Source organism: Manis pentadactyla, chromosome 18, assembly GCF_030020395.1.
Source record: "Manis pentadactyla isolate mManPen7 chromosome 18, mManPen7.hap1, whole genome shotgun sequence".
Classification (NCBI taxonomy): domain Eukaryota; kingdom Metazoa; phylum Chordata; class Mammalia; order Pholidota; family Manidae; genus Manis; species Manis pentadactyla.
In genome coordinates this window covers 24,609,433-25,762,865 of record NC_080036.1, presented here as the reverse complement: position 1 = coordinate 25,762,865, position 1,153,433 = coordinate 24,609,433, and the positions used below count along the sequence as shown (strand labels likewise).

Sequence of the window (1,153,433 nt, the reverse complement as noted above, 5' to 3'; positions counted from 1 at the left end):
GTCGGGAAGGAGGGAGAAGGGGGGTGAGGGGTATTACGTTTAGTACACATGGTGTGGGGGGGTCGCAGGGAGAACAGTGTAGCACAGAGAAGACACATAGTGGATCTGTGGCATCTTGCTACACTGGTGGACAGTGACTGCATTGGGGTATGGCTGGGGACTTGATAATATGGGTAAGTGTAGTAACCACATTGTTTTTTCATGTGAAACCTTCATAAGAGTGTATACCAATCATACCTTAATAAAAAAACAAGTAAATAAAAAGAAAAAGATAGAGTAAATGGGGAGGTAATAGGGAGTGTATTTCTGAATTGTTCTGTACTACCACCAATAGCTAATTCCTACCCAGTTTCCTCTAAGTGGATCTCAAGCTGAGTAACGACTAGCAAATGGTTATTTAGGTTGCTTATTCAAAGTTGCTGTGTTCCATCCCTAATCATTCTGATTCAGGCAGGTCTAGCTGGTATCTCATTATCTGAATTTCAGTCAAGCACACCAAGTGAGTCTGGTGCAGGGAGATCCTTCGCCCACACCAGACATGCTTCAGCTTCTCAACTTCACTCTGTCGTTTGGAATTTCTAAAGGCCACAGATGACAGGGCAGTGTGACATGGTCACAAGGCTGAGTCGACAGTAGCCACTTCATGCAGCCATATGACAGGCTCATAACACATGCCCCTCTTCACCTCTTGGAAGGGCCAGCCTCACTGGGGCAGCTATTACAATGCCAGTCTCTCGGGAAGGGGGTCTGATGCCATCATTACAGTTTTCACAGTCTGGAAGCCCTGGCTGTTTGAAACACAGGCTCTTACTTGAAAGGGAAGAAATGTGTCTCTTGAAAGAGAAATACAAACAAACAAGTAAACAAACAGACAAGTACAGATTGGATTTAGTCAGTAGCAAACCCATTAGTGACAAAACTGCCTCTGGGCAGGAGCCAGAGCAAACCTCTTCATTCCTGTGTTGAGGCACTGACCCCACTAAATGCTTATTATTCATCATTTTCCAGGAGCTTCCTTGATACCGTACTGCCAAGACCTCGGGGACCTGTGATAGCTATTTCCCCACAATTTACAGGGAGAACGGAGCCCAGTTGCTTGGGAGATTAATTAACTTGTCAAACAATTAAGCAGACAGGCTGTAATCGAGGTTTCCATTTCATAATTGATTTATCACTTTGTAGCTTCTTGAGTCCCAGGACTCTCAGAAAGGAGGGGCCGCAGTGCAGGGAAAACCTCTCAGAGAATGGCAGGGGGCTGCAGGGAGGGCAGGAGGTGAGCGCCTCCTGGTCCTGCACGGCCACCCAGCCTGGCTTCGGACTGGCCTTCGGACGCAGTGAGAATTCCTTCTACCTTCCAGCATTGCTGGCCGGAGAGTTCCTGTCATGGCGTTGGAACCTCACCCGGTCGGGCATTGTTCAGAGAAGTACAGACTCGAAGGAGGGTCCCTGGGGAACACCACAGTTCCAGGACCACCCTCCTCTGCGATGGAAGCCACCGAAATGTCATACATAATTCATGCTGAGACTGCAACTCAAGGCTGCCTTCCCTGTTTCCAGTGAGACGTCACAGCTCCTTTCTGGGGTGCAGCTCCCCCTCACCCCACCCACTGGCTGATGATTCAGTGGCAGCACAGTGCTGTTTTCCAACTTCAGTGTGCATCAGCATTGCTCACCAGGCAGCCTGAGTCCCTAGCCAACCCCCCTCAAAGATCCCACTTTAGGTCTGGGTGGGGTTTCCGAATCTGCCTGCTGAACAAGATTCCCCAGTGATTCTGCAGCAGGTAGTCCAAAGATCTAGTGTTTAGATGAGAATAGATAAACTTGGGGCCTTTGCAGATGTGATCTAGGGCCTTTGCCACTGAGTGTCCTGCAGCAGAGACAATCAGCATGTTTTATGTCTACTGGCTCTTTACTGTGCGGTTGAATACCAGCAGGGGGGCCCCCGGGAGCCTGGCTGGTCTGCATTGATCTCCTTAGGGACGTTTCAGTTAGCCACGGTCTAAAGGCAGGAACAGATATTTTTTTCTGCCCTTTTGGTTTCCTTCTTGGTGCTTGTGCACAGGTTTGAAGTTTGTGTTTGTAAGTGCATTGTGGTTGCATTTACATGCCCTTTGGTCTCACTCACTATTTTCCTAAATCCCGTAAGTTATTGTTTCAGACAAGGCATTCTTTAAATCCCTTTTCTCCCCACTTTTCCCTCATTCTCACTTCTCTCCCAGACTTCACTGCTAGCTAGGTCCCTAGACTCCCTCAAACAAATGTGCTCCGAAGTCATCAGCTCTCTGAAGTCCTCTGAAGTGTCACCAACTGAAGTTGTCCAGCTTCAATAAGAAGCTTGGGAAAATGGGCTGCCCTAGGATAGCCCATTTCCCATAAGAAAGCTTGGGCTGTGTCCAGAATTTAGAAGAATTGCTTTCTACACCACATAACAAGAGGAACCTTAATTTATTATTTATTTATTTATTCATTCATTTATTTGCGTCAAAGCAAATGGCTTTTTTGGTAAAGCCACACAGATATTGCAGAAGGCTTCTCCTCCTGCTCCTCCTTCCAGACATTGCAGAAGGAATCATATGCTATTCCTCTGGCACCACTTACCCTTTCCCCTGCAGCAGCCGTTACCCAGAAGCTAATGTGCATCTCCACCATTCAGTTTTAAGTTTACCTTGTACGTATATGCATCCATAAGTAACACATCCTCTTGTTTCCTAATTGTTTTGAGTGTCTACTAATGCCATTCTTTACGTATCACTTGACAGTATTAACTATTATCCTTCAATTTGCTTTTTGCTCTAAACATTGTATTTCCAAGATCGATCCTTTTTTGCTTCTTGTCGGTCAGGTTCAGTCCTTTTAGCTGTTGTAAGATACTCATCATTCACGAGCATGGTATGCCCCTGTTCAAGTCCTCCGTGTCGTGGTCATTGCTCTACTGTTTGATGCCATACTCTAGTGACTGCCGCTAACCTCACCTGCTGCCTGTGCACACATGCAAAGGCTTCTTTGGAATTCTTCCAGTAGGCATTGCTGGGTCTCAGGCTATGCATGGTTTGAATTAGATTTGAGAGCACATTGACAAATTCCTCTACTCAGTGTGCTTGTACCAGTATACCAGGATATGAGGTACTTTGCCCTTTGCCCCCATCAAAACTTAATATTGTCAAACTATATCAATTTCCACCAAGTACAGTTTGAATCTCCTACTCAATCAGAGTTGTGAAGGAATCATATACTATTCCTTTAACAAAATTTTAATAGAAGGCCCAGGCTTAAATGAACTACCCCCAAAATAAAGAAATGAGATGAACTGAAATTTAGGAAATCCAGGTCCCCAAGGTTGTGTTCTAAAAATGCAATAGAACCTCATTTATTGACTTCTTAAAAAGCATGCAACTTAGTAAAAAAGAAAAAAAAATTAGAGTCTATTTTTAATTGCAGCAGTTTGAACCAGTGGTACATGGATATAAATTATAGGTTGCTGGGTCTCAACTCTCCCAAATACTCTGATTTTGGTTATCAAAAGCCATCATTACTAGCATGGCACTGAGGTACGGTCATTCGTACAGGGTGTCTTTCAGGGCACTGCTAAAACTGTAAATACTCAGTTATGCATTGCAGCACTTTGCTTTGATTTGAAGGTTGCTTAACCAGTCTCCCACCACTCCCCTCTCCCTCCTACACACCTTACTTTTTTCACAGAGAACAGGCTAAGATAAACTTGAGGCCAGTCCTCATGTGAATTATTATGCTGTCTGCACGGAGGAGCCTATGTTAATGAGGACTTGTAGAGACTGAATAATTGATGCATGTGTATCTATGAGCTTGATTATCAGCAAAACTCATTCTCTTCTCTCTTCATTTCACTTTGCGCCCATAGACATAGTCTTAGTGGCTGCTGGGAAGGTCATATAGCCAGACTGGTCACTGGAAAGCTTAGGATGTAGGGTTCATGTGCTCATCTTTGCCCCCAAAGCCAACTATAACTATCCGGATGTATATATCTGGATAAAGTTCAACTAGTTATTGATCTGCTTTTATAAGAAAAGCACTGGGTGCCACCAGGCTGATGGTAAGCTGGTAAAGCTGATAAAAATCCTGTCTGTCTCCTCCAGGCCTTCATAGCTTAGTAGGAGTGATAGAAAACACATAAAGAACTCTGATACCAGTAAGGTAGGAATGGAGTGGAAAGGAAACAGGGAGACTGTCACTAAACAGCCACCTGAAACTGTCCCCATTTCTCTGAAGAGGAAAATTTGAACCTAAAGCCTGTGAATGTACGTTGTTATATGCAGAGCACAAAATGAATGTGAAACGGTATGTTTCCCCAGATAGATGAGGCTAAATGTAGACTATCAGGCCTCACCCCCCCACCTCCAAAACAACTGATTTAGAATCTCTCTGGGCCTGACAATCTGCATCTTTCACTGTTCCGCTGGATCAGTGATTCTCCAACTTCACTTGTATCAGAATCTTCTGGAAAACCTGAGAAAGCACAAGTTGCTGGGCCCTCACCACAGTGTCTGACTCAGAAGTCTGGAGTGGAGTTGAGAACTGTACCCTGAGAGATTCTTATGAGCAGTAACATTTGAAAACTACTTACTTAAGTAATTGCTTTAGATGGTGTTACTCAAAAAATAAAGGTATGATAAGAAAAAAAATAGCCAAGAGGAAAGAAACTAGTCAGAGTTAAGAAAAATTGGACAACAGAGTCTAACTAGTTTGCAAATGATACAGAATCTGTGCTACCCTGAATTTTAGGGAAGGGAGACATACTTGCTTGGTCCCTAGAATAGTCATAATCTCATGAGTGACTTCATATATATGATAACAACTTGTAAGTGACAGAAACATGGAAATATGTCTGCGTGTTTCTATGCAAGCCATATATTGAAGAGTGATTCCATTGAAAAAACTTCGTCATCTTGTTATAGGGTTCAAATAATGGCTCCCCTTGGACAATGGATCCATATACATGGAATTTCATAGATGAGTCTTGTTTCAGTGACGTTCAGTCTTTATACTCTTCCAGCTCAAGAGATAAGATCTTATATTTGGCATTTATGTTGTGGATTGAGGGGCCCAGTGGAAATTACTGGAATGACATTATTCACAGACATTAATTTTACAGGTACATCATGTTAGGGCTGGAAGGGATCACAGAGTTGATTTAGTCTATTATTTTATGGATTGAGATGTGGAAATAGACAAGAAAGTAACTCCTTCAAGCTCAAGGGAGAATTTACAAATCCCTAGATACCTGAAAGAATATTAAAGAAGGGGAGGCACAAGGCCAGAGGATGAAGACAGGCTCAGGAAATGTGGCATGGAAGGGCAAGATGACAGGTGGAAGGGGCAGACTGCACTCGGTGGTGGGAAAGGATTGCATGATGCAGACCAAAGAGGGAGGACGACAGGAACAGGTATGAGGCAGAGAGAGACGCACAGCGGTGCTCTTCTCAACATGCAATCATTTCACAGAATTGATACAAAACAAAGAATTCACATTGGAAGGAAAATCGGAAACTGCCTCCTACCGAGGTGATTATTTCTTTAAGACTGTCCTGTTGGCCAACGATATCAGAATCTGTCCATATTACAAATTCAGATTCCCTGACCTTCACATACCCAGAATCCACATCTGTCATTCTCTCCACATGATTCTTAGGCACAGGAAGGTTTTGAACTATGGCTGTAGCTCATTCAATCAAGACTCTGTTTTTACCTCACCTTTCTTGATTCCTACCCACAAAGCACAACATGTCTTTTGGGTTTCGGGGATCAACCTCCCAGCTTCGATCTCGAGAGCTCCAGGGACAGAAAGCTCCTCCTCTCAGGGGTGGGCTTGACTTGCTCTCGTGTGTGGTGTCTTGGGTTAAGCGGTCCTCTTCTCATGGATGGGCCTGTGGCACAGCGGGCAGGAGTGGCAGTGCCACTCTGGAAGCAAGCTTTGTGGGTGCCTGGCATCCCTAGGGTTCCTGTCTTTAATCTCATGGTTTCTTTATCTACCAATTGGAGAGAATAATAGCTCCCAGCTCACAGGGCGGTTTCATTGAGTTTTATTTAGCTAATGTGTGTAAAGCACTGAGAATGGTAGCTGGCATGTAGGAACAGCCAGGGATGGCTGTATTCAGAGGCGTCCTGTGCTTAGTTTAATGCTGTGCTGAATCATTTTTGAACAAGGTATGTTACATTTCCCTTTTGTACTGGGCCCTGCAAACAATGTAGCTGGGCTTGGGAAGAGCCCAATATATGCTAACACTTAGAAAATGGCTCAGTTGTTGTAACATTTTGAAAAGTTTAAATCGTTTACATGGTTTTGTAAAAAGGCTTGGCTCCAGGACCATGTGTCACATTCATAGGAAGTCTTGGGGCTCCCCCTCCCCGAAAACTCAGGTGTCTGCTTCCCTGGCAGAAGGGCCTCGGTATGTGCCAGCCCTGAGTGGGGGCTTCCCTAGCCCTGGCTTGCTCTGCCACGGCTGCTGTCCCTCATTGTCCCCAGGGGTGCAGTTGAGCCCAGCTCTTCAGCCATGCCACGCAGTCCCTGCAGAGATGCGGTGGGTATCTGTAGTCCTCCCCATTTCGCTTCTTTTCAGATATGATCCCACGTTAAAGCATTGATTACAGGGCACAGGGGTTCCTCCAGGAGACTTTGTGTCTAATAACTTCCAACCACAGCAGTCACACGCTGCTCGCTACAGCCCTCTCACGTATTTTGAGTACCCAAGTTTGATCTTGGGTCACCAGCCTAGACCGTGTCTCAGCACAGTAGCTTTGTTTTGGGGGAACTGTTTCTACTCTCTGCATGATCCACTCCAATATATACCCTTTCTTCAGATCTCAGGACCCAGTTTTGGGACAACAGATTGTTGCCTTCCAGAAATTCTTTATGAGAATCAATCTACCTTCTTTCCAGGGACGTTTCTCACACCAGTGTCTTCAATCAGAGGTAGACTTGATAGCGTAAATGAAGATATTCTTATACCCTGATCCCAAAACAGAGCTGCCCTACATTTGTTGAACCAATATAACCTCTGGGTTTACCTTTCTCAGAGCAAAGAAGTCAGTTCAACTCAGTCCAAATCCTTCCCCCCATAACTCTCACCCATTTGTCCTGGCCCCTGGCTGAACTTCTTCAACCTGAATCTCCTTCAGGGATGTAAAGGCGGTCTGTGTGCAGGACACTCCACGTCTGCCAAGATGACCGAGTCATAAATGTACAAGCCAGTGTGCAGAGGGGTCTCGTCAGCTGTGATGCGCCTGGAAGCAGTTCTCTGAGGAAGCAAAGTCGGAACACTAGCAAGTCCTTCCTGACCTTGAGCTCTGTCCTGGGGCTGAGTCCCAAACACCCTACTCCTCTCCAGGAAACATTTTTTCCCCTCCCTGGGTGGCTTCTTACACTCTTGCTGATTTTCTGCCATTTGCTGAGCCGGCCATTGCCGTTTACAGAAAGACTGTATCAGATGATGTGCGTTCCTCACAAGGGCTAGCTGTCTTTTAGGGGGAGGAGGGGTTTGGGGAGAAAGCAAACTTGATTTTCATTTATTTTGAATTTTAAACAGCTTGAAGTGAACATGCCGTGGAGCCTGATCTCAGCCCTCTAAGGGACCCAGGCTGGGCTCAGCTCCGTCAGAGCCTTCAGGTGCTCACTGTGGATTCCAGCCTGTGTTTAGGGTCTTGGGGAGTCAAGCAGAGCCCATAGGACGAAGTTGATCCCAAAGGCAGATTGGAGATGCTTTTGTTTTAAGTCTGAGCTGATATCAGCCATGCAGTGGAATTTAGTTAAAAAATGAGTAAAACCTGCACAGTTTTCTTTTCCTGTAAATAAGATAAAATGATGCACCCCAGTCCTGCCCCACCTTGCAGCACTACATGGCTGCCACCCTGCCTGTGGCTCCTTTCCTCCCTAACAGAGACGTGCACCACCCTTTCCAGGGGCCTGATTCCTCTTCATCTCCTGCGCCCAGAAAGGCACCTGTAGGTGGCCTGCTCCAAGCCTGGAAATTCCCCAAGGGCCAGAGCTCCCGCCCACACTCGGTGTGGGTTCTGGACAGCAGACAGTGACGCAGAGGTGCCACAAATAGAGCTCGGTGGGGAGGAGAAGTGACTGAGGGAGGATCTTCTTCTTCTCCTCACCACATGCTCTGCACTGGCTACTGAGGAGGCGTGTGCTCCTGGGCTGTCCATTCTGAGAAGGACCCAGGATCATACCGACTCCATAAATCTCTTTGCTGGGGAAAAAAGGCAAGAAGCAAGTGTGCGAAGGAGAGACTGAGAAGGTTTTTCACTCTCTCCCCTATGTTGTAAGCCATTGAAAGGCTGAAAAGTGAACAGTCTTGCTTTCCTTCCAGAATCATATTTTCCACTTTCTTTTGTGTTTTGTCTTCTGATAGCATGTCTTGTTTTCAGTGGCTAATCTCTCTAGGAGTGCAGTACCTAGGACATTCTCAAGGCAGTGCTCATTGACGATTACATTAATAACATCCTTCCAACATGACCATATTTCTTAGCTCATCGGATACAGCCTAAGTGTGTGGGGCACAAACCTACAAAAATAGCAGGCTTTGGACCACATCTGGGCCTCATCTGAACGGATCCAGTGCCAGCCTCATGCATTCATGCATGTGCTGTATCTCTAATCAAGCCTTAATGTTTTGACCTTGACTTTGTGCGCAGGTCTGAATTGTCCACCCTTTTCCATTGGGTTTCACGCTTCTTACAGTCAGCCAAGCATCTGACCCAGCCGCCCCTGTAGTTTTCTCAGCTCAGCTTGGGTAACCTCCCCAATTCAGATTTTAGCCAAAACCCTTGCAGCTTCCTTATCTCAATCCCATGTACTCATTAACTTCCCAGCCTCTCTCTCCACTTGTCTGGGGGCAGAATACTCCGAGACAAAATAGGGTCCTTAGGGTCACACAGTTAGGTCCAGGGCTTTTAGTTAGAGGAATAGAAATTAATGGGCAATGACTCTGTCACGTGGCTGACATGCTGGGCTTCCTCGAGGCTGAGAAGGAAGCACGGCTGGCGGTGAGGCTGACAGTCACGGACTTTAAGGAAGAAAGCCTGTTTTCCCCTGATATTGCTTATTTCCACCTCTCATCTTCAGAGAGGGTTGTGTCCAAAAGGCAAAGGCCATGCTGGGGGCTTGGGGGAACGGTGCCTGGGAACCAGTCCTCTGCCTTCTTCAGTCCCCAAGCTCTCAATGCAAGGAAGCCTTTCAGGGTTCCCCTTGAGTAACCCGGCTCACCCAGCTCGAAAATTATTTCAAAAGTGTGAGCTGGCAATAAAGAATGCTTCCATCTCAGTGCTAAATGCGTTCCATAAAGAGGCACTTTGACCTCTGGACCTGTCCTTTGGGAACCTACCACAGCCATGTAAGATGCTGGCTGTCTTCCTCAGTTCTGATGGTTTACTATGTGCCAGGCTCTGTGCTCCGTGACTTCCCTGCATTATGTCATCTATGCTGTGGGGATCTCTACTACTCACATTTTGTAGAGGGTGAAAATAAGGAGTACAGTAGTTTAGTACCTGTCCAAACTTATGTGCCCTGGTCACATCTAGGATGTGACTGGGGGCAGGATTTGATTTCAGCTCTAACTCCTGAGCCCTCCCTGTCAACCACAGCACTGTGCTGTATAGACTCACATTTGGTTGATTCAACGAGCTGGTGTTATTTGTCTATGGAACAGGCTCTGGGCTGGGTCCTAAGGATACTGAGATAGGTAAATAGGACCCAATGCCTGCCCTCAGACCTCACCAGCTAAGGAAAGGGCATAGAGTGCACTCCCTGTGCTTCTGTTAGGTAGCTAAGCCGAATGAGCGGGTCCCACCCTGTCCTGGACAAGATCCTCCCCATTTCCACCTACCCCTGATGCCATCTGGCAGATGCCCAAACCCGTTCTGTTTATGGTTCAGTTTCCTGCCTTATCAGGGCCAAAGGAGATGTAAAAAGCCCAACATTGCTTCCAGACCACCAACTTGGGTTGGCACCTGCTCACTAGACCCAAAGGGTGACCCAGAGTTACCTCAGGATTCATTATACCCTAATTTAAATAAATTTACATAGCAGTTTGGGCCCCCACCCTCCACCTGGTTTCACTTAGGTACTTAGGCGTGGGCGGCTGCACACTGAGAAGGTTATATAACCTGGAACTGTCAATCAACCTGTCAATTAAATAACTTAAGACATGGGAAGGGACTTTCCACCATTTTGAAAACCAACCCTAACCCTAATAGCCGGGCTGCTTCTGGTTTCCAGACAGCCCGCTCTCCAACCTTCTCCACAGTGTACTTAATGCTTTGCTTAATTAACTCCTGCTGTTTAAAACTGTCCTGTCTCTTGATTCTTTCCTTCGAGAAGACAAGAATCAGGGAAACATATCACGTTCCGCGGGTAACACTACCACTGACATCTCTGTGTTACCTGCAACCGATCTCCCCGTCTGCCAGGCTGTTAAGCCTTCTAGGCTTGGTCACCTAAGCCTCCCGCCCACATCATCTGACGGTTATTTTGGTGTCATAGGCAGACAGAATACAAGAAGAGGCTGTGTGTGGGTGCAGGGTGAGGACAGAGAGGAGAGAATGTGGCACAAAGCAGGAATCTGTTGGACAAATGATGTGACAGCAGACATGGTGAAGGTGACAGCTGGAAAATAGCAGTTAATAGTCCCTGCCCAGGCTGTACTCAGGGAGACGGCATGCTGAGCAATGTCACAATGGCTTGAGGAAGTACTGCAGAACTCACTGTGGCTGTTGCAAGACCCCCCGACCAGTGCACTTCCTTGTTGCATTTGCAAAACACACTCCTTTGGAAACTAAATCTGTGCTCGTCCTTGCCTGGTAGCGCATCCAAAAGGTGCCACACAGATACAACCAGTTGCATCTACTTAGCCATGCATCTTGCTAGTAAACACTTGGCAGAACTGATTGGCAAAGACCTGGGGTTTGGGTGAATTTCACAGCAGCTCTTGGGCTGCACTGCTGTTGCTCCTGAAAATAATTATAAAGATAACACTGGTTAAAATATCTAATGTTTTATTCAATATTTTGGTGAGTTTCAATTACTCCCAATTATAATTCAACAGCTTTTCTATTTAAAACAATTATTGCCCTTTGCAATGAGATTTGAAGCAAATAAATTGTTTGCCATGATTAGTCACTGTTTTTGCCAGAGGTTTCTCTCTCCAGTCCTCCTCAACTCTGCTGCCTTCCACTTGCAGCTAGCTAGCATTAGCTTGTGGTTAACCCTTTGCCTGTTACCACTGTTTGCAACCAAGCTCACTTACGTACTGGGTGGGGGAAGAGAAAATCGTAGCTTCAGTTCACCCTTGAGACAATTAAAAATCAATGGGATCCAATTACTAGTGGCAGGACTCTGACTCAGTTTTAAATGTATTGAACACCAGTTCCCAGCCAAGTGATAGAAGTGCATCCGGGGGATCTGACAGCTGTGTCAGGGAAGGAGACACTTGGACTCGCTTCGGTGACTGCATTCAGAGCCACCACCTTCTTATCATTACCTTCCTCTTGTGTTTATTGTGCAAGTTCCTGCTATGCTAAATGTTAAATTAAGAGTAAGGGAAGTTGGGAGGAATAAGGATTACCGTCACTCAGATGGAGCTGCAATTAGAAAAAGGAGTCGATGTCTGCAGAAATGTGCGGTTGTCATTAAAAAAGGAACACAAACTGGAAAAAGCAAGTCTAAACCTGACGTGACTGATGGGCTTGTGTAGCACATAACACATTTTTATTGAATCCTGTGTCTACCCTAGGAACTCAGAGATGATTGAGATCACACTTGCCTTCAAAGATCTTGCCATGTAAATTATGGTTTGTGGTCTTACTATATTCACCAAATACTATTTGCTTAACAAATAGAGGCTCTATTTACCAAACCCTAGAATAACAGAGCTAGAGAGAATTATTGGTATTGAAACTGGTACACATTGGTGAAATGTAACATATCTGATACTTTGTAATAGCTAAATTACATTTGTTACAACTGAACTGGAGCACAGTTTCAAGGAAATGAAATCTATGGATGGCTTTGGGTGGTTTGGGTATGTTAACAATGTTGATTCTTCTTATCCTGAGCCACAAGATGTGCTTCCATTTATTTGTGTCTTCAGTGTCTTTCCTAAATGTCTTGTACTTTCAGTGTGAAGATCTTTCACCTCTCTGGTTAAATTGATTCCTAAATAGTTTATTGTTTTTGATGCTATTGTAAATAGGATTTTCTTAATTCCTCTTTCAGATATTTTTTTATTAGTGTATAGACATGCAACTAATTTTTGTATGTTGATTTTGTATCCTGCAACATCACCAGGTTTGTTTATTAGTTCTAACAGTGTTTTTGGTGATGTTTTTAGGGTTTTCTATATATAATATCATGTCATCTGTAAACAGAGACTTTAATTCTTCTGTTCTGGTTTGGATGCCTTTTATGTCTTTCTTTTTGTCCTATAATTATTCTGGTTTAGGACTTCCAGTACTATGCTCAGTAGGAGTGGTGAAAATGGGCACCCTACTCTTGTTACTGATCTTGGAGGAAAAACTTTCAGCTTTTCACTGTTGGGTACAGTGTTAGTTGTGGGTTTTTCATATATGGCCTGTATTATATTGAGGTATGTTACCTCTGTACTAAATTTGAGTCATGTACCTTTTATACTAAATTTATTGAGAACTTTTATGATGAAAGGGTGTTGAATTTTGTCAAAAGTTTTTTCTGCCTCTATTGAGAAGATCATGATTTTTGTCCTTCATTCTGTTCATGTAGTTTATCATATTTATTGATATATTCCCATATAACCCTTATCCCTACACATGCATAGCTTCTCTCATTGGCCACAATCCCTCATTGGAGTGGCTCGTTTGTTGCAATTGATGAACCGACATTGATACATCATAAGTGCCCAGTCTGTAGTTTACATTACGATTTCACGTTCAGTGTTGTATGTTCTATGGTTTGGACAAATATATAGTGACCTGTCCATCATTATGGTATAATACAGAATATTTTCACTGCCTTAAACATCTTCTGTGTTCCCCCTTTTCCCCTCTCCCCCAACCAAACCCCTGGCTGCTACTGATCTGTGTACTGTCTCCATAGTTTTGGCTTTTCCAGAATGTTGTGCAGTTGGAATCATAGAATATGTAGACTTTTCTGATTGGCTTCTTTCACTTAGCAGTGTGCCTTTAAGATCCCCAAATGTCTTTTCATGGCCATTCTTATTTTCAATTTACCATTCAACTACTTAACTGACAACCCCATTTCCTCCCTTATTACATGGGTACCCAAGAAAATGAGAACTGATTGAACAAGTCCTATGTTGAGTTTACAAAAAAAATGGATAAGATACCCATGAACACACATTCCCAGCGGGAAGATACTATGCATACATCAAATAATTTTTGTGAAGATTTAATGAGAAATAGTATGTGATAGCTCCTGAGAATAAGCATATAAGCATAAATTATACACTGTGTTACATTAAATGGACGTAACAAGTCAGGTTAAATGATGGGGATTCAACAGAGCTCATCTTGGTTTTCCTAAAACCGAGAGAAAATGTAAAACATTATTATTACAGAAATTTATAAAATAGAGATGTAGCCACTTGAGAGGTAAAGCAGCTGAACAAAAGTAGCAGGTAAAAATGTTTAAAAAATCATGACATATATGTGTTCAGGTGCTTTTTATTGGGAAAACTGTTATATTTGAAGAGTCTCAGCTCAGATTGTTGAGGTCTTTTCCTGAATCTGTTAGTACTTTTGGGAAGCAGGTAACTCTATTTGCCTTCAGCATTAAGACAATCAGATTTATCCATATGAATGATATACCTGCCAAGTCTATTTAACCTGACCACAGCCATTCAGAGGGGCTCACGAAAAGTGCTAGAACCTCCATAGCCATTTGCTGGCATACAATTTGCTTGATCTTCAGCCCACCCACCCCTTGCTTCAAATACTTGGCTTGCCAACTCTGAAATCGAGTCTATTTCATGTTTTCTAAATTTGGCATTTGCACCTAATTCTTTAGCTTTCTGCAGAAGACTTCATATGAATAGTCCTCCTAAGCCCAGCCAACCACACAATTATGAGAGTGAGCAATACATTGTTATTTAAGACCACTAAATTTTGGGAGCATGTCTCAGCTGGGGATGGTTTCTCCCCCAAAGGACATTTGCAAGTGTCTGAAGGCATATTTTGGCTTTCACATTGGCTAGGGGGCATGCTAGTGTCATCTATAGGCAGAAGCCAGGAATGCTGTTAAATATTCCGTAATACACAGGACAGCTCCCCCAACACAGAATTATTAGGCCTAAAATATCAATAATGCTGAGGCTGAGAATCTTTAATTGATCATCACAACCACTTCCTTTTAAACTAGTGCTGCAATTAAATGAAAATGTCCATTTCTCAGATTTTGAATACTTCATAGATACTCCTGTGTCCTTTCCTGAAACCCTTTCCTCTTTTCTGTCTCCCCAAACCCTGTAGAACCCTACTCACATCCTTTATCTACAGGAGACCTCCCTGACATCCCTCTCCTCTGGCTATAGTAAAATACTAACAAATGATACACTGCTAATTTCTTTTCTGGCATTTAGTTGCATTTTTAGGTCTATTAATCCAGCATGGTTGTCAACTCCTCAAAGTCAAATGCCAAATTGCATGTGACTTTCGGACAACCCAAAGGCCACGCACAGTGCCTACCATAAAACGTGGTTGGAGATTGACTATCCACTTCTTATTTACATGCAATTTTTATGGAGTAATGCTGTAATTTTTTGCTAGACTGTGATATTGTGATTTATAATAAGGCATCCACATTTAGTCTTCAACCCTACTTCTGGCACAGAGTTCCTTAGACCCTTGGAATTTCCTAAGTGCTGAGAGCATGAAAGTGACTTTTGTTATGCTGATGACTTTGGGAAAGCACCTAAGAGGAGGCTGGTTGCCGGTGGAGCTGACCATGTGATTAGAGGGTTGGAGCTTCCTGTCCCGTCCCGACTTCCTGGGATGGCAGAAGGGCTGGAGGTTGACTCAATCACTGATGGCCAAGCATGCCTATGTAATGATGCTGCCACAGTAACTGGGAAGGACAGGGTTCAGAGGTACTGTGGAGGTACTGTAGAGGGCATGGGAGCCCCATGCCCTTCCCCAATCCATTGGCTGTTCCTGAGCTATATCCTTTTATAATAAACTGGCGATCTAGTAAGTAAAATGTTGCTCTGAGTTCTGTGAGCTGCTCCAGCAAATTAATCAAGCCCAGAAAGGGTCTCACTGGAACCAGTTGGTCAGAGCACAGGTAACAACCAGGGTTTGTGACTGACATCTGAAATGGCAGGGGTGGGGGGTAGTCTTGTGGGACTGAGCCCTTCATCTTAACTATCTCCAGGTAGGTAGCGTTAGAATCGAGTTAAATGGTGGGACAATTGAGCTGGTGTCACAGAGAATTGTTTGTTGAGGGGACCGTACATAGGGAGGAACAGACTGTAGGCTTTCCAATATGTAGATTTTTTTTCTAGAGACAGAGAAATTTCACAAAATGTAAGTGGAAAGTGTCTTGCTGATATTAACCACACATGGTCTTGTAAATAGTGCATCCACAGAGCCCCACACCATTGCCTGAGCAAGAATGAATCAGAAAAGGCAGGCGACCTCCTAAACAGCTCAGGTGAGCATTCTTCCCCTCAACCCTCAAACTCTGACCCATTCACCAACAGTGAGTTAGCGTCCCGCAGGCAGAACATGTGAGCCACTGGCCCGCTGAAATAAGTCCCACCCAACAGCCAGCATTCTCCCAGTAAGAGAGAAATTATGAGCAAGTCATAAAGGGGAGAAACTCCAGGATGGGTAGTCATTTGGGTTAGAGATTAGGAAAGATGCAAAGGAAACTGTGGCAGCCAACGTTGAGGAGAGGTGGGCTGTGGCTAATACTGCAGACTGTCGTGTGCCCTGGATCAAGAACGTAGGCTGTGTAATATGTCAAAGGTTTCTAAAATGGTGATGTGGTCCCAGCTGGGCTTTAGGATTAATCTACCATCTACGTGCAGGATGGTTTGGAGAGAGATCACAGTAGCAGTCTAGGAAAATAGTTAAGAAGCTACTAGAGAGGAAAACATTAGCAAAGTCAGAACTTTCAATAATTCTCTCCTCCATTAAAGCAAAGAGAACATTGGCAAAAATGGTCGGAATCAAATTTTTCAGAGCTCTGAAAATTAACCAATGGCTTGAAACATCCTGGGAGAATTTATTCAAGAAAAATAGCTGAATATTCATAAAAAGAACTAGATTTGTGGTTTCACTTGCCCTATTCCTATCTTACCCTTCCTATTTGCAGGGTAGCCTTGACAATCAAAAGGTTGCAATAAACAGTGAAAACCAGAAGCTTAGTAGCTACTGGAAGGGGCAGAACAGGAGGGTTGGAGCACCACTTATGCCTCATTCTTAGAGAATTGTCATTGTTTAACCCAACTCAGAACTTGCTCAGTGCAAACAGCTTTTCCTTGGAGTATGTATAAAAAATGTCAGATACAAATGTTAAAATCATGGATGCCTGAGCCTGTGGATAAAAATTGGGGTAAACAATAGGCTGAACAAAAATTTGGAAGTGGAAAGCTGGAGAATGAGATGTCTTTCGGGGCTTTGAAAAGCACTGGCATATTCCTTGGACTCTAGAAAGCCAAATGCATGTGCAAGGACTTTGTGTATGCTGAGGAAAGACCAGAGAAAGCCTTAAATTTGTACCTTGCACAAGCCCTGAGGCTTTGAGCGAACAGAAGTGAAGGTAAGCATGGAGTTGTAAACCACCTGGCTAAGTGCTGAAGGCGTCCCCTAACACACACACAGACACTTGGCAAAGATAGAAAGATAATTGGGTTCAGATGTTTAAGGAAATTTCTACCCAATTTTTAAGCTAATTGATTACGAAGCTAACCTCATCAAAATACTAGTCAACTGCCTTTACCAATATATAAGAAGGATTTTACATTATAATCAAGGAGAGACTTCAGAGATCACATAGGACAATGATTACAGATTTTACAGAATTACCTCAGAAAAGTCACTAATCAAACAAACAATAACAAAAGAAAGGCATGACCTATACACAGGGACAAAAAGCAATCGGTAGAAATTGTCCCTGAGCAATATCACAGCAGAGTAATCCCAAAGCGAGCAGAAATAATGAGACTAGAGTTCGGGCAAATGAAATAGAGAGTAGAAAAACAATAGGATCAGTGAAACAGAAATGGAAAATATCAACAAAATTAGCAAATCTTAACTAGACTGACCCAAGAGAAAAAGAGACAAAGCCTAAATTACTAAATCAAAAATAAAAGTGTAGACATCATGACTGCCTTTACAGGAGGAAAGTGGATCGAAGAGCACACAGTAAATGGTTTTGTGCCAACACAGTAAATAACATAGATGAAATGAATAAGTTAAAAAAAAAAACAACTCAAAATGCCGAAAACTCAGAAAGGAATAGAAAATCTGAATAGATCTTTAACAGTAAAGAAATTGGAGAATAATCAAAAAGCTTCCCACACAGAAAAAGTTCTGGTGCAGATGCCTTTACTGGTGAATTCTACCACATTTTAAAAGAATGAATATGAGTTGTTCATGAACTGTTTAAAAAAAATAGTGGAAGAGATAATACTTCTCAAACTGTTCTAAGAGGCCAGTATAATCAGACAAAGACATCGTGAGAAAATAAAACAGCAGACCAATGTCCCTCATGAATATAGACACAAGATCCTCATCAAAATACTAGTCAACTGCATCTTAATATATAAGAAGAATTTTACATTATAATCAAGTAGATTTATCCCAGGAATGCAGTTGATTCAACAGCAAAAGTGGATCACTGTGATAACTGTATTAACAGAATAAAGAACAAAACACTCATGACTACCTCCACAGAGAAAGCTTTTGGCAAAATACAGCATCTTTTCATTGTAAAAGCATTTAGCAAATTAGGAAGAGAAGGGAAGTTCCTTAGCCTGAGAAAGTGTAGCTATGCAAAACCTACAGGCCGTATCATACTTAATGCTAAAGGGTTGAAAGTGTCCTTCTAGGAGGAGAAATAAGAGCAGAACGTCTGCCCTTGACATTTCTTTTCAACATTCTACTGAACATTTTAGTCAACGCAGTTAGGAAAGGAAATAAAAGGTAGCAGCTTTGAAAGTAAGAAATAAACCAATCTCTGTTTGCAGATTGCATGATTTTGTGCATAAGGAATATACACAAACACATACACCATGTGAGAGCTAATAAGAGTTCAGCAAGGTTGTAGGATGTAAGATCACTATAGAAAATTAAATTGTGTTTCTATACACTATCAATAAACCATACATAAATGAAATTAAGAAAACAATTCCTTTTAACATACCACCAAAAGAATAAAATACTTGGGATAAATTTAACAAAAGAATTGCAAGATTTATACACTTAAAAGTACAAAGTATCACTGAAAGAAATTAAAGAAGAGTTAAATGGAAATGCATCCTGGGTTCATGGATTAGAAGATCTATTATTGTAAAGAAGGCAATATTCCTCAAATTGGCCCACATATTTGTATATAAAAATCTCAGCTGCCTTTTCTGCACATACTGAAATATTGTTAATAAATTCATATGGAAATACAAGAATATCTAAAGCAATCTGGAAAAAGAAACAAAGTTGGAAGACTCAGACTTCTCCACTTAAAAACTCACTACAAATCTACAGTAAACAAAATGCTATAGTCCTGGCATCAAGATATACATATAGATCGATGGAACAGAATTGAGAGTCCAGAAATAAATCAATACAGTTAAATTTAATTGATTTTTCACAAAAGTGTTAAGACAGTTCAATAGGGAAAAGAACAATCTTTTCACAAATGATGTTCGGATGATTGGATAGCCATATGCAAACTAATGAATTTGGAACTATATATTGGTCTACATGCAAAAATTAACCCAAAATGGATGAATGACTAAAAATTAAAAATATAAAGCTCTTATAAATAAAACAACTTAGGTATATATTTTTATGACTGGATTAGGCAATGGTTTTTTGAATATTATACCTTAAGCACAGATAAGCAGAGAAAAAAAGATAAATGAAGCCATTGTATTTTGAAGCCTATTATTCAGAAAGTGAAAAGACAACCCACAAAATGGGAAAAATATTTGCAAATCATATCTGATAAAGGTCTGGTTTCTAGAACACACAAACATATAGCAACAAAAAAATAACTAAAAAATGGGCAAGTTGTTTTAATAGCCGTTTCTGCAAAGAAGATATGTAAATAGATAGTCACCATATGAAAAGATGCTCAACATCATTAGTAAATTAAAATTAAAACCCCAGTTAAATACCACTTCACAGCCACTGGGATGGCTATAATCAAAAAGACACATAATAGCAAGTGTTAGTAGGAAGTGGAGAAATGGGAACCCTTATATGTTGCTGGTCAGAATGTAAAAACTGATGCAGCTACTGTAAACAGTCTGTCAGTTCCTCAAAGGTCAAATGTAGTATTACTATATAACCCAGCAATTCCACACCTGTATGCATACCCAAGGAAATAAAAAAACACTCATTCACATGAAAAATTGTAAGTGAATGCTCATAGCAGCATTATTCATAAAAGCCAAAGGGCAGAAACAACCCAAATGTCCATCAGTGATGACTGGACAAACAAAATATGATATAGCTATACCATAGTATATTATTCAGCTATAAAAAGGAATGATTTTGCAGTATGTGAATTATGTCTCAATTGAAACATAACTATTCTGCAAACGTACATTGTTTTCAGTGGCAAAAGAAATGGAGGTGATTGGAGCCTACAGACTCTTTCACATGATAGAAAACTGGGTTTTCCTGATATGCTTTTTTATGTGAATACAGTAGTGTGCAACTTATTCAAAGACTTTCAGCCACCTGAATGGGCAAGTTGATAATAATTAGAACCTGAGCAACTGAGGCTGGGGATGAAAGACAGCATTAAAGCAGATGGCGGATAGGAGGAAGAGATTTCTGTAGTTCAGCCTTGGGAAAAGCAAAGGAACTGCATTATAGCCTGTTGGGGAGAAGAAAGCTGAAATGTAGGTAAAAAAGGGGCTAATGGAACTAAATCAGTGTGTTCTCACTTTGGCATGAAATTATTACAGGCTATTTAATCTTGAATCTAATCTGGGAAGGGTCTTGGGAAATCCCAGTGAGGACCCATGAGGAATTTCCCTTTAACCAGGACAAATTAAGTAAGTCAGTGGTCTCCGGAGGAGAAGATGCATAAGTCAAGAGGAAGTGTTTTTTTGTTTGTGTTTTTTCAATTAGAAGCCCTGGTATTCTAGGAATATTGGCACTGACAAGAGATTCCAATAAAAATATTAATTGATAGAATAAATAATTCCATTTGGGAAATGATATCCCCAGGTAATAATGTCTGTCTAAGACTTTTGTCTCCTTAGGGATGAGGAGAGTGTTAAAGTGATTTCTTTTTAATGTTTAGCAACATTACAGTTTATATTAGGAGGGAGGAGCTTGGACGCCATCCAAATTTCCCACAAAAGGGAAATAGCTGAGCAAACTGTCTCATAACGATGGCTCCTTAAACGTATTAAAGTGGTACTCTGTGGCAGTTTCAATATATGAAAAGCTCTAAACTGTGAAGCAAATTAACAAAACACAAAACTGTATGTCAACGGATTACAACATTTTATATATTCAAAAATATTAGATGTAAATGTATTAAGGGGAAAAAAATAATATGAAAACAAAGAGCAAACATAGTTGCCAGATTCCCTGTCCATTGTTTTCTTGTAACCCCATGAATGACTGTGTAAGGCTGGTATTATCTCAGTGTGATAGGTGGGAAATTAATATACAGAACTATTCATATAATTTGTCCATGGACACCCAAGTGATAAGGACAGAGACGAGCTTCAAACTGAGCCCTGTTGATCCCCAAATTCATTGAGCCACAACCCAGAGGAATAGCATTTAACAGTTGTTCCATTTCCTTCCTTGGGTTACCAACTCACTGGAGTCTAAATGTGTGAGATTCTGACATGAGGTGGTTCCCTCTTTTCTACTCACTGCCCTCATGTTGAATCTGCCTTTCAATCTCTTCATGATGACAGGTCCTATAGGTATCGATCACTTGCTGTCATTAAGAAGTCCCATCTAATCCAGTTTCATCTAGATCTAAACCCCAGCCTCACACACTTCATTAAATATTTAGCATCTCCCCTTTCTCTCATCTTTAGCAGATTGCAGCCCAAGAGAGATGCAACCCAAGAGAGATGCCATGCACGGCATATGGGACATTTCCTCCCTTCTTTTCCCTTCTGGTTCCAGCTTCTATGATGGAAGCTTGGGAAGAGGGCACATGAGAGAGAACAGAAATGATCTTCCGTAACTACCATCCTGCTGGTGGGCCTACTTTGGCTCTTCCGGCTCCTTTGTTAAATGCTACAGGTATCCAAATGTCACCTCTCATGGATGCATGTGTAAGCTATCCGGGGGCCTTACAGACACCCCCACTGCTAAGATCCCCTAGTTGGGAGGTCTGCTCGAGCTTCATCCCATCTGTTTCCCCTGACTCCTCAGTTTCTTCCTCAGGGGGTCCACCTAACAGCCCCTGCCCCACATGCCAGCCTTCTTGGGTGGGATACCAGCAAGCCAGCTCATGTCAGGCTGCCTCACGTGGCATTCCCTTGGCTCGCTCCCTGGAAACTCACTTCTCTTTGCCATAACAAACAGTGGGAGCCCTGGCTGCTCTGAGGCCACACCATCTTCTTCTGCGTCTCTTGCATTTCCTGTGTCTTCTGTCCAAATATTTTGAGAGAAAAGTTAGCAGGTCTACCACATAAGCAGGGACCCCAATAAACAAATAAGATGCAATTCTTCCTTTTTGGCAGGGTTAACCTTGTAATCTCTACAAATTGTTTTCCTGGAGACCCTCTCACTTGGCATGGGTGAAAGAAGAATCTACTCTTACCATGGGAAGGGGGGCAAACGTGCACAGTTCCTTTCTGGGTTAATAAATGATGTCTCTGGAAATTCTCCAGTCCTGCGCCATTACGTCCTCCATCCCTAGACTTAAATTCTTATAGACTTGGTGGTGGTGGTGGCTCAATTATAGATGGCTTGCACATCTGAACGGTTTGTCTCCCCTCTCCAACACACACACACATACCACACACACACACACACACAATAAAGCCCCAGAAGAAATTTTGCCCCCTAAATGTTCAAATCTCATTTTAGAATATAGAGTACTTGACTCTTGTATGTCCCAGCTTTGGGCCCTGTTGCAGAGGAACAGAGAAGTCTCCCTTAGAATCCTGTTGCAGTTATTGAGTCTCCAAACTGCAAAATAGCATTGGGAAAACATGGTACATGTCTAGTTAGATGGTGCTTAGGAGGGCTCCTCTCCACTCCCTTGATGCCTAAATCATATTAAGAAAAATAGAAAACATCTAGTAAATCAAAGTAACATAATAACTCATTGAAAAGTCTATCTCTGGAATCAGTGGAGGGAAAACCAAGGGAAAATTACATTTTCTATAGACTGAGAAATTAAATGAGAGTATGACCTGAGAAAGATATATACCATCGCTGTTCTCCTATCCAAATTAGCAGGAAGATCTCTGTTCCCCAGCTAGATGATACTAACAGGTTTTGATGTCACATTGTAAAAGTTAAGCTGACATTCTTCATTACTAGGGATTAAAATACTTTTCTTCATGCCACGTCTCCCCTGGGAAGCTCTCCCTTCCTATGTCTACTTAACAAAATGCCACCCATTGTTGGAAAGTCAGATTGGAACCCACATTCTCTATCCTACTATAAGGAACTTCTTTCCTTTCTGGAATATGTTTTGTCCTGAATTGTTACTAAGAGCTTCTCAGAATGGATCTGCATCCCCCTGGGTGTCTGATGACACAGTCTCTGAAGTATTCATGTTTATGTTTTTCATTTTGTTTGTTCAGCAGAGGATGGAGGAGCATAAACGTTTTTATTTTGAGGGTTATCAGAAAAATTAATAAAAGCATGGGATCATCTGCATGACCAACAAATAGCTAACTTCCCATCATTTCATTGCTCAAGAAAGTTGGTGAGTTTGTGATTCTATTGGTGCCAGGAGTCCTCTAAGAATACTAGGTGGAGATGAACTGAATATATAAGTAGCAAGTTCATGGTAAGTGAAAGGCGAGTATTTCAGGGGACGCTGTGAGAAGGATGACTTTCCCACAGATAAGCTGAGGGGCACACGAATGGTTTCGCAGCCCAGTGACATGGCAGGAAGGATGCAAAAGAACTCAGACAGTGTCCTGCAGCACTACACTCACATTGGAAGCAGAAATTTCATTTCAATAAAGGAACATCAGCCATCTCATTAAGTTAGGATAGCTGATTGAAATGTTACTGGGTTTTGTTTGGACTTAATTGCCAAATCTGATTTTGTTTTAGTTCCACGAAGTGCAGTCAACACCAGCCATTTGTACATAATTTTGGGTTTGCACATAATTAAATAACGTATATATCACAGCATAACATAACATTTTATGTCACTGCTGAGGAATTTTTGACAATTTTCAATAAAGGGAATGCTATTTGGTTTTGGAAAACTGTAACTAGCATTGAATGTTCATTGTTGGTTTATAAAAACATGTCATTTTCTCAATACTGGTGCCAGTTCTTAGAGATCAAGATTATATGTTTTCTGTACCTCCTACGGCACCTGTCTGAGTGTCTTACATGTAACCATGGCTCAATAAAATTTGTTGATGGTGGTGACTGCACACTTTCTGAAAGCTTAAGGTCTCAGACCTTTGGTTTAACATATGTAACATGAAGTTGATCCATTAACACTTGGCTGATTCCCTGCCTACCCTGAAATTCTGACCAGTTTGCAAGAAAGCGGATTATATACATGCTAAGGATAAGTCTGGTTATGAGAAGCGTTTTATGTGAAGAAAGCATGGCTCCACATACTTTGTTTCTTAGAAGACGGGGGATGAATTTCCTTTCAAAGTGGTAAGTCATCAGGCTCCATGCTGCTGACAATGAAATATGGCTACACGTTTTCCTATGCCTTTTCTTTGTTGAAGGGGGATAGGTTTTCTTTCTTTTGGAGAAAAGACATGGATGAAAAGTGATTGCATTTTCTTTGCTGTATGAAAGTTACTTGAAGGAGCCCCTTGTTGGACATCAAGAAAACAAATATATCCTACAGTTGATAATGTAGGTGGGAAGATAAGATTAATCTCAGCCTAGCAGGACATAATGGGTATGTAAAAACATCAACAGGAAACTGAAAACCTCAGCAGAAGAGTGGAGACACAGACTCACCTCTATGTCACCACGTTCTGACATCGGGTTGGTTTTCAAATTCACAGGCTCTTGACCCAACTACTGAAACTTTCTGATGTAATTCTCAAGAATGCCCAACCCAGTTAATCCAAATGGTTGTTTTTCTTTTTTTCATGTGGATTTTCATGTCAGAGACTTAGGGCCATTGACTACAGTTTGCTATCTGGGGCAAATTCCTGACCGTTTCTAAAGATCAGTTTCTTCATCTATAAGATGGGGTAACACTGAATGATTTTCAGGTATATATGAGGATTGTGAAATTCTGTAGGTAAAGCCCCTAGCTTTAGATTGATCACTTGATAAATGGGAAATTATTTCCTAATGCCTTTTAAGATTTGGAGGAATAGAAACCCACTGCTTTCTGAGCTTGGAGGGATTCTCCGTTCTGATGAATCATCGAAATCATCATGGGAAATTTGACACAAATAATATTAGGCTCCACCTGCTTTAGAGGGTCTGCGGTAGAGTCCAAGATTATATACTTCAACAAGCTATGCATCCAGTCCAAAATCACTGTCCTAGGGAGCAGGATCAATATGCTACTTATATTTTGGATCTTTAATCTCTAGAAAAGGGTATGGCACAAAGAAAGTGCTCAGTGGAAGTCTGTTAAATGAGTTATAAACAATTCTCCTCCATCACCCATGAGAGATGGCATTGATTTTGGCGTTATTCAAACTGACCATTCAGAAGATGGATTATTGGGCTAATTGTGGCTGGTCTGATTAGGTTTAAGCACCATTACAAAGACCTTTAAAGTAAAATTGATTTGGTTATATTATGTAACATGATACAGAGTAAACCTCCCTCTTGGTAACATAAAAGTCATGACTTGGAGTCTTGCCGAAGTTAGATACTTGCAACAGAGACTTATTACACAGTGTCTCATGGCTGTCTCTTAAAGGTGCCCAGAGTAAGACTGCCATGCCATTTTTTGCCATTACTGTGCAGAAGGCATTACCTGTAAGACGTGGGATTGGTTATATGAGGTGAAGTTCTTATCTTCTCCTTCTATTTCTTCTTCAAACATTGCATGTACAGAGCCCTGACTAAATGAAGTAGTTTGGAGCGCTTTGTAGATCGATATTTAAAATGGCCAGGCGTGACAATTCAAGGGCTACCAAAATACCCAAGAACACCTCAGACACTGATGCTTATATCTTCCAGTCAGTAGCTGAGCTTTCCTTTTGTAGCAGTTCTAGGTATTTCAGCCAAGGTTTTGTCCTTCTTGGGGAATGAGAAATTTAAAAATAAATAATAAGTATTATGAAGAATGAGAAAATGGAGAAAATAGAAATGAAACCCTATCAGCTTCCTTGAGAAGACTTTTTAGCTTTCAAGCAATGAAAGAAGTCAGAAAGATATGACTAAAAGGATATAAGCAGATGAATCTAAATTAGAGAATAAAAGACGACCTGGAAAAATATTCATAGAATATATTGAGAAAGAGTGAATATTTTATGTATAAAAAGATTATACAAATTGTTATAAAAACAGGACCTCTTATAAATAAGTAGGCAAAAATAGTATCAGTTAATTCATAAAAATTCATAAAAATTCAACAGGTTAATATGCATATCATATGCAAAAATTCAACTTCTAAACAAAAGATACATATTAAAAATAAGATCCCATTTTATTTTCTCCTATCAAATTAGCAAGACTTTTATGCTTTCATTTATATGTGAAATCTAAAAACAGAACAAATGAACAAACAAAGCAGAAACAAACCCAGAGATAAAGGAAACAAACTGTTGATTACCAGCCTGGAAGCGGGGTATTGGGGACAGGTGAAATAGGTGGTGGGGATTAAAAGGTACAAATTTACAGGTAAAAAAATCAGAAGTCATGGGGATGTAATATATAGCATATCAAATATAGTCAATAATATTGTAGAAACTTTGAATGGCGACAGATGGTAACTAGAGTTATCATGGGAATCATTTCATAATGTACAAAAATATTGAATCGCTATGATGTACACCTGAAACTAACAGGATATTATATGTCAATGATACTTGAATTAAAAAAAAAGTCACAAATAACAAGACTTTAAATTAAAAAAATAATGGGATTCTCTGAAGGAGGGAAAAGAACTTATGTTATATCTAAGGTACAGTTAAGTTACACAAGCCTTGTATAGAAAAAAATTTAGTAATATTTACTAAGAGATGTAAAAATTATCAAATATACTGATCTCATGATTCTACTTCTGGAAAAATATCCTAAATAAGAAACAAAACAGGAAAGAAAAATAAAGAAGGTGAAAACAAAACATAAAACTCACATTTACAAGAGAAGATATATTCATTGCACTATAATTTATACTATTAAAATTTGAAAACGTTTAGAATCTAAAAACGGATAATGTTAGGTTAATAGTGATTCATTTATCCAATGAAATATTATGTGCCTATGAACAATGTATACAAATAACTTAAAATAATATAAGCAATTATATTATTACATGACAGGAAACATGGAATACAAGATCATATGCAGAATAATTACTACCATGTTTAAATTTAACCCTCTACCCATCAAAAATAGAAAAGAACGGCAAGGATCCTTTTGTAGAAGAATTACATCAATATAGTATCTCATGGATTGGTTTGGAGTTGAGTGCTTGGATTATAAGATTTTTTTTCCTAATGTCTCCCTTTGTGCATTGTTTACATATTTTTCTAATGCCCATGCATAATGGGAAAAATGATAACTTCCTCAAAAGAATGCCCTTTAGAACTTGTTAACTCTGCAGTATGAATCCATCCTTACACTTTCCAAGATCTGAAAGATGCCAGATGGACCCTCACTCTCTGAACGGGAAGTGTCACAGAAAGCCTGACAGCCGTAGAACGCCTTCCCACTCATCTTCTTGAGCAAATGGAAAAATACATTTATTGGGTTGAGAACAAATGATTATAGTGACACTGGCTAGGAAAAAAAAAAATAGAAGAATATAGAAATTAGCACTTATCAACTCTCTAAAGGAAATTCTCTAGGCTTTAAGCAATGGAAGAAATAAATAAGATTTGGCTGTAAAGATAATTTGAAAGTCTGCATGTATGCACATAAAACCAAAATTAAAAGATACACAACAAATAGGAAAATATTATAGAGAATGAATGTGAGTCTGCCTAAAGTTTGATTTTCCTAAATCTATTTTAGTTTGCTTGCCTTTGGGTAGAATTGGAATTTAGTTTACCTTCTCAGGGAACATTCAGAAACCATAACTATTGTCCTCTTATATAAATTCCCAGTGTGTCTGCCCAGGTGACTGATGAAGTTGGCTGTTCTTCTCAAAGACAGACCTCCAGATTGTTTCTTGGTAGAAAATTATTGGTTCATTGTCTGATTATGGGAGTGTGCATTATCCAAATACGATATTAATGTTATATATCCAAAAGAGTAAATTAGAATTCAGTTTACATAGCACTTGGGAATGGCCTTGAAGGAATCTTCTGGGACCAGGTCTCTAATATTCCTTTGCATGAGAGCTTTAGGATGGATTAATTATGGACCAAAAAAAATAGAGCCGAAAAAGACCTTAGAGATTATTTTTAGTTTAATAACCTTATTTTGCAGATTGAGAAACTGAAATTTAGACAAACGACTCACAAAAACACAAGAACACAAAGACATAACTATACCTACAAGTTGAATCTCTGAGCCCCCAAATCTGTGTTCTTTACTTTTGTTCCCCTTAAAATAAATAAATAAATAAATGATGGGGACTACATTTATTTTCTCTTTTCCATCCAGATTAATGTCTGGTGCTATAAATACCTGAGTCAAAGTTGCTAATGATCACATAAGCACACTTTTGAAAAAAGGGATTAGCAAGCTTTGATAATGATCGACCTGTATCTTTTAGAAAATGCACAAAGAAGGAGTGGATAAAGTGTAAGAGTTAATGATTATGCATTTGTGTATTTATTGGCCCTCTGTATTTTAAGCATCACATGCTCAATAGATGTGTCCTAGATACAGTAGAATTCATGTGAATGTAATGCTGGCACATACCCTGAGCCTCTTCTTAAGTATTTTGGTTTTCAGTAATATATCCAAACAATATTCCTCAGAATATGGCATATATATAAGCTTGGTGATGTGTAAGGTACTCTCAGGTAGAACTTTAAAATTTTTATAATAAGGTACTCATTTCATTACATATGAAATTAGAACTAGCGCATCAAACTGTATTTTGTGGGTAATATTGCTTAGACTATGAAGAGATGCTTTAAGTAGTTTACAGGTGGTTGCATAGTCATGACAAAAATTGGAAAGTGGTACAAGAATGACTTAAGTTCAAGAAATGGCGATTTAAGAAATTCCTGCACTAAAGAAATAATATTCACAAAGGGTAGATAAGCCTTTTTGGAAATAACTGCTGCAGGTTTAGAATTTAATTTTAGAACAGCGTGGAGCAACACATGGATTAAATGCTCTTTGAAGCACTGGTCATCTTAATGACCACAGAAATAACCCCAACTCAGCCTTCTCCCACTAGGCAGGTGAGCAAAGCCAACATGTCCATCGCGTCGGGTTGATGGGACTTGCCGTTGCAACAAAGCTAAACTCTTTCATGGTTGACTTATTACAATTGACACTTTTTTTTTCTGTCTGTGTTCTAGAAATTTTAAGTGCACAATTAAAACATACAAAGGGACCACAAAATCATTGTATTTTAAAAATTATTATTATCTTCCTTTGCTTTCTCAAGCTGTTTTATAGTTGTTATCTCATTAACCTTCCCAGAAGCCCTGGAAAGGGAGACAGAACTGTATATTGTTGATACTCTGCAAAGAGCGCTGGAGGGACACATGAGTCATCACGTGTGTAGATTGTGAGTGTGGAGGAAGAAGGCAATAACCAGGTTTGCAGACTGGCCCTGCATATCCAGATGAGTGCCACTCAAGGCCATGCTGGTACAGGAGCCAGGGTAAAGGGAACAGTCAAGGCGATGGGTCAAACAAACAGCCGCGTATCCTGAGATACTGCCTTCTTATAGACAGCAGAGGGATCCTTTGGCGTGAACTGTGGTTCCAGTGACTGGAAAATTTTAATGATCATTATACAGCGACTTGTAAGTTTCAGAGCGCCATAGTTGTTAAAATCACTATGTCAACACCAAATAGACTCTTAAGCATTTAGTGGAATGGAGTTTTGATAGGGATTGTGATTGAAAGTTGATTTTTTTCTTTGAGTTCAAGATGTCATAAACGTGCATAAATGGTGAAGAGGACATATAAGATTATAAGGTAGTTAATATTTCATAGAAACAAGACACCCCTCCCAGAAATATTTGTGGAGAGCCTTCTTTTGCTTTATGACCCACCATGTTTCTCTTACTGTGGCTTCTGTCTAGATGCTGTCCCTTTGTTCATAGTGACTATTGAATAGATCTGACTGAAAGTATAATACCTTATTTGGGGATTTATTTACTATACCAATTTCATTTCTTTACCTATGATTGAAATGTCTCACATTCACTGGTAGAAATTAAAAGAAATTGCAAGCCAACAGCCTGAATTTAGCTTATGAACTAAAAAGAATTTCATTCTTCTAACTGCATTATAATCAATTCTTTTATTTATGAATAGTTTAAATAAAATTCCATGACTGCTTACTTTTTTATGACCCTTGCCACTCATTCTTTAAGGAGAATAATTCCATTTTTTTAAATTAAAAAATTCACTGTTGAATTAAAATGTAGGTGTCTCAGTAGAGAGGACTTTCATCTTAGGTCTACTCCAATCAGATAATTTTTTTTTTTTAATCTGGAGTGCCAGATAGCTCTTATGGTTCTTGAACTGAGAGCCATAATGTCTAAGGTCCAATGTTGCAATTACCTGTCATATCTGACTCATCACAACCCCCCTGTTATGGCCATTCTAGTCCAGTGTTCTCACTTATATTCATTAAGCTCTATCACAAATAAATTGCCTTGTTAGATTTTTTTTTTAATAGGAGTAGAGGTTAAAAAATACTATCTATATCTTGAAGACACAGTCTCCTCCTTCTTGGGATTTATAATTTATCAGACTAGATATTCATTCATCCATTAATGCATTTATTAATTTTTAAAATGTGCATCTACTGCCTGCCTGTGCTGAATAGTATTTTTAAAGTTTTGGTTTTTGATTTTTTTTCTTCTTTGCCATGTCAAGTCATGATTTCTCTTTTTCCCTGAACCCTAGACATAAACCTCGGGGAAGTAAGACATGCGTACCAATGACTAAATTACAGGGTCTGCCTAGATAAACGGTGTGGCAGAGGTTGAACGTGTTATGACATTGCAGAGAAGAGAAGAAGAATTTCTAGCTGCGGAAGGAAGGCATAAACCCTTGAACCTGGTGACATCTCAGTTAAGTCTTAAAAGATGAATAGAGAGGATATTAAAGGCAAGGGTAGAGGAAGGGGTGAGGAACCAGGATTTGGAAAATGGGGAGAGTCAGACTTCTGTAGGGAATATGAGCAGGTACAGAGGACAGGCAGGCTGGTTGATTGAAAGTCTCACTGTCATTCTCAAACACTTGACCTTTACGCCATAGGAAGGTACTAAGTGGCGAGACCAGTGTTTCTGTCCCCTGAGACATTAGATAGGTCTTTATTCCCCTTCCTCATTTCTGATCCTCATTTCTCCTTCACCTGCCATAAATTCACTTTAAAATTGAATTGAAAAATAGGAGCTGCCTGTATTTTAATTCCACAATGAGGACACGTTGGCACTGCTCTTCAGAGTCCCACACCCAGCTAAGTTTGTTGCAGAGGTGATGTGATGAAAGTATCAACTACTGCATTATCTAACTAGCCCGCCCTTTGCTGTCAAAAGCAATTCATGTGGATTACATATATTTGAAAGAAGAATTTCTTTTCATTTCAAACCTTGGAGCCTCTCCAGAGAGGCTTAGGCAGGAACATGAGCAGTATCATTTGCATAATTTAGGAAAATATGAATAATAGTTTGTATTTGGAAAAGCCTGCTCAGACTCTGCCCAATACATCGGTGCCGTATGGCTTCTCAGCTCGGTGCAACCAGGACCAAGAATTCCATGTGAGACAGTGTTCTTAGGAGCAAAAGACCCCATTGTCCCTTTTGCATATGTTTTGCTGCAAAACAGAAAGCAAATGAATCAAAGCAACTAGTTTTAGATTCAGTCTATATGGCTGTCTGATGGATTGAAAAGAATATCGTCTTTAGGGCCCCAGGGGTAGATGTCAAATTTAGATACACTGCTAAAGATGCACACTGAAGATAGAAACGAGAAGCACAGGTTTAACTTACGGATTTAGAGATCTGACAGTGGGATGAAAAGGACTTTCCTCAAGTCACTGTCTTTTCTTAGTATGCTTAGGAACATCATTCAGCCAGAAGCTGGGAATAGACCAATGCACTTCATGGAAGTTCTGTCCGATCTAACAGAATGGTCTCACGCAACAAAGACAGAACAATGACCTGTTAGGAGTAAATCCACTTGGCTTCACTTTTTTCCCCTTTTCAAAAGGACCTGGTCACAGTTGCCTTTCACAGTTTTGGCCAGGAAGCAATACCAATGGTGGAATCACTTCCGTGACACAGGACTCCCATCAGAAAGGACCACATATGTGGACCTGAATCCACGTGATTCTGAAGACGCTTCCCAGGCTTGTTCTCCTTGTCCGGTTTCTGTTGGAAATAAAAGACCAGACTTTCCTGAATCCATCCCATGGTTTTGCTTTGTGTCATTTTCAGTCCCAGAGGACTGGCACGGTGAAGTGTAGATGGAATTAACAAGAGACGACCTTTTGGATCGTCACAGAGTGACAAGCTCTGGTGTGCAAGCAGGAGCTTTAGAAGATGACCCCAATCTGAAATCAGGAATGAGAGTTCAGTGAGTTAGGGAAGGAAACATGGATCATTTCTAAGCAATGCTCAGGCTGTCTTCAGCTTCATTTATCAACATGCTGGGTCACTCAGATTCATAGGAGTCTCAGAAAAGAAAGATAATAATTTTATTTTTAGCAGATAAAAAGAGAAGAAGTCGGTGAGCATTCTCAGGTAATCTTAATTTGGTTTGACCCATCGAAATTTGACGGCAATCAATGGTAATAAGTTGGTGAACAATATAATCCCTTTTTTAGTAATATACAATCTAGATGGGAAGATAGCATTGATTTCTAAATAAGTAGCAAATAAACTTTAAACGCATTTGTGTATTATTGCTATGTGGACATGAACATACGTATATAACAGATACAATATTTTGGGTTTAATGACTGCTATAGTTGCTAGGGCAATCTTGTCAAATAGACTGCTTTTTTTTTTTTTTTTTTGTGGGACATGCCCATGCATTCTCATCTTTTATGCTTCTGACTGAGGGGTACCACCATCCCCACACAGCTCCCTGGTTCCATTCCTCAGACCCAAGTTTCTACTACAACTCTTGCTCTCAAACCTTTCTCTTTTGCCTTTTGGAGATGTCCTCCTTTGTTTAAACAAGCACCTTTGCATCCTCATCTCTTCCAAACACATTCACTCTACCCTGTTTTCTTCACCGAATCCTGTTTGTCTCAGAAATCAGATTTCTCCGTGGCCCACTTTAGCATAGAAGTTCATTTTCCCAAGACCCAGACATCTCAGGGCCAGAAGGTAGCCCACTTCAAGCCTTCCCCTACCCATTCCAAGCCATTATGTTGCCAATCATTCCCTGAGAGGACTTTGGTCCTGAGATGTATTGCATCTAGCTAGTCTGTCCTCACTTCCTCATTGTCTCTGTCATCTTATGACCTCCTCTTCAGTCCCCTAAGCCAGTTATACTTGGAAAACTGACAGCCTTTCTCTCCACTGAATGCTGTCATCATGTGGGTGTTTTACTAGGCATGTCAATACTCCAGCTTTTACTTGACTTGGTTTGTTCCACTCACATCACCAATCTCCTGGATCTTTATATCAATTCAATCCATTCTATTAAATCTGCATTGTCAATGATTTATTTGCTGTCCATACTGACTGGTTCTGTCTCCCATCCTGATGGGTTGCTTCTGACCCCTTTTTTCCATACTTGCTATAGGCAAGAATGCTTCTTCCTATAAGCTCCATTTTTAAGCCAGTCATATCAAAGGCAGATTCAGCAACAGTTAATAATTGGTTATATGAATTTAGTCTGCACATTTCACTTCCCAAGTCTTTGTTTCTTGGTCTCAAAAATCTCTAATTGACTCTTTTAAGTCCTATCACTCTGTGGCTCTTAGCAGCCATCATAGGCAAGGAACAATATTTTGCATTACTTCTTAAATAGCTATAGGCATATTATTAACAATATTTTTGACTTATGTGAAAAAGTAACTAAATACCATTGACTTTGAACAGGGTATTTATTTATGTGGATTTCATTAGAATAAGCCTCAATAATTTTTAGAATCCAGCAATGGAAATCTATGTGCTAAGGAACCATGGCTCATTCATAGTAACAAAAACAGTGAGAGTTTTTCAAGTCTTTGGCTAACGGCACAATGATAAGAAACTGAGCTCAAGTCTCCAGGAAATGGTTTCCAAATAGAGCCTCAAAGTAATTTTTTAAATATTTCTTTTCAACACAGCCCTTTTATCTGACCTCATTCAAATGTCTCAGCATTGTTTATTCAACATACCATCTAATCAAAACCCTCTGTTAGATTCTTCCCAAGATTCATTTGTGATCCATATGAGCAAACATTCCGGAGGGTTATAATGAAGTGAAATGCAGGAGAATTATAGCAGCTTTCTTTTCTTTTTTGAACAGTAAATATTTTAGTAATCCATCTTCATTTCTTAAAATTGGTTTATCTTTGAATCACATATTACTTTGCTTTAGATATAAAGCACTGTACATGTTTGAAAATAAAAAAAAATTGGAAGGAGATTCAAAGAGTTATATTTCTTAATATTACTCCTTATTTCTCATGTGCAAATTCAGTAAAGGCCAAGCAGAGACAGCACTCCTAAAATCTGATTTTGTCATTTGGGGAGAAAACAGTTAATAATTCCGTACTTGTAGAGGGTGTTTCTATATGATCTTATTTATTGTAGATTCAATAAATATGTGGAAGATCAAGTAAAGTCATTCAAGTAGAATGCCTTCATTTCACAGATGAGAAAACCAAGGCTGGGAGAGGTTAAAACAATGACTAATTTTAAATTGTTTTTAACAGTTTTAGTGTGGGCTTCATTTTTCTCTCAGATATCTCATTCCCTGCATATGCATCGTCTCAATGCTAAGAAAAATATTTATAGCAAGGATTATCAGGAGCACATGCAGAGATCCATCACAATTATGTCAAGAACTACGAGCAGAATTGTATCTGTCATTGTAATCGTTTGACTCCAAGAGTTACTGGAGAATGAACAAGGTTGAAAAGATCAAGAGCTGGTTTCCACTGGAGTCTTTTGGTTGGACATAGTCAGAAAAAGAAGTGTGCTGACAATATCTCCCATTTTACTTACTCTTAAAGAACCTTGTCACTCCTTCATCAAGTGGTGAACCCTCATTCTTTCTCCTTGAATCTAGGTGGACTATTTCAAACAGTACGTATGGTAGAAGTGATGCTGTTAACACCCCAACTATGAGGAAGAGGCCAATACTAGCCCACATGGAGACACCACACAGAGAAGTCCTGGAGCCGCAGTCCCCAGATGCTCCACCTTCCTGCTCCTCCAATTCCAGCTACCCTTTTCCTGTAACTGCAGGAGACATCCCCAGTCAGAGTTCCTGTTTTAAGCCACTAAATTTTGGGGTGATTTTCTATGCAACAGTAGCAATTGGAACAGAAACTTTCCCCCACGATCCCCTTCCCTTAATAGCCACAAGAGACATTTGGAAGGCAGATATGAGATGGAATATTTTTTTATTCTTGGAAGGTTGATAGAAGGCATTAGGCACTGGGGCAGCTCATGTGTTGCTGTTGATCCGCTGACTCACCTTGTTGGTGTGGAGAACTCCTTGGAGCTCCAACCACTCCAGCTGTCACTGACTCTCCTCCTTCAAGTCCTTGAGCAAACATGCCCACACCTCCAGGGCACAGAGTGCCACCTTCTCCTGCATGTCACCCGCAGAAGCCATGTTTCCGGTGCTGAGAGAACGATGTGGATCCCGGCTGGCTTGCCTTTAGGCATTTCTCTCTTCCTTATGGATTCCTGTTCATCTTCATGGGGACCCCCGTCCTGTTTGCTTTTGTCCACATTCATCTTTCCTTCCCAACTCTTGGTCTGGCTGACTGATCCTGACTTAGAATCAGTTATAAACCATTCTACCAGCTCTGTATAGCTTAAGGTCTAAGCCCACTAATAATAGTAGTTCTGCTTCTGTGATCAAATCCTAAAATCCTCACTGAGGCAGAGTTGCTCACTGGGACATCAGCGTGCTTAATGTGTCGGGCTCATTTCCTATGGAGGCTGGTCTGTGAGCTGAGATAACCTGAGCAGCTTTGATTTAGTCATTGTTGGGCTTAGTCTCCAGTTTCCTGGAAGAACCATTTGTCTTGGGAACCTGTGTAGCCTCCAGATGCTTCAGTAATATAAATGCCTGAAATCACGATTGAGATGCTCAAAGTTGGACTGAGATTTTGGAAATGCTCATGCAGGGATATATGCGAATGTTGTAAGTACCTAAACAATAGAATCCGACATAAGTGAGTTGGATTCTTACAAAGTGTTTATGATTTCATGAGTAAGAAGCTGATAACTCTTAAGTTCAGCTGTTTTTTTTCCCTGTGACATCTGAAGCCATTAATGCATTTATCATTTCTATCCCTCTATCAGTCCAGTTAGTCAATCTTTATTTAGTACACGTTTTTCTGCTTAAGACAACCAAGATCCATGTTTTTCAGACTGAAGTACTGGAGATAATATTTGTGGACAAATGGATGTAATACTACCTATTAGTAAATAAATTGATTTTGTAAATGCATTCTAAGAATTACTGATTCAATAGTCATTAATTAGAGGCATAGTAATAATTGTCTGCATTATAAATCTGTGGTTTATGTTCAATAAGAAAAAAGCTAGAGTGGTAGAGATACTGTCCATATGGCATCAGGTATTTTTCACAAACTGTTGAATTTCCAGAGCATTTTTATCATTTTATGGATGGGGAAGTAAAGTTAGCTGTTTTAGCCTGATTGTGTGGATTGTTGTCTGAGCTATTATTTGTAGAAGATGGTTTCTAGAAGAATGCTTGATTTCTTTGGTTACTTGTATGGTCATAGGGATGAAAGAGCTCATTAAACAGAACCTATTGAATGTACCTTCTTTTAAAGACAGAAAGCAAGGCATAGGGCAGATGGAAGCCAGTCATCAATTCATTATCATCAGTGGCTAAGTCAAAAGACATAGTGTGAGAGTTCAGTCAGCCTGTAAAGCTAACCCCCATAGCAGGAAGATTTATCTATGGAGTCATGGGCAATTCTGAAGCAGAGCAAGCCCCATACGGGGAAGGACCCTACCACCAAATAAGGTCACACTCTGAGGTGCTGGGGGTCAGGGCTGAAACATAAGAATCTTGAAGGAGCACAACTGAACTAATAACAAAGAGGAAACAACCTATACTGTTACACTGCTGATGCCTGGAGCTATAGGAGCTACACTGTAACCATGAGAAGGCAGTACAGTTACCAGGTCAATACACAGAGAAAGGTAAAATAGAGCACTTGAACCTCGTTGGCATGTTCAATCAAAATAGAGAAGTCTGGAGAACTCTTGACTTACATGGGTTGATGTGTTCTCGAGAAGAGAAGGCAGGGCTGGTGAAGCAAGCACGGCTGTTCAGACAATGCAGTCTAACCCTGAGGTGGACTAAGGCAAGAAGTGGCAAGAGGCCAGGGCTCTGGCCCTAACCCAGCTCCCTTCGCAAAGACATGCAAGAAATAATGGGGAAGGGGTGCTTGCCCTTAATGGTGTGAATTGACAGTACATTCTTACTTCTAAGGCGTGGGACCTGAAATACATTGTCCACAACCCTCTTCCCCTGAATCATTTTCTTTACCCCATTAATCTTATAACCCATCTCCCAATGTAAAAACCTCAGCAGCAGCCATGGTAGCGATAGTGACACCTTCCGGCACGTTCCTCACCATATGTGTAACCTTATTGCAAAGTGACCTGCAATGTATAGGTAGGAATGACTTCACAACAGTGTGGCCTGAGTTCCTTCCCTCCCATTCGCTCATCAGTCTATTGAAGCAGGCTCTTTGTCTGCAGCAAATCCCCGTTGAAATGATTCTTATTAAAATCCCCTTGAAGCTTTGGCTTGCCCAAACCTAGTATCTTCTCCGTGTTCATCTCAGCGGTCCTGTCTGTGGTGCCTGAGAGCTGCCCTCCTTCCTGGAGAACTCTCTTCCACTGGCTTTCCTTGTGCACATCTCTCCTAGTTCTTTTCCGGCCTTTTTAGGTTCCTCTTAGTCTCAGTGTGATTTTCTGAGGGCTCTGCGGACAGATCTTTCCCCATCTATCTTTGAAGGCCCAGTGTCTTACACGGTGCATCATCTGTGGTGGCTGGGATTATTGCTTCAACAGCCATTCCTCCATCCAGGGTCACGTTGACACAATTCTGATTTTTTTTTCCCCCTTTGGGAGTTTTACCCTTGCATATGCTTAAGGGAAAGTGACTCCTTTTCCAGTCCCAAGGATGGATAATGATTGGTTTGATCAGCTTGTGTAATTCCATTTCTCTTTTCACTAATTGATTTAAGCATGGGCTCGTGATTCAGTCATGATCAATGGACAATGGAAACGTCTGTGGAGCTTCTGGAATGCATTTTCCAAACTAATAAGAAGAGGAAGCGTATTAGTATGTTAGGACTGCTGTGACAAAGCACCAAAACCTGAGTGAATTAAACAACAGAAATTTATTGTTTCACAGTCCTGTGCACTAGAAGTCAGAAATCAAGGTGTCTGCAGGGTGGTTACTTCTGAGGGCTCTGAAGCATCTCTTTCAAGCATCTCCTCTTAGCTTTTAGATGGCCATTCTCATATTTACATTATGTTCTCATGTATGTGGGTCTGTGTTCAAATTTCTCCTTTATATGAGGACATCAGTCATATTGGGTTGGGGCTTATCCTAATACTGTCATTTTAACTTTGTTACCTGTATAATAATCCTACCTCTAAATAAGGTCACACTCTGAGGTACTGGGGGTCAGGGATGAAACATAAGAATCTTGAAGAAGCACAATTCAGTTAATAACAAGAGGAAACAACCGATTCTTTTTCATTGCTGTTTCCTGGAGCTACAGTAGCTACGCTGTAACCATGAGAAGGCAGTACAGTTACCAGGCCAATAAACAGGGAAAGATAAAGTAGAAAGAGCACTTGAACCTCGTTGGCATCTTTGATCAAAATAGTGCTTTAGAGAAACACAATTGGTCTATAATGTGCATTCCACTTAGATCGGAGCTGAGTTAAGCTGAGAGCGGATAGGCTAGTTAAGTGACTACTGCAGTAGTCCTAGTGAAATGAATTGAACTAAATTGGTGGAAAGAAGGGACATGGTCAAAAGGCATGTTACTATGACTTCTTATAAGAATTAAAGTGGTAAGCACGGCTGTGCTTGGGACACATTCTTACTCTTCCCTGTCCCAGGGCTGTTAATGCTGGTAGCTACTTGGATTGCAGGCAATCTGAGAAAGGATTGAAAAAGACAGAGCCGGCTGTTGTAATAACCAGTTTATGAATACAAAGGACTTGTGAATTGAACTTTTCTTTCTTCCCTGTGGTGCAATTCAAGGTATTTCCTGAGAGTCTAAAAATAGGCAATTCAAGAAGGTGCTTTAAATCAGTGTTCCCAAACCGGTGATGCAGGGAATGCTAATTCTGTGAGTTATTAATAGATCTTATACAAAACAAATCAAAGGTGAAGAAAGAGATGTACTTTGTCCAAATGAATTCAGAAATTTGGATTAAAGTCTACATTGCAGGACTTCTCAGAGCCTTCAATATTCTACTGTAGAATGTGAACCTAGGGACATAGTAAGCAGCATTTACAAAACTTATAAAACCTATGGTTCATTAATTGCAAACCTTTAATCCCACAGCATCTCAGCATTGCATTCCATGGCACACATTTCGGGACTTGCTGCTTTAAACAATGTTTTCTTTTTTCATTTCTTTTTTCTCCAGTGCATCATACCCTAGCTTTTCAGTCCCCTCAGTGTCAAGGGCCCATTAGAGATGAGCTTGCCAATTCCCTGGTGACCCATGAGCCTTTGTGTGGTGATATTGATGGCCCCATTTAAAATACTGAGGCAGGAAGAGATGAGGTGCACTACTGTGTGAATTGAGCTATTCCCAGAAGACAGGAAGGAGGAAAGGAATTCTCTGAGCCTGCTCAGATCAGGTAATGGGCCAAATATTCAGCCAGAGCTATTGGGCATTGAAAGCACTTGGAGCAGAACCCACTAAATAAAAGGTATTTGCTATAGACATCCCTGAGAAGGGGATTTTCATGTAAGAAAATGCAATTGCTCCTTCCCCAGGGAGAGAGTTTTCCTGGACCCATCTTCCTGGACATCTGCTATTCTTCATTACAGGTTCCCAGGCAATGGCAGAGTCTGCGTTCTGCAGCAAGATCCTATTTGTGTTTGCATTCAACCTCTTCCCAGGAGCCGCCCTGCCTACACAAAAGGTAGGAGAGTTTAGAGCACACAGTGACCTGGCTTCAAATCCTGACTCCGCCCTTGTGTGTTTTGCCATTGAGAAGATACTTTAAACTCTCTGGTTCACACTTTTCTCATTACAAAGTGAGGATACTCATCTCTCTCTTAACGCACTCTTTTAGGCTTATACAACCCAGTGCTGGACAAAACAAGTTAAATGCTTAATATAGGTAATAACAACATATTGAGTAAATGTTAAATAAATTACTTTTGAGATGCTGTTGCACATTTTTAGGAGAGGGCATGTCCAGGCAGAAGCTATGGCCTATGCAGATCTATGGAGTTGGGATGAATTGCAGATTAAACAGAGCTGACACTTGGGTGCAAGGTCTACTGTGGCCAGATGTGGAAAGCCATGTGTGCCATGTTGTAGAGCTTGGGTGCTACATCTGTGGAGAGTCGCTGGAGGGTTTCAAGTTGGGGAGGGACATGGCTAGTTCTCTGCATGTTAGAAGGGTCACTTTGGCAATAACATGGAGCTACCTAAATGTAAATGCCAACGTTTGAGATACATCCTTCCCCCTCATGTAGCTTGCTATCTAGTTTAAAGATCAATTAAGTTGCTGATCTGATGGTATTTACTACTAAACTATCATGATAGACCAAAAAAGAAATGATCAATTGGTTTTTGCATGGTATTGACAGTGAGTTTAAGCAATATCCATACACTGGTGAATTCTGCCTCAGACTTAGAAAATTGGATAAATATTATCTCTGAATATAATAATATGACTTTAATTTGTACAGCTCAGAAAACTTTCAGAAAAACAATTGTCTTCCTCTTTGACTTCTAGGAGACATTAGAAGAACTATACAAACCATGGCTGAAGTTCCCTAATTCCTGATAAAAGGAACATACTATCTAACCTGTGTACTCTTGACATGTGACATTCCATTGGTGGGAAATGAATTTCAGCATACAGAGACTAAGCACCAGATTTCTTATCATACTTATCATGCACCTTCCTAATCTGATACTGCGTTCTTCAAATAGTACCTTCTCCTGATTTGTCTTTGTAAACCCTGCTCTCATGGTGTTCCCAAAGACAGGTGATTTCTTGCCTCTGAAACTGGTGCAAGCCATTTCCCACCCCCAGGGTCCTTCTACTCTTCTCTGTCTGGGTTATATTTTTCTCTTCAGGGCCCATGCCCTACATGACAATGGCATTGAAGGCCATGACCTTTATTCATCTCAATAGTCTGTGTACTTCTTGTGACAGTAAAATCTGTATCATTCTGTTGAAATTCAGTCTAAATGACATCACAAACTTGTGTCTCTCTTTATGTACAAATTCTTGTTATAAATTGTGCAAGCTGTGTCTGGAGCTATGATGATTCCTACCTGTCCTGGGAAAATGGTGAAGGAGAAGGAGCTGGGAATGGGTGGAATTTGGGGGTGAGAAAAGGGTCACAGAACCTGCCCTGGCAAGGGCTATCCAGCCAAAATAGAGTCAAACTCCTATTAGGGTCTCTGGAAATTCCATTAATCTCTTTAAGACTCAGTCTTCTCATCTGTAAAGTAAGGCAAAAAGATATTTTAAAAACTAAAAACAAGACAAGACCCATATCTCACAGGGTTATTATGGATATTATATCAATGAACTTATACAAAGCACTTAACACTGTAAAGGAGGCAAAATAAGCACCCAGTTAATGCTGGTTATTGTTATTATTATAGCCAATAAATGAGAGGTTACAATAAAGTGCTCCAAAAACAGAAATAAATTATCCTCTGTGAAAGAGACTAGGAAACATGAAAATGCAAAAAATGAGATTAACCATCTGTGGAATTAGGCTCTCCAAAAATGGTCTGCGCGCCTCTATGACTCTGGGGATTTGGGAAACACCCAAGTCCAATCAAGCCGGCAGAGGTATGACATTGCAAAGGCCCTGCTAGAATGTGATTGATGAAAAAGAAACCTGGACTCCAATCAATTATATTAGCATAATGGAAGAAAGAACGCCTCAAGAGAATTGATAGATAGACTCGAGAAAGGGAGGGTCAAAGATCAAGGGTTTACTACTTTTTTATTCAGTACTGTGGGTGAGGAAGGAGGTGAAAAAGAAGCAAAGAAGGAAAGACAGGGCGTGAAGAAGCAGGAAAAGAGGAGACAGAGAGAAAAAGAGAGGAGGAGGGACACAGCAGAAGAGAAAGACAGACAAAGGGGACGTTCAACCCAGAATACTGGGTAGTCAGAGTGCTGGAGGGACAGAACCAAGGTGACCCAAAGGTCTCTCCCTCATGGACAGTCTAATAGATGGCCTTTTGCTGAGCACATTTCTGATTGCAATTTTAACTTTCAAGGCTAAAGGATGTTTTTTTGCAGCTGCTTTGACCTTAATAATGGAACTCAGCAGTCAGACCAACATACGATCATGTGTAGTCGGAAGGGTGAGACACATGGTTATTTCTGACTCAGGACTTGGGTGGGCTCAGCCTGAAGAAGGTGTTTATAACTAGCTGATCACAGCTGATCATGCCTGATTGGATTTGGATCTATGTAGTTCAATAAGCATCCATGCCCAGCCCATTCTGTGCAGAACACTGGGCTACCTGGGAAATGAGTGGGATGATACATTTGCCTTCCAGGAATGTCCAATCCAGAAGCTCCATAAAGCTTGCACAATAATCCTCAAATAATTGATGCTGGGCATATCAGGATGCTGATATCATGCAGAAAGCAAGGACTAAATCTGTCAAGTCATGTCCACTTGACTGGTGGACATCCTGAGGGAAATGGCATTGAAACTGGCACTTAAGCAGTGATGGGCATTACAGCAGGCAGATCATGGGTTATGGATGGTGTTACAGAGGAAAGGAAGGTCGTGAACAATGGGATGGGTTTTAAAAGGAATGTGGGGGCGCACTGGAGATCAACTAGTCTCTTAGTTCAGGCTGTTATAACAAGCACCACACACGGGGTACTGTATATCAACAGAAATTTATTTCTCAGTGTTCTGGAGCTGGAAGTCTGAGATCAGGATGCCAGTGTGTTAAGTTCTGGTGATGGACTGAAACTTCTCCTTGTATCCTCACATGGTAGAAAGAGGGTGAGGTCGCTCTCTGGGGTCTCTCTTATAGAGGCATTTGTGGGTAAAACTGTAGTATTTCCAGAATATCTCGCCTGGCTTTAGTACATCTGCATATCAATAGGCATTCAGAGGTGGAAAGAAGTATGGCTTTAGTGCATTTGCATCATTCCTCAGGGGTGGAGAGAAGTTCATCTCCATATCAATGGGTAATTACCTGGGCAAGGAGTGCTTATCTGTACCCAAAAGGTGAGGGGAGGGGAGGGTTTTGCTTCTGCTGGAGCAGGAAAGAGAGACAGCCTGGGGCTGCAGTTTGTGAGGAATAAGAGTATTTTAAACTTTATTTCTCCCTTTAATTGATTTCAGTTTTTAGAGGTATTTTGCCCCGGGATTTCCTCTCCCTGGACTTGCAGCATTGATCTTACTTATGAGGGCTCTGCCCTCATGATGTAATCCTCTCCCAAAGGTCCATCTCCCAGTACCATCCCTCTGGGGGTTAGGTTTTCAACATATGAATTTGGGGGGACACAGGCATTCAGTCCATTGCATCCAGCTATGTGGGTAATAGAGAAAGAGGTACCAACAAAACACTTCTTGTGAACCTCTTGATACCACCAGCAGCTGGTGCAGTAGGCTGTGGGCAGCAGGTGCTCAGAAACTCTCAATCCTTTGTTGCCTTTCATGCTTGAGACCCGTACCACCTCTGACAGAGTCCATTCGAGGAGGTCCTGTTAAATGTGTTCTCAAATGAGTTCTGTTACAGGTTCCTGGGCCTGATATGACTTAAAACAGGGAAAGTGAGGGGGAGTCTATTAACCATAATGTTGTTCAAGTAATTGTACATTAACAATAGCAAAAAAAAAAAAGAATTGCAAAAAAAAACCCCAACCATCCAAACAAACAAAAAAGAAAGGGGGAAGGTGAGGATATGGGGCCACTTGAGGAAAAATAGGAATAACCCCCATTTGTTTGAACACTTTCAAGTGTTAAATTGCATAAATTTTTGTATCAGTATATCTAATTTAACCCATGAGATAGATAACCTTTTATCTCTTTGCAACTGTGCTATAATAAAAAGAGTCTTGTTCCAAGATCTTGCCTCTGAACTCCTTGGTCTTTGTTCCAAGATCTTGCCTCTGAACTCCTAAAACTCTTAGAGTTTCCAGAATGATAAGCATCTCTGGCATGTTAATGAGAGGACTCATGGCTGGGGCCCCTACACAGTATGGGCTAGAGAGACCAAGCCATGATGAGAAGGTTGGAATTTTTAGCCAACCTCCTGACCTCAGGGGAAGGGAGGGGGCTGGAGATTAAGTTCAATCGCCAATGACCAATGATTTTATTAGTCATTGCTTATGCAGTGGAACCTCCATAAAACCCTCTAGAAGACACATTTGGAGATTGGGGTCAATGAACACACTGAGGTGCTGGGAAGGTGACACCACCCCCCGGGAGGGGCCAGTGGGAGCTCTGTGCCACCCTCCCCTGAAAACTGAGCTCTGTACATCTTCTTAGTTGGCCTTTCCTGAGTTGTATCTTTACAATAAGTAGGTAAACATAATTAGATTGTTTCCCTGAGTTCTGTGAATTGTGGTTAATTATCAAACCCGAGGAGGGGGCAGTGGGAAGGTTTATAGCTCGTTTCTGGGAAATAGAGGTGGCCCCCAGCACTTGGGACCGGTGTCTGAAGTGGGAACAGTCTGTGAGACTGAGCCCTCAGCTTGTGAGGTCTGTGATAACTCCCAGTAACTGCTGTCAGAACTGAATGGGATTATTGGACCCCTATTTGGTGCTGGAAAAAAGAAAACGCAACAGTTGAGAAAATTAAGACTCAGAGAGGTTATGTAATTTATCTGGGTCACACAGCTTGCATATGAGAATGTTAAGACTGCAGTCCAGGCCTGCAAGGTTCCAGAACCTTGCATATAACTGTGCTAGAAGGAAACCAGGCTGAGGCTCCCCATTCTGCTTTGCAGGACCTACTGAATCAAGACGGAAGAAGGGATGGAGACAAATCGTGCCCTCGCGAGAAGTAGATGGAATTGTGCTCTGTATTTGGAGTGCATGGGCTTGGTTACCAGCTTTGCTACTTAACTAGCGAACTTAGGCAAGTCGCTTAAGTGTTGTACCTGTTTCCCTATGTACAAAATAGAAAAAATAACAAAACCCATTCCATGAGATTTTTTGAGAATTATGTGAGTTAACTGAATACTAAAAACTTGCTTGGCACAGAATGACAAATGTTACCATTATCGTTAACATTATTATTGCTATTGGAAAACATCCACAAAAGATAGACCTATAATAAGATGTTATAACCTGGAAAACAAGAATCCTTTGTTAATCCTCTCATTACTCATTAAGAGGCAATGGTAAAGTGAGAGGACCAATTTCAGACACCATATATGGAAATCAACGCTATTATTTTAAAGTCAGAATAGGGCAGCTCTGGTTGAAAATGGTATCTTGGAAAAGGAAAAAGCTAACCATTGTTAAACAGAATATTGAGACCTAAATTCCTGAAGAAGTGGCTAGTGCATTTCTACAAGTCAGGGAAGGTGGTGTGTTCCGGGCCACTAGGAGAATCCAACATTCCCCTTGGGTTGGTAGAGACTGGGGTTTCCCTCTAATTAGTGCTATTACTATAATATCACTCCCAACATGGGCTTGGCAACTGGACATACAGAGACCTTGGGAGAAGAGGAAAGCCAGGACCCCAGAACCATACCAGACTGAAGGGAAGTAGTCAGTAGTCCATGTGTCAGTAATCAAAGTGTAATAGCAACTCCACTCCAAGGAGACAGGAGTAAGTATGACAGGGTGGAGACCAGTCTGGGGGTGCTGGTGGGGAGAGAGTGGCCAGGGCTAACACTGATGCATCTAGTCCCCAAGCGGTGGCTTGTAATAAGCAGTAGGGGTTTAGGGGTGCAGCCAAGCAGGCTGTGGCTTGGGATGGGTGGGGTGCTACTAGATCAAGCATACAGCTAAGTCCCCACAGTAGAAAGGAAGACACGGTCCTCTCACTGAGACTGGGCCATAGGCACATGAGGGAGGGGCTGTGCCCTGGGCACGCAAGGCACAAGGTTTACTCCTGGCACTTACCAGTCCAGACCCGAATGCCGACTCCCACCTGCTCATGCTCCTGGGCCACTACCTGTGTGGGCGCCAGGCCTGAGGGGTGCTCGCTGCTCCCTGCTAAGGGAGGAGGACTGGCATATGCCACACAGCCCACAAACACTGTCTTTTTTAAAAAAGTTATTGCACCTTTAATTTTGGCAGGGAGAGCCGATTTCAGTGAGATGTACTTATGAAAAAGTTTTCACATGTATTGAACAAATAAGCTTTCTCTGCACATAGAAAGAACACAGGTGGGGAAGGGAAAGAAAGATCTATGCTTGAGATCAAATAACTGAGTGATTTGGAAAACAGCAGGAACCTATTTGGGGGAACAAGTTTCATCATTTATTTTCAAAATCACCCTGGTTTTTTTTTTTTTCAGATTCAAGTATTTCCCCTTTGCGTAAGTTCCTTCTGCCAGGCCTATGTGGGAAGTACTTCTTGATAGCAAAGATATTCTGGCATGGCTTAACAAGCAGACGTTTTACAATTAAAATAAACATTTGAAGAATTTCCTATCCTGGAGGGCCTAAAGATTAAGAGAGCTTCTCCCCAGAGAGTTTTAAAAATGCTACTTCTAAGAACAGAAGGATGAACTCATTTACCTCTTCAACTACAATCGGTCGATTATCAAACACGCCCTGCCATTTGCAATGTGTGAGGCAGTACACAGGTAGGTACAGGGCTCAGGGAGAGGCAATTTCTACTTGAAGCCAGGTTCCCATGCCTTTGAGCCAAGAAAACATGCCCTGAGAGAGAATGGGAATGAAACAAGGCAACGACTGTGCATTCCTCTAGCAGCCAGCGCCCACTCGGGGAAGTAAAAACCACCCCCGTTATTTTAACATTCAGAATTTAGTATAAGGACTTAGTGAGATGGGTCTTGGCTGACTGAAAAAGGCAAAAGCGTCCATTGAGGTAACAGAGATACTCATTGTAGGAAGAAAATACAGCCCCCCAAGTTGGAGGAACACACGGAAGGGGAAGGAACAGTTGGAACCTAGCAGCACAGAGTAGGGACCTTGTGGAGAGAGGGAGGGCAGCCCGGCTCGTACGGGTGCTGTGCAGGTCAGAGGAGGGCCTGCAAGGAGCGGAGGCAGTGACCTCTCAGGAGAGGCACGAGGCAGCCAATCCTGGGAGAGGAAAGGTGGGCTTTGGGACGTGGGTGGGGGTACTGGAACCGCAAGCGACCTCTTCAGGGAGGGTGAAGAACCATCACTGGAGTGACGGAGAGGCACAAGGAGCACATCAGAAGCAAGCAAGCCCAGTAGCCCCACTCCAACCTCCCAGTATCCCCCTAGGGTCCCCTGTTAGCAGAAAGGAGCCGGCAGCAGCTGGGAAGCAGGAATGGGGTTATCGGAGCCCTAGGCACAGCATGCCACGACAGAGGGAGGAAGGGGAAGTTAAGCAGCTCGACAGTCAAGACTATCTAAGAGGCACAAAGATAAACTGCTTAGGGAATTTCAGACATGGTTAAACTGCTCTGGGCTTGGTGGTCAGCCAAGGCTCTGTGGACAAACACACGGTCTGATAGTTTTGTTACGGGTCAGGCAGATTCCACTGTGGGTCATTCATTTATTTTATTCAACAATTATTTGAATGAATGCTAGGTGCCCGGTGCTCTGTTAAAATTAAACACAGGAAATACAAGGGTGAGTATAACAGACTAGGTACCTGTTTTCATAGAATTTGCACTAGAGGAGGGAGAAAAGAGTTAAATAAAGAATCACCACCAAGAATGCAGATATTAACAAGCCCATGAAGGCAATAAAACAGGGCAATGTGATCTCGAGAGCCCTTCAGATGAGGCCATCAGGGAGGTGCTTTCCAAGAAAGTGACCTTGGACCATAGACTGGCATGGCAGACAGAGTCTCTATGCCACCCACCAGGATTGGGGCTGCTATGTGAGCACCTCCACCAGCCAGGGCACGAGCCCTGAGGCCCACGTGTGTTTTCCATGCGAGTTGCAGAGGGAAGAACAGGCCACTCAGGGCAGAGTGAGCAAACGGAAAGTGGTCGGGTGGGAGGTGGGAGAAACAGCCAGGCCCAGGGCTTGAAGGCCCGGTGGACCTTCGTGGAGCACGCTAAGCCTGAGGAAGGTCACCTGGTACTGTTATGTGGAAGTTGCGCTGTAGCAAGACAGCAACCGGCTCTGCATAGCCAGTGGTCCAGGCAAGAAATGTTGGTGTTTTGCTTCAGGTGAAGCACAGGAGATGGTGTGAAGTGCATTTCCAACAAAATTGGCTTATGGAAAAATTGGAGGGAAAGAGGACTTTAGGGGTCTGAGGCATTAGATAAATAATGGTATCACAGATTTGGGCAAGTCTCCAGGAGGAGTGGGTTTGGGGGATGTTCGGGGAGGGATGTACTTTTCAGGCATTGCTTAGATGCCCAGGTAGCCGCGGAACAGGCTGTTGGATCGATGAGCAACACTCACGGGAGAGGCAGCCCTGGGAATGCACTCGTGGGAGGTCACAGTGCTCAGCCAAGAAATGTGGAATCAGAGGGAAATGAAATGGAGTTGGCTTTTGTGAGCCATCTCCCGTCTGAATTAAAGCTCAGCAGCAGTTCGGGTTGACCTGGATACTCAAGGGCTCCGATCAAGTGGGGTTTGGCGTTAGCGGCTCCCATCCTCAGGTGAGGTTGGTTGGCACTGTAGACCTGGATGAGGGGCGCGTTTTGGAGCAGGGGCTGTAAAGGAATAGGGACCAAACAGGGGCCACGAAGGGCAGAGGGTGTTCCCAGCGGGAAGGGCAGTCTGAGCCAGAGCATGGAGTAAGGATTGTGGAACAGAAGGAAAGCAACTCTTACTGAGATCAGAGAGGCCAGGAAGTAGGGCCAGTTCTGGCCGATGGATTTGTATTGGAGAGCTTCCTAGGACCCGTTTACACCGAACTCCTATGCAGTCATGAGGAAACTGGACCCTGGCGGAGTTAAACACCTTAGGCAAACTCACCCAGTGGCTCAGCACCTGAGTCACGTTCTCGTATTTACATTAACCCTCCCGTTACAGCACGAATATTGTATAGCTCATGCTGGGAAATGGCAGTTCTGACTATAAGCATCAAGGACATGCCAAAGGCATTTGAACAGAAAAATGGAACAGTGTAAGGGAGGCTTTGTGCAAAAATCAGTCTGAGGGTCAGGAGGAGGACAAGAGTGAGTCAGGCCAGGTGGGCAGCCTCGGCCATGGTTGGGGCACACGGAAAAAGCCTACATAGGCACAGCCATTCTCCTCATGTACCCGGCCCCTGGCTAGGGTGCAGCCCAGCTACAGGCAAATGGGGGTTTTAATTAAAATGTAAAATCCAGACCATTTGCCTTCCTTGCCATGGTGCTGCTTCAAATCATGCCACTTTCTTCCCTTGTCACTGACCTATGAGAAAGGGTCAGCAGGTGTGGGGACACTCGGTGAGCTTGGGAGGAGTCTGTGAACTAGCATATTCTTAGCCAGCCACCTTTTGGGCAGGAAACACCATTAAGGCTGTACCTTGTCAGGGACTTAGGAGAAGAACTGAACTGGAAAAGAAAATGTAGAGAGAGAAAAAGATATCTGGACTGTAACCCCAAATTAGATCATAAGCTATCAAGCTCCTAAGCAGTGGTGGTCACTACTGAAGGTCCAAACCAGGGTATTTTGAGACTGAAAATGGGTATGATTAAGATGGATGATGAGTGTAAATGGGGACTGTCTTAGGCAACCAGAAAATAGGGGCATCCTATATTTAGTGTTTTTCCTCTGCTTCCCCTGACACGTACTGTTCATGCCAAGCACCACGGGGACTTGAAAAATGTTAAGTAAACGTTTGCAAATTCTGCCCCATTTTTACCATTTTTATGCAATTATGAAGACAGTTTGGGGAGAGTTTTGTAGATTTGAAGTCTTATGGGCAGAACCCAGCATTGCCAATAGCATATGGGATTTTGGGTAAACTGTTGAACCATCCCTGGGTGTGACTCTTGGTCTTTGTGAAATGAAGGTAACACCTGTTTCTCTGGTGTGTGGTGAAGACAAAGGAGATGATGTACTGAGAAAATTTTGCACTTTTAGAAATGTGAATCCCTTTCTCCATAAAAGCACTCAAACAAATAGGGCCAGTAGGGTACTGGAGGATATCTATCCATTTCTCCTTCCTTCCATCCACCATCCATTCATCCACCCACCCCGGTTTCCCTGCAGAACCCCGTAGTAAAGGGTCAGGTGACTAACCCACATCATGTCAGCCCCAGAACTACCCTTTTCCCTGAAACATTTTTATATAGGTACAATCTGACTACTTCAAACAGCAAAGCAATGCCAGTCTTGGGCTGGCATTACCGTTGTTCTCTAGGATAACCACAGTGTAGCCGTAGTGTACTTTCTACGCACAAACATAATTAAGTCGGTATAATTAAATCCATCATTGACTACAATAAATGTGTTCAACCTGACTTCAGCAATTCATCTCCTTCCGGTTCCTTGGGGGGAAAAAAAAATCTATCATCTCATGCCTTCTCAGATGAAGACCAGTTCCTCCTTACTACTTTTTTCTTCCTTCTTCTTGCTCCTTTACTTCATACTGTTGAACGTATTTATAACATTTTACAGTTTTCAGAGGAATTTTTTTCATGTTCTGATATATGTCATTTCACAACAAAGGCAGAGGTGCATTTCTGTACATTACAGAGCAGACATTGAGTCAGAGATCCGAGATGGTAAGTAACTTGCTCAAGGATGCTGAGGTGCCCAAGGGGCCACGCTAGCCCAGGAATTCAGTCTCTGTTATCTTGAGACAAAGCCATCCTCCGATTGTTTTATATCAGGTGTAATCTAGAAAAACTTTGCTTCCCTGAAGAGACACCTCTTTTACAAACTCATCTGCCCTCACTCCTTGTTCTCCAGACGGGTCCTGATTCTGTAGGGATAGGCCAACACTCCCTACAGCCCAGTTAAGACCCTCACACACCCAATGTCCAAAATGTGTCCAAGACATTCCCTGGACTCTTCATATGCAACTAAAAGTATCCACACAAAACTTACACAGATACTGAGACTAAAATAGACTAAGTTTTCTCTTATTACCAGATTCTGGATGAGGTCACTGAAACAGTATCTGATTTATTTTTCTTGTATCGTTTGTTTAATTATTTGACTGATGCCCTCTTTGCTGATGGTCTATGTCCACCTTTGCTTATTTATGGGGAATCCAGCCCTGACCTTCTCTGGGGCCTCAGTAAATGAGAGAGTTGGGCCAGATCACTTCCAGTCCCCTCTGAGCTCTCACCTTCCACGGATCTGCTGGGAGCCTCCAGCCTGTGCAGGAAGCAGGTGGGGAGGCTGACTTTGGTCTGATGCATCTGTAGACAGGTTCACACTCTGCCAAGCAAGGGCTCTGGGACCCGGACTTCTCAGCATCAGGGATGCAAAAAACCCCTTTTTCTCTCTCAAAGACCTTTATAATCCACTCACCCCAGAAGGAGTTTGGTGTCAGTAGTGTGAACTTTTTGTCAATAGGATGCACTTTCCATACCCACGGGCCTGCTCCTTTCCAAGGGGCTTCTGGACCACAGAGAGTGTTGATGTCAGGGCCATTTGGAAATTTCTGGGTCTACTTACAAACACCTCCCCAAGCTCCTTTGCGTCAGCCCCACCTACCACATTAGCCTTTCTTTTATTTTCTTATCTACCTTGAGTTGTATTTTGAGGAAAAATGAGACAGCAAGTCAGTCAACAAATGCCCAAAACTAAATAATTGTCCTTTTTATGGTCACAGAGGCCTGGTTGCACATGACCTTTAACGCTAGGGGACTGCCCTAGTGGCAGCCATTTCTCCCGTCCACATCCAACTCATCCGTGCTCCACAGGCCCTGTGTGGCTGTGCTGCTTCCTACCCGAGGACACGGACAGTCCTGCTCCCCCACTTGCCCAGGGTCCCTCAGCTGCTGCCTTCCATCCCTAGTTCCCATTCCTGGAGAATTAAAGAGGAGAAGTTTCAAGATTCCAACATCTCTCCTCATCTCCTGGTTCGAGAAGTCCCCAGCAGCAGGGGTGGGGTGGCCACCTTGAGAGTGATGGCCTCTTCTCTGCCTCATGCCTTTGCTGAGCCCCTGCCAGGCAGTGTGGGTCTTTAAGATGAGAACTGTGAGCTCTTACTGCCCTCTGACCCTACCCCAACCCTAGGAGTGCAGCCCCCGCCCCAGGCTCACCACCATGGAGGATGAAGGTGCAGGCAGGTCCTGGACTAGTGTGGAAGCCAGCCCGCAGCCAGCTAGCCTCTCTCTCCCTGACACAGACTCGCTGGCTCGCCTGCTGCAACCACCTGACGAGAGGCAAGTTCTTTTCCTCATGTCAGTCAGTTGCAGAGGAGGGATGCAGGTCTCCACGTCCAGAGGTCCTCTGGCCTCTGCTGTTTTGTGTCACCATTTATTCCTTTGGTCAGTCATTCTGCAAACATTTATCAAGCAATTGTGTGTGCCAGGGAATTTTCTAGACGTTGAGACTGTAAAGATGCTTCCATGCAGCACACAGTCCAGTAGAAAATAAAATTCTTAAATAATCCATCAAGTAATTGTAGCCCAGTTTGCTAAATGCCCCAAGGGAGGTTTATACAGAGAGCTGAATAGTGGTGGTGGGGCTAGTGAACATTCCCGTGAAGTAGGAAAAGCCTACCTAAACCAGGTTACCTGGGGAGCTGCGTCTATTATGGTAACTAAAAACCAAAGCTTCGGACAGATAAAGCCCTTCTCCACTGCCCCTAATCTAGATGACCCATGCCGGTAATTCAACCTCTCCAAGACCCAAACTGAGAAGCAGGAAATAGAATACCTATCTCATAGGATTGTGGTGAACAGAAGTGAGATATGTAAACCACTTAGCAAGGCGCCTGACACAAGGTCACCTTTGCTATTTTTAATATTAATGTTGTTTTTATTACCACCGAAGGATGAATGAGTGGGCAAGAAGGAGAAGAACATTCCAGAAGATAGCACAGCATATACAAAGGCACAAGGATACCTCTTTCCTTCATGCTACCCCTTGCACTTGCAAAGCTGCAGAATATAAGATCCAATCCTGGTCTGCAGAAGGTGGAGCACAGCAAGAAGGCATCCGGGTACTCGTCGCACAGCCCACTTATCACATATGCTCTTCCAAACCTTGTTTTCAGAGGCCTGACATTGAGAGCCAGCCCGCAGCCTCTGCGCCTCCCTTCCCCAGCCCCCTGCCCGTGGATCATCCCGTTTTCCTCCAAGGACTAAACCCCCTTCTAGCCCAGCACTCTCCTTAGACAACAAATGGATCGTCTGATTGATATCTCAGTATAAGGAAATCATTATCAGGCCACAGAAAATGATTTTCTGTTATAGAGCTGGGGTTATTTATTTATTTCCGTGCCAAGAAATCTATTTTTCACTCAATGGAGATTTTCAGTTTTTGGTCTACAGCAATATCCGGAGAGAAAGAGAGAGAGAGAGAGAAAAATTCCTGTAGAACGCAGGTCAAAGCTACCATAACATGCAGTAATAAAAAGATAAAATCAAACATAACTTACCCTGTTGAGTGTGGGGAAACGTGGGCGAGATTGATACATGGGCATTTTTGAAAGGATCCACTGATGTTTAACCCAAGGGGAGAAAATATTGCTCGGAGCTCTAAGTTCTAAAGTACAACGGGTGGATGAAGCAAGAGGGGTGGGGACTGGTGGGAGGAGAATGTGTGTCCCTCATCATAATTTAAAACGAAAGGAGCTGCTGGCCAAGAGAAATGGGGCAGGATGGAGCCATCCTTCCGGGCAGCCCCTCTCCTCCTGTCCCTTCTGTGCATGATCTTTGCTGGGGACAGGAGGTGGCTGCCATTAAGCGGCTGAGGTGCCTTCCCTTGAGCCTTTGAGACAGGTCCTCAACAGCTAAAAGGCCAACGGGAATTGGACCAGAAAATGTTAATGAGTTCAGCCTGTAGGCAGGCAAACTTGAGTTCTTGCAATCCAACAGAGCTCCTGAGGCCACTTGAGCACCTGGGGGAAGATTTGGGTTAATCTACGTCAATTTTATTTTATTCTGGGGTTTTTGTTTTTAGATTAAGTTCCCTTCCTCCTTGGCAGAGAAACCCTAGCTCTATTGAATGTCCTCTCTGGGCTTTAGAACTTCATTAATTAGCATCGTTTAAATGGCTGGGTAATATTCTTTTCTCCCTTTTCTGAGCCATTTCCCCAAGCCCTAATTTTAATAAAGCTGGTGTTCGTGAACATTTGAATTTTAAAGCCCTTGGTTATAAGAAAGACACAGGATGCATTTTAAAAGAGAGCCAGCCAAGGATGACTCAAACGGGGAACAGGACTTCTCTGCTTTTATGAGTCTACTTTTGAAGATCCAATATTATCTTAAGACTTTGCTTTTTTTTTTTTTGCAGATGTAGCACAAGGCAACCTAAAAGAAAATCTGCAAGCCTGATTAGGGAAGCAGAGACACTAGGGAAAAGCTAGAAGTGTAACTGTGGCACATTGTAGTGTAGGTGGCATTTTCACTGAAAATAGAGCAATAATAAACCTATTTTAATTTTTTTCATAGATAAGCACCATATTTCAGGTGTAAAGGTGAACCATTAAGAGGTTTTTAAAAAGAGAATGCATGACTAATACTCTTTAAATCCCCAGTTGTTCAAAGAATTTATGCAGAGATGGGTGCATTTGCCGGTATAGACTGCTACAGGCGACATGGTTGGAAATGGACGCCAGAGCTACCCATCAGCCTGGTGCAAGGTTGTGCATTTCCCTAGCAACGGGGATAACATCATAACCACTTAAAGTGCCCGCGGAGCCAGCTGCCCCCTGGGCGGCTTCAGGTGGTACTGATGCTATCAGCTGTTGCCAGGGTAACACAAATCCCTGACCTTCTGAGACCTGCCAGGCAAGGAGGGGAGAGATACAGCTTCTGAGTCCTCCTTGGAGGTCTGTTCCTGAAGAAAGGGACATAATTCTGTATCTAGCTGCCATTGGATACTTTAAATCTACCTATACCTATGAATAAATAGATGCTACCTAAATACTATACCCACCTAGGTAAATGTTCTCTCTTTTGGTAGCTGGGCAGGTGACATCTGACCATGCCCATATTGGATTTTGATGACGCAGGCCACCTCCCCTCAGCAGCTGGAGGCAATAGATCATAGTCTATTGTGTCCCTTGTCATTGAAGGGGTTCAGAATATGCTACCTCAAAACGTGCCTCTTTGGCGTATTGATTATTTTGAGCTGAAGGCACTTGAGACACAGTAGATGCAGGAAGGGCTCTCTGATCTCATCATTTCTACCTGAAAGCAATCATAAAATTTCCCATGGAAAAGGTGCCCTCCCTGCACCAGGAAAATAACATTTTTATTGCTGGATATTGGGAGTCAATGCTACAATGTATCGTGCAAACAAACCTACTAAATTAGCTCTTACCTTCTGTTGGTTTCCCCCACGGAGTTCCTAGTCACCGGCCCACAATTTGCTGCCCCCCATCCTGGGCCCCTTTGTCTTGTCACATCCCAATTTATTTGTTTTCTAGTGTTGTTTGTTTAAAAGGCTTTTGGGCCTAATGGCTTCTTTGGGTCTTTATTTTTATTATGAAGGCTCTCATGCACGTAAAAATAGTAAACACACCTTGCATTGCTTTTTGCCTGTTAATCCATCTTTTGTTAGTTTAATTCTCAGGCCCAGTCACAGAACCTAAGTGGGTAGAAAAGTTTTTCCTCCCCTACATTGTTGTGGACATTTCCCCAGCCTACTTCATGAAAGGCAGTGTCAGCTAGCTGCCTTTGGTATCTTGCAAATTTGGGAACCAATGGAGAAGACTTAGTCATTTCAACCACTTCAGTCAACCAGTTGATTAATATTTTAAGAGAATGATTTAAGCATTGTAAATCTACCTTTGGGGCAGACAGAGTTTCTCTCCTTTTCCTCATCAATAAACCAGGGGCAATATTTTCTACCTATCTGCAAATCTGTGAAGATCCTCAACAAAATGCTTGGACTTTTATTGATCACTCTATATGCTTTTCTCTCGGCAAGTGTAGAGTATTTTGATGTTGCTCAATTACCATTTTTTATTCTTTCAAGGATATTTTTATGATTGCAATAACACCCTTAATAATGTATTATGAGGAAATAAATCAGCCTTCTGAGAAAATGAATATTGGTTCTATTTATTTACAGTAGCTCTGCCTCAGTGCTGGCACAGTACACTAGGTGATTGAATAGGACAGGGGAGTAAGGTGCTCTTTTAGATGCACATGATAAGGCCATCAGGCACCCAGTGAGTTTATAATTGGGAGGATCAGACCATTACTGGGTATCAAGACAGGTTAAACCATCCTTCAAGTATACTTGATCCACGATGAAAGACCTTTTCATGATTCCATTCCTCACCAAAGAGAACACATCTTTTTTTCCTCCCCTTCTGGTAATTGCATTTTGGACACAATTGCCTGTTATCTCTCGCCATCCCACAGGTGGGAATATTGGAGTCTATTGAGCATTTGATGTAGCAGTTCAGCGTTGGGCTTCTTTGTGGTGCTAAATGCCATTTTGCTGATTAATCAGCATGTTTCCTGAATGAATGCAGCTTGCGTGCCATATGCAATTTGTTTACTCAATATCATGAGTTGTATTCCTACAAAGGTAAAGAGTGGGGCTTTTAAGCAGAGATTTGAAATGGTTTTTTTTTACAGAAACTTGCTTGGGCTGAGACTAGGAAAATGCAAAGGACTTGAAAGAAAAGAACTCAGTTACTATGGATCACTGATGATCATCTTTGAATCAATGTACTTTGCTCAAATTGCTGAGTGGAACTTAAGAATTCTGGGTTTCACATTCAGCTTATAACTGCTTTTATTTTTCTGGCACTTAGACTCTCTCCAAAGCTACTGCTTGGCTTTCTAAGGTGGATTCAAGAACACCCGATGGACGAAAATCCAACTTTGCAAAACAGATCAATTAGTGGATCTGCATTCCAACCACAAATAGAATTCACAGCACGGCTTTTAAAATAATTTAATACTTCCCAGTGTGCTGGAAATAGAATTGGTTTTTCCCCATTGCACAGGTGAAGAAACTGAGATTAGAACTGCCTCCCAAATACAAATATTAGATTCTCACAATCTTTCAGGAGTACAAGTATTATGTAGAAGGCAGTATGCTTGCATTGGAGAGAATGCCAATGACACAAAATCTCAGTGGGAAAACTGTGGTAAGGTCTGAGATTCAGTTTCAAAACACTTGAGTCCTCTGAAGTTCTTACAGTTTACTAATGGACCTTTCATTTATGGCCAGATTTCTTCTCTCCAGTTTCTCCATGTACCATGGAAAAACCAAACTGCCATGTCTTCTGGAAACACCTCAGCATCTATCCACAAGCAGATACCCGGCTGAACCAATAGAGTCAAGGATGAGGAAATACACGAGTGAGTATAGTTCACACGTAGGTGGTTGTTTCCTTGCTCATGTTCTCTGCCAAAACCTTGTGCCATTGCCCGGAGTGGCCTTGTTTGTGACGGGACTCCATGATTTCGGTCACAGTGAGTTGGCCTAGGGTTGGCTGCCACTCCAATCAAGTCACTTATAGTCCCCCTCTATCAAATTTGAATTAAATGGTAGACATCAAGTCTGTGCAGGGGTTGTGGGAACTTGAAGCTGGAAATCATTTTCAATTGTACGAATAGTGAAGAGAAAAAAAACTGATGCTCAGAGGGAAGCAACATCTAGAATCCATGTGGCTGTGAAAGTTTCTGCTTGACCATGTTTCTATGTCATAAGTTGGTGCTCGACTCCCTCACCTTCATTTTACTACAAGTATCTTACTGATGAACTTTTTCCTGGAGCTATTTCTGAATGAGTTTGCTCTCCCTTGAAACTTGAGGATGTCTGAGCATTCTATGGTGTCTTGGTCTTTTAGAACCAGCCTTTAGTAGGACAGTTTAGTTTCATCATCGACATATTCTGAATGTGGTTAATGCATTTAAAAACATCACGCCATCCGTGATTTTTCACCTGGGTCCTTGCGGACACTGAGAATTCATCCACCTGAGGAATCCATTGCCAAGGGATCACCCTATCCTTTCCCACATTTTCTGTGAATGTCTGGTGCTTACATTCCCCCGGGTCTATTGTGCTTTGACCTCCAGCATCTGTATATACTATTTCTTTTACCCCTTCACTTGGTATAGATGCAAATCTCAGCTCTCCACTTTCAAAGATACTCCACTCACACGAATTTCTTGTAAAGTGAATTTACTCCAGAGCTGGGGGTCCTGGGAAGGCTTCTCACCATGCACTGCAGAGCTAAACACAAACAAAACACTCCAAACCTTTCAAAACCTCATCTTGGCTATCACTATTCTTCAAGCTCCCTGGTCAGCCACTCTGTCACCGGGATTTTATTTTTAAAAATATTTTTGCCTGCCATATTCCCTTTAATATCCTCCTCAGATCCTCTCTCCTGCCTTTTGTCTACATTTGTTCTTTTCATCTGCCCTTTCCCTCACCTAAGAAGCAGAAATCCCTCCTCATTTCTCAGGTAGATGAGGTTAATCCTCTTTGATAACTTGGTGCAGCCCAGGTTTAAGCCCTGGGGATCACACCTTCTCACTAAGGGCTTAACAGGTATTTTCTCAAAGCTAGTGTGCTCCCTAAATGGAATCCTAGCATCAGTTGCTAAGATTATACTGGCAGTAGTAGTCATTCTATCTCAACACCCAGGTATGTCAGTTCATGTGCATTGATACACTTGAGGCCATCAGTGATTTTCAGCCAGTCCTTCTAAGAGCTGACATTACGGAGCATCTCAGGGGCCACCATCAGGAGCAGAGCACCTGAACAGGGGACGATCCTGGACTTTCCAGCTCCACGTAAATCAGAGCAGCACGGAGTGTATCTGCTTCACACAGTGGAGCTCTATGTAAGAATACCTTTTAAGAAAATGTCACACTGCTAAAAATAGCTTAAAATCTCTTGAACTAAGAAATGAGAAACTACAGAAGAATTTTAAGTGCTAAAGTGACAAGCTTTACTGCACTGTGGTTGGACTGAGAGGAGAGGCTCTGGGGTCAAGGTTCAGGTAGAGGGTTAACCTAGGAATCCAGCAAGATGGTGAGAGCCTGCACTGAGAGGGTGGCAGTTAGTGGAGAGATATTCCCTGGGAAAAGCCACTGCCCTTGCTGACCGATTTGGCTTTGGAATATGAGGTGTCATATATCTGTAAAGCTCCTGACCTGGAGACTAAGTGAATGTCGGTGCTGTTACTGAAAGGAGGGAACACAATAGCAGAACCTGATTCTGGAAGGTACATGGGGATCTAGGTTCAGTTTTTAATAGTTTGAAATCATTGTGCTTTCTGGATATGCACCTGGAGATGTCTAGTAACCAGGTGGACATTGGAGTTACTGAGGAAGAGAGGTTGAACTGGCACCATAGATCAGGGAGTCGTCAGTGGCAAAGGGGTTACTGCAAGGCATGAAATGGAAAGACACAGAACGCGAAGAGAAGTCTTTTGGACATGAGATCCTGGGAACGTGGGTATTTAGTGCCAGCAGAGGAAGCAGTGGGGCCTGGAGGGAAGAGTCAGAGAGGCAAGAAGACAAACAAAAGGGAAGGTTCTGGAAGTTAAGAGAAGAGAACGTTGGTGTGAATACCTGGATCAAATGCCCACATAAAGTTACGCAGGCTGCAGCCTAGATTTGACCCTTAGGATGTGGTTGATGAATCTGGGAGCATGACAGCTGCAGAAAACAGATGAGCAAAGGTGTTATCAGTTGATGACGGAAGAGGAAAGAAAGAAGAGGGGAGAATGATAAGTACAGCTGTCTTGAGAACAGTTGAAGACACAGAGGAAAGATTGAGGGGAAAAAAGACAAGAATCAAGGAAAAAGAGGGCCTGCTTGATGGACACGGGTTTCAAAGGGTATTAGAATGAGAGGAGTATGAGCATCAGAGGAGGAGCTTATCACAGAGAGGAGTATGTCTCTCTAGGAAGATTAAGATAAAGACAAGTTGGGTGGTTTGGAATTTTAACAGCACTGTTTTCATTTTTCTCTTAAAAAGTGCTTTCCATAGGTTTGTTTACAAAAATCTATTACAGCCCTGAGAGTGGCATCATGCTGATGTAAAAGGAGAAACTGAAGGAAAGATCCATGATTCCCAGGGCCTCATCATCCCATTGCAAATGGGTGCTTCAGAATGCTTAGTGACAGCACTCAAACAGTGGAGGCAATCTTAATGTCATCAGCCTGGTGACTGAAGGGAACCGAGTGGTTATCAGGCAGTTTAGCACATGGCTGACTTCATGGCAGAAATAAGTGAATTGACTGAAAAGAAAGAAAAAAGTCTGATTGTTGGAGCCGTTGAGATAGTCTCAGGGACTTGAACTCAATTGGAACAAATGAGGTATAATAAAGTTGGCATCTCTGCATCCACACAGAAGCAGCCAGCTGAAAAGTGAGAAGAAAAATGAAACAGTAAAAAATAAACTGTGTGATACACACAATTCTATGCAAGTATGTCTGATACTTGCTTTTCACCGAATGAAAAGGATAAGCCAGTTGTTTAAGTACTGTGCAGATATGGCCAAAATCAAATAGACCCAAGGGCAGTTTGTCTTCACTACCTGCAATCTAGACACTAGATTTCAATCCGAAAGGGTTATTCTGTTTCTTGGGTGGGTGGGGAGGTAGGGGGCTGTTGGGAACTTACAGGAGGGAGTAGGGTGGTATGATGGTATGCTCATGATGGAGATTCGGTTTACTGATGACAGTAGCATACTCAAGGGAGTTTTTAATTCCACGTAGGTAGTTTTGTTCAAGCAGCTTGCAGGTGACTAATGGGCATTTGATTATGACTTCATAATCCACACAGTTAGGTTTGCGCCCTAGGCATGCAAACCAGAAGACATTAGCAGGCTTTCTCTCTTGATAATCTCCTTTTATAACCAGAACAGACCACTTTATTAAAACAGCTATGCACAGCAACAGTGAAGAGCCCTAGTGCTTAAAGAATATGAATATAAATAGAGAGTATGATTTTAAAGAACCAACCACTTAAGTGTAATTGGATTTTTTTAAAGTTTGCTTTAGTGTTTATAACAACACAACTGGAATGACCAACTGCACAGTCTAATAATGCCCTCATGGGAAAAACTGATTGGAGACGATAATTTGCATGCACTTTAAGTCTACTGATATCAGTTGTCACCCAGACCCAGTTAACGTCAATGACTGATCCAAACGCCTCGCCTTGCTTTGTTACCAATGGATCTTAGGCCAGCATATTCTCATTAACTCTTGAGAATAAAAGTTCCCACCCTCTTCAGAAAAGTCTGACAGTTCTGTGAGCAGGTCAAAAGTAACCACAAGAACTGGTTTCAAATGCGCAGAACTGATCAGCAATAAGGAGCTTAATAAATTCCTGAAGACCAGCCAATCAGTGACAGGCTTCTGCACCTAAAATCAACCAATTGGCAACATCCTCACTCTAGTGCTGCCTTTCTGAAAATCAGCCAATCAGAACTGGCCTTATTTGAGGACCCACGCTTCCCTCTTAAAGGTCAGTCAGGCCCTGAAAGCTGCCGTCTCTGGGAGTCTTCCTGCTCAGAAACAACGTAATTCCCTAAGTCTTACAGAAGGTCAGCTCTCAGCTTTGCTCCCTGTGTCAGACCATCCAGCACTGCAATAAAATACCATGGACTGCTTGGTTTATAACCAACAGAAATTCATTTCTCAGCAATTCTGGAGGTGGGAAGTCCCAGGTCAGGGAGGCAGCGAGGTCAGACGAGGGCCGCTTCCAGGTCCCACACTGTCCCTCGTACCCTGGCCGTTGGAAGGGTTAGGGAGCTGTCCGGACCCTCTTTATAAGGCCCTAATCGTATGCCTCAGGGTTCCACCCTCATGAATTAAGTACCTCCCAAATGCCTCACCCACAAGTATTACCACCTTTGGGGGGTAAGATTTCCACCTAGGAATCTGGAGGTGACATGAGCATCCTGACAGTAGTATTTCCTGAGTCTGGGCCTGACGCACACAATTCTCTTTTAGTCATCGGTGCAGGTAAACATTTAAATGAGAAGAATAAGAAATATAAGCCCGATTGTAGCACCGATAGTGAAGGAAATCTTGCCAGACAAATTTCAGCTCCATTATTGGCTTTAATTAGCAGACGAGAGGACAAATAGAATACAGTGAATGTCCCTGGTCTTGACTTTATTAATACATTGCACAGAGCGCTTCACAAAATGAGAGCTTATCAGGGCATTTAAATCAGCTTGGAGGTGAGCAAATGCAGCAGCCTAGAGCTGGCTGGTCGCATGAAAAGGGAAGGAAGTAGCAATAACAGACTTTTAGAAAGACAGTGACATGGACTCTGTCTTATTCAGCATCTTGCCTAATGATGTGGAAGGGGAAGCACACAGTGTATTAATTAAATTTGACAAGGATGCTGATTTGCTTAGCAGAGTGAACCTGGAAGGTTAGAAACATGGTGAGAAAATAGGAAAAAATAAAAAACACCCACAGTTTGGAGAAATGCAGATAGTGCATTCTGGGAGAAAAAAGGTATTAGAAAAATAGTCAGGGATCCCGAAACAATAAATAGGACACATTTAGGAAAATAGAGATGGAAAGGCCACGCTTGTTTTCTTTCCCCAAGGAGGGCATGGAACGTCATTCCTTAGGCGTCCCCTAAGGCTGAACACTGTACCACTTGATCAGACTTCAGGAAAATAATTTTCTTACTGAGACTAAGATATATGGCAGGGGATGGTTTCCTTGCATTTCACTTTAAATGTTCTTTGTTTTGGTTCTATTTCATTCTCATTGTATTTCTTAGCAGATTGCTTTGCAGCTTCTGTGTCATTGCTCCCTCTGATCTTAAGGACAAAAGACACAACTTTAGGGTCACAGTCGTCTTTCATCTGCTCCCCCCACCCCCCCATCTCTACTCAGCCAAGGGTTTTCCATCAGGGTTTGGAGCTGCCTTCAGGTGGGGATTAATTTCTACCCCAAGTACATACATTAAGAGAAGTTGTTTAAATAATCAGAACCTGGCTTTCATTTTACCTAATGGTGTTTCGTTGGCTGGCTTTTCATAATGGCCTCTCCAAGACTGCCCACACTGGAAATGTCATCACCAATCTTGACTGGCATACCACTTGGCCAACAGGAAATGTTGTCCTTCATTTGTTGCCTTGTTGCAGCCCCAAGGATTCATTTTTGACCCAGGTGTTGTCAACCTTGGCTTAACCTGTTAGCTATTTCACCATTAAGCCTTAAAAATGTTCATATTAATTTAAAAATGGTCTGGTTATAATATTAATTCTGTGTTTTGTCAGTTACATGACCATGACCTCAAAGAATGAGGAATGGAGGATTCTCTAAGCTACAGATGAGTTTCTCCTCATGGTGATGTGAGCATGAGCCTGTAAGGTAGAGCGGCTTCTCCTGGGGGTTCAGCATGTCTACAGCTCATGCTTCAACGAACAGCTTGGTGTTACAAAGTCTCCACTCTAGGGGCTTGTGGGCCATCATCATTTGGCTACTGGTAAGGAACTTGTTCTTCCCTCCCTACAACTCTGGATGTAGCTTCATCTCTGCCCCACAGAGCAGCTTTGGGAGCAGGTGCGCGGGGAGCCTCAAGCGCCAGGACTATGCCTTGAGCACCACCAAATGCAAGTTTATTTTTCTTTGTGATTTCAGCCCAGTACCTACCCTTGGCCTTCCAGATGGGCATCTAAGAGGTACTCAAGAGTGTGTCAGCTGTGGCTCCAAATGCCATTTGGCTCTCTAGGTTCTCCCTTATATTCTGAATGCTTGGAGGGCAAAAATAAATGTCTTATGTCACCTGATATAAAAGCAAAACAAACCAGAAGATCAATGATTGGCTTATGGACTTGGTACAGGTGTATTAATTGTATAGGTGTTTGGCTTTCAATAACTTGCAATTTATTTATTTTTCAACTTCTTCATCTGCCTAATGGGCACAATAACTCTTGCCTCATAAAGTTATGAGGATGGAACTGTTACGGGTTGAGTTTGTTCTCCTTGGTCCTGGTCTCCGCTGCAACAAAGAATTGAAAGACAGAGACACAATAGTAAAGCAGAGTGGAAGTTTTATTTGAATATGCGCCAAGGGAGGCGCGCGCCAGAGTCAAGGCAGACAAAGGCACTGAGCTTTTAGGCGGGAAGCCTTTATATTGCATTCTGGCTAGGAGGCGCCTATTTGACTGACAAGGTGGGGTTATTTGATGGACAGGTCCTTCTATGTAGCCACCCCTCTCAGTGAGCCTGTCCTTTCCCACCATGAAGGGTGATTTGGGCAGTTCTCAGTTCTGTTCGATTGTGTCCACATTGGGATCCGGTTGGGAAGGAACTTATCTCCCTGCAAAGCCTTTGTTGTCTTCACATGGGGCCCCCTGTCTGGGCAGAGTTTGGGTGGATTTTTCTTTGAACCTTATCTTCCCCTTTTGTGGCGGCTCATGTCTATCTTTCTATCTAACATTCCTAACAGAACAAAACAATTAATTAAAGACATTTTGTCAGAGCAGGTGAAATAGCCACACATGAGCGGGGAAGTGCAGGAGGGCCTTCGCCAACCTGTAGTTCACATTCTGCACATTCTGTGTAAGTCGTCCTCATAGGATGAGGGGACTGAGAGTACAGATAGCAGATTGGCCAGAACCAGTTGGTTCCAGCATGGAGAAGAAGTTAGCCCAAATTTCACCCCAAAATACATTACACACTCATCAACATGGTCAAAATCATGCCTCCGTGTGCCATGACAGTTCCAAGGAGAAACAAATATAGTGAAAAAACCCTCCACCTGGTGAGGGGCTAAAGCAAGCCCGCACCCCAAGAAACTCCACCTGTACCCTTTGAAACCTAACCCCACTTAGTGAACATTCATCTCCCTTTATAGATAAAAGGCTCCCTCTTACTTCCTCTGCATGACTCCCTCTGGGTCTGCCCAAGTCCCGCTCTCTCTCAGGTGTGTACTTTTGTCTTTCTCTGAGCTTTCATTCTTATTCTCATCCAAATAAACTCTTAATGCTCAACTGCTTTCTGCATCCATTCTTGAACCATTGAATCATCGAGCTTATTTTCTGAAGGTGAAAAAATAAATTTCTTTTTCTCTATTTGATGTTGTTGGGGTGGAAGAAATTTCCTTTACCTTTCAAGGTTCTTCTAACTGGTCTAAGAATAAAACTAACACAAGACAGATTAACAGGAGGAAAAAAAAACAATGAAGTTTAATTACATACATACAGGGAAGCCATAGACCTGGATTCCAAAGACAGTCAGGGAGGATAAGGTATATATATTATCCTGAACCAAGAAGAAGTGGGGTAGGGATCTCAGACTTCAAGGGAAAGGGGAAGGATTTCACAGGAATACGAAAGAGTAAATGTTGGTAAGCAATGTTTGCTGGTCCACACAGAAATATCGGGGCACAGAGAGGAATTTTAACAGACTGTCACATTCCTTCCTGTCTACCACACCTACTTTACATAATATTTTTCTAAGGTGATAGCTCTCTCCCTGGAGCAGTTCCTTTATCTAAATTCTTTTTATGCAGTTGCAGGGTGGGAGAGGTCAGAGCTTCTTTCTGAGTCTTTCAGGCCTTGATTGTTTTCAGCTCAAAGTCATCTCTATGTCACAGCTGAGGGTCTTGGGATGGCTTGTCCTTAGTCCCAACAACATCTGTTTGATGGAGTTTCAGTGAGAGTTTAATGATCACGGAGACAAAGGCACTTGACAAATACAGAAACCAAATTGCAGAAATCTCAGGTGGTCACTTCATTTTTCTGGGTTAAGGTGATTAAGTTATACATCTGGAGTTCACTTTCCCAGTTTAGTTTAAAAGCAAATGGGTCCTAGATTAAGTAAGGAAGCAAGAACAAACCCAACTGTATTCTGCCAGTCCTTTAAGCCTAAGTATTACACTGTTGCTCATACGCAGTGGGCGGGATTAGGATCAGGTGAGAATCCTGGCCATGGAACTTCCATTTTCCCTACATTTCTGATGGCTTGTTCATCTTTCACCAAAAGGATACACATCAGAAAGTTTGAGAACATCCAGAACAGCAATGGGAATGATTAAATCCCTGGAAAATAAGACTTATGAACAGTGCTCATGGTAATTGAGATTACTCAGCATGAAAAAGAGAAAATAAAACCTTAAAACATGATAAGCTACCATATAGGCCTAATTTCTCCTGAGATCCCTTCTCTGAGTTTTCTTCTCCTCACCACCTCATTTTTCTTTTTTCTTTCCAACCCACTTCTGCAAAGGAATCTAATGAACTTAATGAGATAGGGGCAATTAATGTCCATAAGATAAGATGTTGATTCTTTAGAAAGATCATTAGGTATTAGTGATCAATCAGGGAAAACCATTTTATTCTACTGATGAAAAAACTGAGTCCCATAGAAGTTAAGGAACTTGTTCAAAACACTCAGCTGTTCAGGGGCAGAGCTGGAATCAGAAGGTGAGAAACCCAATGGCAAACTTGGTGGTATCTGTGATGGAGCTCAGGGACTCCCCAAACCTTACTATCAAATAGTGATTTGCGACTTCTAGAGTGTTCTCTGCTTTTGGTATCTTTCTTGATTCTCACATCAGCTCTGTAAGGTGGGTGGCCTTGTGTGCAGGGCTTTAATCAGTATTTCACCATTAACTAGGTTGAAGAGGCATTGTTTGACCTTTCTGAACTTCCATTTCGATTAGTGAACACCAAGACCCTTGTTACAAGAAACAGAAGCAACGAGGTGGCCAAGCACACTATATGAAACTAGAAAGTACCATTCAAAGCAAGGTTATTGCTCTTTTAAAAAACAGTTTGAGTCTCAGCGAAAGGGAGAGACTTGTCCTGGGTGAAGAAGATTAAAAAGGAAGGGATATGAACCTCCCTTCAGCTGTCCTCCTCTGTCCCATGACCTTTCCCCTCTCATGATCATGTCACTCCTTCCTGCAAGCAGGTCTGGGACAGATAAACCTATAGGTTAAGGCTGAGTGCAGAGACCCTTGTATGTAGACTGTCCCTCTTCTGGTCACTATGCTCCCTTGTTCTTACAGATCTTTGCCTTGCATTAATTCTGTTCTACCTGATGCTCATTTACCTAAAAAAGAAAGAAAGAAGGGAAAGGAAGAAAAAAATGAAGAAAATAAAGAAAGGAAAAAAAGGAAAGAAAAGAGATAAGTAGATGTTTGTTTGAAGACATGAAAAGTCTTACACATGGTACCAGTGATGATGGGTACCCACTGATAAACCTACAGAGAGCAGGGATGGAAGTCCCTGGTTCCAAGGCCAGGATGTCCTTTGGCCAATACAGCCCAGGACTTTATAGCTCCCTCAGTGGGGAACACTGAGCAGAGATCTCAGCAACTCACTTTCATCTCCCCGTTTTCCTGAGGATGTCCCAAAGATGCAAAGAGTGCATTAAATGGATTGTTCTGGGTCTTGGGCTGGACTTGTGGCTTATTGGAGAGACAACATGAGGGATCTGGAGTTAGGCCAAATGCATAGTTAGGCTTTGTCATTAGCTATGTGATGTGACACATTTGTCTCCAACTCTGTGTTTTGAGCATGAGTGTGTCACCAGATTATTGGGGGGGATCAAATTAGATGATGACTATAAATTGCCAGACACTGTCCCAGACATGCAATAAACATGATAGTAACTAACATTACTGAATACATATCATGAATTAGACATTGTTTCAAGTGCTTCACATGATCAATGGATTTAATACCCACAATTATCCTGTAAGATAGGTTAATATTTCTCTCCTTTCACAAGTAAGGAAACAAGAATGAATAAGATGAGTACGTTATCAGCATCACTCAGGAGTGTTGGAGACAAGATTTGAACCCAGGCAATCTCACTCCAGTATTTTCTGTTTTCTTAAGAGACTGAATTGATATTCAGTAAATAATTTCTCTAAAGCAGACAATTTGCCAAGTTTTGACATGTGTACATACCTTTGAAAGCATCACCACAAATAAGATAATGCGTGTATAACGATCAGCCCAAAAAGTTCCTTGTGTCCTTTGCAATTCTTCACACCTGCCCCTCTCTATCTGCATCCTGTCCCCTAGTGACATCCCCAAGCAACCGCTAATCTGTGTTTTGATTCTATAGATTCATTTGCATAGAATTTTATATAAATGGAATTATAGACCATGTACTCTTTTTTTTTGGTCTGGTTTCTTTCATTTAGTGTAGTTATTTTGAGATTCATCTATGTTGTTGTGTGTATCAATAGTTATTTGTATTCCTGAGTATTATCTCATTATACGGATATAGGCACCATTTATTTGTCCATTCACCTGTTGATGGATATTTGAGTGTTTCCAGTTTTTGGCTAGTATACATAAAGCTGCCAAAAATATTAGTATACATTTATAGGGACATGTATGCTCCTTGCCTTCCATCACAAAACCCCTAAAATGTCTACTTCTGTTATTGAGATAGGCTCAGTAAACCTCAGAAGAACTTCAGAAATGGTGGCTGACTATAAAATTCCTTTTTTGAAATTGCATATTGTTCAGAAAGAATTCCACGGACAAAGGGTCTCCTTCCTGAAGTAACGGCAGGAGAAAGAGGACCCCTTATGCACCCCAGGTTCACATGTGGAAACATTTCTGGGGTAGAGGAAAGAGTGAGAGAGAGGCCAAAGGTGCTGGGTTACCGAAATCTGCTTTACTGGAAAGCAGAACCCAATCTGCCTGTCAAAATCTTCAACCTGATGTGTTTCCAGAGCAGTTATTGTTGATGAATGACTGGGCCCAACCGTTATTACCTGCCAAAAGTTAATGGGAAAGCTCCGGCGACTTGGGCAGGAAATGAGATCCCCGGATGTTCCCAGAGTCAGTGAGACAATTAATCTGATTTACATTCATCGCGTTTCAGAGACCTAAAATTTCATCTGCTGCTTCTAAGTATTCATGTGGGGTGAAACCACATTACTCTAAGTGAAACCCATCAGTCAAGTTGTTTGTAAAATACACAGTGACTAACTAGGATGGAAAACCAAGAGAAGACCTCAGAGATCACAGGCAATACCAAGGCAGGGAGTCCATTCAGCAGGCCTGCAAGATGTGTGGGATAAAGAAATGGACTATTTGGCTGAAAACTCTGCCCAACAGAGGACACAGGGACTTGATAAGTTTCTAAGACTGAAGTGATAAACCAGAAAATCCAGACAGCGGGAAGAGCCGAGAGGTTGCTCCCTAAAGCAGGAAATTAAATATTCCTGGGGGTCATACGGCATTCTTTCAGTTGTCCTCTCATGCAGGATTTGCAGACATCAACATGACACAAATAAGATGGAAGTTATGTCTAGAGGGCAGAGCAGAAAATTAAGCATGGCTACAAAGCTCTTGTCTAATAAACGGGGTAAGAGAAAAGTCTGCAGAGTTAGCCTGGGAAGAGCCTGCTGTTTTGATCTAGGTCGGAGCTCAGCACTTGTACTGCTCTGGGGTCCTTTGGTGCCAGTGGACCTTGGGACAGTTTTTCCAATATTTCTGATTTGCACACTTCTCAAAATCCATAGGCAATGATTTCTTACTTCAGAGCTGTCTTGAGGTCGCTTCCAAAGACACCACTGATATCTATGGTTATAACCACAGATGTCACATCAATTTGGGGAGGAAGATTTGGATAGTTCTCAACAGTAAATGAGCCATTTTTAAGATGCTTGATTTTTTTTTCAGTGTGATTGTGATTGATGACATTAGAAGATGAAAAGGCCAAGATTCCTATATGTATTTGCAGAGTATCACAGTTCCTCTGAATTATCTCCAAGCTCCGGCTGATCTCTTTCTCGGTCATCCTAAAGTAACTCCAGTTCCAAACTCTCCCTCCACGTTAACACAACTTTATGGAGAACGCACTACGTGTCAGGAATATAGAGATGGAAGCCACTATGGAGATGGGAGTCCAGAAGCAGGTTCTATGTGTCTATTATGGCCCTGGTAGGAAGTGGAATTTGGTTCAAATGAAAAGATTTCAATGAAGAGGTAACTTACAGTGGGATGGTCAGGGTGAAGAGTGCAAATAGGGCTGACAAAACACCCCGGACACAGCACAGTGGCGAGCCATCAACACTCCAGGGCTAAAGAAGAGGCAGGGCGGAACTCCTGTTACAGAAGCCCAGTCATAACGTGCAGAGATAACGCTGGCCTGGGCCGTGATTCTGCAAAGGAGGAATATAGGCTCAGGCTTGGTCTGTAAGGTCAAAGGTTCTATCTGGTGCAGAAAAAGCACCAATCTGGACAAGGACCCAGGTGTTCAGGAACTCCCACTATGTGGTGCTCATGCTGCAGACCCCCACCTATTCAGGAAGCATTGTTAGATCATTATATCAAGTTACCATTGTCTCACAAAATAAGTCATCACTATAATAATAGCTTTATTTATCAAATACCTTATTATTACAATTAATAATTATAATGGTGATAAGTGCTCACTATTTGCCAAAGGCTTTTATATACATCCTGTAAATTAATATTCCAGATAAATCTATGAAGTAGATGGTTGTTTGCCCAACTTTTCAGATAAGAAATTGAGACTTAGAGAAATTAAATAACTAGTTGTAAAAGGCAAAAAGAAGATTCAAATCCCTACAATCAGATGCAAGAATCTACTCTTTTAACCCCTACTTTATGCTATCTCCCTGAAGCTCCATGGAAAGCCTGCAAGGGAATTATTATTTCCATATTCTGGACAATGAAACAGATTGAGAGAGGTCCAGTACATTTCCTAAGTTATACAGTTAGTGGAGGAAGAGGCTGAGGATGGAACCCCAAATCTGCTTTACTCCAAAACCCATTTTCTTTCCATTCTACAGAATGTTCGTTTAAACTACAGAGCAAGTTAACAGGAGAGGGGGCAGAGAAATGAGCGCACTTCAGGCAGGAACCAGTGGCAGAGCCACTACGGACATTTAGTATAGATTTCACAGCAAAGGAACGAATACACCGCACGGGGCTGGGATGAACCAGATGCAGGTGCTGGAACAGGTGAGCTAGAGATGGGGAAGGGAGGCGATGGAAGGTTTTCCCCTGTAGCAGATCATATTTCATTTTCCATAAACACAGCCTTTCTTGAATTCTAAATTCAATTGCAGTACTTTTAAAAGAAGATTAGAAAGACAAAATATACAAAAACAAATCTCTTTTTAATCTATGCTGTTGCCCCGACTCTCTCCACACTTATGAAAAGAAAAATAGAGCGGTTGAGTTCCTGTTGGTGGGTTACCATGGAGACAGCTTTCATGTGATCTCCAGTCATGATTCACCACTGCAGGAGTCTCCAAACTTAATTATTTATTAATAGGCTTTTACCAGGGCAGTCTCTAGAGGTGGAACATCTTGTTTCCAAGGCTGGGACAGCAGAGAGAAACAGAGGCAGAAAAGACTATGCAATTACAAAGAATTAATTAGAATCTCTGTAAACCTACTGACAAACATGCCTCAGGACAACGTTAGTGGGATTTGAGGGTAATCATGTGTCTGGAGGACAAGAAGGAAAATAAACAATAAGTCTGCAATAATCCTTTCTCCTGTGACACTGAAAGAACCTTCCACACTGTTCTTTCCATGAACTAGTTGTTCAAGATGGATTAGTGAACTATAGATTCCAGAAAAACGTTCTGGAAACCACACAACACACACATAGAGTGTTTTATTGTTTCATCCTTCCAAACATAGCAGAATCAGATTGACTCAGCTAAAATAACCAATTAGTTTATAGGGGATGCTTAAAATGATATCACAGGTAGAATTAGGTCTTGCAGGGAAACATATGTGATTCCTGGGGTACCTAGCATGATTGCACATGAATTATTTTTTTCTGTATGTTTAAACCTTATGAATGGAAATGAAATGGGAAAAGCACAAAGGCAGTGGATCAACTTGCTTGTTGATTTATTGTTTCACCCATTCTGTTATCCATTCAACTGCTGATCTGTTCACGCACTCATTCCATACTTACTAGGAACAAAATATTGGTTTGAATATCACATGATGATTGCCCCAGAGACATGAGGCATATGCCCAGGTTGCTGAATTCATGGTAAAAAAAAAATGTTAATGACCTTAAAAAATGTATTAGTGAAAGGGTGTGGTAAATGGCAAGATTAACTATGTCTTATGAAGTGACGGCGTAAATAGTGATGTTTTGTGTCTGAGATTGAATTGGTTGTCCGCTGATATTCCTGACAACTCTTAAGATCTCTCTGAATCTTTGCAGAATCAACTAATCTTGGTGTTAGGTTCTGTGAATAGGACACAAAACCATACCTCAATTCCATTTTGAGTTTTGTTACATTGATGTGTCAGGTCTAGCGGCCATAAGTAAACCATCAGGGACCTGACTGGGACAATTCAGTCTGTCCTTTAACAATCTGAAGTTTAAACTCTCACCTCCTTTAAGTTCAGGTGTGATTATTTGGTTGGGCAGTTTATGATGTAACTGAGTCTAGGTTGTCCAAAGGTACATGCAGAGTACTCTATAACAATTTAAAGCTAGGAAGGGCTTATAAGTCATAAATAAAAGTTTCTGTCCCTTGCTTGTTTATTATATTCAGGAGCTTTACACATATTATCTCTAATCCTTAAAACACTACAAAGTAAGTATGATTAGTCAGGATTTTACATCAATGAGGAATTTAGATTTAGGTATATTAATTAGTAGGTCCGATAGCCTAGAGCTGGTTAGGAAAACTGGAAAGAAATCCAGTTGTGTCTAATTCCAAAGTCAGCATTTATTTGACCAACTCTGTGATCCCATCTAGCCCCAATTCCCTTGTTTCATAGATAAGGAAATTAAGACTCAGAAATTTGAGAAAGCTCATATTCATTCCTGATCAAAAGGTCTTAATGAACCAGGAAGAATTTGATAAAGAACATTATCTAGAATTAATAGCCAACATCATAATTAACAGTAAGCCTTTAAAATAATTCTCACTGAAACCAGGAAGGATACAAGGATTCATGTAATCACTACTGTTATTTCACACTGATCTGAAATTTTAGTGATGGAAATGGGTGGAAAATTACAGTTATAAGAAGCAGTAGAGAGGAGAAGAAATTCATGATTGATTTCTTGATAAAATTGAATGAAATAACTAAAACTTTTAATAAAGCAAATGTTAGAATCTGGAACATGGGCCAGATATTAAAACTAGATATTCAAAAATAACAGCAACAGCTATGGAAATGCAAGGGACCCAGAATAACTAGAACAATCTGGAAAAAGAACACAGGGTACTCAAACCCCCCAACCTCAAAACTTATTATTATGGTTTCAGTAATCAAGACAATGTGGTCCTAGCCTAAAGATAGAAATACAGATCAGAAAATAGAACCGAGAGTCTAGAAGTAAACTCCTATATTTGTAGTCAAATGACTTTTGATAGGGGTGTCAAGGCAATTCAGTGGAAGAAAGAAAAGTCTTTCCAACTAACAGAGGTAACGGTATTCAGATGCAAAAGAATGAAGTTGGAGCCTTTCCTTACACCACACACAAAAATTAACTAAAAAATGAATTGCAGACCTAAAAGTAAGGGCCAAAACTGAAAAAAAAAAACTCTTAGAAGAAAATATAGGAGTATATCTCCTTGATCTAGGATTAGGCAAACCCTTCTTAGATTTGACACCAAAACAGAAAGGGCAAAAGAAGATACCGATCGAGTGGACTTCATAAAAATTTGTGTACTGCAAAGAGAACCCTCGAGAAAATTAAAAGACAACCCACAGAATGAGAGCAAGTATTTGCAAACCATACGTCTTATAAGAGACTGTTACCCAGAATATATAAAGAACTCTTGTAACTCAATAATTAAAAAGGACAATAAAAGCATGAAGGATTTTGAATAGACATTATCCAAAGAAGATAAACAAGTGGACAAAAAAGTGCAGGTATGGATGCTCAATATAATTCACTTTTAGGGAAATGAAGATCAAAACCACAATGTGGTACCATTTCAACTCCATGAAGATGGCTATAGTAAAAAAGACAACAGCAAGTGTTGACAAGGATCTGGAAAAAAATTTATAATCCTTATACATTGCTGGTAGGAATGTAAAATGGTACAACCACTTTGGAAAACAGTTTGGCTGGTAGTTCTTTAAAATGTCATATATAGAGTTACCATGTGACTCAGCCATTTCACTCCTAAGTATATACCCAAGAGACTTGAAAACATGTGTAAAAACACGTGCATAAGAATATTCTTAGTAACATTATTCATGATAGTCAAAAATGAAAACACTCCAAATGTCCATTGACTGTATGGATAGATAAATAATTTTGCTATATCCACACAATGGAATATTACTAGGTGATAGAAATGAATGACATACTGATTGAAACATATTGTGGTATGGTTGCACCTCAAAAACTTTATACTAAAACTCTATGCTAACTTATGCTAAGTGAAAGAAACCAGTCACAAAAGACCACATCTTGTAGGATTACATTTATATGAAATGTCTACAATAAGCAATCTATAGAGACAGAAGGTAGATGACTAGTTTCCAGGAGGACTTATGGGGTATGACTGCGAATGGGTATGAGTTCTCTTTTTGAGGTGATAAAAATGTTCCAAACTTAGATCATGGTGATGGTTGCACAGTTCTGTAAATACACTAAAATCATTGAATTGTGCACATTGTAAATAATTTTTATTACATATGGGTTATATATCAATACAGTTTTTCTTTAAAAACAACAGCTTGTGTGTATATATTTATATATATGCAAAAATGTGAAGGCATAACAGAAATTTCTCATTAGAAGCAGGCTTCAATGTAAATGCTTCTAAGTATACAGAAATAAACCTATGTGTCTATTCATTCTTTTTTTTTTTCTTTTATCAAATGTTTGTGAAGTACCTGATTTGGGCTGGGCATAGATCTATGGCCTTGATGTACACCAGTGAACAAAGAACATAATCTTATGTGAAGAAAACCACAAAACTCCATTAAAGTGCATGGAAAGATTTAATATTATAAACATGTTTATTCTCCCCCAAATAATTTATATGTAGCAAAAAATCAATACAAAATTTTTGGAATGTGACAAAATGGTAAAATGTTTAATCAGTTAAAACCATCCATATGAAAACAAAATATTAATTTATATATACTTCCTTAAAGGGATGAAATGTACATACCTTAGCCCCAAATCCTTCCTCATTTTTAATGGGGAAACATAAAGGCTTTCACACTGGCTGGATGAAAGAAAAAGGTGCACACTATGTTTAGAATTATTCATCATTGTATTGATGGTAAGTGCAATACAATTAGACAAAATTGCAACTAGAGCCCTAAAAATCAAAAAGAAAGAAGTAAAGTTATTTGTAGTTGATGATAAAAGAAAATTGTCTTGAAAGCCAAAGAGAATCATAGAAGTCTTATTATAAAAATTAAGTAAACTTAAATACATTTGGAGTTTATAATGTCTACATTCAAAAGCTAGAACCTTCAAACATACAAACAAAGCCATCTGGAAGATGTATTAAAAGAGAAGACTCTATTTATAATAGCAAAAAATAAAAGTTAAGAAAAAAATGTGTAAAAATTTTATGAGGAAAATTATAACTCTTGCAAGACAGAAAAGTAGACTTTAACAAATAGAAAGTCATACCATGTTCTTGGAAGGGAACATTTAACATCGATAAAAATGTATTCTTCATAAGTTAATATTAAATGTAATAAGACCCCAATTTTTTTAAAATTATTTTTTTCTGGGAGCCAGACAAGTTAATTATAAAGTTAATTTGTAGAAACCAAAATCAAAAATAGCAAAGACTGTATAATTAAAACATTGTGAACAGAACCAGAAATAGATTCGCTTACATGTGAAAATTTAATATACAATATCATAGTATCTCATACCAGTAGGGGAAAGATGAACTTCTTGATGAACAGAAATGGAATATATAAATAACTAAATGAAAAAAAAAAACTATTCCTCATACAACCAAAAGAAATTCAAGATGAATTGGAGATTTAAATATGAAAAATAAAACCTTACATATATTGGAAGAAAATATAGATGGAGATAATTTACCTAACAACTGGATAACACAGTGCCTGTTGGCCATCTGAATTTCTTCTTTGGAGAAGTGTCTGTTCAGATCATAGGGCAAAATATTTATACACATAATATAATTTTTACATATAATAAAATTATAGATTACACATAAATTTAAAGATAATGTAGTCATATAAAATATAATTTTTGCAAGTATCAAAACAGTTGGCAACTTATTTGCAAATCACAGCCAAAAGTTAGTAATCTTAGTGATAAAAAAAAAACATTATAGACAAATGCACAAGATTCATAAAGACATTAATTTATAGAAACTTAAAGCAACTTATTGGTTAAAGGTCCTTAACATATGAAAAGATGTGTCCACCCTCACTTACAATAGAAAATATGAAAATTAAATGTGATACCATTTAATTAAATTATACCAATAAATTAAAATATGAAAATTAAATGCGATACCATTACTAGCCTTTCAGATCACCGAAATCCAAAAGCTTGATTGACCTAGTATGTCACTGTTGAGACTGGAAAGATGCACTTTCATGGATTGCCAATGAAAATATGAAATTGCACAACCAATTTGGAAATATCTAGTACAATTATGCATGTGTACACTCTTTGGCCCAGAAATCTCTATTGTAGAAATATATCACAATGATGTATTTCAAAAGTACAAGAAGACATATTCACAAAAGCTAAGTTTAAAAAGAACAAAAACAAAAGGAGAAATTTTTGGTCACTATGCCAGTACTTAACCAAGAAAGGAGAAAGTGTCTATGGAGAGAAAATGGAAGGAAAACCATAATAATCTGTGATATTTTATTCTGTAGGAAGAGGCAGAAACAGGGGTAGAAGTTTGACTTTCTTCTTTTGCAGCACTATTTTTTTATTATGGTATCAGTAATATACAATCACATGAGCAACACTGTGGTTACTAGATTCCCCCCATTATCAAGTCCCCACCACATACCCCATTGCAGTCACTGTCCATCAGCGTAGTAAGGTGCTATAGAGTTACTACTTGTCTTGTCTGTGCTCTACTGCCTTCCCAGTGCCCCCCACTACATTATGTCTGCTAATCGTAATGCCCCTTATTCCCCTTCTCCCTCCTTCCAACCCACCCTCCCCAGTCCCTTTCCCTTTGGTAACTGTTAGTCCATTCTTGGGTTCTGTGAGTCTGCTGCTGTTCTGTTCCTTCCGTTTTTGCTTTGTTCTTATGCTCCACAGATGAGTGAAATCATTTGATACTTGTCTTTCTCTGCCTGGCTTATTTCACTGAGCATAACACCCTCTAGTTCCATCCATGTTGTTGCAAATGATAGGATTTGTTTTCTTCTTATGGCTGAATAATATTCCATTGTGTATATGTACCACATCTTCTTTATCCATTCATCTACTGATGGACACTTAGGTTGCTTCCATGTCTTGGCTATTGTAAATAGTGCTGCGATAAACATAGGGGTACATCTGTCTTTTTCAAACTGGCCTCCTGCATTCTTAGGGTAAATTCCTAGGATTAAAATTCCTGGGTCAAATGGTATTTCTATTTTTAGTTTTGTGAGGAACCTCCATACTGCTTTCCACAATGGTTGAACTAATCTACATCCCCACCAGCAGTGTAGGTGCTCCTCGCCCACATTTGTTGTTGTTTGTCTTTTGGATGTTGGCCATCCTAACTGGTGTAAGGTGATATCTCATTGTGGTTTTAATTTGCATTTCTCTGATGATTAGCGATGTGGAGCATCTTTTCATGTGCCTGTTGGCCATCTGAATTTCTTCTTTGGAGAAGTGTCTGTTCAGATCATCTGCCCACTTTTTAATGGATTATTTGAGTTTTAGTTGTTGAGGCATGTGAGCTCTTTATATATTTTGGATGACAACCCCTTATTGGATATGTCATTTACATATATATTCTCCCATACTGTAGGATGCCTTTTTGTTCTACTGATAGTATTCTTTGCTGTATAGAACCTTCTTAGTTTGATATAGTCCCACTTGTTCATTTTTGCATTTGTTTCCCTTGCCCAGGGAGATATGTTCATGAAAAAGTCGCTCATGTTTATATTCAAAAGAGTTTTGCTTATTCATATTTTCATATTTTCATCTAAGAGTTTAATGGTTTCATGACTTACATTCAGGTCTTTGATCTATTTCAAGTTTACTTTTGTGTATGGAGTTAGACAGTAATCCAGTTTCATTCTCTTACATGTAGCTGTCCAGTTTTTCCAATGCCAGCTATTGAAGAGGCTGTCATTTCCCCACTGTATATCCATGCCTTCTATATCATATGTTAATTGACTATATATGCTTGGGTTAATATCTGGACACTCTATTCTGTTCCACTGGTCTATGGTTCTGTTCTTGTGCCAATACCAAATTGTGTTGATTACTGTGGTTTTGTAGTAGAGCTTGAAGTTGGAAAGTGAGATCCTCCCTGCTTTATTCTTCTCAAGATTGCCTTGGCTATTCAGGATCTTTTGTGATTCCATATGAATTTTAGAACTATTTGTTCTAGTTCATTGAAGAATGCTGTTGGTATTTTGATAGGGATTGGATTAAATCTGTAGATTGTTTTAGGCAGAATGGCCATTTTGACAATATTGTTCCTACCCAAGAGCATGGGATGAATTTCCATTTATTATCATCCTCTTTAATTTCTCTTAAGAATGTCTTGTAGTTTTCAGGGTATAGGTCTTTCACTTCCTTGGTTAGGTTTATTCCTAGGTATTTTATTCTTTTTGATGCAATTGTAAGTGGAATTGTTTTCCTGATTTCTCTTTCTGCTATCTGCTAGTTAATTGTTACTCTATAGGAATGCAAAAGATTTCTGAATATCAATTTTGTATCCTACAACTTTGCTGAATTCAGATATTAGATCTAGCAGTTTTGGGGTGGATTATTTAGGGCTTTTTATGTACAATATCATGTCATCTGAAAACAGGGACAGTTTAACTTCATCCTTACCAATCTTCATGCCTGTTATTTCTTTGTGTTGTCTAATTGCCATGGCTAGGACCTCCAGTACTATGTTGAATAAAAGTGGGGAGAGTGGGCATCCTTGTCTTGTTCCTGATCTTAGAGGAAAATCTTTCAGCTTTTTACTGTTAAGTATGATGTGTGCTGTGGTTTTCTATACCCATTTTGTTGAGGTGAGCTCTCTATACCCATTTGTTGAGAGGTTTCATCATGAATGGATGTTGAATTTTGTTGAATGCTTTTTCAGCATCTATGGAGATGATCATGTGATTTTGTCCTTCTTTTTATTGATATAGTGGATGATGTTGATGGATTTTCAAATGTTTTACCATTCTTGCATCCCTGGGATGAATCCCACTTGATCATGGTGTAAGATCCTCTTGATGTATTTTTGAGTTCAGTTTCCTAATATTTTGTTGAGCATTTTTGCATCTATGTTCATCAGGGATATTGGTCTGTAAATTTCTTTTTTTGTGGGGTCTTTGCCTGGTTTGGTATTAGAGTGATGCTGGCTTCATATAATGAGTTAGAAGTATTCCCTCCTCTTCTATTTTTTGGAAAACTTTAAGGAGAATGGGTATCATGTCTTCTCTAAGTGTCTGACAAAATTCAGTGGTGAATCCCTCTGGACCAGGAGTTTTGTTCTTGGGTAGTTTTTGATTACCAATTCAATTTCATTTCTGGTAGTTGGTCTGTTCAGATTTTCTGTTTCTTCCTGGGTCAGTCTTGGAAGGTTATATTTTTCTAGAAAATCGTTCATTTCTTTTAGATTATCCAGTTTGTTAGCATATAGTTTTTCACAGTATTCTCTAATAATTCTTTGTATTTCTGTGGTGTCTGTACTGATTTTTCCTTTCTCCTTTCTGGTTCTGTTTATGTGTGTAGATTCTTTTTTTCTTTGATAAGTCTGGCTAGGGGTTTATCTATTTTGTTTATTTTCTCAAAGAACCAGCTCTTGGTTTCATTAATTTTTTCTATCATTTTATTCTTCTCACTTTTATTTATTTCTTCTCTGATCTTTATTATGTCCCTCCTTCTACTGACTTTGGGCCTTGTTTGTTCTTCTTTTACCAGTTTCAATAATTGTGAATTTTGACTATTCATTTGGGATTGTTCTTCCTTCTTTAAATAGGCTTGGATTGCTATATACTTTCCTCTTAGAACTGCCTTCGTTATGTCCCACAGAAGTTGTGGTGTTGTGCTGTCATTTTCATTTGTCTCCATATATTACTTGATCTCTGTTTTTATTTGGTCATTGATCCATTGATTATTTAGGGGCATGTTAAGCCTCCATGTGTTTGTGAGTCTTTTTGTTTTCTTTGTACAATTTATTTCTAGTTTTATACCTTTGTGATCTGAGAAGTTGGTTGGTATAATTTCAATCTTTCTGAATTTGCCAAGGCTCTTTTTGTGGCCTAGTATGTGGCCTATTCTGGAAAATGTTCCATGGGCACTTGAGAAGAATGTGTATCCTGCTTCTTTTGGATGGAGTGTTCTGTAGATGTCCATTAGGTCCATCTGTTCTAATTGGTTGTTCATTACCTCTGTCTCCTTATTTATTTTCTGTCTGGTTGATCTGTCCTTTGGAGTAAGTGGTGTGTTGAAATCTCCTAAAATTAATGCATTGCATTCTATTTCCCCCTTTAATTCTGTTAGTATTTGTTTCACATATGTAGGTGCTTCTGTGTTGGGTGCATAGGTATTTATAATAGTTATATCCTCTTATCGGACTGACCCCTTTATCATTATGTAATGTCCTTCTTTGTCTCTTGTTACTTTCTTTGTTTTGAAGTCTATTTTGTCTGATACAAGTACTGCAACACCTGCTTTTTTCTTCCTATTTTTTGCATGAAATATATTTTTCCATCTCTTTACTTTTAGTCTGTGTATGTCTTTGAGTTTGAAGTGAGCCTCTTGTAAGCAGCATATAGATGGGTCTTGCTTTTTTATCCATTCTGTAACTCTGTGTCTTTTGATTGGTGCATTCAAACCATTTACATTTAGGGTGATTATCGATAGATATGTACTTATTGCCATTGCCGGCTTTGGATTCGTGGTTACCAAATGTTCAAGGGCAGCTTCTTTACTATCTAGCAGTCTACCATAACTCACTTATTATGCTATTATAAACACTGTCTGATGATTCTTTTTTCTCTCCATTCTTTTTCTTCCTCCTCCACTCTTTATATGTTAGGTACCATATTCTGTACTCTTTGTGTATCCCCTAACTACCTTTGTGGGTAGCTGATTTAATTTTCCATTTGGTTAGTATTTAGTTGGTCTATTTCCTTTGCTGTGGTTTTATTTGCTCTGGTGATAGCTATTTAGCCTTAGGCACAATTCTATCTAGAGCAGTCCCTTTAAAATACACTGTAGAGATGGTTTGTGGGAGGTAAATTCCCTCAACTTTTATCTGTGAATTGTCTGACCCCTCCTTCAAATTTAAATGATAATCTTGCTGGGTAGAGTATTCTTGGTTCGAGGACTTTCTGTTTCATTGCATTGAATATATCATGCCACTCCCTCTCGCCTGTAAGGTTTCTGCTGAGAAGGCTGATGATAGCCTGATGCACTTTCCTTTGCAGGTGATCTTTTTTCTCTCTATGGCTGCTTTTAATACTCTGTCCTTGGCTTTGATCTTTGCCATTTTAATTATTATATGTGTTGGTGTTGTCCTCCTTGGGCCCCTTGTGTTGGGAGTTCTGTGAACTTCCATGGCCTGAGAGATTATTTCCTTCCCCAGATTGGGGAAGTTTTCAGCAATTATTTCTTCAAAAATACCTTCTATCCCTTTTTCTCTTTCTTTTTCTTCTGGTACCCCTATAATGTGAATATTGTTTCATTTGGATTGGTCACACAGTTCTCTTAATATTCTTTCATTCCTAGAGATCCTTTTTTCTTTCTCTGCCTCAGCTTCTCTGTATCCCTGTTCTCTGATTTCTATTCTATTAAGTCTCCTCCACCTCATTTAATCTGCTTTTAAATCCCTCCATTGTTTGTTTCATTTCTGTTATCTCCCTCCTGAATTTGTCCCTTAGCTCTTGAATATTTTTCTGTAGTTTCTTCAGCATGCTTATGACTTTTATTTTGAATTGTTTCTCAGGAAGATTGGTGATTTCTGTCTCACTAAGCCCTCTTTCTGGTGTTTGAGGGATTTTGCATTGAACAAGGTTCTTCTAACTTTTCATAGTCCTGGAGTGATGGGAGTGGTCGTGGGTGAGTGGTGTGTGTGTCAGCTGGGAGAACAAAGTCCCTTCCTGCTTGCCAGTTGCCGTGCCTGCCTCCGCTGTCTGTGCTGGTTAACCACGCACAGGGAGTGGCCTCTGGGTTAATCTCCTAAGCTTCTGTGTGTGGGGCAGCCCTCGGGATGGCCGAGGGCACTGGCAGGGGTTGCATGCAAGTGGTGCGGGTTCTGTCACAGAACGAAGCCCTTTCATGCCTCCCAGTCTCAGCACCCATCTCCGCTGTCTGTGTGGGTCAACCATGCACAGGGAGCAGCCCCTGGTTCTGGGCTGGTTAGCTGTGTGCAGGGAGAAGCCTCTGTGTTAAGCTGTGTGGTTGCTGTAGGCAGGGCTGCCCTCCGGCCTGTCTGCAGCAATGGAGGGAACAGCTGGTTTGCACACAGGTGCCCACACAGAGGAAGGAATGGCAGGATGCTTATTGTAGAGAAGGGCCTTGGGGCTGCATTGATAACCAGGGCAATAGGGCACCTGAAGCTTCTGAAAGTTCCCAGCCTGCTGGGCTGAATGTCCCGGGACGATTTTGTCCACCTGTTAAACCCTTGCCATTTTAAGACTTTTAAAGCACCTTCCTTTCTTTTGTCCCAGGGCAGCCGATTGTGGGAACGTGTTTGCAGTCTTAGTCTCAGACTTTGCTTTTCAGCTCCTCTAATCTCCGGAGCACCATGCAATGTGGGTCTGTGCTCCTGGGGCAGATTTCTAAGGCTGGGTGTTTAGCAGTCCTGTGCTTCCCCTTCCTCCCTGCTCTGATTCTTTTCCTCCCACCAGTGAGCTGGTGTGGGGTGAAGGCTTGGGTCCCACCAGATTGCGGCTCTTTACTTTACCCTTTTCCATGAGATATTGACTTCTCCCAGATGTAGACTGGCTGGTGTACTGTTATTCTGATCACTCTTTTAGGAATAGTTGTATTTGCTGTATTTTCAAAATATATGTGGCTTTGGGAGGAGATTTCTGCCACACTACTCAGGCCACCCTGCTGCCCTGCTCTGACTTTTTTAATATACTTCTTTTGTCTGTTTGAGTGGAACACCATAATAAATGCATATATTTTTGACCCAAATTACATTAAAACTCAAAAAAGGAACAGTTAGCTATGAACAAATGAATGAACTAAGCTTTTAATTGAGTTTTTAGAATTACATTTGTGACATAAAGTATTTCAGATGATTTTTAAAACACAGTAATTTTATTGTATGCCCTTAATGGATTATATGCTAAAGGTGAAAGAATTAAAACAAAAACCACACATTTTAAATTTCAATACTCATCTCTGTGTACGCACTGTAAATAATTATGTTAATAAAGATTTTCAGCATCAAAGAAGCGATCAAATCTAATCAAATACAATATATCAAAGGCTATGATCTTACATTGGAATGAAAATATATGAACTCATAATAATATTTTCTTTGTCCAATGTAAAAACCTAGAAACCATGATCAAAGCAAAAGCACTGAGCCCAGCAAATACCCACATCATGAACTACTTAACCGCAAAATTAACCAGGGATCCTTGAAGATATAGGTGATTCCTGATTTGAGGTAAGAAATGTGGAAAAGTAGTCTGGATCATAGAAATATGAAAGTCACCAAAGACTATTGGGATTCAATTCCAAATAATCCAGGATAAAACTTAAAAGAGACCTGTGTTGTCCAAAGATGGATAACTAGAGCATATCAATTTTAAAACCCATCAGTTTATAATGACAACCTCTGAAAAGGCTCTGAACTACTTCATTGATTACTTTTGGAATGCAAAGGAATCAACTTAATATTTGAAAAATCTTTTAAAGAAATTGTTTAAAGAAATAAAGGGGAAGAATGAAACCAAAAAAAAGTTTATATGGCAGAACATATGATTATTATAGTCAACTTAAAAAATAATCATGATAAAATAGTCACCATCTCATTTAATAAAACATGACAGAACCAAAACATTTAAACCATGTGGTGTTAGTGGCGGAATAATAACAATAAGGGCAGCAGAAAAAGCAGGAATAACAGAACAGTGAAACAAAATACACATCCCAGTGCGTCTGTTTCTCACACGATAAAGGTGGCGTTTGAAATCATTGGCAGAATGCTAGATATTTAATGAGTTGTCCAGGGGTGGTCGTTTATTTGAATAACTAGCCTGTATTGTTACCCTACGCCATAACTCAGCATAAATTCCAGATGGAATAAGGAGACTATAGGAGCTGGAGAAGGAGAAAAGGAAGGGAATGAGAGAAAAGAAGGAAGAGAAAGGAAAAGAAGAACGTGGAGAGTTAGGTAGAGAGAGGAGTGTGAGGAAATGGAAGCTATCCAGTATTAGAGTGGGTTGGTCCTTTTGAGGCAAAAACCTCAAAAAATTTATAATAATCACAAGGTAGCCTCTGGAGTCTGACCAGCTCTGTCACTCACCAGTTGGTGTGTGACCTTAGGCAAGACTCTGAACCCCTCTGTGCCTCAGTTTCCTCATCTGAAAATAAGAATATTGTATATACTTACAGGTAATTTATAGATTAAATAAAATAGCCTGTGTTAATTATTGAGTACAATCTGAAACCCATAGTAAAACTAGGAAAATGTGGGCCATTATTGAACATGACTTAAAATTTTGTCTACAGTGAGAACTTTATAAACAATTAAAATTAAATAACAGAGTATTTGTGTCATATAAATATATATTAGACAAAGGGTAATAAAATTGTAACTAAATAACTGTAAATACACTAATGAGAAAAAACAAGACTTGGATAATTTATAAAATAAATATCAATGCCAAGATTTAAAAAAATCAACTAATTAAAAATCAATGCAAAATAAATTAAAATTAGATATTCATTGTTTATCTGAGAAAGAAATAAAGGCAATATCCAGTTTTGGTGAGATTATACCAAAACTTCTAATTTCTGGTGCTGCTGGAATTAATGCAAGGTTAGGCCTCTGCAGAGGTTAGCCCTCTGTTATTCAGGGGTGTGTGTCAAGAGATAAAAAAATATACCTGTATATCATTTGTATTTTACATTGTACTTTTGGCAATTTAGATTAAGGAAACACATGATGAGTATACACAAAAACCTTCATATTATTACTCATAATGGTAAAATTTTAATTAGCATGTCCAGAGTTCCATGATCAAATGTATTTTGATAGAACCAATAATGATAATTATATTTAGAAAACTTATTAATAACATGAGAAGCTATTTTACAAAATTTATAAAGCAGGTCACATAGCAATGCTACACCATGATCCTGATTTTATAAGAAACTGGCTCTTTTTCTGCATAGTACTTCTATTCCTTTTCTTAAGTATTTGTCACATATATGTATATATTTAAATACATTTATTTATATATTTATTTCTATTATATATATGTATATATATACACACACACATTTGTAGTGCTTTGCAAAAATTTCCACTGACTATACATTTATTTTGTATTTTTAAAAATTTAAAGAAAAATAAAACCTTCTCAAAACTTGAGAAGTAAGTTATGATAACTATGCTTACTTACCATGAGTTGGCACTGATATTTTTCTTACAAGTAAAGGGACCAGTAATATTATATTCCCTGGAGCATCTCAGAGAATATAATGAGGACAAAGAACAGCCTGGCTGACAGATTGCTGAGAGTTTTTACTGACTATGTGCTGCCTCCTGTAGGGACATCTTCAGCTGAGTTGGGAAATAATAAACTTTGAGTAAGGGTTACATGGGCTAAGCTTTTCTAAACATTGCAACGCCTTTCCCAATCCGCATTCCAGATCAGAAAGGACCCCAAACCATCACCTGGCATCCCCTGACAAGCACAAAGGTGACTTTTTTTTTTTCCCAAGGAAATGGAAATAACAGACCGATTAATGCCCCAAACCATCCTCGATTCAGTTATTCCAGCCGAAGTTTCTATCTACCGATCTCTTCTGCATATGGGGTTGGCATTTAGGCACGTACGCCTTCCACTCACCAGTAATAGAAAGTGCATCACCTTCCTCCATATGCTCTCCCATCATCTTGACGTTGGGACTATCGCTTAGATCCATGTGCCTTTCAAATCCAACACCCGAATATCATATGATTACATATCATAATTGTATACATCTCATATACCAAATACAGGGCAAACCAAGGAGCTTGAATCTATTTAAGTATGTGCTAACACCAAAAGGTTACTTTTAAAATACACCAAAACAAGAAGGGATAGAATCTATCAGAAGTCGGATCTCTCTATTATTAAGAAAAATTAGAAAGGAATACAAGCAAAGCAAATTTGAAATGTCTTCTTCCCCATTAAGCTAATCAACCAGTACTGCTTATTCTTAGTCACTCTGCAATAAGCTGTTTTATGTGCAGGAACCTGGCTTAGTGACACTAAGCCAGGAGAATGAATCATATTTTTTGTCTGATTAGGTAAATTTAAATAACATGGTCGTCCACCTTGCTTATTCTGTTAATAAACTTTTACTGAGCACCTACCATATGCCAGTCACTGTAATAAGTCTGTGGGATACATCACAGAGTTTCATGATTAGCATGTCCGTGATGATCTTCTGGGATGAATGAAAGAGGAATCTCTAAATGTTTAGATTAGGGGGCAGCAAACTGTATCTTGCAGGCCAAATCCAGCCCTCTTATAAAGGACATTTTATTGGAATACAGCCGTACTCATTAAGTTATGCATTGCCTATCGGTGTTTACATGCTTCAATGGCAGTTTAGTTACAACAGAGACCATGTGAACTGGAAGGCTTAAAATAGTTCCTTTCTGTCCCTTTACAGAAGTTGGAGACCCCTGGTTTAGATGACACTAACATCCAGTCCTTACATACACCCATGACCCAACCAGCACCCATCTAATCTTCAAACACCATCCAGAATCAGCCTTTTTACATGAAAGTTGGACAGTATTACTGTCTTCTTAAACCCACGGCAATGGCTTTTCACTGCTCTTACGAGGAAGACTACATTCTTACACAACTGCCAAAGCCCAGCTTGCTTCAGCGCTGGTGGCCTTCTTCCAATGCCTTAAATAGCTTTTCTTTTTCTTTTCAGTCTGGAACGGTATTCCAGGTATATCTTGCTCTAATCAACTCATCCTTCATTGTCAGTTTAAACTCCCTTCTTAGAGAAGCTATCCACATATAGTATTTACAGTAATCACAGCACCTCCACCCAGACCTGTTATTTTCTCTTGTAACACTTTTCTTAACTGAGAGCCCTGTGCCCATATACACATTTCCTGGACCACAGTAGGAATTCTATGAATTCATTCATTCATTCATTTTTGAATGAAAATTGTAGTATTTCAGTGTCTACTGGGTGGAAGTGAACTTTTCCATGGAGGCAGAAAATAGGCAGATATATTTGAATTTCTTAAATAAAACAAATCATAAAAATGATTGTATTATAATACTGTCTAGATCCTCTACACCACGATTTCTGAGGTAAAAAAAATATTTTAAAGATAAGTAAACAGATTGATTGGGATGATAGTCAGATAGTCATTGCTGAGACCGCAATCCATAACCTGGATACCAGGTAGAAGAAATATCTCCAGTGAAACAAGGATGAAAAAATGAGAGAACAGATGGAGAACTGGTGAGTAAATCTCAGAGACCAAAAAATGCAAATAAAGGGATTTCAGGAGGACATAAAGGAAAAATAATGGAGAGGCCGTAAGTAACTGGCCAATAAGAAAATAAAGTTCCCCTGAGGAGGCTGGATGGGGGATGCATTTAAACTGAAATAACAAAGGTTCCAGCTGGAGTGGATGGGAAGAGCCACACGCCTCCATCAATCCTGATAACATTCTAGGACGCCAGCGCTAAAAAGAAATCACACAGAATGTCAGAGAAGAAGAAAAAGGAGCCTGTATCAGCCCGGTTGGGCTATCATAGCGGAACACCACAGACTGGGTGGCTGAAACAACAGGAGAGTATTTCCTCACAGCTCTGGAGACTGAATCCAAGGCCCAGCAGGGTTGGTTTCCAATGCCCCTCTTCCTGGCTCGTAGGCAGCCACCTTCTCAGTATGTCCTCAAATGGCCTTTCCTCCGCGTGTGCGTGGAGAGCAGAAATGACGTCTCCCTATCGCCTTATAAGAACAGAGGTTCTCTAAGATTATAGCACCACCCTTATGACCTCATTTGACTTCAGTTACCCCCCTAGAGGCCCTATCTCCAAACACAGTCACATAGGTGTTAAGAGCATCAACTTGTGAATCTGGGGGTTATAATTGAGTCCATAGCAGTAGCCAGCAAGGGAGAAGGATCAGACGGTCATTGGTCATGTGTTCTGCAGGCTGGAGGCTAGATGATTTAAAGACCGAGACAAAGGGCTGCAACTTAATTATCCTATGCTGAGTCAAGTCATGATTCATGTGTCAGGACTACAAGGAATACAGTATATCGAATAAGACGTCAAAATTCAGAGAGTAGATCACTCACTCAATCAGGGAAAAAAGCTCAAAGATCAACTACGACCAGCAGATCCATCAGAATAGAGATCTCACGGTGGGAGAAACAGAAGAGAAGAACAGGTGGGAGCAGTGACCCCTGGTTTGCACACACACATCTAAATGGGTAATGACAGACTCCGATAAAATGTAATAGAGCACTCGTATGGATTATTAAAATAGAAGGAACATCTGCAAGGAAAGTTATAATAACTTACATCTGAAACGTACTTAATCATCTCTGGGAAACCAGAGTGGGTGGTAATCGGGAGAGAGAGAAAAAAAGAAACATTCTAAAAAGATCATCTTGGCAGGGGGTGGACAGTGGTCAGAAAGAAAGGAGAAAAATGGAGGTGAATGTATCCTTAGGTTCCATTTCAGAGAAGGGCAAGGAAATGGGGATTAATAGAATAATAGGCATGGAAAATAGTTGGCACCGCGTTAGTAAATAAATAAGAGTCCGCTTATGAGTCTTTGGAAAGCAGGAGTAACCAGTCAGAATGTGGAAAGGCATGCTAGAACTACCAGATTAAAAAACTGAGAAATGAAATGAGTAGCAACTTCATCAAATTGGTGGGAAAAAAAAGGAAATCACTCAAGATACTAAATAGTAGACAAAAAGGTGGAAGGAACAAAATTAATATATATATTTAGGAATGGATTAAATTCTTCCACTAGAAGTAAGAGATGGATTGAATTAAAATTGAGCTAATACACGCTGTTTATTTTTAAAAATTAAACTTTAAAGTGTTTCTTAAAGTTAGCAACTAGGATCTGTAAAAGAGATTAGGCAAATGAGAACAAAACAAACAGCAGAAGGGGGCAATAGTGAATTAATCAAAGTGACTTTAAGATAAAAAGTACCAGAGGGATATAGTATAATGATAATAGAGACAACTGATGTGGAAGACAATACTATCATAAACCTGTATACACTAAATAGCATAATAGCTAAATACATAAATCTATTAGAAGATCAAGAAGAATGTGGTAAACATCCAATAGATTCCAATGTACTTATTTTGAAAGTAGATGGATCAGGCAGACAAAAATAAAGGACATGAATTGACTTATATAATTAATAATTTCATTTAATAGTGTAGACCCATATACTCTTAAAAAAAATACATGTTTTTATAAGTCCACAGAACATTCACATAAATTGATCTGAGCCTAACTACAAAGATTCGATAGCCACATGCTCTGATTAAAATTCAGTAAAACTAAATATAATGTTAATGCGATTACCAGATGACCTCACTCACTTTGATACTGGCATAAAATACTAAATCAAACTTGACAATTCAAGCTCTCTGGAATGCAATGAAAATAATAGTTAATCAAAATAAAAAGCTTAGGATAAAGCATAATTTACACTTTGATGAATTTATAAACAAATATAAAGCTAGAATAGAAGATATTATTCATCTCATGATTTTAGAGAAAGAACATCAGCATAATAGCAACAACCAAAACAAAAGGGATCAGGAAGAAAGAATTGAAAAAAAAAGCTGAAATTATAAAAATTAATACTAAAAAGAGTAAAAAAGTTTTAGTGATGAAAAAGCCATATTGCTTGAAAAGGTTATATAACATACCTCAAAAACCTGATGAAAAACTTTAAAAAAAGGAGGAAAAGATGCAGGAGATGGAGAATGAGGAGGAGAAAAAAGAAGAAATAAATATAAGTTGAAGAATTAGAAAAGATGAATATTATTCCGAATATTCTATTAAAGGAGAGAGAGAAGAATACAGGCAAAGCATTTGAATTCTTCAAAAAAATGGATTTTTTCCTAGCAAAATACAAATTACTAAAATTGGTCCAAAAAAAGTATAATTTTAAGTTGATCAACTAATCTAAAAAAGAATGCAAAAGTTATAAGTCATGGTGATTGATGGAAAGTACAGCACAGGGAATAGAGTCAATAATATTTTAATAACTTTGTGTGGTGACAGGTAATAACTACACTTACTGTGGTGAGCATTTTGTAATGTATGTAATTGTTGAATCACTGTAACACAGACTTGAAACTAATATGTTATGTCAACTACTCTTCAAAAGGTTTTTTTAAAAAAAAATGCAAACACAATAACATATCTGAGAATGAAAAGATGCCAATGAGTTCAGAGTTAGTTCTAGCTAATCTTTAAGAAAAACATAATTCCAATATTATACTATTAGACACCACCAAAAATATTAAAACTTTCCCCAAATCATCTTAAGAGGATGTCTAAACTGTAATTCCAAAATTCAAACTAGATAAATTTTGAAAAGGAAACAAAGTCATCAATAAAAACGAATGAAACAGTGATATATGCTACAAAATGCATGAATCGCCAAAACAGCTGTCAAGTGAAAGAAGTGAGACAGGGAGATAATATATTGTACAACTCATTTATACAAAATGTTAATAAAAAACAAATCTATAGACAAGGAAAAAAATTTGCAAGGGACTGGAAGTGGAACCAAAATTGACTGCATGTGGGTATAAGGAACCTCTCTTGGGTGATGGAGATGCTCTCAGATTATATTGTGGTAGTGGTTGTACAACTCTGTAAATTCACTAAGAGTCATTCAGCTGTGAATGTGAATTAGGTGAATGTTAAGAGTTTGTAAATTATATCATAAAGCTCTTTTAAAAGAGTAAATGAATAGTAGATAAAGCAAATAAAGACTATTATTTAAACTACAGGTGCAAAAGTCTAAATAAAATATTAACTAATAGATTTTATTATTATAATAGATTGATATAATAGATTATAATAGATATAAGTATTATAATAGAGGCTACAAAGTAGTAGCATTTCTTCCTAGAAAGCAAGAGTGGCTCTATATCTGAGACTGGATCAGAGAATAAAAGAGGAAAAAACTCTGAGTATGTTAACAGATAATGAAAAGTCACATGATCAATGTCATTAGCCATGGCTAATAAAATCAAAAGTGGGAATAAAAAGTCAATTATTAAATTTATCGACAGTCAACAGCAAACAGTATTTTCAATCACAGATCACTAAAACCATTTAATTTAAGGATGCCTGTTGTTACTCAATATTTTCTTGAAAGTTCTAGAACCACAATAAGAAAACAAACTGAAATAAGAATCTAAATATAAGTAGAAAAGTGATAAACCTAGATCTTATAGATAATGAAATTGTTTTATAACTAGAAAATACAAAAGCCAATAGTTAAAAATGAAAACAAAATCCTCAACTGTTGAGAGAATTTGGTAAGGAGATTTGGTATATGGTAAAATTAAGAAGTTTTTCTCTGATGCAGCAAAAGCACTTAAAAATTGAAATGGAGCCCAAATTATATTCACAATGTCAAGAAAAAGAGCAGCGAGATCTTAGGAATGAACATAAAATGAAAGCAATAGAAACTTTGTAAGTCAAATTTCTACAGAATTGTATTAAAGGATATAAACCACAATCTGAACAAGCAGAAAGATAAATGATGGTTGGTAAATAAAATGCCAATTATTCTGAAATCAATGTGTGGTTTAATATAATTGCAATTATAATCCTAACATATCTTTCTTTTGAAATTGGGTAATGTTATCCTGAGTTTATAGGTGTGAATAAATGCCAACGAATTACCAAAATAATAAAAAGTGCAAAAGAAGAATGGAAAAGAGGAAGAACTTAACTTACATAAAATACCATCCAAAATAGCCACTCACGTCATTTCATCATAGATTGGTGTATCAATAGGCATATAGATTAGTAAAACAGATTGAAGACTCCAGAACTACATTTGAAAGTAAATGAGAATTGAATACTCAAAGACAGTACTCTTTTGGCCAGTAGGAAATCATGGATTTTTAAAATAAATAATACTGGCATTACTGGCTAGTCCTCCAGAAAAAGTAAAGTTAATTCTTGTCTTACCCAAAACACAAAATAATTCTAGAAGGGCTAAAGATTAACTGAGAAAAGAATAAGGCAATAAAATATTTGAAAATGAGTATTTCAAACACTTCAGGATGGATTTGGGGGGAAAATTTAACTCAAATGATATGAATTAACATCTATTTCATACAAACGGCACTTTCAAATGCAATGCCCAAAAAGTCAATCCCAATGGCCAACAAGCATTAAGATGTTCAACTTCTCTGGTCGTCAGTTAGTGAATGCAATTTCGAGCAATGAGCTATCCCTTTATGCCCATCAGACTGGCAAGCACTCAATGAGCAATAATACCTATTGCTGGCTGAGATACAGAGGAAAGGGGCACTTTACTATATTGCTGGTGGAAATGTGCTTTATTGTAGCTTTTTTGGAAAGCGATCTGGCAATATCTATTAAATTAAAAATATCTTTTGACCCAGATTCTACTGTGGGAAACTATCCCAGAAAAACAAATGCATCAGTAGTGAGGGTACATGTACAAGGATATTGCATCTCTGTTTCTTTACCAAAAATGTAGAAACTGAGTGAATTCCTCTTGGTAGCAGAATGGGTGGATATTGTAAATATCACAGAACATTATGCAACTCTTGACTTAGAGAAATTTCTCTGACACATTACTGTGTGGGAGAATCAGGATGTAAACAGGTGGGATTAATGTGACAACAACTTTTAATTGAGAGAAAAATCTAAGCACACATGCATACATATGTACAAATATGTTCGTGCAACTCTGTCAATTGTCTACTTATCTGACTGGAGAAAAATATGAGATTATAAAAGCCAGATGTTAAAATGGATTACCTGAGAGTAGAAATGGTGGATGATGTAGGTAGAGGGGCATAAAAAAAGATTGGGGGGAAGTACAGCAAAAAAAAAAATACAATTAAAACTCCCCATGTGTAATTTGTCCCCGTTTATGGTAGACAAACTCCAAGATGGCTCTAATTGTGCCCCTCTCCTGGTATTCACACCTCGTATAGTCTCCCTGCTTGAGTGTGGGTGGGACCTGTGACCTGCTTCTAACCAATAGAATATGGCAAATGTGTTGGGATATCACTTCCATGATTTTATTACTTCTACCTTGTCACTTCTATCTTGCTAGAAGGTTCTCTATTGAGTCCCTCCCTTGCTGGCTATAGTGAAGTAAGTTGCCAAATGGAGAACCCCACTTGGCAAGTAACTGAGGGCAGCTTTCACCTGACAGACAGACAGCAAAGCCCTGGATGCTTCCATTAACCATGGAACCTGGAAGTGAATCCTTTTGCACTTCAGCCTTCAAATCAGACCCCAGCCAGGCAATGCCTTAATCGCAGATGACCTTGCTCAGCTGTGCCTAGACTCCTGACCCACAGGAAGTGTGAGATAATCAATGAATATTACTTTAAGCTGCTAAATTTCTGGCAAATTCCTATGCAGCAAAAGTTGACTAATTTAAGCATTGATATAAAATCATATATGTGTATTTTTAATTATGGAAAAATAACCAAAACAACTGTTTATGGAAAACCGACCGTCTTCCAGAAACGCTACTTACGTTATCTCAAGGCCTCACAAAGTTTGCGAAGAATCATTTCCGTCTCACAGGAGAGGAACATGACACCAGGAAGTTAACTTGCCAGCTCGTAGCTGGTGTTTGGTCAAGTGCAGGGAAAAAACTTGGATTCCTGACCCAAATTTCCCTTTCCTTTGTGTATGTGTGCAAGTACTTTTCCTACATCCCGTTGGGAGTCCAGGCAGGTGAAATACCGGGATCATCCTTGGTCCATTTTCCTAGAAATTCCTATTAAGCCAAAAAACGTCTAAACACTTACAGACCAAATATACAAAGACCGTCCCTGCCTAAGCAGCCTCTTAGCCTAGGTCTGCTTCAAATGCTATCTAAAACCGGCAGCCGACTCAACAAGGGTGGCATGCCACCCTGTGCCAGTTTCTTCCAGGCACGAAGATAAGTAACTCTACATGCCCAGAAACCAAAGGGCAGAAGGGGCAAAATGTGGAAGTCAGGCTGAGGGAGGCACCGACTGAGGATGTCAGTACTTGCAGAAGGAAACTCTAAGTTAGAGTTTTCTAAAATGAGCCTGTGAAGATGTTACATGGGGGTTTTGCAGAAAGAAAAATAAGAAGAGGATCAATGGTCAACTTGTAATTTGCTGTGCCACAATTAGACAAATGTCTTTACTGCAAGGCTTACTGCAAGGCTTTTCAGAGAGTTTAATGAGCTAATGCACAATGAAATTAACATTCACTTAAATGTCTTTGAATTAAAAAAATGGACTTGGTTGAAAATTTTGAACATTCATGTCATTTTCAAAAAATGGAAAGTGGGGAGTGCCCCTCTATTCTTTCCACCTGCTTCTATACATGCTCCCCTGTTTTTGCAGAGTCAGCCTGACTTTATACTCCCTCTTTTTCATAAACATGTGACATTCAAATGCAGTGAACTACTCTGTGAAAAGAAACCCTGAGAGCCATTTCAGATTATTCTCTAAATATTCACTAAATGGGTCAAAGTGTATAATGTAATTAGACAAATGCATAATCTTTCTAAATACAAACCCTAGTGTATATCTGGTATTCTTCAAAAACTGATAAAAAGACAGCTCTACAGGAGATCTAGAGAAAAGTAGCTAAATCACTACCTATTGATAATAATACTGATTATAGAAATGATGTTTGCATATGTGTCTTTTGAATAGAATGCTGACAACTGTCATATCATTTAATATTCACAATGACTTGATGAGATCTAACTTACCTAGTATTCACACTCATTTTAGAGATAAAAAGAAACCATAAAAGGTTGTTTATATGCTCAAGGTCACAATTCTATTACAGGAGGGAACTGGGATTGGAAATAGATTTGTCTTTTGGTAAACTTTTGAGGATGATGTTCTACATTCTAGGTGATTTTCTCAAATCAACAATTCATTAATTACTTTTTTTCAGCTATATCTAATCTACCACTCAAACTGCAGAATTTTTGTTTTATTTTGCTTTTAGTATCTATATTTTTCTAATCTAGAAATTCGATTTGGCTTTTACAGAAAGCTGCTTGATTTTGATTTCTGGGTTTGTTTCCTGCCTCCTCCTGTATGAATCAATCTGCATGTTTTAATTATGCTTATTTAAACGGCACTTCATATTGTTTTTCCATCTCAGTTTTGGAGTGTGCATTTCCCTGCTTCTCTGCTGGTTCTCCCTCATGCAGTTTCTTTACTCAGGGGTTATGAAGTTTTTAAAAATAAACTCATTTGTAACATTAGTTGTTTACTCTGGCATCCTGCATGTCCTGGGTGGGCGGAGCGAGAACAGATAGGAGATTATGCATCTCTAAGCCCTAGGCTAGCTTTGATGTTAATTTATGTACCTAGGGTTTGCATTTCATGGGGAAAGCTTACAGTTAAACCTCAAAGCCACATGTGATGTCATGCGCAACTCCTTATTTTTTGCACTTAACTCTTTTCATGCCCACAGTTCCTGCAAGATGTTACATTGCCTTGCCTGTAACTTAGGCGCTTAACTAAATATTTCGTTTTGTTAGTCCCGTTTCAGGTGTGGAGTAGCCCTTTGCAAAGGCCAGTTTTATGTTACTTGGTAGTTGCAGCTCTCTGTAGGCATAGGTTCTACAGATGTATCCCCCACACCTGGTTGGGAATTCATTGTTCTTAGAAGACTCAGCTTTAATCATTGCTCATTGTCTCAACTCCAGTTTCCTCTAGATTTCTTTCATGAGGCACTTGAGTATTTCCGGTTCTTGATTTGGGCTCAGGTATCTGTGCTTATAATTATTTATTTATTCATTCATCCATTTAATAAATCTGTTAGTCAACTGTTCATGGTTTAAAGTAGGTTGAGAAATTCCTTTTAAGTCAACCATATTAAATAGATATCTGTCCCCTGTCTCTTAAATCACATCAATTCTCAATATTAATCTTCCACTTTGAAATCCATAAAATAATTGACATTATGGAAATGGTAATTATGGCTTGTTCATAAGATCTCAGAAGACTTAGCATTAAGGAGCAGATGATAAAATCAAGAGAAGCAATTAAAGAATGAATGAAAAGAAATATATTACTTTCCACAACAGGTAGCAAATCTATAAAAGTGCTTCTCTAAGTGGTATTTTAGTTCAGTTAATGATGTGTTAAGCATCTTAGAAAATGAATTATAAAAGACTGTCTTTATTAAATCACAAATATTTCTTGAACCAGATTCTGTGTTAGGCAGTGGGGATATAGAGGTTCATGAATAGGTCATGGCTGATGCCATATGAAATATACAGTCTCGTGGGAATAATTAGGACCACCTATTCCCAGGGGATAGGAAACATACTTCAGGGAAGGAAAGAAGTCTCTGAACAAGTGATGTTTAAACGAAAATTTGAAAAATGAAGGGAGATGTTGATTTCAGATTTGGTTATGTTGAGCTTGATGAATTCCTTTCAATTGGGGATACCCAGTGGCCAGTCATATAAACATGTCTGGAGCTTAGGATGTAATTCTGGATTAGGGATATTAATTTGCTGTTCCACTCGAATAGTGATTTATTCCTCTATCATGTAAAAATTTAATTCAGTGTATTTACTAACACATGAGCAAGTGTGCAAAATCCAAAAAGCACTAAAGAATACACAGTATGAAGTGAGTCTCTCTTCTATCCTTGCTACCCAGTTAACCAGGTTTCCTCCCAGAGCCAACCACGAGTACAGTTTCTAGTGCAACATTTTAGAGATAACTATGTACATATTCATATTTTACACAGATGATGCCCTATTATTCAAACTGCTCAGCATCTTGAATTTTGAATTCGCATGTATTTCAATCATCATTCTACACCAGTGCATATAGAGAGCTTCTTTAGTCTTCTCTGCAGCTACGTAATAGTCTACTTTAATAGCCATGGATATTTATATTGTTTTTAATCTCAAATGATATTCTTAAAATGTAAGTCCTAAATATATCACTTCCCTAATTAAAAGAGTTAAATGGCTTCTTAGATGGCACTTAGCATAAAATCCCAAGTTTTTTCCCTAGCTTCTCACCCTAGCTTATAAAGCCATTAGTGTCAGGTGCCTCTCTTCTTCCCTGACTGCATCCTGTGCTCCCTTCTTGCTCTCTCTCTGTGATCTAGCCACATTAGCATTCTTTCTACTTCTTCACCACAACAAGCTCCTTCTTGCCTTCTGAGTTTTTCCACTGATATACTCCTCTGGGCATGCTGTTCTCTCCAACTTCTATGTGTTCAACTTCTTCAGATTTTTATTTAAGTGATGGATCAATCTAAAGTACCTACCTAGTCACATTCCAGTGTCACACTCTTTTAATTTGTTCACATAACATTCTAAAGTCAAAAATGAACAAGGACTTAGTATGACCCCCAAAGGAGTCAGTCCCGGGAATGCACCTCTCAGCTCTCTGGTGCACTTGGCAGCACTTGAAGCCGCCGTGCCCCGAAATACATGGCTTCCCTTGGGCCGCTGCCAGCCACTGGCTGATTGTGGCAGGGGTACTAAGGCAGGCCCAGTCCTTGGAGAGGGCGGACTGCTCGGATGGGGGACTTTGGTGTGAGGACCCCTCAGTGGCCTTAACAGACTTTCCTTAGAGGTGAAGAGATTTAAGCAGCAAACAGAGACAAGTAATTTAAGGTTTATCAAAGGGAAGGAGAAAAATAAAATAGCAACATGAGGAAGAAGGTAAACAAATCCCCCAGGTTGATTGGATCTGTAACACAGCAGAGTTAGTGACTTTAGATCTCTGTCCTAGAATAAAGATAGAAAAGTAGGTGTTGGCACAGGTAGTTGAGAAGTTCAATAGTTCATCCAGTGGATCTCTCTCTCTTTTCTCCCTCTAAAACAAAAGACAAAGCTAGGTGTTGAATGAGAGAGTCCTGAGGAAAGGGGGAAACTTTGAAATAATTTTATAGGAAATGAAAGAGCAAGTTGGCACATGTCAGTTGTTATCAGAGAACATTAATAAAATCTATCTGTGTGATTATGGATTTTTCTCCAACAATATACAGCTGTCTTTATATAATGATGGGCATATAAGGCAGCTGCGTTCCTCCAGACATAGGCTTCTGCCAGACTTCTGAGATGGAAATACACTATAAACAAGGGAACTTAAGACATTGATAAGAGTAGTTGAAGTGTTGGAACTTGGACCTTCAGGAAAATAGGAAGCAGAGTGAAGAAACAGGAGGTGATCACAATGAGGAGAGGTCAGAGATTTGGAAGTCCCAAAAAACTTTTTAAACAAGGTTTTGGAAGTAATTGGAATAACTTGAATGAAAGAAGACTGGGTAAGTCTGGGTGTTGGTTTAATTATCAAAAAAGGGAGGCATTCCAGGGGATGGGAATATGATATGTACATGAGAATGGTGATCGACAAGGAATGGAAAAGAAAGACCTGGTTGATGAAGAGATCAAAGAAATGAAATATCAGGGAATTGGATGGGCTACCCAAATGGACACCAAAATGGCCCAAGATAATGGCACAGGTATGTCATGAAAGAATAAGGTGAGAGAGATGTCAATGTCTCTGTTAGAGTAGGCAGGTAGACATAAGCACGAGAAAGGGGCCAGCCCATCACCAGGGAAAACTCCTCCCTGGCCAATCCCCAAGCCCTCCTTAGTTCTCAGTCCCCCAGTCAAGGACATCTAGCTTATCAGTAGACCCAGTCAAGGACACCTAGATTGTTAAGAGGCCCAAGACGACAGGGTCTTCCCTGATTTCAGGGCATGCACAAGACTTTGTCCAACGTAACCCCACCTCCTAAGTCTAATCAACTCTGTGATTTTGACCTCCCTCTGTTGGCTTCACTTAGGTACTTATGGATAAGGTGCTTGCGCATTGAGAAAAAGGTTATATAACCTACAGCTGCCAATCAACCTGCCAACCTGGGCAGGACTTCCTGCCATCTTAAGAAAGAATAAAAGCCAGCCTAACCCTAGTAGCAGGGATGCTTCTGGTTCCCAGACAGCCTGCTCTCCTGCCTCAGGACTGTCCTTTTTGCTTTACCCCAATAAAGTCCTTGCTGCTCTTTTTCTTGCTCTCTGGTCTCTCAACTGAATTCTTTCCTTCGAGAAAACAAGAATCATAGAAACACATTCCACCAGTAACATCTTCAAAAAGTAAAGTGGGTTACAGTGATGAATTGGCATAGAAGTTGACCAAAACGAATAATGTAAACCTATAAACAAAATAAGCAAATAGGGATTTTGCAGAAGAGAAAGAAATGTCTTTCTGGAAGTAAAATGTATAAAAAACACTTTATGTTTGGGGCCCGCGTATCAATGTCTTCAAGCAGAGTATGTTTTGCTACAGGTTTTAGGGAAGATTCACGTGACTCGGGCCCTTGCCACGTGGCTATGATAACCATATTTTCAGAATTGAAAATGGAATTTGTGATGTGGAAAGTGTATATGTACTTGTAAGTTGGAAGACAGAATGTTGGAAGTTGATATTCCTGATGAAGAATAAAAGAGGCATGTGGTCACTGTAAGCAGAAGTAAAGCTTACAGTCCAATGTGGTGAAGCGGGATGTCGGAATAGGATTCCTACCCAAAATATTTATCTTGCTGCTTCATTTTTCTCTTCCGTGGCGTGATTCTTCTATTGCCTAGCCAAAGGCTAGAATAGGTACAAAGAAAAGCAAGAAAGATTCTTTAGATATCTGAGCTATAATTTTTAAGTAAACTTTGGTCTAGTGTATGAGGAACATGCATTTGACTATAGATGTTTTTACATGTTTTGTTGTTTTGGTTTCCTTCCTTCCTTCAGCCAACACATTTTTCTGTCTCGTATCTGTGAGGCTCTAAGTTATATCCTTGGAATCAATGATGAATAAGACATGGTCCCTGTGTCCAAACAGCTCACAATAAAATAAACAGAACTGGTAAAAAAAATAAAACTATAATATAGTGCAATGGTTCCACAGTAAAGTTATAAACAGAGTTTTAAAAGCACAGAAAAGGGAATGATTTATTGTGCCTTAAATTGTGTTTAAGTATAATAATAGCTACCATTTACTGAGCCTCCTAACCTCTGTCAGGCTCTGTGTTGTATACTTCATTTATATCCATGACCTTAATTAATCTTAACATCAGTGAAAGTACAATATTATTAGCATAGGTGTGATCTGAGTAGTATAGAGGGTAAGAGGCTTATCCAAATTCTCACTGCTGGTAAGTCACAGAAATGGGATGTGAACTCAAGGCTGTCTGAGCAAACGACCCATGAATTATCTTCATTCCTCAAATGTGTGATGTTTTTTTTTTTTATTTTGAACCCATAGCCAGGTTTGAGATTCAAAAATGACCATGAGCCCTCGTGTGTTCCTAAAAGCTTTAAATACTTGAACATCTGCATTTTTTTCATTTTGTTTTTATTCCTCAAACATTTTTCTAAGTCACAGCACTAACTCGTTCACAAGCTTTTATCTCCTGAGGCCACAGCAGACATTGCTAATCAATCACGTCACTCGTTTCCAATGAGCTGAATGATCTTCATGCTCTTCTACCTGTAGAAGGTAGGCATGACTGATAGATCAAAGTCAACAGGAAAACTGGACATATTTGCCATCTCTGTTCTAAAAGCAAACCTACCCTGGTGAATACAAATTTAGAGAGAGATACATTTTTAAAGGAACATAAGGTAGAGGAGGCCCAAAGAAAATATCTAGAGAAAGAGTTAGTACATAGTAGGTGCTTTTGAGTTTAGTAGACTTTTGACTATAGCTTGAATACATTTTAAAGAGAAGATCACTTCCTTCCCTTTCTTTCTTCTGTATTATTTAATCTCTTGAATTTTTGTGACATATCAGGAGGACTTGTAAGTAGGCTCTCCACTTCCCTGTTGAGAATATGGGGACTTCGACTTGCTGCAGGACGGGCAGGGAAAGGCAGTCTGAACAAGTGTCTCATAGGCTCCAAGGCTCCTGCTTCAGAACACTGACGGATGGCTGAGTGCGGGCTGAGGGTGATTATGTTGGTCAGCTGGAGGGCTTCCTCAAGTCCCATAATTTGTCGCCCCTTGATGCCTGCCTTCCCCTGGAGAATGACAGATGATGCATTTAGCTACAGTGGTAATGTAAACTTCAGTGTGTTCCAGAATCCCATGTATACTGTTCTCATGACAAGCACTTCTTTTATGTACGATTTATTTCTCTCTGGAAAGCTCTGTCTAGACAGAGTCTTGGTTTCCAGGGATATTCCTTGTCATTAATACATTCTTCCTAAGTTTGAGAAATGAAGTGCAGGATAGGCGATGAGTCTTTCTAGAGCTCTAGGTTAGGACCCTTTCAGAACGGGAATGGCCCACCAGGAGTAGAAGTCCCTTGGGCATTGTGCCTGGGCTCACGAATCTTAATGGGCCCCTCTTCCTCCTATGCAAGTGTGTTTCACTGTACTCATCATAAGGAAGGTGGCATTTCTATATCCTTTCCCCATCTTACACTAAATGGGTCGTAGTCCATTAATATATGAAATATATTCTATTTCTAATATATAAAATGGCATCTCCTTCCATCCCCCTGCTCTTGTTATCTCCCTTACTTGACTTTTTACCCCCCTTCATAATACCTACTACCTTTCAGCTTATTACATATTTTTTGGACCTTTGCTTATTGTCTGACTTCTTACACTAGAGTGGAATGAACAGCAACTTTGTCCTTATTGCGACAGTAACCTTGGAACTTTGCACCATCTTGGTACCTATGTGTCCATGTTTAAGGAAATGACAGACACCAAAAATAATTATTCAAAACAGAGCAGTTCACATGATAGAGTAGCAGGGATCCTGAACCCAGAACCAGAGTTGTTCTTTGGGGTCCCCCAGGGAGATGTGTGTGGGTGCAGCTGGTCTTTCTGGGACACCCATCTCCCATCTGAACGTAGGGATAATAATTCTTGTTCTACCTGTGTCATGGGGTCTCCCTGAGGATCATAGGGTATGGAAATACCAGGAAAGTTCTCGTTTATACAAATACCAAATGTAGTCACGATAAAGAGTATAAACTCAGGGGGAAAAGGACGCTGTGTTCTGGGAGCACTGCCAACGTGCAGAACTTGTAGGAGGAAGGCATTGAAATCACAGGTGCTGAGGGCTCTTCACAGGGATGCCTCGTCCAGCCTCGTGCTCTTAGCCTCCCTCCCTGTCTTCCTTCTTGAGCTCTTTTCTTTCTCACTCTTACACATGCCTAAATTTGTCCAAACAAAAAGCATTGCTTAAATAAAATTAGCAGTTTATGCATACTGTGCCCATTATAAATTAATAGTGTTAAGGTGAGTTGAAAGTCGAATTGTTTTAACTTAATTAAATGAGATTGAAAGATACTTATTTCCCTTTGCTGAATCAGTTCGTTTCTAGTCAAAACCTGAGCATGAAGTAACTTTAGGTTGAATCATAGTCTGTCTTAGGCAACAGAGGCGCCGAGTGGGCTGCTTCATGCCTGGGCTCAGGAGATCTCCCAGACGCCATCATCTCACCCTGGTCTCTCCATGGCCAACAGAGCAAAGGATTAACGTTCTTCTCAGTCCGTGGAGATAAAGGCTGAGCCTGGACCCTGTGTCACTGGGGAGAGATGAAGAGCTGCGGAGTCAGGCCGAGCAGGTTTTGACCAGTACTTCTGGCATGTGCTACTTATGGGTAAGTAAAGCCTCCAAGACGATACTGGTATGTAGCTCATAGGGGAATCAGACTAGGTTCCAAACCAAATGAGAAGTGGGCATGGGTTATGTGCCAAGAGCAATGGCCAGATTTAGGATACTGAGGAGAACGACAGAAATGTAAACGGCCCTGCTTTCCAAAGGTCACCCACTGCCTTACTCTCCACGACTACCCTGGCTTCCCTTTTTCCTGATTTCTGGTGTTTCTGACATGGTGGCCCCACACCCACCCTCTAGATACGTATTACAGACCACATCCATTGCCTTTCCCAAAATATTTCAAACTGACAGGGTCTCGTCATCGTTACTGCTAAGAATCCAGTTAATAAATGGGGGGAGTTAATTCTAATATATTTTGCTAAAAGCTAATGTAATGGAAGGAGGGTGGAGGCTAACTGCAAAGTTCTCTCTCCACGAACTTTCAGTTGACCAGTGGTTCTTAAAGTGCAGATAACTTAAGATAGTGGTATGTAAGTTAATTTACATTGTATATGAACAATACTTTTGATTTTGTTATTTATTTACTTTACTAGAATAAACATGAGTCGATCAAAATTATGATTGATTTTATGTCTGTCATTACTTATGTAGAAAAGGGGAACTGAATTAAAGATGTTAAGTAATTATACAAGTCTTATACAGAAAAGACAAAAACAGTGAAAGTAGACTTTAACTACTGAGGTTTGGAAATACCATTTTACGGGTTCCCTCCGTCATTTTCTTATGTGTCAAAGGAATAGTTCTTTTGATAAGAGTTTTCAATCTGCTAAAAAGGAAAGATTGATAGGATTTATTATATAAATGTACGTGGACGTATATTGGTAATTTTCAGAGCCACTTCACATATATGAACTGAACTAACTTTATAGTAATGCTGTGAAGCGGCAGGAAAGACAGAGATAGTGATGCAAATAAAGAAAGAGAGCGGGTGAGAGCACTAGACTAGAGGCTGGAATATTTGGGCTAAGAGTTGCTATGAACGCCCGTAAATCACAATGTCAAATGAGAACATAACACAAGGATGGCTGGAATTGCAGTCGTTCTTGTTATATGAGGATTTATTGACAGGCTGGAGAACAATTGATTTAGAGAAAAGATTAAAAAAAAGGAAACAAGGAATTTTCTTTGTAATATTAAAGGCTATTCTGTGGCAGTAGAAGCAAACTTATTCTGCATTGATTCAGAAAGAAGAACTAGGATTAATGGTTGGAAGTTTCAAGAAAGCAACCTTTTAATCGATGTAAGGCTGACCTTTCTCATAATTAGAATTGTCTAGAATCAAGCCCTGGTCAGTTTCCTCCTGCTGAATTTACAGTTTTTCTAAATATTCCAGGTTCCTTTCAACTATGCCAAAGTCACTAATACAAGCTTTCTTTTCCTTCCTATTTCTTCCAAATGGACATTAGCTGAAATGTTCTATTTAGAGCACAATCCCACTTTAATTACTTGGCGGCTGTTAATATCAGACCTATACTTTAAATGTAGAAACTATTTTTATTTGAAGGTAGGTTTTCCCCATGTTGGAATAGTCTACAATCTTTTCCCAAAATTCTTCATTTTAATCAACATAATTCTGAATTTCTTTTCTCTGTAGCTATAGAACTAGTTCAGAAAAAAAAAAATCTGAAAACGTGGTCTAGCTTTGCCCAAATGACCTTGAGCAGAAAGCTCCCCTTTCTGGGTTTCAGAATCCTCTTTTTCTAAAGTTAATCATTTGGACTGGATCATCTCCAGAGTTTCTCCTGCCTCTAATTTCCCATGATTCCGTTAATCAACTTTCCTCACAGTGGAGCAGGCAGACTCTTAATTATCCAATGAAACTTTTATAGATTCCATGTAAATAGTTGTGATTCGTTCTTTGTGTTGTATTCATTTAGGGTTCCCCTTAAATAAATAATCAGCTGCCTTATTTAGAATTGTATCCATAGTCTGCTTAGTGTTTACATGTAGGTCTAACTGAGTGACAAAAAAAAGTGGAATGCTTTACTCACATATGAACCTTATTCATGTTGGACTTGAAAATCAACAGGGAAATGTCTTCAAAGGTCTAAATTTTCTGGTGTGAAGAACAACTCTTTTCATGTTTAGGTAAAAATAGTGATGTTCTTCTTTCCTAAGAAAGTGATAACTTCACATCTCTCCCAGATATTCAAGTATAGATCAAAGAAAAAAAATCATGGTGAAGGAGACTTAATTTATATAATTAAAAAGCCAGCTTTAGTGAGATATAATTTACATACCATACAATTCACTAACTTAAATGTAAAATTCAGTGGTTATTAGTATATTCACAGTGCGAGATAATAGAATATATATGTATTGGTCTCTGCCTGTTTCCTAGCACACAACCCCCTGTAATTTCCTAAGTGATCACAACACTCTGAGAATCTCTTGTTCTAATATTCATCTCTGACTGCATTCCTATCACAGGGCTCCTAAAACCCTTGTAAATTCCTAAGTGATAAGAGCCCTAGGGGCATCTTTTGTTATAAGGAGGCAGCTCTGGGTGGGATGCTGGATGACTCCTGGATGGAGACTGGTTGCCGGAAAGACCAAGCCACGGTTAGAAGCTTGAAATGTTCAGCTCTACACCCATCTCCAAAGAGAGGAAAAGGAATAAAGACTAAGTTAGTAGTCTTGATCATGCCTAAGTGAGGAGGCCACCATAAAATCCTAATAGTAGGGGTTTAAAAAGCTCTCAATTTGGTGAACATATCCACACCAGGAGGGTATCACATCCCAACTTCATGGGTCAGAAGCTTCTGTCCTTAGGACCCTCCCAGACCTCATCCTATGTTATCTCTTCATCTGGCTATGCATTTGTGTTCTTTATCATGTGATTTAATAAATTGGCAAATGTAAGTAAGTGTTTCCCTGAGTTCTGTGAGCTGCTATAGCAAATTAATTGAACCCAAGGACCCAAGGAGGGGGTCATTACTACCTCTGACCTAGAATAGGTGATAGATAACCTAGGTTCGCAACTGTCATTTGAAGTGTATGTGTGTGTGTGTGTGGGGGGGCACACATGCACGTGCAGTAGCAGGGGAGAGGGAGAGGTGGCACTTTTGTGAGAATGAGCCCTTCCCTGTGGGATCTGATGTCATCTCCAGGTAGATGGTGTCAAGTTGAGTTAAATTGTAAGACACCGAGCAAATATCACAGAGAATTGTGTGTTATGGTGAAAACCCTCACACATTTGGTGACTGGAATTGTCAAAGAGTGAAGTGTTTTGTGTGAGTAGTAAAGGAGACTTACAGGAGAGAAACCCAACAGGGAAGAACTGGGTTTTTCCCAGTATAGAAATTGAAAAACATAAGCTTTTTTTCCTTTGTACACAGAATTCTTCAACCATCACCACAATGAATTTTAGAATACTTTCACCACCCAGAAAGAAACCCCATATGCCTTAATAGTTGCTCCCCATCCTCTTTCTCGCTGGCTTCCCACAATTGCCCCAGTCTAGGTACCTACTAGCTTATGTTCTCTTTACAGATTTGCCTCTTCTGAAAGTTTTGTGTAAATGGGGTCAAATGATAGGTGGTCTTTGTAACTGATGTCCTTCAGTTAGCATAATGTGATCAAGGTTTTTCTGTGTTGTAGCATGTATTGGTACTACATTCCTTTTTTATGGCTGAATAGTATTCCATTGTATGGATTTACCACTTCTTGAAATTTCCATTCGTCAACTGATGGGCAATGTGGCTTATTTCTATCTTTTGAATATTATGAATAATGCTACTAGAAATACTCACACATACATTTTTGTGTGGACATTTGTCTTAATTTCTCTTGGGTGTGTATCTGGGAGTAGAATTGCTGGGTCAAATGGAAACTTTAAGTTTTTGAGGGACTGCCAGACTCTTTCCCAAAATGTCTACATCATTTTACCTTTACACTGGCAACGTATGAGGGTCCCAATTTCTGCACATCCAAGCCAACTAGTATTATAGTCCTACTAGTGGGTGTGAAGTGGTATCTCGTTGTGAATCTGATTTGCATTTCCATGATGACTACTGATTTTGAGCATCTTTTCTTGTGTTTAGTGGTCATTTGTGTATCCTCTTTGTAGAAATGTCTATCAAGATCTTTGTCCATTTCTTAATTGAATTATGAGAGTTCTTTATATATTCTTTATATGACTTCCTTATCAGATATCTGATTACATCTGCAATTATTTTCTCCTGTTCTGTTGTTTTTCGCTTTCTTGACAGTGTCCTTTGAAGCAAAAGAGTTTCTTATTTGGAGAAGTCCAATTTACCTATTTTTTTCTTTTCTCTTTTTTGCTTACAATTTTGCTTTCATATGTAAGAACCACTGTAAAATCAAAAGTCATGAAGATTTACCCTTATATTTTCTTCTAAGTGTTTTATAGCTTTAGATTTTACATTTAGGTTTTTAAGCCATTTTGAGATCCTTTGTGTGCAACATGAAGTAGGGGGAGAAACCTCACTGTTTTCCATGTGCATATCCATTTGTTCCAGCACCATTAGTTGAGCAGACTATTTTTTCCCCATTAATAGTCTTGGCATCTTTTTTGAAAATGAATTTGCTGTAGATAATATGGGTTTATTTCTGAACTCTCTATTCTATTCCATTGATGTATTTACATGTCTATACTTGTGCTAGAACCACACTGTCTTGATGACTTTGATTGTTACTTTGTAGTAAGTTTTGAAATCAGAAAATATAAGTCCTCCAAATTTGTTTTTTTTTTTCAAGATAGTTTTGGTTAATCTGGGTCTCTTGAGTTTTGATATGAATTTAGGATGAGCTTGTACATGTCTACAGTCAGCTGGAATTCTGATAGGGATTGGGTTGCATCTTCAGATCAAAGCCTCAAGTACTGCTATTTTAATAACATTAAGTCTTCCGATCATTGAACATGGATGTTCAGTGTTTAGATCTTTTAATTTAGATCTTTTTATTTACTTCTTTTAAAAATGTTTTGTATTTTCAGAGTATAAATTTTATACCTTTTGTTAAATTTATTGCCAAGTATTTGTTTTCGATGCTATTGTAAACAGAATTGTTTTCTTAATTTCACTGTAGGATTGCTCATTGGTAGTTGTGACATAATAAAAAAGTATATTTGTTCTTTGTCCCTCATTCCTGGCATGAAGCTTCTAAAACTCTTGGAATTCCTTGAGTGAGAGGAGTGCCTTTAGTATTCATAATAAGCCCCTTTTAATCAAATCTGAGTGTTTGTTATTGAGGTGACATATTGTGGGGCCTCTAGATAGCCTTAGGATGGGCTGGAGCTGGTCATAGAAAGGCCACACGATTAAAGAGGTGGAACTTTCAGCCCCTCCCCCACTCCCCCACCACTAGGGAGGGACTTTGGTGTTTGGTAGGGCTGGAGATAAAGCTTTAAAAAAACTTTGCAAAATGGAATTTAATTACTTCTGAGCTGATGAATATGTTACAGAGCTGGAAGGATGACATACCCGTAGACAGCATGGCAGTTCTTTATAGGACACCCCCACCCACCCACACACACATTCATTGCCCTATGCATCTCTTCCATTTGGTTGTTTGTGAGTTCTATCCTTGGTAATAGACTGGGAGATGCAACTGAAGTGCTTCCCTGAGTCTGAGAGACAAACATTCTAGTAGATTATGGAGTTTTAGGAGGGAGTGGTGGGAACCTGTGATTTATAGCCAGTCAGTCCGAAGTACAGGAGGTTCTTGGGACTTGGAACCAGCAGCTGAAGTAGTCCCAGTCCCACATTGGTTGTTGGTGTTAGAAAACATGTGAAAGTTGTGTATAGACAAAAAAATTGATTTTGGTGTATTGATATTGTATCCTGCAGTCTTGCGGATGTGTTTATTAGTTCTAATAATTGTGGATTCCTTAGAATTTTGCACATATATATGTGTGTTTGTATATGTGTGTATATATATTTATACACAATACATACAATTTATCTATCTATGTCTATATCTATATATACCATCATTCTATCTGTAAGTAAAGATGATTTTACTTCTTCCTTTCCAATGTGGATATCTCGATTTTCATTTCATTTTCTTGCTTAATTGGTCTGACTAGAACTTTGAGTGCAATGTTGAATAGAAGCGGTGGGAATGGATATACTTGTCTTTTTCCTAATCTAAGGAGGCTTTCAGTCTTTCACTATTAAACATGATGTTGGTTGTGGGTTTTCAAAGACACCCTTTCTCAGGCTAAAGAAGTTCCCTTCTTTTCTAATGTATTGAGTGTGTTTATCATGGAAGGATGTTAGCTTTTGCTAAATTATTTTTCTGCATCTATGGAAATGATTATGTGATTTTCAAAAATTCTATTGTTATGATACATTCTGTGAATTGGGTTCTAAGTGTTCAACCAACCCAGCATGCATACAATCTCACAGCCTTGCATTCCTGGCATAGACTGCACTTGAGCATGGTGTATATTCTCTTTTTATATGTTGTTGATTTGATTTGCTAGAATTCTCTTAAGGAATTTTATGTCACACTCATAAGAGTTATTGTTCTGTAGTTTTGACTCATGATGTCTTTGATTTTAGTATCCATGTAATATTACTTGAGAAAAAGTTGGGAATGTTCCTTCTTCTGGTTTTTGGAAGATTTTTTCAAGAATTGGCATTAATTATTTTTAAGGTTTTTGGTAGAATTGACCAGAGTAACCTTCTCACTTGTGGATAATTTTTGATTACTCATTTAATCTCTGTATTTTTTATAGGTCTATTCAGATATTTTATCTCTACTTGAGATGGTGTTGGTAGTTTTTGTCTTTGTAGAAGTTTGATCATTTCATCTAGGTTATCTAATTTATTGACATACAAATATTCTTGTTATTTTCTTCTAACACTTTTTATTTATATAAGGTTGGTAGCAATGACCCCTCTTTTATTTCTAATTTTAGTAATTCGAGTTTTCCCACCAACAGATTTGTCAATTCTGTTGATATTGTCAGAGAATAAACTTTTGATTTTATTGATTTTATATGTTGTTTTTGTTATCTATTTCATTTGTTTCTACTCTATTCTTAATTATTTCCTTATCTCTTCTGCTTTGAGATTAGTTTACCTTTCTTTTCCTAGTATGATGGGTGCAAAGTCAAGTTTATTGTTTTCAGATCTTTTTTAATGTAGCTGTTTACAGCTATAAATATCCTTCTGAACACCACTTTTTGTGCATCCTGTAAGTTTCAGTATGTTGTGTTTTTTTTTCATTCCATTCAAAGTATTTTTTAATTCCTTGTGATGTATCATGTTTTCCATTGGTAATTACGAGTGTGCTGTTTAATTTCTACATATTTGTGAGTTTCCTAAGTTTATGTTATTTCAGCTTGAACAACTTCCTTCAGTATTTTTTGTAAGGCTGATTTGCTAGCAACAAATTTTCTAAGTTTTTACCTGGCAGTGTCTTTATTTTACTCTCATTTATGAAAGATATTCTCCCAGTACTGGTACATTGTGCATAGTGGTCTCTTGTATTTCTCTGAGGCCCGGCTCATTTTTGTACATTCTTTTTTCTTTCTGTCCTTCAGATTGTATAATTTCCATTTATCCATCTTCAAGTTCACTAATTCATTTTTTTCTGCTAATTCACATATACCGTTGGTCCTCTCTGGTGAATTAATTCTTTTCAGTTATTGTGTTTCTTAACACCAAAATTTCCATTTGGTTCTTTTTCATAATTTGTATCTTTTTATGGATATTTTTTATTGAATAAGACATTGTCATCATACCTCCTTTTAGTATTTCAGGTATGGTTTCCTTTAGTTCTTCAAACATATTTATAATGGCTATTTTGAATTCTTTGTCTTTTAAATCCCATATTTACTCCCTTTGCTTCTGTTTTCTGCCCTCTTATTCCCTGTGTATGGGTCAGACTTGTGTATTTTTTTGCATGTTTCATAACATATTTTTGAAACTGGATGTTTTAGATAATATATTTTAGCAGCTCTACAGGCTCTCCAAAGCCCTTTGGGGCTTGTTAGTTATTTGTTTTTATTTCAGTGATGACTGGATTACTTTAGTGAAGTCTGTTTCCCCTGTAGGGAGTTAAATTATAAATGTGGATGTAGACTTATGGCCAACATAGATTTTTAGGGAAATTGTGAAAGTGGAGTGCATAGAGCAGCTCCCAGTTATGTAAGTGGAGACAAGGGGTGCATCTGTGCTCGTATGTGCACAGTCAATTTCTAAAAAGAGACACAGGAAACTGGTAAAGTGGCTGCCTCTGGGAAGGAGGAATGCGAGTTGGTGGTCTATTGTGAAGAAAATCTCACTTTTCCTTATGTTCTATTTTTCTACATATATTTTGTTTTACTGTGTGTGTGTTTGCAGTTCCTCATCAATTTACAAATCAGAAAAGAATTTGTTCTTTGAAATAAGAAAAAAACTTAGATACCGCCTCATGTTCAATTCCTGAATGTTTGTTTTAAATAGAAATTAAAGTACTTTCTTTAGAAATTCTGCCTTGATTGGGCACCCACTATTAGTAAACTGTAATATATCACAGTGGATTATCCCAAATTTATTTGATATTTTTTCAAAAATAAAACAATCTTATTAGACTATAGTGTTTCCTCTGGTAATATCATTACTAAAATCAGGAGGTTTCACACACAAAAAAATGTCTAAGTGTTGGAATTGAAATTTGAACCTGGAGGAAATGCACATATTTGTTCACTGTGTCCTGTCCTGCTCTGCTGTTGGCCTTCAGCAATGGTTATCAGCCCTACCCTGTGTTCACTTCTGTAGTACCAGGATCTCCCCTTCCATGGCTGTTTTTCCTTGCTTAATGAGAGTCCCAAGATCATTCACAGGATACATTTATTTCTTGATAACTGTAGGCAACTCCGCCTCAAACTTCATTGTCTGAGCTCCTCTGCTCGAGAGGAGTTCATGCCTCCCTTTGTAGAGTGCGGCTCCTCTCTGATCAGGTTCACTGCTGTGAGATTAACCCGTCATTAAAAAATAGAATTGCACTTCAGTTTTCTCCTGTTTCTTAAATGGTGGCTGAACTTAGCTCCAAAGCTCCTTGCTAGAAAGCAGCTGCAAAGCCCTTGGCAACAGAAAGCTGATTATTTGCAAAAGTGGGACTCCTAATTGGAAAATGTGACAGAACGAAAATAGTGAGTCCCCAGTAATCTCTCTCTAAAATGATAATGTGTTCCACTTAATGAATATTAATGTGTCATATTCATGAGCCTGGAAAATTTGAACTTGTGAGATTAGAATTTGTTCTACTTCAGAACCAACGTGCTCACTCATTCACACCAACATGCTCACTCATTCACACCTTTCCCCGTTCACATAGTCAAGCTGCCATTCTTGATGGGACACGTCTAACAGACAGCAATTAGCATGTATGCAGACCTCTAATTGGTTGTGAAATTTTTTATTAGTTTTTCCTGTTCCCGGAAATAATTCCGCATGCTTTCAGATTCTTTATTCTATTCTGTTCTAAGTTCCTAACAGCAAATGGCCACATAGTCGACCTCTTCTTTAATTTCTCACTGCCCACAGGGAGTGTGCCACATAAGAGGTGTGACCATAGTTTAAAAGGACTGATTGATTTATTAAGAAAAGGACTCTGTACATCGAAACATGTGCTGTGTATGTCAAAACTTATTTGAGGCTTTATTCCAATAGCATAGTTATTACTTTAAAACATATTTGGAGCTCCTCTTTGGAGCCAGGTCAATTTTCTCAAGAAAAAGTGAAAAGAAGTTCTGTATTATAATTAGCTAGTAGAGTCCATTGTGATTCATTTCTTTTAAGACACAATTTTTGTATAGTAATCAAGGCTAGACCCCTGTCAGGGCCCTGACATAATTGGCATAATTAGAACCCATCCTTGAAATAATTCCACTTCTCAAAACTTGAGACTGTCCTTACAAAAAAATTATTGAGATATAATTCATACACCATACAGTTTACCCACTGAAAGTGTACATTCTAGGGGTTTTTGATGTATTCACAGTTGTGCAGCCACCACCATGATCTATTTTAGAACATTTCTTTATCACTCCAGAAGGAAAGCCCATGCCTATAGGCAGTCACTCCCCACGTCCCCCAGCTCTCAACTTCGAATCGACTTTTGTCACTAGAAGTTTGCCTATTCTGTATATTGCATATTCATGGGATGAGACAATCTGTGGTCCTTTGTACCTGGTTTCTTTCCCTGGACTGTAATGTTTTCAAAATTCATCCATGTTATAGAATGTATCAGTACTTCATCCTTTTTCAAAAATTTATTTTAAAGCTTGGGGTTTCTTTTTAAAGAGAAATGCCAGATACGGTGGAAGACCTGTGCACATAAAATTTATTCTCCAATCATTTGAACATTTATCAATGAATACTTGTTAAATATAAAAATACATGACATGATCAAATACATTTTGTGGCAGGGAAAAATTAGATTTTTGCCCTACCATTTTTTAAGATGCATGGAATTAGAGAATGCAGGGATATTTTATTTTATTTTGAAACAACCCTGTGTTAGGACCTACATTGGCTTTGTATAAGAAACGAGAAAACACAAAGGAAAGGAGTTTCTGAACAATGGAAGAAACTGGGGGGCTGCCTGGTGGAAGAAGGTTTCTAGGCAGGTGGGGGACCCAGCAATAGTAAGAGAAGAAACTGGGGAAGAAGGGAGAAGTTTGAGGGGGAATTTATTTTCAAGTGCTGTGTAACCTCATGTTACCATGGGCTGACTTGTGTCCCTCTAAAATTTATATTTTGAAGCCTTAACCTCTAAATTAGTGACGGGAGTTCATTAGATAGTTAACTTCAAGAGAAGTAGGTTTAGATTCTTCTTGGGGTCAGTGCCCTTCTGTAGAAGAGGAGAACACACCAGTGCGCTCTCTGTGCCACATGAGGGCACAGTGAGTGGCCTGTCATCTGAACACTACAAAGAGGTTCTCACTAGCAACCAAATCAGCAGGTCCCTTGATGCTGTACTTCTTGGCCTCCAGAGCTGCGAGAAATGAACTCTCTAAGCTACCCAGGCTGTGGCGTTTTGTTAGAGCATCCCAAGGAGACTAGTTCATAGGGATTCGAAACAAAAAAAAATCTACCCTGTGTCCTTTAGGAAACCCTTAATGGAAACTTAGTTTCATTTTGTGTAGATGGAGATAATTGCTCACTCAGAGCTAGTTGAGGGTTTGCATGAAGATCATAAGAGGCTCTTTCTCAAGACATTTATGTTCTATTTCCGTCCTGGGCCCAGGATGCGATAGGACCAGATGGGGTCGCATGCTTCCCGTGCTTCCTCCGACTCTCAGCATCCTCAGCCCGAGCCCCCCACAGCTTGTTGCCAACCCTGTGAGTCACTTTCTTCCTTTCCTATCTGTGCTGACGTGGTAACTCTGGGGAAATCTCAGTACAGTGATCTCCAGCCAAATCTTGAGGAACACCACATTTGGCAAAACTGCAGCTGATAAAATCAGTTTCATAGCAAATACGAGATTAGGGGGAAAACAATAAGAGTAGCATTGAATGTATGTGTGAGTGTAAAAAATAAATAACATTTGTAGAGAGCACCCATTTCCCAAAAGACAGCGGACTTCTCATCCTTCTCAGCCTGGTCCTGTTGGGAAATGCTCAGCAGCCTCACAGCCTTCAGGCATTCTGGGAACACTGCTGGACAGACAGTGGGCTGGGACAGACCCCAGCACAGTAGACCGGACCCTCCCAGGCCTGAAATGGAACATCTTTTCAACTGCCATTCTCTCTGATTTCACTCTGTCCTTGTATGAAGAAACAGCATGCGGTAGCAGTGAAGTGCCCAGATGCTGGCCTTTGAGACCAAGTTTGAAGCTCAGCCCTATGACGTAACCCGGAGCAGGTGTACAGGACCTCTTTGTGTCTCATCTGCAAGTGAAGATGAAAATCACATTTAGCTAAAAGTCATCACAAGGCTTTAATGAGTCAGTGTGAGTAAGGGGCTGCCTGAGTCCCCAGCTTTGCTCTGTTGCATTTTTAGAAGATAGACCAGGTCGTTGGTGCAACCACTGGTGTTCTCACAAGTTATCTCATTGGTTTACAGTTATTTGGGGGAGTCAGATGTCCTGTATATTCACTGGAAGGATGGTGTGTAGAGATCGCTGTCAGCTCTGCTCAAAGCCTGGCCCAGTCACTCTTAGCACACAGAACACTGCACTGTAGCTGGATGGGAATCAGAGCAACGCCAGCCCCTGAGATGGGCTGGGCAAATTCTGAGTTGTGATTCTGATATTTAACTCTTTCATAATTACTCATCTACAGGCAATGTGCTCACTGGAAACTGGGAACAGGATCTGAGGCACTGTGGCAGGAAAAACTCTAGCACCCAATGTAGGATAGTCCAGAATTAAAGCAGGCCATGAACAGTTTCATAGTGTAAATGGCAGTTATCTGTACAAGCATAGGTAGTTTTATTCTCTTTCACTTTTATCTTGTTTGAGTCACACACCAATAGAAGTTGGTTTTCTATCCTACACAGCTGAAGTAATCCTAACAGAAACAATGGCTTTGAAAGTTTGCACATTTTTAAGCCTTTGTATACACGTTACCAAATGTGAGTCCAGAAAGGCTGTGCCGATGAATATTCCCACCAGTAATGTGTAGAGCACCACTCTCCGTTTATCCTAGGTAACTCTTTCTTTATAGATTATAGTATTTTTTAATTTGGTAGTTGATAAGTGGTATATCTTTGTTTTACTTTGCATTTCTTTCTCATTTTTCTGAATCTTTTCCCCATTCACTGCCAATCACCCTAATACAACCTTCTCTTTGACTAGGAATTCAATAACAACCCATGTTAAAAATCTAGCCCCATTTTATCATGTAAAATAACAATGCAGTTGTTGGAGAAGATGAAGACACACAGCTGGGCTGTCAATACTTCTAACTTTCCTGGAAGGAGAAATCTTAACAGAGAAAGAAATGAGGAAAAACAGACACACACAACAAAGAAAGGATAGTGAAATTCATTTAGAAAAGCATGAATAATATCCTTTTACATGTTTGATATTTTCTTTAAATATTTATAAATGTGTACATGTGCTCATAGGCATCATTTGTACCAAAAACACAAAAAAATAGACTGAGCAAATATACCATTTTTAGTGAAATCTTTTTTTCATGTACTTTCTGCACCTCAGCTAACAAAATCCCTTGCCTTATACACTGCCGCAACCCTTGTTAAAACATAGTTGGCATCATTTTTATTGTTCTTCATGATTATAATGTCATAATCATATGCACGTAGACAGTTTTTCTTTTCTTTGCTCCCTTTTTACGAGTAGAACATTTTGTACTCACTTTTCTACATCAAATAATATTATGAAGAATAGATCAAATAATAGATCAAGATAATATATCAGCTATATATATAAAGAAAATAATACAGCAAGAAATATATATCCAGTAAATATATCAAGATAATATATTTAAAAAATCCACGTCAGTTGGACTCTCATTCAGTTTCTAAAAGGATCCTGCAAGTAATTGAATGATGTGAATGGTGAATGTACAATCATCAACCATTCCTTATAGATGGGTTTTCACATTTGGCTTACAGGATTTTGCCACAGAAGATGCCACAAGAAGCATTCTTGCTTATATTTCTTAAATTTTGTGAAGTTTTATATTTCTGCCCCATTCCCTAAATTGTTCCAGCAATGGTTGTCTCTGCATTATTATTATTGTTATTAATTATCTTTTTTGTATTAGTAATAGCTTGCTCCTTAAGCCTGCATTTTCCTAGCTACCAATGAGTTTGCACATCTTTTCATAAATTTATTGTTTTTTGAGTTTGCTCTTCATAAAATTGTTAGGAGTATTCATAGGTTGTTTAGTTCTTTTGCATCATTTATAGGGGCTCTTTGCTTCTCCCTCTAAATCTAATATTTGCCTACTTACTTTATTTGTAGTATGATATATCATTCAAAATTCATCAATTTTTACATGGGCAAATGCACTAAATTTTTTCCTTTATAGCACTGGGGTTTCTAGTCTGGGTTAGAAAGTGTTTTTTCCTGCCCCTGGATTGTACATATTGTCTTCAAGATAGTATCTCAGAGTTTCATGGCTTAATTTTCTACACTTGTCTTTAATCCATCCAGAAAATATTTGTATATATTTTATAAAATAGAGGCCCAGTTTTATTTTCTTCCAGATGGGTAACGAGTTTCTCAGCACCATTTATTACAATGTCTGTTCTTTTCCAATTGAACTGAAATACCAACTGAATTTTCATATGGACCAGAATATATATCTTCCTGGATTTTCTCTTCTGTTCCCTTAATCCCACTGGTGCTTCCAATCAATGCCATATTAATTTGATTATAGTGTTTTTAGAATAGTCTGGATCCAAGAATAACCAGTACCCTCTCCCTTCTTCCTTCCTATTACAAAAAAGTAGATATCACATGAAAGTCATTTTTTCATGTAAACTTTAAGAGCATTTCATACAGGATTCTTTTGGGCTGTAGCTGAAATGTTATTAGATTTACTAATTTAGAATAATTTTATATTTTGTGATCTTAAGCCTTCTATCCTAAGGGATGGCATATCTTTCCAGCTGTTTAGATATTGTTTTATCTTTCAATTGATTGTATTGCTTTAACTATGCCCAAAGTATTTTTACTTTTATTGCTAGAATACTTTTTCCCATTATTATGTGTAGGTACCTACTGTGAACTTAAAAATTCTATCAGAAATTCTATTTTTTCTATTTAGGATTTCAAGAAAGAAATGTGATCATTATAAAAGAATTGCAGTTATGTTTTCCCAATGTTTATGTATTTGAGTCAAGTTCATGTCAAATTACAATGGTGATAAGAGCATATACCAGCCTGATTTTTTATTTTAACTTAAATATATTTTCTACTGTGTTTGGCAGTATATAGTCTGTTTGTTTCTTCTTTAATTTTTTACCTATTTTATTAAAAACTGCTGAATCTTATCAAACATCACTTTAGCATTGATTTACTTGCATGTTTTCTTGTTTATTTTCTTGGCATGTGTATTATGCAGACAGATTTCCTGATATTAACTATTCTGGCTCCTGGGAATAAATCTCACTGGGTCATAATGTAGTATTCTTTTAATAACTTTGCAGGATCAATTTTCTAATATCCCATTTGAATTGAGATTGCACAGTATTTTTCATTTACTGTAGCAGCTGTATTTTGTTTTGTTATTAAAGTTAAATTGCACACAAGAGGAATTGGATAAATGTCCATCTTTTTATCTACGGTTGGTTTAAATAACATTGTAGAATTACCTATTATTTAATGACCAGATAAACTCGGCTGGAAATTCGCCTAATCCTGGTGCCTTTGTTTTCCTGTCTATGCTAATTAGCCTTCTCCAATTTTCGACTTCTTACTGGGTCAATTTTGGTAATTGATATGTTGCTAGGAAATCATCAATTTCATTCAGGTTTTCAAGTTCACTGCCAGAGAGTTGCATGCTTGACAAAATGTTAAAGGAAAATGTAGAAAAATACAACTCCATCCATAATGTAACTTAATGTAAGTAGGCACAATTGTATGGGTACATGGGCATGTAGTGGATGACATAAATGAAAAAAATTGATTGGATTTGGAGGTAGGTTATTGGGTGATTATTTTCCCCAGGGCTTTCTGCTATTTTAATAGGACATCAGCAATATTATAAAAAGACAAATCATTGTACTGTAGTGGTTAAGAATGTAAGAATCTGGGCATGGACTCAAATCTCGGGTCTGCCAGGTGATCAGTGCATGAGGTGAGCCAGTTGCTAGAAATCTCCTTCCTCTGTTTCTTCATTTGTGCAATGAGTACAGTAAGAGTGCCCCTCTCCCGGGGTGACCCGAGGACCAGATGATGAAATGGATAAGAGCTCGGCACAGTGTCTCATACATTATTAGCCCTCACTTATTGTTATCTAGAGTCATCAATAAAAGCAGGCTGTGGGAGGACCTGACGGCTGCCATTTGATTTTTCATCACAGTTGACACCACTTAGGATTCCGGCTAGCCTGCCTGACTTTAAGGGAGAAGAAGGCCAAAATAAATAGGCTTGTGTTACAGCTTCTTTGTTAAACCCTGGCAAGCCAAGAGTTCAACTGAATTCAAGTTGGTATGCAGATGGCAGAAAGACCTTCAGGGACAGGTGTCAACATGACAGAGAGCAATATAAGAGAGAATAAAAAAAGACCAAGCAAGGAAAACGAAGGAGGGTTTCGGAACAGGCAGCAGAGTGGCACTGGCAGCAGTGCAAACAATTTCAGGCTGTCAGGGTTTAAATCTTGTTTCCACCGCTTACTAGCTGTGTCTTTTGAGAGTTAGGGTTTTCACCTTTAAAATGGGGCCAATAAGAGCATTTGCCTGCTTAGGTTATTTTGCATGCAAAGTACTTGACACATAGTAGGCACTCCATAAATAGTTTATGTTAAGAGGTGGTAGAAACAACAGAAATAGATGAAGACTTTCAGATAAAACATGGAGTGTGGTAGTAAGTTCCAGGATAGCCCCATGAGCTACACCTGCAGTCAGGATTAATGACGGATTAGGAATTCCTAAGTGGCCTCACTCCTAAATGAGAAAGATAATGGAGAAGACAGTATATTGTTCTTTCCCTGTCCCTCTTGAAACTTCCAGCTGGACTTGGAAGAAGCCCACATTGGTCAGGGCCATGGTATTCAAACTCCAGTTAGATTTCCTGGATGTAAATAGTTATGGCAGTGTAGGTAGTAAGAAGTGACAATAGGTATGCAGGTATGCATTTAGGAATGACCTTTTGGGAGACAGTAGAACCTTATCTGGGGGATGGTAACCCCAAAGTAAAGCTGTGGAGGGAAGCAGAGTTGATAAGAATAGATTTGGGAGAGATCCTCAGATGGAGAATGAACATGCCACAGGATGACTGACATACATCATGAAGATTTCACAGTCTGAAAGTTTAACAGTAGTTTTAAAAAAATTATTTGTCCTCAAAGTTGTCATTTTGTCATTGACCTTTAAGGAGGTTGTTTTCAAGGGAGCTGATCTTTAGAAAGGAGGTTTACTACACAGAGAATATAAGGGGAAAATCTAGAGCAGTTGTAGAATAGGGCTCCTTCTGTTGGATGCAAGGAGAACAATTTTAACTGACCACTGAAGGAAACAGACTAGTTAGAAAAGAACTTGCCTCCCCCAAAACCAAAAGCATATAGAAATAGAGGCCTTGTGCTAACCAGATAGGCAGGCTAGAGTGGATAGGAAAGGAGAAATAAATAGGGTCATGCATGATGAAACTCTCCGTATACTTGTCATTTGCCCAATTTGCTTGAAGTTTGTGCCTCATGTTCCTTTTGCAGCAGTCAAGTAGCCTGAGCACTTTAAACAGCACCAAGCGTGCTGTGCTGGAGCAGACCAGGTAGCAAGGAAGGAAACTTGTAAGTGAAAGATAAGGAAAGAGCCCCTGGGTACAGCTTTCTGGGATGGAAGGCGGAAAGATAGTAAAAGAGCAGTGAAGACCAACTGGTTCATCACTGGGGCTAGATTTTTAACATGGGTGTTGTCTCTGAATTCCTAGTCAAAGAGAAGGTTGTATTAGGGTGATTGGCAGTGAATGGGGAAAAGATTCAGAAAAATGAGAAAGAAATGCAAAGTAAAACAAAGATATACCACTTATCAACTACCAAATTAAAAAATACTATAATCTATAAAGAAAGAGTTACCTAGGATAAACGGAGAATGGTGCTCTACACATTACTGGTGGGAATATTCATCGGCACAGCCTTTCCGGACTCACATTTGGTAACGTGTATACAAAGGCTTAAAAATGTGCAAACTTTCAAAGCCATTGTTTCTGTTAGGATTACTTCAGCTGTGTAGGATAGAAAACCAACTTCTATTGGTGTGTGACTCAAACAAGATAAAAGTGTGTTTCTCCTTCTTTCTGGAGGTGGGTGATCCAGGGCCGATGTGGCACTCCATAGAAGGTACCATAGACCCAGGAAAATCTTTCATCTTGTTGCTTGACCAGCGTCAGCAAAGACTTCTTCTCATGTCCTCATAGGCTCCCTCAGGTCTAGCCATCCTACCAATCCTCTGACAGAAGGAAGACAGAAAGAAGACTACTTCTCATGAAACTTGGTAGAAGTCACACTTAGATCTCAATGCCTAGAGTTTCTGGCTGAAAAGGTGGCTGGAAAATGAAGCTTTTATTATAGGCATATGTATGCTTACTAAATTTTCAGAGTTCAAATACTAGAAGAAAAGCAGGGAACAACTAGTGGGGATAGCTTAGCAGCAGCCTGCGACTCACATCCCATTTTTATGAATTTATCTAAGGAAGTAATCAGTAAAATATTCAAGAAAATTTATATATATGCAGATGGTTATTGCAGCATTATTATACTTTTGGGGAAACCAGAAATCATCTAAGACCTCCAATAAGGGAATGGTTCAATAAACATAATACACATGTGTATTTGTTAGAGCAGGTAGATAGCCAGACATGAGCAGCGAAGGAGGCCAAAATGGGGACTTTGGTCCATGCTTACATTTGGCTGGATGCCTACATTCTACACATTCCACTTAAGCTGTTTTCGTGGGATGTGGGGTATGAAAATGTAACAGATCAGCCAAAACTGGCTCGTTCTGGTATGGATGAGAAGTTGACGCAGATTTCATCCTCAATACATTATGCATTCATTAACATAGAAAAATCATGCTCCTTCATCATTAACATAGTAAAAATCATACCTTCCCACACAACAGTCCAGCAAATATAGCCAAAAACTCCCCTGCCTGACCTGAGGGTAGAGTAAGACCTGACCTGTTCCCCTTGAAACCTACACCCACTTAGTGAATACTCATCGCCCTTTACATAAAAAGGCTCCCCATTGTTTCTTCGAGGCAACCCCTCTGGGTCTGGCCACTCCCCACTCTTGGACATGTACTCTTGCTTTTCTATAAACTCTCATTTTCCAAATAAACTCTTAAAGCTCAGCCACTTCTGTATCCATTCTTCAATTCTTTCTCACAATGAGGCCAAGAACTCATTTCCAGTAACTTCTCGGATACTCTATTGTCATTAACATGTTATATAAAACTAAGTTTCCTAACATGGAAACATAATTGTGATGTGTTCCCAGCTCAGAAAAACAGTGCACAAAGTGACATGGCTGGTATCATCCAAATCTGTAAGAAGAGTAAAAGGAATAAAAATCAGAATGGATGTACATAAAAAATATTCATCTCTATTGTCATTTGGTAGGATTATTCACAATTTTCATTTTCTTCTTTGTACTTCTTTATATTTTCTAAGTTTCTCTCTGAGTATAAATGCATAATTAGAAAAAGTCTCCAGCCAGGATTCCATACCTCCTTTGTACTAATGTACATGCTCACCTCTTTGAATTCTTGTTATTTCTCCAACTGTTATAGTCATCTGTTGCTTCTCCCACTTTTGACATTTTCTGCAACAATCCTTCCTAAGTAAAATTAGCACATTAATTTCCCTGTAAGAACAACTCTTAGCATGCCATTGCTCTGTTAACCTTGAGTACTCTGCAATTGCTTCTTCAATTATAATAAATAAAAATGCCTTTTTTGAATTTTGAAATCCTTTGCTGGGTGTTCCAAACCTGCTTTGTTCACTTCACCATGTCAATGACAATCTGCTCTGTAAAAGGTACCATTTGCGGGTCTCAAACACATCCAGCTTTTTTCTGTTTCGATGTCATTACTCAAGCTGTTAGCTAGGTCAGAAATGCCCATCTTTCTCTATCTTTGGCTATTGAAATCCATCTTCCATAATCCTCAAGGTTCTTCTCAGATGTTATCTCTTCCGTGAATCAATTCCAGGAGATGTGATCTCCACTAACTTTTTTTAATAGCAATGGTTATTTTCTGTCTTATACAATAGCTATTTTTGGGCTTGTCTTCTCCCTTTTGTTAGAATCTTACAAATTCCCTTAAGCCCAGGACTCTATGCTATTCATCTTTGCATCCCCCATTATATCTATCACAGAACTTAAGTACCATGGTACCTCAGCCAATGTTCATTGAGCTAAATTTTTTTTATTAAGATATTTTTAATATACACTCTTATGAAGGTTTCACATGAAAAACTATGTGGTTATTACATTCACCCATATTATCAGTTACCCCCCCATATCCAAGTGCAGTCACTGTCCATCAGTGTAGTAGGATGCCACAGAGTCCTTATTTGTCTTCTCTGAGCTACACTTTCTTCCCCGTGACCCCACACACGCCATGTGCACCAATCATGATGCTCCACAATCCCCTTCTCCCTCCCTCCCCATCCGCCCTCCCTCACCCCTCCTCTTTGGTAACCGCTAGTCCTTTCTTGGAGTCTGTGAGTCTCCTGTTATTTTGTTCCTTCAGTTTTGCTTTATTGTTATACTCTACAAATGAGGGAAAACATTTGGTATTTGTCTTTCTCTCCCTGACTTATTTCATTGAGCATAATACCCTCTAGCTCCATCCATGTTGTTGCAAATGGTATGATTTGTTTCTTTTTTATGGCTGAATAGTATTCCATTGTGTCTATGTACCACATCTTCTTTATCCATTCATCTACTGATGGACACTTAGGTTGCTTCCATATCTTGGCTATTGTAAATAGTGTTGCAATAAACATAGGGATACATATGTCTTTTTGAATCTGAGAACTTGTGTTCTTTGGGTAAATTCCAAGGAGTAGGATTCCTGGGTCAAATGGTATTTATTTCTATTTTAAAGTTTTTGAGGAACCTCCATATTGCTTTCCACAATGGTTGAACTAGCTTACATTCCCACCAGCAGTGTAGGAGGGTTCCCCTTTCTCCACATCCTCGCCAGCATTTGTTGTTCTTAGTCTTTTCAATGCTGGCCACCCTAACTTGTGTGAGGTGATATCTCATTGTGGTTTTAATTTGCATTTCCCTAATGATTAGTAATTGGAGCATCTTTTCATGTGTCTGTTGGCCATCTGAATTTCTTCTTTGGAGAATTGTCTCTTCATATCCTCTGCCCATTTTTTAATGGGGTTATTTGCTTTTCAGTTGTTAAGGCGTGTCAGTACTTTATATATTTTGGATGTTAACCCCCTGTCAGATATGTCATTTATAAATATATTCTCCCATACTGTAGGATGCCTTATTGTTCTGCTAATGGTGTCCTTTGCTGTACAGAAGCTTTTTAGCTTGATGTAGTCCCATTTGTTCATTTGTGCTTTTGTTTCCCTTGCCTGAGAAGATGTGTTCAGGAAAAAGTTGCTCATGTTTATATTGAGGAGATTTTTGCCTATGTTTTTTCTAAGAGTTTTATGGTTTCATGACTTACATTCAGGTGTTTGATCCATTTTGAGTTTACTTTTGTGTATGGGGTTAGACAATAATCCAGTTTCATTCTTTTGCATGTAGCTGTCCAGTTTTGCCAACACCAGTTGTTGAAGAGGCTGTCATTTCCCCATTGTATGTCCATGGCTCCTTTATCATATATTAATTGACCATATATGCTTGGGTTTATATCTGAGCTCTCTAGTCTGTTCCATTGGTCTATGATTCTGTTCCTGTGCCAGTAGCAAATTGTCTTGATTATGGTGGCTTTGTAGTAGAGCTTGAAGTTGGGGAGCATAACCCCCCAGCTTTATTCTTCCTCCTCAGGATTGCTTTGGCTATTTGGGATCTTTTGTGGTTCCATATGAATTTTAGAACTATTTTCTCTAGTTCATTGAAGAATGCTGTTGGTATTTTGATAGGGATTGCATTGAATCTGTACATTTCTTTAGGCAGGTTGGCCATTTTGACAATATTAATTCTTCCTATCTGTGAGTATGGGATGTATTTCCCTTTATTGGTATCTTCTTTAATTTCTTTCATGAGTGTCTTGTAGTTTTCAGAGTATAGATCTTTCACTCCCTTCATTAGGTTTATTCCTAGGTATTTTATCCTTTTTGATGCAATTATGAATGGAATTGTTTTCCTGATTTCTCTTTCTGCTAGTTTATCATTAGTTTATAGAAATGCAACAGATTTCTGTGTATTAATTTTGTATCCTGTAACTTTTCTGAATTCACATATTAGATCACGTAGTTTGGAGTGGATTCTTTAGGGTCTTTTATGTACAATATCATGTCATCTGCAAACAGTGACAGTTTAACTTCTTTACCAATCTGGATGCCTTTTATTTCTTTGCATTGTCTGATTGCTGTGGTGAGGACCTCCAGAATTATTTTGAATGAAAGTGGAGAGAGTAGGCATCCTCGTCTTGTTCCTGATCTTAAAGGAAAGGCTTTCAGCTTCTTGCTATTAAGTATGATGTTGGTTGTGGGTTTGTCATATACGGACTTTATTATGTTGAGATACTTGCCCTCTATACCCATTTTGTTGAGAGTTTTTATCATGAATGGATGTTTAATTTTGTCAAATGCTTTTTTTGCATCTATGGAGATGAATGATCATGTGGTTTTTGTTCTTCTTTTTGCTTATGTGGTGGATGATGTTGATGGATTTTCGAATGTTGTACCATCCTTGCATCCCTGGAATAAATCCTACTTGATCATGATGGATGATTTTTCTGATGTATTTTTGAAATTGGTTTGCTAATATTTTCTTGAGTATTTTTGCATCTATGCTCATCAGGGATATTGGTCTGTAATTTTCTTTTTTTTGTGGTGTCTTTGCCTGGTATTGGTATTAAAGTGATGCTGACCTTGTGAGTTAAATTTACTGGAATGGAATTTACATGTGGTGATAAGAAGGGGACTGTATTGTGCTAAGGAAAGGGAAAGGGAGAACAGAAATGGTAAAAGGGTGTTGAGAGGATGCTTCAGAACTGTGGAAGAAAAGAGACAGAGTGAAATGGAGTAGTGTTTCCAAAGAATAAAATATCACTGAACTTTACTTTAATGCAAAACATATTTAGGGAAATGAAAAAGTAATAACCCAAGTCTTCTGTTATTATGCATGGATTGCTCCCCAAAATTGATACCTGAACTTATCTTGAACAACTCTAGTGACCAGGAACTCATTACCTCACATGGTAGCTTCTGTCTTTATAGGGCAATTCTAATTGATGGAAACTTCTTTCTTTGTATTGGGAAAAAATAAGCTATTATCTTTGTTCATTCTGCCCATTTTACCTCGAATCTTCCTTCTCTAGAAGAGGTATTTATATATTTTATCAAAGCCATCTTGCCCTCTCCATTTCTTCTCTGAAGCTAAACTCTTTGGTTTTATTCAAAAGTCCCTCATCCCTCATTGCAGGGCACTCACAAAGAAGATGACCTTTCCAACAGAGTAACATCTCTGGTATTATCAGCTCTGATGGCAGATGTTGCCCATCTGTGTAGGGCAAATGATCAGCTAGTAGCATATCATCACTTTTTCCACTCTCCTCCAAAATATCTAAACAGTTGTCAATTTAAGAAATCTGAAGTACATCATCTTTAATAAATAGCTATTTATTGACCATTTCATCTGAGTCTCAACACAAATTCATAACTCTTCCCTTCCCACCAGATTGCCACTCCCAAATCACATTCCTTAGAAATTAGGGATGCACCACTGTCTATGTGAGAAGGAGAAAGCCCAGAACAAGTGGGTGAATCTAGAATTTATTGCATGGCTGCCTCGGAGGCACAGATGCATGGAATCTACAATGAGCACAAAGGCAGTGTCCATCAATGAATCCATTGTTATGTTAGAGTAGTTAGATAGCAAGATATGAGCAGGGAAGGGAGAGGGGAAATTTGGCTGGCTGGTGTTTACATTCTAAACATTCCATGTAAGCTGTTCTTGCAGGATGTGGGGAGTGAAAACATAATAGACCAGCTGAAACCCACTAGTTTTAAGGTGGAGGAGAAGCTGACCCAAATTTCTACCCAAAGTGCATGATACACTCATTAATATAGTGAAGATCATGACCCTCCACCATTAACATGGTAGAAAGCATGCGTCCCCCAAACCATGACAGTTCTGATGAGAACCAAATATGGCCTCAAACTCCCCTGCCTGATGTGAGAGAGGGACAAGCTGAGAAGACTCCACCTGTTCCCTTTGAAATCTAAATCCACTTGATAAATATTATCTTCCTTTACATAAGAAGGTTCCGTATTATTTCCTCAGCACAACTTCCTCTGGGTCGGCCCACCCCAACTCTTGGGAGTGTACTTTTGCTTTACTCTCATTTTCCAAAGAAACTCCTAAAGCTCAACCATTTTTGCATCTATTCTTGAATTCTTTCTTCTGATGAGACCAAGGACCTCTGTCTGGTGACATTTAGATGGGCAATTTCAAATGCCACCTCCATTTTTTTTTCCTGCTAATTCATCTCAGCCAGAAGCTATATTGCCTATTACTAAAAGTTTGCAAATTATAAATGGGACATGGTTGAGCTCACAACTCTTTAGAGGGGAAGGACATCTTGGATTCTGTGATATACTCTCGGGCTATAGATAGATGCTAAGCTCTTGCCTATATTTGCCTATGGCATATAGGAAACAGGAAGTGAATGAATGAGTGAAGAGAGCACAAAGTTTATAGGGCCATGTGAAGAATCCCTTCAGAGGTAAGAGAAGTTATCTGATGGTGGAGGGATAGTGGGTGTCACCTAAACAGAAATAAGAACCACCAGGCAAAGTGACTACCAAGACCGGAAACCTAATGAATGCTGTTTCCTTCTCTACCAGTTGAATGAAATGTTTGACACATAAACATACTTAGAACTGGGGCACCAAGTGTATTTTTTACAGATAAAGGAAAACCCTGAAGTCAACTTTCTAGTACAAGATCCTGCCTCTAGTTATTTGAAAAATTGGGATGAAAATTCAGGAGTCCTAACTTATAAGTCACCATACTTTCTGCCACAAAAAGTAAGAAATTTTGTTTTACTCTTTGGCTTACAGCTTCAAGCAAAATACAGTGTCTAGGATAAACCCTAAAGAGGCAGAAATGGGAAACAAGGAAGAGCAACATTGCACCACTGTAGTGCAGGAGGTTAGAGACGGAGGCAAGAGAAGATGACCCAGACATCAGAGCCACTGGTCTACCATCTATAGAATGGGGACACCAGGGACTTCAGCAAATAGAAAAAGAAATAAACAAAAAAATTAAATTGTTAGGGTGTTATTAGAACAATGTAGGAGAATAAAGAGTTACAAAAAATATTGTTTTCGTCTCCATAATGGCTCCCTAATTTGAATGGTGCTAATCTCATTGATCGATTTAACTCCAATTGAGTAATTAAGACAAATGAAGAGATAATCCTGAGTTCTCAAAGGAAACAGAGCAGATGCTCCTGACGCCATCAAGCCAGGCTCATTAACTGCTATTTGTAACCCTTGGAAAAGGCCCCATTGGGCCAAAGTCTGTAGATTAGTTATTATCTTTCTATTTTCTTAAAAATATTAATGGAAATTACTGTCAGCCTGTGCCAGGAGCTAGTGATGTACAGCTGAACACAGGTCCTTGCTTCCTTTCAAATTGTCTGATTTCCTGTAGATTGTAACCTTGTTCAGGATGGAGCCTGGAGGTCCACCTTTGCATCAGCTCGTCACAGTTCTGCAAAGCCGGGCCAGGGCCAGGGTCAAGGCCAGGGAAGGGGGAGCATGCTATTGACAACTGTTGCTAGTGGTGGACTGAACTGATGTTTTGTATTTGCTCTTCTTCCTCTCTGGGACTTGGCCATGCTGATAAAATAAAAGAAACAAAGGCTCTTCTCTCTTGTTACATCTTCCCAAAGCACACCTAATTAGACTAGGAAAAGTAGGACATAGTTTAGGGAAACAGACATCCTGGATTTTCTAGGGATGTGCCAGTTTCAAATATGCATTCTTAATGTTTTGGTAAATATATGACATATCCTAAAAATCTAATGTTCAGTGGTCCCAACTATATCTTCCATGTTGCCTTTTGTACAAAGCACATTTTTCAAGCTTTTCGGTTTGAGAATATGGGTGCTCTACATACAATAAGATGGTGGTACTCCAAGTGTGGTCCCCAGACCAGCAGCTGCAGCCCCAGGGAGCTTGTTAGAGACGCCAGTTCTCCAGCTCCACTCCCAGAGTCTGTATTTTAACAGGCTCTCCAGATGATTCTTCTGCATGACACAAATTGAGAAGCACTTCTAGAGGGCAGAGCTTCCATAATTAGCAATTGGATAGAATCTACATGCAAATGAAACCTCTCAAAGTAGCATGGGAATCCCAGAAGCCAGTATGACCGTGGCAGTGCAGTTCAGAGTGTATGAGGTCATCTAAGGTGGTAAGTACAGACCTTCTCAACAAGGCTGCTTCTCCAACAAAGGGGTGTTTGCGAAGGCCCATGATGATCGTTGCGGCCCATAGACCAGGGTGACTCTATCCACTGTCTTCTTCTGCAAAAGCCTGGGTATAGGCAGGAGGCGCCTACCTGGTAAAGATTAGTTATTAGCCTTTCTGGATGGGTCAGTGACTCCTGCACCTCCTTCTACCTGACAGATACATCCAAGATGATAGAGTGCCGCGAAGGATAAGGCCCTGGCCAGTCACCTTATATTTTTTCTTCCCATAGGCAGTAATTCTGTTCAAGTAGTCTGTCTATTGACAGGAGATGGGCAGTTCTCTATATTACTAATAAAAGGGATGCATGATGGGGCTTTGCTAAATACTTTCTTTGGATCATGGACACTTTGTGCAATGTTCCTGCAAGATAAAAAGGATCGTAATTTATCAGCTATGCCGAGTGGGATATGCAAAAATGAACACAATGTTCTGGTGTATGCCAAGTAGATTATTGATTATTTTTTCAGTTCTTACAATAGACCAATGAGGTAGGTATTATGTTTCCATTTCACAGATTAGGAAACTGAGGCTCAAGAAAAGCATTATTTGCCCAATGTTGCATAACTAGTCTAGGATGGAGCCGTAAGGATGCCCTGTTCCTTTCCACGACATCACACACCGCTGACATGCCAAGAAATCTGCACCTGAGAATGACACATTCTCTGGAAATTTCCAGCAGCAGCAGCAGCAGCGTATTTTGGGGAAGAAAGAAAGATAAACTGGAAAGGAGAATGAATACTCAAATATCTTCTCCTAAGAGGAGCTTTCGCCACCTGTTCTCTAACAGCAGAACCACCGCCTCTTTCACTGTCCCCCTGCCTGACTTTGTCATTGTTCTTTCTACAACCTGACACAGTACGCATTTTGTTTGTCTGTTTTTTTGTTGTTTGTTTCTCCCATTGGAACATAAGCTCCACAGGAACAAAGACTTTGCCTGTCTTGGTTACACCTGTACAACTGGTACCTAGAACAATGTTTGGCTCACAGGAGGGACTCAGTGAGAGACTGAACATGCCAACAGACGATGGCCACCCCCATCTAAATACAGAACTTTGACCAAAACCTTCAGTAATCAGCCCAAAAAAGCAACTGCTTACTTCTAGGAGTATCTCCAGTCCAGGAAGCCAGCCTGCTTTAAGACAGACTCGCAGAAAGCCAGATTCCTTTCTCTAAATAATCCAGCAAGCTGAACAACAATTTCTGTAATGATCAGCCCCAAACCACCAGGAATTAATTAATGACTGAAAGCTCCCTTGATTTGTGTCCCCACTTCCAACTTAGGACCAAGCAGAAATAGCCGAGTCTGTTCATAACTATTCACAGAGGCTGCCTGATCGAGTCAGCCGGCCTCAGCTCCCCTGAGCCAACCGCCTCCGGTCGGTGCCCACCTGAAGCCTTCTCTTTTTCCACAGTAAAGCTTTCCTATTCCTCTTTGTGCTTTTGTGTCTCTGCCAGGACACAGGTGAGGGTGGCTGATCCCCTAGCTACAACAATGCAGAATAAAAGGCTTTTGCTTTTCCCATCTGGCTGGTCTTTGTTTATTTCCACATCAATAATAGATGTTGAATAAATGAAGGAATCTGTCTAATAAGAGTTGGGAAGACCAATTGGAAAAGCTTATGAAATCTGTAAGAGGAAATTTTATGAAATAAACTGTATAGCAAACATTGTGTGTGTGTGTGTGTGTGTGTGTGTGTGTGTGTGTGTGTGTGGTGTGTATGTGTGTGTGTGTGTGTGTGTGTGTGTGTGTGTGTATAGAACACCAGTGAAGAAAGAAAATAAAAAAGATGGTACTTGAGACTCACAAAATGGCCCTGAGGGACATTAAGAAACACTCAATTTCTTTGAGGTCATGTAAAACTCTTGATGTTGGAACCCTGGAGAGTGAGGGTAACTACCAATTTTTTTCCCCCAAAAATATCTCAAGAAGTGACCAAGAATGAGAATGTGAGAATCAGGAATTGGTTAAGAACTCCCTTCCTGGGTGTACTATTAGGGGTCAAAATTCCCTAAGGGAAATATCAAGAAATCCTAAAGACAGCAGATTCAAGCTTCTGACTATTACCAGTCCGTATAATGATGGAAACATTTCCATTTGGTCAAAATCTGGTGAGCCAAGCAGTGAAAGTGGTACCTTCACCCACCAAGCCTGGCCAGAAATTTATCTAAGTATCTCAGGAAAGCAGCTCGTTATTTGCGTCTAGAGTTTTAAGTTAACTGAAGGGGGATTACCTAAAACTTGTGCATGGCTCCTGATGCCTTTCATTCCTGGATTATAAATTTACCTTAGAGACTCATGTCCCCTCAAGCTGTATTTTTCTGGCTGGCCCAGTACACAGAGGCCTGTGGAGGGGTAATTCGGTATGCATGTGTGCTGATGTCCAGGACACATCTCGGTGTTGGGTCAGGCAATACACAAGGGTGTTCTTGACCTTTCTATGCATAATATGTGTGCCCCGGTCTTGACAGAATGTGATTAAGTTGGAGAAATTAAAGGGCAAAAGTGAAATCCAGTTATTTTCAAAGCAACTGTAAGATAGCAGATCAATAACTTGTGGCTTGTTTTTATACCAGTCTTTATGGTTTTTGACAGATCCCCCTGCTGCATTAAATGCGATGTATTTCAGTATTATCGAGGCACCCTCTGACAGGTCAGCTGGTCTCACTGGGATTATTTCCTACTGGGTGGGAGTGTAATGGCTCATCCTAGGCATGCTGAAAGGCAGGGTTTGCAGCAACGCGGGAGCTCTGTGATTCACTGGTGAGATTGGGATGATGAATTACTTGCCTGAAGGGCTGACACAAAATGCTATGAGATAAACCAAGGTCATTATCCAGGCTTTCTTTGGTGTGTCTGGGTAGTTTTCAGCTGTGGATGCTTCTTTTTTTGTGTCAAAGTTGGAATGGAGAGAAGTCCCTTGCTGGTAAAATCCTGGAGGGACAAAGGTGTAGCATGTTTTCATTCCAGGGTTATGAGGAAGAAGCAAATCTCATGACGTAACCTGGTCACCTCCAGGCCCCTGGAAGAACATTTAAACAACAGTGAGAAAATGCTTTGAATGTAGACAGTACAATACGGTGTAATATGAGGACTCATAGATTTCTCGACCTTTGGCTAATAATCCTTTAAAGGAGAACTCCAGAGTTGTCTGTTGGTAGATCATTTCCATGTCTCAGAACTAGTCAAAGTCAGTTGGTTTTTCCTAATATCTCATCTTAATCATTCTCTTCTATGCCTTGTCTTGGCCTTTTCCAATGACCGACAGCCGAAAAGCAGTGTTTATGCTCTTACACGAACTTCAGAATGTCCAAAGCAATACAGTCATTCTACATAAATCAAAGTAAGCTAATCCTCTTAGTGGCTACTGATGAATCCCCAAATCCCAGGGGCTCAACACAGAGAAGGTTAATTTCTTGCCACAAGCAAAGCTCATTACACATCGGGGGATTTCCTGTATCTTGGAGTGATGCCCGTTTGAACTTGTGGTCTGTAAGATTGTCACGGCACCAGAGCGAGGGATAAAGGTGTCAGTTAAAGGGTCATTTGGGAGGTTTGCGGTATCACTTCTCGCACATCCGGTTGGCATCCACTGGGATACGGAGAGTTACCCTTTGATATCTGGTGGATACGTGAGAAACACGGACGGTTTCTGCCACATTGGTTCCTTATGATCCTCTCTTTTCCAGGCAAATGCTCTGGGTTTTTGTGTGTTTGTGTGTAGTTTTTAAAATGCTGTTGTTTATTCCTCAACCTCTACAGCTTTATTTACTTCTGATTACTCAGTTCCCCAGGACCACAGAGGAGAATTGTCACGGTATCTGTGATCTCTGGATCCATAGTGCAACCCAAGGTATTCAGTCTTCATTATCTAAGCTGGTGGCTGACATTGTTCATTTCAAAGTTCAACTCCATTTGAAAGCACGGCTTTTCCCATCTAGGGTTTTTTTGTGTGTTGTTTTAAACTCGTGAAATCCCCCAGAATGCTTGCATGTACAATCTGCATTTCTGTCTCGTTCTTTTTGTTTGGCACAGATGCCCTGTTGAGTCCGTATGCACTGCTGCCTAGTAAAGAGGATGTTCTCGGTGAGCCAGTTCTTCCCAAGAAGTCTAGCACAGGAATAGCTTAATTTTTCATGTAGTCATTTTATTTTATTATTTTTCCTTTCCCATAAAGTGTGCGCCCTCTGGGATTAATTCACATTAGGAGGCAAGAATCAAGTTAAACACATCCATTAAAATGCATCTGAAATGAAACAGCAGAATATTAAAAGAGTCTGTATTTTGAAATACCAAATACATGGCCATTTTGCAAGGGAAAACAAACAGTTAATAAAGCCTAGCAGTCTTGCTGGTCCTAGAAGGAGGCTTCCCTGTCCTCCCATCACCTTCCAGCAGCCCCTGGGATTGAGCTCCTGTCAGTCTTCCCTCACTCTTCACTCAGGAAACTGAAGACTATGTTCAAAGTTATTTTAAAATTAGTTGAATCTCTTGTGAACAGAACACTAGGTTCCCAGCTATCCATCTGAAAGTGGGTGAGCAATCAGGTCGCATTCCTTTCCATCCTGAAAGAAGCCCATTGTGATCAGAAAGCTCTTTCCTCTTGGTTCCGACAGACCCAGGGCTCTGTTGCCCCACGAACATCGGTACTTTGGTTCTGCTGAACTATTCAGTCTGTTGACTACAACATTGCTGTGTTTGGAGGGTGGGACCTCATGAATGACATGTCCTGTAGTGCGTCACATAGAGAGGTGGAGAGAGCACACTTGGAAGTTGCAGAGATGGGGGCCACGTCTCAACACCGACATCTCTAAAAGCAGTGGTGGGATTACTCCTTATTAAAAAAACTGGGCACTGATTAATTTCAATCATAGGGTATTTGTGGGTATTAGCTACAAACACTTAAGCCTTAGGTTGGCACACAACTCAGTAACTGATAACTCTTCATCGCTGTTGTTTTCTGTTAGCCTTGGGAGATCCTTTCTGCAGATGGCTTGTTTTGGGTTTTTTGAATCCAACTACCTCTTACTTGGCAAAACCTGGTACCATTTATTTTAGCCTTCACTTAAAAACATAGATAAGAAACAGAAACCTAGTCTGACTAAATGCTTTGCCCCAGAGCATGCCCTTATTGAAGCCCCGGGGCCAAACCATTAATCTTGGCTTATTGGGAAGGATGCAAATCTGGAGGCATGTTCCTTTTCCTTTCGAGTTGGAGGACTTTGTGAGAGGTAGGAATGTTTGAGTATTACTCTTTTTGAGCTTCAAGACATTTTTGTCTATTCTCTCTTTATCATTAGCATTGGCTTTTGAGCTTCAAGACATTTTTGTCTATTCCCTCTTTTCCATTAGCATTGCAAGGTGAAGGGCTTTTCCTGCCACAAAGGTTGGAAATCAGCCTGAGGGAGCAGATGTTGGATTTCTCCAACCTGTACATCAGGAGATTCTGCTTTGCCCCATCTCAAGGATATCCTTTGAAGAAAAACATGATGAAACCAGGGAAATACTATGAGCTGAGTAAAAAGAAGAGATTTTAGGGAGAAGTTGTTACTGATACAATGGTGCGTTTTATATTAGGAGCTATAATCCATGCCTACTGGGAGTAAGGATCATAGATCACCTGTAAAATTTGGTTTTATCCAACTTTACTTTACAAAATGTATTGAATGCTTCCTCTGCTATTCATTGTTATTGCAACTGGGAGAATAGATGTATGGGCTGGCAGCTACACCCTCACACTCCATAAAATGTTTCGGGGATAAAATTTGCAAACATAAATTACTTATAGAATCAGAATCAAAGAAATTAATTAATTGCCAAAATTTCAGTGCCAGATAATAAGTATTACAGAAAATGAAGCGGAAAGAGATGCCAAACCCTGTCAAAACAGCTGGGGAGTTTCTTTTAGGGGAATGATAAGGAGGTTTTATCCAATTAAAGGAGGTATTCACTAGATACCAGAAGGTAAAGCTCAGGAAGACGGAGGACAGGCAAGGTCAGGACTAGACATGGAAATACATTTGACCCCTGCATGGAGGTGATGGGCATGAGAGAAATGCATTTGCAAAATGGTCTTGCAAAGCAAGTAAACAGATGCAGGAGTTGTGCAAATACTTGTTAAAAAAAAAAAAGAAAAAATATATATGTATACACACATATATATAACACATACACTTTAATATGTTATTAACCATTAGAAAAATATTAAAAAATCAAATAAGAAATGAAAACCAAATACGTTCTGTACTAAATTTCAATATATTAGAGTATGCTTATGCGTTAGCTATGTTGCCAGTCCAATTCATTTTGTGTAGATACTAGATTAAGGTTTTTCTGCTTCTGGATATATATTTGTTTTTTTTGTATAGGAGCTATAGATTTGTACTTTTCCTTACCAGTGCCGGTCATGGAAACTAGCACAAGCAAATTCAATCACCCATCCCACAGTGATAGTATTATGTTGCACATGATTCTAATCCTTCTTGGTAGCTTGGGTCATATTGTAAGGGATTCAGTTGTGATGCAAATGTCCGTGTACACTCAATAGTCAGGAAAAACAGCTTAAAAAAATTTGAAAACCAAAACCGTGTGCAACAATTTATCTGTGAGTATCAGGATTACTTAGGTAAGCTGCAACAGAAACAAAATGCAGAGAAAATCGAACACGGGGTCTGATGGAACACCTTCCTGAAACGCATTTGGTGTGTATTTGCCTCATTGTTCTCACTGGTTCATTTTTTAAGCAGTAATTGTTATTATGTGGTATTTAAACTACGTCAATGCTGGATGTAGAAACCTTTCAAATGTATATTGAGAATCTGCATTTGAATTTCTTGGGGAAAAAGCTTATGATGAAAAGATATTTGAAAACTACTGAATTGAAGGCCAAAAAGCTAGGGCTTGGGTCTGAACCTTTGGGAGCCCCATCTCCTAGAATGATGTAAGGGAGAAATAGAGGGATGAGGAACACGAAGAACAGAATTAGCAAAGGACAGAATTTTTTGGTCTTAAATTTTAGCAGCCTTGATTTTCCCATGGTTATCCTTTTGTGGAAGCATTCGGAGGGCTGGAGTATCCCAACTGGATAATTAATCCCTTAAGAATTGTTAAGATGACTAATGCTTTAGTATAAAACAAAAGCCTTGTTTAATATTAGCATGTGTGCCTGGGAGTAGCCCCAATCCGGCTGTGGTCAAAGGCACCACAACTCATCTAAATGCAGATGCTCTGCTTGGCAGCAACTGCTGTCTGACAAGAATCAGTGGCACTGAACTGTGAGGCCTGAGCCCTTGGGAGAGGAGGTCGATGTGACCCAGAAGAGGCTTCTGGGCTGTGCTGGAGGTGGGAAGACTGAAGAACAGGGGATTTGGAGCCAGTTGCAGTGACAACAAAGAATTCTAGGAAAACAGTTTCTCATTTCTGATTACTCAGTGGAAGGAAATTCTCAGTGAGGGCTATTTGTTCATTGGTGAGGTCAAGCAAATGCCACTGAGTAGTATGTTCGAGGGAGGGAAATCATGTCCTCCTAGAATGGCTCTTCCAGAGGTGGAAGGAAGGAAGGGTATGGCAGGAAACACTTCCCATCTTAACCCACCACAGATCTGAGCTGAAGGTGGAGGCAGACAATGGGAGGGAAGTGAAGTTCCATGAACCTCGTGCTGGTGAGCAACACCAAAGCTTATCCTGTGCCAGGCTTGACACTAGGTCCTGTAGCTACGAAGACGAAAACTATGTTGACACAGCCCTTGTCCTCCAGGAGTTTACGCACTTGAGAGGGCAGCACAGTGTGATGGGAGCTCATGAAATTAAGCACAAAATGGGATAGGACCCAAAAGAACCTCCAGTGTATGTTGGTCAGGCCTTTAAAGATGAGACGCTGGTTCACTGAAGAGGGAGGGACTCGAGGGCATTTTCAGGTATAAGAGATAGTCATGCAAAAGCAGGTGAGGGGGAAGCTATGTTAGCAACAGCAAAGTGGGGAGCGTTGGTTGGAGAACTGGGGAGATGTAAGTGGAGACAAAGGCCAGGCAGTGCCATGAATGAGCCAAGTTCAGGGCTTCAAGCAGAATACATTCTACTAGTGGGAACAGAAAGGCAAATAATTGAAATACACAGTGTAACATTGAGCCATAGTTTACTTTTCTACCGCTGGAAACCATAATCAAATTCAAAAGGATAAATGGAGAATTTAAGAGGTAATTTCATCTGTATGCCTGCCTGTGAGCAGATTTGCCTAAACAACATCCCAGAACTTCTTGATGAATCACATACATTGGAAACAAGCAAGGCTTTCTTTGATCATGAGGAAAAAATGCAGCATTTTAAGTACAATAATAAATACCAAGAAACTGATGTGATCGCGGAAGAGAAAATTCACTTTAGAAGAGAGAGGAGGGGAAAAAGTTCTCCCCAGAGAAGGTGAGGTCTAGCTGTGTCTTTAAGGATGAAGAGATGTTTATTAAGAAGTCAAGGAGGGTTAGGGCCATTCTGGCAAAGAAGACCAGTCTGCACGGAGTCACGGACACAAGAAGCAGGCAGGGACAACTGCAGAATGAAACTGAAGCTCGGGGACTTTGGATTAGGGGACTAGAAAATGCCAGTGTTCCAGAAAGGGTGAGTGAGAAAGAGGGTAGATCTTAATTTAGTCAGTTCTGGGGAGCCCCTGAAGGATTCTTAATAAGGAAAGTATAAGAAATGGAGAGTTTCCAAGAAGAGCTCCATCAGTTCTTTAAGTTAAGAAAAATTAATTAGGATACGCAAGAAGAGTGGCTCTGTAATTTCCTTAGCCTGTACGGCGTTGAGGTTTGAAATCTGGTTGAAATGTAGTTTTATATATTCTCTCTCTTTGAAAAGATAAATGGCGTCTTCAAAGCCCACTGCCTCTGGTTGGGTGAGGTGCCCGCTGAGTTGCAGGAACTGTCCTAACTCTGGAAACTCACCGTGGTGCTTTCCTGCAAAGAAGGGAAGTGAGTGTAGAGAAGTCAGGGGTGGGAGGGAGACTTACATCATGAAGATGTACCTTTTTACCCTTTTCGATATTGCAACACACGCATATATTATTTCTCCCCCAAATTATTTACTTCATGACTTCTTTACCAAAAATATTTCCATATGGCTCTTTCTCTATATTTAGTTTGATGACACACATATTTCATTTTCTGGTAAGACACATTTTTTTAAAAGAACAAATTTGCAAGAAGGGCTGGTAATCAAGGGAAGAAAAAAAAAATGCAAGTGAGAAACAGACCCCTGGTTCTTGGGCCATAAAGACTAAAGCTTAGAAAGAGTGAAACATGCTAAGCACAACACAAAGGGCCTGTTAAGATTGGTTTATAGCAAGAGGATTTAAGCCCATTTCTTGGCTGGAGATGTAATTTAACAGGTGGAAAAGGGAAGAGAGAGGGATTCCTCACTTTTTTGCTGTGAGTTCTTTAGTAGCTGAACTAGGCTTTAAAGTGGTAAGGGCAGAAGAAAACATGTAAAAGTGAAATAACTGCTCAAGATAGATAAGGAAATGGGAAGCAAATGCTTACCTATTGAAGACATTTGAATCCTAGCTCAGATGAAATCCCAGGGTGCGAAAGGAACTTGCTAATATAATCTCAGAATCACTAACCATAATCTTTGAGTATTCTTGGAAATCATAAGATTAAAGATAAGCAAAAGGGAAATCCTGAGTTTTGAGACTGGCTAAGTAAGTTGAATCTTAGGCATTATAGATATTGACATGGGGTGAAAAATCTATGGTGGTTTGGTACCAGATCAAACAATTATCTCCAGAGGCTACAGGAGGCTGAGTTACCTTGAGTCTACAGTCCTTGTGGAGAAAGAACACGGACTCGACATTTAAAACAAAGCCCTTTCACAAGCAGCACATCCCCAGGAAGGGATCAAGGGTCAGGGAGGCAGCCCCGAGCTGGGTGTGCCTCACCCTTCCTTTAACATCAGAATCACTGTAACTCTGGGGAGAGGAAATCCCAGGGCAAAATACCTCTAAAACTGACATCAGTCAAAGGGAGAAGTAAAGTTTAAAACTCGTTTATTGCTTACAAACTGCAGTCTGGGGCTGTTTCTTTCCTGCTCAGGCCGAAGCAAAACCAGTCCTCCCCATAATCTCTCAGGTTCAGATAAGCCCTCCTTTGCTCAGGTAATTACCCATTGATATGAAGATGAAACTCTCCACCCCTGAGGAACACCTATTGATATGCAGATGCACTAAAGCCAGGCAAGATATTCTGGAAATCTTACAACTTTACCCACAATCACATGCTTTCTTTTCTGCTTCAAAACAATCTAATGCCTCTTTCAAGAGCTGCCCTGTGGTCAGCAGGGGAGGAGAGGCCTCGGATGGATGGGAGGGAAGACAGCTATCATCGTTTGATATGAAACAGAGAGAAGGACCTTGAATCAGCAAACTTCCAAAAGGTTGAAATTCACCGTGATTGAACGGGATAGGGATTTGCAATGTGGCATGTATTTGTTGGGTAAAACATTTATTTTTGTCTAAGAAGGTAAAACCCTAAGTGCCTTTCTTAAATTAAATACCAACTTTTGTAACCATGGTTTGAAATTCTATTGGTTTGGTTGTGGATGGCTGATTTAATTATTAAAACATATGGAGAGGGAGATTTTGTGTCTCTTTATAGAATGCAAAGTCCTGTTTTGTTCCTTTCATCCTTTCTTTCTCACTTGCTTCCTTCAGTATTTATATATTCTGTGCTAGGCATTGTGCTGCATGCAAATATATGCTTTCTTAACTCTTGGTGCTCACATGCTGGTAGGAGTCTGAGAGGTAAATTAATATCATCATATCGTGGTACAAGGGCAGGCAAAAGACAGACTCAAATAAGTGTAGAAAGAGCAGAAAAAGGCTCAGGAAAGGCTCATTAACTTTGTGACATTTGTACGTGTTTGCAACTGGAAAAGGGTGATGGGCTACTTCAGACATAAAGTGCAGCATGAGCAAAGGCACTGTGTTGGGACATGGTGAGAACTTTTTAGGGTTTCTGTGGTAAAGACAAGGCAGGGCCGAGTAAATGGTTTAGGATTGGCTATTTTGAATAATTTTGGGGGTCTCCAACCTGTAGAGGTGGTCTCTGGTTCACCTGGTACTTGGCCCTGGGATGGTTAAGGCAGAGGAATATTGCCTCCTGGGGTATGTGGCACTGATAGAGGAGGTGTGGCCCTAGACTGGTTAGTTTGCATATGAAAGCAGAGGACTCTGCGTGTGCCACCAGGGGGGAGCAAGTTGTGTTGATTCTACAATGAACTTGGCAGGGTTCAGATATTACCCTTCAATCTTCTCTCATTAAGAATTGACTTCAATTCCTTTAGCCTGTCTGAATATCCTCATAGCCCACCATGCAATGATCCAAAGTCCAAGGGGAGACCAAGGTCTCAGTTGAAATTCCTTCTGTTTTTCTGCAGGCTTTGATTGCCACTTTCATTCTTTAACCAAACAGTGACCTCTTTTTTTTGTCTTACATGGTTTTGAAATTGTTTGTTTTCTCCCTTTCTCTCCTTCCCTTTTTCTTTTCCCTAAGCTGAATTCCTTTTTCTATCATCTCCCCCTTTCGGAAATCAGTGGTGCTGAAAAAGAATATGTGGTAACATATCTCTCCTGCCCTGGATTTTGGCAGGGAGAATAGTTGCTGGGTTTGCATCTGAAATGGAAAGGGACACCCCCAGCCCCATTGTGAAGGAGTCAAGACACAGTGATATTTCCTTATTTCGTATTCTCTCACAGCCATTTGCTTTTTTCACTAGAATTAATTCATTGCCAGTGTCATCAGTGTGGTGACTGAAACTCACTGTGAGACTTGGTCACAGATCGGTTGAGCTCTGTCCTTCGGTTTACTGTCATTTGGCCTTGGAAGTCATTATCTAAAACCTCTGAGCCCTTAGGGGTGGACGCCAGCCTCCACCATTCTCCCAGGGGAATCTGGTGCTTTAGGACCAGCAGATCACCTTTTATCAGAAGGTGGGCATGTGAGTGTCTGTTTAAGGCTAGACAAACTCAGCAGGCTATTGTTTGCAAACAGACATCTCTAATCTAGAAAGCCTTTTCTATTTGCTTTGAGGAAATTAAAAATAAATGATACTACTGGTAAGCTGTTGCAGTTATGTGTACCTCAGTGATAGTGCACCCCAATGTATTTTGTATGAACAGGGATGCATGGTATACATAACTTTGATCTTTGTCTAGCCTGGCTGTTGAGCCAAAATATCCAGGATGAGGACCTTGACATAGGGTTGGATGATCTGTTAACAGGAGGCTGGTCATTCATTCTAGATGCTCTTTATGGACTTTAGAATTAGAGGATCAAAAGCAGTGCTATATTCTCACCTCTCGTCAAAGGGAGGCTTCCAGGAAGGCAGAAAGCCAGATGGGACCATATTTATTTTTGGACTTGTAATGACACAGTCTGTGGCTGGAAATTTATATAAAGCAGTTGTTTAGAGGCTCCTTACTGATTCTATAAAGTTCATTGGTTATTCCTTCTCCCACTTTTTTTTCTCAAAGAAAATGATGAATTTTCCTCTTTGAACAGAAGGAAGAACTGCCTTTTGGTGTAGATTATGTATGCTCACCTAAAATGTTCTTTCTATTATTTTGAATGGAGATCATATCCTCCTTCCATCAAAACTTCCCAGACTATTCGAGCACACAGGGATGGTCCATCTCTCAAGTCTGCTTTGTGTCTGTCCCCCTATCTGACCATGTGCGTACATGGCCACAGAGTATTTCCGATGGTGTACTAAATGCAGAAATGGCACCACAGTGCTCTGACTCATGGCTGAAAAACCTAGGGGTCACCCTTGGTTCTTTTCTGTCCCTTACCTTACACATCCAATCCACTGGAAGTCTTTCCTTGGCAAGTCCAGCTCAAGTCCAAAGGATATTGACTCTTTCCACCTCCACCTTAATCTAACGCACCATTTTCCCCCCAAGGCTGATGACAACCACTTCCGTGGTCTACCTGCTATTTTCACCCCCCTATCTAAACAACAACCAGTGTGATCTTCCTCATGAAATGTTGATGAGCTCTTATAACCTCTCGCTTTCGATATTCTGGTGGCTTTCCACTGCGCTTACAAACAAATCTAATAGGGGGCGGTAGTACATCATTTTAGGTTTAACTTGCATTTTCCCAATGAATAATTATGTCAGGAATCTTTTCATATACTTATTTGCCATTCAAATATATATTTTTAGTGATATCTTTGGCTTACTTTTAAAAATTAAGATGTTTGTTTTCTTACTGGGTTTTGAGAATTCTTTATATATATTCTGGATAGATACACACCTGCTCTCAAACGTGCTTTGCAAATGAGTATATTCTCTCAATCTGTTGGCATATCTTTTCATTTTCTTAACGGTGTCTTTTAAGGAACAGGTTCTTACAGTTTTGATGAAGTGCAACTTATCAATCTTTTCTCTAATGGATCATTCTTTTGATGTCATATCTAAGAAATCTTTGTGCAACCTAATGTCATAAAGATTTGCTCTTATTTTTTATAATAGCTCCTATTTTTTTAATAGAATCTTTATAGTTTTAGGTTTTGGTATTTAGATTTATGATCTACTTTGACTTAATTTTGTGTATCTTACAAGGTATGAGTCAAATACCTTTTTCTTTATTCTTTATTTCCCACTATGGATATCTAATTACTCCAGCATGATTTGTTGAAAAGACTGTCCTCTCTACATTGATTTGCTTTTGCATCTTTGCCAAAAATGAGTTGACTAACTTCATTTGGGTCTATTTTTTGGGCTTCCTATTCTGTCCCATTGCTCTGTGTGTCTGTTCTTCTAATAATAATGACATACTATCTTGATCATTGAAGCTTTACAGTACGTCTTGAAATCAAGTAGTGTGAGTCATCTTCATAATTGCTTTTGGCTATTGTAGCTATTTTCTCTTACCACATAAACTTTAAAATCAGCTTGAACATTTTGACTTGCTATCAAACTATGTCTAGCTAGGATTTCAATTGGAATTATTTGAATCTATAAAGCAGATTCCGAAGAATTGAGCTTAACAAAACTGCATCTTCTAATCCATGAACATAGTATATCTCTTCACTTATTTATGCTCTCTTTGATTCCTTTTCTTTGGGTTTTGTGGTTTGTAGGACAATGATTTTGTACATATTTTAGTAGACTCATGCCCAAATAGTTCATGTTTTTAGTGCTATTGTTAAAAGTGCTTTCAAAAATTAATTTGTAATTATTCATTGATGATATGTAGAAATACAATTGGTTTTAATTACTAACCTTCTCTCCTGGGGCCTTGTTGAATCCACTTATTAGTCCTAGCAGCTTATTTGTAGATTGACTGGGATTTCCTACTTAGAGATTAGTTAATTTGCAGACAGAGACAGTTTTATTTCTTACTTTTAAATCTGTACACATTTTACAATCCCCAGTCCCAAAAGGACCCTAACTTTGTTACAGTAGGTGGGGTGTCCAGTATGGTGTGGAATAGGATTGGAGACAACAGATAACCTTATCTTTTTCTCAGTCTAAGGGAAAAACTGTATTCCATTAATACATGTAATATTTGCTGTAGAGTTTTGCATATGAACTGATCATAATGAGGAAGTTCCTTACCACTCTTAAATTTCTGATAGTATTTATGATAAATGAACATCAGATTTTATTAAAGGATTTCTCTGCATCTATTGAGATGATTGTATTTCTTTTTCTTCAGTCTATCAATGTGGTAGAAAACACTGATTGAATTTCTAATGTTTGACCAAACTAGTATTCCTGGAATAAACTCCTTGATCATCATGTATTATCCTTTTAAAATATTGCTAGGCCCAATTTCCTAACATTTTATTTAGTATTTTTGTTCCTATGATTATGAGGGATATTGCTCTGAAGATTTATTTTCTTGTAATGTCTTTGGATCTCTGGCTTTATAACACATGTTGGGAAATGTTTCTTCTTTTCCTACATTCTGGAAAAACTAATGTAGTAATGGTGTTATTTCTTCCTAAAATATTCAGTAGAATTCCCAGTGAAGCCATCTGAGTCTAATGTTGTCCTTGTGGAAAATATTTTACCCAAAATTTCAATTTCTTGAATAGATATTTAACTTCTGGTTATCTATTTCTTCTTAACTTTAAGACCATTAGTAGTTTGAGTCTTCCATGACATTTATTTCACCTACTTTGTCAAATTACTGGCATTAAGTTTCTTGTTTTATATCTTTATCAGATAAAAATATAAAATTTCTTATGTCTATAGAATTAGAAGTCCTATATTTCAAAATTCCTAATATTGAACATTATTTATTCTCTCTCCCTTTTTATTTTTCCTTCAGCAGCTGGCTGGCAGCGGAATAGGATTTGGTAAATGTTTTGTATAATGCACCATATAGTAAATACTTTTGTATATGTAGGTCAGTTGGTCTCTATCTCACCTACTCAAACCTCTTGTAGTGGAAATCAGCTATAGAAAATAACAAATGGGTGTAGCTGTCTTCCAATAAAACTTTGTTTACAAAAATAGATAGTGAGCTGTATTTTGCCCATGAGCAGCAATTTGTTGACCATTGGGCTAAAAGAGGATCAACTTTATTGATTCTTTTTAAACACTAACTGTTGTTTTAGTTTCTTTTCATTGTTTCATTGATTTCTTCTCTCATTATTTCCTTCTTGCTTGCTATAGTTATAATTTATTCTTTTTCTGGTTTCATAGGTGGTAGTTTAGATAGTGGATCTGAGATTTATTTTCTTTTCTAACAGCCCATAATTCTGCAAATTTTTCTTTAAATACTGCTTTAGTTGCATCCCACACATTTTACTGTTTTATTTTCCTTTTCATTCAATTGAAAATATTTTCTAATATTCCTTGTATCTTCTTATTTGATCCATGGGCTATTCAGAAGTGTGTATTTAATGTCCAAATTTGGGGGATTTTCTAGATGTTTTTCTGTGATTGAAAATTGTTAGAATTCAATCCCTTACAGCCAGATAACATGGTTTATATTATTTACATTATTTTGAATTTGTTGCAACCTTTTTTATGGCATAGAATATAATAAATCTTGGTGAATATTTTGTGTGCACTTGAAAGCAGCATATATTCTTGCTGTCTGACAGGGTGTTCTATGATGTCAATATGGACCGTTTGGGCAATAGTCTATTCAGGTCTTCCATAGCTATACTGACATTTTGTTACTTGCTCTGTGTATTCTTGAAAGGATTTTGAAGTCTCAAATGATTAGTTTTTGCTTCATATATATTCAAGCTTTGTTATTAAGTGAAAACCTACTTGTGATTGTTTTGTCTTTTGGTGAACTGCCTCCATCATTACATAATGCCTCTTTTTATCTTTGATAATATTTCTTGTTCTGAAGTCTATTTTGTCTGATATTTAGATAGCCACCTCAGATTCTTTTTGATGAGTGTGTTCATGGCATATATTTTTCCTATCCTCTTACTTGATGAGCATAATTTATAGTTAAAGTACATTTCTTAAAAATAGTATATAATTGGGCTTTGGTCTTATTTGTCTGTTTGAATAGAGTTGATATACAATATTATAATGGTTTCAGATGAACAATATAGTGATTTGATACGAATTACTAAATGTTCACCATATTATGTTTAGTTATCCCCTGATATCATAGCAAGATATTGCAGTATTATTGGTTATTTTCTATATGCCATACTTCCATCCCTGTGACTAATTTATTTTATAATTTGAGGTTTGTACTTCTTTATCCCCTTCACCTGTTTCACTCATCCTCCACAGTAATCAGTAGTGTATTGTTGAATTTGACAATGTGCCTCTTTAGCTGTGATGCTTACAATAATTACATTTAATGAAATTATTGATATGATTAGTTTACAATCTGTAGCCTGGCTATTTTTGAAAATTTATCACATCTGTTTCATTGGATCCTTGTGTCCACTTTCCTGATAGCTTTGAGATTAATTGGTTACTCAGGAGTGTGGGATACTCTACAATTATTCTGTGACCTTGATAAAAACCCTTTCCCTATCAGTGAAACATGTGTAGACAAGTGAAAATCAGCAAAACGAATATTTCTTTAGCTTACTATAACTTAAAACATTGGAAACATTGAGAATTAACTGATTTATTTCTTTGTAAAACACCAAGAATAGATCGAACAGTGCTTGCCTTCTCATAATGTAACTTGCCATATGGAGTGAATATCTTTTCTTTGTTTTGCCGAAGTGTCTTACTCTTTTCTAAGTTTGGATCAGTTTTCAACATTTTGTCCTTTATACTTCCAATGCCATGAAATATCTGAGATTTCCTGTAATGTGAAGATTTTACCAGTAATGCTTTTGGGATAACTTCATCCTTTCCTTCACATCACCATCATCATTTATGTTAATAAATGTGTCCTTACTAAGTTCCTCTGGCTGAATACCTATATTCTGTTGAACAGCAATACCAGTATACCCATGTCAGCCATTTCCATAGCTTAATTTAGGTTCAATTTGAATTCCACTTTCAACATCACTTTTTACATCACTTTTGTACTAAAAGCACTTTCGTTTCTTTTATGCATTATCGTCTTTCTTGGCCCATCCTATCTTCACATTATCCATTTTTGCAAAATGTCATATGGGTTTATCACTGGGTGACATGGAAGCGATAAAACCACATACTTTGTTGTCTGTGAAGGAACTGAATAACAGATGTGTAATGACCAATCCCGGACAGACTGAAGGAGGTGACTTGACTGGCCACTGAAAGTGATGTCCATCTGTTATTTACATAGAGATCTGTGGACTGAAGAGCCAGCAGCGAGGTTTGTATGTTATGGAATTATTATGCAATAGTAATGGAAATTTGTGTATTTGGGGAGATGATCAACTAAACCTTAGTACCTGAAATTTGGGGTTTAAAGCATGGTAACTGCAATTTGTCCATATCAGAAATATGTAAAGTCAAGAACTACCTGTGTTTTAAGTATTCCATTTTTCTCTCTTATGCATTCATCTTTTTCTAATTTTCTTTGATGTTACCTCTAATATTTACAATATATATTATTAACTTATTACAAATTACTTTCAAATAATTTTACATAACTTCATGTAAGACATAAGGCTCTTTCGACAATGTATTTGCTATTCTTCCCTCATTTTTTTTTGTGTTATTGCTACCATACTGTACACATTTGCATATATTGAAACCCCAAAATGAACTTGTAGTTTGGCCTTTTGATACTAATTATCCTTTAGAACCATTATAATTAAGAAAACCATATTTTTATGTTTACCTTTATTTTGAGCATTTTCAGACATAATTACATTTTTGTGTAGATTCAAGTTGCTGTCTGGTACCATATTTCTTCTAAGCGAAAACCTTCCTTTAATATTTCTCATGGCATAAGTCGACTGACAATAAAGCCTTTCAGCTTTTTGTTGTCATCGCTGTGTATTTGTTGTGTGTCTTTCCAAAAAAGTATTTACACCATTTTAATTTTTGCAATATATTTTTGCTGGGTATAAAAATTTCGGTTGAACAGTTTTTTCCCCCTCTTCCAGAGTTTTAAAGATGTCACATTTTTCTCTGGCTTGCAATCTTTCTGCTGAGAAATTTGCTGTGATTATTATGCTAGTTTCTCTGTATGTAATGTGCCTTTTTTATTGGCTTCCTTCAAGATTTTCTCTTTCTATTTGGTTTTCAGCAGTTTGAATAATATATCTTGGTGTTTATTTGTTTAATTAAAATTCCTGCTTTGGGGTTCTCTGAACTTCTTGGTTTGTAGTTTGATATATTTCATTATTTTTGGAAAGTTATTTATTCTTTCATATATTTCTTCACTCCCATTGTCTCTTTTATATATGGGAATACAATTACATGTATTTTAGATGAAATGATATTTTCATACAGCTTTTGGTTGCTCTCTTATTTATTTTTTCTTTGTGCTTTTGATAGGGCAACTCCTATGATTTATTTTCAAGTTCATTAAAATTTTTGGTGTCTTACTTTGAATCTACTGATTAGTCCATTCTTTATTTTTTATATAATCCTTTTTAAAAAGCATCATTATTTGTAGCATTTACATTTGATTCAATTTTATAGCTTTTATCTCTCTGTTGAAATTTCCTGTCTGTTCTCACATATCATTCATGTCTTACGCTAGTTCATTTAACATACTAATCATAAATATTTCAAGGCTCTGTCCAGTAGTTTCAAACCTGTATAATTTCTAAGTCTGATTGTGTTGATCGTTTTGTCTCTTTAAAATACCTGTCTTCTTTCAATTGACTATTTGTGTCTCTCATACCATTTCATTGAGTGGCAGACATCTCATAAATAAATGGAAGAGACTGAAGTCAACAATATTTCAATCTGGAAATGGGCAAGTGTTCTCAGGCAATAGGCATGGGAGATTGAATCAATTTAGGACTTCAGATAGGTTTGGTTTTTGTTTATGATTACTTTCAATGCATCATAGCCTTCAGATTCTTCTAATGATGCCTTTTCCTGAAACTGGACACAGGGGCACCATCATATTTTTCTCAATGCTTGTGTTTCAACCCCAGCTTCCTGCCATCACTGAACATCTGTATCACTGAGGACATAACTATTTATCCTCTTTCCCCTCTCCCATCTATATAGTATTTTTGTTTGTTACCTTGGCTTCCTAGGATAATATTATCAATTGAAGAGGGTCTATTTTGATGTAATAGTTCTTCACTTTGATAGATTCTATGTGATTGATCTTTAGAGACAGTTTCTTAGCATTTTCCCCATCTTCTCTGTGTCATGCAGCAAACTGTCTTGTATATGTGGTAGTTCTGGTGTGGGAGAGAATTCCTGCCCCTTGCCCAACACTATTTGTACTGATTAGGACTCTGAACTAAAAACAATTTAACACTCCTCTTGCAAGGATAGATGCTGTTTTCTTTCATATCCCCCCCTTAATAACAAATGGGCTTCATCCACCAGTGGTCTTGAGATGATGGTGTTCCTTCTCTTTCATTTCTTTCTCATGGTTTTTTTCTCCACGTGGTGGAAACGTCTGAGGGAAACATGAATCTCTGTGACTTTCTTACCCATCCCCTCCTCTAGGTCAGTACTATTTGGATAAATTCTCTCCAGTTTCCTACCCTGACTCTAATCTTTCTCAGTGCACCTGTTGGAAGTCCGCAGAGAAAGCATTTGGGGTTGGAAGCAAACTTTGCCAGGATCTGAAGCTTCCAGTGCTGTACACACACACCGGCCCACACTTGGCCTTTCACAACTCATTTACATTTTCACTCATTTCTTTTTCCTGCTTGTATTACAGACCCATTTTGCTCCCATGCTGTGCATTCCATCTCTCCTTGGCTGGGGGAGTAAAGTGATATCCTTTCATGGATGTACTTCACTTGATTGCCCAGTGAGCCCAACAGTCTGATGGCTTAAGACAGTTATAATTTTATGGTGGTTTTGACTTTCTGTTCTTTGGGTGGGAGTGATGCTTTTTGCAGCTATCCACATCCTAGACTCTTTTCTGTTAAATCTCATTTTTTATAATATCTGGCCTTTGAAAGGAATTATGCAAATAATAACAGAAAATAAAAATTACACCATCATACATGTTTATGCACATAACTCAGTCTGCCTTGTGGAGTTTAGATAGGAGAGGAGCAAGAGTGAAAGAAGGGAGAATGTTCTAGCATTTGATCTTGCTGACATGGACCGCAGTGGAAGGATGGTGGTGATGAAAAGCGGTTGGATTTAGGATATATTTTAAGGCAGAGATTGTTTTTGTTGATGGACAACATGTGAGTATGAGAGAAATAAAAGAATCAGGATCCCTCTGAGGTCTTGGACCTTAGCCTCTGGGTAACAAAACTGATAACTGGAGTTATTTTACAGTAATATGCATACAGATTTGTTTTACATGAAAAATAAACTTTCTGCACACATACCCATGTGCTGTCCAGATTGGCTGAGATGGTATAAAATCAGAAAAAAGAAGAACAACAAAGTCAGAAGGGAGGACACATGTAATGCACAAGGGAGTCATTGTCAACACTTTATTAAGTCATTGCATTAGCTTAACTAAGAAGCTCTTGTGAAGAAAAAGAATGCTAAATAAACTCACATGTGATTTATGGGGAACGTTTGTCTAAACTTTGCTTTTTATTAAACACCAGCTGATTTAGAACTTTACATATTATAAATTGTTTTCATTTACTCTTGTGCATCTCTTAGTATTTGCATAAAAGACTCTTTTCTTTGGCATCTCATTTTTTATAATATAATGTCTAGGTCTTAAAAAAAAGAATCATGTACCTAATAAAGAAAGGGGAAAAAAGAATAAAAAATGAGAGGAGGAATATAAATGACTTTAACAAGTGAACTATTAATACTTAACACAATTGCAGCTTATGCCTGAAGCCCTCACAGATCTCATACCTTTTCCAAACATCGCTCTTCATTTTCCCAGCAATGTTGTGAGTGCTTGGGGCTTTGGTGGGGATGCAGGAGAAGATTTAGTAGGGTTAGTGGTTCATGGCTTGAAAATCACCACTTTGCGGGGGGGAGGCAGTGAGTTAGTTTACTCCTCCCTGTCTTACTCCTGCATATCCTAAGCCTTCCACATCCTCCTTCCTAAGAAAATATTCATCGTTGAGGGAGAGAGGGAGGAGGAGGTATTATTGAATGAAAAAGGAGTTCAGATTGTTAAGTGGGTGGGATGTAGAGGGAAACATGCAGAGGACTCCACCTTAGACTACAGGACAAGCAACCTTTTTCCAGGGACTAGCTTATTCAGAGGGACCCAAGACTGACGGCGCCTGAACCCTCCTTCTTGGGTTACTCGTGTGAATAACACGAGTCTGCAGAACTTGCATATGCAGAAGCTATGAACATTTACACAGCATTTTCCAGCTTAGGCCTCTGAGGATGTTAGTGGCATAACTGTACAAAGATGAATCCTCTTCACTTATAAAATGAATATTTACTACGTACAATGCATGGAGACATGGAATATTAAGAGATGCAAAGTTTCACTGCACAATTGAGTACAAAATGGTATAATCATTTTCTACAACCAGATTGAATTTGGCTACAAGCCTTCTCCTTCCAGCTTACTAAGGAATTCCAGAGGGGCTTCTTTTTCTCGTACCATGACTAGCTGTAGGTTGTTCTTTACTCACAGAACTTTCCAGAGTGCCTGGGGTCTTAGGGTCACACTGGTCAGCGCTGATGTGCTCGCGCTCCAGGCCAGTACAGGAGGCGCCCAAGTACCTGAGAATGCTTTGCAGAAGGTAGGAGTACCCACCTGGTCTCTGCCGGCAGGTGATGCAGCTGCTCTGCTCCTGCCAAGTCCTTGGGAAGGAAGGCAGGTATCTTGCTGGTCTCTCACCCCCACGACCTCCAGCTCAGTCATGGGAAAACTCTCTTCTCTCTCTCTGCTTTCTGGGTGTTGTCCTCATCCTCCTCTAAGTCTTTCTCCTCATCCACCTCTTTCTAGGATTTTCCTCTGTGTGATCTGTCTCTGCTTTCTATTACAAAAGCCAGGAAGGACATTTTTTTCCCCACAAATTTGGCTTTCAGTTATTCATCACCAACACTGCTAGCTAGAAAACACTGACTACTTGTTCTAGTAAACGTGGAGATGTAGGGGTACGTTATGAGAAGGAAAGAGCATGTATAAACTCTCAGAAGCAATAGGGAACATGCTCTTAGGAGACCAAGTAACAGAATTAAACTGAGCACACAGTGCATTTGGGGTGGACTTCAGATAAGGCCTATCACCCATGATACCTCATTCCCAAGCAGTTTCTAGTTTGTAGTATTCCTTTCTATTCCTTTCCTCCTTTTTTTTTTTTTAATTAGAAAAGGTACTTTCTCATAGAGTCCTCATGGAGAGGACAAACTAATGATAAAAATATGAGTATAAATGTGACAAATTTATCTTAAACTTTTAACTGTGATAACATTAGAGGACCTTCCATTTGCTGCTCTATCTTCACGGTTAAATGTATCCCTTTTGCAAACTATAAGAAGAGGTCAAGTATTTCTCTTTGTTGTCCAAAGTCTCATTTTTTTTCATTAAATAAGAGCTATTCTGACAAAAAATCTCTTCTCATCAATAATTTCGATGACCTAGTGAAGCAGGAATGTCTGTGCTCACTTTAAGAATGAGTAAAGCCTGATTCAGAAAAATGCCCAGCTAGTTTGCTCAGAACACTCACTTCTTGGTATGTCCCTCTAGCTCTCCACCTTCCCAGTATCTTCCCCAGTGTGGATAATGGGGCGAGCACTGGGACAGGTTTTTTGTTGATAGCATCATTAGCATCCTGAAATCAGTGCTGTGGGGGCCATCACATTACTTGTCCTAAGCATACAGGGGCAGAATTTCAGAATTGTGATATAATGCAAGACGGGGATCTGGTTTTTATTCCCTCGTGACTAAGTGGCATAGCATGACTATTGCATTTAATACCTAGAATCTCTGCTTCTGAAACAAGATTAATTTTAGGTAACTCCATGCTGGGGTTGTGTGACAGTGAACACCAGTAATGATCTGTCATGAAAGATGACTTTGGGTAAAATGTGTTAATAGAATTCACAATAATATATGGTTGTATCATGAGCGTGGCAGGAGCAAGGCACTATATAAATAGAAGGGAGCATTATTTGCAAAATAAACTAACACTGTTCTATTCCAGCTCTTGTTGCACTTAACCCTGCCCTGTTTTCCACATCGTGTGGGATGTGATTTGCTTGGGTGATGCATGCCGCATCATGGGTATAGACAGACAATGCTTTTTCGCTGCCAAAGTGCTCCATTGCTGAGCAGTAGGATGTGAAGGTTTTAGTACACTGTCTCTGCTTGCATTTGCAAGGCTTGGCCCTTTACCATCTCCTCTGGTTATTTCTCAAAGATCCTGAAAAAGCATATACAATAATAAGCCCTTTGCAATTATACATCTCTTCTATTGATTTGTATATTTTTTCTTAGATTCAATTGCAGATATTATTTAGATACAGGCACACAGACATTTATGGCAAATTATATTAGAGGAAAACATGCTGCAATTATTAATTGGATTGTCCGTGGGAACAACAAGAACTTGGAATTATATTCCTGGTCAATGGGCAGAAAGCCCAAATCTACTTCATTATTTTATAAGACAAACCACGACCAGCATTTTATTTCCTAACCTGGAAGTTAGTTTTCATTTCTATAACGTTGAATAAAATGCTTCAAATTATACTGCGAGAGTCCTTGTTATCTTCGTGTTTCACTCTGATGACAAACAGGTAAGGAAGGGACATGTCCACCAGGCTCTGAAGGATTTCTCCGGGAAGTGTTTCTCTCCAGGAGACTTTTGAGGAGACATTAACCACATTTGAAGGTTCTGCCAGAAACAGCAATAAAAAAAGACCTGAGATGTATTCTTTCACTGTTACCTGCTTTGGCTCACTCTGTGGGTCTCCCTCAAATGGTCTTTTCTGGTTTCCTGGGAAACCTCTCCCTCAGTTCTCTCTTTTCCTTTGTATCTTTCCCTGCAAAAGTCTTCCTGCTTTTATCATTTGTTGCCAGTCCCGATGGGCTGCGGTCCATCAGCCTTCCATCCTTCACTCTGTGGGTCAGGTGAGGATGTCCAAGGCATGAACACTTCAATTTGAATGGTGGCCAGACTCCACGGGAGCCATCCACACGTCTTTCTCCACCATCCCACAATCAAAATTCCCTTTGCCCTCAGCCGCAATATGCTCCCTGACCTATGATGGTGAATAAATACATTAGCTGTTTAGCCTCTTTCTTTTATTTTATTAGATACATAACATAGTTGAACATATTGTTTGGCTAAAAATAGAAATGTTTATTATGATTATAGTTTTTTGAACTTTTGGGAAGGGAAAAATTTCCTCTGCCCCTCAAAGTTCTTCTAGCTGGTTTAAGAATCAGACTGGCATTAACAGAACAAAAAAACAACAACAAACTTTAGTTTCATATGTATAGAGAACCCTTTGATGTGAGACTGCAAAAATATTGGACAATGTCAGGGACAATGAGGTACATCATCTTGAACTAAGGAGAAGGGGGTAGAGGTCTGAGACTTCACAGGAAAAGGGAAGCAATTCACAGGAATATGAAAAAGTAAATTTTTGGTCAACAAATGTTTGCTGGGCCACACAGAGACAATGGGACATAGGGAAGAATTTTAATAAACTTTGCCACATCCCTCCCTGTCTACCACCACTAGGTCATACTGTGATGTGTTATATATGGTGATGGCTGTCTTCTTGGAAAAGGTCCTCTATCCAAATTCTTTTTATGCAGCTCCGGTGGGGAGGTCAAAGTTTCTTTCTGAATCTTTTGAGCCTTGATTGTTTTCAGCTCTAAAATAATCTATGTTTCAAATTGTCATCTTAGGGTGGGCTGCCCTTCGCCCCTACAGAACACACCCTTTGGCAATTTTGCATGAAAATTACTTCAAGTTTGTTTCTTTCATGGGCTATATGCTCTCATCCCAACAACACCCAATGTCCTCACAAATATCTCAGAATCTCTTTTTTCATGTTACTTTCTGAATTTGTTAACTACATCCAGGAGGAAATAACTTTAATTTTCAGGAGAGATGCTCTCACTCACATTTCTTGCCTTTTCTTTCCACTCCTGCGTTGCTCAATTCAACTTGTCCTCCCCAATGATCAGTGGTCAAAGGACCAAGTTCTCTGGTTGGTGTTTGTAACTTCAGGGGGAAATATGTTCCCAGCCTGGGGCAAATAAACCTTTGAAGCCGAAATTAGTCAAAGGGAGAAATAAAGTGGGGGAAATCCATTTATTGCTTACAAGCAGCTGTCTACTCCTGCTTGCCCATGTCTCTCATGACCCAGTTGCCAAGGCCCAGTCCAGGTGCCCACTTGCTCTCCACCCACCTTGTAATCACCTATTGATATGGAGATGTTCGAAGGTCAGGCGAGAGATTCTGGAAATATTGCAATTTTACCCACAGGGCTACTTACTACTGGAAGAGGTTTTTGGTCAGTCTTCATTAAGAAAAGTGAAGCAAAGGTCTGCATTCCAAGATACAGGATTCTTTGCTCTCTTCTGTGACTTAGCCTCAAAGTCATTAAGTGTTTGCTAGTGGTAGGGAGAAATGCAGACTGATTTATCTCTATGCTCTTTCAATGGGGATGTTTGTAGTGTCAGGTCATTAATAGTGAATTTTGGAGACAGAAATATGGCCAGTAGGAATATGACCTTGGGGGATGTTTTCTAACTTATTGGTGGTTCAGTTTCCTCATCTGTAAAATGGGGATAAAAATAGGACATAACTTACAATGTTCTTGAGATGCTTCTGTAAACTCAGTGCTCACATTTGTTTTTTAAATTTTTTATTAAGGTATGATTGATATACACTCTTATGAAGGTTTCACATGAAAAAACAATGTGGTCACTACATTTACCCATATTATCAAGTCCCCCCCATACCCCAATGCAGTCATTGTCCATCAGTGCAAGTTGCCAGAGATCCACTGTGTCCCTTCTCTGTGCTACACTGTTCTCCCCATGACCCCCAACCATGTGTACTAAACATAACACCCCTCAGTCCCCTTCTCCCTCCCTCCCCACACGCCCTCCCACACCCCTCCCCTTTGGTAACCACTAGTTCATTCTTGGAGTCTCTGAGTCTGCTGCCATTTTGTTCCTTCAGTTTTGCTTCATTGTTATACCCCACAAATGAGGGAAATCATTTGGCATTTGTCTTTCTCTGCCTGGCTTATTTCACTGAGCATAATGTCCTCCAGCTCCATCCATGTTGTTGCAAATGGTAGGATTTGTTTTCTTCTTATGGCTGAATAGTATTCCATTGTGTATATGTACCACCTCTTCTTTATCCATTCATCTACTGATGGACACTTAAGTTGCTTCCATATCTCGGCTATTGTAAAAAGTGCTGCAATGAACATAGAGGTGCATATGTCTTTTTGAATCTGAGAAGTTGTGTTCTTTGGGTATATTCTAAGGAGTGGGATTCTGGGATCAAATGGTATTTCTATTTTTAGTTTTTTGAGGAAGCTCCATATTGCTTTCCACAATGGTTGAACTAGCTTACATTCCCACCAGCAGTGTAGGAGGGTTCCCCTTTCTCCGCACCCTTGCCAACATTTGTTGTTCTTAGTCTTTTCGATGCTGGCCATCCTTACTGGTGTGAGGTGATATCTCATTGTGGTTTTAATTTGCATTTCCTTGATGATTAGTGATGTAGAGCATCTTTTCATGTGTCTGTTGGTCATCTGAATTTCTTCTTTGGAGAACGAACCATCTCTTCATATCCTCTGCCCATTTGTTAATCGGGTTATTTGCTTTTTGGGTGTTGAGGTGTGTGCAGTGTTCACATTTTTGAAAGTGCTCCTTACTGGCAGTTTTTGTTACAGTTAAGCCCTGTTGGAGACATTGCTACATGTTTTCAAGAAGGTTCCTGGGTATTTGGAGAGTACATTCAGCATTCATGAGTTGTTTTATCACTGGCACCTTGTATAGTCTCAGGTACCTAATAATTGTGCAGAAAATGATATTTTAATATAAGGAAAAATATCCCAGGGATCAAAACCACAAACCTGGGATATGAATTATTTAGGATATCAATTTAACTACAGTAATAGAGAGAAACTCAAACTAATAGTGACATAAACAAGAAGGAATTTATTTCTCTGCCACACAGAGGTCCAGGGAGATCACCAGGCTACTGCTGTGTTCTGTAGTCATCAGAAACCCAAGCTGTCCCTGTCCCATTGCTCTAAGACTCTTGTCCTGAAGCTACTGCTCATGGTCCTCGAGGACTACTTTAGCTACTGCCATCACATATATATTTCAGTCAACAGGATGGGGGAAAGAAGAGGAGAGGAACATTCTATTTCCCTTTAAGGCACAGGCTCAAATTTGTATGATTTACTTCTCGCAACCCATTCAAATTGCCAGTCTCATCTGCAAAGATCGTTGGAAAATGCACTTAGTTAAGCAGCTTCTGTTCTATAAGAAAGTCAGAATCTGTATTATATATCGATGGCTGGCACAGTGCCATGGCATCTTCCTGAGGGACCTGAGATGCCAGGTTGAGCTGCATAGAGCTGCTTATGTTCAGGGGATAGTTCATGTGCATGGGATACAAAAAATGCCCGTGCTCAGCCATTGCTCTGGAGGAAGAGGTCCTAATTCATCTATTTCAGGTAACAGCATAATTTATCTTCCATTTGCCCAGACTGTGGCCTTCTTGGACATTTCTTTCTTCCTTGACAAAAAAAAAAAAAATTCTGTAGGTTGCTTTGCCTCTTCCATTGCCTCGTGCACACATCCCCTCTCTGACTCTACCGCGCTAATTTAAGTCTGATTGTGTACCACCCAGACAATCGCAATTACTTTCGAATTGGTCTCCCTTTCCCCAGTTTCTTGGCTTTCCAATTCATTCTAGAATCCAATTGCCAAGTTAATCTCCCCTGAACACAGCTCTGATCATCTCTGCCCTGTTTAGAACCCTTCAATGGCTCCCCACTGCCTATTTTGCAAAACCTAAATGTTTCCACTGAAACCCCCATATTCTAGCTCAGAACTACCTTTCTAGCTTTATTTATCTTTCCACACATCTCATGTTCCATGGATCTCTCTGTATTTTCCTATGTCTACTCTTCTGCAGTGATACTTTGCTCACCATGGAATGCATCATCCCCTCTCTGGGGGTGGAAACCATTCCCATTTTTAAGGCTGAGCACAGCCACAGCCACTGTGTTAGGGGTTGGGTTTGTTCTCCTCGGTTCTTGTCCCTGTTGCAACAAAGAATTGAAGGGCAGAGACACAGTAATGATGCGGAGTGAAGGTTTTATTTGAGTTCCCTCCAAGGGAGAAGGGGGCCAGAGTCAAAGTAGATAAAGGCAGGTTTACTTAAACAAAGCACAGGAGAAGGGGAAGCTCACTGATGGGAACTTGCAAGCTCAAGTGAGAGCTCTCAGCCGTCCCTCCCTACTTATTTGAAGTAAGACAGGGAGAGTGAAGATTTGTGCTTAAAGTCTGGAAAACAGAATGAAATAGCAAAGTGATAAAGACACTCCTAGAAGAGCACAGAGACAAAATACAGTAAGCTGAGCAGTAGGAAGTCTTTTAAAAATACTCCAAGAAAGGGGCTTGTGGGCAGCCTCAGAGAGAAAGAGGGCTTAAGGATTTAGGGTCTGAGGTTTTATTGGGCTTTTTTGGGTAAGGGCCAGTATAAGGCATGATGTATGTATACGGGTGATTCATAATTCCTTTGAAGTTTTATTTAGGTCACTGTGTTGGTCCAGATCCTGACATCCTTTGTCCACATAGGTTTATTTACATTTCCCAGATCTGTCTCCTTCCCTGGTTACAAAGTTACTTAATTAAAGGGCTAGATGTAGAGGAAAGAACAGCATATAGGTTAAGTTGAAGAATAAGCTGGGCCTTTTTGCAGGCTAAGAAGGTTTTACAATGGCAGGATCTAACTGATGCAATGATGACCTGGGCTGCGCTCGGATACTTTTCATAATCTGGGGAGTATCCGATATTCCAAGTTGCTCCAGGCCTTTGGAGCTTCAACTAATTAACCAAACTCTGTGAGTCCCTTCTGGCTCTCTGGTTTTATCTGGTTAACTTCTTGAGTTCCTTTTAGTGGGCTTTACTGGCCTTATCCTCTCTCCATCCGCTCCTGTCTATTTTTCTGCCTAACTGGAAATTATTTCTTGCAGGGAAGAGATAACCCCTGCCATGAACTCATTTCAGAATATATTTTGCCTCTCTATTGTGACATGTCTGCTATGCAGTTTTAATGGATCAACTCATATGTACGCAGCTCTGTAAGTTTTCATAAGGTGAATATGTCTACATATCCAGCACACAAATGCAGAAAGAATTAACAGCCCCCAGGAGCCCTCTTACACCTCCTCTGGTTAAACCCACTCTAGGAGTAACCACCATCCTACTTCCAACATCACAAATTAGGGGTTTTTTTCCTATCTTAAATGAGTAGAATCCTACAGTTATTAATCTTTCATTTTTCTGATTCAACATTACGTATGAGATATGCCAGTATTGTTATGTAGATCTGTACATCATTTCCTCTCTTTGCTCTGTAATATTCCATCTGATGAGTATCCCACAATCTGTTCATCCCATTGTGTTGCTTAAGGGTGTTTGGGTGAGCTTTCCAATTTGGAACTATTATAGACGTGCTACTATGAACATTCCAGTTCATGCCTTTTGGTGAACATAGGGAAACAGTAAATACTGGTTATGGAGTATCTTCTACTTCAGTTGATACTGTCAAACAGTCTTCCAAGGTGCTTTTACCAATTGACATTTCTACCAGCAGTTAAACAGAGTTTCATTTGCTCCCATACTTGTCAATACTTAGTATTTTCTTCATTTTTAATTTTGGCCATTCTAAAATGAATATTTGGTAACATCATATTATAGTTTTAATTTGCAATGAATTCTCTCATGACAGATTGAGGTGAATATCTATTTCTAGATTCTTCAGTCATTTGAATATCCTCTTTCATAAAGAGTCTTTTCGTGTATTTTGCCCATTTTTTCTACTGGGTTTTGTATCTTTTTCTTATTGAGTTAAAACTTCTTTATATATCCTAGATATGAGTCCTTTGTTATATGTGTTACAATTTCTTGCATACATTTGTAAAATATTTAAGCTGAGTAGGACAGAGGAAATGCACTTTCTTTGTTTACATTTTAAGCCAGTGTCTGGCATAGTGCCTGACATGTAGTAGGTCCTCTATACAACAGTTGTAAAATGGATGAATGATTTAACTACCTTATCATGCACGATAGTATTAAAGCAAGGATCCTTTTTCATCTATCTGTTGTCATCCAGTGTTACATTCGCAGTGGTTCTTCAGTACATCTTTATCAAGTGAATGACTGAACAGCTTCCAGCAACCAACAACATACCATTGTGTGAGAGGTTCCCCAGAACAAGAGCCCATGTATGTGAGCCAGTGAAGGCCTAGCAGGACGGTTCCCTCGTGTTCCTGATGTGAAGTCTTCCAAAGTAACTTGTTTACATTTGAAAAGAGATGCTTGGGTTTTCAGCCCATGGATAACTCCAAAAGTAGGATTTTAAAAATGCAAAGTGCCCATATGCTCAGCTCTTACTGAGAAATGGTCTCATGAGTAATTAAAAACAGTTCCAGGAGCAATGGAGTTTTAACAATTGAAATATCGCTCACATATGTGTGCACCCAATCAGAAAACCCCACAATACTCAGTCGCTGAGTATTTCTGGGGTTTGTGACACTGGGTGAGCATTCCTTATTCAATGGTTCTATCCGAGAGCTCACTCATACCTCAGCGACCACCAGTTTTTCTCGAGCTTACGTCTGTGTATAAGCCGTGTGCTTTGCTTCTTGAAAGTCTTCAGGCTAATGATTGTGGCTTTATGTGTTTTATTGCCACTAGAACCGAACAACCTAATAACAATAATAATGACATCAACATATTTGATCTTTGGCATTTCTCTTTTCTCATGCAGGTGTGATTAAAGATTTCTCTTTTACTTTTCTTTTTTTATTTTCTACCGCTCTATTTAAAATAGAAGAGTACGATGCACATGCTGATTTATGAGTCAGATGAATTTAATTTTGTGTTTCATTCTGCAACTCATTTTCCCACCCAGTAAGGGCTTGCTTGGGAAGTAGGGACCACAAAAGAGGAGGTAAGGTCTGATGACAAAGATGCCAAGAAAATGTTAGAGTGATCTCAGAGTTAGGAGCTAGATATCATGGTGGAAAAGCACAGGCTTATGCTCTAGAGCAGGGATTGCAGATTTTTCTATAAAATCCAAGTGGGCCATACAATCTCTGCTGCAACTATTCAACTCTTATTGCAAAAGCAAGCATAGACAACATTGCAAACCAGAGTGGTTTTGTTCCAGTGAAACTTCATTTACAAAAACAAGCTAGCTTTAACCTGTAGGCTGTCATTTGCCAGCTTTTTATCTAGAAGACTTGGGTTTCAGATCTGCTACTTACTGGGCTGTGGTCTTCCCTTCTCCATAACCTCGTCTATAAAATGAGGCTAATGATACTTGTGCTAACTGCTCACAGGTATAAAGGATAGCCTGAGATACAACGAAAGGCCTTAATGCATTTCTAAACTCTATAGTGCTATGCATATAGTGAGTACTGAAGCTATACAGTTTTAAAGTCAGAAGGAGCCTCATTATTAATATTTCTCAAAATCCCTGTTTTTGAAATAATAAAATCAAGGTTCGGAGAGTTTAAGATAGGTGCTAAATGCCACTCAGGTACTTGATAGCAGATTCAGAACAAAAATGCCATTGTAATGGTTAGGAACACTAATGAAGAGACACTGGTCTGTGCAGCTATGTTTCTAAATCGTGCAACTTTGTATCTCTTCATTTGTAACAAGGAAATTAATATCAGCTTTTTCGTCTCCTGCTTAGAAAATGCTCCAGTTTTCTCCCCAGAGAACAGTGCTTCCCTGGGTGTGTCTGTCTACTGCAATGCACCAGGCACTGTGCTCCATTCCCCTGAGCTGCTTCTGTGGAACCTCAGTGTAAGAGGGGGATGGCCTGCCCTTTTCAGTCACCACACACTCACCTGTGATCACATTCAGGAAATTGAGTCATTTCTAAGGTGATGCCTAATTAAAGGAGACATTGACATTCAGGCAGTATGTTCTACTTGGAATAAAAGAGTAAGAATAAGGAGACCAGCATCTAGTTGTGGCTCTACCATTAAACAAATGTTAGGTCTTATGCCTATCTTGTCCCATCTCTGGACCTCAGTTTCCCCAATTGTATGACAGAATGATTAGCTAGATGACACGTAAGGTCTTACCCCAACATTTTTTGTTCTATAAATCCGTGACTCAGTTCTGTTGAAATTTCTTTTTATTTATTCATGAACTATTTTTATTGAGCACTCACTATTGCTGTAAGTTTTTCCAGAATATTTGAGTTACTGATGCTGTTGAAATGCCTAAAATCCACTTGGGCAGCAAGACAGGATATGATGAATATCCAGAGACAGTTAAGCAATAAGTGTTAAGGATAAGTTGGAAATCATGGTAGCCTGGAATTGTCAGGGAATGTTTCTTAGAAAGGTCAGACTTCATCCAATATAGAATTGGATCCTTGCATTAAGTGACTAAGTAAGAAGATACTAGATTTTAAGGGTTGTTAGAACTTGGTTATACTAAGAGAATGGCAGGGTACAGAGATTAATACTGACAGATCTTCCAATTAGGGGCAGAACAGTTGGAAAAGAGTATTTGCAGAAGAGACTCAAAAGGTAAATTTGAATAAGTAGTTTAGCATGTGATGGATGTCCTTGGATATCAAAATAAGAAACTTGGACATTTTTTTTTTCCAGAGGGAGTGACAGTCTGAATGTTTCTGGATAGTCGAATTTAATGATAACAGCTGTGAATTAAGATTAATTGACAGCTACATTTTGATTAGATTGGAAAATAATAAATTATATAAAACTGGGAGTATTTGTGCAGCTATGGAAACAGTACAGGTATGAGCAAATTAGGTGCTGGTAGTGTTTATCACAGACAAATCTAAGCAATGTAACTGATGAAGAACCGACAGAACTTGGCTGTTTTACTGGTTCTGGAACTTAAGTCAAAGAAGAGAATTATTCCAGGGTTTGCAATAACTCAATTGCCCTGCATATAATTTTCTCATTTTGGGATATGGTAGACTGTTAGTGTATAATCCTAGGTGTTAACATTATGTGACAAGGCATTTATTTTATCCGTATGTGTCACCACATAATACCACCCAGAAGCAAAGGATTCTGGCAGGATTTATTTTTCTATAAAGATTTAAGGAGTCTATTGATTTCTAATTTGAAATATGCACCTATTTCTCAGGTTGTTAATTTTGAGATAATTCTTTCTACATCTTTGCTGATATCCCACTAATATCTTATGATACTCCCTCATGAGAAGGTGACTGGGTCTGTGTCATTTGTTCTGTTAATTCTTTTAAAGCCACAATCTCAATTTTGAGGGGAGGAGGGCACAAGTCAATGGCTTCTAGTATATTCACAGAGACATGTAACCACCACATTAATTTTGGAATATTTTCATCACCACCATAAAAACTCCATAACTATTAATAGTCATTTACTCCATCCCCAATGGCCCTAGGCAAACACTAATGATTACATCTCGTGTATTTGCCTACTCTGAAGATTTCATACAAATATAGTCATACACTAGGAGGTCTTTTATGATTTGCTTCTTTCATTTAGCATAGTGTTTCCAATGTTCATCCATTCTACAGCATGCATCAGTACTTCATTCCTTTTTCTGGACAAAAAATATACATTGTATTGCTGCACAACATTTACTCATTCACTCATCCGTTGATTAACATATGGGTTTTTTTTGCTATAATGAATAACACTGCTATAAAAATTTGTGCATACATATGTCTTTATTTTTCTTGAGTATATATTTAGAATTTTTTGGGGGTGCTATTCAACCACTTCTTGTATATTCACAGAGCCATGTAGTCATCACTGTAATAATTTTGCAACATTTTCACCACCTCCGTTAAAGTTCTGTAACCATTAGGAGTGACTGACTCCTCCCCCACAGCCCTACACAAACTATAGCAAAAAAACCTCTGAGGAACTGCCCGATGGTTTTCCAAAGAATATGAACATTTGGCATTTTCATCTGTACCATAGGAGGGTTCCAATTTCTCCACTTTCTCCACAACATTTTCTATAATCTGTCTTTTTGATTATCTGTCTTTTGAGCCATCCTAATGAGTGGGAAGTGGTATCTAGTATGGTTTTTCTTTTCATCTTTCTGATGGCTGATGATGTTGAGAATGTTTTCATGAGCTTCCTGTCCATTTGTATATCTTCTTTAGAAAATTGTTTATTCAGATCCTTTATCCATTTCTAATTGTATTTGCTTGTTTTTTTATTGAACTGTAAAACTTCTTTATATATTCGAGACGCAGGTATGTGATTTGTGAATGCTTTTTCCCTTTTGTTTGGTTATCTCTTCACTTTTTTGATGATGTCCTTCAAAACACAAAATATTTTAATTCTGATGAAGAGCAGCTTATCTATTTTTTTCTGTCATTGCTGTTGTGGTATCTAACAAGGCTTTGGCTAACCCTAGATCTTAAAATTGACTCATGTATTTCCTTCTAAGAGTTTATAGTTTTAGCTCTTACTCTTAAAATCGATGATCTATTTCAAATTAATTTGTGTGTATGGTGTGACGTATGAGTCCAACTTTATTCTTTTACATGCCGATATCTAGTTGTCCCAGCACCGTTTGTTAAAAAGACTCTCTTTCCCCATTGAATCATCTTGGTACCCTTGTCAAAAAATAATTAACTATACATGTGATTGTTCTCTTTTTAATTTTTAGCACATGGTGTCTTAGAAATCTAAGAGACTCCTGGTGACAAAATTCTGTCACATAGAGACCAAGTCTCACACCAGGTCTTTCTAGACCTACCTCTGTCCCAGAGCCAACGGACCTCTAGTCAGGCATCCAGGTTTCATTTTCCAGGAACCTAATGAACTACAGAGTTAAAGTCAAGAGAGATGATAATACTAATGATGATAGCACTAGTAATAAATGAGTATTGCATACCTACTATGCGTCATGGAGTGTTTCAAGCATTGTGTCATATAATTCCCACCAGCTCCTTGCCTACAGGTGTGACCAAACAAAGAGAGAAATGGAGAAAAGTGTGGTGCAGAGAAATTAAGGAATTTGCCCGATGTCACTTAGTCAGGATATGGTCCATGAACCTTAAAGCTAGACAATGTCACTTTAGGAATCAACTTACCAGTCACTCAAATAATAGGAAAATAATCAATTTCCCAGAGTGATTTACTTGGATTTATTTCTTCTTTGTATATACAAAGGTTTCCTTACATTTGTGGCTCAAATGAAGAGGTGGCTAAGCTTTGAGGTAAACTGCTTCAGATTAAACAAGGAGAAGCTGTTAAAACTGATAAAAGTTTTTGGGGTTTTACTCCAGGGTTTCCAAGAAGAAACAATGATTTGTGAAGTCCATGTATGAAGTGCCCTCCACCGTGAGGTGTATGTAAGAGCTGGGCCTGGCTGTGTGTTGTGGAAAGAGCATGGCTTTGGGAATCAAATAGTCATGAATTCAGTGTGTGACATGGGCTCAGATCTTAATTTCCATGAACTCTCATCTGTGAGATGGAAATAATAAAATATTCAGGATAGTTATGAGAATTTATGCATAATAGAACTGCCTGGTGCAATGCCTACCACATTGAACAAGTTCAATAAGAGCTGTTTTTTCTTTTATTATGGTGGTGGCTATTTTCTCCAAATGGGGAACGTGTTCTAAACATGGCTAAAAACATGTTCAACTCATGCATAGAATGGCAAATAGGAGTACTATTATATGCCTTTCAGTCATGTTAGAGAAAATATATTACTTTTTGGAAGCTCAACCCAACTTTCTATCTGCATTGTCTCCTGACTTAAATGGTTGGGTGCCCACAGCCCTTTTGCATTAAATTTTACATGGATTTTTATGAACCATTATTATGTGTAATATCTGAGTTCCCAACTTCTCAGCCCCCGCTCTGTCCCTCTCTTTGGTGTGGTATGAAATAAAGTTCACAGCAGCATTATAGTAGACAGCTCAGCCAGAATTCAAAAGTGGGGGTTACTGAGTAACTCTCTGGAGGAGATTCCAAAAATGTATATTTTTTATGTCCATATGTAAAAACTGCATTAAATTTGGGGCAAGCCAAAACATGTCACAGCTGTGGAGTTTCCAGAGCTTATGTCTTCATAAGGTAGTCCTCTATCTCTCCCTCTTCACTTGTAAAGAAATAACAAGCAGAGCTAACCTAACGGGGGGCTTGATTGAGGCTTGGTCCTCAAGAAAGATGGACTTCCTTCATTTCTGTCTGTTTATTCCATGATATTGTCCAAAATGTGTGCCTGCCTTTACAGGCTGCCTCTAGAACCCACATCTGTGTCCCATTATGATCTAATCTTCAGCCCATTTGTTTTATTTATAAACCCTCTGGGGCCTTTTAATATTGACCCTTAATATGAATTCAGTTTAACATTAGGAATGGGGATTCAACTAACTTTAACTCTGGAAACTACTGAAACTGTCCATTAGTCTGTCTTTCATCTTCATGTATAGTACACACCTCCCATGCACATGACCAAGTGTACCCGTCAGATATAAGCCAGAGGTTTTGGGGGAAATTGGATTCATTGGCATATAGGAAGCTAGTCATTCTGAAGTTAGTAGGACACCAGGGTATCAGCTAAGTCAGTGTTCTCAACCAGAGATGCTTCTGTACCCACCCCGTGAATCCCAGGAACATCCTACAGACACAGACGCTTGTCAAAGTTCCTAAGCACTCCTTTTTCCACAGTGCTTTGCCCACCGGCCAATGCAGTGAGCCACCTCCTGGCATCTTGTCTGTCAAAGCCTAACAGAGCAGTGACCTCGGATGTGAACCTCCTCTTCTGTCCTTAGTGGCTCTGCACACCACAGGAATCCTTGATGTTTGCTGTTCTACCCCCGCTAATCCACCCCTCCCAGTGGTTCTCTGGCCAATGGCTTTGTCTTCAACTGGAATTAATTGGTCCAAACTGTTTACACAGAGAGGCCCAGGCTTACAAGTATTCCAGCCCCAGCCGGGAGAATCGGAGCCCAGCCCACCTCACAGGTGGCTGCACTGGGGGAAAGTAAGGCCAGTGACGGGGCCTGTGAAGTGTTACGGGGCCCACATGATGGGTGTCTGGGGAGGCTGAAAGGACATGATGATTAAACAAACGCGTGGCATTAGATTGTATCACATGCCACTGTCTTTTATTATGCTGTAAAATGGCTCATTTGGGGGAAAATGTGAATTTAAACTTTTCTGCTGTGATCGAACAGTTGTCCTAGTGCCTTTAAGCATAATTCAGTTGTTCCTTATCTTTACTATCTTTACACCCACCCACCCCAAGTCCTTCCTTCCTTCCTTCCTTGAATTCAAACCTACTAGTTTTGCCCTTACTAACTGTGTGGCTTTTTGCAAGCCTATTAAACTCTCTGAGGCTCAGTTTTGGGGTCTCTAAGGCTGGGAAAATACCTGTCTCCTAAGGCTGCTGAGACTGTACATGAGATGCGGTATACAGGAGACATGGTCTTGCATTGCTCCTAGGCTTAATAGGCGCTCAGTTTATGTGAATTATTTTCTCCTTCTCCCTTCCAAAAATTTACAGTGCAGATTATGATGGGGACATTTATGGCCTGTGGATACAGGAATTAGGATGACCCACTCAGTGGTAATTGTCCATATGCACAGGTGTTCCCACTGTCCCCCTAAAGGCTTTCCTGGATAGGGGTGGGGTGCTGAGGATAGAGGTGACAAAACAAAATTAGCTTCTAGGCAATGAGATCTACCAGCATCATGAGCTGAATTATGCCCCCCACAAATTCCTATGTTGAAGTCCTGATCCCCAGTATTTCAGCCTGTGACTGTATTTGGAGGTAGGGCCTTTAAAGAGATCATTAAGTTAAAATGAGGTCCTTAGGTTGGGCTTTAATCCACGAGGACTGCCGTCCTTATAAGAAGAGTTTAGAGCACAGATAAACATAAGCACAGAGAAAAAGGACCGTGTAGAAAACAGATGTCTACAAGCCCAGGAAAGGGGCCTGAGAAGAAACCAGAATTGTGAAAAGCCTCCAGAAGTGGGAGAAAATATGTTTTTGTTGTTTAAGCCATGCTGCATGGGGCACTTTGCTACAACAGCCCTAACAAACTCATGCAAGTAGAAGCCCAGCTCCTGCATTTCTGTAACTAAAATTAAGGTCAGCTGTAGGAAGAGAAAGCAGAAATATTTAAGGTATGAAGGGACTAGAGTTTAGAAACACGAAGGGACATTCATGGGCAAAATAAATGGTTCAATGGCCGATGAACATTCCGACCGACTGTCCTAGTTACAAAATGTAGGCTGAGCTACGGACGACAAGCAGCCCTCAACTCGGAGCTGACAAGCTGGTATCAGTCACGCGTCTGCATGATGTCTTTGCTGCAGCTGCTGAGAATTATCTCTGCCTTTTAATCCTCTCATTTCAGAGTTGTTTCAGGCAGATTATTCCTAAAAACCTCATGTAATTAATATCCATTATTTAGATTGGCTGCTGTAGTCAGTGTCAGAATTCTCAGCACAGGATAAGATGTTATTACTATTATTACTGCTAATTACTGTGTCCAAAAACCCATGTGACAATTGGATTTTAAAATGGGAAAATCGAGGTTTAATTATAGCAAAAGTTTATCAGTAGGGAAACTTGGTATTAGAACCACCATTCTTTATCAAAAGGTTACCTTCTGGTTGTTTCTGGGGCTCCAGGATGTGGGGTTTGTAGATAAAGTGCCTGGTTCAACTTTCAGCTTCTCCTCTCGCCAGCCATGCATTTCTGTTTGTGTCTGGTTTTGGGGTCAGGGTTAGGATGCACTTCATGAAGTTGCTGTGATGCTTAAGTGAGTGAATACCTGTGAAACCCCCAGAAAAAGCCTGGCACATACTAAATTCCAAACACATGAGAGATCCCATTATTGATAGTTATTACATTCAAGAAAGTATTTCAAGGGCCACAGCATATGAGGCCAGCTAAGGCCTCATCCCAGCTCTGTCACTCCCAAGTGATTCTGAGCAAATGACTTCGGTTCTCTGGGCCCTCAGTCCTTACCTCACTGGAGGACCAGCTGTGTGATGAGCATGAATTGCTCCTGTTGACTGTGCGCTCATGACGTCCCAGGTACTGTGCAGATAACATTGCTGTATCTCCTAAGTTAGCGTTTTCTTCAAATTCACATAGTAAGTACTATTATTATCTAATTTCTTATACAAGCGAATCAAGGGCTGGAGCAGGTGACCCACGGGCTTGGGGTCATAGTTCTCACTGGCAGCACCAGGCAGTCTGAGTCCAAAGCCCAGGGTCTTATAGGAGGTGGTGAATAACTGTGTTTTATTTTGTTTTTAAACTGAGGGGACATCCCCCACTTCCCTGCTGGAGCAAATGGCCTCACATTTAAAGAGGTTGAGTTGATACAAATTAAAATTGGCATAGCCTCTCAATCTCAGTATCAATACAACGACCCTGCCCTTATCAAGGATGGGTCAGCCTTTTCCCACCGCCAGCCAACCTCTTATCTGATTTCTAGCTCCTCAGCTCTGCTCCTTTGGAACTGAAATTTAGAGACCCTTTTGCTGAAACCTCCAACAATCGTTAGATTGAATGTGTGACATACTCGCCCCTTACTTATATCCACGCTGTTCACAGCTGGAAAGAATAGGCTTTAATAATTAATAGCCAATTAAAGTAACTTTAATGGAAGCCTGTTTCAACAGAGTACCCTATGCTACACAGACTCCCCAAGTGAAGGTTCTGTTCATTTTGGAATTGTATTGCTATATGCCATTCTTCCATAGAAGAAATATTTATTGAGTCAGTGCTATGGAGCAGAAGCTATTTGGGATTCTGGAAGCATAGCAATGACAAAACATTACAGCATCCCTGCCCTAATAGAGCTAACATTCCAGGGGAGGGAGATTGGTACTGAACAAATGAATTATTAAAATAAATACACCATGCCAGAAGGTTATAAGTACTTTGGAAAGATAGCATGCTATCATGGCTGGGTGCAGACTCTGGAATGGACTCCTTGGTTTTAATGTGAGCTCTGTTCCTTGTCAACTGTATGACTTTGGGCAAGTCACCAATTTCTCTGTGCCTCCATTTCTTCTTCTGTAGAATGGGGTGATAATAATATTGTCTGTTTCATAGGGTTATATGACACTTAAGTGAGTCAATGTTTATAATGATACTTAGAAATATACAAGTGTATTCAAGATAAATATTAGATAAATATGGAGGAAAAATAACCAGGGGAAGGGTATAGTGAGTTTTAGAGGGGAGGTCATAGAGTTTGTAAAAGGAAGTTGTAATAACTAAGAAGGCATTGTTTAACAGTGAGGGATCTGTAAGAGAAACGCTTTCTAAGAAGAGGGCATTAGAAGAACCAAGGTTGACCTCAAAGTCTACTGGACATGTTCGAATAATAGCATGGATGTAGGATGTGACAGAAAAGGAAACATCCAAGATGACTGAGATGAGGAAATTGGATGCACCACCTCCTTTGGAGGCTGTTGACGCAGTAGCAAGTCATAGGAAGGCAGAATGTCCAGGCTAGGTTGTGGGGGAAGTTCTCTTTTGATTGCATCACTTTCTCCATGAAATAGGAATCAAGAATATAGGGAGAAATGTTGGCTATTTGAAGAGAAGGGTATAGGCATAAAAGTTCTTGAAGACAATTCCCAATTAAGTCCTCAGACGGTTTGCTGCGAAGAGAGGATGAATTGGTTTATTCCTGATTGCTGTCTGCCAAGGACCTTCAAACACCCACATCTCCATCTGTTTCGTTAATAAATTAACTTAAATCCATACAATTAGCAAAGAAACGGAACAACTGGTCAGTGATAAGCGACCAGAACTCATTCCTGGAGTAGCCTTCATAGGAATCTCTATGGAGGCCAAAAGCTAAAGAATGAAAAGTATTTTCAAGGATAAAATTTGCTTTGAGTTTCCCTATTTTATTTTAGAATGTGAAGTATGAGTAAAAGATGAGGATTAGAGGAAAAATAAGTTGATTGCATTGTTTTGCTCATCATGCTCAGAAGTTCACGGAGAAATTCCTACAGCATCACCCCTGGTTTTCTCCTTTTCTTTATAAAGATAGGAATGGGGGAAGATGAAGGCCGAGCTTCACTGACTGTGTTGTGGCCCGGGTCTTGAGGGCGAGGGGGCTTGGATGGGAGTCAATGCTGAGAGTAGTGGGTATGACTGGGAGACTGATGGCTTCTGCCTGCCACAGGAGGGGGATTTTGTCCTGCTCACCAACACTTGCTTTTGTTGGCCCTGCCAAGTGGAATACAATGAAAAAGGAGAAGTGATCGCAAGATTTGCCAAAACAGAGCTCTCGGGTGACCTTGGCAGGAGAAGATTTTATGGACCTTGGCAAATGAAGATTTTGTGGTCGGGACTGAAATCAAATGAGAGCAGAGTGAAAAGCATGGGAAAGGAGGAATTGGAGACAGCATGTGTAAACAACACTGAGGAAGTCCTGGCTATTAAAAAAGAGAAGAAATGAAGCAATAGCTTGGATGGGGGAGCAATGGTCCTTGGGCAATGCAAGGTTACAAGGAGGTACCGCCCTTTGTACAGTGATGGGGTAATCCAGAAGGTGGGCCTGGAGAAAGTGATGATGTGGCAGAGAGTGGGAGTAATCGAGGGAAGAGATGTTTGAGAGGTAAGAGAAGGAATCCCTTCAATGATAGGAGGGATGCTTGATGACAAAGAAGGGAAGAAGAAAAAGACAGTGGTGCGACTTAACCATCCCAGTTGTCTACCAATCAAGACAGTGCAGAGCTGCTGATAGATTCTGGTGGATATTTACACACAGAGAAATACTTAATTCTGGGCATCTCTCATATTTGCAAACCTTCCTGTTGTTACCCAAATTTTGATTTTTGGAAAATGGTGTGGGGGGTGAGCAGGGGAAGTTGCAAAAAAAAACTATGCCCTTGTGATAAACTGTTTATTACAAACGCATCATTGCTTAGAGAAAAAAAATATTGCCCTCTGTATTTCTTAAAAGGGCATCAACTGAATAGGGAAGGGAGAATATTATCTCTAAAAGCTTATGCATCATCCTCTTAAAATGTTAATGTTCATTTCCAGCTGAACAAATAAACCAATACTACTTGGATGCAACTAGCGCCGATGAATGTGAGAGCCAGGCTAGAAAATAAAGGACCCATTTTGATTGCAGAAAGCATCTTTCACACCGAAAAAAAAAACTAAGTCATTATTTAAAAATTGCTCCATTAATGCACCATGAACAAAGGACAGTTAGCCTGAAAAGACCAAACAGCTTTTATTTCTGAGCACTTGATTTTCAATGGAATTATAAACAAGATCCTCATGAAACTCTTCAAACAGACAGAACACCAGGATGAAACACTGAGCGGCCTTGGTCGCCTGGTCTACCAGAGCTGGTTTTTGTTTTGCTTGCTTGAGGTCGTTGCTAGCTGTTTTCTTGTGCTGGTGGTTTTCTCGTGTGTGTGTTTTGTTGTTGAGGAGTTGAAGGGAAATGAAAGGGGCCTCTGGATGCCGTTGTCTCCTCTAGTTTACCGTGGAAAGGAGGGTTAAAGAGACTGGAACCATGTTTCACTACCCAAGCTGAGGCTTGAAGGAAAATATCTGGAATGGCAGCAACGAAACCCATTGAGCATCATTATATTAGAAGGCGACCTGGAAAATGATTCAAGTATCAAACTGGCAGAGGGGTGAGTTTGCTTCTCTTTGCTCAGCCCTTCTGTTTCCTGACTGTGATGGAAGTAAACACAGCACATGTCAGGGGCTTGCTGGAGCTGTTTTACGTTTGCAGAGACTGTATGTAATCATAAACATGATCACGCACGAATATGCAGATTCACATCAGTGTCTTTGAGAGAGATCTCTTCCTGAGGAGACCTGTAACTTAATTGCAAGGCCTGTGGTTTGGAGACAGTTGAGAAGAACTTTCCGTTATCAATACAAAGCCAGGCCAGCTTAGGGCCAGATGCTCAGTCATGGTCTGTAGGTGCGCAGGTGGCTAAGAGGGGCACGCAGCGCTGTCTAGCTCCACTCCTGAGCCAGGAAAATATAACTTAAGTTTGCACAATACTGTATGTCAGTCACGTCTCAATATAAAAATAATAAAATTTTAGAAGTCCATTTGTGGTGGTTCTAACCACCTTCTCTGTCCTAAGTTGATTACTTTCCCTAAGATTCCTGTTGGAATCAATGAGCTTGCATGGGCCTCAGAGCGGTCATAGAGAGGAGAGCTCATCTCTAATAAAATATCTAAGGTTTAGTTAGAGACAGAAGCTGAAAGCTGAAGAGTAATGGGCAGCAAGCTAATCAATGACATTAACATAACTAAAGAAAGAATGTGCCAACTGGAGCAGGTGGGTGGGGAGACCCAAACACGTGTGTGTGTGTATGCACACACACACACACGCACACAGATCCATAGAGATCTCTGAAGGTGAAGTCCCACTAAATTCCCAGCAGGATCCTAGACAGAAAATGTCAAAGGAAGCCCCGGGACAAGGAACATTCTTGGGAGAAGCTGGATGTGAAGTGGGGTCCTCATCAGCGGGGACCCCACATCTCCTCCTCTTCAAGGCAAAACACCTTTCCTTGGTCACCTATGCCTGAAATTAAAGTCAGGCTGGGCTTATCCATTTCCCTCACTCTTTCTAGAATTCATCAATTTTTATTGATGCTTATTGCAAAACATCTGTTTTTGCCCCTGGCCTGTTCACCCTCAGATCCATTACCACGTTTACCTACTGTGCTGTCTAAACCCCTTCTGCACACCTACCGCATCTCCCAGCTCTGCTGTCAGTTGGCTCCAGGCTGGGCTAGTCACCAGGAAGGCTGGGAGAGCTGGGAGACTGAAGCACGGAAACAGGGGGGAAGCCAGGGCATTATGGTCCCTGTTCTTTGCCTGAGAGTCACCGCTAGCAGCAGCCACCTTTCTCCAACCCTGCAGAGGTTCAGCTTTCTCTTGACAATCCCCCAGCTGAGCGATCCCAGTTGCCGGCTCTGGATTACACCTCTTTGGTTCCTCCGGCCGGGGTAGCATTGCTACCTGCCTGTCACTAATTCTGATCTGCCTCAAGTCCTCTGTTGGCTTTGCAGCGTTTCCAGCACTCATGGAGCCAATTTCCTTCAGCAAGTTTCCCTCTGGTTTAAATATATACTGCTTTATGTATTTCTAAAAATTTTGATATTAGATCCAGACATCAGTTTCCATTCATGTCAGTTCTTACCGTCATATCCTTATCCTAGGCCCCCAGAATATGAACACTTCCCAAGAAAGTAGCCTTTCCAAGAACAGCAGAACCATTGTTATAGATCCTTCCTACTTGCACCTTTTGCTTAAGAACCTAAAGTCATTAACACGTAGCTGGCATGTGTTTAATGCTTCCTCAAAAGTGCCATTCACTGTGTCCCCACGCTAAGAGCATCACAAATGTGATATCATTCAATCCTCGTAACAAGTGTGCCTGGAGACACAATACATCGCATGGAAGATGTATTTTGCCTGTTCCTTGTCAGACCTGTGTTTTCACTATCCTATAATAAGCAGTGCATATGTCAACCCTGCTCCTTTCCATAGGGTTCCCCCACTCTCCAGAATGCTTTCCTAGACTCTAACGTTACTCAAATCAAACCTGTTTCTTTCTAAGTCTCTTTCTAGATGAAGTTTCCTACCTCAGAGCCCTCCCACCCCTACCTTCTGAACTTCAAGAACTGGTCCCTACACTTATTTTGCCAGAGATTAGATTCAACTGACAGCTTCCTGAAAGTGACAACTGATAAACGTATTCTTCTACTCAAAGAGGCCATCACCCCCACTTTCTCAGGCATCTAGGGGCTGTGTAGAAAAAAGTTTGAAAGTCACTTTTTACAACCACAAATTCTCTAGGTCCAAGTTTCATACTCATGGGCAGTTGTGAGGCGTGTCACAAGCAATTTGTTACCAATTACATTTTAAGTATCAAAGTTTGAAACTAATCTCTGCCCCTCTTAAAAAAGGCAACAAAAACTTTTGATAAATTAGACTAGAGGTTCAAGTGTGTGTCTTGCTTGTGCTTCTGTTTTATTTTGCAAAGTCAGAGGCCACGCCCTGCTTTCCCTCCTCACTGTCCCCCACCCCTGAGCCCTCACAATGCTTACATAGCAGGTGTTTACTAAGTGCCCATTGCTTTCTTGGAAAAGGACAGTTAGAATCTTGGGATTGAAGGGGACACTTTGCTTTAGGGTGCCCAGGGCTCTCAGCTCAAAGCTGGCTGAGGAACACGCTTCTGACCTAAGTAAGCCAGGCTAATGGACCCTCTCCTGAGCACAGTCACCACTGACCAGGAAAAATGGGGCACTCACAATACAGGCCAGAAAACTGCGATCTTGTCCCTGTGATCACCTTGATTCCTGCTCCTTGCTGTTTACTTTTTTCTGATTCACCAAGTTTGTAGTTGTCTGTGTTCATCATTCCCATTCCAATAAATTGCTTTTCTTGTAAGTTTTAGCCAGAGACTATCCCTGTTGCTTACAGCCAAAGGACCTGACAGTCCACGCAACTATCTTATGTGTCCCAGCTGTAGGTGCCCTATCAGCAACACACCATCTCGCACAGTGGGAAGGTCAAATAAATCCTGGAATCCAGCTGGTTTGGTGTTCTCACCCAGGACGTTTGCTGGGGAGTTGAAGCAGAGCATGGCCGTGCTTCAGCAGTGTACAACCTGCACAACCATTTGTAGCAGCCTGGAGAGTCCTCTCCCTCCTTTGTGGGGGGCAGCTTGGATTCAGTTCAGTCCAGCAGGAAAGATGCAGACAGGAGCAGATTCAGAGAAGATGCCCAAGAGGTAGGTCCAAAATATATGGCTGAGTTGGAAGCAAACTGCTTGGCTGAGCTCTGGCACGTACCTCGTTCAAAGACTAGGATGTTTCTAAAGCTAGAGGATGACGATAGTTTTGTTGTAAGACCACAGAGGGAAAATGGGCCCTGGGACCCTATGTTGACATGTGGCAGTGATGGATTTTCCTTCTGGGGCTCTATGTGCATGACCTACACGACTACCATACACACTTGGATCGGATGACTCGGTACCCTGGGGAGAGCCTTGGGAGAGTGAATTCACAGATAAGCAGGGCTATCTTGGTGGGCATCACATACCCAGTGATGACTATTAGTTAACATGAACACTAGCAATCTGTTCTCCTCCTTTACTCCACTAATGAGGGCATCACCCAGAGGGGCGCACGAGACTCCTGAGGGGAGCATGAGACTCCTGCAGGAGGACACGCCCCAGAACTGACATTTCCCATTAAAGAAGGGGAGGGCGTGGGCTTTCGTGAGACTCAGGGAAGCCCCTGGTCTGTGGGCCTTTCACCTATATGTGCAACTAGACGCCACAAGGCTTAGGTCATGGCCTCAGGCAAGGTCTTCTAGAAGGTTCTACCACACTTTCAGGGCTTCCCCAAGGACACTTGCCCGGAGGTGGCATCTAGGTCAATCACTAACTTGCCTCTTCTCTCTGATGGCGCCTTTTTGTGCCATTAAGTCTGCAAGTGCCGTCTCTGAGTCTATTTCCACTCAGACAGGATTATCCATTCTTCTGGCCAACATGTCCTGTTTCAGGCTGCGCTGCTCATGCGTGAAATGCATTGTCTTTCCCTTTAAAGAGTTTACTGCCTCGGTGACCTTTATGTCTGACAAAAAGGCTTTTTAATCCACCATGCCGCTGCCTTCCTGAGTGGTGTCTCCTCTGACTGGCACTGTTGAATGGACTTTCCCTGTTGACGGGTGCTATTAAGACATGCTGTTTTTCGTATTGAATCAAAATTGTGCTCCTTCATTTGCCTTTATTTTATGTTTGTAAAGTTTGCATTAAGTGACACTGTGTGCTTTCACACAGGATGATCATATTCTTGTAAATCAAGCATGACTGCAGTAGGTTAACCCTCGATGCAGAATTCAGTTCATTTCTCCTGTTCTCTCTGATCCCTGGTGGGAATGTCTGGGGTTAAAAGGTCATCAGAGCAAGCCCTCCAGAAATCCCCCTCTGACCCTGAGGACCGGGATGGGAGGATGCGCTACTGGGCTTCTAGATTGTGTGAGTGTTTTGGTGGGTGGGTGTCTGCAATAAGGCCTTTGTTCCAAGCCCTCCTTTGGCATAAAGGGGGTTGTTCTCAGATCCCCCCCAAAAAAACAGAGAAAACACCAGTGGGTACTAAAGGCAATTGTGCTTTCTGCCTGTGCCCCCTTACCCTGGGCAACTAACGTTCTGTAGAGGGGGTGTGTTTGTGGAGGGTCTCAGCATGTTTTTAAAAGTTAGTTTAGTGCAAGGAGTTTATTTCAGTGTAAAACAGGATCTGTGGCTTCACTTTACCATTTGTTCCCCATGTAACCGGACAGGTAAGTCACTTCATTGCTCCAAGATGTCATAGCTCATGGGCCCACAGGAAGTTCAAGTCATGTGATACATGCAAAAGAATGTTGTCAAATTTCAAGCTCCAGGGTTACTCTCTAATATTCTCATTTAGACCAACAATATTTAAGGGGAAATAGATTCAGTCTCTCTCGAATGGGCTTTTTCTTCACTAATCCTTGTGCATGGCCTCCTGAAGGCCAGGCCCTAGGCTAAGCATTTCCTACTTGTCATTATTTTTTCCTCCTGGCAATTGATGACATAGGCCTTTTTATCTTTATTTTTAAATTGAGGAATCTTCTGATCTGAGAGGGAAAGTGTATCACCCGTGGTCACACAACTGGCAAATGGCAGAGCTGGGATTGAACACAGGCCTGTCTGACCCTAAAGTCTTGGGCTTCCTTATTTTATTTTGTTTTATTTTTGCTTCCCTCCCACCCACTCTTTTTTTTTTTAACACATGAAAAACATGTAATCCCCAGGCATGGAAACAGTTGTCTCTTGCATTCCACTACAGGCATCCTGTGATCTCTCTGGATTTGATCAGCCAGGCTTGAGGAAGCATTAGATCTTAATTTCCTTAGAAGAGTAAAAAACACCACCTGTGACAGTCCTAAGGCCAAGGCTGCCCTGACAATGAAGGCAACACAATTAAAAGCAACTGCACTATCAAAAAAACGATCAGTTTAACAACGAATTGTGACTAATTAGACTTTGCATATGAAATCAAATGAAATTGCATTAAAGCTCCATTTTCCACAGAGCTGACAGTCTGCCCTTTTTAAGAGTGGGAATGGAATTTATCCTTAATTAACACGACTAATCATTTCCCTTCATGTCGAGGTAATTGGCTTTGTCTACAAAGAGGTGTCGTGGGCGCCACCCCCTGCTCCGTGGGGACGCTTGGCAGTCACGTTTGAGGCCCAGTCCACCCGGCTTGGGCGTTTCTTCTCAGAGTCACACACAGAGAAGCTCATGGTCCCACTTGTGCTGCTGCTTTTCTTTTTTAGCCCTTTTCTGGGCTGTGCTTCTTTTCGAGACTAACTGGAACGACTTATTTCTTGTTTCCCTGCTTTTCATTTCTAGAACTGCTTTTGCCATCATGAAACTTTAGCCTCCAGCGCAGAGACGAGATATAAAGCGGGGTCCATTCCTTCTCTTGTCTTCCCAGATGTTTGTAGGGCGGTCCTGTTCTCTTTAGTCTGTCTCTACAGTCTCAGGAACCAAGGATCCAGCCGTAGACTTGTGTCACTCTGATGCTGACAAGGATGGGAAGTCACGTGCTATGGTCTCTGCCCAAGAGTGCAGTTGTGAGGGGTGTGAGAAACCACTGAATGGTGGGCTTTCCTTATTCAAACACCCTCTCTTGACCCTGGTTTTGAAACATAGTTTACAGGGACACCAGTCTGGGCCTTCTGGTTGGCCCTCTTTCCCTGGTTCCTCCAGGTCCTGGGGTTAAGTCTGAAGAGCTGTGTGACTACAGAACAAATGTGGTTATTTTTTTGCTGATAGAAATCCACTTTGCTGGCATAACTTAGAGGTGCATTCTTAGAATCAAAGATTCTCCCCCTTCTGCCACCATGACCACCAGGGGCAGTAGGAAGAGATGAAATGGGTACATGTATCAAAAAGCATCATTAAATCACAGCTGGGTTTCTCCTTGATTCCAGGAAAGCCTTTGGCCTGGGCCACAGTGTTGGGAGCTTGGAACTTTCTTCCTTGTCTTACCTGTTCATTTTCAGATGATTCATTGTAGTAACAGTCCCACTATCTCTGTGTAGAATTTCAAAGCTAAGATTCTAAAATTCCTCCTGATCTTATTCATTCTGACTTTTTATTTTGTTTAAATTTTTATTTATATTGATTTAATTTAAGAAGGATATGAATAGATCCCCTTATTTAAAGTCGAAACAATTGCAGACAAGTCAATTTTTCTTTATGTAAGACAGGCAGACTTTGTAGATACTGCATGTTTGGTCCCAAAACATGTCAATAAAGTGAACACAGAGTTAAAGTGAGTCAAATGAAGTTATTGGTTTTCCAGTGCACATAAAAGTTAGGTTTACACTATACTGTAGTCTATTAAGTGTGCAATAGCATTGTGTCTAAAAAAATGTGTGTCTTAATTTAAAAGTACTGTATTTCTAAAAATGCTAACCATCATTTGAGCTTTCCTAGTTACTGATCTCTGAGCAAATCCTAATCACTGGTCAAAGATCACCATAATATATATATAATGAGGAAAAACTTTGAAATATTGCAGAAAGTGCTAAAATGTGATGCATAGACACAAAGTGAAAAACATGCTATTGAAAAAATGATGCTGGTAGCCTTGCTCTTTGCAGGATTGCCACAAAATTTCAGTTAGTAAAAAGTGCAATATCTGTGAAGCACAATAAAACGAGGTATGCCTATGAATTGACCTCAATTCATGTGCCCTTCTGGAGGAAGTTATTTTCAGCTTGGTGCATACTCTTCCATACCTTTTCCTATATACATGCATATTTATAGATAGAAGTATGCAATTTTGTATATTGATTTGTGTTTGTTATGGAAGTATAGATATTGTTCTGGAACTTGATTTTTTTTTTAATTTGATAATATATCTAAAAGATTTTCCTATGCCAGTACACGTAAGTCTAACTCATTTTTAAATTGCCACAATGTGTTCAACACAATTTTGATTTACCTTTTCATCCTACTTGGACATTTTGGTTGTTTCTGAGTTTTTTTGCCACCACAAACATAGCTGCAGCAAACCTTATGTATGTATCCTTGTGCAAATATTTCTTAGACATACAGCAATAAGGAGACTTGATAAATTAAGATTGTTTATATTCAAACTTTTAATACATATTGCCAAATTTTTCTCCAAAAAAGCTGGATAAGTTGATACTCCTGCAAGTACATTATCCACATCCTCACACCTTTAGTAACACATGATAATATCAAATATTTAAAACTTTTTTCAGTCTAATAGGTGAAAAGTGATGTCTACTAACACCTTAGTTTCATTTCCCTGACAATTAATAACATTGAGTGAATTTTCTTAGCTCCTTGGCCATTTTTATTTACTTTTAACTATAGATATCCTTTGTTTATGTTTGTATGGGTTCCTTCTGACTGCAGACACCTTCCTCAGGTGGCCCAGCATCTAGCTGACCCAATCTCTACTTGACAATGTGAATAATGACATAGGATTTGACGTCAGTCATATCTGGACTCAGATCCCAGTTATGCTCTGCCTTTGTGTGTGTGTGACTGTGGCAAGATGCACACTTATCCTGATCTTCTGCTTTCCTGGCTATCATGTGTGGACAGTAATGCTCACTATGCCAGGGCTGAGTGTGTGTGTGTGTGTGTGTGTGTGTGTGCACTTGTATTAAGATGGTGATACATGCGAAACAGTCAATAGTCCATTTTGATTTCTGCAATGGAATTTTCCATTCTGTGCAGTTTTTATATTGTATCTTTGCCTGGTTCCAAGCTGGGGCTTGTGTCTCCTTGATTTGGTATTTACCCTATCCCCCCAGCAATGAGGATAGCTGACTCACATACTTTTAAGTAAATCCCAGGCTAAAGCTGATGCATTTTGGTCTATGTATGATTAGTTCCCCTGCTAGGATTCTGAAAGTAAGTTTGGTTGGCCCTCTAAAGTCACCATATCCTCCTGTCTCTTTCCTCTATGTCCCACCCCACTGTGCCCTGCTGTCATCTCAGCCTGACTCCCCAGTCCTCCCCTCTTCCACTGATCTTTTATTGACTGAGCCGAGACTTGAACCACATTTTCAAATTCCTAAGCTCATGCTCATAACCAGTGCTAATAGCTCTATAAATATCACACCTGGACCTCTGTCTTAACCTCTCTGAACTTTGGCTTCCTTATTTTCACAGAAATAACAATGTCAAATTCACACTCCTATAGTGGGGATCATACGCTTAGCACAAAGTCACATCCATACACCCCCAACCCTGGTCTCTTGTCTCACTCAAAAAACCATCACAAAAATAGCTTTTACTTTTGTTTGTTTGTCTTACAGTCATCCTTTTGCATGGTAGATCCTCAGCACACGGTGAGAGGTATTAAGATTCAGTGAGCGTTTGCCTGGCTTCCTTCTAGAAACACACCTAGAGGTAAAATGTTAAAATGATGATGAATAATTCTGATGAAAACTCAAGTAGTGTTTGCTAACCACAGTCTCGCATTATGACTTTGGCTGCATACAAAATAACCTGTTAAAAAGAAAAAATATATAGTTGCTGAGATTTGAGGAATGAGATTTTATAGAGATTCTTCATTTTCCAGAGAGATATATTCCCAGGCTAGATGAGAAATTTCCCTGGTCATGTGGGCTGGCCTTCTGCATACCACTGCACGTCTGCTCATAAGAAGGGTAGTGCCATGTGCCAGGGGAAGGGCGGCTTGACTTCAAAAGAGTCAAAAAAAAATTCAGGCTCCAAAGACGTGGCTGAAATCTAACTACTGAAGGTTGCACATGATATCCAGGTGCCAAGAGAGACTGACATTCTTTCATAAGGGAATTGACATCAGCATACCTAACAGGAGGGAGTGGGTGGCACACCAGATCTCCGGGAAAGATGGCAGGAGGGGTGGGGCAGGGCACTGGGTGTGTCTACAGAAAGGCAGCCAAAAGTATCTGCCACCTTCTGCTCGCACCTCATCAGACAGGCTTGTTATTTTAGGGACAGCGAGTCAACGTACGCTCTCAACCAAATAGCTTGTCTGATTGTTTAAAAATCAATATTGCCCTTTTTGCACAGAATTTTCCAGTTACTTTGGTGACTCCTCAACCAGGACAAATACGATGAAAGCGAGGTCAAGAAAAATAATGAATCTTGAAGACTTTGGTCAGTTTTACTCTAGAGGGTAAAGGCCTTCCTTCTGTGCTCTTGACAAGATGATTATTTTTTTTCTGATTAATTTGATCCTGGAGTGCTAATGCCAGCTAAATGTTTGTTGATAATGTGAGCTTGAAACTGAACCCTGCTGGGTCTCTGATCCTTAGGACTCATGTTTTCGCCTTGTCTTCCCACCTCACTCTCTCTAACTCCTGACGAAGTCTTGTGGTGTGTGTGTGTGTATGTTTTCTTAATTGAAGTTTCTTTCCAGCTGGAATCCAGCCTCTCCTTTCACTTGGTGAAAAGCATCCACAAATATGCAGTAGAGGATGTGCTAATTAATGGATGTTCAAACATCTGGAGAGAAACAATCAAAGTTACAGTTAACTCGCAATAAACAAATACAGGAAGGGCGGACAGTTTGAACGCATCAAAGAGAGTGCTCGAAGGAATTGTGTACAGTCTCTGCACCTGTTTTCCAGCACAGCTTCGTTGGGAAGGGAAGACGGTTTTGTCTCACTCTCCGCATGTCCCAACTTAATGCTCGATACTGTAAACTCAAACTATTCTGTACTCAGCACGGAGGGTGTCTCAGGAAGGCGACTGCTGGCAATCCACAGAACCCCCAGGAATTTTCGAGAAGGAGCCCATCTCTGTTTCTCACGTGAGGGTGCATGCAAACATATGGACTACCATGTTATGTCAATGCTCACCTTTCAGCCAGCGTGAAATGATTCTTTCTCATTCTCCATTCTCCCTGCTCTAAGTAGTTCTCCAAACCACATACCAGCAGATATAGAAAAGCAATGCAACAGTAAAAATAATAACAGCTAAAGTGTCCAGCACCTGCTTAGCATCAGACCATCTTCTAAATGCTTTATGTGCTTTATTCCATGTACACCCCATAGCATCCTTTTGCATTAAGGGTGGTTACTCTCCCCATTTTACAGAGGGGAAAACTGAGGGGCACTGGCTGTTTAGATAACTTGCTCGGCATCAGATGGCTATTTGCAGCATGGCTGCTGTTTGTAGTTCTCACCCAGGCTTTGCCTGCTGATTGGCTTGGACTTTTTCTCTTGTTTAATCTTGTTTTGCCATTTTACCTTTTTTGTCCACATGATCTAATTCTTGACTTTTGGGTCTCCCTCAAGAACTCAGCTTCTGTGTACAGCAATGACTGTCCCCCTCATGAGCTGCCTCTGCTGTCTATCTGTGCTGGTGAGCCTTCGCTATGACGACTGAGTTCGCACCCCTGCACGTGTTCTCTGTTCTCTAGAAGTAAGGAGGGCTCCTGTCCGTTTTGTTTTTATGTATGTACTTCAGTAGTTGCAAAGTTGAGTTCACCAGTGGGGCAAGTTCTCAATCACTGATGACTCCCAAAGCGTTATTTTCAGGGATAAGAGATAAATACCCTCAGCACCCAAAGGAGTGCCTGGAACACAGGAGTTGTTCAGTAATATATGGTGAATAAGTGATAGAAAAAAAATATTCCTTCTTCTAAGATCTGTTGCTCTGCTTTAGAGAAATCTAATTAACCATGGGACCAACTAGAGGTTAAAAATCAGGAGTCATAAAAAGGACCAAACATTCAAAAATTCAGAAGTCAGGAATTGAGAATAATAATAAATGTATTTCCACACCTGCAAGGTGGCAGACACATTTACATTTCATCCCCAGATGAGCCCTGTAAGGAAGGGGCTAGTAGTAGCTCCATCTTGTAGATGAGGACACCGAGGCCCAGAAAGTCAGTGACTTGAGTAAGGCCCTGTGGCTGCAGTACACTGTGTTCAGCAGAACAAGGATGCTGCAGAGTGCACCTGAAGAAAGACCTGGAAGACTGAGACGTCTCAGGACCGGAGTGACTGACTGGGTGTGCCATGGTTTGGGGTAGGTCCAGGATGTCATTCAAGGTCCTTTCAAAGGACACAGATGGCTGCATGATTTATTAATTAAACTGGGATGTTTTAGAACAGAATGGGTTAGTGGTCATAAACTGAGCTTCCATTCAACCCAAGGAACCCTACGTCTCTGCTCCTGTGGTATGGGCTCTAGTGGCACAAAGCAGCTTGTCCTACTTTGATTCACGTGTTTTCGGTCTTCAGATTGCCCTTGCCCACCTGACGTCGTGGCAGGTACATAGCAGATACATATTGGGTGAGATTGATTATCTACCGATATTTCTGTCGTTGAATTATCTCATCAGGGATGCACGATGGGATGATATTATGATGTCACGGGACTCTTTGTTGACGCTTTCTCACAACGTTTAAAGCTTTTGTGGCTGAAGGTGCCAGAGCCTTCCAATGTCTCTAGTATTCTTAGTTTTGTTTCCTCTGTTGACTTGCATTTCCTTGAGTACCTGTGCAGACAGAGTCTGTGTCTTGTAGTTATTTCAGCTGAAATCTGAAACTGTTGTGGTGCTGGAGCCTTGTTGTTGTGGAAAGTCATGGGGGGTGCAGTGTTCTACAAATGTCCATTTAAATCTCAATTTTGGGGGGCTTCCTACTCTGTCCTGTGACCTTCGGAAGTGCTGCTTCTTTGAGAATGCCCCCTTCCTCTTTGGTGAGAAAGGAGTGTCGAGGGGACTAGAGTGAGGGTTCCACTATTGTTCCGACACAAGGTTCTCTTAAAATCTTTTCCCCAAAGAGTAAGATTTTGTTACAGGGAAGGCTCTGAGCACATTCACAAGGATCATCTTTCTTTTCTCCTGCCAAGCCAGGAGGGGATCTTTCCAGACCTTCACCATGTGAAGATGCCTGCAGATTCTTGGATATAAGCCCCACAAAAGTGTGGGTACCCACTAAGATAGCACCCCAAGGGCTTTTCACCTTCAGGTGAGGCCATATTCACCCTCCGAGAGTTCTTCAAGATGTTCATTTAAGTATCTGTACCAATATATGACTCCAGTGGTTCCTCTGTATGGTCTCTCCTCTCTCTCCAGATTTCAGGCTGATAGTCTGCCCTGCAAACCTGCTTCTCTGCAGAGCCCAAGAAAGTCATTGCTTTTCAGTTTGTCCAGCTCTTCCTTGTAAGGCCGGGAGAAATGACTTCAAAGTTCTTTACATGTCAGTGCTGAAACTGGAAGTCTCTGTATTTTCTTTTGAAGAGCTGAGGACCCCCCCATCTGGCCACTCTCTGAGGGAGGGGTTAGGAGTGCTGCCGATCATTTTACAGAATTGAACCATCAGGGCCAGTGTAGGTACGTTCCTCACTGGGCTGGGTCATTTCCATGCTATGGCTACAGAGTCATATCATTAACTTTCCCTAGCTTAGTTTTCCTCTGGAGGTACTCTTTCTAAGCAGATACTTGAAAGCAGAAGAGGTGGGCTTTCTTTTTTTTTTTTTTTTTTTAATAATTATTTTTTATTGAAGGGTAGTTGACACACAGTATTACATTACATGAGTTTCAAGTGTACAACACAGTGGTAGAACATTTATATACATAATTCTAGGTTCCAGCTATCACCCTACCAGGCTGTTACAATATCTTGACTATATTCCTTATGCTATACCTTACATCCCGGTTACTAATTTATTTTACCATTGGAAGTCTGTCCTTTTTTTTTTTTTTTTTTTTTTTGTGAGAGCATCTCTCATATTTATTGATCAAATGGTTGTTAACGACAATAAAATTCTGTATAGGGGAGTCAATGCTCAATGCACAATCATTAATCCACCCCAAGCCTAATTTTCGTCAGTCTCCAATCTTCTGAGGCATAACAAACAAGTTCTTACATGGAGAACAAATTCTTACATAGTGAATAAGTTACATGGTGAACAGTACAAGGGCTTTCTTTAAGGGAGTCACTATATTATTTGCATTTTGTGATTGTTCCTCCAAAGGATGTGGTGAGCTGAATCACTGTGGTCGTCTCTCCTCCCCAGCCTCTTCTCTATCTCTGTTATGTTGCATGGAAGAATTTTAACTAACTTCATTTCCACCCTCCAAAGGAATTTTTGGATATCTGCAACCACAGATATTGAATATTGAAATATTGAAATTCATCATTTCAGTGATACATTTCAGTCACGATTTATGATAAGGACCACAGCTTGTTTCCTTATGCAGAATACCAAATCCCTGCATTCCCCCGACATTCTGGATTCCAGTGGGCCCAGGGAAGCACCATGGAGAGAAGTTTTGGGAAGCAGAGGGTGGTTCAGGGATTCACAGCTTCCTCTGCTCTACTTACTCCAATGTAAAAAAAAAAAAAAAAAAGAAGCAGAATATAAAACACTGTCCAGAGTTAAAAAAATCCTGAAGGGATTCTAAGTGTTCACTATGACAGCACGCACATTTATACACAAAGGGATTTGAAGGTTTTCTGATTTCAATTAAGATTATTATCTCCTTTGAGTGATGGTTTGTCCCTTTTCCCCCCCAGAAATCCCTCTGGTTGGTCTATTTTAAAAGTGTATTAGGTGGGGATAAGTAGGCTTACTTGTATTGAGTCTACTTTCCCTCCAGCCCTCTTTGTCTTAAATTCTGAAGTCTTTTTTTCTATTCTGCTAAAGGTTAGCAGCTTGAAATCAAGGACATGAGTCATTGTTACTGTTCATGTGAAAGATAAGTTTTGTGGCTTTTATGGCACTAGGTGTATAAGATCCTAGAAATAGGGTGGAAGTCAGAGAAATAATTGGGGGCTGTGAGAAGTCCTTTACTATCTATCTCGAAAGACCAAGGTCAAATTCCTGTCATGCCTATTAGTACTTGGGTTTTTTGGTCAAATTATAACCACTGAGACTTGCTTTCCTTACCTGTCAAAAGAGGGTAAGTTATTGGGAAGTTCTAATGACCTGCATAAACATCAGATGTTTGTGCAGCATCACGAACATAAATGTTTCTATTCTGTTTCCCTTAGCAATATTTGAACATGGTAGCTCTCTAAATATTCTGAAACAAATCATGGATACTTGTTGGTTGGGGAGATCCTCAGCCATGCAATATGGTTGAACAACTTTTCTCAGTACATAATGGAGAACTGAAAAAACTTTTGGTTGGAAGGGACTAATGATGCATCCCAAATCACACATTCAGCTTCCTGACAGAGAATATTTCCAAAGCAAAATGCTACTTAGCTTCATAGGTACTTACCATGAGTTATACAAAGGGAAAATATTGAAATTCATCATTTTGTGATACATATCAGTCATGATTCATGACAAGGAGCCAGGTAACTACTATTAATAGGTATGGAATTCAACTTGCACTTATTAATACTGTAAAATATTACCTCTCCGCATTATTTTTAGGAAGATATTTCTGTATGTTTGACCTACTGTACCTATTTTGCCAAGCACACCTGTGGATATCTAGTATATTAAACTGACCCTGTTCCTACCCTATTTTCAAGCACTCTTAGTGAAAAATTATAGATATGAATTACATATTTAGAATGTGTGTGTGTATCACTCATGGAGAATATATACATATTAAGTATGCACATGAGTATTTCAAAATCAGTTAGCCTGATGAAATTTTCAGGTACTTAAGATATTCACAGCCTTTAGAAGGAGTTATCTTCTCTTGCTTTCCCCCCTGGATGGCCTCTTCTGACAGTTCAGCCTCTTACATCTCAGCTCTACACATTCAGATGCAGGGAATTTAATTCCAGATTATAAATTTCAGAGAATGCTAATGATGTTTCTTGACCTGTTAGTACCTTAATGCAGTTTAGAATTAAAAGAGGTCGGTTTCTGTTTCTTTGGGATTTTGCTATTAAGCTCTGTGCTTTGCACTCCCCTACCTCATTATATTACTGCCACAAAATATTTGTCCATCACTAGGGGTTACAGCCCCAACCCCCCGTCCCCACCCCTCCGCTTACCACCACCAGTGCACACACATGACCACAGTGGATAACTGAGTTCTAAAATGGTCCATGGATCTTCCTGAAGTCATACATACCATGAAGACTTGGGGCTCAAATGTCTAAACCTTCTAAAACCTCATTCATTTTCTTCACACTAGGTGACTTTGATCTCCAACTTCTAAGAGTTATTTCAAGAAAGCAAAATGCGTGGATTAAAATAAAATATTGAGTGAGGTATACAACATATTTTACATTCTAACTAGAAAGTCTATCAGGCCACTCGATCAAGTTGAAGAATTTAAAATCGGTCTCCTTCTTCATTCTCCTGGAGGAGCCAAGTGTGAAGAATTAAGGAAGGTTCTTATTATAGCTTCTGAAGGTCACTTTTTTGGGGATATAAGTAAAACACAAATTGTTAAGATATTAAGTTTGATGAGTTTTGGCTATTGAATATACTTGGGTAACTGCTACCCAAATCAAGATGTAGAACATTTCCACTTTCCTGGAAAGATTCCTCCGGACTCTTCCCAGAGTCCATCTCCATCTCATATCCCAAAGAAGCAACTGCCTTCAGACGGTGTAAATTCTTCAGTGTTTGATTCTTTTGCATATGTATAGCAACTTATCCATAGCCTTGTATGTATCAGTAGTTTATTCATTTTGTTGCTGAGGAATATTCCATTGTAGTAATAAGACACAATGTGTTTCTCCATATACATCTTGATGTCTGTTTTCAATTGGAGGCTGTTATGAGCAAGGCTGCTTTAAACTTTCCTGTATTCGTCGTGTGTGGATATATGTTTTCATTTCTCTTGGGTAACTATCAAGGATTGAAATTGTTGGGGAGTGCATGCTTGACTTCATTAAAAAAAATGACCCAAGAGTTTTCAAAATGGTTTCCACAAGCCCAGTATGAGAATTTTGCTTGCTTCATTTCCTCTACGACATTTGGTATTATCGGTCTTTTTATGTTAACCATTCCAGAAGGTAGTACATTTTTTAATTGTGGTTTTAATTGGCATTTCCCTGAGGACTAATTGAGTGTCTTATCATAAGCTTATTGCCCACTCATACATTTTCTTTATGATTTATATGTTAAGCCTTTTGCCCATTTTAAAAGTTGGATTTTATTGTTGTTGTTATTGATTTGTAGGAATTCTTTATATTTTCTGGATAAAATTTCCTTATCCAATACTGTATATTTCAAACTTTTCTTCTTGTCTGTGACTTGCTAACTTATTTTCTTAAAATGGTGCTCTTTGATGAACATACACTTTAAATTTTTATGAAGTCCTATCAATCATATTTTTCCTTAATGGTTAGGGGTTTTTGAGTTTTGTTTAAGAAACTTCTGCTTAACCAAAATTTATGACAATATTACCCTATATTTTCTTCTAGAAGTTTTATGGTTCTTTTACATTTAGGTCTCTATATTTAACATTTTACATTAATTTGCATGAGTTTGAGGTCAATAATTATACTGTTTATTTGGACATCTACTTGTTCCAGCACTCTTTGTTGAAAAGAATATCCTTACTTTACTTAGCACCTGAATACCTCCTCTTAAGCATTGTTAAGTGATATTACCAGTGTTCCATGTATTTTCAGAGGTATGTGGATGACGTCATGCACACTTTAAATATTATGGATCATATTGCTTTGCCTTTGCATGTGCATTTTCTTCTGTCATAACATAGTTTTTTTTTTTAGTTCTATCCAAAAAACAGCTTGCTAGTCTTAGAAACCTTCCTTGATTTTTCCCATATGGTATGACTATGGGTGTTGTATAGCACTGTGAATTTCTCTTTCAAAACACTTTTCTTAGCACGCTAGTTTTCTCTTATTTGACTTTATATCCACAAGAAGACAGTGATTTACTTAAGACAGACTTGTCTTTTTATTTCTGTATCCTTAATACTTTGCACTATGACAGAAAAAAAAGAGGTACCCACTCAATTTTTGGTTTTAATTAAATTTGTCCTAGGTATTTCACAGAAGCAGTGAAATATCATAGATGATTTTGACTTCAAATCTCTTATCTACCACTCACTAGCTATTTGAATTGGAACAAGTTATTTAAACTGCTAAATCTCAGTTTATTATTCTGTAACATACAGATATTTAGAACTACTTTGAGGATATCTATAATAAATGAAAGAAATAATGTACAGTACATAGAAGCTACTAAGTAAACAGGAATTAACATATAATTCCTTAAGTATTAGAGGGAAAATGAAAAGCTTGTATCTGAGTTCTACCAATTACCAGGGACTTTTGACCTAGGTAAGAAATGTTATGCTGTCTCTGCCCATAAACAGAGCCACTATTGGGATGCAGTATCCAAGACAGTGTATCCAAGATTCTATTTCAAAAAAATAGAATCTGCTTTATAATTCTATCCTGTATCTATCAGATCACACCAAAAACATAATGAAACCAAGCAGAGATCAAATCTTGGAAAAATGATATTACATCACTATGAAATTTAACCAAAGAAAAATACATTCCAAATAACAAAACTGTAATTCTACATAGATGTCCTGGGTACATCATACATAGAAGAGTAAAACACATCACTAGAACTCCTGAGATATGGTTACAATCCTAATTCACATCATTTACAAGGAAGGCACTTTACCCATTAAGCGGGTCTGCCAGAAAGTCATATTCCGAAGTCCATTCCTGAGAACTTGTCTACCACCCTCTCCCCAGGTTACGGCATTTGCTCCCATCTGTCCCACTTACAGGCACTTGAGAAGCTTATAGAATTGCAGTATTTCCCCCCTGAAATGCTCTTAAGCAGCATTTTAAGCACTCTATTTCCTAACATCACAACCACTTATGGCGCCCGTACAACATGGAGTGTACAAATCACTGCCTCCCTTACTCGGTTTCACGCATGCTGAATGCTTTTCTAAATTGACCTGATACCTATTAAACCTGAAGTGGACTTTTAAGATCTGAAGAACATTTAATCAATGGGATATTAGATTGAATAAATCATAACTGAGATGAATTCCTCAAATGGATACAATCTTTAATGAGTATTGCACTTGATTTAATAATCTATTTATTAGAAACATTTTAAAAAGTGGTAAATTGAACACTTGCCTCAGAGCAAGCAATTAGGGCTATTTTCATTTCAGAGTTGAGACAATATTTGTTAAGTCCTAAGCATATTGAATAAATCCTTGAATCATTTTTTTTCAATAAAATTCCAAATATTAAAGCTTAGTATCAGTTATATCCAGCTCCTTGTTAAATTAAAGAGAGTGCTAACAGGCATGAAGGAAGATTTACTAATTCCACAATAACTAGTACTAACTCTCCAGTGAGTTTATAAAATCTGCATAGTATTTAATAAATCCGGGTTAAGATTGGTTAAATCTCTTCAACCTCTCTTAAATCCAATGAGGAATGTGTTAAAGAGGCCCTGTCATACTGAAGCAAACTTTAAAAGAATGTCATGTTTTTTCCCCAAATCTCATTAGACTGACATATGCAGTTTTTGGATTTCATTTATTTCCTTGTAAATGATTGCTGGTTATTGCTTACATATTTATGTGTGAAAAGTAGCTTTATTGTTCCTAAATCCCTTCTCCCTCTAGACTGATTCAGTCCCTGAAGGCTTTGCATAGGCCCCGGGAAATTGCAGTGCGTTCTCTCAGTTGGTTCTTAGACAAATCTGAATGTTCCCAATTTGAGTTTCTGCCCTTTTTTCCCTAATCCTTGATGAAAATGAACAATTCATCCCATTCTGGATGTATAAATCTCTTATTCCAGTACATCAAGATAAAGGTCACAGACTACATCATGACTCCTTACTTGTGTTACTAATAACATCTTATATTGTTAACCCTGAAACTATTTTAAAAATCTAATTTAGTCTTTTCTATGGATGCCAGGCCAGAAACTTAGCTTACGTAACTCAATGGGATAATTCATCATCATTCATTTCTGGGAGGTGAAGCCATCCTGAGACTGGCAGTTTATTTTCCATATTTCATTTTGCCTGAATAATGAAACCAGGCTAGCCAATTCTAATCAATCAGTGAATATTTATTAAGCTCCTACTAAGTGTTCAAATTTTTTCTTGTGCAGGAGTCTATTTTCAAAGCACCATAATCTGATGAGGAAAATTCACTCAATTCAACAACTATTTCTTGAGTGCCGATTGAGGATGGCATAATACACGGTAAGTGATACAGAGATAAGGAAGACGTGACCACTTCCCTCTGAAACACCATTATCTACTTACGTGGGGCTGGGGAGTAAAAAGAGACGTGTTAGAAAAATGGTGAGGATTTTATTTTAATGAAAATGTAGAAAGTCTATTGTTGAGCAATGAGGAACAGAAGGGGAAATAAACTGAGTTCAAGTTTTATTTTATTTATTTACGTTCCAGCTTTATTGCGGTATAATGATAAATAAAATTATATTTAAAGCATAAAAGGATTCCTCCCATGGAGTTCATTAATACCTTCATCACTTCACATATTTGCCTTTTTGGGGGTGGGGGTGGGGGGAACTTTTGGTTCTATTGTCTTAGCAAATTCCAATGACATGATACAGTGTTATCAACTGTAGCCTCCATATTACGCATTAGGTAGTTAGAACTTATTCATCTTATAATTGAAAGTTTGTAGTCTTGTACTAAGTTCTTTCTATTTTTCTCAATCCCTAGTCCCTGACAAACACTTTTTTATTCTTTGTTTCTATGAATTTAGCTGCTGCTCCTTTTGATTCCACATAAAAGTGGGATTTGTCTTTTTCTGTCTGGCTTATTCATTTCACATAATGCCCTCCAGACTCATTCATGTTATACCGAATATAAGACTTCCATCTTTTTGAAGGTTGAATAATATTCCATTGTGTATATACCACATTTCTTTAACCATTTATCCGCTGACACTTAAGCTGTTTCCATACTGTGGCTATTGTGAATAACACTGCCATGAGCATGGGAATACAGCTATCTCTCCAAAATAATTTTATGTCCTTTGGATATAAGGAAATAAAATAAGAAGCGGAGTTGATAGATCATATGGTAGTTCTATTTTTAATTTCTTGAGAATCTTTCATACTGTTTTCCATAGTGGGCATTACAATCTATGTTTCCATAGACCCAGCAGTGCACAAAGGTCCCGTTTTCTCCATATCCTTGTCAGCGGCACTTGTTATATCTTGTCTTTTTGATGATTGCCATCCTAACAGATCTGAGGCAGTATCTCGTTTGGTCTTGATTTGCATTTCCCCGGTGGTTAGAAATATTGAGCACCTTTTCAAACACTTGTTGGTCACTTGTAAGAATTCTTTGGAGAAATGTCTATTTAAGTCCTTTGCCATTTTTCATTTGGGCTATTACTTTTTTCTGTTAGGTTGTGTGAGTTCGTTGTCTATTTTGGATATTAAGCCCTTGTTGGATATTCGGTTTGCAGATATTTTCTCCCATTCCATAGGTTACCTTTTCATTCATTGATGGGTTTCCTTTGTTGCCCAGACGCCTTTTACTTTGCTGCAGTCCCACTTGATTATTTTTGCTCTTGTTGCTTTTGCTTCTGGTGTTAAATCCAAAACCTCATTGCCAAGACCAATTCACGGACCTTACTCTCTGTGTCTCCTTCTAGGAGTTTTATAGTTTCAGGCCTTATGTTCAATCCTTTAATTCATTTTGAATTGACTTTTGTGAATGGTGTTTTACTCTTCTGCATGTGGCTTTGCAGTTTTCCAAACACCATTTATTGACTATCCTTTCCCCATCATATATTCTTGGCTCCTTTGTCCTAAGTTAATTGATTATATGTGCATGGATTTCTTTATTGGCTCTATTCCTTTCCATTGATCTATGTGTCTGTTTTTATGCCAATACCATATCATTTATTACTATAGCATTGCAATATAACTTGAAGTTAGGAAATGTAAGGCTACTGGCTTTGTTCTCCTTTCTAAATATTGCATGGCTGTTTAGGGTCTTTTGTGGTCCCATACAAATTTTAAGATTTCTACTTCTGAGAAAAATGACAAATTGCATCCCTTGGATAAATCCCACTTGATCATGGTGTATGATCCATTTTAACAGGGATTGCATTGAATCTGTAGATCACTTTGGATATCATGGACATTTTAACAATATTATTAATTCTTCCAATCCATGAACATGGAATATCTTTCCATTATGTGTGTCCTCTTCAATTTCTCTCAGTGATTTCTTATAGTTTTCAGTGTACAAGCCTTTCACCTTCTTGGTTTTATTTATTCCTAAGTCTTTAAATTCTTTCTGGTGCTACTCTAAATGGAATTATATTTTCTTAATTTCTCTTTCTGATAGGTCATTGTTGGTATATAAAAATGCAATGGATTTTTGTATACCGATTTTGTCTTCTGCAGTTTTACTGAATTTGTTTATTCTAACAGTTCTCTGGTTGACTCTTTAAAATTTTCTATATGGAATATCATGTCATTTGTAAATAGAGTCAAATTATTTCTTCCTTTCAAATTTAGATACCATTTATTTCTTTTTTTCTTACTTAATTGCTCTTCCAGTACTATGTTGAATAAAAGTGGTAAGAGTGGGCATTCTTGTCTTGCTTTTGATATTAAAAGAAAAGCTTTCAGCTTTTCACTGATGAGTATGATGCTTTATTATGTTGCAGTACACTCTCTCTATACCCAGGTTATTGGGAATTTTTCTGTCATAAAAGCATACTGAACATTGTCAAATGGATTGTTCTACCTCAACTGAGATGATATAATTTTTGTTATGATATTGTGTTTCGATGTTTATATTTTTGCTACCATGTTTTGATATGATTTTATTTTGTTAATGTGGTGTATCAATGTATTGATTTGTGGTTGTTGAACCATCCTTGCATCCCTTGGATAAATCCCACTTGATCATGGTGTATGATCCATTTTGTATATTTGTTAAATTCAGTTTGCTAATGTTCTGTTAAGGATTTTTATGTCTTGTTCGTCAGGAATATTAACCTATGATTTTTCTTTTCTTGTAGTGTTCTTGTCTGTTTTTGGTATCAGGGTAATTCTGGCTGTGGTTTTATGTGATACTAAATATTATGATAAAGAGAAGAGAGCTGAGTGTGCATAAAAGGAAGTTGATGACAAGAGGGTGGGTAAAAAAGGGAGAGGAATGAGTAAAAGATGACTCTGGTGTGATTTGATCTGAGTGATACTGAATTTTGATGATGTTTTTAATAGACGTGAACAGCACTGAAGGAGAGAGTAGCTAGAGAGGGAAGAAAAATTCAATTTTTTAACAAACTGAGTCGGAGACACCAGCTAAAAACTATATGCAAAGACCCAGCAACTGATGGAATTTAGGAGTTGAGCTATGGAAGATAAGGGAGCCAGGAACAGACTTATTTGGAAGTCACCCACCTGGATAGCATAGCCAAATCTATGAGATTGCCAAACAGGAGAGCGTGGAAGGGTAAGGGTGGACAAGATGTGTGTTTAGAATTTTAAGGTCACCTACCCAACCAGAATAGAAGTATTGTATTTGTGAGTAATACAAAATAATGTTGGATTGCAGGATGATTAGTAAATTAGAGCTTTGAAATCCAAATATATACATTTTTACTAATATATTTTACCTTTTTTGAATTTTTTAATTTTATGCTTATACAGATATGCATGTCTAGAAAAAATTTCAAACAAAGCAGAATTAGGTAGGATAAAAAGGAAAAGGGTCTCTTCCCCTTTTCTTGTAGTTCATCTCAACGATAACAGCTTGGGATATATTCTTCCATAAAAATGACTTCATTTATTCAGAAAAATTTAATTTGAAACAAACAAGACTCATAGTAAGTTGCTAAAACTAGTACAGTGAGTTCCCATGTGATCTTCACCTAGCTTCTCTCAATAATAACGTCTTGCATAAGTAACCACAGTACATTATCAACACCAATAAATTGACATTAGCATAATAAACTATGAATTACACTGTATCCCTTGCCCAACTTCTCCAGTTTTTACATGTACTTTTAAAGTGATGTCTGCATATACAGTGCTATGAAATTTTATTCCATTTGTAGACTTTTGAATGCCTTCAATAAAAAATAAATAATAGTTAGATGGGGGAAAAAAAGCTTTCATAACCAATAGTATGAGAATTTGAAGGTAGATTTGTGGGCACGCTAGTGAACATGTGGCCGTTTACTGTGTCCCAGCACCCGGGGAGGATTATGCTGAGGGACGGTCATGTCAGGTTATGGCAGGACGTCGTGCAGGCGGCTGTGTTGCCAATTCCAATTGAAAGAATAAAGGATGGCATCAGGATGGCAGCAGTTGAAAAGGAGGTGAGTCAGGTGACTCAGCTGACAATTACTCACAAAAAGAAGAAAGCTGGGAGGTCAGGGAACCTGTGTCGGTAATGACCTGGAAGAAGAGGAAATCTAAGGTACAGGACAAAAAGATAAAACGGTTGACAGAATAGCAGTGGGGACTTCTACGCTCCAGTCCTCAGGAAGGTGAAGGGAGGCTGAATGGGGGCTTACAATGTGAGGGGAGCAGAGGCGAGAAAACAAAATCATTCCACTGTGATCTGGAATTAGATGCCCAGCCTGTAGAGAGGGGATAGTGTCAGGTTATATTATAGAATTGCAAAGATTAAATGATTTAACATATGCAAAGTGTGGAGAACAGTACGTAATTCATAGACAGCGATCAATAAATATGAGCCGTCAGCGTCACCATCATCCTCCAGAGGAGGGGAAGCAGACCCATAAATATACCCTGAATTTAGCTGCAGATTCAAGGAACACTTCTAAGCATGCATTACAGTTTTCCTTTAGCTCTTTATAATAATGAAAATTGAATTAATAAAGGAAGCATCCATGTTACAGTGTGTATCTAGAATGTAGGTGGAAACACCTGGTAGGAGCCGCCCTACATGTGGAAAGATGGTGCCACCATAGGCAAAAAGGAGTTTAGCAGGTTTAATTTTGGTGGGTGGACGATGTGTTCTGTTCTAAGGGGATGGTAACAATAACTGTTCCCACTGAATGTGTCCAGGAAGCCACTGGAGGCAGGGAAAAGCTGGTCAGTGATTAAGGAGGATTTTCCTCTATGGAAGATGGGGCTGGAAATGTAAATTTAGGGATCACTAGCATAGACGTGCTGCTTAAAGCTATGAGAATGGATGAGTCTTTTCCTGGATGAGGATGACAGGAATAGAAGGCACGGAGAAGACTGTCTTCTTGGACGGCCCACTGCTGAGGACTGGGAGTCGGGGGGATCAGCGATGGAAATGGAAGTGAAGAGGAGAGTCAAGGTGCACGGTAAGAGCGAGCTAGGGACAGGCATGGTCAAGCTCAGACGGGGGCTCCACCTGCGTCCTTGCAGGGGGCAGGAATGACGACGTAATAAATAAAAAGAGCCACTGGGGAAATTTTAGGAGAGTAATAAGGAATTGCCATAAACGACTCATTCTTTAGTGTATAAAAATATGGGGAGCATTTCATAATGTATGCGATTGTCAGATCATTATACTGTACATCTCAAACCAATATAATATCATATATTCCAATTAAATAAATTAAAAAATGATACAAATGCTAACTTTTATGTTATATATATTACCACAATAAAAAAAGCAAAAATGATTTTACTCCATTTTATTTCTGCTTATATATTATATATGCTGAAGTGGGAATACAGTGTTATATGGGGAAAAGGGAGTCAAGTTCAGATCAAAGGCTGCCAGTTGCTGGCTCTGAAGTGTTTGGGGGAAGCCTGTTGTACCATCAGTAGGATGAGGATATTAATACCTGCTTTAGACAACTAGCTTGAGAATTAAATAAAATAATTCACATAAAGCAATAGATCATGCCTGACATATGTACACACTGATTTATATATCACCATATGAATATAAATTTGTATGCAGATATATAGCAACAAAATACAAATCATCATTTTAATCAGAGCTTCTTTAAATAAGGGAGGTTTTGAATTAATTAGGGGGTTGGGGTTATGAGGAGAGTCTTTGAGGAAGCAACTGGCCAGACATCTCATACTTCCTTTAAAAAAACTAATTTAAAAATTCATAGACGACTTAACTTAAGGTTTAAGGAAAATACTAAGGTAAATGTTCTGAAGTGCGCTTCATTAGAAAGTGCATATTCTTACTTTTTATAGTAGGACAAAATTGCAAACAATGGAGATATTACATGAATGGGGGATTAGTTAAACAAATTCTAATATATCCATAAAATGGACAACCGTGCCATGGAAATCCAAAAAAAAAAATCAGTTTGCAGGACTATACATAGTGAGATTTTGTTTAGGAGATGGTTTAATAGACAAGCATTTCTACATTTTCTTCCATTCCTCTCTCCCTTCCACCTACCCTCCCTCCCTCCCTTCCAAAAGGGATATGTATTACATTTATAATCAAATCAATTTTAAGAAGAGACATTTCAGTTTTTTTGATTGAAATATTCTGTAGAAATTTGAACATCTTCTCCCACACTAGGAAAAAAATACCCCCAAAAAGAGAGAATGCCACAGCCCAGTATGGCTGCACAGAGCATAGGGTGTGGCCCCAAAGAAATGCAGGGGTGAAGGCTTCCTCTGAGTCCATATCCAGTTGGGTAAATGTGACAGGTTATGTTTACCAAAGATCTCTGCACCAGTACCTCCCCTCCCCCTGCTCTGCTGCAGCGTGACCTTGACACTAATTCGTTGGGGCCTGTGTTGCAATGTCTTGAATCTTGGTGGAGCTATGACCTCACTGGAAGTGACACTATATGGCTTCTGAAACTGAGTTACAAAGATGACATAGTTTGTGACTGGTCCTCTTGCAACACTCACCCTTGGAATCAGACCCGGCGCCATAGAGGAGAATGTTCTATTAGTCAACAGCACAGTCTTATACTACAAGAACCTTCAGTGTAAGGGGGAAAGAGATGTCTAATTGATCAAGCAGAGGTTTCCAGGAGGCCTGGTGGGGACACATCTTCAGCGGGCAATGCAGGCCCTGCAGAAAATTGCAAGTGAACAAGGTTTAAGAGTATTCCAGGTGCAACAGGTGAAGAGTCAGGAGACTGGGACAGATCACGGCAAGGGGCTGATTAGGTGGACAGGATGACTGGAGGTGGAGTGCGATGTGAGGTCTCAGGAGTAGGCAGATCTGACTTCGTAAATTATTTTGACAAAATTGTGTAAATATATATATGTGTGTGTGTATGTATGGTCTATTATCTGCCCATCCGTCCACACACACGCACATATTGCCACAGACCGAGCTGCTCATTAAGGTCTCAGTTGGTGGCAGTTTCAGGGTTTCCCACAGAGGAAGGGCTTCGGAAGAGCTATCTGGGAACGACTGGGCTGAGGGTTTGTGCCCACAGCCCTGTGGGCATATTAAGCACAATGTTCTTTTTTATTTACTCAAAGAGCGTGTTTATATGGATAACTTGGGAGACCGAAGGGCATTACTGTGGCAGACAAGGAGGATTTGGGGCACCCCCAAGGCATCTAGTGGCAGGGCCGCTGGCCTCCTTACCAGACTTATTCGCTCACAATAATTCCTTGTTTATATCAGTTACCCGTGTTTCTCAGTAGGAAAAGAACAAACTTGGAAGGAGAGCTAGCTAGTGCAGTTGTAGCTGGTCAAGACCATCAGGTGAACAAATAAGTCTTCTGTAGTTATTTGCTTTACATGGTAAATTGGTGATTTAATTTTTTTAGAAGGACTCCATGTGGGAAAAATGGCTTTGTTTGATTTGTCACCTGTACGGTGAGGACTGGAGCTGGAGTTGTACTGGAGGAAGCACGGCTTCAGATGAATGGATTACCTGAAACAAGATATGTGTGTATACTTACAGAGAGGATCAACTGACGTCTTAGCGCAGATTTAAGCTTTAATAACTTTAAAGAGTATAAATTCCACAGACTTATAAAAACATAGTTTAACAAATAGCTATTTAAATTTTCTTTTACACTTACTAGCTTTGTGAATTTTTAATCAGTTTTTAACTAGAAGTTTCATTTCAGTCAACATTTACCACCTTCCGTCAGAACAGAAAGTACACAAATAGATTTGATATATGAAAATTAACCTTTTTTTAATTAAAAATATCAGGGAAATTAAAAATTGGACAAGTGAAAAGTGCAGTGACAACAATCATAGTAAAGATTAAGAAGAAAAGGATTTCAACAACAACTCCCTTATTTAACATAGCAGCTATTTCCATTTTTGCATATTACTGTGTACTCCTGATCTGGATAGTTACATTTTATATAACCACAATATAAAATAATGCTACATTATAAACTATTATGGTTTTCTATATTGTCTTAGTCATTATGTTTTTAAATGTCTACCTGAGCATTCCGTTAAATGGAAGAACATCTACTTAGCCTTTTTCCTATAGTTGGACATTTGGATAGCTTGTAATAGCTTTTAAATAATCAACAATGAATATTTTATAAATGCTGTGTGTATTTGTTTTCACATCTGCTGAGTGATGTTTTTAGGATAAATTCCCAGGCATGCTATTCCTGAGCCAATACGTATGCACAACTTCATGGATCTAAAGAGTTGCACCAATTTATACATGTGCTAGCAGCATTTTTCATTAAACGTTGCATAATTTCAGAAAACATCCTCATTAAACTCTGGCTTGTGTGATGTATCTGTTATTCTAGCACAAGTGATAAGTAAACAGACTTGTGAGATGGAGAAGTGTCAGGCGAAAAGATCACAAGAAAAAAGCAACATGGGACTAGGAACCGTGCTATGACTAGAGTTTTATCAACAGGATGAGAAAAAGATTCATGAATTGAGGATAAAGGGACAGTCACACAGGGACAGCCAAAATGTGAATAGTAAAAAAAAAAAGTTTTGATTAATATTAATTTTCATTGCAGTAAATGTAGTGTCAATCTGACATGGTGAAGGATGCCTGGAAGACAAAGATGGCCCATCTGCAACAGGAAATCTGGATCATGGTTTGGAAAGAAATGGGACAATGTCATCTGGCCTTGCCTCTGACAGCTAAAAACCTAGGATCCTGCTGACATCCCACATTTTCCCCAGAAGCACAAGCTCATTAAGATCTAAAATATCTCTCCCACCCTTACAGCGCTGCTATCCATCTCTGTGAAAGACTCGCCCAGCATTTCAGACGCGGCTCACAGGCACATGGAGTATATTCTCTGAGTGACAAATAGGGAACTGAAGGGAAACCCGGAAGCACCAGACCACTGTGATCACGGTTAATCTTCCCAGCCAGTTAATCATAGAGTTCTTCCAGTTACCAGGGTATTTTTTAATTTAGAGCAAGAGTATTGGGGTAATTAGCCTTGCCGGGGGTCATTGATCTTAAAGGGGATGTGCTCACTCAAGTGCTTCCATTCATCTTATACGATTTGAGAAAAAGAAAATTTCAAACTCTATCTGCTCCTTTATCTTTAGCTCAAAATAGGATTGGGTTAAGGTTACTGTTGACCAGGTTTCACAGAAACGGCTTTCACAGAGAATTAAAGTTGAACAGAAAGCACGTTTATGAGGAATGAATCTATATGTCTGGGGTTTTCCTGTGTTATTTGCTACTGTTACACATGTACACACAGTTTCTAAAGGAAAAAAAAGGTTGTCTCAGTTTGACACCTACCATTTCCTATTCTCAATTCTATAGAAAGGGTATTGTGGGACATCATACATTCCAGTCGTCAAAGTTACACCCAATCAGAATTAAGCCAAAAGATGTTCTCCACTCTAAAGAAGGAAGGAAGTGTTGCAATTTGAATGCACTCACTTTTTTCTGAAGGTGTTCATGTGAACCCTTTATTCTTCCTCCTCCAGGCTCGGCTTTCAGCTTCAAACTTCAAATCTTGGACCAATAATGAGGCAGGTGATTCCATCCCAAATACCTTCCAGGATGCTTTCCCCTGATTCTTTGGACAATATCCTGGGCAAGTAGATGGAAAGCGTTTGACCTCCTAGAGTGATTACCTTTCCAAAGAGAATATGATAGATGTTACCAGAGATGGGAACTAAATCCATTATCAATTGGTGTTAAAAATCCCAACTGTGTGATCATTAAAGACCCCTTATTTTTACCCCCTTTCACCCTCTTACCAAACACTTGCAGATGTTTTTTTCATGAACAGGGAGGTAGAGAGGGGAAACAGCAATGTCCGTTGATGCCTAGCAAGGCCTCTTCTCATTTTGGTAGCCTTAGCATTTGCCCGGAGGGATTCACAGGGTCTCTGAATGCATTCAGTTTGCTAGATTTTGAAGTTCCCTGTATGAAGTCAAGTTCACTTCTACATTTGTTTTCTCTGCTCAGTGCGCTCCTATAACCCACCTTCTGTTTTTCCATATTTTGTTTCATCTCTTACTCATCATTGAAACTTTATAAACTCTAAACTGTAGATAAGGTCGGTGGAGACACTGAATTTTGGGTTTCCTGGTTTGGAGTTTAGTTTTTTCCTTACAGCTTAAGTCCACCAAGAACCTGTGAAATAATGAAAGAGTTAACATAGCAGGCTTCTCTAATACTGCTAGGACTGAATGGAGTCTGAACACATGCCTGTGAGTTGAATGTTGGGTATAGAGGACAGCAATCCACATGAACAACTTGAACATATGACTGGTAGAGTTATTCTAGGATGACAAAGAAGCCTGTCTTTATCTCGATCATATGATATTAAAGCTTGTGTCCTATTCAGCCAGTTCCCCTTTCATTTGCAATAATCAAAGATAAAAGAACACAACTTCAAGAGGGTTTGGGAACTGATTCTATTGCTCTTTAAGACAAAATCAATACAGATGTGAAAAAAAGGCAGAAGTCATATAAATTTACCTTTTATAAGACCAGTTAAGAATTTATAATATGCTAACTTTGGAGTTGCATTTTACGGTTGTTCTTGAGGTGTTGGCAGTTCATATACTAAAGAGAATGAACTACGTTGACCTATTTCTTGAGACACACTGGGGGTAATGGCAGTGAAGGTTCTGGTGACTAGCAGGGGTGGAAAACCAGAACTGTTAGAAGGATCTGTAACTCTTCTCATCACCAGGAGGTGATGAGAACATTGTCAAGAATTATTTAGTATTTTAGACTTCTGCCCTACATAACCAAGTGAATCTGAACTCCATGATTCTTCAAATGCATCTTTAGCCCTAATTTATCTAAAACTCTACCTCTGGTTGAGGAACTCAGTAAATATGTTTTAGAGACCCCCTAAAACTGAAGACCTAGTAAACGAGGGCCAAAGGAAATATAACACATGTACACAATGACATTTTTGATAATTGTTCTGAAGGAAAAGAGCAAGGTTGCTAAGGGTTTGCATGGGAAGGTCAGAAAGGCCTTCCTAGAGAGAATGATACTTGAAGAATGAATAGATGCTAGTCAGGAGCAGTGAAAGTAAAAATATTCTAAGTAGAGGGAAGAAAAGCACAGGGGCGAGGCTTTGAACATGTTTCAGAATCTAAAGGAAATGTGATTACCCCATAGTGACAGGGAGAGAGAAAAAGGCAGGGGCAGGTCATTGCAAACCATAAGGATGTGGAATTGGTAGACAGGATAAGATATCATTTGGATTTTAGATATGATAGAAAACTAGGGCACAATCAAGGAAGGTGAGAAAATGAGCAGAAAATAGAAGAAAGGGTTAAGCTCATTGATGGACGTCTTGGATAGCCCTGAAGATAAACCACAGATGTCCCAGTGGATCCGGACTGTCAGGGAATTTGGGTGCATATTGTGTATGTGACCTAATCAATGGCTTTGACAGATTTCCTAAAGGGGCCATGTGAAGAAAAAAAAAAAATGCATGCAGTCCTTCAGTATATCTCTCATTTCAGAAGATGAGAATGTCTTAAACAAAATTAAATTAAAATTTCAGACCACTCCTGGGGAATGTAAATGACCATTTCCAGGGGGAGAAAACAGAGTAAAAAAGGAAATCCATGCTAACAGATTATTTAAAATTCAGCTTGTTATCATTTCAACAACTCTTAATGTACGTACCGCGTGTACGGGGTTCCTATGTGGGAAAGCGGCTGCAGCCCTGGTGCTGGGGGCGGGGACTTGCTCTGTAAAGCCTCAATTGTCCACAGCCCAATTTTCTTATAGATTCATTCTGTTTGTTTTTGTTCGTTTCTAGCAGCTCAGCCTGAGTGTGGTAAATAATTTAAGAGTCCTGACTCAAACCACCAGAACACATCTTTCTAAATCATCAGCCACGTTGTCTCTTTTCAAAGAGTCCGAGCCAGTCCTGGCTCTGTGTAGGAATTTCTGGGAACTTGCAGTTCAAAAATGGCTGATAGATCATTTGAGGTTATAGCTGTTCCCTCCCTGAAGCCCAGCGAAATGAGAGAAAAACAAACAAACAGCACCGTTAGGAGCCCAGGGAGCTGTCTGTCAGCCGGCTGTAACGTTTCAGAATCTACGGATGCTACAAAATCCTGTAATGAGGAACATGATAAGAAATACTGAAAAGTGAGCATCTCAACATACAAACTAAGGTAGAGAGGACCTCAAAAAATGGGGTTTCCCTGGGATCAGAATCAACAGAGGCAGGGTGTAGGAGCAGATCGTGTCGTGACGGGCATGGTATCAATACGAAAGGGTTCTGACTGGCATCGCCTAGCTGGCACCAGTCTGTCCTAAGAGCTGACTGTGGCATCTGCCATCCTAGGGCTGCCTTACTGCTGCCAGAAAAGGAAGCAGAACGGTGCCAGGTAACTCCTGGCCACCACAAAGGATACAGAACACCTTCTCCCAGAGGGAAAGGGGCTCATGTCCGGGAAAGAAATGGTCTCTGGGCTGCTCAGCTACTCGCTGCACACGCATGGCTTCCAGAACCACTCTTGCTTCCCTGAGAGAGACGAGATTTTCCCCTTCTTTAAACCTCATATGCACATAACTGAATTATCAAAATCCTCCCAGTGTTGATCTATGAGTGATTCACTTTAGTTGTCTTCTGTATAATGTGACAGCCCCCTGAGCACCTAGCGCCTACAACAGAAGCTAGGATCTTGACCATGACCATGTGCCCACCCTTTCCTTCTGCCTCTCGCATCCTCACCACCCCTCACCTGAGGAAGGGATCATCTTGAACCCCACACGCATCATTCCCTTGTTTGCCTTCTTACACGTTTTTTTATATAAAGTCCTTAAAAAATGTAATTATATGACATATATTATTTTTATTTATATTTTATTTTATAGAAGTGTGTATCTTTCTGTATGTAGACTCTCTGGGGTTCCTTCTTTACTTAATATTATGGCGCTGAATTTTTATCTGTTCTTGCACATCTCTATTCCAACTTTTTTGTAATAAATCATTGTCTGCAGTGATTGCATTGTAGTCCTGTGGTCCTGCTGGTGTGTAGACCGTCTCCAGACTTTGACAGTGCGAGCAGCACTGCCATGAACATGTTGGGCCATGGTCTCTGTGTGCATGTGCAGAGATTTCTCTTGGATATACAACTAGGAGAGAAATTGCCGGATCCTAACAGAGGTGACTGTCCAATTTTAAGCAGGACACCAAGCCATTTTCTAATGACGGTTGTCGAAAAAAATATTTTATCAATGCTCTTCTCTTCAATATTTGATAATGCCAGGCTTTAAATTTTTGTCAAATAAATACTATAAAATGGCCTGTCATTGTAGTTACTATTAGCATTTTCCTGATCATTCATTCTGTTGAACATTTCTGCACAGGCTTTTATGTTCATTTGTGTTCACTCCTCCAGGAAATGTCTGCTCTTGTTCCTCCCATCCCACTTCAAAAAAACATTATTGATTTGTTGTAGATTTTCTGGTTAATTGTTGAACTTTTAAAATGTATTTTTGATACTAATCGTTTCATTTTCTGGGTTGCAGATCTCCTTTCTCAGCTTGAAACTTATTTTTCTACTTTCTTTAGGTGACTTTTGATAAAAAAAATCTTTATTTTAACATAGCCATTACTATTGCTATTTTATATTTCTTGCTATTTTTAATGTTATTTAAACAAGTGCTTTTTATAAATTAACATAGACATCTTCTAAATGCTTGTATTATTTCTGAACATTTTCTGTATATTATTTTAGGCTTTCTATGTAAACAATTACATTATCTTCAAATGATGACACTTTATCTTTCTCCTTCTGAAACTTATGTCTACTAGTTTTTTCCTCTTCTTTTCCTAAATCTTGTACTGGGTAATACTTCTGTCAAATATTGATTAAAATTGATGCTACTGGACTCCCTGGTCACATTTCCTATCCTGAAAGGAATGTTCATATTTCCTCATTCAGAATTCAATTTACCAGTATTTATTTTATCCTGAATGAGTGCTGAATTTTATCAGGTGCTTCTCTGCATCTGTTGAAATGAGTATATGGTGTTTCCTTTTCAATCTAATATTTACTAATGACATAAACATCATTTGTGATTTTTAAATATAAAATTATCTTTGCTTACCCAGAATAAACCTAAAGTGGTAGTGATGGATGAGTTTTTTCTTCAGTTTGGAAGGCTGATAAAAGTCAATACTAAACCGACCTTGGCTTAGTGTGTTTTAACTGCTACAATTCTTAATAGCGATAGAATTAATCAAATGTTTTACTTTATACTTACTCAGTTGTAATGTTACGTTTTTCCAAGAATTTGTCCACTTCATTTAAGCTTTTAAGTTTTGTAATATAATTGTTGGCATATCCTTTTATCTTCTTTCAAGTTTCTACTCTATCTCAGTCTTTATAATATTTCTTTTGAAGTTTTTTTGTCTTTTAATTATTCCTTGATTATTTCTGTCAGAGATGTTATCAATTATAATTTTTTCAAAGAACCAACTCATACCTGTTTTTTGTCATTATCACTGTATTTTGTTTCCTGTTTTATTAATTTGTGCCCTTACCTCTATTGTGTTCCTCCTCATTATTATAATTATTATTATTATGATATTCTATTGATAAATTCTTAAGATGGACAATTAGCTCATTCATTTTGAGGTTTTCTTCTTTTCTTATCTAAGCTTCAGGACTATGGTGCATCATATTTTCTAAATCCCATAGGTTTTGTTACGTGATTTTTATTTTCATCAAAATGTCATCGTATGTTTCCACTTTTAGTATAATTTCTTCTTCAGCACACCCATACATTTTAAATTTGCTAAGTGGGGATTCTAAAGAAAATCATGTTGTTATTAACATTTAGCCTAATCATGTTTTGGTAAGAGATTATAATCTGAAGTATATGTGTTCTATGAAATTTGAGGCTCTATTGTTTGGCTTGGTACATCACTAATATTTGAATGTGTGTGTGAAAAAAAAAGTTTACTTTTCGATTATTGCATGCAGAACTTCATTATGTAATCATTAATTTGAACTGGTTGATTATGTTTTCCAGATCCTCTATGTGTTTACTGATTTTTTTTTATTTGACTTATCAACTCAGTTTTCTCCCTGAAATTCCATCACATCTTTTACTTTTTATATTCTAAATCAATTTTATGAAAAGATTATGTCTTGAAAATTGTTATCCTTATTGCTGAATTGACCTTTTATTTTCTCTTTGTGACCTTATCAATATCTAGTTGTTTTTTAATCGATTTTATTTGATACAGTCATGCTAGCTTCCTTTTGGCTAACATTCGATTGATATTATTTTTCTACCCTTTTCGTTTCAACATTTTGCATGTGTCATGGTTTAAATATAGATGTTATCAAATTCTTTAACATTTTCCCTGCGTGAGATGAAGCTTACTTCCTGACCTCTTCACTGTAGGCTGCTCTAAGTCATTCACTTCTGATGAGTACAGTACAGCAGATAACGATGGTTTGTTCAGAGCAATTCCTGAAGCCGAAGCTTCCCTGTGTTCTCCTGGGAGAAGGGCCTTCCGAGGGGACTTTTCTCATTTTGGGCATTTGGAAAGGAAAGGGGTGGGATTCGTTGCCTGAGATCAGTTAGTGCAATGATTCTAAAACTTCAGGGCACAGAAAAGTCACTTGGAGGTCTTGGTAAACCATGGATTCCTTGGCCGCATCCCTGAGCTTCTGAGTTAACGGCTTCGAAGTGGGGCTGACAATTTGTATTTCTTCCAACCTTTCACTGATTGCTTCTGGTGGAAAAACTATGTTTTGAATAGTATTGAGTTAGTTTCCCAGCTCTTCACAATCACTGTGCTTCTCAGCTGCCTTGAGTCTCTTTAAAAGATTTCTGAACCAGAGTTTTGACTATTTGCAGGGATAGATAGCGCTACCCAATAAAATGCAGAATTCACAGCTAAATTTGAATTTCAGTAGCATATTTACACTGAAAGCAATATTTATTGTTTGTCTGAAATTCAGATACAACTGGGTACACTCTACCTTTTATTTGTTAAATCTGCCAGCCCTAGTTTAGATACAAGCATTGTTTATCCCAGTGGTTCTCAGACTTCACGGAGTATCAGGGTCTCTTGGAGGGCTTGTTAAAACCAGATTTATGGTCTCCATCCTGCCAAAATGGAGTTTACCCAGGCGTTTGCATTTCTCACAAGATCTCAGGCTGGTGCTGTGGGCCAGGGGCCAGACTTTGAGACCCATTAGTTGATCCCAAGCCAAAGGTCAGGGCCAAACCAGAGAATTCTTGCTTTTTATCCTCCCAAAAAAACCCCACACCACACAAGCAAGTGTGCGCCATCAATACTTTACAGCGTTTGATGTGTCTTCTTGTTTCTCTTATGCTTACTTGGGGGTTGTTTTTGGGAGAAACAGCCAGAAACGGTGCTAGTTCAGCATGTTGGTAAGAAATAACCACAGAACAGTAATTTTATTTTAACTTGTGGTGAGAAAATCTGCCCCTGAACAACCACAAAAAATGTCTTAAAACTACGTATATTATTTCATAGAAGTATAAACCAATAGTAACCACATTATAGGAACACCAGAATTAAGAAGAGGCACGGCAGCGTACCTAGAGTTCATTTTATGTATGGCGTGCTTTAGCTCTTTTTGTTGGATATGTTACGTTTGTCCCTCCAGACTGGGTCTTCTCCTTGCTGTACCCTGCTCTCCGCCCACAGATGCTCATCAGTATTGTGCACAACAAATAAATCCTTTGATCTCTGGTTTCTGTTGGTTTCAGGCACTGAGGAAGCAAAGGAAGTAGAGGGACGGAACTGCGATGGAGTATTTATAGATAGACTTGGATAGTTAAACATGCAGCTTTTTCTCTGGAGTGTCACCCACGGCTGGTTGTGCCTCTTGATTAGAAGTTACATCTGCTGTCAGGGTCGTCCTCCTTACGTCTATTTTCAGATTCTGGTAACCTGTCTTACCCTTTTTCTCTTTGGGTCTACAGGTAGTAATAATTCTGCTGTTTCTAGCCCTAGGATATGACATCCTTTGTGGTTTTGCTGTGTCCTGCCAGCATCTCTGTAAACAGTCCCTTTATTAAACCTTCCTCAAAATATTTTAACATATGTACTCTATCTAGTTCCTGCCAGGACCTAAATGACCTTTTTTTATTTTTATCCGTAGGGAAAACCAATTGTTGTAGCACCATTTGTTGAGTGATGCCATCATTTCCTTATTGGTTAAAAAATGTGATTTCTATTAGACATCGCATTTCCATGCATTTATGGGTCTGTGTCTTGGCTCTCTACTTTTCATTTCATTCAGATGAGTAAGAATCTTGGTAAGACCCCCAAATCAGCATTTTAAACAAATTCCATAGAAAATTCTCAGGCTGCTTTGGAGAACTAGCTTAGATTTTTTACTAATTCAGTGAGACTGGTGATTTGATAGCAGAGAAGTAGTTGTCAAGAAAACTTTGCTTGCTTTGGGAGGAATAATAATTACATAGTTTTGTATTTAGCCAAAAAAACAGTTAGCCTTATTTTCTCCACTTATTTTATGAGGCACTGTGGAAGTTTGGGAAGGTGCATAATTCTGTCTTGATGGATCCCTTTTATGCAGTTTAGAGACATTGTACACCATGTACACAAAATGAGATTCTTGATTACCTAGAGTGAAAGTGAAAAATAACCAAAGGAATATACAAAAATTTGATTACATAGATGATTTCAATTCAACTAGGCTAGAAAAACACTTGACTGGTTATAGGTTATCTCCATTTATTTCAAAATTGGTATTTATTTTAACTTAAATATGCTTTGCAAGGGTTAATTATTAGTAATGAATAATCATGTTATTTTTTAAACAATAATTACATTTACAGGAAATTATATTTTAGAAATGCACACTAGATTCAACCAATAGCATTTTGGAAGCTTTGACAGGTGGCTTATGTAAACACCTTGAGTCACCTGGACTGACCATCCACATTTCAGAGAAACAAAAACAAAAACAAGTAATTCATATTCATGCTTTAGTCCTGCAGCCTCCAGAGTGGGGTGCCTGAAATGGGGGTACGATGTATGATCCCATGGACAGAGTGCAGGATGAAGGTCTCAGAATTTCTATTTACATTTATTTGAAATAGTATGATTTGCAATTTTTAAATTTTGGGTTGCATTTTATAACATCCATTCTATTGGTAGTAAGTTGATAGCAAATATATTACTTTATACATTAAGTACACATAAACTGGGGTGGAGTGGGTGCATGCTCACACGTGTTGTAGTGCAAACATGAGCATAATGTAAGGTGAAATGTGCCCGGAGGTCACTGCTGTAAAGCCTCACTACTGCAACTGGGGTCTGCCCACCACAGGCCATGATGTCATCTGAGACATCGTTCAAAATGCAGAATTCCAGGCTCAAGTCCAGTCAGTCAGAATTTGCATTTTTTTCACTACGTCCTCAGAAGATGTCTTCGCCTAGTAAAATGTGAGAAGCACAGAGGAATGGCTGTGTAAATCCTTTCAAATGTAAGTCACAGGGATCCTATGAAGGGAAAAGCTGATGGAGACTCTTTCCTATTCATTTCATTCTCTTACTAGGATGGGGGGAGATTTCCTTTCCTCTCCTCTCAATTTTAGCTCAGAACAGCCAATGGGGATCAGTGGTCTGACTTCCTTCATGAAGGTGTGTTTTCCCTTGTTCTTTTTATTTTTTAAACCTGCTATAGTTTTTCCTCTGGGTTATACTATTTCTTTAAAGGACAATTCCCTATGGACAAATTCCTCTGGACTATTGTGTTGTGCAGAAACTAGAACAAAGTCTACTTTATTCCCTGAGATCTGCTTTGACTCTTCAAAGTCAAAATAGCCTTTAACTGATAAGTCTGCTCTTACATTTTTCTCCAATCCAACCTTTGTAATATAATTAGTTACTTTTCTAAAACCCAGATTTTCCAGTTATTCATCTATTTAACAACATTTTATTCCAACAGTGTTTTCCAAATTCTGTTCAAGCATCCTATCATTAAACATTATTGAATATGGCACTCCGCAAATATTTATATTTACATTTTATATTAGTATCTATAAATCATATCCACAAATTACAATATTAAGCTATCACTAGCATGCTATGGTATTGCATAATAATATATCACATAAAAGGCCCAAGAATAGGATGAAATAAATTGTATTTCATTGTTTTACTAATCATGCCAAGTTGATGTTATTATTAGCTAATAACTTATAACAAAATATACATAGGACATAGTCCATTCTTAACAGTAGTAGATGTAAATATTTCAAAGAATCTTGATGGTTTTGAGTATTTTTTGCTGATGCCTTATCAGAACGGATTACATCGCCATTATTTTTGCCTCATCATGTGGCCGATGAAGAGTGACTTCAAGGTTAAAGGAAAGTGTCAGCTGTGCCACTTTTCAGTTGCTTACTTGCATTATTAGTATCATCTGCAGTGTTCAGCTCCTGGGGAAAAAAAAATCTTTTAAAAATCACCTGTCCATTTTATGATAGTTTAATTAAAACCAGATAATGTAATACACAATTCCAGTCAACCTGGTCTACAGAAATGATAGCGTAGGGCAAGGTGCTGAAAGCAGGCAAAAGAAAAAAAAAAGGTAGGAGTGTCAACCCTGCCTTGGGGGGCGTCACTGGCTCCCCACAGGACACCTGGGCACCAGATGATCTTGGGACCACCTTACCCAGGACCTGGGCAAGGGCTCTAGGGACAGTCAATATGGCAATGTGAGTAAAGCTTCTTTTCTTTACTTTTTTTTTTCGCTTAATATTATAAAATAGAAAGTCTAATTTATTTCTGTATCACAGCAGGTTTTTTGTACCCCATGAAGACTGCTGGCCTTGATAATAAAATTCAAATGCCTAGTGCAATGTTTATTAGATTAGACTACTTAGGAGTGCATAAACCTTGACTGGGGCAGTGTTCACTCACTTCCTCAGCCACAAACCTGTATTTAGAACTTTCTTTCTGGCTCAGTAGGAGGAATTCAATGAGTCCATTTTATTTTTGTCAAAGGAGTCTAAAGCCATTCAACTGACTTGAGGGTCTTTGAACCATATTAAATAATGTTCTTAATTCAAGCATCAGTCATACATTTCTTTGGGCATTGTTATATGACAGAGCAGAGAAGAGGCATTCAATAGAGTGAATCAATGATTTCCATGTGTGTCTACCTATTCACGACTATAATCATCTATGACCTCTCCTCAGGAGTTATAGTTATGGCGTGTGGGTTCCTTCCTCCCCTAATACCAATTGCTTACTTACTTTCTCTCTTTTTCCCAGTAACATCTTCTGCGATCTGCAGAGAAAAACAGGTGGTTATGAGATCATGCCCGATCCCACCAAGGTCTCTCCATCCTCTTGCCAAACGAGCTTGCAGTTTCTTTGATAAATGGGTGGTAAGCGAGCAAAACGGACACACAGACAGACAAATTCTTACAGTCTTTCTTCAGAAGGAAACTAAGCTATGAAAGGGATTGTTCATAGCTCTTTGGAGCATCCATGACGTTGGCTTTTAATACTGTGGTTGGAAAAGGAAATACTATCCTGCAAACTAGAGGGATCTACTTTCACATAGTAGAAGGATAAAGGCTTGACACAACCCTGCTGGGAATCGCATGTGGTTTCCTGAAGGCTTATAGGTATATCTGACCCTTATTCTGAAACCAGACCCTTAGGCAGACCCCGTTGCTTAAGTGTTCTTACAGTGCTGAAGACTTGCCTAACATTAATTTTTTCTTGTTTTGCTGAGAAAGCCTTTTTCTTTCTTTTTATGCCTGCCTTCCTTCCCTTCTGCCATGTTGCTTCCCCCACTTCTACTTCTTCTCCTCCTCCTTCTCTTTCTTCTTCTTGTTTTAAATTTGATGTCTTTGTTTCTCTCAGAAATCTGCTTCCTTTTCTTACTGTGCTCAGATGAGTCACCCTGAATTTACAGTAGAGAAAAGAGAGATCTTGCTCAGTGTTGATAGGTCAGTTAATAGGATTTATCAGTCTTCGTAAACTAAAAATAAGTATTTTATAATAAAATCTATACAATTAAGTCAAACAATCTCCCTCTATCTGTTCTCTCTAGGATTCTTAATTAGCCAGAGATTTCTCACATGGAGGAAAGAACTGAATCATTTATTTAGTTTGCTTTTCCATTTTATCTTCTTTCTAGGTTGAAAGCAAATCTTTATGTATTTGTTTATTTTCACGTAAAAACGTCTCTATTCGTTCTGTGTTTATGGCAAGAAGAACTTTGCAGCAGCAGGTGAGAACAATGGGTATGCAAGACAATGGAATACAGAGCATCAGTATTGGCTTCCTAGGCCTTTGCCTGTTTTATTTGTTTGGGAGAGACAAAGAGAAAGACTGAGAGGCATCCCCTTCATAAAGTAAAAGGTTTGATGAAGCAGCTCTAAAGTTGAATAAAAGCAGTATTGTGGGAATAATATTGTTCCTCTTTCAGTACCCAGTTCCATCTCCTGGGATAAAATGTGTCTGGTGAGATGAATTCTCAGGCCACAGTCTCATGCACCAGCCACAGCTGAAAACTAAAACTTGCCCCAGCTCTTTAAATTCTGAGTATTATTTAGGTCACTCTATGTTTAAATTATTTTACTCTATGTTTATATAATTTTTATAAATTATTTATAAATTTTTTATAAGGGGCCCTGTTCAGAGACAGGAATTCCTGAACAGGGTTGACATTGTCTCTGAGAAATATCATTCTAACCCGCAGAACTTATGATTCCAGCTTTAGTGCATTTTTTCACCATTCCTCGAGTCTTTATTTTAAGGAAAATTGTCTTCAGACCTGAATTTCCACTCCAGGACTCAAGGGAGTAATTGCTATACAAAACAAGAAGGGCCATGGCCACTCATTTCATTTGTACTCATTAAAATAGAAAAATAAAACTAAATAGGAAACTGTACAATAAGTGCTGAATTTATGAGAGTATATAGAAATAGGAAGTCTCTTTAAGCTGATTCCAAATACTGTTGATGCAGTTATGCACCGTGGCTAGAAAGTTGGCAGCTATCATGTTCCACCACAAGATTGTGTTTCAACTTAACTAATACGAGGTATTCAACACCTATTATGTTCCAGGCCCTGGTCAAAGTTTTGAAGAAACAATGGTGAATGAATCAAAGTCTTGACCTCATATGGAAATGACTTTCTGTTGAAAACTACCTGTATTAAAACAAGCAAACCAGCAGATATAACAATTTCAGATGGTATGAGTGCCAAGAAGGTAAAAATTGTAGTTAATGTGTAGAAGATGGAGATGAGAGTTATCTTAGGTAGAACAGTCTAGGAGGTAGCATTTGAAACAAAATCTACGTGGATATGAAGTATCCAGCCCTTCAAAACTCCTGGGGAAATGCAGGGCAGGGAGAGGTTACAGCCAGTACATTATCTCAGAGGCAGGGAAGAGCTGTCCACGTGCAAAGTGCAGCGGAGATGAGGGTGGAGCAGAATGACAGGGTGGAGTCTGTGCGTGACATGAAGTCTGAGCGGTAAGCGGGGCCAGACCACGTAGGACTCTGCAGGCTGTGCTAAAGATTTTCAGTTTTATTCAAAACCTAGTGGGAAGTCATTGGAGTTTTTTGAGCAGGGGGATAATGTGATCTGATTTTCTTGCTAAGAAGGATCCCTGTGGCTGCTATGCATGGAGCACCTAATGCGGAGGGCACAGGCAAGCCCTGAAGCAGAGGACTCAGGTAAAGGTCTTTTGTGGCAGCCTAGGTGAGCAATGACTGAAACTGGCTTGTACACTGGGTAAGGATTGATCAAGTTCATAATATAATTCTAATGTGGCCGTGTCAGGACTTGTTAAATGGATTATATAAAGGATATCAGAAAAGAGGGAAGGAAGATGGCTAGACTTTTGGACTAAATAACTGGGCAAAGAGCGATGCCCTTTAAGTAGGTGCGGAAGTGTTTGGGGGGAGTAGGTTTAGAAAGAAGTTTTAAGAGTTCAATTTTGGGTGTGTTGGATTTCAGGAGTCTGCACTACACATAAGTGTTGGATAAATGAGTCTGAAGTTCAAGGAAGAGGTTGAATCTGAAAAATACAAATGTGGAGTCATCAGCCTAGAAAGGTGGAGGAGGCTAAAGACTGAGCACAAGGGAGATAAGGTTTTGGGGAGTGCCCTCTACTTCCTTTTCGGGACCCACTCTGTCAACTCTAGCGTCGGTTCAGCTGTGTGCTCAGCCACCTTGGACACCATGAACTCCTCAACTCACAGGTGAATCACCAATCCACAGACTTGAGCAAAGGGAGAAGGGCAAACCCTGTCTGGTCTGAATTATTGACTCTTTGCCCTGTTGCCTGTCTTTTGAATATCCTGTTGTTTCTTTCAGTGGAAAGCGGCCATCTTTCAACTTTGGAGATGCTCAAGGACTCTACATGTTTGCAGTGGGAACGTCGCCCTGGCCATCAGTTTTCAGGTACATGAGTCAAAGTCTGTCTTCAGTTTACTATGCATATGCCACAAAAGGCATCTAGGAAACATTGAGTTTGGAAGGCAGTGAAATTATATGGCTGGAATATTGCACAGGAAAATCGGATACCCATTTTTGGCTTCTGGGGATCTGTACCTAGGGTAAATGTCAACATATGATATGCTTAGCAATTTCTCCTTATGGGCGAGTGGGAGTTTACTGAAGCTACTCTGTGAGAATTGGCAGGGGGGGCAGGGCGCTGACTGAGCAGGGTGCTAAGTCCTATTTCCAACTGAATTGGCTTTAGTGAAGTCTATGCTCTCAATGTCATGTATCCAACATGGACAGTTGCCACTTTCTAAATCTTGGCAGGCAGGTGGTCACCCCCATCCGGAGTCAAAGGGAGACAGGCAGTGGGAAATGAAGATGAACATTCTCAGGACAGGTGAGATTATCTTACTTAATGTTACTGTAGTCCACACAAATTAAAAAAATTACACAGACATATATATTTATACATATATACATACATATTACACCAACACTGATGGTAATTGTGTATACAGAACAAGGCAGAGTAGAGAGTCTGAGGTATATTTAATCACAGAGTCTTACTGTATAGATCAGAAATGTGAGGCATGTTGGGTTGGCAAATGGGACTGTTTAAGATGGTCATTGCAGAGAGATTGGCTGTTTGGGGACTTAGAGCTTTTAAAGAGAAATGGCTGGGGATAATCACTGTATTAATCAGCACAAAATAAACACTTTATAACCGCATAATTCAAGTCCAGAGACAGTTGTGTTTGGGGCACCAGACACATTTAATCGTTTTAAGAAGAATCCCTGTAAAGCAAGTTTATTTATAACCAAAGTTGGTGCTTTGTGTTTCTCTGTTTTACTTTGTATCTAAATGAGTTGCAATTGCCCTGAAGCAAGCACAGAATGAACTCTCTTATAGAGGTATTTGTAGGATTTGTGTTTGAGGAACCCCATTATCCAGTGCCCATTGGGGCATTAGCACTTTTTTTATCCTTCTGAGATGAGTACTGAGAGTATCATTTCCCTGCTCAAAAAACCTTGCTATTGCATAAACTCAAAACATTTAAGTACACCATTCAAGACTATGGATTATGAGAACAGAAACTGCTACTGCTATAGAGATTCACCATACAATCATACACTTTTAGAAATAAGATTCTGTTTCCATTCTCTCTGGTTCCCGCTCTACCACTCTGATTTTATCAACTAACCACTCTTTGCCTTCTGTCTTACCAATTCCTCAGCTGATTTCTTTCCCTTTAATTTTCAAAGGCTTCCTCGCTTCGACAGTTCTTTCTCCCTTGAATAAGAAACACCTTTCCTGCATCTAACCCATTTCTTGGCACACAGAGGGTTCTCAGCAAGCAGGCATTGTGACGAATGAATGACTATGTAAACAAAGTCTTTTTCTCTTTGCCCCTGAAACCTCATTAAACTTTTATTACAAACTCTTAACTATATTATTTAAATTCAATGTGTCCCCATGTTTCTTTGTACCTGAAGTTCCTTGTAACTTAATTCTAGCCCTTGTCACCTTATTAGTTATATTTAACAGTTATAACCACCATGGTGGCTACCAGGGGGAGACATTGGGGTGGGTGGGGAAAATAGGTGAAGGGGATAAAGAGGCACAAAATCTCAGTCATAATACAAATTAGTCACAGGGATGAAAGTACAGCATTGAGAATATAGTCTATAATTCTGTAACATCTTCCTATGTTAACAGATAGTAACTACACTAGTTGGGGTAAATATTTAATAATGTAGGTAACTGTTGAATCACTATGTTGTATACTTGAAACCGATGTAATATTGTATTTGAACTATACTTCAGTAAAAAAAAAAAAGGGTTGTATGTCCCCACACTGGTTTATAAACTCCTTAAGGGTCAAAGTCAGGTTTTCTTCATTTTATAGGATCGATGGTGATTACCACAGTGTTTTGCTTATAGAAGGACTAACAGCCATTTTCCTGTCAAGGGTTTCAGCCCTGGGCAAGTTCACTCTGGATTCAGTGAGACCGAAAAGTGACAATGTAACGTTCTTGGGATGAAAGAGTTTATTCCCAACTTTATTTCCACAGTGGCAGGTCAAGCACTAGAATCCCGTCCACTCAGAGCGAGTCTGCAGGCAGCAAGCCAGGCTCTGCCTCCGGGCCTCTCTGCCCCCCACAGCCGTCTCAGTCTCTGTCCTCGGTGCTGCCACCACTCCAGCCTCTGCCCCCCTGCAGCCCAGAGCCCTGGGCGGAGCTCTTTATATAGAGTCAGTAACAACGTATTGCCCACACGAGTGCACTGAGCAAGCCGACTGAGGTCAGGTGAGAATTCTTGCCATAAGATCCTTCATTTTCTCTACAGCCATGTGTTAAGTGAAAGCAGGTATTAGCACTTGAATTTTATATGCTGGATGATTTTAACTCATTCTCTAAGGGCTTGGTTCTACATGAATTATTCTTTATAAATTTATTTGCCTATCTATGGCCCACATTTCTGTTGTTATTCGAGTATGATATTTGGCAAGAAATAGGAAAAGAAATGCCTTCAAGAGGAAGAGGAGACATCCTATATGTGTTTTGTTTTGCTGTGAAATGGAGAGAATAACACCTATGAGGAAAGTGAAACTTCTATTTAAAGTTACTGGGTAAGACTCTATTCACAGGTGATTTCCTAGGGTCCTCAGCCTCTTTGTTTTCAGACCATGAGGTCTCCTTCCTGAGCGACGGTACCTGCTGTCAAAGTCAAACAGTCCCGAAGGGGAGGCGTGGAGCTGAATAAATATACAACTCACTCTGAGAGGACGCCCCACGCTGGGCGCCAGATGCAGTATGCCACACGTTTTCTTTGGGTGAAATGAGAGAACAAAAAACACAGACAACACAGACAGACAGACAATGGCTGCAGCCCCGATGTGGCGCAGCACCTTTATTTTTATACCGCCATTCTTGGACCTCAGCCAAGTGCTCTACTCATCTTTCCCTTCTCAGGGGGGCGGCAGGCCAGAGCACCTTGTTGATTTTCTTAGAAGCTGCCTCGTAAGCAGGGGCGGTGTTTTCACACATCCTCAAGGTCTCCCTATTTTCAGCGTGAGGGGTCTTGGCTCATCTTCGAGGACAAGATGTGTTTTTGTGGGCAGATAACTTCCAAGGACGGCACCAGTTGTTCTCAAGCTATTGCTTTCCCATGCTGTGTTCAGACATGTGAGAAGACAAAGGCCGTCGCCTACACTGAGGCCCGTTTCACGGGAATAGAAGATCCCTGACCTGGCCCAGCTTCTAGTTTCCATCTCATTCTCCTGGCATATGGCTGGTAATGGAGGGTCCAGCTTTGACTTAGAATTTGGGAGACTTCTGCCTTCGTGGAATTCACCCTTTTCAATAGAAAATAAATATGAAGCTACCTGCTGAGTCTTTTCTATTTTATAAGCATTGCCTTTGGAGGATATAAATTAAATTAATGTCTTAAGTGAGGAAGGCATTCTGACACTGGTTGGGTGGGAAAACGTGTTTGTGGGCAAAGAACGTCAGGGGCAATAGCCCTGGGTGGTAGTGGGACCTGCACATTCAGGCATAACGAGGAGACCAGGTGGCTGCGTCTGAGTGCGTGGGGAGGAACTGTAGGTAAGGAGGCCAGAGATACAATGACAGTTAGGTCATGTGTAACCTGGTAAGTTATGGGAAAGGTTTTGGCCTTACTTTTTGTGAAATGGAAAGGACCAGTGGAATCTGAGCAGAGTCAAAAACCTGATTTAACTTCTATTTTCAAGAGCTTCCACTGCTTATGATGTTAGGAACTGACTATAGGTGAGCAAAGCCGGGGGCAACTGGTGTGGGATGGTGGTGGTTTGACCAGTGGGGTTGTGGAAGATTCTGGTTCAGGATCCAGTGCAGGATTCTGGTTCAGAGGATTTACTGGTGGATTGGTGTGTGATGTGGGAGATAGAGAGGAATGAAGGATGACCCCAAAGTTTTGAGCCTGAGCAAACAGAAATACGGAGTTGGCCTTAAAGGAGATGAGAAAGATTATAGGACAATCACATTGGAGGAAAGGTCAGCAATTTGGTTTTTGATATGATATGTTTCAAAATATGTATTAGTTACGCACAGGAGATTTTAAGTAGAAAGTTGGACATCAGAGCCTACGTATCAAGAGAGCGATGTAGGCTGAGATATAAATCTGGTGGCTGTCAGCACAGAGATGGAATTTAAAGACATGTGATTAAATGATGTCATCTACGGAGTGACTAAGGACTGAGGTCCATGAGAAAAGCAAGATTCATCAGCCGAGACGCAGAGGGAGAGGCCAGGCTGAAAACAGCTCTGAAACCAGCTGAGCGTAGTGCTACGGAGACCAAGGGACGTACATGTGTCCAAGTTCAAATCTGTCAATGTTTTCGGCTTGCTTTGTAAACTGTCTCTTCCTTTGGATCGGGAGACAACGGGGTGAGTCTGTAACGTATGGTGATGGATGTTTGACCGAGAGCTCTAAGATAATCTTATCCCCTTCAAAATAGCCCCCTTGGGGGGACATGTTCTTCCAAAAATAATGCTGCTGTTGCCCAAGTCATTTGCAGAACTCTATTTTGGGGAACTGCCATCATTTCCCCGAGGATACACACTGATCGCGTACAGTTATGTTCTGGAAGATCATTTTGTTGAAGGATTCGGCTTCCTCCCCAACACCCAAGCCTGATGAATAAGAGTTGTCAAGCCAGACATGGCTGTACTTGGTTAACACAGAAATATGACTCTAAAGGAATAAGATTGATTTGCATTCCCACCCTCCATTTTTTAAAAAATTTTTTTATTAAGGTATGATTGATATACACTCTTATGAAGGTTTCACATGAAAAAACAATGTGGTTACTACATTTACCCATATTATCAAGTCCCCACCCAGACCCCAATGCAGTCACTGTCCACCAGTGCATCAAGTTGCCAGAGATCCACTGTGTACCTTCTCTGTGATACACTGTTTCCCCGTGACCCCCACACCATGTACTAAACATAATACCCCTCAGTCCCCTTCTTCCTCCCTCCCCACCCGCCCTCCCACACCCCTCCCCTTTGGTAGCAGCTAGTTCATTCTTGGAGTCTGTGAATCTGCTGCTGTTTTGTTCCTTCAGTTTTGCTTCGTTGTTATACTCCACAAATGAGGGAAATCAGTTGGCATTTGTCTTTCTCCACCTGGCTTATTTCACTGAGCATAATGTCCTCCAGCTCTATCCATGTTGTTGCAAATGGTAGGGTTTGTTTTCTTCTTATGGCTGAGTAATATTCCATTGTGTATATGTTCCACATCTTCTTTATCCATTCATCTACTGATGGACACTTAGGTTGCTTCCATTTCTTGGCTATTGTAAATAGTGCTGCAATAAACATAGGGGTGCAATAAACATAGGGGTGCATGTGTCTTTTTGAGTCTGAGAAGTTGTGTTCTTTGGGTAAATTCCAAGGAGTGGGATTCCGGGGTCAAATGGTATTTCTAGTTTTAGTTTTTTGTTCCCCCCCCTCCATTTTTTTAAGTAACATTTTTCTTTTTATTTCAAAAGCCATGAAGGCTAATTCCAAATTAATATTTAAAATATAAAGATAAAATAAGTAAGGAAAGAAAAGCACCTATAATGTTACTTTTGTACATATTTTTCATTCTTTTCTCATTTTTCTACTTGCTTTTAATTTCACTTACTGGGGTCTAAAGATCCTATAAACCTCCTAGGATGTCCTTTGAGTTGGTTCTCAAAATAAGAGCTTCAGTGACTTCAGAAAGACATCCACCCATTCTACTACTTAGAAATATGCAATGTAAATGTAAATCTATAACCTCTCATTTTTAGTATGTGTCTATCTTCTTTCTCTTTTTTACTTATACTAATTCCCTCTTCCCTCTTCCCAGTGGTCAACCGGTGAGGAAGAGAGAACGGGATTTGGAGATAGACACACTTGAATATATACTGCTGTTCTGTTCTTATGAAGTTATTTATTCTGTCCGTGCTTCATTTCCTTCATCAATAAAAGGGTAATCTTAACAGGGAATTTTGCATAATTAATTAAGAGAGCGTGTGTAATGTATAATGTATTTAGCACATCATAGTTACTCATCAAAATTTAACATAATTGAAAACACATGGGTTTGTATTCTGAACAAAAATGCCTCCATTTTTTCTCATCTATACATAACGAGTAATGTACCTTCCTCATTATTTTGCTGTCATGACTAAATTAAATCATATATATAACATGGGATGGGGAGGCTGAGACAGAATAGGTGTCCACTAACCTTTGTTGAAAGAATGGATATATTATTGTATGTTTCATGTTTTCTTCCTAATTCAATGCTTTGCACATAGTAGGTCTCTGAATACTTTTTAAAGAAATTCAAATGAATTTCATTTCTTTATAATCATATGCTTGTACTCTTGCTGATCCAGTGAGACATGCCATGCTATTTTACTTGAAAATATGCAGGAAGTGCTCAGGGTACTATTTGCAGTAGGAGGTAGATTAGTAAAATGAATAAGTAAACACACTTGCTTTACATAAAACCACGTGGATTATAAAGGAACATTTAAAACACTGATGACACTGAAACAGCTTAAAATATTATTAAGGATCCTGTGGTTGTTTTCTAATTGTATTTTGCCTAATTGTAAAGGATATGAAAGAACACTGTCATTTGGGACTAAAAGCTTCCAAAACCCAAGTTCAAATGGGAAGACCCTCATGTCCCAGGTGGCATTCTGGTTTCCAGTGTCCTTTCACTGTGTGTGCATAGCCTTGCCATTCACCGAGGTGCCATTCTGCTCCTTACCTCAATTCCATATGTTTGGCTTCTCAGCACTGAGATAGGTCTTCATCCTCTGTGCCCATCCCCATGGCCGGGCATGTACTCCTCATGGACCCTCCCCTTCAGACCTCTCCTTTCTTCTTCTCCAGTGGAAACCTTTAACAGCACATTTGAATCTTGTGAAACTTTTATTTCAACTGCTTCATTCCATCACAACAGGCTCTTATACCAGAATATCTGTCTAGGGTAAAATATTCTCTGAGAGAATAAAATGTGTGATAAAGGAGATTCATTGCTTATCCTCTCCACCTACAACTTTTTACCCCCTTCCCCCGACCACACACACACACACTGATTCATTCTCTGTCTTGCACACACAATTTCCCTTACCTTCCATCCCCTTAGTATCAAGGAGAACTCTTAGGGGGCAGAAACACCACCTAGCTGGATGAAGCAGAAAGAAGCCCACATAACTTAAGTGTAGCAAGGTCAGGGCTGGCTGGAAACAAAATACATCAGTATTTTTCTTCTTTCCTAATCAGAAGTAACATCCCAGATTATCTAATCTGTGGATTTTAGCCCCAGTGGAATATTAAAATCATCCTGAAGCTTTAAACAACACAATGACTAGACTTTAAACAACACAATGCCTAGACTTCCAGAATTCTAATTATTAGTCTGGGTGAGATTAATGATTAGCTTGAAAGTCTCAGTTGATTCTAAGGTGGCCCACAGTAGAAAGCCACTGATTTATTTGCCTTTCTGAATTGCCTTCCTCAGAGTGCTGCTGGCCATTTTATCCTAAGAGGCTGAAGTAGGAGCGTTAGCAGAAGGATCTGGAAGGAAGAGATAGTCCCTGAGTTCTTTGAGAACATAAGAAATCACCCCATAAAAAGGACAGTGATCCATTAAAAGAAAACTCCAGACAGAAGACAGAGCATAGAATAGAAGGTAACGTAAAAGACCAGGAAGTAGATAGACCAGAATAGAAGCCAGTTGGAGAACAGAGTAAATAAGAAAATAGATGTTAGCCCAAACCAGAAGGTTTGCATGTCAGTGTCTGGTTCATATTACCAAATGCACCTGGTCTCGTCCAACAGTCTTCATGGACTTAACTCGTACTGGACTCCATGCATGTAAGTAAGACTGATATGGTTATGAGCAGCTGGCCAAATTTTTTTCAACATAATCAAATGCAAATATTAATGATTGCCTCAGAATGACACAGCGTGATTTCCCTAATGCCTGCCTCTCTCTGGGACTAGGCTGAGGTGTCTTAATGGCAGCAATGTTTGTCAGCTTCTGCACTTGCTTTACAGAAGTCCATCCCTAACTTTGTGTGCAGTACAGTTTATCCTAGGGTGAGAACTGTGGCAAATAACTCTCATGCTTGCATAATCATTAGGACCCAGAGCCAGAAAATTTCTGCCACTGAATAAAATCTTTACCATGAAAAATGACAGATGAGGCAAGCAATCATTTGTGTCATGGTTCATCGGCCCCGTCAGACTAAAACAAAGACATTCTTCACTCTCTTCCCTCTAGCATATGCACTATTAAAATGCCTCTGTAGATTACCATAAATAATTCAAATGTTTATTAAAAACTCTGTTGGACGATCAAGGAATCATAGATAATAGGAGGGAATACCATCCAATTTATTTTTATGTGGCATGTGCCATCCATCATACCACAAAGTACTTCAAGGGGAAACGTGAAGGGAGGCAGCATTTTCAGGCAAGAGCTCAAGAGGAGGTCATTGAAAATGATCTGAGAAGTGTTCAAGTGATACTTTGCCTCTTAGGTCTCAGGTATTTCGCTGGATCAGGTCATTTCTGTTATTCAGCTCTGACATATAGTTATTTGAATCATGGCTCCAACTGATGAACTTGGCTTACAGTAAAGAGGAGTAGGCATGGATTGTCTAACATCTGCTAGCAGCTCTTCCTCTGTGCCCCCTTCTTGTGTGTATCTAGACAGAGAAGATGTGGAGCTCCCGCTGGGGGAAGGGCAGTGCGGCCCAACAGCATTGCCAGAGGGCATCGCGACTGCCTTCTTTGCCCAGTGTGAACAGAAACAGGGGAGGCCGGGCCAAGGGGGAAGTTCTCATTGAAGCTGTGATGTTCTTGGTTGAGTGTGGTCCTCAGCCCAAATGATCCTTGTGGTTGTTAATAGTAATAACATCTGCTATTCATTACAGGCTTGGCATGTGTCAGGCACTTTATTTGGCAGTTTTGGTACAAAAAGAATGGTGTTGTTTCATAGTGATTATGTTGTTGGACTTGGAAGTCAGATTGCAGAGTTTAGAACTTTGGCTTCAAATGTACTGTATCAATGACTTGAGCAAATTATTTAACCTCTCTAAACCCAAGCTCTTCTATAAAATGCATGTAACAATGAAACTCACTTACAAGGTTGTGGATTACACACACTCCCTATGAAGAAGCACTAGCCCACGACTAGGACTGCCAGTGCTCGAGCAATGCTAGCAATTATTATTGTTCTTAGTAGCTCATATTAATAACTAATGCACAATCAGGAATATACTTTAATACTATGGCAATGTTATCATCTCCATTTTACAGAGAAGGCTAGTGGGACTCTAGCGTGTGTGTGTGACCCAGCTGGTCTTATTTAATTCCATAGCATGCTTTAAACACGTCTTTCAAAATGATTTCCCTTTATTCACTATAAAAATAGAATTTAAAAATATTATATCTCTTTCAGAGGAAAAAAACCAAAAAACAGCAGAATGTTTACAGGAAGTAGTAGATATCCAAGTGCCCCCAAGCCATTTGCTCTGTACCTTGGTTCTCCAGTTTCCAAGGCATCTGGGTCCTTGAAAGTATGCCATTTCTGTCACACTTTGGGTCTACTCTGAGGAGCCCCTGGGCCAAAGTTCTTATTTACAGACTAAGAACCAGAACTCTCCACACCATTTCAGTGAGGAGCTTGTCAACGAACCTAGGTATTTCCAACATACAAGATTTAAAAATAATTCAGAAAATTGGTGACAGTGGAGTATGAGGGACTCCAAGAATGAAAGGGGGTAGGGAGATGGCTAGAGTAGCAAAATGAAAAAGAAGTCTTACTGAAAGACTAGAAGCTGCCAATGTTCTGGGTAGATCCAGGGAAGGTCCGGATCTGTACCTACTGATGCGTTGCTGGCCGTGGTATTGTGGCCACTTCCACTGAGTGAGCGTCCCCTTGACAAGGGCTGAATGGGTGAAAATACGCCGTCTCTGCCTGGGATGCTGTCGTCCAAAATCACCCTGTCTCTGTTATCCCTACATCAACTGTCACACTGTTAGAACCAGAAGCCTGAAATGCCTCTTTTATTCCTACCTTCTGATTTCCCAAAAGCGTCTCCTATTGGTAGAACCCAGCAGAAAACCAGGTAGACCAGGAGTCTGAATACCGTTGCCAATTCCCCACCCCAGCAATACAGTGCAGAGCATAGAGGGTGGGGAGCATGTGTAACTGAGACCACAGCAAGTGACAACCTCCAGCTTTGAGTTGAAATTCTACTTTCAGTCCACAGAATTGTGACTTTGCCATCTCAACCAACTGCTGGTCTATTTGTAGTAAAGGAAAACACCGGCCATTCCTTTACTGAGAATGGCTTGCGAGGGGAAGTTAGTAAAGTGAGAGGACCGTTCTGAAATTTACCCAGAGTTAAATGAAATGAAATGTTGTTTTGGAAGGAATTCAGATATTCAGGAAACCAACTGTATAATTAAAAGACTCCTACTTCAAAAAGGTTTTCATTATTTCTTAAAAGTTTCAATTTGCTTTGTATTTTCTAGATTTAATATACAACTATGAACATTGGCAGATGACATGTTCACTTTGAATGTACCCGTATGGCATGAAGAATTGTCCTCACCAAAACACCAGAATCAGTATTTCTGTCTGACTGAGCCAGTAGCAATAGAAGTAGATACCGATGCTTAGCTTAGCTGATTTGTCCTTAAGCACAGTTCACTTTCCCATCCGTTGCAGGTGCCCATGTGGGACTCGTCTAGCCAAATGGTCTAGTCAAATAGGCTGTGAACAGAAGGGGTATCACTTCTGGGTCCAGGCTGTGAAAAGCCCCTGTACAACTGTCTAATTCTCTCACGCCCTTTAGGGGAAGTAGAGGCCGTATGTTAAGATGGTGATGACAAAGGGTGAACAAAGCTTAAGTCTCTACATGGCGAAGAGGAGGACAGGCCGCATCTTAGTGAAGATTCACGATCAGGCAAAAATCTTCATGAAACTCTCTCCTCCTATTGGATTCCTATTTCTGCCAATGGGACCAACTTTACTTATACTTCAAACTTTGTAGTCACCTTTCTTCTTTCTTCTTTACCCTCTTTGTACATACTATCAGTTTTATTTCCATAGTGTCACTCCAAAATAACTTTTTCTACTCCTGTACTTTGGTCTATCAGCTTATCAACAATTACCTGGGCTATTTCAACAGCCTTCTCAATTGTTTTCTTCACTCAGGCTTTCTCTACTTCAGTTCTTTAATTTGGGTACCCAAACACCGTATTAATCTCCCAAAGCAAAGTTCTGCTCAATCCAATCTCCTATGTGTAGGGATGTAACCTCTGATGGCTGCCCAATGTCTAAAGAATTAAATTTGAATTTCTTGGTCTGGCATTCTTGATTCACCCTGCTCCTGCCAACCCATTAGTTCCTTCCCCAACCCGATGTTCGTATCTTATTGGGAATATATTGGAGAAATTCAAATAAAACCCTTTTTCAATTCTAGCTATTATACTTCTGTGAGTCAGGAGACTCATGGAGCCAAATGATAAATGACCTGTTTTCTTGGTCAGGCTAGGCTGGGCTTATGCTGTGATGGCAAATGAATTCAAGAGCTCACTGGCTTATTATGTAGTTTCTTTCTTAGATGCCAAAGTCCGCTCTGTGTTGGACTCTAGCCAGGCCTCTCTGGCCGACTCCTGCTCAGAGACATAGTCATCATGATTTGATCATGTGATTTCATAATCTGAACACATCACTTCCATGCTTACCACCACAGGGAAGAAATGATTGGGAGGTTATGAGGGGGATTTTCATTCTTTATATATACCACTTTTGCTCATAATAGACTAAGACAATAGTCACTTGGCTCTGACTACTGCAGGGACCAGGAAGTTAAACGTAGCCTTCTTAATGCCCCTGAGAGTGAGGGGATCCAGGTGTGGGTGACATTAGCAATGTCCACTTCACACTTCTTGCTTAACAATTAATGCTGCTGCTCCATGCTAAGACATTACAGTTGATATTTTTTATAATAAAACTGGCATATCATACAAAGAATGTGTTTTCATCAATATTGAAATTAATAAGACTCGAAAGAAGTCCTGCATTTGTGACAATTGCTTTAGATTATGTCCTCAAAACCTGGAAAATTATTTCATTTGTGCCTCTTTTTTTAAAATGGATTTGAGAAGTACTGCATATATATGTGATTATCTCTTCCTGATGAATTATTAGCAATTTTATTCATAACGTGATGTCTTACTTACATTTCTACTATTGTCTGATATTGCTGACAACAATCTCTTATCTTACCCATCCAATATATGATTTTTGTCTATTATTTACACAGATAAGTCATTTTTTTAAAGTTTCTATAATTCCATGTTAAATGAAAAAAATGCCCAATAATTTGTAGGACCAGTTTCTGCTCATTATGAATCAAGATTTCAAGCCTTTACATTAACACATGCAGTAATACGTTTCCAAAGCCAATAAAGTTAAAGGCAGCAGATAGGTGTCCAAAGAAAGTTGATAAGAGTTGTCGTGAAGCTCCAAAAATCAAGTTCAGTAAATAAGACTAAGTGTAAGTTGTGAGGCCTTTCTAATTTTATCTCAAGAGCTCATTCTTTGAGGATACTGAAACAACAGTAAAAATATATTAGCTGAATAACTGGACTGTTTTGTTTTAAAACAAAGGAAAGTTCCTGGCAACTAAAATGATGTCTCTTGAATCTCTATCATGGGGTTATCTTGACACTGTGGATATGTGTCAAATGTTGTTAACTTCGATTTGTGCAAGCATTGGTTAAGAAGACAGATGAGAAGAACAAAACATTGATAAAACATCATATCTGCATTCTTAAGAAATACTTATGGATGGATTATCAAACAAATGAATTAATTAATGAATTAATGATTATGCCAACCAAAAATCTTAAATAAGACAATGAAAAATCAAATATATTTGCAAAATACTATTTTGTCTGTTTTCATCTTTCTAATTTGTTTTATTTCCAATGCATTATATTTACAAAAACCAAATCCTCCTGAATATGCCTTTCAGGATATAGATTTAGTGTAACTTCCATCAATCAAATTTGTTAGAAAGAATCTTCTTTGAGAATTGGCAGTACAGTTGATCCTTGAACAATGTTGGAGAGGGGGATACCAACCCCCACCCCATAGTTAAAAATCAATGCATAACTTTGACACCCCAAAAACATAACTACCATAACCTCTTATTGACCAGAAGCCTTACTGATAACAGTCGATCAACCCAAATTTTGCATGTTTCATGTATTATATTCTGTATTCTTACAATTAAGTAAGCTAAAGACATTTTTTTCAAAATGTCACAAATATCAAAGAAACGTTTCCAATGTATTTACTGAAAAAAATCTGCATATAAGTGGACCCGGGTGGTTCCAACCTGTATTGTTCAAGGGTTAACTATACTACTCTTCGGTGTGTTTGAACCAGAAAGATTAATCACAGGTCCTGTTGTTAGAACTCTTGTATGAGATTTGATAATGTCTGTATTAGTTTCCTGGGGTTAACATATCGCATTCTTCCACAGCTCTGAGGTCACAAGCCAAGGTGTGAGCACAGCCACGCTCTCTCTGAAGGCTGTTAGGGGAGAATCTGTTTTTATGCTTGTTTCTTAGCTTCTATTAGCAATCCCTGAGCATTCTTTGGCTTGGCATCGTTCCCAATTTTACCTCCTTGTCACATGACATTCTCCAGTGTGTCTCAACCTCTGTGTGTATCTTCTCCTTTCCTATAATGACACCTATCATATTAGGTTAGAATTCACCCTAGTGACCTCATCTTGACTACTTCTGCCAAGACTCTATTTCCAAATAGGGTCACTTTCACACATACTGAGGCTTTGTAGCACAACGTGCCTTTTGGGGGGATACAATTCAATACATAGCACCATCTGAAGAATGGCTTTTAGCTAAGGTGAACAAAGAGCTTCAATGGTCAACCTTTGTCCCAGTTGTCCAAGAACTGTCAGCACTTCTCTACCAACAAATTTTCAGCTGATGCATCTTTTACCTTAAACATCCACCTAGAAACCTTTCTGATGCTCACGAGTTTAATTCATAATCCTTCAATCTAGCTTCATCTCTGGAGAGAATTTCAGATCTGCTACTACAGAACTGAATTAAATGCTAACAATTCTCTCTTAAATAGGTAAATGTTTGCCCATCATTTCCACGCCAAAGTGAGGAATATTGGCCTAAACCTCTTTTCTCTCTCAAAGAAAACTTTCAATCACAGGGAAGTTGGGAATGGAAGGAGAAACTTGAGAAACTCAAACTCGGCTCCATAAATCCTTGAGAATGTTTCATTTGATGATATTTACCTGTTAATTAGGATCAAAGGAGAGCATTCATACAATACAGCTCATAAAAGCATACTGGCTGAATATTAATGAATTCAGTGATGGGCTTCTGTTTCCAGGCAACCGAATATTCCCTGAGAATGTTCATGTTGGTTGTGAAATAACAATTCCAGCTCAGGCAGGAGTCCTGTGGCTCAGGTGAATAAAGGTTCTGAATCCTCCCGGACAAGTTGCCACTCTTCCTGAAGTGCAGGATGCATTGATCTGAAATGCAGATTCCAGTGACGGCTTCAAAGACAGCTGCCCACATTGCTTTCATCTTGTCTGTCACCAACGTGAGCTAGAAACACAAAATGCAATGGGGCTCTGGTTGGAAATAGATGTGGGCACCAATAGGAGGAATAGTGAACTGAGTGGTTGTCTGCTGTCGAGGAGCATGAAACAGGCAATTTGTATTTTAATCCTCACTCTGTGGCTAGTGGATTGCTGCCTATGACTTCTATTTCTTCACCTGTCTGCAAAAGAAAGGAAGGAGGAGAAGAAGGGTAGCAAGCAAGGAAAAGGGAGGTTATCAGAACAGCTGCACCACAGGATCATTGCCCGTTCCTCCAGTCTGTGATGTGACCTGAGAGCTATGATTGAAAGAATCCCAAATACGATTCGGATCTGAAATGGAGGCGCTCGTAGAGATGCCACAGAAACTGGGATCCAAAACCCAGATTGGATAAATGACAGGTTCAGTTCCAGAGAAAGCACCCAGGGTCTCCTTGTGATGCACAGATTGTCTAACTAACTCCATCTCTCATCTAGATCCATGTCTGTCCCCTCTTCACCCCATGCCACACCCCCAGTCCCAGCTGCCCCTAAATCTCTCTCCTGGTGGATTCAGAATGAACAAGTGATATATATGGAGGCTGCCTTGCACTCTCACCAGCATTAATCTGCTCCTCATCATATCTACCCAGTGCAGCAGTCAAGAGAGATGGGTCAGCCCGAGTCAGCCGGTCTAGTATTATTCTCATGCCCATTGCAGGTGCCTGAGCAGCCCAGGCAATCATTCTCTGAGGAAGGGATCTATTCATGATGTGTGAACAAGGACATGGTGGCCGGTGGTTTCACACTGAGACTATGCAGCCAACACCCAGGGGCGATTTCCTACTTTGTTTCCCCTCAGAGCAGCCTCCAGCCAATGACAAGATTGTCTCCATCCGACATTTCTAGGATTCATCAAATGCCTGCATTGGTGGGAGCGGATCTTTGTCTGCAGCACTAGGCAGGCAGCCACCAGCCTGTGATTTATCCCCACTGTGTATCTCACACTGCTCCTTTCTCATTAACAACATATTCCATATTTTACAGGAAAAATATCTATTTCCCTGGATGTAACCTAGTCATTGGCATGATTTCCCAGAAGGGAGAACTAAGAGGGGGGAAAATGGCATCTCGGTTCTGGCACAAGCTTTCAAGTCAGGAAGGCCTGTGTTCCAGTGGTGACTTTGCTTCTTTCAGTAGCTGTGAACCCAGGGCAAGTCACTTGGCCTCTCTGAGCTTGCATAATATTACCTACTACACAGGGGTGTTGTGAGAATCAAGTTAGTGTATTTTAAAATGTCTTGTACTAGGTCTAGCAAGTTCAATCACTCAATGTAGCTATTATTGCTATGGTAACAATCACTATTATCATCATTATTATGGAAATATGTAAAGAGCCAACATCCTTAAATTGAGGTGGTTAGAGCTAGTTCTAGGAAAAAATATATATAAAAGAGGTAAAGATTGCTCATGGAAAATTGGTGCATAATATGCAAAATATGCAATTTGCATATTATGCAAAATGAACTGGATCTGGGGAAAAATAATCTGTTTTCTTCTGCCTTCTGACACTCTGGCAATTGTTGTTTTGGAGAGATGAGGGCAAGGATAAGTCATCTAGAATGGCCACTTCTTACTATCCTTAGGTATAAAATGGGGATGGTATTGGCCATGTCAATGGCCTGCTGGCATTGGGAAGTGTGAAGGGGTTAAGAGGCTTGGTAGCATTTGATATATTATGAAATGCATGTCATAAGATGACTATCTTTGAATATTGTCCTCTTCCGATTCCTTCCTTCTCCCCCACTGATCTTGGGTTCAGTGTTACTCTTCTCTAGCACACTGTAGGTGCTCTGTACACTAAGTCACATTCGTACCACTCCCACTGCAACCTGAGTCACTGAGGCTCCCTGGGGGCCTCACCCCTTCCATCCAGCTACAGTTAAAGGTGTCCACCTGGTTGCTAGGCACCTGAAATCAATCAAATTGAGACTTTGACAATGGATTCAATATGTCTTCCAAGTTAAACAGGCATTTCTCCATGCAATGACTTAAAACAAATAGTAGAGTGGGCAGTGGTTCTTGGATTTTAATGTGCCTGGGAATATCCCAGGAGAATTTTTTAAAATGCATATTCTTGGATCCCCCATTCTAGTGAAGTAGGTTCCAAGAATCATCATTTTTAAAAAACTTGCCAAATAGTTGTGAGAAATATTCTGCGTAGGAATGTCAGTATCAAGATTGCGCCACTGTCTGCTTGGATGAGGGGAAGACAGTCAATATCACAAGTAGGTATTTCCTCACTATCACATACTCCTGATTTCCCAGTGGGGAAACCAGCACATCTTTCTGCTTCATCCTGGCATCAAGCTGTTCCTCCCTCCGGTCTCCTCTCCATGGAGACACAAAGCAGATCATTTTGATGCAGTCATGTTAGTTGAAAGCAAAGCTTGGGTCTGCATCATCAGATGGCTTAGTTTGGAGCAAGCTCTTTCCCCTTGACCCCATTCTTTATGCCTAGGTGAATACCTTACTGTACATTCCTTAGTTCATTCTAGTCCTTCTCACACTCTTCTCTCCTGCCTCAGCTGGCCAAGTTTTAAATATCTGGTTTCAATATCCCTTCTGCCAGGAAAGCTATCCTAAGACCCTCCTGGAAAAGCCAAGCCCTTTCTCTGCCATCTCATAACACAGAAGCAAGTTGAGATCATGGGTCTGCATATTTTTCCCTTCCATTAGCCTGTGAATTCCTGGAAGATACTGATGATATGTGAATTCATTTCTGTATCCCCAGAGCCTCGCACAGACATATAAATACACGACATTCTCTCTTAGATGTTATTTCCTCACCATCTTAACTCTTCTCTCCTCAAAGGGAACACACACAAAAATTGGTCTCCGCATCTTTTTCTCTTCTACCTCCTTGCTATGCCTCGCCCATTTCCTTTTTCTTCCTGTTCTGAAATGCACCATGAAGTCTGGAGGTACGAAGCAAGGCTGAGGATACTGGGACTGTGGAATAAAAACAGAGGTGGCTTTGTTCAGAAGATGTCTTATTACTATTCAGTAGGGCTGCTAGGGAGAAAAAGAAGGCTGGAGTTTTCTTTTTAAAGGATTAACATTTCTGCCACCACTGAGGAGCTTATAAAAATTAAAACACAGGACATTACAGGTGTCAAATGTGAATCACGTCTGTGGGAACAGGGAAGAAAATAATTGTTTTCCCTCTGGGTGACCATGGTAGTCCCCTTTGAGTGAAATAGTGATCATCTCTGGAGGAAGACCTGCTCCCCTGCAGTGCTATTTATTCATGTGTTTGTAGGCTAGAACCAACCCTTTTCCCTGTCTTACTTGCCTAGGGAAACCCCAAACCTCTGCTTGGTATTGTGTTATGATGACTGACAAAATACTGACATTGTCTCCCCAAATGGAAAGAGATAATTTCAGGACTGCCAGGAAAGGATTTGTGGCATGATTTAATGGTGCTAATGAGGCCAGGCGGTTCTCTCCCACAGGCGAGAGAGGTGAACCCAAGTTCAATCCTGTGCGTGCTTTTTCTTGAAGAAATACCATAAAGGAGAGAGAGTCACTTTCCAGTGCAGTTGTCACAAGCCTCTGCCTCAAGGATGGGTGAACCACACCTGGTCTGTAGTTCTTGGTTCACTTATTCTTTCCAAGATAGAAAGAGCAGCAATCACTCTCAATTCCTGGCTTGAGCCTGATGCATGTAACAAAGACACAGTCCACACCTGTCCTCAGAAAGGAACTCCCCCATTTAGTTATTAATGATGGGAAATAGGTGCCAGGACATTTTCTTTCAACAATTGGCATGTGCCTTCCATCCATCCTTGTGAACAATATAATGAGCACATGTGGACGTACCTCAGGAGCTTCAGAAGTCTGACTTGGAGCTGAACCCAGGTGCTTATCGAAAACTTCTGTGAACCATCCAAGCTTCTTGCCTGTCGGGAGCTGAAGGGAACTTCTTTCCTCATGAGCTTTCAGGCATATCCGGTAAGGACCCTGAGTAAGGAAAGAACAGATTTTTCTGAAGGTTTTGGCCCTTTACCAAACTTTACAGCACCACCCTGTAAAGATGCTTCCATAAGCCTGTGTGCAATTTATCTCCCTGAGCCTTTTGAAAGGCTGAGTCGAAACTGTGCATGTTCAGATAAAGATGCTGACGGTGTAATGAAAGACAGAAGCATTATCTGGAGTGTAGTTAATGAAGGAGATGATATCTCCTTTCTGTGTCTTTGCTATGTTTATCCTAGCTAATAAATATGGATTCCACACCTCAGACTTCGGTTAAATAATTAAATTGCATTTTTGCATTTTTAGGTCCTTTTTAAAAATGGATAGTTTTCATAAATTTTTTTGGCCTCCTGGTGGTTTGAGTTTATTTCTTTCTGTATATTTAAAATTCAATCGTCCTTGGCTAAATGAATAGTTGCACTTCAATTAAATGACAAGCTTCTTGGCTAAGAAGGACAGCGAGCATGCACATAATGGGCATTCTAGAAATTGCAGAGAAAAAGTAAGTGCAAGTTCACATGGTGCAGTTCAATACTTCATCCACTGCAATATTAGCCACTGACTAATTATCAGTGCACACATAATGAGGAATGGAAATTAGGCAAAACATAAAGAAATGGAAACACTGCATAAGAATAGGTTTTCCATCCTGCAGCTTTCATGCTAGATTATCACTGCTTAATCAAATATTTTTTCATTAAGAATATTTTTTCAATTTCCTTTTAAAAATCAATTTTCAGATGGGTTTTATCTTTTGTTTTTAATTGAGAAACTACTCATAGGCTATTACCCAAACGAAAGACATTGGTTAAAAAAGAATTTCCATGTTTTATTTCATGGTAACAGGAGTAAGTTAAGGCTTCCAAATCTATACTTACTCTTTTTTTTTCCAAAATCATTTTGGTTTCAAAATTTTTAATGACCTTTTAATTTTATAATAGTTTTAGACTTAGAGGAATATTATGAAGATAGTAGTTCCCCCATAGCTACACCCGGTTTCTCTCATTATTAACATCTCACATTAGGAGACTTCTCCTATAATTAATAAGCCAATAATGCTACGTTATTATTATTGAAGTGTATGCCTACTTTGTTGTTGTTGTGTTTTTAAACCTAATGTCCTTTCTCTGACTCAGGATCCCATCCAGGGTATCACATTACATTTGTGGTCATGTCATCTTACTTCCTTAACTGTGACAGTTTACTCATCTATTTTGGAAATATTCTCCATACTTGTGATTTATTTCTTTCTGTATATTTAAAATGCAGTTGTCCTTGACTATCAAGTTATACGTACAGGGTTCATGTCCAGCTTATCTCCCTTCATCCTCTTACCCAGAACCCCGCCCCCCACCCCCCACAGTATCTGCTCAGTGAATTTCTCCACTTGGAAACTGACAGCAGAGTCTAGACAAAGTTTCAGATTCAAAGGAGAGGGTGAGAGAAGAGTCTTAGGTGCTAGACTAGTAAGAGTGGGCAATTAGATTTTATTGCATTTGCCAAATTAGTCTGGTTGGACAGCAGCCTTGAGAGGTCATCTGAGATGACCCTGAGCCTGCATCTGTGGGAGCAGAAATGTGTATCCAGAATGAAGCCAGCTGCATGGCAAAGAGAGGGAACGGTAGCCCACGTTCCCCATCTTGATTTTACCCAAGCTGTTCAAAACACATGAATTACAAATCATTACCCTTGATATTTTTATGTATGCAATGCGTTTATGAGGCTGCAATCGTGCATGCCTGAAACTTTAGCAGTAATCCACGCCGTCTCTCATTCACCTGAAATTCACCGAGCAGATACTGTGTGTGGGGTTCTGGGTGAGAAGATGAGGGGAGATAAGCTGGACATGAAGCCTGTACCTATAACTTGGTAGCAACATATGAACTCTGGACAGTAGCATTTATAGGAAAGGACCTTGCACAGAAAAAGTGATCGTTGTGGAATTGATCAGAGAAAAGGGCTGTATGTTTGTTTGTTTGTTAATGGAGTTTAGATAGGCAAAAACACAAAGGGGGGTTGTCCGGGTTTGCATGAGTGTGTTGGGGATGAAGATGGGGGAAGAGTACAGAAACTATTCTTTTCCTCCAGTGAATCTGATTTCTAGGGGATGCAAGGGCAAAATGGGGTTATTTGCCAAGAAGTCACTTAACTTGGGCTTTTCTTTCCCTCTCATGCCATTACGTCACTACATGTGTCACTACATATGTCACTACACATTACGTCACTACATACGTCACTACAATCTAACCTGTTACACTGATACTCTTGAGGCTGATTTGTAAGGGCAGCTTGTAGGACCGCTTTTACCATTTCAAAGTCACACCATGGTGTTCCCTCTGAGAAGGTCAAATGTGAGAACGGGGGGAGGAAATTAATATAGCCTGTGGACTGACTTTGTGCCAGGCTGTAGGCTAGCTGCTTTGCACACCTGTCTTGCTCATCTTCATAATGACTTGGGAAAGCATGTGGCAAACCTGAAATATTACTAAGGGAAAAGTCCTGGATGTTTTGGGCCCCCCTTTTAGAAATTTCACCAGGACATAGGTAGGTAGATGTTCTAGCTGTCTGACTTCCACAACTGGGGCCTGTGTCAGATATAATAATGCCCCTCAAAGATGCCCATTGCCTAATCCCCTGCTAGTGTCAATAGGTTACCTTATAATGCAAAAGGGATTTTTGAAAATAGTATTGACTGATCTTAAAATAAGGATATTATCTTTGATATCTGGGAGGGTTCAGTCTAATCACATGAGACTTTTCTTATAAGCAGAGAACCTTCTTTGGCCGCATACAGAAGAGAGATGCAGGGTAAGATGGGCAGGAGAGCAAACATGGTCTGTGATAGCAGAGAGATTTGAAGCATGAGACAGATTTGATTGTCCATTGCTGGTTTAGGAGACAACGGGGACAATAAATCAGGGAACTGGGCAGTCCTTAGAGGCTGAGAATCACTCCCAGCTGATAGCGAGCAACGCAAAGCCTGCCTCAGTCCTACAGCCACGTGGAACTGGATCTGGTCAGCAGTCTTAATGGGTTAGGAAACAGATATTTCCCCCACTTCTCCAGTAAGGCACACAGCCTCCTTGATGCCTTGATTTTAGCCCAATGAGACCCATGTTTGTGTTCTAACATATTGAACTGTGAGATAATAAACGGGTGTTATTTTAAATCACTAAGTTTGTGGTAATCTGTTAGGGCAGCCACACAGAAATGCAGGGGCCGTGGCAGTGACTCAAGTGGGGCATGTGCGAGGCTAGGGTACATGGCTGCACGTGTGGACCATGGAACAAAGGGGGAGTGAAGACGCTGTCTCAGGGCAAAAGCAGGAATGAACACTTGGGAACTGCCGGCAGAGTCTAGGCAAAGCTTCAGATTCAAAGGTGACTGGCCTGAATGTAAGAGTCTGAAAAGGAAGGGAGCCGAGTTGGAGCAGGGACAAGAGGCAGTCCCTGATGTTTAAAACCAACCAACCAAACCAACCCTGCCGCCACCCCAAACAAAAAAGCAAAACAACACTATTGAAACGGCTCCTGAGTTCTGACCATGCAGGAGGAAGAATGTATTAAGAAGTAGGGCTGGTTTCCACGTGAGCAACACGGTGACATCACCTTCCACGCGGAAGCCAGGCCAGCGTTCCCACCGCCCGTCCAGGCGGCTCTAGCTGTTTCCCCGCCTTGGCCGGCGGGCCCCTCATCTTGCCTCACCCCGGAGAGGGTGTAATTGGATACTTAGCCCTAGGGCCTTTGAGAAGCAAACTCCAGTCCGCATTTTCTCTTTTGCAGATGGAAGGATCCGCGGAAACACACATGGCCATGGGAAACAAAGCTCTTGCTTCACGCCTGTGCGGGATTCCTTGCTGCATGAAGGATGAGGTACAGTGGTTGCTGGATAATCTGGGGCAACCAAAGAGATGGACCCCAAAGGGCAGAGGCTTCCTCCCCAGTATTTACTCGGCTACTTTGGCTCATTTTCAGGGCTCAGTTCGGTCCAAACCAACACCATATTCTTACCCCAGTGCCCCAGGCTGCCTCCTACGTGAAGATGCTTCTCTCTCCCAGAGCCCCGAGCACACAGTCATTGCATATTTCTATGCTCAGTAAATTCAGAGTGGTTACTGACTATTACGATATGCTCAGGCCCTCAAGCATTGCCTGGAATATAGGACACTCTCATGTTTGTCTTGTGAGGATGATATTACCACGGGTTTCTCTTTCTTTAGGCTGTGCTCATGACCATGAGATTGGCCAGTGACTAATATTCGCAGATTGTCGGTGGAACCTCTGCCCCGGTGTTCCCGGCCAGCTTGGACCTGGTTAAATTGTCAAGGGCTATACTGCCTAGCCTGGCTTTTGGTACGTCTACTTTGTGTGTAAATGTGAATGAGTTACCTTGAAATTAGGGTGAAGATCCTCATTACTGTTGGGTGAAATAACAATCTAACCTGTTACACTGATAGTTAATCAAAGAAGGAAATCAAAACACATGATTACAGTGATTAAGCCAGCACACGTTGATACGTACTCACCATTAATGTTCCCTGTTTATCTGTGTGGACCACGTAGACCTCCACCTGCCTTAATGACAGAGAAGACCTGAGAACCTTCCAGTCTTGGCGATTTTTCATATGCCACCTCTCTGGCACACTCACAGCCTTAAATGTTAGATCTGCCACCAGAAATCTATCAGCATTCTTGGGAGCTGTGCACGTCTGTCTCCCCAGCACTGTTGCCAGAAATGCATTAATTGTTCACTAGGAAGAGAGGCCATATGGACTCTAAATGCCGAAGTTTGAAATATTTTTCCCTTTCGTTTTGAAAGGCATTTACTTGAAATGGGAAAGGTTCTAAACAATGCTTCATTTCTTTAGGGAAAGCAAAGGGGGAGAAAAAGTCTTCTGCAAAATGCTAGGAGAATGAAAAAAAAAAAAAGAAAAAAGGAAAAAAACCTTCCCAGTGTAATGTTTTAACTATCTACTCATTTATAGGCACAATTAGTGAGGAGCTGGCTGTAATGGACACAAAAGAATAGATTTCAGTTTATTTTACAAACTGGGGGAAAATGCATCTTCCCAGGGATTGCAGCAGAGAAACGGGCCAATTAGTTGATGCAAAAGGAGGAAAGTAGCAAAGAAATATTCATTGTTTTCTCTTTCAAAGCCCCAGCTTGACAATATGTGTTTTTCTTAACTGGCTCTGGGATGGTAATTAGCATAACTCAGGGCTGAGCTCCACACTGAGATGTTAGGCCTGCCTTTTTTCTACATCGCTCAGAAAGCAGCAAGAGAGGAGCCCGAAGTGAGGTCACCTTGGTCTCTACATCGGGTTAAAGCCGTAATGGGTACAAATGAACCCTGGGCTTATTTACCAACACAGCGGGCTCCACGAAACCCCTCACATACCAATGTGAAACGTCCAACTTACAGGCCAAGGTTTCTTTTCTGGGACAAATCGCTTAGAACCACCACCTCCATTTCAATACTTCAGGGAGGGTAAGACACGGGCAAGGAAGAAAATCCATGAAGAGCATCTCTGTATGGCTGGATGGGCTCAGGCACAGTGAACTGGAACTCCTGGGCTAAGGCAGTGACTTCTGTGCCAAAATCTTAAAAAACTCATGAAACATCATTGCGTGCCAAAGCCATCCTGAAGTTCATGAAAATTCCCTCCGGAGTTCCATTCTCAAGAACCTCCTGTACCTTTAAAATTACCAAAGAAGACCAAGTGACATCAATGGCTTGCAGAAATTTATACTAAGTTTGGGTCTTTTGCTCCCAGACTCTTTCGATGCTTCACAGTCAAAAATCCTATTCTTCACAATGTCTGTGTGGCCATTAAACTGGCTGCACCATTCACTACGACCCTCTTTGGATGGATTGGAGGGACAGAAATGAGCATAGAAATAAGGTCTTTTTCCAAGAATAGCTGGAGGAACTGTACAAGCAGAGGGTCACTCCCGCTAATTTGTGGCCATGCAGAAAATACCCATCACAGCTGCTGATTTATCTTTTCATTCATTCATTCTTTCAATCAGTTATTCATACAAATATATATATTTATATATAGTATTATATATAATACCCATACACTATTATATATAATAGCCATATATTACATCCATACATCATCTATTATATTTATAAACATATTAAATATACATTATATATAATGTAAAGTATATATATATATCTATATATATAGATAGATATAGATATACAGATATATAGATATATAGATATACTAGATATATAGATATAGATGGATTGCCTGTCTTGTACCAGGTACTGATGTGGACAGGACAGCCATAGTCATGGAGCTTATAAACTAACAGAGAAAATGACACTTAGGTAAGGGAATTTGATGAAATATCTTCTATAAGAGATGATTCAAGAGAGTCCTATCCTAGTCTAACTATCAGGAAAATTTTCTAGGTAGAAATTAAATTTAATCAATGGATAATTTGGACTTGGCCAGAAGAAAAGGGGTAGAAATGGGGACAAAAATATATTCCAGGATGAGAGAGGGCTAGAAATATGGGAAGTCTGGAAACGAGAAAAATTACTGTTAAAAAAATAAGTCTCTTGTGGTCCTCTAAAAACAAGAAGCCCTGAGTTCTAATAACTATTCAACTAACTATTCAGTCCTTGAGACTAGTAGACACCGGATAAATAAATATTTATTGAATGATGGAGTACATTAATTATCTATTGCTGTGTAACAAATTACCCAAAATGTACTGGCTTGAAATAACAATCATTTATTATCTCCCACCGTTTCTGAGGATGCGGAAGCCAGGAGTGGCTCAGCTGGGAGGTTTCGGCTCAGAGCCTGTGGCGGAGTTGCAGTCAGGAACTTGGCTGGGCTGCCTCGTTGAATGCTTGCCTGTCTGGAGGGTCTTCTCCCAAACTCATGTTGCTGTTGGCAAGAGGCTTGAGTTTTTCTCTGGATGTCGGTGGGAGTCCTCCATGCCTCCCGGCCGAGGTTTCTCCAAAGAGGAGCTCATGATATGGCAGCTGACATCTTACAAAGAAAATGATGAAGATGAAACACGCAGACAGACAGACAGGTGGACAGACAGCCTTGGAAATGACCTACCATCACCTCTGCCACGTTCTGTTGGTCAAACCAAACCTGACACAGGGTGGGAGAGCGCAGGCCAGGGATGAGCTTCAGGCCCACCAGGGCCAACTTGGAGGCTGCCCACCGTAAGGACTGACTAATGAAAACAATCGCAGTAATTGCAGCGGCACTAATTCAAACTGGGAAGTCAGTAATCATGCATTTTTGGAGGGACATGATCTTATGACGCCCCCTGCTCCTCAGCATTTGATGGGTAAATATCATCTGCCAAATCCCAGGCCGTGTTCAGAGCCCGGTTTTCAATGTGTTCTCAAGCAATCTTTTGTCATGTGCTTCTCCTGTATAAACCACCCTGGCCATGCTGTTCTCTCTTTCCAGATTCCCAACTCTGAGGTTTTGCCTGGGTAGATCTGTCTTCCTGGAGAAGGAGACTCTCCTCTCTCTCAGTTCCTTCTGTCCAGTTCCAGCCTGTTGCAGATGCTGTTTCGTTTATATTTATTTGCAATACTCTGTGCAAAACACACAACCCCGGTTGCTTCTCTGAGTTCTCTAGATTTGGGCCTGCAATTACACCCGACCCTTTGTTCCTAGTTCTCAGGATTGGGTCCCCTAGACTTCAGGGCCACAGTCAGGACCTGAGGCAAATCACACCCCCATACCACGACCCTGTTTTAGAGATGCTCTTCTGACTTCATCTTTGGCACACCCTCTAAAAGTCCCAGAGCAGCAGAATAGACATCCTGACTGCACACAGGTTGTCACCAACAGGGCTTCCCAGACCTAGTGGCCCTACAGGTAATACTGTGTGGTTGTATCATCCTTTGTTAAAGCTAAAACCCAGAATTAACCCATGTAATTCACACACACACATATACAGACACACCTGTATTTGGCATGTTCCTATCTTCATTTGTCGTTGTTTGTTTGTTTCTAGCAAGAAATAAAGGTCCTAAGGTGTACGTGACTCGCCGAAGATCACAAAACCATGAACAATGAAATCAGGAGTTGCTTCCATATTCTCTGCCCTAAGTCCAGAGCTTTTTCGCCATAACGGTAAGTCTGTAGTTACTTGACTTTAAAATCCTCACACTGATGTGGGCTAGGCTTGCTTTGGGGACGTTACCCGCCCTGCATTCTACACATCAGCTTATCAGAAGAACTGGCCCAGAATCAGACAGTTTAATGGTCTTCTGTTCACATCCATCACTGGTAAAGGAGGAAGCAGAGACAAACCTAAGCCGACGTCATGGGAGCCAGCTTAGGGCGGGGGTGAAGAGGCATCTCCCAGAGCTTCGGCTAGGCATTGATGATTCAGCAGAATCAGGATTTAGGGTAAAATGCTGAGGCAGACGCTTCCTGTGCCTTGTAGCCTGCAAGTCAAGGGGGACCTTTGACAGCACGTTCCTTCAGAATTGAGATTTTCTGCTCAGGCCTAGCCCCTGAAACCCACCCTGCTTTGCCTGCCCAGCAACTTGGGGTAAAAAAAAAGTCTTTTACCTGTTTAAAATTTTCTCTTCATTTGCCTGATCCCAGGGCAAACTGGGAAATTGTCTGAGAGGTCTGTATACCAGACACTGGGCATTTTATTTCCTCATCAGGAGCAGTAGCACCCCCCAGGTTCAAATCAGGGACCCTGAATGCAGATATCGGGGATAAAGATATTGGCAAGTTCAAAACCTACATGCTGTGAGTGCATATTGGAGTCTTCAAATCTTGGTTCAAATCTTAGCCTTCACACTTGATAGCTATGGGCTGTCTTCACTGCAATGTGGGCATTAAAACACCCATGTCTTTCCTGGGCTGTTAAGCACATTAGGTAAGGCAAGAGGGTAATGAGGCTAGTACTTGGCACACAATGTGCATGGCAAGTACTTGTTCCTCCATCTACTTTCCTCATTCCTTTGTAAGTATCCTGAATGTTCTCAAGAACAGGTTTGAATCCCCTAGAGGACAAGTGTCAGAAAGGGCCAGAACGACTATTGATTGGAAGGTCCAATGTTTTCTGATCTGGAGGCCATCTCTGTGCTCTTCAGGATTAGAGGTCCCTTTGTATCCAGAACCAGAAAAACTATAGTGTCAAAAAGAACAGCAACATCTGGCCGGTGGCCCTGGTGGGGCTGGAGCAGAGACAACCCCCTCCCTCCTGCTAGGTCCCGTGAACCCCTTTGTTCTCATTCTGTGTCCAGGACTCTGAGATGAAGAGTGAGCCTTGGGGGTCAGTGGGGACATGGCCCACAGGCTTTCCATGCATTCTGCCCCTTTTTAGCTGTGAGAAGTGTCAGGGAAAGCAGTCCCCCAGCCCACACAGAGGACGGTGTGTGCAGGAACGCCCCGGTTCTCCTTCCGTCCCCTCCAGGAGTGCAAGCCCCAAAGGAGCCCTGTTCTCATTAGTTACTCCCCGACAACTGGCTTCTAGTACAAATGCAAAGCACGAACTCCATCCCGAGGGACTGATACTTAGCCGATAACAATGTAGAAATCAGCATAGTACTGAAGATACATGCAGAAAAGGAATAAGAACCGTGGCATCTTTTTTTTCTAATATTATCTAGTTTTTCAAACTAAGGCATGAGTATAAATAAGACACACTAGTTAAGGATGGGCCAGCATGGAGGAGCCACCAGGAGGGCAGGGCCTAGGCCTTTCCCCTCCTCCTGGAAAAGCGGCAGGTGCATCTGGCCCAGGCAAGGTTGAAATCCAGGTGGACTGCATGGGCAGGGAGGACTAAGCTCTGTTCCAGAGGGGGAAATCCTTTGAGATTTATGTAATAATCCTGAAGGCCTGGACCCAAGTGATCAAAGCCAGGTGGATTGTGACCTGGAGGAAGCATTTTCTAGCCCTAAAATATAATGTGGAGACATAAACAACTGTCGTAATTATGATTTCTGAGTTCTCGCCATATCAGATGCTTCAGGATCCAGGACCCACAGTCACACCTACTGGGGAAGAAATCAGAGGATAGATCCTTCTAAAAGAGTGTCAGTGCTGAAGAGGCAAGAATGATCTATTCTGGCTGTGGCTGCCGAGCTACTTCAGGGAGTGATGTCAGGCAGCCAGTGTGATCAGGTGCAAATTGATTCAAGCACATGTAGACCATACCCTATAGAGAGAAAGAATGAATGAACTAAGAGTGGTATGGGGGATGGGGCATGAGGGTCAGAGAACTAGCCAGTCAGGGGAGCCAGAACCCTCCAGAGAGGGTGCATTAGATCCAGTCACCATATCTCTGGAGGTACAGCTATGAATTTTATAATCTAGGCTAGGACTGATATCTAAGAGCTTTTTTCTGGAAGTACAGGGCAGACTGTGATAATGAGGTAATCATAGCTCGAGAAGGCTCCTTGTTTATAAAGGTGATATATATATATATGTTATATATCTTATGTTGATTTCAAATATACAACACAATGGTTCAACAGTTTCCCATATTATTAATTCCTCACCCCCTCTAGTATAGTTACTGTCAACATGGAAAGATGTTACAGAATCATTGACTATGTTCTCCATGCTGTACTACTATCCCCATGATTAACTACATATACTTTTCATATATTGCAGAAATCAGTAACTCTCAATTGAAAAATGAATGACTGAGTAATAAATTTCCAGGTCTGTCACGTAGTTCAAGGACTGAGCAAGACTGCTTTGGAAACTGGGCAGATGAAGGTAGACAGACACAAACAATGTTAGTTACCTGCCTCTTTTCTTCTTATTGCTGCTAATTTTCTAATAATCTAATATAAAACCATACATCTGAAATGTCCAGTGAAGTTTTCCCCTTGTGATAGTCATTCCTTTCATTCACCAAACATTCCACCTCTTCGCCTGCCAGGTACATGGGAAGAAGGCTCTTCCTGGCCAGTCTGGGGTCAGGAGGGATGATGTGGTTAGTTCTAGCAGAGCCACGTGTGACCTCTGGGCTGGGACTCTGGCCCTGCAGAGCCTTCTTTTCCTCCTGCTCTAACTACCCACAGCATTCCAGAGTGGCTGTGTCATCAATGCCAGTCCTGTGTTACAACAGTGACGCAGAACAGAACCTCAGCCAGCACACAGGATTCTGTAGCATGAAATAGGTGATGTTCCAAGCCACATTTTGGAGTTGTTTGTTACCACAGCATAATCTAACCTATCCTGACTGATTCCACTCCGGGGATAGTTTATCAAACTTTCAACACCTGCTCTCTGTTGTTCCCTGCAAATTCTATTTATTTCTCCCACATCCCTTTCCTTTTTTTATCTTTCTGGACGGGGGTGTCCATTTGTTCTCTTAAGGAAACTCTGCATTTGGATATGCATTTTTCTTTTTCCTGGCAATGCCATGGGAAGGAAATCTTCTCCAGGCACCTGATCTTCTTTTTTCACAAGTGCCTAGGTCCAGAGCAAAGGAGTCATGTTTCAGAGTGAGAGCAAAGTACCTGTGTGCATATTCTCTGGCTACTTGTCCTGACCACTGACTATGGGGTTGATTAAACACAGGCAGGAATTTCACCTGAACACTAAACTCTGCCTGTTTGTAACAGAGCACACACACTCCAATCCCTTCAAATCCACACAATTCTCTGTTGTAATATATGCTGTTGAGGCGTGAGGACAGCCTTGCTTGCCCCCAAAGAGTTCATAACAGTGGGACCGATGATCACAAATATAACAGTAACCACCACAACAAAAAACACTACACAGGAGATGCTGAGTCCTGACTAATGTAGAATTGAGACAGAGATGAGAGATCAGAGGTGACTTGTCTTAGCCACGGCTCTAGAGGAGAAATTGGCATGTATGACGCTTAGTACTGGCTGAAGTGAAAGTGGTAATAGAACTGTAACTGTGTGGAACAAGACAGATGGATACTGCCCAAGCCACTTCAAATTCTGACTTTCACTGTACGATCCTGATACCCTGATAATGCTCGCTGTACAAGGCTTTGAGTGATGGAGGGACAGGGGTTCCTGCCTTTCCAGCAGAACCTTCCAAAATTGCTTCATGAACACTTGGCACTGCTCCCAGCTTTGCTCTGAGCACTGCAAGAGACAGCTTTTCCTAGTGGAAACCTCGTTTTCAGCTTTAGTTTAATTCTATTTCAATGCCGGCAACCGTATGCTTATCAAAGAAGAAAAGGGAAGCAAGGAGCAGTTGGCTGTCCCCAAACCGTTGCGCAATCTCTGCTCTTTGTGGCTGGCTCCGCCCTGCCTGCATTCTTCTCTCCTCTTTTGTAATATTATTCTTTATGTTATATCTTCATTAACACCCTGAACCCAGTATTACCCGGAAATGTTTTCTTCTCTCAACCTTATTATGCTCAGGGTATTGTTGGGATGGCATTTATTTTCTTTTTTGCCTGTTGATATTTCCCTAACTTCATTGTTGAGAGTTTTATTATATTTTTAAACTCCAGTGGGGTCCCTGGTACAGAATGAAATGGGATTGCCAGAAAAATGGATGGGTTTGAGGAGGAGGTTGCCATGGAAACCACTTAGGTTTTCATAAGGGAAGATGATGGTACATCTTTTGGAAAGAACTTGAAACTGTACAATACTTACTCCTTTGCTATGGCAGAGATAGCAACGGGCCTAGAACTGAGTTTCCAAACAGTACAAAGGGACAGCCTTTTGCATTTTTCTTTTACAGCACTCAAGCAACACATCTTTTTGAAGTAAACTATGACTCTCGGATCTTTGTGACATAAGAGTTCAGTGGTTGGAAACATGGTAGCGACAGAAGGAAATGAAGTGTTTTAGAACATGTTTCCTTCAGGGGAAGACTTGGTCCAGGTTAGAAGGTCAAGGATGTGGTTGCAAATAGGGTGAATTCACATGATGGATGTCGGGTTGTCTGGTTCCTCATTTTCTCAGCCTCTGTTTTATTAGTTGCAGTTAGGATGCATATAGCCTCTTGTTCATTTCAGGTGGAAGTAGGGATTGAATTATTGAAGAAATGAAGGAATTAATAAATCTTAAAACAGTCTCATGAAAGCAACGTGGAAACTTCAGACTTTCAGCTTCTGTAGAGGACAATAAGACAAAAACAATTCTTGTACAAAAGGTTTCCTAAGATGTGCAAATTGCGTATGGCCACCGCAGTCTGAAAGTTTTGATGGAGAGCTTGACTTGTTTTCTTCATTCTGGTACTAAATTGCTCTTTGATCTCATACAACGCACTCTGTCTGCTGGGCTTCAAGTGACCCCATAAAGGACTACAGTCAAGGTCACTTTCCAAATTATGGACGATATAAAATAAAGCACAGCTTTACAATTTCTACTTAAACTCGTGTATATCTTTCCCATTAAACTACATTCTCAGGTTATTGTTTTCCCTCTGTGGTTGCCCCTGGCCAGGGAGCAGTATCTGGTGTTGTTCCCCAAAGACTAGATTCTTTTTGTCTTTGCAAAGGCAACATGCAGGAAAACAATCAATGAGAAACCCTAATTGTTTGAGGGCTAAAAACACACCAGAGTGAGACTGTATTTAAAAGATTTACGAAGATATTTATAACAGCTAGGCCCTTGCACAAGGAGGAATTGACTCCTAGGGTTGCAGTTTAGATCCCAGAGAGGGTTTGGTTTATGCTGTCTGCCTTTTGAGAAAGTGAGACATCTGATTAAGCATTGTGCTTCTGCTGACTTTGAGGAAGGGGCTGCACTTGACCAGTCGAGTTGCCTGCCACCACACAGGTTCATGCTTAGAGTGCCATTATTTCCCCATAAGTACAAGAGTTCAGCTGGTCTAGTTGTCGAGGGGATTGACATGGGCTGCCACCCAGCCAGTTGTGTAGTTTTTCATTGCCACTATTCCTATGGAGGGTTACTTTGAAAATGGGAATCTGTTCTAACTCAACTGATATGTGAGTGAACAATTTGACCATAATGCGAATTTTGCACTTGCGTATGGGTGATTTTGTTCACACCTATGAGGAACACCAAGTGAATGCAGAAAACTGCCAGGAGACATAAGGTGCACCTGCATGCACCTTAAACATCTACCAGTGTACTCAGTTGTGTGTTGTGAGTCACACCATCCACACAGGGTGTTAAACCTTGGGTCCAATTTCAGTAACCCTGCCTCCATCACTTCACAAGAATGCACGACCCATAATCCTTCTGATGCATAATACCAGAGGCAGACTTCAGGTCTCTTTTGATGTTAAGCTTATGTATGTGCTAACCATTTCACATATGTAATACTATGCTACAATTTTTATTAGAGTTCTTTTATTTTTTGGCCTGTGTCTCTGTCAAGCTTGTGTTTGGCCCTTAATCTCTGTGCTTTTCATTGCACACTTTTTCATAGCATGGTGTATTAGTTTTGTATTGCTGCAGTAATAAGTAATCTCAAACAATGCTTAAAACAACACGATGCATTAGCTCACAGTTTCTATGAGTCAAATGACCATGCATAGCATGGATCATCTGGGTTCTTTACTTAGAGCCTCAGGAAGCAAAAACTCAAGGTGTTGGTGAAATTTGGTTTTTATCTAGAAGCTCTTGGGGGAGAAACCACTACGGGGCTCATTCAAGTTTTTGGAAGAATTCAATTCTGGGTGATTGTAGAGCTGAGATCCCTTTTCCTTAATGACTTTTGGCCAGGGGCTCTTCACAACTTCTGAAGTCCACCTGCATGTCTTAGAAAATGATCCCTTCCAACTTCAAAGTAACAGTGCATGAAATTCTTGTTTTGCTTCAAGTCTCTTTGCCTTATCTTTTTGCTGAATCTCCTGACTCCTTCTTTGGCCCTCAGCTAGGAGAAAAGCTCTAAATTAATGACTATGTAAGTACATTTCAATCTACCTATTTTAAAGCCAGCAGATTGGTAACCTTCATTTCATCTGTAGAGTATCTTTTGCTGTGTAATGTGACATGTTCAAACCATGTGTGAAGGTCAGAGGGGACAAATTTATGCTACCATTTAGTGGCTTTTAGGAGCATGTGCCACATCATAATAGAACAAATTGTATTTATGAATAATCTTTTCACCTTTATGCTTTTCCAGTTGTTCTCCTGCCTCCATAATGTTGAGATCATTCAGTCTTCACATTCTTTACAATCTCTGGAACTGACACTTAACTTTTCCTTGAATGCAGACTTTGGAAAATATAACAAAAGCTATGGTCCATCTCCTCAAAGAAAAATACAAGTAAAATTTCACTGATCCCCTTGCAGCCCATGCATAGAACTTCTACAGTGTCACATCTCTCTCTGCCATCTTATGTTGGGAGGATGACTGATGTCACTAGTTCTTGCTATGTGGCAGTTAAGATGCAACACATTTTCTGTTTATCATCTCATTTAATCTTCCCAGCAGAGCCAGGAGAATGGCATTGTTGTCCTCGTTTAATCTGAGGCTTTGAAATAGTCTAATTTTTTTTTTTTTTATTGAAGGGTAGTTGACACACAGTATTACATTACATTAGTTTCAGGTGTACAACACAGTGATTCAACATTTATATACATGATAATTCTAGGTACCAGCTATCACCATACCAAGTTGTTACAATATTTTGACTATATTCCTTATGCTATACATTACATCCCGGTTACTTATTTATTTTACAATTGGAAGTGTGTTTATATATATATATATATATATATATATATATATATATATATATATATTTGTGTGTGTGTGTGTGAGGGCATCTCTCATATTGATTGATCAAATAGTTGTTAACTACAATAAATTTCTGTATAGGGGAGTCAATACTCAATGCACAATCATTAATCCACCCCAAGCCTAATTTTCGTCAGTCTCCAATCTTCTGAGGCATAACAAACAAGTTCTTACATGGAGAACAAATTCTTACATAGTGAATAAGTTACATGGTGAACAGTACAAGGGCAGTCATCACAGAAGCTTTCGGTTTTGTTCATGCATTATGAACTCTAAACAGTCAGTTCAAATATGAATATTCATTTGATTTTTAAACTTGGTTTATATGTGGATACCACATTTCTCTATTACTATTATTTTTAATAAAATGCTGAAGTGGTAGGTAGATATGAGATAAAGGTAGAAAACAGAGTTTAGTGTTGCAAGAGAGCAAATGTAGATGATCAGGTGTGTGCCTGTAGACTATGTGTTAATCCAAGCTAGACAAGGGCAATAAAACATCCACGTATGCAGAAGATTTCTCTCAGAACATGAGGGGGGAGGTTCTAAGCCTCACCTCTGCTGATCCCCATTTTCTCACCAGATGGCCCCCTGCGACTGTGCCTGTCTTAGGTTGTTCCTCCCTTGAGGAATCTTACCCGTCTCTGGCTAACCAGTCATCTTCCGGGGCCATACAGGGAAATGTAAAGTTGGTAAGTGAGAGAGAAGCCTTATTGTTTGAAATGGTTAGCTTTTTATTTCTTTGCATATTTATGCCCTGTAGCTTCTATGCCCAGCATTTGTCTTGAGGTATCTTTAGCACTTGGAGGAATTATGATACTCGGTAATTTTTGATATGAGGCACGACTTCTACTAAAGGGTTGTAATTAGGAAGGAAGAAGAAAAGCTATAGAAGTAGCAGGCGGCAGAAAACATGGGAAGATTGATTATTTCTTTGACATATCTTCTTGTGGAGTAACTTCAGCATGTATAGGTTTTAAGCTACTAATTAAATTGCGCACACACATTAACATAATAGGAGTATAGTTACATAACCAAAGCATACCTGTAATTACCAGCCATCTCCAGTGAAACCAAGAAAACCAGTTAGGCACCTCAGGCATTTGTGAAAACTTATCTATGATATGGTGGATATTGTCCAACTGAACTTAAACAGTCTGAGTGAATTCAGATAAATTAGAACAACCCATTCCTGGGGACTGTTCACATCCCATATGTTCTTTTAACAATAAATAGTCTGTAGATGTAAGATTTTGGAGTGCTACAATTTGCACTTCTCCTAATTCTTGGAACTGTTTTTTTTTTTTTTAATCATTAATCTACACTTACATGACGAATACTTTGTTTACTAGGCTCTCCCCTATACCAGGTCCCCCCTATATACTCCTTTACAGTCACTGTCCATCAGCATAGCAAAATGTTGTAGAATCACTACTTGTCTTCTCTGTGTTGTACAGCCCTCCCCTTTCTCCCACCCCGCTATGGATGCTAATCTTAATACCCCCTACTTCTCCCCCCCTTATCCCTCCCTACCCACCCATCCTCCCCAGTCCCTTTCCCTTTGGTACCTGTTAGTCCATTCTTGAGTTCTGTGATTCTGCTGCTGTTTTGTTCCTTCAGTTTTTCCTTTGTTCTTATACTCCACAGATGAGTGAAATCATTTGGTATTTCTCTTTCTCTGCTTGGCTTGTTTCACTGAGCAAAATACCCTCCAGCTCCATCCATGTTGCTGCAAATGGTTGGATTTGCCCTTTTCTTATGGCTGAGTAGTATTCCATTGTGTATATGTACCACATCTTCTTTATCCATTCATCTATCGATGGACATTTAGGTTGCTTCCAATTCTTGGCTATTGTAAATAGTGCTGCGATAAACATAGGGGTGCACTGATCTTTCTCATACTTGATTGCTGCATTCTTAGGGTAAATTCCTAGGAGTGCAATTCCTGGGTCAAATGGTAAGTCTGTTTTGAGCATTTTGATGTACCTCCATACTGCTTTCCACAATGGTTGAACAAGTTTACATTCCCACCAGCAGTGTAGGAGGGTTCCCCTTTCTCCACAGCCTTGCCAACATTTGTTGTTGTTTGTCTTTTGGATGGCAGCCATCCTTACTGGTGTGAGGTGATACCTCATTGTAGTTTTAATTTGCATTTCTCTGATAATTAGCGATGTGGAGCATCTTTTCATGTGTCTGTTGGCCATCTGTATTTCTTTTTTGGAGAACTGTCTGTTCAGTTCCTCTGCCCATTTTTTAATTGGGTTATTTGTTTTTTGTTTGTTGAGGCGTGTGAGCTCTTTATATATTCTGGACGTCAAGCCTTTATCGGATGTGTCATTTTCAAATATATTCTCCCATACTGTAGGGTTCCTTTTTGTTCTATTGATGGTGTCTTTTGCTGTACAGAATCTTTTCAGCTTAATATAGTCCCACTTGTTCATTTTTGCTGTTGTTTTCCTTGCCCGGGGAGATATGTTCAAGAAGAGGTCACTCATGTTTATGTCTAAGAGGTTTTTGCCTATGTTTTCTTCCAAGAGTTTAATGGTTTCATGACTTACATTCAGGTCTTTGATCCATTTTGAGTTTACTTTTGTATATGGGGTTAGACAATGGTCCAGTTTCATTCTCCTACATGTAGCTGTCCAGTTTTGCCAGCACCATCTGTTGAAGAGACTGTCATTTCACCATTGTATGTCCATGGCTCCTTTATCAAATATTAATTGACCATATATGTCTGGGTTAATGTCTGGATTCTCTAGTCTGTTCCACTGGTCTGTGGCTCTGCTCTTGTGCCAGTACCAAGTTGTCTTGATTACTATGGCTTTATAGTAGAGCTTGAAGTTGGGGAGTGAGATCCCCCCTACTTTATTCTTCTTTCTCAGGATTGCTTTGGCTATTCGGGGTCTTTGGTGGTTCCATATGAATTTTTGAATTATTTGTTCCAGTTCATTGAAGAATGTTGCTGGTAGTTTCATAGGGATTGCATCAAATCTGTATATTGCTTTGGGCAGGACGGCCATTTTGACGATATTAATTCTTTCTAGCCACGAGCATGGGATGAGTTTCCATCTGTTAGTGTCCCCTTTAATTTCTTTTAAGAGTGATGAAATAGTCTAATATTTTATCAAGTTACATGTCTTGTAGGTGATGGACCAGACAGTCAAATCCAAGTTTGTCTAGTTCAAAACCCTGTAATGAAAACCACCTGACTTGAACTATTACATCACTGCAGATTATGCAAAAATGTCCACCTTTAGCCCTGATGTCTGTGCCAGTGTCCAACCCAGCTACCATCCCACACTCTGAGCGGTGCCCAACTGTCCTCCCGGGGCTCCTACTGCCTTGGGTACCTTATCACTATCATTCCACCCCACCCCCATCCATCAGCAAGACTCAGAAAAACTGGTTTTGACTCTTCCCTTCTCCTTTGCTGCAATATCTTACTTATACCCAACCCCTGTTAAAATCTATCCCCCACTTCCATCCCCACTTCTACTTGTTTTTAAAGGAACAGACAACATTCATCAGGCTCTACATTGAGAAGCATTGCATACCCCCAATTTTTTAAAATGCTCCTAGTAAATTATTCTTAAAGTATTTCTATTATGGCACTTGCCACATTGTATTGTAATTCATTATTTGTACCTGTCACAGATTAGATGTAAAGGGGGTACTCTCACAAGTAGAAAGTCAATCTCTTAATTATCATCGTACCATCTTCTTTTAGCACTTGTCTGCAATATAGTGTGACATTAGCAAATATTTGTTGAGAGGAACTGACCCGAATTAAATTCAGGTAGAAACAGCAAAGGGATGAGGTTTGAGTGAGAAGAGTATGATTTTTGTCAGCAAATTTGTCTTAAGATAACACCCCAATTAAAAGAATGGGGCAAAAAGACAAAATGGGTGAAAGACTTGTTCACTTTGGGCAGTATTTTTCTTCCAAATGAAGGGTTTTCTAGCTACATAGATGACTTGGGGTCATCCTAAAGGGATGGCTCTCTGTATAGACTCTTCCAGTGTTCCTTGCCCATTCCAGAGAGTAGGGCCCCTTTCTATTTACTCAAATTCTGCAAAAAGTAATATTGAGGAATATGAATATGTGGAATCAGTTGATCAAGCAATACATTCCTGGGTGCCCTATCTTACCACCTTTGTAAATGGTTCTAATCCTATAACTGCCAGTCAGTATAGCATCTTTTGCAGGGTTTGAGAGATACTGTGATATCTTTAAGCTCCATTTTAGGGACCTGATTCAAATTGAAACTTTGAACCTACCAAGGCTATCTTCCCACCCTTTGCAAGTAGAAGCTATGTGAATACCAGCACAGTGTTGTAGTGGGTTATAGGATGTGGATTATACACAGGTTCAGACAGTGAGGCAGGCCTAGTGTCCCTCTAACACCAATGCACGTGTAAAATACAACTCCACGAACAAGTTATCTGAATGTCACTCCGTGCCCCACCCAGTAGTAGACATTTTCATCCACTTTACCATCCCTAATCTTCAGAACAATCCAATAAGAGTAGATGTTCTTATATTCCATATTTTAGGGGAGAAATCAAGCTATGTTTAAGTAACTTGTGTAAATTCCCGCCACTAGAAAATTTGAACGAAGGTCTGTGCGATGCCAAGTTTGTGCTGATTTGGTTTATGTTTAAGGCTGAATGAGGTAAGGGATTAGAATTTTAAACCAGGGAACTGGGCTGGTGGTCCAGGTCTGATCCGTGTCTCCTGTAGCTTCTCTGGAAGTGGTCTTGCCCCTGAGTGTTGACTGGCCCATCTGAGACTCCAGAAGCGACATCCTGTGATCTTCCCCAGTGAGCTGAGAGGTTTGAGCAGACGGCAGTTTCTGAGCCTCTGCTACAGGTGGCTGCCCTGACAAGCCTCCTCCACAGAGCTTTGCCAGGGCGGATGCCAGGCCCTGCCATCTGTAGATCTCCAGCCCTTCACTCTGTGCTCATTGACGTCTCCAAAGAGCCATCTGGAGGACAAGCCAGCGGGGGGACGTGGAGCTGACTGAATGCACCCCAGTTACAGCTCTGTCTCTCACCTGTCAGTTTGCATTCAGACAGGGAGATAATCAGATTAGGTGAATGAATCATCAGGATTCATTGACTATACATATTTCCACATAATAGATCTGGCGACTACTGGTAACCAGTGAAGCACATGTAGAGCCGCTCATTAAATCCTCCAGGCTCCATTTCACTCCTCAAATTGAAAATCTAATCCTCAATTTCTCTTCACTGGTTAAATCAGCAATGAATCTTTCTTGGCATGCGACCTACTTTGACCTAGGAAAAAGCTCCTTCAAATCCGCTATTATTCGCACTGATCTTGTATTACCCAAGGTCTTTCATTAATTTTCAGGGTCTCCGAAGGAAGTCACTTAGTCCCTAAGAATACAATCCAGGGTCTGGAAAGAAAATAAGGGGTTATCAGGAATATTTAGACAAGAAAATCTAATCTTTTGAGGTTTAAAAAGAGGGAAAGTCTATTGCTTTCCCAAAAGTGACTCTTAGGGCTGCTGTCAAAGCCAGAGCATGATGCACTCTTTGATTCAACCAAGCATGGCATTTCATCCATTATGATTGCACAAAAGTGAAAGATTACTGCATAAATGTTTAAGCAGTCACACTGGCCACTCAGTGGAAGCCGTCAGGGCATTACGGATGTTGACATTCACAGTGTCATTGCTCAGGGTTTCTCCTGAGTCCTTACAGAAGAGTACAAATTATGTTTCTGATTTCTGGTGTGTCACAATGGCTCAAGAAATGCCAATTAGATGCTCCACCGTTTCTCAGAGCTCCCAAATCATATACTCTACCAGCAGAGGTAAATTTTTAATGAAGTGTAAGCTTCAGGGTCCCTCACTTGCACGGACTTTTCCCAAGATTCTGAGAAGAGACCTGCAGTGCTTTAATTTGGTTATATATGTTTTGTAAAATTTGCAAATGTAAGAACCACACCCCATGAAGACCATCATCTCATCCATTCTAATACCCACCCCGGATACTTTTCCTTCTGTTGGAAAGCAGTGGGGTGGCTGCAGGCCTTGCTGTGATTGAGCTAAGGTTACGTTGGGTCTTTTTATGTCACTTGAGGTTATATTTATAGTTAGGTGATTGCCAGCTACTCAGCATAGGAATGGGTTCCAGGAATCCCCACCCTGTTCACCATGTTGACACCAATATGGTGGTTCAAAGCTGTATGTTCAAGGTTCATAAGGATCATATTGAAGGTGCTTGACACTGAAATAAGAAGAAGAAACAAAATCTAATGTAAACAGAGCCAGAAACTAGTCTGGCAAAATTTTCTTCCAATCTTTATTGGTGTAAAGCTATTAGTGGAAGATGAGGAGACAAAAAATTCTTTCTTGTCAAGAGAGATACTTGATAACATAGCATATATATTTTAAACTCATCAAAAATAGCTCCAGAGACTGCTTGATAATTCAATTACTAAAGGGAAGTATCATAATTTGAACACACTGAAAATAATTAAACATAGTAGTCTTGTTAATATGACATGAAATATTGACATGGACAAAGATAACATAAAACTGTGATAGAATCATGATAGTGGTTTTCCCAAACTTTATAATAATAACTCACATTTGATAATTATGTCCTTCCCAATAATGGTTGCTACATCTGAAAAAAATCTGAACCATTAAAGTTTTAAAACAAAAACATATTTTGTTCACCTGTCAGAGGAAAAGTGAATTCTATTCTGCCTTTGGTAAAATGGTACTAAAAAGAATTTTCTCACAATAAAGTGGAGAGTATACAGCCAAAAAAAAAATTATATGAACAGTTAAATAATGAAAAATATTATTTATGTTGGGATTTTTCAAAGTTTGTGACATTTGTTAGCCCTTTAAAATGTATATTTGCTATGTCATTTTTTTCAAATTCCCAGTAAATAATAACTTTCCATCTTTCTTTCTTTTTATAGTATTGTACTTTTCCTTAAGGCAAGCACTCTTAAATTACATAAATTTCAGGCTACCAGAAACCTGGGTCCACTCTGTACAACAGTCAGTATCTTTTAGTTGAAAGTGACAGAAAATGAACTCAACTCAGACAAAAAGAGTAAAGTACAAAAAATCAAGTGTGGCTGGGCCCAGGGTCTGAGATTAGGCTGTCAGGACTCAGTCTCCTATTTCCTACCCCTTAGCTCTCTTTTCCTGTTTTTCCATCTTCTGTACTAGTTTCATTCTCAGGCCCATCTTGTAGTGATGGCTGCCAATCATGAAGGACTTCCACCTTATAATCACAATATTTCTGAAAAGAGTCCTATACTGAATCTTTTTGGTTTAGATTAGCTAATGAGAAATTCCATGAACAAAACCATGAACTATTCCAGGGAACGAGTGGGCCAGAACTGGGTTATGTGCCAGCCTCTTGCCCATCTCATGAAAACCTGAAATGAGAAAGTGGGATGCTGATTCTGAGAAGATCAGGAGACTGATATTAACAGAAGGAGAGATGGAAACTGGTTGACCAAAAATGGAAACTCCACGACACATTCATATTTTCTTTTATATTGTCTGCTTAGAATCTTGGGCCCATGTGGCCTCTGACCAAAGCCTGGGAATGAGGAGAGGAACAGCAGGAATTGCTCATCAGAATGTATCTCCATACTTTTCTTTAATTAATCAGAGTTTTTATTCTTAGGTGGAGAGTGTGGCTTTCTGTCTAAAATATAACTGCTAGATCTGGAAGGGAAACAGCAGGACTGAGGATCCATCATGAATATTGGTTGATATATAAAAATATTCCAGGTTCATTTAGTCATAACACAAGCTACAGCTGTTGGGCATCTGCCCTGTGCCAGACGAGGTGCTAGATGACCTACAGATGTGGTGCTAATCTTCAGAGCCACTAAGAATGCATTTCTATACACACTTAAGGGGTCTCAGAGTTTGGCCCTCAAACAGATTAACTAAGTTGTCCAAAATCATCCAGTTCATATGTAGGAGACCACTAGTCAATCTTCCAAACTGATGCTTTGTTTTATATTACACTATCTCTAAAGCATTTTGCCATGCTTCAAGCCTAGGGCATTTTATTTATGCCTGCATGTGGTTGTATATCACAGAAGAGCTCTTGCTCAGATATACCAGACTGTGGTTTCCCTACTCCTGGCATACAAATTCTCCCACTGTAGCTCCAAGACTCTGCAAACATGGGATACATCCCATCTCCCAAATAAGTAGTGGTCCTGCTAGTTCAATTCCATCAAATCTCCTGGCATTGGCAGTAGGCATCATATCAGGTTAACGTAAGAAAGTTGCTGGCTTGCATGCTTTATTATGATCAAAAAAGGGGCCAGTGCATTATGAAAGTTACCAGGACATGCTTGGTCTCTGGGCTGCAGCCTCCTTTCCGGGCGAACTTCATCTGCTTCAGCAGTCCTTATTAGAAGTATCTTGAGGTTCTGTGCAACTCTCTGTTTTGTGAAGCAAATTTACATAAATTAGTGTTGAGAGACATGTGGAGAAAGATGAGACATGTGGAGAAAGAGAGGTTTAGCGTCTCTGTTCTCCAGCAAATTGAGCCAGGAAGAATTCAGCACAAATAGCAGCGAGCCTAGAGAAGGAGCACCTCCAGTTCCTGCAGGCAGCATCTCCAGCCAGCCAGCCCAGGGAATGGGGGGCGCTTATTCTGGCAAAGCAGCTAAGTGAAGGGGTAACCAGGCACGAGACACTCCTGTTCCAAACTGGCAACAGAAATCATTAGGAGAGGCAGCACCCAACCCCTCTAGAAGGTGACTCAAGTAGCGTGTGTGAGGTCTAAGTGTTCCCAGGGAGGAGTGTTAGGACTGGGAGACAGGCAGCAAGCCCTATTGCTCCCCTCTATGCTCCCCACCTTTCTCTGCTCCTACAGGCAGACCCCACGCACACTGCTAACTTAAAACTTAAGATTTATAGGAGTTTTCAAAAAAAACCAAATACTGTGTTATTAGTAAAAATGTTGCCAAATGAACTTAATCTGAATGTCAGATTAAGCAGAACACCCAAACAATTGAGAAAAAAGGACACCTTCAGCATACTTTGTGGGAAATTGGTGACCTCATGGACTAATGCTTTGTCATGACCACTGAGAGGAGAAACGGTCTAGGCTCGGATATTATACTTAATTATCTCTTAAGGCATTTTTACTGACAGTCTGTTTTCCTTCACAGTGATGCTAATGAGAATGATCTGGGAGCTGTTTGAAGAATTTCTCATGGGCAATAATGAGAAATAGAGTCACTTCAGCCAGGGAGATTTTATAATAACTCTGTGTCTTTCCATTCTTTACACATTAGTTTTTTAGTTTATGGGCATCAGTATATTAGGATGGGGGCCTAGAGTGATCTGTGGCCACCAACACACCTTTAGAAATTTGTAAAAAGGTCCATATATCAATTATAAAGATCACTGCAAACATTTTTTAGACATACGCAGAAGATTCTTAGAACACAATTAAAAAAGAATGGTTAAAAACAAAAAAATATAATCAGTTTTTCCTATTTTCTTAAATATACAGGCCATCCAGACCTACAACTTAATATTATGAGTATAGAAATTATGAAATCATTACATATCAGAATTTATGTAATCCAATTAAAGTTGTAGACAGAGATAAATTCATAGCCTCAAAGGCTGTCATCACTACAAAAAAAAAGATTGATTAAAATTAAGAGAATCCCACATCAAAAAGAGTAAAATACCTAAGAAGAAATTTTATGAAGGAGTGGAGCACCTGCATGTTGAACACTATAAGACATCGATGAAAGCAACTGAGGAAGACATAAATGAATGAAAAGATATCCATGCCTATGGATTGGAAGAATTAATATTGTTAAAGGTCCCTTCTTCCCGGAGCCATCTACAGATTCAATGGAAATCCTATCAAAATTCCAATGGTATTTTTCACAGAAGTAAAACAAGAAATCCTAAAATTTGAATGGAACCACAAAGGAACTCAAATAGCCAATGCAAACCAGAGGAAAAACAAAGCTGGAGGCGTCACACTTCCTGATTTCCAACCATACTGCAATAGGGCAGTAATCAAAACGGTATAGTATCAGCATAAAAAAAGACACATAGATCAATGGAACAGAAAAGAATTTAAGCAATAAACTCATGCTTAATTTATGACAAGGGAACCAAGACTATATGATGGGATGAGAATAGTGTCTTCAATAAATGGCCTTGGAAAAACTGGAAAGCCACATGGGAAAGAATGAAACTGGGTCCTGTCTTATACAACAAGCAAAAATCAGCTCAAAAAGGAATAAATACTGGAATGTAAGAACTGAAACCATATAAGTCCTAGAAGAAAACATAGGGGTTAGGCTCCTACACAGCTGTCTCAGCAGTGCTTTATGGATTTGACACCAAAAGAAAGACAACAAAAAAGAAAATAAGTAACGGAGGTTACATAAACCAAAAAAAAAACTTCTGGACAGCAAAAGAGAACATCAACAAAATGAAAAGACAACCTACAGAATGGGAGAAAATATTTGCACATCATATATCTAATAAGGGATTAATAACCAAAATATATAAAGAACTCATGCAACTCAATAGAAAAAAAAACCTGATTAGAAAATAAGCACAGGACCTGGAGAGACATTTCTCTAAAGAGGGCATGTAGATGGCCAGCAGGTACATGAAAAGGTGCTTAACCTTACTAACCATCAGATAAATGAAAATGAAAGCTACAATGAGATATTTTCTTGAAACCATTAGAATGACTATTATAAAAAAGAAAGGTAACAAGTGTGGACAAGAATGTGAAGGAAAGGGAATCCTTGTACACCGTTGGTGGGAATATAAATTGATGCAGCCACTATGGAAAACGGTATGGAGTTTCCTCAAAAATTGAAATATGATCCAGCCATTCTACTTATGGGTATTTATTCAAAAGAAACAAAATTATTATCTCAAAAACATCTGCACCCCCATACCACTGCAGCATTATTTAAAATATCCAGGACATGGAAACAACCTAAGGGCCCATTGATGGATGAAAAGAAAACGTGATCTACTGTGTGCATATTATATATATAATTATATAGACACATATTATTCTGCCATATAAAAGAAGGAAATGCAACCGTGACAACATGGTTAGTCTTTGAGGGCATGATGCTAAGTGAAATAAGTCAGACATAGAAAGGTAGATACTGTATGATCTCACTTTTGGGTGGAATCTTAAAAAAATAAAAAGAACTCAGTATGAGAAACATAGCAGACAGGTGTTGCCATGGGTGGGGGAAAAACTGGTGAAATGTGAAAAGACAAAATTAAATTAAGTGAAGTCTACATATTCAATGAAGAAGTAAGAAATAAAATCAAAATAGACTCAGAAAGTTGATTAAGAAACTTGTAAAGATAAAAGTAGAAATTGGTAATTCAGAAAACAGAAAAAGATAAAAATAATGAATAAACTGCATCATAAGATTTTATTTCTGATTCATCTCACGGCTGGCTGATGTAGCCTTACAGCAATGTTATTTCAATGGATAAACTATTTCCTGGATCCATAGATGTCTGAAAAAGGTTCTTCTCATAAAGAAGCCTGAAAATAAAACATCAGCTGAGAACCGAATTCTTGGGTAACAATTCCTCACTTAAAACTTAGTAGATATTTATCAGTTGACAATGCTGTGAACAAAAAACATTGTGATGTTAGCTTTATGATTTTCCCTTAAAAAAAATACTCCCTGCTTTATAAGAATTTCTTTGAATGTTTTAAAATTTTCTTATTTAGTTTGTCAGTAATTTTGGATGATGAAAGGATTCCTTTTTTTTTCAGTTTAAGAATGCTTTCTTTTGATAAGTGTTTGATGATTAATTTTGCTTGTTCTGGATCCTTCCTCAGGATAACATTTATTAATACATATGCTTATTTTCTGTCATTCTCAACATTTGTCACAGAAATAAAGAGAAACAGGAAGTGACAAATAATAGTGAACAACACATAAATGGTCCCTAACTTTTGGAGTGTACAGTCTATGATACAAAACAAACAAGTCATTAAATGCTGTGTACTCCTATGTATCTGAGACCTTTTTAATTTTTGGTATTTCCCCCTGCAGTCTTAGATCTCTAGTTTGTCATCTGCATACTGCTCTAATGTCCTACTCTGTTCATTTTTATTCTTTAGAGTTCTTAAGTTCCGCTCTTTTAATTACATTTTTAGAAGGCCCTTACTATTTGAAACCTGTCAGTAACCTTTTGCATCTCAGATCGTCTCTAACTCAAATCTATCTCCATACTTGGGTGATAGAATTCATGATTTTTGGCCTTGATTGGCCCACCTCTTGACTCCCTAGCCTTGTGGCTCTTTAAATGGACTGGGCCTGAGCGGGGAGTTTTGAATTAATCTGTTCTCTGGAACCATATACAGAAAACTATAGTCTGGAAAGTTTCTGATTCATAGTCTCAGCCCCTGAGGATGTTGTGAGTGTTTGTTTAGTCAAAATGATTTTAAAGGGAAGGTGGAAGGAAGCAGACCTCATACCCTCATTACCACATAGATGCTGTTTTTTCTCTTTTTCTCCCTTCCTTCCTTCCTTCCTTCCTCCCTCCCTCCCTCCCTCCCTCCCTCCCTCCCTCCCTCCCTCCCTCCCTCCCTCCCTCCCTCCCTCCCTCCTTCCTTCCTTCCTTCCTTCCTTCCTTCCTTCCTTCCTTCCTTCCTTCCTTCCTTCCTTCCTTCCTTCCTTCCATCCTTCCTTCCTTCTTCTTTTTTGTCCTATGTCCCTTTCTCAAGGTAATGCTGCATCTCTTTTCTCATCTTCAACTTTGAGTGCAGAAAAAGGTCTCCTAAGCTTGGGGTGAATGTCTGGGCAGTGGTCTCCAGGCTCACGCTCCCCAGATGTCACCATGACAACTGCATGGTCTTGTAAGGAGACCCTGGTAAAACCAAAGAGCATGACAAAATGGGAGCGGCATCAAGAGTGATACATTTATTTGCAGATGCATTTCAGAGCAGAGGTTCTCAAAGGGTGGTCCTAGGGGCCTCAACATTCCTGAACAGAATGTTCAGGAACCCCCCAGACCTGGAGCTCAGCAAACTGCTCTCACAAGCCCTCCAAGCTAGTCTGATACATGCTAATGTTTGAGAACGATTGTCTTCCTGACTAAAGCACATAATGAGCAGCTAGTTCACTGTGAGAATGGGGTCTCGCCTTAGCATATATTCTACTCTCCTGCAACTGAGTTGAGAACAAATAATAGGTGGTTACCTGCTTATTTATTCACTTATTCGATTTGTGTGTCCAGCTCTGCACCCAGTGGTAAAAATGCAAGGAAGATTGCCCAGTCTGGTCATAGATGGGAACATATGTAACCTCCTGAATTATGAAGTAGTCTGGTAAGCATGGACTGTGGAAAGGATGCCACGGGAGCACTCAGATTGACCTGAAGGAAATAAGGAAGGCCCCACAGAGAAAGGAAATTTGAGCTGGGTCTTATTGGAGTTTACCAAGGAAGGAAGATGCTGGAGCAGAAAGGGTGAGAATGATGGATGTTAAGGTACAATGAGAAGCATATGGTGTTCACAGAAATTCAGGCAACCAAGTTAAGAAAATCTGATATTAATGCCAAGAGAGGTCACGTTAATCGGAACGATGGGCCCTAGAGTCAAAGAGAATTGGGATTGGGGTGGAGTTAAAGACAAGAGGCATGACCTGCAGTCAGAGCACAGAGGAGAGCAAACCAGGTGAGTGGCCCCTGAAACCTCTTTCAGCACAGTCGGAGCCCACATTGTCTGTTCTAGAAGCATCAGTGGTGAGATGTTAGATATGACATCTTGCTGGAACGTAGCATGAGGTCTGGTTCCATGTACCCTAGCCTACCTCTGAACTCTCCAGTATAGGTGAAAACTTCTCTAGGGATGGAGAAATTGTGAAAATTTGCAGTGTGTCAGGAAATTTGGCAGAAGGAACTGGAATCCTACATTTGATATATGGTATCATCGGCTATCCTAATGTATGAAATTGGAGACCTGGTTATTTTGGATGGAAAGGTCTACAGTATAAATGAACTCTTCCTTTAAGCCAAGTTTCTTGGACCTTATTGAGTAATAAACTTGAACCTGCCAGATGCATAGGGATTTTTTAGAACAGACTTCCTTAACTGAAAACTATATGGCAATGGAATGGTAGAGCTGCTGATGGCGAGGGGACAGTGAATACTATGCAGTCTGGATTCTATGATTATGACATGTGGGTTTTAAGGAATTGGCGGAAAGAAAACTCAATATCTCAAGTTTTGACCCAGAGAAAGTCTGCAGGTATCTATGGCTCTAGAGAACAAAATATAACAGCTCCGGGAGGTACTGCACATGGCCTGAATGCCAGGCAGTATGTTAGAAACTTTCTCATCTGCCAGGCCATCTAATCCTCACTCAAGAAGATTAGCGCTAAGGAATTAGTGTCTCCATATTCAGATGAGAAAATGGGTGCTCTGAGGGGTTCGATAATTTACTCCAAATCTCACAGATAGAAAAGGTGGCAGAATTGAGATTCATGCCCAAGCCTCAAGGATGCCAATAGGTTCCTCTCACTCAATAGCCAGGCCCCTTTCATAAGGGCTTCTCGTGCCTTCTGTGGGCTCTGGCCCACCTGTGGGGGCCCTGAGCATCTCCCCTAAGACTTAGGAGCCAGGGCAGCAGCCAGTAGTAGTTACACAAAATACATCGGAATCAGGTTTCGGTTTCGGTGATTCCAGCAGAATGAGGGCAGATTTATGGAGTTAAGAAACATTAAATCCTTCCTTTCCTGGGGTTGAGGGGCCTTCTTGCTGCCCACCAGGAAAAAAAAAAAGGCTGCTTCTCACTGTCCAATGGCGTATGTGGGAGCTCAGGCTCCCCAGACACGGGAAACGCAGACAAGCAAAGTTTCAAAGGTCTCACAACATGGAAAGAACAGCCTCCGCAGTCATCCAGGGTCCAGCTCACTCTGAACAGGCAAGTTTTCCAGGCCCTGGAGGGACATCTGGAAGTGGACACGATGGCTCAGATGAGCAGATCTTCAGAGGAGGGGGCAGTCGCTCCTCATGTGCTCATTCGTTCAGTGAGTATTTATTTGGGCAGGTTAGTAAAAGAGAGCTAAAAGCAGCCAAAATTTCCATTCTACTGCAAGCCCAGAGTTCTATAAGGACGGGTGGGGGCTTATGTCCTAAGACGGATGAGGCATAAACTGTGGCTGAAGGAGGTGGAGCAACGGGGACCAATGTGCGCAGGCAGTGGGCAGAGTCAGAATCTGGGAGCTGGAGCCTGAACAGCTTCAAAGTCTGTCTTCCCATATATTTCTCATCCAGGACCCGCACAATTCTTGGCACATGTGCAAACTGGATACCCTATGGGAAGATGCGCCAGATCTGAAAGAGGTTGGATGGGGAAGAGCAGATAAAGAGGCAGGGAGCCAGGCAGTCTCAGCCGCTCTAGAGGCAGTCTGGGCAAACTGACTGCTCTGCTGCACGGTGAATGCTCACGCACCATCCCGCTGCATCCAAACCAACTGTCCGGGCTCCTGTGAAGTCTCGTCTAATCCACGGGAAGGATGCAAAAAGATGAGTAGGTGTTTGTTGCACAAGATAAACCCTGCTGAAAAATCTTGCCTGCCAAAAATGTCCTGACCCTAAACGGTGCCCATCCAGAGCAGCTCTCTTTGGAAAAGTAAAACAATAATAATGATAATGTCTATCTTCTCAAGTTTCACAGGCCAGATAAAATTACTTTTCCCCCATTCAACTTATCCTAGGTTGGAAAATAAGATGATTTTTTTTATTTTTATGTTTTTGTAGGTTGCAATTTTAAAATTTCACATGTTCTAGGAATTGTAAAAAAAAAAAAAAAAATCTTTGAGCCCCTGTCTTATTAATGTAAAGAAGAAGTGACTGCAATTCAACATTCCTTCAGATTATGCTAGTTGGGTTGGGGGCTTCTGCAGTTGCCATGTACCCGCCGTGGATAGATAGAAAGACCCTGGAAGACCTGACTTGGCCTCTCAGATTCGCCAAGTATTAAATACTGACCAGTGAGTCATCGGAGTCGTGCCCTCACTAAACCACTTCTTCAGTTCCCTCATTTCCTTTGGTTTTCCTTCCTTCCCTCTATATCTCCAAGGAGGATTTTCTTAAATATAACCATTCATGCTTACCCTGTAATAGGGCTCTTGTCCCCAAATACCACACTGGTTTTTCATCTCGTGGTGCATCCTTGGTGGCAAAGCTCATGAAATTATAAGAAACTGAGTGAAAGAAGTCAGGCTTCAAGACTCAGTGGGAATCCGGAGTACTGCCATCTCCAAAACCTCCAAATCCAGCACATAGTCGCAGACAATGAAACGTGACAAGATGACACCTCACACAGGAGCCACCCCTTGTCCTCTTGTCCCAAGACCACCTGGGGAGTGCCCCACACGGCACCTTCTTTGCACGCCCGTGCTGGGACCTTCCTGGGGAACCCCTCCTCTTCTCTCATCACCTGGAGCAGGTGTGACTCCAGAAAGCAGTTCCCTGGACAAAGAGACTATCTGATCATCGGACGCCCTGCTTGCTGCCTCCAGCCTGGCCGGAAGGTCAGGGGAGCACAGGAGGCTGAGTCACCTCGTAAATGAGTTTCCTTTTCCCATTAAGGTGCCTCAACGGAAGGCGGCCAGGGTAAGGAAGCTGAGCAAAGAGGGACCAGGTTGAGAGGAAAAGCTTCAAAGGAGCTGCAGGATGAAGGAAGGGCATTAATCGCCTGCTAAGTTACAGCAACCGACCTCAGCCGTAATAAAATAATGCAGAGGGAGAAAAGCAGAAATGACAAAAGTGATCAAATGGAAATGAACCCTCCTCGCTGCTCAGCAGGGGGGCATTCATCCCAGGTCCGGGCAGAGAAGAGGAGAGAAAGAATGGACGGTCGATGTCTAGCTGCAGAGTGGTGAGCCCGGACACGCGGTGAGTGGGATCTCAGAAACGCTCCAAGATTCACTTCCTCCCTCTGCTCGTTTCCCCAAGCTCCCACCCTCTGGCTGTGGGGCAGGGTGCCTTGGCCCACCCCACCCCACCCAATCATCTGGGCATCTGGAGCTTTATTTGGCTTCCAGCTCTTGAGCAAGACACACATCATCTCCCAAAGCTGGAGTGTGCATGGGCTGCAGGCAGTGCAGGGGGTCAGTGAGTACATCGACACGCTGACGCTTGCGTCTGGAGCCGGCGGCAGTGGCAGAGGACACGACACATTGTCACAGGCACCCGAGAAGACTGGTTGGTGTCTCAGAGTCTGTGCTCCTCAGCAGAGTTTAAGGCAAGATGGATTTTGCTTTTAGCACTGGAAGCTCCTGAGCTTGCCATTCAAAGACTCTGCTTTAACTGGCTCCAGCCCAGAGCACTCGGTTCCTCAAGCTCTGTGCCACATTCCTGCTTCATCCAACTACCTGCCATTCCTAGGATGCGGCTTGCCCTTCCCGCACACACTGGCTTGCATGCCACCCTCCATCTCTTCTGCCCTTCACCCTAGCTTCATAGTGTGCATCTTACCATCCTTACCAGCTTCCTCTATTCTATTCATTTAACTTTACATCTCAGGACTATACTTACTTGGGCAGGTATCTCTTACTGAACCATAAGACTTTAGACACATAAACATACCTGTCCAGTACGGTAACAGAGGATGACCCACATAAAGGTGCCTGATATCTTTTTTGTTTGTTTGTTGTAATGAGTAAGAAGAGGAAAGAGAAAGGTGAATGCCTTTTCCCTGTAGCCAGTTGCTAGTGTTTCTTTCCATCCAATTCTCCAACCCTCTGTGGATCCTCAGACTGTCAGCTCTTGCTGACTGCAGACTTGATGACAGAGTCAGCCTGAGGCCTTTCCAGGTCTAGCCAATGCTTCCTTCTAGGTTCCCCTGGATGAAGCACGTGCTGGCAGGCAGCATTAGCGTCCTGACGCCCATTATCGTATCTTAAATTGGACAATGGACTCTGTTTGCTTATGAATTTCAACAATCTGATTCCTTGTAGAGCAGACCCCCTTCCTGGCTGAACCCTGACCCCTTGGGTGCATTCTCATTCTCATGCGTGGCTGCTCTCCTCCCCCATGTCCACATTTATTTGACTTTTAATATGGGCCACCTCCTATGTGGCTCTGGGTCAAGTGTGGAATAAAATTTAAGATGCCATCCATTAGGGGATGTGCAATATAGAATGCATGTCTAGCAGTTGTCACAATCTCTTGGGACAGAGACATGATCGTGACAGTTTTATCTCAGGAGCAGAATGTGGACTGGTGGAGAGGTGAGGAACTCATTTGCCTCTGTGCACCAGTGCACTTCACAGCACAGCTTTACAAACATGTGCTTCACGTCCAGCTCACAGTACTTCCTGTTTTCAGGTGGTGCTTGGGCACAGAAGCAAATGCCATTGAATCATGTACAGAAAATTACTTTCCTTTCAGTTGCGTTTAATCCTTTTGACTATACCCGACAGAAAGTCTCAGTTTGGTGCACTTAGTAATACTGCCTTTTAACAAAGAGGTTGTAAGCCTGAGGCTGGTGGCCCTTGAGATCAGCCCTATGGCTAGAATTTAATACTAATGGCTTGTTTTCCTTGTATTGGCTTAGGTGGTTACCTTTGGTTTATAGAAGGTGAGTTGGGTTTTCCATTTATGTACTAGTGATAACAGTAGCTAATAGTTCTTAAATATTTTCCCCTCACAGGCATCATTGTATTTACCATGTTTTCATCTAATCCTCATGGCAACCCTATGAGTTGGGTACTGTCTTATTTATTTTTATAGATGAAGGAACTAAGGCAGAGAGAGGTGAAGTAGGTTATCTGAGATCACACAGCTAATGAGTGGTTGAGGTGGGATTTGTACCCACTGTGTGCTCTTAATCATTATTCTGTGCCCAGTAATGATAGAAAGTGCCTTTTGGAACAGATTTATTTCAGTGAAAAACAGGGCAATCTAAATCTGAATAGTAATAAATAATCTTGAAGGTGTAAAATAAATATTCTGGAGTTTGGGAATCTTGGAATTAGAGATAGTCGGTTATAGTCTTCATGGAACCTCTTCTCCAGCATTTAACAAATAAAAGAGGGGGGTGACCAGTTGTCCAGACCTCTATTAGAAAGTAGACTAGACCAAATGGCTTTTCTGAGCCTTGTGTGGGGTGGTGAAAACTTCTGGACTCTGAAGGAAACCTGATTTGGTTATAAACCCTATACTTTTTCTACTGTAGACTTTGTTCAATTTTCTTCATTTAACTTGATTTCTATTTTCTAATCTTCAGGCATGAAAAAAAAATCCTGCATCAGAGGGTTCTTGTGGTGGAATGGGGTGATGTATACAAAACCATTAGTGGAAAGCTTGGCTAATACAGGATTTCAAACAAAGAGCCCCATGATCTTTTATTGTGACAGATGTCAGGAAGTGCAAAAGTTACTGGGTGGCCAGATTCACAGCGTGAAGAATCTTTCTGACTTGGAAACTTAAATGTGTGAATATTGCTATTACAGTCTTAAGCTTCTAAAAAAGCACTAGACTCTTCCCAGCTCTCACTCCATTTCTACTGGTTGACTCTCAATATATTTGGCAGGGGGATTTGGGTGGAAACGTACCTACTGAAGATAAGCAAAAGCCCTATTCCTTGCAGTATAGCACCCACTGAACAACATGTCCATCTTGCAGGGAAGGAATTGTGGGAAGACTCCAAGACCATGTCTGGCAAAATGTGAAAAGTATATTCTTTCATCATCCCAAGAACTTGCATCTTTTGATCTTACATCGTTTCAATAAACATGGAACAATGAATAATAAGTGTTTTATTGCTGGGAAAACAGAATCTCTGTCCTCCAGAAACTTGGCTGAGTTGGTAGGACAAGAAAGTCATAAACAGAAAGGCTAGACCACCTTCATTTGGGGACAAAGGGTCTTATTAGGTTGATTCCTTTGGGGAATAGAGAGGAGACATGTGATGGATTATCAATGCTGACCAGAAAATACCCCACTGATTACATTTCTTGGGGAGGTTAGGTTGGGTATTAGCCCAGTTTGGTGAATTGGCCTAGCAGCAGTCACACCCATGTTGGGCCTTTTTTTTTTTTAAGCAGTGAAATCTGAGGTCAGAAGATGTGCGTGTTTCTGGAATGTAACCATTGACTTATTTTTCCAGTAACACTTCTCCTGACCTCTCCCGTATTTGTGTCCTCTCAGTACACTGTATCTTAGCTGCTGATCTGTTGACATGTTTGCCTTCTCCGTTATTCTGAGGGCCCTTAACAGGAAATGTGTTTTTAATGTCTGCCCATCCGAGAGGCTGGCATGGAGTGGACACTTAATATAAGTTTATTGACTTCATTTTGATATGAGCCTCATTTCCTGGGATGAATTCTAGCTTTGGTGCCTGATGCATTAGAAAAAGGGGGTTTCTGGTGCTTATGGATCCTACAGAAATGACTATTTATCCAGCATAGGTATGAGATAAAATGACTGAGGTCATTTTAATAAGACTTCAATTTTTCCCTCTGGTTATTTTGCAACCAGCTCTATATGGTTATATTATCCCCTATCAGCTTATAAATCAGCTTCAGTAATTTCATAAATTTTGTATTACATGTCACAAGAATTTGGCCCTGACTGGAAAACACTGGCTGTGTTGATTAAAGTCCAGGCCAGGGCTCCTACCCAAGCCAGTTTTGAATCTGTCTTTCTCATAATGACAGCCTTAGTTTTGTGCATTAAAAAAAAAAAAAAAAAAAAAAAAACTTAAAACAATGCTTCTTATGAACAGATTATGGATTTACACCCAACTAAATTTGTAACAGAGGAACAATATGTGATATTTTAACCTCATGATCTGGTGGAGGTATTTCTGAGCGAGAGATGAAAGCTGACGAGACAGGATTGACCTCAACCGTGTGTGAGTCTCTGCTGGCGGCTTTGCATACGATGAAGCTTCTCATTCTCACTACGACACTGCGAGGCTTGTGCGACTAAGCCCTTTTCACATACAGGAAACCTGGGTTTCAATAAGACATTTTGATCAGTCCCAGGTTATGACAAAAGGGCAGAGCTTAGGATTTAAGACCTCTGCAGAACCCTGAACTCCAGAGGTCTTCTTTCCGCTGGGAAGTGAAGACAGGCAGGCAGGGGTAAAACAAACTGATTTAGCTTTCTCTATAGTGAATGGATTATGGAGAAACTGTCTTCCATGAATATCCATGGAAAATAACTCACTATTTGAGGAGCCTGTTTAGTATGTCAATCTTCATCAGCATGTTGTGATGAGATCAGAGGTTCTGAGGATGGTCCCATAGGGTGAGGAAGTTTTGGGCAGATTGTGGTTGAGTGTGTAGGATGTACGTGTTGGGAAAAGGGTCATGTTTTGGTTTTCGTTATTTTTTTGTTTGGTTGGTTTGGCTTGATAACTTTATTAAGAGGTAAATAAAAATCAACTGAAAAGGAAAGCATGAACTAACTTTACAGAGAACACACACACGACTTCAAAATGTTCTATTCCTTTAAGAATAATCACAAACTCCTTTCATGGCTCAGAAGGCCTTTTCAATCTCTGCCCGAATTCCCTTCCAATCCTTACTGTTCTGCAGCATATATCATGTCTGTACCATGCTCAACAGCTTGATTTATGGTTCCGACAGTTCTCTCTCTCTCTCTCTTTTTAAACAGCTTATGAAGGTGTAATTGACATACAATAAGGTATACACATTTAAAGTGTATCATTTGATAAGTTTTGACATGTGCATACCCCTGTGAAGCCATCACCAATGATCAAGACAGTGAACATACCAATTATCCCACAACTCCCCCTCCTGCGCCTCTGTCTTCCCTCTTGCCTGCATCTCTCCCCACGCTGAGCAATCACCGACATGCTGCTGTCACTATAGATTAGTTTGAATTTTCTAGAGATTTATCTAAATGGAGTCACGTAGCTCATGTTTATTTGGCTGGCTCTTTCACTCAGCATAATTATTTTGGATTCATTATTTTCATACACACCATTGTGTGGTGTGTTTCAGTGTCTCATGCTTTTTGTTGCTGGTGGTCCCCTTGTATGGACATACCACAGTTTGTCAATCTATTTCCCAGCTGCTTCCGATGTTTGGATAGTATATGGAAGGGTGCCATGAACATTTATTTGCTCCCCAGTCTTTGTATGAATAGATGCTTTCATTTCTCTTGGTTAAATTCTTAGGAGTGGAATGGCTGGATTATATACCTAGGTTATATCCAACTTGTAAAGAAACTGCCAAGCTGTTTTCCAAATTGTACCATTTTACATTCCAAACAACAGTGTATAAGCTTTCTAGTTCCTCCATATCCTTGCCAAGTTAACAGTTGACATGGTTATTTTTTTCCTTTAATTTTTATCATTTTAATAGAAATGTATTAGTGTCTAATTGTGGATTTCATCTGCATTTTCCTAATGATTAATGATGTTAAACATCTCTTCATGCACTTATTTGCCACCTATATCTCTCTTTGGGAAGTATTTCAAGTGTTTTGCCAACTTCTTTATTAGGTTTTTATTATTATTGATTATTTATATATTCTGAACGCAAGGTCTTTTATCATATAAATGTTTGGAAAATATTTTCTCCCACTCTGTGGCTTGTGTTCTAATCTCTTAATAGAGGTGTGTGAACAAGTTTTTAGTTTTGATGAAGTCCAATTTAGCAATTTGTGAAATGTTCGGGGCTGTGCTTTTGGTATCCTATTTATGAAATCTTTTTCCTAACCCAACATCACAAAGGTTTTCCTCTGTTTCTTTTCAGTTTTAGGTTTTACAGTTAGGTTTATGATCCATTTGAATTAAATTTTGTATATTTTAGGAGGTACGAGTTGAAGTTTTTTTTTTGGATACAGATATCCAATTATTCAATCACCATTTAGTAAAAAAGACTATCCTTCCCCTACCAAGTTGCCTTTGCAAGTTTATTCAAAATTAGTTGTCTGTACATATGTAGTTCTATTTCTGTTCCATTAATTAATCCATCTATCTATCTGTATGTCAATATCATACTATCTTTAGTTGATAGCTTTATTAAGTCTTGAAATGAGACCATTCCACTACCACAACTTTGTTCTTCCTTTCCAGAGTTATTTTGGCTATTTTAAGCTCTTTGTATATCCATACACTTCAAAATAAGGTTGTCAATTTCTTTTCATACATATTTGGCCAGATATTGGAATACTTGCATTAGTAGTCACGATAACTATACTCTTGAACATACCCTCAGATGTACCAATGCCACACAAAGATACATGGATCAATGTATGCCCAAGAGATGCCCTCCTACACAGTGGAAAGCATTAGTAATGAAGAACTCTGCATGCAGAGAGCTTCTTAGAAGGGGCATGTCTAGTGATGTCCATAGTACCTTCACATAATCACAGAATTCAGTGAATCAGAAAGCCAAGCACGTTGTACATCAGTGGTTGAGAAGCTCTGTCAATTTGTCCTTTGTCCAGGGACAGAATGACAAAGGGAGCGAGAGGTATGGGGAAAGACAGTCTGAGGAAGCATCAAGATAGCATCATGATCTTGTTTGCATAAAAATATGAGATGCAAACCAATTCCTACTGAGAATTCAGGTAATTAAGGCTGGTGTCATCCCACTGACATCAAGAGAAAGGAGTTCATGAGAGCCAGTGATTATAATTTGGCTACAAAGCAATGTGGAGGTTTAGGATGATTTCTCTGGAGAGCAAACACTTGAAATGTCATGGTTTATAACCTATGTAATACAGGTCTTCTCAAAAATATTTACAAAGAATGACCAACTAGCTAGTAACATGGCTCCAAGTAATGAGGGATTTATGGACCCAGAAGGGGGTATAGTCCATATCTCAGAAGGTCTGATTAAACAGAACAAGAAGTCCTGTTCCTTTGCAATTTTTAACTATTAGTATTGGTGCTGTTCTTCTGAAACTGTACAAGTGTGTTTGCCAGTTTTGATGCGCCTGCTTTCAGCCCTGCGCTGAATTGCTGGAATGCTCACCCTCACTTGATGAGTCAGTCTTCTCACTGCCATGTTCACTGCCTTCACTTTGGATGTTTGAAACTAGCCATGATGGGAATATTCACACCATGGAAACCAAGAACAAATCAGAGCTTTTCTCCAGAGAGTCAGTTGTTGAATATTTATCAGCATAAATAAAGTTACACTTTAAATATTTGTTGACAGTGATAGTTTTAATAATAATAACCTTTTGTGAATGCGCAGGCACATTCAATGAGCTCTATATTGGAGGACTACTGACCCCTTCAGGCTGTTTTCCAGGCTTCTAGGTCAGGAGCTGTCTGGCTAGGTTTGGACATGTCTAGGTACTGATGGGAATCGGGAAGTGGCTGATGGAAAGGAGGTCAGAATATTTCTATCTCCCTGTCTCTGCCCCAGGTCTCCTGCAGTGGCTTCATCTCTTCATCTCTACTTTGGTTTTAGCTTCTGACAAAAGCCCTGTCATGATGCCAACTTTGAAGGTGCTCCTAGTCCTTGAACGGTCCCACCCTCTATTCCCTCTAGTGGAAGGTAGAGGTGGCCTCCTGCTATTGCAAATTGACTGGAGGATTGACTGACTATCCTCTATTAGACTTCTAAGCTCTCTCATTATCTGTGTAAATCCTGAATTAAATTCCTCTGCTTGAATATTCGGATGACTTTTGAATCCCAGCTCGATCCTGACTGATAGAATCCTTAGGTTAATTGGCTTAGGCCCGTGTTCACATAGAAATTAACTCAGCTTGGATTTGAACCCATTAGTGTCTGACTGTAGAAACTGTGGCATCTCTAATACCCTGATCCTTCCTTCAGATCTTGTCCTGGTTTTCAGATTCTCTTTGCAAGCTGTCCTTCATGGACCACTGAAAATGAATAACCAAAGTTCCAGGAAGCTCCAGGTAAGGCCACCATGGGGAAGTCCTGGAGAACTGCCTTCACCGGGGTCCACATGGAAAGCTTCCAGATGTTCATCTTTGCCTGGAGATAGAAAATGAAGGAGACTAGATGAGCTTACTTTTGCAGTAAGAGTATATGATTTTGCAGTCTCTAAAAATGGTGCTATTTTATATTTTTTGGCCCCAAATGGGCACTTAAAATAATGTGATATAACCATAAACCTAATAATATCTCTCACCCATTATAGGCCCACACAAAGCTATATTTGTTGTTTATTTAGACATATGTCACATAGTTATATGGGGAATAGGAAACAGTTACAGAGAACATGCACCTGGTCATCATTAGCCCGTATTTTGGGTCCCTTGTAACTCATTATCCTTAGTTTTCTTTGGATAAAATCTTACCTGGTTTTCCTGTCTAGGCTGTTTGCAAGTGCAGACCCGAACCCTGAGCCCAGTTATTTCAAATCCCCAGTCGCTGTGGTCATTCACTTTGCTTTGCTTTGTCTGGTGCTGGTCATCTCTGGGAAGGCCGAGGCTGAAAATTCTTGCTATTTGATTCTTTTTGTATTTTTTATTTTGGTATCATTAATACATAATTACATGAGCAGCACTGTGATTACTAGATTCCCCCCATTATCGAGTCCCCCCCACATACCCCATTACAGTCACTGTCCATCAGTGTAGTAAGATGCTATAGAGTCACTACTTATCTTCTCTGTGCTCTACTGCCTTCCCCGTGCCCCACCTCCCCACTACATTATGTATCCTGCTATTTGATTTTTGTGTTTATTACTATGACTTATTTGGTTTTTTGGTTTTATGTGCTTCTCTTCCTTATATCTACATCCTCATCCTTATAGCCTTGTTTGCATGGGGTTTCTTGGGGTTTGGGGTGGTGGGGTAATTTCTGCCACATCATATTGTCTTTGACCAAAGAAAAAACCATTTTAGATATCATAAGCCTGTCTTCACCCCATCCCTGCACTGGAAGGTTTCACAGAAGAGTGAAATTGAAATTATTTCTCTTTTATAACATTTGCCATATCTGAGTTTTGTTTATTAATTTATCATTGATGGTCGCACTGTCTCCACACTGTTAACTTACGAGGGCAGTTTGTGTTCTTCCCCTCTGTAGACAGGACAGTGTCTGCCATGGGAGGAAGGCCAGAGAGAACTGTTATTTAAGAAAAAGTAAATGCATGAGTGGGTTGGACAGATGGCTGCAGGTCAAGCCTCTTCTTTCCATGCTCTTGTGGACCCTTCATCCTTTCCAGACAGGAATGAGCAACTTGAATTTGGTCATTATCAATAGGTTTATATTTATTACCAGTTGCTCCTTGAATTTGGTCTCCACCATACTAACCCATGTGCTTCTGACTCTCCTTCACAAAACATTTTGGTCCATGACTTCTAGATGAAAAGAAGTCTCAGAAAACAAGACTACTTCCACATTTTAGAGGCAGACTGAATAAAAATATCCTGCATTTGGAATCGACACCACCACCACCACAGGTTTAAATCAATCCTTCATCATTTATAAGCTGTGTTACCGAAGACAAGATATTTAGCTTTTCTGGCTTCCAGGCTTCCATTTTTCTCATACAGGAAATGTCAATAACAGTTATACCTCCTTTTACTAAGCCAGACATTGCTGAGGGATTTAAAGGTGGTTTCCTTAGGCAAGATTCTTGCTCCCAAATGACCTGTTTTTTCTCTCACTCATTTCTCTTCACTCACAAAAATTCTAATTCTTTAGTGCATTGCTCTCATCCAACTTCCAGGGATGAATTCCTGTTTTTTCTCTCACTCATTTCTCTTCACTCACAAAAATTCTAATTCTTTAGTGCATTGCTCTCATCCAACTTCCAGGGATGAATTCTCTTAAGTATCACTAATCCTATAATGATAGGAGTGACTGATAATTGATTCATGCCCTGCCCAGGGAAGTTTCCATTAGGCATGATGTTTATTTGACCAATGATGGAACTTCTAATGATGAAACTTCAGGCTGTATTATAAACTCACTGGGGAGTTTTTGGTTCCAGAGAGAATTAAAGTCTCTCAGAATGGAATGAAAAAGAACTGCCTTAGCCAAGGTCACGTCTACAAAGTCGATCATTTTTTGGATATGCCATACATAACTCTCACCAAGATTGCTATTGGTATGATATGATGTACTGCAAAGGCCTCCTAAATTCCTATAGTTACAGGGCTTATGATATCAGCCCTTAACACATGGTAACTCATGCCCTTAATGGGGGACAGTGGCCCCATGGTGCAGTCGAGATGCTCAGAAAGTAGATTTGAAGAAAGTGTGACCAGCAGGAGAACAAATGTACGGTCTGAAAACCAGGACAAGATTTGAAGGAATAACCTAGGGTTGGAATAAGGGCTGCAGATGACGACTCACCGCAGAGCCGCAGATCCAGGGAAGGATTAGTCATGGATTAGTAAATCCATTTAGGACTGCAACTGTCATCGCAGATCATTTATTCAAGTTTATACAATTTAAGGTCTGAAAAGCACCATTTTGGTTGTATTGATCAGAATGGTGTAGATATTTTTCTGTGCTATCACATTTACCCCCTCAATCCCAGGTCATTTCTTACTACGCTACATACCTCCTGTGGGTTGGCAGGGCTTCTGCTCCATAAAGTCACCTAGAGACCAAGACATGTATCTTCCAAATGCACAGCTTTGTCCTGGAAGTGACACCTTCCACTTGTCCCAGGGCCTTGTTGAAGTACAGAGGAAGGCAGTCTTCCTGATATGTAGAAGGAGAATTGAGGCAGCCCTTTACTGTAATATCTTCTACAGATATCATCTAGCTAGTGGTTTTTATTTGGATCGTCAATTCATCAAATGTCTGGTGCAAACTAGGAATCAACTACCCAGAAAAATGTGAATAGTTATATGTACCCTTTTGCATTCAATTTCATTGAGTTTGCAGATTCTAGGACACCTCAGTCAGGAAATTACATCAATTAAATACATTACCTTGAGCATTTGTGTCTTCCTCATACACAATTTTCACAGATATATACCAAGTACACAAAGATTGAAGGCCAAGGAAGATGAGCAGGTAGAGTGCCTAGTACCTGGTTTCCCACTGTTCTAACATGAGGCCTTGATGGGTGCTAACCGCTAACGTGTGCCAGAGCTAGGGTGTCATAGCTCATAAGAGCCACTTGTAAAATTTTTGAGAATTTTGCAAACCAGTTGATGTTGTATTGTAGTTTGAAATGGTTGCAGTTGGAGTATTTACCCCATGAAAAGCCGTAAATGCCTACCACCGAGCATGCCCCCCCCCCCCACAAACTTCTTTCAGTCGAGTTGGTTGCTAAATGTTTCAACTGCACCAATGCCACTGGTGACCCTTGTTTGCACTGAAGCAACTCCTTCTCTAAGAACTTCAGATATGCTGCATCTCACGTGTCTATTCTGCTTGACCAGCAGGAGACTTCTTAGAGCAGTGTTTTGAGAAAGAATGTGAGGTGTGAAAGAGAACTAACGTCACACGGCAATCTCCGATTTACTGTCAGAGCCCAGAGTAGCAGCAAAAGTGCTCAATTCTGTTTTGCTGGAACGATGGCCTCATTATACACATAGGGATACAAAGGCTCAATAGATTAAATTAAATGACCTGCTTAAGATTGATTAATGTTGTCAATAACCCTGGAACACAGATCACTGGATTGTTAGCAACCATGTCTCTCATCAGCATTGAAATGACTAGTGTCTGCAGCAGCCTGACACAACCATGGGTCGCCTGGGAGACGGTGATTCAGGAGAGTTACAGCCCTTCTGCTGGTCTCATTATCTTGGCTTTTGAAGGCCATGGCTTTCTGTGTGTGCACTTTTCCCTTGAGGCAAGCCCTCTTCCCAGGACTGGAGATTGTGCTTGATATAAACTAGGGCATCTGAGATGTCCATCTGAACTTGAGATTAGAGTTAGAGCTCGAAGGACAAGGGCCGGATCATCTTTTAAAGTGGGATGTTGGCATGGCAACCCCTTGGTGCTAGCCCCCAAATTAAATGCTATTCATTATATCACGTGCAAAAATTACATCAATTAAATACATTACCTTGAGCATTTGTGTCTTCCTCATACACAAATTTCACAGATACACAGTACACAAAGATTGAAGGCCAAGGAAGATGAGCAGGTAGAGTGCCTAGTACCTGGTTTCCCACTGTTCTAACATGAGGCCTTGATGGGTGCCTCCTTTGAGTGCCACCATCATTCCAGAAGAGGTGAGCATGCCAGGAGGATGACCCCCTCACGTATCCAGCGCCCACCATTTTGGGTGCCCAACCACTCTATCTGCTGTGCTCCTAAGGTACTAACAACCTCTAGAGCATGAAAGAAAGAGCTAGAAAAGCTCTGTTGTGATGGTTAATGGTAAACATTGATGGAGTGTCAAGGCATTGCTGCTATGAACAACACCGGACCCGTGGCTTATTCTCCAGCAGCTCCTGACCTGTGGATGGTGGCTCTTATTCACTTGCAAAGGGATGGGGGAAATCATGCTCTGCTTTGATGCCCAGAATTCCCAGAATGCTGACACAGATGACCCATGTTCCAGACAAAGAACTTGCTTGTCCTCTTATTTTTACATCCCAGAATTAGCAAGACTGAGAGAGTTTATTATCCAGAAAAATCAGACTTCACAGAAGTGATCTGCTCAAGGACGCACAGCCATTTTATTTCGAAGTTTATGTAATACCTAGTAACCTAACTTCTGGTCCAGTATGCCAATCAGTGGCATTTTAAATAGAGTTGAAATTATCTTAAATTTTGCTGACAAAAAATTGGCATAATTATGCCAAGTCTTATGCTACTCATTTACAATCAAATAATCATTTTATTTACAAGAAGTGAGGGATTTTTTTTCTGATTATTTCTAGTTCTTTTTTGTTGATTGGGCTGCCCTGGATTTCTGTTTTTGACTTTGCTGTCTTCTTCCTTAATATTCCGGTTTCTGCTAGTCATTATCATGGGAGAAATTAGGAAAGAGACCAAAACATAATTAACAGCAAACACACATTCATGCATATAGTACTTTTGGTTTTTCAAGGAGGTTTCCACACTAATGGCCTCTGTTCATTCCCAAGCAACTTTGTGAGGCAGACCAATTATTATGATATGATCCATTTTATTGCTGATCTAACTGGGTACAGGCAAGTCGGGCAACGTTCTCAGCATCACACACACATTTAGTAACAAAGCAAGGGCTCAAACTGGTTTTTAGAATTTGAAATTCAGTGTTCTTTCCATGATATCAATGTGTAGTATCTGTGTTATGCCTACCAGCCTGTCACTAAAGGTTTAAATGCAGGTCTCTACAAGAGGTCCCTAAAATGACAAAGATAATGACAATAATAATAATATAATTATGTCACATGTTATTTAGATGTATTTTTCCTCTCTTGATCCCACTTCCCACTTACCTGGGGAGCTGTCAACATTGACCAAAAAAAGTAAAAGCTTGCCAAAATGTGTGTCAGAGTCCACATTCAAAAGCATATGGTCACTCATTGAAATTCCTCTCAGGTCCTCACGCATAATTGAACTATCTTAATTTTGCACACAATTCTAATCAGTTGCTAAACCTTGAGAAAATTCAGAGGAGGTGAGTGGAGGATGGCAGGGGGTGAGGTGGGAAATAGTAATTATCCTGCTACGATTACTTCGTGGCAATGAGTCATAACCAGGGAAGTGACATCAAGGAAGAGAATGAAAAACGATTGGGAATCAGCAGAATGAAAGAGACAGTTACTCCACAAACCCCTGACAGCCTGGTTCCATTTTGTGAAACTTGGTAGGTCCTTAGGTCTGAAAAATAATCCTGAGCCAGGAAGACAATTTTATTTAAATTCTTTCAGGACTTAAGTTCATTAGAAAATGCAGGGAGATAGATTGCCACCCCTTATAGAAATATTTCAATCCTACCTTGCTGAGCCCTAATCCAGTACAAATACATATTATTAATGCTGCATAGGGTGCAATCAGACAAAATTAGCATGTATTTTGTTTATGTTGTTGCCTTTTAATTTGGAAGGCAAAAGGATGAACTCCTGTTACATGGAAATGTCCCCCATGTGGAAAATGGTAAAACAAACCAAACACCAAGGCATTGCAATGATAAAGGAGTCACTGAGACCCTTTCTCTTCCATATTCGCCAAGGTGGCCTCACCAGAGAGGAACCAAAGAGGTGTTGTTTCAGTGAGCCTGGAAGTGCTCCCCTCTTTCCAGCACCGGAAACTCCCACCATCACAGCCCCCCTCTGGTGCCTCATGCTGGAAAAGAGAGAGGTAATGGCCTGCAGTGTGTCTTGGAGCAGAGAATGACTGTGGTAGCCGGTCCTGGAAAAGCAGAAAGCCAGGGTGCTGAGGGCATGGAGGTGAAGGGGTCACTGGGAGACAGCCCAGGCTCTCAGGAGGCTGGCATCTTTCAGCGCCTTCCAGAGGAGAGTGCAGCCCTGAGGCCGACCGCCGCAAACTGCATTTCCCTCCTTGCCTAGTTCACAGGAGGGCTGTCTGGATACTTCTGTTGTTCACTTGCTACTTTTTACTTCCATCAGCTTCTGCATGCAGGTCCGGGGAAGTCTTGTCTTTGGGATGATTAACTGCCGGCACTGTGGACACTCAGGGCAGCTGTGCTGACAGCAGTCACTGCACATCTGTGCAAGGCCACTTTCTTCGGGGCATTCCAGTTTGAGACCAGACACCAACCCTCACGCTGCCTTCTCCTCACACCCCAGACAATGTCATTTTCTTTTTTCTTGATGGCATTTGAAATGCTCTTGTTTTTTGTGTACTTGTTTACTGTTTCTCCCTTCTTCTCCTAGGCCAGGGATCATCTGTGTTCGTTGTTGCATCCCCGGTGCTTTCAACAGCTCAGCACAAAGTTAGTGCTTAATAAACACTCATGGGAAAATGGGGCATGGATAATGGGGCATCTGGACGGGCCACAGTTCATTTATCCATTCACTTACTGAGGGGCATGTTGGCTGCTTCCAAGTGCTGGCCATTATGCATGAAGCTTCTATAAAGATCTATGTGTAGGTTTTGTATGAACATCAATTCTTTTTACTCCTTTGAGTAAATACCAAGATGTGTGATACTGGGTCACATGGGATGAGTATATTTAGTTTTAGAAACCATCACACTGTCTTCCACAGTGGCTCCACCAGTTTGTGTCCTGCAAGCAATGAATGAGCTTTCTGGGCACATCCTTGTCAGCGTTTGGTGCTGTCTACATTCTAGATTTTGGACATCCTAAGAGGTATGTAGTCATACCTTATTGTTGTTTTAATTCTCATTTCCATGATGACATATGACTTGGAGCATCTTTCCAGTTGCTTATTTGACATCTGTCTATCTTCTTTGGTGAGGTTTCTGTTAAGGTCTTCGGTGCTTTTTCACTAGTAGTTTGCTTTTTTATTGGTGAGTTCTTTATGTATTTTCAGAAGTTCTTTATGTACTTTCAGTGACCTTTATCAGATGTACCTTTTGCAAGCATTTTTTCTAAAATGGAGACTTCTAAGTTTCTTTCAAATAAACATTTGCAGAGTATGAACTATTCTGCCTGGTTTTCTCAGTGATGTCCTAATATAGTGAGATAGATACTAGTAGGAGTCACTGGGAAGTGTAGGCACTGTTCTAGCAGTTCTCTTTCAGAAAAACAAACAACACGTCTAATTTAGTAAGTTTTGATAACTCCAGTATCACACAGGGGCACCGCCTGCCTTTAGTGAGTGTGCTTTGTACTTCACCACATGCACACAAGTCTTTGATGTGGTCAACAGAAGGGACAGGGTTGCATTTTCCTGACTCAAGCATTCAGGCAACCCAGAATTCATCTTAAGATCTCACCTCACCTGCCTGGGCAAAGAGGGAACAATGAAATGTAAGAAGTCATCTCTAATGACCTAAAGAATTACTGACTACTGAAAGGTGAACTATGGATATTCTGGGATATTCAGTTTCCCCTAAGTATTGGACAAAATGTCCAGAATTTGGATCCTATCTATGACCTTCTGCCCGCCGCCTCTTAGTTATTCTCAACACAGAAGTCAAAGTCACTCCTTTGCTCATAACTCTATAGGGGCTTCCACCTCACTTATTAAATACACAGATCCATATTTCCATGGCCTCAACGAATCTCCATGACCTTATGATTTCTGACTCATTTCTTCTTCTTTCCTCTTAATGCCCATGTGGCCAGATGTGCTTGTTCCTGCTTGGGGCACTTGACACCTGCCAATACCACTCTCCTCTGAGAGTATCCAGGATGGGTTCCTCACTTGATTCTCATCTCTGCTCAAGTGCCACCTTTCAGAAAGGGATCCTAATTGCTATCACAGTACCCTAAGGTAGTATTCCACCATCACTTTTTCTTGACCACCTAGTACTTATCACCATTTGCCATATATTGATTCATTCATTGGTTAGCCATCTGCTTCCTAGATGGGAGCCTAATGATAAGGCAGAAACTTGGCTGGCATTGTCCAGCACCTGTAACAGTGCAAGACACATAGTATACACTGAATATGCAGTTGCTAAAATAATAAAATATGTGACTTTGGACACATTTTTTAATAAAATTAGGCTAAAGCTTTCCTAGAGTGATAACACTCCAAACAAGGTATTCAAGACCCTTTCTATTTTTCTGTGGGTGGGGATTTACATTTGTCCAGACTGTTATACTTTTGGTTATTCGTGGAAGAAGACTGGGTTGGTGTTAGCTTCTGGAAAGTTCTCTGGGGGCACAGATGTGTTGAGGATCTTGATGCTTCATGGAGCTAAGTTACCTTGCCTAGCTCCTCAGGGCAGGTAGGCAACAGAGCTGGAATTTGAACCTAGGTGAGTGGGCTTTACAGCCCACCCCCTTCATGATATTCGGTCTCTCATCTCTGCTGTGTAAAACAGTCATCTGCTGTGCCCCAGGGAAGTGGTAAGAAGTGTGTTTCTTGTAATATTGTGGTAATTTCCACTTTGGATAAAGGGAGTCAAAAGGAAATTGTAGAAGAAGGCTTTGCTCTAGAACAAAGGAAAGACAGAAAAGTCACTTGTTAAAACTTTTTAATATCTTAACTTCTGGGTTAAGAGGACAGGGAAGGAAAGGTGCAATTCCAGCTGTGTATATTTTAAGAGAGGAATGCCTATGTGTGCTGAAGGAAGGCAAATTAAAGGATGATGCAGAGGAACTCTACTTGACCTTCCAATTTACTGATTTTGTATCTCACATTCTTGAGCACATCTTTACTGTTGGGATTATAGCAGTCAGACCAGATGGTTGAGGTTTTGAAGCCTTGTGTATTGAGGTGTCTCTGATACTGGCTGAAAGATTGTTGTCAGAAACAAGTGACTTGTCAACTAATTGGGGTTGATGTGGGGTGGAAATTGATGCCTCAGGTACCTGATGTTGTTACACTCTTGGGTGAGAACAATGGCACCGTTGACTGATTTTAATGCTGAGTAGAAGGAATTGGTCTGGAGTGTTATTTGGAAAAATACTCAATTAAGAGTGCATTGGAAGCCAGAAAACCAGGTTTCTATGCAACAAAGAATAACTACCCGGGATCAGTTCAGGTAGATGGCTCCAAATGGTGAGCTCTGCTATGCAGACCATGGATGAACAATGAAAACACAGTCTTCAGAGCATTTTCTGAGAGATTGTCTCCTGTTAAACATACGCTTCAAAGTCTCACCTTCCCCTGGGAGAGATTTTGTGGTGCATGTGGCTTCCATTTAGAAATGAATTATATCCCAGAAGTTTGCTGCTAACAAGAGCTTTGATTATATAGAGAAGGTTTGTCCTTTTTGTGATAAAAATGCTCATTGCAGTGCATTAAATTAGATGCAAAACATCCTCATTAACACAGCCAATCTGGTAAATAATGTCTTAGGGAAATTGACTTATTAATTAATAATTAGGGCCTTTGCTCAACAGAATGTTGGAATACTGAGATAAATAAATGAGACTCCCCTCCCCACTCCGTTCTTTTTTTTCCCCTGTATGCTTGTGAAACTAGTAACATAAGAGAATAATAAAAATAACTCGTAAGTGAATGGAGCTCTGCTTGGTTCTAGGCTTTGCTAAACTCATCTCTCCACTTAGTTTCTCTGGTTCAGCGAGAGAGCAAAGCGGAAGTGTCCCTGGATCTTTACTGATGTTACAGATGTAGAAGCACTTCCAGGTAAGATGACTTTGGTTGGGGCAAGTTCACTATGGATTCAGTGAGACCAAAGAATGACAGTGGAACATTCTTGGGGTAAAAGGGTTTATTAACCAGCTTGTCCTCCCGGTGATAGGTCAAGCACTAGAACTATGTCTGCATCCAACAGTCTGCAGATCTGTAATCCTCCTTCATTTCTGTCTCCACCCAGAGCACTGGGCAGAGCTCTTTGTATAGTGACTCAGTCAGTGATAGCTTATTGCCAATGGCACGGAATTGGCCATTTACATCATCAAGTATTCTAGGTTCAGGTGAGGATCCTGGCCACAGGAACTTCAATTTTCCCCACACAGCTGAACCCTGCCCTCATCCTTCCACGTCTAGAAATTCTGTGGAAATTTGAAATTCTTCCATTTCAAACACCTAAATACATAGATGAAAAAGATAATTTCAGAGAGTTAAATGTTCAATGAAGAGAGTAAAATAAGGTGACATGATAGAGGGTGACTGGGGCTAGGGGACTTGGTCAATTTTTGATAATGTATTTAGAGCAGTGCTCTGAGGAAGTTTATAGAAACACTAAGCAGAAATGGCATTATACAATTGAATGGCTGAGGTCAAATGAACTCTCCTCTTCACCATTTTTACTTTTTTTTCATATTGCTCTTAGAAGGGAGGTGCTCAGAACTGAACACAATGGGCCAGATGGGCTCTGGCCAATGCGGATCGCAGAACTCTCATCAGTCAAGACTTCATTCAGTAATTTTACAGTACAGTTGATTTTTTGAAGCTTCTGATAACTTCAACATCCAGAACTCAAATAAACTGCCCTCAATACAATTTCCCTACATCTGTGTTTGTAGTATTGATTATTTTTAAATATATGAATTATAATATTTTCCATTTTATTTTTATTATTTTGGTTTACATAGAGTATAAGAACCCTAAGACATTTTGAATTTTGTAGTTTTGTGTACACCTATCTAGTTTTGTATTATCTTTTAAAAATGTCCTCAAGGATTTGGGGTTGCTGCAGAGGATTGGATGGAGTGAGATTATGTTTTGAGAACTTCCCAAAGGCAAAGAAAAGATATTTTCAGGCAGACTACTAAGGAGCATGATCATATAGCTGTGGTCCTGTCTGGGTCCCCCAGGTGATGGGAGCTTGCAAGCCCCAGATCAGATCTCTCAGTAGACCCTCCCTACTTACCTGAAGTAGGACAGAGAGAATGACACACTCAAAAAAAGGTGAGTGTGAGCAACCTCAGAGAGGAGGTGTGCTTAAGGGTTTGGGGCCTGGGGTTTCATAGGGCTATTTTGGGTAAGGGTCAGCATAAGGCCTGATGTATACAGGTGATTCATAATTCCTTTGGAGTTTTGTCTTAAGAACAGGGTTATTTAGGTGACTGTGTTGGTTTGGGACTTCAGCATTCTTTGTCCACTTAAGTTTATTTACACTTTGGAGATCTGTGTCCTACCCTGGTTACAAAGTTACTTGATGAGGAGCTGGAGGAAGAGGGAAGAACAGCATATGGGTTAAGTTAAAGAATAAACTTAGCAGGCTGAAGTGAATCTTCCAATGGCATGATTGAATCGATACAATGAAGACATGGGCTATGCTCAGATCTTTCCTTTGGGGAATATCCAGACATTTTCAGTTACTCCTGGCCCTTGGAGATTCAGCTGATTAACTCATTAGCTCTGTGAGTCCTCTCTGCCTCTCTAATTTTGTCTGTTTAACTCCTTGAGTTCCTTTTAGTGGGATTTACTGGACTTAATTCTCCGTCCACCTGCTCACACCTACTTTTCTGCCTAACAATAATGCACTGTAGATTTTGAGCAGCCAAATTTGACCTCGCCTGGCTTGACTCTACAGGCATGGTTTTCATGTTCTTCTCCCTGTTTGTGTGGTTAGTTCATTCTGTCAATTTTAGAGTAAAATAGGCAGTTATTTTACCAGCAATATGGGTTTACTCAGCAACAGCAGAGGAGCTACAGTTCAGGACAAGGAAGCTATAGCATAAGCCATAGGCAGGTACTGAGAACAAATTAGAGGATGTTCTTTTATAGAGGAAAACGAGGAGCTGCAAGGGGCTCTTATAAAAGGCCATTGGAGGAAGTGGGGAGTTCAAAATGTAGTGGCTTCTCATTGGCTGAGTTGTGGTAGTCTCTGGTTGGCTGGGCTGTTGCTGGGCAAGGAGAAAATCTTCCTCCATCTTGGTGGTAAAGTAGGCTTCTTCCTGTTGAGAATGCAAGGCATGTTTCTTCCTGTTGGGTCTGCAAAAGGTGTGAGTTTAATTCTCCGTCCAAAAACCCCCTTCTGGTTTCCTGGCTCTATTTTAAATAAGCCTTCCTTTATTCAATTTCAAAATTCTCATCCTTCTTTCAGTTGTGATCTCACCTCTTCCAGGAAGACATATATGGTTTCCCTTTTCCAAGTAAGTCCCATTCACAATATCTTTTATTTATTTTTATCTCAACAGTGTGCTTGTTTCCTTATAGAATTCCTTGTCATAATTGTGTATAAATATATTTATTAAATTATAAATTGTAATTTATAAATGCACAATCAGAAGTTAAATTTATTAAAATATAATTATCATAAGCATTTATCTGTACTTATTTGATTTTTACTCCCCTTCTACCAGACAGTAAGCTCTGGGAAGGCTGGGCTAGTGCCTGCCTAGTCTACTGCTTTAATTTCATTGTCTGACACTGTTGAATGAATAAAGGAAAGAGTACATAAGTGTATGAATAAAATATTAGTGAAAATTCATTGGTTTTATAGGTAGACAGACTTGAGTTAAAATTCTAGTTCAACCACTTACTAGTTGTATTCCTTTAGGCAGGTCACATAGTCTCACTGATCCTCAGATCCCTCCTGGATTTTTCTGAAATCAAGAATATGAACATGCCTGCTATGCAGTGCGTTTCTGAATACTTATTTTCTTCCCATCACCCATTTCTTTAGTCTTTTGACATAGCCCCCATTCTGTCTTAGTTCTCAAAGATTACCTACATAGTCTATGACACATCTGCAGATTTTTATCAGTAGTTTTTTCTTTTTTTGCCTTAATTTGACATGCTCATGTGAACCATTCACTATCTCATCATTCAAGGATGTTTGCTTCTGATTCTCTTTTTGGCAACCCATTTTTCCTCCAGACATAATCAATACATCCCCAATGTTATCAAGCACCATGAATGGTTAGGTAAGTAATTTAGATACCCAGGTCATATTTATGTGTTAGATGACAACGTTGTATTTTATTTTTGATTAGCAAATTGATTTACCAAGGCATTACGTTTGGCATATATATCTCCCATTCTCTAAGGATGAATACAATTGCTTATCTCAAATAAGAAGACTCATACCAATTAATTAATTAGTCTTCATAATTAACTCTAGGCAGAAAACATTATTACCCCTATTTTACTTATGTGGAAACTGAAGCTAGTAACAGTTGTTTAATTTATTCAAGGTCTCACTGCATAGCCATAATCCTGCTCCTGTTAACAATCTGAAATGTATGAGTTGTCCTTCCCAGGTCCTTCCCAAGACTCCTATTCTTAATAATATTAAGCTACTAGCAAACTCCTAGCCCTCATAAAATTACTCTACCATATTTTCAGAAAACCACGACTCAGATGGTCCAGTGTTTTCTCTAATATAAAATACTGTGGAAAGTTTAACTGGGTCCAACTGTATAAGTTACTATAAACTAGTTCAACCTTTTATAGCTATGGTTTCATAATGTAGGCTATGTGCCAAGTATGATATTAAGCACATCATATATTCTGACTTTACTCCATATAGCATTCTACAGGGAGTTTATTATTCCCATTTTGTGAATGATGAATGTGGCTCAGAGAAATATTTTGTCTTTGCCAAGGCCACATAGGCGAGCTGAAGTCCAGGATGACTGCCTTCAAAGGTCCTTCCACTATGCGATTTTTTTCTTTCCTTTTTATTCCTGATGTCAGCATTAACATTGTCAGCAAGGTCTTTAGATCCAAAATGTAATTAGATCTTCTAGAGGGAATACACACTGATCAAAGGGCTGTGATGAAGAGGCCAAGGGCACGCTGAGGGGGTGGTGCATTAGGTTCTAGAGAAGAGAATCTAAGTGGGAGGGTGAGAAAAGAAGACTTCTAAGCCTGATTTCATCTCCCATTATAGGCTTCTTCTTTCCATGCAGTGCCTCCTGTGAAGCTTAGGATCTCTATGAACACGAAAAGGAATAATATTGCCTCTTCTAAGGACAGTGTCTGAAGCAGAATCAGTGACTAAAATTCCAAATGATAAGCAAGTCTGTCTGGGCAGTGCCTTTGATAGTCCTCTTTCATCCTCGAATGCCAGAGCTGGGTAGTATCTACTTCCAGGGGTGTTTCAACCATCTTGGATTTCAGGAGACCGTGCTGGACGAAATGGGGGGCTGGAAGACAACGCTTAGGCCGTAACACCACCTGACCGTTTACCAGGACAGATCTGAAATTCTTTTTTTTTAATTTTATTAAAAATCACCTGGAAAAATAATTCTGCTACTTAGGAAAAAAAATTAGTTTTGCGTTTTACAGGAAAGAAAGCTCAGTCTCAAAGATGGCGTAAATCACTGAAGATCATGGAGTTGGATAACAAAATGAAGTTTAGACCACAGACCTCCTGACTTCCAAACCAATGCTAATTTCAAATACCACAGAAGTTTACTTTTGGTATTTAGGTCTGGCTTGAAATATAAAAATTGTCTTTCTATAGCATCTCCAAGCAGTAACACTTCATGTCATCCTGCAAGTCTACAGAAATCATCTTTGACCAGAAGTCAGGTCTTGGAAAAGATGAAATCTTAACAGTATTTGGATGGTAATCTATTGAGACCTGCGCTGCAGTTGAATTAATTTGTTCAGCCCTCTTATTTTCTGGGGAACTACTACAGAAATCCTTCTTTCTCTTGGCCTTTGTTTTTTGCATGATCTATACTTACACATTATTCACAAGCAAAAGACCGATGGTTCTGTCTAAGCTGTTGTGATAGGTTGCTTTTCATAAAGAAATCCCTAAGGATCATTTCAGAACATCAGATATTTGGTCTATTCCAAAACACCATTGCCAAATTGCATTTCGTTATTATTTTCTTTGAGGCATAATATATAGACAGAAAAGGGCACAGATTTAAGTGTACAGCTCAATGAATGTTTACATTCAATGCAATCATGTAACTAAAACCCAGGTCAAAATAACATCATCTCCAGGACCTCAAAAGGCTCCCCTGTGCTGGTTCACAGTCAATAACTGCCCTCTGCCAAGAAGTAACCAATATTTTTATTTCTATCACCATACATTTGTTTTTCTTGCTCTTAAATATCATATTAATGGAATTGAGCATATGTTCTCCACTGTGTCTGTTTTAATACATTACTATGTCTGTGAGCCTCACCCATGTGTCAATAATTTGTCTTTCTGTTGCTGAGTAGGCAACATTCTACTGAATGATAAAACACAATTTGTTTCCCATGGTCTTGTTGATAGACATTTGGCTTGTTTCTAGATTTGAGCAATAATGAATAAAGTTGATCTGAGCAATAATGAATAAACCATACATTCTTGAGCATGTTTTTGGTAGACTTGTGCACATACATTTTTCTTGAGGTATACCCGGGAGTGGAATTAATGGGTCTTAGGTTAAGCAACTGTTTGATTTTAATACATACTATTAGTTTTCCAAAGTACTTCAATCAATTTAGAATGTATGTGAGTTCCAGTTTCTCCAGATCCTCTTCAATATGTATTTTCATGCTTCATTTTAGTTTGATTTGAATTTCCTAAATGACTAATGATTTGAGCTCCTTTATGTATGTTTACTGGCCATTTGGATACCTTCTTTTGATAAAAACCTGTTGAACTATTTTGTTCATTTATTAATTGGACATTTTGACTTTTTCTTCTGATTTCTGAGAGTTCTTTGTATATTGGTATATATATTTAATTTTTCCAGCTTCATAAAATTATTTATGAACATATAACATTGCATTATTTTAAGGTACACAATATGCAATATATATATATTTGGTCTTAAGCAATTTATGAATTGATTAGCCTCCCCTATAACAAATATATATATATTGAAAAATGTTTTCCACAATAAGGTTAGTTAACACATCCATCACCTCACATAACTGCACATTTTTGGGGGTGTGAGAATATTAAAGAAGTACTCTCTTACTGACTTTCAAGTATATACTATTGTTAACATATTGGAAATGTACCTGCTGAAGATAAGCAAAAGCCCTATTCTTTGCAGTATAGCACCCACTGAACAACATGTCCATCTCACAGGGAAGGAATTGTGGGAAGACTCCAAGACCATGTCTGGCAAAATGTGAAAAGTATATTCTTTCATCATCCCAAGAACTTGCTTTTTATTCTCTCTCTTTCTCTTTTAACAAAGCCAGTTTATAAGAATTGATCTTGCATCGTTTCAATAAACATTGAACAATAAATAATTAGTGTTTTGTTGCTGGGAAAAGAGAACCTCTGTCCTCCAGGAACTTGGCTGAGTTGGAGGGACACAGTTAAGTAAACATGTAATGTGTCAATCTGATTGAAAAAAAAGGCCCCTACTGTTAAGTGCTTTGTTCTATGCAGAAACTCAATATTTGCTGAGTGAATGAAAAGACTGTTAAAAAATAAAATTCAACCCAAGATATATGAAGATCTAGTTGACCTTAAGCAATTTATGAATTGATTAGCCTCCCCTATATCAAATAGAGAGCTGTTTCAAAGGGTGCGAGAAAGGGAGATGTTTTTAAAAGTAGGACAACGAAGTCATAAACAGAAAGGCTAGACCATCTTCATTTGGGGACAAAGGGTCTTATTAGGTTGATTCCTTTGGGGAATAGAGAGGAGACATGTGATGGATTATCAATGCTGACCAGAAAATACCCCACTGGGTATTAGCCCAGTTTGGTGAATAGGCCTAGCAGCAGTCGCACCCATGTTGGGCCTTTTTTTTTTTAAGCAATGAAATCTGAGGTCAGAAGATGTGCGTGTTTCTGGAATGTAACCATTGACTTATTTTTCCAGTAACACTTCTCCTGACCTCTCCCGTATTTGTGTCCTCTCAGTACACTGTATCTTAGCTGCTGATCTGTTGACATGTTTGCCTTCTCCGTTATTCTGAGGGCCCTTAACAGGAAATGTGTTTTTAATGTCTGCCCATCCGAGAGGCTGGCATGGAGTGGACACTTAATATAAGTTTATTGGCTTCATTTTGATATGAGCCTCATTTCCTGGGATGAATTCTAGCTTTGGTGCCTGATGCATTAGAAAAAGGGGGTTTCTGGTGCTTATGGATCCTACAGAAATGACTATTTATCCAGCATAGATATGAGATAAAACGACTGAGGTCATTTTAATAAGACTTCAATTTTGTCCTCTGGTTATTTTGGTTTGATTTGAATTTCCTAAATGACTAATGATTTGAGCTCCTTTATGTATGTTTACTGGCCATTTAGATACCTTCTTTTGATAAAAACCTGTTGAACTATTTTGTTCATTTATTAATTGGACATTTTAACTTTTTCTTCTGATTTCTGAGAGTTCTTTGTATATTGGTATATATATTTAATTTTTCCAGCTTTATTCATAAAATTATTTATGAACGTATAACATTGCATTATTTTAAGGTACACAATATGAAATATATATATATACATATTTATATTGTATATATATATATACATATTGCAAAATGTTTTCCACAATAAGGTTAGTTAACACATCCATCACCTCACATAACTGCACATTTTTGGGGGTGTGATAAATTAAAGAAGTACTCTCTTACTGACTTTCAAGTATATACTATTGTTAACTATAATCACCATGTACATTAGATCTGCAGAACTAACTCATCTCATTCTTTCTATAGCGTTTTCTTCCCATCATTTTCTTTCACATGCCCGATACAAAAAAGTTTGTGCACTTTGAGGGACACCTCCCCATTTCCCTCATCCCCATCCTTTGGCAGTCAACATTCTATTTCTACGAGTTTGGCCTTTTTTTTAAGATTCCACATGTAAGAGAGATCACACAGTATTTGTCTTTCCCTGTCTGACTTATTTCATTTAGCATAATGCTCTCAAGGTCCTTGTTGTTACAAATAGCAGGGTTTCCTTCTTTTTTAATGGCTGAACAATATTCTACAGCAGAAATGTGTACCAATTTATGAGGTGATGAACTTTTTTAGATTTTGTTTTTCTGAGCATATCTTTATCTGAAGGACAGTTTTTCTTTTTTCTCTTATTTTAAATTTTATTTTGGTATCATTAATCTACAATTACATGAAGGACATTATGTTAACTAGGCTCCCCCCCTTCACCAAGTTCCCCCCATATCCCCTTCACAGTCACTGTCCATCAACATAGTAAGATGCTGTAAAATCACTACTGTCTTCTCTGTGTTGCACAGCCCTCCCCGTGCCCCCCCAACACTATACATGCTAATCGTAATGCCCCCTTTCTTCTTTTCCCGCCCTTATCCCTCCCTTCCCACCCATCTTCCCCAGTCCCTTTCCCTTTGGTAACTATTAGTCCATTCTTGGGTTCTGTGCTTCTGCTGCTGTTTTGTTCCTTCAGTTTTCTTTTGTTCTTATACTCCACATATGAGTGAAATAATTTGGTACTTGTCTTTCTCTGCCTGGCTTATTTCACTGAGCATAATACCCTCTAGCTCCATCCATGTTGTTGCGAATGGTAGGATTTGGTTTTTTCTTATGGCTGCGTAATATTCCATTGTGTATATGTACCACATCTTCTTTATCCATTCATCTACTGATGGACATTTAGGTTGCTTCCATATCTTGGCTATTGTAAATAGTGCAGCGATAAACATAGGGGTGCATCTGTCTTTTTCAAAGTGGAGTGCTGCATTCTTGGGGTAAATTCCTAGAAGTGGAATTCCTGGGTCAAATGGTATTTCTATTTTGAGCATTTTGAGGAACCTCCATACTGCTTTCCACAATGGTTAAACTAATTTACATTCCCACCAGCAGTGTAGGAGGGTTCCCCTTTCTCCACAACCTCGCCAACATTTGTTATTGTTTGTCTTTTGGATGGTAGCCATCCTTACTGGTGTGAGATGATATCTCATTGTGGTTTTAATTTGCATTTCTCTGATGACAAGCAATGTGGAGCATCTTTTCATGTGTCTGTTGGCCATCTGAATTTCTTCTTTAGAAAACTGTCTATTCAGCTCCTCAGCCCATTTTTTAATTGGATTATTTGCTTTTTGTTTGTTGAGGTGTGTGAGCTCTTTATATATTTTGGACGTCAAACCTTTATCGGATCTGTCATTTGTGAATATATTCTCCCATACTATAGGATACCTTTTTGTTCTATTGATGGTGTCCTTTGCTGTACAGAAGCTTTTCAGCTTGATATAGTCCCATTTGTTCATTTTTGCATTTCTTTCCCTTGCCCGGGGAGATATGTTCAAGAAGAGGTCACTCATGTTTATGTCTAAGAGATTTTTGCCAATGTTTTTTTCTAAGAGTTTTATGGTTTCATGACTTATATTCAAGTCTTTGATCCATTTCAAATTTACTTTTGTGTATGGGGTTAGACAGTGATCCAGTTTCGTTCTCTTACATGTAGCTATCCAGTTTTGCGAGCACCATCTGTTGAAGAGACTGTCATTTTGCCATGACCCCTTTATCGAATATTAATTGATCATATATGTCTGGGTTAATGTCTGGATTCTCTATTCTGTTCCATTGGTCTGTGGCTCTGTTCTTGTGCCAGTACCAAATTGTCTTGATTACTATGGCTTTATAGTAGAGCTTGAAGTTGGGGAGTGAGATCCCCCCACTTTATTCTTCCTTCTCAGGATTGCTTTAGCTATTCAGGGTCTTTGGTGTTTCCATATGAATTTTTGAACTATTTTTTCCAGTTCATTGAAGAATGCTGTTGGTAGTTTGATAGGGATTGCATCGAATCTGTATATTGCTTTGGGCAGGATGGCCATTTTGATGATACTAATTCTTCCTAGCCACGAGCATGGGATGAGTTTCCATCTGTTAGTGTCCTCTTTAATTTCTCTTAAGAGTGTCTTGTAGTTTTCAGGGTATAGGTCTTTCACTTCCTTGGTTAGGTTTATTCCTAGGTATTTTATTCTTTTTGATGCTATTGTGAATGGAATTGTCTTCCTGATTTCTCTTTCTATTAGTTTATTGTTAGTGTATAGGAAAGCCACAGATTTCTGTGTGTTGATTTTGTATCCTGCAACTTTGCTGAATTCTGATATTAGCTCTGGTAGTTTCGGAGTGGAGTCTTTAGGGTTTTTTATGTACAATATCATGTCATCTGCAAATAGTGACATTTTAACTTCTTTACCAATCTGGATTCCTTGTATTTCTTTGTTTTGTCTATTTGCCGTGGCTAGGACCTCCAGTACTATGTTAAATAACAGTGGGGAGAGTGGGCATCCCTGTCTTGTTCCCGATCGCAGAGGAAAAGCTTTCAGATTCTCGCTGTTCAGTATGATGTTGGCTGTGGGTTTATCATATATGGCCTTTATTATGTTGAGGTACTTGTCCTCTATACCCATTTTGTTGAGAGTTTTTATCATGAATGGATGTTGAATTTTATCAAGTGCTTTTTCAGCATATGGAGATGATCATGTGGTTTTTGTCTTTCTTTTTGTTGATGTGGTGGATGATGTTGATGGACTTTCGAATGTTGTACCATCCTTGCATCTCTGGGATGAATCCCACTTGGTCATGGTGTATGATACTTTTGCTGTATTTTTGAATTCAGTTTGCTAATATTTTGTTGAGTATTTTTGCATCTACGTTCATCAGGGATATTGGTCTGTAGTTTTCTTTTTTGGTGGGGTCTTTGCCTGGTTTTCGTATTAGGGTGATGTTGGCTTCATAGAATGAGTTTGGAGTATTCCCTCCTCTTTTATTTTTTGGAAAACTTTAAGGAGAATGGGTATTATGTCTTCTCTGTATGTCTGATAAAATTCCGAGGTAAATCCATCTGGCCAGGGGGTTTTGTTCTTTGGTAGTTTTTTGATTACCGCTTCAATTTCTTTGCTGGTAATTGGTCTGTTTAGATTTTCTGTTTCTTTCTGGGTCAATCTTGGAAGGTTGTATTTTTCTACGAAGTTGTCCATTTCTCCTAGGTTTCCCAGCTTGTTAGCATATAGGTTTTCAGAGTATTCTCTAAGAATTCTTTGTATTTCTGTGGGGTCCGTCGTGATTTTTCCTTTCTCGTTTCTAATTCTGTTGTGTTGACTCTCTTTTCCTCTTAATAAGTCTGGCTAGAGGCTTATCTATTTTGTTTATTTTCTCGAAGAACCAGCTCTTGGTTTCATTGATTTTTGCTATTGTTTTATTCTTCTCAATTTTATTTATTTCTTCTCTGATCTTTATGATGTCCATCCTTCTGCTGACCTTAGGCCTCATTTGTTCTTCTTTTACCAATTTCGATAATTGTGACATTAGACCATTCATTTGGGATTGTTCTTCCTTCTTTAAATAGACCTGGATTGCTATATACTTTCCTCTTAAGACTGCTTTTGCTGTATCCCACAGTAGTTGGGGCTTTGTGTTGTTGTTGTTTGTTTCCATATATTGCTGGATCTCCATTTTGATTTGGTCATTGATCCATTGATTATTTAGGAGCGTGTTGTTAAGCCTCCATGTGTTTGTGAGCCTTTTTGCTTTCTTTGTACAGTTTATTTCTAGTTTTATGCCTTTGTGGTCTGAAAAGTTGGTTGGTAGGATTTCAATCTTTTGCAATTTACTGAGGCTCTTTTTGTGACCTAGTATGTGGTCTATTCTGGAGAATGTTCCATGTGCACTTGAGAAGAATGTGTATCCTGTTGCTTTTGGATGTAGAGTTCTGTAGATGTCTATTAGGACCATCTGTTCTAGTGTGTTGTTCAGTGCCTCTGTGTACTTACTTATTTTCTGTCTGGTGGATCTATCCTTTGGAATGAGTGGTGTGTTGAAGTCTCCCAGAATGAATGCATTGCAATCTATTTACTCCTTTAATTCTGTTAGTATTTGTTTCACATATGTTGGTGCTCCTGTATTGGGTGCATATATGTTTATAATGGTTATATCCTCTTGTTGGACTGAGCCCTTTATCATTATGTAATTTCCTTCTTTATCTTTTGTTACTTTCTTTATTTTGATGTCTATTTTGTCTGATACTAGTATTGCAACACCTGCTTTTTTCTCTCTGTTGTTTGCATGAAATATCTTTTTCCATCCCTTGACTTTAAGTCTGTGCATGTCTTTGGGTTTGAGGTGAGTCTCTTGTAAGCAGCATATGGATGAGTCTTGCTTTTTTATCCATTCTATTACTCTGTGTCTTTTGATTGGTGCATTCAGTCCATTTATATTTAGGGTGAATATTGAAAGGTATGTACTTATTGCCATTGCAGGCTTTAAGATTGTGGGTACCAAAGGTTCAAGCTTAGCTTCTTTACTATCTTACTGTCTAACTTAACTTGCTTATTGAGCTATTATAAACACGGTCTGATGATTCTTTATTTCTCTCCCTTCTTATTCCTCCTCCTCCCTTCTTCATATGCTGGGTGTTTCATTCTGTGCTCTTTCTAGGAGTGCTCCCATCTAGAGCAGTCCCTGTAAGATGCCCTGTAGAGGTGGTTTGTGGGAGGCAAATTCCCTCAACTTTTGCTTGTCTGGGAATTGTTTAATCCCTCCTTCATATTTAAATGATATTCGTGCTGGATATAGTAGTCTTGGTTCGAGGCCCTTCTGTTTCATTACATTAAGTATATCATGCCATTCTCTTCTGGCCTGTAGGGTTTCTGTTGAGAAGTCTGATGATAGCCTGATGGGTTTTCCTTTGTAGGTGACTTTTTTTTCTCTCTGGCTTTGTCCTTGTCTTTGAAGTTTGCCATTTTAATTATTATGTGTCTTGGTGTTGCCCTCCTTGGATCTCTTGTCATAGGAGTTCTGTGTACCTCTGTGGTCTGAGAGGCCATTTCCTCCCCTAGTTTGGGGAAGTTTTCAGCAATTATTTCTTCAAAGACACTTTCTATCCCTTTTTCTCTCTCTTCTTCTTCTGGTACCCCTATAATGTGGATATTGTTCCGTTTTGATTGGTCACTCAGCTCTCTTAAAATTCTTTCATTCCTGGAGATCCTTTTATCTCTCTCTGCATCAGCTTCTCTGCATTCCTGTTCTCTGTTTTCTAGTCCATTAGTGGTCTCTTGCATCTTGTCCATTCTGTTTTGAAGTCCTTCCAGAGCTTGTTTTATTTCTGTATTCTCCTTCCTTAGTTCTTGCATATTTCTCTGCAAGTCCATCAGCATGGTTATGACTTTTGTTTTGAATTCTTTTTCAGGAAGACTGGTTAAATCTATCTCCCCAGGTTCCTTCTCAGGGGAAGATGTAGAAGATGTTGAAGCTGTCTGGGTTAGTCTTGTCTGGATCAAATTTTTTTGCCTTTTCATGTTGATAGGTGCAGTGGTGAGCTATTGACTCGTCTGTCAGCTGGGAGAACCAAGGTTTTCCACTTGGCTCCTGGCCTTACTTTACTGGGACAACTGCGATCCCTAGTGGCTTGTGTTGGGCAATTGCGTGTAGACTGGGTCTCTGTATCTTGCCCAGCTGGTATGGAGGAAGCACCCTTGCTGAGGGCGTGGCCAACCTCAGGCCGCTGCCCTGCTATGGCGGGGCCCCGGAGGGGTAACGGACGGGGGGCTTTTTGGCTGTTTATCTCCATGATGGGTCTCAGAGCTGTTGCCCAAGGGTTAGTGCGCCTGGAGTTCCCTGGAAGTTCTAGCTGCTGGACTGTGGCCTAGGATGTTTCCGTCTAGCCATGGGGTCCCTGTCCCTTTAAGACTTTCAAAAAGCACTCGCTTTTCTTTGTCCCCGGGGTGCCGGCTGTGGGACCTGCTCACTGTTCTTGCTGCCCTGTTTCCCTAGTATCCAGGGCCCCCTGCTCACGCACTGTGTCTGCGCTCTGGCCCGGATGGCGGGGGCTGGGTGTTCGGCAGTCCTGGGCTCCGTCTCCCTCCCGCTCTGCCTGCTCTTCTCCCGCCGGGAGCTGGGGGGAGGGGCGCTCGGCTCCCGCGGGGCCGGGGCTTGTATCTCACCCCCTTCGCGAGGCGCTGGGTTCTCGCAGGTGTGGATGTGGTCTGGATGTTGTCCTGTGTCCTCTGGTCTCTCTTTTAGGATTAGTTGTATTTGTTGTATTTTCAAAAATATATATGTTTTTGGGAGGAGATTCCCATTGTCCTACTCATGCTGCCATCTTGGCTCCGCCCTCCTGAAGGACAGTTTTTCTTGATGTTGTATTTTTGGTTGTCAGGTTTTCTCCCTCCCTCCCTCCCTCCCTCCAGTTCTTTGAATATATCATCTCACTCCCTCCTGTCCTACAAGGCTTCTATAGAAGCCTCATAAGACATTTTAAATATCACACTCACTGATATTTTTCTCTTGCATGTTTAAGTCTGTTGTGGAAGCTGTCAATTGAATTTTTCATGGTTTTTATCTCTTTATTATCCTCTCATTTTGTGCATATGTTGTATTCCTGATTTTATTTAGTTGTCTATCTATGTTCTCTTCCATTTCATTGAGTTTTTTTAAGATTCTTTCTTCGAGTTACTTCTCAGGCAAGTCTTAGGCCTCCATTTTTGGGGGTTTGGTTACCAGAACTTTGTTAGTTTCCATTGGTGGTCCCATATGTGCCTGACTCTTTCTGATCCATGTAGCCAGCCTTTCATATATCCTCTCCTTTCTTAGGCTAATGGGATTTTCTCCAGAATTACAGTTGTGGTGTGTTAGAGCAAATTATGAGGCTGCTGCTTGCTCTGCAATGGGGCCCATGATTGTCAGGACTACTAGCAAGGGCTTGGCAGGTGTGAGTCCTGTCTGGTCCCTGGATGGCTGGGACTTCCTCCAGTACCTCATTCAGTAGGGTGGTAGTGGGATAAGGGTATATTTTAGGGTCACAATTGGCTTCTCAGACAGTTGGTTTTTTAGCAGCTGTGTGGTAGCTATGGCACCAATCATATCTCTGGGACATCTTGCCTGCTTAGTGGATAATTCCTTGGGTGGGAAGGACTGCTCTGGGCCATGGCTGAAAGGAGCTGGACCCTATCCTGGGGCTAGTTCAAGTTCTACAGCCAAGACTGAGTTTAAGGTTATCTTGTCTCTGTTGCTTCCATAGCTCTCCAATGTATTTAAGATAATTTTCCCATTTATCTTATATTCCATAAGACAATTTTTCAGCTGTGACCTATTCCATCCTACCAGAAAAAGGATGTTAAAACTGTCAATTTTAGATATAAATATCAATGGATTGGGAGCAGATCTTAGGAAGTATATAAACAGACTTTACAACAGAGTATATGCAGCTAGGCACTGGAGATCCATGATGCACTTCAGAAAATGAAGAGGAATGTATGTTTTGAACAGAAGTGCACCTTAAAGTCAGCTTAACTCAAACCCTAATCCTGTTTAATGATGGGTGCTGCTAAGCCTTTCTATCGGGCTAGCCTCATTCCCATAAGGCTTTTCAGAATCCATCTCCCTTTCAGCCCTGCTTTCTTATCTCCTGTGCCTTCTTCAAGCCCATTCATTCTGAGCTTATGGAGGTGCAGTGCTATGAGTCGAGTACCCAAGCTTTCTCAACCCAAAGGGAAATCTACTTAAATTTAGAGTTGTTTTTCTACTTGATTCCTATGATTGGTCCATTTCACCAACATGGTACTCTTTGTTTAGGTCAGGAATAACTTAAAACATCATAACCAGTAGATCATCTTTGGAAGCCATCTGGGGCAAACAATCTGTGTGTTTTGTTCACATATAATTTCTTAGTGTTTAACAAGTGTTTGTATTCTGATATAATATAATCCTCACAATGGTCTTGTGAGAAAAGAACATGTCCTCTACTTTCAGGCAGGATATAGAAGTTTGTAGCAGGCCAACATTCCCTCTTTTACAGAGAGAATTGGGACCTAATGACAGGCCCAAATGATATGCCATGGATAATCTTATTATTGCTTTTTTTTTTTCTTTTTACAGAAACCTCGCAATGTAGAGATTATAATTTCAATTCTAAATCAAGAAAATTGTATCTTAGAGACAAGCAACTTGTCTCTGTTAATAAGTGACAGAACTAAAATTTAAAGCAGGACCATGCAAACCTAATCCTTGCTCTTTCTATCATATTATGTCAGATTTTAAAGTTAAGAACAGCAGAATCCGGTTTCAGTGACACGTCTTGCAGCACTAAGGCCAGTGCACTTCATCCCTTATCACCCTGGCTCCTGAGAAGGAATGTGTCACTTTCTATCCTCAGATGAAAATTTTCCAGATGTTAACAGAGACAGAAGTGCAAAGAAGTGAAGGAGCTGGTTAGTGATAGCCCATACTTCTAATGCCTGAAATGATCAGTTCTGCGGAGAGGTAAGAGGATTTGTAGCACCAGGACTCCCTGATTAGCACTCCAGCCAAGAGGCAGTACCATCTGACATGGTGCAAAAGGGTTCCATCTGTCCAGGGTCCAGGTGGGCATGAGAATGACAGCAAGCAGAGAAAGTGATGTCTGGTGCAAGTAATGGCTAAGCATCCTGGCAGAGTCATCCCTGAGCCTCCAGCCTGAGCCAGCCTGATTGATTGATTTCAAAGTTTGCTTTGCACCAGCTTTTCCCAAGCCACACTGTCTAATTTTCACAGCTATATTTAAGGAGAGAATGAGGGAAAGGGGAGAAAGGGGAGAAAGGGATTAGAGAAAAATTAGAAAAAGTCATACTTTTCAGACAGCTCTAAATAAGCATCACAATCAGCCCATGAAGACATAGATGCTGGGGCTGCAGATGCCAAGCCAGACCCTCTGTGCAGCCTGCAGAGGCTCCAGGCTCCAAAAGGAAATGGACAGAGCTGCCCTGTGATGTGCACCCCAATCAAGTTCATTATCAGTCTGTTACTGTTTGTGGGAATTTCCACAAACTCCTAACAGCAGTCCATCTTGCTGATCAATGCAGCCTTCTGAATGGAGGCAATTTTTCACCAATTATCTTTCTCAGATTTGGTAAAATGGACAGCGATTCATGTACCTTCTCAAGTTCTCAGCCTATAAGTAAGTAAGCTCCTTGTGATTATCACAGACTGGTACCTTTGGGTCTTTCACAGCAAAGCCCATGAAATTGGAAGTCTGGACAGTGCCCCGGCAGCCCTCTTTTAAGTAGAAAAATTAAATAGTATCTGATGTGTTAGATTCTTAAGAAAACTAAAAGTAGTGAATGATATTTCAGGTTGCCTGTTACATTTCTTAAGTTCACCCATTCATTAATTGATTTGGCAAATAATTATTGAAGGCATCCTATGTGTCAGGCACTGTGCTAGGCACTGGAGTAAATAAGAGAGAAAAGCTATGTGGGTGATTTCTCTTAAAAAAATAGAGTTAGGGTAAAAATTACTGAGAATTTTTGGTATCTTGATCCAGGTGATGGTTACATGACTATATATATACATGTCAAAATTCATCAAGTTGTACACTACAATTTGGGCATTTTATTGTCTATACTGCAATAAAAAATTAACAAAAAAAAAGAAAAATAGAGTTAGGAAATAGGTAGTGATTGTGATATGAAGTGAGGGATACGTTAATGAGGTAAGAGCCATCTCAGAAAAGATTACAGTGAAGTGAAATGAATGTTCATTTCTGCAATAAACAGGAGTCAACCATGAAAAAAAAAAAAGAACTAGGGAAATATTCTAAGTGGAGGGAAATACAAAGGCAAAAACTCTCAGCCAGGAAAGAACTTGATTTTGTCAAAAATAGTAAATCAGTGTAGCTGGAGAGGTTTATTCCATGAAGAGTCTGGTTTTACTAATAATAAAAAAAAGGAAGAATTAATTATTATTTTTACCATAAAAGGTATTCAAAACCAAGAAGGTGGAAAACAAATGCCATACTGAGGAAAGAAGCTATTATTCCAAACATTTGTTGGAGCCTTAATCGATGCCAGTGAGATAGTCAGACAAACTTCTGTACCCTGGACAATGCTTTCCCTCATGCTCTACATGCACAACCTGGAAAGGACCATCAGAGGGAGGGCCTCCATGGGGCAAGGTGGGTGCATTTTAAAATTCTTGCACTAATCAGGAAATTTATTAATGCATCCTCTCATCCCTCATTCCAGAAATACTGGTTAAACATGTATCCTGTGCTGTGTTAACTCTTGAAGATACAGTGATGAATAGAAATGGTCAGGGCCACATGGAACTCATATCAGTCAAATCTGTATACGTTACATTTACATTTACAATGCCAGTTTTTGTATGCTTTATCAAAAATGGCCTTCAGTCAGCAGTGAATAAAATTCACTGCACCATGGGTCACCTCGGCATTGGGGAAAATTCCTCTGTTTTTGTGGCTATTCCTAGAATTCTTGGGAAGATTTTACCCAGTGAAACATGAAGCGGGACAGAATTCTGGCCTACAGAGCATGGAGAAAAATCTCCAAGGTTGAAGATGCTCTTGTTGCTTGGTTTTTAAGGTGATGAATTAGCTGGTTTTCTACTACAATCTTCTTCACTCTAAAAGACAGAATTCAAGGAATCTTAGTAGTCTGTCAATGGGAACAAAACAGATGAAAGGAAAAGGAAAACGTGCATTGTTCTAAAAAAAAGTTTTTATTCACTGCTGAGCTCAACATAATGATTAGATCTATTCACATATTGTAGAATGTTCACAAGAAGCTCATTTAACAACCATCACTTCACATAGTTTTTTTCTGTGCTGAGCACCAAGCATGTTTCAGCTTCCTAGGTAGTTAGAAATAAGGTGGGGACAGGAGGCAATGAAAACCAGCCCTTGACTTTCTAAAGGAAACTGATCTTTGATTTGCAGACTGTTTCAATTATCTGATTAGCAAATTCTAAATACTCTCAGAAAGATCAGCTCAGAATGTAAGCTGATTCTGACAAGCAGCCTGGACCCGGTGGTCATTGAGCCACACACCATCACCCCCATGCACAGAACCATTTGGAATGGACATAGAGCAAGCCTGTCATCACCCAGATTCACAAAGATGAAACCACGTGAAACGTGCACTGCTTCCTGTGTGCCAGCTCTCGGTTCCTTTTGTTTCCAACCAGCCAGCAGATCAAAAGAACTAAAAGGTTTAAAAAACAGGAAACTCAACGACTTCATACATCAAAATGGGGGCAGTATTCAATGAAACCATTTCTAAGCAAAGTGCACAAAAGAGGATGTGAAAGGCGGCTCAAGCTTGTATTCCTCTGCCTACTCTTATCCAACACACAATACAAGACCAGATACATTTCAGGATAAAACCCCAGAAGAGATGGAAGTCAAATCCACTCAGGTTTAGAAGGTCTGCAGTCTTGCAGCTGCTAAGGGTGCTGAGAGGCGCATTGCTGGTAGGCACACAACACAGTACACTTTTGGAACGCAGTTTGGCAATATGAATCAAGACATTTAAAAGCCCTTAGATCCATTAAAACCACTTCTGGAAAGCAGTCCTGAAGCGTTATCTCACAATTCACATAAAATCTTATGCACATGAATGTAGAACAAATCTTGTTCTGATAGAAAATTTAGAAAGCTAACCTTCTCCAACTGAGAAAATATTTAAAACTCTTGTTGGAATAGTATACAACCCCTAACATTATTTTTGCATAATTTGGATAATGTGAAGTAAATCATGATCAGGAAAAAGTATATATGGAAGTCAGAATGGGCTAATAAAATTTGACTTGTTCATTAAGTCATATGTTCACTGCACTCCTTGTAATAGAAAACTTCAGGTACCTTAATGTTGAATAGTCATTTGGGTGGTTTACCTAATTCTGCTTTGTTAATGTTAAAATAAGGATAGTTGAAATGTTATGTTATTTGGGAATTGCTTTGTGTCCTAAAGTGTGTCCAGGAAATGTGTAAAGGAGTAGAACTTTCCACTGGGCGTAAGTCACAAACAGAAGATGGATTTTAGGATGTTTTCCTTTATGTGTGTGTGTGTGTGTGTGTGTGTATCAGAGTGTATGTTTTGTCTGAATATGTTAAATGAAATTAAGCACATTTGATAAAAAATTTTTTAAAGCCTAGAGAATCCTAAGCTGTGACTGTTTCCCTCTGTTTTTTGCTAATGTGTAAACGTGAGCAGCTGAGGTACCGAACCAACGAGCATGGTGCCAATCACTAGAGGATTTGATGATTCCACTTCCTGGAAAACGTTAGAATACAGCATTTCCATTTTTTATAAGTCTCAGTTTGACACTCAAAAAATAATACCTGTATTTATAACCCTTTAGTTGATCATGGGAATGAATCCAAGGAGGTAATAAATGGAAAGAACTCATAAACTCAATATTTTAAGGTTGCATTTCTTAAAACTGTTTGGCATTCAAGTGCCAGAGGAAAAAAAGGCTTTTAAAAAAGTAATCAAAATACCAGTATGCAATCTATTAAAAAAAAAAACCATTATGTAAACTCAACAAATATATAGTGTTCAATTCCATCAATTGCGCATCACTTTACTTGGTTTGTATGTGAACAATGTCTATGTGTTATGTTAGGTTGATATGATTACAGCTTTTAATCTAATATAGTTCCTTCTCTCAGTTTCTCTCTCTCTCTTTCATTTATTTGGGAAAATAAAACAAATGTGTTTTTTTCTGTCATGTTGCTCACATTCTGGATTTGGTTGTCATTTAGCATGTTCTTCTTTTCCCTGTAAATGTTGAACTTTCTTGGAGACTTGATCAGTTTCACATTTTTATTTTCATAAATACTTGTCTACATTGTATCACTTCAAGAGTCACTTATTATCTGGTGTCTCTCTTTTGATGTTGAGATTCAGGGGTTATCAATTCAATCCACCTATTTTTTTAGTTCCGCATTAGCCTTTCACCTCCTAGTCCTAGCGGCCACTGAGGATCATTGTCTAGGAATCTCATCATATAAGCAGCAGGAAAATAGTGATACCTTGTCATTTCTTATGTTCTTATGAATTGGGGACTTCTTCTATAAACAAGAACCTTTACTCTTCTACTTTTAAATTCTCCTGAAGCACAATTGGCACGGGAAAACCAGTATGAATACTTGATTTTCCCCTCCTTTTTTTTTTAACTAGTTTCCTGAATAATGAGTTTATGCCTTTGTGGTTTCCTAAAATGATTAGTGAGATGTATGTTTGTGCCATTATGAACTCAAGGATGTTTAATTCTAATCTATTATAATGGAATTTCTTTTTTATTCTCTAATTGTGCATCCTTTTGTCAGTGGGAGCCTTGTCATATTGATGCCTATGAACTTTTTTGGCATAATCTTAGTAGGCATTGATGACTTTCTTGTTTTCCTTTAAATATATTTTATGCTTCTTTGCACACTTCATGTTTCAGATACGGAATCAGCCATTTCACCAAAAATTATTGGTTCTTTTTAGTGGGAAATAGTGTTTAGAGATAATAGTTTTGAACCCAAAAGTTATTATTGCTAGTGTGTATTGCTATCACTTGTAGGCCGTTTCAATAGACAAAGGTAGGATATAACTACTTTTTTGTGTAAAGATAAAATTCATTACATATTCTAAACATATTTCTAATTCAAGTATAAGATAAAGGGTCTTAACTGACTTGATTTTATAATTTTCTCTTTTCTTTTGAATTAAGAAACAGTTTGGAATGATTTTTATGTCATTAAATTTTGTAATGAAGTTCATATAAAATAAAGATAATTGTGTAATAAAGTTCCTTTATCTTAATATTATATGTATGTAGGCATATAGGTGTATGTGCATTAACATAAACATTATTTTTAACAATATGAGTACAAAATACTAGTTATGGTTTTGTGTGATTGTAGTTCTTTTTGTTTTTATAATACATCTTACTAAGCCTCTGTAGTCACATAGTATTTTTTAAACCACCAACTTTACCAACTTTAAATATAGTTGGAATCACTTGCTCTATTTTATTTTTGATATTTGTGCATAAATTTTCATTGATTTTGTGTTTGATAAGTATGAAGTTGTTGGCACATTTCCAAAGACAAAACTGCTAAACCAAGTAGACTAAGAAATGTAGCTTTTATTCCACCTTCTCTGTACATTTTCTTTCCCCATATATGACCGTTGTTATTAAGTTGCCTTTATCTGTAACTATTTATTCCTATATCTAGTAAACAAGATGTAGCTAAAAAGTAACAGTGATTTGGAAAAAAATAACCTAAGGAAATTACCCAAACATAGCACAGAAATGGTATGGGAGATATAAAAAGAGAAAAATATTTATATCCTGAAATGCAAATTTTAGAAAACAAGAAACATTCAGAAATAAGGAGCTAAGTATTCCATCCAGCTGGGAGAGAGAAACAGTACACACACAGAGAATAATATGAGGGAGGATATGAAGAACTTTAAAAGCAGACTTTAATGAAATAGAACACAAAGGAACAGTCAAGCTAGTAACTAAAGCGAAAGCTATTCAAACAGAACAAAACAAAACATTTCCTGGGAAACAAGGGAAGTCCGAGGAATGGCCACAGACCTAAAGGGGCTACGTTGTCTTAGCTAAGTGCTAAGACAATTACATGTTATGTAATATCATGGAGGAGTCTTGGAACATCAAAAGCCTTTAGGGGAAAACTAGTGAAAGCCAAATAAAATGTAAAGTTCCATTGAATAACGTACCAGCGTTTGTTTCTTGGTTGTAACAGATATGTATATGTGATAACCTTCCACTGTATTTCAAACTTTGCTGCACATCGAAAGCTATTCTAAAATAAAAAGTTTATTTAAAAAATAATTATTAGACTAAAACATATTCTTAGGTCAACGTATTGGATGACCCCAAGACCACCCCAGCATTAGGAGATTCTCGAGAAGGAACCAGTGTTCCTTCTGCGTGTAGTGGTGATCACGACTAAAATTCAGTGCAATGATGTGGTGAGGTTGCGTGTGGATCAAAAAGGAAAAAAGCGGATTCTGAGGGAATCCACGTACTGCCAGCCTTATGCTCTCTCCCTTCCCCACATAGCTCGCTCTTGTCCCGTTCTTGGAACAAAAATGCAGAAAGATATGCTCAATGTTTATGCCCAGGGAAGCCTACTCAGCCCTCAAGCATTTTTTTGGAGGCTGGTTATGTAGATAGGCTAGGACGCACCAAAATTCCAGACTCCCGGAAGGAAGTCCGGTATTCAGCATAAACCATGTTTTTGTTCATTCTTGATGTTGGCATCTAGATGTTGTTTGTAGTGAACCACCTTTTCAGTAGCGGAAGTTTTATTTCACTGCAGAGAACTGTTTATCGGCCAAGTTCCCAGATACTAGGCAAGGGTCAAACTTGTAAGAAGATATTTTAAAAAATAGCTGCACAGAACAGCGGCGGGTTTATATATAGATAAGTGAATGGCTAAAGATATATTATATATATCACACACACAGACACACACATATATGTATGCTACAAATACATTATATAAATATGCAAATTACATATAAATATGTATATAAATTATGTCCATATCTATATAAAACTGAGCTTTTTAACTCAGTATTTTATATACGAAGTGCCTAATATTACATGTCACCTTGGCTAGACCAGTTATTTGGTCAAACACCAGTGTCGGTGTTGCTGTGTAGGTATTTATTTTTGAGATGTGATCTCAAAAAAAAATATTTTGAGATCTACCTATCTACACACACACACACACATACATATATATAATTATTTTTAAATAAACCTTTAGTTCAATTATATATATACATCAATTTTTAGTCCTTTTTTTTCTAGTTACTTACTGCTCCATTCTATGAAAATACCACAGTTTATTTCACCAGTCCCTATAATGGCCAATTGGGTATTTAAGTAGCTTTTAATCATTTGCTATATCAAAGTACTGATAGCCTTGTGCATGCTTTATTTTATATTCTTGTCAGTGTTTTTAAGGAGTAGATTCCCAGAAGAGAAATTACTGGGGCATATGATTTTCTTAGGTATTTACCAGGCACTTTAAAACTCACTGTAATGAATGCCCTCAGTCACTTCTATTTGGGCATCTTTTATACTTTAAGTCATCCTTTAAACCTGAAACAAGAGTCATTTTGTATATTTCAAATGTGCCATTGTATATTTTAGGGGTTCAGATGTGGATATGGAGGAACAAGAAATCAAAGAAGGTTGCATCCCAAGAGTAGTGGTTAGTTGGGGTAGAGATGGGAAGGCGATGGTTTGAAATAGGAGTGTGCAGTGCATAGAGAAGCAATAAAAATGAGGGTGCTAGGTCAAGTGGAGACAGATGGTAGGTCTGCGGAGAGACATCCCGCTTCTTGGGGCTATAAACTGAGAGGAGTTCAGCTGAGAGACAGGTTAAGTCAAATGCTTCCAAAGCAACAAACACAATTTTATATTCTGCTTCCAGTTAATGTGTAGATTGAGAATAACTCAATTTGTCTTAAGCCAGAGTAGCTGAAATAGAATTGGATTTTAAATATCCTATATTTTTATGCTAGTTTGTTCAATAAGGAAATGATTAGATCAGGAACAATGGAAGTTAGCAACGTGCCCTCAGATGCCCTGATGACATCAGGATGAGGAGACAGAATGTGAAGAACTTGAGTCTTTGGGAAACAGCAGGGTTTAGACAGCACAAGGAGAGATTGGGGAAGGGCGTGCACACAGGCTGGCCTTCCTTGGGTTATTGCACCGGCTGTATGTTCAGAAAACTGATGATGTAGTTCAGGAATATTTCATGGATAGCACTTAGGAGAGTTACTGATTTGAGATTATATACAAAAGTGTTTCAAGCTGCTGCATTTAGGAAGATCCATGGATCATATGAAAATACCTTCCTTACAGAATCAAACGAAGAGTTAAAATGTCACTGAGCTAAGACCTGAAAGTAAGGATCAGGTCTGGTTTTGTTCAGTTATATTCTCAGTGCCTGAGACACAGTATGAATTCAATAAAAATATGACAAATAGATGAATAAATAATGAATTAATGTTTAAAAACACACCGGAAAGTAGAACTCTACTTTCTTAAAAAAGCCTGATCATTGGGTTCACCGTTTGCTGAGCAGCTCATAAACTTAGCCCACATTAAGATCTCCCTAAACATTCTATGGATGAGTAATCACCCCACCTCCATCTTCTTCCTAAGACTTAATTATTCCAGGATGAACCCATTAGGACGCCTTGACTCAGCCTAGTTGACTTGCTTCTTGAGGAGCGCCACTGAATGCTTTTCTCTCTTTCAGTCCCAAGACTGGAAGCATTTGTGGGTTTGGGGGGCACAGTTTTCCCCTCTTGAGCTCTCACCTCTCAATTGCTTTCAAGAACAGAGTCCTTTGGCCTTAGGGCTTTGTCTGTTCATCAGTATCTGGGAACTGGAGAAACAAAATAACCAGAAGGTGATGAAAACGTTCATCCATTTCTTAGCATTTTTCCAGTTCTTGGTTCCTGCATTTTTATTCCCTTCCCAGAGGTTATCTGCTAGGGGCTGAATGTCTGTGTCCCCCCACAACTCCTGTGTTGAAGCCCTACTACCCAATGTGATGGTGTTTGGAGGTGGGGCTTTTGGAGTTTAATACTGTTACGTGAGCTTCATGATAGGATTAATGCCATTATAAAAAAAGAGACTCCTCCCACACATTTATCTGCTATGAAGTCCTAAACTATCTGCTATGCCACCTAAGCATCTCTTGAATTCATCCATCTTTTACCGTCTCTCTCTCTTTTTAAAGCAGCCTTCACCAAGCTACAGTCATCCCACCTGGACCCACAGCAAACACCTCCCAACTGCTCTCCCCTCCTGCCTTCCATCTATCCTCTGTACTGCAGTCAAAGGGATCTTTTTTTTTTAACTTATTTTTTAAATTGTTTGATTTTTTTATGGAAGTATAGTTGCTATACAATATTATATTGGTTTCAAATATACAACATAGTGGTTCAATAGATACATACATTATTCAATTCTCACCCCAAACTAGTATAGTTACTGTCAATATACAAGGAGGTTACAGAACTATGAATTTTAAGCACACATTGTTTTATGCCCCAACTCTCAGCTCTATTTTAAAACAAAACTGCAAAGGCTTCCTTTTTTTGTTTTTTTTCCCTTTGCTTTTAAGACCAAGGCATATTCTAGTCCCCTTTACTATGGTGCCGCATCTTCTCTGCCCTCCTGCTATTACGGATTTTTGTTTGTTAGGGTTTGTTGTGGCATTTTTGCCATTTTTCTTCCTACCACAGGATCTTTACACATGCTATTCTCTTTTATGTTGATATTCCTTTCCTGTTCTCTTGACCTAGTTAACTAAAGACCTTTCTGCCTTGCTTCTTACAGATAAAAAAAGTGATTTAATGTGCATCACAATTTTAAGTATATATAAACAGTAAGGTCATGACAGCACTATGTTACATAGTGAAAAATTGAGTACATAAATATGCACTAATATTAGAATAATTAAAGAAGTTAGAGTATAATCTATATTGAAATATGCATCCATTTAAAACATGTATTTTTTCAATAAAGTTATAATATGCTTATAAAATTAAATTGAACAATGATAATGCACAATTTTACAGGATGAACTAAGTGTAATTCTAATTCTCTTAAAATCAAATGAATATGTGTTTGTGTATGTGTCAGGGTATTTATATCCACAGTAGAAAGCCTATGCATGTATTCCCAAATACATAAACAGTAATGTCATGGAAGTGAAATCATACTTGATTTTTTATTTTCTCATTTCCATATTTTTGTTTGCCATATTTTGCATATCAACTATGGTATTGTTATAGCCTTTATAAGAAAACATTTTTGAAGCTACTTTATGAAATGTCAAGTTTTAAGTAACTTTAATGTAGATTTTAAAAGTTTGGTAACAAAGGTGTTGCACAGGGAAGAAATGGTGAGATAATGTTCCTCTAACTTCTTTACACTGATTTAAGAAAGATTTTGGACTCTCCTTGGCAACTGGGGAAGTGTGGGGAGTGCATGTGTGAATGTCATGTTATGGGTATGGTTCTCACCTTGATCTCCATCCCCATCATCCATTATGATAGTAACATCAGAAAACTTTCTTCTGGGGCATTCTGAGCATGTAAAAGTGACGGCTATTTGGACAGGACAAATAAAATGAAAATTGGAGACTACAAGCTGGCTCTGTTCTGCTTTTTTAGCATTTGCTTTACTGAGCCCTATAATATCCAATAAACCTTGACTCTGTCAGAGCCAAAATTTATATTTTGAGACTGGATAAAAAGGCAGGGTGTGTGTTATGTTCTGCGAAGGTGTGGACAGGCTTTGTTAAGTTAGAAAGAGGGAGGGAGAGAGGGTGGGAGAGAGAGAAAATACAAATCTCTTTTGGTAATCTGCACTCCATCTTACGACCAAAATAAATCAGAAAGGCTTTGGAAAACCATACAGATATTTGAACAAACAATGACAGTTAAAACAAAATCCAGGGATAATGGTTCTCCGAGAGTTAGCCGAGGTGAACGCTGAGCAGCCAATTTTCACAGCCAGGCATGGGTTTGAATTCTGGCCCCTGTTCTGACTTGCGACAAGTTATTTAAAAGCGATTCTCTATGCCTCAGTTTCTACATGGCACTTAACATTGAGGGATTGTTTAAATATTAGAAACTCTGTATGTGACACAACTGATGGATGAGTATTCAACCATAATTATTTTTATTATAGGAATTTTACTTTACCCCAAATGTAAAAGTTGAATGCTTAGGACTGGATTTTGCTGGAAATAAGGAATAGTGATATTTTGGCACTCATCAGCTATTATAGTTTTAAACCCAGGACATCAACAGTACCAAGGGCTTACATGAGGGTTTGGGTCTCAGAGTTTACAGAGAGTTGTCTGAAAGATACACAGTCGACAAGGCCAGTAGTTACTGAAAATCCACCCTTGAGGTAAGAGGAACAATCAAAGAAGAAATACGGTTTTCCTCATCTGCCACCCCTCCTTTCCCCACAGTCCATTTTTACCACATAGAATGACTTTAAATGAAGGGCTATTTGGCATCATGACCAATGCTTATTTGAGGAATATTAAAAGAAGCCTTCTAAAAAAAGTTGCTGTCTTTTTGTAAATAGTGTGCTGCGAACCATGCCTACAACAACATATGGTATTTTCTTTATTTCTCTCTGGTCTCACCACCAGTGGTCATGCCTCTCTTGATCAACGAGTTTGTTTTTATCTTGCTGATATGTTGAAATATGTAATTCCTAATATTTCCTCCCTCTCTTGCTATTATGAAACACAGCGCAACACTCTAGAAAGCGTAGTGGACATTTGCTACAGGTTTTATGTATTTACCTCTAAGCTGGGCTGATCCAATTTTTCTCTTTGCCTTAACTTCTTTCTTTATTTAAACTTCACTTTTCCTCTGTGCTCTTTTGTAAGGCATCTTAAAGCATTTTTGGAGGAAATATAGTGAAGAAAGAGGAAATAAAATAGGGAGGGCAGAAAATACAAGGGGAGGGAGCAGAGAGAAAAACATGAAATATTTTAATATATACATGGTCTCTGTCCATAAAGCTACGTTTGTGGCAAGACTTCAGGGACAATATTTTGAGTATAACACATGAGGTATTAGGAATAGATGTTCAAGAAAAAGATGAAATGAATATCTGTGCCATGCATAGGTCACCATCTTGGAAACAGATTGCCAAGAAGGTTATTTGTCTTTCCTAGTGAGCGAATAGCAACCCTAAAACCAGAGTTTGGATCTTTCAATAGCTAGCTGGTAAGACAGTTCAGGTTGAGCAAAAGCAAATCTTAGTATTGTAGTCTGCTGTGAGTACCCTATGCTTTTCTTCAACCTCCAACAGGCATGGAGGGCAGGGAGTGAGAGTAGTGTGTTTGCAGAGCCTCTCGCCCTTCTTAAAGCTTGGAAAGGTTCTGAGCCTCTAACGGGGCGGAGGAAGCCAGCACACAAGCAAGCAAATAAAAGATACCAGATCAAAAGGATCTGTTTAAAGACAGTACATACACCGGCCCCAGGGTACTTCAAATATTTATAATCCTCTACATATTTAATCTTGAAGAGTTCTTGAGATGCTGCATTCAGAATGTGATGTTAAGATCCTTGGCTCAGTGCGGATACTATCAAAGTTATTGAAGAAATATAGAAGGTGAGAGAGGAAAGAAATATATGAAAGAGACAAAATAATCAACTCCTAAGGCAGTCCACTTGACTAGATTCACAGAATGACTGAATTGAAAGGGACCTTGGAGATCCAGGTCTCCAGTTGACAAAGATAACGCTAAGACATGGAGCAATTTCACATCACGTCTATGTTACTCACAGCTGGATTATCTTTGGGATAGAATTTTGGTGCTTCAATACGACAGGAACAAACAGAGGTTTGCCAAAATCACGCAATGTTAATTTGAATGACACAGGACACAGGGCATAGGCTGGACTAGCACATACCTTCATATTTCAATAGGGAAAATATGAGCTATGTAAGTTAATAAGGCCAGTTACCTATCAGCACATACTGTTTATGGGTTCATCTCAGTGCCACACTAGAACGAATGAGGAGGAAGGTAGGAAAAGCACTTGATAAGGACACCATCCCTGGCTTCAGAGAATTTTCCTTTTAATTGAGAAGACAAGGGGAAATCACAGAAAAAAATGTAACAAATGATTCATGATTGTCCCTCAACGTGTAACTTGCATGGGCTATGACATTATGATACTCACGTGCATGCTACAGTTCATCTTCTCCAACCCTGATTCATTAACGGCATCAAACTCCCCTAAAAAGCCCCATGCACGATCTAGTATCTGCTTAATGTGTTGAATGGTGACTCATTTTCCCCAATGCATCCCATTCCATTTAAGAACATTCTAAATGGTAAAATACCCCCTTTATGGCAGAAAGAGTGCAGGCAGCTGACTAGCCTCTTCTTATAAAGGCACTAATCCCGCTCACGAGGGCTCCACCCTCGTGGCCTCCCACAGACACTGCCTCCAAATACAGTTATATTTTAGGGCTTAGATTTCAACATATGAATTTGGGGGAACAAGAACATTCAGTCCATAACAAATGGCCTAGGAACACCCAGATATGAACACTTGCATCAGCCTATCTCTGATCTAGGCCTGTTCCAGGACTCCCCTCCATTTCCCATGTATAGAATCATGAGGAAAACTCTGTTTTTCCTTCTGTTGTGCAGTCCTCTGGATGTTTTAAGACACTCATAGTGACTCTTTTCTATCCTGATCCTGAATTCCTTCAGTCACTCCCAGTATAACACGAGTTCAGGTCCCTCCACTACCCGAGCATTCCCCAGACACCGACTTAACCCTTCAGGTGTGGTCATGCTCAGAAAGGAGTGGAATGATTTCCTCTGGTTCTGGAAAGTCAATCCCATTTCTGTTCTTGTTGTCTACGTATTAGTATTCTGGTAACTCTATCACATCGTCGACTCATACTGAGCTGGAAGTCAGTCAAAACCCATGTATCTTCTGCACACATGTTATTGATAAATTCCCCCCAATTATTCATGTGTGCAACTGTTGGTGCTTTTATTTTTAAATTTACATTTGTGCCTATTAAATTTCATCATGTTATGTTCAGTCCATTGCTGACATTTTTGGAACATTTTTTGGACCCCATTTTAGCCCTCCTTCCCAGCTCTGGGTCACACACAGGTTGATTTGGCCATGTGTTCTCATTCAAGTTAAGAAAAAATGTTGATTTGGTGTAGACCAAAGCCATGGTTAAAGAAGTATTTTTCTTAAGGTAAAACCTATCAATCAGTTATCAGTCTTTGGGTCTTGACATAGTAAATGTAAACTTGAACCCGAGGCATCCTGAGATTGGACAGGCATGGTCTGAAATCAGGTGTTCTTTGGAGTTGTCAATAATACCGGAACCAAGCAGAGCTATGCCATGGGCTTGATATATCTGTTCACCAAAGACAGGGTCCTCCACTGGTAATTTATAACAGGGGCAGTTTTAGCTTGCTGGGGAATGGTAACCTGGCCACTATGATAATTTATGAGAAGTGGAGTTGCTGACTGGAGTTACTGAAGAACTCCGGTTATTGATGGAGATTAGTTCAAATAAACAGAAAGATTTGAAACAGAGAGAGCCTACCTGGGGAGTGCTGATGGGTCTACATACTACTCAGGATTAATTCACACAGTGGCTACTAAGACTGGAAGGCAGGGCAGTGCTAATTAGCCACAGATGATGTGGTCCTTGAGGACGAAGGTGCATTTGGACCTACAGTTGGGACCCGTTCAGTCTAGATGCAAACAGCTGCAACAGCCGTTTGAAGAGACAGCTCCATCAGGCACAGATCCTTTGAGCTTAATATTTGAGTCCATATAAACTGAAATAGGAAGTTTTATTAAACCCTGTCTTAGTCAGTTTGGGCTGCTATAACAAAGTGCCATGGATTGAATGGCTTATAAACAATAGAAATTTTATTTCTCATAGTTCTAGAGGCTGGGTGCCAGCATGGCCAGGTTTGGGTGAGAGCCCTCTTCCTGGTTGCAGACGGCTGACTTCTTGTTCTCACATCACATGGCAGAAAGAGTGCAGGCAGCTGGGCACTAATCCCGCTCACGAGGGCTCCACCCTCGTGGCCTCCCACAGACACTGCCTCCAAATACAGTTATATTTTAGGGCTTAGATTTCAACATATGAATTTGGGAGAACAAGAACATTCAGTCCATAACAAATGGCCTAGGAACACCCAGATATGAACACTTGCATCAGCATAGCTCTGATCTACAAATTTAGCAATTCTATTGAGGAGGAAGAGGGTGGCATGATAACGGGTTTATCTTACTTGTTTTTTAATAAGCTTGGTGACCTCAAACAAATCATTCATTCTTCCTGAACTTTAATTTTCCTATCTGCTAAGTGGGCCTAAAATGACCTACCGTGCAACATTCAGTAAAGATCAAAATTACAAATAACAGCCACCTGGCACATTAGCATCACGGAACTCATGGTACCTCTCCAATAAAACTTGCCAAAAAGAAAAAAAAATAAACGAAAGGGAAGAAGTCAAAGAGCACTATAATGTCAAACCTGAATGACGGGAAGAAATGAGTAAAAAATTATAAAAGGAAACAATTTTCAAAAGCTCACTTCTAACCAAGTTTTTACCAGTCATTGATACATAAACAGTAAACTTTTAAAAATGGTATTTCTCTGGTCCCCTATAGGCCTTTTTTTTTTTTTTTTTGGCAACACCTCATTAGCTGAAATTGTGTGTTACTTATATATAGTTAACAGAGGTAACCATGGATTTCTTTAAGAAATATTCTGAATTTGGGCTTTCCACCCATCTGTGTGGACCTTTATGCCTTCATTTCGAACCCCGTGAGGCTTGCCTGGGTTTAAAGAAGCCCGTGTCCTCTTCCTTCGTTTTGCACACGAGGGGCAGGGAGAGGGCGAACGCAGCCCTGGTGGTCTCAGGGAAGAACAGAGGCCGTGACAAGGTGAAGGGATCTTAATGGGCTCGCCCAGTAATTTCTCATCTGCCCTTGCAGCGTCCTGAGATCCGTGTGATCAAAGATGGAGCCTGTGTGACCCAGCCCCGTCGCTGTCTTCCTGATGATTAATAACCTGGTGCAGATTAATATTTAAAAGTGCAGCAGAGAGTAATTCATGAGATGAGACAAATTTCGCCTGGTGCCTGCCATGCCCGTCTGGAAGAGCCACGCAGGGCTCTGATGTGTGGATGAAGAAAAAAAACAGGAGGAAAGAAAACGCACTCTGGTATATTAAAATTGAGTTGGTGCCCAGTTACTGGCATTTTTCCTGCAATGATTCTTTCTTCTAGTGTCTTTCTATATTAGGCAGGAACGAGGCCAGGCCCCCTCCACTCCCGCCATCACCCATTTCTTTATTTTCACCCGCACCCTACTGGGTTGGAATGAAATTAAGAAACACTACACCGGGAGACCCAGGGTTGCATTTTAAGCATGCGACACTCCACTGAAATGGTCACGTTAATGTGCTACAAGACCGCACACCTGTGGATTTCCGGTTCCTTTGAAGTCTGGTGGTTTGTCCCAGTTGCCTTGATGCCTGCTCGTTGGCCAGGAGGAGGAAAGGTCCCCAGGTGAGCTGTTACCTTCCTGCCCCAGGCCCTCCATCCTGCCTGGGAGTATGGTCTGCCAGGCAGGAGTTGCTGGCTGAACACTCGTCTGAGACCCTGGATTGTAGGGCAGCACAGATATTGGTAAGGGCAACATTTCACTTGGAAATATGTCTGAAAGGAAAAGGTTTAGGTTAGATGGGGAAAAGGCCCCAGTGAGCAGACTGGTCCTTCACAGGGAGAGAAAGAGCAGGCTGCCTCCTTTACGTGGGGTTTGCAAAAGCACTGCTATGACCAAGAGGCACAGCCTGGGGGCTGAGACGCGGCCATAGCCGGGTCCCTGAGCCATCCCTGGAAGCAACAGCCCCCGAAGAGAGAACACAGGAGCGGTTTCCTGGGAACGCTGGAACCCGTTATCCACAGTTTCCATTCACTCCCTGCCAGCGCTCAGGGAGGCAGCCAAGTGGCACTGCCCACTGTGCGGTACCCACTCATTTGACTTATTAGTAAGATGGTAATTATGGTGAGAAGCGATGACGGGCAATGAGGGGGAGGTGGTTGGTGATGGGATGACAGCCTTAACACCCCCTCATATGTGCCTAGGAGAGAGGGCGGAGGAGCCGAGGGAAGGAAGACGGCTGGCAGTCAGAAACCACAGCTGAACATCTCGTGTGCCCTTTTAGAGACTTGCTGCTGGGGAATGGCCTCTATAATGAGGCCATCCACCTACATGGCCTTATGAAACAGCTACCGACAGCAACGCCCGAAAGGACCCCTTTTAATAAGAAGAGCACATTGCTTATGGGTGTTTTTTTTTTTTTTTGGAGAGAGTTATAGTTGCCTATTCTTTTTAACTAGCTTAGGGGTGTTTCTTTGAAGAGAGTTAAAGCTAAGTTTGTGCTAAACTTAAACAAGCTCGTCTGAAGTCTTACCCAGCAGTGGTCAAGGTATTCAAAGTGAGAAGCATCTTCATGTGGTCATTTGACAAATATCTGTTGAGGACCTACTGTGCACTGGACACTGAATGCTGGGGACAGAGCGGTGAGTCAGAGACACACCTCATGCTTTACACTCCCTTAGACTTTACGTTTTTGTCAGCATAAAGAAAATAAGTCAGGAATACATAAATAATTTTAGATAGTACAAAATGCAATGGTTACTGAGAAGGGAGGTTTTTAGATTATGTGGTGAGTGAATGGCTCCGCAAGTACATGGTATTTTTGCTATGAACCAATTAGGCAGAGATCTGGGGGAAGCTGGCAAAGCAACGTACAGATCCTAAGTTAGATGCCAACTGGGCATTCGGTGGGGTGGCAACAAGATAAGAAGGGCTAGAAACAGTGTCAGCCGAAGGTTCGTGAGGGTCAGAGAGGAGGTCTGCGGCAGGCAAGGAGATTCAATCAGGGGCCGCTATTTGTTTAAATTGCATTTCAAGTAAATGGGAAACTGTTGAAGGGTTTTCATCAAAAGAAAGACATGATCATATTCACGTTTTTAAGCCATTTCTCTAATGTTGAATGGAGAATCAATTAGATGGAGGCAAGAGACCAAATAACGCAACGGGGGACTATTCAGCCAGACAAAAGATATAAGAAAGCTGGTGATCCAAAGAAACAAGTCGATGACAAAGGAGAAGGTGTCACACCCCTAAGAAAGGAGGCATGAGGATTAAACAGTTACCACGTGTACATCTTTCATATTGGCCCTTATGCAGACACTATGACAATGCTATTTTACTTTGTGACCTACTATATTCCTGGGGGTGGGACCCCATTTTACAGATGTAAACTCACAGACTTAAACTGACATGTCCTTTGTCCCACTAGATTATAGGTGGTAGAGACAGAATTTGACCCTGGAGTCACATCTGAGGTCCGTGTTGTGCCCACTATACCACACTGCCTCTCACCTGGGGAGGTGCTCACTCATCATCCAGCACCAAAAATGGGTGGCAGGCACAGGAGTCGAGTCCTGGCTACTGTTCTACTCCAAATACCCACAACAGAACCCTGGCAAATGGCAGGTACCTAGACATATGTCTGAATAAATGAAGGCTGAATCAACTGATGGACACATTATAAAATTAGACTGCTTTAAATGTGACTGTTTTAACTCCCTGTACTTGCAATAAAGATCGGTCCCACAAGCCAGCCTGGGTGTGAAATGGAGGTCGAGTGGTACCAGATATACAAGAGGAGGGATGCAGAGATGGGAAAGTAGGGAGGGACTGTATCAATTAGGCAAATGACTTGCCAAAGGTCACACTACAGGGTAAGTCAATGGAGAGCGGTCTCAAAACTCCTATCTCCTCGCTCTGAATCCAGGGAGGCTGCAGGGGTCCCAGGAAGGAATCAAAGGACCTGCGTATACATACAGGAGGTGACTATCAATAGCTCTGGTGTCCTCATCAGAAAAGAGGGATGATATAGCCCATCCCTCTGTAGTGCCGTGAGGAATGGATGAGATAGGGAATTGTGAAATGCCTAAAAGCCAGCACTGGGCAAGTAAGAATTCCCATGAGCTCGTTAGCTTTATAAGTGACAGCCTCTGATCACATATTTTCAAATTTGAATAGTGATACCCTATCCAGGCAGGCAGAAGTTTGAGAAAATTACTTAGGTTTCTTAACATGCTAAAAATATATGCATACCTGAGAAACAGACCTTGGACAGTCTCTTTGTAAAATCTGCTACTCAGCAACCCACAGAAATACATGCACTTCTTAACTCAGCTGATTTCTTTTTATAAATTCTAAAAATGCAAGATAATTGAAATTTTGACCAACTCCTGGAGACACAGGGAATACCATCAAGGATTCCATATACTGGCACATGTCCCAAGATCTTTCTATATCTTGGAGTGCAGTATGAGAGAAAAGGATATGTGAATGGAAAGAGGATTGTCAAAAGTAGTCCAGAAATATGGAAAATCTTTCAATGTTGGTGGGGTTCTTTTTAGCATGCAATAATCACTGCCCAAAGTCTAGGGGCCGTGTCCTATTCTGTGCTTTCCAGATAGTTCTCAGGGTGTCAAAAGAAAATGGTTAGTAGTCTTTCTTCCTCTTCCCATTCTCTCACTCTTCTTGTCCAGCTGTGACTGTAACCTCTGTTCGATTATACATTCTATAGTAAAAGGACCAGATCGTCCTCATATGTTTATTCCTAACCAGTTATCCCTGCTAAATCTTTGCCAACACAACCTAAATGTTAAATAGAGTGCCTTCTTATGCCTAAAAATCTAGTAAAATTGTCTTGAAACCTCATTTATGCATTTTGGAAGTTCAAAGCCCATCCATCCTATGACCATTTTTTTAAAAAAATGCCTGGCAGGCTTATCTTGAATCCTACTTGCTTTCTTGCTGGTGATCTCTTCAATACACCATATTGCTTCAGAAAAGAAACTTTTATTAACTTCCCTTAAGGAAGATCAAACCCACCCTAAAAATATACAAGACTGTGTGAAGGAGCTGAAAGGAGCTTTTGGAGAGGGGGAGGGGGCGTGGAGAGAAAATACTTCCCCATCACAAAGCCAGCAAAACATTGCACCTTGCACAGTCTTTTTCTCCAAAGGTCCTTTCCATTCTCCCTGGCATTTGGAGTGTTTCTTGAAGTCCTCTGTCTTGTTATCCACTGATCCCTCCATTTTCTTCTCTCTATTCTCTACTCTTCTATGCCCTTTCCCAGATAATAAATAATTTGCACACTGTAGTTTCAAAGGCTGGGAACGTCAACATCTTCTTTGCATGGATTAATCCTACTTAATATTTAAATCAGCTGAAAAATAGCCTCCTTGAAGAAGAGTTCCCTATCACTGTGCAGCATCACTCCCCCTCAGAAATGTGGGTACTCCTGCCACATCTCTGTTAACTTCAACAATGAGCCTTATCATCCATATTTTAACAGTCTGCTCACAAGCTTCAGTCTCTGATTAACTGAGGATAAAGGCGCTTTCATCTCTGTATTCCCATCTCTGCATATTGTCCACATAAAATACATGAACTAGCCTCTGAATGAATGAAACAGTAACCAAACGAACAAGTAAATCCACGAATGATGCTGTCAAAGACCATGCCTATCACCATCTCTGGAATAACAATGCCTCTATTTTGAAGAGAAGCAAAAAGGGAAACACAACAAATACGACATTATCTCGTTTTTCTTTCCTGTGTTTTAAATTGCCACAGCTTTGACAGCAACTGGATCAGTTGGTTGCAAACACGATGATGTGTTTTGGCCCTTGAATCCTATATATTATGGCATATGAAAAAGAGTCATAATTTCAAGATGATAATTTGAATGGAAGCAGATGGTATTTCAGTAGTGGTGCACATAGATGCCTGCATTTTGCAGGTCATATTCCCCACTCCCGCCCCTTGGGAAAATATTACATTTGCCATGTTTCTTTCCCCACCTCTCTATCCCCACCCCTCTTGCCATATGTTTCATAATGAGGGCACTTAAAATATCATAGAATTGGCCTATCCTCATGATATTTAAAATGTGAGATGTGACAATATCTTAATTTCAAACACATGGCTGTGCAGGAAAAGGAAAAAAAAGCAACAGAAAAAGTTCACACCAAGTTATTTTGAGTGGAGGTGGGCAAGAGGGGAGGGGCATCAGATAACACAAACACTGGCTGCCCTGGCACAATGCGTGGAAGATGGTGTTTGATGAATGTGTGATCGATGTTTTTGAGAAACAGACCATTGGGCAGAAAATATACGTCTTAATTTATAGAAGCAAAGCTCCTAGGCCACCGAGAGAGTTTGGCTATCGGTTCGCTAGTCTCGAGAGCAGCAGAGAGAAAGGTCACCCATCTGGTACCCAGGGTGTGATGATTTACTTTGCTAGGATCATCTGCCTCCGGAGCTGCCATCAGGGAAATCTGGCTGGGCTTAGCTGTGTTGGCAGCAGGTGAAATATCAAATAGGAGGATGATAAATAATAAATAGGCCCATTTTTCATATTTGGATGGAGGGAAATGTTAATGACTTACGGGAAAGTTTGGGTCTCTCATTTCAAACAGCTAGGTTTTGATTATTTCAAAAATGACTGTCCAATCTCCAAAGGCCCGGGTTGGTATTTCTCTCAGCCAGAATGTTAAGAGCTGACCCTGTTAGGATCTGTGTGCCTCAGTTCCTTTCAGAGCATCAGCCTTCAATAGGTCCAGCTGGCTTTCAAATTCCCTCTTGTCTTTAGAATGAATTTGGGAGACGCGAGAGCTGCCTTCCTTCAACACTCCCCGTTTCTGAAAAGGGAACTCACCCTGCTCATACTTACCATACGGGGGTATGAGAATCCCCAGAGGGGAATAGGGATCTGCAGGGAGGATTTAAAGCCATTGGGTTAGCGCGACACGTCTTCCAGAAGTATAAATTATACTCCAATAGTGGGAAAGAACACATCACTTTTATATCAAAGCAAACACAGATGTGAAATGGAACAGAAGTAAAAAATTCACAATAATTCTAGAAAGAAAACAAACATAAAAAGTTCAAACATAGAACTTCAAAGAAGTGTTCAGACTTCCTGCAGCCTTCTTGGTGTACACCTCCAGATCCTTGGGGGTATCTTCTGACCCTCCTCTGCCATTACTCCCCCCGGGGGAGGGCGGGGGGAGGGATATATGGAGAACATCCTCCTGTAGTACCACTGGTTGGCCTATGAGCACCAGAAAAGCAAACCACGTCTCACTCTTCAGCCTATTGTTTTACCTTGATGCACCTGAGAACAGAACTCACCAGATGTTCCCTGTATTTAAGGTACTGACACTCATTTGGAGTTGAAACTTTGCAGAAGGAACTGTGGCACGAGAGGGGAACCTCTCCGATCCTCTACTTACTAACTAGTGATTTGCGGAACCACTACTGGCTCCTGGAAATGGGTACATTCAATGCGGTGTGTCACTGCTGGTCAGCATCACTGATTGCAAATGTGGAGGCTGGTAGAAACATGCATAGACACCTACGTGCAGCTCAACTAGTGCTCCTCGGTCGGAATGTAAGAGGGAAGAACTGGCCAGGATGATCACAGGTGTCAGGCTCAGGACCTACCTGCAGACACTCTGCACCTCCTCTCTTTCCCTTTGCAATCCGAATTTTCCTCACCGTCATATTTCTAGTAATGGTAACATAACCAACCCAGTTACCCACGTTTGCAACGTCATTTTGAATTAACTCTTGTTTCCCATACAAGCGTCCTCCTTTCTAACCCCACAGCCCATAATCTGCTTTAGTTCAGGCTCTCAGTCAGACTCCAGGTCTGCCCCCTTCAAATTCTCTCTCCGTCCTTCTACACTGTCAGAATGATTTTTTCTTAAGCCACTTAGTCCTGGGGCTTTGATGATCAGCAGTGGCTCCTTCTGATGGCTCCTCCTTGCCCACCAAATAAAGTTTAAACCCCTTTGCTTTGCACACAAAGGACACAACCTCTGTAATGTGTCCTCTCCTTACCCCCTCTGTAACTTTGCTCAGAGCAGGGAGCTCTGACTTCTGTCCTCTGAAATGCTCACCCCATTTGGCCACCTGCCCTTTCCAGTCCTTCTTGCTGGAGTGCCCTCTTCTACTGATTCTACATAACAGCATCCCAGAGGCCTTCAAAGAAGTCTTTCCTTAAAATCCCAGCCCACAATGTCCTGGTCTACATAGGAAGTTTATAATCCCATCAGAGCAAACACCATAAACTGGCTTGAGTTAGAAACATTTGGTCACCTCTTTTATTTAGGGGACTTTAGCTTTGAAAGACCCCAGTGCTTAGTGGAGTGCTTTGAATATAGTATGTGCTCAGTAAATATTTGTTGAGTGAATGATGGGATTTTAATTCCCTGAGTAAGATAATACAACTCAAACCTCTGCGATGTTTGATAATATTCTAAACAACATGCTATCGCTTATAGAATGAATTGTTTGCTTTTACATACTGCTTGGAAAAGAGATTAATTGTTCTGTGTGATAATAATCTGCAAAGCAGAGAGATGAGGCTACAGACACAGGATGGGAAACTAGCTTAAATTCATAAATTAAAAGTTCTAAAAAAGAAACACTACTTTCTGGAACAGATACACCAGCGTACAGCCAAGTTCACGGTCCATTTAAATCATAGGTATTTGTCAGCAATGGTGTTTTTTTTCACTATGGCCGCTGTGCTGGCCTCTCTCCCCAGGTTGGAGTGAGCTCTGGTTTCCATGGGGGAATCAAATCCAGTCATACTGTAGAATTCACCCGGCAGGTTGAGAGGGCTTGGCTCCTGGTTTTAGGAAAAGGCACTTACGGCTCTGTACAGATGGTGCCAGGACTTGAAAACAGCAGAAGAGGCGTGGCCTGAGGTTAATTCACAGCTGATGATGTAATTAAATAAAAATGAATACATGCAAGATGTAACGAATGCCTCACTGTTGTTTGAAACCGTGTATGAAACTAACGTCCATATTTACTCATATTAATTTTTACCTAGTGCTGTATTTCTATTCACCAGGATACCAAAAAAAAAAAGACTGTCGTTTGTCCTCAGCACCCTCCCCTCCCACCCTTGACTGTGACAGTTTCTCAGACATTCCTTGTTTTTGATGACCTTGACAGCTTGGGGAATTAATGGCCAAACGTTTCGTAGACCATCCCTCTTTTGAAATGAGCCTGATGATTCTGAGATCCGAGGTGATGTGTTTTGGGGAAGAGACCTCAGAGGCAGAGTGTCGTTTTCATCCTATGAAATCAAGGCTATGCACCACCTACGTGGCTTATGACTGGTGACGTCAACCTTGATCACCTGAGGTAGAATTTGTTAGGTTTCTCCACTCTAAAATGACTCAGTTTACGCCTTTCCATACTGTACTCTTTAGAAGGAAATCGCTATGCATAGCCTGCACTCGGAGAGTGAGGGAGGCCTTATGCTCTATCTCCTAGAAGGCGGACTGGGTACACGAACAGTTTAGAATTCTGCATGGGAGCTTTATCTATTCTCCACCATTTCTTTAATCACTTACTTATTTACTTAATCGTTTATTTATATCATTATAGGCTTACACATGTTTACTGTATATTTTGGACTACAATCCAACACTACTTTATTTTGTGGTTCCAATTATTCCGGCTTTGGGCATTAGGCTCTCTGTTTTCAGTTGCTTCCTGACATCTTCCTGTCATTTGTGTGTGTGTGTGTGTGTGTGTGTGTGTGTGTGTGTGTGTGTGTGTGTGTATTTAGTTATTTTTATTTTTAGCAATTGATTACTTTCTGGCACCATAAGATTTCCAGGCTTATCACATATATTTCCAGTCTCAGTCCTAAAATCAGTTCTTTCTCTAAAGTGCTGAGTTCCTTTAACTGGGGAGTGGTATCAGAAACCAGGATGTGGGTGCTAAGTGCTTGGTGCTTATTTCTAGGCTTCTTCCAGTGACAGAGCAAAGAAATACAGATGTGCATATTCACCTGTGCATGCACATATGTCTATAAATATTTCAATATGTAGCCATCTCTATCTATAAGTTAAATATGAGATCATACTGATGCTCCAATTCTAGTGTATTACCCCATGGGTCATTCTAGCCTCCTCCCCTTATTTATCTTACCACTCTAACAGTGAAAAACACCATCTGCCATCCATTTTTTTAATTGTTTAATGTTTTATCCACTAGAGTACATTGCTCTGGCTAGATCTTGTCACCTTGTATAGACTCCACTCATTTTCCAAGTGACTTAGATTAACACCTTTTCCCCAAACCCGTCAGTGAGGTGTTTTCATGCATTTGTAAAACAGTTATATTATTTTGTCACTGGCTGTTCCTCATCCTTGGATTCTCCCAACCTCCTAAATGCTTTTTTAGTTATTTTCTTTAACTTGCATACATGAGTATTCACTCTGTGTTCTATATCCTTGCAACTACTGACCTGTTCACCATCTTTGTAGTTTCAACTTTTACGTATGTCATGCCATTGCAATCATATAATATGCAGCCTTGTCAAACTGGCTTCTTTCTCTTGGCAATGTACATTTAAAGTTCAACCTTGTTTTTGCTTTTTATTTTTTTGCTTTTCTTTGTGGCTTGATAGCTCATGTCTTTATATTATTGAAGAGTACTTTATTCCATCATGATACTGCTATTTAATTATCCATTCATTAATTGGAAGACACCTTGGCTGCTTCCAGGTTTTGATCACTATGAACAAAGCTTCTATATGCGTTTGTGTGAATAAAAGTTTTCAAATCCTTTGAGCAAATACCTAGCTGGTTGCATGGTACAAGAGTGTTGTACCTTTGTAAGAAACTGCGGAGCTGTCTTCTTCCAAAGGGGTTGTGCTGTTATGTATTCCAACCAGCAATGAATTAAGAGTTCCTGTTGTTCACCAGTAGTAGGCATTGCAAGTTAAAGGATTTTAGCCACTCCAATAGGCTTGTAGTGGTATCTTACTGCTGTTCTTACATTTCCTTAATGGCAAATGATGTTGAGTAGCTTTTCATGTTTATTTGCCATCTGCCTATATTCTTTGGTGAAGTGTCTATTCAGATCTTTGGTCCATTTTTTAAATGGAATGCCTGTTTTCTAACTGAGTTGTAAGAGTTTTTTTGTATATTTGGATACAAGTCCTTTATCAGATATGACTTTTAAAATATTTCCTCCCAGTCTGTGCCTGTCTTCCCCGATCCCCCCAGTTTTATTGAGATAGAACTGACATGCCTCCCTCTATATGTTTGAGGTATGCAGCATGGTTTGACTTACAGATGCTGTGAAATGATCAGTGCAGTAAGTTTAGTTAGCCTCCACCATCAACTTTATTTTGATTAGTGTTAACATGTTACATTTTTTTCCATTCCTTCACTTCTAAGTTATACGATTCTTTACTTTTAATGTGGGTTACTCGATGACAGCATAGAATTGGGTTTTAGTTTTTATTCATTCTGACAAGTCTTTGTCCTTAAATTGATGTATTTGTGTCATTCACATTTAAAGTGATTTAAAGTGATAAAATGTTTTTGATGGCTTTCTCTTTGCTGCTTTTGTCTTTTGTTTCTATTTTTTCTCTTTTTAAGACTTACGTGGTTTTAACTGAGCAATTTATGTGGATCCAATATCCCTCCTCCCTTAGCACATCAATGATGTTCATGTTTTAAAATGTAGTGGTTGCCCTAGAGTTTGCAGTATATTTTAACAAATAATTAAATCTACTTCAAAAACACTCTATTACTTCATGTGTATTATAACATGTTATTCTCAAGAACTCCTTCCATCCTTTGCAACATTGCTGTCATTCACCTCAATTATCCATATACAATGATTACCCAATATATTGCTACCATTATTACTTTAAACAGTAATATTTTAGATCCAGTACAAATAAGAAAAATAAAATATATATTACAAATACATCTTTTTTTACTTTCATCAATTCCACCATGATGCTCTTCCTCTCTTCACGGAGATTCAAAAAAATTCTGACCTATAGTGTTTTCTCTCTGAAAACCATTTTTTGACATTTCTTGTGGGAACGGGCTGCTTTTAAAGAATTTGGTCAATTTTTATTTGTCTGCGTAAGTCTTTGTTTCTCCATTTCTGAAGGCTAATTTTACTACATGTAGTTCTTGGTTGACTATTCTCCTTTCAACACTTCAAGTATTTCATACCGCTCTCTTTTCGATTATATGTTTTTTTCTGATGAGAAGTCTGTCATGATCTTACTCTTGTTCCTTTTTAAATAAGGTGCTTTTTCTCAAACTCTTTCTCTTTCTCTCTCAAAATTGCCTCATAGTCTTTGGTCAATGAAGCTTAAATATGATATGCCTAGGGTTATTTGTGTGTGTGTGTGTTTATCCTATTTGGTATTCTCTCAAGTTCCTATAGTTTTGATTTGGTGTTATCTCATTAATTCTGGAAAGTTATCAGTCATTATTATTTAAATTTTTTCTTCTGTTCCATTCTCTTTCTTTTGCTTTTCTTGCATCCCAATTACATATACATTACATCTTTAGAGAATTATCCTAGAGTTTTTGAAATGTTTGCTTTTTCCTTCACTCATGTTATTTGCATTTCAGTTTGGGAAATTTCCATTCGCAAAATTTAAATTCTGATTCTTTCTTCAGTCGTTTCTAATCTCCTGATGAGCCCATGAAAGGTAGTCTTCATTCCTGTTGACAGTGTGTTTTTGATTTATAGAATTTTCTTCTGAATACTTTTTCAGTATTTCCATTTCTCTCCTTATATTACCTGTACGTTCTTGCATAACATCTACTTTTTTCCTATTAAAGCCTTTTGCAATTTAATTATAGTCATTTAAAATTTCATGGCTGATAATTTTACTATTGGGTTATATCTAAATCTGCTTCTAACTGCTTTGTGTCTTCAGACTATTTATTCTTGCTTGTAGGCATGACTTGTAATTTTTTGTTAAAAGCTAGACACATTGTATCAGGTAATAAGAACTGAGGTATATAAGCCTTTAATGTAAGGATTTTTGTTACTCTGATTATAAAGAGGGTTATTTAATTTTTTTTTTTGGAGGTGTAGGTGCCAAAGGCTTTAGATTCCTATAGTATCCTTGCTTTTATTTTCTCTATACTTCAGGTTCTCTTCAGTACCTCTCTGTAGAATATGTCGTTTCGCACTTTTTACAGCGATAATCCACTGTGTTTATAATGTAGCCCTTTTGTGGCAGTGGTCAGTTTTGGCGGGTGGGGAGCACTGTATAATTTACCAATTAATCACAGTCTTTTAGAGGACTTTTGTGTCAGGGCTGCATTCTCCACAATTGTCTTTTTCCTTTATGAGATCCTAAATTCCTTCCTGGATGCAGTGTTTGCAATATTTTTCCTTGAAACAATTAACCCCTTTTGAATATGTTCCCCTGTCAGGTGAGACAGGAAGGTTGGAAAGACGGGAATGGGGATTTTCTTCCTAGTATAAGCCTTTGGCAAAGACTTCCTTCGGGCAGTGGAAGTTTGTTATATAGAATCTTAGTATATTTATGATGAATATTATTCCTCCTTTCTCTGCCATCACAAGGAAAGGATCTTCCTGCAAACTTCAGCAGGAACTTGGTGAGGTTCCTGGAGATAAAGTCCGGGAATGTAAAATCCGTGAATGTCTGGACATGAACGAATGGACCCCTAACATAATGATCTTCGGGAGTTTCTCACTCTCATGCTTGTCCACACCCAGCCTCTTGCAATTCACCAAATTTGTGGTTTAAGTGTTTTTGTCAAGGGTCCCCAAGACTACCCTCCAGTTTCAATAATTTAGTAGAAGGATTCTCACGGCTCAGCATAGCATCAAACAATTTTAATTTATTATAGTAAAGTGAGGCAAATTAAAATTATCGAAGGGAAAAGGTGTATGGGTAAAGCTTAGGCAAGGCCAGGCACAGCTCCCCAGAGTCTTTTCTTGAGAGCCACACAGGATTCTCTTAATTCCCGCAGCAATAAGTCGTGACAAGGCATGTGAAATGTTGTTTATCAGAGAAACTCATTAGAGACTCAGTTCCCTAGGTTTTTATTGAGGCCATCTCCTGCCTAGCCCACACCAAAATCCCAGTCTCCAGAAGGAAAACAGGTGTCAGCATAAACCACATGGTTTATACAAACAGTCTAAGCACAACGAACACTCTTATCCGTTCTGGCAATGATGAAAATCTTCCTAAAATCCAAATCCTGGACACTGGCCAGGGGCTAACCTTGCAAGGAGCTTTCTAAGGATAGCAGTCTCAGGCTTGCTCTGCTAACATTTCTGCACAGTGTTTCTACCAATTTATGATTCCTGTGGCTTCTGCTCTAAGTAAACAGATCTCAGTGGCCCTATATTTCATGAACTGCTTTTCTTTCTGGATTCCAGGGGAGTGGTTTACCCTGCAACCTCAGTTCTCTGAGAGGTCTAAGAAAACTCTGTTTTTCAGTTTGTCCAGTTTTTTAATATTTTTTCTTGTTGGGAGAATGGGAATGGTGACTTACAAGCTTGCTATGTGTCAGGGCTGAAACCTGAAGTCCCAAGGCACAATTCTCATTTCACAAATTCTCCTTTAGAAATGTTTTTACATAAATCTAGTGCTGTAGTTAATGACAGGTCTTTTTCTTCTCTCCAGAGAAAAAGAAAACAAAGAAGAAAAAAATGGAATGAATTGTTCAGAGGATATGTGTGTGCATGTGGGCATTTATGGATGTCCAAAGAGCAATGCCTATCAATCTTAATAAACCATAGGGGATCTGGAACAATAAGTCCCACTGTATGCACAGTAAAAATCCTATGGAGGGATTTGTATAGGATACTATTTGAGCCCCATCCAAAGCCAATTAAATATGAATTTTGGGAGTGGGACTCAGGCATTGTTTGTTCTTTTTAATCTTCTCATATTTAAAAAAAAGTGCATCCAGGCTAAACACAAAAGCAACTCTGTCTTAGACGTGCTTCTTAAGATGCAATGTGAATGTACTTCCCCAAAAGCACTAAAATGATGATTCTGGACACCTTCTTAGATTGCTAAAACATAATTTTTTGAGTGGGGATAGAGGGCTAAATTTATGAATCCATGTTTTTAAGAACTGCCCAGGATATTATCATGTATAAGAGTGAGAACCACTGATCTAGAACTCTAAAAATATAAGTAGAAAAAAATGGTGGGTGACCCATCCATTAGCTGCTCCATAGAAATGGTGAGATTTTAACCAGTTTACAGCTCAGTTAAGGCTTTCAGGGACCTCATTCATGTTCCATGAGGATGAAGACACCCAAGAGTAGTCATAAAAGCTGACAAAATAAACTTCAGGGAAGCTAAATCTTAATAAATAAGAGAGAAAAAACTTCTTAAGAACAAAACCACTTGTAACTCCAGGGAGAAAATAATTTCCCAGCCCAGGGCAAATTACCTTTGAAGCCGAAATCAGGCAAAGGGAGAAATAAAGTGGGAGAAACCCATTTATTGCGTACAAGCAGTCAGCCACTCTGCTCACCCATGATTCTCATGACCCCGCTGTAAATAGGAGCCCCACCCAACCTCTCTGGTCCAGATACACCCTCACTCACCCTACCCTTGTAATCACCTGTTGATATGGAGATGGTACTTCTCTCCACCCTTTGGAAACACCTATTAATATGGAGATGCACTAAGGCCAGGGGAGAGATTCTGGAAATACTGCAAGTTTACCTGCCCCGCTGGTCTAAGACTGATCCTCTTCTCTCAGCTCAGATTAGACTGGGGATAAGTAAGCCCTGTCTGTCCAGCAAAGCTGGAGAGGGTATGCTGGCACTATTGTGTTCCCAAGGCCATCTTTCTTGGGGCGGAAGGGCAGAAATCAAGCCTGTGTCCCAAAGAATAGTGTCAGGCAGAAAGACAGATGTGAGCAGGATGAAAAGAAGAGGGTGAAACCCACCAAGAACTCCGGGAGTTAATCACATCAAGCCAGAGAGCCAGAGAGGACTGGCGCCCTTTGCAATGTGAGTTCATTCCACATATTCTGATTCCAGGCTGACCTGAAGTCTTGCTCCAGCTAATGCAAGTGAGATAGGGCAGAGACCAGGGACAAGCACTGTGATTAATTTTCCTAAAAAAATGCTGAGATTAGCATAATAAGAACAGGAGGGACTTATCTTAAGGCTAAGATTCCACTGTTGAAAGAGAATTGGGAAGTTAAGTTCTTAAGTAATCAGATAATGACTTATCTTAAGGCAAGGCAAACAGTCTTAACTGATGGGTCTATGTTAGAGAAGAACAAAAGTTTTGTCCTACAGAATCACCTAAAGGACTGGCTATAGACAGTGATATATTGTCTCTCACCAGAGGTAAATGTCATGAGACCACCTGACAAGACTATGCCCCTGACTCTTTACCTTTATCCCATTCTTGAAAGCCTTACCAGATAGAATCCTAACACCCTCCTCTTCTCTGAGGTTGCCCGTGCTCCTCTTCCTTGGAATGGGTATCTTTAAAAGACTTCTTACAGCTCAGACTTCTTACACTTCGTCTCTGTGCTCCTCCAGGGGTGTCTTTGGCACTTTTCTATTCCATTCCATTTTCCAGACTTTGAGCGTTAAGTCGTCACTCTCCCTGTCTTACTCCAGGTAAGCATCTCAACCTGCCTTCATCTGCCTTGATTCTAGCCGTTCCTCCCTTAGAGGGCCTTCAAATGAAACTTTCATTCTGCTTCACTACGGTGTCTCTGCCCGTCAATTCTTTGCTGCGGCGGGGACGAGAGCCGAGGAGAGCCCACTCGTCACCCCAGCTCTAGGGATGATGCCCACCAAAGAACACCAGCAAGGCCTTCTGAGGTCATGAATCAGGAGAACCCAAAGAAAGAAGCCCCTGAGATGCAGCACCCGTCCAGGAGATGAAGAAGAGGGAAACACGTATCAGCAGCCCTGACACGGCATGACTCAACTCCTTAGAGAAGAGCTTACATGTATGACTGATTTTGGGACAAGAGCATGCAATGTGGGTGAATTAGGCACGCGTATATAGACAAATAAAGCATATCATCCAACCTCACTTCCAGGAAATAATCTTAAACAACATGTAGATAGATAGATAGATACTAGATAGATAGATAGATAGATAGATAGATGATAGATAGATGATAGAGAGATGGATATGGATTCATTGTATCCACATATCTATCCATCCATCCATTATAATTGTGTTAGTTTGCACAATTGTCCCAAATACGTCAGACCTCTCAGCTTCCATGTTCTCTTCGAGTTTCTCTAAATAAAAGTGGAGTGTGCTTTGAACTTGCTATGTGACTTGCTTTGAACAATTGTTCGTAGACAGATGTAATGTCAACAAGGATTTGGAATGTACTTGCAAAGCGGGGCTTACCTCTGTTACTGTTGTGGACACTGCAAGCCCCAGTTAGCCTAATGTTTTAAGGAAGATGAGATGCACGTGGAGAAGATACTGAATCACAGATCTGCAAAGGGAATCAGAGCTGCCATAGCCAACCAGGAGATCTATGAATATAAAGATTATTATTTTAAAACACTGACTTTTGTAGTGGTTTTCCTCCAGCATTATTTTAACAGTAGTTTACATATATATATATATATACATATACAATATATTCAGTCTAGTTCAGAATATAAAAAATTTCAGAAATAAATTTAATGTTCAGCAATAGGATTGTCTTAGTAAAATATAGTATATCCATGAATTGGATATGCTGCTACTAAAATAATTCATAGAAGAATATTCACTGCATGGAAAATGCTCATAGTGTATAGATAAGTGAATATATGGCTTTAAATAATGTGCATAATGCACTATATTGGTAGAAAATATGTGTAGATTTCTATCTGTGTGTATCTATACATTTGCATATAAATTTGAATTATTTTACAAGAAAGATTGAAAAGGTAAAGACCAAAATATTAAAAGTGGTTATGTCAGAATATTGAGATAACAATTTTTTTCTACCTTTCTACTTTTCTACATTGTCCAGACTTCAAAATCTTAAATAAGGGAAAAGGGGAGATTGAAAATAACTAAATATTCCACACAGACAGCTGTAGATTTATCTTCAGTATTTCAAATTTGGGTGGGTCCCTCTGCATGCTAATACCAATTGGAAACATTTGGGAGAGTGACTTCCCATCACAGTATTTGTAAAGTCTGAATGAATGAAAATTTGAAGGAGAATGAATAGTTCATTGGTGTCAATAAGTGTTTTCATCTGTGGTTTGTATCAGCTCTTCTTTCTTGTCTTAGGGTGGACCTTTGTGCAAAACAGAATTGTTAACACAATAGACAGTGTCTGTTTGGCAAGTATGGGACTGAATGGTTAAAAGGCTGATTCAATCATGCAAGGAATGTCAGATGGGTCAGAGATTATCAAGCAAAACAGTGGCTCTTGTTCAAACTCGTTTGTCTGCAAAGGGATCACGTGGGAGGCTGGCCCAGCTGCAAGTGGAGTTGAATCCACGTTCCAGAGTTTAAGGGATGATTCTACCCAGTGTACCATGTGATTGTCCCCACAGTGTTGTTCCTGTTCATAAGCAATTAGTCTCTTTTAGAAATTTGTTAAACCCTGTCTTTCAAATCATACATCACCATGGGTAAATGATATGAATAATACATCGGCAAGATCCTCTAAGTCTTTGGGGCCAGGAAATAACACAAGCTTTCAGAATAGTGGCTGCCTTCTTTAAGCAGATGCCTGAGCGTAAACAGGTCTGTATATGTTTAAGTGGCAATCCATGCCTCAGCTCTTCCACGCTGTGTGATTTGGGAAGGCTGTCTAAACCTTCTGAGGTTGCCTGAGTGCAGCGCCAAGGAAAGAGCGGGAGAAACAAAACTGAACCAGCCCAGCCATACACGTAAGTGGGCGGACGCACGCATCACCTCTGGCAAGTCAGTTAATTTATGTCAGCTCCTCTCTAAAAATAGGAATAACAGTACCTAGTGCTGTGAAAATAAACAAGGCTAGTTGTATCACGTGCCTGGCATGAGTGTCTGCTACGTATCAAGACTAAAACAAATACTGAGCCTTTTTCTTTGTTACTTATCTCTGTCTTATTCTCTGCCTCCCACTTCTCTCCTTATTTCTTCCACCTCATGTACTAGGAACTGGAGACTCACAGCAGATATTTGGTAAGAGAAACTCACCTGCCAGGTAACAGGGATCCGCCTGCCCCACCAGAGAAGGGGAACTTGAGGAACTATTGTTGCCAGTGGGGTGACTAGATGGTGAGATCATTAAATGAACAAATGTAACTTACACGCCGTTTCATTTTATTACCATACTGAGAATCTTTCCATCCTGTAGCCACAGCTCCTTCCATAATACATAGGATACATGGGTTGGTACACGTGGGAAAATCTTAGGAACATGTAGTTTCAGGATTCCTACTCATGGGCTTTTTTTAGAAAGGAAAAATGTTACAGAGATTTATACTGGTCTTATCCAACATGAAAATATCTCTTCCAGCCTTTCCTCAATGACTCTTTCCTGTTGTCTAAATGATTCATCTGTTCCATAACTAATAAAGGAGGCCAGAGAAGAGATTTCTCCTGTTTTCTGTGTCTCATCTTCTCTAGCATTCCATCATCTAAAGCAACACCAACTTGTAAACCTGAGTCTAGGGCTGTTGCGGAATGGTTGGCGCTAATGTATTGTGTTTCATGTGTCTGAATGTCCTCCCCATGACTCATGGTGTCCATTCAACACTTTGAATTGCATAGATTTTGCCAGAAAATGACACAAAATCCTGTACAGAAGGAATGTGGGAGAATACACGTACACACACACACACACACACACTGCCACCACACCGCCACCATAACAAATCAATTCATGAGCATCATGGTGGCTCAAAATTGTTAATAGTTGAAGAAGTTTTGTCATTATTATCAAAGTATTAAAGCCCAGCCCTAGCAGCTGATGGCACTCACAGTGGAATAGGAATGAGAAATGTGTAAACAACCACAATAGAGCGTGAAGGATGCCCTGGTGAACACAGGCCACGTGCTTTCCTCTCACCTGCAGATTAGGGCCTCTTGAAGGAAGCTGCCCTTGGGGGTATCCACAAGGTCAAGGTGATGGTTCAGTTGCCTCAGCAGAGCCTAAGGAACGATAGGAAGTGTCCACTAGAGAGTTCAAACTCAACTCTTAAAAATATCCCAGAAAATGGCCAGGTTGCATTTTATGTTTAACTATACATTTCATCAGAAGGCTGAGAAATATTTCTGCAGCTTGGAATTCAGGACAGATACCTGAAAACAAACCTCTATCAAACCAAGAACTCCCTCACAGAGCCATTCCTCACATTACTGGGTATTTGTGTGTCACACAGTAATTATCCTATTCATCTAAATTAAATTCCTACTATAGGCTCTTCTTCCAAACTGAATATAATGATATTGGGGGGCTAAAAGGAGGGGGGTTTCAGGAACACGCCTTGTCAGGAGAGCAGACTTTGTGGGTTTTTTGGCCGCAAGAAAGCAATACAGTGCTAAGAAGTAAGATGTGTAAGTGAATCAAAGAGATGTGATAAATCCTAGGTTTTTAAAGATCTTCGAAGTTCTTCTAGTGATCTTTGAAGGAGATGGTAATAAGGCAAACTGACTCACTGACTGGGCAGATCAGATCCTTCTGGCCCTGATGCCAGAGTCTTTTATTTAACTAAGACCTCTTCCAAAGAACTTCATTTAATACAGGATCCGGGGACGCGGACCCAAAAGCAACAGCAGTGAAATCGTCCTGCAGGACTTTCTGTGCCGTTAAGGAGCACTGTGTGACCACTTGGTTCAAGTGCTCTGGGGGGCTCTGCTGAGACATATTCTCCAGCCCCACTTTGGGAGATTTTATTCAATAGGCCTGGAAGACCTCCAGGTTTCCCACAGTTCTGCAGGGGATTCTGAGACCTAAGTGTGGAAACTACTGCCAAACGCCAAATGCCAATTTTGGCTGCTGATGAAAATCACCTTGTTAGTGAAAACAAAAAAATGCAATTTTCCGCACCACTTGCCAGACTCACAGTATCTGAATCACTGAGTCCTGGGCGCAGATGCCCTATTTTAACTGCCCACAGATCAGTGTTCTCTTCTGGCCCAACATGACCTTAGGCATCAATGCTTTAATATGCATATGTCAGTTTTCTAATAGTTCATACTTGGAGACAGTTCTGAGTTTTAATTCAGTTCCTTGACCTACTAGGCTTGTGACTCTGGACAATTCCTTAACCAGACAAAGTCTAGGGTGAGTCATCTGTGAAATAGTCACAGGTTATTGCAAAGATTACAAAGTAGAGAATACAAAATCTCTAGCAAACCGGCAGAGAGTAGGTATCGAATATTCATTTCTTCCAACTATGACTTTATTTACCTCCTGGTATGAATATCAATTCACAAATTAGAGGAGGTCTAAAATAGAACATTTTAATCAAGAAATTATGATCACAACCAAAATGAGGTCACATTTCATTTGTGCTAAAAAATGACAAATGAAAAATAATGGTAACAATTTCAGATGAGGTTGAAATGAAAGTGATACATTTAATTCAATGCGAATTGGCAAGGTCTTTTGACTCTTTGATAATGCTGCTAAAATGATAAAAATGCTCAGATTTTTTGACTCAGCCATTTCCTCTGGAAATTGTTCCCAAAGATGGAAAACACTATTTTCATAAGGATGTTCATTTCAGCATTATTCAAAATAGCGGAGGATCTTAAAAGAGCTTGAATGTCCAAACAAGATATTTAAGGCAAGGTACATCTATTTATATGTAACATTATGAGGCAACTGGAAGTAATAATTAAGATCACAGAGCAATAAGGAGAAGTATCTGTACTGTGATATAAGTGGGAAAAGCAGAGAATAAAATTTTCTGTTCTATGATTACAAGTGTAAAATATTTTTGTATAGAAGACATGGCAAATGAATAATCAAGTTGCTCTGGGACTGAGAAGTTGGGATTTCTTTCTTTTTATTTAATAGTGCTATTATTGTTAACAGTTCATCTGTATGTTCCATGACTACTTAAAAATATTGCCCATCATTTTTATTGTTTAGAAGAAAAAGATAGCTCATAGGCATTGCTCATATTCACAGAGGGTCCTGACATAAAACCACTTTGATGCTCTCTGACAAAGGAGAATCTAATTGGTTTTGTAGGGCTACCTTAGTTAGCCACCGGGCGTGAAGCAAAAGGAGGTCAGGATCCAGTGGCATGAGATCAAAAAGAGCAATGCGACAAAGGGTGATGTTAACCTGGATGCAGAAAATGAGTGAAGTGCAGAACAGACGTCCCAATACAGGCCCCTGGGAAGGGAGGGAGTGTTGGTCTATGACAACCGCACTGGGAGGGGCTCAGAGGCATGAATACCCTTTACACGCCTGTTAGCTCATGCAGCATGGAGAGATTGACCTGGGCCAGGCGTCCAGGAGGGGAACAGCAGAAGTACATTTTCATATAGGTTTTTTTTAAAAGCCTGAGTGAAGAGCTCGCCCAGGCACTAGCTGGGCTGCTCCAGAAAGAATGGATCGCCTCTCTTTTCTGGGGGCTCATTCTCTCCTGCCCATCCCTAAGGCCACGCCTGGTGCCACGGGCATCGCTGTGACGCCATTAAGTAGTTGCCGTACCAGTTGCTAGGGCCGCCGTGACGGCATGCCGCAGACTGGGTGGCTTCAACAACAGGAACGTCTCTCACAGCTCTGGAGGCTAGACGTCCACAGTCAAGAGCTGGCGGGGCATTTGTGACAACATGAATGACCCTAGGGGGTATTACACTAAGTGAAATAAGTCAGACAAAGAAAGACATATACTGTGTGATTTTACTTACATGTGGAATCTAAAAAACAAAACAAGTGAACAAACAAAATGAAACAGAAATAGATTCATAAGCACAGAGAATGGATTGGTGGCTTCCAGAGGTTGGTGGGGGTGGAGGGATGGATGAAATAGGTGAAGGCGATAAAGAGGTACAGACATCCAATTATAAAATAAATGAGTCATGGGGATGAAAGTACATTTCGAATTACATAGATTTTTCCAGAAGACAACACAACAGATGGCAACTAACTGTGATGAGCATTTAGTAATGTATATAGTCGTGAATGACTATATTGTCCACCTGAAACTGATGTGATATTGCATATCAACTGTATTTCAATTACAAACAAATTATGTATATTTTAAAAGTTGGCAGGGCTGTTTTCTCCTGAGGTCTCTCTCCTCGGCTTGTGGATGGCGATCTTCTCCCTGTATCTTCATGTGGTTTTTCCCTCTGTCTGTGCCTGTGTCCAAATGTTCTCTTCTTACAAAGATACCTGCCATCCTGGATTAGGGCCCAATGACTTCACTTTAACTTATTCACTTCCTTCTAGACCTACAGAGCTCCAAATACAGCCAGATTCTGAGGTACTGGGGGTTAGGACTTCAGTGTATGCATTGTATGGGGACACAATTCGGACCCTAGCAGTTTCTGTGCTATAGCTCAGAGTATATAAAGTCATTTGGAAGACACAGTGTCAAGTCGTGCAACGCAGTGTATACATGGATAGAGACACTGTGGGTTGGTATGAATTTTGGAGGTTACAGACCAAATGCCTCATTATACACAATAGGGTGGGGCTTGGGTGGGTTGAGTGGACTTCAGGATTCCGGGAGACACGTTCACAGCCAATCTTGTGAGTCTCCTGGGCTGAGACACCATGTGAGCCATCACTTTCTTTCTCCCTTCTCGCCCCGGGACTCTCCCCTCCTTCCCTTGAAGCAATCCCAGTTCACTGTATGCCAGCCATGTGTCCACACAGATGCAAGCCTCAGTACCAGAAGGATCCCGAGGAAGGGGAAGGTGTCAGACGATACACAAGTCCCATTTGTCCTCCTAGAGCTTCGGCTCTGTCAGGTCCCATTGCAGGACAAGGTAAAAAGGCTTCACTGTATCCCAGCTGAGGTCTTTCCTCCACAGCCTCCTGGTGCAGGGAGGGTGAGAGGGGTGATTCTCATTAAAGAACCCCACCTCCCCAGGGAAGAGGAGAACCTAGGTTAAGACGACTCTGATCCTGAGAAGCAGATAGGCTTTTAGCGTTTCTGTGACTCGTCCTCTTTCTGACTTCATCTCCTGCCTTCTCCCCTAGGTCACTCAGTTCCAGCCACACTGGCCTCCCTGCAGTCGCTCCAACATGTCAGGCATCCCGACTCTGTCCAAGGGCTTTTGCAATGTGCTATCCTCTGAATATTTGTGTCCCCTTAGAATGCATAGGTTCAAATCTTAACCTCCAAAAGTGATGATATTAGGAGGTGAGGTCTTTAGGAGGTGACTAGGTCATGAGTCCTCATTAATAGGATTAGTTCCCTTATAAAAGAGACCCCAGAAGGATGGCCTGCCCTTCCGCCCTTTGAGATTACACGGAGACGTCTGTGTGGTACCATGCTGGTACCCTGATCTCAGACCTCCAGCCTCCAGAACAATGAGCATAAATTTCCGTAGTTTACAAGCTCCTCAGGCCAGGAGTATTTTGTTATGATAGCCCAGCAGACTGAGACGCAGTAGCCACGCCCTCTGTCGGTAATGTTTTGTCTTCAGATATACACGTGGCAAAACCCTCATCCTTCTTCCGGCCCCGCAGTGAGGCTTGCCCTGGTTACCCCTGTTTTAAATTGCAAGCCATCAAGCCGTGTCGTACCCTCTGATGACCTATACTCGTTTTTTCCCTCTTTTCCTACACAATTACTGCATTCGAACATATTCTAAAATGTATTTACTTTCTAGGTTTTAGTTTAATGTCTCTGTCCAGCTCCAGCAGAATAAACCACAAACAATTTGATTTGGTGCATACCAAATGCCAAGAACAAAGCGGGCACTCAGGAGATGTCTACTGAATGAGTGAATAGATGGATGCCCACCTGGCCAGACTCTGGGGCAACCCAAGTACCCTTTGCTCCAGCCAACTTTACTTCTCCAAGAAGCAAGGATCAGAGAACTGAGACAGAGAGAGAGAGAGAGAAGGACGTTGGATAGTTCTCTGTGTACTGGTTTGACAAAGCATAAAAATTTAAACTCTAATTATACAGGAATGGAGAAGGAGCCTATATTTACTGCAAATAAATTTGTCTCCAGTCAGTTCAGACTGTTTTTTCACACAGCAACTCCATTTTACAGACCCAGAAAACTCAAGTTTGGAAAAAACTAGGTCGCTGGCTCAAGGTCACAAAGAAAGGAAGGAATCAAATTAGCCGTCAAATCCAGAGCCATCTTGGGTCCCATGGCCAAATACTTTCACAAACTATTCACTCCTGTTCTTTGCTGACACACCAGGATGCTAAACCTTCTTCCTTGTTTTCTAGAGGAGAGGCAATCTTCTTAGGCTGAATCAGAGAAAATTAGCTTTCGAAAGATGCTGGATGAGACATTGCCTGACCCAATTTCATGGCCATCTGAATATCACATCAATGCCCCCTCTAGCCCCATGGTCCCCATTTCAGTGTTGCAATGCATATGTATGTTTATTAATTTGGGGGTATGTTCCCCAGCACTTACTACTTAAATAGTTAAACTACTGCTATATATGACTGAAGGAATTTTATAAAACCGAAAAGATCTGCTACCTTCAGAGTGTCATGCTGACTTCATGTCTTTCTATGTTCTTTCTTAATAAGGGAGAAAAATGGAGGGATTAAAATTAGCTTGCCCCAAATTGCTGGATAAGCCAAGGGAATGAGCCGCCATGGACTCTCATCATAGCACTGGGCTGCTCGGCCGGCGGGCTGACCGCAGGGGACCGGGCGGCGGGGCTGAGACTGGCTCTGTTCCTGAGCCACATGTGCCTCCATCAGGTATGAAGGAGCATATCACACACACACAGCGGTGAAGAGTCTCATTTTTTTCTTCTAACTCGGGATTTAATATCTATTCTAAGCCCCCATTTTGACAGTCACAAATGTTTAACCTCGGCAGACTTCCCCGGCCATCTTACTATCTGGGGTGTGGTTCCCTCTCTGTTGGGGGGGCAGTCATTAGTCACCAAGCTTTGCTGGGGACAGAGGTGGAATAAGTGTCCTCTTACCAGTCTGCGGATTGTTTCTCCTCATTTGGGAAACTGGCCTCAAGGCTCTCTTCACATTCCCTGCTTCTCGCCTCCACGGTGTCATCGCCTCTTGGAACCCCAAGAGCATCTCACTACCCTTGTGTGCTCAGGGACAAAAAGGACTCTCCCGTCCTGTTAAATGCTCCTGAAAATCTGAGGCAACCCTGAGGCAAAGCCCAGGTCTTCTCTCTCAAACTTGTGGGGTGCTAAGGCACAGCCTAGCGTCCAGGGTACAGGGTGCTGTGTGCAGCCCTCAGGATCTGGTAAGGTCCACCTTTGGTCTCCTGACTCTGTCTTCTCCACACAGCCCACGGACATCCTACCTACTGCAGAGTAAGTTTGACTGATTCTTTATCTCTTCATAATCCACTACTGCTTGCTTGAGGTGGATGCCCCCAATTATTTGTAGCTTAAGATGTTGAAGATAAAGGCCTATGTTTTCCAACTCTCAAAGCTGCCCCTTCAAAATCCATCTTGCACCTTAGAGCCTAGGATTGACTTCTCTTATTTTCACAGTTCTGCCATAACAACTCTAACCCAAGGCAAGGGGATCCTTCAGTCAGTTTTGAATGGAGAAAAGCCATGAGGTCAAAAGAAAATAATGGCAGGAATGAAAACACGCTATTAAAAAAATCCTCTACTAGACACCTCAACCAGTGAGGAAAATAGGGGGCCAAACTCATTGAAAACTATGACAACCTTGCTAAGTATGAGTTGTCAGGGAGAATCTCTGCTGCAGAGGACAGAAATGAGGGGATCCTGGAGATCTTCAAGGGCAATTCAATTGCTCCCCCTCTTGCTTCCTGGCAGGTGTGAGTCTGTCGTAAGCTGAAAGCTCTATTTCTATTTCTATTTTTATTTCATCATTTTGGCAGCTAACCTGTCAGCTATTGTACAACCCTAGTCCAGTGCTTTTCAAACTCGAACATGCATGCAAGTTGCCTGGAGATCTTGTCAAAATGCAAAATAAGATTCAGTAGGTCTGGGGTGAAGCCTGCGATTCAGTGTTCCTAAGAGCTCCGAGGGCTGTTTCTTCTCTGGTCCATAGACCACACTTGAGTACAAGGTAGTTGTTTCCTTTCTTCTGTAACTTTTCCATATGTACCCTATACATCACATGTGCAAAACACTAGTCATTTTTCTTTATTTTTTTTAAGTTTTGTCCATGTTTGTCCTCTGTCTAGAAGAACTACCCAGCTTAGCTGCTTATTTAGATCTTTGCACTCTTCAATGCTCAGCTCAAGCTCCCTGACCCCTGGCATCATCTGTCTCCTGTCCAGGTGTCTCTATGCCATTGACGCATCATGGTGCATTCCACTGTACCCTGATTTCTGCTTGCTTTTTGTCTGTTTTCCTCTACATCATAGTATGAGCTCACTAAATACGGGAATTATTTTTCTCCTTTCACATTACCTAATACAATGCGTGTCCTGGGTCAGATAACAGTGACCCCTTGATTTAAATAAAAGACAAAATGAATGCAACTTCAGGTTTGACATCAGGGTAAAGGTATGGATTACATGAACTATATGCCGGTGTATACAGAGGAAAAAAAATGAATCCCCCAGATTCATATCCTGACAGAAACAGATCAATGCTATGCATAGATTCCTAGACCTGCTGAAGAAGAGGAGCCAAAGAACATCATGGAATTTCGTCCCATCACTAATAAGATGAATTAAGCACTAGGACTGTCTGTGTAAAATGATGCACCTTGTGCCGCCAGCGCTCATGGGGTGGGGCGCAACTAGGAAGAGGTGGGATGAAGACTGTTCTGGGCCACAAGGCTTCTGGGGGAACCTGACTGCCTGGGGCAGATTGCAAGGGGAGGTCCACAGTCATTACCGCCTTATGAAGATGGTGGATTCTTTTCTGCAAAAGCCAATTCTCGGTTTGCTCCCATTAATCCCATGCTTGATGAGAACGGCAGGGTGTACTGTTAATGGTTGCTGGTTGCTTGTGGGCTGATGTGAAATGCATGTGATAATTAGCTAACTAAATTAGTTCTGTTCTCATTATTTTTTAGATAAAACAGTTTTGTAGGGATGGCTTTTTTACAATAATTTCTGGTCTAATTTCTCATTATCGCCATTGGAAAAAAAGCTGATACCATTTTCTCCCCATTCTCTAGGGTCTCTCTCCCACTCACCGCTCTTAGCACCTTCCAACCCGCCCGCGTATGACCTGTTACCTATGCTAAGCCCTAGTACGTGTCCTATCTTTTGGATGGCAGGACTCCCACCATTGTTGAATTTCCTCTTGAATATCCACAGATTCGTGGAGATTTTTTTTATGGCTCTATATTCAGAGAGAAACATAAGAGATTTACCCAGAGCTTTCTGCTGCTACAAGCACAGGACATTCCATCCCAGCATGCTAACTTCCCAGACGCATGACATGAGCCACTCTCTGGGACTTTGCACATCTGTTCCAAGACTCAGCCACCTGGTGATCATGCAGAAAGAGCTGAATGTGGCTATTTGTCCTGGCACGGCCATTAGGTTTTAGAGCCTTAAACATCCCTGCGTATCCAACCTGCTCTGGAGAGCTCCCTGAAGGATCTGTCACAGTGCACTGCTTTGAGTTGTTTTAAATGAGTTGAACTTGGGACCTCCTTCTTAGAGGGGGTTTCTTATTTTTGAACAAATCCACGCTGGGCAGCTTTATATGTGGGAAAGTTCTGAGGTATTGTTGTGCATTTGATTGCATGACTTTATCTATCTGCATGTCAGCTGCTTTGGCAAAACATTCTCTGGGATTTAGTTCCTTGAAATGTGATAAAATGGGTGCTAGTGTGTGGTGTATCAAGATTCAAGTGGCATACTCACTGGGTTGCCATGGTGTAACTTTTTAAAGATGGCCATAGATCCTTTGACATTCCTTCCAATGACAAGCGGGGTCTAATTTCCTCTCCCTTCATTTGGGCTGGTCTGAGTGACCTACTTCAGTAAAAGCAGCAGTGCTCTGAGACCCTGAGGGCAGGGCACAGAAACCTGGCATGTTTCCAGTCCAGTCCTCTGGCCTGTCCACTGCCCTGTCTAGAAGATGGCAGTCTGACACCCCTCACGTTGCTGTGCTGTGAGGACGGCCGTGCTCACCAGGGCAGAGAGAGAGAGCATGCTCAGCCAGAATCCTGCTGATGAAGCCATCTCAGCTTCGACTACGGACATGGACCAAAGATGCGCCGTCCGGGATACCTAGCTCAGTAGGGTTTTCAGATGACTTTAGCCTGAGTTAAACATTAGAAAGCCAAGCAAGAACCATCCCGCTGGTCCCAGTCACTCCACAAAGCCGTGAGAGATCGTAGGAAAGTATTGGTCTAAGCTACTATATTTTAGATTTATTCAGCAGCAAGACGTAGCTAGAATACAGGAGCAAGCAGCCTGGTTTCCTCATCTGTAAAACAGACATACTGATACCTATCTAATGCGAATATTGAGAGGATTTAATTGTAAATAGGTAAATTCCTTAGCACATTACCTGGCGTGAGAAGAATCATGACAATATCACTTCCCTTTCTCTTCCAGTTCTAATGATCTGGTTTGTGGTTAATTTGTTCTAGGTCTGTATTTGGCTTCCTAAGTTCACCTGTCTGAAGCATCCTCAGAAATAGGACGCAGTTAAAATCACCCATTCATTTCGTTAGTCACTATTTTCAATAACAACAAATTTTAAATGTCCAGAAACATCAAAGTCTGGATAACATAGATAGGTCAGTTTTACAAAGACCTCAGTGCACACATTTTTTGTGTGATTTTCAAAAGATTTTTTTTACTCCTTCCAAATGAGATGTCTTTTTAACATTCTTATACTTTCTTCATGCTACTGAGACACAATATACTGAACATAACGTGAATGTTTACGATCACTCAGGTGTTATAAAAACCAGTTACTGCATTTCACTGTCATACCATTATTACATCTCAGTTTGCCCATACACAACAGGTCCCTGGTCACTATAAATTATTTCTTGTTGAGTGAATTCAAGTCCCCACCCGTGTCATTCTGTTAATAAGTCAGCTGTCACATCTTTGAACTGATGGTCTAATTGTTTCCGGGAAACTTCTGGAACTGCTGGGGCCACTGTCCAGACTGTAGATGTCTGCCTTTAGGTCTGATACCCACATCTGGTCTTGTCACCTGTGGCAGGTTCGGGTGACATGACATAAAATTTAATGGCCTATTGGGAAGGAATTCTACAGGAATAGCAAGACAGCCCCCTGAATGCCATGGCACCCATTAGCACCTGGACCACCTGAGTGTTAGCTGACGTTCACCTAGTGTCTCATAAGCTGCAACTGCTCCCACTGGCATTACTCTTCCTGTGCCACATGAACCCAGCCTGTAGCACTTACTTTCCTGATTTGCTCTCTGCCTCCCCTGGTAGGGAGCTCTCCTTGGAAGCTCAAACCATTTGACTAGGACCTTTAAATTATTTCAAACCCTGGTCAACCCAATCCCTTCTCTCCGGACTCTGGATTTCATCCAACAGCTGCCCAAGACCTTCATTCCCCCAAAAAAACTGTGTCTGGAACCCAAACACCACCATCATTGAGAATTACCACTCCCTAGGGACTAATAAGGAAAAAGGAACAAAACCAAACATTATATATCAGTGTAATTCAGAAGGAGCCAAGGTCATCTCCTGCTGGGCAACACTGCACATTTATTAGCATTGCTTCAATAATCCTAGTAAAGATTTCTTATATTCAGAGAATAACTCAACATCTACACACAACCTAAGCTGATGAGTTACATACTGTTATTAGGCACATTGCAGCGGGAAGAAATACGGGACAGAGAGCTGGAGAGAATTTGCCAAAGGGGAAATTTCCAAAAGTGAATGAGGGCAGCCAGGATTCAAACCCAGGCAGGCTGACAATAGTTGCTTCTTTAACTACTGCACTGTAGACTCTCAGCAGGTGCTCACCCTGAGCCGGGCCTTGTCGGCCTTCCCTCTTTCTTTTGCTGCTCAATGATGCTACAGTGATCAGTGATGACGGCCTAAAGGCCATGGGGTTGCCGTGGTGTCCAGTAACCATCTGGGCGCTCTCTTCAGATCCCGGACCAGCATGAGAGAAGAAGCGACTCTCACCCCCCAAAATGAGATCCATTTTTTTCCTTCTTGTCCAACGGTGCCTTGTGGACAATCTCCTATGGAATCTCTCCTACTTCTTAAAGTACTACATTCTTGCATACCTCAAAAATTCCACATTGCTTGTGTATATTTTCCTTGTCCTGTCTTACTTTTAAGTTTAATTCCCGGAGGGGAATAATGTTAAGCATTTGTGAGAATTGCCAGGAAATGACATTGTTTCTTCTTCTCACCCATAGATCCTTCTCATCTTTCATTCTGCTTCAAATGAAGTGGAAGTGAGTTGTTAAATTAGAGAATTCCATAAATATCATTCAGACATAATGTTTTTATAGTTAACAATTTCTACTTAATTTTTCTTTATCTACTTTATAAAACAACAGTGCTTTGCCAAAGGCTTAATTAAGTTTTAATTGGTCAAATGTCTGTTTTTCTTCTTATTAATAGGGGCTTTTAAAGTTCTCCTGGCCATGTTATTTTTAGCGCTGGTCCATCTTTCACTTCAGTGATGAGCAGGCTGACTGGCCTGTGTTTCTAGTTTTCATTCCTTGAAGCTGCGGGTAACTTGGCTTCTCCGGGGATTAAAGTGGATCCCCGAGAGAATTTGTACATATGACATTCTTAGAAACCCTGATAGAGTAACTTTGTTATTCAAATAAAAATAGAAAGATCAAAATGTAAATGCCCTTAAGAATGCGAGTTTAGAGTTGTGGCTCTTCTTATTTTGTTTTACCCTGTGATTTCCTAAGAATGACAAATAATAGGATGACTGTGTTGGTTCTGAACTTCAGAAACCTTAATTAAGATAATGAAAAATTCCCTTTGTAACAGCAAATTCTACCCCAGGACTACAAATTGGACCATAGTTAAAAGCAGAGCCAAAGCTTTTTAAAAGATGTTTCTTATACCTTCATTACCGAGAGAAAAACAATAAATAGCAAATATAATGAGAAACAGGGAGGTGGAGGGAGAGGGAAAAATGGTATAATTTTAAAAAATCTCTTGGCTTTGAAAATAAGAGGCCCAGTTGAGGATGTAGCAAACAGAAGTTGCTTTCTAGGGCATGAAGACAAGTGAAGGTATTTCTCATAAAATTCTTCAGTGGGTGTAGTGAGGAAATAATCCATTTTGAAGCGGGTATAATCCTTTCATTTGGTTGTAGTCTGGTGGCCAAACCTGAACCGTTAATCTTAGCTGTTGCATCCTAACCAGACTGGAGCCTGTTCTTGCCCATGTGTCTTGCCTGTATTTCTCTGTGATTTGGCCTCCCTGATTGGAGATGGTTTTGCTTAACATTATAAATAGCTACTTGTAGCTAGACTTATCCCTTTCCCCAACTAACTCCATTCTAACTGACTGTCACCTTGGAATTGGGTCCAATGGGCTCTTCATGACTAACTAATAATCTTTCCTCTAATTCCTCAGTTAGAGAGGTATAGTCTGGTTTGTTCCATTTCCTTCTGTCATCCGTTTTATTCTCTATATCTGAGCACCTCTCAATGGTGCCCTCAGTTAATTCCATTTGACCATCCCATATGCAATGATAACCAAAGGCCAGTCTTCACTTTAACATTTAGTGTTTCCCATGTTCTCAATGTTTGGTCTGCATCCGCGGGGTTGGCCTGGGGTAAGAAGGGTTAGAGGTCTTCAGAGCACTCCCCTTCTAGGCTAATCTTTTCAGGAGGGATAAGAACATACTCCCACATGATGTCAGGGAGCAATAAGTGAGAACTGGTGAAGAGAATAGTATAGGAAACCAGCAGGAGGGTAGAACAATCCATGGACAGAAGGGGCTTTGCAGAGGAATATCAAGAGACAGAGATGGTACTTAGCTAGAGTCATGGCATTCTTTATCCATGTATGTGAAGAAGTATGGGATTCCATCCTAAGAAAGGAAAATTCAGGCTTAGGTGAGTCTTTGCTAATAAGGTATGGCAGGGTAACCAGGGCTTTGCTCCCAACTTGTGCTATGAGGCAGGATTATCCTGAAACCAGAACCAGACAAAGACATCATGGGAAAATAGAACTACAGATGAATGTAGCTGATGAATATAGACCCCAACATCCTCAAAAAAATACAAACAAGATGATTCCAGCAACATATTAAAAGAATTATATACCACGACCAAGTGGTATTTATCTGAGGATTATTAGGTGGGGTTAATACATGAAAATCAATTAAAGTAATACACTGTGTTACTAATAAGGGACAAAAACTATATAATCATCTCAATAATGAAGAAAAAAAATCACTTGACAAAATCCAGTGTGATTTTATGATAAAAATAGCCAACAAACTAGATAATTGAATGGAAATGCTTCAAATTGATAAAAGTCCATCTATGAAAAGCCCACAGCTAGCATTATACTTACTGATGAGAAACTGGATATTTTCTTCCTAATACTGGAAGCAAGTCATGGAAATTCCCTCCCACCATTCCTGTTTGGTGTTGTACTGGAGGTTCTTTCCAGAGTAATTAGACAAGAAAAAGAAATAAAAGGCATCCATATTGGAAAGGAAGGAGTAAAACTGTCACTATTTACAGATGACAGGATCTTGCATATTCAAAAAATCCACAGAAACACAATTAAAACTAATAAGTAAGTTTAGCAAGGTCACAGGATAAGCTATTGATACACAAAATCCCTATACCTCAATAATAAACAATCTGAAAAAAAATACTAGCATAAAAAATAACATATTTGGAAATAAATTTAACTGAAAGTATAAGACTTGTACACTGCAAACTATAAAACATTATAAAAAACCTAAATAAATGGAAAGATACCACTTGCCATAGATCAGAAGACTTAATATTGTTAAAATGACAATAACACCCAAACTGACCTACAGATTCAATGAAATTCATATAAATTCCCAGATGTATTTCCTTCCTCCTAGAATTGAATTGATAGGCTGATTATAAAATTCATATGGAAATGAAGGGGATTCGAAACACCCAAATTGATCTTGACATAGAAGAACAGAATTGGAAAACTCCCAATTCTTAATTTCAGAACTTATTGCAAAGCTAAAATAACCATACTGTATAGTAATCATACCGGTTCAAAGACTTAAAGACTAGTAAATAGAATTGAAAGTCCAGAAATAAACTATTATGGTCAATTCATTTCCCCAAGTGTCCAAAGATAATTAAATGAGGAAAAGAATAATTTTTCCAAGAGGAGTTGCTACAACTGGATAAGAATCCACACAAAAGAATGACTTTGGATTTCTTCCTCACACCATGTAAAAAATTGACTCAAAATGGACCAAGGACCTAATGTAAAATCTATAACTATGAAAGCCTTAGAAGAAACCATAAGGGTAAATCTTAAGATTTTGAATTAAGCAATGGTTTCTTAATATAAATCCAAAATCACAATGGACAAAGAGAAAAAAAGATAAATTGGAGTTCACCAAAATTTTTTTAAAACAATTGTGCTTGAAAAGCATATGAAGATAGTAAAAAGAAGATAACTTACAGAATGGGAGAAAATATTTGAAAATCATATAACTGATAAGGGACTTGTATATAGAATATATAAAGAACTCTTACAACTAAACAATAAAAAATTTGGCAAAAGATCTGAATAGACATATCTCCAAAGAAGTTATGCAATTCATTGATAATACTGATTCCCAGTAAAACTACTAAGGTATGTGTGTAGAGACATTAGTCCTACGAGCATAAGGAACTCAATTCTGCCAATGACTCGAATGAGCTTGGAAGCAAATTCTTCCCCCAAACCTCTGAGTAAAAGCCAAGTCTGGCTGATACATCAGTTCTGGCCTTGTAGAGCCCTGAGCAGAACCTGCTGTGTTTCCTCAGACTGCTGCCCTTACAGAACCGTGAGACAATAAATGGGAACTGTCTTAAATGGCTACATGTATGATAATTTGTTATATAGCAGTAGAAGACTAATGCTAACTTCCTCACATCTTAAATAAAATGGAAAGAAAAATTTCCCTAAGACCACACATTATCCTCAATTTATCAATCTCCTGTTCTTCATAGGAAACATTCTCATAACAATTCTTATCCTCATTTCCTTATCTACTGCTCATTCTTCCAGAACCTGGCTTCTGACCTTAAACTTCCCTTATAAAGTCTCTTCCAGGCATTCTTACTGAACCCCTACTTCTCATAATATCTAGAAACTGATAACTCCCAATGTTTTCTCTGCAGCTCTGACTTTTCCTCCAAGCTTAAAAACTATACATTTAATTACCTTTTTGACAAATAAACAAACTCACCACCTATTATGTCTTCAATCTTATGTATTAGTGAAAGGCAGGATCATCTATCAATTGGGCAAGAAACCTGTTGTGATCCTTCATAATTTTAGTTCCTTATCTTGGATATTGCAAAGGCAGCTCAAATTCAATATCCACCAGTAGATTTGACCAGGTTATAAACATTAAAAGAGGGAGAAAGAAAGTACAACCTGTAATACCTCTTAAGGTCCAGTATCAGAAGTGTTGTAATGTGAATTCCAACACATTCTTTCATTCAGGGCATGTTCTGAGATGAACCCTGATCCAAGAAGTTGGGAAATAGATGCCTCCTCTCAATGGAAGATGCATCAAAGTTACAATGAAAGGAGCAAGCACACCAGGATGGCAGAATTTGGGGGACTTGAGTTTGTGAACCCCTAAAAGCACTCCTGTTTAAAATTAACAAACCACTGGGTATTTCCCTAACCTTCCCTTGCAGTGAATGGCATCATTCTCCATCTATTACAAGAAATCTAGTGATCGTTCAGACCATCTCTTCCTTACCTTCACATCTAGTCAATTTCTAAGCCTGGTGTTCATACTTAGATGTCTATTTTTTCATCTACATAGCCACTTACCTAGTCTCAACCACCATCATCTTTGCTTGGGATATTGAGATAAACTTTAATTCTGTCTGCCTTTAGTCCACTCTAGTTTTGTGGCTGGATATATAATTCAAAATGAAAATCTGTTCATGATACCATCATTCATGAACCCAATATTTAAATCATTTCCATTATCATCATCATCCTCAAATTCTATGGTCTCTTCCGGCCCAGGGCCTTTGCACATGCTATTCTTCCTTCTGGAATGCTCCTCTCCTCCTGTCACTTGGCTCATCCTTAGCTATTCATCAGAGTTTAATTCTAGTGTCCCTTCTTAGCAGAGCCTTTCCATGGCTTCCAAACTAGGTAAACTTCTGTCATATTTTTCATATCATTAGGCCCCTACCCTTCACAACACGTAGAAGAGCTGTTATTTTACAAATAGAGTTCTACTCATTTGATTAATAACTGGTTCCCCATGTAAATGATACATTCCATAAAGACAATGTCCAAGCAGGTTTTTACATCGAATGCCTAGAGAAGTGTCTGGGACAAAGTAAGTATACAGTAATGCTTTGTTAAGTGAATGAGAACTGAGTACTGTATGAATGGCTGGTGTCATAGAGACCTTTGTTTATATCCTCTACTCACTAGCAATATAACTGCACAGCTTTTCTGTGAGGACTAAAAGGGACAACAGAGTTAAAGTGCCTCTAGCACAGGGCCTGGAATAAATGCTCAGTGAATGCTCAGTGTTCTGGCAACTTATGTTATTAAATGCTTCATCGTAAAATAAAGATCTAGAGAAGAACATGATTTGACCAACACAACACAGCTTACGGCAGAGTCTGAATTGCATTTTCCCATAGCAGAGCCTTCGTGACCTCATTGTTCATCTGAATGACATGCTCATGTTTCTATTTTGGCAAGAGTACTCTGACTACAGTGTGTGTGTGCATGTGTGTGTGTGTGTGTGTGTGTGTGTGTGTGTGTGTGCGCGCGCGTGTGTGTGTGTGCATGTGTGTGTGTTGGGTACTATCACCTTTCCCTTCTTAACAGCACTTTCTATGTGAGTGGAATCTAATGTCCACAATCTGACAGCCCCCAAATGTCCTCTAGGAAGACACCACACAATTCAAGTATCTTCATTTGTGAAGTGAGAATCATTCTCATTCTAAACTCACTGTGTTGCTCCTCAAATCAGGTCAGATGATGCACACGGATATGCTTTTGCATATTATGAGACACCACCTATGCTTTCTTCTACCAAGAGAGACAAGCCCGACTGTACCTTAGAAATGCCTTAGGCGGCGAGCCGGCTCGTAAAGAGCTTTGCTTCTTCTCCAACACCTGTGCGTGCTGCTTTACTCGCCTGTTTGTTTGCTCTGCCTCCACGACAAGGGCTTCTGAACTCAGGGGTGTTTTACCAGAAACTGAAATAATCAGAAAGCACTAGAAAGAGGTCTATCGGGGGCAGCTTAGGCAGGAGGCAGGGAGTCTGTAATTCGCGATTTCTAGTTTCTGTGACAAAAACAGCTGCCTGGCTGACAGCCTGGGGAGGGAACCTTTCTCAGGCCTGTTCCCTGGGCATCACGCCTTGCTGTACACTTCTGCCTCCACCTGTGAGAGCAGGGGCCGGCAGAACTGGTCCGAGCTGCCCGAGGGGTTTTGGAAGCTTTTCCCTCCCATAATTACGGTTATCCATCCTGGAACCTTCCTACCTGGGCAGACCAGAGAGCCAATTCTAATGTCTTCGCCCAGGGAGGATTTTCTCTCCCACGTCTGGCTTTTCCTCTATTTTTAAAGGGAAAGAAGCATTACCACCTAGTTAAGTCAAGGGTCAGTGTTACGCACTGTATGGGGCCCGCTGCCCAACCTGAATATTGAAGCCCTGACTTCGAAAGTGACGGCACTGGGGAGCTAATTAGGGTTGGATGAGGTCACGATGGTGTGCCTCATGATGATATTACTACCCTAAAAAGAGATGCCCGAGAAAGAAACCCCCCTCCACATGCACACACGGAGGAAAGGTCTTGCGAGGACACAGCGAGATGGTAGCTGCCGGCAGATGGAGAGAAGAGGTCTCAGAATGAAACCTATTTCTCTGACACCTTGATCTTGGACATCCAAAGCTGTGAAAAAATACATTTCTCACATTAAAACCACCCAGTTTCTGGTATCTTATAACGGCAGCCCTAGCGAACTATGATGCAGGCCACCATCCAATGAAAGAGACATAAAAAGATGTCACTCTTGTTACCTCAGAAGCAGCTGTGGCTACTACTTAGTGAGTCAGGTGAAATGTCATTCTGTCGCCTCTGGTGGGTGGCCAGAGCCAGGGGGCACGCGTTCCTTCATTAGCACTTCTCTCGCCTTACCAAGTTCCAGTTTCTGTTCATTCAAAGTCCCCCGTGGCCTTATAAATCACATCAGGCTCCAGCAAGGGCCAGTACAACCAGTAGTGATTTTTGCCATTTCTGATCTTCTGTTGGTGCTAACTTTTGTTACTGCTTATATTGGTCTGTCTTTTGGATCAAAGAGATCCTGGGGACGGAAGCTTGAGGTAGGAGGACAAGTAGATGGGACAATTCCTTAGTTCCTGCAGTTAATTCTTAATTCCACCCTTAAACTCAGCTCTCCAAGAATGTGGGGCCAACTGGAGCTGCAATCCCCTTAATGTATATTTTGGAGCTTTTATTTGTTTATCCAAACATGATTAGAGACTTCTCTTCTTTCCTTCAGACTGGGGACTTTGAGAAAACCTCCAGAGCTACAAATTGCCCAGCAAGAATGAAAGATCCATGTCAAAACTTCGTGTAGCTCAGCTCTCACCCAACCTTCTCAGACCTCAAGACTCCATGTTTGTAAAATGAGAAGATTCAACAATCTTGTACCTAAACAGTATGTTCTCTCTGAAATAAGTGGGGGTCTACATGTTTCCCAGCCTCTTTATGACTTGGGAAGGGATTTTCAAATACATCTTTTGTCTACATCAGTGGTTCCCAAACTGTAAACCAGCAGCACCTCTAGGGAATTTCTTGGAAATGCAGAATCTCAGGTTTCACCCCAAACTGTCTAGATCAGAAACTCTGAGAGAGGAATCCAGTGAGCTGTGTTTTAACAAGCCCTCTTGGAGATTCTGATGCACATTTCACTTTGAGAACCCCGGCTTCCAACAAGCTATATATATAATTAACCTTATTTTGAAGCCCCTTTATAAAAACAAGGAACCATGTAATGTAATCTCATCCCTTTTGCCAGGGTGATTGGCTCAGTTGGGTTCAACTGTTTTGAAGCTTGTCACTTTGATCCGTATTTGGTGAACAAGATCTCTTCTCTCCCCTCGAATGTGAATGAGGAAGCTGAGGTCTGGATTGCTGCTCTTAGCCGTCCTGCACCATGAGGGAAGCCAGCCTGAGGACAAGGTCCACCACGGAGAAATGCAAAAGGAAAGAACTGCAGAAAAATGGACCTAGAGTGATGCAATCATGCTGTAAACGGAACTGTTGCTAGATTCCTAATGAAGTAATACAATAAATTATTTTTATCCCTTAGCCATTTAAAGTTGGATTTTCTCCTATTTTGCACCCAGACTGAAATGATATCAGAGAGTCCAATTGGGAGGCTCTTGTACAACCCAGGAGATGCTCAATGGTGGCTCACAGCAAGGGGTTGATGGAATTGGGAATGAAGACAAGTGATAAGTTTATCCGTAGTTGGAAATAAGAAATTATGGGGCTTAATGTTAAGTAAGAAAAGGGGTTGAGACTACTATAACAATCAGGAACAGAAAGAAACCCCAGAACTTTTGATCTGGGGAGACTCACTGTTATTGCCCCTCTCCTGCCCCCCATCATTTATCCTACTCCGTTCACACATTTGTTTCTAGTATAATCCTCTCTCTTCATTTGTCTTCAACCCTTTCTTCATATCTCAACCTCACCCTTTATCCATTTCTGGCCCAGAGTTTTAGGTACTCCTTCTCAGATTTACTCCCCACCCCATCAATAAAAAGAGTCAAGGAAACACAGATGAATAAAACCTTACAATCTCACTTGATTAACTCAAAGAATATCCTTTCTGTTAATTCGTTAATACAAAAATAATTGTCTTTGAGCACTATGAAGTGCTGAGTACACTGAGAATGAAAAAGAAACAAGCCTGACCTCAAGATTTCCCAAGGTTAAGAACGAGTGTCAGCAGCCCTCCCCTCTACAGTGTCAGAGAGTAACTGTCTTCAGCCTCGGGGGCTGTACAATCTCTGTTGCACCCACTCAGCCCTGCCACTGAGGGTGAACCCAGCCACAGACAATATGTAGATGAATGAGTGTGGGTGTGTCCCAATAAAATGTTTTTTTTTACAAAAACAGGCAGCGAGCCAGAATTGGCCCATGGGCCAGAGTTCACTGACTGCCAATCTAGACGGACATCTAATAAGAAAATGACAAAATAGCCTAGTGGTTTATTAAGAGAGTGTTTTCAAAGTGAACTGAGCCCTTATACATTGCTTGAAGGCATCATTTATAAGCTGAGGAAGTGTTTTCATGCTTGCTTTGTTCCTGTCCTTGCACCCAGGCATGCTCTGGGTTGAGGATGGGGCTTCTGGAAACATTGCCCTTCTGCAGGGCTCACTCAGACACCAAACTTCTTAAGACTTACTGAGAAATTAGTCTACCTAACCAATCAGAAAGCACCCATTAAAAAGGATATACAAGAAAGTTTTGTTATTTCTTATTACATACAGGTTAGAAAATAGTGGAATCAAATTATTGTCTTCACTCTCAGTTGGGCCTCCTCCCCCTTGTCCGGGGAGACCGGGACCTCAGCACTGCCCTTCACATACCCAAACCCTATAACGAATTTACAGATAAATTTAGAAAGCCCTGAACTCTTCACAATATTGAATCTCTATAAGAAATGTGTCTTTCTCTTTTTTCAATTTTTCTTTTATGCCTCTCAGAAGAGTTTTGTCATTTTCTTCCAACAGACACTGAACATTTCTCCAGTTTATTCCTAGATAGTCCATCTTTTCTGTGGCTCTTGTAAATGAGATCTCTCCTGAATTTAATTTTTTAACTTTACTGTTTGTATCTAGAAAGCAATTCATTTTTGTATATTATTTTTTTATCCAGACAGTTCATAAAAATTATCTTACTGTTAAGATAGTTTTTCATTTGATTCTCTTCCTAAGTACAGCCATAACATGTCAAATATTAATAAGTGTGCCTCTAGTTTTTAATATTTGTAGTTCAACTTTACTTCTTTTCCTACTCCATTAATTTATACTTTTGAAAAAATTTAAGTATAAGGTGGTTTATTCTTTATTTTAATGGTAACACTTCTTGTATTTCACTCATCTGTCATGATATTTATCTTCCATTTAGTATGCATATCAGATTAAAGATTGACAAATATATTTCTAATTTATTAAATTTTTATTGGTAAAAATAAAGAATCCAGAAATAGACCCTTGAATTTAGGTTATTTAATATAGCAAAGATTACTTCTCAAATCAGTGGAAAATGTTGGATTTTTCAAATAAATAGTACTAGTGGAATATTATCCATCAGAAGAAAATATATTTGGACCTCTATTTTATACCATTTCCCAAAGGAATTTCCAGGGAAATGAACCATCCAGTATAAAAAACTACAATATTGATGGTAAACTTTGTCATTAACAAAGTCAATAGATGGCAAAAAATAGATTTTTACTAAAACATTTTCAATGCAGATGCCAGAGCTAGCAAATAAAAGGTTCATGTTTATAATGCTCAAAGAACATTTACAAACTCACTAGAAAAAGAATATACAGAATCCAATAGAAAAGAATGGGCAAAAGGTATAAAAAAATAAATAAATTCGCAAAGAACATACTCAAATGGCCAACATACAGGAGAGACTTAAATTCCCTAGCAGACAGGGAGAAATGAATCTAAATCATAAGAAGATGTTTTTTATAATTATTAGATAACAAAAGAGGAATAACAGGATCAAGTATGGTGTGGGATGCAGGTAGAGCACACCTGTGTTCATTGTGCAGATTTGAACAGGTGCAGATTTGAATTGGTGCAGATTTGAATTGCCACAGTTCTTCGGGAGAGCAATCTGGCAGCATTTATTAAATTTCAAAATGCATGGGTTCTTCAGTGTAGTCCTCTTAATCCTGGGCATCTGTTTCTTGGTGATAGAGCACGGATACTGTCCCCCACCAGATCTCCGCTTCAAGACTGACCCACTCATTCCTCAGGTTGTTGGGAGTGGTTCCGTAAGTGAGGCAGATCACTGTGTGACACAGAAGGAGTGTGTGACAGGGATCAGACTTGACCTGATTGTAGAAGGCGGTGGACACATCTGGTCCCTGACATCTGCTTTAGAGTCTGAAGTCACTATAGGTCAGCCAGAGCAATAGTCAGAAGTGAAAGCTGGGCAGGACAAGAGGAAGGGTGCACTGGGGCTGGGAGGATGCATAGCAGTGCATGAAGACAAGCTGGAGTCCAGGTTTCTCGCCACCTCCAACCTCAATGCCATGGGGCCTGCAGGAGTAGACGGTGCCCTTCCTTGTGGAGCTGCATACGCACTTGACACAAGACTCAGAGAAACTACAGAAGTAGATGGGGTAGGAGTTGGAGGAACTGTGGGTCCATGCACTAACCAGTCAGGTGAGCTGGTAGGTTAGCAAAAATGTGCACAGGCTACCTGTGTCTGCTGCCCTATACTGCCTTTCAGACGTGCGAGAATGGCTGCCCCTCTGCCTCTGCCTTGCAAATTTCACACAGCTTGTTTGTATGTCCCGCACCAACACAAAGCAATCCAGGGAGGGGGATTCTGGGCAATGTAGCTCCAGCTTTGCTAAATTAATACCTAACAAGGCTCTGCAATAATTCCCAATGAAGGTGCTCTCTAGGAATCACCCTCCGCTTTTTTTTTTTCTTTAATTAAGGCAAGGTAGCAGCAAGTACATCCTATAAGATGAAATAATCCCAGATTGGAATTCCAGAAGATACAGGAGAAGGGTTAGGAGGTAGGCATGTACAGGAATTGCATCAGACTAGAATATGGCCGTGATAAAGGAAGAAGTCCTAGTTCTAATGAATGACCGGGGAGAGGCCGACTCCCAGGAGTGGGTGGGGAAAGTAAGAATGAGTTAGTATGGACCCAGCTTGTAGGTCAGGCTTCCACAGGTCCTTCGGTAGTTTGGAGCCCCTCGGATGGCAGAGCTTGGGCTTCGCCTATGGGAGCCGAGGGTCACTTTGATGACCTCCGGTCACTCCTGTGGTCACCGCCCTGGTCGGGCTTGTTGAATGATCAGCGACCACAGGAGAATTAATTCACTTCCTCAGTTTTAGGCGGTAAGAAGCACTAGCCCCAAGTGCAAGCAGAGCCTTCAAGGGAACAGCCTAATTGCCCTGCTGCTGCCTTCACGAGGGGGCAAAACGCCCTCCGCCCTTCAATCTGCAGTCATTCCTCACTTTCTCCTCTTTTCTTCTCGCTTTCTTTCTTTTGAAATTTCACTTCCTTGTTTCCAAACTGTATGCCTATTTTTTTTTGCTCCAAATCCCATGTGATAATGACAACAGAGTAAAACGTTCTTGAAATTATGTTTATTTTTTCCAGCTTTATTGCAGTATTTTGGGCATATGACGTTCTGTAAGTTTAAGGTGTACAGTGTGATGATTTGATAGGTGGCAATGTTACAAGGGGTTGACCACTGCATCTTTCCCCTCACATGGTTACCACTGTGGTGGCTGGGGCAGGGGTGTTACGGGGAGAACATTGAAGCCCTACTCTTAGAGCAGCATTCAAGTGTGGAACACAAGGTTGTTAATTATAGTCATCGCGTTGTCCCCTAGGACCCCGAAACTCATCTTATATCTGGAAGTATGTATCCTTTCATTTCCCTTCTAGCACAATAGAGAGATTCTTCAAATGTCTGGATGCTTTTTAAATATTGCTTTCTATTTTGGGAATTCCATAGTAGTTTTCATACAAATTATTCAGAGAACGTGACCCATGTTATTTTAGGGTGTGTTGAGGATTTTTCATTGACTAATAGATGGTCACTATTGGTAGACATTCCATAGAGACTTGAAAAGACATTGTCTTCCACTGTACAGAAGGGGAAGATATTTCTGCATTGGGTCTGCCTTTTAAGTTTCAGTTCAAATTCTCTATATGACTTTAAAAATATATCTACTGGTCAGTTGTGACATGAGAGAGAAGTTAAACTCTGCTAGTTAATATTTCTCTCTGTTTCTTTTCCTGTTATTGCCTATAAATGTTGGTTATTCATATTATTTTGTTATTTGGTGCATGAAGACTCATTTATATGATTGTTCCCTTTATTATCATAAAGCTCTTGTCATTTATTTGTGTGTCTTGGGGTTAGCTTTAATATGTCTTTTGTGATCTCTGATTTATGTTTTGTCTGCATTTGCCTGGTGTGAACTTGCGTCTGTTTTTTCACTTCCAACCAATCTGAGCCCATTTCAGATACGTCTCACATACACAGCATGCTGTTAGGTTTTGTTTTTTGTTATAACCTAAGTCTTTTTTTTTCAATGGGTCTGTTTATCCCACTGACATTTGTTGCTCTAGCAGACACTTTTGTTCAGAATTCTGTCACTTACATGTTTCCACTTGTTTTTAATGTTTCTTAAAGTATGTTATTTGCTCTCTGGTCTGTTTTTTTTCTTACTTTGCCTATATGCTTCTTCTGATTTTGGTTTCAGAGTTTGTAATGTTTACAAACTGTTTCTTAAATCATTGTCTTTATAACTTTAAATACCACAGTACCTATAAATATCCTTGTTAACCTATCAATTTCAGATAGTGTCAAAAAAATGAGGAAAGCAACCCTCTGACACTTTCTCCCAACTTTTCTCCGTATATAACACTGAATTTTTATAAGGTACATTATATGATTTTTATATTGTCAAGATTAAACACTTTTGCACTTTGCTGTGAAACTTATTGCCTGTGTTTAGCCACAGTTCTAAATATAAATGCAATCAGTGCTTGCCACCCAGACTTCCACCTCTAAGCTTCTCTAACCCTGAGCTGTTTTCTTTGCCCCCTGTAACCCTGTAGTGGTTCCCACTTCATGCTGCTACTGAGCCACAGTTGCTATTCAAGTCTCCCCGTATGTCTGTCCCTTCCTGCTTTTCTGGCTTCATCTGCCATCAATTCCTGACCCAAAGTTTCCACTTCATTTGTGAAACTGCTATAGTTCGCACATCTCTCATGGTATTTTATGTTCCTGGACATGTATTCACATTGCCAAATACTTTACTTTCCTGGCCTATTTTCTGCCAAATCTAATTCACTCATAAAACTCAGTTCAGAATTCATAGGTTTTTGAGAAAACCTTGACTGAAATATAACTTAACAAACATAGAAAATTACAAATACAGAGTGTACACACCTTGATGAATTTTCACATCAGGACCCACAAAACACATAATCAAGCAATTCCTCTCCAGCTGAGGAAATAGAAACTTACTTGCATGTCAGAACCCTGCTTTATGCCCTGCTAGTTTCTGTCCCCCTTCCTGCAGGTTACCTGTAACTTGATTTGTCACCACTCACTGTTTTTGCCAGTTTACAAGATTTACATGCATGGAAAGCCATTGCACGTGCGTTTTTGTGTCTGACTCACAAAAACAGACACCCCAGTCCTCTCAGCTCCAGCCCCTCAGGCCTTCCTGCCCCAGTTGCCTCCGCAGCCCTGTCAGCCTTCTGTGCCTGCTCCTGGGCCCTGCTGGTCCGGGCCAGTCCCTCAGCCTCGAGGGATTCCTCAGCCAGGACCTACTGACTCAGGTGACCTCAGAACAGACAAGAACAGAAATGGAAGACGAGGAGAGGGATGGATATAGAATCACCTTTATTTTATTATTTTTTATTTTTGGCATTTGTAATTTTATTGTTCTCTATTTTATTAATTTATTATTTATTATTATTTATTTATTTATATTTTGGTATAATTAATCTACAGTTACATGAGCAATGTTATGGTTACTAGACTCCCCCCATCATTAAGTCCCCACCACAAACTCCATTACAGTTACTGTCCATCAGCGTAGTGAGATTCTGTAGAATCACTGCTTGTCTTCTCTGTGTTGTACAGCCCTCCCTGTACTCCCTCAGCCCAGTTTGAAAAAGACACATGCACCCCTATGTTTATCGCAGCACTGTTGACAATAGCCAAGAAATGGAAGCAACCTAAGTGTCCATCAGTAGATGAATGGATAAAGAAGATTGTGTACATATACACAATGGAATATTATTCAGCCATAAGAAGAACACAAATCCTACCATTTGCAACAAAATGGATGGAGCTAGAGGGTATTATGCTCAGTAAAATAAGCCAGGTGGAGAAAGACATGTACCAAATGATTTCACTCATATGTGGAGTATAAGAACAAAGAAAAAAACTGAAGGAACAGAACAGCAGCAGAATCACAGAACCCAAGAATGGACTAACAGTTATCCAAAGAAAAAGGGACTGGGGAGGATGGGTGGGAAGGGAGGGATAAGGGGGAAAACAGGGCATTACGATTAGCAGACATAATCACCTTTATTTTTTAAGAAGACAAAAGAAAAGGAAGGGAGAATAAGGGCAGAGCTTATGCATGCAGGCTTCCTTATTTTGTGGTACTGAGATTTTCACTCCTGGTGTTTCCTATCTATGAATATATATATATATATATATATATATATATATATATATATATACACATACATATATATATATGATTTCCAGTGAAATTTTCTATTTTGTCATCTACTTTTAAACATACTAAGCTATTTTAAAGTTCCCGTCTGACAACTTCAAGATCTGCACCAACTATGGATATGTTGATCTATTTCATCTCTTGGTGCTTTTTCTTGGAATTCCCAATAATTTTTAAAAGAATGGCAGATGCTAAATATGCAAGGATGCCATATGCTTTGTGTATAGAGTTTCTGCATGATATTCTCCAATTTCAAATATTAATTTCTCTAGATTAGGGTGTATAGTGAGATCAGTAGCCAACCACCAAGCTGGGATTGAGCGCATTTGAGGCTGATTTTTAGGTGTTGCAGGACATAGACCAGTTGAGTCTCTTCACCTTTTGGGGGCCTTTCTTTGAAATCACCTGGTGTTTGCTAAGGCTCCTCACCTGGAAGTGCTCTGAGCTGTAATGTTCATCTCTCTCCGGCAGAAAGCTGCTCACAGCTCTGCTCAGACCCTCAGTCTCGCAGCATCTGCTTTCCCAGCACCTTTCAGCTCCACAAGTTGTACATCTGAGGGTGTACCAAGGGGGAGAGGAAGTTATTTTCACTCCTCTCCTCTTCCCTTCTACTTGGGATCTCAGGCACTCAAGAAATAAGATGCATGAACTCTGATTTCTTCTTACCTCTGTGAGACTGCTAAAACCTCTGCTCAGCTTCTCTGTCTTGGAGCAGCAGATTTTAACTTGGTTTTGAGGCTTGTGAGGCATCAATAAGTCACAGGAAGGAAAAGGTAGAGTAGAATATTGGACTCACCTCAACACCTTTCCTTTGGGATATCAGTTTCTCATATCCTGGCTGCATTGCTAGATATTTAAGGTCCTTCCATAAATTTTAAAAAAATACTATGCTATCCAGCTTTTCTAGTTGATCTCCTGGGGACATGGGGAGGGCTGGTCTGCTACCTGCTAGTCCATCAAAGCCATACCCAGAATTCAGGGCAGAGTTTTTAAGCAAGACAGCTGCTAACGTGACTCCACATCTCTCTCAGATTCCTTTTGAAATAACAAAATGTGAACAGAAGGATCACTTGCAACAGTGTTGAAACTACAAATGTCTGTTGTTTTCCTATCTGAGATCTTGCCAGATGCAATATAGTGGGGACTGAATGCAAAGAAAAGCTTACCCAGCCTGTCCTCTTAAGCAAGCACAGAGTTCTCGAGCCTGAAATAAGAACCGTGCAGACAATATAGTCACAAATCTCCATTCAACTCCATTAATTTGGGGAAATTGATTGTGCGGGTGGTCTGTGGTGAAAACCGGGCACACATTTGGGTTCTACCAACACTACAGCACAACAAAAATCACATTTTCACATGTCTGAGTCCCACATTAGAGTGTAGGTGTCTGAGGGCACAAATGGAGTCTTTTTTTTTTTTCTTTAAAGCCACGTTTTTCAGGAAATTGTGTTTCTAATGACTTCCTCAATACCTAATTGAGACTTCCTTTGCTAATTCATTTCCTTGTTTTTGCTCTCCAGCAACCTAACCCATATTGGGAATGAGTGCTTGCTCTCCGCTAAGGAAACAGCGAAGAAGAAAATCCAGGCTCTTGGGATCCGTATTCTCTGATAAGTTTTTTTACTCAAATACTATTTGTTTTGACCCAATGGCCCTTTTCCCCCTAACTGTAAAGACCATTTGCTTACGTACAGAAAAATAAGAAACTACAAAGAGAGAATATGGAGATTGAAATAATCTATCTTTTCACTCAGTTCAAATCAAGGTAAAATCTGCTCCATTCCTTCACGCATCCTGCCTACTGCAGTTATAAATCTGTATGCATAGATATTTGGCCTTTTGTAGAAGAAATTGGTTTGTACCATATATACCGGCTTCTTTTAATTCTACCAGGTGACTTTCATTTTTAACTTTCTGTTTTTTTAACATCTGCTTTCTTTACAATTTGAAGCATTATAGATAAATACAATGACACATGGAAAATAATAAAACACCCTTGCAACCATCCCCCAATTTTTTAAAACTGGAATATTTATCTAATGCCCATATATTTCTCTCCATTGTATTTCCTCTTCTTGCACCTCCAGTCTTTAAAGATAATCGGTATCCTGATCTCCATGTTTATCATTTCTTTGCATTTTTTTTTACTTACTACAAATGAATGTATCCTTAAATATTATACATTGTAAAATACTTCTAAGTTTTATAGAAAATCATGTTCCTAAGACTTGATTTCCCCCCCCACAAAAAGACAGTTTTAGAATTTGTCCATAAGAAATTATGTAAATCTATTTCATTTTTTCATTTCCATGCAGTATACCAGTATATAGTGTAACACATGTTTATACATTTTAAAAATAAATATTCAGGGTTTTATTTTTTAATTGTTCACATTTATTCCTGTGACTGAACAATAAGTACACATGTAAGAGTTTCTCTCATACGTAGGTCTGAAAGTAGAATGTCTGGTTACAGAGCACATTCAAGGTCAGCTTTATTAAATATTGTCAAATGTGTCTACAAAGTAGGGTGCAAATTAAAATTCTCTATCGTAATGTACCTGAGTTCCTATTGCTCAACCTCCCTGTCAATACTTAGTATTCTCAGGTTTTCAAATTTTTGCCAATTTCATTGGTATGTAGTGAAGACGTCCTGCATTAATTTGCAATTTTTCATGACTAGTGAAACTGAATATTTTTTCATATATTTATTGGCCATTTGAGACTGCTCTTCTAAACTGTTAAACTTTGGCCCATGCTTTTATTGACCTGTTTGTGTTCACCTAACTTATTTTAGGGGTTGTTCATATAAATTTAACACTGTTTATCAGTGATATTCACTACAACTGTGACGTGATTACCAATTGTATATGACGTCTTCACTGTTTTCATTACCTGAAGTTTTAATCTCTTTTTTATAATACTGGTCAAACTTTCCTTGTAGTCTGTGGGGGTACTTTGGTAAAAAAAAAAAAATTACTATATTTTTCTTTACAACTTTGAGGTCAATATTCCATATGAAAATCATTTTGTTTGTAGAGTTAGAATTTTTTTCTCCAAGGGTAGAGTTTGTCGCAACACTGCTAATGACATAGTGTGGTTTTATTCCTAATATGGAATGGCATTTCTATCATGTATCAACTTGCTATAGCTATTTTTGGTTTGTTTCTGGGATCCTATTCTGTTCATTGTTCTATTTTTCTGTCCTTGCATCAAGAATACATTGTCTTAGTTAACTATAGCTTATAATAATTCTTGGTATTTATTATGACAACTCTCCCTTTTATTCTCAATTAACGTCATTATTCCTGGACTTTTGTTCATCGAGGCATATTTTAGAATACTCTACTCAAGTTCCATGATAAAACTTTTTTGTGATTTTGAGTTAAAATGTTTTAACTTTATATATTAACTTGGAGAGATTCAATATTTTATCAATTGAGTTTCTTTATCAGAAGGTGGCCATATACATTACCACCAAATGTATATTTAACATATGAGTGTGTGTAGGTATATGTGTATGAGTATGTGTATATATATGTATATATATATATATATGAAATACTTATATATTGATCAATACATCACTATATTAGTGAAATTATAAAGTGATTATCTTCAAAATCCAGTTTCAAAAAGTAATTTAAAAAATTATGTATACAACTGTGTAAAAGACAAAAAAAACCTTGTTTGGCCATTATAATATAGCATAAACACTAGTTACTCTTAACATTCAAGTACTTAACCAGTTTCTTGAGTAGCTGGCATTTTTTTCTGCAGAATTTTTTTATATGTTTTTAGTATTTTTAATTTTTTAAATTTTAATTAAACTCACAGGACATTTTAAGATTAGTAAAGTTGAAATTGTTGACACCTTAAATGTACCCTTTTCTGTGTATACACCATTTTTTCCTTTTTTTGACAAACCTCTTTATAAAATAAACTCATCTGTTAGGTTGCTGTACGATTGTGTGGAATATTTTGCCAATTTTGGAACTATGAAAGAACATGTTTTTAATGTGATTCTACTTTTTTCAGCATAGAATAAATGTATGTGATTAAAAATAGAAGCTCCACCAGAGTTTCTTCTGCACAAACTGAGATATTTCAAAATACAATGGTACAAATACAACATTTAGTGTGTTACACCATTTTAGTCTTGTTACTAATTTGCTTAAGACCTTTTTTCGCTTTAGGGGTTTGTATCTTTATTTATGTAAAACACACATACAGAGAAGTGTAAAGATCCTAATTATAAAGTTTGATCTGGTAACTTGCTCCAGATCAAGAAGTAGACATCATCCCTACTGCAAACTACCAATCCCTCCCTGATTATGTCCCCTTCTAGTGACTGCACTCGACCTTCACCAAAAGACATTACTAACATGATTTGTAACACCAAGAGCTGGTTTGGCCTGCCTGTGTACTTTATATAAATTGCAATATAGAGAACATTTTTTTCATATCTGGTTTCTTTTGTTGGACATTGTAAGATTCTGTCATGTCTTTGAGAATAGTTGTAGTTGATTTATTGCCATTGCTGTCTATTATTCTGTTGTTTATATTGATCATGTTTTATTGATTCTATGTTATGGTAACTTCCAGTTTCCAGATATTAAGAAGTTTGGTGTTACAGACATTCTCTTACATGTATTTTGGTGAACTTACAAATGCATTTCTGTTGGAAATATGTTAAAACCCTAACCCCCAAAGTGATGGTATGAGTCAGTGTACCCTTATGGAGGTACTTAAGTCATGAGGACGGAACTCTTATAAATGGCCTTAGTGCCTTGAAAAAGAAGTTCCAGAGAGATCTCTGGTCTATTCTACCATGTGGGGGCATGGCCAGAAGTCAGTATCCTGTGACCTGGAAGAAAGCCCTGGCCCAACCATCCTGACCCCATGACCTCAGGCTTCCACTGTCACTGTAAGAAATAGCTGTAAGAAATAAATTTCTGTTGTTTATAAGCTGTCCAGTGTGTGGTATTTTACTATAGCGGCCTGAACAAACTAAGACATCCATAAATCTGACAACTGAGATGAAATGAATCATTTCCTTCAGATACATAAACTGCTTAGCTCATGTATGAAGAAATGGTAACCTGGACAACCTAAGAGCTATGAAATAGATTGAGTATGACATTTAAAAAATTTCAGCAATAAGCAGTCCAGGTCCAGATAGCTTCACTGGCAAACCCTAGCAAACATTTAAATAAAAATAATACCAGTTATCAGCAAACTCTTCCAGAAAATTGAAGAGATGAAAAGTGTTTTTATATTATTAGGCCAGTATTACCATGATACCAAAACTAAATAAAGACATTACAAGAGAAGAAAACTACAGAGTAATATGCCTCAAGAGTATAGACATCAAAGGCCTCAACAGAACTCCAGTAAATAAAATCCAAAAATATAGAGTGAAGTGGAGTTTATCCTGGGAATGGAATTCATTAAAAATTAATCAATTTTTTTTAGTGGATCATTTGTGTCTGTGAAGAATGTTTATTCTCTAATTCTTAAGATTCAGGAAGGTTTGAATAGGTTGAGAGACAGTCTAGAGTCCTGAGAAGTAAGGATCAATATTCTCACGTGAAAATTCTCACCCAATTAATATATTACTATTTTGCGAGCTCACTAAAAATATGAAACTGTTTTAGAGACCATTCAAATCAATTTTAAAAAGAACTTGGAGTAATACACGTACAGAAATAAAAAAGGAGAAATGGAGTAACATTAAGGAAAGTTTGTCCTCCTAGATGTTTAAAAAAATATTCTAAAAGAATAATATCCAATTTGGTATGTATATATTTATTGATTCCTGTAGCAAAGGAATTCATCAATTCTCCCTAATTATCTGCACTTCAGTTTTCTTTGCATTTGATTTACGGTGTTCTTAGACAGTTTTCATTTAGCTATTTCACTGTGGTTCCTGTTCTGCTGATAGTGGTGGTGAACAGGGAAAATGTGCTGTCTTCACTGCCCCACTGAGGTTATTTACCTTCTTCCAACTACTTTTTAAATAAAATCCTTTCTTTCTGAGGCATTATTTTCAGGGCCATTTCATTTGCTTTTTGAGGTTGGGCTATTTCTGTTTTATCAGTCCTGCTTTATCTCTGATGTTCTGTGGTACTCGTGTGATGTAACTGCTTGTGATTTGATTCCAAGCTGTTCTTTTTAGCATTTCTAGATCACTTCTCATTTGCTGAAGCATAAGTCATTTTTTCCCTGAGAAAAAGTACATGAGAAAAATATTTTTCTGAGTTCTGGCATATTTGAACATATTTTAACTTTGTATGCATGCATGTTTGACTTATACTTTTTTTTTTTTGACTTATACTATTGATAGATGGAGAATTCTAAGAACAAAACTATTTTCCTTCAAAACGTTGAACGCATCACTTCGTTGTGTTTTGGCATAAAATATTGCTGAAGGCTAAAATCTCTGACTTTTTCCCTTTGTGGGGAACGATATTTTGTTTCGCTTACTGCTTGTTTCTTTGTTTATCACTCAGACGCTTTGGAAGAACTCATTTCTCTGTTGTTTGTAAGGTGGTCTCTTTCATTCCCTGAATTGGCACATGTCAGGCATTTGCAGTATTATAATTCCTTTCTTCCTTAAACTGGTTAATATTTATTTCTTTAGTTGATTGACTCTATCCTCTGCTCATATTTATTTTCTTTCTTATAAATCCTTAATTCATGGATGCTGGGCTCCTGGTGAATTCTCACTCTTAGCTTTCACCTCAAATATCCCATCTTTTTGTGTTGTGACAAATATTCAGGACTTTCTTAACAAATTATTTACTCATCTTCCCAATGAACTTTTAGCCTAAATATTATATTTTAATTTTTCTCTGATTCTTAGACTTTTGTGACATAATGTTAACTCATATTTTTTATAATTTCTTCTTTAATCCCTCCAATGGAGAAAAAATCCTTTAAAGGTCTATTACCTCCCAGAATAATTTATTTTATTTTCAGCTTGAAGTGGTTTGTGCATCTCTAATGATTGTGTGTGTGTGTATGTGTGTGTGTGTGTATGTGTGTGTGTGTGTGCACACTGTTGGTTTTCTGTAAGTGTCTCGTAATCTGACTTGTTATTGCTGTGTTATATAAGAAACCAACTTACTTTTATATATTTACTTTGTACAGAGCCCAGTTACTAAATTCTCATTATTTTTTTAAATCTCTCCTTTTCTAAATAATTATCTTATCTCTTCTCATTTTCTTTTTATTGTATTGGTTGGAACTTTCAGGAAGACTTTAAATATATTACGATAACAAGTTTAAGGATATATTGTATACAGATGACATGTACAAAATATATTATGTATTGTAGCATGCAGGTGATAGAACTTTTCTATTATTTAATCATATTTATATTAGCTATTGGTTTTGAAGTACTCATTTGTAAAGTTAATATGTTCCTATTTATAGTATATGCTCAGTTTTTTTCATGTTTTTAGAAAATAAGTAAAGAAATAATGTAAATTTTCTTCGAACTATTTTTAACATCATAATATTTATCTTCTTTGCTCATTAAAGTGATATAGTGTATTAATATATATCTTAAGTTGGACTAAACTCACATTCTGGTACAAATTTTACTTATTTAATTGTATAATTTTAAGATGTTGATTTAGATTATTAATGTTTAATTAATACCTTTCTATTCTTAAACACTCAGTCTCTAGGTTTTCTTGGTATCTTGATGATTTATTCTGAAAATTATACTTGATTTATAAATTTAATTGAGAAGAAATATACTGCTTTCAACCACAGGGAAAAATTAGAGAGCATGAGCATTATTTGTTCTTTTGATTCTACAGAACTTAAAACTCTCTGGACCCAAAGTTTTGGGGAAGCCTTAATAACATGTTCAATTTATTCTCTTTTAATAAATTTATTATATTACCTCTTCTATTTTTTAAAAGCATAGACAATAGCCCATTTCATATAGATTTTCCACTGTTATTCATTTAATGATTTAGTATTATCCTTTTAAGTCTTTTTTTAATTAAGGTATCATTGATATGCAATCTTATGAGGGTTTCACAGGAGCAACATTGTGGTCACTACATTCCCCTCTATTATCAAGTCCCCCCCACATACCCCATTACAGTTACCGTTCATCAGTAAGATGCTATAGAGTCACTACTTGTCTTGTCTGTGCTACACTGCCTTCCCCGTGCCACCCCCTACATTATGTGTGCTAATCGTAATGCCCCTTAATCCCCGTCTCCATCCCTTCCCGCTCACCCTCCCCACCCCCTTGCCTTTTAATAACCGCTAGTCCATTCTTGGAGTCTGTGATTCTGCTGCTATTTTGTTCCTTCAGTTTTTGCTTTGTTCTTATACTCCACAAATGAGTGAAATCATTTGGTACTTGTCTTTCTCTGCCTGTCTTATTTCACTGAGCATAAGACCCTCTAGCTCCATCCATGTTGTTGCAAATGGTGGGATTTGTTTTCTTCCTATGGCTGAGTAATAGTCCACTGTGTATATGTACCACATCTTCTTTATCTACCGATGGACACTTAGGTTGCTTCCATATCTTGGCTATTGTAAATAGTGCTGCGATAAACATAGGGGTATCTTTTAAGTCTTTGATCTCTCCCATATTTGTGCCCACTTCATGTTATATAGATTTCTTATTTTTAATTCCCAGAAATTTGCTTGACTAACTTTACAAGAAATTTCACTATTATAAAAGTTTATTCATTAAACTAGTTTTTTCATTAATTTATCATTTTAATTTTTTCAGCTTTCTAATATACTAGTATTAATATATTAGTATATTTCTAATATACTAGTACTAGATTTTAACTTTGTAACTTATATTCTCCCCATGATTATTATTGTTATTTTTTGAGGAGCATGGGGAGAAGAGTGTTATCATTTGAAGGGTTAATTTTAATATTCCTAGTTCCATAACAAGTGTGCTTCATTTTTTTCTGCCTCCATTAAGTTTTCATATATGTTCATTATTCTAACAGCTTTAATATCTAAGACTCTAACTGGACATATTTGTTTTTGATAGTTGAACTATTTAGGTGACTGTTTTTGAGTTTTATTCAATTTCAAGTAGGTACATATTTTGTAAACATTGTATGATGACCATATATTTAATTATTGAAGTTCTTGAGTCTCATTTGTTATAATATTTCATCTTCACCTTTACTATTATTAGGCTGACAGCTCTGACCTGGCTTCTATTATTATGTTTAATAGTTATATCCCCAGCATCCCCCCCAAAATTTCTAATGTGGTATAATTTCAGAAGTCAGATATCCAACTTACTATATTAATATCTAGGTCAAGAAACTTAGGAGATTTAGGATTTTTCACCAGCTCCTGAACTGGGGGGCTAAGCTTTAAACAAGGTCCCATAAGGTATCATTTGTTTTTTTAAAACAAAAACAAACTCCTAAAGCTTTTGTTTTCCTCAGTGCAAAAGTAAATCAGAATTCAAACGACGTTAAAAAATAAAAGCATTTGGGCTGGAATTAATAATGCGATATTATAATGATAAATTAGTTCTGACAAGAGATGTGTCCTTTCGTCCTCTGAAATAAGTAAATAATCGAAGGGAGGAGATGAAGCTTAGCAGGGGCTGTTAGGGATTTTTTTCCCACCCATCACGAACATAGGGAAAGTCTACACTGTTTCAGGATCCTCTCTATTGACTTCTTTTTTGACCTTTCAGTAGGAGCAGGCTCACGTTCATCACGACGTACTCAGGACTTGCAATACGATGTCCAGGACAGCTGCTATCAGGAACGTCAGAAGATATCCAATTTCCTTTTGAAACTGTGCATTCTAAGAAAAGCTGCTGCTGCTTTTAGTTTCAAAAGCACAAGTGCAAAATGGTTCATATATCCTGAAGCCTCACTGGCGAAAGAGGATGCATTTGTAGGATGAGGCAGTTCAGCTACAGAACATTACTTCATCCCTTACCAGGTTAATCACAGAAGAGCCAGCCTCCGAATCGTTCCCTTCGAGTCCAGTAATCCCTATATTGTTTTATACCTGTTCTCAAGTCGTCACAGCTGACTTTTCTGTCCACCTTTTGGCATCCAGCCTATTTCCTATTTCCCAGGACTTACATTGCTGCAGCTGGTCCCTTCGTGAACAGCGCTGTTTTGTTTATGAATGAATCTCCTCACACCTAGTTAATGCCAGCCAGGTCTTGCTCTGGTCTCAGTCTCATAGTAATTACAATTTTCATGAGCAGCCACTTTTTTGTTCTGTGACAGCAGGGAGTACATTTAGCTATTCAGAATCCCAGGAAAAATCCATTGGAATAGAACCAAGAGTCCATTACTTTGTCCACCACCTTACAGGCACGAAGGAAGAACATGACATTCCTAAGTTCGCACATAGTGTGTCTGTATGAGTAGGACTGGAACCTAACTTTTTTGAGCTTAATCCAGTCATGTTCTAACTCTGTAAAGCCCCAGATTGAATGATACATTCCATGAAGCTAAATTATATAAAACCCATTAAAGAGAGCTAAATTAAACTAAGTACAGCAAAACCAGACCCAGCTATCCAGCCTCCCCATCTCTTCTCCAGCAGGCCCTGAAGCAAGCTTGCAAACTTTTCATTTGAAAACCACTACTGCGGAAAAAATTAAACCCAAGAAAGGGCAATTCAGGGTGCCAGAGGCCAAGGAAGGAGACGATGGGCTAGAGGCATGGGGAAGGAATTACAGTTTAAAATGGCAACTTTACATAAGGCAAACCACCTTGAGAAGGTGGAGTCTGAGCAATGATTTAAAGCAGGTGATGGAGCGATTCATGTGGACATCAGGTGTAAGAACATTCCTGGTAGGGAGAAAACCCATTTCAAACTCCTGAGCGTGTCCGAAGCTCAGTAAGCAGGTACATTTGGAAATAGGAAAGAGGAAGGTTTAGCCTTCCGGCCATCCAGAGAAAGCCAGAAAGCCCGGGGACACCTGTGGTGGCGATGTTGCCACTAAATCACCTTTGGTGTGATCTTCATTGATACACCAGCCCTCTCAACGCTCTCCCAAACAAAGACTGACCCAGCGTGCTTAAATGCACATGTGTGTGTGCATGTTTCTGTATAAATCATGTATCCATTCATGGAAGCTTGTCATAGGGTTCGTTCTAAGTGATATCACTTATTGCTGTTGTTCTTAGACACTTAGTTTTATGCCTGGACACACCTGTCAGACTGAGAACATGGAACAACCTGGACAAAATACTACACGCCTATGGGATATGTGATCATGTCTAGGCATGTTGTCTCCAAACATGCTACCCCCATGGTGGATTCTGAGAAGCTGCATCGTTTCTTTGAGGGATTCAGGGAGGCCATTGCCAAGAACTGAATTCAAGTCACGTTTTCCAGGATTCCACAAATCATTTGTTCCACTCCCAACTCTCAATGCTCCTTGACCACCTCACTCCCTCTCCCATAGGGTGGGCTCTGCCAGAATGCTTTTTTCTCTGACCATTCCTCCTTTTCCACCTGGAAAATTCCTGTTCTTCCCCCAAGACCCAGACCATTTAGTACGTCCTCTGTGGCAGGCAGAGTGGCTTTCCTCTCTGTGCTCCATCAATATCTTGCCCCTCCGACTTTGTAGCACACGTTACCTGCTGTCATTGCTCTAAGAGTGTGCTCGTCTTTGTCTTAAACCAGACTGTGAGCTCCTTCAGGACACGTGCTGGCAAATGATTCATTTTATGCATCCACAGGCTGGACCCAGTATCTGCTGCATCATAGGCTCTTCATAAATGTATATCTAACAAGTGTGTGCATAAGTCACACTGGTTAAGTCCTATTATGCAGGCCCACGCTTGTGTAAACTAAGTTTGGACATCCTTGGAGAAAATTTATATGTTGAAAATCAAAAACCGAAATCTCCTAATACCACGGCTCATTGGGATTATATAAAAAAGTAAACCACCTTGGGTCTCACCCAACATGAATTAGATTACCATGGAACCAGTTTTGATGATATTGGCTACAGGTCCTGGGAACTAGAATGATCATTCCCATGGAGGAAATGAGATTCAGATATCAGAGAAATCAAGTGCCTTATCAAAGATGCATTCGTTTTGTTATTCATTCCATGCATGTTTAGTAAAATGCAGACACTGTGCTAGATGTGTAAATACATCAGTGGAAAAAAAGAGACCAAGACCTCTGCTCCTACAAAGCTTGCATTCCATCTAGAGTTGACAGAAATAATTCATTGATTCCTTGTTAAATAGAGCAGAATAAGGGGGCTCAGTAAATACAAGGAGTGAGGGGGCAGGTTTTAGTGTGAAAAGAGCAGTGGGTTCAATTGAAAAAAGTGGCTTTTGCACAAAGATTTAAAGGTCGACTTCTTAAGCTCAGCAGGGTCTTCTATGAACTAGAAGCTCCAGTAACAAGGAACACAGAAAAGTGACCTAAATAACAGGACAAACCCAGCCAACATTCCTGGCTCTGTTTGCAGAGTTCTCCAAGTATCAGTGGCTTGTAGAAATGGCATCCATAAAATATTCTAATAGCACAGCCATCTCTAAGATGAATCCAGTCTATGCATTTTTAAGATAGCAAAATGTTTCCATCACCACAGTGCTTTGCAAATATTTTTAAAGATCAAGGAAATTGGCCAATTTGGAAATGTTTAAAATGAAACATTTTTACATCACCTCATATATTACCCATTCCTTAACAATGCATTATGTGAAGCCTGCAGAGGGGGTACAGTTGTTCCCCCACGACCCCCTGCCATCTCCTGGGATGAATGTGCTGAATAAACGCTGCTGGTAAAAGACCTGGTGATGATAGATGTGTGTGACAAATTTCTGTGGCGGTCGCTGTGCTTAAGGTAGGTAGGTGTTCCTTTACTTCCTGAGCGCCTATCAGATTTTGCCACTTGTAGGAAATTGTCTTGGGCAAAGCTATCATTGTTACTATTATTGTATTCTTGCCAGAAACTGCCATTTCAAAGTGTGTCCCTTTCTGGATTGAAAAGCAAAACAATTAGCCTGTATTTGTGTTGCCTGGGAGGCTACATTCATTTACATTCACTTACTGTTCAGACTCCCAGGTCCTGTCATTTGCACAATGCTTCTACACCCAGGCACACAACCACAGCAGGGCAGAAGTGGGTCCCCCAAGCCGGGATGTTGCCAGGTGCCTGGGTGGTGACTATGTCAGCTCAGGGGCCTAGTGTCCTCAGCGTGGTACCCATATCTATGTGCCGAGACACTTGACAGAGAGCCACGTGAGTCTGTGCTTTGCCAAGTGTCTGGTGGGACCTGCTTGCACAGGCCGGGCACCACAGTGTTCTCTGCTGGGGGAGGTCTCTCAGGCCCCTGCCCTATCAGCTTGTTTCTGATTTTAAAATAGGTTAATAACACTGACTTACACTGATATAGCACTATCAGATGAATAGTCCCTTTGTGCCACACCAAACCAGATTGGTGATAAAAAAAGATGGCTTAGTTACAAAATAATCTCTCTCGTCTTTCTCGGAGCCAATCTCCCCATCTACCGTGATATCCAGGCCTCCAGCCCATTTACCTCTGGGAACCTGCAGGGGAATCTCATGGATGCTTTTTGCCTACTGGCTGCTATCCTCTGAGTCTTTCTTTTCTCTGCCATTTCCCGTGATGAGTTATGTCAGTATTTAAGTCATCCGGGCATCCAGAGCAGGCAAGGAAAGTTTCTGTTCTGTTTGTACACTGCTGCCTAATAAACACACTAAAATTTATTGGCTCAAAATAGCTACTGTTTCATTTGCCCATGAATACAATCTGTAGGCTGGGCTCAGCTGGTCCTGCCGGTGCTCATCCCTGGGACTGTGATCAGCCGGCAGGTCAGCGGGGAGGTGGGTTCAGCTGGGATGTGGGCGCGGCTGGGCATCTTTGGCCACGTCGTCTCAGAACCTCTCCTGTTCCGTGTGAACTCTCCACTCTGTCCGTGTGCTCTTGACAGGTGTGTGATAGGATCTCCTGCGTGGAGGCTCAAAGTGTCCAAAAGCACAAAAGGAGTCGCTTCCAAGCATTCGTGAGGCTTAAGACCAGAAGGGGAACAGCATCAATTCCAGCACATTCTATTCGCTAAAGCAACTCACAGGCTAAGCCCGGATTCTAGAGCAGGGCCAGGACCAGTGTGAGGCTCGTAGTAAGGTGCCTCGGATACGAGCCTGAGTGAGTGGATCCTTCACTTTTGTGCCTTAGGCCCCACCTTAGTCCAGACCCTACTGGGAAGCCCAGGGCGTGATACCAGCAGCAGTTAGGATTCACTGGGTGTGATATAATGAGTCATAAGAAACACATGTTTGCTTATTCACGTAACCAAATACATATTTTCCAGGTATATTTGGTCTTCATCCACAGTTCCTGAAGATACTGCAGAGTCTTAAAGGTGAAATGGGTGTCTTATGTTAATAAGAGACTTTTGGACCCCCAACCAAGGACAGAGGCTGGGGGTTGAAACAGCCAATGGCCAATAATTTAGTCAATCATGACTATGCAATGAAGCCCTCATGAAGACCCCTGAGAAGCGCTTATTGCTTTTCTGGAACCTGCTTCTCTGTTGGAGAGAACTTTCATGCTTAGGGAACCAGGAATCTCCCACGTGCCACCGAGTCAGGCCCCATCTCCACGAGGAGAGAAGCGCCTTTATTTGGGACCTCGCCCTGTATCTCTCTTCACCTGGCTGTTAACTTGTATCCTTTATTAAACTGGTAAACCTAAGTGTTTTTCTGAATTCTGTGAGCCACTCTAGCAAATTAACCAAACCTAAGGGGGAGGGTGTGGGAACCTCCAGTCTGTAGCAGTAGGTTAAAAGCGCAAGTACTGTGACTGGCATCTGGAGTGGGGAGTGGGGGGAATCTGGTGCCGGCTCTGGGCAGACAGCATCTGAACTGAGTTGAGTTCGGGATTCAGTAGTGTTTCTCACTTTGGCTATTAAGAATTTGACTGTTTCCCATTTTCTTTTCTGTTTTTCCCTGTACATTTGATAATTTATCTTTTACTTTGCAGTCCATGATTCATTGTGTGTGTGCATACTCATGCCTGTGTGTGTTTGTACATACATTTGTACATGGTTTGAATGTGTTTTTTTCCTATTTGTATAGCCCACTTTTCCAGGCCCAGTTTTTGAGGTGATTTCCTATTCCCCATTAAATTGCCTAGTCACCTTTGCCAAAAATCAACTTGGCCATAGCGGGAGTAAGGGCGTGGCAGAATAGGTGAAGGGACTCAAGAGGCACAAATGTCCAATAATAAAATAAATAAGTCACAGAGATGAGAAGAGCAGCATAGGGAATGTAGTCAATCATATTGTAATGACTTTGTATGGTGACCGATGGGAGCTGCACTTATCATGGTGAGCATTTTGTAATATACATAAATGTCAAATTGCTGTGTTGTACACCTGAAACTAATGTAATATTGCACATCAACTATTCTTCATTAAGCTTTTTAAAAATCACATATAGATACAGATAGATAGATACAGGCATAGATTTAGATGTGTATAGATAAATAGGTGCATTTCTGTACTATCTTTTCTGTTCCATTGTTTTATGTGTCTATTTTTCATGAACACCACACAGTTAAAGTTGTTTTTTTGTAGAAAGCAATATAGTTGTATCTTTGTACCCAGTCAGAAAATCTCAGCATTTTGATCAGGACAATTAAGCTATATATATTTAATAAGTTATTGATACAACAAGATTTAAGTTTATTATACTGCTGTTTGTTTCCATATTGCCCCATTTATAATTTATTTCCTTTATCTTCTTTTATTTAGTTCTTGGGTTAACTGAATATATTTTCACATTCCATTTTTACTTTCGCTTTGGCTTATTAAATTTACCTAATTTTTTTAAATTTAATTTTCCAGTGGTTGCTTTATGGCTCAAAATATTCATCTTTAAGTTACTACATGCTACATTTAAATAATATTATACCATTCCTATGTAATGTAAGAAACATAGGACACTTCTATTTTCCCTGTCATTTGTGCTATTTCTATATGTTTTATTTCTTATGTTATGAGCCTCACAAAACATAATTGGTGATTTTACTTTATGTTGAAATGTTATTTAAAGAAACTAAAGGCAAGAAAACAGTTCTTTTTATTTACCCACATACTTACCATTTCTATCACCTTATTACTTGTTATGCATCATTTTCATGTGGCACAGTTTTTCTTCTGCGTGAAGAATCGCCTTAAACATTTCTTGCAGTGCAGGCCTGTGAGTGATGGATACTCTCAGCTGTCATTTGCCAGAAAAAGTCACCATTTCATCTTCATTTTTGAAGGCCATTTTCACTGTGTATAGAGTTTTGTCTTCACAAACCTTTTTTTTTTCTTTCAACACTTCCAAAATCATGTTCCTTTATATTCTGGCTTTGCTTTATGTATGACAAGATGTCTATGTTCATTTTTATTTTTGTTTCACTGTACAAAATATGTCTTTTTTTCTCCTGTGGATGCATTTAAGGTTTTCTCTGAATCACTGATTTTCAGAATTGAATGATGATATAATTTGGTGTAGCAGTCTTTGACTTTTCCTTCGTTGGAATTTGTCAAGTTTTTTGACTAATGGATTAAAAACTATATAGTCTAATACTCCAATGAAATGTGTAGGGTTTGATAGTGTCTGCAGGTCATTCTGTTTGGTCTTTGTGTGGCTCTTTTACTCCGTGCTTTAACTTAGTTTCCTTTGCTCTGTTTTTCAAATTGATTCATCTTCTCCTCTTCAGCATTTAATCTCTCATTAATTTTATCCAGCTAAATCAATTTCAGATATTCTTAAACCCTAGGAATTAAAAAAAATACTGTTCATTTTTCTTGATCATGCACAAATTCTCCTTTTAAGTTTTGAGCATTTATAATAGCATTTTTAAAGTAATTACTTGCTAATTCATTCATTTATTATAGCTGAGTCTATTCACCTTGACTGATTTTTCTTCCGGTGATACATCGGTGATACATTATTGCCTCTTCACTCATCTGGTCATTTTTGATTATTGTGTGTTTGCATTTTGTCCTCTACTTTTAAAGAGCATTGCAGTTTGTTTTGACGAGCAGTTCAGATCTATAACCTGTGTGGATCAGCTTGTTTCTTTCAAGATTTATGGTTCAGCTTTTTTCGTGTGCGTTTAAATTAGCCTTTGCTCTATGGGCTAGTTTAGCCCCACTGTCCTGCTGCAAACCCTACTGAATGTGTTCAGAACCTAACAATGCCTCTTACTCTGCTGTTAAATACTTGAACGTCCCCCAGCCCTGTGAGACTTCTGGGAATTGCTCAGATTATTGCTCCTTAAAAAATGTCCTTTTTTGGTTTCATGAAATATTACCCCGTTTTTGTAGAGATTAGTATTGAACCAAAGATTCAAGAGGACCCTACAGATTTCTGCTGTTCTTCCTCTGAGTTCTGCTCTCCTCTCTGGTTCTCTGACCTCACAAACCCCCACTGTATCAGCCTTTCCAAGATGCTTCTCTTTCTCCTCTTATCAATAAGCACCCCAGTCTCTGATTGGATTCCTTTTCCTGTGCTGTGATTCAGAAATTTTATTCCAGGCAGAAAGCTGAGAGGATGATATAGACCAACATCTTTACTCTCATTCTCTCAGGGAGCAAGTCCTGTCCTTTCTGTTGTTTGGTGTCTGAAAGAAGGGTTGTTTTGCTTATATCCTCTTGTTTTCTGGCTGCACATAGTGAGAAAGCACATCTTATAAGAGGAATTCCTCCATGGGTGAAGCAAAAACTTACTTATACTTACTTATATATAAGTAAAAAAAAAAAGTCCTTATTTTTTAATGTGCCATTTGGATTCCTTTCCTAATATCCCAAATTCACAATAATTTAGTTTTAATTTATACAAACTTAGTTTCAATACTACACACAAACTCTGCTCCTATTCAGGTCTACCCCAATGTTGCTTTTATGACAAATTACATCTTTACACAAAGTTTTCTTATCAGCATATATTCACATTATTTAATGCATTTGTCCTTCAAGTTGTATGTTGAAATATAGAGGTGTTATAAACTAAAAACACAATAATTCTGGCTTTTGTGCTTACTTATGCACTTCTTTCTACCAGGTTTTTAAAACATTTATTTTTATGGTTTTGAGTTACTGCACAGAAGGTCTCTCTTTATCTTTTATTGTAGGTCAGATCTACCAATCTTAATTTTATGTGTCAACTTGACTGGGCTAAGGGTTACCCAGATAGCTGGTCAAACATTATTTCTGAGATTTTGTTTATCTCATTATGTCTTCATTTCTCCTTTAATTTTGAATGATAGTTTTACTGGATATATAATTTTTCACTGACAGTTTTTTTTTTCTTTCAGCATTTAAAAAAATGTCCCCCTACTCCCTTCCAGGCTCCATGGTCTAATGAGACACATGCTGCTAGTTTTACTGAGGATCCCTTGTACATGATGAATCTCTTTTGTCTTACTGCTGCAAAGATTCTTGGCTTTTGAAAAATTGATCGTAATGTGTTTTGGTGTGGATCTTTTTGCTTTTATCCTTCTGGGAGGTCACTGATATTGCTGAATGTATAGATTTATATATTTTAGCAAATTTCAGATGTTTTCAGTTATTATATCTTCAAATGTTCTCTTTTCCCCTTTCTCCCTCTCATGTCCTTTTGGGGCTCTCATTGCATGTGTGTTGGTATGGGCCCCATAGGTCTTTTAGGCTTTGCTAATTTCTCTTCATTCTTCTTCCTTCTGAATCTTGGAATAATTTCACTGTTAACTTATCTTCATGTTCCCTGGTTCTTTCTTCTGCCTGCGCAGATATAGATATAGATATAGATATAGATATAAGTGGATATAAATAGCTAGACATATACATACAGAGAAGTAGAGAGGTGATAGACAGATGACAGAAAGATAGATAAAGATAGAGATATACTTAGATACAGGAATTGGCTCAGGTCTCCTTCCAGTGGGCATCCTGCCCTGTGCATATACATGGCTTTTTAAATTCCCCAATATGCACAGGTCACTTTTGAGTGACCCTAATTTCACAAAGCGTCTCTCTTCCAAGCTTTTGTTCCCAGACCTTTGATGCTCTACTATATACCTCAACCATAATCTTTTGACCCAGGAGACCATAGGTTGTTTATCTACTTTACAATATTTTGATGGAATGCCTGCTATTGCTCTACCCTGAGTGAGTTCTGAGTTAGGTGAAACAAAGGTAAATGACTTGTGTCAGTCCTCTGGGCAGATTAAAACCGACCAATACAATTCTTCGCAAATAAGGCCTATTTGGCTCGCTCCAGAATCTGGGACTAGAGTTGCACACTGAGAAAAGAAACTACTGTTTTTAAGAATGTGGCCAACCTGGGGACCACATAGAACAAGGGCAAGTGAAAATGCAACATAGCTTTCCTACCATTCCTTACCATTTGCTTTTTACTGTTTAAGCAATCACTTGGCTGCTATCAATCTTTTATTGTTTGCCAGAGTTATGACAAAGTTGCTTTTGACAAAATGCTTGATTTTTCTATGTTTCTGCTGGGAAAACAGGCTCTTGTGGCTGCGTACTCCCTCATATTTACTACTATCACTCCTATTTTTATTTACATAATTTTTGTTTGTTTTTCTAAAATGTCACTAGTAGACATCAAGAAGGAAGCAGAGATGAAATTAAGAAGGAAACTTCTGCTGTATTTCCGTTCTGCTCATGGGCTTGACTTTGAAATGGAACTTGACAAGGACTTTCACACACTCCATCTTTAAAGGCAGGTGGAGTATCCTAAAGAGAATTGTGGTCCTGCTGTTACTAGTCCTCAGCATCTCTGGTTCATTTTAGAGACCTCCATTGCATTTAAATGATTCCACATTCTCACAGTCAGTGTGCCAATCTTAGCAGCAGAAAGGAGATTAAAAAATAATTTTGACCTCCAAATATAGCAATATTACCAATTCATTTTTCTACTCAGGTCCTCAGATTAATTTTGGCAATGTATGTTCATTATTCATTCATTCAACAAATGTACAATATGTTCCTAACACATATAATACATGGTGTAAGTATCCATTATTGATGTATTGATATCAATTAATTAATATTAATTAAATTATTAAATTATTAAATTAATTGAATGATTAATTTATACTTTCATGGAAAAAAATCTCTGACCTCATGGAGCTTACATTTTTGTGGTAGATAGAAAAAAAGATAAATTAAGTGTACATATCATGTGGTATATTAGCAAAAGGCAAAAAAAATAAGAGCTGTGTAAGGGTATTTGGGTAGTGATGTCAATGAGAAAGGGTTTAATTTTAAGAGAATGGTCAGGGTAGGCCTAACGGAGAAGGTGACATTTGAGAAATGTGTCAAAGATGGTGAGCAGAGAATTAACAGCAAACCAAAAAGAGGGTCTGTCCAGCACAAAGGTGCCAAGGTGGGAGGATACCTGGCATTCATGAGCCACAAGGAAGCACCCCGTGGGGAATGGGTCAGGAGGGCAAACAGAGCGATTGGGCTGAGAGGTGTGCAGAGCCTAGACCCGGGGGGCGTTGTGGGTGATTTTACGCACTATGGTTTTTACTCTGAGTGGTGTAGGGAAGCATCTGGATATTTTTAGGAGGGAAGTGACGTGAGCTGACTTAGATTTTAAAGGAATCTTTCTGGCTTCTGTGTTGAGAATGAGCTCTAATGCAATAAGGTTATAAAGGCAGATGTTCTTTCTGTCCTTCCATCTAGATCAACCCTATTTCCTTCCCCTGATGTACCTTTCTGGGGCTTCCAAGGGAGAGTTATACAGCACAGGATGACATCCTCACTCTTTGGAACCAAGACCTTGAAAGCTTGTTTAGTGGTGTCTATTGGGCTGGGTCTCAAGATGATGAACGTCCCTGTCATTCTGTGGTTTGGTGGCTTCCCAGCCCAGCATGGGCAAGGTTCAATACCCTTTGCCTTGAGTCAATCAGATTCACAGTCAGTGAGTCAGTCTCTGCACTTGGGTCTCACTTTTCATTACTAGTTAAGATTCCATGGGTTGCAAGCAACTTAATAAAGATAAAGGATTTCTTTAACCTTGCAGTCATATTTCAACAAATACACAAGGGAAAAGATGAAGCCAAATTTCAGGAGGTGCTGATATCAGGATCCGGAGAGCCATTGGAAATAGAGGTCATCCCCAGGAAAATCAACAGGACTGGGACAGCCTGTGTCAAATTATCAGGATCTAAGCAATTTTGTCCAACTGGACAGTCACATTGTACAAAGGTAGCCATAGGGGGCCCCCTTGTGGAAGAAGGTGGGGTATTTTCAAAGAAGGAAAGATGGATCAAAAATTATGCAGTCCCCTTTTGATATAGAATATCTTATATATAGTACAGCATAGAGACAACTTATTTCCAGTTGGATGTATTACTTTTTTTTCTGATTGTACCATTTGGTAAAAGCCCAAAAGATCAGCTCAAGAAAACAGCAGATCTATGATGTCTCCAACACAGTAGCCCCTAGTCACATGGAGACATTAAACAGCTTAAGCGAGAGTAGTCCAAAATAAGATGTAATATTAGTACAAAACACATAATGGATTTTGAAGGGCAATTAAAAACCATAATGTGAAGTATCTCATTATATTTTATTTCATGTCAATTTATTGCATAAAATAAAATATATTGTTGAAATTAATTTTACCTATTTATTTTTAGTTTCTTTTAATGTTGCATCTAGAACATTTTAGATTAGATATTTTGTTCACATATTTATTTTAAAATTATTTTCCTCATTCTAATTGGATTTTTTAATTGAGATATAATGACACACAGCCTTATATTAGTTTCAGGTGTATGACATAATTATTTGATATTTGTATATACTGAGAAATGATTATGACCATAAGTCCAATTAACATGTTACCATACATATTTAAAAATTTTTCTTCTTCATGTCATGCAAACTTTTAAGATCTCTTTTAGCAACTTTCAAATATACAATATTATTAACTACAGGCATTATGCTGTACATTATATACTCAGGACTTGTTTATTTTATAACTAGAGGTTTATGCCATTTGACCCCCTTCACCCATTTTTTTCACCCTGCAGCCCCTGCCTTTGGCCACTACCAATATGTTCTCTGTATCTATTCTATCATTTTTTAATTTTTGATTCCACATATAAGTGAGCTCATACGGTATTTGTCTTTCTGTGCCTGACTCATTCATTTAGCATAATGCCTCAAGGCCCATTCACACTGTGTCCATAGTGGCTGCACCAATTTACATTCCCTCCAACAGCACACAAGAGTCCCATTCCTTCACATACTTGCTAATACTTATTTATTGCCTTTTTGATAAAAACCATTATTCTAACAGATGTGAGTTAATAACTCATTGTGGTTTTGATTTGCATTTGTCTGATAATTAGTGATGCCGAACAACTTTTCATGTACCTGTAGGCAATCTTAGCTCACATTATATTTCCACTGGACAGCTCTGAGCTAGATTCATGGTTCATTTTGACACAGAACGCACAACATATAAAATATATGCAAATATTGCTAGAAGTACACACGGCATAGCAAATACTGTCAGTGCTCTTCCAGGGTCCCCTTGGACACCCTTTATCATATCTCTGAATTTATGTCCCCCTTCTGTGCACTTTGCTTCTAATGGGCTGTCCCTGCATTCTCTTCAGATAAATACTTTTTTCGCTACCTCCTTCTGCATGCGTAGGAGCTTACATCCCCCTCAGGAAGCTTCCAGCCAGTGCTTGACTGTTACATGATCAAGAAAGTCCAGTTCCTGTGCTTTGAGTTTTGACAAACCATGAGGTACAAACTATACTCCAGATCTCCCCACAGGATCAGGCTGAGATTAAACTTTGCTTGAAATCACACCCTTGACTAACTTCTTCCCCTTCCCTGTCCTGTTTCTCTTAGGCTTTTACCAGTTTATCTTGGGAGTGCTGCCTTAATAAGTCATTTGTAATTGAATCCTTGTCTCAGGCTCTGCATCTGGGAAGCCTGACCAAAGACACATTGTGATGTTAAGTGGCAGCCGGACAGATTTTAGTAATAAGGCTGTGATTTCTGAAGAACACATTTGTTTCAATGCTGCAGAGAATATTTTGCTGACACACATGGAATCTACAGAAAATTGACAGCTGCAGAGTCTTAACCAATACTTCTGTTCTCAAATGAAAGACAAGTAGTAAGCGCACACAACACTGAAAGGTGATGTTTAATTGTGAAAAATATTTTCTCTGGCTACTGAGAAAAGTAACTTCTCCCAAATGAGAGAAAGTTCATCTGAAAAATAATTCTCTGACTTACAGAAAAACGTATTTGGAATATTCTTCAATGTCACATGTAGACATGGGAAGGGCACGCATGACATACAATGGGACATCTTCGGTTAATTAGATAAGTGCCCTTGAACTTGCCAGGTCTATTTGTCAGATTAAATATGGATCAATTCTAACTTAAACTCTGGCAAAAAAACAAACAAACAAAGCAACAAGACAACAGTAAGAAATGAAGCTTAAAAATGTAATAAACTATGCTACCATAAGTACAATGAAAGAGGAAGATATTGAAAAAGAATAGAACTCTCGTAAAGAAGCTGAAGGCAAAAAGTATAGTACATAATAATCCATTTCTTTGCCCCTGTTAAAAAATAATGAGATTTGAAATAGAGATCAAATTTTTTATCTGCACTTAAAGCTCTTCTGTCATCCTAGAACAAGAAGTCAGCAATGTATTCCTGTTTGGTGTAAATGTACATTTTCCACAAGACGTATCTCTCTATCCTATCAATGCATCTCCTTTATCCAATTTTCTCACTGATTAACCCACCACTTTGTAATTATGGTCACAACAGGGCACCACAGATGCTGGTTAAAAAAAAAAATGTACTGAAAAGCAACTGAGGCAAAATATCAGCAATATCAGGAAATGTTTGAAAGGTTGCTTCCTTTAATATACAAAGCTGACACATAAAAAGATAAGGGAAGGTTGCATTTATTCTGGCTTAAAGAAAGCCCAAGATGTTGTAGTGGGAACCAAGAAAGGGGGCAGATATATTTGCCTGAAAATGAAAAATCATTTTTTTAATAACAGCAAATATTTGCTTTCAGTTGAGAGCAAATCGATGTCACTCTTCTCAGAAGTAGTGTTAGTTGTATCAAAAAATGACCCCTTCTGATGCCGTCCTCATCTCTGCACAAATGCGTCATACGGGAGGAAGGCATCTCACTAAGGAGATGTGTTTGCACGTGGATGAGAAGCTATGCCTGGGCGTGAGCAGAGGGAAAAGGGGCCAGGACACTGCGAGTTGGGGAAATACACCCAGTGAAGGAACTGGGAGGGTTTCCCAAGGGGGAAAAGAAAACATTTTATTCATAAGAGTTAGTAAATTGGTCAATTCACCCAATAGAGTTAACAATGCAGTTACACAAATAAATTCATTAGAATAGGACAAAAATTAAGATGCTCAAATCAGCTGCACTTATATCTACATACCATCAGGATTTCCTGGGCTTCCACACAACATTGCTCTCTCTATGCTTTCCTCAAAAATTTGCCATGGCGGCCAAGCTGACCTTGATTTTTCATATATACTAAACAACAGCGATTTTGTTCATCACATCATCTACATCTATGCACAGACTTTTCAATACAGTGAAGGATAAGGAAGAACATCTATGTTTATTACTAATGCTCAATAAGAAATACTTCTTTGTACAAGTTTCCCCAGTGGAAGTAAAATAACAACCAGGAATATGGTTCCTAAAACCGATGAGTATTTGGACATTGATAGTCAAAGCTGAGTTTGGTGCCCTCTTAATTGTAGAATCAGCTCTTCTTTATTATTTTTATCAATGCAGTGTGGGTTGATCTCATGTACATATCCCCATATATGATTTTTCCATCCTTCGGGATTGTGCTGAAAATGGCATCCATGTACAGTATATGCCTAAAGCTAATACTGGTTATTTTAACATCAACTACAGTTATAAATGAGCTCTTCAATACAAGCAAATTTTCCAGATGCCTAAAGTTTAGTTCATTTTAAGCACCTGAACTTGTAATTTTAATGTGTTTAGATATACTTTGAAAAAGCAGATATCTCTTCCACATACCCGTAGGCAAAAGGATTCAATGGAATTTCACGTTTTTTTCATTACTCAGAATTATCTTTGTACATCTTAATTAATGTGTTGTTCTAGAATACATTGAAGGGTGGAAAGTTGTTTCCTGCTAGACTGAAATGTCCAAAACTGCTGTGCAGTTCCATTTTCTGAATTCTCTCTCTCTCTCTTTCTTCTCTGTTTTATTTCTGCCTTTCTCCTTTTATTAGTTACTATGGGTTAGAAAGTAGGTAATGAAGGGCAAAGATTCTATTTTAGAGACAAATAGATATAAAAAGGATCATAATTTTTGTTTCCCTATTGATTACCTTTTGGGCACTGGAAACCAAATTCTCTAAACCTCAGTTTCTTCATTCTAAAGTGAGCATAATAATTATACTTACCTCCGAGGGTCTGTGCAAAGGTGCAATAAGGTGTAATAGGTGAGTAAGTGCTCACACAGGGCTAAGTGCCCTTACTATTCTCATCTTTGTGGCTGTTATTATTATTGTAATTTGTTGTTTTCATAAAGCTCTAAGGAAGTCCAAGGAGATCCAAAGCTCTGAAAGAGGATCTCAGAACAGTGCAAAGAGCACAGTATTAGCACGTTAGAGCACACATTAACCCAGGACACCTCTGTTGCCCATTTCAATTCACCTTATTCTTGGTTCTTAGTTTTGCTCCATGTCTCCATGACTGGATGCTCTATATAGTGATCTCTGAAGAAAATGGGTTGTTTCTATATTATATAAAGGACAGTAGGCCCTGGTGCTAGGGAAACACTCCTGACTCGGAACCAAGAAGAGCAGTACTATCTCAAACACAAGGCAGCTTTAGAAGGAGGTGTTCTTCATGCATGAGTAGAAAATGGCCAATGCCAAGTGCCTTTACAATTGTTCCATTTATTCAGTTAATGCATTGCTTGTTGAAGTCCTCCCATTGTGGGTCTTCCAGGAACCATGACCCAGAAAAGTGGAGCCTATTTTTATGAAGGTTCTTGGTGTTCATGTTGTCTTATTCAGGGAGGCCTTCCAGGTAAGGAATACAGGAAGGAATAAGTACCAGGTCCTTAACACATGGACTGCATTTATAGGTCTTCGGTGCATCCTCACAGATCCAGGAGAAGCTAGTCACATGGCCATAATTTAAACACTTGTTTATTTGAAGGCAGTCTCATGAAGTGTCACGAAGTCTCTCTGAAAGAATAGCGTGCTAATCACTGTGTTAGAAGCTGTGTGACTTCCGATTTCTTTTACGAGTTCGATAAATTGAGCAACCTAATAGAAATACAAAATCCATTGATCTCATCAACCAATTACAGATGAACTTCCCTGAGTTTAGGTGAGCCATGGGAAAGATATCTTGACTCATCCACCAGAATATAAGCCTAGGAGGGCAGTTTTGTTCATTGTTTTTTCCCCAGTGGCCAGCATAGTACCTGATACCCAGCAGATGTTCAACAAATATTCATTGAATGAGTAGACGACTTAAAAGACATAAAGTGGCTAGGCCAACTCCAAATATTTACACTATTGGTATCACCATCACTCTAATTAAAGGTTTATTCACTTTACATATGAAATCAGCCGTAACTGGCTAAGAATAATCAGCTGTGGGGAAGCAGCCATAAGATGCTTTAGGAATTTGCAAATAGATGTATGCGTATACAGCATCTTGTCTCCTCCAGGGTACTATTTTTAACGGACATCAGGAATCATATTGTATTAATTTTTGCATCTCTAACCCCTAGTACAAGAGGTATTCAGTGTTTGCTGAATGGGTGTTGTATGCATCAGACAGCTGGGTGGGGGCTGATCTGAAAGGACCCATGTGGTCTGACTCCTGTATTACCGCTCAAGCACATCCACTGAGATGGAAGGAAGGTCCTTTAAGCAGGCTTCTGATATGTGATCTAAGGGAAGTGGGAGGTGGAAATGACAGTCAGGACAGGCCACCTTGTTCAGCTGCACTTCCACTGAGCCTGTCAATACAAGTGATGAAATAACTTCTCTGCCCAAAGTGTCCAGAGGTGAGAGCACTGAAACATCAGGGTACTTTCCTGTGCCTCTTCCTTCTTCTGAATCTGCATTTGTGATGGATTTCACAATCACATATCCATTAATCCGAGCGCTTCTTAAGAGGTAATCATAATAACTCGTCTAGATCTAATGTTGCAGAGAAACATTTTATGGCCCTAGGACACATTTCATCCAAGTTATTATAGTCCAATTACATCATGTTTTCTTCCAAGGAATGCCAAGTACTTGAGGGACAATATTGCAGTCACTCTCATTGGTCTCCTGGAAATAATTGACATAGGTATAGCCTTGATATTGCAGATAAAACTATCTTTTCTTCCTCCCCAATGAGATGGAAAAATGCACTTGCTTACCTAAGAGCACACAATAGAATTACACAAAGAATATTGGGCTGAGAATGCAAATTCTCTCTATTCCATTAGCGAATACATGCAGCCTTCCTTTATGAAAATATCAGATTTGTATATTGTGCTTTTGCTGACCAAGAAACTACCATGTCAAGTGGCGAAGTAAATATCAAGTAAAGGGAATAAAACTTAAAGTTTACTAAAATAATTTCTGGGCTATATAATGACTCATCACAAGTGGCTAGCTTTAAACCAAGCAGCCTATTGGACAGAATAATGAGATAAATGACTATAACAGTATTTATTATTATCTATTATATATATTTATAGTAGATTAAAGGCATTTAATCAATTTACAGTTGTCAATCTTATGAATGACTGTAATTTAGACTTTATTGTCTCAATAGGGACCTGAAGCTCTTATGCTATTATTATGTGGAAAGTCACATAGAAAGTAAAAGTTGACTCAGAGAATTCAAATCTAGTGAGTCTATGACCAAAACTCAAGACCTTGCCACACCTCATGCTCTTCTAGAATACTTAAATGAGGAACTCAGCCAAACTCTATTCTGTTGCATTTAAATAAATTAACTAAGCATTTCAGTGAGTGAAATTCTTCCAATGAAGGCAGCATCCTTACCTCCAGTTTCTCTAGGTGGGTAACCCCACGCAATTCCTTAGAAGGGAATCCCTCCCAGAGTGAGGGGCAAGCCCTTGTTATCAACTGGACCCAGAGAAAGTATGTAATCATTGCCACAAGATCACCTGCATGCATCTTATGATTCTGTCTACTGATGTCTTAAATAAGAATAAATCCTCAGAAATCTTGTGGAAAATTCCTCTGACCCAAAAGAAAAATCAGCCTACCCGCTTTCTGTAGGTTGAAGTGTCTTCAACATTTTTAAAAGATTCAAGCCACCTCTTAACAGCAGCAGTTTCTGCTTCAGCTGTTGCAAATAGAGCAGGATCCCAGTGGGCACAGAGCAACAAGCTCCATAAAGCCCAAGACTTGGACTCAATGTCCATGGAAGACCCGTTGAGAGAGAGCAAAGAAAGCTCTTGGGATTGGCTTAATTTCATCTAGCCTCTCCATCTTGCCAAACCTTTCAGATAACAGAGCATGCATATTTAAATTTGAAAGGTTTTTTAAAAATGATTATTTAATAAAATGGGGATGAAGGAAGCAAATAACTATTGAGAAGTAACATTTAATTTCTAAGAGTGCCCTCGGACACATTCCACAAAGTGAAGCCATTGCAGTTACTTGGAAATTCATTGCCAGAAACATTAAACTAATTCAGGCTACAGGAATGGACCCAACTCATAAAGTAGGTGAAAATGACCCTGGTCAGAAAATAAACATAGCAGCAACAACATACAGGACTAGAGTTGAAAATGAGAAATCCCAAATCAAAGGCAAAATATCGAGCCAATTATCTCCCAACTCAGAATCTTACAGCATCAACGTTCAGGGCCGGAAAGAGATGTGAGACGCCCTCCAAGGCGATAGGCTTCCTCCCAGGTAAGAATGTATTTCAGCCATACTGAACTGATGGATTTTGACATGTTTTTAACTTCAGGTTTCACTTTTTATTTAGTTTCTACTTCCCCATCTGGTCTGCTCTCCTGTTCTAAATGTCAAAGATTATTATTTTCATTGACTGGACATATTTAGGATGGGATTTCCAAGTGGTTCCTCTCTGTTATAACATCAGTATTGAAAGAGGGGAAATGGCAGGATTCAGCCCCAGCTTGCTTTCAACACTGCTTCTCTTGTTTCCCACCCCCCACCCTTCCTTGGTGCGTCATTGGTACCCAATCCCTTCTCACTGCTGATTGTAAACGATTTCCTCCAAGCTGCTATTAGGTATTACCCGGTTTGTATCTCTACCCTCTAATCTATTGAAGACATAGTCAGTAACTGAGATTAAATACATTTTATTAAGCTTTTTTATTTTGTATATTCATTTTTATATCCCCCCACTCCAATGGGAAGAAAACACCCTAGAAAAATAGTTGATATGGAAATGAGAAAAATCAAGAAATTATTTTTAGGCTACTACAATCTTGTTAGATTTTTTTACTTCGCTTGGGCTGAATACTGATGCAGTCGTACAAATATATATTGTGATATACGTATATATATGTGTGTACACACACACACAAAAGCACTGTAAAACTGACATAAAAGGGTCACCTTGATTTAAAACAACATTCTTGAGGCCTGTTCTCCCTCTCAGCATTTATATTTCTAGAGCTATCTCTATTAAAAATTAGAGATAGTGGCCTCTACTGGGTCTTTATAAACCTCAACGGAACAAAATTAAATTGGCCATTGTTTTTCTAACAAAGTTTCCTGGTGAGATAGCTCTATGGAAAGTAAATGGAATATGTACCAGCTTGTTCTCATTTTGAAAACTTTGATGACTCTTTTATAGATTTTCTGCAAAGTAATTAAAGTCCAATTAATTGGAAAAATATACACAATGGGTTTTCTGAATATTGCACCTCCAACCAAAGCAACTTTTATTACCTTAAACGGAGCCAACGTTGCAAGTTTAAATTCTGAGCTCCTAAGCAAATATCTCAGGAAATATGCCCTTGTACTTTGTTGGGTATAAAATGAACTCCTCTCCAGTGGAGGGGTGTCTCACCTCCTCTTGAAGTCCATGATAGTGCAGTCAGTTTGAGTAGCATGCTGGCCCCCCTCTCAAATCTAGTGGCTATCCACACAAAATTATGTGTGAATACAATACTTTTAGATGGACAAGAAAAGCTGACCACTGACGGGGATCCAGAGGGAGTATTTCTCTGACATGAAGTATTACCAATTAATTTGTCTGTTCTGTAAATCTAGATTTTCATTTCCAAAAAAAATACATAAATTCAGTGGTTGGTTCCATGCTGCCCCCCTTTTTCTCTCATTTATGCTCTATTTGTGAATAATGCCAGTGGTAGTTACAATTTCACATTCTCATTGGATTAACACAGTCAAGACTTATTTTTCATTCATTTTCAGTCTGATAGAAACAGTAGGGAATGGACCTGTGCTCCATGCAACCATTCAGGGATTCATACTACATAAGGGCTCTTTTTCAAAACCCAGTTCAGGATTTCCTTGGCATAATCCAGCCAACAGATGGGAGGGAGGGAGCACACGAGGAAGGCATGTTTATGTATAATTTCTGATACTTAAAACTGTAAGCAATGAATTATTTCCACTCACAACCCACTGGCAAGCCCTGCTTGCATGGTCTCTCTTACATGCGAGGGGTCAGACTACATAGTTAATCTGCACTTTACAGGAAGAGGAAATGGGTTTGGTAGGCATCTAGCTAGCTCGGCAACATTTTCTAGGCTTTGCTTCTGTTTGACCTTCTCTTTCTCCCTTCCCAGCTCTCCTTCCTTCACCGAGGAAAACTATCATGGGAAGGTGATAATCTTAATTTTCTTCTCTATGACTTCCATTCTTTCCTCTCATGTAGGTAACACAGATTGAGTTTGAGATTCAACAAACATCATTCAGAGTCTGACACATGGCAGGCATGGAATTATCATCTACATTAGGCCATTTAATATAGAAACAAACATGATAATCTGAATTTTAAAGTGAGAAATCTGAGGCCCTGGAACAAGCCTACACAAGTAATTTGTGGAGTCAGCATTTCTCATTGCTCCCGCGAGGGGTTTACTTATCTCTCTAACTGAGCTGATTCTTTAACCAGCAAGCATTTTACGTTTTTTTTTTCCTTTTAATTTAATTCCTTTCTTAGTTCCTTTATTATTTGTGCTCCCTTTTCCAAATTATTATCTAGTTGTCTCCAAACAAAACCGCCTTACCCTCTCTGTGTCCCTATTAATGCCTATTATGAAAAAGAACAGTGCTAGCAATATACTTGTATCATGAAAAAGTGTGTTGTTTTGTAAAGAAATTAGAAATAACAATAGAGCTAGTGGTATCAATTTTCAAAGCTTTTACAAAAGTCCAGAATCCCCACAAAGTTTCCATGAAAACTGATTTTCTGGAGGAAATAATTTAGTCAAGCAGTGTATTTTTCTATCTTATTGGGGTTCATTTTGCTGGTATTGTCTAATATGTATCATTTCTAGAGTCTGGTGTTCTGTTATTTTCAATACAAATAAGTAGTATTTCAGCTGCATTATTGTTATATATTTCTAGCTAGCTTAAGAATCCAGTAGCAATGTAAAACATTGCTTTCCTGAAAATATCTGCTACACATTTCAAATAACTAACAAAAACATTTCCTACACTAGCTCTTTTTTTTTAAATGGGCATCACCTCCACAGTTCTCTTTTGAATCCTTTTTGTAACCTCATCTGTCAACCAATGCTTACCCAATACTAGAGAGTTTAAACTAATTTTCTACCTTCCCTATAGTGTCATTTGTATAGATCATGGCTTCTTCCTTCCTTACATTGTTTCATTTCTTCCTATATTGTGGGGTCACTGATGGCCATTCTACCTGCAGCTAAACCCCCTGTCTTGTTCCTGACACATGAAACCAGGACTCACATCTGGCCCTTTCCTTCAATCCTCTTCCTCTTCTTCACAGAATCTAACCTGGGTTTGGGAATCTTGGTCAGGTTGGGCTAATTTCTCTGAGCTGTTTTTCCCATATCTTTGCAACTTAGAGTCATGCCAGTGTACCATCCAAAGCCACACTTTGCAGATGGTTAAGATCAAACGTGGGTCTGTGCATCAGACAGCTCTCTTCCAATGTCCAGTATGGAGTTGGCACTCCACAAATGTGACCTCCCGGTATTAATTATCTCTTGCACATAACAAATTATGCAAACTTAGTGGCTTAAAACAATGCATATTTATTGTCACACAGTTTCTGTGGATCATTGTTGGGGCATGGCTTAAGTGGGCCCTCTGTTTCACGCTCTCTAAGAGGCTCAGTTAAGGTTTTAGAATTTTATCTGGAGGGACAATAGGGGAAGAATCCATCCCCAGCCTGATGTGATTGTTGGCAGAATTCAGCTCTCCAATGCCTACTGGACTAATGGCTTCAGTTCTAGATGGGCTGTAAGAGAGGGGCTGCCTCACGTCCTTGCCTCCTCACGATGGCAATTTGCTTTGTCACAGGTAGCATGAGAGGCGGGCTGTCATGAGGATCTGCTAGCAATATGGAACTTACCATCTCTGGTAACCAATCACTAAGATGGCGTCCCATCGCCTTTGCTATTTAAAAGCAAGTCAGTAGGCTGGCCCATCCTCAAGAGGAGGGGATTCCACAGAGCGTGAATATCTGGAGGTGGAGATCATTAGGGGCCGTCTTAGAGGCTGCCTGATCCACTTCCCACAATTTCCCCTAAATTATAATAATAGATCTATATTTAACTTCTACTATGTCTTGGTCAATATTTTGGGTACTTAGTATATAGAGAGAAATGAAATGTTTCCCTGTCATTAAAGAACATACAGTACAGGGGTTTATATTAGTTTTCTATTTAGCTTCTTTTACCAAAGGAGCAGAGATATTAAGAGTGTGGGCTTTACGAGCCTGCTTAATAGCGCTCTGTGTGATTTAATAATCGGTTGGAAACCAGGAGAGAAAGGAAAACCCAGTAAGTCAACCAATCATAAAATCATAGACTCCAGGCCTGAAAGAGACGGTCTATCAACTGATCAATCAATATCTACTGTGTGCTTTCTGTTTCCAAAGCCTTTGCTAGTTGCCAAAGTCCAGAGTCTGAAGGAGGAAAAAAACCTACAATAATTGCAAAGGAGCTGGATAAATTGAAGGTGTGAATTAACTTCGCCTTCAATTATTTTGATATACGAACAAATGTTGAAGCAGGCTCCTAAGGGGCAGGGGAAATTGAAGGAGAGGATACTTCAGGGAGAGAGATGGAGAAAGAGCCACAACACTGAGACAATACAGGGAAGAGAGGGCACTGCCAGGGGACCACAGGGACCCAATGACTCTAATTAAGGGAGTTGACCACCATTTGGTTCTTGCAGAGCTACAATGTATGGAAATGAGAGACAGGCATGCACAGTTAGACCCTGGAGTGCCGTGGCACCAAGAAATATGATTAGACCATATACACAATCATTTAAGTTCAGAAGAAGGTTAGTGGATGAGGGACTAGGTTCATTCAAAGATGCATAATTGAACAAATATGAATCAAAGCAGCAAGCAAGACAATAACAGGCTATGGAGTCTTTTTCTCCCTTTTTATTTTTGTTTTCAACTGTAGATTTACAGAGATGATAAGATCAGGATTTTAGAAGAACAAGTTGATGGATACTTTCTGTACATGACCTTCTTAAATAATGTCGAAAGCTAACTGGCCATTGAAATATTGAGAGGGAATGAAAGACAATATTCCTTGTTTACGAGTTTGGTGTGTTCTTACAACATTTAACTCAAAATCTCCACTCTGGGTTATATAAAATTAAGAAAAGTGAACGATATCATTAGTATTGTATTGTAAATGATTTTTATTAGTCAAAATCATTCATTAGGCTTTCAAGGAAAAGATGGCAGACTGAACCCATGTATTTTTGTTTTCTATTCCAAAACCTACTGAAATGACAGCAAATATTTAATAATAAAAGTAATAAAAACCAACAATGCTACTTCTAGGTCTATGCCTGACCGAAACGCTTATATATGTTCACAGAAAGACATGCAATAGTGAGTTTATAGCGGTCCTATTCATAATAATCCAAAATTGAGACTGTCCACATGCCCAGCAACAACACAGACTACAGATAAATTGGGTAATGGTCACTTGCTGGTAGTATTTACAGCAATGAGAACAAATAAAATAAAGTACAAATGTAGGCAACAACATGGGTGAAAACCCAACCATATGGCTAAATGAAAGAAGTCAGACACCAAACTATCTGTTGTAAAAACGTGCTTAAATAAAGCACAAAACAGGCAAAACTAGTATGGTATTGAGGATCTAGATAGTAGATGCCCTGGAAAAGGAAAAGGCACCAAAGGTGAGTCTGAAATATCTTCTAAGTATCTACTTCTTGATGTGGGAGCTAGTTATACAAGTATACTCTCTCTAAAAACTAATCAGATGACATCCCTACCATATGTGAACTTTCTTGTATGTATATGCTTCAATAAAAAATTTGATATGTGAACAAATGAATAAACAAATTAATAATGAATAGCAGGTCTTGAAATCTGAGAGGGAGGCCATCACCCACATGATCATTGTAGAGCTTGTTAAAGTAGTAAAGCTGATGTGATAAGCTGAACTGATGATAAACTCTGACTTATAATAACAGACTTGAAAAACTAAGCCAGGAGCAAAAGTCCTGAAATGCATGTCAAATAGCCATTGTCCAGTATGTAACAGTTTAGGCATGGTTCACGCTGTCACTGATGACAGGCTTAGCATTAGGGATGATAGTGACGTATTACATAGAGCACAAAAAAGGGAAGCCTGGCTGGCAAGGGATGCTGAAATTCAGGCAGGCATTCGTCCTGCCCCCATGATGATCTGGCCAGGATGCTCTAAATAAAGGAGACAACACTGGAGCTAAGTGTAGCACCAACATCTGTCCAATAGGCTGGACTTTAGCAACAGACTCTAGTTCTAGCAGGTTGCTGGTCACTGGGAAACTAATCTAATACTATATCCAGTTCTGGGTTCACCACAATAGGTCAAACTGTGTGGTTTGCTGGATTGGAGGATGGGGGTGGAATTCAAAAGATTTTGAGTTAAATGGGAATCTATTCTTGCATTAACCAAACATTTGCTGAGTATCTAATATGTACTGGTATAGAAAAGATGCAGAGAAAAACAGTTGACGGCCTTGAGCCTTTATCCAGCTAATAAGATTTTTTCAGTTCAGACTTGATTCCAAGTTCTTAGAGCAAGTAAAGAGGAGATCGGGATTCTGGTTGTTCTTGACGATTATTAAGGGATTGCTTTGATCAGAAACCGGGAAACTGTAAGTAGGTAAAGTCGTGAGCTACAGGCAGGGAGTTGGTGCAGATCTAAACAGGCATGCACCCTCATCCTGCTACATTTATATAAAGCACATACACGATTCATATTCAAATTCAAATATTTATTCCTCCTCAAAGTTTTCCCTGGTATCTCAGTCAGGACTCATTTTTCCTTCCTCTGAAATGCCTATATCATTCTGATGGAATATGTCCTACATTGTATGTGTCTTATCTTGCTAACCTTACTGTAAACTACAAATTGGGGGGCATTTATTATAACACTATTTACCCCCTACAGTAACTAACATAATTCCCTACCTATAACAGTATTCCATAAATATTTATGAATTTGTTAATCTGAAGCACTAATGCCTGAGTTTGTCTGTTCTTCCACATTCGGACCTAGCTTGTTCAGACCCTTTAGATTTGATTTTTCAGCCCACCTGCCAGATTGCTCCAAGTTCCATAAATTGTAATTATATACCAAAATTCATAGATGTGGCTAACACACACTCTTCAGCAATTTGAAACATTCTCAACCTTCATATACATTATATATTGCATCATGTGATAGATTACATATAATCTATTATAGATACATAATATATTTTATGCATTATATATAATTATATGCATTATAAATTCATAATCATATAACACAAATATATAACATAAATATATGCATGTGTATGCACACACATGTGATCACATATAGTATGTATTTAACTACATACACTGTAGTAATATTTATGTGTATATGTGCAAACATGCACATATGTTTGTGTATGTACATGCAATATTTTTATACACATGCACATTTCATATACATGCAATATTTTCTTCTGTACTTCCTGGGTATTTTTTTGTTTTCTCCTAAACGCTGGTTTTCTAAGCATTTTGAAAACCAATTTTTTTAAAACTAACTGAAGATAAATCTAAGATGAACAAAAAGTACCTAAGTGGTATGGAGGACTTCACTCCTGCGGAGATGATGGAAATGACTACACGTGTGTAAGCAGCAAGAATGCTGAGGGATTTTCAGAGGCATATGACTGACAGCTTTCTGCAAGGAATAATAACTTGGTCTTCTGTGCCATCACACTAATAATGCACAGAGCTTTATTTACAAAATAAAAAGAGGAAGAAGAAGAAGAAAAAGACTTTTTTACCACTCAGTCAAGAAAATTCAGATTTAGCTTTGAGTATTAAGGAATGGTTGCTCTGTAGAGGCAGGGTCAGAGAATATAGCAAGAATCCCAGGCCCTCAACTTCTTGGTCCTTTCATCTGTTATAAAATTCACTGTGGTTCTCAGACTCAGGGAAACTACCCCTTTAAAATGTAATAGTAACAATAACAAAAGAATAAATTATATAATCCTATTCGTCTTCCACTAGCTTCAGTAGGGGAATCCTCCTGTATCCTTCCCAAGAGTGGAGATTTCTGTACAAAGCAATACATCCTAGAATCATAGACAATTAAAGCCCAGTGGGGTGTCAGGCAATCCTCCCCCTTCTGAGCCCCCATTCATTTAGGAACCTTCCTGCCCTTGCACCTGGGAGCCTTGAACACCTTTTGGGTGACATCTTTAAAGGCAGTCCTTGTTTGTTGTTCTGGGCTTACAATCCATCCCTTGACCATTTTTAAACGTGTAGGTATTTCACCTCTCTGTACCTCAGGTTCTTAATATGAAATGAAAGTAATAATAATGGTTACCTTCTGAGGTTGTTATGAATGAATGAAATGAGTACACATTTATTCACCCCTTCGAAGAGTGGCAAATAGTGTTTCAGAAGTATTTGCTCTCATTATGGACATTCAGTACATGTACTGAATCTAAACTTCTCTGATTCACCCAAGCCACTACCCTCTCTCATCTGGAATATTGCATCAGCCTTCTAACTCCCTGCATGCCTGTATCTTTGACCTCTTGTATTCTCTCTATCTTCCACAAAGAAGCTAGAGTATCTTATTAAAAAACAAGTCATGCTCAAGGTCTCCAGTGTTCTAGCTGCCTCAGCACAAGAAGCGCAAGTTCTGACCGGGGTCAAACCCTATAATGAAGCATCTGAGTATTTAGAACCTATATCATCTAAGGTGTTGCTGTCTCTTGGACTTGATCGACTACGGCTCACACTGTTGCTTGCTGCACCCACTCACACGGACCAACCTGCTCTCTGTGTCTCTGCTGCAGTTACTTATTTTGCCTGGGAAGCTCTTCCTGTAGACATCTGCATAGTCCATTTTCTTACTTTCTTCTAGTCTCTGTTAAAATACCATTTTTATTAGATAGGACGTTCTGAAACCATCTTCAAAATGGGCCCAGGGTGGAATGCTGTGCTCTGAACGTTTGTGTTCCCCCTCCCCAAATTCATATATATTGAAATCCTGGAGTTGGGGCCTCTGGGAGATGCTGAAGTTATGAGGGTGGGGCCCTCATGCGCAAGACGGGTTCCTTGTAAAAGGGACCCCACCAAGCTCCTTAACTTCTTCTACAACCTGAGGATGGAGCAAGCAGTCCCCTAGGAACCAGCAAGAGGGTGTCCGCCACGATGAGGCCACTCTGGTACTGTGGGCTTAGGCGTCCCGGCCTTCAGAACTGACAGAAGTGAATTTCGACTGCTCTTCAACTACCAGTCTGGCATTTTACTACACCAGCCTGAGTGGACTAAGAAAAGCACATATGCTACCATCTCTATCTTGTTCTATTTGTATTTAAAACACTTATTGTCATATGGTACAATATATATTTATTTGCTTGTGTGTGTGTGTGTGTGTGTGTGTTTAATGTATAAGAAAGGCTTTTTCATCGTGCTTTTTTCATTGCTATATACATATCCTGAGACCTAGCAAAATACCCGGCACAAAGTAGACACTTAATGAACATTTGTTATGCAGAGAAGCAAATTCAACATAGGTTTAATTTTAGAAAGCTTTTAATAGTTTTAAATTTTAATAGGATCCCAATTAGCAGGTTAGAGGGGAAACTCCTGATGATCTCTTCAATAAATAGAAAAAAAATCTGATAAAATTCAACACTATTTATAATAATAATAGTAAAGCTCTCTTCAAACTTAGACTCAAAGGAAGCTTTCTTATCCTAATAAAAATACCTCCCCAAAACCCATCGACTTTACAGTAAATGCTTAGAAGCACTGCTTTTAAAATATGAAACAAAAAAGTCATGTTGACAATCACCACTTCTATTCAATATTTTATTGGAATATATATATATATATTCCCATATATTATTGGAATATAACTTAACAAGCATAGTAAGAAAAAAAATTAAGCAAACAACACTGGTCATAAAGGAAAATATTAATATCTTCATAAAAGAAGCATGGAACTCCATAGTTAATTTACTAAAATTAATAATTTAAAACTTATAGCTAGGTTTCTGGACATAAGACCAAAATAAAAAATAAAGTGAATTCTTATACACCAACACTACAAAAAGTATATTTTCATATATGATTTGCATTGTCAAAATATTTAAAAACTTGATAACTTTGGGATAAATCTATCAACAGAGATACAAGGATAAAATGATTAATCTTTATCTAATGGCATTAAGAAAGGAAAAAGTAAATGGTTTTTAATAGGTTTGCTCAATACTATAAAAACATAATTCTCTTCAAATTAATCTATAAAATTTACTGTCATTGCAGCCTACATCAAACAGACATGAGTAGGTATTCATAGAGAGACAAGAATCAAGAACAAGCAAAACATTCACTAAGGGAATGCTGGTATCTGTTTACTAACAAATGGATGTACAGGGGTAGGAGTTTGCATGCACCACATTGAAAACAAATTAAAAAATGCAGATAATACTAAGAGTTTGTATGCATATGGAACACAAGGTCATCTTATTCATTTCTGTGAATATAAACTGATGCAACCCCTTTGGAAAAGAAGTTGGCATTGTTTTCTAAGCTGAAAAGCGATCTTTGTTGTTGTTGGGCTTCCCATCTATTTCACATCTCTTCCTCCATTACCAGTTTAGACATATACAATCCACTTTACTTAGCAATTCCATTACTGGGAATACATAATCAGAAATCTCTTTCACGTATGCACCAAGAGATATACATAAGAATGTTCACAGTGAAAAAGTTTACATTAACAAAAGTGGTAACTACACCAAATGTGTTTGGACAGGAAATTGGATCATATAAATGTGTAATGTTTACATAAGCAAATGGTAGAGATCAGTGAAAACAAATAAAGTGTAGTATCACATATAAATATAGATGGATCTTAAAAATATATAGTGTGTCTGAAATTCAGATGGCCAACAGGCACATGAAAAGATGCTCCACATCGCTAATTATGGGGAAAATGCAAATTAAAACCACAATGAGATATCACCTCACACCAGTTAGGATGGCCAACATCAAAAAGAATAGGAAAAACAAATGCTGGTGAGGATGCAGAGAAAGGGGAATGCTCCTACACTGCTGGTGGGAATGTAAACTAGTTTAACCATTGTGGAAAGCAATACGGAAGTTCCTCAAAAAACTAAAAATAGAAATACCATTTGACCCAGGAATTCCACTCCTAGGAATTGACCCAAAGAAAACAAAATCCCAGATTCAAGAAGACATATGCACCCCTATGTTTATCGCAGCACTATTTACAATAGCCAAGATATGGAAGCAACCTAAGTGTCCCTCAGTAGGTGAATGGATAAAGAAGATGTGGTACATATACACAATGGAATACTATTCAGCCATAAGAAAGAAAGAAATCCTACCATTTGTAACAACATGGATGGAGCTAGAAGGTATTTTGCTCAGTGAAATAAGTCAGGCAGAGAAAAACAAATACCAAATGATTTTCCTCACTTGTGGAGTATAACAATGAAGCAAAACTTAAGGAACAAAATAACAGCAGACACAGAGACTCCAAGAAGGGACTAGAGGTTACCAAAGGGGAGGAGTGGGGCAGGTGGGTGGGGAGGGAGGGAGAAGGGGATTGAGGGGTATTATGTTTAGTACACGTGGTATGGGGGGGAACATAGGGAAGACAGTGTAACACAGGACAAGTAGTGACTCTGTGGCATCTTATTACACTGATGGACAGTGACTGCAATGGGGTATGAGGGGGGTGGAACTTGATAATATGGAGGAATGTAGTAACCACATTGTTTTCATGTAAAACTTTCATAAGAGTGTATATCAATGATCCATTAATAAAAATATGTATATATATTGAGTGGCAAAACAAATTTCAATAGACTATAGCATGATACCAATAATATAGTCACAAACATACACATGCTTATAATATATTATTTATGGAAACATATATAATGTATGATAAAAATAAGAAGTTAAAAGAGTGCTTTTCATTGGCAGGAAGGTATCTTACCATATTTACAGAAGAAAGGAGAACAAATTATGATCATATCAACAGATGCAGAGAAAGCATTTGATCACTTCAGCACCCATTCATAATGAATGCTAAAGAAGCAAGACATAGTAGGGAAACTTCCTCAACCTGATATAAAGCAACTATGAAAAAATCAACCAAATCCTACTACTTCTTTTTAGCTGTGTATAGGGAGGACTTGACCAGTGTAATAAGTCAAGCAAAAAGTTTAAAAAGCATAAAAACTGCAAGATGTTGAACTGTTATTTGCAGATAATAAAACCATGAACATAGAAAATTCTAAGAAACCTATAAAAAACTACTATAACTAATTTATAACAAAATCAGTATACAAAAATCAATTGCATCTCATATACTAGCAACAATAATTGTAAATATAATGTAAGTAATATTAATGACAATGGCATCCACAAAATATGAAACATTTAAGGAAGAATTTAACAAAATAGGTACAGGACTTGCATGGTGGAAATTATCAAGTGTTGCTGAAAGAAATTACATAAAATACAAATAAATTGAGAGAGATGCAATGTTCATAGACTAGAAGACTCAAAATGATTAAGATAACTTTTCTCCCAAGTTGGTCTATAGATTCAACACAACCTCAGTCTAAATCCCAGCAGATATTTTGTTTTGTTTTTGTAGAAATGGACAAGCTGATTCTAAATTGTATGTAAATACAAAGGCCACATGGTAACCAATTTGTTTTGAAAAAGGATTTTTTTTTTAGTATTAACAGTTTCTGATTTCAAAATTTATCATAAAGTAATCAAGGAAGCATGGTATTAGCCAAAGTAGAGATATATAGATCAATGGAAGAGAATGATGAATCCATACATAGATCTAAGCATAATATGGTCAACTGATTTTCATAAAATGTACCTGGGTAATAGAGGAAATGCAAGGTTTGTTTTTGTTTTTGTTTTTAAGCAAATGGTGCTGAAACAATTGTCATCCATATGGGGAAAATTGAACCTCAACATTTACCTCACGTCACATAAAAAAATGAACTCACAATGAAACATAGGACTGAATGTAAAAGCTAAAACTACAACCTTCTAGATATAAACATAGGAGGAAATGTTTACAACCTAGATACAACACTAAAGGCACTGCCCATAAAATAAAAAGTTAAGTTAAACTTCATTTAAATTAAAAACTTCTCCTTTTGAAAGACAGCACTAGGAAAGCTAAAAGGTAAGCCACAGAAGAGGAGAAAATATTACTAAAACATATATCTGATAAATAATTGTATCCAAAATAAACAGAAAAAATTTTACAAACCCAAATAAGAATACAAGTTGGCAAAAATCTTGAAAAGACATATCACCAAAGAAGTTTTAGAGGTGGCAAATACATATATGAAGAGATGCTTAGCAATGTTAGTCATCAGGGGAAAGCAAATTAAAACCATAATATGATGTCACAGCATACACATTAGCATGCTAACATTTAAAAGGCTGATACAGCCAAATGTTAATGAGGTATAGAGCAACTTAAATTCTCATATATACATTACTGGTAGGAATATAAAATGATGCAGCTATTAGAAAATCATTAGGAAGTTTCTAAGTGAAACATAATGTGCCATATGAACTAGCCATTCCATTCCTAGATATTTACCCAAGAGGAATGAAAATAGATGCCCAGACAAAGACTTGTACATGAATGTTCCTAATGGCTTTATTCACAATAAACAAAAAACAGATGCAATCCAAATGTCCAACAAGAGAATGGGTAAACACAGTGCAGCATATCTGTGCAATAAAAATAAAAATTTCATAATAAAAATGGTAAACTACTAAAACATGTAACAACTGGATAAATTTCCACAGGTTAATTATTATGCTGAGTGAAAGAAGTCAGATATAAAAAGTGTATGTTTCCATTTATATAAAATCTAGAAAATGCAAACTAATCCGTTTTGACAGAAGGAAGATCAGCAGTTGTCTGGTGACCAGCCAGGAATGGAGGGGAGGGATGGATTGCAAAAAGGGAAGAGAAAGCTGCATGATGGTTCGGAAGTGTTTTGTATATTTATTGTGGTGGGTTGACATGTGTATGTATCTGTCAAACTCATCACATGTGCACTTTAAATGCATGCTGTTTATTGCATATAAATTATATTTCAATAAATTTGACAAAAGTGACATCATTAAGAAAATGAAAAGGTATGCCACTGACAGGTAAGAAATATTTCATATATGTATGTACACAAAACTCCTGTATCCAGAATATATGAATGACAAATTTAACTCAGTAATAAAAAGACAACCTAAGCTTTTTTAAAAAAAAAATGATAAAAGATGTCAATAGACACACTACAAAGAAGATACATGAATGTCCAATAAGTATAAGATGCTCAAAAGCATTAGTCCTAACGGAATGCAAATTAAAATCAGTAGCCAAAATTTTTTAAAGTCATGCACATACTTGTACATAAATATTTATTGTAGCGATATTAATAATAGCTAAAAATAATAGAAACAATTCAACTGTTCATCAACAGCAGAGTGGGTATGCAACTTGTAGTATACAATGGAATACGACTCAGAATTAAAGGGGAGCTACCTACTTACATAAGCAACAACATGGATACATCTCAAAAACACCATGCTTTGAAAAAGAAGGCAGAGACAAGAAGTACGTGCACATAATGTAAGATCTTATTTACATGAAATTCTTGAACACTCAAGACTAATCTATAATACAGCTTATATTGGCTTTTTGGGGGATTGGGTTAGAAGAGGGACTGTTAATTAAAAAGAGCACATAGAAACATTGTGGGGGTAATGAACATGCTCTGTATCTTGATCATAGGCATATATACTTGTCAAATAATATTAAATAATACTCTTAACATGTGTACATTTTACTGTATGTAACAAATTCCCAATAAAGTTGACTTAAAAAAATTCGAAGGCATGGTTAACACAGGAAAGAGAAAAGGGCATTTAGAAAGCTTTAAAAGCATTGTTGATATTTTTATTACCAGGGATGTTGTATGTGTTCAGTATAAGGGTTTTGTTGTATCATATTTCAAGCCTTCTGTATGTACATCACATCTATTCTTTGGATGGATGGATACTTCACAATAAAAAATAGATCAGCCATGGTCTGGATGATAGTGGCCATGCATACAACTGACAAATATTAATCTATCTACTCTATTAAAAGTTCCCACAAATCAGTAGGCAAAGATAAATAACCCCATAAAATTTGGGCAAGATATGCAAGTAGGCAATTCAAAGAAGAGGAAATGTGAAGGTCAATATGCACATAAAAAGAAGCTCCACTCAAAAATAATAATGGAAATGCAAATTAAAGCCATGATAAGACAGGGTTTATCACAACCAGAACATCACTAATAAAAAGGCAGGATAAAAGTAAATTCTGATAAGAAATGTGAATTTAAATTGGTAGAAACACCTTGAACAGCAAATATCAAGTCAAGCTGAAAAACGGACATATTTTGATTAAGAGAAACTCTCCTACAGTTACTAAAGGATATGTGTAAGAGTTCCTGTCAGCAAAGTTTATAAAAGCAAAAAAAGAGAGAGACAGAAATAAGAAGTAATGAAAGGAAATAAATCAAAATCCATAGTTTATACCATTACTATATAAAGAACACTTACAAGTCAAAGAGAGAAAACTAATACCTAGAAGATACATGGACACAGATCAAAAAGTACTCATAAAATAGAAAAAGAGCTGAGAAACACATAAAACATTTCTTATCAGTAATAAACGGACTGCAAATTAAACAGAAAGGCAGTTTTTTCGTTCATCAAACAGGCATATTTTAAAAAACAGTGGCATATTCTTGCACAGAGTGCAGAGAATGACAGACCCCAATGCAACTAAGGAGGACGAAAATTGATAAAACTGTTTCTGGAAGACATACTCTTATATATTAATAGTTTAAAAATAGTCACATGTTCTGGTCAAGTTATTAATATTATGGGATACATCCTAAGGAGGCAAGAAAAGATGTGAAAAAGTTTATTTGCTTTTGAGTCTAAATTACACGTAACATGCTTTTTAAAAAATTATGTATATATTTGAAAGGAATATTTAGAGGAAATGCATTAGAGAGCCACATGGGAATGAACAAAGACATTCAAAAAGGGCTCCTCCTTTGCAAGTATATATTCAAAAATAAATAAAAATACATTTATTTCTGAAGAAGTATTTTGAAACACTCTATAAAGTTTAAAAATTAGGTAAAGCTTAAATGTTCATCTGAAAAATAAATTATATTTATATAGGCATTGTGTTTTTAAAATAGTATATTATGTAATTTTGCATTTTAAAATAATATTAATAACAAGGGGGTTGAGAAAGAACACATAGTATTTAATGAAAAAAATCATAAAGCAAGACCCTGCATCTAGTACGGTGTCAATGTCATATATTCTGTGAGTGGTGGGACATAGGTCTCTGCCCATATACAGAATAAAAGAGAAATGCTTGCTAAACAAATCACTCTGTTTCATTTCACAACTTTGGAGAGCCACATGTGACCTCAGAGCAGACAGGGAAGTTACTTTTTAAATATCATTGTGAGAAGATTAGACTTCAGGGGGAAGTTGCATTAGCTGGAATTTCTGGGTCATTTCCTCTTCACAATTTTTACAGCTCCTTTGTGGTGTAAAACTGACTTTGACATTCATATGCACAGCGACCAATGTGGTCTTCTAGAATGCTCCCCCAGATGGCAAAATCTCTCCTTTGAATAGCCCATTAAATATAGTTTAAAATCATGATAACACAGAAAAAAGCAATCAGCATTGTCCTCTAATGCCTGGTTACTCCCTTAAAACAGGTGGCTCAATTCTTGTAGCAACCAATTTTCCAAAGGATACTGGCTAAAATACCACTCCTAGTTTAAGCCTAGGATCTTATGAGTGAGTTGAGCTGCTCTAGAAAGGTAAAAAAATTCAAGATTTAGGGTAATGACAGTTAACACAGCAAAGGTTTCTTTCAAGATGCCACTTCCGGGACTTTGATCCCAACCATTTTTCAGTGGTATTTGAGGATATGAGCATTAGGGGAGAGAAAGGAAAAAGAGAGAAGTGACTTTCAGGTGTTAAAAAGTCCCTTAATGGATCCCAGCACAAATCCCTTAGTGGTGATCTCTGTGGCATGGGATGGGAGAGGGGAAGGGAGGGTGTATGTAGGTTGGAGCAGTAGGGTGGGGGGCCCTTCATGTTTAACACTATTTCAGGTTCTCTAAAAAAGAATCACTGTGCGCCTTGAATTATTGGCTCACTCACCTGTGTTTGCAAGTAATCATGAATATATCATCCCCCTAAAACTGCCTCATATATTCAATATAGTAAGATGACTTTGTAATTTGAGGAAATTTGGGGAAATACATGTGCATTACAGTTGTAGACATTCATATTATTCTATTAAGGTATACCTATATTTATTTATGACTGCATTTTGAACACCACCCTGTATGTTCCATACTGCCAAAATGGATTTTTCTTAAAGAGAGGCCTATTCTTCATGGTTTACATTTTAATAAATATGTCTCAGCATTTCGTAGTTCAAGGCCAAGTGGCCAAATTTTTTTTTTTTTTGAGAGGGTATCTCTCATATTTATTGATCAAATGGTTGTTAACAACAATAAAATTCTGTATAGGGGAGTCAATGCTCAATGCACAATCATTAATCCACCCCAAGCCTAATTCTCGTCAGTCTCCAATCTTCTGAAGCATAATGAACAAGTTCTTACGTGGTGAACAAATTCTTGCATAGTGAATAAGTTCTTACATGGTGAACAGTACAAGGGCAGTCATCACAGAAACTTTCGGTTTTGCTCATGCATTATGAACTATAAACAGTCAGTTCAAATATGAATATTCGTTTGATTTTTATACTTGATTTATATGTGGATCCCACATTTCTCCCTTTATTATTATTATTATTATTATTTTAATAAAATGCTGAAGTGGTAGGTAGATACAAGATAAAGGTAGAAAACATAGTTTAGTGTTGTAAGAGAGCAAGTGTAGATGATCAGGTGTGTGCCTGTAGACTATGTGTTAATCCAAGTTAGACCAGGGCAATAAAACATCCACGGATGCAGAAGATTTCTCTCAGAACGGGGGGGTGAGGTTCTAAGCCTCACCTCTGTTGATCCCCAATTTCTCACCTGATGACCCCCCTGCGACTGTGCCTGTCTTAGGTTGTTCCTCCCCTGAGGAATCTTACCCGTCTCTGGCTAACCAGTCATCTTCCGGGGCCATACAGGGAGATGTAAAGTTGGTAAGTGAGAGAGAAGCCATCAAGTGGCCAAAATTTACAGAGATGTTTGGTTTCTTTGGCAGGTTAGATGACAGTAACACCAAGCATCACAAAGCGGATTTTATTACCCACAGTGTTTATGCCAATAAACAGGATAAAGGTTTTCTGAAGTAGCGCCTGCCCGCCACCAATTCCAGATCGCTCGATATGACACATGAATACCTCCTGGAGTTTGGATGTAAGCTTGAAAGAAACTCATTCGATGATTTCTATCAGCCTTTGGCCTCAGTTCACCTCTCATGACCCCCCACCCCGCCCACCACCGCTTACTGGACCCATGGGTCTAAAAGTTCAGGTTTGTTTGAAGAAGAAGAAGAGTTGAAGTGTTAAGAAGCATGGTGCCCCTAGGCCGCCCGAGAGGCCTTATTATCATTTGTTATTTCAGGGGGCCAGCAAACAGTGACCCGGAGCTAACTGATGCACCCCTCCCTGCTGTCAGAGGCAGGGCTTGGCCCGGAAGGTGCTGCCACGGTCACGGGGACTTTAGGACCCCATGTCCACTCCTTCACCTGGCATCCTTTCTTGGAACTTGGTTTCTGCTCTGATCCATATTTCAGTTCTAAGTTGGTAACTTTTCTGAGTTGCCCATATTCCTCAAAGGAGTGCGTCTTGTATTACTTTCCTCTAGGGGCTGGACCTGGTCCTTGAGCCTTCAACCTAGAAAATCAGGTTCTGCAGCTTGTAGCCACTTCCCAGAAGTTCGTCTGAATTCCTCACGGCTAAGTTTGGCCTGTCCCCCGCTTTTAGGAGTGCAGGTATCTATGGCCACGTTACTACGTATGCCACGACTGAAATGGACAAGCCCATGGATTGTCTCTGGTGAGCTCCTTCGACACTACTGTCCCTCCCTCGGAGAGGATCTAACCCCAGTCTCAGAACCTCAGTCCACGTTATCGTCCTGCTGCAAGTCTGCCTGTGACATTTCAGATATGAAAGCTGCTTTCTAAGTGTTAGAGGAATACGTGAGGCAAATAGCCAACAGCGGTTGGGTGATAGCTGATGAATTTGGCTAATGGAGTTACTTACAGACATACTTAACTGTATCAGAACATTTAACAGTAATATTTTCTGAACACTGCTTTTTTAAAAAAGTCATTTTATAAAAGGAGGCTACATGATAGTATTAGAAACATGGTCATAGGAAACAGGCTTTTGATAAGACTTAACATCTATTTCTAATTTTAAGTTTTTTAGCCAATTAGGAATACAATGATTCTTCTGAATCATGATAAGGAATATCATGGGGATATGAAACTTAATATCCAAATGAGATCTTTTTGTAAAAGGTAGACACATGTGCACACACACAAACACCATAAATACTGAAGAATGAAAGATGTAACTTTCAAAATATTAAAATGTGTGTTACTTCATAGCAGACCACAAACCAAAATTAAAAAGATCAAGCAATTGGGAAAATATAATATCCTAAAAATGTAGTAAAAAATTTTCGCATATATGCATAGATATTTATACATTCTGAGAAAAAAAGATAAGCATGTGGAGTGCAAAAAGCAACAGATATACAAAACATGAACAAAATAAGATAATTTAAAATGGTAGATATATTAAAAATATAATACATATAACAATGTATATATATGTATAAATGTATATTTAACTTCAACAGATACTTTCAAAATGAACAAAGTAAGATGTTTAATAAATGGTAAATATGCATATAAAAATATGTGTATGTATGCAGGTATGTATGTATGTATGTGTTTATACATTCAGCCCTATTTGTAATCAAAGAGATACAAATAAATGAGAGTAAAATATAAATTTCATCTGTCAGCTTGAAGAATTTAAAAGAAGAACAGAAAAATTATTGTTGAGTATGACTAGATATTCTTATATCTCACTAGTGTGAGAGAGATTTGGAATCATTTTCCTTTTAAAGCAATTTGGCAGTATACAGCAAAATATTTGACTAAATAAAATTCCATATTTAGACGTTTATCCTAAGAAAAAGGCATGAGAAAATATCAGAACAACTGTTTATTATGCTACTGTTTATATAATAAACTATTCAAAATAATCCAAATGCCGACAATAAGCTACTAGTTAGATAAATTAAGGTAATTGACAGAGCCACATTGCTACTTAGCTCTTAAATATTATTTTGGTGACTTTGAAACTTTTTCATTATATTGCTAAATTATAAAAACAGGCTCATAAACAATGTATGCCCAATAATCCAAATTTGCATATATATGTGTATATACAGTTATATATAATATATATACATATATAATATAACTTGTATGTATGCATTATATATTACATATATGCATTCACATATTAGAAGAGATTAAAACTTAACATGCTTTATTAATGTATTAGTAACTCATAAGTAGAATTATAAATGAATAAATCATAATAAATTATTAATCCTGTGTGGTAGAAATGAAATATTTTTGTCCTATTTATAATTTCATAGTTTTGAAATTTTCTATATTGAATATATGTTACTAATGTAATAATAAAATATATTTTATAATTTTAAAGTGTGTAGTTCCTTTGCTCAGTTCCTCAGTGACTCATTAACTCATTTAGGAATTATTAAAGAACAGCTGCAGGCCTTTCATTAGTTACCAAAGGACCCAAGTGAAACTGCCTCTGCCGTGGGGCTTGCAGCCAAATGGGTGGCCAGGCTAAACAACCATGCAGAAATTTCTGTGATTTCAAAGACTTTGGCTATACAGGTAAAGAATTGACCTGGTGCCCTTAAGGACTTGTAATGGGGACCTCACTGAGTCTGGAGATGCAAAGGATGTTTTCCTGAGGACGTGACATTTAAGCTGAAGGCTACAGGCTGAGGATGGGTCAATGAAGCAAAGAGGTAAAGAAAGAGGATCTTAGGCAGAAGAGACATTGTTTGCAATAGACGTCTGTGGCAGAAGGGAGCTGGTGCATTAGAAAAATGACAAAACGTTGTTTGTGTAGCTGGAGCATGGAGAAAAATGGGGATGTTTGGAGATGGAGTTCCATTAATAAAGCAAGACAGACTGAGTCTGTTCCTTAAAAGCAATGGGAAGCCAGTGGGGATTTTGATCTTACTGTTCCTGCCTAAGACTTCTTGGGAGGTGATGGTCATATATACTTGGTCCTGTCCCTAGGGCCTTGGAGCTGATGAGAACTGAATACCTGGAATCCTGCAAGAACCACTCCTTCTACACACCCCTTACTCCCTTGCCCAAACCCCCTAACACCCAATTGTCCTATAAAAATTCTTCTGTTTCAGATACTCACTCAGATAATACAAAACAATTCCCCAGAAGTATGATTTCTCTGTTCTCAACTCATTAGGCTGTTACTGCTGACCAAGGAGGAATTTCCACCCATATCCTCAACTTGGTTGAGACTCTGGTTTTGATCTGGCCCAGAGTAGAAATTCAAAACAATGATATTTATAATTATCTATTATTGCTCACATCCTCTCTATTCTGATCACTCTATTATCATTATTATTGTCTTTGTAGAAAAGTGATATATAAATATTCATGGCACATTGCAGATGTTTTCAAAGCTTTAAGAACACTGGGAGGTACGCAGATTTTATAATTCTACTTTTCAGTGAGGAAACTGATACAGAGACATAAAGTGAATTTCCTAAGGGCAGAGCTGGGAAAGTTAGGGCTCTTGACACTGGTGTCTTTCTGTCACAGCATACTTCTTTCATTAAGTGCAAAGACCCTCTCTTCTCCCTGAAGAAGTGTTTTGTTCCATACAAGGTGCTAGATTGCTGGGGCTACATCTGTATGATTCACTTTGTGCAGTAGTTAGCAGAGCATTATGGTCTTTGAGGTGCCCTGATAAATGCCTTTGACTGATAGCCAGCCTGTAATTTTTTCTGACTGGGGTAGGCCAACCTGACATGAGAAATCTTGGGAGGAACTGGTTCCCTGAAGAGCAGGTAGGCTTTATGACACTGAGTGACTTAGAAATGACATGAAGTCAGTGGAAATTGCTACCATAGTTAATATGTCCTTTTAAGTAATTATATGTAAAATAGATTTTTTACCACCAAGAAGCTTCAGATGTTGATGGAACAGGAACTAACAATGGTTGATTAAGTCACAAAAGGAAGTTTGGGTCTCATGGGTGTAAAACCATTAGAGATCTGATGCTGTTCGCATGTCACCATGTTTCCCATGTGGTAATTTAACGCCGTTTGGAGTTATAAAGAAGGAATAATGAGAGCGTCTAATATACACTGAGTGCTAACTAATGGGACTGCTAAGTATATCTCTTCATCATTTCATTTAGTCTTTACTACGGGCTTACAGAATCATGAATTCACACCATTACTACAATTTGCCAAGCACCAAAACTGAATCTTGACGTTCTGAAGTTCCCTGAAGATCACACAACTAGAAAGTTGCAAAATCTGATTTTCCTGATCCAAATTCTTTGCTCTTAACCACTCAACGTACTGTTGATGCCTAGATTATAATGGAAGGAACAGACAGCTGCTCCCAAAAGTTGGCTCTGGTTGGAGTTTACTGAGACACTGGCTCGACCTTTGTCAGAAAGAAAAATGAAAGAAAGGAATCGGGGAAATCATGTGTGTGGCTGTGCAAAACTAAGTTTTAAGGAAATGAAATGAATTAAAATTGCAATATATTAACATAATACACAACAGAGAAGTCTTGCTTTTGTAAAACAGAATACTCTTATCAGCACGATCAGTGCATTCTTTCTCTGCAGGGAAAGGGGAAACAACAAATATACAAATGTTTGGTGATCATGGAACCCGAGACGTGCAAATGGTTTTACAGTGCAAATATTTAGTGATATTCAGCCAAATGCTCCATGTATCCATGTATAAAGTGAGGAGAGACTTGGCAATAAATTCCATGTGGCAAAAATACAATGGACAAGACCCTAATTAGAGATTATACATTTAATGCTGTTAGCAAATAAAATGCTTTAGTTGAAGTAAGTATGGTTGCTTACAAAAGACCATTCATTCTTGAGGCCTGGATGAAGTCTTAGTCTTGGTCTGGAGCTACACCAAAAGACGTCACTACCTCCTAGGAGCTGCCAGAAATTTACCTCTGCTGTGTTGGGCCAACTTGGCATATTTCAAGGATGCCAACTATTATAACCGTGCAAAGCCTTCCTCTTCCTCTCAGATAAATAATCTGTGATGGAGTTGGTAACTACGGTTTCTAGAGTGAAAATATCTATCACCCATGACTTTACGACATACTGTGTTAAGAAGGATTCTGAGGAATCATAGAGGGTGAATGGAAAGCTATTACTATCATTTAGTTCAGCTGGTCAAAGAATGCACAGGGAGAGGGCTGGCATGTTTACAGATATTTGCCATCACTAAACTAAAACGGTAAATTAAGTCCAGTAATTTCAGTTAGGCAGATTAAAAAAAAATTAAAATACAAGAGAAAAATCAAGTTACAAAAATAGGAGGGAAGATCATATTCTACTTTCATAGTGACACTCCAAATGTTGGGATACCAGCACTTTCTATTTATCTTTCTCATGGAGCTTAGTCAGTGTCTCCTGCTTTTGCTTATTCAGTTAAAAAGCCCAGCATCCCACCAGCCAACCACCCTCCACCCACACAACTGGGTTAGTAGAATATGTAAGTGAGGCAGGATTTAGCATTTCTGTCAGCTGGTGACCTTTATGCTTCCTCCTATCAGAGGGCTTTCACTTGAGAGCAGGTGGCCTTAGAGACAATTCACGTAAGAAAATATTTTCACTACCGCCACCTTGTATGGAAAAGCAGCTCTCATACTGGTCTGGATAGGATCCCAATGGTGGATCCCATTAGAAGAAGCAGATCTAACCCAGCTGAGGTGCAGAATAACAAGCCTATCAGGATGGATTTGCTCAGATAAAGAGCACATCCTCTCTCTTTCTTTTTTTTCAAATCATCTCCAGCCAAATTCAAATGACCCTGTATTTCCAGCACGGGGCTCAGTTGCTGGGCTCCGAGGAAGTGGCAATTTTACTGTGATCCTAGGTGTCTTACAGGAACAGAGCAGTCAGGGGGCTTCATTATTCAGAGATGACGACTGGGAGGATGTTGTGGGGCTGAGAGGGGAGGAGGGATGGATTCAGTCTTCCAGAACAGAAAGGTCCATTATGGTTTCTTGAGCTGCCTGCACAGATAATGGGAACCTCTTTTCCTTCCCTCCTCCTTGTCTTTCTCCTCATGATCTAGTCCTCTTTACCTTCCCTCGTCTGCCCCTCCCTCTCCTTGTCTGTCCTGTCAATCACGCCTTGGTTCTAGGGAGATTTAATGCTGACACGTCTCCTACCAAAGGTTTAATCTTTATTCCTGACCAGCATGCCTATTCCAGCAGCTGAAGCTGCAGCACCTGAGAGGAAAATTGAGAACCCGTGTCCTTCTCCGGAATGAAATGCAACCTAGTTCAAGAAGACAAGATGACTGGTCTCCTGTCTCCTTGTCTTTGGGTTGTATCAGAGTATTCTCTGGTTTTTCCAGAATTAAGGGTTTTTCCAACACAAAAGTCAAGTCAAGCCCTTAAAAGGAATGTGACAAACTAGTTAACTCTCTATCCCCAAAAGTCTTAAGAAATTTCTCTTAAATACCATTATAGCCACTTTACATTTGTAAATACCTCCCTGTTCTTCGGCTCCAGCAATGGTTATTTACTCTGCCCCAGGACGCCATTTATTCCCAGTGTACGTAAATCTTGTGCTTCTTATCCATCCTGTTCCTTCATCTGCATGGCAAGTACCTCGGTTTACATCCCCATCATCTCCCACTGGGGTTGTCGACACTGTCTCTTCTTTATGCTTCCAACATCATTTTCTGCATATTTGGGGACAATTTTGATAGCCTGACCTCTTATCTTTTTTTAAATCTTAACCTATGACACCATTCTTCTTTTTATAAATTAGAATACTTTTTTATTTAATTAACACAGATATCATCAGTTAATCTTTATTAGAGTGACCCTCCCTTTATATTTTGGTTACCTCCCATCTAGGAAGCACCTCCTAAAACAAAATCAAAGGACTTGCGTAAGACTTCCATGGGTGACATGGGATGAGTTTTAAAATAGGGAAGGGCTGACTCTCAGTTGATTCTCATGTCTAGGTACTTGTACCAGGAGAGGGTTGGGGTGGGATTTGGGAACAGAAAAGGATTTCTTTCTTAAGATCATGACTTTCAGAGTCCTTATGTTGTAAGTTCTTGTTAGCCAGCATTCTTATACACTTGAACTAGAAAATAATAGTCAAGGTGGAGCTAAATCATAAAAGCCTCCAGATGTCAGGAAGAGGAGCCGTTCTGGAGACCTAGACCTGGGAGCCATACACTAGTGTTTCTGCCGTTGACATCATTCTTTAGTCAATTTCAACAATTTAGTCAAATTAGGCAGATGCTCAACTCACACCTGAGAGCAAGAAGGTCCAGGAAAGGCTCTGATTCTCCTGGCTTAGGTCATATTCCCATCTCCCTGCGGCTTGGAGATGGTAGGGGGCAGAAAATAAAATTATTTATCTTCATCAGGATTACATGGTTATAAGTGAGGATAAAGCATTTTCCTAAAAAAACAAGGACTTCCATTTCTCTTGGAATTACAAGCAGCAATTATAGGGCAACCTGCTAAGCCATCTCCACCAATGACATTGGGCCAGTGACTTGAGTTCAGGAGGTTTCCTGTAACATGCTCACATTCAGGATCCTAGGGCCATACTGTGAATAGAATGGGAGTTTCCAACCAAGGATGGTTTTCTTCCAAGGACATTTGGCAGTGTTTGGAGACATTTTTCATTATCAGAACTTGGGGGTGCACTGGCTTTTGGATGTGTATTGCTATTTAGTGAGTACATATCAGAAGTGTCTCTGAACAGCCTATAATGCATACCATGGTCCCCCACAACAAAGGATTATCCACCCTAAATATCCGTAGTTCTGAAGTTAAGAAAGCCTGGAATAAAATGACGATTAAGAGTCCTAGTTTTACAGTTGGACAGGACCATTTGATTCCTTATTCTGCCACTGACTAGCTGTGAACTTAACCTCTCTGCGTATACCTTTCCTCAACTGTAAAATCAGTATAATACTGAGTCTTCCAAATTGTTTGAAATAACACACACACACACACACACACACACACACACACACACATGTAAAGTTTCTGGCTCAGATATTCCATTAGCTTGATTGCTTGCAAAACTAGCTTCCTATTCTTAAATTATGCCAATGCTTTACCCTTGAATCATTCACAGTTTTTCCCCCAAGATATCTTATCCCTGGCTTTACAAGTATGAACTCTGAGCCTAGCCCTGTAATGCATAGTGCTGGGCAGAATCAGATAGTGGTCCACTTGGAAGCTACCATCTTCAAAAACCATGGTTCAGAAAATCACTGAACAGTAGTTCAACAAGTAAGGCTATAAAAAGGACATTACAGACTTGAGAGAAACAGAATCTTACTGCACCCTCTACTTATGTAGTACACTAATTCTCCACTAACTCTGAGTGATATTAGGATACACATATAATGATATTGGGATTTTTCCAGATCTTTAATCCTACCCTAGTATTTTCCAATGTGCACCTAACATTTGTCATGTATGTTTCCTCCTTAAGGAACCCCTCACCATAATCTTGGAATATGCATGTTTTCCACATGGTGGATTGATCATAATCTACCTAATAAACAAGATTATGTGCCTTCTCCTGAGACAGTTGGTTTCATTGATCTGAGGCTAGTGCTAAATCCAAAGAAAACACTTGTAAAATGAATTAATGAACCAGTTAATAAATACTAAAATAGATATTGTCAAATAACTAGAATATTTCTAAACTTGGCATGTGGCTCTGTCAGAAAAGTGTAACTAAAATAAGGATTCTGCATATAAGGTGTCACTATAACTACAATGCCTGTGTGTGACTAAATGCCTTTCCCTTCTCACAAGTAAATTCTAAGTCCTCATCGAATGAGAGGTGTGGCTTTGCTCTGGTTTTGTCCCTGTCTTCCGCCATTCTGCTGATTTTGTAATATGTGCTGACTCAGCTACTTTTCTAGCTCCAATGCTGGTGTTAATTCAAACTGATCACCTATTTGAGGTTTACAAGATATTCTTAATACAATTTTTTTTCTCTCTTATGAAACTGGTTCAGTGTTCAGATTTGAAAAAATAAATGCCATTAACCTTAATTATACATTCTAGTTTGTATTTTCCAATTTGTATGCAGAAACACATGCAATGCATGTACTTTAGAATGCATGCATCTTATTGAAGAGTCTTCTTCAAACTTTCGTGCATGGAAATCACCTGGGGATCTTGCAAATGATTCAAGATTCTGATTCAATGGCTCTGGGGCAGACGCTGAGTTCTGCGTGTCTAACTAGCTTCCGGGTGATACCCGTGTTGTTGTTCACAGAACGGAACTACGAACAGCAAGGTCCTGCCTATATAGTCCTGCTTCAGAATCTGTTTTGTAAACATCTGTGATTTTCCATAGACAAAGAATATCTAGACATGAGATTCTGATCTTCAGTAGTACGTCCTCCATAATTTGAAGTATATCATCCAGCATCACTCTCTCCCAAACTGAGCCATATGGAAAAATAAAAAAAATAAATAAAAGATCTCTGAGACCTGTTAATAAAGATTCTTAAGAAACATGTCTTATGGTCAGGTATGGGGAATGCTAAGAAAACAAAGTAAAAAGTGATTTCTTTACAGATGTTTGTAATCTTAGATGTGCTAATATCTCTTAAGAATATCTAGGAGTAAGATGGATGACGCAGTCCTTCCTAAATTTAATTGCCCATTAAAACTAATTGTGTCCCTCATGAAGGACCATTTTGGAATATGTTTCCAGAGAACACAAAAATCCAGGATTCTGTCTTATGTCTGAGCAGCATAAATCCTCTTATTCTCTTCCTGACTCCTGCTATAGTCTGGAGCTGGAAAAACTGTCCATTTTCAGTTTTGCAGAGGCTTGTATCTAACATTTTGTATGGATATGTTTATAAGCCTGGGTGCTACTCATTCTCCTGTCAAACGGTGCCAAGCTTACTGGCTGGCTGTCCCCAGGATACCTGAATTTGAGAACTGAATAACGAATCTGTAATAGAAAATGGTATCATATGACTGCAAAGAAGGACTCAGTCATTAATACATTACAAGAGGTTTGTTCACTGTTTTCCAGGAAGAAATGAAGTGAAAGATGATCTATCCTTACATGCAGCTTTCTGGAGATTCCACTATTAGTTTGGTATCAGGACCTTCTAAATAGTCGTAGCTGTTGTACCACCTCTGCTTCTGTTTCCCGGAGCAATGGATTGAGATGACCTTGGTCTCCATGGTGATAGAGTCGACTTTACACTTACCGATCTTGCAGGAAACCTGTAGTAGAGCTGCAGTGTAAATGCTCCCTGACTCCTGTTTGCTTTGGAGATAGCGAAAGGGTACTTAGACCCCGGATGTGTTTACTGGTGTTCTCACAGAGGTCTTTTCAAAGACTATCTCTTGTGTCAAACTCAATTCGAACCAGATCTGTGCCCTGTGGGAATGAGGAACCTCTCATGTCCCAAGGGAGTGGCGCATTTGGCTCATTCCAATCACATAATTCATACTTGTCAGTGATACAGGATCGCCTCCAGTTTATAGATCTGAATGGGTAATAAGGGAAGAGATGCAAAGAAACGTAGAGTGGCAGACTTGAGTGGATGTGAGATTTACAAGAGGTGCCTCAATAGAAGAAACACAAGACTCTTCAGCGGGGCCCCTGTGGCCACATCTGCATAATGACGCAGCAGCTACTGAGTCAGACTCTTTGGAAAGCAAGATAAAAATACCTTGTACTTTAATTATTTTCTTCCACTTGTTTTCTTTTATCTTCAATTAAACGTAGGAAGGTTAAGGAAGTAAGAGGCCTCCTGTTGAATTACTTAAAAAATATTTTGAATTGTTATCCACTATATATCTCCCCAAAACTTTAAAAGAGTTCTTGTGTATCTTTAGAGATGACACATTATAGTAGAACTAATTCCATTTCGCCTGAATAAGACAGATGAATCGAGCAGTAAAGACCCAGAGTGGCTGTGTAAACATCTAATCAATGATGCACAGGTTAAGCTAAATCTGTTCTGGAAATAGAGAAGTGAGGACAGTCCCAGATAAGAACAATATGCACCATTATTTTGGCTTTGGGAGACAAAGATAAGGCTAGCAAAAGGGCATTAAAGCTTAATGGGAACAGAGATGAATGTGCTGAGCTGAGAAAAAGAAGGAAAGAGTGAAGAGGAAGAGAAGAGAAAGAGAGAGAGCTCATTAATAAGCAGGGAAGAAAAATAGTGTGGGCTTATCAGTTATCTGTGATATGGAACTAGAGTTTTAACTCATGCCTGCTTACCTGGCACAAAGCAAAACAAAAGAAGGTTTTAAGTAAATGCGTTACGACGATGAGCTCACAAGCAAATCTCTTCAAAGCAAGAAAAAGAAAACCCATACGTGAAATCAGTGCACAGTGAGGAATGTAGCATCTTTGCTGGCAAAACCAGAGAACACCGCGTCCCACACAGGGACAATTATACGGGGGAAGAAGGCAGATGCGGAGCCTGCATTCAGGTCGTGATTGGCCTTTGAACCACTCATTCTAATTGCATTTTTATATTTATAGGTAGATTGAATTTTATCCCTGGACAATAAAAATAGCTTTAATCAACAGCACAGGCATAACAATAATGCCTTATATTTTTATTCTGAATATTTTTCCAAAAATAGAAATATATTTTTACATCGTATGATCGTATGTTAACAAATATTAAAACTTGGCCACGTTTTCTTCAGAATTCTCTTTTAAAAATTACATATGTATATACAAATTTGTAATTAAAATCCTATATCATCCCTCTGTTCTCCCAACCTTCTCAGAAAGGTAAAAAATTTCTCTCACTGGGTTCTAAATATTTAATACATTTGTAGGCAACTATGAACAATGTGTGTTATTGTTTTGGGTTTTAACATTTTAAATATGTATTGTACTGCAAGCATCACTTTGCAACTTGCTTTCCTCTCTTGGTATACTTGTGAGGTGTATTCATACTGATATTTTTAGATCCAGTTAATTCATTTTAATAGATACATAATATTCCATTAAAATGAAAGTAAAGTTTATTTACCCTAACAGTGGATAATAAAATTGTTTGCACTTTTTTGCTCTTTTAAACTGTACCAACATAAATATCTCCTTGAACACATGGGTCAAGTTTTGCTAGGATCAATTCATACACATGTAAATGCTGATAAAACCCTGCACACTGCTTTAATTTGGCATTCAGGTCTTTGCATTTAGTTCTTTAATCAATCAGAGATTTATTTTGTGTATAGTGTGCAGTAGAGATCTATTTGATTTATCATTTTCTATAAATATCTAATTATGGCAGGATCCTCTAATGAACTTTTCCCCATTAATAGCCCTTTTATATATGTCAAATTCCCCTGCATGCTTTACTGATTCTTGCTTATTTCCTCTTTGCAATGAATGAGTCTACTTGTCTAAGCCTATGCTGATACCAAATGGTTTTAATTATTTTAACTCAGTGGTCCTCACCCAGGGCAATTTTTCCCCCATGAGACATTTGGCAATGTCACAACTACAGAAATGGAAGTCAAGGATGATGTAAATACCTACGGTACACAGGGCAGTTCCCACAGCAAGAACTTATTTGGTCCAAGACGTCAGTAGTATCAATGTTGAGAAACAGTGATGTGACTAGATAGTAGGTTGGAACATCTAGCACGCACACATTTGAAATCTTAAGCATTCCCCACTCCACAGCCTTTTAGCCCTTTTGTTCCAAAGGTATATTGTGCTTGGTTTTTTACTCCTTTGAAGAGATTTTATAATTTAGTTCTTAAATTCCAAGAAAAACTCTTGTAAGAGTTTAATTAAATTTGCATTTAATGTCTGAATGAATATGACAAGAATTGACAGTTTTATTATATTGATTCTTCCTATTTAATATGATATAGATCTGGGGGTTTTTTTTGGTCTTTTTAAAGGCCCTTTAATTAAACTTTGTATTTTTATTCTGAGAGATCATTTACATTCTTCTTAGATATATTATAGGATTACCACCTGATTTCTTTTGCCATTTCTTTTTGCTGCTATATAGGGATGCAATCTTTATATGCTGGCATTTATATATGTCATATATTAATTCATCAACCTTTCCAAATTCTTTCACTATATCTAAATATTTTGCTGTAGAGTCTCTTAGATTTTTCTTCATAGATACTCATCTATTATCTGACAATAATGAAGAGTTTTTAACTTTCTTCCAATCATTATATACTGTATTTCATTTTCTTATTCTATAGTAGTGCTATGCCCTTCATGTGATGATAGGCTCAGTTCAACCTTAAAGAGTGATATTTTCTGTAGGACTTTAGTAGGTACACTTAACAGGTTCAGTAAATGTCCCCTAATTTCAAGCCGTCATAGAATAGCCAATATGAACTTTAAAAATAGTTTAACCTGTTAGTGTGTTAAGGTATTAGACTTGGTTTTAAATCTCACATGCACAGACTTATTCTCCTCAGTTCTTACTTAATAGATGTTCTTATCATCAGAGGCTACAAAGCACCTCTAATATTTCATGCCATTTTTTTTCTTTTCATGCTCTATCACCTTTGCACAGTCCTACCTAGACACCCACTTTATTCTGAACAACTTATGGTACTCCAATTCATTTTGTGTATACATACATATGTGTATATGTGTGTATAGTATTATATGTTTCATGTGTTTAATTTACATAAATCATTATTCTGTTCAGCTTATTTATTTCACAAATAATATTTGAAGATATAGCTACATTGGTCTTTGAAAATATAGTTCATTACTTCTGATTGCTAAATACTAATTTGTCTTTGACATAAATGATAGTTAATTTTATGTGTCAGCTTGGCTAGATGATACTGATATCTGTATTTGGCCAAACATTAGTTTATCTGTCTCTATAAAGGTATATCTTCCATGTGATTAACACTTAAAAGCAGCTGGCTGTAAAGCAGTTCACTCTCCAAAATGTGGATGTGGTTGGGCCTCACTCCATCAGTTGAACAGCAAAAACAGGTTTCCTGAAAAAGGAAGAACTGTGGCTTCAGATTGCCACGTAGGAAGTCTGCCTAAGTTTCCAGGCTTCAGGCTCAAGATTGCAACATCAATATACTTGAATTTCCAGCCTGCTGGCTTCCCGTATGGATTTTAGGCTTGCTACCCCCACAGTCATATGAACCAGTTCCTTAACATCAATTTCTCTTTCTCTCTCTTTGCCTGTTTTCTAAAACCACGGTTCCAGATCTCACTTCCCCCAGCAATACATGAAGGTACCTGTTACTCCACGGCCACAATAACATATACTATTGAGTTGCAATTTTTTTCTTTTATGTTTTTTTGTTGGGGGAAGCCTTAGAATTTTATTTTGATATATTAAGAGTATAGTCTAATTGATTTTTAATTTTCCCTCTTCATAATCTGGTTGTTAATATATTTTGAGAGATTAATTCATTTCATATAATTTTATGCATTTAATCATGTGTATCTCAGAGTACCCATTCAACACTATAAAAACCTGTATTAATTTTGTTATTATATCTGCTTTACATTCAGGATTTATTTTCATGTCTCTTTTTCTTAATTGTACTTGTCAGAGGCTTGTTTATCTTGTTCTTTTAGAAACCCAACATTTAATTTTTTTCATTTTTCTTCTTATATTTTCATATTTCCATTATTGTTCATTCATCTTTCATTTCTGCTGTTCTTATTTGGGTTTACACATTTATATTTCTCAGTCCTTGAATTGAATTTAGTCCCTTTGTTTCTGAAAGTATTTGTTTTCTAGTAAGAGTAGTTTGAGCTGTAGATTTTCCTTCAAATGCTGTTATGTTAGAGACCCACATGTTTTGACTTGTAGTGTTTCGTGAACGTTTTCCTGGAGCAAACCATAGGTACAAAATTTGCATTAATCTTAAAGCAAAATAATAACAGAATTATGATGTTCATTAAACATGTAGCAGTAAAATGTATGAGAGCAATAACATAAAGATCAGTAGAGGAGAAAGGAAAGTATGTTTCTTTAAGATTCTTCAACTATTTGAAGAGCTATATATATAGTAGTCTAACGCTGATAAGTTCAAGATGTAACAGTAAAGATGTGTAAACCTTAAACTACCACTGAAGTCATAACCCTAATAAGTTATAAGTTGATATTAGATATAATTAACCAAGAAAAAGAACAGATATTAAGAATATAAAAAATATTAAATTAATCCCAAAAAAGCCAGGAAAAGTGGTATAAACAATGAGAAATAGAAAAAAATAACAAGATGGTAGTTTAAAACACAGCCTATCAATAATCCCATTAAGTGTAAATCATCTAAACACTCAGTGAAAAAGCAACAACTGTTAGATTAGATAACATATCAAGACCCTGCTATATGCTGCCTTCAAGAAACAAACTTTAAATGCAAAGAAGCAAATAGGTTAAAAGAAAAGGATGGGAAAAGATATAGCATGCTAACACTTACCGAAAAAAAAAACCCAGAATTGCCTATGTTAATATCAAGCAAAGTAGATTTCAGAGTGAATGTTACCATAGATAAAGAGGGCTATTCCATAATGATAAAAGGGCATACCAACCCTAAACTTTTATGCACCAAATAACAGAGTTTCAAAATATAAGAATGCAAATTGATAGACCTGCAAGGAGCAAAAGACAAAACTTTCCCAAATAATAAGTACATAGCTGAGTAAATTTTCACAATTTTCAGAATTTTCAGATCAAGAAGTATGACATCATTGACATTCCAAAAGTTCTTCTTTGTGTCTTTTCTCAGTAACTCCTCTTTCCAAAGTAAACACTTTTCTGACTTGTAATTCCATTCATAAGTTGTGCCTTGTTTTAAAATTATTAAATATCAATTAATATGATCTTATGTTTGTGAAATTGTACATGTACATGTGCACTTTGTTCACTTTCATTGCTGTGCACTAGTCCTTTGAATTATTATACCAAAATGCATTTACATATTCTTCTTTTGATTTACACTGGAATTTTTTTGGAGAGAGAAGCTACTAGGAATTTGCTCTCATGAGCATTCTCAGACTTCACATTTGAGGAAGGTATGTATTAATTTGTCTTGAGTATAATAGCAAAGAGTAGAATAGCTGTATCATTGGGTAGATGGATATGTATCCTTAGAAAATATGACAAAAAATGTATCAAGGTGGTTGTGTCAATTAGTATTTCCACTAGCTTCTGTCCCCACCAATTTTCAACACCAGAGCCATGAATGGGGTGAAAATTTAGGTGTTATAATTTCTCTTGGGAGAAAATGTAAGAAAGTGCCCCCTTTCCTTGAGTTCTGTTCTGTGGTCTCTTGCATGAACTTGAGAGGGATTCTCATTAAGATTTATATAGCTAGATCATAAAATTTAAGGAGGGACTTACTTTCAGAGTTGTGTAGGACTCTAAACTTGATCTAGTTTAAAAGTAAGCACCTTCTTAAACATTGCCCCTTTGATGACTCACTTACCTCACTGGGCTCTCTACAATCCTGCTTGATTGTAGGAGTGTTTCTTTTTTATTTCTTTAGTGGATATGTAGTGCTATTGCACTGTGGTTTTTATTTACATTTCCCAGATAATTAATGATGTTGAGTACATTTCCCTATGTTCACTGACTATTTTGATTCCCTCATTTGTTGTCTGTTCAAGCCTTTTGTCCAATTGTAATTGAATTAGTGATATTTCCTGATATTAATTATTTGAAGTTCCTTTTTTAGTATTCTGTCTGGATCCTTTGTTTGATTTTTCTAAAGCAAATGCCTTCTACTCTGATTTTCTTTTTCACTCTTGAATGATATCTTCTAATAAAATACAATTTCTTAATTTTAATTGAGTTTAATTTATTAATACTTTTCCTTTTTGGTTACTGCTTTTCTGTCCTACTTCAAGGCCACTAATTGATTCTATTATGATTTCTTTTAAAAGCTTTATTGTTTTGCCTTTCACATTAAATCCAAAATACACTTGGGATTGATGTTAGTGCTTAATGTCAGATAAAGGTCAACATTTTTTATTTGTGGATGTCAGTTAACTCAGCATCATTTACTAAAATTATCATCCTCTCCGTATTATACTATACTGTCATTTTGTCTCATATCAGATGAATTTCTGACTATGATCTCTCTATTCTGTTACATCAGTCTAATTCCAAAAACTCTATATTCATTTCCATAGTATTATAAGTCTTGCTTTCTGGTGTTGCAATTTCTCCAGCTCTGTTCTTCAAGACTGTTTTGCATATTCTTGTCCCTTTTCATTTCTATATGAATTTTAGAATCAATATGTAAACTTGCCCACCACCAAAAAAAAAAAACTCTTTTAATCTATGATTGAAAATGTATTGGTTAATTTGGGGAGATTTGGTATCTGTACAATGTCAACTATTCCAATCCATAAATATATGATTCCATTTATTTAGTGCTCTTTCAGCATTTTCAACAATGCTTTGTGGTTTCAGAGTAGGAGTCTTGAGCTCTTTGCATTAGAATTATTACTAGGTATTTGATGTTTTGATTCTGTCATAAAAGTTATCATTATAACATTCCATTTCCTTTTTATTTGTTACTAATATATAGGAATACAAGTGGTGTTTTATAATGGGTTTCTCCCATCTTATTTCTCCCTTTGACTGCTTTCAGCTTCAAAGGTTATTTGCCCCAGGCTGGGAACATATTTTCCCTGGAGTTTAGGGGTTCTGTTCATTGTAATTATTTGGGACCTAAGCTAAGAGTTCTGTTACCATCCAAAGAGAAAAGAATATCCTGGTAATTAGATCTTTGCTTTAGGGGAAATACTCATTACATCCATTTATTATTCATTGGGCAGAACTAAACATGTGATCCAATCCATGCATAAAGTGACTAGGAAATTGAATCCTAAATGTGCCAAGATAGCAGTCAAAGAAAAGATACAGTTTATGAGTGACATTAAGGCCTACTTTTGTGGGTTTCAACCTATTTTTCACAGTGTTCATTCATCTTTCTTTCTGATATTACTATTCTTAGATCTATTTTCTTGACTCTGATAAGTTGACATTTTTATTTTAAACATCTGTTTAAATTCGAACTTGAATGAAATACAACATATCCCATGGGTGTCTATCTGGTCTCATTTGATCCAAATCACCCCCCCATTTCCTCACCTCGAGGGGGTTTACTCCCACAACTCTGAGTTTTCTTCTTGTTTCTGTCACTCTGGGTTATTTTCTTGCTAATGTATTTCATCATAAAAGTTATCATTATAACATTCCATTTCCTTTTTATTTGTTACTAATATATAGGAATACACATGATGTTTTATAATGGGTTTCTCCCATCTTATTTCTCCCTTTGACTGATTTCAGCTTCAAAGGTTATTTGCCCCAGGCTGGGAACATATTTTCCCTGGAGTTATAGGGGTTTTAGTTTAGTTGCACAACTAAAAGTCCTTTATCTTTTGATAAATTAACATCATGTTAATGGGGAAAAATAATATATGTGGTAATAAAGAAAAGAAAAAATAAGACAAATTAGATAATTACATGTTTACCTGAAAGTCTATTATCACCAGGTATAGCAGATCTAATACTATAGTTTTAACATAAAAATCTAAGTGAGAAAAACACATACCTTTGTTTTTTCAGATATTCCATATACATCATTTTGTATAATCATCACAATTTCACAAATTAAGTATCTTTAAAATGAGGAAATAAGATGAGAAATATAAGAAATGTAACTTGTCCTCTCATTCACCTGCTAAATGGTGAAGTTAGGATTTGAACTGTGATTCTCACTCAATGTCCATAATTTTCTTACTATTGAACTCATATTTCTTCCCTTCAGTGTTATAAAACAAAATCTAATTTTATTTGTTTACTCTCTGAAAATGAAGTTACAATAAAATACCAAAAAATGTAATATAAACCAATAAAAATACTTCCCTAGAATTAGCTCATCAAGTCCTTTTCCTTCCCACATAAACACATGGTCAGATAACCATTTTAAATTTATGGAACTTACCTGTAAATGATTGAGTCTCAGAACAACATAAATGATGAAATATCTGGCAAAATCTACTGAATATAATTTGTGGAATATTTGATGTACATTTTTAAAGAATACTAAATACTAAGTGTCAACAATATAAATGAAGGCCAGTTCTACAAGATAATGCTGTCAGTTTCAGGACTAGAAATTACGCAGATGTGAGTAACTGTCCTTAATTCTATGATCATTCAAAGCAATTATTAAAATATGAAATTAAGTAGCTGTTTAAACCAAATATGCATAGTCAATAGGAGCCAGGCAGCTTTCTGAAAATTAGAATAAGCAAATGGAAACATATATTAGGGACTTACCCCATAACTCTTTCCCATCACCCTTCCCATATTCAGCATTTAATTTCCTAAGAAACAGCAATGGAAAATCTTTGTGCTTCTGGCTGATTAATTCAGTATTCCCTGGCTATACTGAACACTGGTAGAGAGTATTGCTCGCCTCCTTAAGTCCCTGAAAGAATTTAAAGCCCAGATGAGAAGATGTCACTTTGTTTCGGGACATAAACAGAGGACATTCCAAAGGTTGAATTAATGTTTAACTCCCCTCACCCAATTTTTGTAGCTCTTTTAAATTAGCATCCTCCAAGTTACATCAACATTAGTAATGATAGCAAATCTATTAATAAATTAACAGAGGGCTTATGGTCTCATTTATTAATTCATGGAAAGACGAAGCTAAGCAAAAGCTTTAAACTATAAAAACTAACATTGCAGTAAATTCTACAATGAAGAAAAAGAAAATTCTAAATGTTCTACACCCTGAAAATTCGGTGAAGTCTTCAGATCATGGGGATGAGGTTTAAATTTTTTTATTTTTAGTTCAGTGTTTTAATTTTTTGGTGATCAGGCGAGAACAAGTTGGCTAAGCACATCACATCTACATACAAAATTTCAAAATGATTTTCCAGAGACCCCTTTTAGCCAAATAGCAGTCCTTTACCATAATGAAACTTGGTTTCGTGACTAGTGATCCAGGCGGACCCTAAGATGCTACCTTGGCAAGAAATTTGAACTCGTTTGGGAGACGTGAGTTATCATTTCAACTTTACCTCAAAATATCTATTTGGCTTTGGGCAATTAAGTTAATCTTTCAGAAATTCTGATTCTGAAACTGTAAAATGAGAATTATAATACCTGTCTACTGCTGAGTAGATCAAACCAGATAATGCACACGAAAGCACTTTAATGTGAAAGTGCTATACATTTGGGGAAAATTATTATTCTTTGACTCTGAGCTGCCCTTCAGCTGAATCCACTTGTAAAAACCTTGGTGAGATCTAATAGTAACTTTTTTAAAAATATAAACTCCCTGGACTGCTGACAAGTAAGAATGAATCAAGTTAGATAATATAAGTAAAAACTAGAAATATGTATGTACATATACACTTATATGTATACATATATATATACACACATACACATACACAACACACACACCAGTCAGTCATTCTGCCATTCAAGTTAAACCATTCTAATAAACTGTAGCAGTGTCTCAGTATTTTTGCCCCCACATTATGAATGAAAATAAACTTTCAAACTGTTTTTTTATTCCACATCCTGATATATTGGAAACTCCTTCCATGCTATCAAATATTTTATTTATAACATCACTGTATCAGCTGTTCATTTTGTCACTATTTTATATGAGAACTTGAATACCTGTCCACTTATTACTATTACTTGTTTATTGCACACTGTAAATAGTGGGGTGACACACTTCCTGATACTTACATAAAAACTTCATGACGCTATACTTTCCTATCTGCCAGGACGGACCTAGTTTACAAGTGTCTCAATGTAATTATTTATAGCATGCTCTTTCACTCACAAAAGTGTTCCAGTTTGATCAATAAATCATATTGTCATCTTATCATAATGCTTCGTGATTATCACTCTTAGAACAACTCCTGAAAGTGGAATTTCCACGTGAAAGATAAATAATACCTGTTTTCTAAGTAATGGGAAACGTATATTCGTCCCTGAAAATTAAGGTGTTAACAATATTCCAATTGCATACATAAGTTATGCATGTTCCTGGAAAATTTTAAATGTATCTCTGCCTTCTTGCCTTTCAGTCTTCCCATGAATTCCCTATGGCCTCAACACTGCTAAACTCCTGAGCAAAGGGAAGTCCAGTCTAATGACATCTTAGGATATATATTTCCATTAAATCAAGAATGATGTTGAGTCAGTTCCTTCTCTAAGCCCAATATATTTCCAAGTGGCACGCTGTGTTCTCTGCACATGCCGATCCTTCATTCTACAACTAGTTTGCTCTCACTGTGTATTTTGAGAAGCCCTTTCTGACACATTTTTCTCTTCCCCCTTGCCATGCCAATCTGGAAGGTTGTAGGTTCCAGAAGCATTACTTGAAGATAGAAGGCTGTCCAGTCCATATCAGACTTGTACTAAATGAGAAATAATCTTTTATTCTGTTAAGCCACTGAGATTGCAGGATTGATGTACTGCCACTGCAAATATTAATTATCCTGACTACAGTGAATATTGGTTCCAAAAATGGTGTACTGACGTTACAAAAACCTAGTGCATGTGGCATTGGTTAAGGGGTTGCACAGTAAGCTATGAAGAACCTGGAGCTCAAGGCTGAAAAGATAGTTCGTGTTTAATAATAAAAATAGTTTGAACAGGAGATGTGCCGGCAGTGCTAGGAAAAAAAAAAGTTAAAAAAAATCAGTTGTTACTAGTGAAATATTAGCTACTACTTTGGATTTAGGAAGGTATTATAAGAAAGAGATGGGCTCAAAAAAGAATTATCCTGTTGAGTAGAAAAAATGGGTTGGAAGGAAATAGAAAGAATCCTAAAACATGGGGCTTTGCAGGGTTGGAAACAGCTAAATGTTTCTCGTGCCCAAACAGTAAGAGAAGGAATTGGAAGACTTTGAATGACAGAATAACCTCTCAGTAAGATAAAGTGATTCAGGGAGAAGATGAGATTGAGTATGACAGCCTTAAGGAAGTTTTAATTAAGTTGAGAGAGAGAGATGTAAGGGCAAACATGAAAAGTAATATAATAGCTCTAAAACCTGTCTCTTACAATATCAGGCATGGTTATGGGTACATACACCTGAGTGAAAGTAAATGAATTAGAATCCTACTTTTTGAAGGAATGAATAATCTAAGCCACAGAATGTCTAGACTACAAAAACGTCTTTGACTGTCTGAAACTTTAGCTATTTTGAGGACCTCAGGAGAGCCCTTTGCAGAGCAGAGACAGGGAATATGGAGGAAATGGACAAATGAGCCTTCCAGAGAGCACGCTCATGGCCTGATCTAGAACTTTCCTCCATCGGGTGTGAGAAAAGCTTCAGTTTCCCCAGCAGAATCACTGAGACAGTATCTGTTGCTGTGCATGGATGCAGTCCACAGCACTGGAGAGAGATTTCAGGAGGAAAAGGGGTTTGCTCCTTGCTTGGGGGTGAACCCCAGACACTCTCCTGTGAGTGTGTGTGTGTGTGCAGCTGCACCACCATCAGATTCCTGCAGTGCATGGGGGACGCTGTGAGCATTTTGCAGTAGAATACCTCCAATGAGACACCTCTTTGAGAATAGGTTTCCTAAAGGACAGTTTTCCAGCAAATTCCAGAGGGTAGATTCCCAGCAGGGCCTCCCAGTATGGCACCACCACGATTTCTGTGTCATCACCAGGCTCCACGTGGTATCCCCAACAAGGATGGATCTCAGCCCTTGACTTTGGGGGCTGGGAAAAGACACTACATAAAGTTCTTTTCTGCATGTGTTATCTCCACCCCACAGCTGTGACTGCCCTGATAGCTCCTGTCCTATATTCTTTAGGGTTCTCTCGACTTCTAACTAGTCAATCCCTTACTATGCCAATCTCCTATTACAGTTAGTAGTTTTTTATATTGAAGTTTCTCTATTCAAATTACTATGTCATTTCTTCCTTTGGAGTGAATCAAACAATGCAATGCACTGACTGGGTTGAACTTTACATTTCCTCCCTTGGTGAGGTAAATATATTTCACACCTGAGAGGAGGAGGCACCAGGATATTTAGTGACCAAATGGACATAAGGTGACAAAGAGAGTTCGTGCTCTTCAAATATACCTTGGGATTCTGTATGTTTCCTGGTCTTCCTTGCAGGTAGGTTAAATGATATCTAGCACCTTGTTTTTTAACCACATACCATAGCATTTGTGACACCAGTGGGTGGGGCTTATCTACTCACTTTCTCTTATACTGTAAGATCCCTAAAGGAAGGGACCAAACCCTCATGGTCAGCACTGTAGCCCAGGCGCCCAGGATAAGTATAAAAAAATACTGGATAAATATTTGTTGATGAAATGATGTCTTCACCATTCAAACACGTTAGGTTTCTTGGATATTTACTGTGCATCAGGCCCCATTCTAAATGCTCTGATAAATCATCTCAGCTCAAACAGCAATCCTACGAGGTCTCTATTATTATCATCCCCACTTTACAGACCAGTATGTTAAGGAGCTGAAAGGCCAAGTACCGTTTAAAAGAAAATGCATTTCAAAACAAGAAAGACCCAAGCCAGAGTCCTCCACAAAGAAACACTGCACTCGGCTTTCTCCCCACGGCCGTCAGGATTCAGCCCGAATGACCAGTGTGCTGGGCTGGCTTTTTTCCTTATTGTGGGCTTTGGTTTGTTTCCCATTCAAGTGACCTGTGAAAGCTCAGGGAACGTGGCACTCATGGGGAAGAGAAATAGTCACCCAAAGCCTTAAGGCAGTGGATCTGCCGGGAGACCGAGAAGTCCATAGACTGGATACGCAGGGATCCAAACAGAAGCATGTGTCAAGGGTCACAAGTGTCAAGAAGCCAGAGCAGGGTGGAAGGTGAGAGGCTTGAGGGATGGTCCCGGGAACATGCTCTTTATAGCAACACACTGCTGGCTCTCCTCTTTTGCACAAAAAGGACTCACGCCCCTCAGGTCCCAAGACCCAAGGGAAAACGGTTTACATTTTGGTTTGGTGTGTTTTAGTGCAGTTACCCAGAAAAATGAAACCCAGGCAGGGAAGAGAAGCCCAGCCTTCCCCATGGGTCTGTCAATCTCCCCCAGAGCCAGGGTCTGCTTTTATATACGCTGACCTAGGACACCTAGATCAGAGGACTTGTCAGAATGCACCAGAAGGAGGCCAGTGTGCCGCGAGAATGAGCATGTCTAGAACTCCCACAGCCCGATACAGTTCAGGGCACATGGCGAGTACTTTGCTTTTTATTTTTTTACACAACTGGCTCTGTCTACAGCTTGGAAATTACCATGTTGTCTTTTCTGCAGCATTTGTTACAGAGCTGGGCAACAGCAAGCACGGCTGAGGTGCTCTGGACTGATCAGCAGAACAGAGCCAGAGGTGGGGCACCTGCTCCGAGCCCCCTGTCAGACCCTCCTATCTGTTACCCCCAGCACCTGCTGCCCTCACTGCCCACCACCTTCCCAGCTGGTGGCCGGGCCTCCACGTGCTCAAAGGCCAGAACTTGACGCTGCTTTATCCAAGACTCTTTCTGGGCTTCCCGTCACTCAGTCGGAATTCTTTTGTTTATATTTGTAAACTAAGTGAACATGACATGGAAGTCACTGGAGAGAATAAATCTGGAACACTGAAATGCCTTTTTTACAGTCACATTTCTAATCATAACTGCCCTTTAAAACCCACATAAAAACTGTCGCCTTGAGTTCCTTGCTGTGCAGCCTCCACGTGGCTGTGTCTGCAATCTCACGGCATGACAGGAACAAGATCTCATTTTTAGTCAGACCTGACGCCAGGTAAACACCAACAGGCCGTTTATGTTTTTTGTAAACGCTGTTCTTGCACGGTGTTCCTGGAGCATGGGAAACTGAGAAAGGAGTCCTGTTAGAGACCTCTGTGCCGCCCTTCTGGGGTGGGGTGGCTGCGGGGAGTTCTGAGAGGAAAGAAGTCAGGGGCTGCCTCCCAGGGTGGCCCCGGAGGAGCTCAGTTCTCTGTTAGCACCATCAGGGTGGCGGCCGGGAAACTTCTCCCACCAGTAGGCCAGCCTTCAGGCCAAGAACTCGCCCTGCCTTTGCTGGCTTCTCCTGGGCCACCCCTTTCTTGGAGAGGATGTGCCACCGTACAGCATAGCCACTGGATTCCGCATACAGTCATTTCAATGTCACAGGTACTGCCGCGTCCTCCCTGCAGGTAGCGCGCAGCAGGGGACTGTCTCAGCCCAGTAATGTGTAAAACACTGAATGACTCTCTAAGGATCTTGGGTGTCACACAAGACATGAGGAGGGGCCTCCAGGGACAAGAGGATGGGATGGTGGGGTCCGGAGAGTGGGAAGATTCAGAAGTGTGGGGGAAAACCAGCTGAGGTCACTGTCACGCCCATAATCAAAAGAAATCTTTTCCAGCCTGGGGGATTACGAAACAGGGCCAGACCCATGTGACCCAGACCACAGTGTAAATGTATCTTATGCCTTTTACATTTTAACTTCAACCTTATGTTTTCCCCATTTATTGTAACCCAGGCTTGGGAAATGTGGTGGAATGTATCCAAGAGAAGAACAGTCCAGAATATTGGAGCACATTTTATTCTCCTAGCCACAGTTTTCTCAACTACACTGTTTTAAAATTTTTCATTCATGTATGGAGGGTTTATTTGCTTGACCACGAAAGCAGAAACCTTCCCATTTCCTACACCTTGTATCCAGTACCCAGCGTGTACCAACAGCTACTAACAACACTGGGAAAGCTCATACCTATTGTGGACCATCTATGAGACAGGTGTACCTTGACCTCCTGCATTAACTGGTTCCTGGGGCTGTAGCCTTAACCTTTACACTATGATCCCCAACTTGTAAATATAACATAGTAGGCGCTCAACCAAACTGAGTTTAACTATGCATGGCTTGAAGGAGCAAATTCCAAGAGCTTTTTAAGGGGTCGTCTGCTTCTTGAGTTACTTCTTTTTTAACTACACATACTTTAGAATAGAGGAACCGAGTAAGTGAAGGGAGGAAGCCACATGGAAAGCACAGAATACCCCGGCTGCTCCATTCTCCCTGTCCTTGGTCCATTTGAGAACTCACACATTCTGGTCTATTGGCTTAAGTGGATGACCCGCAAAGACTTACTTATCCTTGGCCAAGAAGGAGCAGTTAGACCCTTTTCTTGTTTTCACAGCTTTCTAGGTAGTTAAAGAGAGATAATAAAGAATAAATCATTTGATGCCTCTGTTTTGCCACTAGAAGCATTTGGTTAACAGCACTCGCAGGCTGCAATCCCATTGTGAAGGGTCATCAGCACATGAGTCTCCTTGGAGAGGTGAATTCACTTCTTCCTCTCACTAGCTCACAGCAGCTTTTAGCCACATTTCATAATTCTGACCTTAGAATACAGGTTTGAAAAAGATAATGGATGAAAACACTCAGTTGGAAATGTAGGGCAGGAAAAGAGTGCTGTCTGGTGACGGTCTTATTTTGTTTCTATAACTGAGATTCATCCTAGGCTCTCTAGAGGAAGGACATTGGACATAGGCTTGCTCAATTTACTCAGCTTTCAGATGGGGAAACTGAGAGATCGGGAAACTGAAATGAGGCCATTGAGCTTGCTTTTGGCAGTTAAAACTCCAATCAAGATCTCCTGACATCCAAACTGGAGTTCTTTCCACTGCACCAGTTCTGAGGACATTGTTATCTGAATTGCATAAAATACCAGGGATTACAAGGAGACAAGATTAAAGAAAGGGCTCAGCTGTGGGTGGCATGGAGCTGCTCTGTAAAGGAATGAGATACCCAGAAAGTGGATGGAGTGAAAGAAAACAGGCCGGCAGCTAGAACATTATGACCAACGAAGGGAAGCTCTTAAGGTCATGGGTAGGGACCAGTTTGAAGGCTAGCTATGAACTTGCCTGTGGAAAGTCTCAAACACCAGAATTAAAGGTATTGCTATATTGTTGATAATTCTATTATTATTCAATCAGTTGCATTCACAAATTATGCCTCAATATTTAGAAGATTGATTCAAACTTGGCCTTAAAAAAAAATCACCATGGAGACCGTAACTAACAATTCTATTTCCACCAGGAAGGCTCTCATAGACAGTCAAGCCCAGAACACTTTTTCTGAGCACTTAAATACTGGCTAAAAGAAAGAAAACCTTCCCATCAGAAAGAAAATCAGTCTGGATTCATGTAACTAGGCTTAATGGAATGAAATTTCTCCAAAAGGTTAATTTCCGCCTTCAGCAAAGCCTTCATAATAGGCTATTATGTGGTAGACAGCGGCAGGAGAATGGGGGTGGGTGCCGCAGTTGATGCCATTGCAAAGCAATTTTGGAATAAAATACAACATTCAGGTCTAACTCAGGAAGAACAACCCTGCCCTTGCCTCGTGGGGTTGATGACACGCGACCTAATTGATTGTTTTCCTCAAAAGATTGGCAATTTGATTTATTCTCAGCAATTCTCTTCCCTAACAATTCTCTGGCCTCCGCTCCCATGCAAATCTAGCAAGAAGGAAAGGAAGGGTTCCACGTGCCATTTTCATAGAAGCCCAATATACCATCAAATCATTTCCTTGTCCGCACAGCAGTGCATTTTAGAACCTGAAAGATCTGTACTCTGGGCATTAAGCAAATTACCTGAGTAATGGCCATAGCTCCTCCCCACTTTAAACGTGTTGACACAGCCTTAAGGTAATGGTCAGGTCTCATCTTCTATCACCATGTTTGGAAAATTACTTGGTTGTGTATATGCATGTGAGGGAATTGTACATGATACATTAATAATGGCTGACATAAAAGGCTCTAACGGAAGCATGTTGGAAGGATCTTTGGACTACCTCTTGGGAAACATGGCTGTGTTTCCTGTGTTCTGCATCTGCTAGCTGAGCAACCTCAGACCCCATTTTATTTTAGCCTTACTTCTGCTAGTAAAGTGTACAAAGGAGGTAAGACACATTTCAAATTCATTCCAGTTTAGAATTCTGTGATTCCACCATTACATTTATCTTGTCCTTTAGAATGCCAAGCACAACCACAAACAGTACTTTAATAGACATCACTAGACAGCCTGACACATGCTTTTCTTTTGTTATTTTTGTCCACTGCTTGTATGCCTTCCCCCAAACCATTTCAGATTTTTAAAGTACTCGGCTAAAGATCCTGCAAATTATACATTTCATGTTGTTTATACATTTAGGTAACTATGGATGCCTTCAGGGTTATGGTTATAAATGATGGTATTGGCTTGTTTTAAGAAGCAAATAACTCCAGGAAAATGTGACTCAATAGAATTTCAAGTGTTTCCACCCAAAGTCCTCCCCCCACTCCCGACCACACACACATATAACTTTAAACTTTCCAAAATGTGTGAAATGAAAAAGTCATGCTAGCACGGAGAGAATACAACAAAACAACAACATCAAAAAAAGCCACGATTCATTCTCCTGCTGTATTTTTTCAATTAAAAAAAACTTAATGCTTTTTTGGGTGGATGCTCATGAAAATAATTTATGGGCTACCCTGGGTGTTTCCTCTGTTATCATTTTAGTTCTTAGATTCACAAATCCTGAAATGGAAAGCTAAGACCGGTTTGATGTCATGGTAGGTAAATGTGATTCTTTCCACTCATATGCCAAAAATCATACCATAATAATTGTTTATTTTTTGAATAACTATCTACAAAAAGAGAAAACATTTATTAAACAAAGGGGTCAAACTGAAATGAGTACCTCTAAGTAAGCATTTCAGAGGCTGCCCTTGTTTTTTGGAAATTATAAAACAAACAAATCTCCTAAGACAACCCCCCTCTCACTAGCACCTGCTAGCCCTCCTCTGCTCCTGTCTTCTCAGGCTGCCTCCTGATACTTAGGAATTTCGTTAAATATGTTGCTACATGCATCATTTCACCTGTTCCTAGTTGCTCTAAGTGGAAGGGAAGGGAAGGTTTTTATTTTCACTCTAGAGAGTTTTTCAGAGATTTCCTTCCTTGACTAAAGTCACACTACCAACAATTAAACTGGAAGGAGAACATCAGCATTCTAGTTCCCATCCTGCTGGTGTCTGCACTGCATTCTGGGGGATGGGAGGAGTGAGCCATGGATGGTATTATTCTTTACCATATATTTGTGCCCTTTTATTAGAATTTGCTGCATAGCAAATACAAGCATTATTCTATGGTTCCTTGGACAAGCAAGTATGATAGAGAAAAGGAGAGAGCATAGACTGTTCATATTGGAGATGGCCACATTACACATATTTTTGTCTACCTGCTCGCTGAAGTATTAGCCAGCTGCAGGGTGTCCATAAACTGGAGGCAGGATACGGAAATGGCCTCGAGAGATGCAGCTCCTGGTTTACGCAGTCCAGAGCCCGAGCTCTGCTTATCTGTGAATATGATATATAAGACTTCAGTTGAACACCAAGGATTGACAGCTATTACTGGGAGTTCACCAGTTTTAAAGTAAGAAATTCTGCCAGTTTCAAAGTGGAAACATCAGCTCTCTAGAAAGCTTGGATCTCTCTGAAGATCACCAGGCTGATTGGTGTTGCCAAGCAATTCTGAGCTTTTAGAAACTCCCGGGTCTTCAGCTAATTATCTGAAAGGAACCTATGGACACCGCCCTTATATAACATGGTGATGTTTTAGACTGGGAGCCTCACACTCCTGAGGGTTGATGCTACATGGACGGTCCTCCCTGAGATGGGGCCACACAGGCAAAGGTGGTGGAATTCATGGGTGGAGTCAGACGTCTGAGTTGGTATTTGGGGCATGTGATCAGTAGCCGGCATTATGACGCCTGGCTACTGCACATTTTGTACTGTCCAAGGCCTAGGAAAACGTGGGATAAAAGTCCTTCATTCATGACTTTATATTCCTTTTGTCCAGAGCCACAAAGGGCAGACCTTGAAAGAGCATCTCCACATATGTCTTTCCACTCAAAAAATGCTAGGCTCTTTCCTTACTACAACTGTTTACATCAGATACTTTCTTACTTAAAAAAACAATTGCTCAAGGCCTGATGTAGTTAGTGGTAAATAAAAATGAAATAAAGAAGAATGTAAATGAATCATGGAATGGGCAGAAAGGAATGGCAGACATTGAAAAAAAACTAAATGACACGTAAATTAACACAGGTTAAATGAACATCTGTTGACTTCTAATGTGAAAATAAACTGGTTAAATACAAGTGAAACTTTATGAGCTAAGTTCATTCATCCAATAAAATACTTTAATAAGGGAAACTTTGTGATTAGAAGAGGATGGGATGGAAGAGACAGATGGGCACATTCCATTGTCAAAGGGGCTATACTTCAAATATGCACACACACAGAAAATGCATGGCACCTGAACAAAAAGGAAGGCTGACTGAAGAGCACACTCATTATTAAGACTGTTACCTCCTTCCCCATTTGTAAGGGCTCTGAAACATACCACCGTGTCACAGAAAGAAGAGAAGCAACCCCCTAAGTTCAAAGAGCTGCTCCCCCTCTGTATTTGCTGAATAATCTCAGGCAAGTGGCTTGATATCTTTGAGCCTCAAGGAAAACCAGGTTTACCGTCAGGATTGATATGGACTGAAACTGGGCTGGAAAAATCGGTCTGCTCACAAGATATCTCTTGGACAAGATACCTCTGGTTCCTCCCTCCTTGTCCTGCATAAGCCGTGTGCTTTCTCTGTCTTTGCCTCTCTGGGTGCCACTGTTCTAACTCTCTTTCCTCAGCATCACAGGAACTTAACATCTTTATGCCTTCAGTTTGCATATCATCCTATGTGGCCTCAGTTTTGCTTTGTGACTTTTCAAAACCTCTATTCCCTGAGATAGCTAAACCACTATTTCACTACTATTAGTTAGAAAGGCCCGTACAGGAATCTGATTGATTGAGCTTATCATTTTTTTTGGATTTATTTTTATTTCCTGAGACATGACTTACATAGAATAAAGTACGTACATTTTAAGCACCTGGCATGTGTTGATATACATATATATTTGCTGTTCTTGAAGTACTACCTCACCTTTGGTCTAATGATGCCGATGAGAGGGTAGGATCATGTAATATGCAATATTGTAGACTAGGTATGTCTTTCCACCAGTTACTTTGGCAGGAACGATTGCCCTAGAGGTCTGTGATAGGCAGGTAGACACAACGATTGAAATTTCTAGTTCGCTGGTACATGGAAATAATTCTTTCAGTGGTTGCTACTGATCATAATGATCAACTGTGGATTATACTACGGATCTTTTATCTATTTATTATTGCCCTCTGCCTTACCTTAGTCTAAAATGTTTTTTTCCTATTATTTGTAAATTCAGCTGCTTCAGGCATAAGTAACTGAGATTCTTAATTTAATCTCAAATAGTTTGTTATAATAGTGTATCACCAGGTTTCTGAGGGATCAAACCTTTGCTGAAGTCATGGCAGTATTTCTGAAAGTCCAACTCCTGCCCTGATGATCCACTGAAATTCTAGCAGTTGCCCCATGGCATCCAACCCTCCAGACTATTGTTTTGGTGACTTAGCAATTCTCTACCATTTGTTCTATTGTTAGTACTGTGTTTGTTTATTCTGCATGTGTCTCAATGTCAGTCTTTAACAAAGAAAAATCTGAGTGACCTGCACAGTCACCATCCAGTAAAGGGCACTCTGATTGGTGCTGGGTTAAGTTTTCACACAAGTCACTTCCTAAGTCTAAGGAATGCCTATAAACGAATAGCTTCCTTTAGGACCAGGAGGCAAATCCATTGTGTTCAGGGTTATGATGTCACTGGGCACAAATACAGTGATCTATACATACTGAGTCTCTTAGAAACAAGTTGTGTTCAAGGACAGGGTACTAACCTATTCAGAAAAGGTCATTACAACTGGCAAACATCTTGCTTGGCTTGAGAGGCTCAAAGTCTTCTGGGTTTCTGGGATTAGGAATAATGATATTCACTTTGTTCAGAAAAGATTTATGTACTGAGGATAAACTAAGAGGAAATAAAGTCATGGATGTGGAAGTTGGCAAAGCAGGCCGTGATGAATCCATCCACGTTAAATTCCACAGGAGAGATGGGAGGATAGAGAGACACTCAAGTCTTCTAAAGAGAAGACAGTAAAAGGGGACAAAGTAACAGGAGAAAAGCATGAGAAGCAAGTGAGGGTGGGGGGAGAGTAAAGGAAAAGGGAAATGAGAAGAAAAGCGGGGATGATAAGCAGATATTATGTTTTCCTTCTCTTGCAGTTAGAGTTCTCTGTTTTGCTGGTCCAGTGACAGCTGTTCTCCGCTCCCACTAATGACAGGAAGCCTATCAGCACCTATCTAGTGGACAGCAACTTAACCTACATAGGAACAAGGGATGAATAGCATGAGCATCTGTCTACTACAGAGCACTTCTCCACATGCTCCAAGATACCAGACGGGCCATTGATATTGGAGCAGAATAAAATATTTAGGAATGGCGCTAGGAAATGTTTCCTACCTATTAGTGTTGTAATACATTTTCTTGCAAGTATTTGCACTTGTAAATACACAGTAAATACACAGAACACTGTATTTCTACACCCTAGGATTACAAACCATGTCTGTTAGGACAGTGGTTCTCAAAAATGCATTCCCTGAATCAGCATCACCTAGAAGTTATTAGAAATGCAAATTATGGACCCCAGTATAGACCTACTGAATCACAATCTTCAGAAGTGGGGCCTAGTGCTCTGTTTTAACAAGCCCTTGGGTGATTTTTTACGTGGCTGAAGTGTGAGAGCCACAATGTAGGGAAATGTTGTGATTCTCATTATGTACATGGAGACTATCTGGCGCCCAGAGGTGAGGTCAAATTATCCACGTAACCCACAAATAACCTAGGCCTGGTTTCTTCCCCTCCCATGTTCCTTCTCCACTTGTTGGGCTTCTTCCCACTTCTGAAAAAGCGAATACGTTTCAGAGCTGCAACGCTTCTCTCTCCTGAATTGGGAACAAAGCTAGAACCCACAGCCAAACACACAAAAAGCAGCCCTGCTGAGCATTCTAACCCTATTTATCGTACTTTGATTAACGGATGGACTGACACAGCTTTTCAAAAGAGGAAACTGTTCAAAGCTAATATCACAACTAACAGGGCTCTACTTTCAAGGAATATGCTGGCCATAAACCTAATCAGCAAGTTCTCAGCACCCTTGCAATAAAATTGAGCCCTGAAGCATCCTGATAAGATTACAGACCTTCTCATTTAAATGGGATTAGAAGTTCTCCATGTCCTTGTCAAATGAAGACCATTCATTGTACCACTGGGAGAGCAATGTCCTTTGTGCAGCTCTTATCAGCTAATCTGCCATGGTCCAAACATCTGTTTGTGTGTGTGTACACATCTGTGTATGTGTGCATGTCTGAATAGACAGAATGTCTAAATATTAGATTTAATGCTAGGAGTCCATCCCCCTGCTACAATCATAAAAATCATATGCGAAGAAAGTGCAATAATTAAAATATAATTACGGAGAACATCCTTTGTATGTGTGTACATTATGAGCAATATTGTTTTGGCACATCGTCTGGATTGAAGACTCCAGAAGGGTGCAATGACCACAGAGCCTAGTGGGGGGATAGCAGAGAATTTTTGTTCGCTGCACACAGTTTCAAATCTTGATTCTGCCACTTATTAGCTACGTGACTTAGGGTAGGTTTCTGAACTTCCGTAAGCCTCAGTAATCTAGTGTGTACAATAAGGGAAATACTATTTCACTTGCAGTTTTACACTGACCATTTTGTGGCATAATAGTGTAGGTAAACAAACTGAAGTTGAAAGGTGCTAAATAATGAGCGATATTATAAAACAACATGGCCTGGCTCTCGGGGAGTAAATAGCACAATTGCTGAGAAATGACAGATACGTGTGAAGCATCAAACCACAATAAAAGAGATAGATGACCAATTAGTAGGGCATGAATGGATATGGTTAATTGCACAATAAATGCTTTTAGAGGTCATAGATGGAGGAGCAGAGAGAGCAAGAGCTACAGAAGATATTCAGATCAGGGATGGTTTAAACTGAGCCTTAAAGGAGGGGGGTGGAGAAGTGAGAAGGGTGAGTGGATGATAATGTGCAGGATGGACTTGGGAGATGGTGGGTACGCTGCCTTGGCTGAGAGGCTGGCTCTGGGGTCATGTGTATTTGCAGATAAGCACAGAAAGGCAGGTTGGGGTGGACTAGATTACAGGGACCTTTGAATGTCAAGTCAATGCATCATATGGACAACCGAAGGAGAATGTCTTTCCAGTTCACCTTAATCTGTCCTATACCCATATAATTCAACAGATCTAGTCAGCCTCCTACTACTCATTATGTTTTCACTGTTGCTGAGAGTAAGAGAGAGACAAGAGGAAAGAGATAAGAGATGGACGCATCACCCCGTTACTGATGGTTAGCTCTGGTGATGGATCGCTCGGGCCACGGCCATCACCCCTCAGCCTTATGCTTCTGGTTCCTTCCTGCTGTGCTGCACTGGGTGGGACCCTTTTGCATTTTCTGTCTTTTTATCTTTCATGTGCTTTGGTCAAGCCTCCCCTATCAGATCGAAAATTTCTCCTCCTTGTTATCAAGGCCTTCTCTCACAGATCTGATAATAAACTGATGAATGCTTTTTGCAATTTCCTAAACCAGTCCCTGCATCTCTGCTGTTTATTCTAAACTTCACATTTTGCATTTGCAGTTCTTCTCCTGGGTAATGACTCCCTAGCAATCTTTACATGTTACCTCTTTTCCATTCTGGGCTGTTTCATTATGAATCTTTCTATATCTTCTTTTTTGAATAATGAATGAAAAATAGTTTTGGATTCCCTTTTTGATCACAGTTGATATTCTATGTCACTTAAGGTATGATTTATTGAATTTATAACTACAATTATTAAATGTTGTCACTCTCTGCCTTCTGTTTAGTTTCCCTTTTTGAAAAAATGAATTGTCTTTGCTTTCTCTCTGTGGCTGTTGTTATATGAACTGTCTTCTCTCACTGAGATATTACTGGTAAATTTATAATTTTAATACTACTAGTTATTATATTAAGGCATTTGAAAATAAAACACTATTATAAAAACTATCTTTCCTACTTCTTAGCCCTTTGCTTAGCTAATTTCTAATTCTAAACTATTTGGATCTTTAAAGATTTGTCTTTATCTTCTATCTGGGCCAAAATAGGGTAACCTAGTCAGTGAAAGATTGAAAATTATAAAATTACCTCAGTTTCTCATGAGCACAGTTGCAAATAAGTCCACATGTAGGGAGCACCAGTTTATTGAGTAAGTTTTTCTTGTAGACCTGAGCACCTGCATAACACAGTCTTCATTCAGTTCAGGTGGGAAGAAGACCCACAGGGACACGGGAGGGGTATGTCTATTTCATGAAGACCTCGGTGCACCTTGAACACCTCACCAGTCATTGTTACATCCACCACTTCAAAGGATACATAGGGCAGGGCCACGCTAAGAAAATACCTACTCTATGGCTAGCTAAGACTTCGACTAGAAGTGTGGAGTCCAAGAAAAGTGGGGATGTCACATGTAAGCCTTGATTAAAGTCCAGGGCTTGGGCAATCTGAGCCAAGCATTCTCTGGCACCTTGAGCCTGTATCCTACCTTGTCCCACTAAACATCTCCAAGTCTTATGTTAAAACTCAGGCTTGGATAGAGCAAGGACAAATCTCTGTCTAAGAAAGCACATTTTTAGAGAGATCTGTGGAGTTGTGGTTAAGAAATTGGGCACAAACTTGGAGCCTTACTGTTTGGGTTCAAATCTCAGTTCAACCACATATCAGCCATGTACACTGTATGTGCCTCAGTTTCCTCAAACGTAAAATGAGGACAATAATAGGATCTGCCTCCTAAGGCTGTTGTGAATGTATGCAAAAATATGTATAAAGTTAACACATGTATATTGCTTAGAATGTTCCTGGGATGTGGGGAATGCTATATAATATTGGCTGATATTATTTGTGGTAAGCTGAATCATAAAAATACATCCCAATGAATCCTGCCCTTATAAAATTCCCTCCCCTTTTAATCATGGGTGGGAACAGAATATGAAGAGGTCTCACTGCCATGATTATGCCATAAGACTTACCGTCATAAGACAAAAGGGAGATTATAAGGATGGGTCTAATTTAATCACACAAGCCCTTTAAAAGCAGAGAGTTTCCTTCCTTCAACTGGTAGCAGAAGAAAAAAGACAGTCAAAGCATAAAGCAAGTTCAACACCCTGTTCCTGGCTTTGAGGTGCCACATGCTGAGGAGAACAGGCAGCTTCTAGGAGCTGAGACCAGCCCCAGCCAAGGAAATGGGGACCTCAGTCCTAAAACCACAGGACCTGAATTCAGTCAACCCCTTGGCTGAGCTTAGACACAGATTCTTTTCCTGAACCTCCAGATAAGATCCTAGGCTGGCTAACATTTGAGTCTCAGCTTTGAACACGCTGAGCAATGAACTCAGGGTGGTTCCCCTGAACTTCTGACCTACAGAAGGTGAGGTAATTAGGGGATGCTGGTCTGCGCTGCTAAATGTGGGGTAATTTGTTTTGCAGCCATATGAAGGTAAGGCACAGTTACTGACATCACCCAGGGGACAGCCCTCTACTCGGGAGGCCCATCGCAGAGCAGGTGATGCAGGTCTACCTGCTTCTCCTCCTTTATCCCACTCCAGTCCCACCGGGGCATCCAACACTGAGGCTGCCTCCTGAGTTGGAGGCATCCCTCATGTGCCATCTTTGCCATATCATCTGCCATAGGCACTGTGGCACCAGCTATGAAGCCCCGTGAGAGAGACTGCCACAGTCACACCTATTTATCATCATCTTCCTCTCACGGCAATGCTCCTCTGTTGCAACAGTTACCCAATTAGTGTGCTTGAAGCCTCCATTTTGTTCTTTTTCCATGCAAAAGTTTTTCCTTAGGAAGCAGAGTATGTGTGTGCGTATGTAGGGGATGGGCAGTGATTCATGGGTGATCCTGAATTTGGGTGTTAATCTCCTTCAACTTTCTGGGTACTGATTTTCCTTGCCTTTTTTTTTTTTTCATGTCATATGTCTGGTCCTGTCACCCTAGAGTCACTTTGGATGAGATGAAAAAAAACAACAACAACCAGCTAACCAACAAGAGCGAAACATTCAGAAGTTTACTTGGATGAACTATCTCTGTGGAATGTCACTGACTTATAGCAGATGACATGGAACTCCATTTCCAACAGAAGTGGGAGGGCAAGTCCCGTTTCTCCTCTTCTTCCTTGCTGAGTGGCCTTGTTGAGGTGGCTTCCTCAGAGCACTGGTAAGTGGAAGTTAAATGAAGTTGAGAGGCAGGGGTAATTTGGGATTTGACATCAGACATCCTGGTCTAATAAAGCAAATTGAGTAGCAATTAAAACTAGGTAATGGTTATATGATCTCATAGGTTTCTGCTTGTAAGATCACAATGCACCCCAAGCACTCTTATTCCAAGGGTGATTTCAAGATAGAACTCTAACAGAAAAAAGAAACACAGCCATGGAGATCACCTTTTACTGTCCACAGAACTCAGGAGCTTGATAAATAGAGACCTGAAAAATCATTTCCTGACCCACATCAGACACTTTAGGAGAAATCCTACTTGTCCTAACCCAAATCTGATTTTGTTGGGATGGTGCCATATTCCTCTATGATCACTTAACCTGCTTGAAATTCATGTTATTTATCTTTAAAAATGTTGCTCTGAACATTTGCTTTGGGTATTTCACATGCACATCACCATCCGCTACCCCTGGGAGATCCCTTCAAAAGGTCACATGGCATTTCTATCTAGAAATATGGAAGACAGGCGGTGCAAAAGTAAGATGGATAGGTATGTGGGGAAAGATAGGTGCTGAGGAGGTTTTAAAATAAGATGTTGAAAATTACAGATTCATTTCGAATTGAATTTGAGTAAGGAATCATGAAAGCAAGAAAAAGGAGAAAGAGAAAAGGAGAGAGAGGGAGAAAGAGAGAGAGAGGGGCAGGGGGAGAAAGAAAGAGAGAGGGGAAGGATGGATGGCCGAAAGGGGCAGGAAGGTAAAGAAGCCACTGGGGGTTGTTTCTTTTTTATTTATTTATTTATTTATTTTTATTTTGGTATCATTAATCTACAATTACATGAGGAACATTATGTTTACTAGGCTCCCCCCTTCACCAAGTCCCCCCCACAAACCCCATTACAGTCACTGTCCATCAGCATAGTAAGGTGCTGTAGAGTCACTACTTGTCTTCTCTGGGTTGCACAGCTCACCCCGTGCCCCCCCACATTATACATGCTAATTGTAATGCCCCCTACTTTTTCCCCACCCTTATCCCTCCCTTCCCACCCATCCTCCCCAGTTCCTTTTCCTTTGGTAACTGTTAGTCCATTCTTGGGTTCTGTGATTGTGCTGCTGTTTTGTTCCTTCAGTTTTCCTTTGTTCTTATACTCCACAAATGAGTGAAATCATTTGGTACTTGTCTTTCTCCACCTGGCTTATTTTAGTGAGCATAATACCCTCTGGCTCCATCCATATTGTTGCAAATGGTAGGATTTGTTTTCTTCTTATGGCTGAGTAGTATTCCATTGTGTATATGTACCACATCTTCTGTATCCATTCATCTACTGGTGGACATTTAGGTTGCTTCCATTTCTTGGCTATTGTAAATAGTGCTGCAATAAACATAGGGGTGCATATGTCTTTTTCAAACTGGGCTGCTGCATTCTTAGGGTAAATTCCTAGGAGTGGAATTCCTGGGTCAAATGGTATTTCTATTTTGAGTTTTTTGAGGAACCTCCATACTGCTTTCCACAATGGTTGAACTAATTTACATTCCCACCAGCAGGGGAGGAGGGGTTGTTTCTTTTTAGGTGGTATTACATGGTAGAAAAAAGGAGATGGACACACACACACTCAGTTCAGAGCCCAAGGTGGCCTCTCTCCTAGCTTCTTACTTTGCAAACACTACTGAATATCTCTGAGACTGTGTTTCTTCATCTACAAATGGGGATAGTTACTTACTGTACAGGGATTTATGAATAATAAACCCTCCACCCAAGAACTGGTACATGGCAGGTGCTCATGATAACTTAGTTGTGATTAACATCATTTTCATATCCAAATAAATTGCCTGAAGCTTCCAAGCTATAGTGTGATGCCCTGGAAATTAACTTCCAGATTTCCTGCTTCCCCTGAATTCTCCTTGTCAACCTCTACCCACAGTCTTTTTATCTGAAACACACAATTTCATCTTCCATTTCCTCAAAATCCTAGGACATGGCTATTTGCGGCAGTAGACTCTTAAGGTTTGAGGGCATTGGGATGGTGTGAAATTAGACCCCACAAAATAGGAAGCAAATGAATATTAAACACTAGACATCACTTCTTTATGAGTCAGGATTTCCTGCAAATCCTCTTTGCTCCTTGGGTTTGGGGAGGCCTCCTCCCCTCTCTTCCGGCCAGTGTACACGCCCTGATCTGACCCATTGCTATCTAATGCACAGCAGAGCAATTCTGTCCTGTATCCCAATAAGGCTCACATTTGCAAATCCACAAATTCATTAAACTGCTTTGCCAAACAGAGGGTCCATCTGCTTTGGAGCTCTACCCTTCACCACTGTGAGAACCTGAAGCAGCCAGACAGGGAGAGCGGAGGAGATTTCCACGTGCTGACTTGCCCTGTTCTGGTCCCGCTATCCCACTGTCTCCTTGCACGATGCCTGAATGCACCTAACCCAGGGGCTGGCACAGGAAACATGCTTGATAGCTGTTAGCTGCCTTTGCCTGCCTGGACCTCTTGCAACATCACACCCCAAATTACCAGAGCAGAAAGTCATTTTGTTCGCAACCCTGAGTGTGTGCAAAGAGGAAGCAGGCCCCAAATGCTGAGAGGCAAGGTCAACAAGAGCAGCCGGCCTGGGCCCAAGGAGAGGTCCGGCGGCAGGAGAGAGGCTGTGAAAGAACTCATTCTGAATGCCAACAAAGAGCCAGCGCTGAGTGGGCGGGTCAACTGTGCAGCCAAGAGGAAATGAGCCAGAGTGCGCCCTCCCCACTCTGCCCCATCTCAGGCATCCTGCCCCGGGTGGCACCACCCAGCCAGAGCTCTCTCCCCACCAGAGCCCCCTGAAAGGCCAGTACTGCAGATGACATTGAAGTGGGTTCTTCACCACCCCACCCCCCAGGTTGCTGACTCAGTTCACCCCTCTCAACGCACGCACACCCCACTGACTTTTTGGTCTTCCTGTTTATGCTGTTACTTCGTTTCATTATTTATTTTTAGCCCTGATTTCGGAAGCTTTTATTCTGCTGGGCGCTGGCAGCATGTCAACCACACTGGTCTGGGCTCTGAAAAGATCATTGTACAGGCCTGGCCCCGGGCCCTCCGGGGACAGAGCGCTAGTGTGAACCACCTCACGCTGCCTCTTCACCCGCCTGGAGGAACCCACAGGCCGGCCTGCATCGTGTCAACGGATATTAGAAATAGAAGCGACTTCAGATTTCACCTGGTCCAGCTCTCCAGTGGAGAAACTGAGACCTGGAGAGATGAAGGGTCATCCCCAAGGGCATGCATTGAAGTGCTAGAGCTGGGCCTCAAACTGTGCATTCTTAATTTCTGGTCAAACGCTCTTTCCCATATGCTAGGGAGTAACGCACAGTACAAAATCATCAGCTCCTAAAGTTCAAGGCAGCTGGCTACCAGAGTGCCGGCTCCATTTTTATTACTTACATATTTATTCTGCACTCTGAATGCACTTACATCCATGAGAAAACCCAAAGGCGAGGATTAGGACATCAGTGGGCGCTCCTCCCGTTGTGCCCAGAGATCCTTCTATTTGTCATTGTTTTTCCTTAAGAAATGCAAAAGCATTTTTCCCAGGAACCAGGAGCGGCGGCCTGGTGTGGCCTGCCTCCTCGGACAGGCTGTGGTAGCCCAGTGAAGAAGGGACATGCTTCAGTTCCCAGGACAATGCTCTCTTTGACTGGGAATATACCGCGGCAGAATTACAAGTGTGCAAGAATAAACAAGGCTGGAGTCAATCTAAAGTTGTTTTACACTCTGTTTTATTAAAGTCAATGCATTTCCGTTCCTATGTGCAGCGCCTAGGTTTGCTTAATTGTAGACACTCAGGGTGAATGCTAATGGGGGCAGAGGACAGTCGTGATTGGAAACCAAGGCCCTTTTCTGACCTCTACAGGCCATTTGCGGGAAAAAAGGAAGCTGTTTCTGGAAAATCACAGAGCAGGAAGCACCACAGACCAGGGCACTGAGGGATGTTTTTCCTGGACGCTTCCTTGCTGCTCTGGGTGTGCTGGACATAGGAGTGTCCTACTTTCCTGCAGCTCTTCTGTGATTAATAGGTAACTGAGGCAACAGGGAGGAGGTCATTCTCAGGGGACTTTGGCATGCAAATTAAGATCTTAATCATTCAACATATATTTAAGGGCCCAACACGTGTTGGGCACAGTGCTAGAACCTCAGGATAAAGCAGTGAACAGCACATCTGTGTTCTCCGAGAACCCACTGGCAATACAGTGCAACAAAAGCCATCAGAGGGTATCTACAAGATGTTCTGGGACTTGGGTCACTGAGGACTGCCTGGAGGAGGTGGAAACAAAGAGGACAAAAGAGGAAGGTACTTCCTGAAAACGGGAAGTGATTTTGTATGACTTCAGCTGGGGTTTATGTGAAGAGAGGCTACCAGAAAGCTAGCCAGTGGCTGGATCAGGAAGTGCTCAAATGCCTTGTCCTTGGGACCCTGGGAGGCTGCTGAAAGGTCGTCAGCAGCAGCAATAGAAACACATTTTCATTCCAAGTATCATCTGGCTGTGCCGGGAAGACAGGCTTGGAGAGGAGGCAAAATCGAAAGTGATGAGAGTGGTGGGGAAATCATTGCTGAAATCCAGGTGGGAAATGAAGGAAGAAGAGAGAGAGAGCAGTAGGCGGACCCAGACCAAAGCTGAGAAGAAGGCTTGACGAGACCAGTGATCATGCCTGTTCAGTGAGATGTGACCGCCCACCTTGCTGGGCCATGCACTGGGCACACAGAGAAACCAGGCATCACAGAGTCCCACTGACATGACCAAGTTTAGGAACCTGGAAGCGGACACGGCGGAGGAGATCATGAAGATCTGGTTTTGAGGTGGAGTGGCGCGTCCTGCAATGATGCCCGGCGTGAGTTATTTATATTTGAGTCAAGGGTTGGAGACACCACCACAACGTCCCTTCCTAGAGACAGAATTGCTTGGTGGCATCCGAAAGGCTATTTTATGGGTCTCGGAAGAGACATTTTCCTCAGAATGCAGACTCAGGTGTCAGACTGTGTGAAAATCATGAACCTCCGGCTTTTGAGCTGTGTAATCTTGGTAAGTCCTTCCTTTTTCATGCTCAGCATCCTCACCTACAACGTGAGTGTAACAAGACGGCTTGCCTCGTAGGGTTAGGCTGTGAAGCATAAACATGACAACCTGTGCAGTGGCCTTAGACTGCTGTACGTGGTAGGTTTTCATATCTGGCATGTGTTCACTGCGACTGTCACAGGTCAGTTTATGTTCCCCTCCTCTGAGGAAATGGGAGGGTGCGGTGGGAAGTCAGGCTCCCCTGGGAGCAGCGTCCAGCCCCATCCCTCCTGAAGTGTCCCTTTCAGTACAGCTGACTCTCACTTTGGAAATGGCAATAATAATGTCCATCTATTGCACCAAATGGTAGTAAGAACTGAAATGAGGGGCTATGAGCACAGTAGGGACACAGACCAGCTTTTCCTCCCCAAATACCTTCTAGAATAACTTCTTCTGATTGAAGTATGGGTGGGGCCTGGTTAATATTATTATATTCAAGAATGTCCACTTCCTGGACGGCAGGACCGTTGGTCTCTGCTTCCTCACTCCTTCCAGCCAACACCGAACCGACCTCAATGCCACTTCTCACCCTGATGCCCAAAGACCAGGCCACACTCAGACACCTCAACTGAACCGTACCAAAGAATTATACTTAATTATTATCATGATTTTATCAGGGAGGGGTCATTGTGGCCATAATACTTGTCTGCTTTTAAGACATCATTTTAACCCCCAAAGGCCCTATAAAAGACTATAAGAGATCACTGAGAGCTCCTCATCAGAATAACTAGTTGGAGCAGCTCAAGATACACATGTCAGACCAGTTTATGTCATGTATTGAAGACAGAGGGCCTCACCTCCTACCAAAATTTCTCCACCTCCATTTCTGCATGACAGCATGGTGTAGCATCATCATTTAGCTCTCCCCTGCCTTGATGATCACGTGTCTGGTGCTGAACCTTCCTTCACGCACTTTGTTTTCTTGTTTAAAGCCCTGGAGTATGTGTCTGTGTGTGTGGTGGGGGCAGAGAGAGGGTTAGGGAAGTCAAGCTCAATTTCAGCCCCATTGGGTTGGAATGTGTGCGAGAGATGATTTTAAGTTATATACCATCGCATATTTTTTATGATGAGACACTGAAAATCTGCAATACAATCCATTTTTATCAAAAAATCTAAACAAAACTTTTTTTCAAAAATCCATTGGGCACACATGAATTCAAACTGAAGGTGAACGAGAAAGGGCATCTCTGGGGAGGACAGCAGCAGGCTCCAGACCTACCGAATTATTTTTGCCCCTGAAAAGCTTTCACAGTGGGTAACCAGGCTACTGTCTGTGTGTCTTTCTGAGACTGGAGCCTGCAGGGAGCTGGAGCAGGTTGTTCCAGCAGGACAAGAGGAATCCATCATTCTAATGCCAATGCAAATGATCAAACGCATCGTGCCGGCCACTGCCCTGCATCCGAAACATGGATGACTAATGTCAGGCATTCTAAGGAAGCTCCTTCTCTTGGCAAAGAGCAGAAGCTCCCCTTGGTATGTGAAATTGACTCCCCAGCTCAGTTGTCCAGGCTGGGAAATGGAAGCTGTGTGTGAGAATGTCTCCCCTTTAGGGTGTGACATGACCTCACTTGTGTTGGCAACCCTTAATGTGAGCTTGTAACTCAAGGATTAGGTTATTTTCAAATGTCCTTTGTGGCTCTGAATCCTTTTACTGGAGGCCCAAAAGGAACTGGAGTCAATAGATGCAATTCCCACACCCTCATGCCTCAGGGTCCCGAAGGCAGCCAAGTTGGCGCATTGCACATGGAGCCATGCACCAGTTCTCACCAAAGTGAGCCTACAGTCCAGAGCCCCTGATGAATACTGCAGCCACCAGAGATTCTTAGGGACTCTGCTCCTCTATTCTCACTGCTCTGTCTAAACATTTGCACAACACGGGGAAGGACAAGGTCACCCTGCTCCTTGTTAAGTTCGCCCTACATGGGAAACAGTCTTCTATGGCAACCACCAGCTTGAGAGACCAGGCTGTACTTGAGCTAGATGCCCTTTATGGGAAACCAATCACCCTTCCTATAAAACAAGCTCTAGAGGAATTTAAGGAAATGTATAGGATTTCATTGAGACATCGGATGTCTACACGTGAGGCTGGGGGAAAGATACATTTTTGACTGCCTTCAAGCATATTAGTGCTGGAAGAGATAGAAAGATATAGCAGGGACATTCATCTCAAGAGTTCTCCATGCACTGGCCTATAGGGTGGGCTGTAAAAATGCATAAGTAAAATTATATATAACAAGCATGCTATAAAAGGGACATATGAATAGTACAATAGGGGCACAGAAGAAAGATTATATAGCTTTGCTTAGGTGATTAGGAAAGGTTTTACAGAAGAAACGTGATATTTGAACTGGATCTCAAAACCCCCGAATGATATAATGAGAGTTGCTTATCAGAGACAGAAGAAAAATGTGAAAGGGTTTGAAAAAGCAAATAGAGCTTCTAGGGAGCTGTCTGGCTCAAGAAGTGGTGTGTGTGCATCCGTGTGCATGTCCACACAGATGCACACAGGTGGTGAGGTAGATTAACCTACATCCCACGGCAGAGTGAGGAGATCAGGGGATGGTGGGAAGTTAGTCTGTAGAGGAGAGCTGGGCCAGGTGGCAAAGACATCTAGGATACCTCCTGCAGGACATATGAAGCCAAAGACTTTACTGCTTCAGGGAATTGTCAAGAAGAGCCAGCAGATGCCACTGTGAGGGGTCATGGAAGCACGACCCTTTGGAGATCATAAGCAGCCTTGTGCTTTCCTACTACCAAGAGGGCAATCCTAGAGGTGAAAAAAGTGAGCTCTCCACCTTTGGCCATCAGAGAAAGTGCTCAAGGCTGCCCCAGGCAACTGCAGGACCCCGCAACGCCTCCATGCCCCAGTCCTCACCCTGCCCTGCAGACTGAAGCTGGAACAGGACAGCTGTGCGCAGAGCCTGGCCCCCATCACCTCTTTAGACTCCCATCCCCTCTGCACACTGTAAACCACATCTGTTTCCCATCAGAGCCTACAACTCTCTGGAATTCTTGAGTCATCTCCTTTGGCTCTGAGTTCTGAAGGACATGTTTTGCAGAATACTTTACCATGGTGTTTTGGCCAGCAAGAAACATGTGGCCAGGCAGGAAGAGCTGGCAGAGAGTCCTTCCCACCTCCCCCAGACTGAAGATTGGTGAGGCGGGACACAGAGTGGCCCCCAGTCCTCCCGGAAAGGGCAGGGGGTCTGGTCTCTCCCACTCCCCTGTTCCCTCCAAGCAACTCCTCAGCTGACTGGCACCTGGGCTCAACGGCTGAGGACCTCCACCAAGGTTCCTAGAACTCTGCATGTACCTGTCCTGCTGATGGACCTCTAGCTTGTAGGGGTCCTTTCCAACTTCACAGGCCCCCAGGATTCTAAGTGGCTCCAAATTGCACGCATTCTCTCTCAACTCACCACAAACCTGTTGATCTTCAAATATGATGACTTCACATCCAAAGTACTCCTCAGACTCCTGAATGACCAGCATAGCTAAGATGCCAATCAGTGAGTCGTGAACAAGCGGGCAGTGGTACTGATACATACCTGCTAACATCAGACCTGGACATGCCTCTGTTGAAAATGCTGTCTCCCCCAGTACATTCAGAATAAAGTTCAACCTTTTCATCAGGTATGTCAAATGCTGCTTGATTAGATTGATGCCAGTTTCAACTTCATTCTTGTCTCTCTCCCCTTTCCCCACGTATAAACACATCCTTTAAACCATCACACTAAGCATGTTATTTCATGTTCTAACCCTACCACAGGGCCTTTGCACAAACCTTTTCCATTTCTTAGCATGTCTTTTCTCTCCTTTTTACTTGCACATCTTTCAAGAATCACCCAAATTATCATCTTTTGGTAGACGTTTCCCACCACTGCTGTCCCCATTAGATTAGGTGATTCCATATTATCCTCTGCATAGCTCCATAATGGCCCCTGTATAAAAATATTTATTTTTCATCTCCCCCTGAACTATGAGTAACTTGAAAGCACACAATGGGTCTTTCTGTGTCCTTAGAGTGTAGAAAAGTATATGACACATAGTAGGTGTTTAATATATGATTGTTACATGGATGAATCGAATATTTCATGAACTTTTCTAAACATGCCACAGAGAAATTTACCTGTCCTCGCCATTTCTCTCAAAAACATGTTAGATGACTAGAAACTAATCCTACAAACCATTTGAGCCAAGGTACAAACAGGTGATGAGGACAGTATTATTTCCATCCCTCCCAGCATTTACGTTTTCAACCATTTCATCTTCTTGACTCCTCAAAGCAGGAAACAAAGAGAAACATTATGTGATCCTCTATTTTATAGTGGAAATTTTGACTATGAGCAAAGTGAAGGGATGTTATTAGCTTGGATTTGAAGTCAGCATCTTTGTTATTTCCCTCAAACCTCTTACATATGTTACAAAACTCTGAATGTCCTCCTATAAAGGCTGAATATGTGATTTCTGAACAAATAAATTTCTGAGCAAAGACTTTGGAAGAGTTGGAAAAAGAAGCAATTACCAGTACTAATAGTAACAATAATATCAACTCCCTAAATTATAGCACGCATGCCTTTCTCCTCTCCCAGGGGACTAAATCATGGCAACATTTTGTTCTGTGGTTCCCTGCTGGTCTAGAGGTGTGGGCTATGAGTTTTCTCTGAAGTTATTCTGTTTCCAAAATCTCTTGGTGGTGATTGGTGTATCAGGAAAAGCTCTTTGGCAGGTATTTGATTCCCAAAATACATTATTCCCTTTAGTATTAAAATCCCACATTTTTAGCTGGACCCACCTCAAATAAAGACTATGTTTTCTGGCCTTTCTTGTAGCGACTTGTGGTCACAGGACCACTTTCTGGATGGTGGGATTAAGGCAAAGTGTTACATATAGCTTTTTATACATAAGTACATACAGAGAAGATGTTCTCCTTTTCCTGTCCTTTTTGCTGACTGGGATATAGATGCAGATTCTGATACTCAGCAGCCATCTTAGACTAAGAGTAGAAGCAACAGAGCAGATCTAGAAAGCCATAGAAGCACGGCCCTGACACTATATGCCCAGGATACTAGCCCTGGCCTGTCTACATCTGGAATTCTGTTTGAAAGATGACTAGACTTCCATCTTTCAAAAGCTACCGCTATTTTGGATTTTCCGTCTCTCCTAGCCAAAATGAATAATCCTAACTAAATATACATGGCATCTGGACAAACAAAATTGGACCTAACATATTTTCTCCATCTAATCTCCCATCCTACATCTGCCTTCCACATCCCTTTTCATCCTTTCTGAGTGGGCCCTGCGCTCCTCGTCATGTACGTCTCTAGGCTGCTTCTCTCTGCCTGCGGAAGGGCCTTGGTCCAGCTTCACTTATTTTTAGCCATCCCGACCTCCTAGGCTCTGCTCCCACGGAACCTCCTTCCTAGATGCCCCTCCAGGAAGAGAAAATGTCTTCCAACCATGTTACTCTGGAGACTGCTATTTTGTAACTGTGAGAATATTTAAATGGAATGCTCTGCTTGGGTGATGGGGAAAATAAGCCAACTTCATTGAGTCTAGCATGTGCCAAACATTTTATATATTACCTCTTTCATCTTCAAAATAACTTTTGATATAGATATGCTCATCTCCATTGTATATATAAGAAAACTGAGGTTTGGGGAGATTTAATTACTTGCCTAAGTTCTCATGACGTGTAACTGCCAAGTCCTAGATATGAGCCACATCTGTCTGAGTCTGAAATGAATGATTTTCCCACTATGTCTTGCTGCTTCCTGTCTTATGGCTAGTGGCTTAAATTCACAGGATTTTAAAATTTGTAAAGACCAATGGTCATGTCTCATTCAGCATTGTGACCCTTCTCTAGAATCTAGGAAGGCTCCTGGCCTTGTACTGAATCTGTAAAATAAATACATTAAGACAGACCAAGGAATGACACTCACACAACCTTTTGTATTCAGTCATCTGGCAAGTGAAGACCCTGCCAAGACTCTCAGAGTCTCAGTGGGGTTCATGGTTTCTGCTGATTTGCTCAGATGCTATGGCAGGGAGACAACAATAAGAATTAACATCCATAGAACAACTCAAACAATTTAGAATTCTGGTTGAGAAGCCGAGAAGAAAGCCCACATCCTCTTAATTCCATCCACTGCAATTTCCAGCACAGAGCAAGGTTGAGAGGATCCATGATAATCTGAGGGTCTCGTTCTAGAACAACAGCAGCTTGCACAGTCTCCAAAGGCCATCTAACTATGTGTGCAACATGGTATAAATACGAAGCAGTCAGCCTTTTACGCATAATGAGGCTGGAACAAAATCTAGAAATAGGGTTGCTGAGCTCGCATGGGCTGGCTTTTTGTACCAACGTTGCGTGTGTCTGATGGAGAAGAAACGACAGAGCTGCTAGTCCAAGGGTTAGGGACGCAGACCAGGCCCTGGAGCTCCCTCGCCCGGCCCCCCGGCCTCTTCCTCTCCCTTGTGGAAGGCACACTCCTGGATCTGTTGGTCCAGCTCAGAGAAGCTCTCTGCCCCGTCTGAGCTCCCGTCTGTACCGTAATCGATCTCCTCCATGCAAAAGGGCTCATCGTCCAGGTCTGAGGTGGCACTGCTGCGGAGGCACCTGCCGCAGGTTCCCGGGAAACGTGGGGAAGAAAGGCAAGGGAGGCGAGGAAGGGAGGGAGACGGGAAAGGAGGGAAAATGCAGGAGGGAAGGGAAATAGAAAGAGGGAGGTGGCAGTGAAGGAGAGGGAAACGAAAAGAGAAATTATGCAGAGGAAGGAACATTGACATTAATTGGAAAAGGAGAGGAGGGGTTATCTTCTCTGAGGTTCCATCCCCACAGCTCCTGGTCCTTTAAAGGGGCTGCATACCCAGCCCCCTGGGCCCTCAGTCAAGTCCTTGAGATGGGGCCAGGGAATCATATATGATCTTTGGGTTTCCTTCTTCCATTGCCTGCAAATCTGCATTTCTAAGTCCACTCAGAGGACTTCCAGTCAGAGGATGTGGACAACCTCACATCTTTAAGATCTTTGGGGTCCTTTAGACTCAAACTGAAAGACCAGAGAAGGCTGTCACTGAGTATCTGAGAATATCATGTCATCTATGCCTAGGAAGGAGTGGGACTGGAATTCAGGTAGGTAAGAGTCAAAATACCTGCGTCACACTCTAGCTCAGAGCACTATGGGTATATTGCATAGCTCTCCTTCATCGTGATGAATGGGTTATTGGAATTGGAAAAATTAATCCAGGTTGAAATTAATAAGGAGGAGAATGGAGAATAGGTGGGCAAACAGAATTCTCTCCCTACTATGTCTGTAGTTCCCTATAATCTCCCTATCACCTTTTATATTAGTTTACTCACAACTGGAATATCAACAGCGGATGGCCAGTGAGAAATAGAAAAGGACAACAGGAATGGATAACAAACCTTGACCACATACTGTGAGCAAGGGAAATTTCTCCCCAAGGAGTTGTGTATCTATTGCATTTGCATGAAGTATCTTCTTCCCTGAAGACATTCTAATCACTCTCTACTTAGGACTTAACCAATTGGGATTAACTGTGCTGGGGTTTCTATTCTGTGATTTATGGGAGGCAAGCACTTCGTAAGTCAGGCAGAGCTGTTCATCCACCTGCCTCGCCATAAACAATGAAAATGGATAATCACAGGCATGGTTAAGTGTTAGCTTGGGAAATGAATCAGAGGCCAGTTTCTTAATTGTCTCCTGACTGATGGGAACTGCTTCCATGCTCTCCAGGCCCTCAGTACTCTAAACAGAAGGTCTGGTGGGATCCTGCCTGAAGGGAGAGGAAGGGGAAGACATATGAAGCTTGTTTCCACAGCACCACAGCATTAAGTTGTTATCATATTTTACAGGCAGGATTGTGGGTGATAAAGTAGTTGAATAAAGAAAGGCAAGAGCTCAAGTCATCAAGAACACTGAGTGCCTGTGACTCAGCTGTCATGATCCCAGGGACCAAGCTGACAGTGCTGTCCAATGTCACAAGCGTGGGTTAAATCCTGGCTATGGGGCTTTGGGAAGCCCTGGAACCTCATAGAATGGCAACGATGCTACCTCCAGAGTGGTGAATACTAAATGAGAAAACACACAGATGCTTCTAGCAGAGTGCCCTGCAAGACAAGGGCAATCAACACAGTTCTACTGCTCTACTGTGGGTCCTAAAGAAGAGGGTGAAACACCACGTTGAAGCAGAGCATGCACTGAGATTTGTTGCTTCACACCTGGGTTCCGGCAATAACTCCTGCAAAACTGTTCAAATCAGCTCTGCAAATAACTTCACTAAAACATAATTTTTATCATGCCCCTTCCAGATTCAGGAGCTTGCAGTAATTCTCCCTCGCTCATTGATGCAATGTGAGTATCAATGGATAGGATGTTCCTAACAGGTCCAGTTGGCAGGTATCCATGAGTAAACAACCAGGTCAGTCTTCTCCTAAGGAGGCCCTGCCTTTCATCCACTGTGGAATCTGCTCCAGTCACTCAGGATGTGGGCCTTTCCCACTGCAGTCACGTAGTCAGGCTGTTTCTTGCTGCGCTTATTCAAACCAACCAGACGGAATGGCGCTCCTCTCCTTTACTCACATAACTGATTTCTTATACCCAAAATGATCTTCCAACTCAACATCCAACGAAATAAAATACATTATTTTTTAAAAGCTCATCTCAATTTCCACCAAATGACTGTTTTGATAACTCCGTTTCCTTGGAATTTCCCTCTAAATATTCATCTTTACATATTCATTTAGCTTGTTCTGATCCCGAATAATGTTTGTAGTCTTATTCTGAACAAGGTCCACGCCTGTCTCTGATTCATGTTCATGTTAGCCCATTGAACACGGAGCATGTGCTGAGAACACAGAAGACATGGTAAGTTGCCAGATTGAACATATAGCAGGTATCTATGTAGAAAAATCTATAGTTTGGACTATCTTTTGGGAAATTCTTATTTTTTTCTTGATTTCTTTTCCAAAGGTTTTATATATGAATTAACTGTAACCACCACATTGGTGCAGTTTAGTGATATCAAACAAATATGGTTTTCTTTGTCATTCATATGCATATAAGTCAATATAATATATGTCATAAATACAACATATGATCAATATATATATAATATACAATGTAAGAAGGCCTAAAATAGTCTGTGTTCCTCACTTATTTGCCCAAGTGCTATCTATGTAAGTATCTGATAAGTTAGGGAATCAAATTATGTATTCAGGACTTCCACTTCTGTATTGACAGAGAAGTAGTTCTCCCTTTTCTGCCTCACAAATTACCCTGGATATTACATATAAAGTGAACATAAGAAAAACTCTGAAATGTGGGTGAAATATGGAGAGAAGACGGGGATCAGATAGGGGTCTCAGGACCTGAAGGCCAGCATGGCGGTGACTTGCTGTGGTTTTCTTTGCCTCATGTACCCCAGCCTTGGAGTTGGAGGACCTGACCGCCTGGGAATGCTAACAGGTGCAGATTAAAGAGCCCTAATAAGAGCTAGCTCGCTCTCGCCAAATAATGAGGGAAGAGCCAGCCTAGCAAGAAAGACAAGTTTAAACTATAATAGCTCTACTCCAGCCAAACACCACAGGAAAACCAGCATCTCAAACCCCATAGGGCCAACAAAGCAGGGAGCCCAGATTTCTACTTCCAACAGACTGAAATGAGGTACCCACAATCCCCTTCTCTCCCCTATGAGGAAGCATCAGAGAAGGCAGAACAAGGAGCCTGACCCAATGTGCAATAATGATGTCCCTTACCCTCACTCACTCCCAGTGGCACCATATGGGGAGCCTGGGCTTCCACATGCAAAACTGTCGGTAACAAGATTGTCCTCCGTCACTGTCAGTGGGCGGCAGTGACAGGCCCTCCTGCCCTCTCCACCCAGGTGGTATTAGTGAAGGCCCACTGGAGAGCTGAGACTCTCACCACTGCCCACCAGTAATAGGATTACTCACAGAACTGGGTGTTGATGTGGCTTAATGGGGAAATTAGACCATCACCCCCACCTGGCTATAACAAGGTCCTTCTTGATCCTGTCTGAGGGCTATCAGAGGAGACCAGTTAAACACAATATTTAAATAAGATCCTCATCCCAGAGTATAACACCTCAAATGTCCAACTTGCAGTATAAAATCATTCATCAAACCAAGAATCAGGACAACCAATAGATGCCAACAACAGCATGCGATAGATATAAGAATTATCTAACAAGGATTTTAAAGTAGACATCATACAAGAGCTCCACTGAGTAATTCTGGGCCTGCATGAACAAAAACAGAATGTCTCAGTAAGGAAATAGAAAATGTGAGCCAAAACAAAAAATACATATATAGCTATGGAATAAATAAATATATCTAAATAAATATATGTGGGCTATAAAGAAAAATCAAATAAAATTTTAGAAGTGAGAAGTATTAAATAATAAATAGAAAACTTGGCAAAGAAACAGAAAGTCTCAGCAAAGAAAGAGATGACATACTAAATAAAAATGTCAATGGGTGAGTTCAAAAGCAGAATGGAAAGGACAGAGGAAAGACTCAGTGAACTTGAAAGTAAAAGAACAGAAATCACTCAACCTGAACAGCATTGAAAACAGACTAAATTAATGAGCAAAACATCAAGTCCCTGTGAGACTGTAACCAAAGATCTAACATTCATTTAATCAGGACCCCAAAAGAGAAGCTGAGAAAGTATTCAAAGTAGTAATGCCTGAAAACTTCTTACATTTTGCAAAGGACACAACCTGCAAGTACAAGAACCTGAGCAAACCCCAAACAGATAAATCCAAAGACACACCAAGAAAGATTATAGCCAACCTTCTGAAAACTAAAAATACATTAAAAATCCTGAAAGCTTTGAGAGAGAAACTTAAGGGGAAGGATGCTATAGAGGAAACATAATTTGAATGTCAGCAAAGTCCTCATCAGAATCCACAGAGGCTAGGAGAAATGGAACACTTGCTTTTCATAATCAAAAGAAAAGGACTTTACACCTAGAATTCTAAAACCAGAAAACTACCCTTCAAAAATGCAGGGAAAATGATGACATTCTTATGTGAAATAAAGTTTTGAGAATTTGTTGCCAGCAGACCTACCCTGTAAGAACAGCTAAGGGCAAATCCTCTAAGCAGAAGTAAAATAATAAAAGAAGGAATTTGGGGACATAAGGAAGGGAGAGATTGTTAAAATATGGATAAGTACAATAGATTTTCCTTTTCCTCCTGAGTTATTAAAATAATGTTTGATGGTTGAAGCAAAAATAATGAAATTGTGTGATGTGGTTCTCATTGTATTATATAAATGTTTAAGATAATTATGTAATAAATGGTAGGTCAAAAATGTAGATGGAAGCAAGTTTTCTACATTTTGCTTGAACTGGCAATAGCATGATGCCAGGAGGTTATAATAACTTGTGTGTATATAATGTTAACACCTACAGCTCTAAAACATTATACATAGAGATATACTCAAGATCCTACTGAAAAATCAAAATGAAATTCTAAAAAAAATGTACTCACAGAAGACAGGAGAAAGGAAATAACGATTAAAGTAAGAAAAAGAGAACAAATAGGAAAATAATAAAATGGAAGACTTACCTCTAACATATCAATAATGTCAAATGAAAATTGTCTAAATACACCATTTAATTAAAAGAGAGATTGTCAAAGCAGTTCAAAAAATATGATCCAACTGTAGATTGTCTATAATGATTCATTTAAAATATAATGGAACAGGTGGACTGAAAGTAAAAGAATGGAAAAGATATACCATTTAAACATTAATTTAAAAAAAGCAGGAGTCACTAATTAATAGCAGATAAGGTAATCATCACAGCAAAGGAAATATCCAGGGACATAAAGGTACACGATGATAAAAATGTTAAGAAATCAAGATGTCATAGCACTCCTGTATGTATATGCACCAAACAAGACAACAAAAACTGATAGAACTAGGAAAATTAAACATACCTATAATTACAGCTCTAATTCAATTCTCTTTGCTCAACAGTTGATTAAACAACTAGACAGAAAAACAGATATCATTAACTAACAAAATATAGTTGACATTCATAGACTACTCTGCCCACAACAGCAGAATACAAATATATAGCAAGATAGACCACACTCTGAGACATGAATAAACCTCAACAAATTTAAAAGATGTGAAATTGTGCAGAGCATTCCCTGACCACAGTGAAATCAAGCTAGAAATCAGAACAACAAAAGGAACATTTCCAAACACCTGGAAAGTAAATAAAAACAGTTCTAAATACTTCAGGAAGTCAAAGAGGGTATCTTCAGGAAAAGAAAAAAAATACATTGAACTGAATGAAAATGGAAATATATCAATATTTGTGGGACAAAGAGTCATTTCCAGAAGGAAATTAATAGCAGTAATGCTTACCTTATACAAATATAAAATAAAAATCTAAGCTATAACCTCAAGAAAGAAGAAAGAGGAGAGCAAAATAAACCCCAAACAAGTAGAGAAAATGAAATAATAAAGATATAAGCAAAAACCACTGTAACTGGAACAGATAAACACTGGAGAAAATCAATGAAAAAAAGGGCTGACTGCGGGCAAAGATCTATTAAAATTGATCACTCTCTAACAAGGCTGGCAAACAAAAAAGAAGAAAGGCACTAATTATCAATATCAGGATAAAACTGGGCCTGTAACTACAGACCCTGCAGATATCAAGAGGATAATAGCACAAAAACCTCTGCACACACAAACTTGACAACTTAGATGCTATAGACTAACACCTCATAAAAAAACAAAAATTACCACAACCTACCCTGTATGAAATAGATGACTTGCATAGCCCTATACCTATGAAGGAAATTGAATTCATAATTTACAACTCTTGAAAAAGAAATCTCTAGGTCCAACTATACTCACTGGGGAATTCTCTATTATTAAAGAATTAACACCAATTCTACACAATCACTTCCAGAAAATAAAAGAGGAGGGAATACTTCCCATTCATTTTATGAGCAGAGTATTACCCTGATACTAAAATCAAAGATATTAAAAAGAAATGAAGAACACTACACACCAATATCCCTCATGACTAGAAATATAACACCCTTAACAAACTATAAGCAAATTGAATTCAGCATTATATAAAAAGAATTTTACACCCTGACCAAGTAGAGTTAATTCCAGGGATGCAAGACTGGTTCAATATTCAAAAATCAATCAATGTAATCCAAAGTATTAACAGGCTAATGAAGAAAAGTTACATGATCATATAAATTTATGCAGAAAATGCATTTGATAAAATGAATACCCATTAAAGATAAATACTCTCAGCTCTCAGAAAAGATCATAATTGCAGGGGACATCTTTGCCTTGATAAAGAACATGCACAAAAAACTACAACTAATATACTTACTGGTGGAAGACTGAATGCTTTTCACCATGATCAGGAAGATGTCAAAGATGTATACTCTCACCATTTCTGTTCAACATAGTACTATTAGAATTGGAAGTTCTATCCAGCACAGTAAGAAAGGAAAATAATAAAGGCATATAGGTAGGAAAGGAAGAAATGAAACTACCTCTACTTGGGAATGCATTAAAAAAAAAACAAATAAAGAAAAAATAATTCCTAGAACTGTAAGTGAGGTCAGTGAAGTTACATGGTACAAGATCAAAATACAAAAATCAATTATACTTCTATTAGTGAGAATGAATGCTTTTAAAATAACTAAACATTTATAATCACTAAACAAAAATGAAATATTTAGGTGTTAATAGATTAAATCACACCAGATTTGTATGCTAAAATAATAGAAAAAGTTGATGAAAGAAATCAAAGATTTAAATAAATGGAGAAACATACGTGGGTTAAAAGACTTAACATTGTAGATAGCAATTTTCTCCAAATTTTGAGCATTTTGAGAAATTCCAACAATTTTGAAACAAAAATAAAGTGGGAAAAATCACTACTCAATTTCAAGACTTCTTATATAGCTACAGTTATCATACAGTTATCATTGATCTACTTTGATTTTAGTAGAGTGATAGACATGCAGATCAAGAACACAGAACAGAGAACCCAGAAATATATCCACGCAAGTAAGACCAATTTATTTTTTGACAAAAGTTCAAAAGCAACTCAATCAGTAAGAAAGTTTAGGTTTGGTGTGGGGAATCTAGGAAACGTGAGAAACAAACTCATCAGGGCATGATTTATCACTGTGTGCAGTGTGCATGGTAAACCTGAAGAAGGACCAGGTATCACTTTTCCATGACACACACACCTAACTCAGATAAATTGTTTTTGTGCAAGGTGGAATGGAGGAAAGAAAACAAATCAAGATTTGCAGCTACTTATTAGTCAGCACATCAGAGTGGAGAATATAAACACTCCAAGAAAAGGAAATTTATTCTGGAGCCTTAATAAAACTCAAGCTTTTTTATCTTGGATTTTTCCCATTCTCATTCATTAATCCATGTAATTATTTTTTCATTAATGATTTGTCATCACCTACTAGATCAAAGATAAAAGATACGAAGAGTACATTTTTTTAGCTCAAGAAAGAAACTGAAGATGATTAAAAATGATGGAAAAAGCAATCACATTTGAAGCAGTAAGAATTACTACAGAAAATGGGAAAAAAAAATCATCAACAGGGAAGTCAGAGCTCTGAAATTTATATAAAACCCCCATTGGACATATCCAAGAGATCAAAGAAGATAATGGATAGGGATACAGAGAAAAAATAAGCAAGAGTTAATATAGTGGAGAAAGATTATAATCAAATTTGTATAATAATTCAATATACAGTAAAAATATTAAGACAATAATAGATATGAAAACAAAACAAGAAAGAACAATGCAATCGGAAAATATATAATTCAAGGACATAATAGAAAAAAATCAAATAGTAAAGATTTGGACCTGCAGATCAAAGTGAAGCAATATAAACCACTAATAAAAACAGATACTGAATAACCACAGCAAGATATAACCTTACTCATTCAACCATCCATTCAGTCATGAAACACTGAGTTCTTTCTTCATGCCAGTCGATGTGCTTGGAGCTTTCTCTGGCTGGTCAGTGTGCTTGGAGCTGAGAAATATGCAGGATGTTGTAGCTTGAACTTTAAAGATGAAGGGAAAAAAGTATATAGATATCCAACCCAAAAACAAGTCTTCTCAAGCAGGGATGTATCAGACTGATTTAAATGTTCTTCACTGTAGGGAGGGGTGATACCCAATGCCAGGGAAAACAAAGAAAATGAAGGTGTGATAATATAATTTATTAAAAAATAACAAGTTCTGCAAACGAAAGGCATTATCATACAGGCAAGACCTTAAATATAAAGGCTATTTTTTTTTTCTTCTGGGAGGTGTGCTAGAGAAGAAGACATTACATAAAAAAAGTCTAGACAACTCAAAGTTGAACCAGAACAAATATCCCAGAAATGAGGAAGCCAAGATCAGTAAAATATTGATGAGACTAGAACTACATTAAATACATAACTAAGCCTAATCTGAAAATGATGTTTATAAAACAGAATGTAAATGTTATCAATATTGTCAATGTAAAAATGATGTTGTAACTAATACAAATACACATAGATGAGTGAGAAAGGAAATACAAATTTGGATCACTTATCTCTGGTAACAGGAGTCAGTAGATAATATATTAAGTTCAAAAATGAAAACAAGAAATAGCGGCTTACATCTAGTAAACTAATTAAGTGATGTAATAATGAAGAAAAATTGACTGCCCAAAAGGGAAATGATTTGACAAAATAAACAGGTTACGTAGAAGACTGGGGGACCAAAAATTATAGCATGAGTACTGAGTGATTCTTGGTGAAATCCTGAAGTCCTCATCAAAAACAAGCTTAAAACTACCATGTAGGCATTCTTGGCAAAACCCAGAGTATGTGGAACTTCCAGGGGCAGGGGTAATACACCTGCTGAAGATACACCCACAACAAATTATGGAAATAATGCACCCTGTGCAAGAATCAGCAGAAGTCAAAAGCAGCAGAAACACACATGTACAAACATGAAATATCATGACAACCTGGAAAAGACCGTAGAATACATGTGTTAAAAATGATTAAGGAATTAGAATAAGTTCTGGAGACACAATGAAAGAGTAAGATACTTCGGAAAAAGAAAAGGTGAATTTGAAAATTAAACAGTTTCTAAAAGAAAACAAAAGAAACAATCAATGGAACAGTTAAACAGCACAAAAGACAGAGTTAAACAATTACTAAACAAGAAGTTACATGTCTAGAAGTGTATTTTAGAGTAAATTAGTAAAAGGTGATGTTCAAAAGGATATTAGTTGTAAGGTTATGATCCCCAAATTGAAGAAGTACTCTGGGAAGCAGGAAAATTCAGGAAAAAATTGAAGTCCATAATTAGACACACTAGCATGGACACCAATAAAGATGGACAGATCAGAAACTGGGAGAGAAAAGACAGATTACCTTTAAATGAATGACATTTAGATCAACAGATTTCTCATTAGAAAAAAACTGGGGGAGACTAAGTTGAAGGCAACTCTCTGCAACTTTTCTATAAATCTAAAATTATTCTAAATTAAAGCATTTAATTTAAAAAAGTCTAAAAAATAAAAACAAGTGCTAGAGCTTGCCAGAAAAAAAAACACAAAGTCTTGAAAATACTGAGGGAAAACAAATTCCAAGCTAGAAACTCAAAGCAAAAGAACCCAAAACTTTATTTCTCTTTACAGAGGGTGAAATAAACACATTTTCCCCACACGTGGATCATCATTGCAAGAACTACTAAAGTATGTACATCAGCAGAAAGGAAACTGAGTTTACAAGGATGAAACAAGATCACAGGGAATAATTCTGTAAAAAAAATTGCTAATCATGTTGGCTAATAGGGAAAATATGCTCCTCCAGTCTGACAGTGGTTCTATTTAGACAGTGAGACTAGGGTGATTTAAAATATCCTCTGACCTAGAGAATGTAGGCAGAAGTGATGATGTAATGTTTGCCACTTGTCGGACCATCCCTGAAGCCCCCTGAGCAATCCTCTAGGGATTTGTTGTATTTCTCAATATATATATATTTAGTAAGAAAAATAATTCTAAAATGCTTTTAATCTGAAAAGGTAACAGAACGTCTGGGAGGACAAAGAAGGATAAAAGGTAGAAAAAGAACAGAGAGAAAAAGTGGTAGATACAAAAGATGAACTGCAGGTGGCAGGTGTCCCTGGCAAGGGGTCAGGGTTGTTATATATATATCCCACCTCCACACAGTCCAGTATCTTACTTCCTTTGAACAAACTGCTCAAGCCTAGGAAATGCAATGAAACTGTCCTTGACACCCCTGATGACCTATATCCCATCTTGACGGCAAAGTCTGCATCCCACCTCTTCTTTGAAATCTTCCCTAGAACAGGTGCAAGGCTCTCTCCCTTCTTGCATGTTGTTTGACCACTCCGTTTGACATGTTACTTATCTTGTCTAGTATTACTGTCAGTGCTAATAAGCAATTCCATGTGGGCTGACCTTCTGCTAGTTGCAAGACTGCTAGCTAGATGCACTGTCCTCCTGCCCAGGGCAGTGAGGAACACCTAATAGTTCCCAGACTGGCCCCTTGTCATTAGCTGTTTGCTCAGTCCCAGTACTTCCCACATGCTCATAAAGAACCTCACCCTAAAGGCAGCCCAGAGGACCAGGACAGCAATGACAGCAATGACAGCATGATGTCCAGGGAGAACTTCCTTCGAGGTGCAGCATTCTATATGGCAGAGAGCAGGCTCGGGTTTCTAAAATAAAGCTGCCAACATCATTCGGAGTTGCTCTCTGCAGCTTACAGATTCAGCTCCCGCAGGACAAAATACATATGGGAAGGCAGAGCAGCAGTAATCTCGGCAGCAGTAGGGTGTCCACTATTCTCCCTCCCGGTTTTTCTCTGTCTTATTTTTCAAAGATGATGAATTCAATAAGCAGAAACCATCATCTGCCTCTTAAGTAGAAATAAAAGGAAATAACATTATGGAGAAAACAAACTGTGCTCCCATTGACAGGGTGGCCCTCAATACCCAGATTTGGGAAATGTATGGCAAAAACATCTGGAAATTGATCTGGTTTCCTCCTTTTCACCTGAGTGCTTTGACATCCTGTAGACATTCATTCAAAAGTCACTTCGGGTGCTGCAGGAGAATCGTGTGCTACAGTGGGGAAAACGAAATCAGAACCAGGACATAAACTTAGAGTCAGAAAAGTAATCGGGGGTTGGATCCTGGCTCCAAAGACCACATAAGAAATAGGAATTTACTTTCTCTGAGCTTCATTATCTGCATCTATAAAATGGGTATCTTACCAGCTTTCTTCTTGAAACGATGCAAAGGCAAGAACATTTCATAGCACAAAACCTGACACACAGTTGCAAAACTGAATTTTTATTCCCCTTTTCTCTCCATGGTGTTTGGAGACAAGGCATGAAAATATTTTTATCCTGGCAAATTCATCATCTCCATCCTCAAATATAAACCTATCAAGGCAGCCTTCAAACACACATTTCTAAGCAGAGCCATTAAGGAGTCTCAATCCTTTGCAATTCTCCAAGCCAGCCAGCACAGCAATTTGCAACTTTATGATGTGATAGATAAAATTTCTTTGTTTTGATTTTTCATTTGCATATTTATTGAGATATGACGGTCTTAATTAGTTCTGCTTTTTTTGTTTTGTTTGTTTTCTTGGTTGGGAAAAAAGACAGTTTTCTGTAGTGCAAAATAATTCTGTGTGCTAACAGGGCGAACAAAACCCAGCCTGTGGAGTTCCGTGTTGTTGATGATGCTTAAAATGTTTGTGGATTCTCTATTCATCTGTTCTCTCTTTAAATGCTGAGGTAATGCTCAAGACGTGGGTGAATGCCAGCCCTCAAGAGTCAGCCACCTACTGAGAATGGCTTACAATTCCAGACCCCCACTTACCCAGCACATGCTCCCAGCCTCCCTACCACTCCTCTCCCTCCCCAAAAAGCTAAGCCCCACCAAATGCTTCTTCTAAATCCAGCCCTGCTGCATTTTGGCTTTGTAGAAAAGAGCAACTCTGAATTCCCGGGGTGGTCGCACCCTAGGGAAGTATTGGGCCCTGTTGCTCATACTGTGCTTCTTCTCCTTGACCCTCTATTTACATTTATCAGGAGCAGAGCTGTGTGAATGCTGTGTCCCATTTAAGAGGCACCAGCAGCCTATCAGACAACTCATAAATGCCTGAAGACATGCAGATGATACCCACTACGACTATCTCACCATCAACACCCAAAACAATTAGCATGGTTCCCCGGGGTTTCCTATTTGCCAAGTTCTTCGCACCATCACAAAGTCTGTCACTCATTCAGCACTTTTAAGAGGAAGGACATAACTTATTATTTTCCTGTTTCTTTTTGTTTTTTAGGTAACCCCAATGAAGGAGAATTTCCTGTGTCCAGAGAAAGGCAGGAGGCCATATCAGTAAAGGAAAAAATACTAACATTGCTAATCACCTTCCATATGCCAGGTGTTTTGCATTTGCTCTGGTTTTATTTAAAATATAAACAGACAAATCTAGGGGTGATATTATCATTCCTATTTTACAGTTGGGTAAAGGGAGATGGTGGGTATTTAGACAATTTTCTCAGTATTTTAAAGCTACACATGGCATAGAAGATGTATGATAATCAGGCAAGATCAAGGGTTCCTGTACTCCTCAATTCAATCAACAAATATTAATGTATAAGAACTACTTTGCCTGAGGAAGACCTGGGATGAGACATTAAGTCAGTCCAAATCAAAGCCATGAACTCTGTTGCGTGGTCTACAGGTCTGAAAAGAGTCCAGTACCACCCACACACAAAAAGTAATGGGAATGAATGTCCTCCTTCTTATTGAACAAGTGAGTCCAAGAAGGCGTGGGGAATGTGGTCCAAACTCTCCATGAAAGTAGACATTTTTGGTAAAAGAGGATGAGAGTGGGTTAGTGAGAAAATAATGAAAGCAACAGAAAGGAGGAAGACAGAGATGGTGTGTGAGGTGTTCAGTGAAACTTACTCAACCAATTGGCCAGCAAGGGCTTTTCCCTTAGCTCCTAATAACTTCCTTGCTAAATGAGTTGACATGAATGGCCTGAAGGAAAAAGGTATGATGCTGATTCCTTGTGGAAGATAATCAATAGCTAAACATTTGGCAATCATACAAGAAAAGATCTTCGAGTGGCCCACTGATGTCTCAGATAGGCACATTGAATTATTTATCCAGTGGAGTTGAAGAATTCCACTGAGCCATATCATGTTCAGCTGCTCCGTCCTTTGCTTTGGAAACACACCTGGTGGTAAAATAGAGCCAGGGTCTGGCGTGCATGGTTGGCTATACTCTAGCCAAGGGACCTAAAGCCAATCCAGGGAAGTATCCAAATCAAGATCATGATGACACACTGGCTTTCTGCTCTTCTCACTGTATTTTCTCATTGAATGATTCCAGATACATTCTATTGAGTATTTGTGGGTAATTGCTGAAGAGCTGCAGCATAACATGCCGTGGCTTAAATATTTTACCTTTTGATAGCATTCCCTTAAGCGGTAGAACACATGGTACCATTAAGTTTTAATGGGACAAAACAAACACAACAAAAAACGCTCTGCAGGGACAATCAAACAAACTTTGATTGTGTCTCATGCAACACAAACTGTTGTAAAACTCATCGCAATCTTTCTGCGACTTGGAAAGAACATTTACTCATTGTCTGAAATGAAATCAGAACATTTGAGAGAAGCAAACAGTTGCTGAAACCACTTAGATTTTTCTGTAATTTTTGGTCTATCTTTCTATGCTAAGTGGTATCAATTACACCGCAACTTTATATTAGAAGGATTTTCCTTCCTTATATGCTTCAAAACCACAAAGAAATAAACTTGGCCACTGGATATAAAGTAGCAATATAGGGATGGATTAGGAGATGGGAAAGGTCAGGATTGATTTCTCAGCAAATTAATACAGATTTTAAATTGTGGATATAAGTTTTGTTTCTTAGAAAAGTTAAAAGATAATTAGCCTATGCATTTATGTTCTGATGCACAATTTTATAGACGTATCTCTTTTAGTCCCACTCTGCACGTATTTGTTACAGAACTCTTCCTGTTATAAATGTTTATATATGATTAGTCTCACACTAGCAATGAACACCATCTATTGCTCTCAACCAATAAAGATAGCATGCCATTCTGCACTTTCCTGATGTCAAAAAGTGCTCATTTTTTAACTCCTCCACAGTTTTCTCTTTCTGACATGATTTTATATTCTGGTGAACAGTTTTGACATACAATGGCTCACAAAAGACATGCAAATAATAGTGCTGGAGGTGCAGACAATGAGGGCTGTTTTAAAGCAGTTTGAGGCCATGAGTACATTTAAGGAAATGAAGAGTAAGGGAACAGATAGCTACTGTCCCAAACCAATTGATGTCTCCATGGAGGTCACTGAGGAAACCCCCTTTTCTTGGGGTTTCAGACCACCCCCACTCTCTTCCATCCCCAGAAAATTCCCTTTTGTATCTAGATCTTTGGTTACCATCCTCACTTCAAATGTTGACATCTGTAAACCTTCACTATAATTCTGGTTGAGGAAACTTACAAGAAATCAATAGTTTGAATTTCAGCATTAGTTATTCTTTAAATGTCAGTAATATGATTAATTTTTAGCCCTACATTTTACATGGATTGGGAAGGATTTTGTTTTTGTTTTTAACAGATTTTGTCTATCAATTCCTTTTTATAAGGTAGCCCTGACAGCTGGCTGTTGGCCAGGTCACCTCTGATACAATCAGACACACCCACTTGGCTTGTTAGAATGGGTGGTGCTGAGGATGGCTCTCAGGTAGAGTCTGAGGCAGAAAGAGAACCCAGCTTTCCAAAATCTTGAGGTTTACAGTCAATGGAAGGCATGTTAAAGCGTGCTGGGGTTTGTACACAGGATTGTGAATCTATGTCTCTGAGTTGAGATCCTTTTACTGGGGGGAAGGGGAGTTTCCTTTTTTTATTTAGGTTTCTTTTCTCTTCTCCACTCACAATAACTCAACTGGAGATTTGTGGAACGCCTTTGATATTGTAAAGGTCTCCATGAACCTCACTGTGTCCTCTGAAGTAACTGCTCTCAGTGGTGTGATGTGCAGCTAGGAGAATCTGAGGGGCGTTCGGATACCACATCAGGGAGTTAAAGGGAAAGGAAACAGCAATTGGACAGTACAATGTCAGGAGCTCATCTCCATAGGGTCTGTGTCCTAAGGACTTTGATTCAGGTGGTATTCCCATTTCCACAAACACCTCCTCCTCTCTAAACTCATGGTACCTGAACATACCGGGAACAAAAGCAACCTAGTGTGAGAACATAGCAGAACACAGCTTGAGGGAGAAGCTTAAAAATACTGGAGGAATACATCCTAACTGAACAAAAACCATGGTGAGTGTGGAGACGGAGGTCAGGCAGGTGACTCTCAGCTGTTAGGTAGGTTAGTTTTAAAGGAAGGGGTGTTTCAGTCATTTTACAATATGTGAATGTATCCCACTGACATGTAGTACACCTTGAACTTACACGATGTTATATGTCAGATATATTTCAATAAAGAAGCTGAGAATCATGGTTCAAATGATGGAAAAGTTTAAAAGAACAGAGATAGATAGATAAAGATACAGATAGATGATACATAGATACAGACAGACATACAGACTGATGTATCTTTCCATATATGTATCTTATTATTTCTATCTGTTTTCATACATTGCTTTTGTGAAGCAGAATCTTTATAACAGTTTAGTGTTTTTACTTAGGATCCACTATCTTAAACACATGTCGTAAGCAAAGTCCTTTCATAGTGAGCAGTGTGTGAGCTGACAGCAAAACTTGGCTGCCCTCCCCATGCCTGAACTTAATAGAGTTTTGATTTCTATATTCTGTTAGTATAGAGACTTGATGCTTATAAACCCAGGGAGAAAAAGGAGCTTGCACAATCTGATCTCTGCTGATTTCTTTGTCTGAGTTTTCAAACTATATATTCTCTGACACAATCCCTCCACTGAAGTTAACCTGATTCCTCTCCTTTCCTCAGATGCACTTGGGACTTTGCTGTTTCTCTGATTTGGCTCAAGCTGACTTTACCTGGAACGCTCTCCTTCTCACCACAGGTAATTGAGGTCCCCCACGTTTCTTGAGACCACCCCCAAATGTCATGTTATTTCTTTCATAAAAACATCCGTGACTAGGCAGGCTAGAAATAATTACTCCTTGTATTACAGAGGACATATTCACTGTCTTTCCCCTCACAGGTCAGAGACATGTGATGGATGAACCTGTAACTCTCAAAGTTCTCAGTCCTTGCCTTAGACACAGAAAATTCTCGAAACAAATACCAATGAAGGAATGACAGAAAAAAAGCACTTTCTTAACATAAGAAAAATATGCTCTGCTCCCAGATTAGGGATAAACTTGTGTCTCTCCTGGTTTCTAACTGGCCATACCCAGAAATTGAAGAGATGAGACATTGAAAAGAATTCATACTTTAAAATTTGAAACTGCCAAAGTGGCAGTACTAGAAAGGGCCATTTCTTTACAAGATCATTTGCTAAAACTTCAAGTTAATTGCTGTTTTTATGTGAAGTTCTAGTTAATTTGCCATAGGCAACTATTTGTGTTCTCTGTCTCGGGAACATAAGTCCAACGAGAAGATGTTTGCAGTTAAGATGAAAAGGGCAGAAATGGATAGAAGCCAAAAACGTGCAGGAAGTGCAGAGGTTAGAGAGCATATATGAAAAAACAAAAACAGCATTGCTATTTAAAGACTCTATTTTGTTATCTTTGGAGCTGTCTCCCCGATTTTATGTTTCTGTCAAACTCTAAGGTTTCAGATAAAAGGATTTTGTGTTGCTCTTATTACCGACTAAAAGAATTCTTTACACAGTCCTTTTTATTGGAAGAACAAAATCAAATCTCCTTGCCTTCTGTAATACCCAGGGATTCCAAAGAGTTTACAGAGCAATGAATGCTGGCCTCAGCTGCAGGAACAAAGTCAGGTGGCCCTTGGTTTCAGAATCTAGAACCATACACATGACCACCTCCCATCGAGTCTGGGGTAAAACACACCACTGTGTGGGTGTCAGTCTATTTCGGTTGAAAGTAACACATTTATCTGTATTATCGATAGACTCTGACTTCGATCACACCTGTTTTTCTTGACAATGAAATTACATGATAGTCAGGCAGAGTTGCCACGGATGCAAACACCATACACATCACTGGGAGAAATTCAACGGGACAAGCTGAACCAGAATGAAGTAGGTATGTTTATCAGACATTGTAATGAGGTAGAGAGTGGTTGGTCCTTTTTGCTGTCCAGCAGATAAATAATCAACATATGGTACCTAAAGAGATGGGAGAGTCTAGAATAGAATCTTGTGTTGTACAAGCAAATTTCCAAGCAATCAAGTCTCTTCACCAGGTGTGTAAGAGAAAGCTGTCCTTCCCTTCAGAGGGAAGTCACCCAAACCCCACCAGGACGATTTTAATGGATCTGCATTCAAATCTAAGGGAATGCAATTAACAGGGTAGTAAAGGATAGAATACATTTATCATAAACATGACATTGGAACTTGGTTGGAAGATGGCGGCGTGAGTAGAGCAGCGGAAATCTCCTCCCAAAACAACATATATCTATGAAAATATAACAAAGACAACCCTTCCTAGAATAAAGACCAGAGGACACAGGACAATATCCAGACCACATCCGCACCTGAGAGAACCCAGCGCCTCGCGAAGGGGGTAAGATACAAGCCCCGGCCCCGCGGGAGCCGAGCGCCCCTCCCCCCAGCTCCCGGCGGGAGAAGAGCAGGCAGAGCGGGAGGGAGACGGAGCCCAGGGCTGCCGAACACCCAGCCCCAGCCATCCGGGCCAGAGTGCAGGGCCCTCGATACTGGGAAAACAGGGCAGCAAGAACAGTGAGCAGGCACTGGAGGCTGGGCGACAGAGGACATAAGAAAAGCGCGCGACCATTTTTTTTTTTTTGCTTCCTTGCTGCTTTGTTTTGGCGAGCGCTTTTTGGAAGTCTTAAAGGGACAGGGACCCCAATATTAGGGAAACAGAGCAGAAAGACCGGTGAACAGAGGCCTGAGGCTGGCACCGGAGAATAAAGAAAAACGAACGACCACCTTTTATTTTTTTAATTATAAAATTTTTTTTTTTTTTTTAATTAAAAAAATTTTTTTTCTTGTTTTTTTTTGTGGTCGTTGTTTTGTTTTGGCGGGTGCTTTTTGGAAGTCTTAAAGGGGCAGGGCGGGCCACTTAATCCAGAGGTAGGGAATCCGGGGATCTCTGGGCACCCTAACCCCTGGGCTGCAGGGAGCAGGGAGGCCCCTTACGGAGATAAATAGCCTCCCAGCAGCTCCTGCTCCAACGCGACTCCACCATTTTGGAGCAGCTGCCCGAGCTAGGCCACGCCCACAGCAACAGCGGAGATTAACTCCATAGCAGCCGGGCAGGAAGCAGAAGCCCTGTCTGCGCGCAGCTGCGCAGCACAAGCCACTAGAGGTCGCTGTTCTCCCAGGAGAGGAGGGCCACAAACCAACAAGAAAGGAAGTCCTTCCAGCCGTCACTCGTCCCAGCTCTGCAGACTATTCCTATCACCATGAAAAGGCAAAGCTACAGGCAGACAAAGATCACAGAGACAACACCAGAGAAGGAGACAGACCTAACCAGTCTCCCTGAAAAAGAATTCAAAATAAGAATCATAAACATGCTGACAGAGATGCAGAGAAATACGCAAGAAAAATGGGATGAAGTCCGGAAAGAGATCACAGATGCCAGAAAGGAGATCGCAGAAATGAAACAAACTCTGGAAGGGATTATAAGCAGAATGGATAGGATGCAAGAGGCCATTGATGGAATTGAAATCAGAGAACAGGAACGCATAGAAGCTGACATAGAGAGAGACAAAAGGATCTCCAGGAATGAAACAATATTAAGAGAACTGTGTGACCAATCTAAAAGGAGCAATATCCGTATTATAGGGGTCCCAGAAGAAGAAGAGAGAGGCAAAGAGATGGAAAGTATCTTAGAAGAAATAATTGCTGAAAACTTCCCCACACTGGGGGAGGAAGTAATCAAACAGACCACGGAAATACACAGAACCCCCAACAGAAAGGATCCAAGAAGGGCAACACCAAGACACATAATAATTAAAATGGCAAAGATCAAGGACAAGGAAAGAGTGTTAAAGGCAGCTAGAGAGAAAAAGGTCACCTATAAAGGGAAACCCATCAGGCTAACGTCAGATTTCTCAACAGAAACCCTACAGGCCAGAAGAGAATGGCATGATATATTTAATACAATGAAACAGAAGGGCCTTGAACCAAGGATACTGTATCCAGCACGACTATCATTCAAATATGACGGTGGGATTAAACAATTCCCAGACAAACAAAAGCTGAGGGAATTTGCTTTCCACAAACCACCTCTACAGAACATCTTACAGGGACTGCTCTAGATGGGAGCACTCCTAGAAAGAGCACAGCACAAAACACCCAACATATGAAGAATCGAGGAGGAGGAACAAGAAGGGAGAGAAGAAAAGAATCTCCAGACAGTGTATATAACAGCTCAATAAGCGAGCTAAGTTAGGCAGTAAGATACTAAAGAGGCTAACCTTGAACCTTTGGTAACCACGAATTTAAAGCCTGCAATGGCAATAAGTACATATCTTTCAATAGTCACCCTAAATGTTAATGGGTTGAATGCACCAATCAAAAGACACAGAGTAACAGAATGGATAAAAAAGCAAGACCCATCTATATGCTGCTTACAAGAAACTCACCTCAAACCCAAAGACATGCACAGACTAAAAGTCAAGGGATGGAAAAACATATTTCAAGCAAACAACAGTGAGAAGAAAGCAGGGGTTGCAGTACTAATATCAGACAAAATAGACTTCAAAACAAAGAAAGTAACAAGAGATAAAGAAGGACACTACATAATGATAAAGGGCTCAGTCAAACAAGAGGATATAACCATTCTAAATATATATGCACCCAACACAGGAGCACCAGCATATGTGAAACAAATACTAACAGAACTAAAGGGGGATATAGACTGCAATGCATTCATTCTAGGAGACTTCAACACACCACTCACCCCAAAGGATAGATCCACTGGGCAGAAAATAAGTAAGGACACGGAAGCACTGAACCACACAGTAGAGCAGATGGACCTAATAGACATCTATAGAACTCTACATCCAAAAGCAGCGGGATATACATTCTTCTCAAGTGCACATGGAACATTCTCCAGAATAGACCACATACTAGGTCAAAAAAAGAGCCTCAGAAAATTCCAAAAGATTGAAATCCTACCAACCAACTTTTCAGACCACAAAGGCATAAAACTAGAAATAAACTGTACAAAGAAAGCAAAGAGGCTCACGAACACATGGAGGCTTAACAACACGCTCCTAAATAATCAATGGATCAATGACCAAATCAAAATGGAGATCCAGCAATATATGGAAACAAATGACAACAACAACACTAAGCCCCAACTTCTGTGGGACACAGCAAAAGCAGTCTTAAGAGGAAAGTATATAGCAATCCAAGCATATTTAAAAAAGGAAGAGCAATCCCAAATGAATGGTCTAATGTCACAATTATCGAAATTGGAAAAAGAAGAACAGATGAGGCCTAAGGTCAGCAGAAGGAGGGACATAATAAAGATCAGAGAAGAAATAAATAAAATTGAGAAGAATAAAACAATAGCAAAAATCAATGAAACCAAGAGCTGGTTCTTCGAGAAAATAAACAAAATAGATAAGCCTCTAGCCAGACTTATTAAGAAGAAAAGAGAGTCAACACAAATCAACAGTATCAGAAACGAGAAAGGAAAAATCACGACGGACCCCACGGAAATGCAAAGAATTATTGGAGAATACTATGAAAACCTATATGCTAACAAGCTGGGAAACCTAGGAGAAATGGACAACTTCCTAGAAAAATATAACCTTCCAAGATTGACCCAGGAAGAAACAGAAAATCTAAACAGACCAATTACCAGCAACGAAATTGAAGAGGTAATCAAAAAACTACCAAAGAACAAAACCCCCGGGCCAGATGGATTTACCTCGGAATTCTATCAGACATACAGGGAAGACATAATACCCATTCTCCTTAAAGTTTTCCAAAAAATAGAGGAGGAGGGGATACTCCCAAACTCATTCTATGAAGCTAACATCACCCTAATACCAAAACCAGGCAAAGACCCCACCAAAAAAGAAAACTACAGACCAATATCCCTGATGAACGTAGATGCAAAAATACTCAACAAAATATTAGCAAACCGAATTCAAAAATACATCAAAAGGATCATACACCATGACCAAGTGGGATTCATTCCAGGGATGCAAGGATGGTACAACATTCGAAAGTCCATCAACATCATCCACCACATCAACAAAAAGAAAGACAAAAACCACATGATCATCTCCATAGATGCTGAAAAAGCATTTGACAAAGTTCAACATCCATTCATGTTAAAAACTCTCAGCAAAATGGGAATAGAGGGCAAGTACCTCAACATAATAAAGGCCATCTATGATAAACCCACAGCCAACATTATATTGAACAGCGAGAAGCTGAAAGCATTTCCTCTGAGATCGGGAACTAGACAGGGATGCCCACTTTCTCCACTGTTATTTAACATAGTACTGGAGGTCCTAGCCACGGCAATCAGACAAAATAAAGAAATACAAGGAATCCAGATTGGTAAAGAAGAAGTTAAACTGTCACTATTTGCAGATGACATGATACTGTACATAAAAAACCCTAAAGACTCCACCCCAAAACTACTAGAACTGATATCGGAATACAGCAAAGTTGCAGGATACAAAATCAACACACAGAAATCTGTGGCTTTCCTATATACTAACAATGAACCAACAGAGAGAGAAATCAGGAAAACAACTCCATTCACAATTGCATCAAAAAAAATAAAATACCTAGGAATAAACCTAACCAAAGAAGTGAAAGACTTATACTCTGAAAACTACAAGTCACTCTTAAGAGAAATTAAAGGGGACACTAACAGATGGAAACTCATCCCATGCTCGTGGCTAGGAAGAATTAATATCGTTAAAATGGCCATCCTGCCCAAAGCAATATACAGATTTGATGCAATCCCTATGAAACTACCAGCAACATTCTTCAATGAACTGGAACAAATAATTCAAAAATTCATATGGAAACACCAAAGACCCCGAATAGCCAAAGCAATCCTGAGAAAGAAGAATAAAGTAGGGGGGATCTCACTCCCCAACTTCAAGCTCTACTATAAAGCCATAGTAATCAAGACAATTTGGTACTGGCACAAGAGCAGAGCCACAGACCAATGGAACAGACTAGAGACTCCAGACATTAACCCAAACATATATGGTCAATTAATATTTGATAAAGGAGCCATGGACATACAATGGTGAAATGACAGTCTCTTCAACAGATGGTGCTGGCAAAACTGGACAGCTACATGTAGGAGAATGAAACTGGACCATTGTCTAACCCCATATACAAAAGTAAACTCAAAATGGATCAAAGACCTGAATGTAAGCCATGAAACCATTAAACTCCTGGAAGAAAACATAGGCGAAAACCTCTTAGACATAAACATGAGTGACCTCTTCTTGAACATATCTCCCCGGGCAAGGAAAACAACAGCAAAAATGAGTAAGTGGGACTATATTAAGCTGAAAAGCTTCTGTACAGCAAAAGACACCATCAATAGAACAAGAAGGATCCCTACAGTATGGGAGAATATATTTGAAAATGACACATCCGATAAAGGCTTGACGTCCAGAATATATAAGGAGCTCTCACGCCTCAACAAACAAAAAACAAATAACCCAATTAAAAAATGGGCAGAGGAACTGAACAGACAGTTCTCCAAAAAAGAAATACAGATGGCCAACAGACACATGAAAAGATGCTCCACATCGCTAATTATCAGAGAAATGCAAATTAAAACTACAATGAGGTATCACCTCACACCAGTAAGGATGGCTGCCATCCAAAAGACAAACAACAACAAATGTTGGCGAGGCTGTGGAGAAAGGGGAACCCTCCTACACTGCTGGTGGGAATGTAAGTTAGTTCAACCATTGTGGAAAGCAGTATGGAGGTACATCAAAATGCTCAAAACAGACTTACCATTTGACCCAGGAATTCCACTCCTAGGAATTTACCCTAAGAATGCAGCAATCAAGTTTGAGAAAGACAGATGTACCCCTATGTTTATTGCAGCACTATTTACAATAGCCAAGAATTGGAAGCAACCTAAATGTCCATCAATAGATGAATGGATAAAGAAGATGTGGTACATATACACAATGGAATACTACTCAGCTATAAGAAAAGGGCAAATCCAATCATTTGCAGCAACATGGATGGAGCTGGAGGGTATTATGCTCAGTGAAACAAGCCAAGCGGAGAAAGAGAAATACCAAATGATTTCACTTATCTGTGGAATATAAGAACAAAGGAAAAACTGAAGGAACAAAACAGCAGCAGAATCACAGAACTCAAGAATGGACTAACAGGTACCAAAGGGAAAGGGACTGGGGAGGATGGGTGGGTAGGGAGGGATAAGGGGGGGAGAAGTAGGGGGGGTATTAAGATTAACATACATGGGGGGGTAGGAGAAAAGGGAGGGCTGTACAACACAGAGAAGGCAAGTAGTGATTCTACAACATTTTGCTATGCTGATGGACAGTGACTGTAAAGGGGTTTATAGGGGAGACCTGGTATAGAGGAGAGCCTAGTAAACATAATATTCGTCATGTAAGTGTAGATTAGTGATAGCAAAAAAAAAAAAAAAAAGAGGGCAGTTCCTGTGTGGTAACCTCCAACGAGTTCTACACAAGGGTATAAAGGGCATATAAAAGTGTAGGCAAAGGGTCTGTTTGTGTTTATACAGAGGATCAAAGCCTAATTGGGCTACCCCGAAAATGAACTAAGATACGATATGAAAAAGAACTTCCAACATCTGCACCCTCTGGAAGACTCATGCCAGAAGATGATCATCAAAAAACCCCAACAAAGATCCACGCACTGCTACAGCTGTAGATGCACTCATCCCACCAGTTCCTGGACTTGCCATGGGAATGAGGAAGGAGATATCTAAGCTGGCCTGTGCATACAGTAAAACAACAAAATTGGACTGGATCTATACTGTTGGAACTCAACCAAGAATTTGGAGAAGTGCAAATTGTAGCGCTCCAAAGTCTTACAACTACAAACTATTTATTGTTAAAAGAACATATGGCATGTGAACAGTCCCCAGGAATGGGTTGTTTTAATTTGTCTGATTTCTCTCAGACTGTTCAAGTTCATTTGGACAATATCCACCATATCATAGATAAGTTTTCACAAATGCCTAAGGTGCCTAACTGGTTTTCTTGGTTTCACTGCAGATGGCTGGTAATTACAGGTATGCTTTGGTTATGTAACTATACTCCTATTATGTTAATGTGTGTGTGCAATTTAAGTAGTAGCTTAAAACCTATACATGCTGAAGTTACTCTACAAGAAGATATATCAAAGAAATAATCAATCTTCCCATGTTTTCTTCCGCCTGCTACTTCTATAGCTTTTCTTCTTCCTTCCTAATTACAACCCTTAAATAGAATTCGTGCCTCATATCAAATTTACCGAGTATCATAATTCTTCCAAGTGGTAAAGATACCTCAAGAAAATGCTGGGCATAGAAGCCACAGGGCATAAATATGCAAAGAAGTAAAAAGCTAACTTTTTCAAACAATAAGGCTTCTCTCTCACTTACCAACTTCACATTTCCCTGTATGGCCCCGGAAGATGACTGGTTAGCCAGAGACGGGTAAGATTCCTCAAGGGAGGAACAACCTAAGACAGGCACAGTCGCAGGGGGGCCATCAGGTGAGAAATTGGGGATCAACAGAGGTGAGGCTTAGAACCTCACCCCCCCGTTCTGAGAGAAATCTTCTTCATACGTGGATGTTTTATTGCCCTGGTCTAGCTTGGATTAACACATAGTCTACAGGCACACACCTGATCATCTACATGTGCTCTCTTACAACACTAAACTATGTTTTCTACCTTTATCTTGTATCTACCTACCACTTCAGCATTTTATTAAAAATAATAATAATAAAGAGAGAAATGTGGTATCCACATATAAATCAAGTATAAAAAACAAATCAGTATTCATATTTGAACTGACTGTTTATAGTTCATAATGCATGAGCAAAACCGAAAGTTTCTGTGATGACTGCCCTTGTACTGTTCACTATGTAACTTATTCATTATGTAAGAATTTGTTCTACATGTAAAAACTTGTTTGTTATGCCTCAGAAGATTGGAGACTGACAAAAATTAGGCTTGGGGTGGAATAATGATTGTGCATTGAGCATTGACTCCCCTATACAGAATTTTATTGTCGTTAACAACCATTTGATCAATAAATATGAGAGATGCCCTCACAAAAAAAAAAAAAAAAAAAAAAAGGACAGACTTCCAATGGTAAAATAAATTAGTAACCGGGATGTAATGTATAGCATAAGGAATATAGTCAAGATATTGTAACAGCCTGGTAGGGTGATAGCTGGAACCTCGAATTATGTATATAAATGTTCTACCACTGTGTTGTACACTTGAAACTCATGTAATGTAATACTGTGTGTCAACTACCCTTCAATAAAAAATAATTATTAATAAAAAAAAAAAAAAAAAAAAACAAAAAAAAAAAACATGACATTGGCCTTCCTTGAAGATGTGATTTGAGCAGGTAATTAGGCACAGCATGAATTGGTTGAATAATAAAAGCCACCATTGTAAGTAACAAATACGGCCTTTTTTAAAATTTTAGATATCAAAATATTAACTCAACAGAAAGCTTCTGAGGGTCACAACCATAACAGGACATAAGAGATTGTGAGTGCCCTGTCAGAGGCAGGTCGGGAACCAAAAAAATAAGCACCATGATAGGAGGGACTATGATAATTTTTCATAAGCATCACAGTAAAATATATTACATAATATATTATGATAAAACTTAATATGATGTATAATATGGTGACACAGTTTGGACTAAGGCAGGAGTAAATAAGTATCACTTCACAGCAAAACCAGATACTGTATTATAAGAATTACAACAAAGGGCAGATTATATATTTGCAAAGTTATTTTACACATTATATAGCATTGAAGTATGGTTCTTATTATAATTTATTTCACAATCTGAATATAAATGAAACAGCATTGTTAAGTAGATGCTTTAACTTCATCTGCTAACATATGTTTATTAGGTAGTTTTTTCTCATTTACTAATTACTGAGTAACAGCAATAACAATAGGAAACACAATAAAATGCATCTACTGTATCTGAAAGCTTATGGAGGGGCATTTTGCTAGATACTTTAAATAAATTACCTCATTTAACTCAATGGCATTGCTTTATACTTTGTTTTTAACTTTTGGTTTTAAGATGTAAATATTCTGTTTCTGATTTGTTTCTCCATGAATCTAGGTCGTATAAAGCCTAAATCCTATAAATCCTAAATGAATCCAAGGCTATATAACCCACTAAAATTCTTAGAGTTACTAATTAATCCATTCTTTCATTCAATACACATTTCTCAATTGTCTACAGCTTTTCTTCTGTTCATTTATCTACTCATTAATTTAGGGAAAAAAAAGACAAAAGGAAAGAAAATTGATGTTTTACCCACATCCCCTGTGCTGGGGGCTATAGCTGGGGAAGGGGGTTCTGAAGACCGTGGGAGTGGAGTCGGGGTCAGATGTGCTCAGAGGTCAATCACAGTGCTTTTCAGTGAATATTCTAGAGGAGGAGCAGGGAGTACAACCTGGATGAAACAAATAATGGTTGGAGAGGCAGAGAAGCGTTCTCCAAGAGGGCAATGTGTGAGCTTTCATCCAGGCAAGGAAGAGGGAAAAGGACACCCTAAGATGAAGAGAATCATGTGCAAAGACCCAGCACCATGGGAGAACCATCAGGTGCGTGCTAAGCGTAAGCCCTTCTGAGTGGTGGATGCGTAGCTGTGTGTCATGTCGTAGTGGTGGGACATGAATCTGCAGGGCAGAACCTGAGAGCCTGCTTAGCCAAGGAATGGAAACAGGACTGAATTTTATAGATCATTTTATTGTGTGTTTATAAAGAAGATGCTGGAGCACACTCTCTATCGCCTTAACATTAGACATAATTATTTAAATACAACTTGTTAGAGATTAGCTGTTTAATCTAAAAAACATACTTAATTGGAGCAAGTATTAATAATATTTGACATCATTAATGAGGTTATAATTATATGTGCTATTTAAAAACTTAGTGCAATGCCAATATTTTCTTATAAAATGAAGCAAGCATGATTAACCACAAAGCAACTTAGCAACTTGACTAAATTCATTTTGGAATTCATATTCCTGGCAATAATTACTTGAGTTTAGAAAAATCTCTGTTTTCAATTTCTCCATACAAATCATGAGAGTGTAAAACAAATGTGGTAACACTTTCTTAAGGAATAGGTTAAAAAAGGAATAGTGAAGATTCCCGGTAAGTATATGTAAACTTAGAAGAAGCACTTTCCCACCTCTCAGACTTAGGAGGACTTGAGGGAAATGTCCCCACGGGTTCCATTTAGCTGGAGATGAAACCAAGGGACCAGGAGAGGCCTGATCCTGAAAGAGGTGGCCTTGCACTTATCCAGCAGAGTAATGACAGTCCAAGTTCATGAAGCACTTAGTAGGTACTACTCACCAGATCGAACACTTTATATACACTCTTCATTTAATTTTCAGAAAAGTCCAGTGAGTTAAGTACTATTAATACACCTGATTTTACACGAGAAAGGTGACACTCAGGAAGGTTAGATGCTTTCTCCAAGGTCATTCCGCTCAGAATGAGTAGCATCAGGACCAGCACTGAGGTTCTGCTGACAATCCCACAGTGGGGGAAATTGGGTTCTGACTTCAGAAAGGATACAGTTCAATTGATAATACAGGGAGGCGTTAAAGGTGGGCATAGCCATAGCGTATTATTTGATTTGAACATTGCATTCTAATGATATATGCTGCTCCTCGTTGCCTGTTATCTAGCAAATAGCATCTCTGGGGAATGAGTTTCTGGAAAACCACTCTGGTTTATTTAATTCTGGGAAAGTGGCTAGGAAATGGAGTATGGCAAGATCCCTCAAAAAAAAAAACTGTTGTCATTGGATGCCAGCACCTACTTGTGAGCCAGATATCTAGTTGGATTGTATTAAATGGCCATCTTTTGAGGTCAAGAGAGGTCCATTCTTGGCAATTTTATGTGTCTGGACTTAATACAATTAGAGCTTTGCAATGAAAGGTCGCCTTGGCAAAGTGTGCAGAACGGGGTCTGGTGGAACAAGAAGACAAGTTGGGATGTTCTCGCGGTGGCACAGGTGAGAAAGAATGGCTGTTTTCATAAAAGCAGCAACTGAGGAAGAACTTGAGCAGGCTCCTGAAATGTCTAGAAACTCAACTAACAGATAACCACCTGGTTACGAGGAGTGTGAGTGAGAATGCTCAGGACCACTCAGATTTTCAGTAAAAGAGGCTGAGAGCATTACATGAGGTAAGGTTTCTTCCAACACAAAGAGTTCGTTTTTTAAAGATTTTTCTCCCCATTTCTCATGAGTTTATTCTGTAAGTCATGTTTGATTTGATGCTAATTCAAGAAATGTTTTTGTTTCAAAAGCAAACATGCAAAGAAAAAGTGACAAAATCCAGATTCTCCAAGGTGTAAAATTGAATTTAGCCCTAAGGTGAGTGGGCCTGCTATGCGCTCAGCAGCCCCGGGCTCATCAGTGTGGTGTGCAATTCCTCCATTCAGCAAATGTTTAATCAGCGCCTACCAGGAGCCAGGCTCAGGGCCAGGGGCTGGGTGAGGGGTGAAGAACACACTGTCTCTCCCCCTCCCTGCCCCTGAGTTCAATGTGCAGTTATGGTAGGAAGGCTCTGTGCTGTGGCAGGCAAGTTGGGGTGCTGGAGGAGAGTATTCATGGGGTATCACCTGATCTAATGTGTGCCCCCTAAAAACACACAACCACACACACATATACACACAGGAACTTGTGCACATACACACATGCACACACCCATGACCACTTACACACATATAAATGCACACACACACATGCACTCACACCCACATGCACATACACGTGCACCCACACACTCATACCTACACTCACAACCACGTGAACACAATTAAAATCTATGCATAAATGCATGCATATATGTGTGCACACATGGCCACACATACATACTGCACCTGTGCACACAGAAACACGTACAACCACCACCACTCCCAGGGTACCCCAAACAGAAACCTCCTCACTACTGTTCAGATTCCAATAACTTCTTTCCTCAGCCATCCTTGGCCCTCCTCATGCATAAAAATTGCTCCTAAGTTTCTCCCTCTTACTCCAGGCTTGTAATGTCCACATGTTTCTTCTCTGTTTCTCCATTTGTCCTGGTAATTATATTAACAGTTCTGAATAACACTTCCCGTGCCTGGCAGTTCCAGATGGAGGGTCTTTAACTGTTAAGAATATGAGTCCTGTAAATGGGCTGATGTCCTGTTTTTACTGTTGACATAACTCCAGAATCTGCTTTCTGATTTCATCTCAGCCAAGGAAAGCCTGTGTGGGTGCTTAAAGTAGAGATTCGGCAAACTCAGATGCCATTGTCTGCTGTTAACAGGCAAAAGGTAATAATAACAAATGGCACAAGTCTAGTCAAGTTTTTCCCCTGCAGGCCCTCTCGCTGAAGGAGGCTCTGACTCCTGCCACAGCCAAGAGAAACATGTGGCTCTGCTATCCCTCCGAGGGTTCCCCTGCATCTGGGGTTTGCTTCCCACTCCTTTCCCCGCACCCCCTCCCAGATTTTTCCGGTAAACTGAAGTCCCTCCATACTGTGGAATGACAGCCCAGGGCCCACAGATAACCTGGTAACTTCCCCAAAATGGCAAAAGGGGATGTGGCTGCCACTGAGAGCTGTTCCTTTGGGCACTTTTGACAAAGGTGCAGAATAAAGGGCAGTTTCATGATGGTCCCTGGCAGGGCTGAGCAGTACTCTTTGCCACTTCAGAGAAGAGTTTTCTGGAACATAAAGCCAAAGGAAAGGGGTAATTGATTGTGGGGATTGTATACTAATTAGTTTTCAGGAGTTCCTTGGGTAATTACAACCTGTAACATTTGCAATTGATTTGGCCAGATTAAAAATGGATGCTTTGGTGGGTGCATCAGTGAAATTAGCAAGAGGCCAAGGAGGAGCTGGAGCAACTTACCTAAGAGGGGGGAGCACGTTGGCTTTAGGCCCAGCCAGGCACGACACCTTCCCTGGAGCCAAAATTCTAGCAGGTTTCTAGGACTGCACACTCAGCGGTTCAATTCTTTCCCCAAAGAGTGTGCGGTGGGTGACCAAACTGTTTCTAGAGCAGCTTCTTAACAATGAAAGGAATGGTCCCCCCCGGGGTTGTGCGATCAGACACCTTCCCCGGCCGCACCTTGATACCAGTCAGGCCCGCATGATTGGCGTAACTGAAAATCCGTCATCTTGTCAAACAGGAGGAATGAGCCCTTCTCCCGGATGGCATGAGGGGCCAGGACAGGATGAATAGGGCGACGATGTAGAAACGCAGCTGCTAGACGTCCTCTCAGGCTGGGTTCCTCTGTCCTGAGCCCTGCAGATGGCTTCCTGCCCTTGGGGACCCTCCCTGAAAAACTCCCTCCCTCTCGGTCTGAGGTGTGCCCTCTGCAAGGGCTCCTTTGTTCGCCTGTCACAACCAGTCACACCGCTGTGAATTGGCAGCCGCACCCTGGCTCTGCAGGCAGGTGCTGGCTGTGGAAGGTCCAGGGACCCAGAGCACCCCCTCTCAGAGGCTGCCCCCCACCCCCACTAATGCTCAGAGGGCCAAGCAGAAGTGATGCAGTGCCCCTGAAATAGAGCTGCTACTGTGGTTGTGGGTAGAAGATTAGGTAAAGAGATGCAGGAAAAGAATGATTATGATACTGCGATGCAATGGATTGATTAGCTAACACGTACGGTGCGTGTCCTATGCGTCAGGCCCTCTAGGAAAGCTTACAAACGCTCAACAAGACAGCTTTAAGCAAGTCCAGGAGTGCACAGATCTAGGCTGTGGACAATTATTCCAAGAGCTACAGATAAAACAGATTAAGAACGCAGAAGAGGAAATCAAAAGGGGGAATAGAGAAGGGAGAGATCAAAAGAGAAAGAGGAGAACGGGCAAATGTCACCAGCACTGGGCCACAAGCAAGAGCCCCAGGGGAAAGAAGGGTTGGCCTTGAGGAGAAGGACGCTTTTCTCTAGAACAGGTGTTTGCAAACTGTGGCCCACAGGCCAAATCTGGCCTGCTGCCTGTTTTTGTAAATAAAGTTTTATTGAAACACAGACATGCTCATTCATTCACATATTGTCTGAGGCCGCCTTTGTCGTACAACAGCAAAATTGAATAGTTGCAAAAGAATATATGCAATGCCACAAATATTTATTGACTCTTTATGGAAGAAATTTGCCAAGCCCTGCTCTAGAACAAAAGCCTAATCACAAAAGCAAACTCTATGCCTAAGAGCATGTATTTACTCTCTTTCCAAGATCTAACTATTCTTTCTCTGGGATCAGTTTTCATAGGCAGTATTCACTGAGCTACTGAGCTCCATGTAGAAATCAGTCCTCCTGGGGGACGTTTTCTACTCCAGGAGAGATACAGTTTCCACTTTCAAATGTGTGACCTGAGAAAAGTTGCAAAACTCTGGAGCTCTTAAGTGGCCATCAGGTCTCTTTGCCTGGGTGGATTTCTAATAGCAGACAGTCACGGAACATAGATAAATGCTTCCTGTCTTCAGGGTTCAGAGCATAAAGCTGCTCATTAAGATGGCAAATGTCTGAATGGACTTGGACAGGCCCAGACTCATAATTTCCTCCTTTGGGTGAGGCTCCTGGCTCCCCAGTTGTACTTGCCCGGCAGGAGGTCTCCCTCCCAAGAAGGTCTGTCCTCACAGGGCAATGGTGTCCTCCCCCATCTCCAAGAACACTACCTAATTTCCTACAGAAGGGATATGTTTTGCCCAATCTCTTCTTCCTGGAAAAGCATGCCTGCTGGGTTTGGTGATACACTTTTCAGCAATCCTTCTGGTAAGTATAAATACCTTTTGTGTTAATGACTCAGAAAATGGCACACAGCTGGGCACCTACCACCTTCTTTCCATCCAGAGGTTGTGATGCCAGTGTTGTGTGCTAGTCCACTGTTGGGTGCCAGCCAGGCTGCCCGAGGCCCAGCTTGCTGGATGAGGCCTCAGCAACACAGGGACGAAGGGGTGGGATCGGTGATGGGGCTTTTACACATTTGAATGGAGATTTGAGATTTGATGATGGACCCATGGACCGTGTCTCGTATGGACCTGGGAAGATGTTCTTAAGCCCAGAGAGTGAGGTAAGGGGGTGGAACTACTCCCTGAATGCTCCTTCCTAGCCCAGCAATGGGAAATTCATATTAATAGTGGGAAAAAAAAGACTGTATCACTATTGTGTCAGTCACTAGACCACATGGTTTGCATGCATCTCCTTCTAACCTTTCAACAGCTCTAAGGTGGCTGTTATTATTCTATTTTAGAAATGAGGAAACGGAGGCTCCGTGGCCCAAAGCACACGAGGGTACGCAGCAGCAGACCCAGACTGGCCAGCTATGGGCTTAATGATCTCCCTGACCCCAAACCAATGGCAACTATTCCCAGAAGGGACTCTCTCCCACCAGAAAGGAGGATTCCAGAGAAGTCACTTTTCTTGCGTCTGGTGTACCTGAACCCAGTTTAGCTCTGGAGGCCCAGAGCAGCAGCATTCCAGGCTTCCGACGGCCCCTGGTTCTAGCCCCACTCCGATCCCCTGTTAGACCGGGAGTCCGGCCGTGAATCGTGGGCCAGATCACACCTCTGCTCACGGTACCTTCCCTGTGGTCAGGCCCTGCCCCTCTCATTGTTCTCATCGGCTTCGATGAGCCTCTGCACGTGACTTGAATCCAAGATGACAGCTCCCTAGGGACTGAGTCTAACTAGTCCATCGTTTGTTGTCTTGAGTGTAAGTGTTGGCCTGGATCAAACCAGAGTTGGTTATACTCCTGCTTGGTGACAGAAGGGCCCCTTGTATTGATGGCAAATAAAATCCTGTGCTCTGTCTGATAAAGCTGCAGGGATGATCCCCCAGTCAAGAGACCACTTTGTCCCCTTCTTTCCCAGCTACCTGGTGGTCCCTGTGAATTCCCTGACGGGGCAGGATGAACAGTGAGGAGGAAGACGGGGCTCAGGCTGAGGTCAGGTGATATCTCAGGCTTGATCCTCCAGCTGAGATTTCCCTGCTTTCCAGCCCATGCTTAACGGTGCCTCCCCAGGGAGCCCCTTTCCAATCTCCACCTTTAGTCCAGCCTTGGAACGTAGAGGCCGGGAAGCTGGAGGACCGCCAGGGGTTCACTATCCAGTGTGATCGTTCATTTATTTCTCATAGAAAACAAATCTGTACATCAGTGCTGTGCTGACATTGCATCTCTAACATCAGGACGGTAGCTTTAGGCCAATAAGCATTAATAAAACAAACTTACTTGAGCAGATGTAAGTCAGACACTGAAGAGAAAGCTATGAGGCTCAATGCTAAGCCCAAACCCGACTCATCCCCTCCTCCTCTATGGGATCTTTTATCGGAAAAAATATATTAAAAATTTAAAAAAGAAACTCCAATTAAACGGTGGCAAAGATGCTGTGTGTCTAAGAGCAGCTGACACATTTGTCAACCATGATCTGGACAGAGATGTGACTTGGCCCTGGGCTTGTCCCATACGGCAGGCACGTTTATGAAACCTGGGTATTATTTACAAGGGCAGTGGCAGAGCCTGATAAAGTGGGTGCCCTAAGTGCAATATGGGGAGGCCCAGGATTGATTTCATGCTTTTATTGCTGTTAAAAGATTCTTAGCATTTAGGCTGAAGGAAAATGTGGGACTGTTTCTCTGGGAGTCATGAACAAAAAGCCCAAGAAAGAATGAGGTATGTATGTTTTCCTGTTCTGTATTTTTTTCCTCTCTTCCAAACTCATAGTCCTGGTTAGGATCCCTCTACTTTCTGATCTGCAAAACAGTAACAGGGGGCTTTGTTACTTATCGGATAGGGACACCTCAGGGAGTGACGGACAGAGTTGTAGTGCTGTGGGTTGTGTTTGGAGACCCTCCAAAGTAGCATTTTTAAACTGTTGAATTACTACCCATTAAGGTGCGGGAAAATCTTAGTTTTAAAGATCATAGGATGAAAAATACCAGAAAGGAGCATATATTGCCACTGGTAAAGGTAGAAATTGTTTCATCCAATTTTTGTCTTCGATTTTATGTGTGTATTTTAAGGATGTTGGCTCACTGCATAAAATGGACTTCATAATGTGGGTTTCATTACGCATTTTTGAAAAGTTCCCTTCTGGAGGTTAACTCTAGGCCAGTAAGGTGGTCAAGAATGCCCCCACCTTTTCTCCCCCGTGCAGTTGATCCCACATAAAGGGGTTTTCCTGGTCCTGGTCATCTGACACTCAACTGGCTGCTGGTGTTTCTGGGCTCCTGTAACAGGGGCACCATCCACATCCCCCCTGAATAAGGATCAGGAGCTGTTCTCAAACCAGGAGCAAGCCAACCGAATGGACAGTGTAAGGAGAAGGAATTAACATTAATTTACTCCTTACAATGTGTTGTTCACTGGCCCCAAAACATTACCATATATAAACTTCACAGCAATCCCCGAGCAGACATTTTATTACTTTTACACGTAAGGAAATAGAAGTTGAGAGACACCATGATTTTTCCAAAAGACCTTACTGTCTAAATTTTTTTAAATTACTCTCTTTCTTTCATTTCAGTAACTCCTGGACCAGTCACCATGCCCTGCAGAAAGGATTGGTCTGCTTTGGCAAAAATACAGGCAAAATAAATGCAGCAAGTAATTGTAACTCTCCATATACAGCTTCACATCTTTTTATAGGAAATAATGCATGCAGGCATATCAAACTTCACAATTAAAGGACTCCCATATATGGATCTGGCCCTCACCATATACCTGTCAGATGGGTAGGGGAAGTATTATTTCCATTATAGAATCTGGAAAACGGATACCAAAGAAGGCACAGAGTCACATGCTTAATAAAGTGATAGAGCCAAATCTTGAACCCAGGGTCTTGCTTCTGAGCCCACTGTTCTTTCCAACACAGCTACTATTATTACAAGAACTGTGTTTTGAGTTGCATTCTATGGTTTTATAATGCAAGAGGCAAAAAAATTTAACTTCACAGAAAGAGGAAAACCGGACATACTAAGACCATGGTGCAGGGATTTTTTTCAAACATCTTTAAAAGCACTGAACAAAAGTTTATTCTTGAAATTTTTATTCTCATTACTAAGATCATCTGGCACTCATGGTAATTAGCCAGATTACTAAGTCCTTTATAGAATGCTGAGAATTTTGTTTAGAAATCAACTCATGTGTCTCCACATGGAAAGACCAGTGTGCCTTTGCTCCCCCATTGCATCTGCCAGGTTCTTGGAATGAAAAGCAAAAGATAAGGGTTTTCTCTGTCATTTTAAACAGGGAAAATTAATTGCTCCTGCAGAGATGAAAATTTTTACATTAGACAAGAAATCTGGTACAAAACCCTTTTTTCTTCTGTTCCCACCTGTGGAGACCTAGGGTTTGGCAGCACATTGGAGCTTACACAGTATAATCAGAAAGACAAATGCCAGATCCCTTCCTAATTGGGAAGCGGGCCTTCTTGTTGATGCTGTGGCCAAAGGCTGACCATGCTAGATAGAGGGGAAATGAAATGAGGTGCAGGATATTTGCATGTTTGAGAATGAATACCTTCCCATCAGCTCTGTATACACAACTAGATCTGCCTATTGAACTGCTAAGTGAGTAGAAAATTAAATAAACAAGACTTGCTGATCCTATGCTTATGGATTTGTAATTGGCATAGGAAGGAAGAACTTTGATGCAGTTTCCTGTTTTGTCTGCAATCATAATGAACAGGCTTCCAACACCATTAACAACAGAATCCAATACGTTAATTCTCAAATGAGGAAAACTTGGCCTACAGATTACTGTTGACCTAGGATTTAGGATTTGGGGTTTCTATGTGCAGTTCTCCAGCTGAGTAGTTTGAGTCTCATCAATATGAGTGTCAGTTTTCTGCACCCTAAAAAATAGGAAGGGGTAATGCTTCTTCCCTTTTTGACTTAATAAATCTATTAAGTGGAGATGTGCAAAGGGACTGTGTCAGAATTCATAGACGCTGTTTGTGATTCAAACTAGCCATTCTTCTGTCCCAGAAATCTCATTTTAGAGTTGTTTAACAGCTTCTCAGCATGTTTGGACTGCATGACAGCTTTGGAATCTATTCTCTGAGTTCCAGGTATGTTTCTGCTGATCCATATGAATTTGAGAAATCCATTTTCAATTTCACTTAAACCATTTTCTCATCAGAATGAGGACATGGGGATATGAACTTCACAGGGTGGTTGTATGGGATGTAGAAAATATGTATCAAAAGTACTTAATAACTGTAGCCTTGAGTATTTTAAAGCTAAATGTATCCTGCGGCCATAATTCAAATGCAGTCTGACGCATTTTTCCATTTGAGGAAAATGTACAGAGAGACAAAATGTAAGTGTTCAACCCCTCTCTGGGCACAAGTCGGGGTTCTGGAGAGTCCTGGATGCTGAGGTGTGAGGCAGGAAGGCCAGAGGTGTGTGTTACTCTGAAAAGCGTGAAAACAGAGTAACCGATACAGTAAAAACCTGAAGATGGGCCAAAGAATCCAACCCCTGGAAGGGGCCAAGCTGCCCTAAGTGTGACGTATGGAGAAATGAGAGCCATAACAGTTTAGCAACCAGGGGAGGAAGGAGAAGAGCAGATAAAAAGATAGGAGTTTCTCAAATGACAGCAATAACACAAAGCCCCAACTTCTGTGGGACGCAGCGAAAGCAGTCTTAAGAGGAAAGTATATAGCAATCCAGGCACACTTGAAGAAGCAAGAACAATCCCAAATGAATAGTCTAACACTACAATTATCGAAATTGGAAAAAGAAGAAAAAATGAGGCCTAGAGTCAGCAGAAGGAGGGACATAATAAAGATCAGAGAAGAAATAAACAAAATTGAGAAGAATAAAACGATAGCAAAAATCAATGAAATCAAGAGCTGGTTCTTTGAGAAAATAAACAAAAATAGATAAGCCTCTAGCCAGACTTATTAAGAGGAAAAGAGAATCAACACAAATCAACAGAATCACAAATGAGAACGGAAAAATCACGAGACTCCACAGAAATACAAAGAATTATTAAAGACTACTATGAAAATCTATATGCCAACAAGCTGGAAAACCTAGAAGAAATGGACAACTTCCTAGAAAAATACAACCTTCCAAGACTGACCAAGGAAGAAACACAAAAGTTAAACAAACCAATTACGAGCAAAGAAATTGAAACGGTAATCAAAAAACTACCCAAGAACAAAACACCCAGGCCGGATGGATTTACCTCAGAATTTTATCAGAGACACAGAGAAGACATAATACCCATTCTCCTTAAAGTTTTCCAAAAACTAGGAGAGGAGGGAATAATCCCAAACTCATTCTGTGAAGCCAACATCATCCTAATACCAAAACCAGGCAAAGACCCTGCCAAAAAAGAAAATTACAGACCAATATCCCTGATGAATATAGATGCAAAAATACTTAATAAAATATTAGCAAACCAAATACAAAAGTATATCAAAAGGATCATACACCATGACCAAGTGGGATTCATCCCAGGGATGCAAGGATGGTACAACATTCGAAAGTCCATCAACATCATCCACCACATCAACAAAAAGAAAGACAAAAACCACATGATCATCTCCATAGATGCTGAAAAAGCATTTGACAAAATTCAGCATCCATTCATGATAAAAACTCTCAGCAAAATGGGAATAGAGGGCAAGTACCTCAACATAATAAAGGCCATCTATGATAAACCCACAGCCAACATTATATTGAACAGCGAGAAGCTGAAAGCATTTCCTCTGAGATCGGGAACTAGACAGGGATGCCCACTCTCTCCACTGTTATTTAACATAGTACTGGAGGTCCTAGCCACGGCAATCAGACAAAACAAAGAAATACAAGGAATCCAGATTGGTAAGGAAGAAGTTAAACTGTCACTATTTGCAGATGACATGATATTGTACATAAAAAACCCTAAAGACTCCACCCCAAAACTACTAGAACTGATATCGGAATACAGCAAAGTGACAGGATACAAAATTAACACACAGAAATCTGTAGCTTTCCTATACACTAACAATGAACCAATAGAAGAGAAATCAGTAAAACAATTCCATTCACAATTGCATCAAAAAGAATAAAATACCTAGGAATAAATCTAACCAAAGAAGTGAATGACCTATACTCTGAAAACTACAAGTCACTCTTAAGACAAATTAAAGGGGACACTAACAGATGGAAACTCATCCCATGCTCGTGGCTAGGAAGAATTAATATAATCAAAATGGCCATCCTGCCCAAAGCAATATACAGATTTGATGCAATCCCTATCAAATTACCAGTAACATTCTTCAAGAAACTGGAACAAATAATTCAAAAATTCATATGGAAACACCAAAGACCCCAAATAGCCAAAGCAATCCTGAGAAAGAAGAATAAAGTAGGGGGGATCTCACTCCCCAACTTCAAGCTCTACTATAAAGCCATAGTAATCAAGACAATTTGGTACTGGCACAAGAACAGAGCCAAAGACCAATGGAACAGACTAGAGACTCCAGACATTAACCCAAACATATATGGTCAATTAATATTTGATAAAGGAGCCATGGACATACAATGGTGAAATGACAGTCTCTTCAACAGATGGTGCTGGCAAAACTGGACAGCTACATGTAGGAGAATGAAACTGGACCATTGTCTAACCCCATATACAAAAGTAAATTCAAAATGGATCAAAGACCTGAATGTAAGCCATGAAACCATTAAACTCGTGGAAAAAAACATAGGCAAAAACCTCTTAGACATAAACATTAGCGACCTCTTCTTGAACATATCTCCCCAGGCAAGGAAAACAGCAGCAAAAATGAACAAGTGGGACTATATTAAGCTGAAAAGCTTCTGTACAGCAAAAGACACCATCAATAGAACAAAAACGAACCCTACAGTATGGGAGAATATATTTGAAAATGACACATCCGATAAAGGCTTGACATCCAGAATATATAAAGAGCTCACACACCTCAATAAACAAAAAACAAATAACCCAATTAAAAAATGGGCAGAGGAACTGAACAGACAGTTCTCCAAAAAAGAAATACAGATGGCCAACAGACACATGAAAAGATGCTCCACATCGCTAATTATCAGAGAAATGCAAATTAAAACTACAATGAGGTATCACCTCACACCAGTAAGGATGGCTGCCATCCAAAAGACAAGCAACAACAAATGTTGGCGAGGCTGTGGAGAAAGGGGAACCCTCCTACACTGCTGGTGGGAATGTAAGTTAGTTCAACCATTGTGGAAAGCAGTATGGAGGTTCATCAAAATGCTCAAAACAGACTTACCATTTGACCCAGGAATTCCATGCCTAGGAATTTACCCTAAGAACACAGTAATCAAGTTTGAGAAAGACAGATGCACCCCTATGTTTATCGCAGCACTATTTACAATAGCCAAGAATTGGAAACAACCTAAATGTCCATCGGTAGATGAATGGATAAAGAAGATGTGGTACATATACACAATGGAATACTACTCAGCCATAAGAAAAGGGCAAATCCAATCATTTGCAGCAACATGGATGGAGCTGGATTATGCTCAGTGAAATAAGCCAAGCGGAGAAAGAGAAATACCAAATGATTTCACTCATCTGTGGAGTATAAGAACAAAGGAAAAACTGAAGGAACAAAACAGCAGCAGAATCACAGAACTCAAGAATGGACTAACAGTTCCTGTGTGGTAACCTCCAATGAGTTCTACACAGTGGTATAAAGGGCAGATCAAAGTGTGGGCAAAGGGTCTGTTTGTATTTATACAGAGGATCAAAGCCTAATTTGGCTACCCAGAAAATGAACTAAGATACGATATGAAGAAGAACTTCCAACATCAGCACTCTCTGGAAGAGTCATACCAGAAGATGATCATCAAAAAACCCCAACAAAGATCCACGCAGTGCTACAGCTGTAGATGCACTCATCCCACCAGTTCCTGGACTTGCCATGGGAATGAGGAAGGAGATATCTAAGCTGGCCTGTGCATACAGTAAAACGACAAATTTGACTGGATCTACACTGTTGGAACTCAACCAAGAATTAGGAGAAGTGCAAGTTGTAGCGCTCCAAAATCTTACAACTACAGACTATCTACTGTTAAAAGAACATATGGGATGTGAACATTCCCCAGGAATGGGCTGTTTTAATTCATCTGATTTCTCTCAGACTGTTCAAGTACAGTTGGACAATATCCATCATATCATAGACAAATTTTCACAAATGCCCAGGGTGCCTAACTGGTTTTCTTGGCCTCACTGGAGATGGCTGGTAATTATAGATCTGCTTTGGTTATGTAACTGTATTCCTATTATGTTAATGTGTGTCTGCAATTTAATTAGTAGTTTAAAACCTATACATGCTTAAATTACTCTACAAGAAGATATGTCAAAGAAATAATCAATCTTCCCATGTTTTCTGCCGCCTGCTACCTCTATAGCTTTTCTTCTTCCTTCCTAATTACAACCCTTAAATAGAATTCGTGCCTCATATCGAACTTACCAAGTATCATAATTCCTCCAAGTGCTAAAGATACCTCAAGACAAATGCTGGGCATAGAAGCCACAGGGCATAAATCTGCATAGAAGTAAAAAGCTAACCTTTTCAAACAATATGGCTTCTCTCTCACTTACCAACTTTACATTTCCCTGTATGGCCCCGGAAGATGACTGGTTAGCCAGAGACGGGTAAGATTCCTCAAGGGAGGAACAACCTAAGACAGGCACAGTCACAGGGGGGCCATCAGGTGAGAAATTGGGGATCAACAGAGGTGAGGCTTAGAACCTCACCCCCCCTGTTTTGAGAGAAATCTTCTGCATCCGTGGATGTTTTATTGCCCTGGTCTAGCTTGGATTAACACATAGTCTACAGGCACACACCTGATCATCTACATTTGCTCTCTTACAACACTAAACTATGTTTTCTACCTTTATCTTGCATCTACCTAAAAGATAGGAGTTCCCAAGAGCTAGACACAGACACAGCAGCCAGCCTCTTTCCAAGGAAGAAAGATCATAGGGAGTCGGATAGTTCAGTCTACACATTCAATAACACCACTAGTGAGGCAAGCCAAGGAGTTCATGTCGGCTTGTTTTGTGAACGTACAACATCCCAGCAGCCAGACTTCCTATCAGAGCATTTGTCAGATTGACAGTTTTGGGTTAAGCCTGATTGTTTTGAGTATCTCATTGGACAGATATTATCCTTGCAGTACTGACCCCATTTCTGAGAGATTGATATCTCTAGGGACATTGGACACCGGGGACACTTTGTACTGTGTCCCCAAACTTTATCCACAGGTCATAAAAAACAGAGACACAGCAAAATGGCCAAGGCTTTGCCTAGTTCAGGTTCTTGAGCTGGCTTCCTGGTTAAGTCAGTCAAGGTTTGTCCGATTTAATGGAATATTTCCAACCATGGCGCATCACCTGAGTCACTAGGAATAGCAAGATATGCAACACTACACCCAGTCAGTTAGCTCCTGGGTTCCAAAGACAGCGTGCCCAGTCTCTCTGTCAAGGCAACTAAGTGAATTCATATTTTAGATATTCACTGGAGCTAAAAACTTTGCTTGGAAACTTCCACTGTCATTTCTACAGCCGACTGGACAAATTGAAAGATCAGATCCAATATCGTCTTTGATGAAATAGTAATCTCAGTACATCTGATGTATTCCCTGCATCCTCATTTATCCCAGAATCAGGCCACAGCTTTCCTGCATCTCTGCTCCTCGTAGTTTCTCCCACTCACCTATTCATCAGATGCTTTTCTTTAAATTTCCTCCTCTGCCTTTCTTCCTTTCCATATATCCATTTGTAATATGTCTGAAATAAACCCCAAGTCTCCCCCAAAATATTTCTGCTCATGGAAGCAGGTATACAACTTCCATCCTCTGTTTCACACAAGCTAAGTTTAAAGGCCACAGGGGGGTGGGGGGAAGGCTTTTTGTTTGTAGCGTTTTGTTTTCTTTTTCTTTATTTTTGGTGCATGTGCCTTTCTTAGTTCTTACTGCAGTTAGATAAAGGCCACGCATTCTCTTCTAAGTGTCCTGAGGCCAAAAGAGACGATGGAAAAGCTGACACCCTGGCTCTGCCACTCACTCCTATTTGACCTCCAACATGTGGCTTAAATTCTGTAAACCTCAGATTTCTTCCTTGTAAACGGAGGATGAAGGATAAGGTAGAGCAAGAGCATCACACTTAGTTCATAAAAAGTACTGGGTATGAGTGGCTATCAACTGATTCCCTGTCCTTTTCTTTTTCTGATCAGACTCTCTCAAGGCAACTCAACGTCATGTTGTTTAATTATAAATATAAATCTCTTAAAAAATCCAAGTTATACAGGGTGTGAGAAGAGGGGGATCTCCAAAAACCCTGCAGTGTGAAGAGGAGTGAGTGATGCCAGTCAAAGGAAGGGGTACCTGGTACTTTACAGCCACTGTTTCAAAGTAGGAACTGTGGACAGTGGGATAGGCTGGCTTTCCCGGTCAGTTGGGTTTAAGCCCAGACAAGCAGCCAGGGACTGTTAAATCCAAAAATGATGCTGGTCTTTTTCATCAACTCCTTGGAAAAGTGGGGAATCAGTTTAACATGGCCTTAGAGTTGGGAAGGATCTCGAAGGATGACTGGCTTAGGCTTTGACCAACTGAGATAATGTATACAATGTGCTCGGTATACAGCAATCCTTGGCAGTGTTCATAACAGCTGGGGTAGGAGAGGTTGTACGTGTATTACTATTAGAAGTATTTGTCTGGAATCAAAGCAAAGCCACGTTTGGTAGCACCTTCTCTTCTGTCTCCAGGCTCTGCCTACATGTCAGGTTCTATAGGGACATCCTATGCATTGCGCTCTCTCTCAAGATTTTTGGACTAGGTCTCAAGTTCCTCTCCAAAATAGTTGAACACTATGCCGTCGAGCACCTCATTCAGCTTTATCACATCTTAGACATTTCAGCCTACAAATTAATTTCTAAAGGAAACTGACACCCAGAAAACACCCATGGTGACTAATCCCAGGACATCCAGGGCCTCCGGGTCAGAAAGTGGGAAGAGGCCTGATGCTGAGGTCTCCGTGATGAGCGGGTCCGTCACACCACCATGTTGTCTACAGGGGCAACGGTTGCCCTGAGCCCTGGGAAGATGCAGTGGGTTGGCAGAGGTGTGCCCCTTCCTCTCCAGCCTCTCCGCTGGCTCACCTCTCTGACCTCTCCAGTGGGGAGTTCGGGGAGCTGACCATTAAAATATTCAGTCATCACTCAAGTACAGTTACATAGAGACAGGCTCCAGTCTGCCTAACTCTAATTCAGAGACATTTGTCACCCTGCCACCGAGGCAGTTGACAGTTCGGATACAAACGCTTTAAAAATTCCTTCAAAATGGTGCCTTTGCTTAGTCCTTGTAACCGTGTGACTTAAAGACCTCACATCTGGAATGTCCTCAGCTCAGGGCCAAAGCAAGCATGCCGCTTTCTATCATTACCTCCTATTAAAATCACAGGTTGTTTAATAAGCACTTCTTTTTCTATTCTTCTTCCTATGTTGACTTTGCTTTTCATTTTCTTCACATTCATTTCCCGTCACCATTCTATTGTTTTGTGTCACCCCACTCATAACTGCTCATGGTCCAGAGACCCTACTTCTTAGAAGTTGTTGCAAATAAGCCCAGGCACAAACCAGGCAGTGTGAACCCACAAAATGAAACTCTTCTCTTTTTAATCAACTCCTAGAAGTGGAAATCAATTTAATATGGTTCGAGACAGTCATATTTTCTTACAACATCCTCTTCACAATTCCTTTGCACATCTGTATTTCTTAAGCATGTATGTCTAGTACACTTTAAATTACTTAGAATTCTGTGATAGTTGAATGTGTACCATACACAACACCATCTTGGGAAACTGGACTCTTCTTCCATGGTTTCTGGCTACTAAATCAGAAACAATTCCCTTTGCTCCATGCTAAGAAGAAAAGCCATAAAGAGTTTGCCAATTGTTTTATAGATAAGATTTCTCATCCAGAAAGACTCAAGAGGTTGCAGTCTTGTATGGCTCGGTTATTAGCTACATAAGAGTCCTTTACCACAAAGTTGGTGCCACATATAAATACTCTCTGGTGACCTCACAGTGCTGGAAACGTCTCTTCTGATCCTTTGAACAAAGCCATCAGCACTCCCATTTTTCTACCTGTCCCTTTGTTCCTTGCCTATGTCTGTGTGTGTGTGGCATGGGGGGTTGTTCATTTTTTCCAGCCTTCCTGATGGTCTTTAACCTCATCTGGTCCTACATCCTGACATCCCTCTGGATTAGCCACACTGACAATTCATCTTTCTGACAAACTGTGAAACATACACCATCTTACATCTCTTGGATATGTGCCTCAATGGCATGACCCAAATCCAGACACTTAACGAAACATCAAGATATGTACTGACCTTTCTGTGATGGCTGTGGTTTCCCTTTTTTCCTATTACAAAAGGCTCTACATGCATTGGGATCTGTATTTTTGGTATTCACAAGAAAGCTGAGAAACTTGCAACTAAGGGATAGATTAGTGGCTCTGATACTTAAACCCAATGTTACCCATTTTCATCTGCTCATTTATTTTTCTCTGCTCTTACACCAACATGCACCCTTTTTCTTTTGAATACTTACTTATTTTTGCATGATGCCATGAAGAATAAAACTGAACCTAAACGACATACGTTTTCACCATCTTATTGTTCCCCTGTCTTCAGAGTCTGGCCTCCTTTCCTTATAGGAGAAGGTCCCATCTCAAGTAGAACGCTACGTCCCTACACTCAAACATCAAATCCCATTACTGAAAATAAAATTAAAAGTGCCAAATGAAACGTGGCACTTACATTTATTATTTTTTAACTATTCGGTTTTACTACTGCCGCATGCAGAATCCTTCATTCCTGGGGAGGCTTGGAAGCTGAAATACGAACCATAAAATTTGGAATGTTATTCTCACCCACATAGTGAAAGAGATGATTTGTAAAATGTAGAGTTAGCATGCTGCCACCTCTGGGTAGGAGGGAATTGGAGTGCCGGCATGGTGTTGAAGGAAGGGTGGTGTTGCTATCTTTCAGACTGTGACCAACAGGGTTCAAAGGGGATGGAAGGCTGAGGAAAACTGCTGTCACTGTAATGACCACTTATGTCTATGAAATAAAGCTTAGCCACGCCTAAGAAATGGATGACCCTACATCTCTACAACATGAGACGCCAGTGTTCTTCTGACATTCTTCGGCTCTCCCCATCACTCCTTCTGGCCACAAATGCCACATCCCAGCCACCCTGACATGGTAGATGCTTCTCGGGAGTTCTTTGTCCTCCCACCTCATGCTTTGCAGATATTACTTCATCAAATGGGAGCTGTGTTATCCACCTGGCCTAACGTCTACCCATCCTTCCAAACTCTCTTTGGATACTGCCTTCTCTGAGAAGCTTTCCTGACTTCTGAGCCCATGTTTGATGGGCACATAGCAGGCCAGGCATCATTCTATTATAGAACCGTGCACCTTGTGAAATTCTCTGTGTGTCCTCTCTCTGCAATACGACAGCCACAGTGAGTCCCTGGAGATCAGACACAGCATCCTATTTATTGTGGATTCACCAGTGTTCAGCTTAATGCACTCTGGCAAGTAGTAAGTGCTCAGTAAGTGTTTGCTGAAAGAATCATGAGAGAATTGGATGCCGGCTGGAATAAACATTGGCCCCCCCCCACCTGGTTTTATTTGCAGAAGCAAGAAACAAATTTACATGCCTCCTTTAAGCATGTGATCAACACCCTATTGATAGGAAGTAAGCATTGATCAGAATATCAGGAGACGGCATTTGGCACTGAGGTTCAATGGACATTTGGGAACAGGAATGAAGAAATGATAGGTAGGCAGTGATCCTAGTCACTAGAAAAAAAACTATTGTCCTTCATTTTTCACGATGATTTTTAATTTTTTAATAGAATGTTTATTTTGAGTTCTATTCTGGCTATGAGAAGGGCAATGGTCTTGTTCCTATATTTGTAGTTACAATGAAAGGAAATTATGGCTAGAAATTTAGAAGTCAGATAAAAGAAGATGGCAGAGTAGGAAGAGATGTTTCTCACAGTGCAACTCCTGAGGGTGGGAAAGATGGTTGAGGAAGGTCTTCTGGGTGTTAGTGCAGTAGTGACAGTGAAAATAATTGTAACGCCCGAGAATTACCAAACACGTTATGTGGCAAGCCTAAAATTAAGCACTTCATCTATATTAACTTGTTTAATCTTCTCATAACCCTGTGAAGGTTTCAAACACAAGGAGGTTAAGTAAGTTACTCCAAAGCTGCACAGAAAAAAAAGGGCAGAGCTTGAGTTTGAACCTGGGTAGGCTAACTGCAGACTCCAGTGAGTTCTGAAGGGTGTCTACAGCAAGAAGGGGTGAGAGAGGGTTGTGGGTGGGGATGGGGGGAGGGTGCAGGTAGAAACAGAGTATAGCACCCTGGTGAGCATGTCATGTTGCAACATAAGGTTTTAATGGATGATACTAAGGTTTTGCTTTGGGAGGGAATGCAGTGATTAACTCTAGGTACCTGGGATTTTTTTATCTTAGTTATATCAAATAAAGAAAATGAAACACAGTTATACCTAAACTTGGTCATTCCCTTCAACCATGTATATTCTACATTTTCTCCATGCATGGGAGAAGGTAGGTATTGGTTCTATTTGCCTATATTCACTTCTCTAGTACAGTCATGTCAAGGGTCTATGTTTATGTAATGCTCAGTATAGTTCAGTGATACCTCCAAAGTGTTGTCATAGCTTCGTTTGCCATGTGGCATAATAAAAAGTGTGGACCTTTGAGTCAAAGGAGCTGGATGGAGTCTTATATGTTGTATGCCTTTGGATAATTCGAATAACCTCTTGGATTCTGATTTCTCTTCTGCAAAATGAGGAGAGCAATTTAGCTCTCTCATTGGGGCTGTTGATGAAGAGCAAATGGGATATTAGACCTGCAAGCATTTTCTAAACTTCAGGGAGATGACAGAAAGTGTTACTCGAGGGTTTATCATTATTGTATTCGTTCGCTGTTCATTCAGCAGTGATTTATGCGACTCCCACAGCGCACCAGCTCTACTATGGGTGCTGGGGATTCTACAGTGAACAACTAAGCAAGACCCTATTGCAAGGAGAACAAATATTCCCACGTGGAGGTAAGCAGGGGAAAGGCAATGAAGAAGTAAATAAATGTAATCCTTTCAGAATCTAAGAGCTACGAAAATCAACATGTGAAGGGATTTGGGGTTGGTTTTGCTATGCCATATTCCAACCACAAGCACTGACCAACTGCAGCATATCTAGTCTAAAAGACAGTCGTACCACAGCGGTATGAAGTCCAAGGCCATCTGTGGCACTGTTGAGTGCCCTTTGTAATTCTTGATACCTGGCACTTGTTAGACACATTGAACAAGTTTTTTGCATGTTCCCTAAGTGCATGTCAGTGACTGAAAATTTCCTGATGTCCTCTTGCTATGAAATATTCATAGAAGGGTCATTGCTTTTGGAGTTAAAAGGCAACTGAAAGCAACAGTAAATTCAATATCTTGAGTCTGATGGAGATAACTTAGTATAGTAGCAGGAGGGCAAGCTCCTGAGGGAGACGACCCAGCATTAGCTCATGCCAGTCACCACCCAGTACTTGGCATTACTGAAACTCTGTGCACATCAGTTTTCTACTCTATAAAATGGGAGGTAATCAAAGTACCTTAACTCATAGGATTGATTCATATGATATGAACACTTAATGCAAAAGTATTTAGAATGACCCCTAAGTATAGTCAACCTTCAGTACACACTGGCTATTGCAATTTTTTTCCCTTCCTTCTGTCCTTTTCTCTTCTCTTTTTTGTTTTCTTTTCTTTCCACAGTGGGAAAGAAAGTTGTTTTGCCATGAGTCAAAGCAAGTAAGTGGGAAAACAGAAATCAGTGAACTACCACTGCAACTCACAGCCATAGATAGGCTCAGGTGTCCCTCTTGGCTTGGGTTATGTTGTAAAGTTTTTCCATGGATCAGGCTAGATAGCAAGAAGACCTCTCCTAGGTACAACTCAAGATGAAAGAACCTCCGGCAGCTGTCTAGTTCATGGACACCTCGGTTCTGTCTTCATGCAAAGCTGTGTCACAGAACTAGTGAGAAATGCTCTGCACACTAAGCTACCTGCATGGGGACAGGTAGATAGCGCTCTACCCTCTGATTATTGTGAATACTTACAATTACTTTTTGTTGAAGCCCTACTGTATACCAGGCCCTAGGATAAGTAATTTATATATAACATTCAATTCTCATAGCAAATCTATTATTACTCCCCATTTTAAAGTTGAGGAAAAGCAGTTATGTAACTTGTCTAATATCACAGTGAGTTTCTGGTCTTTCTGATCTCAAAGCCCAGGTGCTTTTCTCTAGAAACACAGTCACATTCTTGAAATTACTACAGTGTCATTCCTGTGGTCTATACAGAGATTTCTGAAATTCAAAATGCTTGCCACGCAGGAGGGCGTCATAACTAATCACAACACAGACCAAACCCTTTGCTTCAGTAGGGGATGGTGACTTCCTGTACTTATCACAGGAAGGGCAAATAAGGACTTGTATTTTCTAGAAGAAAACCAACCTCGGTATCAGGCATTGGTGATGAGCTTTCCCCGCAGTGATTACTATGACTGGCAGAAGTGTCATAAGTGAGATATCTGTTAGACCCCAAGAGCTCGGAGCAATATTTGCGGCAGCTAACACAGTGTAAATGTTTAAAGCTCTAATCAGACATCCAGTCATCGGCTTCACGGTTGCTTTGCCTTTTGATGAGGAAATATGCAATTCCTTAGGGGTAAATGCCGAATGTTCATAAATAGAGAAGCATCCGAGATATCTATGAGCAATACTTATTTATAGGAATCATTTATCCAGGGTCTTTATGCACCTTTCCAGCTCCGGTGTTTTTCTGTGGCATTATCTATCACTGCAGAGCACACATAGATCCTCATACTCTTTCTATTTATATACATGGAACCTAGCTCCCTAATTGTTTTCAAATATCTAACTAGTGAGTTCATTAATTCACCTCCTGCCAGATGGTAGCACGTGCTTCTCTGTGACTTCTAATTCTCCCCACAGTGAAATGACTGGCAAATCATTTGTCCAGTCATAGTTTCTCTCCACAGCCATCAGCACCTACATCTGTGTCTATCCACAATATCTGGCCCAATCTATAAGGGGTTATTTCCCTAATGTGGGGCATTTTGCATTTTCCTCCTCTTCTGACCCTTCCAGGACTGTCTCCAGGGGGGCACCTCCCCAACACAGCTGATAACTGTTATCTAACACTTATGACCAAAATAGTGCGAAGAAGTTTTGTTATGGATTGTGGAGATAAGAGTTCAAACAAAGTAACCAATTTTATGGCTATGCCACTTTGGGTTAATTTCATAAACTTTACTTATTAAGTCTCCTTATCCATAGAACCTGATTAGTAATACTAATCTTACAGTTCTTTTTCCTTTTATGTGCGGAACAGGGTAAATTATAAGTTATGTGCTCTGCTTATGAATGCTGGTCCTCTGTGAAATGGACTTCCCCAAGAACTTACTTACATACATAATGGTTGCTAAGCATTGACTCAGTGTAGGGACTATGGTTTGTATTTTTCAACTCACTCAATCTTCAGATAATTCTAAGAAGTATTTACTATTGTTATTCCAGTTTCATAAAAAGAGAAAACTGACTGCCACAGATTTTGGTAACTTGCATAAGAACACACAACTAGGAGAGGAAGGAAACAAGATTCCAACCCTCATTTTTCTTAATTTTTGCCTGACTCTTAATTGCCGTATGCTCAGGACCCTGGACAGTGTCTGGTGCTGTAGATTTGGCTGGACTTGCATGAGCTACTACTATCTCTGGAGTTTTTTTATGGTTTTGCAGTGTTTAACGATCATATAGTTGGCTTGACCACGTGGACAGTTCACTCATGAATGCAAGTGAATGCCTTAGAGTTGGCTATTTCAATCACATCCATCTCTTCTTAGGAATATCAGTGCCATATTGAAGATACTGATGAAGCTCTAGTAAAAAATGGCTGCCATTTTTGGTTTGCTCGCTCTACCCCAGCACACAATACCAAATATTTAATATATATCATTTTCTTTGAACCTTACAATAATCCTATGGGGCAGATCACATTGTTACCCCAATTGCATAAATGGGGAAACTAAATAACAGAGAAGTAGAAAAGTTTAAATAACTAGCCCCAAATCACACTGATAGTAACTGTTTAAGCCAGGGTTTAAACAGTTACTCGGTATTCTGTAAGCTTGATATTCTATCTCCAAAGCCTCCTGAAAGTTGAGTTCATTTCTAAACCTCTTTAAGCTTCATTTCAGCTACCAATATAATGGGGATAATAATATTATCTGAATTATAGGGATATGAAAATTAAATGAGGTGTGTGGTATGAGAAAGTCCTTGGCACATTGAAGGGTGAGCTCAAAACAGATTAACCATTATCATTCGTAGCTGCTAGATTTCCAATTCTCTGAGTACAGATATTATACCTGATTCACTGTGCTTCCCCCGCAGCACCCAGACATTGTGTTGTTGCCTATGGTATATGCTTTTGAATGAAACTGAACAGAGAATTGGGGTTGATCAATGGGGATCAGAATTCCTCAGGAAGAATTTAGGAGGAGTGGTCTTCAGGAGTGCTGGCGCTTGCGGAAAGGTGGGGTTACTTTATAAGTCCCCTTCCATCCATGTAATAAAACCATTGCATTTCCACTGCCTTCACTCTTAAGAAGCCCCATCTCTTGGAATTCCCCTGACTTCACCAAGGGGGTGGGGGAGGCTAGCACAGCCTCCCACTGCCCCCTGAGTGGGCTGGCAGGAAAGACAGGAACAGCCAAAAGCCAAGGAACAAGTAATCAAAGAGCCTCCTAACCAACCTCTTCCACCTCAGTAGTGCTTTCTGCCCACCAGAGACACAAGCAGAGCATAGATTTACCTGCATCTGCTGGCAAACCTATTCACGTGTTCAGAAGCACAGCATAGCATGTTCCTCCAGACACCTGTGTGTCTACATATGCAGACATAAATGCACACTCACAGAGCAAAGGCAAGATCGGTGAGGGTGGGGACTACGGTTGTTGAGCAGCAGCCCCTGCTGCAGAACTAGGAATCGAAGCATAATTTGTAGTCATGTAGTGCCAACAGGCCCGGATGGCAGTGTAAAATATTTATAAATCAGGCCGTAATGAACAGCCTCTGTGCTTATGATCACTGCATTTAATTCTTTCTCACTTCTCAGCTGGTAGAGAACAGGAAGAAATTTAAACACATATGTATACCAGGAGAAAAAGAGGAAAACCATATTCCTAACAATTTCATTTGCAAAAAAGGAATGAAGGGAGAGTGGCTGTTTTGCTGTAGTTGTAATAGTTAATAATAGTAATGGCCACAGTTAATAACAGTAATGGCCACAGTGCATGGAGAACTCCCCAGGAGCTGGGGAGTAATCTTCCAGGAGTTCACAGCTGGTGAATAACAAAGCTAGGTCTACAGGGATTTAGGATATTTAGCCCCTAAATCAATCATTAAGGTACAGCAAAAGCATCAGACCTGAGCAAAGCTCAGAAGCAGATACAGGGTCGTGTTTGACTAGCCTCCCTCTCTGATGGTCCTGGGTGGATGGTCTCATCATCTCAGTTTACAGACGGCCAAACTGAGCTCAAGGGAGAATCTGTAACTCGTCCAAGGTTCCGTCTGATAAGTGCTGGGGATAGAATTTGGAATCAAGTGTGTCTGACTCCAAAGACTTTTGAGCTCTAGAACATCAAGGGGATGAAGGTGTAAATGGGTTTTCTTCCACACTTGCATCCATGCTTCCAAATTCTCCCCACCATCCAGGCATTCTTCTTGTACATTTCCTGCCAGGTGCCCTGTCCATTTATAGCTCCAAAGATGACTTTCTCCAGACCTAGAATGACTGTCCAAGCCTCAAAGAACAAAGCATATGCCCTCCCAGGACAGAACCTGTTTAGATAACAGAGTATCTTACCAAAACTGAGAAGCTTTCATAGTATTTGAAACCAAAGGACTTGCTTCCCAAATAATACAGATTTTTGACAAAGTAGCTGTTCACGGGAGATGGATTTTAGAGAAAGTAGCTAAAGATCACTCTCAACACCACCTCTACAGAAGGACAACTCTCTTCTACAAAAGGAGAGATCTGCCTTTAACTCAGTCCTTGTCCTGTTCCTTTTGGAACCCTGATGCCCCATTAATGCCCACAAATGTGCTTTGTTTGAGCAAATGTCTGGGCTGCAGCTGCCTGTAAAGAACTCCAGGCATTTAGGGTGACTGGAGTGCAAGAAACATCCATTTGTGAATTTGTCAAAGCTAGGCCATGTACTAAAAGTTCTGAAAAATACTCTCTAATAGTTAGGGTCAACTGCCCCTCTTGATATTCATTAGAACTTGCCTCCCGTAACACTGTAGCGGTGCAGCAGAATGGGAAAGTGGCAAGCTTGAGTCTTTGTCCTATCACTTAGAAGCTGTGTGACCTTAGGAATGATCACTAACCTCTCTGAGGTTCTGATTCTTCTCTGTAAAATGGGGATAACATTATTTGGCTTTCAGAATTGCTTAAAGGACTAAAGTTATGACAACTGAGGAGCTAGCCTGATAAAGGGAGACACGCAGCCCCGACATGAGGCATCAGATAGTCTGCTAGGGCCTAGTAAGACCACTTTATTTCATGCACACACTCCATCTCCAGATACTCAGAATCCCCTGACCCTACTCAGCTTTCCCATGGTGCTTCCCACCTTCCTTCACACCACAGGTTTCATTTATATTTGTTTAATTTGATTCAGTCTGTCCCTGTCAGCACACTCCCACATGACAATGCAAACTTTTAGAGAGCACATGGCTTTGTCTCTTTGACTACTGTTGTATTTAAGTGCCTAGGGCAGTGTCCTGGGCGTGGTATGCTCTCATGACTCTGCTGAATGAGTGAGTGATCGATACCACATTGTAGTTTGGTCAGTTTGCCCTCCCCCTACACACACATGTGTATACACACACACACGTGTATACACACACACACACACACACACACACAACTTGCACACAGCAGGCTTTGAACTGAGAGCCCCTTGAGGTCAGGATCTGTTTAACATTTATCTCTGGCCCCAGATTCAGCACAGTGCCGAGCACAGCATTAAAGCGATGATGGTCTGGGTGGTAAACTCACTCTGCAGGGTCCAGTCCTTCTGCTAAACCTGATTTTTCAGTAGCTTTCTTCACTCTAGTGTTTCCTTGTGGGCAATCATTTCTCTGTTTTCATTCTGAGTTTTTGCCTTTTTCCTTGTTATACCCTTATTTACCACCAAACAATATGTTCTCTCACTTGGGGATTTATGTTGAAATCTGTGCTCAGATGTTGCCTCACCAGCATGAGCTTACATAATACCTGCATAGTAGCTATAAGGTGTTACTTGGGCGAGTGATGAAGGAAGATTGGAAGAGCTATTCTGGAAGGAAAGGAAAATTCTGGCTAGCGCTCGTAATAAAGGCAAGAGCCAAAGATGACAGAGCTGAGCTAAATGAAACAAAACAAAACTTTTGCAAAAGAAGAGACTCCGCTGTGGGGTATGGTATGGAATTTGTGGAATAAAGAGTAAGCCGGACAAAAATGAATGAAGAAATGGACTCCATATTGAATTGAGTATATTCACCCATTATTTCAATCAGTACTTACTGAATCCTTGTAGGTGTCAGCTGCCCTACTGGGTGCCAGGAATATCCTGAGGACATGGACACAGTTCTGCCCTGTTACACCCTGGAGCCTAGTGGGGGTGATGTAGTCACACGGGTACAAGATGAATAGTTGGTGAGCCCTGCAAACTGGGACAGGAGGACCAAATCCATACAGAAGGGTCAGGAAAGGCCGCCCCAAAGAGACCACTGTTGAGATTCAAAGACGGGGGGAGTGGTTCGCTAGACAAATGGAGGTGAGGACAGTGGGCAGGCATTCCAGGGAGGGGGAAATACATGCAGAGCTATTTCAGGAGAGGACACGTGAGGGGAAATGAAAGGAGGAGGCCAAGTGGCCAGAGCAAGGCGGTGAGATGGACTTGAGAAGAGGCTCGAGTGATGGGCAGGAATCTCACACTGGAGAGAAACAGGAAGGGGTGGCTGATGGCCTTTCCCATAAGGAGGATGAGGAGCTGTTCGAGGAATTCAAGCCAAGGAGGGATAGGACTGCATTTGCACTTTGTCCGTTCACTCTGGTTAATATGCAGGGAATGGTCTGGAAGGACTCAGTGGTACAAACAGGATTCCTAGTTGGACACTAACTGTAGGAAGGCAGATAACAGACTACGATGGCTCGGGTTAGCGATCATGGCTCGGGTGGAGGGGGAATGGGGGTATATTCAAGCAGTGTGGAGAATCTAAAATGGACAGGAACTGATAATAGGTACAGTGGGGCAGAGGAGGGGAATTTCTAGGAGGCTGCCTGGGTTTCTGGATTGTGTAGCTGGATGGCTGGGGGTGCCACCCCTGGGACACAGGGCCACTGGGACCAGGTGGGCATAGAGGAGAACATGTAGAAGTCTGGGTTCAAAATTTGCCTTCACCACCCTCTGCTCACGAAAGTGTCAGCCATTGGCTTCACCTCTCAGAGCTCATTTTCCTCCCTTGAGAAGTAGGGATAATAATGCCCCATCCACAGAGTTGTGGGAATGAGACAAATATACAACATGTGCTACGCAGTGCCTGGCTCTGAGCATATTAATAGCGGTCACTCCCTTAACTAACGTCATGGTCTCAAGCCCGGCGATTAACTTCTTATCTGTGGAATGGAAATAATATGGTGGCTGCCCTGCACTTTGCTAAGAAGGACAATGCGTAAACAGCGCCTGCCCCAGAGTGACTGCTCAATACACGTTGTCTATTAGTACTGAAGTTTCAGAAATGTACCAGTTTTCTGTTGAGCTGAGTGGGAAATTACTGTCACTTAGGAACAAATTAGCCAAGAGCAAAAATTAAGACATTTGTCTGTTTTTCCTAGTGTCTGTCCTTGCTAGAGTCATCTTTTGGATCTAGACCTCTACTTTCCAATCCATAAGATGGAGAAAAAGTTTGTGTCCTATTTTAACTCCCCATAACCATGGAGAAGCCCCTGACAAAGATCCCGACACATGTGAGAATGTTTGTGTCTTGAGGAATACAACTATCAGGGCTTCTAAACACATGTGCAGAAAGAGGGCATCCTACTTCCGAAAACTTAAAAGGTAGCAACTCAGCCTCCAGGGAGCCAGGGACAGAAAAGCCAAGATAAGGAAAGAGAGGGAGGTGGACAAAGATGTAGCCTGGGGCTAACTGTGAAGGGCAGTCTGCCAGCCTGCGTCCACCCCTTTGCAGCAATGTCAAGTCCAGGCCCGTCAACACTGATGAGAAACCAGATATAGGAACTGTGAGAGGGTACGTTCCGAGGAGTAATTTATCTCTGGAGGCTGAACCTGTGTAATGTCCTTACTAATCTTGGGCTCCTGGGTTATGAAGCCTGCCATCGGGAATGAGTTATGTTTTCAATAAGTCATTCTAGCTAATCAGGCCCTCTCATCATGAGCTGCTGAACGAGACACAGGGTGAACCGCTCTGCAGCTTCCAAGCAGGGGTCCTGGGCGAGGAGCAAATACCTGGCGAGAGCCTCCTGCCCCAAGTGGGCACTGCCATCACCCCTCCCTTTGGTGACTGGTGCGGAGGGAAGCACAGGCTGTGAAAGCCCAGGAAGATGGCGGGATCTGGGTTTGATAAGGTTATGATTAAATCAAGGTTTTTTGCTCTAATTACACCGCCTTTAAATAAATGCAGCCTAGTAAGTAATTGTAATTGATGTGCAATTAAACATGTATTTATATCACCATTGCCTTTCCCTGTGCAGCTAGCTGTCTGTGCCTCTTTTTCATTGTGGCTGGATCCTGAAATCTGCCTGGTGCTCAGGAGACAGAAGCCCCACTTCCCTCACCTGGGGGCCTGGTGTCCATGGCACAGCAGGAGCTCTGGGACACACTCAGAAGTGCAGGACATGCAGGGGCCTGGATGGTACAAGCAGATCTTCCCAACTGACCTCTCCAACAGGGTTAAGGGGCAAAGCATCCCAACCATCACTCCCTCTGCCCCCAGAAGGTTTTATCTCTCTGTGTGCCGGATGGGCCATCAAACCTGGACATGGTTTGGGAGAAGTGTGGCAAATCACAACTATGCAAGATATCGTGGGAGTCACCAAAAAGCTGTGATGAGGATCTCGGAGATGCTCGGTAGAATGTCTGTGAATTTCTAGTTTTAGCCATATGGAGGCTGAGACCCAAATATTGCAAGATGGAGAAAGAGGTACTGGTAAGACACTGCATGAAGACTCAAGCTCTGTTTATCTTTTGGTGAACATTCATCAATGCTAGAAGCTAGAATAAATCATAAGGCTAAAACAGATCTGCCCATAGGATGTGCATAGTCTAAGCTATAGGAAGGTAGACAACATCTGGGGAAAAGGATTAAAAGAATGAAAATAAAGCATGTTCAGGGCATCAATGCTGAGCTCAAAGTTGAGTGTTTATATGGGACCTAGATAGTATCACAAACCTCATTCCGCAGCAGCCCTGAGGTAACACAGCTCAGCTGGGCTTCTCTCCACCTACCAGAATGCTAATGAAGGAGCCAGAGAAATGCCACCACCGACCACCTCATCTGTTTTTGTTCTCCTGCTAAAAGGACACCATGCATCTCTGCGACAGCGAGTCATTACGGGAGTCATTTGGGCCCCCCAGGCTTCTGCCAGGGACAGCTAAGCCCACTAGGAACCCAAGCAGAGCTCCGAGCTGCACTGTGCTGAGCAGGGAAGCCCACTGTCCCCGGACAAGATGGCTCGGGCAGGTTTTAGTCTCGGAAAGAAGGTACTGAGACAAGCCTGGGTGGGGTAAGTGCTGGCAGAGGAGAAAAATGGGAGTAGGGAGAAGTAGTCAGCTTTGCGCTATGATAACTCTGAGTTCAGTTGGAAGGTGAAAAGTGGTTTTCAGTTTGTGCAATTTTCAAAGCATTTTCAGGGCTTTCCACTTTCTTAGCTTTCTTAGTTGCCAAACACTCGCGGTGTAACATTTGATTTGACCTTTATCATTCCTATAGAAGGAATGATCTCCAAGTGACTAATTTAAAAACCTGACACCCAGAGAGGTTAAGGAATTCTTCAAGGTCAAAGAACTAGGCAGAGGACAGGATTGGGAGTGATACCCAGGTTTTTAGGTTTCCAGTCCAATGTTCTTTAAAAGCCAGTCCGATAAATGGGCACAAGGGATCTTTTAGGGATGATGGAAATATTTTAAAACTGGAGGTGGTGACGGTTGCTCAACTCTATAAAGTTTTTAGAAATCACTGTACATGTAAAACAGGCGAACTTTATGGTATGTAAATGACATTTCAATCAGCTCTTAAAAAATAAAGGCAGCCAAGTGTAGTGAGCAGAGCGTGGGCTTCAGGGTCATTTTACTGTCATCCAGACCCTGATTCCAGCTCTGATGTCCTGGACAACCTTGGACAAGTTCCTTAATTTCTTTGCACATCAATTTCTTCATCTCTGTAATTGGCATAATATTATCTACTTCTCAAGATTGCTGTGATGATCTGGCACTAAAGCAATAATAGCTCATTTTATTTCTGTTACTCTGATACCTGGGAATGTGATATAAAAAACAGTAGTTGGCCCTCCACTGCTTGTTTAACCAGTAATGCTAATTTGTGTCAAAGCTTAACCTTGTATGTGCATCAATCACATGATATTGTTTACATCAATGCCCCAAACAATTCTTTAAGTTGGTATCCAGCATGGCATACCAAGGGCATAGACATCCTTACTTTCTCCTAAACTGTTGGTTCTCAAACCTGACTGTTCATTGGGATTATCTGAGGGGGTTGTAAGAATGCTGATGCCTGGGCCCCATCCCAGAGAATTTGATCTGATTTAAATGTGGCCTGGGCTTTGGGATTTTTGAAACTGCCTCATGTATTTCTAACTGCAGCTTAGTTAGAGAACAACTCATTGGCTTTGAATGCGGACTACAACATGATCTGACTGGCGAGCTTAAAAAGGCCAAGCCTGAACTTCACACCCAGAGAATCTCATTTAGTTGGTACAGGGTACAGTGTGGGCGTCTGTGCATGTCAAAATCCACCCTGGCAATTCTAACGTGCAACTGGGCTAAGAATTATGACTTCAGACCTTCTCAATAAGCAAGATGCCTTGTGGAAAGGGGAGCCACTTCATAGCATCCACTCATTCCTCTTCTTCACTTCCAGGAAAAAGGTTCACTGGATGGTATGATGGGCACTTCTCATCACCCACTAGATCTCAGATCATATGCCTGCTGCAATAAAGCAAGCCCTGGGGTATTTAGAACTCCCAGAAATGTAAGAAGGCTCTCCTTAAGGAGGAAAGCCATGCCAAAGCAACAAAGGTACTGGCAGAGTAGCGAAGGGTCTTCGAGCCTCATGGTGGCTGGAGGTTGGAGGTGGATCAGAGTAGAGTTTCCAGGCACTGTTAGGATTCAGGAGGTGCTTCAGGACGCTCTCAGGGAACGGCTGACCAACCCTTGATCCATTCAACAAATGTTTACGGAGTTGCTCTATTCCAGTGGGGGTGTGGCAGTCGTGGGCAAGGTAGACAAGGCAGCCTTTTCAGAACTTAACAATAAAAATTAAAAACCTACCTCTTCTGTAGGGAACTCAATGACTAAAAGGAGCCTGAGCTTACCACCACCTCCCTCTTCATTATTATTATTAAGCCCAAATCTCTGTTGGCCACCTCAGCTGTTCTTCCAGAATGGCTCCCGCACCCCCCATACATGAACGCCTGTGCCAGACCCCATGCTCACTGTCCCCCTGCCTTCTGGACCCAGGCTCAAGTTCATGCTCTGCCTTTCTTTCCTGTTCCTGCTCGTACAGACCCAGATTCTTTCTTTACAGGCCAGTCATCACTCTAGAGACCCTGAGGATGGGAAAGTTGGGAGAGGTGAGAAGTCCAGGAAGACAGAGCATTTCCCAACCACATTTTCAGTGTGCAGTGCCAAGGGCGCAGCAGCAGTGCCTTGTCCTTCACCAGGTGACGGACCTTTGTGTCTTCACCGCTTGCCCCCATCCAAGGCACTTGTGGCATTCGTGGTCCTGTCCTACGGGCTCAGCTGGGCAGTGTGAGCTGGCTCTGCTGGACTCGGCTGTGAGATGGGACCAACCCCTGCCCCAGATCCTGGTGACCAGTATTCTCAGGAACAAGAGAACCCATAGGTCCAGCTCTCAGTTTTCTCTCCAGGTCTTACGTCTGCACGCCTCTCCTCCATTTATCACCCTCTTTCTCAAAATAGTAGATGAGTGTGATGCTATTAGGAAGGCACTTAGAATGGATAAGAGTGAGGGATCCTTCTACTTCTGTGATTTGGGACATCACTCACCCTTAATCAGATGGTCTGAAGTACCTTATAAATCTAGACCATTCAACAACTGATCAAAAAGCCCCTCCAAACACACTTGAGATGTTAGAGAACTATTATTGATTTTCTACAGCCCATTTCCCTTATCAATAAAATGGACACGAGAAGGTGCTTTACATGGTAACTAATTAATACAAGTATTACCTATTATTATGGATGTTATTAGGGGCCAGAAGGAAATTAGTGTGTAATTTTTTTAAGCTTTTGGAATGATCACCTGACATGAAGAATAACTGAGTGCATGCCATGTTATGTGTATTATTGATATTATCTCATTTAAGCCTTACAACAATATGTATCAGATAGGCACTCTTATCATTCCTATTTTACAGTTAAAGGAACTGGCCACAGAGAATTTAAGTAACCATACCAATAATTATTCTCTGTGTTAATAAAAATGTTTGGGAAATTCCAGAGGAAATGAGGGGGAGAATAAAGATGGGTTTTGATGGGGAAATAATAATCTAAAACAGGGCCAAACTCAACAGAGACAGAGGCAACTTGGAAGGTGGGGCAGGTGTAGTATGAGGGCAGGAGTACTTGGTTCTTGGTAAAATTTAGTCAAGTTCTTTTCACAAAAGTGACATGTGACTGATGTGAGACGTGAGTGAAATGCAATTGGGGAAGGAGTAGATGTGACAGAGGTAAGATGGAGAAGTCAGATAAGGCAATGAACATGTTCTCTGCACATCGGTAATTCCACCAGCAAATCCACACCATGTGTGGTTACTAGTGAACAAAATAATGGATGAAGGAATGAATAAGTAATGCTCATAGCCCAAGGCAGCAAGTATGGTGACATCTTTCTACTTCCCCAGCTCAGACACTGACTGTCCTTTTGAATCCAGTTATCAGTACATTTCAACCTGTACTAAATGGGTGCTTTGCAACTCGGATGTAGCCAAACAAGGTCTTATCATTGCCATTGAACACAATCAGACTGAGAGAGATTAAGCATCACACCAGTACATAGATGGATAAGTTTATACTATGGAAACTACAGAATTATAGCATGAGGTCTCCCGGGCCAAAGTGATTGGCTGCGGAAGCAATGGGATGAGTAACAAATCCTTCTTCATTTTCAAAACTGTAAAACCATCGAAAAGAGCAGCTCCTTCTATGACCTCTCATTAAAATTAAAGCATGAAGTAGGAAAAACCCCTACTTGCTCCATTTCTGAGACAAGCACAGTGCTGCAGAGGCAGGAGACTTACTTTTGCAGGATTTGGCCTCAGAGACTAACAGAAAATGGCCCCAGAAGGTCCTAGAGGTGGAGCCTGGCATCACTGTTGCCATTTCTTTAATTTCCGGAACTTGGGGATGAAATTAGCGAAATGCTACTTTCTCCATTCCAGACACGATTCCATTTTCATCTGTTATAAGATTTATCAGGATTTCAACAACATTATTCTCAGATGACTTGCTATTCTGATTCTTTTCTGTGGTTTGCATAAGACTGGTCAAAAAAAATATATCACTGGGGAGTATACCACCTTATTTTCATAACACCTTGTTCCACTTATCTAATGCCCTCAAATTCTTTGACTGCCAGAAATTCTGATTTGAATTCCCCAGGCCCATCCTGATGTGTGTGCAATTGTTCTAGCGGAGGGGATGGGTACTTATTATTCAGGATGTACTTCTGATGTGCATAGCAGCCTGGCTGCTAAAGCAGCCAGGGGGCCTGCTTCTTGGGGACTTTTCCTGGGGAGTTGCAATTATTTGAGGCAAAGTAGAGAAATTTGCATAAAGTGGAACCATGCCACACGAAAATGTGCTGTAAATTGGACTCATTTAAAATTTTGCACCAGTAATCTTCCCTCAATTTCTTTCAGAAGACGCAAAGGTATAAGGCATTCTCAGATTAGCTTCCAATGAGGAAACTCCCCTCACTGGATAATGAGCAGCACCGCATATTCAGTAAGTGCCCGTCTATGAACCCTGAGTATCCCCACTAACACTCCAGCCCAGCCATTTACTAGCTCTGATTTTAGGCAGCTTGCTTGTTCCAGCTGATTTCAGTTTCCCCATCAGTAGGGTTCCAAAGATAAAGTAGTAACCACCTGTAAAGCACCTAAAATAGTGTCTAAAACATTAAAAGCTCTCAGGAAATTCTGGTATTTATTAACATTACTACAGCCTGCTTTTTCTGTAGATATTTTTATTGCCACCATCAAAGACTGAAAGATAAACATAGTTATGATATCAATCCCAAATTTCTCCCATAGAAATTTAACCTAGTGGTTTTATCACTGCTTTCCCACCACAGAACCTCACTATGATCCCGAAAAAACTCTATTGAAAAAGGCAACTTTTATTGCTGCCTATTTAATATAGGATGATAGATAGTCAGAGATTCCACTCTACAGAGGTAAGTGACAACTACTTGAATGGGGAGACCGTACCTCAATAGTACATCCAGAACTGGTAACTATATATTAAAAAGGGGGGGGTATTTGTAATCAAAGATATGGATTAAGATCAGGAGTGCTAGATACCAAATAATAAGAAGGATGAGCATGGGATATCAAGTCTTATTTTCTTCCATGGGGAAACAATGATAGCTACATTCTTACGGATTGACTCCTTTATTCCTTCTTTCAAAAATAACTGAGAAGAACTTCCAGTATGGTAGAGTTTATGACTCCACAAATCCTCTTCCCCAAATCAGCTATAAAACTGGACCAAATTATAAAACAAAAGAATCATTTTAAGGCTTTGGAAATCAACCAACTGCATGCAATAAGATAAGGAACAGTATTCATGAAAAAATACTGAATTTCAGGTAAAAAAATGGGAAGTCTGTGGTGTTCTTGGGCTATTCTCATGCCCCATCCCCTACTGCATTGGCATGATAGTTCTGCCAGAGATGGTTGGTTGGTGAAAAGCAGAAGTTTCACTGATGGAAAGGGTTGACTTTATTTGTGGCAAGCAGGGGAAAAAAAATGCTCCATGCTAACAGCATTGTTAGTAGTCATAGCTTTAGCTCTGCCACAAATGAGGGAAAGACCAGTTGCTCAGTTAATCTGATATTTCAACCTATTTGTGCCAAGCAATTAAGTGGCAGAATAGTCAGCAGTTGAGCAGGGAAATCTGGGAAATGACACAGCAATAAGGAACCTTGATAACTTTTCCACTTATCCCCAGCAGACTAGAATGCTGTGCACACATGCAAAGTAAACCAAAGAGAATCTAAGTTATCCATACACTGTGGTCTTATTCTGTCTTCACACATGTGTGAGAGGACCTGCAGAAAGTCCTAAATCTGCAACTGACTTAAAAACTATGAATTTGAATATGCTTCTCAATGTAGGAAGGACCACTTCATCTTGCAGGATTGGCCAAAGTATCTGCCAACTGGGGATGTTGAGCAAAACCAGAGAGGTGTACAGGCTAGAGCCGCACAATAAAATTTGGGGGAAAGAAAGCCATTTTGTTCAATACAATCTTGGTAATCATTGTTGATTGTTTACAAATCATTGTAAATTGTCAAAAAATATGATAACTAAAGTGAAAATTTCATTAGAGGAAAGAAAGTACAGAATTGAGATATCAGAAGAAGCAATCAGTAAACCTGAAGGTATATCAATAGGAATTATTCAATCTGAAGAATAGAGAGAAAGCAATGATGGATACAGAACTGAAATTCAGAGGATACCAATACATGCACCATAGGAGTCCCAGAAGGAAAAATGAGGGAAAAATTCCAGGAAAAAAAATATTTGAAAGATTAACAGACAGAAACTTCCCAAATGTGATGAAAAATATAGTACATAGTTTACAAATACAAGAAGTTCAACAAATTCCAAGCAGGATAAATATGAAGAAGTCCATATCTAGAAAGATTGTTCCCAAACCTGTTCATAGCCAAAGACAGGGAGATTGGCTCCTTGTATATAGAGAAAGAGAAAATAAAACCAAGGGTTGACTTATCATCAGAAACATTAAAAGTCAGGATACAATAGAATGACAGACTCAAAGTAATAAAAGCAAAAACAAAAAACAAAATTGTCAATTAAAATTCTGTATCCTGCAAAAATATCCTTCAAAAATGAAGACAAAATAAAGAACGGCCAGACAAAGGCTAAAAGAATGCTTTTCTAGCTGTTATGTCCTTCAAGAAATACTAAACAGTCATCTAAGTTGAAATAACACCAAATGGTAACTCAAATCTATGTGGAAAAACAAAGAGGACCAGAAAAACTAACTATATGTGTAAATATAAAACAATATGCAGTCACACAGAAACGTGCAAACACACAAACACACCTCCACATTTTTTCCTCTTTTCCACCTTAACTTGTTTAAAAGATATAAGATTGAATAAAATAATAGTTATGAAATTAAATGTTTGTATGTATAACATACAGGTGTAATATATATGTTAATAAAGCACAAAGAATAGGGAGAAATAGGGCTATTTTAGAGGCAAGTTTATATATTTTACCTTTGTTAATTTAGTATCAATCTCAAGTAGGTTGTGGTAAGTTAAAATATGTTATATATATAATCCTTACAGCAACTGCTAGGAAAATACATTTTAAAATAGTAACCAACAATTGAATTAAAGTTATACAATTAAAAAGTTTATTTAACACAATGACAGCAAAGGATCAATAAAGGAACAAGAAGAACAAGAACACTATAGAGGACAAAGAGCAAAATGACAGACGTAATTTCAACCTGATAATAATTACACTAAATGTGAATGGACAATGCTTTTCCATCAAATGGTAGAAATTGTCAGACTGGATTTAAAACTCACAATCCACCTATATACCCTCTCCACTAGGTAGACAATTCAGATTCAAAGAAACAAAGTGGTGAAGTTTGAAAGGTAGAAAAAGATACTCTAAGCAAACCTAACCATAGAGAGCTGGAGTGATTGTTAATACCAAGCACATTACTTAAGAAAAGATATGTCACTGGAAACAATAAGATATTATATAATGATAAAATGATCAATTCACTGGGAAGATTTAATAATTACAAATGTATACAGAATTGACAACAAAGCCCTAAAACAATCGAAAACCTTGGCAGAGGTGAAAAGACAAAGAGACAATTCAACAATAATTGAAGACATATATACCTCATTCTAACTATAAAGTTATATAACGTTGTATAAAACACCTCAGCAGAAAATAAAGCAAGAATATAGAAGATTTGAACAGTACTGTTCACTAACTTGATATGATTGACATAGACAGCACTCTTCACCTAAAAACTGCAAAATGCACATCCACTTCAAGAGTACGTTGAACGTTCTTCAGAAAAGATCATATGCTAGATGACATGACAAGTTTCAATAAATTTACAATAGATTAAATCATTCAAAGGATGTCCTCTGACCAAATCACAATTAAATTAAAAAGGGGAAAGGAATCCCCCAAACATTTGGGAATTTAAGAGACTCACATCTATGGAACTCATGGGTCAACAAAGAAATCACAAGAAAAAATCAGAAAATATTTCTAACTGCTGAAAAAGGAAATACAATATACCCAAATTATAGGATGCAGCTAATGCAGGGATTAGAAGGAATTTATAGCTTTAAAGGGCTATCTTAGAGAATCAGAAGGGTCTCAAATCAATACTGAACGTACACCATAACAAAGTAGAAAAACACAGACCAAACTGCAATCAAGCAGAAGGAAGCAAATAATAAATATTCTGGTGGAAATCAGTCAAATAGAAAACAGAGAAACAACAATACTGTCAGTTTGTAACCTCCTCGGGAGCTTTGCAGGTGAAATCCAAGACTAGTCCCTTTGGGGGATGGCAGGGACAGACCAAAGAAAGAGGCAGGCCGCACCAGATTAGTAGGTGGCAGCTTAAATAAGCAAGGAAACTTAAATAGGAGATTTGTCTTGGGTGGCCACAAGATGAGTAGATCTCTGTACCTGCCCACCAAAACTTAAAAGTTTATGTAGAGGCCTTACTGGGTTCTGTCATGTATACAGTCCAGCTGTGTACTTGGGGAAGCTTCCAGGCACGAGGAAGGTAAGCAGAATGCACATTCCAAGGACAGGGGAGGAGGTAAGAAGCCTCCAATTTTCAGGGTCCAACTCTTGGGTCAGCCAGCAGTCATAGCCTCCCAGGCACCACTTCCAACAGATGCCAGAAGTTTGTTCTTTGCAAACATTCACAAATTGGCCAATATTTACATTGAGGAGAAGGAATGAATTACCAAAATCAGGACTAAATGAGCCTTAAAAAGTTGAAAGGTATTGCTTAAGGGCACAAAGATAAACCAACATTTTATATGAAATAGATATATTCCTGCAAAGACACAATTTAGTAACACTGACTCAAGAAGAAATAAAAGATAGTGTAAAATAATAAATAAAATCACAAATTTTTGTATTTCAAAAAACAGAGTGAGGAAAACAAAAACACAAGCCAGAGACTAGGAGACAATATTTACAAATCATACATCTGATAAAGAATTTTTATCAAAATATATAAAAATTCTTAGTATTACTCAGTAATAAGTAGACAAAAAATAATTTCAAATGGGCCAAATATTTGAATAACCATTTCACTGAAAAGAAGATATACAAATGGTGAATATGTACAAGAAAAGATGCTCAATATCATTAGTTATGGAAATGCAGATCAGAACCACAAAGAGTGCTACTACACACTCACTGGAATAGCCTTAATAAAGATAGACAATAGCAGTTATTGGCGAGGAGGCAGGGAAACTGGAAGTCTCACAGACTGCTTATGGGATTGTAAAATGATACAGCCACTTAAAAAAGTTTGTCACTTAAAAGTCAAACATACTTTTTCTATTTATTCACAGTGGAACTAGCTACTCCACTGCTAATGAAATGAAAACACTTGTTCACACAAAGACTGTCCATGGGTGTTCCTGGCAGCGTCATATATTGTATCCCCACAATGGAAACAATCTCATTGTCTATCAACTGGTGAAAAAACAACAAAGTTTATTCCATACTAGAAAACACTCTCCAACCATTAAAAAAGGGGCAAACTACTGATACATGATACAGGATAGATGAATCTCAAAGACACTGTGCTAAAAGGATCAAGTCAGATGTAGAGGACTACATACTATATGAGACTATTTATAAGAAATGTCCAGAAATAAAACATATCTCTAGAAAAAAGAAAGATTAGCGGTTGCCTGGGCTGAGTCTGGGAGGAGGGGAAGAGGATTCATTCCGGTGAGCAGAAGGAAACCTTGGATGATGGCAATCTTCTGAAGCTAGATTGTAGTGATGACTGCAGCACAGTGTAAATTACCAAAATGTGTGGAATCCTACACTCACCATGGATGAAATGGATGGTATGTAAATAATACCTCAATAAAACTGTTAAAAAAAAACAATGTAAGATTTTGAAAGTCGGGGTCCGTTAGAGCTCAGTTAGAAGAAATGAGGGTTGAAAAGTGAAAGGTAAGCATTTAATCATTCTGGGCTGTCTTGTTCCTCTGCCTGGAGGCCGATGTTGGGGGTACCTCCTTCCCAGCTAGCTTCCTCTGTGGATAACTTCAGGAAAGGAAACACACACAAACCTTGGCTGGTTGGTTAGCCTTTACCATAAAAACTCCTACCTCTATTTCTCGCCCCCACCCTTACCCCTTTTGCCTTAAGATTCTGACTCCTCACCACATGCAAATCGTTGTCCAAAAAAAAAAAAAAAAGCTCAGCCCCATGTTGCCTGCATTTTAACTATACTGCTCTTGCTCTCGTACCATCTGTCACTCTGTTCCCAGCAGGGCCATCAAGCTCTCAGTGTTGAGTGAAGTCTGCTGACCCAGTGTGTCCTCCTTTGGAGATCCCAGTCTGAAGAATCGGGCTGTGGAGGCTGCAGATGTAAGCTCCTTAGGCAACTTGCTTTTTTCTTGTTGCCCATTAAGGATGCTGTTATATGTCTACCCATCTGTAGCTTTGCATCAGAGACAAGTTAATACTTGTTGCTCTTTTGCTGGGAAAACCGTCTCCTAAATCCATTCTCCCTAACTCCCTTCCAATCACAGCACCTTCTCTGACCCACGGTGTGACATCTGACCTGTTTGCAGGAGCCGTAAACCCTATCTCTGGTGCAATGACACCTGCTAGGACACTTGGAAGCATTTTCCAGGGATTCACTGCCTAGTGAGGTTGTTAAGGAAGCGAGGGAGAGGGCACCAAGCCCCAGTTTAATCAGTGATCCTGATAGGCAGTTGCATGCTGGCGAAGAAGGCTATGCTTCCAGCAGGATTTCAGACAGCACTAGTATCACCAGGCTTCAGAGCAGAGAGGAATGCTGTGTGACCAGTTGAAAGGAAATAATGGATTCTCTCACAGAGCACTTGGATAATTGGAAAAATCAAGGAAAAGTACATTATTCCATTTGGATCAATGGAATGAGCCGAATAACCAGTTCACCAGCAAAAAAGCCTGACTCCTTACCTTCTCTTGCTGCAGAGAGGAGCACTGCCCTATATAATGGGCCCCTTGGCCCCTTCATCAACAGTTAGATTGCCCGCTCCTCCTACGTGCCCTGTGGGATGTTCCTGTACCATTTCTTCTGCCAGCTGCTTTTCTGATACAGAAAGAGGCGACCTCCTAATTATGTTGAAATGGAAGATGAGCCCCATGGCTGGGCTGGGCTCTGCCTGGACACAGACCTCAGGCAGAGATGTCTCCAATATCACAGAGCAAGTTTCAAAGGTTGGATTCGTTAGAGAGACATCGATCCATTTGAGGAGCTCAGAGTCCAGAACAAAGTTCTTAGGCAATTTCTGTGCCATCACTTCAGTAAAAGCCTCCCACTTCGTAAGAGCAAAAACACTCAGAGCAGGTGAAGTTGCACTTCGTTCCATATTGACAGCTGAGGTCTCCTGCTTTCCTGAAGAATCAACACTTAATTCTTTTGCACTGACAATGGGAGCTAAGAAAACAAAACTAGCCATTTCTCTTATACAAGATTCAGGTATTTTCTCTTGATAGATCCGGCGTTTCACATTCTTTCACCTACCCACCGACAAACCGTTCATCCATCTCCCTTGCCTTTATTGGGTATCTAATCTGAGCCAGGCTCTGTTAATGGATGTGCCCATTTTATAGGTGAGAAAATGGAGTCTCACAATAATTTAAGAACTTATTCAAGCCCCGTATCTAATAAGTGGTGGGGCTGGTATGCAAATCTGGTTTGTCTGATGCTAGAGCCCAAATCCTAATATGTATGCTGGAAATGACAGGTTTCAGAGCCAGACTGATAAAAAATAAATTTTAAAGTAATACATTAAAAATACATTAAAAGAACGCATTCATAGACCCTTTGGGACTCTAACATCATGGCAAAATCCTCTCTGACATCCTCACTGTCATTAGACAGGTGCCCAAAGGGCTGGAGTTTTCCACATAGAATTCCCCACCTTCTGCATTATTTTCTCCTTCTGCCCCAACTCCTGATGCCTTCTTGCCTCACACTTTCACTGATAAAATCTGCCTGGAAAGGATCCAGTTAATTAAATATGAATGATATCTATTTGAATCCTCTTAGTAGTGATTCTATTGTATCTGGCCACTGGCCTTCTTCCTTCGTGTTACTGGGGAGCTGCCATAGAAATCCAGAGCTGTATGCAGACAGATAGCACCCCACATCCAGGTCTCTGCATTCTCCCCAACCATAAGAATCACTGGGCTTGTCCTAGGACCTTTTGAGTGGTAGGAAAGACATTTTAAAAATCATTTTTTGGAAAAAAATGGTCTCATAGTCTTATTTTCAGAGGATAGCTTTTCTTTTTGGTGAAGGGCTGCTGTTTCTGAATTACAATGAAAATAATGTACAAATAATGTACATCTTCTGTTGGGTAGACTGTTTTTTTGTAATTCTGGAGAACTATCAGGTTTGGGACACGGCTTAGAGTCAAAAAAATAAAGGCAGATACATAGTTGATCCCAATATGCTGGAGAGAAGGATGGGAGATAGATTTAAAAAAAAAAAAGAGGATGAGAATGAGAATACCTCTTAGAGAAAGCATCTGGATAAAGCATCTTGATATGTATCTTTTAGGAAATTAAGCTTTGTGGACCAGGAACATCAGCAATAAATAGTACTCGTATTAATAATTTTAGAGATATATGCCAAAGAAATGGTTCTGTAATGGTAAGGGTAGAATTCCAATAAGTTGATAAATGAGATATTCTTTATGCTGTAAGATAACACTGCTAAGTAGTTGAACCAGAAAACTTTAAGGTTCAGATACAAAGCTGATATACTCCATGCTGTTAGCATATATAGCCATATGAGTGGTCATGGACTTGAAAACTGTATTGGAATATATTATAAATGCATAATCAGGTATGGTCACGGGGATGGGGAATAGAAGATGTATGTAATATATGAACAATCATGTCTATTTTGTTTGCAGTAGAACCCCCGATATTTCATCTACCCACATATGTGGAGGTGAGGAAATATATAACATAAAACCATATCACTTGGAGTCAGAAAATCCTGAGTTCAAATCTCTCTTTAAAAGTACTGCTTTGATCAATTCACTCCTCTGAGATTCATTTTCCTTATTTGAAATGAATTTTTTTTTTTGACTGGAAGATCTCTCCTATCTCAAGCCTGATGAGTCAGCTTTCTGGTGAAAGGAAATGGAAATGCACATTAGTTAGGTTTCAGAGTTGAATCCGGTGTGGGTTTTGATAGACACTGTACATATTTCACTTTCCAAATATTTCTCTCTCTGAATAAAAATAAAAATATGATGCTCTATATAACTGAGCAAAATGCTCAACTTAAACGTTATAAACTTTCTGTCTGACAAGATATGAGAAAATTGTGACTTGCCTGGAAAGATAAACATAGCACTTTCATGGAAAGAAATCTGAGCTAGGATTTGCTTTTTGTTAACACCTTGATTATAGGAAGGGGAAGCTCAGAGGAATAAGAGCAGGATGATCCGTGGTCAAAACTGGAATCTGGTTTGACTGGGTTGAATGATCTTTGCTTCAGACTTTTGAAAAAAATCAGGAGCAAGAGCAATGTTCTCTTCCTTTCAACCATTTATCCTATATACGAGTGGTTCCCAGTCAGGGGTGATTTTGGCTGCAGGGAACATTTAGAATATGTGGGAGCATTTTGACTGTCACAACTGAGGGACAAAGACTTGCTACTGACAACTAGTGAGTAGAGGACCAGGATGCTGCTAAATGTCCCATAATGCACAGGAAAGCCCCTCACAACAAAGTATCACCCGGCCTAAAATGTCTGGGGTGCTAAGGTTGTACATATAGTACCTAGAGACCACAGTGAGGCACCCTAGAACTTTGTGAGTCAAACTGATATATTTAACTTGCAATGGATCAACTACGAAATACAGAGACATTACCTTGGGAGGATGAGCATCCTTGTGGCAGAAAGCAGAAAACACAGGAAATTAGAGGAGTAATTGATTGTCTGACAACATCTAACGCAATAATATTTCAATGAAATGTATGCAGACTATCAGCTTTATAGAGGCCAATCCTGGAGGTATTCATTCAGGACTTTTCAATGGTTGAGTGCTTTGACCCACAATACAGTTTCCTTGCCCTTTGATGGTGCAGCCCCTAAATGGTAAATGGATGCATCTGGGCATCCATTGCCAACTATGTAATCTAACCAGCATCTCATCTCCCTCTGCTTGAATTCTACACTCACTGAACAATCTTCTGAGTATAGTTTGGCTTCGCATGTAGCTCCTCTAATAAGAAGATAATGCCCTGACCAACGGGATAAAGTTAGTCTGGTCTCCTTGGTTATTATCTTATCTTTGATTTGATGAAATGACATTTTGATTTCTTTATCAGAGAAAACCTTGGGAATTGGGTGTGAGCCAGTCCTGGGAGAGGCACTCAAAACCCTGAGGACCCTGTCATAGACCACAGTAAACTTGCTAGGAAAATTCCTCCATGGACAGCCAGCTAAACTTTATCCCTTGGCAGTATCTCCTTCCCAGCCTAAAAACTGCCAGCAAAGAGTTGAAATGAACTAGCGTTAACATCCATCTCTTGCACACTTTTTTTTTCTGATCTAAAAGGCTATGAAAAAGAATAAGGTTTTGCTTTGCTACCGTTCTATAGCCTCTCATATAAATTCAGTGTACACTACAGTTTTGTTACAGATTAGTAATTTGTCTTTTTATACGAAGGGTACCTTTTCAAAGTAGGAAAAGAATGTGAAATGTTTCAAAGGGGAAATATGAAAGTAAGATTACTTTTTAGGTTGGAGCAGGGAAATTAGGGCTAAACTGGTCAATCAGCCAAAAAAAATTCCCCAGTGGCAAGGTAAGATCTTGTGGGAATACCTTGAGGTAAAGCCAATTCAATTAGTTCCTGCAGCATAACTGTCAGGACCCAAAAACTAGGCGGAATAACCAACTGATTAAAACTTGTGATTGCAGATCAATGGAGGAAGCCATTCATCATGCAGATGGCAGTGTTCCCTGCATTCCAGACTGCACAGAGAGGAAACGCTAACAAAGGCAGGAACCCAGGGCTTCATCTCAATCAGAGAACTACACGTCCCTTAATAAGAGAATGCAGAACTAGCCTGGAAAAGGGCCCCTGGCTTCATCCAGGAAACGTCTGATTTCTAATCTAACAATAGAAATGTACACTTCTCTCGTGCGCTCTAATCCAAGACCATTATTGGAATACACTTCTAATTTGTTCACTATCAAATTTCCTGGATTTTACTCAAAGCAAATCCCCGTTGATGCTTTTGGTTTTCTCCTGATGTTTTTCAGGTCTTTTTCTCATATAGTTTCTCTTTGAACAAATATCGCTTTGTATCAAGGATCAGCCAACTTTCTGTGAAGGACCAGATAGTAAATATTTTTGGCTTTATAGGTCCTACTGTCTCTGGTGCAGTCCCTCAATCCTGCTGTCTTGTCCCAAAAACAGCCATGGAAAATATATAAACAAATGATTGTGGCTTATGTTTCAATACCACTTGATTTACAAAAAACTAGGTAGTGGGTCAAACTGGCCCTGGGGGCTGTAGCCTGCTGCCCCTTGATCCGTATACACAATGGTAATTAAGATAACATGTAAAGCAAAGTATTAAAGAAAATTAATGACTAGCATACAACTTTCTAATTTCTTGAAAGACATGGTGATCCTTCTGTACTAAATGGTATTTTCCTCTGATGGCTGAGAAGACTTTTGGACCAGCCTGCAATAAAAGCAGTAAGATAGACTGAGAAACACATCAGGCATCCTTAGTTCTATTCACTTGTCCATGGACGCCCTCATGCAAGGATATGTGTTCAGGCACAGGGGTATCCGTGCAGCTATCCATTCCAAGCACCTTTCCAGGTTCTAGGGATGCAACGGGGAAGAAGGCAAAGGGGGCTTTGCTTTTTTGGAGATAATATTCTAGTTATAAGAAGTAGATGTTGAACAGATACATACCTGCAAGGTAATTTCAGATAATGAAAATTACTGTAGAGGAAATACAGACATAGGTGAATGGCTGCTACTGTAGTTTGGGAAGCAGAAGAAGGCTGAGACCTAATGATGGTAAATCTCCTGCAAAAGGGTTTCAGAAAAGGAAGAAGAGAGACTGGTATGATCGGAGCCTAGGGTTGGGGTGAGGGGGACAGTGACAAATACTAGGTAAGAGAGGTAATCTGGAACTAAGTTGTGACTTGAGAACAGGTTTAAGAGCTTGGATTTTATTTTTAGCTTGAGGGAAAGGTATTGCACGGTCTGAAGGAAAAGATGACATATTTAAGTAGGTCCTTTAAAGGACTGCTCTTACTAGGATCCAAGAACTGATGTTGGAGGGAACGGTCGTGGGGAATTGGGAAGCTCCTACGTGACTATAGCTTGGCCTGCATCCCCCTTGTCTTATTTTGTTCAGAATTCAGATCTTGGTGGAAATTGGTCTTTTAAGTCCTCTACCTTTGAAAAAGTTACTTCTGCTGAAAGGACCAAGACCTGGGTCTGCTGAGAATGGGTGCTTTTGTTATCTTAACTTTTAAATCACTAACCTTCTAGGCTTACCTTCCAAACCTTGATGTCATCGGTTTCTTTTTTGAGTGTCAACCATGTGGCCTACTGAACAAAGTAGCTATTGGATTTCAGAACACAGTCTTCAGTATCTTAGTCAGTGAATGTATGTTGAACCTGGTACCATTTTCTAGATTTGTTTTTAAACAAGCAATCTCTGGATAGTAGTATATAATTGATAACTCTTGCCTCTCATGTGTTTAAAAGGATGATACATTTCCTTTGTACGATAGCAGAATAAAATAAATAGAGTTCAGCCAAGAAATAAGCTCGAAGCAGCATGTTTCTGTACAACAGCAAACTCAAAGAGAGGAAATGGCTGTTCCTTCACACTGCGGGTGGGATCGGGCCCATGCGCCTGGGTGAGAGAAGGCGAGCTTTTCTTGGTGTGATCCTGACAGAGACAGGATGATCCAGGTGCATGAAGTTGGATCCAGCTTCTAATATCTGCTCTACACCTACCTCTTCGCAAAGTAATGACCCCAGGGCCTTGCTCCCTGCCCAGGTCTCAGCAGAGTCACCTCTATCTCAGTTCTTACCAGCTTTCAGTTGGCACCTGCCAGGTCACAACTCTTACCCTCACCATATATTTCACCCACCAATATGTTAGGACAATTCCCTTGCCCTGTAACCATTTCTTGTTTTTCCCTTCTTCTCCCTGTGCTCCCTCCCCGTCTTCTCTCTTCTCATCTTCCGCCTCTCTCGCAAAATGCTTTTTCTTCACTATTTTCCAATTACAGAATACTTTCTTACACGGGTCTCCTCCACCTGGGAAGACACTGGCTTTTTATTTAATCCCACTGATTAACCCTCACCTCACTCACATGAGTATTTAGAGTCCAGGACTTTTATTATACACCACCGCATTCAAATTGTTACTGCTTCATCTACAGGAGTGGTTTTTACCATCCCAGATGTCTTCAGCAACCAGATCATGTTTGTCTTCTATTAAGCACATTAACTAAGAGCTAGGTTGTGAGTAGGACAGACCTGGGGATAAAGGACCTACATGTCTAAGCAATTTGCTTAATTTCTTTAGTCCTGAGTTTCTCATCTTTATCCAAAATGGGATAAAAATAGTATATGCCTCTCTTAGCCTGCATTACCCCAAATAAAGAGCCTGAAGCTACTAATCAAGCAAGAAGTCCAGTCGCAGGAAAACAAGATTGGAGAAAAGGGGAATAAATTGGGGAAGAAGAAAGCCAACATGAGGGTACCTTACTGAGGTGGTCACTGCTAGGTTCCAAGCTAACATGGTTGCTCAATATAGTGGGATTGGCTTCTGGGTAGTATAAGAAGTATTGCTTCTCAAAACAGTCCATAGGGGAGGAAAGAAGAATTTTTCCATCCTTTTCTGTCTATCTGTCTGTCTATCTATCTACCATCTATCTGAATTCTACAGCGCTGCCTGCAGTGAATGAGTGATCTGGTTTCTCTGCATCCCCATCAGCATTTGGTGTTTTCAGTATTTTTTGCTGTGACCATTCAGGATACAGAGATATGCCAGTGTTCACTGGGTTGGCTTCTTTGCCATTTCCCTGATGGCTGGTGATGTTGAGCATATTTTCCTTGCTTATTTGCCATTTTTATATCCCCTTTGGTAAAGCAGGTTTTCATGTCTTTTGCCCATTTTCTAATTGGATAGTTTGATTTTCTTGCTAGGGAGTCATGAGCCTAGTCCAGATACAAGTCCTTCGTCAGATATGTGACTTGCAAATATTTTATCCCAGCTTGTAGCCTGTCTTTCCACCCCTTTCACATAGTCTTTCATAGAGCAAAAGTTTAAAATTTCTACAAGTATAGTTCATCAGTTTTTTCTTTTACGGATCATGCTTTTGGTATCAAGTCTGAAAATCCAGTTAATTTTTAAATAAGGTGGGAGGTGTAGATTAAATTTCATTTTCTTGCCTATGGATGTCCAATTGCCCCAGCACCACTTGATAGAAAGTCTTCCTCCATTGAATTGCTTTTGTACCTTGTCAAAATCAGTTCAGCATATTTATGTGGTCTATTTCTGGGTTCTATAGTCTGTTCCATTGATCTATGCATCCCTCCCTCTGCCAATATCACACCGTCTTGATTACCATAGCTCTAACCTAATAACCTAATGCAACTTGAGTGATTCCTCCCATTTTATTCTTTTCATCAGGTTTGTTTAGCTACTCTAGGACCTGTGCCTTTCCATATGAATTTTACAAGAAGCTTTTCAATATCTACAAACAAACCTTGCTGGTATTTTGATAGGAGTTTCATTAAACCTATAGATCAACTCGGGCCGAGCTGTCATCTTTCTAACAGGAATTGTCTTTCACTTCATGAACACAGTATGTCTCTCCACTTATTTAGGTCTCCTGATTTCTGTCATCAGTATTTTGTAATTTTCGCCATACAGATCTGGCACAGATTTTGCTAAGTGTCTTCCTAGGTGCTTTATTTTTTTAAAGCAATTATAACACCACCATATATATATTTTTCAATTTTCAATTTTAGCCTATTCATTTTTAGTATAAATATGATTGATTTTTGTGTGTTGATTTGACATCCTGCAGTTTTGTTGATCTCACTTGTTAGTTCTTTAAGGTTTCTTGTTTTTGAGGGGGTAAATTATGTGGAATTGTCTACATAGACAATCATGTCATTTGCAAATTGGGAGAATTTTATTTCTTCCTTTCTAGTCTATGTCTTTTATTTCCTTTTCTAGCCTTATTGCACTTTCTAGAGCTTCTAGTCCTATGTTAAATAGTGACAGTGAGAGCAGACATCCTTGTCATTCTCAATTTTAGGCAAAAAGGATGTAGTGTTTAGTCACTAAGCATTAGGTGTAGATGTAGATGCCTTTATTGAGTTGAAATAATTCTCACTGACTCCTAACTTTTTCAGTTTTATCATGAATGGATGTTGAATTGTGCCAAATTCTCTTTCTGTATCAGTTGTGTCTGATCATATGATTTCTCTTCCTCAGCCTGTTGATATGGTGCATACAGCAGACTATGAGAACCTGCCCTGGACATTTACACCAGCCTCTGACATCCACAGCCATGACCTCAAAGGGACAAAAATTCATCAGCAGAACATACTGTTCTGTTATACAAATGATTCATTTGGAGTGCCTTATCTCAACCAATTACCTTCTTTAACTCTTTCTTCTTTTCAACACTGGTCTTGTCCTCTGTATCCTCTGTGTTACTCAGAATTACTTTGTTTCTCTAACTGACACCAAAGTCCATGCCTTTGTATCAGGTTTTCCTCCATTATATTTAACATTCTTATTAATACACACAAAGCACATGTATAATGTCTGGAACATGGCAATCTAAAACCACAATTCCTCTTCATCTTCTTCCTTATGTTGTTTTATTACTACTACGAATACTAATAATACATGATGGCATCTTTGACATAAAAAAAAAAACACTTTAATGAGGGATTCTGCCCCCATCATTTTCTGCTTCTAGTCTCTGTAGTTCCAGACAAAAATGCATCTAGAAAAATGCATATAATGGTAGCAACATAAAGAACAACTTTAACTATTACAACCACTACCAACACACCTGAATTTATTGAGCACTAAAAGGCACTGTGGTGAACGCTTTACATGCCTCATGCCATTTAATCTTCATAATAATTCTGTGGTGTTGATATTATATCCACTTTGCAAACACATAAACAGAGCCTTAAAAACCTTAAAAACACTCTTGGTGTCTCCCAACTAAACAGAGGCAGAACAAAGATTTGGATTCATTTGTGTCTCATCCCAAAGTTGTTGTGCTTTAGCCACAGTGCTCCACGGCCAGTCTTCGTGTATTGCAAATACACCAGGGCTGTCTTTCTTCCTTTGTGAACTCCTACACTTACCTCCACTTTGGTCATTCATACCTTCTCTTTTCTGCTCAAGTTTTTACCAAACCCATCTGAATGTTCAGTTTTTTTAATAAATCCATCTGCATTAGTTGCCCAGGCTGCTCTAACAAAGTCTCATTAACTGGCTGGCTTAAAACAACAGAAATGTATTGTCCCCCAGTTCTGGAGGTCAGCATTCTGAAATCAAAGGGCCGGCAGAGCCATATTCCCTTGGAAACCTACAGAGAAGGGTCTTTCCAGGTTTGGGTGTTGGCTGATATTCCTTGGCATTCTTCAGACTGTTCCAGTGTCTGCCTCCATCATCACATGACTGTTTTCTCCCTGTGTCTCATCTTTTTGTCACTTCTCCCTTTATAAGGACACCAATTCTATTAGATTAAGGGCTTACTCTCCTCCACTATGAATTCATTTAACTTACATCTTAATTACATCTGCAAAGATCCTATTTCCAAATAAATTCATATTTACAGGGAGCAGGGGTCAGGGTTTCAAATTGTCCTTTAGGGGACAATTCAATCCATAAATTCCCGCAGCAAGCATGCACACACATTCGCACACACATGCACAAGCACACACACACATCACCTTATTAACAGTTTAAGATTATCCACCAACATCACTCAGGTATATGTGTGTGTGTGTGTGTGTGTGTGTGTGTGTGTGTGTGTGTTTTATTGAAGTCTAGCTGATATACAATCTCATACTGGTTTCAAGTATACAAAACAGTGGTTCAGCATTTACCCATGTTATTAAATCCTTACCCCAACTACTGCAGTTACTCTCTGTCAACATATGAAGATAATACAGAATCATTGTCTATATTGTCCATGCTGTACTACCAGCCCCATGACCAACTTATATTATGATTGCAGTCCCACTTGTTCATTTTTTATTTTATTTATCTTACCCAAGAAGATGTGGACAGAAAAAAATGGCACCTGCTAAAGTTCAAGAGAGTTTTGCCTATGTTTTCTTCTAAGAGTTTTATAGTTTCTTGTCTTACATTTAGGTCTTTAAACCATTTTGAGTTTGTTTTGTGTATGGAGTTAGACAATAATCCAGTTTCATTCTCTTGTATGTAGCTGGCCAGTTTTTCTGACACCAGTTATTGAAGAGACTGTCTTCTTCCCATTGTGTATTCATGGCTCCTTTATCATATATTAATAAACCATATGTGCATGGGGTTATATCTAGGCTCTCTGTTCTGTTCCTTTGATCTATGGGTCTGTTTGTGCCAGTATCATACTGTTTTGATAACTGTAGCTTTGTAGTATAGCTTGAAGTCAGGGCATGTTTGTTCCCAGATTTGTTCTTCTTTGTCAGGATTGCTTTGGCTGTTTGGGGTCTTTTGTGGTTCCATATGAATTTTAGGATTATTTGCTCTAGTTCATTGAAAAATGTTATTGGTATTCTGATAGGGATTAAATTGAATCTGTGATTGCTTTAGGCAAGATGGCCATTTTGACAATGTTAATTCTTCCTATTCATGAGATGGGATAGATTTTCATTTATTTGTGTCTTCTTTAATTTCTCTCATCAGTGTCTTAAAGTTTTTAGAGTACAGGTCTTTCACCTCATTGGCTAGTTTTATTCCTAGGTATTTTATTCTTTTTGATGCATTTACTAATTTCTATTCCAACATGAGCACAGACATATGTGATGAGCATGGAGAAGGCTTGGCCCTTGCATGTTTTAAGATTAGGTGATCCAAGATTTTGGCCTAACTCCTCCACTCTCCAAGTATGGGATCTTGATTAATCTAGCATTTCATTTACACAATGTAAGATGGAAATAATAATCTCTTTTTACAGAGTCACTGTGAAGGTTTAATGGCATAAGGAAAAATATTTAAATGAGAAATTGTATTTAAGGATCCTATAAGTTGTGAGGTATCGTTCAAAGTAAAATAAAATGATTTTCATTTATACCCACTTTCCTCTTCTCTCCTGGTCATTGATTCAGAGAGGGGCCAATTTTCCAGTTGTTCTGAGTCTACTCTGTGCCTCCTGAGGGATTTTTGCTTCTTTATTTTACTTGCCAATTTTAGTATCTCCAGATTTTTCCCCTCAACTGAATTGCCTTTAAACATGTTTTTTAATCCTGAAGTGATTTTTAAAAGGCCCTATTATTGCTCACCTCCTTCCCTTCACAGACAAACCTTCAGATGAATGTTCTACAACAGTGTTTCCAATTCCATTCAACAGACCCTCCTGGTATTTCTTTGGCATTCATGTCACCCATTCACTGAACCAACTTTATGAAAGTCACAGTGGCATTGAAGAATCTCAGCATTGAAAGCACCTGACTGGTGCAAATGTGTTTTTCATGGCTCACAACAATTCTGCCATGTACCCCAGTGGGCCACTCTTCCTTCTTGACTTTTTCTTTCTCTTGATTCTTGTGATATGAATAGAAAGCTCTCTTGGTACTCTTGCCTTTGTGCTTAAGACCCCTCAACCCTATTTGCTTTCCTCTCTGTCCTGCAGGATATATGTAACTGGCCAGTTTAGGATATAAGCTTTCATAGTGTGTCCTTTCTCTAATTTCTCCAGAAGAAATCATGCTTTCATGGCTTTGACTGATGCCTACTATTCATCCTCCTGTCCTACCTTCTTGCTGTGTTTTTATCCCTTAATTCTGGCTGGACAGGAAAAGTCCTCATCAATACCTGAAATATATGTCCACTGCTCCTGCTAACTCCTCAAACTCTACGGTTTAAAACATAAACAACACACCTCCTTTTTGCTTCCTCATCTTTCCCTTCCCCAAAGCATCCTTTACTAAAGTCTTCACTGCTATAAATATTCTTTTAGCCTCACATCTCTGAAACCATGTTGGACTACTCCATACTTTAGCTTCTCCAAATCTTTCACAGTGCCTTGAGATTGGTTATCTCCTCCTTGGTTCACAAACTGCATCCACCAAAATCTGAATTACACACTTACCTACTGGGTACTTGTCTGTCCTCCTTGCTACAATTAATCTCCCTAAAAGTGCAAATTGGTGCCTCCCCTGCTTTAGTGACTCCTAATAAATAACTTGCCGCTTTCATCTCGGTGATGATCCTGACTGACTTCTTAAATTTTCATGACTTTTTAAACATGAACTCCTTGCCAGAAATGATGGGTCTCTATAATCTTTCTTATGCACAGATTTTTTTCCCCCCAAATCCTTGCCATCAGAATAAATATACTAGAATGTTTGGCAGGGAAGAACATGAACACCAGGCTAGAAATTGGGAGGGGACCCTATTAATTCCTGTTCACTGGTTTAGCCCAACACACCTAATACTTGCTACCTCATTTACTTGAATATTTCCAATTCTAAAATTAAAAGGGTAAAAGTTTCAAATATCTCCTTAATATTCCAATCAATAAAAATTTCTTGAGTCTCTGCTGAGTGCGAGGTGCTTAGATCATTACTCTGGGGAGATTACAGTATAAGGCAGTTTCTCAGTCAATTACCTTACAAATAAACATCAGCTATTTACTGGTACACAAAATGTTATATTATACCATCCCATTATTCTTTCCCAGGAGACACACTTGTGGTCAAGTGCTGTCTAACTAACAACCTGATTCTATGATTGTTGTACATAAATTCCATAGGAGCACAAGAAGGTGAAAGAGAGAAGTCAACCAACATTTGTTTGAAAATTACTCCTATTAAGATGCAGGCACCCTTTTATGGACTTTAATGCATTTAGTCAGGAAATCTTCACAGGAATACAGCAGGTATTTTCTACTTCTGTTTTAAAGAGGAAGAAAATAAAGTTCAAAGGCATTAAAGATCCTCAAGAATCAACCTTAAAAGAAATCAACAAAAATGGATTGAGTGTTTTCCATGCTGAGTATTGGAATGTCAGGATGACTAAGAAAGACATGGCACTTGCCTTAGTGGGATACAGACATGAACGCTGATAACAGAATCCAATTGGAACCAGATCTTCCAAGCGCCAGGGTCTTAACTCCTATGCTATGTTACTCTTTTTCCTCCTCTTTCACCTCCTGGATTATAAGGAATCATCTCTTCTGCGCTCCAGAGAGTGTGTTTCTGTGACCTGGACCCTTCTATAGGTGAGTGCTTGTCTTGTCTATATCTGTAGAACGTTAATAGTTGATGCTCACTGTGAACTTGCTATGGGGGTTCAGTCCCTACCTGGTCAGCTATCACTTCCATCAGTCTACAACCTCAGCTTTCCCAGGCCTTGAGTCAAGTCATCCTAGAGCAGTTGGCAGGCAAGAGGGATCTGGACTCAGTTTCAGTCCTATGTCTGGTATTCATTCATTCCCAGTCAGGATGCAGGGCCAGTCCCAGGTGGGAAAGGAGGCAAGGTTTCTTGTTATCTCTTAGAGCAGGTGCCCAGTTCTTAGGATTGAGTTGATGGCATTCACATCTCAGCTTAGATCATTAGTTTTCTCTGGAACTAGAGCTCAGTCCTGAATCTCCTGTGATTTGGTGGGCCCTGGGGTCTCTGTTCATTACAAGCTGTCTCTCTATTTGGAATGTTGTTCCCTGACCAACAACTGGCTGAGTGTTTGTTTCAATTTCAACGGATTTCCTAAGAACAAAGATGATGCCGTCCACGGAAATGAGAGCTGGACAAACATTCTAGAGGCTCTGTATGTTGGCCTGGGAGGGTTGGGAGCAGAGGACGCATGGGGATAAGAGTCTTCATTGTTAATCTGCTTTGGAAGACAGTGCAGAAAAGGACAGAGGTTCCAAAAATCATCCTTGACTCTTTACAAAAAAGGAAATAGAAGATAGAACCACTTCCTCAGAACATCTCTTCTAGTTCAGAAATGGTACTGGGCATATCTCTGTAGTTGGTTGTGTGGATATATATACACATATTTAAAACACCACTGGAAGAATGAGAATGGAGAGCCATGCCATGGACTGGGAACAGCTCTAGCATGGCATCTAGGGCCCTTTTGGATTGGCCCCTGCTGGCCTCTCCATCCTCATCCAGTGAGCCCTCCCTTCTCCTCAGGCTACATTCATCCTTAACCCTACCCATCTGAAGGCCTCACATGCTCAAGGCTGTCTGCAACTCCTAACACAAGCCCCCTCCTCTTTGGAGAATACTTTCCGTCCTTCCATCTTCTCCTCTCAGCTCCCTGTTCTGTTTCCACTGGCTTGACTCACTTCTTTCTGTTTGAAAAATTCTCATTCATCTTTCAAATCCTACCCAGAGACAACCTCCTCTGCAAAGTCTCTTCTTTCCTGCCCGCCCCCCATCCCCACCTCCCCACCACCAGCAAAGTAATTCCTGCTCTTTAACACTTTTGGGCACACATTTCCATGTGTATGATGTCACTGCAAACATCACACTCTTATTAGATTTACTTCTCCACACACCAGGCATATCCCTAGAATGCCTCTTGGGCAGCAATTAAATGTTTATGCACCTGTGTGTCTAGCATAATGCCTGGGCTTGTGCAGTAACTGGACATCCAACAGGTTGGCCGGCTGTCATTTCCAACAGTCCAGCAAGGACTGGCTGTGGGCAGAAGGTGAGTCAGGGGATATGTTCACCTGTGCAGGTCAACTATGATGTAGGCGTTTATCAGCCTCAGGTTGTGGGAATCAATTGTCTGACTCACACAGGAGAATCACCTCAGGCTATTTAGCTAAATCCATGTGCTTTAAGTTCAACCACTCAGGAAAATTCGGGACATTCTAATTCTGGAGGTCCTGGGTGGGGCTTGGACACCAAAACTTGTGTGTGATGATGCCGAAGCCAAGTTGGGAATGCTATTGGACATTTTAAAGCAGCAGCTTAACAGACCCTTTTCTCTCTCAATTCTTCTAAGGTACGTGTCAGTCCACTGCCTGACGGAATTGCTCTAAGTGATGAACAGTGGTTAGAATAGCGTAATGGTAGAAGGAAGCATAATGGTGTGGGTGTGGGTGTTATATGACAAAGTTAGTTTGCAACAGGAAAAGAAAATATCTGGGCTACATTCTTTATGAAACTGAGTGAGGTATATTGAGAAAAAATTCAATATCAAAGTGAACAAATCATCATGTGGTTAGGCCAGAAGTCAGGAGAACTGGGTTTTTATCTTGGCTCTGTCACTAATTAGCTACTTACCCTTAGACATTATAATCAAAGCCATTTATTCTGAGATAACATTAAAGTTTATTAAGTGTTTTTCCATGTGTTGATTGACTTGAGAAGGAGGCAAAGCTGTTTTCCACTGCTTTTCAGAGTTAAAGAAACTCAACTTTGGAGTGGCTAAGTAGCTCGAACCCAAGTATAGCCAGTTATATGAATCAGTATGTAAGATACGGTTGAAATGAACTCTAAATTAGAAACTTAAACTTGATGTTTTCTATAACTCCTTCCAAACTCAATGATAGGTGTTAACTCTGTTAGTTTAAAAAGACTAAATAATTGTCCCATCTTATATTGACCTGTAGCCTTTTTTTTTTTTTTTTTTTTTTTTGCTACTGTGCTTCCAATAGGTATTTCTAACATCTTGGAATCTGGGACTGATGCTTCTAGAATCTTGAGAGACTAAGAATATCCCATAATCATTGACCAACAGAACTGCCATAGATTTAAATATTCAATTATGTTTAAATAAAACATAAGGAGAATTTGAAGAACTTTTTATGCAGGACCTAGAAGGACACAGAGAGTTTGTTAGAATATATTAGAATATATTTGAGAGAGTTGATTTTCATGGAGAGTTGGTTTTACCTTTGTTCTTTCAAATGAAACAAAATGTTAGAGGGGCCCAAGAGAGAAAGGTATCTGCAGAAGGAACCCGAGTCACACCTGAAGCCCATATCCTACTAATCTATATACATTCTACCTAAATTTTTCCAGTAGCCTCTTGACCCCCCCCACCAGCTATGCCCCTCTGGGTTTCACCCTTTTATCCTCCCATAGTGATCATTTTAAAGCTCTCCTCTGCTAAAATGTGTTCAATGGTTCCCCACTACCTACAGGTCAAAGGGCAAGCTCCCTGGCAAATTTTATAGGCTATTTCTTCATTTAGCTGGTCTTGCTGTTTATCCTTTTCTACCTCTCCACCAGACGCTCAAACTCTAGACATACTAAGTGGCTTCATTTCCAATTAATAGTCCAAGAATTATCCCTATGTTTGCCCATCACTTCACCACCCTGCTTTTATAATAACCTTCTTTGGTCCACTTGTTTGGTGAACAATAACCAGTCCCTTGAGATGTGGCTCCTATGTTGCCTCCTCTGGAGTTACAGGCAAAGTTAAGCATTCTCTCCTCTGTGTGTCCAAAAGGCATCACACTGATCAATATTCTTTTTGAGACTAAGAGCTGCCTGTGGCTCGGGTTCGTCCTCCCCAGCCTCATGCCATGTGACTAGCACATAAAGGAATGCAATCCTATTTGCTGATCCAACGAATGTTTTAGAGACAAGGGTTGGGGTTTCAGAGTAAGGACACTTCTACAACGAAGAAAGAACACCAGTGAGAAAACACTTCTCCTCCGAACTGGGCCACTCACAAGCTTCGGTACAGAGAGAAATCTGTACTTAAAGATTCTGAGAAATGGGGTTAATCAATCAGAGCCACACTGAAGACTGAGATAGTTTAGCTCGTTTAGCCCTGCCAGGACTATACTAATCCCCACCATATATTTCCTAGTGTATTATCTTGTCACACTTTAAATATTCTCTGTGATGGGACCTTTCAGAGGTGCTGATTAATAGGGTTTAAAGAAAGACGGCAAGAGGAAAGCCACATGACAGGAGGCGCAGGCAGAGAGAGATGGGCAATCTCATGCCTTTGAGTCGAGAAGGTGAAATGGTCATTCCCTACAGGCTGTGCGTACTGGAAGCAGTGAGAAAACCTTTGGTTGTGTTGTAGCTAAAGAACAGATGAGAAAACCCCTCCTCACTCAGAAGGAACAGCGACGAGTCAAACACCTAAGAAGACAGTGTTACAGATGGTGTGTGCTTCTCTCTCCCCTTCGCACTCATTGCAGCAGACTGCAATCGGCTTTGTTCTGAGGAAGGGAGAACTGGTGATTTTTACAAAACCTTCATACATTTCTTTTTATTAAAGCATAGTCGATATACAATATTATACTGGTTTCAAGTATATAGCGGAATGATTTAAACATTATAGACATTATTAAATCCTCACCCCAACTAGTGTAGTTTCTATCTGACAACACAAAAAGATGTTACAGAACCACTGGCCATATTCTCTGTGCTGTACTTTCATCCCTGGGACTAATGTATATTACAGTTGAGATTTGTGTCACCAATCCTACTTTGGAACTCACTTGAGAGACATTCACGGGGGCTGCCAAATCTCTCGCTTCAAGGTGGAGTGCACCCAGGGCTGAATCAGTAAGGTGTTTTAATGGGCGTAAAAAAAAAACCCTCTGGAATCCAATGTCGCCATTCCAAGTATTTATGTTATAGGTAATACCTTATTTATCTCATTAAAAACCTAATATTCCAACAGAGCTGTGACCAATTAAATAACATGCAAAACTCATACACGAGAAGCGTAAAGCCACCTTCACAGCTATTTGTCTCCTTCGAAGTTTTTCAGTCTTTCCTGAGCAGCCTGAATTTCAGTATTAACTGAAGCTTTGTAGTCTACCAAACTGCTGTAGATGTTAAATTGCTGCTCATTGAAGTCAAATAGACCTAAGTGTCTTTAGAAGATGATTCAGGATGACTGGAAGTTCCCCAAATCCACGCAGTCTTTCCATAACCTCTAGGGACTACGGACTTTCTCAACCACTGCTTTTTTGTGGGTCAAGGCAATGTCTCCAGAATGTTCCAGCAGCCAAAATGTAGTACCAACAGTAGTAACTGCTCACAAGAAAGCACACGCCATCAGTGTATCAAATTATCTAGTTCAGAGGGCAAAGGTACGAGGGAATGGTACAAATACTAGACACAGATGGAAAAACAAGAATCCTGGTCATGGAACTGTTCAGCGTGTGTACACATGGAGGAGGACTGTGGCCTTAAAGATGTTCACCTTGGCAGAATGGGGGCAGGCGCTGCTTTGGGGAGAGGGAACCACCACAGGAAAGTGCTCTCAACCTCATATTTTGTCTCGGGAAGACCCTGGTAGTAAAAATGTGCACGTAACCAGTTCTAAAAGAAGAAAAATGAGAAGACCCACATGAATTATTTCACACCATACCCAAATTAGAATGAACCATTGTGCTCCAGTGAAATAATCTTGGACTGAATCTTGAATCTATCACTTTCTAGCTAGTGACCTTAGGCAAGTTAATTGTTTTCCCTAATCCTTATATGGATGAGAATAAAATGAGACAAAGTATGTAATAAGCCTCTCCTTCTGTATGTATTCATTTATAATATTTCAAACAGAGAAGAGAGATTCATTAAAGAAACCATAAGATTATGGCTTTGTTCTCCTCTTTAGCATCTCACACAGTGTCTGGCCCAATTGGAGGCGATCAATAAATATTCATTGAGCATATTATTGAATGGATTAGACAAAGAAAAAAGAGAAGAACGATCCATGGTTACTGATGATAAAGAAAGGGTAGAGACAACTAACACTGAAGTCAGGAAGAATTAATAGAGGTAAAGAAACTATGATTCAGCTGAGAATGGAAGCAACTAAAAAACAATGGAAAAGTTGGAAGGAAGGAAGGGAGGGAGGGAGACAGGAAGGGAAAATCATAAAGTGGAGTATAAACAATCAGTTTTTCATTTTAGCAGATGTGGAAGAGGTTTACAGCCAACGATATACTTTTCATTCAGTTGCTGTGGGCCATCATTAAGGATGAGAGAAAAACAGCGGGACTTAGAAACAAGAGCTTGTCGGCTACGCCAAGCCAGGGTCACGCTGCTGAAACCTCGGCCAGCTCCTCGGTGTTCTGCAGAGCCTCACACCTGTGTTTTACTGAGAACACCACCTTCTCCAGGGAAGGGCAGGAGTGGACAGGCACCACTTCTGGAATTCTCTCAACTGAGAAATGCAGAGAATACCACAGGCCCGCCGGCACTCAGACGCCTTATTTCTCAGGACGGTCATTCTGTGTGAGCTTTAGGAATTGAAAACCACTGAAAGAAAGAAAAGGGAGGAAAAGAAGAAGAGAAGTGCTGTCTAATAATTGCTCTCCCTTGGAGTAATTCTCCTTTTTCACTTCATCCCCCTCTGACCCATCAAGGTTGGTATTATTATTTTATAGATAATAAAACTGAAGCTCTGAAAATTTCCCTGGTTTGCCCAGCTAGACACAGTTACCAAGTGGTGGAATCTATATTGGCACTCTGATGCCCCTGCCTGGGGGTGGTGGTGGAGCAGAGCAGGCACAGTGTTTGTTTTCCATCTGCTCTATCTCACATACCTTGTAAAAACCCTGTAAGTCAGGCTTTATTTTTCCCAGGTGGCGATAGAAAATATGATTCAGAAAGCCCAGCTCTCATACTCAAGGTGAGGATTCACTTAAAAGCCCTGCAAGTCCCATGTCCTGGCAGCCCCTTCATGCCTCCTGTCACCTCCTGTCCATGGCTCCAAGGTCAAGGCACTTGTCCCAATGCCTGGGACTTCCAAGGTATGCAGACACCCCTGGTAAGCTGTGTGGCTTCTTGGCTTAAAGAATTAAAATTATGGGGGGCTCCAAGTCCACTTTTAAAAGATACAAAATCTGCAAGAAAAAAATAACCACGACTAACTGTTCTTCCTTGCATCCTCCCTCTGCAGTCACTCCTGCCATCAACACAACCACAAAGGCTAATGTTTTTGGTGCACCTACTATGTACCAGGCCTGGGACTTGGGCCTCCAAATGTGATATCCTTTTCAGTTCTTTGCAACAGGTTGCTTACTGGGAACTCAGAGAAAATGATCCTATCTTTAGGGCACACTGAGATGAAGGGATGCTTGTGACCAGAGACAACCAGCCAAGTGTGCAGCTTCTCCCAGGCCCCACTGCTCACGAGTTTGACCCAGTTGTAACTTACACACAGCGCCCTGGCCGGGCCACTCTGCTTATCTTATTTAAACCCTCCCCCAGCCCTATTTTTAAGTGCAAGAAATTGGTACTTAAGGAGGTTTATCAGGGTCCCACAGCTGTGTCAGAGCTAGTTTTGAGCCAGATTATGTGTCATTTTTCTCAGGATATTTAGGAAGCAATTACAAACTTTGAGGAAAAAAAAGAGATGCAACTTTATCCTCAGAACTTCAATGCAGACATAAGTTACCAATAAAGACTAAATAATATGTGATATGACATATCACATAGTATATAATGTTTCACAATACATAGAATATAATCTATGGTTTTATATGGTAACTATTATTAATTATATTTTATGTTATAAAATATTCATACAATTAAATAACATATAAATTGTGTATAATATAATATAGAATACTAACGACACAATAGTAATGAGTACTTACACATTACTTTCTTTGCATCAGCACCGTTATAAGTGCTTTTATATGGAAATTAATTCAATTCGTACTCAGAAATATCCTCTAAGATAGATGCTATTATTCCCATCTTATAAAGAAGAAACAGGAGGCAGAAAGAGGAAGTGTAACTTGTTTAAGTTTGCGTAACAAGCAGGTATTAAAACCAGAACTTGGACACAGCCAGCTCCAGATGGCCTTTAATCATGTCTTTAATTACCACCCCACCATGGTATGTAAACACCAATCTGAGGAGCACCTCCTGGGATTTCTAGGCCAAAAACATGAATTGTACACGGTATTAACAACTTGATTCTTTTTTCGGGGATCTTCACTTCCAGTCACTTCTCAAGGGAAATCTCTCCCTCATTTTTCTCTGCCAGGTCATATTTCCTCTTCTTGTTTAGCATTCTGGGCTCACCTGGTCTGCTTAAGATTTATCTGGTAGGGCCCATAAGGAGTGGCTGAAATTACTCCAGCTTCTAGCTCAACCCCTCGACCTACAATGTAACATTCTCGCCATCTGAGTCGTAGAGTGTCACATGCTATGACAACGAATTGTCCTGGAGAAAGAGGCGGGTCCAAGTCTCTGGAATATATCTTCAAGTTCCTAGAGGCTCCCCGCCCTTCTCCCCAATCCCTAATCCCCACAGGGCCCCCAATCAGTAGAGCCAAGATAGGAAGATGCTGGGCCTTGAGCTCTAATGAGTTCTTGGCAGGAAGAATTCTCTGGGGAAGCAGACTTTTGAGGTGAAGTAGACCCTAGTGGTGTTTTCCAAAGTTAGAGATGCTGCCGCGCTCTAACCCCTGCATTATAGACTTAAAAAAAAATTTTTTTCTACTCCTGTGGGCCTGTCAAGAACTAATTAGGACCCGCACAGTGTGAATGGACTTTGGGGAATTGCACCTGGGTTATAAAGGGCTCAGTGTGCTATAATGGAATTGGTTATGGAAAACTTTTCAATGCCTTTCCCGTATATTTAGAGCAAAATGAGCATTTCATTTTGAAGAACATACTCCTATTCCACTGAAAAATTGGTGGTGGGGGTGGGGGCAGGGATAGGCATTTCAAGGAATAGAAAATCAAGGAGCATGTCCTGCCAACCCCAAGGCCACATTTGGTCTTTCATGTCTTCGTCACAGCTAAAAATCATTGCGGGCAATTCCTCCCCTTGTTTTCTACGAGATGCATCACCAGCCCACTTCCCAAGGCGCCCGTGTGCACAGCACAGAGTCCTGCTCATTTTAACCAGCTTGCTCATCAGCGGGCTCAGCAGGGAGGGTCAGATGCTGAGCGGCCCTCAGCACTGAGGACTCCTCTTCTCCTACCGAGTGGGGGTCTTGTGCAGGGGAAAGGGCGGGCAGAGGACCTGGGGTTTGAGGGACGTGGGGAGATTCAGAGGAGGCTCCTGCCTGGCTTTGACTCGGTGAAGTCACTAGAACATGGCAGCCTCTAGGGCCTATTTGTCTGGTGATCTTTACAGACATAAAATTTACTTTGAGAAAGAAGGTTAAAAGAACCACCTTCTTTTTCTCTTTTTTTTTTTTTTTGTAGAAACAATGGATTGTTATAATCTGTCATTGGCCCCTGGGTGAAACAGCTCTGTCAGCTCGCTAATTATCTCCTGGGGCCAGAAAAGACCATCCGAGTCCCTCACAATCATTTTACCTAATGCGTTCCAGAGGCTTGGTGCTGGGAGTCCCTCAGCCCCTTCCCAGGGGACCCACTCACTCCCCGACGGCTGTCTCATGACGCTTCCCTTGCTCGCTAACCTAAACTCTCCTGCATTAGCTGTGAGCCCTCGGCACACAGCCCATGGTTTCTGGCTGTCAATGGTTCTTTTCTCTGTAGGTAGCGAGGCTGGAAAATAATTCTTGCCTGGTGGCTTTGGCACTTAGAGACTCAGACCCTTTAGGACTTTCCCGCCATGTGGACTGAAGAGTGCAGGACCTCGTCCTCCACCCCACACCTCACGCGTCCCTCCACGTCCCCTGTGACGCCTTCCCCAGGAACAGTGATCCGGCTCTTTCTGAGCATGAGAGAACAGCTTGTTTCTGTTTCCCCCAGCTTGTCTGAGGTGCATCTTGGGCCACAGCCCAGCCAGCTGGCATTGCACCTCTTCCAGTTCAGGAGCGCATTAAATCGCCATCAGGACACACGCGCAGCGTCCCCATTTGGCTTCGCCTCCTCCAGGTTTGCATCTTTCCTGAGGCCAGATTTAATGCTGCTGTTGTAGCCATTTGCATGTTTCATTTGGATGTTTTGGGGTGCTTCTGCCTCCCCCACTGGCTTGAGGCAGGAAACCAGCAAAGGGAGAAATGTGAGTTACAAATGGGTCCCAAAGTTCTGTATGACATTCTGATTTTGTCATTGATCAGGGGTGTGTTTGTGAACCCAATTCCAGAGTGGCAAGTAATGCCACTTGCCTTAAGTTGTTATTTTGTTAACAAAATTGAGATCTACTTAGAGCTTGTCACAGATATGCACTAATCAGTGGTCCCCTCCCCCTTTCTCAGACACACTAAAATGTAAATGACTCCTGTTGGAAATTATGGTGGTTCTTTCCACTTCTTCAATTTTTCTTACTAATTTTAAATATACAAGATTAATTAAAAATTCACAGTGCTGAATTTTCTGTGCCTTCCCATAGTCCAAGGACCTTTGTCCTCTAGCCCAGTACCATTGCTATGAGTAGGCTTCCTTCATGTCCTTTTCCCTGAGATGTCCTCAACAAACCACTGGGCGACAGGCTTGTCATAAACACTAACGCACGCTCTCTCTCCCCATGCCAGCATTTCTCAACTCTAGTGCTCTTGACACACTGGGCCAGATCATTCTCTGCTGTGGGGCTGTCCTGTGCCCTGTAAGATACTCAGAAGTATCCCTTTGCCTTCACCTAGTAGCTGCCACCCTCCCTCCTCAGCTGTGACAATCCACAAGGTCACCAACCATCTCTTAGGGGCCACAGTCATCCCAGGTTGCGAACCACCGCCCTATACCCTTACCATTCTCCTTTGTTCAAGGCTTTTAGGATGAATTTGCTCCTTACCAAGAAGCAAAAGCAATACTGTTGTATTGTTTACTAAATCCCAAATAGCTGGAAGATCAGAGAAAACTCAAAGGAGAGATGCCAACGATCTCACATGGCTCAGATGCACCACCCATAAGATGCGAGAGTTGCCTCTGATCTTTTCTGAAATGAAGCAGGTCACATATTAGTATCGGCACCAGATCTGAGGCTTCACTATATTAAACAAATTGAAACCCCTCACCATCTTGCTGCCTCTTTGTTAGGCTGGAGTTCCCAGCAAAAAATACAAAGGAAAACTCATTTCCCTGGGGAAACTTTCCCTGATTCTGGGGGAACAGTTAATAATCCAAACAACTGATCAAATACTGTATAAGGTCCTATTTTCTATCATCGAAAACCTTCCAGTAGCCCTGGATTAAGCACTTTATTTTATCCTGTTTATAGATAAAGACACTGGAGCTCAGAAAGGTTAAGGGACAACGGTGATTTACCATGACTAATGAGTGAGTGAGCCACAATTTGGATCCAGGTCTGCCTGGCCACACATGCTTGTACTTTACCCTTACCCCACCTTTATGCCCAATAGCTCCATAAACTACATTTACAGCACAGGGTTGAGATGATCTATTTTTCATCTGTCCCTCCCATTTGACTGCAAGCCCCTCGAGGCCAGGAACAATGATATGTGTGCCCAGTTCCTATCTTAAAGAAACTGAATCTCTTTATTTGTTTTCATGTGCTATATGGACATATTTAGTCAACATATTTATATATTAGATTTAAGACAGAGCAGGAAGAATTATATAACTACATCGGGTTCTCTGCTGTTGAAACATGGTTCCACTTTGTGATTTAACTTGGATGTTTACCCATGGAAGGTACATGAGGTCAGAGATCTTTACTGAGGTCCTGCTAAGTGCTAGCTAGGCTCTGCTAGGAACGGCGATGCCACGGTGAATTCGTACACAGCCTCTGCCATCACAAATTGCTTTTTATTGAACATTGGAAGAGTAGAAAAACTCATTAGAAAAGTTTCTGATTCACTTGAGAATGGGAAAATAGTCCCAAGTCTAAAAAAATATGATTCATAGTAGAGAGCAGAGGAGTTAAACTGGAAGAAAACAAATACTGCTGACTGGTTGTGTATATGGAACCTGTCAAGGGAACTCACAGACTTAGCATCCCTCCACAACCCACAAAAAAGGGCTCAGCGAGTTTATATCCTTCACTATCATGAAAAATGTTTCCAGGGCTTATTCCCACTGTCTAGAGAGCTGTTTAATCCCCAAAGGAAATAAAGTTAAATTCTCCCAAATTTTCATAGCATGAGTTGTTGGCAAAGTTTAACCATGTCATCTCCACCATAAACTGACCAGATTCTGAGTCCCATTCCCGATCTGCAGGTTCCTGTTGTCTTTCTCCAGAGGGTGCATGTAGCCACAGTAGCAATGATCTTTCTGTTTATCAGTTCTTGCTTTTCTTTCCCAGAGAGATTCATGCTTTAATCACAAATCCATCAAATCTTCCTGTGATATGTATTGGGAGAGACTTTAAATCTCTGCTGTGATGGAGATACATTCGTGATGAAAGCTAAAAAAATATCTAGATGGATAGATGTTAGTTGATGATAGACAGGTAGGTAGGTAGGTAGGTAGGTAGATAGATAGATAGATAGATGGATAGATAGATAGATAGATAGATATATGATAGATAGAAATGGATAGATGGGTAGATAGATGTAGATGATAACAATAGATGGATACATAGGTAGATAAGATCTATATATATATATATGTCAGATAAATACAGATGGATTCCAGGAGAAGTTCTTGGGTATGTAGTATTTTCCACTAGGAAAGCTGTTAAAAAAGGAAATATCTTGCAAGGGAACATAAAAGCTTGCCATCCTGTGCATGGGGACTGCCACCCATGGACAGGTCTCAAATAAACTAGAAATAGCTCATCAGAGTGACAAGCAACAGATTCAGAAGAGCAAAGCATGGGCTGTGATAGGCTTTTATACATGCTTATGTAATTAAAGGGGGATTATTAATGATTTTAAGCTAAGGAAAAACATGTTTGTTTCTTTTCTTTTTTGCCTCTCCCCAACATTTTTCCAAGAGAGAGTTTTGCTTCCAGACAGAATTTAGAAAAGGAGCAGAACAGAACCAGAGACCCACGCTGGTCGTTACTACAGGAAGAAGCAGTCTTTGGAACTGTGAGCTGGTGATGGGATGATGGGCCCCAGGAGGCACTGCACACAGAAGTTCTAGCTTTTTCTCTGAAGACAAGCATGTACCAAGAGGAGACGTCTATTTCATACTCAAGGGCCCTTTGTTGGCAAAATTTGCCTTAAAAAGTTCCTCAATACTAATCTTTAGTTGGTATTTAACTTATCTCCCCCTTAAAATGCCACCTGTTCTAACCTATTTCAGCAACTGTGTTGCTTCTGATAAAAAGTTTTTGTCTTCCATCAGATAATGCAGTTTTCTCTTTCTGGCCAGTCTTCTTTCTTCTGTTCCTCCATTTTCCACTTCTCTCCCTGGAAGTGACCTTGCATTTTATAATCAGCCAGGTAACTGTAGAGCAAATATTTTCAAACGGGGTAGACAGCATGCTAGAAGTGTTCTGAAACAAACTTGCCAGATGGTGGTTGCTAGCGTATGGCTCCTGTTTGAACCTGGCACAACTTGCCAAATTGAATTTTTAAATTATGTCTCACTTAGAAAAAAAAAACCTACCTAAAAACATAAGAGGCCTGTGGTGTAAGCCAAACTTTTGAATTAGGTATGTGGAGTGAGAATGAAGTGGTTGGAAATACATGAGGTGAAGTGCTTGAATGCCAAATGTGCTTATGGAAGAAATGACCTGGGTTCAAGATTTCAGGTTTCTTTCTGTCCTAGAAGCTTTTGAAGGAAATGCTGGCCTGTCTTATTGCTTGTCTCCCAGGGTATACTACTTGTAAATGTATAGAGGGGTAGAAAGATAAAATAAAAAGTTTTAAAAATCCTTGATTCAAATGGCACATTGATACACTGAAAGTCTCTTTACATGGTTTGAAACATTTTGTAGTTATGCTGGCATTTTTTTTTTGCCACCTAAGTTTCATCAGAATGTCTCAAAATAATATGTGTAAATCACATGTGCCTATTAATTGCCAGGATCCATGACAAAAAGCAATAATATCCTATCAGATGATATCAATCCAACTATTTCATGGTGGTGCAGTTGTTTGCTAAAGAGAAAGTGTCCACCAGCTACAGATTAGTAAACAAGCATGATATTGGCCGACGAGAAATAAGAATGATGAAAAAATTACTTGATGTTCTCAAAAAGAATCTGCTATTTTGAGAAGCCCGTAACATCCTGAACGTATTAAGCTGCATTTTATACCTGGGTAATTATGTGACTATTTTTCTGTTCTTCACTGGAACCTTAATTTTCCGATCCAAACACTGCCAGTTACATGGTAATTAATCTTTGAACTTTTTGATGACTTCAAGTATTATTAAGCAGTAATTTGCAGAACCATTTCATTACAAGGTAATGATTAGTTTTATATGCAATTCCCTGGTACTTTTCAGCTAAGAATTTCAAAATGGCTTGCAGATTTAAGATGATGTTGGGACTTTGTTTTTTTTTGTTCAAAGTCAATAAAAAAAATAGAAGCGAAGGTCAAAGTACTTATTCCATTTCCCCAACTGCTTGGAGCCTGCAAGATTCCCCTAGAGCAAGAATTCTAGAATTGAGCTAATTCAATCATAATATAGGAGACCTTTTTGTTTATTAATCCAATGAGCTCCTCTGAAAACAAGTGAGAATATTAAGAAATCAGTGTTTGTGGAATGACCAAGTACATTAACTATCCTGATGTATAACGAAGAGAATGTTGCTTTGCACGCAGTTTCTTGGGTCTGCATGAGTCTTAACACCCAACCCTTTTCCCTGCCCTCAGGACTGACCACTTCTCCGTGCTCAGGTATTTTTGAAGATATCAGAGATAGATTTATTTAATATGGGGGAGAGGAGGGCTGTCTAGGGATTTCTGCCCGTAATAAGAGGCCCTGGAAAGTCACGAGTCTATTAGGATGCCAAAAAAAAGGAACCAGAGATGACATTCAAACTAGATAGGACTCTGAATCCAGACACTGAGGGCTAGTATGATAGTCTGGTGTAGAGGCTGTTCCCAAAAGGAAGACTCACCTCAGATAAAATATGTTCTTTATTTTACTTTCCGCCAGGGTCCTAAATTGATGATGGCCAAGCAAACAAGCTCCTTCCCCAACTCCTCATGACTCCTTAAAGTTTCCCCATCCAGGAGGCTTACTTAAAACAATAATGAGAAGAAAGAAAGAACTGCCACCAGCAACTGACTATCTTGTCTCCTAAGTGCTATTTCTTCCAATTCTCTGATCAATGAGATTCTGAGCTTCTCAACCTAACGATCAAAGGGCAAGCCTCGGAAATCCAGACGTACTACCTACCTTGTAAATGGTGCAAACAGGACAAGTTATTTAAATTGTCTTTCCTTCAGCTTTCCCAGAGCTAACTTGGAATAAATTATATTTATCTCATTACAGGACAAAGGTATGCATGTCAAGTGTCTAACTTTTCACCCTTACAAAGTAACGGCTCACTTAATGGGTGGTAATAATCTTCCTAACAAAGAGAAGCAGGGTCTTCTTGATTCAAATTTCTAAGAATGGCCAGGGATTGAGCATTCTCCTGGGATGACAAACAAAACTGAGCATCCCATGTCGTTTGTTCATGCCATGTTTAAATGTAATTCAGGTTTGAAGGGCATTATGGGTCGACTCACTGAACGCATTACCACACCCTTGCGGCATGAATTCCAGTCAAGGCTGGAAGGCTGAAGTCTAGATTTCCCAGCCTCCCTTGCAGTTAGGATTCTAGGGGTGGCCGGCTTCCACCACAGTCACCCTCATTCAGGAGTTTGAAGGCAGGAGGCACAGTGAGCCAGTGGCTGCCTTCCTCTTCTGACAAGCATGTGTCTGAGGCAGCTGTTTTTTCCTGCAGAAATAGTGGAAGTTTGATTTTGTGGCAGGAAGCCTAAATGGGTACCGAGGGACTACAGGGACAGCCCCAGGATTCGGGTTGGAACCATCTCCCTGAGCAGCTGGGCACTTCTCTTGGCTGCACTGCTTACGGCTGGGTAGCACCTAGCTTAGTTGTATGACCCTCCAAGAGATTCTGCATAATAACGAATTGCCCCTTATAAATCTCTTTTTGCTTAAACTAAAACCCTGACTGACACATTAACAGGATATCATTTGGCACAAGGTCATATCAAAAAAAGAAGCTCTGGCTCACATCCAGCTTCTGATCTTAGCCTTGGCTTGCACCTCCCCTGGCTGCCTTCGTCCCATTACAGGTTGGTCCAGGTTTTGTTTCTATCCATCTTGCTGATGGATCCTGTCCATTCCTCTGCTTAAATATGATGGGCATCTCTGACTTGAAGGTCCTTGCCACTAAAAATGCATCTGTACTGTTCTCTGTGTGTGTGCATGCACACACACACACACGTGCACTTTTCAGCATAGACTTTCTGCATAGAAATATTTAAACCAGACCCCTTTGTCCTGATCTATGTCGATTGTGATCAGCTGCAAAGATCACTCACTCGGTAACCTGAGTTGGCTGAGCCAAAGGCAGAGATCAATAGTGAAGGAGTTATCAGCAATTTGCAATTGCCTGGTACATTTTTTATTCACCAGAGTGGGCAAGATAAGATGCCTCCAGGATAACAGGTCTCTGGTCTGAGAAAGATGAACAAGGTAAAGGAAAGAAGAGACAGTTTTGCTACTTTCTTGACATGCCTCTGCTTTTCCATTCCATTTTTAGAGCTTCAAAGCCCTCAAGCCTCCTCTAGGCCATCCATGCATTATTGGGATTGAGGCCTTCACGACATGGAGATTCAGTCCTTGTAGAGACACATAGTAAATGCCGTTTAATGAGAAGTGCTCTGTGCCAGGCATTCAACTAGGTGCTCCAAATATCCATCTCACTTAATCTGTAAATCATCCTGCAAGGTAAGAGTTACGATGTACACTTCACAGACGATTTGATTCAGAGTAGTTGAGTGACTTCCCTAAATGCACATAGCCAGAAAATTGTTTCAATTTGAACTCAGCGTTTTCTGATCCCAAGTCCCTGTTCCATGTACCACAGCAGGGCCTCTCAGGGGCCTCATAGCTGACTCAGCCCTGCCACAATTCATTTCACTGAAACCACGACTTCCACTTCATAGTGGGGAAGACCCAGAAGCCCCTTCCCTCCTGAACCTTAAAACGGGACTTGAAAACCTTTCTCTGTAAAGGGTCAAGTAATACATATTATAGGCTTTGTGGACCATATGCTCTCTGATGTAACTATTCAACTCAGCCTTGTAGCCTGGAACAACGTGTAAACAAATGGATGTGGCTGTGTTCCAATAAAACTTTATTTATAAAAAAACAGGCAGAGGACATCCGTGGATGTTTTATTGCCCTGGTCTAGCTTGGATTAACACTTAGTCTACAGGCACACACTTGATCATCTACATTTACTCTCTTACAACACTAAACTATGTTTTCTACCTTTATCTTGCATCTACCTATCACTTCAGCATTTTATTAAAAAAAATAATAATAATAATAATAAGGGAGAAATGTGGGATTCACATATAAATCAAGTATAAAAATCAAACGAATATTCATATTTGACCTGATTGTTTATAGTTCATGATGCGTGATCAAAACCGAAAGCTTCTGTGATGACTGCCCTTGTACTGTTCACCATGTAACTTGTTCACTATGTAAGAATTTGTTCTCCATGTAAGAACTTGTTCGTTATGCTTCAGAAGATTGGAGACTGAAGAGAATTAGGCTTGGGGTGGATGAATGATTGTGCATTGAGTCCCCTATACAGAATTTTATTGTTAACAACCATTTGATCAATAAATATGAGAGATGCCCTCTCAAAAAAAAAAAAAACAACAGGCAGAGGACTGGATTGTGGCCTCGAGCCACAGATGCTGACCATTGCTCCAAAACCAAACATCGCCTTTCAGTGCTGCGTGAGTTGCTAAGAGTATGAAACCAGAATGATTTCATAGCCCGGAGCCATAGCTACCTCTTCAGTCCTTCTTAAATATTCTGGTCACATCCTGGGTGTGAGTTGCTTGTGGTGAAGGGCATTTTGGACAGTGGTGTACAAGAGGCAAGCAATGCAGGTTTCATCTTTGACCCTTGCACATACTTGATGCCAAAGGATCGATTGAGACCAACTGCTTCAGGTTTGGAGAACTCACTTGTGTGCCTTTGGGGCTTAGAGATGATCCTTTGTGACGAAAATGAGAGGACAGAGTATATTATGTTCAAAGTGCGATGACATTTACTTTTCTGACAGACCAAATGTCCAGTCAGCCCGCTTATGTCTTCACTTTTCCCAGTGTGAGATGGAGCAAACGTGGCCTTTGGATCAGAAAGAATGAGAGAATGCTGGGTCCACCAGTTACTTGTATGACGTTGGGTAAAATCATTCCATTTCTCTGAGCCTGAGCCTATGCATCTTAATTTGGATACAATAAAACCAAGGGGGGCTTCATAGGGTGGATGGGAAAATTCAATTGTTCAACCCATGTAAGAAAACTACCATACAGTCCTGGGCACAAGGTGGACACATGACATTTGCTTAACCCAGTGAAAGTGGGGCCACATCCTCCCTTTTGGGCTATAAGACCAAAAAGAAAACAGACTGCTTACCAGCCCAATGCCTGTGTGGGGAGGTGGGCTGAGAGCGACACCGACCTTCGGATGGGACAGCTGAGTTCCTGAACATCACCCACTGGAGCTAAATCTCTAGCAAGTAACTCCAGAGTCATGTTTGCCAGCCCAGGTAGTGGGGGCCCCAAGGAGTGTTCAAGGAGCCCTTATTTCAAGGATGAGCATGTCTGAGTGCTCCACAAAATGCCAGTCCCTCTCCTAAAGCCCCAAAGACTTTATAAAGGATGGCTGTCAATGGCAAGATTTATTTTTTTTTATGGCCAAGTAATATACTTGAAACAAATACAGTACCACGTATCAACTGCATTTCAATTAGAAGAGACAACGATCAGCTGTCAGACATCACAGCGGGACTCCACCCCTCAGCCTTCTTCCACCATGATTTGTCTCCCCCTGCTAGTCCTTCCCACCACCCAGGGATCCAGGCCAGAGCAGGTAGTCAATGAGAATTGATGGTCTGACAATTAAACCTGAGGATTCCAACTGGGGCTACAGTACCAGCACTGGACAGTGCAGCCATCAGAGCTACGGAAAAGAGCTTGCAGGTTCTGATAGCCATCTTCTTCAGCTGACCTTTAGCACATGGCCCTCAGCACCAGGTCCTGAAACTGATTAACTGATTGTCCCTAAGGTATGGAGTCTACCATTTTTCCTCTTGTGGCAATTTTCTTGCTTTTTAGCAGGTTCTGGTCCCACGGGTGGCCCTCTAATTAGGAACCTGCTGTGATGTGATGACACAGCTCATTGTGTCCACTTTGAGACTTGTTCTGCAAAAATAGCACAACTACAAAACTAGCTATTCAATTGTCTGCGTGTAGCTCTGTGTTCAGAAGTGAAAGGCTAGCGCTACCCCCATCCCAGTGTGCTACACAGGGGATCAGCAAAACATTTCTACTACAGAGCCAATCGCCGTTACATGCCTAAAGGCTGTCCAGTTTCAGAAAATCACTGAATACAGAGTTGGGGGAAAGGGGACCAATGTGGAAGTAATAAACTTGAGACCCCCACACACTTGTTCTTTTTCCCTTTATGGTAAAGTTCTCATAACATAAAACTCACCAGTCTAGCCACTTTAAAGTGTACGATTAAGTGGCTTTTCATATATTCACAATGCTGTGTGACCATCAACGCTCTGTAGTGTCAGAACATCCCCCTAAAAAGTAACTCCACATCCATTCGGCACTCACCCCATTCTCTCTTCCCCACAGCAACCTGCATTCACTAATCTGCTTTCTGCCTCTTCAAAGTTGCCCACTGAATATTTCATAAAAATGGAATCATACAACATGTGGTCTTTTGTAAACTGATTTCTTTCATGCAGCATAGGGTTTTTACTGTTGCAAGCACATATCAGTCTTTATCAGTCATTTATTTCTTATTATGGCTGAATAATATTCCATTGTGTGGATATACCACACTTTGCTTATCCATTCATCAGAGGATGGACAGTTGAGTTGTTTTCACTGTTGGGCTAATGTGGAAACTAGTGCAAAAACATTCACGTATGAATGTTATGAACACCTAGCAGGATAAGTTTTTGTTTGGACATATGCTTTTAATTCTTTGGATTTAAGTCTAGTAGAATTGTGTTATATGGTGATTTATGTTGAACTGTTTAAGGAACCAGCAAACTTCTTTCTGCAGTGGATACACCATTTTACATTTACACCAACAATATGTGACGGTTCCAATTTCTCCATAACCTTATCAACACTTATTTACTCATGAAGGGCATCCTAGCAGGCATGAAATAGTATCTCATTGCATTTTTACTTCTTTAACGACTAATAACTTTGAGCATCTTTCCCTGTACTCATTGGTCATTTGTATATCTTCCTTGGAGAGAAGTCTATGCATGACCTTTGTCCATTTTTTAAAAATTGAATTGTTCATCTTTTTGTGGCTGTTATTATATATTCTGGATACTAGACCATTATTAGATAAATGGTAGGAAAATACTTCCTCCCATTCTTTGGGATTATTGTTTACTTTCTTTATAGTGTTCTTTAATGTGAAAAAGTTTTTAATTTTGATGAAGCCTAATTTATCTGTTTTTTTTTTCCTGTTGTCACCTGTGCTTTTGGTGATTATTTAAGAAATCAATGCCCAAAGTAAGATCTTAATGATTTTTACCTATGTTTTCTTCTAAGACTTCTACAATTTTAGCTCTTACATTTAGGTCCATAATCCATTTTGTGTTCATTTTTGTATATGATATGAGGCAGGGACCCAACTTCAGTTTTTTTGCATGTAGATATCCAGTTGTCCCAATATTATTTCTTAGAAAAATATTTTCTTTCCCCACTGAATGGTTTTGACATCTTTGTTGAAAATCAATTGGCCATGGATGTATGGTTTATATCTGAACTTTCAATTCTATTCCATTCATTTATATGTCTAGCCAGTCCCCCTGATGCTTTTTTGGTCAATTTAACCATTCTTTGAGTCTCAAATTTCTCATATTTAAAGTGCATATGTTGAGTGGAGGAAGGAGCATGAATAAAATGTTATGGTGCTTCTTTCCCAGAATAAATGTTTTATTAGGAACATTAATTACTATTAAAAGTCATAGAAAGAATGGGGAATTCTATAGACTACTTTCAATCCCTTGGGGATGGAGTTTAATAAAACACATTAAGTATGATGACTATCAATTGTTTAAGGAATATAGTAACAAGAAAGTGAAAATACCCCTGTAGTTTAAAAATATATAAGCAGTGGGGAATAGAAAAGATAAATATCCATATTTCTGTTGATAATATTAATGGATCATGGAAATATGCCTTTCTTTTCTAAATTCCTGTTTTATAATCTCTGGATGTTGTTACATTTATGAGGATTATACCAAGATATATTTAGACATGGTAGGTAATGATTACAAAGCCTGTTTAATTGCTTTATTCTGTTCAATAAATTTCTTCATAATGTGGACTCATATTAAATGCACACCTCGCAGTACTCCCAATAAAAATCTCATTGGCCGCTCTAAGAGCTGCACCCCCTGAAGAGACAATGTTCATTTCCAGCTTGGCATATGCATTCATTTTATTTCTCCAGTCTCCTGGACAATTTTCAGTCTAAAATGATCATTCCCAAATTCTAGCCAGTGGACAGGTTAAATCAGAGTCACCTGAGTACTCTCCTTGCTAATAAATACTCCAAACCCTACTCAGATCAATCAAATCAGAATATAAGAAGGGGAAGGGGACTGGAGAGAAAGATGAATACCCATGTAATTCTGTTGCAAAGAACCTTCTGGTCTAACACTCAGGGGATGGAGGTAAATGTAGCTAGTGCTCAAAATTAGGACAGACTTATTTCAGAGTATGTGTGGGCACTGGAGTTAGATGTACAATCACAGCACGAACTATACAAAATCAGATATGGGCAAAGAACTGTGTTAGGAACTGTATGAAATTAGGAAAGATGTGTTTGGAATCCAGCTGATATTATGGCTAAGACTGGAGGAAAAAGGCAGTGACCACTGGTTTGATTAAATATTTAGATGAGAAATGGAGGTACACAGATCTTCATTGATAGTGGCTCTGTGGGAAAGCAGGGTGAAGGCAGGGAATATACGCATCCAGAGACCCAGCTGATTTCACCCCTTAAGGAATACTGAGCCTGAAAAACGCCGAGGTCATTGTCACCAGCCTCCCTGCCCGGAACACTGGCTCGCATTTACTAGCAACAGCTATGCATAAAGTATTTAGCATTTATTACTTTGTTTAATTCTCAAGGTAATCATATGAATTAGGAACATCTCTAACTGGCAAATGTGGAAACCAGGGAGTATAAATACTTATCTAAGTCATACAAATAATAAATGGAAAGACTGAACTTCATATACTAAGCCCGTTTGCTGCAAACTCCTCACAAATTTTAGCTTCAGCCTTGCAAGGACCCCATGTCAGACCTTAGCAGCTCATTAAACTGACCAGTCCACCCAGTCAAATGGCAGCTGCTTGGAAAGGTCATTGTGGGTCCATGTGTTTTCCAGGCCAGGATTATGATCTCAGTCTAAGGGCTGGGTCTTTATATATTTCCAAATATTCTTCCTATCTCTACCTTAATATGCCTTCTTGATGCTGCCTCTCTTTTAACGATTGCTGATCAGATGAACATCTTGTTGGAGACTGATCTTTTTCCTTCCTGGCATCCTGCAACATGGATTATTTGGTTATTTTGTGTATGGACTTTGCCACTTACCTATTCTTCTGTCTTTTTTAGTATTTGGGACTTGTTGCAGTTTTTTTTCATGAAATCATTTCCTGTGGGTTACAGAAGCCACACAGTATGTTACAGGAGATGCTATCACATGGAATGTGATACATTTCCTAAATTCTTGCTAAATTTAATTGAAGGCATATTGGATCTTTTTAGCCATATAAGTTTAAGAGGGAGTAATCGTGAGAGTGAATTGCTAAATTCTCAGGCTCTATTCCTTTTTTCAGGCATCCCCCCTCCCCTTGGTATTCCAGTGGAAAGAATTTCCCATTGCCATACGATAATACATAGCAGGATCATAAGAAGCCCCCAAATCCAAATGATCGTCTTTTATGACTGGATATTCTAGAAAACAAGCTTGAATTGCAAGTTTGCCCCAAGGCACAAGGCTGGAGACCCCGGAAGCTGTGGATTAAGCCCAGAGAAAGATTTAAACAGCAGAAACTGGAGAAATGAAGAGATCTCCAAACACCTTTGCAAAATACGACTCTGTCCCTTCCTTCCTCTGTTTCCCCCAGACCCCCACTCTTTGTGTTTAATTAATGAAATTAATGCAGCATGTGAGCTCTTTCCTGAGGCTGACAAAGCCTCCCAAATGTCTTGATGGGATAACATCTATAGTATCTTTCTTCTAGATAAACATACTGCTTCTACCTGGCCCCTGACATGGTATTTGACATGAAATTTGTATGAGCTTTGTGATTAGAAATAATTGCCAAATGCAGTTCTGTGCACTTTCTTCAGAAGGTTTTGCATTTCCTGGGATGAGAACTAAGTTATGAGCATGCACCAATAATTACTCAAAATAACAACACCAAAACACTCTTATTTTTATATCATGCCTAGCTTTAAGGAATCAGATAACAGAGAAAGTGAAGACAGTGAAAATCGGGAATGATGGGGTGTTTCTGATTAAGAAGTGTGGTGACTCTGAGTCCCTCAGTGACTATTTTCATCACCAGAGACTATTCACATGATTGGAATCATGTAAGCAGAACTAAGAGTCATAGAGATAAATTTGAGAAGACTTTCCAGAACAATCTCCAGGGAAGGATGAGATACCCTATGTTCCCTATCAAGCAGCAGCATTTACCCAGTCAAGTGAATATTTCTATTCTTTCAGAAACAAATTGCTAAGACTTGTGTGTGTTCAAAACCATCCCCCGGAGTGAGCAATCCGGAGAGTCACAGAGATGGGCGCTGTGCAAATGCAGGCGGTAAAGCTGGAGTGCAGTTCTGCAGAGCCCGGATCGCTGACCAGGAGGTATCATTTATGGGCTCACTACTTGCTCCCCCTCAGCTTTCTGAGATGACGGAGTCAGGCCCACTTCCGTGCACTTGTGTGTCCCCCACAATGACATCATTTAGACACCTGAGTGAAATATCTGGCAAAGAAAATTCAAACAACCAGGCAGCAACCACCGAGACCAAAGCAGCAGCTTCAGCGATGGGAATTCGGCTAAAATGTGTCTCGGACCATCACTGATGAACGCTTTCACCCCTAGTTAAAAATCAGAATCTGAATTCTGTTATATTCATATCCCTGGACAGGGGAATGGCGAACAGTCTGCTTTGCTGGGTCTCTTGATGGGTCTTGCTGAAGATGGAGCCTATTGAATTTCCAAGACTCTAAATTAGGAGACGCGAGTGTGCAGGCAACTGGGCTGAGCCCAGAGCCCAGGAAGAGCTGCATGTGGGGGCCGAGTGGATCTTGTTTCCGACTCTGTAATGACATAGAGTAGTGGCTTCAGAAGGTAAAGCTTTGACCTTGCACAGCGTATTTACTCTCTTAATCCCTGTTCATGTTATTTCCTCTAGCTAGAATGTTCTCCAGCTTTGTCTCCATCCTTCCAGATTGTGTCTAATACGACCTCCTCTGCAAAGTCTGCCTTCAACCTCAAAGTCCCCTGCCTGACAGCAGATTGCATGACTCCCTCTTTAGGATTTTGCTTTATCCATGAACCCAAGCTCATCCTTGCCTTGCAGACTTCCACTTACTCTTCCTGTGTGCGGGATACCCTCCTTCCAATTTCATACGGCTCACTCCTTCCCGTCCCATACACCTCAGCTCAACGAAGAGGCCTCAGAGAGGGGGCTTCCCTGGCCATGCCCACAGAGGGAGAGCCACTCTTCAATACTTTCCATCACATCAACCTTTTTAAAGTATTCAGCATGACATGGACCTTTGTCTGAATTATCTTGCTTATGAACTAATTTTTAACGGTTACTCATGCACAGCAGTGACTTGATCTGTTTGCCGATGGCTTACCCGTCATCTCACACCTTTGAAATAGAGGCTCCAGGAGTGCTTGCCTCTGCTGTTTGCTGCCGTATCCTGAGGCCCCATAGCAGGTGTTCAGTAAATATTTCACAAATGAAAGAAGAAATCAGTGGTTCCAGTATTATCCTGTACTCAGTTCTACTGAGGCTCTTGACACATCATCTTACAATGGCTTCATTAGAGGTGGGGTCTCTGCCAATCCTGAGAGCTCCTGACAGCCTAGGTGTGTATGTAACACGAGCAAGCTGGTGTCCTGGCTGGTACTTGGTGTGGTTTCATGTAACTGTTTGCTGGATAAGGTAACCACTGAGTTCTTTATTCCTCCCTTGATTCATATTTGGTTCCTAGGCTGCATGGGTGCACAGACAAGGGACCAGAGAAGCATCTAGATTCTTCCGCGGGCTCAGTCTCATATGAGCACTGGACAGAGCCGCTGCCTCCGATCCCGGAACTTTTGGATCCTGATCCGTTCCTCTGGCCTGAGCAGCTCTGCTGCGATTTCCCATTCCCACACCTCCTGGTTTCCCCAAACCTGATGTGTACTTCTTTCTTTTCCTACTTGATCTTTTATTTCCAAGAAGTTGACCCCCAGAAAGATACCCCACGGACTGAGGGGAATTTTCAATGCAACTAAAGGGCAAGGATTAGGATCCACAATATGTAAAGGACACCTTGAAATCAACATGAGAATAGGAAAAAAAAAGTCAAAGGGAAATAGGTTTACTGATAGGGAATGCTTTTGAAGAGAAAACCTGAATCGCCAAACCCCAGTAATAATCAAGAAAATGCAAAATAAACCACAGTCAGTTCACACCAATCAAACATTTGACTGGTAGAAATGACAAAGACAGACAATACCAAGTGTTGTCAAAGAGGTGGAACACTGAGAACTCACACACTAGTGCTGGGGGTATAAATTGCTGCAACCTTTAGACACTTCTAGCAAAGGCTAGGAGATGCCCATACATCATGACCCCAAAAATCTCCAGTCTTGGAGATACAGTCCTGCCAGGGTAGAGAAGATACATGCAAGAGTGTTCAAAGCTGCACAGTGTCAATGGTGAAGTTGTGACACATTTTGTCTACAAGAAAATTAAAGTAAAGGGCTGGATCTATATACATTGACACGCATCAGTCTCGAAAACACTCATTGAATAAAAAAGAAAGCAGAAGGATGCATAAAGTATGAAACAATTATATAAAAGTTAAAATTTTATACATATCATATAAATATAGTTTATGGAAACATACCAAAGTAGTAAAGGTATAAGGCAGGCCTTGGAATGGTAGAACCTAAATTCAAAACAGTGGCTAGGCTGTGAAGAAGAAGATGCATTACAGTACAGATCTAAAGACCACACAATCCATTTTGTTTGTGATGCTTTATTATTTAAGCTTGATGGTAAGCCCATGTGCACCTGTTCTATTTTTCTCTATATTTTGCATGCCCTGAATATCTTATTAAAAACCTCAGCACCTGCTGTCTACTGGTACATACAGTGATCCTGGCCAGGAACTAGGGGACTCTGACGTCTGCCTGGCTCTCTCTGTTTTGCACACCAATATGGGCATAAAAGCATGCCTGGAAGAGGGCATGACTGTCAGAATGCTTGGCACAGCCATATCCAGTCATACTCTCTTCCTACAGCTCAGACCCCTTGGCATTCGTGAACTTCCAGAACCAAGGCTTTGACCCAGAGGCGAGTCCCAGAAGAACCAGGTATTATACTCTATGAGAATCCAGACAAGTATAAAGCCTCCGAGGAGAAAACAAACCCCTTCACAACTACTTACCCTGTGGTGTCCGTGCACAAACCACACTACACTCACAGCTTAGAGCCTACAGTACCTGTGCTAGCCTAGGACCCTAAAATCATTTCCCCCTCCAATCACAGCCACTCCCCAGCCTCTGATGGAGCCCTGGCTCTCCTGGCTGAGTTTCTGAATGAAATGCTAGTCCTACCTTCGTTGCTCCAGTGAGAAGAGCCCTCTGAGCGCCTGGTTGTATCTAACGTAGTTCTCCTGGGATACAATTATCTGGATCACAGCTTGTGATTGTCTTCTCGCTTCTGATTCCTCACTGATACCTGTAGCTCCCAAACTGGCCAGACCCATAATCACTCCTGACCCCTGAAAATTCACAAATGCCTATGCCACACTCCAGAACTTTTGAACCGGCAAGATTCCTAAAGGATTCTGTTGGTTATTCAGCCAGTGAAACACTGTTGGTTATTCAAGCCATGCTTCCTCCTAATTCTCACCACCTAATCCCTGAGCAACCTGTCTATGCTTCTCTACAGCCAGGCCCCGGCTCCCCTTTCTCCCTGTTCTTGGGCCCCAGAGATGTGGAAGGGCAGATAGTGTCCCTTATGAAAGGAGGCTCCATCTGGATCAACACCCACTCATTTGCACCTTGGGACTGTGCCTGTAAAAAGTGCAGCCTTCCTCTTAATGTACGGCCATAATTATTACTATTGTAACACTGGGAGTTGAAGAGGCACTTGAGAAAATAGGAAGAGTTTGTGAGCTGATTTTTAATAACCTTTTACTTTGGAAGTACTGGGGATACAGCCCCTGTGCTATAGAAGGCACACAGCAAAAGTTGAAGAGATACTACAGAGTTCTTCTCCCAGTGATGTCAGATTTCATCTGGCCAATAAACTATAAACTGGAAGGACCCTGACGTCTTGAAGGAACATGGGCCTAGACCTAAAGACCATAACATTCCAGAATATTCTATAGGTCAAGGCAGGCTAACCTGACTCTGAGGATAATTCTATAAAGCACCCAATGTCCCAGTTGCCTTTGAAACAGGAAACTGTGGGAATATTCAGGTACTAGTGAGAACATTCACAAGGACAGTAAACTTTATTAAAAGTCCAGTATGGTAGTCTTTAATGTATAGTCAATGGAAACTCCCAAATTAATTCCTAAAAAGCAGAATCGACTTCCATGCAACCAAACTAAAACCTGGTTTTCTGCATTTAGAACATGCTTCCCAGGGGCTTCTATTTACAGTAAGGTTTGAAAACCATTGGGGCAATGAGAATACTCTGGCAAGTGAAATAAATGTTAGCTATTATTTCTGGAATTTGCATAACCACATCTCCTGCTTGCAGTAGACCAGTTCACAAAGCAAATTAACTTCCTGGTTATATTTTTCCTGAATTCCATCAGTAGTTTCCCTCTGTGGGGAACAGTATTCTCTATGCGCCAACATTATTAATATCATTATTAATATTTAACATGACATTAGGAGCTTATAATGTGCCAGCTCTGTCCTAAACCCTTTATATAAGTTATTTCATTGAAAATTAACAACATCCCTTTATGGAAAGTATTATTATTATTCACAAGTTAGAGATGGTGAACTAAGGTTAAAGACAGTTCAATAGTGCATATCAAGTAATTAAGGGTCAGGAACTGAACTCATGTCGCTCAGACCTCAAAATCTATGCTCATGTCTCTACCTAGTCCTCTCCCTGCTCTAAACTAGAAAGGTAATTTTCTTAGTGAATGGGTCATAGCCCCCCAGAACCTCACAGTGGGTTCCTAAAATACACTTTTCAGCCTTCTTTTTAAAAGAAAAACACCTTTATTTAGGTTTAACTGACAAATAAAAGTTGTACATATTGAAGGTATAAACACGATGTCTTGACATATGTGTGCACTGTTAAGTAATTACTACAATCTAGCTGATTAGCATTATCTATCACCCCCCATAATTGCCATATTTTGCATATGGCAACACAAAACCTACTCTCTTAACAAATTTCAAGCACACAGTCCAATATATTTCACAATAATCACCAAGCTTAGATGTTGAGGCCTTATTCACCCTGTGTAACTGAAGCTTTGAACCCTTTGACCAATATTTCCCCTGCTCCCTTTAATGAAATTTAAAAGCAGAGATACTAAGAAAGCCAATGGCAAGGAATCTTGTACCCTGGGGGAAGGACCGGGCTACCCTGGATGGAAGACACTCCTGTGTACGTAGATAACATACTCTTCCAGCTCGCAAAGCTGCCCAGGAAAGGAAGATTATTTCCATTCCAAAAGGGAAAGAAAAGGTAAAAAAAAAAATGGAAAAGTTTGTGCAAACAATGGAATTTATTCCTAGAGTGCCTCAGATGTTAAAAAAAGGCCATAGCAGCTAATCAACATGAACACCAAGTACGTGCATGCCTTTGAAGACGATGAGAAAGAAAACAGAGGAGAGGACCCAGGGCTTCATCTCAGCGCTCCTGGTAGGAGGATATGCATGCATTCAAATGGATTGACAAGAAGGGAAGATAGTAGTGGGGACATGGCAGGGGACAGGGCATAATAATTAAAATAATGATTTCATTTAGTGGAAGAACTTCCTTCAAACAACTGGAAAGCATAAGCAATTTGAAGGAATGAAGCAACTTCGTGGATACGGATTCCCCCAAGATCCAGCTGTTTTTCTTAGCCTTTTAGCTCATTATGCATGCCATCGGGGAGATGGAGCACCATGTAAAAGAAACAAACAGGCAAAGAGTGGCCAGTTCAATCAAAAAATTAAAATGGAAAGTTCGCTTTGGGGCTTTTAGGAAATTTAGCAAAGATATCCCAACTGTCTTTAAATCTTAAATGATTTCAGTGCTAACCTTCACAAGAATGAAATGTCTGCTTTACTGCTGTGAACTAAAGTGCCAGGTGATAACCACGTTTATAAAAATGCTTTCTAGGGCTCAAGTTTGGCTTCCCTTCCTTCCCCACTGCTGCCTGTCCCCCAATAGACTCTGTCAATCACAAGCCAGGATTAACCCAAGTGAGGAGCATGATCCAAGATGCGCTTCACTTGAAAACGACTTTCTAACCACCCATGTCCTCAAGGCTTTCAAACACCCTCACCAGAGAAGGAAAGCTTCTTTCTGGATCTTGCTTCCAACTCGCCAAACAAGATCAGAATGGACTCGGTGGTATTTCAAACACATTTTAAGAAATCGGAAGCAGTCAAATCCTACTGTCTCCACTATAGAGTTTCTGCCTGAATTGTCCTGTCTGCCTTGGTAGGGAGTGGAAAAAAAAATACCTTGGAACGAGGAATCATACCCACCACTCAGCACCGAGCCTGCTAAAGCGTCAGACATTGCCTCCCAAAGGTATGTAAGGATTACTGTCAAGTAATCCTCATGTAAAAAACATAAGAACAATGAAGACTTTGCAATGAGTCAAGGCTCTTTGATAGATGTATTCCCAGAACATCAGGACTGATATTGGGATGAATGGTGTTGTGAAATGGTGACTTGAGAGTCAGAAGGTTCACAAATTAAAATGATTAGAAAGCCCGAGATCCGTGACTGGGCCTCAGAGCCAGAGACCCATGAACGGTGGTGGAGAGGGATTATGAAGAAACTTTTCAGTGGAAAAAGGCACAATTCTGCTAATAAACTAAAGCATCCCAATGCAAACCATTTTCTTTTTCAGGCCAGAACCCCTTTGTTCTTGTTTCTCCCAGCAGATGACCAGCATCACTATATCTACTTCTAGCAAGTCACATTCAGGCAACGTGGAGGAAGTGCATGTAGCTCCCAATCTCATAAGCCTCAGGCTGAGACTCCACTGCCTTTGGAAGCCACTCTGTGTAAAGCCATCCCTGATGCATGTAGTAACTCTATTTTGTTCTTATGATGAAATAACTCAGATACCAAAGCCCTTTCTTTACCATAGGTTTGATGTCCAGTCTTAGAAAGATGTATGAAGTGAGACAGAGAGATATACAATGGGAGGGAAGAAGGGAAGATGATGAATTTTGTCTCTTGGTAGTATTTCTAGAAGTCAGAGGAAGACTCATAATGATAATTATCATTTTCAAGCACATATCACGGGTCATGCACTCAGAATATATTGCCTCATTATCTCTACTAACTTCTCATATCAACTCACAAAGGAGGCATTACATTGAAATATTAAGGGAAACCAATAAAACAATAAAAGCATAATATGCACCTTCCACAACTGTAAAGAAAAAACTGGAATAAATAAAATTGATCCTGTGGAAGGTAGAAAATGGGGATAAAAGTAAAGATGAAACATGACACACAGAACATTCAAAGTAGGTGAGAGAAAATAAATTAACTCATATCGGTAATGTCGATGAACTAAATTTATCAGTAAAGACAGAAATGGTCAGCTTAAAAAATCTGCTCTCTGTTTTTTAAAAGAGATATGAAACATAATACAACATTGAAAATAAAATATACTGTTTTCAAAGATATGATTTATCATAAAATGTCCAATATCCATGAATAAACTAAATTAAAATTTCTTCTGAAATGAGAAATTTGGAAAACTACTGAGAGAGATTTGAAGAGAACCAATGAATTGGAAGGATATTCTCTGTTCATAGAATGGAAGATTTCATATTAGCAGATTGTAAATTCTCTCCCAGAACGTACCTTTTGGGAAGTTTACAAATTAATAGGCAAGGTAATCCTGAAGAAGAAAAACAAAATTGAAGGACATACCCAGTAAGATATCAAGGACTACTATAAAGCTATAATAATGATAAATCTAATAATTAAAAAGTATAATATTGCCCTAATGATAGACAAATAGATCAGCAAACCAGAACTGAGTCCAGAAATAGTTTCTGATATATATCGTCATCTGATTTATGAAAAAGGTACCACTTCAGTGCAGTAAGGTCTTTTCAACAAATGGTACTGTACCAACTGGATATACCATGTGGAAGAAAATATATCTTGACCCCTACATCATACTATATACAAAAAATAGCTAGTTGTGGATCATTGACCTACACATGAAAGGCAAGATAATATAGCTTTATGAAGGAGACATAAGGGAATAGCTTCACGAACTTTGGGTAGGTAAAGATATCTTAAACAGGATACAAACAGTGCTAGCCACAAAGGAAAATAAATGGTAAGTCATATTACATTAGACTAAGAATAACTACACATCAAAATATGCTCGTAAGGGAGTGAAAAGTGGAGTGTGTCCGTGTGTATCTGTGTGTGTGCAAACACCCACTTCTCCAAATCAGTCAGAAAAACACAACCAACTCAACAGAACAATGAACAAAAACTGGAAGAGCCTCTTCACAAATGGGGATATTCAAATGGCTAATAAAATATAAACATGAAATGCTCTATTTCATTAGTCATCTGAAAAGGTGCAAATTAAACCACAATGAGATGTCACTATTCTCTCTAGAATGAATCAACAAAAAAGAAAGGCAAAACCAATGATTGACATGGTAGAGCATCAGGACTCTCCACAGAGTGCTGAAAAACTCTTTGGAAGCACCTACTACTAGCTGAACATATGTGTGTCCTATGACTCGGTAAATCCATACCTACATTTCAACCCAAATAATTGCATGTCCATGTTAATCGAAAGACACAATAATATTCACAGGAGCAGTATTCATAACTCCTCTCACTGGAAACTACCCAAACACCTCTTGAGGGTCTGATGAATAAATACATGAAAAATAGTATTTGCAATTTAGAGCACTATGCAGGATGAAAATGAATAAGCTACAACTTTATGTAACAATATTGGCAAATAGTACAAACCCCACGCTGAGTAAAAACAAAAAGCAGTCAATCCAAAAGAATGCATAGTGTCTGATTCTATCTGCATAACATTTTAAAAAAGGTGTTTGATAATCAGGATAGTGAAGAATCCCTAGAAAATGTAATGACTCGAAGGGGACATCTGGGATGCACATAATGTTGTTTCTTGATCTGGGTGACAGTTTTTTGATCATGACTACCTTGTCATCAAGCCTTCCAGTAATGGTTGGTTCACTTCGTGAACATGTGATATGTCAAAATTAAAAGAAACCGAGAAGAGGTAACGTGGCTATTGTCAAATGCAAATGGAGACTTATCTTTAAGATAAAACGTGTTCCAAATAAAAAATTGTAATATACAAAGCCTTTATGGCCAGAGGTAAAATTTTATGGAAAGACTAAAAAGAAATCCTATAAATGAAAACAGGTATATCTAGATGGATGGCAGTTACCACTATCATAAAAACTCTAATTGGATCTGCTAATTCAGTGCAATTCCAGTCAAATTTACAACAGCGATCTTTCAAGTGATCTTCCTCTGTGGGTCTGAGATGTTGACAGCTCTCTCCCAATAGCAGTCAGACAATCTTGGATTTGTATGTCATCCCTCAATGACGTAGGACTGAATTCTAAGATGCACAAATAGATTTGCAAAGTTTGAGTGGGATTTTTTCCTCCATGGAGCCAACTCAAACGGACAGACTCAGACTGAGGTCTATCACTTCCTTTCACCAAGAGAAGTCTATGGTCACCAGGGGATCCCAGTTGCCTTTTGCATCCTTCTTCATATTTCCGATGGCAGTGTCCTATGACCCCTACCTCTGTACCATCTCTAGAATCAGTCATTCCTCCCAGCTCCTCTCTCTGCCTTGGGGTAAGCCTCTCCATCTCCTCTCTTATATGTCTATCTTAGCCCTTTAAATCCCAAGCCATTAGTTATTCAACAAATATGCCTTACTCATGTCTCCTGGCCTTGATATATATTGTTAACACATCATAGAACATCCTTCTCTCCTTTCTCCTCAAGATGAATTTTAATTTTCTTTATACTTTACCTCCCCATCAGCCTTCCATGACCCTGCAAAGATTGGGTTACCCACCACTTCCCAGAGCTCCCTGCACTTAAAACTCCCTATTGCCCTGATATCTCACTGCACTGAAATGCCTTTGTTGCTCGCCTCCTATAGATTTTAAGTTTTTGAGCACAGAGGCTCTGTTTTACTCAATACTGTGCCCTCAGCCTATGAAGAATGCTACACAAATATATATTTAATGATTTGGATGAAGCTTAAGGCACACCGATAGTGTATGAAAAGCTCCACTGTAACTGTGCTATAACCCAACCATCCTGTAATGACCCTCAAACACTGTTATAATATCCTTAGGCGAAACCATCCATCACTGGTATTCATGTGCCCGATGAAAAGGCTACACAATTTAAATTTGTGGGGAGAAGAGTTATTCTGTTTAGGGGATCTTCTGGGCTGTCAGAAACTATTCATTTGGACCAGAGGAAAACGGGGGCACAGATAGAGCATCAGTCTCGGGTTCAGAATGGCTCTTGCTCCTATACACACTGCTTTGATTTCTCACACTTGAACATCTTTCATAGGACTGAAGTTACAGATGCTCTTGGTTACAGTTGCTAGGCAAAGTCTTCTGGGATGGAACCACCTGCCCTAATTAATAGACAAATATTTCTGAATGTGGGTCACTGGGTCCTGCCAACACCCACATCTCTGAGAATAGATTTTGGTGGACTGTGTGGTCCCTCTCAGAGCCAGCCTACTCATTTTCCATAGCTGGTTAAATAGGTTCCCATCTGTCAGAGGCTTCCCTGTGGAGCTGGTATATTTCATTCTGAAACCCCTTGGAGATAAGAAGTCTAGTAGAGATTCTTTTCCATACACACCTAATGGCTCTGCCTTTTCCTTTTTCAATGGATGTAGCACCAAGTGGTAGTGGTCAGGACAAGTCACAGATATAAGTAAACTGACTTCTAGTTTTCTGTGCATTTATTCCATTAGGTACATGAAGGCTAATTGTATTGATGTCCTTTTTTTTTAATAGACTGGCTCCATGTATGGAACAGTTATATTTCCACATAGATAAACTTAACTGCTATATATCCTTCAAGACTGGGTTGAGTTGTCATCCCCTCCAGGAAGCTTTTGCTGATCCCCACAGGAGTATCCATATTCCTTCACCACATCACCATGTTGAATTAGGATAGTTTGCGAGTGTATTTCCCCATCTAGATGAGCAGTTCCTCAAAGCCAAGAACCAAGTCTGTGCAACTGTAGGATCCAGATCCTAACATAGGGTAAATACTTAATACATGCTGATGCATAACTGAACCATGGACAAAGAACCAAGAATACATGTGTTGTTGATTCTGAGGAATCTAGGCAAATCTAACCCCAAACCTCAATTTGTCAGGCATGCATCTAGCTGCTACTGGCTCATTTCTGCATGTGAAGGGCTACTGGCTTGAAAGCATCCTTGATAGGAACCCATTTCCGTCTCCCTCCTCCTGACTCCCTCCTCAACCCACTCCTCCCCATCTGACTTTTTCTGATTGCATTATTGAAACAGTTCCTAAAGTTACCAATACCAGCTATACTGCTAAATTTCTCAGTTCTCAGCTTCTCAGACCTCTCAGCAGCAATCAATGATGCTGACCTCAACATCCTTAAACCCTTTTCTCCCACCTGAATTGATACACTGGTCTGTCTGAATTCCTCCTACCCCTCTGGTGGCCCTATCTCTGTCTTCATTCACAGACTCATTCTTTTCTGCTTAGCTAGTAAATATTGGACCCAATATATACCCAAGTCTCAGCCCCAGGCCTCTGAACTTATGCACACCTATGAATTAAAATTACCATCAATGCACAGATAAAGCAAATGCATATCTTCTGTCCAGTGTTTGTGTCTGAAATGCAGGCCCAACTTGCCTGCTGCCTATTTGAAATTCCTATATGCAGGTGGCAAAGGCATCGCAAACAAAATTTATTAAAAAGTGGACTCACGATCTTTATACTCCCTTCAAATTTGTTATTGTTATAGATTTTTCCCTTGATCCGCACTCTCCAATCTAATGAATTTCCCAAGCCAGAAACATAGGAGTGATTCTTAACTGCTTTTTCCTTCTTATTTTCCATACTTAATTCATTAATTCATTCATTATATTTTATATCCTACATATCTCTCTCACTTGTATTATTTTCTCCATTCTGAGATCCGCTACTCAAATCCAGGCTACCAACCTCTTTCATCTACATTAGCACACAACCACCTCCTAACCAGTCTGCTCACGTCATGTCTGGCCCTCTGAACTGTGCTTTCTAGGAGCAGCTGGTATGATCTCTGTGAAACACAGATTTGAGCATCTCTCTCTCTTGCTCAGATCCTTCAGTAACTTCTCATTGCTGCTGGAGAAAAGACTCATGTCCTTACTCTGGACTAGGAAAACATGCAGTATATGTATTCCTTTGGGTTGCAAATGAGAATGGCCCAATTCAAACTAATTTAGACAGCAGAAGGGAATGTATGTCTCCTAAAATGAAAACCTTAAAGCGTCTGGTTGACTTTATTTATGGCTGTATCTGGAGCTAAACAACATTATTTGGGCATGTTTTTACCTTTTTTTTTAAATCCTCTGATATTGCTTTATTCTGTGAGGCTGCTTCTTAGACAGGCTCTTGTTAAGAAATCTCCCTGATGCGTACTGTCGAGGTAATTAGATATGTCCATGATCAGAGAGCACTTTCCCATGGCAGCACCAGATAAAACCAACCCTAAGGATAATTCCTACTGGCACTGCTTAGGCAATATGCCCATTCTTATCACAGCCGCTGTGGCTGGGGACAGTGGTGGAGATGGTGACAGAAAGAAGTGATGGGTCAGGTATGGGTCAGATGCCCAGCCCTGCAACTAGAAGGTGAAGCTCAGCCCCAACTTAATTTCAAGGACTAAGAATGGAGGAGAGATGGTTTCCCAAAGAGACGCTGGACAGACTAAACCCCAGGGGCACTTCAGTGTCCCCTCGGCCTTTTGTCTCACTCTTTGAGACCCAGACACACTGTCTGCCTTTTGTTTTCAGATGCAACACATCAAAGATGCACATGCTGCCCACCTCAGCCCCTCACCGCATCCCTGCCTACATACGGGCTGCTCAGACTTCCCAGGGCTGGTACGTGCAAACCCCCATTCTCTTTCATGACTCTTCTGGGCTACTGCTAACTTCCCCCACTAACAGCCTTAGAGACCAGCAAGCTCTCTGACTAGGACATGAAATACTAATTCCAGCAGCCGGAAAGCTAGAAGTTCCTTGGTTTCATGTGCATTCTCAGTTCATTAAAGAAAAAAAAATTGAGGAGAATTATCAGCAATCCTATTTCTGAAGGTTGTCATCCATCTGCGAGTGTCTGACAAGCATGATACAACTGAGGCAAGAGCGGTTTCCATTACCTCTTGGCACCTCTTATACTGGGTCAGATATTTTAAGTGATGAAAATGCCTCACTGGTCTACTAAACCAGGTGTGGAAACTTCGAACAAAGGTATTTGTCTCCCCTCCAAACCTGAAGAAATAGACAGGGATGCAAATCACTCCAGAGAAGCTCTCCCTTGGAAATTTATCCAGAGTCATTCAAAACCAGTTCTTGGAGAAGGAAAGTGCATAGCTATTTAGCGTATCGGAAAGAGCATGCATTTGGTTCCTGATTCTCTCCACTTACAGGCTTATGTTACTTAACCACCATGGTCCTTTTTCCTTATGTTTAAAATTTGGGTAATAACATTTGTATTGTGAGCTCATTGAAAGGATCAGGGATAATGTACCTAAAATACCAAGCACTATCTAGATTAATATGGTAACAGACAGTCCCTGGAACCCCACACAACTGGGTTTTTGCTCAGGTAAAATCCAGTGCATGGTCTTTCACACAGTGATTCAGGTCCAGCCTCCTTCCATCTTGTGACATCTCCATCCTGGGGACTTTACAGTCCTCTGCTTCCAGCCAGTGGTGGGGAAAGGGTGAGAGGACCACACGTGGGAGGCTTTCTGAGCAGGGCCTGGCGGTGATGCCTCACTCCTGCTCCCAGTCCAGGATGGTTCCGTCATGTGGGCACACCTCCCTGACAGTGCCACTGACATAGGAGATCTGGCTGTGTGTCCACGTGGAACAGAAACAGGTTGGAGAAGAGCTGGCTGCTCTGCCTCCCCATCTCTAACACAGAGATGTTTGCACATGATAGGGATGTTACTGCTATATGCAAACATATGCACACAGTACGTTTCAGGCCAAATGCTTTCCAAAGTTTCAAGGGAGAACGGCTCCCTGGCCTCACCTTGACTACCTCCATGTGGTCCCAGTGTTCCAGGACGTGCTCTGGAAGGAAACGACGTCCTATGTGCCAGACCTTCTGAGAGCCTACTCCTAGAGTGCCCACCTCATCCACTTGGAAAACTCCTAATTAGCTTTTAAAACACAGCTCAAAGCTCCCGTCTTCAGTTCAGGCTTCTCTACCCAACCCCGCCAGCCTTCAGTGAGTTCTTAACCCTCCATCTGGGCAATCACGGTACCTTTCTTACTTCTGAAGCAGGGTTTCTAGATCCCAGCACTACTGACATTTGGATCAGATCATTCTTTCTTGGAGGACAGAGTCTTGTGCATTACAGGACATTAAGCCACATCCCTGGCCTCTGCCCAGTAGGTGCTGGTGGTAACCCCACCTTCCCCCAGTCACAATAATCAAATGTGTCCCGACTTTGCAGATGGTTCCTGGGGCCAGGGGAACAAAAGCAGCCCCATGCGAGAACCACTGCACTATTATAATTACCTACCAATCTAGAGAGGCCACATCCGACCACCTGTCTAAACTAGCCTTCCCCTCACTGCACTGTTAGATTTTCTTCACAGAAGTTATCACCAGATAAAAATTGGCTTTTTAATTTGTTTACTGGCTTATTGCTTACTCATCCCATGAAATGTAAGCCCCATCAAGTCAGGAGCCTCTTCTGTAGAATTAACTGCTATGTCCCAAGGGTGTAGAGGAATGGCTCATGTATAATTGGTGCTCTTTTAAAAAGCTCGTGGATGAGTGAATGGCTGAAGAGATTAAACATTTAAAACATGGTGTATGTCAGGCACTGGAAGTGTAGAAGAGTGTGACCTGCTCGCTAGATAACACTAGACCTCTGGGTCAGAGATCGAGACAGTTTATTGAGATTGAGACAGTTTATTACTCACAACAAGCAGCTGCCAGAGCAATGGTACATCCATTCCCAGAGCCCAGTCCCAGACTCAGGGGGACTTGGTGGCTGCTGCATGCACAGTGCGTATAGTGCAGGCGAGGGACCTGGCAGTAGAGCTGCTGGTGGGCTGGCCATCCTTGGAGATGAGAGACAGAGAGAGAAAGAGGGTGGGCAGGCATGAGCAGCTAGGGGTGCGGTGGGGAGAAATGAATCCCAATTTTACTCTAGAATATAAGCAAATATGCTCTGGTGAGGAGAAGAAGAGATGGTATCTTTACTATGCTTGGATTGAGTTCCATAAAATCTCACATTAAAACAGAATACACGTTTGCCTGACTTCTTAACTATGGCATCTCAGGACACGAGAGAGACCACGGCATGTGTACACAGTGTGGCTGGGAAGAACACCAAGAAGGAGAAGTGGCTAACGCTGGTCGTGACATCAGAGCATCTGACTTTAGAACCTCTATGCCAGCTCTCAGGGACTGTGTGATCTTGGGGAAAATAAACCTCAGAAGCAAGGGTCCTTTTCCTCAACTGTAAAATGGGAATATTCATAAATCCACAACAAGTAATGTTGAAAAGTAGAAATCAAATGAGATAATAAAATATAAAACTGCTTGGAGCTCAGTAAGTACTATCTTATTTCCTTTGGTTTAGGAGATGCGATTGCAGGTCTGTTTGCTTCTGGAATATTTGCTGTCTTCTAAAACTAAAACCATGCTTTGAGTAATGAGCATCCTCTGCATTTATTATTAGGAAATATAATAGTAATCCAAATCATGTTGAAGTTCTTATAGTAAGAGGAATATAAGTAAGCACAGAGGGGGGAAAAGCTATCTTTCCCTAGCTTAGTGTTACCTATTTTAGAATCAGTTATAATGGACAAGACAAAGGCCATTAGCCTTTATCCTCCGTTTCACAGATGTATCACCAGAATGCCTACACTATTATTATCCTTGGTGACCAAAGGTTAAATCTGGGGAGTACCTATTCCCCTAAATTTTCAGGGTTCATCTTCGTGCAACATTTCATTCCTTAAAGAATATATTTAAAAACCTGAATTTCATTTGTATTGCTAATTATGTTTTTAAAAGATGGCTACTTCTTTAAACAATAGTTCAAGAGAAGTGAGCATTAGACACAACTGGATACCTTGCTGTTAATTCTTAAACAAGATTATTATTTCACACAATACACACTTTCTACTTAACTATTAATGTAACCCTTTGACTAACTTTCCTTAAATCCTTCTGTCAGAGGTATAGTTCCTTCTTCTACTCCACCCAGCCAGATTTTTTAAATGGGCTCTGTAGATTGTCTTGCAGATTTTTTGTTCTGTTTTGTGTGTGTGTGTGTGTGTGTGTGTGTGTGTGTGTGTTGAAATTCTTTTGCCAAGATTTTTCTTAAAAAGAAAGAAGAGAGAGAGAGAAGACTATTAAATAAAGAGAAATTTCTTATCATCTTTGATCATTTGATTTCATAGTCTTGGCTTAACTAAACAAAAGTCAGCCTCTGCTCCCCAGATTTCCTGATTCTCATTACGCTGTCTCCCCCCAACAGACAGCAGCAGAAATAAGAATTTGATTAGGTCCAACTGACTGAGAGATCTTCAAGATTAAGACCATGTCTTTTGATTTTACATCCCTAGTACATGAGCAGCATCCAGCATATAGTTAACACTCAATAAATATTTAACAAACAAATGGATGGATGGATGAATAAGAAAATCTCCATCCTGGAATACACATCACTATAAATTGTTCTCCTATATTAGAAACATTTTTATATGACCATCTATCTTTTCAAATAAATTTTGTATCTCTTATAATTGATGGGTCATGGATGAAATAAATATGTTGAATGAAATAACATCATTATCAATGAGTTCAATGATAATATTAATTATTAACTTGTCCAGGATACAGAGTCAGACCTACAAAATCCTCAGGTTATACCGCCTTTATAAAAAGAGCAGTGTCTGGCCTAAATAAAACAAATTCTAAATAACATGTAAACAATCACATAAGCAAAAACAGTGGAAGGGCTTTGCAAATGGAAACATGAAATTATTTTACTATATAGGAGGTGGTTAGCATGGGAGGTGATATTGAATTGTCTCTGGAGCCAGACTGCCTGGGTTTGACACCTGACTACACTCACTGGCTAGCTGTGTGATCCTGGGCAAATGCTCAACCTCTCTGTACTTTATCTGTCCAATGACAGAATGACTACAACTTATCTTGCTGGGTTGTTGTGACAGTTAAAGTGAATACCCATGAACTCTTAGAACAATACCTGGCCCACAGAAAAAATAAGTAAGTGTTGGTAACGGTTATTATTTTTACTATGAGATATTGTAACAAACCTGGGTGTTAAAGAGCTAAAAGTACTTTAAAGCAGGTTATTGCTCACTAGCTAGGTTCTTCTCTTCCTTCCTTCCAAACAGCCTCGAGAGTCTGGCTTGCTAGACAGCCAGATTCTCTTCCTACTGAAAACGCCACGAAGCCAGAGGGTTGTAATCTCCTATAATTCTGTTTACTTTTTATCCCTCCCTTAGCTATAAACTATTCCCAAGTCTCAGATATCTTTCTGTCTTCAGACTGTCCTCCAATAAGGCACTACCTACACTGTTGCCAGAGGGACTTTACCTTTTAAAACCCAAGTCTAGTCACTACCACCTCAAAATACATCCACAGCACGCCCCGACTCGAGTTTGTACCACACTTCCTATCGTACTTCGGCCTGTTAAAGCTCCGGGAATTTGAAGGCACTGCTCCTACATCAAGGATTGGACTCCCTTTGTGGCTTAATTTTGCAAGTCAACTTGATGGGGCTGAGGGATGCCCTGAGAGCAGGTCAGACCTTATTTCTGGGTGTGCCCAAGAGTGTGCCCAGAAGATATTTGCAGCTGAGTGGATAGACTGAGTAAAGGAGGTCACCCTCACCAATGCAAGTGGGTGTCCCCCAATTCTTAGAGGGCTTAAATAGAGTAAAAAAAACAAGGAAGGAGGAATTTGCTTTTTTTTTGCTGGAGCTGGGACATCCATCATCCATCTCCTCTCATCCTCAGACATCAGCACCCCTGACTGCTCCTCAGGCCTTTGGACTCTGATTGGATCACACCACTGGTGTTATTGGGTCTCCAGCTTGCAAATGGAAGATGACAGGATTTCTCAGCTTCCATGACTGCAGGAGCCACTTGCTATAAGAAATCTCCTCTGACACATATCTCCATCTTTGCTATGCATTCATTCTCCGTGGAGAAGGTTGACTGCATACCTCTCATCGTGTTCACTGGGCCCACAGCTTCTCCTCCACAGATGCTATTTTCTCCAGATGTTCCCTCTGGCACACCGGACGTAACATGGGTGCCCTTCCTGCCGCTGCTCTGGGACGCTGAGTGTCCTTGAGAGCAGTTTACCAGGGGGATTGCAGTTGTCTGGAACCTGCTTCTCTTTCTTACCAGAATGGAAGGGCATTGACCAAAGTATCTGGGTTGAGTGTGTATCTTCGCATCCCCAGTGTCTGTCATGGTGAATGGTACTTATTAGGAACACAATGATTATTTGTTTAGATATATATATTTCTACATATGTATATACATATTTATCACAAGGGGAATAAGGAAAGGGAACTGGACACAGAGAATCTCAAGTGTCAGAAAAATACAAACCAGGTGCTTTCTTGCTTCTAGATCTGTTTCATTTTCAAATGTGGAACACCACATGGACAATCATAATGTGGACCTGAATCATGACAGGGGATAGAAGCAGTTCAAGTCCATTCCAGTCAAGAGATGCAGCCTGTGGGTCTGGCCAAGTTCCTTTTCCCTCTAGGTTCTCCTAAGGCTGCCACCTTCCCACCTCCCCACCTTCCATGGAAGCCTCTCCCCCCGGGAATCACGGGTCTCCTAGAGCAACTGATGGGGGCTCAGTGCTCCGGATCATTATCTGGAAACAGGGTCATTAGCGTGGAGATCAACCAGCTGTTTTTACATCCCACATCCACCGAGTTTACAGGTGGCCTAAATTAACATTAACAAGTCACTTTCACGGTCACCTGCAAGACCTTAAAACACTTCATGGTCACACATGGCTTGGCTATTTCATCTCCTAAGGGCCTCAGCAACTGAGGCAAAGCAATGTTAAAACATTTAGGTCAGAAAGTGAAGTCTTTGAAGGTGACCAAATCTGTAACACTATTATCAGTATTCTTGCAGATTGTAAACAATGCACTTGGGTTTTTAAAAAATTCTTACCCTAAAAAATAATTTAAATATGCAAAACAGTATGGAGGATTTAAAACAGGCACCCATGTATCCATTTTATAGATTTAACCCATGTTAATTAACATTTTATATATTTGTCTCAGATCCTGCTGAAATAAATGTGTGCATGCGCGCGCACACACACACACACACACACACACACACACACACACACAGCATTAAACATATTCAATTAAATACGTCAATCAATGCCCACAACCTACCCCATCTTACCTCCCTGGTAAAGCAGACAATGGCATGTTTCTGTCTTGTCAATTTTGATCACATATGGTTGTATCTATAAACAGCCCATATCTCCTCATCCTGCCTATACTGCTCTGTCTCTGCACCTTCTGAGCCCTGGCTTATTTCTGGAAGCTACAGAACAATAGACCCAAGTGTATTATACAGCTCAATAGACCCAAGCAGTGGTAGTGTGACCGACCTTCTCAACCAGCCCACTTCCTTGCCTCAGTCAGCTCAGACGAGCACCCGAACATCTCTTTTTCCCTCCGCCTCTTGCCATCAGGCACATTTTTTCACATGAGTCACATTCATCCCCCAAACTTTCTGTCTGCTCACTTCCTATCCACAGAAAATATCTGCCCCTCACTTCATTTTTGGTCCCTCTGCTGTCAGATGACAATGACCGCATCCAATAAAGGAGAGCCGTAGCAGGCATTCACCTCCACCAACACAAGAGGAATGTTACAGGCTTAGAAGTAATGTCATAACAAAGAGGCAGGGACTGGGATCTCTAACATCCTACAGACCTCCTAAACTTGGTGTTAGAATGTATCTTTTCATCTGTTTCCCATCCTCTTTTAATTATTTTTATTCATTTATTTTTCTCATTTGTTGAGCACAAATTATCAGCTTCAGCAACATTTCCTGCTGCTATGTATTGAGGGTGAGAAATGCTCAGCCACTTGCTGAGTTAAATAGTTCTTTAGTGATATAGCCTGAGAATCTGCAGATAATCCAGAGCATTTTTCTTACGGGAAAATACTTGGGATACTGCCTGAGTGAGCCACCTCCTAAGTGTCCATACACATGAAACACAGATCTCACAGTCAATAAATATGATTGCTGCTGTCATTATTTCATTATTATCAATGGAAAGAAGGTGAGGGAGTGGGACACAGGGCAAAATGCTCCACACTAATACACACCCAAATGGGATGTGATTGATTATTGCTCCGTTTTCTGCTACTCGGTAACCTAGGTTTTCACTTTAACATACATTATGTGACCCTGGATTCCATGTGATTAGATATCGGGCCTATTTTTTAGCCTGTGGTGTTTTTTTTTTTATTGCATTCTGTTTCTTTCTCTGCCCACATGAACAAAGTAAACTTCACCCTCTCTCTCCACTTCTGTACTTCACTTGGATGCATTCTCTTTGAAACATGCTCAGCTTTCCCATAAATACTCAACAAGAAGGAACACCAAAGATGTGTGGAAGTTTAAATGCAGTCTTTGAGTCCGTATCACAGGATTCCAAAACTACAGTAAAACTCTCTGGTTTCACAGCTGATGAAACTAGATTTAAGTTCTCCGAAGTCACACGGCCCAGTAGAGACAGTGCCAGGGCTGGAAGCCAGGCAGGCTCCCGACTCCCACTTCTATCCCTTCTCAATGGACTTCACACTCTTACAGTTGTCCAGGGCCCACCAGTCATGGCTTCCCCCCTCAGAATGCACAGTAACTGGTAATGATTCCTGAGCCACAGATACATCTCCAGGATCAAGTTCCCACCCTCCCCTAAGCTTTCCAAAATCTCCTCAGAGACTCAAATGACACTTGGGTTCGGGTGGTTAGGATATTCACCCTGTCTAGGTGAAGGTCACTGCAGTTGAGATCTCAGGGGGACCTGCATGATACTGGCCTCTTCCACCATGAGCTCACTGGAGGCAGATTTACCATGGAGCTAATGAAGCTGCAGCCGTGCCACCCCTCACATCCACAGGCCCCTTCTACAGCCCTGTACCTAAACTTGTGTTCAACTTTTTTCACTAAAGGGCTCTTCAAATAGTATAACTTTCCAGCCCCAAAGAACTTGCATCTTCCCTGTCTAAGCTTCATGAATTTAGGAAAATCAGTTTCACGGCCATCAGCTTCTCACCAATAAAATTAGGACATAATCCTTATTTTGCAGTATGGTCTTGGGAATCGACTCTTTGAGTATATGTCAGGTTACTTATTCTTGTGTTTGCCATCCAATAAGTCTCCATGGACGTGTAATTATTACCTACCTTCCAGTCTTGCCTGGAGGACAGAAAATGGGAGCTTCTAAGGTCTACGACCAAAATTAACTAGGAAAACTATCAGAGGCAAGACCTGGGGTATATGTCTAAAAGAAAAAAGCCCCTAAAATCACTTTGTGTACATGCATTAGCATCAAAAAGCACCTTCCAGGAGCAGAAGACAAGACTAGAATACTGTTTCCTCCTGAAAAGTCACTGAACAGAGCTGTCAACACATCCCTACTGAACTAACCTTTTTATAGGTGTTCACCGATGCGTTCAGCCAATGAGTCAATTCATTTTTCCTAAACCTCCCACTTTCCTCATTTGCCAACCCAGTCTCCAGTTGTGGCTCTCCCTCTCTAGGACTGAGGGCAGGAGACTTGCAGGGAGACACAATTAATTTCTTGAAGCTGGCCCTCCTCCCTTACCATGCAACCTCCTTGCTCTCCTTGTTTTATCAGGAGGCAGCGATAACAAAGAAAAGACCGAGTCGCCTTACACATCGCCAAAGGAAAGATATCTAGGAGGAGACTGGGTTATTTATTTTTAAGAAGAAAGAGTACAGGAGGCAAACGCGTCTTTAGCTCTCACAGCAGCATCTGGCTGGCCGTGTTATCAATCATTTTGTTCTCACACTGGTCCACTTACATTCACCGGAGCAGGAGGCAGGCGGCAGAGACATCTCTTAGTTGTGCGTTTCCATAATGTCCCCCCATCCTTCACCCCATCTGTGGTTTTTCTCTGCATTTAGAAAGTCACTGAGAAATGTTAATGGGCTGGGGGAGAACTAGTGGTTGGGGAATGACGAATGGGCAAGTAGTGGAATGAGGGTGTGCAGCTAATGATTTCCTACAAGTGATGATTAAACATCATCCCTCCATCTCTCAGCACCTAATTCTCCCCAAGGCTGATTTATGGAAGACACCCTAACGTACAGTTTCTGCAGTTTTATTAGCCAGGAACGATTTAGCCAGGAGAGGTATTCTGTCTCTGCTTCTCATTTTCTTCCAGTCCAAGAAGAAAGAAATGATAAAATGTAGAAGAATAACCAGGGCCTCATTCTCTTAATATGAAAAAGACAAAATAGTATAATACAAAGAACCTCTAAAGAGGCAGGTAATCGTCAGTGGGATAAGGTTTATGATGGTAAAGCCATTACTTCATAGAAGTCATTACCTTGCCCAGACACAGGAGAAGGTCCCTACAATTCCTATCAATGGGAACCGGCTATTGCTATTTTGGTCCATCTAAAAATAACTGCACACCTCATTTTTCTAAATGTTGGAGTGTCTGCCTTTATTCCTTTAGGAAAGGTTGTAAGGTTAGCCCAAGTTCCCAGAAATCATGTGGGAGTGTTGGTGATTTTAAAATGATGACAAAAACATTCCCATTGTGGGCAAAGGGAAATTAGAATCATGTGAAAAATCATCGAGAAAGACCGTGGAGCTATCACTTTTCCCTCCCTTAAAGAATCGACTTGCTTTCTGTCAAAGAGTTTAACATCCTTCAAGATTCCATATGGACGTCTGCAGTGAATATTTACATGCCACCTAAAATCATGACTTTCCAACATGAGTGTCGCACAAGGATTTTGGGTGTGTGATTTTCAGAAGAAAGCCCAAACAAGTCAATTCATATTCATTAATTCCTTCATATTAATGACATGTATAAATCCCTAAATTTCATGAGCGCTAACATGTATCGGACACTTAGTTAGCTATGCTACGCGCTCTGCAAAGATTATTTTGTTTTAGCCTTATCAATCTTAGGTGGAAGTTGCTATTATTATTTCAATTTTACAGGAGAAGAAACAGAGGGGAACTAAATAATTTACCCAAGGTCACATTCCACTAAGCACTATATGATCAGAAGTAGTCTGATGCTGGGAACCCGGCTTAGAGCCACGATAGCACACCGATCCCCTGCATGCTGTCTCCTGTAACACGCCCCTGCTAACAGCCAGCTAACTTTAATAAGCGTAAGTTCAGCCCATAGCATTTAGGAATTCTGAAATAAACATGAATCCTGTAATATTTCAGATTACATACACAACTAAATAGGAACAGAGCTCCATGTGAAGATACAATTCAAAAGTCCTTCAATTACTAGAAATGTATTATCAGACTTGGTCATATTCTCCCACCTCATGTGATTTATATTAAATTCTAACAAAAGCAGATCCTTGACACCAGGATCAGAACAATTCAAAGGGCAATTGAGTCACCCAGAACCTAATCCTGGGCAACTCATTCAAACTGTCAACAGATGCCCACAGGTAAGCACCTAAGCACCAATCACTGAGATTACAACGGTGTGCGAAAGCAGATTGGGTCTCTATCATGAGATTTATAATGCAGTGAATGAGATAGACATTAATTAATTAATCACAACATTAAATGCAAATAAGTATGCCCACTGTTGTAAAGGAATGATGGATGATACTGTGGCAGGATATAGTAGTGCCTAGCTATTCTAGGGGCTAGAAAATGCTTCCTTGAAAAAGCAGTCAATGATGGAGATGAAAAGAATGAGTAGATGTCAATTACTGGGTGGTGAGAAGTTTCTGGGCAAAGAGAGATGATGCAAAGCTATTGTAGCAGAAGGGAGCTTGAAGTATCTGAGAAAAAAAAGAAAGGCAAGTGGGGACGGATCACAAGAAACAAAGGGTCTTATGACACCAGGAGGAGTGAGCCGTGTGGACCATTATTGGCTTTGAGGCTGTAGCATAGTTCTTAGTTTTAACCTTAAGTGCAGTGGGAAGCCATGGACATACTGACTTGGAATCAAAAACACCCAGATAGCCCTTCAGAAGCCCTGATGATTGTCTGTCTTAAGACCTCCCCTCCCTTTAAGTAAACATGAGGAATGCTAACGTCTGCATCCGTGATGGGGCCATGAAATCCTCTGTAAAGTGGGATGAGAGGCCCAGAATCACGTGTCTCACATTCCAAGATCAGAGTCAGGAAGGGAATCTTGGGTTTCTGAAATTCAGATGTGCGTGTGGTTCCCGCTACACTGTGGCCAAAGAGCAAAGGACCATGGGCGGCAGAAGCAATCACAGTGCAAGACTAGAAACAGCTCATCAGCTTAGAAAGGCCGACAAGAGGGCTGGAGGGAGGGAAAAAAAGGAAGGCCTGCGGGAGCAGGAGGACACAGCCAAGACAACTTGCGGGAATGTAGAGAATGACAAAAATGCGTGGAGCCAGACCATTTGCCATTTAAACCTGACTTACCCGTTTGCTTTTCTCTTTTCCAAGAGTATTCCAGACTTACGTGAACCTTGGACAAGTCACTTAACTCCACTGAGTGTTGCTTTTCTCTCTGTAAAATCAGAGTTAATAAATCCTTCCCAGTGGGGTCACTGAGGGGGTCAAAAGGAACGGCAATGGAAAATACTTTTCCGCTTTAGCCCCACTTGCTCAGTAAAAATTAGCTCACTCTTCTTGCTCATAGCAGGACATTGGAGTTAATAGGGAAGGAGGTGACCCATTTCCTCCTCTGTGAGGCCCAGAAAGCAGTACGACCCACTCATCCCACCTGTAGTCGTGCTGTGAGATTAAAACGAGAGAATGTGGAGAACTCTCTCGTTGCTTAGATTCAGCAAGAATAGCAACATCTAACTTACTGGAGAAATATGCAAAGCGGACCATGCTTCCTCTGTGCAGCTTCAGAAGGCAGCATCTGAGGTTAATCATGAATAAACTTGCCTAGACATTCGGAGATGATGTGAATTTATAAAGGCAGGAGAAACTTAACACCGTTAATAGTCATCGATAAATCCTCTGCCTAATGAACAAATTTTCAACTCAAGATACGGCATTCTCGGGGAAGCCGCTGTGCAGAATGGCTAAAAGTGGAGTGATTGGTGGATGGGGAGAAAAAAGACATGCTAACCGGATTCAAATGTGGTCAGCTCTCCTCGGACCAAAGTAGAGCCAGAGGCAACTATCTGAATTGCAGATTTTCTTGTTTAAAACCCTTAAGTGGCTTCCCATTACTTTCCTGATAAAAGTATAAACATTATTTATAAGATGGGCTCTGCCTACTTCTTGAGTCTCTGAACGATTCCCTTACCTTCTTCTTCTGTCTACCTTGGGTGAAAATGAGTAAAGAAACCATTTAACATGGAGTCAGGCAGCCCTGAAGTGGGCGCGCTTACGCACGTACCACACCCTGGGGCCTGCAGAAGCAGCAGGAAGAGGAAGATACAAACGATCTGAGACAAGGGAAGACACTGCTTATATAGGACTTCAACCTCCTGCTTTTAAGAAAAAGAGGAAAGGGCTCTCCCCGCCCCACAGCAACTCTCATCACCCCCTGCAGCCAAAGAGAAACTTTCATGACCTCAAACTCTTGTTCTCCTCCGATGAAGTTTTGTTCAAAACACCCTCCTCAAATTTCCTCCTAAAGCCTCATAAAAACTGACCTTCCCTTCCACATTTCTAGCCAGGCAGCCAAAAGCCTTAGATCATCCACCCTGCTGGCATTTGCCTTCCTTTATCTTTCTCTCTATTTCCACCTTTCTCTCTGCCATCCAGCAGACATCAGTAGAAAAGTCCATCACCATATAAATATCTTCTCCACCTGTTGCTTCCTCCTCAGAGATATGAATGATGCAATTGTCCATGCCATCACTTTGCAGTGAAAGGTTTCTGATAAATCCCAAACTTCGTGTCATACATCCCCCCTGCTCTCATGGGCTAGTAAGGTTCCAAGTGTGCTCCACAGAAGGAAATGAAATTGAAATGCTAGAAGAGAAAAAGAAAGGAACAGAAGAGAAGGGAGGGGGAGAAATGGGGGTCAACCACGATTGCCAGGTAAACGGAAGGACTGGATTTTCTGTCGAATTTGGCAAAGTGTGCAAGCTAAAAGGTCAGCACTGCTGAAAGAAGAATACAAAGAATAAAAGAATGGGAACAAAGAAGCCACTTTATGCAGAGATATTATTGCCACAACAGCAATAAAACTGCGCGGCTGCAATCGAACATCAGAATGGAAGAATGACAGGACCAGCTGATGCTTTTAGGATGTGTGGAGCGTTCATCCTGTAGAGAGGGGCGTGCACATCACAGCCCTGCAGGAAACGCCAGCAAGGATTCACGGGGTCAGGAGTCCTCTGGACCCAAGAATGGAGTCGAGCTGAAATATGTGCCCTCTTCCTGCCACCCATACAAAACTCCCTCAATCCTCGAACAACTGAAGAGCAACGAAAAAAAGGCACAAACACCAAAATCAGCACATACCTGGAGAAGGCACCATTAACCAATCAATACTGCTTACACATCACTTAAGGTCCTTGGCATCCTGGACTTTCCAAATTCATGTGAGTCACAGATTGTGCCCTCAAAAATCTTACCATCTAGCTGAGCAAGCAAGACACACATGAGTGGGAAAAATGGATGCCAGTATTAATTAAGGCTATGTTTCTCCAACTGGGAGGAAGACAGAAATCCTTTTTAAAAAGTTCCCTTCAAGCTGTTGACTTAGTCTTTAAAATAATAGTGTTTAAATCTGTGCAAACCTAAAACACGATATTATATTATAGTTAGAGCTTTACACTACAAAACCAATAAAATGTGAATGCCTCATTATAATAGTGGGGGACAGGCATTGTTTTGCTGAAACGGAACCCGTGCTATAGTTTTCATGATTCAGGTTTCCCTGGTGTTGAAGAGCACTTATCGCACCGTGTAATTAGTAAGATTCTCAGCAAGACTTTACTAAGGGCTGTTGCTTAGGGCACAGGAGGTGTGCAAGGACAGCAATTTCTGCTCTCAACTTGTTTATGCTTCACTATAGAGACAAGTGGGCCCCTGACAAGACATCACAATACACGGTGACCTGCATTTAAGCGTCTAAGCAAGGGACATTGTGCGTTAGAAGTTTGGTATCCTGACATTGAGAGTTTCACGCGGTCAAATGTCAGCAGAGATACAAGGGCATCTTCTCCCTCTCTCCTTGGTGTGGTCTCATGAGACAGCATCTACAATGAGAAAGACAGCCTTGACTCCTGCCGCAGGTTACTCGTTTGTGTCCCTAAGCAAGTTTGTGGAAAATGAAACTCCTTAGAGTTTACCTGAACATTTATCTGGTGCCTGTCATTGGCCAGACTCCCTGGCAAGCACAGCCAGAATGGGGGCTGAGCAGAAAGAGTCGTGTTCTGGGGCTCTCTGGGGTTACTTTGAGATTGTCTGATGTAATAATACACATAATGCATTATCTCTATAACATAGATACACGTTCTCTAAATGCATTTAGTCTCTGCGCTTAACAGATGTATATAGAAGGGCAACAAGTTGATGCAACAATGTGATTGTGAAAGGAAGGAGTCGTGTGGGAGAGCAGATAGGATAGTCGCCTATAAGCAGTACCTTTATTTTGGAACGACCAAAGGAAAGAAGGGAGGGAAGAAAAGAATAAGAGAAGGAGGGAAGGTGGAAGGAATGATAGGTAAAAAAGAGAGATAGTTATTCTGTACTTAAACGTTAAATGTGAATGTTGCAAAATTTTGTATGTGAATATTGCAATATCCCGGTTCATTAATTCTGCTAATCTACTGTCCTTCATCTAATCATATGTCCTTGATGTTTGCCTCGAAAATGCACTCATGGAAAAAAATAGCTCAGACAGAATGACTCCTCATGGGTTGGGAGACAGAGTCTGGTTTTATCGCCTTTCCTTTCTCCCCAAATAGAGTTCCTGACGTATCTATTCCTTGGAGAGGAGGGTAAGGCTGACAGGAGAAAAGAGTGAGCATTTCCGCCTGGTTTCTGACCCCTGGACAGGAGATGGGGGTTGGGCGGAGGCTCAGGGATGAGGTGCAGAGGCCTGGCATTGCTCCCAGGGCACAGACTTCTGCAAGAGGGTTACAACAGGGAATAATCTACCTACCTGTCCTATCAGCCCATCACATGAATCAAACTCATTACCTGCGGAAGTGCCTGGAAATCCCTCTTCAACCAGATAAGACATGAATGACCTTGTCTTAAAACCATGGACGGATTAAGACATGACTCAGAAACACATCTGTTTTGCTTCAGCACCCAGCACGCCACAACCTTAGGCTGCCAATGCTGGTTCCTATGAGACTGGCAAGATGGATACGCAGAAAACCCAGACAGCTGGAATAGATACGGTGGTGGGCGCAGAGTGCTGGGTGAAGAGAACAAGGGTAACACAGGCTGAAGGCTTCATTTAGCCCCTTGGTCTTCAGTACGGCAACGCCTCACACAAAGGGTTCAGGGGAGGTTCCAGAATGTCTGCCTGTGGCACATTAACTCCTCACAATGACACGCCACTGGGACAGGAGTGTGATGCACAGAATAGCATAAGGTGGAAGTTAATTTATTCCGTGTATATAACAAATTGAACCAGTAATAAAGTGCTACTTAGGAAAGATCATTACACAACAACTTAGTGTGGTTTGTAAATAGAGTATCAGTCCTTTAATGTCAGAGGAGCATTTCTAAAATTCCCAGATCTGTGATTAAAGCATCTTTTCCTCTAGAAGAATCTTAACATTGTCTGTATAATCCTGTCTGTATTTCTGATTTGCCTGAAGAAAAAAAAAAAAGAAAGAAAGCTATTGTTTCTAGCTGATTTTCAGGCAGCATCCCAAGATATAGGCATAGCAATAAATAAGACAGGATGTGCAATCTCACTTATAAAAAAGATGTTTAAATAAAAACATGAGATACAATTTTGCACCTATAAGATTAACAAACATTTGAGATTCCTGGGGTGGCTGCCGGAAATGCATCTGCTTCTGCAGTGATCAGTGTGATCAGGAGGGTAATTGAGCAAAATCTCACAAAATAGAAAATGCTCATAAGCCTTACCAGCAATCCCACTGCTTAATGCTTATTTTGGAGTTACATTGGATGGGCATGAGTGTGAATATTCCTGCCAGCATTGTTTTTAGAAAATCCCAAAATGCACAGTGAGGGGCTAGCTAAATAAGTGATATTATAGCCACAAAGCAGAATGCTACACGGCTGATAAGAAGGACGCGGCTGCCCTGTGTGGGTCGTTCCAGAGACGTTGCCAGGATATATAGTTCAATATAGACTAAATAGAAACTGTGTATGGATTATTCCTTTTTGTATTAACAACTAATTATGCACCACCCTGTTCTTTGACACAGATTTTTCTGCAAGGGATCTTAAGAGGATATGAAGAGTCATTACCTTTAGCAAGCTTTGTTCCATGTTTTTTTATGCTTTTACACCTTTTATATGCTGTGTGATGTTCATACACTTTATAATTTTTATGTACTTTATTTTCTGTGTGCTGTTCCCATTTTCTAAGGAGGCACATGGAATACTTTAATCTACATAATGTCACCAGGAAACTTTCTAAAATGGGGACATGGGCACTGTTGTTTTAACTTAAATACTTTTTATAAAGTAGCTAATAAATATTTTTTTAAGGAGGAAAAATGCTTCCATGTTTGTGGATTCCAAGTGAAAGCAATGGGAAATCGTGGCCTACGTTTGGAGCCCACAATCTCCTACAAGAATAAGGACGAAGTGCCCCTGTAGAGTTTTGGGCTAGGTTTGCCAGGAAGCGCTGAAGCCTGAGGCTCTGGGCGGTGACTTATCTATCCATTTCCAGTGTCACTATGCTAGTGAGCACATCACGTAATTGCTGAGATATTGAACATTAAAGTTTCATTAGCGTTTCTCTTCTCCTGAATGATTGCTACACATTGTAGTGTGTTCAATGAATTGAGAAGTTTAGGTCACCGTGTAACAGGGTCTGTAGTAATGTTTCCATTAGAACCTACCAGAATTTGTAATTATCGTGTGTGTGTGTGTGTGTGTGTGTGTTTAGACCTGTGCAGTTATGCATTTCCATCAGTAGACTGAAGGTCCATGAGGTCAGCCTCATTTGAACAGTCCTCTCCATTTTATCACCAGCACAAGGGTCAGTGATGGAGTGAAGAACACTGGAGAGGTGGGAGGATCTGTCCACAAAACATCTATTCTGTTCTTGCTCGTTGAACAAACATTTGTTTGGTACCTGCTCTGGGCTGGGCCTGGTGCTAAACACTGGGGCTGTAACAGTGAATCAGATAAACACAGTTCTCAGGCTAATGGGGCTAGAGGTGGAGACAGATGTACACTTCCAGGAAATTACACTGCATGAGGATACATGCCAGGACCAGATATGTGCGAGGTATGTTCTGGGAACATAAGGCATCCAGAGTGAGGCTCTAGAGAGAAGTGAGGCTTACACGGAGACCTCGAGCATGAGGACTGAGCCAGACTTACAAAGAAGGTGTAGGCAGTGGGGACAGCAAGGGCAAAACCTCTGGAACATGAGAAACTCTGGCATTTTTGAGGACCTAAAATCATTTTAAGGTGGATGGTGTTACAGAACAGAAAGAGCTGTATTTTGCAGGATCCTGCACAAGTCCTATTGAGAAGGACACAGAAGACAATTCGATTTCATCTTTTCCCATTAGAGGGGGGACAACCAGGTGTGTTTAGGGTACAGGGTAGAAGAGAACCTTCAGGAAAGAAAGCAAAGGGGTAGAGGGGAGGTCATAACTTGTCTGCAGTACTGAGTGATGGAAGTAACCCCAGGAAGCCCCAGCGGGCACCAGAGGGGTCTGTTCTTGCTGCCCTGGCTTGTGAACACAACAGCAAAGAATGGGAGCCATGCACTCCGAGGAAAAGAGAGACATCAGTGTCCGGGAGTGAAAACGCAATGCGATGTGTTCTGGTGCCCAGGCATGGGCCATGAGCTCCTGTCTTGAGTCTATTGCTCACTGCTGGTGTGAAGAGACTAAAGAGCTTGTGGTCTCTGGGTCTTACAGGAAATATGACCTAAAGGGATCATAAACAAGATATTTTAATGCCCCACATAAAAGCTGCTTGGCTACCAACTGAAGGAAAAGGCTTCTAAAGACCTCAGACCTGAGCTTCAGCTTTGGCTCAGCCACAGACACACCACTTCCCTCTTTAGGGTTCCATTCCCTCATGGATAAAATGGGGGAGCAGGCGTTCTACTGTGAGTTCTGAAATCTGATATGCACCAAAAGACTTCAAATATGAAGCTCTCTCTGCCTTCTTACCAGGATCAAGATATTAACCCAAACGGCTGGTTCCCACGCAATATCCAGAAAAGACCAACGTTTTACTTCCTCTGAGATATAGTTCCCCGTTCTGCACGGCTTCCCTGGCTACCATTCCCAGATCCCCTTTCCTGTGACACGGAAGCCTGCTTTAAAGAATGGAGTTTGGAGCCAGACAGCCCTAACCAAAATAGCTCCACTTCATAATTTCCACACACATGTGAACAGAGCAGGCCACTGAAACTTACAGAGCCTCTACCTACCCACCTATAAAGCAGGGCTAATAATGTCCCTATTTCAGGGCTAATACCCTAAGAAAGATGTGGCACAATGCCCAGCACAGAGATCTCAGCAACCAGCAGCTGTTGTCATCAAAATCATCTCTATGATTATTCTTGATATACCAGATATTGTTCCCTAAATGAAAAACCTACATCTCCTCTTTGTTTTCCTTGGTGTATAATGATATCACAGAAATAACAAATGGTGAGCAGCCCCAGGTCAAGGGCAGAGATGACCAGTGAACCTATCTTAACTCAATAGCCAACCTGGCCCTTGACACTTGTCAAGACCCACTTCTAGCCCATGCCTACAGGGGTGTCTGCAGAGAGACCAGTGGTTGCAGACGAAGACCAGAGGCAGGGTTTTGCAGATCAACAGAAGCCCTAGAAGTGACACCGATCTGGCACCTGCGTCTAGCACTGAATTCACAGCAAAAAATTAAAAGGAGCTTAAGACAAAGACAAACAGCCCGTCGCTCAAAACAGAATTAACTCAATCCACAGAAAATAACAGGCAGTGAAACATCCTGTGAAGGTGCGATTTGCTCCCCGATGAACTCCAGGACTCAGAGCAAGGTGGGGGTGAGAGGCAGCAGATCTATTTTTAGCCCCTCCCCCCTCTGGAGGTCCACGTCTCCCATCATGTATGAGACTGATGTTGATCTACAGGGAAAGGTGCCTCTGCCCTTTGCTTTGGGAATTGATGGTCTCAGACTCCACTGTTATTGCCCTGTTCCCTGAAAGACCCCTTGATTTATTCTCTTTATATTAGAAAACCATATCTTCTCATTATCTAGGAAGGTCACTGGAAGGGAGATATTTCTTCCAGCTTCAATAGCAGATCACTTGGCCTTTTTTTCATCTCTCTCTTGGCACGGCAGGAGTGCTGTGAGAATGGGGGAGGCCGGGACAAACAATAAAGGCAAATTTATTCCTGAGCAGAAAGCACAATGCTGGGACCTGGCAGAATATATAAATATGCAAAGCAGGCTCATCAGCTAGTATCCTCGGTTTCTATTTCAACTTTTATTTCCAGAGCTAATTATTCCTGTCAATAGGAAGTCCTGCCCTAACTAAAGTGGCTGGAGACCATGAATCATTAGAAATGTTTTTGTGATTTAGACTAGGCTTGAAGTTCCCATTCTATTCATTTCCCAGCAGGGACCTAGGCTCAGCTAACATTTTCAAGGATGGAGATAGAGATATATAGATATGAAGATATAGGAGTGTTCTAAACAATTCGTTGTACAAGAAAATTCCATGTATTTAACTTCTAAATTAGTTTTCTTATCCATATTAGCTTGCCTTTTCTTCTGGTCAGAGTAAACTGTCTGTAGGTGCATGTTTAAGTAGATGCATTCAAAGGGCCGTGTTAGGCAGATAAACCTAGAAATGCTTAGAGCAATGAAGTCAAGATTTCCAACCTTATAACCATGCTGATACTGCTATAGGTTTGTCCATAGTATCTCAGAATATTTTTTCAGGGACCATATCCATCAGAATTCCTGTGGGAGCTTATGCAAAATACAGTCCTCCTGCACCAGGCATTTTGGAGGTGGAACCCAGGAACCTGCCCTTTAAACACACCCTTTTTTAAGATCCGTGGAACTATTCGGATGGGAGCTCATAAGAGGGTATGGAGGTGTAGGGCCACAGCCAGGCTGTCATCTCAGGAACTGACAGTAGGGGGTGCTCTCCTGCCAGAAGCCCAGGGGCTCTTCAAATGCGTCCATTCATTCAGCTCACAATTACTGAGTCTTGGTCAAGGCACAATTTATGACTAGGTGCTACAAAACGCAATTTAAAAAACCTTCAAATACACTGTATATGCTACAATTACCCCTGCAGCTGCCACGGAGTTTGCCCATGTAACAAGCTTCGAAGTATGTCGATTTTAAGTTTGGTATTCTCATTATTTGTTGAACAAAGCTACCTGTAGGCTTCTGACTCTTCCCAAAGCAGAATTTAATTTGGTGACTAACAGAGCAAAGCAAAGAGAGCGGCAGGGACCATTTAATCTGCATAAGGAGGCTTGTATTTACTGTGATTTTATCTATCAGAGGAATGGAGAACACATGTCAGGGAAGGGCTTCCTTTCTGTGGCACGGCTAACGGTCGGGGCGTCAGGGTCCAGCTCTCTCATGTGGCAATCTGAGAAATTCCCGGGGAAAGACATAGGTGGGAGAGTGACCTACAGGGACAGGAGCTGGACAGTCGGGGGCCATTGGCCGAACCTAGGAACAAGCAGAAGATGAGGGGTAGGCGCTTCCCCTTTCTTTCCTGCAACCCGTGATTGGATCTCCAAGCTCATGGGAGCGGCAAGCTAAACAAAACATCATTAGCAAATAAGCACAAGGTCAGATTTACCAGAGTAGCAATTTAGGCTTTTGCTAGAGTGTGAGCAGAGAAGGTCCTGTCACTCCTGCCATTTATTTCGTTAGGAGAAACAAAGGGCATTTGTTTCATTTGTAACTAATTCTAATCAATCCTCCCTTTTTGAGGTGCCTGGAAAAGCCACAATGCCGTCTGATTCCATTTGTAGGGGCTCATAAAGAGTACAAAATGGAAATCCTCCAGGAAAGGGGTTCTGACACAACTGGTGTTCTGAGGGCTGTGTCACTTCTCATTATTTCTACCCGATAAAAAGAAAGCCCATGTCATTAGAGAGCAGAGATGGCTCACTGCCTCCTTGCCTGTGCTAAGTCACTGTTAGCCTCTCCGCCCTCCTCTCCACTCAGAACCTTATGCTTCACTTTCATCATGTTTAGCCTGACATGAGTTTTAAACCACCCACAGGTTAAAAAAGGAAAGAAAATCCCAGTAGATAAGGAGAATATGGATCTCATCTAAAGAAGGTGAGTGGGAAAAGTAATGAACTCATCTAAAAAATGAGTGGGAAAAGGAGTTCTTAGAGGTAAGCATTGCCCCTCTGGTTTTCTGATTGAATAACTAAAGTGAGAGAAAGTTAAAGAAGATGCCTGCTAGTAAACATTAAAGCCAAACTTGAAACTTCACCCTGGCTTCTTGGGCATCAGCTGTGGTGTTTCAAAATTCAATGAAGAACCAAATTCTTTTCTTGAAGGTCGAGTAGAACAGTATATCAAGTTTCTCTCACATTCTTGCTTGATTACCTGCTGATCTAAAATTCAAGAGGCTCCATCAATATGCCCAACTCTGGTATCTTGTTGCAGTGCAAGACTTGAACAGTCTCCTTCCGCAGGCTCAACAATTCACTGCGCTATTTATTGACATACTCAGAGCTTATTCTTTCTATTCCTCATTTCCTGGAATTTCAAAGCCATGCTTAATCTGGCTGAATCCTTCCTTTTTGATTTTGTTTTAGACCACTGTCTACTCTAGCTAGGAGATTCTTTTCATAATCTCAATGTTTTTGTCCCTCATTTTCCCTGACCTGGTGTGACATCTCGCACTAGAAGCATCCCTGATCATCCTTGTTTAGGCAACTGTTTCTTGCCTTCAGCTCCTGGAACAAAATGTTCTCTATCCTGTGTGGTCCTCCCAACCCCTAGGCATAACCGACTAGACCACCACGGGCCCCTGACTCAAGAGGAAGCCATTAGCAAGGCTGGCTAGCGGCAAATGGAGTGTAGGGTTGGGACCATATAGAAAGGAACTTTGCCAATGGGAGGTTGAAGCTGCCATTTGGGTGGGGTCCCAGGCAAGACAAAGAATAAACAGTCTGTCCTCCCAGAAAAAAGCAGTAGAGCAGTCATTCTTAAGACTCTGTAAATAGGCAATTGTGTCTCTCTGAGGGCTGGAGCCGTGTCACTGCTGGATCCTGAAGCATTTCATTTCTCAGTGTCTTTTCAAGTAAAATTTGGTTGAATTCCACTCCCTGTCTGGAACTAGCAAAATTACCTTATCCTTCCATTAAAACTTGATTTCTGCTTGGGATACCTTCTCCTTTCCCATGCAAATAATGGATGCTGAGTAGAATACACTCTTTTTCTTGACCCATCCAACGTCCACCCATCTGTCTGCCCACCTCCCCATGAAGCCATTCCTGAACGAATGTCCTCTCTCTCCACCTACGACCAGCCCTGGTTATGTGTATGCTTTGATTACCACTGGGCTTCACACTGACTTTTCTCTATTCCAGTCTCATGTCCTCAATTAGACAGCAAACTCCTTAAAATCAAGGACACTTTTGAATGAACCCGAATAGACTTGAACGCTAGCAGAACCCCCAGTTTTATTGCTTCCATCAGATTCTCAGAGTAAAAGATGACAATAGTGCAGTTTATACCTAGCAACAGTTTTATGCAGAATCCTAGAACTTTCAGGGTGGGCAGGCTGTAGCAGTAAATACATTAACTTCTTCAATTTCTATAAATGGAAGCTCACAGCAGTTAATGGCCAGACAGCTAGTAAGATTGAGCATGAGCTCTCACAACTCGAAGGTCGGGGTAATTCTCATATGGAGGAATCCACACAGAGAATTTTATGCTTTATACTTTATAATGAAAGAGACAAAACTACCCAGCTTTTCACTGATAGATGACTATCTAGGCCATAGTGAAACATACTTCTATTCGCTAAATTACTAAGGCTTTATCCAGGGCACTTTCATTCTTTTTAAAAAAGAAAATTGTATTGCCTTTTTAAAGCTAGGTTATTTTTATAGCAATAGCACTCCTGGAACAGTAAACAGGAGGCGAATGTATCAGGCTTTAAAGGTGAAAGGGGTTATTTAAGAGTGTTATCAGAACTGGCCAGCTTCAAACACACAAGATCCGAAAACTATAAACCTTCCCCTTCATAGTGGGGCTCAATTATTCATTAGGCCACCCTGCTGCAGGGGGAGGGTCTTCATAAACTTAATATCATACAACCCTGAAGTGCCCAGCCCTCCCTGCCTTCCGGCTGTATAGATGAACGATTTAAGTTGTTCATCTGGAAAATTCTCTCTCCTACCTCCCTCATCCTTAATGTATTAGGGTTTGAAGGTGATCGTGATAAAAATTAAAATGGTAATTGCCACTTTCCAAGTGCAGCGGTGCCTCTGTATCCTATGGGTGGATAAGTTACTAATGGGAAATAATATGGTAAGTTAGTGGCAGAACTGGGCTTTGAACCCAGGTCTACTGGAGACTGCAAAGCATGATTTGAACCTGTTACTCTGACAAGTCTAATATCTCCTCCCCAGGGAACACTAATCTTGACTGATCCAGTGGCAAATTTTTCTTAAGGTAGGGAGGAGGGACTTTGTGCTCAAATGATCTACCCAGGACTCTAAATTTTGGAGCTTTGTCAAGGATTTTAGCCCAGTAAAGGCACTGAGAAGGTCTGCAGTTGAGAGGGTTCTTTTTCTTAGGTAACCCAGGTTTCCCAAATTCATTTGACTTAGAACTCCACTACATATCACATGAGAAAACATTCTATTGCAGGGGACACATCTTGGACAATGATGCATGCCAAACACAACTGTGGTGAACAGAGCCAGAAAACCCCATGTTATTATAAATGGAATCATATTTTCCCAGATGGAGAAATATAAAAGGGGCAAAGCAGCAGTTGGTGGGCTAACCATTCGAAGCCCCACTTAATGCTCAGCTGTATATTCTCCCAGATCTCCTCCTCCTCTCACAGAGTTATTCTGAAGGGTGTCCCACTGCATCTCTGTCTGAGGGACGTTGGGAGTTCTCCCAGGGCACTGTGGTTAGAGGGGGAACATTCTGGCTCCTGGGTCTGCCTCAGACTCTCACAAGCTGAGACATTATAGGCATTTTGTTATTTGTGAATAAGGCGTTCAAAATCTCAGTTTTGTCATCTGGAAGACAGTGATTTTTAAAAAGTATTTAATTTGCAGAGGTGTTATGATTACTAGAAATATTGCATTTGAAGCACCTGGAACAGGTGGCCATTATTACTGCTCTCAGTTAGCAAGTTTGGAAAAAGTGACTGATGTTCCCTTTGCCTGGAAATTGTATCTGCTGTTTCTCTTCTTAGCAAAATGCTGTTCACTTGAATCAGTCCCAAATCAAATGTGACCTAGTCCATGAAATCTTGCAAGGATCTTTCCTATCAACCTTCCCACTTCTATCCTCCAAGCCCTAAAATAGTCCAGTGCTTCTCATTCCCATACCTCTCACCAAGTGGCCCCAGTCTTATTTTGTATTTGCGTGGTTTCTCCAGGAGATGATCTGCTCTTTGAAAACAAGGCATGTATCAGAAACACAGTGTCTTGTACACACAGTGCCCAGCACAGACCGGGGCATATAAATGCTCAATCAATATTATGAGGAAGAAGACATAAGGGGAATGTATTAAAAGCTATGATCCTTGACTACAGAGAACCTGCATTCTGAGAAGTAAAAATATACACTGGAAACGGCCAATGATCAAACACAATAAATGTCAATTGTGATACATTCTTGACCTAAGAGTTCAGAGATGATAAAAAGCTAAAGGTTGGAAGGAGTTAAAAACACTCAAAGGATGTCTATCAACGTGTCTAGTAGTCACATGCAATTACTGTAGGCCTGTTCACACTTATCAACACACACACTTTTTATGTACCTGTTCCCCATGGGAACATTACCCAATTTTATCTGAACATTGAAAAATAATGAATGGATTAGTGGAGTATTTGGCCTCTGGAAGAACCAGATGGCTTAACAATATGAGGAATAGTGTTAGCTATAACTTTCCACAGACATGACCTTAAATTCTAGTGACATGACTCATCGTCATGGTGACATTGGGAAAGTGGCCAAGTCTCAGTTTCCCTATATATGAAAAATTGATAGCACAGTCCACTTATAAAGTTGTTAGGACTAAATAGGAGATAACATAAATGCACTAAGCAGAGTATCCAGCATAATGCAGGTGCTTTATCTATGAGTAAATCATACGTGTCTCCCCCACTAGACTGAGCTCTTCAAGGTAGAGGCCTTATCACAGTGATCCTTATATCCTCACAGCCAAGCCCTGTACCAGACACATACAAACAGCTCCAGAAATACTTGCTGCACAGTCAAATGAATAAACAATGAGAATTGAGAGCAAAATGAGGCACAAGAGACATCTGGTCACCCATCATCCCTATTTTTCTAGAATTCTAACAGCCATACATGAGAGAGAGGGGACCTCTGCTATGGTTTATGCAGCACTTACTATGTGCAAGGCTATGCACCAAGCCCTTCACTGTTTTTAAAATGCAGCACATCTGTACCAAGCACTTTTATATATTTTTAAAAATTTACTCATTTGACAAACTAGGACACTCAAAAAAGAGGCAAGTATGCAGACAAAAGTATATGTAGGTAGTGCTTTGTAACAAAAAAGAACACACATTCATATACATATAATTATATATATAAGTTATGTCTATACCTAGAGATGAAAAGAAGGCATTGTAATGGTAAAGGTAGGACTAGGAAAAGGGGTTGCATATATATTTATGTGTGTATATATATATATATATACACACACATTACATATATGTATATGTCCTGATTTTCAATTTATGTACATGTATTTTCCTTTTAAATCTGCCCACTCTGCATCATGTAGTGCTGGATTTTTTTTTTAAGTGATTTGTGTGAAACAGCTTTGATATGATTATAAGCCCAGGAACAATGTCCTTATTTCATGTTCAGTGTGGTGCCTATAACACTGAAGCACACGCACAGTAGGAAGCAGAAACCTGGAGGGAAAAGCATCCTGAGCCCAGGCGGTGAGCCCATGGTGGCTCCCTTGTCCTGTGGGCTTCTCCGGCACAGCCGTGGAGCCTGTTACCACCGGCTCCCGCAGGGGGCAAGGCAGCAATGGGCAGAAAGCTTGCTCCAATGTCTTCTTTTTGGTTTGTCTACAGAGGGTTGATTGAAGGACAACAGAAAGCTATAGAAGCAGCCGGTGGCAAGGAGCGGTCCAGCCCCATGCAGGAGAAGCCGGTGTTTCCTTGAGGTGCCATCAGTGCTGAGTTGCAATAGGGATGCAAAGGGAGCCGTCATGACTCAGCCCACAGTGTAGGACGAGGCTGGCCGCCGCTCTGAGCGGGTGAAGAAGCCAGCATGTACAGCTGCTGCAAATCAACAGCGTCCATTTTTACAAAGTTCTCTTTCCATCCCTCAACCTCCACCCCTTGTCGATCCAAGGCTCGGTCTGCACGTTTCTTGAATCATCTCTGTTGTCACCGCTTTTCCTGCCACAGTGCCTGCTTTTGCATGGTTTCCAACCAAAGATGCCTTTGTCACCCCCTGCCACAGACTGCACGAAACCCCTCAGGCCATACTTCTCCCTACAGCCTGAATTATGATCTCATTACCGCCCTGGTCATCTTTCTTATTGGAGAAGCCTGCTTGGGGTCTTTTTACACCAGAGATAATATGCTATGGAGTCACTCAGGACTGGTTTTTAATCCTGACTATGCTTTCAGATAGCTGTGTGACCTTGAGCAAGTTTCATAACCTCTGAGAACCTAAGTTTCTTGGGTCGAACATGAACACAGCTGTGCATATGTCCCAGGACTGCTTATAGCCTGAGCATGTGAACATATATGCAAACTGCTTAAAGAGTATTCAGTACGAAGTATGAAAGGCACCTCTCTTCCTACTAAGACAGAAGAGGGGATCAAACTCCACCCAGGCAAGGGGTCACTGGGGATGCCACAGACCTAGGGTGGGTGGAAGGAGTTTAGTTACAGATGGTGAGAAGCATTGCCTGCTGAGTGTACAAATGGGGACTGCTCTAGGTATATGTGCCCCATGCAAATAACCTCCCCTCTTCCCAAAGGGGATCTCACAGACATGGAGGATAAAGAACCTCGCAATTAGATCATGAGATAAGCCAGGTGAAAACACTAAGCTTGTTCATGTCTGCTTCTGAGATTCTGGGAAAGATCTTTGATCTTTCTGAGCATCAGCTTCTCCATCTATAATATCGGCCCCCTACAAAACTGTCATGAGCTCATATAGAATGATTAGCACCATCCCTTCTCTATAGGAAATGGTCAATAAGCATTAGTTGTAGTTCTAAAAAAAAAATCCTTGGGCTTTAAATACAGTGGTTAAGGTTTATGGTATAGTTACTAAGTACCAGGCAGAACTCTAATTAGTGATTGAATTTCTCATCTAGTGCTCCAAGGAAACAGTGAGATCAATACATTTTCCTGTGTCAAGGTGAGGAATCTGACACAGACCCATCGTTTGACAGGCCTAAGCATACAGTGAATGCGTAGTGGGGCCTGGAATCAAACCCTCAGCTCCAAGCGGTCTGGCCCTGGAATTTGTTAAGCAGTTTCCTACACTGCCTCCAAAACTCAGCCAAATGAACTCTTTGCCATACACCCTGTATTCGGGACCTTAATTTTCAAGAGTACTACCTTTCTTAATCTCTTTAATATTCAACATCAACTGTGGATTTTTAAGTGCAAGGAACTGAAACCAAATCTGCCTGATTTAGGAACACAGCAAAAACACTACAGAGCGCACAGTACGACAAGGGATGCTGGAGAACCAGGGTCAGACAACAGGTACTGACACTGGCTCCCACACAGTTAAACACACTGAAAAATCGCATCACAGGAAATGTCTTTCTCTGGCTTTGACGGAACGGATTGTATCACGTCAACCATTACTGAGAACTGCAACCCGGATAAGAGCTCACACAGGCACCTGTCACCTATTTAAAGAAACTAGATTTGATGCACAGACTCTGGAGCCCCACTACCCGCCTGCAGAACCTGACCCTGCCCTTTACCAGCGGCATGTTTTGGAACACGGCCATGACCCTGGCTGTGCCTCTGTAGTTGCATCTGTCAAATGGAGGTCATAATAAGACCTGCCTCAGAAGACTGTACAAATCCTTCTCTCAAACTTCATGTGATAACCAGCCAAAGCAGACAGGCTGCAGACAAACACCTTTGAAGAACGCCCCTGGAGTAAATGTGGGAAGGGAGAATGGCCTGGAAATAAGATGGCCGTGGGCTGGGATTTTTCCGTATTCAGGCCAGTGGGGAAGCCAGTGCACATTTCTAAGGCCTAGTCTACCTGAAAATTCCTAAATCACTGGCCTCCAAATCTGCTGCACTACCCACAAGCAAACTTTACTTCAAAGGATCCAGAGAAACACACCAACTCTGGGATTGCTTCAGGCCAGTGGCTTACCCTGCAACTGGGAAGTCAGACTGGTGTGGGGAGAAGTCCCTAGGAGACAATACCTTCCTCCTCCATATCTTTGCTTCTTGCTCGCTTTCAAGTTTCATCTGCCAGCATTACAGAAACGGGAAAGAAAACCAACAAGATTTCTTTCCCGTTAGCCCTGCCAGATCTGATAGACTCCAGAAGAACAAAGCTGGAGACTTTGCTGCTCAAATTATCGCCTGAGCCGTCAGCTAAGTTCTTGCTGCAGAATATTGCCGGGGATGATGTTAGAGGCAGAAAGATCACAGCAGGATCTGGGGGTCCCTGGGGGCCTTTGCTGCCTTTGGCTTTGGAAGGGAAATCTCCAGCCTTAGGATCCGAGAAGGCTAGATGTGGATGTCAGAGGAAGAGAACCGGACAGCATCCCCTGTCCCCCTCCTGTGCACTTGTCCCTGAGAGAGGACACCTAGGCACATGAATCCTCTTTTGGGGTCAGTCAGTGGAGGGAAGAAAAGCCCAGCTGAGCCCAGTATCATCCAGAAAAGCCGCAGACATAATTGAACAAATTGGGACATATAATTATGCCTTTACTATTGTTTTTGATCCCTATTTTGTTTACATACAAGTGTAAATATGAACATTTTTGTTTTCACAATGTCTGCAATTACACACTTAAACTTGCATTCATTTTACTACTTAAAAAGTCCACTCCAAGGCAGTCTTATTTAAGCCTTGCAAACTGTTTGCAATGACTGTTATTATTGCCAGGCAACACATGAAGAATTTTATGTCCAGGCACATGAGGAAACGCGGCCACACCAACAAAGCAGCAGTGGTACATGAACTAACCTATGGGAATATTAACAGCAAGACCCTGAAGGGAATTTAGAATGAAGTTGGGCTGATGGAAAAAAAAAAAAAAAAGCTGTAGACTAAAAATAAAATGTTCTAAACTTTAAGGATAATTAAAAAGTGAAAATTTCAGAAAACAGTTCTAAAAACATTTGAGCGATTCTGCAGTTAAAATCTAACATTAGTAGTGAGTTGTTTGAAAATCACCATTGTTCTCGATTCACATAGAATATTCTAAAAGCCAGCCAAGGTACGGTCAATTCAGAAAGAACCGCCAGACCCCAGTTATGGGCTTATGAGACTGTGGTGGGGGAAACTTATTTAAAAGGTTAGCAGATCATAAACATTAAGAACTGTAGAATTTTACTGCATTTATTTATTTGATCAACAAATCTTAACTGTGCCCTTTATCCCCACTAGGTGATGTACTGAACTCTGTGGATTCATCGAAGAACAAAACACAGAATCCCTGCCCCTGTGGAAGTTATATTCCAGGACTTAATTTCTTAATGCACACACTAAATCTGGATGGGTAGGTGAGATGCCTCTTGAAAACGGGTGGAATGTATCCATGTTTACGTGCATTTTGGCACAGTGAGCCCAACAGCTGCAGCAGGTCAAGAGAAGCATGGAATTCTCTTTAATCTAGAACCCCAGGCACAAAATTTAAGGGGGTACAAAAAACCCTCAGTAATCAACATAAACAATATCTAAGTACAATATATTTAGAAACCAAAATGAATGCAAAAAATCCAAAATGAGCATAATAATATCAATTTTTTTTTTAAAAGCCAGGGTTTCTCCTTCAGCCTCAAGCTTCAGTATGCCTCCACAGGGCTCAGGCAGTAAGACAGCTACAAAGAGTCTAGAGGCAAGAAGGTGACTCTGCCAATGCCGTGGGGCCACCTGTCTGGCTGAGGTTCCAGAACGTAGTAACCTGTAACTTTCCTAAACTTACCCTTGGCAGTTATAAACTGCCACCAAGAAACACATTGACTTGCAGAATCGAATTGCTTCAGATGTTCGGCTCCTTGTGAACATGGAGCAGAACTACTTTGATCTATTCCAGTTGGCTTATAGTTAAATGATGCCCTGTGATAGACTGAAAAGAACTCTGCAGCAGGAGGTCAAAGGCCCTGGGACCCCAGCACCATTCCCTTCCTGTGTAACTGCGTATAGTCACTTGCTTTTTCTGGGCCTCGCTTACCACATCTGAAAAATAGGTGCATCTTTGTTGCTCAGTGACTCAGCCAGACCCTGACAGATTTGCCTGCTTGAAGTTTCCCAGAAAGGAGGAGGGTGGCTGCTGGCCTTTACATAACACCCTTGTAACTCAAACCACAGTCCATTTTGTCCAGGTTCGGTGCCTATTTTTGAGGTCAGGTCTAAACAAAATCTCCTGTATATTTCATTTGCATACAGAGAAGCTGAGTATCTGTGTAGGAGCTAAGTGCATAACCTGGTTCCTTAGCACCTAGTAAACTCACTAGATAACAGGGCCAAGTCACTGAATCTCTCTGGACCTTATTTCTTTCATTTACAAAATAAGAGACTAGACTCCATAATCTGGGGTTGCTGTGCACCTAAATGTTCAATGATTCCCTGTGCTTACCCATAGATTGCTCCTTCGTACCGCTAAACTGGGAAATCAGAATCAAGCAGCTGTCCCATGGAAAACACCACCCCCATATTATTAATTTATATTCTTTTCTTTTTTTTTTTTTCAAGTTTCAACTGAATTTGGCTATGAGGATCTTTCTTCACATTTTAATTTGCACAGATCATGAATCTGAAAACGATTCATTGCTTTGCCGTGGGAAATGAAAATAAGGTTTTGGCGAAGTTATATCCCCATGCTTTTCTCTTACCCAGTAAAGATCTTTCTCTTTAATTCACAGTCTATTTGCAGGGCCGTATGACATGGGAACTAAACTGAAGTTTATTTGTTTTGTTTTTAAATGACATCTCCTTCCCAAGGCACTGCCTTCAGAGACATAGTCTTGGCCAGCACATGTGTTACTGCTTGACACCTCAGTGGACACGTCCACATTCACACATTCAGCCAGTCTCAGGGCCATGAGAGTCCTCCTAAGTCTTAATTTAAGTGTCACCTCTGTGGTGTGGAGGGTCTCTGAGTATGGCAGGATGTCTCGCGCCTTCCCATGTGTTTTCCACCTGGCAAACATTTGAGCGGTGCTATCTCACTCCCTTTTAGGCTACTGTTTTTTCAGTTTTCACCTTTTGTCTTTGTGTCATTACCGTTACCATCTTGCCAAGTCCTGACTGACTCTTTCTCTTCCTTCTCTTGGACTCAACAGAATCTAGAGAGGGGAAACATGGTCTATATTTGCACGCCCTTTTTCTCCAAATACACTCTTAACTGCGTCAAGACAGAGTAAATATGTCCCATGTGCATCTCACCACATTCCCCTTTTCATTGTTGTAGCCCTGTCACAGACTGCCACCAAACACAGGGCACCTGATAAGTAGTATTTAATAATTTTGAGCATCTGCCATTGTGCCTAGAACTATGCATGCTGTCTCCCCTAAGTTAAGCTCCACACATTGGTTGAAACTGCCCTCTTGATACAGATGCAGAAACTGACCCTCACAGAACTGTCTTAACTCACCCAAGGGCACAACTCGAGTAACCAGATTTAGCCCAGCTGTGTCTGGCTTCAAGTCTACTGTCTTCCAACTTTTCCATCCTGGGAATCCAGCTCTCTAATGCAGCCAAAATTAGTCCTCACTTTTTCTTTCCTAAGCACAATGCTATTTCCAGATCTTGCATCTAGCACTGAACCATGGATCAGAAAAGTGGAGATCTAGTCTCTGTTCTTCCAAGTAATGTCTTGTGGCCTTGACTCCCTCACTTATTAGTGGAGAGACTGCTTTGCTATGTAAAGCAGAAGTTGATAATATGCCATTTGTTTAACTCAGTGCATTGTTGACAGGATCCAGTCAACCAATGTAGGTTGTCCTGAAATTTCCTAAGTACAAAGTAGTCTTAAGCCAGTACCATAATATTCCAATACAGGATTGCTGAATGATTTTCATATCTCTCTGTTCCTTGGCTTCATTGGTAAAGGCTGAATGAAATACTGTCAAATGGTTTTTGAGTCCATGCTCTATGCCAGTCACTGAGCCACTGAGCTAGGTGCTGAGGACACGACGACAAATGAAATGAGGATCAGCCCTTCAAGGGCTCATAGTCCAGCAGATGGTTCCTCTACCTACAGTTATACTTAAAAGGGCTGTAGTGAAATCTGCAAGGTTCACTGGGGTGTGTGTGTATGAGTGTGTGTGCATGCACGTGCATGTGCTCTTGCCCTTGTTCTTAGGGCTGATTTATCCAAGTGGTAGCACATTTGTGCATGCCTTTTATACCTACCAGTGGCACCAAAACATGACTGAATATGTCACTCTGATCTTTGACTTAGCGGTAGCTCATACCACACTATTCCCTGCTGGAAGGGGAAAAAACTTACTTTACAAAGAACATTTCTGAAAAAGTGTATCTGTATTAAAAGAGAAAGAATCCCCGAGGAAAAATTGTCACATATGTTTAGACAGGCACACATGCAAGATACATGTATATGAAGATGATACACACCAATGGCTACCTAGAGATTCACCCCAAGCCTTTGTCTCTTCCTGCAGCACTGGGAAAGGGGCAGCCAGAACTCTGAGGCTGGGCCTGGTTTGCATGATGCTCCCATGCCTCTTAGACAACCAGGCTGTTGCCCTTCTGAACTGACCTCCCAGCCTTACTTAATCACCCCTGAGCCATCCCCTTTTCTAAGAAATCTCCTCTGACCTATCTCAGGGATCTATACCACCCGGGAGAGTTGATCCTTTTATTTTTTCATTATACCTAAAACCTATCTCTGTGCATGTCTGCCCTTCTGAGCTCCTTGAATGAAATTATTTATTTTGTTCCCTTTCATTCTGCCCTATAGTGGCAGTTCAAAAGAAATGTAGTAATAGCTGCTCTGCATTCATTCACTCATTCAACCCATATTTAATGCTCAGCTCTACTGGCGATCCTCAAGGAGACTACAGCCCTCGCCCTCGCAACACTCTCAAATAGTGGCTGTTTTTCCTCTCATATCCCATAGTCCACTGACCCTAAAAGTGGGATAAATATCCTCCTTGCTCCTCACTGTCACCTCCATGCCACTGTTCCTTCTTCCTCCCTAACTTCTACCTCACCTCTAGCTCCTTTGATGTCTGAGCCGAAAGACAACACTTTCATTTTGATACCCTTCCCCAGGAGAGTCACCCTCACACCCTTCAGGTCCCTCCTCCTCCTTCCTTGAATATTTTAGCACCGAATCAACCAAGAACGTGCAATTCTTGGGCAATTCAACATCTACATGGATGACTCGTCCAACGCTCTGGTCCCTCACTTCCTTGGTGTCTTTACCTCCACTGGCCTTGCCCTTGACCTCATCTATTCAATGCCAAAGGTCATACACAGACCTTTTATTTAATCATCTTATTTCCAAGCATCTATTGTATGTCTAGCAACCACCACCTAGAAGCTTGGCTTCCATAGCTCTCAACTCTGCCAGAACCTCCATGCCACTGTTCCTGTCGCATTTTCTCTTTCACATCCTCACTGCTGTCCTTACTCAGTTTACACTCCATGGCCCCCCATTAGAATCATCTCTGACATTTATTTACAACAGTTTTGCTGTCTTCCCTCCATCATAGCAAAACCATGGTTGTGTACAACTATTGCCTGCTGCAGCCCTGGCCACAGCAGTGGTGGGGAGTGGACGAATTGGCCATGGTACCTGCATGACCATATGTCACACACAGGTCCTTGAGCAGGGAAATAAGCTCATCTCATAGGAGGTCCTACAAGTTCCATGGCAAGGAGTGGGCATACTCAACCCTTCCTCAATCCCTTATTATTCAAAAGGAGAGAAAGCATACTTGGGAACATACAATCTACAGGGTTAGCAATCAAAATAAAAGTAAGTTTATTCAAGGTATATGTGGAAGAGAGAAATATCATAAAGAAAACAAATAAAAAATGACCCCCAGGTTTTAAGCCTGATAATTGGAGTGATACTAGTGTTAGTCATTCCAGCTTGAACAGAACGAAGGGGGATGAGGTACAGGGTTGGGAAGTGGACAGAAAGGTCATTATCCAAAGGGAAGCTGTTGCAGAAGTGACTGGCCACATAAGCATCATGCTCTGGGGATAAGTCAGCCCTCAAGATATTAATTTGATTGTAATCTGTATGTATTTGTTATTTGAACATAATAGCATGCCTCAAGGATAGAATATAAATAAGCAAAACCTGAGGGCTAAGGATTAAGTCCAAGGGAGACCAACATTTAGGGGTCAGATGAGAAGGCTAGTGAAGCAATTGGCAAAGGAATTTGAGCCTCAGTGACTAGACCAGAGAGTCTGGAAAGTGGTGTCGTGAAATCCAAGAGGGCACTAGTGTGCCAAACACCTGACATGCATTATCCTGAGGCGCATACCTTGCCGAGTAGGTATTTCCATCTATGGGGAATATACCAAAAACTAGAAAGGCTGTCCACATCCAAGTATAGCACAAAAGTACTATATTTCAGCATTGGTAATCAAACCGAAGTCTGCCAACTCCACAATTCCTGTGCCTTCCATCACATCTTAATATCTTTATTGAGGATAAAAGGCAGTGAAGGGTGGAAGAAAAGAAGGAAGGAAGGAGAGGAGGTGAGAAAGGAGAGGGAACGAACAGGGATGGCTGGATGGATGAATCCTAGCGGTCAGAGAGAAAAATGGTTGAGATGGAGTCTGGTTTTACTGGAAAATTTCCCAAGTTCTATAATCATAGAGAAGAAAGCACAGAAGGCTTCACTCGTCATGAAGAATTCCAGCCACCATTATAAAGATGTTTTGTGTTTTCTTTTTAAGATGGGTGGATTTCTCCCTGGCTTAGCTTAATTAATGAAAGGTATATAAAGTACTGGGAGTGCAGCAGAGAACGGGAATTGTGTAGGTCTAAAAGAAGAGTCGTCTCCTCTCTACCTGCTGTTGGAAATGACCCATTCTATTGTCCCTGCCATTTGACTGGGAGAAGAAAAGGTCATCAAGTGAGTGGATGGTAATTTCTGCCTTACAGACATGTGATTTGGCTTGCCAATATCTATTTCTCTAGTCTCATGGGCTTACAGATTTTTGTCCTCATCATATTTGTTTCCATCACTTAGTAAATATTGATGTTAGGTTTCCTAACAAATCATCCCTACTTTTTCTTTTCTCTATTCGGAGAAAAGAGGGAAACTATTGGTGGGGTAAAGTATTGAGGTTTAGGTCATTTATGTCATTAGGCAGTTAGCCTGGAAGACACATCTTCTAAGCGTGCCAGATGCATGGGTCATAGTCCTATTTATTCAGAAATGCTTAGATTTAGGGGGATCAGGATTAATGGTTATTTGGTGGGATCAACATTATCTTGTTGCCCCACCCCGCCCCACAGTCTTACTTCATTTGTTTTCCTGTTCAAAAGACAGACTTAACACAGTACAATTTAGAAAGGAAAAAGGAATAAACTTCCTTCCCTGGCCTCCTGCTGTCCCGTGATCCCATGCCCCTTCACCATCAGCCTCACCTCAGGTATTTCAGGCACTGTTTCCCCTTTGTGACTCTAATGAGCCAAACCCTTTATCATCTTCTGCCTCATCTTTCTTTGGTTTTGGGGGGTGCAGTTATGTTCCCCTGTCTGCCCTTCATTAAGCTACACTGTCTGTCTGCCTCTGCGTGATGACACAGGTAAAAACAAAACAACACCCTGGAGCGATAAAACAACTCGTCAATCACAAACCCGAATCACAGAACTAGTAAAATGGCAGAACTAGGGGTCTAACTCAGTCCCTCGGACCTCCGAGTCTGAGCTCTTAACTACCTAGTTCAGTTGCATTCTCATGCTGCCCATGGTCTTGATGTTTCACCTAAAATTTAACAACTTCCATGCAAAAATAAGTTTAGTTTATGTATCTATTCCAAATATTAGTTGTAACATCTGGGATAATTGAAATATAAACTGAGAGCTCCTGAATCGAATTTCTTGATTGTATCAGGTCTGGGAGTCCTTCCTACTCACATCTGAAAGTTGTATATTTTCTGGAGATAGTCACAGAATATTTATTTCTGCCACCTTTCCCATCTGCTTGATCCTTTTTTTGTTTGTTTGTTTACAGCTTTATTGAGGTATAATTGAAATATAAAACCTGCACATCTTTTATATATATATGATTTGATGACTTGGGACACTTGCATACAGCCACACAACCATTATCACAATCATCATGACAAAAATATTCACTACCTCCCCAAATTTTATTTTGCCATTTTGCTTTTTTGTTTTGCTGTTTGTAGTAATAGCACTTAACATAAGATCTATCCTCTTAACACACTTTTTAAAAGTGCACACTACAGTATTTCTAGCTGTAGATGTTATGTTGTACAGCAGATTTCAAGAACTTATTTATCTCGTAAAACTGAAATGTTTCCAAATCTTGACTAGTTGTTTATGTATTTTTCGTCCTTTCCAAGCTATAGAAAATATAAACAGTGATTTTCAGTGATATATCCAAGTCAGGTATAAATCAGACTGGACAGGATGTCACATGAAATGGAGGTGACATGAACCCCACCAGTCCTGGGAGAGATGTTAATCTACACACCATAAACTGAAACTACCCATGGGACCCCCGCTACAGTTGAACAGCCCTTCAAGTTTCCCCTGTGCAGCGATGCTAACTTGAAAAATGAACTGGGTTGTGTGTTTGGGAATCCTTAGAGCAACTCCAATGCAACCCTCTTGAGTGGCACCTGGACTGGGAATGGCAGGGAGGCTCTGGGAACAGAGGGGGAATTCCTGGCAGACACATAGAAAGGAAACACCACTGTTTGTCTCATTCATACTATGGGGGGCATAGAGTAATGTTCACGGGCTATATGTTTATAGACATCACCATTGCAGAAAACATTTTGAAAGAATGTATTCCAGAAGACTAGGGGGAAAATTACTTTAAAATTGTATGTCAAGTCGTGGATGCTTCAAAGCATGGACTATTCTACTACCAACAGACTAGCAAAGTAGGATGCAATAGAGAAAATCACTGATTTCTTTCCTATTTAAAGAACTACCAACTGATCATTTGAGACTTCTCAGCTGTACTTTTTCTTGCACTTTCCTTTCCTCTTTCTTTCTGGTCCTTTAAATTCTTATGGCTGTTTGTGTTTAGTAATACAACCTTGCCAACAAAATAACAGATCCACCAAGCTGTCCTCTCACCCAAGAGACTTCAGAGACTAAGACTAGTGTGGTATTCATTCTTAATTATCAGCTGCACATCAACTAGTAAGTGTTCTGGTTGCTGAAGACCCAGATAAGGATAAAGTAAAGATCAATCAAGAAGAAAATGATATCTGTTCAAGTATGAGTCAAAGACCTGCAAATTCACATTTCTTGGTGTTACATACTCAGGTTTAAACTCTTCTGTACTCTGAAGAGACCCTGAATCGTAACCATGAGGGCAACACAAGCTAAAATAGCAAATAGCAGTTCATCAGAGGTGTTTTCCTGGTGGCTTCTCTGTTGTGTGTGCAATAATTTCTCTTCTAGGAATAAGGAACAGCAACAATAAGGGGGCCATAGGTCTCTGCCGCGACTTCACTGTGCAGGATTTAGATGTTTTCCCCCATTCTCTGACGTTGGAACTGGAGAGGCAAGTCCATTCAGTGCATTCAACTTTGGAGCTTAAGCCAGTTAGCTTGCTGGGTCAGGTCAATTTCTCACATTTCCTTTCCTAAAAGCAGATTAAGTTCACTAAGCGTGGACCGGCAGAAGTGTTGTGGGGAATGTAGAGGATGCAGAGGCGAGGCCATCGGGAAGAGCCTTAAAGTATTTAACTTTATTTGAGTGACCCTGCATTTGAAGAATCCAAAAGTTTCAAGTGGTGAGCACCCAGCTTAAAACACTTGGCGTGCAGCCCGATTGCCTGCCTTCAGACAAGGAAGCTCAGAGGAAGGATGCTGGGGTCCCTCACTCAAAGGCTCCTGCTTATTTCCCTCGACAGGATGCTTTATGTCTTGGTAGACTCGGGTGGGGATCGGCAAGAGGCTTTTTCTTTTTTGCAGCCTGTACTGACTTTTGGAGGGTTATTGACAATAAGGTGGTGACCTTGGTCCACAGCAGACACTTTTAAAAGCTGAACCATGCACCCTCTGAATGGCTGAAACGGGTATTCAGAATCTGCAAGCTATGTTTCGGAAACATGTGAATCGTAATGTTTCCATTTCTGGCAGACTCTATGACTCACACCAATCCAGAACCACCGTCTGTGTTAGTAACTCCAAGGCCCTGGTTATCTATAAACACTGATGGCTTCAACAAGGAGCCATTGCCTGAAAGTCCCCAGAACTTAAACAGCTTCAGTTCCTCTCTTCTGGTCCAAAGTCCCACAGATAACATACCTGTGTGATGGGTTTGACTCTGTGCTGTCCTTCCCGTCCTGTGTTCTGCAGGCCCTGCTTCCCCTCACTCGCTCCAGCTCACTGACATTCAATGACTTCAGGGTCAGATTCAAATATCACCTAAGCCTTGAACTCCTTTATCCCTGTCACCGGTGAAATCTGCCTTTACCCTCCTCTGAAATGCAATGGCACATGGGTTGTGTTTCCTGGGCTCCTTACCATTGCCTCACAATTAATTCTGAGCTTGCATACATCCCTCCCCAAACACAAGACGTGCCTCAGAGGAAGTCACAGTAATATCAAAAACTCCTCCTAGCCAGTGTGCAATATAGAGTTTTTGACTAGGAAGAGTACAACTTCAGCTAATGACATAGGTTCATCCTCTCTCCTGTTGGCCGTGCCTCCAGCTTTTACATGTGTGGCAAAGGTAAGACACACACACACACACACATACACATTGCATAATTTGCTCTCTCTCATGACGACCTGCTAAACTGGGGCAAATGCTAATTAACTGGTAAACTCTCTGTTAAGCTGTGTCACCTCTTTCATGATTAATTTAATGAATTTCTTTTCATAGTGCCATGATAAAAATATTTTCAAAAAGGAAGAAAAGAAAATATTCATTTTCTACCCTGAACACCTTAGCATTTGTTTCTTGTTCAGGGCTGAATGAGCCCCCAGATGATGTCCCGGGGAGTCACGTGCCCTGCAGGCCTAGTGCTTTAGAACCCGCGGGAGTTCACTCTGCTGACCGGAAATACTTTGAGGAGTCCCGGGGCGCAGCTCTGCCCCCTCTCGGATCCTCTGCATCTACCATCACCGGCTCTCCATTCATTCCTTTAAGATGCTCTTTCATCTCCACGACTCGTCTAGCACCCTCTCAGTCACTGGGATGCCGACGCCATGCTTATAATTCTGATAATCCATGCAGTGGAATGACATTTAAGGCATTCCAATAGCCATCGGACATTAAAGCAGTCCAATAGCCACAATTCAGTAAAAAGCACCTTACCGTCCATGCTTCCATAGTCTAGGAATCAAGAAGGCCCCATTCATAACCCACGGCAGTGCTTCCTGACGTGCCTGCTCCTCTCCTGCCAACGTGCTCCTCCACTCCACCCCAACCCTCTTTCCCCACCTGAGACTCCATAAACAGGCTGCCTGGATTTTCCCTTTGTCCTTCCCTGATCGCTTTAATAATTCATCACACAGCTATATTTAGCCTGCCTCCCTCCTTAAAAGGAAGAAAAGGAGAAAGCAAAGGGCAGAAGGAAGATTCTGCATAGCAGGAGGGGAAGTGTAGGGTCCAGGAAGGCACATGGAAATAAGATAAAGACCTTGACCTCAATAAGCTGACTTTCTAGAGGAGAAACGGCACTCAAGCATGCTTGTACCTTCTGTAGAACGGGTTATAATGCCCACCATTATTACACTAGACGGTTATATCTGTTAGAATCTGGCCGTTCAGATGTGACTAAACTCATCCGATCAGTGCAGGAGTGTAGCATGGGACGAGGCTGCAGAATGCAAGAGGCCAGTCCCTTGAGTCCCTAGGGCTTTTGTTCAGGAGTCTCAGCTTCAGCCCCGGCCCTTGCTGTCATCTTCACTACCAAACAGCCTTCAAACTCTTGGCAGTTATTTCTAGTTCCTGGAAATAGGCTTCCCATCTCTTTTGTTGCCTAATGAATCCAAAATTGGACCAGATGCTTGGTGTGTTGTAATCAGCGCCTTACAAAGGCCGGGTATCCCAGGACTAATAGAATGGCTCTCTGAACACGCGCTGACAGCACATTAGCTCTCTCCATCACCACTGCACACTGAACCTAAAATGTAAATGTTCCTTTTCTGAGTACATGCGGATCCTTTTTCTCTGCCATATTAACTAATTAAGCACCATTTAAATTGTACTTAGCCTGGGCATTATTTCTACCCAAGTGCATCACTCAGCCACATTAAATTTCATATTCCACTTTGAAGCCTATTTGCCTAATCGCTCAGAGTTTATCCTGTGAGATAGCTCTATCTAGGTTTCTTAAAATTCCCTCTATTTAATGTCAGTGGTGTCAGAAATGTGCGCATAACCTCTACAACCCTCTCCATTCCAAACTAGCAAACCAAGAAAGAAATGTAATAAAAAGGAAGCGACAATTCATGGCAACCAAACTTATAAAGCTAGGCTGGGACACTTGTTTATTTTTGTTTGGTTTGGTGTATTTTTAATCATTTCTACCCTAAACCCATGAAAGAAAAAGAAATGGTGGCAGTGCAAATTTAAGTGACTTGCTTATGGTCCCTTAAAATGCCCATGGTAAAATGTGAAAAGCTTAGTATAGTATAAAGATCAAAGGCTTTGGAGTAACATACTTTGGGAGTGGGGGCAGGGTAGATCTCGTCTCAGACACTGTTAAGCTCTGTGTCCTTAGAGGAATGACTTCGCTTAGTGTTAGGTGCCTCATTTACAAGACAGAGAAAAGAAGACCCACCTTGCAGAACCTGTGAAGAGACCAAATAAAAACATCTGAAACGTCTAGTCCATAAAAGGTATTTTTGAGAGCTGTGATGATGTTGTCAATGATCAGGATCCTGGTGACGGTAGCTCATTACTGATCCCTATCTTCTAAACCAGGTGTCTAAAATCCTTTTCTGTAAAGTCCCAGATAGTAAATATTTAGACTTTGTGCATCACCAGTCCACATACTCTGTGCCTATAGCAGGAAAGCAGACATAGGCAGTATATAAACAAATGAGGAAAGCCCTGTTTTCTGTAGGCTGTTCAAAGTAGGTGGCAGGCTATACTTGTGGGCCCCAGTTTGCTGAGTCCTGTCCTAGGTCATCAGCTATTAATTCGTGCAAAAAGTGTTTATTTGGGTGCTTGTGATGGATGGGCAACTGTAACAGAACTAGCAATTCTAAAGGCTTACAACTCATGAAATAGAGCAATGCACAAGATAGAAAGAAATCCTATCGTCCTAGGGCCTACCTGCATTCCAGGGAGAGGAGGCAGTGAATAAGCAAGCCCGCAGAGGAAGTAAACAAGAAGAGCCTCCGACAGTGAGAAAACTAGGAGAGAGGCAGGGTGGATACAGAAGGCTTCTTGCCTATCTCACCACAGAGTGCAGAGTACTATGGAGGTCATTTCCTAAAAGGCTTTCATTGATCTTGTTGGAGCTTTTATCTCAGGGTGTTGCAAAGATTTTCAAGTTTCTCAAGATTCTTGTTTCCAAAGAACTAGGCTGGGATTTGCAGTACTGATGTCTTGAACAGGTGTTTACAGAGAGGGAACTACCTGAAACATATTCTAAGGTGTCGAGGTCTCAAGGACACAGCAGACCAGGACCTTCATGTTACCCAGAGCCTCAACCACAGATTGAAGCCCTCCCCAGATTTCCCGGTCCTGTGTGATTAGGGATCTTGCCATGGGGGGTCTAGAACTAGGTGGGAAATATCCCACGGGTGCCTGTTATATGTCAAGCCCTGGCCTGCACTTTTCAATTTGCTCTTCTCAACAGCTCTGGAAGGTAACTATTATGATCTCTATTTTATTGATGAGAAAATCGAAGTTCAAAAAGGCTGTGACTTGCCACAAAGACAGTAATTGATAGTGCTATTAGTTGACTTCAAATCTGTCTGCTTTTCAGCCCTTCATTTCTGGCATTTTGTGCTTTTCAGCCATTCCAAAGAATTGCTGTGTTTCCTTCTAGATCTTCAACCCCAGTACCTGTTGTCTCTTGCCACTTGACTCTTTACTTATAAACCTACCTGAAACTAATCCCTATGTTTAACTCTGATAAAGAATATTGCCAGGCAGCTTTTTTAAAAAATCCACTTGCATTGCATTTACTTGTTTCCTTTTCTATCTAGTCCATTAGCAATTTAATTTTAAAAAGTAATCAAATGTGTTTGACATGATTTATTTTCACAAATCTATGCTGTGTCACACCAATTAAATGTCAGTTTTCCAAATGTAATGCTGAGCAGAGCCTTAAATATCAGTTCAAATTACCCTTCCATTGGAAATAATAGAACTGCTTTGGTCCACAGTGTGTTTCATTCTTGACTTTAAAAATAATGGGATGTTATTTTCAGTTTAATAATCATTCATTATATCTTCTGATTCACTCCTAAAAGTAGGTGTAATGGTGGAACTAAGTGAAGTGATGGATTCTCAAATCAGGCCATCACCCAAAATATAATCTGTAGATACTAGGTGTTTTGTCTAATTGTATCCTTTCCGAAGTATTGTAATGCATTTGTAAGATTGGCTGGCTCATAATTTTCTCTATAAGGTAAGCAAATATATTGCTTTCTGTAAGGGAAGATGAATATGATGGAAAGTGATTGTACAAGACATTTCTATTCCCTAATGCCTTTGCTAGAGTATGTCTCCTTCAATTTTTTTTCTTTCTCTTTGCCCCCATTTAAAGCCAGGCCAAGAATCTGACTGTGTTTTAGAACTCATCTTTGACGCAGGGAAAAGCTGGCGCATTAACAGGCACAGAAAGAGTGTGGGTGAAGCAATAACAAAGTTCTCCACACGGTGATTCCCACTGGCCACAAATAGCAATTAGGAGATTCTTTAGCATTAATAGATGCCAATCTCTGTGAAGGGAGCTTTAAATAGGGAAACTACTGTTGAAAAAGGTCGGTAACTCCCTGTGGGAATAAAATGGGGTGGATGGAGATAAGGTCCAAACTCATTTTTGTCCAAAGTCCTATGGCTTCCACCACACCCAGCTGTTGTCTTGTGCATTAAATAGCCACTCCATTCATGACCCCTTATCAGTTTTATTAGTGAGCAAAGATGAGATTGCATTGGGTATTCTTTTTTTTTTTTTTTTCAACACATAGTAGTAATGCTATCATGCATTCAATAAGTTGATCAACCATTCATGGAGTGTCCTTTTGTCTTTGGGGAGTTGGGCTTAGCTATGAAATACACTAAAGAGAAAGAATGGAGTATGTTCTTATCCAATGCCAGGTTAGTGTTTGCAAAGCCAAGATCACAGTGATCACTAACTACTTGGTTAGTAGATTTGTTAGTTTGTTAGAGACTTGAACTGTTAGGCAGAAGAATAGATAGGAGTGGGGTGGAAAGAGAGTAAGGCCAGTAAAGCCCAGTAGAAGGGACTCAAAGAGTTAACCAGATAAAACCAGAGAGCCAGAAAAGACTCAGAGTCAATGACTTAATCAGTTGAAGCTCCAAAGGCCAGGAATAACATGGAATATCTGGATATTCCCAGATGAAGAAAAGTATCCCAGCACAGCCCATCTTCACTGTGTCAATTAGATCAAGACATTGTAAGATTTACTTTAGCCTGCCAAAAGACCCTGCTCGTTCTTTAACTTAACCTATATGCTGTTTTATTCCTACTCGATCCCCTAATCAAGTAATCTGTAACCTAGGCAGGAGACAAGCATCATGATTAATTTTCCAAACAAGCCAAGATATAAACAGCATAGTAAAAACGGGAAGAATTCCATCTTAAAGCTAAGATTGCATTTTAAAACCCAGGAAGTTAAGAAGTAAGATTCTTAATATATTCTTTAGCAAACAGACAATAACTCAGCCTACCTTGGGGGCAGGGCAGGTAGTCTTGCTCCCAAAGGGAAACTTGCTCCCAAAAGGAAACTGCTATACTGGGGAAGAACTGGATTGGTAAATTTCTTGTGTTAATTTTGTAGAATTACCTAGAAGACTGATAATAGAAGAGAAGAGACTTAATGTCTCTCACCAAAGATAAACATCTTGGGACCAGTTAACAAGTCTACACCCCCAGCCCTTTTATCACATTCCTGAAAAATCCTTAAAAGGGGAAACCCCCAACCTTTCAGGGCATCTCTTCTCTGAGGTCGCCCACACTTTCTCTCTCTTTAAAAAAAATTAAACCTTGGAAAATGACAGCCTCTTCAACAGCTGGTGTTGGCAAAACTGGACAGCTACATGTAGGAGAATGAAACTGTCTAACCCCATACGCAAAAGTAAACTCAAAATGGATCAAAGAACTGAATGTAAGTCATGAAACCATAAAACTCTTAGAAGGAAACATAGGCAAAAATCTCTTGAATATAAACATAAGCAACTTTTTCATGAACACATCTCCTCAGATAAAGGAAACAAAAGCAAAAATAAACAAGTGGGACTACATCAAACTAAAAAGCTTCTGTACAGCAAAGAATACCATCAGTAGAACAAAAAGACATCCTACAGTATGGGAGAATATATTCATAAATGTCATATCCGATAAGGGGTTGACATCCAAATTATATAAAGAGCTCATGCACCTCAACAAACAAAAAGCAAATAAGCCAATTAAAAAATGGACAGAGGAGCTGAACAGACACTTCTCCAAAGAAGAAATTCAGATGGCCAACAGACACATGAAAAGATGCTCCATATTGCTAATCATCAGAGAAATGCAAATTAAAACCACAATGAGATATCACCTCACACCAGTAAGGATGGCCAACATCCAAAAGACAGACAACAACAAATGTTGGCGAGGATGTGGAGAAAGGGGAACCCTCCTACACTGCTGGTGGGAATGTAAACTAGTTCAACCATTGTGGAAAGCAGTATGGAGGTTCCTCAGAAAACTCAAAATAGAAATACTATTTGACCCAGGAATTCAGCTTCTAGGAATTTACCCTAAGAATGCAGCAGCCCAGTTTGAAAAAGACAGATGCACCCCTATGTTTATCGCAGCACTACTTACAATAGCCAAGAAATGGAAGCAACCTCAGTGTCCATCAGTAGATGAATGGATACAGAAGATGTGGTGCATATACACAATGGAATATTATTCAGCCATAAGAAGAAAACAAATCCTACCATTTGCAACAACATGGATGAAGCTAGAGGGTATTATGTTCAGTGAAATAAGCCAGGCAGAGAAAGACAAGTATCAAATGATTTCACTTTTTTGTGGAGTATAAGAACAAAGAAAAAACTGAAGGAACAAAACAGCAGCAGATTCACAGAACCCAAGAATGGACTAACAGTTACCAAGGGAAAAGGGACTGGGGAGGATGGGTGGGAAGGGAGGGATAAGGGGGAAAATGGGGCATTACTATTAGCACACATAATGTAGGGAGGGGGACATGGGAAAGGCAGTATATACAAAGAAGACAAGTAATGATTCTATAGCATCTTACTATGCTGATGGACAGTGACTGCAGTGGGGTATGTGGGGGGGACCTGATAATGGGGGAATCTAGTAACCATAATGTTGTTCAAGTAATTGTACATTAAAGATATCAAAAAAAATTTTTTTTAAACTTAAACCTCTCAGCACACCTCTTCTCTGAGGTTGCCCACACTCCCCTTTCTCTGAGTGTGCACCTTTTTGCCTTAAATAAACTTCTCACCGCTCAACTTACATTTTGTCTCTGTGCTTTTCCAGTAGTAAGTGTCTTTGTTACTTTGCTATTTCATTCTAATTCTCCACATTTAAGCTCAAATTTTCACTCTCTCTGTCCTATTTCAGATAAACAAGGAGGAGCTTCTGAGAACTCAGATCTGGGCTTGTAAATTATCATCACCTGGGTGGCCTGGACAGAACTGCAACTACATGGTCATACTCTTATTAGCCTGCCTAGAAGTCTCCTATCTTTGCCTCTAGGAAGTTCGCCGAACATAATCTCACTCTGTGCAGTGTTCTGCTGCTCCCCCAATCCTGGGGTGGTAGGGCCTCAGTTCCCATGCCATACAGATCTAAGCAGACACTGGATGCCAGGTGACACTGGCATAAGGAGTTAGCAGGGGATGGGCCTCATGCTGAGCTGCAGTTCAATGAACTTCCTTTATCACTCTGTTCTGTCAATCTCTGACACTCTCACTTTAATGAATTCCCTCCTCACCTTGTACTCTGACTTCCCTGTGTCTCTGAAAAGAATTGCCTCCCAACAATTTTAAATAAAACTTTTCAACCTTTCAGGGCACCTCCTCTCTGAGGACGCCCACACTTTCTCTTTCTCTAACTGTGTATCTTTTATCTGCTTCACTACTGTGTCTCTGCCCTTCAATTCTTTGTTGTAGCAGGGACAAGAACAGAGGAAAATAAACAATTGCCCTCAGATAGAACCATGCATTTATAGAGGTTTTTTTCTTTCTCTCTCTTTTTTTTTTTTTTTTGGAAAAAAAGTCATCCTCCTAAACACATAAGGCAACTATGAAGAATATACAACTGAAGAGTAAAAAAGTAATATATTGCAAAACAGACACACAAAAAACAAAACAAACAAGCAAAAGATAAAACAGGCTTCTACTTAAAGAGAAATTTTGGAGGATTTCATGATATTCTTTCAGATACTTTGTCATGGAAGAAGTTCAACATGGTCCTTATCCAATTTTGCCTCAACAATTTATACAGAAAGTTCAGAAAAGAGATTTTCACTGAACTCTGGGGCTTTTCTTTTCTTTGATAATATTTCTATAAATTCTATCCATTTGGCTTTGCATTTTTCCAAATTATAGAAAAGGGATTGGGGAAAGGCACATTCCATTTCTACAGTGAATTATATTTAGAGCTTAGGAGGCATGTGGGGTGCATGCACATGCGTGTATGTGTGCACTTGGTTTTAACATTTGCTCTATGCAGAGCAGACAGGGAAGGAAAAGGGAGAGCAGAGCCATGTGGTTTCGTGGAAACATATTCTTTCCTCCTTGCTTGGCTGCAAAGTAATACTTTTAGAGATACTGCCAGCTGACAAACTGGGACTCATTTTCCCATCACTACTGAGAAAAAAAAACCTACTGTGTATCTGCATTTATTTTTACTCTCATTTTTCAATTCATCGGTGGGAGTTGATTTTTGTTTCCCTATTATGGGTTGTGCACAGCCCTAAAGGTGATGTGCTGTGTGAGTAGAAAGATGGAGTTGGGGAAGGAGAAAGAAGGGATCCTCATATGTGAGGTATGTCTAGCAGGTGAAGGGCCCTGCAAGGCTTTAGAGACACAGGAAAACCAGAGAGATGGACAGACCAAGAGATTTACAGCTCGGGGACTGGGGATCGACTTTACTGTACATTATCATCATTGGTGTATGATGGATCCCTCTTTTCTCTGTCTATTCATTTGTCCCTTTGACTACATTTTCCACTCCTATCCCTCCCCTCTATTCTCTCCATAGGAATGTATGTGATTTTACAGACCAAGTAATGGAGGTTAAGAAAAGTCAAGTAAATTAAGTAGGTTTTTCTAATGTCCCACAACAAATGAGTACAATTGCCTGGATTTGAATTGGAACTAGTGGAAATGCACATTCCACTGAATATATTTACTTTGTGAAGTCCTCAAAGACATATTATGATAAAATATAACAGGAAGTTTTGGAATAAACAAGGAGATGTGTTTGTCTCACAAAGAGAACAGTGTGGTGTTGGGATAACAGGTACGGAGATGGCAGACGTGTTAACTGCCTATGTGGACCACAGGTTAAAAGTTTTAAGACCCTTTATTGTACAATAAATTAGGAGCTTTAAGAAGCTGTGATTAGTATCAGGCTTAATAGTAAGTTTCACAGAACAAACTTAAGGCTTTCCTGAAGAGGACATTCTCTAGGAGATGAGTTTGAGGTAGAGGGAGAGGGTTAGCAGTGACTATAATTAAGTGCTACTATCAAACTCAAAAGGTTTGTACTCTAAAACAGCCCAGGACTAAGAACCCGAGTTCTGCCTCCATGATTATTTACTAAATAAAGCTTTTCCCAGCCCCTTTTTTCCTCATGAACTCATTTCATAATCATAAACAATTTTGTCAAAACCTCTTAAGATTTTAAAAAATATTTTGCAACTTTTTATTGTGACAATAAAAGGTGGATTGAGGAATATAAAATATTAAAACAATATTTTATATTTAATCAGTGAAGTATATGATATACATTTATCATAGCCATGAATATTCATACGCCATATAGACAAATATTTTTTCCATTTAGTAACAGACATGAGTTATTTAATATTTGATTTTAGATTGAAATTAAACTGTGAAATTAAGCATTGCTTTTCTTACCTAATATGGGGAATCACTGCATTTTGTATTTAGAAAATAATTTGTTTATTTTTTGTTTCCAGAAGGTGAGATAAGAGAGGTGGTTTGAGTATTTCATTTGCAAGCACTTCTCTACAAATAACATGTTGTTTGTGAGGATAGCGTTTACTCCCCCAAAATGAAAATCAAATTGGTTATATTCACCAGTAAATTTTCTCTTTTTAATATTGGTTTTCAAAGCATGAGAGACACCTTGATGTGCGCCAAGAGAATTTTGATCAGATGAATGCATCTTAAAGACCCGGTGAAAATGCATGTACATCAGAGTACCAAAGGCATCCTGTCTTCAACCAACAGCACATTACGAGTATAAATTAAATAATATGCGACTTAGAATAAAACAGTTTAAGCTGTATAATGCTTACATCCCCATAACTAAGAGCAGTGCTCAACTGCAGGATGAACTGAGTGGCTGGGTTACTTAATTCACACCAAGTGATGCACATACCCAACAGTAAATCAACAAGTATGGAGACATGACCATGCACAGAACACTTTACATGGACATTTAATCTAGTTTGATTTTCTCAAGAACTCTGTGAATGTGGAACACTTATTATGCCCATTCAACAAATGAGGAAACAGAAACTAACCAAATCTAATCTTGGTTCACACAGGATTCTGATGTGTCTTAGACAACACTCAACACAATTCTGCCTGGTCATTTTTAACAACAAACTGGATTCTTCCTCCTATTTAGAAGGATTTTAAGAATTACTGACACCTCTTGGTTTACCATTATGACTACATGGAACCAGAATCATTATTTTCTCATCCTCCACCTTTTCTCCCCAAGGCAACCTCCCAATGCACACACACACATCCCACTCTCATTAAAAGCACCAAATATGAAAAAAAACATACCGTCTCTTTTCCCCTTCTCAGTGGTAATGACTCCACTTCTTCATAAAGAGCACAGCTCACAGGCTAAAATCCTCTCCCAGCAGAATGTCATCATTTGCTTTCCCAAGCAGGCACAGAATTAAAAAGCATTGTGGGTAATGGATGCAAATCATGCAAGGCTGACAACTTCTTAATAAAGTTAAGCTGTGTCACATGCACCTGAGATTCATCTGGGGAATAGGCAGGGGACCCAGTTACACAGCAGCCTTCTCAGCATCGTATTTCCATACAGGGTCGGGGAGATCGCTTAGACTCACAGATTCCTACATGATTCCTAAGCTGGCTTGTGGAGCCTGACAAACACCATCTCAAACATGAATGTTTTCACTTGGATAAATCAATTTCACCTAAACCTGAATCTGAAGGTTGGTTACACAAAGGGACATTAAAGTTTCTTGGTGATGAACTAAACCTCATGCAGAATTTGTCTGAAAACAATGAAGCACAGGAGAAGGAAAGTTAGGAGTATCTGAGGCAAGAGAATGGGATGTCAAGGCAGCAGAAGTCTTTGCCTTCACCACTGGTGTTATCATTTGTGCTTTACCTTGGTTCTGACTTTGCCCAGCTGAAAACCATAGTTTCTGATTATAACTTGCAGAGTATTAATGCCAAATGTTTATGTCTTTCCTAAAGAAAGGCTCAATATTGTTGCTTAAACTACTCCTTATCAAGAGGAAGATCACTTTCTTTTCAAAACAGGTGTGTGTGCATGTTAGTCCAATTTTGTTTTTAAAAAATAATCCACACCTAACACTTAGATCTTAGTTTTTAAGTATGACATCTGCAAAAAAGGACCAGGAATTCTTGGAAAAATGGGTGATTCTAGAGATGAATCAGGAAAAGTACAGATGAACTTAGAGCATATCACTGTGCTCCAAGATAAAGACATGCTCAGAGAAAGATGGGTATGTCAAAGGGGTACAGTAGCAGCCAGGATGAAGGAATTTCCACTATTCAAATTAAGGACAATTTAAGCTTCAAAATAAATAATAACAGTAATGGCTATAATTTATTGAAGAAAATAGTAATCCATGAATCCACAGAAGAGTAAGTAAAAAGTAAATGAGAATAGCTCTCTAACACAATAGAATGTCAACTAATAAATGTAATGGGAATAATGAAACTGAAAGTAGCCATTTGGTTTTTACCATACTAATAATTGTTTCAAGCAAAAAGTCATCAGTGGATGCTAAAACTGTTAGGTGAATGTTTAACAAAAAAAAGGAACATTCCTGTAGTCTCAGGGAATCTTCCCACATTATACATATCAATTACAAAAAAGAAACAGTAACTTTTTTGTGGAGAAACCTGGCAGACATCACCTTAAGCAAGTGATGAAAGTTAACATCACCAGTAATGGGACAAATACATATCACATTTCTCTTGACCTGAAGCATTGAAAAAACAAAACATCCTTTCTGTGGTATTCTTGCCAAAAATACATAACCTACATTTAATCATGAGAAGATATCAGGTAAACCCAATTGAGATACATTTCCCAGAATTAACTGGCTTGAAATCTTTTTAAAAAATGTAAAGGTCATGAAAGGTATATTAAGATCAAGGAACTGTTCTGGATTAAAGGAGACTCAAGAGATTTGGCAACTAAATCAAGTTGAGGATTCTGAGTGGGATCCTGGACTTAAGACTTAGGTTTCCTTTTGCTGTAAAGGGCAAAACTGAAACAACTTAAAATATTTGAATAAGATCTGTTGATTATTTTTATAAAATAAACTACCATTGATTTTATAATTGTACTATGGTTATATATAGGTATATCCTCATTTTTAGGAAATGCATCCTGAGATATTTAAAGGTGAGGCTGCATTATGTCTTATTTTCCAATAGCTCAGAGAGAAATAATAGTGTGTGTATGTGTGTGTGTGTGTGTGTGTGTGAGAGAGAGAGAGAGAGAGACAGAGACAGAGACAGAGACAGGAAGAGCAAGCAAGAGAGAGCAATGTGACAAAATATTAATATTTGAAGAATCTCAATGAAGGTATATGGATATTTTTTGCAACATAAAAGGTTAAAAATAAAAATGTTAAAAAAGTATATGAAAGATATATCATCCGAGATGGACAATACTTTCTCTTTCTACTTTTAAAAAGTCAACTCTTTGACCTTGCCAACCTTACTATTTTTAAAAGAAAATTTTACAGTCTTGATGAAGCTTTGAAAACCAAGATTCTGTCTCAACTTACTAAAAGGAGTCCACAGAAGTCTAAATTACATGTACCACAAAACAAACATTAACCAAATCTATCATTTTCCAGTAATGGTCGGTCAATAACCTTCAGAGTGTGCCTTCAAAATCCATTTTGCTGATGACACAAGCTCCCAGAATGGCCTTTAGGGTTTGCCCAGAACCTGTAGCTCAAATTCCTCTTGCTTGGTTTTGACATCCCATAGAAACAGCAGCCATGAACGGAAGGGCAGGAGAGAGAGCAGGAGGGTTGAGCTTCCTTGCTGATGAGTTACTTCCATTGACCCTGCTGGTGTCTTTTTTTAAAACAATCAGCACTATATTCAGAGGAGATGACAGTAAGGAGGAGAGACACTAGAAACAATATATTTTTTCTTCTGTGCATTATCTTCCCTCAAGGTCATCGCTGGAAGCACTGTGGAGGAGAAGTAGCAGAATGGTATGGGGTAAAGAACTGGGGATTTGAAGTCATACAAATCCTTATTTAAATTTTGGGCAAATTATTGAACCACCCTGAACCTCAATATATGGATTTATACACACATGAAAATGTAGCATTTGGGGGATGGACTATTTCAAAGAATAAAATACACTAATACGTGGGATGTGCCATTAAACAACACATTAGAACAGAAGGGCCTAACAGACATCTACAGAATACTCCACTCAGAGCAGCAGGATACACATTCTTCTCAAGTGCACATGGAACATTTTCTAGAACTAGGCCACAAGAAGAGCCTCAGTAAGTTCAGAAAAATTGAGATTGTACCAACCAGCTTCTCAGACCATAAAGGTATGAAACTAGAAATAAATTATGCAAAGAAAACAAAAAAGCCCACAAACACATGGAGGTATAACAACAAGTTCTTAAGTAATCAATGGATCAGTGACCAAATAAAAACAGAGATCAAACAATATATGGAGACAAATGATAACAACAACTCAACAGCCCAAAATCTGTGGGATGCAGTGAAGGCCATTCTAAGAGGGAAGTATATTGCAATACAGGCCTACCTCAAGAAAGAAGAACAATCCCAAATGAACAGTCTAAATTCACAATTAATAAAACTAGAAAAAGAAGAACAAATGAGGCCCAAAGTCAGTCCAAGGAGGGACATAATAAAGATCAGAGCAGAAATAAATAAAAATTGAGAAGAATAAAACAGTAGAAAGAACCAATGAAACCAGGAGCTGGTTCACCAAGAAAATAAACAAAATAGATAAACCCTTAGCCAGACTTATCAAGAAAAAAAGAGAGTGTACACACATAAACAGAATCAGAAATGAGAAAGGAAAAATCACAACAGACACCACAGAATACAAAAAAGTATCAGAGAATACTATGAAAAATAATATGCTAACAAACTGGATAACCTAGAAGAAATGGACAACTTTCTGACAAATACAACCATTCAACACTGACCAAGGAAGAAATAGAAAGTCTGAGCAGACCAATTACCAGCAATGAAATTGAATTGGTAATAAAAAAGTTACCTAAGAACAAAATCCGTGGACCAGATGGCTTCACTGCTGAATTTTATCAAACATTTAGTGAAGACCTAATACCCATCCCCCTTAAAGTTTACCAAAAAGTAGAAGAGGAGGGAATACTTCCAAACTCATTCTATGAACCAGCATCACTCTAATACCAAAAGCAGGCAAAGACATCACAAAAAAAGAAAATTACAGAACAATATCCCTGATGAACATAGATGCAAAAATACTCAACAAAATATTACCAAACAGAATTCAAAAATGCATCAAAAAGATCATCCCTCATGATCAAGTGGGATTTATTCTAGGGATGCAAGGATGGTATAATATTTGAAAATCCATCTACATCATATACCACATCAACAAAAAGAAGGACAAAAATCACATGATCATCTCCATAGATGCTGAAAAAGCATTTGACACAATTTGACATCCATTCATGATAAAAACTCTCAACAAAATGGGTATAGAGGGCAAGTACCTCAACATAATAAAGGCCATATATGACAAACCCACTGCCAACATCATACTTAAACAGCAAGAAGCTGAAAGCTTTTCCTTTAAGATCAGGAACAAGACAAGGATGCCCACTCTCTCCACTTTAATCAACAGAGTTCTGGGGGTTCTAGCCTCGGCAATCAGACAGCACAAAGAAATAACAGGCACCCAAATTGTCAAGGAAGAAGTTAAACTGTCCCTGTTTGCAGATGACATGTTATTGTACATAAAAAACCCTAAAGAATCCACCCCAAAATTACTAAAACTAATAAATGATTTCAGCAAAGTTGCAGGATACAAAATCAATAAACAGAAATTTGTGGCATTCCTATATACTAATGATGAACAAGCAGAAAGAGAAATCAGGAAAAATATTCCATTCACAATTACATCAAAAGAATAAAATACTTACAAATAAACCTAACCAAGGAGGTGAAAGACTTATACCCTGAAAACTACAAGACACTCATGAGCGAAATTAAAGAAGACACAAATAAATGGAAATATATCCCATGCTTACGGGTAAGAAGAATTAATATTGTCAAAATGGCCATCCTTCTTAAAGCATACTACAGATTCAATGCAATCCCCATCAAAATACCAACAGCATTCTTCAATGAACTAGAACAAATAGTTCTAAAATTCATATGGGAACACAGACCACAAATAACCAAAGCAATCCTGAGAAGGAAGAATAAAGCTGGGGGGATTATGCTCCTCAACTTCAAGTTCTACTACAAAGCCACAGTAATCAAGACAATTTGGTACCGGCACAAGAACAGACCCATAGATCAAATGGAACAGAACAGATACAAACCCACACATCTATGGCCACTTAATATATGATAAAGGAGCCATGGACATACAATGGATATCCATATGACAGCCTCTTAAAACAACTGGTGTTGTCAAATTGGACAGCTACATGTAAGATAATGAAACTAGATTATTGTCTAACCCCATACACAAAAGTAAACTTGAAATGGATCAAAGACCTGAATGTAAGTCATGAAACCATAAAACTCTTAGAAGAAAACATAGGCAAAAATCTCTTGAATATAAACATAAGCAATTTTCTCATGAACACATCTCCTCAGATAAAGGAAACAAAAGCAAAAATAAACAAGTGGGACTACATCAAACTAAAAAGCTTCTGTACAGCAAAGGACACCATCAGTATTCCAAAAAGTTACCCTACAGTATGGGAGAATATATTTATAAGTGACACATCTGATAAGATGTTAACATCCAAAATATATAAAGAACTCACATGCCTCAACACCCAAAAAGCAAATAATCCAATTAAAAAATGGGCAGAGGATATGAACAGACACTTGTCCAAAGAAGAAATTCAGATGGCCAACAGGCACATGAAAAGATGCTCCACATCACTAATCATCAGAGAAATGCAAATTAAAGCCACAATGAGATATCACCTCACACCAGTTAGGATGGCCAACTTCCAAAAAACAAGGAACCACAAATGCTGGTGAGGATGCAGAGAAAAGTGAACAGTCCTACACTGTTGGTACAAATGTAAATTAGTTCAACCATTGTGGAAAGCAATATGGAGGTTCCTCAAAAAACTAAAAATAAAAATACCATTTGACCCAGGAATTCCATTTCTAAGAATTTACCCAAAGAAAACAAGATCACAGATTCAAAAAGGCATATGTACCCCTATGTTTACCACAGCACTATTTACAATAGCCATGATATGGAAGCAACCTAAGTGTCCATCAGTAGATGAATGGATAAATAAGATACACAATAGAATATTATTCAGCCATAAGATGAAAACAAATCTTACCATTTGCAACAACATGGATGGAGCTGGAGGGTATTATGCTCAGTGAAATAAGCCAGGTGGAGAAAGACAAGTACCAAATGATTTCACTCATTTGTGGAGTATAACAACAAAGCAAAACTGAAAGAACAAAACAGCAGCAGACACACAGACTCCAAGAAGGGACTAACAGTTACCAAAGGGAAGGGGTTGGGGAGGGTGAAGAGGATTAAAGGGCATAATGATAGGGGGTCACGGGGAAGGCAGTGTAGCACAGAGAAGACAAGTAGTGACTCTCTAGCATCTTATTATGTTGATGGTCAGTAACTGCAATGGGGTGTGGGCGGGGACTTGATATTAGAGGTGAATGTAGCAACCACAATGTTGCTCATGTGAGACCTTCATAAGATTGTATATCAATGATATCTTAATAAAAAAATGGGATGTGCCATATTTTCTCTATTTTCCCCTCTAGGTCTGCTCTTTATTTTTCTCCATCCTGCTCTATGTCCTAGGAGACTGACCTCAAGGACTGCTTCCACCAAGCTTCCTTGCTTTGGGCTATTGGTTGGGTTTGGTGGAATTGTGGCATAATCAGGAGATCAGAAGAGAGAGAGGTCTGGTACTTACCCTGTCTCCCACCCCTGAAGGCATCCTTTGGGAGTGGCTCCATTATTCTACATAAGGCAGCTTCTATTGGACAGCCATCTATCCAGCCATCTGCAGGTACAGTTCTCACAGGTTAGGGCAAGTCTTCCCTGGATCTACCACTCTACCCCACTAAAATGATACAGTCTTCCCACTACTTTTCTCCCCAGAGTGCCTCACCATTCCTTACTGATTTTCTTCATCTTGCCTTTGTAAATAGTCCCTTCATTGAACTCTCCTAAATTACCCCTATGCCATGTGCCAGCTTCTAGGACATAGACTGATTCAATATCAATCCAGACATTCAAAGGAGGCCAATTTTACAATCCTTCCTTCATTTGGCTCTGCTGTATGAAAGTTTAAGAAGCCTCATACCAAGGAAGGGACAAGATCTCCAATTGCTCTCTGGAGTTAGAAGGAGATGCTTATTATGATGCTACAACTTTTGAATAACAGGATTCTTATAAGGAATCACCTTCCCAAGTTTTAAATAAAAGGCACTCTTAGTGACTGGATACAGGGTCAAGCCCCTGAATAAAAAACCCAGTCCAGAATTTGTCCATTTGCAGCCCTGTAGCCCTTGTGCTGAAAAGATGACATGGTTCATATTTAATGTACTATTTATTGAGGATTAGTGTTAATGTTCCTTAATATTTCCTACATTAACCTCAGGCAAAATAGGGGAAGGAAAGGAGCAAATGAGTTTTATATAGTAAATCCCTATGATTATTGACCTTCCAGAGGGAGTTCATGTCTACACACTTATTTGTTTTCTTAGCTCCTACTTCAATAGACTGTATAATGTCTGAAACCCTCCACAGTTTGCAACTTGTTCCTGGCATTTTCCCTTGCTTGCATCAAACATCTGGGAGCATTTTACAAGGCTTTCCTGTAATCTGCCGAACATGCACACATGCGTCTTTCAGGAGTCCAATTTTCTCTACCCAGTAATTGGTCAATGCAGAGAAACAAAGTATCATTTTATTTTACATAATAGCACTATGTAAAATGATTCACTAATTCAGTGCTGAAAAATAATAATCACAAGTTGGAAGATGTAAAAACACATGTGAGAAGATAGCACCCAGGAAAACCTAGGCTCTTAGTGCTGACACAAGCTCACTCTTGCCCCCTGCAGTTTGCTGAGAGACAAAAGAATATTTTGTAATTAGCCTTGTGCTTTACTTGTAAACTTGAGCTGAAATGCTCATTTGCTTTGTAAGGAGCTGTCAGTACCTCCAGGAATACACCACCCAACAGTATGATTTAGCAACAATTTTACTTCCACATCACGTAACAAAGACAGCTTGTTCTTTCTTTGTCTCCACTTCTTGTTAATGGAGAAAATTGACCAGAAAAAACCACAACCTACAACTTAATATGGATTACTGTTTTGTACTTCTTACAATTCGAAATAATGTCCACATAAAAGAAAGATACAGCAATAGCTAATGCTTTTTCCTTGGGCAATACAATAATTTGTAAAGCAGAATGGCTGAGTAAATAAATTGGGCAAGCTTATCTCATTGCCTACGGTTTCATTTTCCTAATGGGATGCTGAGAAAACTTCCCTCAAGAGCCCTGGAATTCAGCACCTATGCTGCTGGACAGTACCCTCTCAGTAAGCATCTGCACAAAAACCACACAATTGAATGGAAATTGAGGAACAGAGTATGATATTCTGTAATGACTAAGACCTCCAGGAACTAAGTCTTCAACATCACCTCCCCACATTCTACTACAAACCACTCTACTCTGGCTGAAAAAAAAAAACACAAGTACTTCTTTATCCAACTAATGCAAAATAAATTTTCAAACAAATCCGAAGTCCTTGCCAAGCAGCCACTTTTCAAATCTACCTCTGCCGTGGGGTATTCATATCAATAAGGAATTTAGGGAAGAAGCGAGGATTTCAATTATGGAAAAAGGTGAATGGACTAAATCCCACCCCAAATGAATTAAATAAAAATAAATGGCTTTCTTTATTAATACAACGATGCATGTTACTTTCTATCTTAGAGTTGGTATAGACTCTAAATATGCTATCACCCAAATAGTGATTCATTTTCTTAGGTCTGTCCTTACAAAGCTTTTTATAAATGTCATATGTGCCTGAAGTCAATAAGAGCTCATTTTATCTTTGGGCATCTCTGACTACTAGAAAAGTCTTTCTGAGCAAAGAAAATAGTATCAGATATGAATAGATATTGCGTTCTGACTCCAAGTCAAGCAAGGACTAGCTTTAATTTCTTTTCACTAGGGGACTATTTGAAGACAGTTAACATAGTGAACACTGTCCCTTCCTGCTACTGTTCATTATGTGCACTACTGTCTTCACGAACCTTGTCAGCATTACGTGTGTCAGCCACTGAACTCATTTGCATTTCTGTGGCTCAGAAATGAACCATAATACTCTAGGTTTTGTGTTGATGAGGACAAAGCACAAGGAAACTCTTCCCCATCTACATCTGATTTTTATATTTCCACTAAAGCCACTGAGTTGTCATAAGAACTTAGTTTTAGCACACTGGGCATTACTAAGCTCGCTGCCTGTGACAACCACATAGACACAGCCTGTACCCCTCCAAGGGTGTGTGCCCTTGGCTGGGGACTCTTTGAGCAGAATTTATCCTTAGGTAGTTTCATCTTTTAGTGCCGTCCATCATTTCAATCTGTAAATATATTTTAGAATATCAATTACACCATCCTTATGTATTGTAGATTCATGTTATCCAAAAAGGAACAATCATTGTTTCTATAGTTTCAGTAAGTGCTTTCTTCTTTTACTGTGCAGTTTGTGGAATAGGATCAGGCTTAAGGTAAAGCCATGAATATAAATCCCCACTTGGATTGAAAACTATCTATTAATCAGCATACTTTGAATATATTCCTTCACCTAATAACAATTGCATTGAATTATACTATAATTCATCCCATAGGTCTCCATATTTTCCCACAAACATAACATGAAAAGCTTGGCAAAGATTTATTTGTTCATTTATTGATTGATTACCTCCTATGCATCAGGCATTATGCTAGGTGCTGGGAACACAGCTTTCAACCAGACAAAGTTTCTTCTCTCATGAATTGTATACTCTATCTGGGAGAGACAGATGATACCAAATTAAAGGTGTCATAGTAGTAGTGACTAGGAATGCTCCCTTAGGCAAGGTGGTCACAGAAGTCTTGCTGAGATGGTGAAATTTAAGCTGAGATTATGACATTTGAACTGAGACTTGACTATCAAACAGGAGCCAGCTTTGCAAGATCTGTAGGAAATGAATGCCAGCAGAAGGGAAAGCTAGTGATGAAGTCTGAAGTCAGGCCTGTTCCATCTCAGACTGTTACAGAAACAGAATATCTACTTGGCACCCAGATAAATGATTTATTCTACGTTTCTTTGATCTATGGGCTAGGAACCATATACAAAAATAAAATCAGATTAGAACATGTAAAAATTTCAAAATCATGAAGCTGAGTGAAAAAATCCAAAGGGGGAAAAAGTGTATATACTGTACAATTCCATTATATAAAATTCCAAAGATACAGGCTAATATTTAAGGACTGAAGACAGATCAGTAGTGGTCTGGGTGAGGGATGAATTACAAAGGGACCCAAGGATATTTGGGGTATGATGGGAAGGATTATAATGCTTATCATGGTGAGGGCTTCATGAGTGTATATTTATATGCCAAAACCCAAAAATTTACATTTTTTAAATGTGTTTATTGCATATCAGTTATATCTCAATAAAGTTCTAAAAACTCAGATTTGTTTGAACATTTTCTTCCAAAGAAAACATTTGTTTGTTTTTGTTTCTAGCAATGCCCAGGTCATGTTATAAGTACTTAATAAATCTTCCTCTGGAATCCAACCTGGGATTTCCTGATCTCTGCATCACATTTATTTGCCTATATTTAAGAGATTATAACTTTTTCTCAGCTTTGGACAGTGAAAGGATATATATTTGTCCAACTTCAGTTTGCAAACAGGTCTCCTCAGAGACCTTGGACAGAGGTTAAGGAATCTAATTTTTGTATTGCTCCAGAATGGCATTTTAATTCAGTCAGTCCAGAAACCCTGCACTCATTTAGAGTAATATGCATCCTTTCAAATCCCCTCTCCCACCTTTGACACCTGTTCCTTCTTGGCAAGATTTATTCTATTCTGCCCCTCCTCCTACCCCTCAGTCTACAGATCATTCTTTATGCAGTGAAGAAAGAAGCATGCCATGGTTCCCAGACATCCGTCCTTAAGCATCAATCACCTGAAACACCAAGTGGTGCCCCTTCCCTTTAGCTGCATTCATGCCTGAAATATAACCAGATATGTGTTACGTTTCTCCTCGCACTGGTTTAATAAATTCTGACTTCTTTAGGAAATTGAATGTTCCTGACCCTATTCTTTTTTCTGCTGCTAACAAAAGTAGGGCCTTGGGGAAGATACAAATTCTGGGTTGCCGGTGGAGTTAGGAACAACTGTCCATTCAGATGTAGGGGAACCCTGCTGGAGCCCACGGTGACAAACCCCAAGAGGGGATCTTGCAGACCTGGCTGCCTAGGTGTGTGTATCTCTCTCTCTCTCTCTCTCTCTCTCTCTCTCTCTCTCTCTCTCTCCATTCCAGTTCCCATCTACAGTGCTCACAGAGTTGTTATAAACAGAAATAGAAACACCAGAAAATAGTGAAGAATTACGCAAATTAAAATTACTGCAATCATTATGTACTCATTGGGAACACAACAAAAATGTGCCGATTTAAGAATTCCCATCATTCTACTCTTCTGGAGTCACTTAAAACTAATAATTTAGCTTAGGCTTTATTCTGAGGGCACTCACACCTCTGCTTTCACCGTGGATTTGTCTATTTGTGGGCCACAATTTTTCAGAATCACCCATAACTATATTAAAAATATGACCTAGTACTCAGCCACTATAATAATTCTGTGGTTTCTCTCTGATTCCTCAGGATGGGTTAGAGCCTACCAATCTATTTCTCAGATTTTGAAGCAAAAGGGGAGGGGCCATTATGCCTGGTGGGGGGACATTTTTGGTAGATGAATGTGGAGACAACAGATATGAGGGTGTCAGCAGCATTCAGGCATGCCCCAGCCTGCCACCTTCTTTGAGGATCTAGGTCACAGAGGTGGGTGAGGGTGGCTCCTTCAGAAGCACTACAGTCGACCCCACAGATGGGGGTGGGGGTGTCCTGGAAGTCCTTGGGATTCACAGTAGCTCCTGGGTGGGCTCTTGAAAAACCCTAACTTTCCTACTGAGTATTAATTAACCACAAAGTCCTTGCCTTGATCCCCACAGCCTTTCTGACTGTTTAATAAGCCTCCCAGCCCTGTTACACAACATTCAGAGCCAGAACTCATAAAGGGCATCTTGTTTGCCTACAAGGGAAATAAGTACAGATACAGGTACGAAACAATCAGGAATACAAGATTAGTGATTTTACAAAACCGTGACTATTGTTAAACCTGGTATCCTGGCTAAATATGCTAGTCCTGGAATCTTACTACTGGGGTTCAAATTCCAGCTCCATCACTTATGAGTAACTTGAGTTAAGTTCTTTAAACTCTCTGTGCTTCAGTTCCATCTATAAAATGGGGGCAAAAGAGAAGTTACCTCTTAGGACTATTTGTGGGGATTAAAAAATTATATATGAATAAAAACCTAGAATAGTGTTTGACATACGCTAAGTAATCAAGAAACTTGGTTATGAATATTGGTGGTGCTTCTCTGATGAGTACAGTCAATTCTCCGGTGTGTGTTTTCCCACCACATTAATGCCCGAGCAGTTAAACTACAGCTGAGGCTGGAATGCAAACCACCTCTCTGTCCTCAGCGCTCCATCCATAGGGAATAGTGTCAGTCCAACTTCTCCAGGCCCTTTTCCCAAAGTTAGATCAATCTTCTCTAAGGCAAACCTTCAATAACCTATCTTTAGGCAGACCCAAAAGATAATTGCATATCCTTTATTTAGAATGAGGAGGAGAAGTTCCTTTGACTTTCTGTAGGTCATCCCAAAGTAATTAAATAGATAAATAAGGACAAAAACAAAGACAGGCTAGGTAGTTTTGCTTCGTGGCCTTGAACATTTGGTGGGTGAAAAGTCTAGAATGTTGGGACTCAAGTGGACTTATCCTTCTCTAGCAGGGAGGATGTCGTGATCTTTGCACTGAACTTAGAAGAGCCAGCTCTTCCGTTAAGAACATCAATCTATATAGATTGTATCCCATGGCCTACATTTTCCCTTTGGGGAGACTGCCTTGTGGATATATTTTTTGAATGATTTGCAATGCATTTCAGAGGAAAAAAGGAAGACATGTGGATTCAGTGACCTGTGTTTGAATCACGAATCAGCCATGCAAGAGTGGTACAGTGCTTATCCAACATTTATTATCTTAATAAGCCTCCACTGATTTGTCTGTAAAATAAAGGTTAAATAATATAAAAAAAAGACTTCTTGGTTTGCTTATTTAAGATAATGCATATCAAATACTTATCACACTTCCAGGCACATGGTCCTCTATTAGCACTGTTTGAACTCATTGTTTATATTGTCACACACCAGCAAAGCACAGGGAACTCGTCAGCTTCCGAGTCAAAGCACGTAACAACAGAACGAATGCCCAGTCACTATAAACATCGGCTCTGACGCAGTTCCCATCCCCGTTGTCCCGAAACAGTATCGGCTCATGCTGGCTAGATCATCTCCATGTTCCAGAAAACTTGGACCTCATCACAAAGAGAATCAGTCAGTGAGGAGCCATCACAGGACTGCAGATATATTTTGTGTTACTAGGATGTACCTGAGGTTGGAGTTGGACAAACTCATCTAGAGAAATTAAGTGACCAAGCAGAAGTGAATCATTACCCTTTTCCCCTGAAACATCCCCCCGGGAATGGAAAACAGCACATACTGTGATTCTTGTTGAACATATTTAAGGTTTCTTTTAAATATACCAGATTCCACTTCTGACACTGGACAGTTGGTTTAACATCCTTCCCCACTATACTATTTCCCCCCAAATTTGTAACATCCATTTTTTAAAAGACCTTTTGATTTTCCTCTCTTTTTTCTCATCATTTATTTCTTTCTTTTCTGCTACTTGTGTGCTGTGAAGCTTCCGTCCCTTTATTATCTGCTTGGTAGACATAGAGATGGAATTTAATTTTCATTCAGTCAAATATAAGCTTTGCATCACGTAGCATAATTCAACAGCCTTGCCTTTTATGTCTGGACTTCAGGGTTGCAACCTTACTGCCCACGATGAAACTGGGAATAATGTCAATGGCTGTCACCTTAAGACTAAACACAGGAAGAAAGAGCTGAAAGGAATTTAAAGATATTTAATTTTAAAGCTAAGAAACCTGAGAGTAAACAAGTTAAGCCACCTCCCGAGAGTGGCAAAGCTGGTTTTCGGCAGGAAGACTGAACCAGAACCGAGCCGCCTTGAATCTAAGCCACATGTCCTTTATAAAAATTATGCTGGGTACTAAAGTGAGGACTTGATGGAAATCCATGGGACAGTGGAAACCATGCTAGACTATTTCATCTTGAGCACCGTGGGTGTTCCTGGATTTCTTCACTTGATTCCCTTCTAAGAGGGTAGGATTGGACAACAGGCCAGGATGAAGAAATCAGGCAAAACATGGACATATCTACAGAAAATTAAAAGCAGCCCTTTTCCTTCTACACCAGAATCATCTAAGTTTAGTACCTTACAAACTGAAAATAGAAACTTTCTTCGATTCTTTGTCCTCATAAGGATATATTGATCCTCACAAATATTGTGATTTGATTTCTTTTCCTGTGAGACAGCTTCCCTTTCTCTCCCCGTTGGCTCGCTTCCTTCCTGCCTGCCTTCCTGCCTTCCTCCCTTCTTTCCTTATTCCCTTCACCCTCCCCTTCCTTCTGTCTGTGTTGTATCTAGAGTTTGGCTTTCCTCTACCAGTTTACATCTGGTAAACTCACTCACGTAGGTCAAAGGCTTTGACTGCTCATGCTAAAGGGCTAGCAGCTCTTTGTAAGGGCCACAGGGCTTACTTAATAAGAAGGAAAGCAACACTAAGAATAAAAAGGTATGACTCTCAAATTTAATGAAAAGCTATTGAATTAATATAGCCCACCCATGCCAGGCTATTTGAAGTCATCTTAAATAAAAACAACCTCTCTTGTTTGGGGAAACTTCAAAGGTTTTCTGCCTTCCATTTTCAGACTTAACAACAAAAGTTAAGAGCTGTGAAAGGCTGCAGTTGATACAAACAGTAGGAAGAGCGAATTCCTTGATTGAAACCCTTTTCCAGGAGCTAGTGCCTGTTCTCTTTGCACGTATTTCAGATCATAGGCAAGAGACCAGCCATTCACTTGGTTGAGCCAGAGGCAGAGGCAAATAATGTCCCCACTGTTGACTGGCAATGGGTAAATCATGAACTACACCTCGTGAGTCACTTGGATTCCCTGGGCTCCCATGGAATCATTCATAAAACAGAAATTCTTTTAGGTTAACTTTCTTGGTTGTTATAAGGTTGCAATGTTTTGCAAGTAGCAAATGCAATACGAAGGAAATGCACTTTAACTCCTCTCTGTCTGCAATCTCTCATCTTTCTCTTTTGAGTGCTTATCACCATGGGTAGTGATGCAATCAACATATAGTGGCACACATTCCACCCTTGATGATATACATGGATCTTCCCTGAATAGTACTAAGACTGCCAACGGATATTTCTAGGCCAAAATAAGTCCAAATCATTCATATTTTAAAACTTGTGCACAAACACACACAGACATACACGCACCCAACACGTACTTTCAGGAACTGTACAGAGAGAGAAACTAACAGGGCTAAATTAGTTTTAGATTATACATTTAACAGCCCCCACTTCTGCCAGCGTTTCTGCATGTTGTGGCTGTCACAACCAGCATGTATAGACAATGAACTATTCTGCTTTTTAAAATTTATTACTTGAAAGGCTACACATTATGGAGGATAAGTATTTGTGTCTTAGAGTTAGACAGGATTAGATTCAAAAGCCAGCAGTCTCTTACAAGATTCATGACATTGGCAAACCTCTTAATCTCCATGAATCTTTATTTCCTTGTTTGTAAAAAAGGATGCTAATAATAGCAACTACCACACAGGATTATTTACATGATTAAGTGAGATAATATTTATAAAATGCTCAGCACAGCATCTAGTTCATGGCAAGGCTCTAATGAGTATTTGCTATTATTATTATCTTACATATATATATATATACTGACATACTTATTTTTATAATTTCACAGTATTCTAGAAAATTAATAGATGATGTTCCATCTTTTGTTTTTACTACTGCTAGGAATTTGGGTTTGTTTTCAATTTATTTGGGGATATAAGCATCACTGCTATAAATATCTACATATTAAATGTTGTTTTCTGTTTATTTTCTTCAGGGATGTTCAAGGTGGACACATAGGATTGAATGGGAGGTTTTTATGGACTCTCACTACACATCACCAAACTCCTCTCCAGAGGAAAGTAAACCAATTTACAGATAGCTGTACGATGTTATTAAACCTCTTTCTTCATGGACACACTTAACACTGGGTTTCATTATTTTTACTTATTTATTGTAGAGGAATCAGCATCAAAGTATACCAAAAATGTTTGAGTTTTGCCTTTATCTACTAATAGAATTGGGGTTTTTGTTGTTTTTCCAAATTAAGATGAGCGTCTCTTCCTGGCTAGTCAGTTCATTGTCGTCGACCCATGAGGAACCATTTAATGGTTTAAACAACAAGGGATCCTCACAGTCTCAAGGGACCCCCAGACTGAACCTCCATTCCAACATTTTCCTCCTGGTAGCCACTGGGCATCTCTTTGCCTGCAACTAAGAACTGCAGCATTCCTTGCATGCCGCTAAGAATATTCTCAAATAGTAGACACTTACCCCTCTTTGTTTTGTTATAATGGCGCCTTTTGGGGAAACTAATCTCCTCATTCCCCGATATCCCATTTTGGCCGTAGACATTGGCATTCCATGTCCTGTCCTTACTCATTCCCTCAAGGGAAGGAAGACTGCCATGAAGCTGGTGAGTTAGGGGGAGATGCTGAATGGGCAGGAGCATCAGCAGGACCTGAACTCCGGACATACTCATCGCTCCACCACGTGATAAACTTAGCAGGGCACCCTCCACCCCTACAGCTCTAGGTGAGGAAGTCCAATCCTGCTAGCTCCACGCTCTCTAGCTCTTTATTATTGGTAATAAAGAAGATATATCTTATTTCAACCTATCTGGATGCTTATATGATTTGGAACTCAGGAGACAAGAAAGAGGTGTCATTCATTGCTCATCTAAAGCTCCACACAGCTTAGTATTTGCAGTCATTAAATGTCAAGGCCAGAGTCATTCTGCCTGGTTCTACCCCTATCTGCTTCCTCCTAACTGGTGGAAGCCAAGTTACATGGCTTCTCTGAGCTCTAGTTCCTTCATCTGTATAAGGGAGTTAATAATAGTACATACCTCAAAGAATTGTTTAAAGCAGGAGTTGGCAAAATATTGCTCACTGGGACAAATCCAGTCCGTTGCTTATTATTGTAAATAGAATTGTATTGAAATACAGCCACATCCATATATTTACACATTGTCTATTGCTACTTTCATGCTATAACAGCAGATCTGAGTAGTTGCTAAAGGGACCATATGGCCTGCAAAGCCTAAAATATTTCCTATCTGTCCCTTACAGGAAAAGTCTGCCAAACCTTGGTTAAAAGATAAAATAAGAAATGAGGTATGCTTGCAAAATGCCTAGCACTGTACATGACAAAGAGTAAATGTTCAGCATGTGTTCATTATTATTATTAGTAGTAGTATCTGTAAGAGGTAATGTGTCTTCATGATTAAGAGTACTGATTTTTTAGCAAGAGTGCCTGGGTTCAAATCCCAGCTCTATAACTTGCAACTCTTGTCATTGTAGGCAAACCACCTAGCCTTGCTGAACTATAATGCACTTCTCAGTAATATGAAGATAATAATACCTACCTTGCATAGTTATTGAGAGGCTTATCTGAGATTCCAAAAGTAAATTGCTTAGGAGAGTAACTGTTACTGATATAAACATCTGCTGTCATCAACATCACCTCAACATCATTAATTTCCTCCTGATTGTAAACTATGAACTCATTTTGAGAACTAGTTCACTGATAACATTAAATCTCAACTAATTCATATATTCATTCAGCACATTAGCCGACCACCTTGAGACAGTCTCCAGACATTCAGATAAAACTGTTTTCATCCTTTCTCCTTAATTTCCCCAATGTGATCAACCAAAAAATCCCCAAGGGGATCAACCAAACCCTCAGGTAAAAGCCCAAATACCATGAATTCTTGAAGAGGAAATGCCAACTAAATCTAGACACCTCAGTCAAACATCTGCAGCTAACCAGACTACAAAAGAGTTTCAAGAACATCTAGATCTGGGATTACTGAGCAATTCCAAGCCTTGATGGGGCTGTCATTATTTAACGATGAATGAACAAAAATTGATGAGATAGAGGTTGAGAAAATAGGAGGGAAGAATCATAACAAGAGAGTGAAACATTTTGCAGGGCACAGAGCCATCAACGCCTCCATCATCTGACGTCAGGAGATGACTAGCCCCAGGGAGCAGAAGCAACCTCAGGTAGCCCCTGTTAAGGTATCAGGGAAATTCAAGACAAGTGGAATCTATGGCATATTAAATGAAAATTAACAGACCCAAATGGAAAGAGAGGTGGCTATATTGCAAATATGAATGAAAGGGAAGCTGATGAGATATAAGGAAATAGGTGCCATGAAATCTAAATTGTAAAACAACTGAAATTAAAATACATGCGAAGAAGACAGTTCACCCTACAGCAAATTAAATCTATGAGGATAAACTTTAGACGTGCTTCCAGAATTTGGTGAATTGGAGTGAAGAGGTAAAAGTGAAGAGAGGGAAAGAGATGGCAGATACAAATGTTGGCAAGCAGATACCAAACACTCCAGAGAAAGGAAAAGAAACATGTAGGATGGACTCTCTACTATCTTATCATTAAAAGACCTGTCAGAAGGGGATGGAATATTTGAATTCAGAGTCACTCAAAAGCATCTAAACCTAAAAAAAGAAAAAAGAAAATAAATATTCTTGATGTAACAGGAAAATAATTTTTGTGTTAGTGAGCAAGGAAAATCTACCACAACTATTAAGTCAGAATAAAGAGTGTACATACAAATAAAGAAAAATTAGGCTGACTATTACAGGATTAAATATAAGAGTAAACCGAGCCATGTATACATTGTTTTAATGAAATCTCTAGGCAAACACGGTGTAATTCCTATGCAAAGGAAAGAAAAAGACATTCACATATCAGTGTGCCAAAATACACCACTGATTTACTTTATCCAAACAATGAAACTTTTCTAAGGCATTCATTCTCTAGCAAAAATGTGAAATGAATCAACATTGAGAAACAAGAACAGAAACATGATTGCACAGAATGGATAGGGATGAGTGATGAGAGTAATTAAACATAAAATTGAATTTTAAGGTGCTTTGAATATGACTATAAGACAATGTAAAATCCATAGATTCTTTCTGTATGAAAATATAAGAAGTGCAAAAATAAGGTATTTGTTTCAAATAAGTGGGACATAGACAGTATTATAGGCAATGCTCAATACCTGTATGTTCAAGGATAAATCCTAGGAAATTCAATGCATCCCAGATAATAGAACAATATAGAACAAGCACAGACTTTGCTCACAAAGATAGGCAGAAAACTCCTCACTTCACACTAAATAACATAAACATCTATGATAAAATAATATTTTAGATCACAGCCAAATACATTTTCCTTTGATATTCAAAGATAGATGAATATTGGAAAATCTTTTAACATAAGTTGACTATTAATTTGAAGTAATAATAATTTTCTAAATAACAAAAAATTGATAAAATTCATTATTTATTACTGAATTTTTATTTATAACTTAAGAAAATAAAAATAATTAATAAAGAAAACATCAGTCACTAATGTCAAACCAACTGACATTTTACCTAATTTTTAAATGCTTAACAGTTATTCTCATTTTGAAGTTTGGTTCACAGTGAGGATGTTCCATAGAATCATCACCCTTAGAAAATGTTCTCAAAACACTAGCAAAAGTTTTAGGTAATAATGCAAACTGAGCAAAGCTAATTGTCAAAATTTATACATGTTACCATGATCTATATAGAGAAACAGAAAAATTCATGGAAACAATTTTAGGTATAACTCCAGAGTTCAGTGAAATTACAAGTAAATAAATACATAATCAAGAATTTTTCCATATAACTAAGACAACCACTTAGAAAATTGTGATGAAAAAAAACCCTTTTTAGAGCAAAGAGAAAATCTGAAATACTAAGATTAAAAGCTTATGATGCTATCTTACTACACTGATGGATACTGACTGTAATGGGGTATGTGGTGGGGACTTGATAATGGGGGAGATCTAGTAACCACAATGTTGCCATGATTTTATATTAATGATACCAAAAAAGAATTAGCAAATACACCATATTCCAGAACTCTAGTATTAAAACCACTAAAATGACAATAAAAAACAGCTTATAAAGCTATACCCAGGAAGTAGATTTAAAAAGGGTACAAAAGAACCCCCACAATACTTTATCTGTAGACTTCAAAGAAGATCTGAATAAGTGGAACAAAATGCCAGATTTTGAAAAAAGCAATATAGGTAAACAGTCGACAGACCAAAAACAACTATAATTTTAATGTAGTTTGAATTAAAATCCTCGTGGCTTTGTTTGTGGCAGCTAACTCATTATAGAGTTCATCAGTGACAAAAAAGAAGGGAGGGGAAAATAGCCAAGCACTAAGCAAATACTAATGAGGTGGTGCTTACAACATCATATATTTAAATTACACAGATACAATATTAAAAACTATGAGTTGCTAGCAGACAGACTAATGAAACAGAATACAAAATTTTTAAAAATGTATTTCCAGGTACATGCTCATATAAATACTATCTGATAAACCGATATTACTAATCAATTGGTGATAAAGGATGGGTGATTTAGTAATTGCTAGGGCAAATAACTAACAATTAAGAAATGCAGAATTATTTAATGTAAAAATTAGAAAAGAAATTATAATATGTAAATATATCCCTTATAAAATCTACTACCTCAGTTTAATAACAGATAAATCAACACATTTTATAGTGATTGTGCATTATTTATTATTAAGCTGGGGTTGATAGGTTTATCAAAGGTAAAAGAAACAAAGGAAAAGATTAGCATGTATATTAAAAAAAAATCCAGTGTCAATAAACTACATTAAAAAATGTGAAAGGTAAATGGGAAAATATTTGCAATATCCATGACAAACAGATGGTGAACATCTTTAATATACAGATTTAAATTAAATTTAAATTATACATTTTTAAAAAAGGAAAATATCATGATTAAAAAAGTAAAGAACAAAAGACATGCCCAGGAAATTCATTTTAAAAAGAAATCCTAGTGATACAGAAGCATTTTATCTATATCAGAAAAGATCAAACTATAAATTAAAGCAGCACCCCATTTTCACCTAAAAATGGCAAACAGTTCAATACAAAAAGCAACCAGTGTATCTAGAAGATGAGGTAGGAGTATATCTAGATGACCTTAGGTTTGGCTATAACTTTTTAGCTGTAATGGCAAAGGTATAATCCATGAAACAAATGATTGGTAAGCAGGACTTGATTAAAATGAAAGATTTCTGCTCTGTGAAAGATACTATGAAGGGAGTGAAATGACAGTCACAGAGTGGAAGAAAATATGTGCCAAAGATCCATCTAATAAAGGACTACTATCTAAAATATACAAAGAACTTTTAAAATTCAACAATAAGGAAACAACTCAATTTTAAAAATGGGCCAAGGTCCTTAAAAGACACCTCACTGAAGAAGACAGGGAGATGGCAAATAAGCATATGAAAACATGCTCCAAATTATGTATCATCAGGGAAATGCAAATCAAAACAGTGAGATACTACTCTACCTATTAGCATGGCCCAAATCCAGAACACAGAAAACACCACACCCAGGCCAGGCTGTGAAGCAACAGGCACTCTCATTCATTGCTGGTGGGAATGCAAAATGGTACCGCCACTGCAGAAGACAGTTCAGTGGTTTCTTACTAACGTACGTTCTTACCATATGATCTAGTAATCACATTCCTCGGTATTTTCTCAAAGGAGATGAAAACTTAGAGCTACACAAAAATCCACACATGGTGTTTATAGCAGCTTTATTCATAATTGCCAAAATTTGGAAACAACCAAGATGTCCTTTGGTGGGTGAATGGATAAATAAACTGTGGTCCATCCAGACAATAGAATATTATTCAGCGCTAAAAAGAAATGAGCTGCCAAGCTATGAAAAGACAAGGAAGAAACATAGATGCCCATTACTAAGAGAAAGAAGCCAGTCTGAAAAGGCTGCTTATTGTATAATTCCAATTCTACAACATTTTGGAAAAGGCCAGACTATGGACCCATCAAATAGGTTAGTGGCCTCCAGGGTTTAGCAGTGAAGGAAGGATGAACAGGCAGAGCAGAGGATTTTTAGGACATTGGAACTGCTATGTATGATATCATAGTAGAGGACACATATCATACCTTTGTCCAAACTCAAAGAACATCCAACGCCAAAAGTTAGCTCTCAGGTTAACCCTGGACTTTGGCTGATTATGATGTGTCAACGTGGGTTCACCAGTCGTCACACACATACCACTCTATTGGGGGACACTGGTAATGGGGGAGGCTGATCAAGTATGGGGGCAGAGGGTATAGGGGAAATCTCTGCACCTTCCTCTCAGTTTTACTGTGAACCTAAAACTACTCTAAAAAATAAAGTCTATTTTAAAAAACAGTGTATATAAACTTGCAAGAAAGGGAACTCCTATGCATTGTCATTAAGGGTATTATATATCTGTTTATTCTAGCCGGAAAAATAATCGAATTTTACAATGTTGACAGTGATTCTCTATTGGTAGCAAGATGACAGGGATAGAGTTTTTGCATGTGTGTGTGTTTAACAAATTGTATTTTCTCATTCAGAAAGACAAAACTATATTTTCAGTGAAAATCAAGGACCTTTTAAATTATTAAGTAAAAATATAACTGTGTTTTGTAAAGTCTGTGAAATATTTTTATTTTTTTAGTCGTGTCTCATCAAACCAAAGAGAGAAGAACCACTCACTTCTCTGGAATGTAGGGGAGCCCAGGGTAGTGTAGCAGGATGGTAATTTGGGAGAATATGGGCGATATTAAGCAATTGCCAAGGCACAGCTTGGAACCTCTGAGCTTTCTCTTGTTATTAACGGAGGGACGAATGGAGATCGGGGAGCTCAGCTGAGAAGAGCGAGAGGCAATGGAGGGACACAAATTGAGATGAACAATGGCTGACTCGGCAAAAGTCTTAAATGACTTTGCAGGCGACCTGTCACAGTGGATAAACGGCACCTCCGGAAGCAGCAGCTTGGCATTCCTGCAGCACGCACACAATTACTTCCAGGGAGAAGATTGAGAGCAAGGAAAAAGGAAGAGGAAAGGAAAGAAGATCAAAAGATGCCTTAATGAGTCTGCAGACATTTCTTAAATGAGCAACTGGGAGGAAGACACTGTAAAAGGGAAACCGGAACAAAGAATGTGTGTACTTCTTTCCAGGCTCTGGCCACTTGGCAAACATCCGTCATTTCTGCCCTTTCTTTGCTCATGAAAAATGATAAGCTGCTCTATGGACGTTGTCTACACTCTAATTGTTTCTATGGTAAACGAGGCATGCAACTACTGTCAAAGACATGAGGTCCGCAGCACACAGCCGCACTTGTCTTCCCAGGTCACTCCCGGGGGTTAACACTTTCTGCGGGGCCTGGGAAATTCAAAATACCAATGTCCTCACATTTCCTTAAGGCAGCCTTTTTGGTAAGAGCCTGCTCTTTTTTTCTCCCTAGTATTTCCTTCTTTGCAACAATAAAAAAAGACTATTCCTGAAGTATATAACCCTGTTATATCAAACACACCCAAGGAAGAGGCCAGAGGGGAGCAGAGGGCAGAGGACTCCCACTTAAAGAATATGGTGAGTTGTGTTGACAAACATCAGTTCCACCGTTTGCATCAAAGGAAAATTTTTAGGATTTGCTCCACTGATTATTATATCTCATGATTTAATCCTAGTCATCAGAAAAAGTATCAGAGTGCACACAAATAATCTGTTGCTGGTTTTGAACACAAAGATTCATTTCAACTTCCCCTCTGCTATCCTTTGATGACTACATGCTTACTAGCTGGAATATTTTCTGGGTCAAGACATTTTCAGAGTGACTTTCCTCTCAACCGTGAAGTTTTCAGGTCCCTTGGGCAGGAACCCCAATGTGTTTTGGTCAAATGCCTCAATGATTAGAAGAATATATTATGGTGCAAATGTTGGGGTGAAATAGTCCATTCTACTGTTCTCACTAGACTCCAATGCCTCTTAAATTTAATTCAATATTTTGAAAATACATATATTAATCTCATCCTATGTATAGGCATCCTGACCTGAAGAAGTTGCACCAGCCTAAGAAGGGTCAGAGGTCATGGCGGACCTCCAGCTTTCGTACCCTGGGACTGGACACAACTGAAAAATGAATTGTCTGTTGTTTGGAATGGCACGGAGGGGCAGGGACCACACTCCTCTTATGAAAACTCATAGAGCAGCCATGGTATTTGGAGCATGACACCGAATTCTTTAGACTAGAATTAGAAAAGGCACCTTCTTTGATAGATTTCTTCTTGTTCTAGTTTACAGGCAACTAAGCCTCACTGCACCGGATCAAAGAGACGGGCATGATCCATTCAGGGAACGCAGACAGTGCCAAGTCTGCTCAATCTTCCCTCAATGAGCAGCAGAGGAGAGGGTGGGGGGCGAAGGCAGGAAGAGAGAAAATTCAGGCATGCCTGCACCCAAGAGAACTTAGCAAAGGAAAAGATGAAAGGACAGATTGATATATATATCCTGGCGGTGGAAGGGAATATACCTGGCTTGCTGTCAGAGAGAGAGGCTGAAGTACACAGTGGGACCAAACACCGGGAGCCGAGGGATGCAGAAGGGAGCAGGGACAAAAGGGAGTGATTGTGATGTCAGAACAAAGGAAATCAGCGGGGGCGTCCCTGAGGAGGAAAGGGGTCTGAATTTACTTAAGTCTCCATAGTCTAGGATCTGTAGCACAGTGCGATGAGCAAGCTAATTACTGCATTTAGGTAATTAAGTCTCGAAGAAACTAGTGCCTTCCAAGCAGTATTAATTTAGCTGCTAGATCTTTCTAGGCTTGACTGGCCATTTGGTGAGAAGTCACCCTGGAACGGCAGCTGCACAGTGGCAAGTGGAAAATTAATGAAAATGAGCTAGAAATAAGATGGCCCCAGTATTAATGGCTTTGGTCTGCCTCTGGACAGGAAATGTGTGACGATCTGCTTCCTCATTTACCAGCAGGCTAGCCTCCCCCAGTGGCTCAATTCCTCTGTCCACTCCTTCCCTTCAAGTGTGGACGATGACTTAATCTTCTTTGACTCCTGGGACCTGTCTTGATCCTGTCCCTTCTCACATCCTGACTTCCTCTCTTGCCCCCTCCACCTGTTTTGGTGAAGTCTAAATATTTGTCTGCAGCAAAAGGCATCAGAAGGGCTCCTCAGGATAATGGTTCCCCTTTCTTGACTCATCAATGCTCACAGTTCTTAGTGATCTCTCCTTTCCCTGCCAGGCTCTCCGGGACAATCTATTCCTCATCTTCAGATGGTTCTTTCATCTTTTGGAAAGGAATATGGCTGTTTAACAATGAGAAGATAAAACATTCTTGTCCTCAAATGGCTAAATACTAGCCATGCGATTGCCTTTATTCTTCTTCTATTTTCTTTTTTTTTTTTTGCTGAGGAATGGCTCCAAAATTATATCTGTTCACATACAGACATATAACTGGCAAAGAGAAGCATACATAGATGTGCATGCATCTATCACTAAGCTGAATCTTGCTCACCGTAAGCAAAATGTATTAAAAATACACATTTGTAAATGCACGTGGCTTAGTGTTTGCTGCCTACATATCCTCCTTGTCTTCAGCAAGCAGTGTGGATGGCCTGGGTCTGGCTCCATCTGCAGGAGCGCACCACTGCTCCTGCCTGCATTTGACAGCTCCTCCCTATTCCCTCTTTGGCAAACACCCTTAGCTCTCCTTACTTTCATTTTTGAGATATTCTACAGCAGGAAGACAAAGATCCAAACCTCCCTCGTGCCCCTGGGAGCACCTTACCGCTGGAGGTGGGGCCCCAGAGCCTCTTCCTCAGCATTCAGTAGAGCTGTGGAGCGGGTCGGGAGCTGACGGCTGCAGCCTACGGACTTGAGTTCCAAGATGAGGAGACCCACGCAGAACATGGCACCCATTTCCTCTAGTTCCCTGGTACCAAACTGCAGACCCTGCCGGTTAAACAAAGCAGTCAGCAGGGACCACGTCAGGGGAACTGAGCAGAGAGCATTTGAGATTGGGGGGGAGGACTCCAGAACACACGACTGTCACAGAGATGAAGAGTTCATGGTACTGATCAGTCACTGTCTGCTGTGTTTGCTTGTGTGCTTTGTGGACTGGACATCTTCAGTCTACACCACATCAACATTCGGGGTCTCCCAGCAGTACTCCCAAGACAATGGTATGCTGGCAGGGGTACCAAAGGGTGGGAGGAACCATGGGATCCAGGAATCTCTCCCCCTGCTTCAGCCCAGGCAGCAGTGCTCCTGTCTGTATTCTGCAAAAGGCTTCACTCCTGACACAAGCCTTTGTAAACAATCTTGCAAGAGATACTGTCTCTCTCCCATAAATTCATCAACCAATGGAGAAGAATGAGGGCAATCCTTCATATACAAATACTGAAATAAAAACGAACCAAAAACACCATGTATTTAGAACCACCTATTCACCCGTACTGAGATAATATGTTAAAGTAAAACCACAGCGTGTCTTAACCACTTGGTCTATGCTATCAACCACAAAGTACCAAGTAATAATACCAATTGACAAGCAACTTTACTGAGCATTTACTATGGGCCAGATACTGTTCTGAGACTCTCTACATGCATTAACTCAGTGAATCCTTACCAAAGCCCTATGAAAGAGGTATTGTTTGTTTTATCCATTCCCCAGAAAAGGAGATGTAAACCCTTAGGATGCTACTTTCTCCATAATGTCACAGATAGTAGTAATAGAGGTGAGTAAATGAATTCCGACATAACTACTCAACAAAGTGCTCACATGGACTAGGAGGGACTCTCTTACATGCTAAGGTAAAAGTGCATAGTTTTTGAAATTAGATGGGAATTGGGTTTGAATTCTAACCTCACTATCTTCTGACTATGGGATCTTAGACTTCATGAACTCTATTAGCCTTGGTTTTCTCATCTGTAAAATGGGATCATAATTCTTCCCCCCACATGCTTGGGCATTTCACTATGAGGAATATTTCAAAGTTCCCACAAAATTAATCAGTATTAGCTAAATTTTTCTTTCCTTCTTCTTAGCAAAGATATTTAATAAAAGAGAAGTCAATGGGGTCCTGAGGCTTTCATGTTTATAAAGTACATTTCCCTTAAGTGAAAAAAAATCAATTGAATATTTAAAAACAATAGATTTTCACATCCAACTAACAGTGACACAGAAGACAGGGATGTGACAGAAAACATTAAAAAAGATTGGTCATAAGCATCCCAAGGGAAAACAAAATTCCAAATTGAGAAATTGTAAGCCTCACAAAATAATTTTTAGGAAAAAGGATACAGGAGAGTGGAAAATCCTCACGCTGATTTCAGCTGTTTGAAAATTGGATTTCCTGCATGTTTGGACACCTGTTTTCCTAAGGAAAAGAAACCTTGCTTCAGAGTTAAGCAGAAGTCTGTTCACAGTAAGCAACAGCAGTGGGAGGGGAAAGACAGATGTTTAACAACTTCTTGATTTTCCTAATAGAGAAGATCACTTTATAAAGAGAGAGAAAAATCTCAGAGTCTCTTTCCATGTGCTAAACCTCTGAGGTCTAATGCTTTCCTCCAACCCCATTTTCCCGGCTGCCCTTCATTCTGGAATGGCTGACTGGCTTGGGAGCTCAAGTGCGGGTCACACCGCCCTCCTCCACAGTCCGTCACCTCGCTGGTGACAAGGGAGAGCACACGAGGGGAATATGAACAATGACTGTGGCCCCTTGGGCACGCAGCAAGCCCGATACATGCGTGTAACCCCAGCACGTAGCGGAGCACATGATGGGTCAGAAGAAAGACAAGGTTTGGAGGCGATAAATCTTACAACATGCACCGTATTGACAGGCAGGGGCAATTCCTTCATACCCGCTAACTTCTATAAACAACAGCCAAAATGATGGCCAACTTATAGGGCAAAAATAGTTCCACATCCAAGACTTTTATCCATTGCTTTCAGGCAATGATTGGCATTGTAAAAAGACTAGTCCAGAAGACCTGAATTAAAGTAATTTATACCACTTATTGCCTGTGTGGTCTTGGGCAAGGCAGTTATTCCATTTTGCCCTCTACTATTAGTCTTTCTTTACTATTCTATTATTTACTCTCACCCAGTATCAGTAATATTTGTTTATATGGATGGCCTCCACTCATCTCCCATGCCCCACCTGGAAGTGAAATCCAAACGCAATAAAAGAGCAGAATCTGTTTCTTTTTATCTCTGGCATGGAGCGCGTAGCTTCTTATATGGCATATCCGCAATACATGATAAATGGGTAAGTAAGACTATAAATGGGTGAATACGGAGAGGCACTGATAGACTGTCCCTTGGGTACATATTGTATTTGCCAAATGGAACCTGACTTCTCTAGGTAGCAAATACATGAATGTCTTTAATTATGTCAAATTTCATGAACATTTTCACATTTTATTTTATTTTTTACTTCAGGAGATGCATTTGCATCTCTGATATGTTCTAGAAAACAGGTGAGTAAAACTTAGAAATTCTGATCTACTTTGGTCAGTTATCATGGACTCACAGTAACAAGTATATAAATAAAGCTGGCTTTGGGGTGGTTTAAAAGTGAGTCTTAATAAGATAGAGACCCAGCTCCCCTCTCCTTCCATCTTACATGTGTTAATTTGTATTATTTTTTTTTTCCACAGACAATAACAGAAAGCCTAACTATTGCGGCTTAAACAAAAACAGGGTTTTATTTTTCATACATATTAGTTTGGGAATATTATATTCACTATTTCAGTGTCTTAATATAATAAGGGCCACTCTATTTGCCATTCTGCTGGTTTTCTCATCATGATTGCAAGGTGGCTGCTGTAACTCCAGCCAGCACGTCACCATTCAAAGGAGAAAGAGAAAATGAAGCACCAGCACACTCTTGCATATATTTTATTGCCAGAACTGCCTAACAGAGTCAACTCCAGCTTTACAGCGACCTGGTAACTGAATGTTTTAGCTTGCTTGACCTCTTTAAAAGAGATGAGAAAACAGTGTTAGAAATACGTGTTGGATAAAGCAACAAACCACGTCTGTCACACCAGACATTCTACCAGAAGTTATAGGTCCCTGTCTATGCATCACAGTGGTAAGCAAATCTCACAGCCAGAATCCTTTACATTTTTAAAAAAAACCTTTTCTTGAAAATCCACCCTAAAATAAGGAAGAAATAACTAAGGACATTATAACGGGATAAACTGGATGGGCTACAATGAAGCCACTAAGATGATAATTACAACCATTTAACAATATAGAAAATGCTTTGACGTAATGATAGGTGGAAAAAAAGAAAGACACAAAGCATGAAGATTGAGCAATAAGAGCAGACATGGTGACCCCCCAGGCCCGAACTCGCCTTTTCAGATATGATTGCTAGGACTTGCCGATAAAATACAAAAATTTGGAGAGAAGTTACCAAGAGAACAACCATGTAGCAAAAACTTTAAAGAATTACTGCTCCCTAGCAAAATGTTTAAGAAGGTATAGCATGCCAATACATGAGTGGCAAAATTCATCCATTTGTAAGAACTTCTCTGTATCTTTTATATTCTGAAGTAGGTTTAGATCTATTTTTATTTCTTTTATGTGTAATTTATTGACACTAAAGATTGGTGTCTTCCTCAGTTTGAGAAAAAAATGTAACCTGATATCTCTTTGAATATTGTCACTTCCCCATTCCCTGTTGAGGAAATCAAAGATAAGCCTAAAACTCCTATGAGTAAAGTTATTTATTTTCAGTCTGTTCTCCATCTTTTACTTTCATATTTTAAAAATTCCTATCACAGTAATAAATTCTGAATTTTTTTTTCATATCGATGTTTCATCTTGAAAATTCGCTCTCCAGCTTTACTGATTCTGTTGTTTAACTCACCCATCTCAAAAACTGTCTCTGAAACACTATAAACAGTTACTTTATATTCTCTACCTAGTTATTACTGCAGATATAGTTTTTGCGGATATCATTTATTAGTTTGATTTTTATGTTTAATGTCAATAATGTAGGCTTGCTTGCTCATATATTTTATGATTTTTTTAAATCTTGAATTCATATTTTTTGAACTTGGAAGAAAATCTTTATGAATTGGTTGTAACGTTTTTTTCCTCCAGAGAGAACCTGTGTTTTCTTCTCCTAGGTACTTGGAAGCCACCCATCAGGGACCACTACAGGTCAGAACCTTACTTTGAGACCTTCTGGGCCACTCTGGACATTTGAACCTTGACCCCAAAAATATTCAAAATTAAATAGCCTAAAATTGGCTCACACTATTACATATCAAAGAACAGAAGCCACATATAGATAAGGAAAGATTTCATAATTTATTTTCAAATATTAGCTTAACTCTGTTATTTACAATAGCCAAGACATGGAAGCAGTCTAATTATCCATGAATGGATGAGTAGATAAAGAAAATATAGGGATATATATTTATATCTATATCTCTATATAGATATCCCTATATAGGTATAGATAGATTGATAGATAGATATAGATATCTATGTATATATAGATATATATATTCCATATATGTATATTTCCCAGTATACATATTCCTATATACATGGATGTATCCTTCTGTACCCCTATACACACACACACACACACACACACACACACACACACATATAATACATGGAATGTTATTCAGCCATAAGAAAAAGAAGGAAATCCTACCATTTGCAAAACATGGATGGACCTTGTGGGCATTACGTTAAGTGAAATAACTCAGACAGAGAAAACCAAATACTATATTTTCTTAAATGTGGAATCTTAAAAAAAAAAATCAACTCATAAATACAGAGAACAGATTGGTGATTGCTAGAGGTGGGGCTTGGGGTATGAGCTAAATGGGTGATGGGGGTCAAAAATAAGTAAGTCCTGGGGGTGTCATGTACAGCGTGTGACTATAGTTAATAGGACTATTCTATATTTGAAAGTTGCTAAGGGAATAGATCTTAAAAGTTCTCTTCACAAGAAAAAAAGAAGTAACTTTGTGTGACGATGGATATTAACATTTAATGAATATACCATGAATAATATGTATATTCACAATATACATATATGTCAAATCATTACGCTCTGCACCCAAAACTAAAATAATGCTCTATGTCAGGTACAACTCAACAAAAACAATGGGGACAATGTTAGCAGAACCCTATTACCAACATCCGATCATCACAGCACGTCAGAGAAAGAGCAAAAGCCAAGCTCAATCTTATGAATAGATGCACAGGTCGGTGGGAAGAGAGATGGTTGATATAGGCAACTCGATTAAAAAAAGTTACTTATGTCTAGAAATAGGAATATATAAAAATAATTATACACATGATCTGGAGAATCTTTTTCTGAGACTGGCATGAGGATGATGCCATTAGGAAATCTACTAACATAATACATAAAGAGAATGAGAGGAAGAGGAAAAAAAAAACAGAACTCGTAGACGGATGCATCCATATCTGACACAAGTGTTAGCATGTGAGTTAACCAGGATTCTTTCTAAACCTGAGAGGGGAGTGTGGCATCATGGTGTAAACACAGAACCTGGAACCTGGATTGCTGGGTTGCTGGGGTCTGAATTGTAGCACTGCCACTCACAAACTGTATGATCTTGGGGAAGTCATTTGACTTATCGGTGACTCAATTTTCCCATCTGTGTAATGGGATAATGAGAATAACAATATAATAGTAATGATGCCATCCGTCTCATGGAGTTATTGAGATAATTCAGAGAGTCATATCTATATTTATATCTATCACTACTTGGCCCAATGCACACTATGTATTTAACAGTACATTTATTATTTACAAATTATTTATTACCATTCATAATAGAAAATGCTTATATAAAACCAATAACCAAATTCATATTTGACATGCATAGTCCTTAATAAAACTATGGCCAAAAGTATGGTCTGTTCTCACTACTGTTATTTACCATCACTTGACAACTTACAAACAATTCATAAGATTAAAAAATAAAGAGTCTTACATATTAGAAAGGAAGGAATCACATTATTATTATTTGAAGACTGGTTATGCACTAAAACAAACCAAAGGAGACAATGAAAACAGAAAATCTATTAAACAAAAGGCAAGAATTGAGTAAGTAGAAAGATTACAAATTGAATATCCAAAAATCAATTTTCTTTCTATAAACAAGCAAAATAAATTATTAAGTATAATAAAAATTCCATTCACAATAGCAACACAATAAAATATCTAGGAATGAAATTAATAATAAATATCCAAGGTTGTACAATAAATCCTAGGGTTTTACAAAGAGATAACAAGGAAATTTAAATAAATGAAGAAATATGAATTCTGGGAAAACAAGGCCCAACACCAAATAATCACAATTCTCTTCCTATTAGTCTGTAAGAGGATAGGAAACCAAAACACCAATGGGGATTTTCAGACTTGGCAAACTAATTCTACTTTAGAAGAACACATGACAGAAATATCCAAGAATAATTTTGAAATAAAGAGTAAAAAATAATAATGGAGTTTTCCCTTACAGATAGGCAACAGATCGTATACACTTACAATAATTAAATGGCATGGTATTAATGCAAAACATGGCAGACATATTCAGGCACAAGACAGAAATCACTGAAGACTGTGGAATATATAAAGGTTTGCATATGATGAAGGTGCCTTTCAAGTCATCAGGAAACAGCATATGACTGAGATAAAACAAGAACAACTGGTTAATATTCCAGGGAAAAAATCTTACCACAAATACAGAAGTCCTCCATTTTGATGAAAGGATTAAATGTTAAAGAAATTGAGAGATTAGAGAAAGAATAAAATACAGATTCATGTTTTATCATCTCCATGCCAGGAAGAGGTCTTTCAATGCAGATTCTCAAAGAAGAAACCAAATAGGAAAATATTAATGATTGAATAAATAAAATTTAAATATAGCTGGGTAGTGGGAATGATTACACACTACACAGAGAAGAACACAGCAAAATAAATATAACTGCAATAAAGGAAAAAAAAAGTAATTTAAAATAAAATGCAAATTAGTACAATAAAATAGTGTGATTTGCTTCTCAATTCAGTTTTACCCTCACTCCCCAAGTCATAATGGTCTGCTGATGAAAGCTATCTACAGGCACTGTCAGAGTCTGTTATTGATAGAAGCACCTGTCACTGCAGTATTTCCCAAGGGGGGTTTGGAAATTTATTTCAAAAGCCTTAAGAATGTTTATGCTCTTGGAGTTAACAATTCAAATCCCAGAAATTAATTCTAAGAAAATAGTCATAAGGTGACAAGAGAAAAACTCCAAGGGACATCACTGCACCACCAGTCAAATAGACTTGAGTGTGTTCACATCACGGAACATGAAATCATGATGTGTTTTGCATGAGCAACACCATGGGGTTAGATCCACGAGATGCTGTTCAAGGGCAGTATGTGACTTCAGTACAGCGCATCCATTATGATCCCAATTTTATGAAAACATTTTAAAGTGATTTACGGATGCACTAAAATGCAAACAGGGATTAGAAATGAATGGCGAAGCTACATGCTTTAGGTTTTTTGTTTCCCTTATTTTCTTCTTAGTCATGAAAAATAAGCAACTGTTTATGCCACTCAGATTTCCTTAAGCAATGCAGGTAAGCCTGGAAAAAGTAGTGTATCTGAATTTACGTTTGTTTTATATAACCAGTGATCTTAAATTTATAAGTAAAATTAAATTTAAATCCACCTTTATACATTGTTAGCTACATTTAAATTAAATATTTTAATTTAAATATTTAATAATAACACAAGGCAAAGAAGAAAACTAGTTAGGCATATTTAGTGTCCTGAGCACCTGCTGTTCCCTTCATCTACATTTCCTGGGACTTCTAGATGCCCCTTAATTTCTTTAGGTCACTGGACCTGTGCCTGTTTTTCTTTTGGGATAAACATCCTGCAAATTAAGGTCAAGCAAAGGCACAGAAACAAGCAATCTATTCCCCTGGTATTGTCCGTAGAAACACTTCCAGAATCTTTACAAAGTGCCAGCATGAGCTAAGAGACAGTGGCTTTTAGAGTTTTAAACAAATTTGGAGGGCTGAATGAACTGAATTAAGTCTATACATCCCTCGCCTTGCCATGCACCCAGCAGAGAAGTTAAAACTAAGCCAGTCCAGCCGTGTAGATCGGTGAACTCTAATAGGTGGCAGAGGAGAAAGTAAAAGGGGCCTGTGACAGGCTCCTCAGCTTCCCTGCTAACTGGCCCCCAGCAAATGGACTCTAATGCGTTCACACTGAGGACCGAATCAGCCACTACGTGTGTTGGTGTCCCTGCCAGCCTCCATCTGATGGGCTCCTCCGTAGGGAGCCCCTGTGTCCGTCCCCTCGGCCCAGACTTCCTAATCCATTACTGACAGCTGTTTCCTTAGTAACTGCAAAAAGGCCTATATTCACTGGAACAGCAGGGCTGAGGGTGTGGGCTGGATTACAAATGTGTCCTTTATTTCTATGCTGGACCTTCCCTGGGGCTTTTATTGGTGAATTTGTGTTTTGGTCATGAATGACACAGCAGACAGCGAGGTCCTCTGTGATTGCCTTTCCATGTCTTTCTGGACCACACCTTTGACAGTAAATAGGAATCAGAGACCCTATCTTAGATAGCCTAGAAGTTTCTAACTGGGTTTCACTAACCAATAGGATCCATGGACAGTTGATAATTCCCCTCAAATTGCGTGCAGATTTGTGTGTGGGAATCGTTGAGGAGGTGCTCTTGGCTTTGTGAAGAATTAGCTGGGTTTTCTGAAGGTTGGTAGCTGGACTCAGTCCACATTACCATCACTAGGAAATAATTCTGAGAGTCCACTGTCCAAACATGGAGAGGAATCGTAGCAAGCTTGACTCTGTTTCTGTTAGATGCATAAACTGGGAACACCTTATGCCAAGTGATGTACTATGTACCAGGAGAACCTGGCTTACAAAAAATGTGCCCCGACACTAGTCAAGTGTCCATGTCAATACGCAAGTATAGTACTTAAATACCACATGTTTAGTAAAAGCTTTTGGACACATGGAGGTCATCCTTTCTTGCAAATTATATGACCCCATAAGTCCTAGCTTTGCAAATTCCCCATTCCTTTCTCACCAAGAAACCAGAAGGCTCACCCAGTATGGCACCAGAAACATGCACAGCTCCAGTCTATGAGTCATAGTTTGTCACCCTCTCTCAGTATGTCCAGTTGCTGTCCCTTGCAAGCACTGTCCCTGGTCCTCTGATTCCCTTAGACCTGCCACTGGCTTCTGAGACCTGCCCCAGGCTGTCTTGCATGATGACAAGCAGTCTCTCCAGCTCTCCGTCCCTCTGGGTTCTCTCAGATTCAATTTTGAACTTTCCTTCAGTGCCACAGATGGGGTGGAAAGGAGGGAAGGTGCCCCTGCCTCTCTCGTGGGTTACATACAACACTTTAAGAAAGTCATCTGAAAAAGACAACGACCTCTTAGAGCAGATGCTGGTCCTAGCAAAGAGCAGAGTTCTGCTTTGCCAGGTTTTAACCCTTTAGTTTCTTCATTTTGATAAGATCCTGGGAGATCATGAAAGAGGAGTGGGGGAGAACAGGACAGTGTGAAGGGGTTGGGGGTGGCTTCAGTTGGTGGGCATGAGCAGTGGCTGCTAATGCACAGGCATAGAAGTATGTTGATAGCTAACCACGGGCATGGCCATACTGGTGCACACCAGTGGAAGAGCAATCCCAACCCTTCCCCAGGCCTCCAGGCTCCACACCAGCCTATGCAGGTGCCCTCAGATTCTTTGTCAGGTAGGGGGAATGGGACATAAACCAGACTATCTTCAAAAGGTAGAATAACATCAATATGAAGTTGCAGCACCCAACTTTCCCAAGAGTGTGGCCACCACACACACCTGCACTGGCCATGCTGGGTGGCTTGTCACCAAATGAGACCTTAGCACCACTGATATTCCTATCACCATCTCCCAGAAACCTAGACCACAGGTTATTTGGAACCATTTTCTTATTCCAGCCCAGAGGTTTCTAACTGGGTTTCACTAACCAATAGGATCCGTGGACAGTTGATAATTCCTCTCAAATTGGGTGCAAATTTGTGTGTAGGAATCTTTAAGGAGGTGCTCTTGGCTTTGCAAAGAATTAACTGGGTTTTCTGAAGGTTGGTAACTGGATTCGGTCCACATTATCATCACTAGGAAATAATTATGAGAGTCCACTATTCACTCATTCACATAATGGATAGATATTTAGCTCAATGGACATGACCACATGCTCAGAGTTGGGGAGAAAGGAGCGTGGTCCCAATTCTCAAGGTGACTTCTGTGCCTGCGACCTCCCAAAGACCACCTTCATCTCTTTGGCTGTAGCACAATATATGGCAGGGGGTAATTTTAGAGGTCAGGGTGGGCATTTAGAGGATTATCAAAAGGGATAGATGTCCCTCCTCAAGGATTTTACAGTCTATTAGGAAAGAAAGGATATACATTCCAATGGGAAACATTTGGGATGTTCAGAAGATGAATAACTCTCCAGGCTTTAACTAGATTTTGAAACTCGTGCACCTACAGACAAGTTTTGCTGAGCCACTTCACTCACCCTGCACAGGGTTTTAAAGGTGTGCTAACAAAACAGCTCTAACATTATAAGCCTGCCTGGCCCCTTTTAGACATCTAAATTCTGTAGGGAGAAAAATATAAATAGGAAGAGGGGCTAACACCCATTAGGACCTGCAGATTTATGTGTGCCAAAGAGTTGATGTCATGATCTAAAACATAATATCTGGCCAAAAGCAATATAACAACTTTATATTCCACTCAGCAAATAAGGCCTGACCAAATGCAGAGAAAAGTCATCATTCAAGGCTTAAAAGTAAGGAGATGGCTGCATAAAACTCTTACATCAAGTCAATAAGTCAATTAAGAAACAATGTTTAATTTTAAAATGTTTGAACTAAAACATCAGTAAGAAAATTTTTTTGACAGCATTAGATTATTAATACAATTAACCTGAAGAAGAAGAAGAAAGCGATTACAGTTTAATCCTTCCAAGACGTTGCTGCTTTTCAGCAAAGGACACCTACCAAATCGCAAATAGGTTTTGACAAGTTGATATGTGTAAATGTTGCATTTTAAAACATGCACACAGTGAGAATGAAAGATTCGTTGGTTTTTTTCATAAATCTATTTAAGAAAGTTATTTTTGCTGTGGGCGAAGCATTGACAGAATCCATTGTCCAGAGCGTCAAGTGCAAGCCACGGACACGGTGGCCTTGAATGTGCGTCTCAGCCCAGCTGCGGGCAGGAGATGTTTTCAGATGAAATTGAAGAGGACAGCCTCCCCTTCCATCCCACTCTCGCTGCCTGGAGTGGAGAGCTGACATGTTTTGCAGGGAATCCTCTTTTTTCCTGGGCATAGAAGTCTAAGCATCTCTGGTTCTGCTTCCCAGATAAAGGGAATGTGCTAAATCCACATCAATCCAAGAGCTGCCGAGCGGTGACTGCAAACGGTACGCCGTGGTTTTGTGATTCCCCAGGGTTTGCGTCTGTGTAGAGAGGCCTTCGAATCCACGAGAAGAGAAGTAATAATAATAGTAATGAAAACAGTAACAGAGCTGAGCCCTGTCAGGCTGTAGAGCAAACAGTCCTACCACAGGCCCGCGCAGCCTTGATACCCAAGTGCTCGGGAGGGTACAGCTGGGAACTCCAGCAAGCCGCAGAGTATTAGCAGACTTTGCTCATTTCAAGCAGGGAGATATGTTTCATTTTTTTAATGGATCTCCTTCCAGTCAGGCCTGTCTTCTTCCTTCTTGCCTCCAGCTTCCTTTAGCTGTCTCATTCACACAGAAGGGGGGAGTGTTCAGGCTGGTGTCTGGAAGTACTGTCAGTGAGAGAGACTTACAAGTTCAAGGTTGTGGAAGATGGGAGCGCGAGCACTGCTGAAATCCCTGGGTGTGCTGATGTGGATGCACGGATCTACCTGCTGGTCTACCTCACAGCACGTTTACTGCCAGATTCCTGGGTTTGGGAGGCATCTTATTTTAAGAAAATCAAAAGTGCCCCTGCTTCAAACCATCTCCTCTGTCACTCTGACAATTACTGAGATGCCTCTTAATAAAAACTCTTTACAATGATATCCATTCAACACCAGGTCTTATATCACTTACTATTATATTACTGCCACCTGGCCATTGTGTGGAGGGCTGGGGTTGGAAGGAATGAGACCCAGAACAGGTAAATTCTAGGTGAGAAAATATCAGGAATCTGGAAATCTTCAGGCTTTCTTTCTTTCTTGAGAGGGGAAGAGAGATTGGGAATAAATGAGGTAGGGAATTTTCATAATTAAAAAATCTTGGCTTCTTTCTTTCTTTAAAAACATCCCCCTTTGCCTTCTGTGTAGGACAAATGGCCAACCCTATTATGCCCTGCTGATACAAAAAGGAATCTTACCATTACCCATTCATTGAAACTGCATGATGCTTGGGATTACATCCCAAACACATTTCTTCCAGATTTGTTCATTGAACATAATCTTCCTCTTGCTCTAGAGTGAATTCATAGCAGATTTCATGACTTCAAGATCTTATGTGATACAAGTTCAAATTAGAAATGTCCTGTCAAGTATGTAAATAGATATTTTAGTCTTCATTCAGAGGCAAGCCTTCTCCTCCTTGAGGTTAGTAGTGAATAGGAAACTTGAATGAAACTGGGATTTGGAGAGGAACATATGAGGTGTTACTTCCTTCTAACCCATTATATTGCTAATTCTGGGGCCTCCAGTTTGAGAGGTCATAAAGGGAAAGATCCAGTCTCACTTGGTGGGTGTGGCCACCCCCTGATGGGAAGACCTTCTGGGAGCAGGTGTGCAGTTGCTGTCCTTTGGAATCTCCTACCCAGGGGTCTTCTCACTTCTCGATTCCTTGACACGGACAGTTAGACCTGGATTCCAGGCAGTTGCTTGAGACCCTGCTGCATTGGCCCTGGACAGAATTCTCTCTCCGAAATCATGGCTGGTGTTTCTTCACCACTTGAGACGGCTCAACTAGGTGAAGCTTCAGATGGCCCTTTGTTGACTCCCACTTGGCACGAGCCACACGTCTCCAGGCCACAGGGAACATACCTGTAGCCTTTGTCCAGAGAACTACCCCCACCTAACTACACCTCTAATCAATGGAAGTGAGATCTAACTGATATTCAGGAAAATTGAATTAACAATCACTCATCTGTTTCTGTAGCCATTGAATAAACCATTATGCACAACCCACAGTCCACAGTGGTGTTTGGAGATGTAGCCCATTTTACTATTCCTTTTACTCTATCTCATATAATAAAGGATTGAGTTCCTGTTTTGAAAAGATGATAATTATGTAGACAAATATATGTGTAAATGTTACATTTCAAAGCATGCACACAATGATAACGTAGACTATTTTGATCACTCCCAAAAGGGAAGCCTTATAAATAATTTCTTCAGTTTCCAAACTCAGTTCCTTAGGTAGGGCCATTTATTTTCTTTCTCTACTCAGATAAACTGTGTCCTTCTTGAGGAGAGGGGTTCTGCCCTGTACGTGTGTCCATGCCTGGCTCTTTACTCAGACTTGGGGAGTGATTAGGCATTGATCTGTGTTTGTTGAATAAATCGTGGCCGCACTGAACATCACTGAACATCCTCTATCAGGCATTTTGCTAGGAGCCGACTAGGCATTATCTCTAATTTTCATTCCATCCCTGTAAAGAATGGTGTTACTATCTCCATTTTATGGTGAGGAGACTAGAGCATAGAGCAATGACATCTAGCCAAGGATCACACAGGTGGTAAGCAGCAGGCCGGGCATTTGAACCCAAAACTGTCCAGCTCTGAAGCCATGTAGTGTAACAACAACACATGGAACTTTTATGGTCAAATTAGGTATACCAGATTCTTCATTGATATAAACACTGTAGGATGTGCTCCTGTTAGGGATCATTCATTATTTATTTTTTGCTTTAGGCCTTCACCACAATGGTAGTGCGCATGATGGCAGAGTGTGTAGCGTCCAATCCCACAGGAGAGAGACACTCATTGTTGGTTTAGGCTCTGGCTTGGGATCTTTCCTATGGAAAATCTGTATCCCCTACCCAGTTAGATGCTGCAAAAAAGATGGAAATGCTGTGAAATAGGCAGTGAAACAGTTGTAGTGTTAACTGCAGGGCCTCAGGATGAAATTCCTACCTAACAGAGTAAGAATTAGCTGTCAAGACAGAAGCAAGCGAAGCCTGCCTTCTCTTTGGAGGAAGTTTCAAAGGAGGAGGAAGGGGCTGGCATGATTTCTCCACCAGCTCTCCAGCTCTGGGCCCCCAGCTCCCTCAGTGGAGGTTGGACCTACAGGTTCTATATGACAGCAAGCTTCCATTCAGCTTGAAGAGAAAGGCTGGTTTTCCCTCCCTGCAGCCATCTCCAGTCTCTACACCAACTACGTTGGAGCTCTTAGGTACCTTAGCTTCTGAGGACAGAGGATGCTGGGGGCGCTCTTATCATGAGCTGGGCCTTGCAGAAAGCCGCTGATGACTCCTCCCCACCAGTGCCTGCCCAGTCTTCCTTCCTGTGTTTGGGAGCAGAGGTGAGGTTCAAGGCATAGCAGGCTCAGAGCTGACTCCTCTTTGTAGGCCCTGGGAAGGCATCTGCTCGTGGGGCTTTGTTTATGAGTGTGGAATGTTTCATGCCTCTTATTGCAATCTACTAGCTGTAATTTTAAAACTAGGGCATCAATCAAAATCTTGTTACACTAGCAATAAAAGGACCCGGATTATAATTCTGGCCCCATCAAAAACTTCCTGTGTGATTTTGGGCATTTCTATTATCTTCCTAGACTTCAGTTGCTGTGTCTATAAGAAGCAATTGGCTGTGAGAGCTGGCTAATGCTCCTTCCAGTTCTAGCATTCTATAATTCACCTCGCCCTGCCCACATGGAAAATGCTCTCCTAATTTCCTAAACACATGTAAAAAACTCAAATCCCAGATACATGGCCAAATGATTATTAGATGAGTAGTGGAGGTAATGGGGCAAACAGCAGAAAACCCCATCAGCCTACAAACTCCAGCTGTGGAGGTTCTGTATGCACATCCCCACGTGGGATTAGAGCATGGGGTCACATAGTCCTCGGTGAGGTCAAGACCTATGTTTCAAGGTAAAAGTAAGTCTACAGGTGAGGAACACCGGCTGGAACCAAAATCCACGAGACCCCCAAGAAGTAAAGCCTTCAAATGAGACTCATTATCTGATTTTGTAAGTCAGCTACAAAAAAATCCCAAATAAGTTAACAATAATAAGCGATATAAGCAACTGGGATATTATTGTATCGTATTATTTCATCCAGGATCAGAAGAGACCAACAGGGTTGTCCCTGTCCATTAGTCACAAATCTCCTAATAGGGTTCGTTAATACTCAGATGTAACAAACATTAAGATTTGCTGCCATTCACAGAAAAATGCGTGGTAAATTCCTTCTAAGTGCCGGACAGTGTTACATTGTTCTTAGGCTGAGGATTCAACCCCTTCACCTTATTGTGCTTAGTACAGAGGAGTTGTATTAACAGGTGCTTTATTACAGTTTTGGAAGTGCTATGAGCAAAAAGTGCAGGATGTGACAAGAACGCATAAACTCTAAGCTGGGTCATTGTGCTGATCATGTTGTCTCATTGGGTATATAAATATACTATAGACATATATACTCTATGCATTTATAAACTAGATTGAAGGATAGATGGATACAGATATACATCGATATATATATATATATAGTTTAATTATGAACAATCCTAAAAATGTAGTTGAAACGTTTAAACTAAGATTATCTCTGAATTCTCAACAGGCAGGTCCCCTGACCCTGTGCCCAGGGTGCTTGCCCCCAGGACATCATAGCTGCTAACCCACCAGAGGCCCTGACTCCCTATTTCCCTTTAAATGATGTCCACACCACCACTGGCCCATTTCATCAATCCCACAAGTAGGAGACTTAAGAAAGACGTGTCATTTCCTATGAGGTGAGGCCAGGCCACCACCTTAAGTTCAGGCAGAACAAGTCCACATCATGACTTACCAGACGGCGTTGTGATTACCCATATAGGACACGGCATTTCTGAAGTAAACTTTAAACCAGGAGTTTGAAGAAGGGACCTCCATTTAGCAATAAAACCAAGCCTCTCTCTAGCATTTTTATACCTTACTGTCAGTCACTCTTCTAACCCATGGGGTAATGGTTTTCCACTCAAACCATCACCTCCAGTCAGTATGCACATATACACACACACACACAGTATTTTCTGCATCTCAATAGCTTTACACACGCACAGTGTTCTGCCCTGAGTCTGGGTATAAGTGAATTGACAGTCTGGTTTCCCACAAATGCCATCAGAGGACACTCTCTTGGATTACTAATCAGAAACTCTCATGAGGTGAGGAATGCTTGTGTCAGAAACACAAGGACACCACTACTTACTGGGACCAGGAAAACTAGTTGGCCAGAGGGGCACTTGGCCTTTGGAGCTTGGGCAGGTGGCTGTGTCCTGGCTCAGCTTCCCCTTGTTGACATATTTCTGAGGCACCAGAGAAAATCCTTCACAGGGCTTAGTGGAAGGGCTCAGATGGATAACTGACCATATCTGCAAAAGAGGTCAATTAATAAATGAGGAGGGTGAGGGTCTCAGAAGCAGCGACAGTTGGTACGAGAGCAACGAGGTGATATTCAAAAGAAATAAGGGTCAGGGAAGCAGAGTGGTTGGTGTAAGAGAGAGAGCTGGGACAGTAGGTAAAAGCAAGAGCAAAGAAGAACAGGATTTGGCCAAGGAAGGGAGAGAAGAGGCCAAAAGTCTGAGCCATAAAAACCACTCTCAGTTGACTTGTATTTGAAACCTTGCATGGAGAGGTGGCCCGATGCAGCTGACCTTTCAACAACATGAGTTTGAACTGTGCAGGTCCACTTATACATGGATTTTTTTTCCAATAACTATACTGGATAATTTTTTGGAGACTTGCAACAATTTTCAAAAACATTGCTTTTTTTTCTCTAGCTTATTTTATTGTAAGAATACAGTAGCTAATATACATTCACTGGCTGCTTATGTCATTGGTGATGGCTTCTGGTCAACAGTAGGCTATTAGAAGTTAAGATTTGGGGAGGCAAAAGTTACACGTGGATTTTGAGCTGTGCTGGGGGTCAGTGCCCCTAACCCCTGCATTGTTCAAGGGTCAGCTGTATCTGAATTGTCCGCTGGTCTTTCTGCTCTGTCATCATTATCATTTAAAGGTAACCCACAGTCAGATATTCCTCCTCATGTTCACACGAACCCCAGCCCCACCTGCCTACCCCACTATCCAAATTGCATACCCTCCTGAAGCATTTCCTGACCATTACAAGGTAACAACAGCTTCCCCATTCCCAAGGAACAATACAGTCACAGCTGCAGGAATGACATTTATTGACCACCCAGTAACACACAAGTGCTGTCTGTAATTTTCCAAATGGTGTGTGTGCTTCCTGACAACACATGTGGACTTGAGGGTAAGGGATCCCCCTTCTAGAAGTTAGATGTGTCCAGGACTGTGTGTAGCAGGTAATAATAGAAGATGCTTAACAGGTTTTTGGGGAAGAAGAGGAGGGTCAGGAAAGAAAAATAAAGGGAAAATATTACCTACTTCCCAGTCTTAGTTCGGAAAAACTTAAACATTCTTTATTTATGTGTTTATGTATTTTCCACCAAATAGTTGCTAGTAAAGACATCATTGCACATATGGGTAGGCAAGCAGAACTCAGGGTCAATTGGCTAATCCAGTTTCTGTCTTCTGACTGTGTCCTTGGTTGTGTTCCAGCCGTTCTGAGGGCAAGTAGCTAATAGGTGTGCACAATTCAAAGAGAAATGTGCATTTTCTGAACACCTGTCCCTCCTTGTGAATAACCTTTCCAGGGAACAATGCAATTCCAGAGAAAGGGATCAGCCCCAAATGTGTCCCACAGGATGCATCCTGAGAGATTGTGCCAGTTGATCTGCTAAACCCTTCTCTCCCCACCCTGTCCACCCTCCCCGCTTACCTTTCCTGACAGGCTATGAGTGTGAATCTTGGTTAACTTTTTCTGCAATGCTGCTCTGAAAAATAGGAGCTGTTGAGAAGATGTGACCTTCCAGCAGAGCAAAACTAGATCGAGAGAGATTCCAGTGGTAATCCCTGAGTGCCTGTGGCTATCTGAAGCTCCTGTCTGATTTTGATGGTTACTGGCATCTTTAGTCAAGGGAAGGCCGCGTGTGATCTTTGTTTCTCTGTGACTGGCTGACTTGGCAGGGCCAAGCCATCAAGAAAGCCTTACTGTGAAGGGGACTGGGAGGTCAGTGGCCAGGGCCCTCTCCAGAGGAGAGCTTCAGTGATACCTAGAGGGGCTTGACATGAAAGGGGATGCCAGCCAACTAGTTACCCTGACACCCACCACCTGCTGGAACACGGGTTTTTAGGAACACAGGTGGGCCCTACCGTGGAAGTTAAAAAAAACACTACGATGGGTCCTATAAATCCTTGATCAGGGTACTGGAACTAATGAACATCGTATTTCTTTTTTCAAGAAAGATACATTATATATAAAACCATGGTCAAGAACAGGGCCAGCCTGGCAATCCACAGATGGATCCAGCCCACAGATGTGTTTTAGTTTGTTTTTTGAGCCACGGACTTTTTGTTCTAAATGAAATTCCTCCCCCATGTTATAAATACTGGAACTTTTACATTAAAGTATTTACCAAATTCCTTTGAACAATGAGATCTGAAAACATTTGCCAACAATTTGGTAGATCTGTTGGTAGAGAGGCAGAGATGGGAAGCGAGCCATGTACCTAGATGATGAAAGGCCCCTCTCCAACCTGTTCCCCCCTCCCCTCCTTCACACCCATTTATGTCATCTGCTCGGCCCCTAGAGACATCTGGATTGTGGCTAAGAATAAAATGTTGGTGTTTAGATCACCAGCAAACCCCTGTAGTCATTACACCTAAGAAGGTTTTCCCTAGGAAAGGACTAACATTCTAACTGTGGTTTCCTTTTACCTCTGCTCTGGGGCAAGCTCTTCATCAAATAACATTTGTCAGTTCTAATTCATTTTCCTTTACAGCACAGACTGATTGCAGCTGCCTCATAAAATAAGAGTTGAGAAACACAAATGACAAAAACAAATGAGCTCCAGAATTTAGTTTTGTTTCATGTGCCATCCATGGGAGCAGGAGATGTTGGGAGTCATGGCCCAAGGTGATGGCCCTCGTTTGCGTGCAGCTATTGGGAACCAAAGGGAAAAGACACCGTGATTAAAGATGAGGTTGAAATGAGTTCCTCCTCCCTCGTCCTGGACACGTTCTGTATCTCTTCCATCTGGGAGATGAGACAGCCTGCAGGCACTAGGGGAGTGGCTCGGTAGGGTGAATCAACCCATCAGGAACAATAAGGGCAAACTTTGGTGCTTTTATTAGCTTTGATTTGTGTTGCTTTCAGGGCTCCAGTGAGGGGTTTATAAAAAAAGAAGCAAGCTGTTATAGATCGTGCACTGCTCTTCACTGTGGTTTATACCCGATGTCTATAAAGGTTTTATTGGATTATTGGTAGAATGTTTATTTGCCTGAACACAAAAACGTCCTGCCAGGCCTTGAGAATGATGCAGAGAGAAGGGGCTTTGTGGTATTGCAGGACTGGGAAGAAGTCTGCACCCTATGCTCGGGGAAGCAGGGAAAGGGGACATGGACAGACCCTAAAGAGAAGAGTATATGGACCCTAATTTAAGGAGGTCACCAAATAGATGTGGAGGGAGCCTGCCAAGCTAGAGCTGCCAATTCCTTATTAAAAAATCATGACCTCCTGGGAAATTCGTGCTGATTTAACTCATTGTGGTTTGCAATTCAGGTGTTTATGGGAGGACAATGCAAAAAGGCCACTCGGAAATATCCCCTTAGGTTGATGACTGAACTAGTTTTTCATGAAGATAAAGGGAATATACATGCTCCTGGATAAACGCTCTGTAAGGCTCTATACCAAAGGCTCTCTACTTCAGCACTATTCTTTGCTCCTGGAAAATTCTTTGTTGTGGGAACTGTCCTGTGTCTTACAGGATATTTGGTGACATCTCTGGCCTCTGCTCACTACACTACGAGCCGGTAATACCCCCGCCTAGTCAGGACAACCCGAAGTGTCTCCAGTTAATGGCTGAACATCCTTGGAGGGGTGAGAGGGAGGGGTGGACAGAAGGTCCTCTTCTCCAGATCACTGCTTTACACAAACTAATGTGAGTGTGCACATGTTAGGGAGATTTAACGAAGTTATTCATAAAACTCAAAGAGAAGACTCCAAACACAATAATTACACTTATTTTAACCCCATCAAAATGAGTCTCAGAATGGGGTCCTGGAAATTAAAATTGGGGCATTTTTCAGAAAGGAAAGCAAAGGGGTAGTCAGTGGAGCACTAGGTTTAGGTAAGTCTTACCTCAACAGACGCTCTCATCTACATCCTGAGGTGAGAATTTACCTGGCTGTAAAATAAAGAGGCATTTAAACCACATCTCAGTGTGTGGATATTGATTCTGGGATAATGTCTTTCTAGAAGTTCTAATCCAAGATGGATAAAAACCTCCAGGAGCCAGAAAAACAGCTTTTTGGGTTGTTTCTTTTTTGAGATTTGGTTCTTATCCTTAAATCTCTAAGAACAACAATAAAGAAATTAAGCGACAGGTTTCCTATGCTTTCCTGTAAGAAACTACAGAAATGGGCATTGATTTTGTCCCCTTTTTTCACTAATAGGGGTATGTCACAGCTATTAAGTTACCCCCAGGGTTGCTTATTTTGAAAGAGATGTGGAGAACTGGTTTGCCTCAATTTTTTCTGCCAATCTTTTGATCCCAAAATAACATTTAAATTGGAAGTGCACTTGGGTTTAAACATAGGTGTCCGGGTTACTGTTTTGGCAGAAGTTTCTATTTTATCCTACTGGGGGAAGAATGCAGAAAGATCCTTAACATTACCCATTTGTTAATCTCACACAATGGAACTATTTTAAGCAATTGGAGTGCAATTGCATTGGAGACTGTCACGACCCACGAAGGTCTCTATGCAGGTTTTCAAAATGTGATCCATGCCGTGCCCACATCAGAGGCATGGGATGACACTGGTTAAAAAAGAACAATCCTGGGCTTCACCACCAAATCTACCACATCAGGACCTCTGAGGCTGTGTTCTGATGAAATGTATTTTTATCTAGATGATTTTGTGTTCCTTAAAATTTGAGAAGTACTTAATAGAGTTGTATGTTGGAGGGACCTAGGAAACAATGGGAAAAAGCATCTCGACACTTGAGTGAGTAATATCAGAATTTCCTTCTCAGAAGTAAGCCAATCTGAGGATGTGAACCAAAGGGTGCTTGGGAATTCACCAACTACAGGGTTTTTTCAACAATCACTGCTCTGCCAATGAACTGTGAAGTCAATGAAATCCCCAAATCAGACTTATTTGGGATTTGTCCTCAACAGACAGCAGTATGGTTAAGACTAGCTGTAGACTACAGAACATTATACAACACGTATATATTCAGAATCCATAGGTGTGACAGGTGAAGGAATTTGGGAAAGAAGAATCTAGATAGTTTGCTTTTGCTCTACACCTGCCAGGCTGTGATTTGAAGTCAGTTATCAGAGGGCCACAGATCTGAACTTCACAGCATGCTGTCTTATAGTTTTTAAATACAGGTTTTAATTTTTTTCTTTGCCCTTTAAAAAATAATGCTTCTTCTTTTTTTGCTCTTATTCTCAGATAATCTAATGTGGACTAAAGAGAAACAAGAAATAGTATGTTTGACCTAGGAAACAAGGGTATGTTGAACTTCTGTACTTCTGGGATACTTGCAGTTCATCTGTGAGTTTCCCCAAATCCCACAATGACATTGTCTTATAAAAGAAGTTAATTCTCTTTCATAGTTATTTTGGTCGAAGTTATTGTTCCTATATGTCAAGACTCAGGTTCTTGATAACATAGATTATATAGCTTCCATTGTCAAAATTACAGTCCCAGATGACTGACATGTCATGTGCTTTCATCTTATTGGCCCAAGATGATCACATGGTCATACTTGGGCCAGTAAGATAACTAAATACTTAACTGAAACTGGCAAACAGACTTTATTTTAGTGGCTGTGTAGCCAAGCTAAAAATGGGAAAGAAATTCTATTATTATTAAAGGATGGGAGACTATTTGAGTAAAACTAGTGGTCTTTTTCAGAAAATGAAATGCCCCCAAAGTTTAAATAAGTACCTATATGCTAGCCTATTGGAAAACCAAGGTATGTTAAAAGGCCTGTGAAAGAATGTTAAATGAAAAAACACAATCCAGAAAAGCTGTTATTATTTTTTTAAAACCAATGTGTCCTGTGTCTAAAAATGACAGAAGGAAATACAACAAAAGGCCAATTCTAAATATACCCATCTTTCCTTACCTAGTCTAAATTCTATGATCAGCCATAATAATCAGATTTATTTGCTTATGTTTTCAGCTCTCATTTCACACTTTTCAAATAACTGAGTGTAGGAAGGGAAAAGTACGTCATGCTTCAGAAGGCATCACTTTAAATTCATAACCAAGAATTTCTGAGGGGCCCTTAATGCTGCCAAGAGATGAAAGTATGTTTTTCTTGACCATTTATTCTTTCAAACTCTTATTGGGCCATGTATCATCTTTCCTTTTCCCCTGAAACCTTCAGCAACTCTTCCCCCATCCTCAATCTCAGTTGATTAGCTTTCTACCAACTTCACTGACAAAATTCAAGCAATCAAAGATCTTCCCCAGACTCAGATCCTTTCTACTCATCTTCCAGAATCTATTTTCATACATGCTGCTGTCCTTATGTAACTACGTGTCAACTACCCACGACTCTGTCCAACGTCTTCCCTCCACAGATGCCCTGGATTCCCTCTTCTTGTCCCAAATGAAGGGCAGGCATCCAGCGATTCTTGCCTCTCTCTTTATATCATCAGTTTTTCCTCTTTACTAGATGATTCTTGTCAGCATACAAAATGATATCATTATGCATCTCAATAAACAAACTCTCTTGATGTCACCTTAACACAATAAAAGGCCCCCAATCATGGTCCCAATTTTCCGCTCCCCTTTGCAACAAAACTACAATTCCTATTTTATTCTCTCAGACCCATTACTCTACCAAAACTTCTCATGCCAAAGTCATAAATAGCCTGCACTTTACAAAATCCGATGGCTGACCTATTACTCCTCATCCACTCTACCTTACTTGACATACAGAATCATTCCCACTTCATTAAAATACTCTCCACTGGGCTTCCAGGACACTACACTCTTGTTCATCTCTTGTTTTTTTTCCCTGTTTCATTCTTTACTCTCTTCTGCGGGTTCCTCTGCTTCAAACTCTGAACACCAGATTGCCCAGGATGAAGTCAAATTTATATCTCCAGTGCAGACCTCTCCTCTGAGCTCCTGCCTCATGACCTAACTACCTAGCTGACATTGCTATTAAAATATCTAATAGAGGTCTCAAGCTAAACATTTATAAAACTGAATTGTTTACATTGCCCCCACCTGCTCCCAACCTCCTAAGCCCCCAGTTTTCCCATCTCAACTGATGGCAACTCCATCACAATGATTCAGGCCAAAACCCTAGTAGTCTCCCACGATCCTATCCTTTCCCTCACCTACTACATCCAATCCATCTCAAATCTGCTCATTTTTCTCAGGAAAAAGTCCCAAGTCCTTATTACAGCTGAAAGAAGGATGTGGTCTAGCTCTTGACCAACACCTTGACTATTTCTTACTAGTCTACTCATTATCTAGAATGTTCTGGCCATACTGGTTACCTTCATGTTCCTCATAAATGCCAGACATGCTCCCACAATTGCACTGACTCTTCTTTCTGGAATGTTCTTCCATCATATATCTGCATAGTTTACTACATCACATCTTCAAATCATCACTCAAATGTCATCTTCTCAGTGATACCTCTTACCCCCTGACTCCACTCCAGGTAATTATAAACACTTTTTCCCCTCAATTATTTTAATAATATTTATCATCTTCTTATGATCTATATGATTCATGCATGCATTACACATATTCATGTATATATACCTAATATACATTATATATTCAAAATTGTACAAATTATAATGTCTAGCTGCATGAGAATAAGGGTTTTTGTCAAATTTATTTATTGTTGTAGTCTTGGCCCTTAAAGCAATCGTTGGCAATATAGAAAGTGATCAACATACATTTAAGGAGTTAACAAATAGGAAACGTGGGGGATAATTTTTGCAATTATTTTCATGATTTAAATATTCTCTACTTTACAAATTATCTTTAATGTATCATTTTGTTGTGACATACATATTATCTAGTAAAAAATGACATTGAAACTAAGATTTCTAACTCAGTTTTACTTTAGCTCAATCAAATACTAGACTTTTAATATCAGATAGATCAATTAACTTGAACTTAAGTTTTTTCATCTTTTAAAAATGCTACTTTTGGTGATCTGAGCTGAAAAACATCATATAAGAGAAGGCAACAAATTTATGTGCTCAAATGCATGAAGTCATCCCTGTATAAGGTATTGTTATGGTGCTTTGTGTTTTCAAAGGAAATAACAGAAATTCCAACTACTCCTGTATAATTAAGGGTTGATTTTTAAAATTTGTCTTTTAGAATGTATTTATATTTTATGTGAAGAACAAACAAGTAACATCCAATTTCTCACCACCCACCAAGCACACATTGAGGCAGGATCTTTCCATTTTCTCAGCATTCCTCATTTAGTGATGAAAAATGATAGGATCAAGGTCACGGCAGTGGCTGGTTGAGATGGTGAGCCCCGGATTCCCTGCCCAGAGCTTTTCCTACGACATCACAGAGCGTTCTATAGGGGGCATCTCTCTTGAGTGGAACAGAGTATACTATTTTGGAAAGTCTTTTATGAGCTTAAAAAACAGTAATGAAACACTAACCCAAGCTCAGTGTGGAAAAGGGAATAGCAGAAACCTCTCTTTCTTCTCAGGGAAGGCTGGGGCCACGGAAAAGTAAACAGACAGGTTTGGATAATGGAAACAAAGAAATTGAAAACCAAACCTTTTCTATGAGAAGAGAGTAAACGCGACTGGGTAGGACTCTCAAGTTCAAGAGGACTGTCAAGGGTCCAACATACCTATTTCCAAAAAGCCTGCTAATAGCCACTAAACTGAAATTAACACAAGCAGACATAAGGAAGCCTTCCAACTGGAGGTTTTACTACCGCCAGGCAAATAAGCATGACTCTCAGCAGAACTATTTACACAGAATTACCCATAATGCTTGACACCATGATAAGTCCCTTCTGCCCTGATGCATATTCTACTGACAGCATTGAAACTCTGTCAAAGCGAAAAAGTAAATGATTCAGCAAACTGTTGATGTAAGACCGGGAAATAAACATCTAGAAAGTCTGCTACATGCCAAGATACACTTCCAACCTGGCCGAGGAAAGAGAACAAGGATATTACACATTCAGAGGCATACAAAATGTTCCTGACTCAAGCAACAAACAATGCCTGACTGACATGTGGTCAGAAGTGGAACAAGGGCCTGAAAAGTGAGTGGAGGAATTTGGGGTTTGTTTTTAACATTGTCCTAATATTTCATGGCCCAAAATTCTTCCTGCAAAAACTTTCAGATTTTTGGTGGTGCAGTGAAAACAGTATTGACCTAAAAATCAGAAAACCAAGAGTGTGATGTAGGCACTAACAACTCTTATTCACTGTGTGAACGTGGACCCAATAGTTCACCCCTCTTGACATCATTTCTAAGATTAGCGTGTCTGATTAGCTGATCGCTACAGTCCCTACCTACTTACTATAAAATTCCAGTATGTCCTGTAACTTTTACCTTTCTGAACTGTCAGTCAACATTGTCCTTGCAGTTTTCCTGGAAAGAGCACAGGAGATAATCAGAGCACCTGGGCCCCGGTGCCATCACAGCCACACTGTCTGGAGCCAATTTACCACAGTCCCCTGATCAATACCCTCATATGCTAAATAGAATCACAATTGTGTCTCGAATTTTAAAGTCAGGATTAAATCACAATGCATGCTTATTTGTCCCAAATTTTTAGTGTCGAAAAATTCAACTTCCAAAAAAGTTGAAAGAATACTACAACGGACACCAATATATCCTTTGCCAATGTTTAACATTTTTCCACATTTCCTTACCATCTTTCTACACACACACACATATGTATATTAATTTTACTGAACTATTTTAAAGTAACTTGCAGACCCTATAAAATTAAATACATGATCATATCATCTCCTAAGTACAAGGAGACATTCTTCTATATAATCACAAGACCACTACACACTCAAAAAAAGTTTAATATTGATAAAACTAACATGCAGTTTGTAGTAAAATTTCTCCAGTTTAGTCATACATTCAGTTGCCATACCTTCTTATTGTCCTTTAATCTAAAATAATCCTTCAGTTTGTTGTTTGTCTCCTTTTCTGGTGCCTTGTGATACTGTTTTTTTTTTTAAGCAGTCAAGCCAATAGTTTTAAAGAACATTCCATGCAAAAAATATGAACGAATCTCACAAATACAGTGCTGAGTGAAAGATACCAGACATGAGAAATCAAAAAAAACAGACAAGACTTATCTCTGCTGTTAGAATTAAGGTTAGCAGTTCCCTGTAGGCATTGGTGGCTGGAAGTGTACATAAAGCTGTGCCCCCAGTATTCATTTTTTGACTCAGGTGCTAATTATATAAGTGTGTGCTCACATATTACTTAGAAAATCAATTATTTAATTAAGCAATTATTTGTCAAAATAAAATTAGGAAATTGAAAGAAATATAATTGAGCTGTTTTAATTCCCTAAATGAACTGTATAATGAATGAAGTAGTAAAAAATTATATGGATAGTGATGTTCAAATTAACATAATTAACAAGTGTGTGAATAGACATATATTTGATTTTAGATAACACAAACTCAAAATTGTCCTTTCTTTTAAAACCTTAAAGGAATGGTTTTTAAAAATGTGCTTATTGGGACACAAATCTGCTATAATGCCCCAAGTTAGGCATTCTATAAATCAACATTATTTTCAACAATCAAGGAAAGTAAAAGTTCCAAATATATCTTTACAAAGCCCTAACCATAGCAATTGAAAGCTGCTATTCTAAGAGATTATTGAGTCAATGAGTAAATGCATAATAAAATAGTAACTATTTAGAAACTATCTTAAATGAGGTTATAAATCCACATAATAAATATAAACATATGTAAATTCAGTTCCTTAATACTTTGTTATTAAATAATGAAAAAAAATTTTAATTATCAAGAATTTAGAAACAGAATATAAAAAGCAGCCTCAAGGAAAGCAGGAGGAAATAATAAAATGCAACAATTCATTACTGAAAAACATAGGAACGAGCAGACATAGTAAATCTAAGAGTTAGTTCTTAAAAAAGACAAAGACCCAAAATTGTAACAAATTTATATGACTAAATAAGAAAAAGAGACCAATTAGAAAAAAAATTAATATATGTAAGACTCCTTTCACAGCACCTACCCCAAATTGAGCTCTCAATACTATTACTAATATTTATTTTTATTTCAAAAATAAAATTAAAGATTGGTAATAGATATAGGGGAACATCAGAGATTGAAAACATGAGAACACCAGCCATATAAAATATTGGCTAACATATTTTAAAATCAGGACAAAATGAGTGATACCCTTAGAATTGATATAAATTACAATATGGCCTCAAGATACAGGAAACCTAAATAGATCAAATACACAGAAAAACAGGAAAAATTTCTCCAAAATATACCAGAAGCCTAAATGGTTTTATAATTATTCCAGATTTCAAGTATTAAAGTACTTCTGTGTAGCTAATATGAAGCTGTCCCTCCAGCACTCTCTCTCTCTCTCCCACTGGCGGTAGCCCTGGGAAGTGGAACCAATAATATTTCCAGGGTTGGGCAAGACAAGCACTCCTTCATTGTCGTAATTAGACGTGGTGATGGGTCCATCAGTTCATGGCATTTGCGTGATCAGAAAGTACAAATGACTCAATGCAAGACAATGAAACATAGAGGAGGTTTTCTATGGTCTTCTCAAAAGAGGATAACGTCCATCTTACGAGAGCTAAGAGAAGGCAGCCCTCTCTCCCCTTCTGAACAATGTACTGTAAAAATATGATGCCTGAAATTGCTATTGCCAGTTTGTCCCCAGCCTGAAGAGTGTGTCGCCCCAAGAGGCAGAAGGAAAATGTGAGAAGAATTCAAGTCATTGATGTCAAATGATCCCTGAATCAAACCAACCTCAAAACCCACACATCCTCTTTATCCACTTGGTACATAAGCACGTAAACACATTTATTTTTTAAGAACAGCACGAGTTTTTCCAGTTGTAATATAGAAGGTAAATTCATCCTGCTAGGGCACAGAAAAAGATGGTAGCAACTGAGCAAAGACAAGAAAATTGAATTGCTCATGTAGAGGGCAAAATCCTAAATAAAATATTAGCAAATAAAATTCAGTATTATATGAAGTACAATTCACTATGGCTAAACAGGATTTGTATTAGGATTACAAAGGTAGGTGAATTTTAGTAATATGTTAATATAATATTTCATCACACTAAGCAAATTTTTTAAAAACAATCACCATAATAGTTTTAAAGACAAACTTGAATGTTGGTTATGTCTTTGGGTTAGTTAGTGGGTAAACACACCTCCACACCAGGAGGATGGCAAGACCCAGCCCCATGGGAACAGGACCTTTCCTGGCCTTGCCTTAGCTGTTCATTTGTTTCTTTCATTGTGTGCTTTATTATATAATAAACCAGTAAACATAATTATTTCCCTGAGTGCTGTTAGCCGTCATAGCAATTTATCAGACCCAAGGGAGGAGTTATGGGAACCCCCGATTTATAGCCAGTCGGTCAGAAGGACTAGAGCTCTGACTGGCATCTGAAGTGACGGGCACTGCCAGAACTGAGCCCTTCACCTAGGGAATCTGAGGCAAACTCCAGGTAGATAGTATCAGAGTTGAATTGAATTGAATCATAGGACTCTCGGTGTCAGAGAATCGGTCGGTGTGGGAAAAGAAACCAAACCATAAGTCTGGCGTCAGAAGTGAAGTATTCAGTGTATGGAGGAAAACGAGTTTTTCCTTTCAGAAGTTAATGAAAGATTTTTAAAAGGAAGGTAATAAAAGAACAGATCATAACGGCAAAGATTGACAAACCCGTTGCTGTAAATTTAAGAACTTTAGTTCAATCAAAATATATCATAAAGAGAGTGAAAAGTCAAGACATAAATAGAATATATTTGGAACACTTATAATGGCACAAAATTAGAATAAAAATAGAGGAAGTGCACCTGTGATTCAATTAAAGAAAGTATTAAAACCAGAAAAACGAGCAAAGAATTTGAACATTTCTCAGAAAAGAAACCACGAATAACTCCTCAACATGTGGAATATGCTTTACCTCATTTAGCAATTAGCAAAATGATCATTAAAATCACATTGAAATCATATTTCATATCCACCATTAAGAAGTCAGAAATCCCAGGAACAAAGTAGGAAACTTCTGCTGGAGGGAAAGAAAGCGAGAATAACTCCTTCAGGAAACACTTTGGTGTTTATCCAGTAAAACCGAGCCTATTCATACCCTGGAACTCAAGAATCTGACTCCTCACTATATTCCCTAGAGACCTTCTTGCAAATTTGCACCAGGAGACATGTCATGTACAAGAATGTTCAAAGCAATATTGTTTGCCATTTCCAAAAACAACAACACTGGAAAAAAACCAAATATCCATTAAGAGTATAATAAAGAGATACTCTGTGGCATATTCACTATACTGCAGAGAAAAATAATGGTAGTGACAAGCACCAACATGGGCCATTTAAAATTACATATTGCTTGAATGAAAGAAGTAAGTGACAGAAAAAAAAACTGCGGTTACAATTATACTAAGTTCAAATACGAGGAAAGCTAAATAATGTATTGATTGGGAAAACACACATATTTGCAAACTTATGAAGGAGAGGAAGAAAACGATTATTACAAGAGTCAGGAGAATGGTTACCTTGGGTAATGGGGGAGGGTAGTGTGATTAGGCAGGGCTCACAGGGTCTGGTTCCTTTTCGTAAATTAAGTGGTGGAAACTAGAATGATCACTTTATCAATGCTCTTTAAACAATACATATATATTATGCACATTCTTTGTATTACATATTTTGTATATTTTTATGTGCATAAGAAATTTGTGATGATGATTAATCATTCTGGAAAAATAGTTGAATATGGTGTAGTAGGTCTACAAAAAGAATTAATTTATTGAGATGCCAAAAATGTATTATATACAAAATCATGAAGACAAACAACAACTTAAAAATGATTGCAATAATGATAGCCAAAAGTTTAAAACAAGCTATTAGGGGGACTTCATCAATTAAGAAGGAAACCACTGAGACCTATCTAAAATAAAGTAAGCAAAAATCACAAATAAAAAACATTCAGGAAAAGTAAATACCATTTCCTCTTGAGCCATTCAAGAGGAAAAAGAATATAGAAAAAGAATCAGCCTTGGTAATTTAAGAAGGACAGTTAAAACAAAATGCAAGTATACTCCTATCAAATCAGCAGAAATTTTAGAATATTATTTGATGGAGTTGGGTGTGGGAAGGGAGAGACAATGTCCTAGACTCCTGGAGGAATGTAAACTGGCAAATTCTTTCCAGAAGAACGTTTTTTATAAAAATACTCTCAAAGGTTATACTGTTGACCCAGTAATTCAACTTTTAAGACTCCAAAAAAAAATCCAAAATACTAAAGTTGTAGATGATAGCCTATTACCAAATATTTATTGGAATTTTATCCACATTAGGAAATAGGTATAAACTTAAAGATCCAAAAAGGAAAGAAACAGTTAAACATGTTATTACTTATATTTGAATGGAATATTGTCACCAATAAAATATTTTCAAGTGTATTTAATAATATGGGAAACTACTCATATTATGATAGACTATTCATTGAGCAAGACATAAAATCTCTACTTAACTATGCACAAACATATCTAGACATGCATCTATATTGCATACACTTGTGAATGTGTGTATATACATATGTATGAACACACATACACACACATATATAAAAGGCTGGGAAGAAATATAATAAAATGTCAACAATGGTTTCTTTTATTTGATATTCTCATTTTATTGTTAAATTCTCTTCAATAAACTTGTTTGTATAACCAGAATAAATATAACATTTAGAAACATGAATAACATAATAATATTCCCATTTGATAATATTTATAATCCTGAATTTCAAAGCAAAGGATTGTTGCCTAAATGTATTTTTGGAAGGAATTTGTTTATTTGGATGAGCTTAAATTCTAATGGTCTAGACAGAGCATCTATCTAGATGAGGGCCTATGTTTGCACAGAGAGCATAAGAGCTGTCCTGGAGGGTGATGGCGATGGTGATGATAGTAACACTCTTAACCATGACATGAATATAGAGTGTTACAATTTACAGAGCACTTGCAGATACATTATGTCTTTTAATCACTCAGCCCAATATTAAAAATCATCACAGCCCAGCACACGTGCCATCTTCCCATGCCACCTCAGCCCAACATTTGCTGTGGGGTAATAGAAGAAAGCAGAAGATAAGAACATGCTTTCAAGGAGTCTGCAATCTGGTTAGAGAGATAAAACCCACACCCAATAAATGTTATGTGATGAGATTGAAAATATGAGCATATATATATACACACATACACACACACACACACACGTATATAATGTATGTGTATGTGTATATATATCCAGCTTTCCTCTTCCTCTGCCTGGTAAAGAGAACTTGCTTTGCTCTGTGCTATTTATCTCCCCCCTCCACTCTCCAGTGTTCAGCAATTGCCAGACCATTTTGGGGCTGTAGCTGCACCTTTTCACTGGGCTTTTGTAATCTAGACGCACAAGAAAGGACAAGCCATCAGGGGAATTGTTTGGAAAAGATAGGAAGAGAGTCCAGAGCAACCATGGTGTAGTGGAGGAGTTCAGGGGGTGGGAGAATAAATGAGGTTTTTCAGAGGAGCTGGGAGAGGGCAGACAATGCACATTTTGCATGATGTTGGAGAGACGGTAGTGAGTAACTCTGATCAATGAGAAATTACTTTTGGCTCCCAGACTGTTTCACCAACCACCACATTAATCTGAGCCTAGATCAAAGCTCAGTGTTACAGCAACATTTTGGAGTCCTTTCGTTGTAAAGAGGAAAGTACTTGCCAAAGAACCTCCTTCTCTTCCCTCCCTGGGCCCTGACAGGTTCAATATTTGCAAGTAGATCTAATTCAAGGTCATCAGGGTAGGCAGCCTTCAAAGATGGCCCTCAGTGATCTCCAAGTCCTGTATTTGTACATTTCTTGAGCATAAGCTGGAACTAGTGACTTACTTTTCTTCAACAGAATAAAGCAAAGGGGATGACATGACAATTCTGTGGTTAGGTTACCAAAGACTGTGACTCCTACATTGCTTGCACTCTCTCTACTGCCTTCACATTTACGCAGGTGGATGATGTGAGCAGCAACATCAATAAAACAAGAGGCCAACCTGGTAAGGAGCACACAGCAGCCTCCAGCCAACAGCCAGTAAGGATCTGAATCCTGCCAACAACCTGTGAGTGATACTGAATTGTGTCCTTACCACACTGAGTCTTAGGGTGACTACAGACCAGCAGATGACCTGGGTAAGCCCAGACTAGCACCCACAGAAACAGAGGCAATATATGGGTGGTGTGTCTTTACGTTTTGTAGTAATTTGTTATTCAGCAATAGATGGCTAATGCAGTCATAGACCTGCCTCTTCTTCATTTTATTCTTTCTCTCAGAAGTTTCTTATCTTGCAGACAGTTCCCCAGACTGCTCAGACTCTGAAGCTGAATGTGAAGTATGTGGGTGGCTGAAGTGTGTCTCCAAGGTGGAGGAAAATGCCAGCCACCACCATGGCCAGGCACCAAGTCCAATGAGCTCCTCAGAGCAATGGCTTCACCCTCAGTGCTCATTACCCACACCTGCTTCCCCACTAGATGGAGAAACAGAGTGACTGCAGCTCTGCGGCCACCCTCCTAATCCCAAGACAAGACAAGAGATACAGATGGCCATGAAAATCCAGAGAATCCTTTCCTTTGAAGATCACAAAAAGTGCCAGATCCCACACCAGTTTCATTGAGGTATTCCTGAAAATGCTTCAAAATGCACAGAAGGACATTTTAAAGTCACTTTTCTCTGGTAACAGTGCAAAACAGAATAGATATTGATGGTTGCATTACATTTCTTTATCTCAGCTGGGCCACCACATGCTACCATATTGGGTGGCCCTTTTAAGGGCAGGATTTATCCAAAAGAGCAGGAATAGTTATATGTGTCTAGCCTGTGTTAGTTGAAAGAGATAAGTAACTAGTCCTATAGTGTTGGGTACAAGGGGTGTTTTTTCTGTTTTTCCTCCAAGCCTCCTGATCAGGAAGCAAACCCACAGTAGTGGAAAAATAATGAGAGAAACCTGAGGAGCAGAAGGCTAAGGAAACAAGATTTTCCATCCAGTGCAACAAATTGTAAATCAGTGGTTCTTAACCACCTTCTACACTCTTAATGATGTAGGGAGCACCAATCAAGCAAAGAACATGTCCACTGCCTCAAAGAGCTTACAGTCTTTTCCCAGAGTCAAGATCCTAATATAAAAACAAATAGTCTGGTGTGGTTCTTCTGCTCGACTCTCCCCACCCAGCTCTTTCCCAAGTCTCGTTCATTCCACCTGCAAACTCTGATCGCTCCTCACCGACCCCACTCTCATTGCTTCACCCAAGTCCAGGTCACTGGGATCTCGGCCCTGGGTGACTCCAGTTAATCTCTTACCAGTATTTCTCTCTGCTTCCAGTCCATACTCTACATTGTACAAAAGTAGTTTTTGTTGCTATTGTGTTAAGTAGAAAGATAGACATGAGCAGCCAGGGAAGGGGAAGATAAAATTCAAGGAAAACCACCCAAATCTGCCCAGGTAGGGGAACCCATATGAAGACAACAGAGGCTTTGCAGGAAGGTAAGTTCCTTGCCTACAGAGGACCAGGCCAGACTGGTCCCAACCAGATCACAGTGCAGGCACAATCAAACAGAACTAAGGACCTGCCCCCTCAAACCATGCCTCTTCACAATTCTGTTAAAATTTTAATTTATTATTAAATTAATAATCCCCCAACAACCCCCACCCCATGGGCTTTCTATGTGCATTTTCGGGAGAAAAGTGTGCACTGAGAGGAATGGGTGTGTAACTAGGACTGTCAATCAAGTGACCTCGCTCTGTCAATCAAAGAAGTGCCTCCCAGCTAGGACATGATAAACACTCTCCTCTAAAAGTCAGAAGCCTTTGTCTACCTTGACTCTGGCCCCCTCTTCCCTTGGAGTGCATTCAAATAAAACTTTTCGCTCTGCTTTGCTATTGTATCTCTGCTTTTCAATTCTTTGTTTCCATGGGGACAAGAACGGAGGAGAACAAACTCTACCCAGATTCCCCTTGCACAGAATGCTTGACATGCCTGTAAATTCCTTCAGGATTTAGCCTCTGCCCCTCCCTTCCAAACCACCTCATGCCATTGTCAACATCTTTCGGTTCCTTAGACCCCCTAAACTCTGTCTTGCCTTAGAACCTTTCACACTCTTTAATTTATCTTGATAAATTAAAGAATACTTTTCTCATGGTGCCTCTTCTGTATTCCCTCTATTTTAAATTGGAATGTTCATATCCTGTGAACTCTTTATTCCTATAAAATTGCAAAGATGAAATGCAGACAATTGGATGGGCATCTGTAAAATGTCTCTGCAAAAAGGGAGTCAGTGGAGACATATTTACCATGGAACTGAAGAAGGTGAAGCTTCAGGACCCCCTCACTATGTAAGATTTGCAGAACTGGGGGTTTTCATAACAACTCTGCCTAAAACATTCTACCCCATGTACCTAAGTCACTCACACTCACTACACGTTGCTTCCCAAATCTACTTTTTTTGTAAAACATCACAATTTATAATTGTATATTCATGAGAGCACTGAGTCATTTAATGCATGTCGTCCTCAATAGAACATAAGTTCTGTGAGGGCAGGGACCAAGTATATTTTCTTCACCCCTCTCTATTTTCAAGTAAATGAATGAATAATGTTCTCTTTTCAAAATTTTTACAATATTCTCTGTCTACCTGTTACCCAGCATTTGTATTATAGTTACCTGTGTACATGCCTCATTCTGTCTAGTAAAATCTATGAGCTCCATGAGGACAGAGTCTGTGCCTTATAAATCTTTAAATCCACCTCAGGTCTAACACAGAGCCCTACATGTCATTGGTACTAACATGTACTGAGTAGATGAAACAACAAAATTGTGCCTTAAGAGTCATTAGAGATGGTTTCATGGTGTTTGGTTAAATGTATTAAAGAATGTGATCTTTTTCTGCCTTTCTAGATCCACAGTAGTGATGGTTCTGTGAGATTCCGTAAACCAACATAATAAGATCTAAAATCTCTAAACTCACAATGACTCAGTAATTTAATAATGCTCCCACAGTGAGGATATTACAATGGATTTGTTTTGTTTTGTTCTTTACATGTATTTTATGAAGGAAAATGAAGTTTGTCCTAGTAAGAGGAATTTTTTAAAACATGGGGAATATGCTAGGAAAATTTACCTTGATAAATTAAAGAATACTTTTCTCATGTGGCCTCTTCTGTATTCCCTCTATTTTAAATTGGAATGTTCATATCCTGTGAACTCTTTATTCCTATAAAAATTGCTAAGATGAAATGTAGACAATTGGATGGATATCTGTAAAATGTCTCTGCAAAAAGAGAGTCAGTGGAGACGTATTTACCATGGAACTGAAGAAGGTGAAGCTTCAGGACCCCCTCACTAGCAGACTCCTTCCAGGGCCCTACTGTAAGATTTGCAGAACTGGGGGTTTTCATAACAATCACTTGACACCTCTTCCTCCTCTCTATTATTGCCATTTCCCTACTCGCCCCATTCCATTTCATCTCGTGTGGTGGTGATACTGTGCCTTGGCATTTGGGGCCTTAAGCTCAGGAGGAATGAAGTTGGGGGACACAGATAAGCTTGAAAAATGCGGGGATTAAGGGTACAGTTGAAAATCCATGTATAACTTGACTCCCCCAAAACATAACTACTAATAGCCTACTGTTAACTGGAAGCCTCAGCAATAACATAAATAGTTGAAACATGTATTCTGTATATTGTATGTATTGCAGATTGTATTCTTACAATAAAGTAAGTTAGAGAAAAGAAAATGTTTTCTCAAATTGTCATATATCTCCAAAAAACTTTCCAATATATTTGTTGAAAAAATGTCCACACGTTAGTGGACCTATGCAGTTCAAACTCATGTTGTTGAAGGGCCAGATGTATTTAGTTTCTGGTTAGTTGTACCCATATTTGAGGTTCAGAGTGAATCCCATCATGAACCCCCTAGTGAACTGTAGTGTAATCTAGTCATTGCTACTATCCCAATGTAAAAAGAGCTTCCAATAATCCCCCATTTCCAACTGTGCTGATTCACCCAATCATGTGACAGAAAATTCTAGTGTGTTCCAAATACACCCCATGGCACCTGGCACTACGAGAGGGGAAGTGGGGAAGATAGTATTTTAAATGAGTTATTTTTTCAGATTTCATGTTTGTGGGACTTGGCAGCACTTTAACCTGTGTGATTTATATCTTTTGTCACTTTAAATAAAGATTCAGTTTTGTTACTAGTTTTATATTTATAATTTGCAATTCTTTTTTTAAATTGGGGATTTCCCAAGTTCAGGTGGAGACCCCACAAAAGCTGGATTACCTCCAGCACCAGCACACATATAGAACAACTTTTCCTAGAGTAAGAACTCAGGGTAGCTGTCAAATACATCAAGATCCTTAAATGACCACTCTGGCAAGAACACCAGATACCAGGCAGGATCTGTTACATTAGCCTTTAACCAGTGAGCTAAAGCAGTGCCATCTACCTGCTGTCCCTCTAAGCCACCTCCACAGCCACCTGAATAACCATACAAGCCAACAGCACTTTGCCCTTGATAATTACTCAGAAATGAGAAAGAAAAAAGTGGTCATATCTCCTGCCACCCCCAAACAGGGCAAGAAATGGTATTATGGGTAAACTCTGAGTCTTTTAGGCTTAACTGAAAGATCTCATTTTTCTTTCTTCTCCGTAGTGCCTTACATAAGAGTATATCACATGATAAATTGCTTTTCTTCTACTTTGTAGAACAATTTTATTAGTTTAGTCTATGCAACATGTCCCAGTTCTTCAATATATTTCCAGTGGGATCCATTTAGACCAACATGAGGATACACAAAATGGAACATGCCATCTCTTGTCAACTCAACACTTACAGGAATAATTTAAAGAAAACTATTTTTTACAACATTGGGCTTTTTAAAAGAAAGGGGAAAAATTGTCACAAGCTAATTTAAATGGAACTGAACATTTTTACTCTGTCTTCTCATTATTCTCTCTTCAGCCAGTTTGTATGAGTTTACCTAAAGCAGTGATTTTTAAACACAGTTTCCCCTTTCTTTATTTTCAACAACAGGTTTCATTGTATCTACTGAGATATACAGACCATAAAATCAATCCTTCTAAAGTGCACAAATGTTTTTTAGTTTGTCCCAGAGATGTACAAAACTCAGTACTAACTTTAGAATACTTTCTCCACCCAAAAGGAAATTCTATACCCATTAGAAGCTATTCCTCATTTTCTGTTCTCCCACAGCTCCAGGCAAACACTAATACACTTTACGTCTCCGTGGATTTGCTTATTCTGGCCTTATCCTGTACATGGAATCACAGAATATGCGGCCTCTTGTGTCTGACTTCTTTCACTTTGCGTGATGTGTTCAAGCATCCTCAGTGTGACTGCGCATCAGTGCCTCATTCCTTTTCGTAGCTCCACTGTGTGGATGCACCACATTCTGTTTGTTCTTTCATCATAAAATTAACTTCATTTCCTTTGCATATATACACAGGGGTGGAATTGTTAGGTCATATGGCAACTCTATTTTTAACAGTGTAAAGGATGGCCAGACCGCTCTCCAAAAGTGGCCACATTACCTCATATATACTCACCAGAGTATAAGAGGGCTCAAATTTCTCCACATGTTTGTTAACATTGGCTATCGTCTTTTTTATTTTGATCATCTTAATGAGTATGAATTGCTGTCTCCTAGTGATATTGATTTGCGTCCCAAATACATTTGATTTTGCATACCTCTTAGCATTTGAGCATCCACCCCATTTTATGTGTGCAGGATTATTTATAAGGTCATATACATATAGGACAATACAAATCTAGTATATATTATACAAAATGTCAACTAAAGAGATGTTTTAAATACAAGGAAGAAGTTCTAAGATTTTTTTTTCCCGAGATATTACAGAAAAGTCCTTTTTTCTCTCCTAAAGTTAATTCATCCCACTTGAAAAACCATCTGGAATACCAGGAATATTTAATTTAAAATAAGAATTCTGCTGAAGATTGAAGATTCTAATTTTCTTTCAGGGGTGTTTATTTATTGAGAGCTCACTACAAGTGAACCTTGCTAAGTAGTTTCCAGTACATAAAGTACAGAAAAGACAACTTATGATGTCAGCCATGACAGTCTACTTCTTTTCACAACAAATGCCCTCTTGCTATATGTACATATTTTTTAATTGGGAGCATGTGACCATATTGCATCAATAATAATTAATGATTTAATCAAATACAGCAATAATCTGGTATATCTAAAGAGTATAGACAATAACTAACCTATGTGTAAGAACCCATAAAAGGTAATGATTCACTTGAGTTGCATCAACTCATTGTTACACAACCCAGCTTTTCTTTTTTAGACATATACCATTTCTTATTAGTGTATCATTGATATACAATCTTATATTAGTTTCAAATACACAACATAGTAGTTCAACAGTTACCCATACTATTAAATCCTCACCCCCACAGTGCAGTCACTATCTATCAATGTAGTAAGATGTTACAAGATCTTTAACTGTATTCTCTGTGCTGTACTACCATCCCTGTAACCAATTTATATTGTGATTGTGAATTATTGTGACCTTTTATCCCCTTCACTGCCCCCAAACTCAATACCTCAGCACCTTCCCCTTGGTAACCACTAGACCTTTCTTGGTGTCTGATTCTACTGCTATTTTGTTCCTTCTGTTTTGCTTTGTTTTATACTCCACAAATAAGTGAAATCATGTGGTATTTGTCTTCCTTTGCTTGGCTTATTCTACTGAGCATAATATCATCTAGATCTATCCATGTTGTTGCAAATAGGAGGATTTCTTTTCTTTTTATGTCTGAATAATATTCCATCATGTAAATGTACCACATCTTCTTCATCCATTCATCTATTGATGGATACTAGGTTGCTTCCATATCTTGACTCTTGCAAATAGCATAGCAATAAACATAGGGGTGCATATGTCTTTTTGAATTAGGGATTTTGTTTTCTTCTGGGTCAAATGGTATTACTATTTTTAGTTTTTTGAGGAACCTTCATATTGCTTTCCAACATGTTGCACCAATTTACATTCCCACCAACAGCATAGGAGGGTTCCCATTTCTCTGCATCCTCACCTCACCAAGCATTTGTTATTTCTTGTCTTTTTGATAGTGGCCATCCTAACTGGTGTGAGGTAATATCTCACTGTGGTTTTAATTTGCATTTCCCTGATGATTAGCGATGTGGAGCATCTTTCTGTGTGCCTGTTGGCCATTTGTATTTCTTTGCAGAAGTGCCTGTTTAGGTCGTCCTCCACCCACTTCTTAATCAGATCATTTGATTTTTGGATGTTGAGGCATATGAATTCTTTATATATTTTGGATGTTAAACCCTTATCAGATGAGTCATTTATGAACTTATTCTCCCATACGATAAGATGCCTTTTTGTTCTGCAAATGGTGTCCTTGCTGTACAGAAACTTTTTAGTTTGATGTGGTCCCTTGTCCAAGGAGATGTGTTCAGGAAAAAGTTGCTCATATTTATATTCAAGAGATTTTTGCCTATGTTTTCTTCTAAGAGTTTTATGGTTTCATGGCTTACATTCAGGTCTTTAATCCATTTCTAGTTTACTTTTGTATATGGAGTTAGACAGTAATCTAGTTTAATTCTCTTACAGGTATCTGTTCAGTTTTCCCAACACCAGTTGTTGAAGAGGCTGTCTTTTCCCATTGTATATTCATGGCTCCTTTATAGTATATTAATTAGCCATAGATAAATGGGTTTATATCTGGGCACTCTATTCTGTTACATTGATCTATGGGTCTGTTCTTGTGTCAGTAGACATGTACCTCTTCTTTGTAAGTGCTAAGTGATGTTCAGATAACTATCTTTTCTTTCTAGATACTTCAAGATATTTTCTTTGCCTTTGTTGTCCTGAATTTTTACAATGTGTCTAAGTATGAATTAATTCTTACTTATTATATGTACACTTCTTATGTCTACCTACTGTTATGTTCCACATTGTTCATCACAGCTAGAAAGTCCTCATTCATTTTATCTTCAAATATTACTTTTGTTTGTATGTGTGTTTTAACAGGGCAGGTGGGGGAGCTTTTTGGTTAATACTTAAACAGTGCAAGTGAGCACAGGATGGTTAGTTTGAAGCAAAAAATCTCCACAGTGAAAAAAGGATAAGAAAGAAATCAACTGTTACATTAGCAAAATCTTTTTTGCAAATTAACTGTAAAAACAAAATGATACTGGTGGAAGTCACTCCTGGGTTTAGGCATACATCCCAAGAGCAGTAGTAATGAATACAATTGTTTGGATTCCTTTACTTCTAGGTGACCCAACCTAGAGAATATCCCAGGCGAGTTGTGCTCATAATGAAGGTGGCCCTTGTGCAAACAAATATGATGAGATTTAGTTATCACATGGTTGTGAGGATAGAATTAGAGAATCTTCACATCCAGGAGCAAGATTTGAGCAATTTGAATGGTCTGTGTGGTCCACATAACTTCCTCCCTTTGTCGTGAGTGATGACCGTGTAATTCAAATGGACCCAATTAACCTTCAAAAATACTAGAAAAGCAAGGGACCCAATGGAAAAAAAGGAGGTCTAGTAATTTCTAGAGATGTTCAGAAAAAGAAGAAGGGAGCAAGAAGGGGTGGAGGCAGAGCAGTAAAGGAGGCTATCAGCTCTGCAGAAGGACAACAGTTCAGGGAGGAAGCGATCAAGGACCTGAGAGTGGCTGGGAAAGGCCACTAGCCCTGCGAGCTGCCAACAGCCTTTTTGTACATCTCCCTGGGGAGTCTTGTAAGACCATGGGAAGTGTTCCTCTTTCCAGGAGGTTCTGGTACTCGGGCTGCCATTATATCTCATGGGAAATAACATAAAAGATAAATAAAAAATATGTATATATAGAACAGTAGGCCTCAAATCACACTACAGGTCTCTAAGAATGTATAAATCAGAAATAGCATATTTTATAAATAAAGAGGCATGAGCTGTAGGTTTTTCTAGTAAACTTGGCTCTGGGCAAGTCACTCGATTGCTCTGAATCTCTCTAAGCCCACGTGGACTCCTTCCTCTCTGATATATGATATCACTGACCTGTTAAGGCTGTTACCAAGATTAAAACCTTCAATGTTTGTTAAGCTTAGTTCAAACAGTGCTCAATAAATGGGACTCCTTTTCTTCTCCTCAAACCGGGTTTTCCCCTGCTCTTCCTAGGAACCTTTGATGAAGAAGCCAATCTTAAAAGTTAATAACTAGGGTTATAATAAACAATAAGGCAAACTCCACTGTGATCACTACACAGTTCTTACTATTTTGTGTTCTCACTTGCCTCTAAACCTTGGAGAGAAAAAAAAACAAGGAGTTTTCCCTGAGTCCAACCCCACTGATTAATTTCCTTTTTCTTTGAAAGCTAGGCGGTGCTCTGGTGCTCTCCAAGGAAAGGCTGAGTTGCTTTCTCATCACAGATGACAGAGGGTTAAATTGAAAAAGCTGGAACTCATCACAAGCCAAAGTAGGACAAGGGAGTTCTAGGGTTACTCAAAGTGTGTTTCATGGGCCAACAGCATCTGTATCCATGGGAGTTTGTGGAATCAGATCTGTTTTCTAACAAAACCTCACGTGATCTGTATGCAGATTAATGTTTGAGAAACACACCTTTCTCTCTTTCACCTGGGCACTGTTGCCCCTAATTTCCCTACTTCAAGCCCAGCATGGAATCCAGGGAGCCCTTTCTTTGCACCTAAGTCTCCACTCTAATCCACAGCCATTCAGAGTCCCTGGCAGCTCAGGGACGTGATCCATCAAGCTGGTTTCACAGACTCTCATGCATCAGTCAAATCTTTTTTGTCAGTGTTTGGTCCACTGTCTTGCCAACAGCTAAGAGGAAATAAGATAAGGATGTAAAGGATCTGGATTCATAATGCCCCCAGGCACACACACAGCACACAAAGGCAGCTGGACAGACACACAGCTCCTCCCTCTCATCCTTTGACCCACATCCTGACCACATAGAAGGAGGAGCCATGTAAGGAGAACCTTTTAGTCTGTTCAAAGTACTAAGTTTAATAATTAAAGGTGCTGGATTTAGCAAGCAAATGGAGACAATGTATCTGCAGTTGCAATAAGTCTCAGCTTGGGTCACTGCATCCTCTATTCTTGTATTTATTAATGTAAAACTAATTCATTCTACCATTGAGAGTTACAGCAGAAGGGTAATGACCAGAAGTCCCATACAAATTGTTCTTCTTCCCCTGTTTTTATTCTCTCTTTTTTTCCTTTCAACAAAGAATTGATTAGGGCCTGAAAGGAACAAAATGCAGTATCTGTCAACTCCCTATAAATGTGGACGGGAAATTCTGAGAGGGTTTTCTGTTTCTTTGGCATTTGTTTCAGGACTGCATGGATTTATTCAGAAATGAGCCAGGAAGCCAGTACCATAAAAATGACTAAATATAAACATAAAAAATTGAACCTTTGTACCTTGGACCAAACTGATGGTTAGCTAGCTCCAGCCCCATCTTCATTTTTATGGGAAGCAAATTATGCACCTATGTATGATGCAAAGAGTGGTTCATTTTATCCTTCCCCTTCTAAATGCATGAGTCTTGGGTGCTACCGTTAACTTTGAACATGTAAGATAAATCTTGCCTTCAGGCTTATATGTCCCACATCACACAGCCAGCTCTGAAATCATCTGCCACATTTCACAAAGATCAGTTGATTCTCTGTGGCTAAAGTTGCAATATTTTCAGAATCTCTCACCTGGCCTTAGTGCATCTCCATATCAGTGGGTGTTTCCAAGGGATGGAGAGAAGTAGTCCATCTCCATATCAGTAGGTGATTACAAAGGGGGTAGAGAGCAAGCACACACCTGGAACGGAGAGGTTTGGTGGGGGCTTTTTGCAGCCGGGTTGTGAGAGACATGGGTGAGCATAAGTAGGCAACTGCTTGTCAGTAATAAATGGGTTTCTCCCATGTTATTTCTCCCTTTGACTGATTTTGGCTTCAAAGATTATTTGCCTGGGGCTGGGAACATATTTTCCTGCCAGAGTTATATTCCCTAAGTCTTTTGCCCACAAAACATGCACAGATCTCTCCATTTCTTAAATAGGCAGAATAAAGATATCATTCTCCTCTATGCTACCTTCTGAGGCTCAGACAAAAATTATTCAAAATTTTTATTGGGTTTCAGCAAATATATTTTAGGTACCAACTGTGAGCTAGATCTCACTGCTCCTAGCAGCCCTGTGTTGTGGGTAACATCCTCATATGGCATGGGAGGAAAGAGGCACAAAGAGATGTCTGAAGTCTAACAACAAATAAGAGAAAGAGCTGGGAGTCAATCTAGGTCTTCTAACTGAATATCCAGGGAACTTTTTACTAGCTCTATGCTTCTCCAAGTGTGGTGTCTGGACCAGCAGCATCAACATCATCCTGGAACTTGTTAGAATGAAAATTTAGGGACTTCACTCTAGATGCACTGAATCATTAACTTGTGGGGTAGACCCAGCAGTCCCTAATACAAGCCCACAGGGGACTTGTTGTCAAGTTTGAGAAGGCCTGCACCAGCCAGGAGCTGCCTTCCAGCCCTCCCTTCAAAACTATTTGGGAAGCCCTCTTCCTGCTCTTACTTAGGAGCCACTCCCTCTTGAGCAACTGCATTCCCACGCCTCCAGCTGTCCTAATAACCCTGTGTTTGTATGTTTTCCTTTCTCCATTCAGAAAACATTCACTGACCCATTTGATGGACAGAGACTCTGTTGGATGCTATGGATATAAAGGTGCAGATGAAGAGAGCTTCTCTATGTTCAGAGAAAAGGACAGTGATGCTAAAACAAGGCTCATAAAAGGCCAGCAGTGATTTTCTCCTGTGCACATGCAGGGGCTTTGCCTCAGTCCTCATTAATCCCCAAGGAATTGACACCTCCAACCCTGAGGCTTTTTAAGGACTCTCCTCTTCTGTAACTCCCCCGCTGGTGTTTCTCTGTCTCCATTAGCTGTTCTATCATGCAAGGCCTTCCCAGGGTCTCATTTGTATCCATCTTCTTTGCTCTTTATATATTCCCTCCTGTTTGTTTTCTCAAAGCTCTCACTCCTCTTGTTTTTCCTGTCTCTCTTTTAAGAGCACTTTCATTGTTCAAGCTCAAAACCTCAGCCATGCCTTTGTCTGCTCTTAAATGTCTGTATTTGGTCTGAGACCAAGTCCTCAAGTTCATCCCTTGGTGTCCCTCATATTTCCCCGCTTTCATCCCTACCACCACCAGATGCATCCAAGCCCTCATGAGCTCAACCAATAATGATTTCACTCACCGCTTGTTCGGCCTCCCCATCTCCTGTCTCACTAATCCATCCAATTAACAGACAAAAGGGTTTTTATAAAAATGGCATTATTAGCCTGCTTCAAAACACTTACTGATTCCTCCTTGCCCACCCAGCTCAGAAACTCTCTTTGTATTTTTATTAAAGTGTTAATACAAAATCTTATGTTGGTTTCAAATGTACAACACAGTGGTTCAACAGTCCCCTTGATTAACTGACACTGTGACTGTGAATTATTCTGCCCCTTTCCCACCTTTCCCCTCTCCTCCTGCACTGGTCCCAACCCCTCCCCCTTGGTAACCACTAGGCACTTTCCAGTATCTATGAGTCTACTGCTGAAAAACTCTCTTGTAGGAAGGCTCTCTACAATAGGATTCTAAATGAACGTTCCTGGCCCATGTCCCCTCTGGGCTCCACAACTTCAAGAAAACAGACCACCGTTAAATATTTTCCAAATGCAATTGCTCCCTCTTCTTTTTACTTCAGTCCATGTATTTTTTTTTCAATTCGTTCTCCCTATGTATTATTACCTGTTCACATTTACTATTCCTTAAGATCCAACTAAAATAATACCTTCTCCCTGGTGCTGTCCTAGTTCCACTAATGGGCTATGATTTCCTTCTCCATAAAAAAAAAAAAAAGCACTATTTTATTCTTCCTCAGCCCTTTGTGACTCTCCTTTGCATCTGGATATTGGCATGGCAGGATTAGCACTTGCGCCCAAGAAGTGCATGCCTTTTGCTGCCCTAACCAGTAAGTTTCTCAGGGAAGAAATTCATTAAGTTTTGATCAAATGCAATTGAAATTTGATTTCCTTCTTCCATTTCTCCTTTCTCTACCTACCTACCATGGATGTATGATCCTGTTTTATTCTTAACATTTGATTCACAAATCAAATTTAGCTTTAACCCAAAGATCCAAAATTTATCTTCCACAGAGTCTAATTCAAATGTATTCTCCGTACCTTTCATCTCATGTCTTAAATTCAGTTCCCAGGACGCACAAGAGGTTGGTGTGTGGTTTGCAAATTAACATCTTAAACACAGTGGAATGAATACAGACAGAGCTGGATTAAAACATCGACCTTGTGTGACCTCTCCATTACATTTTGCTAGCCTCTCAGAAACTCAGTTTCTGTGTCTATAAGAAGGGGCTGATTTTTCTTACATTGGAGGCTGTCCAAACCAAAGGAGACAATGAAATGGAAATGTCCAGCACATTCTAGATCATTCTTCAGTGTTCTGGGGTTAAAAAGATTTACTTTCATTTTTACAGCCATAGAAACCAAGGGACAGCTCTGTCGCCACAGCCTGAAGGAAGCAGAACCAACACCAAAGTCATTGTCCCTTGATGCCTCGCCAGGTCCTTCTCCAGGTAAATGCTGCAAATTCCTCAAGTGACAATGACTGACAGAAGGCCTAGGGGGGACCAGAACTGAGCAGGCCTAGGACCGACCCCAGCCCTGCACCTCACTCGTGGGGGCAGCTGGCATTTGGACCCCCTCCTGTGATGCAGGGAGCCTCCCAAAGCGTGGGGAGCGTTCCAACAGGGCCCTGGCAGCAGCGACGTTCTGGATGATTCCTGCAGCAGCTGGGCTGGCTCCGGCTGGCTCACTCAGCCATGCAGGCGGGAATGGCGGCACCCACGCAGGTGTCCAGCCTTCTAGCCCTGCTCTCCTGAGTGTGTCTGGGAGTCTCTGGGGCAGCTGTGACACCCTGTGGCCAGGTTGGCTCATCCCAGCAGAGCGTCCCTTGGTAAAACAAAGAGCCTAAGGGACCCGTGCAGGGGAAGTCAGAGCTGCTTCCTGGAGTCTGTGGAGTTTCCGGCCCTGTGGCTTCAGCTCATACTCAGGAGTCTTCCCCCACCAACCCCACTTCCAGCTCAATTAGACAAATTTGTAGTCTTTTTGACTTGGTGAATCCAGAGCATCCCAAGAGAGAGGTGGTAAAAAGAATCCTAGAGGTGAGGACATCAGGACATGACAGAACCAATGCTGCAATTCGTTACACCACAATTAGACAATGCCACTCACCCATGCTATGCTTTCCTTGACTTACCCTGCTTCATTCCCTCATTCTCCTTCCTCACACCACTCAGTCTCTTTTTCTTTCTCATTTAGAAAAGGCGAGTTCCAGTTTCATCTTGTCATGCTCGCTTTTAGCCTTTGAGGAAAACATTTTTTTATTAAATAACTGAGCAGAGCAGGACATGAGCCTGGAATCAGATTAAACCTAAAGACGGCGGCCTCTGCCAGGTGAAGTGCGCAGTGGAACACAGCAGGGTGGGGCTGCGAGGGAACAGACAGCAGCAGCTCTCAGCCTAAGCAAACTCTCTCAACGGGATTTGTAATTTTAGGAAATGACGTATAAAAGCACCATCATATCAGCTGGACTGGAGGAATTTGACAGACTGAATGCATCTTTCATCATATGCTGATTTCTAAGTGCCTTTGAGGATTATTATTTCTATCAGACAATAAAAATAAAAACAAGATAAAGAGAGCGAGACCAAGCACGCACAGAGTGTGACATTCCCACGGTCTGAGAGCAGTTGGGATAGCAGGCAAAGAGGGAGACACTAGAGGGAGACTAGTGTTGGAAAAGGAGGGCAAAATCTGGGGTAACCTGGACAGCTACCCCAGTGTTGGGAGAACTAGTCGAGGTGGGCTCGGGTCACAGTGCTGACTGCCTTTCCAAACTGCAGCAGGTGACACTGTTGCGCTTGGACACCGCTCTGCCAGCCACACTGGATCTTACCCAGCACCTGCAACAGGTCTGATCTCAACTCGGTGGCCTATCAGGACATACATGGTCTACCTCGTGCCTCCTCCAAATTCTACCCCACGTCTGGTTGGTTTAGACGTCCTGGATGTCCTGTTTTCCTCCTGCCTCAGGGCCTTTGCATTTGCTGTTCCTTCTGCTGAGAGGATGCATCCCCAACCCCTTGCATGCAATGACCCCTCGCTTCATTCAGAACATGCCTAAAATGTTGCCTTTCCAAAGCTCACCCTTCCCCCTGCCCTCCGTCATGCTCCATCTCTTTGTCCTGTTTGATGTTCCTCTATTTTATTTATAGCTACCTGGAATTATATTACATATTTATTATGTTATTATTCATTATCTATTTTTCCATGAGGCCTGGGCTTTTGTCTCCTTTAATCAGTGTTAAGTTACTTAGTCGGCACACAATAAATATTTATTGACCAAAAGAATTAGGCCTGCCTGGCTTTTGCCTGAATTTCATCCTCTCCAAGATTTCCAACTTTGTCTAGCAGATGAATTATTAGTGGGAAACTTATTTCTCCATTTCCTATAGTGATCTAGCACTTGATCTGTGAAAATTAATTTTCTAGTATGTAAAACAAGACCACATGTCTTTTCCAAAGTGTCAGATCAAAGCAGTAATTGGAATTCTGAATGAATTCTTACTGATCACTTATTATATGGCCATCATAAAGCTAGGGCCTTTCCACACATTTTGTGCTTTATATCAATAACTATTCTGGTTGGCAAAATTATCTCTAGTTTATACATGAGGAAATAGGCTCAGAAAAATCTCATAACCTGAGCCTGACAAAGGGTGTAGTTCCCTAAAAAAAGATATGGCCAAGTCCTGGCCCCAAGTACCTGTGAATGTAATCCCATTTGAAATAGAGTCCTTTCGAATGTTATTAAGGATCTCAGGATGAAATCATATGGGAGCTAAGGTGGGTTCTAAAGCCCAATGACTGGTGTCCTATAAGAAAAGGATAAGACACAAAGACACACAGAGAAGATGACCCTATAAATCTAAATATGGAGATTGGGGTGATACGTGTCTATAAGCCAAGGAAAGCCAAGGGTTTCTGGCAGCCCCCAGAAAACAGGAGAGACACATGGCAGATTTACCTTCTGGACAGAGACTTAAGGAGGAACCCACCCTTGAATTTGGACATTGAGCCTCAATTACTGTAAGAGAATACATTTCTGTTGTTTCAAGCCATCTGCTTTTTGGTCATGTGTAACCTACTGAACCGAAACAAAATCTTGGGTGGTAAGTGGCAGAGCAAGGATTTGAAGCTGGATCCCATGAATCGAAGGCCTACACTCGTTCCTCTATCCCAGCTGACTTCCCTGAATTCTACAGGAGGGAGACCATCCTTGCATAACACATTATAACCACATAGGAAGATTGAAAAGCAGAGCCTCGTAACCCAGTGAAATCTGCAAGCGTGGTTGTTACCTTTGGTCATATTATCGTCTATATACATGACCCATGTGCAGAAGGAGACCCCACACTAAGGAAACTCTCAGGCAATTCCAAACTGAAAGGGTTGCAAATGCCAGGAAAGAAAGAAGAGATACACAGAGGAACTTCCCAATAGCAACAAGAGCAGAAAATAAGGAGAAAATAAAGAGAGAATTAACTGGAGGGAAAGAGCAGCCACTCCCTTTGAAGGGAGATATTCAAAGTGCTGAGCAAATTTGAAAAGGAGTTGGTGAAAAGACCCACGCAGGCGGCAGGTCGGAGTCAGGCTGATCATGCACTGCTGCAGTAAAAAAAAAAAAAAAGTGCTGATATTTTGAAGTTCACTTTCAGAGAAGGAAACATCACACAACTGATAGATTACAATGTCCCATTTTACGAGAACATGGGTCATTTCTTAGTCACTTCCAACCAGAAAGTAGAAATGCATCACAGCAAAGTAGCACATGGAAGAAAGGGTTAAAACAAAGGGATACATGTCAGGGTAGATGGGTTTTTGGAGACAGATTAAAAAGCACTAAATATGTATACCTGACGAGGTGATAATGAAGGTCACTGGGGAGTCAGATGTGGGAGGCCAGCATGGAGCCCAATAGGGAGGCACCGAGAGACGTGGGTGGGAGTTGGTAGGCGCAACCCACAGAGGAATATTCATTAGGTCTCAGCGCAAACTTCCTGACTGGGGGGAGTTTATTGCATCTCTGTGAAACTGAAATTTCAAGTGACCTTTCCCCGTTCCATGAGTGAAGTCATTTCCTTTGAGGAAAAGTGCTATATAAATGTAAACATGTACGTCTGTGCTGGACAGAGTGCTAGAAAATAAATACTTCCCGGCATCCTCCTGCCCCGATGCTCAAGAGACAGATGGGATGTGACCTCATGGATCTTTCTTTTCATCTTTTATTTATGGGAATTGCACCTGACACCACCAATTTGGTGTATTCTTTCCATCTGGGAGATACACAAATAAGTGATATTACTGGAAATCACACTGTTTTACTAACACTCTGAGGTTGGTTGTGACCTGGCTAGTCTTGAAGAAGAGTTATGTGGCTAATAGCAGTGAGTCTGGAAAACCTTTGACCAGGAAGGGCTGGGTTCTGAAAGAAGTGTGACTTAACTCTGTACAGAAGGAGCCAGGAGTAGACCCTTCTAGAAATCAAGGGCTTGCCCGTCTTTCTTTGCATGTGCTTATTCATCTCAGCTCCTTTACATGGGCAGTGTCAGCTGCCTGCAAAGGCTTCTTTGGCTCCATTGTCCCTTTACTATATAATAAAGGCTTAATCCAAATCCCCTCCCCTGAGAAGCCCTCCCTGATTCTCAGGTCAGCGGTGAGCCTCTCCTCTGGACGTGGCATCTCTGTTTCAGCGCTTGTCACAGACTGAGCTCATTCTTGCACTGGCCTCTGTAGCCCAGGGTCTGGGAATCAGAGGTCAGAGGATGGCAGCCATACCTCTGTTCACCCCCAGAGCACAGCCCACCCCCCAGGACCATGCTTACCATCACAGTCTAATTACCCATCTATAGAAAAGACACTAAGGGTGATTCTCTCCCGGCTGTGAATTAACTAAAAAGGTCACCCAAAAATGGGATTTCTCTCCCCCAAAGGAACAGTGATATCAAAAGCTAATGAAAGCTGAACTTTATCATTTTCCACTGAACTTTTCATTTTGCTTTAGGATATTAAAAGAGAGAGAGAGAGAGACAAGCAGGGGAATGGGAAGAATAGATCTTAAGAGGCTCTTCCATTAGCAGGTGATCATGGATATCAGGCCACACCTGAAGGTCAGTTATGTCATCTCTAAACTGAGGCCATTGTAGCCTTGGTGAAGACAGGTACTATGCCTGTTTAAAAAGATGTAGTGAACAACTATTATGTAATTAGCACTATGATCAATGATAAATATCTCCAGGGCCTAGCATAGTGCCTTGTTCATAGGAGACAGGCAATATACATTAGTTTACCTTCTGAATGGATAAATGAATGAATGAAGAGGTTTGAACTAGATTAGTGTTTTCATAGCCACAGATCCCTAGGGAGTCTAATTACAGAAGGATCCACAAAATTTTCTGACACTGAAAGTCATATTTTTAAATATTTTAGGACCTAAAAGATCTCTGACATTCACTGCCTACACTTATTCTCACTTTTGATGGGAGGAGCAATTGTAAAATAAGGGCAGGATCTACAGCCCAAAGGAAAGGTTAATGTCAGAGGTCCAGTGAAATAGGAGAGTGCCAGGTGCAGCAGGGGTCCCCGGCAAGAAGCCGGATCCATGGAGAGCAGAAGAGAGGCTCTTAGAATAAACTCCAAACTCTTTCCCAGATATTGCAATAGATCAAGATATGATCCACTTCCCCATTTTCTAATCAAGTGAGAGATGGGAGTTTAGCATCAAATAAACCTGCATGCTTCTTTATACCACACTCTGTGCTTTAGTGATTCTCAAATGTGAGGTGTCTAAGAGTTACTAGTAGTACTCACATTAGAGTATTAGTATTCATTTATATAGGACCTGCTAAATGCCAGGCTTTGGGAAAAGGTAGCCAAGAATCCTTGGCTCTGTCCCTAAGGATTTTCATGCAGTAGGTCTGGGGCTGGAGCCCAGATATCTATGTTTTTGAAAGAAAAGCCCAATGTGAGTCCAATGAGAGTGGTCCTAGGATCAAACCTGGACAGATGCTCTAGTTTTATTTGGTTTATTACCTAAATACACTTACCTGGGTCACCATAAATTTCATGCGCCATATTAAGAGAAGCATGAGTCTTTTAAATCACTTTACCCTAATCCTAACAGTTTACAAATGAGAAAACCATGGCACAAGGAAGTTTGTGTTCTTAACCACAACTGCGGTTATTTAAAGGTACGCCTAGGCAAACATTTTTTTGTTGTTGTTGCCTCTTATTTCTCTATTTAAATTATCTCCTCTGGCATCAAGCTTAGTCTTCTGCAGAGTTTGGAATTGGAGAGTAATTCTGTTGCTCATAATTGGCCCCTTCTATTGAATATTCCCCCCAGACTTCAGTTTCCAAAACGAGCAGGAGAGACAGCAAGTCTTGTGTGGAAGCATCCGCATGGTAGGCGCCACTTAATCAGTGTTTGCCTTTATAACACTTATTCCCTCTCTTTGAACTATAGCTTCAGAATGGGGATAAAAAGGTCTACGCCACAGAAATACTACAATTAAATATTTAAAATATTTAACCCATAGGGAAGTCCTCAATAAATTGTAGTTCCACTAATATCATATTATCATTGATCCAACAGCAATAATGTGTTGTTTTTTAAATAGCAAATTAACACCTTACTATACAAGTCATGTTGCCAAGTGCTTGCATTTTCAGACAATAATCTACCTCTCTGTCTTCTCCTCTCTCTCTCTCTCCTTCCTCCATATAAAGTTGAACTCTATGCAGTTAACATTATCAGTCATTTTCATCTATGAAGACAACTGTTTCATACAGTTCCACTTAATATAGAAAAGAAATCTATTCATGATTTTGATGCAACATATTCTCATCAACCAAACTGAATTTAACAATACTCCTGGTAGCTCTATCAGACTATCATACATTAGAGAATATCAACATTATCAACAATCCATTAGTAGAAGGAGAATCATTTCATGCAATTTCTCATCCTCAAGTCTCTTCCAGAAAGTTTTACATTTTTAATAAGAAGCCCTCCTCTAGTTTCAGGCAGCCCTTCTCCCCTGTCAAAGCCTTTAGGGCAGAGCTTTCAAATCTCTCGTGTCTAGTCTTTAAAGCAAAAGAAAACACTGCCTCTGAAAGGTCACAGGAGTATTCTTCTTGGACAATGACTCTGAAATTCAAAAAGTTGTCAGATGGCAGGAAACATCAACTCTGTCAAATGATGCTAACGCAGCTCCCGTCAAAGTGTCAATAGATTGTGTAAAAGTGTCAGGACCCCTTACGGAAATGTGATTCAAGATCACAGGTCAAAGGCCAGGGCAGAAGAGAGGTATAGCTGGCCAAGGTCAAGAGGGAGCTGAGGTGACTCTCACATTTGAGCAGAGACAGAAGATTAAAGGAGGCAAGGTGTAAATGGGAAAGGTAATTATAATGTTTCTTAACAGTGAAGTATGACAGCAAATTCTCTCCTGCACGTTGTCCCCCGTGACCAAGGAGGCAGGAGAAATAGACTAAGTAGCAAAGGTCCTTTTAAAAATACTTAACTTTGAGCCAAAGATACATGACTAGCCTTTAGAGTTCTTTCTATTTTCTTCTTCTTAAAGCAGCTTTATTTAAATATAATTTACAAAAAGATGGGGAAATTGGGGTAGAGATGGACATCTAAAATGTGGCACATTTACATGTGAATGGTAAAAATGCATTAATCAACTAAACATTTTGTCTATAGAAAGCCAAGGATGATAATATTTCCAAATCTGTGATTTTGGAGAGATATTAAGTGACTTGATATTATTTAAACATCGGATATAGGTTGGGGTCAATAGCAGGTCACATCAATGACAAAATGAGGCAAGAAGTATCCAGTTCTGTATATACCTATCAATCACGCATCTTTGAGACAGTGTCCTTATTTGCTCACTTTGATCCTATCTCCTGTTTATCACTCAACCCTCTTCAGCTTGTACAGTCCTGGCCTCCATGGAATCTTCTTTCATAATGGCCACCCATCTGATCCAATGACCAGCTTTTCATCTTCATCTTACTACACTGTATTTCCTCTCTCTTACTGAAATATGATCCTTCACCGACACCCTCTTTAAATGCATCATGTATGTCTCCAAAATGTCATCCTTTCTTAAGCTTTCATTTTACAAATGTGTCTCCTTGAGTGTCCATTTGTTCCCATGAGTTTTATCTATGTGTTGATGACTTCGAACCTATTTCTTTGCTTTGATCTCTCAACAGCGAGCCTACAGTTCTAACTCTGTGGTGTTGAATCTTCTTACCCGTGCCAGTCAGTGTGACACCCCTTCGCAACTTCCCAGGCGCCAGCCAGAGCCCCACTTCCCTATTAGACCCACATAGGGCTGCTTCAAAGCCCATGGGACGCTCATGCCTTCATCAGTCAGGGCCCCCATTCTGTCATCGCCTGGATGGTATGTGCCTTTCTCATGCTCATATCACAAGTGGTCCTCATATCCTCTACATCTGCTTCTGCAATTTGTGTTGCCTATTCTAGTTAAAGTCAAAGTAACCACCAAATCATCCCAAGCTGCAAAACTCATAATCCTTTCACCTTCTCCTTTTGTACCTCCTTGGATACCACCTGTGTTGAATTTGCTCCTAAATAGCTCTCAAATGCACTCCCATATCTTGATCCCTATTGCTCTTGTCTGTCCACAGCCCCTCACTATATCTTTTCCTAGACTGAGTTTTAGCCCATAGTCCTATTTTTATTCTCCCTGGCCCTCCATCCTTCCTCAGCACTAAAATTAATCTCCCACATTCTTGGCTGAGGGATCTTTTTAGAAGGCAAATTTGCTAATGTCATTCTCATTTGTAGACTTCTTCAATGGCTCCCCATTGCCATCAGCACCTGCTTCATGTGTCATTCAAGACATCTGACATCACAGTCCTAACCTGCCCTGAAACCCCTACTCTTGGTATTGCAATTGTTGTACCCAAACTGGCATGCCATGAACTATCACAGCGCCCATTTCCTTTCATCCTAGAATCTCTACAAACCACCTTTACTGCCTCGTCAACTCTACCCTCAGTTGAATTATCATGCCCAGAAAAGAAAAAAACAATAGATGGTTGAAGGCATATATAATTGTCTCTCCTATTTGCCTGCAAAGCACTTTCATCTTATGCTTAGTGGAAGATATGACATCTATTTCCACTCTAACCCTTCATTAATTAAATTTAAAATTTTGTGAGTGTCTACTGGTGTTGGCCTTGTTCTTTGCACTATGGAGCAACTGCATCACGGAGCCTGCTCAGAACAGCACACAGAGCCAGTTGTGTGCATTTTTTTCCCAAAGCCACCTTCAGTGATGTCACCACGGTAGCTTGAAATTGCCACGAGGAGAGTATTTACACCTCTGAAATCATCAAAGAGTACAAATCAAGGCTCCCCCGCCCCACCAATCCTTGAATTACCCCCAGCAATTCATCAGGGTATAGACAGGCAAAAATCTCTGTGCTAATGAAACAGATAATCCAGTGAAAGAGGGCCAGACACATGCAAAAAAAAGAAAACGGTTTTTTGAAAGTCCAAAGGTGCTCAGTACTATGGAAAATAGAATAAGGTAGAGTAACCCAGGATATTAGAGCTATCATTAATGTGTATTGTAATTTTATCAAGAACTAAGAAAAGGGCAGGAGTGAGAGAAGGTTACAGTGAGAAAGAACTAAATTCATCGAGAAATAAAGGGCAGGCCTCAGGGTGAGTAGATTATGAACCATTAGGGGTGGAGTGTAACAGTCTAATGTACGGAGTTCAATGCATATATACTCATTTTGATTAATTCTGAGTACCTGGCAGAGCACATCAGGTAATTAATTAAGGTTAAATTAGAATTTTCTATTTGGAGCCAGGTAACTAGTTCTGAGGGGCACTTGCTTATGCCCTTCTTAAGTTTTATTTCAATTGACACCAACAATTGAGATGGATCGTCACTGCCCTTACCATATGACAGCCCATTAGCCCCCCCTCTACCCAAGGAGATGGAAGGGAATCTGCCCACATGCTAATGATTTCAATTGCCTTTAATAATATCTCCAGCATTAGATCATTTCACTCAAGGCTTCTCAAACTTTAATATATATATGAATCACTTGAGGACCTTATTAGGATATATGTGTTGATGCAGCAGGTCTGGGAAGGTAGGGGCAGAGGGTCTGCATTTCTAACAAGCCCCTCAGTGGCACAGATGCTGTTGGTTTATGACTAGCAGGGTTCTGACCAACATCTGTCCACGTTCTTTGATAGGAAACTTGCCCCTCCTGAAAAATGTCACCTGTTCCTTAGGCAGGTAGCAGTATTCTCTTGAGAAGTACTTACTTTCTGTGATCTGAAGTCTGGCTACTGGTAATTCCCTCCCCTATAATTCTTAGTCCCAGCCTTGTAAACACAGAGCAATACTAGTCTCTCTTATAGATGACAGCCCTCAAGTACTGGGTAGCAAATATTCTGTCCAGGCTGAATGTCCCTCAGTCTTTCTGCTGCTCATTTAACACTGAGACTTCTGAAGACGCACGTCTGCTTCAGCTGACCAGATGTCCACCAGAGCCCAGTGCTTCATTGTTTGTTGCAGCTACAACAGCTTGCAAACCTATGAGACACCGATTGCGGTCACCATGCTGCAGTTCTCAGAGGTTCCTCATCTCATGGTCACCTCTGCTGTTGATCCCTGCTTTTACTTTGTCCTTGTCCTTGGCTGTACATAGAAAGATTGTTCCTCCATGAGGATCTGCCTCCATGAGATCTGCCTCCTGACAGCAGCCTAAGCGAGACACACACCACCACATTCCCTTGGTTTCCTTGATCACACAGTTCCTTGTGCCCTTGACCCCATCACCAGTCATCTTCTTTCTCTTCTCATCTCTCTCCTGTTTCAGGAGGAGAAGTCCTCCTATTCTTCATTTTTTTAAAATTTTCAATAAATACTGAGAACTTTCTATGGGTCAAATCCTACTGTAGGAGGAAATATGGCAATGGACGTAACAAGCAAGACGCTGCTCAGCTGAGGAGACAAAGAGCAAAGACAACACAAATAGACACTAGACCTGCAGGTGCTCTTGGGAGTTAGGAAGAAAAATAAAGCTAGTAAAGAGGCAGAAGGAGATGCTTTTTATTTCACTCCAGAAAATCAGGGAAGCCCTCCTGGAGAGGGAGGGTTGCACATACAATTAAGCAAAGAATATTTCAATTTCTTCTCTCAGACTCAGTTCTAGGGGCCTCCATTTGCATATTCAAAGACTCTCCTGGTCAAAGGCACATCTCTTCAAAGCCTCTCCCTTCTCCCCCATCCAAGGTTCCAAGAGAGATTTCACCCCCAGCTGACAGTGATCATTCTCTCTTTCCCTCACATTTAGTAGGCAGAAAAGCCACAATCTGATTTGGTTTTTAAATTTGGGGTTTATCTGTTAAATTCCTTTCAATAACAAGGCACAGAAGGCGATCCTCTGGGTGTATTCTGACCCTGCAGAGGAGAGGACAGCCTACCTTCCCCCTGACACCGCACCCCATTTTAATACCAGCCACTATAAATGCAGCACAAGCTCAAATTCACTTTCTTCGCAGTCCCGTCATTCTGTTGCCTGACCCCGACTTTACAGTAAACGTCCACCCCTGGGCCTTTTCCCCATAGCTGCTGCTTTCATAGTGTTTCACAAATGGGGTTGTTCTCTTACTAAAAAGCACTTCTTTGGCCTTTGAAGCCTGCTGAATACCATGCATTCAAAATAATATAATGATAACAAAAATCCCACAAAAGTGTAAATTGGCTTTCTGATTAGATTACCAAGGTTGAGTTGGCGGTGGGGAGATAGCCCACCTTGGCAGAAAAGGCTGTAAGAAATCAGCAAAGATTTGCACATCCTGTTATATATTCCATGGAATCTTGGAGCATCTGAGAGTAACTCTTTGCCCCCCATATTGGTGCCTATTCCTCTCTCTATTCCTCTTTCAGTTTGTGGTTGGGTTTAAATTCTAGGCCTTAGAAAAACTGAATGACTCCCAAATGGATAAAAACATTGAAGTCATGTTTTGTACCTTCTGTACTGAAAAATCATCAAAAAGGAGTCAGAGCTTTCTCCTGGTTTGCCATTGTAGATAAGTAATGGCTGGAGTGTCTGCTTATTTAGGAGGGACCACAGATTGTAAATGTGTGAATGTGCAGATGACAATCTTTGGGCAATAAAAAGAGTGAATTTAAAGTATCAGGAGTTCTGAAACACTGATTTTGATTTGCCCTTCCTTCTCTCTCCCACACTCTGTGCACACCTATATCATGTAATTTATCATATCCTAGTAATTTTCATGCTGTTTCCATCACTGAACTGTAAGCTATCAAGGGCAGATACCAGTCCCATTCAATTTTTTCTAGACTAGTAGTCATTCTCATCAAACACCAGACTCCCTGAGGGCTCATTAAACACAGATTACTGGACCCTATTTCTGAGTTTCTGATTTGGGAGATCTGGAGTGGACCTGAGCATATGCATTTCTAACAAGTTCCCAGGTGGTACTGATGGTGGCTGGTCCATGGACCACACTTTGAGAACCACAGGTCTAGGGTATAGGACAGTGTCTGTTTTATAGTTTTATATATGACCTCTATACAAATTTAATGAAAGGCAAAAAGCAAGAGAATGGAGAGAAGGGAAGGAAGAAAAAAAAATAGGGAAATGGAGTAAAATCTGATTTTAGAGTCCCCTTGGAATATCTCAAGAGTGTGAAGATGAGCCTTACATTCAAAGTCTAAATCAGAGATCTTTTTTTTCCCCCTTCACAGATTTGCTGGAAATGGTTTGGGAACCAGATTTGGGTGTTTCCCATTTTAACCACTGACTGACAGCAGAGGAAAAAATCCAAATTTCCACTCCTAGAGGCAGAAATTTAAAAAACTTATTTACTGAATTGCTCTAGGAAACTTTATTAATGTATTTCTCTCTGGAGCAGAACAGGAAAATTTTCTTAGCTATCACCATGGCACATGTATCATTTCTACACAAGAAAGTTTCTCTTCACAGCTATGGGGCCAATGTGGGCATTTCAAACCCATCGGTTCATAGTAAACATGCTCATTTTTCTTGAAGCATTCAATGTCGCTTGATCTCAAGCTTCTGTGTAGAATCATGTGGACATGTAGAGTCCTGTAGGGTCAGTGGGCTGACCAAGTTTTCATCTTTCCTGGCAGTTGTGCTGGGCTGGTTTTTACATGACATTAACCCAACAGCAGGGTGCTGGTAGAGTGCAGTTACCCACACTTTTCACAACCACAGTTGTATCATGGTAAAAGAGATGCAATGACTGTCATCAGTTGAATTGACTATGTTATGGAAAGAGAGATCACTACTTATTAAGCTAGTGGTCTAATTAAGTTCCTAATAGAAAAAAAATTGTCTGTACCTCAAAGGAACATTAAAGGTTTAGTGTGCCATTGGACTGGAGGGGGTCTTTGCTGATTTATAGCTCTGTCAGTTGTTTGCTCCATGAACGTGGGCAAGCAGCATGCTCAGTGATGCTTAGTCTCATCTCTACAATGGGTATATTCAAAGCTAAAATGAAAATTTGAGATAGAATGTGTTGAACAGGATGCAAACATCGGCATATTGTTGGCACTGAGTAAGTACTTGGGGGACAACAAGGTGAGTTGTCATGGTCTCCATAGGTGCACAAGTGGAGTTTTTGTTTTGTCTGGCTTCACTGTGTTTTAACTACAAAAGTATCTCACTTAAAAATCCTCTCTGCTATCTTTGCGGTAGAGTACGTGTGGTTCACAGGGCTATTGCAGGGATGATTCTCATGCAATCCCATTTACTGTGCCAAGGCATTCATTAGAATACATGGATTTTAAAAATAAGCACTGCATGCAAATGGGGAGTTTGGGGGAGACCGTGTAACATGTTCCAAGATCAAATTCTGTAACCTAAGTCCACTGACGCAGCAGGGAGCAAAAAAATAGGCAAACACAGACCAACTCCTAGAGTTCTGTATACCCTGCCCCACAGGCACCCATGCTCCTTACCACCGCCACTTGCGTATAATTGGAGTATGTGTCAGCCTAGGCACCAGACTTCTCTGGCCAGGGCACATTCTCAGGGGGCCACACAGATCTTTCACAGAGCTTCAGAGATCTGCAGCATCTTTGATGGCTGATCTTTGGGCCTCCACAACCTAGCAATCACTGCTTCCTCTTTATCCCTCCTCCATCTTACTTTCCTTGTAAGCATTCTCCTTCCATCTGTGCCTGCTTTGCAAAGCCCGAGATCCAGTAATTCACAAGAAGGCTGGTTTTATAAATCTTCACCTAGGAAAAGATGGCAACTCCTTCAAGAATATATCTCTCCATGTGGGTGTCTGAATTGGACCAGGCAGTATGCAGAACGGTAGTGGAACATTGCATATTCACGAGAGCCAACCAAGATGTTTTTGCATAAATATGTTTGAACATATAAAAAAGTAATGTGCTTATAAATATAGCTAAGGGTGCTCCTTGTGTCATTTTCCACAGAGCCACCTTGTGTTTGTCAAAGTGAGATTTCTCACTAGTAAACCACCAGCAAAAGAACCCCTGTCGAATAGGAGTCACCAACTAAAGGCCTTGCAGTGGTAGGCCAGATCTCATCCGCAGATATATTTTATTAAACTCGCAAGGTTTTTAAAAATATATGAATTCATTGCCAATATTTGAAATTTAGGAGATTCCACATTAAAGTCAGATTTGCAGCTTCCCTTGAAAAATCAGAAGATTCAAGTCAGGCACACATTTCAGTATGTGACAACCAAATGAGGTGACTAGCAGGTGCCTTTGCCAATGGTCAGTGCCATCCAGTTTGCTACCATCACCTGCTTGGATTCCCATCAGGTCTCTGCTGTGAATCCTGCAGTGCAGCCTCCTGTCATAAATAGCGACTCCCAGGGAAGGCAGTTTAAGGCCCTCTGTGCTCTGCTTCTAATTCCTTCATACCTCTCAGGATCGATGCATTACTTCTCAATATGAAGTTACATGACGACACGGCTTGAGCCCATTTCTAGGTGCAGATGCTTGTCGATAGAGAAAAATACATGACTGTGTTGGGGCAAATCTTTTCTTGTATCCCCCTGATTTAAAGATTAGAGATTGAGAATTGAATTAGAGGGAAAGGACTGGCTCTCTTGCCAACTTTGGTTCTAGCCTGAGCCTGTCTCTAGCAAAAGCAAAGAAAATCTTCCCCTAGCATACTATTGTGGAAACTATTATAGTTTGGGATCAAAGACATGCAATGATATTCCTGGTGTTTATCCCCAGTGAGTAACAGAATAAAACTCCCCTGCATCTTAAAAAATTATCCACAGATTAGCAGGAGTCTATTGATTTTTGTTTTAATAGCACTACATTAAAAATGAACTATGTCATCATTGTGTCACCGATGTTAAAGCAATTGTAAATGCCAATGGAAATGCAGTTACAGAATGTGGCTGCTAGTACGTGGTTATAAATCAGTCTTCTAGCTTATCCAGTGCATGGTTCTGTTCTGGTTTACAAACATAATCTCAAAAAACATATTAACTGTAATCTCAACAACATATCCATGTACCACTTAGATTTAGCTTACCCAAATCTGAGAAACATGATTTTGCATAATAGCAACTATGTCTCTATAGGACATTCCCTTTGATACATCAGAAATCCAAATGAAAGCACCTCCTAAAACTCAATAAGAAAACAGACAACCCAATTTTAAAAAGGGCAAAAGATCTGAGCGGGCACCTCTCCAAAGAAGATATACAGGTAGCAAGAAAGCATAGGAAAAGATGCTCCACATCCCATGTCATGAGAGAACCGTAACTAAAACAACACGATACAACTCCACACCTGCTAGAATGTCAGAGCACAGATACCACCAAATGCTGACAAGGATGTGGAGCAACAGGAACTCTCATTCATTGCTGGTGGGAATGCAAAATTGTACAGTCACTCTGGAAGACAGTTTGGCGGTTTCTTACAAAACTAAACATACTCTTAGCATACAATCAGCAGTGATACTCCTTGGTATTTATCCAAAGGAACCAAAAACTTATGTCCACACAAAAACCTGCAAACAGATGTTTATGGCAGCTTGATTCATAATTCCCAACAACTTGAAAGCAAAGAAGGTGTCCTTTAGTAGGTGAATAGATAAATAACCTGTAGTACATCCAGACAATGGAATATATTCAGCGTTGAAAAGAAATGAGCTATCAAGCTATAAAAAAAACACGGGAGAAACTTAGATGCATATTTGTAATTGGAAGAAGCCAATCTGACATGGCTACCTAATGCATGATTTCAACCTTATGACATTCTGGAAAAGGCAACATTATAGTAACAGTAAAAAGATGGATGACTTCCAAGGATTCAAGGGGAGGAAAGGATGACTAGGTAGAGCACAGAGAGTTCTTAGGGCAGTGAAAATATTCTGTAATGCTGCCTACATTTGTCTAGACCCATAGAATCTAAAACACAAAGAATGACCTCTAAGGTAAACTATGGACTTTAGATAATAATGTTGATTCATCAGTTGTTACAAATGTACCACATAATGCATGATGTTATTAATAGGGAAAATTAGGGGAAAGGGGAGAGAATATATGGGAACTGTTTGCTTTCTGCTCAATATATTGTAAATGTATATGTACTCAAAAAATGTATTAATTTCAAAAAAGACAAAGCATGCTAATTTCAAGGAAATTAGAAAGGTTGTGTCAAGGGCTGGTTCTGAGTCTTGTCTCCAAACACCATTTTCCTCTCCTTTTTTTCTCAAGATTTAAGGACAAAATCAGATACAGTATTTAGAAATGAGTCATTTGGTAATTATTAGGTGTCTAATATGTGTCAGATTCTAATAAACAGCTCTTCATATCACTTCCACCAAGACTTAATTAGATGAAGTTAATTTTGGCCATCTCTGTGTCTTTATTGAATACTTTATCCAAACTAATTGACAGAAAACCCAGGACATTGAGTGTCACCAACAAATCCACTACATAGTTCTAAGGACGTCCTAGAAGGCATGTTTCCATTCCACCAAATATGCCATTTTGCTCAAGCAGAATCCCAGAAGTCAAATCTTACACCTTTGTCTTTAGAATACAAAGTGACTAATTCAGTAATTAGAAAAATGTTGTCACCCTGACTTCTTTCCTCTTTCTTCTTCCCCTTCATGCTGTCTCTCTAGTCCCAGCCAATACCACACACACCACACACACACACACACACACACAACCTCTGAGCCCAGTTCAGTACAATATTAACTTATCACCACATTCAGCAAAATTAAAATGTGGCTTCAACTAGAGAGTAATTCTCGACTGGCAAAATCAATGTCTGAACTTCTAAGGGCAATTTCTATATTCCATGTGATGTTAACAAGGGACCAGGTATATCAAAAATTTGAAAAGAATAAAGGCCTTGAAAAAGAAAGTCCATTAGTTTGCACTTCCCAGTTGCACCATCATCTTCCATACAAATATCCCCCCGTGTAGAAGAAGTTAATACTTTGTATCAAAGGATAATTTTTTAGCTGCTGCACAGATTTGTATAATAAATCCACAAAGAAAGAAATCTATAAGAAAGAAATGTAAGATATCAAAAAAGCAAATCATGCTGATTTCACAAACTTAAAGATGTGAGTTTCTGTTTGGCTATTTAAAGAGTCAGTGTTTTAATAAGAGAAATTCTACAATGTGTAATGAAAAGGACTTTACTTTGTAAGAAAAGGCTTGTTGCTAAAAGCTAAATAGAACATTAGCTTTATTTCTTTCAAGCAATGCTGGTTACTCTCAACCACCAAATAAACTCATTATCTATCTGTTACCAGTTTTAACTGCTTGATAGGAAAAACAGAAAACAGCAATCACTGCCGTTCACTGATTATTTACACATCATTGTAATTCCTGGGTGCAATCACCTACCCGTCCAATTTACTAACTCGTGGCAGAGATAATTCTGCTACTTGTATGTTTGGGTTGGTGGAGGTCAACCCAAGTGCAGAGGCATTGCCAACAGGTAAAACACACGGGAAATAGGTCCTAGGGAGGGAAAATGCATCTAAATAAAGCATAAACAATCCAGAAGCTTGATCAGCCTCTGTGGAGTTAAGATTGAAGGTGTACCTGATACCATCCGGCCTTGGGACCAGAAAACATGGATTGAAATTCCAACCTTTCTCTTTATTAACTGGGTGACATTGGACAAATCTCTTCATTGAAACACAGCTTTCTCTGAGTCTCTCACAGGGAATATTATCTTCATTTCATAGGGTGCTTGTGAGAAGTAATAATAAGACACATAAAATGTGTAGACTTGATGTATGGTCCTTGATGGCTGCTGTTTAATAGCCATGTTAATTGTTAGTAATTAAGGTTTACACGTTAATATTACAATTTTCTAATTTTTATTTCTTTGCTTGTTTGTTAAGTTTCTGTTGCCCCCTTTCTGCACAAAAATTAAAAATCACTTAGCTTCTTGTCTGCTGAGGTGGACTCCAGTGGTTAGTTAGAGATGGATGTAGTTTGAATACAGTTTGTATGGGTAGATGGCTGACATGATGAGCTAATGGTGTGAATAAATGCTCTCCTACAGCTTCAGATTGCACGGATCTTAACACAGAAGCATTTGAGGATGGTTCTATCTCTGGAGACAGAATCCGAAACACCATTTTGAAGCCTCTATGGGACAATCTGTCCTCATTCTTCTTGGAAAGGAAAAGTGGAAATTTGATACTCGGCAGCTAAAGACGAAAAGAGAAAAACAAATGGCAAAGAGGCTGTGCAAATGTCCGTGGGCCCCTCCAGCTCCCTCCACTGAAGGAGAAGCTTTCGCAATTTTCCTGGCACTCTCAGGAGAAGTATTTAAACTTTGGCAACTTCCAAATCTCTCTGTTTCTCTTCTCTTCCAGATGGAGGTGGTGGGAAGAGAGGGATGGGGTCAGGCTCCCCTTCTGAGAGGTTCGATTCAATGCTTCCCTCTGAAAACAACCATTCCTTTTCTGGTAGGTAATGTGCCAGCTTGATCCCATTCTTGGGCATAATGCCCATCTTGGAAGCAAAATGGATGAGTATGAGGACCTGGGGACCTCAGAGAGAGGGGAGCATGCATCACCGCAGTGCTACACTAAGCCTTTAGCCCTGTGCCCAAGTTCTGGAGTCAGGGGTGGGAAATGACAGTGTTAAGAGAAATCGTACATGGATTTCATTCCCCTATTCCTAAATCAACTTCCAACCAGTTCTTAAATAAGATCATTAACATATGAACATGGGATGTGAAAACACACATCTGACATTGGGTCCTTCGCAGGGTACAGTTTATGCTGTCACTTCAGAAACCCGTATTTGGAAGGAAATGATCAAGAGAGCCTACATAGCAATGTGGAGAAATGGATGCCAAGGTGGTTGAATTCTGGGGAGTAAAAGGTCTTCCAGTTTTGAAAATAAGCTGAAACCAATGCTGGTTGAGTGAAGCCAGGAGAGACCACACATTGCAAATGGGCGGTGACCTGTCCTGCTTTCATTCTGTCACTGATTTTTACTGAGTTGTAACTGGACCGTTTGGCAAGGAACTTCCTATCCAATTACAAGGCCAGTCCACACCCAACAATGTGTCAACAGCCAGGGTGAGAGGCCTGATTGAAGATGTGCCCCCGCGGCGACTGGGGCCCCCACTGGCCCACTCCTGGAGGGGCGGAGGTCCTTGAATTCCACGTAAGAGGAACGCCTTTGATGCAGCTTCCAAAAGGCTAAGTCTCCCTGTCTCTCAGGACCTTATTCATTTTTCTTACTAATGCATTTAACTTCAGCATTCTCACTTTAAAATTCTGAAGACATTTCTTCACTCAAGGCCTGATCTTTAAATAAATTCCCCCTTTGTTGAGAAAACAGAGGCCTCCCATTCCAGTAAGTCCTGATTATGATCCCACAAATGTATTGGTAACCAGATCATTCACGCATTCCCCACTAACTATGCATTTCCCCACCCATTAACAGATCTTTTCATATGCAAGGCCAATATAAAAATTGACTGGGATTTAGCCAGGACAGACCCTAAACCAATCGATACCACACCTGGGTTTGATCTTGAATCAGTGCTGCATATTCTGTGACTCCATTCCCATTCTTTGGAAAGAGGATGGATTTTTGTCTTTTTTAAAATTTCAATTTCCTCGTCACGTGGTGAGCATAACAGCAATGCGATAGCAACAGCCTCCGTTTATTAAGAACTTGCGTCTCACAGTGTGCTGAGATGTGTGCTAAGCACTTCACATGGTGATCAAGTGCAGACCTCAGAATAATTCTATGAAGGAGCTATTTTTATACCAGCCCACTGCCATCATACCCCAAGTAATGATTAAGAATGTAAAAGCCCAGGGTTTCTATTAGTAAGGGTGGTTTTGGGAATTTGGTATTCAAAGCCAAGTATACATATTTAGAAGGTAAGGCCCACACTAGGTAGCCATGTTGCCATACAGAACAAAAAAATGGAGTGAAAAGAAAAGGACTTAGAAGTCCTAAGGAGCGATCAAAGAGATGGCTCGGACCATCGGATGCTGTGGCATTGCCAAGAAAGGAAAACGAGAATGCAAAAAATGGAAGGAAGGAAAGACACAGTTGGCCATAGATGACTGAAGTGGACTGCAGGTCATTCGGCAGTTTTGAGCGGCAAGGTGGAGAGAGCGTGTGGTTAAGCCAAGATGCCTGGGCCCTGGCTTCAATCCATTCATTAACCAGCTGTGTGATATTAAGCACATTATTTACCCTGCCTATCTCCATTTCTTTATCTATTGAATGGGATAATAATGATAATTTGTCCAAATCACCACAAAATAAAATGACACGGTGAATGTGGAAGGCTTCAGGAAATTAAAACTGCTATTAAGTGGAATATGTTATTACTGATGATTCTGCTTAAAAGGTCAGTTAAAATGCTCGCCTTTGTTCCTTTTGTTCCCATAGCACACCATTCATGCCTTCTTCCTAACTAGCCAGGTAAAAACTTGTCTGTCTTTCCAGAGACAGAAGGTACTTTAATCATGCTTTTTTTGCCCCCAAAATCATTTATTCAGTCATTCATTTATTCACTCATTGAATCAGTTAGCCCACTTGTGCCCAACTAAAGCATGATTAATGCTTAAGTTTACAGCTCCAAATTTTGTCCAATGTACTTCATGTTTTCAAGTCCTAAATTCTAATGCAATAAATGCAAATTTCAAGAAATGCTAATTGTGTTATGGGCACAAGTCATGCATAATTGGAAAAGTAAAATATACTAAAAGCAAAATCAAATAATGTATTGCCCAGCTATTTTCACCATACCTGGCTTAAAGATTTGACAGCCCTTAGCTGAGTGCTGGCTGAGTACAGAAGAATCTGCTCATTCTTACTCAAATCTGTGGACCCCGTCTTTTAAACAAATGACTATCAGTGAGATGATCTGGTTCCCCCATGTTCCCACTATCTCCTTTGACAGCGGGCCTTCCAGTCAAACTGTTTGCTCCATGGGGTCAGGCTGAAGGTTAATGCAGAACAGCAGATGAGGAGAAACATTTTCAGTTACCACCAATCCTTGGGCATTTTATCCAGTAGTTTCCCAAAAGGAGAAGTCTGCAGAAATAACAGATGAAGTCAAGCAGGCTCTAGACCTTTGGGGAATGTCAGAGCTTACAGGGAATGCTGTTAGAGACTTTCTCCTCTGCCTTCATTGGATGAGCATTAGCTCACTGATGGATCTTGCTGTCTCCTACAGGGGCATCCTGAACGTCTAAGATGTGAAATTCCTTGGTACTATGCCACTGACAGAGCAAGGCAGCTCAATTTGTCTCTCTTACATTATCTTGTTATGATACAGCTTAGTGATAAAAGTACACTCAGGAGTTGCTTTGGGAATGCTGCCAAAGGAAGTGAAGTGCCCCCCACCCAGCTTCCTGTCCCAGGAACCAGTTTCTAGGCTGCAGGCATCTCTCCCAGTCTGGCCAGTTACAGTGCCTGCAGCAGGAAAACAAGAAGCAGACGGAGTGACAGATGAAATCCACCCAGGGGATGCCTTTCCCCAGAACACAGCCTAGAAGGTCTGTGTAGAGGGGTTTTGACAGAGAGGTTGTCACAAGGCAGTAAAAGCAGAAAACCACATTGTACAGACTTTTTTATCAGACCTTTTAGAATCTTTGGGGGTACTTCATGAAACACATAACACATTGTGGTACAATGAACATATGTCTCATTTGGGGTGTATTTGTATTTCTGGAAGAGTGGAATTCATGTACAAAGTTTACTAAACAATGGACAAATTTGTCTGATATTTGAAAGAAGTAACCATATCAACTTAGAGTAATCACATTTCCAGGATAAGCATTCATAGTTCCAGCAGTGATGTGTGACATGTTTCCAAAACCCCTCATCAATTGGCTAACTTCCTCTGAACCCATTTCAGTATTTTGTTGTCCTTCCCCAAGGATGTGGCCCAGAATGAACATGGCATTCTAGACATTCTCAGATCAGTAATAAGTGGAGAGAAGCAGTCACTTTTTTTTACTATTACAGAAGTAATTCAAAGTCGAATTGAACAAAGATGATAGATCAAGTGTACCACCATTTTGGACCCAACATTCAACCATCTTAAATAGCTTATGTGTAATTCACCTGGTATTTTTATGTTTACTTCAACCTGGGACTTATACTGCAAGAAGCTCCATCTCCTACATATCTAGCAGCTACTGAACCTTAATAATGATATGCAAAACAGACCCTAGGACACGGACAACCAATTTGCTCTTAACCAATTGGATCCCGTTGTTTATCACCACTCTTCAGAGTAAGTATTGGATTAGAGCTGATGTTTATCAAAATGGGGGTATACCTGTGGGGAAAGCTACATGGGTGTTGGATAATGGAGGAAATTTCTGGCAATGACAGAGATTGATAGCTTGCTAGACCATCAGGACACATGATGACATCACTACTTCCTGGCACCTACCAAAAGGGACACCAGTTGCCAAGTCATTACACATATATCCACTTATCTACCCATTCATCCATTTTCCATCTCATTTCACAAAGGATCTGAGGTACTGAGAAGAATGCATAATAGAATTAAATTCCAAACACAGAAACAAAGAACCAAGCCAATGTCATTTAGAATAGGAGACTGAGACCAGAAAGAAAAAAGCTGAACCATAGAGGCAACCTGAACCCACACAGTTAAAATGTTTAATTGAAAATGTGCCCCCGGGTTTCATGCCAGGTGAAATAAAAATGGAAACATCATCAGTTACATGATTCACATGGTCTTTAAAGAGGAAATACGCCAGATTACTAGGGGAAGAACAGATGATTATAGAATACTCTGTATGGCAGATGAAACCACATAAAGCTAGTAAATTTCTCTTTACAACTCTGGCTCAGTAACTAAGCAAAAGTCAGCTCAGTGTGACACCAATCCTTCTTTCCTCTGATTACCCAAAAATAAGTCATTCTCTGTTTCTTAGAGCAGTCAGCCATTAATCAGCATCTCTCAAGAGTCATTCTGAGTCACAGAATTTTAGTACTAAGAGAGACATTAATCTATTTCAACCTCCAATTCGAAGCTGGAACAATATACACTATCCAAAGGACATTCCTGCAATGGCTGCCTATGGCTTGAGAACATTCAATAGCAAGAAGTCCACGACATTCTCAAGGTAGTCTGTTCCATTTCCGTAGTTGTTGTTAATATCAAATTCATCAATATATTGACATTCAGCAATGGGCCACAGTTTTACTGCTTAAAAAGCAACAGCATCTAAGTTGAATTTTTGTATTTAAATACCACTAACATGTCAAAATAAGTCATCTCACTATTATAGCCTTAGTATAGAGGCTGCCATGTTTTAGGTAGACCCACTTTTTATGATAATAGTCAGAGCAGTATCCCAAACAGTGGAGGAGAACCTACACATAAAAATAAAAACTGTAAAATCTTACCACTGATACTGGCAAAAGTCATTAAGGATACTACCTTTGCCCTAGAAGGAATATAGATCAGCCTCATTCCTTGACATGCACAGTGATGTAAAAATTGCATTGCTTTACATTTCTGGTGGGCTACTCAGAGTGGCATCTGTGCCATTGCTAATAGTTATTTTAGCATTTGGATCAAACAGGCAAGGTAGAAGAGGCTATACCTTGCATAAGGAAAAGTCTACTTTGATCTACAAGGTTAACCAACATAGCCTCTGGGAATTTGTCCTCTTGACCATTAAGGGTCTTCGGTCCAGAGCATCTTACAGGGACTCTTAATTATTTTTGTCACAGTGGTAATAACATTGGTCTACTACATCCTACCCAGAGTTTTAAGTGCTTCTACACAGATGGTCTCTCATCAAATTATCATCATAAAAAGGTCAGCCACATAAAAATGATACAACAACAAAAAGGTCAAGAAAATCTCACAGTACAGTTAAGGACGGTGGCAATTTCTGAGAAGTGAATATCAGGAATTTGAGCTTTTTCTGAATTAGTCAATCTCTCACAAGCAGGAGAATAACAAAACAGAGGCCCAAGAGACAACAGACAATAGCCAGACCATGTATGACAATGGAACTCTGGCCCACATACAATGCCCAGAAAGCGAAACCACCACTTCTGTAGCGATCAGCCAGACTGGGCAGTGCTGGGTCAACAACGGGCAACATCCCATTGTTGCCCTTCTCCCCAATCCTTCTAGAGAAATTCAGACACCCTCCCAAGCCAACAATGTAAGTGTCCCCACTCCTATTTATCCATATTCCCCAAGCCAACAGTCTCCAATCTGAAGCCTTTCCCATCTCTCACAATAAAACTTTCCAGCTACCTGACTGCCTCTGAGTCCGCCAAATGTGATAGTGGCTGACTCCCTTGTTACAATCAGCTCTGCACACTTCCTCTCTGTTCTCATTTGTGTAGTCTTCATTTATTTCCACAAAACACAAATACTGCAAGAGTCTATTTTAAGTACCGTGTTGAGTTCTTCTGCAAACTGTATTTAGGAACTGCAAGAGTTAAATGTTTGACAGCAAGAGGTAAGTTTTATACTTCACTGACTCTGGCAAACCAGTTCTGTGGTTGGGGTGATGGGAGAAGCCCTGCTTTGTAGAGTTTTTCCAATTTCTATGATGTAAATGTTCTTAGTGTGGCTATTTCAAGATATCATTGGTTTAACAACCAGCTTATAAAATTCTCAAATATTTAACAATCGGTTCTAATAAGCTGATATGAATGGCTCCAGCACATCACTGTTCATTTCTCTATTTTTCCCCATATTACCTAATGCCATGCCTAACAGAGAGTAAATGCTTAAAAACAGATAGAAAATGGTAGATATATAGATGTAAGTATAGATATAGATACAGTTACAGACACAGATATAGATAGATAATGGACAGGTGGATGGTTGGATGGACAGACATGAAATAGGTCCATCTTGTTTTGGAAAATGAGAACAAACTGTCTCAATCACTCATTCAACATGAATGAGTTGAGTGTCTACTCTGTGTCCTTTAGGTGTATGATATATTAATGACCAAAGATTGCTGCTCTTGAGAAGATTAAAATATGACAGGAGTACAGGAAATAAGTAATAAATACAACAAACAAGTACATTTTGTAATTTATTAGAAGGCAATGAGTGATACGGGAAAAAGAAAAAGGAGAGCTGGGCAAATGGAACAGGGAACTCAGAGGTGAGGAGGTAGGCATTTCCAGACAGCAAGAGTGGTCAAGGTAGGTCACCTTGGGGAGGTGAGTGTTGAGTTGGTGACGTGAAGGTGTTAGTCAGCCACATCGATCTCTGGAAAAAGATCTCTGGAGTGATTAAAGCAAAGCCTTAAATGAGGATATACCAGGAATTTCCAAGGCATTGTAAGGAAGCCTATTAATTAAGTAAATTAGTCAATTGATTAAGTATAAATAGGTCAATTTACATATTTTGTATTTATATATATAATAAATTAAATAAATACAATGATAAATAATAAATTAAATAAATACATAAATTTGTCAAATATGTATATATATATATTTGAAGGTACTGACTCCAAAGCTTTATTTCTTTATGAAACAGCATTCCCACAAAGAAAATTCCAGGTCTGGATAATTTCACTGATGAACTCTACCATACATTTGAGGAATTCACAATGCCAATATTAACCAAGCTATTCAATGAAATATAGGAGGAAAGAACATTTCTACCACATTTTGGGAGACCAACATTACCTTATATTCCAAACTTAAATACAGTATGATAAATGAAATTAAGAACACATATACCTCAAAAGCATAGATAAACAAATCTTTAACAAAATATGTGCACAATTCTAGAAAGGCATGAAAACAGAATAAATCATGAACAAATATGATTTATCCCAGGAATGAAAGGTTGGTTTATCACTGACAAATAAATGTCTCACAAGATAAGAATATCAAAACCATCATACTGAGCAATAGACACAGACACGGGAACATATATTTTATGTTTCAGATATTTATATGAAATTCTAGAAATAGGGACTATAATCTGCAGTGATGAAAAGTAGATCAGTGGTTGCATAGCACTGATTTCTGCAGTGGAGGATTAACTATAAAGCAGTAGGAGAAAACTTTTGGTATGTGGAAAACATGCTATCTCTTGATTATGGGTGGTGGTTCTAGTGGCATATAATTTGACAAGACTCATTAAACAGTATGGGCAAAACAGTTGTGGTATAACTGTATACAAATTAAACATCAATAAAGTTCATTTAAAGTGTAGTCAATGCAATTCATCTGTTACCTGAATAATGTAGAAATTTCCTTCGTTATCTCACCAGGTTTCTCATTGTTGGAAAAGATATTAAACATAGGAAGAAGAGGAATCCTAGAATGTGCTCTTTAGTGTTAAACAGGAGGTATCGGAATGCCATCAGGGTGGCATACACAATGCATATCTATCCTATCTCCTAGGTTGGTGTGTAAGACACATTGGCAGCAGTGAGCACACCTAGTCCACAGATTGTGGTTTCTAAATACTTTTCCTCAATAAACATAGCCAATATTGTAGAAAAGCAAAGTCCATAGCTAGGATGGAGAAAGTATAAAAGTAACAAGGCATATTTTATGGTGCCAGTAATCAAAGAAGCGCTCACAGAGTAAGAAGGACATGTCAAAAGAAGAACGAAGGTATCATGGAGGGGCTCCCTCTGGCATCATCTGGGGCCATCTGAGCAGTAAAATAAATGGCAGTAATGGCCCATAGCTCACTGAAAAACTTATAAATCCATTCTGATAGATGATAAATAGGTAGGTAGGTAGGTAGTAGATAGGAAGATAGACAGACAGATAGGAAGGGGAAGCTCTTTCTTGTCATAGACCCAATAGACCCAAATGCATTGGTTCTATTTGGTGCCTGGCAGGCAGCATGCCTGTGTGTCCATAGACCCTGAGCATTGCAAAAGCCCTTTCCACTGTGACAGCAGTGGCACGTGGGTACGGCTTACTCTCTTTAATCACCTTCCGCTCTACACTCACAGTCATTGCACAACTTCTAAGCTTCTATTTCTTGCCAGTGTTCTGAATTTCCTAACTATTGCTTTCAATCGACTCTGAAAGCAATTGATGGATTTCATATCTAGTTTCCAGTCTTCATGAAACCTAAGCAACCAAGTATTGAAAGAATATGCCTTCCAATGGAAGCATGTGCTTTTGGGAAATCAGCGCCTGGACTCCTTGGCCCTTTTTCCTCTCATCATTATCTATGTTTAAAGGGAGGAATCCATGTACTTTCAGACTTGAAATACATTGGGTTTTGTCTTCACACTTATTTTTCTCTTAGCTTTGAGCACTTTTCTTCTGTCTTTGACTCCATCATACTCCAACTTGCTTCCAACGTTGAAACTTCAGGGCATTAGCACAAATAAAACTTGTAGTTCTGGACTCTAAGACAATTTTGTTTTTCTTGGAGAAAATAGTAGCCCATCTTCTTTACATTCCCCAGCTGGTAACACCATGGCATTTCTTTTAAAACATTTTCAAAACATGGTTGCAGTTTTTGAACTTCGGGAATCAGGCAAGTCTAGAGGTTGAAAGGTACAGACAGTAAGTCCATTTCTCTGGCTCAGGCATGTCCCAATACCTTTAAAGTTGGAGGATAACTTGGATATCATCTAATTCAATCTTCTGGTTTTTTGTTTAAGGAAAGCGAGACTCAAAGAGAGGGCCTGGGGAAATAAATATCTGTAGATAAGCAATAACTCTCAATTATGGACCTACAAAGGGATAACTGGCAATGTCTGGGTACATTTTCAGTGTCAATACTAGGGAGGTGTTACTGGCATCTAATGGGTAAAGGCTAGAGATACTGTTCAAAATCCTATAACAGAGTAAAAGCCCCCTCAACAAATAATTATCCACCTCCAAAATGTTCATAGTATCCAGGTTAAGAAAGTCTGAGCTAAAGAGGTCATGCCTGCTTCAGTAATCCTTTTAATGTCTCATGCCACCATATATCCATAACCATGGCCTATGAACCTCATAATCCAAATTATACTAACACCCCATGTCCGGGAGAAAGAGAAGAAGTCTGCTGGTTCCTATTGTACCACCTTCCTTGGTAATCTCTTTAATGTTTCATGATTAAAACTATAAATGATCTTACTTCTGCACCAGTGTAGAGTCAGTGAGGAAGATCTATATTAGGGATGTTTGGGGGAGAGGGAGATTTTATTTCTAGATTATACTTTGGGGTTGATTGTGAACAGCTGTACTCAACCCATTCATGGGTGACTGAGGAGTGTTAGGACACAAAAAATGAATTCCTAGGATAACTGGCAATGGTTGACAATGGTAAATGAGGTTTCAAGTGAATGATAAAATGATGGTCCAATTTGAAAGTCAAACTGATAGTTTGTTTCAGTGGCTTCCTTTAGGGAATCATTTCACAAAAGCTAAGAAATACATGGACAGAAGAATCCATGCATTCCTTTGTAACAATATGTCTGAATGAGAAAACTTGTAAGAAATGTTGCCATGACATTTTGCTATTAGCTGATCTAGGGATGAAAGTAAGAAGCAAACTGTCAAAATCATGAGATGCCAGAATTTGGAAAAAATGTTTAAAATAGAAGTGGCCGTTTCATTTCCATGCTGTGGTCCTTCCTATGCTGAGTTCCCCCATTCATTCAGCTTAAATATGCTGTATTTATGGTCGATCAAAATGCCACGTGGAAATGCAATTTCTTACACTGACCATGAGCGAGAGATCAAGGCCAAGCCAGGTTTTAATTTGATGAATGATATTTTGTAATATCCAGTTCATAATGTATTTTTAAACCCTTTGACCTAGCAATTCCCATTTGTAACTCTTAGTACTTGCTAATAGTGGTGGTAAGTGGGGTGAAATTTATACATGAAGATTTTTGTAGAGTTGCAAAAAACAGGCAAAAATAGAAGCAATCTAAATGTCTAAAAATTGTAAGTAAGTTGTAGTGTAATAAAATGCAATATTGGAAAAACTGCAATTGTTGGAACCATGAAGTCTTCAGAGAAATGTGGGAATTCTTGTAATTAAAAATGAATAGTTCAGAAGATTGGAGACTGATGAGAATTAGGCTTGGGGTGGATTAAGATTGTGCATTGAGCATTGAGTCCCCTATACAGAATTTTATTGTTCTTAACAACCATTTGATCAATAAATATGAGAGATGCCCTCACAAAGACAAAAAAAAAAAATGAATAGTCTACAAATATTTTTACTGACTGATGACAAGTGTGTAAAATCTGTGTGTATCATCAAAGTCTGGAAAGAAACATCTAAATGACAAAAGCGATTGAAGACATAGGTTTACATATTTATGGGCCATACTGCTTTTCTTTTTGTTTTGCCCTTAACTTCTCTATAATATACATATGGTCAGGTTTAACCCACAGCCTCTTTTTTCATTCAAAATAATACCAAATATATAGATTACCATTAGGAAGTTCGTAGCAATAAAGAAACCTATAATAAGAATTTTGGAGTGCAAGGAAGTATAAGCATTAGAATTTAAATTAGGCTGTGATGAGGATAGAGTCAGTGGTGTTGAAGCAGTAATAAGTGTACGTTAGAAAGTCTCTCACGAGGTTAATGCAGCAATTTCACATTCTCATCCATTCATGGCGTGATCACAGAATCAAGAATTTCAGAGGAAGTTGGCCATGGAGTTTCTCTATTACACCAAACTCTGCTTCTTTAGTTCCTTCAGTAACATCCAAAGTAGTTGGTTTCCCTGCCTATGCTTTACTTCCTGATGCTACGATCATCCTTTCTCTCTCACACATGCTCATGAGATGATTTTCCTTCTTACATTTCCTGTCTGGAATCCAGTTCAAAAACCTGGGAGTCATCCCGAGACTTTTCTCCCTTCGTCATCTCTCACTACCTCACCCAGCCCATTGTCAGCTCTGGCCAGGTCCGCCTCCTGAATCTCTCTTGAATTTGTCTCTGTTGGGTGCTTCCGAAGGCTTTGGGCTATAATAGCCTCCTAGCTGTGGGCTATTACAGTAGCTTTCTGCCTGGTCTCCCTGTCCCCACTGCCATTCAGCACACCTCTGATAAAAGACAGATAGGATCCCATTACTTCTATCCTTAAATCATATTGCTGGGCACCTATTATCCTTGAAAATGAACTCCATCCTCCATAGGATGGCTCAAAAGGCTTTTTTTACCCAACCATTATATTCTTGTACTACAATTCTCTCTTAAGTCCCTGAAAGTCAAGTCATATTACTGAATGGAACGCATTTTTCTGAGTTGAAGAAAGCAGAAATCCCAGCTTTCTCATGCTTAGCATGATGATCACTTTAATGTCATCTGATATCACAGTCACATTTTTAACATAGTCATTTTAATCCTATTGCATTACCAGTAAGTAAAACCCTTAAACATTGTTCTGTAAACCTTTTTGTACTTGAGTGATTTCTTTTTGTTTCAACCAAGTTCAGGACTTCCCAGTTATCCATATTAAGCTCCTCTTTTGATACGTTGCCCAGGATTCCATTTTGCTAAGATCTTTCTAGACACAAATTTTGCCATGTAACCTAATAACTGCTTGTACCAGCTTTGCGACACCTGAAGATTTCATCAACATTGAGGCAACATGGAGTAACTGAGATAGATACAGAGGATTTGGTATGTTCTATATCTAACTTAGAACACAGCTTAAATCCTAATCATACCACTGAAACGTTATCAAGCATTTGGAATGTCACTTAAATGGCCTCCATCTGGGATTTCACAACAGTAGACTGAGTATAGCAAACATAAGAGAAATGATAGATGACATAAGGGTGGTGATGGTGAAGGCAATTAGCTAGGATATTGTGTCAGACGTGATACTAAGTGCTTTACATACAAATATGCTTTAGTTCTCATTGTTCTGATGACTACACTAAAGCTTAAAAGGAATAAATGATTGACCTAAACAGAGTCAATAAATATTAGAGCTAGTGTGCAGAAATGCTAATGGCCATGTGAATGTATTTATCACATTCCTCTTTTCTGTCTGAGTCATCCATTGCTCAAACAGACAACTGTTTATTTCACTGGTTCTGTACTGATGGGAAGTAAGGGTTCTACTTTTTCACCATTACCAATCAATGACATCCCTGTACATGTTTCTTTGTGCGCATCTGGAATTAAATTTCTGGAAGTAGAATTTTAGGATTAAAGGTTCTGAATATTTTTATTGAAATTGCCAATTTGTACTGTAACTTCTTAAATTAAAGCATAAAAAGATCTTGGGAGTTGTATAGAACATATCTTGGGCACCTCCTCAGCTTACCTTCGTAAACTCAGTTCCTGGACCCCCAAGTGGTGAGCTTTGCCTTCGGAGCCACCAATTCTGAGCAGACCCTCCCAGTTCCACAGCCTGGGGCACGCTGGTTGCACTCCTAGGAGGAATTCCTTAATCGCTGCTGTTACAGAGCAAGACCAACCTGAGAAGCCTGAATTTCTGGCTTCTCCCCCTCTTTCCAGATTTGAATGAGTGGCTGCACAAGTGTTATGCAGAAAGACAGAGGTGAGAGAGATGAGAACAGGGTGATGTCCCCCAAGAACTCAGGGAGTTAATCAGATTAAGCCAGAGAGCCGGAGAGGACTCATGCCCTTTGCAATGTGAGTTCACTCCATGTGCTCTGACTCGAATCTGGGCCGACCTGGAGACTTGCTCTCATGCAGGTGAGATGGGGCAGAGACAAGGGGCAAGCCTCATGATTATTCTCCTAAAAAAATGCCAAGATTAGCCTAAGAAGAACAAGAAGGATGTACCTTAAGGTAAGGCAAGCAGTCTTCACGGATGTGTTCCCAGTACTTGGGAGTGGCCACTATCTTAGAAACAAAAGGTTTGTCCTACAGAATCTCCTAGAGGACCGGCTATAGACCATGGCATACTGTCTCTCACCAGAGACAGAATCATGAGATGAGGCTGCCTGACAAGCCTACGCCCCTGACCCTTTACCTTTGCCCCATTCTTGAAAGCCTTTAAAGACAAAATCCCAGCTTCTGGGTGCGTCTCCTCCTCTCTGAGGTTGCCTGCACTCCCCTTTCTTGAAGTGTGTATTTTCAAAAGACTTCCACTGCTCAACTTACTACACTTTGTCTCCGTGCTCTCCCAGTGGTGTCTTTGGCACTTTGGTATTTCATTCTGTTTTCCAGACTTTTCAGCACAAGTCTTCACTCTCTCTGTCACTCCAGATACGCAGGGAAGGGCTGCTGTGAGCCCTGATTTGGCCTTTGCATGTTCCAGAATGAGCTTCCGTTTCCTCCCCCTGTTGTTCCCTCCTCTCTGCTTGACTCAAGTGCACCTGCCTTCCTCGGCCTTGACTCCAGCCCGCTCCTCCCTCAGAGTGGTTCAAATAAAACTCTCATTCTGCTTCACTGCTGTGTCTCTGGCCTTCAATTCTTGGTTGTGGTGGGGACAAGAAGCGAGGACAGCACACTCATCACCCCAACACTAGCATGTAAAGAGAAGAGGGTGAGGTCCACCAAGAACTCAGGAAGTTAATCAGATTAAGCCAGAGAGCCAGAGACTCTTAGTTTTAAAAAAATAGAAATCTTTGAGCCTGCTCCATTGGAGTGACGACATGGTGGAGAATATTGAAACATGGGCTGGGAGAGGGAGCCATCAGCTGCCCCCCACGTCAGTCAGGGTGAGCACTGTGCTCTGGGGTCCACTCCCTTTCCTAGAGGGAGAATACCATGGATACTCTGCCTTTCTCAGCACACTTGTAAGAAGATGCTTCTCCCAAGAACCTAGTCATGACCCAAGCACCAAAGAAATGCATCCCAGGTTTAACTAGTCCTTCTTCCCTGTGCTCCAAGCTAAATAAAACCCTCCTTAAATCAATCCTTTCTTTGGTTTTATGTCTGTTCCTTCAGGCTACCTGGCTTAGCGTATTTGCACCGACCACATGGGGAAAGTAAGATTTACAGAGATAAATCATCTTTTCTTCTTGGTGCTTTGAAGCCAAATTATTTTGAAAGGATCAGAGGTCATTTGAGGCTCATTGGATTATCCGAGTGCCAGATTCTGTCCTTATTTTTGATACAATGAACGCTTTGCTGCAATGGGCATTTAAATTTCACAGCTCCCAGGGCTTTAGTAATCCCAGGAAAGGCCCCTGCTGGCATCCTTATTAGCATCTGAGCTTCCTGATTTTTATTTAATTCTTCTTAATAATCTATCACAATGCTGACAGACATTATGGGATTGAGGGCTACAGAATGAAGACAGTATTTCACTTCACCATTAGGCCTGTGTTGAGTTAAGGTTCATAACGTGCTTTGAGATCACATGCAACGTAGTCAAAAACAAAGCAGAAGAGAATTCCAACGCAACACTTGCTGAATCACAGCTAATAAGGAAGGGAAGCAAAGTGATAGGCATTGTTCTCTCTGAAACGATAACATTAGCATACGGGTTTCTTGTTGGTATCTAGGAAGGAATTGAAGTGGCACTTCAAGGCATAAAACGCATTTGGGAAAGTATCCTCTTTTCTAAGCCCTAGAGCCGGGAAGGTTTTAGAAGATATGGGGGCGTGGGGCGGGGGTACAAATTCAACTTGCACTAAAATGTTGGCACAGATTAACAGAATGTCTCACACTAGGGATGACTCAACTCCTAAGTCACATCCACACACAGCCCCTCATTCTGGCTCACAAAAAAATCTGCGGGTAAAGGTCCTGGCCCTAACTGGAAGGTTAGCGCACCCCAATTTCCCTTTCTTGATCCCTCAGCTTTTCTCCCCTCCCTGCCCCTCAAGGGTGCTCGGCGTCATGCTTCTCAAACACTCCTGGGAACATGGGTCACCTGGGGATCTTGTGAAAGGCAGATCCTGATGCCACAGGTGAGGCCTGGGATTCTGCATTTCTGACAAATCCTGGATGAAGCAGATGCTGCTGCTCCTGAGTTCAAGCAACACCCCGCCCCTTGGCGCACCTCGTGAGAAGCCGCACCTGTAAAGATTAGAGACCTTTCTAATCTCAGAAGATGTGGACTGAAGGTTCAGTGCAGGCACACTGAACGAAATGCATCGTTGTTCTCGTGCTAATTGATAAGTAGGCAGAAATAGCGATTTGCAGACTCCATTTGCTTATCGCAAAGTCAAGCCAGCACTTCTGGAGCTGATTTAAGAGCTGAAACTGGGAAGCGTGAAACGCACCCTCTGGAGATCTCAGATTCAAACTAAGGCAAGAAAGAGCTCTTAATCTTTTGGTGGGTGGCCCACCCTTGCAGGAATATCTGAAAACTATAGATTCTCCCTCCAAAAAAATGTACACATAGGCAAACCATTTTTTTTTATATATATACTTCTATCTGTTCATCAGTTCTTTTACTCTACAGGCAATTTGAGAAATCTTGACAAGGGAGTGTCAAGGAACTAGGAAAACACAGACACAAAGAGAAGCATCTTTAAACTCTCACTGGGATGTTAGACAGTTTTTAAGTACAACTCTTGGGGGAGAACTAAGCCAATTAGCTAAATCACACACAAACACACACACACACATACACACAAAAGGTTGGGAGAGGCAGAAAATTTGAGACAACATAACAAAAGCCATGGAAAATTTTCTACAGCCCAAAGGAGTTCAGGAACAAAACAAAACAGAAACTCCTGAGACGTCACTGGCCTCTCACCGCCAGAATCTGAACTTCCAGGGATGCTTAATGAAATGCAGAGTCCGTGCCCCGGATAAAATGGAGACATGGTTCAGAAATCTTCACCATCCAAGATCCCTAGGTAATTCTGATACACACGACATTTCGAGAAATATTAGTCTTCAGATTATATTAATGAAATTAAGATATCCCCACCCACTCCCATTCAAAGCTCGGAAAGTTACATTCCAACATGAAGCTGCCTGTAGACTAAGGAAATACTTCCAAAAGACAAGTGACCCAAAATGTATACCCTTGTGTTGTGCTCATGATTAGGATAGGCTTTTAAATTCAGCAGTCTTTGGAGGAATTTAAATCTGGTTTCTATCCTGACCTCCACCCCTTCCTTATTCTTCCGCTAGAAGCAGGCTCACACATTTCTCTTCCCCTTTCTAGGACCTTACCTATGAATTGGCTATAATGTAGATTAGATTACGTAGGAAGTTTGATAGAATGAAGGGTAGATAATACAGGAAACGTTTAGGTAATACATACAGAAGTTGCTTTCGATATACTAAATCTATTAACATAGCTACATGGATATCAGTCTCTGTAAAAGCCAAAATCTATGGTTCTCAATGCTGGCTTCATATTAGAGATGACGGAAATCACAGGGACCTAATCCCCAACCCCAATGTTCTAATTAAGAAGGTCTGAATAGAATGATTATAGATAAAAGAGTAGGAATCTAAGCATCTTTATTTAAAATAAACAAAGAAAAACCCAATAAACATAGGGGTGAATATATCTTTTCAAATCAGAGATTTTCTTGAAGTAAATGCCTAGATGGACTTACTAGGTCGTATGGTATTTCTATTTTAGTTTTTTGAGGAACCGCCATACTGCTTTCCATAGTGGCTGCACCAGTTTAATTCCTACCAACAGTGCGGGAGAGTTCCCATTCACCATGTCAAAACAAAAAAATACCTGATTCAAAAAGGTACATGCACCCCTATGTTTATTACCACATCATTTACAACAGCCAAGATAAGGAAGCAACCTAAGTGTCCATCAATGGATGAAAGGCTAAAGAAGATGTGGTACATACATACAATGGAATATCATTCAGCCATCAGAAAGAAAGGCATCCTGACATTTGTGACAACATGGATAGCCCTGGAGGGTATTATGCTATAAACCTGACAAATCCTGGATGAAGCAGACGCTGCTGCTCGTCAGTGCAAACAACACCCCCCACCCCACCCCGTGAGAGGCGGCACATGTAAAGACTAGAGACCTTCATGATATCAGAAGATTTAGACTGAAAGTACCCCAAGACACACTGAACAAGATGCATCACTGTTCTTGTGCTAATTGGTAAGTAGATAAGTCAGGAGGAGAGAGACAAATGCCATATGATTTCATTTATATGCAGAATTTAAAAACAAAACAAAACAAAATGAACAAAACAGCAATAGACTCAGATACAGGAAAGTGACTGGTGGCTCCCATGGGGGAGGGGCTGGGGGACAAAGAGGCACAAAATCTCAACCATAATATAAATTAATCACAGGGATGAAAGTACAGCACAGAGAATATAGCCAATGGTTCTGTAACATCTTTCTATATTGACAGATCGTAGCTACACTAGTTGGGTGAGCATCTAATAATGCCGAATCCCTGTTGTATACTTGAAACCGATATAACATTGTATAGCAACTATACTTCAATACAAAAATATAAAAACAATGACAAAAAAGATAGAGAAAGCCTAACAATCAACTTTTAGGCAATAAAAAAAGAAAACTCACCTTAAAAAGTCTCACATACAATCAATAATAAAACAAGCAATGTACATGTATTGAGTGTTTACTATGAAAAAAGTGCAAAATGTTTTACAAGCAGTAGCTCACATGGGCTTTCCAACATCCCCCGTACACAGCGACTTTGAGGAACACCACTGCTCCCCCATCAGAACTCTAGAGGTCCGGCTGCCGCTTACGACCAGGACGGCTACATGCAGACAGGCAGTCACACCACACTATCAGCTATGCTACCTGTATGAGTCTGTCTGTGAGAACCACTGGTACGTCTGTCTGTATATATGTACCTGTGCTTGTGATAGAGAGGACAGAGGCGATCCTGTAGCTTGGCACATGGGGAAAACAAAGCCCAAAGAGCTGCGGGAGAGCAACAGGTCCCTCATGGAAAAAGGGCAGAAGTCACCAGGAAGCAAAATGAATACAGCCAAGAACGTGGGAGGCTGTCGCATGCGGACTCAAAGCGGTTGTCTTACTGCAGACTCACTCTGCTCGCCCCACTTTCTCTGCCAGTAGAAAGCTGCCACTGTACAGGCGTTACATGCCTCCAGTTCCTCTTTGTTAACTCTGGAAAGGTCAAAAAAGCAAACAGGTCACATAGGATGAAGGAGGATGGAGGCGTGGGATAGAGACTCCCGACAATTAGCCAATTGGTGCTGAAAGCTTTCTTCCCAGAGAAATGCATGTCTGCAGAATGTGTTGCAGAAGATTTTTAGGGGTTTCATCATCACACCGGGCCACACGCACGGTCTGGGTAACCATAAGCCCCTTGGATTCCCTGAAAAGGCAGCCTTTGTCAAGCATGACTTAACAGAGACCATACCTATTTCTTAGTTCTAATTGTGTCTTCCTACTATAAGTAATAAGCCCGTTGCTGTACATCTGCCTAGTGCCACCCAAGAGCAGAAGCTGGACTCCTGTTTCCAAAGCCTGCCTCCTTCCACCAACGACCTTCTACTGGCAGAAAGCATGAGGGGTGGGACACAGTAAAAGCAAAGATTCCTGGGCCAGGCGTGCCTGGGTTCAAATCCTGGTTCTAAAACTTACTAGCTGTGTGTCACTGAGCAAGTTACTTAACCTCTCTACCTAAGTGTCCCCATGAGAAAGATAAGGATGATGATGATGATGATAAAGTCAACTCTGAAAAGTTTGTCCCGTGGTAGAAGAGATGGAGTCATTTAACATATGTAAAAAGCTCAACACAAAGTAAGTACAAAAGGTGTATCTGCCATCATTACTGCCACTTTCCAGGCACTGGCTGGTGTCATACTCAGGCGGTGCTCATCAGCGTCCATTAGACACGACATGGCCCCCACACTTGTCCCCCAAGATGTTCCAAGAAAACATGAACCTTTTCATTTCCTCAATCATCAGGAAGAGAGAAAACAAGGGCAGTTATACTTTGTTGGAGCTTTATAACATGGCAATAGGAAGACAGAAATAACCTCTTTTTTGGTTCTTGGATCTATATCCTCTGTACCATCTTGCCTGGCCCAGTGTAGAGGGTCTCTTCAAAAATTCATGTCCCTCCCAGAACCCCAGAATGTGACCTTACTTGGAAACAGGGTTGTTGACGTTGTGACTAATTAAGACCAGGTCCGAGTGGAGTAGCCGGGGATCCTAAAGCCAGTATGACCAGTGGCCTTTTAGAAAAGCAGAGAAGTTGGAGAAAGACCAGCACACAAGTGGGAAGGGCCATGTGATGGCAGAGCAAGAGGCTGGCGTGGTGCATCTGTAAGCCAAGGGCACCAGAGCTCTCCTCTGGGCAGGGCCAGGTTCCCTACGTGGCTAACGGGGGCAGCGCATGAATGAGAGGACACTGGGAGCTGGAAAGCCAAGTGGAGCCGATGTCACTTCTTACAAGAAATTCAGCCCTATCAAACCATCTTGCGACAAACACTTAGTCACAACAGTAATGTTTCCTAATCTAGGCTTTTTTGAAATATTGTTACAAGTTGTTTTGCAGAAGTTGTGGGGCAGAAGGATTTTGGGGGCACAGTCACCTGTGAGTGGCAAGGAAAGAAGAATTGGGCTGAAGGGGGGAGCTGAAATGCGATGCAATTGCAGCAGAGGCCCCGGCCAGTCCTGCAGCGAGGCCAGGAGCTGGAATGACCCTCTAGAGCTTTCCTGACTAGGGCTCAGAGGCTCGTCCTTTGTACCCCGAAATAGACCGGCCATGGGTGCAGGCTGCTCACAACGGAGGATCCATGGATCTGGTCGAGGCAGCTTCCATCCGCTACAGACAGTCCTGGTGATGGACACAGCTGTGAGCAGCTGGGCAAGTGGACACCTGGGTCCTGCAGAGGGATCTAGGTGTGCGACAGCATCTCCCATGTGCATGGGTGGCAGTCTTCCTGGCTAATAATCTGTTATTAGAATGTGGTCACGTGGGATTCCACACCTGGACTAGAATCTCCTTCTTCTGGGAAAGAATCGCTTAGATGCTCTCAATCATGGGTATAGCAACAGGTCTGAGGTCTCAGCATTGCATTCTTATGCCTTTCCTCTTTCACCCACACATTTTCTAGGTCCCCCCATTGCCAAGACTCTTACAAACTCCATTTTAGCATGGCTTCTCATCATGTTCAGACCACAGCAATTTCCTCTCATTTTCTACCTATCCGTTGTCAGAGAGGGTGATCACCTCACTCCACTGGACCCACCATTCATTTTCCACCTGTTTATTCATTAATTTGGAAACCACACATATGTAACACCTATTCTATACTGTACAAAATGTATAAAAAAAGAGTGGGGAAAAAGAAGTGGGAAAATTGTCAAAGGTCTCACATGTTGAGATAAGGAGTGGGTTTTTCTCTAGACATGATGCAGGATTATGATTATGGTCAGGACTGTGGCTGGCATGGGTATGGGTGACTGAACGAGCCCTCTGGCAGTGACGGGGAGGATGGGTTCCTGGGACGTCGCCCCCACTTCCCCCATCAGCAAGGATTGCCTGGGGGCATGACAATAGCCTGCTTGGGTGGGAGCACTCACATTATCATCCTAACCCTGTCACACGCCTTTGTATGTACAAACACACCATGTATGTGACCCCAGGTCACACACACGCAGTGCTAGGGGCAGAGTTGTCCACATAGACAGGACACCTCTGAAAAATGAGGCCCGAGAGGATGCACCACTCTGTTTTGGCCTCTGTTCAACAGCTTCCACAGTTTTGGGCCAGTCCCTCATAGGAAAAGGGACTCTCTCAGTGGGTGGGATGGCCACATCATAGACAAATTAGGGAGCTACGTGTATAACCTAGCAATAGAGACTAGAACACAATGAACAAAAAGAGATTTTTTTTTTAATTAGCCAACTATAGGCTGGAAAAGAGAAAATATCATATTAATAACTATTGAAGGTAATAGCTTATGTTCTTTAATGCAGTTCCAACATAAATGTCACTGTAAGAAATAATATTTCATTTCAATACTAACAAATCAGGTACTTCGTGTGCTTGGGGAGAAGTGATTGGAACTACTTTAAAGCCGCGTTAACCAGAGAAACTGCAAAAATACTTATATTCTTAGGAAAGAAGGAAGGAATGCCCCTCGCGGGGATATTTAAGTATCCTCCATCTTTCGGATAAATGGTAATGCTAAACAAAAAATGGAAAGATGACCTTAGAATAATAACCTCGGGGCCCAACTGGGACTCTGCTTCTCAGTGCATTAAAATCATTCGCAATATGCTTGGGATGGAAATTTCTATACTGCTTATGGCTCATAGACTTCATCACACATCTCAAACAAAAGTTAGCAGAACCCCCAACTCCAGGCTGGCTTCCTCTCCCCAGGGTGGGCTCCTCGTATGTGAAATTACTCACCATTGGCTTGCTCTCTGCCATCTTGTGCAATTACTCAGTAATGTTTGTAAGGACAGAAAAACAAAGGGAAGGAGAAATCTATTCAGAGAGGGTCTCACATAGATGTGGGACTGTTGATGCGGAAGCGGGCCTTACACTGTTCGGTCTTCCTCTGGCCTGTTCCCATTTCATTCTTTCTCAGAGACCCGTGCGCAGGCCATGTGGACATTTTCACAGGGCAAATGCTGAGCTGATAATGCAAAAAGCCATACCCCTGGGCAAACCTCGTTCGTCCTTTGTCAAGTCTAACAGCCACAGTGCTTGTCTCAGGAGATCTGGTGCAGGCCTGAACCTACAGGTCGTTTAGTTTTTCAGATCACAGCTCCAAAGGACTCTGAATTACCTGTTGATTTATTGTGAATGGCATTGATGCTTAAGTGACTAGAAGTTGTGAGTCTGAATCAGTGTTTGGAGGAACAAAGTCAGTGAAGGTCATCAGCCTAATGAATCTGTGAGAGACGCACAAAGTTGTCTCTTAAACAAGGGGACTGGCCCCGTTTCATCAAGAGACCTCCAGCTAGAAAGGGTCCCATCTATATCCATAGTCCCTAGAGTCACACGTATCCTAGGTTTACTTTTTCCAATCCTGTGGGTTTTGAACGCCAAGGTTTCTAATGACAGAATCTCCAAGTATATTCACACATGCATTCCCATTTGGCCTTTACAAAAATCTCATGTGAGAGGAAGGAGAGGAAACATTATAAATTCATATCTGCATGGATGATATATGACTGATATTATTAATTAATATCTGCATTGCTTGACGACATATGAAACACACATAGGGCCACAGAGGTCAGTACTTTGCAGCAGTGTGGGTGAGATGAAGACTGGGGTCTTTTGAGGCCCCCACTCTTCCTTTTATTCTGCATCAATATCAATGTGGGCAAGTAAGGGTTAATTAAGTCTAATAATGTATTCATTCAATAATAAAAGGATTCCCCTCAGCAGCTGTTTAGATAACCCAGCTGTTTAACAGAAGTAATGGGTCAGAATGGTTCCATGGCCCTGTGTCAAGCAAACCCTTTGACCAGGTGGGACGTAAGAGAGAGGCCATCACCCGTCACTCCTGTTGATAGCCAACAGATTTCTACCAGCTCAGGGTTCCATCAGTGCCAAGAGCTTCCCAGCTGTTCCAAGAGGCACATCAAAGCCAATACAATGAGCTTCATTGCTGGTGAGGTCCAGGTATTCTTGAGGTGGAATGAAGTCACCAAGGAATAGCTGTCAGCTTGCCTAAGTAATTTAAGAGTCTGTTACCACAGCACTGTCACAATGTCCTTTATTTTTGCTCCTCTAGTGGGGGCGTGGGACCCACAGCCCGCAGAGCCTGCTGTTGCAGCCTTCCCATGGCTCCTGCAGCTAATAGAGCTGCAGGAACAATGTGATGTACAAGGGCCCTTCCCCTGACACTGGAGCAGGAGTCCGAGACCCACTCATCTTGGGGAGCCCTTGTCAAGCACACACTTCTGTGTGCTCTGGTGCCAGCAGGGTAACAGAGAGCTGCTGCTTTAGATAAGCACAAAAGACAGAGAAACACAACACACACACATATGGACACTATCCATGCCCTAACCTACACCATATATAATGCAGAGGGATTTCATCCACTTGTGGTAAGAGGTAGCAAGAGATCCCCATGCACACAACAGGGCCAGGCAGAGGTTCCGTAAAACCTGGTGCGTGGGGGTGCACGTCCAAGGGAGGCTCCCTGCCACTTGCTGCAAGGGCACATGACTGAGAAATCAAATCAGCGGGCTACACGAATGGCTTCTAGGATCAACACAGACTGTGCTGCCAGTAAAAGCAACCATTCAACTAGTTCTTCAAGGTTGGGGAGCTGGGCCAGACTCTACCTGGGGACATCTTCCTCTTTCCAGAGAGAAAGCAAGAATCAAGGGTCTGTGAGAGCCCCCCGATACACCGTATTGCTCCTGGACAGAACGCCTGTGTACCCCACGGCCTCACATACCTGATAGGGGCCCTGGTTGCAGCCACAGTAGCTGCTCTCCATGGTGTAGCTTCTGGACACCCCCATCTCTCTCCACACCACCACCCGGGCGGTGGAGGCTCGGGATTTCTCAATAAGAAAGCTGCAGCTGCTCGTTGTGAATGCTGGCGCCAGCTTATCGAGGATTTTAGGAAGCATCTACAAAAAATAATAATAATAAATCAAATTACGATGAATTAGGTGATCAGAAATGCATATCATAAAAAATTACTTCTCAACATTTATTGAGCATTTCAATATATCAACCACTTAATATGTGCTACTGAAAATCTTGTGTCACCCTCAGAAATGGATATCCGTGGGGTCTTTTATTATTTTAAAAATGAGGAAACTGAGGCTTAGAAAAGTGAGAGAGAAATAGAGCCTAATTGCAACGACAAATGGCTGGAATGGAATCCAAATGCGAACCTGGCCAGCTCCCAAGGCCGTGACCTTCCAAACGCCATCGTTCCACATCGCTGGGGACCACTGTTGCACACATCCACCCAGCCTCATCCGTTCCTGAGTTGAGCCCCATAGAAAGCTACAAACTGCAGAAGGATCTGAAATTTAGAGTGATTCCCACCAGCCTCACTATTTTCTAGCTCTAAAAATCACACTAAGGATTGTTCACTTATCTCAGATAGATACAGGCCACTGATGATCCCTAAGCAGGGGCTCATGTGAAGTTCACTTGCTTCCTAGAAGCATGTAATTGCCAAAACGAATGATTTAGTCTCATTCTGAGTTATTATTTTAATAATAAATCTGACCAATTATAAAATACCTGAAAATCCATCCTCCTGGGTTCATATATTCCACCTTTCCTAGGAAGAAAAACTTTATGCCAGACCACTTAAGAGCCATTTGGGAGGCATCTGTATACCCTCGTCACTGTCTGATCAACAGAGTGGAGCTTCCAGTCACTGGCCCGCCCCCTCCCACCAAGGACAATGACTCAGAGTTGACGGACACCAGGTTCTTACATTAGCAGAAATATTGCATTGAGTCTCAGAACTTTTGCAGCATTAATGAGAAGAGTTCTCTCACTTCATTGTTGATGGAATATCCACAAAACTGTCACACAATATTAAAGAATGTACATTAGATAACGGTGAAACTTTAGGCTTTGGACAAATTGTGGGGAGGACGTAGTGAAGTAGAAAGAGAATCTGAATTAAGGAATTATTTTAAAAGAAGTACAGTTAATTTCCAGAACATTGAGTAGATCTCTTAATATTTCCAATTCTTACTGTCCTGATGTTTAAGATACGTTAATTATATTAATATAAGGGTTAATATGATTAATTATAAATTGCATTTGATATACAACTATAGATTAACATAATTACATATGATATATAAGTACATGTTAACATAATTATTCTATAATTTAGTATGATCTTTTAAGTTCCCATAGCCTCCGGGCCTATGGCATCATCTGGACAGGCAAAATGAAATGCTAATGCTATCCTCACTTGATTTTCTACAATTATCCCTTAATTGATTTCAATCCACTCTTGTCTCTCTTTCCCTATCATCCCTCAACCCATTTTTCTCCTTCAAAGCATTCATTATAATTATGGTAAAATTAGTGTTTATGTAATTTGTTGTTTATTTTCTATCTCCTCTGCAGCTTAGAAGTTCCATAAGTTCAGGTCTGTGTCTTTTTCAAAAGAAAATCTTTGTGTGTGACACTGTGCCACTCATAGAGGACACACCATAGTTATTCACTGCAATAAATAGAATCTGTTAGTCCAGACCCTTAGGGGACTGCTTACGTAGACATAAAATATATAGAATATATATGTAAGTCTATATTATATATATTTATATATCATGCAACTAAAGCAATGGAAAATTCTTGAAAATAGTTTTAATTTATCCATGTTCTACTTTGTTGCAAAAAGTCTAAGCTGGCATCATTTAAATGACCTCTCCTTTCTTATTTGTATGAACCTGGTTTTCTTAGCTCATATAGCCCCTGTCCAAATGACCACACATTCATCTCTGATCCCTTCTTTGGAGCCTGGAGGATGTGGGACTTACAAGGTACAATCGGAGCACCCCTCTTATATCTCCATTCATTTTATTCATGTATTAAATAATGGACTCTAAAACTGCTACAGTACTTACAGTAAAGTCCTAATTCTATGTCCTTCTGACTCCACACAAATTATCTACGTCAGAGTAAGAAATGAAGATGACCATAGCTATGATAACTGGGGATTGTTTTGTTTTGTTTTATAAATATATAGGAAATAGATGGGCTCCTCCTGTGAACTGATCCCTCGAGGCCTTGCCCCAATGCGCTCGGAGGTTTCCCATCTTCAGTGTGGAAAGGAGACTTGGGATTCATCTCTTCCCCTGCCTTTTACTATGTGTCCTTAAATTTAATCTCAGTTTCTAAAAATTAAAAATCACAATAGATATATTCTCACTAACTGCTTACTGTGACTTTTATATGCATTAATTCATTTAATCATCACAAGTGTTTGAGGTAAATTCTGATATTATCTCATTATATAGAGGCCAGACAAGTATCTTTTCAATCATCACAGAGCTAGTAAGGGAATTTTAACCCAGGTATTCCAATTCACATCACTCAAGCATAGTTTAACCACTGTGAATATCTGCTTCTTAAATGAGGTATTGCCATCCCCCAAGTATATAAAGAGGTTTAAATAAGACGTAACATCCAATATGCAAAAGGTAATCCAGTGCATTGTAATATCAAGCATAATTATTATAAACACAGTTCCAGGAAAAGCTCATTTCTTTTTGTGGCTCTTTCTCATTTTCTAAAAGTAGGCTTTGGAAGACATACTAGAGACTCTATTCAGGAGCAGAGCTGCCACTGCAGCCCAGAACCTTCCTGGACCAGGGGTTAAAGGCAGGAAGGAAAGAGTCAGGCGGACCAGACTGAGCCCCACTCCCCCATGTACTTTCTGTGTGACTTCACATGAGCTACTCAGCTCCCCTGAGGCATAAATTCCTCATCCGCAAAATGGGAGAATTAACATCTCCCTATAAGAGTTGTTAGAAGGAATACCTGAGATAATGTACATATTGGGCATGGCATAGGGGTGGGCACTTAGCATGGTCCAACACAGACCTGGCAGGGATTTAGAAACTAGTCCAGAAGTGGCCCAAGAATGAGTCTGCTGCATCCTCACAGACACAGAGTCCATTTAGCCGGGAGCAATCGGATCCGGTGCAGCCTTAGCTCACGGGGGAAAGGATGACTCGGATCCAATTATTCTGGTTTCGAGACACTTAAAAGCACAAGCTGGATTTTACTTCATTTACTTTCTGATGACCCTTTCAGCTCTGTCTGATTCCCCAAATTCAAAGAAAGTGTGACTCTCAATGCTGACTCTGAACTCACCAGATAGCTTCTAGCTCAGAGCTCATTTCTGGGGAGGAGCCCCCTCTAGGGCTCCACAGCCCCTACGGTCAGCTCCACGGAACTCAAATGTCTTCTCTTTTCTCTGGATCAAGCATGTGGCAAGGGTACGGCTGGGCCTAGGGACTGAAAGTCAGAGTTGTGGATTGACACTGTGCAGTACTGGACTTTGAGTAAGTCATTTAACTTGACTAGTCCTAGTTTTTGTGATCATAAAGGAGAAAAGGGATAATAATATTCCCAATCTTGAGTAAGGGAGTAAAGTGCTTAGAAGCCCCAATAAATGGGAGTTATTATTATTATTATTATTATTATTATTACACTTTGAAGTTTGCTGATGTGTAAAGGTTTGGAAGAGTGGAAAGTCACTGCACTCAAATGTTCAACCTTTCAAAATTAAAAAAAAGTTTAAAGTCTCTCTTAGCATTGTATACTTCCTTTGTTTTAATTCAAATAACCCTTCTTTACAAGCACCGAACAAGGGTTTATTCTTGCTCTAATCATATTAATTGTAAACTACAGAGGTGTCGACTCAGGTTTTGTTTCTCTCTGATTCAGCACACCCTTTATAAGGTCACTGAGGTCAGAATCTAGAAGTGTGGACTCTGATTCCGAACCACCTGGGTCCCAACCCCAGTTCTTGGTAACTATGTGACGTTCAGACAATGATTTCATCTCTGTGTCTCCTTTCCTCATATGTGAAGCGGGAGGTTATGAAAAGTACCTATTCATTCAACAAACATTTGTTAAGCATCCTCTATTATTTTACCTTCTAAAATACAGAATAAGATTCAATGAATTAATGCCTATTTAATTTGGGAATTCATGAAGAAGATCAATGACAGAAAATGTCACTAACTGGGGACACTGCCCAGGTCGTAGTGCAGAAGACCTGGTGTCAATTCACTGTTATCCACGACCAGTAATCACAGTTCTTTAAGGTTCAAATTTTAATTACTATAGAATTCATGTCATTCTGCTTTTTCAGGTTTCTCTTGAAATCAGACTTAAGTTGAAAATTATCCATGATACATATTTTTCTTTGTGGAACATCCTAGCACTGCTCATATTTATCCCTCAAAATATTGTCTACTGAAGCCAGCTGGGGGGGAGATCTACCCAACTTTGCAGCAATACAGAGTTAATCTGTCCTTCCTGTGTTACCTGTAATATTTCTGTTCTTGTAGTTATTATTCTCTATTTTAAGTTTCTAATATTCTTCCTCTCTCCCCAGTTATTATTTTTCAGAAGTCCATGCTTTACTGAACTTTGTTACATAAATACATATGACAGTGCTTGGCACATGGTAAATAATCAATACACGTTTGCTTTCAAAAATACATATATCAGGTTTATGGAGGTAGGTGTACAGTTTGATGATTCTTAGTAGATGTACACAATTTTGCAGCCATCACCACCATCCAGTTTTAGGGCACCTTCACCACCTTAAAATTTCTTTCATGGTTATTTCCAGTCAATCCTGCACTGGGAATTCACTTTTCAACTCTATAGTTTTGCCATTTTCAGAAATCTCCTACGAATTAAACCATACATTTGTTTAAATTCTGGCTTCTTTTTAAGTTCATCTGTGTTGTCATACATGTCAGTAGCTTGTCCCTTTTTATTGCTGAATAAGCTTCCATTGTATGAATACACCATGTATGAATATACATGTGACTACATTGTGTATGAGAATACCATGCTTTGCTGGTCCATTCACAATTTGGCAGATCCTAGGTTTTTCCCAGTTTGGGGATACTGTGTATAATGCTGCTATGAACACATAAGTACAAGTCTTTATGTGGATATATGGTTTCTTTTTTTGATTATAGCCATTCTAGTCATTGTGTACCACTATCCCACCATTTTAATTTGCAATTACCTAATGAATAATTACATTGCTAACATTAGACATGTATACATTCTTTTTGATGAGGAGTCCAAACACATCTTTTGCCCTATTTAAAAATTGGATGATTTTCTTATTACTGACTTGTAAAAATTTATATACTCTGGATACAAATCCTTTATAAGATACATGATTTGCAAATATTTCTCCCAGTCTGTGGCTTATCTTTTCTCTTTATTAATAGTGAGTTTTGAAGAGCAAAACTTTGAATTCAATAAAGTCCAGTATATCAACTTTTTCTTCTACAGCTTATACTTCTGGGGTTCTAGGTAAGATAGAATTGATTAATCAAATAAGACAGCATACAGAGATTTTTCTAGTAGGTTACATTCTAGAGTTTAATAGCCTAGTACTTACACTTAGGTTTATAATTTAAGTTAAATTTTATATATGGTATTAAGTAAATACCTAAATTAACTCTGCCAAAAATCAATTGACGACAGATGTGTTAAGTGTATTTCTGCTCTCTCTAATCTGTTCTGTTGAGCTATATCCATCCTTATGCCAATACCATACTTTCATAATTACTATAGCTTAATCGATTTGAGCTCATGTGAAATTTTGAAGTCATGTAATGTAAATGCTTTATTCTTCTTGCACAAGATTTCTTTGGCTCTTCTAGTTTCTTTGCATTTCCACATAAATTATAAGATGAGCTTCTCGATATCAACAAAAAGTCTACTGAGATTTTGATAGGAATTGTATTAAATCTATAAAAAAAAATCCATGAACTTGATAATCTCCCCATTTATATAGATCTCCTTGAATTCTTCTCAACAGTGTTTTGCAGTTTATGGTGTAAAATTAATGCATTATTTTCTGTTTAATTTGTTCCTAATTGACTTCATCTTTTTTATATTATTGCAAATCGATTTTTTTGTTAATTTCATTTCTAGATTGTTCATTTAGAAATAAAATCAACTTTTATATTGATCATGCATTTTGTGACCTTACTAAATTTGCTTAATTACTGTAGTTTATTTTGCAGATTTCTTAGAATCTTCTACCTAAGATACTATATGTCACCTGTGAAGACACTTTGGCTTTTCTCAAACCTGTTTCTCTTTAATGTTTTTCTTGTCTTATTAAACCAGCTAGAATATCCAGTAAAATGTTAAATAGAAATCGTGAGAGAAACATTCTCGCCTTGTTCCTGATCGTTTGGGGAAAGAGGTTAGTCTTTCACCATTAAGCATGACTGTAATTGCAGGACGTTTTTTAGATGCTCAAATTCAGGCTGAAGAATTCCCTTTCTGTTGTGAGATTTTATTTTGCATGGATGTTTAATTTTGTCAAATGCTTTTTCTGCATCTATTGAGATAATGGTGTAGTTTTTGCCATTTGCTTATTTACCAGGAGTAGAACAGTATTTGACTTTAAAAGTTAAACCAATCTCACTCATGAGATAAACCCCACTTTGCCACAGTGAATAATGATTTTCATACACTGCTGGACTTGATTTTCACATTTGTAAATATTTTGGATAGGTGTGTGTGTGAGAGATATTTGCTCTCTTTCCTTGTGCTATCTTTTCTGGCTTTGGTATCAAAGTAATACAGCCCTCATGAAATGAGTTGGGAAGTGTTTCTCCTCTATTTTTTGGAAATAATTTGTTTATAGTTAGTATTATTTATTACAAGTACATTTGGGCCACATTTCATTTGTGGAAAGATTTTTAATTAATGATATAATTTATTTATTTAACATAGGCCTTATTAGATTTTATGTCTTGAGTCAGTTTTAGTAATTAGTGTCTCTTCCTCAGAACTTACCAGTTGTCAGCATACAGTTGTTAATAATATTCTTTCACACTCTAGAAGGCCTGTCATAAAGTCCCCTTTCATTCCTGATTTTTGATAACTTGTGTCTTCTTTCTTAGTCTAACTAAAGGGTTATCAGTTTGCTGACCATAAATTTTGATACATGTTTTTTAAATTTTTATTCAGTTCAAGATACAACCTAATTTCCTTTATTATTCCCTAATAAATTAACTTATTTAATTTCTAAATATTCAGAAATATGTCTAAATTCCTTAAAAAGTTGATTTTTAATTTAATTGTGTTATGGTAAGTGAACGTGCTTGTGTGGTTTCAGTCCTTTAAGATATATTGAGACTTATTTTTTAGCCTAGCACATGGTCTACCGAGGATAATTTTGATGGCCTTTCATAAAGAACACATATTTTTGTCTTGAGAATTGTTATATATGCATCAATTACATCAGGTATTCTGTATAATTACTAATTTTCTATTTGCCTATTATTAAGAGAAGTGTGTTAACATATCCACCGATTCAGTGAATTTTAAAATTTTCTTCTCTCAATTCTATTTTTGCTCATACATGTTGGGGTATATACATTTGCATGCATTCATAATACTTTCCTGATGAATTACTTCATCAGAATTAGGCTTGCTGGGGTCCTACAGGGAGGTCTCTGAGACTGTTTATTTTCTTCATATTCTTTCTGCTGTTATTTTAGTTCAGTAATTTTAGATTGATCTTTAAGTTTAATGATTCATCCCCCTGACATCTCAAATCTGCTAATGATCCCATGCAATGAAATTTTCACTGGTTGATATTTTTTAATTCTAGAATTAACTTACTTTTCTCTCTCTTTCTTTCTTGCTTTTTTAAGATTCTAATTATGTATCAAAATCCCCATTACCATGGCTGAGCCTTAGAGCAAATAGGACATGGAGGATAAGCTGTTGATTCTGCTCTAATAGCCTTGGGGAAGCTCTGCAGCAGCAGTTATGTTTCTGGTGGACAGGAATGAAGAGTACAAAGAAAAACTCTGGGATTAATGGAAATATTTGCAGGTAAAATAGTAGCTGGTCGATTTTTACCTCTTTTAATATTCATTAAACCTGGGGATGAAGCCATTTTGTACACAGTAAATTCATACATCCAGAAAAATAATGGATTTAGAAGAGGTAGTAAGTACCATCAAAATTGTAATATTGTGATTTATAATAGGAAATACATATTTGTTCTTCATCCCCAGGTCCTGACACAGGGCCCCTAAAACCGTCGTGAATTCCTAAGTGATAAGAGGACAAGGAACACTTTTTGTTCTAATGAGATGACTCTGGGTGGGCTTCTGCATGGCTCCTGGCGTGGGGCTGATCAGTAATTCTCTAGAGAAGGGAGATGGGCTGGAAATGGAGTTAATAACTGATCACAGCTACCTAAGGAAGCCTCCCTAAAATCCCAATAATATGGGGTTCAAAGAGCCTCCAGGTTGGTGAACATATCCACACACTTGGGGAGTGACGCCCCCCAACTCCACAGGGAAAGAAGCTCCTGGGCTCAGCACCCTCCCGGACCTCCCTCTGCGTATCTCTTACCTGACTCTTCATTTTTAGCCTTTATTCTATCTTTTAATAGACTGATCATGATAAGTAAGTGTTTCCCTGAGCTCTGTGAGCTGTTCTAGAAAATAACTGAATCCACGGGGGAGGAAGTCATGGGTGCCTCTGACTTACAGCCACGTCAGACAGAAATTGTGGGTGACCTGGGGACCCACTGCTTGCATTGTCCTCTGAAGTGGGGGGCCATCTCCTGAGACTGAACCCTTACCCTGTGGGATCTGACACTATCTCCAGGTAGACAAGGTCAGAATTGAATTCAATTGTAGGACACCCAGCTGTTGTCACAGAATTAATTGGTGGGAGAAAAACACCCATACGCTGGGTGACGGTGAGTGTCAGAAGTGTAGCCTTTGTGTGAAAGAGAAGGAAAAAGACACAGGGGGAGCACTGTAGGTTTTTCCAATACAATAATTTTTCTCCATTTTCTATATAAATTTGAAATAGAGACCAGTTTTTATTTTATGTTTAGACAACTCTGCCTCTTCTGGTTCTTCCTGGATCCCAGTAATCATTAGCTCATTCAGTTTATCCCGACAGCAAGAAATCCTTCCTGCTTCGTCCCTCCTCAACTTCCCCTGTGGTTCAGTGGGAGAAATAGTTACCCTCTAACTGCTGGCACCCCAGAAAAATAGAATTAGGGTCAGGGGATTCCCACTCTGCTTTTTATAGCAAGCTCATGCAGAGGGCTATGAATGGTCCAATACCTTAAATTGTTCATCCCTCCATATTTATTTAAGATCTTTTCATATTCAGTATCATTTTGTTCTTCCCATAAACACGTAACAGAGGCAGTATTTTTACTATCCTCATTTTATTGGTGATAAAATGGCAGTTCAGAGAGGTGATGTCAATGACTCATAGGCGCACAGTTAATAAATGTAAAGCCAGGCATTAAAATGCGGTATCTTGTCTCCAGTTCTCACGCCCTTTGCCCTCTATCGTATCATATAGAAGACAAATTTAAAGCAATGAGGTTGTAAAGCCATTATTCATCTAAAATGTGGGGGTTGTACATGCTTCCAACCTGCTTGTATTATAATTCTACAGTTAAAATAATCAAAATGATTATTTAGGAAAAACAATGGGTAGGGCATGTATCTCAAAGACAAGAACATAGACGCCAAAAGTCTGGTGTCATTTTCCCAGTGACTTACCCTGTAGCTGACATCTTCCAAGAGAGTAGAGGCGTCCACCGTGGACTCTGCTCGCCACAAGGTCTCCTTGATGCTGCAGCCATAGAGGAACACATTCTTCTTTTGAGAGTGGCCGTGGAAATCACAGAAGACCTACGACGGCCAAACAAACAAGAAAGGAAATCCAGGTCAGGTCTATGGGTTTCTTAAGTCTTTAAAATGTCAACTTTCTCAGGTAGACCCTGTTTACTTAGCAGAACCAGCCATGTGGGGCTTGTTGGTGATTTTGGCAAGTGTGACATTCGTAGAACTATCAGGGAGGCAGGCAAATGGGAAAATACTCAGGACTGAACAGGACAGCATGTACAACTCTTTCAAGAAATCTATGTGCAGTTGGGGAGGAGACAGGGTCAGAACTGGAAGGAGAAATAGGAACAAAGCCTTTTAAAAATGAAAGTTTTAAATATTTTAAAAGTCATATGAAATATCCATTTTAAAGGAATAGATTAAATGTAAAAAAGAGAAGCTAATAAATTACTGTAATTTCTTTTTTTCTCTAAAATCTGTTGTGGTAAAAAGTGACCACCAAACTCAGGGGCTCAGTAAATGAAAGTTTTCCAGCGTGTCTTGTTCATTCCAGGATCCAGGCTAAAGAAGAAGCCTCAATTTGGGATATGCTGCTATTGTGACAGAAGGGAGAAGATACAAGGCAGAATATGCTATGGCTCTTAAAGCTTCTACTGAAGAATGGCAAACATCGTGTCTACACCGAAGTCACTGGTCAAAGCAAGTCACCTAGACAATCTTATTATCAGTGGGGTGGGAAGTATATTCCTTCTACATAGTGGCTCTACAAGTCATGTGACAAAAGGCAATGAAGTGAAGCTCTTTTACAAGGAGAGAATGCTTATAATCGAGAAAAATAAGAAAATACAAAATATGACTTCAGATTCTCCCCATCCAGTATGCTTGGCCCCTTGCAATGGACTATGCTCCACCTCCATCAAGAGATGGAGAATATTTCTTCGCCCCTTGAATCTGGACTTAGGCATGTGGCATATTTTGGCCAATGAGGATTAGCAACTACGATGCAAATGGAATCTTGTAAAGGAATTGATCCCTGGGGCTTGCTGTTTAGCTGCTCCTGAGAACCCTGAAACAACTGCCAGGTGAAGGAACATAGGCTGGCCTGCTACAAAGTCATCCCCCATTGGCCTAGCTGGTATCAAGCCAACCTCTAGACCTGTGAATGAATTCATCTTCAACCACGCAGCCCTGACTGAGCTGGCTCACACCAGAAGAATCACCAGTTTACCTGGATAATTCTCATGCAGCATCATTAGAAATCATGCAAAGTTTTGTTTAAGCCAGTAAACATTGGGATGGTTTGTTATCTAGCAAAAGTAGACCGCTACAACAAGCTGTCCTTGTAGTCTAAATATTTACTTCCTTCCTTTCCACACACAAAATATGTTCACCTCTTCCCCAAGAAAGACACCCTGGACATCCCATTCCATCACACTATCAGACTCTCAGTCCAAGGTCCCATGATAGTCCCTACACCCCTTATGTGCCTACTCCTGGTCCATGAATAAAAAAGGAAAGTCATCTGTCTTCTACCCCTGTTTGTACAATGGCTTAACATGGAAACATTACCCCAGTAAACGCTGATGTTTGAAAGAGGATGAACGCGATGGTCACACAGTCACTTGCCCACAATTCTGAAATGATAATGGGCCAACATTGTGAGTTTCCTATATACTGGGTGGGGCCAGTTGGTTGATGAGGCCCTAGTTCTGTTCTCTGTCAGTAGCTCTCCAGCAATTTTTTCTCTACAGATCTTTCTTCTATCCTTGGGAGGTGCTTATTTTTCCGTTATCTTCCTTGGCCACATATGAAAGGGCATTGGAGAATGTGGTCCCCTTTGAAGTCAGGCATCTATCTTTTTGGATTCCGGATGTAGCAGTTTGGGGCCCCAAAGTTCAGTTTTGTCTCAAAAATTTTATCTCAGTCTCTGAGTTTTCATTTTAGTCCCTTTGAATCAAACCACCAGAAAACACTGGAAATAAAATACATGAAAGTAAAATAATTTTTTCCTTTTTCTTTTTTCCTTAATTTTATTTCTCTAAAATGTAACTGAGGATCTAAAGCTAAATAATAGTAATGTAGTGTGCATTTACAGTGTATGTAAAAGCAACTTTATTCCAATAATCACACAAAATTTGGGAGAAAGAAATTGTGAATATGGTGCTGTAAGGTCATCATTCCATACCTGAAAGAGTAAAATATAATCTGAAGGTACACTGATTAATTAAAGATGGGTATCATAAACAATAGGGCAAACAATAAATACATTTTAAAGAGTTTATATAATATTCATTCATGGTGATAAACTGGAATCATAAAAATGCTCAATTAATACAAGAAAAATCAGAAAAGATAGAAAACTCTTAAAACAGGTGAAACAGATAGAAACCAACTATCAAGATAGTAGATTTCAATCCAAATGAATCACACATATCAACAACCCCACTAAATGTAAAAGGTCAAAATACAGTTTTTAAAAGATGAAGACTGTTAGATTGGATACATGAAGGAGATCAAATATAGTCTGTCTAAAAAAATGCAATTTAAATGTAAAGATATAGATAGGTTAAAAGTAAAAGATGTAAAAAGATATAATATGCAAACACTAAACAAAAGATAGCTGCAGTAGTTACATTAGTTATAAAGTAGACATCAGAATAAGAACTACTATCTGAGATAAAGAGGAGTGTGTTGCTTTATATGCCCATGCTCCTCTGGTAGTTAAGTGCTACCAGTTGACCTTGGCTACTCTGGGATTCCATCGTCGCCATCCACATCAGGCACTCCAGCTCAATACTGGCATCCCTTACAGACCTGACCTTCAAGAAAGAGCAACTACAGAGTTTGAATGAAGATGCTCCTGTCACTTATATATGTCTCACTGCCTGTTGGACAGAATGCCTTCTGAGCCTCCTCATAGACGTGGGTGGGGGTGGGGGTAGGTATGCAGGTCTCACAATAAACCCACTACACATTCCTATCTCCCCAAGACTCTGGACTCCCACTTGCACATTATGCCAGGGAAGTTCTAACACCTCAGCCTCACTTAATACAAGCTATGAATGAGCTAGAAGTTTCAGTCAACCAACAAAGTACCCTGTTAGAGTCACATCTAGCTGTCCAAGCTAACAAATTAAGTCTGGAATTTAAAATATGCATTCATATCAACAAAGTCAGCCAGATCTAGTGTTATGTGTCCCTAATACTCTTAGAATCCATTCCTTGATATGTGGCCCAGGTTTCTGGTGATGCTCATTATTGGCAGAGTTTTGCAGTTCTTTTGGTATAGAAGCTCTTTCCTCCTGAGTCACGGTGCATACTCATCTTCCAGGATGCTGATCATTGATCCTACTTATGAGCTAAGATGGCAAGATGGGGTGGTGGCGGAAGAAAGTGGGCATCCTCTTTCAAGGCATCTGCTCCAAATGAGGTTATCACAGGATCTTAAAGCATAGACTCTAGTCTCCTCTGATAGCATTTCCACTGATAAATGAGGCTCAAATGACTTGGGGTTGTCATTTGTCATTTGTTTCATTTAAGCACAGACATATGCCCCCATTTCAAGTTCCAGGATCCCATTATTTACAAATCGGCTCCAAACCTTCATGTGAGAAACTCAGCAATTAGCTTTGTAATGTGCAACCGACACAATTAATTTTTGTTAATTCTCAGCAATACTAGCCCCCGTGACTATAGGTAATAAAATATTATTTTATGGCTGTCATAGAAGCTGTTCAGTTCTCAAATAATAAATTGAGCTGAGAGTTCAGGAATCTAATTTGGTCATTTTCTTTCCATCAGTACTCAGATGCATTTGAAAATCTAAGTATTCACAGTCTTCATTACTGCCATAGTGGTCAGTTGTAGCAGTCATTTGAGTTCCCAAGGCACTTTCTGAGCTGACAATCATCACAGTAAACCAAGTTGACAACTCGAGTAATTGTGATGTCATTGCATGACAAGGATTACGAGCATCCCATTTCCCACTGACTAGTGCTCAAGCCAAGGACATGATGAAACTAATCTTTGCAGATTAGCATGGGACAAGATCCCATCTTTGCAGGTCTATCATTCTGAAGTGTCTTACAAAGTTAAACATGCACTTACCTTATAATCTATCAATGTCACTTTTTCCTACTTACCCAAAAGGAAGGAAATATATGCTCGCATAAAAATCTTTATGTCAATGATTGCAGTAGTTTTACTCAAGGAAATTGGATTGACATTTCACAAAAGAGAATTTCCAAATGGCTGTTAAGCAAATGAAAGCGTACTCAACCTCACTGATATCAAGGAAATAAAATTTAAACACCACAGTGAGATGCTACTGCATCTAATGGGTTATTAAGACTGCTAATAACACGAAAACAGTTAATGCCAAATGCTGACCAGGATACTGAGCATGCAGAAGTGAACTCTGCTTGTGGGACTATAAATTAATACCATTACTTTGGAAAACAATTTGGGATGGTCTTCTGAAGCTGAATATACATATACATTTTCTACATTCTTTCCATTAGAAATGCATACGTGGAGCATCAGAATATATCAAGAATGTAGACAGCAGCACTATTCTTACTAACCTAAAAGTGTAAGCAGTAAAAGGGTTAATTAATTTTGGTGTAATAATTCAACCAAAAAGCAACCCCAGTTCAACATTAAGAATGAAAGAACAAGCTAGATACCAAAGAGCACATCCACATGACTTCCTTTATGCGATGTTCAAAAAAAAGGCAAAATTAATATGGTGATAGAAATTAGGGTAGTGTTTATGTGTGAGGGTATCTCCAGGTGGCTGATCGTTTCTTTTTCTGGATTTGGTTGGTGGTTACATGGTGTGTTCATTTTGTGAGAATTTATCAAGCTGAACAGTTGTGATCCGTGCACTTAAAAGTAATACATGATACAAATACATGCATGTGCTTCAAAGAGACCGAAGTCTTGATATTTTAATGCAGTATTTCCTCCCATTCATTCCTTAGTCTCTAGAAAGGAAGCCTTTACATATTAAGTTAAGGACAAGGTAGGTAATGGAAGGCGTTTGTTAAATTTACTCATGACACAGAATTGAGGACAACTAATAGGAGAGCAAACAGGAAGAGTGGAAATTATAAGTTGCAAAAAATGCAGAATTAGCAGAAACAGAGACACTTAAATGGAAATAAATATAACAGCCTACAGTTAGATTTGAACAGTGGTGCCTATGAAGTATAGAGACATTTAGCTAAAAGTAGATTTTGAGTGAGATGCGGAGGTTTTAGATGGCAGTTTGTTCAGAATAGATCAGCAGCCATAGACATAAAAAATTAATCTAATCACAAATTGCCTCTGGAGAAGGAAAGTGACCATATATTTAGAGAACCATCAGTCCAATGTGCCTTATCCTGCTCAATTCACATCTAATACGGTGCTTTTCACTTCTGAGTGTGGCATTTTAGAACAAGCTAAGACATCTCAGCAAAGAGGAACCAGAAAGTTAAGCAAAATGGGAATGTTTGTACACAAAGAACAACTAGAAATGCTTATCCTGGAAGAAAGAAGGCTCAAAGGGGTCTTGATAACAGTCCCTCAAATTTCCAAGTTCTCCTGTTTGGAATATGAACAAATATGTTTGCCATAATTTCAAAGAGCAGAAGAAGGTAAAAAGAAAGATAATGTGGACATAGATCCCAGTTCCACATTAAATTCAATAGTTGTTGAACATCTATTACTAGCAAGAAATAACTTCTATGGTTATAACTGTGTTGCGATTCTGTGCCACACTTTCAAAACTTCCATTCTCTGGAAGTATTTCAGCAGAAGCCAGACGAATTGCTATCAGTGATGTAGTTGGTTGAGACATTAGACTGGGTGATGACTGAGTCTACTTTCTGGTGTACAGTGAAGTCCTACAGTTCATTGATTGACTAGGAAGGTGTTGACAGCAGGAATGAAACCCAGGACACTCAGGGTACATGCATGGAGCTATAAGTAAACACACATGCAAAAGGAAAATAAAAGGACAAATGGGTGGGTGGTCTGCCTAGTTCTAATATGGGAAGACACTAACTCTTGGATGGCAGATTAGAACTGATAGGCTCTGTTGCTTGGTTGGTGAGCTATGTACATGGCTCACTGATACCACGACTGATTTCTGGAATCAAGGTGTCACCAGATAAGAATACTGACTTCATCAGGAGGTAGCAAGCAGGCTTTTAAACAGACCCAAGTGACTGTGAGATGAGGGTTTCAAGGACTAACGGACTCAGAACTGTTTCTGTCCTTCCCCTAATTATCTATCATAGAGAGCTTCTATCACAGTGTGGGGATTTAAACATCACTTTGAAATTCCCCGTTAGCAGAAAAGTATTTTCTTAACTATTTTTCTCTTCAGTAAAAAAGAATTTTCTTTTTCATGTGAAATCGTTAATTCAGTTAAAAGCTTGTAAGAAAACAGGTCTCTCCCGCTTCTTTATATCCTGAGCTGTGGGTATCAGTGTCAAAGTGAGATGCAGAGCTGGGGGGAGGGAGGGGGTCCAAGGACAAGTCAAACCTTAACGCAAGAAAATAACGACAGCGGAAGTGGTGAATGAGCAGAATGCGTTGTTCTGCGAAGGGGGAGGTTCTTAAGCGAACGCAGATGAAAGCAGAACCGAAAACATGGCCACAGAAAGAGAGAAATGAGAGACAGAAAGCAGAGTTGTCCGGGGCTTTAGAACTTCCCGATTCCTGTAAGACCTCATTGGACTCTTTTCCTTCAAAATTCTATTTTACTGCATGGGTTACTTTGAGCAGGATTCTGTTATTTCCAACAAACAGATCCCCAAGTCCAGCGCTTCTCCATCCTGTCTCCACTTTAGAATCTCCCGAGGAGATTACATTGTATCAGTGCCAAGATCCCGCCGCCAGACAGTTAGATGTAATTGGCTTCAGTGGTACTAGGGCTACGGGATTTTTAAAGGTTATCCTGGTGATTCTCATGTGTGGTCAGGGCTGAGAACCACTGTTCCAGTCTAGAGTCTAGAGCTGTGGATCTCATGTGGCCAAGATTTGTTAAAGCACACACGGCCTGGAGGATTTGTTAAAGCACAGATCGTGAGCCGCTTCCCAGCAATTCTGCCATTCAACTAAATCTGGCTTAGGCCCAGAAAATCCCCAGGAGTTGATGTCCCTGGTCCCAGGGTCATGCTTTGAAAGCCTCGGGTCTAAAGGCACCAATAAAATAATTGTTTGAGGTTTAATTCTCTACCATCATGCCTTTTCCACCAACCTTTATCTCTTATACCCCAGTTTCTCTCTGTGAACTAAACACACACCATTCTTATGAAAAGTGTGCAAACAAATTAAGACTGTGTCTTAGCAACAGATTTTTCAATAAAGCCAGAAGCTCTGTCTGTGTGGTGCCAAGCTCTCCTTACAAGCTGAGTTCCACGGGAGAAAAGAGTTTTGTTTGTTTTTTCCCTTGATCCTTACAGGCTCTGAAAGCCGATGTAAATGACAAACTACAGACCTATTCACCCCCAGGAATGAGCACCGCTTAGCCCCGGGGGTCTAGTGGCCTCTGCAGATTTGGAATAAAGGAAATGGACTCATTGTTCTGCTTGTTGCTCAAATGACATCCCTAAAAATAAATGCCTTTTAATTATAAGAAACATGTGTTCCTCTAAATTGCAGGGGGGTGGAATTATAAGACAAATGATCAAGTTATTTCAGTTAAGGAAACTTTTTCTTCCCTATCGGAAGATGTAACATGGATCTTTCTTTAAGTAAAATTCCGGACCAGGTAAGTAGGGAGCATGCCAATCATGGCATGCCAATATCCACAGGTCAACCAACCACTGGTCCTATCTCGCTTATTCATCAAGCAATTCAATGAGAAAGAACTGGGTGGTTGCAGTGAGGCAGGGGAAATTAAAATTTTAATGTAACACATGCTGCTCTTAAGAATAATGATAACACCAGTGATAGTTACTTTTTTTTGAAGATGTATGATGCTTCAGATACTGTACTAAAAACTTAATATAGATTTTCTCATGATCAAGTAGGTGCTGTAATGATCCCCATTCACAGCTGGAAAAGCTGAATTTCAGATAAAATAAGTAACTTGTTCAGGCTTGCCGAGGTTTGCACTGCTAATAAGTATGTGAGTAGAGATGTGAACCCTAGTTGGCTCTAATCCATGTTTTAAAACACCGTCCATTTTATATTGCCTCTTTCAAGAGTTTTTGGCTGGGATGAAATCATTTTGCAGTGAGAAGAGAGGGGAGGTAAGGGTGAGTTTGGAGTTCTCTGGGAACTCTGAGAAGGGATGTGGCACAAGTCTGGAGGCATCATTCACATCACACTCCAAACGTATGGCACCCTTGAAGGTGTACGATGTGGTGATCCTGAGATTCCCAAAGGAGTTATCCTAAGTCCTAGGGAGTGAGGCTATCCATGCACATGGGAAAAGAGGAAGAAAGGGCTGTGGGTCTAAAGAAACCGCAATCCCTCAGAGTAAGACCACGGGGGGAATGGAGAATAGGCCTTAGGTATCTGCAGAAGCAGGCAGTGGGCAGGTTGTGAATGCATTTGCATGTCACTCTAGGATGTCTGGACATTTTCTTGCAGGTGGTCAAGAAGCCATTAAAGCACGTGTGCAAGGAGCAGTATGATGAGATCACTAATGCAGGAGTGTTAAGAATGGACTGGAGGGACTGAGACCAGACAGGAGAGATAACGAGGGCCTAGTGTCGGGCAGCAGTTGTATGGGGCTTAAGGCAACTTAAGTATGATGAAAAAGGACATTTGAGCAGAAAGGAAGGAAGGAAAATCTGCAGGGGCTGGATACTAAATGAATTTAGGGGTTACAGGAGGAAGAGGTTAAGAATAATACCTGGATTTCCAGATTAAGTGAACAGGCAATACGATTGTGCTTTTCCCCAAGGCAAGGAACATAGGAAGAGGTGCAGATTCAAGGGTTTCATTTAGTTAGGTTTTGTTTTGTTTGAGCTGGAACAGTTAGTTTTGAACTTGTTCACCTTGAGCTAAATGGATTCCCCAGTATCTTGCTTTCTCCATCAGCAAAGGATATGATTTGGATTGGATTACGATTTTGAAATCAGGCTCTTATGCATCTCCCTTATACCTTTTCCAGTGAATTCTTGTCTGCGCTAAATTGCAAGGTTGATTTAATTCATGCAAACATGAATTCCATCATTTCTTGCTCATGAAAAGGCTGTTCAGGGCCATATTACTATGCTCCTCACGTGCCTTCCCCATCCTTTCCTCCACCCCTTGGGACCATTCCAGTTCCTTTGCAAGCTAATTGGACTCCTTGCTCAAGAGGTTACCCCCCACCCCCACACACCTCCCTGGATGTTCCCCGCTCCCCACAGCTCACCTATCCCTGATTATGTTTACCGCTCTGCTCTGCCAGCTTTAAGCTGCTGTGATTTGCATTCCTGACATCTGGGTCTTGTTCCCACTTCCCAGCAGAGAGACCCCTGGGTTATTTATACCATCGCCACAGGACAGTGAAGGCAAGCTTGGAGCTGAGAGGAGGGGAATTCTGGGGACTGTGATGCATACCCAACAAGGTAATGCTTCCAATTAAACCAACCAAGACTCCTAAAAGAACCACCTGGAGATTCCAGGCCATGCATGGTATTTTGCAGACAGCATTCTGCCCAAGTTCCTGAGTGGGGTAAACGTCTTTATGAGGAAAATGACATCAGTAGCATGTTCAATTGTCCATCAAATGCCACGTTTGCAAGGCCACATTTCCCAATCATTTTATTGGCAGGCATGCTCTCTGTTTAGAAAGCATTTCATCTGAGTTATTGGCAACATTCAGTCATGGCTGAGGTTAACCTCTGGGCATGTACAGAATATATCTCTATAACTACCTGAAGGGGGATTTGACACTCAGTTCCCCTTCCTGAAGTGAGTCTTTCACTTAAATTGGGTGATTATAGGCTGAAGTTCCAACATGGCCATAGGAAAGAAACCCTTACTTACAAATCAGTTTTGGCCCCTCTAGTGGCTAATTTGGGGTGAAAACGTTCACATCAAACTCAAATGTATCAATAACTAACCAGTTATGCGATTATGCAGAGGGGAATCCTTTATTATATATTATAAAATCTGGAGGAGGTTTTCTGTCATCCCAGCATTACATATATTAATGTCCTTCTTTCAAAAATATTTCAATTACATTGAAAGAGCCCAGGTAAATTAATGCAAAAACATACAGTTTGATCAATATGAAATTCCTGAAGGAGGTTATCATCCAAATTCTTAGATGAGGTTCAACTCCTACTAAGCTAAGCAACTTGCCCACGGCCACCATTTAAACAGTGATGTGTTTTATCTCAACCTCTAATTACTCTGGCTCCACACATTTTCCAAAACAAAATGTTTTAGAATGTTGGATCTACCAAGGATGCAGAACAATACAGCAAGACTGTCAATTAGCAGCAATACAGGGGAGCCACCTGGTGCACCCTGAGGGCTTGCCTTAGCTGAGTTCTTTTCGCTGTGTCTGGCCAGCCAGACCGTGATAAGCACTAAGATTCATGCCAAGAGGCACCTGTGCAGGGAGTTCCTGGCAGCCTCCTCAGGAATTAAAGTGGTTCCCTTTTCCCAGTGTTAGACACTGAAGGGAGAGAAGCAGCACCCTGGCTGCCCCCTCTGGACATGCACTGTGTGACCTGTCAGCCTAGGGGACCGCTCAGCCCCGGGTGTCTGTCTCCTTCAGTTGCAGGTCCTGAGGCTCTCAGAGTAGAAGCATTAACCTCCCCGCTCTGGGTGCCAATCCCAATCCGAGAAGATGGGTTATCAGGACCCTGTCTTCAGCAGAAGGTGGGGCTTAGACTACTCCAGGTTGTCGGGATAAACCCATGCATGGGATGGAGTGTGATACTGACCCACCGCCATGTTTACCCAGTCCCTGTTAGACTTGCCTCGGTTTCCTGCTTTGCATTCCTATCTTTGAGGATTGTTGCTTAAGCTGACCCCCTAGTCTGGACTATGCTGTATGTTTGCAAATTCCACTTTCTAGGACTAGAACTTTGAGCTCTACGTCCAATGCCATTGGCCATGATCTCTGCTGCCATGCTCTACTCATGGGTCAGTCCTCCTTGGGCATGTGCATGGGGCAGATGAAGCACAGGACCCCCTGTGTCCTCACATGAAGCCGTTTTACATTGTGGCCCTCCTGTCCAGAGAACAGCCTTACAGCAAAACGAGTCCATCTGGTCAACCTCCACACACTCCTGGCCTGCTCTCCATCTCTACCAGCTCTGGACAGAGGCATCTTCACAGATGCTCAAGGGAAATTGATCTGGGCACTGCCCTTCTGTTTTCTCCTTCACCCTACCTCCTACCCTCACTTCATTCCATAAAAAATGAAAAGCAAGGAATTTGGCCTGACTTCTTTGAAAAATCTGACCAGCATAAGGAAGAGCCCAGATTTCCAGTCCTATGACCCATGGAAGGTACATTAGAGATTCTAGCAAGGGACAAAGAAGGAAATTCCCTTTGCTTTTCAGCATGAGTTTATCCAAGAAACTTTAGCAATTCACTTAGATATGGAATATTTGTGTCTGTAAAATTACCTAAAATTTTTTGGTTACATTTCTGATTACATTAGAGAAGGATTGTTTAATCTTTATTTGGATAGAATGCAAATTCATCAGATTTTAAATAAAGGATAAGGAATTAAAAATTTTTTTTCACCCAGGACCTCCATGGACATTCTATCCCCTTCCTCCAAACCTGGCAGCGGAATTTGTTTTATTTTCTCTACTATATCCTTGAATTCGAAAAGAGGGGATTTCTACATTTAATACCTGAGCATGAATCAATGAAAATGAGCAAAAATAACAGTTGCCCTTTTGTCACTTCTGAGGAGTAAAGTGGAGATGAAATAAATACTGTATAGAATACAGGCATGCCTCGTTTGGTTGAGCTTCACTTTAATGCACTTAGCAAGTACTGAGCTTTTTATAAATTGGAGGTTTGGGGCACCCTGCTTTCAGTAAGTCTATCAAAATCATTTTCTTAACAACATGTGCTTAATTCATGTCTCTGTGTCCCATTTTGATAATTCTCACAATATTTCAAACTTTTTCATTCTCACTATGTTTGCTATGGTGAACTGTGATCAGTGACCTTTGATATTACTACTGGACTTGTTTGGGGGACACCAAGAACTTATGCCCATATAAGACAGCAAACTTAATCAATGAATCTTGTGTGTGTTCTGACTGCTCCACTGACCAGCTTTTCCCCTGTCTCTCTCCTGCCCCTCAGGTTTCTCTATTCCTTGAGACACAGTGATATTGAAATTAGCCCAATTCATAACCCTACATGGCCTCTAAATGTTCAAGTGAAAAGGAGGGTCACGCATCTCTCACTTTAAATCAGGAGCTAGAAATGATTCAGCTGAATGAGGAAGGCATGTCAGAAGCCAAGCCAGGCTGGAAGCCAGGCTGCTTGAACCAGATGGTTAGCCAAGTTGGGAAGGCAATGGACAAGTCTCTGAAATGCTGTCCCAGTGAACACATGAATGACAAGAACGTGAGACAACCTGATTGCTGATATGGAGAAAGGCTTAATGGTCTGCACAGATGATCAAGCCAGGTCACATCATTCCCTTAAGCCAAAGCCTAACCCAGAAGAAGACCCTAACTCTTTTCAATTCTATAAAGGCTCATAGAGATGAGGAAGGAAGCTACAGAAGAAAAGTTTGAAGCTAGGAGAGATTAATTCATGAGGCTTAAGGAAAGAAACCATTTCTATAACATAAAAATACAAGGTGAAGCAAGTCCTACCGGAAAAGTTATAGAAAGCTATCCAGAAAATCTAGCTAAATCATTAATGAAGGGGGCTGCACTAAACAACAGACTTTCAAAGCAGACAGAATAGCCTTAAGTTGGAAGAAGATGCCATCTAGGACTTCCATAGCTAGAGAGGAGAAGTCAGTGCCTGGCTTCAAAGCTTCCAAGTACAGGCTGACTCTCTTATTAGGGGCCAGTGTAGCTGGTGGCTTTTAAAAGAAGCTGATTAATTAAAAGCATATGCCAGAAAGACAGAATAAGATCAAGGAAATCATTAAAGTAGCTAAACATTCTGTTCCATTGGACCCTAGAGAAAGATAAAACCAATATATGCCCTAGCAGAAGGCAGCCTACGTTGTGTGAGTTGTAAACAGAAATTGTTTTCATCTCTGCTAAAACAATATCCATTCTGTGGCCTGTGGATCAAAGAGTAATTTTGACTTTCAAGTCTTATTATTTAAGAAATACAATTTGTAGAGCTATAGCTTCCATAGGCAGAGATTCCTCTGATGTATCTGAGCAAAGTTAATTGAAAACGTGGAAAGGATTCTCCATTGTAAATGCCATTAAGAACACTCGCGATTCATGGGAACAGGTCAAAATATCAACACAAACAGGAATTTGGAAGAAGTTGATTCCAGTTCTCATGCATGGTTTTGAGGGGTTCAGGACTTCAGTGGAGCACTGCAGATGTGGTGCAAACAGCGAGAGAACTAGAATTAGAAGTAGAGCCTGAAGGTGGGGCTGAATAGCTGGTCTCCTGATGAAACTTGAATGGAGGAGGAGTTGCTTCTTATTGATGAGGAAAGAAAGAGGTTTCTCCAAATGGAATCTACTCCTGCTGAGGACACTGAGGGTTGTTGAGATGACAATAAAGGGTTTAGAATATTATATAAACTTACCTGATAAAGCAGAGGTAGTTTGAGAGAACTGATCTCAGTTTTCAAAGTTCTACTGTGAGTAAGGTGCTATCAAACAGCATCACATGCCACAGAGAAATCATTTATGGAAGAAAGAGTCAATCTATGTGGCAAACTTCATTATTGTCTTATTAAAGAAATTGCCACAGCACAGCCACCCCAGCTTTCGGCAACCACCTCACAATCACCCCAACATAACCATCAGCGTGGAGCTAAGACCCTCCTTCCGCAAAAAGACTATGACTCACTGAAAGCTCAGATGATGGTGGGCATTTTTTAGCAATAAGTTATTTTTTTATTTAAAGAATGTACATTGATTTTTTTAGACATAATGCTATTACACACTTAAGAAACTACAGTGCAATCAGAAACGATAGTGCAAATATAACTTTTATATGCACTGGGAAACCAAAAAATTCATTTGACTCATTTTATTGTGGCATGCGCTTTATTGCGGTGATCTGAAATGCAACCCGCAGTACCTCCAAGATAGTCGGTATCTTGAGGCCCTTGGAGACAAGGTTTTAGGAAGGAACAGACCATTCCTTTTTGCCCTCTCCTTTTGTGCCTCTTTTAAAAGAAGCTGATTAACTAAAAACATATGCCAGAGGGACAGAATAAGATCAGGAAAATCGTTTAAGTTGCTAAAAATTCTGTTCCATTGGGCCCCAGAGGAAGATAAAACCAAAATATGCCCTCCCTGCCCCCTGGCAGAAGGCAGCCTGGTTTGTGTGAGTTGTAAATGGAAATCAATGAGCTCTTCTAAGAGCACCGAAATCCCTTTACCAACAAGCACTCACATAGTGAGAGTCAAGAGGAGGGGAATCAATCAACCTCTCCTAATTCTGAAACCCAGATACCTTGAAGTAGCACAGGGCCTAGGCCAGCTGCAACAAGCGAGCTCAAAAGTGGCTGTTGGCCTGGCTTCCTGGGAGCTGCTGGGCCCGAGAGCTTTCTTGCACAGCCCCAAGCTGGGTCATATGCCTTCTGGCCCTTCTGGGAGTTCCACAAAGAAGAGCATAGTCAATGCTACCTACTCTCTGATTATGGAACCTCTGCTTCTCTGGGCTTCTCTGTGTGCATGCCTTTAATCTGGCTGTGTCTTTTGATCTTCCTAATTAATCATAGATCTTCTACAGCCTTTCTGTTCTGTTCTGGCAAAGAACAGAATGGAAAGATGCTTCTGTCCAAGCATCTTCCTTGTCTTGAATTACATGCCTCCATGCTGGTCAAGTCTTACTTTGGGCAGCCTACCTTTGTCTCCTTTGAATGGCTCGAACATTGCAAACCTCTGTGACTCTGGTTTACTTATCTTTATATTTCTTCATTTAGGTAAATGTGTACCTATAGTAGCATGCACAGATCTTGAATGAGTCTGAGTCGATGAGTTTTGGTGTAACTGGCACTTTAATAAAGATACACAACCAATCCCCCTTGGCTCCTATTATTTATCCATCACTATTCTGATTTCTGTCTTCATAGATTACTTTGACTGATCTTGAACTTCACATAAATAGAAATGCTGAGTAGGTACTCTTTAGTGTCTAGTCACTCAACACGTTTCTGAAATTCATCCATGCTATGTCACTCAACATGTTTCTGAAATTTATCCATGTCATTGAGTATATCACAAATTCATTGTTGTGTTTTTTTTTAATTGCTGAATACTCAGTGTATGAATATACCAATATTCACTGTGTTTCTGGGATTTTGGATCCAGTATCTGGGACAGATGTCCTGACCTTCTAAAAAACCAGAGAGACAGAAAATCAGGGTTCAAGAAAACAGGAGAGGGACCATCAGGTCAGTGTGGGATTACATGAGTCTATGCCACCAGTTCATGAAGTGCTCCCTTTCCTTTGCCCTATGCAGTGACTCCAAGCATAGAAAACTTGCCAGAACTCCACATTTCACAAGGCAGAAGTTCTAAGAAATCATCTTCAAGTGTGTAGAACCTCTGAGGAAAGAATATTTCTCCATCTTACTGTAATTAAAAACCAAGTAAAACTCTTACCCATCCTTCATGTCCAGGTCAAATGGCATCTCTTGTCTCTAGCTTTCCCATAACCCTGAGGGAAAATGACTCAACCCCCTCATTTGTGTTCTTACAATAACTCACATGAGCCTTTGTTATAATTTTTACCATTTTGTGGCACACTGGTTTCTTTCTAGACCTGATTCCACATTCTAGCAAAGTAATCAATGGACCTCTCAAAGAAAAAGATGATCTATTTTTTTTAATGGTTTTGTACCCCCCCTTGGCTGGCACCTAGCATAGTAAGTACACACACATAGTGTAAATTAGTATACAAATAAATGATTGCTGAGATAGATGAATGAGTGGGTGGATGGGTAGATGGGGGGATGTGTGGATGCTTGGATTGGTGGATGGATGGTTGGTTGGTTGGATGGATGGATGGATGGTTGGATAGATGGGTGGGTGGGTGGGTAGATGCATGGATGTATGTGTGGATGGGTGGATGGAAGGATGGATGGATGGAGAGATGGAGGGATATAACAACATGTGAATATTGCCATATTGCTTATAAAAAAGAAGTACCTTTTCTGGTATTTGGCAACCCCCAGCAGTATGTTTAGGGCTTTCTCTCACTGCCTCACATTCTCATTGGTTCTGGGAATACATATTATTCCAGCCACCAATAGAATAATGCCTGGGTATCATCTAGAATCCATGGAACATCCTAGTCACGAGAAAGTAGCTTCCTGAAGCTTCAGGATATATTTTCATAAGACGTCCGGATTGGGCAGAGTCACAGTTAATCTGCAACCAGGTAGCCCAAGAATCAATCTGGATACAATAGAAATCTTACCAGTACAGGACAGGCCTGCATATTGAATGACTGGCAGCAATTCTGCTAAGAGCAAGAGACTGCTTAAATATAGCCTCATAGGTAACTAAAAGGTGATGTTGAGCCCATTAGGCAGCGTTGTAACACTGTGAATAGCATTTAGTAGCCAGCTGTTTCTCACCCACCTCTCAGATGGTCCTAGCAGGAAACAAGCCTGTGGCTGTCATGTTTACAGTTAATTAATGTTTACTTATATTTTTAAACAAGCCTCTCAACTGTCACACTTTAAAAAAGATGTTCTGCTCTTAGTTGGAAGTTGTCAGAGCAAAGAGGAATCCTGTTTGTTCAGGGCTGGATATGTTTATGTTTAAATGTTTATCAGGTAGGAACCTCTTTCCTTCAAAGTCTCTCTCCTCCCAGAGGCTAATGCTTTCTTGTCAGAGAATACTTCTAGGCCTTGATCATGACATTGGTGTTCTGCTATGCCAGCCATGAACTTGGTTCTCAAGGGTAGACAGCATAGATTACAGCATCTCCTTGGATAGGAGAATGGGACTCAGCATGAAAATATTTCACATTTTGACCAGTATAGAAGAAGGATTCTTAAGGATGGAAGATGTACTTTGTTCCCTCTGCTTTAAAGCATTGAGTGAGCAAACCTGAAGTGCTCAAACCCTGCACATTCCAAGTAAGGTCTGGCTCTTGACAGGCTCCTGGGAGATCATCTTGACACTCTTGGAATATTCAGTTGGGTAAGAATGTCCTTCTTCACCTGGGGCCTTGGGCCATGCCAGATGGTTGATGGTGACAATGTAATTTAGGGTGCTGGTTCTTGGGCCACTAAGTGACAGCTGGACCTCTAAAGGGTACGGAGAGTGAGCAACCAAGATCAGCCATGCAGGTCACTGAGGCCACAAACTGACCCCCAATAAAAACCCTAGACACCAAGGCTCAGTCAAGCTTCCCTGGCTGGCCATACTCTACGTCACTACTGGAGAATTAAGCACTATCCATGCAACTCCACTGGGAGCAGACGTTGAAAACTTACATCTCTCTCCGGACTCTTCCTTATGAACATTTTACCTTTGCTGATTTTAATCTGCATCTTTTCACTGTAATAAACTACAATTGTAAGCATAACAACTATTCTGAGTTCTGTGATTCCTCCTAGGGAGTTACTGAAGCTGAGGATAGTCAGGGACCCCAAACACCCTCTGTCAAAGAGGAAGTGATAAAGAGAGATGGGGGGTTTCAGGTTGGAGCAGCGGATCAGAACTGAATTCTAACTCTGCCCTACGCTTTCTGGTGGCCTCAGGGAAATCATGCGGCTTCTTAAACCTTTTTGAGATGTAAACAAGGTGTCATATTAGATATTTACCCATTGTTTTAATAGATAATCATTGACTTTGTCACTGTTTTGATCACATATGTTCAAAAAGTGCTTAATAGTAGAAGTGATTATTTGCCCCAACTGTGAGATTTTCTATGCTATTTTAAGCTGCTTAGTTAGGTTAGGTAAACCCTCTAAATTTGGACAAATCCCTTCTATACATTTGCAGACAGTATGTTCACAGTTTGTAATCAATAAATGATTATTTTCATACAGTGCCTTGGGTACCATCATCTTCTCTCTTATCTTGAGCTTAAGGCTCTGGTTTCAAATACAACCTCAATTTACAATTTACAGCCTGATAAACCCATGGTCAGTTTAAAATATCGTAAGTTGAAAATGCATTTATTACACCTTACTAGTAAACATCAGGGCTTAGCCTAGCCTACCTTCAACATGCTCAGGACACTTACATTAGCCTACAGTTGGGAAAAATTATCTAACACAAAGTCTATTATAAAATGTTCATTGAATATCTCATGTAATTTAGTAAATATTTTACTGAAAATGAAAAACAGAATGGTTGGATGGGTACAGAATGGTTAAGTGCATTGGCTGTTTACCTTCATGACTGCATGGCTGCCTGGGAGCCGGGCTCACTGCCCCTGCCCAGCATCATGGAGAGGATCATACCACCCGTCACTAAACCAGGAAAAGAGCAAACTGCGTAATTTGAAGTATGGTTTCTACTGAATACGTATTGCTTTTGCACCATTGAAAAGTTGAAAAACCAAAGGTCAAATGACCATAAGCTGGGGGTCAGCTATAGCCTGTTTCTTATCAGTTGCACAGTCGCCACAAGCTTTTATATGAAAGTGCCTAGGACAGCGTCAGAAGCATCCTTGGAATTCAGTAACTACTCGTTGGACATGAATACGGACACCTGGAGGAGTTTTTCCAAACACTACTTAATAGGTATATACATTTTTGTTCTTGATCAATAACTGAATAACCAGAAAAGTAGAGACCCAGAAAATGGGATAAAATGCAATTTCTTGCCCAGTTTTCACTGGTGAGTATCAAACCAATGGTTTGCCCCTGTTAAACTGTCTCCCCCACAAAATATGTTGAAGCCTAATTCCTACTACCTGTGAATGGGACCTTACTTACAAAGAGGGTCTTTGCAAATGTAATGAAGTTAAGATGAGGCCATACTCATTATGGTGGGTCCTAATTAGAGTGACCCTAATCCAATGACTGTAAGAAGAGGGAAATTTGTACACGGACACACACAGAAGAAAGGCAGCTGTGTGAAGACACGCAGAAGTTAGTTACCCTGCCGCAAGCCAAGGGACGCTAAGGATTCCCAGCAGTGGCCGAAAGCTCGGAAGAGGTTAACAAAGGCTGTTTCCTGGAGCTTTCACAGAGATCATGACCTGCTGACACCTTGATTTCAGACTCCTGGCCTCCAGAAATGTGAGAGGCTATGTTTCTGTTGTTTAAAGTCACCCAGTTTGGATACTGGTTACGGCATCCCAGGGAAACGGATACACCCTCCATTAGAGCTTGTCACCTTGTCACGCACTGGTCTTTGGCTTGTGTCTGGTTTTCTCACCTTGACAGAAAGTCCTCCACCTCCTAGAAGGTGGAAGGAACCAGCCAAGGGCCTGGAGGCGGAAGGAAGTAACTCACCGTGGGACTCCGGCCCACGCTCCTCAGGTAGGAGAGAAGTCCTTTGGCGTGATAGATTGTCGGCTGGAGATGGGCACTGGGAGAGAGCCACTGTCTGTTCAAATCTTCCCCTCTCAGGGAGCATCTGTGACTGCAAGAACAAACAGCAAGCACATAAATATACATTTAGAAGAAAATAACTCGAGAAAACAAAGCCTGAAAGACAAATAAACTAATGACTCCAACTTCTCTGACTTCTGCCCAATTGGCACCAATGGCAGATGTCCAGAAATCTGCAGATCTGTCTGTCCTTAAAGCTTCCAGACTCTGATTATTCTCAGCCCTCAGAAGAACTGGAAAGCATATTTGACTTGATATTGGCTTATCAGAGTTTTAAGACAAAGTTTGGGAAATGTGGTTCCCCAGTATATGCATCCACAGAGAGCAAATTCAGTAAATTTCTCTAGGCTCTGGCATCCTCAATTCTACAAATAATTGAGTTGAGCTCAATCTGTCATGCTGGGTGTGTTGTATGTGATAGTCCCAGCTGGCCCCATAACTCTTATTGTACCCCAAAGAAGAGACTGAAGCTAAGGAATGATTAAATAAGTGGCCCCAGATCACATAACTAAGAGCTCGGCTTTTCATGCCAGGCTGTCTGCCTCTGAGAAGGCACAAGGCTCTCTGTCCCATGGCATGGTCTCCTCCCTACCCACAGCTGACACGGAAAGCTTGACGCTGACCCAGAGAGGCCGAGTGTATTTTGCAAGGACATCATCATGGAATATTAGCATTAGAAATGAGCTCAAAATTCTACATCCCCTCATTTGGGAAATAGAGATGTTCACATTTGAAAGTATCAAGTTACTTTAACAAAAGTGACACAGCTGGTTGGCCATGGCTACAATTCAGAGGGAAGCAAACTGAGACGTAAAGCTATCCAGTAAGGTCATCCTAACAGAGCGCCCGAGATTACCAAGTCCAGCCCCTGCTCAGCAGAATCCTGCTAAGACATTATTTACTCGATAGACCTAACAGGCGAAGTGCCACAGATTTGAGGGAGCATCTCCATTAACTGGTGCCCCCCACACACCCAAGCTGGTACCCTACCCCACCCCTCCCACCACCCCTGCCCTCTCCACTCCAGCTCCATCCAATTAACCGCAGTTCCCTCCAAGCAACTGCACTTACGGTCTCTTTGCCAGGATGCCCCACAACTCCATCCTTTCCTTGCAACTTTCAGGGGCTCAGCCCTACAAGGAAATGTTCCCGGATTCCCAGGCCATTCCATTCTGCTATTTGTTGCAAAAGCATACAGAATCCCCCTTAACCAGAGTTCTTATAAAACCATTTTGAGTGGATTTGATTGATTCATTCATTCACTCATTCATTCATCCCTTTATATCTCTTCCCTTCCCCGTTAGATGGTAAGCTCCCTGGGAGCAGGAACCGCCTCTTTGTTACTGTCAAAAATCCAATGCAGTGACTGTGTCAGAGTTGGTATTCAGTAAATAATTTGGAATGAATAAATGCACCAGCATTTAGATGTAGAATCAGTTACATTTTTCATTTTTTAAAAAGCCACTATTTTCAATAAATCTTGGAGGTAGAAGAAAAAGGTACAGCCTCCTCCTTTCACCAGTTCTCATCTTCATGTTTCTGAAATTATCTTTAAATATTAGTTTCCTGCTTCTTGTTAACCCCCTCTTACAGCTCACTGAAAACTGAAAATCTGTAGATTAGTCATTTATCCCCATTTCACCATTACAATATTTTGACTTGAGAAATGGTAGGTGTTTTATCATCATCCTTTCTGGGATTTTTGGTTCTTTCCTTGCTAGTTTTTTTTTCTCCCTTCCTCTTTTTAGCAGCAATGATTTCTAGAAATAGAGTTTATCTATTCTGCCTGGTGACCAAGGATGAAGGTAAAATATACAGAAAATCTTGAACGCTGACAGCAATGGATTGAAGTGGGCATCCCAGATTTGCTCCTGGGCACATTTGCTGGGTTTTAATGAATTTCTTTTCCCAAATCAAGGTGCTTGAAGGCACAACATCCCAGAGCCCTGGGACTCTCTTCAACTGCTCTGTGACTCCCCTTGACCTGGATTGTGAGGAACACTGGCGATTTGTATTTTCCTGTACGATGCAAGGGAGGAAATCAAGGTCCCTGAAAAGCAGTTCTGTTTGTGTGAATGAAAAGGTGAGCATTATATGTGTGTAACAGCCAGAAATTCTCTCAGGGCTCTCGAACTTTCCTTTCCATAGGCTCCGTGGAGACCAAGTTCAGGGGCAATGCCTACATAGGAAAAGCTCATAGGTTACCACAGAGCAGATACACCATTCTAGGTTACAATTCCCAAAAAATGGGGTGAAAAAATGAAGTTTTGTGCCGCAGTCTGAATAAACCTGAATTTCGGTTAAGAAGTCATACCCTCAATTCTCAGCTCAGCCACCAGATGGGGAATCCAGCATCTCTTTGAGAGCCAGTATTCTCATATGCAAAAAAATATAGAAAAGCCTGACCTACCTCCCAGGACTATTTGAGGATCAAATGAAATGATATCTATTTTAGGTATCTCCATGGAGAAATATCTGTATTACTCTGTCTGCACCCGTGTCTATGTGCATGTCACACCCTCACCTCCATCCACCTGCACATCCCCACCGACACCTGTTTCTACATCTTGCTCCACATTTTTAATGCTCAGGGGTGCACAGCACCAATTGTGAGACAGGGATCATTAGTTCCTTAGCTCATCCTAGTCTTTCTTCCTTATGAGGAATAATCGGGGAGCTAGAGGCAGGTTGATTGAAAGGACGAAGAATCTTGGCTGGGAACCCAAAGTGAGAGGCTGCGCTTGGGCACACTTAAGGATGGAAGGAATGGAATTGACAAGAAAATAATTCATCTATGAACAACATGCAAGGAAACAGTACAAACTGCTGATCAGACTACGGGCTGTAAGACTTAGGGAGGCTGTTAGGTGGGGGCGAATTTTGCTTGTTCTGCCGGAGACGACTCAACAGCGAACCCGTTTGGTGTACACAGGTGGGTGGACTTGGGGAGCCCACGTTTGTACTTGTGTTCAGGGCTCTGCGCGTGGGTATGACTTTGTATCTCTGCGTGTGCCCATTCTTCCAGAAGTCCCCACATCTACACAATTGCACATGATTACAACATATATTACACCTCACTCGAGCGCTTTTCCTTTTAAAGCAAATCCATTTTGCTTCCAATCTCCAAAAATCCATTTGGCATTTTGTGTTAATAATATCGGAGATCCACACAGCCAGAGAAACTGCTGCCGTTCTTTTCTGAGATTTGTTTTAAGCATGTGAAGATGAAATATAGCCTACTTTATTATCGACTGTAGCGTTTCTACAATGACAGCTGCTCCCTCTGTGTGGAGTGAATTAGCAGATGGACAGCTATGACTGGCTGGCAGTATATTCAGTGCCTCTAATTTCTGAAAAGGGGTCATCCCTCAAATAGAGTTTGAAGTCCTGCTTTGCATACAAGAAGAATGAAATGGTGAACATTGCTATTTTTTTCCCCACTGAAAATTGCAAATTTACAGAGGAAAAAAAAAAATACTTCCTTTTGGTTTTCCCAGGTGAAGTCACTTGATGCAACTAGTCTTCACCAAGAATAAAAGGGGTGGGTTAGTTTAATTACAGTAGGGTTTAAGATAAAGCTTCTAGGGAGTAAGTGTGCTAGATTTAGGGTGACCAACCATCTGGATTGTCCAGGGATATTGCGGTTTTAGCCTCGAAATCTCTGCATCCCAAGAACCCCTCAGTCCTTGACAAACTGAGACAGGTCCCCTTAATGCTAGATCCCAAAGTCTAAAGGCTGTTTCAAAGTCAGGGTCTGGGACCAGAATTGGGCCTGTTTTATGCTGGTTTTGAATGTTTTAGGAAGGGCATGCCCCCTGCCCCATCCCCAGGCACCTACACTCCCTGTTTTTACCTCTGATTGTTGTACACACACCTGTGTGCTCCCTCTAGGTGCTTACAGCCTGTCTAGGAAGACCTACACATACAGTTTTTGGTACAATGTATTTCTTCCCTTAAAAAAAGTCTCTGATCTCCTGAAAATATGGTCATTTTATAACCGAACAAAAGCATTGCAGCTGAAATGATCAAACAGCGAATCAGCAGTCACTGAACAGAAGCCACCAATCACATGGTGTCCCTTCCTCAGGACAGGGTATCCGAGGGGAAAATATCCTTAAAGGCCCGATAGCCTAAAGAGAAATGGTGCCACTGGGAAGCATTCTTGTAATGTTAGCTGTGGATGTTATGTATCTGCTCAGAACAGGGTTGCCTTAGCCAGAGACTGGGAAACAAGAGATATAACCAAGGACCACAACTCAGAGAAGGAGGACAAGTGAGTCACGACCTAACACAGAATCTGCAAAGGTTCAGTCAGACAAGGAAATGATTCAAAAATGCCTCCCATCCATCTGTGACTGATAAATGGGGAGATGGGGCCCATTGGGCTTGATAATCATAGTGCTCTTTGCACAGCAAGCTGAACTCTCTTTAGACAGTGACGCTGAGGTTCAGCAAGCAGCTTCGCCATTCACTGCACATCCTCAGAACAAGATGCAGCTCGGATGCAGGAGTGGAACATTCATAAAGGTGAGGCAAGGCATGGAAGCTTCCAGAACATGACAGAACAGCATGGGGCGTATCAGCCAGACCCTGCCCCTGGAGTTTTCCAAATAAGCCTTACGTGGATGGAGAAAAGAAGGAAAAGTAAAAATCAGCTTCATCTTAAGCCATCGTTGTTGTAAAGCTAAAAACAATCGGGGCTGCCAGGGATATATTATAACATTCAGACTGTTTTTGTCACACAAAATGCTCAGACAGTCAATAATCTAGAGAGAAAGGAAATGGAAGAGACCAAACCCAGGTGTCCCCCAACATCTCCAAGAACCCAGCAGTGTGTCACAAAAGACCAATCACCCCAGATTCCAGGTAAGGAAAAGTGAAGTCTTTAAAACATGGACCACTGGAACCGACCTGAGCTCAAATGTCAGCTTTGTTCAGTACATGACTCTGAGTCGACACTTGACCTTAGGTCTGTTGGAATCTAAACTACTTGTTCTTTATGCTCTTGTTTCTCAAAGTATGGTCAGCAACCTGCAGCATCGGCCTCAGTGGGGGGAGCCTGTTAGAGATGCAGGATCTTAGGTGTCCCCTAGAATCTGCATGTTAACAAGATGCCCAGGGAATGTGGGTGCACATTTAGTGGGAGAAACACTGTTTAGTGAAAGAAAATAAACACTCAGAAAGGACACCTGTGCTCGACAGAGGACTTCACCGAGACCACGCTCTCAGGAACCTAGACACAGGCTGTTTAGAATCTCTAGCATCTCAGCCAGGAACAAAAGTTTGGGGAGAACCTGCCCCCCAACCTGCCTTCCCCATTTTCCCATTATTGTGTTGGTCTCCTGCACATTTTAATTTGAGAACCAATATAGAATTAAGATGAAAATGTGTTTTTCTCTAAGTTGTTTTGACAAGTCTGATTTCATAATCAATCTGATGGAAGAATTTGAAAGATATAATAAAAGACAAGTTCAGCCGATATCGGGCCAGACCTGATTAGGTGGTGGGCCAGCTTGGCAAAAATAGAGTGACCTTTACACTACCACTTCTATAAGTCAAGAATATATAACCAGTTAATTCACATTTCTATATAGCACTTGCACCCATACCTAGCTGACTCATTCAAAAAAGGTGTCACTCCCACTGACATAGTTGACACTCTAAGGTCGAAGTCTCCAAAGCTACGTCTTGAGGTCACAATGCTCTGCAAGGAATCTGCCAAACCAGGGAATCTCAGCCTGTGTCAGCAGATCTGATACCAGGCAGCCGATATGCCCTTGAAGTCGCCTATTGCAACTGGCCGACATTTTGGACCACAAAACATTTACCAGATGTAAGAACTGTTTATTTCATTGTTGAAATTTTAAATCCATTAATAATCTTTGCACAAAGTGGTCAGAATGGAAAATTGTTAAGATTTCTTTAAGTCAGAAACTAATGACTATCTCCATAATGTTAAAAAAGAAAAAAAATCCTTTAAAATAATACAACACTTTCTCCTGACAATCAGGAAAATAAGGATTGATGGACACTTCATACTTAACAAGTTGGTGCAAGGTATAAAATTTGGTGCAAAAGACAAAAGTATTTATGTTATTTATTAATTCACCAAATCTATTTATGGTTCCAACACCTACTGTGTGTCAGCTATATATCCTGAGGAATAAAGCAGTGAACAGGCCCTACTAGGAATTTACATTCTGGAGATTCTCATTGAATGGCAGCTCAAGGCAGATACCGTATCCACCTTTGTTCCATTAATTTCTCAGAACCAACCCATCTATGACCAGCACATTCTAGGCAACTAATTCATCATTATCTAGGGCATAAATGAAACCCAACTCCCCGTTCTACTAATGTCAGAATATTTCTTCCCTGGGCAGCCAATATCTAAATTAATTAACTGTGACTGGTTTTTTGTTGTTGTTGTTGTTTTTACTGTCAGTTCAACAGGTTTAATGATGGGAGATCAATTTTTTTCATATAATCTCCATTTTGGCAATCTGCTTTGGATTAAAAGTTACTGTACTCTCTTCATTAGAGAGACACCCTTAGGAATAAAATTCCAGGCAAAGTTCAAAAGCATTATCACTGAGAAAAATAAAAATTACTTCTTTTATAAAGTTGCAGTGTGAGCTACATTCTCTTATCCCAAGTGCAAGACTTGGCAAGGAAGTTTACAGCTGAGCTATGCCAAAGCAGCTCAGGAATTAGGGTTCTTCAGTGGACATAAGACCAAACAGCACCCCATGTTTCTCTTCTGCAAGGAAAGAATTCATAGCTCTTCACTTGCTTCCTCTTTTCTATGCCTCAGAGGCTTCCTAAATATTAAGGCAATTTTTCCTTATGGACCAGAAAGCAGACCAGACATTTACATCTCCCTGATGAGGTCATTAAGCCAAAAGGTGTCCCTAGAGAGTCATAACTTTTGCCTTCCCTGCTTGGTAGTCCGGGTAACTAGAAAGGTGATTCTCCGCTGTCTCCAGAGGTTGGCAGTATGTTTAACTCTGATGAATAATAAACTCCAGATGAATCTCTTGGGACAAGGAACACAGATGTAGAAAAATAATATTTGGTGATTGGGGGTTTCAGTAGCTAGGAAACATTCACCTCATCCCCAAAGCAATACTGACCACTGATATCATTCTCAGGTAAAGAAAGGATAGAAGCATCTGGGAAATCTGAAGTTCCTTTTCCTTGAAGTCCTGGCAGGAGAAAGTGGAAAGACAGGAATGACAGCACATGTGTGAAGAGAAAGTCAGAAAACAAATCGAGTTTAGTGTTGGCTTTTACATTTGCTAACATGAGATCTTGGGTAAGTTCCTCAGTTTTGCCTGGCCCAGATTTGACATGTGAAAAAAAAAAATGGACACATGATCTCTATTCAAGGTGATTTTCTTGTTTAGAAATCCTTGTTCTAGATAAAGATTTCCAAAGGAAAAGAGAAAGAGAGACAGAGAGAAAGATACACAAATACAGGAGAGAGGAGCCTGGGGGCGGGGTGGGCTATATAGTTTTATTCTTTCCAACAGACTCATAAGGAAAAAAAACTGCCCAACATTTGTAACCTTATATTTGAATTACAGCAACCACCTTATACCTGGTTTTCTCATCTCTTATCTCTAATAATGTTTCTCTCCTAAGTTAAAATAGTTCCAAAATGATATTCAGATTCTTTCAGTGGCTTTCCATCACCTCAAGGCGGATGTGTAACCTACTTTGGCTGGCATTCAAGATCTACAGGCATGTCTCAGTTTACCAGCCCAAGTTCGCATCTTATTACCACCCACCACAAACCCAGCTACAAGCAAGCCAGGTTTCCTGGTTGTTTCCAGAACAGCTGGTGCTCTTCCAACTATCAAATCCTCTCAACTGCTGATGAAACCATGTCTGAAGTCCAGTCCTTTTCTCCTCTCTCTTTCTTAGTCTACCCATCTTTCCACAATCTTCTTAAGCCCTGCCTCTCTCATGAGATATTATTGGACCACTGCAAATCCATCGCAGTTTCTCCAACCTCCAAACTTTCTTAGGAAAATATGGTGATGGAAAGTTCATGTGTTTCTAGTTCAGACCACCACTCGCCACCTTCCTCATAGTCTTCTCTGCACACAACATCCCGAGACTCATCATTTCTCTACTCAAAATCCTCTAGCGACTCCCACTATTACTCAGAATGATGTCCAATCTAGAAGGTCCTACTCTATTTTCTCCCCTCCCCTGGCTGGCTTCACTCGATCCAGGATCACTAGTTCCTGTGTGTTTCAGGCACACGCCACCCTCAGAGTATTTGCATTTACCGTTCCCTCTACCTGAAAGACTCTTTGCAGATATCCACGGCTTTCCATCCCAGTTTGTATTTAAACATTATCTTTTAAAAGAGAAACTTCTCCAATCCTACCCAATGTTGCTATCCTCTGTTCCCTCATTTATAGTATTTTCTTCACTGCACTTAGCACTCTCTGTCTGTCTAGTATATATCCACTTTTACTTTCTATCTGCCCTGCTAGATAGAGGCCCAGTGATAACACAGACTCTACCTGCCGTGCTCAACTACTGCATCCTCAGCACCAAGAACAATTCACTGACACACAGAGGCACTTTATCAATAGATAATGAGTGGATGGATGGATGAATGAATGAATGAATGGATTCTCCAATCTCTAGTTTCTGGGAAGTATGTTTTCATGGTCTTAGGATATTTTTACTTTCAGAAAAAGTATAGATATGGCTGAGTATAGATGTAGTATTAATGGTTCCTTCCCTGAAATGGTCAGTTCCCTATCATTTTTACTGATGAAGAAGTTCAATCCTTTTCAATGGTCTAGCTCCCTCAAAGATATTGCACAAAAAAATTGGAAGTTACTTTACTTTAGCTTATTTCCACTAAGACCCAAAATAAAATCAGACAGGCTTATCATTAATAGCTTGTTTTCACTCTTTTATTCAGGGAGTCATTTGAGTAATATCTGAAATCAAAACATCCTTCTACCTGGGGCTCATGGACCAGAAAAAAGTTATCTTTGATCTCCTGTATCTTTTAAACTAAAATATACACTACAGTCTCAACATAGCTATTACAACTTTTATATCTCCTTATCAAAGAGAATACTTGTCAAAATTATATTTCATAGGAAAAAAAATCTATGTAAATACTTGTTTACCTTCTTCCTCACTCTTCCTCCAAGATGAAAAAAATCTCAAAAAAACAGAAAACTTTAGGAAATCAACAGTTCACATTTACCCATTCAACACCCATCCTTTTTAGCCTAAGACAGGAAGCAGTCCTTTAGATACTGTTGCTCCACATCCACAGGATCCAGATTGGGTGATCACAATTATCAGGAAGGTGTTGCTTTCTCCTTTTACTCTGTCATCTGTTCTAAATTTACATTTTACTGGTCCTTGACAAGGATGGTGTAACAGATGGCAAGTAAAATCTAATTAGTGGTGTCTTGCAAGTATGTCAAGACTCTTCAATAAGGTTGTTTTGCTGCAAAGCCATTAGATGCGTGTTAGCTCTGTTTCCTGATCACAGGCGTAAGGAATCAGAAGTACTGGTCTTTATTTTACCTAACTCAAAGATTTTCAAGTGGGAACAGCCTTCTACCCAGGGGCATTTGTTAAAAACAAGCAGAGGCAATTGCTGAATATCACGGCTTTTGGAGACAGTGGGCAGCAGTTGGACAAACAATGGATTAATCACAAAATGTAAAACTAAAAGCTGGGGAAGGAAATGTCCACAGGGGGATTTGAAAAGTTGTAACCTATTCCTGGGAGTAGAAATGCATAGGATTGTATGTGTGCCAGGTCTGGTCACATGCCTGTGTGCACGCTCAGGAAAAATCTGTGAAGGCTCCGGGTACTCACCTCTGACTAACCTATTTAGAAGCAGGAAATAAGGAGCAAGGCTGAGTTATAAGCTACCTGAGTGAGTGTTGAAGGCAGGCCCCCAACCTGTCCATGCCCCCCAGCAAAAGCTATAGGATTTATTAGTCACAGGCAACTAAGAAAATCTCTACCTAATTAAATAATCATGAAGCCAGCCAAGCAGAGATTTCAGTGGCCACACATGACAATACTACTTTACAGAATTAGTTTAAAAAGTTGCTAAACAAACAACAAACACTGGCATAAGGGAAGGACTTAATTTCCAGAATTTCCAAAATTATGCTATTTAAAATTTCTACTGTTCACCCAAAAAACTTGAGACATGCACAACACAAAACAAAAATGAAACAACAAGAACAAAAATAGGAAAATATGGCCCATGCATAGGAAATAAAGCCATTCATAGAAACTGTCCAATGGAAGCTCAGATATGAGACATACTGACAAAGATTTAAATCAGCTATTATAAATATGTTCAAAGAATCAAAGAAAACCAGTTCTAAAGAACCAATGGAAAATATGACAACCATGTTTCAACAGATATTATCATATAAATATCACTATCATACCAATAAGGAGAGAAAAAGTACATAGAAAGAACCAAATTGAATTTTCTAGGATTGAATTCAATAACTGAAATGAAAAAAATCACTAGAGGTGCTCGACAGAAGACCTGAGCAGACAGAAGAAATATGCAATGAACATGAGACAGTTCAATTGAGATCATCCAGTCTTAGGAACAGAAAGAAAACACAGAATTTTTAAAAAGTCTCTGAGATCATCAAGATAATGCCATACACATAATAGGAGTCCTAGAAAGAGCAGAAAGACAGAGAGACAAAGAAGCAGAAGGAATAGTTGAAGAAACAATGATCAGAAACTTCTTAAATTTGATGAGAAATACTAATCTACACATCCAAAAAACTCATCAAACTCTAGAACAGGTACCTCAGAGTCCATACCTAGACACATCATAATCAAAATGTCAAAAATCAAGAAAATTTGGAAAGCAGCAATAGAAAAAGTGACTAATCCTATACAAGAGATACACAATGAGATTGAAAACTTATTTCTCATCAGAGTCCATGGGGGCCAGAAGGCCATAAGATGATATACTCAAACTGCTAGCTAAGAATCCTGTATCTAGCAAAACAATCCTTTAAATAAAGGAGCAAGTAAGACAGTTCCAGATAAACAAAAACGGAGAGACTGAATTGCTACATGATCTGTCCTATGAGAAATTCTAAAGGAAGATGTTTAGGCTGAAATGAAAGGAGATTAGACAATAATGAGAACACACATGAAAGAATAAAAGCACTGACAGAGGTAACTCCACAGGTAAATATCAAGGACAGCATAAACACATTTTTTTGTAACTTTTTTCTCATATATGATTTGAAAAAATCTACATAAATAATTATAAGCTGTGTTGATGTGCATACACTGCATAAAGATGTAATTTGTCTGACAGCACAAGGGAAGGGGTAGGAAATGAGGTTACAGAATAGCAAAATTTTGTATCCTATTGTAAATACAATTAAGTTTGTATAAATCTAAACTGGATTATTATAAATAATATATTAATTATAAGCCCCAGGGCAAACACTTAGGAAAGAATTCAAAACAATTATAAGAGCAATGACAGATTAATTTAAATGTCATACTTGATAATATTTAACATAAAATGTGACAGTAATGGAAGAATGCACAAACAACAAAAAAGGACAGAGAAATGCAGGAAACAAGTAACAAAGTTGCAGATATAAATTCTCCCCTATCAGTAATTACATTATATGTCAGTGGATTAAACCATTCAATTGAGAGAGAAAAATGAGCAGAACAGCTTTATTTTGAAAGAAGTGCTATAGTTATAAACTGTACATGAGATCTATTTTAGATTGAAAAACATAATGACTTCAAAGTAAAAGGACAGAAAAAGATATGCCATGCAAATACTAGTCCAAAGAGATTGAGTGGCTAGACTATTATCAGACAAAATCAACTGTAACTCAAAAAGTTGCAAGGAACAAAAACGGGATACCAGGTAATGATAGAGTCAATTCACTAAGAAGACATAAGTATTATAAACATATATACACCTAATAACAGAGTATTACAATATATTAAATAAAAACTGACAGACACAAAGTGGGAAGTAGACAATTTAATAATAATAGTTGGAGATTTCAATTCCTCACCCCCAGTAGTGGATAGAACAACTACACAGAAGATAAACAAGGAAAAAGAAGACTTGCATAACACCATATACCAATTAGGCTTCAGACAACTACAGAACACTTGGCCCAAAATGGCACATGCATTATTCTTCTCAAGTGCACATGAAGTGTACTCCAGGCTAGACCACATGATAGGCCATAAAACAAGTCTCAATCAATATGAAAGATTTAAATTGTAAAAGGTATTTTCTATGACCAAAAGCAAGTTAAATTAGAAATCTATAGCAAAGGGAAATTTGGGAAATTAACAAACATGTAGAAATTAAACAGCATACTTCTAAATAATCAATAGGTCAAAGAAGAAATCACAAATGAAATTAGAAAAATCTCTGAGAGCAATGAAAACACAACACACCAAAAGGATGAAACAAAGCAAGCACAGTGCTTAGAGGAAAATATACACCTTTGTTAAACAAGAAAAAAGGTTGCAAACACCTTTATTAAACAAGAAAAAAGATCTCAAATCAATAACGCACACTCCCACCCTGAGAAACTAGAAGATGGAATTAAACCCAAAGCAAGCAGAAGGAAGGAAATAATAAAGATTAAAACAGAAATCAATGAAATAAAGAATAGAAAAACAATAGAGAACTCAGTGAACTAAAAGTTGGCTTTTAAAAATTTATAAATCTTTAGTGAAACTGACAAATAAGGAGAAAAGATATAAATTATTAAAAATAAGTAATGAAAGGGGATATTATTATTAGCCTTATAGAAATGAAAAGGAGTACTATGAACATTTGTACACCAACAAATCAGAAAATCAACCAATACTGAGAAAGATATAAACTATCATATCTGACTCAAGGAAAAAGAAAAAATCTGAATATACCTATATTAAAGAAATTGAATTAATAGTCAAAAAAGTTTCCACAAAAATTCCAGGACCATATAGCTTCACTGGTAAATTCTACTAAACTTTTAAAGAATGAAAATTAATTCTTCACAAACTTTATCAAAACATAAAAGAGGAGAGGAACATCCCAAGTCATTCTATGAATCTGGTATTACCCTGATACCAAAATCAAACAAAAATGTCCCAGAAAAGAAAACTGGAGACCAATATCCTTTACAAATATAGATCTAAAAATCCTCCACAAAATATTAACAAACCAAAGACAATAACATATAAAAATGATTATATGTGCTGTTCACAAACAAATGGGATTTATTCCAGGATTGGAAGGTTTGTTCAACATGAAAACCAATGAATGGTAAAAATAAATCAATGTAATACACCATATTAATAAAGGAGCAAAACAACCATTATCATCTTAGTAGATACAGAAAATTATCTTACAAAATCCAATACCTTTATCATGATAGGAAATTCTCAAAAAACTAAGAATAGAAGGGAAGTATTTCAACCTAGTGAGTGTATCCACAAAAATCCCATGGCTGTCATCATATTTAATGGTGAAAGATAGAAAACTTTCCCCTAAGATCTGGACTGAGCCAAGAAGTCTGCTCTCACTACATGTCCTCAACATTGTATTAGAGATGCTACCCAGAGAAATTAGACAAGAAGATAAACTAAAAAGTATCCAGATTGTAAAGGAAAAAGTAAAACTGTCCCATTGGCAGGTAATATAATCTTGTGTATATATCTTTTATATATAAGGTATAAAATCCTCAAGAATCTACAAAAAATAATTTAGAGCCAATAAATAATTTTTGCAAGGATTGAGGATATAAGATCAACCTGCAACATCAACTGTATTTCTGTATACTAGCAATGGAAAGTCTGAAAATAAAATTAAAAATAAATAATTTATAATAGCATCAAAAATAATAAAATACTTAGGAATCAATTTAACCAAAGATGTACAAGACTTGCACACTGTGAACTATGAAATATTACTAATCCTGAAAAAAAAACAGTCTCTGATTCAGGAAAATATCTGCATCCCTATGTTTATTGCCACATTATTTACAATAGCCAAGATAGGGAAGCAACCAATATGTCCATCAATAGATGAATGGATAAAGAAGATGTGGTACATATACCAATAGAATACTATTCCAATACAAAAAAGAAAGAAACCTGGCCATTTGCAGCATTGATAAACTTAGAGGGTATTATACTAAATGAAGTAAACCAGGTTGAGAAAGACAAATACCATATGATCTCACTTATAGGTAGAATTTAAAAACAAAACAAAATGAACAAGAAGTAGGCTCATATATACTGAGAAGTCACTGGGGGATACCATGGGGGAAGGGTTGGGATGGGTGAGTTAAAGAGGTGAAGGGAATAAAAAGGCACAAAATTTCAATCATAATATAAATTAGTCATGGGGATGCAAGTACAGCATAGAGAATATAGTCAATAGTTCTGTAACATCCTTCTATATTAACAGATAGTAACTAGACTAGTTGGGATGAGGATTTAATAATGTATATAACTGTTGAATCACTATGTTGTATATACCCATGTAGGAAACTTACAGAATATACTTGAAACCAATATAATACTGTATAGCAATTACACTACAATAAAAACATTATTAAAAGCAATTAAAGAATCCATTCATCTGTAGTTAAAGGGCTAACTAGTGGAGTATCTGGAGTACATAATGTACTTTTTCACAATTCTTGTTACTGCATTTAAAAGGTTGGGATATAATTCATATACCATACACTTTAGCCATTTCAAGTGTACAATTATGGTTTTAGTATATTCACAAAATGGAACACTTGTAACCACATCTTCTAGGTCATTCCCATCACCCCAGGGGAAACTCTGTGCCCATTAGCAGTCACTCTCCATTCTCTGATGAATGGAAAACAAATATGGTATATCCATACAATGGAATATTATTGAGCCATAAAAAGGAAGGAAGTATTAAAACTTGCAACATGGATGAACCTTGAAAACATTATGCTAAATGAAAGGAGCCCGATATAAAAGATCACATATTATATAACACTATTTCATGTGAAATGTTCAGAATACACAAATTCATGGAGACAGAAAGTACCTGAGTAATAACCGGGGACCGTGGGGAGTGGAGAATGGTGAGTGACTGCTAATAGGTACAGACATTCGTGATGGGGATGGCCTAGAAGAAGATGTGGTTATGATTGTACCATTTTGTGAATATACTAAAATCATAACTGTTCTCTTGAAATGGCTGAAGTGTATGGTATATGAATTATATCCCAACCTTTTAAATGCAGTTACAAAAATTGTGAAAAAGTATGTTAGGGATTCCACATGCTCCATTCACTGGCCCTTTAACTACTGAAGTTTTATTTATCAGTGTATGTCTACCTATTTACACACTGAAACAGAATAATCGTCCTCAGTTTTCACATATATATGTATATGTACTTATATACACGCATATATATGTATGACATATATATATACATATATATCAAGGTCCTATTTATTAATAATCTACTTGTAATGAAATGTACAGGAGCCTTATGAATAATATTAGAAATCCTTAAGCTTCACAGCTTGCTTTTGAAATTTTCTCATACATACTGAAGTCATAGTGATGATGCATTTAAATACATCTAACATACTGAATACACTTACTTCAGGAATCACATTAATTTTGTATATCTTATTTCTACTTATTTACTAAGGGTCTTGCTTAAAATATATCAGGTGTATTGACTTGTCCTCAACTTTCTTGCCCACTGTGTGAATCTCCAACTTTCATTTGCAGAGGTCAGTAACAGTGGGTTGGTAAGCTATCTTTGTGAAAGCTAATCATGACAAGGAAGCCATGAAACAAAGACAAACCTCACTCCACATACTTATGCATCGTGAAAGGAATTTCTGTCAGCTGGCCCCATAGAGACTCTTAACTACCTATGTGATGGATGTCGGTCTATTCTTCAGGTGAAGGAAATAGGGATGCTTTTCTCAACTGTCCATTTTGTCTGGCAGGTGAGCATGTCCACAAACCTAATTACTCAGCTTTCTCACAGCTCACATTAAAATAGCTCAGATTGGAGACTGACAAACTCTTTAGACAAACAATGGAGTCACATCTGAAAAGCTGCTAGATGTTAGCAGATATCCCTGATGCTATGATATGATGTTAATTAATTTGATCTCTCTGAAGAGAAAAAAACATCCCCTGTTCCTTTCATTTAAGTAACAATTGAATGTTTCCACTGCTAACTGGAAACTTGAGTGGGCTGGCTGCTAACCAGATCACTACTTTCACTGAACACCTTGTTGGTTGTATAAGACGGTTGAATGATTTATTTACAACTTTAGCTGCCTTTACTGCATTTAAAATTCATGCTTCCTACTAGCTAAATCCAAGCTCAAAATCTCAACCTATGGAACTAGTCGAGAACTGAACTGTGATGCCAATTAGTGGAGTTTGTATTCTATGTTTATTTCACAATAAATGGACTTCAGTGTATTTATTGTGAAAGCTAACCATATGAAGATACATTCAGTGTATCTTCTTTTTAGTCTGAATCAGTATCCTTTAAAGTTCCTAGCTGACAATCTTGCTCTGGGATATTTTCTTGAATTTTTCAAACATTTTCTTGGGTAAGCTCTGCTTCCATGCTTCCATTTCACTTTGTTCTAAATTGTACAGCCACAGACCTCAAACCCATACCATTCCTGTCTCCTGAACTCCGGTCCAGACAAAATCCTCAGATTTCCTGCTTCTTTTAGGATAGAATTAACAATTTCAAGTCTTTCTACTCTAGGAAAAAATGATCATTACTTCCTTTGCTGAACTGTTGGATGTCAACTCTTCAGTGGGCAAGAATTTCTAGGTCACCTATAATTGTATCTGACCATTTATATTAAATAAGAAGCTTGTTTTCTATGTAAAAATAGAATAAGTAGAGGTCCCTTTACCCTCTCTGTTGAAAATATTAAGAAGATGAGCTCAAAGCTGGAGTCTTTTTCTGTTGGGGATGATGAGCTTGGGTGAAGAGGTGTGTCTGCAGCCCTGTGTGAGCAGGGATTCGAGTACACACGCCATTTCTGAGGATGGAGACATGCTGGCCCAAATCCTTCCATATTTTCCTTCAAAAAACAGGGATATGCTAAGTACCTCGTGGTGGTGTCCCTGAGGGGCAAGGTTAAATGTAAAGGAAAAGTCCAGGTTGGCACTTTGGCGATTGGCATTTGATCCACACTTTATTATTCCTCTACGAAGCCCTTCCCAAGTTCCTGCCTTTGCTTCTTATAGTTTCACAGATAATAATGTTGGATAAGGGAAAATTCTTTTATTTTCCCTTATTGATGATTATCCCCACCAGCATCTTGTATTCTTTGACAGAATACACAAAACCAGAATAAAATACACTTTCCAATTCTCCAGTATTGCAGAGATGTATAAGGATCAACTACATATATGTGGGTACAGAAATACCTTCAGCAATAAAAGAATTACATGAACATAAAGTAATACTGTTATTTTATCACAACTTCCAGTTTTAATCTCCTCACAGTGCCAGTTTCCAAACCCAAGAATCAATCAAGTCATGTGACAAATCTGGGAGAAAAGTCTGGAAGCATACAGAATATCTCATTCCAATTTGTCACCAACAGGTGAGAAACACTCTTGTCATAGCTAAAAGTTTTTTTGTTCATCCAAATTATTCGATTTTATTGAAGAAGCATTTAGAAAGCACTCTCTTTGTACCAAACACTGTGATAGATACTGAAGATACACAAATGCAGAAGTGCGTTAAACATAATCTTCTCTAGTTCCTGGTCTAGCTATTGAGGCCCAAACCATAAATATGTGGAGGAGATACAACACAAATATGGAAACAATTAATTCTGAATTGGGGGTCAATTATAAAGAGGGAAGTGTAACAGCCATTTATAATTATAAGTTAATGTGCTATGTCTCCCTGGGATATTTCCAATTATGAAATGAAGGACTCTGTCTTCTGTTAATAGAATTTCCAATGTCTATAATATCCTAATGGAAAGCATTTTTATTTAAACACAGAAGATTGAATATATGTACCCATTCATTATACTCCCCCTTCGAAATTACTGTAAAGGATTTTAAAAATATTTATAAATCTTCAAACACAGAAAAGAGGAGAGGAGATGACACACATGAAATATCTCAATATTGAGAGATTGAAAGCAGATGGCCTAGTGGGCAGTGACTTAGCACATCAGATATCCCTCAAGCTTACATGCTAAAAGGATGTGAGCCAATTGACAAAAGAAGAATATCAGACATCGGGAACAGTAAGTATCTTTGACTGTGAAACATATAGAAAACTTACAAACAGGGTATTAGGTAAAAGTCTGTATGAAAAGCAATCAAAGCCCCAGATCCCACCCCTGGGGATTTATTCTCAAATGACTGAACTATGTGAGCCCCAAACATAGGTATGTTGAGCACAGATGGGAGAGAGTGAGATGTCATACCGAAAACAGAAGGACACACTACAGCAAAAATTTTAAAAATGCTCTTGAAAATTATCAGAAAAGGAGGATTTCCTTCAAATGAGTGTCAATTACACTGTGAGTGGATTTAACATTATTAATAATAAAAATAAATAACTGAAGGCACAGAGAAAAAAATTCAAAATGCTAAAGGAAAACAATTATCAAATTAGAACTTCATATCTAAGTAAAGTATCCATTCATATGAAATGAAATAAAGACATTTGCAGACATAAAATTTAGAGTTTACTTCTCATAAATCAGTACAGAAAAAAACTACTAAAGGATGTGCTTTAGTAAGAAACAAAGCACCCAGAATATGCAATGGGGTACATTTAAGTACCTGCTGAACTTAAATAGTTGACTTTGTTTCAAATAAGTGAAATTCAAGTGATAAACAATATCAAGGAAGGTCACAAAGAGTATTTGACAGCTAGTTAAGTTTGCTAATATCCTCATCTCAGTTGGGAAATGTATAGAGATACTGCATAACAAGCGAATTTAAGAAACTCAATTAACCTTCAAGATCTATTTTTACAATGCATGAATGCTTTTTGTTACTGAAATGCTAGAAATGCTTTATTTCTTTGTATGGCAGCTACATGAATGTTCACTTACGATAAATTGATTTTTGTCATGTGCAATTTTCTCTTTGCATATTGTACTTCAGTATTTTTTAATTAAAGAAAAATGACAGTAATAACAAAATTATAATTAGTAGCTTCCAAACTGGTAAAGGGAGAAAACAAAAAATTTTTCAAAAATTTATAAGCCAACAGAAGTAGGAAAGGTGGGATTAGAAGAGGAAGCAAAGTTGAAATGATGTTAATTAGCATAAGATGGAATAAATTAATCCAATTAGGTCAGTGTTCACAATAAATATAAAATTAAGTAATCTCTTAAAAGGTACTACTATGTGTTAGATTTTCTAAAAGTAAGCAAACAAAAACCCCAGCTGTATAATCTTTAGAAGATGAATACTTAAAACACATAACCAGAAAAACACAACAAAAGAACTTTGAGGAAAAAAAAGGATTCACTGGGTATATTTTTTATCTGATATGGCAATACTAGCATTAGGGAAAAAATTTAAGGCAAGAACATTGGCTAGGATAAAATAGTACCAAGGACAAATAATATTGGGATTTTTAAAATAGATTTCATTTAGAAATTGATAGCTCAAACTAAAAAAAGTAGGATAAAATTTTACATAGCACAATCAAAATGCTTGATGTTAAATAATTCTGCCCCCAACAGAGAATATGTCTGACTTCGTACCATATACATATTAAACATTCATAAATTTTGTTGAGTACTATGTCATAAAGAAGACTCAGTCAATATTAAAGAACTACTCCCATGGAGTCCAGATTCCCTGATCACAATGGAATTGAATTAGAAAGGAAACATCACTTAAAGTTTATAAGAACAATGTTCCAACAATAATAACCATCTCTGCTACCATCACATAAAAACAGAATCTAATCAATTCATGGATTAAAGAAATAACACTGAAAATTATGAAATATGTAGAAATGAAATAATACTTATTTCAAATACAATCAAAAAAAATTTGATTGTAGAGCTCTATTTTAAAAAACAAGGTAGAGTTCTGTTGCATTCCTATACACTAATGATGAACAAGCAGAAAGAGAACTCAGGAAAACAATTCCATTCACAACTGCATCAAAAAGAATTGAATACCTAGGAATAAAACTAACCAAGGAAGTGAAAGACCTATACCCTGAAAACTATGGAACACTATTAAGAGAAATTAAAGATGACACTAATAAATAGAAATTCATCCCATGCTCTTGGCTAGGAAGAATTAATATTGTCAAAATGGCCATCCTGCCTAAAGCAATCTACAGATTCAATGCAATCCCTATCAAAATACTGACAGCATTCTCCAATGAACTAGAGAAAATAGTTCTAAAATTCATAATGGAACCATAGAAGACCCTGAATTGCCAAAGAAATCCTGAGAAGGAAGAATAAAGCAGGGGGAATTATGTCCCTCAACTTCAAGCTCTACTACAAAGCCACAGTAATCAAGACAATTTGGTACTGGCACAAGAACAGACCCATAAACCAGTGGAAAAGAAAAGAGAGCCCAGATATAAACCGAAGCATATATGGTCAATTAATATATGATAAAGGAGCCATGGTTAACAGCTGGTGTTGGCAAAACTGGATTATTGTCCAACCCCATACACAAAAGTAAACTCAAACTGGATCAAAGATCTGAATGTAAGTCATGAAACCATAAAACTCTTAGAAGAAAATACAGGAAAAAATCTCTTGGAAATAAACATGAACAACTTCTTCATGAACATATCTCCCTGGGAAAAAGAAACAAAAGCAGAAATGAATAAGTGGGACTATATCAAACTAAAAAGCTTCTGTACAACAAAGGACACCATCAACAGAACAAAAAGACATCCTACAGTATGGGAGAATATATTCATAAATGACATATCTGATAAGGGGTTGACATCTAAATTACATAAAGAGCTCACACACCTCAACAAACAAAAAGCAAATAATCCAATTAAAAAATGGGCAGAGGAGCTGAACAGACACTTCTTGAAAGAAGAAATTCAGATGGCCAACAGGCACATGAAAAGATGCTCCACATCACTAATCATCAGAGAAATGCAAATTAAAACCACAATGAGGTATCACCTCACACCAGTAAGGATCGCCACCATCCAAAAGACAAACAACAACAAATGTTGGCGAGGCTGTGGAGAAAGGGGAACCCTCCTACACTGCTGGTGGGAATGTAAACTAGTTCAACCATTGTGGAAAGCAGTATGGAGGTTCCTCACAAAACTCAAAATAGAAATACCATTTGACCCAGGAATTCCACTTCTAGGAATTTACCCTAAGGATGCAGCAGCTCAGTTTGAAAAAGACATATGCACCCCTATGTTTATCACAGCACTATTTACAATAGCCAAGAAATGGAAGCAACCTAAGTGTCCATCAGTAGATGAATGGATAAAGAAGATGTGGTACATATACACAATGGAATATTATTCAGCCATAAGAAGAAAACAAATCCTACCATTTGCAACAACATGGATGAAGCTAGAGGGTATTATGCTCAGTGAAATAAGCAAGGCGGAGAAAGACAAGTATCAAATAATTTCACTCATCTGTGGAGTATAAGCACAAAGAAAAAACTGAAGGAACAAAACAGCAGCAGACTCACAGAACCCAAGAATGGACTAACAGTTCCCAAAGGGAAAGGGACTAGGGGAGGATGGGTGGGAAGGGAGGGACAAGGGGGAAAACGGGGCATTATGATTAGTACACATACTGTAGTGAGGGGGCACACGGGAAAGGCAGTATATACAGAGAAGACAAGTAGTGACTCTATAGCATCTTACTGCGCTGATGGACAGTGACTGTAATGGGGTTTGTTGGGGGGACTCAATAGGGGGAGTCTAGTAACCATAATATTGTTCAAGTAACTGTACATTAATGATATCAAAAGAAAAAAAATTTTGTAATTAAAACAACAAAAAACTAGGTAGAGTTAAATAAAATAAAATGAGTTTTGTTCAAATCAAAGATCAGTTTGGGGAAGGGTAAATATAGAGTACACCCAAAGAAAGAAGATGAATGGAATATATACAAAGAATAAAATATGAGGAAATGATAAAAGAAAATAGAGATGATCAGCAAACTCAAAATAAGATAAGAGAAAAATGACTAACAAGTTAAACCTCCAACACTACTACTACATGAAAAAATTACTCATGGCAATACACTAATCAGGGAACCACAATATAATCTAATCCTAAGGGAACAATGCACTAAGAAACTAGTGACAGAGTAAAAACCATGAGTATCTATACCCCAACAAAACTTCAAAATACAAAAGCAAAAATAACTGTAAGCAGAAATTGACAAGATCTCAGAGGTGGAAGTTGATTTTTGTTTTCTATTCAGGTGTTTGGGAAAAAATTACATTAAAGGGCTTTTTTTAACTTAGGGTGCTTTTCTGGGTGATGTGTGTGTGTGTGTATTTGCTTTTAATTAATGAAGAATTTTAATTAATGCTGTCTATAAAAACATTACAAGTTAGCCCTAAATAGGCACAGAAAAATTGCCCAAAGAAAGCCAAAAGAAAACCCAGAGCAGAATCAAACAGCTCGATGATAGATGATAGATATGGATAGATAGATAGATAGATAGATAGATAGATAGATAGATAGATAGATAGATAGATAGATGATAGATAGATACATAGATACATAGATAGATAGGTAGATAGATAGATAGATAGATAGATAGATAGATAGATAGATAGATAGATAGATAGATAGATAGATAGAGATGATGATAGAAAGATAGATAGATAGATAGATAGATAGATAGATAGATAGATAGATAGATAGATAGATAGATAGATAGATAGATAGATAGATAGATAGATAGATGATAAACAGACAGATAAATGACAACACTAGCCTCAGGACAGTTATAGTTTTGGAGAGGAAGGGACGGAAATTTGATTTGAATGGATACAAAGGGGGTTTCAACCCTTATCTACAATGTTTCTTTGTTTAAAAATAAAACCCTGAAGCAAATATAGAAAAGCCCTAAAATTTGTTAAATATTAGCATTAGATTTATATGTATTCCTTACGTTATCTACCAGAGTTTGATTGGAAATGCACTTTTGTGTCATATCCTGCGTGAAAGCTTCACTGGATCCCACAGTTCACTGAATAAAGTCAGGACCCCGTAGCAAGGCTCACCAGGCCCTCTGTGGCCTGGTCCCTCCATGCACATCCAGCCACATGCCCTGCCACTAACTTTCTACAATCAACTACTGCCAATACTTGAGTTTTCCACAGCAGCCATGCCCTCCTGCTTTCTCTCAAGCTACAGTCATGATCTAAACAACCCTTCTCTTGTATCTTTGCTTGATGACATTAATCCACTCACAGCTTAAGTATCAAGTCTCAGAGGAAGATTCCCTGCACCCTCAGACTGAGCAAAACAACCCCCTCCTCTGGCTCTATAGCACCCAGATCATATCCCATGTGATCCATACCAAATTATACTGAAACTGTCCTTGCATATGACCCTCCAATACACTATAAACTCTTACAAAGAACAGGTGACATCTTCGTATAACTGCAGGGCTATTGAGTGGAAGGCTGTTCAGGGATGATGATGCTATTGTGATCACCCTGATCTCACAGGAGAAGAAACTGAGGCTGGGAGAAGTTAGAGCACAAATCACCCACAGCCTTGGAACCTGTAAGTGATGCATCTGTGGTGGGAACACGGGCTCTCTTCTTCCAAAGTCTCTGCTATTTTAATAGGGCACATGCCTCCGTGGGACAGGCTATTTCAATATTCTCTTTATTTGCAGTATTTTAGTCTAATCTTGAAGTGATTTAACCAGTTTGCAATCATTTTCCTTATCTATAACTCAATGATAAAACCATGAAGACGAAATGGCCACCGCCAACAGAGGCAAATTTGCAAATCCTTGAGTTGGGTCTGTTCTAGAATGCGTGTTGTCATGGGAATGAATAAAAAGTATCTGCCTGGAGAAAACTCCATCCCCACTTAGCAAAGTTAGGAATTCATCCAGATGCAAAAGTTTCCCCACAGTGAACCAGATACTTCATGACATCCTGGTCCTGAGAATGGCAAAATATTTCAGAGGCTGCAAAAATATAAAAAGAGGAGGAATTCGGTGTAATTGAGCAGAGGGTTAAAGATAGAGTCATGAGGAAATTGTGAAAATGCCTACAGGGGTCAGAGGTCCCATATGCCCATCTACTCAGGAATCCATTGGGAAAAAACTTAAGTTCTCAGGGCAAAAGAAGCCTGCACCCACTCCACAGATGGCGGAAGAGCCGAGGAGGGACCCACACCTGATTATGCTACTCTGAGCAGGGCTGCATCTGGAGTGACTTCTCAAGTGCAAAGATAACAGAGAGCGTGAGATAAGGAGAGAGGCTGAGATGTCTCAGTAGGATGCACAGATGCCTTGAGGAACAAGAGGACTTCAGAAGTGCCTTACATTGGAGCTTTCTGAGATAATACAACCAACTTGCATGAAAAACTGTGAGCCCTCCAGCAGGCCCTTACCCATGTTTTCACAGAAGAAGGTGATTCCATGTGGTGCTTTGTTTACTTTCCCACACTTACTCCTTAATCTTTTTTTTAAGCATATGACTTTGATCATCAATCAGAAAATACCACCCAACAACCAAGAGGGGCTCCCAAGGCAGACACAATTTCCCTACTTTCTTTGACATCCTAAAAAGTGACACATGCATCCTGCTATTAGTAAAATCTAGACCAGAGGTTAACATGCTTTTTTGTCAAAGGTCAGAGAGTAAATATGCCAGGCCTTATGGGCCTGACCATCTCTCACAACCACTCAACTCAGCTGCTGCAATGAGCAGGCAGCCACAGACATTGTGTACTGACTGAGCATGGCTGCGGTCTGATAAAACTTTATTTACAGTACGGTCCACAGTCCAGATGTGGCTCCCTGACTGTCATTGGCTGACCCCTGATGTAGACTCCAGCAGTCCAGGTGGGTGATCCAGCCAGGTGCCGATGTCATTGCTCCTTCTGGTTGAGTTCTCTGCTTTGAATCGGTTGCTAATTTTTATGCTTTCTGGTCCATTCATGAATGTGCAGGACAAAAATGATAACTCCCTAAGAGTCACATCGAGTAAAATGATCTGTGTGGAAACACTTTGAAAAATCTTAGAAATGTAGGGCATTACCAACAGCACAAACAGATCCAAGCAGATTGAACTCCAGTTCATTCAGTCACTGGCCATTGAGGAAGCCTTACTTTTAAATGTATGTCTGATGTCAGGTATTGTGTGAGATCCTGAAGATACAAAAACAAATCAAAGGCCCCCTTTTAAGAAGCTTTTAGTCTAGTGCAAAAAGGCAAACAAAAAAACAAAAAAGCAAAGTGGAATGCCAGGGTCCCAACGATGAATGTGGTCTACCACGCCTTAGACTAGCCCACACGTTCTTTCCTTTCTTGGCCTCCTTTATCACACATCCCTACCCCCTTACCCACACCCCTTCTGCTAGTGGGACTGGTCAGTCCAACAGACTGAAAATCACACTCCAGGGAATAATAGAACAAAGAGCTTGCTCAGCTTTTCAAATCCACAGCGCATTGACAGCCTTGAAGGCCAAATTTCAAGCAGAAGAAAACTATAAATTTGATTATTTTTTCCCCAGATTAAGAACAAACACTTGGAAGATGAGCTACAGAGAGGGAAAAATGACTCTTTGGTTAGAAGTTCTGCTACAAAGGAAGAGGGAAGCCCTTGCAATGTTTGGGAGAGAGTAAGGTAAGATGAATGCTCCCCCATCACCGGAATAAGCCCCACAGGGGAAGGGGGTGAGTTGCAGCAGTTGTTTGGAGAGAGGAGGGCAGGTATGTAGAGATGAGTGGGAAAGGGGGAAGGAAGGGAGGGAAGGAGGGGGATGTGTCAGAAAGTTGAAGAGAGGAAACAAGAGAGTCTGCTCTGAATCTCAAGAATGGTGCTGCAGTCCTCGATTCCTTTGCAACCCCATAGATCTCATCTTAGACCTGCATCTGATTCTTATTTCCTGGCGTTACCTTTTCATCATGTCCCCCTCAAACTTCAACTAATCTATCTCCCTGGCTCAATCCTTGGCTGGATTTATAAGTGTGGAGCTGGGTGGGCTACTTAGTAAGAAGTGAACATAGATTGCAAGCTGGAAACGGACTTTATTTTGGCAGCAATCTTGGGGGTGGGACAGAGGGAAGTGCTTTTCAGTTGAGATGGAGGGCACGATTGCCGGATTACAGCACAGAATATCTATCTTCTGGTGACTTCCCAGCTGCAGAATCCTGGCTGCAATTAGAAACCTGTATGTCTAGTCATTTTATCATTTTTAGACATTTAGGAGCTCAAGTGTTTGTTCTAGTAGACTGCAGCTGGCTTGCTGTCAACCCCCAGCTGTTGTTTAGCTGAAACACCACAGCTAAAACTGTGGGCCAATATGACCGGAAACCAAATTGGAGGCCGAATTTTAAAAGTCCAGGATTAGTTAATGATGAGTGTTCTCATTCATTGCTTCGACCAGGTGAAACCCACTCATTTAGAAGAAAGCCAACGAGGGAAACTTGAAACCCATCCAGAAGCCGACTCGCCCAGCAAACCAGTGTTCTCCCCAGTGATGACTCAAGGTCCAACACGTACCATTCATTAGGCAGGCTTCCAGTTTTCCCCGCTGTCCAGGGGTCACCAATTGGAAAACTTAATTCCAAATAAGTAAGTCTGGCTGCTTAGAAAGGGAATGAATTCCATGTCTATCTTTGGAGTAGTATTGTTGGATGAGTCCTTGGACAATCGCTGGAAAAATAATATTGATCCTGCAGTTAGGTCCTTTACAGACGGGACTGGGGGGCTCCTAAGTGCAGGGCCTTGCTGTCTGGATTGGTCCTTCTTGCCTACTGAGCCTTGATCTCCCTTTAGAGTGAAGCTACTTTATTTAAAAAAATAAAACGGGGCCTTTTCAAATTTTTAGCTCATTTCATTACAAAAGGCATCTGGATTTCTAAGAAGTGTCCTTAGGAGATGCATTTTCTGCATCCATTCAGCCTAGTACAAAATGTCCCTGTTTAGCCCATCATGCCACTTCATGTATTAGTTATTATTTTCACCGTTCATCCCACTGCTCCCTGGCAATGGAGTCACCGCCACTGTCGGAACCACAGGATAGACTTCAGCTGCCACGAGGCTGGAAAGCAACTGCCCTTGGAGGAAAGAGGCTCCTTTTTCAAGCAAAGAGCTGCATAGGAAGGGAGGAGATTTCAAGGGGACTGAACTCTTTTCTGGACAAATGCTGTCCCTTGTAGCCACCCCCTTGTGACCTGACCTCTCCATGCCTTCATTTCAGATTGCAGAATGCCCTCTTGTGCCGGTTCTAGAAGGTAAGGGGAGACTTCAGATCAGAGCAAGAAAAAGCTGACACGGCCACAGGGCTCCCGGAGCTGTTAAGTCACAAAGCACAGGGCGGCTGCAGATCCTGGCCAATTCCATAAAATGGGTGTGCAGTACCCTTTGAGTCCTTGGGGACAAAATGACACACAGGCGTCTAGCAGGTTATGTAAAGAGAAGAATATGGAAAGCAAAACAGCTCCAAGTTTTGAGTTCTTCTCTGAGAATTGGTGTTCAGGACTCAAGCTGGGAGCTAGGCCACTAGGTAAAGATATTACCAAGTCACCAGGAATCAGAGTGCAGAGATCCAGGCTGAATAAAAACGTGAGCAGAAGTAGGATAAATATAGATGGGCGTAGCTGAGACCCAAGTACCCACAAGCAGGGAGACATAAGGAGGGAAAGAGAGCATTTGAATCTCAAAAGACACATAGATATTAATTGTATTGACCAATATCTTAATCACAGGAATGATATTGAGAAGATAAAATTATAAGAGAGATTCTAAATAATATAAAAAGGTATGTGCAAAGCTGTCCTCAAATTTTGTACTCATAACAACTATATGTACTATATTTAACAAGCATCCGTGCAGCAAGCAGTTGTCTCGTGACTGCTTTAGGAAATGGACTGTTCCAGGCACCTAAATGGACACAGACTGGGTCTTCAAAGATCCCCCCATCCTGGCAGGGGGGCAAGCATAACATGACCATAATACAATGTGACAGCAATTATGATGATGTGACCAATAAAACACAGGTAGGGAAGAATGCCTTTTATCTAAGTAGAGGACAGGAGAAGTGGGATGAGTTAGGAAAGGTGTAACTTGGAGACATGGATAGATCAGATTTGGCCTGTGGGCCGTAGCTTGCCAACTCCTGATGCATAATAAATTGCATTTAATTTTTGTTCCATGTGCAGATCCATTCATTCAGAATTAATTCTTATTCTGCCATTATAGGAGAGAATTCAGGAACTACTCCAGGTAACTTTACAAGAGCACAAAAGACATAAACTGAGAATTGCAGAAAGATTCCTTTGTCTAGATTGGACAGCTCCCTCTACAGCTCTAAGTTTTGAGTTCTCTGAGAATTACTTTTAGCCCCCAAAAGCTGCCCTAATGTAGGTTACGTCCCTTCCCTGCCATCAACCTACAAGATCATCCTCTAAACAGGAGCATGAAGGTTCGCCCCCCTGCCTCAGGGCTTGGGAGGGTATCTCAGCTGTAGAGCATAAAGGAAGGAGCAGAGGCCTCTGTTGATAGTGTCCTGCAGGTCATTCAGCGCCACCCTCTGCCCAGTCCTGCTGCCTTTACCCTGCCCCCTGCCAGCTGTTGACCCTGAGCACCCCCTCCAGTAAGCTTTGTGCCCACAAATCCTATCTCAGACTCTGCTTCCCAGTGAACCCACTTAAAGCACCTGCTACCTGGGGGCCATTCTTATTTACTTTAGTTTTTCGTGCCACTTTCTTTCTCTTCCTACCTCAGGGCCTTTGAACATGCTGTTCCTTCTGACTGGACTACACCTGTCCCATCACTGCCTCCTCCTCATTCTTCCCATGTCAGTTCATATTTCTCCTCCTGGGAGAGAAGTTATAATCTATCCATCAGCAACCACTACTATTAACTTCAGAACTCTTATTTTATTTCTCCCAGAGACTGTGTCTGTTTTGCTCACTACTCTATGCTCCATTCACAGCAAAGTCCTTGGCATTCAGTAAATATTTGTTGGATAACTGGATCTAACACCTCCTCTAGTTGTCACCTTTAAACAATGTATCACAAAATGCTAAACTGCAATCTTAATTCTCTAGAATAGTATTATTTTATTGTGCTTGTCCTGAGCATGCTGTCATCAGGCCCAATTAAAATCTGACAGGATCACCAATACATCGGCCAACACCCCACTCAGGATATGCTGACGGCAATACTGGGCACAATCCACTTTGTGGGTTGCTTTGCACTCAGCCTCTGCTCCGCTTTATGAGGAGTTCTCAGAGATCCCTGAGGTTCAAAGTTTGTTGCTCTACAGCTTTACAGTCCAAAAGCAGGAAGAAACTCACACAGACAGAGGTTCTAAGTAAGCTGGGGAGCGTGGAGAAAGTAAGGCAGATCGGAACAATCTAGGAAACTGCTCAAACTTTTCCAGTTACCCCTAGTGATTCTTATCTGGTCTCACTCAAAGCTTTGAAAAATGTTCTCTGAGTAACTGTAGAGCATCTGTCCTGGTTGAGAAGCTCAACCATGGAGTTTGGAGGAAATGGACCCCAAGAGAGGAGAGAAAAGCTTTAGAAGCTCTTGAGCAGATACAGAATAAATTGATAATAGGCTGTCCTTTAAATGCATTTCCTATTCAGGCGCTAGCATTTCAGAATGCCACAGGGAGCAAGCTTGTGTGGAAATATAGAAGCTTGGATCTGAACTTACCACGTGTGTCATGTGTCTTTAAGAATAAATCTGGGCTCAGGGGAGACCTAGTCATAGAAGCAAAATATTGCCTCCCAGATTTATACATGATCCCTTGCATTTTTCCATTTGGAAAATACTGTGGTTCTTTTTAATGTTTACCTTACTTTGGTCTACATAAAAAGTGACCTGGCCATCACCAGACACATGGGACTGTAATTTCTCTACAGATGCACAGATGAAATTGATTCCTTGCTCTCTGCTGTGTGATTCTCCCCACCTCAGACTCCCTTAAAAATCACACAAAGGCTGCTCCTCCTTCCTCGCCTCCGCTCTCAGCTCCCCCTCATGGTTTCTGCCTACGTCGCCTTCTTGCAATTACAGGTTCTCAATTACACACACTTGCCACTTGCTTGAGGGGACAGAAAGAACGCGTGCTTCCTCTCCCGGCAGCTGCTCAAGCCAGATGTTACACCGGCAGGCTGTGATTGGCTGGCAGATGACAGAGACCGGCTCTTTCAGGATAGGGAAGTGGGGAGATGTAAACAAGTTCCATTTCAGCACAGAATCAGCAGGTCCTCGTTAACCTGATTGGAAATGTCGTCCTAACTTCTACTGGAACACGGGGAGGACATCGTTCAGCCAAATACCGACTGCTCCCTCTCTGGCTAAAATAGGAAGAGGCTTCATTTGGAGACATCACCCCTGCATTCAGGATGAGATGGGATTCGTGGAGGCTGCATCTGCATCGGCAAGCAATAATTGTAGGGCTGCAGGGGTTTGTTTATTTCACAGCTAAATGTTTATATCTCAGAACCCAGTGAAATTTCTCTGTAATCACTTTCGATTGCACTCTGAATGCACTTGAACCTTATTCCATCTGCCCCAATCTTTCCATTGTGTTTCTCAGCAAAGGACAATAGACAGTGACTGGGGCAGAGTTAAACAGCCTCCCACTTTTCCCCATGCCTCCGTGGGAAAAGTGTGAAACCGAGGGAATGTATTTGGGCTTGGCTGCTGAGGTTTCTGTTGGGATGGTTAAGACTGTTTAAAATAAGATAACTGATAACAAATTCTGGTTAAGGTTGAATGCAGACAGCCCTAGTGTAAATGTTCCGGGGGCAAAGAGCTACTTGGGGGGCACAAAATAGGCAAAACATGTCACAGGATAAGCCAAACTACTTTTCCCCCTTTGTCCTCTTTTTATAGTACATAGCTGATTGAAATCTGTGGATTTTCTCTGCATTGCTACTCAATATAAAATACAAAGGGTCCAGTCTGGGTGTTAGTGCCATTTGTTTTCATTATGATACCTAGACTCACCAGATGAAATAGAAGGGGAGAAAGCCATTCATTCCCAATAGATTATGGGAAATCATTATTTTTTTAATCCAATGCAAAGTTAATCTTTATAAGGGATTAGAAATTTATCACACACTGGGCTGGCACCTGGAGCTACACTCCTGGGAGTAAAACATGGCTGAGACCATTAATCTCTATGATTCTGGGCAGGAGTCGATAATAATAATAATTAATAACCATTTGTGTGTTCTCTAGCTCCCTTCATCTGGGATCTTGGAATATTTTACTGACATGAATTCATTAAGCCTCAAGCCACACCTGGGCATTCAGGAAGTGCTTGAAGGTTAGCTCTGTTATTATTTTATATTCATATTGCATCCTTCCTCCCAGGAGTGCAAAAGGATTATAAATATATTACCAAAGTAGGTTAACTCATCACAGCTATGGGTCTCATATGCATGTCTTCTTTTTCCTTAGACTGGAAGCTGCTAAGCTGTGAAAGACGCGTAAGGCTGACAACACAGCAGAGCTGGACTTCTCTCTAGCACTATCTATACGTCACTTTTCTACCCAATGTTTAACCTCTTTAGAAGCAAACACGACTTTCTCTCCTTCCATTCCACAGAGCAAGTATATTAAATGAATCATTCAAGTGTAATGCAGTATAATTTTTGAACCAAAAATATCTATGTGGGATGATAAATGGGGATTTCAGTAGGATGGACAATGAATCACATGACCATTGAGGTCCTACCTACTTCTAAGGTGATGGTTTGGCGGAATCTGCAGAAAACAATGTGCAAAACAGTAGCTCTGCTGGGCATTCATTGTATACACCAACCCAAGCCCACTGTGCCCTGGGTCTCTGAGATATGAAGTAATAAGAGAACCAAGCAATTCCACATACCCAGTGTAAGGCACTGCTGAGAGCATGAGACCTGGAAGCAATCAATGTAAGTTTAATCCCTTGCCCTATAATTTACAAAGTGTGTGTGGTATTGGACAACGTATATGACCTTACTAGTCTTTGACTTCCTTATCCATAAAATGTGATTTAAAATGCCTTCCTGAATCATTATGGACATTCAATAAAAGGTTAGGCAGGCATCCTGCACACAATAGTTACTCAATAAATGGTGGTTATCATTATTACTGCAAAGCTACCAAGATAGGAGAATGACTTTGAAACCACAGGCAATTTTGTTTTCTTTTTTGTGCTTTTCTTTTCTACTTTAACTACTTAAATTTTTATTTATTGAAAATAGAAACATAAATAAATAGACAGACATATAGATAGGCAGGTAGGTAGAAAGGAAGGAAGGTTGGTGACAGATAGAAATAAATCCTCTAAAGCACCAAACAAGAACTTTTTACCCAAATTATCTCATTGTATATTTAGAATGCCCGGAAGATGGACCCCATTATGACCATCACATTCAATTTTAAATTGATGCCTCCCAAGCTGGGTCAGGTGCCCCGTCTCTGGGCTCCTAGAGTAAACTCCATGCACAGATCTATCTCCGTCTATATAAGACATTTGTGTGAGACCTAAATATTCCCCAATGAGGGAACAGTATTCTCTAGAAAGGACTTTGTGATGCTATTATAATAATACTTTAAAAGTAATATTTTATATCGTGGGGAAATATTCAATATAACATTAAAGAATATTCAAATTTTCATAAAAATACAACTATTTATAAAAATGGGTAGAAGGAAATTTATTAAAATGTTAACTGTGATTCATCCCTTGGCTGTGAGCTAATGGGTTATTTTTATTTTATCTTGCCTATCTATATTTTCTAAATCTTCTCCAATTAGCATTTTCTCCAATTAAACTATATAGAACCAGATAAAAGAAAATGTAACAAATACTATCATAGCTGGTCTCTTCTCATTAGATATAAATCATTTAATATTAGGAAATTCCTCTGCTTACTCCAATGCCTACCGTAGTGGCTAGAGCACAGGAGGGGGTCAGTACATGTTCATCAAATACATGATGAAACAAGGGATGATTCTATCAATAGACCGACCAATCAGATATCAGAGAGAATGTTTTTGCTTCAGGCCATACGAGCTAATAAGACGTAAGAGAAGGTACACCTTCACCAGGTCCTTTAATCACCACAGGCCCCTGAACCTCGGCACTCTGACTCCTTGACATACAGCCTAGTTACCTGGACCTGTGCCCGTAGCTGCCAGAATAACCACAAGCCTGGTGACCTCAACCAACATAAATTCATTCTCTCACAGTTCTGGAGACCACAAGTCCAAAATCCAGGTGCGTGCAGGGCTGCGTGCCTTCTGGAAGCTCTGGGAGAGTGTCTTCGCCTCCTCCAGCTTCCGGTGGCTTGGCCTGTACCCACACCCTCTAGTCTCTGCCTCTGCCTCCTCAGGACCTTCATTTCTGGGTATCTTTGCCTCTTTTGCCTCTTCCAAGAGCATTTGTCATTGGACTTGGGTCTATTTAGTAATCCAGGGTGACTTCATCTTGATATCATTACCTTAATTACATCTTCAGAGATCTTCTTCCCAAACCAAGGACACAATCACAGGTTCTTAGGGCTAAGACATATATATATATACTTGGGAGGCGATCCTTCAACACATTCTGTCACTCTTGAAATGGTCCCAGTTTCCTCCATACTGTCCTCTGCCATGCATCTACCTTTGAATATGGGAGCAAGGGGAGGCCCTCAAGAGGGCAAAGCTAACGCCAAGAAGCCACACCACCACTGTAACCCTCTGCCCTCACAGGTATTGGAAACATGATTTGAAAATATAAATCACAATCCACTCTGCCTGCCCCACTTCGTTCAGCCAAATTAGATTCAAAGGAGGGGAGACAAGAAAAGTTTGTTTCCATTCAGTCTCAAGACTGATAATTCATCCCTCCCAATTCCTCTCTGGCCCCCTTCACATCTATTGTGCACACTTTTTAATACCGTGATCGCTGAGTTCTTAGCCAAGGAATTTACAAGCCCTGCTCATTATGCCTTGGTGATGAAGGGAAATGCCATCAACACAAACACTGCAGTTTGGAGGAAATAAGCACAGGCACCTTATTAGTGAGAGGTCTGGTTCAGAGCTCATCTTAAAGGAAGCTCCGCTTCTAAAGGGCCAGCAAGGGCTGACAGTGAGGTCACTTAGGACCCTTTACCAGACCCATGAAGAGAAAGAAGCGAGGCCGTCTCAGATGTGTTCAGGCCCCTCTGTGGGGAGCAGGGCCTGCCCCTGGAATTAACCTGAACCAAAGCAAGGCCGCCCAGAACGTGGAGGGCGGATCCTGGCCGCGCATCTGAGAAACAACACCCTCCGCCTAACGTGCTGTGCCGACGTTTTCACAATGAGCAAGTTTCTGGATTTCCGTTCTGAAATCCAGACTTTGCACGGTTTGCGTCAAGGTTCGACCTAAAACCTGTTAGAAAAAGGTGGTGAAGGTCCCGGATGCCCTGCCTACCGCTTTCTTCCTATACAGCAAGGGAAGAACCTCAATGGAAGTTGTACCCAAGGCGTCAGTGTGAGGCATCCAAGTGTTTGTAAGCAGCAAGTTCCCTGCCTGTCCCCCTCTGTTCACAATAAACTCGTGTGCCTCGCAGTAGGGGTACAATGATTTAAGGCACATCCCTACCCACAAGAGTTTACAGGCAACAGCAAAGGGACACTAGGAAAAAGAAACAAAGGAATGTCCATAAAAGGGGTATGAGTAAGTGGAAAAGATGCAACAGGGGAAAAAAATCATGAAATCTCCCTTCCCAGGAGTCAAAAAAGATTGTTTTAAAAAGTGGGCGGCAGAGGTGGATGGGGGGGTGGATGGAAAACCTAGGCTGAAACGTGAAGGCTTGGCAGCATCAATGATGAATAATGACAATAAGGACGTCACCATTTATTGATCACTTATGCCACAGACACACTGCCCTCCACTGTGCACGATGTATGGTCAACTCAATGAAGCCTGAAAAACCCACTAGGTAAGGCTCAGAAGAAGTCATATACTTAGAAAACAGTAAAATTTGAGCTCAGGTCGGTCTGACCCCTCCATGTCCATTCTCGACCCCTTTGTGACACCACCTTTTGAGACAGATGCTGGCAACTGGGGTTCCCATTATTTATTGATCAGCTGATGGAGCAGCTCAAAGTTTTTGGCAATTGGCTACAGAAAAGAAATACCAGACAGCAGAGACTTTGTATGGACACGGCAAAGGAGGGAGGGATTATATGGGGAGATTTCAAATGATGGATGCTGCCATAGTGTGATCTCTGTGAGGCAACCACCACTGTGAGCACACAAGAAATAGGAAAACACAGCGAGAAGCCAACCTCAAGTGTAGCTGTGGGAATTTCAGCAATAAAGAGAGATGAGAATTCTTGCAAAGGGAAAGAGAAAATTATATCTTACTAAATTATGTTTTACTAAAGAGTAAAGGAAGGCTTTGCAAAGAGAAGTTGATAAATGCAAGCCTATTTGGGGGGGTGTTTTATATATGACTTATATGTTTGATGACTTTTATATATGCATAGATACACATATATACGTGAACAGCTAAGGGATGTAAATATTAAGTCAGGAAATAATACGGCACATACATATTTTTTAAATATTGCTTTCAACATTTATAGATTGGTGTGATACTCCTGTGAAATCTTAAATAAAACATCTGTGAGGATTAATGAGATCTTAAAACAAATCTGCATGGTGTGTGTGCTCTAGGGAGACAAGTGCTATATAAATACCAGATATTATAACATGTTCTTTTCAAATAGGGGCTGGGGAAGAATAGTGGCTAGGCATAAAAGGGATTCATTGCAATTTCTTTACTCCTAGAAAAGAGAGTCTGAATAGTAATAGGCTACTTTGGTTGAGCCCTTCAAAGATGACAGAAAGGTTTCTCCAGTTAAAGCAAAGTTCATTGTAAGCGCAGTTCCACTCTCCTATGGACCAGTGTGGTGGTCGCAGGACTTCCTAAGAGCTGTGGGTCTCTACCAGGGGGCACATTAGAGGCCTCTTGCACCATTAATGGCCACGATACCCAGTGATACAGGGTACAGGGACATGATTTGTAAAGCTCCCCAGAAGATCCCATTCAAGGCTGAGCTCCACTGACCTAAAATAAACTTGCTTAACACACTTAGCCAAAATCAGATATGCAATAAAATAAGATCATATCATGCTTAAATTTTGGGGGCTAGAAATGCTTTCTTTAGGCACTAAACTGCCACATCCCTCACATCAGTCAAAATGACAGGAACAATACTCAGTTAATAGTAGAAATAGCAAGTGGCTGTGCCCCAAGAGGCAGGATGGCAGACAGGCAAGACCTTGAGAGGATGCTGGGAGTCCAGTAAGGCAGCGCTGAGCTGAAGAATCAATAATGCAGAAGCAGCAGCAAGGACCCAGGAAATCCAGGGCACCTTGCAAGGAAAAGTTGCAAGAAGTCCAGTTGCTGCTGCCAGGCCACTTCCTTCTCCCAGCGGAGTCTCTCAAACTGCTCTTATGTAAAGAATCTGCTGGATATTTTGTTAAATCTGTTCATTCCCAAATGCTGTCCTGACCCTCTGAATCCCAGTCTCCACGGGAGGTACCCGAGAAGCTGTATGTTCAACAAGCACCCAATAATATTTTTTAATGCACAACTTGTCCTCTGATGTCTACACAGCTGCAAATCACACCCAAGACCAGGAGACCAAGTTAAACTGAGGGTCCAGTCAAGGTGCCTCCTCTACTTCTGAGTCTTCTGGGCCACGCCCAGACTCGACACAAAAATGGCCCGACTTCTAAGCCTCTTTCCCCTTCTTTCTGCAGAAGCAGGAAATATTTGCAATCAATGTATGCTCAAGCCCTGATTCTAATTTCTTTCCTCATTTTGAAATTCTTAGGGTTTCGAATATGTAGCCAGGCACAGCTGCTCTGTAAGCTGATTGCAACCCAAGGACTGCTTCCTCAGAGGCGATTTTATAGGTAAAAATTGTATAATAGAATCAAGGCTTACATTTCATAGAATCTCAAATGTATATCCCCCATCTTTCTTTTCACTCCACCTAGGCATGAGAATGAAAATTGGGAAACTTATTTTCAAGGTTGGGTATAAGCAAAGTGAATGAGGATTTCATTGCTACATTTTTTTTTAGCCAAACTAAGACTATTTGGAAGTCAATCTTGGTGACAAATGAGCTCTTGGACCCATTGGCTTCTGTTCCCTTCATGTACTTGAGGCCATGCTCCCTGCTCACAATGCAGTGACGACAGAGGAAAATCGGAAGGACATAAGAAGTACCATTCTCATTCATCTTACCAAATTGGCAACAAGGTCAAAAATATGAACCTTCGGCAAAAGAATAGCAACATGTCTGTTTCCTTGAGAATGCCTCCTTGAGGGGAACACCATCAGAGGGTGCCTGCTGCACCTACAAGATCATTGTATGTACATAGGCTAAGAAGGCAAATGCCACATGCCAAAAGAGATGAGTACAGAGTTGCCGCCTTAGCCCAGGGATACGTTCCAAGAGCCCCAGTAGACTCCTAAGGCCACAGATGCTATGGAATCCTATGTATTTTTTCTTACACATGCCCACCTAGGACATGTGGCCAATGGGTGGGTAGCATATACATGTGGATACGCTGGCCAAATGATGATTCATGTCCCGGGCAAGACACAGAGAGATTTCATCACCTACTCAGAATGGCATGCAATTTAAAACTTATGAATTGTTTATTTCTGGGATTTCTCATTTAATATTTTCAGACTGCAGTTGAAGGCAGGCAAATGAAAATGTGCAAAGTGAAGCCACTGATAAAAGGGACTACTGTGAAAGCCAAAGAGAGGTAGAGAATTCCAATTTCCTGAGGTCAAACCATGGTTAGCAAGCATACCAAGGATCAGTAGTTCACCTGAGGGTGTGTACAGGACTTTACTAAGCTTTTAAGGCAAAAAAGGTAAGAGCAATTATAAACTGTGATAAATTCTGTAACATATAATTAATTCATAAAGACATTGAGCAGGACTCAGTGAGGCCTTGATATGTCTATTTGCCTCTACTCCAGATCAGCTGCAATTTCCCATCTATTTTCTTACCAATCTCATTTTCCCTATAATATCTAATTAATGTAAGAGCCTACTCTAAACTTAAAGATTCTCCCCATGGTCTGCAGTCTACAATAAATGACCTATAACAGGCCCTTAGGGTTGGGATGCCCTTGGGTGAGCTAGATAGCCTCTCTCCCCTTCAGTGTTCTCATCTTTTAAATGGGACAATATCACTATCGCTTACATACAATTATTGGGAGAAATATAAATTGGAAAACTGATGTAAATAGATAGCTTGGTGCCTGGCACATAAATGCAAATTATTATAATAGAGCCTAATATAGGCTATGTATGACATAATATATGAATTATAATATTACATTCCATATAATAAAGTTCATTGTGATTATTTGTATTTTGGAGTCCTCTTGAAGTTTTCATTGTTTAACCCAGCCTGCAAATGTTGGGGAAAACCAGCTTGATTGTCACGTTTCTTCAGACTGTCCTCTGCTCAGACTGTCCTCTGCTCAGACTGTCCTCTGCTCAGACTAGTTGGCCTCATCTGAGCCAGGCTTCTGGGCCTTGTTATCAGGTTTACTTAACTCATTTTTTAAATATAAAAAGGCAAATCCAACTTGCCTTCCAACAGGGAAAGTAGGATGTTTGTTCTCTTCTGCCCGTCGTCTCTCATTCTCACCACTTTGATTCCATCCCTGCTCCCTTGACACCCACCTACTCACAGGACTGAAGGCAGTGACAGTGGAAAGAGGCCAAGGATCCCCCACGGACGAATCTGGGCCATTCCTCATCCCAGGCCTGGAGAAGTCGCAGAGGAATTAGGAGAACGGATGGCTATAGTAGGTGTTTCTAACATTATCTTTTTTCCTACTGGCAGAATAGAAACCTTTATTTCAAAGTTTTCAAAAGTGGGTAATTCATATAATCCCTTGACATCTGCTAAGCCAGCAAACCCACATAATCCTTTGACTAGTAGGCAGACCTATCCTACAAGCGCTCCCCAGAACATTTCAAATCCTGTTTGGTTTCAGCTCTGTCTTAAATCTTTCCACAGGACATGAAGTTCGAAGCACGGTAGGGACACTTACTCCTAGACATAAAGCACTCTAATCATACCTTCCTGACCCCAGAATCCTCTTGAATGTGTTAAGACAAAACTTAATAACGGTCCCTTTTATGTTGAGTATTCCTTGGGTTCCCTGCCCTCTTCAGAAAGCAGAGATTTCAGATTTCAGCGGTCAGAACTGTCCTCTCTGGGATCTTAAGTAAAGAGGCTGCCGTGAACCTGCTGAGTAACCCTCTCCTCACCCAAGAGTCAAAAACTAGTGTGTCGACTACAGCTCAGTTAATAAAAATCTCTGTGTGTGTGTCCATAAAGCATCCAAGTTTGTTGCATGTCCAACAAACCAAATGATTATTCTGACTTTAAGCCTTTAAGGAAAGAGTTAATTTGTAAAGGAGAAAAAAATACATTTATTCATTGTTATAAAAATTAATTAAAAATAATAGAGATAGAGACATAGACATTTCATTCTGTCCCTTTGCATGGCTCTCTGGGGGGAAAAAAATTAATTTTGGCTAGGCTCCAAGACAAAAGGGACTTTGTCCATTTAGTTTACTAACTAGACTAAATATAGTATGTGCTCTCTTTATCTATACATACATACTGGAAATGAATCTGTAATGAACAGCTCACAAATATATCAGTCTGCAGTGTGCAGGCAGTCCTTTTTTTTTGAGTTGCTCAGACAGATGGCCATCCCACCAATAGCAAAGGTCATAAAGACTGAACATGAAAACATTACAGATATATTCCTTTTTATAAAGCCAATCAGGTAAAGCTGACATACATAAAAATGTAACAGTCCTTTTCTTACACTGAAGCATAAAACTATTGTGAAATATATTCCATTTTATTTTCTCCAGAGGCGTGCTTAATCACAGTTTCCTCACTGAAACATCCTAATTAAGCTGTGGCTTTGACCAGGCCTCCTCTGAACTTACTCTCACCTGGCAGTCTTGCCCCAGATGTGAGATCCAGGCTGCAAACATGGACACCAGTCTGAAGAATGATCTGCTCAAGCCCTTTGAAGCCTTCGCCTCTGAATAACATGCTGCTCGGAGGTCCTTCCCAGTTTCTCTGGAAGGCCCCACCGCCTACTGTGCCCAGCATGGCATGGTCCTTGGGACCATGAATTAATGAATTAATGAATTGCTGGCCATTAGCCCTTTAACCATAGCACTGAAGAGTCAAGATTTTACCATCCCATGCTAGATTTGGCCAACAGATTTTTCAATAGAAAAACTATGGATGGACTAGGCAGGATGGCTTCTGAAAGAGTTAGCTCTTTGTGATTTTTTAATTTAAGATGACATTATGCAGGTGAATGTAATGTGAATTACTGATGTTAAATCTACCCAACTCTGGTGGGCAACAAAAAAGTCTAAACATGTCATTGTTTTTGGTTTTTTTGCTTGTTTTTTGTATTTGTTTTAATGTAGAGCAGCAGTTTCCACCCCGAACAAAAAAGGGCTGAAATTTCAAGATACAAAGAGAACTGCATTAACTTGCCATCTGTTAATCTATGTAGTCAACTGACGTGGACAATCAAGTGCAAGTACCACCAAATGAACATTATTTGTCAGGTATGTTGCAAGGGAAAATGCTGAGAACTATTGTTCTGGAAATAGATGGATGGATGGATGGATGGATGGATGGATGGATGGATGGATGGATGGATGGGATGGGGAATTATAAAGTAATTATTATGAGATACCAGAATGTAGATTATATGGATTCAAACTCTCACTCTGACACTTACTTCCTCTGTGACTCAGAAAACCTGCACAAACCTCAATTTTATCACCTATAAAATGGAGATGAAGAGGAGAAGCAGTGGGGGAGAGGAGCCTACCTTATAGGTCTTATAAGAATTGGATGATTCTGTATGTTGTACAGCACTTGAAATAGTCTGTGGTACATTGTAGGCACTCAGTAAATGTTACCTTTTACCATAATAGATAAAAAGAAAGCCAAATTCTACACTTAATCATACTGCTTATTTCTTACATGTCTATAAAGCTTTAGAGTTTACAAAAGTTGTTCACATATTTTAAATTACTTAATCGAGTCATCTGACTTAGATACAGAAACAACTTTACATAAGAGCAACCAACTGGGAAGCCGTGCACTTTGCATTAAATCAAACTTTAATTTAATGGAAATCCACATGGTAGAAACCTAAACTTGAGCCCTGATTAGCTCAGAGATTTTGGAATAGTCACTTAACCTCTCTGATCTCAGTTTCTTTATCTACAAAATGATGATAAAATGGCGACACATTTGTAACTCTGTTAGGAGGTTTGTCCTGTAATTCATCTGTTGTAATTCAATAAATATTTATGGCGGGCCTCTTATGCACCAGGGGCTGTGCTGAGAACTTGACGCGATGAAGTAAAGCACCATAAATGCCAGGTATTTAAGCAACCCATAAACAGTCATCATTTTCCTTGCCTTTATCATTAGTTGCTGCTGCTGAGATCTTACAGGGAGAGATTAGCAGAACCAGATCTTGAATTCAGAGCTTGCTGTCTGACATTAATTTAACAAAGTGTCCTAAAACCCTCCAGATGGGTAAATGGTCAGTAGAGTTGGCAAGTGAAGGATTTGGATGGGAAAAGCCTTTTGGTAAGAGTTCATTTGTTTTCACTTTGCTTTGCTTTTACTTTAACTCAGTGCTATTGAGATTTCATTTACGTACAATAAAATGCATGCATCTGAAAGGCAGAGCTTGATACATTTCCGCACGGGTATACAGAATGTTTTTCTTGCCTCAAAAAGTTCCCTCGTGCTTTGCAGTCAAGAGTCCCACCCCTGTCTCCAGGAAACCATCAAACTACTTTCACTTTAAATTAGCTTTGCCTGCTCAATAATCTCATAGAACAGAATCACAGAGCATGTGGTCTTTGGGGGCCTGGCTTCCTTTGCTATGCATGTTTTTGAGACTCATCCATGTCGCAGCATGTTTCAGAGTCCTGTTCCTTCGAATTGCTGAATGATAGTCCCTCAAATGGATATGCCTCAATGTGTTTATCCATTCATCTGTTGATAAACATTCGGGGTGTTTCTAGTTTGTGGTGATTTACAAGCAGAGCTTCTATGAACAATCATGTGGACAAATGTTTTCATTTCTCTTGGGTAAACACCTAAGAAAGGGATATCCCAGTTATATAAATATATATGTTCTTGTTAATTTAAATAAATTTCACAAGTGTTTTCAAAGTGTATGTCATTATACTCTCACCAGCAGTGGAGGGAATTCCAATTGCCCTATGTTCTTGCCAACACTTGAGATCACTGCCAGCGGGCAGAATTGTTAGAGACAAGGCTGGAGAGATCTCATGCAGGCAGGCACTGGGGTCTCAGAGGCCTTCGCAGTCTTTTTCCGGGTGCACCTGCAAAGGGACATCGAGGTTTTCCCCATAGTCTCAGAAACCACAGGAAGCCCATAGAACTGAGTGGAGAAAGCAAGCAAAAGACACCTAGATGCCTGGAAGAAGTTCAAGAGAAAAAAGAAAGATTAAAAAATAAGCTATCCTGCAAAAAAGCAAGCTGTGTCTCTCAACTGTCAATACTGGAGCAGAAGGTAGAGAGAGAAGCATTATAAAATCTATAGAATTATTTTAATTAATTTATATTCACAAGATGAATACAATGTTAAAAAAAAAAAACTCTAGACAAAAAGTCTTTTTTTCCCTTGGATTACACTGGAAGATTTTTGTTGCTGGAGTTAACAGGTTTGGTTCAGACATCTAGGGCTCGGCTGTAGCTGCCGAGGCCTCTTCATTAGCTTGCCACTAAGAATGTGAACACTGAAATCAGTTATTTTAGGGTCAGGCACTGGAAAAGATTCTAATAAAATAAATTGACCAGCTTCCTGTGGATGCGAAAGCTCTAAAACCTGATGCCTTTTTGCTGGTAACTGCAGCAGTAAATTCAGACAATCCTGGATAAATGTCAGCCTGCTTTCTGGGATAAAGTGCCTGTATCAAGCTAACAAAATATTATTAAGAGGGGTTTGGGGTTGCTGCAGGGAGATGTGCTCAGGCCTCCCCCTCTCCCTCTCCCGATCTTCTTCACAAAGCGACGCCAGACATGATGTATTTTGTATTACTAATACCATTGTGCTTGTATTGGATTTGAAAATTCAGGAACATGCATCTATATTTAATTTAGGTGTCTGTTTCTGTGGATGGCTGGTGGGAATACCTCCCTGTGTTCAATAACACTGAACACGGTCATTGTACCTGTTTTGTGCTCCCTTACAGCTTCCCGTGTCTTTTACACAGATTCGTTCAGTTAACAAACAGTAACTGGGTACCTAGGCACTGCTAGAAGCTGGAAATAGAGCAGCGGGCAAGACAAAGTCCCTACCCTCATGGAACTACTGTAGAAGACACATAATAACACACTACTGAACACACAACTGTGCTGAGTGCTGCAGAAACAAATGATAAGGCAGATAGTACCGAGTGGGGAGGTGCTTTGTGGCGGCAGTCAGTCAGCAAAGGCCCCTCTAATAAAGTGACGTTTGAGCAGAGACATGTAAGCAGAGCGATCCATGTTCATATCAGGAGAAAAAGCATTCTGGGCAGAGGAAACAGTGCCAAGGGGATGGCCTGGGACCCACCTGGTGGTTCCAGAAAACTGCTAGAAAAAATTCCTTTCCAAAGCATGAAATGTTGAAGAATTGAGTTCCAAAGATGAAATAGTAGGTCAAAGTGGAAAAAAGTCAGATTTGGACTTTTTAAAGGATTTTTCAAAGATCAATGAACCATTTCCAGAGTTCCCAGTTCACTCTATGAACAGCCAGTCACTCAGAACACCTTAATTCAGTCACATGGTCCATGGACCACGCGAATCACCCTTTATGGAACAGTTCGATGCCAGCAAGCCTTCATCCACCGGATCTGAGCAGGTCACCTCTCTTGAGTCCTCTGTAGCAGGATGGTTTCAGCTCTTGCTCATCAGTCACATATCTAATTCTAATGGTTAGGGCTTTACTCAATCTGCTGCCGAGTCTCAGCCCGATGGTATGACTCCCTCTGTGGTCCATCCCACCACTGTGTTTGATCATGATGTTTCATGAGCTTGTTTACCATCCCTGATTCTGACTCTGATGTTTGTTTCAGTTCGTTCTTGGCAGTTCATGCCCCGTTGAAAGGTACTTTACCCCAACTATGCCCCTTCACTCCACTTGCACTTATGAAAGCGTTTTGGATGACTGCTGCTCCCTGGCTGCATTTCTATGGTGTCCGTGCTGTTGGGGGTACAACAGGAGGCTGGTGAAATGCACGGCGAGTCAATGTTCCACCTCGGGCAGAGTATCAGTAATGTCATTCAATAGCCCTGTGTCCCGGGGCAAAACACTAGACTTGTTTCCTGTTAGTAAGAAAACTGGTCTTATAGGATGGTCATGAGGAATAAATGAAGTCATAGCTATAAGACGTTTTACCCAGTGACTGAAATAAAGTTAAGTGATTAATTCTCATTCACTATTTTGGGTCTTATTTTTTATTATTATTATTCTCCATGCTATGGCAGAGGTGGGAAAATGACACACGTCAACTTAGGCCTTGATGATGGATTCCTGATCATAATCTCAACTTCTCCTTTCTTGATGATCTAGAAGACTTTCACAAAGATATCTACATTTGAGTGTAACCAAATACAAACCAATTATGAGTGTATTATGTGCTTTTTAGCATGTCCCCAGTTGGGCAGATTTCCTATTATATTTTTAAATTACAGTATGCATCCCCCATGAAAGGAGCATTAAATTTCCTCACCCAAAATGTCTCAGATCCCAGTGAATGATTTTCAAGTATTATTCACTCTTTTACTATCATTATTATGCAGCATACGAACACAGTGTTTCCATTTCATAAAAATATAGTATAACTGCACAGGAATCACAGACAAATTGTGGCAGAAAATTAGTCAATAAACTTTTATTATACCAATCCTTAATGCTTTTATTAATATTGAGGAGCTTAAAATTAATTTCTTGCCAAAGAAAGATTTACTGCCAAAACTCCGGAGGTAAAGTTGGATAAACACCTGCTAGAGACCCCTTCTTGCCTCAGTGGCAGTTCCCACCTAGACTGTGCACACTGACATAAAGATCCTCCATCAGCAAACCAGGCGTGCTTCTGTTTATGCAACCTTTCTGCTATGGGCTGCTTGAGTGAATGAGGGCAGAGTAAAGCAGCTCTTATAGCAAGGAGGAATTCAGTCATTTCATGATACCTGAAGAGAATGCACACAAAGTAGAGCCACATAATAGAATCAAGTTGTCGCTGCCTTTTCATGGTTTGAAAATCTATACAGATTCTGTGCTTTGCTGATTGTTGCCCATTTCTCACCCCTATTCTTAGCCCTGTTGACAATCTTAGTGGAATCCAGCTAGAATGGAATGAATGTGTTCATTCGTGTATTCACTCATTCATTCAATCTTTCAACTGATAATGCATTAAATACTAAATCCAGACAATCAAACCCGAACAGTGTCCCTACTGTCTCGGCATTGATAGTCTTCCTGGAAAAAAAATTAAAATCAACCACACAGGCCATAACTACTGAGCCACAGAATGGAGCTGCTCAGGGGTGCAGCTGAGAGAGATGCTGTCTGCAGTGCAGACTCTCAGAGAATGACTACCTGGGGGAAAATGTAATCACCCAGGCCAGAATTTTCACATTGGTGACCCATGTATAGTTTTTAAAATATTTAACTAGTTCTAACATTTAAATATTGGCAGATAACGCACACTTAATTTTTTTTTTAAATTTCCAACTGCTGTTGGAAATTAGGAACACCTTTGCAACAGGAGTCCCACATTTGCACATGGAAATAGCAAGCTAGAGGCAAGACCCTGCTCTGCCCCTCGCCAGGCTCCTTTTACCCCTCAGCATACCCAGCCTGGCCACAACAGACACTTGAGTCTGCCACTCCCAAGCAAGACAGAATTTATTTTTTCATTTTAATTCTTCTCTGTTTTTATTTTTTTGCTTTTGTCTTAATTGAGGTACATACAATAAAATGCACAAACCTTAGTGTACAGCTTGATGCATTTGGACATGTGTACCCATTAATGTGACTATTACCCAGATCCAGATATAAAACAATCTCAGTCATTATTTTCCTCTTCACCTATTCACCCATCCCTCCACCCCCTACCCTATGGCACCCGTTAATCTGTCTTTTGTGTGTATGAGTCTATTTCCCAAGCAAGACTTTAAATAACACCTAGAGTCTGGTAGACAAATGGGAGTGAAGAAGGGAGAAAGTGCTAGATAAAATATATATTCTCAGTTCAATTTGAATTTTACATACATAGATTAAATCTTACAAGTATATCCCATAAATATTGCATGGGACATATGTCTCCTCCAAAAAACTATCTGTTGTTTACCTAAAATTAAAATTTAACTGGATGCCCTACCCTGTATTTTTACTTGCTAATCTGATAGCCCTGGATAATTGGAGGGTAGGGGATGGCAAAGAGGTCATTCTTAACAAAGTGAATGGTATAAAAAGCAGGTAAAGAGACAAAACATGTTCCTGATCAAGGGAGTGTTCCAATCTGCCCAGAGAATGTGGCTGGCGAGTATCAGGAGACAATGAGATGATGAAAATAAGAATTTAGCTAAATGGAGCAATTTGTTGAGACTTGGCTGGATTAAGTACTTTATCCAGTGACACTTGGTTAGCAACAGGGAGAGGCCAGATTTGACCTCAGACGACTCAGACTCACACTCCCGGCCTCCTCTCCACACAGCCACACACAGGAAGGATGGAAGAGCAGGAGGAGACAAGAGAAGACAAGGGAAATTCTTAAGGGCACGATTTGCACTGTTTTCCACTTCTTATCACCTGCCCCCTACCCTCTACCTGGAAGTCCTCAATCAATATTAGCTGAACTTGTTGACATTTTTGTAAACTGGGCACATGAGTCACTTGCCAGGAGGAGGCTGCCCTGAGCTTGTGCCAGAACAGGCAGCAGGGCCCAGCCAAGTCGGAGGAATTACGTGAATACTAGGAGACAAAGGAACTGGATGGATGGGATAAGACAGTTCCAAGAAAGCACTGAGCTGAGGAGAAGGGCCTCCAACCCACTCTGCAGGAAGTTACAGTGCTCAAGAAATGTCCTGTAAGGAGAACCCGGAGAAGCCCCGACCCAGAAGCAGGGCTGCCTCCCTGACTTACAGCCTCCCGTCCTGTCCCTATGGGGGAAGGGAGGGAGCAGGTCCCTGAGCTAGGGCTCCACAAAGAGCCAATATTACATCCATAAATACAAGGCCTGAGAAGGAGAGCTTAGGTCAAAGCACTAAGATATTTAGAATTCTAGACTTGATAGCGATATTTGACAAACGCTTGACAGAAATTATTATCTGTGTTTCTCATTTACCCTCTCGAAACATATTTAATACACACACTCAGTGTCCTCACATGGAGCTGATTTATAAAATTATTAAAACCATAATTGGTTCAGAGTCACCCTCTCTGGGATGAAGGTTATTTTAAAGATGGTTTCATTGGAAAATCCCTAAGAAGTCTGGAGGCATTTGATGCAAACAAACAAACAAAAGCTTGTTCAGACCTCTCTGCATGGCGACGCTATTTCAAGATTTGTCAAGGCAGGTTTGTTTTATTTTGGTGGAGTTGCAGTCTTGGAAAGATTAGGAGAAGTCCTAACTTCAGTGATTTTTCTTTTCTTTATTCCCCCATAGTGATTGTCCAGAAGCAGATGTAGGACCACCACACACAGTCTAAAAACTATTCGTAACCCCTTCCTCAGTCTTCCCTTAGCTAACACATTAAAAGTAATTAACTTTGGGTGCCTACTCCCTATTAGCAATGCTGTTCTGCTTTATTTATAAAATAATAATTTTGAGATCATGGCTGTCAACTGATATTAATTATTACTAATAAAATTCTTCCCATTAACGTAGTGTAATTGCCATTGCAGCAAAGGCCATGCCCCTGGTATCTGCCACTCTATACAATGCTCAGCACTGTGCTTGGCATTTAGTGGGAACATATCAAATATCCACTGAATGGATGGAAGCTAGCTAGAATTTCCCAGCTGCCAAAATCACCTTGCACATACGATCAATCCTGGACAAGACCATCTTTCTCAATGACAAAATTGCTCCTGCACCCCAATGGACACCTGATCCCATTTTATGTCTACTTTTTCCCTTAATTTTATGGTCCTCCATACGTATCTGTTTTAATGGCTTATTTTGAATCTCTTCCTTGCTTACCCCCTCTTGGTAGCCTTCCCCTTTCTCCTCCACTCCATCTGACTCTAGAGATGCCCAGTCCAGGGCAGAAGGTTGGAAACTCCAAGCTCAGTCTCCACAGGATGTTACTAGATGTCCCCATCCCCACCTGCTCTCCTATCTCCACAGGGAGGGGTGTGCCGATAATGGTCTATATGCACACCAAGCTCAGAATTAAGGAGCTCAGAGTAAGAAGCAGACCAGCAAAAGGAAGACAGGGGAAAACTGGGAGGAGAAGTTAAGAAGCTTTCATCATAGTCTTCCCAGGGAGACACTCAAAGTACCATTTTAGGAAAGGACACTGAATTTAAACATTTCCTTAGACCCTGACAAATCATAGTGAGAATAAATTTTAGCTAAAATAAGAAGCCAACAGAGTTTTTGTTAATAGATATTATCATATGGTTATGATATTGATATTAACTATAAAAGCAATAACTTAAAATTTACTGAGCATTTACTATATGCCAGAGGGTTAGGCACTGTCTTTGATTATCTCATGTGATTGATAGGTTCTATTACCTACTCTATAGGTAGGGGACGTGTCCCTCAGAGATGTTAACAAATATGTCCAAGTTTAACAGCTGCGCTGAGAATTTCAGAATTCTGGTGCTAGAGCCAATTTGCTCCATCTCTAGTCTATGCTACGTTAGTGACCAACCTGAAAATTAACTTCAGATGTTCTAGATTCTAAAGAAGCCCACTGAGTCTTAATAAAATGACACAGAGTCACAAATCTGTAATTTGATCACATGGAAATGATTCTTGAGAAATTACTGTACATGGAGCACCTTTCATGGCATAAAACAGGACTCTTTAAAAATGTGAATTCATCCCAGCTCTGATTAAAGTGGAAATATGATTTCAGTCAATTTGACCCTCAATCTTCAGAGCAGTCTCACCAAACACCTGCCTACGTGCCCAGCATCCTCGCACTTGGACTGTCAGCTCGAACAGCATAGGTTCAGGAGCAGCCACCTCACAGGATGCTCATGGGCATGCTCACTAGGAAGTCAAAGGTCACTAAGTCCAGTGGGATGAGTTTTCAGAGTCAGCCAAGCCAAATCTCCTTTTATACAGATGGGGAAACTGAGGTCCTTATCTGGTAATAGAAACCTGGTCCTCACCAAGCAAGAACAAGCTGAACACCATACTTAGTGGAAACCCCTCCTAGTCCGCGTTTATCTGCCCCTGCCTGGCCTTAACCTCCCCCAGCTGCCTTCAGAAAATTGGCATAGCCTCAACTCACAGCTAACGTAGAAGGGCAGGAGGGGGAGGTTATCAAGAACATAAATGGGAGAAGGAATAAAAAATTTAATATGGACATATTTTTAATGTGGGACTCACGAGTTTGTGCAGAGATTTACATGGGAAGAAGATCAACAATCTAGTAATTTCCTTTCCTTTCTCTTCTCCCCCTCTGAGAAATTATGAGAAGAACAATTTGGGTTGGCCAATCAGTATTTCTTCTTGTCCCACATATGGTCCAACTGAATGGATTTACAGCACCTCAAGGATCTTTCAGCATATAGCCAATCAAGAAAACTTACTGTTGGAAGCACACCCTAATTTATAAGCTTCAGTAATTGTTGTGGCCGTGTGAGCAAAACAAATCCAAAATAGTAGGACCTATAAACCCCGAATAGTGTGCATTCTTTCCTTCTCTGTCAATCACAGCTGGACTGGAAACCACTTCAGGGAGGAGGCCTGCATACAATCTTGTATGAACCCAGAAACACATCAGCTATTAATTGTCACAATGGTAGCAACACAGAACCCAGTTCCTCTGATCAATTCCGACATTCTCTGGTGCCAGACATTTTGGCAGCAGGTAGAAAAGTTGAGGAGAGGGGAGCAACTAATGAATTCCATTTAAGGACATTTGATGAAAATGTTGACTGGCCCATGACTGATTTTATTCTTAGCATTTAAATGTTAGTTAGTTAGTCAATTTGAATGTTAATTAGCCATCATGACAAGGAGTATCTCTTTTTATGATCCTCTTAAAATGTATCCAGGGGCTAATAAGCAATGGTCACTTCCCATAAATATAATAAGTAAATAAATTAGCATCAGTTAATTTAAATGTAAGCAAACGGCACTGTGAGGCCTTTCCTCTGCTCCTCCTGAATTTCAGTTTTCCTCTCAGCATCTCTTCTCACCTCATCAATTTCATGAGCTAAACAATATACTCTACAGTTGAGAAGCAAGGTCAGCTATGATGGAATTCAGTGTAGAGCAAATGGACCTTTGCCACTTGCTAGACCCATGTTGTCAGATGACTGGGCAGTTAGAATAAAGGTCAAAGGAAATATGACTCATAAAGCTGTGACTATGTGAGCAACTGGTTTCACAGCAGTGATTAACCCAAATGCTTAGGACAGTCATCAAGAAGGTTAATTTGGTCAAGTAACTTCCGAGATTCCATGTTGCTTAAAAAATTGAAATAATGAGGTAAGTGGATGATCAAATATTTCAGCTTCAATAGAAGGACTGGTTGGGTATGTGGATAGGTTTTAGGATGCCTGGAGATCCCTCCACTAGAATTCCACACATTTGCCCCACTTTGGATGGTGGACTACAGTCAGGAAAACCTTACAAACTGGGTTCCCTAGCTTATATTTCAGTAAGTCATTGTCTCTTAGGGGAAAGGACTACAGAGATATATTCTAGAAAGCAGAAGGAGGAGGAAGAGTAACTCCAGAAAGATGCTCTGTACAACCTCACCCCCTCCTCCTGCCTTCATTGGATATTGTGTTCCGGAGTGCCTTAGCGGATGCGTTGATGAATTCGTCAGATACAACAAAGAAAGACTGCAGCTTGACAGCTGAATGGGCATTGTAACTGGCAGCTTAGGCCGAGGGTGGCCTTCCTGGAGTGCCAATGACCGTAAGTGTATACCGGAGTTCTTACAGGGCACATCCTCACCCAGCCATACATGTAGAAGCTCCAACAGTGATACTTTGGTCTCCAAGTTACTGATGTGTGTGCCAAGGGAGGGTTTGGGAGTGACTGATTTCCTCAAATGGCCTGCATTTCCTCATATTGTCCCTGATACTCCTTCCCACTATAAACACTGACTTAATACCCACAGAACAGCTCTGAACAGGAGCTGACGCCTTCCCCTTCTAGAAGGATCCAAGCAAGTCCATCCAGTAGCATGCCATCCATCCTGTTTAAAGCTCTTCTTCCCAACCATTAAGTATGTGGCCAATGGACAAAAAGAAAGTGGAAGAAGTTTCATCTGCTTGCAAGGAATCAACTCAGAACCCTCATCTGTCCAAAGTCAATAAGCTCACTCCTTCTCGGAGCTGCTGCTGACCATCAGCTTAGCTGGTGCCAATCAGCCCTCCCCTGGTCTGAGCCACAGCTGAGCCACCCTGGCCGCTTTGCTCTCCGGCACCAGGTCAAGAAGGACACCAGCCCCAATGGGATCACCAGGACTCAGCTCCAGCCTGATCCCCCAGCACCCCCGAGAGGGAGTATGGACTTAGGGGTCACGCCAGCCAATGTGGCTGATCCCTATGCCCATATGCTGGCCTCCAGTCACCTGCCAGGAACTGCTTCTCACTGTTCTCAAAGAAAAATTCTGTTGATTTTTCCTGCCACTGACCCCAGCAAAAACTTAAGCCCCAAACAGAAGAGTCTCGGGCTTTTGATCTCTCAACCTCCTTCAGGCTTTTATCTAAGACCCTCTTTATCTCTGAGATCCTCGGTGGTGACCTGATATTACTTAGGTGAAAAAGGTTGATCAGAATGACTATAGCAGAGAAGCAGGGGAAGGGAGGGTTGGGTGACTCTGCCATGGAGAAATCGAACAAACACTAGCTCAGCCAGATGAGCGCGGTCAGCACCAACAGTGAAAAGTCATGCTGATTGTCTGTAACTTTAAAATGATGTGATTAGAATATCTCTTTACCTCTGTGGCCTTTTTCCCTAAAACCCATGACCCCATGAGTAAAATCTAATCGTGAGTAGAACATTAGACAAATCCCAATCAAGAGACATTCTACAAAACACCTGCCAGTGCTCCTCAAGGTCAACTGTCAAGGTCATCAAAAAAAGAGAGAGCCTGAGAAACTCACAGCAGAGTGGAGCCTAATGACATAGGACAATTAAATGCACTGTGGCGTCATGCATGGAGCCCTGGGGCCAAAAAAGAAAAGTACATTAGGTAAAAGCTGAGGACATCTGAATAAAGTGCAGACTTTTGTTAATAATGACATAGTAATATTGGTTTATGTTAACTTCAGCTTGGCGGGTACAGAGTTGTTTGTCAGGAGTTTGGACGCCGGAGCAAGCTGCACTCAAGCCCCTGAGCGGGGTCCTGGACACACAGACTCCCGAGCCATAGAGCTGAAGCCCAGTTGCGGCAGCTGCGCACCCAGAAGCACTGAGGACCCCAGCTGCGGGGAAGGAGGGGAGGTCAAGAAGTGAGTCGCTGGGATCCAGAGCTGGCTGGCAGGAAAGGAGGTTCAAGGCTGCCCTGGATCCCAGTGCACAGTCCTGAAACCCCAGCCCATTCAGGTCTGCTGGAGCGGTGAGAAGCAGCTGAGGTCATTTAGAGCCTCCTGCCCTAACACATGGTGCCCTATGGCTTGGCAGATACCGCAAAAACACCCAGAATTAGTAATGAAGCAAAACAAAATCTTATTAACTAAGACGAATTGGGATGAAGGTCAGCGTGAGTCATGGAATGGTTCTGTTACTTTCTAGCACAGAGACGAAAGCCAGCCTGGAGGATGGCTTTAGTGCAGAGGTTGTCATTGTGTGAAATGCCAGATTGCAGATTACTCAGAAATAAGAGTAACCGATACCTTCACAAATCCCTCATTGCGTGCCAGGCACTGTACTAAGCCATCCACATGTGTCGATTCCTTTAATCCTACTAAATACTTCACAACAGGGGAAACATTATGTTCATTCTACAGAGGAGGGAATAGGGCTGTCTGATGTTACATAACTTTTCCAAGGTCACTTGAGTCGTGACACCAGAACTGAGAGTCCCAGATTCTAAGACCACAATCTCTCGAATTGCATCAAGCCCAGTTCTGGGAAGTGGGGTCTCACATATGGTTAGCGAGTTGGCGAGATCCCTATTTATAAACAAACAGGTCCCGTTAAAATAATGGTCATTTACACATGTTGAGCGAAGTACGTCTGTCCTCACCGTAGAGCGGTCATTATGCACTGGGGCTCTGGAGCCACACAGACCAGGTTCAAATCAGAGCTTGGTAGCTGTGTGGCCTGGAGTAAGGTTTTTAACTTCTCTGAGTCTCATTTTCCTTACCTTACCTAAGGAAGGTTTGATATTACCTCTCCTACAGGGTTGCCAGAAGAACTGAACAGGTTTTTGTAATAAGTGCCTAGCAGCATTCCTGCTACATAGTAAACACTCACTTTAAGAGTCCCTTTTTAAAAATACAAAATGCAAAATTCAAATATAATCCCACTTTTATTCCCATCAAGTCCTATAAAGTCCTCGCTCTGAAAATCCAGCTTAAAACCATAACTACTGCCTATAAACTGTGATGCTTCTTGTGTCCCTCTGACACAAGATGAACTATTTGTGTGCCTCTTCTTTGCTTCTGCAATAATTTACTGATGCCCCAATTAAAATATGTGTTGTGATGTGTGGTGATTAGCCCTTTTTTGGGGCAGTCTCTGAAGCCTAATTCTATGCTTTTTAGGACAAGATTATGCCTCTGCTTCCCTAAGACCGAGAATAGTGTCTAGCACTTGGGAAAAAAATAGGTATATTCCTCACTCACTGAATTCTGCCTTGGGGTGCTGAGAAAATCCTGTGTTAAGAAAACCCTATAGCTCACAACTAAAACCTATGCACTGAAATAAGGACTTGCATTTTGTAAGTATTCTCTCAGTATATAATAACATTAATATTATGCTTTATTTTGCAGTCTTTTGGAAATTCAAAGATCAGATAGGTCAAAATAGACACTCTATTTCCAAATGCAAAATGCAGGAATCAAAACAGGCTAGATTTCATTGCACGGATCTCCCCAAAGAGCAGCCCCCACGTTGGTTATTAAAGGCTAAAGAGCTGACTAAACTCCAAGCCCGTAGGGGCAAGAGTAAAGAATATTCATCAAAGTCAATATATTGTTGCTATTTGTTGCAACATGGATTTTTCTTAGGTTCCCTTTTATTTATGTCTCTAACTGTCTTGGTATCATAAGCAGAAAAGCTCAAAAGCAATGATAAGAAGGAGGCCTGACTGTACAAACCACATGTCCGCTGAGGAATTCATTTGCCTGAAATAAAATGAAAAATGTAGCCATAGTTCAAGGTTGTATTCACCCACATGGTGAGGACAGGGCCATGAGTAACCAGGACAGTAGGCTTTTCGTGTTGATTCCTGGCAGATGAATTGCAGCTGTGACCCCAGGCACTGTTTGTGTGACACTTGGCTGGTGTCCTATCTGTCAAATGTACACTGTGAGTCGGCTGGGCCCGGCTATAATTTTAGGTTTCATAGTGTGGTTGACAGTCTATTATGCTCAACATACTTTTTTAAACTTTTACTTTCAGAGAAAAATCACAGCTTTCCTATTCTTTTCTATTCATCGTACAGGTATGGCAAATGTGGAGTTGTTTAGGGTTTTTTTTTTCAATTTCAACTAATTTCCCATGATAGAATTAGACCCCTTCAATTCAGCTCTGCCACAAGGTCTGGCCCTGGAGGCAAACAGAGGCTCTTGGTCTTTTCTATCGGGGGCTTTTTCCTCAGCCCCAGATAAGACAGAAACCTCCCAACAGAGAGACCATGCAGATTTCCCTTCCTGACCTCAGGTTCTCATGATCTAGTGACCCAGGGAATGGCTACCCTTTGCTATGCCCTTGTGAGCAGATGCAGCAATGTGGAAAGATGCCGTTTGCTTGTTCCCATAACCCTCTACGAAATCAGCAGCCATACTTTCCCATCAATGCTGATTCTGTCTCTCGGCCTTCACTTGTCTATACCATTGTTCTCAAAGACTCTACTTTCTCTGGAACACGCTGGGCAATCAGGAACTCCCAGAAGATAAACCTTTCGATTATTTTTTTTTTCTTTCAATGATAACTGAGAATGTGAGCCTCCAAAAGTGCAGTCATTGAATTGCAAGGCAAGAAAAAGCTTCCTGTAGCTTTCTAGTTTCAGAAAGTCTTAGTTCATCCTAACTCACTCCAGGCAGGTAGGATCCACGGTACCGTTAATGGCCTTCAGATGTCACCCTGTGAACTCTGCTGTTAATCCGTCCTCATGACTAATAATGCTTATGGTGAATATATGAGTGTTTGGTTCTGGTTGCAATCTTCCCACTTACAGGTTTTCTCTTTCTTCATTTTCTCAGAGGAAAAGTTAGAACTCAAATCAACTCATAAAATAACAATTAAGCACATACTAAAAACACGAAGTGTACCTTCCACTGGGTATTCTCTCTGAATGGGACACTGTAGAGTAAATCAATTCTAATTGCAGGAGGTCAGAAACTCAGGGTACACAGAAAAAAAAAGATGAGAAGAAAAGAGAAACTGTCAAAAGGAAGATTTGGACCTGACCATCCCCAGAGTATTTCTCTTGAACATATTTGCCCTATTTTGGTACCTACTAGCACTGTAATGATCCTCAAAGATCCCGAAAGATCTCCAAGCCAAGGGACTATTCTTGGCCCCTAAGAATGTCAGGAGCTCCCTTTTCTCCTACTTTTTATTTTACAGGGATTCTACCCAAAGCTTGAGGAGGGTTCCAAATGCCTGGGATTTCATTTGGGTTTGTGTAAAATTCTACCTTCCTGTTGGCTATTTTTTCAGATCCCTCCCCTTTTAATGAGTTTTCTAAGGACCCTATTTTTAATCCTGATAGAACTGAAAAGCATGCTGGTCAGGAAGACAAATCATCCATTGGACCAGGCAATACACCCTCTCTTAATCTCAGTTTCATCACCTACCTAATGGAGGGCACAGTTCCCTGAAGTATTTCTGATCCCTTCTATTTGTGTTACTTCTCTCTACAAGGTCAAGAATAAGAAAGGAAAAGGGAGAAAATCTTTATCTTTATGTTTTGCTATCTTCTTTTGTTACATTGACCGTACTTGGATCCCAAGAAAAATTTGGGAACATGAGCTTCAATTCCTGAAGAAGACACAGCTTGGAAGGAAGAGCCGATCAATTGCAAAATCTTCTAGTGCTGAAGCTAAAGTCTTACAATCCCTTTTAGGTAGCCACATAATATATCATCACACTTCTGAGAACAAAAGACTCTACTATTAAATAATTACAATAGGAAACTAGATATAAACTGGGATTTCACAGGGATTGCCTTGTGAAAACTGATAGAAACCAGATGAACAGTCACTCTTGCTAAATGTCAATGGGTGTTTTCTTAAAACCACGTATGAAAATCACAGAGTGTATTTTATGATAAATTATGGGTCAAAATGCTTAAAGTAGGCTGAAAAATATAAAACAACATAAAAGATACTGAAAGGCAGAATAAAATGGAAATGTCAGTTAGGACTCTGGAGATGTCCTAGTTTCAAACTTACAGAAATATTGCCTAATGAATGACATCCACTATGCCCTAAAATATCTGATGAAAGACTAATATTCATCCCAATGCAATTTCTGTTTCTTGGTTATGGATATTACAAAAAGGTCTAGCACATTTGTCATCATCCTTAGAAAATGAAGCTTTTATAACTTCCTTCCATGAACTGTTCCTCTTTTTCCTTCTTCCCATGAAAAATATTTCTATGTGGTATTTACCCCAGTCATCATTTATCAGTTCAGTCAGAAACAGAGTGATTCGGTGATAAGAAAATGTGATATAAATTTCCTTCTTTGAATGTTCACCACTTGACCCAAACTAAATAAAATTAATACAAAGTACATAGGAAAACAGACAAAATAAATAACTGAGCAGCCTATCTGGGCAGCTTTTGTGGAGGATCCATAGAGAATTTCAACGGAGGGGGGCACTTATACTGCAGCACATTCTCAGAGCAGAACGGCCTCCTCTCGGCTGCCCTGAGGGGACGCAGAGCTCCTGGTCATTGTTCCCTTTGCCATTCTGTTTGAGGATTCAGTTGGTCAGCTGATTCTAACTAGTTGAGTTGATACCACTCGAAGCAACCCTTTTAATTAGGACCAAACGGACGTAGACTATACTCTTTATACGTGAATGAACACGCACTGTGGAACCACACGAAATTTACTTTAGAGTTAATTGAAGCAAATGGCTGATACATGTAATATATATTATATACCAGCCACTTGCTTAAGTATATACATATATAGTATACATATTGTGTGTGTGTATATATGTATACATATGTGTGTATATTGCATATATATATATACAGTAATAAGCCTCCAATTAGGATGACCTTCCACACTGCTTTACAAAGGAATAGGTAAAATCCTTTGATAGGTCTGGCTAAGGAGATTTTCTCTGGCCTGAAGCTATCAGCATCCGCTTCTTTGGTGAAGTTAAAGTTGGTTCTAGGTTGTCCACTAAACTTTTTTGTACCCCATGCTGATCTGTCCCACACCTGACGGTACCGTCTGCGAGGGCTTTGCTTTTAACCCCAGAGACTTCTGTCTTTTGTTTACAAATCTTCAATGTTCAAGCTCTAAGGACAGAGTCTAAGCTAGCTTTATTTCTAAATCGTTTCCTATTTTCTACTGCATGTGTCCTGCTATATATGTTCTGCTGGATTGCAGAGTTGTGACAAAACATCTCTAGTGGATGCTTTGGGAAAAAAAAGGGGGCGGGGGTTGCTGCCTCTCACATGATGACTGTGTCTTCCTGTTTCTCTAAGTGAATTCTCATTAACATGTATATTTTTATGTTTTCTTTCTCTCCCTCTCCCCCCACCACATGTGCACATACACACACATGCCCACACTCACATCAAGTCTTCACAATCTTCTGTCAATGTGACAGTCAGAAAGAGTATATAAACACATTACAATAGGCCTATTTGGGGAACTATCTAGTATATTAGAAATATGGACTCCGAGGCCCCATCTCTCCCTCATGAATCAGAAATCAGAAATTCTAGGGAGGTGACCCTGGACTCTGTGTTTTTAGAAAGCTCCTCAGGGTATTCTAATTAACAATCATATTTGAAAATCACTAATATAAATTAGCAGAATTTTAACTGGAGAAGGAAATACTTTTTGTAGAAAAAGTCTCTCACACTATATGGGAATTGCTGAATTTAAGTGGCTTCCCAAGTTATATGAATAGTCTGAAATTATTCTCTTTTAACCCCTTCAAGTTTGCCGCATGTGGACATTTTCACATTAAAAAGCACCTAAGATACGCAGGACATATGTTTCATCATGTGTCACACTATCAAAAAACGCCCCAGACAGTCTTTACGGTCTATGACCTGATCATATCCAAGTGAGAACAATATGGGCACCAAAGGACATTAAGTCAACAGAAGTAAAATAAAGAATTTTCTAGATTCAAATATCCGACACCACAATGATTTTGACCCCCGTGTATCATGCCAGTTCAGCAAACTCAGGTCAAGAGAACTGTGGTTCTCATGTCCCCAGGCTAAACCATCCTGGTAAGCATGGTGAATGGTCTGTACTGGGGACAGGGAAGGCGAGAAGCACAAGCCCCCAGTTACGAGAAGTCCCTCTAGGAAATCTGAGTCACTCCAAGTCAGGTCCTGAGGTCTCCTCTTCAGTTTCCAAAGACTCTGGCTGAGGCCACTGTTAACCTGAGACCACGTTAGTGATTCATGGAGAATTCTGATCAACAGGACTAGAAGGCAGCAAATGCCCCCCACTCCACTCCATTTTTGAAAAGGAGAAAATGGCCATGGAAACCAATGAGCTGGACACTGATCTTCAGCAAAATTCTAGAACATATTACAAGGGAATTTGGAGGTCCCCTAGAAACAGAAGCAAAAACCGTAGTCACTGTACCTAGAAACCAGCATCTATCACTAAGAACAACTCAGTGAATCCTTCCAGTTCTGCCAGCCCCACTGCATTTCACACTTTGACAGGTTATTAGATAAGGAGACAGAGTTTAACAGGCTTTCAGTGAAGATCTGCAAGTCTCTTGAGATATCCTTGCACGTTGCATAAAGAAAGAGGTTCCACAGTAGCATTCAAATAGATTAGAAAGTGGTTGAATGATCGTAACTAAATGGATCTATGTCTTTGGTGATATGTATTCTAGGATATTGTCCTTGATTCCTGCAAGTTCAACAAAGGTATCAATGATATGGTAAAGAGACAAAAGAAATTCTTGCCAGCCCTGCGGGCTCCATGTAAATTAGAAGCTGGCCAAACAAGATAGAGGGCAGATTCAAGATCCAAAGCGGTCTCACAAGAATGGAATCTAATCAGATGAAATTGGGGTAAGTGTGAGTTCAAGCACTCAGTCCATCCAGACCAGCTACACGGGGACGCAGCAGGAAATGGTCATGCTAATGGCAATTTGTACAAAACAGGACTTGGGGACTTTACTGGACACTCAAGTGAAAATGAGTTAGCAGTATTAGACCATCAAAAGAGTTTAACATTTCATGCCTCAAGTTTCATGGATAGCAGCTGGGTTTTCAGAATAATAATGATCATCATCTGGGAATCCCACTTTAACAGAGATCTAGACATTCCTAGACTACTGAGCATGCTGGTTGCTTCTGTAGAAAGCTCTCTCACTTCCTTACCTCTGTTGCCCCACACACGCTTTGCTCTTAGCTAACTCTTCCTTCAGCTCTCCAGGTAGATGCCACAGGAAGTTGTCTCTGACCCTAGGATGAAATCGGGCACCCTTCCCCTGGGCAGTTAACAGCCATTAGATCACTTTTAACACTGTAGTTTACTGTTTTTAATTGTCTATTTCCACCTCTATACTGTGAGCAGGTTGCTCCATTCATTAACACATCCACAGATTTATCAATGTCCCTTACCAGATGTTGAATAAACTTTTATTGAATTAATGAGATTACTCAGGACAGAGGAAGAATTCAAAAACACATCACAGGAGAAGTAGAAGGAACCTGAAATGCCTCATGAGAATGATATGAGATTCCACAGTTATATGATCAAATCACAGAAATACATTCCCCTGTAACTCACACTATCTTCTTATGTGGAATAATTCATTAGGGATAAAAAGTGTGTCCAAGACAAATTACATTCATGGAAATAACAGTAGATTATTGTCTTGCCTCAATCTCTTCTAAGCTAGGAAACTGGCTAAACTTTAATAAGTAGCAGCAAATCTTCAAGCCTATTTCTTTATATGTACAATGAAAAATACTGGGTCAAATAAAATAATTCTGAATACTCTTCCAGATGCATATGTTATTTTATACCACACAATGTCTTTAAATGACCTACTCAGGGAGAATTAGTTACTTTTTAGAGGATATCCATTGCATCACATGCATTATATGCCCAGCCTTCCAGTGGCCAAATCCACTTAGAATATCTGATAACTCAGTATCAAGATGCTGGCCTAATAGCTAAATGTTGAGTTACATTTTTTAAAAAATCCTCACCCACATTAGATCTGATGGACTTCAATGGCCTTGATTACTGCTGAAGGGAGTCCTAATGTCCGCATTTCCAGAATTACTACCACAAATGATGGGCAGGAATGCGCTGCCATCTCCTTCTGGAGAGAGGCCCAGTCTAATCAGGACTTGCAAACACTGGAATTCTTTGCCCTGACACTGGAAAATACAATGGTAGCTCTGGACAGTTGTACTTAACTGTCTATGACCTAATCATATCCAAGTGAGAACTCTATGGGCACCAAAGGGCATTAAGTCAACAGAAGTAAATTAAGAATGGTTTTTACTTCTGCACTCAGACAAAGATCTCAACTCATCTGGCATCAAATCTCCTGACATCATTTTGGAATAAGCCATTTCTTCCACAGATGCAGTTCCTTTTAGATCGGGTCAACATCACGATCAACTCTGTAGCCATTAATCAGCATCTATTAATATCTACTCAGTTTACATCTTAGCCTGGATTGAATTTTTTACTTTTTACTTTTTATTTTTTCACCAAGTACAAGGACCATGTAAGGAAGTGCCTTCTGAAGTAGTGGACTGCTCATCACAGGTATTTCTGTTATTAGGGAACGAATACACCAGAAGATGCAGTAACGTTCTCTCGATCCCAACCTAAGAATGGTAACATACAGGCATTAAAATTGTTCTTAATTCACTAGGAGTAAAAAGTAGATTCTCTTTGTTCTTTCAATTTTCATTGGCTTGAGTCTAAGTCTGAATTCCATGAGAAACAGCTAATAGGTATCTTAAGTATACTTCATCTTAGTTATTGTCACACTTACATAGCACTTATAAAGTCATAACCATCTTATTAAGAAGGTACCACCATTATACCTATTTTACAGATGGGGAAAGCGAAGCATAGTGGATCTGCAGTGTGGCCCTCAGAGCACTCATTTAGGACCAAAAATCTCATTCCCCAGCAGCTGAGGCTCACAGCTGAGTGTCTCCCTCAGGAACTGTCTTTGGCTAAAGGGATCTTCCTTGCCCAAGGTGACACCTTCTCCCTGGATGCAGCCCACATTCAATCACTGGCCACTGGTGGGGTGAACAAAGGTCAGGTTCAGCCTACTTGCCATAATTCAGGTCACTGAAAGCCCATGCCAGCCATAGAGATCCCCAGTGATCAGCTGATGCTTCTGTTATAACTGTATATCCCGATTCAGCTCTACCCTCTGCCCAACGAGCTTCCACCATTCCCTTGGGGGTGTTACACCCAAGACTGTACCACAGCCCATCTCCACCTCAGAGCCTGTTTCCCTAATACAGATGCAAGTTTCTGGTCCAAGGTCACACAGCCAGGCAGGGGCAAACCCAAAGACTCCAGCTCTGGAATCCATGTTCTTAGCCCTTTTGCTAATGTGCTTCTACAAGCAGGCTTCATTTTGCATTTCAGTTAAAAGCCAGAAGCAGCATGTCCCAAGCTGGGGGATCACTAATATTCCTCTAGATGTTCCAGGTAGACATCAACGTGTGAGACCCTGGCCAGAAAAGCTCAGTCAACTGCCTTAGATTCCATCCCCTGTTGGACAGTCTACAAGCATATTCAATGGAACTGGTAAATTATACAATAAAGAAATCATTCATATGCAATCTGAAATATGTTTTGTAACCAGAGCACCCTCATTTGGGAAACATCTATCAGCACCAGTCTGCTAGTGTCCCTGAGAACCAGTCTGGGAAACGCTCTTCTGGGGAAACTCCACTCAATTTCCAAGGTCCTCTGCCTCCACGTTTTGAGCTCTGACAAAAGACCACTTCTGAGAAGCCATCACAGGCTGAAGGGTTTCTGATACTGTATCCTTTCCTGTGCCGAGCCCTTTGCATTCTCTGTCTTAAGAAAGGACTTATCTCTACTTTATATGCCTATGTGTCATAAAATTATACATAAATGTCTGCATCCTTAGATGCAATGGCCATTCAGTGGGGGAATCTTCAGGCCTAGCTTCTCAATTCAGCTCTGACACTGCGAGGATTTAAAAACCTACTGAACCTTACTGGGCATCTTTTTTCATAGAAAAAGAGGGTGGGGCTAGATTTGCTGAAATGCAAGAGCCCTTTCAACGCTATTAGAGGTTTTTATTAACTTCCTATTTCACATATAGTATAGTGGCAAGTGGACAGGTTGTAGAATTACAAACATATACATACAACCTGGACTCAATACTCTCTGCACTTCATCACTGTGTTCTCTATGCCCTTAATTTGCTTTTAAATATTAGTTTTCTCATCAGGAAAGTCATATTAGCACTTACCACAGAGGGTTGTTCTAGGCATGAAAAAATATAAAGCATGTAAAATGTTTAGCATTGTGAAGCACGTGTTCAATGCTCAATTAACACTTAGCATTTTCTTGTGCTTGATATTGGTTGTGGTTGTGGAGATGGTGTTGATGGTGATGGTTGGGAGAGGAGGTGGTGTCACATCTGTTTAAACTGTGCATTTGTCCTAGATTTCAAACCAGGACCAATCAGCCAGCACAGGTCAGAGGAGCTCATGCCCACATAATGAATGAATAAATGTCGGGTGTCATGATGATTTGAAAAATGAAGCTGAATGGCCGGGCAGAGTTCTGATGCCACGCCCAGCCTGCCTTGCGCACTCAAGAGTAACTTGGAGAAGGTGAAGGAAACCAGAGTGACAGTTAAAGTTAAAAAATATGACGTGTTGGGACCAAACACAGACCACATATGATTTAGGTTAAAGGACAGAAAGTGACTCAAACACCAAAGGGACTTGGAAAAACGATCTTCATAAAAAGGATAATAGTCATAATTAATGAAGAAAAATAGCGCCCCCATTTCCACTGCGGACCACACACGAACAAATGGGCACAAATTGCTCTCAGATAAAATTAGATTGGCTACAAGGAAAAACATTTTAACTCTAAGAACTGTTCAGCGCCAGCGTGTTTTACTAAGAGATGCACTGTGACCTCTACTCAGAGATTCACAAATGACAGGGTGCATAGCCGTGGGCTCAGATGGTTAAGGGGAAGAGTATCTGCCGACAAGGGAGGGATGCCAAGTGATTCTCTGCGGTTCCCAGGCTTTGACAATTACACAACTTAACATGCTAAATGCTGCCGCTCCCAACACAGGGCTGCTGACAAGGAAATTTCTCAAGGGGATTCCTTGGGCCAAATTTCCCCTTTAAAGGCCCAAGGTATAAGTCAGCCGCGGGTGGGCGTATTCAAAGAGTAATAACAACGTTCTCTAATTAGACACAGTTTCCTAAGGGAGGCATCAACAGAGCAGTGAGACTGGCACCAGTAAATTAAATTTTTAAAATCCTGTTGCAATCACTCCCTTGACATGCCCCCTTCCTTAAACTCTACTCTCGGTTCTTTTTTATTTATTGTAATTACTTTAGTAATAAGATTTGTTTTCTTGTTATTATATATATATTACTGTGCAGAGTAAAAAAAAAAAACACAAAATAGCCAAAAAGAGTTATGTTTCTTATTTATCTCCTTGGCTATTATTGGGCCAGGGGGAGGGGTGGGGAGCAAGGAGAAGCTGTAAATAGAAAAGAAAGTGTTTCCCGCAGAGCTAAGATGTATAGAAGTATATTTGCAAGGAGGAAGCAGGGCAATGAAGGAATAAGGCTAATAATTCGAAAGGGCTAGGTGGCTCAGACAGATAAATAACCAAGGAAAAGACACCCTGGAAGTCAGGGCACCGAGGGCGGATCCACATTACCGAGGTTTATGTGCTGTCTTTGATTTTCCTGTTTAGCAACTCTGACGTGCGGGGCAGAAGGACCCAGAACTAGAGAGCAGAAGGTTCCAGGCAGCTCCCCAGGCACCACCCAGTCCTGGTTCCTGGTGGGGCGCACTCCCCTGAAACTGGGCTTCTGCGGGCTGGTGGGCCATCAGCTGATGCTGCAGCTGGGTACACCAGGAACACAGTTCCTGGGCAGGCAAGACAGAGTTCAGAGGGTCCGCCAGCTGCAGAGCCTGCTTATTACAGACGCATCTCAGAGAGACCCTGATGGAGGCTGTCTCAGGCTGACTTCCTGCAGGCAGGAAGCCAGGTTTTCGTCCATTCCGATGAGGCAACAAAGTCTATTTCAAGAGTAAGCCTGAGGAGGGAAAAAGGCATTAGCTGAATTCCTCCAGTTCCAAGCCTGCTCTATGGCCATTCATTTTATAGATTATTCAATCCTACACCCACTCCATTATGCTTAAATCACAATCACAAAGACAACTAAAGGTTGAAGATAAATATCCCTTGTCATAGGCAGCATTTAAATGAGTAATTTAATTAATAATTAAATAAATGCTAAATGGCTGTTGAATATATTAAATTCTATCCATGGTAGAGTATATATAATAACTCACATATATTAAATACACACATACAGTATAAAGGAGCCTTTCTCACCTTTTCAAGCACTGAGAAATGGAAGATGGGAAAGAGGTTGCTAAGCCGGCTTGGCTTGGCTGTTGGGAAGAGCTTTGCACAGCCCATCACTGAAATTCAGTTGTCAGAATGCAATCAGAGGGGCCCTTCCTTTTGTGCTTTCATACAGTGCTCATAAGAGTTTCAAAATACTGCCTTATTTGATCCTAACACTAACAGGTGCTGTGCAGTGACCAGGGCTTACTAGCCCTTGAATAACTTGAAGAAACAAGAGCAGACAGGTTAAGTGATTTGTCCAAAGCCACAAAGCTGGAAAGAGACTAATTATTTGACTGAAGCCTGATTACCTACAGGGAAGCCCTTGGTACTGTATCACCATCAAAATATCAACCCAGATGGAAAAAAGAAGAGTCAGGGAGAACCATGAAAGGTACAAATTGTCTCCTTTGAGAAAGACAATGAGATCTTATCATAGCTCTGATAACAAGGCAACAACTTGCCCTTCTTTTCTCAAAGCAGGACACCCTGAGGGTAAAGGGCAACAGGAAAAGCACCCTAATATTGGTAGAGGTGCTTAGAGTCAGGCTTCCTCTTTTTCCCTGTTACAGACTTTCAGGTATTTTTCAGGAGCCATGTAACATATGTCACTAAGTAAGTGGCAGATGTGATGGGAATTGACAAATAATGCATCTATTTTGGACTTGAGGCTTTGCTGTTTTATAAAGACTTCTAAGTGCATATTGAAAGGAAGTGTTAGAAATAGAGAGCCTAGAATGAGATGCCTAAAGGGTCATTGAGAAAGAAAAGATGCTCATCTACCTCCCTCCCTGCTGGCATCCCTGGCCCCATGCCTTCCTCCTATCGGGAAGGACCAGAGAAATACCAGCATGCATGCAGCTACCAGAAGTTGCCCAGCCAATGAGGGAGCAAAACATTTAACAAAACAAGCCCATTTCCCCAAGAGCTTCAGCTCCAACTTGATCAATGATTCCGCAACACTGAATCATTTTTAATGCAATGCTTCTGGGAAGTGCAGGGGGAACCCATCAACTACAGGCACAGTTGGCGAGAGTTGGGTATTAGCATTTGGCAGCATTTATTACCGCTGTTTATGATGGCATAAATTAGGTTTATGTTGATATAATTAATAACCCTAAATTTAGGAATAATAAATAGTAATATTTATTCGGAATTGCCATGTCTGAGGAAGGCAGTGGAGTACTCCGGCTCCTGACTCCCTCTCTGTGAGCAGACTGTGGTAGGAATGGGGTGTGAGCAAGGAAGCCCTTGGGAACACGCTCCCAGCACTCAGCGCCAGCACTATGCATCATTTAACACTGTGCAAACGACTTAGCAGCAGGACCTTAAGAGTTCCCAGAGCAAATAATTTTCATTTCCATCTCTATGAACAAGTTCATCAGCAAGATTGAGTGTGCTGAATTTCCCTCTAGAACCAGGAACCTCAAATGTTTTGTTAGCCCATCCTATTCCCATGGCGCATGCCCAGAAGTTTGGACAATTGCAACAAGCGTCATGTTCTTCTTGGGTCTCTCTACCTCCTTCCACATCTTAAAAGGAAAATCCCAGGTGTCCTGCAAAATCCCTATATACCCGGATTTGAGAATTACTGAGAGACATTTGCAAGGAAAAAATTCAAGGCAGAAAACAGTTACTTCTACGTCTCTTTCAAAAATGTAAATATATATCTGCCTTTTGTTTAATAAAGTCTAAAAAAAAATCTGTGAGATTACAACATGCCTATGAACGTTCCCGTTTTGTGTCTAGGAAAACATCTTAGCATATGCAAAATGGACTAAGATTTCCATTCCTCATTTTTTTTTTTTTTTTTTTTGCAGTAAGGACAGGAGGTAAGTGGAGAAAATAATCATTCCCCAGACCAAGTTATCCCTTCAGGATTAGAACAAGAAAAGTAAAGAAAAAGAGATTAAATACTCTTTAGTAATACCCTTTAAACACAGACACATGCAAACAGGGTAGAACCAGACCAAGGATGACATTTCCATCCAGTCAAACTTTGCTCCGGGTTCCACAATGTACATTTTCCTAAAAACAAATAAAGCAAAAATGTCCATCCACTGGCAACTGATCTGTTTCAAATAGTACAAAATAGCAAATCAATAGAAATTTTAAAAGCACATAATTGCAAGTTGAAGTTTCTTTCTCAGCTCCCAGGAAGAGCTGCTGAGTTCTATGTTGCAGGAACAGATGACCGGTATAGGCTAAGCTGTAATTCCTAAGAAATATGACTTTGGCCAGCAAACATTCCCAGGGAGCTTCCAGCAGGCGCTTTGGATTCCCCTGGCCTTGCTCTGAGGAGAATTTGGAGCTGAAACTTTGGATGTGAGTTCAAAGGGGAGTATTACTCTCCTATCATGTCATGTCAACATGAACATCGGCAGTATTTCTACAAATAATATGACCTAATCACTCAGCTTCCCAGAAGCCACAGAGCACATTCAAGTTTCTCCTGATGGGCTCTTCAGCTTGCAATCATCTGAGCCTCCAGAGAGTGGGCCGGAGTGTGTTTCTGAGAGAGAGAGAAAGGACTCCTGGGAGGTGGGCTATCGGTCAGCCAGCCCTCCCCTGCCTTTACTGGTCTCCCCCACTCTTTTCCTGCCCCTTTTCCTCCCCACAACAAAGGAGCCCCGGCCTATTGCCCTGGCTTTGCAGGGAACTGCAGAGCTCACAGGCGTATAGAAAATCTGTGCTTCTGAAGCCAAACATGCGCAGCGCAGTCACGGCAGAATGAATCATCCCCCCATATGATCCAGCAGGACCCCTAAGAGCATAAATCCTTGGAAGGACCCAGAGGCCCCACACTTATGACGCCTTGGCCTGTCAGAGCCTGCCCAGAAGTGACAGCAGGCTCCCTGGTGTGTCCTCAGTTGTTCTTTCAGGACAGCAAGTGTGACTAAAAGGACAAGAAGGAAATGGAGAAGGCTAAGTAATTACGATGCCAATGGGGTCAACAAAACTCATACCTCAGACGGGTAGGATATAAATTTCCCCTTCCAATCTCATGTGTAGTAAAACATTACTGGTGGTACAACCAATACGGAAGTGCTCATATTTAACTGAATAGGTGTCCAACAGTTCATTTCCAACAGGTGGCTCCAAGCCATTTAGGGACCTAGCTCTGGTCTGGAATGCCCTGTCTGAGGGCCACACTTGAAGTGGTGGTAGGAAGGCCAGATACACCCAGAGCTGAACTTCCAGACATATATTAGGCACTTACCACTTCTGAAGTTCTATTCACTAAAATTCACGCTAAAAACATTCACGAAGAGAGTCACCGGGGTGCGTGCCTGGCAGCGGCGGCATAAGCAGGGCTGCAGAGCCGAATGGAAAGAACCCGAGCTTTGCAACCAGGCAGACCTGAGCTAATTCCTGGCTCTGGAAGATCAGACAGGTGGCTCTGTTGGGGGAAGTCATCGGTAGGGTGTGACCGCCAGTTGACCTGTGAGCTGGAACCTGGCAACCAGACTCCTTACCGCATCCCCTGTCTCGGGAATGTGCATTTCATTTTCCTTTCCTGCGCCCCAAACTACCCCAAGGACATAGCCTTGAGATAGTGACGTGGTGCTGAGACCATCTGGACAGTACACATGATTGAACCCAGTTACTCATAAACTTTTATGATTCTGGCAGTCATAGAGATCTACTCATCTTGCAGCCAGCAAGACAAGTCTCATAAGTAAGTTCCCCTGCTTATTAAATCCACCACCTACCAATCTGGGGTGGCCTGCCTCTCTATCCTGTCTCTCTCTGCCCTCTGTGTACAGGGGCCGGTTTCAGATTTTAGCCAAGAAGCTCCCGAGAAGCTTGCAAACCAACAGGTTAGCCTTGTATATATTCCCTAATCTTTTGCCTGTTTATTTGTTCCATCTACAAAATGGGAGTAAAATATATACTTTTCTCATAAGTATAAAAAATTAAAATTAGAATCATATTTTTATCCTTTCAGATTGACCAAAAATAAAAAGATTGATAAATGTGCAGTGTTAACAAGGGTGTGAGGACCAGGGACTTTCATCCATTGGTGATAGGAATATACACCTGTGCAGTTTCTAGATAGAATACCGTGGCAATGATGTATTAGTATAAAATATTCAGACCATTTAAATCCTCGACAACTTTTGAGAATTTATCTTAAGGAAATGACCAGAGAAATTTACCAGGAGAATCACAAGAATGCTTGCCCATCTATGGTTTATGATGGAGAGTTGTCTAAATTAATATGGCCCATCAATACTGTGAGATTGCTATTTTAAAAACAAAAATGCCATTTGTATTCTTTGACATAGAGCGAAGTTGTTAGTTTATAAAACTATACTATAAAATATATTATCTTAGCAAACTTAAACTAGGCATGTACATAGAAATATATTTAAAGAAATAGCTGATGTATCTACAATTGTGAATTTACAAACATCTAATGGATTTTCTTCAGTCTCCTAATAGTGTTTATCTCTGGGCAGGCTGACTGAGGAAGGGTCTCCTTGTTACAAAATTGTACAGGCAGCCTGCAACTATTAGATTATAGTGAGCAATGCCCTGTGGAGTAAGACAGTGTAATAGCCCTGAATGTGGGTACTTTTCATTTCTTCTTTGAGCTTTTTTTCTACACTGGAATTTTCTGCAATAATGACATACCAATTTTTTTCCACTGGAAACAATAAAACCATTTTATTTGTTGAAAACAAAGGAGTCACATGCCTCAGTAATACACCGTGCTAGTGTGTCCCGCACTCAGTGAATGGACCCTTTGTGATCATCTTTCACCAGTGCTCTGAACTCCCAGCCTGCAGTGCTGGACTCCGCTGGGTCACACTGCAGCTAGAACTGCAAATTACAAGACTGAGACTCCCTCCAGTTGGCTTTCTGGAAGGTTCTGCCAACAAGAGGCACTAGAGGGAGAAAGGTAGGAGGTAGAGGAAGAAAAGAACACCCTTTCTGCTCTCCAGTTCCAGTTAATGAGATCAGAGCAGCAGCAGGCAAATGGGCCAACCCCTGCATCTTACAAAACACAGTGGCAGCAGCAGACAGGACAGTCGCCTTGCCACATGGGTCCAGGCCACTACCCTCCTTCGCCCTCTCGCCTGTGCCCCCTGGCCCACTGATGCCCTTGTCAGGTCAGACTCCCTTCTCAGAGTTCAGAACGCCAGCCTCCTGGAGCCCCTGAGCCCCTGGGTAATAACACTGACTCTTCCCTGGGCTTCCCCATCCCTGTAGGCAGTTCCCAGCACTACAGTTATTAATCTCTTGGCTTCCTTCACACCCCCTTTTTGAAACTGCAGACTTCTGCCATCTGTGTGAACCAAATCTCATCATTTGAAAATATCTATTATCTTGACTATTGTGTATCACTTTTATAATTAGAAAACAAAGCTACTTTATTTTTTTAATGTACCAATTTTACTGAGCACGACTCTTAAGACATATTAGCTGTTGTACTTATTGTTCACTGTTCTCTTAGGAAATTCTTCTCCCCCTCACCCATATTGGGTATAGACACTTCCTTTACATCTCAGTAGTGCGGCTAAAACAAGATAGAAAGGCTTATTAACACCTTCCTAAGAAATAAGTGATATAACAGAAGACAACTCATCATAGAAAATTTAAAACTGATTATCAGTATAGCTATTCTCATTCTCAAATGGCCACTTAAGGCATTGCCTCTTCTGGCTTCCTCCATGTGGCAGAAAGCATCTTTCCTCTGTGACCTCTGGGTAGACCAGAGTTTCTCCAATTTGGGGCTCAGGAGAACTCTCTTCCCCTAGAGGCCCATTTCTCAGGCTTCTCTACTTATTTCAAGATCTGCCTCTCCCATGATGACTGGCAATGGGACTCCCCATCCATTCAGGGGCTACAATCTATCCACAGGGATGGAAACACCATGTTCAAACAGCAAGTATGCTCATTGTCATGACCTAAAGACCCGACAGCACAAACCCTGAATGACTTGTATGATTGCATGTGGGTGGGAAGGCAGCCCAAGCAATATCTAATGTTGAATTGCTCACCTGTCTATTGTTCAGGAACTTAGAATTTTCCATTCTTATTTGTGCAAATTGCACACTTATTACAGTCCATTTTTTTCAAATGTAACTGATTTATGAAATCCAAAAGACTGAGAACCACTGCTATGTGTAATTTTATCAAAGAGATTTGGATTATATTAAAAAATTAGAGCTGAGGTCATATCAGAGGGAAGGTCTGAACATATCAAAATAGGAGGGAAGAGGTGTGGTCCAGACCGAAGGTGAAGTGAATCTGGTGGGGAGAATCATAAACCCTCTGTGGCCCCAAATCATTCTTTAAGGGAAAAGATGCTACAGAATGGGCAGTGAAATGGGAGCCCATTGGCAAAAATACTCACAGTCAGCTGGGTGCTGTTCGTAGCCCAAAGCTGGCAGCAACAGACAAGGATGTTTTGTCCAGTGGGAGAAGGACAAGGTAGAGTGTTGAGGCCCAAGCCAAGCTGGGAATTCAGATCCCATGGAGGAGGGCTGAGGATGGACCGATTCATTCATCCCAGGCCAAAACTACAGAAAGCTGGGAAGGCTGTGCCTTGGTTCATCCCTTACACACTAGATATAAAGTCGTGTCTGAGTCAACAAGACTTACTTCTGAGACCATCCACTGACGGGGCCGAGGCTCTACTTGTATCTCCACCCAAGGTTGGGAAGAGCTGCTAAACTAAAATAAATATGGGGCTTAGAGCTAGGCAAACGGGGCTCAAATCCCAGCTCTGTCACAGGCTATCCACAACTGTGTGTGTGTGTGTGTGCACACATGCATGTGTGCACAAGCACGCACAAGCAAGCACTCATGTGCACACATGCCCGCACATCCCTGGGTGTCAGACAATTTCTCCTGCCATTTCTGTCTTGAATAGCTGTGTGATCTTGGATAACTTATTTTACCTCTTTAGTCTCAGTTTCCTTATCATTTGAAGGACTGGGAGTAACTAATGCACAAGAACCCTCCCAAATAGAACATTTTAAGATTCCTTTATTCTAATCCCCTTAAAATCTCTACAGAAAAGTAGTGTAAGGTAAACAGACTCTGCAGCACCAACTGTTTAAACTGCACCTAAGACTTTATTTACTCCTGTGTACTCAAGTTTTTCCGGTTAGAAATTAGGCAGACCTACTTTTGTTCAGCCATAGTTATGATTAGATAAGAAAACACATATAAAAGAACAATGTTCTTTCTTGGGCTGTAAAAGGGGCCAAATAATCTTTTTTTTAGATAAAGTCTGTGAGTGTTCTTATCGTAGTGACATAAAGCCTTCACAATGCACATTACAGTAAAAGACGATTGGTACTCACTCTAGGTGGTCCCAGATAGTTAAAATTGTCAAGAATTTCATATGATTTTTATAGTTTCATTTGCATCCTTAGGGTATTCAGCTATGACTTCCTAACATGTTGGTATATTTGTTTAGAGTATGCCCTTTGCTCTTTATTGTTGTTTACTTCTGTTCCACAATGACCTGGGAAGAAGAAAATCAACTTTGTAGAGTTGTATACATATGCACTAAGAATCAGTAGGCTCTGATTCTCCTGTGGATATAATATTGGGCTGTGTGTTGACTTTATAAAAATTATTGTGTCACTACCATCCACCCAATAACCAAAGTGCAAACATTGGGGATCATACTAGATCTTTTCCTCTCCCTCATTTACACATCGTGTCTACCCTTCAAGCAGCTCCAGAATCCACTTCCTTCCCCACCCAACTCATTAAGGCACCATTATCTCTTCTGCTCTAACCCAATTTGTTGATTCCCTATTCTTTTACCCCGCATTGGAAAGAATTATAGAGTCAGTGGGCCACAGTATGGGTCCTCCTGGATTGCTTAGAACTCAACCCAGTGCAATGCAAACTTGCCAGGCCAGCAAGACAGTAGATTGTTTCTTTTGGAAACCATCTTTGTATTTTGTTTTCTTGCTACAGACATGCGTTGCTAAGAGATCTTTGGTTTGGCAAGGCGCACGCTATTTTTGTTCGGAAAATCCTGGCTTTGCCTCCCTGACCACTGTTATCAAAACCTCCCAGCCACCCTCAGAGGCTCCATTACCATCACCACAAAAGGGAACCACTCCGCTTTCACACATTCGTGCAAATGCCATGGGGGCACATGCTTACTTGAGGAAGAAGAGGACAATCTAGTGAATGAAGTGCCGAGTTCAGGTTGAGGCTTTCTAATCTTAGACAGGATTGCCTCTTCACCAATCAGACCATCCACAGGGCATTTCTGTTAGTTCTAAGTAGTCTACTAATATGAATGTGTCCAGAGGAAATCAGTGAAGATCAGAACATCAGAACCAATATCATATAAAAAAAATGTGTAGGTGAACTACTCAAAACTTGGAGAGGACTTTGCATATGAAAGTTAAAGCATGTAAAAGGAAGATTAGATTTTACCCATGGGGTACAAGGTAAGACTGCCTAAAATGTGTGAAGTTCATAGGACAAAGGTTAAAACACAGAAAAACACAAATCTACCTGATTTTACATAATGGAATGGGCATGCCATGAAATGGACTGTCAGTCATAGAAAGAATGCATGTGGAAGTTAGATAAACTGGGTATAAGGTAGGTTCTAAGGAGGGTTCATGAGCTGAGTCATTCAAGCCCTTCTATTGTGAGATGTTATGCATCCATGGCAACCCAAGTCTTTTGACAATGACCCGAATATTTTCTATCAGTAGAATAGTGTTTTGATTTCCAAGTCCCCTTTCAGCCAAAATGGATTGGGTCATCTAAGTATTCTGTAAAGTGCCTTGAGCTCCATGATGAAAGATGCTATATAAATAAAAAGAGTAATTTTAGTCATAATAAATAATGGTAATGATGATGAATGGCGGTGTCACTGAGAATAAGCTGGCCTGCCGTTAGGGAATCCAAAACAGCCAGCTGTGAGCTGGAAACAACTGTATCCAGGCCCAAGGATGCTCAGTGACTGAGACCACATTAGCCTTTCAACCAAAGACCTAAATCAAGCCCCTGATTTGGAGGTGGGAGCACTTGAAATGGGAGAAACTACAATCCTTATCCCCAAGCTTGGATACTGCCTTGGGCTTAGGAGACCTTTCCCAGTCAGGTCAATAGGCAACATGTTATCTTACTCTTCCAACAGAAGAGAAAACTGAGCAGATCAGGGGAAAAGCGCAAATTCCAAACTAGAGTTACGGCTGTAAAGCCAGGGCTCTGTCTCTTCTGTACCAGACCCCAGACAATTCAATGGAAGGAGGAACTCCAGAGAAGAGCCAGTGTGGATGAGAGAATGTTGAAACAGGATCATGTCCCTCAGGATGGCTTGCATAGCTGTTTTCCATCCATTTATGCTGAGAAACCTTGCTAGTAAAATATTTGGCCCCTCCAGGAGGGAGGAGCCATTCATCCATGTCTTCGAGCTCTTCTCTGAAGTTAAAGGAGGCATAGCAGGAGCCAGCTGAGGGAGAACTCTTTAGTTTTGAGGCTTTATCCAGCTCCAGAAACAGGAAGCACACCTGCTGCCTGAAGCCTGCTGATGCTCTTTACAGGACTTGGCTTCCTGCTCCTCACTCGTGCTGGAAGACCAACCAGTCACCCCTGGCGAAGACAAAGAACTCTGCTCTCTGCCCAATAAAACCCTCCACCCAAAAAAAAATGGAGTCTGGGAGCTACCGAATAAAGAAACTTGTTAGGAACACATAGATGCCTCACTCACCTTTCCTCCTTTTCTGTGCGTGTGTCTATTGAAATTTTCTTTTTACAGTCTATAGCTGTGGCCTGCTTGCATGTTAGCATAGATTAATGTATTTTACCATTTGGAATTTATTCTGAACCTCTTCTTATATTTATCACCTTTAAATTTTTAACCTTTTGAACTGACCAAAACCCTTTTTTATGCTCATCCTGGGAAGTTACTCTATTCTCAGCTGTTTAACATTTATTTAGCTTTTTTCTTAAACAAACTTATTTGATCTTTCTTAAAGCAGTCTCTTACTTATTTTAAGTCATTTCAATTTTATCTCTTTAAATTGTTTTCTTTTTTTATATCTTTATTAACTCTTATTGTATCTATTCTGTTTCACCTTTTTAATATTACTCTGTTTTCTCAGTCTGCTAAACCTGAAATTTTTCTGCTTTAGTACTGATATTATGGTAAAGTTTTTTTTTTCATTTTTGGCCTTTGAAAATGCTTTTCCTTTCAATTTTTCTATTTACCTTGTATTCTGTTTTTTTTTCCTTAGGATACTGATATGCCCTTTCTTATAGTAAAAGGAACCAACTAGTTCCATAAGAAGGGTGTTTAGGCTCTTTCCATAAGGTTTGAGACAGGTTTTGTGGATATAACCCTGCCACTTGGCTGTGTGACCTTGGGGATTGTTCTGATATTTGGGGTTCAACTCACAAACTCAGAAAATGCTGACCCCTTCCTACACACCTCATCTTTCTGTGTTCTGAAGGCACATAGGAACTAGATGAAGATAAGCACCACATCAACCTTCCCTCCTGTACCAGACCCCAGACAATTCAATGGAAGGATGAACCCACTTTCAGCCATACCACAGCCATTTTCAACCATGCCAGCCATTCTATTGAGATAAGGTGGCAGTTTTATTAGAGCTGTAGCCAGAATCTTATAAAGTACACCAGAGAATAAAGGTTTCTCTGCAGTAAACATTAGTAAGGAAATAAAAATATTGGTCTTAACTGCAAGAAAGTCACAGTCTGAGCCTTGACTTTGTCCCTAAGCCACCATATGATCTGGGCAAGTCATTTGATTATTATGAACACCAATTTTCTCCTTTTTAAAAGGAGAGTGTTTATCTAGATTATTTCTAAGGCTCTCTCTGGTATGAACTGCCTGTGAGTCTAATCCTTTAGATTCAAAGAAACTATGAGACTGACATCAACGTGTACGGAGAGCATGTGTTATTCGTACCTGCTAACAGAAGTCCAAGAAATTTATTCCTGCCCAAGTATCAATGCCTCTCCAACCACACCCAGTAGGCAACATGACAATGTGCAATTATGGAGACATAAAAGAGCACCAGGCTGGGCCAGGGCCCTGACATACTTGCCGTTGATGACACCATCTGGGTTGAGCATGGGGATGATTTTGAAAATGAAGTTTTCCCTCAGGAGCCGAGCCACAGGGTCACTGCTGACCAGAAACTCCAGGGTCCCCTTCATCACCCAGCTAGCATTGCTCTCTCCTGGATGAACTCGGGCAGTGATCACCTGGTATGGACGCTGCCCTGCAGAAAAATGGACATGAGAAAATTAAACCTAAATATACTTTCCATTTCCATCAAGATAATCTCCAGGGGACCAGAATTACACCTGATGAGCACTGAGTCAAAATAGGTTGTTTCTAATACGTATCTGCTCTACATTTATCCATTTTCCATCTGCCTCTACAGTCTGCTAGACTCAAGCAAGTATATAGTTAAGGCTCAAGGCTGTTTTGCAACATAAGTACTTTAGACGCATGGAAAGAATCCAGGAAGCAGATTTTGTAGAGACTAAAGACACAATTAGCTCTCCAGAGTCCAATAGCATAATGGTGGATGTCACAGATCTGAGACTGAATCTTACTTTCATCCCTTACCAGCTGTAAGATCTTAAGCAAATGATTTAATTTCTCCAAGGCTATTTTCTCATCTGCAAAATGGGGGCAATGACACGGTCCTCGTGTGGTTGTTATAAAAAACAAAAATATGTAAATATAAAGCACTTGGCATATTGCTTGCATTCAGGACATCATTCCTTCCCCTCTCAATGATAAAGTCTGGGGTAGGATGGTCACTCTCATGCCCCAGCAGAAACTGTGGTCAGTGTAGAACTTGCTTTTGAGAGAACAAACTGTGTCTCTAATTCTTTGCAAAGAAAGACAAAACTGAGTAACTCAATAACACAGCTAAAAACAATGTAGTAAAAGATACAAAGAACCTTTTAAGTTGCTAAAGTATATTACTACTATCATCAGTTAAGAGAAAAACACTATCTGTTGACAGCCACAGAAATCAAGGTTTAAGAGGCATAGATCAATACATTTTTACTGACTATGGTGAGGGCAGGTCATCTCAGCAATTTGTAGATCATGTATATATGGGGGATAATATTTGGTTATGCTTTTCCTTGGGCAGGTGTCTTGAGCATATTCCAGAACCTGCAGGAGGCACTTGGTAGAAAAAGTTGAATAAATGACAGTCCTTGTTCTGTAAGAGGCCACAGCATTTGCCAGTAGTGCCAAACATACAAGTAAATAATGACAAGTGAACTAATGGAGGTGTACATAAAGCACCGAATACAGATCTGACTGAGAGAGGTAAGGACATTTCCAGAGATGTGATACTGTTTGGACGGGGTCTTGCAGAGTAAGTAGCATCATACCAGAGAGAAGGTGACAAATGGTTTTCTAAGCAAAGAAAAAGATGCATGCAAAGAACACAGAGGATTGAAAACTGGTGCATCCAATAACAGAGACTGGCTGAAACAAAGGGACTGAAAATGGTGTCTTTTATTAAAGTAGGCTGGTGTCAAACTGGTAAGGTCCCTCCTGATATATTGTGTTTGAGGATCTGGACTTTATTCTGTAGGTCACAAGTTCTCAACTATGCAGTCAGTGTCTTACTGGTACGCTATTAGTGAGGGGTTCTACTGAAGAATCATTGGTTACCAATAAACGTCAATGTTTGCTTGTAAAATATATATTATGCACACACCACACACACACACACACACACACACACGGCCCAAGCTGCTGGTTGCCTGTCCCGTATTCCCTCTCTCATTCTTTCTTACTACCAGATCCAATTCTGGGGAGGGAAAGAAAGTGCCCAGGTTCAAACACCCAGCTCTGTGGACTATCTTCTAGGGAGGAGTGGCCACGTGACAGAGCTGAGGCCAGTGAGACATAAACAGTAGCAAGGTGAGTCTGTCTAGAAAACTGATTCAGTCTGTCCCTGACAAATGCTTTCCTGCTCTCTGTTTCTTGACCTTCCTCTTCTCCTTTTTCTTGAATGCAGATATGATACTTCAAGTGAGGAAGTCAACTGCAGAATCAGTCACCTGCTAAAGATGGTGACCATAAAGGTATAAAGAGCCTGGCTTCTTGAAAGATTCCTTAAGCCATGACCTTATAGCTTCACTAGCTTCTTTAGTACTCTGGCTGGATATTTGAGACCATCAAAACCACCATGTGGCCAGGCTAATGTAATCACACTTCTGCTACATCCTGATAAAATCTAGTCTCACTTATATAAGATCAGGTTTCACATCCACCCTATAAATAATATTTTCTGGATTGAGGAGAAAAGAGTGAAAGAGAGTTACGAGAACATAGGATGCATGTATCCCAGAACAGAACCGTTGAGAACCACTATTCAAAGGTACAGAAAGTCAGGGACAGGTTTTTCAGCAAGAGAAATTCATGCCAAAGACATGCTTCAGAAAAAAATCTGATGTTATTATAGATAACACATTTATTTTATCAGAGACAGTAGGACCTAGAAGAATAGAGAACAATTTTTAGAGCCCTATTTCCAGAGTTCAAATTCCAGAGTTTGGTCCCACCACTGTCTACCAAGGTGAGTTATGTAAATTTCTGAAGAAATTGAGTATTGGATTGGATGTTTTGCATATAAAACTAATGACTTGCTAACTAGAACTTACTAAATAAGATTACTGGAGGCGGGGGATATATAGTTGGCTAGCTGAGCACAACTGAAGTTCCCTGAAGGTCAACTATCCCACTGTATCATTTACTTACAGTTACTTTCCAAAAACAAGCTGTCTTGGCACGCCTGTAAAAAATTTGTTGAGAAAGAGGCTTGATGAATTTATACCCAATCAGTGGCCCATTTTCATTTCTATGATTCTCTATCATTCTCTTTGTGGTCTTTGAACTATGTTCATTTACAGCATATTGAACAATTGTAAGTGTTCCCAGCCCAGCAGGAAGAAATACAAATAGCTTCAGCTCTTGTAAATTTTCAACACCAACTGAACGCTCGCATTGTCTGGGCCAGCTGGCTCCCATTTTCTGACGCCCAGTACTATGTAGGGCATTGGTCAGGAAGCTAAATGCAGCCTTTGCAAAGAGATGTCAATAACATGATTCTTCCCTCCGGAGAGTCAGTTGATAATTTCTATATTGTAATACACCTCAAGACCTAACAGGCTGTTCTGAGCATCCTGAAAAAGCAAATAGGGAAAACTGTGGGTTCTCATGAAGACATAAGCAGCATTTTAGGCCATTTCTAGTTGTTTTTCCTTTCTTCCTCTCTGTGATTTAAAGCTATTTTGCCATCACAGTGGTGACTTAAACTTATGGGACTATTCAGTTGTAGCAGCAAATTGTGCTCCAGAAAACCCATAATAGACGATAGCTGTAAATAGTATGCAATACACACACTATGTGTTTTTTTCTTGTACCTGATACTTTGTTTCAAAACCTCATCTCTGCTTAGGGTAAGCTGAAGAACGTCAAGAATCTTCACTTTTTTCTGAACCACTTATAAAATCTGTTCTGAGGTCACAAAAACCTATGGGTGGAGGGCTGGCGACAGGGGCAAGGGTCATGGTTTGGCAATATTCTAATTCTTAAAGTTATGAATTGAATTTATGTCATTGGCAATGATATTTGTTAAAAAGGGTCAGAAACAAGGAGAGAACTGTATAATGCCAAAGAGATACAGGCTCAAGGCCAGTGAAAACCAGAACTGGAGACACGTGTGATGATACACACATGTGTCCAACTATATAAACATCCATTCATATATTCCTTCTTTCTTTCAACAATATATGTTAAGCTCTTACTGGTACCCCGCAAGATCTGAAGGTGCCAAGAGAAATGGTGGTTTCTGCCCTCCGGGAACTAATAATAATTCTGGTGGGAAAGACACGCTCACAGATAATTATGATCCAGTGTGATCAGGGACATGTGCCAGGACATTTTCAAAGCATGATGGAATGCTCATTACAGTATTACTTACAATAATTTGAGCAACTGGGACTTGATTGTGCCTCTACAAGAAGCGAGTTGAGGAAATGATACATAAAACAATACTAGGCAACCACTAAAAAGAGCACAAAGATCTCTTTCTGTTGATAGTAGAAGATACCTGTGACATAGTGAAGAGTTGAAAAAAAAAAAAAGGCCAAGAGCTGTGTCATAGTGGACCCCATTTGCGTGTAGCTACAACTATTACTTAAAGGTATCTCTATACAGAGACACATCTGTGAGTGGAGGTCATCTGGGTAATTTTTATGTCTTCTTTATCCTATCTAGAATGTTTGCCTCTTCAGAAAATAACAATCATATGTCAGGTTTCATAAAGGCAACATATTTTCAAAGGGTAGTAAACCATGAAGAGAGAGAAGAAGAAAATGAATTTTCAGCAAAGAGGTGGCATTTGATCTGGTTCATCCAGTCTGAGTAAGAGTTTGCCAGAGGACAAAAAGAAAGCGGGGAGAACTCAGCATATGTACTTGTAAAATAAAGAGGTCATAAAGCACCAAACAAAAAGCCCGCGGAAGAGTAAGTGATTTTATGCGACTGAGCACTAGTTGTACTGAAGATCAGAATGGGAGTGAAGCTACAGAACTAAGTTGGCAACCGTTTCTGCAGGCCTGTTTCATAGCCCACGCCAAGGAGTTTGGAGACAATCTTGTAAGCTGTGGAGGCACCATGGAAAATCATTCTGCAAAGATGTAATCAGAGAGTAGTCTTTTGTGGAAGCTGAAGACTCAGTGCAGTTAAGGAGCAGGAGAAATGCCGAAAGAGCAGATTGTGATCTCAAGGTCATATCAGCTAACTTGTCCTGAACTCTGGAAGAGAGTGGCTAAAACTCAACCCAGCTGAAGGGCTAGGGAGTGAGGAAAAAGACAAGGAAACAGAAATGGAAAAGAAAACATCAAGGAAAGAAGAAAATTTGAAAAGATGTATAGTGGGTAAATTTGCATGCATTATATGACATACATTATATTACTGTTTATAGCATACATTATACTCCTGTTTTCCACCAAAGATACATGCACATTTTCTGCACCACATGTTTTTCATTTACCGATATGTCTTGGAGATCTTTCTACATCAATATGTAGAGATGCCTCTATCTCTGTTTTTAAATTAACTTTATTTATGATATTGTTCATGCAATTAATTTCACCAATTTTAGTTTTACAATTCAGTGTATTTCACAAATGTATGCAGTGCTATAAAACCTCTATGATCATGAAATAGAACATTATTATCATCACAAAATGCCCCTCATTCCCCTTTGCAGGCCATCATCTCACCTCAACCCTAGCCTCTGTAACCACTGATCTACTCTTTGTCTCTGTATGTTGGCGTCTCTGGAATTTCATAATAATAGGTTCATGCAGCATATAACCTTTCTGTCTGGCTTCTTTCACTCAGCATAAGGTTGTTGAGAGTCATCTATGTGTTGCATGCATCAATAATTTCTTCCTTTTAGCCACTGACTTATATTCCAGTGTACCACATAGCAATGGACAGGCCACAATTTATTTATCCCCTCATTTGTCAGTAAGCACGCAATTTATTTCCAATTTAGGGCTATGATGAATAAAGCTGTTAAAATCATTTGTGTATCAGGTTTTCTTTGTGAACACGTAGAAATTGAATTTATGCATATTACAGTAATGTTACTATTATGGTTGCTGAATTTGAGGTGCTATCAAACTCTTTCCCAGAGTCTATACCATTTTGCATGCCCACAAGCAACGTTTGAGAGTTTCAGTAGGTCCACATGTTGACTGATCCTTAATATTGTCAGGCTTTTTAATTTTAGTCACTGTAATAGGGGAATTGCTGGGGTCTAACTGTTGTTTTAATTTGCATTTCCCTGGTGACCAATAATGTTGAGGACCTTCATGCTTCTTAACCACTTTCTTGCTTTCTTAAGTGTCTGTTCAAGTATTTTGCCCATTTTAAAATAAGGTTGTTTATTATTGAGTTTGAATGTTTTTTCCATATTCTAAATGCAATCCTTTAACAGATATATGTTTAGTAAATTCTTCTCCAAGTGGTGACTTACATTTTCATTTCTTTACTATATATTTTGAAGCACAAACGTTTTTTAATTTGGTGAAGTCAAATTTATCCTTTTTTTTTCTTTTATGGTTTAGATATTTTATGTTCCAACTAATAAAGCTTTGCCTAACAAAATGTGGCAGTGATTTTCTCTGCAAGATTTATTGTCTAGGTCTTACATTTAGGTCTATTTACATTCGGTCTTGCAACTTAATTTTGAATTATATGATATGATATAAGGGTTGAGATTCATGTTTTTCCTGCTATGATATCCTTTAGGATATCTGAGCCTAGAATTTTCTTTCTCTGGATATTTTAATGATAACTCAACTTACTTAACAATGAATCCAAATTATTTTTAAACATTTAAATTATGTAATAAAAAATCCAACTACTTAGATTTTCTATTTCTTCTGTCAGTTTGACAATTATACCTTTTCTATAATTTGGTGTTTAAAGCTTTACTTTCAAATCTGATGGCATAAAGTTGTTTTTAAATCCCTCTTATTAAATTTAAGAATCTCTAGTACTGGTCTCTTATTTTTATTTCTTATGTAGAGGGTTATATGTTTTCTTAATCATTCTCAAAAAGAGCATATCATCTTCAGTATTTTTCAAAAACTAAATTTTATAATTGTTTTCTCTTTCATTCATTCACACTACTCACTTGTATTTTTCCTTCCTTCACTTTCTTTGGTTTTAATAGTTTCGTTCTTTTACTAAGACCTTGAAATGGTAGTTAGATCACTGGCCAGCATATGATGACATTTTATAAATGTTATACATGGGCTTAAAAGAATGTTGAGTGTTATGTCCTGTATACATCAATTAAATCGGGTTTGTTAGTCAAACAGTTCATATTTCCTATATTCTTGTTTGAAAGTATGTCTCCCTATTCTATGAGTTACTGGGAGAGGTACATTAAAAGTCTCAAAGATGATTCTTTGGATTTGTCTAATTCTCCTTATAGTGTTGCCAATTCTTTATTATAAAGTTGTGCTATTACCTGAAAACAGATTTGGTCATCATGTTGTCCTAACTCGACTTTTGTTGTTATAAAGGTATCTCTCTATTTCTACTAAAGCATTTCATTTTTGCTTCTCCTTTGTATCAACACAGCTATGTTGGATTTCTTTTGGTTTGTGTATATATATATATATATATATTTATGTGTATTTTTTTATCCCTTTGCTCTCAACCTTTCTATAATTTTTCAGTAGGTATTTATTCCTTGGAATTACCTCACAGTTGGATATTGTGTTTTATTCAGTCTAACATTCTTTTATTTTCTTTTAATTGGAATATTTTTAGTCTATTTACATTTGATGCAATTAATGACATAAATGGTTTTAAAACTACTCTTTTATTATTTGTTCTCCGCTTATCTTAATTATCCTATCATCTGTTGTCTTTCCTATCTTGTCTTCATTTGGATTGATTGGCTTCCCATTGTTCCTTTTTTTCTTCTCTATTAGCTTGTAGTTCTATAGTCATACATTTCTATTTCTTGTAGTTCTATTTTTATTCTTCTCTAGTTACTTTAAAAATTACAATATGTGCCATTGACTTTTCATAGTATAATATAATCTACTATATTTTAATTCCCACTATGAATCTTAAAATTCAGAGAACATTTATATCTATTGTGTTATAAAGCCAGTGTTAATCTAAATTAAATTATGTATTTACCCACCTAGTTACTCTTCACTCCTTACTGCATCTACGTAAGCTTCCTTCTGCCTGAAAAATCACCCTCTAGTAGGTCTCATAGTATGGGTGTGCTAGTGAACACACTCCCGTTCTGTGCTTTCTTCATTCATCTCATCTTCAGTTGTGAGACTGGCTGAGTGTGAGGACATACCACCTGGTGTGGAACTCTCTGCTTTCCATTTTCTCCAAGTTCCTTCTACCTGATACTGGAAGACTTTGGGCTGCTTTCAACAGCTCTTAACATACTTAGAAGTGTATGTTCTCACTTTACAGAAATAGTAATGTGTGTTCTTGTTTTCTATCATAGATATTCTTTTTACGTGGTTTCCAAAAGCAGGGAGAATGTTTTCATTGGGACTTCCAAGTTCTTAAACTTTCCTATAACTTTTTAAAAAATTTCCCATTGAGGATGTTGTAAACTCCACGTAGACAATCTTAACATCTGCAAAATAAGAAGCATTTCTTTCTCTCCAAAGATTGTATCACTTATTCCTCACACATTTCTAATTGCTTAGAATTTCCTTAATAATACGAAATAAGAGAGCCCCTTAAACTCTTTCAATGTTATCACAACTGGTGGATCTCTGACAGATTAACAAAAGATCTTGGCCAGTTCTGTTAAAATGTGTGAGATTCTATGTAAAAAACACTCCTGGCATCTCTGTAGAAACTTGGCAGCTGCCAACACACTTCACCTACATCACTCCTTTGGTGCCCAGAGTAAGTCTGTGAAGCAAGCAACACAGCTACTATTCTCTTCTTTTCATACGGCCAGGAAGGAGAGGAAGAGAATAATGTAGGTGCTCTGAACCAGAAATCCGACATTCTTTCCATTTGACCACGTATTATTCTGTGTTTGTACTTACAAAGAAGGCTAGAGTGAATCTTACTGAGACAAAACATGATACACTTCTGGAAAACAAGCACCATGTAAATTACGAATCAGTGAAGTGGGGTTGGCGACCCGGTCTGCCTCATCCTAATTGAATAGATTTGGGAAAACTAAATTCTTTTGAAATCTCGGTTCCTGACTTATAACAAAGACTCCTATAGGTCTTTGCAGCACTAAAGTGAGTGATTATCCAGAGCAATGAAACTATGGTAGATAAAAAATGAAACTTTTTTAACCAATGACTTCAATCCCCTTTGATTCTATTATATTCCCCTGTGTTCTCTTAGTAGAGCCCCTAACAAGACGCAAAATTACATGGAGCTTCATTTCTTTTTTCTCTTTCTCCAGTATTCAGACGCAAGTGCTAGTCAGTAATGCAGTGGTCAGAAGTCAGGGGACAATGCAGAAAAGAGTGAAGGTAATCATCGGTAATAATCGACTTCAGAAAATTAGAGGGTGGGCTGGATCTCTCTTGCTGCTTCGGGACCTCCAGGGCACAGTTCCTTCCCCAGTGAGCAGGGTCTGTCTGCTCACATGCCCTTTTTCACAAACGCCAGAGCTGTAATCTTTCTGGCCCATATGTCATCAGAATAAGAAACTGACCAGGTCGCAGTTGCCAAACTATTCTCATTTGCGGTTGTTCCAAATGCTAAGGTAAAATCCTCAGTTCACCCCCAAATGCTCCTCTTCATCCCCACCCACTTCCAGTGGCAAGGAGTTGGCTCAGGTCTTTGGTACCTCCCAGAACTTTGCACTCTGCCTTCCCTTCAAAGCCCGAGATGAGACCTCCATGCCCCAAATTGAACAACAGACAGGCCAAAAAGTTCTGACCTCTTTCTCTGAAGTGATCTCTTAGTTTTCACCAGAGAGAAGTGGAGGCTCATGCACTGGAAAGGGGGCAGAGGAGATGCTCACAGCCCTACTGCCTCACTGAGGATTCCAGGGGACAGTGGGGAGGAAGCCATGGAGGAAGGGCTGACCAAGGGCCTTCACAGCTGAGCTACAGAAATTGACTGGAGGATCAAGACTTTTGCTACCACTGCCTGGCACATTCTTACTGCCCTTCACCTTGAAGCTTTTCTGGACTCCCCCAGGCAGAGAGCAGTCCTCTTCTCCCAGCTCCTATAGCACATACGGGTTTCTAGCTTTATCCAGATGTGCATTTCCCACGCATCGTTATGCAACTCCCCGAGTGACCTTACAATCCACTTCTGTGTCTGGTCTCTTCCACTACCCTGCCTGCTTCCTGTACTTTATTTCTCTTGGGTACACTGGGAGTTTTCAGAAAATGTTTGCTGAGTAGATGGGTGTAATTAACTGTAATTAGCCCCTGTAATTACAACCCTTCTATGCATAGTTATGTCACAACATATTAACTCACTAATTTTTTTTGAAATCCATTCATTCATCCACTCAGCCAGGATGTACTGAGCTTTTAAGATGCACCAGGAACTATAATAGGGACTGGAGCTGTAACAGCGAAGAGCCCAAATCCCAGCCATCAGAAGCTTCCCTTCTAGTGGGGGAGCAAACAATAGCATCGTGTAAGTACCATGAAAAAAATAAAGCAGGAGGCAACAGAGAATGCAGAGGAGGGGTGGGGCCATCACTTCAGAAAAGACGATCAGGAGAGGGCTCTCTGAGGACCCAGCATCTAAGCAGGGACCTCCTGGGTGGAAGACATTCAGCTAGTTCAAGAAATAAATTAGGTGGGGCAGGAATACAGGGTTCAAGTAGTCAAGAGACAGCTTGTGTGAGTTGGACAGCAAAAGATTACGGTCATGATGGGAAACTATGGAGGTTTTGAGCAGGACAGTACCAGGACCCAGTTTGTACTTTTTCTCCATTTAAGATAATTTTCCATAACACAATCAAATTAATGTTTTCAAAGTCCAGACAGGGAGGCCCATTAGGTTCCTCACATGTGACAATAGCATGTTGTTCTACATTCCTGACACCAATATGATGCTGTAGAGGACAGATCACCTTAAATTTCCTTCCACAGTGGTCACCCATCAGATGCTTTCATTTTATGTGACCATTACGAAAGTTTCCATCCATAAAGTGGGGGGCAGGATGATGGGCCCATTCATGTATTTAACAGGTATTGAGTATCTTCTGTCGGCCAAGCACTGTAATAAACAGTGAATGACAACAGGGAGTTTTAGAGTCCCTGTCCCCAAAACACTCAGTTTTCCCATGGGAAACAGGTATTTATTGTGAGTGAAAGAATTTTAGCCTTTGGGAAACTCCCCTCAAAGAGAGTAGCATTTCTCAAATGCATGTGAATCCTGCAGAGATCTTGTTAAAATTCTGATTCTTTTCAGTGACCCTGAGGTGGGGCCTGAGATCCTGCATTTCTACCAAGCCTCTGGGTAGTGCCAAGATTACTGGTCTGAAAGATCACACTTTGAGCAGCAAACCCTCCCTCTCCCAATAGAAATATAATGTGCAGGTCATGGACATATTGTGCAAAGTTTTATTTTTTCTAGTAGCTACCCTATTTAAAAATTTAAAAATGAAATTAATTTTAATAACAAATTGTATTAAACCCAACAGATCCAAAATATTCCAGTGCATATATGTAATCAATACAAAAAAATGATTGAGATCATTTCCAGTTTTTGGTACTAAGCCATCAGAATTCTGGGGTGGATTTAACACTCTCAGGACATCTCAAATTGGACTAATCACTTGTAATTGCTCCATAGCCCCATGTGGCTTCTGACTTCCAAACTAAACAGTACAGCCCTAGACAGTCCACCAGCTCTTGGGGACCTTTCATCACACTTAATGGTAGAAGTTAATTACAGTCCAGTGGAATATAGTTGAGACAACGAGGAAATGAATAAAAGAATCAGGCTCACTCCTCACAAAACCTAACCCTCTCTTTTACTGCCTTCTTTCCCATGGAACAATCCAATCTTGAAATATTACAAACTCTGATTTCTTTGCAAAGGACAACCTCACCTTCTTTTTTTGTACACTCTGTCTCTGAACCATAAGAAAGTGGATTCAGATAATGGATATAAATGAAAAGGAAATCAGGAAATCTATTCCTGGGCAATTTTCAGATAACCAAGAGGAAGTGGTGTAATCGAGGATGAGATAACAATTTTAGACTGTGCATAAATATGAGCAAATTCAACTGCATTTCCCCATCTGAGCCCAACTGTAGAGATTTTTCTGTTGATTTTGTTATATTATAATATACTGGAAATAAAAAATAATACATCTGTGCTATAATGATACATAATATGTATGGTGCGATAATATAGTATTCGGGTTGGGTTTGAGCAATTTACTACACACAGAAATGACAGTCACTTGGGAGAAGACTGTAATCGCATCAGGCAAATTGCAGACAGATGCTGCTATCCCACCTCCCATCAGCTGAGCTCAGTTAGGGATGTTTGCATTCTGCCTGGGACCTGCTGGCTTGCTGGTTTCTGAGGACACTGGGCTCCTTTGTCTCTGACCTCCCTAGTAGAATTAATGCTGCCCAGAGAGACGCATGAACAGGAGGGCTCTGTCACCTGTCCACCACTGAAGGGGAGACCAAATAACTACTGGCTGTTTCTGAATGGATGTCTTATAAAGACACAGCCAAGGCCCCACCAGTCTGCAGCCAGACCCTCTGGCCTGAGCAGTATCTGGACAAAGCCAAGCATCACAGTAACCTCAAGAAACATAAATAACCAAAACGAGATGGGGAGGAGAGCTTTTCAAGGTCTGTGCCCGCTCACCCAACACATCCCACCTTGTTACACTATGCTGCATTGATGCTGTAGTGCATTTCACCAGGTTAGGCACATTACAGGGCATGGAAAGATACAGATCTTAAAGAAAGGGTTTAAAGAGCTGTTGGCCTTGCTCAGAAAACTCTGAAATATTCTAGTGGCTAATTCTTCTCCCAGGTCACATATGATGGGTTTCTTGCTTTGCTCTTTCACACGTTATGAGCCTGAATGTATCTGAACAAGAATCCAACATCCCTGAGGGAACTGACTCTCAGTTCCAGGGACAGCACTTCCTCCAGAAACAAAGTTCCTGCCCAAACAAAGTTCCTTTGTAGGGTTACAAAGGGCCGCTGGGGCAATCTTACTGCAGGATGTTATTACACATCTGGGGGAAGGGGAGGGAATGAGGACAAGAGTGAGAAGAAAGAACAATGTAGTCCTGTGCGCAATTTTGCAATTTTTAATGTCTTCTTAAATCACAAATTCCAAACTGAAAGCCCACTCTCTTTAGTACAGTACCTTTCAGGTATCTTAGCCTTTTCCCAAAACCCTTTGCAGTTCCAGTTATTTAAGACAGCAGAAAAACCACCAAGTGGAAAACCACATGATGACAAATTATGGGACTGAGTCACAAGGACCAATCAGGTGGCAGGAGAAAATTTAAGAGTCTTAAGCCCAAAACATATGTCACCACCTGCCACCAGGAGCAGAGCAGTTTAAAACAGAAACCATGCCAGGAAATTTCAATAGCTGCGTTACTTGCCTTGAGATGTGGAAATTTTTACTCCTGCAAGGATTGGCGTGGGACCCTGGAGGTGTTTAAGGAGTGGGGGAAGCTGGCCATAGGAAGGTCATCTTGCTGCTTACTTACTCCACAAACAGAACCAAGAATTGTTACGGGCACATGTTAGTTGGGAGGGAGCTATTATATTTTAAAATTAAGGCTGAGCTGCGGGTTTACAGCAAGAGATGGAAGGAGGGAGCGAGGGAAGAAACAAGAGAAGAAGAAAGAGCAACAGGATTATTATTGCTGCTGATCTGATCAAAATGAGTACAGTGGTGACCTGCCAGTTCTCCACTTAGATAACCTGACATGGGTATTTTGTATTCACAGTTGCTTGGCAACCTGCTTTATGTTTGAGCCATTTAAATGTATTCACCTCCTGAATTCAGTATATTCACAGATGACTGGGTGCCAAAAAAGAGCCCCTAGCAGGCCAAACCTCCTAGGATGTGTGGGATCAACAGAATGTGTGGGGAGTGGGTCCGGTCAGAGAGCCTGGCAGAGAACATCAGTGACACAATGAGGTCTGAAAATGAGAAACTGAGACCAACATACCATCTTTGGCGGCTTCCAAACTGGGCTTCTATCAGCATCAAAGGCTGATTTCGGGCCCCCTCTTTTCAAAGTTCCTTCTGCCTTCCTGAAACCTTCCTGCAGGTCTCTCTGTCCCAGGCCGGAGACAACTGCCTGGAGCCACGGCCCCTGCCCCCTGGCCCCAAACACGCTGTCCTGGGTCCCACTGCTGCCCCATGGGGCATGCGGGGGCCTGCGGTGGCGAAGGTGCACAACATCACCTCCCTTCCCGTCAACGCAACTGGAAAATGGGGTGGCCTCCCCAGACACCCTCCTCACGGAGAGTCACTCTGCATGCAATGAGTTGCCCAGTCCTGTCATTTCTGCCTCCCAAATACCTTTTTGGCATTTTCCATCTTCTCCATCCCCATCCAAAATATTCAGTGCCCTTCCTCCCCCACTGCCTATAGGATAAAATGAAGACTTCTTGTCGGGGAGCAAGGCCCTTCATGACCTGCCTTCCCCGTGGGGGTGTTCACTCTATGCCATGCCTGCCTGGGCACTCCACATGCACCCACAAAGCACCACCTGCAGCCCCCTGATGCCAGGTGCTCTCCTCCGCTCTGCATCTCTCTGCAGGCTCTTCCTCCTGCTGGAATGCCACCTCATGCCCTCTCTGCTTGACCAGCTCCAGTGAACCTCAAGCTCAGCTCAGGTTTCATTCATTTCAGGCTGCCTTCCCTTCTCCCCATTTCAGAGTCTAAATCAAATACTCCCGAGCCCGCGCTATGCCCCCTGGCATGTGTTTCTGCCATGCGTGATCCAGTCTTCCCTACCTTCTACTTCCTGCTTTTCTTATCCGTCTCTTGCAGGAACACGCTTCAAGGCAGGGATGACGCACAGGCTGGCCCAAGCCACACTGCCTGGAGCCAGCATGCTTTGTAAAACTCACAAAAGTATTCGAGACCCGGAGAAATGTCAGCTCCAACATATGACAAGAAACTATTAAATTAAAATAAATGTTCAACTGTCCAAAAAAATAGAATATTGTGTTAACTTCATTAATTGTTAAATGCAGTATTCATAAAAATTTTATCATCTTTTCAAGTAATTTGTAGGTATGACTTCGGCACTTCGCAGGAATTCCTGATTACAGACAACAATGGCTGAGGATCCATAGCCGACCATAAATTAAGTATCATCTACAACCAAAGAATTGCAAAAGCAAACATGAAATTATTTCAGATTCAATTAAAAAAAAAAGATATTTAAGGTGGGATGTGAGTGCATTTTTTAAATGGCCCTGAGTATGTATATTTAATTCAGTTTCGTTCCCCAGAACTAGGAGTCAGCACAGTGATTGGTATTCACACACACACACATACACACACTTGCACACATGCATTTTATAAAAAGCATGGATCAGAAGAACAGAGGCTCGTGAGAGGATTCTCACCCTTTCCGAGAATTGGACAGGCACAGAAGGCAAGAATTCTAAAAGTCCTACCATGTACACATGGCTCCAGCGTAGACTTGATATGAGGATGAGTAACCTTAAAAGGACATGGTTTGAAAGTTGAGGCTCAATAAAATTGGTTTCTGACCCATGCATGTGTGTGGATGGCCTTGTAAATTAAGAGAAAGATAACGAAATACTTCTTTTCCTCTTTCCAGGTTTAGAAACAGAAAGGCAAACAGTCAAAGAATCAGAGAGAAAGACACACACAGATGGGTAGGAGGGAGGGAGGCAGTGGGGTGCCCCAAGTACAGAGTCTATCATGGGGGAACCTTTGGTTATCAGTTTTCCTGAGCAGCATATAGATTGAACATTCCCCAGAAAGCTGTTTAATACAAGCCAACTGGCATGCCACTCGTGCCTTGCCTTAAGGCCATCCCCTGGACCCTGCCAAGGGACTGTGTCGGAGGAGGGCCCTGCACATTGCATGGGAATGGGTATTTTAAAAATCAAGTCATCATTTAAATGTACTTTGAGAGCTCTCAGTTTTGAAGCCCCCTGCTATGAATCTGTTTGAAAAGGCAGAACTCATGCAGTTATTTTTTGAAGTGAGACACAGCTCAGAGTGGATTGGTGCAAATTACCGGAGGACACCCCTGAAGCTCTGCAGGAAAGGGCAGATGAGCCACCCTTCAGTGCATCCTGAGTCAGCCAGCTCTCTGGCCTCAGGCTTGGGTTAGAATCCCATCTCTGTGCTCTTTGTGGTCTGTCATTTCAGCTCCCTGAGCTTTAGAGCCTTATTTTTAAAACAGGGGGGGAAAATAGTACTGTACAATGGATGTGCTAACCAACCTTACTGTAAACATTTCACAACATAGATGAATATTAACAGCTCTGTCCCATGGAGCCTTGCAGTCCTGGGCAAACCTGGACAACTGGTCACCCCACCCTGGCTCCTAGCCCTGCCACTTCAGTTGTGACTTGACCTTGTGTATGTTATTTATAGCCAGCCTCAATTTCTCCAGTTGTTGAAAAGGGGTAATAATAATCCCACCTCATTATGCTGTTGTGAGAAGTAAAGGAGAGGTTGTGAACAGCTTAGGCAGAACCGGGCATCTAGTAAGTGCTCAATAAAGAACTCGGTAAGGTTCGTGAACTCAGCATTGCTCTCCAAGCAGAACAGTTGGGAGCTCAAGCTCCCAGGAAGCTTATGTGAAACAGGGTTCGAAGGATGGGTGCATGTCCCTCCATTCTGGAGGAGCAAAGGTGTCCTTGGGAGACTGCCCCCCGGATACAGACCCCTAAAAGAACAAGGGAAGAGGAGGAGGCTGATGGGAAGGGAAAGAATTTCCACTGACACAGAAATCTCTTCCGTGGTGATCAGCATTGACAGAGAAAGGAAATTAGTGGAATTTATGTGACAGTTTAATAGGGTTTTGTGAAATACGATTATTATTTTAAAGTTTGCCTGAGTAAGGCAGACGGCACATTAAGGTGATTCTGGCTCTAAAAAGATGACGATACAGTATTTTAAACTCTGAAATTTGCCCCACTGTTTCTTTGCAGTGTCATGTAGAGCATTACATATTTATATTATACACACCTATGTACACACTGTGCTGTGAGCCCCATTGAGATGTGAAGTCTGCCCACAGGTGAAGGGAAGCGTGGAGCGTAGCTAGGCAGTGGCTGGATATCACATAAGAACTTGAAATTCCCACCCAGAAGTAACAATTAATTTCTTGCCTACTTTTTTTTTTTCATGATTTGTATTCCACCACAGGAAAGAGGAGAAGGTAACAGCAGAAGATACATCTCCTAAGCGTGACTTTTTTGCCCCAGGCAATTATACAAAGTATCCACAGGCCAAGGTATCTGTGAATGAAGACAGAGGGCTCAAAGCTGGCCTCCAAAATCACCACGTCCTGGAACGTGGGGAGGGACACCCCGTTCCCTGGAACCACTGAGGGCGGGAGCCCCTACCACACACGGGGTGAAAACAGGACCAACTCTCTCCACACGGTGATTCAGAGCTGGCTCATCAGTGAGACTAACATGCCGGGAACCAGTTGCTCAGAAATGTCACTTCTATAAAATAAGCTTATAAATTGTAATATAAAATAATGTAATGGGAGAAGTCTTTGGGACCTGATAGGAAATAATGAAGATGGAGAGGTAGAAAATCAGGACTTGTCAGCACTGACCAGGAAAAATTGTGTTTCCGCTTTAGAAGTCAGATACAGTTATTTTAGACCAAAAAATGAAGGCTGGCCCATCAGGCTGTGAGAACTACCATATCGTGAATGCCCAGATCCCTTCTGTCTGACTGGGCACTGACCACGCTGCTTTCTGGGGTACATTTTGGCGTCCTCAGTAGATGACTCCGGCACTGGACCCCCGTGGGGAGGGCCTTTTCTGGTTCTTAGTAAAGATATGCACTCATATGTGCATGTGCGTGTTTAATTATAATAAATTTGATCGTGATTTTTAAAATCTGTCTCTTGTCACTTTAGTCTATATAATCCAATCCACCAGTATGGATAAAACCAAGTTTCTCAACTTGTGCAGCAAAGGTTAGGGCTGGATTTTTGATGGTTCTTCCCCGTGGGCCCAGCCAGAAAAATCCAGCCACCATAATTCTTACTTATAGGGACCAGGCCACCCTGTCAGGCTGTCTCATATAAAGAGGTCACCAGTTAATATGGTCCAGTTCTGCTTCTCTCCTTATACCACCATCCTTGGGATGATTTCAGAAAAGGGGAACCCAAGACTCGATAGCTATGAAGTGAAGAAATAGCTTTACCCCCAGAGAAGTCTGGTCTTTTTTTCTCGGCTGCATGGAGGTGACCCCACGCCCCTGGAGTGGCCTTGCTGATAGAAGTGTCTTTGTCTGCCTGGGTACTTTGCCCGCCAGACAGTCCAACAACGTGAACTCTGATGGGGGCTCTGAGCCACGCTGCCTCCCTTACGGCCTTCTGAGAACTGGAGACTACAGGTCAGCCACAGGCAGTGTGTGATCGAGCCCCAGTAAGAACTCTGGACACCAGAGGCTCGGGTGAGCGTCCTGGTCGCCAGTACTTCATGTGCATTGTCACACCGCACAGGGGGAGGGCATACGGCGGCCCGCGACTCCACAGCAGTCCCCCTCCTGGACTCTGCCCCATGTGTCCCTTCCTTCAGCTGACCCCATCTTGTATCTGCCCCTTGTAATAACTAACTTCCGGTGAATTCTTTGAGTCCTGCAGCAAATTATCCACCCTGAGGGTGGTTTGGGGAAACCACTAAACTTACAGCTGGTTTCAGAGGTGAAGACAGATTTGTGGGGACTGTGCCTCCAGACCCTCAAGTTTCCTACTGTCGACAGTCACCTGGGACTAAACCACTTCTCATCCTGCCTATAACCCCCGCTGATTCTGATGCCGGTCCTCCTGCTCCTATGACCCACCGAGTTCCGAGATCAGTGTTCAGATTTAAGACACATCCCACGTCCCCAGCGAAAACCTTGGCACCTCATGAGCAGAATTCTGTTCTCCATCTGCACACACAGTAGGTCATAGGCCGCCTTAGATAAAAACCTGCTCAGCGTCAGCCTGATGCAGGACCCACCACCTTGTCCCCAGCAGTGTGGCCACCTGGCTCCACCAGATACTGGGAATGTGAAAGGGTCAGAGACTCCACCCTTCTGTTCCAACATGCACCTCGCCTTGGCGTGGGCCAGCACCCCAGGCTAGAGCATTTCCTTGTTGATTACGGTGTTTTTCTACTTCCATGGCCCACACACGTCAGTCTACTACCCTTCCTTGTCACCTAGTAACTACAATGTGGGAAAGTTACACATGGAAGAAACCAGAATGCTGAGAACACTGTCTTGGGACAGCTCAGGTCTACACAAGAGACGACGTTTCTTCATTGAACAGTGATACATATGTGTTTGTTCGTGTGATCAGCATATACTTCCTAACACTCTCCCTCTGCACCAGGCACTGTGCTGGGCACTGGAGATGTATTAGTGAAAAGTCAACATGGCATAAGGAACTGCAGAGTTCAGGGAGTTCAAGCTGATCTACAAATCGCCATCATCAATCCTGCATCATTCAAGGCAAATCCATGCCTAGCTCCAACCTCAGCAGGGGTTAGACAGGCTGCCTTGGATCTGGCTAGAACACAAGGTCAGGGGTTGAATCCCAAGGGGTTGAGTAAGGGGATGGTGTGGCAGATTCCACAAGGGGAAGCCAAGGATTAGTAGCTTTAGAACTAGATAATCATAACAGATTAAGGAGGCTTTTTCTTTGTGTCTATCATTGACTGAGCACTTTGTTTTTGCACCAAATTACCCTCGAGACAGTTCATGGCGAGGGTGCGAATGTAGCCATCATTTCACAGATTAGGACACTGAGGCTCAAATTAGCTGAATGACAGAAAGCAAGTGATAGAAGCTGGATTCTAACTCAGGCAGTCTGGTTCCTGTGCCCACATGCTTAACTAAACTCTGCTGCCTATTAGGTAAAGGTCAGTTCCAAAGGGAGAGTCTCCAGAGAGGAGCTAATTCAACTGGACATGACCATGAGTTGACCCTCAAGCTGGACCCAGGCAATCCAAGCTCCTCACTCCCTCCCCTGTCCCTGGAATGTAGGCTGGGCCTACTGGACGCACGGTGGAGCTGCTCCAAAGTCATAGTCTTCAGACAGTGACGTGGTGCTGAGACCATTTGGATCGTGTGCACAACTGAACCCAGTAAGGCTCCTATATAAACTTGTAAGATTCTGGCAGGCGTGTGCAGGGAGCTCCTCACCTTAACAGCTGCCCACAATAAGCTTTGCACGTTAAAACTGTCACCTACCCATCTGGAGTGGTCTGCCTCTTTCTCTAGACTGAAAAAAAGGAGGGGAGGCTTTTTAAAATGCAGGCTGCTATAAAAGCTCCCTTACCCCGAATCCAGTCCACAGCAACAATAAGAATATTGGTAAAGGGCAAATACAAATCTTAAAAGTCTTCTTCACAAATATGAGCAAAAAGCTTTAGCCACATTGAGTGGGTAACCTTAACTTGTCTGCCCAGCACACATTTGGATGCAATTGTTTTATTATCTAGTGAGTTTCACATTATATCTGATTCAAGGCTGAAGTTTCAGAATGAAAACTACAGGGTCTCTGTGTCTGTCTGCATGTTATGGGTATTTGTTATGTATATGCCATGTTTTCCTACCACGAGTGGTTATTGTCAAAATAAATGTGTAAAAGAGCTTTACTAATTAGTTTAAAGAAAAATAAGCTTTAATATTAATAGTGTACTTATATAACACTGAAACCTGATTGTCTTTCATCTGCTAAAAGAGCAAAGTTTTTCTGGACTCTTGGTCTGTTCTTGATAGAACTGTGAAAGGTTTGTCTTTACCTTTTAAGGTAGAAACCTTACCTTTTAAACTTAGAAAACAAATATTCTATGTTTTATCAAAATGATTCCCTGTGCTTCATGTTGTCTTTACCAGGTCTTTAAGAAAATTGAGTCTTCTGTATTAAAAGGATTAAGGGTTTTATTTTTTAATAATTATGTAACTTTCTGTATTTGCCTTCGATGTCTTGTATTATCAATTTGGTTAAATGGGTAACTAAATATTCTTTCAAAGTATCCTAATATCCTATTAATCAAATGTATTAAGCAGACTTCCCAGGATCAAATTCTAAATGAAGTCTTGTTGACTTTGAACTGACCTTGGGATTATTCCAGAAGGTCCCTGGATAATCTCAAAAGATGTGTTAACTCTCTTTATAAAAGAGAGATATTAAACTAACTAGGCTAATTTGATATTTAATATGTTCCTTGAGAAGCATTACCAAGTAAGAAATGACATCAGCTTTCTTTAGGGTATATTTGTATGAAATTCCTAAAAATCCAATATGTCCTGATAGAATGTTATCAGTCCTAATTTTGAAATGCATGTCTCAGAAATTACTAGATTTCCTTGTTGATTGCCTTATAATGAACCTTCATCAGATCTTTAACCATGGCCATTTTTAAGTCTGTCACTTACAGTTGGTTTACTCTGATGTTTTTGCCAAACAGTTCTCGCAAAAGTGCTTCATCTTCAAAGAGATTCATGCAAAAGACTCCGATGAGTACAGGTTTCTGATTACTAAGATCAATTTGCCTTCGTGTGGAAAGGGCAACCATGGGTCTTTCAAATACTTCCCTAAGGATGCTTTCACAGCCCCAACACGTCATGGGATGGTAGTCCAAGATGGGTCCCTGTTCTCCTTTCCCACGTCAGTAAAAAGAGCCATCACATGATGATGTATTGTGAACACGTGAAGACTTGTCGCTGCTAAGGACCCTCTGCAGGCTCTGCTGGAACATCTGGGAGGGCGAGGATGCACAGTCAACCCACAGAGACTTCAAGGCCTTGGGGGAGCCATTTGGTTAGGTAAGATGCACATTATCCCTGAAACTGTGATTAATAAGATACAATTCTATCCAACCCTTAAGAATGTGAAAGAGGTACTACCTTCCCTAAGGACATGGAGCTTTTAGAGGACTGTTTGTTTTTCCTCAACTGGAGCAGTGCCTCCATCCCTTGTACCAGCTGGTAAAGAAAGGGCACATACAGGACTGGGCATCAGAGCAACAAGCCACCCTTGAGAAGGCAAAAAATACTAATCAAATAGATCAAATCTCTGGGCATCTCCCAAGCAGGGCTACCATTTGAGTTAGATGTGCCTGTGACCCTGGGAGGTGCGGTTTGGATGCTGTGGCAGAGACACCAGAAGAAGAAATTTTGGTGCCAGCTCAAGATAGGGGCAGAAACCTGATCTACCCCCACAGAGCAACAGCTCCTGGGAGTGTAAACAGAAGTCCTCCAGATAGAGCCTCTCACAAGAAACAGTGCACCATAGTAAGAATATCCCTTCCTATCAAGAGGCGGGCTGAGCAAATGCTCCATCAACCACCTCTGCCATGGCGCAAATCCCCGAATCAGCTAAGTGGCTTGCCCAGTGGCAGCCAACGAGCACCCTGTCCACCAGCCTTCTGTCTCTAGAAATGTGGGTCCTACTAGGCCCTCAAGAGTATGATGAGTTCCCGAGGTGCCCCCAGCTATTCCTGTGGCAGCCCCAGCAGCCTATGAAGAGGCAATGGGGGAGATTCTTGCTAATGCCTGGTACAGATGCCTAGAAACAGGAACAAACCATCGTAGCCAGTGGGCTAAAAACTCATGAGTGGTTTGGTGGTGATCATTCACGAGCCCTGGACATTTATTCTTTGCACTGACGGTTGAGCTGTTCTAAAGGGCTTAACAATGGCCTAGACAATGGGAAGCTGAGGGGTTGATGATCATGAAAACCCCGTGTGGGGTCAGGATAGGTGGAAAGGCATTGGGTTTCGCTGCAAGAGACTGAGGAATTCCTCACTATCTTCCCATCCTGACTCATAAGGCAATGACACCCACTGGCACTCGGAAAGCTGATGGCCCTAACCCACTGGCACCATCACTCGGCCCCATCTTCACCCCCTCCATTGGCCTGGAGGGCATCATAACACACACAGGAGCCCTTACTAAATTCATCCGGCAAGTCTTAAATGACTCCCAGCAAAGCCTATCTTTACTAAACACTGAAATGTCTCTAAGGAGAAAAGCTGTGCTCCAAAATAGAATGATCTTGGACCTTCTATTATGTCACAAGGAGCCACCTGTGCCAGTATCTAAACAGAACATTGTGTGAACACCTGATAAGTCTTCTAATATGTCATCTTTACTAAATCACATGACACAACTGAACACTCTGAGTGACCCAGACTTCAACCCAGGGGACTTAATAAATCAGTGGTTCAGATCATGGGACTCTTAGAGGAAAACCTGTTTGGGAAATCATTATTTTAATCTGTGTTTTCTCTTGTAGGTGTCATATTGTTGCTATGGTCTCTGCCTGCAGTGCAGCCAGATGGCCACCAAGTGAGCTCCCTCTGTAGTGAACCCCCCTGCTGACTGCTCAGGGCACACTGAGGAAGGGGTAGCATGGAGGCTTGCAGAGCTGGTCACTAAGGAGGGACTGCTGGAGGAGATGACCAAGAGCACACGAGCATCCGTTGATCCCTGAGCTGGAACCCGGCCGCAGGAGGCTCCTCACCTCCCCACCTGTCCTTGGAATGGAGGCTCTGCTCACCACTCCCACAGTGGGAGCCATTTTCAAGGACACACCTTGAGACGGCCGTGTGGTACTGAGACCATCTAGATGGTACACATGAGTGAACGCAGTTAAGACTTCTATATAAAGATTCTGGAGTGCAGGTATGGAGATCTACTCATCTTAGAAGGATGAGTTTATATCCTTGTAAATAAGTTCCTTTGTTTATTAAACTTGCCACCTAGCCATCTGGAGTGGCCTGCCTCTTTCTTCGGTCTCTCTCTGCCTCCTGTGTATGGGGGGCCAGTTTGGGAACCAACCCTTGGGGGATATCCTGACATAGAAGCTAGGTGGGAACTGGGAGAGTCGGGACTTGAAGGTCTCTATTTTGACCAGATAGATGCGTGAGGTAAGGATGTGACCAGTGATCCCAATTTACAGGCTGAAGACACACAGCCCAGCCCCCTCCATCACTCTCATATTGTTTTCTATTGCCAGTCATTGTTGCCCCTGCCATAGGGACTAGGATGGAAAAGTAGTTAAATCAGAACAATCCATCACCACCAGTGTATCAACAAGACAAGCCCCATACCCTGAAGACAGCGCTGCCTGAATCACATTGTCTCCTACATGTGCTCTTACTATTTCTTTTATGGTATTTAGATAAATGCACACATTAAATTCAAACATGCAGACCTCTAGGGCATCCATAAAAATCTATCCATGAAACATAAAAATACACTTATCTTCATAGGCTCTGTAATAAATCAGCAGAAGTCTCCTCACCACGATACATATCTTATTTCACCTCAAATTCAAATTGGTATCAGTATATACCTGCTTAATTGGAGATGCCTGTGGGTTAAAATTAAGAAAAGTTGAGTTGTATTTCTGGCTTTGCTTCCAACAACTGCTGGGACCTCCAGCAGGTCAGGCAACCACCCTGCCTTGGACTTGAGCTTCTGACCAGACCTGAAGCCAAGTCAGACTTGGGCAGGAGACCCTACAAACTCCAGGGCAAATCTTTGATAGACAGCCAAGTTCCATTCTCCAGAGGACCCTGCCTTGGGCAGGAGGGAGGCAGCCACCAGCTCTTCAGAGCGTCTGTGTAGCAAACCCTGTAGTGAGCACCTTGGGTACCAAATCTCACATACATCTCCCCATAACAAAGCAGCGGGGTTTCGTTGGCTCCACTTTAAGACAGATGTTACTGCTCACTGACGGGCTTCCTTTGAAGTAGCACAATGAGAACTTAAACCCAGACCCGATCATGAGAGCTCATAGCCTCTGGTCTTTCCATGTCATGCTGTGCTTTGTCTACTATGGCTTTTCCTCTGTTTCCAATGTCTAAAGGCTCCTGACCTTGCAATGCCCAGAATCTCCACCTGGGTCCTGAATTCCCATCCTGCTGACTCTAGCCCTGGGGCTTCTGTGCACCTGCCTGTCTACAGCCTTCTCCTCCTCTGCTCACCTAAGTGCCTGATAGTTCATCTCTGACATACAGGACTTCCTGACACCCCCATCCCACAGCCAAGCCACAGGGGTCCTGGCCTTCCCTGCCAAGCCTGCCAACATCCCCACCCCCATGCTACCCTCTGGGCCATTTCTGTTCTGTCACTGCCTATGCCCCAGCATGTCAAGGTTATTTTATCTGCCCGTGGGAGCAGAGCTTCCAAATGTTGGAAAGATGCCAGGGCCTATTTGGAGGAAGCAATTAATCACATTATAAGAATCATACACTCTTAAAGCAAATTACACGTGAAAATCCCGCCCAAAGAATTTCAAGCAGAACATCACCAAACTTTTCCTCAGAATGTGAGGATTAAACCACAATGAATTAATTAATTAAAAAGGAGGGTTGATGAGGTATATTTATAAAGGTCATGATCCTTTAGGCTGCATGCTATCTGAAAGGGGTGTGGACCCATTTCAAAACTTCCCATGGCTTGGAGTACTAAATTACATGTTAGGGACTTTTAACAAAAAAAAAATATTATAACAATAAGGAAATAAAAGAAGAAAAATGAGGCGTAGAAGGTTTAGATTAGTTTTGCCAATGCCTTCACCGAAATCTACTCTTCTGGGGTCTAAAGCTCACTCTCTTCACTTAGTAGCAGCTGGATTCCTGGGTCTGTGGGGGCAACAGGGGCCTGTCTCTCACTATGTCTACCTTGTTACCTTCTGCTCCAAGCCCTGGAGGCCCTTGTTCTTGACTTCTTAATTTCTCCTGAGGAGGCTTCATAGCATCTAGAATCCAGCCGGCCAGGCTGGGCAAGGTGTGCTGAGAGCAGCCTCCCCATGGAAACAGGTTCTCAGATAAGGTCCCAGCTGACGGTGCAGAGGCAGCCAGGAAAATTACAATTCTGCAAGAAAGTAAGTCTGCATCCCCAAACCTGAAAGACTTACGCTTAGATTTGAATTTATGCAACTGTGTGTGTCCACGTGGATGGGGAGAAATGACTAGAAGAGAGAATGAGAGTGAGGTAGGCAAAAAGATTGAAAGACAGACAGACACAAGGGAGAAATGGAGGATAGGATGAAGGAGGGTCAGGGGGAGGCAGAAAAAGAAGAAACAAGAAAATCTACATTGACCCTAGCTTATGTTGCATTTGAGGTCAAGGAGCAGGTAAACTGAGCAGGTGCCCCTCTTCACTGAATTGACTGAGACGCTGTCATTTCAAGCCCTGAAGAAAAGCACAGCGTGGAGTGTGCATAGAACTAACTATCACAGAGTGCATGAGTGAGTGCAGGGATGAGGACCTGCCCCTCAGCCAGCCCTGCCCTGACCCCAGGCACATCAGATCAGGATGAAAAGCCCACTCGTGGAAAATCCCACAGCAATGGACCCTTTAGCACAGAACTTTCCTGGGAAATGTTGGGGGGCAGAAAGCAAAAGAGCATAAGTATCATCTGCAGGATGCTTGGGACCCTTCCCCTTGATGGAAGGGGCCACTGCCAGGTTTGTAGAATGGGCTACTCTCCCCAGTGCCCGTGCATGCAGCCCTGCCTGCTTCTCCAGCCCGTGCAATCAAGGTTGTGCTAAACAGGTGCATATGCTGGAGCCGGAGCCGCAGCAGTGGGGGACCAGGCAGCACCCACTGCCTCAGCCTCTCCTCCCTTCCGCACTGCCTGCCTCCATGCACCCTGCGTGGAACAGCATCACCTGCATGCAGAGCTTGTCTCTGAGGGGAATGACAGCACTTCAGAGCTGGAGGACTGACTACGCACAGTGCTGGCCTGGAACTCAAAGAAAGCAAATGGTCCTGGACTCCAAACTCTCAGATTCCAGGCCAGGATGAGGTGTGGGAGCTAAATACATTAGTAATTATGACTCAGTGAGGTATTACAGTAAAGATTCATATACATATATATGTGTGCATCTCATATGTATACATAATTTGCAATATAATAAAGATTATATATATATACACACACATGTTATTTACATATAGGTATACAGATATATAATTCAAATATTAATACAAAGTATATACAGGGGATGGGCAACTGTGAGCCAGGTCTTGAGGGTGAAGGAAAAGACACTCTGGGCCAAGTGGATTCCACGCCCAAAGTCATGCACACAGCTCACTCCAACCTCCTGTCCTGCTCTTACACATTCTTGAAATTGACCTTGCTGAGGTCCCCCTGGTGCCCATTGCTTCTATTCTAGTGGACTCCTGTTAGGCCTCATTTGCTTCACCTACCAGCTGCACCTGGTAGAACTCGCCTCCCTTAAAATAGGCCCTGCCCCAGGTTTGCAGACACCCATGCTTCTCATTTTCCTCCCACCTCTTCGGCTGCTCCTCAGTCCTTACAGGCCCCACCCCTGACCCCACAGCACCACACCGCCATTCCTCAGGCTTTCTCCTCTGCTTACATAGTGTCAGAATGGTCTTACCCAATCCCCAGGCTTCAAATACCATCTGAATGCTGATGACTCTCAAAGTCGTGTCTCCAACCTTGAGCTCTGCTTTGGATTCCAGGCTGGTAGACCCCCAAGAACTCTACATATGGAGGGATGATGGGGATGGTTCTTCTATGATCGATTTGGTACTCATCTTGTCTGAGAACCCTGCTGTGTGTACACCTACTAAGTGCAAGTCACAGATATGGGCATAGTGGAGAGTAAAGAGATCCCTTCCTTCAAGGACCTTACAGCTAGTGGACAGTTCAATTGAGCAAGGCCACTGACATCCACCCTAAAGCAGACTGAGAGGTAGAGACAAAGGATACACATCAGCTCAGGCTGGGGATTGGAAGATATACTCTGGGCTGTTGTGACTTGTCCCAGCCTTAAAGAATGGAAATAGTGGAAAGATGAAGAGCAGTCTGAGAAATGGAAGGTACTGGCCTCACGAGGCCTACTGTGTACCTGGCAGAGTGAATCTGCACCTCAAGCCACCAGGACACATTCCCCAGTGTCCAATACCAACTGAATGAGCAGAAAAATCATTCTAATTACCACTTTTGTTATACCTCATATGTTTTCATAGGTAGTGTGTTCATTATTCTTTAGTTCAAAACGTAAAATTCCAGGTGACCTTAATAGAGAATAGTTTCTAAACATTCTTTATAATTGATAGGGAACTAAATTGCCCTCTGATCCTAAGGCCAGATCTATTTATAGCTGATGCTTTGAAATTGCTTGAGAATTCTTTGTTTTTGACCTATAATAGGATTATATTTTGTAAATCTATTTGTTGGGGGTAGAATTCTATATATACCAATGAACGTATTTGTTGAAATCACCCACTGTATGGGTCCATGTAATTCCATCCAGTTGTCAGGGACACAATTGTAATAATGGTTATATTTTTATGCAGTAGCGCTCTTCATCCCTATTAATGAGTTTTCCTCAAGTCCTCTCTCATCTGATATTGATATTACTATGCACACTTGCTCTTGGTTTATATTTTCAAGTTTTCTCTGAGGATCACCTTAAGTATGGCTCATTAACAGGATGGAAATTTCACATTATCAATCTGAAAATTGCAGCAAAAAATAACTAACTCTAATCCAATTATACTTACTGGCATTTCTGACATGTATGAACAGTCATTTCAACCCACTTGTTTTGGGTCTATATCCTTTTCTTTGTTGCTTTTCTCATCCACTTTCTGGGCTATGCATAGGTTGATGGAGTTTAATACATTCTGCTCTCTTTCTCTTCTTCATTATTTTCAAAATTATAGGTTTAGGTCTGTGTTTTTAGTGGTTATCTTTATACTATAAATCTTCTGAACCACATCTGAAGTGATTGACAATGAATTCTCCATCAAATATGAAGGAAATTTAAGCATGTTTAAAGTACCATTTAATACTGTCTCCTGTCTTGTTATTACTGACTATGGTTTATGTTATATTAAGTAATAAATCAGTTATTGCAGCCAGTTCTCATTGTCATTTTCTTACAAAATGGATCCGTTTCTATGATCAGCATCATTTCTGGTATACCACTGGACCTTCTATCCCTTGTTTACTATTCTAACTGAAGCACATTTGTTAATTGTCTTCTTAGTGAGGACCATGTACATGTTCTCCCCCTCAGGGAGCCTCACTATCCCCTAAGACATAAAATTGAAATCAGGTTAGTTAGCAACCCTACAATGGCCTCTAAGTGTTCAAGGGAAGGGAAGAGTTACACATTTTACACTTGAAATCAAAAGCTAGAACTGATTGACTGTACAGAGGAAAGTATATTGAAACCTGAGATAGGCCGAGAACTGGGCCTCCTATATCCAAGTTAGCCAAGCTTGAATGCAAAGGGAAGGTTCTTAAAGGAAATGAAAAGTACTACTTAGGCAATGAGCACCTGAATAATAAGAAAGCAAACCGGCCTTATTGCTGATAGGGAGAAAGTTTGGGTGGTCTGGACAGGAGAACCAAACCAGCCACAACATTCCCTTAAAACAAATCCTACCCCAGAGCAAGGCCCTAACTCTCTTCAAATTTAAGAAGGCTGTGAGAGCTGAGGAAGCCACAGAAGAAAAGTCTGAAGCTAGCAGAGTTTGATTCATGAAGCTTAAAGAAAGAAGCCGTCTCTATAAATTAACAAAGCAAGGTGAGGCAGCAGGTGCTGATGGAGAAGCTGCAGGAAGTCACCCAGAAGATCCAGCTGAGATCATTCATGAAGATCACTACACTAAACAACAGATTTGCAGTGGAGACAAAACAGCCTTATATTGTAAGAAGTTGCCATCTAGAACTTTCATAGCTAGAGAAGAAGTCACTGCCTGGCTTCAAAGCTTCAAAGGACAGGCTGATTCTCTTGTTAGGGGCTAATGCAGCTGGTGACCTTAAATTGAAGCCAGTGCCCACTTACCATTCTGAAAATCCTAGGGCCCTTAGGGTTCATGCTACACTTCCTCTGCCTGTGCTCTGTGAATGGAACAATAAAGCCTGGATGACAGCACATCTGTTTACAAAACCTTGTATGACAACACGGTTTACTGAATATTTTAACTCCACTGTTGAGAACTATTGCTCAGAAAAAAAAGATTCCTTTCAAAGTGTTACTGCTCATTGACAATGCACCTGGTCACCCAAGAGCTCTGATGGAGATGTGCCACAAGATGAATCTTCTTCTCATGGCTGCCAACACAAAATCCATTCTGTGGCCCATGAATCAAGGAGTAATTCTGACTTTTGAGTCTTATACTTGAAGAAGTGCATTTTGTAAGGCTACAGCTGCCAAAGATGGAGATTCCTCTAATCTGGGAAAGTCCATTAAAAACCTTCTGGAAAGGATTCACCATTCTAAATGGCATTAAGAACATTAATAATTCATGGAGAAAGGTCAAAATATCAATACGAACAGGAGTTTGGAAGAAATTGATTCCAAACCTCATGGGTGACTCTGAGGGCTTCAAGACTTCAGGGGAGGACATCACTGCAGATGTGGGGGAAACAGCAGGAGAACTAGAATTAGGAGTGGAGCCTGAAGACGGGACTGAATTGCTCTAATCTCATGATGAACTTGAACAGATGAGGAGCTGTTCCTTTTCCAGAAGCAAAGAAAAGGGTTTCTTGAGATGGAATCTACTCCTAGTAAAGATGCTGTGAAGACTGTTGACATGACAACAAAGGATTTAGACTATCATATGAATTTAGTTGATAAGGCAACTGCAGGGTTTGAGAGGATTGACTCCACTTTTGAAAGTTCTGCTGTGGCTAAAAAGCTGTCAAACAGCATCACATGCTACAGAGAAATCATTTGTGAAAGGAAGAGTCCATCTACGTTGCAAACTTCACTGTTGTCTTATTTGAGAAATTGCCACGGCCACCCCAGCCTTCAGCACCAGCAGCCATCAAGGCAAGACCCTCCTCCCACAAAAAGATTACAATCCGCCAAAAGCGGGTTGATGATAGTTAACATTTTTTAATAAGAAAAGCATTTTTCAATTAAGGCATATATGTTGTTTTTAAAGACATAATGCTATTGCACACTTAAGAGTCTATAGTATAGTGTAAACATAACTTTTATATGCACTAGAAAACCAAAAAATTAATTTGACTCACCTTATTGTGACATTTGCTTTATTGTGGTGATCCGCAATGGAACCCAAAATATCTCCAAGGCAAGTCTGCATCCGACATCACCCGGAGTGAATTTTTAGTTTTATTGAGTTTACACCTATCTTTCTCATCACGTATTTTGAAATTTTGATGGGTAGCATCCTTTCAAGGGTTGTTACTGTTCATTTGTGTTTTTCTCTTTCTCTCCCCTCTGTGCTCTCCAGATCTATCTAGTGGTGACGTGTTTCCCCCGACCCACCCTCCCTCCCAGACCCCCATTCCCCTGACCCACCCTCCCAGACCCCCAGCACAGAAGCATCTGGGGGCTCTTCACCCATGGTAACATTAGGACCGCTGCATCTCAGGGCTATTTCTGCCTGCATCTTCATCCTAGCTCCCTCAGTCCAAGGATCCGGAACACCAAACCCCCAGGCATGGGTCAGCAGCTATTTCCTTTCCGTAGACTTTCCTCTGTGGGGGGTGGGCAGAGTCCAGCTTCAGCCTCTGATATCAAGCATGAGCCTGGTGCTAGGCCCCAATTCATGTGGAGCAATTTTAGCAGAAATAGCCTGGGGTTAAAACATTGATTGCAACTGTGTCCTATCCTCAGGGCCCAGCAGGCCATTGACTTCAGACCTGCTTTAAATTTCTGATCGATTTGTGGTCCACATTTATGTTATTTTTGAACCAACGTTCCCTTTTTTTTTTTCAATCAATGTCACATGTTTAGAGCATAAGAAAAGTGTCCTAAAAGTCTTTTTCTTAAGACAGGGATTGGAAATATGGGAGGAAGGAGCCTGACATCATATCCCGTCTGCTGGTTTTGCCTGTCCCCTCACTCATCCACTTTCTTCCATTCACAGAAATTTGATTCTCCTTGGTGAAGCATTACTTCCCCACTTGCAGTCCACACAGCTCAGGTGAGTATGACTTCACCCCTGGGTTGCAGGCATTGGGAAAAAATGCATATTCTATCCTTACCCTCCTCAGCACAGTCACTGGACGAAAACTGGCACCTGAATTAGTCCACCAAAATGGAGCTCTATGATTTGCACTCAACCTACTGGGAAAGATGTTCACCCTTGACACTGCAATTGCTAATTATTAGAACTTAAATCTGAAGCTCCAGGGGCGGAGGAGGTTCACTAGGCATAAATGGGAGACTAAGGCAAAAGACCGGATCCTGGTGACACAGCGTTGTTCTTAGGTAAAGCCACTCCCTTCCCTAGGCTTCTGAATTACATGAGCCCGTACATTTTTCTATTTTCCTAAAGCCAGTCTGAAGTGAGTTTTGTCACTTGGTTCCAAAAGAGTTCTTAAGTAATGCTCAGATTTCCATAGAATGAGATGGAATTTAAAAGACACATATTCACACATTAATACACATCATATGTACTTAATGTCAAGACACTCACAGATGAATGAAGTTCATCCATGCGCCCCATTGGCCTATAATCTTAGCATAACAACCTTTGATCTATGAGAATAAAACAGTAAACAGAAGTGAGAATAAAACAGTAAACAGAAGTGAGAAGTCATGGGACTTAAAACATATTTCCCTTCATAGATCTTACTCCAGATGATAGATAAAGCCTATAAAAATGAGTTCTCTGGGTGGGGATTCAGTGGAAGATGCCACCAGGGGGCAGAGCATCAGCTCCATGCTATGAGCCTTAGACCTACAAAGTTCTCAGAAAAAAACACAACAGTAGGTACCATGCATAGCGCTGTTTCAGGACTGTGCTTCATATCATGTAGTTTGTCCAAATTAGGAAATAAAAAACTAACTTATTAGTGGATTTCCCAAAACACCTCTGAGCTTCCCACTAATTTAGCCCCTGATGATGGCAAACAAGGCATTTATTTCTTTGTCCTCATGGACTATATTATCAGGTATACCTATATATCACAAGAGAGGCTATCAGAAAGAGATAAGGACCCGCCTAAAAATAGCGACCTGCCTAATAATAAGGACCAGCCTAATATGCACAGAACTAGGGCAGTCAGTGTAAGAGGTTCTACAGAGCACACTCTCGGTGGGGGGGTTCTAAATCTGACTCCACCCACCCCAGGAGACCAATTCTGAATCTGAGATACATTTCTAAGGCTAGTCCACACAGCCTGAGTGTCCCAAAGAATATGGGTCACATTTAGGACCCTACCACCTTCCTGCTAGAAGAGAAGCCATGGCTCAGCCCAGCCCAGCCCACCTGATTTTACAGATGGACAAGACAGCAGAGGAGTTGTTTCCCCTAAGACCATACAGTTGTTTTCTGACAGAGCCAAGACTGCACCTCTTAGGCAGAAGTCATTGTAGGATTATTCTAGGAGTTACTTTATTCATATATCCTAGAAGTTAGTCTAAGGTTTGGGAATCTGAACACTCCGGAAAGCTTCTGACATAGCCAGTGTGGAGAATGTGCAGGAACACGGCTTGCAAGATTCTTCGAGAGCAGTCCAGAGATGCAACGAAGGAGAACTGGAAAGGTGTCTGTGAGACACAGATGGTGTGAGAGTGAGGCAAAGCGCACTCAACAATTTAACATGGAGGCAGCATCATAGAGTGACTAAGAGTGGGGGCCCTGGCAGGCTGCTGTATACGAATCCTGGCTCCACTGTGCCTCAGTTTCCTTATCTGTAAAATGGGTATAAAAATCGCATTGACATTATAAGGTTGTTTTGACCATTAAGTGAATTAATATGATTATAATAATATATAATAATACAAATATAATAATAACTAATAATAACAGTGCTTGGAATGCTGTCTGAGTGACACCTGAGTATTTGTTCAGTATGTACTAATTAGTCTCCCTGGAAGGCCAGTTCCCAGACACAACCTCAGACTTCTCAAGTCCCTAATTTATCAAATGGGGCTGGATAAAGAACATGGGGAAATTCGTGTCCCTGTCATGCTAGACAAATTTCTTGCAAAGAGATAAAACCTGAACGCAACGCATTAAATCAAGAACCTGAGCAATGGTGCGGAAATACTCACTGCCAGGAGGGGGCACAAAGGGCTGCAGGCACATGAGGTGACTTTCTTCACAATGTGCCCAGAATCAGCTCTGCTTTGATCCAGCTTCTCTGGGGGAAGCCAAAGGTTTTATTCTTTATTTTTTGAAAATTATGAAAAGGCACTGCAATCAGAGTTCTCTATGATCACAGGGATAAGATATCAATTTTTGGTCAGGATAAAACGAAGCACAGATTGGCCCTGATAAGGAAAATTAAATTTCTGGCCTCCACTTGATTTGATATTTATCACTTCTTTACCCCAGAAATGTTCTGTCACAAAACATTAAAAAAACACTTATTCATCATACACCAAACATAAAAGCTCTTAGAAAGCAGAACTGACAAATAAGAGGTGTGATTGAGAGAAAATCAAAGGGCCGAGTGAGAAAAATGGGATAAAGAAAAAAAATAAGAAATATGAATAATTTCAGGCAGTTTCTTCCAAGAGAAAAATGGGTGCAGAGAGAGACTGCAGGCCCAGGTGTCACATACGAGAGGCAAAAAGCTCATCGTCCACTGTCCTAAGCAGGGCTACCCAAATGGTCCGTTTCAGGTCATTCTCGCAGACACCCCTCCAGATCCACAGCAAGGAACCGTGTGCTCATATCCCCTTCTCAGCTCTCCCCACTCAAATGTCTTGGAGTACAATGATTCAGAGAACTCAAAATTATTTCCTCCAAATGACTTACGTGTTGAAAAGTTCAGACCATTACCTGTCAGTTTGAATAGCTGGGATGGACTCTAGCTTAGATGTGTGAGGTAGGAGGGCAAAACTAGGTGAACTATAATTAATCAACTTTTTAAAAATTTCCTGTCCCCTTGGACACTGGAGTGGCTCTTGTTTCAGGTATTAGCATTGCCTCTTGTAGAATGGAAATGGCATTTTTCTTTCCCTCACCTAGAAGGGCAGTTCTTGAAGTATAAACAAAGCAGTGATGTATAAATCAATGAGGCCACTTCAGGTTGTCTAAACACTAGTGCTGGAGGTAACAATCCTAAGAGCATGAAAAGAACTTATACTGAATTAGGACAAAATCTGATCTTCTAACTAATGTGCTACCAGTTAATTCAGTTTAAATGAATATCTCGCTGTGTTATAGGGAAGGCTCTCTGCTAAGTAAGTTAAAGAATAAAAAAGGTGAAGACAGTCTCTGTCTTAAAGAAAAGATAAAATCATAGTTGAGAAGGTAGAGATACACGTTACTGCAAACAAATTTAAAGAAGTTGTATATAAAAGTACAAAGCAAATAACATGGGATTTATGGGGGCAGCATCAGTAGGCCCTTGGAAGAAAAAATTATTTTCTAATAAAAAATCTGTATAAAAACTTTCCAATCAGAGGGAGGAGGGGCAGAGTCAACAACAGATGCATCAAAATTCCAGGTTAAAGCTGCATGCGGTACAAGCAGGCAATAAGCTGAGAGGACAGAATGGGTGAAGGTTCTAGAATCATTCTACCTAGGCTCAAATGCTTACTAACTCTGTAACCACTGATAATACTATTATAATAATAGTACCTATTTCATAGGTTTATTAAAATCACTTAACACAATGCTTGGCCCAGATTAAGCACTCACTCACGCTATTATTATTAGCTATTATTAGTGGTGGTTTAGATAGGTAAGCATTGGGTCCTTCATTGTGGGAGAACTTTGAATTTCAGAGCACATTTAATTCTGCCAGTGAGAGGAAGCCAATGGTAGCATTCGAAGAGGAGAATAATCATTCCAGAGGATTGTTACGTTGTTATGATTATCATTCCAGATTATGATTGGAGAGAACAGAGGCTGAAGGTATGGAGATTATGGGTTAAGGGACTGCAAAGGTTTGGATGGGAGGTAATAAGGTCCACACTAACGCAGAGGTGGTGGGAATAGAAAAGGGGGACACTCACTTGAAAGAGGTCAGAGGCCGGATATATAGCCTGGGCAGCAATTATGGAGCAAGAGGAAGGCTGACTCAACTCTGATTACAAAACTTGGGGCTTGAAGAGCTTGGATAAAGCTGGGATCATGAAGGGCCATTAAGGAGTGAACAGGAGGAGCTGACGGGTGGTGAGGGAAAGGTCATAAATCTGGGTTCACCATGCTGACCCCGAGATACGTACAGTAACCAGAGAGAACACTCTCGCAGACATGAGTCAGTAACTTGGGAGAGAGGTCAGCGCTTAAGCTAATGAATTTGAGAGCCATTTGCATACAGGTCTATGGCTGAACCTGAGTGAACATATAAGGTTGCTGAGGAGTGAAACAGAGAGAGAGAACAAAAGTGGGTGAAGGCTGTTTTCTGGGGAGACCACAGTTAAATGGCAATGGGAGTAGAGAGGGAATTAGCATAATTCAATGTGGAAGTCATGGGAAGGGGGAGCTCCCGGAAGGTAAGGGAATGTGTCACCAAAGGGTCATGAAGAATATTAGGAGGACAAAGATGGAGAAGATGCTACTGGATTTGACAGTTAGGAGGTCCCAAGGGATCTTTTTATAATTTTGATTTTTTTAAAAAAAACAGAAAGTTAATAAAGAATGGGAACAAATACCCACAGATGCACCACTGAGTAGAATGGTTAGAGAACAGTCATGTGCCAAGAGTTTAAGGGATAAACATGAATTGGGAGGTGGAAGTAATCATTCCTGTTTCACGAAGAGATTCAGAACAGAGATGGGAGAGGAGGTGCAGTTAAGAGAATATTGTTTTAGGACAAAGAAGCCATGGAATGCTAAGGCAAAGAAAGTACTGCTGGAGAAGAATACAGAAAATTAAATAAGAAAATAAGAGAAATTGGCGAGTGCATCAAAAAGGAAATGGCAGAAGAGTGATCCCAGAAAGGTAAGTTAGACTCTGCTAACCAAAGGGTCCTTTTTTACCTTACATAGGAACAAACCTTCAATGGAGAGTAGAAATCAAGAGCAAATTTGAAAAAAGGGAAGGGAAAATAAAGAAGTTCAGGTAGAACAGTTTTAAATTTTGAGGCACACATGAATTTCAAGATTTGAGAAACCAAACACTCTCATGCCAGGTCTGTAATTCTCTGTACAGCATCCCTGGCAATAATCATTTAGCTTTGACTTAATTATCTCAGGAGACAGAGAAATCATTATCACATCAATAAGTTGATTCCATTTTTGGACTGTTCAAATTGGAAGGAAGTCCTTAATCTTGGGTTAAAACCTGCTTTCTTAATCCTGGGTTGTAGCTACTATACCTCAATCTTGCATCTACCCCTGGACCACCAGGGATTTAGGTAAATCCGTCTTTTACATGACTCTGTAATGAATATCTAAAGATAACAATCAAGCCCCAACTAAGTTACTTGGTTCTAGCTAAAATACTCCATCAGCCTCAAATGTTCTCTCACGCATGGAAAAGCTCTGACAGTCTCAATGTCAGAAAAAAAGGAAGTAAGGTTACCTTCAGGAAATATGGGAATTGAATTCGGTTTTAGGGCACAAGAAAAATGGAGACGATTTGCATCAGATGGCATGGATGTTGTGGGGTGATATTAGAATCATAGTACCCATCTGAATCTCAGCTGTCTCAAATGTAAGGGGAGAATCTGCATCACCTTACTTTTCCATCATGCTATATCCAAGAGGCTGCAAAACAATGCCTTGGGTAAAGTCAGCCTAACTTGCTCCAACCAAATGGGAAATGTAGTTTCTCACATCCTCCCAGTACAACTCTCAGGGTAAAAAAAAAACTCTGTGGCTCATCAAAATTGTGAGATGCAGAAGTTTCTGTGCTGAGTTCATTTGGTTCACCAAAAAGATAACTTAGGTTCATCTACTAAGTTCTACCTAAATTCTAGCCTGGAGCCAGCAAGCCGGCTTCTTACTGTTGCTCAGCTTCAGAAAAACAAGGTCTATCCTTAGTGTTTCTAAAAACTTAATCTCCAAGGTTTGGACATTCATTGACTACTTGAACTACTGTTTTTTCTCCCTTTTCCCTATTATCTAACTAAGAAAAATATGCTCATTCAATCTTCCTAGATATAAATCTACATGTTTTTTCCCCCAAGTTATTCATGCAAGCCCCTCTCTGGGTTAACTCAAAAAAAAAATTGTAGTTTATCCTTTTTGGTTTTATTCTCAATCAGTCTCCATATTTCTCTCTTCCCTTCCTTTTCCCCTCTCCAGCCTCACCAAATAGCTTCTTCCTCTGCTGTAGTGCTTCCTGCCAATCTAGCTCTTTATTATCATAAATTAGCATTTTTCAGTATCCATTCTTAGATTTAAAACCCAGATGACAGCCCCGTTCACTGCTCAAGGAATGCGCGCCAATGGCCCAGGCGCCTGAGGGAGCTGTCCACCCGAGCTGGTGCTGAACAGGAGAAACGCAAGCTAGGAGGGGGTCATCACATTCTTATGGTCAGGATGTCTCAGAAGAAGGAAGAAGGATCTGTTTTCTCCACATCAAGTCATGGGTGAGCTTTCAAAACACAGAGAGTTACAAATAAGAGAAACCTGGAAGACGTGTCACTATGGGAAAAGAACAGGCTCAGTGTTGATAGGAACAACATGCTCACACACTTCTTCACCTGCTCTGCCCCAGTCCACAGAGAGCAAAGATCTCAGTTTCAGCAGAGCTAATTCCCAGTCTTATTCTTAACAGGTTAGAAAATTGTTCTGGGAACGAAAGTTATATATCTGCACGCATAAACACTGTGTACACAAACACACCCAAAAACATGTATACTGGCTGGAAGAACTATCAAATTTGTCAAAGTTGTGGGTGAAGGCTGAGGCTGAGTTTGAATTTCGGACAATTTTTGTAAGCCATCAGCTTTTGAAAGCAGATAGTATGATACTCTCACATTTGGGTCCTCTTTAATTAATCATTGGACGAATTTTTTTAAAGTCAAAATACATCATGTTCCCACACCAACCCTCATGGGCAAGTGTTAGAAGCATTTGACCTTAAGGCTGCATATACCCAGGAACCATACTTATTTCAGTATGTTATACAGTTCATGGCACTCTTCCAGAGATACTGTGTGTGCACACATTTAAAAAATGATACAAAAATCTATGTAAACACAGATGTGAGAATGTATTAGTTCTCTATTCTGCCATAACAAATTACCACAAACTTAGAAGCTTAAAACAAAACCAATTTCTCTAATAGCTCAATAAGTTAGAAACCCAGTGCAAATCTCTGCAGCCAAAATCACCTGTCCACAGCTCCAATTTTGAGGCTCAGGGGGAGAATCCACTTCTAAGCTTATTCAGGTTGTTGGCAGAATTCAGTTCCTTGCTGCTTGAGGGCCAAGGGCCCCCATTTCCTTGCCAGCTGTGTTCTAGGAGCTTGTCTCAGTTTCCTTCCTCAGCTCCAGAGTTAGCCACTGTACACCATGTTTCTTCTGCTTCCAGTCTTTCTGGCATCCTCCTCTGCCACATCCCTTCTGCCTCCTTTCCATCACATCTGATTCCGGCCACAGGAAGTTCTCTGATTTTAAGGGCCCATGTGGGTAGATTGGGCCCATCTTAATAATCCAGGATAATCTCCCTATTTTAAGGTCCATAATTTTAATTATACCTGCAGGGTTCCTTTGACATATAAAGTAACCTATTCACAGGATCAAAGGAATAGGGGAAGGGACATTCTTGAGGCTCTGTTTTCTGTCCTACCACAGTAAATATATCACCTAAATTCCTTTTTATACTAAACTTAAACTGACATTTCAAGAATATTAGCTGATTATCCAAGACTAAGCACATCACCTTAATATGTCTCTCCTCTTTGGTGTCATCTTTCACATTTTCAAGTCCACTGAACCTTATTTAGTCATTAGTTTTCCTACTGATGACTTCCTCTGTTCCCCATTCAATTTCTGAACCATTTCTGACAATGAAAAGACCTAAGACCAGAGCTGCAATCTAATCAACATGAGTGGTCTGTGGCCATAGGTCTTTCTCATCCAGGAGGTTAAAAACTTGTCTTTGTGGCTTCCTCTACTATGGAGGAGCCAACCGTGAACTACCTAAGGCCTCAGAATCATCATACTGTCAATCAAACGGATGTACTGACTCTCCTATAATTTTTCAAGTCACCAAATGAACTTCCCTTTTAGTTCTATCTACCTGACCCACACCTTACACTAATTTTACCTTGACTCTCTGTCTATGGATGCCCCTCAGGGACGAGCATCTGGGGTAAGGGGTACATTCTGTTGTCCCATGTTTATATGTCAAAGGAACCCTGCAAGTATATCTGCTCAAGCATATGGAAGTCATGACAGCCGTACCAGCTGGGGTCTGTCTCTGTGGGGAAGTTCAGTGCAGATCATCTGCCTCAGGAATGTCCTCCACGGAGCTACACTTTCTGGGCTTAACGTATCATTTGTGGTATCATCAGTACCTTCTATCTTGAGCCATGCATGAAAGAAAAGACAACTGCATGGTCAACGATACATCAAATTTATTATAACAGCTACCACTACTGTAGTGTCTCATTGCCCAACATGACTGTGGGCTGATTCTCATATGACTCTCATCTCTCAGGTATTTCTTGGGACATCCAGTCCCTTTTTTCCTAATTTTACTTCGGTACTGCCCTAAAAATCTGGACTCAGTTATTGGGTATTATCTCTATCAAATCTTTCCTCTGTGGCCGTGATACATTTCTTCCTCCAACTGAAAATCCAATTCTAGTGGCTTTGCTCCAAACGATATGTGTTGTGGTTTCCTGGGTAAATCTCTCTTACACCTGCATTTCTCTGCCATGTTCATTATTTCCCTTATCCTTCCAATTATTTTATCATAAAATCACATACACTGTAGAATATGCAGCAAAGCTTTCTAAATGTGAAAAAAAACTAAGAATGACATTATTTCATTCTACTGGCAAGCAGGGCCTTCCACTTTGGGATCATGGTGGGGTTCGCCACCATCCACCCTTTTCCTTTCATCAGTAAATGAAGCTTGACCTGGTGTTGACCTCAGTGGCAGCCCATTAGATTTGTCCTCACAGTTAAGAACATTGCTTTGTGTCGATGATCTTTGTTTATAGGCTTGCAACCAGATTGAAGCTCCACTACTGATTCTGGCCCATTGAATTGTGAAACTCTGTTACTCTTTTCCTGGCAACAGCCTGAGTATTTTTGAAGAGCCTACTGCCAAACCAACTGACATCCCCCCTCAGCTCTTCTGCAAAGCACGGTGGAAGAGCTACAATGGGTTAGACCAAGAGGCAATAATTGAAAATTACATCTGACCCTTTTTAGTCAACTGTCTATCTTCCTGAATTTCTTTCAGCTGACATATACTGCAAGAGATCTTCATGACATGCTACCCAAGAGAAGTTTTTAAACATTTTTTTTAGTCATTAAACAAAAACTTTGCATTTTTTCTGACATATTTATAGAGCATGATCCTCTTATGACTACTAAGCCACTTTTTTTTTTTCCAGCATAAGAGGTTTATCTTATTCTGAGGTCTAGAAAATAGAGCCTTAGGTAAGAATTAAAGTGTTTTTCAGAAGATGTGAAATGGTAAGAATAATTCATTACTATTTTACTATCTTGTTTCTATTGCCCTAACAAAATACCAAAGATTGAGTGGCTTGAACAACAGATTTTTATTTTCTCACTATTTTGGAGTCTAGAAGTCCCTGATCAAGGTACCTACAAATTTGCTTTCCAGTGAGGACCCTCTTTTTAATTTGTAAAGGGCTATTCTCTTCCCTGTCCACACATGGCATTTCCTCTGTGCTGATGGCAGAGAGAAAGACAGAGAGAGATCTGGTATCTCTCCCTCTTATTATAAAGACACCAATCCTATCAAATTACAGCCGACCCTAATGACCTCATTTAACCTTAATTACCTCCCTAAAGGCCCTACCTCAAATACAGCCACATTGACAGTTAGGGCTTCAACATATGAATGGAGGGGATGGGGGCACAACTTCAATCCCTAACAGCCATGTTGACTCACAGCCCTGCACAACAGTGTGGGGACTGTCTGCCAACAGGCTGAGATGAGAAACTATGTCCACGGAGTCAGTGGAAGGAAGGAATGGGGGCTAATTTGCCTGACAATCCCCCTCCTGTCTGTTTCCAGTTGATAATACCTTCTTCACAGGGCATTAAATCCTCCTCCATATCCTAGTGGCTTCAGTGGCTTGGGGTGCCACAAGCCACACCTTCATTGCAGGGTTTCACCCAAGTCCAGGAATGGCTGGAAGAACAGAAACTCCAGGTTTGCTGCTGGTCAGCATAGCTGTTCCAGGGCAGTCTAAGAGGGAGGGCTTAGCCTTCCTAGAGAAAGTGACTGGTCAGCCTCTGGCGGCGCAGTGTTGGTCCAGGACCAGGGCAGCGCCTCCTACAGGAAGAAGGCAGAACGTCTGAGGACTCCAAGTCATGCGTCTGATGCAATGGAATTTACTGCTGATATGGCTTAAACACTCGAAGAACATACTTCAAGACATATTTGGTCAAAACTACATGAACCAGAAAGAAAGTATGAAAATCTGTACAGAAATAAATGGTCTCAGCTTGGAGAGAAGGCAGACGATGTAACAAAGGCTTGGGGGAAGAATCCCAAAGCCATTTGTCCCTCATATAAGTACCTGCAGAAATAAGTTTTATATCTGACCCTTTGGAATCTAAACTTATGAAAATCCAGAAATATGGTGTGAGACATCCATGGCTAAATGCATTCGATAACAGGAGAGTAAAAAATTAACCTTTTTTCTTTTAATGACCATGTATCTGCTATTGTAGCACCTTGGCAAAAGGAAGACATTTTTAAAAATATCTTTGTGATGATCACCATGAGATGAGCCCATCTTTCATCATCCCTTTAAAAAATATGCACATGTAATCCCCAATATCGACAAATGATTAGATTTACAGATGACCCAGGAGACGAGTGATAGAAGCTCGTCTTTCCAAAGGCAAGATTTATAGCACAGTATGTGTCAGGAGTGACCACCAACTTTTAATGGTACCACGGGTGCCACTTGTACTCTGTCAATGACAGAGGAACGCCAGGCTTCCCCTACACATGGGCTTCCAACATAAATTTCCTGGGTAGCAGATCTGGTAATAACTAGGCAGAACACGCTTGACTAAGACAAGCGAAATAAAAGAATGACTTGCTTGGATTTGGGTCTCATACACAAAACATTATTCTCTTGGGTATCACTTAACTGCACTTGTTTAATTTTTTTTTTTTGAAATGTTCTTTGAAAACTTTCCAATGGATCCACATATTTTTTCCATCAGGACATAGCCCACCAGAACATGAACATTTTCATAGAGAAGTTATAAATCCCTAGTATGAGCATAACCAGAAGGCTTGGAATCTCCTTCTGGCTTGTCATATAACACCCAGTATCTTTCCCCAGACCTTTATGCTTGTCATGCTCATGTTCTAGCTAGATTTCCAAGGTCTAGCCTCTAGCTCATGGTCTTCCAAGACCAACTAACTCTGCAGAGTATCCCATGGAACACTGAGGCCATAGCCCATCCATCATCTCCTCTCCATTCAATGGCTATAAACAACACTGTTAACCTTGACCTAATATACTACTGGTGTATCTGGGAGACCAAGCAAAGGTCAACACTAGCTCACTGCTATTAGTAGAATAAAACAGCCCATATATTGCATAGCAGCAGTGGACCAGAAACTTTGTCTTTACTCAGAGTCAACACCCTAACATCACATGCTCACTTCATATTACTTTTATATATATCTTCTGTCCCAATGCTACATGGGCTCATCACCTTTCTTTAATTTATCAACCACCCACTCAGGACCTTTTCCATAAGCTTGGCAAGCAGCATGTGCAGTTGAAATGTCACGGCCTTAAAATTCAAACCTAAGTTTGTCTCTATTGACCTTGGCTGTTTGTGAGCTTAATTTCCCTCATTCCAAAATGAGAATAACAAATCCTATCTCATACGATCATCCTGAGAAGTAATGAGAAAATGTGAAAATGCCTGGCACACAGGAAGTACTCGATGCTAGTATTTCTCTCTTTTCCACATTTTCTGCTTCCCAGGCAAAACGCACAGTCCCATCACGCATGTGTTTTTATCTCTCAGTTGTGCCACTTTCTTAAAACAGGGAAAGATGCTTGTCCCAGTTTTTCCAGTGATAGAAAAGAAAATATTTACTTAGTACCTTTGTCGGGCTCTTTATGTTGTAGCTTGCTTGATTCTTAGAGCCACTCTACATACTAGATACCACTGTCCTCATTTTATAGACAGGAAAATTCAAGCTCAGGGAAAATACGAGAGGCCCAAAGAGTTGAAAATTCACCCCTTCTCTGGCTTTCCAATCAAAAGCCTTTCCAATGGGCCATGTGGTCTCAACTACATCAGGCCTTCCTTGCAGGGTTGACAAGCTCCCCCCAGATTCTCAGACTTACAGAACAACAATCCCAGCTTGGAAAAAGTACATCCTCAGGACCTCAGAATAGGTTCTACTCACATGAGTGGGGGCAGATGCCACTGAACTGGGTCATGGGCTAGTAATCTCTGTTCACTCATTTGAGAAGCATTTATTGAGCTCTTACTATATGCATATCAATTCACTGTAAAGGGATCAATGAAGCAAACACAGGCTCCCACCATCTAGGCACTAACAACTTAGCTAATGTGCTGACACACAAAGGCCTAAAAAGTTAAATAGCATATAGGAATCAGGTAGAAAATTTGCAAACAGAGAAATTGCCTCAAAGCACAAATAATAAAGTGTTAAGTGAGAGCTGCAGATTTAAGCTCCTCAGCAGAGTTTCTCAATCTTGACACTGTCAAAAATTTGGACCATATGATTTACTGCTACCGTGGGTATTACTATGCATGGTATAATATTGAGCAGCATCCCTTGGGCTGAAATAACAAAGTGCCATGAATTGGGTGGCTTAAAACAATGTAAATGTATTCTTTCACAGATCTGGAGGTTAGAAGTCTGAGATCAGGGAGTCAGCAGGCCAAGCTCTCTCCAAAATTTGTAGGGAAAGCTCCTTCTTGCCTCTTCCCACTTCTGGTGGTTACCAGCAATCTTTGGTGTTGCCTGGCTTATAGCATCATAGCGTCAGTCTCTGCCTCCATCTTCACGTGGCCATCTCTCCTTGGTGTCTGTGTCTCCATGTCCCAGCTCCCCTCTTCTTATAAAGACTCCACCCACGGGTTAGGGCCCACTCTAATCTAGGATAACCTCATCTTAACTCAACTACATCAGCAAAGCCCTTATTTCCAGGAAGGTCACATTCAGAGGTTCCAGATGGACATGAATCGCAGCAAACATGATTCAACCCGGGCACACCTATTTTCTCCTGATGACATTAGCCCCTCCCCAAATTATGGCAATCACAAATGTCTCCAGACATTGCCAAAATGCCTTCTGGGAGAAAAAAAAAATCATCACCTGTAGTTGAGAACCACTGCTCTATGGAAACTGTAAGAGGGGAAACATTAATGGCTGAGTATTCAGTAAAGGCTTACACAGAGCAGGTGGCGGCCAAGGAGGCCTCGTTTCTCTGGCTTTTCAGAGCTGTTCCTTCCTTTTGATTTCTCTTCCAACTTTACTGCTATTTCTTTCCTCTTCTCTCTTTTCTCCTTTTCTCTTCTCTGTTTCTCCTTTTCTCCATTTTCCTTGCTCTTTCCCATTGCCTGCCAGAATCTTTCCTTCCCCTCCCTTAAGGGTGCTCTGTAGGCCAGCAGTGAGAGCAAAGGTGCACTGGAAGGCAGGTGATTGCAGCTGGCAGGTAAATGACAGGTAGGGTGGACTGGAAAAGAAGGGGGCACAGAGGCTCATGTCCTCCGTCACCTTGTGGAGAATGGCTCTTACCCAGTCTTCTCTTTTTCAAGAGTTCATTAAATTCATTCAGTGAGAAAAAAGAAGAAATGTAAAAAGAATTATGAAGTCTTGAGGAAAATTACTTTTTTTTTAAAGGTAAGTAGCATGACAATGGCAGCTGATAGAGCAAATTAAATTCTAACTGCATCAGTGATTTGATAGATATTATTTGCTACGTGTTACAGAGAAAATGTCTTCTTGGGGATGCGAAGCTGAAATTTGAAATGAACACTTGTCAGTTGTGGCATCTGATTCAATTAGGTGAAAATCATTAATATAAAGAGGAAAAGGGTCAGATGGGAAATTGAAATTTGTAACAGAGATCCAGAGCATTTTCAGAGAAAACATACATGCAACATCTTTAGAAGAGCACTGTTTATTTAATTTGGAATCTAAAAAGGAAAATATTTCACCTTCACATCAGCAAGCAATCATGCGGTAGCTTGAAATAGTGCGTTTCTCATGATATTGGAGGAATTTACAGAAGCTACGCTTTGTCTCTGTGAACCAATAAAAAGCCTGCCAGTAACTCGCTCGTCCCAGGGAAACACTGTCGGTCACTTGGCCATGGCCCTGTCATCATGGACAGCAAGATAAAGGCAGTAATGACGGCGATTACTCTATGCCAGTCCTGTGCACCAAGAATTCTGATCACCAAAGGCAACCGCCAACTGGGGTTTTCCGGTAACCATCTAGTTATCTTTTAAAAAAATTAGCAAAATGGGTGCTTTAAAATGTTCTCCATGAAATATTTATCACCCATTTAGTAGATCTTCTCTCCTAAGGCATTCACGCAGGGCTGGCTAAGAGTTCCAAAATCTTACTTTGCCTAGATGCAAGGAAGTCGGCCTCATCAGTGATCGATTACCAGCCAGGTCCACCCTAATAAGCCATCAATATATACTTTGTACTGTCAAATCCCGTAATTGGGCACCACATGGCCAATAAACCATCAGATGCTATTATTAATAAAGCCCTCAAAGCTGCACCCGGATCCATATTGTGCAAACGAGGTACCAAATGGGGTAATTTTTCATTGCTTTCCAACTTGGCCTACAATAGATCAACACAAACCAGCCAGCGCTCGGACCCAAAGGCAGAGCCTCGTTGGATGCCACCTCGTTAGCATGGATTCTCAAAGCTTCCAATAGCGGTGTCATTCACGCAGGCTTCTTGCTGTGGGCAGCTGGACCAGGACTAACTTAAGGAGGTCTCATTTTCAGAAGTCCCTGCCTCCTCCTCTTCAACGTGCAAGATCGCCAAGTCAGAGATGCTGCTATTGGCTGGACCGTAGGGAATGAGATCACACCCTACACCAATGAGGTGCTTTTTAAGAGGAGGAGCTACTCATGTTCAGGGACAAGGGAAAGAATGGTTGAGAAGGGATATTAGAACAGCCAGGGAGCAACACGAAAAGGGCCAAGGAGAAAGCACAACAGAGAACTTTTGCTCGACCTGTGGAGATCCCTATTACCCTAATCCAGAGAATCTTCTAGGGCTTCTTCTACTATGGGTTTTCATTCATCCATAGAGTCATTTGCTGTGATTTATGTGTCCATTCTGTCACCTGACAAATATTTATTGAGTTAATCCATCACCAGGCTCCATGCTAGACCCCTTGGTTTGGAAAAGCCTGCTTTCAAAAATAACCCTACATCTTTATTCTTTTAGGCATGATTAGAGACTTGAGAAGTTTCTCTCCCTCTACTTAACCTTCACCTGTTGCTCCAAGTCATCCTTCAAGACTCAGATGAATATCACTTCCTCAGAGAGGCCCCCCTTGACTGCCTCCTCCCGATTATAAGTGCTATAGCATCCTGCCCTTCCCTTCACATTTGCTATAATTCAAGTAGCTACTTTCAAACTCTCTCTAATGTCTCTATTCATTGCTGAACTATAAACTTCTGATGTCTCCACCACAGTGTTCCCTACACTTAGGACAGTGCCTGGCGCAGAGCAGTTGTGCCACAAACCATAGGAGGCAGCCACTGATGAGATGGCTTGTCGGGAGCAGCCTTCTGGAAGGGAGCAAAGATGCCAGGCCTTTGACTAGCAGTTCCAGCTTTACTATCCATGAGACATCTTCACTGAGTGTCCTACCCCTCTTCCACCTCCTCCTCCTCCTACTTGTTCTCTCTGTCTCTCTGTCTTTGTCCCTCTCTCCTAATCAGCTGTCTTCCCCCAGGTGAGATGAGAGCGGGAACATGGGAGACAGTTAACTCAATACACGAGCAGCCAGGCAGCAGCTCTGTAAAGGGCTTCGGACGTGGCGTGTGTACTGTCTGTTCACTGTTGCTCTGTAGAACCTGAACGGTACTGAGAAAGAGGAGGTGCTCAGTTAAGATACTTTGAATAAATGAACCAACAGACTGACTAATTACTTAACTGATGGTGGAAAAGTTACACTCCTCTATGCTCGCCGATGGTGGTGTGTGACTGAGGACAGGAAGGGAGTCAAGAATGAAGGACTCTGAACAGGGCACGGCGGATCAGGTTCCCATTCATGTTCTTCCATCAGTCATTATCATTTCTGGTCATACTGGGGTCTGGGATCCCACTAGGGGCCTGTATTTTAAATAATGAGAGCAGTAGTAACTAGCATTTAGGAATTGCATACCGTGCTGAGCGAAGTGCCTTACTTGCATTATCTAATTTCATCGAAAGCACACACGTGGAGGTGATGGTATTATTGCTATTTTCAAAGGAAAGACTGAAGCCCAAGAAATGGAAAAGCCATGGTGCCGATAGTTCTGAGCTTCACTGCAGGTGTATCTGACCTCAGAGCCCCCACTCTGAGCCACTAGACTACACTGCCTCCTTCTAGACACCTAGGGTACCAGGAAGCTGGGGTCACCCCCCTGCATTGGATGAACGCTGTGCATCCTTCCTGTCCACTGTGCAGCACCCAGGGGCTCCATCCGCATAGACGACGACATGAATGGCACCCTCTGGATTTGTGCAACACGGCAGCAATGCTCACACTCGAAATCCTTGGCAGAAGTTCAATACTCACCTCCCAAAGGAAGCTTTGAAAAGAGTTCCCCTGCCTTTGTCTCCTCACCATGCCAGTGATGACTCAGGGTGACAATAACAGTCACAATCCTGCTTTTCTCTCCAAGTCACCCTGACACAAGAGCCATGCCCCCCACCCCATGCTGTGCCCATCAATACGCATTTACAATAGACTTCACTCAATTCCAGTGGTCCTCTAGTTAATTTACACAGTGCCAAACTGACCTTTCCAAATGTGTCCCACAGCACGGTGAAGGGAGGGAAATTTACAGCCAGGAACCCAAAGATATGCTGCCTTGTGAAATACAGGATTTTTCATGGCTTGATTTGAACTTCATATCAGAAACTGTGGAGCGGTTCAATGATTATTCACCATCTGAGGAAGGGGAACAGGCAGTTCAGAGACCGTCAGGGGCCGTATTTCAGAGCCCTACCAGACAGTCACACAGGTGATTAAAGGCTCTGCAAGCCGCAGCCACTGCAGAGCCTGCTGGCCACATTCTAGGGAAGGAGAAGTATTTCTCTGAAAGGGAAGAAACTGAAGGACCCACAAGCACTGGAAAAGTTGGTATAAATTTCCCCGGAGAATGCATTTGAGACGAAAAATGTTTTCTGATTCTCCCTCCCTCTTGTCATCTTTGGTTCTTCCAAGCAAACCCATCAAGCCCCCTTTAACCCATGTTTTTCTGATCCCTAAAATGACTTTGATGATGCTTCTATTAGTCCACCATGAGGCACCTACCCTCGGAGGAGATGCAGCAGCAAGAATAATTTCTGAGAGGACCCAGGGAATCAGGTAGGGCATTGGTAGGGAAGAGCATGAGAACCGGAGGGAACCGGCAAGGGGCAGCACGTGATCCTGGAGCCAGCTGTGCCCACCTCGAGGCCTGAGGGCACAGGGGTGGGACCATCACTGGTACCTAGAAAGGGCAGTGTACGGATGGGGGAGTCTGTCAGGGGCTGTGACCTTCAGAAGAAGGTGCAGCCAACCCACAGCCCACGAGGAAACTGGGAGAAGAAGTACTTTGATCTCCCTCTCATCTCTTCTTCAGTCTTTGTATGGTCTTCCATTGACCAAGGCAAACCAAAGCTATGCCAGCAAAGGACCCCATTGGTATAGACCATAAAGGGCTGCCCCCCAATGAGTAAGGCCACCCTCCAGGGCTGCCGAGTAGATATGGGGTGCTGGGAAGTGTTCAGCACACCAAGAAAATTCTTTAGCCCCATCTGTATCCTTGACCCCCAATTCTCCCTCTGACTCGAAGACCATTTGTCTGTGTGCCCCATCTGATTGGTGTGTAGTGAGCGGTGCACTAAATTTAAGTTTTACAGCCCATTACCAGTTTGAAGTGAGCTTTCTCCTTTGAATTCATGAAATGTTACACTCGTGGTAAATTCTAAAAATATTCTCATTGCTTGGAGTATATCCTTCCTTCTCTGCTATAATATAAACTCCTTTGAGGGGAAAAGGCATCATTTGTTAATAACCAACATAAATCGAGTGCCTACTCACTCCAGGTATCCTACACATTTATTTCCTTTAATCATCCCAAGAAATACATAGATAAGAAAACCAAAGCTCAGAAAAACTGTTTCACGAAGTGGGGCAGCGAGTCTGAGGCAGATGAGAGATCTCAATTCTTTCTGACTCTGAAGTTCAGGAACCACCATGTCACTCTGTTCTTATTCATTTTTTTAAAATCTCTGCAATGCTTAGAAAGTTGCCTAATACACAGCAGGCTTCTGTATGGTTGTGGGATGGATGGATAGACTGACATAGTTTAATGGAATAAACACATGATTCCCATTACTATCCTCAGGTCAGATTCTCTTGATCTCCTTCGTTAATTCATTTCACAATTACTGGGTCTATACTTCTTCATCATCCGAAAAGATATAAAAGAAATGGAAAACATAACCCTGGGTCTCACACAGTATATAATATTTTTGAGAAAAGCACAATATACGAGTCAGGAACCATAACTGAGTTCATAACCACTGTGCACAGTGTATACAGAATGATCAGAATTCAGCTGTTTCCCAAATGCTCATCCTAAGAAAATCTTACACAGTGTTCAAGAGCACAGAGAGTGTGAGGCAGACAGAGAAGTGGCAGTAAAGAAAGGATATGAGACAACACGAGAACAAAACTAAGGGCCATTGTAAGGCAGTGACCTTTATTAGTATGAGAAAAGCATGCGGGGGGACACTGCCCCCCGCCCCCATCTTTCACAAACCAGGATTTCAGTAAGTAATCACTGATTTTAACATCTGTGTTCATGAAAACATTTGCACAAGCTGAATAATATTTTGTTCACACTGGAAGGATCAGCTTTTCTGAGAGATTCCATGGTGAAGAAACTTCTAAAATGAAGGCCCCTTTTAAAAGAGAGAAAAAAGAATAACTATCAATTCGCCTTCCTCCTCAAAGCAACGACTCAGTGGCTGACTCACAAGTAAAGGCAAAGGGCAAAGGGAATTTCTGGCCAAAATTCATTAAGGTCCATGGCCCCCCTAGGTGTGGGAGACTTGATCGGTCTACAGGCTCATAATCGAAGTCCTGATCTAACAGGATTCCCCAGGTGTCTGCAGGGGCTTAGGACAGTACTGACTGAGAAAAGGCATAGAACAGGAAGTCCTCAATCCTGTACTAATAAAGGTAGGAAGAATCTTTAAAAGGCACCTGAAAGATTCCACTTCTGGGAATATACAGTAGATGCGTCTTTCCCTATTCCTCCCACTAAGTACAATTAAAATCTCTGGCCATGATGTCTAAAACAGAGACAAAAAGGGAGAGAAGAAGGTGCACAAGCTAGTGACCTCAGGACCCAGGGAGTGACACAGAGGGAAGTCTCCTGGTTTTCTTTTTTGCCTCGTGCTTCCTAAACTTGGAACTGAACAAGTCAGTAACCCAGAAACCCGACAGACACAGACAAAAAGAGCCCCGACAAAATCCTGCTTTATCTGACCAAAGAATCAGGAAAAGGGCAGCCTACCAAGTCAGAAAACTAAGATAATAACCACTCTCCTCTAGCCAAACAGTAAGGGAAAAACAGAGGCCCTGCCCACACCAGCACATGTAGAGAGGGGATCCTAGACTTCCACCCCGGACAGGCCCCACTGAGACACCCCAAGCCTCCGGCCCCCTCGCCCACAGAGCAGTGTGTCAGAGAAGGTGGCCCCCGGCTTTTGGTGTCTCCAAGTGTTCTTTGGCTTATGACAACATAACTCCGGTCTCCGGCTCTGTCTCCACATGACTTTCTTCTGTGTGTCTTTCCGTATCTTTTCCTCTATTGATAAGGACGCCAGTCATTGGATGTAGGGCCCACCCTAAATCCAGGATGATTTCATCTCAAGACTCTGAATTAATTACATCTCCAAAGACCCGATTTCCAAATAAGGTCACATTCTGAGGTCCCAGGTACACTATTCAGCCCACTACACCAGCTCAAACAGGTTTAGATCAAATCCACAGCCCCATAATACATCAAAATGTTCAGGTTTTAGTCACAACCCACTCATCATATAAAAAAAAAAAAAAAGAAGGCAGGAAGATTGTCCTGAAAAAGATCAATCGACAGATACTAATACCAAGAAAGCAGAGATGTGAAAATTTTATAACAGATTTTAAAGAAACCATCATAAAAATGCTTTAGTGAGATGCTTTGAACACACTTGAAGCAAATGAAAATTAAAAGACCTCAGCAAACAAGAAGGCATGTATAAGAACCAAATAGAAAGTTTAGAACAGAAAAATATAGTTGTTGAAATAAAAATAATTAATGGTGGGCTAAACAGCAGAATGGATGAGACAAAGAAAAGAATTAGTGACCTTGATAGAACAACAGAATTAAAATATCCAATTTTAACAACAAAGAGAAAGCTGACTGAAAAATAAATGAACAGATCCTTACAGCCCTGTGGGATAATTTTAAAAAAAACAACAATAATAATCATATAACTAGAGTCCCAGACGAACAGGAGAAAGTGTGCAGGGCTAAAAATATATATATATATATTGGAAGAAATAATAGCTGAAAACTTCCAAAATTTGCCAATAGAAGCAGACAACAGATTCCAAAAGCTAGACAAACTCCAAACAGGATAAACCCAGACGACTCCTAAAAGACACTTCATAGTCAAACTTCTGAAAAAACTGAAGAAAAAAAAAAAATCTTGAAAACAACGAGAGAGGAGAAACACCTTACCTATAAGGGAAAAAATATTTGAATGATACTGGACCTCCCATCAAAAACTACAGAGGCCGAAAAGAAGTTGCACAATATTTTCCAAGTGCTAAAATGAAAGAACTGTCGACTGCAATCCTATACCTAGTAAAAATATCCTTCAAAAATGAAGGTTTAATCAAGCAATTTAATTTACCATATTAAGATGCTAAAGAAGAACAATCATATGATCCTATCAATGAATGCATAAAAAAGCATTTGATAAAATCCAACATCCATTCATGATAAAAACTCTCTAAAAGATAGGAATAGAGGTTTGCATTCTACAAGAAAAAAATAGGAATAGAGGGTTGATCACCTACAAGAAACCTACAGCTACATTATACATAATGGTGAAAGACTGAATCCTTTCCTTCTAAGATCAGAAATAAAGCAAGGATATCTTCCATCACTCTTATTCAACATAGTCCTGGAAGTTCCAACTTCACCTGGATGACTGAGAACAGTCTCTGCACTGTTTTCTCTAGTGCCAGGCTTGGTAGCCCATCTGTTTATCCAGAGAGTCATCCTTGGTGATTCTCTTTCTTTCATATCCTTCATCCAACTCAACAGCAAAATCTGCTGCTCTGCCTTCAAAATGTACCCAGAATACAACCACCTCCTTACGTCCATTGCTCTGTCCAAAATCACCACTATGTCTTGTCTGGATTAAGGCAACAGATTCCTCAGGGGTGTCCTGCTTCACTTGTATCCCTTTCGCAGTGCCCTCCTAGTAGCCAGAGCGATCCTTTTAACATATAAATCAGACCATATTCAGTTCACCAGTGATGCCACATCACTCAGGAAAAGCAAGCATCCTTACGACTGCGGCACAGAGCCTGCGGGAACTCACCCCCATCACCTCTCACACCTTACCTCTCACCCTCTCGCTTGCCCTCTTCATCCAGCCACACTGGTCTTGATTAGAACTCACTAAGCACACATCAGTCGTGGGACTTGAGAGCATGTTTTTTCTAATGCTCTTGCATTTTCTCTTTCCTCTGCCAGGAATGGGTCTGGTACATTCTCAAGGAGCCTTCACTGACCACCTCTCACAGTCTAAAGCCCACATCCCCCTGGCACTCCCCATTCTCCACTCGTCTTTCTTCCACATCCCTTAGAACCATCAGACACATCATTTACCAGGTCACCTACATTATTATCTGTGTATCTGTGTCCCCTTTCCAGAACCTAAGCTCTCAGAGAAGGCAGGACCTTATCTATTTTGCTCTCTCCCCACTGTTCTGTCTCCACTGCCTAGAAGGCCATCTTACATATCTCCACTGCCTAGAAGGCCATCTTACATATACCAAGCACTTGATAAATATTGGCCAAATAAATGAATAAATTAAAATAATAACCTATGTGTGTCTCTCTATGCCATTCCTCCTTCTTTTCATCTATACTTCTTTTTCCTTCCTTATGTAAACAAACCTACAAGTGTCTACTGGTAGTACAGGCAGTGTACTGGGTTTTTGCAAAATATGGGCAAACAGGTCTGTTTTCTGCAAACATCCAGGTACATGAACAAAATATCACATGATAATCAGACAGCCGCTCAGCTTGCAGAAGTTTCACTAGTGTAAAACTATAATGCAAATTACTACAGGAATGAGCAGAGGAAAGGAATAGAGAGGCATTTGAAACATAAAAGCTCCCGGAGTTTCTAATTTGATTATTTTGTGTGTCCACCTAATCCTTCACTCTTAAGGGTAATGATAATTCTTGTCTCCTTTCCCTGACAGTCAGGTGCTTGGGATGTCTCCCAACATCCTAGAAACAGAGTATGTGTCGCCTCCTCACTCACTCAGACAATTTCTCAGAGCTAGAATATTCATACATGGAGAAGCAGGTGTCAGGGTAATTCTTGCTTCCGTTAAGGATTTGCAAAGATACATCAGAATAGGAGCCTGCCTTGACCCCTTCTCATGTCTCTCTCTCTCTCAAGGCACTGGCCAGATAGTTTTCATCTCTCTGCAAGGGCCCTGATAACGGGCAGACTCTTGCCTTCTGTGTCCATCCTGGGTCAGAACTGGAGACTGTCCAGTCAGTCCAGCAATGCTGCCCTAACTAAACACTCTTAACATCTCTTCATGCCCAAGCTAGACCACTAGGTAATAACAGCATAATCAAATGCCAGCTCGCACACACACTTGTTATTCCACACGAGTGCCTGATTCCAGTCTGCCCGAGAAGTGGGAAGATTATCCATTTTAGCTCTAAATGCAGTTTATTTTCCGAGCTTGTTTCAGATTGATTCTCCCATGTTTCTTGCTCCATAACAAGTTTATATCTGTTCTACTTGAGCCAGCAGAGCCTCAGGGGTGTCTCTTGCAAGTTACAAAGAGTGATGATTAGCAGCCCAAAACGGAAGCATGTTCAGACCTCCAGAAACAATCCAACCCCATGGGGCAAAATGCTTTTCTGAGGAAAGAGCCTGGAGCAAATGGAGCAAAAGTTAGGGACAAGAGAGCCATTGATCCCCTCTCCTCTGTGCACACCCCTCCTTCACTCCTGCCAGCTTCAGTAGGGCCTTAACTTCTAGGGGGATCTGAAGCAGCAGGTGGAGGCTGGGTTTGCCTCTTTCTTGACCCCTGGATTTCTCTACCCTTTCTCCCCCCCACAGGGGCAAACTCTTGCCTTCCCACCTCTCCATGTCAACACTTCCACAACTCAAGGACACCGGGCTGTAGGGTGGAAAACAGCAATCGCCATACAAGAGAAGTTGATGGCTTATGGTTGAGGCTTGTCAAAACAAAAGGAAAACAGAAAATATCCCATGCATGTTCTTACTCAGACAAGTTAGGTAACTGAGCTGAATTCCCATAGCACCAGACCTGGGAGAAATGTCTCCTGAATGGATGTCCTATGGCTCTCCCTGTATTTAATGCCCTTACAACTCTTGCTTTCTGTTATTCCTTATATTTTCCTCTCTCTTTTTTGCCCTTTTCCTCTATTGTTTCCTTCAACTCTGTATAATAACACTTTATCTTACTCTTGAATTTTAAAAAATGATTATCAAGCCCTGTATCGTTTTATGTATTAGTTTATTTGGCTGCTTCTGAGAATTTCCCTTGACAGTATTCTGCAGTTTCGATTCATTGTGTCCAACTGCAAAGTTATTCTTATCCTCAATTTAATTCATTTCTTTCGTAACTCTGGGAGGATATCAGACAATATTTTTAGAGCATCGCCTCTCCCCACTCTCCATCCTTTCCCGGAATCTGCTTGTCCCTCCCATTTTACCTGCCTGTCTCTCAGCCTCTCTTTCAAGGTGTCACCTCTTTCTCTAGGTCATGTATTCTAGGTGATGTTCTCAAGTGGCTTTTTTATATTCTCACATTCTTCAACTGTGTCTGAATTGCAGCTTAGTTTGTCTATTTGGTTTTCATTTCAATAGATGGGATATTTTTTTAATTTCTAGAAGAGCCATTTGCTTTATTTTCTTAAATGTGCCTATTGATTTTCATAGTTTCCTATTCTACCTTCATGATTTCTAATCCATCTTTCATTTAGTTGGTCATTTTAAATGTGCAACATTTGAAGCATCTTTCAGACTATTTTATCATCTCAAGTTCTTTAGGAGCTAAGAGTCCTAATGCTTGTGATTTTTGGTTTTCCTTCATGGTGCATCATTTCCTTGTGTGAGGTGTATGTCTTTGCATCAGCTCATCCTTAGGAGTAGAAGTCCCGGGTGCCAGGGCTGGGCAGGTATTGCTGAAGGGTGGCTCTGCAGTGCCTCCTTCTGGGTACAAATGCACCGGGGCCTGTCTAATTTATCACTCCCTTCGTACCAAGCTGGTATTATGCATCTGTAGAAGAAGTCCGGGTTTTAGGGTCTCTCAGAGGACCCTTTTCTTCCCAACCTGCGCTCTGAGCAGAGAGAATCTTTTTGTTTCTCTGAGCTGGAAGGTGGAGTCCTCTCACTCGTGCCATCAATGCAGGGGACACTGCCACCAGCCTCCTGTCCTGTTTATGTGTGGGACTCCATTCTTGAGGTTACCACGCACAAACACAGTGTGCACTGCCTGTCACCACAGGTCTCCACTTGTAATGTGGCTCTGCTCTCACACCCATATGTCTCTCACCAGCCCCCCCCATACAGGCTGACTGTTTCTTTTTATTTCTGGCACCCAGACCCCAGGCACTCTCCTTTCTTTTAGGCCTGCATGTGTTTCCTTTTTAAATTGTGGTTCTTTATAAGTTTAGCTTTGAAGAAATGTCAGACTTACAGAAAAGTTCCCACAATACTCCAAAGGATTCCTGTGTACCCTTCACCTAGATTCCCCTAAATCTTGCCATTTCACCACATACTTGCTGTATCATTCTGTCTCTTTCTCTCTCCGTACTTAAAATTGTTAAATTGTGACATTTTGATCATGTAGCTTTTGGTCTTATTGTAGGGGAGACCCACAGTCAGCATTAACTTGGTCTCCAATACTTACATGCTAGAAGTTCTACAGGTAGGAGTCAGAGAGAAGAAATGAGGAGAAAAACATCCATGAGCCAGGAACTAAGCCCAGGGCTTTAAATATTCAACTTGTTCGGTACTCAGAATAACAAAAATATGACGTGTTATGAGCCTCATTTTTAAGAAAGAGAGAAACTGAGGCTTAAAGACTTGTTCAAGTTCGCATAAATGTGAGGTCCATGCAACCAGGAAACCAGGCTTCTAAACCACATCCCTCTTTCCTTCAGAACACACTGCTTAAAGCAACTCAGGGACAGACCGTACCACACCCCACGTGACAGCTGCTGAGATTCCTTATATCTTACAACTGGAATGTAAACAAATTAGAATAGGTGTGCTTTTTCCATCAGCAACTAATTAGGCAAGTCACACCTGCCCGAGGTTCATTTGTAGATACATTCTGGCTCTTTTCTGAGTTTTATACCTGTCTCTTTTGGCAATTAACAGACTCAGCTGAATTTTGTATGACTCACCTCAAAAATGCCATATGCTCACAAAGTACACGTGTATAGAAAAAGCAGCTGACGCCTCAAGGAAAACATAAGCAAACACTAGGTTTACAAACACTTCTGCTGGGCACATATGCCTAAGATTTATCTTCTCATGTGGTTTCCATCAGTTCTCAAAATAAATAAGCAGAATGAATTTCCAGTGCCATTTGCATTAGGACCAGAATTTCTGCATCCAAAGAACAAAATGTATTATCAAAGAATGAGTCAGAAGTGTTGTAATCTTTAGTTCGTTGCAGTCTAAGTAGAGGACAACCTATCATGCATTGAGAGCAAAACTGTTACTAGTGTTTGGAATGTCCCGAGCTTATCAGAGAAGAACTTAGCTGGCTCTAACTCCGTAAAACAAAGAGTCTGTGAGCTGAGTCTCCTTTTACTCCACAGTCTTTCCATTTCATCTTACATACCCTCAACGCTGACATGCTCAGCTCCACCAGACCTGCTGAGTAGAGCTGGGGATATGAACCCTTCCCCACGGATCAGGGCCATGCAAATTCGTGGGCTCCTTTATCACTGGACCTTAAGCCCCTCTCCATCACCCACCTTTCTCTGGTCAGGGTTTCCTCCACTTCCTATCCATGACCCCTTCTACTTTGACCTTTCTCCCCAAATTATTCTCCCGCCCTCCCCCCATTAGCGGAGGACCTCATGTTACTCCATGCAGAGAATCAGAACTGCGGGTCATGACCTCCCTCTGCTTCCTGCCTCCCACACCCATAAATGCATCTCTGCTTCTAAAGCCCACCCTCCTCCTGTCCGTCTCAAGGCGAGGATTCCGTTTCAATTGTTCATAAATTGCTCACGAGCAATGTCTCCTGATTTCCTTCTAACTTCGTCAGAACATTTCATCATCAGTACTTCCCAGTTCTGGCAGCACATTTAATCTCTTTTATTTCAAAACTGGCTTCTGCTCCAACCAGACATTTTTAGAAGCATGCCCAATCGTATCCATCTTTAAATAAAACAAGAACAAATAAACAACAACAACAAAAAAAACAATTATACCTCCCTCAGGCCTAGATCCTCTCTAATTATTGCCTGAATGGTCTCTTTGCCCTACCCATCAAGTTTCTCAAAACAAGACGATATCCATTGTCTTCTTTCCCACCAGACAACTTTCCCTAGGCACGGATTCTTTTGCATCCTTAACTTAGCTGGCCTCACTGTGATATTTGACTTGACACTGCAAAGCCATCCTCTGTACCCTTCACCCTTCAATTTGGAAGATAATATATAAATAAAGAAGAATTTAATGGATCTGGTTTTGACCCACTCCAGATAGCTAAGGGACACCCATCACTAGTATAGCTAAATAATTCTGCATTTCTTGCCTCACAAGGAGGCAGAAAAATGTCTTACCAGAAGGGGTGTCCATTGCTCAGAGGGTGAACTGTGTTGTTCTGATAAAAGAAAAGCTGCTGCTCATCTTGATAAAGTGTGCAAGCTTCCTAGGCAACAGTGAGGACATCAACTAGAGCACCCGTTTGAAGGAGAGTAAGAGAGAATCGGAGCATCCATCGGCCCTCCCTCGTGGGCCCAGAGCTAAGCTCTTCTCACTTGGACCCAAAAAAGCTCTCTGGCATCTACCTGAATCCTGATGTGGTCATGTTTGGAGGATATAGGAGGAGAGAGCAGAACTTTCTGCTCCTGTGGGAAGGGCCGGAATTGTCCCAGGGAGCAAGCAGGACACTGCCTTGAGGGGCTAGAGTGTAAGGGAATTCACGAGAAAATGCAAAGGAATTAAGAAGTGATATTTGAAGAAAGGGATCGTTCCTGTGAGGCACCATCCTTGCGAAGACCTAAGTCTACAAGGTGCTCCCGTCTGGATGCTGGAGAGCAACTCAACCAGATGAAGAATGCGATCCCGTCCTCCCACCCCGACACCGCGCACCTCTGCGAGATCTGTGGCCAGTTAGGGAAATACAAGCCTACGTCCCCACTGCAGACCAGTGTTTGCCCGGCAAAAAAAATCAGGAGGCACTAAGAAAATAGCAGTGACTCATCTGTGTTCATCTAGCCAGCGGGGAGTGGGGGTGAGCAGGCAACACGGCTGTGCAGGCAGGATGGGGCTGCAGGGCTGGCTGACTCAGTGACATGGCAGTGCCAGGCTGGCAGCCAAGGGGCCAGGACTCCGCAGGTGAGGAGCCTGATCCCCTACTGGGGAGGAGAGCAAGTTACAGAAAAGGAGGGTCCCTGCCAATCCTGTGTTCGTCTCTCACTCAAGCCCTGACCGCCCTCCTGAGCTCCAGGGAGATCCGCACGCCCACTGAATGCCATTCTCTTCCCTCACATCTCAGGGACTCCAAGGCTACCCAGCTAATAGTAATCCATTCACCCTGCCCCCAAACTAGCTTCTCCTGAATTTAGAGATTTTAAAATGGCGCCACCATCAACCCACAGATGTCACCTGCAACCCCTCCTCTTTGCTTACCTAAATGTTTCCTACACGTGTCTTCCTCTCTGCTCCTATTCATACTCCTTTTTTCCTCTCCGCACTCTTACTCAAATCACCTAATAGTGTCCCTGCTTCTCTCTCAGTTCTTCTAGCCCCCAAGTCTATCCTGCCCACTGACAGCAGAGTGACATTCATAAAGTCAGTCATCACTAATTTTTTTTTAACCCCAAACTGCAAAGGTTCCCCACTGACGACAGGATAAAATCAAAACAACCATGGACCCTGGTCTGTGATGACTCCAGGTCTGTCACCAGCCTACCTGTCCAATGCCATTTATTGCTGCTCTCCCACCACCCACTTCATTCGGTCACCCCGGCTTCCTCTGCATTCCTGGAACACATTAACTCGTTCCCACTATACATCCCACAGGCTGCTCCCTCTGCCTGAACCCTCCACCCCTCTTCCCCCCTCACTCCCCTGCTCACATGGAAAATGCTTGTTATTATGGCCTGAATATGGTCTTTTCAGAGGCAACCTTATCTAAATGATTGCCCACCACCAACCTACTGTATTTTTTGTCACTACAACTTACTTGTTTTCTCTATCACATTACATGACTATTCAATTACTTATTTACTGATTTATTCACTTAGTCTGAAAGCTCCAAAAGGTCAGGTGTCATATCTATATGTGTAAACTGAATAGAGTCCCGGGCACCTAGCAGGTGCCCAATAGAAATGGTTGAATGACTGGTGTATGAATGAATGTAGGCTATGAGGTGTTCACAGCTGCTGCATGCACTGGACTTTTGCTCACTACAAGCCCTCAGGCTAGAAAAGACTAGCTGTCCACTCCGCACACTGGGGAACACTGATGCTGGTTCCACACCTTATCTCTAGCATCATGACCTTTTTCAAACCTGTCTGACACTCCCTTCCCTCCCAGGTGTAGTTTCCAACTTCCTCCATTATACCTCAACCCTAATTTGCATAAACTTCTATTGTAGTGCTTGCAATACCTAAATAGACTATTTGTGTGTTTCCTCTTAACAAAACACTATCTCTTAAAGTTATGGATTACGCCTTAATCATCATTGCATACATGATGCCTAGCCCAGGGCCTGACACTAAATAAGCACTCTTACATTATTTTTGTATTAGTATATGAATGACTGAGATGCTATAATTGTTTTTCTTCTTATAACATATGAAACACCTCACAGCAGAAATTATCAGATGATCTTATCTGTGCACATCACCGTCCATTACCTGAGGTGCTAAGACATACAGCGGTGCAACATACAGGTTAATATCTAGTAAATTACATCCCTTCCAAAAAGTAAGACATGTCAGACTGCACAGAGGAAAGGAGAAACATCATGAAGAGAGGTCAGCAGTAAGTCCATTAAGTGTGCAAAGTATTGTGCAAAACTGAGCATCAATGGTCCGTGACTGCAGTTGAGTAAAAGGAATAGTTTCAGAGGTCACACAGATGGTGTTGAATATAGAGACTGCCAAGCAAGGTGAAGCTGGAGGAATTAGCCTTTTAGAGATTAATTTTACACCTGGATGAGGAGTATCACTATTAAGCCATGAAACCTAAACACTTTAAGCACAAAGGTCCAAGCAGGGTTTTGCACCGGCAGCTATTTAACTTTCAATGTCCTTGCCTCCAGTCAGAGTATCCTTAGCATCATTTGCGAATCAAATGATTCTCTTTCCTGACAGTGGACAGAGTTTTATCAGATGGCCCTTTAACATAATGACAGGCAATGTTGAGGTTCATAAAGCTATTGCACAATAGAGTGAACTGATTTGATTCTTTTTCCAATATAAAGTCTACTTGATATGTTTTACATAGATTGCTAATGTTATTCAGGTGTTTATGTAACTATGGAAAAGACAGATATTTGATTATTCCTAAAGCTATTTGGCATATATTACTTTCCTGATCCCCACACCACCCTGAGAATAAGACGAGACAAATATTTGTCAAACAGACTTCCATTTCTGGCAACATGGTGGATGAGGTGCCCTCATTCAACTTCCCACAGAAGCAACTGAAATGGCGGGTAAAGTACAAAGCATCACCATGCTAGACTATGCAGAACTGTGCTGTTCTCCAAAGCTAAGTAAAACCAAAAAACCTCGGGGATAAGTGAGTATCGAAGCTATCTTTGACCCTAAGAGTTTCCTGCCAACCCCTAGCAAACTTGAGTTTCTGCTTTGACGATTATGCAGGGCCCAGGAGACACAAGAAGCCACAGTCTGGCCAATGTGTAGAATTTAATAGGAAGTCACTACAAAAAGCTCGTACTTGAAAAGACTATACACATAGTACAAAAGTGAACCAGAAACAAAACCCCTTTCCCAAAGGGAAGAACAAGAAAAATCACTTGATTCTGGTGATACTCTAGGCGAGTGTCCACGTATATACAGCCTTTCAGTACAAATTCACGCTACCCATGTGGCTTGAAACCATCAAGCCAAGAATTTAACATAAAGTGGACTCACTGGCAGAAGAAATGCTCTCAGGAGGAGCCTCAATTGAAACTACAAAGTATTCTCCCCCATACAGTTTCAAGTAAATCACATCTTACAATCAGTATTCATAAAGCATACTAGAAACAAGATGCTACAAATGAAAACAAGCAGAAGCAACTAACAAAAAAAAAATTAGACCTCCAAATACATGCACTGTTGGAAATAGATAAAGCAGTCAAATATAAACCTGAAGAAAATGTAAAGTAGGAATATTAATATCAGACAAAATTTTCTTCAAGGGAGATAAAGATCACTGCATTGACAACCAATGTTCAATGTATTAGGAAGATACAATTTTAAATTTGTATGCAACTCACAACATAGCCTCAAAATAGGTAAAGCAACGTTTGTTAACATGGAAAAATTAGCAACTCTATCACTGTAATGGGAAATCTTAGTACAATTCTCTCAAGTATTGATAGGTCAAACAGTCAAAAAGGAAGTTATTAAGACACAGGATATTCAAACAATACAAATAACATGTTTGATCTAAAACATATATATAAAATAGTGCACGTAAGGTTGAAGAATGCACTTTCCTCCCTCTTATGCAGATATTTTCAAAACCCACCCATACACCAAGCCATAAACATAGCCCCAACAATCATTAAAGAATGACTGACAGGCAGATGACATTCTCTGTTCATAATAAAGATAATTTAATATCAATATCAAATAGATAACTAGAAAAACTCCCTATACATAAACATTTTTTAAAAACTAGTGAGCAATTCATGAGTCAAAAATTAATCATACTGGAGATTAGAAAAATTTTGATGCCAACAGAAAATGAAAATACTACATAGAAATGCCAGTAGTATAAAGTGGTATTTAAAGGGAAATGGATTGCCTTAAACAATTGCATCAAAATAGAATAAGGCAAAAACAATGCTAACAATGAAGACATAACTACACGAGCTGCAAATTTTAAATAGATTAATAAGAGGACATATAATCACAGTTACGCCAAAAATTTTTTAAACTTAGATTAAATAGACATACTAAGGGGGAAAAAAAGACAGCTTACCAAACTTGTCTCAAAAAGAAATAGGGAAACCAAAAAACAATATTGAATCAATAAAGGAATTGAATCAATGGGTTAAAACTTCTCACCAGAAAGCACCAGACCCAGAGAAATCTACAGGCAAATCCTCCCAAACTTATAAGGAAGAGATCATTATAATGTTACACAAACTCCTCCACAGAATAGAAAACAAAGCAAAGCCAAAGGAAATATGCCTAATCTCATTTAAGGGACAACACAGCCTTGATACCAAGAGCTCAGACGTCCAAAGACAGGAAAATCACAAGCCTCTTGCAACCACAGACATATCTGCATACTCTAAATAAATTAAGAGCAATTTAATCAAGCAATGTATAAAAATGATAATATATTATGACAAATGGATTTATCCTAGGACTGCAAGTTTAGTTTAATATTAGAAAATCAATTAATGTGATTTATCTCAGTAACAGATTAAAGGGGAAAACTATCTGATAATCATAATAAATGTGGAAGGAAGCATCTCATACAATTCAACATCCAGTCATATTAAAAATCTTTTAGCAAATGCAGGATAGGCACTTCCTTAACCTCATAAATGAAACACACACACACACACACACCTACCTTCAGTAAATGCCATACTTAATGGTGAAATGTTGGAAGTACTTAAGGTCAAGAACAATATAAAAATTGTTTATCATCATTTCTAATAAACACAGCTCTGAAAGTTGAAACCAGTGTACTAAAAACAAGAGAAAATTGGTAAAAAATGAAATACTTAGAAATGAAGGGAAAAAAATATTTTAAATGATATGATTATCCATATAGAAAACAGCAAATAATGTGCAGAGAAATAAAGTTTTTAACATGTGTGGTAGGGAAATAGGTGTTCATTTTTTCTTCTTTTTAATTTATGTTTTATTTTTTTATTGAAGTATAGTTGATATACAATATTATACTGGTTTCAAGTATACAACAGCTATGCAACACTTACCCACAGTATTAAATCCTTACCCCAACTAGTGCAGCTATTGTCTGTCAACATAGAAATATGTTAGAGACACACTGACAATATTCTCCATGCTGCACTTCTATCCCTATGACTGACTTATATTATGGTTGAGATTTTGTGCCTCTTTATCTTCCTCACCCTCTCCACTCCCTGCCCCCGTCTCCTCCCCCATGGTAACCACCAGTCACTTCTCAGTGTCTGTGAGTCTACTGTTATTTTGTTTTGTTTTTAGATTCCACATATAAGTGAAATCTCATGGTATTTGTCTTTCTCTGCCTGGGTTATTTCACTTAACTTAATAACTTCTAGGTCCATCCATGCTGTCATAAATGGCAGGACTTCTTTCTTTTTAATGGCTGAATAATATTCCACTGTATATATGTACCACATCTTCTTTATCCATTCATTTATAGATAGATACTTTGGTTGCTTCCACAGTTTAGTTACTGTAAAAAGTGCAGTAATGAACACAGAGGTGCATATATCTTTTTGAATCAATAAATGTTATTGTCTTCAAGTAAATTCCTAGAAGTGCAGTTACTGGGTTGTACGGTATTTCTCGAGGAACCTCCATACTGCTTTCCACAGTGGCTACACCAATTTATATTCCCACCAATAGCATATGAGGGTTCCCTTTTCTCCATATCCTCACCAACACTTGTTATCTCTAATCTTTTGGATGGTGGCCATTCTGACTAGTATGAGGTGATATCTCATTGTGGTTTTGATTTGCATTTCCCTGATGACTAGCAATGTAGACCATCTTTTCATGTGTCTGTTGGCCATCTGAATGTCTTCTTTTAGAAAAATGTTCAGGCCCTCTGCCCACTTTTTAATTGTTTTTTTTTATGAGTTCTTTATATATTTTAGATATTAACTCCTAATCAGATAAATCACTTACAAATATATTCTCCCACATTGTAGGTTGTTTAATTGTTCTACGGATGATGTCCTTTGTGGTGCAGAAGTTTTTTAGTTTGATGTAGTCCCTCTTGTTCATTTTTGCTTTTGTTTCCTTTGCCCAGGAAGAATTGTCCAGGAAAAAATTGCTCATGCTTATATTCAAGAGATTTTTGCCTACATTTTCTTCTAGGAGTTTTATGGTTTCATGTCTTATATTTAGGTCTTTAATCCATTTCGAGTTTACTTTTGTATATAGAATTAGGTAATAACCCAGTTTCATTCTCTTGCATGTAGCCGACCAGTTTTCCCAACATCATTTATTGAAGAGACTGTCTTTTCCCCATTGTATATTCATGGCTCCTTTATCATATATTAATTGACCATATATGTGTGTTTATTTGGGGGCTATATGCTCTACATATTATAGATTGTATTGTACATATATGATTCATGACTTCTAAAAAATTAGATTTCCAAATGAGAAAACTAGGGCTGATGTTAATTAAATGGCTTGCCCAAGCTAGCAGAGCTAATTAAAACATAAAAGTTTTGGTGACAGAGAAATGTGTACACTGATGTATCCCGAATGGCCAGAACAAACTATTTTATGAAGCAGATCCACAACAAATGTATGTTGAGTAGATGGGGAAGCTGAGGCCCATTGATTGAGCGCCCAGGTTTTCTTCCCACTCGAGATGCCATCATGCATGGACCACTAAGTCCCAGGAGGAAGTCTCATGTATATACCTCAAGCCATCAAGGACCTTTCCAGTTAAAAGCAGCACTTAATATTTCATAACCCTCTATTTCAAGAATTTCTTGGACTAAATTCAGCCTACATTCTATTTTTATAAATAAAACTGCATGGGAACATAACCACGGCCATCATTTTAGTATTGGCTATAACTGCTTTTGCTATACAAGGTCAGAACTGAGAAGTTGAGACAGAGATCACCTGGTCTACAGAAGCCAGAATATTTGCTTTATGACCTTTCATAGAAAAAGCATGTGAACCTATGCTCTATTCCATTGTGAATACGGACCAAACCCTTCTCTCAAAGCTAGACCCTGATGTACTTCATGACCCCAGGACGTTCCTTAAACACTCCACGGTTTAATTTCCCCATCATGCATGTAGTTCGTCATCCCAAGATAGTTGTGCAGAGTCACTATTCATGATGCCTGAAAGGAAACAGTGCTGCTAATTTCCACCCCTAATTTCTGTGATATGGTTTGGAAGCAATTTTTTTTCTCTCCCATTGCTTCTTTATTTATCTCTCCCTTGTTCTTTGTTACCCAGGAAATCTCCATGCCAGAAGGATATTGTTTTCCTTTCCTTCTTTCCCCAAAGCCCATCTGTTCTCTTGCCACCTAATTCCCACCTCAAGTCATCACTCTCTGTTTGTGACATCACAACCAGCTGCTATGGAAACAGATGAGTTAGAAATAAGGTTAATTTAACATGTTTTGTGTCCACTTCCTTTAAGAAAAGTACTGAGAGCCTGAATTCATGCAAAACTCCTTGGAAAGAAAGAATCAGCAGGAAGGAGAAGCAGGAAGTTGGAAGGAGAAGCAGGAAGTTGAAGAGAGGCAGAAGGTACCAAATTACTTGGTTATGAATGTGAATGAATACGGCAACAGGGAGATGCCAGATTGGTGGCTGGGAGGCTGGTGCCTTCTGCTTGGCCGTAGGGACAGCTCATAGCCCTGAGAGTCTCAGCGCAAACGTCCACCACATCCAACACAAGCGCTCTGCTTCTCTCAGGACTGCATCCTTCTGGCGAAGGGAAGAAGAGGAAGCCAGAAATCAGGACCCAGGACCAAACTAAGAAAGGGGAGGAAGACACACAGCGACTTAACCAAATCGAGATTCGCCAAGTAGAGCTCAGACTGGTGCTATGCACGAATAAAGGAAGACAAGAGTCAGGATGAGATGAAAAATGTGACATGGTCATCTCTGTACCCTCTGACCCATAACCACCCTTCCAGGAATAAGCTCCTAGCTTACATAACAACTAGTCATACAGGAAGTCACACAAGGAGAGTCTATTGGCTGCACAGGGTCAAGGCGCCCGCTGATCCCCAGTTCCTCTGAAGCAGGGTCAACTCCACTAAGACCGAACTCAGAACACTTAAGCTACAAAGAGGCCTAGCCGATATAAAAGCAAGGGCCGCCGGGCTTGGAGCCCACTTTCCTCGTCCCTGCATTTTGCTGCTTGTGCCCACGCACCTGCAGAAAGGGTGGACATGGTTATTTAGTATAAACTGTGTTAGAGGGAGAGAAGGAGCATCTTTAAAAAAAAAAAAAAAAAAGAATCAAGCATGACTCCGAGAAAGTTCTAGGGAATTCTCAAGGGTCCCTGGAGGAACCCTTCACTCCAAAGGTAAACTGAGATTTGTTTCAGCTCAGAAAGAGCAGTTGAATCTATTAAAAGATTGCTTCCATACAATCTAAGGAATCTCAGAACAATTCGCTCCTATAATTTCTTCGAAACTCTTTATGCTAATATAACGGCACTCTGTGGATTCACCCATGATAGACAAACTAGGTGTAACGAGTGGGGTAGAAGGAACTCCTTTGCCTGTGCTAAAATGAGATACATGTGGGTTCATTTGGACAGCAGGAACAAGATAGTGCTTCAGTCTCTGCTGAAAGGTGTCCTTAGCTTGGGGTATCAAAATAGACAAGTTTTTTTCCTGAGAGCTTTAGACTGTTTCGTTATGCTTACTACTTCCTTCTTTGTCTGAGATTACAAACTGGAACGGTTATATGCTCCTCTTAGACTTTAGTGCTCCAGGGAGGTGGAGCACTAATTTTTGTTGAGCACCTATTGTACCACAATGAGAAATTACTGCTGGTGCCATTTTGCAGATGAAGAAAATGAGGCTGGTTCAGTTCAGGGTGCCCAAGAATGAATATTTTCACAACAGTCTACCTAGCCTGTGATGGAGAGCCCAAATTTGAGACCAGAACAACTCTTAAACCCATGTTTGGGGTATACAAGGTCTTGACATTACCTTTGGGTAGCTTGTTTCTCCACATGAATCTCACACTATGCACTGCAATTCAGAAGGCTGTGCATTAACCTGAGGATTAAAATGGCACCAGATATAACAGGTGATTATCCTTCAGCTCACATCAGACAAGGAGGGCAGAGTAGAAAATATGTATGTGAGCATTTAACCTGCATCCTCTCTGAGACTCTGGGTTAGGACAATCATCTTCCCACATTAATCATCACCACAGCCTTACAAGGGTGGTAACAATCATCCCCATTCTACATAGGTGAGGAACCTGAAGCTCAGAAAGTTGAGGGCACTTCCCAAAATCCACATAGAAAACCAGGTTTCAAATCCAGGTCTGCTGACAAACCTAAGTTTTCCCATTCTATGAAACTACTTTCTTTCCTGGAAAACATGCAGCTTTTAATGGAATATACAAAAAAAGAAAAGATGGTGTCCAAAGATTAGATGCTATTCTTTTCTCTGCTGGTTTCTGGGCTAGTGTTGGAGATCAAAGGAGAGTTCCACCAGAGAAGCAATCCCTCAGGAAAGCAGCTGTTGTTCTGAATGGAAGCCCCCGTACATCCGGGAGCAAAGAGTCCTACGGTGCTGAGAACCAGAGGTGGTGATAAAGATGGCTCCCTGGATGTCTTCCAAAAAAACATCAATCCCAGGTCCTCAGTAAAGGCTGCAGAAGGAGATTCACAATGTAGGAACAGGCCGTGAGACTTCTCCAAAAATTGGGTCTTGCCCTCTGAACTTCACCCTCCCTTCGGCATGAAACATGAATCCAGCGGGCAGCAGTGACCAGGCTGGCCTTGGGGACGCTGTCCCTCCTCTCATGCTTGGCCTCACGTGTGGACTCATTCCCAGCTCCTGACCTGACTTCTTTGGCACAGCTGAGACCATGTGGGGCTCTGAAGCAAGATTTTACTAACCGGCAAAAATAACCAAATGGGGCTACATGAGAGAAGTAACATGCAGAGAACTGACCTGGCTTAGGTAAGGCAGGTTCCTCTAAAAGGGCCCGTCCCTGAAGAGCTGCCATGCTTCCCATCTTTAAACAGGAGAGGTCTGATCCTTCCTCTGGAAACCCCAAATACTTTGGGACATATCCAAATTTCAAAGACAAATATACTAACCTCCAGAAGGGCAAGAATGATATGATCTATCTAGTGCCTGATTCAGATAGTGACATCAAATAGGTGTCCTTTCTTAGAAACTTTTTGGTGTGATCTCGGCTGAAGGAGAAGGTTGTCCTCAATGTCGATTCGTGATGGACTATTACACTGCCTTGAAGTTTGATGTTCCAAAGAGTTGTTCCTCTCCCAAGGTCAAAGGGTCACCTTTCACATTGCCAATGCTAGTTTCTTCTCTGAGGGCCTACTTCTTCCTCCAGACAACTGACTCTTTCAGGGGAGACCCCACCCCCTATTGGTTGAGGCATTGATTGTCTTGTTCAATAAGCAGAATCCACCTTTTTATGTCTCTGGTAACACCCACCTCATTGGGTAAAGCTCAAAATCCAACTCTAGCATGGTGTCCTCCACCTCTGCCTTTTAATTCTCAGTGCTTCGGCTCTTAAAAAGTCAAATGCCTGCTCCTTTTTATTAATATAGGGTTAAAAAAGCCTAGCTCATTCTGACCAGCTCTGAACTAAAGATAATATTACTTAATTAAAACCCCATCAGCTTTATCTCCAAAGTTATTTCAAGAAACATGCTTGAGCATTTCATAATTAACATGCGGCCGCAGGTGCTGTGAACAAAGCAGGCACAATTATAATAACTGGAAGTCGATAACCCATAAACATTAATGTATTATTAATCAATTATTGGGGCCTGAACAACACTGAAAGAGATTAAGTTGATTGCCACGCTGAACTGCTGGATACATATTGACTGAACCGAAGCTTAATTAAAACTATGTAAGTTGCCCGCCAAATCATTACATCCCAGCTTCCTTCAAGGAGGACAGTTTCTATTCCGCTTCTCTTCCTTGTGAATTAGGAATTGCTATTGATCGAAAAGAAATTAAGATAAGGGTTCTTGCTTTTCATAACAGAAGAATCTACTATACGATCTGGCTATATTTCTTTTCAATTATAAGAATAAATGTTGTTGGCGCCAATGTACTCAGAGGGCAGTCTGGTATGTAGGAATTCCTTTGTTTTTCTTTTGTTCAAAGAGTTCAGAATCTTAATCAACAGGGCTACGTTTTATATGTAAACAAAGAAGACAGACACTTACAACCCTTCATTTTAAAGACCAAACATCTGAGCTTCAAAGCCCTGAAAAATACTGAGATAAAACATGATTCAAGTTCAAGAGCCATCCCTTCCCCAACCTGAAGTGTTTCCAAAACCTTGAATTAAGCTCCCATCTGCTGAAACCAGAGGGATGTGTCCATTTTGCTCTGAGCTTCCACCAACATCTTCTGGAAGCTGAAACCTGCTTCCCCAGCAGCTGAGAGTCTTCAGAATCACTCGTCACAACCACAGGGCATAGATCCTTGTCTTTTGACAGGCAGGTCCTCCTTGCACTTATGACACTGCTAATGATGGGAGTTATTTAGGCTGAACATGGAACAAAATGTTTTTTGCTCAGTGTTCCAGCCTGATGATCCTGCCTGAGGGTAGACAGGGACAGCTCTGCTGAAGCATCCTGAGGCACAGGGAGCCCGGCTGAGCTTGCTAATCAGGCTAATTAGGGCTTTACCCTGTCAGTTTCATGAATAGCCACTCCCAACCCAGATACGCATCACTACACGTTAAGGATGCCCTTTTCCCTATAAAATTCTGGGTTGTCAAAACCCACAGTTGCCACCCGGACTCAATGCTCAAAGAGCCGCAGAAAATTAGCCTCAGGGAAGGTACACACACACCACTGGGGCACCACGGATTCCCTCTGAGTTGTGGCATGCCAGCTCTTAATGCACTCATCTGTTACTGGAGAAAAGCAACGTGGAGCACACCAGCTTGAGGGGACAACTCCATCACCAGATTGCTACCAAGGTGGCCATGGACATACATTTCAATTGTCACATTCCGGCAGTTAACATGTCCAGGGACTCAGCCTGGAACACACGTCCCTGACCCTCTCCTGCAGCTGGGATCAGTGAAGTGATCTCCCACTTATGGCCTCAAGAGGCTTTTCTATAACATGTCTGTCTGGCCAAACTACTTCGTTTTTACAGCATTGTTTGGGAGAATGGGAATAGGAAACCACAAACAAATTGGAAAAAGCCGTATCATTTCCATCAGTTTTCTTCCACTAGATCCAACCCCTACTTTAAAGAACAGAGAAAGAGTTTTATAATACAATTGCATAATAATGTAATTACCTGGAAATCAGGCTTGCCATGTAACTGTGTGTTTTCTTTCGGGTCGGGAGGGAGTCCCTGCTGTCAGACTCCCTCAGCACTCACCTCTGACAGGGTGCGATGAAGGATCCCAGCACGTCCGTGAACGTTAATTATGGTGGGACAGCCTGGATCTATCTCCAGGTTCGACTGCGTCATTCTATCCTAGCCTTTGGAGAGCACGGAGAACACCAATCAGCTATGCTGAGAATCATTTACTGTCCCAACCACACCAAGTACACCTGCCCTGCAAATCCCTAGAAAGTTCACTATGGGACAAAGAGAATCTTGACCAGCTGCAAGGGGACTAAGGGGTTCCACCCGCAGCTGGAGGTACCTCAAGCAAACCTCCTAGAGCAGAACAACTGGGATGGATTAAACAACTTGTCTTTTTGAGGTTTCTGGCAGTGAGGTTGATACAGGTGACAGAAATCAGGCAGAAGAGGTACTTCTAGGTTATTCGGTCATCTTAAAGGAAAACAAAATGAAACAGAACAAAAATCCCGCTCGTCTGCTGATGTTCATGTCGAAGAAAATTAGAGCACTGGAGGAAACCCAGTCCTTTCTTTATTCAGAGATTCCAAAATGCTTCTTCACAAAAATTCTTACTTTTTGCTAGGACAAAAGAAAAAAAAGGAATACTCCCAGAATCAGAAAAGAAAAAGGCCTTCTTTCAGTAGGACTAATATCAATTGTAAATATAGACCTGCAGACACCCTCTTTCTGATTCACAAACAGACTTTCAATTTCTTATGATCCACTACAGTCAACAAAAAATAGACTTTCAGTTTCCTTTCTAATGGAGAGAAGTAGCACATAAAGTGGAAAGATCAAGGAGCAAGAACCTCCATTTCCAGCAGAATAACAGACTAAACATTCTGAACAACCCTCCAAATGGAACAACCGAAGTGCTGAAATAAAATGTTTTTCTCAAAAATCATTTTTAATGCATTGTTGAGCTGATCTGAAAAGAAATCTGCAGATGCCAAAACAAAGTGAGACCAAAGAAACCTTGGAAGGTTGGCAAGCATCGAAGCATACTTTCCACTTGAGGGTTTCGACCAAGCCTTAGAGACCATGAGCTCCACCTTTGAAGGCTGCAGGAGACGCAGGAAGTGAAGCACGGGGCTCACCCACGGTGGGGCACTTGGTAGGAGAGTCTTACAGAAAGCTGAGACCCCAAACAAAGGTCTAAAAAGGGAGAGCAAGAACATTTTCCCTAGGAATGGATAACCATCAGCAAATTCCCTTATACATTTGAATTTGTCCCCCATACGTGGCCCCCCGAGTTTAAGGTAGGCAATATAGTCACCTTGGTTTGCTAACAATCTCAGATGACTAGCAAAGCAAATACAAATGCTTAATTAAATCAATCAGCCTCAATTTCGGCCTCAAGGATTTTCCCACAGACCAACTTCCAAGCAAAATGAATGACTTAGCACCAAAAACCAGGAAATGAATGAGGAGCAGCAGAGACAACAGAAAGAAGCACCAACATAGCAGTGACTTGAGATAATTAGATTTATGGAAAATAACTACCCTCAATGCTTAAAGATATAAAAGAAGTCTGAAATATGAGCAAGGGATTAGACTGTAAAAGCAAAATCACTTATGTGGAAAAAGGATCAAACAAATTTTCTAGAAGTGAAAAATCCAATTGAAAAGTTAAGTAAATAATTAAAAAGTCAATATGGAGGAGGATGCTAAGTGCAGAGCTCAAGGACCGAGGACCTCCATTAATATAGAAGAATATCAGACTACTTCGAACAACCTTCTTAAAGGAAGCACAGAGAAAGCCACTGGAGAATGTTGCTCCCACCCTAACCATGAAATAAAAAGCTGAATAATCTCATCTTAACTTTCCTTGAACCTATCAGAGGCCCAAGTCACAAAGCAGACAAGCGAACTGAATTCCAGAGAATGATAAATCTCTGCAAGGACAGATACACTGACCTTTCATCTTTGATGGAATGTGGGAAAAAGAATGCAGCTGCTACAGAAGCAGGGAAAATTTTATAAAATTCCTGAAAGTCTTGTGTGGGATAGTATATCCACTAGAATCAGTCATGTGCAAGGGGAGTTCACACTCACTTCCAAGCTCTTCCCCTTGGATCGACTGTGGAGAAGGAGAGTAGGATGAGCCCACAAACATGCACACAGCGGCACAGGCAAGCAGAAGGAGGTCAGCGGTTGCTGAGGAGCAAGTAAAAACACCACCTGTTCTTATGGATCCTCTCGTACAAAGAAAAACCTGTGGGAGGAGCAGTGAACCCTCTCACCCTCAGCACTCAGCCTATTGTCTAGTGTTTCTGGGATAGGGATAGATGCAAAAGTCAGCTGCCCGGGGAGAGGAAATAGAGATCGGAGACATAGGTCGTCTGTAATGCAGACAAGCTGTTGAAAGCTGAGGGTAGAGCAGGAACACAGAGCCACGGCCTCCTGCACTGTAGGCCTACACTAAATACGTGACAATAGCAGCCACCACTGGAAGAAATGAAGCCTGAGACACACTAAGAATGAGGAGACTGAAACTCACTCCTGACCAGACTCACTACACCTTGCATTGACAAAGAGGCAGATCTATTACTTAGTGTAAATGGTATCGATCTCATTCTCTAATATTCTACGCATATTGAAAGCCCAACAGTCAATTTAAAAAAAAAAACACACAATCAAAAAATAAGGCAGATGCAAAAAAGAAAAGAAAAGCAGGACCAGGCTCATAGAAGATTCAAATGTGGAAATATTAAATAGGGACTTTCAAATAAATATGATTACTATGTTAAGGATCCCAGGCAAAAGAAGGAAAACATAAATGAATGAATGGGGAATTTTAGCAGGGAGCAGGAAACTATAAAAATGTTAAGTGGAAATACTATAAATTTTTGAAAATCATATCAGATGTGAATTCTCTTTTGAGGCATATTGGAAGACTATACAGATAAAACTATCAGTGAATTTGAGGAAAGATCACTAAAATTATACAAAATTAAACAAGCAAGAAAGAAAGAATGAGAGAAAAAAACAGAACAAAGCATTCAAGAGCTGTGGGACAAGAATACAAGAGTCTAGCATACATACAACAGAATAAATATTTGAAGAGATAAAGGCTGAAATTTTTCAGAAATTATGAAAACGAATCACAAATACAAGTGGCTCAGAGAACTCTAAGCAAGGTAATTGATACATACATAAATACATACATCACACTTATATAGACAATAATCAAATCACTGAGCATCAAAGATAATGAGAAAATCTTGAGGGCAACTAAAGAAACATAAAACACTGCAGAACGAGAAGCAAAGATTCACAGCATACTTCTTGCCAGGAACTATGCAAGGCAAAAATAATATATGGTAGTAACATCTTTAATATAGTGAAAGGGAAAAAAACGATCAACCTAGAATTACACACTCCAAAAAAAATTTTCCAAAGTAATAAAATATAAAGACTTTTTCAGGAAGATAAAAGTTTAGAGAGTTTATTGCCTACAGATCTGCCAATAACATAAGAAATATTAAAGTTCTTCAGACAGAAAGAAAAATTCCAGGGCCAAAAAAATTTAAAAATTGACCTAAAAAAACAAAATAGACCGGAAAGGGTAAAAATAAGAGGGATAATATGCATGAATTTCTTGTGACTGCTGTAAAAAATTACTATAAACTTGGCAGTTAAAAACAAAAATTTATTCTCGTACACATTTCTAGAGTCCAGAAGTATGAGATCAGTTTCATTGGGCTAAAACTGTGGTGTTGCCAGAGTGATATTTCTACAGGAGGGTCTAGGAAAGAATCCATTTCCTTGCCTTTTCCAGGATCTAGAGCTTTATTCCTTGCATTCCTGGGATCAGGACCAATCTTCTCTCTCTTCAAAGACAGTAGTGCAGCATCTTCTCTTTGTGCCTCTACCTTACAACCTCTTCTACTTGTAATCTCCTGCTCTCCCTTATACAGATGCTTGTGATAGTGTCTACACCCAACCCAGATAATCCAGGATAATCTCAACTAGAAACCCTTAGTTTAGTTACATTTGCAAAGTCTTTGCCATATAAGGTATCACTCACAGTTTCCAGGGATAAGGATATGAACATCTTGGGATGTAGGAAAGGCATTATTCCACCTACTAAATTATAAAAACACTTCCCAACACTAAAGCTAGTATTCCCCCAATACCAAAACCATACAAAGATATTGCAAAGAAAGGAAACCACAGACCAATATTCCTCATAAACATTGGGCAGAATACATCCTGAATGGAGTTCATCTCAGAAACAAAATGTTGGGTCAGCAGTTGAAAATCAAATAATATAATTCACCAAATAAATGTATTTTTTAGAATCACATGATCATTCATTTATAATAATTCTCAAAAAACTAAAAACAGAGCACAACTCTCTCAAGGATATCTTTGAAAAACCTAAATAATACCATACTTAATGGTAAAAGACCAATTTCCTTCTACAATCCAGAACAAAATAAACAGTATATCCTCTCACCGCTTCTATTCACCGGCATCTCTGGCCTCTACATTCCAGATGACTGGAGTCCCTCAGGTTGAGAAAACCAAACATATCTCCAGACACAGTCAGTTGTCTCCTATGGGGCAAATATTTCCCCAGACAAGAACTGGGTTGAGTAAATATTTCTTATATAGGTAGCCCTAAATTTAAAAAAAAAAGAACAATTGAATGTCATCAAATTTTTAAATTTCTACTCTTTCGGAGAGACTCTTAAGAAAATGAAAATCAAGTCACAGATTGGGAAAAAATAATTACAAAACCTATATCTAAAGAAGAATTTGCATCCATAATAAATAAGTCTTATAATGGTATACTGAGACAAACAGTCCTATAAGAAAATGGGCAAAGTCTTTGAACAGACACTTTGATACCATTAATCATTAGGGAAATACAAAGTGAACTGCAGTGAAATACTACCTCACGCCTACTTGGCAAAATTTAAAACGTAGAAATACAAAGTGCAAGCATGGATGTTGAGCAATGGGACTCTCATACATTTCTAGTAGGAATGCAAAATAAAAGAACCACTTTGAAAAATAACTGAGCAGTTTCTTAGAAAATTAAGCATTCACTTATCTTACTTACCCAACATAAATGAAAATGTATGTCCACACAAAGACCTGTGAATGGCGGTTAACAGTGGCTCGACTCATAATAACCAGACTGGAAACAACCCACATTTCTACTGACCAATGACTGGATAACTGAACCATGGTACAACCATTCAACAAAAGAAAACTCAGCAGTAAAAAGGAATGAGCTACTGACACATGCAAACAATGTAAATGAATCTCATGACAGTATGCTAAGTGGAAGAAGACAGGAATAAAAGACCACCTACCACATGATTCCACCTATACAGCATTCCGGAAAAGGCAAAATTATAGGGACAGAAATCAGATCAGGAGTTGCCAGCAGCTAGGGAGAGAGGAGGGGGATAACAGATTCCAAAGGGAGTACAAAGGACATTTTTTATGTGAAGAATATATCCTATATCTTTGTTATGGTGGTGGTTACATGACTGCATGCATTTTTCAAAATTCATCAAATGGTACACCTAAAAAGGATCCATTTTACTGCGTGTAAATTATGCCTCAATAAATGCAATCCTAAAAAAATGGCAATAAAATATCAGTAATTGCAAGAAAAGACAATGGAGAAGATTAAGTAGTAGATTAGACATATAGGTACATATTCTTTACTGAATTTATAAATGTAACTACCTGGCAGAAAATGTATCATTTCACAGAATTAAGATAAAGTAGATATTTAAGAAAAGACAATACAAATGGTTCCTAATTATATAAAAAAATGCTTAATGTTGTTAAGGAAATGCTTATTAGAATCATAGTGTAATACTGTTTCACATGACTAGATTTGCAAAAATTAAAGTCACACAATGCCAAGTTTAGGGAAGCATGTGACCCAGTAGACACATTCAAACACTACCAGTGGGAATGTACAAACATTCTAGAGAACTCTGGCATTATCAGTTTGAACATAAGAATACCTTATGATCTAGCCATTACATAATTAGATATACCATGGGAAACTCTTGACCATGTGTCAAGAACATGCACATATTAATATGTTATCTGCAGTTCTATTTGTAATAGCAAACAAACACCTGCATTCCAATTAGCCATAAACAGTAAAATAAATAAGCTACCTGAAGTCTTACCTGTATTACACAGCCATGAAAAATGAATGGCTCAGATTCCTAGTCAAACATGTCAACATGTTTCAATCTCAAATGTGTTCAACAAAATAAGTCAATCACTATGTATACTGTATAGTACATTATATTATATTTATATTATATGTCCTTTAGGAAAAGCCCCAAACAGGAGAACTAAATAGTATGCTATTAAGAGATATATAAATATGTGATTTAAAAATGTAAAGAAAAGCAAAAGATTCTTTTAACACTCAATTCAGGATGTCAATTACTCTCAGGTGGAAATGGTGTGGAATTGGTGGGTCGCCACTGGAGAAGGGGTCATAGGAGTCTAAAAAACAGATAATATTGTATTTCTTAAATTGGGTGTTGTGTAGACCTGGATCTTCACTTTATTATTGTTCTTTAACCTAGGCCTATATGTTATATTAATTCTTTTGTAAGTATTACATTAAAAATAAAGCCCTTTGTCTGATTATAGAAGACCTGAATTCCAAATTCTGGCTCCATATTTAATAGTTATGCAACCATGGACATGTTAGTTTAAAACCACTCGGTGTTACTCCATCATCTTTAAAATGGGAATTCTTTTCTCTGATACATTCTTCTCACAAGTATAAGGAAAAATATAGCTATATTAGACTCCATGAAAATCAAGCAAAAAAAGTTAACAGAGAAGCGACAAATAAAACATTTGCCAAATACTCTATCCCCTATGCTTGAACTATGATCAGTACTCAATATTAGCTAAATGAATGAATGTTTAACAAAAAAGAATATACCTAATATACCTAATATATCATCTAATAAAATGATAGCCTGATGACTTTTCAAGTAAGCAGTTTACAAGGAAGAAATACAATGACAAACATTTAAAACTATGGATCACCTGGGTTTTGCTCAGAGAAATTCAAATTGAAATAACATTGAAATGGCATTTTGAAGGAAGGGGGCTGATCTTTTTCCTAACTAATAGGTGGGAAAATGTAGAAGATTGATACAGCCATTGTTGATTGAGCCATGGAGGAAAGTAATTTATACTTTTTGTGGGAGTGTAAATTTATGGCCCAGTATCTGGTGAGACTGTCAATCTCAGAATTCATGGGGAAGAGATTTGGACTTCCACAAGAAAGAGTTATTAGGAAAGCTAATTTAAGTCCATTTTATCTGAATTTCAAGACTCAGTGTTTATGAGTTTATGCGTGTGTACACACATGTGTGTGTGTTTGTGTGTTGAAGTATAAACATGAAACTGTTCGTCACAACTGCCTGAGGAGTAGTATAAGGGGAAACTGAGGTTATTTTCCTTTTACTCCAATGTATCAAAAATTTTAAACAAGGATGACATGTCAGCACTTTCTAATTTAATTTTAAAATTTTAAATATGAAATAAAAATATAGTTGATTACACTCAGAAAATCCTATGACTGACACCCATGTGCCTACACATACAGGTTTAAAAGTTAACAGTTTGTCAGATTTTCCCTAGAACTCAGCTTTTCTTTAAGAAATGCCTCCCCAGTAGATAGAAGACCCATTTCCCTTCTGTTTTCTCCATCCTCAGATGGATTCACTATCTCGAATCTGGCATTACCATTACTTCAGCTCAGCTTTATACTTTTTCTACACATGTAAGTATCATTAGCAATAAATTACACTGCTTTGCTATATAAAACCATATACTATAATGAGAATTTTAATAACAAATTCGTGGTCATTTTGTGAGGCCTCCATGAAATATGTGTACAGCTTATAATCTGTTTCATACAGCCTGGTCATCTGCATGTGTCTCTTCTTGGAACTGGTGTCCTGGTGATGACCCACCCTTCAGAGCATGTGGTAATAGATCTGGAAGCCTTGCATATGGAGCTGGAAGATGAATGAGGAGTTTGGGTTAGGTTTCTGTGTCTTAGGTGCAGGGACCCTAAGGAAGCATCTGGATAATGGAAACGTGGCTTGTCCACAAGTCCCTGCCCATCCTGTGGAGGAGGAGCTGTTGTCACAGGACACTCCGGGAGACCTCAGTGCCAAGCAACGTTGAGGTATGGCACAGAGTTTTCAGGCTCCCAATCCCCCTATAAGTCCATGGGATCTGATGCTCTGAAAACCCAGCAATGGCAGCACAAGTATCCTTTGAGCAGCTGCCTGTTAGTTCCTCGAGATACGATGGCTAACAAATACAGCATACAGTCTGTACCGTCGTGATGCTGAGTGACAGGGCTACGAAGAAGACAGAACACGGTCATGTGACAAGGGCATTTGGGGTGGGAGAACAACTTTAGATAGAGTGACCCAAGAAGGAAGAAGGCTTCCCTTGACCTGAGCTAGGATAATACATGACAAGAAGAGAGCAACCAGGCCAAGCTATGGAGGAAAAGTGTTCTGCTCAGAGGGAACAGCAAATGTGGAGTTCCAAGAGATGGGCTGCTATAGACAAGGAACAGAAAGATTAGCATGGCTCAAGGGTATTGAGTGACAAAGGGGGAAGAAAGTCAGAAGAGGCATGCAGAATCTTGCACAGGCAGTAAGATTTAGACTTTGCTAAAATTACAAGGGTGACTACTGTGAACGTGACCACGCATGTATGCATACATTGGAGAAGACTTTAATATATTACCTGTTGTATACACAATTATTTTTACATATAAGGAGTTGCATCTTGAAGGTAAAGGATTTCCTCTCATTATAACACAGCCAAAAAAGGCAGCAGAAGGTGGGGCTTAGGGCCTGGGGGCTTAAGATTCAGACAGTCTGGGGATAAATCTGGGCTCTAGTTTCTACTAATCTTTTGAGTTTCTCAGGATCTCAAATTTGTATCATCTAAATATATAGAGATATTAAAGGTAATTCTTTTTTTTCTTTATCTCACAGAGCTGTCGTATGGAATAATTAATCATATGTCAATACTGTGTAAGCCCTTAATTAACTTAAAAGACACAGATTATTATATTTTATTAATACATTTATAGAATAGAATGTTCTGGAATTGATTCTGATGAAATACATTACAGGTTTCTGCTACAGTAACCACATATAGAACTTTTAGGGTCCCTGCTAATTGAGAAAATTATTCAGGTAATACAAAATTTGTTTTATTTCCCTCTGAAATAGATTATATTTTAAGGCACATTGGCTTTATAATTATGTTTAGCCTGAGTTATCATATAATTTGGAGGCCTCTGAAATGAACATTTCCAAACTGAACTCCTTACCCCTCCACAATAGTCTTACTCACTCATATATTCCGTTTTTGGCATTAGACTCTTCACCAGTCTCCCAGAGTAGAAATATCTCAACTCCTTGTCCTTTATGCCTACTTCCAGTCAGTCATCACAACATCTCAGTACTAACCTTGACCTGTCTCCTAAATTTAGGCTCTTCCTTCCCATTCCATAGACTTAGATTCCTTGGGAATCTCATCGCCTGTGTGGGTAACCAACAATTACTGTTATTTCTTGAATGCTCACTATGTGGTCAGCTCTGTTCTAAGCCCTTCACAATCTTCAACTGACCCATGAAGAAGATCGTATTATTATCTGCAGTTAATGAATGGGCAAACCAAGGCACAGAGTAGTTAAGCACCCTTTCCAAGGTCATAAAGCTGGTAGGTGGAATAGTAAAGAATAGACTCCCACTGAGTCTGAATCTAGGGTCTAAATGCTTACAAATTCCTCTGTGCTAGGCTCCGTCGCCACCATTCACCTCACTCTGGACTTCCTCTGCCCTGGTGCTGCGAGATCTTCTTCCAGACCAAATCTGATCCTGTCCATTTCTCTGCCTTTAATGACATCCTATTAGCTCCTCACTGTCTTCCAGAGAAACTTCCTAACATGAACAAAAGGATCCTTTACCACTCAGCCCAACTTACCTCTCCCAACTGTGATCTGACCTCGTATTCAATCCACCAACTTGCAGTCCTGGCACTCTGGGATTTTCATGGCATCATGTCCAGGCCTCCAGGCCTCTGCAAATGGTATTATTCCACTTGAAATGACACTCCCCCATTTCTCTGCATGTAGCAATCTGACTTCAAGCATTGGCATTGATCTCAGTGTTATCATTATGAAATGGTCATAAAGATGATTCTCTTCCTCAACACCCAAGAGAACTAACTATGAGAACCAAATGATATTGCATAAAAACCTTATAAAATACCTACATGATAGGCTGTCAGCAAAAACTATTTAACTCTGGTTTTATCATCTTTCCTACTCAACCAGCCTTGCAAGGAGGAGGGACCATTGGCCTTCCTTTTCTTGGAGTGACCAGACCAAAGGGAAGCAGCAAGAAGATATTCAGAGCCTACATGTATAAGAGTTTGAGGGTTTGCACTGAAACCAGGTGGGGTCATTGTGAACCACTATTTCGTATGTGCAGATTGTTAACAGTAAGAAACGTGAGAAACACACTCACTGGTCCTAACTCAATAAGTGGACATGGAGACAAAGAGAACAGCAGAGCGAGGTTTAATGATGGTCTTGCAAGAGCAGGCATACCTGGGGCGGTTGGTGCAAATCATTTATTCCCTAGTACGCGAGTCCCTCCCCTGGTTCCTCATTGGCTGAGTACTACAGGGTTCACATTCTTTCCCGGATGTTGCCTAAGCAAATTATATCCATATTAGGTTCCCTTACATTTGTCTTAATTCTCTTGGCAGGCTTCAAACTTCTTTTCGCAAACAGGTACAGCCCAGTCCTTATCAATTCCCCCACCCCCACCTGAGCCTGAGCAACATCCTGGCATATTTTTCACCACGTGGTCCTTAATACTTTACTGTTAAAACGTTTAAACCTCCTGGTGGGAATAAATCACATTTAGGCTTTATGCTTTTTCTAACAGAAAGAAGAGGAAAATAACACTTAAAATGGTTTGGATCTGTTTTACATATTCCCCTTTCATCTCTTTTCAAGAAAGATTCAAGTAGTTCTTCAAATACTTTTCGGATTCCCGACTGAGGTTTCTTTGAAAGCAAAGCCGTATCAATATAGGACCACCGTGTGCACAGGAGTTACACAGTTCACTCCTGTGGGTACAAGTCCTCCTTGACTACCATACAAATAAATGCCCTCTTCTCCATGCCTCCACTAAACTCAGTTCATCCCTTGTTGGTAAAACATGATTACATCCTGACCTGCTAATACAACTTTCACACACACACATTCGTTCCCTGTATATTGCAAATGCCTCAGGACAAGGATGAAATAGTGTTTGTGTTAATAGTCCTAAGGTCTCCAGAGGTTCCTAGTCCTGGTTACCTAAAGGGATGGGAATCCCAAGGCACCAAGAGGGTCCAGTTCAGCTTCTGATTCTAATTCCTTTTATTAAAAATTTCCATAGGAAGAAATCTTGATGATCTGATGTTAACTTTGGCAAATTCTCGTATTTGTCAGAAACAGTGCTTTTACAGAAAAAGAAAAGATGCTTTAACAAGGAGACAATAATTCTGAAGTCTTGCACCTCCTGTGCCTCCAACCAGCCCCGTTACCTGTCCGGGCTAGTTCAGACCTCTGACCTGCCATCCTTCCCAACCGAGAAATCTGGACTCCACAGTCTTTACGGATTTTTCAGCTCCAAAATTCAGTGATCCCTTGCTAACACTTAGCCCCACATGCCTCTCTGGGGGTAAAAAAAGAAAGAAAGAAACAGAAATTTCCAGGAATGAGAGCTTCCCAATTCACTCGAGTTTCTAGGTTCCTTGGACCACCATTGTCACGGCTAGGTCTCCCCAACTTACCGTGCAAGCTCCCTTCTTCACACCTACTTGGGTGTCTCAGGAAGAGACAAAGGCCAGAGGACACAAGTGGTTTGCAAAGAAGCCAAAAGGGGAATTCTGTAACTGTGTATTTTTGCACTCCATTGTAATTTAAAACCACTTACAAGTGACAACTCATACCCCAAGGCAGGTGCTGTGGTAACATTACACCCTAGGGACCCTGCGTAAAATCTTTTTTCTGAGAACAGCTATTGTCTTCCAAGGAAAAGCTTTTAGCATAATGGCAGGCTGAATAGAACACTGCTTTTGTAAGAATATTTTTAAGAAGAAAAAGGGAAAGGTATTCTTTAACAGTTGCAAATGCAGCCTCCTGCACGCACCCCCCCCACCCTCGGGCCCCCTGGAAAGAACAGCGTGAGTCCCAGGAGATGCTGGCGGAGAGGCCCGAGATTATCTCACCTCCAGAGACACAGAAAGGTTAGGCTCTCTGCTTTCAGCTTATAATAAATGCAGGGTGGAGGTGTCCTGGACGGCAAAAATAGCAGATCCAACCCCCTCCCATCCACCTTTGTTGTTTCTCAGCTTCTCACCAATCAGTGAGTCAGTCAGTGGCTATTCACTTAGAGAATGAGAGCATCTAAGAAGAGAATGTCATCTTCCCACAGAATGTTCCCACAAAATGAGTCCCTCCTCTCAGGTAACTGCTGAGGACAGACGAGACAGAATTGCTCAAGGGTCTGAATATATACGTGTCTGGGGTTGGAGGTGATGTGGCAAAAGAGCTCCTGAGAAAAATAAAGTGTAAAACACAGACATTTTGCTTCCAAAACTCAAAAAGGATTCACGCTTCTCTGGGCTGAAATGGTAAATGAGAATGTGGGGTTATGGAGGGAAACGTGGAGCCATGGGAAAGTTAATGAAATGATGGCGACCTCTCATTAATAAGCAGCACATTCGGACTGTGTGCATTTGGGGGGAATTTCCCAGGGAGGGCGGAGCCTGAAGAAGGGGGACATCCTAAAAGTGAGGGATGGAGACCTGGGGCCTCCTCCTGAGCCACCACTTACCACCCTGGGGCTGCAGCCTGGTTATTTACCTTCAGTGAGCCTTAACTTTGCCACCTGCAAAATGGAGACGATGACAGAGCCTCGGGGAAGGCAGAGCCGGGCTCCTGTCTGGGTTTCTCACTTCCGCCCGTCAGAGTTTGGGTAAACTATGACCCCACCCCCTCTCCAGCCCCGCCAAGACTTCCTCTACACACTGACTTGCTCTCTAGTTCAGCTTCAATTCAACAACTTCTCTCCATTCAAATCCAAAAAGCAAACCACACACACACACACACAGTTCCTGAGGAGTACGCAGAGTACTATGACTTCTCAACTGTCTTCCTGGAAGTTGCATATTCAAAGGGTCTGCTAATCGATGAAAGTTCAGCATAAGGATTATAGTCGATATTTTAATATCTTTGTGTAACGGCAGATGGTAATTACACTTACTGTACTGGGCACTTAGTAATGTATATAATTGTTGCATCACTATGTCATACAGCTGAAACAAATGTAGCATCATAGATCTGTTACAAAGTGGGTTTCTTCTCCTCAGTCCTTGTCCCCACCACAACAAAGAATCAAAAGGCAGAGACATAACAGATGTTAGGCTGGAGGAAGGAAAAACAAGGACATGCAAACAGAACAGAGAGATACCCTAAAAGGAGAAGAGACCAGACCCCAACCCCAAGGTCCGTGCCTTATATGGAAAGGGGACAGTTCTTCCTGAATTCCATCCTTCTGAGGTGCCAACTAAGACCCAGATGTCAGCCTCCTCCCTCTTGGAAGGAAAAAAAGTTGCTAGTTGTCTATCATGTCACCTTTAGCCAATCATACCTCTCCCTCCACGCCCCCTAGGATAGCTTCCCACGCCTCCCCCTCCTAACCCCTTATAAGCCCCCACCTCCCTGACCGGGTGTGACTTCCCCAGCCTCCATTTACATAGACTGGAGAACCTCGCCCAGGAATTGCACTCAAATAAACTGCCTGGCCCTTTGTTGCCTCTCGTTGCCTGCTTATTTCGGCTGGAATTTATCTTACAGTAGACAAGCAGAGTGTATTTGAATACACTCCAGGTGGGGAGCAGACCAGAGTCAAGGTAGACAAAGGACCTGGACTTTTAGGCAGGAGGCTTATATAACTGCATTCTGGCTAGGAGGTGCCTCTTTGGCTGACAAGGTGGGAAGATTTGATTTCCAGGTCTTTCTATATAGCCACCCCTCTCAGCCAGCCTGTCCTTTTCCCAGGCTGAGGTGTGATTTAGGCAGTTCTTAGTTTTATTCTATTGTTCCCCCTTTGGGGATTCGGTTGGGGAGGAAGTTATCTCCCCACAAAGCCTTTGTTGTCTTCACATGGGGCCCCCTGTCTGGTCAGAGTATGGGCGGCTTTCTCTTTGAACCTAATCTCCCTTTTCCCGCTGCTCATATCTATCTTTCTACCTAACGTTCCTAACATACAAACTATATGTCCTTAAAAATAAACCTACAAGAAAGGGTCTGCTAATCAAAGCACCTGTTAACATACAGTGTGTTAAATAATTTAGATGGGCTAAGTGTAATTATGCCTGAACACTTTTAACCAGTGGACACTAGTCTCAGAAAGCACCAGCAACAATTTCCTGGCTTGACCTTGCCCACCAAGCCTACCCCCAGACCTGCTCATCTGATGTTTTTGTCCATTTCTCTTGGATTCTATCCACTCCTCTCTGACTCTGTGTTCTGCAAACCCCAGTCATCCAGGGTTCCTTTAACATCTGGAATCCTACCAGCTAGGAAAGGTCTGGATTCCTAGGTCCCCAATGCCTCATCTGTAAGAGTGTCTGATGCTAGAAAGAGCTGTTTATCCCACTTAGCAATTTCTCTTCAAGCCTGTCTCTTCCATAATGGCTTCCATGCCAATTTCTCAGGAACACCCCGGTTCCTTTTCTTGCTGAAAAGGGCATTTCCATGTCTTGGAAGCATTGTGCAAAGGCACCCATCCTCAATTCTCCAGATAGCAAGAAAGGATACACAGCGAGTCTGGCTACTGATGAACTGAAAAAAATATTTATCAAGAAAGTAAGGCTAAATGTTGCCAGGAAAAGTATCTTCAAAAAATGCTTTAAAAAAATTTCAAACCAAATTAATCCTTCTAGGAGCCTCTCTGGAGCCCAAATCCTAGGAAAGACTAAAAGTAATCAATAAATTGCCCTTGATGATATGCAGGTCTGGGACTCCAGGCCAGACCAGCAGGGGAACCCGTCTCAGTCAGGGGCTGGCTCCCTGGCCCCATAACCATGCTCTTATTTCTTGGGTTTCTAAAACAAGACTGAAGTGATATTCCTAGACAACGAGAAGAAAGTCTTTGAGTGCACAAATACCTCTTTATGAGCAGTGAGTGACAGCCACTGAACCAGAACTCAGTCCAATCACAGCTAAATACAACTGTGAAGGAAGTGGCCCTAGTCCCTGGGAGAAGGGAAGCAGGTAGGACAATTGAAGCTCATCTGCAGGGAGGCCTGGAGGCAGGAGAATCCAGTTCCTGGCTCACTTGCTATTTTCTTGTCCTAAAACAATGCATCACATTTTTTGGTTCAAAGGAAGTTAAGTGGTTTTATTTTTTATTTACAGGCGTGGCTAATTGCATTTTGGAGGATAGATGGTGCTTATATTGTGCTGCTTTTTATTCTTTCAGAAACACAGCAATGGCATTTGTTCCTGTGTATATTGCAAACTGCCAAACAAGGTTTTAATTCCTGTAGCCCATCTGAAACTATGTTCCCACACCATGGCCCACGCCAGGCAATCTCATCCTTGTACTGGGGTCCAGGGGCGGTCCGAATCTTCTCTTCCACTCCCTTCCACCATGCAAGTGCTTCCACTGGGTCAGGAAAGGAACATAAAATTAACTGGGAGCAGGAAGAGGATAATACATTTATCTGTGGTCAGTTTAATGGGAGTTACTTTAAACTAAACTAAGCTAGCTTCTAGTAATGTGAGGACACAGCACAGGGAGGAGGGGAAGTTCTGGCTTACAGGTTGGAGCCTGAAAGTAATGCTGAGCACCTGTCCTGATGGCTGGGCCCACACATTGGTGGTGTGGATGAACCCTGAAATTCGAAGAAAATCTGAAATCTGTTACACCAGTGACCACGGTATTTAACCTCCCTGAGCCCCACTCACCTCCTCTTAAATCGGAGATGTTACATAGAAAGATAGACATGAGCAACTGAGGAAGGGGATATAGGTTCAAGGAAAGAACTACCCAAACCACACCTCATCATAATCACATTAAAATAAAATTTACACTGTGGTTCTGCTCCTCACCTCCCTGCACACCATGGGCTTTTCTGTGTGCACTGTGGGAAAAGACAAACGCACCAAGAGGAACGGGTGTATAACTAGAGCTGTCAGTCAAATAACCTCACCCTGTCAATCAAAGAGGCAAGGCACTGCCCAATTAGGACATGATGAAGAGACCCTCCCCTAATAGATGGAGGGCTTGGTCTACCTTAACTCTGGCCCGCTCCTCCCTTGGAGTGTATTCAAATAAAATTTTCACTCTGCTTTGCTATTGTGTCTCTGCCTTTCAATTCTGTTTCAGAGGGGCAAGAACCCAGGTGAACAAACGTGACCCGCAGCAGAGTCCTGAATTCAACCCCCATTAACAAAGACACCAGTCAGCTACATAAGCCAGACGAGTAAGACTTCCAGGGCACAGGCACAACAGGTTGTAACTCTTCTTGCACGACTTCAAAATCGAGGATGGTGACCTGGAAAGGGTACTAGCCTTTGTCACTTTTTGGCTATGCGACCTTAGATTAGTCCCAGGAAGTGGCAGGGCCCACTGCAAAACAAAAATGCACAGCCCCTTGTTCAAAACTACTTTTACGAACTTGAAGATGGTGACAGAAGGGCATTAAACAAAGTGCAAAGCCCTTGAAAGCACGGGCCCTGTTGGCATAGCCATGAGGACATCCCTAATTAGTCCCTGCTCCTAGGGCAAAGCTCTGGTCCCCTCGAGATCCAGCTCAAGGACTGTCACTTGCCAGTCTATTAAGCCAAAAAGAAAACAGTGTTTATCTCACTATTATACGGGCCGTCTCCTAGGCCTGCCCGGGGTACCTCTTTAGATGAACAACAGCTGATGTATTAGTACATGTTTAAGAGAGAAAACTTAAATGATACATGAGAATATACATTTATTATTACTAATCTTACAGAGCAAGCAGAAACCAGCCTCCTTCGGTTCATGTAAGAGCATACTGAGAGATCCTAGCTCTGGTGTGTTTTTGGTTTTTTTTAGCTGAATTACTGCAGAGTGCCAAATTATTTAGGGGTCTTTACCATGTTTCAAGTCCTCTCCTTAGAGTAAGAATGATATCTCTACTCACAATGTTAACCAAAGCACCAATGTCAGTATAAACAAACATGGGAAAGCAGATACAGGTCCAGGTTGTAATTATACATTGTAATTACCCTACTTAGGAACTGAACCTGCAGGACGCAGACATACATAGATGCACTTTCTTAAATAAATAATTGTTCCGTGAAGGTTGCCTGGAAGAATTAGCGTCTCTAACTTCCAAGAACTGGCTATCTGCGAGTGAAGGACTCCGTGACAGCTACAGAAATTGCTCTTAAATGCACAAAACACATAAGAGAATTTCCGGAAAACCCTTATTATTCATTAAAGCATTTTAGGGCCTCATTAATTCAGATGGGATAATCAGTTGTTGATTAGCCAGGTTGTTAAGCATCCATTGTCACATGCTGATGGGGTGTGAGAAACTACATTTCGTGCCCACCAACCAGTCCCCTGGGTGCAGTTAGCTCTTTATCGGGTAAGGCTGCATCTTCTGGGGATAAATTAGCAGGATTCTTATTCCCTGGCCTTTGCTTTCATCCCCAGACTTCTCTGTATTGCAAAGCATTCCTCATGCTGTTTGGTTTTTCTTGCCTACCTAAGGTCTAGAAGCCAACTTTAAAAGCTGGCGGGTCACAGGTAAGACACTGGTGCTCAGGACTCTAACACTGAAAGGGCATTTGCGTGTGTTGAGGAATCTGTGAGCACACGTATGTCTGGGTGTTTGGGGCTGGTTTTACAGTTCTTGGCTAGAGCTTCCTCCACACTTATCAGCCCTTCAGATCCAAATGATATTCAGATTATCAAGGGACTCTCCAGCCCGGACTCCAAAACTCCCCTTCCTTCCTTTCCAAACCTTGACGGGCACTGGGAGCAGCATAGTGGCAAGGAGCATGGTGAGAAAGCCCCTGGATCAGAGGCTGGACAATGCGATTCCCCGTCCTGGGCTTGTTGTCAGAGAGAAAGTGAATGTCCCTAGTAAACTGCTCTCAGTTCCAGTCATTTCATGTCCCTCTGTTTGCAATTGATTTTTTTTTCTCCCTTTAACATCAGGATGACATTAACTTTACCATTCATGTCCTACCAAGAAGATGTGGGGTGGTGTATTTCTATGAAGATGGACCAGTCCCCAACCCTTATGGAGCTTCTGATCCAAAAGGGACAGAATGCTTCCACGACGTCAAAGCATCTTCAAAGAAGGGGACGCTTGTTCTACTCACGGAACTGCTCCAGATGGTCGGCGCTGTTAGACTTGGGCATAGCTGTGATGGTCACCAAGGGACATGGATTCCCTCCGAGGGTCTGGCAGAGGGCCTCCTGCCGGAAGTAGACCTGCTTGGGGTTCACACTTCTTTCCAGGGTGTCAAGGTGAGTCTGGACAAGAGACAAAGCAGAAGTGTGTATTATTAATATTTTTCATAATAATCATAATAGAAAAAAGCAACAACGCTTATATTCATATAACTCCTTATAGTTTAAAAGCATTTCTGTTAATCTAGTCTGCCCAATCCTGGGCATTTAGTGGAGGTATTCCTCCTAGCTAGAAGTTCAGTAAGGTTGAGCAGGAAGCGTCATTCCCATACACGTCTGTGTAATGGAAGAGCTATTTTCAAGTTGTCCTGAAAATAACTTGAAACGCCCCTTAAGAAGGGGTTTGCAGCATCCTTCCCATCACTGTAGCATATAGAGAATGTGGTTACTGTGAACCTGGGCAAGACACTCAGCATCATGAGACGGGGAGTCTGAGCAGCACATTGGGCACACTTGAGAACCAAGCAATATAAGGAGAATCATGAGCATATTGAAGGATAAGAGAGGAAATGCTTAGCAAAGACAACCAACTAGCAGGAATTGATTTTTCCTACCCTACCTTCCCATTTAAACCCTCTTTTGTAACAGGAAGATACAGAAGTGGGATAACCATCGAAACTAGGACTCTTGGTCAACAATCTTTAAGACTAAAGATATTTTCACTAGCCCAAACAGTGGGATTAGTCATAAAGAGGTTAAGAGATTTCCTCCCAACCCCACTGGAGACCCGGACAACAGTGACACAGTGACTTTAATAACCAGAGAAAGGGCTGTTCCTCTTCAGCACAAGAACATCAGGGCACAAACATCACCCTACCAGCTGAAGGACTCAAGTCTTCCACACCATCAAGTAGGTATTAACAGAGCCAAGGGCTAATTGTGCACCTTGTTGTTGACAAATAACAAGGCTGCTAGACAAATGAAATAAACATGAATTCTATGAAAATATTTATAGAATAGTCACGAGTTACGGGAACAGTGCGCTCAAAAGGCAGAACTGTTTACTTGTGAAAATGATTTACTACAGATAATGACAGGTAGAATAATGGTTCCCCGAAAGATGTTCATGCCCTAATCTTCAGAATTGTGAATGTTACCTTACATGGCAAAAAGGACTTTGCAGATATGTCTAAGAGTAAGATCTACTTGAGATGGGGAGACTGGCCTGCCAATCTCATCACAAGTGCTTGAAAGCAGAGAACTTTCCACAGCCACAGAGACCCAGAGAGAGGGCACCTGGGAATAATTCAGCCTGCCATTGCTGGCTTTGGATGGAGGATGGAGTGCAAAAGCCAAGGAATTGTGGTGTCTTCTAAGATCTGGAAAAGGCAAGGAAATGGATTCTCTTCCAAATGCCTCCAGAAATAGAATAAACCTGCTTGTGCTCTTAAATATTTGAGTTGCAAGGAAAAAGTCTGAAGGAAGGAAAAGATTACTACACGATTCTGTAGCCTTTCCTGCAGCGTCGGGGTGACCTGAAGGTCTGGCCCTGAGTCACAGCCCCCTTACAGTTGAGACCCCAAAACATCTACCACCACACAACCTACTGCAAACATTAACATGACTTTATTACTTCTCTCTGTATCACCATTACTATTCTGGGAAACTCTCACCCAGAAAAACAGAAATTACAGACAAGGTCACTGTGCATTCCAGGAACATCTCATCAGCTCTTCAGTAGAAAGCATCAACTGACCCTCTGAACCCCTCTCCTTAAGATTCTTGCTTTACAGTGTCCACCAATCATAAATCATTAAGTCATGATCTTTGCCAAATGCCAATCAAGCTCCCACATTAAAACACCTGCCTTTACACAGGACTTTAAAGTCTCAAGCAATATTCCAGCTTTGCCCTCCCCTCTCTGAGACACTATCAGGACACCCACATTCTCCCTTGTCAAGTTGACTAGTTCCCCGCTGCAGCCATAACAAATTACCACACACTTAGTGTACGGACGTAACACAAGGTTACTGTCTTACAGTTCTAGAGGTAAAAAAAGCCAAAATGGTCTTCCTGGGCAAAACCAAAGTGCTAGCAGGGCTGTGCTCCTTCTGCGGGTCACAGGATAATTCATTTCCTTGCTTACCCAGCTTCTAGAAGCTGCCTGCAGTCCTTGACTCATGGTTTCCTCTGCCTTCAAAGCCAACAATCACATCGTCCCCAGCTCTGCTTTCATGATCACATCTCCTTTGCTGGCCCTGATTCTTCTGGCTCAATCTTTCACATTTAAGGACTTTTATGATTATAAGATCCTTAATTCATTCACATCTTTAAAGTCCCATGTGCCACGGAAAGTGACATGTTCACAGGTTCCAGGGATTCGGAGGCGGACGTCTTCGAGGGGCCGTTATTCTCCCTAGCGCACCAAGGTGAGCAATAAACTCAGGTCTGTTTTAGAAAAAGGTTCTGGTGGTATTTCTGGAAGCCAGCATTTGACCCAATACTAAGTAGAGGAATTCTATCCCAGATTCTAGATGAGAATTTGTCTGAGGGCCACATATCTGCTCAAACCTTTGTACTTCCTTTGTGATTGTTCCCTGAGTAATGAGTGCCAGGTATTTTTGAGATGCACCTGCCCTGCAGGTTGGGAGGCAGTCTCGTACTCCTGCGGAGACAGGTAGCTACCTAACTGTACAGACACACACACACCTAACCAAAGGGCCTATGGGACTAGCTGAGTATGAGAGCTGAAGAAACCCCAGGACTGATGGCTTTCTCAGGCTGAGATCAGCTTCGTCTCTCCCGAGCACACACTTCCCTAGAGGGACCAGAACCAAGTAATCTGTCCGGGGTCCAGAGACCTTCACTAAGCCCTTCCCACACATGCTTGCCCTCTATCCTTTTTCAAGGACGAGTAACTTTGGTTCGGGATAAAGCCTAGTCTTACGTGTTTAATGCCAATCTAAGCCCAATACCACAGCTCCTTGGAGAGCAGAATGAAGACTGCACCCTACAATTAAGGTCATTTTTGAAAAGTGAATGTGGGTATTTGTGTGTGCGTGTGTATAGATAAACCTATACATATATAATATACATGTAGACACAAAAAATCACTCTTGGATCACACTTTCTTCTGCACACTAGATGCCAGAGGAAATGGAATACTGCATAGGGTTCGAATCTAGAAAGAATTATAAATCCAGTAAACCCATACACAGCCAAGTTTTTGTTCATGAGCAAACATACCACACGTGCTCAGATTCAACAGCTCAGAAGACATATCACCTTGTCTATATTGAAAATAATAACATGAAGACATACTTGAGCTGCCCCAAAATCAAACTAAAGAATAAAAAAAGTCAGCCCAGTTAAACAAGGTTTAAGTCTAAATCATACAATTACTACATAGTATAAACATAAAAGATAATCCTTTAGGGAGAAAACACATATTATCAAATTTTAATGGCATCATCTGGTTCTAAAATGAAATTAAAGAGATGGGGAGAAAAAAATGAAGTAAAATAAAATATTAACTTTTTCCACTTACGTGGATGTAGGAATATACTTTAATTCTTGAAAATGGAAAGGCAATATAGTGAGATGACTAAGAAGGCAGGCTATTGAGTCAAACTGCCTGGGTTCACATGTCAGCTCTGGATTCTGGAAAAGTTATATAAATTCTGTCCTTAGCCTCTTTGTGACTTTATCTTTAAAATATATATAAAAATAACATTCCCCACCTCATTCAATGGTTACTATAATTTTATCATATACTGTATGGGAAGTGCCTATCATATGGGAACCAATCGATTAAAGCTGTTATTATTGATGGAGAAATATAGGTTCAAGTATGTTCTTTTAACAACTAAAAGGGAAACACTAGTAGTATTCTAAATACCGAGGGGGTAAAAGTCAAAGAAAATACAGTCAGTCCATGGTGCCTAAGGGAGCCGGCAGAGGCGAGAAGGTAATAAAAGCAGTGAAGCATGGAAAACAGCATAAAACCAAAATGACAGAAGTAACACAATAAACTATGATAAGTATCAGATTAAAAACCTTATTGACAAAAACTTTCAGATTCTTTTTTTTCAAATCCCACTGCATATTGTATATAAGGGATACTTGCAAAGAGAGGAAGGAAAACGTGATGTGAATGAAAAACATTTCTAAATTATCTCTTTGTTTTGCGTTCCCCTATAAAATATTTTAGAAAAGAAAATTTGAAACTAAAAGGATAAACGAATATAAATTAAAGCAGGCATGGCAGGAGCAAGATAGGAGAAAGTCTTATTCAAGAACAAGTACATTAAATAGGATTTAAGAGTCTTATTTTTATAAAGGGCACAATGCACAATGAACATATAAAACTCATAAATCTTAAGAATCAAATAACATAGGACTGAAATATATAACAGAAATGGCAGAAGGGGGAAAAATTGTACTAGGAGTGGGAGACTTTAAGACAGTACCTCAGTCTTGAATAAATCAATGGCACAAAAACAACGATACAGAGTATTTGAACAATATTGTTCTTATATGACAAGGTTTGTCTTTACAGAGAACATCCTTTTTTCCCCTAACGTCCATGGAACTGTAACAAAAGCTAGTCACATGCAGGGCTATAAGACAAACTCACTAAATTCTCAAAAAAAAAACAGACATTGCACAAACCACATTTTCTGACAACAGTGAAATGAAACTAGTCTTAAATAAAAATGGTTTTAAAAACAGCAAAAATTAAACTACCGGGGCCAGAAAAGCATCCTCCTAAAAGCAGCTCATGGGAGAAACTCGTGTTCTTCAAAAATCAATATGAAACCCCTGTAATTAAAGTTCTGATAGGTGAAGTGGCCATGTGGTATCACAGGAGAGATGGCACAAGGCAAGAAGGGAAATGCCCCCATCAGAATGCCAACTGTGCCTCAGCCATCCCAGGAAAGGGAAATGCCAGCCCCATAGTTAAGTGAATGAAGCTATTCCTGGATTCAGATGATTCTTTCTGTGATTGTGAAAAAATTGTTTTAAACACTGTATAAATTTCTGGAGAAAAGCTGCTCCCAATATTATTTATTATTGAAATCGGATGAGTGGATGCGGCCTCACAATTACTTATGAGGAGCCCAGGCCCCCAAACTAAGCAAGCAGTACTTTTTTCCTGCAGCATTTCCCAAAATGTGTTCTGCAGGATGTTACTAAGTGCTGGAGTGTGGTCATGAAGTGGAGGGGTGGGAAATTTGTAGCCAAAAAGCACTTGGCACAGGTTGAGCTAAAGAAAATGAGAACATTTTCATGGCTGCAGAACTTTTCAGATTTTTTAATATGCATTGCAAACTCTTAGAGAAAAATGTAGCACACAGTGCTTCATGGATTATACAACCATTGAACCATTTTTCTCCCAAGAGCTTGGGACACCAGAATGCTATAGAATATGCTGTGGGAAACACTCTTTGCCGGATTGTTTCTATGAGGGCTGTTGGTATGGGTTTTGTTCTGTTTTGTTCTGTTGGCCCTCAGAGCCATTTGTCTGAAATGTCCTTATGGCTTCAAGGGCCCTTCCAGGAGGGTGGGGAGGCTCTGGGAGAGTCTTCTCCAGAAAAGTACTGGCCATCAGTCCATGACATCGCAGAGTTTTAAAAAGGCCATAACTCTTGGTGTGATGTCAAACCTTCAAAAAATAATATAAAATCTAGATTTTACAAATCAACTATGGGAAGCAGGTTGGGAGGTAGGTTTGTCTACAGAGGTCATCGAGCACAGTTAGCAATGAGAGAAAAAGGTAAAATAAAAGCATCATTGTGTCCACGAACACTACCCTTCCAAACAGTGTCACCTTAGTGGGCTCCCTGGCAGCAAATACTGGAGGAAGCAAAGTTCGAAAGTTTTCTTCAATGAGTTCTCCATTAATTTTCTTTATTGTTACATTTTTTTTATGGTTAATAATATTACAAATCAACAAATACTAATATCTTTCAGTTTAAGCTCATTTTCTATAAACTATAGTTGCTCATGCAGCCATCACCCGATGCATCTCCATGAAATCTTGGTCCTATTCTACCTGCCACCAAACACATGACACCTCCACTCTTAGGGCATTACCCTGGGTCCAAGCATACAAAAGGCTTCCAGAAGTAAGCCAGTTATAAACTGTGTTGAATTTCCTTTTGCAAAAATGGCTTTGTATTGTTCTCCTGAAAACGATGTTTAGGTGAGTGCCCCCATCTCAGGTCCAGCAAGGCCACGTCTAATTGGATATTGTTGGGATCACTGATGGGAGGCGCAGGGCTTCTGAAAGCGAGTGCCAACAGTAATTACAGCCCTACAGAAGCCATGGGGGGTGGGCTTCTTTACAAAAACGGGAATGAGCTCAAGGCAATTATGGAAAAACCCCAGAGAGGTTATCTTCTTGAAAGAAAATGCTACCTACCCATGAAAGGCATCAGGCTGATGACTTAACGTGCAGCACCATCCGTGCCTCGCCGCAGGGGTCTCCTGTCCTGTCTGCTTTATCAGGTACACCCTGAAAATTCTCATGAAAGGCTTCCACTTGACCCCAGCAGGGCACCCTGCTGATAGCTGCTGATAAAGTGAGATGCACTATGCACTCGGGAATCGCTCGTTTCTTATCGTCATCCTCTAAACTACTACACTGTCCGTCTCCCTAATCCAGAAGAAAGCTCACCCCGGAGGAGATGGGCTACTTCATTTGTGCGTGGCCTCGTTCTTGTTGTCACTTAAATACACTCACCATTGAATCGAAGGTTTCTCGTTACAAGAGAAGAACAGATGACACCTTTAAGCGAAACAGAAGCAACAAAATATGCTGTAAGTGGGTTCGAGTAAGCTTTCGCAAACTGTACCACTCTCCCCACGTTAAACAGGCTTACTTTAAGAAGTGAGAGAAATGATTGCCTCTAGGTCTTCACTCACAGATGTGCCGATTAGAAAGGAAAGAATATTTTAATATCTTTTTTCCATTAAAAATAAATGAAGCTGTATTGCCGATGATTCGGAGAAGAGAGTAAGAAAGAAATGATTATAATCAACCACCCCAAGACGAGCATCGCTAGCTTTTGCATTTATTTCTTTTGGGTCCTTGATTTGGGCTTTTTCCCATAATTTTAATTTTACTATAAATGATGGGATGTGTATCTTCCAATCAGCCTGATGGAGAAAATGATCACACTTCACCATCAAAGGAAGAATAAAAGTGCTAATGGTTGCTTACTAGATGTAGACACTTGGTGAACACTTTCCATTTATCGATTAAATCTTCTAACAACCCGTGTAGGGTTTGCTTTAATGTTTCCAATTTTATAGACCAGACAACTGAGGCACTGAGAAGTAAAACCTTTGCCCATGGCCACACAGCAAGAAGACGCAGAGCTGACACTCAAACCCAGGCCCGTCTGACTCCAGGATTTGTTCTTACATAGTGCTCAAGACCCTGAATCCAGGGGGCCTTGTGGTTGATGGCTTCCGCGGTCATGCACATGTCAGCTCCTTCCAAACGGCCTTTCCGGTTCACCTCCTCGATGTCAGGACCTTTTACGGGTGCCTGTTCTTTGTGTGGCCCACAGGAGGATAGGTCTTTGCCTACTGACTACCTGCCAGCACTGACGCATGACTTGCTCATGGCATCTTTCATCTACCATGCATAAGTTCCCATTTCCCATTTGACTCATTTTAATCTCTTCCTTTAGTCTGGGTGCTTTAGAACAGATTGTGCACAGGGCATTCTACTTCGGTTTTCTCTCCCTCTCCATTTTTGTCCCTACACTACACTCCATTTCATCCCTAAAGACAATGGTTCTAGCATCTACCACAAAGGTACATATGTCTGGTGAAAAACCCTGCCCTGCCCCTTCTGTGCCTTAAGCTCATTCAACATATGGATCCTACTTAAGATCACTTTTCTTGTCTCTCACCAACTCATACAGTGGTAAGTCCTCAGTAAGACCCCATTTTCTATGTCCATCAGAAACTCTCCAGGGACCCCATTTTCAATGAATACTACTCGCTACATAAGGGGTAACCCATAACACAATCCAAGCACTTAAAAAAGGATTGCTAACAACACTTGAACAACCATTCCAATTATTGACAGCTTGAGATGGATGATTAAAATAAAACTCCCACAGCTTGCTACATGACAATAATATTGCATTTCTTTATTTTAGTTTTATTTTAATACTCTAATTTGGACAATTACCCAACAGGTTCCTGGCAAGCATCTGGAAGATATCATTTGGAAAGAACCAAATACAAAATCTCTTACTATAAGCAAATAATAAACTCTCTAAAGTTGCAAAATTCCATTCATGTTGAAAAGCATCCAACACACATGTCCTTACTATAAAAATGTCTGTAATTATTAGGCATAATCCATATTATGAGAGATTTACAAATTGTGAACTCCACACAGATATGCGTTTTCCACCCCTCAGCATAATCCCCAAGTAACATACAGTTAATTCTGCCCTTGAGGTATCATTCACATTCAATTTATCACTGATCTGTTGGAAGAAAAAGTATTTCTGCTTAGGACATGTCCAAAAATAAAAATGACTAGTGTGCATTAAAGAATGTGCTCATTCTGCTCATGATGGGAGGAAGAGGTTTTTAAGAAAAGTCATAGTCAATTATTGTCTTAAATCTAGAGAGGACAAAGACCAGTTATTGAATATGTAACTCCTAAGATTGAGTGTATACATTTTTCACTTTCAAGTAACAAGTTGACATTCTTACTCTGTCCTACACATTTAGGAGAAATGCAAAGTTACCCTATTTCCTGTCTCTTCTGGTCATTAACTCTGCTCACACTTCCCCAATGGGAAGCAATTCACAGTCAATAGGCTAAGTAACAAGCCAGTAATCAATTTAAACCAGACACGTCTCTCCTCGAGACCAAGGGACTGGGGGTGGAGGGAGAAAGGTCCTCTTCTCTTGTGCTTTTGTCCCCTCTGAAGATAAAATTTCCTCCGCATTCATCTCACTGGCTCCAGAGCTATTTGTTGACTGTACACCTTGGACCATGTGTTTTGGTCTGACAAGATCACCGAAGATCAGCAGATCTCAGGCATCAGCTCTGACATGTAATAGCTCCCAGAACTGCAACCCACTTTTATAGGTATATGGAGTCATCGAGACGTGTGATTATATAACCTCTGATGGTTGAGTTCAAGTCATCAACTCATGGTTCTTATCTGTAAGGCTGAGCACCATGGATGCGATTCAGATGAGGACAGCACTGTTTCCCCAAACACTGTACCATTCTCACCCCAGAATGCTCTGATGGCTCCCAGTGAGGTGTCTACAAGCTGATTGAAAGTCTGGAACTCAAATTAGGAAGCCAGATGCAGTCAAGGCCAAACTGAATGAGTTTCAGACTTGAACCAGCCTACAGGCACCTCACAAGAACCTATTAGAGCTTCTTGGGATCAGAGCGGGACTGTGTTTGGGGAACACCACTGCCCAGCCGAACCACATCCATGGCGCTCAGCATTAGAGATAAAAACCAGGAGTTGATGACTTCAGCTCAACCATCAGAGGTTATATAATCACACGTCATGGTGACACACCTATAGAAGTGGACTGCCGTTGTGGTAGCTATCGTATGTCGCAGCAAGTAAGGACGCTGATGAGACCCCAGAGCAGAACTTCTGAATTTCTTCTACACTTCTTCTACAGGAAGGCAGAAAGGGTACCAAAATAGAGATCAAAGGCCAGTGCCCCATTCCCTGCTTGGCCCCCAGCTAGACGTGGGATTTCTGGGCCTCAGTTTTTGCATCTGTAAGTGATTAAGGTGAATTGGTCAATTTCCCAAACCCCTTTGCATCCTAAAGTTTCTATACCCACTGCAAATGAGAATATCAGCAGGGTCAAAGCTATTCTAGCAAGTGAAAAGAACAGTGCCTGAGCCCATGGAACAGTCCCACAATGGGAAAGGCAAACACACCTTCACAGAGGAATCCCCTTCCCTGGAAGATTTTTCACATGCAGTTTCACAGGTGAGACAACAAAACCAGCTGTTAAACGGATCGTGAATCTTGCCTGCTCTGGGTCCTGAAAGGCACCCACGTGCTTTATAACCAACCTGGCTTATTACAGCATAGCTTGGAATGCACATTTCTTCAACTACCTTCTTGAAATCTCTAAGAGAGATACACAAACAATACTAGTTGTATACCTTTTGCAACATGGAAAACAGTAAAAATCTTTCTTCGGGCAGCACAACGTATGGAGAAAAGGGCAAACACACTTCCATGAAGCAGTTAGCCAAGTGCTTTAAGAGATGTCTTCTCAATGGAAAAAATTTTCATTTATACCTGAACTTTCCTTTTGAAAGCAAAAATGTTCTTGGTTAGTATCTTTTCCAACTCCTTATCATAGGCTTAAAATGAAAATGCTCATCCTTCAGGTTAAGTGATATACACACTCATATAGACAGACACACACATTATTATAAATACGCTAATAACATTTTGCATTAACACAGAAGATGAAAGTGCTTTATAGAAGATACTTTGGCTTATCACTCCTCAGGATAGGCATGAAATGGCCAGGGAAAGGGAGAGTTTGCCAACTTTTCTAAATGACAGAAAACTGCAAAGCTCACATGGTTTGCTCAAATTTGTCTCATGAGAGTTTTGCAGGGCCTGATAGAACATGGAAGTGCTAACTTCAAGTTTAGACTGGCTTATACTACACTCCTCTCATTAAAAGGTGGCAGCCCTCATTTCAGAGATTCAGGGTTTTATTCTTCCACTCTCCTTGTCCGTGGGATCCTCCTCCAGCCCCAGCCCACAGCCATGACCCCCCCCTGGCAAGTCTGAAAGTGGCGGCTTGCTCACTGGCTTGGAGATTCACTCGGCTTCATCTTCCTGCCTTCTGCTCCCCTCCCTTCCGTGGTCAGTGTGCTTTAAATTTGCATCTCAGACCACCTTACGGTTTTATTCCATTTCAACCTGACAGTCTCACTCCAGTTCGACTCCTTCATGCTTAATGTGAGAGCATCTTCAAGACACAGCCCTTATTTAAGAAATGCCCCCAGCTCCTCCACTCAACCAGCCAATGAGGAGCTCTGTATGCCACTTGAGCCTTCAGCATGTCACTGGTCCTGACCTCAGCCTTGTGTTCTGTCCAGGTAAGGAGACGGGGTAAACAGAAAGCCACCAAGTCAGTGACCACGAACCGTGGCTTCCTCAGGAAGGATGCGGCCCCCCCACCAGGTGTCAGGGTCTCCGGAAGGTTTCCAGGCAAACCTCAAAGAGCCCCTTTGGTCCTGCTGGGGTAACACTGGAAAGAGGAATTACCAGGAGGGCTGTGTAGGTGTAGGGATAGTGGTAGGCTAGGTAGCAGACGTCCCCATCATGCGGGAAGGTGACAGCAAAGGTGAGGCTGTAATAACACTTCCCAGATGCTCCCCCGGTGGCAGCCGCGCCCTGGCGGTAGTGATTCCTAGAAGAGAGAGGAGAAGGAAGCAGCATGAGGGAGAAGTGGGTAAATGGTCCTTTAGGATCCTAGACGCTATAAGCCTCTTGTGTGATATCAGCACAACGTTCTTCCCTCAAAACTCCTTGCGGGTGAAACGTAGAAAACCTAGAAATGGACAAGTGAGCTTCCTGCCAGGGCATGAGCCATTTCAGCAGTGTGTAGGCTGGTTCCTCTGCATCCTAATTGTGGCATATATGCCACGAGCCTTTCTTTGCTATGTCTGAAAAAGAAGCCTACAGAAAATAAAGGAAACTGTGAACAATTCTGTTTTACCTGGAATTCTATTGCAGGCATATACTTTATCACCCAGTTTTGGTTTTCCCCAACCTCTGCCTCTGCCCAGATCTCCTGGAGCACAGCTATGCCCTTCCTTTACCCCTGCCAAGTGGGTTTATTACTCATCAATCCTATCTACTGAGTTCCAACTCAAGCAATCACTACTATATATTGATACATGCATCCAACTTGAGATGTAACATATGTCGTCTTCTGTTAACACTGCAACAAACCATTGTGTGGATGGAGAAACAAAAACTTAGGAAAAAGGATGTGTCTAAGATTGCAAGGCCAGTAAGTGATCAGGACAGGACTGGAACCCAGGTCTGTCTGTCTTTGTTCTTTCCACTACATGATACTTTCCTCCCAAAGGAATACATTTATCACCCCGAATGTGGTCTGGCTCCTTAGAGCTTGAGAGTGCATATTTTCCTTTGTCAAAGATGAAGAACCAATTTCGATACTTCAGAGAACAGTATCAAAGCAAATTGCACCCAGAAGTACATTCCGAGCAATATTTTCCCCACACGCTGCCAGACACACTCACGCCTTGCCTGCTGATGCGGAGACAGCTGTGCAGGCTTTCCTGAGAAATGTTACCATCAAGGCTGCATTATAATGCAAAATACACCCTGACACCAAAAGATGTAATTCCACCTTTGAACATTTACAATGTTGGCTTACTTGTCTGTTGTTCTTTGGGGCTTTGCTGGGGGAGAGGGTGGAGAGAGAGAAGAAATAGCAGAAAATGATTCTGTGTGTTCTTGCAAAATATAAAAACACAGATTCTTCTTTTCTGTCTCTTTGCTACTGTCATGCCACCCCCAACCAAAGCAAAACAAAAATCAAGAAAGCAATAAAGAAAGAAACAGAAAATCTACTTTCTTGTTTCCTGCAGTTCTGTGGTTTTTCAATATTTATAAAGCTAGGAATGGGAATAAGAGACACTGGTAGTGCCATGGACTATGACCAGACACATTTCTCTTGCCTCAGTTTCTGCCTATATGGCACCTAAAGCCTTGGTCATTCTGGGGAAAGAAGGGTACCTGGAGTGACTCATGCCATTCAGCTTGTCAGTATCACATTAATAGGATGTATTTCCTTTGTTAGGACAGGAATAGAAACTTCAAAAAGTGTCTTACCATAGTACCATATGTCTCTTGATACCCAACTGGGATGGTTCTGTACTATGTCTAGCTAATGTTCTGATGACTAGGAAGAATATAAGAAAGCAGGTGCAGCTCAGAAAGCATGCCAGCCACATATGCCCTACCTTTTATTCTCCTTCTGATTTCACTCAAAGGTTCCGCTGCAAACGCACATTCCGTTTGTACCTACCTGAACCACAGGTGCTAGTCAAGCACACCTCTCTCCAATGGAAGAGCCACATGAAATGAAATGAGCCAGTCAAAATGATCAAAATTTCAACAACCAAATTGTAGAAGAGTGCATCACCTATAAGCACACATCAGTGGGCGTGTAAACACATGCCTACACACACAAACCACATATACATATTCGTGAAGGTAAAGGCAGGTGGAAACACACATCTAGTACCTCTCCATCCCCAAGCTCTTCACCTACAAACAGTGAAACACAACCTGCATCTTTCTTCAAGAATACTAGATCTCCCTGAGCGCCTGTGAGGGTGCTCTCGCTGGACACAAGCCTTGCTTCCTTTTACGTTTCCCACTCTACTAGGTTCACTGAAGTCACAGCACAAGCAAATTCACCCTAAGCGAACTCAACCTTTTCCCACCAGCCACCGGAGAGCAAGAAAAAGATGGTGAGAATGTAAAATCCCCAGAGCTATTGTCTTTCTGCCATTCAAACCAAACCTGGACTCCAAGATGGGGGTGGCTACAGAGAAAGGGGAACAAAAATAAAATAGGATAATTCTTAGCTTTTGAGCTTCTGCAGGTCCGTCCAGATTCTAGTAATTTCAGGGACACACAGGGAATTCAGTTGGCAGTTTTGGCTTTATGAAATCTACCTTCTTGCACCTCCAACACAAACCTGCAGTAGCTCGGTGGGCCAGATTCTCGTGGCCAAGACTAAAAGCTCCTCACTGAGAAGCCAGTCTTCTCCAGGATGGTTGCGGACTGCTAGAATTTCAGAAAAATGGGCATCACCTCATTTAGGATGCGTTTCAGCTAAAGAAGATTCAGTTACAGCCCTAGCCTGGGGTCTGAACTCCAGCTGAAACTAAAAGCAATGGTCAGGCTTCCCCACTCGAGTCTCCTGATGGCAGTGTTGCAGCAGAAGGATCCAGGACACGACTCTACTTCTAGGGAAACTTTCCTCTTCATAAACTTTCAGACTTTCCCAGGATCAGGTCCTCAGAGTGAAATGTTTGATGAATCTCAAGTGAAACAACTAGCTTGCTACAATTCAGCTTGTCTGTGACAAAGTGAGATCCCATCAACAAGTAATTTTTTTTTCCCCCAATGAGGATGTGAACAAATTGAGGGATGTTTGTAAGGCAGTAACATTCAACCTTTATATTTTAAGTGATTCCCTTATTTTTCCTTTCTTTCTTCCTCATTCAGCCAACTCTTCTTCCTGGAAGACTCAACTCAATTGTTTCCTCTTTCAGGAAGACTTCCCTGATATCTGCCCTTTTGCATATTTCTTATCACACTGTGACTTTCCCCTACTGCTACACTTTACGGCAGAGATGATGCTTATGCATTTGTGTATCTTCATGGTTGACATAGAACCTGGACATTGCAGCTACTAAGTTAAATGGAGCTATCAGAATAAATGGACCTTAGCTGCTATTAGAATAAAAGGGCCTAAGACTCCAGGAGTAATAATTAGGATGTGTAATGCATTTTAGATCCAATCCTATTGATATCCTTTCAAAGTAAGTATTATTACATATACTTTACAGATGGGAAAATTTAGGATCACAGATGTTTACTGTCTTAGCAACTCCACACAACAAATATAATCATCAGGATTTAACCCCGGGTGTGGGCTTACCCCAAAACCAAGAATTTTTTTCCTTATATCACCTGTTAGGAATGGATGAAAGGACAACAGGTCTTTTGGTCCAAATGAATAAGTAAGAATTTGAAGTTTGGGTCTTCATAAAACAGGGTTGCTTATAAACTTAAAGTCTAAAATAGCAGGAAGGATGTAAAGTGATCCAGAAAAGAGCTAGTGAACATGGCCCATCTCACGCTGATTCCTTATGTCACTGGTATTTGGTGCCATCAAGTTGTTTCTCCTAATCATTAATAATTGTTCACATTCATTGAACAATTACTATTCTAAGCTTCCCAATTGTTCATCTCACTTAATCTTCAGAACAGTTCTATCAGTTAGATACTATTATTATCTGCCTTTTACAGCTGGGAAATCTGAGATTGAGAGGGGTTGCAAAAGTTTGCCCAAGGTCATACCATTCATGAGTGATAGAAGTTTAATTCCATGAACCTCTAGCTGGAAGAAGCCTGGGGAAAATCAAGCATGCTCCCAGATTTGCCAGATCCCAGATAGGTCACCCTGGGTCAACAATGACCCAGGGTTGGATAGATCCAGCCCTTCCATAATGAAAAAGCTCCTCTTTGATTTTCCATTCTCTGAGTCATTTATCCTTGGAAGGATCTGCACTTTTATAATCATAAAGCCTTCAATGAAGCAAGGAGCAAAGAAACAAATTCATAGTTATGAACTCAATCCATTTCCATTTGCACTTAAAAATATGCTAGGAAGTCATTTTTTTTTTCTGTGTGTGCAGGAAATAAGCAAATGCCAAGATAAAGAGTGAATCAGAAAATCTTACAACGATGATGGCTCTGTTTAACAAGGGTGCATCATTTCGCTTAGCAGGATCTAAGCCAAGTCACCAGGCTTCCCTGCATCTGCAGCATCTCTAATATTCTGTCTAACACCAAATCTCTCTCCTGAGATCCCTCAGAAGGATGCATGATGGCAGAGCTCTTGTATGACATTCGTCTTCATGAGTGAGCGGTTCCGTCTCCTCTCACCAACGGAGATAAATGTCAGAGGAGATGAGCCGCTGTGTGTTACATGGCCACTCTGAGCAGCAGCTCCCCTCCCTCTGCCCTTCAGCGCCGAAATCACTTTAGACCAGAGCTGGGAGAGAATTTGAAAAGGTGTGAGGCATGTACGTTAGAGGGAGAAGCAGGCTGCAGGAAAGTAAATAAAGCGGAAACTAAAACTGTCCTTGCTTACTTTTATGAGAGGCACGGTAAAATGAGTCTGCCCATTTATGTTCTTCTCTCTCGAGGATGACTTTTTTATTTTCTGGCCTCATGGTCTGCAAGGTGGGTGGGAGAAGGGGGTGGGATGGAAGGGGAGGCAGTGCTCTGCGGGAGGGGCAAGATGGATCTACAGAACACAGGAGATAATATTAGAATTTCTTCTTGAATGCATTATGATGTAGGTAGTAAGTGAGAAATTAAGCTGTCTGCAGTTTACTATGAAGCTCGGCAGCACTGCCCTTATGCAGTCCAAGTCAACCTAACAGGATGGATAATTATACAACAAACTAGGTTATGGTACAGCAATTTTAAATGCATTCTTCTGTTTGTTTTCCAGGACTAGATTATGAAAAATGCATTAAATTTTAAGACCCCAGTTTTCACGTCAAATTGTTAGGTATTGACTGCTATATGGGAGCCTTCCAATTTTCTTGCTTTTAGATTCTGGGGAGGTAGTTTAGCTTACAGAAGGATCCTCAAGTGGATTTACAGGTTATATTATCTAAATTAAACTAAACTTCTAAATAGAAATTATTAGTGTTTTTTTTAATTCTGCTTAGAAGCTATAAATTGATGAAAATATTAAACTTCAAGCACAAGCCACCAAGGAAGTGAAAGAATGAACATGGCCTACCCCCTACCCTTAAAACTAGCTCTTTCTCAAGAATTTGTGTAAAAATAAGTGAGATCTGGGAAGTTAAGCACATGTTTTTGTAAAAATAAGTGAGATCTGGGAAGTTAAGCAGATGTTTTTGAAATTACCTAATACACACCCAGGCACCTGGCTCACAATCTTCTCCACAAGTACCGGCACCCCCATTTAGAATAGAGCAAAAAATCTAGGAATTTAACAGCATAATAGAAATAGAACTTTTGAATGTCTAGTGACATTTAGAGAAAAAAATAAGGAGGTAAAGTTCTCCCGATTTAATATACCAGCAAGAAGAAAAAGATGAAGCAAAGAAATTGTCTGAAGTTGATCACCTCAAAAAATTATGGTGGGTAAAAAGGGAGAAATATATTGCATAATCTAAGGCATTCTACAGTAGCAAGAGGCATTCTGATTTGTGGCTGGATAGAGATACACGTACCTAACCTGTTGTTAGATCACCCTGCTGGAAATATGTTAACACGATGTGGTGAATAATTTGTACAACAAACTACATTACAATGTAGCGATCATATCCATTCATCTCTGTTGTATTCATGACTGGAGCAAGAAAAATGAATTACATTACACATTCATGGTTTCCATGTTACTCCTCTGTTGCTCTCTAATCACATAGCAATTGTCTTATTAATGAATCTAAAAGCTATTAATATTTCACGTTGGCTCTCCTTACGCCAAGCCTCTGCCTCTAGGTGTGTGGCTTCTTCCTTCCCCTCTTGGCAGGTGCTTGGTCCTCTTAAGCCTGCTCCTCATTCCCCACCTCCAAGGGGAGATGCCTCCAGCGAGAGCTGTACCCCCTCCTCTGAGACAGGACGCCCAAGGTTATGTCTGCCTAATCTCTTAGTAGGCTCCAGACCAAGCCAGCTGCAAGATGGGTCTTTCACATTTTTTTTAGAGGACACTTAAAGTTATTCTTGACATACCAAAGTCCAATTTCAGCTTTCATTATTTTTCCCTGGCCTCTATCACCTAAGATGATTTTCAGTCTAAGTCTCTTTGGACCATAAAAAGATCCTGAGAGTCTCTATGTCAGTGGGCCAGAGAGTAATCGCCCTATAGGTGAATGGAAAAACCAATGAAATTGTCATAGTTTGCTATTGTTCTAAAGAACAATATTTGCTATTGTTCTATAATGAAAACACTAGCCAAGTCTGTGTCTTAATACATCAAGGACTAAAGACTGCCAACTCTTTTATTACAAACTGTTAGTCAACCCAGCCTGGTGTTTTGTAGACCATCCTTATCTGTATAGTGATTTTTGCCTCTTTGTCTGATAGAGCAACAAGATTTGTGAGCTTTCCTATCAATGTTCTATCCTTACACTCTCAAAACCCAAGAGGCATAAGCATACATGCTCTCTTTCCTTTTGATATTGATAACAATCCTTATCTCTAGAATGTCTGATAAGAAACTAGAATGTTTTATAAGAAACTAGCAACGAGCTTATAACTAAATACATAATTTCTACCTGTCCTAATAATTCCTATCCTTTTTTCTTTCTTGTAAATTTGTGTTTTATTTTCCAACAAAAGAAAATGCACAAATAAGTGATTCATAGTCTGGAATCCGTTTCTTTTATCAAAATATATGGACAACTTAAATTTCATTACAACTTTACAAAATAAATTGGTGAATTTATCTCTCCCTCTTTTATTTTTTTCCAAAAAATCATCTTACTAGGAGGAATGGTTATTGCAGTGTATCTGTCACATACTGACTCTCATCTACTTTGGAAAACTGAAGTAAAGGATGGATAAGAATAGGCCAGAATATCTTTAACTTCTCGCTCACAAGGGACAAATGGAAACAGGTAAAGAGCTAAAGCTTTAATGCATCAATCACCAGCTGAATCTGTGTGACTCCTAATGTCAACAAGGTCTGAATGTTTTAGTGCATTTAAAGAAGAATTGATGACTTTTCAGAAAATCAAAATATATTTCTTGGGGGCTAATGTGGGCTCCCTTTAACATTCGTATGCTTCCGAAAGACAGGGCATTGACTCCTCAGGCTCTGATAATAAGTCTAGCAGATAAGCACAGAATGCTGAGGTTTAGAAGATCAACATGGAAAAGCAGGATGTTGAGAGAAAAGACAAGAATGGAGGAAAGGAAGTTTACAAGACTCTAACTTACTTGTAGTAACAGATTTCATAGCCTATCCGCATCCAGGTGGGTCTGCCAAGAAGAGCCTCCTTCACAGAATACAGAGTTGGCTGCATCCCTACACAAAATAAAGGCAGGGTTAATCCCCTGGGGAGAGAGAAACAGGAAAGAGGGGAGTGGTTGGCTGAATCAGGGCCCTCGGTGATATCTTAATCTCAGGAACCTGTGAATATTAACCATATATGGCAAAAGAGACATTGTAGATACGATTGAATTAAGGATTTTGAGATGGGGGGATTGCCCTGTTGGGCCCTAAATGCAGTCACAAATGTCCTTATAAGAGCCTTGACTACAGAGGAGAAACAATGTGAATGAAGTACATCTGAAGCAAATTGGAAGATGCTACACTGCTGGCTTTGAAAGAGGGCGGAAGGGACCACGAGCCACAGAATACAAGGAACGTAGCTGTAAAAGCTGGAAAAGAAAAGGAAGCAGAAAGTCCTCTGAAATCTCCAGAGGGAGCACGGCCTTTCCAACACCTGGACTTGAGCCCGGTGAGACTGACATTGGACGTGTGGACTCCGGAAATGTAAGAGAATAAATTTGCCTTGTTCTAAGTCACCACCTTTGTGAGTTCGTTGCAGCAGCCACACAAAGCAAATATAAGAGTTAGGGCTTCTATTTTCTCTCTTTCTGTGCCAGTAGGAGCCTATTTCAGTCGACACATAATAGAGGCAGTATCTTGTGCTCAGACCTGGAGATATGAGAACATTTATTCCTTAGTCAAAGCCACTCAAAAAATTAGTATATGAGCCGCCACAGCACACAGACTCTCCCATCCCTACAAATGCCCAAAATAAATATGGGCTGCTAGTCAGTCTTTATCCCTCATGTTTCTCCTCCAAAATGGCCACAGGTATTCGGGGAGAATTTAAGCTTTCTCCAGTGTTTTCGAGCGTAAATCAGTGTGGTCCAATTGGATCGTGCTGTTCTCCTGTTTGTGACAAACAGATCAATACATTTGCTAGCGTGAGATTTAGGAGATGAGGAGAAGCAGCAAAGGAGGAGGGATAAAGGCTCACTGACCTTCAGAAGTTCAAGGTGGAGCCGGGGCGAGGCGGTGGTCGGGAAGCAGCAGTATGTTATATGTGGCATTAGCAATCCACGGCGGAGGGGGGATTCCCAGGTCCCCCGGAGTAGCAGTTTGCCATAGGCTGGCCTCTGTCTCTCCATACCTGGCAGCCAAAACATGTCAAACCCTTTGGGAACCCCAGCAGGGCCTCTGGTAGTACTCCAAACATGCCCAGGGCGACAGGAGTCCCGGAGTTAGTCAGAAAAGTCTCTGCTCCCCGAGAGCCCCTACCGTAATTAAACTGGCTGTTGGCCTTCTCGCAGTTGATGACGTTGAAGCGGTAAGGGACCGCAGCCTTCATTCTGCTCACCTGGAAGTAGAACCACTGCTGGTGCTGGGCACTGTTCACATCCGCGTTCACCAGCAAGTCGTACTCAAACCTGCAAAGCCAGCAGCCAGACTGGAAGGTTAAACGTCTGCAAGGTGACTTCCCGCCCTGCAAATCTACACACGTCAGGCTCCGCATGACAGGAGTTAAGACCCAGGATCTCACAATATTGGACACAGGCTGCAGGAATTCTGGAAGGGAGAGAAGCCTCTTGATATTAGCAGAGTCTGTTACACAACTGCAGCACATGTTTTTATTAAACTATAAGGAATTTTCTCTCCAGCTGCAAAGATGTGAATGTTCTCTATCCCAGAGAAAATGCAATCACGTCTTTCGGGACATGCCATTACTATTTGATGCTAGAACTGTTTTTGAGCCTTGGTCTGTTTGTACAGAAAAATGGCAATAGTGTCTATACATGTGGCACTGTGTGTAAAGATTCAGTTGTGTAGTACATGTAAACCCAGAGCAAAGCAACAGACATGACCTAGGTTACCAGTGCAGAAGTGGTTTGCTCATATTTCCCCCTTTTTTAATTTATTTGACTTAATACAGTAGAGTGCAGAAATCTTAAGGGTACAACTCAGTGAACTTAAATCAATTCATCTGGATACACCTGTGTACAATTACCCAGATCAAGACATAGGACATTTCTGGAGCCCAAGGAGGCTCTCGTGTGCCCCCCTCCCAATTACCAAGTCTTCACAGATAATTAGTTTTTTGAGTTTCAGCAACAGAATTAGAAATGCAGTTAAAGTTCATCTAACATTACTATCAGTATATTTCACATTAAAAAATATTATTGCCCCATTCCCTTGGCACACTCTTCTAGAGTTACTCTTCTAGAAAGGGTAATATATTTGCCCTGACCCATTCCTACTCTCCCACTCTGGACCTCTGATAAATGGCATTGTATAGTGAGATTTATAGAAAGGTAGAGCTCTGCCTAAGAGGTATCAGAGCAGTGCAAGACTAACTGATGGGGTCCCACTCCTCACACTGTCACAGTAAGCACCACACACTAACCACTGAGCTCACCATACACCAAATGGAGCATAACCCTCTGCGTAGCACTCATAAGAACAGTTTTGGAAAGTCTATGACCCTCAGATTGTCTGCTTGCCCCCAGTCCTCCTTCCAAAATCAATCATAAAAACTCCTTGGCTGTAAATAGGTGTGTTTTCTGCCACTGTAGTCTGTAACCCTGACCACAGCTGATTGGTTTAAGATTCTACATTCCAGCCAGAGGCAGATATATGGAGAGAGAACTGAGCAAGGCCAGCAGTTTGGGTACATCCAGGATTGATGATTGTCCCACTAGACAACTCCTAATTAGGTCTTCTCTCCTGCAGCCTTTGGACATAATATAAGAGAGCAGGTACACTAAAAGCAGGGTCCATAGGAAGAAGCAGAAGTCGGGCTGGTAACACAAGGAGAAGAAGGCTGAGAAAGAATCTTAACGTTTGCGTTTCCCTCCTTCAGCCCAACCAAGTAGCTTGGCTCGTACTTGTTTTATACATTAGGTTTCCTTCAAATAGCCCTTGCAAAAAAAATAAAAATAAAGAAGGATCACCTCTTACCTCCCCCCAGAAACTGCAAAACTGATCCCAGGTAGACACAAAATAGGTCCGAGCTATACCAACTCCTGTGCTCCAGCCGTAGTGGAGGTGCACGCCTGAGTCAGCACTAATGCTGACAGAGCTTACCACGTGCCAGGCACTATCCTAAGAGCTTCATGTGTGTTCTATGACTCTCAGGACAATGCCCTATGATGTGGGTGCTATTACTGCCCCCATTTTGCAGGTGAGGAAATAAAGGCATGGAGTCAGTAAGGTAACGTGCTCAAAGTCTTCTGGTTGGAAAGAGGTGAAGGTGCCCTGGCAGTTTGCTCCCAAAGTCTGTGCCTGCCACGCCATCACCTGCTGTGGACTGCTGTTTTCAGCTATTCACCCACTGGAGATGGATTACGCATCTTGCTTTCTGGTACATGGCAAATACAGACCACACAGCTATAGTAGAAAGAATTGTAACACAGCAAGAATAGCACTCTCTTCTGCCACTAGGAAGTTTTGTTTTATTTCCCTCCATTTATGTATGCAGACCTAGACTTCCCTTGCCTATGAAATACTTTTCTATTACTAAGAGCTCACTGATAGATTCTGGCAGAGAGGCACGGCCCAACACACCCCCTTGAACAAAGGATAGCTCACCTCCCTAGGGGGAGCCCGGGGTTTCCGTCACCCAAATGCAGAGCTAGGAGAACAGACATGAAAAGGTACAGGAATAGGGGACCCTGGGCACCCTGCCACGTCAACAGAACCAGCCCCAGCATCAGTGGAAGTAATAAAGTGCCCCCAAACCCAAATATGGACCCATTATTTGGAATGCAGGTGTCATCAGGACATTCACCTCTAGTCTCCACCGTGCTATGGCATCAGCCAGCGAGCCCCCTAGTGGTGAGCTGGTAAATGTTTAACAACCGCCTTGGGACAAATCTCCTGCGCAGTGTTTGCCGGGTTTTATGGTGTAAACACTCCCACCATGGCTGATTTCAAACTACCAGTGTGAGGTCACTGAAAAAGCAATAGGGAAGAGACAGTCACAACCTGCTCTCTTCGGCTGCCAGGAGCTACCCCTGGGGCTTTCCTTACTTACTCTCGCACTTGGATGGCTTTGCGAAGATTTCCGGACTCAAACTGGGAAAAGAACCTTAGGCAATCAGAAGCAGCGTCTTGCAAAGGCCTGTAATGAAACAGGGAATGCGTGAACTGGATTCGTTGCTATTCTTGAGCACAATTTGACATTTCGTAAGAGAGAAGCTTTCTCTTACAGATCTTCAGCCTGAATTTTCATCGCACTGTCTTAGGAGCAGGAATGAATTGCTAACATAAAATACTCTTATTCTCATTTAATCACAGGATATTCCAGGTTCCCTCCCACCACATTCCAATGACGCTCAAGACCACCTACCAAGGCTCATCTAAACTGAAGACGACTTTATTTATAACGTCACTTGGCTGGATGAGCCTGCGGACATCCTCAAATATCTTGATCCTGGAAAGGAAAATTGGAAAACATTTGAAAGGTTGGCCCTTTTTCATTACCCATCCAGCCTATGGTTATCCAGGAAGGGCCAAAATGTTAAAGCCCCAACCTTGAGCTGAAATTGTGCAAAAAGGTGCCCTCCATCCTTTTCTTCTTTATCAAAAAATAAAACTATACCACAGCAATGTGGGAAAGCAGGAAGCAGTTGGAATACAGGAAATTGGGGGCCAGATTTTCATTGGAAGATTCTTGACTTGAAGGAAAGTCTTGTCAAGAGAGCATTTGGGCAAAAGGACTTTGAAGGTTTCTGTCTAAGTGAATAAGAGGTCTTTGGTCCTGAGATGTTTTGAGGGAGACATTATGATCATTGACTGTCAGCACCCTCAAGGTCTGGAAGGGCCCCAATTTGCCTTTGAACACTTGTGTCATTTACATTCCTTGGGTTCTGTCTGTTCCAGAAGACTAAGGTCACTCTTCTGGCTGAGAAAACACAAATATCTGGGAGATTTAAGAAAGAAGAAGGAAGGAAGCCCAAGGGATCTTTCAGATTTCCTCCTTGGATTTCCAATCCAGGTCTTTGGGGTGGGGCGGGAGAAAGATGGGGTGGTAGACATGAGGTCCGGACCCAGGTCAGCCCCTCTGGGGTGTTTCTCAGGAACCTGAGCATGGCAGGTAATAGGCAGGGGGGTGAGGTCAGAGACGTCAGCCAGGAGCCCAGATGGGAGCAACTCTCAGGATCCATCACCAATTCGATGATGAAATGGAAAATAAGGTAACGAAACTATTGGTAGGCACACTCTGCTCCAATGACTTAGTGTATGCATACTCATATTTTTTCAGGGAAAGTAATTTCTTCCTTGGCTTTAACAATTTCCATTTAACCTCACTATGCTGATTCAAAGGCAATGCCCCCTTCCCTGCGTGCTGAGAATAATCCACCACCCAGTGTTTCTTCCCTGAAGAATGTATGTTTTCCTTAAAAATCTCAGTGATGCAGCAAAACTATTCTCCAAGCCCATCTGGGTACTGTCAGGTTGGGACTGTGAGACAAAGGTATATCACCTCCTCTCATTAATAAGAGATCAGGTACCAATTCCTAGTGCACAAGAAAAGGAATCCCAAATAATCCATACTTGTCTTTTCCTGAGAACCATCCATACTTGTCTTTTCCTGAGAACCTTCAGAGATGGGGTGAGGGGTTGCATTAGAATCATCTGAGCAATTGTTTTTCTGGAAACACATGCCTGCTACCACCCCACACACGGTTCTGCAATGTCCTGGTCCGGAAGCAGGCTTGTGTGTTTGGCAAAAGTTTCCCAGTGGGTTTTAACATGCTCCTGATGAATGCTCCCTTTCCCACAGGGAGCAGAACTATCTGTAAAACCATTCCACCCATAAAAATGTTAAAGAAGAGGAAAGGTATAGCTCCCAAATCAGGAGCACCATCACCTTTGGATTCCACATTTGCGCTCCAACAGAGACTGAGCAGCGGGAGGCGGACAGTGTCCCCAGAGATCAGGAAACGCCATCATCTTGAAGTCAGCCACAGACCTGGTTCTCCCAGCTTTGGCCATATAAAGATAGGGGTCGTGGAAAGGGACATGTTTGGGATATGTCTGCAGAAGCTTATCTATTTCTTCAGTAGCTTCTTTAGTCTTAGTGGAATTGGAAAAGGAGGCACTAATCCTTGGGCAAGAAACAGCTTCAATGTCCCAAGCATCCTCTTTGAGAGAAGCCTGAATGTCAGGGATTTCATTTCCAGAAGAATCTTTCCCATGGCCACTGGACTGTGCCTTTTGGTATGGGCTCACTCCAGGCTCTTTTTTGGAGGTTAGATGTACATTGGACCTCCCCGTCTTCACCGTACTCAGAAGGAAAGCCTGGACTGTGTCTTCTCTTTCTTGACCGAAGGAGCTTTGGTCCTTATTCAAGCAATGCCATTTTGGGGAGGCAGCAGTCAGAATGTGCTGGTGATTGGCATACTGAGCCTCTTCAAAGTTCAAATCGTCTCCAGGCCTGGACTCCAGGACCTTTGGGTTTAAAGTAGAAAAGAATATGTCAGTGTTTCCTTCCAGCAGAGGATACAATTTGATCACCATCCTCACTTTCTGGGCACAGAGCTTAACATAAATCCTACGAATTGGGAAGCTTTTTCCAAGGCCAGCCAAGGAAAGACTAAGCTCTCAGAGTTAAATCAGTAGCAGAATCACAGAAACTCATGCTTGGAAGGGGCTTTGGGTGAGGCTAGAATAATTCTACACAGTACAGTGAATGTCTTCTCCAACATCTCAATTAGCTGCCACCTGGTTGAACCACCTCATTTGCAGGGTCTTCACTGCACCACATGGTGCTGCCTTTCATTTGAGGATCATCTCTGATGGTTGAAAACAAAAGTCTTCCTTACACTGAACTGAAATTTCCTTCCCTCATTTTTTTTTACCCACTGATTGCCTTCTGCTTTCTGGACTGAAACAGAACACACTCCCTTCTACATGTGATTTAACTTGTACCCTTAGAAGTGAACAGCTTCATGCTTTATTTGAGTCATAAGAAAATAACAGAGCTCAAAAGACAGGTATAAAATCCGGGAGGCCACACAGCAGTGAGAGCAGCCCCTGGCCCCTGGATGAATATTACCAATTATAAAGTCCTCCATTTCTTTCTACTATCAAAGAACCCTGGAATCAGACTGGCCACCTTCAGGAAGCCATCTAGTGCAGCTTTTCCCACTTTGACAAGGGAACAATTAAATTATCAGGAATTCTCACTTGCTTTCTCAGTACACGGGGGCAGGGCACTCTGCCCACCAGACAATAGGCAGCGAGGTATACCTTCATCCCACTTCCATCCTCGGCATCAGGTGTCAGAATGAAGGACTCTCATGGGCATACTAGCTTGGCCACCTTTTTGAGATTTTTTGCTCAGACTTCTGCTTCTCTCTTGGAAAGATCCCAGAAGCAGATTGCTAATGATGAGCAATGCTTTCCATCTGGAAACCTCTGTTTGGCTTCCAAGGTTCTGTAAATAACCCACCGTGCTTCACCAAGAAGCAGAACCATGGCATATGTCTACCTCAAAGTTACAGGAGAGCTCAAGACACATGGCCTCATACTGTGTCAGGTCCTCTTCAGGTCGGTCAAGACCAGGTCTGGAACTCAACTTGGTAACATCTGTTTCCAAATCATCCTACAATGAAATATTTTTTTAAAAAATTACAATCAAGAAGGCTACCCCTGAGACACGTGAAGACAAGCTTACATATGTGATTTTTCAGAATCCTGGCACATGGTTTCCTTGCATCCAAATTAGAGTGCTAGTGTCTGCAAAGGATAATTTAGTACGCCCACTTGTATTTTTTAAATAAAAAGCAAGAAGATACACAACTTGTCTCAGCACTTGTCAGTCCTCATCATAAATCAATTATGTAAAATGAGATCAACTATGTACAAATTAAAGCACAATATAGAAGAAATTTTACCTTGTCACCACTGTCATCAATATAAATTTTAATTGTTACACCTATTTATCTATATCTCTTTGCCATTTCGGTCCTTCTCTCTTTTCACAAATGTTGAGTGAGCATCTGCGATGGGCAGGTACTCTTCCGGGTATAGAGGCTCAGTGATGGGCCAAATGAAGGTCCGTGCTCCCACGGAATTCACCTTCCAGTGGGAGAAGGAAGGCAACCAACCGTATGGAAACAAATGAACAAGGTCATTTCCAACAACGATGGATACCACGGGAAAGAGGGTGAAGCGATTGTTTAGGTGGGGTGATCTGAGAAAGCCTGAAGAGGTAACACCTTACCTGAATGACGTTTAACCTAAATAACAGTAATAGCCACCCATGCAAAGACATGGGGGAGGGCTTATTAGAAGAAGGAACAGGTCAAATATGCTTTCAGAAAGAACAGGGCTGAAGTATCAAGAATAAGAGGAAGTCTGCAGGAGTCAAGATTCACGAGGCAGGGGTTATGTTGAGACCAGCAGATGCTGGGAAGGAGTTTGGAACCTCCTGCCATACTTCATTCCTTTAGACATTTACAGTGTACCTAGTCACGACCAAGCATTTCCTCACTGGGCTGAATTATTCCAGACCCTTTATTTTCCCTTTTAGGTCATCACTTCATAATAGCTTAACAGTGAGGGCAACTATCCTTCAGAAATACTTTTGTATTTTCCAAAAGTTATAAAATCTTACAGAGAAAGGACACCAGGAATCAGCCAATCCAGTCTCTTTATTGTCCATTGGCTCTCTGAGGTCAAGTTTTCCTAATAAATAGGGGAGAAAAATCTAGCCTGCTTAAGGAATATACTTGGTTAGTTAAGAAAAAATCTGGCAGTCCTGAAGGCCTGGATAATTATTCTTAACAAAAAAGATCAAATCAATGTGGAAAATAAATGTTTATATATTCTGATCCAGTGAAAAAAGAAAATGCAATATTCCAACCATCTTCCACAATGTACCTCCAAACTTTAAATTAAAAGAATAGACCCCATGAGGTTGAGTTGAGGATTTTTTCACATGTAATACACACCACACCGGAACTCCTTAGCCTGGCAGTGGAGATCCCACCATCCTCGTCCTTTCAGGCTTCATCTATCCGTTCCTGCTCGCCTCTGTGCTCCCTGCTGCAGCCTCAGACATGCTTCAGGGTGATACCAATGGAAACACAACCTGGAAGGCCACTGGGACGAGACTCCCTACCAGCACGTAAGACTGGTGTGTTTGGGGTCAGAACTCTCCTGTGGCCCATGAAGGGCAGCCTAATGCATTCTACGTGTGGCTAAGTGACCTTTCCAGTGGGAGCTGGCAAACCACGGCCCACTGACTATTCTTGTAAACGTTACACTGGAACATAGCCACATCCATTCATTTGTGTCTACAGTTGGTTTCTCAGGACAGCAGCAGAGCGTAGTGGTAACAGAGACTGTCTCTGCTCCTCAAAGGTTTGTATCTCCATCTGTGAACTGCCAGACACTCAGATGGGCTTCCCCTTCTCCTCCTGTATTTCTTATAAATTTCATTTATATTTCCTTAGGCATGAGCCTGCTTCTGTGTCCTCACAGCGACTCAGACAGCCTTCATCACTGAGGAGTCTGGCAACCGATCCAGATAATGCTGCCTGGTCCTTCCTCCTCAGACTGGACCCTTCAGGTAATGACTCTCCCAGCCTTACACTGGGGTTCACTACCCTTTGACGGTGGTCACTTGAACTCTGGTGGGACAATCCCCAAGGTCACTGGACTGGGAACTCCTCGAAGATGAAAACTATATTCCTGCCTCACACGTGGATCGGACTCAACAAAGTCCTGAAAGAAACATTTAAAAGGAAGGAAAAGGAGGGAGGAGAGGCAGGCAGAGCTTGAATTCGCTGCTTATCCTGCTCTTCAGAGCGTTCAAAGCTAACAGTTGTGCCCATGAAAACAGCATGGCCAATGTCTAGGCTGCATTTGTTGTCAGCTTCTCTTTTCTCTTTCAGTTTCAATCACCAAATAGCACCCAACTTTGCATTCCTGAGACCTTTTACAGAAAGGTTCCTTCTGACCGTTCTTTCTGATAGGCTGGTCCAATTCTGAAGTAAGGTTTTCAGATGAAAAAGCTCAGTTAAAGGCTTGGTTAGGTCTGTGACCGGAAGCCAACAGCCCGGCTTCCTGCCTGCCCACATCTCTTACCCCAAATGCTGCTGGGTTCACCCAGGGAAAATCCATTTTGCTGGGGCACCAGTTCTTCTGCTCTTGGAGCACCGGGGTCAGAGCCTGATTCTCACGCATCTGTTTTCCTCTATCACTCGTGCTCACGCACTGACTTCCCATCCTGGCTTGAAGGCTTTTGATGAATAGTTTCCAGACTCTCACCAATTTGTCTTCTGCTTCCCTGCCAGCTGGATGTGTTTATTTGTTTTGGTCCCACTGCACCCCTAACCCACCATCCACTGCAGTGAAGACAAAGGAAAGCCCCCCACCCACCCCGGCAATGTGCTGCATGAAATCAGACACTGGCATATGCAGCTTCTCCCTCCTGATCAGATACAAGAGGCGACCGACACCCTGCATCAGACATTCAGTTATCACCGAGCAAGCAAGAGGGGAGGGGAAGGTGGCATTGATGAATGACTGCATCGGCGCGGTATTATCCAAATAATTCAGCAAGTACTCCGGAGGCCTGCACTGCCGAGCCACAGCAAAGAACCAATTTACTGCTGATGACTTCAGAAATGATTCTATTTATCTACAAAACCCTGAGAACACCAGCGTCTTTAGCAGTCTCGACCTAAAGACCCGGCTAAGAAGTAGTCCCTGTATGTCTGCTACTACCGTCAGCAAGGTGAGTGATTATTATGATAGAGAACTCAAAAAGTCTCTTTTTTTCTAGATAGATAGGTAGATACATAGGAAGGTAGGAAAGAAGAAAGGGAGAGAGGGAGGGAGGGAGGGAAAAGGGGATGGATGGACGGACAGATGGATGGATGAATTTATTTTTTCACTCAGGTTTAATCTCCAGGAATGTCACAAAAGATAACATTTACTTCTTATTTTGCACATGACAAAATTAAGGAACTATAACTTGAAAGGGTTTTTCAAGTCCATATTCACCAACAGAAATGGAGACAAAATTAAAACTCGGACAAATTATTATTCTAGAGCAATGGTTCTCAACCAGGGGTGCCCCTCCCCAGGGACATTTGGCAATTCCTGGAGACATTTTTGGTTCATGACAAGAGGTAGGACAGCAAACGGGTTAAGGGCTACTGGCATCTGGTGGGTGGAAGTCAGGGATGCTGGTTTATGCAACATCCTACATGGCACAGGACAGGTACCACAACAGAGAATCATCCAGTTAAAATGACAATAGTTCCAAGGTTTTGAAACCCTTTTCTAAAAATGCAGTCAGTAAATTGTCCCATTGCCTGTTTTTGTCAATAAAGTTTTATTGGAACACAGCCATGCTCTTTGTCCTTTATGTATGGTCTATGGCCACTCTGCGGCTGTCACAGCAAAGTGCATAGCTGTGACCAAGACTATGTGGTCTCCAAAGCCTAAAGTAACTACTAATGAACCTTTTGCATGAAGTTTGCTAACCTCTATGCTATAGCATAGGTTATTATGGAATAGAGACCAAAGGGTATCACTTCCCTGATAGCCAGAGAGCACACACCATGCAACCTAAGGCAGCACCGTTCACAAAGACTCCAAGATAAACAGAATCATACAACACAGTGGTCCTGTGCAGAGTGGGTGGATAAGAATAATGACTTAAGAAGGTAAGTGAGACCTGGTAGAAAACATTCCCAGAAAATCCTCCCATGATCTCTTTGCCCGAATGTCATCCACACTTATTAACTATGCCAACCCTAGGCATTAAATGTCCACATAAGATTCATCCTGACAGAATACGAGCACCTTCATAATGGATAGCCTCCACCTTTACGAGGAACATTGTCCTGGGCCTACGCAGATGAGAACCACAACTTGGAAATCAGTACCAGCAGTTGTCGTTTGTTGAGCACCCCTGGCTGCCAGGCCCTGGATGGGAAGCATCAAAGTAGTCCTTAAATTTTACACCAGGCTTAGCTGAATGTGGAAAGTAATGTTTTCCTTTGTAAGATGTAAAGGTGGGGATCACTAGAAGCGGGGCTGGTGTACTTACTTCCTCTTTCATGTCTTCAGAATCCGAATCTTTATCCACTTCGTCATCACCATCATCTTCGAGATCCTCTGGGTGGCGAAAAGGAGATGAGATGGTGAGGCTTCCCCTTTGTCTTGGGTTTGGTTTTCACCATACAATGCTTAGTATTTCTTCCTCTCGCAAATGAGGAGGCCATTAGTAAGAGCACAGTATCCCACACATTCTAATACTTATTGGTGGTATGTGTAAATCATATGCACATAAGCACACAAGAGCACATATCACAAAGTCTGAAGAGCTGTCCCACATTAAATGCAAAATGCAGAATGAGATGACACATGAATCCCACTCCGGCTCCTACCCAATTTAGAAGTATTAATGCAACTAGCATATGTGCAAACGTTGCTGCAACTTAGCACCTTACCTGATTCCCTAATTTTGACAGGAAAGAACTGACCTGTAACAAAAGTCCATAGAAAGCATCCAGTGCCATATGGCAAGATGATGGCTATGGAAAAACCTGTTCCATGAAAAGAGGACAGAGGTGGAAAGCACTAAAATCTTTTAGCAATGAATTTCTCATAGACACTCGCTAAGCATACCTTCAAATATTCTAACATGACTAGCATGGGGTCGTAAATAGTAGAAGTTTTGTTTCACTTTCATCCTGCAGGCAAATTAATTCCAGAGCCAGTCAGTGCAATGGAGAGAATCAATCATGGGATTAAGAATATTTTTTTTAATTAGCCAGGATGACTGTATAAGCATTCACTAGCCACCAGTCAAAGTGTCAATAGTTAACAAGACAAAATAAGTGAGTTTGGTACTTGTTCACCCTGTGTATGAAAAACTTGCTTTTTCATGCATACTTCTAACTAGCTTACTAGATGGACTCTAAGGTCTGGCCTGTAGGAACTGATTCTCCTTTCATCTGCCTTCCTCTGAAACACGGTGAACATGCAAAAACGCCTCAAAGGCTCACAGTGACCCACTTACTTTACCTTCAGTCAGAACACATGGAGGTTCAGAGGTGATGCTCCCAGGGCCCGGGAAGGTGTACGCACTGCTGGCCGTGGCCAAGGGAAGGGGACACTTCGGGTAGCACTGCCTCAGGATGTCAAGCATGATGGAGAGGACAGGTTCTAAGCTTTGGTCGTCCAGGCAGTTCTGAGCAAAGAGAAGATAATACTGGATATTGACATCTTGCATAGAGTCCCCTCGTCACAACAGCGTTTCAGGTAATGAATGACACAGGGCCTAAATGGACAGTACACATCCTTGGTGTACACCATCTAACCTGAACACTCTAAAGTAGAACACTGTCTACTGTAGAATCTGCTTCGGTCCAGTGTGTAATCTGCATTTTTATTTCTCCTTCATAGGTCATGTATTATTGGAAGAAATTTAGTCTGAAAACAGACTTAAAAGTTTTTCAAAGGGTGCCACACCTCAGGGCAGATATTGTCCAGAGAGTTGGAGGAAGAGGAGGTAAGCACCTTCTTTGGCCATCCATGTGTCACTGTGAATTATTGCCTAAATTAGAGAATGAGTGGCTGAATTGACAGAAGTCTGACTTCTCTCTTTCAGCTGTTATCTGATGAGAAAAACAGAAAGGAAAAGGTAAAATGTGAAATTAGAGGAAAAGACTAAATGAATCTCAAGGATCTAAATTAAATAACATGGCTCTTTCTCAAAGCCTATGGTCGATCCCTCGCAAGACCTACCCAAAGCAAAGAAAAATTGCGTTTGCAGATGTAACATTTTGATACTGATGGTACGTGACAAGACCCTTCTTAGACACTGTGAAAAATGTAAGAACAAGTTTACTAAATTGAGAGAGAGAGCATTGGGAGTACTTCAGTATGTCTGCTATTTTCTTGGGTCTACTGACTCAGTACAGAAAGTTGACTAGCGTGAGCTTCCAATTTAATATTCCTGAGAGGTTTTCCAGGATAAACGTGGACAAGTCGTAGCATATGGAGGGTGCTAAGTACTGCCACAAGGCAGAGTGGCTAGGATGTCTCGCAATAGCACTATGGGTAGCTCCGCACAAAAGAACATGGAGAAAAAAATAACAAACTTTCAGTCATGAAATCAAATTACCCAAATGATTCTAAAATTGAATAAAAGGCAACTTCCAAGCCAGAAATGCCCTAATACATTCAGGAGTGTGATCTCCCCTTCTGGTGCTGAAATGGTTCTAGTCTGACGTCCTGAACCAAGAGCAGGAAATGCTCTCCATGGAAAATGAACGGGGCTGAGGTTATTTCATCCCTGGGGCCAGTCAAATGGTTTCAAGAGCTTCATAAAAAAATGTGAGTACTGGAAAGAGAGAGAACAGAGCATGGAGGAGGGAGGGAGAAGTAGATGGTCCACCAGAGATGTTCTGAGCTTCAATCTTAGGAGACACATAGCAAAGGACAAGCCAGGGAACTTGGTCAAAACTACCAGCATTTTGCAAACCAGGTCTGTCTGTGATTGTCAGTGGCAGTGTTCACAAATGTAATGATGATAATGTGCTCTACTTCTGAGCGGGACAGTGCAGGAAGGATGGAGGTAAATTCACGTGTCCTGATAGGTTGGGCCATGCCATGAATTTGAGGGAAAGGGGGTATAATTGAAATCTATTGAAACCAAGACATCAGGATAATGTGACAGTGTCTGCTACAGTCTGGGGAAAACATCTGTGGATTTTTAAATGATCCTTGGTTCCAAAGTAATAGAAATGCCTAGATCTACTCACCAACACTTCCCCCATGTTAATGGATTGGTGCTGTGCAGGGCAATCTTCCAAGCCAGAAGCAAGGGTGGTACCCAGAATGCCAGGTGTAAAGGGGCCTCACTCTCAGGCTCCACAGGGCAGGACTGGCACTTGTGCTGTGTAACCAGAGATGACAAGACTCCAAGAAATAGAATCTCTATGGATGCATGTCTCAGAATTTGGGGCCAAGGTGAGAATTTTAGGCTTACTTTTCCCATCCCTCCTGATAATACACCTGCCACTTGGACAAATGATGAAATGTGAAAGTGCTTAAAATGTTCAATTCATAGGTAACATGTTTGAGTTGGCTTTGGGATCATAAATACCCTACCTCTGTCATACATGGGCAGACAGAGTGTGGTCGCCCCCGCACCCCCATCCATGACCTGCTGCCAACCATAGTCCTGAAACAGATGATCCTCCTTCTAACCTACTGTCAGAAGGTCAATAACAGCCTAATGCTACATCACAAGGCTTATGTCATCCACCTCACTTCATCTTGTCATGTAAGTATTTTATCGTTTCACATCATCACAGCAGAGTGCCTGCAATACCATAAGATATTTTGAGAGAGAGACCACATTCACGTAACTTTTGTTACAGCCTATTATCATTGTTCTGTTTTATTATTAGTTAGTGTTCATCTCTGTGTCCAGTTTATAAATTAATCTTTATCATAGGTAAGTATGATTAGAAAAAGGTATGTACAAGGTGTGGTTCTCTGTGGTTTCAGGCATCCCCCCACAGATAAGGGGGGACTAGTACACGGCACGCAGCTCAGATCTTGCAGCAAGACTCGCCGAATTCAAACCCTGGGCTGACGATTACTGGGTAACCCGGCAGTTCCTGCGCCTCTGTGGCTGCAGCATTCTCATCTGTAAAGTGGAGATGATAACAGCACCTCTCTCATGAGGTTGTGTGTGAATCACAGGAGGTAAAGCAGGCAAATTTCCCCCGAACAGTAAGCATAGTAAGCCCTCGCTAAGGGTTACCCATAGGACGTCAGCAGGCATCCTTATGCTCATAAATCTCTCATAAGAACCTGAAAGAAGGTTACCTTTTTATCTCCACCGGATCCTAGGAGGCTGCAGCTACTGGGGGCAGAGTCCTTACAGTAACAAAATCAGCTGCATTAGAGGGAAAGTCACCTGACACAGAGCCAGGAGTCCTGGGTTTAAATTCCAGCTCCACGTGACTAATGTACCAAAGCCACCAGTGTCCTCCATGTGCCCCCACCCAGTCCAATTGTTCCCTTGGCCCTCCCAGCCTCCCTCCTTCCTCCTGGGCCTTTGGATTCTTGCCTGTCCCAGCGGCAGCCAGAGAGTCCTGGAAGAACATATATCAGTTTAATGTGCAGGGTTTTAGCTCTGGGACAATAAGAGTGGTTCTAGAACAGTGTATCACAGAGAAGGCACATAGTGGATCTGTGGCAACTTGCTGCACTGATGGACAGTGACTGCATTGGGTATGGGTGGGGACTTGATAATATGGGTAAATGCAGTAACCACATTGTTTTTTCATGTGAAACCTTCAAAAGAGTGTATATCAATCATACCTTAATAAAAAAATTTTTTTTAAAAAGAGTAGTTCTAGAGATGCATTTACACCACAGTGCACATGCACCTCATGCTACCTAGCAGTACAGGAAGTGTGAGCATGGCTCAGGTGGTCAGCTTTACGTTATATGAATTCCACCATAATTAAAATTTTTACATTAAAAAAATAAAAAGCATAAATCCTATCAGTTCACTCCCCTGCTTCCAACCTGATAGAAATAAAATCGGAATTTATTCTCATGGTCTAGAAAGCTCTACGTGATCTGGCCTTCCCAAATTCTCCAACTCAGGCCTTTCCCCCTCTTCAAACCTTCTTAAAAATCTGAAGGAAATAGTCCCCAAACCCTTTCCCACGGCTCCAATGCTCTGGTCCCAGCTATGCCTCCAACTTCGTCTCCTGCTCTCGCCTCTGCCACACCGGCTTCCCTGTTTCTCCGGCTCGCCCACCTCCCACCTTCCCCTCCAAGCTGAGGGCCTCGACACTTACCTATTTCTCTCTCTTCCAGGAGCCCTCATACCCAGACCTTCCCATCTCCTGCCATTCGGGCTTCAGCTCCGGGAGCCAGTAACCCCTGCTGGGAGTGACCCGCGCCCTCCCGTCTCTGCAGCGACTCTGAACGTAGATGGGCAAATTCTAAGTCCAGAGCACATGTGGTGTAGCTTCAATTTAGGGGTGCCTGACTCGGGAACACCCTTGGTTTGAGACCCTCTGGTTCATTCTTGCCAAGCTCTTAACTTTTGCAATGACACCCCAAATGTCTTGTGCGTCCCACGAGCCCTACCCTGCTGCCTGCTCCCCCCTCCGCCTCCGGCTCCTGCCCTGCACAGCGCACGAGCCAGGTTGTCTCTCTCAGGCTTTGCAAGGTGTTCTCCTGGCCTGAGCCAAACCTCACTGGCATTCGGCTCAAAGCTGCCTCCGAGCAGCCAAGATGGGCTGGAGGTCTCCCTCCTCTGCACGGCTTTGCCAAGCCCCCTCTTGCACCCCAGCTGTGCCTTTCCTGAGGTTATCTGTACACGGCTTCCCCTGTAGGATGGTAAGTTTCTGGAGGATGAAGTTACCACCATCATCTGCCATCTCCCTGTATAGCCAAACCGCAATCCCTTTCACTAAGCAGGACCTCAGGCAATATTTGCTGAATAAATAGTAAATGATCTCAGATCAACCTGATCTCCAGACTGTTTAGCTCCTGATTCTGGGTGGGTGAGATTCCCTTTAGGATGCAGCCCTTCCGTCCACAGATCCAGAAGGCAGGGATAACTGGTCCTATGGACAAAAGGGATCCTGATGGACCAGGACCGAACCCGCCACTCTTTCGGAGCAAGTGGCAGCGGCTGCAACTTTGAAAAGGTTGCCACTGCTCATCTGAGTGGTTCTCAGAGTGAGGTATCCAGCCCACAGCGTTAACATCACCTGGGAACTCGTTACAAATGCAGAATCTTGTACCTCAACCCAGACCTGCTGAATTAGAAATTCTGGGAGTGGGAGTCTAGCATGCTGTGTATTAACACTTACGGCAGATGGTCCTTGCACACGGCCAAGCTTGAAAACCACCCATTTCAGCAGCGTTTCAAGTTTCCTTAAACTATTTGAACTCCAGTGAGTGGCCCCTTTACCCGCTTATTGCACACAAGTCTGCTCTTTCTGCAATTACTTATATCCCCAAATTGTTAACTATCTCATACCATTTCAGGGCATCCTTGTAGGGGTTCTTTCTGAACCTTACATTCAAATTGCCATCCTCCTTCCTTCCTCATGCACAGCTCTGACAAGAACCCACCACATTACCTGGCACCTGCACTGCGTTATAGGCAATCTGATCCTTTGAACACTTAAGGGATTCTTAAAGGATCTGTGTAAGAACACGCAAGCCAGGAAACAAAGACATGGGGTCATCTGGAGAGAAACTCAGGGAGCAGGGGCCTCAGCAGAAAGGCAAAGAGCAGTATGTTGGGCAAAGGCTGAGGGAAGAACTCAAAAATCATTCTCACGCCCAGTAGGTTTGTAATCACATCATAACCACCAGTAAAAATGCTACAGGACAAGGGTTTCCGAAGTGTGGCCCCCAGACCAGCACCATCAACATTTATTAGGCGCTCGTTAGAGATGCACATTCTCAGGTTCCACCCCAGACCTGCTGAATCAGAGACTCTGAGGCTGGGGCCCTGCAACGTCTATTGTAATGAGCACTGCAGGTGGTTCTGCTGCAAGCTCACCTGGAGAACTGCTGGCCGGTGGACAGGACCATGGACTCTTGGGCAAGACCACTGCTTTCAAATCCTTTAAAATGTTGGAATCAGATGCTGCATTAACCCTAAGCCAGCTCCGGGCTGTAGTAAGCACTCAATACAAATGTCACCCCCTCCTCCTTCTTTTCCTTCCTGGTTTTCATAGTCATTATCACCACCAACCATAACAGCAGCAGCACTATTACAACGTGCAAATAACCACTGAAATGACATCACTAGATCCAAGGCTCCCAGGTGGCCATCCAGTGACTCACGCGCCTTCCGTGGTAGAAGAGGGGAGGGGGCTGATGGGCAGTTCAAACTCTAGCACAGCCACAGTGGCATCTGTGCCCACAGCACCTGGCGAAGGAAACTTGTCCACAAAAGGCAAGTTCTGCCTCCATTTACACCCTGCTTCCATTCCGGAGGTAACTGGAGGCTCAGATCTTGGAAATTTGCTTAATTGAGCAGCTGAGCTCTTCACTGACCTGCTGGGCAGCTGCTTCTAAGTTCCTGAGTCTGGGCTCGCTGCCCCTTTCATGCCTGGGTTTCTCTGGATATTTTCGCCACCCTCTTCCTATCATGAACATGTACCTCTGGGATTATCACTGTCTTCTTTTATTGCTCTTCTAATTCTTTTTAACACAGATCAGAGAAACGGGCCATACTGCAGAAAACAGAAGAACTGGCTGGCACACACGAGCTGGAGTGGGAGCTGTTAGGCACCAGCAACGCACAGCGTGTTTCACTAGGGCTGGAAGAGACTGGAGACTCAGGGGACGCAGCTTACAAAGTCTGGTGAAGCCTGGGAAAATTCAAGGCACTGCTTCGTCCAGAGAAATAGAATGTAAAATGCAGCTGTTTCATGACTGAGAAGCTCTGAAAGCTATCATGATGGAGAGAAAACCACAGCTGATAGCAGATAGAAAATTAGATATTGGTTTGCAGCAAAGTATTATGTTATTGTTTGGAGAAGGGGGGGAGAAAAATGTCTTTCTTTTTAATGGGAAAAGTCTACAGATACCGTGGTTGGGAAACAGCCCTCTTGCTGACTGCTTCGTTGCCTCAGAGGTACTCAGGCAGAGACAAGCGGGAGGGCATTCGGAGCTGGCAAGGGGGGACAGACACGCAGGTGACGGCAGAGCAACAGAGGCGCCTGGGCCCGGGAGAAGGTGAGTGAGCAGCCGATGGGTAAAATTTGGGAGGCGTCCCATCATCCATAGAGGGTATATGTAGCCCCACAGGATGGTGTTTAAATCAGCCCCAGTTAAGTGACATCAAGGAATTTGTATTTGGGTTGAAATCCAGGAAACCTCAGACAACACAGTCCACTGGGTGCAGACAAGCAACAGTCTTGCAGGGGCCCCCCTTTGCCTGGTTGCTTTTTCCTTCTGAACTTGGCCTTGAGCTGTTCTTTGAGAAATTCAGGTCTCAGCTTAGGTGTCACCTCTCTAGATCATCTTCCCCTCCACCTCTGGGACTCGGCACCCTTACTTTGTTGACCTCACAGAGCAATATGAAATGATCGTGCCCATTGAATCCTTTGCTCCCTTAATGTCTGACTCTCCTGCTAGACTGTTTACCCCACAAGGCTTTGCCCCAGGTCACCACCAGATTATCAGTTTTAATTATTCCATTAACTGCTCACACTCTTAAAGCTCGTCAGTCATGGCAATCCCCCCCAACCCCGCACTAAGCACAAGGCATTTCTACATTAATGTATATCAGCCACACCGTAACCTAGATTTTATTATTTCCAGTTTGTTTGTTTGTTTGTTTTCTTTTTGAAGAAAAAGAAACTGAAGATCCAGAGAAGATAGATCTCCAAAGTTTCACAGCTCTAGGTACTAGAACCGGGATTTGAACCTGGGTACTCTAGCTTTAGAGTCAACACACTCACAGTGCCACAGCACGTGGCCAGTAAGTAGCCACTAAATCAATGAGCCAGTCAGTGCAGGTGTGAATGAATGAACAAGGATTGGAATCCAGAACATCCGCCCGTGGCAGGCAGCAAGAAATGTACTGAGGTTTTCCCAGCTGTGTTCAGGATAATTCCTAAATGACAGTCTTCAGGAATCCTCCCGACGTCATGCAGCTCAGAGGTAACCGCAATGTTCATTACCTGCGCGGTGCTGAAGAGGATCTCCAAGCCCTGAGCCGCCAGGAAAGCCTCCCTGCCAGACCGGCAGGTGGCGCTGTGCTTGAGGCCGAGCAGAAGCGCCCGGCGGATCGGCACGTGGGTGTTGGCCGTGTCGTGGAGGTGCCAGTCCTGATGCAGCCTGAGCAAGGCTGTGACGTAGCCTCTGTTCACCGCCCTGCGGCTGTTAGACTCTGAAGCCGACAGGAAAAGGCAATGTCAATCAAAGGCTCTCCTGGCCGCACCTGCCTCACAGGATGTCCCAGTATACCTCCCACTAGATACTTTATTATAATGTGAATGATAACTTCCCAAGGGAGAAAACGGGCCCTGCCACCTTAATCAAATGATCGGAGTCGGTATCACCAGATATGATGCACTGTGAAAACCACATCACCATTTCTAAGGTTTTCCTGTCCAAAATGTGCAACCTGACTTTAACGATGAGGAAAATCAGCAAACCGAAAATAAGGGACACGCTACAACATATCTGATTTACACTCTTCAAAAACGTCGAGGTTATGCAAAGCAAAAAAAAAGACTGAAGAACCAAGCTAAATTAAAAAGACATGGCATGTAAATACAATATAAAATTATAATGTAGATCCTGGGTAGGAAAATAAATTTTTTTCTTTTGCTACAAGAGGCATTAGGGAAGCAGTTGGTGAAATTTAAATAAGGCCTGTAATTAACTAATAGTATTATATCACTGTATATTAAATTTTGATTCACTGTGGTTTTGTAAGAGAAAAATCCTTGTTTTTAGGAAATTCACAACTGGAGTATGTGAATATCTGTAACTTATTCTCAGAAAATTTTTTAAAAGTTGTCATAGTGATGGAAGTGTGATGAAAGAAAGAAAGAGAGATTTCTACCAGATTTCCATTCTTGTTTCAGTGGATTTAGGATATTGTTGTTAGGTTACGCAAACTACAAAGTTTAGGGAAAACCACTGAGTGAGACATAATGTCTGAAAGGCTGTTATGTGGTGGGTGTTTTATCTAGAATGAATGGAAGCCAGTTTATGGATAATTAAAGGTTTGTCTCAATCCAGGAAGGCAATTCCTCATGGTCAAGGCTGTCCAACAAGAGGATGGACTGTGCGTGGAAGGGGGCAGCGGGCACTGAGGATGTTCAGGCAGAGGCTGGAGACCCACCCAGCAGGGACAAGGTGTGGGGGTTCTTACACCTGGTGGGAAGCTATAATACTGCTTTTCTGGTTCCCTTCACCTCTTCACCATGATTTCTCTTTGTTAGTTGAATGATCCTGGCTGAGACCTCCCATGAGGCCCATCTTAGAAGATAACTGATGGTTCCCTAAGTTTCCCAAGATATAGTTGAAATTCTCTTTGGAGAAACACGGGGGAAGAAGAGTCCAATATACTTTTCTCAACAGTTAATATATGCCTCTTCTCAGATTAAATTCCTCAGGCTACAGGGCTGGCGGGCAAACGTGTACGGGTTCAGATCTATCCAGCAGATGCCTGGTCCTCTGCCCCTGCAAGTTAGGTGCCCTGCAGGACTCTGACAGGCTGACTCACACACAAATACCCAAATCTTGCAGCTCTGCCATCTCACTACAGCATGTCTCCATTATCCCCCCCCCCCCCCCCCCGTTCACACTGGTTTATGGGACAATAGATGCTTCTGGCCACGTATGTGTGAGAGAGACCCCCTGGGCTGTAACTGGGTAAGCAAAATCACAGCTCAAAGTCAGATGCTCCCCTAAGACCGGGTAAGTGCATGCGAGTGAAAGAAACAACATGGAAATTCAGTGCTTTGTTCCGGAGGGCTTTTCTCATCATATTAATGGAATTTTCTTTCTTTCTTTTCCTTCTGCTTGTTTGTCAAATTCTAAATTGTCAGGCTTCACTGAGCCCCGCTGAGATTTTTGACCCATCTGTGCAGTTGGTTTTACTTATTTATTATTATTTTGTTTCACTTTCAACATTTCATTCAGCCATGACCCTGAACTGAGACTGATGAGCTTTATGCACCCAGGGATGTGTTTGCAGAAGGGTTAAATCGCCTTCATTACCCCCTTTAATGAATGATTCTTTTGTATCCAAAATATTTCTTTCCTTGGCTGGTCCCAGCCACAGTGCCCTAGAGTTCTTTACTGCCTAAATGAGCTTCCAGCCTACCCAGTATCTGATGTTTAGAAGAAAATTGAGGATTAAGTAGGAGGTATTAGAGGAAAGCATCGCCTGCTAAAAAGAAGCCAGAACGGCACAGTGCACAGAGACCTTGGGGGCAGTAGGAGGTTAAGGACTTTTGAATCTATTTTAAGGGTCTCAGGCTAATAACGTATTATCCTAATGACCTTCATGCCCTACTCTTTGGGGGAGGCGAGGAGAAGGGAAAAAAATCTTTAATTGTCTGAGTGGAAAAATCCCTTATCAAATCCCGGTGATTTTATTCATGATTTCCTGTTAATCCTCAACAACCTGTCGTGTTTACTAACATCTGAAATAGCTACACCTCCTCCCCGCTGACCCTACATCAGTCAGTCTTTCTTTGAGAATAGCTTTGGGAGTTTTGCAAAAGTCGATATGTATCTAAAACCCGACAAGAAGAGAATCATCAAACTGAGGCAGAGCAAACGCAGAGCAGAGCCAGAGAATGAAATGGGGGTCACCGGGATCAGCGACTGGCAGGAGTTCTGGATTTGAGAGGCACACATTGCTACTCAGGGAGGCCAAAGAGTGAGGAGAAAATGTGGGGTGTCGGACACTGTCTTAGGCGAGCTTAGGGTTTGGGAGTGGCGGGGCTCCAAAACAGAGCAGCTGCACTTCAGTGTGTTCATAAAAATGGCTTCCACCTAAGTTTTTTTCTTGGAAAAAAAAGTTCTCGTCCTTAATTTTCAAAAAAATGTCCTAAGTAGATTGGTGTCTCTTCCACTAGTTGGAGGACAGGGATGGGCGAACGGAGAGGAATCTGGGGGTCTTTAACACCTCACCCCCAAAGCCCCCTCCCTCCTGCCCCCCAGTCTCTATCACCCACCCCACAGCCTCCCCCTGAAAGTCTCATCTGGCCTGGCAAATCTATGAATTTATCCTTGTCCTCACCCCCAATTTACTCTCTTATATTCAACTCTTCCTACCAGATTACATCCTCCCAAGGTCTTGTAGCTAATGCTCAGTCTAAAATACAACCTGGAAATATCTTTACTTCACCAAGGTTCAAATGTTTGTCTTCAGTGCAGACCCCACTGATGCAGATTTTTATACTCAGGTTAACAAAAGGAAACAAAAAAACGAGAAGAGACTATGCCAAGATATCAGTGGGACTCATGGGGGAAGAGGATATTGACGATTCTATTTGTTCTGGACTTTCTAGATTTCATTCAGACTTTTCCGTAGTTTGTATTCCCCACACACCCTACTATGACTTTAGATATCAGGGAGAAACAAAACACCTGTTACCCTTTGACAGGAGGTCCAGGGACCATTGGGGAGGCCTCTTGTAAACCCCGGTGGGCAGGGCAAACAGTCTCCCCAGGTTGCCATAGTAGCCAACTCACCTTTTCTGTCTGAGCCCATCGCCTTCAATGTGAGTTACCTGCCCAGCCCCAGAAGGCATTTGAGGTCACGACCACCTCTATAAAGATGTTCATCTTTTCAACAGGAAGGCCCAGAGCCTTCAAGCCTCAAAGATTGAACTTCTCATGGGGACTCTTTGGCCCCTTGATGGACTGGTGGAGAAATGCTTGGTGACCCAGATCACGATACCCGCAAGGAGCCCACTGCTCTGCCAGTTATTTGGCAAAACCAAAGGAAGTTTTCATCACTGCTTTTTTATTCCCCATATCTGAGAACTTCATCACCCCTTCAAGGGTGAAGTGACGACTTACAGCAGAGGAAATGTGGGAATCTGCAGCACAGAAATGAGCCGGCACTTTACAGCCACAGCTCTAGGAATGAGACATGCAAATCAGTGCAGACCTCTGAGCTCACCCTCACCATACTCATGTTCCCTGCATGGCCATGCTGTGCCTGCTCTGTGGGCAGACCCTTCAGCTGTACTTTTTTCTGGAGTCTCTGCTACCACTCAGAGCTCCACCACTTTCTAGCTGTGTGACCTTGACCGTGTCACTTCACATCCATCACTGAGACTTACCTGAAAAGAATAATCTTCCTTCCTTGTACAAGTATTGAGAAAATTAAATTAGGTGAAGTGTATAAAGTAGATAGTTTGATGACTAGAACCTCAATACCTGGGCCTGTTATAACTGCTATCACCATCATGATGAGCACCATCTATGTATTATTCCAACCTCGCCTACATTATTATGGACAACAAGTACCAAATTCTCAGGATATGAACACTTTTGACAGCCTCATGCAAAGAACAGGAGCTCCAAGATTACATAGCTGTTGACTCAAATTTTGGCTCTATCTTTTAAGTTACTTAGCCATTTGGAACTATATTTCCATTATCTGCAAGTATCAAAGCAAGATAGAAAAATGAAAGGTGAACATAATTAAAGCATCATCGTTACAAGTCTGTTATAAGGGATGATAGCAGAGCAGAGCACCTGGCCCTGAGGACATGCTCAGTACAGGAGAATTTCCTTCCTCAAGGATGACATCCAAGCTTTACATACATTTCACCAATGAGAATAGATGAAGGAAAAGTTTCAAAATAAGTCAAATGTATAATCAGGGTTCTTCAATCCTCCTGTAATATCACTGACTTCTTACCCCAAATGGCCACCAGTTGTATATTGCTAGCATCTGTCCCCTTTATCCCAGGGACCCTTATGGACAATGTCCAGAATGTAGATCTTTATAGTTCCCTCTCTGGCAAAACCTACCTCAGTTGGGTCCCACTGCACTAAAGCTTTTTCAGAAGACCGGTTAGTGCTCTAAGATCCTCTTGCTTGGTGATGGTTTAACAGCCTAACCCTTGCTTTTGATAAGACACCTATGAGTGGGAATAAATACAAGGATCCCAGGCCCCCATCATTCTTGAGAACACAAACCATGTTCAGCCACACAGCATACTACATATGACGTTGCTATGCCAAGAAATGTTTGTCCAGGAAGATTAAATAGCTTTGTTATTTGTCTCAGGAACTTCATGAAAATCCATTCATATGAACTACTGACAATGCTGCTATCTACGCTTTTCAGGAGAGCAGCCCCTTCTCAGAGCAGAAGACCTACTCAGTGGGGCTTCTTGAAAATCCCATTTGCTGTCCCAGGTTTGCTCCGAAACTCCCTGTTTGCTGTGTCCCGCGTCCCTGAGCAACCGTATCGCACACTTTCTGTAACGTTCCTCCCTGGAGCTCTTCTTCGGACACAGGACTAAAACTCAAGGCAGGGGTCACCTTGACATCAGTAAACAAGACGCCTGCTTTTGCTACACATTATGATAGTGGTCTTTTCAGAGTCAATTGAGAGATATTTCTGGACAAAGCAGTCTTTTACTAGACTTCTAAATCCCCTTATAGGAATGAGCTGCCCACTTTGCTATTGTAACACCAGTTACAAATATGGAGTATTTATTTACTGCATGTTTCCTATGTGCTCAGCCCTGGACTAATCATTCTACATGGTCATCTCATTTATCTTGGAGATAATGAGTGGTACGTTCTGCACATAGAAGTTGCTCAATAAGTGTTGAATGCATTAATGGCGGCACCTCAGGTTTTGTGTGTATGACCATGGTGCTTAGAGAGGAGCATTATTTTCCTCCTTTTATAAATGAAGACACAGACGCTGAGAGAAGGTAAAACTTATTTAAGTCTGAAGAGTTTCTATAAAGGGCATTTCTAGGATTCAAATGGAATCCCCATCTATCTCCAAAGCTGACATCCTGCATTGTTATCCCCAAAGCTCTCCACGCTGGTTAGGACAGTTTCCACTTTTTTTACAACCAAAGACTTTTTACCCATTACCATGAGAACAAACTTCTTTGGAAAGGCTGATGGGGCTAAAGCTGGTGGCAACATGTGAAGCCTGAGGTGTGGAGGGGCTTTTAACCAAACCTCACTGAGCTCAGCCTCTCCACCCAACCCACTTATTCCACCTTTCCACCTGCTCAGCTCCCACCAGGCCCCCAAGGTGTGGCGTGAGTTGATGCTTAGCAGGCAACTCCAGATTTAAAGGTCCCAGTAAACGGCCTGAGGCTCTTCGGGTCACTGGAGATGTTTGAGGGCCTTCCTGAGACTCAGCCCAGGAATCCAGCCCAGAGCAGGAGCGCAGCGCCCTGCAAGAGGAGGGGACGACTCGGCTCCCCCTTTCCCCCGGGGCCGCCCCTGGCAGCCGCGGTGGTGGCTCTGTCCCACAGGAGGAGCAACAGCATATGTACTGCAGCATAACTAATCTTAATGTCATCTGTAATGGAAATCATACTCGATTATCATTAGCTCAAGGAAAAATAATGATACTGAATTAGCCAGCAGGTATTTTTTTTTTCTGCTTGTAGAAGAGACACATTTCAGTAGACTTGCCTAGAAAGTAAATTTGGTTTCAAGCAACTCTTGTTTTCCCACTGACTGCCTTCCTACACTTAAAGATGCTCTTCCTCAGCTCCAGGAATGGGAGCAGACACCAGAGGGATTAGCTTTCATACATCGTTTTGAATCTAAACTCGGCTGCCTTTTTTTTTTTAATCACCAGTTCCTTCTAATGCTTTTCCATCCATACATTCCCAGACCACAGGAATTTCTCTGCTCTCAGGAAAGCCTCTGAATCCACAAAGGGCTCTTACCCCACATGCCCCGGGCTTGCAAGTCCCCAGAATACAGCATGTCTGAGAGAGAGTATCAGACTGCAACACTGCAAGAGAAAGGGCTGCAAACACTGACGTGATCCAGAATCCAGACTCCCACTGCTCATTCCTCTGCATCCCCTACGACAAGGCGATCTCATCCTGTACTTCACCAGTCCTGAGGCATATATTTTTTCACATTTTAGCATTCCCAAAATAAAGGGGCTTCTAGCCAATGAGGGCGTTTCACTGATAACTGGCAGTGTTTTTTTCACTATTAGTGGCACACGAAAAATGGTGCCTCTTATAGTCAATGACCTCTTAGATTTGAGGAAATAGGATTAATTTTTCAGTATCGTTAGTTTAAAGGTTCTCTAAAATGAGCTGGTTCCCAGCAAGAGGTGATCACTTGATAGGTTTGCTCTGCATATGCAAATAAGCAGAGGCACTTTGTCCTGAAAGCCAGATCTTGCTGTGGTTGGGCAGGCAGCAAATTATCCACCAAAACCATGGTCATACACACAAAACCTGAGGTGCCACCATTAATGCATTCAATGCTTATTGAGCAACTACTATGTGCAGAATGTTCCAGGCACTACTGTAGGCACTGGGGTATTGCAGCAGGAAATGAGATGGGCCGTGTCTGTGCCAGTAAGGGGCTTGCATTCCCATGGGGGAGTTCATGAGATGCAGATCCAAATAGGCTCACACACAAAAGGAAAAATGATAGGAAAATTCAAATAGTTATAAATGCTACAGTGAAGCTAGAGTATGAGGCGGGGAAGCTACTTTAAACTGGGGTGGCCAGGGAAGACCCTGTAAAGAGGGGTGTTAGTGCTGAGACCTGAATGGTAGGAAGGTATCAGGATGCTGAGACCTGGGGCAGAAAATTCTAGAAATCTTGAGAGCACAGCAACTGGAAAAGCCCAAACTTGGTGAGGAAAATCACAAAAAGTCTGGGGAATAAAGCCAGACGGAGGAGGGGAGGGAACACTAAGAGGTGATTGAAAAGGAAGGCAGGGGTCAGAATGTGTGACACCCCCCACTTTGATACCCTTCACAGTGGGTTGTACAAAAGTGAGGGACCTGTCAGGCTGAGATTTCCTCACTCTCCCTTTAGTTGCTTGTTTTGTCACCTCTGCAAGAAAGCCCTAAATAATGATCACTTGCATGACCTAAATTATCCCAGGAGTTATCCTACCCCTCCCACTATCCCTTTGGGTCCTTTCAGAAAGGCTTCCTCCTGGGTTCACTTTGCCATTTCCACTGTCCACTCATCAGAAGATGACACCTAGAGAAGAAAGTTAGGATTACTCCAGGAAGGGGGAAAACAGAGACCTTTCCCGCCCGCCTTTCTGTGTCAGTTGGTATGTGACACACCTGCCTGTCCGTGGCTTTGCCTGCTTCTGGCCAGGGTACAGACAAGCAACACGGACTGAAGGAATACCAATCTGCAAAGTGCTGCAAACGTCACATGCAAATTGGTTCATGCTGCGTTGTGCCTCCAGGCCTAGAGGGTGCGCTGCAGTGAGGCAAAGAGCGGATCCTCTGTGCTCCTGGCTCGCTGCCATCTGGCCTTAGGTCATCCGATTGCATATCCCTGGAAAAGCACAGGCTCCTCGTTTTAACTCAACTCCTGTCACTCCGGAGCCTGGCAGTCCTCTGTCCTACCACCCTGCCTGTGCCAGCAAGAGCTTCCCAACTGGCCTCTCTGCCTCCATTACCCGATACAGCTTACTGAAGCACAGCCTGGACGCTGTCATCCCCTACTTACAAAAATGTAATGGTGCCAGGGAAATCAGAAGGTCTGGGAGTGCCAGGGGTCTGCTGTTCTTTGGGTATCACTGCATGGGGGGGATGGGACAGTGGTTGCCAGGCTGTGTGTCCCTGGATTGAGGGAGGGGCCAGGAGGAGGCTGAGCGGGGTCTCTAACCCCCACTGCTTCACCATCATCTGTTTTCAGGCAATTGCTCTGCAAATTATTTCATTTAAAAATAAACAGCTCTATTTCTCTTTAAAAAAATTAAATAAAAGGTTTGAGACCCTCAGGGAGTGACATGAACATACAGATTTTAGTCCCAATATGCCAAGTGCGTATTACACAATCTTGGGCAAATGAGTCAACCTCTTTGCATGTCCATGTTTTCTCTAAAGAACAGTTTCTCGACCTTCTACAGTTAGCATTTGGGGCTGGGTATTATTTCTTGGCAAGGGGTGGGGAGCTGCCTATGCAGTATAGGAAGTTTAGCAGCATCTGGCCTCTACTCACTAGATGCCAGGAGCACCCCCAGATGTGGCAACCAAAAATGTCCCCAGACCTTACTAAATGGTCCCTCGGGGCAAATCACTCACAAGAGCCACTGCTATACAACAGTTAAATAGTTCCCTGTCTTGCAGACTGCAGTGAAAATTAAATGGGATCATATATGGAAAGGTGCTTTGTAAACTGCTATTATTAGAAGTCTGTAGAAACATCTGACTTACACCTTGACATAAACAAATAATTGTACAGTCAATCCTAAATCTGGGAACATACTATCCTATACCCTCAGAGCTGCAAGATGTTTATCTTCCTATCTCTTTAAATCTTTGTGATGCTTTATCTCTGTCAATCCACAGACAGTCATTCATTATGCCAGGATGTTACAAATTCTAAAATCTAAACCCTTTAGAGCGCAGCCTTCCTAGATGTTAACCCCTGATTCCCTGGAATGACAATAAAATAAGCTGAATGGGCTGAATCTGCTTTGCTCCTTTTTTAACTTCTTTTCTGGAAAAAGCTCCTGGAGAGAAGAGAGACACTGAAAACAACTGTGTATCATCTAATGCTCAGGGAGGTGTTGGGAGATGACTTGACATTGCAACAGACCATATACCTTCATATGACTGATTCCTGAAACTCCCAGGGTTTTCCAAGTGGTGGTGATAATAAAATGAGTGTTGATCTTTAGAGATCAATGTAGAGATGTGCTAAGATCTACCTACCACTTTCCTCCCATGACATGAACAGCCCCCTGTTTAAACCTTAGTAATTATCCTTGGAGGGTATCATTTTCACCGCTTTACAGAGAAGGAAACTATAGCAAAGTCACCAAGGAACGCGCCCATTGTGGCTATGATTTGACTCCATAGCCTCAGGAGAACCAGCGTCGAGACCACTGTGCAAGCACCATCCTCCACCGCGTCTTGTCCTAGCAAGTGAGAGCTTTGAGCTTTCAGCAAACACACAACACCTTCACCCAAGATCCTGAGCCTCCTTGAAGAGGCATTCATATGGCTGTTGAAAGAACACCATGGCCCAGACTTACGGGCAGATACTCAGGGAAAGCCCTGCAGAAAAACTAGTTCTTAAACCAGTGCCAGATCACAGTGATAACGAACATACCCAACATGGCCAACAGAGCCCACAGGAGAATCTCAGCCCCTCCCCACCTGGAGACCTTTCTGGGTTCTTTTTCTACCCTGCTTGCCCTGTGCCAAAATGCCACAAATACAGAACTGGGAAGGTATAAATTGCTCTCCTTGCCTGTGCTTGGGGCTCAGACCTTTGGAGATCACTCTCCTCCAAGCTCACCCATGTGAAATAAACCTCCACCCTCCAAGACCTCTGAGTGCTGCTTGGTTCTTCCGTCAGCGATCCAGTCCAGGTTTCCCAGTTTTCCATTACAACAGGATAACCTGGTTAAAAGACAGCCCCCTGCAGGGGCGAAAGAACCAGGATTGGTTGCAGTCTCATCACAACAATATTTTATGTAGCTACCATGACCATCTATAGCTCCGTTAGACCGAGTGTGGGTGCCTCTGAGCACCACAGTCACCATCCTGCCCATTCGAACAACCACTATAATCCCCACTGGATGCTGAACCTTTCCATTTAATTAGATTCAGTGTAACTACGTAATTAGGCCTCTAAGTCCCAAGAAGAATAAGTAAGAGGTCCTTGACTAGGGCTCAAGGATGGATATGCTTTGGCTCTTTCTCCGAGTCAGACTTCACTGGCTCTACCTTACGGCCACCACCAGATAAAAGAGCACACTTTTCCAACCTCCTAAAGGGAGCTCCCACCCATCTTTAAATTGTAATGTGAGACAGCAGACCGAGGTCTGAAAGTGTCCCTGAGAATATTTATTTCAGAAGTTTTCAAACTTGATTCCTTCAAGCCATAAGGAACCTCCGTGGACATTTCTCAGTGTTGCTCAAGAGCCACGGAAAGGGGAGGCGGCGAGTTAAAGGTCAGGCCGTCAGTTACAGGGGCTCCCCCTTGTATTCCCATTTTATCCACTTTAGATAAGTCATTTCCTCCTAAGATTTCATTTGTTAAAAAAAGGATTCTTCTCCTACAAGATTCTCTAACTCCTCGCCTTGTGGATCCCTCTCATTTTTGGAAAACCAAATTAAAGGCAAGCAGAACGATGAAGGACACATTTAAGGTCACACAGCCCATCGATAGAGTCCAGGTTTCTGCCTCTATGTGGAGGGTGGGAATCATCTTTGAAACATGATTTTCTGCCCCGGAGACAATCACGACTGAGGTCAAATTGCAGCTCTCCACCTGTGGGTCCCTGGGAAAAATCCTTTACCTCCCCTCACTACACCTTCTTTGTATGTAAAATGGGGATGTAATGTGCCCGGCACATGCCAGGGCTCTGCAGGTAGCCATGATCCTAATCGTGGCTATGTTAATACCCAGTAATTCTCTCCCCACTCTCCACTGCGTCCAGGGCTGGCAGCAAACGCATTCTCACATGGGATGAGGGGTGTCTGTGGGTGTGGGGAAGGCAGACGGACAGTTTCCTCAAGTGGTGTCTTGGGTCTTAGCAGCACAGGCAAGGAAGAAAGGTGGCTGCAAGATTTGCTTCCGTTAATCAGAGGCAGGCCTCCACACCGCTGCCTGGGCTGCTCCCCGCCCTCCGGCAGTCCCCTTCAATCACGCTCACATCACTGGGAAGGCTGCAAATGCCAGAGGCTTTTCCAACCCCCGGCCGCACTCGGCCTGCCTCCCTCCTCCCAACTCCCTTAAATAATGGCTGAGCAAATGCCTCTGAGACCATCTTCAGCTAATTTCCTTCAAGACATGCAAACTGCTAACGCTGGGAAGCGCAGATAGTGTGGAATAGCAAATACGGTCAAAATTAGATTAAAATAACCTGCTGATAAACAAATTACTCACCGAGAATAAATACTGGATGGCCGAGGCCGAGATAACTAAAAGAACAGCACCACCACATGGCGGGAAGAGGAACTACGGGTGGTGCTGTCTGGCTGGTCCACCCACCCAAACCACCGGGTCTGACCAAGGGGGCAGGGAAGGCGAACGAGGGGGATAGGTACCATCCTGCGCTTAAACTTTTAAAAACGTTTTATGTACTTATGCAAAAGACAAAATATTTGGCAGAGAGGCCTGAACTCTGAGCCAGGAAAAAAAAGCAGTGTGCCAAGTTGAACACGGCATGCTGGAACAGCAGCCTGATTCTTCCCACTCGTTTCTCTTCCCCTCCCCTCACCCCACCATTCACCAGCCTCGGCTGACGGTCAGCCACGCAGCAGAGAGCCTGGCCCCTGGCACAGCCGCGCTGGTGTGTTGGGCACTTCTTGGCAGCTCCCATTCCGACGCTTATGGGGGCCGGCCATGTAAGGTACTCTCTTCTAAACTAAATGACAGGTGCTCTCACCCGAAAAGTCCTTCTACTGCTTAGCAAGTATTTATTTAGCTTCCTTTCAGCTTCTGGTCTTCCGTCCTTTGGACTAAATGAATCTACCCTTGTTAATCTCTTCTTTAAGTCACAGGGAGCAGGCCCCAGGCATCTAGAGACTGGCAGTAAACCCTGTAGCCCAGAGACTGTGTATGCTCAATAAGCTCCCCAAACCTCAGTTCTTACACCTGCAAAATGGAGATTATGATACCTCCTTGGTAGGCTAAATGTATAGGCAGTGGCGGACACCCTAAGGACTCCATAAACGGTAAAAATTTGTTGTTGTTACTTCAATCCAACAGCAAGATGAATGCAGCATGTTATTCTGCATTCCTCCATGGTCATTGATCACAGGCAGCCCATCCCACTGTGACAAATGCAAATATCTATCAATATTATTTGAAGCAGATTTTTGGCTCATCAGAGAAATATATTGCATGTTCTCCAGAGGTTACGGAGGAAGAAAAGCATTCAGGTCTACAATCACAACACAATGTGATTCTTTCCGGAGACGGTAATTGGGCTAGCCTCTCCAACTAAGGCATATTGAAAGTATATGTATGAGGCGTAAGTCGGGAAACTGGAATCCTTCCTCAGTCAATATTAATGTGTTGACAGGTCCTCTGGGCACAGCCCAAGGCGAGGTGTGAGGGATCTGGTAGAGACCCAGCCCTCATGGAGCCTTAGCCAGTAGGGAAAATGCATACATATATACACAAAAATGCATACATACATATATGCAAAAGTACAGGAATCACTAATTACAAGTATAGTTAGTTCTTAGAAGTAGACATACAGGGATCTGAAAACGATTTCCCAGGGACTCTAAGGCTGGGCGAAGGTGGGGTTTGGGTAGGACTCAGAGAACCTCTGATGGAGGTATTTGTTCTATGACCTAAAGAGGGAGCCTGTGTTAGCTGGACAGGAGCCCTTCAAAGTCTCAGAGATCTGCATGGGTCACTCCCTCTCGCTGGTCCCCCACTTCCCCATGTGAAAATCCACCCAGAAGAGGAGGTGCCTAAAACTAATTTTCTGGGATATAGACAACAATTTTGTATTGTAACCATCAAGCTTGCTAAGAGAGAGCTCTGGATTATTCCAACCACTAGAACGAAATAATGTGATGTGATTAGAGGTACAAATTATTGCTATAATGACAATCACATTACAACATATAAATGTATCAGAACAACATGTGCTAAACTAACACAATGTTACATGGCAAATATGTTTCCATTTTTAAAAGATGAGTTAGCTCTTGGGTTCTCTGGAGCCCTATATTTTCGTGACTGTATCTCAGGTGACACGTTGGAAGGATCAATGGGAGATGGACAGGCAGGGTTCAGAGCTCGCTATTCAAAAAAAAGGAAAAAAAAAAGAAAGTTTGAGCTCCACTACATTAAGCAACCTCCAAGGTCTTTCCCAGCTCTGCTAGCCTGACTCCGTGGTTCTCATGTGCCCACTGTGTGGGCAGAACTCCGGGGCACCATGCTTTTGCCAAGGCAGGTCAGAGACCTAGAAGCCAGGGGAACAGATTCCAGGCCCAGGTGGGAACACAGACTGTGCATGTGGACTGCATGGACCCACTGCTACCTCTGTATGGTCCGAAGATCATAGGATTCACAATGCCCAGCCTCCTAAAACATAGATTGCCCATCTCAGAACTCCTCAGAGCTCCTAGAAATTCCACAAAACCCTCAGTTTGGTGCATCTTAAAAATGGCCCTTCTCTGACATTCTGCGGTCAAGGGACTCTGGCCAGCAGGCCCTCCCGCTCCTGGACTGCCGACTGCTAGGCCACAGTAGATGGCCACTGAGGGTATGAAGGTGCCTGTCCACGATCAGGGCTCTAGGCACTAGAAGGCCCTCCCTTCCTAGCCACCCACAGCAACAGGCTGACTGCAGTCCCTGTGGGCCAGCCAGACACAGCATTAACTAGGAAATCTGTGGGAAGTCTCATCTGCCTGCCAGACTTCCCATTAGCTGGCTTGCATCTCTCTCTCCTCCTTCCTTGATTCGCAACACCCCTCCTGAAAGTCCAGGGAGAGGAAATCCCAGGGCAAAATACCTCTAAAAACTGAAATCATTCAAAGGGAGAAATCAAGTTTAAAACCCGTTTATTGCTTACAAACTGCAGTCCAGGGCCGTCTCCTTCCTCTGCTCCGGAGGAAGGAAGCAAGCCAGCCAGCCAGCCAGCCCCTCCCTTTAAGCTCTCAGGTTCAGACACACCCTCGGTGGCCCAGGTAATTTCCCATTGATGTAGAGGTGAACTTCTCTGCACCCTTGAGGATATGCAAATGCACTAAAGCCAGGCGAGATATTCTGCAAATGTTACAATTTTACCCACACCTCCCCACGCCCCAGCTTCTGCAAACTGCCCGACTCTTCCGAATGGTTAACTCTCAAGTTGGGAAGTGGCCTAAAGTGAATCCATCCTCTTCTTCTTAAGATTTGGGGCTGGACCCAGAAGGTGTTTTAGGTGTTTCCTTGTTGCAAGAATGTGACCTTTAAATCTGGGCAGCGAGGTGAATTCTATGGCATTAACTGAAGATTCATCCCTGGAACCAGGACAAGTCCGGCAACCCCACCGCCACAGGCCAATCCCAGGGCCACTTCCAATGCTATAGCTTCTCAAGCCTGCATTTCTGCCCTCGTGCTCACGGAAGGGGTGGTGGGGAGCAGAAACAGAGAGGGAGATGTGGAGCAGACAGTGAGACGAGGAGGAGAGGATGAGGAATAAGAGACAGCAGAGGTACAGCTGAGAGAGAAAGGCAGGGAAGAGGCAGATCACAAGAGGGAGAGACACCAAGGAGAGCAGCTGTTTGGGCTTATTAGAGAAAAAAAACTGCCTGCAATAGAAGCAGTGCTTCTTAATCAATGCTTTATTAAGTTGTGGTAATAAAAAGCTAAATGTTTTTCATAGGGTAAAGCATAAAAGGGCAAAGCTCTCAATGCAGGAAAATAGAAGTAAGGTCTGTGCATGGGTGGGTGGGGAGGAGGGGAAATGATACACGGAGAGGCAAGGGACGTGGATTGGACCATTCTAGCCCATGCATGTACCAAAGGGCCCTGGAATGGGCCATGACTGTTGAGTTTTTACATCCTAAATTGTTGAGATATTTGGAAAAGAGACCTAGGACTTCCAAGCTGGTTTTGCCTGCCGTTGCTCAGGAAGGGAAAGAGATGCAATGTGGCTGGTGGTTCCTTTCTCTCTCCCTGCCACCCACCTGTCTTACACTGGCTTCTCATACGGCAGCCACTTCAGGGAAAGCGAGCTGTAGCCACAAAACGAAACTGGGCTGTGCCAACCCGGTGCTGTCTCTGTTCGTCATCACAGTGAGCGGCTCCAGCCTCCCTGATCCAGCAGACCCGCTTTCCCTGTTACTAATGGGGGCTGCCTACAGCCACCCACTACTTGGTAGGAATCCCTGACCTCATATGCCCAGAAACACGGACTGGCCCCAAGCTGGTAGATGTGTCCTTGAGGCTTTATTTTGACCCAGGAACGCTCTCCCTTTGTGACATAATCATAGAGATATACTACAACGGCCAGCGAGTGTCAAGGCCAGACTAATCACCAGGTAGAAGGAGTGTGCCTTTAGGAGCTAAGGTTCACATAAACATTCCCAGGTACCAGCGCCAGACGGTGAGGTTTTGAAACTGACCTGCTGCATTTAAGTTCAGCTGACAGAAAGCCCCCTGACAGACAGTCCACGTCAGGTGGTCTTAACTAAGCCTGAAGTAATAGAGAGCAATTTTGTGGTGCTCATCTCCCCAGCAGCAACCCCCACCTACATGAACTGGAACCATCCTTGCCCACACCCCCCGTGCCATGCAGTACTTTGCTTAGGCTGGTAGAACACCGATGGCCTCTACTGCCCCTCCCCAAATCCATGGCAGGCTTTGCTACTTAAACACAATCCTCTCTGCTGCTGAGCTCAGCCATGGTCTCCGAATCCTTCTAACTACACATGGGGAGTTGGTGCTCATAACAGAACCTGTTCGCCCTTCTTGTTCTCAGATCCTCTCGGTCTCCAGACATCCAGAATTTCTGCATGTTCATAATGACTTTCCGCCATTGGTATTCCTATCTCTTTGGAACACATAAGATTGATGCCAATGCTGAGTTTAAGATCAATTATGCAAGAAGGGCATTTCTATGAAATGCCAGTAAAGGTATTCAGAGAGGGCTCATTTGAAGCCTTGAATGGGCTTCAGCTCATCTATGTGGTCAAATACACATCTGCGATTCTCAACAGGGGGAAACTTTGACCTCCCAAGGGACATGTGCCAGTGCTTAGAGACAGTTTTGCTCATTATGACAGAGAGTGCTACCAGCATCTGGTGAATGAAGGCCAGGAACGCTGCTAAACGTCCTGCAGGACACCAGACAGGCCTCAACCGAGAATCATCCAGTCCAGATGCAAGGGTGTCAAGGTTCAGCTATACATTAAGGCTGAACAGCGGTAGGAAGAATGCTACAGGATCTCTCGTATTGTGGAGAACCTAAGACCTAGACAAACATCTGCACAGACACCTCAGCAGAATTAGCAATTAGCCCTATACATCCTCCTGATGGGACAACAGAACCTGTTTTATATGTGGAGGACAGCAGGTTATTAGTTCCCTGGCAGTCTGTTAAATGATCAAAACTACAAATGTTATGATCATTGGTCCTAAGCATGGGTTGATGGGTGCAGGAAGTAGGGGCTGGTATTGCCATGTTTATACATGCCAATGCTAGAAATCATTCATTCATTTTAAAGTTTAGTCCACAAATATCTTTCAAGCATTCCATTGTGCTGATGCAAGTAATACAATGATCAACAAAGATGATCCTTTCCCACAGAAGTTTGGGGGCCGCAGGGAGAGAGGAACAACAGCATCATCAATAGGGTGGGATCAGTGCTGAGATGGGAGAGAGTGTGGAAGCTCAGGGGAGGAGCATCCAAGCTGGCAGTCAGGGCAGGTCTTTCAGAGGAAATGACGTCTGAGCTGAGCTCTGAAGGGAGAGCAGAAACAGAAACTCTAAAAGCTGAGCATGCTTGGTTGGCTAAGCATGGTCAGTGTGTTGAGAACCTGGCTAATGTTCTAACCCTGGGTTAGTTGATGTCTGCACTGGCTTCGGTTTCTCCTGGGCCCGTGCATCGTGTGTCATGTGGAAATAGTAACTGGTGTGTGATTACTTTCAGATTGTTACACGTGGCAAATGCACTATAATCAAGATCCACAGGCTGAGACCGGTGTGTGCATGCAGAAGGGTAAGTTCAGGGCCCTTCTCCCATGACAGATCTCTCTGCTGCCAGGGCTGGGCTGGGGGGGCACAGGAGAAAGCTACTCCCCAAGGCATTCAGCAGCTGACTTACCCAGCCATTCTCAGTCCAACAACCACCTTACCGTGTTGCCTCAAAGACCTGGCCTGTGATCAGGAGTGACAGAGTGAGTGGGTATATCCCGGAAACCAAGAAGCCAAATCCGGGTCAAGTTCAGCCCTAACTTGTCCACAAGTGGCAGACAACTTTTTCCACCCCCACCCCCCATCTCACGCACTTCCTGGCACCTCACTCTTCTCTCCCTGGTCTGCTCTGACCACCTTCACTCCGTCTGCACGTGGACCTGTGTATTGTATCGAGTTCTAACAAACCAAATGAATTCAGGCTTCAGTGCTTTCGTTTAGTCCACAAAAGGAAGCACCACGTGATAGGGCTCTTTCTCTGTGCTCATTCCTGACAGAGATGTATGGTTGGGGGAAGAAGGTGTTTTTATTTGTTTGATGTATTTATAAGTTTCATTAAAGTCCACCTATTACCCACAGGCCTCAGGCTCCCTGTAGAAAAACAAATAGCACAATGGAAGCAGCTAGTTTCCAAGGTGCCAAATTAAAACAGATGAAGAGGTAAGGCAGGGAAAAAATAAAAACATTAAGCTAAGACGTCTTCACTCCCAAATGCACGGTGCCTTCTATTACATTGCACGCAAGAAATTGACTCCCAATGTAATTAGACCAGGGCTACTAGGCAAAAATAAATAAATAAAAGAAGAAGAAGAAAAAGAAAATAATCCTCAAATTAAACCCCCACAGCTATTCTTTTGCAATCACTCAAGTAACTGAGAAAAGAGCCAACATTTTAATATAAATTTTCATCAGCATCTATACTGTCCAAGCAATTCCCAACACCCACCTTTCCAAGAACATAGAATCATGAACTGAGATGGGAACCAACAGCAAGAATCCTGCTTCTCACCCCATGTCATTACTGTTCCTTCTATAAGACAATCACTTGGGAACCTGGAGTTTATTTCTATTTATTAAAATAGAAATTTTTCTGCATTTTCTATTGATATATATATAATATTTACATTCTATTTATATATAATACTTATGCTCTATTTATATATAATTTCTACCTATAAAATAGAACTAGAGCACTTGGGACCAAACCTGACCAGAACCCGTTAAGGGCTGCTGGTGCTGTTAGAAGGCGCTGGAGAATTCCTCAGGTCTGCATAAACACATTCCTTGCAGAACCGACTCCCCACATGGCTTCATGTGCAGGCATGCCCACAGGGAGAGGTATTAACTCTCTGCAGCCTGTGTCTGGGACAGCCACAGGATTCTCCACCTCACCCCAAAGAGCCAGGAACGACTCCAGTGCCTTCCAGGTTGAAAATGAGCCATGGAGACAGAAGAGCATCTTTCACTTGAACACAGAGGGGAAAGAGAACCACTTTTCAAAAGAGGTGCTTACTGGATTTCAGCAAAGCCGCCAGAACTTCAGTGGCTGCCCTGGGGAGAGAGAAAGAAAAGTAAGAGTCAGTGTTCAGTGGTCTTGGTTAATTAGCCACGGATCCCAGAGCAGGCGTGCTCATTGCTGTCACTGAACCGTCCTGCTATTAACCAGGTAGCAGGCGTGCTGTTGATCACATGGCTGACTATCGAAGAGGCGTAAGTGCAGACATTGTGCCAAGCAAAGAGTCTGTCTTGCAAATGGGTCTCATGGGTCCCTCTGCTGCTGAAAACCTCTTCCCCTCCCCGTCTTGCCTCCCACTTCCACCCACTTCCTCATGCTGGGTCCTTGTTTTTCTGGAGCTCATTGCGGCCAGAGCTCTTGTCAGTCTCCTGAATTTGTCTGGAAATGCCGGGGGCTTTGGAGGATGGGCTGGGAGGGGTGGGCCACAGAGGCCCAGGGACGCAGCACTGTGGGACTTCCTGAAACATCTCTACCCCTGGGGACACCCTGGAAAACATCCTCACACTGGAACATAAGGCTGGTTCCTTGGGGTGGAAAATCATTATATCTGAGTTTTTCCCTCCAAATTAACTGTTTTCCTGCAAGGAGGAACTGCACAACCTTTGCCCTAATGGGAGGCATATGAGAATGAAAATGCCGTTGGCCTGTGTCTTAGTGACCCTTCAGTGTGTTCCCAGAGCCTGGGAGGGTCACACAAGGACCCGCTCGCCAGACAGAAGAAAACCTCAAGGCAAGGAGGACGCTACGGTGTGATTCTGGGAGGGAGAGCTTTGTTTGTCTGTTTGTGTTTTAAGAATAGTAGTATTTTGCCCCTTTTTGACAAGTAACTTATCCTCACAACCTGTTAAACAGTGCTCTATTCTCACCCCCTTCTGAGGATCAGGGAACAGGCCAAAAACCTGGATCACCCTTCCGAGACCACACAGTCGTGTGAGCAGAGCTGGGGGGCCCCAAACCCAGAAACCTCATTGCCCACCTGCTTCCTCCCCACCTCTTGGTCTCCAGAAGCTTTCTCACACTGGGCTCTGCGCTTAATGAGAGACAATTCTCTTTGCAATAGATTATCTAACAGTGAGTAGCAGTGCCAGCAGTGATAATAATAAATGAATGAATACGTAAAAAGAAACCAAGATAGAGTAGAAATACAGCACTTGGGACATCACCGCTTCCCACAACCCACAGAGGAGAATGGCAATGTAGTGGCCTGGCCCCCGTGAGCCCCAGCACCAGCCCGCGGCTGGGCTGAGCCCCGCTCAGTAGGACCAACACAGGCGCAGGGAGTCGGGGTGAGGTGGGGCTTCGCAGTGGGCTACGTCATCTACCTCCCCCATCGTGTCTTCCTCTATCCCACTTCCAGCCTCTTCAGCCCACTTCTTTGTAACCCCATGTAGTCTGGCAACAGTGGGTTGAAGAAGGAATGCCCTGATGTGTTGCTGGGAAAGTCGAGGCGCCCCAGTGCACGGGCCTGGCTTGGGCTGGTGCACAGTGGAAATCAGCACTGCGGGGAAAAGCAGAGGAACCACGTAAGCTCACCAGAGGGAGTGAGCAGAGGAGACAGCGGCGTGGCAGGGAAGATGCTCCAGCAAAGTCCCTACCCCGGCCCCAGATCATAGGCGGGGTTTGCAAGGGTGGCCTGCGTGTCTGATTTGCACTGCACTTTGGCTTGGGAAGCTCACTGATGAGATGATGATCCATAGACGGTGCTTCTGTAAGGGGCAAACTGGCGTCGGGAGGAGCAGGCAGAGGGCAGACCAGTTAGAAGGGGGTGAGATGACAATGCTCCAGACAGAAGAGCGGCTTAGAGGACAAACACACGAGATGGGTCCACGGGGCATCTGGAGGCTTGCTGCTCTAAGTGTGCATCTCCCACCAGCAAGCAGCCTCACATTCCCTGGGAGCCCAACAGAAATGCAAACCTTAAGCCCCATCTCTGGCCCGCTGAATCAGAGCCTTTATTCCAACAGATATGTGATAGGCTCATAAATGTCTGAGAACAGCTGGTTTAGAGGACAGCATCACTATGGCTTGGGTACCCCTTGATGTTGCGGGGAAGATTCAAGGTGTCTCCCAGACCCCAACCATCCAGAAAGTACCAAATAGCACGTTAACATAACAAACAGTTATGCCTCCAGGCTGTGACATCATATGGCAGGAAACCCCAGCTCAGTGTCCTGTCAGCCCAGGAGCATTCTCCCAGAGAACATTCTCAGGCGGACTCCCGCGTTCCCAGGAAGGTTGATTTCTTTCCAGCTCCTCACTGGGGAAGCAACATGCAGTGCAGCATGAGGCCCATTCAGGGCGATGACAGGTAGAAGGTTCGAGACCACAGCCCACTCATCTGAAGAGTTCAGATTCAATTCCATATGGAATAAGAGGCCATTCGATTTTTTTGGTCAAGGGGGTATGGAGAAACGAGACAAAGTTTGTAAGCAAAGACTTAACAAGATTTGATAGCAGGCTAGTGATGAAAGGCAAAGAAAACGGAAGTGTCAGAGATGGCCTGAAATTTTTGGCTGAGATAAATGGGAGAACAAGAAAGCCATGAATCAACTGAGGAGGGAAATGGAGGTGTGTAGAGAAGATCACCATTCTGATTGGGGGCATGCTGAGCTGGAGAGGATGGGGCTAAAGCTTCAAGGGACAACAGGGAGACCTCGGGGATACTGCAGGCTCTGTTTCCGATTACCACAAAGAAACAAATACAGCAACAAAGTGAGTTCAGTGGATTTTTTGATTTCCCGGTGCATATAAAAGTTATGTTTACACTGTCCTGTAGTCTGTTACACGTGCATCGGCACTGTGTCTAAGGAAGCAATGTACAGAACTTTAATTAGAAATTACTTCATTGCTAAAAAAATGCTAAGAATCATCTGAGTTTCCAGTGAGTTGTAATCACTGATCACAGATCACAAAAAGTTTGCAGTGTGGTGGGAATTATCAAAATATGACACAGAGACATGAGTGAGCAAATGCTGTTGGATAAAAAGTGGTGCTGAGAGACTTGCTGCAGGCAGGGTTTCCACACACCTTCAGTTTGTGAAACACAACATCTGCAAAGTGCAGTAAAGCGAAGCACAAGACGACGAGGTGTTCAGACTGCCGCTGGAAACAGGTAGAGAATTCTGGAGAGATCCAGAGTTGGACATATGTACTTGTGAGTTGCTATAGTAGCAGTGATCATTGTAGACAGGAGAACAGGTTGAGATCTGTGAAGAAATTCAATCAAGAGCAGAACAGAGGGCTGGCCCAGGAAAGCATGTGTGCGAGAGAGAAGGAGACACAGAGAATAAGCAGTCCAGGGAGCAGGAGGAGACCAGGGAGGGGATGGAGGGAGGAGTTTAGTTTTGAAGCTAAAAGTCCTTTTCTTGTCCCAGTGTTTTTCAAACTGCAGGTTGTGACCCCATGGTGAATTGTAAGATCAGTTTTATAGGTATTGACTAGCTTTATTCGTGAAATGGAATAAATTGGAATGGAATAGAATATATCGGAGTCATTTCATGTAGTGAGGATTAGCATTTATCTGGAAAATTTGTGTTTTAATGCACATACGTACGTATGTGTGCCTACTGGGAATGTGATGTAAATGTTTTCCTTAAAAAAGAAAAAGCTTGTGAAGATGTCATTTAAGATACAGAGTCCATATAAGACCTGAGCAAGAACAAACGTCTAGAATCAGCTACAGGACTAATGAGCACACAGAAAGCATTTGATCTCCTGCATGATGCTGGGATCCACGCACTGGGCCATTCACGTGGATGTCACCAAGGGGCTCTTCATTTTTCGTCTATTTAGAGGAGTTCCGGTCCACTGTCTGAGCACTTGCTCCTCTGCTGCTCCCCCAGCACAACTCAGCACGTAAAACCCACCAGAACAGAAACAGCTACTTTGTCGGCCAACTCTAAGCAGCTAAAATTTTAGCAGCTGAAGTTTGAATGAGTAAGAAAATATTTAGTTATTTCCAATCCAAGAAACCAGGCCCACTGCACTGAGTGAGTGCACAGGGGCCCCCCTCTGACATCTTTGGGGTGTTAGGCCACCCCTGGCTGGTTCCGGACGTTCAGCACTCATTGGTCCGGTAGTTTCACTGATTTTGCAGGAAAGGGCTTTTTCACAGGGCACCTTTTAAAACTTTTTAAAAGTTCAAACGCACATCTATCATCCCGCATTGTTGAGCTTCCCAGAGGGATGTCCATATGGGATTGAAAGTCCAAATACCAAATCATCCTCCCCCATCAACTTCACTGAATTTGCACCACTGAATGGGTCATTTCATAAATGTTTGCAGGACATCTGGCTCCCAGAGAGCCACAACACCCAACGGCCAAGTGGACTGGCCTCTGCCCTGCCCGTCTTCACAATGTGGTGGGACAGCTCTGCCAAGATTCTAGAGGCCACAGGTCACATCCACCCACCTCCTCAGGAAAAGCTGAGCTTAAACCATTGGCAAATGTATAAATATTCTCTTGTCAAGAATTTAGCAAAAAGCCACAGAATGTAAACAACTCCATTTACTTCTTCAAGTAGAAATACATTTTAAAAGCCTTTGCAATAGTCTTTAACAGTTGTCACCATTATTTGGGGAGCCCCTGTAGATGCCAAGCCCTGTGCTAAGTGTCCTACCTACATGATTATATATCACATTTCATCTTCACAGGAATACTGGAAATGGAATTATTCATCTTGTTTTACAAATGGCAGCAGTGATGTTCACAAAGGGCATGTGATCTGGCCAAGTTCCTGCAGCTAGCAAGAGGTATCATTGACAGACAAGTATACATCTGCCTGACTCCAGGTCCAGTGCTCTTAAACTCTCCTCCTGTTAATATAGTCCTAGAAGGAATCTAAAATATCTGTCAACACAATTTCTCTATCGCTCAAATAATGATTATACAGTTCATGCGGTCTGATGACTGGTCCAAGGCCATAGGATTAATATGTCACAGAGCCAATGAAGCAAAAAACTTCTCCTACTTAAGTCTAGTGCTTGACTGTACGTGCAACAGTTTAGCTGAAGCTTGAGTGGATTTAGATGCTCGGAGGTAGTCACAGAGACAAGGACAGAGAGCTCGATGGGTAGCAAGCCACAGAGGTCTCTGAATGCCGGGGCTGAGCTGCTGGATCGGCAGTTGGAGGGATGGGGTCTGCAGCTTCAAGCGGCCGCTTTGGTGGCCTTGGGTCCTGGGTTTATCTGATCACCCGGAATCTCAGTTTCCTCATCGGTAAAGAAGACAGAGCAAAATCTAACTGATGGGTTGGTGTGGTGAGTGAGACAAAGAAAAATTAAATTATGTTAAATTAGAAGTCTACCACAATCCTTAAAATACAGCATCAACTTGCATGGCATCATGGGTAGAACCAGCACTGAATAAGGAATATGGGTTTGCAGATGGGGAACCTGCAGGACTGTTCACTGCCAGTCAGGAGAGATCCCTGGAGAAAAATGGGTTCCTATCCCCAGTGCAGAGGAACAAGATGATCAAACTATCTCTTGGAAGTCAAATATTCTGTAGTTCAGATGACCTAGCTATAGTGACTGCCATGTGTATTAGTTTACTATTGTTAAGTGATAAATTTCTACCAACTTAGCAGCTTCAAACAATACTCCTTTCTTATCTTACAGTTCCCAGGGGGCAGGAATCCCATGGCTTAGCTAGATCCTCCGCTGATGGCCTTACAAGGCAGCAATCAAGGTGCTGCCTCCTCTACAGTCTGCAAACTCCAGAAATCAGGAAACATTTAGTTTTGAGTTATTCTACCCTTACCGTTTAATAACATTTGAATACAGAACACCATCAAATGTTTGTTGAACCTTTTCCAAACATTAGGCTCTGGTCTAGGAGTTTCATGTATGTTATTCATTCATTCAACAAACATATATTGAGCACCTACTTTGTGCTGGGATAAACTGATAAACCAAAGATTCTTGCACTCAAATGGGTTAGAGTTAAAGGAAAGAGTTAATAGATAATAAGTTTTTTTTAATACATTAAATTGGTATTCTAAAATATGATAAATGTTATGAGAAAAAGAGAGAAAGTAAGAACAGGGTAACCAGATCAGGTGTGCAGGGATGGGTTGCAAGTTTTCAAAGGTCAGCTAAAGTTGGCCTCACAGAGAAGCCAACATCTAAACAAAGACATGAAGGAGGAAAGGAATCTGCCATACAAGTATCAAAAGGCAGCATGTGCAGATGCTGGAAGATGACAATAGGCCTGACTTAGTCAAATAACAGCAAGTTAAACAGGGCTGTAGGGCCAAGAAGGATGGTGAGGAGTAACAGCTGCCATTCATGTAGGGCCTAGAAAGCACAGGAAAGACTTTCCCTTCACTCCAAGCCGAGGAGTCTCTCTAGGACTTTGAGCAATAATTTCGTAAGTTTTGAGAAGATTCCTCTGGCTACTCCATTTTTTTAAGAAAAAGAACTCTAGGGAAGCAAGAGTAGAAACCAGAAACAGACCAGAAGTAGAAACCAGTACAAATCTATGTGGAACAAACCAAATACAGCCACAAAATAAAGAGAGCTACAGACAATGATCAGGCAGGATTTATTCTAGGAATGCAGGGTTGGTTTAATATCTGAAAAAAATCCACCATACTAATAGAAAAAAAGGATAAAACCACACCATAATCTCAACAAATACAGGAAGAGCAGTTGACAGAATCCATCACACTTTCAGGATAAATACTCGACGTACTAGGAATGGAAGAGAACTTTCTCCACCTGCTTAAGGGATCTACTTAAGACCCACAGCTAACATGACACTTGGTGGACAAAGACTGAATGTTTTCTCCGTCTAGGCATGAAAAAGATAAGGATGTCTGTAATTAGTATCTCTGTTCAATATTGCACTGGAGGCTCTAGCCAGAGCTTGTGAAGATGTCATTTAAGATACAGTGTCCATATAAGACCTGAGCAAGAACAAACGTCTAGAATCAGCTAATGAACTGGCAGCTAATGAGCACACAGAAAGCATGCATATTGGAAAAGAGGTAGTAATACTATCTGTACTTACAGATGGGTTGTTCTTATATATAGAAAGTCTTAAAGAATCCACTAAAAAACTATCAAAACAAATAAGTTCAGCAATGTGGCCATGAAAAAAGGGTATTATACAAAAACTGTATTTCTGAATATGAGTAATGAATAGCTCAAAAATGAAATTTTAAAAAAGCAATCTCACTTATAAAGACAGCAAAAAGAATAAAATTCTGGGAGATAAACTTAACAAAAGGAACCCAAGGCTTTTCCACCAAAAACTAGAAAACACTGTTGAAAAAATTTTAAAGATCTAACTAAATAGAAATCACCCCAAATATCGGCTGTCACCTAACCACAGCTATAGTCCCAGAATTGATACATCCGTGGCTACTCTATATCTCCCTTAGACTGTTCTTCAGCGTATACTAGAGAGATCTTCTCAAGAACGTAGCTACATTTTGAATTTAGAGCAAAGAGGATTTCTTGACAGCTTGCTATGAGAAGTAACATTAGCTCAGTTATTTCTCACAACAATTCTCATTTTACAGATAAAGGACTAATCCAGATAAATTAACCTGCCTGAAGTAATATTAAAAGCAGCAGAACTGGAAGTTGGCCTTGTGGCTGTCTGACCCCAGCATCTGGACACACACACCCCTGCCACCCATCAGCATGGGAATTATGTGGCCAAAGAGCTTCATCAGGGGGTTTGCAGAAAGAAGCCCCATGGAAAGCACTGGAAAGGTGTTCACTTCACTCCAAGCCAACGCGTCACTACAGGAGCTTGAGCAATGATCTAACAAGTCTTGAAAAGATTTTTCTCTTGGGAGGATTATTTTTTAAGAAAAAGAACTCTAGGGAGACAAGAGCAGAAACCAGAGAGAGACCAGAGTAGAAAGAAGGTGGGACGTGGCCCTAGAATGTAACCTAGAGATGCCAGAGAACAGGCTGTGGGGTGTGGGGGTGTAGCAGCAGAAACAGAAAGCAGGGGAAAAAAGAGTTAGCTAAATAACAGGTGGATAATGCAGGGATCTTGACAAGGGATGAGCACATTGCCTGCAGAGCACCGGCGCCCAGAACGCCATCTGCTCCAGTCCCGGCCTCCTGCCTGGCTGGAGCAGGAATAACAGGATGCATAAAAGGATACACACATGCACAAGCCAGGCCAGGTTACCAGGGAACATGGATGACAAATGGAGCCTGCTAATCACCATGTTCACGGGAGAGAGGAAAACAGAAATGGAAACCGCGTGGTGGAAGAAGACAAGCCATGGCCATGTGGCACATAGGTTGATCCTGATCCTGTGCCCAGCATGGAACTTGTCCATTTTTCTCTGGGAAAAAGAAAAAGAAAAACCACCACCCCAATTCCATGCAGATGCTGTCAAAGGCGGTTTGTGGGAGCCATTACCAACCCCAGAAAATTCTTATAAGAGAAATGGAAACCCAGGCCTCAGACTGGAGTGGTTAGTCGTACTCAGTGGGGAGCGTCATGGGGGTGGCCACTGTCCGAGCCAGGGAACCAGGAGCCCGGCACAGTCGAGGGCAAGGGGGGTGCGGGCAGCCTGCCGGGTCTGTCAGAAGCAGTAACTCTGCAAAGTGGGAATGGTTTTGAAATACTTCCAAATCCAAGACAGCAGCCTCAGGACCAAGGACTCAGACAAAAGGTTCTGAGAGTCCCCAACACCGGGACAGAAGGGGTGAATCTGGAGAAGGGAGGAGCAGAAGGGGGATTCCACTGAGCACTCCCAGGCTGGGGAGTCTTTCCGCATAGGAGTGTGACTCAAGTTAACACTCACAGCAAAAATTACCCTTGAGCTTCCTTCAATTACTCATAAAGTACAATATACATGGATGTGTGACTGCAAGCCTATACTGTAACATGTACAGCACATAATTATACACAGTATATAATGTGTACAGTATATAATTACACACGAAAAAAAGTTACCAAATGTGTGCTGTCTATATTTACTGTAGTAGAAGAGTTGCTGTTTCACACATTTAATTGGATTCTTATAACTTAAATGTATGTATGATATAATCCGCTCGTGAAATATTTAATTGGATTCTTATAAGTTAAATGTATGTATCCACTTGTGATAAATGTATATAATCTCCCTGTGAAATATCGGGAAGCACAAAAGGAAAGAATGTGATCTCTATCTCAGTGCGTGGCACAGAGCAGGCACCCAGTGGATACTTGCTCACCAGGGAATGAATAAAAATGTATCTGATGTTGCTTCAGCTAAAGGACAGTGCAAAACAAGCCTGACCATTCTGCGGCCTGTTTGAGCTGTAACAGGGCCCCAACCCACGCTTGGTACCAAAGCTTGGAGCCCTCAGCACAACTACAACCAGCACTGCTAAAGGCTTTCATCCACAAAAAGACAAACAGTGTCTGATTCTCTCCACTTACGTGAGCTACCTAGAAGAGGCGAATTCACAGGCTACAGGTAAGCAGGGGCTGAGAGGAAGAGGAATAGGGAACTACTGCTTAATGGTTACAGAGTTCTGTTTAGGGCAATGAAAAGATCTTAGAAATAGTGGGGATGCTGGTGCGACACTGGGAATGTAATTCAGGCCACTGAATTGAACTTGGAAATGGTTAAAATGGTAAATTTTACATTATGTGTATTTTACTATTTAAAAAAAATACCATCATTGCAGCTGATGAGTCATCTTGCTTCAAAAAAAAAAATGCTTAGGTCTTTTAGGAAAGAAAAATACAACGTGTGGCCAAGGCCTGCCAAGTGCTCCCTCACTTGGCAGCACATGGGAATAGCAGCCGACAAGCGCACCACCGGTCACCCAGACCCGTGATTCTCCGTCGGGCCTCAGACCCGACCCCGAAGGACCTGTTAACAGAGTGCTGGCCACCACCCAGAATTTCTGACTCGGAAGTTCAGGGTGGGGGCCTCAGAAAGTGCCCTGCAAACAATTCAGCTGCTGCTGCTGCTGGTCTGCAAATCGCACCTGCAGGACAGACCCGGGCATTAGGTGCATAGGGGATCTGGCTGAGTGGCTCTCTCCGTGAGTGAGCTCAGCACTCCTCAGCCATTTTCTTTCAGGCCAAATGCTTAGGCCCCAGCAGCCATACTTGCCCGGCCTCCAAGCAAAGGTTTCATGAGCATCCCTCTCTTGTAGATATAGTTAAGGGTTATCCCCCAGAAAGAGACCCCCTGAGATTTGGGGACTCTTTCCAAACTAGAGTCTAAGGTTCTAGAAAGCAGAGGCAGTTACTCATTTTTGTCCATCTCAAAGCCTCACAGAGACTTGGTGCTCATTCCTTGATTGACAGGCTCTGTGTCTATGACTCCCAGAATTTGGGGACTGTTTATCTCTTTCAGAAATCAGGATCTCATTAAAACTCTGATAACAGGAGGGTCTTGAGAAAAAAATGCCAATCCTACTTCTTTAAAGGACTGGATTTATTATCAATAAAATCCAGCAGTGGTCATAATCTCCCAGAAAACTCCAGACACAGAACGCTGTTTGAAATTCCCTTCAACACGTAACAGTCCTGCACTTCTGCTCAGCTTTGAACAAGGAGTTCTCTGATTGTCTAGAAAGCCGTCCCTCCCTTTGTCTATTTCCATCCGGCAAACTCCCTCCCACCCATCCACCTACCTTACAAGATCCAGCTCAAATTCCAGCTCAAATCCCAGCTCCCCCAATGCCCAGAGCTCCACCCTCCATAAAGTTCCTCCTCGGAGTTCTCATCACACTGCCTCCCTTCCGTTATTACAGCTTTTGCATCAGTACATTATTTATTGATCTAACTCCACATTCATTTAGAAGCTATTTGAGGACAGAAAGAATATTATGATCTTTGAACTCTGAGCACTTATCATAGAACCCACTTTATAGTTACTTTAAATATATGTTTGGTGGATAAACTAATAAGTGAATAGATTGCAACAGCCTTCTGCGAAAGTTAAATATACCTTAATCTTAACCCCACATTACCTCTAGAAACTACATAAAGTGTCAGAGAAAAGATGGAATGGTGGGAGGAAGGGCAAGAGGGATAGGAAGGTACTAAGTGGGGAAGGGACGATGGTCCTGGGCAGGCTGCTCAGTTCCATTGAGAAATGGGGGCCAACACGCTTCTAGACACGATAGAGTCCACTTGCTTTCATCCAGGTTCCCTAAAGAGACCTGGGCTACCTTCCCGGACACGTCACCCACTCTAAATCTCATCCTTCAGTCCTCATCCAGAAGTGCCATGAAAAGTTTGACGGCTTTCCTATACTGAAAGGTGATAAAGCTTTTCTTCTCTTTACACAGTTTTATTTCTTTTCCATCTAGAATTATTAAAGAATTCATATCTATTGTATCTAAGCAAGTCTTTACAGATGGGATGGATGGATGGATGGATGGATGGATGGATGGATGGATGGATGGATGAATGGATGGATGGGAAGATAGCATGAGAAATACAGGCTTCTTGTTGAAAGTAAACTTTCAACATGAATTCACTCCCCCTTCTCCCCAAACTCCATTAATGTCATCATGGAAATACAAAAGCAACTCCTTAACAGTGGAGGTAGTGGGAGGGCATCAGCCAACTTATTTCTAGAAGACAAGAAATAGAGGAAGTCCACTGACAAATGAAACAAAGTAGAGGAAGCCACGGCCCAGAAATAGCTGTGGTGCGGCAGCAAAGGATGCTGAAGTACATGGAGAAACCCAGAGAGGCTGCAGGAGACTCGACGTGCTTGTGAGTAACATCCAGAATGAAAGACTAGAATGATGATAGTGAAATGACGTCTTTAACCAACCCCCTGCCCAAGGTAGCCTTCCCAACATAAAAAACTCTCCTCTCCTTAAGGGTGTAGAGATGGAGAAGCAAGGAAAGATGTGGAAAGTGTCCTGAGACCCTGCACAGAGAAGCCCTCAATATCTTTCCTATGTCTTGGGTGACCCATAGACAGGTCTCCAGGACTTCCAGGACACCTGTAGACTAGACTTCTCCTATGGACTATTGCAATTACACCATCCAAGTAGCGTGTGATGGTAGTAACCGTATATCCATTGTTACCACATATAAGTACTCGCACATGCCATGTAACAGAATATGACTTTAATATGCTTTTGATTATGGTTAGTAGTATGATTATACATAGTATACCATTATTATATGCCATGTACTTTTAATACATGAAAGTGTTTGGAGGGGAGTTGAGGAAGACTGCATTTTTTTCCCAATTTAAAGAATTTGTGATCCTTTGCGGCAACATCATGTTGAGAGCAAATGAAAACGTTGATGGCTATTACTCTGGAAAAATAATACAGTGGAACTAAAAAGTACTAAAAACAAACATCTTTAAACAATGACACATGGGGAATCTCTCACCCTCTAGTGTCTGAAAGCTGGGTAAATCTGTAAGTCACTTTTGTCCAGAAGGACACAATAAATGACATAAATGAGGTGCTAAAGTTAAGTGGACTTGGGAAAGATATTTTTTCTTAAGATTTTTTTGAAATCAGGAGCAAAAGTGCATAAAAAAAAATTTAAGTCTCTGATCCATCAACTTAATGACTCCAGTTCTTTTTCTTTTCCTCTACTTATATGTGCTGTCACCTGAAATAAATCTAAGCCAAAATGAGGCCTTAAAATGAGGAAATGAAAAATTTAATTGTTGGACAAATATTCCAAAATATTGCATCTGGATATTCAAACAACTGAGTCAACAAACTGAGATACGTGTGTAACAATTAACAGCATCCCTATGGGAACTGCATTTACAGAATAATCTTTGTTGGAAATCAATCCAATCCCCAAGTGAAGGTCATCTTTTGTCTAAGATAAATACAACAACATCTTGGCTCTGGCAAACAGGACAGTTGTGTAAACTCCCAGGCATGTCAGAATCACCATGTTTATTTTAGCAACCTTACTGATAGGATTAAATGGGTTTAAAGATTAAATGACTAGTGTGGGTTTCATACATTTGCAGAGTGTGTGTTGATACATAAAATTACATTCAAATAACAAATTATGAGAAATAACTTTTCTTGAAAACATCAGGCAAATTTTAAGAACTTTTCTAGGGAGGCTAGAATCATTTATGTTGCCAAAATCCTGTCTGTAAATTCGTTAGTCATATTTATTCTATTCAAGCCACGTAGCTTGAAGGAGAGTTCATCCAAGATGGAATAAGTCAGCTGTTGAGTAATGTCACAATTTCCATAACACTGCAGTGTCCATGCATGAACGAACAAAGTGCTTGGCCCCTAAAGAATGGGAAGTTAGCATTTCCTATACACAGAGGCCAGGTGATGAGTGTCTAGCACACCCTCGTTCATCAATGCCCTGAGTTACCATGTCCTTTAAGTATCATCAGCCAAATGGTCAACCATCATGAGAGCCTCAAGCAGTTAACTCTCCTTTCAGGGCAACAAAGAGACTGAAAGAACCGGAGAATTCAAGATCAGTGGGTCCAAGAGGTGTTGTGCTGAAATCCCAGGAGATGTCCCATGTTTAAGTGTGGAAGTGTGGAAGCCACTTCACACAACATCCTCCTGTACTGAGATGGTTGAAGAAATTGTAACCCATCTGCCCAGTGTTATCTACGCAAACCTGATAAGAGATGACGTAGGGCTATATACTTTGTGAATGAAAATAAACTTGCATGACAGTAAGTAAAATGTCAATATTAAAAAACAAAAAGGAAACAAAAAATAAGTGTATTTAACAATATATGTACACATACACACACAAACATATATGTATATTTGCTAAGTATTAAGAAGACTAGGAAAGTATACTATACATTTTTTAGCAGCAATCTCCAGGGATGAAATTGGCATAAAGGAGTATTTCATCATTTTTCTAAAAACATCTGTATTATTTTAGGTTCTTATCATGTTCTTGTGTGAATTAGTCAGCTCAGGCTGCAATAACAAAATAACATAGACTGGACAGCTTGTACAACAGAAATGTATTTGCTCCCAGTTCTGGAGATAGGAAGCCCCAGATCAAGGTCCAGCAAGGTGGGTTTCTGGAGAAAGCTCTCTTCCTGGCTTGCAGACAACCACTCTCTTGCACTGTTGCACCTGACTTTTCCTGGGTGTGTGCACTCTCTCTGACTGTCTCTCTTCTGCTTCCTATAAGGCTACCAGTCTCATCAGGTTAGAGCCCTACCCTAGTGACTCATTTAACCAAAATGACTTCCTAAAGACCCTATCCCCAAATACAGTCAGTCACATTAGGGTCAGGGCTTCAACATATGAATTTGGGAAGAAACAATCCAGTCCTTAGCAATGTGTTTCTTTAATGAACATTATTAGGACCTTCCCAGTACTTATTTCTCCCTTTCCAAACAGAAACTCAATTTTGCACAAATATCTACTTATCCCATGGGTAGCCAGAGCCTTCCAGGGGGGGCTCGCCCATCCTCCTTGCTACAGATTCGTTTAGGACTAAGTCTAAGATCCAGTTCCAGCCAAAGACATGTAAGAGATAGTCTGCTGGGGGGTTCTGGAGCAAATCTCTTCTCTCCTGTGAAAACGCCTTAGAAAGAAGTGGTTACTCATCTTCTTAAGGATGCTGCCATTCTAGATTTGAGGCCTGGACCACTTCAGCCACCCTGCCACTGTGCTCAGTATAAAATCAACACTGAGTATAGCAGAGGCAAAGGAAATTGCCTGAACCCTTGATGCCATCACTGAGCCATGGGATCAACCATCCTACATCTGAACTTCCACATGAAACGATAGCATGTCTGGCCGTTCAGATCATTATAAGCCAGGGTTTGTGCTATGTGTCAGAGTCAACATAAATGATACAATCTCTAAAAAATATTTAAAATCAATCTTTTTACAGACTTAAAAAAGTCACTCTCTTAGAAATTTACAACATATATTGGGGTACCATATACTCCAACAAGTCTACTATTAAAAGAAATCCTATTGCATTTGAACCAGAGCTCCCCAAATTTATTTGATAATGGGATCCTTTTATTTTCTCTTCAGTAAGTCCCATTATCCTCAACAAAGGAAAACAGTTGTTGAAAGATACCCCCAGGGCACGGCTCAGATAGACTTAGAAATATGAGGAAATTATAGAGCCTGAGCTGAAGAAAATAGCAGCAGAAATTCCCTAAGGAAGGAAATACTTGAGGGACTTTTAAAATCTGGGATGCCCAATATCAATTTTTTTTCCCTTTTTTGGCTAGGCTGCCCTGTGGCTTAATTACCATCACAACTCCCTTTGGCCCCAAGTCATCAATAAAACTTGCTATGGGGACATTTCTTGGTGAACGCTGGGAATAAAGAGATGCTAGATTTCCCACCAGATTTAGAGTCAAATTTCACTTTAATATGAAGGATATGGGATCCTGCAAGCCAGATAATTTTCAGACATTCAAAGAGCTGCCCATGTAATATGATATATATATTTTTTTATTTCTTAAGCATCATTTTGGTAAGGGAATAGCATCTGGGGACTCTTGATCTGATGAATCTGATGAGCTAAACAATGCTAAATATGTAATAAGGACAAATAAAAACTACCAAACCCTATGAAAAATAGAGACTGCAGGATGACCTTACCTTTAGAGCAGACACAGAGAAGGGTACATTTGTAGATGTGTGTCTTATTTGGTCCAAGAAATTCAGCCAATCAGAAATCTGAAACAGGCTGCCCACATGCCCTTCACCAAGATATCCTCAACTACCAGTATCATGACTGTGACTGGATACGTATTTGTGGGGTACGATGATTAACATGTCTTTCCTATTAATTTATAAAACACATCAGGACAGAGGCCATATCTATTTCCACTCATCATTCCACCCCAGGGTCTCTCCAGTACCCAGCTATTTAGTAAGCTATCAGTAATGTGTAATGAAAGAGTGAATCCATCAGTGAATGAGACATTTAAAAACCTGCATGGATCAACTGAAGAAGTGAATCATTCATTCTTAGTAACTGTAATAAAGAATGAACATATGCCCATCATAAAATAGTGTCTACAAATGGAAGAAAACATGTCAAAGACAGTGTATTTGGATCACGGTCTACAGAAAGACCTATATGACAAATTATAGAAATATATATCTTTCTTCATGTGTCTGCTGCTTAAGACATGCTCGCTGGCTCCTTTCACACCTATTTAGACAGGTTGGAACCACGATTAAACCACCATCGTGTGAATTTTCGGACTCCTGGCTCCCACTGCAATGGAGGGGTGCATGTTCTGTGCCTGAGTACCGGCACCTATTCCCCTCATGCTTGCTATTCAACATGGATCGGAACGCACTCCAGAATTCATCTTGTCCCTTGGGCTATCACCAAGGTTACAATAGGTTAATTAGTTGTGAAAATAGTTAATGCTTCAGGAAGTTACATTTCCAGGACACAGGGACATAGACAGAGAACATCGATTTCCAGAATGTTCTGCTTCTAAAACCATCACCACAGAAATCCAAAAGTACATTCAATTGAACAATCTTCTTTTTCAGAGACTGAAAGCAGTTTTTTGATCTGGTAGGGCAAATGGGGCACAGAAGGAAAAATGTAGGAGAAAGATCCCAAGACTACAGCCAAGCACGCACTGTACTCTGTTAGTGTGGATCCTTCCTCCTCTTTTTGAAAACGCCGAAGTGCAGACCCAGACAGTTTGACAAATGTGTAGGATCATGGAAAAACACTGAGGACGATGATTAAGGGAGTGGAGTCACTGATAGATGAGGAGAGAGGTTTTTGACAAATCTAATCATGAAGCAACCCAGCCAAATGATGAGTCTGTGAGAAAGTGCAGATGTACGTCTGGTTTGTACTCAGCAGCAAAACCCCAGAGCAGGTTAGGAACAAAATGAGATGTTCCAACAGGATGTGAGTAGGGGTGGAAGGAAGAAATAAAAAATGGGAAAGTCAAGACCCCGTGTCAGGACAAAATTCCTTGCAGGAAAATGTGTTACTCTGTGAAGATCTTCCCCCACACCCGGCAGTCTCATCTCCACGTAGAGGGCTTGGAGCAGACCCAAGTTATTCTCCATGACGGCCCTCCCTTGGCCTGAAGGGCCAGCCAGAAGGGCGCTGTCATTTCCAATTAGTGTGATTGTTTAATGCAAACGGCTTTGTGTTTATGATAGGGGTATGGTTAGAATAAACATTGAAAAAATTCCAACATTAATAGGTTTTAAACAACCTTCAAAAGTTGGCTGAAAAGGGGGACTTGCATGTGCGTCTAAGAGGGCTTCAGGCACCATTCTTCACACACAGGTCTTCTCTACTATGTTAAGAAACACAGTCGCCTTATTCTGATGGCCAACTACCTCTTCATGTTGTCAAGGTTTTCAAGGATCCTGAATGTGACTCACAGGGTCATTCACATCTCTGTGCCTGCAGTGCAAGATGTGAGCACCTCAAGTTTTCCATTAGGCAAAAGCTACTCAGAAAGAAGAGGTGGTCCCATCTCAAGTGGGCTATGGGGTCAAGATCAGAACCAGCCAGGAGGGGCTGGAGCTACGCTTTCAGTTCACCACCTTCTAATTTGATAACATGGTTAAATATCTCTGTTGCATCATTCATTCCCAACTCCAATGAAATGGAAAATCTTCACCTATGAGACCACAATCTCCCATTTCTAAAATCAGATTCATTGGCCTCCAATCGGTGCTTGAACTCTGTCAAGTCCATTAGCTGTTCATCTGGTCACCTCTTGTTTTCTGAAAAAGGAATGTTTTTGGGAAGCTGGGAAATAATAAGGCACAAATTCACCTTCCTGTCAGTGACCCCTCTAAATAGAACCAGGGAAAGGGGGTTTCCATCTGAAGTGAAAAGGGTTCCCAAAGATTCCTGTCATCACAGTAGCTGGTATGATCCAATTTACAAATACATCAAGGAGATATTATTTCTGTGCTCAGAATTATTTTTTACCTTCAAAACACTATATTAGTTTTTAAAGACATTTAAAAAATGTTTCTTAGCAAAAGACTGTGAAAAATACTAAGTGTAAAATAAAATGTATTTTTGTTATCCATCATGCCTGCTTTCAATAGAGAGAAAGACGGAGTGGATGGATGAACCAAACAAGATTTATGGGTGTTACTGATCATACTATACACACTATTTCATAACCAAATCTGCCTTTTGCACCTGATATTTTTTAAGCACTTTCCTAAAGTATAATTTTAATGCCAAAAATATTTGGTGTTATGTATATACCATTACCTGCTTCATCAATACTTTATTGTTCAATTTTTATTCCTAATATTTTACTAGTAGAAATGATATTGTTTCAACATTAATAAACATAATCTCTAATCATTTTTTGGGAAGAATTCTAAAAGTGGAATACCTAGGTCACAGGAATTAAACTCTTATGGCTTTCAATCAACATTGACAACTGCTGTGTATTCACAAACCAGTTTAACCAAACATTCATCAAAATTCAGGTTATTATTTTTTTAGAATGGTCCATGTGCTAGACAAGATGTATGTATGTATGCACATATCATTATTGTTTTAATTTTTAAATTAGATTGTATAGTTTAGAAAATGTATATTTTATTACATATGTTACATTTGATTTATTTAAAATATATTAATGTTGCAGGACCTGTTCAGTCCTGTAATAGATAACACCTCTAGTGCAGAGGTGGCCACATCAGCACCGATGTTCTACTATTTTATTACAATTCAGAATGAAACCCCCTTTTCCAATAATGTTTTCTAATTGATTATTTTTGCTAAATAGGAAAACAATCAATATTTGTGTATTCATCTTATTACTTAAAACACCACTAAACTTACTAACCTTAATAGCTCATCCAATAAATATGTACACTCTGGATTTTCCAGGAAGATGTGTCATCTGCAAAAGACTATTTGTCTCCTCATTTTCAATAATTTTAACTCCATGGCTTACGACAGTATACGGGCTAGAATTTCATATGCAGCTCATGTGCAAAACCAGTGGTAATAGTAGGAAATTTTGTACAGGGTAAATTTCTATGAGTGATCTATGTAGTTCAGGGGTAAAAAAAAGTTTAACTCCTGCCCTTTAAGCAGAAAATGCTATACATATATTTATATTCACTCTGTTAATTGTATTCTTCGAATATTCTTATTTTATGTCTATTTGACCTACAAAACTTAAGAGGTATCTGTTGAAGTCACCATATTCTCTGGTAGGTCTATTAGTTTTAGCCTTACATGTTTTGCAGCTGTGTTGCAGGGTGCAGAAAAATTAGTAACTATTATAATTTCTTATTGTATTCTTATTTTCAATATAACTTTTTTGTTCCTTTTAATGCTTTTTGCCTTAATTTCTATTTTATCTGATATTAATATTGCATAACCTGTATTTTTTTCTTTTATTTTTTTTATTGTAGCATGGTTGATACACATTTTACTGGTCTCAAGTACACAACACAGTGTACACACATTACCAAATCCTCACCCAACTAGTGCAGTCACTACCTGTCAGTAAAGAAAGATGTTAAAGAAAAGTTGGCTGTATTTTCCAGGCTGCATTCCCATCCCCCTGACCAAGCTACATTATGATTGAGATCCTGTGGCCCCTCCAACCCCGCTACCCTCCACATCTACCCACCTACCCCAACCCCTCCCCCATGGTGACCACCAGTCACTTCTCAGTGTCTACAAGTCTACTGATGTTTTGTTCATTTTTTTGTTTTGTTTTGTTTTGTTTTAAGATACCACAAGTGAAATCATATGGTATTTGTCTTTTTCCCACTTGGCTTGTTTCCCTTAGCATAATACCCTCTAGGTCCACCCATGTTGTCACAAATAGGAAGATTTCTTTCTTTTTTATGGCAGAATACTATTTCATTGGGTATATGTACCACATCTCCTTTACCCATTCATCTACTGATGGACACTTTGGTTGCTTCCATATCTTGGCTATTGTAAATAATGTGGCAATAAACATAGGGGTGTGCATATCTTTTCAAATCAGGGATTTTCTTTTCTTCAGGTAAATCCCTAGAAGTGCAGTTACTGTGTGTATGGCATTCCTATTTTTAGTTTCTTGAGGAACCTCCATACTGCTTTCTGCAGTGGCTACACCAATTTACATTCCCAAAAACAGTGTTAAGAGGGTTTCCTCTTCTCCAAATCCTTGCCAACATTTGTTACTTCTTGCCTTTTGGATAGTGGCCATTCTGACTGGTGTGAGGTGATATTTCATTGTGGTTTTGATTTGCATTTCCCTGTTGATTAGCAATGGGGAGGATCTTTTCATGTGCCTATTGGCCATCTGTATTTCTTCTCTGGAAAAATGTCTCTTCAGGTCCTCTGCCCATTTTTTCATTGGGTTGGTTTTTTGGTGTTGAGGCATGTAAGTTCTTTATATAGTCTGAATGTTAACCCCTTGTCAGATAAATCATTTACAAATATATTCTCCCATGCTGTAGATTGCCTTTTTACTTTGTTGGTGTCCTTTGATGTACAGAAGCTTTTTAGTTTGAGTCCCAGTTGTTCATTTTTGCTTTCATATGGTTTTCTTCCTCCTTTTTGTTAATGTGGTGTATCACACTGATTGATTTATGAATATTGTACCATCCTTGCATGCCTGGAATAAATCCCACTTGGTCATGGTGGATGATCCTTTTGATGGATTTTTGAACTGAGTTTTCTAATATTTTGTTGAGGAATTTTGCATTTATGTTTATCAGGGATATTGATCTATAATTTTCTCTTTTCTTATAGTGTCTTTGGCTGGTCTTGGTATCAGAGTAATACTGGTCTCATAGAATGAGTTTGGAAGTATTCCCTCCCCTTCTACTTTTGGAATACTTTAAGAAGGATGTAGAATTCAGCTGTGAAGACATCCAGTCCTGGAATTTTGTTTTGTTGGGAGTTTTCTTTATTACCAGTTCAATTTTGTCATTGGTAATTGGTCTGTTCAGATTTTCTGTTTCTTCCTGGGAAAGTCTTGGAAGATTGTACTTTTCTAGGCATTTGTCCATTTCTTCTAGGTTGTCCAATTTATTGGCATTTAATTTTTCATAGAATTCTCAATAATTCTTTGTATTTCTGTGGTGTCAGTTTCAACTTTTCCTTTTTCATTTCTGATTTTGTGTCCTCTCTCTTTTTTCTTAATAAGTCTGGCTATGAGTTTGTCTATTTTGTTTATCTTCTCCAAGAATCAGCTCTTGGTTGCATTGATTTTTTTCTATTGTTTTATTTTTCTCTATTTTGTTTATTTCTGCTCTGATCTTTATTATTCCACCGTATACTAACTTCTGGTTTAATTTGTTTTTCTTTTTCTAGTTTCTTAGTTGTTCATTTAGATGTTTATTTGGTATTATTCTTTCTTGAGGTAGGTCTGTAGTGCTGTGTACTTCCTTCTTAGAACTGCTTTTGCAGCATCCCACCTATTTTGAACTGATGTATTTTTGTTTTCATTTGTCTCCATTTATTGATTTCTTCTTTGATTTTTTTCATTGATCCATTGTTTGTTTAGAAGCATATTGCTTAGCCTCCATGTTTTTGTGGGTTTGAGTTTCTTTTTTTCACATAATTTATTTCTAGTTTCATACAAATGTGGTCTGAAATGATGTTTGATACAATCGCAATCTTTTAGAAATTACTGATGCTATTTTTGTGTCATAATATGTGATCTATTCTGGAGAACTTCCATGTACACTTAAGAAAAATGTGTATCCTGCTTTCTGTCCAGATGTTCTGAAAAAACTAGATATACTTGTTAAGTCCATCTGATATATTTTATTTTTAACAATTTTGCTGAGATATGTTTGACACAGAAGAACTTTGACATATCAAGTTGAAATGAACAACTTGATGTTATGATATATGTATATACTGTGAAAACACAATTAAGATAAGTGACTTATCACCTCAACAGTTACCACTATGTGTGTGTGCCAGCACATCTCATCTACCCTTTTAGTAAACAATACTTCAAAGTATATAAAATTTCAAGAATACAATACAGTATTTTTAATTATCATCACAATGCTGTCCATTAGACCTGAAAACCCCATTCATCTTGTATAACTGAAATTTGGTACCCTCTGACTATTATCCACTTTCTCCCCACCCTGCCTGTCTCTGGCAAACCCCATTCTACTCTCTGCATTTTTGAGTCCTACTTTTTTAGATTTCACATACAAATGAGATCATGTAGTATTTGTCTCTCTGCCTGCTTATTTCACTAAGCATAAAGTCCCCCAGTTTCATCCATGTTGTCATAAATGATGGGATTTCCTTTTTAAGGATGAATAATATTCCATTGTGTATGTACACATTTTCTTTATCCATTTGTCCATCAATGAACATTTAAGCTATTTCCATATCTTGACTATTGTTGAGTAATGCTTCAATTAACATGGGAGTGCAGGCATCTCTTCAGATACTGATTTAGTTGCTTTGAATATAAACCCAGAAATTGGATTGTTGAATAGTGTGGTATTTCTATTTTTAATTTTTTTTTTTTTTGTCCTTCCAACAACCTTTAAAAGGCATCCCTCCAGAATAACTGCAGTATCATGAAGAGTGAGATTCTGTCATAGAAACAAAGTACAGTGGTAGTCACCAGAGGTTGAGGTGGGGAAATGGGGAAATATTGGTCAAAGGTTACATACTTCCAGTTATAGGATTAAAAAGTTCTGGGGATCTAATGTACAGCATAGTGATTGTAGCTAACACTGTATTACATACTTGAAAGTTGCTGAGAGATCTTAAACGCTCTCACCACAAAAAAGAAATGGTAATAAAAATGTATTAATCCCACTGTGCTGCTAAGATATAGGCTGCAAATTCTGTAGCAAAGAGACATTCATATAACAAGTTGGTGGTGAATGCTCCAGGCTACTGAGCTGGTGGGTTTCTGCTCCATGAAGTCATTCAGAGTCCCAAGTCCTTCGTTCTTTTTGCTCTGCCATCCCCTACAGTGTTGACCTCATTTTCATGTACAAGTTGGGTTTGAGTTTCAGCCTAGGGGGAAAGAGGAACTGGAGGGCAAGCAGTTTCCTTTTTTTTTTTTTTTTTTTTTTTTTGTCTTTCACAGTTTTAATTGGAAATCAGATGTCCAACAAAAATGAACAGATTCTATCTAATTTAAGAAATACAGAAGTTAAATTTATCAAAATCCAGGACACCTGGTTTGAAATATTTCCAATTTGAACGGGTAATTTGGTTCACCACTTTATTTATTTATTTTTTTTAAATAATTATTTTTTATTGAAGGGTAGTTGACACACAGTATTACATTACATGAGTTTCAAGTGTACAACACAGTGGTAGAACATTTATATACATAATTCTAGGTTCCAGCTATCACCCTACCAGGCTGTTACAATATCTTGACTATATTCCTTATGCTATACATTACATCCCGGTTACTTATTTATTTTACCATTGGAAGTCTGTCCTTTTTTTTTTTTTTTTTTTTTTTTTTTGTGAGGGCATCTCTCATATTTATTGGTCAAATGGTTGTTAACGACAATAAAATTCTGTATAGGGGAGTCAATGCTCAATGCACAATCATTATTCCACCCCAAGCCTAATTTTTGTCAGTCTCCAATCTTCTGAGGCATAACAAACAAGTTTTTACATGTAGAACAAATTCTTACATAATGAATAAGTTACATGGTGAACAGTACAAGGGCAGTCATCACAGAAACTTTCGGTTTTGCTCATGCATTATGAACTCTAAACAGTCAGTTCAAATATGAATACTCATTTGGTTTTTATACTTGATTTATATGTGGATACCACATTTCTCTCTTTATTATTATTATTTTTAATAAAATGCTGAAGTGGTAGGTAGATACAAGATAAAGGTAGAAAACATAGTTTAGTGTTGTAAGAGAGCACATGTAGATGATCAGGTGTGTGCCTGTAGACTATGTGTTAATCCAAGCTAGACCAGGGCAATAAAACATCCACGTATGCAGAAGATTTCTCTCAGAACAGGGGGGGGTGAGGTTCTAAGCCTCACCTCTGTTGATCCCCAATTTCTCACCTGATGGCCCCCCTGCGACTGTGCCTGTCTTAGGTTGTTCCTCCCTTGAGGAATCTTACCCGTCTCTGGCTAACCAGTCATCTTCTGGGGCCATACAGGGAAATGTGAAGTTGGTAAGTGAGAGGGAAGCCTTATTGTTTGAAAAGGTTAGCTTTTTACTTCGTTGTAGATTTATGCCCTGTGGCTTCTATGCCCAGCATTTGTCTTGAGGTATCTTTACCACTTGGAAGAATTATGATACTCGGTAAATTTGATATGAGGCACGAATTCTATTTAAGGGTTGTAATTAGGAAGGAAGAAGAAAAGCTATAGAAGTAGCAGGTGGCAGAAAACATGGGAAGATTGATTATTTCTTTGACATATCTTCTTGTAGAGTAACTTCAGCATGTATAGGTTTTAAGCTACTACTTAAATTGCACACACACATTAACATAATAGGAGTATAGTTACATAACCAAAGCATATCTGTAATTACCAGCCATCTGCAGTGAAACCAAGAAAACCAGTTAGGCACCTTAGGCATTTGTGAAAACTTATCTATGATATGGTGGATATTGTCCAACTGAACTTGAACAGTCTGAGAGAAATCAGACAAATTAAAACAACCCATTCCTGGGGACTGTTCACATGCCATATGTTCTTTTAACAGTAAATAGTTTGTAGTTGTAAGACTTTGGAGCGCTACAATTTGCACTTCTCCTAATTCTTGGTTGAGTTCCAACAGTATAGATCCAGTCCAATTTTGTTGTTTTACTGTATGCACAGGCCAGCTTAGATATCTCCTTCCTCATTCCCATGGCAAGTCCAGGAACTGGTGGGATGAGTGCATCTACAGCTGTAGCAGTGCGTGGATCTTTGTTGGGGTTTTTTGATGATCATCTTCTGGCATGAGTCTTCCAGAGAGTGCAGATGTTGGAAGTTCTTTTTCATATCGTATCTTAGTTCATTTTCGGGGTAGCCAAATTAGGCTTTGATCCTCTGTATAAACACAAACAGACCCTTTGCCTACACTTTTATATGCCCTTTATACCCTTGTGTAGAACTCGTTGGAGGTTACCACACAGGAACTGCCCTTTTTTTTTTTTTTTTTGCTATCACTAATCTACACTTACATGATGAATATTATGTTTACTAGGCTCTCCCCTATACCAGGTCTCCCCTATAAACCCCTTTACAGTCACTGTCCATCAGCATAGCAAAATGTTGTAGAATCACTACTTGCCTTCTCTGTGTTGTACAGCCCTCCCTTTTCTCCTACCCCCCCCATGCATGTTAATCTTAATACCCCCCTACTTCTCCCCCCCTTATCCCTCCCTACTCTATTTTTAATTTTTAAAGGAACGTCTATACGTTTTTCCATAAAGGTTATACCAGTTTATATTCCCACCAAAATTGTACAAAGGTTCCCTGTTTTCCATATCTTTGCCAACCCTTGTTATCTTTTCTCTTTGTGACAGTATCCATTCTAAAAGATGTGAGGTGATATCTCATTGTGATTTTGCTTTGCATTTTCCCGATGATTAGTAATGTTGAGTACATTTTCACACACCCATTGGCCACTGATGGTCACCTGATCTTTGACAAGGATACCAAGGACACATAAGGAAGGAAGGATATCTCATCATCTAATACTTCTTTATCTATTATTGTCATTCTAATTGTATTAATCTCTTCAATGTTTTTCCTGCATTAGGAGTTATCATTACAAGCCTTTGCTGTAAGCCATGAATTTATTTTTCTGCTATGTCTTTTCTATTCATCTTCTGTTTATTTCACTTAAAAGAGAATTTGTACTCTTAATTTTTTTCTTCCTCACTAATCTTCCTTTTCAGCTCACCCTGTTGTTCTAGCAACTTATCTATAAGCTCTTGAGCCACTAAATTCATGTTCTCTTTAAAGTGTATGCTGCAAAGCAATTGTAGGAAATTTTCATTTGTTTCTTGGGTCATGTTTTCTTGAGCTTAGATTCTCCTGTTTTTGTTTTTGTTTTTAATGCCTGCTTTCTTTGCATCTTTTAGAGGGTGATTCCTCCACACAGTTATTTTCCATATTAAGTGGGAAAACCCTTTTTATATACTTAACTTGCTCTATATGGAGTGGTTGAATTATCCATTAGTCCATCTCCACATTATTTGGTATCTGATTAGCTCCCTGTAGGAGTTTCAGCTGAAGGTCTAAATATTTTAAGTTATGTTTTTTCACACAGCCTGAGTAAGTTGTGTTTGCTTTCATTCATCTTACAAAAGAGGGGGAGAGAGCCCAGGTGGGGCTGGAGCTGTCTGCAGTGCATTTATCTAGGTAGAATTACCCACTTTTTAGAAAGCCACATCAGGATGAAGCCACACCAAACAGGCACAAAGAAAATCATAATAATACATAATGAATAATTATATACATATGGGTTAATACTTTAATATAAAATTTTAGAAGTAGATATTTACTTGAAATCATAATTATTCTACATAAATGCCAATATTTAAATAAAAAATAAGTGGCAATTAATAGTAATGACTGATAGATCTCAACAAATAATATTAAGAAAAGTGTAATATTTTTATAATACTTCTTTCTGCCCTCTCATAGAGCAATTATTTAGATCTTTTAATACTCTATTGCATATTACAGAATTATGCTATGTGTACATTATGCTATATTAAGATCTATGTTTAAGATACATGAATATAATGCTGTTTAAAAAAAGCATAAATATAATAGGACTAAACAGATACCCATATTTAATAAAAAATGACAATAATGTGTCTATTGATCCTATGATACACATAGTTGAAATCTTTGTCTGAATGGCCTGCAGCTTTTAGGATATCTTTCTTTTATGTAATGGTGAAACTGAAACTGTCAAACATAAATTCATTTTGTCTTATAGCTCTGCTTTCATCAAGCCTACATTATACTAGTTTCTGGTTTTGATGATGTCAAGTTAAATATCCTCTCCACAAAAGCATTTGAGCATGGAATACTTTACTCAGTAGAAACACGTTTTTAGACTTGCAGAAAATCAGTTTCCAGTTCTCTAAAAATGTCCATCCACATCACATCTACTGGCTTGTTATGGTAGATCAGTTGTCTGCCCATCAGGTCCTTTGTATCTTTAAATTCATCAAATAGATGTTCCATGTCTAAAATGTCCATGATTTTTCAAACACTCCGAAGTTAAACCTCTCTCAGGGAAAATAGTGTTAAAGTGCAGAGGTAATTTGAACTTACGAAAGCAAAGCGGGACTCCCAATAAATCATAGCTTTAGTAAAGAAATTGTGAAATTCCTGATTAATCTGACTGCCCTTGCTGCCAACATTTTTGTGAATTCTGATGCATTCCTATTTCCAAAAAAAAAAAGTCTTTTTTTTCCATATAAGTGTTCATCACAACCTAAAACAAATTCAAGTGCAGTCAGCCCATCCTTTCTAAACTCCTTAATATCTCTTAAAGATCATCAAAGAGTTTTGGAGAAACAACATGTAAACCCCTGTTTTAAGTAATCCTTTTCCCCATTTTCATTGTCAAGCTATTTCCAAATTAGAGAGGAAGATTCTTCTTATCTCACATTTCAAAATATTTTATAGCAGGCCAACACATTTTAAAACTTTTTTATGGCCAGCAACAATGTATCAAGATGTGCCATCCTGTAGGGCACTATCTTCTTCCTTTCTATAAAGTTTAAAATCTTACTGTTTCTGCATGATTTGGGGAAACTGAAAAGCAACCAGGAAAACCCTTTATTTTGAAAGCCTCAAATGCATAAGCAAACCACATGCCTTTCTAATCAATGTTGTGTAGAAAGTGCATAGGACATGTAGTAGGCAAGATCTTCTTACTTCCTTTGGTAAAAAGTTTATAGACTGAATAGATTGGTCAGAATTTACATCTGCAGTATCTGCTAACTATGCAGCTAGATGAGTAAAGTCTAGTTGGCATTTGAACAAGCATACCCACAATCTTTTCTTTTATATTTTCTGCCATTACATTAGAATATCCATAGAAATGAACAAGACAGTTCAAAACTCTATTTCTTCAAACCAAAGAACCTGAAAGCTAGGGAGAACATTTTATTTATCCCTGTTTTCATTCAAGAGCACAGAAAACACGATCATTAATAAGAACTAACAAAATTAGCTCTACAGTGTGCAGGACCAACAGATCAGATATCCAAATTCCCCTTTTGTTCAACCGCAGGATATTTTCATCGCAACATCTGAATCAGTAACTGTAACTTCCCTCAGTTTCACAGAACATTGAAGGAACCAAGACAATAATGTGCATTCTTCGTGCAGTATGCTCAAGCCAATTCAGAAGTTACTGGTTTCAACTAAATATTAGTGTCTTTTGCGAGATGAAAACCTTTAAATTGACTTAGAAGTCCTTGACTGTCCTCATCCCAGACTTGCAAGACTGCCTCCACATGTGCTTTCACAGCCCCTTTTCCAGCAGGCACGATCCCCAATTCCTTTCTGCATATTGTGCAGAATGCTTGCTTTGGTTATTTAACCCCCAACTCCAGTTGTCATTAAAATAGCACAGTCTCTTAGCTTTCTTTTTCAGTGACATCTGGGTCATGCTGGCACTGACTGGTATTGTGATCATTCTCATCCTCTTACCTGAACGCCTAGAAAACCTGTTCACGATATTCACAATGTTTAAAATTAAACTAACAAACACGGACAGTAAATGTTCACAATGATGATGCATGCAAATTCACACTTAAGGGTCATCACCCAGAATGGGGCAATAATGGATAGTCCGTTACCATGAACCACAAATCACAGTGCCAATATCAACAGTCAGAGGAAATAATGGTAACTAGAGAAGGCATCCATTTATCCATCTATGCCAAAGCCACTTGACATTAAAAGAGTGTACTTCAGCCCCACTTTGGGGGTTTGCCATGTGAGTTTTGCACTTTCTCTCCAACTTTCCACACCATCACCAGATGCCAAGACCTTTCACAATTCACTGAAGGGTTCCCCAGGACACTAGATATTCACTGCGAAACCTGAGATTGTCACAGTCGAACTAAGATGCTTGGTCACCTTTTCTTTAAGAAGTTACAAAAAAAATTGGTGACAAGAGTTCATTTTCTATGGGTAAGAGCATTTATAAATCACCTGGGAAGAATCTCTGAGCTTTTAATCATACCTCTGATTGAGGCTGGAACCAAACAAAAATCATCAACTCACTCCAGGGTCTCATTTCCCTCATTCCATCTACTCCTCCCCACCAGCCATTTATAATGTCTTCCCATCTAGGGAAAGAAAAATATTATGTAAAAATGATGAGTTTGGGTTACAAAATTATTACACTGCAATATCATGGGAAACTTCCTCTGAGGTTCCTCAGAGAATCTTGTCTCATGTATTTTCTTAAATATGGTGAACATCTGTTGCTTTTTCTACCCAGTATCTATTTCTCCTTTTCATGGCAACAATGCCTTCATTTTACATGAAATAAAGGTAGGGAGGAGTCTATTGCTGAATGTAGGGTGGCTTCTATACTGTGCACACATTTAAAAAGTTGGCAAGATCAACAAAAGGCAAATAATCCAATTAAAGAATAGGTATCGGACCTCAATACACATTTCTCCAAAGAAGATAAATAAATGGCTGAGAAGCAAATGGAAAGATGCCCAGTGTCATTAGTCATTAGGGGAATGCAAATCAAAATCACAAAGACATGTCACTTCACACAGAGTAAGATAGCTATAATAATAATTTTTAGAAGTGGAAAATAACAAGTGTTGGTAAGAAATTGTTGGAACCTTCATACATTGCTGGTAGGAATATGAAATGGTACACCTGCTATGGAAAAGGGTTTGGTAATTCCTCATAAACTTAAACATGGAATTATTTCACAATCTAGCAGTTCCACTCCTAGGGACATACCCAAAAGTACTGACCACAGATACCTAAATAAATACATACACACCTGTTCATAGCAGCATTATTCACAATAGCCGAAAGATTAAAACAACACAGAGACCCCTCAGTTGATGAATGGAAACACAGAAAGTAGTGTATCCATACAGTGGAATATTATTTGGGTGGGAAAGGGAATGAGGTACTAATATATGCAACAATATGGAGGAATCTTGAAAACATTACGCAATAGGAAAAAAGACATAAATGTCACATGTTAAATGATTCCACTTAAATAAAATACCCAGAATAGATAAATCCATAAAGATAGAAAGCAGATTAGTTGTGGCCAGGAGCTGGGGGATGGGGCAAAATGGAGAGTAACTGCTTAATGGGTATCATTGCCTTTTGGGAGTGATTAAAATATTTTAGAAATAGAAGCAGTACTTACACAACGCTGTGAATGTACGAAGTTCCCATGAATTGTAAACTTCATAACGGTTGTTTTTAAAATGGTGAATTTTACATCAGTTAAAAAAATAAAAATAGATGGCAAGGGATGTTTATGATCCAACCCAGAAAGCATTCATGATGTATTACTAAATAAAAACTGCAATGGAAGAGCGATGGTTTTAGGATAATCCTATTTTTGTGAAATAATAATAGCAATAATATATATTAGAAATATATGCATGTTCACATATGCATAAAATAATTTGAAAACACTTACATGAAACTGTTTAAAGAAGCTATCTCTGGAGAATAGGATTACAGGAGATATGCATTATATATGTATTACTTTTTTTACAAGAAAATAGAAAATTTGTAAAAGACATTAAAAGTAATGACCACTCCCACAGATAAAGTAAACATGAATTTACACACTACCAATCAATCCTAGCTCTCTATTTCTTCAGGATATTATTTTTAAATTTTACCATTCATAATTTTTAAATATTTTTATCTCCATTTGTCCTTTATCCTCCATTTTGGCAGCTCTCCTCCCACAATAGTGGATGAGAGTCGTTTTGCCAAAACATGGGAGTGATGAGGTGGCCTTGGAATCCTTTCCTCCGTCTGGAACCTTCTGTACTCAGAAATGCCTTGAAGCTTCTGGCATGTGGATGACACCCTTACTTAATTGCCAACCCTGAGGCAACACTTTCGCTTAATTGTCTATTTCTTTCTCATGCCGGTAATGACCCTGGAACAGCAGCATTGGGCACCCGGCTCAGCTTGTCATCTTGCCAAAAAAAACCCAGCACCACTAACAACTGCTCATTAAAGGAACGCTGGAAGTCACGGGGAGATGACGCAATCTAAACGGAAGTAGCTTTCTGAGCAAATGCGTAAGGGAGATGACGCCCCCAAATGGCAATGCCAATAGCTACACTGCAAACCCAAGGCCAGCACGGAACCCACCTCGGAGGAGTGCATGTGTCGAGCAGAGAACGTTGTAGTTACCTGGGTCCCGCACACAATCTGGATAGCTTTGAAGAGGGACTTTTGAAGGACAGAGAATGGGCAAAGGATACTGCTCTTTATTGAGGCTTGATACATTCTAGCCATTTTCTGGGCCCTCAGGTACATTATCCCATTTAAGTGTCTCAGCAGTCCCATGGGATAAAGCACTGTTATACCCAGTCTGCAACTGGAGGGTCAGTGAAGGTAAGAAACTTGCCTAAGGTCACTGAAACAGGGAAGCCAGCTCTTGAATCCAAAACCAATTCAAAACCATGGCTGCTGACCTGACATCATTTTCAATAGTTGAGAGGGCTTTTCATATATGTTCTTTCAAGTCCTGGAGCCCCAGAGAATATAACGGGGGCAAGAAGTTTAGGATGCAAAGAGAAGGCAGAATGCCAGATTTTCAGCCAACTTCTGAGGAAATAGCTTTTATCTGCGTTGTATTTTGGAGTTCTATGGAAGAATTCATTTGGAAAAGGGAGCAGGGTTCATCCACTTTAAGAAAAATCGTGTAAAGAAACCAGACTTTAAAAATATAGAATAATGTCTTTCCTTCCCCATATCCTTTCTTATTACTGATCTTAGGTAAGACCTCCCTAACTGGCTTAGAAGCAAAAAGGAGATGCAGATTATAAATGCTTTGGCATCAGTGTCAGTGACGGACTAGGGATCCTCAAAGGGCAGATGGAAATAAGCACAGCCTGGGGCTCGACAACTTGAAAAACCACTATGCGTTGTATAATGACAGGAGTTTGGGACTGAGAGTCGGATGCTCTGACTTGAATCCTCATTTTGGTACAACCTTGGACTGTTGCTAAACATACTTCACACTCTGCCTCCCCATTTGGAAAATGGAGGCATAAATGCCAACGTCACAGTGATTTTGTCGAAGTTAAGTAAGATAACATACATGAAAATGCCTGGCACATCTTAGGTTCCTAAGGCATGTTCCATTTTTATTAATGCTGCTGATTTCAATTCCTGAACGCCTGTGGTAACGATACCCTCTGTGAGGTTCACTCAGGGGAAGCCTGCCAGGGTGACCATGCGCTTCCTCGTTAGACTGGCTTTTGAGATTACAATAGCACGCCCATGGTGGACACGCGACAAGACGGCGGCAGAGTGCTCTCACGTTAGCCCCACACTTGAAATGGGGATCACAACGTCCGCAGTACCCCTTGCCAAAAAGAGCAGTCTTTACCCTGTCATTCATTTCTCCACTTTCCCCTTTTCCTTATCGTGATGTGAGTTTGACATTTGTCTTGGAACACAACCCAAAAGCCCACCTTGAGACATTGTCAAATGTACCGTGTTTTAGTAAATTGCCCCAGGCCTGGATACCCATAAACTGCTCTCGCCATGAAGTCCTTCCCTACAGGAACTCCTTAAAGGGGAATTTTCAGAGACAGACACTGACTCTGAGAGAGAGAAAATATTTTTGTTTTAGAAGCTCCCTTTTAAGGAACCAGAATTCAGAACTCCTTTTTAAGCTGTTTGCCCTTTTGAAACAAAAACAGAGTATGTACAAAAGTCCATGGAAAGCCAAAAGAGTGCTTTAAAAATACTCTTATGGTTCTACTTCAAAAACCAGAATCGCATTGACCCAGAGATGAGTTGCTCAGTGACCTCATTTCAGCCTTTGCCAACAACTCTGATCAGAACAGAATACTAACAGGACACCTGGTGAACACTTCTCCCATCACAAACACACTTTAGGAAGGCAATATTTGGGTTTTCCAAACAAAAATATAAGATAAAATAGTGAATTTCTTAAAAAGCTATTTTCTGAGTGTCTTGAAAATAATATCTCTATAAATGTGAAGTCATCTTATGACACTTTGTACTAAAAGTATATTAAATATATATAATATATACATTAAATTATATACTTATAAATATACTATGTAATGCTTATTACATTATGTTTAAATTATATGTTTAATACCTCTATATTAAGTATATATCCAAATATATACTCCCAGTTAATATTAAGAAATGGATGTCAGCTTGTGGATGAGGCGATTTGACGCTGTAATACCCACGGCCACCAAGAGATGGCGGTAGGCTATATCCATGGGCTCAGGATCTGCCTTCCGTTTCTCTGCTTCACTGACTCGATCTTGTTTCAGAAACAGTTTTCCTCCCTTGCTGTTGCCTGTTCATTTCCCACTTTCCCCTCCTATGCTTTATTATTATAACTCTGCCACTGTATTCTTGAACTCCATAACAGCATCACATAATTGGGGGAGCCTGACATTAGCTCTGAAAAGCATTGTGGGGGGGGATACATTCGGCCTGAAACATGCCACATAATATGGGATTTTATGATGCATGATGATGATCATTACTATGAGGAGGGTGGGCCATTTTCAAAGACAAATCTTTTCAGCCTCGAGGGAAAACAGAGACCCAAGCCTGCCTCTTTCCTTTTTAGAGCCCTTGGGCTCTAGTAAAACTGTCCACCGCACGTGTTTTATTTATTTATTATAGTCATCTAATCATTTCTGCTTTTAAACATTGAGAAAAACTCATCCTGTGGCAGCATGGTGTAGCAAAATCGACTTAAATATTGTCATGAGGAGACGGGGAATCTTAGCCCTGTTTCCTCTTCTACCCTCTCTTTGTGTAAATTACAGGAAATCACTTATTTTGGACACAAAGTTTCTATTTATCAAATGAGGATAGTGGAGTGAGTGTCCTACTTTACCTTCTGCATAAAACATTTACAGCTTCTATGAGAATTAAAAATGTATTGCTATGTCACAGAGTCTAAAATTGTTTAACCCTTTAAAAAGTATTATAGAAATAATTAAATAGCAAAAATATTAGCAGTACTGAGAAACAGAAAGCAAATATCCCACGTAAAATATTTAGAAGGATATCTGATCAATGCACCAGAGGAAAATGGACAGAGACCCTAGTGAACTCTTGGAGAAAGCTCCTATCCCAGAGAAATGAGAACTCAAGGCAAACACAACATAGAAATCTTTTGGACAAGGACACATGTGGCCATCTTCTTCCTAGCATGCCTGCATGTGAGAAGCTCCCAGGGTTTTCTCCTGATCACACACAGGTTGGAGAGGAAGCCATGACAGGAAGCAGCATCTCAGTAACACTGAAATAAAATTGCAAAACCTGTTGCTATAGCTATGGACCTCTTCCACGACATGCAGTCTCTAGGTTGCCAGACCTGGAAACTGGCAAAAAAGTAACTACTAGGATTTCTTTCTCTCTTTTTTCTTTTTCATTACTCTAACCCTGAAGATCCTGCTATGAAATATTTGAGTAAGGACCTAAACCACGCTCCAACATAATCCAGCTCAACTGTTACTGATTACAAACTAATACTAGGAGAGTGTCTCTGTAAGGCTGAAATGACAAAGAAAACTGTTCTTCAGTTCAAAAGAAGAAGGTAGTTTTCTTGCTACTCAAAGGTTACTTCTCTGTGATGCAGAGTAAATGTAAGTTAGAAAAGGCAATAAATTCTATAGTACCTGATTTCTGTTCTAAAGGCTATATTCTACAGAGCATTTGTGTCCACAGCCCCAGAGCAAATTGTCATGAGGTAATCAATCTAAGACTATAAAGAACTGACTATATATTATATGAGACACATGGTTATGAATGTGGAACTTTGTTGGGGGCAGTGAACAGCAGACAGGCTATCACAGAAAACTGAATTATTCAAGTTGGAAACAAAAATAAAAAATTTCCCTAGAACACAAAAATAAAACTAAAATGAGAAAGGGAGGTGGGGTGGGAGACAAGATATAGAGAAAATATCCTGGATTGATTCATATCTTTCTCTGCCATTACCACTCATCTCAAATTTTACCTATATTAATATGCAACTAATTGTTCACCCCACTCATACCAGTCTGTTTCTTGCTTCTATTTATTTTCTCATGCTTTTCTCTCTGCTCAGAAAACCATCCTCTGCTTTGCTCCATTTCCCATCCCCAACATTGATGGGTTAAATCCTCCTTACCAGTCAAAATTTCTCTTCAATTCCTTTTTTGAATGAATGAACAACTGAACGATCTTATGATCAATGATAGTGTTGATTTCAATGCATGTTTCTGTAGCCAGATAATCAAAAAAAGTATTTTGTAGACTAGATATTACTGCAACTCTTTTCACTTAGCTTAAGCTTTCATAATTATAAAAGTTATGCCTAATATTTATAGAAAACATTTTAAAGATTTTTGTCTTATCAGAAATAATGAGAGTTACTGGTATCCTTCCTTAAAGATTTTACTGTGCATATTTTTTAAGCAAAGAAAACATTTGTTTTTTTATCTGACGTATTAAGATATAATGGCATATATAACAAATTACACATTTTGTATACAATTTAATAAGATTTGGCATATGTATACACCTTAAAAACATCACAGTCAAAATAATAAACATATTCCTAACCCCTCAAAAATTTCCTCATGCCTGTCTGTAATCCCTTCCTCCCCCACTTAACCTCTAACCCTTGTTTCCAGACAGCCACTCATCTGCTTTCCATCACTATAGTTTATTTTTCATTTTCTAGACTTTTATATGAATGGAATCATATAGCATGCACTGTTTTGTCTGGCTTCTTTCACCCAGTATAATTATTTTGAGCATATATCAAGAGTTCATTCTTTTCATTGCTGAGTAATGTTCCACTGTATGGAAATATTATAGCTTATATTTATCAATTCACCAGTTGATGGATGTTAGGATGGTTGCCAGTTTGAGGCTATTAAATAAATAAATAAAGCCACTATGAACATTTGTACAAATCTTTGTAAAGCTGTACATAATTTCTACTGGGTAAGTACCTAGAAAAGGAATAGTCATATTTGGTATATGTTGAATTTTTAAGAAACTGCCAGACTGTATCCCAAAGTGCTTGTACCATTTTTATATTTCCACCAGCACAGTGTGTGAGTTCCAAGTGTTCCACATCCTTGTCAGCACTTCTGATGATCAGTCTTCTTAATTAAAACCATTTATAATAAGTATATAGTGGTATGACACTGTGGTTTCCTTATGCATTTCCCTAATAAACTTTAATGTCAACCTTGTTTTATATGCATATTTGACTGTATATCTTCAGTGGTGACATATCCATTCAAATCTTTTGACTGTTTTGACTGTTTTCAATTGGATTGTTCATTTTCTTATTGGATTTTGAGTTTTTTTATATATGCAAGATAAAACTCCTTTATGAAATATACATTTGACAAATATTGTCTTCCAGTCTCTGACCTATGTCTTCATCTTCTTAATAGTGCCTTTAGAGCCCATAAGTTTTTAGTACCGATTAAGTCCAATTTATCCATTTGTTACTTGATGGATTGTACTTTTTAATGTTGCATCTAATGAATTTTTGCCTAGCCAAAGGTCACAAAGGTATTCCCCTATGTTTTCTTCCAGAAATTTTATAGCCATGGGTTACATATTTAGACCTATTTATCCATTTTTATGTTAATCTTTGTTTATGGTGTGAAGTATAAGCTGAAATTCCTCCTTTGCATATGGGTATCAAATTCTTGAAGGACCATATAATGAATAGACTATTGTTTCTCCATGGAACTTGCATATGCCAAAAATCAATTGTCCCATATATATGTAGGCTTATTTCTGAACCATCTATTCTGTTTCATTAATCTATTTGTTAGTCTTGATAACAGTGCCACCCTGTCTTGATTACTGTGGCTAAATAATAAGTCTTGAAATGTAGTGTTGTTAGTCCTCCAACTTTGCTCTTCTTTTTCAAAACTGTGCTGACTATTCTAGATCCTTTGCATTTCCATATGAATTTTAGAATCAATTTGTCAATTTCTCAAAAAGTCCTCAAACTTTTGACTGGGTATATAGTCCATCTATAAATCATTTTAAGGAAAATTAACATCTAAACAGTATTGGTTCTTCTTAGCCATGAACTCTACTTTTTAGGTCTTCATAAATTTGTTTCAGCAACATTTTGTATGTGCGGCTTACATATCTTTTGCATCTTTTGTCAGATTTATCCCTAAATATATCTCTTTTTTTCATGTTATTGTAAATTGTATTTTGAAAAAAAATAAGTTTCCAATGAATCATTGCATTACATAGGAATATAATTTATTTTCATATATTGATTTTGTGTACTGGAAACTCAATTCATAGTTCTTGTAGCTTGTGTGTGTGTATGTGTAGATTCCATTTAGAATGTCTACATAGACAATTATGTCATCTGCAAATAGAGTTTAGTTCTTCCTAATGCATCAGATGTCTCTTATTTTTTTCTTGTCTCAGTGCCCTGACTAGAATCTCCAATACTGAGAGTGGACATTCTAGTCTCATTTCTGATGTTAGGGGAACAACATTCAGCCTTTCACCATTAAGAGGTAACCTAGTGGTTTTCATAGATGTGACTTGTTAAGGACATTCCTTTCTACTTCTAATTTGTTGAATTTTGATTTTCATAGATATGACTTATTAAGGAAGTTTTTTTTTATTTCTAATTTTTATCAGGAAAATATGTTGAATTCCGTCAAATGTTTTTTTTGTGTCTATTGAGACAATCACATGTTGTTAGTTTTTAAGTTTTTTGTTTGATAAACTATTATAAATTATTGCAATGATTTCTGCATGTTAAACCAATCTTGCATTCCTGGAATAAATCCCAATTGGTGTTGATCCTATCCACTGCTGATATCAGTTGAAAGATATCTGCATCACTATTCATAAAAGATACTGGCTGGTAGTTTTCTTTCCCTGTAATGTCTTTGCTTTTGGTTTGAGGGTAACACTGGCCTGATAGAATATGTTGGAAAATATTCCCTCTCCTTTCATTTTCCAGAACAGTTTGTATGGAATTGCTGATATTTATTCCTTAAATTTAGTAGAATTCACCAGTGAAGCATCTGAATCTGGAGTTTTCCTTCTGTAGATGATTTTAATTATACATTCAATTTATTTAGTAAACATAGGGCTATTAGGTTGTCTGTTTCTTCTTGATTGAGCTTTAGTATTTTATGTCTGCCAAGTAATTTTTTCTTTTTATCAAAGCTGCCAAATTTACTGCCATAAAGCTGTTCAGAATATTCCATTATCCTTTTCCTGTCTGTAGAATTTGTAGTAATTTCCTCTCTCATTCCTGAGAATGGTAATTTGTCTTTTCTCTCTTATTTTGTGATCAGTCTAGATAGGGATTTTAACAATTTTGTTGATCTTATCAAAGAATCTGCTATTGAGTAAATTGATTTTTCTCTATCACTTTTCTTTTGCTATGTCACTTATTTTTATTCTAATCTCTCTTATTTCTTTCCTTTCACTTATTTTGGATTTGGATCTCCATTTTCTAATTTATAAAGGTGAAATGAAGCCATTAATTAGATTGCTTTCTACCTTTCTTCTTCTCTAACCTGTGCCTATAGTTCTATAAATTTCCCACAAGTATGTGGCATCCAGAGATTTTAATACACTGCATTTCATTTTCATTGAGTTCAAAATATTTTCTGTTTTCTCATTTGATTGCTTCTTTAACCCATGGTTTCTATAAAGGTGTGTGATTTAATTTTCAAAATGTGAGGGCTCTTCAAGAGACCTTTTTCTTACCGATTTCTAATTTAATTCCATTGTGGTCAAAGAAGATGCCTTATAATACATTGAATTCTTATGAATGTATTGTGATTGTTTCGATGGCCCATAATATTGTTTGTCTTTGTAAACATTCCATGAGCACTTGAAAAGAATTTTGGCTGTTGGCAGGTCAGCTATTCTATAAACTCTATGAATATCAATTAAGTCACTTTGGTTAATAGTGCTATTGAAATTTTCTATATCCTTACTGATTTCTCTCTACTTATTCAATCAATTATTGAGAGAGGGTTATTAAAATTTCCAGCTACAGTCATGGATATGTCTATTTCTCCCTTCAGTTATATCACTTTTTACTTCATTGATTTTGAAGCTCTGATATTAGGTGCATGAACATTTAAGATTTAAATTGACCTGTTATCATTATGAAATTATCTCTGTTGTCCCTGGTAATATTATTTGCCCTGAAATCTCATTTATCTGATATTAGTAAAGGTGTTCTAGATTTACTCTGATTGGTATTAGCTTAGTGGATCTTTTTCATCCTTGCATCCTTTTAACGTATTGTGTCTTCATATTTAAAGTGTGCTTCTTGTGAGCAGCCAATAGAGGAGTCTTGCTTTCTTATCAGTATAATCTTTGTTATTTAATTGGAGTATGTAGATTAGTAGAAGTCTATCATGTTGCTATGGTTGTCTATAGGTATCATTCATTCCTTGGTCTTGCATCTTATTCCACCTTCTTTTGGATTAATAGAATAATTTTATTCCATTTTATCATCTTTGTTGTCTTTTAAGCTATACCACTTTGATATATTATTTTAGTGGTTTCCTTAGTTTACATTTTTAACCTATCACAGCCTACTTTCCAGTGTTTTTAGACCATTTTATGTGTAAGCCATCCTGATCTCTGTGCTCTCATAGGTACATGTTTTAACTTTACATGGAATCTAAACTCCAAACGACATGGTGATTACTTTTACTAAAACACTGAACTATCTTTTAAAGAGATTAAAATAGTAAACCAAAAATCAAATATATTTATGCACGTAGTTACTATTTCCAGAGCTTTTAAGTCTTTTCAATCAGTACATCTTTCCACCTGGTAACATTTTCTTTACACCTGGTACATGCATGAGGTTTTCTTTTAACATTTCTCATCATGGGAGCCACTGCTAAATAATTCTTTTAGATTCTGTATGTGTGAAAAGTCTATTTCATTTGCATTTTTTAAAGATACTCTTATGGTATACAGAATTCCATACTTTAAAGATGCTGCTCCCTAATTTTTCATTTGCACTGTTTCTCTTATATTCCTTCCTGTGTTCCTGTGTACATCTTCAGGAGATTATTTTCCTGAAGATTTTCTCAGTCTATCTTCCTACCAGCATACAGGAGCACCCACCTTATTGAATCCTCATCAACAATATCATTTTTCAAAATCCTTGCTATTCTAATTTGTGAAATTGGTGTCTCGATCTAAACTGTGTTTCTCTGATTATTGGCAAGTTGGGTTTTTGATTCCCTCTTTATGAATTATATATTCCCATTATTTTATTGTGTAGTAAGTTTTTAGAGTATTCCAACTCAGTGTGGGTGTGCTCCCTGCCCTTAGTCTCTTGTAATAAACTAGAATCATATGTGAACCCATCATTTTTTGTGCTTTTTTTTTTTTCACTTGCTTTTGCCTTTGCCTGGAATATGCTCCTTTTATAATTTTGACATCTTGGAAATTCCTTCCCTGTGTCAAACCAAAAGTTGCCTTCTCAGTGAATTCCTCTTTGCCAGTTCCTGAGTAAATTGAGACTCTCCTTCTTTGAACATTTTGCCATTATAGCATCTATCTTACTGGTTTACATGTAAGTCCCTTGAGAGCAAGGATTATATATTTTCATCTCAAAGCTCACACATGTCTGCTGATAATAAATGCCCCAAAATACTTATTGCATAAATGGTTAAAAGACTGCAACTCAGACAGCAACAACTGTTCATTCATTCAACTGTCATTTACTGAATACCTATTATGCACCACCTGAATGAAATTCAAACTTAATTTGTAATAATCCGCTTATTTTAAATAGCAGTCTATTGTTCTGTAGCCCTTTTTCTCATTGGTTCTGATGAATATAATTAACAGTCACATGAGCTCTAATATTAACATGGCATCATAATCAAACTTAAACAGAAAGCCTACAGTCTGTTCATATCCTGCACTCTCTGCCTTTGGACAGCTATACATCTGCACCACGGCTTCCTTCTGACCCTTTCCTTTCTGCTAATTGAGTTAGCCTCTCTCTGCTAAGTAGGCATATCTCACAGCCCCACAAGAAAAATAGTTTCTTTCCCCCCTGTGCTTTGTAATTTGTGGTGTCAAATTATGAAATCAATTCCCGAGGAATTTGGTAATGGCTTGTTAGAAATACCACTTCCATCAAAACAAAGGGTGAAGTTCACAGACGTGTCTACTGCTAAGGGTCTTCCTATAGACCCCTGACCCCCACCCAGTTCATCAAATCCCTTCCCCCACGTTTGTGGGCGGTCCACAGCATTGTAAGAAGGGTACGACTTCCAGGAGGATACAAACTTCTTTGCAGAAGCTCCTTATTGAGTCAGACTGGGCAAAAAAGATTGACTTCTACAGAAAGCAGAAGTTCCTACAAGCCTGCCTCTAGTCCCCAGGGTGAAAATGGGGACAAATCCATGGGAGGTATGGTCAGTACAGGCCTCAGCAGATGAAAATGGAAATGCAGTTTCTGTAGAGAACCCTCGCCAGGGTGAAGTGGTGCATGTAGCCTCCCCACTCCAGAATATGCAGGGCCCAGGAGGTTTGGCTTTGTTTTGTTTTTGGAGTACTCTGATGCACCCCAAATCAGAATGCCAGTGGCATTCTGTCTGCCCCATCTCAGCTCATGCTGGAGTAGCAATACTGCACCAGACATCAGGAGTCTGATGCTCACCCAGCCATCCTCCTTGACTCCAGGGCTGGCCACGCAATCTCAGCACAGCCCCAAATGCACGTGTTCCAGAACTCTTCTTCCTCATGGTATCTGACCCACTGCACTCAGGTGGCAGGGGATCAGAGACCACCCCCAAGGGGGGAGAAACAAAAACCAGGACCAGGAGCCCTGCCTGGACGGCACAGCCAGCCCAAGCCGGCCTCAGGCACCAGAGGGCCACTTCAGCCTTTTCAAGGAAGGCTCTCCACAGTGCAGGGCCGCCTGAGGCACAAGGCCCTTCCTTCTCAGCTCTAAGGGCATTTCTGGATGAAGACACTTCCGGAACATCACCACAGAACAGGAAGCTGGCCCATTTCACAAGCCCAACCTGGGGTCAGGAAGCCCTACCACACTGCATTGTTATTACCATAGACTGTCACCAACTTAAGGACAGGGTCCACCTTCGGTTGTTCTCAGACCCCCATGCCTAGCACCAAAACGGACACACAGAATGTTGTCAGATAAACGTTAAAAGCCCTAGTCCAGGGCATGTTTGATTTGCATTATTCAAGAAAGCATCTTAGGGAAATGAAAACTGTCTTAAAATTAGGACAGAAGGCTTAGTTCAGCCTCTTTGAGCTGGACCAGCAGATCCTTAAAGAGCTTCCAACGTTAGACTCCAGGACTCAGATATCTATGACTGGCCCTAATCAGGGAGAGGGCACTGGCTTCCCAAGGAGATGAAAGGAATTTAAGCCAACAAACCTAGCAGCCAAAGCTTAATACGTGTAGGAAACTATTCATCGCACCATCAGCTACAGGCCTAGAGTCAGGTAGCAAATGCACCAGGCACTCTGTCAGTAAGGGGAGCCGAGGCGAGGGTGGAATTATTTTGTTCCTGTTCCAAGGTCCTTGCGTCCAAGTGATCTGGAGCACACAGCTTCCGAACCCTGTGTGAGCCTGTGCCCTGGAGACCACAGCATTTAACTGCACAGGATGGGGACCAGCAAAAGTCACAAAGCCATTGATGGGGAGGTGGGGAAATGAACGCCCAGAGGCAAATTCAGCAGCTATTTTGAGAAAGAAGAAAATGTACTTCTTCGTCTCAGTGACAAAGGAGCTGAGTCACCCCATCGCTCATGATCTCAGGGAACGCATTAGCTCTGGATGAGTCTCCAGTCATCTGTCAGCTGCTTTGATCAGATGAAGTGGAATGGCGTGATGGCTGGAGAAAGCCTGGCTCTGGGAAAATACTGCTTGGGTGGGGAGGGAAAGGAGGAGCAGGACATATTTTGGTAGCTCATAAATTGAAGATGAAATCACCATAAAGAGCTGCCAGTGAAACAACGCCCAGGAATCCTTGGGAAAAGCACAGAGGCCAGAGATGCCCTGAGAACTGGCCTTTGAAAGGAGAAGATGACAGAAAACTACTCTAAGCACAGGGAGCTACTGGGACAGACAACAGGAGACCAGGCTGAAGAATGTGCTCGTGAGGTTTGCTGGAGACCCAACGTATCTATATCTCCTCCTGGTGCCAAGGTGTTGGAGCCCAGGTAAGGTGCATGGCCTCGGAACCCCACAGACCCAAAGCCACGTGGGCGCCCAGGAGCCCCTGAGCCTGAACAGTGTAAGTCACAGCACGAGAACTTGCTGAAAGCTTGAGGACTTTGAGGGAGCACTGAGCCTGCAGGACCTGTCTCCTCTGCCAGGGGAAGGCCAGCATGGCCCTGAACACACACTTCCTCACCTCCTGTGTTCTTGGCGAAGCTCCAGAGAAATCGAAGGCGAGGGATAAAGGAACCACCTCTGCCTGCCAACAGTCTTGAGTTCCCTTTTTCAAAGTGTGGTGCAATAGTCGGGGAATGCAGTGGTGTTTAAGGACCAGCCTCTGCCAGGAAACCTCAACCCATTTCTGACTGATGGATGTGTTTTTGAGGCAAGGAAGCCAGCAGAGTTGAAAGAACTGGAGACACACCCACCAATGATAACAGCTGAACTCAGCCTCAAAGGCTGGGTCAACTAGCACGGTATGAAGACCCAACAGGGTCAGTGCTTTGGAAATGGTCAGGCAGGCTGTAAACACGGCCATGATTACTACCAAAACTCGCAGGCCCGTCCTGGAGATGACGTAACAAATGCACAGCTCCCAGCAGAAGGCATTAAGACCTGGAACAAACACAGGCTTTTCTAAGGTCACAGGATGAGTCAGTCACAGACAGGCAGTCCATCGCTGCCTCAATAAATTTTCCTACTTATTTTTTTGGACAGCTCAAAAGCGGCTTTGGTGCAGATAAACAAACTTGTCTGCAAGTAGAACAAGCTAGCAAGGGCATAGCTCACCCTGGCCTGGGGTCATTTCTCTCTGCTGAGTTCTATAAAAAGCTCCCTCATAAATTCTAAAGCCTCAGCTGAATCATTCACCAAGCCAGACGCTGGACGCTTGTCTCAAACAGTAAGCAAAGTTTCCATGCGAATGCTGCCTCTCACATCCCCTCAAACTCAGATCTGTCCCCTCTGCCAATCTCAGCCCATTCCCCAGACAACTCTAAGTGAGAGACAAAAGACACCAAGTTTCTCCTGCCCTCCCGTGAGTGAGACTTTGATCTCTCGAGCTGATGGTTGCTGCCTCTCACTCTCAGAATGAGTTCCCTGCCAGAAGGTACTTCAGCCCCTCACGCAATAGTGTATTCAGTAGGCTGCCCACACCAGCATCTCCCAGACATGCTTAGACACAAAGGAACTCCCATGCGGGGTCAGCTTGGATCAAGGAAGAACACGGTAATAAACATGAAGTGTCCACTGTAGCAAATAAATATGAAGTGTCCACTGTAGCACATGCTCAGTGAATGCTAGCTTTTATTCACCATTAGATAGGTCATTCACAAATTTTTTAATCAAAGAATTTCTTTTGAATTGACTGAAAAGCCTACCATAGCCCAGGCACTTGGGTAGGCCCTCTGAAGAATCAATATACTTTGGCTTCTACCGCAGGAAGTTTGGAATTTAGAGGGAAGAGAAGACACACAGGCCAACTGAGTACAGAGTTAAACCTGATATTTGTTCAAGGAAATATGAACACGGTGCTGGAGAAACACGGAGGAGAGGATTCCTTCTGTCTGGTGAGGTGGTGCAGTAAGGCGGAGCTGTAATGTAAGGCGGAGCCCCCAAACTGGGCAGACCCCCACCGTTCCGGAGGAAGAGAAGTGCATAGGAAAGACCTGGGGCATAACAGGGCATGCTGCATGCCGGGAAAGTTGGCTGGAAAGAGGGATGAGGGGAGAAAAACAAGGTAAGGAGGGAAACGGAGCTTGGGACACAGCCTTGATTGCTTTGCAGTCAGGGAAGACCAAGAGAGAAGGCGTAGGAACAAGTCCCAGTCTGACAAAAGCTGCTCAGACCAAGGTGATGGGTGAGGGGAGAGATGCAAGCCAACCCAAATCTAGGACAGAAAAACTTCTAGCATGGTGGCTATTTGGGAACTGAGGGAGGCCTGGGACAGCCGCCTGTCCTGGGAGCGAGGGCTCGCACAAAGGCACGGCGAGCTAATGCCGTTTGTTGCTCTGCCTGCCCCTTCTCTCTAGGGGTCTCAGTGTGTCCATCATAATTATTGCCCTGAGTAGTATCTGGAGACAGGGCTTCATGGGAGGACAACTAAATTTAGGTTCATGCTGGAGAAGTGGGGCAGGTTTCATCTCCAGGGCAGGAAGGAGTCACAGTGGCTTGACACTGGGCATCTGCCCCTACGGAGGCATCCCAGAATAACTCTCCCCTAGCCTGCTACTGGTTACAGGATGACACTCAGTAGGGGTATTCGTGTCCCCTGACATGATGCCTTTCCTGGAAGACCCCTTCAAACCCACAGGTTCTGGCATCCACGTGGAGTGGGGCAGAACTCATTTGGAGGCATCTTAGTTGGGGGACAGGGGTCATGGGGGAAGGTGAGTACTGCCCAAACTCCCCATCTGCATGTTCTCCTCCAGCTCTACTGTCTGATCTAAAACAGGCAGCCAAGTATCCATTAGTATTTATATTAATAATGATTAATAATATTATAGCATATCAAGGCTTACAAAATGTTTACACACTATTTATTAATGCCCACAAACAAACCTAGGAGGTAGGACTTGACATTCACACTTCAGCAAATGTGAAAGTTCCGTTAAGGAAAAGGTTCAGTGACTGGCCAAGGAATCTGCTAGAAAGAGGGCTACACAGCCCCTTTGTTCTTATCTCGCTGTTGGGAGCTGGGGGTAAAGTAGGAAGCAAGGCAGCTTTGGGAAAGAATTCAGAAGTGGAGGGAGTAGACATTTATTTAGCCTTTGAGAGGAAATAGCCAATGGATTGAGGAGGAAGTCTCCCCTATCATTAAGCAAATTGCTCCATGAGTATAAGCCATTTAGACAGTAACAGAAATTTAAACAAACTTTAACTGCTTATGATTGTCTTACATATGGTGGTTTAGAAATAAAATGCTGGAAATAAACTGTATAAGATACTCAGTGGTGATTTAAGAGCTAAGGCTCATGTATCAAACAGGGTTTAAGTCCCAGCTCTTTCACTTATATCCCAACATATCACTTAACTTCTTTCAGCTGCCATTTTTTTCCTTATAAAATTGGGGACAGTAATAGCACCTGCCTCGCAGAGGCGAGGATCAAATGAGATAATGCATGCTGAGCGCTTAGTACGGGGTCGGGCACATAATAAATGCCACAGCAATGACAGCTATGCTGTAATGGTTGGAAAACAACCACTCTCCTCTGTGGAGGTTTGGTTTTAATTTGGCATTCGGCTCAAGAAGAGGAATCATCTTGCCCAAATGTTACACAACAGATCAGAAATGCAGAAATATGCCTGAGGTCCCTAAAAGCCCTTTTTGTCGTTGGAAACATCCACCCCGGTACTCCGTGGTATTACTTTCCCATTTTCCCGGGGCACCTTGATTGGGTCTGTGCCTGAATTCAACTCCCTTCTGCAGGAGAGAAAGAGCAGCAGGGACAGCGACCAGCACGTGTCTCTGAGAAGGGGGCTCTGGGCTTTGCTGCTTATTCTCACCCTGCTCAGTCTGAATGGGGAAGACGATCAAAGTTCCCAGAAGCCCAGAAGGGAGGGGCTGGTGCTGAGGTTAGCTGGGAGGGGCTTCCTAAGGACACCCTCCAAACAACGGGGCACCCGAGTGGCAGAGAAGAAATGACTGAGTGAGACATGTATGTAGATGAGCCCAGCCGACATCACACAGACCTTCACATAATGCAGGGGAAGCAACCACATACTCCCGAGCTGCCAAACAGGAATGGAAACAGAGCAGATTAGAAGAGGCCTTCTGAATAAGCCAAAAAGATAAAGTGCACAGATTGGTGACCGAAGGACATGTTAAGACTACAGGGGTCAGCAACAAAGACCTGCACACAATGATAAAAACGAGACATATCCAAATGGACATAAGTGGAAGTTTAAGATGGAAATACAGTATAATTTCAAAAAAATCAGGAAACTAATTTTTTTTGGGGGGTCACCAAGTTTATGACTGTGATGGTTTTATACTTACTAGATAAGGATCCCTTGGTATAATTCAATTGAATCCCGTTTCACAACACATTTGCTCTCTAGAGGAGGGGTGGCTGAAATGAGATACGTGGTACCCCGTCCCCCAAAATGGTGGTCTCCAAAATAAAAATTGTTCCCTGGCCAAGTCAGTTTTAGAATAAGGTATAACCACACACCCATCTGGGATATTCTGGGGGAGAGTTGGCTTTCCAAAGGCTCTGAGAAGGCTAACGGTAAAAACATGAACCTAACCTGGTTTTAACCTAGTACTTCTCAACATATTAGATGACAAAAGTTTTTTCACTGATATATAATGTATTTCACTCCAGGAAATGCTGGTGTAGAAAGCTGCAGGTGAGAATGGATGATAATGGCATTACTGTAGTGACCCAAGAGAAAAATAATCGGGTGGAACAAGAGATGAAGATTGATGGTGAGATACGGAAAATCTCGTGGCTGGGCGTGGAAATGCTACTTTGCCAAATAACCCCATACGTCTTGGAAATTGGCTGGATTTTTCCTAATATTCATTCAAGGTCCTCACTGAGTCACTCCCATAAAATGATGGATCTTAATGGTTCCAAAGATCTCCTTCATGTCTAACCATCTCCCTTTTTAAGTTTGTGATTCACTCCACTCCAGCAAGCAGGGCCTGAGAAAATGGGCTGAGTTTCATTCTCCAATCATAAAAATACATCTCAAAACTAGCACGCAACCATGATGGACTAGCACAAGGCCCTGATTTCATATTAGAACTTTAACTGGCTGACTCTTTAGAGACCCTGACGAGCATCACCTTACCTGTCACTTTAGGCCTGTCTTTTAAGGACTAGACTCATGATGGTAGAGTTGCTCTGAATAAAAGGCTTCAGGCAAAAAAAACATGGGCTTTTGAGTGAGAAAGATCTGGAATCAAACTCCCAAGTCATTGTATCATATGTATGAAGACGGCATCACTCAAGTTACCTGGAAGCATCATGAGAATGTACATAAAGCCATCTCCGTCTCTGCAACTACTACAAAGAAAGTACTAGAAAAGGGCTCTGTACCTCATTATTCGGGTGCGCTTCTGTGTATAAGGGGTGATGACCTTGAAAAGCAGTTCCATTGCTCCATTAATTCCCAGCATGGCTGCCGTGGTGACTGAGAAAGACAAACGTACATTGTTATTGAACTGTCTGTACCATCATTTCCAGCATTACAGAGCGAGCCTCAAAGAGAGGGGAGGTCCATCACCTTCCCTGCCAAAGGCAACTTAAAACAGAGAAACTGGTTGTTTTCATCCCTTGCTTGGAAGTAAAGATCACCTGAAAAACACACATTATCTTCTCCCCCTCTCTTCTTTTCAAAGAGGGTCCAAACCACGAATATATGTTTTTCATTTTTTGAACGCCCACCACGCTTCCCCATTGGATTCTTCATCAGAATAGCCAACGTGAGTACCAAGCAGATGATGATTTGTAAGTAGATCTTTGGGTTTCTGGCACTGACTTCAATTCAAGCTGTTCCACCCAGCAGCACCAATTTCCCAGATGGCATACATGCATGCACACACGCATACCTGCACACATGTAACACACATAGCCAGTTACAAAACACTTGCTTAAACATAGTCTGCCATTGGGAGACTTCACCGTGAAGAACCTAACCCCAGGGGATGGGTCAAGTTCAATACACTGTGGACTGAGTCCTTTAGAACTTTAAGAGGCAACCTAATAAAGAAGAGAGTTCCCTTTCCTTTCCACCCTGGGTCCAAGTTCCCCTACAACTTTTGTGCTTGTATCTCTCTCCCGTGACTGAGGCTAAGAGTTGACCATGCCTCTATCTATTAGAATGTCAAAGGGAGAATCAGTTCTTCCTGCTCAAAGGCAACTAACCTGGGAAATTTTTTGCCTTTTTGTCCAATTGGATGGTTATAAAGTATAGCCAAAGACCTCAAAGATAGAAAGTAACTCGAAGGGGTATTTGGTCAACCCTGTGGCTTCAGATAAGTATCCACCCATGGATGCCACTGTCATCTTCAATGAAGCCCTAGACTCTCTACAATATTCCCAGTCCATTCAGTTCAGTTTACGAGTACCTCTGGTCATGTCGAAATAAAGAGGAATCCACAGATACAAAATGGAATCGGTTTGGCAGAGGGCAAAAGCTTCAGTGGGAGAAGAAAAGGAGGTTATATTCCATGGTGGGACTCTTCTCTCTTTTCTCTTTCCTCTACTGCATTGCTGTGGTAAAACAAAGATCTAGAAATGCCTTGTGCTTTGGGCCAGCTTTGTTCCAGGAAGTAGGAGGGGGAATAAGGGGATGGAGAAGCAGAGGGAAGCAAGGGAGGCTTATACTGGCTTGCTCCCCAAGCCTCAGGAAAGGGGGATAAAGGAAAATCCAGAGGCTGCCATGTGGTTCATCCCAGTACAGTCCTCCAGAGACACACTGAGGCTGATGTCTCAGGTACGGCAAGGACTGCACGTTCCCGGAACATCCTCCATGCATATGCCCCTCCTGAGGCTAATACAGGCAGTAACTGCCTGAATCAGAATGCAGGGGCTTGGCATCTTAGTCCTGTCTGTCAATCACTCAGTCTCCTGGCTACTCATTCAGTTCTTACTTGTAAATTAGGAAAGCATGCCAGAGCCATCTCTTGACAAATAATTCAGCAAAATTCTCATATTAAGTAGAGTTAGGGAGGAGATAGTTTTAAGAGCACGGATTCTAGCACGGAAGGCTTTAGACTTGGAATTGGGAGGGAATAACAATAGGAATTCTTAGAGTTCTTCCTTGTTGAATGCCTGCCCAAGGTTAGACTGCTGGCAGCTTTATAAACATCCCCATTTGGCCACGTGAGAGCTGCCAAAGGGCACACTGGCTGTCACAGACCCACGAGGGTCCCAGCCAACTCCTTCTGCAGATAGGAGCCATTTACAAAGCTGGCTGAAACATTCAACACTGGCTAACAATTCACCAAAGAGACAGCATTCCGTAGCCTTGCCGATCTCTGCTTGCTCCTCATCAGCAAAGTCAGTGTTCAGTAACAGTATAATCTTTTAAACATCTATGAGACCGATGACTGGTACAATAAATGTAGTCTTAGGAAACGAGACAAATGGCCACCTCCTCACACCCATAGGCAAATCCCAGATGTTTCAGAGCTCCCTGCTGAAGGAAGCCCTCAAGATCTCTAACCAAAGCTGAGTTATTCAGTCTAGTTATTCTTTAGGAAACCAGAATGAGATACTTCAAATCTTGTGCTGATGGAAAGCTCCAAATTGGGGTGCACACCCCCTAGCTTCTCATGAATGATTCTTGTCCTGTATGCAAATCCATAGCTCCTCACTGAGGTTTTCCTTTACTAGAGATGGTTTGTATGGACACTTTCAACCTCTCCTAGATACTCTCTGATTTTCCGGTCAACATACATGAGTGTGAGTGGAGATTCCCTCTGTGAACATGGAGTCAAGAATATATCTTGTCTTTCCCTAGAAGTACTTTCTCTGTCTGAGTCCTCCATGCATATTGATAGAATTAACCAATGAAAGATGTCCTTACTATTTTAGTAGTTCTGAAGAGAGTTAGGAAAAAAGTCATCTACTTATTCTACCTAGGTATGCGCTTCCTGTTATGTCAAAGGACTAAGGTAAAAGAGTCAAGCAGAGAAGGGAAACTAACACTTATGAGCAACAAGCATGTAAAGAGCATACAGTGAACATTATCTTACTGACCCTATCTTCCAAGTCTACCTGCTGTAAATGCCACTATAATTTTACAAAGGAAGCAACTGAGATTAAACAGGTGAGGTGTCCATGTCATATGACTCTTAAGAAATGAAATCAAAGTCAAACCCAGGTCTTCCTGGTTCTTGGCCTATGTTCTTCTCTCTAGAAAGCATTGCATCTAAATAATTACCATTTTCATTCTGCAGGAAAGGGGTTCAGAAAGAAGAAATAAAGTCTGTATTCATTATCTGGGAGATGTGCTCATTATGTGTGAGATAGGAGGTATAGAATCTCATCTTTTAATAAGAATCGTATCCATATGGAAAATAGAACATGAGGTTTGGAGTTAGAAACTAAGCTCCCGTGACTTATCTGTATGAACTCAAGCAATTACTCCACTCTTTTAAGCTTCACTTGCTTTTGCTTAGCTATAAGAAGGTAAGTCTAAATACAGAATTGTTATGATAAGCAGAAATAATCCAAATCAGGAGATGGCAAGTAGCTATCAGCTCCTGTGCTATGATATATCTAGTTACTGAAGGACTATGTTGAGAAGCACTGTGAGATGAAATTGGTAAAGGATCCTGTGATCCATGAGTTACTGCAGAGACACAGTGGGGAGATTTATGATGTAAGAGGCTTTCTTGACAGGTGCAACACATCACCCCGTGCGGCGAATATAATAGGACTGAATAAAGTTTTCCCTCCCCTCTCACAGGTCTTTTTCACCTTGTGGTAGTAATAGATGTCAAAAATATGATAAGATCTGGTTTGCAAGAACAACAGGCTCAAGAATTCTACCTGGCCGAGCAGATAAAGAAATAACTTCTCATTTCTATGTCCTCTAGAATGTGAGGGCTCCTCGTGGTTTATTTACCTTGCTGGGACCACATGTGTCCTCCACCCCTGCCCCCCTTCCAACCACACCCCCAAATGGTTTCCAGGTGTCCCAGCCCAGGTCTGGAAGCCAGCCCAGAGAGCCACAAGTTGAGTCGCTTACCACTGGTGGCGAACACGCGCAGAGTCCAGAGACAGTGCAGGAGGTTCTGGCTGTGGGACAGGTTTTTCCTGGTCAGGATCAATGTCACATCAAGTGCTTCCAACTCCAGCGCCTTCTGTCCAAACTTTTTATCTATGAATACAAAGCAATCCAGCTTAGTTGTGTTGCACATTCATTGTGAAGACTGTACACGTGTGTGGGAGAGGAAGGCAAAGATGGTGGAGAAGAAGGATAATCATGGCCAATGAGACTTCAGATCTAACAGAAAATGTTACTAAATAGGTTCCCATTGCAAGCAGGTGGCTCAGAAAAGCTAATCAGGGTGCCATTATTCTTCCAGGCATACTTACATGAAGTCTTCTGGGTTGTGTGACTTGTATCTCCTATAGATAAGGATAGTTCTGGTTGTTCTAAACATGAACTACAGCTCCGTAGGGTATAAATTTCTTCCCTTAAGACAGTTCTAGCATTCAGGATACTTAAGTTATATGACATTCAAATGCCATGTGTACGGACCTTGGCTGGATCCTTCTTAGAACATGTTTGTAAATGACATGTTGGGAGCATTTGAAGAAACAGAAATGAGTTTAAATTATGCATGTATTATTAATTTTGTGAGATCTGTAATCATGATGTTGGGGTTTTATAGGAATAGGTCTCTTTTCAAAGAAATGCACCCAAACATGTTTAAGAACAAAATTCTATCTGCAATTTTCCTTTAAACATATCAGATAAAAATAAATAGGTTCAAGAAATATGGTACAATGTTAACAAAGGTTAGATCTAAGTAAATAGGTGTATAAAAGGTCATCTTTCTGTATGATAGAGAACTTTATAATAAAGAGTAAAAACATAATTTAAGACAAGGAAATTTTCTCCCCAGATTTCTCTGAGCTATTGACCCAAATATTTTTGTTGCAATACTCATTTTAGTGTTGCAGCTAAGTCATTATTTCATAATCAGTATATAAGCATAAAAAATAAGGGGAAATTACCTATTATTCTGTCTTCCTGGCTCCCACTATGATTAACAGGCGACTGTGCCATGTGTCACACTTTTTGTGTCCTTCCCAAACCACAATGCCCAAATTGTCATGCCTGTTTTGCATATTTGCATGTTTGAACTTCTCGAGTGTGACTTGTATAAGACTGCACACAATTGGGGTTTAGTTGTTATGACTAGTTGGCAGTGTTTATATGCATCCTGAGCACCCAGGCTGTTCCAACTGTGCTCCAAGAAGTTCTTGGATCTTAGTTTCTAGGATCATTTTCACCTGCAATGAATGAATCACTATCAGATTCACTGCAGGTGAAATGAGTAAAACAGAGTCAATATCCAAAACCCGGTCTACCAATATGTATCTCTGGACCCAATGACACAGGAGATTGTGACTAAACTCCTATGACCCATTCCTTTTGTCAGAAAAAAAGGTATCTATCCAGCTCCATTCATGAGCCACCAACCTCAGTCCTGTTGCGTTCAGGTCAGCCATTGATGGCTTGAACGTCAGTGTCGAGGACTACCATCTCTTGGTGGCAGGAGCTCCGATGATGTGATGTGACAACAGTCATACCAAAGTCCCTAACTTGGAAATCGCTGCCTTCATACGTCCCCCTGCCCACTTGCTCCTACGAAACCTGCATGACCCTCGTTTGTCAGGTCTCTGGTCTCTCAGGCTAAGCAGGTGACATGCAACGTCACTTGATCCTTGCCACAACCCTAGAATGAAGTGCTGATACTTGAGGGCCCAGTGCTTCAGCATTGACCTCGCTGAAGGTCCAAGGTCACACGGCTAATAAAACCCAGACCTAACTTCCCAGCTTGAACCATTTACAACCAGGGTATATGTCGTGTCTTCGGTCTTTTCCTGGAGGTCATTGGCCCATTCTTTGCTATGCTGACCTCTCCTCTTTCTAGTTTGGGCTCAAATGTCACCTCTCCCTGACCACACCACCTTGAGGGACCATCAGCCTTTCTTTCCCTTCCAACGATTACCTACTTAGTTGTCATCGTCTGCTATCACCTGGCTAATTATTGATGATCTACCCTTCCCCACTTGAATGTAATATCTATGAGAGCAGAGCCCTTACCTGTCTTGGTCACTGTGTTGTGCCCCGTGCCTAGAATAGTGTCCAGCTCTAGGAGACATGGAGCAAATATGTTGAACACTCAGTGAATGAGACTTATTGGTTTTGTCTGGAACACACTCGTGTGGATGTTGGCTGATGTCTGGGTCTCAGTCATTACTTATAAAATGTTGAATGGACTCAAAGCAGGAGTCCAAACATTGATAAGAAAGAGTTCCCCCAGCTCCTTTGTCCCTGGTTGCCCACCTGCATGAACATCAAAGGTCCACCTTTCAGAGGACCTGAGCTTCTTGGCTGTGACTTACATAAGACTGCACACCATTGTGGCTTAGCGGTTATGACTAGTTTGCAGTGTTATGTGCATCCTGGGCACCCAGACTATTTAAGCTGTGCTCCAAACACTGCTAGGATCTTAAGGGCCTTCTCTGAGGAAAAAGATGTGAATATGGAGACAAAATCCTAGGCCTCCATTTTCCCTTCCACTGGGGAAGCTCTACTTCTGTGTGACTTACAGCAGTGGGTCAAAAACCATCCCCCCAAAATTCATGTCTTCCTGGAACCTCAGAATGTTATCTTATTTGGAAATAGGGTCTTTGCAGATTTAATTAGTGAAAATAAGGTCGTACAGATTTGGGGGGCCCTACATCCAGTGTCCTTATAAGAAGCAGAGCAGACACAAAAACACACAGAGTAGGCTGCCACGTACAAACTGAGCAGACATGGGGGTGACGTGTCTGTAAGTCAAGAAACACCATGGATTGCTGGAAACAAAGAGAATCTAGGAGGGATGCATGGAAGCAAGATCTCCCTCAGAGCCTCCAGAAGGGACCCACCCTGCCAACCCTGTGATCTCAGACTTCTGGCCCCAGAACTGTGAGCGAATACATTTCTGGTGTTTAAAGCCATGAGGTTTGTAGTGACTTGTTAGTTAGAGCAGCCCCAGGAAATGAATGCACTTACATAATGAACTTCCATGTAAGATACTATGTGTAGAAATGTCCTGTTTCAGTGATGAAAACTGCCCCAGAGCATCCCCCTCAGCCCCCCACATGCCCCACGGGCTCGTTGCACGTAGCGCATGCCTGCTCTGGGCCTTGTCCTGTGCACCATACCTTGGATTGCTGATCTCTGAGACAACGAACTGCCCCTCCCACAGGACTCAGCCTGCCACCACCACCAGTGCCCAGGATCCACCTGCTGTTCCTGCCCTGGGCTTCCCTGCAAGAACACCGCTCTCATGAGAACTACCCCAGAGGTGCAGTCATCTTCGGGGCTGGGGGTCTAGGTACCTCGTAGGCCAACTTTGGCCAACAGTCGGAAGAGTGGCAGAAGGATGTCATAGTCTGGAGAAGCTGTCCTCGCTGTGTCCACCAGGGTCTGCAGAAGGGCTTCGCTGCCACCCTTGCTGACCATGTAGCGAATCCTCTTGTCTGTGCCTGATGAGAAGCAGAGGAGAGCCGAGCCACACATGACCACCCCCATTTTCCACTGAAAGCAGACTTCACAGCTACAGACAGAGCAAGGGTTGGTTCGTTTCACCCCCAGAAACCAAAACTGGGTAGTTCTTGAAGCAACTTGTGTAAAGTTGTGCTATTAGGTGAAGAACCAGGGTTGGGATTGGGAGGGTATTGCATTAAATAGAGAAAAAATGGAGTGCTTAAGAACATAGGTGTCTTCACCTGCAGCAGCTGCAATAAATGGAGCCTAGAATCCACTTTTCTGAGATCCTACTGAGTTGCAGTGTATGTGTGTACTTGCAAGAGCATATATGTGAATATGCACACAGGCTCACATTTAATCATGCACCTAGAACAAGACGGAATCTCAGTATCCCTCTTCCATAGCTTTGAATCATCTGTAAGAGGGACTGGGATTATAGCTTCTCTGGAATAATTTTATTGACAGTGTAATGATTTTTTGGCCTTCGTGAACTAATGGGAGGAAAATATGGAAACGACTAGAGCAATCCTTTGAGACACAAATGTCCAATCATCCTATCGAAGGAGTTTTGAGGAGGGTCTGTGGCTAGGATAAAGTATATTGGGCTTTCTACCTAAGAAGAGTGCTGAACAGGGATCTCCCCCACCTTGCCCCAGGACAAGCTCAAAGGAGGTGATTACATTTCACCTTGAAAGGGGACCGAGGTGATTCTCTATGCACTGGCCTGGTTTACCTAATCAAGGAGGCCAACAGACCTGGGGCATTATCATCAAAGAAGATGCTCTGATACTTCATCCTACTGTAAAGGAGCAACAGTCAGAAGGATATCTCCAAGGTCTCATTCTGATTGAAGGTGGCGCCACCCCAGAAGACAAGTGGCTTCACCTACAGAAGCTACCTTACCGCAAAGGCTGCAGGGAAGCCGCCCTGCCATTGGAGGGCAGGCAGCACAGCCTATGGGAAAACCTCAATATGCCTGGCCCCTTCCTCCTGAAACCCCAACCTGAGGCCCCATGGCTTTGGAGGGACATTCATTTTGGTATCGTCCATTTGCTGTTAATAATTCTTTCTAATGCAATGTGGCTGATACACCACACAGACATGAACATTGAGTGAATGTTGAGCTGTCCAAGATACATTTTCCAGGACCCTAACATGGAAATGAGCTAACAGAGGCATGACACCGTTAACTCAGTTGATTCTGATGTACAACTCCTGTCATCTTATCTCTGGAAAATTAATGACTTACCACACTGCTCAGTCCAGCTCGGACCCCTCATTCCTGTGTCCACTTGACATATGTAAGAGGCCGTCAATACATGGCGCTCTGTAAATGAGCCTCGGTGGAGGGGAGCAGAGGGCGGGGGGGCAAAATTGCTGAGGGCTAGCTCTCTCTGAGGAGGGCCACAGACCCCCGCAGGTCCTTCACCTCATAAATAAAACACCACAGAATAACCTCGCAGAGTCTGATTTCCTCCTAAGTTTGGGGTCACTGAGGAATGGGTGACAAGACAATCAACCCAGTTTACTCCTGGTCTTAACAACCTCAGTGAATAAAGATGGGCTGGAGTTTCTGTCTCACACCAAGAACCTGCGCAGCAGCGCCCCGGGGCCTCGTGTCCGCCCTGAGGGGGACGAGCCCTGGCCACTCACCAACAGACAGCAGATCTCCGAGGACCTGGAGGATGCTCAGGACGGACTGCCTGTCGGAAGAGCTCTGCAAGGGAAACACAGAAGCCACCTCTCAGAAGGAGTGTGAGAGGAGGGAGGTGGCGAGGTCGGGGTGCACGTGGGGATGGCAGGAGTGCTGGCTGCCCTTGAGACAAAAAAAAAAGTGGTTGAAAGGCTCCTTTAAATAATGACACTGCAATGAACATCCCAGGGGCTCTGCCTCCGTATTTCGCCTTCAGGACCCCTCCTTGGAGACCCGTGTTGTAGTAACATCAGGAACCTGGGAGGAAGAACAAGCATTGGTCACTCATGCAGAAACAGCAAGTGAACAGGGCTTGGTGGGCCAAGGTAGTAGAGTTCTGTCATTTCAGCAGGACTGTTTTATGCAGGGCGGAAAGCAGAAACAGAAATCCATTAAAGGTTTTGATGCAAAGACTTTTCTCCCAGGGGTAAGAATGAATTTTTTATTTTTTCAAGAGAAACCTAGGGTGGTATCAAATCCCATAGTGTAGATGCTCTACAGGATCCCTGCAATGCCTGGCACTCTTCCCTGTGTTATACAGAAGAGGGCACTGAGGCTCAGAGAGGGAGCCCTGGTCCCCAAATCAGGCCACTGGTCTTTCCACTAGTATGCTAATTTTTTTTTGAGATCTCAAGAACTTATTTACCTACGAATTGTAAGCTTATGCCCTTACACACCGTCTCCCCATTACCACCACTCTCAGACCTTGATAACCACCATTCTACTCTCTGGTTTTACAAGTTCAGCTTGCTTAGATTCCATATATAGGTGCTATCATACGGTACTTGGCTTTCTCTGTTTGACTTCTCTCCAAATAATGTGTGCAAGTTCTATCTGTTGTAAATGGCAGTGTTTCTCTCTTTCTCGTGGATCAATAATATTCCAGTGTGTATGTGTGTGCGAGCGTGTGTGTGTGTGTGTGTGTGTGTGTGTGTGTGTGTGTGTGTGTGTACTTTATCCATTCATCTGCTGATGGACACTTAGGTTGTTTTCATATCTTGGCTATTGTCAAAAATGCTGCAAGGGAACATTAATGTGCAGATACCTATTTGAGATATTGATTTCAATTCCTTTGGATATATACCCAGGAGTCCTATCTTATACCATTCACAAAAATTAACCTGAAGTGGATCAAAGATATGAATGTTAGGACCTGAATCCATAAAGCTCCTAGAAATCACAGGGGAAAAAATCCATGACGTTGGTCCTGGCAATCTGTTAGGTCTTAGTTCAGACACCAAAGCACAGGCAGAAAAACAAAAATAAACATGTGGGACTACATTAAACTAAAGTGTGGTGCTTCTGCACAGCAAAGGGAATAATCAATACATAGAAATGACAACCTACAGAATAGGAGAAATATTTGCCAACCACCTATCTGATAAGGAACTAAGATCCAAAACTAAATAAAGAACTCATATAACTCCATGGCAAAAAAGCAAATGGCTAATTTAAAAATGAGCAATGAGCCTGAACAGACGTTTTCCAAAAGACATACAAATGGCCAATTAGTATATGAAAAGATGCTCAACATCACTAATCAGGGAAATGCAAATCAAAACCACAAGGAGACACCTCACACCTGCTGTGATGGCTTTTATCAAGAAGACAAGAGATAAATACTAGCAAAGATGTGGAGGAAAGGAAACCCCAAGCTTTGTTATTTAAGGTAAAGTTTTAATTTTCCCATTAGTAAGTCTCATGTTCCTCATCTGCTTCAAAGACCTCAATCAATCCCCATCACATATGGGATAAAGCCACAGCTCATTAACAGGGTTTCCAAAGCTCCTTAGGATCTTGTCCTGCTTATCTCTCCAACTTCATTACAACACACCTGCCCAAAATCTATGTACCAGCAACATGGAATTATGTGTAATTTCCTGCTCAGACCATGTAGTTTCTTGCTCCTGTACTTCTGATCATTCCCTCTTCCTGGAGCCTGGTCAATGCCAGCTCATCCTTCAAGTGCGCTGTGCTCCCGTAAGATTCGCAGCCTACCCACAAGCTGGGTTTGGGGTCCCTTCTGCCTCCCCATCACTCTGGGCTGTTAACAAGAGTGAGTCCCTTGTGCTGAGCCAGTCACCAAACCAGGGCTTAAGGCCTAGACTAAGTGCAGTTTCGACCTCCCTTGAATCTGTTTGCTGAGGTCCCCTCATCTTCCCCCAATGGAGGGCAACCATACCTGAAACAATCCTTTCTTTTCTTTTGCTAATAAGTTCCTGCCCCACCGTCTTTCCTATAAAAATCTTCCTTTTTGTACAATTGCTGAGAGTCATCTCTCTACTTGCTAAATAGGATGATGCTCGATTCATGAATAACTTAATAAAGCCAATTAGATCTTCAACTTTACTCAGTTGAATTTTGTTTTTAAATAGGGCTCAGCTCTGACAGCGCACTTACCACGAAATGACAGCAGCAGGGCACAGTCTTGCTTCCTGCCCCATCCCCACTAGATATTAATCTTTCAAGAAGGAACCAGGTTTTGAATATATCTGTATTCCCAGCACGTGGGACAGAGGCTGCTGCAGGGAAAGTGTGCACTGTACGATTTTCAGAATGGAACCAAAGAGAACTATAAAGAACTCCGAGAAAGCCATGAAGTCCACACTACAGCCCAAGGCAGAGTGGTGCTTACACTTCAAGTTACAGGCTTGAGCCCTTCCTGGAAGTCACACCTCAGCACCCCAAGCCAGGGCCAGGACGAGGGGAGGCCAGTGAGGTACAAGCTTGGGCACAACATTCTAAGTTTAAAATGCAGTAAGCAAGATGAATAATATTTTAACACTGCATTTTTTACAAACCAAAATGAATGCAAAAAATCCACGATGAATAAAATACCAAACTTAACTCTTTCACTTCCTATTCCCGGTGTGATGAGACATGCGGGATCCCTAGGCACTTGATACCCACCCTTACCAGGAAAAAGGCTTGGCATCTTCCCTGCTGGGAGCTTTGATCTAAAGGAAGGTTTCCACCTTCTGCCTCTGCAATAGGCCAGCCAATGAAGAAATGAAAGTACAAGGGGTGGGAAAATTAATAAAGGGAAACCTCACTGGCCTCCAGAGGCCAGAGGGGAAGCTCTTGTGTCCCACCACTTCTCCCCAGTTGCAGATCAGGCAGAATAGAGGGGCACCTTGGAAGTCAACACCTGTTTAGTCTCTTTATCACCAGCGGGAGGAAGGAAGGTTTCCACCATCTGCCTCTGCAGTAGGCCAGCCAATAAGAGGCCTGCACAACCTAGCCAATGAGAAGCCATGATACATGGGACTCCCAGCTTCCTCCAATGGACTTTTTGCTTAGAACAGCCCGTCCCCTGTGAAATAGCCTCCTCTCCTATGTGCTGTGGGTGTGCCTATGCTGTTGCTGTCCCTGCTTGTCCCAAATGGCAATTGTTTGCTATTACCAAGTAAACGTATTCTTGCTGGAAAAAATAACTGTTTTCTTTTTAAGGTTAACAGGGCCAAGGGCAGCGTCTTGTCAATGAGTTTCAGCCCCGGCAAGTTCACTATGGATTCAATGAGACGAAAGAAATGACAGTGGAACCTTCTTGGGGTAAAAGGGTTAATACCTTATACCCAATATTCCCGCGGTGGCAGGTCAATCACTAGAATCCCGTCCAATCAGAATCCCATCCATGCAGCAAGCCAGTCTCTGCCTCCAGGCCTCTCTGCCCCCACAGCCATCTTGGTCTCTGTCCTCGGTGCTGCCACCACTCCAGCCTCTGCTCTGCTCTCCTGCAGCCTTGCAGCCGTGTCACGTGTTGCCCAGAGTGCTGAGCGGGACTCTTTATATAGAAAAGAGTCAATTGCCCACACGTGTGTAGTGAGGCCAACCAGGGCCAGGTGAGAATCCTGACCACAGGAACCTTCACTTTATCCACAGGCAGGCGGCCCCAAAATGTGTCACTTTGGCATATTGATGACTTTGAATTAAAGGGAATAGAGAAACAGCCAGTGCAAGAGGGATACTCTGACCCTCTTCTGTCCCTGTACCCTTTCCCACACCTCAACCAGGGCACAACCCTCCCATGTGAAAGATAACCCTCCTTTCATGTACCAGGAGGCAGAGAGCCGCCTGCATCAGCAGAGACGGGGAACTTGGAATGGAGAGGCTGTACGAACAAATCTGGTGACTTTTTTACTAATTCTCTACCCAAGCCCAAATGCTGTTTAGAATTCCTTACTAACCGAAGCTCCCAAACACAAGTTTTCTTTGTCCTGTCAGTTCCTCACAGATTCATTGTGTCTTTGTCTAAAATGTATAAAAACTGCCTGCCTTGGTCATTTTTTGGGGGGGGGAGGGATGTCTCAATTTCATAATTGGGCCTCTGCACACATAATTAACCCCAGGGGTTTTCTCCTGTTAATCTGTCTCATGTCAGTTTATTCTTAGGCCAGCAAGAGGAACCTTGAAGGGCAGAGGAAAATTTCCCCTCGCCAGCAAAGGCCGTCCCAGCATGCACTTTGCTGATGCACCTCAAGCCGCACTGCACGTGACAAAGGCCGCCTTCTCTGCGTCCTCAGTCCCGTGCCACACGCCAGCAGATGTCAGCACTCCCTGCTCTCCTCAGTCTTCCAAAACCAGGGAACAGGAACCAAGAAGCACTGGAGCAACTGATCCATCACTCCGAGGAGTTTGCTGGCTTGGATTCTGGTACCCATCCCAACTGTGGGGAGATGTTCCCCCACACCAGCAAACGATGCTCTGGGTTCCCACTGGGTGTCCTGCGGCTCAACTCAGTGCTCATACTACCTACCCAGAGACAGCATCAGACCCTGCAGGGTAAGGCTTCAGTCCTACCAGACTGCGCCCACCTCACCCCCAACTTGAGATGCCAGTCATAAGTTCAGGTTGTTCCCTATACTTCTGACTGACGGACTATAAGTTTCCCTGACCTCCTCCTGAGGTTCAGTTAATTTGCTAGAGTGGCTCACAGAACTCGGTAACATGTTACTTACTAGATCACCAGTTTATTATAAAAGAATGCAACTCAGGAACAGCCAGATGGAAGAGTCGCAAAGGGCAGAGGATGGGGAAAGAGTGTAGGGCTTCCATGCCCTCTCCAGGCACACCACCCTCCCCTAAATCTCCACGTGTTCCCACAGCTGAAAGTGCTCTGAACGCCATCCCTCCACGCTCTTGGGGTCCCATGGAGGCTTCATTACTACTTTGTGGATAAATGCAACCTCCATCCCTTCCCCTCCTGGGAGGTCAGGGGTCAGGGGAAGGAAGGACTGAAGCTTTTAACCCTTTAATCTCATGGTTAGTTCCCAGAGCAACCAGCCCCCATCTTTAAGTGGGGTCCCAAAGTCACTTCGTTAACATAACAAAAGACACCATCATCACTTAGAAAATTCTAAGGGGTTTAGGAGCTCTGTGCCAGAACCAAGAGGAAGACCAAATATATATTTCTTATAAATCACAATATCACAGCCAGATTCCAGCCCTTTGAATGTGGTCCCAAAGATGGCTCACGGTAGAAAACAGTCTCTGGAATGGTGTCCCTGATCTGCACTGACATTTCTGGATCCAGCTGATGCACCCCCATACGTGTCCTAAAAAGAAGGGGTTAAAGATAAAAGAGAGGTTGTGCAATACTGTGTAACTTACAAAATGTTGGATTCATTAATTATGAATAGTGAGCAAGAAAACGGAAACTAACAGTGGGAATAGAGAGACGAGAGAAAGAAGAAAGAGAAAGAGAAAGATTAATAAAGTAGGAACTGACTGAAGAGGAATAAAAGATCCAGATTTAATTTCCTTTCATTCAATTATTCATGCATTCATCTCACAGATGTTCACCGGAAATCATCTGTGTCCCAGCCACCAGGCTAGGCAGCAAGTTTACTGAAACACTGAACTGCACGAGGCTCCAGGCCTGACGGAGGTGACCAGGTGGCGGGGAGTTAGGACCGGGGTGGTGACAACCGTGGCAAAGGGAGGCACTGATGCCCTAAGAATCCAGGGAAGTCACATTTAGCCCAGCCAGGTCCATGAGTGATAAATCTGAGAAACTCGTGGAAAGCGGGGTTGAGGGAGTGTTCCAGCAATGCTGTGACCCTGTGTGCTCAGAGGGAAGTGTGACAGACAGCGGTGACCCTGGGGGATGAAACTGCTTCCAGTGTGACCAGGTTGCATGGAGCAGATGGTGAAGAAAGCTGTAGATTTCTGTGGCCAAGACCTGGGTCCTCTTCCTCTCTACATACCCATCTCCTAAGGTGGCATAGATAATCCATGTACTTTATTGCATTAATTTCTCAACCTAAGGAATTACCGGCTTTATTGCAATGCCCACTAGAATTCTCTGAGGGCAAGCATTGTCTTATATGCCCGGTTGTACCTGCCATTCCTCTGCATCTGCTTCCATGAAACCCCATTTCATTCAAGGAGGGGTGCAGTGAGCTTGCTGATGGAGTATCATATCATACTCTCCCCTGCCCAGGGAACGGGCCACAGTTCATCTCCTCCAAGCCTTTCCCCTTTTCCTGTGCTTGGATTAGAGCCCCGATCTGGATAAGGAAACCGAAAGAGAAATCCACTGAGATCCCAGAAAAGAATTTTCTCCAGAATTAAAAGCATGTATATTAACAAACAAACAAACCTCTCTTTCCTGTTTTTAGACATTGTTGTATACGGAACAACATGATCCTGGGTCATTGGCAACTTCATGAAGCTGTCAAACCTACCATATGGAACCACCTACCTATGGACTTCCAGAGAAGTGAAATAAAATATACCTCACTCACAAAAGCCACTTTTAGTTGGGTAGCTTCATTGTGATGTGACAGCAAAAGGAAGAAAATTTTACACCTCCAGGTGCCCAGTTCCCAAGCACAATGCAAAGCAGGAAAGAAATTGATTTCACAAACTATAGAGCCAACCCACTAAGAGAATCCTGCCATGCCATAGAAACTAAGAGACGGTATCATCACATAGATGTTGAGCTCACAATGTTCTCATTCTGCTCCGAGCCAGAATGAATCAGCACAATATTGTTTTTCTTTAAGTAAAAATTATGGCTATCAGTGGAGAAAAAATGCTCCACAAAAATCTCAACTGGCATTAATGTGTGCACTGCTATATTTACCAATAAATATTTTACACTGTTTAGAAAAATAACACAAAGCCGTTATCTCACCCACAGTAATAATAAATGAGCAATTAAGGAAGGCAGGATGCGATCTGCCTCAAGTTTCCTTTAATGATCCTTTTCAATGAATCACTGGGTAATCCCCTGTTGTTTAAGACTCTCCTATAAAAAAATGGATCTGCCAGGCTTTCGGGGACAGGCAGGCAGTTAGAGGAACAAACAGTCGTTCACAGTCTGCGGGGTTTTGAACTGCAATTTTTCTCATATATTGTTTTGAATTTGTTGCTCCCTAGCATTGGCATCTTCTAGGCCTCTCTGTTGCCTTCCTCCTCCTACTCCTCATGACGGTTTGTAAGTAAGACTCGCATCATCCAGTCTTTGGATGCTCAGCTCCAGCCGCAGCCCCCCTCCAGTTCAGGGCGTGCCAGCCACAGAGGACCAGCCCTGGGCTCCACGCCCATCACGGGCACCTGTGCCTTCAAAGCTGTGCTCATGCTGCTACCACTGCTGGAGTATTATTTCTTCTCCCTATTTCTTTTTTTTTTTTTTTTTTAAGGTATGATTGATATACACTCCTTTGAAGGTTTCACATGAAAAAACAATGTGGTCACTACATTCACCCATATTATCAAGTCCCCACCCGTACCCCCAATGCGGTCACTGTCCACCAGTGCAGCAAGACGCCACAGATCCACTATGTGCCTTCTCTGTGCTGCACCGTTCTCCCCGTGAGCCCCACACCATGTGTACTGAACATGATACCCCTCAGTCCCCTTCGCCCTCCCTCCCCACCCGCCCTCCCACACCCCTCCCCTTTGGGAACCACTAGTTCATTCTTGGAGTCTGTGAATCTGCTGCCATTCTGTTCCTTCAGTTTTGCTTCATTGTTATACTGAACAAATGAGGGAAATTATTGGGCATTTGTCTTTCTCCGCCTGGCTTATTTCACTGAGCATAATGTCCTCCAGCTCCATCCATGTTGCTGCAAATGGTAGGATTTGTTTCTTTCTTATGGCTGAGTAGTATTCCATTGTATATATGTACCACATCTTCTTTATCCATTCATCTTCAGATGGACACTTTCTCCTCCCTATTTCTTAGCCCATGAAACCTACTTACCTTTCGATTCCAAGCTCAAATTCCCTTTCCCTATAGTCTTTATAGTTTTCCCAGCACCTATTACCCAAAATTGCCATACGTCTGCACACACTGGGCATGACACGACTCCAGGGGGTGCCATTCACAAAGACTAAAACCCGATGGGTACCCCCTGTGTGGTGCTTTGTGGTGGCTTGACCTGTACAAAAACAGGATCGTTTGTGCTACATCTGTTTCCCCGTAATCCATGTTGTATACACTTTTATTAGAATTCTTACTAGAGCCAGGTTTTCTTACCTCCCTGTTCTGGTTGTCTATTGAGGAGTAACAAACTACCCCAGCACTTTATAACTTAAAACAACAGCCTTTCATTATAGTTCTTGGTTTTGTGGATAAGGAATTTGGGCATTGCTTGGCTGGGGGATTCTCCTAATTTCCACGGTGTCAACTAAGGTCACTGGGTAGCGCTCGGCTGGCAGATGGGTTGGCCGGGCCTGAGGGTTGATAATTTGTTCCCTTGCGTGGCAGACAGCTCGGCAGGGATGTTGTCAGCTAGGCGGGCTGGATGGCTGAGCTCACCATGGGCTGCTGACCAGAGCACCTAATGTGGCCTTCCTAGCATGACAGGCATAAGGTGTCTGGACTTCTTGCATGGCAGCTGGCTTCCCCCGGACCAGGCATTCCAAGAGAACTGGGTAGAAACTGCAAGGCCACCTTTGAATTAGCCTCAGAAGTCCAGCCACCAACTCGGCTTCATTCTACTGGTTAGTCATGTCATGAATGACAGCCCAGATGCAAATGGAGGGTAGGGTCTGCCTCTCAATTGGAGGAACAGAAAGGAATTTGCAGTTGTTTTTCATCTTGCACTCCTGTGAGCTCTAGAGAACATTTTTTCTCGTTCCCCTTTGTAGCCATAGATCCTAGTGTGGGATTGTGCACAGAGCAGGATCCCAGTAAACTACACCATGGGATGGGATGGGATGGATGGAAGAGGAAACTCAATATGCAATCTAGTACCAAACTGCATGTGTACTGTTTTTTCCTATACATACCTACCTATAAAAATGTTTAATTTTTAAATTAAGCCCAATAAGAGATTAACAACTAACAATAAAATATAATAAAACAATATACTGTAATAAAAGTTATGTGGATGTGATCTCTTTCTAAGTATCTTACTGTACTGTGCTCACCCTCCTCCTTGGCATGTGAGATGATAACATGCCTGCATGATGAGATGAAGTGAGGTGAACGCCTGATGGAGCATCAGGCCACTTTTACCAGATAATCCTTCAGAAGGAGGATCATCTGCTTCCAGACCACAATGGACCACGGGTAACTGACACCACAGAGAGTGAAACCGTGGCTAGGGGAGTCTACTGTGGGGTGGCCCTCCGGAATGCTGCGTGCTCTAGTAGTGAATAGGGAGCATCAATACCATCACAGACTTAAAGTGGGACAAAAAGAAGCATCCTGTGCCCCCTTCCCAATTTTCTCAAGTCCAGGCCCAATGTTACTGGACAGGACAAAAACAGCCCATCTCCACCCCATTTTGCATAACAGCCCTGATATCACAGAAACAGAGAGCTTACACTCTGCTACTCTGCTCCCACAGATGGAAACAAGCCTGTGAAATTCTAATTTTTAGTCCTTGAAGAATAAGACAGGATCTCTTCCAAACTCATGAGCCAGAGGCACAGGACACAGCTCATTGCCCAAGAAAACCACATAGCGAAAAATAAATGTATTCTTCCAATCATGTAGTCTGAACACTCACTCGAGATGGTCCATTGGTTAAATAGAAGACGTTATTAAGTTTGGAGTTGGTAATGAATGACAGGTGGAGCACCAATCACAGACTTCAATTACTAAAAATGGTCGTGATACCAGACATGGTGACCCAGAGCTCTTCACCCTCACACAAGAGGAGACAGGCAGAGCTGCATCATTAGGAAGAAGGAAAACTTCCTGTCAAGGTTGGAATGAGTTCAAAAGAGACAGGAGAGGTGTTTTAAGAGTATGGACTGAAACAACTATGAATGAAATGAAATGAGTTTTATTGCTATATGATGCGGGTTGGGGTGGAAATCGTGGGGCATATAGAAAGTTTGAGGTGATTATGGAAGTTTGGTGATGAGTGAGGTGGTTCTATAGCAAAATGTCACAAAATAAAAGGGTATGTCATGTGTTCTGGTTAGGATGTCTTAGATGGAATTTAAGAATGAACAATCCCCCTAGGATCTTTCCTCCTAGTTCCCAGGACCCCGAATTTGACAAATGCCCCAGTCATTTATTGGGTCTTATATAATTAAGTATTAAGAATATCAAAGATCCTCCTCCTAGGGAAAAGGGTATTCATGGTGTCTCATAGAGTAAAGACAGAATGTGGTCCATTTTTCATTTATCTGGCAGGTACTGTTGAATATGTACTATATGAGTTGCCAGGAATACCATGGGCAGCATAAATATACCCAGGCCCAGTTGTCATGGAGCTTCCAGGCTAGATGGACAGACAGATATCTAAATAATCACCCAAAGGGATGCAAAATGGTAGCTGGGGTAAGTGCCCAATTTATTGGGCCATGTGACCATAAAATAGGGTATTTGACATGAGTCAGCAAAGGAGTCCCTTAAGAAGTAGCACATAAGCTGAGAGCTGAAGAACAAACAAGAGTTAATTCAGACAAGATGAGAGGGAAAACTGTTCAGGAGAATACAGAGAAGTGTAGAGTCCTGTGGCTGGTGGGAACACGGCAAAGGTGAGGGACAAAGAGGCCCAGTAGAAAAGGGAGTGTGGTTAAAAGGACGCACCTTTAATTCCGACAGCCCTCAGTGACCATGACCTCTGTAAGACTTAATTTCCTCACCCACATCATTGGCCTAATAATTGTACCTACTTCACATGTGCAGTTGGGTTAAAAATACCGTAAAGGCTTAGGTCTATGCCTAGGTCATAATAAATGCTCAGTAAAGTGTTGGTTAATAAATATGCGCCAGAGCCATGCCCAACAAAAGGTGGATAATTTAAAAAAAAAAAAAGATCTGAAGATCCTTTGAGATGCATCTTCCTGTATCAATTTTCCACACTGATCACGTTATTTATCCCCATTTAGCAGAATATTCTTAAGGAGGATGGAACAATTAACAAAACCTATAAAAAGGACAAGGTTGTGTTCTTTGGGCAGAAACGATTTGGAATCCTGTGCTTTGTCAACACCAGGCACACCTCCTGCCACTCAGTAAATGGTAAAGACTCCAAGTCATAATAATAATGACAGCAATCAACAGCCTCACAGCCCTAAAAGGTTCTCTGATTTCTTTTAAATGACACTCATTGGAAAGCAGGCTCCATCTCTACTTCTAGGAAAGCTATGAAGTCTCTCCCAAGCACAGTTGACAAATGACAGCACAAAACCTGCAGGTTAGAATTAAGGACTGCTGAAAAGAAGCACCAAACAGCTTTCAGCTTTTCTGAATGGATCTAAACGCAGTAAGCAAATAACGTTCCCAAGTGCCCACCCACCAAGGCTCAGCACCAGGGCTGAGGCAGCGAGTTGCTGCCTTCCTGTTGAACCAGCAGCTGCTCCTCACTGCCTGGATCCTCTCTGATGTCATCAACCTCTGAAACACACATGGAAGATTAAAAGCACCAGGGACAGGGAGGCTCAGCCATACCTCTGCACAGCCACTGAGCCAACCAGCTACAAAAGGCACTGAGAAGTTGTCCTTTTCCAGGTCACCCACCCCTAATTCTTGGTGAGCTGGTCTAAAGCAAAATTATAAAGTGAGAAAAGTTTGACTCTAGGGTCTTCATGTCTCCCATTCAGGGAACCCTGCTGTCTCATGGCCTGGCTCTACCACTTGCATACTCGCCAACCTAGGAGGAAATGGCCTTCCCAACCCAATCTGAAAAGCTGATTTTGCAGAGATATTCTATAGAGTTTGAAAGTTAAGAAATAAGTATCAGACTATGAATCAGCAGCCCCAGTAACCAACGATACCATGGAGTGTGCACTTTGTTTCAGGTATCAGTTACTGCAGAATCCTCAAAACCGTCTTGCCAGTTAGGTGTCATTATTCTTGCTATACTGATCAGGAGACTAAGGCCCAAAGAAGTTGAATAATATGCTCAAGAGCAACCGTAAATTGAGTTTACTGAATTGAGTTCCTATTTTCTGAATTGAGTTTTGAAAACTAGTAGATTTGAAAAAATATTTTAGGACATCCTAAAGTCACTAAATAAATGTTTACTTAGCAAAAGCCCTTTGACTCTAGAAACCAGACTGTGATAATTTTAAAATATGTCTGTAAATGCTTTGTTGTACCTACCACCAGGAGGTAAAATCTATGGCCCATATCCTGAGTCTTGGACAAGTGACTGTCTTATGACCAAACAGAATGTAGAAGAAGTAACACTGCTTAACTTCCAAGGCTGGACCATAAAAAGCAATGCAGTTCATGCCCAGGCCACTGGGATGCTGACTTCTGGAGCCCTGAACCACTCACTGAGAGTACTGACTAACCTAAGACAGCCATGCTGTAAGGAAGCCCAAGCCACATGGAAAGACGCATAGAGTGTGGTGGTAGACAGTCCCAATTAAGCTCTTAGCTCAATTGGAATCATTCACCCTCACCTCTGAACCATGAGAGTGAGCAATCTTGAATGTCCAGACCAGCTGAACCTCCAGATAACTGCAGCTCAAGCCAACACATGAGACACCAAGCAAGAGCTGGTCTGCTGAGGTCCTTTCCAAACTGTGAGAAATATAAAATCATTGTTTTAAGCCACTGGGATTGGGATAATTTGTTACACAGCAATGGTACCTGAAATGTAAACCAATATCAAAAACAGATCAATAAAAAGCACTGAGAATTTGATTTCTAAAACCTGAATTTGGAATGCATGACAGTTAAACAAAGAACAAGGAACTAGTCCAACCATTTAAACTGCAAAATATCACAAAGATTTTACTGAGCTTCTCTCTTATTGATTTTTATAAGACATAACATGATAGAGAGTAAACATCAGGCTTGGAGTCAGTAAACCTAGATCTAACCCAATTTTTCCATTATTTCTTTAGGTAAATCATCTACCTTCTCTGGCCCCTACTTGCTTTCCCCACACTTCAACTAAGGGAATAAGGGGAGATGATTTTTCAGGCCCCTTCCAGCTCCATGGACCCTGGGGCATTCAATGATGTCAGACTGGGGTCAATAGAAGACCCTCCAGCTAGAAAGTGAACATTCAAGTTTTTGTATTGTGGGCTAGCAATGGCTGGTTAGTAGGTCATACTCTGAAAATGAGGGATAAGATAGACAGTGATGGTATCTCTCCAGTGGCTGGAAATATGCCCAAAAGTCTCAGAGGACAGGTGTATCCACAGAGAGCTCAGGTAGGACATGGAGCTCACCAGAGTTATCCCCTGGGATCCAGAATAAAGCCAGTGAGAGGCGTGTACAAGAGACCAGTGTTGACCTCAGGTCAGTGATCCCCGTCTTCCCCCTGCCTTGCTACCTCTCCTGACATTTGTTAGCATAAGAAAGCACGATGCTACTTTAAAAGAACAGCTCTACATTGGGTCTGCTTCCCAGGAAGGAGCAAGACTTTCCCTTTTAGTTCACACACACTGGCCAGCGTTCACCTTCCAACCTCACAATTTTCTATTAATGCCTTTGTGTCCACCCTGCCCACTCTCTAAACCTCCATTCTGCTAACTATCTTCTCAAAAGAGTCTTTCAATGACTTAATTTATGCTAAGGCAGGGTTTCTCAACCTCAACCCTGTTGATATTTGGGGCCAGATAATTACTCGTGGAGGTGGGGTGGGGGTGGGGGGTTCTGCCCCATGCATCGTAGGATGTTGATCAGTATCGCTGGTTTCTACCCGATGGATGCCAGTGTATAATGAACCCTTCACCAAGTTGTGACAAAAATCCAAATGCAAAATTGGCCCTGAGAGAGAACTACTAACACACTAGTGCACTAATGACTAATACCAATGTAACACGGTAACCCTCCCAGTGTGTCTAATGAGGATAAGGACAGAAATCAAAGGAATAAAGTCTTCGTGTTTCACAGATAAGCAAAAACAAAGTCAGAGAGATATTTTTAGGCCTGGATCCCTCTGGTCACCCCACAGACTACTTCTTCCAGACAACTGCCTACTTTCCAATTTCACTCAAAGCCAGCTCTAGATTTTGGATCAGAGATACAATCAATCAAATTCAGACACACACACCCCAACACACAGGGTATTTAACATATCTGATATAAATATCAGCTAGTTGAATGTAGCATATTTCATTCTATAGTTATATCCCCCAGCTACTCCATGGCTTGAAAATAACTCAACAACCAAAAATGAAAGGTGTGGCTTTGGTCTAGCATGAGACGAATCTATTTGAATGATTATTAATTCAGCCTCTTTCTACAGTGATTGGTTCTGTTGTATTGGAGGAGAGCAACCAGCATATTCTAGAAGGTAAAGACTAAGATTTTTTCTTTGTTTTATTTCCAATATCCTACCTGATTTACCCATGATCGGCTCAGTTATTGAAAGCACTGAGTTAATATAACCAGAAGACATGTATCAGATATCTACTCCATGTCAAGGGCTGGGGATGCAGTTGTAAACATGTCTGCAAAGTTTCAGTTCTCACAGATATCTCAGTCTAGGAAGTATTTGCTCAACTAATGTTTTGGTTATGGTAAGATTAGCAGACACAATTGTTCTAGGCATCCGTTTCCTTCATGCTTCTACTAAATATAAACTGCTTCCCCAGCTAGTCAATGAGTTCATTGGGCTTAAAAAGAGAGAGAAAAGGCGCATGAATGAGTTAGGATAATCTATATGGAAATCTCTTGCCTCCATTAATAAAAGAAGGCCCAAACCCTGTCAGGATGGATTGTGGGAGAGGCTGAAGGATCACCTCATGGAAAGGGAGGGGCAGCCGTAGCTCAGAGACTGAATCTCTGCTCCTGGGGATTCACCTTCCCCACAAGCTACTCAGACAGCCAATTATCAGGAGATAAACTTTGCATATGACTCTACCTGTTGTGTCAAAAGAACAGGAAGTGGGTTTGGTGGATGGTAGCTTGGCTCTGACACAATATACTTCCCTTGTCTTCTACTTAAGGTTTCCCAAGAGGTGTGACTTCTCACCATGCCATTGGCCAGCCTCCTTCTGGTGGATGCCATCTTTCCCTCATCACCTGGGTTCACCCTTAATTATGTCTGGACTCATTAACTAAAGGCCAAAGTATTCACCTTCCAACTTCTCAATTTTGGACAGCAAGATGAGGACATACTGGATTTACTACCCGCCTACCAAAGGCAGTTTTCCAAGTTCTTACTTCCTGTTTGAGGACCCACCTCATTCATGGTAGATTTACTCAAGCACTGCTTATACCTTTCGGGAGGAAACATTAATAAGCACAATTAATAATAAGCACAATGTTATATATGAAAGAAACTCAAGCAGTAACGAGAAGGAGTAAGAATATTACACAACCTGTGGCCAAGGCTGAAAACACAAGGCCCTAATAGTTCTGGATGAATTACTTCATATAAACATCATCTGCATCTAAGGTGAAAGATACCATGTATCTGACAGTAAGAATTCCTATAGTTCTTCCCGTGTTTGAAGGCCAAATGCTGGTGGGTATCTCAGAAAAGCACTTGTAAATACTCAGCCTTAAGTTTCTATGAAAAGAAATTACTCATCCTATCCAGATAGCATGTGCTCCTCATCTTGTGAAGCACATCTCAGAATTATTTCAAGCCTTATCATGAGACTGTTGGATCAGGTGGCCCACACCAAGCATCTCAGAGGAACCTCAACCATGATTTCCATCCTAGCAATTCCCATCTGCAAAGCCAAATGTTTCCAACCAAATATATCCAGGAATCTCAGTGCTATGTGGCCAGCTGCAATGAGAATTTGTTGCAAGATCTGTTTTATTAATTATAAGCATAATGCAACTGCTACACAGAAAGCAGTTTGGAAATAAATTAGTCATTCTATTCATCTTTCCAAATATCCTCTAATTTCTTTACCAGATCATCCAAGGACCAAAGATTTAGTTAATAACATATTTTTCATCTGTATTTCTACTTCAGGTCCTACTGATCCCTTCTTTAGTGAATGTTATTCTTAATGTAATCGTCACCACCAGGTAACATAAATAGGTTACCTGAGAGTATTTTGTAAACCATTGTCCCAATGAAGGCTCATTCTCACCAATAGGAACTTCCCTACAATGCATGCTTGAATTCACATGGGCTCTACCATTTATTTATGAATATCATGGATGCCTCTTTGGAAATAAACATTCCATAGTGGAGCCATACAAACCACAGATGTCACCCTAGATCTCTACCAGGGACACTGTGCCTACTTGAAGTAAATTCCTCTTGGTTGTTGATCATTTCACACGAGGTTCTTCAAGTACTCAGACCGTGTTGCATGAAGTTAGAATAAGTAAGAGACAGTAAACAGTTTGTAGATTAAGATAACAGTGAACACAAACCAATGATACTGTGTCTTTTTTCAGAGTTCATGCCCGAGGTACCAGAGGATTCCAGAAAAATCAATGTCAGCAGGTTGAGTTATAAAATTGATGACAGTTGAGAGGTTAAACAAATGGGAAAGATAGTAGGAAAAAAAGATCTCCAAAAGATAGAGGTGGCAGTTCCAGTACGAATGAAGGCTTCAGGGGCCAGAGACTATAATGGGACAGTGGGAGAAAAATAGTCTATTAAAAGATTCAGCAACCAAGCCTTGCATGTTTGGCAATTAGCCAATTAAGTCACAATTTTAAGAGCCCAGAAAAGTGTCTGCAGCTGTGTAGGATCACATAACCCTTAAAGAGGACATCAGACAACTCTCCTCTAATTGCCAGGGCTGAATTCCAAGAACTAAGGAGATACTCAAAAAGCTCTCTTAATTCATCTTTCTGGAATTTCAAGCTTATGGTTAATTGTCAAGTAAATGTCATGGTGATGGAAACTGCCTAGGACTGTGATCCTTCCGATGAATCTGAGAGACAGGGCTGGGACACCAATACTCAGAGATCCAGTGGTAACTCCTTGCCTAAGATAAAGGAGAATTACTGGTTGGAAGTCACTAAGAAATACAGTTGCATAGAGTCGTGACTTCCCTCATAAGCAATTACTTGACAGACTGTCCATTTATTCATCCTTTCATCCATCCATTAATCAAGTGTCTATTAAAATCATTTGATACTCATGAATACATTAAGCCTTGGATTAATATATCAAAGGATGTATCAAAGGGAGCTCAAAGGATGCCACCAGTATGGAATTTCTCAACCCAGCTGAAAACAAGCTAAAAGGACCCAAAAATATTAACAAGTTACCACAATCAAGTGCAAACTGAGTTTGAGGTTGAGGAGAGGTATGAGAGAGGGAAAATCTAATCGTGAAAGGCTTCACTGTAGGAATAAAGTTAATAGAGATGGACAATGAGAAAATGCAAAGTGCTTTCCAAATAGAGGAAACAGTTATTTTGGTTAGCCATAACTGTCCCAATTTCAGGGTGGAAACTGCTTCTACAAATCTTATGAAGTATCTCTGACTCTTCTTAAGTTTTGGCCCTCATCTTGTTGAAGGAGGTTGACCAATCATGTAAATAAACTGCTAGGCTCGTCAGGATTAAAAATCAAAGTTCTCTCTCACCAGGCAGATGCGAGCAGGCTACTTAAGCAAAAGCTGAGAGCCTTCAATCAGAGATTCTACAGAGGTGTTACTGCCCTTTGTAGGCAGTAACAAACAAAAGTAAAATAAAGTAACAACAAAAATTGACCAAATTAGTTCTAAAGCCCCTTTTATACATTCCTGCACATTTTAACTTCAACCGGTTATGTGCCCATTCACCAAGGGTAATTACAACTGTGTCATGCCATTTCAAAGGTGTGATGAGTGCTTTCATACACAGTTGAGATAAGCCTTACGACCCTCTTCTGTTTTTTTCCAAGTCTCCATGATCAAGTATGAAGTAGTTGATGATGAAAGATCACTCTAACCTTTTACTCTGAAGGAATTCAATTCAAAAGCATCGTGTTTGAGCCACATAATTGGGAGTGTAGACACCATTTGTGAGGAACATACTGATTTCCTTAACACCACCCCATAGGTCAGAATCAGAGAAGCATGGACCACCAGGTCCTTTTAATAAAATGGAAGAGAAATTTGCACAGAGGGGAAAAGACAAATTCTTGAAAAAATTTAATAAACTTTTAAATTCAGAATGATTTCAGATTGTTAGAAAAGTCACCAAGACACTGTCACCCTGCTGCCCCATTGTTAACCTTTTAACATAGCATCGTACATTTGTCAAAACCAAGATGCTGACATTGGCACATTGTCATTAACTAAATTTTAGACTTTCTTGGATTTCACCAGTTTTCCCACAAATGTCTCCAAACTGTCCCAAGTTCCCACCCAGGATATAACATTGCGCTTAGCTGTCACATTTCCCAGTCTCTTCTGGTCTGGGATGGTTTCTTAGTCTTTCTTTCCTTTGCTTCTAGGACCTTGATGGTCTGGAGGAACACAGGGGAGGAATCCTACAGAATGAACCCCAAGCTGGGCTAGTCTGATTTTTGTCTCATTATTAGACTGGGTCATGGGTCTTGAGAGGGGACGTGTGCCCTTCCTATCACATATCAGGGGTGCAGGATACACAGATGCTATCACTCATGAGGTCATTACTTGATTCAACACTTGAATAAGGTTATATTTGCCAGTTTCCTCCAATGTGAAGTCACTATTGTTGTCTTTTCATACCGTTTTTTGGAAGCAAGTCACTAAGTCTACCCTATACTGGAGGAGGGGGGAGGGAGTATCTATATATATTCTTTAAAACCTTGATATTTGAGGGAGAAATACATTCAGTTCATTCAGATTTCATGGGAATATCTACATTCTCTTCCACCCTATTTTTCATAATCACACACCCATTACTTTGCTTGCAACAGGACTTTCTACAACTCAATCTGTCAGTACCTCCTGCAACCTTGTCAGGAAATGGACAATATCATGTTGCTCCGAGGGCTGTTTTGCCATCAGCAGTGGATTCTGGCTGTGAGAGGTGAAGTGGACGGGACTTGGAGACAGTTCCTTGGAGGGAGAGCCTGCATTCAAACGCAAATGTGTGCAGTAATTAGGTATGATGGGCTGTAATTTTCTGACTTCCTTTTGCAAAATAAATTGCTTTTGGAGTTGAAATGTTCTCTGGCTTTCTTTCCCTCAAGTTTGGCTTTGTATGAAATCCCCCTTTTCAAAAAGCCAAATTTCTTTCATTTTATCCTGTAACTAATTTAATGCTAATTGCACAATGACTGCATCACTGGACACATTGTGGAACAAAAAAACTCATCTGTAAACCTGAAAAGTGTAAGTAAGCCCACGGTGTGTTCCAAGATTAACCTCTGAGAAGCTGCCTTTGAGCTTTATGCTGGGTAAGACAGGGCTGCTGAGCGCTGCACATCTGAGCTCTCAATGCAGCAGACACTTCTAGAAACATGAGTGCCCCGTGGCGTCCATGAGGATTCCCTTAACGGATCAGAATCTTAGGCTTTAGAATTTCTCTAATCTGACTCCCATCAGATGCATGAATCACCCCTACAACACACAGACGAGGAATTTTCTAATCTTTTTATTATAATACATCCAGGAACAGGGAACTCAGCACCTCCCAAAGAACCTTTATACCACTGTGTGAAACTCTAAAGAAGGTTGCCCCTCAAGCACTTGGCTATTTCTTTGTGATTTATGAACTTACATATTTGCCTAGTCTCTATTGAAAGAGGGTGATTAAATTTGTTTTAAAAACAATGCACACTGATGTATGTTTTGTGTATGAAAATATCTGGGGAAGCAAATATTAACAATTGTTATTCCCGAGTAGTGGGATTACACATTATTTTTGCTTATCCAATTTTCTAAATTTCCTAGATGAAGATAGATTTATTCTAGAATAAACAAAATGCCAAAAGAGAAGAGAGGGAAGTGGGTAGTGACAAATATATGAGCCCAAAAACTTCTAATACCCCTGGGGCTGGGGTCACACCTACATTGAAGAGACATCTCTACCGCACTTAGCATTATTGCCTTATAGTCATGCATGCGTTATATTTTACTCATTTTTTGCATTGATTCAACAGACATTTATTGAGAATCTACAATGTGCCGAGAGCTCTGCTAGGCACTACAGAAACACAAACAGCAAGATACTAATGTGGCGCAGTGGTGGAGACAGACACGTGAACGGATTCAGGCTGTTCCAGGGTGAGTGGTTCAAAGCCACTACCTCCAAGCGTGTACTTTGTACTCCGCTCAGCAGCTCCAGGTAAGGGGCTTACCTACCGCCACATTCTGATCAGATTTGCATGTTTACTACAATAATTTTCCAGCATTTGACAATAAAGTGTCTCCAGGAGGGGACACCTTTTCCTGACACACAGGTACCCCATAAGTTAGTGGCAGTCCTGAAAACAGGCCCCCTGAGTATTGTCAGAACATCATTCAGCTTTGCTTCAGGGACAGGGAGTGCGTTGCGGAGAAGTTAGGGAGAGGATGCTGCAACTATGCCTTAAAGCCAACTGATGTTCATTTGCCAAATAAACAAGGCGAAAGGGCTTTGCAACTTGTACTAGAGCTCAGTGGAGGAGTGTAAGACATGATCTGCGAAAGCAGGCCTTGACGGGGGGTTAGATTCTACCCTGTAGGCAGTAGGGAGCCGAGGTATTTAAGGCTTTGTTTCTCATGCTCAGTATGTTGAATGAAAAGTGAGTAACTGAGTGAATGAATGGATGAGTGAATGGATGCACCAATGAGTAAATGAATGCATATCAATCTAATTGGTCTATTTATAGCTATAATGCACACTTGAGAACAGATTATGGACAATTTCCTCTTGCCCATTTGCCTTCAGCCACCACCCAGATCCTTTCACTCTTATCCCTTGTGGGGAGCCACCCTCAGGGACAGAATTAAAAGTGACAGTGTGGTAAACCAGGCACCCACCGGGACCAGGAGACCCCTGCCATCTGCACAGATGTACTGGACAACTTGTCTGCCCACTTTTCACATACAGACATGCATGCAGACATGTACACACACACACACACACACACACACACACACACACACACACACACACTTTTCTGAGAACTGCTATTCCCTTTCCATTCCTGGCCACTGTGGGTACAGCTACATGTGTACCGCTTTGACCTTCCCCCTGGCCCCAAGTGACTGGTCCAGGGGTGGGCAGCTCTCTCAATCCAATGGACCCATTTGTCAGGACTGTTGAAGCTGGTATCTCTCTCTGGTGCCTTGACTGTATCATGTTAAACTCAGGAACGGTTGGCACTTGGAGATTGTTTACAGAAAGAGCTAAGAGAAGCCCATTGACAGCAAGTAGGAAGAGTGAAGTGAGGGGTACAGAGAAGTCGAAACGGGAAACTTCATGAGAACTGCCTGGAGGGAAACGCTGTCTCTGGTTCATTCAGGAGACGCAGACTCCTGTCAGGGTCTGGTGAGAAACTGTATCTCTAGAATAAATCGTCTGTTATATGTACATGGGAGTTGGATTTAAATTAATTTTATTAAACCCAAAGTGTGGTTTAAGTTGGGTGTGATGGGATCCAGAACAGGGCTTGCCGTCAAATGAGGCCTCATCAAGCCGCTGCTGAACTAGGTGAGCTGCCACCCAGGGAACATAGCAAAGGCTTCCGACCACGTGGGTCTGGCTCTTGGCTCTGCCACATCCTGTATCTCCTTTGCATGCTGCCGCCCCCAGAGAAATGCAGTGTTTTACACAGTTGTCTCCCCACAATCTTACCGTGGGAACTAGAAACCACACCCCTCCAGTACAGGTAGACTGCCTGGCACATGGCAGATGCTGAAATGGGTGCCACCATGAATATGCCTCTAGTAGGAGACCCTTCCTAACACAACTGCTTAGCTCTCTGAGTACATGAGAAATGGTAAGGCTCATAGCTGGTCAATCCACAAATTTGCTTTCTGTCTCCACCCTCCCCAAAGAGCTTCAGAGCGCCCCCTCCTCCTTGGTTTACTGCATGGTGAACAGAATCCAAGAGGAAGTCTGTGTTCTGCCCCATCCCAGGCCTTAATGCCCAGGCCTCCAGGCAGATGTTCCCGTCCGCGACGGATATGACAAAAAGCAAGGCACCAGGTCCTAGAGTTTGTCAAGTATATTTTTAACCTCTGCACCTGCTCTTCGATGCTGATCTTCCGCAGGCACCCCTAGGGCAACCAAATAAAGGATATTTAAGATGCAGCTTCTTGCTGCCTTTGTTTCTAAAACGTAATTATAGTGTTGTCATTGGTGCTGATTTGCAGAGGGCCAACAGTGTGTGTGGTGTCCCAGAGTTCTTGCAAAGACAGCCTTTTGTCAGCGTAAACAGAGGGGAGTTATGCCTTGAATATTATTTTTGTTCTTTGAAATCCAGCCGGCCCATTTGGAGCCTATGTATTTTCTTCTCCTTCGCCCCGTGCCAGCTTTAACTCCAAAGAGAAGCGAAGGGGGAAAGGTAAGATGAACTGGGGGCCCCCAGGACCTTGAATGAGAACTGCTCTTACAGCCTGACCACACCTGCAAAAGAGAACAGAACGCACCCCAGGAGAGGTGAGGGCTGTCTCCTGGAGAAGGGAAGTCCCGAGGGTGAACCTGCGAGGAAACATTACTTGACCCTCTCCAGGAGAGTAGTAACAAGGTCAATGTGACAGGAAAGTCAGAGATAGAGGTTTAATACAACAGCAAAAACACTGGAATAGGCAAAGACCCATCTCTCCAAGAAGATGCCAAATTAAGTCAGCCAAGCATTTCTAGAAAGCTCTTCTTCTTCTACCAGAATCTCACCCAAGGAGATACATATCAACTTTTTAATCAACAAATTTTCAAGCCCACCTAGATTTATCTACTAAATTAGAAGTTTCTTGAGTTACATTTCAGACAGGAATTTTTTGAAGCCCCGTGACATTATCCTATCATCTCTGATCACATTAAACTTTGTTTTTTGTGTTGTTTTTTTTTTTGGTGAGAACCTCAGTAAAGGAAACAGATAAAGTCCCATTTGATAGTCAGGAGGAAAACTTGGGATTAAAACAAGGTAAACAAGAGTTTTGAATACTTTGTATGCCATATGAAATGTTAATTATTGTATATTATACATTATTTGATATATACTAACACATTCTGAACCTTGGTTTTCTCCTCTGTAAAAGAGAGATAACATCTACTTTGGGGGCTTCAGTGAGTCCAAGGAAATGATTGTGAGAAGTATCCTGCTTATAGAAGTTACACAATTTGCCCAATGTAACAAAGTTAGTCACAGGGAAAGCTGGAAATCATAGCCAGCTCAATCGGATGGCCATCAATCTTCTTACATGCTTTATTCTTTATACACTCTGACTCCCACTGGAAAAAAAAACTCAAATAATGAGAAATAAAGGAAAATAATATATAGGAAAGGAATAGAGTCACTATAGCAGAGACTCCTGGCCTCTCCCTTTCTCCCTTAGTGTCAAAACCAACTTCAGTAGGGCTTCCCGGCGGCCACCTGGGAACCCAGGGTGATCTGAAGGAAGGCAAACCCCGCATTGCAACGTTAGAGCAGAAAGAAAGCCCCCGCTAGGGGTATGGGACCCCTTAACAGCTCAGGACCATTGACCTCCAGACATCCTTATGTGAGAAAGAATAAAGCAGTGATTTTTTAGTGCCCCCTTATGAACAGTCAAATCTCATCTTCATCAGTACATCCCCCCAGGGAAAGTCTTCGACAAGATTGTGATGATGGTAATTGATAAGTCATTAGGCAAATGGCCCAAGTGACATGAAAACCTCTAAGAAAGTATTTCTGAGGCCAGTTGAAAAAAGATGACTAGTTGCAAGAAGAGCGATTGGAAAAAAACAGATAACCCTTGGGCTGTCGCACTAGGAAGAATTAAAATTCAAATCCCATTTTAAGACGTAATAGTTATGTGACATTAAGCAAGTTATTTTCATCTTCGGACCTCATTTTTCTTGTTTGTGGGTTGGCTTGCTTCGTTTTAGTGGAAATAAACTGGAATAATACCCACAAACACAGAGAGGAGATGGAGCCTAAATTAAATGAGAGAAAAAATGCAAATAACCCAGCACAATGATGCTCAATAAATTCTAGGTTCCCTGCTTGTCTTCGTGGCATAGTAAATTCTAGGATTGTCCCCAACTATTTACTTCCCTTCTTGTGAGAGGATTTTAGGTGAGGAAGAACATGATCTGATTTAAATGCCAACCTGATTGCCAAGTGGAGAATGGATTTTAAGATCTATCCAAGTAAGAGGTGAGGCGGCTTGGACTAGAACTCTAGAGGAGATAGAATTGGGGTAGATCTGAGATGTATTTTTGAATGTAGAACCTATAGTGTTTATTGACTGATTGGATCAGAGAAGTCAAATAATCAAGGAAAAGTACTAGATAACTGGCTTAAGCAACTGGTGGATGTTGATGCTTTTCACTGGGAAGAAATTAGGGAATTGGAGAGAAAATTAAGAGCTTAGTTTCAGACATAGTAATTGGGATGCCTGTAAGATAGTCAGGTGAAGATGTCCAATTGGCAGAGACCTATGTGTAGGGTGATATAACCGGGACCTTCTGAGAAAGAAATGGAGTGTTGCCAATAACTATAACAGGATAACAAGTATAAACAGGGACTGTCCCAAAAAGCTGGGATGTGTGGTCATCCTGCATATATGAAGGTGGAGTTTTGTGGAAAGGTCAGGAGTGGAAGTATATCTGGGGCATCAATTACCTGTAGATGGTACGTCTGAGGAAGATGACCCACGGAGAGTATACAGAGAAAAGAAGGGTAGAGGACCCCAGGATAGAGACTTGGGCTTTGCAGTGTTAATAAGTCAGTCAGAAAAGGAGGAGCTGGTGAGGAAACTGAGAAGCAGGGACCCTCACCCAGGGTACCAGATGTCGGGAGGTGATTAAGTGGTATCTGGCATGATGATAAATAATTCGGAGCATATCACTACCTCTGGCCTTTACAAAATCACAACAGAGCCACTCCAATTTCCTTCATTTCAAAGAACAGTGATCACAATAATGTTTCTGATGTTCTTGCAAGCCACAAACAGAAGAATTCCTTTTTTTTTTTTAATAAAAGAGATGGCCAATAGAGGGATGATGTAACAGAAGACACACGTCTGCTATGTTTATACTCTAGCACAACCTAGTGGCAGCGTGTTAACAGGCCAATTAGAAAGGATGGAGTGGATGTCACAGCTAAAATTCCATCTTTAGTCTCAGTCCACCACTGTGACCTCACGGTGCTCATCTGAATCATGGAATTAGCAATAAGATGGATGTCACAACACCATCTAAAGAATGGCTTCAGCATCCTTCAAGAAAGATATTTTCAAGGAAGCAAAAAAAGCCTCGTTGTGTTATTTTTGAGACAGCAGTAGCTATTTTTGAGTAGCCAAGACAATACCTCAGGTGTTCCTCATTCCCCTCATTCCCTGTGCCAGGCAGGTGGTTTTTAGTCATAACGCAGTGTTGAACAGTAAGCAAAAGAGCAGTAGTTTTCACATTACAGAGTATCATGGAGCTCAATAAAGGAGACAAATTCCCTGAAAGCTCATCACTTTTACTAGGTTCCAGGTGAATTCAGTGAGAAAGATTTCTTGAAAGACCTCAGCCTCGGTATGCATGGGTGACAGAATAATCTGTCGTGCACTTAAACTGTTCTAAAGTGGGCAAGCAGATATAAGTTGTCATTTGTAGCAAACTCAGGTAGCACACAGTTTTCTTAGTGGCCATATTCCAGTATCTTAGGACCATATTCCTTAAGCTAACAAGATCTGCAGCTTTGACAAGATTCAGATATGTGAAGCTGACTAGGACATCAGTGAAAAGAAAAGACCCCTCCTGGAACGCCCCAACCTTCTCTTCATTTTAGAAGTCAGCTCACGGAAAGGAACTCCCAACATGGAAGATGCCCATAGATGGCATATTGGGATCAAGTCAACATTTGGGATATAAAGAGTTAAGATCCTATTGCGTTTCACAAAAGCAAGGCTCCAGGGGGAAATCCCACTGGGTCAAGGAAAGAGAGTGTCACCTGCAGACTGAGCAGGCACTCCTCTCCACTGGGGTCAAGGACAGAAGCCACTTCCCACAGGCTCAATTGGAAATGGCACCTCTGAGCATCTTCTGGTCACCTGCCAAGCAGAGTGTGAACCTACTTCCCACTCCACCCGCTAAGTCCGAGGCTGAAGAGACAGAAACACCGTCAAATAACTAGTTTCAGATTTCAAATGGAAAAAATGGCATACATGTTGTATATAAAGAGTTCCTTAATTGGGTTGTGCAACAAGACTAGAAACAGTATCGGATTCCCATTTCAGCCAAGTCTGTAAATAATTTCAATTTGTCAAGTCTCAGTTATTAGCAAATAGAGTCCTTGAAATGTCAGTGGTAACTCACACGTTTCATTTCAAATGTAGTTAATGACTTACGTGTGGAATGCCCTTAATGGTTTTTCAGCACTACAATAATTCGCAGCATTTTCAAAAAACCAGTGTAATAACATGCAGCACTTTATAAACAAATATTGCCAGTCTTTCCTTTGGGTCGTAGGAAATGAGAAGCCCTATATCGTCAGGCCATTCTTCTAAGGCTACCTAGCAAGTTTAGAGAAGGACTAGAAAATTTTAAATCTGCTAGAATTAAAATGGCACGATCTATTTATTGCCCCGTATGAGAGCGCACCTGTGATGGACAAGCCACTGTCAGGGATAGAAGGGCACAGAAGAAACTTTGTCTTTTAGGAGCTTAAAACCTAGGGAAGAGCAGCATAGTGCCTCATATATTACCAGTTTGAAAATATAATGCAATACACCGTACCATACCATAACATAAAGTATATAATATAAACTAAACTACATGATATAATATAAACTATACTATCTCTATGTGATATAGATATTAGAATATCTAGACTATAAAACAGCCTTTGTTACCTGTCTAAAAGAGATATTAGGTTACTGTAAGACCCCGATCAGAGGTCCATGAGAGAGACCACTGAGGCAAGAGGCAGCCGCCGAGGGAAGAGACCTAAATTTTGCCTCGGCCCCATGGCTGAAGCCCTCACCACTTGCTAAAGGGACCCCATTTCCTCCTTTTAGACTGTTGCTTCATGTTTCCAACAAGAGGCATGTTTTTGAAGGGTGAAGCGAAAGACGACGTTTTATAAATCGGGTACTACTATCTTAGGAGAGAGTTTCCTGCCGTAAAATGTTCTCTTGCCTCCAAGAAATAAACTGCAATTTACAAAAGCAGAAATGCAAAACGCTAATAGCCTTATTAAAAAAATGCTCAATCACATTAGTAATCAAAGAAATGCAAATGGAAACAAATTACCATCTTTCCTGGCTCAAATGGGCAAAGATTTAAAAGCATGATAAAATCGAGGCGAGAGGGTGAGAGCAAATGGACATTGTCCTACCCTGCTGAAAAGAGCTTCAATTGCTACAACTTTTCTGGATGGGCAATTTAGAAAGACTTAATCAAAAGCCTTTAAAATGTACAGATCCTTTGACCCAACAATTCTACTGAAATTATTCCCCAGGGATGGAGACAAACATCTATTTGCAAAGCTCTTCATCACTGTTGCTAATCACAAAAAACCTGAAATTAAAAACATTAAATTAATTGCCATAATACAATGGAATAATATTCGGTCATCAATAATGATGTTCTAGGACATTTTTGTTAATGCACAATGATTCATGTTATGTTACTAAATGTACAAAATACATGGGGAGTATGCCTGGCTTTTTGTTTAAACATGCATGTATATGGATAAATGCATAGAACAAGATCTGAAATGATATAAACAAAACACCGATAGGTTGTTCTCAGCCTCTATCCCCATGGGCAGCCTCTGTTTGCCTGCAACAGTTCAATACATGCCCTTTGCTCTTCTATAAGCACCTTCATCTATTTAATCTCCTAGGAAACATCTACTGAGTCTTCCAAATGTAACATGTTGAAAACAAGACAAGAGACACAAAATGGAATCACTTAGGCTCAGCACCATATCACCAAACCAAGACTAAATAATAGTTTCGGCTCTCTCAGAAATGGTATCTTAAATCGGGTCAATCAGGAATTGCCTCATCAGCATCAGTGAGGCAATCTGCCCGAGAGGCCCGTGCCAGGCCCTGAAGGAAAGTCACCCTGCCGTACCAACCTGCTTTCTTTACTGCTGTAACGTCTATGCTCCTGCTCCCACAAAACGTTTTCCATTTTGTCTGGAGATCCTTTCTATCTGCTAGATTGAATGTTGCCAATTCAAATCCATTTTTGCTCAAATAACTTAAAAAGTTTAATATGCCTCAGGTTTGTCTTTTAGTAGTTCTGATGTCAGAAGAGGGAACTGAAAGAGACCCCTGGCAGCCCCCAGGGGCACCAAGCAACCAGGCGTAGGTACCTGGGGAGCTCCTGGCTTCTCGCTGTCTCTGGAGGTGGCAGGGACGTCACTCTCAGATCCGAGCTCCACAGCGTTTGTGTTACAGGCTTTTAGACTGAGCATTTCTTTGTGTGCACTGGGTCTGACTTGAGTTGTACCAGACCAAATGGGAGTCCCCAGGTGAGTAACATTTTAAGGCTGAACCAGTAGGCTGACCTTACCAACGATAACCTTAAATTACAGGGCCCACACTGGAGAACTTTAATCCAATTAAGTGTATGCATTTGTGAGGTACCCTAAGAAAGGATTCTCAGCTAGGCACTCACCATAAAGGGCTGAGGGAAAATTATTTTTCCTTCTGTACAGTTTTGGCTACCAGGATGCCACCTGCTGAGATACCCTACTCACTCCAGAGCCTGCAGAGTGCGACCTGGGACAAATGGCAGCAAAGGGTTAGAATTCTCACCAAAGTCAGCTCTCCCAGGTCTCTATCTGTTGTGCCTGGTCAAAATAGCAAGGTAAAATTTCATGTTGTCCCTTCCTTTCCAAATTTAGGTTGGCAGGCAAAAAACACTGATAAGAATTAAGTCTTTGAATTGTGGCTTGTGATGTTGCTTTTGGGTACCCACTGATGTCATTCCTTTCTCTCCCAGGGACAGCTACTGCTTTCTTGTCATCTCATGTTGTGTCCTGAGAACATGACTTGGCAGCCTTTGGGGTGAAGATCCCCAAGATATGACTGGGCAGAAATGTGGGTTGCACCCCATTTGTGGCTAGCGTCCTTCTAACTGCCGTCAGTTCCCAGGAGAATTGTCTAAGTCTTTCTTTTGGTTATCTTTGGGAGTGGCTCTAGATCTTGGGAGGATGGTATCTTCTGTGCCCTCTTTCAGGCTGCCTCTTGCATCCACGGGACTGTTCAAATGGTACCAGGAATATTTATTATTTGTCCCAGCTGAAACCTGACAAGATAGTTCAAAGTAGATCTATGGTTAGAACCATAAACTAAAATAGTTCTATGGTTAGAAGTTGGCCAAATTGGAAGCTGATATTCAGAGCTAGATAGGAACTTTTCTTAAGTCTTTTTCCCCTAAGCTAAAATGAAACTATGTACCCAGAGGGAAAGATAAACATTCTGAAGCCTTTGTGGAAAGACTTATTAAACTTTCCAAAGACACACAGTTCTAAATCTAAAACATAGGAATCCTTTTTATTTCCATCTTAGTTGAAGATCTTCTCTCAGATATAACAAAGCAATTTGAAGAAAATATAATTGGATGGGTAGATCAGCTTCTTGCTATCATTCAGGTTGTAGCCTAGCTCTGATCAGGTAACCCTAACTTATTCCATCTGCCAGAAACACAATTTGGATCCAAATGTTCTTTTATCAACTAGTAAGTTTTGCATTATCATACCTGTCTCAGGGCTAACATTTTTAATGAAATGTGTAAGATCTCTGTCTTCATCTGTCTGAATGTTTACGCAGGACTATGCATGTATGTAATAAATGTGCAATTAATGAGTGCTTTTTTCCTACCTCCAGATGGTATTGCCAAAATTATTTTGTAAAGAGCCCTATTTAATTGGCTTAAAGACAAACAAGCATTATATAAGTATACTTTCAGAAATATAGGAACTAGCCCAAATGTTTTTAAGTTCACGTGATCTAGGATAAATGGTAAATACAAGCTAGTTTAAGTTTGCTCATTTAATTAAAATGGGCATGTCTTTAGAGTACCAGCATTAAACATAATACTTTTATTCCACCTATGTTTTCAGGCTGCCTCTTGCATCCACGGGACTGTTCAAACAAGCATGTTTTCTCTGTTACAGAATTTCTCAGCAAGAAAGATAACTAAGATGATGTTTAGCTGTTTAATGTCTCATGAAATGTTCATAAATAATCTAAGCCTCAGATGTAAGTAAAGGTTTATAAACGAACTTTCCAATAACAATTATGCTGTACGGGATGTCTGTCTAAAAAATAGTTCCAAAAAATCTTTCTGGTAACTTGAAATCTTAACATTATACTGAGAAAAGTTAAACAATGGATATTCACTGAATATCTAGATCATTTCCAAATAAGGTAAAATACCAAAACATTTACTACTAAACATGGGTTTACCCACTTTGGGCTACTTTTATAGGAAAATAAAAGATATTTTGGTCTATGAGTAAACATGTTTTATGCCACATTGAAAAGTTTACCACAAATAAGAAAAATATACTTCTAGAAATCATGAAATGTATTTATATATTTGCCAATCCCTAGAATGCTAGTAACAGACAATCCACAATTGCTTACTTCTTAGTTTTCACTAGGAATAAAGGATTCTAAGGTTCAGGATTCTAGTCAATATATGTAGTCGAAATTACTTAGAAGTAATAAGGATGTAAGGAAACGACTGTATAAAAAGTGGGTAAGGAAAGTTCAATGACTGGTAGTTCCAGCATGAGAGAAAAAAAAATAGGACAAAAACTGAATGGACATGCAAAAGTTGTAGATTTGTGGGACAGGAGTCTCCGGCAACAAATGTATGTGTAGTCAAACTGGCTGCAACTGGAATGGACTTACTTAAGTTCTTAAAAAAAATGAGTTTTAGTATCAGAAGTACATTCACAGTATATGTTGCACAGGCAAGACTAGTCACTGCCCACTTTTCTCCCTCTACCAGCCCATACGTCAAAGGAAAGGAATTAAAGGTCAAAGAAGGTGAAAAGAGAAGGTACTAGAACTTCTCAAACTCACAATCTGATCTGCTTCCTAGATGCCTTGCAAAACAGAGCTGCTCAGGACCAGCCAGGGAATCAGCCCCAGGCCCTGAAGCCTCCAAGACGATTCTCCTCCTGCCCTGATGACTTTCAGAGAGGGATACCCGTGCGAGTCAGCCAAACAACTCAGTTTGCTCCTTGTGTCTCACTCCCAGGGAAATAAGCGATAGGCTTGTCGCAGCCAGTAACTGTACAATACTCAGCGGTGCAGTTTCACAGCACTGGGGGTTTGTTTGCTAAGCAAACCTGTGGTGGAGGACAGAGGGAGGGAGGGACAGTCCCCAATGTAGTAACTATTTCTTCCTGCTCTTCCCCATCTTCCCTGATGCTGCCAAGCCTGCTCAGGAACAGTTCTCAGAGTGACCCAGTGCTGTGGGAACCGGTCACCTTAGTTTTCACCCTGTTCAAATGGGTCACTTTGAAAATGGGACAGCAAAATGAATAAGAAATGAAATTATTTGCCTCACGTCATACAACAGTTCCCAGGCAAACTGGTGGCCTTAGTCTTCAATTATCTTCTGGTGCTATTTATAATTATCAGAGATAGATGGACCATGAATCTTATGGAACTTAAGCTTCAGTGCCCCTCATGTGCATGGGATTCTTTCATGATCTCAGAGGGGTTCTAGCTACATGTTTATGTGGTCAGATGTTTTTGCATCATTTGCAGGAGGACGATATTTTAACCACAATTCAGACCCTCTGGTTCTTTCCTCTCTGATTCCCTAGGAGTACTTTGCCCACATATTGAGTGATATTGGAGTTGAATTGAGGACCTCATTAGCCCAGGGTTAGCTGGATTTATTTCTGTGACTTACAGTAACTCTTGTGTATAGTTAAGTTACTGCGAGGCACCCTGATGTAGCAAAGGCTTCCAGGAGCATTCCCACCCAGGCAGGCTCACAGGCATAAACTGAAGGTCCCATCATGATGGGAACATTGCCTACGACATCCAGCACTAGATGTGGGTAATGGAAGAGAAACAAGGTATGCAATGTGCAAGCCAGAATTTGCTCTATAGAATGTTCTTTCAAGACTTACAGTTCTTTTAAAAGAAACTTGACAGAGGTGTTCTCAAAGTTGACAATAATCTAATTCCGTTCCTCCATAGAAAATGGAATTATAAAATGCCATGTGAATAGGGCAATCAAAGAATATTCAGCCAAAAAGGTTATAAATAAAGGATTATAAAGAAATGCCAGGAAGTCAGTTTAAAAATACATTACATTTCTGGATTTTGTGATGCTCATAGTATTTGTCAGTTGCAGGGCCTACAAAGTCTGGGTCCACCGCTGATTATCATATTATAATATATTAATAGCAACACTGAATAAGTGCCTATTCAGTACAGCAAGCAGCTATCATGGACACAGCCCTTTTCACTTTATTTTATCCTTACTTTTCATTACCATGTATATGAGATATATTTAGACATAGAGATGTACGTATCAGTATGTAGATAGATATCAAAAATATTTTGAAATTTTCCATCACCTCTGAAACACAAAGCACTCAAAATCACTTCCTCTTTCTCAGTGGAGAGGCTTGCTCATTGCCATGCACGTGAATCATTACCACAATCAACGTGGACACTTAATTCTCTACTTGGGCATAGAGTTGCCACTTCTTGCTTTTGTTAAATGAGCTATCTTTCGTGTCTTCCCTTTTCATTTTTAACCTGCTCGTCTGTGAGATAATTTGTTTGGAACTTAGATCAAAACTCCTGTTTCATTGCATGTGAAGTAAGTCAACTCTGATTGCGGTAGCACGGCTCTCCTAGCCCCGCCAATGGCATCAGTTTGGGCTCCTGTGCATTCATTGGTTATTGTCTTAGTTCTCAATTCTGTTTCAAGAGAGCTCACCTTCCTGGAGAACTGAGTCATAAAAAATGATATGTTCCTGCACAAGCTACTGGAATCGGAACCCATATCAGTAGTGTTTGAGGCTCTGAGGATTGTTGAGAGGGTAAATAAACCAGCCCGTTCCTTCCTAGAGATGTTTGTTGTCTAACCCATGGGTGAGACTCGAACCAAGGGTTTGTCATCCTCCCTTCTGCCATCTCTCCCCTCCCTGCCCCCTACTGGTGATGGAAGAGGAGAGAATGTTGGACCAACGTGAATAGTAAAGCAATGGTAGTAAGCCATCCTCCCGTCCCCACCAAAGCACCTCTAGAACGTGGACTGCACTCTGACACACATCTCAAGTGTTTCCAAGAAAACACTGCTGAGATGGGGAGAACTGGCATTGCTTCAGCTGCGGTGGGGAAGCGCCAGGTGTGTACGCATCAGGCATCTACTATGTGCCAGGACTGAGCTAGCACATCCTCAAACCTCCTCCTTTCATCTTCACAACAGGTAGACATTGTTTTCCCCCATTTAATGGAAGAGGAAACTGAGGTTTAAAGAAGCTAGGCAACTCGCCTGAGAGCACACAGTGATAGAATCTGGACAGAATCTTTGAATAAGCCCACCCACCATCTCAGAGGGACCTAGGTGTCATCTTCCCTAGGCTACAAGTGCTCTCCAGAGGACACGTCAGCAAGCCACAGGCCCCCCTTTCCCCTGACGCCTCCCCTCAAATAGCCTGCCAAAAACCCTGGCCATAAAAAGCCTCTTAGCCTGTAGGAGACACCTTCTTTGTTCTGCTGGCCAGAGCAGAGGGGTCCCCCTCAGGTTTACCAATAAACCTGCCTTGACTGTTGAGTTTGAACCCCCTCTTGTCCTTTCTCATAGCTTGTACGTGATAGAACTAGGATGGAACTCAGCTCACACTGTGGCTAAATCCAGTGTCTGGTCACTACAGATGAAAATTCAGCCCTACCATTTCTAATCGTGCTGCAGAAGAAATAAGACCAGGATAGAAAGCATGGAGGAGGATCACAGCTGTTTGCAAAATTCTATTTTACCTTGTCCTATGGCTTCCTCTGTCCTTGTAAACCAGAGGGCACCATGTCCATATTCATTTTTTTGGCATGCCTGGATCTTGCTGAATGATTTTGTCCCCGAATACTTCCCACTGTGTGTTCTGTTTTTAATCGACTCTAATTGGCCTCCTTCTCTCCTTTGTGAATTATGATACTCTTTGCCTTGCGGCATGTGTCATTCACATAGCTCAACAATTGCTCTAGCCTCAGGAATACATCAAAGCAAACCGCATTGATCACTGCCAATTGGTTCTCAGGGCTCAACAGCACGCTGCCCAGCAGGGAGTGAGGACTAGAAGGCTCTGGAAAGAAAATGTCCTGGGATCCACTAGCCTGCCTCTTCTATGAGCTAATCCAAAAATTAGCAAGTACAGCATCGCTCTGTTTCTCAAAGAAGATACTATTTGGACAAAATTACACTGTGATATCTGGTATTGTACCATCTTAAATTTCAACCTAGCCCAGTAAAATGAATCATGGGCTGATTGAAATGAGCAGGGGCAGGGCTCTAATCTCGACATTATTGACATTTGGGACTGGATAATTCTTTATTGGGGGTGGGGGCGGGTTCTGCACATTGTAGGACATTTTTAGCACAAGAGGGTGCTAAGCATTATAGGATGTGAAGCCAGCAGCATGCCCCGCAACTGTGACAAACGGATTGTTCCCAGACATTTCCAAATGTCCCCTGGGGAGGGGAAGGGAATTATCCCTGGTTGGACAACCACTGGAATTGAGTGAAAAGACATGAATTATTCCAAAATCATATGGACATTTCCTAGCTCTGATTAGGGCTCAAGATAGGTCAAAAGATTGTCTGTATGCTCTCAGCTCGCCGTCTGCAGGCACATGCAGCACATCATGCATGAAAATGGCTTTGACCTTGGGTGCATCCAAATGCATTTTTTCCTGAATAACAGGGACTGTAGCTTTCCTGAAAATAATGCTAGGAACCAGATCTTACAAAGACCAAGGACATGTAATGTGAGCATCGCAATCACGGAATTTTGAACCATTCTGCTCTCTCTGTACAGCCAAGCCCTTGACAAATACAACAGAATGCCAGGTTATAACACACCAAGAGAAGCTACCCACTCATCAGCCTGAACGCACATTTATTTGCCCATTAGCATGCACTTACATTTCGTCCCTGTACCGTTTTCAGAATTAGATAACTGTGTGGGGAGCTAGACATTGGCAGGCCAGGAGAAAAGTAATTCTCAGAGGAGATCTGAAGAGATGGGGGTCTTGGCAGGTCACTCTAAATATTAGCATAACTTCACATACTCCATGTGACTAATGATTTATTTTGACGTGACAAGTCACACCAAATAAAGGCTGTGTATGTAAAACCAATCACTTTCAGAAACCTTGTGGAATCAGCTCTGCAGACTGACTGTGCACCAAGGATAGAAAGAACCATAAAGAACAGAGGCTGGAAAGTTCTAAAAGAGCGGAAGAGACACTCGCTGGTCAATCAGACCTGCGCCCTAGGACTTGAGGGATTAGTTCACCACACTGAGCTCCTTGTATTCAAAGACTATTGGCCCTGCCCCTGGCTCAGGCCAAGCAGGGCCTGCACACAGTGGTGCTCAATAAGTATCTCTCACTTCTCCTTTCCAGCCACCCTCATCCTTTCCTGCTCACCTCCTTCCTCCTCTGCTATTAGGCAATCACTGTCTTTACCATTACATTTATATGCTGACATAAATTGTTTTTGTGATAGAAGCAAAGAGGCCTTGTAGTCTCAATTCATGGGAAATATTCAGAATATAGATCTAACTGAATGAGGGGTGATGGCCCCACTAAGGTAAATGCCTTTGCTGGCCTCAAGGATGGTAATTTTCCTAATTTACTTATGGGAGTAAATTGGCACCCGCAGTGATTTCCAATCATCCTCTGTTTGGCTACTCCAGGTAAATTCAATAGGAGATGCCAAATCTAACATTGGCAAATTAAGGGATGCCAAGACTGCCGTAAAGCCTCTGTTATCTAGCTGAATGAGAAGCAGGGGCAGGAGCCCTAATAAAACTTGGAGCACAGCTGGAATTCTAGAGAAGGCTCAGATCTCTACTCTTGATTGTGAAGGTCCATGTACAGAGGGGAAAGAACCCTGAAAGCAGGTCAGCAGGTCTGGGCAACTCATAGCAGGTCTGGTATCTTCCAGGAAGATCAAAGAAAGAATTTTCTGGGCAACTCCTACTAAGGCCTAAATGTCCCAGGATCAGTTGGCTAACCCCTGGTAAGCAGGAAAAAGGTATCTGAACAAGAAACTTGTGGTCTCAGGATGAGAGGAGCACATCCATGCTACTTCAGATCAGCGGCTCCTGAGCAGTGTAGCTGGGGCATAGGGTAGAGTTGTTCAGGGCTACTCAGGAAAGGCAGTCTAGCTTCTAGGAGAGACTCCTTCTTCTAGGGCAACTGGCAGAATTGGAGAACTGGATTCTTATTGCTAGTCACCATGGCTATAGTTTAGACATGGTATGCTCATAATATTAGGAACTTTAGCCAATAAATATAATTCCTCAAGTTCTAGCTGGCACTCAGTCTAATAGATTACTAGATAAAAGGATAACTCTTACATATCTCCTCCCCAGCACTCCTCTCACCCATGGAGAGAGTCATAGCTAATGACTATCTAATCCAGTATTTTCATAAAAGGTCAGAAATGTCCTACTGAGAATATTATGACCTGAATTTAGGTGCCACAGAAGACATAGTATTAGATATCACTGAATCACATAGAGAAAAATGTTGACTCCCAACAAAGCATTTATTCTTCTTTTGAGAAATGTCTGTTAAAGTCTTAGTTATAGTGTATTTCCAATTCCTCTCCAATAGTTGCTAATCTTTTAAGAAAAGAAAGCAAGCCTCAAGTTCAGAGACTCCACAGGCAATATCTAGCTGAACTTTAATAGCATTGCATTATTTATATTAAATTTATTTTTGTGACTACTTCCAATTTATACTGAGGGCTATTGCTATATTTATGGATATATGTAAAGTGCCACCCTAAGTAAAGTTAAAATGAAATTTACTGGAAAAAATCATGTTCAGTCAACAATACTATTGTTGACCCAAAAATATGAAGAAATAGTTAATGAAAGTGGCATGCAAATGTTTAAAGTTGAGAAAAAGTGATCTTATTTTAAAGATGAAGGAACTGGGATCCAGAAGGTTCTGTGATTTTTCCAAGATCACGTGGTCAATAGGAGCAAAGGCAGGATTAGAACCTGGGTCTCTGGGTGCCCAGTCTTACCAGTCATCATTCATACTGGATGCTTCAGGTGGGCCTCCTAGATCTCCCTTTCAGGACTGAGGCACTCATCCCACAGCCACAGGGAGTATTGGTGACTCTCACCTGTGTCCCCCTTGGGAATTTCTGTCCGGAGAAGAGAGTCCCGTATCTAGAAGCAGCCTGCATCCAATCATTGGTCAATGGTGCAGTGGAGGAGGTGTAAAGCTCACAACTCCCTGCTAAAGGACAAGACAAATGCTAAAGGGCCATCCAACTTCCAGAACTTTCTGGGATCAGCTAGAGCCTCTGTTGTGACGATATTGCAATTCAGCTCCTCCCCCTGCCCAATCCTGCTTCCGACATCCCTCCATGTGCAGATCCCGGCATTCTCCAGGAAAATTCCTGCACACAAATCTTTGTCTCAAAATCTGTTTCCTTGGGAACATATAAAACATCATGTTTCTATTGTAAAGAAAAATATGGAGTAACCTATCAGAATACCATATCACTAAAGAGAACAGGACAAAACAAATAAGTATAATATTTTAATTCATTGTGACCAGATTAGAATTTTATAACTCTAAAGTTACAAAATTGCTGAAGACTGCTATAAAACATAAACAGCAAGAAACCAAATGGAGTATAATTATATGTAATGCATAGGAGTTTGAGGGATTTTTTTGGGTCAAAAAATGAGTCATCAGATCACAAATGAGGGCTTACTCTTCTATCATATTAGTTGTAGTTGAGGTGTAAATTTTGGGGTGACACTGCAAATACACAGATTTAGATATTTGGACATATATTTACATCAGATAGTAAGTTTCTAATGTTGTTTTAAAGAGTAAACCATTTTAAAAGAACCTGACATGATTCCAAAATTATAAACAGGAACATAGTAGAAAGGTTCCTCAACAAATAAATTTCAACAAGCATTCAGTAAAGTCCTGCTAGGTGTTTCAGGGAACACAGACTGGAATAAGATACTGTCTCTATTATCAAGGAGTGAAGAGTATATTGAAGGTTTGGGACTCCATCATTATCTCTTTAAATATGGTTGTTGCCTCATTCTTTCCTGTTTTGCCAGGATTCCAGTTAAATGTATGTTAGCCCTTCTCACACTATTCTCTGGGTCTCTTACTGCCTTTCTTCATGTTCAGTCCTTTTGACCTTCTGCATTTCATTCTGAATAGTTTATATAAACTGATTTTTAATTCCTTCTTTAGTAAAGTCTAATCTACAGTTAAACCTATTCTTTGAGTTCTTGATTTTGAGTATTTTATTTTTCAGTTAAAATTTCTATTTGGTTCCTTTTCAGATTTTCTATATCACTTTTTACAGATTATAGTTCACTGCTAAGGTTTTCGAATTTAACTTTAATCTCTTTGAACATAGTAACCAAATCTCTCTTGTATTCTGCGTCTGGTAATTCCAGTGTTTGGGCACTGGTGGATCTAATTCTGTCATCTGTTATTTCTACCAGCATATATTTATATTGATTTATCTCCCCTTGTGCCTGGTTTTCCATTTTAATGTAAGGTCCATTTCTTCCACTCATGAGGATTTTAATTTGCTTTTACCAGGCACCTAGGAGCTCTAGGAATCTGAGACCACCCGTTCAAGTCTTAAAATTATCTGGGCCACCAAGATAAACTGAAGAATGGTTCAGTATGAAGATTACCTTATGTATGGCTCACCTTTACTTCTAGGAAGCAGCCCTTCAGGTCTCATTTCAAAACAGAGAGTGGTTTACTACAGTTCCCATCGGCAAGTCTTGTATTCCAACTCTTCTTCTCCTAGATGTGCATGGCCACAGAATGCACAACACAATCTTTCTGGCCACACCTTCCAAAGCAGTAAACACCTCCAAGGCAGAAGTGCTAGAGCTTTGCTCATCTATCTAGGTTTCCCGCCTCTCCTGACCTCAGTCCATTAAATGTTAAACAATGATGCTTTTTTACAAAAGCACTTATATTTTATCCATATTTTTAAAAGGATTGGTTGGTCTGAAATATCAAACCTATCTATTACTCTGGAACAGAAGTTCATGAAAGGTTGGAGATTGTTTGAGATTCCCCTTGTTCCAAAAATACACTGGGCATGTTGTTATCTCTTTATTTATAATAATACTTTATAATTATTTATTTATATGTCAACCCAAGCAATCCTAAGGCATAGATTTCTTCTGGAGGCAAATCTTCTGACATGTAAATGCTTGTGCAAATTTATGCTTATCAAGGAAGAGGGTCTACAACTTTCAGGAGATTCTCAAATGAACATATGGTTCCTCCTCATAATGAGCTCTGGGAGGACAAGAACCATACTGTATTTATTTTGGCACTCTCAATGCCCAACAAAAGTTTGTAGAATAAAAAACAACAATATATACAACAAAACAAAGCATAGAGAAAGGAACAAATGCCTGGGAGTTACTTCAGAGGAGGGAGAGATATCACCTCCTTGGGTTATCAGAAAAGGCTTTTTTTTGGAAAGTAACATTTTAGTTGATTCATCAAAGGTAATTTGAAAGATGTTCAAGACAAAGTTGTGAAGTTGAGGTAAGAATATTGTTCCCAGTTGGGACGCATGAGGAATATATCACAATTGGACAGACTGCAGGGTTTCCTGTATGTAATTAGAACTTGCCTCTACTAGTCTGACCTTAAAGAGCACCATGCCAGGAGAAAAAAACAAAAAAAAACACCCAAGTAAAGACCTTGAGAAAGTGAAACCTTATGGTGTAGCTTATTACCCCAAAATCGTTTGCAGAAGTTTGCATGTACATTCATCTGGGGAAAGTACATTTAGATTTCGATGGCATCAAAAAGAGATCTGTGACACCCTGCTCCCTGGGAGATAAAAGGATGAAACGATTAAGAATAATCACGCTTTAATTTTTTGTGAAAGACCACATGTGAATCAACATAGGTGCATAGGCATAGCTGAGCACGTCACAGCTGCCAAGACTTCAGATCTGTCCCCAGAGCCATGGAGGAATGATGATAATGGGTTTGCAGCCAGGCAGCCAGAAGAGAACGGCCCACGGAGCAAAGAGGCACAGGTGTGACCCCAGCATTCTGAACCTCCTTCTTCCTGATGTGAGTCATTAGCATTTGGAAGAATTTCCGTAGGAGAGTGTCTGGCCGATAAGATTCTGAGAACGTTGCCACCAGCTACCTAGCACAGCCCCTGGTCCAAGGGAGGCATTCAACAAGTGAATGAGCCTTAGCAAGAGGGTCATAGAATCCCAAGGAAACAGGTGATGTTGCTGGGCAAATCTCCTAGCACTGAATGAAGCCTGTAAACCATCAAGACAGAGGATGCCAGCCCAGAAAAGTCAGGTGGCAGTGTCTAAAATGAGTGCTGGTCTTCCAAAGCCCAGCCAAGAAACCTAGATACATTCATTTTAAATAAATATTTATGTTCCAGCAGAGCACTATTGGACTTTACAGAACTGGAATCTTCCCAGAAAAGAAATTTCAAGGATATAAATTTGTTAACTGTTGCCACATACTGGTGAAATATGGTATGGCACAGAAGCTCCTAAGACTTAAGAAAAACAGAGCTGTATGAAGTTAAATTTAAGCATCATCAATCATAAGAGATCACGGGGTGGAGGGGGGGGAATCTTTGGCCAAAAATAGCCCATGAAAGAAAAGTTTGATAAAGTTAACTCTTAAAATATAACAAATGTAACACAAAAAACTCAAAAAACAAAGTCAAAGTCAAGTGAAACACTAAAAGAAAATGTACTTCTATTAAGGTACATCCATATACTTAACGACTACCTAATTACCACAAAAGATTGAGCACGGTCTGTATGTACTGGCTTTAAAGATGTCCAATTATACTGATATGTATAAAGCAAATTGAATAATAGTGTATCAAAAAGATATAAAAATACAGTCATATAATTATAGAAATGTACATATTGCTATCTATATGTAAACATCTAAAATAATATACAGCAGGATGTACAGCAAGACCTTTGCCTGGTTGTCTTAGAGAGTAGGATTTGATGGGGGGATTTTTACTTCCTATACTTTTAATCTATGTATTAATTAAATTTTTATACTAATGAGCTTCTGTTACTTCTTTAATCAGGAAAAAAATATTCAGCAGTGAAAAAGACAGGGGAGAGGGAAACAGATGCTTGAGGCCAGTGAGTAACAGCCATGAGTAATAGCAATCTAGGGTCACACGGTGCCTGGGTTCAAATCCTGGTTCTGCCACTGAAAGGCTGTCAGACTTTGAGCAAGTACCCTGTGTTTCCAAGCTGGAAAATGGAGACAATAGCTGTCCTTACCTCACAGGACTGTTTTGAGGATTACGTGAGATAATACTTGTAAAACACCTAGAATATTTGCTGGCACGTGGTAAGTGCTCAGCAAATGTGAGCAGCTCTCAGCCAAAACACTCCTCGAATGTTAATATCCATTTTTCTTCAGATATTGTTACCATCTTAGCTTCTTCCTCAGTCCAAAATTTTAGCTGCCATCTGGGGAGTTTTTTTTCCTTCAGGACATATATTTCATGATGCATGATATGTAGCAATATATATGAGGATGTATAATATATATATTTTGCAACTGAATGATGAAAATCAAGGAGAAATGGGATTTGCTTAGAGCCTCTTCCTAATGTGGCTATTGTGAAAAATGGAAGGTATCTGCATTGTCACAGAGCTGCCTGGATTAGTTCGGGTCTTAGAGGAAGTTAAGGATGGTTAAGGATGCCTAGGGGTCAAAAATGCAGGCAGGCCATTGAACCTTTCTGATTGGCGGGATCCAGACATTAGAGATGTTCAGACCCAGAGGGTTTTTGTATTTTTTTTTTTTTAGGGTAGGGGGAGAGTTCATTGCTGCCATTTATTGGAGAAGGGGCCTTCTGTCCAAGTCCCCTGGGGAAAGTTTCGTCAGATACCCCATCTGTGAAACCCGACCGTGCCTTTCATCTGAAACCCGAGGCTAACGCTGTCCTTACGGCCATCTGACCTCCTGATCAGAAGCAGAATGGCTCTTTTGGGCATCTAGGAAGAACTGTTTTTTCTCTTCCTAAACATCCACATCTGTCACTTAAATTCTTACTTGGTCCAACCAAGTAATGACCAGAATTGATGTCAATTCAAGCCCTGAAGACAGGCTGCAGAGTCATCAGCTAGTGAAATTCCCCAAGACTGGTCACAGTTCTGTCCAACAGAACTGACTCTGCATCTGCTTGGATCAGAATAGTTGCAATAGGAGATGGGTTTGAAATGTCAGGATAAATAAAATCATCTAGATTTTTTTCACTGAAACATCATCCATCTTTCCAGAACAGGAGAAATTCAAACTGTGTGGACCAGCAGTGATTTAACATGGCATCGACCTAGTATTGCTGTTTCCCAAATGTGTCCAATGGATTCATAATGCCCTGTGAGATGCCAGTGGGTTTTTGCCTTGAAAATTATCCCATCTCCAAGATGGTTTGGAAATGCTATGTATTATATCCCCAGCATAACAAATAAACCATGCACATTCATTTTATTCAATCAACAAATACTTACGGAGCACCTATGAGGTCCTTGACTGTGCTTAAGTTGTAGGGATAAGAAGTGAGCAAGACAGATGAGATTCCTGCCCTGGCGGGAGAAGGAAGGGAGGCCACAAACAAGTATCAGTTCTCTGCAAACAGTCAAACTAGAGATGTGGGAGCTAGTGACCGGGTAGCTAATTGGGCTGTCAGAGAAGTCCTGTCTGAGGAAAAGGCATTTAAACTGATTGCTGAAAGGCATAAATGTTTGGAAAGAGTGATGATATTTCAGTGAAAAACTCTAGTTAAATTTTCTTTATTCTGACATTCCAAACCCATCTATCCCTTTGTGAGTAGAATACCCATTAGCAGCCTAGGGAACACTAGTGTTCTGCGGAACCCTGTTTGAGAAGTGCTGGCTTGAACACGTCTTGCGCTGTTAGTGTTATTGAATACAGACAACATCTGAAGAACAGTCACCTAGTACATTGACTATAATGCTGCTGAAATGACCTGCAAGCCCGCCTCCGGAGGGCTGATGTACACAGTCCCTGTCCCCACCAACACCTGGAGAAGTGGAGGCAGTAGAGAGCAGAAACGACCCAGGAGATGACACTCTGCACTGTGCATTTCAGGTGCTGTAAGACTTGCCCCCAGAGGAACTCTGACACCCAGAGGATCATTTGATCTGCTTTTGCAAGAAGGGCAGTGTGGCAGTTGAGGAGGACACCCACAGAAGCGAGGGGAGTTACCCCGGGGGGCCGCCACAGCAATAGGCACCTGCTGCTCCATCACTTACTTACTTACTTTCCATCCCATTTCCCCCCCTTACACAAGACTTGTACCCAAAGGCCTCCAGGCCAGGGGTCAGCAAACTACTGCCCACTGGCCAAATCCAGCCTGCTGCCTGTTTTTGTACATTGTTTAACTGGAATGTAACCATGTAGCCATGCCCACTTATTTGCAAATTGTCTACAGCTACTGTGGCAGGATTGAGTAGTTGTAACAGATCCTGTAGCCAGCAAAGCCTAACAACTTTGCTATCTGGCCCTTAACAGAGTCTGCTGACCCCCACCCTGGACACCTGTTCTCTGCCCTCTTGGCCAGTCCTCCCGCTGTGGGGACAGCTGCCATCTTCCCCTGATATGCCAAGTAGTGGGTCTCCATGTTCCCCAACAGACACCCCCCACCTAGGAAACCCTCTTCAGAATTTTCTCATGCCCATATTTTCCTCAGAGTTAATGCACATAGTGAGAACGTGTCCTCTGGCATCAGATCCCCTCTGCTCAAATTCCACCTGTGCCACTTACATTGTGACCATGGGAAATGTGTTTACAATTTTCCAATCTTCCATTTCAGAGCTTGTAAATGAAGATAATTATACTACCTGCTTTACAGGGTTGTCGCAAGGATCAAATGAAACAATGCATGTGAAGGACTTTGCACAGCTCCTGACTTGCTGAATCTGTTTAATAAATGTTGGTTATTATTTTAACTGTTAATATGAAAGGGACCAAGTAGGTAGAACTGAGCACATAAAACATAAATATGACAGTGTCCCTTCATGAAAAACATCTCAAGCCACTTCCAACTAACAAATATGGATTAATCCAGTTTGGGCTAAAGTATGGCATATCCAGAACTCTCACAAACTCATGGTATTTCCATGGCTCATAGGTGTCTGTTTGGGAGCAAGTATTCTTGAAAAGTTCCATTATCTACTAAGTCCTGTGACCTCTCCACTCCACTTCTAGATATACACCCAATGGACATGTGTACATATACATATGTTCACAAAAGCAGGCACTAGAATGCTCAAAGCAACACTGTATGTTATAAACAACAACAAAAAAGGAAACTATCCCAAGTATCATCATTGTCCGCTGGAATGGATAAATAAATCATGGTGCATTCACACAATGGAACGCTCTTTGGTGATGAGAATCACTAAACTACGTGCAACAACATGGAAGAGTCTCACAACACCGAGAAAACAAGGCAGCTGCAAAGAGGATTCCGTTTATATGAAGTACAAAGATTGCAAAACTAATACGTGGCATTGGCAATTACACTGGGCAACAGTGACCGGAATGGGGGTGAGGAGTCTTCTGGGATGCCGGGAGTTTACTATTACCTCCTCTGAGTGCTGCTTACCTGGGTGTATTCAGTTTGCAAAAATTATCAAAAAATAAACAATTGAAGAAGGGAGGGAAGAAAAAAGGCATAGAGAGGAAGGAGAAAGGAAGGAAGGAGGGCAAGAAATCTATGCCTCGAGCTCATACTCTGTGCCATTGTGCTTTCTTGCGTGTCCTTTTGCTACTCATTCTTTTCGTTCCCAGCACCTCTGCTAGTCATCTCTCACTCATCCTGCACATCCTTTCCTCAAAGGAGAACCTGGTTTGCCATTCTTTCGCTCTGAAGGAACCATGTGGTATTCCCTCAGTGAAAAAAACCCACAGATCTCACAAACCGTCAACTTCCTTCATTTCGGATCTGGCCAAGGACACAGAGGTCACAGCCAAGAGGATGCATTTCCATGGGCCCACTTCCAAAATATGAAGAGGCGCCCAGGCTGCTTGATTCACAGCTGCCTGTCCCACGCTTACGGATACAGTATTTTACAGCCCAGACCAACTTCTCTTCCTTGGTTGCCTGTTTCCCCAACTCACAGGGCTTGACCTGAGACTGTGCTTGGCTTTCCTAAGGGTGGTTCCAGTTTTAGTAACTGAGTAGGTAGTGGAGTAAATGCTGCCAGGTTATGGATTTGTCCTGTGGGCAAGGGTCTGTCTGGTGGCCATTTCTCTCAATATGATTCCAGTAATGTCAGATTTCCAGTTACACTTCTAAGCAACGCTGACCCTCTGTCCTCTATCCCGTCCCACAAAGGAGGGTGTCTGGAAGGCAGACAAACCTAGAATCTGGGCTCCGGGGATGGAAACACCAACTTCTCTCAATTCACAAGTGAGAACTGGACTTTTCCACTCCACTCTGGTTGTTTTACCACAACTTTGTTATCAGAGCTGCTTGGACACAAGGGCATTTGAATGCCACCTCTAGAATAATTTGTGCTTCTTCTGAATTTAAAAATGAAAGTGTTTTAAAACCATTCTCCTCCCGCAATCCCTGAGCCTCAATTCCTCCCAGCCCTCTCCCCTGGGGTGAGATCAGGGCTGTGGAGGGGCTCCGGAGGAGGTGAGTTACACAGTTAAGTGAGAGGAAAGGGCTGATGGGTGGGGGCAGAGATAGAAAGAGGACCAGGGACAGAAGGCAGGTCAGGGATGTGGAGACTGTGGGGGACACATCACCTTAGTTGACAAAATAAACAAAAAGCAGTGAGGCCGTCATGTCAAACAACGCTGAGTCCAAATAGCTTCACACCCATCACCTTGGCTGAATGTCCTGCAGCCCCCATCACCCACACTGAAGGACTGACAGCCGTTACCAAGGGCATGGCTGGCTCTGAAGCTTGCCACTCAAGACTCTCCAGCATGTGGGCAACTCCCACGTCAATCTCCTGTCTTCCCCTTCATGAACTTTCTGCTTTAATCAACTCAGTGCCATGGCGAATCCTAAACACTCTGCACACGTCCTGGACACGGGCACACTCCTCACCCGGCAACCACACCTGCCCCTGCCGCCATGGGACCCTCTTCCCAATGCCTCCCATGAATCTCCAGCCAGGAGGAGTTTCTTCTCCCAACTTCCATGGCACTTTCTTTCGATGCTTACCTTTAGCACGGCACTCATCACGTGCACACTAGCTCTACAAATATGTTTATCCTCTTACCTTCCCACCTCAACATTGGGTTTTCATGAGGGCAGGGGACCGTGTTTAATTACAATGGTTGCTATTTATCAGGCACTACCATGACACTTACTTTTGTACATGCATTTTTCTCTAAACATATAATAAGAAGCTCATGAGTAGGCATTATAATTCTCATTTTACAGATGGAAGCATTTCAGTGAAGAGAAGTTCAATAGTTGGTCCTGAGTCACACAAGCTTAGAGTGGCTGAGCCAAGATCCAAAGACCTTGGTCTTCTTGGCATATCATTCTACCTAGTGATTCTTCTCTGCATTTCTAGCACATAGAAAGCTATGGTTAGATGGCAGGATAGAGGGATGGATGAATGATAGATGGTAGATGAATGGATGGATGTTGAAAATATCTAATTGACCCAAATCAAAAATGTTACCTTCCTTTATGAGGAGTTATGTAGCCACACACCAAAATGAGATGTGGGAGATGGTTTTGGTTCTAAATAAACTACCCTCTATGGTAGAGAATCCATTTCTTCTCAACCTTCAGTTTCAGTCCAGCCAACATAATGCCCTCAAATAATAATAAGTATGTATTTCGTAGGTCATGTAAGCAGTGTGGACCAGTGGAAAGACTCTGGAGTGACAAGATCAGCTTCACATCCTCCTCTAGGGACTTACTAGGCTTCTGTCGGACCCTTCACCAGCATAAGATTCCCTCGAGGGTCAGTGCCCTCGTCTATAAGATAGAAACCACATCTCACAGGGCAGCAGACAGTGATGTTAGGTGATGGAGGTGAAACTTGGCATAACGTGGGCCTTAACAAATGTTCTTTTTGTTCCCAATCTCTAAGTCCAAGCAGTTTAAGAAAATGTGAAAGCAAAAAAATTCTTTAAAAACAAACACCGAATAAAGGCTTCTCCAGCTCAGCATATGCTTACATGCCACCATCACCCCCTTCCTCCTCCACATTGACTGGCACCGAGTCATTCCTTAGATACCAACAGAAGCTCTTTGGTGCCAGTTGTGTCCCTTCTCCATTTGGTGCCTGTCTTTATGGGGTTTTTCTTTATCTTTGCTTCTACTGACGCTTGAAATTAAGACAGATTTCAATTTGCTTTCATGTCTGTTTTGCATTTGAGGTAGAAAAAAAACCCAGAAAGCCTTACACTTCACTGAAAAGAGAAATCCTGTGATCTCTAGAAAGTCTACCCAGTGTTTGCTGTCTAAAAGGAAAATTCTTCTCTTGTTTATCCAAACCCCTCTGTTTATGTCCAAGGGGAAAGTTCTGTTTCCATTCCACCTGGTCCTATGGATGTACAATAGATGGATATTCCCACATCCTCCACAGAGACTTCTAGAAAGGAAATTTTCCAACACCTGTTTTGGAAACAAAACTCCCAAGTGCTATGAATGAAATATTTTGGTCACTGCATTCCTACCCATCCCCTCTTGGCAGCCCAGGGGCTGAAATCACCTGTTGTGTTAGAAATGATCCTTGGAGGAACAAGTCCAAGGGGAAAAGTGGAGTTGTCACCCCATCAGGGTTTTCTATTATCTAAATTCAATGCTAACCTGAGACAGGAAGCCCCACATCCTGCAGCCTTGTTCACAATCCATAATAGATGATGTTCCTGGAGCCCAAGACGAGAAAAGGAGTTTGCTACGCACATTTTGGCAGAGGTGCGGACCTGGGATTGATTCAGTTTGAGCAGCTGTAACATCAAATGATAAAGTACAAATGCAAACAGCAAAAATGTGCCCATAATACAGCTCAGAGGGCACCAAAGCTGACCGAGTAATTATACATTTTTCATGTTTTGATAAGGTATTTCATTGGCATTTTCTGGGGCGCCCCTGGGGGAGGGCTCTTAAGAGTCAGAGCTTTGCGCCCACATCCTGCTACCCTGGCGGCTCCCCATCGTCCCCATTAGCTCAAACCACATGGAGAGATGAGAGCAGGACAGAATGAGACACCTTCCTTTTCTTCCAAGTATATTGGAATCCACCCAGGGAAAAAAAGCAGGGCAGGTTGATGAAAAGTGTAGGCAAGTGTTCCAGCCTCTCCACTGTGTACTTGGCTGGGGAAACCATAAAACCACAGTCATTCGAACAGCCATGTATAGTTTACAGGCACTTTGCAAATGGATCCTCTTAATCCTTACACAAAGTGCGGAGAAACACATTTTTATTGTACCCCCTTTTACAGCTATAGAAATGGAGGCTCAGAGAGGTCGTGGGACATGCCTGAGGATATACAGCTGGTAAATGCCCCAAATGGGGCAGGATCCAGTCCTTCGTCTCATGCACCTGTGCTGTGTGTTGCCTCCCCTTCACCCAGGCCCCCGTGAGTCTGTCTCATTTTCTGCCTCAAACTGAAGCTATACAGTCAAGGACTTGGAAAATGTCTGAGTGGAAATCTGATTCTCATACCTTCAGGACAGAGATAAGGCAGGTAACTGAGGGAGAAAAAAAATCACTTACCCCTTTCCTATTTGTACAGGAAAAGGTAATAGGCAGAAACCAGTGTTTCTTAATGACCTGGTTTCTCTTGTCATTGTGCCCCAAAGAGGCAGAAATGGTGGTATTCTGGGAGAGGGGGATTTCTACTATCATATCACAGGGACATGTGTCATCTTTGTGCTGGCTCTTTCCGGTTTCCTGTGCTCTTTCTCTTTCTCCCTCCCCGTGGCAATGTTCTGATTGCTCCTAAAAGACAAGGGGAATGCACACCTAAGCTCACATTCTGTGCAGATGTAACCATGGCCCTCCCCAGAGGTTTGAGAAGCAAAACAAAGCCTTCTGTCCATCACCTTTGTGCACATGAAAAGAGGGACTGGCTAGAATTAGCAAAACCTTGGGGATCCCCAGTTCAAAGCCTTTCAGTGAACCCCCTCTCAGTAACAAAGGGGGCCTCCTGCTCCCTGGGGAGTGAAGGTGCAGGAAGACACCAGCCAGCAAGAAACAACACTCCAAGGAATATCTGCCCTGGCCTCTCTTTTCTTAAAGTGTGTCAGAGTTCTGACATCTATCAAGACAGAAACAGGACCCTTGGAGGTGCTTTGAGAGGCCTGACTCCAGACCAGGCCAGGAGCCCAGGTCAATTCTGTAACCAGATTCTGATCAATCAACTAGAATGCACCCAGGAAGAATGTTCTGGTTATTTTAATTTCTGGTTAATTGGGAACAGAGTAGGGTGTATTGAACATAATTAAAACTTTCTTTGATGATTGAGAATCTTGCAGTGCCCTGGGGCAGTCATTCTAAATATCAATTATAAATCCCCACCGGTGGGAATACAGGAGATTGAGCTCAACCTGCAGTGACTTCCAGGCCAACTACAAATTTATTTTGAGGTCCAATCCCACCCCGAGCACTCCTACCCCAGATGCATTCTTGCCTTTTATGGATCACATAGAACAAGTCAATAGACACTAAGTCAACCAGATACTGAAGTTCTTTGGTGCTAGTTCCAGTTCTATTAAGAAGTTATGTGAGCCTTGGATAAGTTATCCACATCTGAGACTCAGTTTCCTTATCTGTACCCTGAAGGGTTGGATTTATTGGTTATTAAACTTTTTAAGGATACAGATTTCCTAATGAATCAGGAGAAATCTAAAGCAGCTTTTCACAGCAGGGAAAAATTAATGTAAGCGCCAAACATTTACCTTCTAAATCAGAGCATGGAGTCATGGAGTTGCTCAAGGCCATCATCTTGTGACACCTTCCATGGACATCAGGCTTAAAATCTTGGTGTGGGAGATCCCTTGGGCCCCTTTGAGCTCTGGCATTCCCTGCATCCAGCTCAGTGCAAGCATCTCCCCATGTGTGGGAAGCAGTGGATCTCGGCCTTAAGTGCACAGAGGGACCACCTCGGGGGTTCCCAAAGTCCCAGCGCCCTGATCGCTGGCAGGCCAATTAAATCCAATTGTTGGAGGGCGGGCCCCAGGCATCAGCATTTATTTAACACCCTCCAAGGGATTCTAGTACTCAGACAAGTGTGTAAAGTACTGCTTGCGGACAAGAATTTTCTAAATTAGGAGTGAAAAGAATCACCCACAGGGTAGGCAGACTCCCAGGCCCCGGACCCTGGCGATTCCAGTTCCTTCAGCCAGATCCCGCCTGGAAAGAGGCGCATTAGCAGGCGCCCCGAGCAGCTGTGCTGCAGCCCAGTCCAGGGAGCCCAGGACTAGCCCCTCAGCGGAGAGGCCGGCGGAGTCCTCTCCCTGCTGCTCTCCCTTCCCCGCGGGTCTCCTGCCTGCTCAGGTAGGGCCCTCTTCCCCATCCCTAGCAAACCTGGATCTTTTAGCCCAAGCCTCGAATCCCACCAGCTTCAACAACGTCAGCAGAGCACACTCATCAAACATGGTCGTGTTTAATTTTTAAACACCGTAGCATCACTGAGGTCAGCCTCCAGGTGAGAGCAGCTGCAGAGGCTCGGTGCCCTCGCTGGTCAGCAAAGCGGCCCCCGGTGCCAGAGGGGACGGCGGGAGCCGGCGCCAGGCAGGCCCGGCCCACGGAGCCCCGGCCGCCCGGGGCCTGCACCCTCTGCTTCTGCCTACCTGAAGCGTGCGCAGCAGGGCCTGCAGCCCGCTGCCTTCTTGTCCGGCCATCCCTTCCTCGGGTCCTGAGGGGGCTGGAGAGCCCGGCCTCCCTGCCCACCTCCGGGGAGCCTGCCGCGCCGCACGGAGGCCTCAGCTGCACATGCTGCTGGGCGTGAGGTCGCCGCGGCGCAGCCCCAGACCTCGGCGCAGGCGCCAGTGCCCCCGACTCCCGCGGCGGGGATTAGGTGAGCCGGGCGGGGGGTGGAGAGGGCCCCAGCCTGAGTCACTCACCCACCTCCAGGCCCGTGCAGGAGCCGCCCTGGAGGGCTGACAGGCATTCCCAGCTGACCTGCTCAGACTCCCTGCAGAGGCTCGTCTGGCTCTCCCCGCCTGTCCCCCCCTTTTCTTTGGTCTGCTGCCGGCTGCTGGGTAACAGGAGACCCAAGCGTGCTTGCACAACCGTGGCAGTGCAGGGCGCAGAAGCCCAGGGCCCCCCTGAGGTCCACGGCTTAGGGACTGGAGCTCTGGCCCAGAAGGAAAATAACTGCCCCGGACGTTTTCTATACCCATCCTGTCTGTGATCTGTTCACTTTCCCAATAACCCTAAGGCCGTAGCACTTTCATTATCACCCACCCTACCCCTGTTTTACAAATGAGAAAACTGAAGCACAGAGATGTCAAGCCACAAGGAAGGTCTCAAACAAGCACACCGACAGCACCGGCCAAGCCTGACCATGACACCAGCCTGCCTCTTGCTGCTGCGAGCCGCTAATCCGTGGAACGGACGACTGGCAGCCGCTGCCCCAGCTATGTTCTCTCCACACCAACGCGGGACGCAGTGTCTCTTTACGTCTTCAGCTTGGAATGTGGTCGAAGAGTCTGAATGACTAATTGGCCACCTAATCCTCCTCCCCTGTCAACACCTAAGCATCTTGTGGTCCTGTGCATGCCATGCTTGGGGACATCACCTGGAAGCTTCTGAGCAGCCCCCCCACACACACACAGCCGGAGTCCCTGAATAGAATTTGCATTTTCACAAGATCCCCAAGGGATTCATAGCTGGTTAACAAAATCACTAGAGGACTGAAGTTTGGGAAGCCCTAACTTCGGCCATATTGATTACCTGGCGAGTAACGGCCTACGTGTTCGTTGTTTGAGAATTTTTGACCCAGTTTTACTGGGACCCAGCAAGCTCCAAGCACAACATCAGCGCGTGAAATTGGAGCATGAGCTCATTGAGGTGCATGACGGACTGCGAGCACAGCTAGACAGAGAGGCCTCGGCGCACAGCCAACACCCCGTGCGCAGCCTGAGGATCTTTCATGAGCATCAGAGGCTCCGGCTAGCAGCCGCCCGACCGTGTCGTGGTGGCTGCGGAAAGAGTTCGCATTTCCTGATCTTAGTTGGCCTAAATGCATCCAAGTCCTGAGTCAGGAGTCAGGCAGCTCCCTCCCCAGTGCCAGGCCTGGCTGTGCCCCCAAATTCAAGGACAAATTAATGTGGTTCTTGCCCTCCAGAAACTTCCACTCTTACGGCCTTACATGTGAAGACCTCTCATACTGGGAACTGATGATAACATCTCACATTTACTCTCATCTCCTTATACGTCCTACCATCTCTGATGAGAGAAGATACAAAGGCCCCTAAGGTTTCCACCCTCTATGAAGGGTGGGGCTTTTCAGGGCACAGGAGTCCTATGATCCTCTATGGTCCTGGGGCACAGAGAGGACTGAACTATCCCATGTGATTATTACTTAAAGGGAGATTTCTACCTATTTCTTGATTACAGGATAAAGTAAAGAGAGTGGGAAGGAAAAATAAAACCTCCCTCCCCACATATACCTAAAGAACAAGTTAAAGGGAAAAGAATAAAAACACCTTGCAGAGAGAATTCAGAAAAATGACCTCTGAGGACGTTGCTAAAGGTATTGTGGTCAGACCCCCTTATGTTAGCATTTAGGTAAAATTCTTCCCATTTAAAAGGGTGTCTCAGTCCCACTCACTGGAATTGCAGAGGTCAGAGTGAGAATAAACCCTGTACACAGAGGTATCACTCTCTTCTACTTAATGACACCTTTCCCCCTGCTGTACTGAACCTTGTTTTCAGTAAGCAAATAAGTTTTCAATTTTCAAATACATTTCAGTTTCCAAATAAGGTGAGGAGTGGGTTCCTTCTTTCTCTGAGGACATACCTGTGTCACATGCCTGGCTTGGCCCCAATCCCCCTTCTCCCCTGACAAAGCCCTACCCTCTGAGTCCACGGCCACTTGCCCACATGGACACACATGGATGCCAGACAAGGGAGAAAGTGCTGTTTGTGCCCTCTGATTTTCTGACAAAATAAGGGCTTGTTTCTAGCTTGAGTTCAGCTCCCATCATTCCTTTAACATGATCTTCCTGCCCTCGGCCAACACACCTCGACAGTGCCTGGGGGGCCCCCGGAAACCCTGTTCCTCGCCCCAGGGGAAGAGCCTTCCTCACTCTCAAGCTTAGGGGAAGCTGTCACAGCGCCCCCGCCCACATCTGCCTGCCCTGGATGGCATCTTCATGAGAATGCAGTCCTGTTCATGGACAGATTCATTTAGTCTTCGGTATGAGTGGGTGATAGGGGCTCTGTGTGTGCTTCCCCGTTAGTATTGGAATTTTAGCAGAGGCTTTCCTAAAAGGCAGGAGCTGAGACCCAAGCTTGGGTGACACAGTATATTGCCCTAAGTGTACTGAGGTGACTGCTCATTGAACTACATGGCACAGCCAACAGGGGAGTGTCAGGCCCCGGGCCAAGCAGGGCGGAGGTCACTTTGTGCCGAGGAGGAAGGCCTTCCTACTGCTTCACTTTGTACCTTTGAAAGGAGGCAGTTAGGGAAGCCACACAGCAGATCCAGGCAGAAGCAAGGATAGAACTCAAATTTTCTTTTTTTTAATTTCTGGATACAGTACAGAGATTCCTGTTGCGGTTCAGGGATTCCTAAGATCACCCTCAGATGCAGTGATTCCCTAAAGGACTTAGAGAATTCAGGAAAGCCATTATACTCAGTTACGCTTTATCACCATGGAAGGATACAGATTAACATCAACAAAGGGGACAGGCACACGGGGCAGGGCCCACCAGAGAGCAGGCCTAAGCTACCTGCTCTCCTCTTGCAGTGCACAGTGCTTGTTATCTCCCAGCAAGAGTGCAAAACAATGTGCACAGAGCATTGCTTCCCCCGGCCTTCCTGTCCAGGGGTCATATAGGCATTGCTGACCTTGGTCTCCAGCTCTTTCAGAGGTCCAGGTCCCCACCTAAATCATATTGTTTGCATAGACTCTCAAGCAAGGACCCCAGGTAAACAAAGACACTCTTACCAGGCAGGGCATTCTAAGGATTTAGAGATTACCTCCCAGGAGCTAGGCAAGAGCCAGACTTTTCTTTGGACAAAGCAAATCCCTCACTGCACACCTGCCTGTCATTCCCATAATCTCAGGCCCAGGACTCTCCTAATATCTTGCAGATGAGACAGAGAAAAAAAGTATAGGCCTGTACAGTCAGGATGACTCCATAATTAGTAGCATAGCAGTACTCAGAGTGGTAATGGATAAACTGGCAGTAACATAGACAGCGTTTCCTAGTGGCAGCCAGAAAATTCAGTCCCTGGCTCTCTTTCCTATTCAACATTTTTATCAATGACTTGGGTGAAAATAAAGGCTGCATGCTTATCAGATATTCTGATGATATCCAGTTGAGAATGATAGAAATATGTCAGATGACATAGTTGAGATCCAAAAAGACTTCAGCAGCTGTGAGTGATGGGCCAGACCCTACAGGATGAAATAGAACAGAGCCAGGTGGGTGCTCCTTTCCTGGGTCCTGAGCACCAACTGTGTAAAAAGAAGGTGGGGAGACACCCAAACAGTGCTGGGTATAGAAAAGTCTCAGGTGGTGTTTAGCCAGAAGTGAGACCGATATGAGTTGTCAGCATATCCGATATCCTATATCCCAAAATACCTTTTCAATCTGATATCATCACCATTAAAAGGGGGACAAACACTACCTGTAACCAACACAGCAGTGAGGCTGAGCTGAGGTCCCACCTGTGCAGGGGCTCCGCACAGGGCCTGACCCAGAGGACACAGCGGTCAATGACAGCTATGCATGTATTATCATAAGGGACATCACTAAGAGAGATGCTGCAGCTGCAACTGCAACAGAGGGAAGCAGATCCTGCTCAGCACTTCTCAGCTTCTAGAGGTACATGAAAGTTGTTCCCAAGGCTGGAGAGGATGTGAAGGCAGAATGGGTTCTAAAGGCAAGAACCAGGAGCAAAGGGTGGAGCCACAAGGTGCTGGGTCTGGGAGGGGCGCGGAAGGGTCCTGAGCTTGCTCAGGCTGCAAACGGGGCTGCTTCCCAACACCAGGGGTGTCCAGGGGGACTGAAAGATCATAGGATCAGAAGGCTCCAGAGTGGAATTCCAGAACTGGGTGCCTTTGATGGGCCATAGGTTTAGCAACTGGATGAGATGAAGAGAAAGAGGTTGGTGTTGACTGGCCCCAGGTCACACAGCCAGGAGATGGGACGGGTGGGGCGGTGTCCTTCCTCACCTGCTCTCTTGAATGTGCTCCCCTCTCCCTGGTGGCACATGAGACGATTTTGGTGGAACCTGATTAAGCAGTTTAAATTTCAATAGATAGGTTATATTTGGACCTTTATTAGAAACAAATGCCTAATTAGCATAATAAAAGCACATTTTCTCAGGTATTCTCATAATTAAATTTAAAGTTTAGAAATGAGTTGATGTTAAATTGTACACATGGCACCCAAAAACAGCAAAAATACAGAGGGAGGGAGGCTAATAGCTAATTATGAAAGGACACATGGCTCCACGCTTTCTGTCTAATACTTAACTCAGATAATCTCTTCCCTAATCTGATAGTGAGACCAAAGTGCCCTCAAATAATAGCTAACACCCCTTTCCTCAGATTCATTTTAAGTTGATTAATATAAAGACATCCCCAAGTACACACATGCGACCCGTCTATCTATAATGATGATTTCCATATAATGTTACTGTCTGTAAACTTTCCATTTCCTTCTCTGGTTTTCTCCATTTTTACTTCCCTGGGTTTGTTTTTTTTTATGCCCCATCTCCAGCACACACATGTGTATACACACTGGTGTGTGCACACACAGATACACCCGTGCTCCATAACCTTCTGCCAATCAGAAGGAGGCTTCCTTGTCTGTGTGATATGAGAGGTGATGAACTGTCCCTCAAAAGATTTCCTTCACCTTCTTCTAATGCATGAAATTCCTAAGGAGGATCTTAGCTGGCCTAGAAAGATATAGTGACTTAGATGGTCACAAATTCAGGTACTTGGGAAGAGGAGGCATGGAACAAGGACCCCACCACCATTGTACCTGGGATCAGCCCTTCCGATAAGCATCATTGCACTCTAAATGCGGAACACCTGGCATCAAACCCTTGCTCCCTTGCCTATTTGCTATGGGACGTTAGGGGAAAGTTACCTAAACTCTCTGTGCCCCAGGTTTCTCTTCTGTTACATGGGGGGATGATAATGCCTACCTCATAGGGGTGCTGGGAGGATTAACCAGAGAAACACAGCGTTAGTAGCACAGTGCTTGCCATCTAGTAGGCACTTGGTATATTCAGTGATTGATATCATGATGAGTATTATTACCACTGTTACAGATTCAATACTACCTACTTCACATAATTGCTGGAAGGACTAAATGAAACAATATATGTAGAAGTGACTAATGGAAGGCGATGACTGGTTGGGGAACTGTTGAGCAGGATGCCCCAGACCAGCTAAATTAGAGAAACCTGGGCAGAGGAAGTGACTTGACATCCGTATTTCTACCCAATGAGAGCTACTATGAGTTCTCATCATTCCTCAGCATCTCTGAAGTGAAGTCCCAGAACCAAAAGGTATCTGTCTACCTGCTGGCATCACAGAAAGCCTGCGGCTGCCTGAGCTGAAATATCAGAAAAAGCAAAGGGGATGCAGACAGGAGTTCCATGTTGTTCTACTCAGGAGGACAGAGTGCCACGGCACCACCTATCATCGACGGGGCCCACGGCAAGCCAAGCAGGCAGGAGACGTGGCTTGATCCAAAATCTAAATTTGGCTTCTTTTGTATACTGCTTGAGTTCAGTGAGTTCCTTAGATTTGTAGTTAGTGTTTTCCAAAACATTTTGTCCTTTGAGCCTTTGAGCAAGGACTAACTCCGGAATCAAGGGTAAGGGGTGTGAAGCAGCATAGCCATCTCAGCCTCCACCAATCCGGTGACCAGAGCAGCACAGGACACACAAGAGGGCAGAGAAATATCTCCCAGCAACACTCAAATCAAGACGGTTCTCTGGTCCGAGATGGCAGTGTGGGAGGACCCTGAACTCACCTCCTCCCAGACACACCAAACCTTCAGCTGCACATGGAACATTTCCTCTGAACAAGACCTGAAAACTAGCTGAACAGCTCTTCCACAACAAAAAAAAAGATGACATCCAGACAGACAGGAGAGATCTTAAGACAGTCATATATTAAAGGAATTATAAAAAGAAAACATATATAGTCTTTTTATTTACCCACTTACTTATCAATCCTAGTGCTTGCCATCCCTTCCTGTAGGCATGATATCTATCAGAATCAATTTCCTCCAGCTCGAAAACATTTCTTCAGCATTTCTGAAGTTGAAATCTACTGACAATAAATATTGTCAATTTTCATTTATTGGAACATGTATTCCTCTTGCCAACAGTTTTAAAGAATATAGAATTCTGGGATTCTGGACTGGCAGTTGTTCTTCCATTCTTTCATCACCTTGAAGATGTCGTTCTATCATCTCACCTCCACTCTTCTCAAAGATAAATTAGGTGCCATATGTATCAATATTCCCAGTATACGATGTGTCCTTTTTCTTTGGATGCATTTAAGAATTTTCTTTCTTTTTGACTTTTAGCAGATTTACTATGTAAAATCTAAATTTGGCTTCTTTTGTATACTGCTTGAGTTCAGTGAGTTCCTTAGATTTGTAGTTAGTGTTTTCCAAAACATTTTGGACATTTTTAGCATTATTTTTTCAAATCTTGTTTCCTCCCCATTATTTCTACTCTCCCTGCTGGACTACAGCTGATTGTATGTTAGATCACTTGATATCACACCACTGGTTCCTGAGGCTATGTTCATTTTTTTTCAAGCCATTTTTTTCCCCTCTGTTCTTCAGCTCAGATAGTTTCTATTAATTTCCCAAGTTAACTTGCCTGTCATAATCTTTTTTTACTTCAAAAAATTTCATTTTTAAATTTTTAATTGTCAAATACTTATTGCATTCCTTCTTGTAACTTCCATTTCTCTGTTGATAGTACCCATCTGTTTATTCATTATGGCCTTGTTTTTCTTTAAGTTCTTGAGCATGTTTAAAGTAGATGCTTTAAAGGCCTCGTCTGCTATTCCAACATCTTACAGCTATTTTTTTATTGACTGCTTTCTCTTTTGACTATGGAATGTATTTTTCTGTTTCTATACACATCTAATATGTTTTATTGATTGCAAGACGTTGTTGAGATACTGTGAGATTGTAGGCTCTGCTATTAGAAAGGCACTTGGATAACATATAATCTGCATTTAAAAGAAAAAAAGAAAAGAAAATCCTGCATGTATACAAAGAAATCCATAGGAAAAAAAGATTTTCCCTCAGTGTCTTCCCAATTTCCAAAATTTAAACTTACAGTTTTTAAAATAATTTCTAAATTTATTCCCTGGAAATAACATTTCCTCCTCTGAAAGAAGGCATGCTAAGCCCTTTCCTGATCTCTCACCGTCCCCTGCTGCCGCTGCTGACAGTGATAACCTGGTATCATCAAGCACCTCCTGCTGACTCGAGTTCTGCTCTCACACTGCTGTGTGCCAGGCACTGTGCAGGAGGCAGGAGTTGTGCTTGTTTTCTTTCATACTAAACCATGTCTTCTTTCGGCAGCTTACCCTAACACCATGCTGTCTGCTGGCAGAATTAAACTCCCTTTTCTGGGTCTCCAAAGCACATACATGTATAACATAGTGCTGATAATAATGTTACAGACATTGCCATTAGGCTCAATGTCTTTCAAGGGCATGGGGAGCCCTCTATGTCTCTAACACCTAGCAAAGTACCAGGCACATGTAGTTGGCTGAAAATATTTGGTTCCTGTGGCCTCTGGTGACAGCACAGAGCCCACCTTTGGGCTAGCTACATGCCAGTGTTCCCAGCCTTGTCAGCAAGTGGCAGCTCAAAGGTCACTATGTCCTTGGCCCTGTGCAGCCTAGGGCCAGCTCTCTGCTTAGCATCTACTTGGGGCTTCGTTGCCATGGACACCCAACAAAGTTCTTCAGGGAGAGGCAAGATAATCCCCACCCTGCTCCACAGCCCAGTCCCATCAGTGGCCAGACCTGATGTGCTGACAGGTGTGGAATGTACATCAGGCCCTTGCAGCTGGACCAGCCCAGAGGCTCCAGGCTCCTGTGCCCCAGAGCTGAAGTATCAGGTCACAAACAGGCTGGAACTGCAGGCTCCTAAGGTCAGGCTGCCCAGAGTAGGGTGGGAGGAAATAGAGGTATCAGCCATCAAGGCCACCAGTGCAGATGCTTTCTTCTGCTTCAGTGAAGTAGGCAGACTGCAAGCCAGGACTGCAGGAACCAAATGACAAACTGGACAGTGGTATGGCTTCACTGGGGAGGCACTATGGAAAGATGAGGCCATGTTCCAGCTTGTGACGCATCCAGTCATTCACCCCACAAGCATGCATTAATTATAGTCCTATAGTAGGTAGGATGCATAATACAGCAGAGCAGCAAAGAGTAAAATCATGCAACTCAGATCCACATCTAAGTTCTGACGATTCTAGCTGCCTGACTGAACAAGTTATAAGTTGTCTGTCTCTGATTTCCCATCACTAAAGCAGGGACAGCAACACAAAGGTGATTTTCACTTAGGTAAGTAATACATTTGAAATGTGTACCCCAGGATCTGGCATATAATAAATGTTCAGTAGATGTTAGTAGTTATTATCATTAGGCCCTGGGATGGCATCAAAGAGACTACAGTGGAAAACATACCGTCCCTGTCTTCAAAGAGCTCTAAGCACAAAACGACTGACCTGTAAATAACCTTTTCTGGTGTCATTTGACCATGGCAGCTGCAATATGGGTGCCCCAAGAAGAAAGTAATTTCTCCTTCTTGGAGAAGTTGGAGAAAGTTTCCCAAAAAATATGGTCCTAACACTAGACCTCAGAGGGCTTCCGGGTTGAAGAGAGCAGAAGGGCATTCTAGATAGAAGTAAGAGTGTGTGAAAAGCATCCTTGTGTGAGAGAGTTTGGGATCTTTGGTATGATGAAGGGTTTATATAAAAGTCATAGAGCACACATGGAAGCTATAGAAGTGACTCAGGCCCAGTAAAATAGTTTTAGTTTCCATAATGTGGAACGGGAGCACAGTGAATATTTGAAAGCAGAAAAGGGACATAGGTTAAGTTCATGTCCATGTTTAAATTTCTTCTCCCTCCATGGAATGGTGAGCTTTCTCCGGATCTGCAGGCAGTGAAGCAGTTGGCAAATTCATTTCCCTCTTCCCTCATTCATACTAGGCTGTGAATGACTAGTGAAGTATGACACAATGCTTCACTAGGAGAACTTACAATTTTCAGGGCGGCTAAAATCTGGGGCATCATCCAGGAGAGGAAGGAAGTCTTTTGAGATTCAGGGGATCTTTGCACATCGCGTCTCTCAGCTTTCCAGGTCAGTGTCTAATAAGGTCATTACAATGGGAAGCTCTCTTTATCAGTTAAACAATTGATGAACAAGTTCTGATGGAGCTATCTTGGGATACCCAGTATTCTGTGGACATATCAGAGCCTCTAAATTCCCCTTCTGAGACATTATAACCAATGTTTTTGCTGAACCATCTACATATGCAATAGTCAGAATCAAAACACCACTAGTCACAGCCTCACTGTCTGTAAGTAGAGAGGAAGATCCATGGAAATGAAAAAGTTCCTTGTCTCCCTCCTTTGTACCCCGTCTCTCACCCTCTGGACCTTTGCTTTTCTCTAACCCGTCTCCTTTCCCACACAAATAAGTAATGATCTGACGTTTAGCCATGATGATCGCAGTGACTGACGGGGATAACTAAATTCTGTTGTAAGGAATCTCAGAGAAGAATTTGACTGTTAAATCTCCTATCTTCTATCAGCTCATAGCAACAAAAGACACTGACTCATTTTAAAGAGTTATTAAACACCTGAAACAGGTGGGAAGATTTGAGAGGAAGGAGGACTAACTCCGGGGAACCTTGGTATGACTCTGGATACCGCCCCCAAGGTGACTTGAGAGATGACATTATTTAATCCTCTTAGGATACTCAGGGGTAGAGTTCATAAGGAATGGTAGGACACAGACGCTAAGGTGCACCCTGCTGATCCCCACCTCCTGGGGTTCATGCCGTTGTGTGATCCCCTCCCCTTGAGTGTGGGTGGGAGCTAGAACTTGCTTCCAACCAACAGAAAATGGCCAAAGTGATGAGTTGTCACTCCTGCGATTATGTTACACTATATGACTCCACATTGCTAGTGGACTAGCTGTAGAAGTTCTCCTTGCTGGTTTGAGGAAGAAAGTGGCCAAGTTGGAAAAGTCCAGGTGTTAAGTAACTGCAGGCAGCTTCCTGCAGACAGCGAGCAACAAGTCAGCACCCTCTGTCACACAGCCACAAGCCTGATTCTTCACTGACTCTCACAAGCCCCTGCATGCTTCACCATTATGTTGACAGCCTCAGAATTAAACTGAAGGCTTGCTAGGGAAGCCAGAGCTAGAACAGAGGAAGCTGGTCTTCCTCTGTCCCTGCTTTCCTTCCCTGATCAGCCCTGCCCTTCCAGCAAATGATGCCCTCAGCCCAGACATCCCGGGGAAATCGTTCTCAGGCCTGCAACATCACTCGCTTGGGAAAAATAAGAAAACAAAAAGAGAAAACTGCAAATCTGGTCTGACTGGTTGAAACCAATTCTCTTTACAGTGATTTACATGAATAGGAACTCAAATTTGCATACCATTGAGTGCTTAACTTGTAAAAGTTTTTATTCGATTTCAGCCTTAAATTCTTCATGAAAGCTGAGCCTCCATGGTTTTCTCCCCCAAGTAATGAGTTTTCAAACAAAAATTAAAAGACCTGCCATGTCCAATGGGTTTCTTCAAATTCAACTAACTTTGGGGAAGGAGAGACCAGTTTAACGTGAGATGCTCCCTCAACACTGAAATGGCAGCTGATTCAAAGATCAATACTGGCAGCATAAGTGCTTCTCTAAGAAACAGAGTTTGAATGTAAGCTCTGCAGAGCCCAAGGCAAGAGTTTGCATAATTCCTGCAACCCCCCTGCCAGGACTGGCAGAATGGTGGTTTGGGGATCTGTCATTTTCCACAAGCAGAAAGAATTTAATACGCACTTTAAGATGGAAAGCAAACCTGCCTCTGGGATTAAGCCACACCTGTCCCCTGGACTGGGAGTGCCAAAACCAGGATGGGTGTGTCACGTCCGCTGGCCCTTGTAAAATCTAATAACAGGACTTTACGTACAGACCAAGAGAGGCACAGAATATCTCCTCACCTTGGAAAACGATTGGGAAAAACAGGTTTCATGAGCTGTACTAGCACAGTGTGTCATGATGTGATTTATCCATCTCAGGAAAATGACTTTAAGAGCCAATTAAAGGCAGCTTAGAGGAGCTGTTTTGCATTGTCTCTTTATTCCGTTTCTGGCGACAATTGTACCTGTCAGGAAAGCTGAGAGAAACGATCAGTTTCTGCAGTATGAGTTTGTCAAGGAAAAACAGAACCCCACCCTGGGAGAGATCAGCTGTCCCTGGCAGGGTGCCTATCTCACTCCCTCCGAGGGGAAACCTTTGAGTCTGGGGGGCTTCCGGCTGCAGGTGATGTATTTTGGATGCCCCAGCCCCTCCCAGTGACCTTCTGCTCAGGAGCACGGGGACAGCAAAGCCACCACCTCTGAGCACAGATGAAGCACATACTGTCCTAGAGGAAAATCTCCTCCACTTACCACACAAAGAAGGAGGAGGAGGTGAAGGAGAAATGCTTCATATCTATCAAATGAAATTATTTTTCTGGTGTAAAATCACAAGCACTTAGATGCAAATGAGCAGAACAGGGGTTTGCTTCAAGGCAATGACTTTATCTCCCTTTCATCAACTGTATCGTATTCAAGGAGGTAAGAGAGCATATTTATAGGGGAAAAATCCAAATCTATTAACCCTCCCATTCACTGCTTCCTCCAGGAAACAGGGAATGGCCCAGTGTGAATCAGGAGGAAAGGCCATGCTAGAGAAGAAGAACAGCTCCCAGCACCCAACTCTGAGACAAGGTTGATGGTCAGGGAAGGCCCGGGCTGCCACCAGAGGGGAGTACACACTCCGGGGCTTGGACCCGGGGGCCCGTTTGGTACTACTGAGCAGGCAGCCGCTGGCTCAGATGTCATACAAAAGGGAAAGGGCTGGCTCAGCCTGCAGCTCAGGTTCTGTCCCTTTGGCCTGGGTAGGGTTACAAGTGTGTTACCCTGCACACTGACCTTTGGTCAGGACGCATACCCATCAGTTCACCTCCCCAAGAGCTCAAGGATGCAGAGGAAAAGCTGGGAAGTCCAAAGACTAGTTCTGCAGGTCCCTCAGTTGTCCTGCTAAGGATGAGAGGCATTTTCCAAACCAGATACAGCTCCCCTGACACCACGGTCCAGTTCGGCATTCCAGGGACCCGGGCGCCCTCACCTGGGCTGCTCAGGCTGAGACAGTCATCTGTGCCCATGTGGTCCCCTTGCCCACCCCGGGAAACACACATAATTTAAGAAGGCAACGTCTTAACCCCAGCCTGCCCGTGCCAGGCTCTCCCTGCAAAGCCTCAGACCTCAGGAAAGCCTGCCTCTGCTCATTCCCACAATCCCCCGGGGCCCAAAGCCACATCGCAAACCACTGCCCCAGTTTGCCCACACAGGCACTCCCATACACACCTCACCTCTTCTGCTTCTGCAAAGTTCCATCGAGGAACCAGCTGCAAATCTGACTCCTGCACAAAGCATTCCCAGGGGCCTCCTCTCGGGAAGAATCTCCGAGCTTCCCCTCCGCAGCTGGAGGGGTGGGCCTTGTCTCCATTATATGATTTACATGCACAGTTGCATAGCACAAGCGTATCACATTAGCATCCTGGACCAGATCGCACTCATCTGTCCAACTCCAGGGCCTACTTCAGGACCTGGAACTGAAAAGATGCTTGGGAAATGTGTGCAGAAGAGAGGAAGGAAAGAAGAAGGGAGGGCAGAGGGAGGCAGGAAGACTCACTTTGCCTTGTTATCTGGCTTCCTTAGACTTCGAGAGATAGATAAAGGACAAAGTAAAGAGAGGAACCAATCATTAAATGCATATATGTATCTGGTATTATTCTAAGCACTTTATTTCCATCATTATTTTTTATATATGAAAAAAGCTGAGGGTCAGAGCCATTAAGTGACATCCCCAAGGGCACCTGGCTCATAGGGCTCAGGGCTGTAATTCTGAGCCCAGCCCATCTGCCATGGAGCATTGCACTCTTCGTCTCTTACAATATTGTCTTCTTAGGCTCATAAAATGTTAGGATCGAAATGGGCCTTTGAGGTAATCTCGTCTGAACTGCTTGAGGCCCAGAGAGGTTAAGTCATTTGCTGCAGGTCACCCAGCTGGTCCGGGGTAAAGCCAAGAACTCGTTTCTCCAAACTCCCAATCCAGTGCTTTTGGCATCATCCCCAGCCTCCCAGAAGAGCCGTAACTATGTGTGATATTATCCTATCAAATCAAGTCATTAAGAAACAGAGCAAAATATTTGGAAAACAAGGCTCGCACATTTTGTCTTCCCAGAGCAGCTGCGGGTACATAAATATCTCAGGAGCCACATGAAGGAGGCAGCCAGCTCCGTGCACTCCCATCCCCTGCGGGGGGCGGGGGGGCTGTACCTGGAGGGGCAGGAAGCCTGGGGAGAGCGTCTATTAAGCCTGTCAAAACCTGCCCTCCACGTGGAAGGATTAAATGATGCCAGTGACTTCACCGCCTTCCTTGTGAAATTATCCATCCGACGGCTCCGATGTGTGTGCCCTCACCCCTCAGTGGCTTGCTGCCCATAAAGGCACTCTGAGAAGAGGAGATACTTGCTTAGTTAACGATGCTGCTTGAAATGGCCAGGCAGCACCCACCGTCATAGCCTCCAAGCCACTGGGCTTGACCGAAAGGGGGTCACTTGGCTCATGTCCTCCTGGGCGGATTTTCCTTTCCTCTCCTCCTCATCGCGTCCTGTCACTCCTTCCTCTCACTGGGAATCCTGCCGTCTCTCCTGCAAAGTCCCCTTGCTTCTCCAACTCCTCTAACGAAGCCCTCTTGAGCTCACTCACTCTTCCCCGTGGTCCTCCTGAGAGAAGGCCTCTCAGTCAGGTGAGCAGAGCACCTGGCCCACGCTGAGAACTGGTGCCCAATGCCAATCAGCCCTGTGCTGTTTTATCTCCAGCAAGGGGCTTGGGTTCTCTGCCCCCTCTCTTTTCCCCTTGGGAAAATGGCAATGACATTCAAGGTCTCTCTCTGCTGTGACATTTTGTGACTCTCACTCCAGGCCACTCTGACTTGTTCCCTTTCTCACCTCCGGCCCTTTATAGCATCACTGTGCAAGTTAGTCATTCATGACACGCAGTCACCTTAGCCAGTGATTGCATCCCATAGTCTCATCTTCCCAATAAATGTGTGACTGCTTAACGGCGAGACATGAGGCTAATGTTTCTGATTTCTTCTCTGCAGCATTTCGCATAATGAGGAAGAAACATCTGGTGCTCCAAAGATATTGGTAAATTAACGACTTGCCTGTGGTCAGGAGGGTCTTGCCTCAATGGTACCCCACCACCACTCTGTAGGCCAGAGGAACAAGGTATGTGGAAGAGAAAGAACCAAGTTAGCTCCCCCAGAATCTGACAAGAAGCCAGACTAGGCCCCACAAGGAAAACGCACACCTGGATGTCTAGGCTGTGAGGGCTATACGTGGGGTGGTGGACACATGGCACTAAGAAGGGGCAAGCCAGCCGACACCCAGGCAACGCTAAGCAGGTTACTGGGGCAGCAGGAAAGGAGAGTCCCAAGCAGTTACCAAAGGTACCAGCTGAAGTCTGGTTCAAGAATTAACTCCGAAAACATGGCCCACCTGCCAGGTCATCCCCTCTTCAGGTAGCAAGTTCTGCTTACAAGGATCAGAGGCTAGCTCCACATGCAGGAGAACCATGTCTTGAGGGATGGAGGCCATTTCCTCCCTCCCAGCCCAGCATTTCTCTCTCTCACCAACTGTATGAAGTCCAGCCTTCGTGAAATGCTAGGTAATGATGCACTTTTCCCTCTATGTTTATCGGTTTCCTTCAAGCGTGGGCTCTGGGGTCAGACTACCTCGGTTCAGCCCAGGTGCCCCACTTACTAGTCTAACTAGTCATGTAACCTTCAGCAAGTTGCTCCATTTCTCTGCAGCTTGGCTTCCTCATCTGTAGAAACAATAGAATACCAGCACCCACCCCCAGAGGGCTCCTAAGCGGATTAAGTGAGCTACTATAAAGTCCTTAGAGCAGTTCCTTACATGTAACCATTACTGTAACTTTTGCCCAGTCTTGCAAACTATCCCTCTCCCCCCAAGGAATTGGGCACCCCTCCTGTGAGGTGCACCCTGTTAAGGACAAATCTGGCCTCCTTTCTGCAAAGCAAACATGTTCTGAGCTACAACAGAGTGATTTATCTTTGGTAAATGTTGTTGGTAGATATTCTTCACGTACAATCTGTCTCACCATTAGAGGGAGAGGGAAATAAATTTAGCTGAAAATCATTTCATCCTGTACATGATTGTTGCTCATGCTATGATGTTGGCACTGTGCTGGGCTTCTATAAATTAAAGCCCTTGAATCTGGTGCATTCATGGCCTCGTGGGGAGATGGGCAAATGACACAATCACTTTGACACAGAATGTGGCCAGGTGCCCAGCAGAGCTACAAGATGGGGATGCACCCAAAAAAGGAGGGCTTTTCAAATGATGAACATAGACTTGAACAATCCAGAAACAAAACCCCACTCACCCTAACTACACTAAAAGGGAATTTGTTAAGAAGATACTGAAGTCTCTTGCCAGCACCAAAGGCGAGAAAAGGGTCAAAAGTCAAGTTCATTCATCCATTCAACAAATGCTTGTTGAGGGCCTGCTGTGTGCCAGGCACTAGAGATAGAGCAGTAAGATGAAGGGACAAAATCCCTGCCTTCGTGGAACTGACATTCCAGGGGAAGGAGACACACAATAAATAAAATGAGTAAAATGTGTAGTATATTAAGAGGAGCTAAGGGACAGGGAGGATGGAGAGAGTTAGGGTTACCCATTTGATAATAGAAAGCCCCACCCAGCAGGCACTATTTCAAAAAAGTCTTGGAGGATATGAGGAGCAAGACTTACTGATACCTGGGGACAGAACGTTCTAGGCAAAGGACCAGCCAATGCAAAGGTCAGCAGCAAGGACAGAAAAGGCCTGCTTTGGAGACAGCCAGGAGCTGGTGTGGCCCAGAGTGGGGAGCAGGGGAGACTCACAGGAGACAAGGTCAGAGGCAACAGGAAGCCAGATCACATAGGGCTGCTCAGGTCAGACTGGCTTTTAATATGTGGGAAACAAAACCACCCTGGAAGGTTTAAAGCAGGTTCCTGTGAGCTGGAGGTGTGATGTAAGAGAAAGAGAAGAGCCAGGGATGCTGCAGACTCATATCCAACCTCCCCAACTGCCTCTGCACCCTCTCCGCTTAGGCACCAAATGGGTAGCACCAGTTTACCACGGACAAGACAAGACTCCTGATTCTCACCCAAAAACCTGACTTTTCCACAGAGAGAATAAAACCCTGTGAAATACAAGAAATGAAACTCCATTCTCCTAATTGCCCATCTAGACTTTGCTCTCTCTCTCACGCACACAATTAATTCGCATCCACCAGCAAATCTATCTTCTCCATCTCAAAAGACACAGAATCCAACCCTGTGACCCCTCTACCACTAACGCCTTGACCCAAACCATAATCACCTCCTGCCCGGAGGGGGCTGTGGGCTTCCATTCCTGCCCCCCCTGTAGTTTATCCTCCACACCACAGTTCAACTGATCCTTTTAAACCATAACCAGATCACGCTCTCTTTCTCTGGTCCCCCATCTCCCTCAGAGTAAAAAACCAAAGCCCTTAATAGCCTCTGAGTCCCCTGCTGCTCCTCTGTCCTCTACTGCCTCACTTTGGCATCCACTCACTCTGCTCCAACCCCAAACACCTCTTTGGCATTCTGTGAAAATACCACCCGCAGCCCTACATTTTGACTTGTGCATTTGGTGCTGTGTCTGGAACACCACCCCTCCACATATCCACATCATTTGCTCCATTATTTTTTTCAGGTCTCTGTTCAAATACCTGTTAGAGAATCCTTCCCTGGCCACCTTCTGTAGAACAGCACCTGTTCCCTTACTTGGCTTAAGTCTTCTCCACAGGATTTATCAACACCTGACCAGTTCATTGACTGACTCTCTACCCAATTGAATGTAAGTTCTATGAAGGGAAAAATGTTACACTTCTGTTTGTTATATTACTAATGCCTACAACAGGACCCGGTCCGGAGTAAATCAGCATTATGTTTGTTCAATCGATAGACTGGATGGACGGATGGAAAGATGGATAGATGGGTGTGTGGATCGGTAGATGGGTGGATGGATAGATGGGTGTGTGGATGGATGGATGAATAGATGGGAATATGGATAGATGGGTGTGTGGGTGGGTGGATGGGAATATGGATAGATGGGTGTGTGGGTGGGGGATGGGTGGATGGATAGATGGGTGTGTGGATGGATTGATGGAGGGATGGAGGGATGGATGGGAAGATGGATGGGTGAGTAGATGGACGGATGAATGACTAAAACTGAAAATCTGACAACTATCAGGAGCCAAGACAGTCACTTTCTTTCTCTGTACACCTACTCAAGCCCCCCAACTTTGTTCCTCTCAAAAGAGCGAATCATATTGACCTAGATGTTCATCCCTGGTCCGTGTAGTTATACCTTTGTTGGGAACAAAATCACAATGTGTCTTTGGGTAGAGGGTAGGGCAGGGAGGAAATGGGAAGACTCCCACCCACAGGAGCGACGCATAAAGGACATGGCAAAGAATTTAACCGAAGATATTAACTAAGAGAAGCCTGAGGCAAACGAGAGCATTCAGGAAAGCGCACAGGGAAAAGTCTGGAGAAACAGATACACTGGGTAATGATAACAATAACCTACAGTGTAGGGTGATGCTTTGAATAAGGAAGGCTGGAACAGGTAGGTAGGTTGGGGCCAGATTTAAAAGCCCAAACCTCATTCTGTTAGACCTCAAGTTGCCATTATGGCCAAAGAAGTAGATAATAGCAAAGTGGCCACTGTCTTCTAAATGAGCTGTCTATTCACAGACTTCTACAACCCTACTACAGAGCTGTACATTCATATAATTTGGAGCCAGAGGGCTCTGCTCCACTTCCCAGATTCACCCATGTCATCTCTTGGCTGGACCAATACCTCTGTCCATAGAGAGTAAACAGAGCTCCTCCTGGGAACACAGCTTCTCCCCAAATCCAGTGAAACACCACCCAACAAAAAAAATCCCTCTTGCAGGAAAAGTAAGCTCTGGGCTCCAGTCTCTGAGTTGTCTTTTTTACCATGATTAGGTACACAGATGGAATAATTAATCACCTGTTCACAAGAGGACATAACCAAGAAGTAGACTGTGTGATTCAGACCTTCTAATTCAGTGGCCCTCCAAGGAGGCGGCACATTAGAATCATCTGGATGATGCCTGGGTCCCATCCAAGGTCATTCTGGTTGAGTTGACTGGGCATGGGACCTAGCATGGTAGTTTAAATTTTTAAAACCCAAGTGTACAGCCAGGGTTGAGAATCACTGCAGCGGTAGGAGACCTGAGAAGGAGAGGGATTTTATGGGAAGAGAGACTGAGCAGGTCTTTGAAGAACAAATATAGGAGTTGAAGGCATATGTAGTGAGAAAACCATGTTTATGGCAGCATTATTTACAATAGCCAAGAAATGGAAACAACCTAAGTGTCCACTGATAGATGAATGGATAGGGAATATGTGTATATACATATAGTGGAATATTACCCTTAAAAAAGGAGGGAATCCTGCCATTTGCAACAACATGGATGAAACTTGAGGACATTATGTTAAGCAAAATAACCCAGATAGAGAAAAAAATTTCCTGAATGACCTCACCTATAGGTGGAATCTAAACCCATAGAAGCAGGGAGTAGATGGTAGTTGCCAGGGGTTGATAAAAGGGGAAAATAGGGAGCTGGTGATTAAAGGATACAAAGTTTCAATTACCCTAAATTGAGTTCTGGAAATCTACTATACAGCATTGTACCTCCAGCTAACAATAGTTTATTGTACATTTAAAATTTGCTAAGAAGGCAGATTTTAAGTGTTCTTGCCACAAACAATAACAATAATAATAAAGGTATGCGAGGTCATGTTTAGGGCCTTGATGGTGGTGATGGTTTCATAGGTATATACGTATCCCCAAACTCATTGAGTTGTATACATTAAATATGTACATGTCAGTCATACCTCAATAGAATGTTTTTTTTAATTTCTGTCCAATAAGCTATAAATGAAACAATCATACATGATTGGGGGAAATAATATCTAGAAGGATTCTAAACTCCTACTGCTTTGGGAATGTTTTAATTTTTTATTTCACTTTAAAGAAATTAAACCTAGCAATTGTAGATGACACATTATGCCTGAGGTCTGTCTATGGAAAACAATGCACATCTCCAATCAGTAGACCCACACTCACACAAAGCACCACACCGCAAGGTTGGTAAAGGAATCTATATTTACATGCTTTGAGTTAAAATAAAAGGGCCAAATTATGTGTTATTTTATTATCAACTCATTGAGTTGGTCTTCTAGTCACTGCATCTTGAAAGATGAGTCTTCCTGATTCTGGCAGTCTCATAAGATTATTTTCAAGTTCAGATGAGAACAAATAATAAGGACTCATTTTGTTAACAATAGAAGTCTGTGAGCTCTAAGAGGTTGTTTATTATTTTGTTGTGTTTTTTTTAAATACTTAGTACAATGCTCAAGCCATAGTTGGAGATCAATGAATTGTAATAAGAAAGTGTTTCAGCACCATCAGCTTCTCCCAAGCACCTTCCACACCGGCTCCTGCCTTCTGCATGTCAAGATTCCCCCAGTCCTCTGTGGGAGGAATTACTCATTAAAAGATCATAAATGAGAGGGATTTAAGACAGCAGAGGTTTCTTTCTTGCTGCATGTAAGCTCCCAATCAACAGGTGTCTTTCCTTGATGTGGTGATTCAGAAACCCAAGTCCTACCAACCCCTCTGCAGCCAGACCACAGATGAGAACAGAGAAGAGGGCTTCCAAAAGGGAGTCATGCACACATCACATCTGCTACTCACCGTGGGTTCTGATGTGACTAGACCTGGCTGCAAGCCATTCTGGGAAATGTAGTCCTGAGTTAAGCTACTGCCTGTTAGCAACCCCTGCTGGCCATGTCAGCCTGAGAGAGCTACTTTCAAGGATGCTTGATTAGTGAAAAAAGAGAGTGACCCCCATCAGGGCAATCCAAATGGGACGTGGCAGTTTCAACAACCCAAGAGGAACAGGTAAATGAGTATCAATGGGAAAGCCACACCCTATGTCAGCGAGGCAAAAAACACCAGCTGCTCAGGACAGGCTGGAGACACTGTGCCCTTGAATGGTGACAAATCATTTTGCATGCATTGACTTTGCTTCTACATGTTGGCTTGGTACACATACCAATCAGATGGGCAAAGAAAATATAGTTTATTTCTTAGATAATCAATCTGATTATTTTCATCAGCTCCAAGTACTAGGTAACAAAGTTCAGCCAAGAACTGAATTCTAGCCTGAGAGATGGTCCCTGCCTAACTCAGCCTCCCCTCAGCCCTTGATGCCTCTCTCCATCCCTCTGAGTCTTGGGCACGGCCTCCACCTGCCCCTGGCCTTGGCTTTCTTCCAGAAACCTCTGCTCACTCCTTGCCATGCTGGGATGAAGGTCCAGCTGCTGCCAACACAACTACTTTGTTCAGTCCTCACCCTTCAGAGCACATATGGCAATTCCTAGGTTGCCGCTGTGGCTCACAGAAACCTAGAGCCCTGCAAGAAAATTCTAGGCACACTGGGCTCGTGAGTTTTCCTTACGGGCTGGGCAAGGGGGTCTGGAAAGCAGTGTCTTAGACTGCCAAACATGAAGTGCAGCAAATCTCCTGCCCTCAGGCTTCCCCTTCCCATTGAACACACACCCTGTGGGGACAACCAAACACAGCATCAGTCCCCTGCTTCTCTTGCCACCCTCTCATTCTTTCCCCAATCCTGTAGGCTGGGAATGTGTATCTCCCTTCTTCCTCCAGCTCATCAGGAGCTTTTACATATAACTCACCACAACCACAACTGGCCCTTGCTTAATGAAACTGCCAGTAGTATGACACTGGGACAGTGCCTATTTTCTTGATTCTAATTAAAACAGAACTCTAATTTGACAGTCCAAGCTGAGCAAATACTTCCTTGCTCTGGGGGTTATCTGCCCTCCTCTGAGGCACTAAAACTTGTTGCTTCCAAGTTGGAAACCCTTACAGCAGCAAGATTTGCAGGGTATGACAATCCCATAAAAAAATATTTCAAGTAAGTTGTTCCCTTATTACAGAGGTGAAGTGAAGTGAAAGCAGTTTTGGTCTTGAGGACCTGGTACAAGGCAGGGTTGATTTAAAATGTTGGAAACAAATTGTGACAAAGCTATAAGCCTCCCTAGGTAAGGTTAGACTTGATTTTCAAGACTAGGAATTGGACAGACTTTGTTGCAAGGAGGAAATCCACACAAAGGAATCCTGAGCAGCTCCCAAACATATGAGGAAGATCTTCATTTACTATTATGGGAAAAATCCAAGACACCTTGCTTAAAAAACACATTGCTTAAATGGAAAAAAACTGCAGTTTGTATATAGAAAACATATATCCACACAAACACCTATACTTGAATGTTCATGGCAGCTTTGCCCATAACCACCAACAACGGGGAGCACACAAATGCTCACCAACTGGTGAATGGATAGGCGAATGGGGGTGCTGTCAGTCATTACAGCGGAGTACTACTAGGCAGTGAAAAGTAATGGCCTTCTTACACACACCTCTCAAAAGCCCTAGGCAAGTGAAAGAAGCCAGACAGAAGACAACTACATATTGTATAATTCACTTTACATGATCTTATAGAGAAGGCAAAACTAGAAGAGAAAAAAAATAGTAGTTGCCAGGTGCTAGGTGGAAAGGGGGTCTGAGAGAACATTTTGGAGTAAGGGAACTGTATTCTATACCATGATTGTGGTGGCTATTAGGGCAGCATACGTTGTTAAAACTCATTTAATTACACTATAAAAGGGTGGATTTTATTGTGTAAATTATACCTCAATAAACCTCTTTTTAAAAATATTATAAACTTCCCTTTTTTGTTAAAAACTTGGGAACTGAGAAACCTGTTGTGTCTTCTTCTAATATACATAAAGCCTGTATGGAAACCAAATAGCATAACCATAGTAGCTGCCTGGGAGTAATAGAAGTCTGAGTGTATGGAGGACAAGAATAACAGAAGAGAGACTTTTTATTGAATGTCTTTTTATTCCTTCCATTTTTGAATCAGAAGATGACCCACTCAACAAATAAAATTAAAAATGAACTAATCATTTTCATGAGCTAATGAATATGGAAAAATTTTGTAAACTCAAAAACATTAATGTTATTTATTACTTATAGGGAGTATACCTTTTTTTAAAAGGTATATTAAAATAGGAGAATTATCTTACATGTTCTTTGCTGCCTAATATTTGTTTGGTCAGCATTTCCTAAAGTGGGATCCACTGAACATTTCTTCCTTCATGTTTTCCCAATCACATTAGCTTATTAACATTTCTTCCTTCAATCCTAGGAGTTTCCCAATCACATTAGCTTATTAACAATTCTCGGAAGTAAGGAAACCTGTCTAATTTTGTTTAACCCAAACTTTACCAATTGTATTTAACCAGGTAATGCATTTTTTCATGGCACATTTCTCTGTTCACTTTCCCCACAGAACATAGTTTGATAAAAGCAGCTCCAGGTCTGTGCTGGTGATCTTTTGAGTGGGAAATCTGGGAAACCCCAGGTTACTTGAGTTGGGGGACAGGATGGGGAGGCAGAAGGTATGTGAGGGTGGGTTCATCCAGCTCCATGTAACCTGCTATCCACAGAAGCATGTGGCATTCCCAGCTTATCTTCCCCCACTTTCCACTACAGAGCAAAACAAAGGCAAAGCCTTCGGACAAATTCTCAAAAGTAAAGCCATCTGAGCCCCTGAGGGCTGGACCTGGTGGGAGGACATGACATGGGATATGTTACATGCAGCGGTGGGGAGCAGTGGAGAGCCTGCAGGAGCTCGAGCATGGTGCAGGCAGGAGGACAGGCTCCCAGGACCTCTGGCTCTCCAACAGAGAGGAAGGGCTGGGATACCTCGAGGTGAGTTGATGTGGACGGTGTACTTGGACCCCTTTCATGCTTTGGAGAGGCACATTGAAGATTGGAATTACAATCCGGGTTCTGTGTCTTTAAATGGGAAATGACTTAAGCTTCAAGGTAATCTGATTCCTATTTTGTAAATATTAGAGTAAGTCAAGGTAGACATTTCTGCTAATAAAGGATACAACTCAGGAACAGCCAAATGGAAGAGATACATAAGACACAGTATTGGGGAAGAGAGAGGAAGTATGGCATAAAGTTTCCATGCCCTTCCCAGGCAAGCCAGTCTCCGAGCACATCGTTTTTAGCAAAGCTTTATGAAGTGGCATGATTGATTATATCATTAGCCATTGGTGAATTAACTCAATCTCCAGTCCCCTCCCTCTCCAGAAGTCAGAGGGTAGGACTGAAATTTCCAACGCCCTAATTATGTGCTTAGTTCCTCTAGCAACTAGCCTCCATTCAGAAGCAATCAAGCTTTTCCCCACCCCCAACATCCCCCTTCCCCAAAACCACCTTCAAGAGCCACCTGATTTACTCATTAAGATATATCAGATATGGTCATAACGGGTCTTATTATCAATTACAAAAGACACTCCTATCACTCAATAAATTCTAAGAGTTTAAGGGCTCTGAGCCAGGAACTGGAGATAGAGACCAAACCTTTTTTTTCTTATATCACAGTAATGCACTAATGTAGGTTTCTTAGTTTTGATAAATGTATGATGGTCACATAAGATTTTAAATTAAGGGAAAAGTGGAGAAATGTGCAGAACAATGAAATTGGACCCCTGTATCGCACCACTCACAAAAATTAACTTGAAATGGATCAAAGACTTAAACAAAAGACCTGATACCATAAAATTCCTAGAAGAAAATATAGGAAAGCAGCTCAGCAATATCGATCTTGGCAATAATTTTGTGGACATGATACCAAAAGCACAAACAACAAAAGCAAAACTCAACAAATGGGACTACATCAAACTCAAAAGCTTCTGTAACAGTAGCCTACAGAATGGGAGAAAAAATTTGCAAACTATATATTGGAAAAGCGATTAATAGCCAAAATATATAAAGAGCTAACACAACTTAGTAACAAAAAATAATCTAGTTAAAAAATGAGCAGAACTAAATAGACATTTTTCCTAAAAAACATACAGATGGCCAGCAGGCACATATAAAGATGCTCAACATCACTAATCAGGGGAACACAAATCAAAACCACAATGAGATATCACCTCACACCCGTTAGAATGGCTATCCTCAAGAAAACAAGAGACAACAGGTGCTGGTGAGGATGGGAGAAAAGGGAACCCTTATATACTGTTGGCTGGCATGTAAATTAGTAACAACTATGGAAAACAATATGGAAGTTCCACAAAAAATTAAAAATAGAATTACCATTTGATCAGCAATTCCATGTCTAGGTATATACCCTAAGGATTTGGATGAGATAAATTAACTCCCATGTTTACTGCACAATAGGCAAGATATGGAAACAACCCAAATGCCCATCAGTGTATGAACAGATAAAAAAGATGTGGTATATACATGTATACAATGGAATATTATTCAGCCATGAGAAAGGAAGCTATCTTTCCATTTGCATCAACATAGATGGACCTTGAGTACATAATGCTAAGTGAGATGAAGTCAGAGAAAGACAAGTACTGTATAATATCACTTATATGTGGAATCTAAAAAAGTCAAACCTGTAAAAACGATGAAAGAGTAAACTGGTGGCTACCAGGGAATGGGGAGTGGGGGATAAAATTGAGGGTGTTTAAGGGTTTAAATGTATGACAAATAGTAAATAAGCCATAGAGATCTAATGCACAGTTGCATAAATATAGACAATAATATTGTACTAATGATAAAATGTGATAAATATTGCATCAATGGAAATCATATTACAATATATAAATGTATCAAAGTAACACATTGTAAGCCTTAAATTTACAAAATGTAACATCAAATTTATCAAATTAAAAAAGTAGAAATAAAAAAGATATTAACATAAAGGGAAAGTGGGTGAGGAGTACATGAGAGCTCTCTGTTGTATTATCTTTGCAATGTTTCTGTAAATCTTAGGTTATTCCAAAAATAAGTTATTCCACATCTGCCCTAACTCATGCCCAAAGCCCATGTACCAAAGCAAGTGATGCCTTCATTTTCCTGAATGTGGCAAATATCAGGCATTCGAGAAATATATCTTGACCCTCTACATCACATTCACTTTCCGACTGTCACTCTTCTCAAGTCATGACTGCATCAAGTTTTGGATCTTTCTCGCCCTTCCCCTAGTCCTGATGGGCTTGGATCTAAAGGATATAAAGTGGGGATCTGCAAATAATAGCCTGTGGGCAAGATCTGGCCCACAGCCTGTGTTTGTAAATAAAGTTTTATTGGAACACAGAGACTGTAAGGCATGCAAAACCTAAACCATTTACTCTCTGGTCCTTTGAAAGAAAAAGTTTTGAACCTCTGCTTTAGTAAGGTGGATCCCCCCTCCCCAACCACATGCTACTCCAAGAGGCTGAGCTCTGTGGTTTGCTCTGGGTGCCGACAAGAGTGCTGCCTGAGAAAGATGTGTACGTGACTCTCTCATCTAGACACACACATTGCTATAAACCAAACGTTTGTGTCACCCCCACCAAAATTCATCTCTAGAAACCTAATCCCCAATGTGATGGTATTAGGAGGTGGAGGTCTTTGGGTGGTATTAGGTCATGAGGGTAGGTCTTCATGAATGGGATTAATGCCCTTATAAAAGAGACCCCAAAGAGAGCTACCTCACCCCTTCAGAACACAGGGAGAAGATGACCATCTTTGAAGAGAAAGCTAGTCTTCACCAGACACCAAATCTGCTCATACCGTGATCTTGAGCTTCCCAGCCTCCAGAACCGTGAGAAATAAATTTCTGTTGTTTGTAAGCCACCCAGCCTCTGGTATTTTGTTATAGCGACCCGGACAGGCTAAGACACACATATACCCCGTCCTCTGTAAGATAGCAAATCAGCGTGATTTCCCTGAGCACCCACTTAGTATCAAGGGAGGTTTCCAAGCTGCAGGACAACTCTCACCAGTGGTCACAGTGTGAAAACACCTTGATTAATTAAAGGAGCTTTCAAACATGCCCCCGTGGAGTGCATCCTTGCAGGGGTGCCTGACCCAGCCCTGCCAGCTGGTTCCTTTCATACAGGTGCCCGTCAGCAGCTGGGTTGTTTCTGCCCTTTGCAAGTAGGTGTTGTGAGGGCTGCCTCTTTTTCTGTGCCATTTTCCATGAAAAAGTGCAGTTTCTCCACCAGCTTTAGTTTGCTGTTTAAACAGAGACAAAGCACCCAATTGCTTTTGGCCAAAAGCTGCTTGAGAAAAAGGTGTAAAAAGTTTGTTCTTTGAATCCCTGGAGTTAATGTAATAACCGAAAAAGATGTGTTGCTCAGGACAAGTGTGTGGAATTGGATTGAATTGAGATGAATTACCGAACTGCATTTCACATCTAGTGTGACCCACATGACCCTTTCATCAGCTTCAGGGACAGACGTGGCTGCCTCTGTTTTCCCGGTGAATGCTGTCCTGTCTGACCCCAGTATGCCTAGATTTGAAGACTGGTGCAAAGACTTACCAGCTGTATGATCTTGGGCAAGTTACTTAACCTCTCTGTACTTCTAATTCCTCATCTGTTAAATAGGAATGATGATGGCCGCCCCCCCTTAAATAATTGTGAAAAGGATTACATGTAAAGCAGCTAGAATCATGCCCACCAAATATGATAACAAGAAAATCAGTCTCTCAACACATACCCATGACACTTCTAAGAAACTAGGAGCTTATTCAGTGCAGAGAGTTTCACCAGTCCTCATTCCAAATACCAGGTGGAGGGACGTAGGTAGTCAGCGGCCAACCCACTAAAAGATGTCAATTTTGGATGGCCATTTTGTCAACGGTTTCTGAACGGAGTCACATTGAAAACTGGTTCTGTCAGGAAAGATGTGCTCTTATCCACATTGCATTGTTGCTGTGATGTCCACGGGTCCTTCCAGGAACTCTGCAACAGTCCCAGACTTGTGTATTCAAGATTACAGCCTTTTCCACTTTGAACATGCTCAGCTCTTGAGCTCCGAACAGTACCACTCCACCAGCATGGCTAAATCCAGAAGAGCTTCAAGCGTCACTGACCCACCCTTCCGGAATGAATGTCTAGGCCCTGGTATTGAGAACAACCAGACCAGAAGCCCCACCCCTCATGATAAGTTGCCCTATGGGGACCCTGAGTCTTTTCCTTCCAACAATCTCTGCAGAAACATTCTCAAGCCAAAAGAGATGTTCTAGAATGACTCATACCTCTTGTTCCCTATTCTCCCTCAAGGATCCATGATTCCCACACACATTGCCCATCCCTGCCCAGGGCCAACTTACTGCTGGTATTGGAAGGGTAGCCTTTATCAGCCCATGCATGATGCCATCTGCCTGCCTAGCAAAGATACTCAAGACTGCAGGTTGGAAACCAAGGAAAACCACCTAGTTGGAGAAGAGGCTTCAACTGTTCCTACAGGGTAGCTGTTTCTTAAATTTAAATTATTTTTCATTCTGCCATACCAGTCCCTAGCTACCTTTTTTTTTATCCTGAAAAATAATACATTATTTATGAAGCTAAGATATTTCCCATCATGATCCTTTGTGTGAACTTCTGAAGGGGCATGGGGCCATGTTATCTCAATCTATGTGTTTCAAACTCTCGGCCAGGTGAAGTCAACTTTTGTCCACTCTCTTAAAGTGTACCTGAAGTTGACATAAAGTTCTATTCTTGGAATACCTAAGAGCATCTCAGATTTCTTTTGAGGAGTCTATGCAACCTATTATATTCAGGAATACATGCAGTTTACTCAGAGCCCTGAGAAACCCATTAGGGCCCTTTCTGCTTCTTGGGGGAAACTTCCATTCATTCATTCACTTAACATTTGTCAAGTGCCAGTGGTAAACAAGACAAACACATATCCGCCATCCAGGAGCTCATAGTCCTAGTGGGAAAGACAAAACAATAATTACAATAATGCGTCAGAAGACTCATGGAGAAGTGAAATCCGAACAGCATGTTCTGAAGACTTGTGGCAGGAGAGCCTGGTCCTGCCAGGGAGTAGAGAGGAACAAGGACAAGAAAGTGGACTCAAAGAGGGTAGACCTCACGCTGCATCTTGAGGGCAATGATTCAGCTTACAAGAAGGAGGGTATTCCAGACAGAGGCTACAGTCTGTGTAGGATATGCAAACCACCATTGTGCATTAAGATCTGCAAAGAGTGTGGCATGGCCAGTGCACAGCCAGGAGCAAGGTAGTTGAGCTAGGAAAGAGCTCCGTATGTCATGATGAAACATGTTGGACCTCATTCTATAGAAAACTGATGACCATTGATTTATGGGTTTCAGTTTTCACCATGTATCTAAAATATATTTTTTAAATTAGTAAGTGTATCAGTCAGCTTATATACAGTAACAAATGACCCATAATCGCAATAGCTTTCAATAACATTGTGCTTTCTTTTTGGCTCATGTTCAGATCGGCGGAGGGTTGACCCCAGCTTTACTCTACGATCTGTCCATCCTGACACGAAGGTGAGAGAGCAGGCCCACCAGGGAAGTGCTTCCTTGTATCAGAGGGAAAAGATGGATGGTAGACCGTGCAATGGCTGTTCGAGCTTCTGCTCAGCAGTGTACGGGTCACTTCCACTCAAGTTTCATTGGCCGAAACACGTCACGTAACAAAGCCCCACATCAATGGGCTAGTTAACACAATTCCTCTTGCAAGTTGGGCCTGGTAAGAAGGGATGGGGAATATTTTGAACAAGGGATTTTAGCCAATATTTAAAACTTGACAGATTCAACAGAAAAAAGCCAGGATGGCTGGGTTTTAGTGGGAAAAAAATCAGAATACCTGGCAATGTGGGGCTCTGTTTCTAGGTGGCAGCAATTGGCTAGAGCTGACCTTCAGCCATGCTTTTCTTACCAATGTGTCACAGTCCCTGCCCCACCTGTGACCTGGCTGGCTTGAATGAAGCAAATGGCTAACAGGCAGCCACCTAAGAGATAAAGGAAGAAGGTGGCTGGATCAGCTCTATTTTCCAGACAAGTTTGATAGTTTGAAGTTGAGGGAGACCCCAGAATGCAGCCAGGAACACCAGTGAGGAGGTTCCTGAAGTAATCCCTACCCTAACCTAAGCATATCATTTTTTTTTTAAGCCCAAAGGCTCCATCTGCGGAGCAGCCGGCTAGAAGCAGCAACATATTACATTCGGGAATACATGCAGAATACAGCTAGAAGCGGCCACCAGGGCCGGCAGAAGGGTGTTGCCACCAATTGAGGCAATGAAGGCATCCTACCGCCAGAATAAAACCCGCCACTGGAAAGCGTGGGTTTAAAGAGTATCTCCCCACTGCATCCCCCAAAAGAAAAACCGCCTGCTTCTCAGGGAACCAAAGTGGACTCTCGGGGGGGGCCTTTCCCACGCTGGCGGGGAGGGAGACATTCTAGTAAGTGTGATTGAACAACCGCTTCCCTCTCCCGTTCTGCCCTCCCCAGCCGCCTCTCCCTCCCCCACCCCGCTCCTGGCCTCAGTTAAGTTCTCAAAAGGCAGAGAGGCTCTGTACTGGATTTTGCTGGAGAGCATTGAATTCAGTAAAACATAATTATTGATTTAATTAAAATAGTTGCTGTGTGAGAAGTGAAGCTTTTTAATAGCCAGCTGAGACGCAAGAGCCCTCCTTCATCTCTAGCGCAGCCCCCGAAACAAATTGGGCTGCTTTTTTAATAGGCCAATTCTAAGTGCGGCTTTGAAACGGATCCTCTCACCATTCATACGCAGTAATTCAACCAGAGAATAAGATGCCTCTCTCACTGGCTGCCTTTCAGGATGGAGAGGGGAGCGCTGTGAGCCGAGCCCAGACTGTGACATGAATAATTCATGGCCCTGCTCCTGGGCCCCAGTGGGTTCCTCTCTGCTCCGTTGTACTTAACATTTGAAAGGAGACACGGGGCTGGGGACTGTTGTGGTGGCGCTCCGCATGCCCTCTTGACGACGTCCAAGAGAATGTGCCCCAGAGGGCCCCTACCCTGGCGCAGGGTCAGTCCCCTAGAGGGCTGAACTCAGGAAAGACACCGAACAGGGGGAGCGGAGGGGACGGGTGCACTCCTTGGCACACCGACGTAGAACCTCTAAGTGATGCCGGGGTTCTTGTCATGAAGCCGAAGAATGAGCTTCACAAACACTCAAGGTAGGAGAGCAAGGTACAGGCTTTTATTTAGAGATAAAGTGAGAGGACAGAGCTCCCAGCTCACGCCAGGAGGGGACAAGAGAGTCCATAATGGTGCCTTGTCTAGGGGGTTTATAGGCAATTGAGGATTTGGGGGAACATGAGAAAAAAAGGCTTAGGGGTGTAGACTTGCACCGTCTGCCCTGCCCTCAAGGTGGGCTGGGCTTTTGTCTGGCTGCCAGGGCTGTTTACAGTGAAATCATGGGTTATGCTGAGATACCCTTAGGGAACACTCTAATGTTCCAGGCCAAGTGGCTCCTGGCCTTTTGACCTTGAACTGATCTCACTGAAGATGTCTATATTCTTAGTCATCCAGTATCTTTCCCTAGAGATTTGGTGTGACCTTGACTTTGCATAATGCTTAGCACAGAGTTTCAGTAGGGACTTCTTTGCCCATTGTTACATTGCTCTGACTGTAAATATTCCGCCCTGCTTTTCCCGGAGGCCCTCACCCTACTCTGACTACACCCACGGTCCCATCTCATAAGGACCCCCTGCGGGCAGGCCCCCCCTCCTGGGACACCTGCCACCACACCACCAGAGGCAGGCGGGGAGCCACATATGCACCCAGGCACATCACTTCGGTGAAGGAAAAAGAATAATGACACATCCTGGGGAAGACATAAATGAGGTGATGACACTTTTTAATTAAATGCCTTATGCAAATTATTAATCTATTCCTCCTGGAGAGGTAGAGCCATATTATAAATGTGAGACAAGCCAGCGTGTATCTGGATGCATACAAGTGCATACACGTACACACACTCTCTCTCTCTCTCTCTCTCCTTTCCCCCAGACACTGGTGAGGCTCCTCAGTGCTGACTGCAGCCCTGGGATGAGAGCTAAAGCTGCTTTTTCCTTATGGCCCCAGTGCTCGTCCCAGAATCGGTGCTGCCTCTGGCCTCAAGCCTGCACCCAGTGTTGCCGGGCAGCTGCGTCCGGGGAGGTCTCTCCCTGCTCACTAGGTGAAGCATGAGGAGACACCTCAGCCTGGATGGGGGAGGGTTCTTGACTCTGAACGAGAAAGAATTCTCTAGCAGGTCAGAAGAGTGTAGGTAAGGAAGGAATTCATTACATCAAGAGCAGCAGGGAACGGCAGTCGCCCTGCAGGCAGCAGAGAAAAGGTAAGTGCAGAGGGAAAGAGGGAATGTTCTCAGCCTAGGGCAGAACCCCTTGCCAGCTCCTGAAGCCAGGGTCACCTGGCATCCTGGGTCCACTTGGATTGGCACAGCATGGGGACTAGCCCCTACCACCCCAGGATTTGGGGGAGCCACAGAGCACAGGATAGAGTGAGATTGATTATGTTATGTGAACTTCCAAAGAAAGGATATTTTCAGGAGGGCTACTAAGAGCAGACCACACAGCAGCAGTTCTTTCCAGGTCACCCAGGCAACAGAAACATGCAGGCCCAAATCAGAGCTCTTAGCAGCCCCTTCCTACTTATTAGGAGTAAAGCAGAGACAGAGTGAAGAGCTGGAAATAAAATAAAATAGGAAAGAGACAAACTGCAATAATTTGAGCAGTGAGAAAGCTTTATTTGAAAGTACACACTTAAAAAAAGGAAAGTGCGGTCATCCTCAGAAAGGTGGTACGCAGAAAGTTTGGAGGTTTTCTTTTAAGGCTTTCAAGATTGGGACATCCTGGTCTTTGATTTTGTTAAGAATGTTAAGTAGAAAGATAGACATGAGCAGCCACAGAAAGGGAAGATAAAGTTCAAGGAAAAAATACTACCCAAACTCTGCCCAGGTTGGGGGTCCCACATAAAGACAAAAAGGTTTTGCAGGGAGATAACTTCTTGCGAGTGGGGACCCGGCCAAACAGGCAGGTCCCAACCCAATGCAGGTGCCACCAAACAAAACCAAGAACCGCCCAAACCACACCTCCTCATAATGGTGGTTTTGCTTCATTCCCCCGCCCCTGGATGTATAACTAAAGCTGTGAATCAAATGGCCTCACCCTGTCAATCAAAAGAAGCACCTCCTGGCTAGGTAGTGATAAACAGACCCTCCCCTGTAAGTCAGGACCTTTGTCTGCCTTAACTTGGCCCCCTCTTCCCTTGGAGTGTATTCAAATAAAACTTTCCCTCTCTTTTGCTGTTGTCTCTGCCTTTCAATTCTTTGTTGCAGTGGGGTCAACAACAGAGGACGACAAACTCTACCCATTAACAATTCACCACACTGCTTGCTTGGGACTTTCTAACACTAAATTTATTATTATTATTATTTTGCAAATAAAGATATTAAGGCACAGAGAGGCTAATTTGCTCAAAGGACCACAGCAAGGAGGTAGAAGATGGGATTTGAACCCAGCCCTCAGGACCCATGGTCCATGCACAAATCCACTGTACTAGGTTGAGGGCAAGAAATCAAGTACTCACATCCCACCCACAGTCTGGAGGCAGGACCAGACCGCCGGACGTGCCCGGTGTTCACCAGGGAAATAAGCAGCGGATGGGCTGGGAGAAGCCAGGCTCTTGGTAGAGAAGCAGGGTGTGATGTTTGTCCTGCAAAGTCATGAGACCCAGGCAGTATTTTAGGAACAAGTTTCCATTTTTCTCCCTCACCTGAACTTTATTCTGGACCTTTCACTCCAAATCTCCTTGGGAAGCAAAGACATATTCAGCTTTCTTATAAGGAGTCACCAAGGATCACAGGCTCCCAGGACACCGATAACCCGAAGGAAGAACATGTTTTCTGCCCCATGAAAGGCAAACGCTCACCCACCTACACACACTTGACAGGAAAAGCGGCCAATGAGTGGGAAGACAGCTCTCCAACATTCTGAAAACGTAACTGGGGCCAAAGGAGGTATGCCAAGGCTGAGAGAAGGAGGCTCTGTGGAGACCTTCACCCTGGAGCACTTCAACTGTACAGGTACTGATGTGCAATTATTCGTATAAACCAGATGCAGTGACATTTCAAGAGCCAGTTTACTGCTACTGTAAAAAGAGCTACATTGACAACTTTAAATGGCTTCTGGCCTTTCCTCCTTAAGCCAAGGTGTCAGTGTGTGGGATGGACACCCTCAGAATGGTTCTAGGAGGAAGTAAAAAGACAAGTCCCACAGGGGTGGCATGGGAAGCATTTACAAGTGACAGGTCCGTGGAAACCACTGCAGGTGTTTATAAAAGATGTTTGGAAATGTACAACACCAGGCATCACTTCATGTTTCTCTAACAGTCTGCCTGGCCACATCCTCTAAGGCAGCTTACAAAATTGGTCATGACCTTATTTAGGTAATATATGGAATATTACAAATCAATGGTCCTGCCATTTTTCTTCATAAGAGATGGAGCCTCTGCCTAGATTTCTTGAGCCTGGGCCTCGAAAGGACATTGTTAAATGAAGTGACAAAGTAATTCTTGTAAAGGAAGATTGCAACGTTTTCTTCAATTGCCCCACACAACACTTCCTCTTGTGTTCCCACAATTTAAAAAAATATCTAATAATGTTTATTCTGGGATTTTGTGAAGGTGGGGGTCATAATTGTTTGGAATTTAGAATGTATCTCAGACAGGAAGCAGACAGGTGTGGGGCTGGGGGGAGAACAGAATTAGACCCCTGAGCCAGGGGTCTACTCCCAGACCCTTCTGCTGAGAGCATGAGTTTTTGGAAACTAAAAAGGCTATCTTTATTCCCTGCTCACGTTCAGAACCAACCGGGTGATAGCTCAGCCAAAAGGCAGAGGAAGAGCAAACAGCTCCCTGCCTGTTGAGAAAGGCCACTGCCTGGCTCCCTCCTAAGAGCTCTGTGGTCTTGGGCAAATTGCTCAGGAAGTGTACCTTCGTCCCCCAGGTTGTTGTGAGCATCAGATGAGAAGCATCTGTAACATGCTTCGCCCCAGGTGCTCATGCAAAATAAGTTCCCAAGTCTTGTTGCCTCTTATCATCTTCTTGCAAATGTAGTCAACTAAACCACACTGAGGCTAGGACCAGATAAGTGCAGAACTCTGCACACATCCCTCCAAAATGTACCGTGGATTTTGAAAGCATTGAAATTGTAATTTAGGAGCACAGAGATAATCACGCCCCTTGCCAAGGCAAAATAAATAAATAAATAAAACTCGAATCAGTAATTGTTTGATGATGCCAATTTCACTTTTATAGACATGTGGTAAGATCTCCTTTCCAGAGTCTGGTATTGATTGTTCCTGCATTGTTAACTCATAACCAGACCATATATGGACACATAAACTTTAAGGGTGACAATAAAGGAGGGATATACTCTTGCGTGAGCCCGTTTCTCTTGGTTGAGTTGAATAATTAAACACTTAACAGATCTGTGAATTTACATGAGCAGATGTTAGGCCTGTGGCAAGTTGAAGGTCACTGAGCTTCAGTTAAACTGCTCTGTACTGGCCAGATCACTTCTGGATGATCTTCAGTTCTTGGGTCATTTTTAAGAGCACTATTACCCAACTGGAGTCCATCCGGGTATGTGTGTTAGGAAGGTTAGGTAGAAAGATAGACATTAGCAGCAGGGGAAGGGGAAGCTAAGGTTCAAGAAAAAACTGACCAAACTCTGCCCAGGTTGGGGGACCCACGTGAAGACAACAAAAGCTTTGCAGGGAGATAACTTCTTGCCAATGGGGACCAGGTCCCAACCCAATGCAGGCGCCATCGAACAAAACTAAAAACCGTCCAAACCACACCTCCTCATAATCGCATTAAAATAAAATGGTGGTTTTGTTCCCCTCCCCAACCCTTGGGCTTTTCTGTGTGCATTTTGGGAAAAGACAGGTGAGGAATGGGTGTATAACCAGAGCTGTCAATCAGATGACCTCACCCTGGCAATCCAAAAAGTGCCTGCCGGCTATGTGGTGATAAACAGATGCTCTCATAAAAGTTCAGGACCTTTGTCTATTTGACTCCGGGTCTCTCCTCCCTTGGAGTGCATTCAAATAAAACTTTCTGCTCTGCTTGGCTACTGGGTCTCTGCTTTTCAATTCTTTGTTGCAGCCAGAACAAAGACTGAGGAGAATAAACTCAACCCATAGCATGTGGACCCAGTGATGTGAGCATCCAACATGGAGTTGCTTATGTCAGGTCTCCATGGAGTTGCTTGCATCAGACTTGCCTGCTTTCATGCCAACTGCCTCTGCAAACATACCCACCCTAAAGGGCATGCCTGTGAATGCCCAAACCAACTAACTCCACATGCCAGGCATACCAGTGCACGCCCGAACTAGGTAACTCCACATGTGGACTGCCCCCCTTATCTCCGACACCCAGATGGATGGACTGGACTATGTAAGGACTGGACACAGGGCCCCGGGGCAAGCCCATCTCAGAGGTCCTGACACAGCAGCACAGACGTGTGTTCCAAGGCTTGCTCCTGCTCATCTGCCCGGACTCCTGCTCCGTCACAGACTCATCCTCCACTGGAACTGTCTCCCCTGCATCACCTTCCCCTTGGGAAAGACAAGAGGCTGGCTGAGACAGCCCGGACCAAACCATCCATCATGACCGGTATGAGATGCATTGATCGGTGATATGTATGATTCTCAGATATGCCCAATCCCCCCTTTGAGTGTTGTGGAAGGAAATTCCAAAACAAACCCTGTGATTCATGCAATCTTAAGGATGTTCATTGCTCCATCGCCCTGTGGATCCACACTTCCTGACCTGCTCACATCACCCAGGTAAATACAAACATACAACCAGACTATGATTCTGATAATAATTCCAATTGGAGGGTGGAGGACAATTCGCACACCACCAAGCAGTTGTCCCACACCAGCTGGGTGTCCCACAATCCAATTCAATTCTGACAACTACCTGGCAATAGCATCACATACCACAGGTTAAGGGCTCAGTCCCACAAGACCACCCCACTTCAGATGCCAGTCATAAGCCTAGTGGTTGCCCATGTTTCTGAGCAACTGGCTATAAACCAATGATTCCTTTCTTGAGTTGAACTGATTTACTAGAGCAGCTCATATAACTCTGAGAAACATTTTACTTCCTACTTTAGTGGTTTATTAGAAAAGGATAGAACTGAAGAACAGCCAAATGGAAGAGACACTTAGGGCCAGGAATGGGGACGAGAACGGTGCTTCCGGGCTCCCTGAGCGGGCCACCCTTACTGACTCTCCGCATGTCCACCAACCCGGAAGCTCTCCAAACCCTGCTCTTTGCGGGTTTTGAGGCGGGCTTCCTTACACAGGCATCATTCACATCATGGACCACTGGCAGCTGATTCAGCCTCCAGCCACTCTCCCCTCCCCAGAGGTCAGGGGATGGGACTGAAAGTTCCAACCTTCTAATGTCCACGCTGGTTCTCCTGACGACCAGCCCTCAACCTTAGGCAGTGCCCCCAAAGTCACTTCCTTATCATAACAAAAGATACTTTTAGGACTCTCATCGCTTTGGAAATGACCAAGGTTTTCAGAGCTCTATGGCAAATGGGGTTGAAGACCAAGTATGCCTATTTATTATAAATCACATTGTCACACACAGGCCATGAAGAATGCTGGAGGAGTTGGGGAGCTTCGCTTGGGGAAAAGCAGATACTGGGGGTAGGTGTCTTCAAGTAACTGAAAGGTCACACACAAGGTAGACTTTCTACTTTTGTGGTGTGACCCAGAAATAGAACAAATGTCAGAATTAGAAACTAGATGGCATGGTGTACTAAATAACCATGGGCTCCATAGTTAATACACCAGAGGTGGAATCCTGTTTGCTCCATTTATAGCTGAGATGCCCTTCAGTAATCTTGGGCAAGTGGCTGGATTTCTCTGATTTTCCTGGAGTTGCTCTTCTGCAAATGGGAAAAATTAACAAGATTTGCCTTTGCAAGATTTTGTGGGGCTCGGAAGAAATAATATATATAGAAATACTTTGTAAAAACTAAAGAGCTATGTAAATATTAGATATTATTTTTAAGAACTTTCCAATTATTAGAACTGTCTGTAAAGGAGTCTGGGTCTTATAAGAAGACAAAAGAGTCTCCAATCTCATGGGGACTTGGGTGATTGTTTTACTCTGTTGTAAAGAAGATTCAAACATTGACTGGGGATAAGCCCTAGGAAAAAAGAAAACTGAAATTCAGAGATTTTCACGCAGGAGGCTTGTTGGGAGCGCCCTAGTACTGTTAAAGAATTAGACGTGACACTTGTTAAGAGAACAGTAAGACAGACTTGCTGTACACTGAGGAGCTACTATAATGAGATACTGCAGTAAGGGAAAGAGATCAGGCCCAGCTCCTAATGCAACAAGGGAAAGGGGGAGCTTGAAGCCAAGGAGCAGGTTAGGAGTCAGTGGATAGAAAATTATTCAGAGGAAACATCAGGAATCAGGGGGCCTTCTGGTTAAGCTGACCTAACAGGACTCTGAGTGCAGGCCAGGCTGATCAGACATCACGGCGGGGCGGGGACGGGGTGAGCAAGATGATCAGATACCACGGACGGGGGATTCCGGCTAAGCTGACTTAACAGGATTCCTGCCCTGCCAAAATTGGGCAATGCGGAAACAAACACAGGAGCCCAGAAGTCAAGGTCTGGTTGGGAAGAGGATTTGGAGAGCCCGACTAGAGTCTTGTCAGTGCCCGTGGAGGTACAGGGAAGGAGCTGGGTGCACTGCAGTTACACAGAGGACCAGCCGCAAGGAGTCCTGGAGCCACAGCGCCCTGCCAGCTTGTCCCAACTGAGCAAGGGCGCCAGGCGCTTGCATCTCCCCAGGGACCACTCACGGGTTACCAGCTGCCTCATCTCAGGGGTGCCACCTTGGGGGAGGCAGCCCCCTTCTGCAGAGGGCTGGGGGACTAGGCTAGGAGCTGCCAGTAGCCAATAGTGTTGACAGCTGGAGAATGAGGCCCTTGGTCCTCAGTGAGTCTGGGCAGCGTAGCACAGCATCGTTTCTGTGTATTGCACAACACTTGCAGGAGCAATAACAATACTTCATAATATACTGAATAACAACTTATTAACTGCCTTCTAGGTACCAAGTTCTATGCCAACCCCTCTCACACATTATGTCATTTGATCTTCACATCGGCTCTCAAAGGTACTTAACTACTGGAGAGATTACTAGCTATGAATGAGTTATACAGATAAGAACTTTGAGAGTCAGAGACGTTAAAACACTTATTCAAGCTTGCACAGCAGATCAGTAACAGATTCAGAATGTGAGACAGGTCCGTCAGCCCTCAGAGCCTGGGCATTCAGCCTTTCAGAAATGATCGTAGTGAGCAAGGACCTACAGTGTTGCTGAGTTTTACGCATATGACACCTGCTGTCGCTGCTCTGCTGGGTGGGACTCAGGCTCCCTGCCTCAGAGATGAGGAAGCTGACCTCAGACATCTCAGGGCATTGCATGACATGAGAGAGACTGGATTCAAACCCAGGACCAGGAGCTTCTCCACGAGCCACACACTGCCTCTTTAAAGGACACTAAGTGCTCGAAAAGGACCAAATTTCAGACCCAGACAAGTACACATGCTACAGGCCTGACATTTCCCTAATGGTCCAGAGAAGGTTGCAGAAATAGCACAAAAAGGTCACCACAGGTTCCATGAGCTCCTGTGGCCACGGACTGTCAGAGCCTCTGGTGAAGAGGCTCAGAGAAGGTCCCCGAGAACAGAGGGGTCCCTGCCCAGACAGCTAGAGCCAGAGGCTGCAGGTAACTAGAACTGGTCTTCCTTTGTGACCATCACCATCTCTGAGCAACTGCCCAGGAGGCAGAGGACTCCAACCCTCTCACCTCCTCCACCACAACAGAATTATATTCTCCAGACGATTAAGAAAAGCACTGACCTCCTCAGACCTGGGACCCTAAGCATGAGGGAAATGATCAGCAGGTCCATTCATTACCTATATGGTCCATTCATTACCTATATGATCCCAGCTCCCCTGGGGGCTTCAACAGCAACAGGGCACTTGTGCCTTCCATTCCATAACCTAACAGGTGAATCAAGAAGCCTGCCAGAGGCAGGTTGAAAGTAGAGAGATAATAATGCCCCATTTATCCTCATTTCCTGCCATCCCCGCCTTTACCTTTTATGAATTTGTTGAAAACAGCATCAATTTTAGATGGAGCTAACCATGGTTTCAATGCTGACTCTGCTGTGTGAACTGAACATGTTTCTTAACCTCTCTGGGCCCAGTTTGCCACATCTACAAATGAGAATCAACAAGAGCAATGTTTGTAGAAGTGCCTGGAAAAGGGGGCTGGCTTAGAGTAGTCAGTCAAAGACAAAACAAGATGAAGCAAAGAGAAAGAGTGAGTCCCCTCCTCCCTCTCTACCTCACCCAGGTAAGAAATTCTAGGTACAGTCAGCACAGAAAAGGGGAGGAGAGATTTCAACACAGACCAAGACAGAGAAAATAGACTATATTTCATATGTTACACAGCTGCATTCTTGTATCAAACAGTCTTGCCAATTGAGTTGAAGCCCCAGGAATTTCTCATTTTATTTCAACAAACGTCTAATAGGCATCTGTGAGTGAGTGACAGGCTCTGTGTTGTAAAGGCAAATAAGGGTCACCCTCGAGGTGCTCACACAGGAACCAATACTTGGGCCTGTGTCCCTTTCAGTCACCTGATGGAATGTAGAAACTGGCAAAGCCTTCGTGTCATTCCCCAGAGTTCTGTGTACCATCACCTTTTTGCTAGTCATTAAAACCAAGCTAATTGTTAAAATTTTAAAAAGTTGGTCCTCCTGTCCATGTAATATTTGTATTTGCACGTCCCAAAGGCCACAGAGGCATGGATGCCTAACTAATGCAGCAAATGCGGTTAATGACTCAGTTGAAAGAGTCTCTCTAAGGACTGGGTTTGATACTCAGCAGACATGTGGGGAGCTATCTTTGTGCCCCCATTTGTGGGAAAGAACAGGTATCTGTGTTTTATCCTAGAAGGACCTGTCACATCCAGTCTGGCTAAAGCAAACTTCAATGGTTACTTTAACTATGGTCCTACTGAGAATTTGAGGAAATTATGTTCCCATGGCCCCCAAGTAAGGGAAAACCAATTAAAGCACAAGTCATTATTATATTCTAAATATGGGCCAAGTTGGGTCCCCTGAAACCTATTAACCTATTAACTACATGTACTAGAAATTTGCTATCATGCAGTCTCTCAGGAAATCTAGTCTGTCCTGGAAGTTTAGTGCACAAGGGGGTCAAAAGGCCTTCAGAAGAGTCTTGGAAGGAGGAAAGAGTCTGGAAGCACTATCAGCCAGGGACAAAGAAGCAAGTGAAGGCAACTTACTAGATGTTTATACAAGGCCCTCACTATCAAAAAAGAAAATGGAAGAGGAAGAAATAGAAAAGACAGATAAAGTAGAAGAAAATGCTTCATTAGTTTGCATATAGGATGGGGATGATCGTTAGCTCGACTGCCTTATCCACACCCCATGCCAACTGTTCTTGAAAACCAGTAGATGGAAGAATCTGCTCTGGCATTCATCAGTGTGAAGAAAAATGGATTGTCAGGTTGCCCCCCAGAGGAACCTGAGCTTCTGGCCCCAGGGGTTGAACCCCAGGATACAGCAAGGAAGAGTCCTTGGCCTATTGCAAGAAGGGACAGGGCCCTCACGGAACTGGCAACCTAGTGAAGGTAAATGACAGCGAACTACAGTGAGTACTAAGCACTACAAAGGCAACAAAAAGGTAACAGCATGGGGAGTATCTGGCAGGAGAATCATATAAACTATTAGATACAGATCAAGGATATCTGGGGGGAAAAGATTCTGGGCAGAGGGAATGGCAAATGTACAAAGAGAATTTGCTCGGCACAAAGAAAATCAAGAAAGCTGGTGTGCCTGGGATTACGAATGAGGGGGAGATGTTTGGACATGACTTTGAAGCCCGCCTCTCTCTCCAAACTGGCAGTGTGAGCAACAGACTGATTACCTCTGGAGACACAGCAGAACTATGCCTTACATTTGTGAGGTAGGGCAATTCACTTGGAGGAAATAGTACATACAATGAGCCAGAAATCTACATCCTTTAAATAGCAGGAACCAATGAAAAACTATCATGTATACGGTTAGTGTTTAATATTCATAATCATTCATTAAGCTCCTAGAAAGTAAGAGATGCCTTTAATTTCCTTTGTATTCCTCAAGTTCTGTGCACATGGTAAGAAGAAAGAAGAGAGAGAAGAAAAGAGGAAGGGACAGATGGAGAAAGGAAGGGTGAATAACAAAGTACAAATGGCTGCACACCCTCCGTCCACCCTTAGTTACCCAGAGCTGGTCTCACTGCTGAGCGAGATCGTTCAAAGTTCATTTGAGTTTTATTTACCCTGTGCCTATGTTCATTTCCCACCATCTGACAGCTGCTTGAGGCCATTTCACCCGCCATTGGAACCATGATTGCGCCCGAAATGCACGCTGTAGATAATTCATGTTGCACAGTAAAGTTGGATTTAATGCATAGTATGTTTTATTAATGTTGCAACATTTACTGTGTATTTAGAGTTGTCATTGATTTTTATTAAAAAGGGCACTTTTATTACAAGTATGTGATGCCAGTAAAATAAAACCCTCCCCCTGCCAAAGCAAATTTGGGTTAATTTGCTGTAAGTCCTGCTGAAAAGCTCCGCTAGGTTTGGCTGGACTGGATCATCCATCCCCACTGACACCTCCACGCACTTCTGCACGAAGGACTGGAAGGGGAAATGGACAGTCACCTGGACCAGAAGGACGCCAAAGAAACAGGGAGCATTTCTGATACTTTATTTCAGTTTTGACCATAAAACTGATGTGTAAATGACTCCAGCTGCACGTCAGCTAATATGTCAAGGATATGAGAGACAGCCTCGGAGATGCTGTCATTCTATTTCCTCTCTACCACGTTTGCACCTACAATGAACAGCCCAAACCTGGGATTTCACTGTAGAATTTCCTGCCACTACAGTTGTCTTCCCAGCTAGCACTTCATTTTCTTCTTCTATCCTTCCCTCTGATTTCTCCCCCATCTTTTTCTTGGAAACACAAAACTATTCTTTTTGATTTGGAGATAATAGAGTATACTGTCCAATACGGTACTAACCACATGCGGCTCTTTGAATTTAATTATACATTTTTTAAAATTAAAAATTCAGTTCCTCAGTCACTTTAACCTCATTTCAAGTGTTCAACAGCTACATATTCCTAATGGCTACCATATTGGACAAATGTTAATACAGAACATTTCCATCCTTATAGAAAGTTCTATTGGACAGCACTGTCCACTCACTCAAGACCACAGGAATATGTGCCCCCCTTGCTTGAACATGGCCTGCAGCCACCTCTTTTTCTCCCTTTCCACAGCCTATTTCTATAGCTCACACCCCCCTGGCCTTGTATTTGAGTTCCTCTGGCCTCTTTCCCTGACTCCAGCCCCTTCCAGCTTCCAACTTACAATATCCAACTCCTACCCCATTCCCGCCTGCACTTGCAGACACTTACCTTTACATTCATTCATTCATTCAAGATTTACTGAGTACCCAGTGAGTGTGTGGCACTTGTTTGCACTGTGCTAGAGATGGAAAAGCCAGGAAGCTTCAATTCCTTACCCCCCAAGGGCGTCGCAATCAAGCAGGGAATACTAATTATTACCCTCAGTTGTTGAACAAGAATCCACAAATCAAATCATATTATTTCCCTGCTCACACACCTTCACTAGATCACCATTTACCAAAAGGAATGCTTAAAATAGTCATTGTATTCAACCCATGTACACACAATAAGAGACTCACGTTTTGCACACTTCATGTACAAGGAGTAGAAAAATATCTGATATATTCTTTTTCCATTAAGAATGGTATCATCTCTTTTAAACTTTTATTAAGTTGACACTTTTGAGAAATGTACTGACCTCCTCATAAACTGGAGCCAAAAGGCGTAACATTGCAAGGAAGAAGCATGAGATTTTTCCCAGGGAGGCCCCGGAGGCAGCAGGAAAGGCCAGTGTTTGGGCCTGTCCCCGAGGTTGTTTGAGCCAGTGGAGTTCCAGAAGGCACCTTGGGCCGTGAGAGCTCTGCTAGCAGTTTACACCCATTGGGCCACCATCACTTGGGGTCACAGCTCTCTCTGCTGACAGACCGCATCCGGGCAAAGAGGGAAGAGTAGCTCACCCCGCCCACCCGAGCCAGCAAAGGGAGTTTTGGCAAGTTCGTTGCTATGGTGACCGTTGATGTTACTGTCACACGTGTAGGTGGACCCTTGCCTTTACTTGGCATTCTAGGAGGATGGGCAAAGAGATGACGTAGCTACCCTTCAGATGAAGGCAGGCCCTGTGGGCCCCAGCCCCACTCAGCAATCTCTAGTACCGTCCACCCCAGGAGGGTCAACCACCTCCTCTCTTACAGTCCACAGGATCTAGATCTCCAATTGGATACGTCGTCTCCTCCAGGGAGCAAGATCTGGAAATAATCTTCCAGGCAACCTCTGAGCCTCAAGCCACCTGGACAGTGGCCGGTGCTCACCTAGTTGCCGTCCGGACCCTCTGTCCGTGGGTTGTGATATGCTCCCAGTGTCCTTTGCATCAACTCAGACTTCTCTGAGCCACCTAATCCACACCCATTATTTCTGCAATTACATTCACTTGGAAGCCTTTCTCCTCCATCCTGCCCCATGCACAGGATGCCCAGGAGACTGAAGCTAGCCAGCAGTGGGCCATGGCAGCAGGGCTGCCTAGAGGCTAAGAGTGTCCCCTCTAAGACAGGCTCTCCCATTCATCCCAAGAGCAAATCTAAACAGAGTTTCTTCGTGGCAAAACCTGCAGCCTAACTCAGGGGGCAGCCCTTTGAAAGCCAGGACATTCCCTATAATGGGTTTCCTCAGCATTATCCTGTTGCCACACTGAGGGGTCCAGGGGCTTTGACCTTTTGATCTCCACTTTTCAGGGATGTTAAGGAAGCCTGAAGTCAAGTGAAATCATCTCTTTGAAGCTAATAGCTCTCCTCTGTGATTTAAAATGTGGGTATGGCTAATGCATCACAAAACGGAACAGCTAGATAACGCTGTGACAAAAGCATGTGAA

General features: G+C 41.0%; 1 protein-coding gene across 19 annotated transcripts; it reads right to left on the bottom strand.

Moving 5' to 3' along the window:
• Positions 1-274,954: 274,954 nt before the first annotated feature.
• AGBL1 (AGBL carboxypeptidase 1) lies at positions 274,955-1,109,065 on the bottom strand. Of its 19 annotated transcripts, XR_008994687.1 has the most exons (25): positions 1,108,782-1,109,065; positions 1,057,008-1,057,071; positions 1,055,204-1,055,350; positions 1,051,827-1,051,958; positions 1,048,166-1,048,259; positions 999,785-999,822; positions 980,612-980,820; positions 972,948-973,113; positions 971,968-972,035; positions 967,390-967,503; positions 965,767-966,347; positions 964,243-964,326; positions 963,928-964,014; positions 961,176-961,324; positions 959,843-959,930; positions 952,352-952,496; positions 941,009-941,162; positions 850,515-850,695; positions 773,793-773,922; positions 754,175-754,306; positions 744,317-744,493; positions 672,111-672,273; positions 655,428-655,591; positions 440,583-440,700; positions 382,769-382,862 (listed from the first exon to the last, which is right to left on the bottom strand). XR_008994687.1 is itself a non-coding variant. In XM_057494794.1 (24 exons), the coding sequence occupies exons 1-24, from the start codon at positions 1,109,058-1,109,060 to the stop codon at positions 460,279-460,281; spliced, it is 3,555 nt and encodes a 1,184-aa protein (XP_057350777.1). In that variant the 5' UTR covers positions 1,109,061-1,109,065; the 3' UTR covers positions 460,149-460,278. The 19 variants fall into 19 exon arrangements, 17 of the variants coding, with proteins under 17 accessions (XP_057350776.1, XP_057350789.1, XP_057350792.1 ...); XR_008994688.1 differs by lacking the exons at positions 382,769-382,862; positions 672,111-672,273 and adding an exon at positions 274,955-275,720; XM_057494794.1 differs by lacking the exons at positions 382,769-382,862; positions 440,583-440,700; positions 672,111-672,273 and adding exons at positions 460,149-460,317; positions 654,159-654,291.
• Positions 1,109,066-1,153,433: the final 44,368 nt, after the last annotated feature.

What these genes read in the sequence shown, in the direction of transcription:
- AGBL1 (XM_057494793.1), bottom strand. Translation starts at nt 1,109,060, where the DNA reads ATGGGTATAGAAAACGTCCGGGGCAGTTATTTTCCTTCTGGGCCAGAG. An exon ending in GCGCGTGTTCGCCACCAGTG is followed by an intron (nt 1,048,260 to 1,051,826) that starts GTAAGCGACTCA and finishes TGTCTTTCTCAG; the next exon opens with TCACCACGGCAGCCATGCTG. An exon ending in CTGGGGCCCCACCTCCAGCG is followed by an intron (nt 460,318 to 655,427) that starts GTAAGGTGCTCC and finishes AACCTGCGGCAG; the next exon opens with GTGCCTCCGCAGCAGTGCCA.